The 1,149,367-nt window shown below is 45.4% G+C and overlaps 10 protein-coding genes across 12 annotated transcripts; 6 read left to right on the forward strand and 4 right to left on the reverse strand.

Moving 5' to 3' along the window:
• The first annotated feature begins 593 nt into the window (after positions 1-593).
• SMAD4 (SMAD family member 4) lies at positions 594-24,611 on the forward strand. Of its 3 annotated transcripts, XM_086479511.1 has the most exons (12): positions 594-627; positions 9,989-10,354; positions 11,266-11,440; positions 11,848-11,877; positions 13,486-13,701; positions 15,476-15,595; positions 15,727-15,837; positions 17,665-17,715; positions 19,808-19,991; positions 20,937-21,105; positions 22,305-22,443; positions 23,245-24,611. In XM_086479511.1, exons 2-12 carry the CDS (start codon positions 10,106-10,108, stop codon positions 23,454-23,456), a joined length of 1,656 nt encoding a protein of 551 aa, XP_086335637.1. In that variant the 5' UTR covers positions 594-627; positions 9,989-10,105; the 3' UTR covers positions 23,457-24,611. The 3 variants fall into 3 exon arrangements, with proteins under 3 accessions (XP_086335637.1, XP_086335638.1, XP_009949789.1); XM_086479512.1 differs by lacking the exon at positions 15,476-15,595; XM_009951487.2 differs by lacking the exon at positions 594-627 and having other exon boundaries at positions 9,925-10,354.
• A 12,162-nt stretch (positions 24,612-36,773) lies between these two features.
• MEX3C (mex-3 RNA binding family member C) lies at positions 36,774-51,555 on the reverse strand. Its single transcript, XM_086479506.1, has 2 exons — positions 50,847-51,555; positions 36,774-38,036 (listed from the first exon to the last, which is right to left on the reverse strand). Exons 1-2 carry the CDS (start codon positions 51,553-51,555, stop codon positions 36,811-36,813), a joined length of 1,935 nt encoding a protein of 644 aa, XP_086335632.1. The 3' UTR covers positions 36,774-36,810.
• A 219,466-nt stretch (positions 51,556-271,021) lies between these two features.
• DCC (DCC netrin 1 receptor) lies at positions 271,022-837,057 on the forward strand. The gene is made up of 29 exons (XM_086479399.1): positions 271,022-271,112; positions 481,358-481,678; positions 536,442-536,726; positions 550,307-550,457; positions 550,813-550,949; positions 616,883-617,037; positions 618,519-618,639; positions 663,644-663,800; positions 672,724-672,878; positions 688,624-688,772; positions 689,960-690,098; positions 698,866-698,915; positions 743,779-743,920; positions 746,548-746,658; positions 751,644-751,838; positions 767,298-767,393; positions 771,330-771,568; positions 775,445-775,583; positions 779,304-779,411; positions 782,227-782,421; positions 787,516-787,548; positions 796,990-797,055; positions 799,360-799,522; positions 805,936-806,162; positions 808,719-808,835; positions 813,011-813,175; positions 822,255-822,467; positions 834,996-835,138; positions 836,968-837,057. The coding sequence occupies exons 1-29, from the start codon at positions 271,022-271,024 to the stop codon at positions 837,055-837,057; spliced, it is 4,353 nt and encodes a 1,450-aa protein (XP_086335525.1).
• Positions 837,058-994,843: 157,786 nt separating this feature from the next.
• On the reverse strand, positions 994,844-1,032,801 carry MBD2 (methyl-CpG binding domain protein 2). The gene is made up of 7 exons (XM_086479548.1): positions 1,032,677-1,032,801; positions 1,019,246-1,019,405; positions 1,012,976-1,013,113; positions 1,003,573-1,003,663; positions 1,002,663-1,002,840; positions 996,571-996,712; positions 994,844-995,144 (listed from the first exon to the last, which is right to left on the reverse strand). Exons 1-6 carry the CDS (start codon positions 1,032,787-1,032,789, stop codon positions 996,583-996,585), a joined length of 810 nt encoding a protein of 269 aa, XP_086335674.1. The 5' UTR covers positions 1,032,790-1,032,801; the 3' UTR covers positions 994,844-995,144; positions 996,571-996,582.
• Positions 1,032,802-1,033,936: 1,135 nt separating this feature from the next.
• On the forward strand, positions 1,033,937-1,041,440 carry POLI (DNA polymerase iota). Its single transcript, XM_086478992.1, has 10 exons — positions 1,033,937-1,033,997; positions 1,034,997-1,035,119; positions 1,035,560-1,035,724; positions 1,036,226-1,036,378; positions 1,037,071-1,037,307; positions 1,037,953-1,038,137; positions 1,038,364-1,038,455; positions 1,038,778-1,038,911; positions 1,039,636-1,039,838; positions 1,040,621-1,041,440. The coding sequence occupies exons 1-10, from the start codon at positions 1,033,937-1,033,939 to the stop codon at positions 1,041,428-1,041,430; spliced, it is 2,163 nt and encodes a 720-aa protein (XP_086335118.1). The 3' UTR covers positions 1,041,431-1,041,440.
• A 647-nt stretch (positions 1,041,441-1,042,087) lies between these two features.
• STARD6 (StAR related lipid transfer domain containing 6) lies at positions 1,042,088-1,048,831 on the reverse strand. The gene is made up of 7 exons (XM_086478994.1): positions 1,048,795-1,048,831; positions 1,047,320-1,047,413; positions 1,047,118-1,047,167; positions 1,044,165-1,044,291; positions 1,043,469-1,043,586; positions 1,042,537-1,042,630; positions 1,042,088-1,042,258 (listed from the first exon to the last, which is right to left on the reverse strand). Exons 2-7 carry the CDS (start codon positions 1,047,407-1,047,409, stop codon positions 1,042,105-1,042,107), a joined length of 633 nt encoding a protein of 210 aa, XP_086335120.1. The 5' UTR covers positions 1,047,410-1,047,413; positions 1,048,795-1,048,831; the 3' UTR covers positions 1,042,088-1,042,104.
• A 1,388-nt stretch (positions 1,048,832-1,050,219) lies between these two features.
• CZH18orf54 (chromosome Z C18orf54 homolog) lies at positions 1,050,220-1,058,550 on the forward strand. The gene is made up of 7 exons (XM_086480193.1): positions 1,050,220-1,050,496; positions 1,052,313-1,052,843; positions 1,054,316-1,054,466; positions 1,054,759-1,054,867; positions 1,056,311-1,056,442; positions 1,057,607-1,057,680; positions 1,058,442-1,058,550. The coding sequence occupies exons 1-7, from the start codon at positions 1,050,220-1,050,222 to the stop codon at positions 1,058,548-1,058,550; spliced, it is 1,383 nt and encodes a 460-aa protein (XP_086336319.1).
• A 6,047-nt stretch (positions 1,058,551-1,064,597) lies between these two features.
• On the forward strand, positions 1,064,598-1,073,266 carry DYNAP (dynactin associated protein). The gene is made up of 9 exons (XM_086480194.1): positions 1,064,598-1,064,675; positions 1,066,439-1,066,663; positions 1,067,917-1,068,123; positions 1,069,433-1,069,666; positions 1,070,401-1,070,554; positions 1,071,515-1,071,624; positions 1,071,768-1,071,881; positions 1,072,397-1,072,543; positions 1,073,159-1,073,266. The coding sequence occupies exons 1-9, from the start codon at positions 1,064,598-1,064,600 to the stop codon at positions 1,073,264-1,073,266; spliced, it is 1,377 nt and encodes a 458-aa protein (XP_086336320.1).
• Positions 1,073,267-1,124,328: 51,062 nt separating this feature from the next.
• Positions 1,124,329-1,133,505, forward strand: RAB27B (RAB27B, member RAS oncogene family). Its single transcript, XM_009948534.2, has 5 exons — positions 1,124,329-1,124,481; positions 1,127,415-1,127,500; positions 1,130,346-1,130,449; positions 1,131,748-1,131,871; positions 1,133,273-1,133,505. The coding sequence occupies exons 1-5, from the start codon at positions 1,124,329-1,124,331 to the stop codon at positions 1,133,460-1,133,462; spliced, it is 657 nt and encodes a 218-aa protein (XP_009946836.2). The 3' UTR covers positions 1,133,463-1,133,505.
• Positions 1,133,506-1,142,057: 8,552 nt separating this feature from the next.
• CCDC68 (coiled-coil domain containing 68) lies at positions 1,142,058-1,146,881 on the reverse strand. Its single transcript, XM_009948533.2, has 8 exons — positions 1,146,819-1,146,881; positions 1,146,147-1,146,272; positions 1,145,724-1,145,852; positions 1,144,578-1,144,660; positions 1,143,933-1,144,038; positions 1,143,057-1,143,140; positions 1,142,640-1,142,716; positions 1,142,058-1,142,124 (listed from the first exon to the last, which is right to left on the reverse strand). Exons 1-8 carry the CDS (start codon positions 1,146,879-1,146,881, stop codon positions 1,142,058-1,142,060), a joined length of 735 nt encoding a protein of 244 aa, XP_009946835.2.
• Between the last annotated feature and the right edge of the window lie 2,486 nt (positions 1,146,882-1,149,367).

The raw sequence follows: 1,149,367 nt of genomic DNA on the forward strand, positions 1-1,149,367 counted from the left end.
CCGACCTGTACATTTGTTAGGGCTGGGCTTTTTTGGGACCGTGCTTGCGGTCCCAGGACCGCTGCCTGCCCCCACCCGCCCGCCGCGCCGCCGCCGCCGGACGCCAACCACAAAAATAAACCCCGAACGCGCCCGCCCGCTCCACTCCGCGGCTACCGGCGGCGCGGCGAGCGCGCAGGCGCAGTGGCGACGGGTGGCGGCGGCGCGGAGGCGCTCGGCTGTGGCGGCGGCGGCGGCGGCGGGGGGGGGGGGGGGGGAGGTGTTACCCGGATGTCGCGCATGCGCGGTGGCGGCTGGACGTGTCGGTGGCGGCCGCGGAGTGCGAGCGGCCGGAGCCGCGGCAACAACAACAACAACAACAACAAGGCGGCGGAGGCCGATACAGGGCGGTCGGGTTCCCCCCTCCCCCGCGCCGCGGGCCTGTAAACGCCGCCCCGCCGGCCCGGCCCGGCCGCAGCCCGGGGAGGGGAGGGCGGGGGGAGGCGGAGGCCTGGCCCGCTCCGCCGCACCGGGGCTGGCTGAGGCGAGGGAAGGCTCATCCCCCCGGCCCCGCCATCGCCGCCGCCCCTCACCACAGCCGCAGGCCGCAGCCGGAGAGCGGTCACTCCGCCGCCGCCCGCGGCCCAGGTAACATCCGCTCTCGGCTCCCGCCCGCCCGCCCGCCGAGGCCACCCGCAGCGCGACCCCTCCTCCCGCTCGCCCGCCACCCCCGCCGCCTCGGGCCCGAGGCCGCCGCCGGGACCCCCGCCTTAGCCACCCCCCCCACCCCCCCCCCCAGCCCCGGGGGCGTGCCGGCTGCCTCTCCGGGGCAGCGGACCCACCCCGCCGCCCCTCACCGGCCGCCCGGGGGCTTCTTTTCGGTCCTGCTGCCCTGGGTTCCCCTCCCCGGCTCCTTCCCCACCTCCACCGCTTTCCCTGGGCGAGAAAAATAGATGATCCTTTCTCTAACCCCCCCCTCCCCGCGCCCAAACTTTTATTTTTTTTTGCATCTGAGTGCCCTCTCTAAAGGCTTTCCAGCCGATCTGTCCCCGGTTAAACTTTTCCTCCGCTGCCGTTCGTGCAGACCGCTCTCTCCGTACTCTGTCCCGCACGCTGGAAAATGCCCGGGGTGGTTTTATGTGAGCCGCTTCGCGTTTAGTTGTTTGAAATCTGCCATCTTATTTGCAATAACAGAGAACGGGGTTTTTCGCTGATTTTTCAGACAGCGCGGGGCTGCTCAGCACAGGGTGTGTTGATTAAAGAGTATTTCCTCCTTTACCGTTTTTCCTTCCCATCCGTGTTTCTTGAGGGGCTGTGTGTGGGTGTTTGGGGAGCTTTGTGACTTGCTGCGTAGTGGAGTCTTCTAGGTTTTACCACGGAAGGCTGGTTAATTTATGGGGTAATCTGGTTGTGGGTTAGGTGTGTTATTACTTCGAGCCTAAATTGTACTACTGCAAACCAATTGTTGTCAAAACACAGACCTTCAGAGTAGGGTCATGGTGTCTTTTGCCACCGCTTCTCAAATGATCTTGGTTAAGAACGGTGTGCCACTGTCAACAGGCAAGAGTGATTTCAGGCTCTGGGCTAGCCAGCGTCTTTCAAACTGTAAGGCTCTTGTACTGCTGTTAACTTTGTTCAGTAATGCAGGTAGTTCCGTGCAAGGTTGTTAAAATAGCTGTGCTGCCCTATAAAACTAAACCTGTTTTCATATTCCAGCGTCATGATAAGTAGGCAACTTGTCCTTCTGGCCCTCCTCTTATCTTGGCCGGATTGCTACGGGAAGGAATTTCTTCTCACTTCGCATTCATGAACCTCTTTTGATTTGCTTGTTGCATAAGCATGCGTGTTTAATATTGATACAGAAACTTTATTTCAAAGAGCTGAAGCCTAAAGAGAAGCAGTGCAAGTGTCTCAAACTGATTAGAATTCCTTTTTTAAGTAGATGGCTCTTTACATAATGAATTCAAGCGCCGCTAACACAATAGGGATGCGAGTTTTGAGAGGTATCAACAGATTTAGTGGAGAACAAAGGTGCTGAGAGCAGATCGGTGGATCCTGGTGAGGAGCAGCCTTTGCCGTGCTGTTGTTAAGGTCCTGCTGGAATTTTAGGACTCTGTTTTCCTATGTTGTTAACCTTGTGAAAAACTCTGCTTTTGGTTGGGGCTGGAATTTTCCATGCTTGCTTTGCCCAGAGGTGATTTTTTTTTTTTTTTTAAAAGCTCAAACAAATGCAGAGAACATTATCCCCGTGCAGATTACAATAAAGAACAGATGTTATCTAATACACCTATTGCTAGGGTATCGAAACATTATGTGCAAGTGAAAAATCACCCTGCTTCTGTCTGAGCAAGGTTTGACTCTTCCTTTTATTGCTTGCTCTAGCCACAATTGTTTCCTCTGTTTGTGAGGTTTTGACAAATTACTGTTTGTCCTTGGTGAAGGAAGCCTTCTGCAAGAAGGTGGGTCTTGCAGGATACTCTGAGGAAGAGTTTGGTTCAGGTTCACCCTGTCATTCCCTGACTTCCACCACCTTCTGCTTTCTGCGTGTGGTCTCTCCTGCCGTTCCTTGGTTTTCCTCGCCCTCCTGGGATGAGGAGGGGGTGGCCTCTTGCTCGGTGGGACACCAAGGGTGCCCTCTCGGTGGTGAGGTAGCGCGAGGTGCCGGTGTCATGGAAGTAGATCCAGTTGTAGAGGAGTTCACTGCCCTTCCTGCTCTCAGGGTGTAACGTGCAGTCGTCTTCCTTCTCTGACCGTACAGAAGCCTGTATTGAAAAGAGGAGTTGTTTTTCAGCTGTGTGCTTTCTCAAAAATAAGAAGGAGAGGGAACTAAAACCTGCAACTTTTAGGATTTAAAACGCGTGCGTGTGAGGTCACATCAGCACAGTAGCGCTGCCTTTTTCGTTGTGTCCTGCCCCCCACGCCTTCAAAGACAAGGATTTGGATGTGGTTTTTTTACTGTTGTGTTAGTTTCTCGAATAAGCTTAAAAAACCTGGGACCTTCTGCAGCAGCAGTGTTTGCTCCCTTTACAGGGCGAGTCTGTTGCATTTGTAAAAGTGCTCTCAAAAGCAGTTGGAGCGCACAGGTGGGAGCTGAGAGAAGGAAAGATGCCGAGAGCTGCAGCTGGGCAGCTACATCAGATCAGTTTCTGCCACAAAGAAATGGCTGCTCATACTTTTTAACTGCGGATTTATGTTCAGATGAAACAGTTGCCACTCAGAGTTGTCTTAAAACTCTTCTCTGGTTCCTTCTCTGCTGTCATGTGTCTTAAATTTTTCTAGCTGCTGACAGTGAGATGAGCAGAATTGATACTGATGATTCAGATACACGCACAAAAATAGTATTCTGGGGAATGCTAGCTCTTACTGTACAGAACAGTGCGAGCGTAGTACCTTCTTAGTACTCTTTCTCTTGCTCTTTGCTGCTAATTGTTCTGATGTCTGCAAACATTTTGTTCCTGTTCACCCTTTGGGCAATTAGATAATAGTCTAATGTGCTGGAAAGTATCTGCAGTTTAATCACTTGTTCATATCTTCATCAAATCACGAGCTGCCTTTTTGTTTTATTGGTTTATGGATTTTTCTTTATCGTGTTTATCATAAAACTTCTACCGCTGCATTATTAAACAGCAAAACTCCAGTAATGTTCTGGTGGTTAAAAGCTATCAAGTGTATGTGCTGCTTTTCTGACATCTTCGTGTTTGTCTAATTTTGGAGGCAACAGCTTATGCAAGAGTCTTTCTTGTCCTTTATTCGTGGGAAATGTTCTAGCAAGATGTCAATTTGTACGCTCTTCTAATTAGCCAGTTCGTTAGTGTCTCATTACTGCCTGGTGTCAAAATGCTGGAAATCTGTGACTGGGTTGGCCGTTACTGGTAAATCGTGCTCCCAGAGCATCAGTGGCAGCTTCAAGCAAACAAATCTTGTTTTCTCTTCGCTACTGCAATATACCTGTTTTTATTTTGTTTGTTGTTGCTTTTTTTTTTTTACTTGGAAGCTCAGATCTAATGAGCTTTTTTTTTTTTTTTTTACCTTGAAGACCATAGTAGTAATACTCACTTAAGTCATGGCTCATCACAAAAGATATTCTGCCTGCAAATTTGCTGACTTGCTTAAACCCTTCTGTGATGGATAATGGCCAAGTTCTCCTCTGACTGATAGTGTAGACAGAAATGCTGTCTTGTGCCTGGTGGAAGCAGTTAGATGCACTTACTTGCCTTACGTTACCGTCTGTAGCATCCTTGTACATGTTTGTAACACCAGCCCTTACATGGATATACCAGCACTAAGAGCCCTCGGGGGGTATATATTTACATGCATCACAGAGCATTTTTGCAGAACTGCTGCTAAAAATCCGTTTTTGTATTATTTAGAACAGAATAGTTTGAAGGGACCTGTAACAGTCATCCAGTGATGATTATGTGAAATGCTCTAAGGTGACACAGGACTGTTAACCCGGTGGGTTTGTGCCAGAAAATGGCAGGTCTATCTCAGCCTTGCTGTATAAAGGCTTCCCGAGCCCCAAATGTGTCATCTGATCCTTAGCACGTGTAGAATCTTTTTTTTCCTTTTGATTTGAACTTCACAGGCTGGTTGGGTTTCCATCCCAACTGTTTGTTTCAGGCTTCTTGTGTCTGAGGTTGCAGATCCATCCTGCATTCTTCATTTGCTTCCGATGTGTCGGTGTATGCTGCGTGTTCCCCGTGCCTCGCCCATTTGGCATCCAGCATCTCTGGACCGTCGGCACCGTGTCTGTATCTGGAACCTCTTTCCTGAGCTGATCTGCTTCCCTTTCTCCATCGAAGGCTTTTCAAAGGGTGCTGCCCTGACACCTGCAGGAACTATTTTTCCAGCTGTGCCGAGGTGTACTGTATTTTTTTAACTTTTTTTTTTTCCCCTCCTTTAGATACATCACTTCACAATTCTTATCTTCCTTTTTAAAACAAAGTGGAACTTGGATGTTGCTCATCTCGCTACTTCTCGTTTGATTTCTCCTGCACACAGTGAAGTCTCCAGGAGTCTCTTGTTTGGAAAGTATCAAGTTTACTGTAGGAACTTAAGGAATAAAATATATGTTAAGTAAGTGACATGATGGGGGTTTGGGCCTTTTGCCCATATCTTAAAAGTAATTATCCGGTGACATTTGGACTGTCACATTTTTAGACTGAGTTTCTTGGTGAATTCGATCCCTCTGCAGCTGCGATTGGCTTAAACCCTACTGTACATGAACAGGGTCGTGTATCGTGTCAGCGTCGGGCCTGGATTAACCGTCTTGCCCAAGCTGTGGGATTGCTGATTGCCTGGATCATATTCCTTTGGGTTACGTCCCTGACTTCCAGCTCCATCCATAACCGCCTGGTTTGTCCACGTAAGAGGATTATTTCATTTTCTTGTTTGGGGTTGATCCTTCTCCCCAAATTGCAAAGTGTGGCTTTTGTGGGAGGAGTGGGGGAAGATAAGTGACCTGCGAGCATAAAAATTACTCATTTGAGGTGGTTCTTCATATGTAGCAAAGAATGCGAGTTCTGTTTAAGAAATCTGGGTTTGTAACTTCACAGCAAATAGGAAAGGGGAATTGTTTGGAGGAAGGGATTCTTCAGATAAGTTTCAAAATTTGCTTGGCTGAAGGGGTAGGGCACTTTGATGGGGGGGTTAGGTGAAGTCTGTATTTTTTTTTAGCAGCCCCTGCCCTTACGTCTCAGTCGAGCTTCTCTACGACTGTAGATAGACCTCTGTAAAAGGAAACCAAGTCCATGTGTGTTTTTCTAACCGAGAAAGGCAGAAGGACTTTTTTTTCCTCCTTCTAAAACCCTTTTACCTTCTTCAGGCTCTGCGTGCGTGTCCGCCTACATCTGTATGCGTCTGCATGCTTTTTTGATGAAGAATTTCAAACCGAAATACACCTCAGCGACTCCCCGGCCTTGCGTGAGGCCTTCCAAATGATCGTATCTCCTGAATGCCTAGCATGCTGCCTGAAGAGTTGCTGCAGATGTTTGGAAGTCGTGGCTCACGCTGTTTTTGTTACCCTTGGTTTTTGGCTTGTAAAAGCACTTGCTCTTAAGCTGTGCTAGCTTATAATGTTACCGTGCTGGTGCAGCTGAAGAGATCCTGGAATATTAATTTTCTCTTCCATAAGTGCATTGATTATCCCTGTGGGTGAGATCTCGTATGCTTTTTGTACCTCGCTCGTTTTTTTTCTAGTTGATCAGGAGCACCTCACTTCCACAAATGGGAACGTTCTTCTGGAGCTGTGAGCTGGCTTTTGCAGAAGATGCTGGACATGAAGCCTGGTCTCTGTTTTCTAGTAAAGTGATGGCTGGTTTGAGAGAGAGAAGGTAGCAGTTGATCTGAGAACAGCCGAATAGTTGGGAGTCCGTACGGTGCTTATTTTGCTTTCCTGCCCGTAAGATAAATGTAAGTGCAGTGAGGGCACTGGTGTGAGAGCTCATGATGTTACTTCCGCGTAGGCAAGTCAATAATACATTTGATTGTAGTTACATGAGGCAGCGTACGACTACAGAGGCCAGTGTTTTTGGACTCCATTTATATTGTTCAGGTAACCATTTCTGGCAGAATTATCCACAGACGTGAAAACGAGGCATGTGGCACCAGTGTTGCATTTTTAGTTTTAGACAGCTGCTTCATGTTCTGAATTTTGTTGCGCAGGCTGAAAAGATCCATCACCCTTCAGCCATGGGGAAGCAGGATGTACGTAGGAATGATGGTATTTGTTCAAGTCTGCAGCGGTCTTGAAGGAAGAGTTTGAGTTAGTGGCTGCCTCCTGCCTCTCAGTTCTCTGAGGTAGTAGTGGGTTTGCTACGGATCATCAAAGGTCTTTTTAATCACCTGGCAATGCTTTTGTCTTTCAGATTTATCTCCTCTTCAGAGGATCCTATTCTTGTTCTGGTACTTAGACTGTCCTAGAACACTAGTTGTTGCTTGCTTGTTCTGTAACATACCTGTTAGTGCTTAGTTATTGAAATAAATCACTCCCGATAACATAATAAGATACTTTGATATGTCTTTGTAGCTTGTTAGCATTTTACATTAGCTTGTTATATTTTTTCTTCTGTGTTCTGCTCGCCTCACATGGTAGCAAAAGGGAGAGAAATACTTTTTTGTTCCTTGGTAGGTGAAGCAGAGAGCTTTGCTCCAAACGCTGTCTCCTGCTGTCCCTTTTCTTGTATTCCCTCTCTCTTCTGCCTGCTTCTTTCCTCCCAAAACCCACTCTGGCCCATTGCTGGTCCCGTGAAATTCCTGGGTGGAGGGGAAATAAGAAGGTCTTCGCTCACTATATTTGGCCCTACCTATTCCGCTGTAAAGCTGTAGCGTGGGGTCACCTACTCGGGCGGCGGATGTGCTAAGGAACCAATTTGAAGTTTCCTGCTTGCATCCAGTAAACGTTAAATCGCACAAGCGTACTGTTGTTTTGCAGAACATCTAGCACGCCGTGTCTGAGGGCATGCTGGAACCTTATCTTCAAAGGCTGTCTTCTAAAAATACCACGCATTAAGATTGCATTTTGCTTTTATTTGCACACAGGAAAGTAATATAGTAAGAAGGTGTTAAGGCACCTCTTAAATGTGTGACTTGGGCAAAGATAGGCTTGTAGAGCTATTTCGTGGGAAACTAAATTTGTGGAATGTAAAAACTTGGCTCATCTGCGAAATACACTGATGCTGCTGGTGCTTCAGAAGAAATACATCACAGCGTTTATCAATCTGTGCCGGACTGAGGAGCCGCTGCCCTCACCCCATTTTTCTGGGGATCCGAATTGCAAGATGAAACGCAGGATTTCTGTAGAAGGGACTTCTGAAGGGAGGCTTCTGAATTACCCTGCAATTACGCGCCAGCAGTGTGTAACAGTATTCAAAATCCTAAATGAGTGGCCTGGCTTTCAAAAGTGCTGAACAGTCAGAAGCTCCTATTGAGTGCAGCGGCAGCTGAGGGGTGACTCAACATTTCTGAAGATCATTCCACTTAAATAAGGATTTATTTGCTTGATCTTAGTCTTTGGAAAGCAAGTGAAATTCTCATTCATGGTTTTAGGGATGTAGAAGATAGAGCTGCATGTCTAATTTTAAGCATCTCTTTATTTAAAGCTCTTTTGGCTAATAGCTTTATCAAGTCACTTATTTGTGATTACTTATGCGTATCTATCTGGGATGCTGTTTTATATTTAAGGAAAATGATGTTCTATTCTGTTTTAGCTGGCAAGCTTTTACGGATTTATGCGAGTGCGGGTTGCCATGGGGAATGACTGGCAGGTTAAGCTTGACTTTTTAAAGAGGCTTACTGAGTTGAAGCACAAAACCCCCCTAGCATTGAGGGAGAAACTTTAATAGCTGGGTAAAATGATCTTACTTAAACTTTTAGGTAATTGTTTTCCTTTGCGAGAAATTAGGTCCAGAAGCATCCTTACAAAAGAAGAAAACTATTGAAAACAGAGATGGGGGGAGGGAAGGATTTGCGATGTGTGGTTTTTTTCAAAGTATACCAAAGCAAATTGAAATGGGAGAAAATATTAAATAGGGAAAGCTTTGTTTCCTTCTCTAATTGCACTGGATTTGTGTTACAATATTCCTTTTACAAAAAGGGAAGCCATGCATTCACACTCTGGTTTGTGTGATGCGTTAACTTGCTAAATTAACATCCCCCTCTTATTTTTGTGCAACGCATTTGTTTCCAATAAATAGCTGCTACGGCCGTACCTCTAATAACATGGAAAATTCCAGTGGAGTATCAGGTCTTTGACTGGATGTGTTCCTCAGATAATGGGAACAAACTTTTTTCCCCTTAACTATTGAAATTAAATACATTTTATGTACCTTGCTGAGAACAACATGTTCGTTTCGGAAAGCCTGGTGTTTTAAGCTCACTCAGAAAATGTAAAGGTAGTAAAATCACTTATGTTTTATTTGCTGCCAGTGTCTGAAGAAGGTCAGGCCACCTAGTTGGTAGAAGGCGTTAGTGGAAGCCAGAGCTGCTCGAAGACCCAGAGTAGCTTTTTGACAAGGTTAGATTCCTTTTCTGTGAGTCCACAGAACCTGCTGTCCTCTGTTTCTGGATAAAGCAAGATAAAGTGTAGTAATTATCTCATGCAGAATTGAGAAGATCAGGCCAGCTCTTCTTCTGGTTTGTGAATTAAAGGAAACTTCGAAAGGATGAGGTCTGCTGGCTTTGAGAGGAATGACTTCATGTCCAGAAACTGCTGCAGGTTCTTAACAAATGGAGTTTGAAGGCCAAATGTGTGAGGAGGGACTTATTCCTTGTCTTATATTAGCATAATTAAGGCAGTTCTGTTTGAGACAACTTGGAAGTGCTTTTTTAGTGACTTTGGTTGATTTGTCCTGATCCGGAAGAAGCTGGATCCAAACAAGTAAAGACAAATGCGCCAGTTGGGCTTTTCACATACACAGATACACGCAGTACTCGTTTACAGAAAAGTGAATTAAGCTAATGGCCAGGTGCAATTTTTGCCTTTCTGATTAGCCAAGAGAATTAGAGTTAGTCTGAGGTCAGAACATAGTTGAATTATTGGAACAGGATTGTTAGACAAAGATTCTAGTGTGCATTCGTGCTTCTTCACGATTCAAATTTTGTTTAATCAGTGCCCCTTGATTCCCAGTCAGTATTTTCACTTGGTTTTGTCCTACCAGTAGAAAACATAGGAACTCACTGTCACTGGTCTCCTTTCCTGATTCAGAGCCTGTTCATCTAATAATCCCTACCTTTCTATGTGTACATACTATGTGTACATGTATACAAACTCTAATCTTTATTTAAATATTGTTACTAGGGGAAAAAAAAAATCTTCTCTTTAAAACTGTGCAAGCAGTGTCTTAAGCATGTTTTAGCTATCATGGGACAAGCAATGCAGTTTTTTTCATGTACTTTTAATATCCTGCACTTAGCTTGAAAAATAAAAGAAGCAAAAAGCCACAGACTTCCTTAGAAACATGATCTGCAATTTGTTAAAAACAATTCTAATGTAGATATTTTTTCCTCCTAGGTTTTACCAAGAGACAGTACATCTAACACTTAACTTGGATCATCTCTTGTTCATCAGCTTGAAAATCATAACAGCCCCCAAAACTGACATTTGATCTGAAAGAAAAAGCTGTGACAAATGGACAATATGTCTATTACTAACACGCCAACAAGTAATGATGCTTGTCTGAGCATTGTTCACAGCTTGATGTGCCATCGACAAGGTGGAGAGAGTGAAACTTTTGCCAAACGCGCAATTGAAAGTTTAGTTAAAAAGCTAAAGGAGAAAAAAGATGAATTGGATTCTTTGATTACAGCTATAACCACAAATGGAGCTCATCCTAGCAAGTGTGTTACAATACAGAGAACGCTGGATGGGAGGCTTCAGGTTAGTACAAGTGAAAATCAGATGTTTTCCTCGTAGCGAAGCTGGAGCAAAAGTGAGTGACGCAGGATCCTAGCGTGTGAGGAAGAGTAGCTCTTCTCTTGCATCCCCCCTCGCCCCTGTTTGTAGGCATGTTTTGTGGCTGGAGCTCTGGACTGCTGCAGTAGTTGATTATTTTTTTTTTCCGAAGGAGCAGAAGGCGTTGGATCAGCCTTTCTGAACGAGTGTCTGTGTGGCAGTAAGAAGCAGGGTCACGTAACAAATTCGGCTGTTTATTCCTGGTATTTTCACTACAAGCTTCTGTTAGCTCTGTGTTGGTCAGCAGTGTGAAGAAAGACCTATGATCCCTTGCTAAGGTACTCCAAGGAGTCTGCACTGAGGATTTACGTTAGCCTTACATCGTCAGTACTCAGTACCTGTATAGCTTGGGTGGCGATTTCCTTGTTCCAGGACACATGTCATGTTTGCTGGCTAGCTTTCTGTCTACCCTAGAAGCATTTTTTTTTTACTTTTTTTTTTTTTCCAGTATAATGGATTGGCATTCCTCTACTTGTAAATTCCTTATAGTGTAGCGTAGTGCCTCGTTCCTCTTCTTCTGGGGCAAAGCTCCTTCATCATCCATGGTGGGGAAGGTGACCATACATACTACATTAAGCACAAATTCTGCTTCTGCCATTTTGTATCCAGTATTTTTTCTTAAGAATCACAGTGTTGACTTAACCATAGCAAAACCCTAATAGAAATTTATTTCTGTTGAGTACAGAACTTGGGTAAACTGTACACCACCTTTTTTTCATATTTTGATGACGGAGAAAGGTTGTGGTGGTGTTTGTCCTTTTCCAGCTTTGCTCCTTGCTAAGTAAAGTGAAATGTCTTGCTACTTTCCCAATCAACTTTTGTGTCTAACTTTTTAGGTGGCTGGTCGCAAGGGATTCCCTCATGTGATTTACGCTCGTCTTTGGAGGTGGCCTGATCTTCATAAAAATGAACTCAAGCATGTTAAATATTGTCAGTATGCTTTTGACTTAAAATGTGACAGTGTCTGTGTAAATCCTTACCATTATGAGCGTGTAGTATCGCCTGGCATCGGTGAGTAAAGTTTTGATTTAAAATGCAACAGTGGGGATAATGTAAAATGTTTTCCTTTTGAGTGCAGAAAATACAGGCCTAAATTAGAAACATTTAACTTTTAATGCTCTGGTTATAAATTATTCTCATATGCTCTTGTCCATCTTCTTAGTGGAATTACTCTTTTACCTTTAGTCCTAATTTGAAAGAACAGTTTGTGGCTTTTGTTTCAAGTCTTTCTGTGGGCTTTGCACACAGTTCTTGCCGTTACCGTGTGTCGTTCGTAGGAATAACTTAGAGTTGTGACGGAGGGGGTAGAATATGTAGAATCTGTAGCATTAGTTTGTAAACTTAATGTTCAAACATCGTTGAAAATCTCTGTGTATATAATCCTCCACACCCCCTTGTCTTTTTCTTCTTTTCTAAAGATCTCTCAGGACTGACACTACAGAGTTCTGGTAAGTAGTTCTGTTTACTGTTGCGTTTCTGCGGGCACAAACTGTGTTAAGCTCTCCCAGAGTTTATTGCTGTGTAACTGTAACTCCTTGGGAGGGAGTTTAGGGAGCAGATGGAAATGCATTTGTCTCTCTGGTTTTGGAAAACCAGCTAAGCAGCACATGAGAGGCAAGTACTGATAAATTCCTTAAATTGAGGCTTCAGCTCAGCTTGTAGCTGTGTTCTGTTTTCATTGCCTGCAGCTTACAACCCCAACAAAAAAGAAAACCAAAATCCTCACTGTTGAATGCTGCTAATTTAAAAAAAAAAAACCCACAAACCAAACACCCAAGAACGTGTGCACCTGTATGATATACTAATTAATTGATTTGAGAATAATAGATGCTTATGATTTAATAAATAGTTTAACAAGAAAATAATAGAAGTTCTGTAATTAGTATGCAATTGAGTGAAGCCCTGTAATATTCTTGGTGTCCCTGAAACTTGAGAAAAGTTGGACATTAAATGTCCGATGGACTCGGAGGAATTTGAGATTGTGCAGCTGGGAACTGCTTTATTTCAAAACGGATTTTTTTTTTTTCCCTTCCAAAAGAAATTCATAGAGAAGGAAATTTGAGTAATCCAATGTTGTGTTTTGGTTTGTTTTTTTTTTTTTTTTTTAGCACATTATTAGAAGTATTCAAGCAAAAATAACTTTAAAAAACCCCAAACAACCCAACAAGCTATTAACTTCACAAGCTTTAACCTCTCTGCTAGTTTGCATTGTTACCTGTGTCCTCTGAAAAGCACAGAATCAAAGCTTCCTAGCCAGCAGTTAAATGCATAATAAGTGTTTCCTTGGCGTGCTGCTGTTTTTGCAGCAGGAAACAGAAAATGACTATCAGATTTTCAGATATTTAAGGCTGCTTTAGAAATAAGCCTGGGAGCTAATGTAACGCAAGAGTTTGACTTGAACGTGCTCAGTAGGGTATATAGAAATGAATTCCTGTAGTGCCAATGGGAGCAATTTCCTTACGCTGTATGTGGAATATTCTGAATTAGGGACTACATTGTTAGGTACAGAGTAGTGTTAATACTGTCTTTGAATGTGATTTTGATGTTTCTGGTCAATTTGGTTGGGAGTTGCGTAAAATTACTGGAGGGATGCATGAAGTTTTTTATGTGCTGTGTTCATCGTTACATTTTTTTGTACGAGCTTTATGCGTGTTCTTACTTGTAGGGTAGGATTTGGTTTGTTAGCTGCTGCGTTAACAAGTGGTCAGGTGCTGGACAAGAAGTGAGTTTTATTAACCATGTCCAGTCACGCAGTGATGGCCTAGAAAACAAAATGCTGTTGGGAGTCTGCTACTGTGGGACTAAACTGCTTGTTTGATAGCAGTAAGCAAAATAAACAGTTTGCTTTTCCGTCCAGTTATGCTTCAAAATTTCCTGCTGCTGCCTTGAGGTGTTTATTTGTAATTTAGAGGAGTGCTTTAGCAGTGTTGATATAGGTTAAATCCTCCCCCCAGTCGTTTTAATACCATTGTTACTGCTTGAAAGGAGCAGTGCAAGTTGTATCGAAATCCTGAAAAGAATTTGCGTGGCGTGTTTAACTGTTTGCTCCTTCACAGCTCCGTCAAGCATGTTGGTGAAGGACGAGTACGTTCATGACTACGAGGGGCAGCCGTCATTGTCTTCTGCCGAAGGCCATTCAGTCCAAACCATCCAGCACCCACCAAGTAACAGGGCATCTACAGAGCCTTATAGCACCCCAGCCATGTTAGCTCCTACTGAGGCTAGCACTACCAGCACCACTAATTTTCCCAACATTCCTGTGGCTTCAACAAGTAAGCTCATCGAGATGCTGTGAAATGCTAAACTGCAAAAACCCAAAAGTTCAAAGATAATCGCTGGGTTTTGCCAAAGTAAATCTTGCATTGGAGCTGTGCTGCTGCCACGCTGCGCTGATAAAGCGCGTGGCGGTATGATCTAGGCTGTCTCGTAACTGTTAACCTGAGGTTTTGACTTGGAGCATGATTTGAGTAACTTTTCCTGGAGAGCCAGTCTTTGTTTTTTTTGCTGAGACTGACCCTGCAGGAGTGTTACAAGACTGTTTTGATTGCGGCAAAGGTTCAGTGATAAAGTGTTTTAGAACACTGACAAAACGTGGTGGCTATTATTGGAATAATTGCTGTAGGAATGGAAGCATTTTATTATTTTATTGCAACAGCAAGTGGGACAACCAACGGATATACTGTAAGGTGGCAGTATCGAGAGGTTTTCAGACAATTCTTTAGTGTTCCGCAGCTGACAAAGTGAGTCTTCCCGTTTTAACTTGATTATTTTCATAAAGGCCCCTGTACTACCAAAGTGACAGCCCTAATTCATACTTTCACGAGTCCATTGGAGTGCTGCGTTGAAGTTTTTCGTACCTTTCCCTGTGTATTTGGTACAAGCGGAAGAAACCTCCGTGAAACCTCACACTTCACTCCAGCAGGACAGTACAGCAGTTACGTATGCAGTGTCCTGCAGCCCCGGTGTAGCGAAACCATGAAGTTTGGAGGGGTTTCACGGACTTTCTGTCACTTTGATATCAAGGACGTGTGAATATAACATTTCACGTTATCACATTTGAACGATGGTGGCATGGTGTTTTGATAATGTTCTGTAGTTTTAGCTGACAACTTTTTTTTTGCTAAAACTAGTGCTGGTTTTGCCAAGCTGAGAAGCGATGTCTGTGTTTGTCTCCAGCAGAGAAAAAGGGATAGGCAGTTTAATTGCATTGCCTTTGCACCTCACTTTATAGTCAATAACTTTTTCTCATCAGTGCTGTAATTGTGGGAGCCAAGTGGACAGGAAAAAAAGCTCGGTTTTAGGTTTTAATTCAGATTTTCAATGTGTGAAATTCTGCTAGCCACACCAGTTCGAGAGTGCAAGTGTACTTGTGAAAGTGCTGATCAGTTTAGTGTTAATGGCTGAGCTGAAGCCTTTTAAAATCAAATTCTGTTAAGCTGTTTTGAAATATCTGTAGTTTTACTTTAAAGTGTAGACAATTCTTGAAGTGTTTATTTGGGAGAAAAAAAAAACAAAACAACACAACAGGAAGGAGTCCAGTGATGTATGCAGCTCTATCCAAGCACTATTTTGAAAAATAAAGTACTGCTCAGTATGTTTCGGGGGAACATAAGTTTAAGTGAGTGTCCTCCTTAGGAACAGGAGTTTTGCTGAAAATAAGCAACTTGCTGGACCTACCGTTGGCCTGTTTGGATTCATACCAAATGTACTCCAGCGCCGTTGTGCAGTAAAACCTGTGACATCTTTCCTTTCAAACCGAAAAACGAGATGTGAACAAAACACAGATGCTGTTGATAAACAGAGTTCTCTGCATACTTCTGCTCCGAGAATTATTAAGGGTGTCAGAGTCAAAAATTAGCTGATGCGGAGCATCTTGCTTCAAGTTTCCTAAGACGCTCTGGTGGGTGGAAAAAAAAGTGCTGAAACCAAACTTGTAGGAACTGTGTATTGCAGTACCCGTATCTGGGTGTCTTTTCCTACCCAGTAGTGCTGAGCTTAATTAAAATTTTGGAACGTTCATGAATAGGTAGTGTGTTCTTTTACCAGGTCAACCTACCAGTATATTGACAGGTAGCCATAGTGATGGACTCTTACAGATTGCTTCAGGGCCTCAGCCAGGAACTCAGCAGAATGGGTTTACAGCTCAGCCAGCTACTTACCATCACAGTGAGTATATACATATGTGCACTCTTCTTAGTTTTCTAAAACCAGTTTCCAAATGTTCAGGAGAAATAGAGGATTAGAAGTGAGGTGCGGAAAAACTCCCTTAAAAACCAACCACTCCTTTCTTTTTCTAGATAGTACTACAACTTGGACTGGAAGTCGGACGGCAGCCTACACACCCACCATACCTCACCACCAGAATGGCCATCTTCAGCATCATCCACCTATGCATCCTGGACATTACTGTAAGTAGAGCAGATTTTCAGATCGCTTTCTTTTCAGTTTTGTGGAATGGTGGGGGCTTGTTTGTGATTATTCTGTACTCTCAAATCCTTTTTTTTTAATTTTTCATTATAGAACTACCATTACTGTGTTTGTTTTGACAGTTAAGTAGTAAGAGCTTGATGGGCTTTCCTCTGTTAAAGCAGCAAAGATTCAAAATTCAGGTAGCTATAGTGATAACCATCTGTACTGTCGATGTCTTACTTGACCTGACAAAACTAGCATTTCCTTTCTAAACCTCTGGTTATAAAAGCTTTGCAGTCTTGTAGTAAGTATTTCCTTTGCAGAAAAGGAAATTGAATCAGAGTGTGCTCTTTGGATATTTTTTTTCTTTCAACACTTGGAAGTTCCCGGCTGTTTTTATTTTCTAGAAATTTTGAAGTCATGTCTTAGTGATGTAACGATCTGTGTGAAGCTTTGGAAGATGTGTGTCCGTGTACGCTAGCCAGTTTAAAAGAAGGCTCATGCAGTAACGTAGTTGTCAATAAAATAGTCTCGCCAAAGCCTGATTTCATGAGTACATTTGGCACACAAACTTGAAAAGCTTTCTCATCTATGAAATAGGACCACAACCTCTTGTTTTTGAGGTACAGGAGACGGGAAGGAAAAAAAAAATTTAAGTGATCAAACTTGTAGTGTAAGTGCCTAGCACAATATATGCACTGTGAGAGTACAGTGCAAAAAAAACCCCAAACCACTCAGTTACAGTTTTTCCTCAATTTTGTGGCAGAAAGCTGGAACAGTTCTGTATTTCCTGCTATAGTACTTAACCAGATCACCTGTTTGCAGCAGCCGTCATTAGTGGAGGGGAGAATATACTGTGAGCTAATGGTAGGATGACTTCTCAGCTTGTCACTATCAAGAAAATTGTGGTTTAGATACAGTTATTAAGTTTCACTATTTTGTTCCATTAGGATCCCACTTCATTTATCATCTTACTTGTCAAAAATACCAGGATGTAAAAACTAGGGCTGCTGTAGATCCTCTGTGAAGGTTTCTCAGTGCATGTATCTTTCCATAATTAATATTTGTAATTGGCTAGTGGTACCACAGAGAGCTTTTCTTGGCTGCTGCCTCTTCTCACTTCAGAAAGTCGCATGTTTTGACACCTATGGGCGTTGTGCCTGTTTTGACATCTTGTTGCAAAAGCTGCTGTTACTTGGAATACTATGAAGTCTTCCCTTCTTTTCTCTGCTGCCTGTAAGGGACCTAGTTAGTTTGTAAAAGTGGAGAGAATAAACTGACTGATACCAAGACTCTGTTCAGCATTTTTTTTCTTTAGAAAATGAATTCTCTAGGGCTTTTTTCCATCTTCAGGTAGCATTTCTTACAGCCAAGTCCACAGCGTGCTGGGCAACTGGTTCCGTGGTTGATGAAGCTAACGAAGCGTGGTTTCCGACAGATTGGTATCCCATGCCTCTGTGCAGTGATTCTCTCCTTGCCCAACTTGGGGGCAGCTGTGGAGCTTAAGTCCTATTTCTGTTCCAACTCTGTGCTACACCGGGTTTCTGCTCTCTCCTGGAGCTGGGTCTGGCTTGAGCAGTATACGGCCTTTCCTCCTGGGATACTAATGGAGCTCTTTGCTCTGCTCAACATCTGAATTTTTAGGAAACCTCTAAGAGTATAATTCTTTGGGCATTTTTCTCCTCTGTCAGATTTGGCCAGTTGATTCAGAAATTGCTGGAATTTCGAACATCTGGCATCCTCACAAGTCTTTTTTTTTTGTAGGAAAACAGAAAGAAAACCTTATTTTTCCTTGTGTAAAACAAATTGCATGTTTTCTTTTAAAGGGCCAGTTCACAATGAGCTTGCATTCCAGCCTCCTATATCAAATCATCCTGGTGAGTAAAATCTAGCATGTAATGCTGAGTGTTGTGGAAGCCAATAACTTTATGGTTTGAGTCTGATTTATTTTTATCAAGTACTCTGAAATTTGTGAGCTATATATGCAAAAGGAGAGGAAAGAAGGAGAGGAACCATTTTCTGATAAGTGTTCTTCTGAATTCAGACATCTCTTTTGGAATGGTGACACAGGCTGTGAGCTGCATTTAAATTAGATGCCAAAGTCAAAAATTGCAAGTCCTCAAACCCACACTGAGCTGGTGCCTGCCTTGGAGGTGTCTGAACTCGGAACGTCCTCGATCCTAAACTTTGCAGGGGGCTTGAAGTTGTACTTTTTGCCTGCTTAGAAACACCGTGGAGTTTAAGGTGGTGCTGAAGCCCTCTTGGATCCATGATCTGAAAGTCCACAATGATCTAGAAGTCATCGACCCTGAAAGATGGGTGTTGCCCTTGTTAGCATTTTGGTGCTGAAGTTCCTCCTTGGACCTTTGCACCTCTGTCCAGGAGGCTTCATTGATGGTAGCAGTTCATGGAACCAGAGGTCTTCTCGCCGTGCTAGCTCCCTTGCAGGTGCGAGGTGCTGTTCTGGTTTTTGGCAGCAGCAAAGCTGTTGCCTGCACAGGGAGAGCTGCGTGGTTGAATAGCCTAAAAGTTTAACTAGTTTATTCATTGGCCAGTGACTAAATCCACACCAGAAATAAAACTGTTGACAATCGCTGGCTGAGCTTAACTGTAGCTGAATTGTATTTCGTGTTATTTAATATGTCTTTTTCACCCTGTTGACTTCACCCTAGTCAGTCCCCAGAGATTTGAGTATTTATTTGAAGATAAAAAAACCTGAAAGGAATTCAGGCACCTTGGTTTATTCTTTTCTAATAAAAACAGAACGATGGTTTCTTGAGACAAGTAGGTGTGCTGTTGGGTGCTGCAGTTTGTAGTGAACAGATACCACTAAGGGCACTGGGGGAGCTCTTTTCTTCCTGGTGGCTTATCAGACTGCTGTGTTTAGGTCCTGTCACCTTAGCGCTTCTGCTTCCCCTGTTCTGAGTACCCCGTAGGGCTGGTTTTCTTTGCCCTCCCCAACAAGCTGCTGAAGTGTTACTCTTTTGTGGAAATGGGCCCTTCTAGTCAGCAAAAGTGCTGAGCTCCTGAAATCCCCGGTGGCTTAAGCTTCTGGCAACTACAGGTTTTAGCGTGTCTGAAGAGAAAAACTCCTTAACGCTTAGCAGTGCACACAATGAACTGCAGCAGGCTTGACGAGCTCCTGGGTAGCACACCAGCAGCAGATACACTTAAACAAAATCACTGTCTGTGCTTTGTCGGGTTTCCTCGCTTTGCTTGAGGGTTTGGGTTTCAGTAGCACCCTATAGGGAGCCAGGGTTTCCCTTCCTCCCGTGGTAGCTTCTTCCAAGTACCATCTTTCCTTTGTAACCTTTCTTTTTAAAACAGTGTGAGTTAAAAGGCACCTCTTTGCTGTTAAAACATGCCGTTTTGTTCTGCTCCGTTGCTTAATACTTCCTCGTTTTATCCCTTACCTCACTTGGTTGTGTGCAGACGAGATCAGTATGTGATCTTTGGTGTTTTTACCCCGTTGCCCTGTTTTCCAAATCTGGTTTGTTTTGCAGGGAGGGCAGAGAAAACATGACTTCACCTAGGAGGTGGCTGCTCATGTATCTTAAGCCAGATCTGTTGGAGAGTTAGTTTCTATCAGCCTAGCCATGAATAAGCATATATATGTATATTACTACTTTATGCTAAGGAGGACGAAATCAAGTTGTAGGCACAAGGTGCAGGGATGCAAATAGCTTTCAATATCTTAACTGGAATTACAAACTCTAAAATGACTTCTCTACAAAAAAAAACACGTAGGGTTGGTGTGTGCTGAAATAAAACCGACAAGCCCGCGTTCGTTGCCGCACGCGGTGTTTTTTCCGTGCTGGCAGACACGTCTTTGTCTCCCTGAACGACCTTAGGTGAATGTGCACTCCTGCTCTGGGTGACAAATGCGGTTGCAGAAGGCTTGATCGGTTGGCTGGCATGGGTTTGTAGGGTTTTGTGCCCTTCAGTCAGTTAATTGTGTATGTTCTTCAGCTCCAGAATATTGGTGTTCCATCGCATATTTCGAAATGGACGTGCAAGTGGGCGAAACGTTTAAGGTCCCTTCAAGCTGTCCGATTGTTACTGTTGATGGATACGTGGATCCTTCTGGAGGAGACCGTTTCTGCCTGGGCCAGCTTTCCAACGTGCATAGAACAGAAGCCATTGAGAGAGCAAGGTATTCCGCAAAAGCTCCAGCTGTCTGTGGTATTTGATAATATTTTGTTTTGCCTTCGGTGTGTGCCTCGCTTTTGGAATAAGTGTGGTGTATTTCTGTTAACTGAATTAGCTACAGCAGAGTATGTCTTTGTAGGCCGCTACTGTAACGCATTCAAAATGTGAACCTTCAGTGCTTTGCACGGCAGCGCGTGGCTTTTCATTCTTTTCAGGCCCTGTGCCTTTGAGGATCAAATTAACGACTCGTGCCATTACGTATGCGACCTGTTTTATTAGTATTAGCTCTCCGCACCGCGGAGTGACGCGAGAAGAGCTGCAATATCTAGATTTGTCAGAGGAGCAAAGGAAGGTCGAGAGCGAGCTCGTTGGGTTTTCATTCGTTCCTGCCACGCGTGTGCTGGGCTTTGACGCAGAAGCGTAGAGAACCGAAGCGATCTTGCTGCTTTTTTTTACCTTCCCTGAAACAAAAAGGAATAAAAACGACTCCCCGTCTTCAGAAATGGCAGTCAGAATGCTAGATGGCTGTAATGTCATCGAAACGAACATGAATGACATGTGGCTTTGTAGGTGTACCTGGGTCATTTTCTGTGCCAGAATATTGGTGGGATTTTACGTTTCTGAACAGAACTGAGTGCGTTTGGTGTCCCAAGCTCTGCGCTGTCAGCAGGTGCGGTGGTTGCTACCTGAATATCATTGCTTCTGCATTCTGTGGTTCCCGTAGATCTCTACGTGGCATTACAGATGGTGTTTTACTTTACAGATTTTGTGTAACTCTGTGCTAACCCACACCTGAGGTAACAACTACAGTTTCAAGTCCTTGTATGAGCGTGTGTCCCTGTAATGGCCTCACAGACAACTCTGGAGCTGGGAAGTGCCTTATGGTTCAGTAAAGGTCTGATTTAGAGTATGTACACAGAGGTGCATCAGAACTGTTTTTCTTTTTAAGGTTGCACATAGGTAAAGGGGTGCAGTTGGAGTGCAAAGGAGAAGGCGACGTGTGGGTTAGATGCCTGAGTGACCACGCGGTCTTCGTTCAGAGCTACTACCTGGACAGAGAAGCAGGGCGTGCACCAGGGGATGCTGTTCACAAGATTTACCCAAGTGCATATATAAAGGTTGGTTTGATGTTCCTGGGTGAAAACGGGCAGGGAAATAGCATATGTTTCGTTCTTTTAAATGTTGGGGAAGCCCTGAGGCGCTGAAATGTCACTTTGCTTTTGATTCTCCTGTTAAAAAACCTAAATATTTCTGATTTAAGATGACTTTTTGAAATGAGCCTGAACTGAAAGTATCATCTAGATACCACAGAAGTAACTAATTTTGTATTTCATCACAATCTTGATAGCAGGTTTTTTTATATTTTTAACCTTACAGGTTTAAATTAACTGTTCCTAAAATTTTTAGCTTGGGTTATCTGTTTCTTTACTCTCTCTGCAAAACAAAAGTTGGGAAGGTTTGTGTAAATGCCATAGAAGTGTAAAGTGTTGTGAGTATGAGGTCACAGAAAGTTGCATGGAAAGAAATTTTTTTCAGGAGATTCTTCCTTGGACGTGCCTTTGCCATTTGCTTAGGACATGCCACGCTTGTAAAAAATCAGTGATAAACTGCTTGAAGTTTGCAGGGGTTTGTTTTGATTTTTTTTTTTTTTAATCCTTAGTTTTGCAGGCAGGTTGTGAAATGAAGGTGAAAGAAACCCCACCGGCCTCTCTGTGCGAGCTTTTCTGTGTGAGAACAGAGCTCCTATGTGTATCACTGCCGAGCCTGGTCACAAAGACACAAAATGCCACCAGCCTGAAACCTAGCTGGCTGAAACTTCAGGCCTATCAATTATTGGTATTTCTTTTAAACAGACTTAACACATTTCAGTAAAGCAGCAGAGAATGAAGTCTGACAAAGCTAAGCAGGACGTGATGGCTTCCATTTTTATTTACATGCCTGTTCACTGGAAATCCTGGGATTTAGCTAAAAGGTTGGGATTGGATCATCCTTCAGACTTTTATCCTGCGGTCGATTCCACGCAGGATGCTGCTTTAGAGCCTGCTCAGCTCGTCCAGGTTCTGGCATTGCCGGTGGTGGTAACGTCATGTGAGAAGAGTCTCCAAGAATGATCTTTAATGGATGATTTCTGTTAGAAATTAAACTAGGTTTGCTTTTACCCAAAAGGTGTCTGGTGAGACTGTAGTAGAAATTGCTTTGGGAGAACAGAGGGGTCCAGATTATTGGGGGTGGGACCTGAGGAATTCTTTCCTTCGTTGATTTCGGGAAGTCTGCATAGTTTGAGATTTTATTTATTTTATTTTATTTTTTTTGAAAGGTGTTTGATTTACGCCAATGTCATCGTCAGATGCAACAGCAGGCTGCCACCGCCCAAGCTGCTGCTGCTGCTCAAGCTGCAGCGGTAGCAGGAAACATCCCTGGCCCAGGATCAGTAGGTGGAATAGCCCCAGCCATTAGTAAGTACATCAACTGCTTTCTCTCTCAGCAAACAACAGGGATTACTGGACAACTCAGTTTAGGAAACTTAAGATTTTTGAGAAGAGGAAGGAAAGAGTGTGAGGGTGCGTTTTCTCATTCTCTTTTTTTTTTTTTTTTTTTGAAGTTATGCTGGGCTAGAATACTTCTAGTTACTAAATTCTAGATCCTAGTACCTAACTACTTTTAAAAGTGTAAGTACTTAGATGTCTTGGGCTTCTTTATGTGCCATCATGTTTCCTTGCATTGCAATGTGGCTCTTTCCGGCTTCCCTACAAATCGCTGAAGGCATTTTGGGGACCGTGTTTAACTTTTGCCGTAGCCGTACTCGTGATTCGAAGTTTGCCAGCTGTATTCCTCTTTTTCTTTCATTAGCTGGAAGTAGTGTAACTTGTTCATCCAGCTCCCTGCAGGTGGTCAGTCTGAGTTCTTCTGCTGAAAACGCAGCATTTGGCAAACGTCAAGAATTAAGTATTTTTTGACTGTGTTTCCTAAATTAGTTAGCACAGGAGACATTGGGTTTCATCATGTCTGCTTTGTTAGAAGGAGTTCTGTATTTCAGCACCCTTGCGAGATTAGAGTGGCGAAAAAACCCCGTAGCTGGAAGGAACGCAAATTAATTGCTGCATCGTTATAGCAGAGATCTAGAAATGTGGACTGGCCTTGGCTGTGGCGAGAGGGGACTGGACGTGAAGAAAGAGCCAAGGGAACGGGAATGGCTGCACAAACAGATGATAAAAGAACTTGTCTGTGAGCGCTTACGTGAAACCTCTCCCGTTTAGGTTTGTCAGCTGCTGCTGGAATTGGTGTAGATGACCTTCGCCGCTTGTGCATACTCAGGATGAGTTTTGTAAAAGGTTGGGGACCTGATTACCCGAGACAGAGCATCAAAGAGACACCGTGCTGGATTGAAATCCACTTACACCGTGCCCTCCAGCTCCTAGATGAAGTACTTCATACCATGCCTATTGCAGACCCACAACCTTTAGACTGAGATCCCTCTGCTGCACTGCTGTGGGCCATTATATTGTGAGGATGGTGGATTGTAAAATACGATTCTGTTTATAACCTGAAGATATATTTTACTTTTGTTCTGCTTAATCTTCTAAAACCAGGTTTTAAAAATGTGTTTGCCGCCTTGCTCTTAGCAGAAAGAAACTGAACATGCAGAATTTGGATTTCGGTTATTTTCAGAACTTAATTGTCATGAAACACGGCTCAGGGCTTAAAGTGAACGGTAAACGCCTCGTAGAGACTTTACAGTATTGGGTTTGCTCCCCTTGAAACTTCCCTTCTCTCTATTACGGCATCTCGGTGATAAGCCTCACAGGAGCCTTTTGTATGCAGAATATATATTATATATATATTTATATCTGAAAATTCCTTCTAATAGTTATAAACATTTACCTTATAGCAACTTTAAAATTCCAGCTGATTTGCGATGTTCTTTTTAGGGAACAACCGTTAACAGAAGACTTCTTTATTTTGTTGACTCTCTTGTTATGATTTTTCCAGATTAAAACGTAGAAGCTGCCAAAAAGTGAGGGATGAGACGTGCGTCGTTGGCATTGATTAAAAATAGCGAGGAAAAGAAATGCGGCTTTTCCTTCACTAGTTTTTAAAAAAGATAGCATAGATTTTTATTTATATAGACACATGAGTTTTAAAACACTAAAGGAAATGGATACTTTCAGTGCTGGCACTCAAATTAGGTAGAACATGAAATACCCAGTCTGCAAAGTTGCCGCTGAAGTTGCCTAATGAGTACCTGATGGCAGGAACGTATTTTCGTAACTACTACTGACTTCGATGATTTTACTCGAGTAAAACTTGGCAGGTCTTTTAAAAAGCTGCATGACTCTTTTTACTGGCATATACCATTGAATCACGTAGAATATTACATCACTATTTAGGATCCAGTTTTTGTATCCGTTCACCGTTTCCACTCAGGGCAAGATGGCAAACTTGTTTTTATACCTCTCGGTTATTTTAAGCCCTATTGCCATCAATGACCGTATCAATTGGCAATGACTTTGTATAGAGAATTTATAGTAGGAAAAAAACCCGCAACTGTATTGACTGTACGACAGATACGACATGTATGCTTCCTCTCTAGATCATAGTATAAATAAAATGATGAAAACCCTGATTTTTATAAATTTAGTTGGCTTCTATTATGTAATTCCGCACCTTGAAACCATCGATCTTGAGTGATGGATTCCTTTCCTTCGCAAGAGCAGCAGCCAATAGCGGTGTAGGAATCTTTGGTGGTTTAAACCCGTCAGGAGGCACGTCCCAGTTGTCTTACTTTCACCGCTCCTCCATAAAAGCGTGTCCTGGGGATATCTCTTCTGGGGTATGAAGAGGGAGCAGGAATTCCTGACTTTTTCAGCCTGTGTGTAGGGAGTTGGAGCTCAGTCAGACAAGCTTAGAACTACGTAGACTCCAACTTCAGCCCTTCAAGCGCTGCCAGCTCGGTCTGCCTGCCGTGCTGTGCCGAGCCGGCCTGGCAGCACCCTTGTTAACGTAAGTGGAAGTCTTGGAAGAGATGATGCGGAAGCTTTTTGCCAAGTTTCTCACATAGTTTCGGGAGTCTGCGGAGCATCGCGACACACGGTGTTTAGGTCTCGCTTCCCCCCCTACGCTGAAGTTCTTGGGGAAGAAGTCAGCAGCCGCCGCGTCCGCCCGAGGCGTGGAAGCGCAGGAGACGGGATGACTCCGCCAGAAAGGGATGAGTTTTCTCCGTATTTTCGTTAACAGCGTTGCCTTCTTCGGGCTCACTTCTAATGAGATCACTTCTTTTTTCCCCTCTTAACCTGGCGACTCAATGTTTGGAAAAAGTGTTTGCTTCTCACAAGGCCTTTCGTTTAAAACCTAACGGCCTGCTTTGTCCAAGAAACAAACGTCTCCCCGTTCTTGAGGAACACTTTCAGCAGAGGATTCTGACTGTGTCCTCAGAGAAGCTCCTTAACCAGCAGCTCGCTTTATGCTTCATCCCCAACGGAGAACTCGATTTAAGGGAAGAAATGGAAAGCCTGGCCACGCGTTCTTGCCAGCCTCCCTTGAGTCGCCTGCCCTGCTCTTGCTGCTGGGTACCTCGGCTTCGGCAGAGGGAGTTCATCTGCGAAGAGTAGAGGGGTTTTGCCGATGTTTTCCCAGGTCTCCTTAAGTGTCTGCCTAGATGGCCAAAACCGCTCAGAATCGAACAACAAAAAAATGTCAAGGTGTGTTTATCAGAACCAAAAAATCGCAGGGTCCGCATCAGGAGAAATCTGAACGTTGGGTGAGGCAGTAAAAATCCTGAAATGGCGTTTGTCCTGTCCAGCAGGCAGTTACCGATGAGACGCAGTCGTAACTGTTGAAGGGCAAAATGGGAGAATCTCGATCCTTAATTTTCAGTAAGCCTTTAACTTAATTTTTATACTTCTACGACAGCATATAAGAGGCAGCGCATAATGGATTGGAAACCCCTCAGCAGCAGCACGTTGAATCTTTGACAGTTTTGCCTTTATGTCTTTCTTTTCCTGAGATTCAAGAAAAGAGCTGCAGCTCCTTGACAGCCGTGACGATCCCAAGCCAGAACTGCATCTCCTCCTCAGCTCTTGACTGTCTCCAGCTCGGTGAACTCGACAAGTGTTTTTGTCAGCTGGCAATCTGCGATCTTGCTCGCTCTGCTTGCTTCTTTCGCTGAAGTCATTACCCCCGTGTTTCTTGCCCTCAGTGACGCGCTCCTCAAAAAACTAATTGTGCTGGAGTACTTGGTAATTTCACTTCACCTACTGGAGAGCTGGGATTAGCAGGAACCGGAAGGTTTAGACGGCTTTGGCCCTATTATTGTGAAGTTTTGAAAGTGAGAGTGTTTCTATAGAATCACAGACTGGTTTGGGCTGGGAGGGCCCTTCAGGGGCCATCTAGTGCAACCCCCTGCAGCGAGCAGGGACATCTTCCACTGGATCAGGCTGCTCAGAGCCCCGTCCAGCCTGACCTGGGATGTTCCCAGGGATGGGGCACCCACCGCCTCTTTGGGCAGCCTCTGCCAGTGCTTCACCACCTTCATTGTACAGAATTTCTTCTATGCGGTCTAAATCTTTTCTCTTTCAGCTTAAAACCTTTACCCCTCACCCTATCCCTGCCCTACCTGATCAAGAGCCCCTCCTCACCTCTCCTGCAGCCCCCTTTCAGCACTGAAGGCCGCTCTAAGGTCTTCCCAGAGCCTTCTCCAGGCTGAACACCCCCAACTCTCTCAGCCTGTCCTCACAGGGGAGCTGCTCCAGCCCCCTGAGCATCTTCATGTCCCTCCTCTGGACCTGCTCCAGCAGCTCCATGTCCTTCCTGTGCTGAGGGCTCCAGAGCTGGACGCAGCCCTGCAGGGGGGGTCTCACCAGAGCGGATCAGACCTTAACACAGTAGAGATGTAGGAGAGGAAACCTTTGTGCTGAAATGGTTTAAAAATCCTTGAAGTGATTCCACTGGGAATCCCTTGGAAGGAGCCGTAGCCACTGAAGCAGTGCTGGTTAGCAACGGTTGTTCCTTACGTCTGGGCTTGATGAGGAGGATGCGCTCAGGGACCTGGCTGCGATATAAACCACGTCGTTACCGGCTCTGGCGCGCTAAAGTCCTGGGAAGTACTCTGGCTGCTTTATGGAGGGGGACTGACAGTACAAAGGAGACAAAGGGTCTCCCCCCAGTCCCAAAACAGGTCTGTAGCAGCACTTGTCATTGAACCCGTGTCCAGCTCCTGTGCCTTACCTTTGAGACCATCTTCTTGTGACACTTCTAAAGACGACAGCGTCCTCTCTGCGTAGCCCAGGAACGACTGCCTCGATTCTTTTACTGGGACCTGTTACAGAATTCCTGTGCCAGCGAACATGTGGGGGGGTGTTTTGCCCCTGGACCCTTCAGCCATTGTTTATGCCTTGATTGGGGGTCTCTGTTGAGACCTCTTTAAGCTCTTCTTCGAAGAGTAAGCGCTTTAGAAAGGACCGTCTCCTTGATTCGCGTTTTTACGCTGCTGTGCAGAGTGACTGGGGTCGCTGGTCCCTTCTTTCATGTGCGGCCCATGAGGACAGCCAGATGGGTCTTCCTCTTAAGTGGGATTCAGACTTTAAGAAATCCTCTTTCTTCCTCTCCTTCTCCTCCTCACCATCTGCTCCATAAAAGCTCAGTCGTCAGGCATTGTTACGGACACAACTTTTGCGAGGTTACTTTCTTTTTTATTTTTTCAGGCAAGACTTAAACATTACAACCGGTGGGTTTGCCTGCTCCAGGGTTGTTTCCATGACCAGTAACAGGTTTTTTGAGGACCGTGGCACTCTTTCTGGGACTGAGATTTGCGAGTTGCCTGTCGTAGGGCGTTATTCACGAGCACTGAGCTGGTTGCTTCTACCCCCTGATGCGCTGAGTCGGCACTCTGGTCCTGGACAGGGGAACGAAACCAACGGAAAGCACTTCTCCGTCGGTCCTGTGGGAGCTGGATGACGGATGTGGCCTTCCCTGATGTCCTCCACCTCCAAAACGCTGTTCTCGGTGTGTTTCTGACAACGATCTGGGGGGGTGCGGTGTGCGACCGCGCCGAGTCGACGCCGCTGAAGTCCCCGAGAGCTTTTCAGCGCTGCGAAAGTTTCACTCGGCGAGACCTGGTGGAAAAGCAGAAGCAGCGTCAATAAACATCTCGAGGGGTTTTGGCGCTGTTGGCTGCTGTTGTGCCTTGTGAGTGATACATCGCTCCTAAATTCACAGGACTTAATTCTTTCGAGCTCACCGAAAACCACCTAGCGCTTTCTTGCTCCAGTACCTTTTTCCGTGTCTTTTTGGTGAAGTTTGGTAGCGCGACAAAGGTGTGATTCAGCTGGATTGAGAGCTGTGATAACCCAACACTCACCCTGAGAGGGTTTTTTGAGCACGAAAGCCTAGTTAAGCGTTTCTTCTTTTAGCCATTGCCTTTTGATAAGCGGTCAACAGAATTCCCAGTAGTTCCTTTGTAGCTTACTGTATGTTTTTCATTAGATCTAGTTTGTGGATAATATACTCTAGTTAACTTTCCTGAAATTCTGTAACAGAGTATGTTTTTGATTAAAAAAGGTAAAGATTCAGGTCTTTGGCTCCTTTATTTCATTCAGGGGGGAGCTTTCACCCTGTTTCTGGCCGGCTATAAAAACTACTAGCCGCAGTCTTGATCTGAGGACTGCAATTTCAGAGTGTCCTGGTCTCCACGTCCCAGTTTCTCACATGCTTGGCTGCAGCCACCATCGAACACCCAAAGCCAAGTGCCGTTTCCAGCGTGGGCACCAGCAGTTTGGTGGATGCTTGTATTAATGGAGATTCTTTCTTTTAAACCGCCGGCCAAGCTCTGTGTGTGTTGTGGTCTGGGAGCAAGGACCGGAGAGCAGAGCGAGGAGCAGGTCTCCGCAGCCGTGTGTGTCGGTGAGCAGATGTCTTCAGCGCAGAGCTGGTTTTAACTCTGAGCAGGAGCGGGCACAGGGCTTCAGGGGTAGCTGCGGTGGGGTGGGGGGGCGCCGGTGCAGAACTCACGGCGGGTCCTGAGCTGCCGGACTGATAACTGTAACGCAAATGCTGCTACTTCCCCCCCAAAAAACATCTTCCTGGATGTACAGAAACATCAAATCCTCAAGTTCTCCCCCCGCATTAATTTCCTGTCGCCAAGACTCTCCCGTCCAGTTGCGCAGCCCCTCCGTAAGCTCGTCAAGCGCCACCTTTAACCAGTTTTAGCTCCTCTCCGGAAAGCTTTCCAGACTCTTCCTCCCGCAGCCCTTCTGTAACTGCTGGCGGGTCGCAGCCAACGTAAAACCATTGGATCTCACGCTGGTGTTACCGGAGCAGCAGCATGTGGGGACAAGATGCTGCGCGTTTAACTGCCCTGGCATGACAGGCGCAGGATAAATCCATCCCACAAAGCTAAAGCAGGACCAGAAAGTCTTCATCTGAGCACCAGCTCCTGCCCCGTCACCCTGTGGGTGAAGCGTGGGCTTCCTGTGCTTGGCAAAAAGAGCACGAGGCCGAATTGGGTATTTTTCATCTTTCCTTTGGCCTGCACGTCCAAACATTGTAGAAACACGTATTTCCCGCCCTCCCCCGCTGATGGCATGCACACCATACGGGGTGGGGGAGATGCTGTGCCGCGGGGAGGGACCGTAGCGCTGGGGATAAACTGCCTGGGACTCCCAGCGGAGCCCTGGCCCCGTGGCCAGCTGCTGGTCCAGCGTACGCCCGCGGCAAAAATCCCTCCCTCAGCCTCCTCCGTGGCCTTGCTGCGGGTCCGTGCGGTTCCTAATGCCCTGCTGGTCCCACTCCCTGGAGCATGGAGGAGCAGGGGGGGTTTATACTGTCAGATGTCACCAGAGCTTGAGCTGTGACCCTTCCTCAATGAGCCAACTGTGACCCTTCCTCCAGTGCACCAACGACGTTCGTGCTCGGCCGCGCCGGCAGTTGGAGGGAGCAGCTGGTTGGGGGGTGGCCGCGAGGCCCTTCAGGGTGTTCAACGGCACCAGCAAGCCCAGTTTTATGTTTACCCAGCTGCTGGAGCCAGGGGGACCCCAGCCCACCCCAGGGGGGGAGGGCAGGATGGTGCCAGCCTGGCACGGTGTGCTGCGGCGACGCGAAATCCTGCAAAAATTAAGGGGTTTGGAGGTGTTTTTTTGGGGTGTGCTGCTCCATAGCTGCTCCTGTGGAGGCTGGGTGTGTGTGTGTGTGTGGAGATGGTGTCACTTATGTGTGCCCTGGGCAGCCTTTAAGGCTCCTGTGGCTGCTGGGGGGTGGTGGGTCCCTTGGCATGGAAGGGCTGGGGACAGGTGCCACCGAAGCCATCCCGAGCCGGTGAGCACAACAGCTCCGCAGTGATGTCTCGGTGACCCCCAGCACTGTCCTGCCTCACGTTTGTGTGGGTGGAGAGGGCCTCTGTGCTGCCCGGGGGCCTGGGGACATCGCTGTGCCAGACCCTTGCCCGCCCTGTTGCCATTCGCATTCCCATGGGAGCCCTGGGGTGACACTGGGGAGCCTGGCCAGGGTGTTGCCACAGGGCCACGCCTGTGCCACCCGAGGCAGGGGGTGTTTTGGGGCTGCTGTGCCTCAGGGCCTCTGGGGCGGGTGCCACTAGGTGTCCTTAGTGCTCCATGGTCACCACGGGAAACTTCTGCATAGGAGGGGAAAAGAGGTCGAAGCCCACCCAGGGCCACAGCACCCCTTGGCCTGGCCAGGGGGCTCACTGGGGGGACATTGTTGTGGGGACCCGGTGGCTTCGGGAGCATCTCACAGCAAGCGAGGGCCACGTCCCCTTTCAGTCACGTTCTCCACAGGATGTTGGCAGGGGATGGGGACATCCCCCAGCAGCACCTGGCAGTTTGGGGTGGTTTTTGTTGATTTGAGGAGTCGGGGCAAAGGAAATGCAGACAAAGTGACATTAAGCAACATGACCCCCGCTCGTGGCGGGCAAGTGGCACCGCAGGCCCAGGGGTAATAGGTTTGCGTGCTGGGGCCGGCACCGCAGCACTCGGGCAGGGGTTTGAGGCTGCCCCTGGGCGCAGGGATGTGACCAAGGACACCTGGCACGGCAGTGGCACAGGTGGGAACGGCAGCTGTGGGTGGGGACACCTGGGAAACTGGTGGCAGCAGCAGGTGGAGGGGGGGATGCACTACTGAAACACCGTTGGTGGAGCAGACCCTGAGGAGGGAGAGGGCACGGAGCATCCCAGGTAAGCGATAGGATGAGAGGGAACGGCCTCAAGTTGTGCCAGGGGAGGTTTGTTCGGACATGAGGAAGAATTCCTTCACTGACAGAGTGGTCCAGCCCTGGCACAGGCTGCCCAGGGCAGTGGTGGAGTCACTGTTCCTAGAGGTGTTCACAAACTGTGTAGATGTGGCACCTGGGGACATGGTTTAGTGGTGGGCTTGGCAGTGTTTGGCTAACAGTTGGCCTCGCTGATCTTAAAGGTCTTTTCCAACCTGAACGGTTCTATGATTCTATGATGGTCCATGGGCGCTCCTGGGCAGCCTCCACGCTCCACTTGCTCCATATATAATTTTTTTTTGCCTTGAATTATGGAGACTTCGTTGATTAATGACCCAATTTCGCGCTTCCCCTGACTTCAGGCAGCCCGACCTGCCCAGCTGCGCTGAACCACGGCCTCAGCCTCCGCCTGCACAGCGCTCCTCCTCAAAGCATCATATTCCGAAAACAAAGCTTAGACTTTTCCTTTGGTGGAGGTCTCCTCCCCCCCATCCTTAAAACACCCCAGTGCTTCCATTCATGCTGTGGAGCATTTGCCAGCAGGTCTCAGCAGGTGAGATTTCCTACCAGCCCCTTGGTGCAGCTCATCTGCCCCAAAACCATTTGGTTTCTTTGCAACAACCTGCACACAGACACCTCCCCCAGCTCCTTTCTAATTTATTCGTTTTAAACTTTACCCAAGCAGCCTCTGCCACCAAAACTGCTCCCCACCTTACCGGCACCGGCATTGTCCTGGCACCTGGTTGTCCTGGCTGCTCCAGTGAGCTGATGAGCAGCAAAGCTGCAGGATGGGAATTAGGAGGTCCCTGAGGGTGGGGAGCTCCTTCCTGGGACACGCGGCAGGAGCTCAGTCACCCACAGGTGAGTTTTACCCCAAGCTCTGCATTCCAGTTTGGCTCCTGAGACTCGATGCGTTGGCGGTCTCATCCCGAGGGAAGCATCGCCCTCCTCCCTCTGCCAGAGCGACAGGCGACGTTAAACATCCTCACTAGAGAGGGAGACGGGAGTTTGGGTTCCAAGGAGGGCGAGAAGCTCTGAGCGCAGCTCCCCGCCCCCATGCACCAGCCCAACTGCTCGCAGAAAGGAAAGCCCAGCCCGAAGCACAAAAGGGAGTTATTTATTTTATTTTTAAACTTAAAAGCATTTTGTTGCCAGCTCCTGTGCCGTACCTGCTGTCCCCAGCAGCCCATTTGAACCCTGTGGAGCGCTGAGCAGGACCAGCCGAGCCCTGGCTGATTTTCAGGACGCAACGGGTGATGCTGAGCCCAGGGACGTGCCCTTCCAGGTGCAGCCTGTGCCGCTCCACACGCCTACTAGCGAGCAATATCCACACCGTGAGGCAGAAAACAGCCCTGAGTTCCTTCCCCGCCAGCTGGCAGAGGTTTCCCATCCCTATTTCCCCCTTTACTCCCAACCAGGAGGTGGAGGAGGTTTCCCAGCGCAGGGACTGGGCTCTCGGAGCAGCCAGATGCTGCTGGAGGAGGGCAGGGCTGGGAGACACCGTCCAGGTGAAGGTCGTGTGGGGCTTCTGCCTGGTGCCGAACCAGCCTCGCCGATGCCAAACCAGCCTCGCCGGAGCCCTCCCTGCCTGGGGCGGGCGGGGGGATGCTGCAGGAGCTCCCAGGCCAGCACATAGACCAGCTGGGGCTGAAAGGAAAGAAAAGAAAAAAAAAATAATAATAAAAAAAAAAATCCATGTTTAGTGCCACCTTAAAACTTCCATTTGAAATAAAAAAATGTTGAAATTGTTCAGCTGTCCCAACCAACCTGGCTGGCAGCGGGGCTGACCGGCTCACGCCGCTGCCCAGTGGGGAGTGCTTCCCTTTCCGTGACTGAGAGTTAAAATTCCAGGCGGGTTACTCACTCATCATAAGTGCTCCTGAGCATGGAAAAATAAATTCACGCTGGCAAATTGAGGAGAAATAGAGGTTTTTTAAGCCCGTGTCTGTCTTCAGCGACGCTGAAGCAACTGCGGCACTGCTTGCTCTGCTAAATAAAACGTGTTGGAGGGGTTGGGATGTCAGATGGTTGATGTACAGCTGGAAATAACGAGGCTCCATCTCCCCCTGCCTGAGGTTTGATGTCCGAGGCCTCTTGCTGCGACACTAAAACCGCCCCAAGACCCAAGCGAAGTGAATTTAAATATTCTTTGATCTCTTCCCAAGCCTCACTATTAAAAAGGCAGTTGAAAAGAAATATTCTCCTTGCTGTCCTCCTGAAGAAAGCAAACAGAAAGTTTAGCTTTGAGGACAGGAGCTCCAGAGCGGTGGCTTTGAGGACCACAGGCTCCACCATCTCCCTAAACCCCAGGGATGTTTTCACCAGTTGATGATGAAGGAGGGGTGCAACATCCCCCAGGCAAAGCGGCCCTCGGGCATCTAAAATCCTTGGCCAAGCAGGAGAAATTCAGGCCAGTGCATTTGCAGGTACTGCCAGGAAGGAACAGCTTTTCTTTCCCCCCGCTCAAAGAATAATCGGAAAGAGGTTTCGATAAAAAAAATTAGCAGCACCCCGTCGTATCTACCCCACCATCCCCTTCAACGCCAGCAGCCTCTGGCAGCGTTTATAGTTATAAACCTAAACCTTTGAAGCCAGGTGGCCTTAAAATGCCATTTCCCATCACTCTCCTTCGTCCTGGGGAAGGGGTCGAGGCGCTCTGCTTTGCTGCAAACCCCCTTCCCGGAGCGGAGCTGCTCCCTCGCGCAGGTCCCCGTCGGTGAGAAGCGGGGGAAGGACGGATGCTCCAGCTGGGAGCGAGGATAAAGCTGCACGAGCAGCACTGAAGTATCTAAACACACCTCACCCGGGGTCAGGAGAGCGCAGCGGGGCTCCTTCCAGCGGCGAAGCCAGTCGAAGGGATGACAGAGGGGGCCCATGGCGAAGGGGGGACATGAAGGAAACGTTAAAGCACTGCACCAGGGACAGGGGACAGACCTCCGTCAGACTGGGAGGGAACACCAGGGGACACATGTGACTTGGCCTCACAAGGAGATCCTTCGGTGACCCGCCATTGGAGGGGGGGGCCAGAGGAGGGACACGAAGATGCTCAGGGGGCTGGAGCAGCTCCCTGTGAGGACAGGCTGGGAGAGCTGGGGGTGTTCAGCCTGGAGAGGAGAAGGCTCCGGGGAGACCTTAGAGCGGCCTTCAGTGCTGAAAGGGGCTGCAGGAGAGGTGGGGAGAGACTCTGGATCAGGGGGTGTGGGGATGAGACGAGGGGTGACAGTTTCAAACTGAAAGAGGGGAGATTGAGATGAGATATTAGGGAGAAATTCTTCCCTGTGAGGGCAGTGAGGCCCTGGCACAGGCTGCCCAGAGGGGCTGTGGCTGCCCCCTCCCTGGCAGTGCTCAAGGCCAGGCTGGATGGGGCTGGGAGCGACCTGGTGTAGCAGGAGGTGTCCCAGCTCTGCTCACTGGAAGACCACAAGCTGTTTTCTAAAGGCACCACGTAAAGTCAGCAATTAACGGAAAACAAGGTTCTCCACACACGACATCACCCAACCCCACTGCGTAGGAGGCACCGGGGAACCCCCCGGGGCAGGTGGGGGAGGTCAGGCAGCCCCAGCCTCCCCCGGCTGCTCCCAGTGACAACCACGAAGCCAGCAAAACATTCCAGTTAATGGAAACAAGTCTTTATTAAGTAACTTTTAATATCAGAAAAATAAAACTCTTATAATTCTCTTTACAGCAAATATATAATATCAGTGCTTTGGCCATCATAAGTTAAAGGCCCTTTATCATAAAATATATGGTTTTTAAACTTTACTCAAATTGAATTTATAATCCCTATGACCTCCCTACATATACATAACAAAAAGTGTAGTAAAATTAGCAAATACTAAACTATATTGATAGTTTTATCATTCTTAGTTTGTGGTTTATAGAAACGGTACACGCACCTAAGGTCTGTCGCTTCCTTGGCTTATTAGTTGCCGTGTACGATGCAGTAAAATACAAAATACATGCTGGGTGAACGTTTGTTCGTATCTACAGGACTGCAGCTAGAGGTTAGGTTTCAATACTGACATGTAACTATTCTACAAGCAATTCTAGCATTAAAGTTATGCAGTACGTAATATGCCGTCAAGGCAACTTTTATACTGAAAATCATAAAATAAAAACCGTTATTTGTAAACTTTTATACGAAATGTAACTCTTCAAGTGGAAATAAAAAATAAATTTTTCTGTTTATTTACTAGTTCAATACAGATAGAATTTCTTTGTGTTATACTGAGAAAAAAGCTCTGTCTTGTCTTGGGAAAATAATGCTTCAAAAAAAATAGAAAAATCCACCAGAACTCCGCTTTGTGTCTTTTTTTTTTTTTTATCTTTTTTTTGTTGTTTTCACAGATGCCAGCACAGATTTGGGAACGTACTGAGGATGGAAAAAAAAGCTTGAAACATCCACAGGTTGAAATGTAAGAAGCATGTTCAAAAGACATTTTGGTTTGGTTTTGTTACCTCATGATTGGAAAGAGAGCGTTGAAATGAAGTAAACTGATCGCAGGGCCACTGTCACAGCTGCTGTCATGACTAACACAAGGGCACGTATGCGACTCCCCCTTTTTTTTTTTCCTTTTCCTTACTAAAATAAAATATATATTTATATATGTGCAAGACAAATATGGATCAAACACAAAAATGCTTCACATTTTGAACTATATCTCTCTAAAAAAAAATGTAATTTAAGAACAGCTTGATCGGACTAACGAACGGAATGTCAGCATCCTCACTATTCCTCGAAGTAGGTGCATCCCAAAGCCCTGGCTGGAGCGGGATGAAGCCAGCCAGGCTAAGAAAAGCGGTGGAATTCACCAACGGAGACGGCCCTGATCCTCCGGGCACACCTCCCTGAAGACGGCGGGCGAAACGGAGGCGCAGCTTCTCTTCCCCCGCCTCCTCGCCACGCATCATTCGAACCTGCCGAGGACATCATCCACTTCAAACTACGCTTTTCTTTTCTTTAAAAAAAATAAAATAAAATAAAATAAAATAAAAAAAAAAAGGTATTTGCAATGCTGAAGAATTAGGCATAAGTTGTCGCCGAAAGCAAAACAAAATATTTCCCCAAACCTGTTTTGTTTTTTTTTTTTTTTTGTTTGTTTTTTTTTTTTTCAAGACTGGCAGTGTAAAGAAGGCAGCGTTGGAAGTGTTGTTTGATATATCGGTAATGCCACAAGCCCTCCACGGCAGCGCTTCTGCGTTCAGGCGACGAGGTTCGCGGCTGCCAGTGCACAGAAGTCGGACGCTTAAGAGATCCTCTAGAAAGCCTGTAAAATTTGTGGGGTTTTTGCTTTGTTTTTTGTTTTGTTTTTTTTTTTTTTTCCTACTGTGTAATTGACGAAAGCTTCCCCTCGCTGTGCCGTAGCGCCACGGCAGACGTCCCTCCGCTGAGCACGCCACCTGCTGACACTGAGCCGGCCAGAGACCACCTAGGTTTAGTGTTACCGTAGCAGCCTTTTGAGAAAGTAGAAATTCATTAACAACTTCAGCCTAATCCCAAGAAAGCCCAACAGTCAGAATTCATTAGGAAGTTTACTAGAGGGTACCATGACACCCATGCCTTTAAGTTTTAAAAAAGTCCATATATAATCATCTCTCTATATATTTAAGAGTGAATTTGGATTGCCTGAGTAACAGCTGTCTGGCAAACGGGACACGATGGCGCTTCCTTCTCGCAGATCTTGTTGGCACACTCCATGCAGAAGAGATTGTGGCCGCAGGGGACCAGGGCCGCGATGACTTCGCTCTCGAAGCAGATCACGCAGTCGTGCTTCCGCCGCGACTCCGGGGGCGAGCTGGACGTGGAGCCGCCGTTGGAAGAGGAATAGCTGTTGGTACCGTTGGAGAAAGCGGGGATGTAGATGGGGAGGCCGGCTTGGTGGCCGGTGCTAGGTGGGTCGCTCCTCACTCTCCTCGCCAGAGGGTGATCCAGGCTTTCCGGGAACGTGGGCGACACGCGAGGAGTAGACGGTTGGCTCCCTCGGCGCTGAGGCTTGGCGTGACCAGCGGCGTCGCTGCCGAAGCCAGAGAGCGGGTTTACAGGTTCGAAAGGGGTCCAAATGGTTTGGGAAGGCGTCGGCAAGGAGTCGTACGCGGGAGAGTCGACCGCCAGGTCTTCCGCGCCCACCGAAGGCAGCGTTTCTCCAAACCAGAAGTTGCCCGTGCTGAACGGGCTCGTCGGGCTGAAGTCAGCCAACCTATTGCTTCCGAAATAGGAATCTGTGGAGCCGCTTCCCAAGGAGCTGGAGCTGTCGTTCCTGTAATTAGAAATCATCCTGGTGCGGCTGGGAGGGACGGGGTGAGAGGCCAGCCACGCGGACCCCAGGGCGCCTCCTTCGAAGCTCACGTCCGTACCGTTGTAGTGGAAGTCGTTCTCCTCGTTCAGCTCGATGTAGTTGCCGGTGCGCATGGCTATGTGCATCTCGATCTCCTCGCGCGCGCGGTCGACGTTTTCGGGCATTCCCGTCACCTCGAAGACGGGCTCCTTGTCTCTGCTGGGAGTGACGATGTAGGTGTGGGTCTGCTGCTGGATTCGTTTGATTGTAGCTCCTTTCGGTCCGACCACGAGCCCAACGACGCGGTAAGGCACCCTGACTTGGACTGTCGTCTGACCCGGCAGGTTGGGGGTACATGGCAAGCCTCCCAGGGCAGGGCCGTTCTTGTTGCGTGACGCTCGGATCATGGAGAAGTGCTCAGCAGCTGAGAGAATTTCCCTTTTGGCCATGGCTACGTCCTCTTTTCGTCCGGTGACAACGAAGATGGGCTCTTCTCCACGAACGGGGGTCTTAATGTAAGTATTTGTCTTGGCCCTTAGCGCTTTTATTTTGCAACCTGTTTAAAGGAAACACAGGCAAGTTGAGCAAGACATCTAAGTTTAGAAAGCCACAAGAAAGCCGTCTATTTTAAGCCGTTTCAGCGTTTCAAGAAACCGTAGGGTGAAACCAGAAGCAGCCGGTTTTATCTCCACAACCCCCACTAGAGAAAGCAGTAACAGCTTCTATCCGTTCTTTCCAGACAGACCTCGGACACTTACAGCCACGAAAAAACTATTTCAGCAACGTTTCTCGGGCTGGTTTAGCCCCTCTTCTCCTCAGTTCCTATCAGATGGTGAATAAACACGGATGGCATTTTCCTCTCTGATAGACACATCCACGGTTATCCCATAAATACCGGGTGGGTTTAAATTTTTCCCCTTGATTGGGCATCCTTCAGTTATTTCTAAGACCCTGCAAAAGGAGGAAAGGCTCACCCACGCACGGCTGTTGATACGCTAGCCCTCCACTGACAAGCATGACCTACAAGCAAATGAAACATTTACAAGCGAAAGAAGAGTCTGTATTACCACCTGTGTAGGATCTAGATAAAATTATTGATTTACTGAGGACTCCTTGTTATCAATAAGTGTTATTTAAACCTTCCTCTTCCCTGCGGGATGAAGGAGCCGCTCCTTGAACCGTCAAGTATGAGTTCAAGCCTTCTGCTGCATGCAAATAAGGCTTGCTATGTAATATTACGTGCCTACGTGGAATTTCTCTGGTTAGCTGGGTAAATACAGTCTGGAAGAGCAGCAAAGAGTTAATTTGCCTTTGGTTCCGTGGGACGGAGTGACGAAGCGTGCTGGGACACCGTGGCGGCAGGCTCCCTCCCAAGATGCCTCAGGCGTGCTGGCACGGTGCGTGCAGGAGCACCTCGTACCCCGCACAGGACCAGAAAAGCAGGCAGTGCAGAGTGGAGAGACGCCATCAGGGCCGTGACACGCAGAGACGGTCTACTGGATTCAGTCCTGACTCAATTTAGCCTAATTTTAACCAAATCCAAAAGCACATCGCTTTATATCTCGAAACCCCTGTAAGCAACATTTGCAGATCATGTTTTTTAAGGATCATGTCACCTACAGAGTGAGATTTGTTTCCTTTCTCCTCATTTAAGTATCTCATAACTGCCTGGGCTCTCAAAACAGTCTTTTGCCAGTCCCTTGCACCCAAGGTATCACTAGCAATAACAATTTTACTTAGAAATCCACCCAAAGACACAGTTTATTCAGGAATATCTACTAATAAAAAAAAATAATTAGCAATTATTGCAGATGCTGGTTGGTATGGAGGGAAGGAAGAGCTTCTTCTTGCAGGGCCCCTGCACACAGCAAGGACAACGGCTGAACACAACAGCCCTTTGTTTCCAGGACACAGCTGGGGAGGAAGTTCATTATCTTCAACAGCTCCTCAGGAGGGCTCTCGGAGGCCACCAGAAAGGTCTCCCATGGAGGAGCACGGGAGGGAAGGCACTGGCAGATCTGCCTGTGGTTCAGCAAGAAGAGCAAGTATCTGCAGGAGGCAGCAACCCCGTAAGCCTCAACCTCCCACGACAGCCCACTGAGAAGGGCACGAGCGCTCTGCTAGAGTAAGAAACAGGGGAAACAACAGGCGGGAGATGCCTTACGGAGCAGCAAAGCACGTGTCCTCCGAAGCCACGCCGCTGTCCTGCTCAGAAGACAGCAGCACCTCGCTCTGGCAGTCTGCCTTTACTCCCTCCACGTCTTTCCCTGCGTTTCTCCCTGTCAGCCAACCTGCTCGTCAGCTCCGCTTCCCATTCCTTCACAGTTACTCAAAAAAGAGGACCTTAAACCCACAAGGATCCCTAAAATGGTGCCGCTGAAGTCTTCACACCAATCAAGCCCTCTTTACTGGAACACCTAAAACCAAATTCTAGTTTCCAAAGCGCCTTACCAGTTCTCACAGTTTACATTTCAAACAAGGCTTTCCTGATGCTTTAGAAACTCAAGTTAGAAGCCCGCAGCGTCGGCTTCCTGCCCCGTTTCGGCTGCGAGCTCCCAGAGGTTGCCTCGCCAGAGCCACGTTTCCAAACCGCTCCAAACCTTCTCGCCTTTCTTCCTCAGGCTGCAGAACGGCACAGACCAAGGTGGGCAGAGCTTTTCCTTTAAGGTACGAGTCACGCACCTAGAAGGCAGAGGCTCAAACGCCGCCTCAACTCCCTGCAGCGACAGAACACAGACTTTTCAACGTCGGAAAGCTGGCTTCAGTGGAAAGCTGACTCCACAGACCGTCAAGGCCAACTCTCAAACTTTATCTGGAAAGTTAGAAAGGACTGAAGAAAGTTGCCACATATGAAACCCAATGTTTCTGAATGAGTCAGGCAATACCCACCGGGTTTTGTCTGCGAGGAGGGCTGGAAAACCCCACAGCAGACAGCCAAAAAACAAGGTCAGTACCCACGGTAAGACTCCGGTAGGATGTTCTTTCTATTTGCTTTTACTCAGCTGCTCTGGTTTCCCACCCTCTTCCATTAGTCACCACCGAGGCGATGGTATGAAGCATGGCTGATCCCATCCCCTCTCTGACAATTCACAGCATCCAGAGGCGCTGCGGCCACGATGACACGAGGTCAGCCAGCTATGAAGTCATGTGGCCAAAGGATGAATCAAGATGTTTCCCAGTCTCTTGAGCTTGGGCACAGAAAGACAAAGGAAAAAAAAACCAAATACACCGCCCCACAATTTTGCAAGAAATCATCACATTGTCATATCCAAGATTTCAAAGTACAGGGATAAAAAAAAAAAGCCTGAAGAGGGGACTTCTAGGCAGGAAATGCAATTTAATCGAACTTTTTGAAGTAATTTTAGTTTTGGTATGATGATGGAAGTCTATTCAATACAAGTTACCATACTTGGTTCGGCAGTGTAAGCATTCCTAAGCAGAACATTCAGCCCTAAGTACTGACATAGTTAAAGCAAAACGCTCTAGTTTTGCTTTCATTTGGGCAAACACTTACTACTTGCCTGCCCAGGCACCCGACAAGGAGCCGAGCCTGTACGGGGCCCTGCAGGCAGCGTTCATCCTGTGCCGGCTGATTTGTATCATCCTTCTCAAGCCTCCTCCCCATTTTTTCCCTTAAGAGGATTATTTGACTGAACATTTTAAACACGCTACGAACATTATACTCCCCAAGAAACTTAAGGGTGGCTCTGAAGGAATTGTTTACCACGTACGCCACCAGTTGTAAATGATCAGATACTTCCTTATTAAAAAGGTAGTAGGAAGAGAGATCATCCTTTTTCCCCTTGAAGTGAGAGGTAAGCGTAGCAGGTACAGCACCCGCAGACCTCACCCACGGCACAGCGACGGCCAGCTCAGCCTTCACTCCAACTTTCACCTTTCATCATCACAAACAGGACAAGACACCTCAAACCCAGTCTCAGGCCACTCACTCCATGAGAGAAACTCCCCAACGGAGCCGGCAGAGCCCAACGACTGCAGGAGGAACCCTGTGCACGCTCACCTTGCACCACACCAGCCAACCTTCTGCCAAGAACCACCCAAAAAATCATCCCACGGACTCCTCCTCTGCACAGCCAGGGCGGTAGCCCAGGAGAAATGGAACCTTGCCCTCCTCCCGCAGCAGAGCCACGGCCAATTCCTTGCCTAGAAAGTAAGGGCAGGGTCTGGGAAGCCCCTGCAGCCCCGCTAGGGACGGCACAGCATCGCCGGGCGTGCCAAGGAGAGAGGGGACTGCACAGGGATTTGTTTCCTATGCACCTGCAACCGCTGTGTGCGGACACAGCTTTTAGAGCCTGTCAAGCTGGCAAAGCCCCTTATTTCGGGTTGCCACAAGCTTTTAACTGGAAAGTGAGAACTCCCGCCGCTAAGGCAACGGAGGATTTGCAGGGACTGAAACGCTGGATGTACCGTAAGGCCAACGGCTGCCGGGTCTGCAGAGCGTAACGCTGCCCACCTGATTAGCAAACAAAGAAAAACTCACCTACTTCATTAAGAATGACTGCTCTACGTGTTTTTCCAAAGAGCTGTTCATTCCCACGGGTGGTACAAACCGCGTTCTTTTGCTTAAACAGAGAGTGCTTCCCCTCCGTTGCGATATGGCTAAAGATACCTGCCCAGTTTGTGACCGTACAGTAGAAAACCGGTGTGTGCGCCATTTGTTAAGCAGAGATGAAGCTGCCCTGGGACAGAAAATGAAATCTTATTCTATGCTGTTTAATGGTTAAACCTCCTTAAGCGGCCTGGCTACACAAGAAAAATTAAGACCAGAACATTTTTTGGCACTTCACTGGGTTATTAAAGTCATATGAAATACTGCCTGTGTTCTGGTTAGTTGACAGCCTGACTCTGGTTACTATCGCCTTTCACCTAAGATGAATTAATTCATCTCACACCTTGTTTTAATTCATGGACTGGAAAATTTCAACTTCTGACAATTTTTTGTTTTTGTTTTTTTTTTTCCAACCGGCTGTTGAATATAGTTGATTCAAAAGATGCAAAAGATGCTGATCTGCACAAAATCCCAGATCCACATACTACGGCAGCTATTTATCACCCCTCCAGCATTTTGATTTTAGAAATAAAGGCTGTAAAAATATTGCTTGTAACTTTTATTTTTAAACCATTGTAAGAGACAGCCTAAACTTGGAGAACAATTATCAAATAGAATTTGTTGGAAGCAAGCTTTCATCTATTTTTATGCAGCTTTCTCTACAGACAGAGGTAAGCTGAGACAGCTCATCACAGAGCACAGCATCCATCCTAAGGACAGGACTAGACCAACCACCACCAGCTTTAACAGCTCCCCATTAGCATTCTGTAACACAGATAATAGTCTGATCACTATTTGGGTTAATTAGCCAGGAAGATTAGGGCTCCCACGCGACAACTAGACACAATACGTGCCAGAGAGATAACAAACACGACTATACCAAGAGATGGGCGCAGCTTGCAGCTGGGATTTGCTCAAGCTCCTGGGGCAAGTCGCTGGCAGGTTTGGAAACAGAAGATGACAGTCCCCAAGGAAGAGGAGTGCAGGCTAACTGCTGAAATGGGGACACGGACGCACGCAGATTTTAAGCAACAGCTGTTTTGTTCACGTAACGCACCAAAGCAACCTCCTCCCTGGGGCAGCCAAGCTGCAGTTCCTTGGAGGTGGCCACCTGAAACACACATCTAGAGTTGTGAGATTCATGGCCCTGGGCAAAGGGTCTCCCCACAGGCTACCCAAGTGCTAGTACGTGCTCCAGCCCTTCATCAGGTTGGATATTTTAGATTACATTTTCCATTTATCACAGTAAGGACCCTTCATGAGAAGCCACCAAGCACAGCTTCTTAAATTTACGACCCAAAAGGCGATACAGATACCATGACAACGCCAAACTCGGGAACAAAGTTCTAGCTCTCTGCTCTGGAGAGTGACTTTATGGATGGTTTCAGACAACGACTGTACCTCAGAAGTGCCATACACGGGGTAACAACCACCTAACTGTGACGACACTACAATAACCAATGCTACAAGTAGGTAAATTAGTGAGTAGCATAGAGGAGAAAGAAAAACTCAACTGCCGGCTGCTCTGATAAAGTTACTCCAAGAGAAGGAAAGATGACATACAGGTCTTTCAAGAAAAATAAAAATTAGAGCATTTTATACCAACGACATTTTTCCCTGCCTCCTGACCCCCTCATTAACTTACCACCGCAATCAAAGGCTTTTAGTTACGCAGCAGTTACCAAACCCCTGTGCCTGCCTGTGGAACGTTTCGGTATGACTCACACTATATATAGCGACTGAGACAGCTCCCATGATAATTCCCTTGCACTCACCCATTTCTGAGGAGCAACTGGCCGCTTATTTCACTTTGTATTTCTGACATGTACAAACGCGAAGACGCTACCTGACTTTCCTACTTACCATCCAGCTGGAACCGCAGGAGGGTTTTTAGACAAGATGCTTTCCAGACAAGTGCTTTAAGCTCGAGTGCACCAGATGCTGGATCCACGCGGGCTCGGGCTTGTCGAGGTACCAGGAAGAGGGACAACCTGGAGATCTCAAGTGCTTTAACCAAAAGCCAAGGAATCGCGGCCAACCACTCCGCCATGCCAGACCACGGGGAGCAGGACTTTGTTTGGCCCTACTGCTGCCAAGCTAATGGATGGAAAAAGAGGAGAGCCTGAGTCTCTGAGGACACTGGAGAAAGCTTCCCAAGGGAAGGCTGCTCACAAGCTCTCCTCTGGAAAACAAAAGCTCTGGTTCAAGAACCGTGTACAACTCCTTTATGAAATATTTCTTAGGTACGTATCAATTTATCAATTGATTTGTATATCCACCCAGTATGGAATGAAGCAGTCAGCCTGCACACTGTTTCCTTCTACATGTCAGGCCGGGGCAATCTATCAAACCAGCAGAGGAATACTCCCGATTCCCAAGACAGATGGCAACTCAGTAAACAAGTTACACGCAGAGGGCAGCAACCTGTATTATTAATTACTTGCACTGCTGCAGCACCAGGACTAAGGTAGCAGCTGCTGAGCGAAGTTAGAAAGATACAGTAGAGGAAAAGCGATAGTTATGAGAGGGAGTACGTCCAACAAATAAAGTAGCTACAGGAAAAAAAGTTGTTTTCATTAAGAAAATCGATCTAGTGAATGAAACAGACTGGTGTGAGCAACAGTGTTGGGAAACGGGACCTACATAAGGAGGGTATTAAAAGGGACCACCATTCAACACGCCACGCAGCATGCCACGATGGCCAACGAAAGGAAGATCACAAAAAAGCCCATGCAAATCTTCACCTACACCAAATCCCCGATTCAAAACCACTGCTAGACCTGTGGTTTCGTACACAAAATTCCACGGTACATTGTCAAATGCGAGATGAACTAGAAGGTAAAAAGTAAGAGGTACTGTGTCTTTGTTCAGAGGAGGAGCAGAGAACTTTGTGCAGACCGCAGAATTACTGACTCACACCAGCGAAGGAAACTGAGATCTCAGACACCAGTGAGATCTCATGAACTTAAAGGAATACCTGAAAGAGAGAAAAGGAAGACATTCTTAAAGAGTAACTGAAACGGGAAACAAATGCTTGCTTTAGAGCTTTTTGGCCTTTTCTTTTGATTACAAAAGAATGTTCTAGTGCTCAGCAGCTTCTTCACAACCTTTGAAGCCTCACTTTGCAACCTCATCCCTGTTAAAACTTTTTGCCTGCATCAGGGAATTGGCCCTGTGGGGTGGAGCTCTTGCATCAAAACCAAATTTAAGATCTTTGAGACACCCAACACTTTGTTTAGAACAAAGTTTCTCTTCCAGAAGTTCAGACCACAATGTACTAGAAGAGAGGGTAACAGGGGCTAAGACAGGGAAACACACAACATCTGGTGACTTTACTAACAGCTTAAAAAAAAAATTCATCACTGTTTTCTCATGCCACAGACAGGTTAATCCAGTGCAGTTTGGAAGCACATTAATCAGGATTTCTTGTGTGTGTGTGTATGTTATAAACTTAAAAAACCCATGCTCTTTCAGAACACAGCAATTTTACAAGAAAAACAAAAGGAACAGAGGACTAGAAATTACCATTTTCTGTCACAAGAATTTTATTGCTTTCATTTCAGCTTCATCCCCCCCCCAAATCTTACTTATGCAGGTATTAACTTCTGGTATTCATACAGTAAAATCTACAGAACTTCTGGCAGACTACACAGAGGGTAGTATCTCCTGAGTGTGCACTGTGCTCGGTGTGCTTCCCACCCAACAAGCCAGACCAGAGCAGTATTTATGAGTGAGGATTTACGATCCCAGCTGAAGAACCTGCACCCTTCCGGCAGACTTTGCAACTTGAGTCAGATCTTTGTGTAGCACGAGTGACAAACGGCAGAACTGACATGATGTTTGTTACACAGAGCGAGAGGCCACTGAGACTTCAGCGGCGATTTCAGACTCTGCCAGGCCACGGTATGCTCACATGCTTCAGCTCCTGGAGTTCCAGGCTCTAAGAATGACGAGACTTCAACTTCTCAGAAAAACAGCTTTTACGTCGGATTTCAGCAAATAGCCCAAGTTTTCTTGCAGCCTTTAGAACAAGCCATTTAATATAGCATTGTTAGAGAAGATGCAGAAAAAAAAATAAACTGAAGTGTAACTGCCTTGTCAGCTTTCACTGAAAATAAGTTAGCTGAACCTGTGTTTTTTGTTGTCCTGACAGAAATGTTCGATGACTTGGTCATGCAAATTAAAGTCTCTCCCGTGAGTGGAAATCTGAAGCATCCCCTTTTTAAAAAAAAAAACAATGTGCAATTCACACTATGCTTATGCTGACTGCTTTTACAGGTCAGCAATTAATAACCACTCAAGGCTACGCAAGTATTGCCAGTAATTCAGTCACATCATTACCACTTGGAGACATGAAACTGGACGTATAGTTCTTTTTGAAAGGACTACAATCATCCTACCATAAGACATCTACATGCTGTACTCAGCTAACACAAATAGTTGCTCCAGGATTGTTTTAGCACTGTTTCCACTCCCCAAGAGTGATAGCTATTGTTTCTATTTGGCTGGTGAGCTATGCCAGATAGTTATCAACTACCAACTTGCAAGAACTGTTGGTTTTTTTTTTTTCTTTCAAGTACAGGACGATCTTAAGCAAAGTAATATTTTGCTCAAGAGCCCACATTCAAAAAGCAAATAGCAAAAAGGAGTCCAAGCTCATTAAATATGCATAAAAATGTTATTTTAGTTGCAAGGCCGTCTCATGCAAAGCAGATTTGTCATTATCGATTTAATCAGTGAATGGGGATGATATCATTCCTCTTACTCATCTGGGGTTTGGAGACTGCCCTGCCCATTTCAAGTTCTGCAGCCATCATCCAAACTGTTCTTACTGAAGAAAGGGAAGCATCAGGCTTTAGAGTTAAGTAGCCCCAACTCGAGGGATGTCTTAGGGAGAAAAACACCCACTATTGTCAGCTTTATCAAGGATATAAATGTAAGTTGGATAGTCACAAGGCCGGAATGCACTAGCAAATGTATTCCAAGAATTGCCACCTGAAGATAGTTAACAGACTCAAGGATGAAGCATCTCTCTACAGGACAGACTTTTGTCCCTTCCAGCATCTGTCAGGTTTTCTGTTCATGCCTTCAGACACCACCCCTCTTTTTGCATTATTCGAGAGCTTTTAAACACGTGGGGGTTTTCGTGTAAAGAAAGTGGCAGAAGGACACACTGAAGACTCCAGTTAAACCTGTCAAATCCTTCTCAACCAGACCATGGTGGAATAGCCACAGAAAATCACTGTCAATCAACCTTACACACAGGAAAGAGCTCCCAGGTGACGCACAGCAGACTTTTGCAAGTCCTTCACATGATCTAGAGATTAAGCCAAAACCTTCCAAGTTAGCTCTCCAGAAGTTTTGGTTGGTTTTTATTGTAAGTCTGGATTCATGCTTATATAATTTTGTGTATACACCCTATGCCAGCTTTTCTCAGGCAAACAAGGTCACCTCCTCAGCAATGCAGCTTTCTTGCTACCACTCCTCAAGAGCACTTTCTCCAAGTTTGTTTGTTTGGTTTTTTTTTAAACCAATGCAGGATTTTTAGCTGCTGACAGCAAAGGAAGTCACTTTTCTGATCAGCATGATGACTGGCCAACTCACCCAAGACTGGATTCAACAGCTAGTTCAAATTCATACAGGAAGCCTGTACAATGCCATGAATGGAATCTAGTTTTCCTGGCTCCCAGTCACATGCCTTAACAAGAATAAAAGGATACAAATATCTTTTCCTTTGTTGTTCACCTTTGAGATTCTTCCACTTCAAAGACTACAGAGAATTGTATTACACTACCTCAACCAGTGTCTGTCAGTTTCATTTTTGAGGGGCAAGGGGAATAAGAGAAGGTTGAGAACATTTAAGATTTAAAAAAAAAAAACCACACGCAAAACCCCACCAGGTTTAAGAAACACTACAGGACTTTTTTTTTTTTGAAGAAGCAACACATTCATTAAAAGGAAACCTTACGCAAGCTTCTTCCAGTGATGTGAATGCTTCAAGCAGCAACACATTAAACTACCATCACAGTAACCCAGCAGCCTCCACTGTAGCTTCACAAGAAAACCAGCAACCACAAGGTACATGATTTCAGGCACTCCACACCTTCCAGAGCTGCGACATCCCACATCTGTGCACAGCTACCAGCGCAGATTCGATAAGCGCAGCTACCCACGTGGGAACCTGCAATACAGCGACCTACAGCAGGGCTGTGGGAGCACCACTTCACTGCCTCAAGGCCTATATTTATTTCTGAAACTCGCACATAATTGAAAAAAAAAAAAAAAAAAGAAGTTAAATGCAAGCACCGTAAGGTTTTTCACTTGTTTACAGCTCTCTTAGGAATTGGGGGCTCCTTCGGTCTGATAAACAGTGTCTGGAAATTCTTTGTGCAAAAAACTTAAATTTGGATAAAGAATACCGTGGAATTCTGGTTATCATTACTCTTTCAGTTAGGGGGTTAGGACTTACAATAAACATGCTTTCAGACACAGCAGTGAGGCCTCCAGCAAAGCCTAGATCAAACTCAGCATTCCTGGTATTTCAGACTGATGTTTTCAGGCTGCAGACATTTCAAGTTCTTTTTATACCTCACAAAGACAGCAACAGCAAGAACATAAACTTAATCTGCAGGAAAATCCAGCAGAAGTAACATTCCGGTTGCATTGCCCTTGCATAATTAAAGTATTACAGCGCAGAGGAGTCTGGCACAAAACTTCAGCTGCCTTCGTTCAAGATAATGCAACCAGCTCGTTAGGTTTGATGCGTCCTAGGAAAAGAAACACGCAGCATCTTCGTTCTCAGAGGGAGCAGAACCATCAGTGAAGGATGCAGCTGTGGCCAGACCAAGCTGCGCTACGGCCAACCACACTTCGCTGGGCTGGAGCACGGACACATGCAAAGCAGGTGGACGGGAGAGTGAGAGCCTCTAGCCTGTGCAAGGAGCCCGCACAGCTCTGGGCCATAAAAGGAGATGCAAGGACTAGTATTTCTAAGAAATCTGACAAACATTTAGTGGCACTAATACAACTTATGTAAGTCGGTCTCTAAGCATAAGTCTCCCTTGAATGAGAATTTTGAAGGGCCTCCTTACGCAAAGCTTCCATGCAAGTATATTTGGTAACATTTTTTTTAGCTCTCCCTCCACTCCTTCCTCTTTTGTAGCCCTAATTCTTTTTACGATACAATCCCTCCCCACCAAGGCTAAACATTTTATCACAAGCCAAACAGTGAGACAAACAGATAAGAAAGAAAAGCAGAAGCAGCAAATGAACTCTTAAGGAACAACGATTCTGTTTTTATGCAAACTCCATTACCTTGTTTTTAAGCGACTCAAAAGTACTGAAAAATACACTACAGAGAACAATCGTGATCCAGTGGAGAATAAACACAGCAGCCTAATCGGTCCTTGAAGCCCCATAGTTTGTGTTTCTCTTTCAGAGGACCATTTTCAGTTCTGCTTTCCACCTTCACGCCACCCCCACCACCCTCCTGCCATCCCCAATGACACACAAGCAAAGTCTTAAGACATTCAAATGCTATTTCTTGGGAGAGGTATTTTCTGCTTGAACAGAACAGACTTGTCTGCATCAGAGGAAGCTACCTGCCAATTTCTGCAGCACCGCCTTTGGTTCTCCTTTGACACACCCAGCAAAAAAACCCACCCCTGACTGCTAAAAGCCTAAAACAAATGTAAGAAGAGAAACCAAAAGTCTGCCCAAGCACAGCTCAGTGGGCATTTCTTTAATACCACATTGGTCTAGACCCATTTTTACCGTTTCTTCCACGGTCAGGAAAAAAATAAACAAAAGCCACATTGATGTAGAGAGACCAGACAGCGTAACTGCCCGTTACCAGAGCCGATCAGCAAACGAGACATGCCACCCCCAAACCAATAAAGAACACAGAAAGGGAAGAGGAAAAGAGCGGTAATTTCATTGTCTGCATTTCCACACCTACACTTGACACTGCTCAGCGCTTCTCCCGATATGTGAGTGCTTTTAAAATTAGGTTCACTACCAGAAAGCTGGCACAAAACATCATCTTTCTCACTCCTCCCATGAGACCACATGAAAGGCCAACAGGGAACGTGACATCACCAATATGACCTTATCCTAACGGCGTAAGAGACCCACGGAGTGTAGCAATACAGATCAACAGGAAGCCGCAACCCGAGCAGAAAGACAAGGGCTTTCACACAGAAGAGGGCTGCACGTGGCTCTTTTCTCCATCTGGCTGGCTCCTGAGGTCCCACTTGGTCTCGGTGAGGGCTGTGGAAAACTGTAGGAACAGTGTCAGCCCATACCCTGCTCTGCAAGGCAAGCAAGTTAAAGTCCTTCACCCAAAAGTCTTTGTAAAACACAGTCCAAAGTTCCTACGGTGAAACAGCTTCTCACTGAAGACCACAAGCCAAGTGTCACTGAAGACCAAAGCCTGTGCCAACACCCACCTGCACATGTCCAGACTACAGACTATGTTTTACAGCTCAGATTAACAACTGAAAGTCTGAGCTAACGCAGTGGGTTAGCTCTTGGCTTCTCAAGCAGGACCAGCCTGGTACCGGCCCCCTGCGGGGTTTGGGAAAGGAGAGGTAGGCCCCAGGGGCGCACGAAGCTACTCCCGAGGCGAGGGGCTCCTCCAGAACGGGCGCATCGCGGGGGGGATGTGGGGAGAGGCCTGCCACGAACCCCAGGGGAAGGGCAGCAGGCCCAGGCCGGGCCGCACCGCACCCTCGCCCGGGTGATGGGGGTGTCCCGTGTCACCTCCCGCCCCCCCCCCGGCCCCGGTCCTCCACTCACCCTGGCGACCCACGATCTCAGCCACATGCTCGGAGCTGGGCACGGGCACGCACTCGGTGGTGTTGACGCTCTTTCGGCGGAGCAGCGCCGCCTGCTCGCCGTTGAGGCCCGCCGCCGCCCCCCCGCCGCCGCCGCCGCCGCCCAGGCCGCCGCCGCTGCTGCCGTAGGCGTGGGACAGCATCGCCGCCATCATGCCCTGAGGATCGTCCGCCCCGCAGAGCGCCCCCGCCGCCGCCTCCTGCGCATCGAAGGAGGGCGAGAGCAGGACGGAGCCCAGCGCCGGCAGCAGCGGGAGCGGCTGGGAGGGCGAGGAGGACGAGGAGAGCAGCAGCAGCGCGGCCGGGTCCTCCTCCTCCTCCTCCTCCTCGTCCTCCCCCGCCAGCAGCTCCTCCTCCTCCTCCAGCTCCAGGTCTCCCTCGTCCCCGGCCGCCTCCTCCTCCTCCGCCCCGCCAGGCCCCGGCTCTCCGGGGGGGTCGGGCGGCGGCGGCGCCAAGCCCACCCGCCGCCGCCGGGCTTGCCGCCGAGCCGCCCCCACCCCTCCGCCGCCGCCGGCGGGCAGGCCGCGGAGGCCAAGGCCGGCGAGGCGTTGCTGAAGCAGCAGCAGCGGGTGGTGGGAGGAGGAGGAGGTGGGGGGGGGCGTGTGGAGGCGCGGCGGCTCGGCGGGCTCGGCGGCGGGGGAGGCCGCCGCGGCGGCGCTGCCGCTCGGCATGGCGGGGCAGGCGCTGCGGGCCGGGCCTAGCGGCGCCGGGTCGCCATGCCGCGGCGGGCACCGAGCGTGGCGGGCGCTGCCTGGGCGCTGGGGCCGCGCTCCTCAGCGCGCCTTTTGTCCCATGGCGCTCCCCTCGGCGGCGGCCGCGGGCGGCGGCGGCGGCGGCGGCGGCGGCGGCGGAGGGGGGGGCGGACGGGACGGGGGGGGGGGGGGGGGGGGGGAAGCGAGGAGGTGGCGCGGCCCCGCCCCGCGCTTCCCACCCCGCCATTGGGCTGTGGAGCCGGTTCCTGGGCGTGGCCGGGGGTGGGCGTGGCCTGCGGGGCTGAGGGGCCGGGGTGCGTTGGGCGGGAGAGGGCGGGCGGGAGGCGGAGGGCGTTGGCGGGGCCGGCGGGCCCTCAGGGTGAGGTCCTCGGGGAGCCGGAGGCTGGCAGGGCGTCCGTGAGGGGAGCCGGTCGCTTTGGGTTTACGTTCATCCGCTCCGGTGAAAAGGTGCGAGCCCCCAGAAAAGAAATAAAAAATAAAAATGGGAAGCCTTTGATGAGTGACCTCCTTCCCCACCCGTTTCGTGAGGCGAAGGGGTTTTGATGCGGGAACTCGCGCGAATAGAGCTGTGCGGTTTTTCATATCGGCCCCGCGGCGTATGTCTGTTCGAGTCACAGGTGAAAATTTCCAGGCCAAACATGCAGAAACTTGTTTGAAAACGTGATTGCACTGTCGTGGAGAGTCAGGAATGAGAAAGGACTTCCTGACTCTGAACATGAGGGAAAACTTCTTTACTCTGAGGGTGACAGAGCCCTGGAACAGGCTGCCCAGGGAGGCTGTGGAGTCTCCTTCCCTGGAGATATTCAAACCCCGCCTGGACGTGTTCCTGTGTGACCTGCTCTGGGTGACCCTGCTTTAGCAGGGGGTTGGACTAGATCATCTCCAGAGGCCCCTTCCAGCCCCCACCGTGATTCTGTGATTCTGTGAAGTGACATGATGAGCAGGGAGTGAAGACCGCTAGCTCCTGTTTCATGTGCCAGCGGAGAGAGCCCAGGGAGGAACACAAAGTGGAGGGTGACATGGGCCTCCACTAAAACAGACTAGAAAATGGTCTTCAACAGGGGCCTTCAGGGGCAGTGTGTGTGGAGCAGGATTGTTCTTGGTACATCCAAGGAAAGCCACTTGCAAATAGTTGAGGGAACTGGGGGCGTTCAGCCTGGAGAAGAGGAGGCTGAGGGGAGACCTTATCGCTCTGCAGCTGCCTGAGAGGAGGCTGTGGTGAGGTGGGGTCGGTCTGTTCTCCCAAGGAACAAGCAATAGGATGAGAGGGAATGGCCTCAAGTTGTGCCAGGGGAGGTTCAGATTGGACATTAGGAAGAATTTGTTTACTGAAAGGGTGGTCAAACATTGCAACAGGCTGCCCAGGGCAGTGGTGGAGTCACCCTCCCTGGAGGTGTTCACAAACCATGTAGATGTGGCACCTGGGGACATGGTTTTACGTGGGTATGGCGGGGTTGGGTTGATGGTTGGACTTGATGATCTTAGAGGTCTTTCCCAACCTAAGGATTCTGTGATTCTGTGAAGTATGAATGTCGGAACAAGAATTGGGCTTGCGTAGCTGCTCCCTGAAGATGTTATGCTGTGAAAAGGTTCTGGGGAAAAGTCCAAGTCTAGGTTAGAGATGCCAGTGTCATTCCCAGTGCTGGCAAAGGGAGATGTCGGGGTAGAAGCGTGGGCTGGCAGAGATGAAAAGTTCTGTGTTCTCGTAGCTGTGAGCTGGCAGACAACCATGAGATGCGAGAGGGACAGCAGATCTATAGCTGGGGTAGAAAGGCAGAGTTCTGCAGTAGAAGGATCAGCCTGTGCACCATCGACAAGGGAAGGGGAGATTTCCAAGAGAGGAGCGTGATTTACTGTGCTGATGGGTCCAGGAGAAGGAGGATGGGTCTGACAAGGGTGGCAAAGCCCGTAGGGTGCTCGGGTGGAAGACTTTTGAAAAGAAACAAGGTCTGAACCAGAGGAAAAACTCGCTAGACAGCAGAGACTCAGCACGTGCTGTCCTTGGCAGCCAGATGTCCACGTCATTGCAATCACTGGGGGGTGTTAATTGGCAGCCGGGTGATGCTGCTCGCAGCGAGGCCGATGTCCAAATTGCCTTGCCGTGACCGCTCCATCAGTGGGAGCTGACACTTGTCCTCAGAGGTCCTCCTTCCCGGTCAGAGCCGAGCAGAGCTGGGGGCACAGCACCCGCACTGGGCTCCAGACGAGCAGGGGCCTTTGTTTCCCCTTTTCAACTAGTCAATAGATAAATGAACCCAGTAGCCCATGTAACTACTTGTGGAAAATACCGGTAAAAACCAGAGTTACAGAATTACCTGCTGGAGCCTGTAGTCAAGACAAAAAGCCTTCTCGGAAATATTTTTTGAGCAATGGGAGCTGAAAACGTTGTTCCTGCCTGGGGTCAGAGGTAAAGCCAAAACCCCTGGGTGCAGTGAGAGAGAGGCTTTTACGCCCCCTGCTCACGTTTGCTCCGTTCGCCTACACAAATCCTCTGTCAAGGCTGTCCTGACACCACTGTTAGACTGCAGGTTGTGCTTCAAAAGCATCACTAATAACCAAAGCTCTTGATTATTTTGAAAACCTCCGGTAACCTTTTCCCTTTGTATATCTTTGTTTCCAAGTGTAAATTACTGGAATTTATAAACGCAACTTTGGGAAACCACCTATAATGGACTGGTGTAATTGGCCTGACACAATCTGTGCATTAAAATGGTTAATTACGATAAGAAGGGGTTCTTGTGCTATGAGGGAGGTGAAAGTAGGGGTGAGGAAGAGAGAACATGGCGAGATTGCTGCAAGGACGTGTCTCCCCCGGGCAGTTGAGAAGGCTCACGCAGGCTTTTATGTTCTTGCTGCTTTTTTTTGTTTGTTTTGTTTTGTTTTTTTTTTCCCTTTCTTGGTAAAATCAGATGTAGAGAAAGGCTCAGTTGGACCTTTATTGCGTGTGGAACATATTGTGCAATGCCACCACTTATGCTTTTCTTAATAAACCCCACTCAAATTCAAATGCATCCCTCTTCTGTTCCATTATAGGTTAAATTTGGTGTTCTGTAGCATTCATTTTTTTAATGTCAAGTCAGGCTCTGTGGGAGCTCTCCTTGGAGAGAGCTCTCTACCTAGGCACAAGTATTTACAGGGGTAGGGTTGTGGGGTTTGGGGGTGTACGCAGCCTTGGGTGACCTGCTGTCCCAGGGTGACCCCGTGGCTCGAGCCTGGAACGCCTTCTCCGTGCCACGTAAAATCCTCCATTCCTGGCGTTGTCTGCTCTTTGTGAAGCAGAGAGGCGATGTGAGAGGAAGGGATTGGTGAAATAGATGTGTTTTTCTTATGTTTCTCTGGGTGGGAAGGGCAGGGGTTTCAGGTACACGTGAGCAGAGGAGCTTGGCAGTGCAGCTTGCCTTGAGCTGCAGATCTCGGGGCATCAAGGGAATGCCTTTTTCCTCCAGCCCCGTGTGTTGACATGCTGATAGTCAGGACACCTGCAGGGACCTTTTCTGGGGGGTTCTGGCGTTTCCACGTTGTATTTTCAAACACTCCCTGCAGGTGCCTGGGAGGTGTCCAACAAGGACAAGCAGGGCAGGACGGGACAATTTCCTGACAAGGTTGGAAGGAAGAGAAACCAGAGGCTCCCTCTACGCGGTGGGTTTTTTCCATGATACACCCGACAGTGCTGATTTCTGCGTTGTCCAGACACGTCGCAGCGCACGGCAGCTCCCTTTGGCCGGGTTTTCTTCCCGTGGGAAGGGGAGCGCTGTGGGGAGTGGGCAGGGAAAAAGAGGTAGCTGATGCATTCGTAGGTCTTGCTCTGAAAGAACGTCACAAGGCAGCCGGGGCGTTTGCCCCAGCTGAGGAGCTGGAGAGTGTTTCTGAGTGCCCCGGTTTGGTGGTAGCCAGAGGAACGTGTTCAGCCGCTCCCCCTGCTCCCTTCTCTCCCCGTCCTCCTCCTGACACTTCGGTGTGTCCCCTTCACAGCAGGAAACTCTTGGTTTGTGTTGGAAAAAGTGAAACACAGTTTTCCGTTATAACTAATATTTCTTTGTGATGGTGGAGACTTTTTGTCCAACGTCCCAAGTGGAGTAAGGGGCAGGCACATTGCCTTCTGCAGACAAGCTCTGCTATTTGGTCACAGCTTTTGAAGCCCTCTAAAGCTGGTAAATACATGAAAAATTATTTTGGCAGCATTTGCAAAAACATTGAGAAGAGGATTAACTATGAGACTAAAGGAGAGCCTTAGAGTCTTCATCTTCTGATGACCTGAAATGAAGAATAATGGATCTCAAGAAGATAATCATTCGCGAATTGCTAGGTTACAGCCATGGTAACAATGTGAAGTTCTGCAATTAGATTCAATGGCCTGAAAGCTCCTTTTTTCCCATGAACGCTGTCAAATTTTCCATGATTTCATCCGATTCTGCCCATCGCTGTTGGTTGGGAAACAAGTGAGGAGCACACGAAGAATAAGAGAAGGCTGTTGTTAGGCTGAGCGTTGGTTGTGCAGCAGGGGATGTTCTCCAGACCATTTCCTTGCTCTCCTTCCTTTGTGCTCTGCCCATCTGTAACGGGTCTGCGTGGCAAGGTTTGGGTAGCGGGGGGGTTACAGGGGTGGCTTCTGTACGAAGCTGCTAGAAGTTTCCCCTATGTCAGATGCAGCCAATGCCAGCCGGCTTTAACGCGGACCCGCCGCTGGCCAAGGCTGAGCCCATCAGCAACAACGTTTTTCGCCTCTGTGATAACGTATTTAAGAGAGTGAAAAAAGTTGTTGTGCAGCAGGAATTGCAGCGAGTGAGAGGAGTGAGAATATGGGAGAGAAACAGCCCTGCAGACACCCAGGTCAGTGCAGAAGGAGGGGGAGGAGATGCTGCAGGCACCGGAGCAGCAATTCCCCTGCGGCCTGTGGTGAAGACCACGGTGAGGCAGGCTGTGCCCCTGCAGCCCGTGGGTGGTGGAGCAGATGACTGCCTACACCCCATGGAGGACCCCACACTGGAGTAGGTGGGTGCCCAAAGGAGGCTGTGACCCCGTGGGAAGCCTGCACCGGAGCAGGACCTGTGGCCCGTGAAGAGAGAGCAGCCCACGCTGGAGCAGGTTTGCTGCCAGAGACCCTGTGAGGGGGGTTCACGCTGGAGCAGTCGGTTCCTGAAGGATGGCACCCCATGGAGGAGACCCACGCTGGAACAGTTCATGGAGAACTGAACCCGTGGGAAGACTCACACTGGGGAAGTCATGGAGGACTTTCTTCTGTGAGGGGAACCTCACATTGGAGCAGGGGAAACGTGTGAGGAATCCTCCCCCTGAGGAGGAAGGAGCGGCAGAAAACAACAGTGTAATGAACTGACCCCAACCCCCATTCCCTGTTTTCCCCCTGCGCCGCTGGGGCGTGGGGAGAGGAGGGAGAGAAATCGGGATCAAAGTTAAGCCCAGGAAAGAAGGGAGGGGTGGGGGGGGAAGGTGTTTTAAGTTCTGGTTTTATTTCTTATTACTCCTCTCCGAGTTAATTGGTAATAAATCACATTTTTCCTTTAGTCGAGTCTGTTTTGCCCATGACAGTAAATGCTGAGTGATCTCCCTGTCCTGATCTCAACCCCACAAGCCTGTTGTTATTTTTTTTTCTCTCCTCTCTCCTGTCCAGTTAAAGAGGGGGAGTGGTAGGGTGGCTTTGGAGGACACCTGGAATTTTGGCCAGGGTAAACCACCACACCATCATGTATTTTGGCCAAATCTTTGCACTGGTGTTGCCTAGAGCTTTCTGGACTGGGTGAAGGCTTTGGGGTGGCTGTATTTCCAGTCTCTGGATGCCATGGTGACTTGTAGACAGTATTTTTCTTGTGTTCTTTCCAGATTGCATCCCAGATGTTAGAGCTGGGCTGTCGGGCTGTTTCACAATGGTTTGCTTTCCGTTTACTAAATAGCCATTTTCTTTCTGTCCATCCTAAGTCACCAAGTAGAAGTGGAATCAAAGTACCTTTTGATCTCTCACTGCAACATTTCCTTCACCTCCGCTATTAACACCCGCCAGTTTTTCAAGCGTCAAACTAATTCGCATCCAGAAACTTTTACTTGAAAAAAAAAATCTCTTGGATCCAAATCCATTGGTGCCAGCCCCTAAGTCAGGATGTTTCTTTCCTGAAGACGAAGGTTGACCTCGGTGACGTTTGCCCAGATATTATCTCCTTACTGAGTTATGTTATTTGCCCTGCTAACAATTTTGCTGTTTGCAGCATTAACCTTGTACCTGCCCCCCCTGAAACCAGTGCTCAGGGTGCCCCAGGGTTCCTAGCCTTGAGAAGTGACTCCTGCGGGAAAAGAGATGTCTTCTCCAATTTCTATGGAGCATCCAGATGCATCCCGTGTCTGTGTCTGAACTTTGCTTTTCGACTGGATTTAGTAGCTTTCTTACCTCCTGCCCCAACCTTCTGTCTCTGGCTGCTCTTCACGAACTGTTCCCTGCTCCCTTCTCCCAAATTCTTGATGCGTTTTTCAGATTTCTCCATTTTTTCCCCCTTCATCCCTCTGGTCCGCTGGTTGTTTTCTTGGTAGTGCCACAGCATGCATGTAGGGCAGGTGGCAGCAGGAGGACACTTGGGTTAGAAAGGGCTGCCAAGGGCAAGATCTCACTAGCGGGAGGAGAAGATGGCTGGAGGCTGCAAACATTTCTGTGGCGTAGGAAAGGAAGGGGATGCTAAGCAGCTCGGGGCCGAGCTTCAGCAGCCCAACAACTGGTGGTGTCTTCATCAAAGGCTTGGAAGGAGTACCAAGTCCATGTCACCTCGTTCTGTTCCTGCCACCACCACGTGGAGATCGGGGATGAAGATGTGTGTGACTGTTGCACCCAGCAGCCGTAGCCCCGCCGGGGGTTGCTGGTGGGTTGTGCCTCCGTGGAGCTGCTCTCCAGAGCATCTTTTGGACTGAGGGGGTTCACTGCCTCGGGGTATGGGACACATGGGGGAAAAGCATGTTAGGATTGCACAAGATTTATTATGCGATGTTTGAGGAGGAAACAAGGTCAGGGATCAAAGTGGTTTTGGGGGAAAGAAAGGTGGAAAAAGAGAATGAAAAGGTCTGGTTGTGCGTAAGAGGGTTGCTGGTCGGCACCCGTGGCTGCGCGCTGCGTGTGAGCAGTGCGGTCTGTCCTGTGCGCTCATTAAAATCCATTTCTAATTATTTCCTGGGTGAGGGACTCTCTTCTATGTGTGCGAGGGTCTGAGCGCCAGGACTGCAGTGGGACCACGGGTCGGGGTATGTCAGCCAGCGTGGGATCGCTAGCAAACACCAAGGCAGCCTAGCTGGTGAAAATATACCTGTATCGTATATATATATATGTCTGTATTTCCCACTAATGAGCCTTTATCCTGCTCAGAGAGGGGAGCAGGTGAACTTTAAGGAGCTGTGAAGCCTGTAGGGTGAGAAAACTGTTCCTACTCACTTCTTTCAGAAAAGAAGCAGAATTGCAGGGAGATTTTTGCCTTCTCAGAGATCTCATGTGGGTATGAGGAGGGGTGAGCTCTTTGGAGTCTTTTCGACTTTAAACTCAGCGTGGCTTCTGCATTTTTGAGACCAAAGCTGCAGGTAGCAGGTACCTGAGGAAATGCTAATGAGTGACCTGATTAAAAATACCCTGGTTGAAAGCCAGACCCGCTCCGCTGCGAAGAGGAGCGTAATTCCGGCTGGCTGTGAAAACGTGAAAACCATTTGGCCAAACAGCCATCTGTATGGATCCAGTTACACGGCCAGCAACCAAACTGGTTTCCTACCAAGTGTAGACTGGGATCATGCCTGGGAGGCAGATGGTTTCTTGTAGCAAAGACAGAGCTGAAATAGCTCCATATTCTTGCAGATTTCCTTCTGCGGGGCTGTAGCACCAAAACTGTATTAGAGGAGCCAAGCAAGAAAAGAAAGAAAAAGGAAAGAAATTGTGTAACATCGGAGCCTGCGATTGATTCCAGCAGAAAAACAGGGGTAAAATGTTTATATTGAGTAAGTCAGCTGGCACCGTTTCACCTCATCATCTCACTTGGACCTGTCAAAAAATTGTGCCTGGTTTTTGTGTGCGTGTGTCTCTGCGGAGGCTTGTTTGTTTTTTGTTTTTTTTTTTATGAACAGCGGGTCCGTAATTTTTTTTGCCTGAAGATCTATTTATATACAAATTAATATCCGCTGATGAAGTGTACGGATTATTAAGGTTGATTATTCATCATAGGTGTGATTTCGGTCACCTGGGATCGCTTCCTTTCCTGTATTGGACAGCTGAAGTTTTTATAGGGTTTATTAAGGTGTAGCAAGAAATAAGCATGTCTGAATGTTTGCAAATGCAGGTATTTCCATGAAAAAAAAATGCTCTTTTCCAGATAGATGTGCAAACACACATGCGTCCCTGCAAGAGCTCATAGAAAGGTGAATAAAAGGGATGATTTGAAGCGGTCTGTTGCCCAGAAAGGAAAGCAGCAGCACTATGGTGACTATGGGAGGCTACCCCAGCGCGGGGTGACGACTGCCCGCACCCCTGCTGCGCCGGCTGGCAGCGGGTACGGGCAGCAGCAGCTCTCTGCAGGGACAGTGGGCTCCAATGCTTTTTTCTCTCTCCTTTTCTCACCCTCGGCATGATAGGAAAAGAAGCAGGTTTTTTTGTTGCTGGGCCACTGGTGTCATGGGGACACACAGGCTGGGCGTTTGTCAGCTTGCTTTTTAAGTGAAAAAACCACAGTCACATCACTTAACGTAGCCTGCCTGGGCGTGGTGGGGGTCAGTAGGACAGGCAGATATCTTTTCCCGTGACGTTTCAGCCAACCTCCAGAATAATTCTGGCTTAAAAATGGGGAGGGGGTGTTGTGTTAAAAAAAACCCACAGCTTTTGATTTTTCAGCCAAAATCCGCCTGGTTTTGTGGAAGCCACTTTCCTGAGACTCTTCCTTGCAGGTTGTGCTGAGCCAAACCCTGTTTTGGTAAAAATACAGCTTAGACGGAGTTTTAGCTGAGCCTGTTTTAAGTGCTCGTTTAACAACGTTGCCCCCACCTTCTGTGTACCCTGAACAGACTAATATATCCCACCAGTAAGAATGTTTTTCAGATACTCTAATTTATCCTGAACTTCGTTCTGGCCTACTGTGTAAATGGTGTAGAAGTTATCCTGATACAGACTATAGGGATGACTATGTATTTAAGCACACCGTGTTGATGAAAACACCTATTTTTGAGATTTCCTGCGGCTCTGAGGCAACATCAGTGCCAACTGGGGAAGAGAAAATGTTTTTTTCTGCCTCCAGGCGGCCGAGCATCTGAGCGCGGCTTCCTGCAGAGACGGTGACCTTAGGCAATTTTCTTCGCCATCCAAATGACCTGGGGCAGTGATGTTGTCTTGACATCACCTGGCATGGAAACAGCTGTTATCTAATATATTTAATAGATTTCTGAGGTCAGAAGAGACCGTTACGATCATCTGGCTTGACAGTTACTACGATCAATTGTGATATTTTGGGCTCCAGCCAGCAGCCTGTGAGGGTCAGGGAGGACTTTTTCCTGCCCAGTGCACAATCAGTGGGTATTTGCTGGGTTTGGTTTATGAGTTTGTTTTCCTGTTTTGTTTTTTTTTTTTTTTCTGGAGGCATCCGAGGCTGGTTGCAGCTGGAGATGGGACCCGGCAGGGCCCCATGGTCGTGTACAGAAGCTGGTTCTCCCAGCGTTGTGATGTCTTCTCCTGGAGATGCTAATGTGCTGGCAAAGCAGAGAAGCTTTTGGCTATCGTTTGTGCCCCCCCAGCTGCTATATGGACCCATGACCTGGGTCAATCCCATGTAAGATACGGGATCAGAACAAAGTTTTTCGCCAAAACAGATCAGGGGGGACTTTTTGCTGCCTTCTGGAAGATGTGGCGCAGGGGGCCCAATCAAGTACCCCAGGTATTGCCCATGCAGCAACGTCCTTGCCGGGTGCAGGCGCTGCTGCCGCTTCAGCCCATCTTCTTTGCCCATAGCACCCAAACGTTCAGTTTGTGGAGAATAAAACCAACTCAGCCTGGCAAGAATCAGTTCAGGGCGTAACGGGGTGGATTACGGGGAATGGAAGATGAGGCTGGTTGATCTAATTGGCTTCGTTAACCCAAAAGCTGGGAAATGACTGATACTAGCTGTATTATTTGACCTTTTGATTTACTCTTGGGCATTATGGCAACAGAATTCTTATTGTTAAAGTAAAACAGAGCAGTGGGGTGGCCTGTCAGCAGTGACCTGGGAAGGCAAGGAAAGCTCTGCACCACCCGGCTGGCTGGGGAGTGGGAGTTTGCCGTGTGTACTGCGAATATAAATAACCAGATCAGCCCAGAATCAACACTTTTGTCAGCTGTGTGCTCGGTCTGTGCCAGCTACAGAGTCTCCATATGTAATTTTTATTATAATCCTTTCTCTTACACCGGTCCCATAATGATGTTGTTGCATAAGGAGGGAGTTTTAATGGGGTTATAAAAGGGAAATATTTCCTCAAATCCATTGCCAGTGGAAGGCTTTGTGGAGGATGGACTGCCCCGCTCACTTCCTAAAGCCAAGGATTTATCCCTGTGTGTCTGGGGAAAAAAAAAAAAAAAAGAAAAAAAGAAAAAAAAGGCAGTGAGCTCCTTCATTTCAGGTGAGGGGAAAAGAATTGCTGGAGCCCCAGGCAGGAGCCTGGGCTCGTGTCTGTTTTGTGGCAGCAAAACAATGCCTTGTGCTTGACACTACAGCTGCTGTTTCACACCTCACTGGGTTTAATCTTATGAATAAACAGTATACTAATTGTTTCAGCTTTCAGGGCAGCGGGGTTTGCAAGGCAGCCTAGTCATGCCAGGAATTTAAGTTTTATGTAATTCGGTTTTTGCTGTGGATTGCAGGCATGGCCTCTGGCCAGCCGGGGCATGAAATGCCCCGCGCCGGGTGAGAACCTGCTCGGTCCTTACGCCTCCAGAGCATCCTCCACGGGCAGCAGATCCCATTGCACCATGATGCCAAGGGACCAGCCTCCCTGCTGCGATGCTCCCGCTGGGAAGAGCGCATGGAGCAGAAGCCAATGCAGCTCTGATAGCTTTGAAAGCCGAGCTTTCCGAGCAAATAAAAGCAGGGTGAGCTGTGCCGGAGAGAAGGATGTGCGGCGGGAGAGTAGCACCTCGTGGTTGAACGGACGCTTCCCACGTGTGGTCCGGAAGCTGGCACGATCCTTTGTGGAGCTGGTGTGGATAAAGCCAGAGCAGAGGAGAGGTTGAGTATCAATATAACAAGAGGAAATTTAGGAGTGGTTTTAATGGTATGGATACAGTCCAGACATGTCTGGTATTTTCCCTGCCTGATTGCGTTCGGTGTGGTTTTGGTCCACCGTGGGAGGGGTGACCACCCTGCGGCCCGCCGGCCCGAGCGGGGATGGGAACACCGTCTCTCCAACCTCCCCTGCGCCGCTGTCTCCTGCAGAATAAACCCAAACACTCCATCTCCTTCGGTTTGCGTTTCAGCTCCCCCTCCCATCTGCTTGTCTCCTCTCCTCCGCTGCTTCCCCAAACATCCCTCTGTGCCATATGGTCCCCCTCTCCCGCGCGGCCTTGGCAGCGCTGTCTGGTCCTCCTCCCCTCTGGGCACCCTCAACCTTGCCAAGCCCCAGGATTTTTCTTGCAAAGCTCGTGAAACTTGATGTTTTTAGTGATGTCCCAGCTCCTGTGATGATGGCTGGATTGCAGCTGTTTTCTTTGATCTTCAAAAACAAAGTTTCCAGACCCAGGGCTTGCATTTATGATATTTAGTGCCTTGGGAGTTTTTAAGCTGATCAGGTGGGATTTCTCCTTGATCTTTGAAACCCACTAAGCCCTCTGGCTGCTTTTCTCCTCTCCATTTCAGGGATATTCTCTGTTTGCCTCATTCCTTTCAACTTTCTGCTGACTGGTCGGATCTGCACTCCATTTTGAGGTGGATTTTCCTGTTTCATGTCCTCTTGTAATTTTGCAGTGACCCTGAATATTCTGATCTTTCTCTGCCAGCTAGGTAGGCGTCCAGCTTCTTCTGCAATGAAGGAGGACATTTTTTATAAGCAGTTGGAGTAAGCAGGAGGAGGTAACTCAGCCACCCATCCCTGCCAGCCCGGTCCGTGCCAGGATAGGGATTTCCACGGGAGGTTTTAATTGAGAGGGTCACCGTGATGTGGCGTTGCCGAAGCCTTTCTTTTGGCGAGCGTGTTTTATTGACGGATTTGGGGATATTTCCTGTCAGCCTAGGACCAGCTCTAGTGGTGGTTAGAAAAACCCAGGCTGTGCCCACGGAAGCTGCGATGGTGACAGAGGAGATGGACAAAGGGACGACGAGTCCTCCTGTCTGCTAGGGAGTGCATGGCCAGATATTCAGGCTGAGAGAGGGATCCAGACAAGCCAAGGAAGTCAGGATTTTTGGCTTATCCTGCTAATATAGGATAGTATCTGCACAGGTGCCGGGGAGTTTTATGCTTTTTGAAGGCATTTGATCCGCTCTTTGACAGCTGATTCAAAGGGAAGCCATCGCACGCTGCTGCATCCCTGCAGGATAGTTGCCATCCCAAATCCACCATCTGCCTGCTTCGTTTGTGGATGCGGTGTCTTGTTTTTACCGTTACAGATGGCTTGAAAAGTTAAATCGACTTGACACAACCATGGCACAGAATTTTTCCTTTTCTCTCCCACTCGTGCGTGTCAGCACGGCCCATTACGATCCATCAGCTGTTGCGGTGGTGGCGGATGGTTAGTGCCAGCCAGCACGGGATGCTGGTGTCAAGCATCCTGCAGCCAGACAGAAAGCCATGGTATTCTAGCAGGCTTCGACATCCTTATTTTCCAAGCAACATCTGAAAAAAACATCTGCTTCTGTATCTTCATCAGTAAAAGTCCTATATTTGAAGGTCTGGGTTTTTTTTTTTTTCCAAAATCTCTCTGACCTGGAGCTCTGCTGGTGAGGAGACACAATCCATTGCCCGTTCAACCAGCAACTGACAGAAATCATCGGTGATCCAGGTCTCACTGCACCCGCACTGTGGTCTATAACGGAAGGCTAAATGGCTTCCGAATGAAAAAAGACCCCAAATCCTTTTTTTTAAGATCAAATATTAATCAACTACTTTTCTTTCTTATTCTATGTTACTATATTACTTATTATTTCTCTATTATTTGTTATTCTATATTACTTACTGGTTTCATTTCAACTCCATGTGTAACCGTTTCAGCCACGCTAGTTCAACTCTGGTCTCCTATGTGGAAAGAGCAGGGGGTGGGGATGTCTTTCACCCTGTTTTAATCAGGTTGCCGTCACTGCTAGGCAGAGAAGTGTCCTCGCCTCCGAAAAATCATGCCCAGTCTTAGCTTTTGATTTCCAAGTGGTGGCTCCAGCAGATTTGAATCGTTGGTATCTGGCCTAGTAAAAGGTACGTGTATACATCTTGGCCTCCCAGTAGGCAATAATGAACAGAAACCTAAAACCGAGGAGTTGGGAGTCTGGCAAGAAGTGGATTTGTGCCTACTCGTCAGTGTAAATACGTTTACCTGCTAATGTGTGGGGAGGTGGAGAGGTTAATTAGAGCACAGCTAATCAAGCGCTCCACTGAAGCGGGCTGCTGGGGGTCGATTGCGCTGATACTGAATCGGCAGCTTTAAAACAGGGGTTCCAGGCTGCCCTTAGAAACAGGATAAAAATGAACTCAAATGGGCTATTTAAGGGAGTATATACATACAAGGGAGCGAAGTGGCTGTGCAGTCTGTGATAAACAGATGCTAATGGCTGAACGAAACCCGTCCAGGGACGTACTATATATATTATTTGTATTTCTCCTCCCTAAAAGCCCTCTTGATCCCTGCCCTCATCTTCAGCACCTGGAGCGGTGGTGACCTGGCAAAGGGAGGTGGCATTAGGTCTCTCGTCCCAGCAGACGCAGTCCCCTGCCGTTGCAGTGCCTGAGGTGGCAGCGGGAGGACTCTGCCGCCCGTCCCTTGGCATCTGCATGGGGAGAGTCACCTCCTCGTGTCCTTGGTGTTCATATTGTTTCCAGGTGTTGTCTTCCTGCATCCTTTTTTATCCTAGTATGGGCGAGTGGAAGCACAGGTAGGAGATGAGTGGGATCCCACTGCAAATTGAGGAAACTGCTATGCAGGACACACAAAGCGACTCATTTTTCAGCAGATAAGTAAAGCTTACCACCTCCATCCAAGATGCCATGAAGAAAATACTGCCTTGCCTAGGCTGAGTGGAAACCTTTGATTTGAATTGAATTGTTTTGAGCCAAGCGCTGTTCATTAGCATGTTTAGGAGACCCATGTTGAGCAGCTCCTTCCTCCTAAGGAGAACTTACGCAGTGGTGCAGGGGTGAGTGAGAATATTTGTATCCATGTACAGGATTTTGAGTGAAATCCTGAGAATTGCACACAAATGTAATGATATGCTTTTGAAACGTTGCTGGTATTTGTGTAATTGCTCAGTTTTTCCTAGGTTGCAAGTAAGGATGTTGTTACTGTTAGCACGAAAATTCCAGGAACTGGCTAAAACTCCTCCCTCCGTGCTGTTGCATGAGGAGGTGTCAGGGTGTCCCAGCTGACCTGGCACTTGCTTACTTGTTATTTGGGTTGAGAGCTTGAAACTCCATGAGATACACTTCCACTGGCTGTAAGAGGAGTCAAGCACATCTCCAAATGAAGAAATTAAAAGAATTTCTGAGCCAAACCCCCTTTGCACAGCGCTGGAAGAGGGACCACTTCTTAACAGCCTTGTTTAAGAAGGCACTTACCCAAATCTGTATTTATTTTTTCTCCTAAGAATAGAAAATTCGATCTTCCCTAATATTTATGAAGATGCATAAACTTAATGCTGCCTTACGAATATGCCAACTAATATCATCGTGCATGTAAAAGTGGTGATTTGTGGTGCTGACTTTATACAAATAATTTTGTTTTAAATGAAGACACAAGTCCAGCGTTGCTGTCTCCCTATTTTGCGTTGCTCGGCTGGGGTGCCAGAGCCTGGGGAAGAGGAAACCTCCCTTGGAGTCATTTTTTTAAAAATAGGAGAAAGAGGGTCAGGACATTTGCCATATGTGGGAGATGCTGGTTCCTGCGAGATGCCTCCCTCGGGGAGGCAACCGCTCCGATTTCTCCAATCTGAGATGTCCTGCTCATTGCTTACGTCCCCTCTGACACTGTTTCCAGGAGCTGGCCATGCTCACCATACACCGAGCTTGGAAAACACAGCGGTGCTGCGAAATTATTTTGAGAGATCAAGTGGCAACCGGCGTGAACAAATGTCCCCAGGAAAGAAGCGCCAGGGAGATGGGGCTGGACTGACTGTCTTCTCCAACAAGCACGTAGCCCTAAGTAATTAACACCCAGTGCTGCAACAATTGCTATGGCTTTGAGAACTTTTTGGAATAGCTCGGTAAGTACTTGAGCTCTTCGTAGGGGCTGATGCCAGGTCTGCTGGTGGAGGTATAAAGATTCCCCTTTAGTGGGATCTGCACATCCCTGGGAGGTTTGATGCATAACCCTCTGAAGGGATTGGGCTTGTTCCCATGAACTCCTTGGCATTGGGTCAGGCACCTCATTTTCAGGAGATAATAATGAGAAAAGTAAGTTCTGAGGTAGGGATTGTGCATTTGGGCACTGTCCTCTTTCCTGTCATCCGACAAAGCTTCCACCTGAGCAGCGGCCAACATCGCAGAGATGGAATAGGCTTTAGCAGGACACATGTTGATCATAGAATCATTTAGGTTGGAAAAGACTGTGAAGACCCATACAGACATCAATGTTTCAGTAAACTGTGAAATTTAATAACCAACAGCAAACATCTGTTACTAAGCATCTTCCAGTCCTCAACGGGAGATACCTGTTTTCTTTATTGCTCTGTGCAGCCTCTTCATAAATATTTTGGCCAACACTCATGTCGTTTCTTCGGTCGTTGGATTTTCTTTGACTTCAACTTTTTTCAGGTACATCTTTTCCAGCTCTGGCTTCTCGACTGTGCACTGCGGTGCCACAATGGGCAGGAAAATAAATGCAAACCCTGGTACTGTAGTGCTTCCCCTCAGGTGAAGCTGGGCTGCAGATACAGCAAGATAAATCTTACTTATTTTACTTATTAGGCTCTTACTTATTTAGAGTCTTTTGACAGCAGCTGATAAAGATGGTCCCAAACAGAGACAGCTGGTATAAAAGTGTGGTTGACAAGCATAAATAAATAAAATTAATTGAAATAGAAAGACCTTCTGCTTCTTTATGGTGACAACTGAAGTGCTTCACTAAATACGGATTGACTGCAAAGAAGCAGAAGAGAATTAAGAGGTGCTGGGAGGTCGCTTTTTCTTGGAATTTTTTTTTTTTTTTGACAGAAAAGTGTGTTTTCATGGGCCACATTGACTTTCTGTAAAAGTTGTTTTTTTTTTCCTGGAAAAATATCAATGCCTCATGTCCTAAAAAGTGGGGGTTTGGGGCTGTAATCTGGAATGTGGGAGGCTGCAGTTTGAAGGCTTGGCTCTGTTCCTATACCTTATCTCACAGTTAGACTTCTTTTGCTGGCACAAGGAAATAGCTGTGCCTTCTACCACTTTATCCGAGTTATAAAAAGTCTGAGCAACAAACCAGGGTTTCTCTCCTCAGACAGTTGCCTCTGCATATCCTCACTCTGTGTACAGGAAGAAAAAGATACACCGCAACAGCTGCAGATAATGGCGTGAATAAAGATGGATTTAAAAAAACCCCGTAAATTTCCTAAGAAAAGCTGTACATATTCTTTTCCTGACCTCTCTGCTGAATGTAGCCTCAACCTGATTTTACTTTCTTTGGTCAGGGGTAACTTAAAGCCTCCTTATTTGAGCACAGTATTTTTAGATCCAAAATACAGAATACCCATTGTGGGTAGTAGCCTTGCCCTCAATTTATTTTATTTTCTCTCTCCGTTGTTCTGCCGCACTATAATCATCTTGTGGCTTGTGTTCACGGTGTGCTTATATTTACCATGAAACATGCAAATTGGTATCTTGTAAAATATCCGACGTCTTTCCACTGCCCATCGCAGGCAGCACTTGGTTGGCTCTGGAGAAGGGTGAGGCAATTAAAAACCAGCGCTACTTATTTTGTAATTAAATGGAAGCAACTCCCGTATGAATTTTGCACCACCTTAAAAAGTCGGTGAGGACACTGTTGTGAGCAAAACGGCGTGCTGGGTGAAAAGCAGGAGTAAATTTGCCATCTCCTCTTACTTTTGCTAGTTGGCATCTTCAAAGGCAGCACAATGGTGGCCAAGGAGAGCCGAGAGGGTGGTTGTCCCATCCCTGGGACCATGCCTGAGGGTTTCCGCCTACCCTTGAGGTGCTGGCCTCTGCGTGAGCAAACCCACATCTTCCCTTGCTGCAGGGACAACTCATCTTCTCCATTGCTGCAGCGCAGCCATCTCTGTACAAAGTAATTAAGTGGCTTGAGTTCTGACGAGAAGATGATAGTCCTGTCCTGGAGCGAATCTTCATGTCACAGCATGTCCTTGCACGCTCTCCAGCAGCCGGCTTTCCCCTTGGACATCAGGCTCATCAGCAAAGCCTGCAAGGAAACTGCTGTAGGCTCCAGTCCTCGGGAAATTACAACCTGGGTGTGCAGGAGAGATCAAAGGGGCTCCGGTCAGGCTGCCAGCACAGCCCTCGGGGCACGTTCACAGCACCAAACCGGAGGCGAAGGAGGCAGAGACTGGATTTAGCAACAGTTTAAGTCACGTCAGGTCCACCCAGGCTGGTCTGTGCCAGGCTGGCGTTCCAGCCCGTGTGATGATGGCTGGTGCCGAGCTGCTGCGTCTGCCCTCGCCGGGAGCCGGGACCTCTCCTGCCTCCTACATCCCTGGTTTAGGAAGAGATTGTGTTTCCAAAGCAACCTGATGAGATTTAACCAGGTTTTCCTGGAGCGATTAGTTGCACTTACACCTTTTCTCATTGCACATAACCAATTTGTTTTTACTAAGTGTAAATATATTTACCTCCTACCTTGCATCCCTGGGAGCATCAGTACAAGGATGCACAGTTAATGGTGGCAGTTTTCCTCCTGCCATTCCAGAGGGAAATAGCCATTCCCACTGCCATACAGCCAGGGGACAGCCACGCACCCTCCTGTGTCCCTTCCCAACAGTGCCGATGCTCCAGCAGTTCTGATGCTGCAGCTCCTCCACTTGGTAACCCAACCTCCAAACGAGGCATCTTGGTGGTTTTGAGACCCTTCCTTGTCAGAGCGTGGAGGGATTGTTGGGCAGGGTCCAGCTACACTGTGCGCTAGGCCACTATCTCTGTCCTGGGTGAAATCCCAGGAGATAAGTCCTGGGATTGCTTGGGACCTTCTCTTGAGCAGGGTGTCAGGGGGCTGAGCCTGTGTTCCTCCGGCGGTGCTGGGGGAAGGTCACACTGCAGCACACTGGAGGTTTTACTCCTGCTTGAGGTGTCATGCTCTCTGGGAGGTGTGATAGAGATGGGCTCCACAGTCCTGGTGCATTATAAGCTTTTTTTTTTTTTAGTAGATTAGCTCATTTAGAAGCCAGTAACCCACAGGATGCTTTTGAGGAGCAACAGTTTTCCTCCTGATGCTGTCCCTGGGAAGCGAAGGATGTTGGGAGCGAGGTCCCGCTGAGAGGACAGAGGTGGTGTCTTGTGGTGGGAAGGGATCCTTGGATGCCTCAGAGCCCTGGGAGGCTCTGAGGGTCACCAAGCAGCTTGTATGAGGTCCTGAGCTGCTGCTGCATCGCTGACGGCAGCAGTGCTGATGCACAGCTGGGTGCAAGGTGACACCTCCTGGGTGAGACACCGGCAGAGGGACGAGCCCCAGATCTGACATGTTGACAGAAGATGGTTGCTCTTTTCTCCCTTACTCTGCTGGGAGCTTTTGCTCGGGGGCTGCACAAGACAGGCTGCTGGGAGCTTGTGGGCTCGAGAGATGAGGCATCAGGGTTTACAGGATGCTCTCCAGCTCCCAAAACAAGTCAGATTTTAATTTTTCTAAAAAAACCTGCCTACTTGTTGGATAAAATTCTGTAAGAAACCTGCCAGGGTTTCTGGCAGAATTTCAATAAACTCAGTATGGTCCCATGTTGTGCTTTAACTACAGCTACAGTGGCAAGTGGAAAATAAATGTTTTCAAACCTTCCTTGTGCGCTCTAAACCAGTGACTCACCACAGCGTTCTCAGCCAGGATGAGGTTCGACCAGAAAACCTCCCCACACCGCTTCATGGGAATGATGGCTAAATGAACTGTTTTATTGATCTGAAAACACTGTAAGAATGGACTTTGCATGGGAGCAGAAGGAGAATCTAGTTGCCTTTCGCAAAATCCCGGCTTTGACTGATGCTAGGCCAATTTTCCATAAGAAGGTGAAGAAGAAAAATATGACTTTGACCTTTACCATTTATAATCAGACGTGCATATTTATCTGCAGCACTTTGTACAAGTGTTTATTTTTTATTCTTTTTTTTTTTTTTTTTGTCTTCTTGCATTTCAGGGAAATCTTTGCTACCAGCCCTCAGCATCAGTGGTGACAGTGACATCCTTATGTTGCAAGGATCGTAAGTCAAATCGCTGCAGGATGCGCTGGAGGTGAGCCCTGGAGATTACGTGACCTAAAAGTGGGCTTTTATGTTGGCTGATTACCTAGTGAAAAAGGTCTATTATGGTGTGGGACTGGTATGTGGCAGCCTGCAAAGAATAATGATTTCCTCCCATAACTGCGTACGGGAAAAGCCAAGCATACAATGTTGATGAACATCTTTGAAAGCAGATAAATGTACTTCTAATTTGTTAGCATAATTACCACAGCTTTGCGTAGCACTCAGCCAGTAATTCCTTTCTCAACAGATTATAAGTCTTAAATAATTCTCCTGGAAGATTAATTCCTCCCCCTTGTATTTGGACACCTCTCTGAAGAGTATTTGCAGAACTCGATTGGGTGTCATTAACGTCCCCGCGTGATTACTGTGGTCGCATTGTGATCTATAAACGTCCCTCTGGAGCGGCTCGTGCGGACTCAAGTATGAAACATCAGTCTTCCTCTTGTAATTACATCCTCAGGACAGGAGCGAGGCTTTGTCCTCCCAAAACACCCTACTACCAATTAGCAGGCTTTAAGTTTTGGGTAGACACCCTGTCATCTGTCTGCTTGAAAACAGAGACCATCTCTGCACCCTTTCCAAATTATGGCTGTAAAAAGGAGGTATAATGTAGAAGACTGGAAACGGGATCTCTGCGCTGAGGGCCTTCACCTTCTTTGAAACTGCTTTTAACCCTCCTGCAGACAGTTCAATCTATGAAGCTCAGAATTTTGGATCAAGAAACCTCCCTGAAATTTCTGGGCCTGTTTTTCTTCTTTTTTTCTTTTTCTCACTCCCACTACAAAGTTAATATCAAAGCGTTACCTGCTCCAGCTTCTCTCACACCAGTAGGAGAAACAACAAAGTCCCATTTCTGTGGTGGACCACGCCCAAGCTTGGTCTAGGCTCTTGCAAAACAGAGGCTTAGAAATCTGTGTCTGTACCCCAGCCCTGTGGAGTCTTGGATCTGCCCCTTTAGTGCGGGACAGCACTTTAAAGCCAGCCCTAGGTCATTGGTGTAGGCCGTGATGGTCATCAGAAGAACGTGTGCAACCTCCTGTGAGCAGGGAGTCCCCTGGAGAGAGGGGACAATCTCTCTGCTGAGCCACACAGCGCAGTTTGCTTTCAGAAAGTGTTTTTTTAGTGTGTTTAATGGATTTTCCCAGGCATTTGCTTAACTAGATGAGTGTATATAAATGAAATGCAAATGTGAGACTGCAAAGGCATGTGTCACCGTCACCCTTCCCTCTGATTTTTACAATACTTCTGCTCTCCTCCCCAAATTTCCCTGCTAGCTGTGGACCTTTGGGACAGCCTCTCATCCCAGACAACATTCAGATCAGCTGAGGAGGCTGATGGTTTGTTTCTCTGGATGATAACTGCTGACTTTAATCTCACCGATCTGGCAATTCCCTGGGTTTTCAGCCCTTCCAAGACCTCAAAATGCCAAGTTTCTCTTCCTCAGCCTTTGGCCTCTGTTAGTCGTTTGCCCCAGAGCTGCTCTGGCTTGCAGAAGGTGGCTTAGCTGACTGATCCCAGGTGTCTACACTGCGATGAGAAAACCCAAACCCTCATTCCCTAGAAGTGCCTGATTCTTTCTCACCAGCCATGGAGCAAGTTGGGGTGCCCAGTTTGGGTGTAGATGCTGGTATGGTAGGCAGGGGTGGCCTGACCGCTCCCGCTGCTGTTGCAGTGGGGTTGGCAAGCTGCGAGGATGCCTTACCTTGTGCTGGAGCTGAATTAATAAACCTGACATTTTGTCAAAGCAGGGTTTCATTAACCAAATCCGTTGCACTGTCTCTGGAGCTGCATTTGCTGGTGACACTCAGCTGCTGGACATGGCTTTGAGGCTGGAGATGGGGTGACACTGGAGGTAATGGTGCTGCTGGCTCTACTAGACCATCATCCCAATTTTAAAAATATAAAAGAAGGTCTGGAGGACGCTTAGGGATCTCCAGGGGAAGGGATGGTTGGTGATGCTTCAAGAAGAAATGAGTGATGCTTCTCCTTGCTCCTGCTGACCCTGTATTGAGCCTCAGTTCAGCCATGAAGCATCACTAATCTTCCGAAAAGGAATTGGGAAGGGTCTCTCTGGATAAACTCCTTCCCGCATGCCTGGCTATTGAGCTGCTTGTTATTTGAGGAAACCGGAGGCAGGACTGTGTGCTATTTTGCGATTCCTCAGTAGATGAAGCCTTTGTGTAGGATTTGATTGTTTCGAGCTGTAACTGCAGCGTCAGCAAGAGAGGTTTATATTTTTAACAGTGTTACTGATTGCAGCCTTCCCTTCGAGGGTGAGCTGGCTCCGTGTGGCTGTTCCTCTGTCACACTCAGTAGCTGCTGAGCTGTGTTAGAAATGGCTTTTTTATTCTTTGCTGCTCTCCTTGCAGTTCAGAGGCTTCCCTGGTGCCACGCTGGCATCCCTGGGATGAGAAGAAACCTGCAGGTCCCATGAAAACCTTGCACAGCCGTGCACGACCACCATCACCGCCTTCACTCGCAGAGTATGTCCATCCGTGGTCATCCTGGCACCTAGTCAAGTTGATGGTGTAGACCCTTTGATTTGTGTCTCAAATCAGTTGCTGGGTAAGTGCCTGCAATCGAGCCAGCTCCCCTACATCTCTGCCTCTCTCCTTCCTCATCTTCAGAGGCGGTGTGGCGAAGGGGAATTTGCCTCCCTGCATCAGTTACCCCGGCTCAGACAGGTTTAGCCTGTGTGGCTGGGACAATAGTGCTGAGAATTGGCCGTGGCACCCAAGAAGGACGTTTTCCCGAGAGCATTGTCCCCACGCAGGGTTAGTGATATAAACCCCAGCCTCCGCTTGCTGCTGGACACCCCACCGGAAAAATAACGGAGTGTAAGTGACTGTGGTCCCTCTCATCCGGAAGGTGCTGGGGGAGCATCTCCCTGCCTCCTCGTGGCCTGGGGATGCTGCGGTTGCCACCGTCCCCAGTGTGTAGGGTGTCACAGGGAAGCAAGCATCTGTGGACTTCCAGTTGGATTTTTGAGTGAAGCTGGGGAGATGCTTAAAGCAGTTCTCCAGCAGCAGCATCCTCTGCTTTGTGTGGTTTAAACAATCTTGGTGCCAGTCTGTGGAAAGTCCCAGGAGGATGGCAAATGTCAGTGATTTCACAACTGGTTTCATCAACTTTTTGCCTTTATTTTTTTTTTTTTTTCCCTTCTGAAACTTGGAGATTTGCAAAGAAAATATTTTATGGCCTTTGAAATCCAGCATAAAATATTTGTTGTTTGATGTTTGCGGGCACAGGGTTGCTGGTTGCACTGTCATCTGGCAGCATCCATGTTGCAAGGCGCGCTCATGAGGCAACCAGAGCCTGTTGAAGCTCTTGCTTTATCCTTATCTGGTGCTTAAAAAGAAGGAGGAAAGAGCAACTTCCCCAGACTAGATGCTGCCTCTAAAATGGAGGTGTCATTTTGGGATATGCCTGGCTGAGGGACTCCATGTCCCTGCTTGATGCCCTTTTCAGAGCTTCCCTTTGCATGTGGGGGGATGTAACAGGGCCCCGCAGTCCCATGGGAGCTGCCCTGGTCTTGCCCCACGAGCCCGATTTCCAATTGTGTGAACAACCCCAGTACAATGCCCCCTGCAAGATTAATTATTCTTTTCTCTGCTTCCCAATAATAGGGAGGTTTCAGGTATGAAATACTTCTTTCCTTTCCAGTTTTCGTTAGGAGGTTGTTTCCAATGCTAATACGAAAATTCTCATTGAGTGCTAAAATGAAACGGATAAATCATCGGGATGGAGAGGAGAGCCCCTCTCTGGCAGTTTTCTTGCTGTCCCCTTGCCACTTTCATCAAATTTTTTCATTTGTTCACCATATTAATCCTACTAAATCTTTTTCAGTTAGCAGCCAGCACAATAATTCAAGCATGTACTAAGTGCCAGTAACAAATGTTAAACTTCACATCTGGGACAGAAAATATTAATTTTTTCTAGTTGTAGGGAAAGAGAAATGGAGTGAAGGAAAACAGAGACAGCGCCTGGTTGGTGATGGCACCCGAGCCCTGGGAAGTATGTGGGATGCTCACAGGGCATTCATGGAGACATGATATGTATTTTTTATGTTATTACTAGATAGTGTATTTTTCACTTAATTATGAAAGTGGAGGGCTGGGTTCGACTTCGAAGTAAACAATGATAGCCTTTACACCATCCAAGGTGCTTTCCTAATTAGTTTAAAGCCCGTGAAATGGGGCATCCTGACAGTAGTGGTAGGACCCACCTGACCCAACGTGAGAAACCGAGGCTTCTAGGTGCGGTTTATCTCATCCCGCAGAAGACATTCAAAATAGATTCAGTCAATCACTCCCTAAAAGCTCCTGTTTCTCTTCGCTGACTAAAGGAATCGGGGGGTGATTAGCTCTGATAGAGACATCTACGCTGCAGATACCTTGAGTCGAGGGAGCTGAATCCTGCTCTGGCTGATGATAAAGTCGTTATTTTCCCCCGGGTCTCCGCTGACCTTTTGGCTCAGCGACTTGCCTGAGCTCCGAGTAAGCAAACCGCTGGGAAGCGATAGTTCATTTGCGATAACTGATTGATTTCCAAGGTCTCTACTCCAACGGCAAGCGTTAACTCGATGTCGGAGGCTGCCGTGGTCGAGCGTGCATCTGGCTTTTGTCTCCTGCAACTGTAATAAGGCATTTAATGATGTGTCAAATGGCAGTTTGGTGAGGTAAATAGGGCAGGGGAAAGTCTTTTAAGGTAGAGAAGGGCTGGGTAGGAAATCGCTGTTGGGCAGTCGTCATCAGCGGCTCCCCAACAAAGTGGAAACAGCCTGGAGCGTGCTTGGGGGTTACCCAGGGTTGTCCTGGGGTGGGGAGTCCTCTCTGGCTTTTGGGGGTGGTGCAGTAACGTGCTTGGTGACGTGCAGCCGGGCTCCTCTGGGCATCCACAGGAGAAAGACAAAATGATAAAATGCCAATGGGAAGAGCAGAGCTTGTTTCATCCCACCCAGGAGCCAGCGCCGGAGCGGGGACACGTGCGGTTCGTTAGCGTGTTCGGCAATTTGCATTTTCTAGATCTGCTGCTAACTAATCCCATCACACCCCTGCAAGGGGTGTAGGTGGGTAAGAACTATTATCCCCATTTTCAGATAACAGGATCACAGGGGTTAACTGGTTTCCTAAGGTGCCTCGGTGGCTGTGCGGGGATTACAGCTCAGCTCCGAACTCCCGCTCTGCGCTCCCTTCCCTGCGCCCCAGGCTGTATCCTATCACTTCTCTCTCTTTCCTTTTTGTACCTTCCTGCGTTTACATCTGCAGGGGGTTCTTTTTTCCCCCATTTTGCTGCGTTTGGGGCGATGGGAAGATGTTGTTTTTCTCTCTCATGAGAGCATTTTTTCCCTAGCGTTAGCACAGCATCGTGGACCCGGTGCTTGACAACACGCAGGCCTGGCTGAGCTTTTGACTGCTGTGCTTTTAATGGCTCAACAATTTATTCACCTACCATGGCAGAGACGTTTTTTGGGTGAGATATATGGCTTTGAAATGTGCTGGTCTGGCAAGCCGACACAATGACTGCTCCGTGACCGGTGAGGAGTTGTTACCGCACTGCGCTGGGAGATTTCAATTGCTAAACCAGAGAATTACTGCCACGGATGAGCTGGGAGGTCCGGGCAGATGGCTCAGTCCCTGTGGTGGTCCCCAAAGATGAGCATCCTACCCCTGCCCAGAGCTGCAGGGTCTGGCTTAGCCCAGGCTCCCCTGGCATCCCCTCCAATGTCCCCTGGAAGGGAAAACCCCAAATCAACCCTTGACTCAACATCGGGCTCCTTTTGGGCTGTTGGACACGATGGAGGCCACTTGGTTGCTGTAAAAGAAGTGAAACTGGATCCCCCAAATGCTTTTCATGCAGTACTTCTCTTTTATACATATATAAGGCCTGCCTTATATGTTGTTTTCCAAGTATTTTCTTTTGTATACAGAAAAACTTGCCTTCTGATGTCTGTAAATTCCCTTTCGAGGACCTGTCACTTCAGCCAAGTCGCCAGTTGTTACGAAGGAATTTCTCTCTCCCTCCTTGCGCCTCGTAGTTTTGCTTCTCCCTCTGGTATTGTTTCCCCGTTGCTTTGAAAAACACGACCCAGGTTATTTGCTTCTTTGTTTCTCTTCCCTCTTGACCTGCTGAAGCGAGCGGTTTTTACATCCTCATGGTGTGCTCTGTTGTAGTCGGGTTTCTCCGTGCGCAGCTTTGGGAAGGCGCTCACGGGAGGAAGCAGGTGGAGCGCCTCCCGCCGCCTTTTTACCTGTGTATTTTGCGTTTGCTGTAATTGCGGATCTTTGGACTCAACAGCTGAGTCAAAAATATTTTCTAAAATTCTGCTTCAGTTAATCGAAACATTTCGTTCAACCCTAAGTGCGACACTTCTTCGCACTGCACTTTGTATGCACCATGAGTGCTTTTTTTCTTTGCATGGCTGAGCCTTTTAGAAACCTTGTTTGAAATAAAGTGCATCCATTTCAGAATTCAAGTGTCATCTTCAGGTAAAAACTAAACACGAAATTATTTTTTTAAATCTCTTTTTTTTTTTTTTTTCCCCCTCCCCACTGGCTGCAGCTCTCAGTTCAATTCAATTTAGGATTAAACTTGGTTTCGGCCATCCCCCAGCTGCGCTGTTGTGCTGGGTGGTCTTTCAGCCAAAATAACCTGCGAGTTCCTGCAGCCCCAGTCAGAGCATCTCCCCGTTAGCCGCCTTTCTTGGTATTGTTAAATCTCAGTGCTTTTACTAAAGAAGTGCTCATTGCCTGGAAAATCGGCCTCTCAGCTGCCCTCTTCGAAGTGATGTCCTGGTCTTGCTGTCCTTCACAGGGAGATGCTCAGAGAGGCAGGAGAAACCCAGGAGGTGGAGAATCCCGCTGATGCTCCCGTTAAGTGAGGGAAGCTGTTTCTCTCCTTTGGGAAACAGGGATGACTTGGGGATGAAAAGCTCTCCTTTTGAAGAGACCGTCAGGCTGAGAAGCTTTCATGAAACCATTTCAAATGATTTTTTTGAAACAGTTCTGACAAAGACATTCAGGATTCACGTGTGCGATGTGCACAAAGCAGCCATTTCCTGCAGTGTTTCTGTTCCCGGTGTGGTGGGGAGCACCTTGCCTGCTTTGTACATACTAACAAAAATAACAAAGCCAGCAAAAACTAGGCGCGTGCTGCGTTTCATCTCAGGGATCCTGAGAGGCTGGGTGCCAGTTTGTGGATTTTACCTTTTTCTGCAGTTCTCCAGGTCTACATGGCTGTTCTCAAAATCTCACGCGGTTCAGACGCGAGCTGTTTGCTTTTGCAGAGTCTGTCTGAAGGTTGCACCGGTGAACTCCTCTGCAGTGTCTCCTGGCGAGGGTGGTGGCACGGGGCAGGTCCGGTGCCCGCAGTGGGGCAGCGTCGGTCCCCCAGAGCTCGGGGCAGCCTCCCCGGCGTGCCCAGGTGGATGGCGCACTGGGATCTCAGGGAGTTCAGCAGCACAGACTGTCCCGTCGCAGCGCCTTGTGTTCCCTGGCACTGCTTCATTCCCTGGCACAGGCACCGTCTTTGTCCCCTCGTCCCCTGCGCCGCCTGCGACAGCTCAGCGATAGTCGGGCGGCTGCTTGTGGTGCTCCTCGCAGGCATCTGTTGCCTTGTGCTTCCCCATCTGCTGCTCAGATCTGCTCCTGTTTTCTGCAAAAAACCACGGGGGCAAACGCTGCCCTTTTGTCACTGGAGGGTTCGTCTGCTCCTGGAAGGTTTTCACATGGGGCGGTGATGTCATTTGGCAAACGGAATATCACAGACTTGTAGGATCACAGACTGGTTTGGGCTGGGAGGGCCCTTCAGAGGCCATCTAGCCCAACCCCCTGCAGCGAGCAGGGACATCTTCCACTGGATCAGGCTGCTCAGAGCCCCGTCCAGCCTGACCTGGGATGTTCCCAGGGATGGGGCACCCACCACCTCTCTGGGCAGCCTGTGCCAGTGTCTAACCACCCTCACAGTGAGGAATTTCTTCCTAATATCTCATCTCAATCTCCCCTCTTTCAGTTTGAAACCTTTACCCCTCGTCCCATCCCCACAACCCCTGATCCAGAGTCCCTCCCCACCTTTCCTGCAGCCCCCTTTCAGCGCTGGAAGCCGCTCTAAGGTCTCCCCGGAGCCTTCTCTTCTCCAGGCTGAACACCCCCAACCCTCTCACCCTGTCCTCATCGGGGAGGGGCTCCAGCCCCCTGAGTGATGGGCTTGGCTCTCAGGTATGCAAACACAGCCGTGCCTCCTGGGAAGAGGCTATAGCCATGCTTTGTGTTCCCTTTGGAAGGGTTTTGCTGGGCGGGTGAGCATGCACAGCCCCAGGAGAGAGCTGTTTCCGTGTCTGTGCTGTGGGAGTCGAGGCCTGGGCACCGCAGCATTTCTGCAGCGCTCAGATAGCCTCAAAGCAAAGACGGCTATCGAAAACTCCAGTGCTCTGGAGCATTTGGAGTGAATTATGTCACGCAGCTGAAGGAGAGGTCATAATAACACCAAATTTCCAGCTGGGCATTGCCCACAGGTGGCCAACCCAACTCAACCCGGTGCACGGACAGGCTGTCAACAGCTACTGGATGGTCTGGGCGTTATTGCTTTCATATGGACTTGAAGTTATCATTGACAGTAACTCATTTAAAGCTTGACAAGGGTATTATATGTGAAGAACACTGTATTTTTGGAAGAAGAATGAACACTAGTGTCACAGGTAAGGCCCTACCCAGCTCTGTGACGTGCTCTCTCCAGGGAAGGGTCTCAAAGGCAGGCTATAATTGCTCAGAGTAACTTCACTGCTCTGTATAAATTTAATCCTGTTTTCTCTGCTAAAGCTACACCTACACACTAAAGTGCCTCTTATCAAGTGTGCCAAAGATATATGTAATAATTAAGCAGTCTTCCCATACAATTTTTTTTTTTTTTTTCAGGAGATGTGCTTTCAAGAAGTTCATCTTTATGATGCTGCTAAAACTTGTGCGTAAAGAAAGCAAGTGGATGTCTTCTGAATAGTATGTACTTAGGGACAAAAAGTCCTGTTGTAGTTCAAGAGGTCCAGCAGTTTCCAGCATGAGACCATATTCCTGAGCAGATGATAAGGTATGAGAAGAAGATAAAGCTGTAGAGCACCTGGAGGCTGGTTTTCCTGGGGGACGTGGGGAGTTCTCAGTGCTTGGAGCTGCACACAAGGATCTCTGTGTTACTAGTTTGTTTTCTCCCTGATGATGTTGGAAAAAAGAAGGAAACATCCAAGTGGCTATTGTATGGGCATCGCTCATCCAATAAACCCATTGAGTGAGGAATGTGTTCTTAAACTCATGGACATCTGTTACAGGCAGGTTAACCCTTGCTGAGCGTGTAGGGTGGGAAAGGGAAGAGAAAATGTTAGGTCAAACTTTCATTTTCACTTCACGTTTCTAGCGTAGCTTTCTGTGGCCATGAACCCCGGCCACTGGGTGCAGACGGGTCAAAGCCACATAACTCAGAGGTTTTGCTCACCTGACTCCAAAAGAAGTTAGAGTTTAGCCTCAGCCTTGAGATTAGTGGGTGGACACAGCATCTCCGCTTTGGGGAGAGCCAGCTCAGCCCCAGCACGCAGGGACCTGTCATACCGTGAACCATCTTGTGGTCCGCCAAACGGTGGTAGGTATTGCAAGTCTGGTCTCCCATCAACGTCTACCACAAATCAGGGGACAGACTCCCTCAGGTCTCCAGGAAGGCAGGCTCCTCATTAACCAAGTGTTATTACACATCGGACTCCATTTCCCCTTTTAAGGTTGTTTAAGCTTTGGTTTAGAGCGGTGTGGCTGGTGGGACGCTCATCAACATCACAGAATACTGTCTGCAGGTAGAAAATGAAAGTAAAATTGAAAAGACTTCTGACCATCAGTGAAAAAAATACAAAGAGCTGTCTTTTACTGTATTTTGAAACTGCCTTTTATTGGTTTCATCCTCTGCATTTGTTTCTCTTTCTTGGAAAGGAACTTGCACAATATCACATGTCTGCAGGTCACAGACAGAGAAGGTATTTCTGGTGGGGAAAGAAATGCAAAAACCGTTTGCAGGGAGGAACTTTTCCTCCTCTAGACTGGCTGAAAGAGCTCTGCAAAGGGCTGTTTAAGGGTCTCCCCGCCCAAGGATGGGAAATCTGTTCCTGTTTTGTAAGAGGAAACGTCCAAGGGATACTGAGGTGTTTAAAAAATCACAGATCCAAGGTGAATGGGCAAAGGGATGGGAGGGAGAAGATATTTTAGACTTATCGAGGGATAATGACTCTCTCTTCCAACCCTGCTCTCACATTACCTAAAGCAAAACAGGACATTTCAGGACTGAAGTGAAAACATCCGTGGTGCAGTGACACTGTCTTCCTTTTTAGCTGTAGATAACAATGCTCAGTTTAGGGTAAAATTCAGTGAAAAGATAAACTCACCACTTCTTTCTTCTTAGTGCAATCGAGAAAAGGGTTTACGCAGCTTGCCTAGCCGGTGAGACCACTGACACAGGTAAAATACATACAAAAAGTATGTTTGGGTATACGTGGCTTCAGCCAATGGTCAGCCTGAGCGTGGCCACGGGCATGAAGCTGGGCTCGTGCTACCACCACATTTGGGAATAAGGACTTTTGAGTACGTGGCAGTAATTATCTCTTATGAACGTGGGCCAACACCGCTTTTCCCTTGGGGTGGCAGAGCTCACCACTGCTCAGGGTCGCCCTAAATACACCTGGTGAATCTGCTTACCTATTTTACCCCTGAAAATCTGACGTGCGCCGTTTAAAGGCAAGGCTTAGCTTGCTCCTTCTGCCTGCGATGCTGCAGGAAGGTTGCTTGGCGTGCAAAGGAGAAGGTAAAACATCGTGGCGTGCTGTGTTTTGCCCGTCGCTGCAGACTCGGTGGGAGCTCATGGCTTGGGCTCCCCCGTGTGGGACAGGATTTTTCCTTTGGGATAAATGCTGCCGGTGTTTTCTGTAGATAGGCAGCCAAATAATCCCCGAGACATTGCACTGACTGGAGGTACAATATTTGTCAATACTCGCCTGCTGCTGGAGAAAACCTGCGGCTCCCTCGACTGATCAGAGCCTCGGTGCGATAGCAATGTCTATTTGCGAAGTTGATGAGGGACAGGGAAATGTGTGTTTAATTTAGATAATTAATACAAATGGCAATTCAGCCCACAGCTCCAGCAGAGGTACCTACGTGTGTGGCTTTGCCCTCAAACCACCCCTTGAAAGGCTTTTTCCAGTTCTGGGTCTTGTAACTCCGGTGCCTCTCGCTGCTCTGGGGCTTTACTGTGAAATGTGCCTGACGGGCTCATTTCTGTTAGTCCTCTGGAGGGGAAATCAAGTATTCTTTCTGAGTCTGCAAAGATTTCCACTTTAAACAAAAAAAAAGTGTGCATGCAGGAAGGAATTTCAAGGTGCCACGATTTTATTAACTGCATTTACTACTGATAGCACAGCAGGATGGAGTAAATAATTTACAGTGAGTAACTGAGTCAATTAATTTGGTCTCATTTTTCTTGCCTTGCAATCTTTCTAACCAACTAATTATAAGTATTATTTTATTTACTCAAAATTTTAAGCATCGAATAACTTTAAAGAAAATCCTTCACCTTATAGCTGTTTTGTGTTATGGGCACTTAAGACACCTTAATTAACCTTAGCAGACATCCATGTCGCACAGTGTCACCTCTTGTTTCTGAATGGGTGCACCTGGGGTTTGGAGTCAGGTCTCCACAGCAAGTAGTTGTGGATCCTAGTCTGAAAATGTAATTGTCAGCGACTTGTCTCTAATAATTGTCTCCTAAAATTACCTGTTGTTGTAAATACGCTCAACAACAAATCCGCTTCCTAAGAAATAGTCATAGAAGGCAAACAAAAAAGGGACCAAAATGTGGCTGAAGCAAATTCTGTAGGATCTTCTGAGTCTTTGCTGGTGCTTCCCCCTGGTTTAAAAGACCCAAGGTGGCCCCTGCCTCTTCCTTACGCCCCCATTTTGGGCTAGGGAGTTCTCTGGGGTGACGTGTGGTCTTCAGGTTTGCATCGAGAGATGAGAATGAAGGGCTGTCCCCTGGGACATCCGCTGGGGGTCATCTTAAAATGGAGATCCGTGCTGCTGTGCAGCTGGTAGGGCTGACGGGCTGGAGCCATCCAGTCCTCACCTGCCTGGTCTGACCCCAAAACTGGGATTTCTGGGAGCAAATGTATTCCAGTTGCAAATATATAAATATAGATCAGTTCCCAAGAACTAGGCCTTTCCAAAATAACTGCTCTCCTTCCTTTTCCTGTGGTCGTGAGTTCACCATGATGTCCAGGACAGCCCCGGGAAACCCTGATGGACTGCCTTGAACTACTACAGCTTTTCAACATGTACTAGAACAACTTTGAGAATCAAAGAAAGGCCACAGCGTACACATTCAGCAGTCAAAATCAGCATCAAAAATCATCAGTCATGTGCCAGAAGAACTTGGCGTTTCTGATTGGTTTTGTGTTTGGAGATTTTTGGGTCACGTTTTCTGGTTTTCCCTTCGAGTCACAAAAGCGTAAAAACTTGTGCTTGTTGTAGAGTTCCCAGTTCTTATGATTTTGTTATGAATCTGGCTCTTTTCTGAAGCTTAACCTCCTGGGATACTGGAGAATATTAGAAAAATCAGCGAGTGAACTGCAACTCAACGTAAGATTGATGGCCGTGATGTCCTGGGCACTGTGCCCGTGTGCTTTGAGTCCCCAGGGGAGGGGGACAGCTAGGGATGGCTGGGGATGGCATGGGGACAAGCCTGGCATGCAGCAGGGCTTCATCTGTGACTCCTGGTATTTGAGGTCCTGCTGAGCCACAGCTCCTGCTCTCACCCCAGCCCTGTCCCCATGCTCATGTCGTCCCTCCTCAAGCCCCTTAATTGGGGAGTGCACATATTATTCAAATTCTGAAAGAAAACGTGAGAAGCCTGAACCCTCCTTCTCGGGTCAGTGGAAATGCAGCTCAGCTTTTAATGATGTTATTTAATAAAGTCAATTCCTTCAGCTGTGATGGGGGTAAGAGTAAAGCAATAGGGGCAGGCAGAGGGTTAAAATCGCTTGGCTGGTGTGAAGTGAGCTGTGAGGAACAGGTCCCAACAGGCCCCCACATAAGTAATTCTTTCTTCAGACTTAATCTTCCATCTCAGTTTACACTTAAGCACATAATCCTTCTTGCTTTAATATTTCTGCCTCAGTCTGCGGCTTCTCTTTGTTCTACCAAAGCAGCAAAAAAAGGGTAAGACTGGAATAAGAGATTCGGGTGCATGTGGACCTTGTAGGTCCCTCTTCTCTTCTGGGAGGAGGTTCACTTCTGGTGTCACGGCGGGGGCTTGGGATGGGATTAAATAGGTCCAGGTCCAGGACTCGCCTCCCTGACCCCGTATGACAGTCCAGCTGACTAAACGAATCCCAGCAATTCTTGGTGAGACATCGTTTTGGAGAAGACTAAGGAAACTGGGACTTTACCTGCAGATATTAGAAATATGGTCCTCCCGGGGGTTATAAATGCCTTTGAAAGGACTGGAATTGAGCGGGATAGTGCTGGAAACCAGACACTGCTAGTCGGTGATCCAAAAATGAGCCGGTCGTTTATGGGTGAGCAGCAGGATGCGTGCCCCCAAGACTCCCCAGAGTCACCGTGTAGGATTTACGGGGAGCGTTTGTGGTGCGCGAAGTCACGTTGCCGCCCTTGAAGCTGGGAGCTCGTTTTGCCATTCAAAAGAGGAAAGTGAAGTGAACCAAGAGGCAGAACTTCAGCTACATCAACTGGCCTGCACCTGCATGTACATTTGATATACCCCATATTCCTTCCATACTGCCTACACCTTCAGAAAATAGATTTATGGAACTATTTTACAACCAATATGGACGGAAGTTTAGAGAATTACACATTTTTTTATCGACTGTAAAGTCATTATACAAATCTATCACCTAAAATACGAGCACTGTGGAAAGAACTTGATACTCTTAAAGCAGCCTTTATAAGAGCTTTATTGGATTTTAATTTGTAGCACGGGCTATAAATTGTGCAAGCCGCGGCGCTCATAGCATGTCCCTGACGTGGCATACATTGGGCTGCCCTTGAACCAATGACAGTGACGAAGATGCTCTTTTTAATAAAGTAACCAACTCCATCAGAGGTCTCCTTCAAACACTTCATTACGGTTGTATTAAGCTCTCCACAGCCAATTGCCTTTGCTTTTAGCGTGGAGAGGGTAGATGAGCTCTATTAGGGATGGTCAGATTGCAGACCTTGCAAAATGTTTTTTGAGGGTTGACACCTTTCCTGCCTGTAGTTAAAAATGTCCTGTCTCTAGGGCTAACACGGGGCTCCCGACTCGTGTCTTAGTGTGGTCCTTAAATGCTTTAACTGGCGTAGATGTATGGCACTGAAAAATTCCTGCTTGCGTTGGCTGCTTGTTATGTGCTGCATTCATTCTAGCAAAGCATTTGAGCTGCGGCTTAATTCTGTCCCTGTTTCTCAGCATAGCTGTGGCCAGATGATTGCTTTTAATATTAACAACGATAGGCACAAAGGGGGAGGGGGGTTCAATAAGCTCGCTGAGAAATCCATCTAGATGCATTTTAGGCGTCTAATTTTTTTTTTTTAAATACCTGTCTCAGGGCAGTACTTAAGCGCCATGGGTGGTCAGTAGGGTTTAAGCAAATTGTAAAGGGCTCTGCTCAATACACCAGTGGATGGTGCACATGGGTGCTTCATGGAAGCTCTACCTTTGAGGCATACACACGGGCAGATCACTTGGTTTTTTCCAAAGTATTCCCACTGGCTGCCCTGGGCAGGACTCAGTGAGAGTAAAACGAGTACATAGGTACCTGCAGGACGAGATGTCTTAAAGACAAGCCGATAGATATTTTAAAATCAGATGAAAACGCTCTATTTCCACATGGAGATTTCAGAACGATCATTTCCCGTAACACCTTGCCATACTTTGTGAACCACTTGTGCACGCTGCCAGTGATCTGGTGAGTGAAGAGCACACATCAAAAAGCATCTTCCTTTTCATGTCTACGGTCCAGCTTTTCCCTTCGTTACTGGTGCTCCAGTACTTTTGTGTGCTGCATACCCTTAGATAATGTTGTTTAGGGACACGAGAACTGTTGCCCTGCAGCAGATACAACAAATCCATTTGCCCAGGGTGGGTTTTTTTTCCCTAAAACTGTGCTTAGGACAAAAAAACCTTCAGAATTGAAAGTGTTGAAAAAAATGCAGTAATATGACCATGGAAAGTGTCTTGCTGACTCCACTTATTTAGTAATTGAAGCCTTAGAGGCTTCAATAGATGTGAAAACTATGTCAGTCTTTATACAGAGAACAAGAAATAGCTGGAGGTCTCATTCAGACAACTCGGCTGAAGAGCTTACTCGGGTCCAAGTAGATCCAGGAGTAGGTGCATCACTTGGCGGGTTCATGAAGGTGACGTGGAGCCAAGGAAACAGCAGCACCAGGTTTTTAAAATACAGGATGGTCATGGACTCCTGAAGCCGGTCAATAAAACACGGTGAGAATTCCTGATCCTGATAGATGACCATCTCTAACGGCAAAAGCCCTCGGTCCACCCAGCCGTCTCTGCTTTGGGGACAGCGATGGAGGAAGGTGAAGGGACACTTCTTTGGGATTTATTTCCTGGGTCTGGAAGTCACCGTGGCCTAATTAGAGTCACTAGAAATGAAGTAGAGCTTCAGGGAGAACGTGCCATTCCCAGGAATGTTGTTCGATGGCTCACATCAGATGCACGTAGCGGGCCTCGTGCATACCCCAGCACCAGTTGCTGCGAGTGCGAAAACTGTGACAAAATGAGGAGGATTGGAGCTGTGGTTGAAATTTAGGTCTTTCTCAGACTTTTCTTTAGTAAGACTCATTTTTATGGTTACAAGAATGGATCCGTGTAACCGCCCAAGTTCAGGCTTAAAGAGCTGTGAGATACAAACTTGCAGCAATTTCAGTTTGCCCCGTGATTAGTGATTTTCGATTGTTTATTTTGCAGTAAGTGGTTTGATTTTGGAACTGCTCCGGCCACTACTAGTCCTGATGTGGATCCTGGCACGCAGCACTGTGAGGCCTACACCCCGTGCTTCAAAGATCCTGATTTCCCAAAGGAGGGGAAAGTGATAAATGACTTCCCTTGGGAAGAAAGCATAAACAAAAAGAGTAAATAAATCCTGGCTGTTCTTTAGAAGGATCTACAGGCTTGCCAAAATGTGCCTCGAGAGTCAGGGAAAGACACAATATTGGCTATTTATGAAGTTAAGGCTGTAATTAGAAGTAAAAAAGTGCCATTCAAAACATGAAAAGGAATTGGAAATAGCACCTGCTTTAGTGAGAAGGTATTAGTTGTAGAGATGGGTGAGGAAATTTTTCATCAGGGGGAAAAAAACCCCACTGGGATGGCAAAAGACAACAAGGAGTTTCTATTGAGAGTCCTGGGAAGATATCCTGGACCCAGCAAAGGCAACCAGGGGATTATTAACATGATGGACATTAACGTGATGACTTTCCGGTAATTGCATTTCTGCCGCATTTGGAAAGAACCAGGGTGATTTCTTGCGTCGTGTGAGGATGGCAGGGAAATTTCCAACTCGTTAGCAATCGTGGAGGGTATTAAACACCAGCGAGTGTGGCTGAATGTTTCTAAATCTGCAAGGCTGGGCTATTTGGCCTGGGCAGGAGCGCTGGTTTGGTGACCACCCGCTGGCACCCCTGGTATGAACATCCCAGGAGGAAGATGGGGAGCGTTGCCGTGCCGCAGCGGCAGATGAAAGCAGGGCAGGCAGGATGCTTCGGGTGAGCATCGGCTGGGCTGCCTGACAATTTCTGGGGGAAAGAATGGAAAAGGTGACATCAGATGTGATAGATAAAGAATTAAAGCACAGGAGTGTAATTAATGCCAGTCAAAATGGTTTTATGGAAAATAGATCTTGTCAAAGAAATGTGATTTCATTCTTTGATGAGATAACACATTTGGTTGATAGAAGTGACTGTGTTGAGGTAATAGACTCCTCTAAAGCGGTTAGTGCAGCGCGGGCTGACACTCTGATTAACATTTATCGTGGTAAGCTATCAATAACGAGCACATTAAATGGATGGAGGGCTGGCTAACTGACAGGTCTCCGAGAGGGGCTGTCAGGAGTTGAATCAGCAGCGAACGGTGACATTTCCAGTGCGATTCCTCTGCCAAAATTGGTGCTGCAGGGACCCGTGCATGGCGTAAGGGGTGGCACGCCGGCTCTTAACCGTATCCCCGTCCCCGCCCCGCGAACACCAGTTTCTGTGGTGTTCTATTATCCATGTAATGTGATTACCAAGTGGCTGGAAGGAAGGAAGGCATCCCAATTTTACTGGCTTCTTTAACACCTGGAGGATCGCCGGCGAGGGGGTTTTATTCAGGTTTTGCTCTTCAGGTGCCAAAATGAGAGCAGAGCTCGGAAAGGACATTTAATTGGTACCTTTTTTTAAGCGCCTACTTCTTGGCATCCTTCATGGGCGATGTTCTGTAACTCTCTCGAAGACTGAACTGATGAAAGAAACTGGAGCAAGAGCATATCAAGGACAAAGCCAGAATCCCGATTTTAATGAAGCAAACATAACCTTTTACTGAGGCAAACTCACCCTGAGTTCGTCGCAAACCTGATTAAAGCCTATACAGCTATTCAGTGCGGTGTTTAATTATAGCTGAGCCCGCGAGCTCCCTCGGAGTTAAGGATTTTCAGGATTTCTAATAAAATTTCCCTTTCCTTCTTAGATTTTTGGAGGCTTATAACTTATTTATAAAGAAATACGCTTCAGACTGAAGCTTGAAATGAGAAGGTGGTTGGTACCCACCTGAGAGTGAATTATTTTGGGGGGGTGTCTGGACAAAATCCCCGCAGCTCTTTTTATTTTCCTTGATTTTTTTTTTTTTTTTTTTTTTTTTTTTTTTTAATGTAGGAGACACACAGGATAGTTTTCTTATTTGTAAAACTTTTCCAATCACATTTCCACTACCTGACCCTGAAGTACAGAGAACATCGTCGAAGCGTAGAGATGCTGCACCTGGGAAGGCAGATTGAGGGCAAAAGCTCTTTTCTTTGCGAGAAATGGGGTAGGGGTATAAGCGCTTCTTGTCTCTTCAGGCATGAATGTGAACATCTGTAGAAAATCAGGGAAATCCTCCTGCTCCCAGCCAGGGAACCTTTTAAAGCCTTTTCCTGACTTATCCTGGGGCTTAGGGGCAGGCAGGAGAAGGCAGCGGTTTCAGTAGGAGGCGGGAGGGACCATAAACTTTGTTATATTATTTCTTTTAAGAAGCTTTTTAAGAAGCTGAAGAAGAAATCTAAGAAATTGCTTCTACGGCTTTTCCCATTTCTCCTGAGCCGAAGTTGCAGGATCGGGACCTTAATTCTACCCACTTCACGTTTATTGGAATAACGTCAAGACAGCAGCCACTTTTTAATTAAAAAGGGCTTGTGCATTTTTGCTTTGGCATTATTTATTTGTTAAATGCATTTGCTGTGATTAACATGCACACGGGGAGAGGGGCAAAGCACTCTCTTCTACTCTCGGATCCAATAAATCTTATGCAAAAATACATTGATTGCCTCTGCCACCAAATTGCAGACCCTGGTTATTGCAGTGAGAATGGGCATAATTGCGCACGTTAAGCATCATCTCCTTGCTCACTCAGCAGATTTGGCCACAATATAGCTGCTCCATGTCCTTCCTCCCTTAATACACTGATTTTATTATGTATGGCTGAAGTTATAAGCATTTTCCCCCTTGAATCCCTGCAAAAGTATCAAAGCAAACCATTAAGGCCCCAGAAGTTTGATTTTTCTCTTGTTGTTGTGCTCAATTCACAACAGGGTGTAGTAATAAAACTAATAAAATATTTGAGGGGAAAAAGGCAATTCTTGCATACCTAGTGAGGTGGTGAAAGCATGCAATGCCCTGTTCCTGTGCCAGGGCCAAGACCTGGGAGGCTGCAACTGGGAAGGGCTGGGAGCCACAGTCAAATTTTGCCCCAGATTGATAAGGGAAGGAATTTCTCCCATATAAATACAAAAAGCTGTAAAAGAGTTGGTGAGAATTTGAAGAGACGTTCAGGGTAATTTGTTAACATGAGGAAGCAGTGCAATAAATGATAGCAGCCCTGCTGAGGGCTCAGCAGCGCTGCAACGCCTGCTTTTATCCAAAACGCTTCGCTTTATGCTGTAGGATTTTTCACTCACCAATAGATTCAGGGGGTGGGGGGAAGCAGCGGCCTTTAGCGTATTTTTTTTTAACAGCTGTAAGCACGGACGTGAAAAGGATCAAAAGAAATAATTTATCATCTTCTTGCATGCTTACGAAAATAAACGCACTTTCAAGTTGCAGAGACTTTTCCCAAGTTTCCCTGCTTCGCAGGCTATTTATAAAGGCTCAGCGCTCCTCGCTTTCTGTGGAGGTTTGAATTTTTCACTTCAACAGCAGCTTCTATCCGCAGATCTCCAAAAGCTTATGTAAATAGCAAGGGGTGATGGTTCTCGCTGCTGCTGCGGGGTATTAGCTCCTGTTCAGATAGCATGAGACGGGTACAGGAATATGATGTAGCTTCCTGCAAGTCGTGTCTGGATACTACTATAAATAGCCTTATGCGATGCTGTCTGCTGGCGATGATGTGACGGGGGTCTAAAAATACCTGCTCTGGACTGATTTTGCATCCTGGAAATTTGCTGGTGGGAACTAGGCCTCGGGCAATTGCCCGCTGAGGGACTCCCGCAAGGTAGATCGCACGTGCGTTTGTTCACAGATTGCTTTAAAAAGCCATTTCTCCAGTTGCAAAGAGGCCAGACGGCGGGGCACGAACTGCTGGCAAATCACCGTGGGTCCCCAGCGTGGCGGGGACCGCGGTCTGGCACCGTGCCTTGCACTGGAGCATCCCTGCTCCATGGGCCAGACAGATGGCGGTGTGAGAGGGAGCCTCCTCATTGTCTTCACTTGATAGAATTAAATGGTGCTAAACGCATCCGTGGAGTTAGTTTGCGGGTGGTGGCCGCATTTTGCTGCACAGGGGAATTAATTTGACTTTGTTGGAGAGAACTAAGAAAACAAATCTCCATCTTTTGCAATGCTGGGTGTGCTGAAGTTGAGGGGATTTATACGTAACACGGCGCAAACCATACTCTGCTTCCATGAGCCCACCTCGAGGCAGGAGCGACAAGCTTCGAGGAGACAGACCGCAGGAATACGCGATCTTTAGCAACTAAATGGGTACTTAGCAATTCTGTGGCGGTTTACTTCTTCTAGTCTTGCCAAGATGAGAAGATAACACCTAAACCTTCGGTCTGGAAATCCCGGCTATAAACTGGACGAGTGCTTCAGCTGTGGGCAAGGCGTTGGGGATGGGTACCCCGAGGCTGCCTATAGCCAAAAGGAGGTTTGAACCTGCGATGTTATTTAGGCAGCTGTTGCCTAAGAGCCTTTATTCGAGTGCATTGCTGGGGAAAGGCAGAAAGCAAAGCCCACATTGTCTCATGAACCTTTATACAGACGCCCGCACAGTGCGTTATAACACAGAATTGAACCTGGTGAAGACATCATCTCTTTTACATGGAAAAGGAAAACTGCTTTGTGGAGTTTCCCATTGAAACTCTCTCTTTGGACACTCCCACCCACAGTAAATCTGGTTTTGAAAGACCAACCTCAAAGCCGCTTTTCAGCTTTCGGCAGAAAAGATTAGCACTGAGGAACCACATGTTCCTGGAAAGAGCATTCTCCAGCTGAAATGTTTTGTATTTTCAAATTTTTTTTGAATTTGAAGAATTCGGAAATTTCTACAGTAATGCTATGAAAATTGCCATTTTCTTCTCAAAGCCATGTTTTACCTAAAAGATTTCCTTGGCTGCAACTGTAAGCACAGGAGTTTTTACTCCCTTCAACAGCACCCAGGGCCTTATTACGTACAATATTGGGAAAACCGAACAAACCCCAGGGAATCTCGTTGGGAAATGAGTAGCCCAGACTGAAGTGTTGTCCTCCAACATTGTGATTCTCCCTCCATCTCTCAGATGCTCAAGCCCAGGTGAGGTGCCTTTGGGAGATGGCCCTTCACCGGACTGGCACCACCGTTTCTCCAAGTCCGTGCAGTGGGGACCGTCTCCCGTGGCTCTGGTCCCTGATGTCCTCAACAGGTATTCCATGAAATCTCTTCTGTGCTGGTGAAGTGAGTGGGAAATCGGATTTCGCTGAGCTATGCCTCTCACAGCTACTGCAGAAGTTGAAGGGTGATGAAGATCAGCTCTGAAACCTGCAGGAAATGAGGAAGCCTCTCCTGGTGGGACCCTGCCGGGAGAGTTACACCCTGGTATGCAGCTGATACAACACGCAGCCCTTTGCAGCCCAGAATAACAAGCCTCTCCTCTCTTTTCAAAGCAACACAACTCAGCCACAGGCTGCAATGACCACCCTGAGCCACTGCTGAACACACAGCCTGGCGTCCCACGCAGCTCGGCATGACCCCTGTGCTCCCAGAATGGACAAATCAGTCCAAAATAACACAAGTAACTGTGCTTACACACAGCAAGGGGTGTTTGCGTTTACTGGAGGCTGGATGGGGGTTGACACGCAGCCGTACCCTGGCTTCTCATGCTCTTCCTGAGGCAGCCCGTGGCCTCAGATCGCCTTCAGCAGGCAGCAGCAGGTCCCTGCTCTGCTCCCGGGTGCCGCTGCAAGAGCTGGGACTCATCACCCAACGTGCCATGTAATCAGACTCATTGGCAAGTGCTATCAAACGGTAATTACTGCGATTTGCATAAATATAGGTGAGCTCATCGGCGGCAGCTGCTCCCTCCGAGCTCCAGCGCAGCGTGCATGCATCTGTGCTGAACGGCAATTTTTGGGGAAGAACGGGGGGGGGGGGGGGGGAATGGGGGTGGAGGAGGAAGCCGCAGGGTTGTGTTGCTTGTCCAGGGAGGCACCGTGCCCCTTGTCCCTCCAAGGTGCCTCTTTGGGGCTGAATTGCTGAGCAACGGAAAAGGATGTCCCCAGCTTCTGCACTGGTCCCCCTCTAACCTACTCAGGCAGATTTCGGGGTTCTTCACCTCTGCCTTCCCGTAGGGTTACTCACCTGCACCCGGGTCTGCAATGCAACCAGCTGGTGAAGTTTGTACAGTGTCAGGATGGGAACTGAATAAACCAGGAGCATTTAATTGCTCACTCGACTCTTAAAAGGCTCTGAAATTCACATCTTTATTCAGTTTTAACCCCATTTGAATGTGGTTTAAGCCCCTGGCTGGGGCGTAGCTGACGGATGATGCTGAGACTCATGAGCAGAAGCAGTGAAGATTTTTTGCTTTCTTGCTGTAACTGGGAGCTTTTTCTTTTGCTGCACAGAAATCTGTTATTGGCTGTGGGTGACAGCAGAACCAAAGATTACAGATGCGTGCAATTCTTTGTTTTAGTTGCTTTGGAAAAGGAGAAGAGGGAGGTTTAAAAAAAAAAAAAAAAAAGGGTAGTTTAAGTTTTCAAATGAAAAGAAAGGGAACCAGCAATTCATCGAGTTTTGACAGAGCACTCCATCATCTGCTCCTCTTCCAGGAACAAAAGCGAATTTGCAAAAAAATGAAGACAATGGGAGGTACAAACTTTTTCCGAATGGAAACATTTCCCTATTGTTCTAACAAATGTGGGGAACGAGTGCAAACACACGCAGACATCCCCGGTGAGCTTCTTCTGAGCCATGGCTTTTCCTCTCCGCCTTCCCAAACGAATGCGAGGGCACGGACACGTGCGCGCCCTCTCCTCCCCATCCTCCACCCCACCAGCTGTTGGTACCTAACAGTCACTTCTCCTTTCAGAATAATTGCTGTCTGTAGCGGTTTTGGAGAGGGCTGAGGTTACGCTTCCCATAATAATGAAGGAGAGAAAGGCAGTCGGTGGTGAAACCCTTTCCTGGTGGCACCAAGCACTTGTTGTCTCATAAAATGATACTACTGCATATACACCCTTGAGTAGATGTGTTTTGAGTGTTTTCTTACTGCATAAATACCCCGACTACATTAGGAAAGTAGCAAGAATATTTCCAGAGGTTGGGCTTTTCAAATAAACCCCGAGAATAATGATTTTTTTGCTTTGGCCGAATTTCTCCTTGCTCTTTCTTCTGCACCAAGTGGCAGCTTGTTGTACGTAGCGCCTGTGTACCAGCCCCTTGCCAAGAAGCCTCGGGGAGAAATGAGCTGGTATCAAAGTACTGGGTGGAGATGGCACTCAAAGGATTTTTTTTTTTTTTTTTTTGCCTTCAGCGAAGTTATGCCGACAGCGAATCCCAAGCCTTGGCAGCGGAGCGAGGCTGTAACGCGGCGTGTAACCTGCGCGTCGGGCTGATGGATTAAAACTGATGGGAAAATGGATTGGCAGGATTGCAAACTGCATCTCAACGATCGACACGGCCGTCCTGCTGCTCTCTAATGAGCTCGGCCTGGTTGCCCTCTGTGCTGGGCACGTGCTTGCTGGAAAACCCGAACTTCTGCAACAGCCTCGGGGCAACGCTCAGGCTGAAACCCCGAAGCTGGTGCTAAGCTCAGCTAATTCTTGCTTTTCTAAGAGAAGCTCATGTTAAATCAAGTTTGCCACCAGCCCAGATCTGGTTTTCAAGCGAAAGCTTTGTATTTTCCCCTGTTGATGAGAAATTCATGACTCTGAGAAGTTTTGGCATGGCAGAAGGTGAAGGCTTTCGGGGTTTTGCTGTTTTCCTTTGAGCTGCTGGGTTCTCTCCAAGCCCACGTCGGGAAGCGGAGGTTGGGCTGTGGGAAAAGCACGGCTGAAGCACCCTGGAGGATTTGTGCTGGAGGCCCTGGTAAGCAAAAGCACAGAATATTGCTCAGCTCAGCTTGCTGGGGTAGTTTCAGCTTAAAAAACTCCGTGAGCTGTGTGCTGGCTGTGCTACAGCGCATCAGCAACAAAACTCCTTATGAGAGGCACAGCAAGGCTCAGTCTCTCTCCAGGCTGTAGATACACAAATACTTTGAAAGGAATCAGAAACACTGCAGATTTTTCATAGCCTGTAACTGGGATATCCGTTCGTTCCTGAAAAACATCCCAACTTACACAGCAATATAATATCCATTAATAGCTGCACGCTCATTTAACTGCCAGCATCTCTCTGTTGCCTGGTCCTCAGGGCCAGGGCCAGCTCTGCCCTCCCTCCCAGCCCTCCCCAGGGCTGCAGGCTGCCGTCCAGATAGGCAAACTTCACGGCACGAAACACTGACAGATTATTCAGGAGTGCAAAATGATGAAGTACCTATTTTTAATGCTTTAGGGTATTACCAGAATCAGTAAAAAAAATTTCTAATTCCCGTAAACAAAAGAGGTCCTGCAGTGGCTCTCTGTGATATCACTAAACGACAAAGAAAGCAGAGGTAGCTGCAGCCTGGGACCCCGCTGTGCATTTCACAAGATATATTTTCATACACAACAGCAACAGCAGCTGCCATATTTTATTTATTCCGATAGTGCAAGGTCCCTGTTAACTTCAGAACCCACAAGTAGTTAAGTTACTCTGGCACGGAAGGCACTGAGGTGTTGTAGGTTTGATCCACATTCATTTAAATGAATAAAAAAAAGGCATTTGGAATAAATACTACCATTAAATTTAGCCCAGTAGGCTGGGTGCTCGCCTGAGCCCACACAAACCACCCAGCTCTGCAGGGAGGGAGGGGAAGAAGCACCGGGGAGATGGAGGAGGGATCTGACAGACGAACAGCACAACTCATTGCCATGGGAAAAATGGCCAAAAATCTATATAACGGGCCAAATTCCTGCTTCCCGCAGACATCTTCCTAAAAGCAGATGCTGCTGCTTTGCACAAGGCGTGAACTCGCAGGTGGATAAACCTGGCTGATATAAAATGAACCGCTACTGGATCCGAGCGTGGAGTTCCACAATATTTTTAGAGGAAGGGGTTATTTGGTCCTGTTTCTCCCCAAATGGCAGAACCCCTCACGCTAATTCAGGATTTCCATAAATGTAAATACACACTTTTGCGAGCCGTAATGGATTAAAAATGCTTATGGAGCTTTTATGAAGGAAAAATCACTATAATCATCATAAAAATCTCTACCTTACAGACATACTTAATGGAAATGTATTATACGCTCAGGGAATGTTTACTTACTCTTTTGCTTAAAACTGCTTGTGTGATGCAGAAATATTTAACGGGAACGTATATAATGGAAATGTGTATTATACACAGAACTCATCTACCGTTTCACTTAAATAACTCCTTCCACAGAGCAGCAACTGTTAATGGAAATGTGCTGGAAAGCTGTTTATTATAAAAGGTAATGTTTTCAAGATTTCCCCCCAAATGCTGTGTGACAACCAACATTTAATCGACCTTTTTTCTGCAGGGATCTTTGCAGGGCTGGTAGGAATCGCATCCTCAAACTCTTTTGTCGGTGACCCCCTGGAAGGACAGCATTCACCCTGGGAGTCGTGGGTCAGCGGTGCCGAACCTCAGGGATACATGAATGAGCGAAAAGGCAATTTTTTTACGAGGGTGACGCATCACTTTGCTTTTGTTGCTCTTCCATTCGCCCCAGCGCAGCATCAAATTCCAGCTTTGGCGGCTGGGGGAGAAATCTGGAAAGCATAAGGGGCAAAAAGCCCCTGGTCCGATGGGAGCTGCTGCGGTGGAGGAAAAGCTTTAAAACTTGGCAGGGGCTTGACTTGTATTTCACAGCCACAAGACTCCTGAGAAGGTAAAGCTCCTCTCAACGCCTGCTCCGAAGACAATTCCCATTTCCCCAGAAAACGTAAGGAAAAACGAAACCATTTGGAGTTACATGAGTGTGTGTGACAAATCCCAGCACCGCGGCTCTAATTGATTTAACTTGAGGCTGGTGATTGAATTACTTGAAGGGAACTGGAAAAGCTGTTTGGGTTTTTTTTTCCCATCCATAACCACCAGCTTAAATACAGGGTGCATGAAACAAAACAGCCTGGGCGAGCACTTGGTAGAGTGATTTAGACCGCGCTCAGTAAAATAAAGAGGCTAAATTAAAAGTAATCATACTTAGCAACAAAAACATGTATTACACTGTTAACACTCTTCGGACAGGGTGCAATTTTTTAGAGGTGAGGAAGATGTTAATAAGCGTAATACGAACAGGCGATCGTTGCTTTTTAGAGCACAATTGAGTGCAACAGCACTTTCCTGTCTGATTTTCATGGAGCTCCACTCGTCTTTTCTCCAGCTCCTGAGTGCTTTTCATGCTTTGGGTCATGTTTTCCCCACCAGTCCCAGCGTAACCCAAACCCTTGTTTACTATATGGACAGGTGTCTGCCTTCCTGTAAGTCACCATGATTCCAGGCATGCATCTTCTCCACCACCCCTCCTTGCCCGACAGCCCCCAGACACTGGGCAGGAGAAGCCATTAACTGCTTTTTTCCAGCCTGAAACCTGGTGGGAAAGGAGCCCGGTCACATTGCTGCAGTGATAACCCCACGTGTCCCTTGAGTTGCAGCATCTGGGTCCCCCACCTCTCCACGTGTATTTTGGAGTTAGAGATGTTTGCATGAAAGGGTCAGCACGTGTCCTACCAGCTCTGAAATAAGGACCAGAGGAAGAACACAAAATACACAATTAAAAAAGCAGAAAAGCTCTTATATGCTTATATGCTCTTACATGGAGAACACCAGCTCTTTCAGGCAAGTGGTGCTTAACAAGGGTGACCTGACACTGCACTTTGGAACTGGGCTCCTGCGTGGCCACCAGCTTGACTTTGTTGCTTCTAATGAGCTGATCCTGCTCTGTGCTGGGGGAATGAGGACAGGGCCAAACTCAGCACACATGGGCTTAATTAAGTCAATTTATTTAATAAGAGTAGGGCAATAGCCTGTTCTTCTTGTTCTCTGGAAGGCTGTGGTGGTTTGGTTTCTTCCCCAGGTTGGTGAGGAGCTGCTTCTTGCTTGCAAGGTGGGAGTGAAGAGCTTTGCAGAGGCTGCAGTTGCTCTGCACATTTCTCCTGCCGCTTCTCTTATGTTCTTGCTGCAGGAGAAGCATTAACAAACTGAGTGCGGGTTTCATGAGTCTAAATTAATATCTCTGTTTCAGGCAGAGAACAATTGGGCTCACTGGCTTTAGTGCTCCTGACTTAGGTGCAAATGTGATTGTAACAGAAGTTTGTTGTCTTTTTTTCCCCTCTTTGTAATGCAGTATCTTCAGGCTTGAATTTCCTGATGTGCTAGTTTTGTACCCTGGTGTTTTCCCTGAGATCTATGGGTTTGCTCTTGGGTTGGATGAATGTGTGAGGCGGGAGTCAGACCATGGTCCTGGTTGCTGAGGCATTACAGGGTCTTCCTGGAAACTTAGTGGCCCAGCCAAAAAATCCATTTTCTCACCCTTCCTGTAAAGATGACTGATAACAGAAGTAGTGATCTACAATCTAATGTCTGAAAAAAGGCTGTTCACCTGGGGAAACTTCTGGGCAGCAGCAAGGTCCTCTCCAGGTGTCACCCAGTGTAGCTCTGTGTAGGAGCTGAGGATTTGGCTCATGTAAGTTAGCACCACTTTCCAGTATCTTTCAACATGTTCTTTCTGCCAAGTACATGGAAATTAATTTTTTTTCCTAATAAGCACAAAACTGCAGAGTATCTCTGAAAGTTTTCCATCCTTGAGTGGAAGTATGGGAAAGATAAATAGCTGCTGAGTAATTGTTGGATGGAATATAATTGCAAGAAGCACTTGGAGGAAAATAGTTGCAGAAAGCAGCAGGGCTGGGGGGGGAGTGATGGCCCAGAAGCCTATTTCAGATCAATCCCAATCCTTTCCAGGAGAGAGGGTGAAGAAGGTGGCCATAGAGGTGGTGAATAACTAAGGCAGTGAGTGATCTGTGTGGCAATAATAATACTTGGGGATTATGGTGGGGTGGGACTGTAGCACGTCTATGGGCAGCACTTCATTGGTTTCCCAACTAGCAACCTGAAATTTGTCCTCAATGGAGAGGAACCTGAGCACAAAACTAAGCCAAACCCAGAGCAGCATGAAAGTCATGTGTGACTAGTAAGAGGGACTGGGCATGTTCCCATCTGAAAAGAAACCCATGTGGTCGGTGTGAGAGGCAGCGGGTGGTTGGTGAGGTGGGTTATGTGGTAGGGGGGTAGTCAATGCGGTGACTACAACTTGTTCTCAAGGGCTGGATGGGGAGTAATGATATTTTGAGACAGGGTTATCTGTCATGGTGTTACAGGCTGTTCAAAAAACTGTGGTGTGTTGAAAGGGGTTTTGAGCAGAAAATCATGATTGGTTTTAGTAATGCCTGGGGTGGGGTAACTGATACAGAACCATAGATCAGCTGTGGGGCAAACTGACTGGGTGAACTCTCTCAGTCGCTGTCCAAAATACAGGAATTGAATATGAATTTTTTTTCATGCCATTTAAACTTGGGAACACTTGCTGGTCCCCTCAGTTACAAAGCTTCCTTAGAAATCTTGAAATATGATGCTTTCCTAATGCAGAAACTGTGTACCGAACTCTGGATAATTGAATATTGACCTTGTTTCGATAGACAAAGAGGTGATGACTGCTTGGAAATCTATCAGCTCGGCTGGCCAGGTTATATCAATGCTTCTTTTGTGCAGAAAAGAAAATGACATTGCCCATTGATGTGTAATTTTGGGACTGTTAAAGGTTGAGCTGCCCAAAGCTTTAAATCACTGTAGATGTAACTGAATGGAAATTAAATGAGAAGTACTGGGAGGGGAAAAATCTGAACTGAGGTAAGAGCACCCTACAGAGTGTCCCCAAAACCTTAAGCTTAATGGCAAACCTATGGAAACATTGTTATGGAAGTGCATAAAAGAGGGGAAAGTGGGACAAATAGTAATGAATGTAGGAATGGGTTCACATCTCTTAACATGTAAGAGAAGGTAAAAGGCATTAATGAAAAATGTGGCCAGTAGATTATGATTTCCAGGAAACAAATAACTGAACTATGTGGGGTCTAAGCCTATGGCTCCATGTGGACTCAGTCTAGAGTGACTGGGGATTGAGAAGTGACGGGGGTGTTATGGATGCTCCTGGTCTGCATCTGGGTTGTAATGGAAAGCATAGAAAATGGTGAGGAGGATTTGGGTTAAGCCATACATTTGTGCAGCAGAGAAGAGCTTCCCTGAGTTATTTTACACAGTGCAGGTAACATGAAATCTGTAGTTTAAAAAAAAAAACAACCCATGAACCCTTTTGCTAGAGGGCATAAATTGATCACCAGTTGCATTCTGGGTAGGGAGAACTTCCCCTGCATGCAGGTGTTTGATATTGGTCCACTTGGCTGGTCTTGCTCATTTAGAGACAACTGCCACTGGAGACACTTCAGCTTAATGAACTAACCTCCACTTCACCTTTTTGTCCTGTTTACATCTTGTTATCTCAGCAGTTGAGTTCCTCTGAGTTGCTTCCAAAATAACATGAAATCCGGAGCTGATTGCTCAGGTCCTCGGTATCCGATCTGAAATGCACAGACCTCAACAAAACTCGTGAAACATCTGAGAAGTTTGTGTAGCTGAGGTTTTTGCCAGAGGAAATGGTCAGATTTCTATTGAGGAAAATACTTGTAAACAAACTCCCCTGACTTCTGTCAGCTTTCATTCCTGAGCAAGTATCTAGAGCAAGGTTGAAAGCCCCTTGCCGCAGGGGAAGGGGCAGAGGAGACTTTTAATGGCAGCATTAACCCAATGTTGTCTACAGAAGCTTGAATATGCTGCTCTAACGAGACACAAGCAGAGTGAAATGTCAATACCCATCAGTGTAATGCGTGAGTGGTTTCTGACATGAGGAAGGAGGAGGAAGGTTGAACTTTAACAAATGTTTTTTATATGAAAGACTTCTGCTTGGCACTTGGCTGCTCCTCGCAGCCATCTTCCATCATCCCCTACTGGGATCTTGCTGTTTTTTCTACTTGCTGTGTGGCTTGGCTGTTCTGGATAATTTGGGTATACCTGTCCTGTGTGGGAACAGGACTCCAGAAGAACTTATCCTGGAGAAATGTGTGGTCTTGTGGCAGGATGACAAGGGGTTTTTTTTGTGTGAACATCTCTTACCCAGATTATCTGCACCTTGGGCAGCCTTAAAGCTTCTTGCTCTGGCCCTGATCTTGCTTGTGCCAAGCATGGATGGAGTTTGTAAGCTAATTAATCTCAGCCTGAGTTTATTTTGCCAATACAGAGAATGTTCATGCTTGGAGCCTGTTGTGAGGTGATCTTCAAGTGGTTCCTGGGACCAGGCAGCTCAAATGAGTGCATGGTAGGTCTGGTGGCTTTTCTCCTTGGTAAAGGAGAGGAATAGGACTGTGTGCCAAACCTCAGGGTCGTCTTTGAATTCATCTCTAGGCCCCAATGTACTTACACGGAAAGGGAAAGGTACCTAAAGGGGTGAAGCTTTTATGCCTTTAACTTTCTATGGGAGAAGGTCATCTGCAGGTAGAAAAAGAGCTTGAGACCCCAGGGCAGGTCAGGGATCACCATGCAGGGCAACAGATCTACAGGTCTAAAATTATTTCTGGGTCATCTCTGCAAAAATTCTTGTGTTTAGGCTCTTCTGTTGCTGTTCCAGGAGCTGCTGGTACTTATCTGCCATTTGCTCTTTGTGGCAAAGTGGTGGAAATTTGTGTGAACACCAGTTTTGTTGCCTATTTCTAGTAAACTAGTGCCTCCACCAGAGCAGATGCGATCTGCTCAAATATGAAAAAGGTCTCTTTTGAAAATCGTGTAGACAGGCTTGAAATAGCTGTGCCATTTGTGCTGTGAAAGAAAAAAAAATTCATTCTTGAGCTGAAATAAAAATTCCTGAAATACAGTTGTGAGCAGAGCTGTGGCAGAGATGCATTGAGGCAGCAGTTCTGGCCAGGAAGAGTGGCAGCTGGGAGGGAAGATGTGCAGTTTGGTCTCAAGAGGGGTCCTGAAATGGGAGAGGCGTGTGAGAATTGCGTATCTTGTGTCTGTTGTTCTTGCCGCAGCGACCCATCTGCTGCGTCGAGGCCTTGCTGAGTCCTGTACTGGGGCGTGCATGGGTTTGGTTGTTGCCTCCTTAAGAGAGATTTTCTGTGCTGGAGCATGAGCCCTTCTACCCTCCAATAATGGGCAATCTCTGGTTAGTGACTGCTTGTCTAACAGTTACTGCGCTTGTGTATGCTGCTGGAAGCGCAGTAGTTGTGTAGCATTTTGCTTTTCTCACCTTAAACTGTGAGTTCACATTATCTTTATTAAACAATGGTGAAAAGTGTGTATTTTCACAGTGGCCATAGAGCTGTAATCCTGCTTTTAAAATCCAGCCACAATCTGACTCAAATGGCAGCATTTCTTACTGTGGTGGTCTCGAACAGCAGGCAGAAGGCAGGCTCTTGTTGCAAGAGGGTTGTGGGAAAGGTATGGTTTGTAAAGGGCAGCATGGGGAAGGCACAGTGCGGCTTGACATCTTGCAGTGTGCTGCTTTTCCAGCCCTGAGGAACAAGGGGAGCCCCAAGACAGAGCTTTTATAGACCTGACATTTAAAGTCATTAAGACTCAATTAGATTCTTGTTGAAATAATTTTATCCTGATTTTTGTCCCAGACTGATTATTGGAAATTATCTCATTTCCCTGAGACAGGGGACTCTCTGGGAAAACTGTCATGGGAAAGGCTCCTCCACAAACTGTGAATTTCAATATTCAGTAAAACCAGCCTCAGATGGATTTTTTTTTTCCTCCAAGAGACTGGAGGAAAAGACAAAGGGAAGAGATCGATCAACAAATACCAGCTCAGCTGCTACAGACCTGTGGCTTTTGTCTGGAGGTACTGTGCTAACGTAAGACATGGAAAAGGTGGTGGTGTGGAGAAGAAAGGGGTGTCTGGATTGCCTTTATAGGTGATTTTTGCTGCTGACACGTGGGAGAGTCTAGCCACAAACCAGAGTGGCTGATGGAGACAGTAGGGTCCCTCATGAGGTGACCTGCATGAACTGCATGGGGTTTAACTGTGGGTCCCCAGAGCACCCTATTAGTCTTTCTCCCTGATTTTGAGCCAAATTGAGGGTGGGTAGAGATCACCAAGCTGATGAAGTCACTAGAGTACTGCAGTCCCTCCTTGCAGGATTTGGAACCACCTGCATTTGGGAGGTCAAAGCTATCGATGCATGGTGGGTGCTGGCCCCCTTTGCTGTTGGGATTTTTCCCTGCATGTTTGACATTTCTATAGGTTGCTTATCCTACTTATTCCCAAATCTTTATTAATGAAAACTTGAATGTTTAATTTTCCCTCTGTGCTGATGCACTTCTCAGCTATTTTGCCGAAAAGCTCTGTTGGGACTTGACTCCCTTCAATGGTAAGGTGTGCTTCTCTAGCACGTGGCCCTTGTAAAATGAAGAAGATGGTTCTAGCTTCCACTCTCGTTGGAGGACAGGGCTTTCTTGATGGGGCTGTATTACCTGTCATGTGTTAAAACCACGTAACTCATGTGAAGGCAGGCAGACCAACCAGGCTTTCCATAAAGTGTGGGATAATTAATTCTGGGACACATAGTTCAGAAGAGAGAATGAGACCGGGACTCCAACCTCCATAAAGCATCAAAAGGGCAGGTTTTGTGGTTTTCTGAGTGTCTTGTGCCTCTGGTACCTGATGGGAGAGCTCGGCTGCTGAGCCTGTTCAGATGAGGCACTGCAGGTACGGCTCCTGGAGCAAAAGTGTTTAGTTTAGGGAAATGCAATTTTGTGTTGAGATGACTTGAAATGAATTGTATTTGTCTCACTCTAGGAAACCAAGACAAAACATTTCAGTTTGAGAGCTTCAGAGGTGTTTTACTTGGGCTGGAAGGTTTTAAAATAAATTTTCAATGTATTTCTCTGAAATATTTTGAATTGTGTTCAAATTGCCTCTTTAGAACTTGACTTGTCTTTCCAAATCGTGAATCTCAGGATGTCTTGATAGAAGGAATAGAAGGGAAATAATTTTCTTGCCAGGCTTGTTGATCTGAGTGGTGCCACTGTGATGAGAACAAGACTTGAGCAGATCGTGGGACTCAAACAGATCGGGCAAGGCTGTTGCAGTAGCACTGCATCCTCCTCTTGTGTCTGCATCTCCCAAAGCTGCCAGCAAGCCAGAAAGGGACCAAAACAGCCCTGGAGAAGTGGTTTGTGCTCCATCAGAGACAAGCCTGTTCAGTTTTCCTGAACGAAAAAGATGGATGGACTGGCTATAACCTTCCCAGGAAGGCAAAACTTCTAATGGGGAGAATGCATCATAAAATTCAGGAGTTATCACTAAAGACAAAGCTTGAAGCCAGTAATTTCAGACTAGATAGAGAAGGCATGTATCATGCTGTGAGGGTAATTAACACAGGGAATGTCCTTCTAGGGTTGTGATGGGATTTGATCAAAACTGGAGCTTAATATTTTCTTAAAACCACTTCTGTAACTGGATCCCAGACTGTGGTGCAATAGAGGAGTGGCTCAGCCCTATAAAACATAGACGTTAAAGTGATAACCAGTTTCTTTCAGCATAAAATCAACAAAGATTTCATCTCATGAGTATAAGCAATATCAGAAAAGGAATTACGAGGGACTGAAGAGACCCTGATGTTTGCCTGATGTGAGAATGCCATTATTTCCCCTGCATGGGGAGTAAAAATCAAACAGATGAAATAGATTGGCAAGTATAAATTTCCATTCATTACAATATTAAGATACAATTTCTCACAATTTGCCCTGTGCAGAGCTTTAGATGTTGGAATTGATTTTCCATTTGGGGAGATACAGCAGGGAAACGAACACTAAGGTTCCTAGTTGTCCATGAGCACAAGCCATGCATGGACTGGATCGAAGAAGAAATCTGCTGCTTGAAGCCCCTTCCTCTTAATGACTTTGGAGAACTCTCTAATATCCCTCTCTCCTGTCCTTTTTTCAAAGGATTCCCTCTGAAATTCTAGCCTGGCTGCAAACACCCTTTGTACCCCGCCATACTGGTGGGAATGTTTCTTTCCTTTGAGCTTACCTGCAGCTCCCTGGACTATTTCCACCCGGTGCTGACGACTTCACTGGTCTGTGAGACGAGTTCTGGTTTGTTTTCTAAAGGGCGTTCCACCTATAGAAAGTTTGGGGTTGTTTTTTGAAGCCAAGGTTGCGTCATAGGCAAGTGCTTACTGTGGTTCTGCAGTCACGACATCTGCTGTGTGACGAGTTGTACAAGGCAGAGGCTTGTTCCCCTCTCCTGGAGTGATGCTGAAAAGTTATGGTCCAGCGTAGAAGCACCGTAAGTTTGGAAGAGGTTAAGAAAGAAGCAGCAGCTGGGGTGGTCGAGTCAGGTGTCTGAAGGTGGAAATGGGGATGCTGGTGTGCAAAGCCATCACTGGCTGGGCCCAAAAATCGTTCCCTTGCCATTACCCAGCCCTGGTACCCCTTCTTCATGGGCAGCGTGTCCCTCCAGCACTTTTTGGGCTGCTCTGCTAGATGGTGCTGTTGCCCTGGTTTGCGAGAGGAGCTTGTGAGCTGGTCTTCAGCAGATGGTCCTCGGAGGAGAATTAACGCTTATTCAATTAATGTCCACTGTATCAGCCAGAGCCTGTGGAAAATAGGCTGCGCTCTGGAAAGAGCAGAGAGCTGCTTGGAGCGCGTCTGCTGCCAAACCACCCTCCTCACCAGCCAAAATCGTGCTCTGTGATGGGCCAAATCTCCTCCTGAATCTGCTGCTTGACTGGGAATCTTTACTGATGTGAGTGTACGGTCTCGTGTGGTTCAAACAACTCGTGCTGCTGTACAAGCAGCATCCTTAATCTCCTGGTATTAAGGAACAAGGAAAAGCAAACTCTGCGGGAATGTCAGGAGATTAGGACAAGAAGCAACCGGTGTTGTGCAGTCATTAAAGTATTATTTTAGCTTGATTTTAACAGTGAGCTGGGAGATCTGAGGGAGAACTGCTTTTCAATTTTATCAGGTAGAAGTTGGCCCTGAGTTATTTCTCTGCAAATCTGGAGGAACTTCACTGCGCTCAATTGTGATGTTTAATATTCATGTGAGTCTTTTTCTTTGCGGAATATCCCCGAACGCTTCTTGAGCTGTACGTGCAGTGCCAGGGAAAGGCACTCGCTGCTTGGGCAGGACAGACTAATAAACTAATGTGCTTCTCAGCAATTAAAGTGGCAGTGAAATCTGCTTGGGGGAATGAGGTAAACATTTGAAAATGGTCGAGATCTTTAGGACTGGAAGATAGCTCAGGCCATAGTAGGACTAGAGTTACTGAAGACCCATGAAACCAACTTGTAGACACCTGAGTCCAGTATTCAGCCTGTAAGTGCCAGAAACAGCCGTTGTTTCTGCTGGTGCTGCTGTTTGCTCATCCACCCAGGGTCTGCTGCAGGTGAGCATGTTGTGGCTGAACCCAAACTTGGACCAAATTGAAGCATTTTTCTCTTAGCACAGCTACCACAAAGGGCAGAGCCAGGCAGACCTTGCATTTATGGGGCACAGAAGTTGTGTTTTTTCCCCTGCTGTGTCAAGTGTAAACGGTATCTTGGTAAACTCCAGCATTTCCCACATGTGCACCTTGTTCCCGTGCACGCTCCCGATGGGACTGCTGCTCAGTCAGGATTAACTAAATCCCACCCTGGTGCTGGGCTCAGTGCTTGTCAGGGAGCAGGCTGGGGCGCCTGGGTATGCCCCCCATGTGCCTCTCATGACTGAGGCTGCAGCTTTGCAGGGTTTAGACCTGCTGGGAATGAGTTCCTAACACAAGTCCAGAGTGGGAGGGAGGGAGGGATGGATGGATGTGGCCCTTTGTCTCTTCCTGGTGAAGCCCTTCTACCTCGCCCCGCTCATTAAATATTAATCGCTGCAGTGTTGAATCCAACTGTCCCACATCCCAGCTGACTGCCCTGCCTGCGGAGCTGTAATGCTGCTTGCTGGCCTGATAAATATTTCATTATCGGAGCAGCTCTGCCATGCGGTGGCTGAGAGCGTCAGGTCAGAGCACTTTGGGCAGTGCTGGGGGGCAGGGGGGGGTACAGGCAGCACCTGAGCTTCTGAGGTGGCCTCTGGCTGCACAGGAGGCAGGACCACCCGTGCTCTCGTGTGAAAACCCAAGCAACCAGGCAACTATTTCTCCACCCAAAGCAGCGGGAAGGTCTGAACTGGGCAACAATCTTGTCTTAGAGGTGGCTGAGAGATGCCAGGGAGCAGAGGACGCCTTGGGAGCAGCCAAGCTTTCTGTGGCCCTGTTTGCTGAGGTTGATGTGGCTGGGCAGGAAGGAGCAAGGGGCTTGGACACCTTCATCAGTGATGAAGAATGGTTTTAAAGTGTGGGAGCGGCTGCTCCGTTAGCTCCCGAAACAGGAGGGAACAAAACAGGCAGTGGCACCTTTCAGCAATGGGCTAGTAGCTTGCACAGGCCTGTGCGAGGGCAGTGCTGCCTCAAAATGTGCCTTGGTGAGCCTTGAAAGACCCTCTAGCCTGAGCTAAGGTGTCTGCAGGCACCATGGCCACTAATCCTGGGTGCCTGCTGCCCTCCTGCTTGGCAGGATCAAGGGCTCTTGTCTACAGCCCCACGAAGTTCCCGTGGAGGAGCTGGAAGCTTGAACCAGCTTTACTGCACCCTTATCAGCATGCCACGTTTCTCCTGGCGGCACTGGGCTCAGGGGATAACAGCAAGGAGAAATTTCAGACTAGAAGGAAGATACTTGAAGTGTTTCTGCACGCTATAAACTTGCATGTAGGGGAGATGATGGGAGGACCTGGTTCTTTGCAGAAGAGGAGCTGGTTTTCCCTCAAGACCCAACTTTCCTTGGCACTTGGAAGTAACGTTGGTCCCCACCAGCCCAACCCCGGCCACCACACAACCGAGATGTCAGTCTGCGACGTTCCATTTAACAGGTATATTTATAGCAGGCTTAGCTGCAGACTATAGTGTCTTTGTATCAGACTTCCTCACATAATGGTGATGTTGCAGCACCTCGGGTTTCTCCTGACAGTGAGTTACAGCTAATTTCTCTCCCCCGCATGCCTGAAAGGAACAGGAGCAGCAGGCTGCAAATCTCTTCACAAGAGTAGCTGCAACAGTGAGAGCAGGGAGAGGAGTTGCTGCCGGGGAGGGCAGCCACGTAAAAGCAGTCTCTGAATCTCAAGTGACTGTTGTGACAATGCTGGAGTCCTAGCTCTGTTGATAAAATGGCTTAGAAATCATTAAAAAAAAAAAAAAGAAAAGCTTTGGGTAGAAGTGTCTGAGTTTGATAGACTGAGAGAATCTTGAAAAAATATTTGGTTTCTGGTGCCATAACTAATCTCTGGAAGCAGTTGCACCTCAAAAGCAAACCCCGCTATCTTAATTTTCATAATAACTATTTTAACGCATGTTTCCAGCACGTTTCCTTGGAAGCAACTAGTCTATTATGTGGAATTACTTGTGAAATTCCCATTGAAGGCAATGGAATGCCATGAATTTCCCAGACAATCATGTGAAGCTCAGAATGCTTTGCGGGGTGTGTGTGTAGGGGGCTTGGGGGGGTGGGTGTGAAAATGTCTTTATTTCCTGCTCTAAGGTAAATTGGACCAAAACCAGGGGCAGCGGGTAGGATGTGAGGCTGATACAAGGACTGCAGCCTCCTCGAAGGCAGGTAGTTTTCAGCATGCTTTATTAACTGCACTGGTACTTCTGATACTGTGCGCTTACGGTTCCTGTAATTTTGACCAATTAGCATGCCTATTAAATTGAAACTTCTTACTTGTGTAGTATCAAGCTAATGTAATGAAGTCAGATTCACTTGTTAATCCACTTGCAGGTAATTGCGATGATAATAAAGTTGCTCAAGGTTGCTGTTTCTGGAAATGCACCCTCCTGCACTGCCCTGGAACGGAGTGGTTTTGCTAATTTGCTCAAGTAGTGGTCACCCGTGGATGAAATGTAGAATCTATTGAAAAACCTTCTTCGTCTTTAGTATCCATATCCGTTTGCCAGCTTAAGACATCTAAATAAATGAAATAAATAAGGAATTAATCTGATGCAAGCTTTGTGAAAACAAGTAATTTCTTAACAAGAGCCAAGTGAGTAATTCACGATGAATAATTTATCTGACATCTTTTTCTGCTCATGGAGCTTCAGCAAACAGATTTCTGTTTCCTTCAATTAACAGCAAAAAACTTTTGACAAATTTGGGGTGAATGTTCTCAACAGGATGGCTCGTTGGCAGAAAAGCCTCTCTCCAGGATCCGAAATTGCAGTTTCATAGCTATTTTTTTTCCTTTTGTGCTGAGAGGGACAAGGACTGGGGAGCAGGGCAGGGCTGGTGGCTTGGGGCTGCAGCGTGGCACCTGCCCTGATGCAGGAGGTAAATGGATTTTCTAACTGCCCACTGTGGGTTTTTTTTTGTTTTTGTTAAAGCCAGATGCTGTTTAGATTACGGATTTTTACCTGGGATGTGTGGTCTCGATGTTTGGAGTTCAGAGAGGCTGCAATGGTGGCTCTGGGGTGGGAGCTGCCCGTTGGGTGGATCTGACAAGGAGTCTTGAGACTCAGTTCATGGCTATTTCCTTGCAGAGAGGGGCGGGGGGAAAGAAAGGCAGAAACCATACTGTTTTCTCCACTGCTGTGTCACGTGGCTGTGGAGGCAAGTGAGGTGGGAGCAGCCCTGCAGTGGGCAGAGGCGCCCTCTAAGGACGTGGGTAGCCCACCAGGAACCAGCACAGTGACCAGGTACCGCAATCTTAGTCTTTCTCTACTTGACCGTTGAATTGAGTTTGCTGAAAGTGGGTCCCTTTTGGCTGCTTGTGAGCCTGGTGATGCTGGGCACGGCTGGCAGGGCCGCATGGGGCCATGAGGGGTTGGGCTGGCTGTTGAGGTCCTCTCCTGCAGGACCTTTGAGTCCCTGTGAGCTTTGAGACCGGAGTGGGTGCGAGAATGAGATGTGCGACGTGCTTTCTCAGGCGAGACCGTACGTCTGTGCTTGCTTGTTTTCCTCTGTCCTCTTTGCGTGGCACACGTTTCTGCCTGATCGCAGGGACACGTGTGCCCTCCAAACCTGCCAAGGGCAGGGCTGCACTGCTGGCGGCCGTCTTCAGCCACGAGCTCGTGGATGTTGTAATCAATGTTACATGAGCCGCTCGTTTTTGTATGTGGTGAATCTTGACTAAAGGCTCCCTATTTAGCACTCCCTTGGCTTCCTCCTTGGCCTCTCCTACATGAGTGCTGGACAACAAAGAACTTTAATTATTAAGGCTGGTACTTGTAACTCATTTTCTCCAAGATAAAGCAAGCTGTTGGTTCATAGTGTTGCAAATCCGCAGTGGTAAGAAACTCATCTACACAAGTTAGATAAGTAGAGAGGTCCTTTATTAACGATACGCACCGGGAACATGGGATCCTTCCCAAAGATGTCCGCCTGCACACTGCAATCCACAAATATTTATACATTAAATTCATACAGATTCAGTCTATACAATGCACGTTCAATTTCATCCTCTCGATGATTGGTGGTTCTCTTCTCGCTTCTGATGCAAATCTGCGTGCAGCCTCTGTCGTAGTTTTCTGTTGTTCTCTTTTGAGTAGGGGATATAATTTGGGTAGGTGGTTTGTGAGTCAGAGGTCTTGACCACTTCTCGAATTGACCATGTTTGGTCAAGAAATGTGTCCCTGGCTTGGAGGCTCTTGGCTCACGCCTATTTTGGTCATGATTCAAAGATTATACACAATGGTGTTATAATTTATGATGGTGGTACCATCATAAATCCTGTCTAGCAGACATCTTGGACTGCAACACATTATCCTTGTTTCTAACCACTAACAGATCATTGGTTAATGAATACCTTGGGTCTGGAATTTTACAGGGGTATGCCTGCAGCATTAGCAATACAGATTTTATTTTATATTTGATCACTTATTCCATTTGAGACTTATTTTTCCCATTATAATCATTAGTCTTTCCTCCTAATATCCACTAATTAGGGTTCTTGATATTCAAATCAAGATGTGAAAAGTAAGGGGATGTCTAAGCAATATCCCCAAATCCTAAATCTGGTGATTTCTGCAACAATAGAATAAAAAAAACTTGCGGAAGGGAAGAGATTTGTCAAGTCCTGAAATACGAGGCAGCATACAACCCTCCATTTGAAGATGTAAATGAAAACATTTGAAGTCCTGTGGTTGCTGCCTTAAGATACAGTCACCACAATACCCCAAAGAAATTCTTTTAACTGGCTCTTCCCCAGTTCTTGCTGGGAGCACCCCACCCCTGCTTGTAACACAATGTCTATGGATTTGTGCCTCTGTTTCGATGGCACAGCTTGAAGGTTCAGCTTTGCTCCAAATCTGCCTGTGGTCAGCACCTGACAAGCTGTCCCACGTCTTCAACTTGCTTTTATTCATCTTTTGCCCTCCAATCTGTTATTGTTCCAAATATTTTAGCATCTTCAATTTTAGATGTCATACTGAAGCCCAGTTGAGCTCCGGTGGAGGAGGAAAATGTGTGATGTGCTGTTGGTAAAGCAAAGCATGCCAAAGAAATAAATTGGAAACTGCACGGGAAGATATGTAGCCAAGATGATGAATGACTCTTTGGAAAGTCCTCATTGCTGGAGCTTTGGGTCAAGTGAGACCCTACCATGTAAATTTGATTTTTCTCAAGCCAAACTCTGGCAATTATTTATTCAGTTATTCATGTTATAACAAATCCTGCTTGGCAACTTGTATTGGGTACATGAATTTCTCTTAGCGCTGAAGTGATGACGTGCATGCTTAAACCGAACTTATTCTCCCGGCCTAAATTTTGAAGGGCTTGCGGTGGTTTGGCGTCACGTGGGCACCCTCATTGTTTGAGAACGTTTGGGTGCCTCACAGGGAATACTCTGCAGTTCCTGAAAGTGAGGCTCCTTGGGATTGCACCAAAAATGGTAGCGCTCAAATTGCTGGATACCTTTATATCTAATTTTGAAGTGAAAGCCTTGTTTTCTGACACATTTTACTGAGATTTAGATAGGCAGTAATTGTCTTTTAATTATTACATCTGTAATAGGCTATGTATCTTAATCTGTTATGCTGTGATTCCTAAAACATATTACTATTCATCCCCTGGAATTGATTATATTTAACATGCACTAGCTGTCTTTTAAAATCTCTGTAATATGTCTATTTAGGAATCTTAACTTATGCATTTAAATTAGATTTAATAGGAGAGGATTTTCTGAAGCTGAAACTTTGTCCATCAAGAACGTCTCTGCGGCTGTGGAGATGAGGTGTGCCACGGGCATCCCTAACAGCAGAGCTGGATGATCTTGCAGAGCAGGGTTGGAGGCTGCAAATGTCACCATAAAACTGGTGAGTTACACCAAGGACGAGTCCCGCCCTAAATCCCCCACTTCATCCCTCCTCATCCGTGTACCTGTGGGGTTGCTGAAGGACACGGATCTGGTGATGTCCTATGGTCAAAGAAAAAAAAAAGTCTTATTAGTGCCTGATAGCCTGGCTGCTTTTGCCACCTAACAAATGTTTGTGGTGGGGACTTTTAAAGTCTCCTGCTGACTAATTCTACATATTTAGGTCTGGTTATGAGCCATAAACCCGCATTTGCAGGAAGCTAATGGGGAAAATGTTTGACTTCTTTCCAAAAGTACTTTGGGACTTGGCAAAGATAAGTCACTAAATTATTCAGCAGAAGAATTTATTTTTAGCTGTGTGAGGAATGGGTCATATCACTTACGCTTGGCATTTTTGGTTGTTTTTTTTTTTCCCCCTAAAGTCAGGTTATAAATAAAATTGCAGTGTACTGCAGCTCATCGGGGACATGTCTCTGTGCTGTGTGTGTCTCCCTCGGGACAATACGGGGATTTTCCTGTTCTGCTCTTGTTATAGGTAGGTTTTCTGTCTACCACTAAAAGGTATGTTAGTGAGGATGTTGTCCTGAGGGCCAACCTCAACACCAGCAATAAAGGGCTCTGCAGGCATGACCGAGCGCTGCTGGCAGCGGTTTGGGGGAGGATCCCCCCAGCACTGTGTCTGTTCCCTCTGTAAGGGATGGGTGCTCCCTCCCCTCTCCCATCTTTCAATGGATGCGTTCTACGAGCTCCTCACAGCCCCAGTGAACCCAAGCAAGTCCTTACATTGCTGGATGGCTTCTGTGTAGAGCTGCTGTCCCTAACGGCAGAGAAGAACCCACATTTGTAGGATTATTGTCTTTGTGAAACAGACGGTTCCTTACCCTCTTTCTTCTGTGCTTTGAACTTCTTTTCCAATCCCAAATTAAGTCTTGTAACATCGGGTTGTAGAGACCTAAGACATAGGATTGGAAAATACCGTATGGGCCAGCACTGCTGCACAAACTGCTTTGTAAATTAATTCAGCGCTTCCTTAAAGCTTAAATTAGGTTTTTCTTTTTCACTAATCTTACTGGAAGGCTGAACCAGAACTCAGGTCCTTTAATACTTAAATTTGTTTTAAAATCAAGAGTCTGCAAACTTGTCACAAGTCTACGTCTTTCTCAATTCTTTCTGAGCCAGAAGTGCTCATTTTCCCCATCTGATTATTTTCTTTTGAAGTGTAATTGCAGAAACTGGTCAGGCGTGTCCTCATATGTCACTCTGTGCTGACGACCAAGCTGAGTTTTTCAGCATCCACTGGTAAATCTCTTCTGTATTGCTCTGATGGATCTTTTGTGGGCTTGGTCCAGCCTGGATCCATCTCACCGGCACCAGGAGGGCCCAGTTTGGCCAGTGACCTTTCATGAGGGTCCCACCACTGGCTCCTACAATAGCAGGAATGCTTCCCACAAGTTAGGAATACTGCGTGGATGACCTCTGATGGGCCTTAGGGTCACACTGATGCTTTTCACAGGTGCACCATGCTGGTGGTTTCCAGTTTTCCTGGAGGAATGTGCCTGTTGGTCTGCCTCCAAGAAAACTGCTGGCCACCAAGTGAGATCCTGAAACACACTGGACAAGGTAGTGATTTCGATTCTCCTGTTACAGCCAGATTCCCTGTAGTTAATCCTAGATGCATGGTTTAGCACACTATGCTATTAATTTGTACCTTATTTTTCCAGTTCTGTGGGTTTAATATTTTGAACCTTCTCCATGTTGTTGATGCTTCCCAACTAACCATTAAAACTCATCCTGTGCTTCAATTTTTTCCATTAAGTTTATTAAACCAAACATTAAATAGAGCATTGCAGGTTGGCTTTCCTCCAGGTTCAGCTTTAGCCTCCATCCTCTCTTCCAGCAGAGCCCATCATGATAAACTTCCAGTTCAGTCCCTCTCAAAGTCTGTGTTAATCACTGTTTTTACTGACTTACTAATAGTTTTCCCTGTGACTACGTAAGAGATGCTTTATTTCTCAAGCTTTGAGTGGTAGTATCTGCCATGTTGCTTTAATATTGGAAATTATTCTAGCAAAGAACAGTATTGGGCTGGACTAGCATGATCTTCTCTTGGAAAAACCCACATATTTTCTCCTTTTTTTTCAGATACTTTCATGATTTTGATTGTTCTTTTTATGCTCTAGTGAGAGATAAGATTTGTGGGTATTCAAATCACACATTCTTCCTTACTTAAATGCCTGATATTGCCCATTTTACAGTCCGATGGTGTCACCCTAGAGCTGAGACCAGTGTTGCTACAGGGCTGAGTACCACACAACAACTATTTTGGTACTCAAAGGTGGGGATTATCCATCTCTTCCAAAAGTTTGTTTTGGAAGTCCTGGACATTGAGTTTTCCTTTCTACAGGGATATAGTTTCTGCTACAGCATGGGAGACTCATGAGGTCAAATCTTTTCCTCTCCACCCTTTAGAGCAGTTCTCCCATACCTTCCTCCTGCCTGGGGTTTTGCATCTCTTCTGGTTCTTGCTTTGTAATGAAATGTTTTCCTTTCATAAGGAAATGCTTTTTTTGGGGGGCCACTACTAATGTAGCTGGCAGAAGCTGAAGATGCCATATGAGATCCAGGGAATTTACTGAAAAATAAAATGAAAGGCCGCGCTTCAATCTGGGATCTGCTGCCCTGGGAAGAGAGGGGCAGTGTTTACAGCACTGAAGGGTGGGACCCTGTTATGCAGTTTGTAAAACAGCAAGCAGCTTGCAAGTGGCACCTGCCTTTTGGGGTCTTAATCCAGGACTAAATCTCATGTTTAATGAGAGGAGGTCTTGTAAGCAAAGCAACTACCTACCAGGATTACCCCTTAGGCAAGCCTGGTGAATGGGGGCTGCTGGGAACGCACAGAACTTGTGAGTAATTGTGCAAAACCAGCACGTACGTGTGCTTGCAACGTTGCTTTGCCTTGCAGAGTAGTTTGGAGCAGGGTAAGACTTCATGTTGAGATGATTTTAGTAAAGACTGACCTAACAAGGGAGACATTGCGCACTTGGAGGGTATGCTGCGTATCTGAACACGGGGAGCCCCAGGTTGTCCTGGAGGGTTTAATTCTACAGCAATTAAAATATTTGAAGAACTTAGGATGTAGCATCTCTTTAGATCAAATATTTTAACTTTTAGTTCTGAGTTCTTTTCTGGGGGGTTAGATCACCTCTATCTCTTGCAGTGGTGTTTGGAAAAACTGGACGATTCTGTCATTGGCAGCGGGGTCTGGTTGAAAGCTTTGTCTAAAACATCGTGTTTAGGGGCAGTGGTTTGGTTTAAACTCCTTGGTATTTAGCCATTGCGAAATAAATAGCATTACTCCACAGATGCTCTTGGCTGTAACCATCTGTGCATTCCAATTATTTTCCATTAGTGTTTTTAATTATTTGAAAATAGAATCAATTCCATTATTTTTCATTAATTCCCCAATAATTTCTCATTTTTCATAATTCAGTTATCTTTCATGACTGATAGTTTCTTCATCAATCATTCACTGTCACTTGTACTGAATGAAACTGGTCTACTACACTGCAGTACTTTATTTTAAGGTCCTCCAAATATGCATTTTATCCGAGACAACACATTAACTCCTGTTTTCCTTTTCATGGTCTGGCTTAAAGAGAAAACCCCTAAGAGACCTGCCTGACTCTGTCAGGAAAGCTCTTGCATTTTAAGACCCTGCTTCTTGTAGAAAACACTTGTGTCCCTACACTACCACTGGTGCCCTCTTCTGACCTGAGATAGGAGAGCTACAGACACTTTCTTCATCTGTTCTCACCAGCTGCAAGTATTGGAGGTTCATCAGAAGTATTTGGGCCCATATATATTTTTTTTAATGGAGAAAATAACTCCTGAAATAAAACCTGCAAAATGATGAGCGGTTTGGTGAAGTCAGTGTGGAACAGTGTGTCACCAGCTGTTTTGACATGGGGATTCGGAGACAGCAGATGAAACGAGTGGGCGATATGCTTAATGTGAAAAAAACGAGGTGCTCCCATTCTTAATGGGGTTCGTCTTGGTGGAGTCACCATCCCTGGAGGTATTTAAAGGATGTGTAGATGTGGCACTTAGGGACATGGTTTTGTGGTGGACTTGGCAGTGCTACGTTAACGGCTGGACTCTATCTTAGGGGTCTTTTCCAACCTAAACGATTCTGTGATCATCTTAAGACGTTAACAGTGCCTTCTAGTGGTCTTTGTGTACAAGATGATGCTCAGGAGCCCTTGTGGGGCTTGTGGATCCTTGTGTACAAGATACTGCTCAGGAGGTCTTTCCCTTCTCTATGTGCTTTTGTGTGGGTGCCGGCAAACGAAGGTCTTATTTTCACAAAACTCTTGCTACGCTGTGTGAAACAGGGCAACTCCAACCCGTGATGAACAGAGTGGAAGGCTTGCTGCCCGTGCTCAAGGGTGCTGGGAGAAAAGGCTGCTACATCCAAATGGTGCCGGTCCCTTCCTGCTGCTGTGGAGAGTTCGCTCCACACAATTGTCTCACTTAACCTCTTTGTTTAATATTTTTAATGACTTCTTTGGTCTGTGGATATTTGTAACATTAACATAATTATCTATCTTAACATACTGTATTTGCTGCCTGCTGGGGATGAAACACTGAAACTAACACTAGTAGCTCATTAACAATAATGCTACGAGCTCATTAACAATGTTGACCCAATTATATGTTGTGTGTCCCAGAGACAAATAACTGTAATTGCGACTCAAAAGTGATTTCATAAACACTGAGATTCTTTTTGAAATGCAAAGTAGGGTGCATTATTTGAATTTTCAGTATAAATACAGGTTTAAATTAAATAGAGCCAATCACGCCACTAAAACAAAATTTCCGTCCGTGCAGACGCCCTTAAAGGCCTCTTGCGATGAATTGATCTGCAGAGCATCTTGTTCTGCAGGATCGAAACCGTTTTTGTTTTTGTGCAAAAAATTATACCAGTTATAGACAACAAAAGCCAGACATCTGGTAACTGGCAACCGCTCCGGCTACCAGCAGGTAGCAGTTTTCTTTTGAAACCGTTTGGATTATGTGGTGCACCCAGGACAATAGGAATCTGATGAAGCCTTTGATATGATCTGCTGAGATTTTTTTTTTTTAAAGCTGCCTGGATGAAACAGAGCTGAAGAGATTTACACAAGATGATGCCCGCAAGCTGCGTGTGCGACCTGCTGCTGTGTGATGTATCGGGAATGGAAGGGGATAGCTTTAAGTGGGGAAAACGCCTGTAACGTAGCAGTAGTGGGGCGTAGGGATCAGAGCTCAGGGTGACCCGTTGCCCTCCCAGAGGCTGGCATGGGACATGTTAATGGTCTGGAGCTGAAGCTGGAGAGGGTGAGTTGCCTCCCTGGGTGTGCTGATGTCCAGCAGCACGGCCACGTGCTGCTATTGCCCTCTCGTTAACGCTTTCTTTGTAATGGATGTTGTGTGTTTTGGGTTACTGCCTCTCTGATACAGGGGTGAGGTGGACTTAGTTTGGGCTGCTTGTCCGTCCCCAGTGGGTTTGCACACTCAGCCCCCGCAGCAGGCACTCTCCTTTCTGGAAGTGGGATGGGGTAAACTTGTGGTGCGGCCAAATTTCATTGAAGAAAAACACTCTGAGAAAAACAAAAGGATCTCATTACTGGACCGAAACCAGGATATTTTTTTTTTCCCCCTCTCTTTATGTAGAACAAGAGAGCTGTTGCAAAGCAGAAACTTTGTGTTGCAGATGAGCAATTAATGCTCAGGCTTGGGAGCACCTGTTTGCAGAGCTATTTGCCCACAAGCTTCTATTGTGCTGCCGTGGTTCAGGCCAACTCATGGCATCGAACCAGTTTCCTTTTTTGCATTCCCCTCTGTAGCTTGTACAGTCCCTGCTGAAACAGGGCATGGGGAATAAATAATAATTGCATCTTCATGGCAAAGCACGGATGGGTAGGGTAGGTGGCAGACCCTTTGAGGTCTCTTTGGGACGTGGGGCTCTTCACCAAGGTTGTGCTTCCCCCTCTGCACTGCTATTTACTGGTGGAGTGAGGTTTGCTTTTAAAAAGCAACTTCGATGCCTCTGCCACAATATTTAATGACGTTATCAAGATGGCTGGGAATGGATTTTTAAGCCTGAAAGGAGATGACAACCTCGTCACGCGATATGCCAGCTGATGGGTAAATTGAAACTTCTCATCATTATTTATTGAAAACAGCTACTATAGCCTACCCAGAATTTTCAGCCTGACAGGGCTCATTTATTTCATATTTTAAACATTAAAAAAACAACAACAGAGGAGGCTGTCATTAAGATATCAGTGAATCAAACCATTGAATGAGATAATTGTTCACCAAAGAGGAATTAGCTGAGTTTTTAAGGCAGTGTCAGTGCGGCTTAGAGGTGGAAGTGGTTGAATTAATGGCATTTTGTATGCAATCATATGATTAGAAGATGATGTTGTATCAAAAAGGCTGGTCAAGTATTTTTACTTGCCTCCAGCCCCCCAAATAATTCCAAATAAATAAGGGTTGTGCAGTGATGCCCTGTATGGCTGTGGGATCCTCCCTTGGTGTTCTGGTTCCCATTGTGGTGAAAAGCTGTTTGGTTCATTTCTCATTTCAAAGGCTTCAAGGCCAAGGTCGGTGCCCCGACCTCCAAATCTTACATGCTGCTGTGTGAACAAGACTCCTTTTAATGCCTAAAGGAGGGCCACACCTAGGGCAGGTCTTAAAGCAAAGCCCAGCTCCGTGTTCACTCACGCTAACCATGGAAGGGGTTCGAAGGTGCTATTAAGTCCCTTAAGTAGAGTTTTAATTTTTTTTTTCCCCTCATCCTGGCCCAAGAGCTGTAGCTGTAGCAGAGGCTCAGAAGAAGACAGGGTAGGAGTCTTTAACATCATGCTCTCAAATAAAAGAAGCAAAGAGGTTGGATCTCTTCCTGGGGCACGGAAGCACCTCTTCTGCAAGCTCATGGCTTTGTGTGGCAAATGAGGAAGCCCCTCTGTTCTGCTCAAGTCCTTCAGCCACAATAAAGGGGCTGATTTCCTGGGTAAAATCTCTCCTGAGCAGAGAGAGAAATTCAAGTCCTTGGTGGTAGGTCTGCCAATGGCCAGACAAGCCTATGAGCCCACATTGACTTCAGCAAGACTTAGGGAGACAGCAGCCACCATGTGCTGCACCTCCTGGGGCAGGTTCTCAATGGCCCCAGATGGCTTGGGTCTCCCCTTTGAAGGGGTGCAATTTTTAAGTCAAGGACCCAGATATTTGGGGTTTTTAAATGTTCTTTGACTGTTTCCACCCACTATGTTAAAGTGAAGTGTCCTTGCAGGCAGCTGAAGCAAGTGCGCTCACTGCCTTGCTGTGCTTAGCCAGAGTCTTTGGGGTGAGCGGAGAAGCAAAGGAAGATTTTTAGTTCTATCAACCCCAAAAACTTCCTGCATCCTTTGGAATCATTGCTTTGGTGTCTTCAGCAGAGGCTGCCAGTTGCCCTGAGACTGCTTTTGCCCATTCCCTGGCTCTTTTGAGACTGGATTTCCAGTACTGCCAGCTGTAATTGCAGCTGCCTCTGCACACCCAGCCCTGCTCAAAGCTGCTCCCAGGAGAGCTTATTACAGTGAGAGTTTTGATCCTTCGTGGATCTTGGACTGAGATTAAATACCTGCCCAGCCTGGGGGGGGTGGTGGTGGTGTTGTTTAGGGTTTTTTTTTTCCCCCCAGTTCCTTCTGGTCTCTGAGGAAACAGCAGGCTCTAACACAATACTATGCTCAAAAGTCCATCATTCGGGCAAATCTTGGGATACCTCTTTTCTTAGACCCTGTTGTACAGATGGTGTGATGGGATGCATGCCCTGGAAGGGTGGCTCCTCCTTTCTCTGTCCTGGGCTACATCCCTGCTGGTGCTGATGCTTCTGGACACAGGACTGGTGGAGGAGGGGAGAGATGAATCTGGCTTCCCCTGCACCCCAGGTACCACCCTGGGGGTACATGCTGGTCCCCTGGGCCGTGAGCAGCTGCAGAGCCTGGGAGCTCTCTGGGAAACTGCCCACGGGCTGGGATGAAAGCTGTGCCAGGGACTGGGTTAGCTCAGCAGCTGAGTCTGTAGCAAATTGGCAGCACCAGCAAGGAGCTGAGTTTCTTGGTGAAGCTGGCAGGGCTCAGCTAACCTGATAGTTACCTGCCCCAGCACTTTCTGCTTTCACAAACAATGATTTGAGGACAGTGAAATTCCAGCCCTCAGCTGGGTTTATTTGGTTTGCTGGCAATATTTCACAGCTTGGCTGGTTGCAATGTTTCTGAAAGAGAAATTTCACTGGAGACCCTCAAAATGGGGTATTTGGTATGTATTATCAGCCCTCCAGGGTGTTCAAGAAGAAAAGCGAGAGGGGGAGAGGTTTGGGGTATTCTTTCTCATGATTACAGGAATTTGGGATATGAGGCTCCTGGCATAGTTGGGCATTTGAGGATGTTGATAGCCAAACTAAAAATTGCATTCGTAGCAAATAGGGTTTGTGTGGCATCACGTGCCATCCTTGCCTGGTTTTGGTTTAGGCTCCAAGTGGAAAACAATACATGAACTCAGCTGTAATATCTGTGCAAGGAGGGGAAAAACCCGAAGGTGGCTGGTAGGATGCCATCCTGGCTGGTCACAGGTTTGTTGCTTTGCCCTCCTGCTATTCAGAAGGTGAGAAGGACCTGCCAAAAATGGACTGTTCCTATTTAACGTCAAAATCCAACCAGGGGGAAGGTGCAGTGTTGGACTGCCCTCACTGCGGTGGTAGTATCTTCTGCTTCGTGCATGCGGGATTTACTGTGGCAAACCTCCTTCCTAGAAAGCAATGGGAACAGAAGCGATGGAGACTGAAAATGAAAGACAAGATTGTTTTAAAAAAAAAAAATGCCACACAAACCTCAACCAACCATGTCAGCAAAGGGAGGAATGCTCTGTCCCCCCGGGTGACTTCTGCCACCACCTGGGGACCAGCGCTCCCTTGCCAGGGTTAGCGAGGAAGGAGTGGTGACAATTAAAAAGTCAGGGATTGATTTACTGATCTCTCCTGTTGACAGGACATCGCAGAGGGCTAGTCTGAATTGCCTCTGAGGTCAAGGTCCCCCGGGGCCTTCGCCCCTCGCTCCCCCGGGGCCTTCGCCCCTCGCTCCCCCGGGGCCTTCGCCCCTCGCTCCCCCGGGGCCTTCGCCCCTCGCTCCCCCGGGGCCTTCGCCCCTCGCTCCCCCGGGGCCTTCGCCCCTCGCTCCCCCGGGGCCTTCGCCCCTCGCTCCCCCGGGGCCTTCGCCCCTCGCTCCCCCGGGGCCTTCGCCCCTCGCTCCCCCGGGGCCTTCGCCCCTCGCTCCCCCGGGGCCTTCGCCCCTCGCTCCCCCGGGGCCTTCGCCCCTCGCTCCCCCGGGGCCTTCGCCCCTCGCTCCCCCGGGGCCTTCGCCCCTCGCTCCCCCGGGGCCTTCGCCCCTCGCTCCCCCGGGGCCTTCGCCCCTCGCTCCCCCGGGGCCTTCGCCCCTCGCTCCCCCGGGGCCTTCGCCCCTCGCTCCCCCGGGGCCTTCGCCCCTCGCTCCCCCGGGGCCTTCGCGGTACCATGGGTGGAGATGACGGGCACCCGCGGCGAGGGGGCTGCCTCCCCAAAAGCTGCCTGTGCAGCACATGCGAGCTGACAGCAAAATGAGCTGCCTGCCAATCACTTGACTTTGATCAGTGCTGACATAACCAAGCGAGCTGGGAACAAAAGAGGGATTTTCAGAGTTGATAGTTATTTCATTAACTTATGACAGTTACTATATGATGACTTCTGAGCAGCCCCTGCTGCCGCACTCCAGCAGGACGAGGCATGGCTGAAGCAGACAGAAAACTTGATGAAACGAGGCAGGGGTGTTTTTTCTTAATAAAACTTTTCAGCTGGACAGAGCTCGTTGTGGTGGGATGCTGCGGGGGCAGGACCCTTTCCACAACTTTGGGGATCATGAGCCCCAATGTGAAGGGCAGGCTGGCGTGTGCGTATCACGCAGCGAGAGCCACGGCCTTGGGAAAATGCATGTATGATGTGTATGCACACGTACATTGCCTCTTATTTCCATATGTTACGTTCATGGCATACATAAAATATATATGCGACATCTCTGCTGGTTCCTCTTGGCTCTGGCACCTTCTGCAGACCCTGAAGATCACGATTGCTTTTCCCTCAACCAGTTAATTCTTTTTTTCTTTTACACCTCCTTCTGTCAGAGACCTTCTTGCCACTACAGCGTTTGGGCAAGATTTAGCTAATAATTACCTTCTGTTAGGAAAAGTTATTTGGCACAAGGAATCTTCCTCAGCTTCTGCTGGTGAGCTTCTGAGAAAGGCTGCTTTAATATCTGCCTCGGAAATTGTCACCACACTGCAGGAGCCTGTGTTGGAAAAAGGGGAAGGGATTGTGACTAGCACCACTGGAAACTAGATTTAGAGTTTGTTTTCCCTGTGGTATGAGAAAGACAGCTCCAATTAACAGCCTGAGTTGGATTATATGAACCCCTGTCCCTGTGCAGCATTTCTTTTCTAGAGATCTGGAGGTAATTCCCTGATCTGGGTAAAGAGGTGTAATAGGTACTCCACAGGCTTCCCCCACATGCATCCGTCATATCTGGGTCTTCTTAATGACACCTCTGTGTTATAGACCTGGCCAAACCAAGCTCTTCTCTGACAGCCTGACAATAACAACAAAAATATGGCTTTTCCAGCCTCGCACAAGCTCCTTTGAAGATTTTATCTTCATCTGAGTGAAGTCTATGATTTAACCTGGAAAGCTTGAAATGGTTCATCAAGTGAAGCGACAGCTCTCCATCCTTCCTGCTGGAGCCCAAGCCAGCCTTTGAGGACAGCCTGTTTAGGGGAACCATGGAATGGCTGAGGTTGGAGGCACCTCTGGGGATTGTCCAGTCCCGCCTCTCCTCAAGCAGGGTCAGCTACAGCCAGCTGCCCAGGACTGTGTCCAGTTGGATTTTGAGCATCTCCAAGGATGGAGACTCCACGACCTTTCTGGATGACCTGCTCTACTACTCAACTATGTCCAGAATATGTCCAATACGTCCCCGCTTCTCTTGTGTTGGGGATCCCAGACCAGGACACAGCACTCCAGGCATGCCTCACCAGTCCTGCACAGGGAGGATGCTCATGTTCGCCCTGGTGTCCACCAGCACCCTAGGTCTTTCTCTGCAGACCTTAGCCCTGCCATGTACTGGTGCATGGGGCTGTTCCTCCAGGGCAGGACCTGGTGTTTCTCTTTGTTGATCATCATGAGGTTCCTCCTGGCCTGTTTCTCCAGCCTGCACAGGGCCCCCTGAACCACCAGCTCTGGGGCTCCACCACTGCTCCTCCCCCAAGCACCCCCTTAACTCTTGGCCACAATAACCAAGCCTGTGTCTGCCCTATAGATCTAATCTGAAGTCTTGCTTCTCATCTCGGCTTTTATCTCATTTGCCCATCATTTCATCAGTTTCTTGTTGCTACATAAACAGGAAAAAGTCTTATTTACTTTTGCTGTTAACATTATTTTCACTTACTATGCAGGCTGCTGGTGAGTTTTATTAATATACTATTTGTCGGAGTGCTTAACGCATGTTTGTAAAATGGCTTAGAGGTAATTTGCTGTTTCTATTTAATTTTTAATAAGGTAGCTCTCTTCATTACACTGTCTGCTGGAGAGGTTTTATTTAAAAATATCGAAGCTGTGACCACTGTATCTTAATTATCTAATCCATCCAGCCGTGCTGACAGCAGTGCTGCTTTGCCACAGATGCAGTTAGAGCTTGTGTGGTGGGTCTGGTGGGTGATGAGCTTTGTGGCTGTCTTCTCTGGCTGCCACCGTGCTGCCAGGCCCTTCGGGGTGCTGGCCCCGGGGAGGACCTTACCTTCCAGGCAAGTGGACCTCAGAAATGTCATCTTTGCCACAAACATTTCTATGAAAGGTTTGGATTTGAGCTTTCGTTGTCTGGTGCGACAGCACAGTCAGAAAAAAGCTACACAACCCCTCTTTCTGGCCAAAAGGCATAATTCCCAGCTCTCCAAGGGGAGTAAAGTGGAGATGGGATCCTGCAGCCTCCAGATACCCTGGGACACTGTCACTTTGCCCAGCTACAGCTCATCCATCCCATCAGGCTGTCCTCCCAGAAGCGTGTCAAACCTCTCAACCTTCCAGCCTGGTCATGGTCAGGACATGGCACAGATGTGCTAATGGTGGCTGTGGACAGCATGCAAAGTAGGGGTGGAGGTGTGTGAAAATTATCAGGATGAAGCGATGCGTGGCACCCCTCTCTTTCCCGTTCTCTGTTGTGTTTTGTTTTCATTCTGCAGTGCGAGGTTTGAAGGCTTCTTGGAGGGAGGGTCTGTGAGTGAAGACCTTCCATGGGGAGGAGGAGGAGACCTGGTGTGGCTTCTCACCACTGGAGCATCATGGAAGGAGACTGGGAGGGAGAAGCACTGTCAAGATGCCTGTTTACAGAGGGTCCTCTGATACCACTTTCACTGCAGAAAAAGCTTCCACATGTACAGCAGTTAAGCCTAGAGCGTTGGCTTGCATTTTTAAATAGTGGCCAGAAGCCCGTACTTGGAGAGGTCAGGTTTTAAATACTTCATATTTTCAAACTCTTTTAAGATGCCAGTGCTTTGCCACAGAGGTCCCGGCTTGTTTTATCAAGGTGTTTATTGGAATTGGTCTCCTGAGTCCTCCCGAGAGCCAAGCGGTGTTGGGAATCTCTCCCCCACCTTAAATCTCAGCCCATTCCTGAACTTCAGCCTGTCGCAGCCTCTTTGCGTGACATAGTGGTTCTGCCCTTATAACTAAATCTTACATGCTTTAATGATTAAGCCTTTTTTAATTTATATGCAAAATTGATTCTCACAATCAATACCCCTGGGGGCTGAGAACCGTGGGCTGCAAGTGGAGCTTGACTCTGGCTGCAGGCATTTTAATTGTGGCTCCTGATGACTATTTGAGCTTAAGATGCAGCGGCTGGGTTTTTTTTGTTGTTTCAAAAAAAAACAACCCAGCCTGAATTTGCTTCTATAACAAAATCTATAGCGAACAGCAAAGTAATTTTCTTCTAGAGCCCCCAATAAAGTGGGATTAATGACATTTGGCTTCACCTCAGGTTTGCTGAAAATGGTGCTTAACTTTGAAGCTTCATCTAAACCTCTAGTAAGTTTGAGTGCGACCTCTTCTATCAAGTGTACAGAGGTCCTGGTTCATGTTCCAGCTCAGAGGCTGCTGCTGTTGAAGATGCTTTTGCATTTTTGCTTTCGGATTGCTGTTAGAGACTGCCCTTGGTTTTGATGTTGTGCTGAAATAAGAGTGCAAAATGGAAACAGAAGTAGTCAAAGGCAAAACGTCTGTACACATCCCTGCCTGGCAGCAGGGAGATGCTGAATGATCAGAAGCGGAGTCAAGCTTGGAGGTCTGTCTGGTTTTACCAGCAAACTCTGTAGTGAACTTGGATAAATCGCGTCATCGCCTTGATCTGCGTTCGTCCCTTAAATTGGCACAAATTGGTGCATTACCAATGTTTATTTTAGCAATAGCTCCCTCCTTCATGACCGTGGCTGAGATGAACTGCACCTCCTGCCTTGCTAAAGACCCTGGTACTGCAGCAGGATTTGTCCCAAGCAGGCTGGGGTGTTTTCAGCTAAAGCTTTTGCAACAGAAAATGCCGAAGCTTGGGTGTTGCACATGAACTGCTTTGAATTTTTCCAATTACTAAAGAAAGCATTTTGGGAAGAGGAATGTCCTATTCCAAAAGGCATTTCAAAGACGGCCCACCCACGGGTTCAAAGTGACTCCCCCTCGCTGAGAAGCGGGAGCTTAGTTATTTCCAAAAAGGTAAAAAAAAATCAGTGCAAAAAATCTGAAGCAAAACCTTTTTGTGTATTTTCTTTACTAATACTTTGGGGTTCATCCAAATAACTGAATTTCTTTAACTCTTTGCCTGTCTCAGACGAATCAATTCTAGACAAGTTTTGGGTCAACCCCCCTTGCCATCCACTTACCTTTTTGGTGTTTTTTGGCAAAATCATTGCTCTGGCTTTGTTCGAGGTGGGGTGTTTCTGCAGGGAGGGTGGCAGAGGCTCTGGTGGGGTGAGAGAAAAGGAGGTGCTGCAGACGTGGCTTGCTGGGCACGATACATGTGGATTTGGGACAGGTACGGTGCCTGGTGTCAGTGTTTGCACCCCTGCAGAGGCTGGGAAGAGCCAGCCTGCGCAGTCAGCTGTGTAATGCTGTACAGTGCTCATCAGGGGCGATTATCTTCAATTTTGACTTGATCCCTTGAAGCCCTTCAGGAGGCACTTAAAGGCAAACACCTGAGTGCAAACCGAGGGAGAACAAAACCAGGCGCCAGCCTCTGAAGGGTGGAGCTCTCGAAATACCAAAAGCGTTTTGCAGCGCCGCAGTGTCACTGTTAACGTGACCCTGTGTTTGAAGTAGAAAAGATGAGAAAATATCTCATGAAGGTGGGCATTTGCCTGCACTGTCTCCTCAGAGACCATCCCATGTGGGGGGGTCCCTGCTGGTGGCCACCCTGATGCACCACAGACTCAGTTTGTAGGTGGAAACTATTTTTGCTGGGCTGATTTTTGTACCAGAAAGTGTTACACTGGAACAAGTATTGTTTTTCTCCAGTTTTTATCCTAGAACAGGTTTAATGTCTTCTCCAACTAGCCCCAAAGGCTTCAAGCTAGCCCCAGCTTTCTGCTGTTTGTTTGTGAGCTGCTTCCCAGGGCACCCAGATCCAGTACGAATGATCACGGAGCAACAGCCACAATCCTGGCCTTGGCTTCACAGGCACAGGTCTGCTTGGAAAGTGTGGGAAGAAATGATACCCTTTCAGACAGTGCTTTTCTCTCTCTGGAATGGTATTTCAAGGGAAGCTTTAATATTTTTAGTTTTCAATCCAAATTAGAAGAAAAAAGCACGTCAGTATCTCCCTGTCTGCAGTGAAGTAGTTGCTGTGAAGCTCCCAGTTAAGATGCTTGGGTGGAGGACGCAGGTTTGCTGGCTTTCCTGGAGATTATTTATTGCCTAGCAGATTGTGAGTACTACATAAATAATAGATGGGTGAGGATAAATAAAATATCCCTTACTTTCCTTGCTGCATCTGCATTGTGCCCTTTCAAAAAGGAAGCCGGACTTTTTAGTGACCATCACCACGAAGTAAAGAAGCTGTTTCGCTGCCACACTCTGGAAATTGGCCCTTCTTTGCCTGGTCTCTCTACAGGCGTCTGTGTTTTATGCTGTCACTGATCCCAAACCGGCTTCGCTGCTGTCTGGTGGCTTGCGGAGCCTCGTGACCTCATTGCACGATCATGGGGTGAATCTCTGCTGGGCGGGGGCTCCCTGGGAACCGGCTGTGCTTTGCAGGGGTGGGACCAGGATGGGAAAGACCAGAGGATTCCTTCCAGCAACAATCAGAGCTACTTGGCTCTTACGGAAAAGGCACTGCTTAAATATCTGCATGGGAGTCGGAATCCTGAACGCATCCTGCTCGGCCATCCTGGTGCTTGCAACCTGGAATTCTGCTTTGTACAAAATCCTGCTATAAAGTTGGTGGTTTTTTTTTTTCTTCTCTAGCTATGGCCCTTGATCTCTTTATTGATCCTTAGCAAGGTAATAGTTTTTGCTCAGGCCATGCTCAGAAGCAGGGCCCAGGAGCGTGGGTGCAGTGACTGCAGCAACAACGGCGCTAATAACAAACACGTGTTTCACCACCCTCATTAGAAAGAATTTCTTCTTTACATCTGGTCTGACTCTCCCTTTAATGGTTTAAAACCATTGCCCTGTGTCCTATTGGTCATCCTTTTGGTCCCTGCGTCCTTCTGTGTCTCTAAGCTGTTGCTGGTCTTGATGTTATTAATCCAGCTCTGTTCACGGGGACAGAGCTCAAACACAATGCGATGGTGTCAGGGCGCTAGCGGAAAGATGGTGACTCTGCTGCAGGGTATCATGCAGGAGGGATCTCAGCTCCTCTTTGGGTGCTCAGCACCTGGGTTCCTTTCAGTGTTTATTATCTTGGTTTTCATTATTGCTGGGTTAAAGACAGAACTTCAGCGGTGAGTGTTTGCTAGGACGCTGATGGGCATGCAGATGGCCTTGTGTCAGTGTGAGGCACAGATTGGGACCAGCAAGGCTCTGGGGTCACTTCGACTCCTCTGGCAGGACGGGCTTGGTCCCCTTTGCCCCCTGGGAAGCTCTCTCCAGCTGGGATTAAAGTTTCTGTCAGTGAGTGCATGGGTTTGCTCAGATGAGGTCTCTCTCACCCAGGTGAGGGTGTAGATTCTTTCCAGTCTTAATGGGAAACATCTTGGCTGCTTCACCATGAGCTTGTTTGCCTTTGCTTGGCATTGAGCTGTGTTGCTGACTTACGTTCTGCAAGAGCCTAAGGGACAGTGTAGATCAGCCTGTGTCCCACCAGCTGAAACTGGGGGGGACTGGATGGTCCTGGTGGCAGCTTTAAATATGATCTAAAACATAGTCTTCCAGCTCAGTCAAAACCCCTTCAAATTCTTCTGTCTTTGACCCATTACACATAGCAGCATCTTGCCCAGGAGCCTTTATGGCCCATGGAAGGGCTGAGAAGTCCCTGTAGCACCAGCATTTTACTGGGAAAGAGGGAAAGGACAGTCCTGCCCTGGAGAGCTGGTGTGGGAGTATGAGGGATAGAGGATCCACGGCCTGGCAGAGGGTGAAGTTTTGAGGTTATTGGCACAGGAGATGGGAACTGGTGCTCCCACCCAACTAGCTGAGGGGGTGGTAAACCCCCAAATGCTGTTGAAGGAGGGTGCGTACAGGTGGGGCCATGCATGCTCCTGTGCATATGGGCACACATGCATACAGGTGCTATACTGCAGGCCCTTAACGGTGACCTGGTATCAATAGGCTGTAATTTCTGTACTTTCCTAGTTTGTATTTTAAATTCCTAATAACGAAGTGGGTGGAAAGAGGGGGAAGATGAGTTTGATGGTCACTAGGTGCAGGTAAAGAGCTGGAAGATAACATGAAGGCCTCCTTCCCATGGCAGAGCCCCCCAGTCCACCCAGGGCTGGGAAATCAGCTTCATTCCACACCAGAAAAGAAAATACAGAAAACTCCCACAGAGAAGGATGTTTTGGTTCACTTATTAAAAAAAAAAAAACCCGAACGGTTTCATTTCCATTTTGACCTTTCAGAAATGTTATTCTGTAATTATACTAGAACATATTTATATTAAAAACTAGCTTAACATGAAAGGTCAACATCTTTTATGGTGGAAGTGTGGGAGGAGGCTGGTGCCCTGGTGAAGCTGTGGGGCCTGGCAGGTTGGCACTGAGTTGGACCCTGCTCCTCTTCGTTGCTCCCCCCAAAAAGGTGTCTCTGTCTTCTCTCAAGGTCCTAAAGCCCCTGCCCACTGCTGTGCCATGCACATCTACACATAGCTGTATAAATGCAGGTGTATGCATAAATACAGGTGTGTGACTATACCTATACAAATATGTGCGTATACCAATGTAAATACCTATATACTTGCAGCAGTGAACGCTGTCCAGCCACAGAAGGACTATAAAGATTTTATATTTGGCTTTAAAAAAAAAACCTGACTAGGCAAATAATAATAATTAGGAAAAAGGTTAAAATCCTTTGCTTATTTAGTGTGTGCCTGAAGCTGAGGTCACATTAGCAATATTGCTTTCTCCTGGCCCATTCTGCCCGGGTGAAATGCAGAAATCTGCCCTGGAAATAAAGGTCTGTCAAAATGCTTTGGCTCGGGATTGCCTACCTGCTTCCGAGCCAGCAGCTCGCGATGTGCTGGAGGGAGAAAATCTGTCCTTTCTTGGGAAAAAGTCCTCAACAGACACGAAAGCCCCCAGGAGGCACCTGCTGGGTGAGGGGCTGCCGGGGTCAAAGACCAAAGTCAGGGTGTGTGTCACCAGTTTAGGGATGTCAAGGGTGAAGTGCTCCAGCTGGGATAATACATGCTGGCTGAGCTGCACTGGGCTTATAATGAGGCTGCAGCTGGATTGAGAGAAGAACATAGATAATACTACTAATAATACATAATAATATTTAATGATAATAGATAACACTAATTTGGACTTGCTGAGGGTTTTCCAGCAACCTCAAGACCCTCACAAGCCTCACCAGGAGCAGTGAAGTGCTTTGATGGGGTCGGTAAATGCGGTGTCACTTTTTGTGCCGTGGGTTAGATCCCAGCATAAACCAGAGACTGGGGCCAGCGGGGAGTGAGGTGCCAACAGCTGCTTTTATCCGCACAGTTAATGTCCTGAATTAGGGAAAATTGGTGTTGGGGCTTCATGGAGCTGAGTGCTCTCCTCTGTCACCATGTGGATGCACTGCCATGACTTCTATTGCTATTTTTTAAAGAAGATCTGTATCTTCCAGCATAAAAACATTTCAGCCTGGTACACTCCCTGCTCCCACACAGCACTCCAAATGCTTGGGGTGACCTCATGAAATTAATAGAAGCTGCACCCTAAAGAGAGAGCCCTGGATGGGAAAAGCTGGACGCAACTAAATTGGAAAGCAGCCCTTTTGCCCTTGGCGGTTGGGAAGCAAAGCCCTGTTTGTTTGCTGGCTGGTAGCCCCCGTGCAGTTTGCTGTGGCTCCAGGCTTGGAAGGAGGTACCTAATGGCTTGTCCCTGCAATATGTCATGCTGATGGTCTGTTGGTCACTTCCCAAACAAGTTTTGTGTGGGGTTTTGTTGCCCTTCGGGGTAGCTGCTCAGCACCTCGTTGCTTGGGGACATAATCACCTCGAGGAAGGGGCTGCCACGCTAAACTCAGTACTCAGAGATGTTAGCTTTTGCTAACTTTTAGGACTTCTTTTGTGCTTGCAGTTTTTCCTTCTTCACAGCGTCATGTATCCGTTGAGGATGCCCAGTGAAAGCAAATTGCTTGGCGATGAGAGGCCCATACATCTTTGTTGCTCTCAGCGTGGCTGCGGGAGTGAGACGTTTGTACTGCTGATTTTCTGAGCTGTGCCGTCATCCAGTTGTGCCGTAGTTTTATTCCAGTCTATTTGTTACAGAAACCCAGGGCTAAATCCTAGTGAGGCAGTGTGGTGCTCACGGGCTTCCCAGCCTGGTCTCCAGGGTGTGATGGCATCGTTCAAGTCTTGATACTGAACTGCATGTAGCAGATCCCATAGGCGATTTGTAAATACAAAACTCTTTGCACTATCGCTGATGGAGCAAAGAACTTGAGCTTCATTTGAGGCAAAGATTTCTGGCTCGCTTCCAAGCCTTCAATTTCAACCTGCCTCAGTTTCCCCAGTGGGAAGCTGGGCAGACCCTGCTTGGGGATAATGCAATTAGCTCTAAAGTCTCCAGATATGCATGTTTGACTCCTTCCTAATCTGGCAAGATTCTTATCAACACACTCTCTACTGCTGTTTAAAAACTTCTGGGCCCCCTCCCTTTCTCTCTTGGCAGCTCTTTCACTCCTTGCAGCCTCCCAGGAAAGGCTGCAAGTGCTTTTAATTGACTGAGAGCAGTTTGTGCTGTGCTCAGATCCCCAGGCATGGACAACGAGCTGATGAGGTTTTACTACAACACATTGCAGCAGCAGCGGCTTTTTCCTCTCAAAAATCTGCTGTATTGGAATAATGATTAATAAGATGTAAATTCTGGATTGGACCGAGACACATTGTTGGGGTTTCTGTGCTACGTGTTCATTCTTGCTGAAAATGAGCATTTGTGCCGTAAATGCAGGGGAGAGCCCAAAGTATCGGCCACTCCTGGGGTCTCCCCCTGCCCAGAGCCCTGGGGACAATCCTGGCTTGTGGGGTCACCCCCTTTCCTCACTCCAGGCTTTCTAAGGCAGGGAATAGCCTGATCCCCTGCCAATGGTGAGAGCTGCCTTGTAATGGTGAGAAATGACGTAATTATGAGGAATTCCCATTCCTTGTGAAGGGAAGTGCACGAGCACGTGCTGAAGACTAAACGGAAAAGCAGCTCCAAACCCAACAAAAAAAGCCCCAGAAACCACGAAATAAAAACGACTCCCCCAAACCATCAGATGCTGTCATGTTTAGACAAGAAATAAACCCAAGAGCACTTAAAATTCCCCCGCGCTGGATGGGAGATGCCTCTCCAACACCGCGTTTCAAAACATCATCTGCTGCTTCAAATCCCGACAGTTTGGATCAGCTTCTTCCCAAAACTCTCACTGCCTCTGCTCCTGGCTGAGGTAAATACATTTCTGATTCCTGATGGGATTTACATCTCCTTGTTTATCGCTTCTGAGTGTTAATTCCGAATATGAAACTTTTGCTTAGTCTTGCAGAAGGGGAGGATTTGGTTTGATCAATGTGCTGGTGACGTCTCGTAAAAATATAGGGCTGGAGTACGTAATCCTGTCAGTCTGTTGGAAAATTGCTTTATTTATTTATTTATTTTTTTTTTTTTTTTTCCCTAGCAAAAATGAATTCAGACCAATCAGGGCATTGGATTAGCGAAGCTTGACCTGCTAAATTGAATCAGACAGTTACACAGCATCAGCTGTTCACTGCGTTGACCTTTTTAATGAGAAATAGGTCTATTAGATCTGTTTTACTCTTGGTAAAATATTTTATGAATCTGAGCGGTGCTTTCCATCATTTAGGTACGTATCAAATTATAGAGGGTAGGTTACGATGTGACCAGGTAAAATTAGGTTTTTTGATGGCTTGTCCAGGTGGAACATGTCTAATTTGTTAACTTGCTGACCCCTTTTCTTCCTGTACCAAAAGCCTCAAAAAAAGCAGGCGCTAAAGAACAGCCTTTGCGAGGGGAAGGAAAAGGCAAAGGTGTCCGGCAGAAGCTGCTCTGGCAAATCTCTGGCATCCTGTGCCCTGCCAAAACTAAAAATAAAATGGCAAAGCCCCAAGTCTTCTCACTTTTGCAGAGTTTGGTTGTTTTTTTTTTTTTTAATGAAAGGAAGCCCTCTTTGCTGGAAGTGCCTGACCCTGGAGCAGTGGCTGCACTGTATCGGATGCTTCCATCCTTCGTTCTCCTCCTCCTCATTTGATCTGAATATTTTAACCAGCTCAAATTAAGTAACCGCTTTGACTTATTTCTAACCAAGGTGCAAATTAATGCACGTGTGTCTTCTCTGGGGCTCGGAGCTCTGAAGGCAAAGTACATTGTGCACGAGCCAAGAGCTTGGTAAACTCAGCCTTCTTTAGAAGCTGTTGAGATATTGGACTATTTTAGAGGAATCCATGGGGGTTCACCAATTTCCCCCCACGGCCTTTATGGAGAAAGGAGGGTGGAGACAGATGCTGACCTGCTCGACACTTTGTGCTCTGCTCCTTGGCCTCTGCCCATCCTCGGGCTCAGATATCTGTGTTGCTGTGTCACCCATCTGACGCTTCACCTAAAATTAAAGGTGCTACAAATGTGAGTCAACTGTGTAAATACAGGGCATTTTGTCCCGGTTTAGGCACCCTGTGATATCCTCCCCTCTAAATCCTGTGTCATGTCTGCCAGCCCATGTGGGTGTCTGGTGATGGAGGTCATCTGAGATGTCAGCAGATGCTCACCACAAAACTGCCGATTCCCACCCATACATGAGTATCCATGAAATCAGGGACTTATGGGCAATATCTGTTTATAAAGAAAAATTCCATTTACCCAGACTTGCTCTTGACATTTGTGTCTTTGGGGAACACAGTTGGTGCTATTAAATTGGTGTTTATCTTTGTCTTTGTGCTGTGCTCAAGTGGCATGTTCAGGGTGAGCTTCAGTGAGGCCTTGTCTTTGCCAAGATGCAGTTCCCTCTTTGTTCCCTAAACCAGTTAATAGCTGTTTATTTTATAAAAATGGTCAGGTATAGACTTTTCCTGTAATTTGACAGACACCCCTGTGTGGGGACACGGTCCCTAGATCTTTTGTGACAAAGAGAAGAAATTACCATTTTATAGAAAGTGAATAGTCAATATTTCATTTCATAGTTGCCATGTACAATTTTCCCTATTATTTGGAGGAGATTAAACAAGAAAACTCAATTCATTATTACATTTTAAAGCATGCATTGGATTTCTCCAGATTGTTGTTTCAGGCTGGCTCTTCCAATGCTGTTCCTTGGCAAGAATAGGGTCAGGGGTTTTTTTCTTCCCTTGGGTTTTTGTGTATGTGTGTGAAAGATTAAAGACTCATTTAAGCTTTATCATTGGGAACATGTGTTCTTGCTGATTCACACCGGGGTTCCTGTTAGAGTGTCATCTGCTGAAATGCTGTCTCTGCTTTCGGCACATCGGGCATTAAATATCTGTTATTGCTTTCCAGGTGCACCGGCCAACGTGCTGGGATTTGAAAGATCTCGGGCATGTTTTCCATGGAGATGGGAGGATTTCCCAGCGGTTGAAGGAAGCAAAAAAAGAAGCAGAACTAAAAAAGCTTGAAGGAAGCGAAAGTCGGTCATGAAGGCAGAGTCTCTCCTTGGAGGAAAATGGCAGCTGTTGACCTGTTCTGTTCAGAAATGTCCCCACCCATGATGGCTGTGCCTCCTCGGAGACCTTGTTGACTCTACAGCACCTTCGTCACCCCAAGAGAAGTGTCTTGGGCCACGCAGCTGAGAAGGTGGAGCTGTGCTGGGAGGTGCGGGAGCCTGGCTGTGCCCATTGCGCCTCTCTCTGACCATCTGCATCTCCATGCCTGCTTCCAGCAGCCTGACCATCTCCAGGAGTTAGTAGCCTAAGAAAAACAAAAAAAAAGTCCTTTAAATAAAGGAATTGTGAGGGATAGAAGCAAAAAAGCAGCGACTAAAGCCATCTCTGAAAGCTTTTGCGAAAACATGAAGCGAGAAGAATCAGAAACGCCCCGTACCTTGCGATTCTGGCTTTTGCAGACATCAGCTTGGAGGTGGATCTGCATGATCCACCCATCAGCCCTTCTGTTTTCTCTCAGCATGAAGGAGGGGGGTATTTGCAGATGGTGAGAGCTATGTCCTCACGTCCTGACGTCCATCCCTGTCCCTCGCCACCAGCTTTGCTCCCGCTCCCCTGAAACCCCACCTCAAGAAACACCGGAGGTGAACGCGGTCTGCGGAGGCTCAGCTCAGGTCACGCCAGGGTGTTGGGAACTGCCAACAAGCTCCAGCCCCTCCTGCTCGTCTGTGACCGGCGTGCAGAGAGGCGGAAACGCAGCCAGCCGAACCCGCGCGCAGCGACATGAATCATGCCCTGCGAGCGACGCGACAAACGACTTATCCGTGTCTGATCTGCTAATACATATTTATTCTGTTAACAAGTAATTCACTGCTTGAACAGAAAGCTCGGGAGTTGATTTATGTCGCAGTCAAATCAAGTCTGAACAAGCCGCTAAGTTCACCTATACAAATCGTGACAATTTTGGGTTTGCTATGGGCTGCAGAGAAAATGGGAGCCGAGCAAACATGGCACGCTGTGACTGTTAATAATAGAGCATTGCTCATGCTGTTCATTAACTGTTATTAATTAATAATATTAATAATACTGATCATTATTGAGTATTATGACAGTGATCATTCATAACAGTAGCGATGAACGATGGGCACCTTGGAGTGCCCTCATTACCCCGAGGACGCAGGTGAGTCGTGTGGTTGAATGGGTGTAGCAAAGGGTCCACGTTCCCCTTTGCAAGATGCTTTTATTCCTAATTTGTGGTGGGTGTCAGAATAAATGTGGATGTGGGTAGACGCTCCCCATCAGCATTGCCCCTGGAGAAATAAATCAGTGTAAGTCATTCCCAGGTTTAGTTGTATTTACCTAAAACACCTGTGTTGTTTTTATGGGATAAATACGTACTGTGGTGAAGTCGCTCGACTCAAATTAGTCAGTGGACTGGAAAACTCAGCCTTCAGTTTCTATATCTGCTTTTTTTTCCCCTTCTTATTAAATTAATTTCTCTTTAGAAGAACTGTTTCTCCTGTAACTTTTGTACATCTTCTGCGTCTGTACAAGGTAAAATTACTTTAGCTCTATTTTCTACCATTTTAACAAACAGCAAAGAAAATGGATGTGCATTTCCTGGGAGGGTGAAGTGTTGGGAGCAGGAATTGCACTAGAGGTTTAAACTCCCTTGATTAAGTTTCCCTGAGAGGTTTAAGTGAGCGTGTCCGCATTCAGATTCAAGTTAATCTACAGTTTTTCATAGACATCATGTCTTAAAGCTCTAAATCAATGAAAGGCTTTTTTTGAGCCTTCTGTCTTGCCGTGGCTGCCCAGTGACAGTGCTGAATTTAATGCGTTGATGATATATTCAACCCAACGTGCCGTAAATAGTCACTAAATATTCAGCAGAGCCTCGGCTGCCTCCTTGCACCGAGGCCCAAGACAAGCTCAGATGGTGACATTTTCCTCCCTAATCCCTTTACTCCTCTTCCCATGTAAGAGATTTTCAAAGGATGCTAAATGCCACCAAAGGCCCTTCGTGCTTGCAAAACTACTTAGAAGCTGTTTGGGTTTTTTTTTTTCTCCAAAGAGGGTACAGCGTGTGGTGCCACCGCCCTCTGGAGAAGAGCCTGGGTTTGGTGGCATGTCTTCCAGCATCCTTCTAGAGGGACCTCAAGGTTGCAAGCGTGCCATCACCCCATGTCAGGGCGAAGCCCAGGTGATGCTCCACTGAGCATCGGGGCTTTCTTCTCCCAAAAAACGTGTGAAATCATGGCATGAATAATAAAATACAGCCACTTCAGGCAGACGTGTAACCTAGCCTGAAGCTAACGGAGCTGATTGCTTCTGCGTCTTGCAGGATGTCTAGCGCCAGCCTGAGGTTGAGCTGTCACTTTGGGAGAATGGCATGGCACGGAGGAGGAAAGGAGGATGATCTGGTGATGTCACATCTAGGGTCTATTTCAGGCTTTTGCACTGAAGTGGGTTGATTAGTGTTTTTAATCAGGTATCTTAATTTTCTAGGCTAGAGGTGGCCTCTGCACCCCAGTTCCCACGTTCACAGTGAGGCAGCAGTGCTGGTTTACCTGACAAAACTGGCGTGAGAATAAAACGTTACAAATCTAGCTCTTGGAGATGGGGACCAGAGGGATTTCTGTGGGACTGAAGGCCACAGCAGAGTCGGTGGGTACAGCAGTTATGGCCAGCGTAGCTCCCCTTCCCCAGCCAAAAATTAGTGTTTAATTTGTGAGGCTTCAGAGCCATCTGTAACAGGAGCTGCTACATCTGTGCAAGGCTGTTATCTCAGGTGGGGAATGAGTTTGAAGGGACAAGAGGTAAAGAACAATCTTCCCATTACCGCAAATGTTCAAGTTTTGAATGTTTTCCTGAGGTAAATACGGAAAGAAGTCGAGTTTTGCGTGAACTGTCAGCTGAAACCAAGCAAGATATGTGTCTGTGTTATTCAGCCTGTTTCCCTTCACTCCATTTGAAAAATGTTTTTAAAACAATATAATCAGCTTAAATAGAAAACCAGCATTTAATTTTAAAAATACTGTAAAGAGTTGTTCACCGTTTCAAAGATTTTTTACCAGAAACTTGCTGAAAACAGCTCTTTGCGATACCTAATTTGGGTTTTGATGAGCAAGACTCCTTAGACCGGATGAATTTTGCTGAAAAAAAAGGCTGCCCAGCTCTCTCTCCCATGTCCTGGCAGAAGAACCACCTTGTCTCGTGTCTCCTGGCAGCCGGTGAGCTGGGCTGGGGAGAGGGGCTCAGCTTTGCACCCAGCCTGGCACTCGGGGATTGCTCCATAGTCCTCCAGTACAAACCTAAGTCCAGCATCATGCAAAATGTTTCGTTCTATCCTGCGTAAACACCAGTTTATTGTGCATAGAAAGAGATCACCGCATAGATAAGAAGGTTTTTTTATTTCTTTTTTTTTTTTTTTAGGTTCGTGCCAATCAAGTCCCAGATTTTTAGTCGTTTCTACATGGAGAAGGTTTATTGACCATATTTCTCCATGTTTCTTAATAGTGAGCACAGATGAATGTTCTGAGCATAACGTTTCAACTGCCTTATACAAGTTCATAATGTGTTGCAATAACCCTTGCAATATTTGTTTAGATGAACGCTTGAAGGACATCTGTTGGTGCTGGAAACAATGGTGCAGGTTTTTGCTTTTGTTTTTTCTTTTTTCTTTTTTTTTTTTTTTTTTAATTGCTGTTTTGTCAGAGGAGTAGGCTCGCTTCTGTCACTTGAAATGAAAATCCTGCTAAGCGCCAACAAAATCTGCTCCGCGTTACCCCCCCCCCCCCCCGCCCCATTCCTCCTTCCCCTCTCTAATTGGCAGAGTTGCAAGAACGACTGAAGGTAAAGTCTGCAAACGCGTATTTTGGAAATTGAGATCAATATCTTGCTAAACCATATGCACGTCTCTCCAGGGGGTTTATTCAGCCAGTTAGTATTTGTGTTGATAACAGCGCCGTCAGTTCTGTTTGTCAGGTTCGAAAAGGTCCGTGAATAAGCGATGGCGTGAGCACCGAGCTGGCGTGTGCGGGAGAAATGTGCTTCGTACGCCACAAAATCTGTGAACAAGAAGCCATGTGAAGGGCAAATAAGACGCAGGACTCAGTCAGATGGTCCACATTCTTGTCCCCAAGGTGAAAAAAACCCGCTGAAATTTTTGGAGGCTCTGGTCCTTTGCAGCACCCAAGTGCTCACTAGGGATGCACTTGCCGGTGCCCTTGCCGGTGCCCTGTAAGGATCAGCCGCCTCCATGGAGGACCTGTGGGAGGTGAAGGCCAGCCTGTCAGCTGGTGATGGAGATGGGTGGAGCTCCAGTAGGATCTACAAACCCTCCTTGGCCTGGGGTGGTCGCGGGTGCCCACCCTTCCTGGGGATTGCTACCGCAAGCCTGGAGGGCTACATCTGGTCACCTACACTTGGATTTCATATCCACTGTCATCATTTATCATCTCTGGGCTTTCGGGGCCTGATTCTTGTTTTCTCACGTAAAACATGAATTCGTTTGGAATGAAGATGTTCATTCAAAACCTCAGCTCCCTCCCCCCATCCTTCCCTCCCTTCCTCTCTACTTAGAGTAAGAACATTGGGTTAAATAGTTACACCTTTAACAGTCCGTGACTTTTGCTGTATTTTTCCTTCATTTGCAAAGCATGACTATACATCTTTAGCCAGTGTGTTTTATATGTGATGGGGATGAACACCCTAAAGCAAAATCAAGTGAGAAAGTGATGTCTCCATAGAGCAACCTACGCCAGCTGCCTCCCAAGGTGGCAGCAAACACCTCCTTATTTAAATCAGGGAAAAAACACCCTGCATCTGCCTAAATCTCAGCCTGACCCACTCACACACTCATAGTTTAGGAGAATCTTCCCATTTCTGCATCCCCTGGTGATGAGGTGAGGGCCATCAGGAGGCTGGCAGTGCCACTGATGTGTGGGCAAGGATGGCTGAGGTGGTAGAGCAGACTGAGACCCCAAAAAACCTTAGAATTTCAGGTTCTCCTATGTGACCTCAGGCAAGTCACTCAATATCCTAGTCACCTCATTTTCTCCTCAGTAAAATGAAGATAGTAATCACAGACTGGTTTGGGCTGGGAGGGCCCTTCAGAGGCCATCTAGCCCAACCCCCTGCAGCGAGCAGGGACATCTTCCACTGGATCAGGCTGCTCAGAGCCCCGTCCAGCCTGACCTTAATCACCCTTTCTTACCTCACTGGGATATGAAGATGGATATACTGAAGTCTGTGAGGCAATTAGCTGTTGGGTCATCTAGTAATTCGAATGAATCTTACAGGAGAGATTAAACATCGTAACATCTGTTTCCTCTGCTCTGAACCAAGTAGGAAAACACTTGACTTTTGCAGGGAGAACTTCTGTCCGGGGTAACCTTGGTGCAATTCTTTTTCTGGCTGAATTTTGAATCTTAATGGCTTGGAAAAACTATGAAGGAAACCTTAATGTGTTTCTCCAGGTTGTTAATTGGACAAGTCGATTTGAGATAACGCGGGTGCTCTTGATGGCTTGCTCTAGATTTTGGTTCATTTTAATTCAAATAGCTAATGGTTCAGGAGCTGGTCCTACCCTCCCAGCACAGCTGTAACAGCTGGAAGGGATGCTTGTTTTGCTTTGTGTTTTTATGCGTCCATAACGACCTAAAACCCCAATGCCTTCGCGTTAGAACCCTTCACACTTGGGCAACGCACGGGATGGGTGTCACAGCGCAGGAACAGGTCGCCTCTGGCCATTGCCTTCTGCAAAGCAGGTACCAGGGATCATCAACCATGAAATCTGGGGGCAGGCTTTTTAGTAGAGCCTGCTGCGATAGGCCAAGGGGTAATGGTTTTAATGGGATTACAGGGATTTGTGGGGTGTGTGGCACAATGTTGTTGGTGGAAAACAAAATATTTAGCGTAATTTTTGATGAGTACTGGCACTGCTACTGCAGTGGTAAATTTTTTTTTTACCTTTAGAGACTGCAGGTCTGCTCGCCAGGTGCTATTCAGAATATTACTTTGACAGTACCTCGTGACTTTTCCCTAGTAAGCCATTTAGGAACTAGAAAACCTTGAATAATCTCTTTTTATTAGGTTTCTACACTGGCCCAGCGTGCCTTCAGACTGAACGTTGCAAAGTTTGCCAGCCAATGAAATCAAATCAATTAAGCCCACAAGATTTACGGCGCAGGTCTTTGGGAGTTCTGGGGGCCGGAGTCACTGGCCTTTTGCCAAGGACACAGAAGGAAAATGCATTTTTTCCCTCGGTGATTTCAACGTGCAGGTGGAAAAGTGCGTCAGCGGGGCACGTGGTGTGAAGTGAGCTGGGAAATTCTGCACAGAGGCGTTGTGCTGCAGGAGGATTCATCCCCTTGGGGGCTGCATCTTTTGGGACAGATTTTCAGAGGACCAATTTTATATATATATTTGATTGACATGATGGTGTCTTGGGAGGTATCACCCTTGGCAGCTCTGCGATAATATATCCGAAAAATTGGGGCAATGATGTCTGCCTTCAGACAGGCGTGGGGTTACAGGCAGCATCGTGCATGGGTATGTTGAGAAGTGTCCTTTTGACAACTTCGTAATGCCCAAACCTCTGTCTCCTCCATCCATCCCCACAGCAATGCCACCCTCGAGCATCCCCACCACCTCTGGCTGCGCAAGAGCCTGAGTTTTCCTAACAGTGATCCAGATGTTTGTCAGAACGTTCTGAGTATGAAAGGTAACCTGAAAAATAGCAAAATTAGAAGGGTTAATTAATCAATCATTTTGTTATAAGCAACTACAGGTAAGTCCATGCACTGTTTAACTTTTCTTTCCGTGAGTCACCAAAAATGGTCAGACTGGCACGGTACTGGGAGGACACAAAGTTACTTCATAAGAGATTTGTACACCTGTTAAATGATGAGTTTTAATGGAAAATACCTGGTTGAAATGTTATATGAAAGCATTGAATGATGCAAGATACACACCTTATTACCTCTGAGCCTATCTACATCTCTGTTAACCTGTCTTGGGCTGACCTCAGCAGGCGGGTCAGCAGAGAGATGGCTGTGTGGAGAGAGGGGGAACTGCCTTTTTTCCCCTGAATGGTAACTTTTGAGTGGGATTTTACATGACAGCCTTCCTTTTCTGCCTCTCTAATTTTTCCGTTATCTTCATTTTCTTTTCCTACACACAAACCACCCCTGGTTGAAAACCAGGTTTCCTTATACTCATTGATCTGCTACATGAATCTAAAATTACCTAAAGCTGTTCCTGTCACTCCTTCACATCCTAATGTGGTTTGTCTGCTCTCCCAGGCGACGTTTTTCAGATCTGTACTTGCCATGTTTTCATTCCTTTAAAAAAATGCACCTTAAAATAGTTCTCGTTTCTCTTTGCAGTTTATTGATTACAATCTGGCAATTTCCAGTCCCAATCTTGACAAAACTTTTGTGATATAGGGCTGATTATTAAGAAAAATCACTTCCTCTCCAGCTGCTACACCTCCTCCAGTAGGACCTGGACAACAGTTGTGTTTCTTGCCAGGAAGAAATAATCGGAGACCTATTGAGTCAGGAAAAAGGGAAGCTTTTAGTGAGTAAATGTGGGCTTGAAGGAATGAAAAAATAAAGATAATACAGGTGCTGCATCTTGTGGGATGTTGCTTAAGCTCCCGATGGGTTCAATACTCTGGCTGTGCTTGCTTATGCCTTTGTGTGCGCCACGCAGCGCGGGCTCCCTTGAGCCCTCGCCCCTTTCAACGATCACTCTGTCAAAGCGCTGTTAAAGGGAAGGGTTTTGCGTCTCTGCCGTATTGCAAATGGATCAGGAAACACATTTGATCTCTGTGAAGGATGTAGAGATTCATCTGAAAAGTGTGTAGGCAACGCTCCTGGGGAAAGCGGTGCCTGAGGGATGGGCAGGGAGAAGCAAGGTGCAGCAGTGACACGAGGGCAGCAAGGAATGGGGTGAAGATGCAGCAAAGGAGAGGAGGGAATCAGCAATACCGTGCAAAGTTATAGAGGAGCTCATTTCTCCGGTGAATGGGTGGGTAAAGGAAGGGAGTTAAACCCACAAACTGAGGGGTGCAGAAGTGTCTTCAAATAAATAAAACAAGACGGCCACGTGGAAATGCGGAGCTTGTGGCATTTATTGCGGGGCTTATGGGCGCTTGGCTCAGTGCTGTGGGAGCTTGTAGTGGGACGAAAGGTTTAGATTGGGTATTAGGAGAAATTTATTCACTGAAAGGGTTGTCAAGCAGCGGAACAGGCCGCCCAGGGAAGTGGTGGAGTCGCCATCCCTGGAGATGTTTAAAGGACGTGTAGATGTGGTGATTAGGGACGTGGTTTAGTGGTGGGCTTGGAGTGCTACCTTAACGGTTGGACTCTTAAGGCACTTTTCCAACCTAAATGATTCTATAACTCTAAGAAGAGCTGGAAATGGTCTCCAGGTTTTCAGGCACTTAAGAGGTTGTTAAGAACTCCTTATGAGATTTGAGGAAAGAAGGAGCCCTCGCTCTCATTAGCAGTAAGGCCATTTTGCCTGGTGAGCAAGCTGAAGGGTATCAAAGCACAGCAACGTGTAATACAAGGATGCTCAAAAACCTCTTCACTGTTTCAGCGTGGTGGAGCATGGCGGAAGCTCCGGAGAGAATAAAACCTTGTGGGCCAGATCTGCAGCTGGCACTAGATCACTTGATGCTGCTGAGCTCATCTGAGCTCATTTGCACCTGAACTTAAGGCTATTATCTTAAACCATCCCACATCAAAAGGTACAAGGGGATGCAGGAGTAATGGCGGTAACGAGTTGAAGAACAGTGCTCACCCGAGCCGGGCACGGCCACTGCTGCAGTGGGGCAGCTCGATGTTAAATAATTCCCTAATGTGAACGAAAGCGCAATGGAAAAAACGATAGTAATAGGTATCTTTCGGGGAATGGTGACATAAAAAGGCAAGAAGCAACAATCAAAGCCTTGGGGAGCAGCAGGAGATGTTATACGGGATGGGGTCGAGAGTTGTGATGGCGGAGCAGCCTCGGATGGCGCGGGATGGGGGACGAAGAGGGGCTCTGATGTGCAGCACTGCAGCTTGTTTGGCTTAAAATCCGTGGGGCGCCAGGGGTAAAATCCTTGCTCGCTTGCCTGCTGAGGACAGCCCTGGCGCCCAGCAGGACTCGGGCTCCATTTAACCTCGTACACGGCAGCGGCAGAGGATGAAACGCTGCAAAGAAAGCAGCGAAGCCGCTGCACACCTGCAAGCGTGTCAATAGGGGAATTGCTCTGTTCAGTATCTTACTGGGCTCCACAAACTCTAGTTTTTGGGGCAGTTTTAGAACGCAGCATGAGCCTGCCCTGAGTTGCCCAGGGGAAACGACAACATTTTGGGAGTACACAAGAGGTGAAGCATCCGCGTGGCATTTAAGACGTAGGCAGTTGTGAGCGAGGAAATTGATGCTGCGGAAAGGCTGCGTGAATTGTGTCTTTGCTATTTATGGAAGAAAAGTAAGGTCACTTCCCTGGGCTTTGGGATTCAATTTGCTTGTAGGGAGGAAGGTGGTAGGAAGAAAAAGGGAAAAGCCTTCTTGTAACAGAACAAAACCGCCAGTAAAAGCCTTAAAAGTTGGCATTGTTCTTTGTGCTGTGATAAAGGGATTGAGAAACCCAGGAAAGCCTTCAGCGTGGATTTTAATAGTAAGGTTGACTGTACTGTGGAGACTGGGTATAGCAAGGCACCATGTCTTTAGCTTTTATCCAGTGGACTTGGAGGTGCCGGAGACAGCCCTTCGCAGGGCTGAGCTCTGGAGATGACACCTTTTGCTTCACATAATAAACAGTTTGGGAGCTGGGACTCTGAAGCAGCATCAGTCCCAAACCAAGCCTATGCCAGCTCTGCCAACGCAACACTTGATGACTTTGACCCCAAAATCACAGCGTGACATGACGAAGGTGGGGACAGAATTATTATTTTCCCCTTGGGCTTTTCTCTGAAACTTGTCCTGGTCGAGTTCTTCTCCGGCATTAATTACCTGCAAGGTGCCACGATGGAGCGGGAGGTGCTTTGCCTCCTTCCCCAGAGAGGGACTTTGGAAGATCCTGCCACTGGGAGGACCTGCCTAGCTCTAACCATGCCTAAAGCAGAGCTATCACGTCGCTGACCGGGCAGGAAGGCTGTTGGAGCACCAGAAACCATCGTGTCATTAAACAGCACATTAAAACCTTACAGAAAAGGTAGACAAACTGTTATTGAACGGACCGCTTGTCCCGAATTTCCCAGTCTCCCAGCAGCCCCAAGGTTTCAGATATCCTGCCCTGTGCCATCAGGTCAATCTTTTACATGAAAAAGACCTTCAGAGGTCTGGTGAGGGCACCTTGGATGGCATGGGCTGAGGGTCACCCTCGCTGGGGGCTGGTGTTGCAGAAGGACATGTGTGTGGGCAGCAAGCGCCATGCAGGAAAAACCCCCCAGGTATTATCTACATTTAAATGCGTTATACACACCCTCACCGCTGCTCTCCACAGACTCCAATTCTATTTCTGAGTATCCTAATGTTTGCCTAGAAGAAAGGGTCACTCCTGGAGAAGCTGGGGTGGTTCCCTGCCTCTGTGCCCCGGCGGGTGTGGGTGCACTGGTGGCTCCGCTCGCACACGTGTGGGTTCGACTCATGGAGAGGTTCCCCCAGCCCCATGCCGTTTGCTGGCAGAAGCCCACCTAACGCAGCAGTTGGGGTGATGGAGGGAGTGAGGGCTGGCAGGGAGCCCCGGGGCCAGTCCTAGAGCCCATGGCCCTACTGGGAAGGCATCTGCCGCTCCGCTGAAGCCATGGTCTCGGTGGCTGTTCAATTTTTTTCTTAAGCATTTGTTGCTAACACAGAGTGTGATTCACTTTATGCACAAATGACCCAGGTTTTGCAGCTCTGGCTGTTTTGCTTGGTGTTGTTTTTTTTTCCATACTTTTGGTTGTTGTTTTGACAGGGATTGCGTTTTTTTGTTGTTGTTCCTCTCATTTTCCCCTCCTCCCCACTCTGATAAACAATTCAGCTGGAAAGAAACCAGCTCAGGCATTAGGTTTGGCACTGACAAACTTCTGATCGCTTCTTACCCTTTTTTCCCCGGCAAGACCAAAGTAGCAGAGGCTCCCCAAAATTAATCATGCTGTGGAGGCATTCAGTGGTCCTGAACGGATGGACCTGTCAGAGGAGATGGAAAACCGGTGTGCAAAGCCCTGGCAGCAAGCGAGGTCCCCACCACAGCTCCTTTACCAGGGCGAGGTCACAAATTACAGCAGCTGCAGGAAAATCCAGCCAGAGCGAGCCTCCCTCCAGCTGAAAGCTCTTTCCTGCTCCCAGCTGCACATATAAGTTTTCCCTTGCCCTCCTGCCCATGTTTTGAGGTGCTTTGTCCTCTGCTGAGGTTGTTCGCAGAGTCTCCCTGGGCTTGTGGCACGTTGTCCAAGAAGATCCTGGTCCTGCTGGCTCCAGCGTGCCCCAGGACGGAGGTTTTAACTCAAGATGGAGCGAAGCTGTCGGGCAAGAAGGTATCTCTGATAGAAAAGTTAAGTGGGACCGTGTTGTCTATTGAAGTGTATATCATCGTGCTGTGCTGTAAGAAACTTCTTTCACATCAGACTCACGCTTGCTGGCTGCAGATTATTGTTCATCTTGGTCTAAGAGGCTGCTTCTCAGACTGCTGTGTTATTTACCACTCTAGGCTCCTGTGTTCTTATTTCTGAGTTAGGCAGGGATATGGAGTGGGGCTGGCTCTCACTGGTGCTTCAGGTGGAGAGGAAGGAGAGAGCTTGGAGGACGTCTGTATGTGTGGGAGAAACCCACCAGGAGGGAGTGACTAATTCAAATACCCGTTCTCTTCAGACAGTCTCAAATGAATCTTTGTTTTGGGAGCAATTGAGAGATAGCTCTGTTTGGGAAATTAATAGCACTTGCTCTAAAGGACCCTTTGTCAAAGAAATGCCAAAAAAATTTATGGTCTTGAGCCAGGCCGTTCAAGTATTGAATGAAGAGTGTCAATATATGGTCTTCTGTTTGCAGCTTTAGTGAAAGAGGCTTTTCAGACAGAGTATGATTTGTACCAACTCCTACCCACAATTGATCTCAAAAGGACCAATTTAATGCACGATCTGTTTATTTTAGGAGAGTGCTAACAGACCTTTGAAAGGGTCAGTGGTGAAGCCAAACAGATTTTCAATATCTATACTGCTGAAGAAAAGGCTTGCTCTCAGTTGTGCTCTCCAAAAATGGTGGAAGGCAAATACTAGACATTTATACCCCAATCTTACTCTGTTACAGAACACGTTAGAGCTACGGGGCTTTTACACAATTGCAATTAATCTCTTTCCATCTGTTTTCAGGGCTCTGGAAACTCGGGTCTATGCAAATTGTAGCAAATAACCTCACATGCTTTGCTATAATAGGACAATTGCAGTCTTTGGCTACTGGTAGTCAAATATGAGGTTTATTTTTGTTGAACAGTGGCAAACATAACGTAAAAATTGCTCAAAGAGACCAATAAATAAATATTCCTCCTTTGCAGGGAGTGAAGGAAAAATTAATGTCCAAGCAGAGAAAGCAATTTCTCAGTGGAGGAGGAGCAGAGTTTCCTGATAAATGCACTGAAAATTACACAAAGTTTGGAAAAATGAAGCTGCTGGTCGTGCAGGGCTTCAAAAGCCCCAGTTGCCCCTGCACCCTGGTAGGAGAGGAGGAGCAGTAGCCCTGTACCCACCCCAGAGCTGCTTGGGGTTGACCCCCTTGCATGACCCTGCATAAAATCGGAATTGTCATGCACGTCTGTGTGCAAGGACGAAGCCTTCTGCCGTCGCTCCCATGTGGCACCTCTTTGCTGTGGCACAGGCAACATCTGGCCTGGGAAAAACACTAAAGTGTGGGTTTTTTTAGACATTTCCTGGGTGCATCCACTATCCACCCAGAGTAACCCACACAGGCCGTGTTTGGGACACGAAAGGAAGGCGCTGTGTGGCCAGACGTGGGTGTGCAGCAAAGGCCCCCTCTCTGCCACCCGAGTCCTGCCAGGGTAGGGTTGCATCTTCCAGTTCCCATCTATAAGCAACAAGTCAGCACTGGGCAGGTCTCTGCATCCCAGTGCCTGCAGTGGTGACCGTGTGCTGTGTCCCCTTATCCTTGTGGCCGCTGCCAGCTCGGGGAAATGTCCAGCCAGCCCCCTGCAGAGGCGGTGAAGACAGCACGAAGCGCTCGGTCTCGACTGATCGATACTCTTCCGAAAAGGCTCTCCATCTTCCCCTCACCGCTGCCTGACAAAGGGTGCCAATATTTTCCCACCAGGCTGCTGATGCCTACGCGCACGCTGTCCATTAACTGCAGTGCTTGGCACGTACCTGCCTTTGGCCTCTTGGCCTGTGGGCATCCCCCCCCCTCCCCCCCGCTTTGATTAATGCAGAATAAATATTTAGATAGTGGGATAAGAGTCTCATTCAACGTAATTAGTGTTTTCTTATGTGTCTGTTAGATGAAATATTAAAATGTTCATTGTCATTCCCATTCACTTACATTAAATTGCTGCGAGTGACTAATCTTCCTTCGGATGTACATCTAATCTATGAGCAGCTATTCTGGGAGAGGGATATTCTTTTGAAATAGTATGAAGTGGCTAGTTCAGGATCGTATTAGCATACGTTGTGCTCGTCTTGGTCCTACGGCTGCGTTTTGTGCTGAAGGAGAAGGTGACGCTTATACATTACAGGGCCAATAATTGCCAGACTTCACCTAATTTTCAGTAAGTCTCAGTAGGAATTCTGACCATCCTACCGACGCAAGATCTGGTTATTTTGTGTGTGAGCCTGCAGGAAGTGCAAAAGTTTGTGTACAGAGATCTGTTTCCAGCTAGTCTGCAGCTCCTGTGCTTCACCGCAGCCCTTCAACGAGTTGGGAGGTGTTCCCATTCCCCCTCTGCCTGAGGATCCTGAGCTGATGCTCCTGCATCTCTATGGCGCAAGAACCCCTTTAGTGCAAGGAGCTTGGGGTCAGTGGGGTGTGGGAAATACACATAGTGCCCCTGGAGAGAAAGTTGCTCAAAGCATGAAAAAGTCCATTGTTTGACAAAAATCAGCTTCCCTTTGCGTATGGTGGATTTGGGCGGTTCCTACCGCAGCGATGCCAAGCGAGGCACTGAGCGATGCGCTCACCTGTTGGTCAGTGCCTATTCTCTGTCACGGGAAGTTCTCATATCTGTGACCACTAGAAAAACAACCTTGGTTACCCCCAAGCTTTCAGCAACTTTGATTCACCAACATATTTCACACGATACCTTTACCATCCTGGTATCCCATAAAACTTGCTTCCTGAGCAGTACAACTTACTAATTTTAAATGGCTCAACCATAGCAATATGTTCAGGTATTAATACAAATAGCTAATTCGAGCAGCCAATAACCAACTCTCTGTGAACAAACTGGAAGGTGTAAATGGTTTAGCAGCTTAAAGAGGTTTCAGTGCTGTTGCACATCTACATTTGCACAGGAAAAAAATCCTGCTGGTAAAAGTACTCAGCCTGTTTGGGGCTGGTTTCTACACTGTGCTCTCTGCTAATAACGTAGTGGAGATGAACAAAGCTATGAGGTTTCTCACATCTTTCTCTAATTTTTATTTTTGCTTTCCATAAGCAGGTTTTTGAGCTGAATGGCACTTCTTTTTTCTTCTAAATCTTGCGTTCGCTGATTATGCAGCAGAAAGCTTGTTCTGGTAAATGCCATGCTCCTTTGTGCTAATGGGGAACTGAGTCTGTCTGAAGATGGTCAGGTGAATGTCTAAGGAAAAGATGTTGGAGAGACTGTTCAAGGAGTCTCACAAGCCACTAATTTCGGACGTTGTGTGCTGTCATCTCAGTGAGATGAACAAGACCCACTGGAGAGATCTTGTTATCTTTCCCTACTTGTTCCACCCTTATGCTCTTCTCGCTGCTGAAGGGGCCTGTGGCAGCAATGCCTGAATACTGGAGCTGTCAGGGATGTGCAAGGCTGACAGCAAAGCAGAAAGCGCGGGTCGTCTTGGGGAACCAAAAACATTTGGGTTTAATCAGGTGACAAATAACAACCGGGGACTACAAACAAAACAAATAACCAGGCTGTTTAATTACAGCATTTTAAAACTGAAGCATTCTGGTTTTACTTCTGTCTTTTTGTCTTCAAAAATGCTTCCAGTTCTCATCCATAAGGTTAAAAAAGGGATAATCCCCTTATAAAAAGACCTAGACCTCTCGCTTTCTTTTGAAGGAACGTTTTGTTCAACCACAAAAAAAGAAAAGGGAAGGTTTTAAAGGATTTTCTATTGTTATTTTTGAGAGAGCAGCAGTATTCTCATTTCAGGTCAATCCCAAGCCATATCTATTCTGAAATATCTTTTTGCCTTGGCAGAGCTATAACAGCAATTATTCAGACAGCTTTGTTTGCAGTATGAGTTCCAAAAATCTTTTAATTTCATTTACATCTTAATGTTTTCAGAAGATGTGTTTCAGCTAGGGAATGAAGAAGAGAGAAGAGGACAGGCGTGTGCAAGCTAGAAAAGTTTGGGAAGTCTACAAAAAGTCTGTGGGGTAGGAGGAAGCATTCAGATGTGGGAGATGGGGATAAAGTGAGCTGTAATTCTGTTGCCTGTAATAAGAATAAGAGGAGCAAGGAGGAAAGCACCAGAATGTAAACGAATGGCATCAGCAGAAGCGGAGCAAATGAGACGTCGGGTTGGATGTGGATGGATGGCAGAAACCTACAAAGGGATGCGAGGAGGGCAGGACGAGGCTGGAGCAGCCGCTAAGGGCACAATGCTGTGCAAAGGCAGGGGTGCAGGCAGGGGAGGCAGCATGAGCCCTGGTGAGGAGAGGCCTAAGGGAAGGGCTGGGCAGAGGATGCCTTTTCATGGTGTTGCTCAAGATCTGAGCAGAAGTTTGTCCATGAAAAAAGGGCTGGTGCCCCAGACGATTTGGTTCTTGTACCCTTGTGGCTGTTGCTCAGCTCCTTTTAAGGTGCCTCGAAACTTTACAGCTTTTTTCACATCAGTCCGTGAGTTAATTTTCTTCTGTGGGGAAATTCAGTCCCGGGTGTAAGGCACAGGGACTGCTTTCCTCCCCCGTGAGACAGACGCAGGGTGGTTCCAAGTCATTTATTCCTTGTCCTCTGCCTGGTCTCCGCCGGCTGCGTGGGCTGTGCTGCCAAGGGAGCAGAAGCTGTGAGCCGTGAGCATCTTGATCTCTCCCAGCCGATTATCCTGTGACAGAAAGGGAGTAATCTGTGAAGATGGCTCTATAAACACATTTTCACCAAAGTGACGTTATTACCGCAGTTTTGCCAAAAGCAATTATTTTATTGAATAAGTTCATTGTGCTGCCAGGGGTCTGGGTATACTTTATGTCCCTTAAATGAGGTTCCTCGCTAAAGGAGACTTTCAGAGAGCTTTAATTTCATCCAGCCTCTGACTCATTAGCAGCAGTACCTCTCCTTGCAATTGTGTGTCCCAGATGGAGGATGAAAACAAGGATGGCCAGCTCCCACGGCTGGCAGCGCTCAGCACGGCGGGTGGAAAGGTGGCCCTCGTATCCCTGATAATGGCGAAAGAAGCTTGCTTTTTTTTTTTTTTTTTCCTTTTTCAGGTTATATTTTCTGTTTGCCAGATTTGGAGCGGACCCTCTGAGTCATCTGTAGGTGGCTCACCTAAATGGGCACGGCTGGAGGAACTAATCACCGTGGCACCGGATGGCTGATGTTGGCTGGGTCTGATAAGCAGAGTGAAACACTGGAGCGCTGCAGCCTCTGACAATAACCACCATCCCTGGGGTTATTTTGTAGGCAATTCATTTTCATTTTTTCCATGATTCACACACAGTGGGATAGCTGAGGAGCTGGGCGTGAGTCGTCTTGATAGGTCTTCTTGGGATTGAGGTTTTGAGACATATGTTGGACTGTGATGAAACATGGCTTTTTTTTTTTTTTCTTTTTTCATATTCCTTTCCTTCTCAGTCAGGTCAGAAATGTTTCTGCCACGCAATGGCAGTGATGCATGCAGCAACTGGGGCTGCTCTCCCTGCCGTGGACTACTCTAGCTGGCCAAGGGCAGCACGGGGTGATGCAGCACCCATGATCCTGCCTGCTTCATCCCCATGTTACCCTCCCCAAGGTTAAGCAGAGAAGGGCCCTCCCAGTGCAGCCGTATCCCAAGCTCATCCATCCATGGTGCCTCCCTGGGTGTTTGTTAGTTCCAACTCGTTAGCACTGAACCGATACTCAAAGGAGTCTTGCGAGTGCTGTTATCAGCTTCAAGGTGACTTGCTCGAAGCTGTAGCTCTTATCGCTGTCTCTGTTGGAGGGTGGATGTGACCCAACTGTTTTATCAAATCTCATGATGGGGGGGAAGAGCAATCTTGCCTGTGCTGTTTGCAGTAGACACGAAAATCCTCCATCTGATAATGTGATACTGTAGAATATTAGGAAATAAATTTATCTCCAGCTAGCATTGTTCAAAGCCTTGGGAAAACAGGCAGAGCTGAAATTTTCTGTCTCTCGTTTGGCACAGACCCCCAGGTAAACTAGAAGGATTATATGGTGTGTAAATGTGTGCCATCTGGTTCGGAGGGATTAGGACCACATTCAGCTTGTGGGCCAGTGTCCCTCGGGTCTTTTTATGATGGGCTGATGGTAGCAGTTTAAATTAAATGTGGAGATAAACGATGTCCAAAGGATTTGTAGGCAGGCTGCTGTTCATTTGAACAGGTTTGCATGCCTTAGTACATTAAATCCAAATACCTGGCCAAAGAAATGCAGATTCCTCTATAAGCCACCCTTTGTTTTTTACACTGCAGTTGGTGGCACTTCAGATAAGCCCTGGGCAATGCCTGTCCTTTCTAACCAAAGGAACAGCACTTGGTCTGGCTTTCCCCCCGGCTCACTTTTTTCCAGTTCAGCTTTTTATGTGACATATCCTGGTTGAAAGCTCAATCTGCTGAATTCTTTCAAAGGCTTTGCCCATCTTCTGCTACTGCGTGCCACAAAAACACAGTGGGGCTTCCCTTTGCGGTCACAGAAGTTGAACTAACGTCTCTCACGGTGCCTGTAGCTTTGCTTTATATATAGTTAGGTTAAGAAAAATCACCGTCGCAGAGGAGCCCTCTGGCAGTGCTCAGTGGTGGCACCTTTCTTCAACCTGACACCTACTTATTACGGGCGATCCTGGGATACTGAAACCCAAATTTTCTGTGCGGATAATAAATCGACAGCTCTGTGCAAATAACCTGGTAGTGGCTTTGCGCAGCCTGACCCAGGCTGGGTTGCGTACGTCCTCTCTCCTGCAGCGTTTATCGGCTCCTTCACGCTTGCGCTAGAGAAAAGTCTTCCTTTGGAAAAAGGACTTCAATCCGGAACTTGGATTTAGAGCCAGATTCGGTTTCTGGCACATATCTGTCATTTCAGTTAATTAAGTGGTTACATGGAGAGCAGTTCAGAGAACTGCTGTGCTCCCTGTATGATTAATGGAACTAAGTGGTCTGAATCATTTTACGGGACCACATTGATAGGGCAGCGAGGTGCCTATTTCGTGCTCGTAAATCAGACCTCTAAAATGATGTGAATACCCTCATCAGAGCTTTATGCAATAAGATGATGATTTCTGCCCTTCTGAAATCCAACACTGCAAACAAAATGTACTTTTGACCCTGCTGCAGCAGAAGATACTGGGACACGTGAGCTGGGACTGGGCAGGTCTTTATGGCTGGATAAATAAGCCAAATGACTGGTGCTGCAAACTCCATCCTGAGGTTAATTTCTTGGCTCCTTGGCTGGAACTTCTTCCTGAGCCTTCTCAGCTCTGATGGCAAGAAAGCTCTCCCTTATTTTGACACCACATGAGTCCCTTTCTAATTTATAGCCGCAGGCTCCTGCACCAGCATTTCTTTACCTGACTGAGCTCTGCTCCTCCCTGGTGCTTGGACAGGATGCCGAAGCCTTTCAGCTTTTGCCGTTGGTAGGGTCAACAAGTGACACTTTAGCGTTTCCTTTTGCACGGTAGGCTTTTGCCTCCTTTTGTAAGCCTGGGAAGCCTTCTCTGCACCTGCACAGGTTTGAACTAATCTCTCATGGTGGAGGGGGACCTGAACTGTGTGTGCTCTTCCAGAGGAGGTCCCTCATGCCTTGTTCAGCAAAAGGCATTAACGCTTTCCTGTCTCTGGGGGAAGGAGGTGGTGAATCCCAGAATTGCACTGGCCTTTTTGAAGGGTTCAGTGAATTAAGCTGGACTGTAATACTGCAAAGAAAAACAAAGCAAGAGTGAAACAAATTGAGCTGGCACAGCAACCGTGCTTGTTCTTCTGCATTACTGGGCTCATTTTCTGATCTCTACTTCAAGTGCATTGCTTGAGGACTGACAATTGCCACCTCCAAAGCCGTTGTAGCTTTGAGGAGCTGTGACTGCACCCTGTTAGCATGGGTGCATGATGCGGGCAATGGTGCCGGTGAATGCCTGCAGACTGGAGGACTGTGGCCAGCTGTGGGTGCTACGGAGGGTGAGGAGTGGAGCAGTTAGAATTGGGAACATATTCCAGAGGTCTGGACCAGGTCTAGCTAAGAAATTAATCATAGAATCATTAGGTTGGAATAGACCTCAAGTCAACGCAACCCCACCATGCCCACTAAACCACATCTACGTGGTTTGTGAACACCTCCAGGGACGGTGACTCCACCACTGCCCTGGGCAGCCTGTGCCAGGGCTGGACCACTCTGTCAGTGAAGAAATTTTCCCTCATGTCCAACCTAAACCTCCCCTGGCACAACTTGAGGCCGTTCTCTCTCGTCCTGTCGCTTGTTCCTTGGGAGAACAGACCGACCCCACCTCACCACAGCCTCCTTTCAGGCAGCTGCAGAGAGCGATCAGGTCTCCCCTCAGCCTCCTCTTCTCCAGGCTGAACACCCCCAGTTCCCTCAGCTGCTCCTCACCAGACCTGCTCTCCAGACCCTTCACCTCCTGGCGTGGATGCAGCAGAGCCAGGAGCCCCTGGCTCAGTCCTGCCTGCACTGGAAGAAACCGGGCTGCACCATGGAGACTGCGATGGGCATTGCTGGCAGCATCCCACGGACAGGATGGAGGGTTTTCACCTGGATTTATGAATTATAACGGCAGCAAAAGCGACCCCTCCTCCCCATCGTGGGGGTGAACGCGCACACCATTTCTGCGGGCAGACGGCGACGTTCTTGCACCAAGCAGCTGCGCTTGTTGACAGGTCATAATCAATTCTATCAAACCTTTTAAGTAACTTAATTCCCCAAAGCAGTGCAACCTCAGTTCATAATCAATTCTTCTAACCTAATAATTGGAGGGCAAATTATTAGAAAGTGACAGCAAGGGATGTAGCTGCAGAAAAAAAGAGATTCTGCCTCTTACATTGCCTTCTCCAGAGGGGATAAGGCTCAGCGTCTCTCCTTGCTCATGAGCACGTCTTGTTGCACAGCGATCAGGAAAGTGCTGGCAGAAATGACTCCACTCCTGAGAATGTCTCATTTCATTGCAAACAGTAAAAACACATCGGCTTGACATAAAAAACAAACAAACATGGCATCGCAGATGGGAGGGATGGGCTGCGATGCCCCAGACTTCCCCTGCCACCACGAACAGGTCAAGGGCAGGTTCCCAGCAGGCAACGGAGAGCAGCGGTTCTGCCTGGCAGGGGTATCTGTCAGCACATACCCATCAACAGCTGAGAAATGCTCAAAATACTTTTGTTTTGTGGTCCATATAGATCATGCTGACATACCACACACAAGTTTTAAATCAAGCTCCATCTAACTGGAGGAGCCTCAGAGCCACAGGGCTGCTTCATAGACTCTTATTTCCCCAGAAATCAGGAGTTTTCATATTTTGGGCCGGGGACTTTGCCATTAAGGATGATGGGAGAAGTCCAGAGTTTGATAGTGGATAGTCCTAAAATGAGTTTTGTTCACAATAATTTAATCTTAATTTTACTGCAACTATTCTCTGGTTCCTGTTCATGATACCTGTATCACTGGGAAATGTTTCTATAAGCTTAGTGAATATTCCCCCCCCAGTTTGGGGCAAATATGGAACTACTTGACATTTTTTGCACTTCTCAGAAAATCACTGAAATATAAAACATGAAGAAATAAGCAGCCTTTCAGGCACAAAGAAAATCCTCTCCACATCTACCTCTTTCCATCAGTTTTAAATTCAGACACAACCTGCTGTGACTGAGTTGGAGTTTTAACATCAGAAAGAAATATTCTGTCTGAAATGGCTGACACTGTGCAAAACAAGCGATCTTTTGTGCGGCTGGCATAAATCCCTCATGCTGGCTGCTGTTTGCTCAGACCAAGGGTCAGATCAGCTTGTTATTTGGAAGAACCCAAGGTCCTCATCTATTCCCACGCTTTTACTGTGGGTAGCTCCTGTATCCCAGGTGCAGGGAGGTCAGCAATTCCTCACCTGAACTTCCTCTGTGCTCATTTATTAACCTGTTGCTTATGTAATCTGCTGATAAGTTGCAGATCTGTTAGATAAATGTGGAAGTTGTGCAGTTTACTCCAGACTACACTTTCCAATCAGCGTTAATGGGACTTGCACATCCAGAAACATCCACGGGTTATGAAGGTTCCCACCATCTAAGTTTGTCCCTGCATCCTGTACGTCTTTTGATTTTAATAGAGAGAAGTGCTGATGTACTGCAGTTCTGGAGGTTAGTTTTTGATGACGGAAGTAAATACAACTCTAGCACATCGGAGCATTGACTTCAACTTGCTCTCTCAAGGACTGGCTTGGCTCATAGTCACTCGTTTTGTCTTTTGCACTTAATTATAACTTGAGGTCATACAAGGGCCTGAAACCAGAGGTATCCTGCAGTCCTTGTAAGATGTACAGCTGTATAATTGGACTCATGTTGAGGACGGGAAAGCTTAGCTGCAGCTGTGACACAGCCTCTGGATGTGGGCAAAGCAACCTTCTGGGCTGGGCGCCCTGCACCGCAAGTGCCCCTCTGCAGCTCCATCCCTTTGAAAACTGAGCTGTGCACCCTTGCACGCTTCTGATATCAACTTCTGCTGTCTGACGGGAGCCACCTTCTAGGGTGAGTGGGGACCAAGCCGCTGAGTGCTTTAAAGGTCATAAAACCACCTGCAATCAGCCCAGGACACTGATCGTGGCATCCCCAGAGGGCCGGGCCGCTGCTGCTGGCTGGACCGCTGGGCTCACGACGGCTGCCACAGCACAGCTGAGCCCTCGCGTGCAGCTCGGGGACGGCAGTAAGCATCTCCTGACCTCGCTCGAACAACAGATTTACTCTCCATCCCCATGAGGAGCATGCTATATTAATGAAAACCTTCTAAGCAAGATCTGCAGCGGTGGCTCACGGGTGTCGTTAACCATAACTGCGTGGTTTTTTTCCTGGACCCCAACGCTGCCTGGCATCGCAAAACAAGACCGCTTGGGTTTTTACCTCTTGCTTGACCCAGGAACAGCCAGCGTGCAGAATTGATGTCAAACCACTCATTACTGAAAGAAAACATCAATTAGTATCAGCCACGCTGCCTTCATGATTGTTTCTAAAATTAGTATAAATGATCAATCAAGGTTATGCATAACGAGCAATAGCAATACCTGAATTAGGAAGCGTGTGAAAATAATAAAGGTGACAAGCAGAAATAGCTTTCCTCTGGGAGAAAACATTAGGCTCACAGCAGTAATTTACTACCTTCCTTTGTTTGAATACAAATTTGGATTTTACACCAAAATGCTGTTTAGAGCCATAGGGAAATGAGGTTTCTATTTTTGCTTGGTATTTCCAAAATAAAGTAGCTAACTTTCTTTATAGGGTCCTGTTCAAGTCAGATAATATGATTGAGCTCAGAAAAACTAGTGTGAATGCGCTGGGTTTTACTCAGCAAAGAAAAATGTGTCTATGTTGCTATGCATGAAAATTATTTCAAATAAATATGTAGATGATAAAGTGATGCAGGAAAAAAGGAAGAAGTTATTCTCTGGAGTATCGACCACTGGAAAATTCAAAGGCTTAGTCTGAAAACCTTAAGGGGTTTTTGCTCTTCTGTTTTTATAACCAGGGGAGGGATGTTTACTATCTGGACAAAATGAAGCTCATTTTGACTTCTCTTCTGCTTGGGAACCTGTACAGAGATGATTCCAGAGGCAAGAAGGAGTCACCTTTGCTGTATTTCCCTTACTTTGGCTTTCCAGGGGATGGCGGAAGCATGGAGGTCCCAGAGAAGGTCAGAAGTTAGTGACTGTGAGGAGGGGTTGAGGGCTGTGTTAGTGTGGTGAAGACAGAGCTAAGGGTGATCCCACAGCAGCCCACCAGCACTTGAAGGGCAGTTATGAAACCGATGGAGACAAACTATTCTTGGTCGTGTCAGATACAAAACAAAGGGCAAAGGCCACAAATCGTGACTTGGGAACTTCAGCCTCAGGTATTGGAAAATGCTTCTTGATGAGGAGGGTGACACAGACTTGAAGAAGCAGCAGGTTTCCAGGACAGAGCTGCAACTGCTGGCTTCGTTGCTGACAAGAGCCCAGCACGGAGCAGGAGCTGGGACCAGAGAGCTCCAGAGTTCCCTTCCAGCTCATACTTCTGTAATCCTTGGATTTGCGTGCTGCTGCGATGTGCTGGGATCCAGCAGCCTCCAGCTCAGGGAAGCGTAGCTAAGATGAAATGGTGATCATCCTTGGCTCATGGCAGGGAAAGGCAATGGCTTGGGGATGTTAGAGCACTGCAATAAAAATAAAAAAGGCATTCAGAACAAGATGCAGAATTCTGGCATAATTCAAATCCATAAACGGTCCATAACCATTTTGCACTTTCCTGTTTTGGATGCTGCGATGATCCATCCTGGGCTCAGGATTCTGGCCCATCCTGTTTCCCGAGGGATTTGAGTCCTACGGCATCGCATGGCAGACGCAGCCCTGCCAGGGACGCTCGTACCTGGCGATGAATAAAACACACAGCGAGCGCTGGAGCTCTGCGTTGCCTCTGACGCCGCGGGTCGCACATCCTCTGCCTGGAAACCTCCGCGGAGCAGACGGCAGCGAACTGGCTGCTGCTTGTTTGCAGCTCCTCGCTGCAGTTCTGCTCCAGGATACCTTGGGAGCTCTGCCCCGTGCCCCTCTCTAGCTGATCTCCTGCGCAGCTGGGGAAGCTGTGTACGTGTTTGACGGCTCTTGCCTGAGTTTTGAGGGAAAAAAGCGCAACGGAGTTCCACGTCTCCTGCCATATGACCTGCCTCCCACTGGCAGAGGGAAGAGGCAAAGGGTGAGGAAAAAGAGGTGTTTTTTCATGCATATATTCGTGTATGTGGTGGGGTTTTTTTGCAAGAGGCCAAAGCGCAGCTTCTTCAGGGCTTTTTTCCTGGCTTTCTGCGTGGGGCTGCACACACACTAATTCCCAGGTGGCTGCTTGCTCGGTCCCAGTGAGTGCTGGGTTCCCACAGCATCCTGTGCGGGTACCACCCATTGCACCATCCGAAGCATCTGTTTTCTCCACGTTCAAAGGCTCGCCGAGTGGAACTTCTCTCCTACATTAACACCACAGCCTGTTCTCAGCATTCAATTGAATTGTAAGCCCTCCCGTTAAAGCAGAAACCAAACCACCAACCACGACCCTTGAATTGTAACAGCGACGCTTTAATCAGAGCAATGATTCCCCATCTAATTGCATCACTTCTCAGGAATTATTCACACACTGGAACCAAATACCAGAAAAAATACTTTTAAATCCCTGGAACAGACTTGAAGTTGTCTGATTTCATTTGAAAAGAATAATGGGTTTGTTTCTTACAATAAAATTTATGATAATATCAAATATTCTCATTATGTCCTTACTTTTAAGTGCAGCACAGGTTTTCTAAATGTCATTGTTACTTAGCAACTTTGACTAGCTTTTGAAACACTTTTGGGTTTTGGAAGTAGAAAGAGGATATAAACATGAATGGTATGTTTATCGTAAACAAGGAGCAAAGCATCTATTTCTCAACTCGGGCAACTAATTTTAGATTAAAGGGAAACGATGATCACAGCCGTGGAAAAATTCTCCAGGAAAAAAGATCACGAAAACGAACGTTTTCAGCTTATGAATCTGAAATGAACTGCAGCTGCAAGATTAACTGGGCAGGGACAGTCGGTTATATTTAAAATTGCGATATCCATCAGGCCAAATGACATCTCCTTTTAGTTATGTGGCTGCATATATCACAGCAGGCAGGCTTATCAGGTCAGGAGGAAAAGGACATATGTGATGCTGACGTGTTGTACAGAATGGGAATCTGAGTTATACAAATTTGAGTATTCAGTCAAATAATGGCACCAAGTGTCAGTATATTGGGCTTTGTGGAGGCTGTAAAAAGAAAAGGGTGAGTTAATATTAACACTGGGTGAGATAATTTTAAAGCGTGTTCCCTTGATATGTTGCTTTATATGTGTATAAAAATCTTCAGAGCTGTCACGGTTTGAGGCTGGGCCGGCCACTAACAAATGACAGACACCCTCTGTTAACCCCTCTCCCCTCCCAAAAGGGAAAGGGAGAGAGAACAAGGGAGAGAGACTTTATGGTTTGGAAAAGAAAACTGAAACAGCTTTAATGAAACAATAACAATGAAAGAAAAGATAATAACAAGGAAATAGTGAAATCTACACAATATGTACAAATAGATACAAACCCAATACCGAACCCAACTGCCCCCACCCTGATGATGACACGCCCCCCCCACGCTGCAGGGCTGGCACTGGGGCAGTCCCAGGCTGGACTGGGCAGCAGACAGGGATGGGAGGCAGGAGCTGGGCTCAGGCCCTGGATTCAGGGACGCACGGGTCGGGATGGACGACAGAAGGACAGACAGAGCCCTCCTCGGGTGTCGCCATCGAAGAAGAGAGATCAACCCTCGTGACCCCTCAGCTTTACACTGACCGTGCCGTCCGTGGGGTGGAACACTCTGTGGGTCAGGTTTGGGTCCCCTGGCCGGTTCGCTCCTCCCTGGAGGGGCGGCCTTTTTCGGGCTGGGGACCCTTTTCCCTCCCGCAGCCCAACACGGGCACAAGACTCAGCAGTGACCTTGGTCGCTCCAAGAACCAGTCCCAGCCAGGGCCTCTCTGCATCCCATCCCTTGGGGCTGGCTGTGACCATCAGGGGTTGGCACTGCTGGAGCAGTCCCTGTCTGGGAAAACGTGCTGCTGGTTCAGACAGTGCCGTTAGTTAGAGGAGACTGAACTGAAAAGTTAAAGCCCTAAAACAGAATTAGTTCTGGTTTAGCCCAAACCAGGACAAGAGCTTTCCAGCAGAGAGTAAGTATAGAAAACCTGTCTCAGTATAGTCACTAACCAGATGGCTGGGGCAATTCTCTTAGATGTAAGAGACCTCATGAGAAGATCTTGACCTGGATAAAGGTATAACAGAGATTCATCTTTACAGCTGTGTTCCATTACTCTGGGGTGGATCTGGCTGTGAGAAACAAACAGACAAAACCAACTCCAAACTCAAAGCCTTAGCTTTCTTGCTGAATAAGACACATTGATTTCCTATGGAAATCAGAATTTGACGATAATTGTCATAATTATGTCTATGATTCTATGATAATTTAGAGTATCCCACTGTGTGTGTCTGTTCAACCATCCACCCCTACTAGATTTTGCTCCTGTTTGGTGGGAACGCTTGGATGAAGGAGAAGAGCCCAAGTGTGTCCGTAGGAGGAAGGCAACAGCCCTTATCTGAAACCAGAGAGAGCATGAAGGAGAAAGCTGCTTAGAATGAAAAGTTCCAGGACAACAGGCTTCATGTATTTCACGGCTCACAGAATTACATGTTTTCAAACTTCTTCTTCTTCTGCCTGAACAGAATTCTTGGTTTTTCAGCCAACTTTAATGAACACTTGACAAAAAGCAGAGAAAAGAGGTGACGTAAAAGTAAAGCTCTTTGTCAAATGTACCAGTATGCTTTTATCGACTCCAGCACAGACCTTAGTAGCACTTTATACCCATCTTTTCTTTCTGTCAGAAAAAGGGTCTATTTTCTTGGGGGCGGGTGGGGGAACCCCCCCTCCCCTTACCATAATCAATATGGTGCAAAAAGTTTTGTCTGCTGTGAAGTGCTCCTTGCCTTTCTCAAAGTGTTTAACAAGCTTTTCTAACTCTCAAAAGAACAAAAAAAAAATTCTTAAAAGATCTTTTTTTTTTTTTTTTTTCTTTTTTCATCACTTACTGATTTTCACAAGCAGATCTTTCTACGTCATTTGCGGCAAGGTGCTTTTGATGAAGGTGCAATTGGGATGTTTCCAAAAAAAAAGTTGGTCCTCTTTGGATGACAACAGGAAACTGTTACTATTTCTTTTTGTCCAGTTTTAATCTGGTGGGAATTCTCCCCTCAGGACCACGGGCTTTGCTATAGGGTAACCACGGCCCTTCTGTAAGTTTGTGTTTAGCAGGGTTATAGGTGAGATATACTTTGCTCCATATAGTTAAAGAATAAATTTAAAGAATCAATGTCCAGCTCCCAATCAGTGTCTAAATGGGAAGCGCTCTTCACAGCATTATTGTTAAAAAAAAAAAATTTTTTTTCAGATTAAACCCCAAACTATCCTCATTGCAGCTATGTGCAGTGCATAAAGCGAAGCAGATATGGCAGTTGCTGCGGTGTCAGGATCCCTGGTATCAGGAGAAGGTCAGTGCAAACAGCAGCATCTACTTAGCAGTGTATTTATACCATGGAACATTGGCTCTCGGGATCCCCCTGCCTGGAGCTACGTGACTCACTCTGCTGACTTGAATTACACACTCGAATGCGTATACGTTAAATATCTAAGGTGAGAAAAGTTTTTATTCTACCCCTCCGAAGATTGCTGCCTCTCCTCTTGTACTTGCCATTAATTGTATCCTTATTTCTATTATATATCTGTTTATTTGTGTCCCTGGTTCTAATCTTTTCACTTCCAGTCTCTCCAGAAGCCCCTCTTTCCTCTTCTGAACTGGTTCAGTTAAAAAAAAAAGAAACACTAACAAAACAACAGCTTTCCGGTTGAGGGCAAGCCAAGGTTTTTCTGGACGGTGCTTCAGCATTTCCATTGCGACTTCCTGCCCCATTTTTTGCTGTAGCACTTTACCTGCCTGTACATTGCACAGACTTTCACTGAACTGTCTTTGGTTTTGTTATTTGTTTGCGCTTTTTTTGTGGAATAATGGCTATAGCATGCTCAGCATTCAGCAAGATGTGTGGGTATGGGTCAGGTCTTCCAATGCACAGTGTATTTGCCAGAAATTCCCGAATCTTTATCTGCATTTACGTGGTTCTTTCACCTAGGTCCACCTAATTATTTTGCTTTCTTTCAGGTAATTGAAATACTTTGGATCAACTGCAGTTCTTGCCATCTTACTGTTTATTTCTTGTCCCAAATAATGAAGAATTCAAAAAAAACCCCAAACAAACAACCAAACAAAAAACCCTTACAACAATGCACAGGCAACCACACTGACAGAATTTACTTAGATTTCATAATGTTGTAGTTCCACAGGCTATTTCAATCAAACCCAGCGATATACAGCACCCGTTTAGTCAGGATTAGATTACAATTTATTTAGAGTAGATGAAAATAGCTGTGATAGGGAAATTCTCATCTAAGGAAAATGTTTCTCCTGGAGTACAGAAATGCATTCTTGATAATGTACTCCTAAATAATTGTCACTGATCGTCCCCAGGAAAATACGAACGCTGCTGTGCATAAAGTGTGCAGGGTCTGCCAGAGCTGGTGGAATGGTAAAAAAGGTGGCTGGGATATCATATTGTCTGGGTGATGCTGGAGTTTGGGGTGGCAGAGGTGTCTCAGCACTCCTGGACGAGTGTTCCTGGAGAACTGAGGTTCACCTCTGCTGCTATGAGCTCTTGAAGACAAATATCTAGAGCAGGAGCCTTTCAGGAGTGCCACCAGCCGAGGTGCTGCTGTCTTGGCACAGGAGGATGTTCCAGATAATTCCTCAATGTTTTGTGAAGCTTTCTAATTTATTTCCTAGGAACCAATGATTATCTCACTATGATGGCTTCACATGCCTTAATCTTTCTGGAAATTAATGATGGTTTTCTGTTGAGTTTCCTGGGGACTATTTCCAGGTAACTATTTATCCTGTTCTTATTTGGCTTCATATATGTGGCTGAAAGGAAATAAGCATTCTGATTTTCATGATGCAAACATAAATGAACACACACACACACACACACACACACACACACACACGAGAATGTATACATTCACATATGTATACATACATATGTGTATAAACAAGGAGACCTTCTGCAAAATAACAGTTCCCAATGCAAAGGTTCCATTTTTTTCAATCTGGCTTCTGTAATAGATTTTTTTTCTCCTTTAGAAAATACCTGGCCAGTTCTGCCGGCAGCTTTCGGTTAGATTAAAAAATTGAACATGTATCATACTCCTTGGTTTCTGCCTTTTAGCTAGTTTCTATGACAATACTTTACCTTTCGCCCCATGTCTACTTAGCTTCCCTCCCATGAGGGAGTTGTCAAAGGTTTTCTGAAAGTCCATGTAAACCATCTGTCCTGTTCACAGAAAGATAGCTGAGGAAAAAGAAAAAAAAAAGGCAGGCAGAAAGGATAAATTAGTCGTTCGAAGCCAACCAGCAGGTTGGTTTCAGAGAACCAGGGAAGGAACCCTGGAGCCTGGCTCCTCCTCAGCCACTCAAGGCATTAGGTACCATTTTCCTGCAGAAACGTGAGTGCACTAAACCAGGCAAATGCAGGCAAAAAGGAAGACGGGATGGGTGATGAATAAGTAGGCTCATTAGTTCCTGGATCAGCAGTCTCCAGACTGCTTTGGAACCCGCTTCCCAAGAACAAATCTGCCATTAATAAGGGACCTGGAGGTAAATAAATCATTAGAGTCAGATGAGAAGGAGTTTAACAGTCCGGGAGATCTCGGTTTACTGCCTATTGTTTTAGGTAGAGACAGGCAAAGGGAACTGGTGGAGGAGGTGAGGTGCTGTTGGGGACTCACTGCAGAAACCAGCAGCACTGTGCAAAGCCCAGAGGCAATGGAAAAGGGCTCAGGTGCACAGCAAAGAGCAAATAAACGCCTCATTCCCAGGGATGAGCATTGATCTCTGATTAGTTTCTTAGGTGACCAATATCTAACTAGCAACAAACCGACCAGGTCGCTCTGCTTATCTTTCTATGTGTATATTGTACGTTGCGTGCAGGCTGGCATGTCAGGCGTTGGGCTGGAGGAACCTCCCCGGACAGAGATGGAAGGCTGCAGGACAAGCTGAAGAGAGAAGATAGCTTGGCCGCTAGTATATCAGACTCACTTAATTCACGGCTGAACACACATCTGCCTGTCTTTTGATGTTTTTAAGTTATGGGGACTACAACAGCTTTTTGTAAAACATGTCAACCATCACAAAAAGCATTAACTGTCATGTATGTGATTTAAAAAAAAAAAATAAAAAAAATTTCTGAGCTTCCAGAGCCGAGCGATTACACAGAGTCTTGTTATTAACCAGCAAAAAATGTTTCTAGTCATAAAGAAAAGTGGAAACGGCTTCAAAGGCTGGGCTCCAGAAGGTCACACACCAGAGAGCAGTACAGGCAATTCCTTCAGTCCTCAAGGTTGTTGAGAGTCTGTGGGGGTGGCTGCGCTGCAATGCAAGATGACTGAGCTATAACGCAGAGGTGGTATGAAAATCAATTACAACTCATTAAATGTTTTGAAAAAAAATTTTGAAAGGAATGCAAGATAAAAATATATCTTTAGACTATCATACTATACAAATGTCTCCTTATTCTGGCAGAAATACACGAGTCCAAATTGATCCACTTCCTCTGATCTGTTTAAAGCCATTTTCTCCCTTGAATGGAGCGAGAGAGAAGCATGGAGAGCTGCATTTCACACTTGGTCTGCTGTCCTGGGAGGCCTGTTGGAGAAGAGCAGAAAAGCAAACATGAGGCATCTTCACAGTATACCATGTTGGAAGGGATCTCAAGGATCATCTGGTCCAGCCTTTCGTGGCAAAACCACCGTCTAGACCAGCTGGCCCAGCGCCCTGTCCTGCTGAACCTTAAGTGTCCAACTTTGGGGAATCCACCACTTCCCTGGGGAGATTATTCCAATGGCTGATTGTTCTCATGGTGAAAACTCTCCCTCTTGTGCCCATCCGGAATCTCCCCAGCAGTAACTTGTACCCATCACCCCTTGTCTTTTCTACGTGACTTCTCGTAAGAAGGGAGTCGCCATCTTCTTTGTAGCCACTTTAAATACTGGAACATGGTGATAAGGTCTCCCCTAAGCCTCCTTTTCTCAAGGCTGAGCAAACCCAATTCTCTCAGCCTTTCCTTGAAGGGCAGGCTTACCAGCGCTTTGATCATCTTTGTCGCCCTTCTCTGGACCCTCAAAGTATGTCCACCTCTTTGTTGTATAGCGGGGACCAAAACCCAACACAGTATTCCAGGTGCGGCCTGCCAAGCGCTGGGTAGAGTGGGATAACGACTTCTTTATGTCTGCAGGTGATCCCCTTGATGATGCAACCCAGCACCCTGTTGGCTTTCCTTACCACTGCAGCACAATCTTCACTCGCGTTGAGCTTGAGCGTCCACCAGGACCCCTAGGTCCCTTTCCACAGAGCTGCTCTCCAGCCTTCCACAGTCTTCCACATCGTTCTGTTTATTGTGCCTCCACACTTCTCTCAGGAAAGAAAAGGGACCACTTGCTAACCTTTTTTGGCTTGCCGGGTCCTGCCAGGCCTAAATTAATGAGTAGACTCAACATGCGGCCAGGTTTCCGCCCTGTGAGGACCGGTACTGGCTTTTTCAAAAAGGCAAGGACTGGCAGCGACCGTCTTCACTAGTCTCATGACCAGAGCATTTCCTGGCACTGAGGTAAATGCCAGCTTCTGTCTGGTTTGGAAGATGAATTTTAACCTCTTTTTATTTCCCAGGAGAGTGCCTCAAATGGCAGGTCATTTTTTTATTAAGTTTCCCTTCTTCTTGCCTAGTGATATTGTTTCACATTTTAGACGCAATGGAGCGTTCCCTGGGCCAAACTTGAGACTGTATCTGTGTTGTTTAAGAGCAATCTCAAGACCACATTTTCCTGCTGTTTGCCCTCAGCAGCGCAGCAGGAGCTGGATTAAGGGAAACCACGGGTGCACCAGGAGATAGGAAGGATGGGAGGGAGAAAACTTCAAATATATGCCCTGTGGTTTCGTAAGCATAGGAGCGTGCACCTTCCTAAAGGGCAGACGGGTCCTAGCCTGCTCCATCTGCCCTGCAGTGCTATCACATCAGCCGTACCATGTAGCCAAGATGATCTGAAGCCATCCCTGACCTGGGCTGCTATAGTGTAATACGGGGTTTGTAAAGAATCTGAGCTCATCCTACGAGGCAGCACTGCCCTGTGGCCCCTTCAGACCACGCTGAGAACAGCCCCCTTCACACACCTTGTAGGTATAGCCCCACGGCCTTGCTGCCCAAGGGAGGTTATTCTTTGCAGAGGAGGGCATTGCAATCGGAGGGACTGCGTGAGGACTGTAATTCAGGGGTTACATCGGGGTCTAAGTCTTTAGCAGAACTGCAAGACACCTTGGTTTGGAGGTCTGTCACAAACTGGCCAGGGACTTGCGTTCGGGTCTGGTTTCCTGCCAGCCACTAGCACAGAAATGTTTTCTTTTTTGCTCAGTGCATCCTTAAGGTGATCCATGCAGACTGGAGCAAAAGGAAGAGGAGAGGGGCACAAAACTGTACGACTCACAGACAGAGGGATTGAACCAACACCTACCACACTGTGGGAGAACTCATGGTAAGTGGAAGCGGTTAGGAAGCCAAGATTTTGGATGCAAATAGGAAAACATTTACAGGAGCATTTTTAAAAACACTTTCTTCTTTTTCTCCTTGTTTTGTCAAGTTCAGGGTGTTCGGAAATGCAGCTAGACTCTCCACAGTTTTGGGACAGTTGCTGTTTTCCAGACAAAGTCACGGAAACTTGCCTGACTCTAGTGAGTAGACAAATGGAGGAATTTTGCGTGATTCTTCTCTCTTAAGCGCATTAAGGGAGCTCCCAAATGCAGCACAGTGCAGGACCTGGGAATTTCTCCTTCCAGCTGAAGGCCAGCTGGAATGTAAGACACAGGGCACATAAGTACAGATGGCCCTGACCCATCCTTCCTCTCCAGCTGATTGGGACTGAAGGAGAATATGTGTATTTTTCCTGTTCAAGTTTGTATTTCTCTCCATCTGCCTCCCCTCTCCCTGTGTGACAGGCTGCTCAGTCTGGGCGTGGGAGGGAACCACAAATTCAGCTCATCACTTCCCCCACCTTTTTTGACATGTGTAAATTTTTGTTCATTTTTGTTTGCTACCTAGGTCTGGAGCCAAGCCTTGCAGAAAGTGGGTTTGTAGCTAGACATCCTCCTTCTCTGCCTTTCCTCAGATGGAGTGGCCATGGAGTTGCAAACCTGAGCACAGCAGCATTCATCCCAAACAAGTTCCTGCACGTCTGTGTCAGTCGGTCTGGTCGACTCACACAAGAGAGCAGCCGGGCTCCACCCTCAGGGCAGAGATTGATTTTCAGATACTTTTCAGGTTAAAGTTGTACATAAATATTAAATTAAACAGGGTCTATAGAAATTCACTCTTTAAAATATTGTATTATCCTGCAGCTCTGCTCACTGATGGAGGGGTTTGGATGGGAAAGGGGCGCTGGCAAATGGCAAAACACCCTGCCAGAGGGGAAGGGGGTGCCCAGAGTTGGACTGGAGATGCCGTAAAGGCAGCGCTGCCATGCACCCCTGTGAGGTGGCAAGGAGCTGTGAGCTCCTCGCTCCTTACCTCGAAAATGAGTGTGTGACTGCCCCGAGGCCAGAACGAAGGTGGTTGTGGAAACAGAAAAACAAACTAAAGCTGGGTTGCTTTCACTGCTGGGCAATATTTTTTCCACCTCAACTCTTACAGGTACATTTTCTTCACATGCATTTTTGGGGAGGATTAAAGAGAGCTGATTCTTTCAATATGGCAAAGCTGTAAAAGCAGCTCACTGGGTTTTGCTTTGCTCTTTTTCTCTTTTAGCTGTCACGTTAACCCCTGATAAATTTGCTTCTGTTTTTGCAAAGCTGGTTTATTGTCTCGATGCATTTTATTTTCGAAGTTTCAAACTACCTTTAACTGTGCTGCCTTTCTCTCCTGGGTTGCACCAAAGCGTTAGCATTATAATTCCCACAAAAGGGACCATGCTTTGGCTCAAAGGTTGACTTGTTAAAGGTCTATTTTCTTTCAAAGTGCTTTTGATATGAGTGCAGCAACAATATGGTACGTTTTAAAGCCATTTGGACTTCCCAGATGCTCAAGTCTGTTAATTGTATATTTTTTAGATATAGCCTGCTAACAGCTAAATGGAGTTTGGGCATTGTACAATTTCTCTGAACCATATTTTCCCGGCAGCCAGGAAGAGTACGTGTATTTTTCTGGTTTTGCTTTTTAGACTTGAAAGCTCATCTAGAATTGCACTTCGACATTTACAGAAATGGCTTTTCACATTTTTGGAGCTGAGCATCACTTATGAAAACTAGCAAAGCCGCAGACCTCACTGAGTTGGAGTGCTCCTTTGCCTTTTCCATCCTTCCTCACCTCAGCCAGCTTTGGATTGCTGATTTCCCTCCAGCCTTCCTCGCTCCACCTGCAGCTGCTGACACCATCTCCTCTTGCTTTTGGTGTATTTCTTTTTGGCTTTAGCAGTACCAGTAAGTCTGTCTGACTCCTGCAGACTGCCAGCAACCTCTGTGGCTGAGGAAATGCCATGCGGAGAATTGGCGAGGCTCCCCCTTGCTCTGCGCTGCAGCCAGCCTGCAGCACGGTGGTAGAGCACCCATGAGGCCACCCGTGCAGGGCCCAGGAGGGGATTTCACTCTCAGGTTTGCTGCTAGAACCAGCACTAATGCTGCTTTTTAGGTATGAACTTTTCTGGTTCACTGAATTAGTCCTGCTCCTGCTGGGCTTGGTTTCCCCAAAGGCCAAATCTGTCTTAAAGAGTTGAGGCGGAGGAAGAAGCACAAAGGTGCAGCCAAAGCATGCTGCAGGATGCCCTGCTGAGAGGTCATTCAGCTTCTGAAAGGGGAAAGCTCGCACACTCCCAGGCCAATCAGATAAGAAGGAAAATCAAATTAAATGTTCTAAGGATGTTTTCTCCAGTTTTGTAAAAGCAGATTAAAAAACTCGCATCTGATTCTGAAGATAAGTGCCAAGTGCTGTCTGTGATTCACCATCTCAGCACTGAAGTAACGGAAATGAGTAACAGCCCTGTAGCTCTGGATCACAGCTGATTTTAGGTGTTTTCTATCAATCTGCTTTTAAACAAATTGTGTTTGGAACCTATTTTTTCAAATATTGATGCTTAGGTGTCTTGCAGTGGAAGAGAAGACGATCCACTTTAAAAATCCTGTTCAAGCTGGTCCGTTCACAGTTTTGCTCTCCATTGAGCAGACCTCGAGCTGCTTATCTGTGTATCCTAGATGTTGCATTGCTAAAAGTCAACGAAGAGTTGCTTTCAGCTCCTCACAAATATGATCCCTGTGGTCATTATGGGATGGGGGCTAGCCTAATAGTAACCCAAAGGGAGCGGGGCCAGACTGCAACTGCAAAGCGAGAAGATACTTCATCTGGCTGAGCCAAGTGAGGAGAAGGAGGAGGAAGGTCAGGGTCCTCAGGACAGCAGGTTGAGGAGATCCTGCAGTGGTGTCATTCCAAAGCACAACTCACACCACCCTATGTATTGCCCTGAGTCAGCTCACCTAAGGTCACAGAATCAATCATAGACTCATAGAATCATTAGGTTGGAAGAGACTTCGAAGATCATCAAGTCCAACCATCAGCCCAACCCCACCGTGCCCACTAAACCATGTCCCCAAGTGCCGTATTTACACGGTTTTTGAATACCTCCAGGGATGATGACTCCACCACTGCCCTGGGCAGCCTGTTCCACGGCTTGACCACGTTTTGGCACTGGGAGTACTAAGGTTGTGGGGAGGCTGCTGTAAATGCCTCCCTGTGGCACACCTGCTGCCTGGCTACACTGAAAGGAAGCTCTCTGGGGGTGGGTGTGTGTGTGTGTGTGGGGTGTGTCCTCTCCTGTGCCAGCACGAGGATGGACAGCTTTGCAAAAAGAGCTGCTTCTTCCAGAGGTGAGACAGATCCTAGGGGATGGAGAGAGATTCCTGAGTTTAATAAAGCCTTTGGCTGAAAAGAGTTTTTGCTCATCACAATTATGATGTTTACAAAGAAAGGAAAGAAATAAGAAGCTCTACTTGTCAGATGTTTGCCGATTCTCCCTGAATGCACGACGGGAGTTACATAGGGACGTTTCATCCTTGAGAAAACATTACCCTTGTAGTGCAGCCAAGGTCACCCACTTGCATGAACTGTCATGTCAGCTCTGGTTAGGGGGGGTGACGTGAACTTAAGCACCTGACTTCTCTGACGATCTCTACATTTTGTGTTCTTGCCTGAGTGTATCTCGCCCTTTTGCGCTGCCTCCTCTCCACCTCCCCATTGCTGTTCAGAACTGCACGTTGTCCTCGCTCATACGCAGATGGTACAAACCGCACGGGCCAAACCCAGATGCGGAGGCTGTTGAACATGGAGAGGAGCTCTGGGACTCTTTGAGGATAAAAATAAATGATGTGGCTACGAAGGCAGGCAGGGATTTAGAAAAGCTGGGGTCAGATTTTGCTTTGTAGGAGCTGTGTCTGTCGGCTCTTGCTGTGACTATGCTGTAATTTTGTACGGATGTGACAGTAACACTCCTGTGTATGACTGTCTTTCCTGTGCTTGGACCCAGTGGTGCTCGCAGGCTGGAAGGGTGAGGCTTCACACTGTATCTGGACCTATCCAACTCCTTCCCAGGCATTTTGAATCTTGCCTTCTGCCAGCCTGAATGCTCATTTGCCATCCTCAGTGAGCCAGTGCAGCTCATTAACCCAGCAGTATAGGAGAGCCTGGGAGAGGAAAAAAAAGATGTATTCTGCTGATTTAGAGAGCTGAAGGAAGAAAGGAGATCTCCCAGGACAGAGCAAGCTTTCCCCTTTCAGCAACCAACTTACAGCTGAGCAGATCTGAGGTGTCATATAAACGACAGCACGAGGCCTGGCAGTTGTCCCAGACAGCAGAACAGGGGCCCTCCTGTCACCATCAAAGGTAGAAAGCAGGTGCAGGGAGGAAAAATGAAATAGTGGTACTTCCAGCGCAGTGCAAGGCTGTTTCTGGGCATTCCCACAGCTTGCAGTGCTGCTGCCTTTCTGCCATGGAAGCTGTCAGGGCTGGCTGGCCTCTGCCCGCTCTGACATGCTGAAAGCTGCCCCAGCCCCAGGATTCGCCTCTCGGCAAAGCCTCTGGTGTCCCTGTTCCTCCCAGTGTGGTCAAACTTCTGCACGGATCCTCACCAACGGGCAAGGAGCTGCTCACTGTTGTGGCTGACCTGCCCTGGGGTTACTTAGCAGCAAAAGAAAAGGCAGTCAAGTATCCTCAAATATCTTATGTAGGATTTATCAACGAGGCTCCTTCCTTCCAGCATGTGGTAGTCAAAGGTGGCTGATCAAACCAGCCCACACACAGGCATGCCGAAACCCCATCTTCCCAGATCCAAGGGCTCCTCCACCCCAGGAACACTCTCCCCATTGCATGAAGGCTATTCCAATGCGTACAAGGCTCTGAGCTCTGACCACCCTTCATTTCCTAAACTGCAAGAACCTGATGTAATTCAGAGCAATCTCAGATTGCATTAGTCTTGCCTCAGAGTCCTGCCTAGTTTATTAGCTCAAAGGAAGGTAAAAAGCCACATTTCTATCCCCTCTATTTTCTTGGTTTTATCAACACACTTCAAGTGCAGATGAAATTCTGCTCAGGTAATATTTTAATGGAACACTATATATCTCTTTGTTTACTTTCCAGGTTTTTACGTCCTTTTTCACAAATAACGAAGGAGTACACTCTCAAGTGCTGCCAATTGCACTAATGTAGGAAGCAAAGCGTGTTGAATTTTCCCCAGGTTGATATTTGGAAGCACATCCCCTTCAGCTGGAAGAAGCAGTCCTCTGCCCGTGGCAGGGCAGTGGCCAGATGTATAATCGATGTTTAGGGCCTTCTCTGAAAAGGAAAAAAAATTAGGGTTTCCTACTGTCTGTAGATGTCTTATTTCAAGTGTGGCCATGAAATCAATGTTCATATCAGTATTTGTGACTAATCAAAGCCCATAATAAAAAAAAATAATTTAAAAGCAGAGGGGTGAGAGCGCCAGCAGAAAGCTTCTGGGGAGAGAGGGACCCTCCACTGGGGAGGCCTTGGTATGGATCCTCCCTATCTCCTTGCTTGCAGCACCATGCCAAGGGGCGAAAGATGGCATTTTCAGGCAAAACTTAACCTTTCTCACACCACTGTGGGAATTGAGCCACCTCCATCTTGTTCATTCCCAGCGGATAGGAGGGACAGGGGGAGAGGAGCCTCTCGCTGCTTTGAGGAGGATGCTCCCTGTGTGTTAGAGCCAAGGCTTCATCAAGCACCGGCCTTTGTTAGCATGGTCCCAAACACCCAGTGGCGTGCTGGGGAGCCCTGGGGCCATATTTGAGGGGTTTGTGGGGGAAGTGTGTCGCAGACAGCGGAGGCCTTCGTGTCATGGCACCGCTGGGGGTGACCACCTCCCTAGGCCCCAGCGTGGGGTTGCAGGGCTAATGTCAAATGCAGCCAGACCCAGGTACAAGCGAAACCTCACCAAAACCCCAGCCCCAAGCCCCCAGCAGCACCCCAGAGGCCTTTCCATCTGCTTGCTCCTTCCTGGGCCAGGCAAGGATCTTTCCCAGCTTCAAGACCGCCATTCAATTTTCACGCTTTGTCTTTTATTATGGATGTAACCGGAATAAAATAAGATAGACTTTCCCCGTTATTATTAGAGGTGATAATTTGCAGCCTAAGTGTGTTGCCATGGAGATGTGACAAGCCCCCGAAGAGGGAGGCCGGGAGTCGTGGCCTAATCCTGAGGTGATTTTCAATAGCACCAGCTGTCCCGGGGCTGAAAGGCATGGCAAATTACACCATTATTGGAGGGAAACAGGGAGGCTAAGCTAATTATTTGTGGGCTTTAGACACAGGTGTTCATAAAAGCGGGGCCGTGTGCTCCTCATCAAGGCCGGCTCGGGAGGAGGGAGGCCCGGCGGGAGGCCCCGGCCCTCATTTCAATCACAAAGGGCGGCCGCGGGCCTGCTGCCGCCATGGGCCTTCGCTGCAGGTAACTGCGCCTCGGCAGAGGCGCTCGCTGCTCTCTGGAGAGCTGTCTTTATTTTTTTTTTTTTTTTTTTTTGGTTTGTGCCTTCTTTTCCTAGTGTTTTTTTTTTTCCTGGGAAACGGTGTTGGAAGCTGGTGCTTTGGGGGGGGGGGGGGTGTGTGTGCTAGTTGAAGCCCCTGGGGAGGGCCTGGTGCTGCGCCATTATTGCAAAAAAAAAAAAAAAAAAATTAGTTGTAATTCAGTGTTTTTGTCTTCAATGCTAGGCAGATCTGCTGGTGTTGCCTTTGGGGGCTTGGTGGATGACATTTGTGTAAAACTGTGCTAAAATAACTCGTGCTATTTTATCTAAACTGGTGTAATTTTGCCTGGTGAAAGCTTTGGTGGTTTTTGTGGGGTTTTTTTGGTTTTTTTTTTTTGCCTTCAGTGAATGTACTGATGAGTGTAAGATAAGCATGCATAGCTAAAATGTTTGAGACTAGGAAATAAGCAAGCTTATTACATGCAAAATAGGGAATCTGACATGGGGAAATGGCATGGTGTCTCTGTGAGGAAAATGCTTGTTTATGTATTATGTTTATGTGTGGATGTGAAAACATTTGTATGGAAATAGACTGGCTAGGTTCGTTATTGCTGTTACTGAGTTGTTCTGTGCTTTGGGTTATAGAGGCTGCTTCTGACCCCTGAAACAGGATTTAAAGTATCTATTTTGGAGACTGTAGAACTTACTTAAATATTCTAAGGTTCTGATAGTGTGATATTAAAACATGTGAGGCTAGGAAGCTTGTAACTCTGCAGGGGAGGAGCTGGGTAACCAAGGCTAAAACTCAGTGAAATGACCCCTGTAAGCACATAGCTCAGCCTCTGCCAGTGGGGAGGGGGGGGCCTGGAGCTCCCAAAAGGGGAACTCAGTGCAACATCTTGTGATAAGTCCTGGATGAAGTGTATTTTACAAGAATTCAAATATGACCAAAGCAAAATGTTTTAGGAACTTGCATCTATGCCATTGAAGGGCAGTGTTAATTTTGTCAAAACTGAGTAAAGAACTAAAAAAAAAAAAAAAGGCAAGAACTTCTAAATAAGCTTTTTAAAAGTGTGTTTTGAAGTTTCCTTTGCCTTTATTTAAAAAAAAAAAAAGCTTTAAGATTAGTAACTGATGTTTATTTAAAAAAAAAAATTTAGCAAGTAAAATTTGCTGAAAATTTGCTTTGGCTAATTGCTTTCTGTTTGTTGCAACCCTAATGAGTGCTTCCTGAAAAAAAAGGCAGCCTCTTACAAATATTTCTGAGAAAAATGTGGTCTCTTGGGACAAACTTGGCCAACAAAGCTGCACCATACTCGATGTCTGGCCAGAATCTCTGGTGGCACAGGGATTTAAATCGGAGCTTCCTAAAGGTGGTGGTTGGGCTTCTGTTGCCAGAGGATGGTTGGTTTTTAGGTGGGGTTTCAGCATGTCTGTGCTAGGTGGGGTGTGTTTTAGGCGTCAACATGAATGCTTGCAGGCTGAAAGCTTGTGGGCTGGCATAAACCTGTGAGAGCATCCCCTGGAGAGCAGAGCAAGGGGAGTTTATTCCATCTCAGATGATGTGTTTGCTGTGTGAATGTACCATCTCTCTTGGCTAGAGCTTTCAGATGCAGAAAAAAAAATAAAAGATACCAGGGATTGGTACATGATTCACAGTCTAAAAAAAGTTATGCGGTGTATTATGTTATTTTTTTCTGTAAGATAACTTTATCAAAATAGTGGATCTGTTGCTGTTGGGAAGAACCCATGACCATGCAAGTGAAGACTCAGATTGTATTGTGAGTTAAATCCACATGGTATTTTGTTTCATCTGTTTACTGTCTTTCAGAATAACACTGCAGAACTGATGTGAGGTCCTGCATCTTCCCCTAAGGTTAACAATTGAATTTACCAGTACAACCTATGATAGTCTGTAATGTATCTTTTTGAGGGAGGAATTCAATATCAAGTTCAGGATAGCTTATTCAAATCAACAGTTGAGGCCACAATTTCTTGCACTTTGTGTTTTTACAGCCTTTTAAAAAATAAATGAAATGGTTGCATATTGTTAGATGTCAAAGTACCGTAAAAAAGTTCACACTTGATAGCTTCAGATAGTAGAGTGTAGGCTGACATGGCCAATTACTTGTCTTCCAAATAATAATACCATAATGGATTCATTACCTTGCTGTTGTGATATAATGAAGAAGTAAGAGCCGTTGTCATTTTTATGCCCTGTCTAACACAAATATATTCACAGTGCAATAAGATTAGTGCTGGTAAATGTAAGTGTTTGTTACATACTCACATGCCCCCAGCACTTTCGGGGCAGCCTTTAAGTACTGACAGCAGTCTTTTTTTGTAACTTCTCAGACAGCACTGTTGCTAGCTTTCAGAGAAGGGTGGCTGCTCTTTATGAAGCGAGGGAGATACCTGAATCTCTGAATAGAGGCTGTCTCGACAGTGCTGAATGTAGTCTTAAGTGTGGGATTTTGCACGCCTCCAGTTGTGGCTGGGACCTCTGCAATCCTTAGTACTAAAAATAATGCTGAAGTTCCCGAAGGGCCCTCAGCCAAGCCTGCCTGGGCTAAGCTTTTGTGAATATTCCTGTGTTGGATTTTCAGGAGGGCTGTGAAGGAGAGCAAGTGGGGCTTCTGGGTTGCAGGTGTGCCCTGGGTGTCAGGCTTTACAAGCAGAAGCAACTTACGTATTTGTGTATCTCATGGCCTGGAGACCTTTCAGGAGAAAGCTTAGCTTACGTTTTTTCTCCCCCTCTGTTGTTTTCCTCTGAATTATTGGCTCTGTGCATTGTATGAAGATGGGAGCATCTGAAACAAGCAGGAAGAGAGCATGACACGAGCTGAAAGAAGCCAGTGGAAAGCTACGTCAGGTGGGTTCTTATGGAGTTAAGCAGGACAGAGTCTGGGCTTTGAAGCCAAGTTCTTCGCCATGGTATTGCTTTACTGCTGTGTCACATATGGGCACCTAGAGAAATAAGGGAAGGAAGATTTAAATCTGCTGTTAGGGCAGCAGATGCTCTTTTCCTGAGCTCTTTTGTGTTCAGCGTAGCGTGTGCTGTTCTTGTAATGTTCTTTTTAGACTTTGAGATGTTGTAGTAGTTGCCAGATAAAATCACACGTTAAAAAGCAAAGATGTTTCATTAGAAAAAAGAAAGAAAAATGCAGTAAAAAGTGATGAGCTGGCATGTGGTGCTTTGGGGGGGGGGGGGGGGGGGGCGGGGGCTGTGCTCCTGTTAGGGGCTCTCTGTGTAACAACAGCCCATGCGTGGAATCGGGGAATTGGCCCTTCCAGCCACACATGGCTGAAGGGGCAGGATGAGGCTGTGGCAGCTGGGACCTGGGGATATTGTCTGTGGGAAGCCCACGGGAGGGCAGAGGGGTGCTGGAGCGGGAGGTGCTGTGTTGGGGCAAGTCGTGAAACGCTGGAGCTCGGCCTCACCGAGGCCCCTGGGACCCATTTGAGCCTTGGTGTGACATCTCGCGTGCGCAGGGGCCTTCTGGTTCATGCTTTGGTGCTTCACGCTGCGGGTGGTGATGTCCAGCAATGGCCCCTCTTTGGGTGCCAGCCATCTGGTGACTTCAGCAGTTGTGGATTGGCATGAGATTGATTCCATGGGGGGGGGGAAAAAAAAAAGGAAGAAAAAATGCTTTGTGTGGATGATGAACTGCATTTGGTGCTGGGGAATCCCCAGGGCATCTTCCCTGCCGGCCCCAGGCCAGGCTGTGCTGTGCCACCCAATTCTTCTCCGTGCCCAGCTGGCCTTCAGCTGCAAGCCCTGCATGGGGAAGGCCAGGGCTGCTGTTGCCAATTTGAAGGGTCCTGATGACAAATTTCTCTGCAAAGTGCAAAGCCAGCGATGCGGACTATTTTGTGGGCTCACCAGTGCGCTGCGAGCTGTGGTCTGGCCTGGCGCTCAAGTGCCTGGGGAGAAATGAGGGGGTTCCTTTGAAACAAAAGACCCTGTTTAAACCCAATTTTTTGTGCTGTTGTTGTGGTTGCTCCTTGTTATTGGGCCTTCTGCTGATTGCGTTCAGCCTGATAAGCAATTATTGTTAAAATGAGCCGACGGTGTGCAAGTGATGAACGGTGCTTGCAGGTAGATGGCAAAGCTGCAGTACTGGGCAGTGGTTAGCATTTTATTTGTCTTTCCTTCAGTGTGAATAGCTGATACTAATCAGGAGAACGTTCTGCCTCTAGATACACTTTCAGTTCATTAATTCTCTGGGCGCAGCACAGTGCTGTTATTGTTTAAAGAATGAATCAATTGAGTAGTGTTGCTGGTGTTTTTTATCATTTTCTTCCCTATGAGAACGTATCTGAAGGGCACTGCTTTCTCTGCTTTCATACTTCAGCCTGATCTGGAAGGAGAAATCTTGTGATGTGCTTCTCTGCAGCCATGCAGGGTATGTGGTCATTTCCTGCTCTGCAAGGTTGTCGTGGAAAACTTCTCCTCTCTTTTGTTTTTTTCCTGGTTGGGTAAAGACAGTGCAGAACAGCAGCAAGAATGATGGGATTTGCATGCAAAATGCCACTTCAGTGCTAGTGGGGAAGTGAGAGAACCATTAGCGAGTACTAATAAACAGAAATATAATCAGCCTTATGAGTAATAGACGGCAAATAAACCCTAAAACCTGGGAAATGTGGAGCATGGTGACAGCAAAAGAGCAGGTGTTTGGAGGAGCGTGGCTTTTGATGGTGGCTCTGACACTTTGTGTGATTTTTCTGTAGAGTACTTGACCTCCTCCTGCCTAGTTAACCCAGCTGGAAAATTAGGGAAAGAGAGCAGAAGCTTTGGTGAAACTCAGATAGCACATCTGATCTGAAGTCTCCTGGGAAAAGGGTTTTACAAAAGCTGTAGTGATACTAGGTGTTCATTCTTTAACGCATCCTCACGTAGCATTGCATGCCTGCGAGCAGGAGAGGTTACACTCGCCATGAAGGAACGTAGAGTAGCAATTTTTAAACAAGCTGTCTCATCGGCTGTGAGTACTACATCAAAGTCACTACCCGGTTTTAGCTTGTGAGGATTTCCTTCCCTACTGAAGGCTGAGCCTCTGTAGGTTTTGTTTTAATGCAGAGTAAGGATAGGCGATTGATTGACCCTGTGGCAGATGTTTCTTGCTGTCATATTTGACACCAGGTTGACTTCTCTCAAATTTACAAGTTGAAAACAGCAGTTTCCTAGAATTCACCATCAGCAAACATATATAGCCCAGGACCAGCTGCTGCTGCTGTTAATCGAGGCTGACATGTCCGTGCAGCCGGGTGCCTGCGTACGCATATCCCCAGGGAACTGCAAATAACACAGCTAAAATACAATCACTGTCCCAGCGTTGTGGCTTGGCTCACTCAAACCACTCCCTAATAATAGTATTACTTTATCTTGGGCCATTTAATTCCATTTATAACTTGGCAATAGCTTGTTAAAGCCACAGTGGTCTCATTTGGTGGGCTCAAAGCTGTGGTGAGCTGCTTTGCCAGAAACGGGGTATGGGGTGTACAAAAAGCTATCGCTGCTTCTGCTGGAACCGAAGTGGCACATCTGCGTGGCTCAGGGCCATGCTGCTTTTTGTCTCTTCCCATGCTAGTAATAAAACAGTACGGAATTTGTCCCTGGTTGGCTTTCACTGACACGAGACCTCGGAATGAAGTTGTGGCTTCCATTAGAAATAGGAAGGGCTCTTATGATGGATGAGGTGGAGACAACTTGAGCGGTGAAATTGTTTGAAGTAAGCTCGTAGCTGGGTTGATGTTATTGTAGCAAGTAGAATGGTCACAGCAGGGCACCTCCTTTGTAATTTGCAAGGGACAATGGCGTTTAAATGCTGGGAAATACAAGTATCCAAAAACGAAGTAATGGCACATTTAAGCTGAAGCCACAGGAATTGGTGAACAAATGAACTGTAAGCGTGTTTCATGTGGCTGTGAAGAGCGCAGATGGCTCATAACTTTCCCTAGCTACCTCTAGAATCTGCAGGGTATGTTTTTTAGCTTAGTTGTATAATTTTCATTCTCAGTACCAAGTTTTGATTATCGCTTGAAATTGTCCAGAGTCACGTACTTGAAATGTGAGAGGCAGAAACAACCTGAAATCCTGCGGAGTGCTGGGAGTGGAGGGAAGGTGTTGTGAAGGGACAAGAGGGTGAGGGCTAAAAAAGCTGAGAAAGGCATGCTGGGGGGAAAAAAGGAGTTCTTGAGGAATTGAGTGAATAACAAGTTTTGTCTATATAAGCAGTTATTTGAAGTACGGTCATCCTGGGGGGTGGGAGTTTCACTTGTGGGGCGCTTCCTTCAGCATAAAAGTGCATCTTCCTGCTTATTTCGTCTCCCTGTGTCCAAAGAAATCCTTCACTCTTTCTGGACATGGGAATATCCACGTTTATATGAAAGTGATGATAATGAGACCGTGTTGAAGTACAGCCCATGCTCTCTAAATCTGCGGATAGCAGGGAACTAAATGGGAGACAGTTGTACTGGGATGTCCCTGTCCATCAGTGATTTTTTGGAGCAGTGGGTGGTTGGTATCAGCTGTGCATTCTCACCATTATCTAGTGACCCACTCCTCAAGCCTGAGGAAAGTGCAAAAATGCTTCAAGAAGGACAAATGCTGAAGGACCTTTCTGATAACCAGCTACAGCTGAAAAGCTGAACCTGCTCCTTTGCTGCTGTTTGAGTGGCAGTTCTTTTTTTTTTTTTTTACCTTCTTCCTTCCCTCCTCCTACTTGCCGAAGCAAGTCTCGGCAAATCCCTTCTGAACTCACAGTGCTGGCAGGATTTTTTACTTCCTATTTTTCCTGAAATGCCCTCTTTCTTTCTCATGCTTAACTTTGAGGGAAGGGCGACTGATGCTAAGTAGTTTCAAAGAGGTCTTAGAGGCAGGTGTTGATTTTTGGGATAAGCCACTGGCCTGTCAAAAACCTCTTACGTTCTTCCATAGTTACCACGGTTTGTCACTGCCAACAATTACAGTGGGTGCTTTCTTTTTTCATCTAATAAGACCTCAAAATGAGGAGGCTCATCCCTGCTGCCTTGCTCACAGGGACTGGGAGGGGAGATGTGGCCAGAGCAGCCAGATACAATCCGAGTGTGTCAGGGGTCCCCGTGTGCCGGCAGTGAAACCCAGGCACTGTCCCCGTTGTGGCAGTGCCTTCCTCCAGCCAGCAGCTTCTGGTTTGTGCAAGAGGTTAGAACATGCATGCAGGCAGGTGCTGGAGCCGGGCTAACCTGCGAGCTGGCCTGGCTTTTCTGTGTGCCCGCAGCGCTTGGAGTCACGAAAGGCAGGAGTTTGTCCTCGAGGGACGTGGCTGACTTGTGCTGCATGTTGGGCACAGGCATAATAAACCTGCTTCTAGGATAGGAAGTAGAAAGGATTGTCCTTTAATGTGAAGTGTCAGCCTGGAATGTTCAGGGATAAACCCACGACTTTTTGGTGGGAAGGAGGAGGAAAAAAAAGAAAGGAAAATGGCATCGTTTTGCTTGAAAGCTTAAAAAACCATGGAAAAATATTACCTAGAAACATTCACAAAGAGGAGTGCAAGCATAATGGAGGTGATTTTTGTTTACAAATCTAAACAAGCACTCGTGGAATTTCACTGCAGTATTCCCCCAGCTCTAGTTGTGGCTGACCTGTAAGTTCACGATAGTCATTCTGCAGTCAAAACGTGTTTATCTAATGCTGAACTCGTTGATCTCGCTCGCTGAGTATGCTGGAACTCCCTGTAGCAAATTATTAATCATTTCGGAGAGCAGCTTTGCTCTGAGAATTTCCCTGTTAGAGGAATTGAGTTTTATGTATTGCTGTGCATTGAAATGGTTTAGGGTTTTCTGTTTTCTTAGATCACAAAGTTCCCCTGTTACCTAAAAGACCAAAAAAATGTTTAACCATCATCACCATAGCAAAGTTTGGCTGTTTTGTCTGTATATTTTTATTTTTTTTTTGCTAGGGTAGCAAGTTCAGGAAAAAAAGCATTATTTATTCAGCATATGCTTAAGACTACTCATGAGCTGAACTCTGTCCTTCATCTTACAAAAATTTTATTACACTTGTGTGTAACTCCATCAGTCTTCAACTAATTGCTAGAACTCGTCAGCCTAACGTGGGCCGCAGACTGGATTTTTAATGACTGTTTCAACAGGAATGATTTAGGCATTTGAGAATCCCTTTTTTGGGGAAAAAGATCTTCTTCCATTTAATGATAACCTACAGTTGGCCAGCAGATAGGATTTTGTGGCTTGTACTTTTTGTTGTTTCCCCGACAATATGTATTCTGGACAAAGGTGTGAAGATCTCTCAGGGAATCGGTCTCTATGTTGACATATGAAGCTTTAGTAGCTGGAGCCTCTGAAGGCTTCACGCTTGAGAACTAAGGGCCCAAGTCTGTTGTAGTCCCACCCAGACAGCATGGAAAGGTTTTAGTCACGTTGCTTGAGCTGACCAAGAACGTGGGGAACTGCACTGGGGCTGATAAGGACAGCATGGTGGGAGCAGTGCTCTGGGGCACGGGTGTGATAGTGGGATAGTGTGGGCAATCGGACGGGAGACAGCAGGGAGGAGGTGTAAGGCTGGGGAAAGCAGAGACCTCTGTAACAAGGAGCTGCAGATTGCCATAAATCACGGTGGGCCAGAGCTGAAGACATCAGCTTGGGTGAGTACGGGACCGGGCTATCTACCTGCTCTTGCCAGATGTGGAATTGCCAGCTCCTGTCAGTAACTGCCTGTGAAACCCCTTGGGTATGTCTTGGCCTTCCCTCTCATTCACCTCAGCCGATAACATGGTGTCTTTGCCTCTTCTGTGGAGGTGTTGATGTTCCAGTGCAGGAAGGAGACCACCAAATCCTAGCAGATGGCATCCAAAATGTGTCTTAAAAAAACTGTGAAGTTAGAAGAAGGTGCTCAAAAATTAAAAGTGCAAGAGCCAGTATTTTCTGGAAGACCAAGCTGGCTTCTTGCCAGCATGCACTGGGATACAAACTGGGGTTTGTTTCCTCTAACTCTACCACCAACCTAAAAGTTAGCTGTTTAGCTCCCACTATAATGGAGAAAAGTAGGCATCCCTAGAATTCTATTACTTTTTTTAAAAATGGATTATAAATTGTTTAGGCAGCTAGTTAGACAGGATACCGGTGGTGAGGATCGTGGACTAGCAGCAGAAATCTACAGGGTTCCCTAGGGTTGCTTTATAGTCAGTAGGGAGCTTGGGGATCATCTAGAAAGGGTCAAGTGAATCGTTCCCTTGAGGTGCCTGGTTCTCTCAACAGACTAAGTTTATGTAGAAATGTGACAGAAGGAGAAAGCTGAATATTGGTGGGGCTGGCTTCCCCCCAGGCTCTGTGGGGCCCCCTTGTCCTTTCTCTACCGGGTCCCTGTCTCCCCTGTGTGTGGGATGAAGGGTCTGGAGCAGCGTGTGGCCAATGTGCATCAGCAGGACTTGGGCATCCTTTGCAGCCCTGGTAGAGAGATGTGCTACAGAATCACAGAATGTTGGGGGCTGGAAGGGACCTCTGGAGATGATCTAGTCCAACCCCCTGCTTAAGCAGGGTCACCCAGAGCAGGTCACACGGGAATGTGTCCAGGCGGGTTTTGAATGTCTCCAGGGAAGGAGACTCCACAGCCTCCCTGGGCAGCCTGTGCCAGGGCTCTGCTGCCCTCAGAGTAAAGAAGTTTTTCTTTGTGTTTGAGGTAGAACTGTCTGTGCTCCAGTTTGTGCCTGTTGCCCCTTGACCTCCATTGAGAAGACCCTGGCCCCATCCTCTTGACACCCACCCTTTAGGTATTTATAAGCATTGATAAGGTCCCCTCTCAGCCTTCTCTTCTCCAGGCTGAAGAGCCCCAGGTCTCTCAGCCTTTCCCCGTGGGAGAGATGCTCCAGTCCCCTCATCATCTTTGTAGCCCTCCCCTCGACTCTCTCCAGCAGTTCCTGGTCCCTCTTGAACTGGGGGGGCCCAGAACTGGACACAGCACTGCAGGTGTGGCCTCACCAGGGTGGAGGAGAGGGGGAGGAGACCCTCCCTTGACCTGCTGGCCACACTCTTCTTGATGCACCCCAGGATGCCATTGGCCTTTTTGGCCACGAGGGCCCATTGCTGGCTCATGGTCAACTTGTCTACCACAACTCCCGGGTCCTTCTCGGCAGAGCTGCTCTCCAGCAGGTCGCCCCCCAGCCTGTACTGGTGCAGGGGGTTATTCCTCCCCAGGTGCAGGACCCTACACTTGCCCTTGTTGAACCTCATGAGGCTCCTCTCTGCCCAGCTCTCCAGCCTGTCCAGGGCTCGCTGAATAAAGGAGGTCATCACCAGGAGCAAATGGATAGCTTTTTGTATGAGACTGGGAGCTGCCTTGGAGAGATTGATGTTGTCCCTGCTGCTGCTCCTGTGTTCAATGGGATGATGAGAAAATTGTTTAAACCTTGCCTTTTATGGGTATTTTCTCCCTTTTGGGGTGCACGTCCTGATTTAAGACTGCAGGATTTAAGTGAAGTGCCATGTTCCAGGAGCTTTAACTAAACTTTGCAGGAGCTATGATTCAAACACCCAAGGCAGCCTTTGGTACTGGGGTATTTTGAAAAATTATCTTTAGGCAGCTCAGGCTACACCCCAAAATGAAGTCAATTTTTCAGCTCTGCTAGGAGATACTAACAGCCTCTAGCCTCCTTGGTTGTTGTGAAACTAAGTAATATTTGTGAAGAACTTAGTGTAGTCATGAGCGTGGTTTAAAAGCTGTAAGGAAACTAATAATCCTGTCTTCAGGGTATTTAATAAAAAATGGAGAAAACGCTATAAATGGGAGCACTGCAGCTCAAACACATGTAACAAACAGCGATAAACAGTGCTTCATCCTAGAAACACATCCCTCTTTTTATGTTGCTTAATAACTGTGTGAGACATGGATGTCTTGAGTTGTGTTTATCACTACATATTTTACTCAGTCTGGTGTATTTTTGTTGTTGTTTTTGGAAGCAGAAAACAACAAAAAGCCCAAACCACAAAGGTATGCATGTATCAGTAAATAGGAATATTAAGTGTTACTTGGGCTTTGCCTCCCTCAGCTTGAGAATTACAGCTTCTGAAAGGTCAAGTATCGTGTGCTGCCAGGACTTTGCCCACAGCCTCATGACAGTTTGGATGCTGCTGTCGGAGTAAGATTTGCAGACCTCTTCTTGGCAGGCGGTGGAGGTGAAGGTGGGTCGTGCCCCACGATAACCCCACCTGGCTCAGGAGCATGCTGCTGTCCTCTTCTTGAACTTGTGCCTGTTAACTGGAAGTACGTTTTCTTTTCCAGACAAAAACTATGTTGGTATCATCTCGGGTATTTTGGTACCTTGCTTACCCTTACTGCTGTTTGGTACCTGATGCTCCTCCTTAGTGAGGAACTTGTAATGTTCACTCCTGTTCTTCACTTCTCCTCCCAAAACCGTTGTGTGCCCCAAGGCAGTTGATGTGATAACCTCAGAGACGGTCCTATTTCACAGCAGTTGCAGTGGAGCCTGGGGTATAGCTTGTACCTGCCTGTGTTTGTGGATCCTTTGAGCTAAATGATATTTATATACATTTAAGAGCAGGTATTTTGAGATGGAATTTGATAACTGACTAAGGGTAAAACTGCCAGGAGAAGTATTAAGTTGCAGCTCAGACCGCTCTACCTGGTGTTTGCAGTGCTGCTTCAGCTGTTGACTGACTTGGCAAAGGAAAAGTGGAGGGGCAGCGGTAGAGCTGCATCTGCGTCTCATCTTTACAGGTAGATGTGAGCAGTCTGAAGTTGGGCACAGTGTCTCACAAGAGATTTTGCCTGTCAGTGGATCTCATTACCTTTTCCACTAGAAAATGATACTTCTGATGCACACTAAGCTTTTCTGATGCAAGTATCCCAGCACATGTTGGAAGGGGTCGCTCCTGGGGAGTAAGGCTGAAGGCAGAGGATGGAATTTGCAATGCTTTTCTGGAGAGGGAATAATTTGAAACCAGGCAGTGGCATGGTAGAGGGATGGGAGGGTGTGTGTAAGAAGCTGGACGAAAACTTAAGTTTGAGAGATTGCACAGGATATGAACTGGAGCTTGAGCTGGTTCCCCCACTGATTTGAGTTCCTTCAGCTTAAGATATTAAGTATTTGACTCATTATAATCAAATCCACTTCTTTGAGCCCCTGTTTAATCACAGGAAGATGCACACCAGGCTCTGGTTTCCTGAAGGCAGTGGAGATGGCTCCCTTGCAAACGCACACGTATTACTCCAGGAGGCTTCTCTGCCCCCACGCAGTTTTCCTTCTGAGTTTTTCCGTCTCCCTGAATGCCCCAGGGTGCAGCAAGCGCTGCTGGGTGGCATTCCAGCACAGGCAGTGATGCAGCACCCTGCGGCCATCCCATGGCACTGAGCTTAGGCGTCTTCCCTCCTCATCCCAGGTCAGCAGTGGGGTGAAGGACCTTCGTGAGGGGTCACCCTCTGGGTCTGTGCGTTGTGGGATGAAAACCCAAGTTGCCCAAGCTCACACCAATGCTGTGTGCTGCATCCCAAGAGGGCAGTTATGTTTGAGGGAATATTTGTTAAATATGCATACGCTTTAGGCATATGACTCACGTAAACCAGGAGCCTCAGCTTGTAATTTAGTTGTCAGAAAAGATAGTCTTCTGAGTCACCTTCCAGAGAGCCTGCCTTTCTCCATGGTCTATGTTTGTGCTCTGGGGCTCTGTGTAAATATATGTAAGCATCTAATGGTGAACTGGATGGGATAGAATTAATTTTCTTCATAGCAGCCTGTATGATACTGTGAAAGGTTATATATACACAATCCTTAGAGATTTGTGAATCCTTCCTTTGCTCTGAAAACTCTTGTTCTGTAACCAAATTACTTTCCTAAGGTCAAAAAGGCAAAAGAGAACCCAAATAATATTTATTTTAGAACATGGTTCTTTGAATTGGGGATAGCCGGAGGGTAAGAAGAGCCAATGTAGAGGTTAGATGGATAGCACCTTAGCATCACGCACCCAATGGCCTTCGGGATGCCTCGTGTCCCTTCAGGACATAATGTCCCCCCCATTTTCTACGTAGCTTAAAACTTCTTACATGTGTGCACCCCAGGCTCCTGCTTTTCTGCTCTGCCTGCTGCAGCTGGAGTGCCCCTGCACTATGGTCACCCAGGGAATCCCGGCCGATCCTCACCCTGCCAGCACTTTTGGAAGTCAACAAGCGGAGGTTTAACCTTTATGACTGTACACCAGCCCTCTGTTGTCAGATCTGATTCCTCAAATCTTTTCCATGCTCTTCCTTTGTAAAATGACCTTACAAAGCTTTAAAAGTACAGCCAAGACACAGAAGACTTTGTGGCAGTTGTCCAGCCTGTTAAACTGACATTTTCTCATAACATCTAGAAAATAAACTAGAGATTTTGATCTCTGTCTTGACAGAGATGTTTTTGAGTTCCCTTTCTTACGCATCATGGCATTTCTTACTTGTCGAATAAGAATGATTACTTTAGTCTTTTAAAGATGAGGAGGTGAAGGAAGAAGGAAGCATAAAGCAACGGAGTGGAGAGGAGCACGAAGGGGAGGGAAATGCAGAAGTCAATGTTAGATGTGTTTAGAGCATGGTTTTTCATGGGTGCTATAAAACTCAAATTAAATGCAGTATCTTGAAAATATTTTTACGGCTCACAACAAAAGTGGCAGTGAAAGCAAATGCTATTACTATATTATGTTTTACTTCACCCTTAGTGGACCGGTTTTCAGCTTTCCTTTCAGACTTTTTTACTGCACCATGAATTGGGGGAGGTCAGTCAACACCAATGGTGTTCCCCTGCTGCAAAGCTGCAGTAATGGGGCCGTCTCCTAAGTGACCTGGGACTCTAGCCTCCTGTTTTAGCCACAATCAGTTACAACCTGAGTGTTTTTTATATGGTACATCTCTGTTAAATTTATCGTGGACTGGGATGAATAGTGACTAGACAGTCCCTTTTTCCCCACCCCTTTTAAATCTACAAATAATGGAGAAATCATTCTTGAATGCATGTGTTAAAAGGATTCTCGTGTTCTTTTTAAAAGAAGAAACCAACCACCTTGCAAAGGAAACTCAAAACTGAAGAAGAAAGCCTTGGCAGAAGTGGTAATGAGAGAAGGTAAAGGTTAGGTTGAAGTAGTGGAGCCTGACTGCCCTTCCTGACCCTGCACAGGGTTTGGAAAAACGTTCACGTGGCCAAGCCCTGCCATGCACCAGGCTCGGCGAGGCAGGCAGCGAGCAGCCCTGGGTGCTCCTTGGGGTTTTCCCTGTCCTGGGGAAAGGTGGGGCTGGGGGAGATGTGCGGCTGGATGCCCCAGAGATCCCTTAGCTTGGGCTTGGGAGCCTTTCCTCCTGGGCTGGAGACTGACTCAGGACCCACCACCAACAGAATCTCAGGGTGTCAAAGATGGTAGAAGTTCTACCAACACATAACTGGCCCTCCTATGTGGTGCTTAGGGACATGATTTAGCGGTGGGCTTGGTGGTGTTAGGATAATGGTTGGACCTGAGGATCTTGAAGGTCTTTTCCAACCAAAATGGTTCTATGATTCAGCATCTCCTGAGTCACCACAGCCCGATGTCAGTCGTGTCTTCCATCTCCCGCACGCGTCCGACCTCAGCTTCAGGCCTTTATCCGCCCTGCAGACGGGATGCAGTGTAAGCAGCTGGTGCTTTGCCAGGGAACAGGTCGGGAAACCTCCCTGATGGTTGCTGTTTTAACTGGGAAGCTGCTGGAAAAGCAGGAAGTCTTTCAAAGGGACTGCAGAAGGTCGTGGGCAGAAAGCGAGTTGTTGCTCCGTAAGCGGCGTGGCAGGATTTGGCGTAAGTGTGTGTCACGTGGAGGCTGAAGAGCTGTCCTTGTGGCACGGGGAATCGTTATTTCCTTGTCTCGTCTGTCCCTGCGAGTTTGAAGTGGCTCAGTGTGCTTTATGCATTAGGACTATTCTCGAGATACTTGCTCATTAGCAGGAATTACAATTACCGCATAGTTTGAACTGATTAAACGTTCTAATGATCGTTACTAATGGTAGTAGCTATTCTAGTTAAGAGTGCAATTGGTGCATCAAAGTCTTGTGTTTTGGAGGTGTAAACTGCCCCTGGGGAAAACAAAACGTTCCTGCTTCCTCCCAGGCATGACAGACCATACCAACTATATATAGAAATGGCATGAAAAGGATGGTTTTCCTTATCAGTGTCAGCTATGGGCCATTGCAGGAAGGACGTTGGCTGGGCTGGAGCGGTGATTTGATCCTGGGTGGCAGGCCCAAAGATCTGACTTCATGCTGCCTTAGGAGTTCCAGCTGTAAGTGATGCTGACACGAGCAGGCTTGATGGGCTGGTGTCGGTGTGACAGCGAGGATGTGTCAGCATGCGCAATTTGAAGAGACAGCGCTCTGGAAAAAAATCTATGTTGCTTTCCTCTGTTTGCTGTAAGCAGAGGTTATTGGGGTTTTTTCTTAAATAATGCATTGTTGGGATGCCATGGTTTCTAATACACCTGTCTGAAATGTTAAATCTTTGCCGTGTAGATGTTGGACTGATTTAAACAAGAACCACCCAAGAGCAGCTAATGTGTACAGGACTTGTATTATTTCCATGTAGGTGCCTGCATGTTAATAGAGAGACTCCGTGCTGGGAACTGCCAGCGTTACTGCAGTATATTTGATATTGGAATTTTTGTCTCAGGATATTTACTTCTACTCTTTCATGTCTGGATTCATTTTACACTTATATTCACTTTGTGATGGAAGTCATACCTGTAATACTATTTTTAGACATTTACGTCTGGTGCCATGAACTATACTTGTTGTAAATGCTTCAAAGGGGGGATGTGCCTTCCCTTTTGAAACGTCCTGGGCAGGGGAACGTTTGCTGCAAGGTCACGTGTCCTAAATTTCACTTTTCTTTGCATGTGTACATTTCTTGCTTGGGAGGTGAAGACAGTACTAATTTCTCATTGTTAGTACGCTGTTTTTTTTTTGTTGAATTACATTGTATTGCAATTCTTTCTCATTCTGTAGTGCTGTAATGAAGCCAGCTGAGATGAAGGATGGTATCAAGTTGGAAAAACAGTTGAGCACTACATTATGATACAAATGTAAAAGAAGATACTTAAACTCCTGAAGGAACGAGATTTTCTAATATCTGCAATAATCAAAACAATAAAAAAAAGAACAATTTTCAGGAATAATGTGGCAGTTAAAATGCTTATCTTTGGATATAATGATAGTTAGCATTAAGGTAGTGTTTTTGTATCTTCTTAAAATGCTGTAGAAATATTTACTGGTTCGTGATCCTCTTAGGAGGAAGATCAGGGACTGTAGTTTTCGGGTGACAGGGCTGAGAGAGAGGTAACACTCATGCTGGGTCCCTGTGTGCTCCAGAATTTCCTTCATCATTAACAAAAATGAGAAGCCCTTTTGTCAAGCACTTAGGGTGAGATCCAGTAAGGATTCACACACGGAAAAGGTGGGTGTGCAACGCCCGTGGCTTGTGGAGCTGGCCACAGGGACCGCTGGGATCTAAAAGTCCCTGTGGGAATAGAGGCTTCTTATTCAGCCCTGGGGGAGCTTAGTAGGGTCATGTAAAATCTGAATGTTGATGTTTTGCTGTGGCTAAGTGCCAGCATGGAGCTCTGGACTCCCCTGCTCCCGTGCAGCATGCAGGGTTGCTCGCCGGGTGCCCAGAACAGTGGTTACAGCCCATGGTAGCAAAAGCCACGCGTTTAGAGAGGGCAGGACTTTTTTTCTAGTGGAAAAGCCCGATGAAGTATGTGGTGTTCTCTTTATGCCTGGATGTTCTGCCATGCTGTACGGCGGGTACCTGCAAGGTTCTGCATGGAGAGTGAGAAAGAGGCAGGTGATAATGCCCAGCAGCTGCACGCCTAAACGTGCTGCTACGTTTTGCTATGAAACAGGAAGGTTGTGGGTTTTTTTTTTTCCAAAGGCACCAAAGGAATGGTGGTTGCTGAGCGTTGAAAGAGCCTTGGATAAGCCCCTGGTTTGAGGCAGCGATCGGATGCAGGAGGTCAAGGGCCCGACCGCAGCTTTGCACCCGTGGGAAGCGATCTTTCCCAGCTCGGCGCTGTAAGTTCTGTGCGTACGCAATGCTATAAATAGCACTTAGCAGGATTGCAACCGTCGTTTGAAGAGATGTGACATATTGCAGAGTGCCACATGGCAGTGTGCTGTAATACCCTGTTATAATAATGGAAATATGAGCAACTGTGAACAGTCTATAATTTTAGTCGATGTACTTAATCGATAACACGTTGGCTTCACCTGGAGTGAACCAAAGCCTGCTCCAGAAACAAGGGGTGGCTTAGGAAGCTGTTACAACACATGACCAGGTAATAAGGACAACAGCATCCAGAAAAAGTTTATTTAGTGAAGATAAAAGTGCATCTCCCTGAAGTAACTCGGCTCCATATATATTTTTATGGATGGGTATGACAACTTTACTTTGCAGGAATCTCTATATAATAGTAAAAACAGAAATTATGTTGCTCACCAGGAGCTAAATTGTCCCATATATTGTCAGATGCGGTAAATGTTTTCAGGCTGCTATAATTTTCAGCATATCCTATTTATTGCTGCAATTATTGTTTCACTGTTAACAATAATTTGGCTCAGGCTTTTGTTGCCAGGTACTTGCTTTGTTTAAACACCAGAAAATGTATTCTATAAAAAAAGCCTTTGTATTTCAAAGCATTTGCTTGGAAATTTGACAACATTTAAAATACTGAAATGCCCTCCCGCCCCCCCCCACTTTCATCTTGATCTGTTTGAGGAGAAAACACTGAATCTCGATAAGCTCTTTGAATTCATCTAATGACCTGGCAGTGCTCAAGGCCAGGTTGGATGGGGCTTGGAGCAACCTGATCTAGTGGAAGGTGTCCCTGCCATGGCAGGGGGTTGGAACTGGATGGTCTTTAAGGTCCCTTCCAGCCCAAACTAGTCTGTGATTCTATGACCTTGTCCTGCAGCTTGGGAGATGCTGGAAGGCCCCTGTCTTCTGTACTTGTGCAGCCCCTGTGAAAGTGGATGACTGTCTCGGTGTGTGGACTTTTTCTGATCCTGAGATTGCTCTGGTCTGTGACCGGAGGGGGAAGAAAAAAGAATTTGCAAGCTCTTCAGGAGCTCTGGAAGCCTCTAATCAAGAGCTATTGTCAGTGCAGACAAACTCAATTTACATCACTTCCCAGACCCAGCTTTGCGCTTTACTTCTGCAGTAATTTTGCAAACACTGTAGGTTAGCGTGACCTTCCTGCCAGCCTGGCTGGCCAGCGTGCCGTCCTGCCTGGGGGAGGTTTGGGGAAGTTTTCTGCGAGCTCTGCAGGTTTCTGCGTGGGCACAGCCAGGAGCAGCAGACTGGGGCACTGAACAGATCCTATGATAGTTAAATACTTTCAGATCCTCTGGGAAAGCCTAAAAAAATCAGCATTTGTGCACCACAGCCGTTCACAGGACCTAGCTATCCAGCCTGCTCGATGGGGGCAACGTTTAGTCATCTCTCTGGCTCTTTATTGATGGTTGGACTTGATGATCTTGGAGGTCTATTCCAGCCTCATGATTCTATGATTTTGTGGGCAGAGCCATGACATCTCTGCTGGAAAGCGTCATGGCTAAGATCTGTGGAAGGTGAGGCATGGCATGCACAGGCTGAGTGGTGGGACATCAGGAAACTGCAGGTTGACCCAATACCCTTAATTTCAGCCCCCTGTTGCTTCTGCTGCACGGGGGTACCCCCCTATCTGTAATTTTGGTAGGTGGCCTTCACTCAGCCTGGGATTTGTGGGCATGGGGACAGCTGCCTCTGTGGGTGCAGGTCTTGGTGCTGCTCCCACCACCCTGATGTGAGCAGTGTCTAGCTAGAGACGTGGGGTACAGGGAGAGAGACTGTTCCTGTTCATGGAGGGCACCGATACATTAAAAAAAGAGAAAAAATGACTTTCGGATTTTAGGTTTGTAGTAATTCAAAATAATGAGTTGCTTAGAGAGCAGCCCTGGCGTCCCTGGTACAAGAGCTGTCTGCCTGGAGGTCTGCCCTGGGATGCAAGGGCCAAAGAGCTGGGCTGTCTGCCTGCCAAGTGAAGTAGCTGTGGAGATGCTGGGAGCAGGGCTGGATAGGAAATTGGGCAGAAGCCACAAATGACATAAGAGGTCTTTACTGCCAAAGCCGGCTGTAAGTAAAGGCCTGGGCTTTTGGGCTGAAACTGGCCTTTCCTGACGTTTCTCTTGGAACGTATCTGCTGAACTGCTGCGTGTGTTAAAAGGAGGAGGACGTGCGTGAGGCCAGCTGCATCGCTGCGCCTCTCGGCGAGAGAAGAAAGGGCAAGCCTGGTCTGTGGTCACCGAAGGTCCGCGCTAACCTCGTGGCCTCCCACTGGGATGGGAGAGGCGATGCTGCGCACCCCAGTGCTGCGCCCTCGGCGAAGGGCAGCGCAGCCAGAGAGATGCACCGCGGTGTCAAAACTGCGCTGAGCCGTCTTGGTGAAATCAAAGTTCTTTGTGGGTTGGAGTTGGGTCTGAAGGGCATTGCTTGGTTTCTTTTTAAAGGTTTTTTTCTTTTACGATCTACCTGAGATCAAGGTATTACCCTTTCTTTGGAAGATGTTTCATTTCTCCAGTGTTCCTTTACGACAGAGACAAATTTGTCCTCGAAGGATGGCACAAGTGTTTTAGACAGGGAAGCTACTGTTGATGTAAAAAATACTGTATACTGTTGGCATTGTGTGTTACTCCCACTGGTTTGAGTTTTGTGCTTCAGTGTGCAGATTCCTAGAAAGTCTGTGCACATGTGAAAGTGTTTAAATAGCACAGGTTTTCCATAAGCGCGGAGAGGCACCGAACAGACACTGTGATGAAGTTAGATGTTTTAAATATTCCTCAGTGAATAAATAGAAGTAGATCACCCATGAAGGATGGCTGTTTATTCCACTCATGAGAAGACCTTGATCCTGTATTAATGAGGAGTATAATACTTAACCTTCAAGGGTGAGATACCCTATATATATGCAAAATCCCATATTGCCACACCTTGAACTTTGTATAACAGCCAGATACCTTTGCTGCACTCCTAAATACGTCCTGTATCTATTTACCCCGTGTATGCCTGCACTTGCATTATAAGGTAATAAATAATGACGTCTGGGGGTTAAAGAGTCTTCGTAAGAGCAGTTCTGAATCGATTAATCAGTAACTATCGATTACCAGCATGTTCTATTAATTTCATTATGATGTCTAAAGGGCAATCCATAGCAATTAAATAAAAAGTCATCTGATAGCTCGTGGTAATTGAATTTGTAAATTTATTAGCTTCTGTTCATTTACTCCAAATACGAGTAATTAATATTTTATGCAACTGTTTTGAAAGTGAGAATTCTTTGGAGATTCCTGTAATGGGGGCAGACAGAGCTATTTCTCTGGGAACCGCCAATGCTGAGGAATGTTAATGATTTGCAAATAAAGGGAGGAACTTATAACTAAGCTTCCTGTGCACAGTATCTGCTGTGTATGTGCAGAGAAACAAATAGACCAATTACTGATTTCCAATGATTTTTCTGTTACCGTAGACGTTTTCTTACCTTTCTGTGTATTTCTCGTAGGCTGCATTTGATTTTTAGAGCAGTGCTTCAGCTGTTAATAATTTTAAAAGCTGCTGCTTTTGTGGGAGAGGGTCCTGGTGTGTGGCCATGCCTTCTGATTTCCAGTGCAAAACCAGCTCCAACTTTGAAATGAGTTGGGAAGGAGGGAGGGAAAACAGGTTTCTCCTAGTCAGAGGGACTGTCCTGTGGTCAATGCTGGGACATACATTTTCCACATTGATTGTAACTTTACGCAGTCGTGCTGATCGCATGGAGAGATGTCTGCCATTTGGTGTAATTATTCCTTTGGATTAGGCCATACATATGGTGAGGACAGAAGAGCAGCATTTCTCTGGGAGCTTTCAAAAGCTTTCTGATTTTTTGCTTTCCTTGGGGAAGCTAGTAACTAGTATAGAGACAAATGCAGACATTATCGGGCAGAATTAAGGTGTGAATCACCAGAGAGAATCTCCGCGTCGCTCTGCAGCGGTCGGGGGAAATCTGATTTCTGCGCTCTGCGTTCTGTGTCGTGTCTGTAACTCTGCCACAGCCCATTCGTTTGCCATCCCTGGCACCTCGTGCCTCTTCACTTGAACGTGCGGCTGATGGTGACATACTGGGCTAAGGGGTATTGGGAGCTCTGTCTGCGCTGGAGGAGGCAGCCGTCGGTAACCCACCCGCCTGCGGGAGGTGAGCCGCGGTGGCTGTTGGCAGCGTTGGCTTCATGCCCACGGTTGCAGTTTGGCTGCGGTTTTTGCTCGCGTTGAAGCTCCTTGTTGCGGTGAACATCCGTGTCCGGATGTGTGCTGCCATTCCCCTTTAGAATAATTAAAGGTGGTGCCGGTCATCTAATCCTTCACTTCTGCAAAGCCACGTGCCGTCTGCAGCCTTGTTATAGAGAGGGAGGATGGGACTGTGGGGCTACTATGGGGCTTTCTCTTGAAATTGTAACAAAAGGAGCGTTTTAGCTAAAATCCCCCCTCCTTCCAAAGGGGTGCGTGTGTCAGCTTTGACAAGGAAGGCTTTCCACCCTCAGGATGGGAGTTCCTGGTCAGAACAAGAAATGCTGTTGCTTCTTGCAAGCGTGGGAGGTCCGGATCAATCTCCTGCTCTGAAAGAAATGGTGGAAGGTTGTGAAGTGTGTGAACGCCCAATCCACCAAGCTGTTACGGCTGGTCTGTGGCAATTGCTTCAGTCATAGAAGGGGTTGCATTGTTTCTCTCTGTGACTTGGCTGTGGCCACCGCTGGACAATGTACTCCGTAAGACTGAGGAGTCCCTCACTGTCCAACTTCTAGGTTGGTGGCTTCAGTTTTGTTACTTTCTTTGAACCTTCCTCTGTGAAGTATAAGGAGAGAAACTCCTTTTGTGTCATCTTATCAAACGGGGTTACTAATTCCTTATTAATTATTTTTGCTCATCTCTATTCTTTTTCCAAAATTCTGTGTTATGGCTACTGGAGCTGCCTGCTATATTGAAGTACTGCTCCAGCCAGCTCCTTCTCAGGATACTTCCCACTGACATTGAAAAATGGCTTTAGCCTGGTGGGGCACTAGGTTGTGGTGTCAGTTCTTTACTCAAGCTGATGTTCCCTGCGCTCCTCCTGCAGCCCGCTGTGCTGCGATGGGGGATGCGTGCTTCCTGAATGATCTGGATGGTGCTTTTTTGCTGACCTCTCCTGTTTACTGCTCTCTCGTTGCTGGTAGTACCTGGAAACTCAAGTTCCTGACAGTTTTTTGTTCGTTTGTGTTCTTTTCCTCAGATCCCCAAACTGCTGCACAGTGTGTTCCCAGGAATGGCCGATGTGGAGCTGCAGTGGGAATGTGCCTGCTCCGCTGTCAGAGAGGATTCCCTTTCTCAGGTATGTCTTTAATCCATTTAGCATGGCCTAAGCTGATTTTCTCTTTTATGTTGTCCTCCTTACTTAATCAGACATCATGCACTACATAGTGAAATGTTTAAGGAGGATGTCTTTGCCAATAAACAGACCCTAATGCTGGCAAGATCCTCTGGAAACCGAACACTAGTTTGTCTAAGCTCTTGTTGATAGGCATTAATAAAAGCTGAAGTTAGGGTAATGTGGTGTAATCTTTCATAGTTGATATTTTTGCATTCCAAAAGTAATTGTGATGATGTTGTGTATTTCATCCTCTGATAGCCATATGTTGGCTGGCTCTTTCCCAGATGTGGGATGTGGGTGTTTGTTGAACGCTACTGCCTTTTTCTATTATCAATTCTACCACTTGTGTTTAGTAATGGGCTATACTAATACAGATAAATCCACTAAATGGATTCATTTGCTAGTGAGATGTAGGTGGTGTCTTTGAAAAGAATAACATCCCAGATTGGTTCAATTATGTCCGTCACAGACTTCTTTTTATTGTCCTTTTAGTTCCCTTATCTGTACTCTACAGTTCCCAGATTCTGTCACATATTGATTACCATTAGCTTCCTCTCGAGTTTTTAAATGATAATTAAAAATATTTGGTTTAGTTGCTTTCCCTTTAAGGAAGACTGGCAAGACTACTATAAAGCAAAAATAAAGGTGTTTTTTCCTTTTGTGCAGCTGTGGTTTGAGCATCTAGGTGTTGGTGGCTTGGGTTTTCTTTAAAATAGGCACATGATAACAGAGTAACTCTTATTCTTTTTTTTGTCCTCACTGATCGGACTTACAATCATTTTGCGCTTTGAAATTGGCCCTTTCAACGCTCTGCATGCGTGATTACGGTGTCGACCATCCTTCCCTTTCACATAATAAATGTAATCAAGTTATGATGACTTGCACTCAAGAAACAGCTGATTTCCAATGTTGTGGTCAATTTCTTCTTATTTACTGAGAAGGTGACCAACACGTGACTGTGTGCTCCCTACCTCCATCATGGCTGCAGTATTGGGTTAAGAAACACAAATCTATAACTTTTTTTTTATGTCTTTGAAGGCTCTTTTGATACTGCTACATGTATTGTAGAATGGTTTGGGTTGGAAGGGACCCCAAAGACCATCCAGTTCCCATCCCTGCCATGGGCCGGGACACCTCCCACCAGACCCGGTTGCTCCCAGCCCCATCCAGCCTGGCCTTGAGCACTGCCAGGGAGGGGGCAGCCACAGCCTCTCTGGGCAGCCTGTGCCAGTGCCTCACCGCCCTGTACTTGAAGTTTTTTGCTCCAGTGGCAGTTGCCCGGGCTGTGCTTTCTCTGTTAGGACACAGCTTCATAACTCACAATAACTTCTGCTGTCTTGAACCAGCAATATCCTTTAGGAGCGTCACTTGTCTTCCCTGCCAGACGCTTTAAGTAGGTGTAAGCAGTGACTCGGTCTCTGCACCCATGGAAATCTTTCCACTCGGTGTCCTCGGTACAAACCTGGTTGGGACTTGGCTCCTGTGTGGCTCGCTTGCCCTCGTGCTGTGCATAGACAGCTGAGGCATGGGGTTTTGTGTGTTGTGTGCTTCGTTGATTAATGTTTGTCTCATGCTGTAACCCTGTGAATATGACTCTTGCACGAGTTCCCTGGCTTGTGCAGAACGTGCTGTACCTCCTTTTTTCACTCAGAAGGGAGTCAGCCTTTTGAGTCAGCCTTTTCTCTCGTGCATCTCCGCTCTTCCACTTTCTGGCTTTTGGGAAATCTAGCTGTGAAGTTCCTGCCCTGATTCCTGCTTTGCTTCTCATGTCAGAAAGTCCAGGAGCCCTCTGCAGAGCTCTTGATGTCCCCCTAAGACCCTTTGTGCCCCCTGCAAGGTTGGGCTGGGGCTCATCCCTGGCTGCTGCAGGGGCTTCTTCCTAGCGCTGTCCCTGGATCTGCCCCTGGGAAGCTGTCTCTTCCCTGTTTCCCTATTTAAAAGATAAGATCCTCGTATAAAAGGAAGGCAGCAAAACTCAAGGTTAAAGGGCCAGGACTTCATTGGGAGGGAAGGTCCTGGGGAGTTGGGCTTGCTCTCCCTGCACTCGTCCTGGGAACAGAGGGTCCCTGGGTCAGGTCCCTTGGCCTGCGGGTGGTTTGCCCTCCCACGCTCAAGGGGAAGAAAAGCAGCGAGATGTTTTCTGTCTCAGGAACTGCTGGATAACAGAGGGTAGGAAGAATGGAGCTTGCTCTGCTCTTATGGATAGTATCAAACTTGGCAGTTCTTCTTTGAAGGTTGTATTCAGTGAAAGTTTTAACGCTAATCGAGGCAGGCAGTAGACAGAAGCCATAACGATGAGCGAAAAATAAAAAAAATCTATCTCCCACATCCAACACTGCAATCTGGTTTTCTTCCACGAAGTCTGAAAATGTGTAAAAAGGAAAAGTATTTATTTTGGGGATACAGGGAAGAAATGTGAGACTCTTCACAAGCTAAACTGCCAGGTCCTTGTAACTTGGCGTGTGTGGATGAGAGGGGTTTAATTTTTCTCATGTGGCAAAAATTTCCTTTCACTTACGAAAGCAGCATTAGGTAGTCCTGGTGTAAGACTTCACAAGTGTTTTCAACCCCACATCCAGAAAATGTTTGCACTACAGATTTGTCTATGAATTTATATTTCCCCAGCATAAGGGTGCCTGCATAAGGCGCCACCTGTCCTCCGTGCTGTCCAGGTCAACAGACTTCAAAGCGGCGTTGGGGGAGAATGTCGTCTCTTTGCATCTATGCATACAGAGGCTGAGATTAGCCTATTTGCAAAATCCTTTTATATTCCCTTCCCTCGGCTTCTCCCTCCCCTTTTCTTTTTAAGACATCTGTTTAAAACTCAGCATTTAGGCCAGACAGGGGTCTCTTGATTGCACAAGCATGCTCCTGGCTCTCTGATGCAGCCAATTAAGGGCTCAGCTAGCTAACATTACCATTTTAATGCTACTTACTGGGTGGCACAATTTGCTGCATGTGAAGAATAGAGTTCATGCCCCACTATGTGCAAAGTGGCTTATTTGGCACGTTTGTTGTTAAAGAAATCTTTAATTAACAGCGGTTGCAGTATTTGTTTTCTCTGCTGAGGTGGGGATGGAGAAAATGGAAACAAGCAGAAAACACAAGGATTAAGTGTCAAGTTAAACTGTTTATACTGTTTGCTTGGGGTCTTGTTATGGTGCTCATCACTGGAACATTTTTAACTGTGTTGCTGTTTTCTTGTGGCTTGCATAGATTCTAGGAGAATCTGAGGTCTGATCCTGCTGCTTTTAATGTGCAGCTAAATCAGAATTAAGTCTAAGTTATGAGCTGAATTGTGTTGGGGTAGGATTGGCGTATGCTTTGGAAATAAAAAAGGACCTTTCTGTTATATTTTCAGTGTTAATAGGCAAAAAACCCACACCTTAAGTGCAGCGTTTTGAATATGTTATTCCAATAAAAGTCTTAATCTTATCAAAACACTAATGGGTATTATTAGTCCAGTTACAACAATATGGACTTACAGTTCAAATTGTCTCGTTAATATGGAAGAGGCTGACTAATAATAGAGCCGAAGGCATGCTGCTCCTCCGAAGGCAGGAGGGCAGGGACGGCGAGTCAGGCCAGCTGGGCTTCAGTGCTGGAGGTGGAGGTTATTTATTCTATTTATAGCTGTAGTCTTATTTATGCACGGCACATAAACAAGCACACTGTACGTGGGGACTCGGAAGAAAACCGCCTAACTTGTAGTACCGAAGGGCTGACTCCTGGGCTTGGGCAGTACTACCTAAATGTAAACCTGAACAAAAAAAAAAAAAACGAGCAGCTGAACTTGAGAGTATAATAGCCTGCAAGCACATTGCGGATGCAAACTCAACCTGCATGTGGCTTGGGTTAGAGGTCTCAAAAGTATGACAGCCATAAGTAAAAGGGGGAAAAAAAAAGTGTGTTTTGTTTTTTTTTTTATTTTTCTTTAAAAGATTAGCCTGGATGTTGGGAACGTTAATGAATTGAAAGCGCCTTGCTGGGGTCAGGCTGTCGGCAGGTGCACATCAGCAGCTCTCCGTAGGTGCGGCGATAATGATTTGTAACTACAGCAAAACCTGAACCCTGCCGGGATGCCGTACCCTAGAGCAAGGATCGTGGAGAACAGCGGACAGTGCTCGGATACCTTGGTAACGCCTGTGTTGCAAAGGGCCAAAATAGGCCGATTTTTTAAAAAAAATAAATAAAAAATTGTGGGTTATTAGCATGTGTTAGAGCAACGTGTGAGCATTTGCTGCACAGGTTGCTGTATGCCTGTGTCTCATGTTGATGGTAGCTTATCCTGAGGTTTTCTGTGTGGCTCTGCTTACTCCACTTCGAAAGTGGAGCAAGTGTACCGCTGCAGAGCGCTATTCCTGGTGCATATTAAGAGCATTTAGGTATTTTTCTTGTAGCCTTGAAACAGCTGAATAACATCCTGCTAGGATGCTTTTTTTTTGGTTTGAATCCTGTGGCTTGAAGCTGTGCTGGATAAAATTCCTTAGGGAGTCATTTAGAGCTGGCACTAAACTAAACCAGAGAAATTTATTAGCTTTGCTGCCTCTTATTTCTGTAACTTTTTGGTTGTTGCTGTTTGTAAGAGTCAAGGAATAACATCTTCAGTACTATGAGGGACCAGCTTCCTGCTTCTTATTTTGGAGAGGAGACTCTTTGTTCAGAGAAAGCCAAAGGGGAGGTGGCAGGGGCTGGCCTTGTGTATGCAGAGCCGGCGAGCAGGGTCTTCCCTCCATCCCCCTATTTGCAGCTCAGGCTGAGCTTTAGCACAACCTGTGGCCTGTCCCCATTGTCTGCAGCACCACAAAAGCCTTGATTGCTCCTTCTGCGGAGCTGAGAAACAGTGTGCCGCACGCTCCTTGACTTTAACAAAGTCAGGTGTGCAAGACCCGTTGCACCTCTTGGTGTAGCATTAACAAACATTTATTCAGTACGACACATCGTACAGAATTCATAAAACTTCATAGTAAGAAAAATATATTAGCGATGCCAGACAATGGGGAGGATGCGATGGTGAGACACTTGGTGTTACGAAGCTTCTCGTTAGGTTGAATGACCGGGAAGGATGTGGAGGATGTTAATGATTCAGTTGTGTAAAACAATGTGGGTTGAGTATTTTGGAAGGGTTAAAAAACCCTTAGGGAGGAGAAAGTGAACAGCCTGCCCACGAAGAGGTGGAGGTGAAAAGCAGGCAGGCTTGTTTAAATGCAGGGCGGGTGAGAGGAAAGGGGTAGGGGAAAGGCTTTGAAATTCAGAGAACGTAGGCAGAGCTGGGCTTGTGCATATAGGCTTAGGTCACAAATAACTGTCACAGGTGGGTGCTGACAGCGCTGGGGGAAGGCAAGAGAGCCGTATGGGCAGTGTGGTGCAGGCAGGGATGGAAGGAAGGGGATGATTTCTGTGCTCCGTTTTTCCACATCTCTTCGTGCTGCCTTTTCTGCTGGTGCTGCTTGTGGCTTTGTGAAATGGCATTCCTGCCTGTTGGGGGCAAAGGCACTTCATTTCTTGGGATGTGGATGTTCACACCCAGGTGGGCCAGCCCCAGCCCTTGGAGTTCCTGCAGTAGCTGGCTGATGTACAAAGATGTCTGTGTCCACTGAATTTTATGGAGGGCAGGGAAGGAAAATGACCTGCTCGCCCACACCAGGGGCATAAGGTCTAGTGGGGCAGTTGAATGCTGCATCTGTCTGACAGAGGTTTGCACCAAGCTGGGTGACAGCCAGGCCTCTGGGCACGCTGTTCTCTGCTGCCTTTTTTTTTTCCCCCTTCTTTAGCACCCAATCAAAATACCACTCAGGTACCTTGCTTTCCTCAACAATACAAAATTCAGAGTGCAAATTCCTGTAAAGATGATATTTAGATGGTCCTTGTCAGAAGTCCTTCCCCAAATTCCATCTAGTGATGGTGAATTCTGACTGCTTGTATGAATCAATACAGTGGGAAGCACGGAGGAAATACTTTGGAGAGCTTCATGTCTGTACCAGGACTTGTCTGTGGAAAAAACATCTGTCAAGCCAAGCTATGAAGCGAGAAACTGTCATTTAATTGAGACCACAACAAGAAATAGTGTGAGGAAAGAAAAGCCCTGTAGTCAGAGCTGAAGTACCCAGGGTAAAGCTCAGTCCCTCAGAAAAACTGGCTGAGATGTGAGCCTTTTCGAGAATTGGGGACAAAATACAGCTCACTTTATTCCAGCAAGTCATTTACTTTTATAGAACTATTTAAAAAATGGTAGCAGTGAATTACCAGGAGAGAGCTTTATGGCAACAAGCTAATGACTTCAAAACCTGATTCATTTAAAAAAAAAAAAATACAATCACTGTTCCCTTGGGTCTGTTGTATATTGTTTGGAATGTTTGTCAGTAAATTATAACTAATTTGAATTCATCTCTGTCCTTTTCTCTACACATTAGCAAGTAACTGCCTATTTGAATATGAGATGCTTCTAGAAGTCAGGCAAAAAGGAGCTGTGTCCTTCTCCTGCAAATCACAGGTCCCAGACCTGGTGGCAGAAGCTGTCTGGGTGGGTTTCGATGTTAAAGACAAACGAAGGCAGAGATCTGACCTGGTTTATGAGCAAACCGACCTCCTCCTTGAGAGGTGCTACCCAGAAAGCTGCTGTGCTCCAGAGGAGCTGATTTCAGTGCCAACCAGCATCAAGCATTTTCCAGTACAAACCCCTGGAAAAGCAGAGGAGGATTTCGCACCTCCACGTAGGACGCTGCAGGGGTTATTGCCTGCAGCTTAGAGCGGTTTTTAAAGATCTCAGTTTGCCAACGCAGGCTGCTGTGAGAGGTTGAACAGGGCTCAGACTCTCTTGGAGGAAAAGGATCCGTGTAGCCTGTATGCTGGGAGGTACGGAGAGCCTTTTGCTGGTGATGCAGTGTTGCTCGCTGATGGAAGAGGTGTGTGATGTGCTTTCTTCCCACCTCAACTCTCTCTGGGCTGTTGGGAGCTCTGTTGATGAGTCTTGGAGCTTCATGAACGTTCGCACTCGCTCATTTCCCGCTTCCTGCCATGGCTCATGTCTGCGCTTGGTCACTTCTTTGGGTCAGTCTGGGGCAATGGGAGAGCCTGGTTTATGGGCTCCTGCTGACCTTCGGAGTGTGGGTGTCCCTGTGCAGTTACTGGAGACACGGTAAAAGGTGACCTCAGTGGCGACACTGCTCTCCGTTCCTTCCCCAGAACATTGTACCGTGCCTTAAAGCTTACAGCTGAGTGAAAGTGGGAGCGAGGTCGGGGAGTGTGGTGAGACAGTCCAGGCCCATGCTCTGACTCCTGCTGACATTCCAGGCCCATGCTCTGACTCCTGCTGACATTCAAGGATGCAGCAAAAATAAACGCTGCCCTATTGCCAGGAGAGGACTGTAAATTCGAACCGTAAATGTAGAATGAATGTGAGATTTATCTGTGCCCTGCAAGACAAAGCACAGGACATTTCCAATGAACTGCCTGTCTAACTGGACCTGGCTCAAGGTTATCTTGCTTTCTAGCACAAAAACCTCTCCAAAAGTACCCGAGTGCCGAGAGCCGTGGCTGGATCTGCCTTCCGTTGTGCCTCTGCCTATTGATCTGTAGCAGAAGAAGGGTTTTCCCATGGAAAAGTAGCTGGGGGGGGCTGACTGCCAACTGTATGGTGGGGCAGCACGCACGCACACAGCTATACATGGCAAGTTGTATGTGTCTGTCTGTAGAAATGGCGTCTGTACAAGCCACGGCAGCGCTGGCCAAGAAGGATTTCTGAGCCTGCTGAGAAGGATTTCTGAGAAGTTTGTACCGCAGCTTGGTGCTTGTCGTGCAAAAATATGCAGACCCTTAAAGATGCAAATAGGTACTTAGTGATTCCCTCTCTTTCAAGCCCCAGCAAAGCTTTCAGATACTTCTGGTTTTCCCCAGAATCAGTCTATTCAGTTCTTTCCTGGCCTGCAATTACAGTGTTAGTTACTCATACATACACACACGCACAATAAATGTATTTCTTTCTAAACAACGTTTTGCATATTCCTCTTAATTACATCCTCTTTGTCCCAAACCATTTGGCTGGAAATGCTGATGGTGGTGGATTTAAATCCTGCAGAGTCCCTTCCTCTCCTGGGGTGCCTGAGGGTCTGTCCTGGCTGCCTGGGGCTTTCTTGGAGAATCCCAAATCTAGCTCGTAGCAAATGGAGGAGGAGGAGGCTGGGATGTGTATGTCACATGCAGCACTTGTAGTCCTGCATCTTATTGTACTTGTCTTTGTACAGCACTGTTGTCATGAAGGACACTAGAGCGGATTCAAAAGCATACAGCTGTGTTCAGTGTGATGTATTCTCCCTGGCTTGTTTTTTCTTTCTGCGATGAACTTTATTTTCTTTTTAGTGTTGCAAACTGAGCACTCAGAGAGCTGCTTCTAGAATCTTTAAATAGTTGGAATGGAAGAGCGGCTGAAATAATCGCTTGCTGTTCTAAATGAAAACAGTACTTACTTCATGAGGTTGTAGAATCTGCTGATGGAAGTTTTTAAGGATGGGTTAGACAAACACATACTGAGTGTGATTTTGCTTTAGCTGAGGAAATGGAAATGCGTTTCAGGGCTGGCTCTGTTTGCTAGGGTTCCTGATAAGCAGCTATCTTCAAAAATTGTAAGTGAAGAGGGAAATCCCAGAGGACTGGGGAAAAGCAATGTATGCCTACTTTTAGCTATCTTTGCTCTTCGAAAGTTTTTCCTGACGTGTAATCTAGATCTTGCATCTCTAGGTCTGTAACTTAAGCTTGTTACTTCATGTACTATCTGCAGAGAACAGAGGAAAAGACTTACTGCCATTTCCTTTGCATCAGCATTTTTATGTCTCTCCATAGACTTCCCTTTTCTGGACTAAACTACATCTCCTGTGCTTTGTTTATGGGCTGTGTTTTCTAAATTTCTGTTCATTGCTGATTTTTTTTTGTTTTTCCAGTTGTCTTGGTGTGCTTTAATTTCGCCTATTCTTACTGTGTTATTCACCCATTTCATAACAGCAGAAACCGACTCCTGTTTGGCTGATGACCTGCTCAGCTCTTTAGATCCTTTTCTGCCGAGCTGGTGTTCAGTCTCTCGTTCCTCATCCTGCATTTGCACAACTGATCATTTTTATCTCCATGCTGTACTTCCACTGCCATTTTTGGGTTGCATCCTGTTTCATTTTCTGCACTGTTCATGCCATTTGAAAAAGGAATTCTGAATTCAAATACTACCCTGCAAAAGACTTGTTCCAAAAGCTGCTGTTAAATACCTGGGCATAACATAACCTTCCCCTCCTTTCCTCTGAGTTTCTCTTCTTTTTTTGCCTTTTCTGTCCCTTAGTTGCTGAAACATTGATTATCTTGTCTCATTTTGCCTCCCATGAGTCTGCCATTCTTCTGTTCTGAGGTAGTTTGGGTCCTTGATATCGCTCCTTGCAGGACTTCCCTTTCTTTTTGTCCCAGCTATGAAGACCACTGAAGGGGTCCCTGAAGCAGCCCTGGCTGTGTCCCCTCCTGTGCTCCATGGCGTGGGGCTGGCTTGCTGGTGCGCATTCCTGTGGCTTTCCTTGCCTGCTCCACTGCCTTCTTCCATGCTATCTTCCTTCCCAAGATTGCTGAATGACCTGAGACCTGCTTTTCTGCACCCCAACTTCCTTCCTTGCCTGCTCTGGCACCGTTCTTCCTTCAGAGCAACCTCCATCGTCTTGCCATCACTCTGGCTCCAGTTCTCTTTCTGTATTTTAGATTCCCAGCCAACCCTCCCCTGTCAGACCATGGAGCTATTTTATTCCAAACTAGTCCAGCAGAGAGGAGGAAAGAGTCTGTTGATGTTTTTTTTTCGCCCCCCACCAGCACAGGATAGCGCTGCCTCTGGCTGTTTGCTGGGGAGTACGTGCCCATACACTGACTTCCAGAGAAGTGGCACAGAGCAGCCTCCGTGAGGCTGCTTAGTGAAGCAGGACAGCAGAAATAGGTAGGTCTTGGCCATGAGCAAGTCGCTTGCATCCCAACAAACGACTAGAAAGCAATCTAAGTGAAAAAACCTCCCTAACGGCAGAAGGTTGGCCGTTTTGTGAAGGAGGTAATATCTTTTATTAGACCAGTGATACAGTTCAGAAAAACAGGAAAGCCTGAGGCTCACAAGCAGCGATGTTCAAAGCTAGATACAATTTGAAGACTATTGCTCTGAGTTCAACCAGATATGATAATCACTGGGAGAGGAAAGAGATGCTGCTTGGAGCAGAGGGTAGTGGGGGTTCAGAGGCGAGGAGTCATAACATGGCTCACTCCGAGATGGGGAGGGACTTTATTGCTACCAGAGCTTGTGAGCCAGGTCTCTGCTCCTTGCCATTTAATATTTTAGCTTGTTCTTACGTGTTACACATCTCTGCCTTCCGAATGACAAGGGGGGAAAGCAAAGACCTGCAGTTTGCCCTGCGTTGGCACAAATGGTTGCTCTCCCTCCGTAGCAGTACGCCGGGGGTGCTGCTGCCATTCCGGACGTGGCTGAATGGGGCTCGTGTACACGGAGCAATGCAGCTGTTTGGTAGGAACAAAATTCTCCCTTCTGCTTCCAATTTAGTGTCTACATAATAGCTAGATTAGCCTCAACAGCCAGGCAAAAATAATGAGCATTTTGATTAAGACAAGCTGGAAAAGGGCCAAATGCTAATAAAATTAGAAAGAACCTGGCCTCTTCAAATTAAATGAATTGTCTGCGTAATGAGAAAAAAGTTTAAATCAGCTAACCAGTGCCCTAAAATGAAGCATTAGTAATCTTTATTACTGGAAACCTGTAGAATTTGAAAACAAATTGTTCTATTTTTCATTAATGCTTAATTTAGCTGATAAGCATAGAGTTGCAAAATCATTTAGGGGACAAAGTTCTTACAGGAGCTGTGCTGAGGCCTCCCTGTTGTGCGCTGGTGTTCTCTGGTGTGGCACAGAGTTGACAGCCTTTCCGAGGCAAGCAATCCTTTGGGCTCCTTCCCTCTCTGCAGATGAGCATCTCCCTTTGCTCAGCGTGGGCAGGAGGGGGCTGGAAGTGCATTATGTTATAAAGGCGGTTGTTGAAATTGGCCCACAAAATTTTTTCCTTCAAATGTCTTAAATGCAAGCCTGCTGGGGGCTCAGCAGTGATGGTGGCTGCAGCTGGTGGGGATCAAGGGAGCTTCATGGATCAATCGCACTTAAGATATGGGTGAAAGCAAGAGGAAAAGTCAGTATTTTGGACCAAACAAATGGAGCTCAGCTCTGACCAAAGCCCAGCTGATGCTATAGGTAGTACGCTGGAAAAGTGGGAGCCCTGCTGCTGGAGGAGGATGCTGACTTTGCAGTAGCTGGGAAGTCATAGATTAGAATAGATAAAAACATAAGTGTTCAAACTCGGAGTCAGGTTCTGTCAAACTTCTGAGGCAAAGTAGAAATTCAGTGAAAGCAATTTGATGTCTCGCTCTGAAGATACGGGCAGATTTTTTTTTTCTTTCGCTTATGGAGAAAAATACACTTGGAAGTGATTTAAAGACATCCACGGTGCCTGTAGTAGCTGTCAGTTTGATACCCTACCAAAAATCTGCCTAACTCTTGTATACCAGTAGGAGGCTGGTTTGGGTAGAAACACCTTTCTTTAACGTTATCGTTGCGGTGAGAGGGACTATAATGCTATTAGAGGAGGGAGGAAAGGGAGGGCTGATCTAAAGACTCAAGCTGGTCCAGGCTCAGTAAGGCAATTGCTGTTATTAAAGCTTTGTCCAAGTTAGACTTGCACCTGTAAAGTGACTGTGGAAATGGCCTTTTTACTCAATAGGTTCCCTGACTCAGAAGCTGCGGTGAACAGCAATTGCAACCATTTACTGCTTTTTTTTTTTTTCCCCTTTCTTTCTTTTTTATTGGTTAACCGTGTTTGTTGCGGCGTGGAGGGAGGGCAGGCTGCATGTTGATGCTCAGCCCTTGCAGGTTTGGTGACTGCCACGCTCTGCTTGTATCAATTGTAAAGTAACTTGTGTTCTGGAGTATTTTACCCTTGCTCTGAAGCCGTGCAAATAACCCCCTCGGGGCAACAGGAACATCAAGGGAGGCTCAGGTTTTGGCAGGGAGCGCGCTGTGACCGCTAGCAACCCGTGTCAGGCAGAACCATTGCGTAGTTTCTTTATGTTCCCCATTGTGTTTGTCACCTGCTGCTGAAACTAATAACTCTCAGGTAAAACCTCTTTGTTGTATAGCTGCGTGGCATTTAGTGACAGCAATGCCCTGTTTCCTTGCTGCTGCCCTGGTCTGTGTCCAGCCCGAAGCGGGAGGCGTCCGTCTGTCGAGCAGAAGCGGCTCCTGCAGAGGCTTTACCTGCAGAGCCGCAGGTTTCTCTGGTTTTATGAAACAAGCCTTTAGTGCTGTCCAAGCTTGGGGAAATTGTTATCAGAAACTAGCAGTGAGTGCTCGAATTCAAACAACAATAGTATTGACTGTGAAGTGAAATGAGGTTTGATTTAGCTGCCAGGCAGCAATATAGCCCTGTAACAAATTAAAGTAAGATGATGTGACAGTTTAAGTGTTAAATTATATTTCTTGGGGATGGTGGTAGACCCTGCTCTATTAGCTTTTAACTTTGAATATTGCTTGATTTCTTCACTGTGAGGGCAGTGAGACAGTGGTTGCCCAGAGCAGCTGTGGCTGCCCCATCCCTGGCAGTGCTCAAGGCCAGGCTGGATGGGGCTGGGAGCAGCCTGGTCTGGCGGGAGTTGTCCCTGCGCATGGCAGGGGGTTGGACTCAATGGTCTTTGAGGTCTTTTCCCACCCAAACCAGTCTGTGCTTCTATAATATTTATTTTGTGTGTTCTCCTTGGTTTGGGGGCTGCCTTTGTGAGTAGCATTGTTGTTTTCAGTGTTGGTTTCAATTTTCTGTGTATTTTCTGTGCTGCATCTGCCGTAAGCCAGCACCTGAACCTGAGATGATGCCTTTGGTGTTGGAGAAATTTCTGTGTGGCTCAAAAAGAGGCAAGAATGGCTGAGAATTAGAAAAATGTGTTCGTTACCAGCTGTTGTCAGCACTGTTGTCTGTTTCCTTGGATGCTTTGGGAGAATTTTACGTTCAACTGATAGAGTTTTGCAGTAGGTACTTCCTGGAAAAAGTCTTCATAGAGGTGTATCTGTTTCAAGTCAACTTCTGATGAGAGCTGTAAAGATTATGTTGATTATGAGTCAACTTCTGTTTGATTAGTCAGTGACTTGGCTTCCAGGTAAGGCTATTATTTGCATGTTATTTTTTTTAAAAATGACTTTTGTTTTCGTTGAGTTGCCTTTAAAACAAACGTTTTTAATTACGTTGACTATTTTGCCTTTTAAATGAGGCAGGTGCTGTGTGTTGGAAATAGCATATGTGAATTTTGGTAGCTGGAATATAGAAATAACAGATGTTGAGCCATGCAGCTGTGGCTACAGGGGAACTATTTTAGCACTTTTACTGCACAGTGACAGAAAGGTTAATCTTCCCTCTTTCCATTAGTTTATTCACTCATCAAACAACTGGCAAGAACCTGAACTCCTTCTCCTTTCTTGAGTATTATCTCCCCTGACTGTGCTCCAGGTTGCGAGGGAGCATCGAAGACTTCAAAGTCGAACTGCCTGTGTCAGGTCGTGGATTAGTAACAGTGTCTTTAGGGACATGGCAATTAGACAGGGGCTTGATTGGACTCCACAATACTGAGGATAGGGTGGTGGAGGGAGGTGTGAGCAATGCCCCCAGCTATGTGGAAACCGTTACAAAAGACAGTTTACAGAAGATTTTATTTTTTTTTTTCCCAACTAGTCATCAGTTTATGTCAAATGCTTGGTGCATTTAGTCTAGGCTGTGCCAGGCAGGGAAGTCCTGTATATACTGCCCACCTGTAGCATGCTTAGGCAATGCTTGAATCTGCCCCTGGTGGCTAAATCCAGCTGAAATCGATGGCTGGTGTGACTTAAACAGCTGTTTAAGGGTTATTGTGGATGGGGACAGTGATGCAAATCAAAGACCAGATGCGTAATACGTAGGGGAACTTTTCATCCCGACTTCAGCTCTAGTCCCTGCTGTGGCATCTCTCAAAGATGGAGTGAGGCGTCTTGTCACTCCCCTGCCCATAATTGCTCCCAAAGTGACCGACTGCTGACTGAGAGGTGACGGTAACGAGCCCCGCGTGTGGATCCCAGTTATGTGACTGTGTGCGGTGGGGCTGCTGCTGGTTGGGACGAAATATAAAATGTCTTGTGCGAAAGGGCATCGCACAGGACTTGCCCATGGCCCTGTGTTTGACCTTGGGGAAGGTAGATGCCTTGTGACTAGCTTGCTGCTGCAGTAGGTAGCACAGTAGGAGGAGGACTGAGACTACCTTCTAATTAAGTCAAGGAACAAAATAGCCTGAGGGGAAGGATTTTTGAATTTCAGTGGAGCCTGAAGGAAACCTGAAAGAAGGGATTAGGTACAAGAGCAAATGCATTCCCAGTATGGGGTAGGCTGCTGTAGTGCAGCCCGTGGAAGATGTAAAGCTTGCAGGAAAACATGATTTGAAACATTTAGCTAGGTAGATACCTACAGCTTGTGATCTTGGTGAGAATGGGGGAAGCTGCTCGTGCTGGGATCAGTGACAAGAACCAGCGTCTGAGACCATGTTGTTTGGATTTTGTAGATAAGTCTGGATTTGGCCTGACTTATGGCAGGCTGTTTTCCATTTGCCTTTGTAGTTAGCAGTCTTCCTAACCTCGTTGTAGCTGCAACACCAGGCTATGTTTGGGGTGCTTTGCATCCTGCCCTGCTTTTCCAGGGTAACACCAGGCAGGAGGAAGCACCTCAGCAGAGGTGTGTGGGGTTGGAGTTGATTCTGTGGAGGTCTTCTGGCAGAGGTCATCCTCCTGCCCCCCCTGTTCTCTTCTTTTCTCTCACACACACATGGGGATTGAGTTTCCACCTGAGGAAGGCTGGCTGCATTTTTGTCGGGAGCCTGAATTTGTACCACAGAGGGGATGCTCACTGCAGCATGTGGATCTTGACTGTGAGTACTGCGTTTGCCCAAACTGTCCAACATTGTCCCCAAATGGGATTTAACTAAGGCTGTGTCTTGCTGATACAGTACAGGTGGTTACTCTAAACATGATTTTGCAAAATACGGTGATTTTACCAAATGCTGCATTCTCTTCACCTTTGATTAAGGGGAAGGAACCTGGAGATTTTTGCAAATCTTCTCTCACGTAGACCATCAAAATTATTCTGGAGGAATACATGGAGTACTGGGTGCTCCTGCATGTCAGGTGCTACAGGGTGTTATTTGCTGCAGTTTGCATGAAGGAAAAATAGGAATGCATTTCTTTCTTGCTTCTTACTCACCTGTCCTTTTATTAAAGGCTCCTTGCTCTGTATATACCTAGGAACGTTGGAGACTTACTTTTCCTTTTAATAGAAGAACGAGCACACATAACATTCATCTCTTCGCTGTGGGAGTTGTCTGTAGATCTAACATGCTCAGATGAGAATGCACTCCAATGAGTTCTGTAATATAGTGAATGAACTTCATTTTACAAAGTCATTTTGTAACCAAATCAACAAAGGGAAGAGGCGAAACCTGGCAGGGCGCTTCTAAGAGCAAGTAACATGCAGAAGATGTTATCCGTTTTCTTCTCTTTGTGCTTCTTTTGGGGAAGGAAGCCTGTTTCTTTTCTCCATTGTTGTTATTTATATAGTGATGTTAATTAACAAAGAAAAGAGCTGTTATTCCCCCACTTGTAAAGAAATATGTAATGCTAGCGTGTGTAGGAGGAACTCTTGTGCTTAGTTCACTTTGAAGGCAAAGCACAAATCTGAATGTCATGATGGTGCGTGCGGTGTAACATGGCAGAAGCTGGTGGGCGATTGACTCAACCGATCTTTTTTTCTAGCCATGTCTGATTCTTTGCATTTGTGTATAAATGTATACATCAGTGCCGTGCCGTGGCTTCAGAATTTAGTGCATCGTCAGCTTGTGACTGCAGTTGAAAAACCTAAAAATGACAGCGCTGGACCAGACCAGGGAATTGGCATCTTCTCATGTGTGGCCACTGGGATACAGATACTTTAAGGAACATTGCAATGAAGTAGTCAGTTAAATAAAACATTTACTTTTTTGTCCCACACTTCCAGAAGATATTTTCTGGTAGATAAGCATGGATTCTGACTGTTCAGATAAAAGAGCATCCTTAACAAACATGCTAAACTTAACACCTCTGACAACCTTTTCCCCTAGCAAAGCTGAATCTCGCCAGTTCATTGGCAAAACATGGGAGAAACAACAGGTGGTGATGTTGGTGAGAAAAGGAAATAAGAGAGGATTAAAGCAAAATAGATTTTGCTGAAGGGATTCCTACCTGTTATAAAAGTTGTTTTCAACTTAATAGCACTTATCACAGCTGATAGCACAGACACGCGAACAAAAGAGCTAAGTGCACTTGGAACAGCTTGAAAGGAATGTCGAAATGGCTTCAAATAGGGAGACAATATTAACTACATAGACTTAAAACTACAGGACTACGCTGTGTTAATTGCTCCAAGTCAGCCTGACTGCAGTGACAACACTGGCTGGCGTTTAAAATGTCACAGAGGGAACCACCGGTGCCTCTGACTAGCTGGCTTTTATTTAGGTGTCTAGCTGGGAGCAGAAATCTTCACAACATCTGGCCTCAGCTGCACATGCAGAGCGCTTGAAAAACCCAGCGCTGAGCAAAAGCGAGGCATACCTCCCTGGGGAGCTTCCCCGTGAGAGGAGAGCCTGTGCAGCATCCTCTGGAGGTGCAAGGCATGCTGGTCTGCATATGAAAATACCATGTGCTGGCTCTGTCGTGTAGGGCTTGGAGATGAGAGCGGCCCTTTGTCACTGCCATGGGTCTCCCGCTCCCTGCAGTGCTGGGCTGGGCCCCTGCCAGCTCTTACACAAGTTTTATGAGGGGTCTGTTCTGCCCCGACGTATTCAACACACGGGTAAGCAGCAGGCCGGCTCTGGCCAGCAGGATATGCTGTGTTTGCCAAAACCTGCGTATGGTTCTGTTCTGGTTTATACCACTTACACAACCGTAAGCCTGGAGACTTGGCTGAAAGCAGGGAGCTTAGCCGGGCTTTGTGCTGGAGATACAAATTTGGACTCTACTTGACTCATCAACGGGATCAAAATACATTGACTCTTCCTTTCAGTAACTAGGATGAAACAGGTCACCATGAAGACTTATTGTTCGGTGCTAATCACTGAAGAGATTAAGAAATTGAACTAAAGCCAAGCTGAGCATATGGCAGGCCAGTCCCAACCTACTGCAGCCATGAGCTGCCGCTGTTTGGAGAAAGGTGTTTAAATACGAGTGTCTGGTCACAAAATATCTGGTCTTAAACCAATCATCTCCAATAAAGCGTGTCCCTTCAAGCTGACCACAGTAGTACCCTGGCTCTTTAGCTGCCCTCTTTCCTGACAGCAAGTCAAGAGTGGGAAGGGATGGATTTCTGGGATGTGTGTACAGTAAAACCAGTGCTCCTGAGATTATTGGTACTGCCAGCGAGCTGTGCGCCGTCCGTGGGGTGAGTGAGGGGGCATGGCTGCAGCGTTAGGCATCTTGTCTTCCATGAAGGACCCAAGACGGAGCACAGTGGGGCTGAGTGGGGTACGCAGGTCTGCCAGGCCTTAGCGTTCAGGTCCCCCCTTCCAACTCCTTCATTAGCAACCAGTGGTTCATGTGAGAATGTCTCATGTAAAGCCACTAAAAATGTGAATGTGCATTTCACTGAACGGTGGGGGTTGGAAGGGACCTCTGGAGATCATCTAGTCCAACCCCCTGCTAAAGCAGGGTCACCCAGAGCAGGTTGCACAGGATGGATTTTTAAAAGATCTGGGCCAAAAAGCTCATCTTTTCACCAAGGAATTCATCAGATGATTTCCCACACCTCAGAGCTGGGCTTTTGTTATCCGCTGTGCTTAGCAGCGATGGGAGAGCCATAACCTTCCTTGGTTAGGTAAAGTACTGAGCCTAATCGGTGGCAACTGCTTCTCAAGGCCACATACATTGGCTGATGCTCTTCAAACATTATCGCCTCCTTCATGTAAATTAGCATTGATCGTTAGAGATCATCGACCTGTCCCACCAACCATTAGCCTAGGCTCTTCTCTGTGGAGATTTATTGGGGGTTACTTACATTCTTCATCAAAATTCAATGTCGGATGGGTGGACCTTTAACAGTGCATGGATATACTAAAATACCTTTACTTTGTATTCTTTGTGGTGTAAAATCTTCTTTAATTGTGTGTTACTTTGTGGTACCTCCTGAAAGGGAATAGACTTTTCAAACTGTAACAATTAGGCTTGGTGTTCTTCTGCAGATCATGCAGAAAACATGGAAGTCCCATTTTGATGCACTGATGCTATCATTTTTTCCTATATTAAGTTCATTGGTGTTTTGTCCAGTGTTTGGAGATCTTGTGTCAGGAGGTTTCTCTTTTTTTTTTTTTTTTTTTTTTTTTTTTTTTTCTTCCTGGAATACTATGCACCCACTTCTTATTGTTGAACCTAAATGTCTAATTCTGAGTGTTGACCCTCTAAGGAAACCTTCTGGTGTTTGAGACACGTAAGAGAAATGTGAGTGACGGCATGTGTGGGACCGCAGGACATTCATCTGGAAGATGCATGACCAGGCGAGGAATAAGATTGATACGAGACAATTACACCATGTTGGGGGGGGAGGAAAGATGTTTTTGATCTAAAGAGAGATCGGGCCATGGCTAGCTGCAAACCCGGGGAGTGTGGCCTCAGTCAAATGCTGCTCAATGGCTGTAGCTTGTCCTACTGTGTTGTCTCGTGAGGGAAGGGCAACATGCTGATTCTTAAAAAGCAAGAGGAGTACGGAGCAGAAGACACAAAAAGGCAAGAATGGCGCCTGGTGGGTTCAAGGCCCAGGCAGCAGAGCGAACAATGATGCTACCAGCAAGCCGGAGTGTGCAAAATCCATTTGCATGTATGATGCTCCCTTTTGTCAGAGGAACTGCGTGTGGCAGAGGAGCTGTAACGTAGAACAAAGAAAGATGATTAGGGAAGGCCCAACACATGGGCCTTTGAGCGTCGCCGCTCTCGCTCCAGACTTGGGATGAAAGCTTGACAGAGGACCAGCGTCCCTCGCTCGGTAGGAAACTGTCAGGCTGTAAAAGTGGTGAAAAGATGTGGGTGAGCAGGGAGGGAGGAGGCCCGCTGGCAAAGGCAGGCGAGAGAATTAGAGCTGGAGTAAAACGTGTGAGGACAAGCACTAAGGGAAAAAACAAAACAAAAGAAAAAAAAACAACCAACCAACCAACCAAAAACCGAAAAGTTTGAGTGAACAGAAAACAAGCTATCACTTTAAATTTGGATATATCCAACTGAGCTACGCAGGCAAAAATAGGAGGAATGCAAATAACGGTCCAGATCTTAAGAGCGCAGCTCTCCGCTATGTCAATAGAGTATTTGGGGGATTCAGCTGTATCAGTTCCTCCTTTCAGTTGTCTCCCTCATGGCCATGACTTCCTCTAGGTTGCAATCTCTCTGTTTTGATAAAGTTTATTTCTTCTTCGCTGTTGGGATTTCTTTTCCTGAGGTTTTCAGGCAGCAAAGTGCGTTTTGGATACAGAAGCTCCAACACACAAACATGATGTATTGGGTGGAAAGTAAATTTTGATGTTGGTGCTATTCTGGGCTGTTTAAATTGACTTTTCAGGGCAAAAAATCTTTTCACTGATGTCAGTGGAGCCAAATTAGCTTCAGTTATCGAGATCAGAATCTGTCTATTTACCTTTCTTTAACGTTTCGAACTCCAAATACATTCATTTCACTGTAGAAATGCAGTGCCAGCCTGGTGGTTTGCATCCAAGTTAAGTAACTCCTGTTCCTGCGGCAATTTTGTCTCTCCGTCGAAGGAATATGCCATAGAAATGGTGCTGCCTCCACAGTGGCAGTTAAATGGGGTTATAGGCTGTTGCTATTAGTTGTGTTATTTTTACAACTTAATTTTTTTCCTCAATCTAGGAAGGACTTAGAATATCCTCTGTGTCAGAAATACCCTTCTGTGTCACCCGAAGCAGCATAAAGACCTCTTGGTACTCTCTCTCCCAGAATCTAGTGATTTCTAAAGCATTTTAATATGAGCTAAGCAGAGAAATCTGCCAGGACAGTAACAGGCCAAGCGGACATACACCATCAGGAACTTGAAAGGATAAACCTTACTGCCCACAGATTTTTCCAGCTCTTGGGCAACAGTATCTGACGCCAGGAAGGTGGAAAAATGGGGTACAGATGGAGTTACAGCCACAGTGAACTTCTGATGGATTTGTGTGGCAGTTAAGGTCCGTGCTAAGAGTCTTTGTCGTGGGGGGTGTAGAAACCGAGGTGGGTTTTGGCTGTGTCTTCCCACAACCCAAGTCCAGCCACCACCTCTCCTGGAAGGAGCTTTAGTGCCAGCAAGATCGTTCACTGCTTCGTGATGCTCATCATTCCTCCTCTTCTGTGTCTTCTTATTGCTCTTGTGGCTCATCTATAAAAATGAGTGCCTGCTGACTAGTAAATCTTTAGAAGAATTAAATCATCGTTCAGAGGTGACTTGAATTCATGGTAGTTTGTTTAGAAGAAGAAAACCACAATGTAATAGATCTTTTCATGTCTCAAGAGATGGCCTCCAGCCTCACTGAGCCTTCTGCTCGGTGGGCTAAAGACAGTGTAGGAGAATCATCAGTGAATTCAAGTAATGTTGATGAACAACTGACACTTACTTCTTTTCCTAAGTTTGTCTTGGTCTGTGCCTTCTAAATATTACCTGGTTCCCTAGAAAGGGTACTTAAGTTATTTTGCTTTTCATATTTGTTAGCTTTGTGGTTGCTCATCTATTCCAGTACTTCTTCGAATAGTCACTGGCTGTGTCAGGATAGGTGTGCTCCTCAAAGACTTTCTTTTTGTGTCTCTGCTTCTGCAACTTAATTTACTATGGAAAAAACCTAGCGGGAAGTCATATTTGCATGCAAATTCTGAAGTCTTTTGCTTTCTTTTGCCTTTTGTCTTGTCTTCAGAGCTAGACTTTGGTTTGTTAATCTCCGCTGATGATCTAAAAAAGAAGGCAGAGATTTAAGCAAATATTTGTTTTCAAATAAATGCAAACAATCTCCATTTTGTGGATTCTTAGTCAAGTTTAATCTCTGAAAGTGGACCTGTCAGCAATCCTTCAGGCTCTTAGCCATCCTTGGGTACCTGGGGCAGCAAGTTCCAGTGTAAGCCAGAGCTGTGCAGGGGTTAGGAGAAGCTGCTATGAGCAGAGGCAGGAGCATTGGGCTGCAAGTCTGGGGGGCTCTCCCTTCTCCCATCTGGTGGTTTTCTTCTGCTCAGACCTCTTATGATCTGCTGAAGCACAGCCTGGTCTACGGACACACGCCAAGGTGCTGGACCACATTCTTCTCGATTTTGACGGTTTATTTTCACATTACTCCAGTGATTCGTTTCCTGCAAAAAGAGTGACCTGCTGAACACTAGGAGCAGATCTTAGGTGCTCAAGTGAGATCCAGTGTGAGTCAACAGTGCTGTTCCCACCCTTTTCCATCTCACTGCTGCCTTTAGAGCTGGTGAGGAAAAGGACCGATGACGGTGTTGCCCAGTGGGCTGCCAGCCGTAACAACATGGAAAGTGGTGCTATGGCATATGAGCCATGCTCCTAATCTGTAGTGAGACCTTTGGATTCCCAGTGTGGGGCTAAACCCAGGCTAGCTGTTAAAAACTGACTCAAAAGCACAGCATGGAAGAGTTTAATAGCTGGGGGGGGGGGGGGGGGAATCTCTTGATTCACCCAAAGAAGTAATTTTTTGCAGTTTCTCTAACATACATATTGCAGATATTCTGTGTCAAAATCACTTATTGTCAGAAGTAGAGAAGTTAAAAGGAAAAATACACACTATAATGATACTCCCACACGTGCTTTTACGGAAACCAGCTCTTTTCCTGGATCACTGTGCACCTTGAATAGATGTCTATTTGTGACACACAACTATTGGAAAAGCTACATGTTGGAAAAGGGGTGTCGAAAGGGTATGGCTGTTCTTCAGGTCAGCTGCACAAATGAAGGGGAAGAATAATGAAGTCTACAAAGAAGCCCACATTTACAGTCTGACACCACAGGTTAACTACGGCTGCAAGGTTGACTTCAGGTCCTGTGGTGCCAGCTCCTTTCTCTCTCCCTCTTTCACCTCGAAAGATAGGGCTTTATAGCAAAGCAAAACCTGGGCATCATTTGGGCTTTTGTCTCTGCTATTGCTTAACTGTGTTTATGTATTTCACCTCGTAAATATTGAAGAGCTCATAATATGAAAGTGTCTCTCATGAATTCTCAGAGTATATGAAAAACATTATTGAAAACTCCTTTATCTCATTGTACTGATCAAGGGGAAAAATGGCAAAAGCTTCGTAATGATACTGATTCACTGAGGCTGTGATGGCTTGGACTGTAATGTCGCGATGCCTTCTCAGAACATGTGCTTCAAAGAGGAATTACAGAACTTGTTATAGTGGTAGCCTGAAATCCTATGGCATGTGTTAGACAGAGGTCATACTAGATGATTTAGCAGCCCTTTCGGGAAAATCAGGGTCTCCCCGAAGTGCACAGATCCCCTTTGTAAGACTGCTTGCGTAAAGCACTAATCCCTTTCCCTACCGATGGAAGAACCGGGGGTATTTTCTGCAAGTGATCTGTAGCATAACAAAGACAGTCCAGCTTTAGAGAAACAACTTGCTCTATAAACAGCTCCCTGTATACCCACCCACTCTAGGAGAAAAAAAAATACTGTCAGTAATTGAGGTATAGTATGATCAGGAAAGGAAATTTCTAAGTGAATGTTTTTGCCTGCATAGAAATCAGTTTGGTCTTGCGCCTCCTAACTGAAAATTCATTGAGATAAAACAGATTTTAAAATAATTTTGCTTTCGCTGGCTGAGAAGCCTTACTGTATTTTTGGTGAGCTCTAAAAGGGCAATGAATTCTTAAACTTTTCTGTTGTGAGAACAAGTCTAAATGTTTTTGTGAAATATGTGGTTGTGGTGTGGTGTTTTGTTTTCCTCTCCTCTCCTGCTCGCTGTAAAACTTCTCTGGGGCATGACAGTTCTGTTTTGTGACAGATTCTAAGCTTCAGGTTTGTTTGTCTGGTTTCAGAATGCCATAAAAGAACCTGTGAACATGTGAATGGGAATGCAGTGACAGGGGACTTCAGTGCATGGGGGTATACACATGCTGGTTTTCTGCTCCATCCATCTCTTCCACCCAGATTTCAGCAATAAGCCATGATGGCCAGGTTTCCAGTTACCTAAAATCTGGTGACAAGCTTCACTCCAGGCTTCAGGAACTAACTATGCAGACCTCTAATCCTGGAGCTACCTTTGTAAGGTGCGTTCCTAAAAGCAACAGAAAGACCCAGCGCTGTGCAATGTCTTGAGAATGTGACCTTTGAAGTCCAGCATTGAGACAGCTACGTGATCTCTGCACCTACAGCTCACTTCTGTGACCGCCTCTCTCATTCTAGCGTTTACCAGGGCTTACAACAGCAGTGATCAGTGCCATTTCGGGTTACTGTTGCCCTAAATGCCCTCCTCCTTGCTTCAGTCGTGTTAGGCAACTGTAGCGCACACAGGCGTTAAAGGATTGCTGTAAAAATCACCCACTAATACAAAACAGTTGCTCAACAGAATCCACAATTACCATCTCCCCATGCAACTCCACTTTATAGCTTTATTTTACATGACAAAATGTTCTTAACTGATCTAATTTAGATTGACAGCACATGGGCCGCAGTTCTTCACAGACGGAAAAATAAACGAGCACACATTTATTTATGTATAAAAAGCAATGTGAACACCTTGTCAGTGCTGCAGCAGATCAGAATTCTGAAAATACGTGACAGTTTGACGGAGATAAGCCAAGAAGTCGGAAGCATCCCAAAGTGCCACATACTGGCAGCAGAAAGATGGCCTTGATGGGTGCTGCACCCTGAGTCTTCCAAGTTCTGTAGAGCAAGACCTTGGCAAAGACTGACTGTCCTCTGGAGATATGTGCTGCACGAGTTGTTGAAGAACGGAGGGGAAGAGCTACCTTCCACTGGCTGCTGGAAACAATTGATCTCCCATTAGGTTTCCAAACTGGCCGAAACCAAGCCAGAGCCTGGGGAGCTGGCTTTGTGAGTGACTGCATCTGGAAGTCTGATTAGAGCTTTTTACAAAACGCAAAACCAGCTCAAAGTGGAGCGGCAGGCAGGCAGGATTTATAGAAAAGAGCTTCTTTAGGAGCATGAGAAACAGAACTAGGGGAAAGTTGAAACCTGAGTGAGCTTGAATAAGTTCACTGGTTTAGGCAAAACTAACACAAAGCGATGTAAAGGATTTTGGTTGTTTTTTTTTTCTTCCCTCCGGAATGAGAACGTCAGTGAATGAAGATGTAACTGTCCTTTGGGCTGTGGAGAAGACACTGAAGTGGACTTGGGCTAGCTGATGTGGAGAAACAGAGCAGGCAGCTTACCAAACTTGTAAAGGTGACGAACTGTACTTCCAGCTGGTGGGGCTCATACCATAGAGCAAGACTTTACCTCCCAAGTGAACTATAATGCCCACGGCTGCTGGAAAGGATGTTCATTCCTTCGTCAACTTCAGATCCCTGGGATAAAGAATTTCCATCTAATACTTCAGTTGGTGATTGTTAACATTTATCCTAGCCTGACGTATTGTTGCCTGGTATAAGTTAGGGTAACTCCTTTAAAGACACTTGACCTGTGCTGGTCTATACCTGCCACAGCGTTGGCTTTGCCACCCATTTTAAATTAATTGCTGCTTCTGACCATTTTCCCCTGCTCTCTACTTTATTCCTGATGAAATTGTTGTCTCTGACTTTGTTCTTGTCAGATTCTGTTTTACCCCTACAGATGGGTTGAGAAATGTTATGCTGTCATCCAGATTATGCTGGGCTGGAATCATATAATTCCCTTCATTTCTCCCCAGTTGTTCTTTAGTGTGTCGGTACATTTGCATGAGAAGAGGATCTTTGTGATCTTTGTTCCTTAAGGGCCCATCTGCTCTTGCTGCTTGTTTCCCCCACCTGAAGTCATAATCCTGCTTTTGATATGACAGTAGCGGGGAAGAAATTATAGTGATGTCACAGAAAGAGGATTATGGCACTTTCAGGTACAGGAGCAGATGGACTTTACACAAACAAGGTGGCGAAGTTCTCCCTCGTAGAAAGCAAAAGGATGGGAGAAAATGCAAGAAAGGGGTGTGAGTGTTCTGCCAAAACGGGTCTATATGTTGCTAAATGGATTTTTTTCCTTCCAAATCAATTATAGTACATTCTTAGGTCTTGAGATCTAATGCTGATTAAAGCAGAATAAGGTTCACAAGGCAGCTGTTTTATCAATTTCTGGAGAAACTAAGCAATCTCAAAAGGAAGTCAAAGCCTCAGCATGCTACGTGTGGAATGCAGCCATGGTATGAGATTGCACCTGTCCTTGAAAATTTGACATGCTGGTGAAAAAGAGTTTGGTTTTGCTTTTTTTTTTTTCCTCCTGGTATAGTTGCTGAGGCACAAAGGAACGTCAATGAGTCACTTGGGGTATTGCTGAATACGACATGGCCTTTTGCTGGTACGAGTTGGTTGCGTCTCTTGCGCAGAGACTCGGGAGAAAAAGCCAGTTTCCCGTGCCAACAACTTGATCTGAAAGTATCTTTCTTCTCTGCAGTATGCATCCTCCTCCTGTCTTAGCACTCTCTGTGTAGAAGCAGATTCTCTCCTGACACTGATCAGAAGTTAGAAGAGTAATAAAATTCCTCCTAAACTTCGCTCCTGATAATTCAAGCTCTTGCTGTCCTTTAGCTGTCATTGAAGCTACCCTCTGCTGAGAGTATATATTCTTTTCATTCCCATAGTCTTGATCTTCTGGAAATGTTCTTTTTTATATTTATACACATATCATTTGTTATTGTGGTGCATTGCTTATGAACTAGCCCCAGAGCAATACTTTTGACAATATTTTAGGCTTTGATGATATTATCTGTTCCCTGAATAGAGAGAGCGCGAGAAAAGCTAGTGACTTTGATTTTGAAGGATAGTAACTGTATTATCCTGAAAGCACGCAAAGGTCCCTACTCCCTTTCTTAGACACTCCCTATGGTCATGGTAACATCTGAAATCAATGCTACTAATTCATCCCTGACATAACTCAAATGATGGCAGCTGGCCTCACGCCCTGTTACACACGGCTATCTCCTGTACCGTCTCTGCTTACAGAGCACGCAGAACTCGCTGTTCTGGAGTTTCCCAGTCCCCCAGTTTCACCATCAGTAAAACCCAGTAAATCCTGCCCTCAACACATTTTGTTCGCTCTCTTTTTAAGCTAATCAGATAACAAACAGTGTTTGAATTGAACATAGACTGGATGGCAACGGAGAAATTTTTCACATGAGTAATACTGGCAGCTTAGGGAGGATAAAATTTGCGAGGCTCCATCCTTATGCTTTGAGGCTTAAGACTCATTGCCAGACTCAGAGATGCAGAAGTTCTCCCTTAGGGGGACTCTGTGCCATAATTTTGGCAAACTTTAAGGGATTTGCTTCTATTTGCAAAGAATCTGGGTTTTGACATTGTTGTATGCAAGATATGCAAAGGATTGTTATGGCAAGTCCTGTGATCCAGCTGATGTGACTCCATAGGCTTTTCATAGAAGCGTGGAAAGTTGTCTGTTGTCACCTTCAGAAAAATAGTCCCCAGGGGTAGATTGGGCGTATTTTCACGTTCGATTCATGCTGAGACAACCCAGAGATCCAATAGACCTCCTTGGTTCAGCTTGCAGTGGTTTTGTGGACTCCTCACAAGCAGGGCCTTCCTTAATTCTCTTAGGTGAGATAGAAGAGAGATTTCTTTCGTGGTTTTTTTGTGGTTGCAGTCACATGGTGAACTGAAAGGGAATGGAGACCTTTGGAAGGAGCTCTGTGTAGGGAGGAAGGATGAGCTCTGGACGTAAGTTTCTGCAGCCTCTGCAACAGAAATGGCAGGAAATCAAAGGGAAAATTTAGGCTGAAGGTGGAGGCAAAGTGATAGTGATCGGTTTGTCAGTGGGAGAATGTTTCTCACACAACAACCATTCCCCTGCTGACTGCCGTGCTGTTTCTTGACAGGGCACTACAAAAACAGTCTGGAGAAGGGGAGCCAGGGAACTGAAATTCATAAAGTAGCATCGGTGATCTTGGAGTTTTTAATGGAGAGAATGATTTTTGTGCTGTACCTCAACTCTCCTGTTCTGTTGCTTTGCCCCGCCAGGTCTGGTAGCAGACTTGTCAGGGTTCAAGTGGAGAGATGAGAACAGGGATCTGGGATTTCAGGGGTCCACTTCTGCTGCTCACTTGTGGCAGAGTTTACACCTCTCGGTGCTTTAGATTACACGTGGGAGGAGGGCCTCCTGCCCACCTTGTGAGACTGACTAGCAGTGTTTTGTCGAGTGCTGCTCAGGCAGGGTGCTGTATGCAGGTGCAGATGTTATTTGTCTTATCTTCTTGTTTTATCCTGGAAAGGTAGGGGACAGCTGGTTCCTTTCATCTGGGCAGTGCCTGCAGTTCTGGGGTTTCTCACGTGTGAGCAGCCGACCACTTTGAGACAGCTGTGATTTATCTGAATCATGTATGTGTGTTGTATCTCTTTTGAAAGCAAAACCTCCTCTAGGCATGAGCTGATCCACCACTGGAGGAAAGATACATTGCAGACTTTTCTCCTCCAGTTAATTTAGCAGCCATCCAAATTGCCTCACAGGCAATCCACGTCCCACTGGGTTGATATTTTCCAGCTGGAAAGATACAGCCTGCAAATTAAAATGGAAAAGAGAAGGAGAAAGAGAAGTTGGCTCAGCAATTACTAGGGTAGTCTGGGGCCCAGGCCTGAGTTTCTGCTGACCTTGAGTAGGTCAATTAAGCTACTGTAAGCGAGGAGCCGCTGCATTCATGTACTCTGTTCCTCCAGCTCATGTTCCTTGGGCACTGTTGCCTCCAGTTTCCCCTAAATTCTTCATCCTCCTGTATAGCTCGGTCATCTCATGCCTGTGCTGCAGCTCCTTCACCAGCCTGTAAGGCAGCCAAGGAGATTGCTGTGGCAAGGAGTCTCTGAAGCTGTAAAAAACACCAGCTCCAAGTTCACGTGACCATGGCTTAGTGACAGTGCAAGTACAAAGAGGAGATGAATCTCATTCTTTAGATCAGATTCCTGTAAAGCCGCTCTGAGGAAATCAATAGCGTCTGTCTGTCTGCATGTAAGCGCTAGCCACCCGTTGCTCAAATTTAAGTTTGAGCAAATGCGATTTCATAACTGTGTTTGCTTATTGCTCTTTATCTGCAAAATCATCGGGGCTCCATCCAGAAGTGTGCTAGGGAGAATAAAGACACTTTTTTGCAGCCCTCCACAGTAGACTTGTACCTTACAGTCCAAAATCAAAGACTACCTGTAGGAAAGCAGAAGAACAAGACAGAGGCTGAACTGAAGGCTGAAGGTGAGCAGCAAAACCGGTAGCAAAACTGGAAGTGTAGCCTTCATAGCCTGGGCTACAACTATACTGTAGGCAGAGCCCATTTTTCTCGTCCTGGGGGCAAATGGCCCAACATGGTTCAAGTGCAAACTAATGGGAACAACCCTTGGTTTCTTTTGTCCCTTGGATCCTGCTGGGGCACTGCTTGGTGCCCCAAAGCACTTCGAGGAATCAGGCAAACAGCTGAACTGCCTGGATGACTGTGGGTCAGTGTCCGAGTCCCCGCTGTGACCGTGGCTGGTGTACCACTGCAAACGTAGCCCTGCATGTTAACTGTCTGTTGTGTCTGCTGGATCACGTCCTGCCCTGCACAATCTCAGCAGCGAGCATCAGCCAACTTCTTTTGATGCATGCTGATTCTGGGTGTACTCTGGCTGCTTAGCACTGATCTGACAGCACAGAGCAGCCAAAAATATGTTTAAATGGCTCTTGAAAATTACCTTTGTGCAAAGAGGATCTTGAGAGCGTAATATTGCCAAAGCAGCTTTCTAGTAGAGGGGGGAAACAGGACTTGGCAGCAGCCCTCTTGCCAGAGCGCTTCCTTGGGGCTACAGCATCCAGCCATAAATCTGATTATCTTACTGATTGCTCTAATTCATGTTGAGATGTAGAAGAGTCCCAGTTAGGCTTTGGTCTAGGAGAGCCCAATGGCGGCTTTAACTTCTCTCTCTCTGATCAGCCCACCACGTCTGGACACTGTTTGGCCAAAGGAGAAACTTCCCACTTTCCGTTGTCTCCCTTTCTCCTCCTGCTCCCACCCCAGCTGTAACCCTCCACTGTGGGAGTCTGTGAGTAGCAGCTCTGCCCTGACTTAATTTAGCTCATGTGGTGATGGTGGGGAGGCATCTCCATGCCTGCCTCGGTCTACCTTGCCTAGTTTAGATGAGCTTTTTGAAACAGAAACTCCCTTGTAAGTCCATCACGTAAGATACAGAGACCCTATGTTTGGAGTGCTGTAATCTGAGAAAGCCCCACCAGGTAGGAGTTAAGAATGTGGGAATTAAACCAAATTATTTACCTTTGGGGTGGGGGAAAATGGAAAAATACCAGGTTTCCTTAGGAAAATTCATCCTTAAATCAGACCTTGTCAGAGGAATGCTGCAATCCCTCCATCTTTGAGCAGCGGCCGAGTTTCCCGTTCAGTGTAAGCGATCATTGCAGCATATAAATAAAATTGTCCACTGAAACTAACCTGGTATCTTGAGATTTTTCTTCCCTCTCCTGTTGTGATACTTAACTCCATTTTCACCTGAAGTCATTCCCATGTTTGTTCTCTTTTATGAATAAATATGCATAGAAACAGGTACCTCGCAGCAGCCGGTGCCTGGGAAACGGCCGTGGCTGCCGCACGCACAGGGCAGAGATCTGCGGGCTGGGGGAGAAGGGCCGGGATGCTCAGCCATGCTGTTTGTACGAGGGGTCCTGCAGCAAGACCGGGATGCCTTTCCTTCCCATGTGCACCTGGCCTTCCCATCTCTTGGATGAAGGTTCAGAAAAAGGCAGAGAGATGCTGTCCAGGTCTCATCGTAGGTCTAAATCCTTGGGTCTAGCAAGCTTATCCGAAATTAACAGCAGCGGTCTTTGGAGTGTAAGGGAGCTATGGGGGAGCTGGGAGGAGGCGAGTGAGAATTTCATTGAAGAGATTTGGCACAGGGAGGTACTTAAAGCATATGTGTAGCTTCGCTTCTGGCTCTCGTGTTAAAGTTCAGCACATGCTGAAGTGTGTTACCAAATCAACACCTTAACGACGGCGATGAGGGGTAGGGTGCCCTTTTCAGAGCAGCACTACAATCGCCTTTCTCAGCATATCGGAGATGAAATGGGGTATTTGGTGGCAGACACTAAAGTTCCTGATGGCTCCTCTCGAACTTCCTGTTTTTATTTCTCTTCCTACAGAAGAAAATTGCTCGTGCCCTGCTTTGTGTGTGCTAGCCTGCTGCAGCAGGCACTGCTCATAATGCAAAGCAGCCCTCCTACCAAGCTGGAGAGTCCAGGTGATAGACTCCTTAGAATAATGTGGAGGTTTATTTTCTGAAAATTCCGTTAAATTAGAGCAGGGAGAAGTGACTTGGAGAGGGAGAGAGGGCAAACCCTTCTCCAGCAAAAATCGCAGTCTAAGTCTAGTTGAGGCTGGCAGCGATCTCTTTTCCTCATAATGTACTACCACAGGTCTTGCTTTTTTTGAGATACAGGTTGGTTTTGGGAGGAATGCAAGGGAGTGAGATGCTGTTTATTGGGCAGCTGTGTCTCTGCTTAAGGTCTGCAAGGTCCAAAAGCAGGCATTCGCACTGGGCTGTCGAAGGTGAGGTTGTCAGGGCTGCAAGTGTGCGTGGTCTAGCGTGGAGGTGCCATGGGGAGGGCAGCTTGCTCAGCATCACCTCCGCAGGAATGAGACAAGCCCACCTCATTGCTCAGACTAAAGCAGAGGGGACCAAAGTGACCTTTACGTGAACTGATCCCCGCTAGATTCAATGTCCCAGGAGGAGCAGGGGTAGCAGGACTGGATGGCATGGCAGGCTGGAGCAGTGCCTGCCAGCATACCGTGGGCTTTTTTTTGTTGTTTATTTTGAATTTGCAGCTTTTCTCATTCTGTTTTGATCTGTTATCATACTTGTTGTGAGTCAGTTAACCCGCTACGTTGAGACAAGTGGACTTAGTGCACACTCGGTAGAGCCAGTTCCAGTCTTTTACTGTAATAGCGTGTCCTTGTAGGGTCAGAAAGTTTCTTCAGAGGCATTTATTCTATGTGTGTGGAAATTAAATACATAAATCCTGTAATAAAATCAGTTTTGGATCTCAGACTTCTTATTAATGGGTAAAGATGATACACCGATATGATGTATGCTTAGGAAATGAAGGGAGAGAAATAAAAAAGAAGGGAGAGAAACAAAACCTTGCACTGATTTATTTTCTCTAAAGAGCTATCTGTAGAAATCAAGTAGTTCTTCCAAATGGACTGATGTCCTGTTAGCAGTGTGTTGGGCACAGGGGGATCCATATAGGATCAGCTCTGCTGTGTGCTGCGTTGCCGAGGGCGGACTGATGGACTTGCTTCCTGGTTCAGAATATTTAGTTTATTAAGAAACACGAAACTGGAATACCATTTTCCTTGTTTCTTTTGGAAAAAAAAAGAGCTGTAAACTCTTCTTTTTATAAGTAAGCTTCTAAGCGCTTGGGTTGAGGACAAAATTTTCCTGAGGGTTAGCTGATGGGTGCTGATGTTGCAGCATCACTGTGACCATCTGGTCTGACTCCTTGGGCAGGATGGAATACGAAATGGTCGTGGCAGTATTTTTTTTCTTCGAGTTCAATAGGTGTGCTGAAAGGTGATGTTGCCAAAGCAGAAAAGTACCCATGCCAACAAAATGAATGTTGTCAATAGAGAACCCATCCTTGCTAGCCCGTGATTACATTACTGTCACTCTTGAAAACTTGTTCCATACTTTAGGTTGAATTTCCTTTTGTGGCCAGAATTTCCAGCTGCTGGTTCTTGTCACAACATATTGCATGCTAAACTGAGAAATCCTCTATTAATTTTGAGTCCTCTGTAGTTATCCTTATTTACCCCTTATCTTCTTTCTGACGAGCTAGAATATTACAGCTTTTCTTATTCTATAATTAGTCTTGAGGCTTTTGTTTGTGTCTTCTAGAGTTTTCCTCGTAACCTTCCTGACTAGAAGCACAGAGTAGGACGCAGTGGTGTTACCCCCAGAGCCATTCCCAAAGATAATTTCACTTCTCCTCCTCCAGGATTATTTAGTTTTGGCATTCTTTATAATTATTTCCTTTTGTCATTCATTCTAGTGTTGTACAGAAAGCTCTCATTTAACAGATTATCCACCGTGATCCCTCCCTAGGTCGCTCTAGAAGAGCTGGTTTGCCGGGGAGACAGTCCTGCCATGCAGCTGTATCCTGCAGTAGTGGGTTGGATTTGTGGAAAATGGCTTTGTGCTGAGCCATTGGTCATGTTAAAGCATCTGTGCCCGGGTCACCAGGTCTTTCTGCGCCGGTGACTCGCTTCTGTTGCTGTTGACCGATTCTTTAAATGTTTTGTCAAAGGCAGACGTTGTCAGAGACTAATGGGTGTGTTTGGTTGGAGACAATAACCGTCAAAGTGCAGTTTAGCCGAGAGCTAGTTATTATGAAGCCACTTAAAAAAACAGAGTTGATGAGGTGAGCAATGCCCCGTCTACAGCTACGCTGGACAACTGTCGATGGGTTTGTCTTGAACTGGTTTCCAGAGGTGAAATGGAGCTATGTCGGCACATGAGTTCATATGTTGGTCATTCCTGATGGTGGCTGAAATCCTCAGTCATTAGTTTGCCAGAGTCCTTTGACTCCAGTCCGTGATTTGCGTTTTTTATTTTACTATTCATCTGTGCAATTTCACTGAGGAGGGACGGGAGGAGGAGGACGTGGTCAGCCCAAGGCCGTAGCCGGCAGCAAACCAGCTGCACGCAGCCAAGCGCCGCCTGTTTTGATGCTCCCAGGTAACAGCGTGACCTGAGCTGTGGCCTCGCAGCTGGCTTCTGCGTGGCTTCAGCTAGCGCTGAGGTGCGACAGCGGCGACTGAAAGCCAGCGCTCATTGTTTAGAGCATGTGAAAAGCTACCGACGCATGGCTTGACTCCGTTCCCGCACGGCGCTGCGTCGGCTGCTGGAGACCAGGCATTGCGTGGCTGAGCAGGAAGCGGGCGGTGACAACCTCATCCTGCCATGGAGTCCCTAAAAATAAGTCTTGTCTGACTAATCTTGATGCAGCTGATTGAGGGAATAAGTGAGTTAAAAGGTGAAGGAGGAAGAACGAATGATTTATCAACTGCGTTGCTGAAATTGAGGTATATCCTCCTGGTGAGGATTTTTCTTTCCATTTTCTGGGCACATTTGAGGGCTCTCCTGCTCTGCCGAGTGCTCTCCCTTGCTGTCTCACACTGTCACATAATCATTTTATCTGTGCTTTTCTATAGGAGGAATTGAGGCTGAGTTAAATTACATGCTGCACTGTAACAGATCCACACTGTGTAGGCGGCTGTTGGCCTGATGGTTTTACAGACGACCTTAGCAATGGGACTCAGAATCCTGCCTTCAGAGCTCCCTCAGCTGGGACCGTTTTCTGTAGAGATGGGCAGTAACCAGCGCCTGAGGCTTGTCAGCTATGCAGTTTTTCATATTCAGAGTGTCTGTGAGCCTGTCTGCGTTCTCTTTAAGGGTTGTACACACATATGTGTGTGTTTATGTGCATATTAAATCAAAAAAGACTTCTGTTTTGTACAGGGAATACAAAGTTGGACTTGTAAATGATATGGAAACTGGAAATAAGGCACTCATTTCCAACAGTGAGGGTAATTAACCACTGGAGTAACTTACCCCCTTTCAGAGTATCCATTTCCCAGTCTTTCCTTGAATATCACACACTTTTCTGAACACTTTTCTGAAACACAGACTATAATTCAGTTAGTGGTTATTTCGCTTACAGCCAGGGTCACCAAGTGAAGCTCTGTGGCGTGTAGCATGGAAGAGGTCACCCTGGGTGATGACAACAGTCCCTTCAGTCAGTGGTAATGGAAACCCAGAGAGGGTTGTGTTCAGAGGCCTGAGCTCTGCTGCTTGCTACTGCAGCAAATGGGAATTGTGGGGTGGTTTCATTTAGATATAATCATAATATATTTTAATGACCCAAACAGACAACTGGATAACATAATCAGCGCTGTAGGCCTTTCAATCATACTTCGTTTACTGTGCTGAACACTTCAGCTTTCTCAATACGCCAAAAACGTTTGTATTGGCACTTTATCACTGTGAAATCGCAGCTGGAGGTTTTGGAAGGGTAGAGACAGATGGGGTTTCTGACCTCTGGGGAGGCAATTTGAGATGGAAAAGAAGTACGTTAACGGAATAAATTCTGCTAAAATTATGGTTAAGTGACTGCTAAGAGTGGTGACCTTTAAATCACCGTATTTAAGCTTTGAAGTCAACAAATGATCGGGATAAGTGAGGTGGTGCTGAAGGGAATGAATTATTGTTGTAGGCTGCCTACAGACTCAGGAAGACAACACAGTGTTGATGAGTTAATGTTTAAAACGCTTTTATTCTGTCAAGTGAGCACATTTTTAAGAAGACCCTTAGATCTGGGCCGCAGTCCTAGAAATTGCAGTGCGTGTGCAGGTAAGGTGAGGCAGCTTGAAGGACAGGAAAGTGTGCTTTGAATAACAGATGTGCAAAACCAGCAAAGGAAGGAGACTTAGGGATAAAAGCATGTGATAATTAGAAGGTAAAGATCCAAGTGTGTGGCAGATGCAAGAGAAGCTAATCAGGTCTTATAGCGAATAAGCAAGAGGATTAGTTAAAATCAGGAGAGAGAATGGTTTCATTATACAAAGCCTTTGTAAAACCTCATTTGAAATATCATGTCCAGCGCTGGGCAGTGGGTTTAAAGAAGGATATTCACAATATCACCAGAGTGTAAAGGCAGCGTTACAAGGCTTATCGAGGCATTAGGAGGGCGAGCCCGGGAAGAGAGGCTCCAGGCACCACCTTGACAAAAGAGGGAAGAGAGGACTCGGCTGCACTTTGTCAGCAATCAGAGAGGCTCGAGAGCCTGAGGAAGGAATCCCAGCGTGCGAAGCTGTGGCGGTGTGAGAGGTTGGTGGGTAATGAATGTTCAGGGCCAGCTGCAGGAGGGATCTTTTCTGACCGTGATGCAGTGGCCTGCAGAGCAGGTGGGCCGAAGAGCTCATTACTGTCTCACAACCTCAGCCTACCCGGGACATTTCGGAGACGGCGGATGGAGGGTGAGAGCCCAAGGCTTGTCTCGTAGGTAGGCAGGCTTCTCAGTATTGATGTATCGAGGCCAACTGTTTTAAAAATAGTCGCAGCCTCCCCGTGGGACAAGCTTGAAAGCTGGATGACAAAGCATAGGGTTGAGCGAGCGTGTAAAAAGCACACACGCCTGTAGAAGCACAGCTTCTAAGCACAGGGCGAGCGTACGCTGTTGATGAAGGCTGGAGAGGAGCAGTGCCTCCTCCAGCGCTTCAAGAAGTGCCCGGATGTACCGACCCCCAGAGTCCTTTGCAGGTGGGAGTTATAGCAGAGAAGGAAAGGTAGAGCTAGCAGCTAGAAACAATGGAGGATTCCACACCAATTTCTGTGCTGGGGAGAGATTTTGCCTTCAGTGATGAGAAACGCGGATTTCACAAAAGAAATGCTGTGAGAGGGACGTCAGCGATGACTTCAGCTTGTGACTAGAACAGGTCATAAAGCAGAAATGCCAACTAACATCAACTTTGGAAAATAATGCGTTGTTTTTTCCGTGGAAATTCATAAGACAGAAGGTTGGGCCGTGATGACCTGGTGACAGCGACACACAGGGGATATCCAGCTCCAGTTTGTTGGACGGGGCGTCAGGTCTGGTCTCTCGTAATAAGAAGCCTCATACAATGAATTGCTCTGCCTCTTCATTTTTTGAGGAGAAAGATACATATTTTTCTTTACTCCAGGGCAGAAGGCATAGATGTTAAACAGCGCCAGGTATGTCACTACTCATTTCAGTCTTAATGCAAACATATTGGAATTTTCATTATGTTTGTTCATTGTTCTTCGAGCCCTTCATGCAACCTGATGGAATTGAGCTTGTTTATGAAGATGGAAAAGGAGGGGGAAGAATCATTACCATCTTTATTGAGGTATTACGGTCCCACTGATCAGCAGCCTGTTCAATTCTGAGTGGTAATCAACACGCACCTTTCATCTTTTTTACTTCATGCTTTTACTGTGACCTGTCGTCTGCCAGACGTGGGCCTGTAAAACACAGAATGGGCAATTAATAATTTGCATTAGCTTGCATGCTCACAGTATTATAGAAACGTGCGTGTGCATGCGTAGAAAAAACAGTGCTCCGGTGGTCCAGAGGGCATCCACCCGTGCAATTTTATATCCTTCTTAAAAAAAAAAGATAAACTAAGCCTCACTTTTGAAAGCCCTATGAGACAAAAGCAAAGGAAAACCTGGCCTATTAGAAGAATCAGCCAGTGATTAGCATCCAACGTTTTTTAAAGTTCCTCTGCTTTTTATGCTAGGTACACAAAAATATACCCGAATGTACGCAGATTAACGAAAGTTTGTTGAATATTCCGTAAGGTGGTGGCTGCTTGTTAAACCACAGGCTTTAGAGTGCGTTGAATCATGCGTTTTGGAGCAGGCATATTGATAAAATGGGATTTTTCACAAGAAGCCAGAGGAATTCGGTGTGTTTTAGAGAGCTGCCTCAGCCCTCCCAAATTTTTCTCCTAAAATTTCTCTCTTCTGTCTGGCAAACGTCTTGTGTTCAGCACCTCATGGCACAGACCCAGGAGTGGGGGAACCCTGTGAACACCCCTTGTAGGCACCGGTCGCTGCGGAGCAGCCTGTCACTGCCAAATGGGCACCTCTCGCTGGATGCGTCTTCACAAACGCTGAAGTCCCTTGCAGCGAGATCAGAGGCCTTTACACAGCTGGAAGTTTTCAGTGAAAGCAGTGTGATTCAGCTGTTACAGAATTATTTACAGCTCCTATTGGTAGCTGCTCTAATTCCCTCTCCTGTCTCTTGGAGTTGCTCACAAAATGTTCTCCAGTACAAGACAGCAAAAAAGTATTCTTTTTTTGGTAGGAATCCGTGCTTCTCCACTGCCATATAAAGTGCATATAACAATGCATACTCACGAATACAAAAAATCAGCAAAATAAAATAAAACAAAATGAAACAGAAAGCCCAGGGAAATTTTTTTTTTTTTTTTTTTTTCTGAAATGAAGGGATTCTAAAGGGCACTTTTTTTTTTTGTTTGTTTATGTCGATGAATATATCGCAGGAAAAGATCAGCCTGGGATGATAATCATCCTGAAATGAAAGGGATTTTTTACACGTTCATTTCCAGACCGTGCGTTAGAGCTCTTAATCCATCTGTTTTTGGGCAAATGCTGGACAAAGCGTAGGCTGGACTGGCAGATCCTTCTGAAGGGCCTGTCCACTGCTGGAGCAATATTTGGAGCAACGACTCTTGCTTTTTCTTTTGAATTGCTCGAGACCGTACACTGTACTGACTGCTCCTTCGTAGGAGGATCAAAGTGTAATAATTTAAAGACACAGGGGTTTTTTTGTCCCTTGAAATGAACACTGGGACCATTGGGTTATCGCTGCAGTGGTGATCCCCTGCCTCTCAGACACGTCTCTGCTGGGCCTCGGCCAGAACAGATCCTTTGCTGTGTGCAGCCTCCGTCGCAAGACACCTTTATTTGGTTTGGCGTTGGGTGGGCTGTCTCCTGCTGACCCCTCACTGCTGGGTTTGATGGCTGTAGCTGGTGGTCCTCCACTGGTCTCTCCAGTGTGGGATCCTCAAAGCTGAGTGCAGGGAGGAGGTGGGGGGTACGTGCAGAGACAGAGAGGGGCTGTAATCAGCTGAGGATGCTCCACGGTTTCAGATGTTGCACTGGGGATCTGGGTGTTAGTCTTTAGGGTTCAAAGTTGCAAACTGTTCTATCTGTTTGTTGTAGAGTTGGGTGCCGTGCAATGCCAAACCAACCTCTCCTCTTTGCTGCTTACACAGTTCCCGGTACTCTTAAGGTCTGAAGAATTCACTGTCTCTAAAGGAATTACCCGTAGGGTGAAGCAGAAAGTGCTAGTTCTTCCTATGGTAGAGCTGAGATTCCCTTCAGACACCAGCTACTGTTGACCTTTTGGCTTTTCCCTCCTCACCAGTGTCAATTATCATCCATCTTCCCCTGGATTCCCGTCTCCTCAGCCCTGGCAAAGGGGATGTGATAGCAGAGCGCTCCCGTCAGTAGAAGGAACACAGTAATTTATATATCCTGCTGATGCTGGTGAAGAGGAAAGTAAATTTATGACTTGCCTATCCACATCTCTTCCGTTCTTTGACAAGATTGGTAGGGCAAATAGAGCAAAAACCTGTCTGCGAGTCCAAGGACAGTGACTACCTGGCCTGCAGTGTCAGGGACTGGAATGAGGCTGCAGCCCAGAGACATCATCATCTCGCTTGGTATCTGAGGATGTTATCCCAAGAGTGGTTAATGCATTCGTGTTACTGTGCTATCTTGTATTGGATTCAATATATTAAAGTGTTACTCAATCTATTTTCTATTTAGTTTGCAGTAACCTCTGGTATTAACCTTTCCTTCTTTAGCATGTGCTGGAAGAACTGAACAGACAACAAATCTGATCTGCCTGAAATTATGTGGCGTTTGCTGAGAATGGAAATCTGTTTGCAAATGTCTTGGAACACACTTTGAGTGGGTGGAGTTAGCTAATAAACTAGAATATTCATCTTTCGTGTCGCTCAAGTAGTTGAATTTAACTCGTTGCTAAAAGCAGCTGGTTTTATGCTGTGTTCACCTTGGAATCCCTTGTTACTATCGGGGAACTGAGGCGTCAGTTCTCATTTGCTATTAAAAGAATTACAAGAAAAATGTGCTAGAGTATGAAAGTCACAGCCAACGCTACAGACGAAAGTGGGGAGACCCTGCTGTCAGTGGGAGTATGTATCCGTGCTAAAAAAGCACCGCTCCAAAACTGTTGGACTATGGAGCCATGTTAATCTGGAAATACCCAACTACCAATGAAATTTTGCTTTATTTGCTGATTTAAAGTAATTTCTTTAGGCAGATAGAGAAAATAATATCCCCAGCAGCTCAAGTGAAAAGAGCTGGCGAGGAGCGCATTGTTCTGTCAAGAAGTCATAGTTTTGTTGAAATCTTGGTGATAGGCTTGAAGAAGGTGATTGCAGCTTTTTTACCAGCTCTCCTGATCATTTCCCATTGTTCAAGTACAATCTCGGAACCCTTCGGATCCGATGGTAGTGACACCTGGCATATAGGATCAGAAACTCTTTTTGGCTGTAACTGTTGAAGGTTGTTTTGTTACTGGGGACTCTTCTTCCCTTCTTTTTCAAATTACTTTTAAAAGTAAATTATATAATAATACTTTCCACCTGGAGTGCTGAAATTTGAATTGCGGAGAAGTGAACCTGAACTTCTTGTTGCGTGCATCAATTTGGGATAATTATCGCTTTAAAATATATATTTTCCTGCATTGTTTAAAAAGAAACTGTCATGGAAACTTTTGCAAGAGAAAATTTCATTATCCTGGAACAATGTAGTTGGAGAAAACAAAGGGGAAAAAAATAAAAGAAAAGTGGTAATTAGTACAGAAACCTCACCAGGAAACATTAGGCAGTCATTTATTCCCTCCTACGCACCGTACACTATCACATGGTTCTTCATCTTTGCCTTACAGAGAGTACAATAGAGTGCCCTAAAAAGAAACAGAAAGCTTGAAGGACCAAACAGTCAATTTGGAGGTGCTCCCAAATTGAACCTACGCCTATTTGCTTTACAGCGGCTGATGAAAGTCCTTGCGGTTTTGATACCTATAATTTTTCATAGCAAATCCTTCCTTTCTCCTTATTTCTAAAATACCTCGTTACCAGCAACCACACAGCACTAAGGTGGTGTTACCAATATTTTTAACTAAGGGCTTCAAACAAAACTGTTAATCAGCCACCCACGACAAACCTCCTCGTACTGACAGAAGGGAGTTTGTGTCTTTCCCTGTTTTAGACAAAAGCTCTTTCTCAGATCCAGGATCCAAGTGGGCAGGGCACTGCTTCTGGGCAAACAAACATATGTTTTACAGGCTTGTTGGAAACCTTCCCACTTTGTTCCCCCAAAATATTGTGTGGTGAGGATAGAAGAGAAAGTTAAATGTCTAAGGGAGCCACTAAATTCCCGTCCTGGGAAAGCTTTGGGAAGTGTTGCTGTTTGGTGCAATCTGTTCTGCACCCAGGGCAAGAGGAAAAATAATGCTCTTTAGAAGTAGTTCTGTGCTCCTCCAGGCTGCATTGTCGCTGGCGCTGATGAATTAGCAATATATCCAGACAGGGATTAGCATTACCAGAGGCAGGGAAATCGGCCCAGTTCCTTCCAATTTAGCGATGGGATTTTGTACAGGAGTTTTAGTGAAAACACTGGAGGAAATTTCAGTCCCAGTAAAGAGATGACATTGATTCATGCAGAAAGACAAAATGATTCCTAAACTCCATATAAAAAGGGAAAAAAACGAGCCTCAAACCCAACCAAACATTTTGATGAGACTTATTCATACATTTTACAAAACCCATTGAAGATTATTTTGGCAAAAAGAGGCTTTTGCCGTATTCTGACAATTTTGTCATCTTGCTTGAATTTGTGCTGGAAGGCAGATGTCAGTCTCTGTCGTCTCAGACAAGTTCTCAGGGTTAAAGGGTCAAGAGTCACAGATTGGAAGCCAAAGCAAGATGAATCGAGAAAAAATCGTGTCCCCAGTTTTAACAATGAATGCAATTAACTGTTGGGATAATTTACCTCGGGGTATGATGGCTTCTCCATCACTCGAAGTCTTTAAATCATGACTTGAATGGTTGTCTAAATGATGTTGTGTAGCCCAGAATTAAATTATGTTGATGGAACAGTTGAATTTTGATAGAGTAGGGAGTGATTATTTGTCCTTTAATGTCCTCTACATACGTACATAGAGAGAGGGAGCCACACATATACGTATATATATATATAATGTCCCTGAAAGGTAAAATGCATTGAGCACATCTCCACGTGGGGAAAACGTAAGCCTTCTCTGCTTGTAGTTCCAGAGTTACGTAGTATTAGCATAAAATTCACATCCTATCCACTCCCGTGCGTGTATGCTTTAATTGCAGATTAGTGTTTTCCCCGTAGAAAGCTGTTGGAGAACAGCTTAAGCTATGATCTGCAGCCCAGCAGATTTGGCTGCAAGAAGGGATCTCTGGTGTCAAAAAGTGGTTTTAAGTTTTCATAGTTCTCACTGTAAAATAATAAAAGGGTCGTTTTCACTGCAAACATTTAATAAATACTGCTAAAATGCAGAGTTTTAATTAGAAGAACAAACTGATCTGCGCTGCTATGTGATGAAATGGGACAAACTATTCCTTGCTGGAAGAGAGAAAATATTTTTTTTTTTTTTCCTGAAAACTTTGCTCATACTATAATGACAGGCATAGGTCAGGTTTGATTAAATTCACGACCTGTCTGGCTTCCCAGGTATCTGGGGCCACGGGGGAATCCTTATGCAGAGCCGCACTGCAGACGAGGAGCTCTTCTGCAACGGCTTCGCCGCCATTCCTCGTCTGCAGCAGCTTTCCCCACATGTTCCTATTGATTCATCGATCGATTGACTTCACAGGGCCTGCTCACGTCTGATGTTCGCTTCTCTTCCTGGGCATCATCTGGATTTGCTCTGGGAGGTGCAAGGGGAAAGTACAGGCGGAGGGGCAGGGATCCTCTGCTGCCGAGTGAGAGGTATTTGGTCCCTTTCGTGGGAGGCAGGGTGAGAGCTCCACTCCGGTGCGTTAGGCATTTGTTCAAGAAACACGAGGTACTGCTGATGCTGCAGTTTGAGCATCGTCCTAAGGCTTAATTTATTTTTTTTTTTTGATCCTCATTTGATGGGCTGAAGCATCAGGGAGTAGTAAAAATACTGCAGTCCTCACCAAGATGAAGAACTTCTCACACAAACATAGGCAAGATAGGGTGGGTATTTCAGCCTGCGGTTTCCACTGACTGTTAGGGTTTGATGCAACTGTCTCTGGTTTTGGGAGGCTCCAAAATGCTTCACTCGAGAGTTTTTCCTCCTCTTCTTCACCTGCCTTCCTTTAATAATGTCACCACGTAAATATACATTTACATTGCTGCCATTGATACGCCCTGAGGATTGGATGCTGAAGGTTTTGACAGCCTGGTCCTTCATGGTCTGAGCTGGATAACTTGAGTAGAATGAGGTGCCTGCCAATCAGCGGGAGTGAGCCGTGTGTCGCGGCGGAGGCTGTCCGTGTTGTCAGTACAAGTCAGATCAATTACATTTGAAACAAATCTTTTGTTTTAAGCTTAAATGATCTATTTAGGTCAGCACCTTAGAAACTCATTCTGTGCCCCTGGCTGTGCAGCTGGTCCTCATTGCACACCGCTTACCCTTAATAAATTGAGTTTAGATGCATTTTTTTATATTTGTAGGGCAAACGTCCTCCCTGTACCTAACTTTGCATGCCAAAAAAATGCAGCTTCAGCACTTTCTAACTGTACCTAGCAGGTAGTCACTATCGAAAAAGAGGTAGTTATGCTTAAAAGAGGATGAAAAATATTCTTTAAATTCCCACCATTGCCATTTCATACTGCAGCCTGCAGATGCATCGTGTTCTTCCATGGCTGCTCTGCGAAGCAGCATAAATTGGGATTGCCTTGGGGCTCGCACAGGGGTCTGGCCAGCCAGGCACGGGGCTCTGCAGGCAGCAGCAGGAGCGTCTCAACCAGTCGAGGACACGAATACACTGGGTTAGGTCTGCTGCCCACCCAGTCCGGGACCCTTCTTCCACAGTGTTCAGTGCCAGATATCACAGAGGTATTAAAAAATGTTTGAGAGTTATTTTCCTTATCAAACAGGTTCTACCCTGAAAATCCAGCCAGCTGGGGTGTTCTCAGCTCTTCAAGTGTCCTGTCCTCCTGTTAGCTGCTTCTAAATTTCTCTCTACTATGAAACATCTCCGAATTCTCTGCTTGTATACGGCATTAATCACTGGGGCAATTTTACTTCTAATTTATCTTTATTGGTATAACAAAATATTTATGGCCAAATGTAGCCTGTTAATAATGCAGTATTTTAAATGAAATTGAAAAATTGAGGTCTTGATTGCTTCAGATGGCAGCATGTTTGGGTCTGGATAGCGGTGTTAACTCCGATGTCCAGGTTTGGATAATCGCATTCCCCATGCCTGCTTTTCCTCTTCCTTTTGCGTTCGCTTGGGAAATCTTCCCTGACCTATGCTAACTTGGGGATTAATGTGTCTGATGTTTGCAGCAGTGAAAGGTCTATGAATAAACATTTTTGTCTTCCTTTGCTATGGCTGACAGTGTTCTGGGGTCATTTGAATAGAAGCATAAGTTATTTTTATAGCTGGTTTGCTCCTGTGCATATGACAACAGCATATCACAGTCCAGCAGTCTGCGGGACACAGAGGTCAGCTGGCCTCGGTGCTTTGTTTTTAAACATCCCTGCTGTGTTACGGGTTGTATAATGCTTTCACTTTTCCTAATTAACTGATTTATAATTAGTGCCAGCCATCCTCTTGGCATAGGAAGAATTCTGCACATAGGCCGTAGTGTGCAGAAGTTGTCCTTCCAGGAGGAAGGGGCATATGCGGGTACCCGGGATGGAGGTGTACAGACCCTCTTCTCCACCTTTAGCACCAGAGGCTTTAGCAAAGGGCGTTTGGGGAACAGAAGCTCTGAGGGACAAAGACCTTTTTGCTTTCCTCACTGCCTAGCTGTGTAAAGAAACGCCAAAGAACTTGGAACTGATATGAAAACACAACCTGCTCCCCAGTTTTACTAGGTTTTCTTGCTCTTGAAATACACAATTGCATAATTTTCTCAGTGTGCCTTTTACATGGCAGGTATTTCGAACATAAGAATTATGTATGAGCAAGGTCCTAAGGCCCTGCACGTGCGAGCGAGTTGTATATAGCTTTTCTTGCAATACAGAGTTTCAGCATTGTTACTGACCCAACTAAACTAAATCTGAAGGAAATGACATAGTGGGTAAACACAAAGAACACAAGACCCCGAGCAAAAGGGGAGAGCACAATAGTAGTTCAAATATGAACAAACAGCAGCGTACAGGACAGAGGTGGAGCAGATAGAGGTGTTTGTGTGCTTTTGCTAGGAAGATAGCAGTATGAAGTTGTTTACACTTGAGCTCCTCTCAGGGCTGTTCAAGGGGTAAGTTCTGGCTGCTGTGAAAGGATATGGAGAGAAGTTCCTCCAAGTGGTGGCTGTTTGTATTTCTCAGGTGCACATTTGCTGTAAGGCGGGGTAGCCCGGGGAACTCACGGCATCAGTTCATACCCTGATGTTGGTTTTGAGTGAAAAGTACCACATTGACATGACCTAGGGCTCCCGGTCTAGTCCTTGGGCAACAGGGTGAAGTCTGTGGCAAGGAGCTTCACGGGCAGCAGGACCAGTCTGTAGAGTGAGGCAGCTGGTGCTGAGAAGTCGATCTCTATGTTGCACATTTGAGGAAGAGCTTATTTAAGACTCTCTCTGCTCTGGTCCTGTGGTCCCATTAGCGACCGGAGCTCATTTTCTGCTTAACTTTACCCAAAAGGCATCTAGTTTGCGTGCCCAGAGAGCATCTGCAATGAAAAATAGCTTGGTTGTGCCTGTGGCTGGAGAGCACCTTCCTGCCCCAAACTAAAATGCTGTTGTGATTTCCTGCAGGTACAGCCGTGGCAGGCTGGCCCTGGACTGGTGTCTCTGCTTGTTCCAGCATGGCGGGGTGCTCAGGGAAAGCTGAAGCACTCATGTGGTCCTGTGCACTGCTTCCTCAGGGAGCATGAGCCTGCTCGAAAGGCCATCAAGAAGAAGAGGTTTTCCAAGGATTAGTCTCGTGCTTCGTTGTCTTTTGCCGCTGTTGCTGGCCTCTGGATGCTGTTGATGCTGCACCTGCCTGTGAACATAAATCCAGTGTGGCTGGATTTCACTCTGAGACCGTGAGGGGACATCTGTATCGCCTGTCGCTGGAGTTGCCCTGTTTCTTCAGACAGCAATTTCACAGAGATGTGAAAAAAAGACCTTTTCAGTTACAACATCAAAGGCAACAGGAGGAAAAACGGATCCCAAACCTAAACCGTCTCTGCTGACTCATCAGACAAAACTGAGCCTGGTGGCTGTAGTCTGCACCTGGATGACAGGTAATCTTTTCAGACATAAAAATACCTACAGTGACAAGGCAGCTTGTGGAATGGTGTACAGTGCCAGAGATCCCTCTCCAGAGCCTGTGCAGGGAGCTTGAGTAAAGCTGTGGTGTGTACGTATTGATAGCAAGCAGATGAATATTATTAACTGTTACCATTAAATTTTCTTCCTTTGTTGACTGAGGAAATAAACTTGCTCCGATGCTTGCATGAGCAGAGCAAAAAACTGCGGTATGATTAATGGGGGCTCATGGTTGTGCCTCATCTCTGCAATAATTGGATCCCAAACTGTGCTCCATGGTGTTTTTAACTCTAAAAAATAATATAATGGAAATCCCACCTTGCCTTGTGCAGGGGAGAGCAGAGCCAAGCAAGTCCTCCTGGTAGGAGGACTCCTTTGTGCTTCTTCTAGTGCCTTGTGTTTAAATTTCACAAAGTATTTCACAAGATAATAACTACGCAAGTTTTATAAGTAGTCCAGTGAGGTAGCTGCTCTGGTTAAATGTTTTGCTTGGGGGTGAACTGTGAAAGTGCTGCCCCAGCCAAAGCTTGAGAAATTAAAAGTGTGATGTGTTGCTGAGCCCTGTTGAAACCTGGAGGAAAATAAACCATCTCTTCATCTCTCAGGAAGAGAAGGTGAAGAGGCCAGTGGCTTAGAGCATGACTAATCTTAAGGGCAGCAGAAATTAGATTATTAAAGTCATATTCAAATGAATCTCAAATAGTTTCACTTTCAGGGCTGTGACCTGAAGTCACAGAAGTTTTAATTTGGTTCCTACCTAGAGGTGTGTTAGCACTGTGAGAGGCAGACGGAGCGCAGTCATCACTGAAGTCATGGAGGTGCGTGTGGAGTGGGATAAAAATGAATAGATTAAAGGGGCCATAAAAGCACAGGGTGCAGGGGGAAGCCTGAAGCAGTGCGCATCAATGGGACTCTTTGCTGTCCTGGCCACACGTCTTGTCTTTTTCCCCCTTGAGCCAGAGGCTGTGTCTCCTCAAGGTCTTCCCTTGCAAGAGGTCTACTGTGATGGTTCAGATTTGGAACTGCGCTGCTCCTTCCTCATTAAGCAATTTTAAAAGTTGTACCTTGCAAAGCAGTTTTTCTTCTCCTTCCCTGTCTCCTCCTGCTCTGTACTGCTCATTATGAAGGTGACAAATGAACTAGAGGTGACTGAGCCACGGACCTTCAATTGTTCATTGACCTACGCTGTCTTTCCTCTGAACAGATCCTAAAACTACAAATTACAGATCTGCTATGATGCTATTTAGTTTAATTGGTATGCTCGTTTTATGGAAAGAAGGTTACTGAACCCTCGACACTCCAGTGTCAAAAATCTACAAGCTCCTGACACCCAAATGACTTTGCATGGTGGAAAGAATAATCCGCCATTACTATGCAGCTAACATTTATTGTTGCTGCGACTTGCACAGCTCCTGCAACTCCGGAGTTAAAAATGATGAAGTGGTGATGGTTATGGTTTTAATGCTTGCTTCTTTGTAAATTGCTATCTGAAGTGTCACTGAAACAAATGATTTGTAAGCATGATGGTGCACTTTGCCAGCTGAGCATCTCATTAGCACAGTGGACTGTAAACTGCTTTATCACTTGCTATGGTTTATAAGCGCATTCTAATAGCTTCCTCCTCTCAGGGAGGTAATGTTTTGCTTTGTAAATGTGAGCCTATTATATATTCATGTTAATCAGCAAAATCAGTATTCCCTCTTGAGAAGTATGAAGATACCTGATTGAGAAAATACTTGCAGGTTCCCTTGTAGTATGACCCTTTTCTCATTGCCACAGGAGATCAGAGTGAGATGTGCTTTGCATGCGTCGTCTCCCTGTGTCTCAGCAGCTTGGTGAGGGAAGAACTTTCCTTAAGTCCATCTCTCTGTTAGCACAAGCAGTCGTGTCGTGTAATCCCTTGCCTTCCCCTTGACTTGCTCGTCCTCCTCTCCATAACGTTTGGCTGGGCCAAGAAGCTCCCATGCTCAGCTGGGCCGTAGTTGTTCTTGGCAAAGCCTTGCTCTCTGAGCTCCAAAGGTTTTCTTCTGCTCAGTGGTACCCCCAGGGGCCAAAAATAGACACAGATTTGCGGCTTTGGTGTGTGCCTTGACTCTTGGTTGGCTTATTTTAGGGGTGAATTTTTTGCCTTTGTACTAAGGGTCTCCCGCTGCTCATTTTTCTGCGAGCAGCATCATCCCTCAGGGCAGTTTGTCTGAACACCGGGTGTCTGCAGCCACTGCAGCTCAGTGGAGCTCATGTGAGAGTCACTTGGTGACCAAATTTCACAGGTTCTTTTAGCTGCTGTAAGTTCTCTAATGAGCTTTCCATAAAAAAGATCTATTTATGTGTGTGTATATGCACTCCTCCTTGTGCTTTTCTTCTTCGGACAGAAAATTACGGTTGTGTTGCAATTTTTTCCCCATTCTGCTTTCTTTTGCCTAATTATAGAACAAAGAGGTGAAATACAGTGATGAAGAATCCTCTGTGTGTTTTAAGTGGCATGAATTAGAATGAAGAAAAGTACGACTGTACAGCTTACCTTTAAATTGGATTTACCTTGGCTAAATTCCAGGCTGTAAAGGAATAATCAGTGTTTATAAGCGAGTTACCATCACTGCAGTCTTAATAGTTACTTCCTTCACTCTGTTGGCACACAGAAGGCTTCTGCTAATGGCTCCATAAATTCTTCTCGTTTTAATATTTGTGATAATTAGTGTCATGTCATAAAGGGCTATGGACAACATTTCTAAGATCAGAAGCTTACCTTCAGGCCTCTCAATCTGTATTTCAATGGACTGTTTAAATTAATAGATAAAGTAAAATCTTAACGTTATCCTAAAAGTTGAGAAGTGAGGCAGGTGTCTTATATATAATAGTCTCATTCAGTAACGCTTAAAACTCTCAGGGGCCTTGCATAAATGACGTTTTTCCAGGCTTTTGTGTCGGTGTGCTTTGGCAAAGAGCAGAGCCAAGCACAATGCCACACGATGCACAAGGCGGTGCCGCACAGTGTGAACGTTTGGATGAGCTAAATGGTTGCCTTGTAGTTGGACGCAGTGAAGTTTGGGGTGCTCTAAGCCTCTGAATACCAATCTGCTCTACAGGGTGCATATCCACAGGCTTGGAAGTACAGCTTGAAGCATCCAAGCCTTCAAGGCTTGGATCCAAAGGCTGCATGGTTCTGCTGAACAATATTCGATGTACGTAGGTACGGAATGTTTGTGTGTATGTCCTTTCTTCTGAAGTTAAATGCTGTAGACGATAAAATGATGACTGAAAATATAATGACTAATCCAGTTTACATTTTTTACCATCTATCATCCGTCGGTGTCCCAAAGTGCCTCTGTTTGACAGCCAGAATTTGGCCTTGGGTTAAAGCGTAAAATTCCAAAGTCAATGGGAGCTGGACACAGGCATCAGAGGATGGAAGCTGGCCCTACAGGCTCTACATATGGTACCACTGAAAAGCTGCTGGGCACCTTTGGGATGCGGGACAGAAGGCAGGTGGGTTAATGGTGCACAGCAGGCTGCCTCGCAGCGCGAGGATAGAAAATGTTGCCTGAAGACCTTGGGCCAAACCCAATGTCACTGCTGCAAGAAAGAGCAGGAATTGGGATTCACAAATGGCAGGGGACAGCGTCTCTCGGTGAGACGGCCTCAGCGGGCTGAGAAATCCCCAAATCTGTCAGAAGTGTAACAAGGTTTAACCCTTCACGGTGGGCTTCCCAGCTATCTACGCTTGGAACCTGAGCGTACGGAGGCTGTGGCGGCACACCAGCCGGCCTCAGGAGCTCCGGTGTCGAGGCTGGTCGGCAAAGGTGGTCTCAGCCTGAACGTGGTGTGCGTTCAGGCACCCAAGCGGTGCACAACTGCATGCGGGACCCTCAGGGAAAGCTTCCCCCTGCCTTGAGGGGAGATAGTGAGTCTTCTCCACTGAAGGAGTGAATTTATGATTTTCGAGCAAGAATCAAGCTGAGAGTGCAAATGAAACCAAGAGATGAGGCGGGAGTAGCCGTTGTGTTTGGCATCGGTGCACTTAGCGGGAGACACAAATAAAACTCTGCTGGTGGGATTTTGGGAAACTAGGCTCTTTTGGATTGTGTAGCAGCAGGCTGGAGGTGGTATCCTATGCAAGTGTTTGGGAGGGTGCTTTGGGCGTTGATTTTTGGATATGTCATGTGTCGTAGCCTCCTCTATTAAGTCACCAACTTTGGTGTCAGGAAATTCAGAGGCAGAAGTGGATGCGCGATTCTCACTTCCACTGATCTGAAAATGCAGCTTCAAATGTCAAGCACGGCAGTTATATACTCTGATACAAATTACTGAGCAACTGCTTGTTTCTCCCTGATCATACTATTTTGAATGGACTCCCGAGAAAAGCCTGAGCTTTTTTGAAAGGTAGAAGAGGAGTCTCTCACCAACACCCATTAAAGTAGCTGTGAAGTGCTCAGGCCAAGGAAAAGGATTTGGATTTTCCTGGATTTATTTTTTTCAGCTGTGGGGGCAGGGAAATGTCTCAGGTCAAAGCGTAAGCCTACATTTTTCTGTTCTAAAAGTACTATAGTGCAACAAGTATCCTGCCAGGTTTGACATATGCATTCCATGCTTCAGGTAAGGACGACGTGATAGTTTTGTGTGGGAATTTTTGGGGCCAGTCTTCTACTTCAGCAGAGCTGTGGTTGGTAGAAGGCATAATGGGTTTGGAAGAAGAGACTGGAGACAAATGTGGCTGTAGGAGAGGGTTGATTAGAACAATCTGGACCCGGCATGAACTAAATCCAAATTGTTAGGCAGCAGGTCAGAGTTGAACCACATGTAAGTACAATTTCTTCTTCTTGCTGTAAGGGCCAGAAAAGAGAAAGCAGGTGAAGTTCTGTGCTCCTCAGCAGAAATCCTGGATTTAAGGGAGTTTTGTAGTTGGTGTTATGTGACCTGGCTGTTCCTGCTGATTTTTTTTCTTACCCTTGGTCATGTCTATTCAGCTTTTGATCATTGTGTGACAAGGATTGTCTGTGCAATAGGGACTTGCTTTTCTGCTGAGCAGATCAGTAATATAACTTATTTTATGAACAGATGTGTGCATAGGAGAGGTTTCTGCTTTTTCAGTAGCTCTGTGTCTCCTGGATAGGATTCTCTACTGACTAGTAACCTCTGACTGAAGGTTTTCTTGCTTTAATGTAGGGTATTTATAATATTTTTCTATCCTGTCAAATTCAGTTTCAGGGAATGAACATCTTAAAAAAAAAGGGGGGGGGGGGAAGAGAAATGGCAGAAAGACCAATAGATGGATCATGTTCCAATAGTCCTTACTTCCTTAAGAAACCACATTAAAAGCATACAAAAGGATAAAATAATCTTCAGTTGAACCTTTTCTATCAATTTACTATTATACTGGCAACGCTTGAAAGTGAAGACCATTGCCAGCTGTCCTGGTTTTTGCACAGCACGGTGGATGCAATTGCTGCACCTTCCTGAGTTTTGCCACAGCGTCGTCTGAGCATGTACGAGTTGATTTATCCTAGATATCTCACAAGAATTTGTAGAAATCTTGAAAGTTCTTTGGCTCTCTGTAGAATGAGCAAGTCTCGGAGAGAATTTGTTAGGAGAGCACGAAGTCTTATCTTTTCCTTGGTAAGCACAGGTACCCCCTGACAGGCATGACACCTGTTGTGGATCTAAGACTCGGGAAGCTTCTTCACTTCTGCAGCTCCTAACTCCCACTGCCTCACACGTTGTTTCTCCAGTAGTTCCAGGTCAGCTGCTGTTTCTGCCCGTGTGTCCTGGGAAGTCCTTCAAAATGGATAAAAATGGCATAGAAATCACACATGTATTCCTTGCGTTGCCTGTTTCTGCCCAGTTGTCACTCGGGGTGACTCGTCCTCCTTGACTTTCTTTAGTAGGTTTCCCAACCAGTACTGCAAACGTGCCGGTCGCTGTGGAACTGATGCCGGCTTGCTGGGGCTGGACTGGATGCACCAAGCTTTTTTGAAGAGCTTTAGATCTGCTCACGTTCGGGGTAGTAAAGAATTTAAATTACCACTGGCTGTACATTTGGGAATGTGTTGTTAACTAAACCTTTGCTCCGCTGGACAGCTCTGGTTTTAATTTATTCTGAACACTCCCATGCCATTGTGAGGTTCAGCTGGGACATCTGTAGTGCCTCTGGAGTAATCACGCCAGCGTTTTATCCAGGGCTGTTGATAGGAATCGTTGTCTCATGGGGAGCAATTATGGGAGTCACGATACCTCCCTGCTGAAAGACATCCCTTCCCGCGTGGGATGGACCAGGTTTCTCTGGGTACTTTGAAGCAGAAGGTCAGCTCAAAGGGCATGGATATTTTTTTCCTGCTGATTTCCATAGTCCTAGATGAGAGGGCTGTTGCTCTGACAATAACTAGGAAATTGCATTCTCCAGGTTTTTTTTGTAACCAGCTCTTGCACCAGTTCCAGACTACCAGAATTGCAGGTGGGAGCGGAGTTTAGGTAGTTCAGAAGCAACCACCTAGCAAGAGTTTCACAAAGATTGTCTGAAATGTCAAATGGACCCCAAAAAACAGAGGCGAAATCGAAACAGAAGGTAACTGGATATATTTCAGCAGACACTCTTCCAGAAACTGGTGGTCTGATTCTCAGATGGACAAGACTTCTGTATCTGTCCAGGTGATGCCCAGAGCCATTATCTCCCCCATCTGGTTGGTGGCGTTACTCTGCTCCAGGCCCCTTGGTTTGCAGGAGTTCGCCACTAGACACCAAATGTACGAAGCCCACTGTGAATCCACTGAGCACCTTCAGATGCACAGGGTGACTGGCCTTACTCGCAGCTTGGCCGCGTGATAAACGTGCCTCGAGAACATCCTGGCTGTTGGCATATTGTGAGTTTTCTTTGCACTTACTCAAGATGTGTGTGTAGACTGTGTCCCGTGGCTCCATGAATCTCCAGAAAATCCCTGCCCTGAAAGCCACATTTTGTCTTTCAAATGGATTTATAGATGTTGTTGGATGTAAGAGAGCTTGAAGTAGGTCGGAAGTAGCTGTGACTCTGTCATCTACCAGGAGAGACAGAGAGGCTGGTTCGTAGGAGAGTAAGTAAAGTTGTTGCAGGCAAATTTCTCAGCCGTAGTAAAGGATTCCCACATGAAGCACATCAGTTCCAACTTCAGGGAACAGACTGTGTAAGCAGTTACTTCCTATACATGGGAATAAACGATCCCTCTGGAGGCAGAGTCCTGGGACCTGGCAGACTCTATGAATGAAATTTTGGAGCTGTGAGGCGGGCGGCTTCCGTGGCACTAGATACAGAGGGAGGAGAGAGCGACTGTGCTACCAGCCTTTAGCTGTTCGGTATGACGAAACCAACGCCAATGATTTGTTGGTCTGATCAAAACAAATGTCTGAAAGTTGCCGTTTCTCCTCAGTTCTACTTGGATTGGCCATGGTGCCTTTTGTGGTACCCCATCTGATGCACATCCATTAAAGTCTTAGTAAGTTTTTCTAAAAAATAAAAAAAAAGGCTATAATTACATTTCTTGAGGTGTTAATTGGAATATCGTACATGAAGGTGAAGTGATGCCTGAGGGCTAATGTGTTGCTAGTGTCATAATCCCAAGGAATAGAGGGAGGTGTGTGAGCCTGTAACAAGAAACTGGTTAGGTGTAATTAAGGGCTTCAGTTACCACTAGTGCCCACACAGATTTCATCCACTTCTTTAACAAGTGTGTGTGGGGGTGGTTACCTGGGAGGAGTCTTTAGTGAATCAGTTGTGAAAATGTTGCATTTTTTCCAAAGATCTGTAAGTGAAAGCAACGCTGTTGAAGCTTCCTTGGATTCATCTTCAGTCCTTCTGGGGAGGTGACATAACCTGGAAATTCTGAGTACTGTTCAAATTGCCTTCTTGAAATGTGATTTATGGAGGATTGCAGTATGTTATGGTGGAAAAAAAGCAAATAAACTTCATGAATTGTTCATTAAAACACTGAAATGAACGCGGCTTTCCTTGAGATCTTGAGATTGCGGAGCCATGGGGCACAATCTACGTGCATGTCTTGAGTAAGTGCAAAGAAAACGTAACAATATGCCAACAGTGTATTTGATAAAGTGCAGTAGGGCACAATCTTGTATTTAAAATGTCCGTGACTAGCCTGGGTGTCCATCTGTCCTCTTCTGGCTGAACGATGCTCCTCTGAAGCGTGATCTCGTAGAGGACTTGGATCTCTCCAGCAGTCTGGAGGGCAAGAGCAGTGCCCGTGCGGCGAGGCCAGGCAGCAGCTGAAATATTCAGCTGGGTTATTGGAGAAATGCTCCTTCGGTATTGCTGGTTTTGGCTCCAGCTGGGGGTAAACACATTCGGATAGAAGCGCAGAGCTGGGATGGGGGTCCCTGGAGCAGAGGGGGTAGGTTTCCCCCTGCTTTTAGCAAATGCGTCCTCACGGATGGGCCGGGTGGACCACGACACCGCTGTCTTAAACATTAATCCATTGCGTCTGGGAAATTTCTGGGGTTTTGTCCTTCTGCAAATGGTATTTTCTCCTGTTTTCCTGGATTCAGTTACACATTTTGAGCCTTTCTGATTCTCACCCTCCAACATGTCCTGCGCATCTGGGTGTTGCCGTAGCTCTGGAAAAGGCCGTTGCGGTCGCGGGATGCAAGTGCATGCCGGAGGTGGGAGTTTTTCTCCTGAACCAGGATGCTTTCTGAACGTGTCGCTGGTGAGTGATGAAATCACCCATTAAACACAGAACTGCTTGTCAGGCAGGATTACTAGCTGAGGTTTGGATTAGCCCAGCTTTACTTTTTAATGTACCATGGTGTGTAGTCACTTGCGGTCCTGCTGCAGGATTTAGTCCCTCGGACAGAATATAATTAGCATTTGAAAGCCTATAGGGCTCTTGCTAGTTTTATGGTGAAAGTGGAACCTGTTCTTATGTATAAATAAAGGACAATTTATTATCTCAAGACATTTTAGACCTCGAGGAAAATCTTTGACTGTATCGTTCTGCTCATTACAACAGGTATTATAATAGATTCCCATGGAGAAAAAGGCTTGGGTGATAACATTCAAAGGAAACTGATTGGAAAATCTACGTGATTTATAAAATACCTCTTGCTAAAGCACACGAGAAGTGTAATGAAAGCGTAATAGTAATTATGTGAAATGCATACAAGGGATTCATGCTGATGCGGCGTTTTGCAACAAAAACGAATTCATGTAATGAAAGAAGAAATGAGACAAAGGAATATGGTTTTAAAAGACAGCATTGGGGGAACCTGCATGTTCTGGAGAGGCTGGTGTTGAGTGAAATAAAAGGTCAATTCTTGTTTTTGTCTGGAGCTGGCAAACGGCTGAGCTGAGCTGTCAGAATAGCTCCGGCTTCCCTTGGAGAGTCTGCTGTGGGCAAGTAAGATCAAGCAAACTTTGCTAGGAACAGAACTGCTGCTCGACAGGAGAGAAGCAAGGCTGTCTTTGGGCAGATGGATCGGTTTCAGACACTCATGGTATCGTTCCGTTTTTACCACTTGCTGTTTTCCAGTGACCTCAATAGTGTGGGGTTTGTTTTTTTTTTACTTTTCCTAATCTTTAGGTGTAGCTGGGTGATTAGAAAACATGTCAGAGTGCCCACAGCATTCAAACTGTGGCTGAAGCAAGTTTAAGCCCATCAGTATTTCCAAAAACTCTTATGGCAATTTTTTTAAAATGAAATTTTGTTTGATAAGGTATTATATGGCTTATGCTTATATCTCTCTTATTTTGCAAGGTGTACTGAGTGACAAACTAATAGACTAGTGTTTCTGCCTTGGTATTGCTTCACACATATCTCTAATTTATTTTTTCTCTAATGACAATCGCCTAAAAGTGTTATTTCATTTTATCAGAGCTGTTTTAATCCAGAAAATAAAGCAGCACACTTCAGTGAGCACCAAAGTGCAACTGCCCTTAAGTATTCATAATACAATACTTTAACTATTTAATTTTAATGTTATACCATGACATCAAAAGATGTAAAGTTTTAAAACACGTTATTTACTCTTGTATAACTTCAGAATATAGGTGGGTGTTTTTTCCAATACAAAATGATCTATTTTGTCTCATAAGATTTTTATTCTGTGTTAAAAAGGTTCTCCACCCCCCTCCCCCGTTTTTTTAATTTCAAAATCACTGCACTGCAAGGACAGAAAAAGAATGAGTTTCAGTAAAGAATTCTGTCTAGAACAATAACTTAGACCCAGCTGTTTTGTAGGAATGCTGTGAAAGTCCAAATGAGACTTTGTGTAGTCCTGTGAAGGGCAATTCATCTCGCCCTTGGACAAGTTTTATGCTAGGTCAGGCAAGTTGACTTTAAAAGGACCTGTATTTGTGCATTAGCATTGCAGAGTGCTGAGCTTACAGAGAAGTAGGTTTTTTATATCAGATTTAGGACAGAAGATCTCTTTAAATTTCTGCAGCGTGCCTTGCTCTACTGTGCCAGTTCAACACAGCGCGAGAACGGGGAGGAAGTTGGTCTGGAACTGGTTACAGCCTCAAAACTTCTCGTACCCCTGAGATTTTTTGCATCAAAGGCAGGGGCTGGAGTCACGTCCAGTAAAACCACCCCGTTCAGCGATGTGGGAAATCCAGCCCTCCCTTTCAGGCATTGCGAGAGAGGGCAGGACGATAAATGAGGGAGTTTAGCTTTTGGGTATTAGATGCGGTGGTGTGATGAGTAGGTGTGTGGGTTTTGTCTGCCTGTTCCTGAAGCGTGGCCGGTGTAAGTTATTGCCACGGTGCTCTTTCATACATTGGGAATTGGCGAATAAATAACTGCTGGCCGGCAAACGCCGCTCCCTGGCAGATACAGATTCCTGGCGCTAAAGGATTAATGGCTTGAATAACTTTTTCAAATACCTTTCTGCTGAGGCAGCATGAACGAGGCTCATGGTCACTTTTTGTCACCTAATATGAGTCCTAAAAGGTTCAGTAAGCGACACTGCCGAAATAGAAAACCAGATTAGCTGTCCTATCTCGCCACCGAGCCTGCTGTGGGCTGCGGGCGAATGGGAACCGTCTCACTTATCTTCCCTAAGCCACAACCAGCGCAGACCTTGTGGTCAAAATACAGCCTCCAATTTCTTCTTTCTATCTTTAGTATGTATTTATTTGTGTGTAGTTGAACGTTTGCCTTCGTTCTGATTTCATTACGGTGAAGGGATTGATACCGAGTGGAGTATGTTGGGCATGACATGGTGGTTGGTGCAGCGTGTGATAACGTGCCTCGGGGAGGGAGGGTTTGTACGGCTGTGAGAGCAGGCAGAGCTTTTCATCTCCGCGGCAGATTCAAAGCCCTGACATGAAATGAATTAGGGGGATCAGTCTAGCCTGTATCCTAGTGGACTGATGCCCTTCACAAAGCACATTATTACTCTTGGTCCAAATTTTCACCTTTGTTGCAAACTCAGCCCACAGTGCAAGAGCGTGAGGAGACATGAAAACAGAAAATGAGCTTCCAGCTGTATCCCACAAGCTCTGGCCCAGGCCACTCGGGATCAAACAACAGCGGGGAGAGAGTACAGGAAAGCTTCAATTGCTGCTGCCCTGGGTGGAAGCAAGTTAAAGTCAAGATTTAATTTTCCAGGAACTACTGATTCAAAAATTACGGCCATTGAAATGAATAATAAATGGCACTCCTACGTCATTCTTCTGGTTTAAAATTTCCCAGGGCCTCGCCAACATCGTGACCCCGTTTTACAATTTGCCATTGTAATTGCAAGTTTACAATTTACAGTTCCCATGGGGAAAAGCGAGGCAGAGGTGAAACGAGATACTGCTGCAAGGATGCAGTGCAGAGGTGATTATACGCTCCCGTTGCTGAGCCCTGGCCCAGCGCGCTGTGCGCTGGCCGTAGTGCAAAATGACCAGTAGTCTGGCTTTACAGGTTGCCCAAAGTAGTGAGTGTTCAGTTCTCATTGCACGATGCTAGGAGGCTCTCACCTCCCAGATCCTTTGTGCTATGCCAGAGTCTTGTATTTCACGCTCTTTGGAAGCAGACCTGTTGCCTGACATATATTTATATATGCCTGTCATAATTGCATCTGTCAGTTATAACTTCTACAGAAGTGCATTCAGATACAACAAATTGAAGAGCTGAGGGTTAAAGTTCTGCTTAAACCGAGGGTGGAACTTCTCGGTACATCAGTGGAGCTGGCCTTTAATTGCTAGTGCTCATTTCAGATAGCAAAAGCCTGCTGTTCCTTCAGAGCCAGCTGCAGATTCATCATTTCCAACCTATGAGTTTGCACTCCTCCATTTTCAGCGCAGTCATGGAGAAGTGGGATTTGCGTGCCTGCAGTGGGAAGAGGCAGAGATATTTGTGCTGCTCTGGTTATATAGACTCCTAGAAACTAAATTATCTCCTTCTGGAAAGAAAAAAATAACCATAACTGGTGTTCAAATCATTACGAAGGATCCAGGTCCCATATGGAAGTGGGATCAGGTCACTTATTTGCTCTGTGACTCGGACAGGTCACTTAATCTCCCTGACCCCTACTTAAATCTCAGAAGATTTGAGAGTTGTTATTCGGGAAGCACTGTGAGATTTAGAGATGAAAAGCAGTAGCGTTTGATGTGCCTACAAATACACATCGTAATTGCAACATTACTATATCAAATGAATATTTAAACAAAATATCTATATACAGATACCAAACTCGTCAATATCTCTTCTAAGTAAATTAATTTTGAGCTTATATGTAAACAAAAAATGGGCAAAATTTGCTCTTTTGCCTTCATCCCTAAAAATCCCATTTTATTGAGAACGTGCCATGTAGGGGGGGATCTCAATTTGGAGAACGCAGGTTTCCCTCAGTGGTAAGCAAATAACCAAAAGTGAGAGTTCATTGCATGATGGAATGAAGGTACCAAAATAACTTCTTTTATATGCTAAAAAGAGGAGAAGGGAAGCAGGAAACAGGAGAAAACATACAATAAAACAGGTGTAGACAAAAGAATCATAATTAAACAAATTACTACAGTAGAAAAGCATCTACGAAGAAGCAACCACATAGGTAACATGCTAATTTCCGAAAGTGCTAGAAAACACGAATAAAACTCCCTTTTTCCTGAGCAGTTGGTACGATGAAAAATGTGTATTATTACATGTGTCTGGCGAAGGGAGACCTTGTGGGAAAAGAAGTCATCGAAGAATTATAATATGCCATTATTACGCCCTTGGAAGCATAATGGGGAGCGTGCTCCGAGGAGAGGTTTGGGAAGCAGGGAGGAGGGTGGGAGTTATTTGCAGACATGAGTCCAGGCCCGTGGACAGAGCTGTCCCCCTCGAGGGCAGCGTGTTGCAGGGATGTTGTAAATTATGGGCGATATAGTGACCTCCTGCAAACTGGCAGGTGCCTGGCTGATCCCCTGCCCTCTCCATAAACCCCCATGCCAGGCACGCACCGCTCCGCTCGCTGCGATTGCCAGTGCAGTAGGTACAGTAAGAGATAAATAACGAGCAGCAGAGTTATAATAGTCTTGATAGATAACTAGAATAAAACCTGCTTGTTGGCGTAAGAACGGTAGGCTCGTGTGATTTAAAATCTGTACCTTGTGCTGTACAGAACCTACTTCTTTTTGTCACCGTGCCCTGAGATGAAATATCTCTTCTCCAACGTTGCTCTTGGACTGCAGGTAATTATCGCAGTTTGCATGTTGCATGACGTGGGACCGTACCTTTTAGATGCCCGCGTGTAGCATCGCGAGATGGGAGCTGCGAAGGCTGAGGGAAGTCCAGAGGAATCCTAGGATGCACATGCTGACCCCAAGACCTGCAATTGCTGTGGTGTCAAAAGAGTCAAACTGACTCATTTTTGGTCTAATTTTCCTCCAGTTGGCAAGGATCCCAGTAGAGGCCAATACAGAAAGCTTCTGAAAAAGCCGTTTCTAATTCCCACATCGCCCATCTGATTCCTCGGTGCTCCTCCAGTTTCTGAGAGGGTCAGTCGTGCTGTGTCCTGACTCTTCATTGACTGCCAAGGCAAACAAAGTTATCCCCAGAGACGGGGGATCAGAGCTGGAAAGGGGCAGATGGCTTTTTGCTCTACCCGTTTCTGCATTCCTGAACACCACAGATGTTCCTGTACGTGAGCACCGTGGTAGCTCCATAACCTCAAACAACTCCTGATGGTATTAACAGGAGCTACGTTGCACGTGTTGTATATTGTCCAGCCTGAGTTCCAGCTGAACCCTGAGAGCTATTACTGTTACACGCTCACTGGCAGTATTTTGTTGATCTACCGCTGTGGTTTCTACGTCATCATTGACAAACTTCACTTCAGAAGACCCGATGATTTGGTTGTTGGAGAAGGTGGGAACCGGAGGGGCCCTGGGTGCAGCCCCAGGTGCTTCCTATCCAGGGAAAGGACTTGCCCGTGGAAGTACGAGCCCTGTGCTGCGTGCCAGGTTCGTCCCAGGAGACAGCGCTGCCGTGACCGTAACTCGCCATCTCGCAGTGATACGTAAGTGACAGCTTGGGGTTAAACCTTTAGTGAGACTTCAGGTTTATGATCCTAACAACTTTTACTGGCATCTGGCACGTAACACAGATGCATGAAATGTCATTTAAATATGAGAAACATTAACAAAGCAAATTGCCTCTGCTTGTGGGTCTGGTTCTGAAGCCCTTATTCTACAGCTGTCCTACATCTCACACTATATGTATATATATATATATATATATACACCACACATATTACTGCTGCGGTTTGTAAACTCTCTTCATATCTGCTCTGAAATAACAACCTCTGGTCTAACTAAGGGGGAACATCTGATGATGTTCCAAGCATTGGCAATGACATTGAGGGATCTGTTACAGCAGGACAGAAGGAAATAACAAACCAGCCTTGATAACCAACTCTCTTAAAGAGCTGCACAACGAATGCAGACCACAAGGGCTGCTCCGTTATGAAAAGTCTTGTGCACCGTTGTGTATCGGTATAAACCATTTCAGAGAAGGACGTGTGCCAAGTGAGCTCTAAGCCTGACATTTTAATAAGGGAAATATCTCATTTTAACTGCGTGTAGATTATTTTCCCCTGAGGCTGATACTTATTTTTATTTTATTTTTTTCGTATAAAGGAAACAGGAGATCTGTCAGCAGCTGCAACCAGCGTATATTACATTTTAAGGCAAACTCCTGTAGTATATAGCAGAAATACAGTATTTGCTTAACACTGTATTAATAAATACGTACTTTCTCATACATTCTCTGATAAGGTCTTCAAAGGCGTAATGAAATATGGTGATAGAGTTCATATGAGTAGGAGGTTGGTGTAAACTCATGCATATAGGCGAAGAAGGATGGACCTTTCTAAGAAATGGCCAAACTGCCCTGCTCTTGTTCCTGGCGGGAGCAGTGACCTGCTTCTGCCTGCGCTGGCCAGATGGGCTTTGCTCCTTGTTCTACATCAGCAGGCAGTGTCTCTGCATAGATGTTTTGCTGGTAGGGAAGGGACCAACCTGTGATGTACCCCAGGTCCCCGCCATTGCTCTCTACAGCTACCTGAAAGGAGGTTGTATTGAGGTGGGGTTGGTCTCTTCTTCCAAGTAACAAGCAGTAGGACAAGAGGAAACGGCCTCAAGTTGTGCCAGGGGAGGTTTAGATTGGATATTAGGAAGAATTTCTTCACCAAAAGGGTTGTCAACCCCTAGAACAGGCTGCCCAGGGCAGTGATGGACTCACCAGCCCTGGAGGTATTTAGAGGACGTGTCGATGTGGCGCTTCGGGATGTGGTTTAGTGGTGGACTTTGCGGTGTTCGGTTAACACTAGGACTCGATGATCTTAAAAGGTCTCTTCCAACCTAAACAAATCTATGGTTCTGTCAGCCTTCTCTGCCAGGTTTTAGACTTCATCTCAGCCTACACTGTCCACCCTCATGTTAACTCTCCTTGTCTCATACCTGCTTCTTCCTGTTCCTCTGATTTTCCCTTGCGTATCAAGACTGCAGCTCTGGCATGTCGTTCTGAAAACATCTCCCCACTGCTGCATTCCGTCGCTCTTAAGGCCTGGTGTTTTCAGAACCAGCGCAGTCATTTGTCTGCTCGGTCTCCAGTAAAACTGGTTGTGTTGCCAAAGCTGTGAGGAGGCTTTGAAAGTCGTACCCGAGTGTTCAGAGCCAGCTGGGTCACAAGCTGTGCTGCTCTCAACAGGGCAGGATCACAGTGGTTTATGGGCCTCCTGCTCCTTTCCACCTCATCAGTCAGGCAGGATTTGGATTATCTCTTCATTCGCTGCTGGGGAGCAGGAGACCCTGGGAGATAGGACCTGACATCCACCTCTAGCAGCAGCCAGTGCCAGTTGCTTCAGAGAACTGACTATTTAGCACAACTGATGCAAGTGCTATGTGGGAATTTGGTCTTTCCAGAGCCCTTCTTCAATCCTCTTAACATCCTGGTTTAAGACTTAAAACGAAAAGTTTGAGGTATGGCGTTTTATTTTTAATTCACTACGCATCTAGTTGTGATCTCAGAGTGAAAAGGCCTTGCTTGTGTATTATCTTGAATACTTCTGCTGTACTTCTGCGCCATCTTAAGCATCTTACCCAAAATCTGCTTCTTTTTTCCTGCCTACTCTTCAAATTTTTCTGTGGGGTTTGTTTTTTTTTTTTTTGTGTCCAAACTCTGTAACTAGTTATGATCAAAAAGTGGTGTTAGTAAAAAAAACAACCAATGAACCAACACAGAGAAGTTTGTTCGTTGAATTCATTTGCAGTGCAAACCCTGTCGAAAGAAAAATCGTGCATTGCGTGTTTTGATGCAGAGCATGCCTGAAGGAGGCAAGGTGTGCTGTGCTATTCTGTATTTCCACTTTTGGAGGTTGTATATTCTGTTATTCTGTTTCTGTACACAGGTGTAGCACAAATGGAAATCCTGTATGCACGCAGCTACCGATATTTGTCCAGACTTCTGGAAGCTCAAGTCTTCCTTAATCCACTGGTTCACTCTGCTCTGGAATGTCAGCTTTTGTGGCATACATCCTTTTTCAGATACATAAAAAAACCAAAGCTCATCTTTAATATCAGTATAAGAGATGGCTTTTCTGTTCTGTAGGTTTCAGTTGCTTACTTGGTTGTTGTGCTCAGGTACTCAGTGGTAAGCTTTTTATTGTATGCTACAAATTCCTCAACAGTGTTCCTGTTTTGTGATCTGGAAGATTTAGAAAATATTTTTATTTGACGTGTATCACACTGGGACATTTCTGGTTGCCCCTGGCATGCAGGATTTGATGTTATTGTATTGACTTGATTGTTGGGCATTTGATAAACCTAACGAAGCACTTCCCAACATCTGTGGAGCATTAGGAGAAGCAAGTTAATCCTGACATCATGAGATGATAAGACTTTTTTTTTGTAGAGTGAGTCCCTGAAATCAGCCTTCATGCTGGAAATAAGTGAAAGCTAATTAAAAACTACAGTTCTCAAGCAGGGATTACAGAAACCATGACCATTTAGCATGAATGACAGTGCAGTGAGACGTTTCCCTAGCCGGTTTTCACAGCCAGAGCTGTAACTATGAGGCAGGGAGGACAATTTTCTTTTCTGAAGCAGAACATTCCCCTGTGCTGTACCCCTCTTGTCCTCTTACTGGTTACATTTCTCAAACTATTATGGTACTTCCATTATATTCGTAGGATAATTTGAATTAACGTTAAAAGAAGTGGATAGGGATGAGAAAACCTGGAATGGAGCTTGAGATGAGTTGACATCTGGGAGCTATACTGATTTATATTCATTGAGAAATATAATCTAAATATAAAGAGAAAGGAGCTAACAACACGTATTACTTCAAATAGGTTATCGTGTTATCTTTGCCTTTCACTTCCCGTATCACTCCTGAAATTGGAAAGGCTCTGTTGCATTCCTGGTTTTCTCTTGCTACCTGTTGCTTCTGGTTTCAGATGGAGTGATAGAATTGATTTATAGAAATAAATAGAAGAAATTAAGGAATTAGAAAAATAATGAGTTTTGACGGAAGATGTGTGAGTGCTTGGACATTAGTTAACAAGTTTCACGTGCTTATCTAATTGGAGTATTTTGGCATCCGTTTTGTAGCACTGAGACTGCTCTGAGAGCTGCGCTCCGATGGTAAAACAGCGATAGCGCTGGGAACCCCCTTTGGTTCAAAGGCCCTGGACATACTGAGCATGAGAGCGTCCATCCTAGTGGAGGGCTTATGCCCTGCTTCATTCAGCAGCAGCGTAATGTCGGGAATGCTGATTTTTGAGAGATGTTGAGCAACTCCTGTCGTTAAATTATGATTAGAGCACTCGGTCTTTCCCAGGAAGGGCCCCTGGGAATGGAGAGTGAGAGTGAAGATTCACACCTCTATTTTAGGCAGCATTAGGCAACTAATTGAGTTGTGTTTGAACAAAGTCAGAAGCCTGATTTCCTTATGTAGCCAGTGGAGAAAAATTAGGGGCCTTTGGGGATGTGTCTGAATTCAGAATGTTAAAATGCTCCTTGAAGAAACATATCCTGTAGAAAAGGGCTATTATCTTAAAGGTCAGGTCTCCGTTAGGGTTTTTTTGGGTTCCAAGATCTGTTGCAAGTCTCAAAAAACTTCTTCTAGGTAACTTTCCAAAAGTCAAGGAAAAGAAGTTTTAGAAGCAGTATTCAATCTCCATGCCCTAACTCCCAGTGCGAGTGTAAGACACACAGATGTCTTAACAAAGATTGATCTAAAATACAGAAAAAAAGATCAGTTTTAGGAAGAGAAATGTTATTTGATACGCTCTCAGGAGCATGTGGCAGATTTCACTTGCCACAGCTGCCTCGTGGACTGTCAGCTGTTGGTATCTGGGGGAAAAGTGCGGATGTCTCCTGCCGACCAACGCTGGACATGGAGAAATGTTAAACCCATGGCAGCCTCTGCTAACTGAGATAGGACTGTTAGGTTGGAAAAGACCCCTAAGATCATCAAGTCCAAAGATAGCTGCAGGTGCTGAATTTATTCCAGCGATGGGGAAGCGTAACTTCGAGTTAAGTGGATTTTTAATGACCGATTCCTTGGCAGCCCAACAATAGTACAATGAGATTAAACAGATGTAATGATAATTCGTCTGCAAGTACCAGTTTACTTTCCATTAAAAAATATGGTAGCTTTTCAAGCTGAAACATGGATTCGAAAACAACAAGGGGTCTATAGGAGAAAGAGGCTTTGAAGCGGCAGATAACTACTGGCTAACATTTGGACTAGCATTAGGCAGCGTGTTGTGTTTCTCGTTGGGAGCCATGGCTCGGTTGGCGAGCTGAGCCGCTGTGGGCTATTTTTTGCTTTCACTGTGATTTTGTCTCATCTTGGACACAGTCCTCCTAGTAAAGGACTTCACATTTGAACAAATTGCTTCTCAGCCTGAACAGTCCAGCACAGAAAAGAAAAAAAATGACCAGATGCTTGTCTCTTTCCCAGAGGGAAGAGCGCAGTGGTCTAACCGTCAAGTTTGACGTACTTAATCAGCAGTTCAAGCCCTGGCAGTCATTCAGAGGTAGATAATGCAGGCTTGATGTTTTGGCTGGGGACTGGCTGGTGTAAAGAATGAGGCACGGGCAAAACTGTTTCCAATGGGAGGTGACAGGAGATGAAAACCAAATTTGTTCAGTAGTGTAATTTGTTATCAACATGACTGCTCTGAGTTCACTGGGTGCTCGGACAGGTGTCTTCTGAACCATGACATGAGAAAATCCAGGGGAAGGCAGAAAAGAGGCTTAGCTGGTGAAGCTGGCGGAGGGCAGACTGCTCTGCGGTCGCACAGCTCGGGTTTAACCCATGCTGAACACTGCGCCCGCCCCAGCCCGGTCAGGCAACGTCTGCGTGAGCGTTGCGAGAGGATCTCGGTAGCTTTGACAGTCTGTAGTCAGCAGCGAGGAGTTTTCCCAAAGTGAGCCATCAGTGCACCCTGCTTGAACCTGGTGGGTTCAAGGCCAAAGATACACAGCCGAGAGTAAAACGGGGCATGTGGCTTCACTTCCATTACTGACGATGCCTTGGGATCACTGGTAACGCTAACACAGGGTTTGAAGTCACAGCTGCAGTAAAGGTTTAGTGTCTTCCACAGGTCGGGTGCAAGAGGACAGCATGGTTGGGCAGCCTTGCTCACAAAGATTAGATGCTGTCAGACGGAACAGTGTGCCCTGAGGTGTCAAAATCAGTTGCTGTCCGAAGGGAAGGGACTAGAGGGCCACGTACGACAGTGTTGGGTCTGTCACAGCTCAGCAGTAAGGTGTTGCCAATTATGAGCTCAGCTGGATCTAATGGAAATCTCTTCCATCTCTGATTTATAAGAGTTGCAGGCACTTCCTTACAAAATTCCTGGCGTTTAAATTTAGAGGTCGTAAATTATTTTCTTATTATTTAATATTAGCTATAAAATGGACGTATTTTAATATATTAGTGTAGCATTAGCTGTAATCCTCTGAGACCTGCTATTGACTGAGAGTCTCATTTAGCAAAGCTTTTCAGCTCTTGCCTCCTTTCGCTCAGTGATTGAAACTGTGTTTTTTCCCTCTATTGACTTTAATGAAGAACCTCAAATGATTAGGTCAGGTGGAGACATCTGCATTTGACATGCTAAAAATGCAGAGCGAAAGAACATTGCCAAGACTCTGCCAGTACGTGAGGACTCCAGCTTTTGCTGTCAGCACTGTCGCTCGTCTCCCGGGACAGTTTAGGACAACAGGTTGGTGACGCTAGAATTTCTCCAGCACCTCCTCTGGGGAGCAACAGCATTTGCTGAGGATGAAGATACAGTGATCAGAATTTGCTCTGAACTCTCAAAAAATTCAGAACTTGAAATCCGTGGAGGGGAGGCAGAGGTTCCTGAAGGGAAACCAGTGCTTGCAGGGAGAGGTGCCTATGGTAGGACTAGCTAGGGCTGTAGGAGTCTGTCTGAGGGAGAGCGGTGGTAAGAGGAGACGCTGTTGCTCAGAAAGCTCTGCTCCCTGGAGAGCAGCATACAGAAAGGGCGTCTAGAACCCAGAAAATACATCGAACTGCTTCCTGAGGGCTGTCATAAAATGAATGTAGTTTCCAAAATAATTAAAAATGAAGCATATTCACTCTTCAGCCTAACTCTTACAGGCAGCTTCCCCATGTAAGCATGAGGATTTCTCAAAGGGCATGCTCTGATTGCAGTGAACCATGGGGGCATGACACAGTGTGTTGGGCACAGGTAGACGTCAAGATAACCTTCAGGAAAATGTGGAGAGAGAAGCTGTGCCTTTTGTAGAGGGAGGCACGAATTGCTGAATTTTTGTAGCATGTGCTGGCACAAGGTACTCTGGACTTTGCCCTTACTGTCTTCAGGGAAAACAAATCTTTCCAGGAGACTTCAAAACTGCTTTAGGAGAAGAAACATCTTGGCAATCCATCAGAGAACATAATGCACCAGAGGCACCTGAACATCTGATGGTAAGTCACTGAGAATTTCACAGCTACATTTTACTCTGAAAGAAGGTCACTTTCATAAATTTAGAAGGCTGAGCTGACTCCCACATGGCTTGATGTCCAGAAATGTCCACAGTTCATCTGGCTGGGACAGAACCAGTACGCACTTGCATAAGAACAGAAAAGTCGGCAGGTTTTGTTTGTGAACCTCTAGAGAAATGCCAGGTGTACCTTCATGTAATTTCCAGAAAGGAAACTTCTCCTAAGAAAACGCCCGCCTGAAATTATAATGAGGATCAGTGAAAACGGAGGAGTGCTGACCTTGAGAAGAGCAGCATGTGAACGAACTTTGCTGAGACATCTCTCACTGCTTGTGCTCGATAACTTTGAGAGGATCTCGGCTGCTGAAGTCCAGGATCATCAAAGGAGGAATGACTGGCATCTTTAAAAGTTTGGATATTGCAGCAGACAAACCGTTTAATCCTGTTTGTCACAGCAGATTTACTGTCCTTTGTTCAAGTTACAAAGTTGTTGTGGGAGGAGAGGGGAGGAACTCATTTATTTTGATGAAATAAGGGAGATAACAGGAAGGTCCGGAATACAGCTGCATCCCCGGAGCCTGGAAAGTGAACTCCAGGAGAAGTATGGCTGGCATCCACATACTGTGGTGTCCTCCCTGCCGCCCCTGGCAGCGCAGTGGTTGCAAAGCCTGGGTGATAGATCAGCAATTACCCCTTGCCAGGGTAAACCTGGAGCTTGGGCTGAGGGTGCATGTGATCTGCAAAGGGCTCTCCGGACCAGCGTGGATGTACGATGCAGCGGTCACCTTCTCCCGGCGGTGAGAACCAGGTACCTTGCCTGACGGTGCTCAGCCGCAGGGGATTTAGAAGCACGGAGGACGTGTGCTTGTGGGAGGGCCCGACCACTGGCAGCAGCCACCTTCACCTGCGATGACGTGACAGTTTTATAGCTCGGGATGGAGTTGGTTCAGCTTAAGTCCGGACACTTACTTAGAAGCTGCTCGGTGCACAACAGAACATGAAGCAATGCAGTGACTCTGCGGAAGAGAAACAACGTTTAGATTTACCAGCTTGACTCACAAGTGGCAAAATGGGAACGGTGATTAAACTCTAATCACAGGAAAACAAGAACTTCACATACAGCGTTGCAGCTAGATTTCTCAAGGCCGTAAGTCCAATACCCTGCTTTAGAGGAGGTTGAAGCTACAGGTGCACTGCTTGCTTCAGAAAATGTGCCGAGGCACTTGAAGTAGTTGCTTGTCTTGCCAAAGCAAAAAGCATTCTTTCTTTTCCGTGAAAACTGAAGACTCTTACTTTATCTCATCTAATAAGCTCATTAATTGTAAGCCATTTAGTTAATTTAAGGTTCTTTGTAAGAGAGGCTAAATTCTGCTCTGAGGTATGTTGCTGTACTTCTGGAGAAACATCAAGGTGGCTGTTACTATGGCTCCCTAATGCTTGCATTAAGAAAATGGTGAGCTAAACAAAAAAAAAACCCAAAGAAATTAAGTTAATGAGAACCAAAAAACATAAGGATTGTAGATGTGCGATGCATTAGGTGGCACTTCATAATGGAAAGGTGCTGCAGACGTGGAAGATCTTTAAAAGCATTCTCACTGTACTGGTAGGAGAAGGTGTGCTTGGCAGCAGGCAGAGATGGCAGATGGTATGCGCAGTGACTGGGGCATTAGTAAGAGGAGGGTCACCATGCTGGCGCTGGAGAGCCAGGTAGGAGTGAGGCCCTGGGATTGCTGGGAGCCCCCATCGGGGAGAGCAGCGCGTTGAGGGTTGGTGGGAAGAAGAACAGGTAGGAAAGGAGAAAACTTCACTGCAGCTTAGTTTGACTTGCACCAATTTTCTAATTATGTTTAAAAGGCACTTAAGTAAGTGTGATGAAATTATGTGTTCTGATCTGCTGCATAGTTGGATGAATTCATAAAGGTGTATAAAATATTCCTTGTAACAAATGAAAGGGGAGTGGTAATTCTGGAGAACAAAATTACATGAGAAGGAGGTAATTGCACATAATCTTACAGTGGATAATAGTAGCTTAAACATGGTTATTGGGATGTAAAAGTCGGTAGAAGAAATGTTCAAGTTTTGGAACAGGTCTCTTGAGGTAGAAGGAACCAGATCCTAGAAAAAGTGGTAATATGTTACAGAGCAAACTCTGCAGTCTTCTGCCCAGAATAGTCCGTTAGGCGCTACACATCGTGGGGGTTAGAGAAGGAAAAGCCGGCTTGTTCAAACCGGGTGAGATGTACAAAGGAAATCACACGTGATGGAAAGCATCACTGCGGAGCTGATCTCCTGTGGCCCTGGGGCAGACTCCACGGTGCTGATCAGAGTATCCGGCTGTAGCCAGTGACTGGCGGATACCAGATTTTAATTTCGTGGACAGGAATGGAAATCTCCTCCAGCCTAGTGAGTGCTTTTAACCCCTCACCTTCAGGGTCACACTTGCTCTTACAAGTTCTCAGCCCATGAATCTCCAGGTTTTTTTCTGGCACAGCAGAAGGGTCTTGGCTGAGGAAGGCAGCAGGATTTACTGGAGAAAATGTACGTGCAAAAAAGCCTGTTGGCAATAAGCCTAAGGGTAAACGCAAGGCTGGTTTTTTAATCTCCTTTGCAGGATCTACTGCAGTTTTAAGGATCTGGATCTCGCTTGAAGACCCTTCTCAAGGCTTGGCTGTGGGGCTGTAGGCAAAACAGCAAGACTTTTCCACAGCCTAAGGGCAGAGGGCAGCTCAGCAACTCGGGCAGTTGTAGCCCATCCTGCCAGCTCAGGATGCAGTGACTGACTGGGGCTGTTGTTTGTCCTAAGACCCAGATTTGGCTTTACGGGTCTCTGTATCCCCTTACTTCCCGAAAGACCAGCTCCACTGGTGTGGAGCCTGTTTTGTTTTAAGATACACACCAGCCTTTTATCCCTCAGGATCTGCATTCCGATTGAAAGCAAAAAATGAGTTTCGTGGTGAAAACCTGCTCACCCATTTGTGAAGCTCATAAACCCTCAGCACACAGCGCAACACAATTGGCAGTCTGTTCCTGAAGAAGCTCAAGGCGAAAATAAGAGAGATCACATGTCAGAAGAAAGCACAGCGCTTGCCTATTTTCTGCTTGGTTCACATCAGTTCTGGTTGTCCTCCACTAGCGTTCGCTCAGAAGTTGGGAGAAGTACACAATTGCCATATAACTCTGCTGGACAGCTTGAGAGAGAACGGCTGCTTCTAATACTCTGCCTTTGCTCATTGTTTACTTTCATGTGCAATTCTGCAAGACTTAGTATGTTTACAGTACTAGAATACATGCAAAAGTTAAATAGAAAACCAAGATACGGAACTTGCAAACTGCAAAAACTCTCAGTGACACCTTGAAACAGCTGAGCTGCAGTGCCGTGGTTGTACCAACAGGCCTGCTTACTCTTTAGCCTTAGACCAATCCAAATTTTACATGGCTTTTTGTAGAAATTAGAAAATTTGCTTGCTTCGCCCTGACCACATTTCGCTCTTCAGGCTTCACATAGCACATAAAGGCATGTGCTGGGTGCTAGATTCCAGTCCAGTGGGTGGTGACACAGACTTCCACCTGCAGATGTTCCCCGTGCTTTGAAGTCCATCGTGCTGTTCCTTAGGGAAAGGTCTACTCCCTGAAGGAGCGGTAGAATCTCAGAGAGAAACTCCCATCTCAATGTAGCTTCAAGTTGTAAGATTATTGCCATATGTTGCTGTGTGTGTTCAAATCCAAAGGGTCTTGGCCACGTGCTGGCACAAGTCTTGGTTCCGTTTGAAGCAGAAGCCTGCGTTTGCTCAGCTTGCTATTTCCTTGGAGCCAGATCTGTATTTAGAGTTAAGGCTTTTTTGTATTTGTGAAATGAGGCTGTGCAGGATGGAAAGTGTTTCTGCTACATGAGCGGATACTCAAGGAAAGGCTGAATTTGGAAGGGCAGTTTTTAGAAGCAGGTTGTGAAGAGCCACTTGGAGCTCACGCTGAGAACAATGTTGTTGTGCAGCAGCACTGCGGAATGAAGGAGTTGCGTGTTGGAGCGTGCTGGGAAAGCGGACAGGAGAAAACCCATCCCCAGCTCCTGCTACACATAGTCCTCTCCCTTTTAATAAGGTCTCCTCTCTTCTAACCTTCATGATAGTGGACCAGATGGAGCTCATCGTGCGGTTGTCTCACACTGCAGAATAGCTATTGAGAACAGAAGGTGGAGCAAGGGCTGTTCAGAGAAAATCCCTTTGTGCATCTGTGGTAGTCCAGAGCACGGAGGTGTCTGACCACCAGTAAGAGAGTTGTCATTGCGAGAGCTGCGTTGAACGCTCTGGCTGTCATTTTGGTGCATGGGCAGAAGTAGCGATGGTGCTACTGAAAACAGAGATCAGGCAGGTCACAGAGGAATTGAGGAAGAAGAAAAGACCAAAACATGAGCAAAACCAGAGAACAGCAGAGGCATAAGCACCAGAAATACAGCCTTTGCAGGAAGGGAGGTCTCGCAAAGCCAGAGCAGAGCATTTGGTGTGTGAAAGCTCCTGGGGATGGCAACGGGAGCGTCCTTGAGAGCAGGGAATGGTGGGGAAGGTGGAGCAAGGCTGGTCTGTTGTGAGGAATAGGGTGGCAGGGTGCCTTCCCCAGGGCCCTTGGCTTGAAGTCTGGCCTGGGTAAATTCTAGAGAGGAAGCCCCCATGTGCAGAGGTCTGTAGGCAAGTAATGAAGGCAGTTCCAGAAGACTCATGCCCGACCAGTGGAAATTCACTCAGTCAGTTAGTTGTCTGAACTCCTCGTCTTTCATGTCCTACCCGACATGTGCTTTTTCCAGCGGCCAAAAAGTTACTGAAATATGTGTGACAGCTCGGTAGGTTCCGCTTGCGGGAAAAGCGGGTGGAGAGCGGCTGAGGAAACTGGACAAGGTTGGGGTTCTTCAGCTGCTGGCCGTGCTTCTGCTGCTGTGAGGACCACAGTTTGACCTAAAGCATGCCACGCTCTAATTAAGCCAAAGCAGCGATTGCAGGCAGAGCATATTGGTTTGCTGATTATTTTAAGTTATTCTTGCATAAAGCCATGCTGAAAGTCAGGATCCCAGAAGAAAAACATGCGAGCTGCAGACTTCTGCCTGGGGTTTGAATCCTGTTTCCCCTGAGGTGCGCTTTATGTAAATGTTGGAGCCGTTGATTCTCACTCATCCAAAATTCATGCCCAAGAGAAGGCACAGCCAGTGCCACCACCATGGCTACGTGCTCTTGCGCTGCAGGAGAGGGCTGTTGGCCACGGCCCTGGATGATGGGTACCCTTCATCCTGCCCTCAGGTGCAAGCACAACCAGTGATGCTGCTCTCATCCCTGACAGCTGGCGACTGGGGCTGCGCGGGGTCTCAGCACCCGACTCCCGGGTTTCAGCGCGCGTGAACTGCGACAGGTTATCCTGAACCAGCCTGAGACCTCCTAAATGTCAGTTTAACTTCTTAGATCCGGTTCATCTACTGCCTGATTGCGACTGGAAGTCCTCAGTCCTTTTTTCTTAAACATTTCACCCCAAATGATGGGGTTTCTAGGTTATATCATGTGCATCCAGAGCTGTATTTTGGCTGCCATTCAGCCACCCCCTGAAGTTTGATGTAGCCCTTCTAGCTGCTCTGGAGCCCACGTCCTGAGCCCTGATGTTCCTTGCTTTGGAAGCACTGGTGCGAGTCCTAGGCTGCAGGATCTTCCCAGGGCTCTGCTGACCTGGGGGTTGACTTGTGTGGCCTGAGCCTACGGTCTCTTGGTTTTGCTTTCTGAATCTCTTCTCTTTAGATTTTGGGTTTTTTTCTCAAGTGCAAAATTAGATGTTTGGGAGAGTCCCGTCTTCCTCGTTGTGTCCTAGAACTGTAGCTGGAGCCTTCCTGCAGGCCTATTGAAAGCTGTAAAAACCCAGCTGTGATGGGTTGAGGTGTTTGGAGGAAGCTGAGAACATCGTGTGGGAGAGAGGAGGAGATGGGTTGGGTGGTGGGAGCGGAGAGATGCTGCAGAAGTGGGAAGTCGAACAAGAAAAAAACAAAGCAAGGAAAGAAGGACATGGAGGTGCTGGAGCGTGTCCAGAGAAGGACAACGGAGCTGGTGAAGGGTCTGGAGAACAGATCTGGTGAGGAGCGGCTGAGGGAGCTGGGGGTGTTCAGCCTGGAGAAGAGGAGGCTGAGGGGAGACCTGATCGCTCTCTGCAGCTGCCTGAGAGGAGGCTGTGGTGAGGTGGGGTCGGTCTGTTCTCCCAAGGAACAACTGACAGGACAAGAGGGAACGGCCTCAAGTTGTGCCAGGGGAGGTTTAGGTTGGACATGAGGAAAAATGTCTTCACTGACAGAGTGGCCAAGCCCTGGCACAGGCTGCCCAGGGCAGTGGTGGAGTCACCCTCCCTGGAGGTGTTCACAAACCGTGTAGATGTGGCACTTGGGGACACTGTTTAGTGGGCACGGTGCGGTTGGGGTGATGGTTGGACCTGATGGTCTTCGAGGTCTTTTCCCACCTTAACGATTCTGTGATTCTGGGTACCATTGCCCGATTACACGGCCAGAAACCATCCAGCCAGAGGCGGGACCGATCCGCAGCGCCTCGCTCGGAGCATCCCGGCCCCGCAGCGGCTTCCCCCTCACCCGCTGACCGAGGGGACACACCCCCCCCCCCCCCCCCCCCCCCCGCTTTCTCCCGGCCCCGCTTTCCTCCCTCCCCGCTCCCCCGCGGCCGTTCCCCCCGCCGCCCCCAGAGGGCGCCCCCGCTCTCCGGTGGGGCGCTGCGGCGGCCGCTGCTGCCGAGCGGGGCCCGGCCCGGCCTCCCGCGCCCGCCGCCTCCCCCCCCCGCCCCGCGCTCCGCCGCTCCCGCCCCCCCCCCCCCGCCCCAACCCCCCCGTGGCCGCCGCCGCCGCCGCTCCCCTTCCCGCCCCCATGGCCGCACGTCCGGGCTCGCAGGCTGCGGGCGGCAGCGCCCGTTAACAAGTGAAGCCGCCGCAGCCTTTCCTCCGGCGGCTGCTTGCGGCGCTGCCCCGCTCCCGCCGCCGAGGCGCAGAGCCGCACGCTCCCCGCCTTGCACCGCGCTGGGGTTTTGGGGTTTGTTTTTTTTTTTTCCCTACTCTTAATTTTTTATCAGTTTTTTTTTTGTTTGTTTGTTTGTTTGTTTTTTTTTTGTTTTGTTTTTTAATCTCTACTTCGCACCGCGTTGGACATGGAGCCGCCGCGATTCTTTTGATGCACGCCGGACGGCTTTGCTGCGGGTTTTTTTTTTTTTTTTTTTCCCCTCCCCGGCAGGATTTTTCCCTCTGTATGGTTTTCCAGCGGTGGGAGGACCCTTCCCCAGCCTTCCCCGGCTCCTTGAGTTAGTTCCCTACACGCTCGGGAGCTTTGGAGCCTCCTGGACTGAATGCAACTTTTTTCCCTCCCTCCGCACCCCTTCCCCCTTTGCTGATCCCTGTCAGCAGGGACCCGAAAAAAAAAAAAAAAAAAAGCAAAACAGCAAAGCAAAGCCCCGGCGAGGAGGAGGCAGAAGGGGCTGTGCGTGCATGTGTGGTTGCTGCTGGTGCTCAGGACCCCAATCCGTAGGTGTGTGTTGAAATATGGAGAATAGTCTTGGATGTGTTTGGGTACCAAAGCTGGCTTTTCTCCTCTTCGGGTTTACGGTGGCGAGCCTGCATCCTCGAGTCTCCGGTAAGTCAGCTCTACCTCCTCTGCCTTTGCACTCTGCATCCCAAAGCAATGTGCCTGTTTCCCTTGTGCTAACGGACTTTTCTCGCCCTCGGCAAACACAATTTTGGTTTTTCGAGGGGGTTTTGTTGCGGTCGTTGCTCACCACCGTGAGCTTTTGCATCACTTGCCACAGATGGGAAAGGGGGAACCGGGGTTAGAAGCGCCTTTGCGCAGCCTTGGAGAGAAAGGGCAGCGCTGGATAGAAGGAAATCCAGGAAAATAAAGGAGAAATGGGGCAGGAGGTGGCATAATAGGTGTGTACGTGTGTGTGCCGTGGTGGTGGTAGGGTTAGTTGCCGTTCTTTTTTGCACCTGATTCCGCTTGCGATCGGATATATTCGCCTGCAGCTTTTTCGGGTCGTATGCGCTGAAACCAAGGGAAGGGGTTGCCTTTGAGTGGGTAAGGGGATGAAAGCGGCAGCTGAGTTAGCAAGGCAGAAAGCGCAGTTATCTGCAAAGCATCTTCCAACTCTATTAGGCTGCGATTCTTTGGGGCTGCACCTCTCTCGCTGCACTTGGCAGGCACATTTTCTCATCAGAAATGGCAAAGCCAGTCGTGTGTGGAAGCGGGGTCGGGAAGGAACGGAGGGAACTGGCGACGCCACTTGTGCGGGAGGTAGAGAAGGGCTTGGCGGTACCCAGATCTCTTCCACAAAAAGGAAGGCGAAATGGGAGTGTGAGCGGAGAAGTGTTAGGAACTAAGAAAGTGCAGCTTTGATTTGCAGGAGGCTCGGGGTGCGAGTGTGTGGTGGAGGGAGATGCGTGCAAGGCAGTATTTATTCTCCAGTGCTCATGTAATTTTCTCCAAAAGAAAATGAAGGAACACTTCAGTAGGAGAAACCTTGGGAATGGGGGAGTCTGGAAAACACACAAAAAAAAGGATCCGAGCGCCCGTCTGTGCATGCTGCTTCGGCAGCAGCGACAGAGGAACAATGGGAAGCAACTCCCCGCACCACGCACACCAGCGCTAAAGCAGGTTTTTTGTGGTGGGGAAAGTGCTGCAGACGAAAAGATCCTCGGTGTTTTCAGGCAAAGCTCAGGTTCTCAGCTGTATGCAAATGGCAAGCGCCCATGGAGGTGGTGCTTCCTTTCCCCAAAACGGGTGTATCTTTTGATTGTCCTGGTTTTGGGGAGTTAGCAAGTAAACTGGAAGGTGCTTCTCTGCCAAAACCAGGGGGTTTATTTTGCGTGCGCGTCAGCGCGCGTGTTGTCTCCAGCATTGTCCTCTGCAATCACTTGCGTGGAAGGTGGGACCCGGGCGGTGGGAGCAGGGTAGTGAATAGGTGACTCACTCTCTGCCTTTCCAGCTTAAAGGCTGGGAGACATGGCAGGGATCCTCCTTCAAGAAAGATGATTGACTTGCAGGCTGCTTCGCTGCCAAATGAGGGGACGGAGCGAGAGCCTCTGCGTGCGAGTGCCTGAGGAGCGAAGGGAGCCGTGTGCTGTGTCAGGGGCCAAACGTGCTGCGAACCCTTTGCTCCCACAGCGTCGGTGTTGTTCTGTGGTACCTGGAAAAGGACCAGGCTGTTTTTTCAGCTGCACATACTGGTCGTGCGTTTCACACCCCATCCCTGATACACAGGGTTGCTCCTCGCACTGATTTTGAAGGCGGCAGCTTTGCGTTGCACCCAATTCCTCGCGTTGCGCTTCACGGGCAGCAGACGGGCAAAGTTTTCCCAACCGGGGCTGCCGTGAGTTTGTGCTTTCGTGGTCGCCATCCCAAGTCAGCCAACAAAAGCGAATCGAGCCGATGGGGGCAAAGCTGCAGCCTCTGCACGCTCGCCGTGGCATTTCCCCTCCACAGAGCTGGCGTGCTGCGGGCAGGGGGTGCGGGCAGGAGGTGCGGGCAGCGTGCTGTGCCTGGCACGGTCCCCGCGCAGGCAGCGAGCGCTGCTAACAAAGGGCTCCTGGAGATGCTGCACAATGGGGCTGGCTCCTCTCTTGCTCCCTACCCAAAGCCTGGAGCTGCTGTGGGCGTTCAGGGCTGCGTTCAAAACTTTGGTACCGAAGGGCAGCGGCGCATCCGTGCGCGGGAAGGGCCACGCCGCTTCTGCACCGGGGTCAAGCCCTGCGCCTGTCGTTGGCCATTGTGTGCGAGGGGCAGAATGGTTTTTTGGGGGGTGAGATGAAAAGTAAAGCACAGCGTTGGACTTTTCCTGGTTAAAAACATGTTTATGTGGATGGAAGAACAGATGATGGGTGTTTGCCCATTTGCTGTGCTTGCCATTTTGGAGAGAGACCGTGGTAAACATTTTCCTTGTAAAGGCAGATGTGAGTTATGTAGTGCTTGATCATTATGGTGCTGTATGGTTTGTTCTGTGTAGGTGTTGAAGCAGCCACAAAATACTTTCCCTTCTTTATTGTCTGTAGGTGGGAATTTAACTCCAGTCTCAAAGGGTTTTTTTTGTGAATGGCTTCTGTGTTTGGTGTCTTTGACTCCCACTAGACGTCGGTGAGAAATTTAGTGTTAGTGCAGCGTGTCTGGGTACTATGGCAATCACTTCTGTGAGTGGTGCAGTATAAATCACCAGTGACCTGTCACAGCATCCATTTCACATGCGCTGCAGTTGCCCTCTCTGTTAGGAGGCGGGCAAGCCACCCCATGTATTACAGGAGCGGGGTAACCTCCATGCGGTCACGAGAGTGTTTTTAAAAATGGGAAGGAGCTAAGTTGAGGATGAGCAATTTACATGCGCGTAGTTGGCCTTCTCTCTATAGTTTGTTCAATATTTTTGCATTCAGCTCTTCTTGTTTTATGTCTTTTTGTCCTCGCTCCCCCTTCTCCACATCCATATGGATACAGGACCAACGCTGGCCTCAAATACCCAGCCAGGAATGTTTGTTTCCAATGAGATTATGCCAAGGGTAGCGATATCCAGATTTCACACTTAGTTCATTTCTCCTTGACTGCTACTCCCTTGCCCTTCCTGATACAAAATTTAGCGTGAAAGATCTGTTCCGGGGCCCAAGACATGGGAGCACCATCAGGATATTCTCTGTATTTTTCTGTTTGTCTGAACCCTTCTTTGATTGCCTGTTTTACTCTGGGACGGTAAGACCTTTGGGGCAGGGCTGCAAGGGCTTTGCTGTGCAGATTCGCAGCAGAATCAGGGTCCGCAGTGAGGGCTTCTGGGATCAAAATGGTTCCTAAGTGCATCGGCGCTTCTCAAACTTCGAGAAGAAAACCCGCGGGACTGCTCGTTCTTGCAGTCCAGGTGAGTTCTTTGCATCATCTGACTGAGCTTAAGCTCAGAGCTAGTGCAGTGACCTTGCTGCCTGCATTTCCCTGGAGCAGCCCGGGTGGAGATGGAGGAGCCAGTGCCACCTTCTCCCGACCCACCTGGGCTGTCACTCTGCTGCCAAGGAAGCAGAGAGCCTCGTTTTACATCCCCGTCCTGTCTCACATTTTGACTGCGAGGAACTGGTGCCATACGTGGGCTGGTATTTCCCACTAGCCTCTTGTTTAACACCATCCTGCAGTAATCTGGGCTCTGCCGGAGCTCGGTCCCCGGAGCGTGTGTTGCGTGTGACGCCTGGGTTGGCCTCCTCTGATGGGAGAGTCCTGCCAATCCAGTGACATGACAGCTAAAATAACTCTTTCAGAGTCATTCATCAGATATTCAGCAAAGGGTTTTTCCACCAGATGTCCTTTAGAGGGCCAGTACTGATTTTTTTAAGCGTTATTTTTATGAGATAAAGTAATGCCACAGAATTGAGCATATCCTACGTGCCTGTTTGCGTGGCACATCCTGATGCAAGGATAAAACTCTTCAATGAGTTTGCGCCTCCACTCTTGGTGGAAAAGGTTGTTGTAGAGACTTCAGCAAATGTGCTAATGTGAGTAAGCTGTGAAAGAAGTTTGCCCTTTCTTGGTGTTTTAACACCTGGCCAGTCTAAAGCTCGCCGGTTCCCCACCATGCTAGCCTAAGAGAAGGCTTAGCTGTGCCACTGTGCGGGTGTAGGGACACTCAGACCTGGAGGCTACGCATGAGCCAAAAGGTAAGTTCTCACTTCAGGTTTTCTATTGCAAATCCTGTGATTGATGCGATTTCCAGAAGTTTGTCGCTTTTCATATTGAACAAAGTGGTTGTGAAGGAAGCTGACGCTCGGAAGAGGGGACCACGTTTTCACATGCCTGATTTTCCCTTCTGCTGAAACGCAGATCTGTAACGGCGTGAGTCAGTGCAGCCAGTCTCTTTGTTGTAATACAAATAGATGGAAATTTCGTAAAATGTTGGCCTTGCCTGAATAAAAAGCATACTGATAAATTCCACCGAGGCTTTCATGATTAATTAACTAAAGGCAAAAAAATTCACTTGCTCTGTTAAAATTATCCCTTGGGTGAAACATTGACCTAAATTTTTTATTTCCATTGGAATCCAAAGTAAACACGCTGGCCCTGTCCTCGCATCCCTCTTACCGCAGCCGTGGTGCCCCGGGCTGGACGGAGGTGCTCCTGCCCAGGAGTGAGAGCGTCGGCTCGGGAGGCAGCACCCAAGTCTGCGGGGTGCAGAGTGGACCCCGCTGCTCTGGAAGGCACCCGCCACCAGGTGCTGTTTGCTGTTCCCCGAGTCTCTGAACACCCTTGCTTTTAATTTACCCAAGTGAATTCCTTTCTCCATGCTGGCCTGAAAATTCGTCTGCCAGAAAATAGATGCCACAGCCAAACTGTGAAGTTGTGCCGCAGGCAAAGGTGAGCTCAGGTGGTTTATAGGGAACTGGCTTCAGTGCTTACGCCGTTTTCCGTCTGGCCCCCTGGTTTCTGATGCTTGCTTTAAAGACTTTCTTCTCCAGTGTTTGCTGTGGGGCTGGCTTAAGTTCTTGCTGGTTCTGGTCATTGGGAAATAAATCTACTTCTGGTGTCCATTATCTGTCTTTTGCTCCCCATCCCCTTCTATAAACTTCACCGACTGTTTGACCATTCTGTTGTTGAAAAGCAACAGTGGTCTCCTCTGCAAGATAAAGGATGCTTGATGCTTGGGAATCTTTTTTTAATAGGAGTGGAGGGCTTTGGGCATTTGAGGTTTTCTCCTTTGTGTCTTCTTCACAGCCTCCTGTAAGGAAAACTGTCCAGCTATGGAAAACAGTGACTGAAAGTGAAGTGTATCTCCTGTTTTCTGACAGTAAATCCACTGGTAAAACAGAGTGTATTATTCCTGAAAGATAATATAGCAGATAATTGTAAACCGAGAAGGATTGTTTCTTTCTGACATTTCTCAATTTCAGCGTTGATGCGAAGGGCTACAGCTAAATTGTGCTAATGACAGAACATCTTGCTCGAGAGTTTGGAGATGCCTGCACTATAAAGGAAACTGAATTCTCATAGAGGCACGATAAACGCACGGTTAAATGTCTCAATTTCTGTCTCGGTTGATGGCAGTCATTTGTCGATGGTGATGCCAATATGTGCTGTAATTTTATAAGTGCTCTGAAGTATTCAAAATACACTGAAAACTACTCAAAATCGCTGCCTGAAGTTTCAGCAAAATATTGGTTGTCAAACAGAGAAGCTGAAGGAATAGTGTCTTCTTGGAAATCACATTACTGGCTGAAAACTGGGTGTCTTCTCGCCTTGTGAAGTAGAGTTTAAAACAGGGAGACTACCTATGTTTTGATGACTTTCTTTACTTTTGTGGTGCTTTATGAGCAATTGGGTTCACTGGATGGATCATGTGCAGCTAACCCATGGTCACACTTTCCTGGCCTGGAGGGCTCACAAGGTGCCTCCTCCCTCAGCTTGGAAGCAGAAGGTGAGCAACCACCTGGTTTGTAAAGTCCAAAGCTTTGATACCGGTTTCCATCCGGAAACAGCGTCCTGACCAGCTGAGAGTTTTGACTCCTTGAAACAAAAACTCGCTGTTGTTCTCTTCTGGGGTCTTACAGCAAGAACAAAAGTGTAAAATAAAGATACTGGAAATTGCACAGAAAAGCTCCTGTTCTGTGCACGTGGCCTCCTGGACAGTGAAACTACCCCAGCCACCAGTGCAGGTGTTTCTGCAAACGTTTGTTTAGGTTGGAGAGAGGGCGGGGTGGTTGGAGAGAGGGCAGGGTGGTTGGAGAGAGGGCAGGGTGGTTGGACGCTCTCTGGGACACTGTGTTATGAAACGCAGAATTTATTCAAGTCACGGAGGTGGTGCTTGCACGACACGGACGTACCGTGGGATGAGGATGTACTGTGGGAGGTGAAGCTGCTGGTTGGGGAGTGGATGGAGAGCTTTCTAAATTTCAGGGTTATGACTCTTTTGAGAGGCTCTGTAGATTAGCTGAGCTGAGGTCAGCACTTCAATCACCAGAAGAGCTCTGCAATGAATGACAGTCTCCCAGTTCTCATTTTTATAATTTATATATAATGATAGTTTCACAGCCTGGTGTCCACGTTCAGTATACCCTGTCAGCCAGTGGGGGCCTTGGATGTTGTTCTGACAGGCACTGTGTTTGTCCTGCACAGGGGACGAGCTACACCTCTGTATTTCCAAGTTGCCTTATTGCTTTCTCTTTTTTCCCCTCAATATCATAGCTCCTTTCTTAGCTCTTATTTCTCAATTTTTTGTTTACTCCCGCCGCATACCGTCTGCCATCTCCATGGTTGCCTGATGCTCTATCAAATCTCAGTGCAGCGCTGCAAGTAGGGGCTGTTTTGGTAGAAGTGACAGCAAGGTTACTCTTGGATGTGGGTCGTTTCTACAATGAAAGATTAAGAAAGTAGAGAGATTATAGCGCTATAATTTGGACTAAAGCTAACTATGATTTTGGTTCCCCATTGGGTACACTGAGTAGAGAGAGATTGTCATTAAAAAAGGTGGCGTAAAGTTTGTATCCTCCTCCTGGCTCATCACAGACATCAGTCCGTGGCACAAAGCAACTCAGGAGAAGTCCTCGCTTGAGGCCTGCGTATCAAACACTTGTGCACGTGCTTGAGATCTTGTGGCCAGGATGGGAACAGAAAATGCCACTAAAAGAGGAATCACTTGCTCATTTAGTCTGTTCTGCATATGGACAATCCGTACAACTTCACCTGTTGACCGTGCGGCGCCGCGACGGGCTGGAGAACACTCTCCCTTGGCGTAGCTAATTGCATTCGCTGGGTTGCTTTTGGCTTGAATTCTCCCTGAGAAGGTGTGAAATACAGTGAAGGCACGTCGTCGTATCCTTTCTGACAAGCTGAACAGACCGATCCTGGATGGATGCTCCGGTGATCCCCTGAAGGGCCAGGCAGCCTGATCTGCCTGTGCCGCTGCCTGCGCAGCCAGAGCCTGCGCCCGTCCCTGGCCCATCCCTCGCCGATGGCTGTGCTGCCGGCAGGAGCAATCCTCGTGAGCCGCAGGCGGCTGCTCTTGGCGTAGCTGAACGCCAACCTCATAAATAAATTTTTTAGAGGCTTAATCTGGGTTCCTTGTCCCTTTTCCTTGGAGTGTGTTTTGAGGAGGAACAGAAAATTGCCCAGTTGCCAAAATCTGGTTCAGCAAATCTGAGAAATCTTGGTTCAGAAAGCGTCCGAAGACTCGTGCCTATGTTGACGGTGTGACCTGCGACTAAACTGGTGGGCATTTCTGCCTGGCTGTCAAGCTCTAAGAGCAGTAATTAGACAAAACATGACAGCTCTGGACAAGGGCAATTGATATAATTGCATAAAGTGTTTCTTTCTAAAGGCAGGACTCCCCAGAGCGTTGCAATTAAAAGCTGAAGGTTGCCTCCCCAGGAGTGGCGTTGACTTATGAGGAAGGGGTGGGCTGTCTTGGGGCTGGCAGCAGGCACCGAGCAGAGTTGGGTGTTTCACCCAAAAGGGCTTGTTCGGTGCGTGAACCTCCTGAGTCTCTCTCCAGCGCTCTAACCCTCACTAGCCAAAGACTAAAAAGCATTTTAAAAGCATTCTTTTGAGTTTCTATCCACAATAGTAATTCTTTTTTTCCCTCTTAGAAGCATCAGGGGAAGAAGAGAGACGTTCAGAAAGGCTCTGAGGGGCCTTTGTCCGTATTCCCTTCTGTTTTTTCTTCTCTGCCTTCTGATGCTCAGAAGAGGAAAAAAATGCCCTTAAAACTTTCCCTCTGCTCTTCTCTGGTGCTGAAGGCACGCAACAGCCCATGGTCGTGGTGGGACACAAATGCACCAGCCTGTTGACTGCTGAAGAAGCAGTGCGTTTTCTTGCTCAGGTTGAGGTTTTGGTTATCTCGGTGGCAGGCGCTTGTGTCAGATCCTGGGGAAGGACCAGCGCAACTTCTCTGGAGGGCTGTAATTAGTAATCAGGGTTTTGGCTGGAGTTTGTGTTGAACGGCCCCCAGAACGGCCTGAGCGAGGGCGAGGGAGAAGGGTGGTCCAGCAGAAGGGTGTGTGTCTTTTGGGAGATGGGTGTAGATGGCGTTTCATGTATGTATATATTTCATATGGTTGCAGTGATGTGGGATTTTCCCCATATTCATCAAATTCTGTAAATTTAGTACTCGTTTTCCCAATGTTGTGGTGTTTGTGTTTCTCTTATCCAAAGTGAAAATCCTTTTTCCTAGTTTTTCCCTCCTTTGTTGTATTATAGATGCTGCTGAACGTGCCATTGGCGTGACTGGTTGCCCTAATATCCTACATGTTATTTATACATTTGGCAAAAAGGCCCACAATTCCCCATTCTGCTTTGGAAGGAAGGTTCCTACATGATTTTCTGCTCAGAAGATTGAAAAGGTTTAGATGAATTATTGAAGAGGAGTCTGTCATACATATGGAAGTAGTTAATGGTCTCAGATTTAGACTTTGCTGTTAAAAAGGACACTGGGATTTTTATGTATTTATTTACGGGGCTCTGGACCTTTTTTTGTTTTCCCCGGGCACGACAAATACTGTGTCTTCCTGTGTGAGAATCGGCGTGAAGCAAGTTAAAAAATTAACTAAATCTGACAGCTCTTGTTTTTCCGTTCAGGAGGATGCAAATCAGAGATGGTTTCATACCACTGGGTAGTGTCAGAATGATTTTTTTCAGTGTCCACAGAGGTTTATAAACATAGAAATTTCTGGCACCTGTGACAGAGACACCAAAAGGAGCTGATAGCTCCCATGGTCCAAGTGTTGATGGGACATTTAGCAAACCAGCGCTGTAAGGACAGTTAGAAACAGGTATTAATGCCCAAGATTTTAAAGTGCCGCAGGAGTGAGGGTGTTGTATGTGCAGTAGTTTTTGCAAAAATCATACCACATTGTTTTTTTAAATTTCTGATGCTGGTTGTTTTTGACATTAAAAGTAAAGGGATACGCGGTTTGTGGAAATTAAAACAACTGTGTGCTTATAAGAAATAGATTCAGTTCTGGAGGAGACTGTTACACATGGCACTTTGCTGTGATCTCCCTCTCACGCAAACGTTATTCATTCTTTGTTTTCATTAATCTGAAATAAAGGTCATCTGGATGAAAGATTCAGGAGAAAACTGGGTAAACAGCTGTATTTCTGTACTGCCCGCACAATTCTCTAAGCCCACAGTAATGGAGAATAAATCAGATTTTTTTTTAATCCATCACATTTTAATGATTTAAACAATTATAAAGAGAGAGAGAAAGGTTGTTTCAATACATTAGGCCAGCTTCTCCACCTGAGTAAATCTTCGCTGACTTCCGCAGGGACACCTTCACATCAACAAAATCCTCCTAACACAATTTGTTGATGATCATTTGCATTCCTGATGTGCTCACATAGATGCTGAGTCTCTGCAACCCAATAGCTTTGCTATAGCAGGTGTATTGTTATTAAAAGGGTTGTTAACATCTCTCCGGAGGGGAGTATTCTGTTACCAGTAACTCTATCAAGCTTTTCCATCTGTGTAGGGAATTTGTCAGAAGCTGGTGTTGTGTTATTAAAAGTATTAGTTATCTCTTGATTTGTGTCTAATTGAATTACATCATTAATGGAACTCAATTACAATCAATGGAAAATGGTATCACCGCAAGGACAGCGGCCACTCGAGGTTGTGAGTAACGCTTCGTGCTCAACCACCCACTCACAAACGGGGCAGCGCCACGCCTCGCCTCACGAGCGAATTTTCCCATCCTGACCAAGGGGAGGTTTCCTGCTTAAATGGGCACGCTGGCTTGGAGCCACCCAAATCCCTTGGCACCGTCACTTCAGTTTTTGTGAATCAAGTCTGAAATGGTTTTAATCTCGAATATGCAGTAAAATAATACTCTGGCTTCCCCTCCCCCCGCCCCCGATGCTCCTTACATAAGCTTAATCTGTCTTTATCACAAATTCTTGAAGTGCTGTGGAGCGAGTTGGGCTGTTGGCGTTGTGTTGCTACTCACATTACTCCTCCTTTTCAATCAGAGCTTGCAGAACATCCCAGGAATGGCAAATGCATCCGTCAATAACTACAAACCAAAAGACACCAAACCCGTGAGACTCGGGAGAACAAGCTCAAATCTGAACAGAGGGAAACCGGAGCGGGAGTCCAAAGTGGCGGTGTCAGAGCTGTGGATTTCCAGTTTCTTGCTGAGTGGGCCGTACAAATGAAACGTTGCTCCTCAGGGAAGCGGAAAGAAAGGTGTGGACTCTTGCTTGGTTGTTAAATTTGCTGCCCACCAGAGAGGGACGCCACTGCTGGTGGCAGCAAGACCTCTGGCTGCAGCAGAAGTGCGAAAGAAAGATACTACAGGGGCAACACAGAACAAACAAGATTATCCATCACCCCTGAGACTCAGAGAGCTGTATCGTCAGGAGTATGTTATAGCAGAACCTTGGGCTGTATTATACTATTAATTTTTTTTAAAAGTAATACTCCTGACAGGTTTTAATGGGAAATTCCACTTACAAATCAATGGTGTGATTCAGTCCTGTATTTATTAACACATTCCTCAGATTGCAGATGAGTGAAACTACCTGAGTACAATTCAAATGGCCCTTAAATGTGGAGTGTGATAGCATTTGAGTGTCTGATAATTCATATTGCCAGACTCTGGCTCAGTAAATGAGATCTGTCTCTGGGCATTAATATGCCAAATACCTGATAGCAATAACTATTTCATTAGTTCTCATTGTTCCTGACATCTACATCACCAGGAGTTTCCCTGCATCACCCTTTGCTGGGCACGAGGCTTTGCCACTGAATTCTCTGTTCCCATATGGTAGGTAAATGGGTTGTGTCAGAAATAAGGAAACCTTTGTACAAGGTCAATCTGGGTCATTGCATGACTGAAAAAAACATCAAAAAAATGCAGCCAGACGCTCCTGGAGCTGGGGTTAACTTTCGCTGTTTGTTCTCAGTCAGCTAAATGAATGCTGACGCAGGCATTTCCATCCCAAGTGCTTCTCCTTGGCAGGGCTGTAGAGCTAAAGGTCCCGTGGTCCTTCCCATGAGTAAACCTGATGGCGAGGCCACTCCTCTTTGAAGTATAAGTTTTCTCTAATTTCCTGTTAGATTTTCAATCATACCAGTTCTAAAGTCTTGTTTTCCCAAACTGCTGTGTGATGCTGCCGTGGCCGTGTAATTCTCCCGTTGCCGCTTCTCCACGAAGTTAAATGAGGGTGGGGAGGTGCTTATCGCAGTTAAGGCTGAACAACTGCACACAACGACGAAGGATGCAAAAATGCTTTGAGATTCCCATAGTTAAAGGGTTCGGCACAACTGTGATGTACAGCAGTCGTAAAATGCCGGTCATCCTAACGCTAGCTAGCTCCAAATGAGACTAGAGTTAGCCTGACAATAAATTAGTTTTTAAAAGGTAATTTGGTGGATGTGTGATGAAAATTTGGCCTCTTTAGTTTATGATCTGTCAGCAACTTACCTGAATTTGTTTCTCATTTTTTGTAGAATGGTTCTTGATGGCATATACATTACTCCCTAATATAAAAAAGTGAGCAGCTAACCGTTTCCAAAATCCATCCCTAGGAATAGCCTCTTTGGCTCCGGGGAGGAAGTTGGTCTTTTAAAATCAGAATCGTTAAACGTTTTCCCAAAAGTCTTTGGCAGATGCCTCCCAAAACTGTGACTGAAAAACCCGTATTCCATCTTTGTGGTCATTATACCCTTCAAATGGTAGGTGCTGGTAGGTGCTGAAGGCCTCCCCTCACCCCTCTGTTACTCCATGAAATACATTGCTGGGATTCGCTGCCCTTAGAAGCTGAAGAGGGGATGAAAAATGCCCCTCTGTGATCCTTTGGGCAGCAACAGGTGACTTCTCGCCATTGCTCATGGTGTCATTTTTCTGCTTGTTAATGGCCTTCCTGAGCAGACGTGTGATCACCTTGCATGAAATAAAAATGACCAATCAATGGAGAAATAGCAAAACGGGACAAGTACTGACTATTGGGTCATGGTTTGTTCTCCAGCAATAACCATAATATTTCCAGCCAGGACTTAATTGTTGGCTGTCAGGGCTACAGCTAATGAACGCATCCCGTTCTCTGCTCCTACCTTCTTGTAAACTCTGCTTTACACTTTCTTCTTTTTTTTTTTTTTTTTTTTTTTGGTCCTGCAGTAGTTTTGTTCATCGTGACAGAAAGTCGATTTAAGCGAAGGAGAAGGGAGTAGGAGAGTAGGACAGTACAGGACAGGACAGCGCCGCGCTCAACGTGTGCTGCAAAGGCCGGTGAAGGCTGGACGCTGGATCCATCCCAGCAGCTCTAAATGCTCGAACAGCTTTGTTATGTGGCGTTGAGCTTTAGGTTGGTGCATATCCTTAAACAGATAATCCAGGTATCCAGGGTAGAAAACTCCTTAAATGATTACAAAAGAGGATGGGGCCGTTGCAGTCCTGTTAGTATCAGCCCTAGCTGCCGTCTTCTGCTCGTACACCCGCTGTTAGAACAGCTGCCAGATTTGGGATCAGGAGGGAATTTTCCCCTAACGGCCAGATTGCCAGGGACTGTTTCCCCCCCTTTCTTGTAGAGTGGGGTCTGCTGGACTTCTTAGCATCTCATGCGGCGTTCAGGGACATCAGTTGCCCCACGTTACCTTTCCAGAAGTTACGTTTTCTGGTCTTTATGGAGGACTTAAGAAGGGTGCCTGCAAGTATTTTGGGTGTTCGTGGCATGTGGTAAAAGCTCTGTGAACCTTTCTGAAGTAGTTGTTGCTCTTCTGTGGAGTGGGCTTGATGACCCTGGTCGTCCCCTCCCACCCAAAGCCCCATGCGGGGATCGTTCGGTCGAGGTGTTTGGTCAAATTGGAGCCCTGCCTGCTGGGACCTCCCCGCTGTGAGTGGTACCCACCGGGGGGAAATACTCTCTTTTAACTTCACATTCCTGGAAGCTTGCCATTTAAGGCCACAGTAACCTATGTTAATCTCAGGAGAAGAGTAGTCACCTCCAGGTGGTGAATCGTCTGACCTGCCTCGGTGTCTGTCTCGGGATAATGCTGACCTTCACAAGGTACCTGCTTTATTCCGCCGTAATTGAAATTCATTTCTATGAGTGTATTGCATTAAGAAAACCTTAACATCAGTGCTAAAAAAAAAAAGACACTGACTTTTTCAGCCTTGTGCAAATGATTTCTAATGTGGGCTTGGTATTGAATTAACAAAGTGGCCTTTGTGGCATTTACCTAGAGCACGGAGCGCGGGCAACTGCGAAGACGGAGCCGCTGTAATTAGGGGCACTGCAGACAGCAAGGCTCTTTTATCAAAGCTTGCCTTGGAGCGTCGGGTGCCTCAAGCAGGAATCTCTGAGTGGAAGCAGAGGCAAGGAAATGCTTATTATCAGAGGGCTAGGGCAGATCCTCTGGAAACTTTGTTGTCTACTAGATCACGCTAGAGAAAAGGAGCTGAAAGTTGACGAACTCTCCCATATGTTAGAAAAGCGCAAAAGGCAATTTCTTCTGCCGGCGTTTTCAAGCCAGCACTGCCGAGAGTGACCTGTTGGCTTCGAGAAGGACACCCTCCTCACTTTAGGTAGTGAATCAGCAAAGGAATTGTCTTTTTGTTTAATGAAAGACTTTGTAAGTGTCCTGTAAGAAGAGATTATTTATTGATTTAATTATTTTGGAAACAAATGAAATGTAAAATAAACAGAAAGATACTTTCTGCCAAACCAGGGCGTATCCCTCCCACCAGCATCTAAAGTGAGACAACCTACTGCCAGTCTTACTGGGGTAAGCAGTGAGTGTGGGTCGTAATGAAGCCAGTCTATAATGATGGAAAAAAACCCACCCCATGCAGATTTTCTCTCTTCATCACTGAAAGGAAAAGTAATATTTGAGCAAGTCACAACTGTTGGTGCCCGTATCCTCGCGGTGTGGGCAGCCCTGGCTCCCCCCCTGCCTTTCTCCAGCTGTTAGCAGCTGTAATGATTCAGAAAATGCTTGTTTTCCGATAGGACCAAATGATGGACCGAAATACCTGTTCCTCTTCTGAGACGCATCAGGTAGGGCAGGTCAGCTCTGCCAGCGTTCTCCAGGAACGACCACCGAGATTCGTGGAGCGATGGCCATGACCAAATCCTGGCTTTAATTCCTGGCGTTCCTTAGAGGCCCCGACAGCCACTTCAGAGGGTGGTGATGACTTTTGTGGGTGCTGGGCACGTGTGGACGGGGGCTGACGTGCCGTCTTGTGAGCAGAGGCGCACTGTACTCATGCTAATTGTGTAAACTCAGATGATAGCGTTGAAAGCTGCAGAGGTGGCAATCTCCCTCCCCTTCCCCCTAGAGAATTAGAAAATTTCGCATAGTTTTGATCTATAGAGTAAGTCAGGCCTACGAATTGGTGTGCTGTGTCTTCATTAAAAGAGGAGACAGTGATCATGAGACCATGTAGCGCGATGGTGGAGGGTTTTCTGTGGTTCTGTTGTTGCTGGGTGGGTATTTTTTGAATTACAGCTACTGAATATTGGTTTTGCAGTCATGCAGAAATAGGACTTTGTGAGCTAAGTGCAATCAACAGAAGCATTTACACGTTTTCACTGAAAGACGTGATACTTTATTAAAATATTGTATATCCGTGATCAATGCAAAATATTTTTTTAAGTAGAAATGTAATGTCTTCTCCTGTAAGTTATAATAATTAACAGTATCCAGGGACAGATTTTACAGGGATAAATGAGAAGTATGACTTCATGCCAACGTTTGGCCTCCTGGGGTTTTCTATTTTCACTTCCAAATGGTGATAAATTATGCATTTTACATACAATTAATGCATTTTTAATGAACAATTAGAAAATCGCTGTGAGATGAAATTACTGTGAGGTAAACTTTGACTTTTAAAGGAAGAACTGCCCTCTGCATTTATACACGTGCCAAACTTTTTCTGTACGAGTTTTCTTGTCTTGGCAATCTCTTTCAGTGTTTTTCCTTGCACCTCTTAAGTCTGGACCTCTGTAAAAGCTGCTGCTTATGTGGTAGGAAGAAAGCTGTTGGTGTTCTGAGGTTTCCCGTGTTCGAGCAGGCTTTGGGAAAAGCGCCTTGGAAACGCAAAGTCTGTTGTTCCTTCCCGTTCCTGCAAACCAGAAGTCACCTTAACCCGAAGTGGTCGCACACGTGGAAATGCTGGGACAGGAATCACGTGCACGAGGCATAAATGCTGCACCGTGATAAATCTCTGTCATGCCAGTAGACACTTGCAGAGATTTCAGCTTCTGTCTAACATGGATTTATTCTATTTGCTACACTTCCTGTAGAAATGAGAATGGCTTTTTCACACCTCTGTTTCATGAGATGGTCGGCTTTCTATGAGCAAAGAAGGTAAATGGGGAGAGGGGAAGGAGAAATATTGATTTGTAATGCATTAAGCCAGAGCTTTACATATGTAATTTGGCTCCTCTGTTTTGTGATGGAAATGCCTGGCTTGCAAGAGTGTTTGGTTGTAGACATTCAGTATTTTCCAGATTGAATTCGGTGCCAGGTGGGTTTAGTGTCTTATAAGAACATTCTGGTTAATACCCAGCCTGGCAGTGGAATCGCTGCAAGATGAAAATCTTTTCCCATTTTATTGTCCTGTAACCATGAGGGTGACAACATGTCTCCAGCCAAGCAGCAGGGCTGGGTTTTCAAGCACTTAGCATTCAGTTTGTGCTTCAATTTCTGTAGTTCAACAGCCTGAAGTTCTGGCGCTTACAAGGTGGAACAAAGACACGAACTCTCTCACGTTTGTGAACAAATTAAGCGCTTGCTTAAGTCCCGTTCTGCATGACCCAGATCCTGTACAGGTGTAGAATCATAGACTGGTTTGGAAGGGACTTTAAAGACCATCCAGTTCCAACCTCCCTGCCCTGGGCAGGGACACCTCCCACCAGAGCAGGTCGCTCCCAGCCCCATCCAGCCTGGCCTTGAGCACTGCCAGGGAGGGGGCAGCCACAGCTGCTCTGGGCAGCCTGTGCCAGGGCCTCACCGCCCTCACAGGGAAGAATTTCTTCCCACTATCTCATCTAAATCTCCCCTCTTTCAGTTTGAAACTGTCACCCCTTGTCCCATCCCCACACCCCCTGATCCAGAGTCCCTCCCCACCTCTCCTGCAGCCCCTTTCAGCACTGGAAGCCGCTCTAAGGTCTCCCTGGAGCCTTCTCTTCTCCAGGCTGAACACCCCCAACTCTCTCAGCCTGTCCTCACAGGGGAGCTGCTCCAACCCCCTGAGCATCTTCGTGACCCTCCTCTGGACCTGCTCGAGCAGCTCCATGTCTTACAAAAGCTTAAGTCAACGTCCCTTTAGAGCACACAAGCTGTAGGAGTGCCTGTGTGTGGTTAGCTGACCTGTGCCACGGTCGGGGATGCTGCCTGCTTTTCAGGCTTACGTCGCAGTAAAGTTTGCAATGCTGCCTCTTCCCACTCCTTCATAAAGATCTAAAGGGGCTTTCTTGTGTCCTAGGAGCTGGTGTGCAAGTCTACGTTTCCATCAGTTTTGGCTTTGAGTAATTAGAAGGGCAGAATAATTGATTGGTTATGTTTCTATTTCTGGGTTGCTCATTATTTTAAAGTGAAGTACTGTAAAGGGACAGTCGATATCAGAGTAAAGGTACATGACGTCACCTTTGGTAACCACGGATCTCTCTTCCTTTATTTTGTCATTTTGTGAAGTCAAAGGACAGAAAAACTACAGTCAGATGTCTGCCGTCACCAAACCTCTAGAAAATATCCTCTCTTGGTGTGAAGCCCCCTCGATGTGCTGGGATCTTTCCAAGGATGGTGAAAAGTCCTTTGACAATTTCCTTGAAAGGGCTCAAGTTAAGTGGAGACCACATTTTCCACGTTGGTTTCACCTTAAGTTTTTTGCTCAGAGGCTCTTTTTCACTCAAATTTGACCGAGGGGTTAAACTGTCGCGGAAATGGGGTGTTTCAGACCCATAGATGGTTATGAAGAGCTGCTCAAGGAGAGGCAGCAATCTCTGTGTGCTTCCTGGGAAACAGAAGGAGACCCAAAATCGAGGCACCAAGCCAGGCTCCAAGACTTTGGCTGCTGCCAGACGTGCCCGTATTGGAGGAGTGGGCCTGCAGTGCCCGCTGTCTCAGCAGTGGCTGCGCCCGTGAAGGGGCTGTTTTAACGTCCTGTCGGCCTCAGAACGGAGCTGGGCTTCCAGCTCTCGCCTGCCCTCAGCTTTGCAGGAGACCTGGGTTTGGTTCCTGCTGTTGCTGGCCCACCGCTAACACCAGTGGTTTAGTTAGTAATGAGACGAGTCAGACGTTTGTTGCGCAACTTTGCAAAGTTCATTGTGGTGACAGCAATATCCAAAATCCTTAAAACAAGCCATTTTAAACTGTTTTAAAAAGCAGGACAACATGATCCTCTCTAGGGCCAGCCCCAGAGCACAGCGAAAAAATTCTGCCAGCTCCTGTTGTCTCTCATGGAGAGCAGTGGTGTCTTCCTTCCCCCTCACACAGAGGATTTGGTGTGGCTCCCGCTGGGCTGTTTGTATGAGAATGAAATGGTTAATCCCCGCCTTGCTCAGCCATATCCCTGGGTGACCAGAAGCCCTGTGCTGCAGGCATGGTGAGGTTGCACCCTGGGCAGGACTGGACTCAGGGAGCCAAAGAAGCACGACGTTTCCACCAGTTTAGATTGACTGGTCTGGATGGAAATGGAACAGAGCCTTCCCTGCTTTGTTGCTGAATTAAACAGGAAGGCTACGGGTGTTTTGGTGACAAGGCCTCTTCCCGGTTTGGTGGCTTGGGCACTTTGATGGCTTTTGCATTGTATGAAAGGCAGGAATGTGTCGGGGCTCTGAAGGACGGAGCACGGTTGCTCATGCTGGTTCTGCCCCAGGATGACTTTTCATGGTATTTATGTTCCTTTTCTCCAGGGAAAAAAATAATGGTAAGAACAGCGTAGAGTGAATAATAAACATCATCTCCATTTACTGTAAAACACCTCTTCTTGCATAAACCCTTTGTTTCTTTTAAGGCCAAAAGCACTCAGGCGGAAAAGTTTGGAGAAGAAGGAACGGGGGTTGTAGCTGGCTTTTATATGTCCTGGTGGGATCAATTTGGCAGCAGGACTATTTTCCACCCTGTGGAGGTAGGCAGGAGGTTCACTAAATGCTTTGCTTTTCCTTGATTCATCTTTCTTCAGCTCTGAAATTGGGTCGATCCTGTAGGGTTTATCTGAGATGGCGTTAATTGGGCGGATCCTTTATAACCTGATTGTGGTGGCAGGTTAACAGTGAAAGCTCTTCCAGAAAAACTTACTGGGGCTGTTATGTCTGCATGAATTGTTGCACGAGTTGCTCAGAAGAAAGGGAAAAAATTGCATGAAGAAGAATAAGAGAAGCTGGAGAAGAGAGTCGGCTATCCAAATTAAATGCAACAGCAGTAATTTTTAACATGAACAAGCGAATTTCTCGGAAGCTAGTGAAGGGAGAAGTGAGGCGAAATGGGGAGAAACAGGGCAGACTGCAAAGCACAAAGCTGCTGCCTATGGAGTTGGGAATGTGTGGAGCTGCCAGGAAGGTTAGAGGAGCTCTGCCTACATGAGGAGGGACACCCTTGTGTTAAGAGGGTAGAAATGGGTGTGAATGTGCGTAGGTACAACACCCAGCGCAGGCGTTGTACAGGACAGGATAACCAGGGAACAGCTACATGTGTTCCACTGAAACTGTAACCCCCCTGTTCTTAAATACAGTCCCCTGAACCCTTCTATTTCCACTCGTTAAAGCACATATTTCATACGCTTTCAGGTCAAATTCAAGGAAAACTTGTGAATAGTTTCAGCTGGAAAAAGTCTATCGTCTGCATATTTCACTGTTGATTTTTTTTCCCCTTTTTGGCAAAACCATCTCTATCAGGCTGGTGTCTGTGTTCGCATTCGCTGACCCCAAAAGCAATTATTTGCACATCTCTACCGAGAGGTCTCAGTGACAGAACCTTTCTCTCCACCACCCCGCACGTACGGGTGCACACGTGGGAATGTGCGCTCCCTGTAGCGTGGGATTTCCAAATATACATAACTCCTCTGCATTTCTTTTCTGTAGAATAAGTTGAATTCTTAAAATATGTGAGTTTTGAAGTCCTGTTTCAAATCTCTTACTTGAAACTTTGGATTTCAGTTAGTTGGAGGTTTTTCTGGTTAACACCCAGCTGAAAACAAGTGCTCAAAGCTGTTTGTCGCTTGTTTCAATTCTGGTAATTGCAAATAGAGTGAAAAGATTTTATGCAAATTCTGTTCTAAAAATTAATCACCCTCCACAAGAAGCCAAAACATGATGTTTTTTTTTTAAGAGACCTGTTTTGAATCATCAACCATGTGCATGCTGGGCTGCCGTGATAGATGAGCTCAGGGCTGGGCTGTGACTCCGAGCTCAGAGATCAAATGCTTGATGGATGCTCATACAAATGTCTGATGCCTGAATAACAAACTGAATCGCAAAAAGTTTGGAATATGACTTCCAGGAGTCCTGTGGGAGAGCAGGGATGGTGGGATGTGAATTAATGATCAGTCCCTTGTGCTGTTTAAGTCAATGGAAAGCCAGCGCTGACCGACGTGTCCGTACGGGGGAAGGATTTGTAGAGGAGCAGTAGATTTTGCAAATGACAATCAGGCTGCCTTGCCTGGCGGTGCTGTCACTGGTGATTAGAGATAGGGCAGGGTGTGCAGTGGGGGTGGGTGCAAGGATGCATCTCTGGAGCAGAGGTAAGACGGTGGGTGTTGTGTGTGGTACTGGACACAATGCCAGCAGCAAAGAGTGCTCCTTGGGTTGGTGTCGCTGAAGGGCATTTATCTCACCAGAGAGCTGGCTGCGCCTCCTCCTGTCCTCCCCCAGTCGTAGGTGGCTAGCGTGGTTTATCCAAGAGCTGAATCCATCCCAAAAATAAATCCAGCCTCAAGTGTATGGGCGTTTATCAAGCATGGGCAGCCGTGCCTTTTGTTGAGGACCACGAGCATCACGTTCCTACTGTCAGTGCTGGGCCAGCCCAGAAGCTGGATTATTTCTGCTCTTGTGGGGGGCTGGAAAGGTTTTCAGTGCTTTGCTGCAGCATAAATCCTGTTACTACCCTGATTTGCCTGCACTCTTTTAAAATGTGAAAAATATTTTCCCACCGACAGGAATATTTTCCCCAAAGTTCCGTGTTTATTGATGGTCAGAAATGAAAACTCTTAGTGTGTGCTAGAGAGTTCTGGGGAAAGGAACGGTGTGCCTCTGAGGGGCTTGGGTGGTAGAACCGATCTGATAACTCTTCAAGGAGAAATTGCTTTGGGTTTGCTCCCAAGGCTGGGAAAGGATCAGGTTTTGGAAGGAGAATCGGTGTTTGGCTTCTCATATCCGAGCTGGACAGATACCAGTCGTGTGTTTGTTTGTGTGGACTTCGCGATCCAGCGGTTCGTTTTCTGTCGGTCTGAGGGTGGTTTTGGGAAGGGGAGGTTGCATCCATGGGCTTCTCTGTGGGAGATTTCTATGTTCGTGGAAAGATTAAGGAAACTTTTGAACGTTGTCCCTTGGTTTACTGAAATGCTTTGGCTTTTTTGTTCACTTTTGTTAACTGTTTTAAAACAGGATTGTCCTTGAAGCCAGAACACAGAAGTAATATCTTTCAGTAAATCGAGCACATAATAAATAAGTGCACGTAATTATTCCCACTTTACTTTTCTCACAAGTATTTGCTGCTGTCTCTTGCAAAGTTAAGCCTGAGCTAAGTGGCATGGACGAGACACTGAACTATTTAAGGACACAGGTACTGGGTGTTCCCTCACCGCGGTGGTCGGCTCCAGTTTAGCAGCAGTGCTGCCCTCTGCGTTCACCCGTGGGGGTGTGGAGGGGTTGAGCTCCTGGGAGTGGTCTCAGTTCTGTTGTGAGCGTCTTTCCTTGCAGCGTACGCTGTCCTTCCACTCCGGTTATAGTGGCCCAGTCTAGCGTGTGGTGTCTACCCGCTGTGGGAACACAGAGCTGGAGCCTATCTGCCTCGCTCGGGTATTTGACCTACCCCTAAAGCAAATGCCTGAGCTCCCTCTTTAGTCTCTGGAAAAACTGAGATTACTGTAAAGACCTCCAGGGGAAAATCCTGCCTGTCGGGTTAGTGCCAGGAGCTAGGCAGGCAGGCTGGCCCCGGGCGTCTTGACAGGCTTCAGGCTGCTGACTGCTTCAGTAGGCACCAACATTCACATCCCTGCTAGAGACCGAATTAGAGGGACTGGATTTCCCCAGCAGACCCTCTTCTGCCTCCTAAGTGGTGGGTGAAGGAAGGCGGACCCCACCAGGACTCGCTAAGGATCTGACGGCCCCTCTGAAGGGACCTTTTGCTCTCCGTTAGCAGCAGAGGGGCAGGGCGGGTGAGCAGGCACCTCCGCCCTAACGTCGTGGTGGAACATCTCACAAGCTGTTTAACTGAACCTGACAGAGAGTAATTGCCGAGGCAGTTCTCTATACAAATTATCCCCGTACACATGGATAAGGATTCGGTGATGCCTGTACCCTGATGGACCCTGTGAACGTCGTGCAAACCTGTGGCTCTTTGTAGTGGTTGAATCTCGCTGCCGTCTGGGTCTATAAACCAACCTTCCCTAGGAGTGAAAAATCAGAGGCACGAGCAACTTGTATAACGCAGGTGACAGCATTAGCTTTAGCAGCAAGCGCGGCATATCTTTCGACTTGGAGCTTTATGACATGGGGCTGTGTGGAAATCACGGAGGACAAAATGACAATAAGCTGAGAATGATAAAAGCAAACCTATCGGAATTAACTCGATGTTATTCTGTGAGGGATGTATACGAGGATCCTGAATTTGTGTCGCTTGTCTTATGAGAGTTTAGCGATAAATTGCCCTCCTCTAAGCAGGACCTTGATTGCGGTGATGGACAGGCGGGTGTGGAGACTGGAAATCAATAGCTGGGATAGATTCAGACAGGAATCATTAGTTTGCAAGCAACGGAGACCCAGATCTGCACGGCTCAGTCACTCAGAGCTCACATGGCTTCAAGGGGACATATTTTCTGACAAGAACAGCAGGATTTGGCCCGTACAATTTTCATAAGTACTTTCCAGAGGATTTATGAATAAGCTTTGGGTCCAATTTTATTAGTAGTAATTGTATAATACATCAGCTTGTTATGGCTGAACATTTCTCCTTCTAACGTATGGTCTTGGGGCAGGAAAGCCTATTTACTGTGCAGCCGAGATGCGCTGCATTTGTTCATTAACCGAAGCTTTTGGTTCTCTCGGGTACCTCTGTCCTTCCCTGTAAGTCCAGGCTCTTTTGCTTTGTCTTGGATAAAAAGAGTCATACAAGGACGAGACAGAAGGAGAGTTGAATTTTGCTCTGGAAAAATCACACAGCTCCATTCCCCACAGTAAAACCGGCGGTGGCGAAGTTGTTGGTGAGTCCCAGTTGGGACCTGTGTGTGCCAGGCGCTTGTTTGGTGAAGTGAGCTCAGGAACTGTTTCTGACAGAGGAAAACAGTAAGAGACTTTGCTGAGAGCGAGGGATGAACCCTCAGGTCCGTACCGGGGAGCGCAGACAGCTTGTTTGGGGGAACCCCTTCCCTGCTGGGTCCGTGGCCCTTGGAGCGTCTTCCGCCTTAACAAACGGCTCCTGTTGACAGCGGGGGCTTCTCTGTGCCCTGGAAGGTTTCTGAAGTCGCATCCCATTTTATTTGAAGTATTAGGCCACAAAACATCCCCTTACTTAAATTTTACCAAGGGACTGGAAGGCAGATAGGGCTGGTTTTCCCCTTGTATTGTGATTTTCTCCTGAGCTGAGGTCACTGGCCTCTCTTCGTGAACAGAGATGCTCAGAATTAGTGTTCTGGTATTTGTCAGTGCCTGCCAGACCCTGTGTTGCACTTAGATGATTGCATTTATGAGCAGCTTGGTTAAAAATATCTTTTTGGAACTTTAGATTTGATTCAGAGATATTTTGGTGGAGATAAATTGGTGTAGATAAAGCCACATATACATACACATACACACCACTGCACGCTTGTAGTTATCTGTAAAAAGATAAGGAACCCTGGGGAGATTTTTAGATACTGGGTTACTGTCAGAGGGACGTAGGTCCTAAAGTCTGATTTGTGTGAATAAATGTAGAACCCAGTCAGTTACTGCAGAAAGGTCAGAATAAAACCAGAGGCTATAAGAATATTAAAAGTATTTCCAGAAACTAAAGTATTTTTTTTGTCCAAGATATGGTAATAAGGGAAATGATGGAGGACTTGGATTTGGCTCACATTACAAAATTTTAGAATTTAATTAGTTATGGCACTTCTGTCATTTCATCTTCAAGCATTGTATTAACTGAACAAGTGTTCAGTGATGATCTCCATATCTTGGGCTTAAAAAAATTAAATAAAGTTTTAATGCAATTTTTTCTGAGTAGAATTAACTGTAGAAGGATTTTGCTGCCAGAGCTCTAACGTTATATCCAATCCTATGATAAAGATTTTTTTAGTATTGAGAAAACAGTTTCACGCAGTCAGTATTATTCATCCTGGATACAAGGCTGTTGTATCCTACACAGCGTTATTCTCTCACAGGGATTCATTTCCTGATCAGGGTTGCACTGGTATGTACAGAGATACAAATTCGGTCATGGATATTGGGCAGCAGATACCGATAGCAGATACTAATATTAGGTAAAAGCTGTTGTGTACACCTCTGTTTAGTTATGTCTGTATTAAATCCTGTAGGTGACATTGATAGATGTAGTGGATGAGCATCCTCACTCCCACTGGTCAGGAGAGACCAAGTGCAGCAGAGCACGGTCTCGGCTTCCCTTTCCCTGCTCTGGAGAGCTGCCCACTGCTCCCTGCGTGACCGGGGGGTTTGCTGGGTCTAAAAACCAAACCTCAGTGGGTAACACTGAAATCAAGTCTCTCTGGTTAATAACTTCAGGTGAAATCCTGGCCATTCTCAAGAAATTACATTTGTTTGCCAAGCAGTTCTGTGTTGTCTTGAGTCTGGGGATAACAAAGCACTTCATAATCAAATTAATTTCACAGCATCACTGTAAATGAAAAACCACAATCACTCTTGCTGTTTTCAAGACTGTAGCTTGGGGTTACACGGCTCATATTTTGAGAAGAGGCTGGAGAGTTTTAGCTGAGAACTTGACAAGTGCATGAAGCCCTTGGAGATGAGCTTTGCCATCGCTCTGATTTACCAGCCACTCCTGCAAGTCTGAGGGAAAAGGGGACTTTTCCAGGATCCCCTGGGGCAGAAGCTCCCCTTCCCTGTCTCTTCCCTTGTGCTAGTGACTGAGTGCCTGGAGCTGCCCAGCACCCATCTTCTATGTGCAACTCCGGTCAAGTGGAAAACTGCATAGAAAGTGGATTTTTGGTAGTAAATTGAGCCATAAATAAAATACAATGGATGGTAACTGAGACAAGGAGGTTTCTTGCATCCCTGTTCCCACCCCATGGGCAAAGTCCCCCACCCCGTGTGTTGTGACAGCTGAAACATCAAGTCTTTTCGCCAAAGATTTCTAGAAGGGAAGGGGAGTTTCTGGCCGATGGTAATGTGGCCCTTGAATGGAATTCTCCAGGGTGGTTCAGGAGACCCAAGACCTCTCTCCCTCTTCTGCAGACACCAGGTCCCCATGCTACCTCCTCAGTAGAGCCCGTCATTTCTTCCTAGAGGAGCTGGGACCTATTTTGGGGACTCTGGACTGGTACAGGCTGTCACCAAGAGTTCATATGACTTTAAATCAACTGATACTGGGGCAGGGGCAATGTGAGTCTGGGCTGGATTTTCTGTTGGTATTTTGGATTTCTTTGTTCTACACTAAGGGAAATCACTCATATTACTTGATATCTGTGTTCCTGCAAGCCACCTACCTGCTGAACATGCAGTTTAATCAAAGTGACAAATCTGGAGCCAGTGCAAATGAACCAATTAATTGAACTCGGTGGATTTTCTCTCAATTTCACTTAGGTGAATTTAGACCATTAGGTTATTTTCCATTCTAAATCTCCGGCAAAATACCACACTCAGCTAGACAGCGGTGCTGTTCCCTGTAAGGAGAAGAACGAAACACTGTGAAAGCCTTAGGGGAGAGGACCCCAGTGATTGCACAGCTAGAGTGGGCTTTTTGGTATAAAGGGTAGTCACATGTCTCAAATTCTTGTATTTCTGTTCTAAGCCAGGGGGACTTCACTTGGCCCTTCAACTTGCCTTAAGTTGTACTAAATAGAGTGAATATCTGATATAATATTTATGCCTTTCCCTTTACAGCGGAGATTTAAATACTAAAGCTTATATATCCATAAAAAGTGCAAATGAAAACAGAATATTTACAGATCATTGCAAACCATGGTGCATTTCCTTCTGGATTACTTAGGGGTAATCACCAAAGGGATATTTTATAACTTCCAAAGTAGTTCCTTCCCCTTACTTGGTATTCAGTATGATCTCCTTGTCAGCTTGTTACTAAATGATTTTACAGCTGAATTTTTGTGTTTGCAAGACCATTTATTTTTTAGTTAGGTTTCACTAAGGCTAAAAAAAGCTAAAAAGCCCAGATTCACGTGGTGCATTGGCCACTGCATTTTCCCTGTGCTTCTTGGTTGGGAGCTTGGTGGTGGTGGCAGGAGCTGCTGAGGAGTTTTGCAGGGTGCTGGTGATGGCTGAATTGTGTGGCTTGGTACAGGGTGGTTCATGCCTCTGATGGTGCTTTGGTTTTATGGTGCAACCGAGAGGGAATTTGAGACAGAAATGTGAAATTGAGGGCACAGCTGTATGGGCCTTGCAGTCGGTGGAGAGAGGTGAGATAGAGGAGAGCGGTGATGGTGTCCCCTGTGCCAGGCTGGTGGTTGGTCTTTCAAAGGTGAACTGGAGGTGAATCCAGACATTTCACAGGGATTTCCCTGTTGTGTCATTAAGTACTTTTATGGAAAGAAATGGCAAATCCATTATTTCCTGCAGTTTGGAAATGAGAGGCATTCTGGCTTGCTGGAAGACTGAGCTCTTGTGTAAACTAGGATTGGAGGAGGGTGCTCAGAAAGTAGGGCTGGTCTCTGGGGGGAGTGAGCCCGCATGCAACTGGGAGAGGGCTGCCTGCCTGGGCGAGGGGTTTCTGTTGAACATCTCTGACTCTTGACACTTCACCAGGTGCTTGAAGGGGACTGTGTGCGCCAGGACTCTCAGGTTGTGCCCAGTCTGCTTGCTTGTGGCTGATGGAGAACAGCACAGGGTTCGGGTACCATGAGTGGTGGCAGGAGGAAAGGTGCCATTGGTGTCCCAGCCCAGTGTGGCTTTGCTTAGCGTGGGTAGAGGCAACGCCGTCTTGCTAGTGGGGAAGTTCGCAGGCTCAGCTGGCTGTTGGCGAATGGAGAAGAAATAAATTGAACTTGAATTGAGTAGCAAATACCTTGGCAGTGCTTTTTGTGCCTATGCTGAGGTGGCTTTTCAAAGGCGATGTCATCTTCTGATGCCTGCTAGCAGGAGGTCAAGTTTGTAGAGAGTTAAATGCGAATTGCTCCCTTCGTTGTGTGCAGTGCACTGGCACTGGGGGAGTTAAGCGGATTTGATGGGAGTCAGAATTTGGCTGGCAAATACGCATATTCAAGGCATCTTCAAAATAATTGGTGTCCATTCAAGGGGCTGCTTTAAGGCTTTGCTAGAGCTGAGGCAGAACCCAGTGTGGCTGCCGCCCTCCCCGCCCCCACCTCAGCCGATCAGTAATTGTCGGAAACCCAGGAGCGAACAGGTAGGCACGGATCTCTGGCAGCCCAGGATGCACCGTGATTGACAGCAGGCTACTGATGTCTGCGAGATTACAGGCTCTGACTTCTAAAGAAGAGCTTAATTAGCTCCGCTCCAAGAGGTCCATTCTCCCCTTGGTACGCGTGCATAACTCCAATTGACATTAATGTGAGTTATATACCGGGAGGAGAATAGACCCTGAAGAACGTGGGGGAGGTGTGGGACAGAGAGAGACAGAAAACGAGATGGTGGGGGAGGAGGAGCGAGAAGGAGCACAATGGAAAGAAAATGTTGGGGGAGTAGGTGCATGCCTGGGGAGGAGAGGCGACCTGCTGGCCATGAGGATGCTGGGAGCGCGGGGATGTGCTCTTGGCTTCCTTCTTTTCTTGCCTGGGGAGATAAGACCATGGAAGACTCTTTCCCAAGGGTAAAATCCTTGGGAAATATACCTCCCTCACCTCTTTTGCTTCAGAGACTCCCAATTCCCATCCTGTTGCGCCGTGAAGCACATGACAAAATTCCCCCCTGGGTTTCGACAGCAGCCAGATGTGGGATGGGTGTGTAGGGATTAGGGGGTGGAGGAGAGGATGCGCGTGTGCTGCGGGTCGGGGGGCAGGTGGCTCCTTTTTTGTAAGGAGAAAAAAAAAAAAAAGAGACAGGGTTGGATGCGTGAACAAAGGGTCCTGTTTAAACTCTAGTAAAGACAAGAGAGAACTGAAATAGAGTAAGACGTAAACTATAGAAATGATGAATGGCTGCGTTTGGTATGTCTATATATGGGAAAGGAGCTGCTGTGCATAATTAAACAGTGGATAAATGGAAATGTGCATGGTCGCTACTAACTAAAGAGCATGATGAATGAGTTATACTCCGTCATGTTCATCTGTTGCCTGCTGCAGGTTACTAGAGATGCAGCGGTGCTATTTGTTCCACTTCCGTTGCTTCCGCCAACTTATTTGTGGAAGTAAATGAGACCTGGTTTGATTCCCCTGCCCAGCAGGTCTGCGAGTCCGTGTTCCTACAAAGTCTCTCTCTACTGCCGAAACTCACTCCAGGACACAGGAGAAATTAAAGGCTTTTCTTGAACCCTTTTTTCCCCCCCACCCCCTAGAACTGAATAGGCTTTGTGCGCTCAGACTTAAACGAAGAGAATTGATGATAAAGCTCCCGTTAGGGAACATACTGAGATCAATAAAAAAATCACAAAGCGCAGCTTGCCATTGTAACCTTTGCCAGGCCCCTGGAACCAAGGTACTAATTTGAAAAGCAAGAAAGAGTCCCTAATTATTTTCAAATAGTATTTTAGTGTGTGGAGTCCACAGCCGGACTTTTCTTTTCAGCTCCGTTTCAAACCTCAGGCAGTGCTGAAGCGGCTGAGGCGTGGGATGGGGAAGCTGCCGTGGAGAGCTGTGGCCATCGCAAAGCCACGTCTCTTACGCGCTGGGAGATCTTGGTGATCAGCGGGGTCACGGCTGTCACCAGGGACAGACGTCCGCCTCGGGAGGTGTCATCTTGCCGCTCGCTGAAGAGCTCGCGGGGCAGCCGAAGCTGTCATCAAAGGTGTCAGCTCTCGTCGTCGTCGTCGGGACGCAGAGCTATGGTTGGGCGGGGACCCGCACACCTCCTTGGTGCCGTGCCACCGACCTGCCTCCCGGACACCAGCCTGGTGGCTCACCAGCCCGCTGATGGGCGTGCAGCTCCCTCTGATCCTAGAGGTGAACGTGGGGATTTGAGGAGAGTGTGGGGAGAACGGCCGAAAACGTGAGAAGAGGTTGAACGCTCATGGCCGAATATTAGGGGAGACCAGTCCGTTTCCTGCTGAATTTGCTGGATTGAGCGCTCAAAGCTCATGTAGAAGACCCATGCGGAGATTACATGCAACGGCGTGGGTCCCTCCTTCCACGGGGGGACCCGTGTGGGCCAGGATCACTTGCTGGTGACACAATGCAAGTAATAAATCCGTACGAGGCAGAGGAGCAGCCCTGGGCTGCAAAGGAACCGGCTCACTGGCTCCGTTACGCCGTTCTCTCTTGGTGGTCTGCGAGCACGTGCTCGGAGATGAAACAAACCAAGCCGAGAGTTGTAGAGATGGCTGTTAAATGTGTTGCCAGATTTGAGAGCAGTGTCACTGGATTCTCGTTCTTTCATTTTCCTGCCAGGGAAAATAATATTATGCATCAGGGCAGGTTATATTATCAATGTGTGTCCTGATGTATTTCAAATACCTCGAGAGATACCTGAGATAGTAGCATATTTTGGTGGAGGTGGCTCCCTCCCACAGCCTCCATTCGTTAATAATTCTGCAGAGTACCAAGAGATTAAACCGCTGCAGTAAAAAAAAAAAAAAAATATGGGCATTAATGAAGATCAGAAAGATACATTGCCAACTAAAGGAGATATGTCTGTGTTATATTAAGGCCCCAAATCTAATTTTTTCAGGTATTTTGACTTAGCTGCTTTATAGCATCAACACAAAGTACCTTAAGACCCAGAGGAAAATAAATTTAAGTTCTCAGTAAAAATACATACAAATGAAGATTATATTGAGCTTTTCCATCTTCCATTCTTCTACTTTTATTTTTTATTAGAATTTGATTGAAAAACACAACAAGGATATAAAATGTCCCCTCAGAACTTAATAAAATTAGGATTAATTTGTATAGATAGCATTAATGGATATATTTTAATAACAGATGTTTGGGTAATCATAATGTACAGCCCTGCTACAAACTCGAGTTGGACTTGAAATACCTTTGGCCTCTGGAAAGAAACCTCAGGTAACGGTGACTCCAAAAGCAAATTTGCCCATAATAGGCTTGAAAAATGTCCCTGTTAGGCTTCTTCATGTAGAGAAGTTGGCTTTGCAACTTAGGGTCTGTGCATGTTAAAAAAAGCAGCAGAGGGATTCGTGGGGCTCAGCTGGCTTAGATGTGACCACACGAGCGTGATGACGCGCACCCGACAGCACGGGTGCTTTTGGAAGGGCACACGCTGTTGCTGAGGTGGTTTTTGTCAGGCTTTGGACCTTCCTGCTCCATCCAGCCTCTTCACACTGTTTTCATTTGCACCATCATCCTTCTATCCAGAAGATGCGGAAGAATCCTTGGAGCAGCGTTGTGGTGCTCAGCCAGCTGACCACGTCGCTCTGCCTGGCTTCACCCGTGCCCTGAGCAGGGGTTGGACCCCCGCAGGCCCTTCCCAGCCCTCGTCCTTTCGCACCTTGGATTAAGAGGTTAAAGAGCGATTGTCCCCAAGCCTAAACCTCAAAGGTTGAGCTAGGAGCCATGCGGTAAGGCTGGGATGTCTAGAGGGAAGTGGAGAGCCTCAGATTCCCTGTGTAGCTTCTGGAGGCACCTTGAAAGATTGTGGCTGAAGTCCAGCTGTCTTCAGCGGGCACGGGAAGCTCCAGAAGAAACCCTGAGCAATGGCAGGATTAGATACGGGGCAGGTTGTGATGTTTCATTGGCTGTGTCTATTGTTACATTCACATTCTGTAAACTGAACCTGAATATTACTCTTTTAGATCAAAATTCCGTCTGACGCAGGCTGATGCTGCTGATAACTGCAAAATCTCCTCCTTTTTGGTTAAGTCCGTATCTCAGTTTCTAAGCTTCACTGCTACCTGACAATCAAGATATAGTTCATGTTCTTCTGAGAACAAAATGTTAGGAGGAGAATATGTTTCTCTTTTCTTGCTAAGATGAATGCACTCTTTTTTTTTTTTTTTGTAGCTGAACTCTGAAGGCAATAAACACTAAACAAGGGAAAGAAAGGAAAAAGGCACATTCAAAACCTGCTCACATACTCTGTGCTTTCTGCTGTTATTACTTTGGATCAAGTTATAAATAGTGCCCTGGATGGGGACAGATTTTGAAGGGTGATTGACATCCACCAGCTCCTTTTCTTCTCCAGGTTTTTCCCAAAGAGCGGAGCAGGACATGATGGGCTCTTTGCAAATCCTTCCGCTGGCTTGACTGTGCAGTGGAGCCCGTGGGAAATGGGCACATCCCCATCCGTGCTCTCCAAACGCGCAACAGGAGCAGAGGAACCTCTGCCCTTTGATCACAGCCGTGATGTTGACCGCGTCCTGCACCATAAGCAGGTCGCTTAGTTTTACTGCCTTCTGTTGTCCTGGGAATAATTCTCCTCTCTCTCTCCACCACACCTTGCTGTGCAGAGGCGGTGCCGAGTCCTGTTAGCGAAGCCAACCTTTCCGAAGACGTTTGCTGAGACACGAGAGGAATAGCAAGCGGCTGCCGCGCTCCTGCTCCCTACCCTCCGAGCCCAGTGATGTAGCTTCTTTACTAAAACTGGGAAGGCTAAATAAATAAGTAAGAAAAAAATTAAGGCAGTTATTCCCCCAGCGGAAGAATCCATCTTGAGCAAATGCACTGGTAAGCTGTGTTAGTGCGGCAGATAGATATCTGCCCTTCAGCCATAACGGAATGAGGTTACCACTGGGCTTGTGCAAAGAAAGGCTCCTGTTAGGGAGAAAGCATGGCATTCGTGGTTTGTGGAGCTTGTCAGGACAATTTGTTTGCAATGGCATCATCCAGGAAGGCTGTGGCTTTTTTTGGGTGTTTGAGGTGTCCTGTAGAAACGTGCTTTGAGAGCACTGTCTGGCTGTGATGAGGATCTTCTGAAACCGATGCAGCTTTCCTATTTGTTGCTTCCCAACGTATAAAGGGGGCAAGGTACGTAAAGAGTTTGAAAATCAACGAGGAGAGAGGAGAAATGCTGGGTAATGCGACAATTAAGATCTAAGATGTGGATGATTTCAGGCAGATACCCATGTGATGAGATAAATGGGATTGTAGAATCATTTCCTAATGTAAAATTGTTGAAGATCTGACTACGAGAAAATATGTTGAAGTTTCTCCCTGCAAGAGACCATTGAGGTACTGGAGCGTGTCCAGAGAAGGGCAACGAAGCTGGTGAAGGGTCTGGAGCACAGGTCTGGTGAGGAGCGGCTGAGGGAGCTGGGGGTGTTCAGCCTGGAGAAGAGGAGGCTGAGGGGAGACCTGATCGCTCTCTGCAGCTGCCTGAGAGGAGGCTGTGGTGAGGTGGGGTCGGTCTGTTCTCCCAAGGAACAAGCGACAGGACGAGAGGGAACGGCTTCAAGTTGTGCCAGGGGAGGTTTGGGTTGGATGTTAGGAAGAATTGTCAAATGTTGGGACAGGCTGCCCAGGGAAGTGATGGAGTCATCATTGCTGGAGGTATTTAAAAGATATGTAGATGTGCTGCTTGGGGACATGGTTTAGTGGTGGGCTTGGCAGTGCTGGGTTAATGGGTGGACTCAATCTTAAAGGTGGGTTCCAGCCTAAACGATTCTGTGATTCTATTGCTTGGTCATTTAAAACTGAACCAGATAATGGCTGTCTTTAGTGTTCGGGGTCGTCGGAGATCACGGGGTGAGGTAACCCTGCTGTAGCTGTCTTTGCACCGTCTGTGACCTGGTGCCACACGTCCAACCTGGTGTCTGCTGTTGGAAATCAGTGGGATTGCTGGAAGATAAGAGTAACCTTATAGAATTGCCAAGGTTTTAAGGAGCTTTTTGTCCCTTCTATGTCCATCCCGTACCCCTGTTAATAAAAGGGAGCCACATCCCAGCGAGGTTATTCAGCCAGAGGCTGCGCTACCTGAACAAGGCTTAAATAAGGTCTGGTGTGTGCAGAGGAACAGCCAAATCTGAGTGTTTCTTCTTTGGTTTTGCTCACCCAAAGCAGGGCCAGGCTTCACTGCGTTGGGCTGACACATGATTGCTGGCTGTCATTTGCTTGTGTTGCTGGGATGCCTAGAGGGAAGCACGGCACTGGTTTGTTGGCTAATGACCACACATATTTGCCACAGCGATCCTCCATGTAAAAATGTTGTGTGCCGAATCAGGACGAAACACAGGCTGTGTCACAAGTGGGTGGAGGGAAGCAGGGGAGAAGAAAGTGATCCATTAGACAGGCAAGAGCCGCACAGCAAGCACTATCCAATAACCCCACCGGTGTGAAGCGTTTTGTTGTCACTGTGACAAAATTAACTTTTTAGGAGGGATTCAGTAAAGTGGCAGGAGCGGAGGTCCCGGGTAAACGTGCGTGTGATGATGGATGGCAGGGTTTGGGTAGCTACTAGCTAATTTCGCTGAATTTTGGGCATGTAATTCGCTGCGCTGAAATATGATGTTGCTCCACCTAATGACAGGAGCTCCGCACTGGCAAATGTCTTAAGGTTTGTAGTTAAATGAGGAGCAATCATGTTAACAAAGGTAACACAAACCATTAGGAAATCTCTGTGCCGCATCTCTGCATGTGGATGCTATTAAAGTGTCAGCTCCGCGTGAATACCAATATTAACAGTGTAGTCAAACTTTAATGATTTATAACAATAGGTGCTGTATCAGCACAGAGAGCAACCAGCAAAAAGAAAAGCAAACCTGGAGGGAAACAAATTACGAGAGGAGAAGATAATACAAGTGATGGAACTTGAAATTAAAGAGAAGCAAAATACGGGTTACTGCGGTAGGAGAGACGCGCTTTTTTGCGATGTGGTGGAGGATTTTTGAGCTGAAAACTTTCAAGTGGTGCCTGGATGCTGGAAATGTTCTGTTCTTTTCCCACTTTGATGTCATAGCGCCGCTAAACCAGCATGTCACGTGGCAGAGCACATCAAAATAGAAAATTTAAACGTGGCCTAATGCGTATTTATGAGCTGGGATGGTCTGTCCACAGGGGAAAGTTGTCCATAAGACGTTGCAGGTTCAAGCCTGACCCTGCAGTGATGTTTGTGGCCGTGTTCCTGCTGTGTCTGCCTTGTTCTCTATTGCCTTGGAGTCCAGTTCTGCTGTGACTCCAGCTTACTTGGCAAGGTGCAAGTTAGAGAAATGGGAGATGGTGGAGAGCAGTGTGAGGAGCACGTTGTTTGGTCCCTGGTCTGTTTAGTTCCATCACTTATTTTAAACGTTATTTCACCAACTCATGTTTTAAGAGACAGCTCTCTCTCCCAGCATCCAAACTACACTGGTAGTTGTTCCTCAAGAACAACAACGAAAGGAAAATTGTGCCTGGTATTTGTGTTTTTTAGGAGGGGGGTTGATGAACACTGATGGCAGCTGAGAACTTCGACACCACAGTTCTTGTTTCAAGCAGGCCAGAGCCGTGCCTGGTGTATCGCACGCTGCTCAGATGACAGAGCAGAATAAACATCCTTAATTCTGCCAGAACAACAGTCTTCATTGTCGTGGCCTCCCCGTGTCAGATGTTTGATCTCCCTGTCCTCACCGTATCAGGTTAATAAAGATACTGTGCAGTTCCTCAGCTGCAGGAGCGATCAATGATGCCTTTGGTGGTTCCTGGTGGAGAAGGCATCAAAGCCACAGCAGCACTTGAGCTTCTCACCTCCACATCTGCTGTAGGCCTGGCTGCTGCACTGCTTAAAGTTCTGTGCTGCTTTCTGGGTTGCGTTTCTTTTTGCCCACAGAAGACATAAACTCCTGTGCAGTCTGCAGTAAAATCAATTTAGAAAGATAGCAAGGGACGGGGAGCTATTAAACACGTGGGCAATAAGCACTGATAGTCAGCGTGTGTCTTACCGTCGTACTGTGTCATGAGTGTCATGCCGTTGTAGTCTGCCATGGGTGTTCGTGAGCAGTTTATGATTTTGCTGTGTAAAATGTCTAACACACACAGCAGTTGTGCATCCTTCAGGGGCACCCATTCCTTTACACTGATTTAGGATGGAGTTCGAGAGCTGTTTTGGAAAAGCAGACATGACGTGAGGAAGTAGACGTCGAAAGAAGGAAAGGATCCAAGCTTGATGGATCCCTGACTGGTGTTTTTTGTCAGGATCGAGTGCGCTACCAGAGGATATCTATAATCGATCTGGGGAACTCTGGGGCACCTGATGGAGATGCAGAAATTGGGCGTGTGCAGGCCTTGCTGTAGGCCAGGGCAGTGGTGGTGGCAGCGCTGATGGCAGGGCTGGTGGCACCGCTGTCTCCCCCTCGGCGCATGAGGGGGGAGCGCAGGGTGACTCAGCTCCTCATCGAAGTGCCACCATGAGGTGAGGCGAATTACCATGTCTCATGTAAGTGACCTTTTCCACTTCGGATACCTTCCCGCTCTTCTCTCCGCATTCATTAGCGCTGCCTTCTTTTAGCAGCTCCTCCCCTCGCCGCCTTTGCTAACAGCCCCAGTGCCACGGCCATCCCGTTCTGCCCCGTCCCTGCGCCCGGTCTCAGCCCCTGCTGTCCCGTAACGGCTGGTGAACATCTTCTCCTGGTGAGAACAGCCTCCTGGCTTCTTCCTTCCCCACCGCTTCTCCCGTGGCGGTCACAGCATCACCGAAACTCCAGCGTTTCTCATGCTTTTTGCTCTCCCTCTCCAGTTCCTTGACTCCGTCATTGCGTTACTGAGCAGCAGCCTTGCGAGGCGTTCTGCGGTGGCGGCGAGAGGGCACGGCAGCGTGAGGAGCGAAACCGCACCGCCTCGCAACCATGGCGCAGTTTTAATAGGGGCCGGCGCTGCGGTCGGAGTCGCAGAGCGTCAGGCGTGGCGCACAGGTTGGAGGTGAAGAGAGCACATTTTATTCTGACTAAATACTTCCTATCATTTCCAGTCGGGAGATTTATGACATCTGATTATAGTAACACCATTACCCGTGCAGCTGCTGCCTGCGCAGGGTAGCAGAGCTGGCCAATTAGCTCAGATACTCCGTGTGTGTGTGTGTGTGTGTGTGTGTGTGTGCGTGTGTGTGTGTGCACTGGCATCAGTAGGAGCCGCTTGTCGGCTCCATGGCTGGACACGAGCCCTGAAGCTACAGCTCGCCCCGGGTGGGAATGCAGCTAGATTTGTTTTGTTTGGGGTTTTTTATGCTATTTATTCGAACAATAGTGAAGGGAGCTTTGCACTCTTGTTGCTTTTCACGGTTGTGGAGTGATGCTGCTGCCCCACGTGCTTCCCCTCCTTCCTCCTCGGCTCCCAAAGAATCCCCGATTTAGCTCCTTTCATGGAAAATCCCAAGTTTTCCAGAAAATACCCCTAGAAGCCACATATACATGAAGTTATGGTTATTTTGCGTACCCGAACTGCAGGCTTCCCAGCATATATTGCCTTGTATGTATAATTAAGTCCGGATCCCCCAAACTTTGATGTAACTTGTATGGCACCAGTGGAATATCTATATTAAGTGAAGCAACTTGTCTCTGAGTGTCACCCACAGCGATGGGTTCATGTTTGGGATGAAAAGAGGCTGAAGGGAAAAACGTGGCCAGTAAAAGCTGATGAAAAGCTGAAAGGTGCCAGGAGGATCCCCGGGAGAGGGAGATGGCTGGAGCCCCCAGCCACAGTGGGAAGGGAGCCTGGATTTTGGCGCTGGCTGGCGGCAGAGCTGCAGCACTTAATGGATTGCAAGAGGTGAACTGGGATGGGAAGTTGAGGTGTGATAGTGAGAGTCAAAGAAGAGACTTCCCTAGAGTTCTTGGCTGGTGGCTAAAGAGCCTCCTGACTCACCGTGGTGAGCCTTTTTTATAAGAAGAGGTTAATTAATAAATGGCTGAGTAAGGGAGAGAGGGATTTGCACACCTCTTCCCCTCCGGCGGTCGCACCAGCAGGCAGGAGGTAAGAGGTCTGCCCAGGAGTGTTTCACTTGGGGCTGTCCCCCTGAACCCGAGCTGGGAAGGGAGGGACAGCTGCTAACGTGTGGCTGGTGAGGAGCAGGGAAGCAGCGTCCCCAGCCCGAGATGTGCGTGGCAGTCGGGTTAAAAACCAAGTCCCTTCTGACCACGGAGAAAATGCTGCGTTACCTAATGTGTAACGTAACGATGGGGTAAAAACCAGTTCTTAAATACCACTTGGGGACTAAAGAACCACGCAGAGAGGTTTTTTACTGGCTTCAAGTGACAGTGACATTGAAGGTAGTGTATCAAAATAGACTGTAATCCAAGCAAACGGCACAGACCAGCGATGCAGATAATCCCACTTCTTCCTCCTCACCTGCAGGAGCTGAGAGCAGCCCCTGTATTCTGAATCTGCTTTTCCTGCTGAGAGCCAGATGTTGGGTCTGGTTTAAGTGTGAAGAAGGTAGAGATGGAAGATAATTGTGCCAGAAAGTTTGAAACTTTACTTCCCATATGTTGCTTTGGGATTGTGACCTGTTTTCAAACTTCTCATTTTGCTCAAACTGGGAATTGTGTCTTCTGTCAATCCATGTAGTTATTTAATACGTTTTGGAAAAATGGATCCTGGCAGTGTCCGTTTTGGGGTGGGGAAGGGTTTGGTTTTGTTACTTTTTAAGGCTTTTGGAAAAAAAACAACTTGGGAAACCTTTCTAGCACTGTTCTGAGGATCAAACCATGAACAAATGCCTTTGAATGTGCCTCTCATTATCCGGCTGCCTGTGTTTGCATGAGCAAATGGGAGGTGGCGTCTCTGCTGCAGCAGCAAGTGGAGGAGCAGCCTTTCCCTGCAACAGTGTCTGAGCAACGTTTCGCACACCGAAGGCAGAACAAGGACCATCGATCCCAGCTGTGCTCCAGAGGCTCAGGAGGGAAAAGTAAAGCAGCATTGATTTGGAAATAGTAGTAATGGAATTGGGGGTGTTGTTTGCTAGGAATGGATAAAAATGAGTGACCTTTCTGGTGCGCTCTGTCTGCTTAAATCAAACTGTAATAAATGAGGCAGCATTTTCGGACAAACTAATCAATAGGCTGGCGTAGTCGAGGAACCTCATATCACATAAGCTAAGAGGGTTGGGTTTCATCATGTGAGTTATAGCCTTGTGCAGCTCCGTGTGGTCCTTGGATGCCTTGGGAAAGTGCAAAGGATCCAGAAAAGACAGGAAAGCTTTCGCTGGAAAAGCAACTCGTGCGGTGAGGAGCCCTGGGGAGCATTTACTACAGCCCCCTCCCCGCCCTGCATCGCTGCTCAAATGACCCAGTGGATGAGGTGCTGCTAAGAGAGTCTGGAATCTCTTTGAGGGGCTGCTAAAAATGCAGCTTTCCTGGGAAATGTTACCAGGGAGGAAAACATGCCGGATGGCTGCGTTTTCCTGATGCCCTGAGCGTTCACGCCCTGGATGCCTGCGTGCTCGTGGTCTGCACAGCCTACAAGATATTCTGGGGGTCGGAGGGAGTCAAAACCTGTAGGGAGCCATGGAGAAAAGGCCCTTAAACTATAATTATCTGTCGCAATATAGATGGAATTGACCTGATTGTAGGCAGGGAAAGGCTTGGAGGGGATTAATTGTGGCAGTGCAGTAGGGACTGTTCACAATGCGATGATGATCATGCAAACCTTCTAGATGCTGGAAAATAAAAGCCAGCCTGCAGGACCTTACAGTCTGGACCTAGGCAGCTCAGGTTGTGACCCTGAATGCTACAGGTGCCTGCCCGGGTCCTCTGGTTCCTACTTGGCACCGAATCTATGGAAAGAGTCATGATGGTACCTAAGTGACACCTGACGGTGTTTCCAAAGGAGCTTGGAGGGTCTTGCCTTGTGTGATTCTAGCTATCTACCTTGGTTACCTTATAAAAAGGTTACACAGAACCTCTTTGTGTTGAAAAGTTCTCGATATAGTTAACTGTCTGTATGTACTATGTAGTGATTGGTGGCGTCTGTATTATATGCTTGGGAGAGTATCGACGTCATCTGACTGACTCTGGTGGTCCATCCCTTCGTATGAAGTCATCTCTCAATCCAATTATTTCTCTTTTTTTGTGGGGAGTTCATGAGTTCATGCAATTTTGCTGTAAAGACTTGCTTTTCTGGGAACTGGTTTGCTAGCTGCAAGTTTTATTGTACCACGTTTGAAATGTTCTGCACAATAATAATACTACTACTCCTACTTTGCACCCCTGCAGCAGCTCGTTCACACAAAGAGCTGAGAGTCCTTTAGGGAAATTCTCAAAGTGTACGTGACAGTAAATCAAAGCTAGCTGTCGTATTGCTACTGGTGCCTATCAAAAATTCATAACAATTATTAGCCTGTGTTTTGCAGATAAAGTCGTTGAGAAAAGGGTCCAGGTGATGCACACTCTGCTTCACTGATTTAGAGACAGTACCAAGCGGTCTCTGAAAGGGTTTTTCTGCTAGTTGAGCTTAATTTATCCTTCTCTTTCTTTCCTTTTTTTTTTATTTACAACCCATTTCCTCTGTGTTTTTCTGCCTGATTATTAAGAGTAATGTCACACCCCTTTCCCCAACAGCATTCTACATGCTGATCTTCACCTCAAAGTGTTTTACAAAGGTGGTAAAATTTTCTCTACGCAGCCTCAGGAAGTTGCCCTGGATGCAGAGAGGTGAGTTACGAACTCAGTACTCCCCCAAGACGGGAGTGTGCCCTTCCCAGGCAGAAACGGAGCTGCCATTTCACAGCGATTATTTCCCCTTTCTTCCCTGGACAGACCCTTTCTTTTACACCATCATGGAAATGGGATCCCACAGTTTTCATTCGAGCTGCTGGTAGCTTATTCGCATCCTTTCTCTGTGCGCAGTCCTTTGGGTATTGCCCAGCCCCCGGGACACATGCAGCAGCTGCAGCAAAGAGGTGCACCTACTCACGAGGGCTCCAAAAACTGGTCACTTCTGTTGGGTTTATGCTAAGAAACACAGAGGGTTTTTTGGTTTTCCTCTGTTTTCAAAGGCAAAATGCCTGTCTGAAGGCGTTTCTTGCTGCTGGGCACCGTGGGGTATTGCAAGAGAGGAACCACAGACCTCTTTCCTTCCACACAAGTTGTCGTCTCCTCTTCTTCTCCGGCTCAGGCAAGAAGTGCCAATCCATGGACCTGTGTTACTCACTCTTGGCTCACCTCCTAAATGGCCGGGGAGTCTCTCTTGCAACTTCCCGTCACTGTTACCGGAGAAATTTCTGTTTAGCCTTGTTTTGGACATGCCTAAATCTCCACAGAAGGACTTTGCTGAAGATGCGCTGTCCATTCACAAATAAATAACCGAGTAACTCGTTCCTAACAGAGCCTCTTTGGAGGGAATACATACTTGCCTTAAAATAGTGATAATAATGGGGAAATAATTCAATGTGGCAGAGTTAAGGTGTGATAAAACATTTATTCGTTCACACATGACAAGAAAAAATGTGTTTATGTTTATGTGGCAGCGTTAGATTTATGATATCATTAACTATTCATTTCCCTGGCTTTAGGCTTGGGGTTTCTAGATGATGTGATAGACAATTGCGTTGCTTTCCGTTAGCAGCCTTAAAGTTGGGTTTTCTTTTTTAAGTGGCGTTTTGGGGGCATTGGGTTCTATGAAAGGATAATTTACTACACTGAGGAGAGAATAAACTTGCCTGAGTTTGCCCATTGAGGCGGGAACAGATCTGGTCTCTCCGACTTGCTGCAACAAGGACGTTGGGGACCGGTCTCCCCTTGCACGCTAACAGCAGCCTGATAGTTTCATCTTCTCCGTACGTGCAACACAACCTTCATTTTTCATCACAGCTCGTTTCCTTCAAACCTCCCAACATCCCATGACTCTAATCCTTCTTCATGCCGCTTTCTCCATGCCCCTTTCTATGCCCATATTGTATTCATCGGCCCACAAGTGAAATTTTCACCCTGAAGATGGGCTGAAAGGGTAAAGAGGGAGTTGGCATGGTTGCATGTGTCTTAGATGCTTGAAGCATAACTCAGACCTAACTAATGCATTCGCTGTTAATTCAATAGCGTATTTCACACCTCAGAAGTGCCTTTTTGTCAGTGCTTGGCCTCAGCACCTGCTCTCCTAACAGACGGACTCTTAAATGTGTGTTTTATGACTGTAGTGCAGCAAGGGAGAAGGCATTATTATTTGGAAATCTCTCTGTCAGTACACATTAAATTGGGACTTAGTCATGGGTAATTAGCGAGCATTGACCCACATGGTGATTTATACCATATTTCCTGAGCTAAAAATAGTAATTTTCCAGAAGAACAAAAGTCCTGTGTATTCAAGGAAGGATGAGGCTGGCGGGGTGCTCGAGCTGAGCGAGAGCGGCTGGAGAAGGGTGGGAACACTGTCGCTCACTGAGCCCTTCGGGAATGGAGATGCAGGCCTGAGCTGCAGCCCCAGAGAGCAAAACTCAGCTTTGTTCACTTAAATGCAAACTTTTATTAAAAAATAAACGTTTATCCTCTTTGAAGCAGGAGAGTAAGAATTTACATAGCACCGAGATGTAATGAATCGCTATTAAATATGCATCGTTAAGCAACTGACCTTGCAGACGTAGACCAGGCTGGTTGGTTGTTTCAGAAGACTTCTGGGGGGAAGAAAAGAAAGTGTGGAAGTGTGTGCGTGTGCAGCAAGTTGAAATGGCGGTTCTTGCACCCTTGTGATGCTTTTTTTCTGACTGAAATCAGCGGGGACGTGGATTTTATTTTGATCCTGATACTTGCGGGAGAAACAGGGAGAAAATCAAGGTGTGATGTCACTTCTATTAATACGAGTGTTTCTCTTGCCATCACTCAATAAGACAGTCAATAGGCAAAGCCACTCTGAGTGGCCATGAACCCTAGCGAGATGTGGTTATATTATCCTAACTGCGAAAACAGCTGTGGGGGCGGTGTTCACACTCAGTGCCTTGTGCTACGGTCAGTGTACGCACAGAAAATCAAATGGGAAAAAAAAAAAAGAGAGATGAAATTTTGGTTCTTTGTGGTCTTTGGCACAAGAACAGACCCAAAATCAGTCTGGAAGTGCTGCGTGATCTGTGCCCATGGGCACAGAGAAGGCTTGCTTGCTGGGGACGTGGGTGGAGGTCCCTGCTGCAGCTTGGTACTTTTGGGTATAAACATGTTCGTCGGAACTGGAGCTGGAGTAACTCGTGGCCTCAGTTACATGCTGCTGATAAGTTTCCCCCTCTAGGCTGCATGTGATCTTTGTAAATGAAGAAAAACTGTTGCGGTGTCTTTTAGTGGTTTTGATTCACCCAAGTTCGGAGTGCGTTGGGTTCCTTAGGCATCATATCGTGGGTAAGTTTTCTTCCTGCCAGTTCCTTTGCAGGATTATGCGTTTTAAGCACAAATGGGTCCCTCTGATTTTCCTGAGTATTTGCTTTCTGTCAGCACGTCTCCTTTTGACATTGCATCGCGCTCCTCAAAGGCAGCAGTATACAGTGCTGCAGCTGGGGGGTGATTACTAACAAGCAATTACTTTTGCAATATTGTTTCTTTCAGCGGGATTAGGTTGGTATTTGATCTAACCAGCCCTAACTCTTTCCAGCTATAAATGACGCTTTATTGCCAGGTTTGAAAAGAAGCTCTATGTCCTGAGTTATGGATGCAAAGAGCTTTCATTAATGAATTTTTCAACTTTAGTAACCCAGGAAATTGAAAATGGGGGAAAGAGAGGAGCAGAGAATATATTCTTGTTATGCAGCAAATGCATCTAAGATCCAGAAATAAAAGATTGTAAATTAGCCACTGGGTGTTTTATGTTCTCTATTTTGACTTGTCTCTTTTCCAGCTTTTCATAAATGAGACTGTCTTAAAAATTATAGCCCCATTCTTACAGTAACTGCTATGGGTACCCGAATGATATGCCAAGTATATCTGAGGCCTGGAAAAAAAAGCAGAGGCACATGGGCAGCAGATGCACGTGGCGTTTTATTCTGCTCTTTTTTACAGTGGTGGGGCAGTATCGGCAGCGCTGCCCTCCTCCGTGCCCAGACAGATAGGAACGGCTGCAGCCCGAAAACGAGCAATGTCCCATCGTTTTACTGGGAGCTTGTGACACAGCTTGGATTCATTCTGCTCTGAGCATTTAAGAATTGTTCCAGGCTGGTTTTTTTGGTCCAGCCCAGGTGATCCAGGCTGCGATCATGGTTTTGCCCAAATCACACGGTCCAGAAATCTCAGGCTGCGAAGGGCAGCGGGTTCATGTTTCAGCTGCACAAAAAGCTCCTCTAAAGAGGAGCAGCCGGCCCTCAGCACTCCTGAGGTTGTTCAACTTTTTGACACTAGAGGTTGAAGAGTTTAGCCTTGATGACTTCCCTCTCCGTACCATGTGAATAATAATCGTTCACTCAACAGGAAGGACTCGTTGGAATCCATCAGCAGTCAGTGCCTGGGAAGCCTGTGGAGCTGGAAAACAGCTGAAGAATACCAAGTCTATTTTTTATAACAAAATGAACCAACTTACGATTTTCTCAACTTTAAATCTTACTTGATGAGGCAACAAAAATAATCGTGCTTTTCAGTGATTTCACTGTAAATGGCAAATCTGTGTTTTTTCAGGTTATGTCTAAGGCGTGGGATTAAATATTACATTCAGGCCGTGTTTCCCCGTTCGTCGTCTTTTCGCTGTTCCCACTGCGGGCGGCGGTGAGTCTTGAGTGGGTGAAGAGTGGGAGGTGAAGTCCTCTAATGCAGGAGGAGAGTCCATCGTCGCTGAGCCGAGCCCCAGGGAAATGCCATGGGGTCAGATCACCCAGGCGGGCTTGGGAAATTGTGGCTCGCTTAGTTTTGGGTTTGGTGTTACCTGTTGGTCCTCATCTTCGGTCCAGTTTTTGGGGCCTCGCTGGTTTGTGTGACTGGGAGAAGAAATTAAAAGTATGAGTTAAAAATAAAGAAGTGCTTCTTTGCTCAGCAGGGGAGGGGTTTCTGGTCATAGCTGCCAGGGTTGTTGTGGAGGCAGGTGAGGAAAAAAGGGTTTAGACCAATTCATGGATGGTGGCAGGTCCGTAAGCGGGTGGTAGGGGACTGGGTGGGTTGTAACCTCTACTATCACTCATCCAACAGCTGTGGGTGCTGGGGTGTTCGAAGGTTGTCTTGGCTTGGTCGGCATCATCTAGATCTCAGGTCGTTTGGTGTGAGTCAAGGGGGCACTTGTGTTAGCTCAGGTGGCCCTGGGTGATGGGTGGGCGATGGGGTGCGGTGGGCAGGCGACCCAGCTGCGGGAGAGCTTGTCTGCTGGGGGGGGAGAGGAAAGGTTTGCTATGGCAAAAACAAAATTATAATGAACAAAACCACTGAAGCGTGAATGGTGTTTCTTTTCAGTTGAGATCAATGTAGAAGAGTATATCCTATATTTACACCTGTGATGGATTAAGATGTTTATCTGAGAAGAAAGGAAAATAGATCAAATCTCTTAAGTTGCTTTTGCCAAAACCAGAAGAAACTGTTTTGTTGCTGTTTTAATTTAGCTATAATGAAATTGTTTACTTTAATTAAAATGTTCTGCTGAAGTATTTCACAGATAGTGACAATTCGGTTCCCATGTGTTGGCATTTCCCTTCTTTCTACCAGAACTGATCATTGCATGGCCACACATGTGCCCAGACCTCAGCAGGTAGTTGGGGTAGCAGCGGGTAGCAATGCCCAACCTGGTAGGCGTTACTGGCCGCCGGCAACACGACATCCCCTTGGCTGTCCCTCAGCCAGCAAAAGACTCGAGTGGATGCACTGTTAAAACAGCCACGCGATTTCTTTGTGGGAGGATCTTCTTTAATTAAAACGCTGTAGACCGTTGCTATTAGCACTGAAATGCAAGCTCGTGTAAACCAGGGTTGACCGCTTCTAAAAGAAAGGGCTGAAAAAAGGGTTTAAAAATACAGTTTGGGTAAAGACGCAGGTTTGCATCCCTAATGCCAAGTCCATTAAATCATTTATAACACCCTTTTTTTCTTTTTTTTTTTTTTTTAGCGTGGTGGTTCTTTATTTCAGTCTGCAGCTTGAACTTCGTATAGGTTGCCTAATCCATTCCTGATTAAATATGTGATTGCAGGGCCTGATTATGTGCGCGCGCGCATGCTTGTTGTGTATAATCTAGCTTTGGTGGCAAGGTGCCCAGAAATCGGTACAAACTAGGTTTTACACAGAAAACCTTCCTGACAGAAGAGGATTTCAACTGTAGCTGAAGAGTAAATTAAGAAGTGCTGGTACATCCTCAAATGTAGGGGCACTCGTACGTAACAAGCGCCCTCATAAGTGGCCCATTTATACTGTCTTTCCGAACAAAGCGTGAGAAACGGCCCCGCTCTGTCCTTGCGAGTAGCAGCTAAATTTAAGCCCTACATCTGAATGCAGTCGGTGGTTGCAGGGCCCCTGGCCCTGCCCAGCCCCGCGGAGAGCAGGAGCTGCTCAGAGGGAGCAGCCCCACGGCCGGGCAGACCCTCTCGCTTCTGTCTGCTTTAGCACATCGCAGCCCAGGGTTTTTTTTTTTTTATTTCCCTTGGGGACAATCTGGGCTCTGGAAGGTGAGGGGCAGTGGGATTCACGATGGGTCATTCCGTCGCTGCTATCCAGTGAACACGTCGTTTCAGGGAGTTTAGTCAAAACAGGAGTAATTCAAGGGCCTGTTTTGCAAGGAATGGATTTAAGCTCTATTGACAGAGCTGACTTTTATCTCGGAATTAGTCCAACATAAAATAATTGCATTTAAAAAGGACTCAGCAGGCTGCTGTTATCAAAACCTGTTGAAAGGTCTGTTCTGTTTGATATTGCCGTTTGGCTTTTTTTAAACAACATCAAAGAAAAAAAAGAAAGAGACAAAAAAAGAAGAAAAAAGGAATTGGTAAGAGACATTGCAGTGCACACTAGCTTACCCGTGTCCCCTGCTGTTAAAATATGCCCGGGCAGGCTCAGGACACGGCGTTGCTTCAGAGTGGTTCTGGGACAGATGCTGTTGGATGGCGGGCTGCCTATGGAGCCGTTCCTGGGGACTGCATTGTAAGAAGGAATAATCGAGGTTCACCGAGAAAGAGATTTGTTTGTGTCTCTCTCCACCTTTTTTTGCTGAAGTTCTTACCTGGAGGATTGTCTGCTGAGAAGCCGTTTTCCACCTGCTGACCCGAGGAAATTGTGGGTGAAGACTCAGCTGTAGGTAGCCGCCACGGCTTTGGTTTTCGGGTTGGCTAGCTCTTGGCTGCCTGGGTTGACGGGGTGGTTGTGGGAGCTCTGTGCTGGCGTGGCAGTGGTTTTGGGTCATGAAGAACGCTCAGGAAAGGGGAATTGTATTGGGAATGAACTCTTGCAGCCCTCCTGGGAGCAGAGCTTCTTCAAGCAAAGCCAGGAGTCGCCCGGTGAGGTTATCCTGGAGGTGGAAGTGAACCAAAATTGGGGCATTTCTCTGCTCTGTCCATGTAAAGGTAAAACTGCAGCTTTGCACACAAAACGACGTCATACGCGGTAAGAAGTGCCCATGTCTCGCGTTGCACAGCTGGCTCTTCTGCAGGGTGCAGAGTGGACAAGCCCCCGTGGAGACCACGTCTCTGCCTGGCTTTGGTCACTGCTTTGGCTCTCCCTCTTCCAGGTATTCCCACAGATGGAGGAGGTATTTCATCACAGCCCGGATCATAAATTCGCACAGATTTAACTGTTTTCTAAAAATGCCAGCAGAATAGGAGATGAAAACTGGAGGGATATCCTGGGTTAATAGGCACCATCCTCTAGCTCCCAGCAGAATCCACGGGGCCTTCTCCGGTGGGGAAGCGTTTGCATCACGACTGTCCTGGTTGAGTGGCTGAAATGAAAAGAAAAAGGGGGTTGGATCAAACCAGATTTAAAGTGTATCTTTTTTTCTTTACTGATAAAAATCAACATCTGAAAAGTTCAGTTAACGTCAAAAGAAATCTCCTGCTTCAACCCACACCAGCGTATTATGCTCTCAGGCTTTCTGAGAGACGAAGGGCTGCAGAAATGACTCACTCAGGAGATGGGGAGAGACCCTGTCCTTTTCATCTGATGGCCTGCGCCGGGGGCTGCGTGGTGGTGGGACACACCAAGGGGATGGGGCCGGTCCCCCACCCCATCTGGAAGCGCCCCAAATCGTCTGGGGGTGGAGGGGCCTTCGTGGCTCTTCCTACAGAGCTTTTCCACTCCCAGTTGTTCGGGTATTTAGAAAAGGGGTAACCCACTGTCCCTCTACTTGCTTGTGTGATGGGAAGTTAAATTGACCCCTGGACTTGGGATCAATGAGTATTACTTTGCAGGGTGTCTGACATTGCCAGCAGCACCCAAAATACCTCAGAGCCTGAAAATGATGACTTTTCCCTGAGCAGGTGATGAGGGCTTGTGCTCCTGTAGGCAAAGGAAGGAAGCCAGCACCGTAACAGGACCAAGAAGCCTTGACATCACTTTCTGTTTGTTCACCTTCTTTCTTTCTTTGCATTTTCTCCTTCAAATGCAGCATGAGACCCAAATTGTTTCCCCGCTGCCCGCATTGGCTTCTTTTTGGTAAATTCACTGCGTGCCAACAGTTCCTCTTCTTTAGCTTTCTGTGGACGTTTTGAAGTCATTAAATTGAAGCCTTCAGTAATACATGAGCTGCCTGGGGTCAGGCAGGAGCAGAGGGCTCCTGTCAGTCCTTGGTGACAAACAAAGCGTCATTTGCCTTCAAACATCCTGGCCCAAAACCTCGTCTTGCACCTTATCACATCGCTCAGCCTTTCATGCGTCCCCACTTGGCCTGCTCAGCTTGCTGCCACAATTGCCCAGTTAAGAAAGGGTCACTCCATGGTGAGGAGCAAGCTATCATAAAGTGGAGTTCACAAAGAGAAATCTGCTGAGAGTTTCCTGGGTGCCTCAAAAACTCAGCTCCAGAGCTGCGAGAAATGTGGCAGAAGAACATTTTCCAGTGTTTTACCGGAGCACCGAGTGATTGGGGAGGGCACGGCTATGTTGAGGCTAGGGAAACTTGTATCACCTGCAGTCCTTCAGGGGATCGTGTATTCATTTTTATTAACTTTAATTAAAGGAGCCCTATAAAATTTTCCCATTTTGCGTTGCATGAAAAATGCAGCAGCTAATTGCTCTTGACATTTCACTGGTTTGTGTTTCCCTCTAATGCAATCTTGCGCTCGCAGTAGAGACGACGATACCAGTTGGCTTGTTTTAGAGGTGGGAGGCTGTGGTCACACCACGAAATTAGTATTTTTGCTATTTCTCTCATCAGCTTACAAATATGGGCATAAACGTGTGTGTTTTAAGAGGGTGTGCTTGGATTTATGGTGCTTGGCTTGCTAAATACGACGAGCTTCCTTCACTCTGTGCTCTACCTACCCAGGTCTGCATTGTGGTTTTTTTTTTTTTCCCTTTCATCCTTTCCTTCCTTTCTTTCCCCGTGGATCTGTCAGTTTTTGCATCCTTATTGTAGGTTTCAAGCCATCTGGACTCATAGCTGTCTTTATTTTTTAATTTTTTTTCCAAATGTCATCTCATCTGCTGTTAAAAGAAAAAAAAAAAGGCGTGTGGCATCTGAATATTACCAGTTAGAATGTCTGATGGCTGGATAATCTCTGAGCTCTACGCAGCAGCCGATCCCGATCCCGGTGGCAGCCAGGCACTTTGGACCGCATCCGTTACCTGTGATGATGTCTCGGGATCTCCACGAAGGGAAATGGCATGCAAAGCAAACCAACCTGATGGTGATTTGGCAAGACAGAACAATGAAGAGAACAGGAGACCCACGGCGCGCCCGCCGTGCTTTGAGATGGGAGGTTGGTCTGGAAGGAAAGAGGAGGGTCCAGCGTCGCCGCCGCTGCCTCCTGGTCATGGTGGGAGCAGGGGGGCTGGGAGCGCAGATTGGAGCATCACCTCTTGACGTGTAGACCTGGCCCTTAGGGACGTGGTTTAGTGGTGGACTTGACAGCGGTAGGTTGACGGTTGGGCTCTGATCTTCTGGGTCTTCTCCAACATCGATGATCCTAAACAAACAGAGGTGCCTGCCTCGCGGGCTGGTTTGTTCTGAGAATCATCCAATTCAACCTAGTTGGGTAAAAAAATGTTTCAAATTAAGTATAGAATAGATTTGAGCAGTATATGAAAAAGGTGATCGCTTTGGTGTTTGTAACACAAAAATAATTTTCAATGTTGTTGTGTTAATGAGACGTTCAACTCCACGGCTCAGTAAGTAGAGAAGACAAAATACAAGACGTATCTTGAAGGTCGTGAAGGTGCAGAGATATCCAGAAGTATTAATATTCTTTTGTTTGTGTTTAAGATAGAATCATTAGATTGGAATAGGTCTCGTAAGATCATCAAGTCCAACCGTCCAACCCCACCCCACCGTGCCCACTAAACCGTGTCCCCAAGTGCCACATCTACACGGTTTGTGAACACCTCCAGGGATGGTGACTCCACCACTGCCCTGCGCAGCCTGTGCCAGGGCTTGACCACCCTTTGGATAAAGGATTTTTTCCTAATGTCCAATCTAAACCTCCCCTGAGATTAAAACTATACAGATAAACAACAATAAAGAGACAACAAAGGTGCTACTAAATCCATCTCTTACGCGGAAATGAAAATCATCATGAAAACATGGATGGGAAGCCATGGAGGTTTTTTATTGAGTAGAAGACTATACCCGGACAAACACGTGAATCTGGAATTAGTCTAATGAATTAGCTGTTAATCCCACCTTAATGTAGATGTTCCCTTTGCATTTGCTGAATCTTCACAGCTGAAGTGTACTAAATGCAGCGTTTTTAGGCAGGTCGTATTTTCATCTTAGACTTCAGAGGAGGAAAAAAATTCTCTACAGTACTGTTGAGACCAGCAGAATACATATACAGGAGTAGGTCCATGTAAATAAATAAATAAGTGACTAATATTAGCACTGTGATGTGAAATGAGGGGAAAAAATAGAATGGTTGTTGAAACAGCACTGTTTTCTGTGTCATAAATTTCCTGCTCCCATGGGTTACGGTAGCATTTCAGTCTGAGCTGTGTGCTGGCACAGATAGCCAGGGAAGAAAGAGAAAAAATGGGGGAAAAGGCAAAAAAAAAGACAAGGCTGACAGTCATCTTATGAGCAACGTTGTCAAGAATACCGCAGCACACCTCATCCGGGTGAGGAAAGTGCTCGGCTGTGGCTCATCCGTGCAAGTGGGCTGCCACAGAGCAGCAGGGCAGCTCTGGAGACTGCCGTGGAGTTACAGCACTCCCAGAAACTGTTCCGTAAGGTCTTTGTGGCTCTAATCGAGATAATTTACTCTTTCCCCCCGCCCGAGGTGTTGTATTTATTGTAACGCCCCATGAGCTTGCGGCATGGCTGACGCAGGCTTGGATGGAGCTGCCCATGGGGAGGATCTGTGGCCACCCTCTTCTTGCAGCGTCCCTGGGTTGCGGCTCTTCTGTCCGCTTTGTGTTACTTTCACTTTAAATGATCACAATTTAGGTTGCAAGTGAATTTTCTATCCTTCGTTCGGGATCAAATATTGAAATTTCTCAAGAGTCGAGCAAAAATCCTCAGGACTTGAGGCTTTGATATATAAATACATACTACTGGTAGTGTGCAAAATTAGGGCTATTAAAAGAAGGGATTTAGATAAGAACATCTTTCATTTTTCTGAACTCTCTCTGAAGAACAGCAATCAATTAAACCTGTCTGAATGAGGGGATTTGGGTGGGTTTTTTTTAAGAAGCCATGATTGACTGTTTATGCAATAAAATTTAAATAGCTGGCAGCGTTGCAGACTGCGGTGTTTTTATCTGTAGACCCGTCGTATTGCGGAGAGCTCCGCCGCGAGCTTCCCCTCATTGCCCTGCCGATGAACTTAGCCATGTGGCTATTAAGGGGGTTGGTTCCCTCGCCGCATTGACCTAGTTTTGGCCCTCGGCGGTGCCGGTTCTGGTGCGTCCAACTGCACCGGCTGCCCGGCGCTGCGGCCAGGGGAGCGCCTGCGGACCTTCAGCTGCGTTTTGGGATCCGTTTTGGTTTAAATTTGTACTGCAATTCCCTTAAGGAACGTCAGTGTATTATATTTGTATACATATGTAGTTTATGGATTGATTTTTTTTTTTTTTCTTTTATGATCAATAAAACAGAAAGAGTACATGAAGGACCCGGAGTATTATAAATATCTGCTGAGCGGTTTATGGAGTGTCAGTTTTCTCCGTTCCTCAACTGCTTCCCTGAACGATTTTATAAGGGCTCCAATCTCAGGCGTTAAGGGTCCGCTCCCTGGGGGTTACAAGGGCATTTTGGAGACATTTTGAGGCGTTTTGAGTCAGTTGCTTCAGAGCAGGAAAGGAAAATGTGGTATTTGCCTACCATCTTGGATGAGCTTCCCTGTGCTCCTTCCCCTCTGGGCTCCACCAAAACCTTGAATGGGTTTTGGGTTTATGTCAACTGCTGGGACCTTTGGTATTTTCACAACGATTCTTGAGTGGGAAGGAAGCCAAATGATGGTATAAAGATCTGGTTTATTTTGTAATCATTTTAACAGTAATTTCTGTATGGAAACGTCACAATTTTTTAGTTTTTTAACTGCTAGGCATGCCGAAATTGTACGATTTCCTCTCATTCTGGTTCACTTCATTCTGCACTTTCTCATATTGTTTATCGGTGCCTTCATCAAAATGAGTGGTTCTTACTGAACTCATTTCAAGGCTGCTATTTTCTTTGGTTGGAGCACATTGATTTTCTTACATTAAAAATTAAGGAATGAATCTTATTTTGATGTCAGTTCTGTCTGGTTTTCAGCTCTGAAGTTGGCAGTGGAGTATGACAGCACACTTGAAGTGCGCTTTGGACATTTCCTTCAGGGTAAATCTGTAACATGAGTAAAAGAACTTGGTGGCTAAGCCATGTCACTAGCAAAATTTGGTCTTGTTTTAATCAGAACTGTCTTTGCTGTTGGGGAAAAACCTCGGGTAAGCTACATGCAGCCTGGCTTGCTCGTCTGGCACAGGAGCCAGGAGGAGAGTTTGCTCTTCTGGTGGGAACATGGGAATTTATTTTCAACGTATGCCTTGCTCCTCGCTTTCCTTGCCTCATGCAGACAGGATTCATCGCGCTCGGGGTCAGAGACATCCGAGGCAGGTATGGCTGCTGGAGGTGCCCTCCTCAGCTCCTCTGCAGGCAGACAGAGCAGGAGCACCTCTGAAGCTCTGTCTGCACCAGCAAATCAACCGCGTGTCCGCTTGTCCTTTACCTTTGCCCGGGCCCCTCTTGCTCCTGTTTGCAGTTCCACCAGTTACTGTAATGGCCGTAGCGTCAGGTTCAAAAACCCAGGGCTATTCAAGGCACACCGTAACGCCCACGGCTTGCAGCGCTGGGGCTGACCGTGGATGGCCCGAGCATCCTGAGCTGAGACAGGTAACGCTGGGGATAATGTCAGAAGGGCTGTGAAGTCTCTTACTTTGGTTTCTAATGATTGTACCTGGAGATGAAGCAGGGATGGAGCGAGGCATCTTTGATCGTCTTCAAATGCATCTGCTCCTGTTGTTTGCTTCAGACGAGACCCTGGGCTACGTCTGATCTGGTGGCGTAATTCCTCTGGGACTCTTCTGTTTCCCGTGACAGGGACAGTTACAGGAGACTGGAAATACTGCGTTAGCACAACAGACCTGCGGCGTGTTGGCAGCATTTCGAAGGGAGTCGTGGTAGGAGCCGCCTGAGTAACCGTTGCTAATGCCTACAGCCCAGCTGCAACTGCACGGGGACTCGGGTGAAGAGTAAAAGGGAGAAAACTTGCTCCGTGTGTCAACTCCTGCCATGAGTATAGTGTAAAAATCAGGAGTTGTTGGTTGTGTGTAGTTAGTACGAACATTTTATTACTTAATTCTGTTACTCACGTCTTGTGGTTGATCCCCTGTTTTTGTTTGTCTGGTTTATATGGCTTAGAGAGAGGAAAATCTGTGACAAGCCCAACTGTGCAAGCAGAGAGCCGAGCTCTGTCATTTCTTACCAGGCGCTTTCACCCCTTTCTTCTGTTTTTCACAGCAGGAAGGAATTCGACCTCAAGGTTTGTGTTTCATATGCATCGTCAGTGCTAAAGTGCACAAGCTGATCTAGACCTGAATTTATAATTTTTCTTTTTTTATGACTTTTCCCTAAAAACCTCATTGTCTCAACAAAAGATAGTACCTGCAGCCTCAGAGGCTGTGAGCCGGCACCGGCTCTTGCTCCCCAAGTATTTTGTTCCCGGCGTCAGCTGGCACTTGATGGGAGGTGTCAGCACCGTTGCGGCAGTGGTTGTAAACAGGGTGTCTGTACCCTCTCTCTTTACCCCACAGCTGTATTTGGCATGATGTATTTCTTTTATTACATCTGGACGTCGCTGGAGCATGGACTGATCTGCCCGGGCTGGGCTGAAATGGGATCCCCCCCATGGGAAGGGACATGGGGGCCAGCGAGTGTCCTCAAGGCCAGGACATCTTGCTTGCCTGCTTTCCCTTTGATCGCTTGCTTTCTTTGGAGGAAGGTTCAAGAATTATGTTCACCTGAGGAGCAGGTGAAAATCTGTACCAATGTAGCGACAGGTACAAAGGCTGACGCATAGAGAGAGGATGTGGATCATATTCTAGGTAAACACCTGCTGTGAGAAGATAATTTCTCTTGAAAAAGAAGACTAATTCCTCCTATTTGTGAAGAAATGAATGAGTAAGTCCCCAGCTGGAGGATCCCGTCTCCGCGCTTCTCCCATCCCCCAGGCTGGCGCATCCTTGCTCTGGTTTAATCCCTGACCTACATCCAGCATCCAGGTTCCCACTTCTCCTCGTTTCCCTCGCCATGAATATTCTTTTCAGGAGAAGTTGACTGAAGGATTCCCTTAGCATGTCACGAGACAAACAGAGTAATCTTTCACACTGCTGATCTGGAACTGGGAGAAAAACCCTCTACAAATCTCCCCGCTGCTCATTCCTGTCACGTCCCTGCAGCTCAATTGTCTCTCCTCGTGTCTTGGCACATATCTTCACTTCTTCCTTGGCCTTGCATTTTGAATGCTACCTTCCTTATCTCTTTTTTTTATCCACATTCACTTATCTTTTGTCCTCTATCCACAAACCATCATCCTTCCACCAGCCTTATTACAACCGAGTGTGCCTCCCTGCATAGTTATTAGCCATCTAATTTTTCTGCTCGGTAACACCCAGAACCTTATTTAGTGGAGTCATTGTGTGAACCTCATCTAGGCAGGAATTACTTTAATTAAATAGCTGTCTGCTGTTTGTTATTTTGGCTTCAGGTCCCTTTTGTGTTTAGTAAAATTCATGAGGCAAATAAATCTTGACTAGTCTAAAGACAAGCTCTGCTTCCTTACTTTTATTTATTTGACTCTTTTTTAAAGAGCAAAAGAGCTTTAAAAATACCCCAGATGATAAAGCAAATAGAAGAGCCAACTGGAAATCATATTTGACTGAACTGCTCTTCGGAAAGTCTGGTTTAGGCTGGGATTCTGTGCTGATAAGGAGGTGGAGAAGCAAGCCATCTTCGCGCAGGTATTAGCAAGTTCACCTTTTTTTCTTCTAATCAGCACACTGACTGTGTGACAGTAGGTGGTACTGTAGTCAAATAGATTTCCCAGATTGCTGGAGTGTGCAGAATCGTATCCCTGGTGTTGTACGTGAAGAGGTCTCGATGGCTGCGTCTTGCTCCCGTGAGCACAGCGGTTGCAGGACTTACCCAGCACCATCCTCACTCCCTCTCTCCCCTTCCCTTGAGGTGAAGAGCTCAGGGGGATAGAGCAGGTGGCTGAAGGAGATTGGGTAGATGTGGGAAATATGTTCCCGTCTTGTTCACATAAATGGTTCTGTAAATAACTCTTTTTTTTTCAGCCCACTTGCTGATGCGGAAGGGTGAAGGACTGAATGGTTGTAACAGGAAACGTTCAGCATTTTGATTCACTCCATATGCAATGTTCTACTGGGCTCTGAATCAAATACTCCATGAAAAAAAAAACCCAATAAAGCAATTGAAAGGCAGCAGAACTGCTGGAGGAACATCTCATTGCTTCTTTACCCAATATCTTATCGGACTGCTTGCTGTGGATGCTTCAGACCAAGGTTCAGATTCCCTCTCCTGCTGTAGAGGGAGTGAAGACAATCTCTCCTGCTACGAGAATGGCCCAATTGCTAACGTGAGGACTAGGCTATGGATGAGATCTCACCATCTCCTTTGATGGAGTTCCAGTGATATAAACTGTTAAATAGCAGTAAAAAGGAAGTGTCTAACTTGGCAGGTTATCTGTATGCCTAAAAATACTTCTGGTTTCCTTTTAAACATCTCACTCAGTTTTGAGCTTTTCCAGTATTGGCCATCCAGTTTTTGACCTCTGAAAGGGTACTTTCTTTGCTGGTCCACCTCAAAATCATTCCGTCTTATTAAATCTTTTCCAGAGGTGCTTATTTAACTAGACAGCTCTGGACACCCTTGCCAAAAGTATTTTCTCCTTTGTTTGCCGGGGATGTACGTTCCGGACAGCATTCGCACTTGGCATTTGAATTCGAGCCCTGCCTACACTGAAGTTCACAAGATCTTTAAGGGCATTTAGAATTGACAGACAGAAGAAAGTCTGTCTTCATCATGTTTCCTGTAGTGTTTTCTTGAAAGGAAAGATCTTTCTTCTGAAGATATTTCCAGTGCAGCTGCAACCAGAGGAGATGAAGTTATCAACGTGGTGTTGGAGGCTACTAAAGATGGATTTGGCAGGTTTCCTTTTTTTTCTTTTTCTTTGCTGAGGCATCTTTATACCCTGTTAGGGTCATCAGAAAGAGCTGTAATTGTCGAGTGGATTTTGGGGTTTTTTCATCTCCTGTGCTCTTCAGTGGCCCCATTTTCTTCTGAGAGCTTTGTGGGACCTCCAGTCGCTGAAGAGTAATGGAGGTGCTCCCAAGCTGGTTTCTGCCCGCTGAGCAAAGCCACCCACAGGGACCCAGAGCTTGGCAGAGGCTGTCCAGAAAGCAGGATTGGCCTTCCTCAGGCACAGGGCTGTCAGGCTTGGAGCTGCTGGGTTGGTGTCAGTAACGAGGGGGTGGTCCCAGTTCTGTAGCAAAGAGGTTATACCACTGGCAGGAGTTGCCGTGGCCAAATGAGGATCTCACAGAAGGTCTGAGAGTGGATGGAAGGAGACCCCTCAAAATAATCTGTGTGCAAGCTGTGTTGCTGGGCTTTTACTGGGGGGGGGGGGGGGGGGGGGGCTCCAGTTAACGAAGCATCGCTCATCCCAGGATTGCAGTCCTTTGCCATTATTATTTCTTAATTTATCTATTTTCTTTTTTTCCCAGCAGGTTGTCTGTACTCCTCAAGGTGGTTCACATTCTCCTGTCCCTTGGGTAGGAAGGGGACGTGGGTCATATGTGCCTTTTCTCCCTCTCTGTGCCTGGGGAAACTCTGGGCTGGACTGTCTGAGGGCCAGACCTTCAGCAAGATCTTCAAGTTCTGCTTTTTGGGCTTTTCCTCTGGGGTTAGGAGAAGCTGTTTGTTTTTCTCCCTTACCTGTTCCCTCTCACTAAAGGTGAGGGAGAACAAGAGAGTCTCTATGTATGCTACCCTCCATTTTTTGACTTGAATGCAAATTAATCCAGGATCCTGCTGACAATGGATCCAAGTATCAAATCTCCCTGCTAGAAGCGACTATATTCTCTGGGAGGAAAGGGAAGCTTTTCATCCGAATCATGTGTTACAGGAAGCATAAAAATAATGTCGATACAGGGAAAGGCTTTTGCTTTAATGCCTTTGGTAGCTCTTAAAAGCTGATGCCTTAGCTCCTGAATAGGGGGTGAAAACCCTGAAGGCTGAAACCGTCCTTACAAAATGATAAACTATCTCAGCGTCATCCTATCTGCTTTTTGTTGTAGCAGTGATGTTTCTTGTCTCTCAGATCACAACTTGCGTATCTTTCCGGCCAAAGCAGCTGTGCTAGGGATGCTGCACCGACTCGGGTGCAGAGTTTCTTTCCCATGACAATATTTGTCCTTTCAGTCTGTGCTTGCTTTGCTCACCAGGAGCCCTTTTGCTCTATCTAAAATGGGTAGAGAGGTGTACTGCCAGGTGGGTGAGTACTGCTTGCTTTGCTGAAATGAATTTATTTTCCTTGCCTCATCTCCAGCGCCACTGTAAAGCAGAGGAGTAATGTAGTCTCCCAGTACAGTACAGGGGAGCTCTGCCAAGGAGAGTAGGCAGATTTGGTCTGATGTGATGAAAGCACTGAAACAAATCCAGTTCAGAAAATACCGGAAGAGGCTGGACAGAACCTTTGTGCATCATAAAAAGGTCAGTGGATTAGTTCCTATCAGGGTCTTTGGGTGTATTCAGAAGAGCAAAGGATTGGCACGTGTAGATTTTTTTTTTCTTTTTTAAGTAATCACTCTGATGTCATCTGCTCTTTTTCTGTAGGCAGAGAGAAGTCACCTAAGTCCCAGTTCTACATAAGGATGATATGCATAGTACCATCTCAAGCATCCTTTCATGAAATATTTCATAGAATCACAGGCTGGTTTGGGCTGGAAGGGACCCCAAAGACCATCCAGTTCCAACCCCCTGCCATGGGCAGGGACACCTCCCACCAGAGCAGGTTGCTCCCAGCCCCATCCAGCCTGGCCTTGAGCACTGCCAGGGAGGGGGCAGCCACAGCTGCTCTGGGCAGCCTGTGCCAGGGCCTCACTGCCCTCACAGTGAGGAATTTCTTCCCAATATCTCATCTCAATCTCCCCTCTTTCAGTTTGAAAACGTCACCCCTCGTCCCATCCCCACACCCCCTGATCCAGAGTCCCTCCCCACCTCTCCTGTAGCCCCCTTTTAGCGCTGGAAGCCACTCTAAGGTCTCCCCGGAGCCTTCTCTTCTCCAGGCTGAACACCCCCAACTCTCTCAGCCTGTCCTCACAGGGGAGCTGCTCCAGCCCCCTGAGCATCTTCGTGACCCTCCTCTGGACCCGCTGGAGCAGCTCCATGCCTTTCCTGTGCTGGGGGCCCCAAAGCTGGACGCAGTATTTCGAGGTCTGGGGTGCAGAACTCCCCAGCAGGACCCCTGGGGTAGCTGAGGGAAGTTTTTGTAACTTCTTGAAAAACAGGAAAAAAGAAAATGTGGGGGTAATGACTCCTTCCTAAACCCCCTTTGCTCCTCTCTCCCCCTGTCCTAATAGAGGAGAAGTTTTCTCCTGCTTCTTTTGTTCCCCCACTCCCCAGGAAGGTGATGGCTGTGCTCAGACCTCAGCAGAGCATGGCTGCAAAATCAGGAGACAGAGTTTCAAAAGCTGCTGAGTGAATCTTATACTTTATATTGAAAAATTTTCATTTTTCAGTTCTCTCTGAGAGAGAAATGGCATCTCTAGATAATGAACTTCCTCTATAACGTATTTTATTTCCTGATAAATGTATGACTGAGGAGCTGCTGCCTCTTTTCTGTCCTCGGTTGTTCTTGAATTGCTGTGTGAAACTGGTGGCACTAATTTATCCTGTAAGTGCCGCTTTGCCGATTTAGGGAAAATTGCTAATTGTTATCCTTCTATGCAGACTCTTTCTAGGAGATGTCTCCACTTTAATCAGTTCCATTGCATCTTTGATGATCCCAATCACTGCAAGATTATTCTACAAAGTGCTGTGAGTGCCCTTCTTTGCCGTGAACCTGGTCCTGCCTCACTTGGCTGCACAGTGGATCATAAAGATGCTTTTCAGCTGCAACCTCGCTATATCTTGTAGCTCCCAGTCCATAGAGCAGCGCACAATCTCCGTGATTGTTTCGGATTTTTTTTTTTTTTTTCTTTTCGAAAGAACATCATTAGTTAGAATGGGGATAGTACATAGACAGGGGTTTCTTCTGAATTTAGATTACAAATCTCAATTCAATCCTGATGCCAAAGCTTCTCCCCCTGCTGTATTTATCACTGGGGACTCTCAGACCCTCTTCTGCTCCACAGCCTTTCTGATCTTTCCCAAGACTGCACAGTTTCTTAAATGATTTTTTTTTTTTTTTTATCTCTTTTTCTCAGCCTTTCAGGTCTGAATCACTGGTCTCCAAACATAACCTGCTGTGCCAGCTAGCTGCAGTCATTACAGTCTCTATTGGTTACTGCAGCGAAAGTGGTTAGATGGCTGCACAATGGATTTTTGGGCTCAGGAAGGCTCAAATATGTTCGAAGCATAGCAAGTAATAGCTTGGGCTGGTTGGGCTGGCCAAAAATACTGTGTTCACAGCTACTGTGGCTTGAGGGGAATTGCTAGGTGTGTGCATTTGCTTCCTTCACGTTCCTGTTTGCTGGATCCTGTCGGTCGTAGTTACAGCGAGGGCAGCAACGGTGTGACAGTGACAGCTCCTGTCCAAAGCAGAACTGGCACGTGAGAGGGAAAGGAGGGTGCATTACACCAGGAGGGTCTTACCCCGCTGCGGTGCTTTATGTCGATGCAGAGATCAGCGTGGGAGGCCAGCTCGTGGTGCCAGAGCCGGGGCAGCTTTGAACCAGCTAGTCCTGGTATTGCTCAGTCCCAGAAAACAGCCTGCTGAGCTTGCCCTGGGGCTGCGTTGCGGCTCCCGGGGCTGCGGGGACCTCGCCACCGGCTGAATTGGGCAAATCTCCTCCTGGAGCTGCAGCACCGCTAGCCAGCACCCCGAATCGGCTTCGAGAGGTCTCCTTTCGACACGGCAGCAATCCGAAAGCTGCGGCTGCTCGTGATTTTCCTGCCCAGCTGGAGCAGCATGATTAAAGCTGGTGGGAATCCATTTATCTGAGGGAGATGAGCCAGGTTTAATTCCTGCCTTGATGCCACCTTGTGTAAATAGCGCAGCCGGGGAAGGGCTGGGTCCCGCAGGAGAGCTCCGGAGCAAAGGGGTTCCTCTTGGCACGGCGGGTCTGATTTGATCGCTGTGGCATTTAGCAGTTGTTGTAGCACTTTGTGTTATCCCTGTCTAGCATATTTTTGGGTAATATTTATGATCCTTTTACTTCCAGACAATGAGAGGATTTTCTGGAGTGCCTATGACATCAGTACCCTATTTAAATGCATGGAAAGCGTTTTCATATGAAATGCGAGCGCACAAAGGAGAAAGAAAAGCCTTGGGCTCTCCTGGCTGGGCAGACTGGCTCTCCGTCTGATGCGTTCTGCCAGGGAGAAGCGTATACCTGAATACCTCAGGTCACTTGGTGAATCTTCTGCTTGGCAAGACATGTGAAGGCGACAGAGACTTCGGTTTCCAGCCCCTCATGGTGTGGTCCTTTAAAGCTTCGCAGCAGAAAATATCCTCCCAGCCCTTGACATCCCCGACACCTAAGGGCGTTTCAGCAGAGCATCGGAACCATCAGCTCTGCCTTTGTTGATTTCCCCTCTTCCCTATTTTATCTCCAGTTCACTTTTGCTGCCCTGTTTACCACTTTTATCTTCCTCTCCCTGACAGGATGCTTTTTCCACTGCTGTCCGGGCTTTGAAAACATCACATCTCCCGTTAGCTGGTCCTTGTATCTCTCTTGAAGTTTCCATTGACCACTGCTTATCTTCGATGTCTTGCCTGCTTGCTCTTCATGTTTCTTTAGTCAGGCATTCCCTCCCGCAGTCTGGCCTGGAGATGCCCTTGGGGTGCTAAAGTAAGATGGCGCTTTGCCCTGTAGACTGATTCCTTTATATATGAGCACATTTTCTGTTCACCCACAGGCTCCAGGTGCTTGGTGTACCTTATTAGTGTCATGCACACGTTTTCCTTTGAAGTTGGAATCCTAACAAAATAAACCCAAAAAGGTTTTCTCTAAGTATAGTAGCATTTGTAAAGGTGCTTTTTCTTATTCTTGGGTATATGGCAGGATTTGGCAGAGGTGAAAGCACCGGGCTGCAGAGGTGGTGGTGTTGCCTGTCATCTGTTGTGACACCAGAATAAATCGTGCCTTTGGTGGAGCACATACGGAGCAATAGAAGTGGGATCTTGAGGGGTTCCTCAGTTCTCCATAAATTCTTCCCCCGTGTTCTTTGTTCTAACCTGGTCTTATTCTCCGCTTATTAGAGGGAGACAAGACCAAAAAAAGAGTAAAATGCCCCATCTCTTCAAGACACAGGTGGCAGCACGTCCACAACAGGCTTGTTTGGAAGCCCGTGAGGCTTCACATCCTTCAGTTCTTCCCAGCGCTTAGCTTCATCATTACCAGCTTTGGTAGGATGGAGGTCTTTAATAGGAACACTCTGAGAGGTGGTGCAAGCAGACCCACGGATCCTGCGTGTCTGTGTAGGTGCACATCTACAACCACCACTATTTATTGATAATAGTGACTTGCCAGCACTGAACTTCTTCCTCCAAACTTTTCCAGGCTTTGCAAAGACACTGTGCTACCCCTTCCCTCCCACCCCCGGTTAACTTCGCCTCTGCAACTGTTATTAGTTTTCCTACTGTTTGGTGGAAAGATCCAGCTCATCCCACCTGCTCCTCTCCTAGTTGAGCTCAGAAGGACTCTCTGACTTTCCCCCCTCCCCTTGCTGTTGTCATCTCAGTGTCAAGTAGCAATGTTGATGCTTTATAAGTCTTTTCTGTAATCTGCTAACCTGCTTACCCTTACCACTTGGAAAATTGCTGCTCCAAAAATTGGCTCTGCCAGGCAACTGATTGCTTTCCTATACCGGGGCCTTCAGAGACTCTTCCCTCCAAACTGCCTCCATCTGTGCCCGCCTGTGTCTAAGTCGGAAAAACCGTCTCTGCTTCGTGGGGCTGTGCTCTGCAAAGAACATCCGTTGCACTCCCAGCGGTGCAAAGATTTGTTTTGTTTCTCTGCTGGTTTCTAACAGTTGGCAAAGAAGATAAACCCACTAAAATAGGGAATCTCTGTTGCCTCCCTTCCCTTTGCTCCTGCAGACCGCGTTGGGTAGGGTCACGGAAGAGGCTGGGGCGGCGTTACGGCTGAGATGCCTGCGGAGCTCTTCCTTGTGATTCTGCAGACGAGTGAGTTGTTCCCCATCCTACACCTGTAGCGTTGTGGAGAATTTCCCATTCGTCACCGTGACGATAGCAATCCGCTTTGCTGGCTGCCTCCTCTTGGGCGATGCTGGCTTTCTAGCTGTTGCTGAGATTGATACTTGCCATTCCCTACGATCCAGATTATTTGAGTTACTGTAGGCACATTATCGAAAATGAGTGTTGCTGTCTCTGCACGAGACAGAAGAGCTACTCCATTTCCCCACCTCTGATTACCGTCCTGGCCCCAGCCCACCCTTTCTCTTGCGGCTTTCAATACGCTATTCGCATCGCATCACCACCTGAGGAGCTCTGTCAAAAGGAGATACAGGGATAATAAAAATCAAAGGCTTGCCTTTTTCTTTGCCAGGCTAAACCCATCCTTTGTTGGGGTGGGAATTTGAACTGTTCCTGAGAATCAAACAGGTTCATAGAATAATAACAGAGTTGAGACAGGGAGGGTATTCTGGTCATCTAATCTACTCCTCCCTAGCTGTCAGCGCAGATTTTTTTCCCCCATTGTCTGTTTTTCAGGTGCCTTTGTGGTGTGATACCCAATTCAGCTTCAGCTGTCCCAGGCAATAATGTTCTTCCTTCTTGCCTCGTTACGTACCCCGGTGAGACTCAACTTCCTTCAGTGAAACACGACCATTTATGTCTGACAAGAAGTGATTTCTTGTAGGTAGAAGCTGTAGCGCACAGCATAGACGATGAAAGCGTGCTGCTTTTTCCGTCGGGTTTACCTTGTTAAAGGCGACTAATCCAGGGCTTTTCTATTCCTTACACTCACTGCGTTTTCTCTACGCCTCCTGTTCCATTTTGCTGGCCGTGCAGTGAAATGAGATGCAATCACACCTTTGCTTCATGCGAAAATGAATGCAGCCATCCCGAAACGCCCATCCTCCATTTCAGCTCCTGCCTTTAATCAGCAGAATCCTAGAGAATTCCTCCTGAGGATGGAGTTGAAGCAGAGGTGGGTTTGGGTTGTGCAGAGGTCTGTAAAGAGATCCTTCTGCACCTCTGGAGCACAACTTTTATTAATTTTGTGTGTTATTGCACCCCTGCTTTGGTCACCGGAATCTCTTTGCCTGGGATTGCAATATTGAGTAATCCGCTGCAGTCAAGTGCAGACCGCAGTACATAAACCCCTTGAAACAATTTATTTGATGTGAAACACAGAAAGGAGATCGTTTCAGAAATCATAACCCTTGCTCCAACAGGTTTGCATGAGAGTGAAGGCAGTTCATTTCATATCAATAATTAATATGATGTTTGGCCTTGGGTGAAGTGCCTGAAACCAAAGGTGATGCTTCCTGACAGCGCTCAGGAGATGCAGGAGTGGGTCACTACACAGCTTGTGCTCCTAACTGATTTAGGGATAGAGGTTTTGGCACCCCACTCTCACTCTATATTTTTCTGCTTTCCTGCCTTGTGTCCTTAAATCCTGGGGAAGCAGAAGCCTGAAACACCAGCTGTGCTGAATTAGTGCTGAATAGTGAGATACTGTGAACCTGTGGGACGTGCCGAGAAGCTCTTTGAGGTGGGTGAGTCCGAAGCGGTGGTGAGATTCCTGGGCAGTTAATGGCCCGTGGTAAGCAGATCCATGAGCGGGGCTGTTTGCTTGCGCTCGGGGTTTGAGTTACAGCGCTGACATTTCACAGCGTGGTCCATCTGTCAGCCGCCTCTCTCTGCAGAGAAAGGGAATTGTTACGTTGGTTTTGGTTTGTTGGTGTTTGGCTTTTTTTTCTTTTTTTCTTTTTTTTCCCCTTAAAAAATGGGGCGGTTTCTGACCTGCAGCGTTTAGCAGTGTGCTTTTGGTTTTGTTTTTATGTTGCTGAGGTTTCTGAGCTTTGAGCACTGTTGCTTTATGGACAATTCAGGCCCTTCTGCAGCTGACAAGTCCTGATAGATTTATGGCAGTCATAATACAGAATGAATTTGCTGATACCTGTGTTTATAGTAGCGCTGCTGCTCTAAGAGTATATTTGGGTTGCACGAAACAGTGGTGATACATGAAGCAGCTCTGTGTGTGATACTGTCATAAGGAGACCACGGAAGCGTGGCGAGATTTATTACGGGACTTGCATTGAAAAATCCCAAAGCTGAACTCACCAAGAATATTACAGGGCGTATGATGTTTGGGTAGGACATTTTTGTGCGTTTGGATGAGGGCTGCAGTGATCTGTGAGCGCTGGGACGGCTCAGGGGGACCCGCGGATGCCCTCGGTGCTTTGGTGTCCTGCGGTGCTGGTGGAGGATGCTGTTAACTTTGGGGTGTGAATTATAAGTTTTTCGCACAGTTCGTATGAATTATTCTGGAAGAAGTGGGCCCTTCATTCAGTCTATGTGTGAAGCCCAGAGAGCACCTTCAAGGTGTTTTAACATTTGTAGTTGTTGATCCAAACCACCAAGAGGTACTTACAGGAGGGAATTACTCCCTAATCTGCCCTTCATTTATAAATGACAGTTCAGGAGTCCATTAGCTGTGTTTATCTTTGCTTTGACTGTTGGCTTAGGAACCAGCCGGACTGCTGATCTATTTCTTGGGGATTTCCCAGCGAATCGTGGGGTGGCAGTGCCGTGTCTTGCGAGTTTTGAAGCGAGGGCTGTGACCACAGGACGATGATTTGTCCAAAATCTTACCAAAATGCTGCAGTGGCCGGAAAGGTTGGTGTGGGAGCCCTGTGGAAATGCCATGGACCCATTCGAGATGAGGAGAGTGACTACTGATCCACTTGTACGGAGCCCGTTGCTGCATGGGCTTTTGCCAAGTTGCGTCCTTACTTCTTCAGAGGGACCTGGACAAGCTGGAGAAGTGGGCCTGTGGGAACCTCAGGAGGTTCAACAAGGCCAAGTGCAAGGTCCTGCGCCTGGGTTGGGGCAACCCCCGGTATCGATACAGCCTGGGGGATGAAGGGGTTGAGAGCAGCCCTGATGAGAAGAACTTGGGGTGCTGGTGGGTCAAAAGCTGGACATGAGCCGGCAACATGCGCTCGCAGCCCAGAAGGCCGAACTGCTGCGTCAGGAACAGCGTGGCCAGCAGGTCGAGGGAGGTGGTTCTGCCCCTCTGCTCCGCTCTGGTGAGACCCCCCCTGCAGGGCTGCGTCCAGCTCTGGGGTCCTCAGCACGGGAAAGACACGGAGCTGCTGGAGCGGGTCCAGAGGAGGGACATGAAGATGCTCAGGGGGCTGGAGCAGCTCCCCTGTGAGGACAGGCTGAGAGAGTTGGGGGTGTTCAGCCTGGAGAAGAGAAGGCTCCGGGGAGACCTTAGAGCGGCTTCCAGTGCTGAAAGGGGGCTGCAGGAGAGGTGGGGGCAATTTTTTTAGCAGAGTCTGTTGTGATAGGACAAGAGGTAATGGTTTTAAACTTGAAGAGGGTAGATTTAGGCTAAACATAAGGAAGAAATTCTTTATTGTGAGGGTGGTGAAACCCCTGGCAGAGGCTGCCCAGAGAGGTGGTGGGTGCCCCATCCCTGGGAACATCCCAGGTCAGGCTGGAAGGGGCTCTGAGCAGCCTGATCCAGTGGAAGATGTCCCTGCTCGCTGCAGGGGGTTGCACTAGATGGCCTCTGAAGGGCCCTCCCAGCCCAAAACAGCCTGTGTTTCTTGAATGAATGAACTGCTGTTTCTTACTTGTTTTTTTTGGTTTTTTTTTTTTTTTTTTTTGTTAAAACCAGTTAAATCTTCAGTGCTTTAAAACTGTTTGTGCCTCACTAATAGTCGGAGAGCTCCTAAACCAGTTATCCCCACTTCCATCTTATTTTTCCTCCACAGACACATCTGATGATATCTTCTGCTAGCAGCGTCTTTTTTGCATCTGCTCTTCACTGATGTAATCATTGAAGTTAAGGTTCTTTCTAAGAGGGTATTTTTGTCTTGGTTTTGTTCTCCTTCTCCTTCTTTGACCTTAAAGACATAAAAAGAAGCCTGCCTGAGTTTTCAACCTTTGAGGATATTTCCTGTTTAATAAGGGACAAAAGTTCAGGATGTCAGGCCTGCAAAGAAAACCTGAATTTGTTTTTTGACACAACAAGATTAGGAGGTGATTCGTAAATCCCAGCCCTCCCTCTCTTTCCTCTCCCTCTAACGAATTCGGCGTGTGGTAATGATATGAAGGTCTTCATCAGGATGCTGCTGGTGAAGGAGGGCTTCCAAATTCTGCCTGCAGATGAGATGGGCGCCATAAACTGTACCCATCCATCACGACGAAGTAGCTTCTGCCGGATAAGAGGCTGGTTGGGCAGAGCTGATGAAAGGTGCGTTATTAGAGCTCAGCACTCCTGCGTCCTTTGCTTGGGGTGAGGGGAAAAGGGAACCCGGCCACGGCACGAGACATTTATTCATGCCATTGCCCTTTCCGAAAACTAAGCCATAATGCAGAGCTGGACCCGTCGGATGCAGTGGTAATAGCCTTTGCTATAAAAAAGCCCTTACCCAGATTTTAGCCTATTATTGCTTTCAGCGTTCGTTAAATGGCAAACGCTACAACTAAGTAGTGTTATATTAAAATCAAAGTTCATGGGCGGTTTGCTATTAATGATACATAAGCCAGTGTTTAGAAAAACCCTCTGGGCGCAGCATGTGCTTCCCCGTATCCCTGCAGCGTGGCACGGCGTGAGCCGCTCTGGTGAGATGTTCCTTTTACTCTTGAGGATCTCTGCACGTGAGGTTTACACGGCCTCAGTCCTCCGTTCGCCAGGTTAAACTCTGATCTGTCGGAACAGAAAATCCCAAGTTTCCTTAATGCAATTCAGTGGCATTATTCCAGATTTCCGCTGCCATCTGAACCTGCTCTATTCGCTTAGGTAAATGTTTTGCCTTCATTAAGGGGCCGTGGGATTACTGTTGGTTTCCAGTGTAAAATGGGCCTTTCTGAAATATATGAAACATTATCCAGCTCCTAAAGTTGCTTGAATGAGGGCGTTCTTTTAATCCTCTCGCCAAGGATTGGCAATAGCCATGTCCCTCCTCAGCGGGACAGGTTAATCTGCCGCCTCCGCTGCCACCCCAGCCTGCCGCGCTGCCCTGCAAACACGAAGTGCCGCGAGGAGCCGAAGTTAAAAAGTCAAAGCAAAAAAAAAAAAAAGGGAGGCTTCCCAAAATCTGGGATTGGAGTAAGGAGCACTTGACTTCCGTTGAGAAAAGATTGATGAATTGTTGCTAAACAAGCGTTTCTTCCAATTACTGAGTGGTGAGATAAAAGAACTAAATGAAAGATCCAGCTTCGCTCAAAGCCTTCTCATCTTGCGTTTTATGCATCTTTCTTTATGTTTGGTATCATGTCGAATTATGTTTGTTGACCTCCTGAGAGTAAGGTTAAAAACCCAGGTTTTCCCTCTAAAATAATAGGTAACAGGAGATTATTTTTTCCTGTGATTTATTTGTTCCTGAGCCTGGGATCATATATTTGTGTGGCACCTTGTACATCTATCAAAGATTTCTTCGTGCTCTTGAATTTGAACTCCTGACCGGTCTTTACCATGGTACTAAAAATATTTGATGGCTGTCTTTGAGCTGTGGGCCAAACTGAAAGACAAATTACAACCCATATGCATTTTATCCTAACATTCCCCCCCAGAAACGTCCCCTACATGAGTTTCTGTGCAAAGCCCCTGATGTTGGGTAACACAGTTAAAACAGGCCGTGTCTTCAGGAGCCCAGCAAACCCCCGTGCTACTGTGCATTGAAGTCAGCACCTTGCGAGAGTGCAAGTCCTTACTGTGTACTAACAGAGGCAATTATTTACATTAACTTCTGCTGAGTCTGGTGAAACCGGCTGGGTTTTAGCACTGGAAATGTTGTTTCCAGCACGGTGCCAGTTTTGTCGCGCAAGCCTGTACCCCAGAGCTGTCTTCCACCTGGGGAGACACCCCCGGAGCTCTGCCAAGCACCCAAACCTGCCGAAACGGGGCAAGAGCATCCCGCCACGGAGTAAAAGTGAAATCCTAAACTCAGGAATTCCTTTCAAGCCATCGAGTGTCGTGTGAGGTAACTGGGACTGCCAAGCTCCAGGGCCGCTGTGGAAATGAAAGCCCTTTGGGTTGGGCCGTGGGGCTGGGGTCTTGGCTGGGCCGCGGGGGTTCAGCTGTGGTGGGGTCAGCGGTTGGGAAGAGGGTAGTGTGGGTAGACAGGGATGGTCGAGCAGTGCCTTAGAGCAGGGTGGGACAAAGGGAAAGGTCCAAGGAAGGTGTGTGAATATCGGAGCCCCTAATATGAGTAATTTGGGTGAAATCCGGCCAGGAGAATCGGCCTGGGGGCTGGCAGTGTGCTGCCCTGATTTCCTTTGCCACCCTTGAAAGGGCTGACTCATAAACAAGCGCCTCAGACCCGGCTGGTACTGACGGTGCTGCCACAGGCACAAATCCCAGTCGTTTGTCTCCCTCGTGGTTCAATCAGAAACGAGCTCAGCACGATCGCGTCTCCCTGGGGAACGGAGAGTTGGATCGCACACAAGGCCCAAAGAGGCATTTGAATTCAGCTGATTGATTTTTGGTTTCATGCCCTGGGAAATCCTTCATCCCACTGCCCTGCCCTGCCTGGCACAAGAGCGGGGCTTCACGATTCCCCACCGCCTCCGGGCTCGGCCAGTGTCTGCGCCGGGTGATGAGGACCTTTACAGACTGTTGAGCGTCACGTTAAGGGCTGCTTCCTAAGACAAAAATTAGGCTAATGCTTTTGTGACTTCAGAAAGTATTTTCCCCCTTAGCAGTTCTGCAAGCAAACAGTCAAACCGCTGCCGCTGCAGCTAACGCGCGCTGACAAGGTGAAATAATTGGTTGGAATACGTGCAGACAGCGCCCAGGATTGGGCTGAAGACCGTTAATGGAGTGAAAGCTGAGTAACTTCTTCAGAAGCACCTGGATGACAATAAAATACAGAATTGCAAATTCCTTCTTCACCCACGTTAAGCAAAGCCTGAACTTTTAAATGCAGTAATTTAGCCCAAGCTAAATAATATAGTCTGGTCAGTAAGAAGACAGTGATTTAGTTCAAGCTCTGGTAGAACTGGATGCGAACATTTTGGCACGACCGTTCTCATTACCTGAATGAATCCTGGGGTGTGTAACAAATGTGCGGTTGCTGCTAGCTTGTGGTTCATTAGGGGATGCTCTCTGCAGTCGAGTGACGTAAGGAGAACATATGCCAATGCGTGGAAACAAGTGACCTAAATTAACATCAGCACAGAAAACTCAGAGAAACTCTTTGAACAACTTTGAAGGGAGCCACCAGCTCCAGCAACGGAGATGTTTGTGTCTCAAGATCAGTGTAATATTGAACAAAATTTGTGATTTTGTGCACTCAGCGTTTAAGAGGTGATAGAGAAAAGCATCCTGGAGGCCTCCCAGACTCCTGGTTCATCAGTGTTAACAAACTTCAGTTAAAGTCAACAAGAATTTCGAAGTGAGTGTTCAGCAGTGGCTGCTGATGGCTCCTACCAAGGAAAGGCTCATGAAAGCTTGGGATTAATTTAACTTTTCTTCTCCCCATTGTATACATTCTGTTTAGAAGTGTAGTAGAAAATGATAAACTGCACTTGTGCTTTGAGGCTGTGATGATGGGATTTGTGAAAAAATCTCTTCTTTGATTTTATGGAGACACAAGGCGCTCTCCATTGGTTTGAAAAACTATATTCCAGATGCGGTGGAGTCCTTGTTACTGCCCTTTTAAAGAATTTAAAAAAAAAAAAAAAGTAGTAGTGACAAGGCCACAAGGCAAGAGAAGTATAGCCTGCCTTGATTATTGCAATATCCTTTATGGCCTTCTCTTCTGATTATGGCGTGGTTTAAACATACGGCAGCCCAACCATAAATATCTTTCTTGTGCTTCTGATTGCGTTTTTGATGGAATAACACACAGGCCACCACGTGTCTGCTCTTGAGATGAAGCTGTTTGTGATGGATCTACCCGCTTTCTCTGCTGCAATCTGTGTTTTCTTTTCATATGTTTATAATTCATCTTAGTTAAAAAGACGCCATTGTGGCTGACAGAAATAAAACCTAGCAGGCCTTAAACCCCACAATAAATATGAATTCATTCTTTCAATTGTTCCCCCGAGGCCTGACACTGCAAAGTGGTGAGACGCTTGTATTCATACTGAAATCAATGAGACCCCACGAGCCACCCCTGCAACATGTTTTGATCTGTGAAAATACTTCAGTTAAATTAAAAAAAAAAAAAAAAGTGATGGAGACCCAAAAGAGAAAAGAGTGGAGGGAGGAAGATAGTTACAAACATATTTCATATTTTCTTTCTATGAAGATACCCTCAGGCTGAGGACTTTAATGAATTGCAGTTCGGTGGGAGCTGGGACACTATTTGGGGGAGGTATTTCTCTGGGATTGCCCCGTATTTGCCAATGTTGTTGATGCTTAGGGACAGGGTAGGGGCTGGATGGGCCCGTGATCTGCGCCAGTGCTGCCGTCCTTCGAGAGCGTGCGCGCTGGGGGTTATCGGAGGTGGTACAGAGCGGAGGTGACTCAAACGGACAAGACAAGTGAATAGATTTAGGAAAAAAAAAAACATAAATAAAATACGAACAAGTGTTTTAACTTCAGGATAACATCTTCTCCTTCCTCAATGCTTTTTCCTTAAAGATACATGGATGGATATCGTCAGGTAGTTACCACCCTTTGCCATTATCTGCCACCATGTTTCATGCAATTGCTGCTGGGAAGGTGGATCGGGATGAATTAGAGCTGAGGAAAAAGGGATTGTGTGCCAACGAGTCCAGAAAAGTGATCCAGGCTCCGGCATGCAGGCGAAAGCCAGAGCTGTTTCCCACAAAACTGTGGTGGGTCATAAATGGCTCAGGGACCTTGCTGTCCTCTCTGCGGTGGGGCGGCCCGGCCGTGTTGCAGGCTACGGTCCCCTGTTCATTCATCAGTTTCATAAAACATGATCCCTTTCCTTCAGCTTCTCACGCAGATTAAAATTAGACCGATAACATCCGGCGTAGGTGTAGTGATGGACCAAAGAAATGGAGTCCTTCTTCTGGTCAGAGCAAGTTCAGAGTCAGGATTTTAACCCAAGGATGGAGAGAGACCTCTGAGCACTGGATCTGCACAGAAAGGCTTCCTCTTACGAGGAAGAATAGTAACAGGGGGATACTTGGCAGTATTTCTTCCATTTCTTTCCTTTCTGCTCATGCCTGAAACAACGTCAGGCAAACGGGAAATTCAATTGAGTTTGGCATTATGACCGTTATGTCCTTCCCTGTGGTCTCCTTCCCCCTAAAAAAACTTCCAGAAGGATGTAGGTAAAAAACTTTGTCATTTTTTTTATATCATTGTTTCAGCTTTGTTGCCACTGATAAGATATTTTATGATGGATTGGTGGGTTATTATGCATTCCTGCCCAGATACTGAGGTTTTGTATATCTTGCAGCATATCACATCTCAGACAAAGAAAGTAGAAAAGAGTCATTTAAAAGTCTAAAAGAAATCAAAGTAAAAATTTAGATCAGGCAAGTATGTAATAAAAATGCACAGAGGAGTTCTAGGAGTGTAAAAATAAGTTGAAATCATGGTAAGTTGTTAATATTTTAATGATCGGGTATTGAGAATTAACCTGTGCTGTGTTGGGTATTGAGAATTAACCTGTGCTGTGTTGGGTGAAGGAAGGGATGGATCGAAGATACTTTGCTCTTCACTAGGGAGGCCTCCGTCACTCTCCGAGTTTGTGAATTTAATCTCTTAATCCCGCAGAAGAAGCAGAAAGAGCTTTTCGGAGACATGGAGCAATATGAACCAGGTTTCAGAACATCAAATCTATTTTAACATAAGTTTGCCTTTGCAGTGCTGAGGGACTAACGGATATCTTTGTTTGCCTAACCAAAAAGCAATAAGACTGTAGTAGAACTGAAATGAAATTTAGGAAATGCAAGGTCAATATAGTGAAATATTTAAATTGAACTAGTTTGATTTGACTTGCAGTCTTTTGCTGGTGCTAATGCAGTGTTTATTTTATTTTGTTAACACCTTGACATAAACCCAAGCATTTTTGTTTTCCACTGTGCCTCAGGAATGTGTGGCATTTTGTGAATACCTGATGATAATCACTGTGTGTGTTAATTGTATTGCTTTCTAGCCAAGAGTAACGATGCAGGATCGGACGGACCGCTGTGTTGGGGAGGCCAGGTCCCTGGAAGTACAAGTTTTTTGGGTGCAGATGAGCCCACAGAGCTCCTCTCCACATCCCTCAGGCATCTCCAGGCACAGGGCAGTCCCTGAAATGTCTTACAAACTTTGCATCGATCATAAAAGACGAAAAGCCCCAACTATCCTGTGCTGCAGAAGAGTAGGAGAGATTAAGGGCATCAGAGCACTTTGCTGGCATTAGTTTCGGTTCATGATGACCTCTTTGGAGCAGGTCTCTCTAGCTGTTTTGTGGACACATGACTGCTCAGCTTTCCCATGAGCCCACGTCACAGGGAAGCATTTTGATCAGCGGGTCCTTTCAAAGAATTGGGAGGGGGGGGGGGGTGAAAAAAGATGAGCGAAACGCAGTGAAATCCGTTTAAAATATTGGAGGGGTGACGAAGATGGGCTTTGATGACTGCAGCAGGCCCAAGGGCCTTCATGGGTGCTCATGCTGTCCCCATCCCAGAGAGCTGCAGAAGTTTTCTCGTTGAGACTAAGGAACCCAACCAGTAACGCCTCCGACTTTCCCCCGGTAGATGGGATAATCCTGAAGGAATGGGGGAAGCATAGCCGTGGTCCCCTGATATTTAGTGCTGTGTTTTCCAGTGAAAAAAGCCGTTCTCCCTCCTCTGCAAGAAGCATCAGCCCTGCAAAGCTGTTGTTAACGGATAAATAGGACACCGACAGCCTCATCATTGCCAGCCATAAGATGAGCTGCGGTCCGTAACGAAGCCTGGTGACATCCGCTCCGTTTTCCTCCGCCACTGCCCCAAATCAATGGAGAGGGACCCTTTAAGCCCCTCTCTGGCTGACAGAGGAGAGAGGGGCTGGAGAAGGAGCTGGCACCTACAGGATCGTTTCGAGCGCTGCGAAACGGGAAGGCAGCGGATGCGATGATGCGCCCTCGCTTTTAGCCAGGGCGTCCTCCCGAGGTGCAGCACGTCGTCTCATTTCCATAGCTGTTGCTGCTCCCCGCCACCTGCCCCGTTAGCATGCAGATTAAGATTCCTTGTTGATCTTGGGAGTAAGAATTCAGCAGCCTCCTCTGCAAGATGCCACTGATGGGAGAAAAGAGCAATTTTTATTTTTTTTTTTTTTCCCCCAGAGGAGCTGCAGACTTCTTTAGGTGAAATGTTACCCTTTGGCATAATTAGCAGTTGATTTTTGATGTAATTAGTTGCTATTTCAGTCTAATGGCTGGGGTATGCATGTGGCGTAGGGACAGGTGGGATGATTTTTTTTCTGCAGGATGGCATGAAAAGCTTCTTTCCTTTCTGTGAAATGTATTCAGGGCTGCAAAAATGCTTGCCTAATTAATAAGCAAGTCCATAATAATCTTGTCTTGCAATGGCAAGGTTTCACGTGAAACCATTAGTGGAGTTAAGACTTTTTGTCTTTTCAACTGAACCCGTCATGCCTGCTGGTAAAAACCTGCATGGTGGTGGAGTGACAAAGAATTGTTTTGTAATCTATCGTTTGGAGTTGTTGTTAGAATTTTCACAGATCCACCTTCTCCCGGGTTTGTTAATGATCTCTTTGACCTTAATTCCATGGCGCTGACGTATAAGAAATATATTCCGCCGTACGGGAAGGAGTTTGAATTGTCCGAGCAGAGCTCGTGAATGACTTCCGAGGAGCCATCTGAAATTCTGCAGTTGAGATTCATGCATAAAACAAGTGTTGCGTGAGGCCTGATGCTCTCTGCAAGCCAGATTTATATTTGGATGTACGGAGAAACCTTGGCCTCTGCAAACAGCTGAGTATGCGTTTTACAGCTCGCGTCCACGGCATGTGGAGTCTCAGATAGGTCTGGGCAGGTCTTGTACGTGTGCTTGTTATAAATGGTATTTTACTCCACTGTGAGCTGAAGTTAGTGCTGGTCTTTAGGTGTGTGACTAAAGCTCCAGCACAGCCCAGAGACCTCACTAAGGGTCTTAATCCACAGTCACCGATGCACATTACACATTGGTCCTTGCATCGGAGAGGATACAGGGGTGTTCCAGCTCTAACTCCAAAAGACTTAAGTCTTCAGCTGGGATTATAGCAGGTTACTGCTTTTACCTCTGAAAATCCTCAGTTTAGTCCCTGATGTTTTGTCCTCGATGGCCGTCGTACAAATGGCTGTGAACATACAGTCCCAGTACTTGAAAAACATTAAGTGGTAACTACAGGTGAGATTGCAAATCAATACATAAAACACGTGTGTTTATATTTACATTTATTACATTGTCTTAATAAGGTTGAACAAAATAGATTTATTTCGATTTTAAACTGTTTGACACCTTTGCTCATGAGCGGATTTCTTGCTTTGGTTCTGCAGCACAATTTTGTTCTTAGGAGCTGGACCTAATTTTGCAAAGCGCAGTTGGGGCGTAGCTGCGGGGACGAAGGTAATTCCGTGCCTTCGGAGAGATAAAAACCACTCCAGGTCAGAGACACAGCTGAACTTAGAAGAAATGAGTTAAATTCCTGGGGATTTCGCTGACCCTGCAGAGTCACTTCACTCTGTCCTCCTCTCCTCTCCTCTCCTCTCCTCTCCTCTCCTCTCCTCTCCTCTCCTCTCCTCTCCTCTCCTCTCCTCTCCTCTCCTCTCCTCTCCTCTCCTCTCCTCTCCTCTCCTCTCCTCTCCTCTCCTCTCCTCTCCTCTCCTCTCCTCTCCTCTCCTCTCCTCTCCTCTCCTCTCCTCTCCTCTCCTCTCCTCTCCTCTCCTCTCCTCTCCTCTCCCTCTCCTCTCCCTCTCCTCTCCCTCTCCTCTCCCTCTCCTCTCCCTCTCCTCTCCCTCTCCTCTCCCTCTCCTCTCCCTCTCCTCTCCCTCTCCTCTCCCTCTCCTCTCCCTCTCCTCTCCCTCTCCTCTCCCTCTCCTCTCCCTCTCCTCTCCCTCTCCTCTCCCTCTCCTCTCCCTCTCCTCTCCCTCTCCTCTCCCTCTCCTCTCCCTCTCCTCTCCCTCTCTCCCTCTCTCCCTCTCCCCTCAGTGTTATGCAGGGCCAGGAATTGGCATATTTAAATATATGTATATTCTCCTCTGCCTGTTGAAGTACAGCTCTTACCAACCTCTGCTGACCTCGGGATCGTACGTGCCGTTGGACTGGGTGTGGAGACTCAGTGGTATGACAGAGAGACTGTAGGATAAAAATACTGACAGAAAGAGAGGGCTCGAAAGGGTAAAAGTGCTGCAAGGGAAGTTAAAAGAAGGGAGGTTTAAAAAATGATGGACCGAGAACAGTTAAATCTGCTTGAGAATGTGGAAACCAAATGCATGAAAAATGAATGAACAATAAGTGCATCAAGCTACGAGTTGAATAAAAAGAAATGTGAGAGGAGGAAGGTTAAATAAGAGACACAACATGTTTCCTGATTTTTATGCAATGTTAATGGTAATTTTGCTTGTCTTACCCGTGTCAAATTCCAGAAATATTGTCAGCTACCGGAGAGCTTATAGCATAACACCGTTTCCTTGCTCTCTTTGGATGTGATGGAGCAAGGCACACAAGGATTTTGGTTTCTCTGATGTGGAGGCGTGAAGGGTTCAGTGCATCTGGGGCTCAACAAGTCTATGTCCCAGCCTGCAAGGCAATCCGTTCCTGACTTCAAATCTACTGCAAAGCAGTAGATTTCTGCCCCAGTTTTCATCTGAAAAGCTTTAAAGGTCTGCAGATGTGTTCTTTGAAAATAAATCTTTGGGTGCTGCATACAATTGTACCTTTAGCACTTCATTTTCATAATGGGTAGAAACCAAAAGTGACCGCTGGCATTAAATGAACAGACAAAGGGATGGAAGCAGCTTGTCACTGCTGCGTTGTCTTCATAAGTTAACTCAATTAGATTTGTTTTAACTTCTCCCTGTTCAATGGCTAGCACAGCATCGCGTTACACCAGCGTGTTTGGAAAGGAAATGAGTCGAATAATATAATTTATTACCGGCAAAACGAACTGGCAGCACTAGAAAGCGACAGAAGCATTTTTGGCTTGTGTTTACGTGGGAACCGTGAGTCAAACTGTCCCAAACAGGAGAGAAACCTGCAAATCAGATCCAGAACGTTCTAGTCCCTCTTGGAGCCCTGTGTTGTATGCGTGTGTTCGTCCTGCCTTGGTGGCCGTGGGGTGGAGAAAATGTGGCTGTTGGGACTTTTTTGAAATGAATCTGATGAAGACAGCTTTCCTTTTGGTGTTCAGAATGATGATGGGAAGCGATGCTATAGAAAACCCTGCTAAAAGTGACAGGGGAGGTCAGGTCGTCATGAGGGCCCTGGGGATTAGTGAGCGCTGTGGAAATGGTTGTGGGGCCTCCGACAACGGTGGGTTTTCCTGCTTTTCCCTTCTGGCACCGAGTTCAGTCACATGTGGTTTGTGATGCTTTAACGTAGCTAAAATCTTTGGGCTTAACGTAGGTGTAAGTCATTGAAACTGAGTGGCGTGTGACTACAGACGTGCAGCGCTGCCTTGTCGTCTTGAGCTGAAACCGTGGAGAACCTTACTCGTTCAGTCCACATAATTTCATCTGCTGCTGTAAGATTTCTCAGCACAAGTAATGCTTGCTCCTTATTTAATATTTTGTGGGTGTATGATGGCATCAGCGCATGGAGGCTGGCCACTCTTCTCTGTGGAAAAGGAGTCGCGGGTGATGGAGACCCCACTGCTGGAGACTGAGCAAGAGACGGTGGTTGTCTCTTCTGCTGAACAAATTTTCACTTGGGTGTTTCTGCGTTTGCCAGATTTTCTCCCTTTTAATTTTTTTTTAAGCACTACTACTTAGATTTTAATCCTTGAGGTGTGCGCAAGCGAACCCAGTTCATTTTGTTCCACTGTACTTAGGCAACCACATCTATTGTAGTGCAGGATAAGAAATTTCTGGTCTACGAGCTGAATAAAACCTGCAAATTCATTTTGCATGGCTCACGGTTGCATGGCATTTTCAATGTTTTTTAACAGTATTTTGGAGAGCAGTACAGTGTCTGTTAACCTGTGCTGCATCCCGGTCTTTTGAAATGCCTCTTCCCTGCCAGAAAGCTCGCTCTTCGCCATCGATTCCCTTTCCTACAGCCCAGAGGAGTTGTTTGGAGTCGTGAACGCCTGTTCATAATAAACATCGGTGAAATCTTTAATTAAAAAAAAACCAAGACACAATCAGAGCAGAGAGAGTGGAAGAATTGGACTCCCGCGGTGCGGTGCGTGGAGCAGACATTAAGGGGATAAGCTGCGTCGCCTGCTTCGTCTGGCAGCTGATAAATCACCGCCGTAATCCCCGCGCCAGCAAACAGGGCGAAAGGTTTTGCACCGGGACGCTGCCTTCGGGGAAAGCGCGTTGGGTGCGTCTTGAGAGCCGTGCGTGGGCCACCACCGTGAGCTGAGCCCTTGGAGAGCAGGACGTGAACCGCCAGGGGAAGCTGGGATGTGCAGAAAGTGCTACGAGACAGGGCAGGAGTCAGCCTGTTGAAATTTGGGCCTCTTTGGTGGTGGCAAATTGAATTCTGGTCCATTAAGCAGGGAGTTCTAATTGAGTAATACTGCTTTGCAAATACTTATGAATAATATCTATTTTTAGTACATCTGGGTGGCAGAGTGGCTGAAGAACAAAGCTAGACCAGAAAGGCTCTAAAATGAGAAATCTTTTGTTCGCTTTGTTTTTCTGAATGCACTGCCTTGTTTCAATCTGTGTGCACAACATTTTTTCTTCAATCTCTTTATCTTTTTTTAATTGGAAACACAGCAATACAGGCTATTCCAGCATTATTTTTTTAGAGGAAAGAAAAAGTATTGTACAAACCCAAGCATTACTGATGGTTTTTGTTGTTGTTGTTTTATGTTTGCATTCAGAAAATGGGATGCCATTTCCCTAAAAAGAAGTTAGTTCCCAACTTCGGGGCTTAAGAGGATAGGAGGGGGTAGGAGAAATAGCTTAGAAAGATTCAACCTCTTCCTTACTGTGGAAGAAAAGCTTGTATTTGAGTGAATGATGCTAGCAATGTCACCTGGGTAATGCGGACTTTTTGTAAAGCACTGCTGCTCAGATACAATTACAGACAGTTTATCTTTGGGCAGAATTGTCTAGATGTCGGCATTCCCTGTTTTTGTAATTTGTAACGCTGAAGACAATTGAATGGACACTCCACGTGTAAAATCTTTGATTCAGCAGAGTTTCGGGACCTTCAGAAGACTACAGACATTTTCTATTAAGGATACACTTGGTGAATCCTGAAGGTGGGAACTGGCTGTGCGGGGCTGTTGGCTATTAAAAATAATAATAGGTTTTCTATAAGGATTTACGTCTCAGTGGTAAGTGAGATGTATCTCACCTTTGTGCTCTGTGAGAGCGTGAGGTGTCTTGGAAATGTTTAGTTTGCAGCCGAGTCCCGAATTTGGCTCTGCTGTCGTGCGAGTACCAAGAGCCAGCATTCTCCGTATGGGTCTTTAATTCAGCAGTGTGTAGCAAGGTGGGGGATCTGATAATTTTTTATTAAATAATACTGCAAAAAAAAAATCCGTGCACATGGAGCAAAACCAAGGATTAGTTTTTTTCTAGGATGGGTGTGCCTGTCTCAGCAGCGTATGCTGTCTGGCCGTAGCGCTGTCTGGGGACTGAAGTGGGGGATTTGATTTGTAAAGGTCTGAGATCTCGGGGAAAACTCCAGCAGAGCATTTAAACACATACGTAGTCTCATTAAAACAATCTGTTCAGATCTGGAAATGAATTTGTGGTGTTATCCCTGTCCCTGGGCTAAATACTCCTCTCCTACATAATAGTAAGAACGTAGACTCAGGAGCAGAGTCAATTATAGATGGACACGCCGCCCCCGGGGGAGCAAGGGGTTGTGGAGAAAGCAGGAGGGCAGATGTCCTTTGATTAATGGGACACCCCGTGTATTTTGGGCATCTGGCAGGCAGGCAGATCGTCGCTGCTGCTGCTGCTGCTGCTGCTGGTACTTAGGGGCTGCGGCCCCCGATCAATGCCGTAATTGCTCGGCCCCTGGGTTAACACCCAGCCACTTGCCCTGGCTGGAGGGGGAGTGGGAGGGCACGGCTGCTTGGAGGCAGCTCTTGGTCCTGGGGCGCAGTGGGCACCTCCTCTTTGTGCTTGGCCATGCCCCCGGCTTTGTCCCTCGCTGTTACAGAAGGATGGTTAAAAAGATGAGTTCCCTGGCCATGGATGTGGTGCAGCTCATAGGATAGAGTCGTGTGTTGGTGTTTATTTGCCCGAGAGCAAAGGTGACCCAGACGTGGTCCTCCAAGGAGCCAACACAGGTCCAGGAGGAGGCCACAAGCCCACTGGGCACACGTGAGGGACGTGGACTGCAGAGGGACAGGCGTTCTACTGCATCACGGCTCAACATTCACGTTTTTCCCTGTTGCTTTCCTAACACAAGTGTGGTTTAGTCCCCGTAAAGAAAACGACCCCCTCGTAGTTAAGTAAAGTGCGACTTCAAACAGCAGAAGGAAGTGACACAGTTTTTTCTGGCTCCTTTGTTGCTTGAGTGAAAAGCTGGGCAAGATAGGTGGGTCGCTCTGCGTAGAAAAGGTGCACAGTTTACCTTTTCCCGATTTGTCTCTTAAAACAGGAAGGGAAGAAAAGCAGATGCAGCTTGCTAACATGTGTGTCAGCATTTACTTTAAAACTCTAAACATTAGTGGGTAATTTTAAACATGAGCAGTGGGATATGAGCTTCCCAGTATTATGTATATGGAATTACCTACGCCGTTGTCTTTTGTTGGATGACTCATGAGTACCAACGTTTTAGTATTTGCATAATTAAATTTTATAAGTACCTAGTAGAGTGATGTTTAACTTTTTGTGGTAAAAGGGACGGATTTAGGTCTTCGCTCGTTCAAGCAGTGTGTGTATGTTTATATATATACATATGTGACTCGGGGCACATTGTGTTACGTAATGAAATAGATTTTATATAGGAAATAGTCCTATTTTCCATATACTTAGAAACACGAGGGTGTAAATCCCAGCAGACCTCCTGCTGCTCATTTGTAGCACATGCCCGCCAGCAGGAGAACCCCTGAGCCACGGCCGAGGGCGACATGAATGAGGAGGACATCGATGGTCTCGGCCAGGACAGCCACGCTGCCTCCACGAGAGCTCTCGGGGGGGGTCTCCCCATGTGGGACCCCGCATCTGCCAGCGCCGGGCCGGGTCACGGGCCCCCGGGGCTGCCGGCAGCTGCCCGCAGGTGCGGGGCCAGCGCGGGGCCACGCCGCGCGGTCGGACGGGCACAATGGACCATCTTGTCGATGGGAGGAGGTCGTTTTTTAAGCGGCCCCCGGGGGAGCCGGGCAGACAATGGCTACCTACAGAAGCCGTAGGGGCTTTTTATGAGAAAAAGAAGCATCTGTTTAAGGTCTAGTCCTTGGAGTGGCTCTATTCAACCCGCTGGAGTCAGGCTCGTCCTTTTTAATTGCCCCTCGCGTTGGTGAGTGGGAATGTAACGCTTTCTGAAAGGGAAAAGCAAGGGAAGTTAGTTTTGTTTTGTGTGTATCTGGCTTCTGCTGAGCTTGTTTCCAAGAGTTTGCTGCTCCTTAACTGCCTGCTGCTGTGTCCGACGGCTGTCTAATACCCAGCTGAGAGGAGGAGCGCTGTGGGAATGGCCGGAGCAATTGCATTTCTTTCTTGGCTGTTTCTGAGCTGTGTGTCTGGCTCTGTCCTTGGCTGCACCAGCAGAAAGAGGGACTGAACCCCTCTTCTCTGCTCAGGCCATTGATCAGTTTTTTGCTGGGGACTCTGGAGACCACAGGCACTTGGGGCCCAACACATTTGAGGTGTCTGCGGTGATCAGCGAGGGAACTGCTTTTTCATATATTTGGCAGGTAAACAGTAAAATGCCCGCTGACTCTCTGAGCTCTGGTTGCTTTTAATCACAGCCCACCGTAATGAGGTTGGGGCTGGGGGGGACGCAGCCCTGTGCTGCTCCTACCACATCGCAGGAGCAGCAGGAGTCGGGGTGGTGGTCCTAAGCAGGGACCTGGTTTCCTTTGAATCTTCTCCCCTCCCCTGCTGCGCTCAGGTACACCTTATTTCTCTTCCCACCCTTTTCCCGAGGTATTTCTTTGCCAGCCCTAAGTCAGCATCACGCTTTGGACGTACATGTGCACATGGGGGATAACTGATGCTGAGCCGTTACACCAAAGCTTCCCAAGGAGGTTTAGGATGAGCAAGGAGGCACCCTGGGCCCACCTTGCTCCAAATAGCCCCTCTCCTTAACCCTCTGGGTTCCCAGAGTGGCTGGTGGAGTGAGACAGAACATCTCCACCCTGCCCAGTGCTGAGGGAGGGGGGATGCTGGAGATCTCCTGGGCCTGGTGGCCATGACAGGGGGTTTCTCCCACCCCAGCCTCCCCCTGGCTTCCTGCCCCTGGGAATTGCCTTGTGTTGGAGGCTTGAAAGAGAGCTATGAAAGGGTAGGGTGCGCCTTGCAGTGTGTTGACATCAAATGGATATTCATTGCCATTTGTATTGTATCAGTAGAGCTCTCACAATTCGGGCTGATGTACAGCTCTAAGGGCTTCTCCTGCTGCACACAAAAGCGTAAACCAACAGGGTGTGCTGGTGACTGATGGGCAGCCTTCCCCAAACCAGCGTTTCCTAGGATCAGTGTTGTCCCACTAAACGGGCCAGATTTAATAGTGGAAGTGCAAAGAGTTTCCTGGGTCATGTAACAGATCAACCCAAGGACCAAACTCAGGACTTTTCTAGGACTTTTCTGTCTTCTTCTAGTGTCTCTCCATCAGTACGTTGCATTTCTCCCATGTACGCTGGCTTCTCACCATGATCACCGTGTTCCTAAACCGCTTCATTTCTGGTCTGTACCTCCTGTGAAATACTACACATGCTTCAGAGCTCTTTGTGAGAAAGCTGTGTTGCTTTATTGTGTTTCCCACACCACTGTGGTTAAATAGAATATATAAAAAGTCCCTTTCACTTCGCTAGGAGATAAGAATATTCTTCTCTAGTAGATGCTGCAGAATGCTGTTTTAAATATTTAATTTGCATTTTTGTTCCAAGCTTAATAATAATTAAAAAAAGAATCCCTACAAACAAAGGGGTTGCTTGACAACAAGGATTTCTTAGTGCTTTAAAGCATGCTGAGAGTGTGGTGAACGTATTTATCACTGATGAAGCAAAACCAGGAGCTAAGTGTGCACTTTTTGTTGAGGTTTGTCTGTTACAGGAGCTTGGGGTTTTTTTGGGCCATTTGGGTGCTTTGCAAGTCGGTTGGTACATGATTGTTCTTCAAAACAAGCTCGGGGGATCCACAAGGTTGGTTTTTTGTTTTTTTTTTTTTGTTAGCCCTATGTACTGACCGAATGTTTGGCAGTTACTGTTAAATGAGGAGGGATTAGGAAGTCATGCATACACCTCCCAGGCAGGCTGGGTGTCCTTTTAACTCCTGAGTGCTGTTTCCTTGATGGGACTATTTAACTCTTTAAACTGAGAATGGAAATTCTTCAGCTAATTGGAGATGGACACTGGCATGAATGGCCGCAATCCGCTTAGGCTCTCATTAACATGCAAATTGAGGTTTCCTCTGTCACCAACAGCCTCGTTCCAACAAACAAGAAAGAGCTGAACTAAGCAGGGCTAATCTCACTGCCCAAATTAGCAACCTCAGAGTGCTGCTGTTTGGAGGTGGACTGGAGATCAAATGCGAGTCCTAATGAAGAGTATAAAAAATTCATTGCCTAAACTTCAAAGGCATCAGTTCAGAGTGAAAAATAAAAATATGTTGTGCCTGTGAACTTCCAATGATGTTTTTATCGTGGTTCTCATGGAGTAGCGTGGCCAAAACTTCCTCCGTGTTGGTGGGCGCTCACAAACCCACAGCGCTGTCCTGCTGGCGTTGAGCAGATTTGGGAGTTAATCCATGCACGTGAAAAGCTTCGTCACCTCACGGTTTGGTTTACAGGAGGCAGCGTGGTTTTTGCCAACACGGAGAAAAGCCTGGCTGTTTACCCCTGAGAATACAGAACATATTTTTAGCCCTGGGAAGTGAGCCTGGTGGGGCAGCCTGTCCCGCCCCCCGAGTGCCCTTCACAAGCTGTGGGCGACAGACCCCTTTCTCTGACCGCTTGCCTTGCGTTTGATAGACCAGGTCTCTCAGCTTTAGGAAGTTGTCATGGGTTTCATGAGCTGGGGCATGTTTGTCACCTCTTGATTCTTTACATGGTGCTGTTATCCAGAAGGATGGCAGGGAGTTTCACGTGTCTTGGGATAACACTTTGCCTTTCCTTAGCACAAGGGTCCTCCAACAGCACAAATTTCTGTCACGTTTAGTCTGCATGACTTGTTGTAGCTCGTTGGAGCAGTCCCTGCGCTGCAACAGGTAAAGACTGAAGCCACACCTGGTGGGTACGGAGCGGTGCCCTTGATTTAGGGTTGTCCCTTCAGCCCATTGGGTTTGCCCTTACTCCAGAGTCTCTTGGTTTTAGTAGAGTTGGCCCTTCTTTTCACTTATGCCCTATGGATGTGAAAATTTTCTCCCTTCCAACATTGTAAACCAGGAGTAACTAGTGGGTCCTTGCCAGCGCGTACTCTGAGGAGGCTGGAGGAGGCTGGTGCAGACCGTGTGAACGCAGTTTCGCAGCACCCCGTACCTCACTCTGCTTTGGGAGCCACCAAGGGCTTCACAACCTTGAACACTTCAGTCATCCCAAACCCGCTTATATCCATCGCTGACTTCTCACTCGACTTAGGGAAGCGATAAAACAATTTTGTCTGAGGAAGTAATGCGGTTACAACCTTTGAAATGATGCTAAGAACATTTAGGACTAATCTCATTGAATCTTCGGGAGGGCTGACAGCTGGAGCCCAGCCTTGTGCAGGGGAGGGAACTTAAGCAGGAAAAAATTGCTTCAACTTTCCATAGTTAAATCCTAATAGGCTTAGTAGGAGAAAATAAAAGCAATTCATTTAATGTTACACTCGCTTAAATGAAAAAGAAACAAGTGGGGACAGAGAAAAGGAGATGCAGCCTTTAAAATTAGCCGATGTTTCACGCCTTTTTCTCCTCACCATCCTCATTTGCTGATTTCAGGCTTGTCAAAAGCATCAGTTTGGGCCTTCAATCTTGCGACAGCAATGAATTTTCATGGCAGTCCACGTGGCCTCTGGACACAGGGTATCAGCTGGGTCTCCTTCGCTGGCGGGGCTCAGCCGGCACTGGGGGGGGTGGGGGTAGAGGGGCCACGGCCGCCCCCTGCCCCGCGCTGGCGTGGGAGAGGCCAAATTAAATTTCAAACAATGAAAACAAGTGGAAAATTCAACTTGTCTGGGGTGACGGGGGGGAGGACGCCTTGCTGCCGCGCTTGTCAAGTGTGAGTCTCCGATGGCTTTTCTTGATTGACTTCAGCTTCCATCATTATAACCCATCCTGGCGCCTTTAATTTGTCTTTGTGACAAAAATTGCTATGCAAAATAATAATGTTGCTCCCCTTAATTAATCTGCAAGATAGCCCTGCGTAGAGTGGGTAAATCTGAGTTCATGGTCAAGGTTGTATTTGTTGCCAGGAGATGATGGAGGTTTTCATTCCGGTTGGTTTGTTATTTAAAATAAATACGTACAATGGAGTGGCGTTTTTGCTTTATGGTGATTGCAAGGAAAACAAGTTATTGGGTATTTTGATAGAAAACTGCTGGAGGTTTTAATTAGAGCAGAAAACAAAGGGTGTAACAGTAAATAGTGGTTGTCATTGATCAACAATTATTGTGTCCGTTAATAAATGCTTCCCGTTTTCCCCCTAAGAATCATTAATGCAAACTTAACTTTTAAAGCATATTCTATTTCCCCCAAAGTTTTCTTTCAGAAATAACTGCAAATTCTTTGCAAACCTGTGAACTCTAGAGTGAGCCTCATCTTCTGCGGGTGCAATGGCAGAATTTTCGCCCTACTCAACTGGAATGGGAAATAACCGGTACCAGCTTCGGGGGGGGGGGGGGGGCGCGCAGCCTATCTTTGAGTTTGCCTTTTTTTGCTGAGATCACTACACCTAAGTAATAGCAGTAGTTACGAAATGCTGCTTTTCTGGTAATAGAGAAACATAAAATGAAATATTTGTCCTTTGAAGCTAATGGCTTTTTTTGTCGTTAACCTCAACGACAGTAAGGTTTTTTTCTATGGCACTTACTTTGAAACTCATTCATTCCTTCTCTTCTTTCACACCGTAATGAAGCAAGTTGCCACGTAACTGCTAAATCTCGATCTTACTTGCTTTGGAAGAAAGGACTGTGTATATTTAACATTGCTTGAGTACGGCCTCCTGCAGGGTGACAGGATACTAAAATTCAGAAAAACCTTCCAAAATGGTTGGTTTCCTTGCTTGGGCCCTCCGGTTCCAGTGCTGCTGCGGAACGCCGAAGCATGACGTTGAATTTCAAAAGAAAATAATGAGAAAAAATATTTGCGGTCAGCAAGCAATTAACATGCAGAGATTTTTTCAGAGGGGGGCCAATTCTTTCCTTTCTAGTTCACAACCATTTAGCATGCTGTGTTATAATAAAGCAGTGTTGCCGCTTCCACCCCTTATAATCGAGAGGCATTATACTCAGTTCCACAGCGTTTCAAATAGAAACCGAGTACTCCAAAGAGGATGAAAAACTGCTGGGTCCACAGCCAAGTTGCGAGACAGTAATTAATGATCTTCATATGCATCTCCTGAAGCAGTAGCACGTGGGGCTCCAAAGAGATTTTGGCTCTCAAGCTGAGAGACTTGTGTCACTACTTGCATAAAAACTTTCCTGGAATACCCAGCGTAAGTTATTGGCACCGCAGAAGACGTGCTCTGCCCCGGTTTATGATTGAACTGCTGTTGGAAGGCTCTCTGAACGTAAGGGAGGTTTTAAATTCACGGGTTTCGTGACCTCCAAGCGCTAAGGCTCCTTGGTTGTTTGCCCCCAGATTAGCAGTGGATGTTACCTCTACCGTCCCTGTGCTGAGTAGATACTGGGGAGGGTTTTCTTTTTCATTTTCCAGAGGGTCTGGGATGTTGTGGTCCTGCTGTGCCCAGTCCTGCTAGGCCTGGTGTGCCACGTGAAGGTGGCTTGCAGACGTGGCAAACACATACAAGCTGGTTTGCTCTGTTATTTGGTCGTTGCGCGGTGTGGTGTGGTCGGGGCAGTAGTATTTTCATCCTCTGGTTGAAGCCCATCTGGCTGCAGCAGAGAAGGAAGGTGCTGTGCACAGTCCCCAGGTACCTTCAGAAGCTGCGGCGGGCACCGCTGCTGGCCGTGCACCCTTGCCACCTGGGCTTGGCGCGGTGTGCAGGACGTGTGGGATCACCGCACGGGAAGCGTGCAGGACGTTCGCCCTCTCTGCTCTAGAAAGCAGCTGGCGGAATTGCAGGGAGTGCTGTTTGTGCCTGGCTGTGGTTGTGTTCGTGCAGAGATGCTGCAGAAATCACAGGCTGATGGGAGATACCCTGCTCCTTCAGGGCAGGAGGAGTCACATCCCACTTGTTCTCTTGACTACTTTGACAGAAATCTAAATTTCACTGATTTTAGAGTCTTCCCTTGTGAAATCCAGACACACATTTGCTGGTAATTCAGTAAAACTGTCAAAAGGCACGAGCATCCTTTGAACAGCCCTCACGATGCTTTATAAACCCCGGCGGAAGGGAAGAACAAATGGCAGTACCGAAATGGGACTTCTGCTGCTGCAGAGGGGCAAGGTCAGTTTTCACATGCTGTTGACGGCAGAGATAAAAGGATCATGTGGTAACTCTGGCACTTAAAATGTATAAAGTGGTTCCATTTTTCACTTGCTTTCTTAGTTTTAGGTTACCTTCACTCTAAAAAGCAACTTTGAAGTGGCACTTTGGAAGGCTGTTGTTGCGGATCGCCGCAGCTCCCCTGTCACGCTGGCTGTTTACAAGCTCAGGCTCACTTAGCCCGTCCGTCCTGCGAGCCCAGAGCAGATTCTCTGCAGCTTAAACACTGTCGTTGGCGGTGAAGGTGCCGCACAGCAGACTCCAATAGTTCTGGTGCTCGTGTCTTCGTTACTGGGCGCGTTTCCTGGGCTGACTCGCAGCAGTCCTCATTTTGGGGAAGTCTTAAATACAATTATGGGAGGGGACAGCTGCGGTGAGCATTTACCCATTAAATACAGAAAAAGGTTCCTTTGGCCTCATGGGATGAGGTGCCCGGTTAGTACCTGGGCGGCAGGACGGTGCCGTGCAGGAGGAGAGCGCCGGCTGCGTCTGTCAGAGCTGGGAATGCGGCATCCATAACGGCTGAGGTTGCACTGCAGAATTGCTCTCCAGAAGTGCCTGGCTGGGTCCAGTCTGTCTGCAGGAAATGCTGAAAAATAACTTTATTTTCAGAAATGTTTCCTCACTGTTGGAAGGTGTGATACTCACAACACAACTTGGTTTTCTGTCTTCCACAAAAGACAATAAAACAACCGATGGGACAAATTAATAATGCCAACCCAAAGCCAGCCCGGTTTATTTTGCACCTCCTGCCTTCCAGAACAACAGCTTTTCCAGAATTCAGGTCAGTTACAGCTTATAGTTGAGTAAGAAGCTCGTTTAGATACGGAATATAGGATGTAGAAAATACTCAAACATTACACATTACTTTGAAAGCTTTAAAAGTTTAATTTTCACATCTTCCAATGAAACTTCTCAGTATTTCATTTTGAGCGGCACTTTATGTTTAATGGGAAAAAATGTCAAACATAAAGCTTAAATAAATTCAATGTGTAATGAAATACGCAATTTTGAGTGAAACAGAGCATTTCACCTCAATGCAAAATAAATGTTTGAGGGACAGCGGCAGGAGGAGCTCATCCTGCCAACTGCTTCCAAGCTTTCCATTTCAATTTTACCAGAACAGCTTTTTTCCCTGTAATTTAAAAAAAAAAAAAAAATTCCCGGCAAAAACGGAGCGATCTGTTCCCTGGCCCTCTCTGGAGGTGGGGAGAGGTGCATGCCATGGCACACCGTGCTGAATGCCGACGTCTTCGACCCAGCTGTCCCCATGACTTCATAGTCTTCTCCTGCTAATTCCAAAATTAGGTTTGCAAAGATTTTTTTTTTTTTCCCTCCCATAACTAATCCATTAAGCCAGAGTTGAAGGATAAACGCCAACAACATGCTCTGTTAGCTTGAATTTGCTCTTTACTGTCCTAACATGCCCGCAGCGGGAAATCAATAGAAGAAATAGAGAGGAGCAAGAGAGACCCCTCGGCGTGTCTTCACCGTCTTTTGTTATTCCAAGTATCCGTAAACCCTGTGTCGTGTTTCTAGAATATTGTAATTGCTGTTAGTCAGCATTCCTGTTCTTGGGTACATATTTTGAACGGAAGAAACAAAGGAATGATGGTCTTTTCATCGCATGCTGTTAATTAATTACAGAGTAGGACTGTTTCAACAGCTCAACACGTGAACTTCCCCTTTGCTATTGTGTAGACTTCTGTGCGAAAATCCGTTCCAGCGCCATGGAAAATAACTTCTTCATTTTTGTAGCGTTTACTGTTAAATTATACCCCTGCACAGAACTCTGTATTTCACAATTTAGTAGTGTATGTTAATTAAATTCTCGGTGCTTTCAGGAACTCAAATTTCTGGATGAACTTAGCCATTTTCTGCAGGCAGGGGTATCAGTCCCATCCGTTTGAAAGCTCAGAGTTGGTTTTATCAGTAGATTTTACCCCTGATCCAGCATCCCGGTGGCTGATCCCTCAGTATTTTGAAATGCCCGTCGCTGTCATCGGGGCTCCAGCCCCGTTATTACTGCGACATCGAAGCTCTACAGGTGTCTGTTCGGGTGATGGGGTGTCGCAGTCAGGTAGCTGTTGGGGAGGTGAAGCACTGAGGACACTGACTCAAGAGTGGGGAGCACTTTGTTACAATTAAGGCGCTGCCCATTAATCTCCCTCACTGGAAAGAAAAGAAATAGGAGGAGAAGGACTGTTAGGAAGGCTTCTAGGCAGGGAATCCCTACCAAGAGAGCAAGAGTAGTTAGAAGAGAAAATCTGTTTATCTTTTCTTGTTGGTTGAATATATTTCTTGTTTGCCTCTCACTGGAATTTTTTTCTCCGTTTCTCTCATCTCCTTATTTGTCTCCTTATGCCTCTCTTGACCTTTTCAGCAGCTAGGTATAACCTTTCTTTTTTTTTTTTTTTTTTTTTTTCAGTGGTAAAAAACCCTCTAGGAGAGGCTCACAGTGGCTAAAGGCACAGAGAGCTTCTTGGGGGGCATACAGAGAGGAAGGGAAGGGTGTAATGCCAGCCCGCGTCTTCCACCTCATCCTGCCTTGCGCTGATTTCCATTTCTCCCAGGCCCCTCTATAGATTTATATCACTAGATACATATACATGAGAATTATTTATAGTGTTATCAAATGTATCCAGTCAGTCAAAGATGATGGAGTTTCTTCATTCCTACTCCTAACAAGCACTGTAGCGGGAGGTGCCCAAAATCGGGAGGAGATGCAGGATCTGCAGTTGCTGTGCATAGCACCATTTAACTTTTCAGGCTGGAAATTAATTTCCAGTGAGCTGTATGCAGTCATGGGAGTGTCACCTCAAGAGATAAGTCCTTAGAGTCTGTCTTAAGAAAAGTCCTTTATCTCACCTTTACCTGTTGGGGGCAGAGGTGTTTCCTTGGCAAGCGCGTGACCCGTGTCCCCACTTTGCAAGGGGGTGCAGCCCAGGAGGAGCCGTGTTGGTGTAACCGTCTGCAGGAGCATCGAGGTTTCCAGCTTGGCCATGGAGTAGCCCAGCCAGGTCTCTCTAGGCCACCCTGCAGCAGTTGCCTTAGGAGACACATCCCCTCCCTGGCAGTGCTCAAGGCCAGGCTGGATGGGGCTGGGAGCGACCTGGTCTGGTGGGAGGTGTCCCTGCCCATGGCAGGGGGTTGGACCAGATGGTCTTTGGGGTCCTTTCCAACCTAAAGTATTCTGTGATTATATGTTCTCTGCATCCTAAGAGACAGCAGCCTATCCTCTCATTAAAAAAAAAACCCACAACAAAACAGAGCAAACAAAATCCATTCGAGTTTCTGCGTTCCAGAAAATGGAGCAGTCGCCTCCCACAGGTCTTTGTTTCAGCGCTGGCGAGAAAATGTGAGAGTCTTCAAACGATGCTCAACAGTCTTAAACGCTGGCTTTTAACTTCTCCACATTTCTAGCAACATCTAGGAAGAAAATGAATCTCCAAACAGAAATAGATAACAATCAGGCTCTGGGCTTTTCAAGGTACCTTTTATATTCTCTTTTACTTTATATTCTCTTTCACTGTATTCATCTTTTCACTTTAAGCTTCTGTCCAGAAGCTCCGAAAAGTACAAAAATTATCATTTTTTTTTTATTATTCATAGACTTGCCAGAATTGAGGAAGTCTCTTGATAAATTTGTTGATCAGAATTTTGGCTAGGCTGTGTAGGTAAATGCTGCATAACAGGTAGGGAGTAGATAAATTTCTACAAGATTTCTGTGCTTAGGAGCTTGATGCCCAAGGCTGTTGAACATGAATATAAAAGAGTCCCAAAGCTTGTCGTACGTCAGCTCTGTGATAGCTAGGGATGATTTTGGAGCCTAATTTTCACTCTGTGTACTGAACTTCATCACAAGAGGGCTAAGAAGTGGAAATAGCAGTCTGTCTGTATGGACCTGTGTGTAGGCACAGCACACAACACATGGTTTCAGTGCATACATGTGTATTGGCCAGGGCCAAATAAATATTACAATCACAGAATCATTAGATTGGAAGAGCCCTCTAAGATCATCATGTCCAACCACCCACCCAACTCCACCATGCCCACTAAACTACGTCTGGAAGCTCTACATCTACATGGTTTGTGAACACCTCCAGGGCTGGTGACTCCACCACTGCCCTGGGCAGCCTGTTCCAGGGCTTGAACACTCTTGTCAGTGAAGGAATTTTCCCTCATGTCCAATCTGAACCTCCCCTGGCACAACTTGAGGCCGTTCCCTCTCGTCCTATCGCTTGTTCCTTGGGAGAACAGACCAACCCCACCTCACTACACCCTCCTTTCAGGCAGCTGCAGAGAGCGATAAGGTCTCTATTGGCTATAAAAGTTGTGAAGTTGTCTAAGGATATCAGAAACAGTGTAAATTGAAAACAGAGGCAGCATCTACCTGGGGATCGCTGGCCCTGTGTCCTGCAGTGCGGTGTGGGTTTCACCTGGATAAACCCCTCCAGACTGGGCTTGTCCATCTGTTGAACGGAAGCTGTGGTTAAGCTCTTCTGTGCTGCTTGTAGGATCCTGAGAGCTCAAGACATGATAGCACTTGGTTCTTTCTGAAGTCAGAGGCCTGAAAAAGGAGGCACCAGGTTGACAGGGCACTGGAATGATGTGGAGCCAAGGCAATGACCTGAGATGCAGCAAAAAGGCAATGTGCAGGAATGAGCATCCACGGCAATCCGGGGTAGGAGGGGGGGAAAAAAAAGGCTAAAAAGGCTTGTTTGGTGGTTTTTTGGTTTTGTTTTAAAAAAACCCCTTAGTGCTTATCAGCAATTTATCTGCAGATCCACAACCAGACTTCAGCTTGGAGGGAGTTAGTGTTTTCGTTCCAGAAGAGTGTCCTGCAGTGAAGCAGCATGTCTGCAGTGTGGCTGACCAGGGAATAAACCCAGGAGCTACGTATTTAGCGGTGTATAAATCCCCATCATATGCCGGAAAACCTCCAAGAACTGACAGAGCAGACTAGCTGCCGCGAACTAGCCCAAGCTATAGAGTAACAATTGGTAGAAAATATGGGGAAAATCTCATTTTACTCTCTACTGGATGGACCAGTTACACCAATGATACGGTGCCTTCAGCAGTTAAAGATAGGGGCAGTATTAAATGCAGATTATAGGGTGTAATGCGGCAAAAAAAAAAATCATTTTTGGTTTAGGAGAATTTTCTGCCGTTTGATTCTGTGAGACTCTGACCCAAACGCACCAGATATTAAATCACTCCCTGATTATTCGTATTTCAGATTACACAGAAATTTCAAAAGGGATTGGGCTGAAACCTCCTTTGCATTCAGCAGTGCAGGACCCATCCTCCGATGGGCAGGAAAGCGGCTTTTCCCTGAGGTCTGAACAGACAAGCGTGAAGGTTCATCTCAGTGGGACGAGCTCCCGGGGCTCTGGGACTTTTACTTGTTAGTTCATGGAGAAAAATCCCAATGTTTTTCTCTTTAATCATGGTACGACGTGTGAGGATGAACAGTTCTACCGCCTCACCCACCGTCCCGTGTCAGCTGGCTGGGCTAATAAGCGAAGATGCGGTGAAAGCCAGGGCTTGCTGGTCTGTGGCTGCTCCTGTGCCACCCCTGCCCCTCCGAGGTTGCCTTCCAGCCATGGTCAGATCCTGCTGCAGAGACACAGCAGCTACGTGTACCCTCTCGAAGCCAAAACCAACGTTTTTGTCCACTTCAGAGCAGCCACGTTAGCGCAAAGTTGCTAAAAATGTTTTATCTCAGCCTTCTACCTGTTGAGAAGGTGCTTTTGTGGGTAGGGATGGCTGTCGTTGATGTACATATGCTGTTAAGTGAAAATATAAAGGCTGCATATTCTGGTAGCGGTAATTACTTGCTGCATTAAGGATAACACTTCCATTCTCTCAGAGCAGTGGAGATAGAGACTTTTTTTTTTCTTGAGGACAGTGTTTCTTCAGGAGAAAAGTTCTTTCACTTAAAAGAAGCTAAGTCTAGCTATCTTGTCTTAATAATTACCCAGAATATATGCTGTTACAGTTGAATCCAGAATCATCAAAGGGAGACAATTCAAACGGCGATTTCAGCCTACAGAGCCTGAGATCTATCGCATACCTCTGTCTGACACCAAATGCATCTATGTGTACATCCAAAAGCAAAAAATGTGATTTAAGTAATCTGACATTTTCAGGTATCCTGGATGAGATTCTAAATGACCAGATTTCGTGAATTAAATTCTTTTTTTTTCTTCTTTCATTCTTTCATTCCTGTGTTGACCACGAATACTTGGACTTGAAAATCTTCTATAATAGGAGTGTCATTAAAAAGTCATACTTTCTGTTGAGCGTTTCTGATACTGATAGATTCACACTATTACATAAAAAGCATTTTTTAATGGGGAAAAAAAAAAAAGTCTGACACTGTTGAGGATGCTTGTCTAGTGACCAGCCATGCTACAGTACCAGCGGCCGCAGCAGTGGTATGACCAGCTTTTGTAGCCTGAATGAAATAAGGCCGTTTGCAACTGCAGCGGGACCAAAGTTTAGATGGCATCTGTGGGCTCACTCGGTGCTTTAAATTTTAACGACTTACCGCCTGGTGAGAATTGTCTTGTAGTCAAGGACATCAACGTGATTATAATCGTACTGTTTGTATTATTGTTATTGCCTGGCAAAGGACCAAAAGAAGACAGACTTTGTAGAGAATTTGTTTCCACTTTGGATATTCAATCTGTTTGAATAAATAAAGCTGCTGGAGGAGCCCGTCTGTATCGGTCGCCTCTCGATGGTGCCGCGTTACGTTTGCTCTGCTCACGAGGAGCAGGAGCTGGGTTTCCATTTCCAGCCGCCGGCCGTGCACTCTCCCTCGAGGGACTGCATGGAAGTCACGCAGTCTTCTTTTCTCTCCGTGTATTTTGGGCACCAGAAGATGTAAATTCAGTAAAAATACACTCATTTCTAAAGCTTTTGGGGATCTGCGGCTGATTTTCAGAAGAACAGGGAATTCTGCGAGGCTCCCTTGCAAAATACGTGCTAGATACCTACTTATTCTGTATGTGCGCTTGTTGTGATTGCATATGCTACTCACATACATATTTAGAAGCAGCCAACAGTTAGGTGTCCCATTTAGCTGGGAAGTCTTAGGTGCAGATGCCCTGTGCATGTAAATGTATATTTATGTATTGCAGCACTTTCAGCACCGTTTTAAAATTGCTTGAATATATTCATTATTTCCTAGTATTTCAGAGATTTCAAAGCAACCTCAAATTGAGTAGATATACTAACTGTAAAAATAATAATTGCGTTCCCCGTTCATCTTTTTGCGTGCACAACTTTTCAGATTCATGGGTTTCTGCTTTGAAACCTCGGTCTTTTATACGAAGACGTTATTCATTCGTACAGTTCCGTCGTTTAGTTGTCTACTAAACATGCATCCAGAAAAAAATTATGGGGAAGTTTGTTTAGGAACAAAGTCAGTCTGGTTGCAAACATTGTTTGGTGAAAAGCTGTTTCAGTAGCATCCTTTGAAGTGTCTGTGTCTGCTGGGAAATTACACGAGTAGGAATTTAGATCATGGAATCATGAAGGTTGGGAAAGCCCTAAGGTCATCAGTCCAACCGTGCCCACTAGACCGTGTCCTGAAGTGCCACATCTACCCATTTTTTGGACACCTCCAGTGATGGTGACTCTTACCACTTCCCTGGGCAGCCTGTTCCAGTGCTTGAAGATGCCAGAACATGGAAGAAATGTGTCATCATGGATACACAAGGCTCAAAACCCCCATATAGACGGTTTGGGCTGTGGTGCCACAGAAACGGGGTGTAGATTTACTCATCTGCCAGAAATCCCTTCCAACCCAAATAATCAGTGATCATCTGACCGTATTATTTATTGGTGCCCTGTTTCCCATTTCTGCAGCAGAGGTATTAAGTTTTACATCTTTCATTCTTTTTTTTTTTTTTTTTCCTTTTTATTAATGAGACTCTTGATACCGTCGCTATAACATCACCTGTTTCATTCCATTATTTTTTCCATACGCATTGGTAGTTAGATATAATATTGTTATGCCTCTTAGGATATGTAAGATTGATGAGGAAAGTGGATATTGCTTTTTTTTCTGTGATTTGCATACTGAATTATGAGGGTCATCGCTTCTTCCATGAAAGCATTTCCTTTTAGCAGCGGTATTTACTGCAATTCATTTAGGAAACCGATAGCTCTAATTTTTTAGAGTGAGGTGTGGGGTTCCGACCGCATGACTCTAATTAAATTCAATAGGAAACTTTCAATAATTAAAACCTATTTTTCATTGGAGTTGCACCTCCATCGCGGAGGGAGCAAAAAAACTAATTAAGAAGAATTCTGATTCACTGAACTCTTGCACGCCATTAGACCACTGATTAGCAGAGTTCCAGCAATGCGAGGGAGTGAAACCCTCTTACCCCCCTGTGCTACCGCAGATAGGGATGAAAGGATAAAGTGAAGGCTAAAAGGGAGAGGACAGCTATTCCGACTACACTGATGTTTATGTTGAGCTAACCTGAATAAACTAATCATTTGGAGGACCACAAAACAGTGCCTATTTAGCTGGATTGGTTACGCGGAGCTTGTTTAGATCCTATGTACTTAATAAGTCTAACTGGCCTTCCAAGTTTTCCTTGAACTGCCATTAGAGTGATAAAATTAAGGTTGGGATATTTAATTGGAAAGACTCTTACTCTAGTAATTCTGCTTAAGGATATGTAAAGCTTTAGAGGGGACTGGACAAATTTCATTTATCTGGAAAGGCACGCGATGGAGTGACAGTTTTGTTCTTGCTGTGAAGGTGTGAGCCTCATAATTCATGCAAGAGGTGACATCTTCCCCATCAGTCGAAATGGCTTGTTTTACATTTTTACCAGAAGAAGATGAGCAGAGTGTTTTTAAAACCTCGTTAACCTCTCATGCAGGAGCGCGTTTCTGTTTCAGAATAATAACAAAATATTATCCTCGATCCTTGGGAAGGCTGCAGAAATCCGAGGGAAAGAAAAAGACAGTCTGTTTTCCAGGCAGGTGGTGGTCGTACAGTGTGATGGGAAGATGCACGGAGCTGAGGCAGCAGGTAGCCTTGTGTACCCCCAGCGAGTTTTTTCCCTAAGTACGCAGTGACTTTGACCTCTTGGGGCCCAGTTTCTGAGGTTTTAGTGCCCGTGAAGTGATGACGAATAAATATGTGTTATCTATAGATACGAGGTTGAAAATTGTTTCCCCCTCCACCTGGGCAGTGCAGGAAGGCATCGGGGTTTTATGGCGAACGGGGGTGTCCTCCGTGGGGAGTGGGTCCGGGCACATGCCCACCGTCCTCCCTCTTCTCTCGCCACCCAGCACGAAGCCTCACAGAGCCCTGGCCGGGGCTCCCTGCTCCCTGTTGGCCTTTCTGGGCTCGGTGGGAGCACTAGGACTGAGAGCAAAGGACAGGCGGAGGGAGAGAAGCGGCGCCACATCCACCTCTTGTTTTACCTGGTGCTGTTGGATGAATTTCTGCACCAGCGAGTGCCTGAGCAAAGTTTTCCCCGTAGCAGGAGCGCACCGGCCCCACAGAGGATCCCCAGGCAATGAGGTGGTGGTCTCGCAGAGTACAAAAATTGGCTTTTCGGCAATGACCCTCAAATGTTTCCAGTTGCTTTGGGTTTTACACTTTCTTGGGGTAGCAAATTGCAGCTTATTCCTATTACACTTGTTGGGAGTTGGATTATGTAAGCACAGACCCAGATTTCTCCCAGTTGTCTTCATTTGACACGTCCTTGGGCTGTGAAAACCCACTGCCTGGCATTTCTAATGGTTGCCCCTTCCCCCTGAGGGGTTTCAGTGGCAAAAGAAATCCTCTCGTGGTTCTGTAACCAGCCAAGGGTTCCTTCATTTCTGTTCCCAAGTCTGGCGAGGACTTTCTCTATGAAACATCTGAAAACCAGTCTGGTACCTTTCCTGAGCTTTCTCCCTCTTGTTGCTGGGAGCTGCAGAAGCCCATAGAGGAGGAAGGAGCATCTTGCCCGTGTCTTTCTGGGAAAACATTGCCAGCTTTGGTTCCAGCTTGTCCCGACGAATGTGCGCCGCGGTCAGAGCGTGGCTGCAGCTAATATAGTACAGCTGGCATTGCTGTAATAACATTAAAAATATAAGCTGTAATGATGACATGTGTCATCCCTGCATCACTAGCAAAGACCTGAAATGACCCACACTTCCTAACAATCCAGGCTGACAAATCTAAAGCCCTGTGATCATCTTCGCTCTGTGACCTTATCAGGGGCCATTTTTCATCCCCCCTTTTTGATTTTCTTTTATCATAAATTCAAGCCATTAATGCTGCTTTTTATACACACATTTATTCTGAACACTGCAAATATTTTGACAAGGTATTATTCTTTCATAAGGTTTCTGTAAATACAATTAGAGTAGATATAACTCAGAATGATGGTGGTCCTTCCAAGGTTTTCTAGACTTCCCGTGGGTGCTGTTTAGTCCTTTAATTGCTTACTAATGCAAAAATATCATTGTTAGTATGGGATAAATCATGACAATTTTGTCCCGCAAGGGGCTAAGAGCAGCTCAAGATGCTGTGATTAAGATATACTAATAGATCCAGCAATTTATATAACAGCAGCCTTTAACGAGGTTGAAAAATGGCATTGCTCATATTGTACCGGAGGTAGAAAAGACAAAGAGTGGTAGTACTTCTGATTCGCCACGACAGGGTGGTTATCTGAGCTTCAGTACTTCTGGGGAACATCATGTGGGAACTGTTGAAGCTGCCCTTGTGGATTTTTCTGAAAATACCCACGTGCGTTTGGCTTTGTGGGGCTCAGATGTTCTTTAAGAGGTGCACTGAAGACTTTGAGCTAGGACCTCCTGAGCTATGTCAAAACTATTCTGGATATCTCCTTATAGGATTAGAAAATGTAAGCCTTGTGATCTGCCTGAGGGTTTATGATCATTTGTGTCCCTATCAGGAAAGTTTCGACCCGCACCAAGAAGTGAGTCTCTTGCTGCAGGAGCAGAGAAGGAGGCGAGTAGGGGGGTGGCGTCTGCTCCGCTGCGGCTGGGAGACTGCCAGGGGTCTGCTCCTAAATCCACCGCCTGTACCTGACAGGTTTCGAAGGGCTGGACAGATTGTCACTGGGATCACAACTGCAAATTGCCTTTACAGTGCACCTTAAACTGGCGTTTTATAAAAATCTATCAATGATTCCTGGAGCAGCCTTGGGACTCCCTTTTTCCTTCTTTCCCTGGAAGAGGACTACAGTTACACTCCAGCTCTCATTCCTTCTGGACCATCGAGCCTTGAGATTTTTCTGTGCAAAGCTGAACGACTCCAAAACACGGTTGACGAGGGGCACTCACCTCCTTAGGCACCTCGGTTCAAGTAGCGACCTGAGGGTGCTCGTGGCACGAGGGCCTCACCCACCCAGCTTGGGTGACCTCTCTCCTCCGAGCAATACGCCTTATCACTTAGATTTTTTGATGGGTTTCTCTAGCCTAGATGATGGGTTTTATGGTGCGTTGTCAGATTCTTTAATCACCATGAAAATACTTCATGACAACAAAGGTGGTAAAACACCGGCATTGCATGAGGTAGCAGTAAATTCAGGGCTGTGAGAGCGACTACGGAGAGTTGTATACTTTCATAGATGCCTCCCTGGGTGGTGCTGTTAGTCTGTGCGCCAATAAGAGCAATTTTATAACTTAAAAGCAGTGGGAGTGAAGTGACTGAAGTGAATGGTGAATCCCTGACTCAGGACATCAGTCCTGTAAAATCTCCTGAAGAAACGCTCTGCAGTTTCAACGCCAGGATTGCAAACTCAGCGAGGTTTATTGTTGAGAATCAGCTGGATTTTCTGTTTGGCTTCTGGGTTAAATGAAACTAGCCCAGCCAAAAAGACAGTCTGGAGCCATGGGGGTGATTTCTGTGGTTAGGGTTGTCATGTGGCCACGCCGTGTTTCGGTCAGCAGGAGCGTGGGGCAGCACCAGAATGGTGTTGGGTGAGTCGGTTGTGCCCTGTCGCTCTTCAGCAGCAGCTTTGGTAGAGACCAGAGCCACCTGCCTCTAGTCTGTGGTCACCTGCAAGACCTCCTTGTGTTGCCGGCAGAGCTGCTTGTGGCCAGGTGAGACTTGTTCTCCATCGCAACAGCAAGTGTCTCAGGTAGAAACTCGCACCAGTATCACCTCCTTTGATCCTGCTGTGCTGCCATGTGAGTATGCTGGAGGGACTCGTTCTGATTTATAGTCAAATTCACATTTGGAATTAAACTCCATTAATGTTTGCAATTTGTGAAGCCTTTAGTAACCTTCAGCTTTCACTGGTAATTACTACAGTTACGTTTTCTTACTGTTTTAAGGGATTTGAATCCCCTTGATGCAGTGAGGAGCACAGGAGAGAAAGCTACCAAGTGATGCTTGGAAGAACCGTGAAGCTGAGCATGCAGAAAATCTGTTCAAATGCAGAAAAGCAAACACCGAGGGAGGTGTTTTCCCCTCTATTTGCTTTCAATTATGGCAAAACTAGGTGTTATTTGTTCTGTTAAGTTAAACAATTTTAGACCAACATACAGGTGATATTTAAGTTGAGGCTGTTCCTTTTAAGCGCTGTATAAAGGTAAGGCATTCCATAGCCGCCTCAGAAAAGAACTTCTTGATGTTTGAATGCAAGGAGGAGTCAAGCCGCATAATGGAAATTAAAGATACTGCCAGGTTCTTTGCTGCCTGTCTGTTGGCTTCAACGAAGAGATAACATGTTGGACCAGAAGAAGCCTGGTGTATCATGCATGGAGGGCTGTAAGCCTGGGATACGTACCAGCAAGCCATGGAAAACCCGAGCGAACGGAGGGAAGGGCAAGAAGGAAATTGGCTGGTTTATACCTGGTTCAGACAGTGCTCGGCACAGGGAATACTCTCCCATGCTCAGCATCTCCTTGCTGGTGGCACACAGGCTTGCCTGGAGCCCTGTGCTGATTTTTAGTCACAACACTGAATAATTCAACTTCCAATGTCCCTTGGTGAAAAAGTGTATCCTGATGTTTTAAGATTTCACGGCAGAAATAATCCTGGGGGCTTTGAGTCTCAGGGACGCGTGAGCATAAAATGTTCTCCTTTTTCAGCTGCACGGCTGTCTGCTTTTAGAATATCTCTCAGTGAGTTTATGTGAAACTTAAAACCAGATAAGCTTTTGGCTGTGTCTGTGTGGACTGGGCATACGAGCGTCTCCTGCTGGGGCAGGACCACAAACTCGCTGGAGCCAGGAGATGTGGAGGGATGTGCAGAGCTGAGCCTCCCCTCTCCCGCCCCCGATTTTTGCAGTGGTATTTGCACTTCATTTCACTGCACATATATATCTGATTCATTGACATCTGTTAAGGAGGCAGTGGAGAGTAAGCCGTGCATATGAAATTTCAGTGAATAACGTCTGCATTTCAATGAGCCGGAGCTGTTGTTACCTAGCCATTTATTATGTGGCCTTTGGGGCTCTGTCAGGCAACACCCAATCTGTTTCTCATCAGTTTAAATTCCAATATTTACTTACAATTGGCTCACTATAAAGACTTTCCTTAAGGTCGTGCGTGTCAGCTTCGTGATGAAAATGTCTCCTCTCCAAACCGGGTCGGCAATTGTTTGGACGTTTAGATGTATCAGAGAGGGAGTAGGAGAGAGGGGCTGGAGGACAGAGGCTGATGCCGAGAGCTGGCGCGGACGTAATTACGCTCTCTGCTGCCTCTGAAGAGAATAATAAAGGGCCCACGAAGTTCAACAAGAATAAAGACTGACCTCAGCAGTGGCAATGGGTGTCGTCAGGTGCTCAGTGTGTTTTTGAAATCCTGATCAAAGCCAACCATTCTAAATAGCTTTTTTTTTTTTTTTTTTTTTTTTTAAAAAATAAGATAAAATGAAATTGGCGGTACGCTTCAGCAGGATGTTATTCAAGGTGCCAGAATTCAGGATTCATGTCAGGAGAGAGACAAGAGCTGGTGGGGATGCTCAAGGGTGGGGATACAGAGATGCTGGGGAGGCAGCGTGTGTGTCCAGGGTTGGGGATGTAGCTGCAGCCGGATTAAGCCACTCTTGGTGGGGACAAAAAAAAAAGAAAAAAAAAGAAGGTTGGACTCTGAGATGAGTTGTGTTGTTTGGTCTGCCTTGTTCCTGAAGTATTTTCAGAAATAACACTTGCATCCCTGTCCTAACTCATGTTTGGTGGCAACTGCCTGGGAATACAAAATCTGTTCAGCGTCTGCGTGGTGTTTTCTCAGTTGCCCCGATGCAATCTGGCTCGGTGTTGCAGGGTCATTCCCGAGTACAGGGCTGCTCACATTGGTTTCCCACCGCAAAAAAAAGAGCAGTGAGACAATCTTGGAGGATGCAGCAAGCCGAAAGGGGCAAGGAGCTTCCAAGAGGAGCCCAGAATTTCCAGGCGGGGAGCAGCTGAGCCCAGCGCTGGTCGGTGTGGATGTAACTGGGGGATCCTTACGGCGAAGAGCTGTTTTGCCCCGCGGGGGGTACGTGAACGCTCTGCCGGTCTCCCTGGGACTCTCATCAGTGGGTTAGGCCATAATTTGCTTGCCATGGGGTTGCTTTCCCCTTGTTTCTTCTGAACTGTCAAGCACCATCAGCTGTTGGAGGCAGACTGCTCCGCAGGATGGGTTTTTACCAGACCTACGCGGTCGATATTAAATTCCTTTATTGTGTTTTTCACTAAAAGTGAAAAGCATTGCAAGGACGCTGCAGGCTGGTAGCCAGAATTTCCCCCTGATGCTCTCGTATCAGCTCACCTGGGAAAGTAGTAGGTGGCCTCGTTGCTTGTGATACTGAAACGTGGGCTAAGCCAAGAAGTGGGGAATATATCACAGGGAACGCTAGTTCTTTGACAAGGGAATGGTTTTGTTGGTGGGTGATCCCTGCAAACACCTGCCCAATTTACCAGTGGTTACTGGAACGCTCCAGTAGGAGATTTTCCACCTGTAATGTGTGCCCCGTATGTAGTGACAGTGTAATAGTAACATAATTGTCATTGGTTTTCCTGTCTCTCCATGCTGAGGAGTATCATTGCAGGAGACAGAGAGCAAGTGTTCTGGTTTCCTTTCACCGACTCAGCAGAATGACAACACACCTTTTATTTTCTCCATCCTACGTGCACAGTCGATGCCTGTAAAACGTCTGCAAACAATGCCGCGCAGCGTTGCTCCGGTAATGCATGGGTGCCTGTGAAATATTCATGAATTACAAATGAAGACTCGGAACAGAGAATCTCTGACTAGGTAGTAATGGATTAGCAAATTAGGATGTGATTTGTTACATAGAAATTCCCTTCTTCTTATTTAATTTATAGGATTTACCATTTTGCGAAGGAGGCGTCGGCCCTTAAGGCCTAATGTAAAGTAAAAGAACAGAAAATGGTTTTAGAGATGTCATGCATGATACAGTAATGGATTTTTGCCAGGGAAAAAAATCATTTAAATATTCTTCATACTATGAAACCAAAGCACCTTCAGACTCTTGAAGTTGTGCATAAACTCAGGGACAGAAGGTAGCTGCACTCCCACATGGAATTGCTGCAGTTTTATTCCTGAGCAAGTGACAACTGAACGACGGGGATGCGCAGACCAGCATTTTCTGTGGTCTCTTTCTTTGAGTGTCATGCTAGAGAAGTCTGAGGTATAAAAGACTGTCAGAAGAGTCAGCCATAACTCCATTGAAAAGCAATTCGCCAGTATCCCATTGAGCAGCCCTCGAAAGAAGGGGTTTTGAACATTTGGGACTTTATTTTCTGTGTAAGACAGTGGGAGAGTTGGAGCTGCATCTCCTGGCAGGCTCTGGGTCCTGTAAGCAGTCCAAGGTGCTGTTAACTTAGGGTGACAAACAGCAGAAAGTATGGTCTGTGGGGTCTCTCCCAGTCCTGGAGAGGATTTCTTCACTCACCCTAACTGGACCTGCTTTCTGCCTGCATCTGGATCCAGCCCCTTCCATTTGCGGTCGTCGCAACTCCCAAGGCAGGGTTTAGGATGTCCTTCAGTTGCAGTGAAATTTTCAGCTCATCTTGCCAGTTTGGAGAGGTGCTTTCCTGCCTCCTGCTCCACGTACTGGGTGCTGCAGCGTATGTTCTGTGTCTGGCTGCCGTCAGACCTGGAGGTGGTTGTTTGTGGACTAGAGTTTTGCCCCGGTACTGGGCACTGGTGAGGCCACTCCTCGAATCCTGTGTGTCATTTTGGGCCCCTCACTGCAAGAAGGACACTGAGGTGCTGGAGCGTGTCCAGAGAAGGGCAACGGAGCTGGTGAGGGGTCTGGAGAGCAGGTCTGTGAGGAGCGGCTGAGGGAGCTGGGGGTGTTCAGCCTGGAGAAGAGGAGGCTGAGGGGAGACCTGATCGCTCTCTGCAGCTGCCTGAGAGGAGGCTGTGGTGAGGTGGGGTCGGTCTGTTCTCCCAAGGAACAAGCGATAGGACGAGAGGGAACGGCCTCAAGTTGCGCCAGGGGAGGTTTAGGTTGGACATGAGGAAAAATGTCTTCACTGACAGAGTGGTCCAGCCCTGGCACAGGCTGCCCAGGGCAGTGATGGAGTCACCGTCCCTGGAGGTGTTCACAAACCGTGTAGATGTGGCACTTGGGGACGCGGTTTAGTGGGCACGGTGGGGTTGGGGTGATGGTTCGACCTGATGGTCTTTGAGATCTTTTCCAACCTAATGATTCTGTGATACCAGAAATCTTTCCCAGCTTTTATGTGGTCATCCTAAAAGGAGAAGTTACTCCATTTACTCTGGATTACGAAGACTGTGTTTTTCACCTGAATTGTGGTGATGGAGTGTTGCCTTTCGAATGGGATGGAGGAGGGGAAAAAGAGCCACTCACGTGAGAAAAAGTCTGGTTTGTGTTTGATACCATTAAATTGCCAGCAACAGTTCCAGTGAAGCTCAAGACTCCTCCAGAGAATTAGCAGGCACTTGTAATGGCGCTTGTTTCGGCGTTTCTCCAGCACGCCGTGAGAGCCCGGGCACTAGAGAAGAAGGGTAGTGCTGGAGTCAGGGCTTGTCCCACTTTGCTGTGAAGCTGACTTGCAGCGTGGCTGTGGGCAAGCGAATTTAACCTGTGCTTGCCAGATCCTCTTCTCAGAAGTGCTGTCAGCCCTTAAGATGGTTAAATTGCTCAGTGCTCTTGTGGGAGTCCGTTATTGCCCTTCAAAACCAAAGGCGAAGCATTCGCAGACCACACTTGCACGCTCTTTCCTTAGCGTAGGATCCCTGCTTCGGTGGTGGCTACTAAACAGAAACAAAACAAAATGTAGTCACGATGAGTGTGGGTCACCACATTAAGGCATGTTTTCAAGGTGGGACTTCATTCCCGTCTGTGTGCAGGTGGTGGGTCCTTCTTGTCTAAATGCCTTGAGCTGTCCGTGGAGTAGGGGTTGGTGACAACCCTCCCTCCTGGCTTTTTATTAGACATCATGGTCCTTTTGTCTCGCAGAATGTTTAACGTAAAGCTGATAGTGAATTAAGAAAGACTAAAGATATCCCCATCCCTGTGGTTCGAAGTTTGTGACAAACATAAACTATTTGGAAAGCTCAGCCCAATGATGTTTTACTCACAGACAAAGAAGATTATTTAATCCAAGCTCATTATGTAGAGAGGAAGACACAAAATACAGCGTGCTGCTTGTAACGGTGTCGTGTTTTGCAGCACGCTGGCGGGGCCTTGCTGCTGCCTGGCTGCGCCGACGTGGCATTGCTTGAAGTTTTATACGCACGGCACAGCTCGGTACATCATATACTTCTGGGGAGGTGTGTTGAGGCCCCGGGGGCATAAATTCCGACATATTCTGATTTCTGTCTTCCTGTTAACCAGGCCTCGGGGAGATTTCTGAGCACCTGAAAGTGTCTTTCTTTCTCCATCTTCCTTACGGATACGTACAGCCTTGCTGTTTCATCCTCCCCACTTTAATGGCAGACTTCTGAGGTGTCTCCAGCAGCCGAGTTCATCCCTGCAGTAAGACCTTTGGCCTTCACAGTTTCACACCGAGGATTTGTTTTGTCTGTCGATGTCAGATAATGAAGTGAATAATTACGTTATTGTCATTTCCCTTGGAATGGGTAGAAGAAAATTCGTTTTTGGGGTCTGCTCTTTGTTGGTTGTCAGCCTTTGGTGAGCTTCGTGCTTAATTCAGATTTCCTTCTGATGCCGACAGGTAACATTCCTGTCGTGCGGTGCTGTTCTGTGGGAGCGCAGCTCTTTATTATTGAGACCCTGTCATTTATGTAAATTCCTTTCCCACATTATCATTTCTAAGCGAGGAGAGAGGATTCCCGGCTCCTGGAATCGGTATCTGGCGGCTAGAGACGATCCAGGTATGAAAGCGCCTGAGACAGGCAAGAGTTCTTCCACCTTTATCTGCTCTTTGCAGCTGAATTTCTCCAGGGCTGATTCATGTAGGTCCAGGAGACTACGTACAGCTTTATAGCTAGGTACCACTGTCAAAATACTTGCTTGGCTGACAAGCTGGCAACTTCTCGGTTTTGAAGGATACTAAATTAAATTAGAGTTGCAAGATCCCGGTCTGTTCTCTATGCAACAGTGACTGCATCAATCTATCTGGATTTGAATGCTGTTTCCACTTGCACATACTCACGATATCCCTCTCTGACACTTTGCCAGCATCTCCCCGGGTTCCTCTGATGCCTGCCGTTACAGATAGACTAGAGAATTTCTCAATGTGCCAACGGTAGATCTGTCAACTGTTTCTTCTTCTTTCAGCCACAGAGAGAGGAAAAAAATAGCCGGGTAGCCTAGGATGTGCGCAGCGGCAGTGACTGGGGGAAGGTGTCCCAGGAAGATCATTATTTTGTCAGAAATAGCGCAGAGGGAATTAGTTTGATGTGGAGGTTCGGCAGGGGATTCTGAGTAAGGGATTAATTCAGTTGCGTCAACCTAGGGTTGATCTGTGATACTTCGCTGCAGAAGGGATCTGGGGGGATTTTGGGTGCACGTGAGTTGCTGGCAGACTTGCAGCACGGTTCCCGAGCTCACCCTCCACTGAACAACCCCATCCCGTTCTGCCTGGGAGCCCCACGGCACAGCTCGAACGCAAAGATGCCGAAAAATCATAACCAGATGTTCCTGAGCAGGTATGTCTGACACATTACTGAAAGCACAAGAGCTGATCCTCTCCAGCCCTGTTCCATTAGTGAAGCTACATTATGCACTCAAGATACGACATTAGGTTTTTGCAGTCCTGTATTAGTCATTTCTGGTTTGCTCGCTGACCTGGAGGAAAGTGATTCGCTATCTTGGATGAGCACCGGGGCTGCTTCAAGTGGGCCGCATCAGGCCTAAACGTACCGTGTGTGCACATGTAGGTAATTGTAGGTAATTACGGGCTGTTGTGCTGCTCTAGGAGTTCCTTCTTTGTCAGCACGATAATTGCTGGTTTTACCCTGTGGTGGTTGTTGACCCGAGCTGTCCCCGACGCCCTAGCACTTGCCTAGTCCTGGGTGACACCGTGCTGCAGCGAAAGTGGTGGCCCTATTGCCACCGCTGGGAATGGGGACAAGTTTCACCATCCACTGAAAAGGTGACGTTTGCAAGAAGCCTTAAGGTGTGCTTTTTCCCGAGGTGTTGTGTATCCCTACAGCAGTTCAATTCCTCGGGGTCTTTGGGACAGCCTGACCCTCTGGAAGATGCAGCTCCCTTGCTCCTGGGTGCTGTCAGGTGATTTGGAGGGCTGGGGTTTAGTCCCGAAGCCCATCTTCGCCCCAGGCATGTTCCTTGAGCTTCCTATGCTGTAAAATGGGATCTTTATAAATCTAGTGAGGTGGGAGGGAGGGGCTGGACCTGAGAGCTGTTGTTTTAAGGATCTGAAGAGCTGTATCGTGTTCTGCAAGTTGGCCTGAGTGTCAGAAAGGATGTCCGACTGTTCCTCATCTTGAAGAAGGAGGGGGGGGGGGGGGGGAATCAACCAAAAGAAAGAAGCTGTGACACATCTGTGATGCTCTAGATGACTTGCTAATGCATATGCCAGTCTGTTAAAGAGGCTGTTTGCAACAACCTGCAAATTTTGCTGGCAGGTAGGGTGGGCTCAGGCATTTGTTCATGTGCTTGTAGCACCTCGTGTGATTTTTCTTTTTTTTTTTTTTTTTTTTTTTTCCTGGTCTTGCAGTCCGGAACTCGCAAGGGATGAACACTAAGGCAATAGTCATAGTCTTGCCATGGTAATAACTTGTCTGCTTTTGTTTTATGGAATTAGGCTTGGGTAAATAACATTGGTTTTTGAAAGCACAGTGTGCAGTTTATAATGCTTCCGCTTCACGTTTCTCAATTTCCTGTTTCTTTCCGTATGACACCTGTACCAGTCCCTTCCCGTGGTGAGGTTTGAGTTCACTGAAGGCATTTTCACTTACTGCACTGAAAAATCGCCGCTGTACTTACAGGCTGAATAAAAGCTTCGAGATGAGATCCGGTGAGAAGATCCGAACGTCTGTGCAATGATTATTAAATGATTAATGTGACTAATGTTCTCTGTAAGTGAAAGATTTGGAGGTGTACTATTATATTAGCAGTGTTTATAGCAAAACAGGTAATAGCGTCCCAATTAATGTCACAGTGTGTGCTCATTAGGTTTTCAGCTGATCTTAGGAAGCTTCATTCTTATGACAAATAAGAACTTTCTGGTGGAACAATAACGATATTAATAAACAACTTGCCCTAAATAAAACCTTGACAGAAATACCTGTGTAGAATAAGAAGTATACTTAGCTGTCTTACTATGCTGTCTAATGCTTTAAAGATTTATGCCAAGGTGTAAAATGTACTAGGGCTTGTCATTTATATCAGAATAAACGAGTTGCTGCAGCCCGGTCAGCAGAGTATAAAGCCCATAGAAATGAGGGGGGCAGGTGTGAGATGCTGCGAGGGGAGAGGACCTTGGATTCTCCGCTGAGTTCCTCCAAGGTCAGGAGCTCACAGGGTGGCTCAGCACCACGGGGTCTCCGTGTTTGCACATTCCTGAGCTTTTCTTTCCCCCCACCGAGCAGAGAAACAGCGTAAGCAGTTTGCCCAAAGGCTTTGCGGCAAAGCTGGGAATCAAACCCAACTCCCGTTTTCTCAACGACTAGGAAAATAAAATGGGAGGTATGTTTAGCAAACCTGCAGGTGTCACCAGCCTAGGAAGGAGCCAGACTTGATACTGGAATGACAGCTTGGAGAAATGATACCAAGTTCACCAGAGAAAGTGAAATAAAGGACAGAAGATACAGGCAAGAGACTCCCAAGAGCACGGGTACAGGTTGAGGAGGGTTTGGGCTTGACAGCACTGGTGCCAGCAGAGGATCTGGGAGAGACGGTGGATCTCATAACCAAAAGCATGGCGCTGTCATGGAAAAGGCAGCTCTTGCTGCCTTAACTGAAATGTCACGGGTAGCAGCGCATGGAGGGAGTCCTTCCCCTCTGCTTGGCACTGGTGGGGCCGCAGCTGGAAAAGAGGGCTCAGGTCTGGGCACCGCACTTCGAAACTGCGGACAGTCTGTGGCAGTCTGGGGAGGCGTCAGAGGTTTAGGAAACGGTGACCTTTAAGGGAAGGTTTTAGCCCTGCGCTGGTTGACCTGGGAAGAGAAGGTTGAAGCATGAGAAGCTCTTACAATAAAGAAATGTTAGGATGTTAGCAGCTACTTACTGGGGACATTGCTGTAAGAAGCCAGCTTGATAACTAGCACAGATTTAAGTTGAATGTCAGGAAGAAGCTTTCCAAATATCAAAAGAATTATGGAGAAGTTTTCTTTGGAGGTTCCTAAGGATAGGAGAAGCAAGCAAGGATCAGTGAGGGATGCTTCAGATCTGCTGCTTCTCCCCAATAATACCCTGCTGAGGTGCTTTCTGCCCTCCATGTGTCTCCCCCCACCACCTCCAGCACCCGGGGCAATCTCTATTTAACAACAATTTTGTCAGCCACTTGAGTGGCTGTGCAGGCCTTGATTAATTGTGTTTGTCTCCGTGATAGATGCTGTTCAGCAAGTATTTTCATGAGGGAATCAGCAAATTAGACCACAGTGATCTTTACGCTTTAAAAATGTGTCATCGGGAAGAAACCTCGGTGCAGCTTGTTGATGCTGCCACAATTAATGGCTGTGCTAATTTGTCATCTCTTCTTGCTCTCTCTGTAGCCATCGCTGTAGCTTCTTGTCCCTACCGCACCCCCTGCATTTCAATGAAATATTCAAGAACAATCACCGACGATAAAATGTGTAGGTAATCTGAAGTGACAGTTGTTGTATGTGAATCATTGATATTTTAGATAATTGCATTTAAAGCCCAGTCTCATAATGGTTCGTATTGATTGAGGGTAGGTAGCCAGATGTACTGTGGAGCTGTGCTGGCAGCTGGATTTCAGATCGCGGGAGAGCTTTTCCATCTGGGAGGGTTAAAACCGTGTCCCCCGGGGCTGGCTGCTGGCAGGGCAGGCTCGGCCGTGGCTCCTCCATTTGGTCCCTCCACAGATCTGAGCGAGACCTGTCCCGCTGAGCAAAAGTTCGGGGATCCTCGGGGCATTTTGTAAAATGTCCCATTATTTTCAGCTTTCCGCGGGCAGCTGGCTCTGCGGCTTGCAGCGTGGGAAATGAGTTTGCTGGTGGGCGAACGTGGTCAACAGGATGGTTTTTGGTTGTCACACGCTGTGAGCGTCACTTGGGGTTTTTAAGGGCTGTCACGAACGGATACACCTACGCAGTATGTATCTGAAATGTTTTTGTTTAACTGAAAATAGTAAATCTGATGGTTAAACACTCTGGACGAGAGGGTTGGTTTGCTTTTATTCAGTGGTCTGTAACTCCACAATCTCAGGCTTCTCTGTCAACGTAATGTAAGGTGATGCAATCAAGAGCTGTAGGAATTTTGTGAAGACTTTAGCATTTGCCCGAAACCGAGATTATAACAAGCTCAGGACTGCCTCACAGTCCCCGTGTCTGTGCCTTTCCAACCCTTGCACCGTGCTGCCTGCGTGTCACAGCAAACAAAAATTAAAGGTGTCCATAGCTCAGGTACATTGAGGAACAACTGACTTGTTTAATAACGTCTTTGGTGGCAGTTCAGCTGTCCTCCTTTTTGATGCAGACCAATCAGGTTTGACTAACTGCTCGCATCGAATGTGCCAAAATCTGGTAAGCGAGAAGATGGGAAATGGGATGTGATTTTTCCTCATCGCTCTTCTGAATTTTCGAAACACAGCGAAGCGTTTTAGTTGTGTGTTTGCAAATACGGCGCTGTCAGGAGAGCGGGCAGCAGGCTGGGATGCAGAATCCGTGGCTGGTCTGTGCGTCACCGCAACAATTAATGCAGTAAATGGCAGATGAAGTTAGGGACACAATAGAGCAAGCCAACACAGGAGATGCTGCACTTACTTCCCCAGTGTTTTCCTTCTTCTCAATAAGCATTGTTTTGGGATTATGAGCTACAAGAGAGGCTAAAAATTGAGTATGATAACACGGGAATAGGGGCAAGGAGAAAATAACGTCCTCTCACACATTTGCAGGGCTCCCATCTGCAATCCTGGGGGTGAAGAGGAGTTTGCTGGGCTGAAGAGGAGTTCAGAAGTGTGGTGCCGCTTGGGGCACCGGCTTCTTGCCCATGGGGCTCCCCGCTGGGGACAGACGTAGGCTGGGGCAGCGGTGCAAGAGGCTGCTCCGGGGCAGCTCTTGCAGCGCAGAGGTTTCTGTGATGGAGCTTTGTTTGCTGAGCTCTGTACAGATGTTAGCCCCAGCCTGAGTCCTAGCTAGGCTGCGAGCCTGGACGAGGTAAATCCACCCTCATTTAGACACTTGGTCATCATTCCAGGACTGATTTCGCCTCTCCAGTTGCAGCAAGATCCTATCTTCTTTACCTTCTCCTTCATTTCGTAGAATCACCGACTGGTTTGGGTTCGAAGGGACGTCAAAGACCATCTAGTTCCAACCCCCCTGCCATGAGCAGGGACACCTCCCACCAGACCAGGTTGCTCAAGGCTCCATCGAACCTGGCCTTGAGCACCACCAGGGATAGAGCATCCACAGCTGCTCTGGGCAGCCTGTGCCAGTGTCTCACCATCCTCAGGGTGAAGAACTTCGTCCTTGTACCTAGTCCAAACCTGCCCTCTCCCAGCTTCCAACCATTACTCCTTGTCCTGTCACTGCAGGCCCTGGAAAAAAGTCCCTCCCCACCTCTCCTGCAGCCCCCTTTCAGCACTGAAGGCCGCTCTAAGGTCTCCCCGGAGCCTTCTCCTCTCCAGGCTGAACACCCCCAACTCTCTCAGCCTGTCCTCACAGGGAGCTGCTCCAGCCCCCTGAGCATCTTCATGACCCTCCTCTGGACTCACTCCAGCAGCTCCATGTCTTTCTTGTGTCTTTTCACCCCATCTTCCATGCGGTGGCTGTATTCCTCTTCTGAGAGCCACCTTCATGCCCCCCCCCCCCCAAGACTTCACGTCGCTGGGGTTTTCTGCAGGCAGGATGGTGCCATGCCTGTGCTGCGCCACGAGCAGAGGTTACCCGCGCTGGGGCCTCAGTGGAGGTTTTGCTCCGCTCAGCCTGGGTTTGGGAGCTCTAATGGGATAACCAGGCTCTGGGTTTAAATCTCGGTGAAATGCTGTTGTCTCATGAAAAATCTCAGAACTCTTAAGCCAGCCGTGGTGACAGAGTTAAGAAGGGCACCTGATAGGGGGCTTCCAACTGAGCGTGCAGAGTTTTGGGTCCTATCTAGCTAAATACTGTTTTCATGCTCCTCTGAGGTGCTTGGGCTGCCTTGGACTCAGGTTAAAATGAAGACCTGGAAATGCATTAGGTGCACCCGGGAGCTCCCTGTCTGCGTCCCCATGCCCTCCCTGCAGTGCCAGGACGTAGCTCTGCTTGGCTGTGATGGGAATCAACCACTTAATTTCTCTCTTCCTCAGTTTCCCTAGCTGCCCAAGAGGGTTAAAACTAATAAAAGCTCCTTTTCTCACAGGACTGTCCTGAGGTTCAGTTCATTAATGTTGTATCCTCCAGTGGGATGTGCAAGAAGGAACGAGGAAAGAGGGGAGATGAGGCGTCTTTTTTTTATATTCCATTGGTGTAAGATGTCAGTGGCAAGAAGGAAGACTCTTGTCTCTCTATAAGGCTCCGTATGAGGAAGGAAATGAGAAGGCAGACACTTTTAGGGAGTCACTTTTCAGGTATTAATCATAGTGTAAGTATTTACAGAATGTTGCTGTCATATTTACTTTCCATCCACAGTCTAGCTTTTGCTCAAGCAGCTGATTAATTGCCTGTCTGGACGTCTGAAGTACTGATCAATTGATGACCCAAATGGTGACCCAGAAATACTAACTAGCATGCTCCTGTGCTTCCATGCTTTTTCGTATGCAAAAGAAAACCCTCGCCAGGCATATTGTGTAGGCAAAACTGGAAAGTTTTCCTTTGTCTTTAGTATGGGATTTTGCTCCCTCCGCAGATGGGTGAAGCAGAGTTTTTATAAAACGAACTACCAGAAATAGAAACTCAAAGGGTTATAAAGTCAAAATGTATCTGTGATATTTTGGTTTATGCAAATAAATAAATTTAAAAAAAGTGCATTTTCCCTTTGCTGCATGGCTCCGTGCCTCTGTGCAGCCTGTCGCCCTCTCATTATCAGAAGTTAATCTCCTATGCCGGTACTGCAGGAAAAACGCAGAGAGCTGTATGCAGAGCTGCAGAGGAGTGTGACAAAGAAAAATAACTCTTCGCTATGCTTTTATAATCTCCCCAACCCGCTCTCATTCCCAAGGAGAAGTTGAAGAAGCAGCGCTCGGGTGCCACCAGGAAAGGAGACGGTATTTAGCTCCTTTTTGCATCATTTTGGTTTCTCTTCTTGCCCTCTTTCAGGCTCCACGCAGGTTTGTAAAGTGGAGTCCTGGTGGGATCCTCTGCTGTAATTCTCTCTTATCGTGCAGCGCCTAAATAATGTAGAAGGGAGGAATGGAGATAATAGGACTGCTGACATCTGGCTAATTGCCATGCCGGCTGGGGGCTGCCTGGCAGCCGAGGGACGTATGGTTTGGGGATGAAGAACTTCTAGTGAACCGTGATGGAGAGAAGCCATCAGAGAGAGACAGACAGAAAAAGAAAATTCATGTTGTTTTTTTTTTTTTTTCTTGCTAAATGGGTCTCAGTGGTAATGCCATCACCTCTGGTATCGTGCGGCTTCAACCTATCAAAGAAAACAGCTTCGAGGACGGGAGGGTGTGGGCACTGTTTAACAGTTGTAATACACCGGCTTGCAGTCGTTGCAGCTGGATTTCAGCATAAAGTCGTGACACATCACACGTTTTCTGTGCGTTTCGCTGTTAAAGATTGCGATTAGTAGTGGGAAAATTCAAGAAAGCCCCACCTTGGTTGTTTTATCACTCTTAAGAATTTGGTTTTTTTCCCCCTTTCTAACATGCTTTTAGAGATGGAAAAAAAAAAAAAGAAAAAAGAAAAAAGACAATTATACTTCTAGATGTTCCCTACACACTTAAAAACGGTGACTGTGGTTTGAATGACTGCCTTCCCCTCCTGTCCCGTATTGTTCTCTTAGATTTGAAGCTCTTCCAGGTATGATAATGTCTCTGTAGGCATCTGGCCTCTGGAGCACGGCTGTGCCATTAGTATGAATAATCTTTCTTTTTTAACTGTATGCATTGGCAGAAATATATAGCTTTAAAAATATCAGTTCCATTTACAACTTTCTGCAAAGAAATTGTAAAGGGGCTTCAAAACCACCTGTGATGGTTATTTTGGGCACCTAGTTCTGCAAGGAGTTGGTTGAATGTGGCGAAAGACGTGTCCTGTGGTTGAATTTGCCAGAGAAATTATTTTTTTCCAGATGGGTGTAACTCTGCCAATGGAAACAAAGGCTCTTCAAGATGAGCAAGCTGTTGGGAGGAGAAATATTGCAAAACTTTTTTGGAGAAGATCCGAATTCTCTTTGATTCATTTCGTGAATTTTTGGTCCTTTCAAATCACCCCCAAACTTTCAGTACAAGCACTGACATTTATTTCCAAAGGAATAAAGATTCTGATACTGTATTCAGGATTTCTCACGTTGCCTGGACGTTAGATACTATTGCTTGTGCCATAATTTGAACTCAGTTTTTGGATGGGCTGGGGCAGCAAGGGACTTTCCTTTCTTAAAAATGTGATGCCGCCGTCAATACTCGGTATATTGGGCTAGATATAACATCTGCCGTTTCTGTTTACATGTTGTGCTCAGTGAAATCTTGAAGATTTTCTGCACTTCTACAAAAACTGTGTATTTCTGAAGAACTCTATTGTACGGCAAAGAGAAAAAAAATCTGTTTTGCAAAGCGGTGGAAATGTATACCCGCAGCGTGCACGCAAACACCCACTTACTTATACACACATACCGCTGCGTTGTGATTCGGTGCGGTGGTTTGACGATGGTTAAAACTTTAATGTACAGTCTCCGAATATACAAACTGTTCAGAGGGTAAATCTAAACTATTACCTTTACATTATGAATGCCGCTGGCTACATGTTTATTGTGCAACTTCATCTGGAAAGGTTCTTTCATGAATTTTCATCAATTTTTCAACAAAGCCCTGTTGCAAACGGTGAATTATGCATTAACATATGTTCATGCTAATTTGCACAACGCTGACAGCTTTTTGGCATTGGATCAGCGACTAGCATTCATATTTCTAGGGTTTATTTATTGATAACATCACGGAAATTGGGACTACCATTCCATGAGAGATAAGGCATCTTTCCTTGGATGGCTGTTGGGTTTTTAGGCCAAGGTAACGAGGAATGGAGAGAGTCCTGGACGCGTTGGGTTCACAGTGTGAAACGTGGCTTGAGCAGATGTCAGATGACCCGATTTATAAACCAGGTATCCGTTGACAGTTTGACGTATTTAACTTCACAGTGCTGGCAGTTCTGTTTAGCTAAGGAGGGTAGCATGCCCGTCAATATAAGGAGAGTTTTGGTGCTTTGTGGGAGTGCCGGACACAGCACCCCTGGATGCAGCATCGCTTGGGCCTTGATCTCGACTGGGGTTTTCTGCCCTTTGCCACAGGGTTATTTGGAATTTTCTGCAACTTTAGGAATAGCTTGTGTTCGAGACGACAAATTTAGTAAGCTGTAAGCTAATGGCAGCACACGGACTCGGCCGATGGGTCAGGAGGACTGGAAATGTTGGTCTTTTTGAAAAATATGCTCTTGTTTACTCTCATCCAGAATAGAAAGATGCATTTGGAGATAACAGGGTGGTAGAAAATGGAAACTGAAAGCAAGCATTAGTGTCCTTCTAATGGGAGAAGAGCTAGAAAGCTTAGAAAAGAGTGGATTTTATTTTTGTTAAAGTCTGCTTTTGCATTTTTTTTCTCCTGTCACTGGCCTGAGACATGCTAGGTCCAAGGCTAAAGGCTGAATATTGTTATTTTAAACTGTGTAGGGTATATATGATGGAGAAATTCTAGTTAATCGAATTAGGGGCTGTAGTGAAATGTCGTTCAATAATGAGGTGGTGTGTCATAAATATGGTAAGAAATACTTAAGATAGGAGAGCAGAGGTACGCTGAAATAAACGCCGGTATCAGGTATGCATTATTGCAGTGCGTTCCTCAGCTGTTTTAATTTGATGATGAGTAGCCTCGTGAACTGCTGGATCAATGGATAGATTGTTTTGTTCATAGAGGCCAGTTCCCAAGCAGGAGTTTAATTTTTTAAACTCAAAAGTCTATTAAAAAAAGTCGATTACATTAACATTCATACATTTCTTTGGCTTCCTAATCTGTCTCCACTTGGACACTCATGCTCTAAACCCCTTAGGACACTGGAATAAACACCCGGCAGTAGGAACAAGTTTAGGGGCTGGAGGAATAAATCTCGACCTTACCAAAAAAAAAAACCTAATAGGGTAAAACATAAGCAGGCATTTAAGGTGGAAAACTCTGTGCTAGGGTTTTCCGAGGAACCAAGGAGCAGCTGAGGCACCTCTTCAGTGATATTTTAGAGCCTAATTTCTGTAGCTTCTTTGGAAATGTCAATTACTGACTTTAAACCTTTGGGGGAAAAGCACCGTCCTTTTGTTTAGTGCTGTTGAGTCTTTAGCACAGCGAGTTATTGGCCCATTTCTCTTGGGTTTGTAGACACTGGCCGCAGTACAATTGAACACAGTCTCCAATTTAAATTTAAGGGTTTTATTTGTTTGGTGAAAAGTCTTTAGTAGCTGCAATTTATCCTCGACACCTTGATGGGATTTTCACACGTTTTTCTGTCTCAGATTAAATATCCGGTGGTTGCAATGGAGGTGTTGTGGTTATTTCTCTGATGTGATCTCGTTCAAGGCTTCCCTGCTCTTGTACAACACCTCTCCCCCATCCCTGCCTTCGCCAGCTTGTACTTATTAATCTTTTCTACCACATGATTAGGTTTTCTATACGTACTCTATAAATAAACATACTTAATGGTGCCACTAATGATTAATTGGTTCATAATGGTTTACTGGTCATGATTTATGGATGACAAGTTTAAGCAATTATTAAGCTTAATTATACTTAATCGATGGGGTATTATTCCATTGTTTATCACAGCGTTTGTTAGCAATGTGAATGAAAATAAATGTGGTAGGAAAAGCTGGAGTTCAGTAGTTGTTAAATGGGTGTATTAATTCTTACGTGTGTAACTAATTAAATGTACCAGTGTGCACTGAACACATGGCTGAAGGGGCACTGAGACCGCACCTCCCACACCACCTTTGGGCAGCACCAGGGAAAAGATTTTGAGAGAAAACCTTTTGATTTTGAGAAAGAAATTAAACTATAGACAGTATATGTAGCGTATATATTATATATTTATGGGCATGTGCATCTCTATGGATATACGTGTATGTATATATACATACATAAAAAGGTGGCTGACCCGTACTGATGCCACCTTTTTTTACCCAAAAATTAAGTTATATCGCCTTCCTGAATGCATACTGTTTAACCACGCGTGACAGTGTCACCTCCTTGGTGGTCTGAAGGCCGTATCTTAAATAAATCCAACCTCTTCATCTCTCAAGGCTTTGATGAAGCCTGTGTTCCTCCCTGGGATACGTTCAACAGAGCTTAAGCTTCTCTGAAAATTTAGGTGACATGTGGGGAGTAGCCAACAAGAAGCGATACGAAGTTTTCCTTTGCTTTGTTAGTGTAAAGTATGAGCTTGGATTCTCTGTTATTTATAAAGCTCTCGGTGTTAGGCACGTAGTTTGGAGTTACAGTAAAATACCGGGCTTTGTGCTTGCTTTGTAGGCTCTTCAGCAGCTGTCAGCTAATGCAGCTCCTCAGAACGGTGCTTGTCATCATCTGATAAGGGTGACAGACAAATAAAGCTGTTTGTTTATAAGCAGGTTACTTTTGAAAAGTTGGAATTAAGTCAAAGAACTGTGTGAATTCAGGCTGCAGTCAGAATGGAAGAAAACAATTTGTTTGCCGCATAATAGAAGGACGAATTATTTCCTGTGAACAAGAAGACGCTGGTGAAAACGTCCCTTTAATCTGAGCACTGGAAAAAAGTCCCTAGAACTGAAGAAACCTCTTACAATAAAAATATTTGAAGGGTAGGCGCTGGAGTTTTAGAGGGGAACTATCGGATCTGTTTGCCGTGTTCTGTTTCCTAATGCCCGCTAAAGCGTCTTGCGTTGGATGCTCCCAACAGTGCTTTGGGTTGCTCTGCTGGCTTGCAGCGACAGTTGGTATGGGAAGGAGTTTTCCATCTAAATTATTAACAGAGCATAGAAGAGAAAGAGGGAAGAACACTCAGCAATTGTTTGACATTTCGGGGAGAAAGGGTTTTATCTTCCTCTATGTTATGCCATATTAATTAGTGGTTATTTCTGAGCATTATCACGGCATGACAAAATACTGACTCTGTATCACTTGGTATTTCAGCGAGTGAACAGTTGATTCGGTAGGAAGGCAGCTGTCCCAGTCATGCAGTCGAAAAGACCAGAATTCCTCTACTTTCATCCCTGAATAAGCATTCCCGATGTGGAGAGGTATAAAATTCCAAGGGAGGTGGGCATGCTGGTGTTTCCTTGCAGGTTAAATCCTTGCCGTCCCCAAAGCAGGATGGCAATGGCCCCGGGAGGACGGCAGGTGCAGAGCTCAGACCCACGTGTACAGGACTGCCCAGGGGAACAGGGCTGAGGGACTCTTGGTGAGTCTTTGCGTGGGATTTCAACCTGGAAGGTGCCCCAGGAGCAGTGCCTGATGATGCCGTGGGGCCTGAGCTCCAAGGATGGTCCCTGCTGCCCTAAATCAGGGCTCCAGGAAGGGTTTTGTCCCCTCTTGTGCCCACCTGAGCCTGCAGCATCACCATGTGCCCAGCAAAGCCCCACAAGTGCTCTGTAGCGGGGGCGTAGCTCTGTCTGCTGAGGCGTTTATCTGGTGCAGCACGCACCCGCCGCACCGGAGTGGGAGGCACGCCGTCTTATCAGGGGCTGCATGAAGGAGTTGTAGCCAATTTCATCGTGGAAGCGAGGAGATGATTGCAATCAATAATCAATCAAAGCGCTTGTGACAGTAATCATACATCACTTTCCAACATGGTCGCTCTGCGCTGCTGTTTAATAGTACAGATGCTTCTCTTTAAGCAGATTTACTTCCCTGTGATTTTCTTTGTGTTCTGGAAAATGCCAGCAGCCCTAAACTTTTAGGCAACGGTGTCAGCATTTTGGCGTGGCAATTAAGGGAGTAACAACAAAGAAATGCCTTGGAGACAGAGCATCAGGGCTGGGCTTGCTCTTCCTTCGAGGGTGTCAAAGGCGACGACAGCACCTCAGGCGGAGCTGCACGGCCGCCCTTCGCTGCCCTCCGACGAGCGATCCCTGCGTGTCACTGCCCACCACGACTCGCAGCCTTAGCCCGGGGGTTGCTGCGGAGGGGCACGATTAGAATGGTCCCACGCGTCCGTCTGCGTGGAAGATCTCTGAGGGCTTCTCGGCGCTGGGGTTCGTCTTTGAGTTTGGGGAAGGAAAAGCCACGCGTCGCGGTGAGCCTGCAGAATGCGGCATCTTGTCTTCTCTCTGTCGTTCCTCCAGCTGTAGGTAGAAAGCAGCGCTGGGGTTCCGTAGCTCTCCTTTGGTCTGCTGGTAATGAGACTGGGTGGTAAACGTGGTTGCGCCTTCCTTTCAAAGGAAAAAGAACATGAGAGTGGCATATTATTATTTTTCATTACAAATTTTATGGTGGCAGGAGTATTTAGCTGCAGTTTTCACAGTCCTGTCTCTCCTGAGGGCACACAAGGCTCTGAAGTATTTTAGCCTCTGAGCGCAGGACAGGATGGCGCTGGGTCACCCTTGCTTTTTGGATGCGGGGTGGTGGGGTGACCTCTCGGTGCTGTGCTGGAGGTGCCTGAGCACGGTCCCGCTGTGGGGGAGCCCCATGTAAAGTGCCTTGTGTAATGATAATGCTTATTTCTGGAGGACTCTGTGTATGGGGGCAGCTATTGCCTTTTCGTAGCTGGCGTTTGATATTATGTGTTTACCGTTGGGATTTGTACTCTGGCCCATCGCTGCAGAAAACCAAGAGGCTCTAGCTAATGTTAGAAAGCTCCGTTCTGATCTAGTCTCTTGGGTTCACATGCGCGACGCTTCCCAAGTCAATCCTCGCCGGATTTGAAATGCCAGCGTTTGATGTTTATTCAGACTTGATTATGCTGGAAATTTTCAAAGCAAATTCATCCAGCCTTCTAAGATGTGTGACACGGTCACAGTAAAAAGGTGGGGAAAACACTTTTCTCCTTTGGAATAAATGCAGAGCATCTTAAGCTCACATCCTGCCTAAAAGTTTGCAGCTGAAAATGGACGCTGCTGAAAGTATAAACTTGGCATTTATTATTAATTACTCCTATATTTTATTTATTCATACGCCACCACACATTACATACAAATGAAAACCTTCCCCTTAGGAGGCCCGGGGTGCCTTGGAGATATGCATGCGCTGTTGTCTACGAAATGGAGACATGAAAAAAGCCTGGGAAGATGAATTTATACAAAAAAGGTCATAAGGTAACTCAGTGTCACCTCCCCTCTCTGCCATGGTTTCCTGTCTGTGAAATGTGTTCAGCTGACCCCTGTTCCATCAGAATGATGGAAGAATGAATTAAGAAGGGTTTTTCAAAGATGCTTGAGAAATTAATAGGAATTAATGAGAATTCTGCAAACTGGAAAACTCCCATCCCTCATTTTTGTGGGTGCTTTGAACACGTGAGCTCATAAGAAAAGATGACTAAAATATATTCTGCCTCAACAACTTAGTTCTTCAGGATCCATTTACAAAGATCTCCTTGGTTTTGTTCTGCTCTTGGCTAGCCAAGATACCAGAAACTCAGATAGTGCTACCCAGTCCATCTTTCTAGGATTTTCTCTTTGTACCATGAGACAGGTCTTTGTCTTCATTGCCTAGAGAGGTTTTATGGTAAACTAGGTACACTCAGAAAGTCAGAAAAACGTTCTGGTAGTTGTGACCAGAGCCTCTTTTGAATGATATCCTATTGATTTGAATAAGCGGGTGTTACTCTTGCAAATCTTTTTCTTACGCATTGCATATACCTCCATTTACCCTGCATGTACCTTTGGACAGTATCGTAAAATCATTAGTTTTTCTCTCCTTGGTGCTCAGATAGATTTGTGGGAATTGACATTAAACCTTCCAAAATAAAGTTTCTTTTTGTGCTACTGTGAAGTAAACTGAGCTCTTCGTAGCATCGGTATCGCCCGTGGGCAATGACGCAGCCAGCAGGAACCTTCTCCCATCTGCACGTCTGCTGGGACTTGCACCTCTGAGGCTTTTGGTGGGCTGTTCAAGGGACATACGACCTAAACCACTCCCGGGTTTTAGCTCAGAAGAGTTTAGAAACTCCTGTTTCTGTCCTGTTTGGTTTTGGAAGCAACAGTGGGAAAGGAGGGGAGGCGGAGGTCTTGCCGAAGGAGTGGCTTTGCGTGATCACCTTTGTCTGGGCGTACAAAGTCATTTATTTTGAACATTTTGTAGACTTTTAACCTAATACTTCTTTTTTGTTTCTGTATTTTCACGTTCTTACAAGGGTCTGCCTTGAGAGAGACGCAGTTTTGTGCCGTACAGCCGATGCCAGGCGGGTGGATGCCCTGATTTTGGCCAGAGGCTGAAAGTGAGGACTGTTCCTCCTCGTGACTGATAGAAACGATGACTGACTGAGCCGTGGCCGAGGCTCTCGGACTCTTCTCCAGGGCTCGGGCTGCGTTCAGCTTTCAGTGGTTGTTTGCTTTGGCAGCCACTTGACGTATGGGCTGATCTGTGGTTTTGGGAGACTTTGTGCCTTGGAAGTTACATACCTAGTTACGCTTCCGAAGTGCTGCACGCCAGTTGTGCGAGAGAACAGAACCAGGAAAAACAAGGGGAAAAAAAAGGATTGGTTCATAATTTTAAGATATGTGTGAGGTAAGGGGAAAAAAAAAAAGTCTGTTCAGGTTTCTGGTGCCCCTTGTGGTTTTGAAGGTCTCAGTCCTCAACGGAGCCTTTAAGGAGGCAATTTCCCGTTGACTTGTATTTTAAAAATAATTAAAAAAAAAAAAAAAAAAAAGGTGGTTCTTTGTCATTGTTCTGTTCACAGCTGTGCTTGCTCATTTGTGATTTGGCTTGCCAACACGTGTGCCTCACGAGCAGGGTGTGATTTTAATTAACTAGCTGTTGAGATCCTTGAGTAAAAGGTACTGCCGTAATTACATGTTAGTTGCAATTGTGTGCCCTGGCTTTTCGATTTGCATTGGGAAAGATTATTTGGAACAGATCGTGAAAGAGAGTCTTAATTTTCAGTATCAGGTATAGCAGTGATTTTCCATGTTCAGGGAACTGAGGAATTGCTGGAAATAATCCCCGAGAGAAACCAGACCATTGCCACCAGTTTCCTAATCACAGTAGAATAGGAGCCATCTCAAATGGGGTGCGTGAGGGAGGTATTTGGAAAAGAAAAAGCGTTGCCGAGGAGCAGTGAGGTGAGGCAAGGGGGAGATCGGTGATGGCTCCGTGCCGAGAGGGCTTTATGGAGCCGGTGGGGTGTCACCACCTCAGTGTGAGCCTCCGCTGCTTCCTCCTGCCGCCGCTGCTGCTCTGCGCCCACAAACTCCTTAGCAAGTTACCGAATTGCCCCCAAAACACATCCTTATCCTCCCGCTTGAGATCTAGTGAGGAAAAGCGAAAACCTCAGCTGAGGAAGTTTTATCTCCCCTGGTGCTCTGGGGCTGCTCGCAGCAGATCTGAGCCAGCCTGAAGCACCCTTTGGATGTACACGCTCATCCAAATATTGTCAAATATTGCATCGTGATCCACTATTACTGCTAAAAGGCAGAAAAATTATGAGAGCGTTACAACTTTTGCAACCTTCTTAAGTAGCTTAAACATTTCTTCCACTCGCAAGTTACTTATTTATTCAGGTGTGAACTCTACGTGGTGATTTATTATTTGTCATTTGATTCGATCTTGATTAAAGCTGTAATATCATTATTTAAAGGAAATCAAATCAGTATTGCAATTCGGCAATCAATCATGAGTCTCCACGGCATTTTTTGCTGGCCCCTCTCCCCCACTTCCCATCTTCTTGGAAAAGAGCCTTCCGTTGGTGCTTGTTTTTATAAAAAGCATTGATCTTCTGTCTTGCGTGTGGCAATAAGGTATTTTTTAAACGCAACACCTAAATAGGGGTAGAGCTGGTTTGTTTTTCTGTTTTTGATTCTTTTAATAGACAATATTTTGCATTTATGTAGCAATTTCCAGCCAAGGACTCCCAAGTACTTTCAAAGCATAAATATATTCTGCCTTGCAGAAATCCAGAGGGAGGAGGGGTAGAGGGGAAGACTGGTCTCCCATGTTTTTTCTGGGGTACAGAGAAGCCTTGCCAGAAGGTTTGACATATATATATTCAACTCCTGATGCAGACTTTTTGACTCCAGAAGGCACTGAAAACACCTGTAAGACGTTATACCGCAGTGAATATATGGTATTTCGAATATCTGCTCTGATGTATTCAAGCAGGGCCACAAAAAAACTTGCGCACCAAAATGGGAATTTCGTTTCCCATCATTCAGAAAAGCTTCAGCACAGAGCCACCCTCGTGGGGGGATGAATAAAGGTTCGATTTCTTCATTGCTGTTTAAAAAAATGTAAACCCACAGTCTGGTCACCTTGCAGCGCGTCTCGAGAGCAGGTTGCAGCTGGGTTTGCGGTGGTTTGCGTGGAGCATGGTGAGGCCAGACACTCTCTCCCCTACGCTGATAAAGCTTTCCAGAAAAATATTTGTGGTTTGTTTGAGCTACAGGCTTGGGGTGAGAGGAAAAACGACTGTTCATACTGCTTTGGAAGGTGTGAAAATCTGTTTTCAGTCCCCCTCTGTCATTGTGTTTCATCCAATAACTTGTACACGGGGGTTTGAGTCAGGCGTTGAAACCCAGATCTTCCTTTTCCAAGTACGTGCCCTAACCTCCAGTGCTTTTTGTCCATCTCTCCACTGTCTTAAACCTGGATTATTTTCAGTAAAGCTGAAGAATTGTGATGCTGTGAGAGAGGGAATCGTCCAGTCCTCGTGGGGCACCCCGGGGATAGGGCAGCCTGGTAGAGCCGAGCCTGGGTGCTTCGTAACGTGAGGTGTTTTCTGAACTGCTGTGTAAAACGGGAACTTTTCTGGTGAGGTCTTAGGAAAAAAATCCATTTTTAATGGGAAGAACTTGAGGTCTTAAGTTTCAGAAGAGACTAGCAGGCTGCAGTGGGCTGCCAGCAGGACACGGGTGTCCTGGCCCGTCCCTGAGGTCCTGAGGGTGGATTTATTTTATGCTCACGTCAGCATTGCCCCTCTGGCCGGTTCAGGCAGCTTCCCGCTCAGCTGTCTCCCCCATACATTGCATCTCTGGGATTGCATTTTCTAGCGCCTTGCTCTCCCCTTGCAATAGAAAGAAGTCTTGCTGCCTAACAAAAATGGTCTTGATTTTATTGTGAAAGCCAGGAATCTGAAATGGAGGAGATTACAAGACACTGCCTTGTGGCAACAGTAAAAGGAAATGCCTGGGGATCCTACTGGCTAGTTTCGCTGGACTACATTTTTCTTTTCCTTACAAAACATGGTCTTTTCAACCAATTTATTATTACTAAAAGTTTTTCACAGCATTGGTTGCAATTCAGAGCAATTCTCACGTTTAAACTCTGATGCTTCTACAGCTCTGATAGGGAAAATTAAGGCCCCCGGTAATGACTTCTACGGCGTTTTGGATAATGAGCGTAACGTGGGGTGAACAAAGTCTCTAATGACAGAGCAGCAGATGGGACACTGGGGAGGAGAGCTCCATTTTGCAGATGTGAGTGCATTTGCAGGGATGGCAGCGGTGCGGGGCAATTCCCTCCCTGCAGCCCCTGCTGAGCTGCGTGTGAGAGTTCGGGGAGATGGACGCCTCCAGCCGAGCCGCAGAGAGGCGGCTCCTGGGGAGGATGGCTGGCGCTGTGCTGCGGGCAAGAGGGTTTACGGCCGAGGGAGAACAGCAGCATGATCAGCGGGAGGTACTGGGGTTCAGCATCCCCCTGTGGATCCCGTGTTACGACCTGCTTCCCCCCCGGACAATACAAATACACGAAGGTGGGTCCCCACGGTGTTAGCATAGACCTAGAGAGCTGGTGCCTCTTTCTCCGTCCCCTCGGCGCCCGCTCCCACCTCCTCGCTTGCCAGGGAGGCTTTTGCTCTGCCTGTCAGAGGACCGTCTGGGATCTTTCCTCTCCTCCAGAGGAGCAGGCAGAGCAGTGGAGAGTAAACAGCTCGCCCAGCTGCTGGAAGCAGGTCCAGCCCCGGAGGTACGATACCTGCCCAGTCCTGAGGCTGGGGTGGTCCTCAGGAGATCAGTTCTCCCCTGCCAGACTTCTGATGCCTGCAGGGCAATGCTTTGGGTTTTGGCTTCTCCTCCAGCTTTCCTGTCAGAAGGAGGATGGAGGTCAAGGGCCTACACACTCGTACCAGAGTCCTCCTGTACCCTCCAGGAGGTCAAACAGACCCCGTGCGCTGGAGAGACCCGTAATGCTCCAGTCATGCCAGCACCAGTTCACTGGTCCTATTTCAGCGCCCCCGTGGACATCAGGATGCCCCAGACCCCGCTCAGAGCACTGGTTCATGTTTGGGATCCCCCCCTAACCGATCCTCGTTTTCTTCGTGACAGATGCTACGCTCGTGCAGCAGCACGGGCTGATCGAGGGTGGGAGTGGGACAGGCACGTGGCTGCTGGTGGCCTCAGTTCCTTCTGGGGTAAAAATGCAGGTTTTCCTCAGAAACCATTCAGAAGTCTACTCATAAAAGTGAAGTCTTGTTGTTGTGGAGATTCAAGTGCATTGTCTGTTCTTTAGAGCCGCACAGCATTAGCTACGTTAATGCACCCATCTTGAATAACAACTTCAGCAAATACAGGGGAACAGTCTTTTAGGTAATGGCGAGAAAAGAACAAATGACCCTGACCTGTATTATCAACTTTTTAAATAAAATTCTCTGTGTTTGTATAATCACGAGGGCTGACTCCCTGGTATTTTGTTTCCCCCATCTGTAGAAGGATAATGGCTCTTCTGTACAGGGGAAGAGGCAGCCCGCGTTAGCTCGCAAAGAGCTTTGCGCTGAGAAGAGAAGTCTGTTGCAAAGAGGAGTCTTTTCGTTCTGTAAACACCATCACGCTCGTATTTTTGCTGGGAAAGTTAGAAACACAATGGCTGCGGTGCGCCTTGCCTACACCGAGGCTGCCGGGGAATGGTGGTGATTCGGATGTAGATGTTCCCCGGCACAGACCTAACTCCTTGGGGTCTGAAGCCAGGCTGGGGCCACTCAGAAAAGAGAATCCAGGCTTTTGGTGCACGCTGACAGGAGGCAGGAAGGGGTGTAGGACGGGAAAGACATTTTCTGTGGGGCCAGACACTGCAGTTTCTAGGTACGCAGTGGTTTTTCTGCTGCTCGTTCTTCGTGCTTTGTGGTTGGGTTGTGTTTTCTTGGGTTTTTTTTTTTCCCATTTTCCCCTGGAGATGTCTGTGTCTGCTTGCTGCCTGACACCCTTAACCATTTCAGACCTTTCTTTTCTCTGCTTCTTTCTCCTTCGCATTTTATAGTATCCTTTTCTTTCTTCTGTCACTTACTGTCCCATGAGACTCCCGAGACCCCCTGTTAGTTTCTTTCAGCAAGGAAAGCTTTTTGACAGCTAGGCTGAGCCCTACTCAGTGGCATGATGTAAAAAAGAAGCGATAATAGGTCGTTTTCTCCCATTTTCAGATCATTTTCTTTGGCATTTCCTTCCTTTTTTCTTTTCACCCCTTCATTTCAAGTTGTTCATCTCCCGCTGAAGTCCCCCCACTGTGATAAGCTCAGGTTGTCATATGGGTAACGGGTATCTCCAGGCCAGTCTGAGCAGTAAGCCTTGGCACTGCTTCCCCTTCTGCTTTCTCCCCTTCATTTAAGGGGTGGGAGGAAAAAAAAAAAAAAAGGCTAGGTTTTATTTAATTTAATATTTTTTAATTTTTATTTTTATTACAGAAGTATTTTAGTTAAGTAAGTAAGTGGTCCAGAGCATCTCTTCGCTGGCTCTTACCCTTTATAGGCATAAATAAGCAGTTTTGTGGAAGCTGCGGTTTTTATTTTTATTTTTTTTCCCCGGTGGTAATTACCACTAATTATCAGTATTGATACAGAACTTCCAGCTCTACAAAAGTCACCTCAGTTTTGGGGCTCATCAGAACTCTGCAACTCGGAGCGTGCTAGTGGAGAGCAGGGGTTCCTGAAGATGTTAGGCAGGAGATGATGGAACCTGCTCACGGCCACATCGGTATCGTATCGCTGCCTTCTTTCGTTGTAACGCCAGATAACGTGGGGGGCTTGAAGTTAGAGGTGGCCCTGATGAAAGCTCTGAAGATGTGTATCTCCTCGCTTCCAAGCGTTCAGAATGCTTCTCATCTCAGCTTGCCTGTGCGCACAGCTCAGACTCTTATCTTACCCTGTGTTTAAAGATTATGGCTTCGTTTTGGTGGGAATCGGAGAGAAAACGCAGGGACTGAAAAATTTTGTAGTTGGCAACAAGTTATAATGCACAAACCTCATGGTGTATGACTGTAGGTTTATTTTTTTGCACAGTTTTCTCTAGCAACCTTTAAAGGCGATTACCCAAAAATTTGGATTTCAAGTTTGTTCTAAGTCAGCATGAAAATCCCCTCTGCCTGCATATCTGAAATTCTTGAAAAATACGCAGACCCGGACAGAAAATCTTGCAAAATTAAATTTTGGGCTGACATCCTTCTCACGCTGCTTCCAGTGCCGTGCAGGTACCACGAAAAGAGCCTTGCTCACGCTGTTTGTGTGTCTTGCTTCAGAAAGATACGTAAAGAAGCAACGTGTATGGCTCCATTTTTAATTCAGCACAAAAACAGATCGTGTTTTTTAAACTGATTAAACCTACCTTATTTGAGGCTGAAATTAAAGAAAATGTTCCTGTGGGTTTTAGTTACAGGGGGTGCTGGAGGAAAATAAATACTTAGGATTCCAATGGATGATCTGTAGGGAAGATAAAGTCCTCAATTAAATTTAGCGAGCAAGATTATTCTTTCCCTGAGAATTATTTTACCCCTTCAGGAAATATTTGTTCTCTGTGTTTAGCTTATCATATTATGTAAGATGGTTAGCTGAAATTGGAGGGTTTTTTTCCTATAGAGTGAAGAGCCAGAATCCTGAACGACAGTATCCGGGAATGCAAAGATAACATTAAAATGGATTTGTAAAAAGAATATAAGAAACTTTCCTGTGAAGACAAAAGAACGAGGATAAAATGGGATTGCTCTGCTGTGGAAATGGACTGCCACGCTGCCATGAATTGAAATTTCTGCATTGCTTGGACTGTTCCCTCCACAGACAGCCTGAGCAGGCAGATCCACAGCAACACGGGGCATGAGCAGATCTGGTAGATACACATGCCTGCCTAATTCTTCTTTTGCTGTGTCTAATTTCCAGTTTCTTACGAATGTTAAGTATTGGTGACTGCTGGAGCTGTGTCGGTCTGGCTTTTCTCTCTATTTGAATACTGAAATCCGAAGGCAGCCAAGTGTCCTACTGCTGGAAGCTGAAAGTTTTCTGACAACTTTAAACTATAAAAATGAGATGGCAATAGAAGTGAAGCTTTGGTATTCTCTGCTGATGTCTCATTTCATTTTCACGGTATGCTGGAAATCGTAGAATTCTAAGAAAAACCTTTGAATCTGTTTTACCTTTGCTGGTCTTACATTAGTGAAGGAAAAAAAAAAACTTCCCTTGTTTTGATCACTAAAATGAAAAACGCTAGGAGTACCAGGATTGCATCTTATGTCTCTTCCATAAAATTATTTGGAGCTTTACCGTATAAATTACAGTGAGAAAGGCTGCCTGTCCAACAGGTTCAAGCAATACGTTAGTTGGGCAAAATGTCTTGGTCAGGCTGATTAAAAGTTACAAATGCGTCTGACTTCACCCTCTTCTTTTAAGTTGGCTTTCCATTCTGTAGCTGTTTGCCCTTGCCCAAAGGCGTCTACGTTGCCAAGAGGCCAAAGGAGACTTTGCTGCAAAATCTGGACAGCCCACTGGTAATTCCGCCACGGAACGCTTCCGAACCACGGAGGCTGAAGCTGGTGCTTTCTCTGTCACTGAAATCCTTTTCTTTGTCTGTTTTAGAGTACCAGACTCTTCAACGTAGAAGCTTTTCCTTTACTTTTTGATTCTATTATGCAAAATGATGTGAAAGTTGCTGATTGAAAGCTCCTGTCGTGCAATCATCTTGTCATAAAAGATGGTTCCTCAGAGGGGCAGAAGAATGAGGTCTCATGAAGGTCCTTCCTGACGGGCTATCAGGGCAGTTCTTTCTGCAGTAACAGTTTGGTTCCATGCGTTGAGCACGTAATTTTGGAGCTCAAATATATAAATCAAATATTTTATAGTGTGAGGTAGAAGGGACAGCATTATACATCGTTTCTTGCAAAACAATAATGGCCAGAGTTCAGTCCAGAGTGGCTTGGATCTAATTGTAATGTGTTTTGAATTTAGAACTAATGTGTTTTGGTCTTTATTACAGGTGGTTGGATGGAAATTTGAAGTTAGGAAGAGTAGTTCTGGATTCAGCCTCTCTGTCTAATAGTGTACCTGAGGTATTTTTTGTCTTCTTCTTGCTCTGTGTCTCCTTCCTGAGCATTAATATTTATCAGGTTATATTCATTTTGTCTTAGAGAAATAGTGAGCTGTAGAAGGAATGCGCAGGAAGAGCATGGCTCAACAAACACAGTACTGGATGTTACATATTCATCATTGAGCTTTACCAGTTCAACCCTGTTTTTTCAGTGGTTTTAGATAAGCTTAGCCTGGCATGCCAGCTTGGACTCTTCTAATGTAATCTCTATTTATCAAACACATTTATTTGGACATTTCAGTTCGTAAAATATTACGGGCTAACGAGGAACCTCCAGTTGTGCGTTGACTAATTCAAGAGAGCAGTAATTACACCTCCTTGCCATTACATTGTTAGTTGTGCTTTTTGGGTAGTCTGTCCTGATGACACGTTAAATGGTACTTACGTTGAAATCCCTGATAGTTTTACCTGGTGACACGGAGCAGCAGTTACAACAGGAGTGTTCCCGTACCAGAAATGAAGTGCAATACCAAGCACCAAATTAATTTTAAATGGTACTGTAATTTGTTGCTTCTGCATGAAATTTTAATGGTAAACAAGCTGTAAACAATTCTGTCCCTTGATATTTCTGAGGAAAATGTCTCGCTGAGTTTATTGATTCTTTGTAGCGGAATGGTGCAGAAGAAGAATTAATAACAATGCTCTATTAATTCCTCCACGGTGCCATTTATAATGAGCATCTAATTCCATAAGAATCAAGAATTTATACATAGTATTACGGTTTAAAAGTTAGGGTTTTTTGCTGTTGGTTTTTTTTAAAGCTTTTTTTGAGGAGGAAGTTGATTTTAAGTAATTATAGCACTTAGGAAATTTCTGCCGAAGAAGTAAAGCGTCTTTCAATGCGCCCATGCAGGTGGCATAGCTGCGCTCAATTCAGTGGAGCAACAACGCGGGTGAAACGTAGCCCTCGGTCCCATTTTCCCTTTACTTTGCATTTCACTTTGTAAAGCACCTCCTTCAACTTAGCAGGGGTTTTTTTGCAGGCATCTTTCCGCTGGAAAGCAGATATCTCTTGTAAGTAATGTCAGCAATAATTGGAGGCTAAAGGAAAGGTAAGGCGGCCCATGGCATTGTTTGACTGCAGTTGGCATTTTAGGGATCTGAAAACTTTATTTCCAAATTCAGAACTGGTCAAAGATGTATTTATCACGTTACGTATAAAAGATGAGAGTCCAAAACCGTAATTATCTGATTCCTATATAGTTGAATTTAGTGGTTGTTATGAGTGACTGGATAAAATTGAGGTGAATGTTGGGCTGAAAGTCACGGAAGTCACTTTCCTCTTCTTTGTTGTGCCGTTGATTTAAACTGTTGGCACTTCAGCTTCCCAAATGTAACAAGGCACTAATATTTTCCCAGCAGTGCTGATTTCGAACAAAATGAAATCCTAAAAACTGCCACGCCGTGTATGGCTGAACTGGCATTCTGCAGAAATCACCGAGTCTTGTGCGGATGATCATTTTCCCCACGTAGTCTAAGCGTGGGTTAACAGGGCATTCACGGTTTGGGAGTTTTCAACAGGAACGACTGCATTTCTGCTTAATAGGTTATGACAGGAAGGCTAATTATATACAGTATGCATTATCAAGTAGTGAATAGTTAGGAAAGATCAATGGAAGGAGCACGATCTTTTCTGGGGACACATGTGAAGGGTCATGCTCACGTGGGGAGAACCCCGCATACTGTAATCTAGTATTAGTCCCTTTGCCCTAGACTATAAATAAATAATGTATGTCACTGATCCACTTAGCGACTGTATGTTTTTAATTCATGCGTTTTCTTCTTCTTCCCTACGTAATAAACTCGCACATAAACATGGTTCTAATTAAAATCCTTGGAGCTGGAACTGTTCTGTTCTTACTATATTGCTGCAGGCAGTGAGAACACGGACTACGTGGATTATTTTCAGTGAAATAATGTATCGTGAAATTTAGGAACATCCCTTCTTATCAATGGTTTGCTTTTGTTATTTTTTTTCTGCCTAGGTTCATGGTTATGCTGTCTGTGTGTGCTCATGGTCGTCTTTCTGCTTGTTTAGGTTTTGTGAGTGAAGTTGTAGAAGTGCTGTTGATTTTTGGTTGAGAAATGTTTCATATTTCCTGTGTTGAATTTCTGCTCAGAAGCAGAGAGGGGGCGTGTAATTGAACCTGTCACTGGCTTGGTCTGGGGTGTGAATTTTTTTAGGTGCCAGTCCCTTTTCTCCTAATTCAAGCGAAGTTCTTGGACCTGGGTTTCTCTAGTCCTAGCAAAGCACCTTGGTTACTTGGAGATTTTACAGAGGCTTTCTTTCCTTTAAAGAGTTTCTTTGACAGATTATGTTTTATTTTGATTCTTTTTCTTTTCTCCTGAAGCAAAGTAGATTTTTTTTTTTTTTTCACATTGAAAACTGTTTCCGAGATAATAAAATCCTTTCTTACCCAGTTTCCCCAAGGCTTTTGGGGAGTATCAATAATGGTCATATCAGCTTGCACCTGCAAAGTAACTATAACAGCCTGTATCTGAAATTAATTACAGGCACAGGAAGGTAGCACGGATATTTTACAAAGAAAAAAACTGCACCTGTAAAGGCAATAGAAGCTGTATGGAGGGCTATGTGAAAATCAAGTTCCTGAAGGAAAATCATCTTGGCTGCTGCAGAATTCACAACATCTGTATGGTTTCCAAGTCCATTTAGTTTTTTCGCAGTAATTCTTTCCAACATCTTCCGATTTTTTTTTTTTTTTTCCCTTAGCACCATTTCAACTCGTACACAACCTTCTTCGTAAATTGTTAGGCACAGCAATAGTTTCTAAAATCCAAAATGGGGAAGAGTTCAAGAATCTCAGGGAGTGAGTTATAAAACTGGACAGATTTAGTTTTAACAAGAAATCTCATGGAGATAAATCTAGTCCACCAAGCCAGTGCTTTCCTGGATTTAGAATATTTCAACACTATAAAACTTTCAGAACTCCAGAGCCCCGGGAATAGAGGATGAATTCACTGCAACAACTCTGTTGCTTTTTTTTTCCTGTCATGGTTCACTGTGTTTAAAGATACAAACTGATAGTCAGTCATCTTGTCCTTTGCTGTCAAGAGGTAGGCTCCAGGTTTTTTTTGTTTTGTGGTGCGGCTTGTAATAGAGTAGACAATACATCACTGAAGAGCCGCAATTTACTGACACTGTACCCTCCCCTATTTGAACAGTTTTACTGGCAAATATGCCACCTTTGCGATGAGTAAGTCAAGGTGAATCCTTCCACGCTAGTAACGGGCTTCCTTCGGTCGTAATAGTAGATATTTGCGCTCGTGCACTGCACTGTCCCTGCCTCTCTCTCTTGCATTATTTCTGTTAGCAACCCTTGGAATTTGTTACCAACATGGTCTCGTTTTAAGCTGGTGATATCTGCCTTCATTCTGTATAATGATGTGCTTTTCTCTTCTGTTTGTTCTTCTTGTTTGTTCAAGATGTCTTTAATAAGATGTGGTTTTCAGAGGAAAAAAAAAAAATTAATGCTATTAAAATTAGGAAATTGCCGTTCTCCCTGTGGTTCTTTCTGAAGTGATACAGACTGAAGTCCTGTATTGGATTTGTTCCAACAGTGAGAGTTAGGTCTGTAGGCTCAGAAGATTCCTGTTAACTTCCTTGCTATGCCTGGACCTCCTCTTCCTTGGTCATAGCTATTTCTTCACTTTTTAGGCAGTGAGTAACTAGAACAAAATCCATGGCTCAGACTGGAAGTGGAACTTGGGTCTCCCCTCCTTACGGCTGTATACAGAGTAAAGCTCCTTCTTGGCTGCTTTGCCTCTACTCAGAAGGGTGCTGCTTTGATTACTGTGCTGTTGTCCAATTTCACGTGAAGCTATCCCGATGCAGAACGCTCTCCACCAGGTAGTCTTTGCTCTGCTGTCTTTGGAAGTGGGAGATAACGAGAGGGTATTTCTGCAGGCTGACAGAATTAATTCCAGTATTTCTGAAGCACGAGTACAGTTTGTAACGAGGCGGCTGTGCCGCAGACAACGGGCATTTCTTTGAAAGAAGCAAGCAAGCAACCAACCGATAATCCAACTAAAGAGTAGCAAACAATTTCAGCTGGAAAACTGCTATGGGTGGGAGCTGTGGCTGCTTTGGAGCATTTGGGAAGATATGGGCAAGTTTTTCTTGCTAGTGACCGATGTGGGAAGAGCTGAAACTGTTGTAGATGTCATAGAAACCGTTGGGGATGGTATTGCTGTGGCTGCTCGCCCTGAAATGCAGAGTTAGGTGAAACTGAACATGAGGGTTGGGAACCAGTATAGTCAACACGGTCCTTTCTGGTTACTGTGATTTCCAGAAGCTTACATCCAGAGACCTACATACTTGCCTTTGCCTTGTGAGTGCTCGTAGTAAAAGTGGAAGGGAGAGTAAGTCTTTAGTGGTTTCGTAGTTAGCCATAAATTCAAGATGGCCATAAGACAGCCAGAAATCTGATCAGCTTAAAAAACCTGTCTAGGTCAGTAGCCTGTCTCCTGGAAGGGGAAGCAATTAAGGAAGAGACAAGAGACAAGTTCAGAGTGGTTTTGCCTTGGCGTGTCCTCCCTCCTTTGGCAGCTGGCATGCAGGAACTGACAGAGCTAAATGCTGCTTTCAATCTGTCATGTTCAATAGCGTCATCAGAGCGTCCCTCTGTTTTTGTCTCGTCTCTTTTTGAACCATTTGGCTTCATAACATCCTGCAGCTCAGAGTTCCAGAATTTAATTATGCATTCCACATACAAATTATGCAGTTTATGTACTTAAAAAGAAATCAGCAGTGATTTCGCTGGGACCTCTCAGTTCCTGTGTTCATGACATGGCGAATAATCATTCCCTGTTTAACTTCCCTGAACCACTGGTCGTTTTATAAGTCTCCAGCAGATCCTCCCACACAACTGCCTGTCTTCCAAGGAGTCCCAGCCCCTTGAGTCCCTCCTAGGAATGAAAACCACACCGTATCTCGTATCATTCCGGTCATCCTACTCTAATTGTATAAAAGGCCCAGTTGCTCTTGTACCAGTGGTCGCTCTGGAGGCAACATTAGTTGTTAAAAGCATCTTGGACTCCCTCCCTCCTCCTGTTTAATAATCTCTGTGTTTTGGATTCAGATAAGCATTTCTAAGTGACTTCTCTTGACCTCACTGCTCTGTTGGCTTTGTTGATAAGGTCCTTTGTGCAAGTGTCGTCTTCTGCAGGAAAAGAAAAATGATCTTTACTGGTGAAGGTTTCCTGTCAGTTTTTTTTCGTGGCGAACAATTTTTTGCAGAAGCTTTATATGTAACGTACTGTAAGATGAAAAATAAAAAGTGTGTCTGTCTCAACATGGTTATTAAGGTAACATTCAGTAAAGAGTTTTGAGTCAAAGCTTTAAAATTTCCATAGGTGGACACCTGAGATGTGAAAGCATCACGAGCTGTCTTTCCTTACCAGTGAGGGTGCTCAGTGACCAACGTAAATGGCTTGTCCAACTTTGGGCAGGAAATTTACAGCAGAATCTACAATAGTATGTAAATCTCTTGATTCGCAGAGCCGAGCCCGAGTTAAAAGACGATCCCTTTCACTCTGTTCTTATTACACAATACTTGGTATTTTAAAAACTGCAAGAAAACAAAGGGAGAGAAAAATGACAGCCTGTGAAGCAGCATGGGTAGTTCTTTGACAAGGTAACATGAAAGATTAGGTTTTACAGCTTTGTGTCTTTCAAGGGTAGCTGTATTTTCGCATTTGCTGCGTAACGTGCATTGGCATTCCAAAGACTTTATTTGGTATTTACTGTTGAAACAAAACCCTTGAACGCTGCCCACGATCTGCAGTTCAGAGAGGAAAGCAGAAAAGCATCATCTTTTGGAGCACAGGCTCTGTGCTCGCCAAGGCTGCTGCAGACAATCGATTACAACTTGCTCAAGGAATTATTGATACACAAATAAGTGTGTAATTGTAGTTCAGAATTAATTTGAGGGTGGAACAATGAAACAAGACTGCTCAAGAAGGAACGAGAGCCCTGGCTCGACGCAGAAGGGAGCGGGGATTTTCCGAGGGAAGGGGAATGATCAGGATGTTTCTGCTGCTCTGCTCTAGCAAGTGCTTCTGGGAGTAAGAAAATTAGTGATGAGCATTACTTTAGAAACTTCTGCCACCAGGATTGAACACGAACCTCTTCGGAGGTGTAACTGCTGTTTAGGAAAGCAGTCAACCTTATAATAATCAACAAGGTGGTTGGAAAAGAATTGCTGTGGAAGTGCTGGGTTGAATTTGTGTGTTGTCCCTGCAGCTCTAGAGAATTCACGATTTCACTGTCCTCTCAGGCCCCGAAAGTTGTATATCGTGCAAAAAAGCCACGCTACTACTGTTTTAGGCCAGGAGAGGGTCTGAAAGAAATCCTTCTGCTTTTATAAATAAATTAAACTTTGGGCAAAACCCACAGACAGACAGGTAGGGAATCGAGTTAACTATTAATCCTTAACATTCTTCCACTTCCAGTGAGTCAGTAGGATAACATGAGAGATATAAACCCCCGGAGCCATTTTAAAGAAAAACTGTAGCGTAACGGGCCGGAGTGATTGGTGATTGAGGGATTTTGCTTCTGATTCTGCCAGTTGTATTTTGTCAGTCTTTGGATAAATCAGTTATGGTGGGATTGGTCTCATCTCACTTTGGCTTTGACTAGATGGCTGGTAGCGTAACCATCCTCCATGAGTACCACAAAAGGGTGATTAATCCTATCCAGTAATAGATGGGGAACTTGCCATATGGAAGTGCTTATCTGTTAAAGATGAAGGGAACGCACGTAGCTAACTTTTGGACAGTCCTTTTTACCCTCGGTGCGGCGTTTACGCGCAGTCTCATGCTCTGAAGCAGCGATTTGGCTCTCCGCACTTTTGTATTTAAAAATTGTCTTGTGCCCTAAGCCCGGTGACGGCTTTGTTCTGAGAGTGGCTCCAACTGACACTGAAGAAGACGCTCTGCTCTTTCACAGTCTTTACATTTGTTGCTGTCTTCTACATCAGAGTTTCCAGTGCAGGAAAAATGGTGTGTTGTGTTCTCCGGATACATCATGAGAACGGGCGCTGCGGTGACGGTCGTACATGATAAAACAACAGAGAGCTCCAGCCTCCTCTTCCATTCTCAGTCATTGGCGATGGGGCCCTTGAAAAGGAAGCGTTGAACGAGCGTTCATGAAAAAGTTTGAAGATTCATGGAAATGAGAAACAACAAGTGAACACACTTGATCAGGAATTACTGCAAATACTCCTACTGTGAGAAGACGTTCAAGAGTTGTCATCTTGGGAGAAGTTTCGGTCCTGAGTTTTGTTACAGGGTTTTTGTGTAACTTCAGCTTTTAAAATCTGCTCAGGTGCAATTGTCATTGATTCCTTTGAGGGTCTGCAGTTTAGGTTCGTGCTGCTGTTCCTTTCTGCAAAATAAGTATAATAATCTTTCGCTTATCTTGGGGTTATTCTGGCATGTTGAGTATAAATAAGAGCATAAATTGAAATAGAAAAGACGGTATCTGTGCCTTAACAATGTAGTTTGAGTTGTTCTGAAGAACTGATGAAGCCCTTTGAGATGCAGACTTGAAAGACAGAAATTGAAATTATTCGTACACAAAAGCTGTTTTCCCCAAGATAGGAGAGGTCCTTTGAATGTCCTTTCAACATCCAAGAACAGCTGCAGTCCCTGAAGATACCAAAATAATCGTCGTTTATGCTGTACCCCTTTGTTCAGGATGCTTTGGTCCTCAGAAATGGCAGGGCAGAGGCAGAGCGGTAACAATTATTTTCAATAAAAAAATATATGTAGTCAGTGGCACCCACTACAAACAACAGCCTTGCAGTCTGAGTGACGGACCATGGGGGAATTCGGGCTCGTATTAAAATTCTGCGCAGTGGCCCTGATTAAACGCCAGAATCCTGCTGCGAGATGAATATTGAGAATTATTTTCATTTGAGAGATGAGGAAAACTGAAGCACGGGAAGGTCACTCAGGGTGACCCAGGGTAAGTCAGAAAAGCTGAAAAGAGAACCTGCCCTTCCAGGGCTAAACCCTGGCACTGCAACCAGGAGGAATATTTCGTTAGGAAATTTCTTAGTACGTGATCGTGAGAACTGTTTTGGTGATAGATGAAGATAAAGCGCTTTCATCCTTCTCTATTTATTGGTTGGGCTTTACATTTTTCTGTTTCTGAAATTCATTAGAGCTGTCCAGGAGATGGCTTCATTACAAGGAATACGGGCTCTTAACTTTTCATTCTACACCGTCTGTCAAATGGTGAAAATGGGATATAGTATGTTGGGAAAAATGATGAAAACGTGGTCAGGACACCTGAGCTACCTTGTAGGGTTAGAACAGCGTAATGCTGTTACAGCCGTGTCAGGGAAGTCCCGTTCAGAATCATCTGACAAGGAGCAGGATAGCCATTTAAAAACTTCAGCTGATTTTATTAATTTATCACCAAATAAACCGCTGTTTCTTTCCCAAATCTGAAACATTTTAGATTTAATTGAAATGCTGCTGCCTAATTTCCCTAGTGCCTTGCTGTATCTTGATGAAGCAAAGCCTCCAAAGATAGATGGGTAATGAATAATGTTTTTTAATGCTATCCAACCAGTACTGTTTGTGTTTTCATCTGCTTAAAAAAAAAAAAAAAAAAAAAAGCTTCTAATGAAGAGAAATATCCTGGAAAATGGCTCTCCAGGGCTTGCTTATGATACTTATGATACAGCCTTGGCTGTCAGTGGGAGGCCGGACTGTGGCTCTGCCGGGACGCAGCGGTGACGACCAGCTGGTTGTGTTCAGCAGCGTTCACCCATCGCTCCCTGGGCACAGTTCCTCCTCTCACTTCAGAAGCCGGTACGCTGTCAGGTACCCATCTGAATTTTACAGCCTGCTGATCCATCCATCTCTTTTTTGGGGGAAAAAAAAAAATCATCCCCAAGATGGCATGTGCATTACGAGGATGTCACCTCGGCGCCTGGCATGTCCATCTATCCATACAGCACATGCTGACGCATGAGCTCTCCTCAACAAGGATTTTTCTATAGAAAACCAGAGTATATATTTAAAAATGGGGAATAAATAGGAGAGATGGGCTTTCTTCTGCCAAAATTACCATGTAGCTGTCATGGCTGGGGCCTGTTGAGGGCAGAGCTCCCTGAGTTTTCCAGCAGAGTGGCTTTTGCCAACAGGGACTGGGAAGAGCTCATCTAAACACAGAGGTGGGTGCCTCAAAGTCAGTAGAGCCTGGCCAGCGAGGTGTCAGAAAGTGGTTAGTGTGCTTCAGCTTGGACATCTGATGTAGGGCACCCAGAACGTCTCTGAAGCAGGAGGATGCTTCAGAAAGGTACCTGTGCCACCACAGCACCTGGTGTTAGGGAGCCCTTGGGGCCAGACCTGGCATGTCTTGAGGTCTGCAGCCCCACACAGGGTGAGGGAACCGTGTCTCCCAGAGAGCCGGTCTGGGAGCAGCCATGGGTGGCACCAGAGCTGAGCTGGCCTAGGCCCATGGGGCCCACCTGGAGTCCATGGCTGGCCCCAGCTGAAATGTGGGGCTGGGGGGTGTGAGGCTGCTTGGGGCAATTAATTGCATTGGTGCTGGGAGGGCCCTCAGCTGGTGCCATTTGAAACCCCCAGTCTCTCACCTGTTAACGAGCCCGAGCTTGTTAATGAGAACTCACGGTAGGGATTTTGGGAGAGGGAAGGGCTGCTGTACCAAAATTGCTGTGCAGTGTGTGCAGGGGAGAGGGTGTTGGCTGAGCCCTTGGTGCTGCTTGTGAAAATGCGAGGGAAAGAAAAAAAAAAGCTGCTTTTGTTTCATGAATGCTTTTATTTTAGCTTATTGTGATAGCTGAGAAGCAGTGAGACGTCATTGCAGTTGTTTTCTTTAATTGTGGGTGAATTAAGAGGTGGGCTTGCAAGTTAATTTACTGGAAAGTTCAGCGTTTGAGCAAGGCGAACATACCCGACTGTGGTGTGGAAGGACTGTGTGGAGAGGAGAAGGGGTATGGGTGCCTTTAAAATGATTGTTTGTGTCTGTTCTGGAGGCGCTGTAGATGTGGGGGAGTTAACCGTGCGGGTTACAGCTCCGGGAGTGCTCCTGAGAGGGAGGTGAAGTGAGCTGGGGTAGAAACTGGGGAAGGGTTTGTGTGATTTTTCTGGAGACTCCTCATTGTAGAGCACTCCCATGGGTCTGTTCCTAGGATGGTGTTTGGGCGGAGCTCCCCAGAGCCTACCATGAATCTGGTGTCGTTCCGTATTGTGGCTGCTTACGTAAAAAGAGGCATTCTGCCCAATCTGTTCGTGTTGCTGATGATTGCCATTCGGGGGTGATACAGAGTAGGTAACAGCGGGTTGGGGGCCACCGCAGCCCCAGGAGGGAAGGGCTGGTCGGTCAGCCTGTGGTTCCTGTTCATATCTCAGTGCTGCTCCTAGCAGGAACCATGCCCAGAGGTGGAGGTGGGCTGTGGGATGCTGGTGTGTGGTGGTTGCGGTTTCATACTGGCTTCTGAGCCACGTGGATGTGTACAATATCCACTTATTGGTATTGACTTGCTTTGGAGCTGGTAGCTTACAGGTAAGTCTTGTATAAAAAGGTCTCTGTTGGCAGCGCTCTGAAACATTCTTTTTGTTGTTCTTTTTTTCCCCTGCCCTACCACTGGGTAGTAGTTTTCTGCTAGTCTGGGAGAGAAGATAAAAATTGGCATTACTCCTCTTCGTGTTGGTCTTCTGCTCCAGGTTTACACCTGCAGTAACCTCCCCGGTGTGGTGTGTGGGCTTTGTGTAGAAAACGTGTCTGCCTGATCATGGTCTCAAAGCCCAGACAGGCTTCAGTTGACTTCAGATGGAGTTACACCTACGTAAAGGTGTATTTTGGTCTTCATAGGTACAGGTCTAAACCTGAATAAGTATGACGTGTTTTATTTACAGGCAGGAAAAATAATTGTGTAAATCATTCCTTCAGTTTACGGTTGGTCACCTGCCTCATGAAAATATTCTGTGTGCTATTGATCAACAGATCTTGGTGTTTAAGAGTGTCAGGTGGTGTGTCTGTTATCAGTGATTAGTGTGAGGTCTTCAGCGGCTGTGGCTTGCCCAGGAGGCTGAAAAGAAAAGGGAAAGAAAGGAAGAGTAGAAAAGTGTAGGTCTGGAAAATGAATGTGGCCTGACACCTCCAGAAATACCTGCTTAAAATGTTTTTCATTAGGCCCTGACAAGAGATGAATGAATTCCCAGGAAGAGAACCACAGTTGAAACCTATTTCTGCTTTTATAAAATGAACATATAGCATTCTAGAGCTGAAGAGAACATAAATCTTGCCAGAAATGACACCAAAAACCTGCTGAGTGTTTGCAGCTGCTTGTCAGGTTCTGCTGAATTGAGGGGGGGTATTTATGAGCAAGACAATCTGGGATTCAGTATTTTGATGTTTCCTAGAACTGCACATGCATAATCCTCATTTGCTACTTGTCACTATCCTAATCTGAAAAGTAAAGCAGGATAGCGTGGTGTTTAGTCATGCTTCTTAAATGTGCTTTGTAGACTGCTTTGCTCTGTTCTACTTAATGATACGCTGTGAACAACCTGCTAAAGCCTTAAATACAGCTCTGAAATAAAAGCCCCATTTTCATTTTCCTATGTTTATAATGCCAATCAATTGGCGCCTTCCAGCAATTATTGACTAATTAAAGACTATCTCAGAGAAGACAGAAGAAGCATTAGGAGCTCGCGTGTGGCACTAAACCATTTCATAATATTTGCCTAGTGCCATAAACGGAAGAGCAAATAGAAATTTGCTGAACCTTTTAGCAACAAAATTGGAGCGCTGGTGACCAGACAGAACAAATCTGTTACCAAAGTGGGAGCCCTTCATGCTTCTTAATCCTTTTAAATGTTATTTACAAATTAGCTTTTGGCATCGAGGCTTGCCTGCGGAGCTGTGCAAGGCTATACATCAGCTGATAACGTATTCTGCTACCTGCTTGTTTAATTTACAGATGGAATCAAAACTCAGCCCTGGAATTTAATCATCCGATGGTGAAGGGGGATTCAGATCCAGGGCATGCAGTCTGATCACTTTAGAAAGAGGGAGGGGAAAACCATGTGGAAAAAGTCACCTGCTGACATTGTGTGTTTTGTTTGGCTGCGGGCACAAGTGTGGAACAGAGAAGTTCGGAGAGATTGGATTTCTGGTGCGTCTTTATTATTATTTTTTGGTTTATGCCTAAGCTCTGTCTTTTACTACAAAAGATTCTCTAAACCTCCCTGACCTTTCAGACAGGTGTAGGTTGTGCTTCAGACCAGCCTGAGTTGACTTATTGTTGTGTTTTGGGTTTTTTTATTCAAAATCATATGACCTTCACAGATTTTTGGAGTATAAGATCAAATCCAGTGGCTTTTCTGTGACCTTACGGAGTCGGTCGAGCTGGCAAAGCTGGGAGCAGAAGTTAATAAAACCTTTAGGTGTTCAAGAACCTATCAACAGTTTTCGTAACTGCTGGCAGCTCTGCTTTGTAAATGTAAAAGGTGAACCGTCACAAGTATCTTCTGCAAGGAAGTACTTGAACGCCGCCACGGCCAGCGTGGGTTGTGCTAGTGCCTGGATGCCAAGCTGAAGGCGTGTGTCTGTAGTCCTGCAGAGCGTAATTCTGTGTGTGATACATAGAATAAAGTCCCTGCCGTGAAGAGTTTGATCTCTAAATTGACATAAGGAAAGAGGCTAGGAAGAGAACTGATTATTTTCCTTATTTAATTACGGTAAGTGAAGAACAGGAGATGAGTTGCTCGGTGCTGCTGTGGAAAAGCTTGTGTCTGAACTTAAATCCTTTTAGCCAGAGGGCAGGGTTTCCTTGTGCAACACCATTTTTTTTTAAATGGGTATTTATTGACTAATTCAGAGTTATTTAAGAATCTCACTGGAGTAAGTAGAAAGATGTTTAATTCTCTGTCTAGGGACTGAGCCACCAAGCCTTCATTTCTCTCATAAATTACACATTCATTTTTCTTAATCCTTGCTCCAATTAATTAATCCCAGTATCCTGATTAAAACACAGCTCAGTTCATTTATCCCAGTCTTTGAATGTCCCTTGTGTTTTCATCCAGGCAGGTGGAATCTGAATCCTTGCTTTGCTGTGAAGTTGGTCTTTCTGGGGGTGTTTTCCTTTTCTTCCTTTCCTATCAGCTTGATAGGGAACTTGTGGGAGTTTTAGCAGTGCTTCACCTGGTCTCTGGTATGCCTGGTGTTGTCTGATTTGGAAGTCTGAATTCTGGAAACTTCTATCTCTACCTTCAGTGCGATTTTACAGACTTACCCAGCTCTTTTGTAACTCAGGGTTTGCACAGCAAAGTTCTTCTGGATAAAGATTTGCCACTTGGAAGTATTTTTTTTTAATATTAAAAGTGTTTACCAAAATAAAGTTGCTGATCTAACTTTTTAAAATGCTTTCAGAAGAAGATGAATAAGTTGCTATGCTTCTTAGATGCTCTGCCAGGCTCATAAGAGCAAACAAGCTTCCAGTTCTAGTCTTTTCAGTAAAAGGATGCAAATACTAGCTTAGAAATCTAAGATTTTGTACCCAAGAGGATGTCTGTCTTTACAGAGCTACAGGCCTTGTTATTAAAGGGTTTGTGTGCAGCTGCATGACTCTCTTTTTTTTTTGTTTTTTCCTAGGAGTTCTAGGTAGGTAGAAATAAACAGTGGAATAAATCTGTCCCTGGAGGCTACAAGAACAGTTGTACCAGTAAGAAAAACACATGGAATATTAGTAACTGTTGATTACACTTGATATTGTTGGGGGTAATTAATTGTTTTCTTGATGGCGTAATGCACAGCTGGTCAGAGTCCTTAAAGTCTTCATCAGCCTCTTCAAGAGAAGAGACAATGGAATGCCAGAAGGGGCTTATCAAATTTTAGGTTGTTCCATAACATCTGGAAAAAATAATAAATTCTTCTTGTTGCTGGGGATGGAGCTGCTCCCCAGGGCTGCTTGTCCTGCTCTGCCCTGGCATGGGCAGGTTCTCCCCCGGTGTGCTTCAGAGTGATCACTGGCGTCTCTAACTGTTCTTTTATTTGTAGTGTTGTGTTTTCAAGTGCTTTTTGATAGTTGCTAGGTGATAGAGCCATCCCTCTTTATCTCAGTTGAGGATCTGCCTGTTGACTGGTTCACATTCCGGATTGAAGTTGATGAAAGTCTCCACGTAGGCTGTGGAGTCCAATTTTGCCTCACTTGGTACTGCAGTCGTGTGAAGAACTAGGCGGCTGTTAGTTCACGGTCATTTTACTGGAAAACATTCCTTTAATTCTGGTGTACTTATTTATTAAAATCCTGCGTGGGTTTTGAGCTCTGAAGTACAAATGCACAGCAAGAGTTCCAGAGCTGGGATGCTGAAGAGACCTTTGGAGACCAGAAATTAGCGTTTATTTTTAAAATGAGATCTTGACAAAGCACTTCCTATAGGAGGATAGGATGTTGTTATATAATATTTATGAGGTTAATTTTTTAACTGTCTGTAATTAAGCCCTACTGATAGAAGCCTTTCTGGAAGTAGCTTTGTCAGCTGACTGACAGGACTGCTTCTGAATGGAGCTGTGAAGTTTAGCAGCACTCAGATACTTTTTTTTTTTTTTTTTCCCTTGCTGAAGAATAATTTTTCTTGGTGGTGGGTGGTGTATGGTGCAAGTCCAGTCAGGAGGAGCCCGCTCAGGGAAGCTGTCGTACAGTCTCGGGCTGGTTTTGCTGTGAGTGTCCGTCCTCAAGCACCTACATCTTCTCCCCACGCTTTGGTGGCCAGTTGTGATCTTGGTCATCGTGGCTACAGCTTGTTTCGGGGATGGGGGCCAGGAAGTCAGGGCTAAATGTGATTTCATATACTGACATCAATTTGCTGTGGATGCCTGAGAAGCAGCCTCTGAAATTTGTGAGCAAATGAGGTTTCATCTCATTGCTAACACGGTTGTGTTGCCAAGCCTGTCACCGGTGGAGCTGACCCCTCTGCTCCAACAGCACTGTTATATTGCCTGTTCCAGCTGGTGCTATTGGCTGTTAATCAGAAGTGTTTATACTTTTTCATTCTCACTTGATTTCTGCTTTCCCTGCTTGACTTTGTATTCAGAGTTGGTTCATTACGAAGTATATTGTTCCAACCCTGTCTTGACATTTCACTGTCAGCTGGCAGTGATCGGTCAATATTACCGCTGTCACTTCTCGCAATGCAGAAAATATGCTATCACACCAATTAGGATGTTTACGCTATCTTTTCTCTGTGCTCCTTCTTGCTGGCAAACATGGCTCGGGATTTAAAATGGGGAAAGCGTGTTGGAAAAAAACCCTGCTGGCTGGAGTCTCTGAAATATCTGGCATGGCTGCAGTGTTACCAGCTTCTGTAGAGTGAGAAACAAGATGGTGATCAAATTCTGCTCTTGCAGCTTCGTAGGTCTGTAATAAACCCTCTGGGTTACGTTTTGCATTCACTTAAGCAAAACATCTCTTTTCATGGGGTAGGGGTAGATACTTGGCTCATTGACTGGAAATCAGAACAAATCACAATGCCGTGACTGGTAATAGAATTTAATTTGTTGACCACAACAAGCCAGAGTCCTGGTCCCTCTCCCCACTCCAGTATCTCATACCTTATGTGATTGAACATTTGGATTCATGTCATCAGCGTGGAGGCAGCCCAGGCAGCATGTCCTGGCGGCACAACGCAGCGCGATTTAGATGACGGAGCTGAAAGAGTTTCCGTGAAGTGTACGGAGGTTCTTGAGCTGAGGATCCCAGAAGCGTCTGTTTGTTTGTTTGGGGTAGTGGTGACCTTGACCCAGGCCTCACGTTCTTCCACTTCAGTTTAGGACATAATGAAACATATATAAATGTAAAACATGTATGCCTTTTCCTTCCCACTGCTGGGAAGGATGTGTGTAAGAGGCAGTGAGATACGTGCCATGGGTGACCAGTGAGCTGTTGGTATTGTCGTGATTTGGATTTAATCTTCTCTCTTCCTCCTCTTCCCAGTGATGATTGTAGGGTAGAATCTCTAAACCAGTTGCCAAGTATTGTACTGTATGTTTTAGATATTCATGATGAGATTCAAAATAGCATGGTTATGTGTAAGGTTCACTGTGGAGGAAGTAGATGGCAGTCGTGGCATGGGCTGGGGACCAGGTCACTGCATTTTAGAAGCAATCACCACAGCTTTTTATTCTTGGAAAACAAGGCAGTGCCTCCAGTGCAAACCTTGGAGTTCCACTTTCTTACCAAAGCGGAGAACTGAGAGGCTGGTCTCTTGCCAGAGCTCACTTTGTGTGTCCCCAACTCGGGTCTGAGGGCACCGGCCTGTTGCGTGCGCTTCAGTCATACCGAATGCGTTGGCAGGGCTGGGCTTACCCGTTGTGCTGTTCCGCTTGGAAACGCTACAGGTGCTCGTGCAACCTTTCCCAGCAGTGGCATGTGGGAGGACTGTTGTTTAAGGATCTTGGATCAGGGCTTCTTCTGGCTTCTCTGTGGTGGCCTTTAGCTCTTTTGAACAAAATGAAGGTCCTCCAACCTCTCGTAGGAGAGAATTAATTTTGTTACAGTGAGGGGATGTTTGAGGAGGGGATGAAAAGGGAGAGAATTGCTGGGAAGTGACTTGATGACTTTTTTTCCCCAGTATTTCTGCGTTGCCTGGCTGCTTGGACAAGGCATGTGGTCTGTGGATGTTTTTTATTTCCTCCACATGAAATGTCAATGCAATGGAATTGTTTGAACTAAATGTATGTGTAGGCCCTGTGGAGAGGGGAAACTGGTATTTTTTGCCTGTGTTCGCAAGCGATGCGTAGTCTGTGCTTAATTGCCTGTTGCAAAAAAAACTTCAAAACAAAAACCCAAAAGAACAAAACTGAGAAACAAATTAAAGAGATTGCTTCAAAGAGAAAATCCTTCATCCTGAAATGGAAAAGGAAAAAGCCAGAAGTGAACAACATTGCCCTTGAAGTGGTAGAATAAATCTCATGCAAAATAAAGTAAAACTTTCTTCGGAGGGTGTGCATGAAGCTGTATAATCTCTTATTTGTGAGTTTACCATCCTGATTGTCTCATTCTTTGTTTACCCATCAGGTTATGAATATCTTCTTAGGAAAGAAAAGCTTGTTTTCTTTTGAATTTTTAATTTGGTCCCTATTTGCAACTAAGCTAAACTGAAGCTTAAGCTGTCACTGTTCAAGAGGCAGATAGCGGTGTTTTAGGGTTTTCTGTTTGTATGATCAAGTGTAGCTCGTTAGACTAAGGGAAATTCTGTGCCATTCAAAATAATGAGTTTTAGTAAAAATCTGCTTTTCACAACGCGAGCTTTGTAGTGCAATCTCCAATTGTCATTGGCGGAGGTTGCTGTAAATTAACTTGTCATTAGCTTGTACAACATAACTTTCCTTGCATGCCTCAGTGTGCAAGTGTAGGTACTTTTCGGATAGGAATAAGTTGTGACATGAAAAAGTTAAACTTTTTACTGCTTTTTACTTGCTTACTGAAACGGTGAGTAGCTTAGGACAATGAGAGTGCACTTAAAAAAAAAAAGTAGGATGCAAGTCATCATAAGCCCAACTCAATAGCAAATGGATGAAATGCCATAAAGCAGGTTCAAAACTGTCCAGAGCCACCAGCATGAATTGATGTGCATTGGCATTTCTATAATACAGGCTTTTTTCATAATTCTCTCTGTTTTTAGCTGACTGCTGTCTGGCTCTGGTCTGTCACATTCTAGTTTGCTTCCTCACTCCAAATCTTTCCTTGCTGTGTCTTGACTTGATTTTGGATGTCATACAGTGAATGTTACAAGATTAAAGACAGAATTGATTGGGGATAATGGGAGTAGTTAAATTTTAATCCAGCGCTCCATCCTGCTGCGTTATCCTTCAGAAACCCAATCAATACAGTTGCTTAGGTCTTCTCTACGGTAATGATACAGGTTGCCATCTGGGGTCAGGGCTCCTGTCTTCTGGCGATTACAGAAAGGCTGCCTGGGAGTCTTGCGGCAGTTTATCATACTAATTGTGATGACTGTGTTTTAGACAAAGTCCACAAATGTGTATGTGTGAACGTGCCTCATATGGAGAAGCAGAACTGTGATTATGTTTCTGGTATGCTAATTAAATACCCTCTAAACCGCATTTAATATTGATTAGGAAGGGGCTCTTGTGCAATTTTTATCAGCATCGCGTGGTGCTCGGGTACAGTGTTTAAAGCCCCAAGTGGTTGAAATCTGCTGAACGTATCTGCGTGGCTGCCTGGGGATCAGAAGCCCAGAACAAAAATGTGTGTCTGAGAGCAGAGGCAGAGAGTTGGTGTCAATAGTTTATCTCTGTTAAAATCTGAACGTATTTTTCTGCTGTCATGTCAACAACACTTTGCTTGCTCCTTGCCAAAATAATACAGAATATATGGCAGTCCCTTGACAGGGTCCTAACTCAACTACTGCTGTGTCTTTTCACTTGTTTCCTCTGCTGGGAGATTCATTGTCTTGTTTATTTGTAATTTCAGTGATGCTCACATGGTTGTCCCAAGTTCACTTCGCTGTTGCTTTTCAGTAGCCTTTATTTCAGGTCTGTAATGTGTAACTGCAGCAATGTGTCCCAAGAAGATCGTACTAATGTTGCTTTTAATGTCACACTGAAATACTGAAGGCACTCCAAAATTGTCTCTCTGTGATTGTCTTGCCTCAAAAGTTTGGTCATTGCGGAGGCAATACTGCACTCTCTAACCTAGATATTACGGGCTGGTTACAGTTTACCAAGTACCAACCAGGTGTTAGTAACGGGTAGATTTTTTTATTACTAGAGTTTTACTGTAAATCCTTAAGTACTTTGCCTGGGGTTTGTTATCCCTGTTTTAAAGGTGAAGAAAGAGACACCTACAGAGATCTGAAGTGAAATGCTCATGATCAGCTATCAGTCCAGCACAGAGGAACAAACAAAGGATGTCTTTGGAGGTCGTGAGGCGTCAGGAACTGGCCTCAATAGCCAGGTTGTTGCTAAGGGCTTGTACGTGGCTGTTACTTCAACGTATGGTGGGCAGATAGCTGGAGAATGCAGCTGCGGTTGTCCACCAGTGGCTGTTCACCGCAGCTGGTCCGGGCTGGGAGGGTCATCTAGCCCCATCTTCTGCTTAAAGTTCAGGGATTAACCGGTTGGGTCTTCAAAACCTCCGAAGACGTGGGCTGCCCAGCCTTGGTGGGTGACCTGCCCCACTGCCTGTGGCTTCTGCTCTGAAAATCGCAGCTACGAGTCGCATCTATCTGCCAGATGAGTAAAGTGCTGAAACACAGAGAAAATGTTAATGGTGCCTATGGTGCTGAGGATTCGGTGGCCTGTGATGAAGTGTTGTCATAAATACGTACGCTGAGTCGCAGTTATAGAGTATGTGCCTGGATGAGAGACTTGCCTGGCATGCGTAACTTCCACCGGGGTCATCCAGGGCTCTGGGATCTGTCTTGTATTCCAGGAGTTACTCATTAACCTCTACTCTGCTGGGAGCTGGTACTGCGAATTACTTAGCAGAGTTTGTCTTGAAGTAAAGATGAAGTACCCAGTCCTGAGAATTGAGCTTGTACGGCATTTATTGTAATTGGAGCCAATTTTCTAAATTACCTTTTTTTTGGATGCATGTTTGCTTACTGTTTGGCAACACGCAATAACTTCCATTGAGGTCAACATTTAGTAACAGCTCATGAATTACCTGTGTTAAACTCATGGCTGTACATTGCTTAGTGTTTTATTTGTACAGGCGGTTACATAAAATACATATGAAGAAATTCCTTAAATATTTTTTAAGAATATTAATTAGAACTTATCAGAAGACACACAAGGTTTAAAGTGGGGGGGGGGGGGGGGGAATTGACTAATAGTGCTGAGCATTCACAGGATCATAGAACAGTTTGGGCTGGGAGGGCCCTTCAGAGGCCATCTAGTGCACCCCCCTGCAGCGAGCAGGGACATCTTCCACTGGATCAGGCTGCTCAGAGCCCCGTCCAGCCTGACCTGGGATGTTCCCAGGGATGGGGCACCCACCACCTCTCTGGGCAGCCTATGCCAGTGCTTCACCACCCTCATCATAGAGAATTTCTTTCTTATATCCAGTCTGAATCTCCCCCCCCTTTGCTTGTATTTCTTTATTAGAAGATAATAATAAAGCTATAGTTTAAAAACAAAAACATTTCTGCTGTAGCAGAGCTGCAGGTTGGTTAAGTGGCTCTTTTAAGCTACCATGAACCCCAGGCAACTGGGGTGTCTCATCCTGTGCGGTCCTGCCTTGCCTTTGAACAGTCCCTCTGCTGCTGATTTCATTAAGAGCTGAGGAGGCTGAGTATCTGTCAGGAGCGGCTCAGTATCTTGAAGAATAGTCCCTTAAGAGCTAAATCCTCCTATCCAAACAGCAGGGTGGATCTCAGATAAGCAGCTCAAATGAAGGATTATCTTGGCTGCAATGCAGACGAGTTGATCTGCAGGATGCTTCCATGCTTCAGATATGCAATAAAGCTGCTTGTGCACCATCTCTGTGGTGGAATTGCTGTGGATTTTCACCTGTTGTGTTTCTGGGCCAAATTTGGATCAGAGTAACTAGACTGTTTGGTTTGGTAGGGTTTCTTGTAGTGCTGACTTGTGTGGGAGTTCGTACCAGATTTAATACTATTGATTCAGAGGTCCTCTGCTGCGTAGCTAAGGGTCTGTTAGGAAATGGTAGACTCAAATGTGTGGATCGAAACTAAACATGGAGGGTTTTAAAGTTTCATGGGGTCATATTTGACTTCTGGTGGCCGTGGCCAATGGAGGATAGTGGGGAATAAGGAAGAAAAAATATAGGACACTATTAGGAAACAGCAGTACTCGTGCTGCTTGCTCATGTCTGTGTATTCGCCTGCAATCCTAAGGTTTGTGTGCCGAAACTTTGGCCACAGACTGGCTCAAGACACCTGCTGTCACACCCTCCGAAGAATAACATATCGGAGGGTGCTCGGTGAGAATACTTGTTCTTACTTCATTGTCCTTGGGGAAGGGTGGGGGCAAGAGTCAGCCTGAAATGGCAAGTGTTAGGTTTCAGGTCACTTCAAATCTGATGAAACTCAAGCTGGTTTACACAGAGGAAAGCCAATGTATTTACTTCCATCTTGCTGCTTTACATCCCTTTACAAATTTGAGTCACTAAGAGGTATCTAAACTTGGTGTAAGGTAGTTCAGGTCAGTGTAACGCTGCCTCAGAGCTTTTATACAAGGCTGCAAGCGTGCATCGTAGTGCTATCACCCAGCAATATTGAGGGAGTTCCATGAGTCAGTTTTATATAGAGAGTAAATTCTGCCCTCAACTATGTTCAGACCAATTGTGATAAATGGGAAGCAACTGCTGGGAAACTTCTACCAGAGAGCTCGAATGGTCCTGCTCAGCGTGAACTGCAGTTGACGAGAGGCCAAGGACGTTCCTATTTAATTGCTTTTACATTCCTCCCAAATAGTTAGAGTACAATGAATGTTAGATGGGAGCAGCTCTGGGGTGATTTATGCATTTCCACTGGGCTGTGGGGAATAATTACTGTATAAATATATTGATTTAATTTAAGCTGGGTGTCATGAAAAAACAAGCAGTAGGAAAAAGGACAGCTTAAGATAAACTGTTCTTTGGCCAGCACTGAAGTGCTAGTAAGTAAAAGTACTGGATTTGGATTTTTATGGTTTTTTCCCCCCACTTTGGTCCCTGTCAGACTCAAAACTGGTTTTGTGGAGAAGGGTCAAAGACTTGTGGGAAGGAGGGATGTTCACAGGTAGGTGCCAAATGGGGAGATCTGAAAAAGTCACAGGTCTGCTCTAATTGTTTTCACCGCATATAAGCATTAGAGCAGAACACAAACACATAGGTTTTCCTTTAGTTTCTACTAAATGCTTCATTTTACTGTTAAATAATAGTTTGCTTTTAAATCTTGTTTTTGAAAGCAGTCAGCACTGATGAGATATAAAGAAGAGTCAAAGACGAATAAATTCAATGAAGTAATCAGAGCAGAATAGTTCATCCAGGAATACACTGTTTCAGAAATTTGAAAGATTAAGGCAATTTGTGTTTAAAAAATAAAATCTAATGGATGGGAGCCTGGGTTCTGTGTGCATAATGGGTATGGTATTAATGCCAGCACCGCAGTGCCTGGCGGCAAGTTACTTGTTGCTCAGTTAAACAAGTAGAAGTCGGGTTGTGACGCTGGAGGAGGCAGGAGCTTGGTGGGAGGAACGGGACATGCTGCTGCTCTGTACGGTTTTCCCAGCACTGCTGGGAACGCTGCTTTGCTGGGAGTGCAGACTTAAGCTGGAGTGCCTGTTCATTTTGGCAGGCTATCAATATTTTCCTAGGCTGGGAAGCGCCACCGTTTCCGTGCATCGTTTTCCCGGCTTGTCTCAGCCCCGTTGCGGGATGCCGCAGGGCAAGAGGGGGGCCCGTTGCTGCCTGCGGGCACTTGCCTCGCTGCAGATGGTGTGCTGGCTGGAGCTGCGGCTTAGCGTGGCCTTTATAAGCCAAAGAGGTATGTGGTGTAATCTTCAGGCTCCCCTAATGCAATTCCCTGCTTTCAAAGACGGTTGGATGGGTGTATCATTTCAAAGTAGGGTATTCTGTGGTTTTTTTCTTTTGCTCTCTTGCCACTTCATTTTTTTATTTCACTAGTTCTAGTCACAGTAGAATAGATTACTGCTTGTACTAAAAAGTCTTCAGTTCTCCCTTGTTCCTTTCCTCCTATACCCTTGACGCTCTTCCTTCTTCCCTTAAGCTTGCGTTAAAGCTGTATTTGTTCTAGTAGCAGGAGAGTAACTGCTGTAAAAAGGGTTAGTACCATTTCTACAAAACATTTTTTTAGAAATATAAGCAGTTTATACATGAAGCTCGAGGAGCTGTTTCGAAAAACAAAGTTCTCTTTTGCAGGAGAAAAGTATAACCCTGTTAACAAAAGTGGTGTGGTGACTATAAAAGGACAAAAAGATAATCTGAAACTCCGTTTCTCCTTTGCTAAGAAAATGCAGATGTAGCAAGAACTCTTGTTATTTATTATACAACTCTTGTATTATTATACAACTCTCAAGAGTTGTACCAACTTAGGATCTGTACAGGCAGGGATGGAACACAGCTGCCCCAGCATCCATGAGGAGGATGCTCCTGAAATACTTTTTCTCAAACACAGGCTCAAATTAAACCAGCTAAATAAAGGGATGAGCTCTGTCTTGTTCAGTAGAGAATGTCACTTAAATGTCAGATTTCCACCTGCCTGACAACAGCTTTCAAGAAATATAATGTAGCCCAAACACCACTGAAACGTCAATTCTCAGTTTAAAAATACCAAAGCTTTAGGAGTCGTACACGTATATTGGTGTGAAAGTTTGGCAGGGAAAGGCGCTTGCTGTCTTCTGGAGCAGTTCAGATCTTGTGAAAGTCTTTCTTCAACTAGAGACACGTGAAAGAAGATGAGGGAAATGGGACTGGTTTACCTAAGCAGCTGTTTCTGTTGAAAGCTGGATCAGTTACCCCACATCTGTTCTGCTGTAGGTTACTGGAATATGATGACTTTTGGGGTTTTGTTGTTTCCTCTTGTTCCTTAGTGTGCCAGCAGGACAGGGTAGGGATCTACGTGAGAATGCAGTGATGTCATTACGCCTTTAAAGATGGTCATACAGGTTAAAAAAACTTCATTCTAGGAGGACAAGATGTTCATTAGGTTTTGGATGACATCAGTGAGTGTTTTGTGAGATTTTGTAACTTGCAAAGTTGCGGAACATGCTGTTGTATAAATCTGATGTGTAAATCGGAATCACAGAATCATTAAGGCAGGAAAAGACCTCGAAGATCTTCAGGTCCAACTGTCAACCCAACACCACCGTGCCCACTAAACCATGTCCCTAAGCACCATGTCTACACCTCCAGGGAGGGTGACTCCACCACTGCCCTGGGCAGCCTGTGCCAGGGCTTGGCCACTCTTTCGGTAAAGAAATTTTCCCTGATGTCCAATCTAAACCTCCCCTGGCACAGCTTGAGGCCGTTTCCTCTTGCCCTATTGCTTGTAACTTGGGAGAAGAGAACGACCCCCACCTCACGACAACCTCATCTCGTGTTTAATTGTGAGGCCTTTATGATGAACAAGGGAGACCTGGGACTACAGCAGTAAGTCAGAGTTGTAGTAGCTGCTGGCTGTTTAAGCGCAGCAAACTCCACAGTAGTGACCTTTAGGCATTCGGGTGGTTGTGATCAGCATCTGAAGTAATGAATTCAGAGGACTTGCTCAGGCTCATTAGATTTAGGATGTCATAAGGCAGCTCCGGTGGAAGCAAAGCCCTCGTTTGGGCAGCCAAATGGTGCTTCTAGAAGTTGGTCAGCAACATTGGTCTCCAGGTCTTGTTGGGTGTTTTGGTTGACTGTAATTAGAACTTGGGCACCTGGTTTGCACGTGGGTGCTTAAGCTACCCCCCAGCTTTGCTTGCCCTTTGAGCTACCAAAGTCTTTGTTATTCTACTGGTGTTATGGTAACTCTTTCTTCCTGCTAGTCTGAGTGTCTCGTTGATATTTTACTTGTTTGAATATTAAATTCAAACTTTTCACCTCTGCAGCACGCTTTTGAGTGTAGTGAAATGGAGGATGCTGTGATAAAGACCCATAGTGAGAGGCAGAAGAAAAATGGAATGTCTGCAAGAGTACTAAAATACCATGAATTGCCTTATTGGGGGAAAAATGCTCTTTAATGATCAGCTGCGAATTTAAGGGACAAAAATGGAGGGAGAGGGGGAAAAAGTGCTTTTCTGGGAACCACTTTTTGAGAGCAGAGGAGGTCTTCATTAAGAGCAATTAGCTACTTGGTGTACCTTTGAGAACTAAATAACTTACACATAATAAAAATATCATTAAGAAATAAGTGAAGCTAGGAAAACTGTGCAGGATGCATTTGTATTGCCACACAATCTTCCTACTTAATTGCTCTTGACTTAAAAGTAGATAACATGGTATTTGTCTACTTAGGGCTTTTTGTTTTAGGTTTCTTTTTAACTGTCCAATTTAGCAAGCTACAGCCGGGCACGTTTGTTTATGTGGTTTAATCTCATTACACAGTTCCTCTGCATAAACCCTGTAAGCTAACGGTTTGTAACGGGATTACATACGTTGGCGTATTTTATGCAGTTTTCTAACAAGGTTATTCAAGGATACTGTATTTGGATAGAAATACACTTTCCTTTTCCTTAGCGTCAACCTTCCATTTTCACATTTTCAAGTTTGTCTGTTGTTTCCTTCACCTTTTTCTTGCCCAAAAAAATAATTTTCTTGAGTTTGGCAGTACAATGTATCATCTTTTCATTGCAAGACTTCTTGAAGGCTTATCGTAAAGTCAGGGAGGACAGTGGAATTAATCAGTGGTGCAGAAGCATGCATTAGGTACATTAGGAGGATATCCCCTTCCCTGCTGCAATAAAGAGACAAACTGGAGGCTGCTCAGGTGACGCTGGCTTTTTGTTGTTGTTGCCCTTGAATTTGCTGGTTTTGCTCAGGCTGGCAGCAAATGTGTTGCATCCTCCCATGGTCCCCGAGCAGAAATTTCACTTCGAGGCCAATGATTTGGCCCTGGCCTTCGGGGAAGGACACGCCACCCTGAGAAGCCTAAATCCATGTAATAAATTCTGAATATGAAATTCTCCCGATAAAGCATTTTTAAGTGCTCCAGTGCAAACTCTGTTAAATGAGTGTGTCCTCGTAAATCCCAGCAAGAATTAAATGACTCAGTTGAGACTTGCATCCTGTAATTAAAACTGTGAAGGTTCCTCTAGACCTAAATATAAATTGACACTTCTATTTCCTTTTTTTATGTGCCCATATTTTCAGAGATGAAAGATGCCCATGTGCATGGGAATGGGGTAGTAGGAAATGGCTCTCTTCACTACCAAGTGTTTCTCAAAATGCGGACAAAAGCTATTTATTGCAATCCTAATAGCAGTGACTTCAGATAAAAATATTTTTGTGACAAAGGAAGTGTGAAAGTGAAAATCTCTAAGGATGGTGGAGCCTCAGGTCATTAAAAGAAGCAGAAAGACATATTAGTATGGCAGTGTTTAAAGCCCAGGGATATTGGCGGTCTTTAGACTGGGATCTTAAAGGAATATGGCTTGCTGTGAAGGGCTTGGAGGGCAGAAATTGCTTTTTGTGCCGCTGGATAATGCTGGAGCATCTTTGTTCCAAAGCTCCAGGAATGCCGTTGGTGTGTAACGAGCTTGACCCCTTTGGTTTGTGATGGGATTAATAACCATGGAGATTTGAAATAATCTCTCTTCTTATCAGCCGTTCGCATGCTGACAGGCTAATGATGGGTTTCATTCCTGACCCAGATGCGACATGCGGGGTCAGAGGGTATCTTGGTTACCATATACTTGGTGTCCTTCACTCCTCTTCCAAGGTTCCCCAAGGGAAAGCTGGTTTTTACTGGTGAGTTTTAACATTGCCGGTTGACTTCTGCAGCGGCTTCCCTCTGCTGCTTGCAGGATGTGATGGGTCGCTGTTGCTTCCCAATTCGCCTTTCCCTCTTTAAAATGACTCCAGCTTTCAGTCTTTTGCCATGACAGTGGATCTGTCAAAGCTCTAATTGCAGCTGGGGAAAAAAGAACCCTACTCTAATTTGCAAAAGCTTGAATTTGTTATCTTACCGGGCATGAATGTTTACCATATAACCTTCCCCGATTACTCTGGTTTAGTGGCTGATGAAAGCTCCATCAGTCATTACTGATACCCCATCTCCTTTTCTGTAGAGCTGTGGGTCTTGTTTTCTGCTCAGGCTCCTGAACGGTCAGAGGAAGTTCAAGGTGCCGTTCAGATTTTTCAACTGGAACCAAGTCTTTCTGAAAAAATGGTTAGAGATTTTAACCTCATCTGTTCTCCTGAACTCCTCTTAAGATAGGTTTGCTGCTTTGGGAACAACATGCACAACTCTTGTTTTCCACATCTAATATTGGAAATGACATAATAAACCCCTGAACCCTCCAAAACTTTGTCCTTCCTTGCACCTTCCTGAAGGCTGTAAAGATCTCAGGGAAGTGAAAAAAGGCCAAATTATTCTGGAGGTTCATTTAGAGAAAGTGAATTGGACCACGGTAACTATGTCATATCGTTATTTGGCTGCAGTTCTTCTGCTGTCATAGATGGTATTAAGTAGTTTTATTGACAATAATCTTGAAACATCTTAAAAACCTGCTCCATTGAGTGTGTTGTGTTTAAAAGACATGTTTTCCCAGATTCAGTTTCTGATCTATGTATTTCATTAAGGAATGTGTTCTGAATTACAACGAAAATAACTACAATGGGTAACACAATCCAGTTTAGTATTATCTGTACCTCTAGATTCATGATCTCTCTCCCCTTCTGACTCTGAAGAAATACAAGAAAGTAAATGGGGAATATGTCCTTAGTGGTTTTGGTTTTGTCCAAAATGCTCCAGAAGGTGTCTCAGCTTTAGAATATCGATTTTACTACAGTCATGGAGCTCCAGAAGTTTATTTTGAGAGAATTGGCACCTAAAACCTTTACTTTTATGTCCGAAGGACTTTAAAGAAATAAATTGGAGAAAATCCCTGCTGAAACCATAGTATTTTACAATGCTTTGGATTAAATTTTTGTAAGTATTTTTAGAAGCTCTTTGCTACTTATTCTTTAGTGTGGGATCTGTAATGTTGATGTATGTCTTTCACCACTGTAAAATAAACCTTAATAGCTTTCATTTTATTAACATCAAAGTTTTTATGCGAAAGGAACATGTCTCAAAAATTAAATGGCTGAAAGTTTCTGGTTTTATCTTCAGATCTATTTGGTGTTCTCTTGTATCACTAAAGCATATATATTTTTGGCTTATTTGTAAACCATTACAGTAAAACTGCTCATTTGGTGATCTGGGCACTCTATTTAATTTCTCAACACTAGTACTATTTTTTTCTTCATTTCATACTTATTTGTGTCATCTGGGAGGCTCCATCTGTATTATCTGTTGTGGTAAGGACAATGCAAAAAGAAACCTAGAAAATGAGAGCATTAAAAAAAAAAGTGATTGGGTCATAGAAACTGATAAGAAAATGTATGTGTACGGGAAAAAAAATGGTACCTCTTTGGTTTTCCTCAGGCTTCTCTATCACTGCTAGTGGGGCTATGGACAGGCATATTTTCCTGAGCAAGGGGAAATGTTTTCTTCAGACGGCTTCAAGGTCATTGAAAAATATTAGTTAACAGACTGTTGAATGAAGTGGTAACTTGTGAGGGTACCCTCCTTAGTTCTTCTGATTCCAGAAAGAGGCACTTGTGCATTCTAGCACATCTGGGGAAATAAATGTCTGGAAACGGTGACTCTGCATTCAGCACTACTTTGTTCTGCTGAAGATCCTTAAAGCACAGTTCATCTTACTCCATAGATCCTCAGTACCCTTTGCAAAAGTTATTCGTGTTTTCTGTAAAGCTTTCTGATTGATTACGCTAATCTCTCTATCCCTGCTTAACCGTGCTGGTCTTTGTCGCCCTTTTCATTTTCTCAGTATAACTACAGTGAATTTCAATTGAACTCATGCCAAATGTCATCTTAAATACAATTTCCCATCCTCTCTTCATCTTTTTTTTTTTTTCCCAGTATTAATACAGCACAACACCTGTGTGAGGAGCTGTGGTCGTCTTGGAGTCGGGTCAGTCTTGTAAACATCCACAAAGTGGATTCTTCGTCAAACCTTGTCTGACCTTAATCCACGGTGCAGCTCTGGGTTGCCATAGTCGTGGTTTGGAAGAGAGTTTAACTCTATGGGTGTGTTTAACCAGCCTAGGAGCACTTGCCACTGATGAGAGGCTGAAAATGTGTGGTTTTGGGCCCCTCACTGCAAGAAGGACACGGAGGTGCTGGAGCGTGTCCAGAGAAGGGCAACGAAGCTGGTGAAGGGTCTGGAGAACAGGTCTGTGAGGAGCGGCTGAGGGAGCTGGGGGTGTTCAGCCTGGAGAAGAGGAGGCTGAGGGGAGACCTGATCGCTCTCTGCAACTGCCTGAGAGGAGGCTGTGGTGAGGTGGGGTCGGTCTGTTCTCTCAAGGAACAAGTGACAGGACGAGAGGGAACGGCCTCAAGTTGTGCCCGGGGAGGTTTAGGTTGGACATGAGGAAAAATGTCTTCACTGACAGAGTGGTCCAGCCCTGGCACAGGCTGCCCAGGGCAGTGGTGGAGTCACCGTCCCTGGAGGTGTTCACAAACCGTGTAGATGTGGCACTTGGGGACGCGGTTTAGTGGGCACGGTGCGGTTGGGGTGATGGTTGGAGTTGATGATCTTGGAGGTCTTTTCCCACCTTAAAGACTGTATGACTCTGTGAAAATGTGGTTGTGTCTCTGTGCTGTCGGTGTATACCAAAAGCTATAAAACAATTTTCTTCAGAGGGTGTATGTGGTTTGCTGAGGAATTCAGCTGTGTTGTGCCAATAATGTTCCTGCCTTTTTTCTGGTATCGTTAATATTATCTCGAATAAAATGCTGATTCTGCAAATACTTAACTTTGAAGTTGTTGTATCATAGTGCTTTTCTTCAGGTGTTCCTCCTCTCCATTTTAGGGCGAAAGGATTCTTGGAATAGAGAAGGAATTAAATGGTGACATCAGTTTATTTCGGTTTGGCTTTGTGACAGATTGTTTTAGCAAGCTGCCTGCCTTCAAAATTAGGATGGTATTTTATTTCTGCATTGTTTTTTCTCTTCTTCTGAAATCTGTGCAAGGCAGATTTTTTTTTAAATAAATTATTATTACTACAAGTGCACGCGGTGCCTTGCATGACCAGAACACAATGACCAAGCCAACAATTGAAAGAAATACTGCCGGTTCCATGTAAACTTGTCACTTTGGGATGAGATACTCTTTCTGTTAATCCATAGTTCGTTTTCCCTGTATGAATTTCTATTGTTGGCAGATGCTTCTTCTAGGAAAGCAACACTTTCCTTTTGGGTTCTTTCTCTCTGACTAACTTTTGCCCTTCAGATGTTTTCATGGGGAAGTAACTTCTAAATGTCTTCATTAATTGTTATGGGTATTTTCCAGACCCTTCAAAGGCATCTGAATCATCCAGTAACTGGAGTGAATGCCAGTGTATGAATAGTCTAGATTGTGCGGTGTTCGCAGGGAGTACTGTCACTGGCTATAAATCTAATTTGATGGCTACTTTTAAAATTTATTACTGTTTGTCAGTTGCTCCTTTTGGCAGGATATTGTCACAAGCCTCATGAATAATGTATATGGTTTCCGCAGTGTTTTTTATGGCATCAGCCCATCAAATACCTGTCTGGAATTTTGCAAATACATTGTCAACTATATTAATAAATCTAGTAAGAAACCTATTGTTGTATATATGGGGAGAGAAATACAAACATGAGTATTAAATATGTTTGATACATGTGGTTGGGGAAAATGACAGTAGACTGTGTAACGGTTCAAATGCCCGCGATTTATTAGCAGGAGGGTTAGAAATAAGCTTCAATGACTGAGCTCAGAAGTCGAGGACGGGTTGCTGCTGTAGGCCGGTGAGCCTCTTTGAAACGTCCTGCTTTCTCTCTCTGATCTCCAAATTCTTCTAAGAGTGTTAGATTTGAATTTTGTAGGCAAGTAGAAACTCCTACTTTTCTTCCAGTTATGCCACTGTAATTTTGCATATCTTCATTATCTGCAACATAGTGTTGTACTTAAGTCAGCGTGTGATCCTCCTCCTGCAGTGAAAGGATATTTCTGCATTGACTTTAGTTGTCTCTCCTGGTGTAACTTGTGGTCCTAACCCCTAATTTACATGTCAAAGGACAAGTGGCTTGAGAAGCTTTGTGGGAGACCACTGTGTTTCAGAGCTCTGTGTGTGTTACTAATGAAGGGCTCCTTTGAAAGCACTTCATAGCCTTGTGCTGTGCCTGCTAGTCCATGCTATTTATTATGAATCATAAAATACCAGGTTGGAAGGGACCTCAAGGATCATTGGCCCAACCTTTCTTGGCAAAAGCACTGTCTAGACAAGCTGGCCCAGCGCCCTGTCCTGCTGAATCCTAAGTGTCCAATGTTGGGGAATCCACCACTTCCCAGAGGAGACTTTTCCAACGGCTGATTGTTCTACTGTGAAAAATTTTCCTCTGGTGTCCTATCACAATCTCCGAGGAGTAACTTGTACCCATTACCCCTTGTCTTTTCCATGTGACTCCATCTTCTTTGTAGCCACTTTAAATACTGGAACATGGTGATAAGGTCTCCCCTAAGCCTTCTGTTCTCAAGGCTGAGCAATCCCAATTCTCTCAGCTTTTTTTCATGTAAATGGCTCTGCTTGATTCCTTCTGCCGTCAATGAAGCGTTGAAGTTATTCAAAGGTGTGAGGTTAAGTCCTCTTGCATGACCTCAAAGGACACACAACCAGGAAAGCCTAAACTAGAGAGTCTTTCTTGGCTTTGTAGCTTGGGCTGTGCCAGACTTCCAGCCCTCGTAAAGTGGATCCGAGGGGAAGAGGAGAACACTCGTGTGTGTGTGTACACGCTTGCCTGCTTACAACTTGTATGTGCAGTGCCTGGGTGGATGCAGTGGCATCAGCTTCTGCCCGGGTACAGAAAGCTGAAATTCTTTGTTCCTGAGTCAGGAAGGGCAATTGACATGTTGCGAGGTAATTTCTCTGAGTGCATTTCTGTTTCTCAAGGAAGTCTGTGTCATGGTGAGAAGACAATTTTGTTGTCTCTTGTCAGAGTGAAGCAGTAGTTGGTGGTGGAACAATCACAGTGGAGTGTTGACATCCCAAGTCCCTGAAGAACCATCCTCCCCCGTCTAGTGGTGTTCAATGCTGTCTGGAAAGGCTGAAGACACAGGCTTTTCTTAAGCTGGAGAAATACCTGGGGTCATTCTTCCTTGGCAGAAGCTGATGGAGGATCCTGGATATGTAGAGCTCTTTGACAATCTGTAGGGCCGGAATACTTGTGAGAGGAAAAGTATTTAGTGCCATGACAGAGGTGGCTGTGACCAGCCCCCCGCCAGCATTGCCGTGTAGCAGATTGAGTGTTAATATGTTCCTCCTACATAACGACACAGAAAGGTTCGGTGACCCAGTGCAGTGAATTTGAGGTACACGAGGTACTGCTGTGTAGTTGGGTGGAGGATGGCGCTTGGAGTCAAAAAGACCTTGTTTACAGTAATTGCTTTGTTGTGTGATTTTTTAGGAAAGACATTTTGCTAAGCCTCAATTTCCCCATTATTCTCCCTGGGGCCAATAATACTTCCCTGCTTCATGGAGCTGTTGCAGGGCTTAGCTAAATGTTTGTAAAATGGCCTGTATGTGAGGAAAAATAAGGCTGGTCAGTGGCAAAGGTGCAAGGTTGTTACAGCCCAGTGATCAATCTGCTACCTCATGTGGACTCGGGGGACGATCTTTTTCTCCTGCTTGTTTCAGTCATGACACTTCTGTAGGGTTTTTTTTTTTTTTTTTTCAGCTTGCTGTATTTTTCTGTCTTCCACAGAAGAACTTGGGTAAATGCAGCATTGCGTTGAGCTTCGCTGTTAGAACTTGTACACAAGTCTTCGTTCTTACAAGTTTTGCTTAGCTCTGTTTCACAGGTTCCAGTTACTGCTGTGCAGAATCTTCCCTGACAATAGTAATATTTCCGTGTCTCCTTGAATATTTTGTTTGGATAGCTTATTGAGAATTGTTTTGTGCTCTTTCCATGTCCTGAGTTCAGTGAAGCTCTTGAGCAGTGTGGGGGAATTCAGAGACTTTTCCCACTGTGGTCCTTTTTCTTCATGTTTTGCCTTTTTATTTTGCAAATGTGAGTGGTGATTGTTCTAAACAACAGGAAATTAAACAATAAATAAAACATTGTTTAGATACATACCGCAGGACTCAGATTGGGGCCATCTGTTAAGAAGACTCAAGTTTGAGATCCCTAGAAGGGGATAATCTACAAATTTTTAATTCTGCGTTTGCACTTCTAGAGGCAAAGCTGTGAAGTGTCTGTCAGAAGGTTTTAAAATCTCTCTGTACTGTTGCTGAATTTTTGACTGGGACAATCATAATAGTGTTGAATGGATGACATGGGAATTAAATAGTGTGGCTTCTGCCCTCCTCAATAGCTCTGAATTAAACTACAGATAGTAATAACTAACTAGACATCCGTGGTCGTGTGCAGTGCTCGAGATCAACAAGGCGACCACTGCAATTCCCGTACGTGTCTTTGTGTAACGTGGCAACGTGGCACTGAATCGTGCCGCGAGGTCCCTGCGTGCAGAGGTACAACTGCTCACTTACAAAATTGAAACTTCTATTCTCTCCAGGACTCAAATTACTTTTTTTTTGCTGCCTGGACAGCAAGTTAGATTTGGGGGTATTGTTTGCCTTCCCGTCTAATGCTGATCACTGGCTGCTGCCATATACAACATAGTCTGATGTCTTGTTTAAGTGAGGTAGGCTCAAAAGGGCTTTATTAAACCAAGGTGGTAAAGTGTTTGGTTCATCCCAGCTCATCATCTGCTGATACAAAACTCTGGATGTATTTTAGCCTCGATGTGACATAAAGGTTTTATTTCTTTCTTTTTAACAGCACTTAGTTACAGTAAGATATCTCCCAGGGAAGTTAGTTTTTAGATCTCCAGTAATGCCAGTTATCCATGGTATCTGTTGGAAATTAAAGTTGCATCTTAAGACTTGCATGGTGAGTTTTCCTGCATGGGTGGATTGTACTTCAGTGGAATAGGTTTGTCTAGAGCTCTTCACAAAGAGGAGAAAAAAAAAAAGTGTGTCCTTTAGCACGTAGAGTTGAGGAAAAACAGCCAACAGATCCCTTCAAACCTCTCAAATCAGTGTTTTCTGCTAGTCTGGAAACACGCATAAGAAATGTGCCAGCCTCTGAACAGTAAGGGATTTTTATGTTTTCTTTTATTCAAAGCCGTGGGAAAAAATCACTCAAACAAGGAGAAAAATTGATGTATCCAGTCAGTATTGGTGTCTTGATAAATTGAGACTGCTTTGGTCTTCATCTGTGGGGTGAAGCCGAAGATGGAGACAGTTAAAAGGGTGCCTACAGAATGATGCCATGCTTTAGTGCAGAAGGTTATTTTATTGCAGCTTAGTTGCCACGTCTTGCTCAGTTCTTGTGGTGCTTCTTGACGCTGCAGAAGGGTTAGCAATCTCTTCTGTTTTGACACGGAAACTAGGATGTGAGTGGTATTACGCAAATTACCAGGCAACTAAATTGTCTATCTAAATGCCAAATCTTTCGCTAAGTACAGCTTGGCAAGTGCCAGCGGCAACCTGTTTTAAAGGGATCCCCGCTGTGATCTCTGAAGCAGTAAGAGTAGAAAAATCCAAATTGTGTGTTCTTAGGCTGAATAAATGTCAATTCCCAGGGTTTCTGTTATACATCCAAAGGCACTCGGGTGGTTAAATGACCATGTCTATTGATAACCATGGAATTTTAATATTAGCCAAGGGAGATATTTTTCAGCCCCTTCAGGGATTCAGAGCAGGGTTGGTTTTCTTTAATACATTTACTTTTGTGCTTAAATAATGTTGAATAAAGGTGTTCTCTTTAGAGATCTTGTTAGGTCAGCTTTTTTGACATTACTTCTAAACATGGTATCGGTCTTTGAGGACTTGGGGGAAACATGAAACGTGCCTCATTTAAAAAACAATCCACCACCCCCTGCAAAAACCCCAGACAAAACCAAAAAGCACCAAGAAATTAAATTTTACGGGTTTCCGGAGTTAATTTGGCTTTAAACTCTTTGTTTTTTTTTTTTCTTAATCCTTTAAACCAATAAACTAGCTTAAGGTGAAAATTTGCAGTGTAAGTATTATGTTGCTTTTGTATTTTGTTTTTTATGATTTGCTATTGACTTTTTAACAAAAAGCTATGCACTGTGCTACCCTTGGGTTAGCACTGTAGTTAATTCTTCCTTAGGGTGTGTTGGAAAGAATCCTTTATGTGTTATCTTTATTGATGTAACTATGAATAAAATCACATTGTTGTAACTTTGGGGCCATACATCATTAAACTTTTATTAGATGCTTATTGCTGACTAGAGTTTGATAAAGTACTGAGCTAATCAGGTCCATTTAATATCAAAATGCAATTTTGTGCGTAAGGTTTTCTGGAACATCACACAACATAAATTATGTATACGGTTCCATCGCAGTGATTTTTCCAGAGATGGCACCATCTTGTTTCCTTCTGTGTTTGGGGGCAATTGCCAAAATGACTGAAAGAAAATGAGGGTGTGAGGGAAGAAATTAAAAGCAAATGGTAAAGAAAACCCCGTGTACAGTTTGGGACGCATTAGTTGAGCGCGCTCTTCAGGCTGTGTGTCAAGCGATTCCCATGTGCCCTCCACTAAAACCAATCAAGCTGTGATGTATAGTGATGCATATGCAATTCTGGGTATTTCATCCCGTTTTTGCTACTGAAAGAAAAAAAATCTTTCATCGTTTTCGTGGGAACTGCGTGTGTTCCTGCACAATTTGCTTCCTTGTAGCTCATGCTGCACAAAGATGATGGACATGTACCCAGGGATATGTTAAACGCTCTCCTCTCCTGAAACCAGCTGCCCGTTACTGACTAGCTGGAGTTTTGCATTTTCTCTGCCTCTTAAATGCAATCAGCCTTCCTATAATTGAGGGAGGAATTATGGTGGGGATTTTTAGGAGAGTTAATGGCTAAAATGTTTCTCTGTCAAGGAGGCAGATTGAGTTTGTCTTGCACAAAAGAAAAACCCCAGGAAGCCTTTTCCTCCCCCTCCTCCTTTATGATATTAGGGCAAACCAGAGTCCTAGTAGGATTTTCAGTCGTTCTTCTGTGTGTGAACATGCTCCTGGCTGTTAAATCTTGATGGGAAGGTAGGATTTGTCACAGAGGCTCAAAGAATTGTTCCAACTAAGACTGTTGAAAGTAATCCTCAGCATCTGTAACCTGGATCGGTGCGAAACAGGAAGATGGGAGCACCAGAGAAGGTGACGTTTGAGTACTGCCACCTGAACACTGCCTTGGTTCTGAGGATGTTGATAAGGGTTGTAATTATTTGAGCATTATTCACTCTCTGGAAAACTGGTACTGGAAGGTGTCGGTTCCCGAGGATGACCGTCCCTTTTCCCTCTGGCAGCTTTGAAGGAAGGAGGGGGAGACGTACGTACCTCTTGGAGCAGAACAGGTCATCATTTCTGAGTCTCGGAGAGCAGTAATCTTCTGATAACTGAACAGACACCGGCTTGATGCTGCAGGTGATGTAGTTCTGGCTGCATTGAGATTCACCCATGCGGCATCACAGCCCTCGCGCCGTTTCCAGGCTGGAGACAAAGCGAGATGGCTGCCAGTATCGCAGAGGGAACGAGCGGCGCGAGAAGCGTTTTGGGAGACAGGAGAGGCTCTTGCCAAACCTGCCTGCGTGCTGCTTCTGGACAAAGGGGGCTGGATCGCTTTGGGAAGCCTTTTTGAAATGCCTAGCTCAGGCATATTCAGATTTTGCATCCTTTAGGGAAAAAGTCCTCATTTTGTCCAATATTAACAATGATGTCTTTATTAGTATTGTGTGCTTAATAGTAGATCATCATTACTCTGTTGTTCTTACTGTGATAAACATAATAGAGCGCTACAAGCCCGACTTGTGGGTTGGCGAGAAGGTCTGCGATGGGCTTTTTCCAGTCCTTGGTGACTTGAGAGGCAAAATGATGACAAAAAGGAGAAAGTGCCAGAAACTAGTGAGTTCCTAAACCGAATGCTGAAGGGAATGTTGGGAACCAGCAGCTGGAAGTTAAAATGAAGCACATTTAAATGATGGGGACATGTAAAGTGGGGCTGGCTGGCCACGGCAACAAGTGCTGTGCTCCTTAAGGCCAGCCTTCTTGTACAGTATGCTTAGTTCAGAGACAAGTTCTTGGAGCTAATACATCACTCATTGAGTGGTCTTTGTTAGGTAGTCGAACAGACGAGTAGATGAAACTCTCTCATCCAGCCTGAGTTATTAAATGCACTTGTTAATGGAAAATAGTGCATACTGCAGTATATATAGCTGTGGGGTTCTTTCCCTGGGATTTGCAGATGTGCTAGGAATATGTGTAGGTAAAACAAGGAGGGAAGCTGGTGACCTACAGGAGTGAACCAATCTATAGATTTCAGTGGCAAAAATCTCACTGTGAACTTGGATTTGGATTTCATGGAACTTCTCCCACTGAGCAACTGTGGTGTATTCCTTTTTCGACATGTGAGCGGTTGTAACATCACACGTAGTCGTTCTCAGCTAGTTCTCCTTAGCCGTTAGCTGGGTTTTTATCTCTGGCGGACCTGCTTAGATGTTGTTCCACAGAACTGGTTCCTCAGTGTACAAAGGCAATCTCATCTCAAAGAATTCTGTAAACTTAAAAAATAAATGAAATTCCAAAGGATGAAACTTTCCTTCTAAAACTAGCATACTGCGTTTTAGTCACTTTGTATTCAGTGTGACATCCCTGAATCATAAATAGGAATCTGGAATTATTATTTACAGGAAATTGAACTTGAAATGCTTTAGTGACCATGTTTAAAACTTTCAGATGTCTCATTTCATCTGAAGCTTCAACTCTTATTTTCCATTCTAATTTAAAAAAAAAAAAAAGGTGGCGATTTTCGTTCTCCTTAAGTATTTTCTCAAGCAGAGCACCCTTACCACCTGTGCAATGAAACTGCTTATGTTGTTTATTTTGCAACATGCCATAAATACAGATCTGCCAGCCTTAAATCCTCCATGCATGACTGCAGGAATAAATTTTCTGTGCTGTGTAGTGGAGTTGAAGCACTCATAAAGGGTGAATACACCATGCTGAGCAGTTGAACCCTTGCCTTTTTCCATTAACCCGTGTACCTCCTTTGCCTTTCAAACAATTACCTTGAGTTTTTGAAGGCTGATGCATTAAGTGCTATAAATTAAAGCTCATTCAGCAGAGTTGTAGGTGATGAAGCAATAAGACCTCTTACTTTTCTTCTGTAAAACAAGGTTTTACACTCCAGGTGATAGAAGGCAGGAAAAACTGGGAATTGTTGAGGTATGCAGCAGAAAAATCATAGCTCTTTCCTGCTCCCCAGCCCCTTTCTCTCATTTAGGTAGTTTATGCGAGTACGGCACTTGAGTATTCAGTGAAAAAGTGCCTCTACTATAAATGTCATGTAGTTATAAAAGAAATACACTTAAAAGTGCAAGTATCAGAATGGGAGAAGTTATTGTTGTTGTAGAGGGAGGCCGGAGCTGAAGGAACTGCTGGAGTGGGTGTTGCTGCTGGTTGAACCATAGACCTCTGGGACTGAAGAACTGAGCATCAGCTGATTGAGCTCGAAAATTAAACCCCTCATTTGGCTGTGGTGATTCACCCATGCCTTCTTGACTGGGTGGAGGAGGAGGCATTTAGTACATGAATATCTAGTTGCTGCTTATTCCAGCTCTAGACTTCTGCCGTTGCTACAAATTTAAACCTGATGTGATGGTAGTAACTTCAGTCCTGTTAGATAAGTATGTTCCTTGTACACTTCTGGATTTTTTTTTTAAAGTGAAAGTAAACAACAGCCTTTATGTTCATTCTTTATCATTATAGTCTCCTAGCAACAGAGCTTTCTCTTTAATGACCCTTGCCATTTTGGAAGGTTTCTATCCAAGATGCTTTAAATAACCTTAATTCTTTTGGCGGTTCCTTAAGCCTGTACAGAAAAAGGTTTGATTCTCATTTGATTTCCCAGGAAAGGAGGTGTTATTTGCTCAGACTCTTGTCGGGATAACCCAATGTTATTAATATTAAGCCGTTATTTTTGTGTCAGACATTTTCCAGAGAAGGGTGCTCACTTCATAAATGCTCCAGGAATCTGAAGGTAGCAGTTGTTAGGAGTTAATGCTCATTTTCTGTTGAGTGTAGAAACAAATTCTGCTTGGAGCAGCTGGGACTCTGTCTGATGTTACTAGTGTAGGTGCACTGCCTGTAACTGAGGTTATTCAAAGCTTTCCATTGCAGGATACAGTTGTTTGTATTAGTCCGTTAAACTTTTGCGTGATTTATGCTTCTCTGTTTCATTCTGGTTTTATTTTTTTTTTTAACTTTGGTATGTTTAAATTTTATTTTCCCAGGATCTCTGGAATTAACTTGCGTAGGAGGCTGTTGAAAGGTCTGATTCAGGCCTTTTTCTGATTTTAGGCCTGACTTAGTGGTGTAAAAGCAAGAGTGGTTCTTCTGAAATACACACGTGAGACACATACTCTAATTGTAATGTGTAATGTCACCATTCTGAAAGAGCTCTGGGGTTTTGGTGCTGCAGCCGCTGTCATGAACAGTGTATGTGGCTCTATTTAGAGCAGGAGGGAGGCCTTCAGTCCCCATGTGGCTGTGGGTTCTTTATTTTCTTTTTCATATTTCCTGAAGCTATTCTGAATATGTTTGTTTTGGAGGGCCAGTAATTAATCTTACTGAGCTAAGAAATGTGGTAGTTTGGTTACCTTCAAGTAAGGTGACATAGATGCAAATCGTAAACTTAAATCTGGAATAAATCCATTCACTTTCTCTGACTTACTGGTGCAGATGGGATCAGACTCTGAGCTGTTATGTCTGTTACACTGATTAACTGTAACTCTCAAATAAAGAAGGTCACATTTTTTGATTGAGGAAACTTATTAATTTAATAATTTATTTGCTCCCACTGCTGATTTTAGGTTCCCTTTGTAATGGAATTAAGTTAGTAATGCTAACACTGTGCGGCTGAGAGGTTTGAGGTGTGTTAGAGCATGGTTTTAATGGATGGACTGCAAAACTTGGTGCCTCAGTAGGCTGAGCAGGTCCCATGTTCCAGTTTTATGCTGCAGCTTCACCATCAGAGCACTTCCATTGGCTTGAAACTCTGACTTAGTGCATTTATATGCCGAGATGCAGCTATTTCTGCAGTAATTCAGCACTGTGCAATCATACTATCGTAGTGGTAATTCCCCACTATGCAATCCCCAAAATGACAAGAGTGCAGAAAGGAGTTGGCTTCGCAGGGAGCACTTACGAAAGACTAGAATGCAGCCTCAGTGGGCTGAAAACATGAAGTAGAAGTCAAATGAGTGTCTCAACTTAAATGTTTTTTCACGATTCTTAGAGGATATTAAAGAACCAGCTAGCAAACTACTGCAGAATATATTAGGCTGTGGAATACCATGCTTGTTTATAAGCAAACAGAATCAGCTAAATATTTTTATTATAAAGCTGGATTTTTTTTCTAACTGCAGTTAGATTCACTTAGTTTTTCACATGTCCTGTAACAGTAAAATCATTCCTCTAAAGAATGGAGCAGGATCTTCAGACTCCCTCGACAGCGAGACAAGTGCAATTCCGGACTGTGCCGATACCTAGAGGTCCGCAGAGACAAGGGCGGTGGTATTGAAGTCGCCAGGTGCCCCGTGGCCCCGTCTAAATGCCAGGCTCATTTTAGACTTGCCCCTCAGGTTTGTTTAAAAGAGTCCCAAGCTGTGCCTGCTGGGTGGGTGTGTGTGTGGGTGTGTGTGGGAAGGGTTTAATTGCGGTTTGCCGAAGTGGAGGAAGAGAGATGAGCTCCACGGTTAGTGAGCAGTGGAGACTCTCCTTACAGGGCTGACCCCTGGCGAGTGCAAGGAGGAACGGTGTAGTTGAGCCTGAAATAAAATAGTCTTAGGAGCATTTGTATAGCCTGGTATTTGCTAGAAACCAGGACACACAGAGACAGCTTACCCGATATCTGCTGACATGGAGAAACTTGTTGCGTTTAGGGATTTACGTTGGGATTTAACTCAATTGAGTTACCCTAACTAGAACAAAACTTCAACTTGAAATACAGAGGGTATCTGCAAAAAGGAAAACTACCTTTTGCATGATTCTGTAGATCAGGAAATGTAGAAGTAGGGTAATGATGCAGGAGAATCAGTCATGGTAAGGAGTTGACGGCTGCTGAATCCAAGTTATCCATTAAAGAAAGGAGGTTGGGTCATAATATACAACACTTCTGCAGTCATATGAAAGCCGGTAAGAGCTTTTTATTAGATAACTACCTCGTAAATCAGTCCAATAGAACAAAGGCCTCAAAACTGGAATCTTACTGACACCTCTTCGGTGCTGCTCTCGGTGATATATGTCATGGGCCATTAGTTTAAGTGCAGCGAGTCTTCTGAGCTGGTGAAGTTGCGCTGTGTGCACCTTCGCGCAAATGTGGGTTTAAAACCACAACACGCTCGGGATGCAAAGGCGCATCTATAAATAAAGCGAGGGAACAGCCACCAAGCAGCTGCTCTCTCAGCGCTGCGTGCTAATTAAATTCCTGACCGGCGGAGGTTGGCAGGTTGGCAGGTACGCGGCCGCGGCTCCGGCTGTGCTGAGTGATGGCATTACCTGGGAGCTCTGCCCAGCTCCTGGCAGGCGGGGAGAGCGGAGGAGGCAATGTTCTCGTTTGTGAGTGCTGAGCAGCCTGCACGGAAAGCCATTAATATTTGTAGCGACGTGCTTATTGGCGAGGGAAGAGCGCATCTAGAGAGAGAAGGTGATGAATTGGGGTGTTTCTTTGCTGTTCTGTAGTAGGGTTATTTAACAAATACTGCGTGTGGTGATACCGTTTGCCAAGCTGTTTTTTGATCTAGAGGGGGGAAAAAAGTAATTTGTTGACATTACAGCAATTATAAAATACTTGCCTCTGAGAACACAAATGTAATGATATTAAGTTTAATTACATATAATTAATTCTACAAAATATTTAAATTGTTGTGTTGAATTGTGCAGCATTGGTTGCTGTACATTTAGTTAATGTGTGGAGCAGATGTGCATGAAAGAGTCTGGAAGCCGTCCAGAAGTTGGCAATTATTAACTGGGTAATCTGATCGTGATTTATTCTAACACTGGTTAACGTACCTACCTAAATGTCTGCGTACGTGTGGAGAGCGGATAGATCTAGACTGTACAGGTGGAGAGGGCAGAATTCCGTGAAACGGTTTTAATTGTTATATGGTAACTAACGCCAGTGTGAGTCCATGTGCCCAAGAGCTGCTCCCCCTTTTCTGTTTGCCAGTGCTTGGCTTTAGGTTATTTTTGGATCCCTGTCTAATGAGGTGTTTCGTATCCCAGGACTTTATGACTGTATCTGCAAAATAATACCCAGTGACAGAGTATTAATCCTCTTCAAAGGTGCTGAGGGTGTAGGTGACTTTTGTATCAAGTCAGCAGGAGCTGAACCTTGTCTCTTTCTGTGAACTTAACCGAAGGTCCATATAAATCAAATATGCCACCATTTAAATCCCCGGTCAATTTCAGTTGTCAAATGCAGGCAAATGGCAAAATACTTGACTATAGTGACCACTGGAGGTGATGGGGGAAGGAGCAGTGAAGAAAGCATTCCCCTTTTCCACCATGCATGTTACCAGGTTGGATTCTTTGAGGGGCTAAATGATCTCTCCCAAGCACTGGCTTTGTAACGAAGTGAGGTTTGGCTGTACTAAGCCCTGTTACTCAGTTTCTGATGCAATTCAGTTATGAGCCCTGCATTTCCTCACCTGAGAAAGGAATGGGGTCAGCTCAGACTGACAACCTTTTTCTCCCCCATGCAGCCTGAGCAGCAGTCACTCTTCCTTCCTTCCTTCTCTTGCGCTTACTCCCTTGCAGCTGGCTGCTGGAAGACTCTGAGCTGCCTGGAAGGCAGCCATGACTGGCCACGATATTCATTGCCCTCTCTTCTGTGCTTTAGTATTTAATGTACTCTTGATGTCATCCCACTTTTTTCTTTTCCCGAAGCCTCCAGGATGCTGTGAGGAGTATGAAAAAATGGCTTTGTTCTTCCTTTTAAACAGGGAGGAAAGGAAAGCCTGCTTAGTGTTGGTCTCATAAATCCAGTATTGACCCTTTGGCTGCTGCTGGGAAGAGCAGTGACTGTGTGCCTAGGAAAGCTACTGGCTCCCCGGCTTGGGCCATCATGGAATCATTAAGGTGGGAAAAGACCTCATAGATCACTAAGTCCAACCATCACCCCAACCCCACCGTGCCCACTAAACCGCGTCCTCAAGTGCCACATCTACACGGTTTGTGAACACCTCCAGGGAGGGTGACTCCACCACTGCCCTGGGCAGCCTGTGCCAGGGCTTGATCAGTAAAGAAACTTTCCCTCACGTCCAATCTCAACCTCCCCTGGCACAACTTGAGGCCATTACACCCATGAGAGGTGCAGTCCTGTTTTGCTCTTCCAGCACTATGTGTCTGTGTCTCCTCAGCATTGAAAGCTGGGCACGAGGGGGTAAAGCTCGTGTCCACGGTCCAGCATGGGTCCAGACCGATGATCTTTCTGTTGCAGGGCAGCCATATATCCCTGTATCAGCTTGAGAAGATGATGTATCTGCAAAGGGTTGTGTCCTTGCCTAGTGAAAGAATAGTTGCTAAGACCTTCTTTCTGCTCTGCAGGCCTTAACGCTGCAAAGTGTGGACCCTTACGCTCTCTGTTGACCTCCCTTGTGGTGTGGCATGCTAGAGAGGTTCTAGTTGATGCTTTCCAGTGGGAAGCTCCTATCCCTGCCTGCTGTGCTTGGTTATTCTTCCACAGTGGCCTTTGAAACACCGAGGAGTTTCTTGGGGACATCATTCTTACCATGTCCCCCAAGAGCCCTTCTCCTCAGTGTGGTGGTGGGAGCCTGCTGCACCACTCCTGGGCAGTGGCTCTTGGGGGATTCACCAGCCTCTCAGAAAGCGCTTTTGATGCTGTGGCAACTTCAGGCCTTTTGCTTTGTTCTGTTGGATTGAGAAGCTAAGAAAGTTGTGTAATGTATTTGAAGTTAGATATGGAGCAATGAAACCAGAACATTCCTCACAGCTGTACCTTGTCTGGCTTTGGCATCAAGGTGATTTCAGTGTTCCCTGCTGACAGCAGACTCTCCTGTCAAGGTGGCTTGCAGGGTGATTTGAGCAGGTCCATAAGGCTGAGATTTGCTCCTTGAGACAGCCTTAATCATTAGCCTTTGTCCTGTCCTGAGCCAGATCTCACCTGAGGTGAACTCTCCCATTATATCACCCTTTCTCAGCCAGGGTTTCTCCGAGTGCAAAGTATCTTTGCAGTTCTCAGTCCTGGAATCTGCATCGGAGCACTGACGTCGTGTCGGACGCTGCTCTGAAGACCTTTGGCTGGTCCCCGCGCTGGGGCAGGCAAGGCCGATGGCAGCTCTGTCCCCGTGGCACACGTGTGCTTCCGAGCTGGCAGTTAAGCAACGAGTATTCATCGTTCTTGAATATGTGTGAGGGTAAGGGCCTATTTCAGGAATACTTAGTAAGGAAATGTAAAAATGTGAAGTGAGCAGCTTGCTACGGTAGCTTTGGGTGAATGGGACAAGCAAACATGTGAAATTGTTGTGGGTGGGTGACTTTGTAGTGAAGAGGGACTGATAAAGGCTCACCGTTGTCAGGGCCATTCTGGAAAATGAAGTATATTGGTTCTGGCATGGACACATCCCTCAAAGACTCGCTTGCCCAAGAAAAGTTGTAAGAAACTACAGTTAGTGGAAATACTATAGAATTAGTTCAAAATAAAAATAAAACTTACATCTTTATAATATGTCCTTTGGAGGAGGTGGGTTCAAGTACTTAATTGAGGTATTTTTTTTCTGACATACACGGTGATTGAGTCATAATTACTGTTCTCACAAAGTCTGAGGAGGACGGGATAGCGGAGTTCATCGCACATCTTGAACAATTGCACTGAGATCAAAGCTTAACTTCCGAATAACAAGACAATTTAATTTCCTGAAGAATTTGTGTCAAACGCCTTGATAATGTTTAGATTTGTAGGCCTTATAGCAAGATTAAATAATTAATAAGTCAACAATGTGTTGTCGCTAGGGCAATGTATTTTTGCATCTACATTATTACTGTAAAGAAAATAGATGTGTAGTGACATGATTCCCTTATGTCTATAAGTGGATGCTCTGGGCTCAGAGCTTCTAGTACAGAATCATTTATTCTGTTCCCAGAAAACAGTGAAAAATCAGTGACTAACCCTAGTGCGGGGTTGGGGGGTGGGGAAACCACCACAAAACCGGTTAAAAAAATCCCGAACACACTCGTGCAGGCAAAGCAGCCTACAGCTTCCATTTGCTGCCTGTACAGGAGCAGATGGCATTAACTACGTAGGTGAAGAGTCCAATTTCAGTCTTTTTCTTTCCCTTCAAGTTGTGTTGGAAGATATTATTTTCAAATCAATTGATGGATTTTTTTCAGAAGCATTTTGAGCAGTTACCCTGCTGAAATGGATGAATTTGACTCCTCATTTCAGAAAGGGTAGATGTAGACTAACTTGTGATACTGGGGTTTTTTGAGATTTTTTATTTTTTTTTTTTTCCCCTCAGCTAATAAAAGAGAGAATTTAGTATAGGTTCCCTGGAATAAGGCGTGATGTTCCCGTTAATGTAGTTGAAATGTGGTTGGGCTGCTGGACAAAGCTGTGCAGCAAGTGGAGTTGCCGCGAAGGACTTGATTTCAAAATATGGTGAATGTTAAAATAATAAGAAGGTCATATGTCAAAATTCCTCGTATAGGAAACTGTTAAAACCCTTTGGGGTGATTAAAAAAAAAAATAAAAATTGAATATCTTGTGTAAACCTGCTTTGTCTTGATTCTGATTATTTTTGGCTGCTTCTTTCAGCACAGCACTCTCTCATTCTTCTGCCTACCTGCAAGTCCTTCTCCCTGCCATTGTATTTTCAATAAATTGTCCAATTTCAGCCACACTTGACAGAGGAGCAGGTGGTTAAGAAATGTTCGGTTCCCCCAGAATTAATGAAGATCAATAGCTCAGTAAGGGAGAGCTCCCAATGAGTGCTGCGCCTGAAGAGAAGGCAGGACCAAGTGTTGCAGCGGTGCCGAACGTCCTCTCGCCGTGGGTTTGGGTGGAGACCACCATGAGCAAAGCGTGCTGAGGCTTTGGTAGGCAGCCGTGGGGCTGGCTGGAGGGCGCTGGGGTATGGGAGGTGACTCCGTGGGGAGGGGAGGAATTAATGAGGTGGCAGTGTAAGAAAATGGGATGTAATTTATCAGGAAATTAAACTTGTAGAGTTCTGGTGTGTGCAAAGCAGTACGTTCATCCTGTAATAATGCACAGCATTAATGCACACTCTTCTTCGTGGGGGAAAAAAACCCAGCCTTGAAAATGAAAAACGAAAATGTTTTATTCCAAAGCGTTAGGACATCTTTTAAAACTAGCAGATTTTCTTGGTTTTTTTTTTTTTTTTTCCTTCTGAAATGACAATGGTAAGTCTTCAAGACAAGGTTTGGGACTAATATCAATGGGAGATATATACATATAGATAGATAGATAGATGTAGATATATATATAAAATTAAAAAATCCAACATGTCTGGTTTTGAACATCATATATGCAGAGACAATGTGTACTGTACCTGTCCTGTGGACAAAGTGTGGGGAGCAGGCCAACCTGTGCCACTTATCGCAGTTACTCCTCCATGCCTGCCTGTTCCTAGTAAAGTATTATTATTAGCATAAAAAACCCCATAAAGATTCAGGGCATGATCCATATTCAAAATATAATGTAGGAATTAGCAATCAGACGCAAACTGCTGAAGACTTTGCATCACCTGGAGTCGAAGGAGCCGCAGTGCAGCGAACAGGCTCCCGCTGGAGGCGTTACGTACCGGTGTGCTGTGGGCAGCCAGCAGAGCTGGTGGAAAACTCACCGTTGTCTTTTTGCTTGTGTAGAAGTAAGCCAGGTTGTGGGTGTGTTGGTTTTTTCATGGGTTTTGGGTGTTTCCCCCCCCCCCCCGTATGCTGTACTTACTTTTGCTGTGTTTGGGAAATCCATGGGATGCACGATGATGGGAAGACTGATAAGCAATCTCAGGATATTATTTTAATCACGTTTAATTCACGTTTTTTGCATGTTTTTTTGCTTTGGAAAGACTTCTTGGTTGATTTTCTGAAACTTTTTCTTATATTGGTGGGAAGGAAAACTGAGGTTTAGGGGTTGGCGGTGAGATTTACTTTTGGCCAATGGGAAGGAACTTTAGGAAAGCATTTCAAGGATGCTATGTTCTGCTTTTGGCCCCAGGTTTCTTGGGAGAATGAAATTGCTTTTCTCTCTTTAACCTTTTTGCTTCTGTTTCTTCAGCATACTAATGTCTGTGGCTGTAGATTGTAGAAATTTCCTTCTTTAGTATCTCTATTTTTAGCCAGGCTATCTAGCTGTGAAGTGGTAGCAAGATGCAAGACTCTTGGGTCAGGCTTTATGTATATATGTATGAATTAGAAATGACTGTGCTCAACTAACCTGTTTTTACACTTTGAAAGCTTTCCTTATTTTATAGCATAAAGCAGATGATTTTTCTGTTCTTCCATCTTTATATCTAATAGTTTTGATTAAGCAGAATTTATTCCAGTTTACACAGAAGTGGAGAGACAAGTTGAAGGATGCTCTTGTGAGTGATGAGTGTCACCCGGTGATGGCCTGTATTGTTTCCTGTTCCCCTGAAAACTGTCTCCCAGGGAAGTAAACGTTGTATTTCGGCTACATCTACTTTACACCTTTTGTTAGGGTTTGTTATGCAAGTGCAGCATCTTAGCAAATTAAGTACAAAGTCTTTCAGTTAATGTGTTAGTCAGCTGGGTTTTGGTTCTTTTCTAAAGCTTCTCCTTTTTTAAACTAGCATCAAGGCTGAACCCTACACCTGCCTATGGAAAATGCAAAACCTGTGTTTAAAAGCCACGGGCATATGGCTCCAAACTCTGCCTAGATACATCTGTGAGTTTTGAGAATAGAAGTGGTTATTTAGAGCTCTGTCCTGCTGCCAGCTTGCTTTATTATAATGTTGAAATTCCTATTGCAGGGGATGATTCTGCTAGCTATCTGCAGTCTCTAAGGCGGCTGTGGGGATGTGTCTGGTTTTTTTATTATCATCTACCAAGCATGGCTAGGAGTCGTCAGGACAACACCCTGGCAGGAGGTACCATTTGCATCTCTGCCTTTGAGCAGCGCTGGCGTGTCAAGGCTCATCGCGGAGCCCCCTCCCTCCGTGTGACAGTTGTGGCAAATCAGGACAATTTATTCCTGACAGCTTTAGTAACAATATCAACTAATTTATGCAGAACTTTCTCCTGGGATAATTGGGATGCGGACATGCTCTGCATAAAAGCCAAGGGGTAGGAGGAGACCCCCGGCTTACCAACTGCTGCTCCCAGGAAGAGGCTGTAGGCCAAGCAGATTGCCCCTTTTCAGTAGAAATTAAGGGTGATAAGGAGGTTGGAAGACAAAGCAGCCAGCCCTGCTTGGGTCATCTGTCAGGAGCCCTCCACAGAGCCAGGGAGGAAACAATGGGAACCACTTCAGCTCAAACAATGCGACTTAAGAGGAATGTGCGGCTTTTATTAGAAAAGGGAATAGAAACGTTGGCTCTCAAGCCCTTCTGTGGAGAAACACCTTATTTCCCCCTTCTTAATTTAAAGCTCAAATAAGATTTGTTGAGCAGGAACTCTCCTACTTCTTCTTTTCTGTGTCTTGTTTTGGAAAGATCAGCAAATAAATTATTCAAATTGTGGCTGACAAAGTGAGGTTTGTGGAAGGAGGACATGCTGTGTAGGTGGAAAAAGCAGCAAAGATGATGATGCCAGTTTAAGAGTTGGTCTTAAAAGTTAAAGGATCTTTTAAAAAATACACTAATTCCCTGTGAATTTTCTCTGATCTTTGGAAGTGTTAAACTTTACATTTAGATAGCAGAAACAATGAGACAACTTTGCCTTTATTTTTTCTGAGAGATTGGGTCCAGATCTACAGATGGTAAATACTTGCATCATTCTGAAGTCTTAGGCCTAAGACTTCAACTATGCTAATTTACACCAGCTGAGACTCTTCTGCTTTTTGTGATCCTGGCAGAAAGAAAACCCAAATCAAAACACGAGATCATAAGAAACAGGGACAAGAAGAGACAAGGTTAAATTGAATTTCATATGCCGCACCTGACAGGCACCTGCTGGTTTGGAATTTGGAGAAGTTCTTCTGTGTTAATGATGTGTTTATTACTGTGCTCATAAAGCTGAATCAGTCAGGTTTGACGCAGAATTTTCTTAACAACTTTTGCACAAAGAATTCTGCATTTTAAAGGGCAGCTATGCAAACATAAGATTAAAAGGCAGCGAGAAGTTTTTGGAGGACTGAATATCCATGTTTTATTTTTATTTCATATTTGTTATTAATTCGGTGACCCCTGCTGGGGAGGACTTAAATAGAGTTGGGTATCTAGTTCTTTTTTATGAAAAATGGCATATTTTAGGCTGTACAATGAGGTTTTCTGAAACAAAGTTAGTAAGACAAACCATCCACCCTTTTCACTGTGTCTTTCTGATCCTAGGCCATTGAATACTAAGCCTTGGGGAAATGGCTGACGCAGACTTGAGTGACTGTGTCTGTGACCAGTTACAAGAGGATATATGTGGTAAAATAGAGTGTATCTGACTGGCTCCTCTTGATGCCTTCTGATGAGCTGATTGTCTTTGTTGCATGGAATATGCTAAGGATGATTTCTGGTCTTCTACTGTATTGTTTCTTTTCCCCAAAACATTAAAAATTCTGTATGATGGCGTTGTTTCTTCTGAATGCCTCTTGTCCTTACAGCAGCATCATTTAGGTATGTGTACCAGCATTTATTTCTGTAAGCAGGGTATTTAAAGAGAAAAAAAAAATCATAATGGAGAGGAAGGAAGGAGTAGAAACTTCAAGTTTGTCTTCTCTTCTTACCCTATAAATCCAACAGAACAATTTAGTAATTGCTATATGTAGTATTAAGTGGTTTCCTTATAGTGTTGTGGGAAACCCTCCTATCTCCCTCCTCTGCCATCCAGGCGTCTCCAAAGGTATGTATGAAAAAAGATGGTTTTGAAGACTGTGCTGTCTTCTCGTGCTCTGCAGCAGTTCCCTGTGGAAGCAGAGTTGTCTGGGCAGGTAGGACAGCCGGTGGAAGTCCTGACCAACAGACCAAGCGTGAGTTGGTCCGTGCTCACCCTGCATCTGTGCAGAAGATTTGGGCAGCACTTTGGCAGTTCTTGCCTCTGTGCGGGTGAGCAATTGTCAACAACCAGTGTGAGAGAAACTCAACTTTTTCAGTGCTTTTCAGGACCCAAGGTGAGGAAGGGTTACCTTGTTACCTGTAGATTTATATTCTGCTTCAAAGCTGACCCAAAATACTGCTTTTCCTTCACCTCACCACGAGTTCTAGGTCTTTACACCCTGGTGGTCTGAGCCACGCACATCAAGAGGAGACAGGCCAGCTACAAATGTGGCGTTTTTGTCTGTTAAAACAGTATTTTTGTATCTGGAGCCTTTTGCGAAGCTTTTGCTCCTTTTTAGCCCATGTGGGGAGGGGGGAACCCAAATGGTATGAAGGTGACAGACGCTGGACGCTGATATTGTGTAATCGCGTATTTCATGGCTGTCGCTTGGTGGTCCCTGTGGGAAGTGTGTGTCTCGCATCGGTGTGTGCCAGGCAGGTGAGGTGGAGGGGATGTTTGAGCCTCTGTGTGTGTGGGGGGAGCTGGTGTCATCGGGGTTTGTAGCATCTTGGGTTTTTTCTTTGTTTTTTTTTTTTTCCTTTTGTCTGACACTTCATAATCCTCAGAGCACGTTGTAGAGATGACTTTCCTTGGCCAGTCTTCTGAGTGGCAGCAGGATTTAAATTATAGAGACATGCAGCTTATCAGCAAGGTGTAATTGTGACACTTGGTTCATCTGTCTCGCCCCCCCCCCCCCCCCCCCCCCCCCCTTCCAGGAGAAACGCCAGCACTGGGTGGGAGCTGTGAGCCCAGCTTAGCCATTTTTTCACTGACTTTGTGGGTTTTTGGTGATGATTAAATATGTTTTCTGTAGCTGGAAGGGTGTAATGGCTGCCTTTTTAGAAGATGAAGCTATTATGATCCATTTTGAGGCTGAACAAAGTAGCTTGTGATACTGTGTTTGGATAACCTTATGTGTTTGCCTGTGTCTGGCGAGAGAAGGGAAGATCAGCTCTGCAAAGGAACTGTGTCCCTCAGTTTTGATTTCACACATGAGAGGTTCCTATTCAAGCATGTGAGAATCTATGAACGTTGGCATGTTGTTTAGGGGGAAAAAAAATACAGTAATTTTCCCCTTTTTCTTTCCCTCCTCCCGCCCCGCACCTCTTCCAGCTCTATCATGTACAATTATTTTAGTAGCAGGAGGACTCTATAATTTTCAGAATATATAAATCAGGAATAGCGTTAAAAATTGATCTGTTACTGAAGATACAGTCAAAACAAATCAGGGGCTGGATTTCAGGGTTTTGTTCTTAAATTGTCCTGTCTTCACTGAAATGGGATGACCCGCTTCTGTCAGGCTTCTGTGGGTGCTGGTGTTACTCGTATGGATTTCTGTCCCCCAGTTGCTGTACTGCGGTGTCTTCACTGAACGTCGTTCTGGGGCAACTGAAATCTGTTGTTGTCCATTGCTTACAGGCATAGTAAGGGTGGTGAGGCTTGGCTGAAAGGGGGGCGAGAGGAAATACTGCTCCTCTGATGTTGCTCTTGGCCTTGGAAGATGATATTGTGCAAGTTTGCTGTTTCTTCAGTTTGCAAAACTGTGTTCTTTAAGCTTTGGAGAAGGCACATGGGTGGTCTACTGGAACAGATTTATGCATGCAAGTCTGCACAATTCCTTTCTGATAGCCATAATCCCGCGTTAGAAGATTTCGGTGGTTGTTTAAAGGGAAGAAATGCCTCCAGTAGTTACAGCGCCAGACAGAAAGGGACATGTCTAGCTAGTAAGATTTATTTGCAGGTCAACTGCTATACAGTTGCACCACTTTACCTTTCAGAAACTGAAGCAGTGATTTATTGGGGGGTGTTTTTGTATGCACCAGGTAGTTTTGAGACTGGAGCCTCAGAAAAGGGCACTCTATATATTTACATTAGGAGAAGTGACTTCCAAAGTAAAAGTCAGCGAAAGATTTAATTAACCTTTTGACTATAAATCTACCTCCATTGATTGTCTTCTGCTTCCTCCTCCCTTTCCTTTCTTTCTTGTTCTTTTTGTGGTAGACCGATTCTGTTGCCTGTATTTAGATATTGCGTGCGTCAACTGCTTTTGCTAGCTCTCTAGCCCGTCTCGGTCCCTGAAACAACCTTATTTTTTCATGTCTGGGTCTCCCATAGTGATTTTGGCTGTTTTATTACTTCCCCTAGTCTCGATAAATTTTTAATTGAACAATCAATATAGACCCGAGAATGTAGGGTCAGCAGAGAAGTCTTGTAACCTACCAGGGGTAAAACTTTTTAAAATATTAGTTTTGCCTCAGGGCTGCACAAGTTCCCTTGAAAGAAGATTATTTATGGGTGTGAAGGAAGAGAGAAAGTGCGTTCTAGTAATCTGAGTCCTGCTTTTGAAGGATAATCGCAATTATCGCATTTTGATTCCGTCCCCCCTTTAAAAATACCTTTATACATTCAGAGGGGGTTGACAATGTCTTCTGTACCTGTTTATATGAGCTGCCTGATGAGCTGTGCCGTCAGCGTTCAGCCAAACACTTCTCCAGCAATCAAGTTGGATCCAAATTAAGCATTTACTGAGGTCCAAACAGTATTTTGATTTTTCTGCATGAAGCCTGCTCTCCTCCTAGATAGTGCTCGAAATAGAAGCTTGGAAAACTGCGTGGTAACGGGAGAGCACGGCGACATCTCTGTTTGCATTAGTAGGTTGAGCAGCACCAAAGCAAGGCAGCTGGTGGAGAGGGTCTGGAGTCCATGCTACGTGCATTTGGGAGGCTTTTCTTGAACAAGCTGTAGTCTGATCCCCAGAGCCCAGAGCCTGTGGGATATTTATAGCTGTAGCCCATCTCAGTCTCTGAAACAACTTTATTTTTTCATGTCTGGGTCTCCCATAGTGATTTTGGTGTAGATTCAGCTGGAGGGGGTCCAGTTAACGTGCTCCAAGACTGCTCCACCATGTGGATCGAGCACAACAGGGTTGGAGATACAAGGAGCTGTGAGAAGTGCCGTTGAGATCCAAGCTGAAATGGGTGTTTTGCGTTTGTCCCTGAAGTGCCATAATTCTGAGAGAGATCTCAGCTGGCTTCTGTGTCATGTAACTTCTGCCACAGATGAACAGTGTTTTGATGCAATATCACGTATGTTAGAGTTTTGGTTGTTAAAAGTTTTTCAAATCATAACCAACCCAAGAAAAACAATGTTGTTTTCAAGCTAGATACATCTCACTTCAGTGCAGTTCTTAGGAGCACTGTCTACAGTAAATTGTTGTCTTTTTTTTTCATGTAGGAGTTTGAAAGGTATGACTTTGCACTAATCTCAAATACAAGAATCTACTTAGTTCTGCTAACAGTGACCAAGCATATCGCAAACTCAGTTATGTTGTAAACTCAGGTTAGTTCATCTGATTCTTCTTCAGGCTTAGTAAAAGCTTCAGATATGAGCTGATTTACGCATTTGTATCAAAATCAGGTCAGGTGTGCAGGGTTGTCTCCCCCTGGCCCCCACAATCAAAAATTGCCGAGTGTGACAATTCAGACAAAGCAAGAATAATGTCAGCAAGATGTAAAAAGCTTATAAAGTGCTTTAAGTTTTTCATCAAAATCGGGGAAGGTATTTTTTGGGGGTTATGAAATTGCTGGGTACTCTTGGCGGTATATGAGATCCTTAAACGTTGTTGCTGACCTAGGAGGTTGTCCTTGAATAAAGCAGTGGTGTGTCTAGCTCGCCCTGTTATTCCTAGAAATAAATCAGTCTACATTTTGAAGGCTGTGCACAGCTCTCAGGGCAAGCTCCAGCTGGCTCGGTGTGAAGTGCCTTGGAAGGCCTTCAGATGAGTTCCCGTTGTTTCATTATATTTAAAAGCCAAGGCCAGGAGTTCTGGTGGTACTGCTGATCCGGCTTCGCTGCTGCGGGGGGGCCAAGCTCCTCTTTGGCTGAGTTGGAGGAGAGTCAGGGCCAGCTTGTGCCGGGGTGTGGTTAACCCGTGCCGGGGTGTGGTTAACCCGTGCCGGGGTGTGGTTAACCCGTGCCGGGGTGTGGTTAACCCGTGCCGGGGTGTGGTTAACCCGTGCCGGGGTGTGGTTAACCCGTGCCGGGGTGTGGTTAACCCGTGCCGGGGTGTGGTTAACCCGTGCCGGGTGGAGAGCTGCTCTTGGTTAACCCAAGCTGATGGTCTTCTCCATGAAACCCAGGAAAATGACAGTTAAACTACATGTAGTCTGTTGTTTAATCCCTCCCTCTAATTAGGCTGGAGTTTATTACATGTGCTTTCAACTAGTTTTGCCTCGAGGGCTTTGACAGTTGTAACTGGCTTTCTGCCGGCTGCGTTCAGCTCTGTAAGTGCTACTGATGTGCAACTGCTAAGTAGAGCTGTTGGTGTTTACCCAGGTTTTTGGATCGTAACGTCTTGAACTTGAACTTAGCTGTCAGAAACAGTGCAATGGTACGAATTTAGCTGCAATAAAATTGTTTGCTGTGACTTGTTCAAACCTGTTTCAGAGAACCATAAATAGGTCGCATCATTCCAGCGAGGATGCTTGGGACCTGTTGTAGGATAATGATGTCAAGTTGTAAATGGTGAATCGTATTTTTCCCTGACAGTAACAGAGTTTTCTTTTAATAGGCATTGCAAACAACTGCTGACCAATTACTGAATGGCTTTGATCTGTGCAAGACATGTGCAGTTGTATGCTCAGTGATGCAATTCCCTTTGCTGTGTGATGCTTGACTAGCAATTGAATAGAATTTCTCCTGTAAAAGATCCTCTAAATGCTGTCTTTTCTCATGGATCCGACAATAGTTGTTCATTCACCTGCAGATTCATTTGTGTGTGCCTGTATATTTGAGAATCAGGGTAAAGACAGTTATTCATGCTTGACTCTGGTAGAAGAGCACTGTGGTTTGAAGGAGAGAAAAAGTCCTCATGTCCAAGTGATAAATGGCGCTTGGACGGTGTGTGTTTGGTGGCACCATAACCAGTAATTTAAAAAATGTGACTGATTTCTCCCTGAACTTAAATCTTTCATTATACTACTTCAAAGCTAATTTCTTTCTTATTTTCCTGAATGGTAACTTCCATTAATTTCACTCTAGGTAATGACACAATTATATGTAATCATTGACACAATTCAATATGCAATACATCAGCTCCTTTGTGCAGCGATTGTGCAGGCTTTTCAGCTGCTCGGATTTGGACCATTTCCATCTTGTGCACTGCCAAGAGCGGTTCTGGAGTCTCTGACATTTTGTCTGACATTAGTCAAGACTAGTAAAGCAAGGCTCCTTGGCAGTGGTTCTGCAAACTTGTCCGTTTTGTAGGCGTTGGTGTGAAGCTCGGGAGAAAGGGTTGAGCCAGCGAAAAGATGATATTTCCCATATGAAGTGATGGCTAAAGTATTCATCTGAGATAAATGAGAGCTCTTCTAGAAAGAAGTCTCCTGGAGATGCAGGCGGTATCTCTGTTTCAAGTGCTAATGACAAAAAATTTCGTATTCATTCCCTTGAGCTATGATTTGGAAAATAAAGTGAATATTGATGAGAGAACTCAAAAACTTTTCTATTTTTTAAATGCAGCTTGTGTCTGCTGGCCTTACTGCGTGAATGAGGACTGCAAGACTGGCTGCTCATTTTGTTTATCCGAGCCAAATTTTGCCTCTGCGTAGATCATGTCTTGTTTGGTACGGGTCTTTACTGACGTTACTCATCAGAAGGCGTGCTGTGGAGCCCCAGAATCTGGTCCTTTTTTTTCCCCCCAAGAGCGGGCACCTGAACTCATTGCAGACGCATTGGGTGTAAATGGGATCAAAACCTCAGCCCCTGCAGAGGAAACCTGGGTCCGGTGGATTCCAGCGGTGCACGGGTGATGCTGGGGGACTAGCGAGGAGATCAAGGTGCTGCTAAACAGGAATCAAAAAATGCACAAACTGCCTCGAGCTCCTGAAGGAATGCGAGTTGGGAACCTCCTGGCATTTGAAGAGCTGTATAAAGCGGCAGCATTAGCGGCGTGTGAGCGCTGGGGAGTCTCGGGCGCTGGCTGGCAGACAAGGCGATAATGATTCCTTGCACTACGGGGACGAAGGAAACCGTAAAAATCCATCTCCTTTTCTTTTTCGCGTGTTGCCTGATGTCTTTGATCATTCCATTTCAGTGTATTCCTCTCTAAGGTTTGCCTCTTTGCAAGCTACCTTTGATATGATGCTCTTACATGCTTCAGTGGAGTCCCTTGTACACTGCAGCTGCGCGGGAGCTGAATTATCTGCCACCCATCTCAGCCCACAGGCTGGATACCTCTGGCTGCAGTCCCGTCAGAGGTGGCTAGACCTCTGTTTTCCTACAGAATTTGTTCGAAAATATTTTGCTGTCACTCTCCTCTTTCCTGTGGGTGGCTGTTCAATGCTGCTTCGTCCTGTCAGGGACAAGAAATCGTGGCTTAAGTGGGGGTGCAGGCGAGTGCACTGGGAAGGCTGGTGAAGGGAAGAGGTGGGCCGTGCTTTGTCACCCCAAACGTGCCCTCCACCGAGCAGCTAAGGCAGGCGTGGAGAACTAGTTAGGTCTGCTTGCCTAATGAGGTGCCAGCTTACCTGCTGATAGCTGGGTCTTGCTTTTTTTCCTTGCTGTTTTACCTGATGGTTAAAGCTCTGCAGTGGTTCCCCAGGAATATTTGTAGATATACAGGGCCAATTTACAGAATTTAAGGCCTTCTACTGGTAACAGCAGCCCTCCCCAGCCTACAGAAAGCTGTTTGGTTTCTGTTAAATTCTCTGTGCTTTTAGAATAATTTAAACGAAATCCTGTTAGTTTACCTCCTGTGAAAAGCAGTAGCTTAGTTCTACTTGGGCACAATGACCAATATTGTGCTTACTGCTGGTAGACTCGCGTGAAAAGCAAATTTGGCGCTTCAAAGACAGGACAAACTGTGAGGAGCTGTTGCAGCTTGGGCATTGAAGTGAAACGTTGATACGCAGACTGGTTGCAGCTTTTGGACTTCTGTGGAACTCCTGGCACAGCCCTCCTCTGTGTGATGAACACCCAGTTTTGGAGCTGTTCGGTAGGTGCCTTTCAACTGTGCACATCAGCTGCTGGTTGAGGTGCATCCACCCTGGCCTGTGCTCCTGCTTCAGGAGTTGCATCTCCTTCATCTGGCTCCTGGTGGTGACTGGCTACATCTCTCTCATAAGCAAGTGGGATGTTATCGGTGTTTCTTTCTTAAAAGCGAAGAAACTGGCTCCCTTCAGTAGAATTTGGGTAATTGCTGTGGTTTCTGCCTGCCTTGGGTGATGTTGCACCCCCGGCTGGGGCTGGGTGGGAGCTCCTCTGGCATTCCTGAAGAGCTGGAGGCGATAGTGCTAATGACAGAAGAGACAGTAGCTTCCTTTCTCTTTGAAATCCGTGGCCAAACCACAGGAAAGTAACTCGAAAGAAGTGCTTTGTTTTGGAGGATTTGTCATGGAAGTTTGGCTCAGACGGGATGGTCCAGGAAGTGTACTTCCTTTGTACCAGTTGATAAAATATTCAGAACTTGAAACAAAATGGAGCTTTGTGTTAAAAATATGATGGGAGTCCATATACATTATTATAAGCATTGAACGGAAAATATTAACCTCTGTGGGATTCGTTTTGAGGTTATTTTTTTTAAAGACCATATTTGCAGTCTGGCTTATGGGTTGGGTGCTCAGTGCTCCATTAGGGACTCCCATGTGGCTGGACATGATGATCTTAGAGGTCTTTTCCAACCTCATGATTCTACGACAAGACAAAGCCGAGAGATGTCTAGACACAGTGGATGCTCATAGCTGTGTCTGTGCCCATTACCACGATCTTACTCATCTGTGCAATTTCTTTTCTTGGTGTGCTTTGTGCTTTTTTAGAGGGTGTTTTTTTGTTTTGTCTTTTTTTTCTTCCCCCTTCTCTTAGGGATGCTGCTGCATCCTTCTCCCCTCTCCCTCCTCAGGAGCTGGTTGGCGATATGGGCTGCAGTTGTACTACCTGCTAGTTATTTGTCTTCCCGTGCTTTATCTTTTCTATGCATTTTTCAATAGTTTTTCTGTTGACAACCATGTGAGGAAAGCTGGCTTCTCTCCCTGAGGCTACGGAGGCAGATTACAGTAGATGACAGCCAGGAACAAAGGGTTTGGACTGAGCCCCCCGCCCCCCAGAAGAGCCTGTGGGTGAAGTGACAGTGGTGCATGTCCCCAGGCTGCAGTGATGCCTGCTGGGACGCGGGCCTGCCTTCAGAGCCAGGACAGCCTGAGCCAAAGCCATGGGCCTGACGCTGCAGAAGGGAGAGGGGCACCCGAATTAGCAGAGGGGTGAGGTGGAAGCATCCCAGGTTTGTGTTTTGGGTATCGAAGCTTCCATGCCTATGGGTGAGAAAAGGGGTGTTGGTGCAAGCTCTGCTCCTTCGGGGAGAAGTTTTTCAGTATCAGGACTAAGGTGTAAGGGCTTATTCCTCCCGAGTCATCTCTTTTCTCTGCTGAGGTACTGTTTTTGATGGATAGCTTTGTTGTTCTAAGTAGTATTGCTTGCAAAAATCCCCGCCGCCACCACTACAACCATCACTTCCACTTCATTCTTAGCTCAAACCTGGCACCTGCCAAACTACTCATCCTTTCAGGTGTGGTGTGATGCATGTAAAGTTTGATATTCTGGGGAGAGGTACAATACAGAGATAAATTATTCTGAGGACAGACGAATCGCGTTGACTGGCATTTTACTGCTGGATTTGACTGTTGAATAATAACCTGGTTAGTAAGAAATGGGCTTGTCACTCAGCAGGCTGCAGGAGTTTTCAGCATCTCTAATTATGAAGAGAGAGAATTTCCTCGTGGTGAAATCAGCTTTCTGTAATACTCGTCCTCTAGGATGTGTCGCTTTTAGTGTATTCCACATATCCTTAACACAATGTTATTTGGGCTTATTTTGACACTTGTTGCCTTAGCAAACCACGTATTTTCACTGTACTTAATTAAGAGAACTCATGGCCACTGAAGAACTACATATTTATTCAGTCAGTCTTATGTAATATAGCAAAAACCCCACACCTTCAGGTACTGGGAATAGGGAATTAATGTTAAGGCTGTAGACCTGGAATAGAAAACTTCCTTTTTTAAAACTAAAGAATACTTTCAAATGACGTTGTTTCAAAGCAACCTGCTTTTTGTTTGCCTTTAGGGGTGCTAAAGGTGTGTTTAGCAGACATGCTGAGAATCCTAAGGGTTATGTTCAAATTGCCATGTTACATGTATTTAACAGATCACAATGCCCATTAACTGATGTATTTTATTAGCAAATACAGGCTTTGGAGTGGCACTTCTGGTCTGGGATTGTGGAGGTCCAGACCTCAAACACTTGCTGTATACAATGTAGGCCAGAACAAAAGTTGGGGTCTTGCTTTGAGTTTCAATTCAAACCTTCTTTGACATTCACATTGTGATTTATTTTTTTTTTTTTTAAATGATTGTTGACGAGCTTTTCCTTTAGAAGCTAAAAGCTGGCAGAAATTTGGTGAAGAAAAGCATCCGAATTTTAAGCATATTTTCCCAGATTTCTTTCCTCTTTCAGTCAGTCATCAAGGTCTAGACTATCCTGGTGATGTTCCACTCCTTACTTTGTTTGGTGTCAATTATTTAGGGAAGAAAGGAACGTATTGCAATTTAGCTAGCAGGAGATGGTGTCACTTCAGTCTGGATAAGAGTGCTGTCTGGGACCTTTCAGGCAGGCAGTCGTGGCGTCCCTGAGCTCGGAAAGGCTGTGATTTGTGCCTATGAGCAGATGAGAGAGATGCTTGTGTTTGGGGACAGCTGCCATGCCGTTCTGTGTCTGAGCTGGCTTTCACGGCGGCCCAGAGTAAGGGTTGACTTCATGCTTCTTCATTTATCTACCTATCTACTTAAGTGGACCTCTTAATTAGTCCTGTCTAAACCCCGTTGTGTAGCTGACTGCAGTCAGCTTACTCTCCTGAAGTCTGCTGAGCGCTTGCCCTGTTGAGCCCCTGACAGATTCCAGCTGTAATTTAAAAACATTGTGCTTAAAAGATCTGAAGAATTGTTTCACTTGACAACTTCTCATTTGTTAAGTGACCACTTCTGGCACTTCATTTGCTGTTCCTGCCCTAGAGATTTCTCTCATCCGTCATTTTCTGTCTGTCCTAGGGCCCTTGGGTTCAGGTTTCTCACATCTCTCTTCTTTAAGCAACGTGATAGAGATCCAGAGGTTCAATGGTCAGCGCATTTGGCAGGATGCTTCGTTATCCGGAGGCTCCCGGACGTGTCTCAGCAGCAGACTCGCACGCAGCGCTATCTGTGTGCCACATGGCTCTCGCAGCCTCCAAAAGGCTTTGTTTCTCGCCTCGCCGTGGAAGCAGAACCCTTTAATGTTTCTGTAGCAAGTGCTGAAAGTCAGTCTCCGTATTTGAGTGCAGGGCTTTGAGTATGATATCGAAGTACTCCAGGGCATAACGCCCAAGCGATCTTAAACATTATAAATTGCAGCCTGTCTTTTGGGGGCTGCAGCCCATCAGTATCTGTGCCTTTTGCTGGATGGTTTTTCAAATCCTGCCGTCAATTCTCCCTTCCCGCCGTCCTGCGGGTCGCCTCGGTGAATCCTACCAGGTGCCGCGGGCTGGGTGCTGCCGGCCTGCCCCGCGCAGTCAGCGCGGAGTGGGTGTCGAGCGCTGCCAGATGGTGCCGTTTCGTTCTCCGTGGGCCCAGGTCGCTGCTGCCCTGTATCTTCGGCAGTCGTCCACGCAAGCGTGCAGCAGGTATAAAACATTACCGACCGTCTATTATGTTAAAGCTGCTTCTCTAAAGAATGATAAATGCATCAGTGGGAAGCCAGGGAGCCAATTACTCAGCATGATTAAAAGCAAACAAGTGACCTATAATTGCGTTTCATAATTAAAAATTTACTGCTTATTAATATATTTTTCTTTAACACTTCGTAAAACTGTGTAATGTGCATTACTAATAGCTGCTATATAACAGCAACATACTTTTAAGTTTTCGGCTCTAAATGTCTTTGGAATGGGGTGTGGTACAAAGGCAGGTGGCGGGTTTGGGTAGGCGATGTCTTACGATTGCGCGGCTCTTGCTTGTAGTTCAGCGTCTGGCTGTTCGAAGGACCCGGCAGTGAAATATCTCATCCCAGACTCTGGCCATTCCTTCTGATCTATATGCCATCCTTCTGAAAAAAAAACCCAAATGTACAAGCACTGACTCATGAAAATTCCTGGCAGTGGCAAGACTGCTGTATTACTTAACATCTTTCTTCAGTGCTTGTACATCCAATATTGAATAAATGGGCTCTAGCAGAGCTGTGAATGAATGATATTGGTGACTTACGTGCTCTAAGGTGCCTTAAATGCTGCAGAGGGGGAAAAATTAACATTAGCGATGCAGAAAACAAGAAATAGATGTGAAGTTTTGGAAAGAAATGTCTCAGGTCTTAAGCCCCAGGACACCTGCCAGAGCAGGTCGTTTGTAGACCTATGAACATGGTGTTTAAGGATGCTCCAGCCCCATGCTGTGCATGCCAGGGATGTGGCTGAGGTAAGGAGGAGCAGCAGTTGTACCAGAAAGCGATCGCTGAGCTCGAGCTCGTCCCGCATCCCCGTGTGCTGCCCTCTTGGCCACAGCGATCAACACCTTGAAATCCCTGGTGTAAAACCTCAGTAGCCTTAAATTATTCAGCAAGCAAAAGTGCTACCCTGTATGAATGATCATTTTTAGGGAGGGATGTGAATAAAGCTGGGTATTTCAGAACATAACGTTGATACAACAGGGATTGTTCCCCATCCTGAGCCGTAGGAGACTGAAAACTCGATGTCTCCTCACCCCTGGGATCCAGCTCGGTTACACACCAGGGGTGGCGCTGGGGAAGGTTTAAAACTGCAGCTGTTCGAGTGGTGAAAACTGCCTCTGAACTGTATTGAACATATGCATCTGCGTATTTTGAAGCTAAATCATAAAACAAACACAAGGGTAAGTATGTTTGTGGTGTAAATGTTGTGCGGGATGATCAACAGCTACTGAATTTCTTTCCTTGAGTTTTCTGAGGTTTTTTTCTTGATAACTACAGGCGTTTCTGACTGAAATTTCTGATGTGACAAATTGTGTTGCTTTGAAGTTTGACTTCAGACTGCTTTTACTCTTGCATTCACATGTTATCTAACTGCAGATTTCATTGTCATTAGGTGTATTTCACTACTAAAAACCCATTTCTGTGCAACGAATGCAACTGCATTACGATAGCAGCAGTGACGCTGTGCATTTTGCAGAGAAAATGTGCAGCTTTATCATTTGTGGGAGCTAAGGAAATCAAAAATAGCATCTGGACACGCTTTTGTCCTCTGACATCCTATTAAAATGGAACAAAATGTTCCTTGTTTTCACTCGAAAGTGTCCTGAAAGCCAGCCTGAGTTACGCAGTCACCTCAAGCATCCAGTTCCTCACCTGTGTGCTCCAACTGGCCGTCCTGCTCAGCAGATGGTAGGTGTGAAGAATGGATGATGTAGTGTCAGATACACTTGTGTCGTGCCATCCAGGGATTCCCTAGAGGCAGGCTGGAGCAGGGACAGATGGATGATCCGTCCTCTGGAGCAGGGATCAAATGCTCCCTGATCTGGCTCCTCCAAGGTTGGTGTCCAAAGGGGCTCTGATTTGGCTTGCTGGATTTACCTGTCCTGAAAAACGAGCTGTTTGGTAGCTCCTGGAGGTCTGGAGCCTGCTGGGTACAGGCAGGACTATCAATGCACAAGAGGACATGTCAAAATACGAGTATTTTGTTCTTGTTTGGTACACTACTTGTAGTTGCTTATCCTACTTCTTCTGATTGCTTGTGCTTGATTTTCAAAATAAATAAATTAAATACCTGCAGGATAAATCAATACTTAAATGCTTCCACTAGCTAGTATTTTTATTACAGCATTTTGTACGACACCTGAAATCGGTGTAATAAATACAGAAAAGACAAGACTGGAGCAGGGAGGGTAATCCAGAAGGTTCAACCAAATTGAATGAAATATAGGCAGCTTGTTAATGCAACTGACTTCCCAAAACAAAAGGCGTTGAGTCAAGGTTTTGCCCAAAAGTCAAGTCAGATTTGGAACAAATAGGACTGTAACCTGTACTTGGACTGTAACCTGTAACCTGTACTTGGAGGAACAAATGCAAAGGCTGAACGGATTAAATTCTTCTCTTGATTCACTGGAGTGTGCACTTATGTCTCCACACTGGGTTCAGTTATAAAAAAAGTTAAAGCGGGGGGGGGGGGGGATCAGTTCTACATGATGATTATTTCAAACTTTGTTTGAAACTGATAGAAATTCTATTCTGAGAAAATACTTATATACTGAAATGTGAAACCGAGAAACTAAATTCCATTAGTCACTGAACAATGGCACCTGGACCCCTCGCAAGCTGTCTGTGCCCTCTTTTTGTCTCTAAGCAGAGATACAATATGCTCCTGTTTCATGTGGCTATTTGGAAAGGGAACTGGGAAACAATATTCTTGCATGAAAACTGAAGTCTGTCGTCTTTTTTAAAAGCAAAGCAATTAAACTGGCGAATGCAGACACTTGCTTTGTTGTGTGTAATGAAGCTTTGCGCGGAAATTGCTGTAGTTCTTAAAGATAATCTGTGTAATTATAGAAGTTTGTGGTTTTTTAATATATTTTTTAATTTTAAGCATTATTTACCATTTTTCTGGAGTGGGGAACGTCTTTTCCCTTGCAAGGAGCTCTGCCTTAGGGAGCCGGAACCAACTCTTGGTCGAAGCTGTCACCTCAAACGGGCTGTGTCCGTGTTACACGTGTGGTACGGCGGCTTCAGGAATACGTGACGTTAAAGCACGCTGCGGCATTTGGCCTCCACACCATCTCTGGAAGGAGATGACGCTTGGTAACTTCTCTTTCGGTTGCCCCTGTCAGACAAGACTTTGGAGCTTCCCCTGTGCCACAAGCCACCTTGAGGTGGCCCATTCTGGCTGCTTTGTCCCCGAGGCTCTCGCAGCCTCCGTGGAGGTTGTGCCCTTGTAACCCGGCGCTGGGCAGCTCCGGGTTGCCTTGTCCCAGTTGTGTTGAACCCAGGGGTGTGTGTCAACGCAACGTACACCCACCTCGTACTGCTTGTATCGAAGTATCTCAAGTCTCCGTCTGCCTTAGGACATCTTCGGGGTGGGTGCGGTGAAACCCGTCTCCTTTGTGGGCTCAGAGATCCAAACTGCAGGACAGAGCTTTAAAAAAGGTAAAACTTCTTTGTTGTTCTTCTTTGGCTGAAGGACAGACGCACGGTGAAGGCCTGGTGCTGGCTCAGCCGGGTGCCTGGCACCAGGCTATGGCCACCGCGTGCCACAGCGAAAGCTCGGCCAGCTCGAAAATCTGTCCAGGAGACACCCGCCCCAGTGGCATTTGCTGCATTTTGCTGCTAATGATTGTGTGTATCCGAAATCCAGCATTTTGGGAAAAGAGACAGTACAAAATTTTGTTTATTGATACAGCGATAGTGTTTGTATTTCTACAGAAGTCTTATCTGAAATTTCCTTACAGAACTTGGATTTTTAAGGGTTATTTCTACTTAATTGTAGAGAAACATCTGTTCTTAATAGATGTTTCTTCCTGATCCAATCATTAAATAACTTAAAATACGAGGGACGATACTTGCTGCCTTTAAAGCGAGTACCCTACTGGCAGCGAGGGCAAAATACTAATTGGAATCATACTAGATGGTCGAATTGGAAATAATAAAAAAATAATTCCTTTCTTGTACTTTTTTGGATGTGTCTGCATCCCTATTTAACAGAGAAACGGCAACCATTTCCCGCGGCAGAGGAGCCCGGTGCAGGCAGGTTTCTGTGGAGTGTGCGGGAAAGCCGCGCCGAGGAGCCGGTTAGGAACCATATGTGCCATAACTGCTCCATTACACCGGCTGTCAGTCGGAGTATTTTGATGGATACTTATTAATGTAAATGGCTTTCCCTTCCTTCTATCTTTGTTCCTAGAGAAACCAAAGCACCTCTCTTCCATCTTTTTTTTTTTTTCCCCCCCCTAATTAATTGGCATAATTGGTAGAAATGGGCCATTTGGGAGTGAAAACCCCTTTAGTACCTAAGTGAAATTACCAAATAGTGTTTATCCACACAAGTGCCAGTTAATTGAAATGAAAATGTTTGATCCCAACCTTTATTCTTTCCCTAGCAAGTGATTTGTATTCATGGATTCTTTGTTATAGTATCCTCAAGTTCTTGTATTTCACATCTTCCCACTTTCCCTTTAATAAAGGAAGAGACCATCAGTATTTATTTTATTTACACATAGCACTTGAGGAATATGGGGAACTGAGTCTCCAAGGGCTTTTCCTGCAACATACTGGGCTCTGAGAAAGCTGTTGTGGAACTTGGAAAACAAAGGAAAAAAAAACCTGTAACCCTTAAATTCGTTAATTAAAGCTGGAGCTTTTAAAGCGATGATGATCTTCAAGAACAGGCTGGTGGGGTGTTTGATATGTCTTCGTTCTTTTTCCATAATCCTGGGAAAAAAATCCAAAAATGGAGGAACCCGACCGAGCTGTGGTTGTGTGGACTCTGATTTCTTCTCCCCCTGCTCGGTGCTGGTTCTTTTGATGGAAGTTTCTGTGTCTGAAAGGAAAAGGGGGAGTGATGGACTAGTAATATAGTTGAGTAAACGACGATAGTGTCTGAAATCATTAGTGCTGTGATTTCAAAAAGTTACAAGTCTAAACCTCTTTTGTTCTTCTGCTTTTAATTTGTGAAATAAGTTCAGAACAATTTTGAGTGATTAATTATGCTGCCCTGGTGAAGGAAGCACTGTGGAGTAAAAGACATCCTGATCTACTGATCACAGGGAGCTAAATGCTTCACCTAGTTTCTTTTTTATCTGATTTTTTTTGTTGTTGTTCTCCTAAGTGTGAAATATTTCTCTACTTCTTAAAGTTTATGAAGGTTATGTTGATTTTTAGATGTCATGTGCTGATCAGCTTATTCAGCACTGATGAGGTTTAATAAACCTGCGATGTGGTGTTACCCCAATATCCATGCTTCCGAGGGATTTCTGCTGTCCTCCTGGGGAAAGACGACCGTCTAGTGGGAGGGTGATGTGTCCTGGTTTTAAAAGGAGGTTTGCAACAACACATTTGTACCATGACACACACAAAACCAGAACGGGATGTTGTTTCAAGCGTGCAGCCACAGCAAGCAGACTAGTGGGCTTTAATTTCAGTAATTACCGTGGTCGGTGTGAACTGAAGTAATTCAAGAAGTTGCAGACTCTCACTCTGCCCTTGGCAGCTGCTTCTCAATTCAGCATTGTCATTTTTGGCCGCTTTAGCCCAGAAAGGTATCATCCCCAGTTGTACCAGTGCGGTGGTTTGGGGAAGCTGGGCTGTAAGGTGGAGTCGCCGCAATTCCCCATGAACAAAACTGCTTTGCAAGCAGAGATGGTCTCAGAAAACTTTTGAAACTTCGCAGCAGGAGGAGAAGACGTAGGATGGACTGATGCCCGGAGAGTTATTGGTATTCAGGGCAGCCAGGGTAACGCTTGTGGCTCTCGCTCAGCTGGGGAATGCTGCAGCCCACTTTCTGTAGGAGGCTCAGGGAATAAGGTCCGTATTGTGCGCTGGGCTACAATGGGGCACTGTTTGGTGGCTGCCGGGGTCTCGAGGTACCACTGCAGCCGCGGCACGCACTGATTTTCCAAATTTGCATTTAAAAGAAGCTGTTGCCGATGGTAGAGGTTATGAAACAGCGTTTGGGGCTCCCTTCCAACTGTCTTTCTGAGTTTGTAATTGCATTTGTCACAACTTCACTGAAAACTGTGACAAACATTTCCTTCTCCTGTTACCTACCTCTCATGTAGCTCGGTTTGATTTTTTTTTCTTCTTTTTTTTTTTTTTTTTCCCCCCCTTGAAATTGTGTGAATTGAACTTTTGCCCAGCTGGCATCAGGTGGAGAGCTGGAAGGCACCAAAGAGAAACGTTAAATAAAACCTGTCTTGTCCCGGCTGGTTGTGGGACTTTGCTGTAGGATGTGCCAGCGTGGCTTTCTGTAGCTCAGCCAGGTTTTGTCTGAACAAGCAAACAGGGTGCAGAAACCAATCACACAGCCCTTACGGCAGAAGAGATGTGTAGAAATTGGAGTGTAAAGTAAGAGAAGCAGGTCAGGGATGGGTTGGGTGAGGGGAGGCAGAGACTGGCGGTTGTCTGTAAAGCAATTGGCACATTAGGCTGTTACGTGCTTAAACACCTCTTATAGTTTATTAAACCACAGTACAGTTTATAACATCACTGGAGTAAAGTAAAGAGCCTTTCTCATCTGCAGTAGAGCTGGAGGAAATCCTCTTGCGTAGGGCCAGAGCGATGCTTTTTGTGAAAGTCAACTTCCTCACGTAAAGGAAAGAGCCATCAGAGGCAGGAATGGAGGTCTGGGGCCGGGGGAAATACTTTCTTTTTAAACAATTTGACATTCTTTTGCACTGCAGCGCCCCATTTGGACCAGTTTAGCAGCACCCGGTTTTGCCTGGAGCACAGGCACCATCCCGCCTGATGCAGGCTTCACCTCCGCGGTCCGTGCGTTCGGTGCCTCGGCCAAAGCACGGTTGTGGGAACAAGGGCTGCAAGGTTTTTGTACATTCCTGTGTGTGCTGGGGTGGTTTGGTTTGGTGGTTTTGGTTTACAAGCCTTGATTTGCTTTTTGTTTACTTTGATCCTGCTCTTTATTGAAAAAAAAAATCAACAACAAAAACCCCAAATCTCCCAACCACAGCCTTGATTTTGTGATTTTTTTTTTTCCCAGAATCTCAAATAGCGAAACAGGCCAGACACACGGCTACAAGAGAAGCCCGAGTCCCTAACCGAAGGGATGTAAATACTTTCGGTGTATAGCCTTTCCTTTCTTTTCTCCTCCCAGAAATACTTGCCATCATAATGGCATTTAGCTGCAGGGGTGGCCAAGAGCAGGCACAGCCTTGGCAAAAGGCCCCAAAGCCACTTGCCCCATCTGCATAGTATTATCCACATGAGTAGGTTTCCTTCATCGAAATCAACAGGACCGTATGGCAATATTCAGATCTGAAATTATTTCAAATGGATTCCCATGTAGTTACAACTCTGTGTTTGCAATCTTGGTGATTTCAATTTGGAAACTCGTTCAAGTGAATAATGTAATGTCGGACTGCTCCTTCTGTTTTCCCTCGGAGCTGGTAAACTTGTAAAAATAACTTTATTACGTGGAAACTTCTTGGGTTGGGAATAGGACATCAGGGTGTGTTGGATTTATTTGCTTTGCGTTTAAAATTGGGTGGAAGTTAAAGTTATTGCACAATAAGAGTGACTGGATTTTGTCTGATCTTTTCATAGTCTTGATATATTGAACAACTGAGGTTTTTGCATAGTAATTCTGTTCTGGTTATATCGGTGAAGAACCCCTCCTCCTCTGGGTGCTGTGCTGTTCCTCTTAACCTGATCGTTCTTAAAGCACACGTTCAGCAGAATCGGAAGGGAACTTGTACAACACCCTGAAGAACTTTTACGTCTGGAGGAGTGATACAAGAGTTGTCTCTGCTTAGTCGTTACAGGAACGGGCTAGTGAGATGAGAAAAGCGTATCCACGGTTAAATCCAAACTGCAAAGCAAACCCAGCGTGTGCATTCCAGGCACTTTGAGCCTCAGTGCACACCGGTTCTTGGGCTGGCTTGCCCAAAGACAACAGGATGCTCTGACTTGGCCAGAGTGGCTCTGGTGATCTGAGAGCGAGGTGGTTTCTTCAGCAGACCTGCAGTAAGATTTGGGTGTAAATCAGTGCAATTCGTACTGAACCGCTCGGGCTCCGATCGAGCACCTTCGGGCAAGTGACCAGGGAAGCTGGGTGCCAGAAGTCCCGCTTCTTGGATGGCCAAGCAACCACTGATCCCAGTTTGAGAGAGCAGGAGAGGGGCAGAAGGGCTCCTTGTGTACTTGTTCCTACACCAAGTGTGGTGGGAGGTGCCGGAGTGGATGCTTGGTGGTGCCTGGACTTTGCTTTTTGGCTGTGTCTGGGCTTCTTCAGTGTGGACTCAGTGCTTTGGTGGTAGGGGGACCTGAGGATTCCTTTGTTGGCTGTGGTTAGGTAAGAGCCAGATCATTTTTCTGTCCCTTGCGGGGTTTGAGGAGAGCGTTCTTCAGCTGCTGTGAAGGCTTGGAGGGAGCATCTTCACCTTCACAAAGAGATGGGAAGAGGAAGAGAGACGAGTAAAGCACAGTGGAGAAACTTTTGGTTGAGAGAGACTGAGACTTTTTGTTATTTGGAGGACAAATAGTTCAGAGCAAAATAAGGAGGAAAAATTGTCCGTTGAATCAAGTTATGACTGTTCCTCAGGAGATGTGTACACCGAGGAGGAGAGGGAGTGGTGAACGTTACCTGGGGGCTTCCTTCATGTTCTTTGCTACCACTGTAATACAGCATATGTTCAGGGAGCGAACAGGAACAAAACACTTAATAAAAGCTATATCCTCTCTTACAATTTGATGAGAAACCTTGCAAGTGCATTAAGGTAAATGTAGCTATCCCAGTACAAGCAAATCCACAGTTTCAGCATGTCTTGAAGTGAGAATGCTGGAGGGCTCATTCAAGGTGTTTCAATTCCTGGGCAGAAATGGTTTCGTTTTCCCCATAGAAGCTTGTTTTCCATGAAACCTCACTACTAGCAAGGAGAGGTGGCTGCTTGATCACAGAACAGTTGTTTGGGATTCCTTATCCCATTCCTAGTCCCAGGAGAGAATGACTTCTCAGTCTTTGCTGGAAGCCTGCATTGGCCAAAGCTGAGGCAGATGAGTTCTGCTGTTTTCTGTGCTCACGGATCAAAATTTGCTGAGTTGATTCCTGTTTCCTTTTTTTTTTTTTTTTTTTTCCCCTTTCTTTCTCCTTGTTAGGAAATGCTCGGTTAATTGGTATTTGGTAGCTGGCAGAGAACGAGGCTTGGGCTTTGAAGACAATTCTGCCCAAAGGAGAGGTGTGATGAGAAATACTGCTTACTGGGTTGCAGAAAGCCAGTTTCCAACTCAAGACCATACGTCCTGCAAGTAAACTCATAACTGAGAGCTTCGGATGTTACTTGGGGAATGTCTCCTCTAGTCTTTGTGCTATCTTTGAAATGCAATGGTATTTAGTACTTTTTCACTGGATGTTTCTGAGTGACATCTGAATACTGAGCTGCCACAGGAGCTGGTCCTCTTATTTTGTGGTTTGCAGGAAAAGCTCTCCATTGTGTCGTGCTGCAGCCTTCAAAATATAGGTCCAGATTCTTTGTGGATGTAAATTAAACTAACAGCACTATGCAAGTCACAGTCTGACCCATCATATTTTGGGCTTGACCTCTAAACCACACAGAACTCAATTTTTAGTTGTTATGCTTATCTGTGAAACAAAAATCGTACTTGTAATGCTGATGGGGAAAAAAATTAAAAGGAAGGTATGTAGTAGTTGAGAGACGGATGTGGAGGTAAAAGAAACTAAAACAAGGAAACTGTGATTTATTATGAAATGAAATGGAGTGATTTTTTTTTTCTCTGCTGGAAAGGCTGATGCATTAAGGGAGTGTGATGGGAGCAGTTTGATATTCATTGGTTATCCCTCACAACAGCGGTCTCAATTGCCGTTGGATGTTTTATGACTCAGATTATGCTCAGATTAGACTTTTTTTTTTTTATCCTAATTCTTTTGGCTTTTTTCGAAAGCTGAAATGATGCATTCAGGGCACACAGTCCATCGGCTTTGCTGTGTGCTTTCATTGTGCAAAGAGGGAAGGGCTCTACATCTGCAGTGAAGTCCCCATTTGTTTCTTTAATGTTCACATACATTATTGTAGCACGGCAGTTTGTTTCCTTAATGAACACCATTCTGGTGTTCCCAGAAGCCTTTCACTAAATAGAAGTGGGAAAATTTTAATTTCAAGGATGGAACGAGAAACTGTCTGTTTCGTAAATGGGAATAGAGGGAACGTTGTAATACAGATATTGGATTCCCAGTAATGGGAGGAGGACACAACCGAGCTCCTATTACCTTACCTTGAGGGCTGGTTTGCTTTATGCGTATTGGTATGGGTGAGGAGATGCAGGCACCCTTGGGAGTTCTCTCTGGCCATGGGGCTCGGGGTGGTCCCTCTGTACCGTGGGACCTGCCCTGGAAGGGGCGCCCTACCCGGGGCACGGCGGTAGCATCCGAATCGTTGAAGGTGTCTGAGACGGGACGATAACTTCAGACCAAAGCGGTCTTTGTGAAGTCGTTGGAGTTTGCCGCTGGAGGGTGCGCACGCGGTATTTTCGGCGGTTACCTCACCCAATATGTTGAAGGAGATAAACCCACCCACAGGGTCGGATGTGCCAGATGAGTCCTGCTCATCCTTCAGTGCAAATGCCGCTCTGGTTTCCGAGAAAACAGTTTGTCTGTGTATCATTACCATAATTGATATTTATTACTTTCTTTGTAATTTCGTGAGTGTCGCGTGGTTTTGGATGCCGGGTTTCAATCACAGCCGCAACAGGCGCTGTTAATGTGTTTGTGTCTATTATGTTGTCCTGATAAGCTTGGCCAGTGGTTTTCACCTTCCTGATGTGAGTTATTGAGATTGATTGAAGCCCTATGCTTGTCCTATCCAAAATGCTATGTAATTAATGTTTCATTATGCTAATGCATGCAAATTCAGTAGTATGCATTTGATGGGGAGGGGAGAGAACAAAAAGGATTAAAGAGTTTGCTCTAAAGTACAAATTAATTTATTGCATTACTGAATGGCTTGCAAGGAAGGAGGACTGCAGTTAAGAAATGAACAAATAGGAAAACAAAAAAAAAACCTGTCTAAATGTTTTGTCTTCCCGAGGAGCGGGTTTATTCCGAGGCTGCCATGTGTGTTTGAGCAGCACTGTCTGTGCCGTAGCCTGTCCTGAGCTCGAGTGCTCCTAAATTCAGCACAGAGTTCTCATTCATGGAGTCTGGGGTTTTGGGGGTTTCCAGCCCCCTCACTCTTGCTTCTTCCTCTGCTCCTCCCCCCAGTCCATTGCATTCTCACAAAAAATAATCAAACTTTGGAGATGCTGGCTTTTTTTTCACTCCTTCTGCCTGTCTCTGGCTAAAAGCTCTTCCAAGGGGTTTCCTTTCTCAGCAACTGGTGTGTTCTTTTGATGTTTTAACTCGCTATCTCTCGCTCTTTGTTATCTTTGCATCCTCCTCTTTGTTCTTTCTCTCACCTGACTTCTTTCTTTATCCTTTACATACGTTTCCATGTCCTTGCCCTCTCCAGCTATTGCCTTCCGTTGCCCTTTCATCTAAGCGCAGATGTCTGTTCTGTTGGCTCGTGTCTCCTTCTTGCAGTCTGACTTTTTCCACAATGACTGGTAAAAACCTGCATCTGGCCAGATCTGTGGGCCTTTTCTTGTTTATATTCCACTCAACTCTCCCCTTTTAGGCCTTTTCTGCTTTGCTTGGATTCAGTGCTGGATTGATTGTTCTTTTTTCTCCCCCTCTTCTTTTCTTTCTCTCTGCTGCTTTGACTGTTTCTTCACCGCTGCCCTGGGGGTTTTTCTTTCCCTTCTCATGCTTGGTGTTGCTTACTGCCCTGCCCTGGTCGCCTCATCCCTTCCTCATGCATTTTTTTTGTCTAGGTGATTTAATCTAATAATAACAGAATGCAGTATTCTAAGTGGTTTTATTTGGATTTGTTTTCTGCCTCCACAGCCAGAGAGCCAAAATTCACCTCTCCTCTTTGCTCTGCTTGAGTTAGTCCTGTATCAGTAGGCAGGTGCCTCTTGGGTGCTGCTTCTGCATTTCCTTCTGTTGGTCTGGCCTGTGAAATGCATCGAAGGGATGCAGCAGATTGAAACGCTGCCAGAAGAAGGCTGGAGCTTTGAAGATTCAGCGTAGGAATATCTCCTTCATAACTCACCGAATGAGAAGGTTGCGCTGTGGGTCTCTGAGGTGTGTGTGTGGGGGGGGGGGGGGGGGGGTGTTGGTAGACAGCTTTTGACATGCTGTAGCTGCCAGGATGGAGTTGGCTTTTCAGCCCTGTTCTATAGGGCCACGCTTGGCTGACTCCTCAAATGCGGTATTTCGGAAAACGGACTGTTTCTGCTAGGCAAACCCGAAATCTGGTGTGTCTTGGGTGTGCATTTAACAGTTGTGAGAGTAATTTCTTTCATTGTCAGAAAGACAGAAAGAGTCTGCTGGGGAGAGCGTTGAAACCAGCAACGCGCTGGTGTTGAGGCATACCTTGGGGACAGGAGAGCCTCTTCCCTGCTGGAGTCTTCTGCTGAGAGCTGTTTGAAAACTTAGCGGGATTGTTCAAAATTATGATAACGTCCTCGTTGGTAATACCATTTTCAGACACCTTAGAACATTGTTATTCTCCAGGAATTTGCCTGTGTGGCTACACTTTCAAATTTCTTCAATCTTGAAAAGTATATTAAGTGTCATCTCTGGGACATACGGGAAGTGCCAACGTTGTCATGCTTCTGTCTGTAGTTATGGTGCCGTATCTTTGTTCATATGTGCACGTTGGCAAGAGCAGGTACAGGTTATGAGGAAAACTGTGGTAACCCAGGAAAAAATATGATTTTCTGATAATGTAATTGAAGCATTTGAAACAAAAGCATGTAGGAAAAAATTGTACTGCCAAGTCAGTGCAATTAACCGTTCAGCAGCCTTCTCTGGATGCTCAAAACAAGAATCCAGTTCGCTGCTTTCTCCATAGTAGGAAAACACCAGCCTCTGTTTTGGCTGAGACAGTGAGGTCTGAGGCAGCTCTGCCTGAAGTTCTGGAAAGCTTTGGAGCAGAAGAGATGCTGTATCCTGCTATGTTGAGCAACTCTCAGTCCTCCTCCAATACCACCCACATTTTCTGATGGAGCCAAATACCCTTGTGCTGTACCTCCTCCGTGCTGGGCAGGAAGCAAAATGATTCTCTCTCTTCAGTTCAGGGATCACTGGATCTTCCGAGTTTGTTCCCATGAACTTGTAACGTAAATGGATGTATAGGCTCGAAGGAGTGGTATATGCTGCAGTGCTAGTTGGTTGGGGAGATTAGATTTTATTCGTCAGATGGATTTGGCTAAAATTAGGCAGTGAGAGTTGCTCATGCTCTTTTAAGGCAAGCCTACCTGTGCCTGACGTCAGATGATCTCAGCTCTGAGGACCTGAGCGTCTGTCTCTTCCAGAGGCTGCCGTAGACTGAGGTTCACTGAGCCCATGGGCAGAAGTAAGCAAACTCTGAGTAGGTGTAGGAGCTTGCTCCAATAGTTCTGTGAAGCTTGGCCACCGTGTTGTCTCTGCCCAAACCAGCTTAACAGCGGGCAGCTGCCGGAAGATTTGGTCTCTCTTTTTTTTTTTTTTCTTCCTCAGCCCTTGTTCTCCAAATAGTTGTGCTCTTGCCCTCTGCCTTGTGTTTTATGGTTCAGTTACAAGGAATCTGATCTGACTGAGAATAGCGGTTTTCTGTGGAGGGTCGGCGGGTCAAGCTGGCTCTTGTGTTCTGCTGTTTGCTGGGGTGAAAGCGTGGGAAGCCCCAGGAGTGTATGGCAGGGGCTGGAGGAAAGGAAGGAGCGCCCCTTCCGCTGCTCCGTGGTCAGAGATCAGCTTGGGTCAGCCGTAGAGCTGTTCTCCAAGTATCTTTGCTGGGAAAGGAGTCAAACGGGTCCAGTCAATAAACAGTGCTTTGAGAGACCTGTCAGAGGGGTAGCGGAACGGAGCATCTGTGCATGCGGATGCTCCCGTCTCCCTTATCCCGTCAGAGTTCACTTAACATCTGCAGCCTGGCTAAGTCTGAGCACCGAGTGTGTAAGGGGATGCGACAGACCCATCTGTTGCATGAGGGTCATTCGGTCTTTCTTTGGCGAGGAGAAGCTACTCATAAAACTCAGCCTGTTGGGTTTGACAAGGGATAATTTACCTTTTTTTTTTTTGGTGTGTGTGACTCATTTTTGCGCTAGAGGGGCGGCTTGAATGTGGATCCCACGTGGTGATGGATCTGCCCAGTGGTCTCAGACTTGGCCCTGATAGAGCCTTGTTCCCAAGTGTTGGTCATCCGTCGTACCCAGCGAGAGTTCTTTGTAAGCAATGTTTTGAGCACTCTGGATACAAGCAGTGGGGTGCTGTGGTGTGGAGGCACTACCCTTAGTGGTGAATCACCTCCACACCTTGTTTCTATCAAGCTAAAGCTTTCAACCAAAAATCAGCTAGCCAATTGCTACGTGTCCTTAGCAATTCAATGAACATGGAGGAGTTACAATGGAGTTTTTGCTTTTACCTCAATACAGTCCAAAATCCTGTGATAGCACCATTTAAAAAGTCACCGATTTGGAACATCATGATATGAAGTTGTGCTTAAAAAGTGTTTGTTCATTCTTATATAAAAATTGAACAATGCTTGCACGTACCCCATGCTTGTGTGTTGCATTGTACACTTCTTGGAGCAGGAGTTTTTATTTCTGCATCTGAACATGAAGGCATGAAGCCAGATTTTCAAAATTTTATGGAGCTGAAATGAAATATTTAGCACCCCGGAAGGCGCATCGTAAGTTATAATAAAAACATTAAAACAAAAGTTCTCCTTTTAATGTATATTAAGCTTCATATTAGTGTGTTTTGTGTAAACAGATAAAACTGTATCAAGTTTTGCTGTATATTCTGCATTACCTAAGCATGTAAATAAATGCTTATTAGCCTGGCCATTAAGCTAATTTATGCAGCTTTGTAGATGAAGAGGGGGAAAAAATCCTCTGAGAAAATGTATACTCTGCCTGTCCATAAATACACTTCAGTGTAATAGACTTAGTTCAGCTACAGTGCTCCGCGACCATATTTCAGTTAGACTGGGGGGCATTTCTCTATTCACAGATTTCAAATGGTCTGTGTGCAAAAGTCTTATTTCTTAATGTTTATTTGAAAAAGAAGAAAGCTCCAGGGGTGGCCTGGTCAAATGCTTTTGCGACTGTGACATCTCTTCCCTCTCTATAATGGAAGCAACTGATGCAGAACATGAAGGGGGAAAAAAAAAAAACCCACCCTGGAAGATTACGTTTCCCAAAGCCGGAACAGAAAGTGGAGGATTCAAAGCAAGGGACTGATTAAGCAGCACATCAGAGATCATCTTTTAAATGCTAATTTCTTCTGTGGCCTGGAGAATGATAACCTTGAAGTTACTCTGATGTTACCTGTCAGGGTGAGAAGCCCATTAGCTTTATTCCTGTATGACAAAGCGGGTCATCACATAGGGTAACGTCTTGGTTGGTAAAGCAGCAAGGGACCAAGGATGAGGTCTTTCAGCTTCAAGTTTTCCCCTGTATTTGTCTAAAGGAGGTGTGGGCTATTGCCAAGGGCATTCTCCTTGACCTCGGAGCTTCAGATCTCCGAGCAGCGCTACAGGCTTGTTTGATGACACGGATGTGCTCGGAATAGCTGACACGGTAGCTTTGTGTAGGAGGTATTTAATCTTTACGACGCTTCCATGCGAGTTTGCGGTGAAGCCGTAGATCTCGTAAATCTGTGTTGGTGGTTGTTCTGTGCACGCTGTAGTCGGAGGGAAAAGGCAGCACTAAGGTGCCCCGGACCCATCGGTTTCAGCAGCCTCAGGTTTGCAGGACACTTAATTTCCTTTAAGTCTGTTTTCTTCAAGCATGAGAGTGCCGGACCTAAAAATGACAGCTGTGAGCAAAGGTGAACGTATTTACTGCAGCAGATGAAGCATCTCTAGCAGCTCTTCCCTCTCGTTCTCCCTTTTTAGCCTCTGAGAGGCAAAGAGCCTTGGAAGCAAGTCCCAGGGAAGGCAGGGTGTCCTGAGGCAGCTCCAAGGGTGCCCTTCCCGCGATGCTGGTGATAGAAGAAAGCATCAGCCACTACGGGTGTGTCACGGTTCGCTGTGGTCTCGAAATTGAGGCGATGATGCCAAAGGGGCTTGCTAAAATCAAACAGTGAAACTTTGTTGTTTGCCCGTAAAGTGGCATGTGATGGGGAAAAGAGGGTGAAAGGAAGGGGAAAAGTAAAGTGAAAAGAGGAAAGAGGTCAATAGCTTCCACCGCGGGTCCAATGCGTCCCGATGGTCCCAGGTCCAGGCAGCGTCCTGCCGGTCCTAACGATCGTTGTGATCCTTGGTGGGGGAAGCTTCCAAAGTTTGGGTGCTGAGGAGCCCCTTTTAATGCCAAAAGGAGCACCCCTCGTTCCTCCTCTGTATCTCTGCCTCTTCTTGGCTCCCTCGATGCTGATCAGTCCCTCTTGATAACGGTTCTCAGGCTTGTCCCTGGTGCTGGAGAATGGCACAGCACTCTTGAGCCAAAACAGAGCACTCTTGAGCCAAAACAGAGCACTCTTGAGCCAAAACAGAGCACTCTTGAGCCAAAACAGAGCCGTCTTGCCTGCTCAAGGCTTCCTCCTTCGGCTTTTCTCTCCCCCCCCAAGGTTTCTAGAAGGGAGAAGCAGACAGCAGCATCTCCATCCTTCTGCTCTTTCCTGCCAGATGAACAAGTTGCTCAGCTCGGTCCTTGCTCTGCCCAGGGCACAACGACCTCACCAGCCTGGCATTCCCTTCCCAGGATCAGCAGCTGCTGCTCAGGCAGGCCCTGCAGGTTCACGTCAAGGTGTTAGCCTGACCTTCAGAGTCCATACTCCTGATGACGAGGTTGAGACAATGCTGTTTTCAGACCAACTCTTACAGGATGTAGGTGGGTTTTTGCAAACCATACTGGGGAACATCAAACCAGGGCTCGGGGGAAATGTGAACGAGTCCATTTTCCCCAACTGCGTGACTTAACAGCGAAGAAAAGGCTGTTGGCGCTCTGGGGGATTGCCAGTAAGTGCAGACAAAAAATGAAGGGCATTAGGAAAAATGCCAGATGAAGGGAGAGACCTGCTCCCACTGAGAGCAGAACTTGGAAACGGAAGACGTGAGCATGTTTTACAGCAAGTTTTAGAAGAGCTCATCATCTCTGAGGTCTCCTGCCTGGCTGCCGTCTTTTTTCCTTCCCTCCTTGCTTTCTGTTTCGGTTGGGCTCTAGCAATAAGGATGAAATTGTAGGTTGAGCAGCTCTGTTTCAGATTGAGTCCCCTGCTGTGCTTATGGAAAAGGCAAAGTAAGTTACGGTGGCAGCCGTTCTGGGTACGAGACGCTTACTGTAACGCACAACGGCAAAGAAGCTGCCCGAGGACCAGGAGAGGTATTAAAGAACTTTTTCATCATCTTTGCGTTTCCAGCTATTAAAAAGCTGTGCAAGAGGTAGCTGGAGAGAGACCGGCTTTGACGACAGACAAGGCTACTCCTGCCTCCTCGGTTGCAACTCGGGGTTTTACCGGGGATTTCCACCACGCAGGGGTGGAGGCACCGAGTTTGGAGTTAGCACGCCTGCTTTTGGAGAACACGGAAAGAGGAAGCCTGCTGCAGTGAGGAAAGACCTCCCTAAGCTAGAGCTGAGCTTTCTTTTAGTCTTGTTCTCAGAGTGTGAGGGGATTTTAGGCAGCAGGGACCCAAAGGAGCTATAGGCGCAGCGTAAGTGTGGGCTGTTCCGCCACTGCTGCTCACCCTGGTGCCGCATTAGCATGGGTGGTGTTTGGTTTAGGCTTGAGCCTGAACTGAAATCCTGACGTTTTTAAACAGGACAGATACTATACAGGAGAAAAGGGATCCAGGGAAATGCTTTTTAAGTCTGACTTAGGCCTCAAAGTAAATGTACCGTTAGGAAAAGTCGCTGGAGCAATTGGTGTTTTCTACAGTGTCCTAGGAATTAATTTGTAGGCTCAGTTTTGATTTGGGATGTGTATATATATATATATGTGCCTACATATATTCGCTTTTCTTAGTGAATATACAAGAAATACAGAAATTGCGTGTTCCCCCTGGGAAGAACCTCTCCGATAATAAGAAATGCCAAGTAAGCAATTTTTTTTTGAGGTAGGCTGTGTTGAAGTAGCCTTCTGGAAATCGGGCTTACGCCCTCTACAGCAGCTGGAATTCCCATCAGCCTGGTTAGAGCATGTGCTTCACAAACTGCGTTCGCAGAGTTTGGTTTCTCATTGCAAATAAGTTCAGTTTTCTTAATTTGCGATGTGGATCTTTGTTGTGGGTTGGTTTTGGTTTTTTTTTTTTTTTTTCAGGTGACAGTCTTTAGTTTTATGCCTATGGAAGGAAGAGGTGGAGGTGTGTCATGGTCTGCTCTGGTTAAGTCTGGGGTTTCTCTCTCTCTTAATTCAGTAAAGACTGTTTATCTTGGGTTATATCATTAAATTACTTTAAGTTTTTTTAGGTGCTGAGGTAGGTTTGTGTGTTAGGTGTAATGTATTTCTCCTTCTAACCTGGTCTAAACGGATCAGGCTTAGTGTTTGCTGCTTGAGGCAGAAGTTAGGGGGAAAATCTGTGGAAGTCAAGGGTGCAGTAGGATGACATGTTATTGGGAAAGCTCTCCAGGCTGCCCTGGCTTCAGGTGTAACGTTGCAGCCGGGCTTTCTAAACTGAGCTAATACTTTAAATATTCAAATAGGTATTAATGGGATTTTCAAATCCTTTTCTGCTTTTCTCCTTCAGCATCACATTCTAGAGAAATGTGGCCATTAGATTGTTATCCTTCAGAGTAATCTCTTCTGAAAATACGTGGTCATTTTCTCCCATTTTTAAGATGTCGCCATTACTTCCATCTTCAGGAATAATATTTCCAAGAAAATATGAATTTTCCTCACATCCAGAAAGCTTTCCAGGTTATTCAAGCTGTTAGGTTCCTAGTAATAAAGCAATTTAGGTTAAATATACCTTTTGCGAAGGATGTGAATAGCTGAAATCGCAACTGAACTGCAAGGGTAATTGCATGAAAAGAAAGTTAATCTTTGTTTAACTTCTGTAACTTCTGCGCTTGCTGCACTGGAAGCTGTCATAACCCCATTTCTGCTGTGGAAGTGGGTTATTTACTTGTGATAATAGCCACATAAAATCATTAACATGCTGTCATAAACAGCTGTGTTAAACTGTGTTAGAAGTGTTGGGGACATAAATAAAATGTCCAACAAGAGGCTGTGATTTACAAATGGAACACAGATGCCTTTGGGAGAAGGGAAAGGAACACGTGTTTCTTAAAATAACTACACTTTCATGCATTGTAAATGTACCTCTAGAAGTGGCTGTTGATGCATTGTTGTACATGCATTCATAGAAAGCTTCGGTTCGAGGTAAAAAATAGAAATCATTAATTTTTTTTTTCCTTAGGAGTAACAGGTTTTTTTGAGTCTTTGTCAGATATTTATTTTCATTTGCTCTGATGAGTCAACAGGATTAATTTGAAGGAAAAAAAGCGCCATTTTTGCACTTGTGTGCAGCTGTTTCATAACTCCGTTCCCCAGGAGCGCAGGACGGCAGCACTGTCTCTGTCACGGCGGTTGGTCTGCCTGGGAACCAGAGGTCTATATCTAAACCTGGAAGCACCTCAGAGGTGCTGCCGCCAGACAGGGTGGGACAGGCAAGGCGTTGTCAGAAACTTCGCTTTTGTTATGATATAGTGGAAGATACTCGGATGCTTTCTCACTCAAGCGTAGTCACTGAGATTTGAGAAGATTGTCTTGGCTAAAAACACAAGCTTTACGTGCTTTGCCTGCTTATAAATGGTTAGAAAACGCTTGGGGCAGTAGAGAAAAAGGACCACTTTATGTTGTTCTGAGTTGTGCCCTTCGGTGCGACTGCATCCACGTCTTCTCGAGCATTTTAATGATTTTCCTACTCTTCAGCTGACGTTGTATTGTAGCCCTGCTCTGAGAGCGTGTCCCTCTGCCTGTACAGTCTGATTTATCTCCTGACTGCACAAAGCTGATGGACGTCCTGTTACCGAAGTGGCACATGAGAATTTGGCCTCTGCGTGCTGGCGGCAGGTGGAAATCTCAGGTCTTCAGGCGGTGGTAGAGGTGGCGCGCAGCCTGCAGAGCTGGCGCTCTCAACACCTCCCCGGCCTCTTCTCTCTACAAAGGACGTGCTCACATGGTTTTTCTTGTGCTGCCTACCTGGAGAGCGGTGGCCAGACTGGTTGGTAGTGAGGAGAACATTGTTCTGGTGAGGTGGAAGGTGATCCACCACGCTTAAGGCTTTGGCACGGTTTCTGGTAGATGATCTGCAAGTCTTGCATGCTTTATTCCCGCTTGTTTGCTAAGAGCGACAAAGCGAGGCCCCCGTGCTATTTTTTGTGCTGTGTTGCACTGAAATGTATCTCAGTGCACGTGGCTGGAGTAGGTCCTGTAAGCAATTATATTCTCCGAACAAACCTCAAGAGGGGCAGGGGGTTTAGGCCAATCTCCAGCTCAGGTGCATGTAGTTGCACCGACCTTGACCTTTACTTTATCTCCCTGTTTTACGTATAAAATAAATACCTATTTTCTCTAGAAATACTGTTTTTTGTAGTGATGGGACAAAACTGTAACTATGCTTGGGTTGTTTGGCATGTTAACCATTTGCAGATAAGCATAACTTAATTTCTTACAGTGTTTGCCATCCGTATCTCGGGTGCCTCTCGGGGTTGTATGGTAGCTCCTTGTATTGAGTTTCTGTATCTAATAGAATATGTTCCTTCCTCCATAGAAACGCGTAACCAATACTTACTCCTGGTCTCCTGTGGTTTTGCTGTTTCAGGTTCGCAGATTAAGACTTTTACGTCATTGAGGTTCTTGACTGAGCCTTCAGATGCTGTCACCATGCGTGGAAGCAACGTGCTGTTGAACTGCGCGGCAGAATCGGATCGAGGAGCCCCGGTTATTAAATGGAAGAAAGACGCGGTCTTCTTAAACCTGGCAGTAGACGAGAGAAGGCAGCAGCTGGCCAATGGATCGCTCTTGATACAAAACATTGTCCACTCCAGGCACCACAAGCCAGATGAAGGTCTCTACCAGTGTGAAGCATCTCTAGAGGGCATTGGAGCTATCATCAGTCGGACGGCTAAGGTCATGGTAGCAGGTAGGGAGAAACATTCTGACTTTTTGGATTGCTGGAAATCCTCTTTGTGAGAAGCTGCTTCTTTAAAAACTAAGAGCAAAAAAACGTACATAAAAGTACTTTAAGTGCTGTGTGTTTTCTTTTTTCCCCTCTTCAAAAGACGTGGAGCTAGATATGACACTTCTGCGACAGTAATTTATTTCTGACAAAGTATTATTCTTGTTTAAATATGTCTAATCACCTCTTTGTTGCTTTGAGTTCTGCTGCATATTTATGGTCTTCAAAATAAATGAAACCTCTGAAGTTGGAAATTAACTGCGTTTCTGAGGAATTGAAGATCACAAAAAAACCTGCCAAACTTCTGTAGGGCACTGAATGTACAGATTTTTATGGTTTTAAGAACTTTTTCATAGGCAAGAACTTGTTATGTAGCTTACTGGAATTGGCAGCCTCTTTTGTATTTCCTTTAAAGCACTTGTGTAGGCATATGGCAGGAGGAACAGAAGTTTGGTAGCAGGCATCTGAGAACACTTACGGCTTCTCGTGGACTTAACAAATACCTTCTGTGAAAAGTGTTTGTCTGGAGTTCTAAAGGGGTCTTTTGCCTCTTCATCAGTGTGTAGAAGGATGTAGTCCTCAATCCTCTAATTATTGGGGGAAAAAACGTTTGGAATTGCTTCAAATAAAAGCTACGCAGCAACCCAAAATCACTTGGTCCCTAGAATGTGCTAAGAGTTCAGAATAATTTTCTTTATGATAAATATTTAAGAATTTTGCCAGCTCGAAGGGGGTGCTCGTTGTTTCTGCTCATTTTATGGTTGGAGCTACTGTGTATTGCTGATAGCTCTGACTTAGATCTGTTAAAGATTGCCCTGGTTGCCTGGCCTTGGCAAGGGTTGAGCAGCTATCCACAGGTGCTAATGTAGTAACCCCGGGACAAGATAAAAGCTGAAATATTCTTTTTATCCTGGGGAGGAGATTGACACCTGGGGCCGTGAGTGCACAAGTACGTTTTCCAGTCTTAAGACCCTTTAAATGGAAGATCACTTCCCCTCCTCTCAACCTTTCTCTACCAGCTAGAAAAGGCAGGTTTTCTCATGGTACAGCTGTTTTCTCATTAAAACATGCAGTAAGAACCTCGCTCTTCCCTAATCTACCTCCTCCCCACCACTTTTCTGTCTGAATCTCTTGTCATCCTCAGCATTGTATTTATTCCTGTGCTGAGGTTCCTACCCAAAGTGATGGAGAGCCCCACAGATGTGAAGAAATTGGTCAGTCTGTTATCCAGCCGCCCTTGGAGGGAGCCTGCAGAGCCGTGCTTTGCCAAATAGGGCTTTTTGCCAGTTCAAGCTGTTATTTGGCCTCGATCTTAGTTGTTGGCAAGCGCTAACTAATAAAATCACTCCAATTATTCTGTTTAAGTGAATGCACCTACGTGAGCGTTCCCTGTTGTGCTGTGCCCAGCTCCATGATTTTGAGCTTTTCGTAGGCAGAACTGTGCTTTGCATGGCAGGTCCTGATCTCCTGTCCCTGTGGTGACGGTGGGAGGTTTGGGGTGGGGGAGCTTGCTCCGTTCGAGAACAGTTGGGCTGAAACTGGAAGAACTGATAAAGATTTCTTAATTGGAACGACAGTGAAAAGGACAAGAGGCAACGCACACGGTCCAAAATACTGGGTGTTGGTTTAAACGTAAGTATTTCTCTGACAAGGGCGATCACACGGTGAAATGGGTTGTCCTGGTATGCTGTGGGGTCTCCATCTTGGAGACGTTCAAGACCCAGTTGGACGCAAACCAGCACAACCTGCTGGAAGCTGCCCCTGCTTTCTGCAGGGCGCTGGACTTGGACGGTCTCTGTAGGGGCGTTTTGACCTTGGTGATTCTGACTGACCTCTTTTTATCCTAACTCTGTGAAAATGGTTCGTATTGTAAGGTGGAATAGAAGGTGTATGGCGCTTAAAATGGCAACAAGTTCTTCAAGCAGAAGTAGTATTTTGCTCTCTGAAGGGCACGTATTCCTGAGCAAGCGGAATTTTTGTGATGTTGGTTTTTTTTGGGTGTGTGGTTTTTTGTTGGTTTTTTTTTTTTTTTTCTGAGGGAGTCACTGTGCAGTGTTGGCAGAACATCACTGACTTAAGGCAGTGGCAGATGGAAACACGACAGAGTAGGGGAGAGAGGGCAAGAGGAGAAATGAAGGTCTCACACTCCAGTATGTTGTGTTAATCGTTGCTTGGCAAAGCAAATAAACTCCCTATGTTCAGAAAAGCCGCCTTTTACAGAGATGAGGCTTGGGATAGGATAGAGCTGTGTTTAGTACTATTACACTTGAGAACTGAATCTTTCTGATCCGTTGTGTGATGTACAAGGTATTGCTGCTAAGCAGACCTTTTCTGGACAGCCTGATGCTCTCATCCAAAGGAGGTGATGATGGTATGTGCGATTGCACTGTCCCGATGAGTGGAAGATTGTGTTCATGTCAACAGTACGTATCCTCGTTTCACTTTTGTCTCCTTTTCTGTAGAAGACTTCATTCTTGCAAGACTTTAATGGAAGGATCATGAGCTTTAATATTTCAGGCAGGTTTTAGGAAGAGATCCATTCACCGAATTACAATCTAATCTTGGGTAGTGTCACTTTTAAACTATAGGTCTGTTCACCACAGCATTTTAAGCACTTACTGTGCTGTTTGGCAACATAGAATCCATCAACGTTTATGTCTTTGGAGGTGAAAATTGCCAAACCACTGGTATGCATAAGGGGCATATATCTTTCTCACAGTAAAGACTCTGAACGTGATTTCGCCGTGCTTTTTAAAGCATTAACAGTCAATAAAGCAGTCGCCGGTAAAAGGTAACAGTCAGCTCTGCATGGAACAGACTGCTCAGGGGTACTCAAAGTATATTGCCCTTTTAAAACCCTTCCCCTTACACTTTCATGGCTTAAAGTGCTTTCAATAAAGAAAATGTAGCAAATGAAAACTGTTTTTAATCAGTTGAGGATTTTATGCGTGAAGCCTGCCGTGCATGGGGAAAATGCACCGTTTCCTAGAACTTCTCAAGGGTCCTTACGGCCCCGACGTGCTCCAGCTGTAAAAGTGTTCCAGGCCGAAATGGAAATGGGAGCACTGGAGAGAATCCAAGAGCTGCTTCCTTCTCCAGCATCTTCTTAAAACTCCCAATTTAACAGTCTGCTAATTATTGGTATTTCTCGTAATTGCTAGGATTTCAGATAGAAACCACACTACCTTGTCTTACGTCTCTATTTGTGGTGTATCGCGGGATCAGCCCTTCAAAGGTTCTGGCTTTATTCTTGTTAATTGGAACGTTGGTCTTTCAGAGGATGATGCAAAGTGGAATCCAAGGTTGCTTTAAAGGGACATTACCGCACTTCAGCGTGGGGGCCAGCTCTCTGACGTGATGAGACTGGAAACTTTGGTGCGTGGTCACGGTGATTTGTAACTAGAAAATGATTGGTGCTGAAAATTCTTTATAATAAAGTTTTTTTTCTTATTAAAGAAACCCTGAACCAAACAACAGATAAGCTTCATCGCAGCTATAGATCTATTTAGGCCAATGTCCTGGCTTTGGCAATCACCAGCAGCAGACGTCTAGAGACTGCAGGGGACAGCGTGTTTCCATAGAGTTCACCTGAATACTCTGTCAGTCATCGATGTGGGCTGTGTGCCAGTGAATTTTTGAGTCATGAGTGAAGAATTTGAACATTTAAGTGCCTTTTAATTAGTTTTTTCTTCAATAAGTTTCCCCATATATGCTTTCAGCACTCCATTCCTTGCGTGGGTATATTGCCACTGCTTCAGTCCTGGATGAAATCAGAGGTCATTTTGGAGAAGAGGCAGGAAGGATCAAACCCGCAACAACCAACCGCCTGGAAGAATAGTTAAGACGTGCTTTGTCAAAGGGGTTGAAAACATTTCTGATCTGGTGAAGTCAGTGGAAAAGTACAGCTGGCCAGTGCTGCCCTTTGAGGAACTTTCTGGTTGCTCTGGAGGTTAATATCCAAGGAAGAAAGAGGGGGATCCTAAATCTGCTGTTGCGACCATGTTTATTGTGGGACTAAACTGTATGTGTTGAGCTAGTACCATGGAATAAGCAAAAAACATTTGTCATATTTCTCCTTCAGCTGAAAGTCAGCCCATATGCTCCTAAAAAAAACTGTCAGCCAAGCAGCAACTTATTTCTTCAAGAGCTTCAAGTGATTTAAAAATATTTTCAGGTGGTGTTTGACACTATCGGCGAGTCCCTCGGCTTTGGATGGGAGACTGCTGCTGTCTTATCAGGCTGCTTCATCGGTATTAGAGCAATATAAAAATGCAGGGGGTGTTTTATAATTGTTCTGGTGAGAATCAAAGCTTTGCTCTGTGTGTGTCTGAACAGAACACCAGCAGACTCCAAAGAGGCAACGTAACTGAACTTAAAAATTACAGCCCCGTATTTGTTGCGATTGCGCCTCGTGCTCTATTGCTGTTCCTGGAACAGCGCTGCCAGGCCTCAGGTAACAGAAGACTAGTTGCCAGGACAGCTGTTGAACCCAAGGTTAAAATCTTGCCCATGTGCAGAAATTCTAATCCCCACTGAGTGTTACAGCTTCATTGTTTTCCTAAATTTATTTTTTAAATATTACAAATTTACTGCTAGTTCTAAAAGTTCTATCTAAGGGCACACAGAATGGCTAAGAAATTCTGAAATACAATATTAGACACCTTTGCCTACTAGTATTTTTGGATTTTAATGAACTGAGGATGAAAAGGAATCGTTCAGAGTGACACAAGGAGGTATTGCTTTTAAGGAACTCTGGGATCGACACAAGAACCCTGCTATACCAAAATCTAGGAAATACTATATTAGGGAGAATAAACAAGATACAATCTAAAGTGGTGCATATTTCTCATTCCTTGGATCTGTGATCAATTTCTTTTTTGATGAAGGAAGAAAATTACTTGCACAAATTAATTGTTTGGGAAATATAACTTAAACAACTGAAGTTAGCTAATACTTTTTTTTGTTCCTACCTTTTTTGATTTCCGAATCAGGGGAGATTTTAGGCTATTTGATGTGAAATCATAAACTAGAATACAAGTAATGAACAACATTGAAACAAACTCCACTTCCTGAACTCATTTTGGAGGTCCAAAAATTGATTTTCTTGCTAAATCGCAACATAAAATTCAAAAAAAGCAACTTTGAACTCTGTACATTATTTTTGGACAAGAGGAAATGGCCTCAAGCTGCACCAGGGGAGGTTTAGATTGGACATTGGGAAGGATTTCTTCACGGAAAGAGTGGCCAAACAGTGGAACAGGCTGCCCAGGGCAGTGGTGGAGTCACCGTCCCTGGAGGTGTTCACAAACCGTGTGGATGTGGCACTTGGGGACGTGGTTTAGTGGGCACGGTGGGGTTGGGGTGGTGGTTGGACTTGATGATCTTCGAGGTCTTTTCCAACATTAATGATTCTGTGGCTCTAGCTGGAAAACTGATTATAAGTATCACCCCTTGTCAGTGAATTCAGCAAAATATGTGGATGTTTATGAATATTTGGCCAACAGGGTTTTCTGTAAGATGCCTCTTTATATTTGCATTTTATGTGAATACGTCCAGCAGACACAGTGTGTACGAGTGCACAGGGCACCACTTAGGACTCTATCAGGAATTGGTTAAGTCTAGTGTTTAAGGACTAGCAGTCTAATTGAGATATTTGTTCTCTTTTCTTTTTGCTGCATGCCATGATAATATACGCCTGTGGGGCTGCTTTTTACATCGCTTGATGACCTACGGTGCTTAATAGTTTTTTTGCTTAATGGAACGGACGATTCCCGAGTGCTCGCTCTGTGCTATCGCTGCTTAATGTTCCTTTGTCGTGTTTGTAAGATCCACGTGCACCACTCATGCACAAATGTGTACTCGGTCATGCCATTAAAGCTCATTAGCACGTTTGTATTTCAAAAACAGATGCGAAATGTGAAAGGAAATATCCGGAAATCAGGTAAATGTTTGACTCTTTATGTGCCATTCTTCAGTATGCACCCCAGGTTTTTTTCCACTGTCTTGTGCATACTTTCTCTGGCATAAATGGGGGTGCAATGAGATTATCAACCAAAAAAAACCCCCCGAACAAAATGACCAGCATATCTAATAAAGTAGTTGTCCTGTTGGTAGTTTCACTGGTCTTTTTTTAAAAGGTAAATTTTAATGTTTTTCGTTGATTAGACCAAATGAAGTGGAAAGCTATGGGAAAGGTTTCTGTTCTGTATGCCCACTTTTGTGCAACAGGCTTTGCATTACGTCCTTAATTCCTCTATGCGTTTATCCCAGCTTTAATCTTAGGGAAGTGGCTCCTGTAGATGTCTCGTGGACAGAGCTGCTGCAGGTCACTCTGCTTTTCCCTGGTGAACGGTGACGGGATATCTCGTTGCAGGACATGAGCTGTGGGCGATGGTTTTACTTGGGAGTAATTTTAACATGGAAGAAGGCAAGATACTCCTCCCTACGTTGCTTCAATCCTTGATTGACCGTTGAATAATATCAGAACGCTTTGATCTTGAATATCCACTCCAGCGGACAGTCAGGAATAAGTAACTGGCTCCTTTTGGTGCCTGACTGCTCTTTGGAGTTGCGGTTACCGCTGGGCACCAGTGGTTTTGAAGAGAATTAGCAGCTTTGCATGATACACGTCTAGTGCCAAGAGAAACGTGGCAGCCAACTTCTGCCCCGTCACTGAAAATAGCAAATTCTGAGCAGGCAGAAGGAATAAAGAAGCTTTGGAGTACTTGGAGCCAGTCGTGAAAGCCTGTTGGGTGAAGAAAAAGCTGAAAGAAGGGCTAGAAGTAGAGAGGGCTGAGTGCTTTAGTGGTGGTTATTTGGGTACAGTGTAATGTAGATACCGTACAACTAATCAGATACTTTGCTTAACCTTCACTTTAACAATGCCACTTATATTTAAAGATAACAAAAATATTCCATTTACTTAAACAGGTTTTTAATTTTGCTATAAATAATTATTAGAACTAAAGGCTCTTACAATGTGCTAAGAATTCACTGACTTGGGGGTCTCTTGGAGGTGAGGGCAGAGAAGCTCCTCTGCGGCAGCCCCCACGGTGTTCAATTAACACGCGATTCTGGCTTTCACTCGGTTGTGTTCCAACACTCTGTATATCCTCCCTGCTCTTAATTTGTTTTCTGGGCTGGGTTTTTTTTGGTGTTGTTCTCATTTCCACAGAAAATCAACCTTTCTAGCACTGTACCTTTCTGTTAAGCAGGCTGCCCTGATCCCCACCAGTGTGAACTGGGAGGGGCACCACCGCAGTGCTCCACTGGTTTTAAAATAGCGAGTGAAGTAGGGCCGTTGCTGAAGATACACGTCTCTGATAACCTTCTACCTTACGTTTAAGTACCTGAACACCAACACAATAATTAGCGGAAACACTTTCATCAGCTTTTAATTTTACTTTTGTTGTTGACTTTAAAACTTACTGTAGCGAGTGACTTGGGAGCAGCAGACTCCTGAGGACCGCTCCAGTCACACATCTCTTGATGTGCATCCATGTGAATTGCTCTTGGGTACGCTTTCTGTCAGGAGGAGGAATAATTAACTCTATATTTAACACGACAATAAAAACCTATCTGTTCATCTTCATTAATGCTGCAAGTTCCCCAGGAACCCTGAGACAGGGGGTGGAGGCATACCCAGGCGCTGGCTCCCATTCTGCCACTCCAGCAAAGGTGCTTCTGGATTCATAACCATCAAGGCTCTGCTCTGCGTTCCCCTCTCCTCCCCTCTGAGGACTGAGCAGAGACCCAGTGCTGGGTAACAGATGCTTTGAGCCAGACTTACTATTTCACATGAGTATTTCCCACTTTTAGCAGAGCTCAAAGTTGCCTCCAGTTGCCTCGTCTGTCTTCTGTTGGCTTGGGCAGCTTCCCCCCGTGAGCTGTGCCACTGGGATGCTGCGTAGCCAGGTGTTAGAGCTCTGTTGGGAAGTGTAATACAGAATGGCTAACTAGGCTTTTGGAAAACTGGCTTTTAGAAAAGAGCTGCTGCCCAGCCTTTAGAGACAGGGAGGGAGGCCGATCTGTACTGACCCTGATGCACAGACCCATTGCTGACTGACACACACTGTGAAGATCAGGATGCAGCAGAATCCGCCCAGCGAAGGACACCCGGTGGGATCCTCCCGTCAGACTGGGGGGCTCAAGGGACACAAAGGGCTGAGCAGGAGGGACAGGGAGGGCAGCGAGCAAGAGCTGGTTCTGTGAGCTGGGAAAGCCCCAGGATGGCGCAGGGCAGGCGCCACAGGGCAAGTTCAACAGTTCAACCCTGAGGAAGACTCGGACCTTCATCCCCAACGACCACCAAGGACCCCCCTGACGGGGCCGTAACTTGGGCGGACTGAGGTGGGACTATGGGAGGAACTTGTGATAACGAATTCCTGGAAATAATGAGAATAACCCAACCTTTTTTTGGAAATGTAATGAATAACCATGAAAGCTGCAAATATAAGGCAAGAATCCCAACGCTTGGGCACGCACGGATGGAAGGAGCCATCCCCCGGGCTGCCCAGCGCCTCAATAAACAATCCCTGCTGAAGGACACTGGGTTGTTAGTGAGTTTTCTTGGCTTCAGAAGGAGCCACCAAGGAGATGCCTGGACAGCTACAGCGCTGTGGCTTCCCCAAGCTTAAGGTGTAACTGCATATATTTTGTCTGCCTATATGCCGCGGTCCTTCCTTAGCACCCTCCTTTGCAGCAAGACGTCCGTGCTGCGACAATGCTGAAGCCAGCACTCGGAAGCAATACTTCTCTTGCATGGTATCATCCCCTTGCTTGCCTTGCTCCCTTGTCCTGCCCATCTGTGTCTCAACTTTTGTGGTAGAAGTAGGAGATATCTTTGGACAGAAGCAAGGTTTTTTCATTCTGTTTTTTTTATGGCCTCTTCCAAGAGTGAGGCGGCTGTTCGGCACTCCTCTGTCATGTTTGGTGGCTCTCAACTGCACAGTGTGGATGTGTCTTTGTTCCTGTTCGTGGTTTTACGCTGTTCCTGGGGGCTGCTCTTCCACAGTACAGGGCAGGGAGTGGCAGGAAAGCGCTGATGGCAGCAGCGCTGCGAGGGGGTTGCCTGCCTCTTTGCAACCCCATGACACCTAGCTAGCTGGGGTAAAATGCAACCTTTGTGATTTTTTTTTTTTTTCAATGGACGTCAGTGAGCCAGAAAGTACTTTGCTCATAAAAATGGGAGTTTGAAAATCGGTAGCTAAAATCATGAAATTTGTCAATGCACTGATTCTCCCATCATTTTCAGTTTCATGAATTGACCAACCTGTAGGAGAGCAACGTTCCAGGTAATAAAAAAAAAACATGTTTGGGAACTGCATTGCTGTACAACACTGCTTTTATTTGGGTTTGAGGTGACACCAGAAACACTGTTTTGTGCACTGTATTCCCTTCTACCGTCGGGCTGTTGAGAAGTGCTCAGCGGGAATGCAGGCCACTGCAATTCCTGCTCTTCTGTCCTTGCCCTGTGTAGAAGCGTGACTTTAATTAGCAAATTTCATTTAGGGAAAAGGTTTTGCTTTTGTTTTTAGTGCCTGGCAGAGATTTACTTAGGCTGAACTCGAGGAGATTGGATTGAAAAAGGAGCAGCCTTGGTTAGCGAGGGCATGCAGTTTCAGTGAATTAAAATAATGGGGTGTAATAGATCATAGGCACTGGAGGTGGCCGTCAGCCTGTAGGTCATCTGGCCAGTTTACCTTCGAGGAGGGGACCGTTCCCGCACCGTGTTTGCGGATCGCCGGTCTGCTCTGGTTTTACCAGGCCCTAAGTGATGGGACTCCTATGGCCTCCCTCGGGACTGCATCCTGCTGTCTGACAGATCTGTCAGGGTGGTTTTTCTGGAAATTAACCCTCAGTTTTTGTGGTGTCGTCACTTTGTCCTTTGTCATGCAGGACAAAGGTGCTGTTGGAGTTCATTGTTCTAAACTGGAAAATAAATGCTTGACTTAGAAGTTCTTCTGGGGTATAAACTGACTTTTTTTGGGGGTTTTCTTCTTGATATAAAAGTTCCTTTCAAATTGCTCGTGTTCCTGGGGCTCCTGTGACCGAACAGGTGACAACTGATTCAAGATCAGGTTGGATGAAGCTTGGGGCAACCTGCTCTAGTGGGAGGTGTCGCTGCCCGTGGCAGTGGAGTTTGAACTGGGTAACCTTTAAGGTCCTTTCCAACCCAAACCGTCCTGTGATTCTATAATACAGTAATTCAAGTGAGAAAAAAGCCTTTGTGCTTCACCTTCCCACACCCCATTGCTTGTCTGAGACTTGCTGAAAACCTTTTTGCTCTTTGGTGCCTTTTTTAGTGTCTCCTCTTCTCCTCCCTCGGTCCATCTCCCAGTAGCAGTCATTGGAGTGAAGAAGGGCCCTACCTGCGTTTAGCTCTCGACGCTGTCAGCTTCAACTTCAGGCTTTTGGAGGCAGCTGTTCCTTTAGGAGCATCTCTTCTCCCCTCCCTTTGCTGCTGTGAACAAACCCCGAGGCCAGCAGCTGGCAGGGCCGGCTGGGCTGGGTCTGAGCCAGGCTGTGGGGCTCACACTTACTGCACTGTTCTTGCCTCCGGCCTTCCTTCCCTCCAGTTGCATAATCTATGTTTTCAGGGCCTCTGGATTTGCTAGTTTTTTAGGCAAAACTGATTTATTTTTTTTTTTACATTAAAAATTATGGTTTGAAATTTTTGCTTCTCTGATATTTTTTTTGTTCTCGGGAAGTAGCCAATACCTGAATTTCCAGGGATTAAAGTCACTGAACGTGAGGGGTTGGAAGGGACCTCTGGAGATGATCTAGTCCAACCCCCTGCTAAAGCAGGGTCACCCAGAGCAGGTCACACAGGAACGTGTCCAGGCGGGTTTTGAATGTCTCCAGGGAAGGAGACTTCACAGCCTCCCTGGGCAGCCTGTGCCAGGGCTCTGCCACCCTCACAGGGAAAAAGTTTTTCCTTATGTTCATGTGGAACCTCCTGTGCTCCAGCTTGCACCCGTTGCCCCTTGTCCTGTCACTGGCCATCACCGAGAACAGCCCGGCTCCATCCTCCTGACACTCGCCTGTTATGTATTTATAAACATCAACGAGGTCACCCCTCAGTCTCCTCTTCTCCAGGCTCAAGAGACCCAGCTCCCTCAGCCTTTCCTCATGAGGGAGATGTTCCACCCCCTCCATCACCTTTGTGGCTCTGCGCTGGACTCTTCCCAGCAGTTCCCCGTCCTTCTGGAATGGAGGGGCCCAGAACTGGACACACTATTCCAGATGGGGTCTCACCAGGGCAGAGCAGAGGGGGAGGTGTTCTCCTCCTGTGTTTCCTATGAGCCACTCACGGTGTGATGTACAAGTGCTTCAGATGTGTTTGTCAGCCTATTGCTAGAGCATATTTTGCTGAAACAGAAGTAATACTATCAGAAACAATACCACCCCAGTTCTACAAGTGGGGAAAATAAATAAAGAATAGATTTTAAAAAAAAAAAAAAAAAAAAAGGGAAGCTTGCTTCTGTTTAGTTGCTGACATTTAGATTTGCTGCCCTGAACTTCCTCCTCAGCTGCTGTCCGACCGTGAGGCAGTTAAAGCCCAAAGTTCTGGCAGTTTTGACCTCTGTGTTTCCTCGGCGCCTGCTCCGTCCCGCGCACATCAGCCCTGACAGCAGGCAGGAGCTGGGTGCCCCTCTCATTTCTTAGCTCTGGGGGAAAGGAGCCGTTCATCTGCCCATCTTCCTTTGGTAGCTGCTGCATGGAGGGTGGTCCCAGCATGCCTTGTGCAGGCAGGATCAGGCCCTCCGGGGGAGAAGCGATGGGCACCAAAAGCTGGAGGAGCTGCCTCTGCCCTTCTGTACGGTGCTTCGGGTATTACAGTGCTCGGAGCGACAGCACAGCAACCAACAGCCTGACCCGGCCTGGTTGTGTTTCAGTACGTTAACGGGTTTTCTGATGTCCAACCTCCATCTTCTCTAATATTAAGGAATCTGATCTCGTCCTTCTGTTTATGACCAAGAACAACAGAGGGTTCATCATTTCTTTAATTACAATCTAACACGTTAAAAATCTCTTGAACCTCTTGCTCTGGCCCCTCATCCTTCCTCTTACTTTTTCTGGGCTAAATAAATCTGATTAAACTGTACCACATACATCATCTTCCCAGATATCTGACTGTCTTTATTGCTTAGTTGGGTGTCCAGATAATACACACTTATCCAACAGCAGCGTCATTAGTGTCTTGTGGCACAAGGAGCGAAGGAGATTTGTAAATACTTTACCAGTACATGTTATGGGGAGGCTCTTGAAACTGTTCTTCCAGGCGATGTGTAGTGCAGTTGTTACTTACAAGGGTTAAAACGCAGACATCTTGCAGACGTGTCTGATATAGAACAAGCAATCAGGACTTTTTCCTGAGAAAAGCCTCGAGTGTAGACCTGGTAAAAAGGGATAATTTTATAGCTGTATTTATCTTATAAGACTATAGGAGAACAAAGAGCTATTTCTTTGGAAAAGCTTGGGCCACATTTGCTGAAATGTGTTATTTTCTTAACCACGGGCAGTTCAGTGTGATTTGAGACTTACATTTCAAACTTGGTGTCGTGTAGTTTGGGGTAGTTGGATGTAATATCTGTAGAGTTCGCAGTGAACCTAGGCTTCAATTGCTCACCCTGCATATCCTGAACATGAGGGGCCTGGCTCTTGGAATAGCGTTTATGATGATGAGTTAGCTCCTAAGTGTCGCTTACAGTGAATGGGGAGAATTAAATGCCAAAGAGTGAGATTTGTAGGAGCCGGCGTGCTGAATGCCAACGTCTGCTGAGGAGGAACGTGTCTGCAGTCTCAGCTCCTTCTTTTGCTGGGCTCCAGAGCTGGAAACCACCTTCTGTACTTCAAATAGCACACACTTGGGCATAGGTAGAATGATTGTTCTTGTTACAGCATCGTTAGAGGAAAAAGTAACCGTGTTTGTTTTGTTGAAGGCCTTCCCAAAGAAATGGGAAATTTGGGTTTCAGACTCGTTTTAGTGGAGGGCTGTGAATTCCTTGCACCCATTCCCCGCGGTAGTATTTCTGTCATCCTTCCTGTGAAAGTGCAGCACAGTCCAGCCAAAAATGCTGGTTTGCTAGAGCCCATTTTTACATGTTTTTTTAATGAACCTGACTGTAGAGCACGTTGTTGTCAGATGTTTCCTCGCGTGCCTGGAAAACTGGGTGATACTGTGAATTTTGGTTACCTCAAGAACACTCGCAAGTGTTCAGAGAGCTGGGTCAGCCAGACCAGAAAAGCTTTGGGATATACTCAGGAGCAGCGTTTTTAGGTACTAAAGCACAATTTCTAGTGACAACTTTGTCATCTATACCACTTTGTTTGCTTAAGTGGGTCCTGCAGAGTGTTTTTGGCTGTCTCTCATTCAGCTGACCAAGTTCTGAGTAAGCGTATTCCTTAGATGTCTAAGTGCTCTTTTGCCTGCGGCATCCTTCTGATCCCTGTTTTGGATGAGTGTGCAATGTATTTGAGGGTGAATACAAATGCAGCAGATTTAAAAATGCATCTCCATGTGACTTGTTTGCTTTATGCTGACATCCTTACTGGTAAAACTGCAGCAATCACTCATGAAAAGCGACCATGAAACACTGAGCAAACATGGTCAGATAGGGGGTAGGGTGGGAAGGAGTTCAGAAGTGGCAAGGCTTTCTGGGTAGCTGCTGCTTTGCATCTTTTTTTTTTTTTTTTCTTTTTTTTTTTTTTTAAATAGGTCTTCCCCTATTTCTTGATTTTACTTTGGTCCCTAATAAAAGTAATGAAGATGTAGTCACCTTCAGGGATTTCTTCAGGTTAATTTAATTTTCTGACTTGGAACAATCTTGTGACCACCTTGCGTGCTCTCTTGTTTCCAATTTAACCTTTCTAATGGTTTCTTGACCTTGCTTACTCAAAATCTATACACGTTTCTGAAGTGATGTTTAATAAGATGAGAGAAGCTGTTTACAACCCTCGCGTTTGTCCTTGATGACCTCTGTTGGGCAAATGAGAAATAGGTCAGTTGTGATGCCCCAGTGTCACTACAGGGGAGAGAGATTTGAATTAGCTGAGTCAATCTTCGAGTTCCATAAAACACATCATTCCAAGCAATTTAATTAAAAGGGGTCAGGTTTCTCCACCCTCATTGGTGCCCATACCTGACCAAGAGGAGGAGTTGATGTATGCGCTCGTTTGGGGCTTGATTGACGCGCGGCAGTACGGAAAAGCAGGCTTCCAAATTTCTCTGTGTGCCGCGATTGATGTAGGATGATTATGGGTTTACAAGCTAAAATGTATAATTCTTAAACCTTCTTATTCCATATTTACCAGCAGATGATACAATCCAGCACTGACAGGGGATTGAAGGGATGACATATAGGTCTCTTCCATCTCTAATCTCAGATTCTATGCAAACCTTTAGAATGTAAATTGGAAGCATGTTTTATATTCGTAAATGCAAAAATACTCTTGAAAAGCTTTCACTTTGAAAAGATTACCATGATTAGCATTTATTATGCTGTTGTTTTCATGCAAAAAAGAAAATCCTGCCCAGATTTTACTCAAATTGAACTTTTGTGCCTTGCGTAATAGCCCTGCTTTAATTTGAATAAGATTCAGAATAAAGTGGCCAGATAGGAAGTTAAACACTACAGAGAGGAAAAAAAAAAATAAATCCTAATTTAAGCTGCTAAATGCATGTGTTTTAATACACAGACAAAAATGAGGATGTTTACAAGTAAGTGGTATCACAAAGGGCACACCAAAAAGTCTGGGGAAGAGAAAGCAATTTAGTGGAGAGCAAGATGTTAAGTTTCTTAATTTTCTCTACAGCAATAAAATCTGGTAAAACGAGGTGAGTGATTGCATTCATTTTATTACAGTGGTTCCCACTAGTGTAGCTGTAGCTGAGAGTCTGTCAGCATTTCCATTATAAACTCTATTTTCATGGGTTTATAATTCAGTCCTAAAAGCTCACCTGGGCTGGTGTCTGCCGTCCAAGCTCTTAAGTCAGAAATGAATATTTCACACATTTGGAAAAGAACATGTTTGGCTAGATCTAAATTAACTAGGGATTGTAAAATGGACATTGCAGTCCTTCCTCAGTGCTATGCTTGTGTAAAACTTGGGACACATCGATTTTGAGTCACTTGGTGGTGGTGACTGTGGCTACCAGTCAGATCTGAGAGAATAAAAAGCGAGGGAGAGAATCATGCCTCAGGTCGTAGAGTAAGTAATGAAATCAAAAGTTCAGGAGAGAGATTTCAGTTTCCAGAAACCTGGTTGGTTTTTCTCATTTTATTCCCCTCTTTAGCTCGTATAAAGCCAACTCAGACACCTTTATGTTACACTGCACTTTGCAACGCAGTTGAGGTGTACGAAGGGGACGACTCCAGCTTCGGGGCTGGGCAACGAGGCACTGAGGTTTAGACTCTGCTCAAGCAGAGGGAAAAAACCCGAAGCGGTCAAGATCTAAGAGGATTCTGGCCCAAAATGTTCAGTAGCTTGGGGTTGGGGGCAGCGACATGGAAGGCCAGGCCAGGGGAAATCGAGTCCCTGGAGGGTGAGACCTGTTGGGTACTTGAAGGCGTTTAGGACATGGGCTTGTTGAGTAAAGAAGAGTAATCACAACTTCCAGTCTGCCTTTTAGCAAGATCTACCTAACGCGTTTGGTCTGGATTTCTGAACCGAGTTGTGGAAGACAGAGTGTTTTAGCTATCTTTGGGAAGCAGAATGGGAACATAAGTTATTGGCTTAACTCTTTCTTTTGCCTAGCTTTAGGGTAGTGGGCATATATAGAGTCCTTAAATTAATGAATGGACGTTGTGCGCTCTATCATGTTTTTTTGATATTTAGAAGGCAAACATTTGAAATTTTTGAAATACATAGGAAGTTTCCAGGAACATCCAATCGGACAAGAAAATTAGCGGCTCACTGAGATCTGAACACGGAATGTAGGTTTACCTGGTTGCGTGTAGCACGCACCTCCTGTGGTGCTCTCCTCAGATGTTAGGCAGTCATTGCCTGGATGGCGAAAAGCTATGGAATTGGCTTTAAAATAGGTGTTGTCTGGCTGGAATTGGAGATGCATTTGTTTCAGCTTTTTCCACAGTTGGCAAGACTAGAAATAATTGATTTTTAAGAGAGCAGGAAAGAAAATGAAGCTCTTCTTCAAGTTCTTGTTTCCAGAAGCTGTTTCTTTAAATTTGGCCCAGAACTAATGAGCAGCTGTTTTGCTTGGTGACTGTAGATCTTTTTTTTTTTTTTCCATTGGCATGTTACACTCTGATCAACCATCAGATTTTTTATTTTATGAAAAACAGTGGTGGCAACATCCATAGCTGACTGAAGTGGATTTATTTCCATTGTAATCTGTCTTTACTCTTGCTAGTTTGAGAGGAAATGTTTCTATGCTATCGGAAGCAACCAGGAATTTGGCCAGACTCTCTTATGGAGAAGAAATTTTTTTAAAACTATTTTCATCTCCTTCCCATCTCTGTTTGGAATGTTTCCCCTAATCCTCTGAATTTGTAGCCTGAACTTTTAACACTTTTACGTGTCGTTGTCCTTTATTATTTATGGATGCAGCTTCTGGAACAGGATTCAGCCCATGAGCCTGTTTAAGTACTTCTCAAACACTGAGATTTCATTTCTAAGCTGCAGGATGGGCTGTAGTTATTGAGGGAGACGTTACAGCAAAGAACTTCTAAGCAAATAAAAATGATGTCAGGCAGGACTGAGCACTTCATAGCCCGGCAGTCCCATGTTCACAGCTATGCTTTCAAGACTGTTTCATTTTACTATGATTAAAACCAGGCAGTAAACCATGAATATCAGGAGGACAATAACAAGAGGCCAGAAAGGGTCCATGGTGAGAAACAATTTATTCAAACAGGACCCAGTTAAAGCTGTCTTTGAGGATTGCTAAACTTTATGGCAGAAATGACACAGCGATTGGTGTTGCAGTTCAATGGTCCTAAAATTTGTGTTCTGGAGCGTGGATCCAGGGCCACCACCACCCCCACCTCCAGGCTGCGCCGATGGTGCATGGGCTAAAAGCCCAAAGGAACCTGTGAGGTAGGTGCTTGACCAGCAAGGGCAGGCCCCCTCAGCGTTAGAGAAATGCGATTTGGAGCAGAGCTTGCTCTGTGCCACCCCGCAGGACTGCAGCCGGGATCCAGACTGCCATGGGCTTGTCCAAACGTTCCTGTTGGCGTAGGGTTCTCCTTGCTCTCCACGGTGGATGTCAGAGGAGGGACTAGCGTGGTGGCTGATGCTGGAATCTGTGCATTGCTCTTTCAAGCCTTATCAGATGATGGAGCCAAGGCACGTTTTTCTGCATTTTCTCTTCCTGGGGGTAAATTTGGGTACGTACCGGTTCAATAGGAAATGCCTCAACAGCCTGTGCTTATTGGTGCAACAAAAACCCTCTGGATAGGGGCTTGCTTTGCCCCAGCAAGATGCCTCTGGTTCATTGTTTGGAAGTCTAAAAAATTCTTGGAGTCAGACAAAGGAGACGTTAAAGGAAAGGAAGGAATTGTTGGTAAGGGATGTTTCCTTCCTTTCAGGCTACCCAGAAAAAAATCCTGATTTAAAAAAAAAAAAAAAAATCAACCTCTTAACTAAAGGATTTTTAAAATTCCTACTCTTAAGATAAGCAGGAACCATGTCGTGACATCCTATAGTGTGATGTCCTTTTGCGCGAACGCCTGATGAGGGCAGAAGCCTGGCAAGAGGATCTTCAGTATATGGAAGAAGAAAATACGAAGTTGGAACAGAGCTGCCAAGGGCAGAAATTTATGTACTGACTGTTTTCTGTGCTGCAAACCAAAAAGTACTTTGTCAACAAAGGACGCCTTTATGTCGATGCTCCTTGAGAGCATATTTTTAAAGTGCAGATTCTTCATGATTAAGTGGTTATGTAGAAATGGTACTTTCTGACTAAACAACCAGGTTGTTTATAGAAGTTGGGAGTTATATCTTTAGTGACAAAAATGTTCAGTCCTTCCTACGTGCTTTAAAAGTGAAGCTAAGAGGGAGCCCTTTCTGTTAGGGACGTGTAAGCTAGGAACAATAGTGATGTGGTGGCGTCTGTCACTCCATAGGACTCACGTGGAGGCGGTGGAATGCTTTAAGTCCTGAGAGTAGGATTTAAGTTGCTACTTGGTGATGCCATCACCACCAAGGGACAGGAGACCTGGAGTTTGCTGGGTGGGTTGGGACCTGCACAGGCTTGACCGGTGTGATGTTGCTCTGATGTTGGTAAAACATCTTTGTGCAACCCTCGCTGCTCGGAGCGCTGCATGTTGCTACTGAAAGAGGTGATGCAGAAGGAGGTGTAAGGTGACTTTAACTCCTGACTGACCCAGGAGATGCAAAAGCTCATGAATTACCATGACACTGGTTTAAAAGAAGCCTGTAGCCATGTTGTGAAGGCAAATGACTCGTTCAGGTGGTATATCTCAAGTAAATACCTAGTCTCCTCTTAGGTCCCCTTGTGCACTGGAGAAGCAGTGTTTCCCTACATGCCACCAACACTGCTTGGCTGTGGGATGGATCTTTTCCCCTCCCTCTTGTGTGCAGCACCTGGCACCAAAGTTTCTGATTCATGGTTAAAGCTTTGAGTCATTATGTAGTGCAAGTAGGATCACAAAAGCCCTAGGTTGGAAGAGACCTCTAAGATCATCAAGTCCAACCGTTGACCCAACCCCACCGTGTCCCCAAGTGCCACATCTACACGGTTTGTGAACACCTCCAGGGATGGTGACTCCACCACTGCCCTGGGCAGCCTGTTCCAGGGCTTGACCACTCTGTCAGTGAAGAAATTCTGTCTAATGTCCGATCTCAACCTCCTCTGGCACAACTTGAGGCCGTTCCCTCTTGTTCTGTCGCTTGTTCCTTGGGAGAACAGACCGACCCCACCTCACCACAGCCTCCTTTCAGGCAGCTGTACAGAGCGATAAGGTCTCCCCTCAGCCTCCTCCAGGCTGAACAATAGGATATTTTGAAAGAAGAGTATTTCAAAGTGGGAAATTAGTACAGACCTTCATGGTTTAAGGTATGTCTTACCTCAGTGATGGCTTTGAGGTCAGAACTACTTTTCAGTCTGTTTAGGATTTTGTTGTGGGTTTTTTTTTTTAAAAAAAAAAAGTTTACAATATTTCTTAAGTGCTGAGTGATCTGGCACTGCTGAGATAAATGAGTCCAAAGTGTAGTGGTGTAGTAGGCAATGAGATGTAAAATTAATTTTATAAATTCAATTTCTCGGAGGGTATGAGGGTGTTTTGCTGTGTCTTATCTGCCAGCATGACACAAACACGGGCCGTTGGGAGGTTGTAAGTAGAGGAGAGCTCATCCACTCTTCCTGCGGCGCCTTATGCACGAGCCAGCAACGTTTAGCGTGGTGTGTCATGCAAATCCTGACTGCCTTTTGAGTTCACAGCTGACTTCCAAGCAGGCAGAGCGTGGTGTAAGGAAGCGGCATTTACTGTCTAAAGTCCAACAAAAAGGAGATGAAGCAACAGGAGTTGTTGTGTTTGGTTTTTTTTTTGTCTGTTTGCCTATTTATGGCTTAACTTCAGAAGTGGAGGTGAGTTGTGGTGAAATTTGGTTGCCTTGTTTCAGCAGGTCTGCAATAAATACCTCCTGGAGAGGGACTCTTTTTTAGAAATAATTTCATTAGGGATTTTGAACCTGTGCCTCAGAATTATTTCGCTAGGCGATGCTTTGCATTATTTTGATGGTGATTTTATAAGAAAATTCTTGAAAACAAGCTTTTAGCCTCAATACTGCTGATTTTTGGTAAAACTGTCTTCAGATCAGTTATTTTTATAACTCAACTCTGATCAAAATGCCAAAGGCCCCTAAGGGGGGTAGGGGAGAGCCTCATTAAATTCTCATCCTTGGGGTGACCTGGCCCTTGGTTTCCCATCCCATGATGGCACTAGGAAGAGCATCCCCAGGTTTCTCTTTCCTTCCAGAACCCAAATGAAGAAAAAATGGAAGTGGAGATTTGTTGTTGTTGTTCTGTGACGTGTTAAATATTGTCGTTAAAATTGACTCCTTGTTTCGCTGTGTGTGGGGAACATACCAGCAGTTTAAACTTATTTTCTTCCTGATGTTCAGTACTGCAGTAATCTTGTGCTCTCTGAGGCACGGGGCAGGATCCACGCGTGTCCCTGGAGGACACTGGGAAGGACGGGCAAAGTGGAGCTGAAACTCCCTGATGTGCAAGCAGGTGCTGGCTCCTTGCAGCGTGCTCCAAGGTTTCTTGTGGGAAGAAATGGCTCCTTATGTACCCGGTCACGAGGCGGCAAAGCGAACATGTTGGGAGGGACGAGGAGAGAAGCGATGCGGCGGGGAGAGCGAGCCCTGACTGTGGGAAAGCCTGCAGGGCAGCCTGGCGCTGGCTTGCTGGTGCTGCGCTCGCAAATCACAGCCAAATAAAGCCCAAAGACTCTGCACTTGCAGTCTGTGCCCCCAAACAAACTTGACAAGGCGCTTATTTAAAGGGAAAAAAAAAATAACAAAAAACGAGGACAGCTACTGTCGAGGTGAGGTAGCCTTTTTTTGTGTGCTGTCTGTGGTGGCATACACGTGAATTCGAATGAAAGCTCTTTGGCCAACGTTGCTGGATTATCTCCCGATTCTTCCCAAGGAAGGCACGAGGCCTCATTAGTGACCTAACGCTGGCTTCCCAAAATGCACCATGTAATTGTGAGACTGCCAGTGTGATGTTTTCCTCTGTGATCTCAGGGAGGGGGGCAAAAAAACCCAACCTAACCCACCAGGGAAACCTCCAAACAACAACAAACCACCCCCCCCAAACAAGCCCACAACAACTCATCATAAAGCTTTGGGGGTAGGTGCAAATCCACATGTAAACATTCCTAGGATATAAAAAGTGGCAATTGCAGAAGAAAAGGGTGTGGGGAAGGTGGGAGTGCACTATGCTTTTTCATGTCGAGGTGTTTCTCTCCTGGGTTAGATGAGAGTATAGCCCCCGCGTAAATATCCTCTTGGGAGGAGTGGAGTCCCTTTGTAAAACACTGTTGTGTTGGTTAATGTTGCTTGGGGAAACCATGCTGCTTGTAAAAGTAATAACAAGACGTTCCTTATCTGAATTTTAAACACACGTGTAATAGCAGGCTATCTGTAGCAGCCATGCCTGATTATTACGGCGTTTAAGATGAGTAATTTTATAGCGAAGCGTTTCTATGTCCTACATATGTTATGGATCAAGTGCAAACTGCTGCTCTTTTTTTTTTTTTCAGATGGATGTGACAGTCTGACACTTTGATCAGCCTGACACAGCGCGGTTGTATTTATGGGCTGGCAATCGTGGGGGTAGCAGCGAGGGCTGGGGAGGGAGGGGAGCAGCTCCAGCAGCGAAAGGCACATCAAAGTGCTGGTATCAGCTCAGGAGCAGGCAAGCGAGGGGGTAGAAAGGCAGAGACGCTCCAGGCTGCGGGGCGAAGTTGGAAGCATTATTATAACGTTGTCTCCATAAATCTTGACTTTTCATTAAAATCAGTCGGAGAAAGTCAATTCCCACACCATAATCCTCCCCTCTGCCTCTGGAGTAGTTTTGACAAGATCCATAATAATCCCGGAGCACTGTGTAATTTTACAAACTCCGCCACAAACAAGTGCTTAATCCAACCTCTGGGAGGCTCTGGGTTTTACATAGGTGCAAGTTTAAGAGTTTAATGTGAGGGGTTATTTTTATTATTTTTTTTTTCCATTAGTGGCTAAAGGCTCATCCTGTTACATAACAACTATTTCTAATCTTACTTAGTAGGCAAAAAAAAAAAATAAAAAAAATAATAACGTTCCTCTTAGATGCATCTTCTAGGCCAACGTGGGACTGCCCCAGTTTTTCTCCCAAGGCAGAAATATTGATTTGCTGCTGTAATAAAATAGCCAAAAGGTCATTGCATTATGGTTGCCATGGCCACTAATGCTTTGTATTGCTAAAAATCTCCCCTGCGCTTGGTGTTTGGGAAGTGACTTGTGGCCCCTTGTTATTTGCCGAGCGGTAAGTCCGTGAACAGGGCTCAGGAGAGAAGGTGCCACCGACCTCAGGCTGCGACCGCCGTCCTTCTGGCCTCTGATGGCAAATAACAACGATGGGATGTGTCAGACTGAAAAACTGAGGAGTTTGTATTGTGTGTATAAACAGACACACACGTTTTGGAATAAAAACTTGCGGGAATACCGATTAGAAAAACAAACCCAGCTGATCTAAGAGAAGCTTCTGTTTGGGAGATCCCAGTGAGCAGACTTGTTCCTTTGGGTAAGAAAAGGTGATGTTTTATAAAAGGAAGTTTCCAGGAGCAACATGAAACATTGAAGTGGTTTGGAATGAGGGACATTTGAGTTGTAGAAATGGAATCTCGTTCTTATTGCCGGTCGGGATTTTGCTGGAGGTTACTCAGAGGGGAACAGAAGCAGCAACAGGTCAGAAGCAGGCGTGACCGTAGACCTGACCACTAAATGGTGGATGCTGCTACAGGGATCCTACGTTCAGCAGTCACAGTTTTAAAAGCTGAAAAGTTTGGGGTAGAAACACAACATTTAGAGCTGAAAGCAGTGGGGCATAGCCGTTAAAAGCTCTCAGATCAGTTCGTGAAGGACTGTCACGATGAGGAGTTTTCTGCATCCATGGAAGCAGAGCTGGGTGGGTGTCCCACCGTCTGCGTGTCCTCATGCCTCACCGCTCCCACTGCTATTTCTTCCGTGAGAACTGAGGCAAGCGGGTAGGTTGGGTGGACGCTTTGGAGAAGAGGAGGCCTGGAGCCATCAGGGAGGAGGAGAGAGGCAGAGAGCACCGTGCTGTGACACGTCAGCCTTGTTGCTGGAGCCTGTGTCTGGTTCCTGGGAGTGGAGGAGCCGGCGCAGAAGAGGGTCAGCGTGTCGTGTGTGCCGTGAGGGGCTGCAGACGTTGTGCTTTGGAAACAGAAATGCTGCAGTCTGAGGAGGATGACGGAGCTTGAGGTTGGCGCTCAGAGAGGGGCCGAGCTAGTGAAAACGTCTGACTTCTTCGGTCTTCGCCTAACGAATCCAAGCGTGGCTTACTGGTGGGTGTGTGCGCTGGGCAGGCTGGGTTTGTGCTCGTTCGGTGTTAGTTAATGCCGTTTCATCTCGTTTGGATGAAGGGGCTTGGAGAATTGGTGTTCAGATGAATTCTTGCACGTGTCTTTCAGGAACAAAAGCAAGATATGAAATACTGAGTTTTATTGTCAGCTCTTTAATGAGCAGTTGATTAAAGATGAACTTAGATATACTGAGTATATAGAAGGGAAAAAAAATCCCTCAGTGTTCTAGTTTAAAAAAAATAACCTTTATAATGGAACTAAAATAACTAATTTTCAAAATTAATGGATACTATGGGTAGCACAAGCAAGATGCACAGTACAGGTTTGGTGAGAAAATGTACAAGTTGGTACGAATTACGCCAGGTGGGAGGCTATTACACCATTTAGTCGTTCATTGGAAAGGGCGCGATTGATTTTTAATTTGAACCGAAGAAACAAAAGAACCTGAAAGCCGGGAGATGTGTTGGCGAAGAATCATGTTGTGCCTTTGCTCCTTGCCCCATCCCACCGGCTGTGCTTGGGGTCCCAGCTCAGGCTGCTGTTGTGGTAGCACACAGCCACCCCCGCACCGCGCAATGGGTAGCTTAATTTTTTAATTAAGAGGACTTTTTTTTTTTTTCTGTCACATTTTTTGGTCTCTCTGAAAATTTAGTCTCTTCCTTGCTTTGTGGAAAATCTTTCTTTTCTTCCCAATGCATCATTCAAGAAAGGAAAAATGTTGCAATCAGCTGCGTATTCACTGTGTGAGGAAATAATACACCCAAAGCTATACCGGTTTGCCTGAGTGAAAGACTAAATTAAATGGTAAAAGCTGCATTGCATTTTAATTTACTGTCAAAAAAGAAGTGGCAAAGAAAAGTTGCCGACTGATCTATGAGCAGGTGAAGTGTGTCACAGTTTGAGGCTGTAGGTTTTTTGATGTTGCAAATAAGAGTAGTATTTAAGTGCTATTTAAAAAAAAAAAAAACAACCCACAACACAAATGTACAACACAACATACTTGAGAGTCTTTTTTCCTTTAATATAGTTGCTTTATAGGTAAGCAAAGTAGTTTAAGATTGAGGGGGACTGCAGTAGATGAGAACATGTCATTCTAGAGCCACTAGGTAGCACATTTTCTACCTTTGAAAGGGGAGAAAGATAAATTTTGGATGCCAGAACTCAGCTAAACAGAAATTTGTGCGTGTTTTGTATCACATTGCTTTCAGCAAGTAGCAGCATGATGTGGAAACAGATGTGGAAACATCTGTTTTATCAGAATTATTGAGAGTGTATTCCCATTCTGCCTGTTTGCTGTTATGTTGATCAGTCATGGCTTTTCAGGAGATGTTAATTGAACACAATGGTCAAACTTTTCTGATTGACATCACCTTGAGGAATGGTTTTTGGTTGCATTGCTATATGATGTTTCAAGTGTGAAGCTCATTCTGCTAAATGTAGATTATTAATTATTCATAAACGTTAAAATACTTTATTTTTGGGTAAGATAGTCCCTAAATGTAAAGATACTTTACACCTAAAATGTGTGTTATCACATATATAGACTGTATATAAATATATATATGGACTTGATCTTAAAGGTCTTTTCCAACCTAAATGTTTTTGGGATATTTTAGTCTTATGGGTGTTCAGTTTCTTAAAGTTTCCTGTAATCTTAATCAATTTCTTGCATAAATCCCCAGATGTGTCAAAACAAAAAGCAAAACTTCCAAATATTCCAGTGAGGCTTGGAGGAGAGAAACCCTAGTGCAGCCTAACGTGCTACCGTTGTAGGTTAAGCCAAATCTTTCTTCTAAAGGTGGAACTAAGGATTATGAAATAAGAATAATAATCAGTTTAGGTATGTAATTGCCTGCGTTAGAAGAAAGTGAGAGGCAGCCTGACTTTTAATTCTGTGGCTTTTTAATCTGTGGAGCCAAGCTCCTCTCATCTTTCCCTGGTTCTTGGTGAATACTCCAGTGGTTCTAATCAGTCTCTGAAACTCTCCAGAACTTCAGAGAAACTTCGTATAAGGAAATGGTGTTCCACAGATTGGCGATGAATCTGGTAAGACAAGAAGGTAATGCTCCGTAGTGCCGGAACAGCAAGAGAGCAAGTCTTGAGGTTTCAGCGTGCTGCCTCGTAGTGACATCCCGCTTGCAGCCGGAGTCACGTCTGTGCTGTTGCGTGGCAGCCCTCATCTCTGGGTGCAGTGATGCTTTCCACCCGAATAAATTCTTCTTAGATATTGAATAACGGCTTTTAAACTTCTCTTTCCTCTGAGTATATAGAATAATAAGGAACAACTGAATTTAAAAGCTCATTACACCTTTGAGGAAACACACTGCAGAAACGAGGAGTTTGTAGGATTTTTCTAACGACCTCAAAATAACGCCGATTATTCACACAATTTCACATTTCGATGAGCTTCAAGCTGATTGGTTTCTAAAGGTTAAAAAGAAACAAAAAATGCACTCGGTTTTCCTTAATCATAATTTATCCCTTGGGTCAGTAGATCTCACTGCTCTTGTCCCTGTTTGTCAGTTGTTATGTGCATGTTAATTAAAATACACAATGACTGCTATTAGACAGTTTACAAAATCGTATTTGACAGTACAATTTTGACTAGTGTATACCCAGAGTGGGAAAGAAATGCCGGTGTTTGGGCTAAAATACCTTGAGAATATTGTCCTTATGCTCTAGCTGCATGTACCAGCTTGACTTCTGTTAACATTTGCGGGGGAGGGAAGCTCCTCCTATTTCTATACTTATTTCCGAGAATGAAATAAGAATAAGCATCAGTGGTTTTGATATACAAATCCAAGAAGAAAGTTCTGGTGACTTTCTGTTCCCTCCTGTTAATGTCACAGGCTGGAGGCCCTGGGAATTGCAGTGCAAAAGGAGTATTGATGCGTGACTTGACACGTTGTCGTTAGCCGCAGATGATGACAACGTGATGGGGAATCGGTAGCATGATGAAATCTATATAATACAGCATTGCAGAATAGTTGCAAGCATTTACCAGCACAGGCACAAAATCTGCTTGTCTGCTTTTTCTTTCCTGTGATGGTTGAGAAGAATGCAAACGAGTAACTATTGACTGCTGATCTGCTCGGAAGAGTTAGTTGTCATGTATAAACAGGCAAATGTTTTAGGGCCCTTTTGCTGATTCAAGCCCTATTTTAATATTGTTTTGCTATGAGGGTTCCACTGAAGCTCTAAGGTGGGTATCGTGCAAGGTGTGAGGTAGCACAGTACAAGCCAACAACGGTGTGACCCGCTGGGAGATGTTCACGCCTACGCTTTGAAGTGTTTGGCTGTAGGCAAGGGGTAACTCCTGTTTTAAGGCCCCAATTCTACAATATATACTTTTTTAAGCTTTTTCTCTGTGTGGAATGGTATCACTGCGATTATTCACGTGTGGGAGGATGACAACTCACCTCTTCCCTCTTCCTCTGCCCTTGGCTGTCTTGGCTTCATGGGTGTGAATCTCACCCCTCTGTCCCTGACTCCTTTTGCCCGTTAGTCACCGGCTGAATACTCAGTGCCTCACCTTGCGGCCCATACCCCGTGTGCCTGTTCCTGCAGGATTTACAGCTATTTGGACTCCTGTGAAATTATTCCTCTGTTTTAAGGTTGTCATCATCTAAGCAAAATGATTGAGCATATCCCTTTAACCTTAGTCTAAAGGTCCAAATTGTTTCCTTTTCATAACTACGTTATTCTTCAAAGTCTTTTTTTTTTCCCCTTGCGACATCATCCAAATCCTGATCATTGCTCCTTTCGCTTTTCAGTGACCTTTCCAAATGCAGTCTTGCTTGACTCGCCACGTCACGGGAGAGTCGCTCAAGGAAGTTTTTTCACAGCCTGTTGTTTTGGTTCCTGAAGATCCTCCTCTTCTCCAGGGGCTGCTGCTCCCAGAGCTGTTCGTTTTGCTCTTGGAGCTTTGTTCCTTCCTCTTCCACTGTCAGAAAATCTGCTCCGCTTCAGATCAGACCAAAATTTCGGCTGGGCACACCACAGCAGTCTAGCTCAAACCCACGCTCTTGAAACGGATTCTGAATTTTACGACTCGATGGTGGCGTAGACACACGTACGTGTACACACACATGGTGCTTCGAGTGGGATTTAGATACTGGAGACCCACGTTTAGATCTGGCAGTTGGGCCCCTCTCTGCCCTGAAGGCATTCCCTCAGTGCCTCATTTACCCCTCGTACTTCTAACTCTCCTAGGCTGCTTTATTTTTTTTACTCGTCTCCCAGTGAGAATCTGGAAATTACTGTTCAGTTACCGGTAGTAGATACTCATAGCATGTAGAAGTGCCTCAGTGTGCCTGATTGTTCCACCTCGTTCAACGCCATTAGCTCGTCTAGAAGAAGATGCTGCTGGATGCTCTTTAAACGCGGGCGTTGTCAAGAACCAGCACCAGACCAGTCACGCGCCTGCTTCCTTGGCTGTGTGCAACCCCCATGTCCAGTGGTCCCAGCCTCTCCTGCTCCTTTGTAGCATATATTCCTTTCCCTCCCCCCTCCCGATTTTTTGATGATGCTTCTTACCGTGCTCTTTGGATTCCATGGGAAACCAGGAAAGACTCCTCTCCAGAGCGTACGTCCACCATCCCTCCCCACCAAGGTACCTGGAGGTTGCTTCCTTGCTGGGCGTCTCCTGTGGATGCTTCCAGGTTTGTGGATGGCAGCTGGCCCGTGTGTGTGTCTCTTTAGCTCAAACGGCAGGTTTTCCAGCTGATGCACCACTCCTTTTGGTCGAGGAAGCTCCTCTTCTCCTCGAAACCTATAGGATCTCTTTTCTTTGAGCCCTACAACTCAGACTTGTTGAAGGTAGCCAACAGGTTCAGAGGCTTTGGGGAAAGGAGAAGTGGAGTGGAGCAGCTATTGGTTAAATGTGGGGTGTTTTGGTTTTGTGCCTGTTACATGTGCTAGGATATATTTCTAGCTGGCGGGTTTTCTGTGAAAGCAGTGTCTTGTTTATCCTATGAATCAATCAGTATCAAAGATCCACGTGGTGTTTACCTGAAAACATCTGCTGTTTTGCTACCAGTTGTATCACAACAGAGGATTAAGCCGTATTTTGTGATTCCTAACCAGATTGGGTTTTAGTTTGTGAGGGAATAGTTGTGCTTTTTTCTTATCTCGTTTTGAAGTTTTCCAGATTAAAATATTGAAGAACAGAAATCAGATATAGAAAAATCTTTTTGGAGTGTATTATCAAGTGCAGCGCTCGGCTTATGAAAACACATATGTGCTGTCTCTGCACATTTGGAAGATGAAGCAGATTTTGGAGACACTTCACTGAGGGAGAAGTAATTCTCTAGATAGGGGTGGCTTTGTGTGCGTATGTGTGCCGGGCTTCACCGGCAATAAACAGCCAACAAAACAGCCTCCCGGCAGCTAAAACATGCGGAAAGGCCAAGACTTTTCGCGACAATGGGGCGACGTGAACTTGGGGTTGTGGAGCCTTTTCTCACCAGCAGTAATCAGTGGTGACGTGGAAAGCCACCACCAGTGACAGCTACAAACGCCTCGTGAGCAGCAGCGTTGTGCAGCCAGCCACAGCGATTAGCTGGTGGATGTTTGCTGGGGGACTCGGGCTCAACCCACCCCACTGCTGCCCTGGGCACTGGAGAGTCTTAACAAACAGGTGTTTTGGGTCGTTTAGGCACAGTTGTTTCCTTGAGACGGATTGCTTGAGGACTAATTCCATAGCGCAATAGATTTGGAAGCACCTGGCATTGAGAAAACACCTTTTAAATCTGTTTCCCCCTTTTTCTTCAGTTACTGTTTATTTCTTTGAGGCCAAAACCTGGAAATCTCTTCCTGAAATGGTTTCCTTCAGCCTTGCGTGTGCTGTGGTGTTACTGTGGGGTTGCTTAGATCTGGCGGGCTCAGGTTGAGCATTCCCACTTCATGGAGCGGGGAGGGAGAAGCTGGGTTCAGCAGAAACCAGATGTTGAGCGAGTGACCGTGGTTAATGCCCACAAGGCCGCCTGTGCTGTCAGGAGCCCGTCTGAGTTTTAATATCTGAGTAACAGACAGGGGAATCTTATTTAAAAACATAAAGAAGCAAAACAAGCCAATCTCGAAGGCTCCCTTTTTAGCTCCTCTTGGCTTCAGCTTTTCACTACCCCCGGAGGAGGTTTTACGAAGCCGTGTGTGATTTTAGCAAGTGGGATAGCAGCCCTGTGTGACAACAGCCCCTCCATTCACCTGCAGGGGAACTCAGCAGGGACTTTAAAGCCTATTTGTAAGAGCACAAGCATCTTTTTCGCTGTCACAAACAACACTGAATAATTTATTGGGGGGGAAATCAGCGGTAGCTCTTCTTCCCTAAAGATGCTATTGCTTATCAGCCGTGAGTCCCGCTTCCCCCCAACACTTCTCTGTTTCCTTTTTACCAATCCTTGCTAATGGGAGGGACCAACATTTGTTTTTCTTTCCCCTCACTCAAATCTTGCGTGTCCCTAGGATGTTATGAGGGACGGGTGGATGCACGCTGTGATCTCCAGCTACCGGGATGTTCAGAGCCCTTTCGCTGCTGCAGCCTCTCTCACAGCAGGAAGACCGCAGTGCTGCTTCGGTTTTGCCACAGCTTCATAGGTTTGAGAATCCCTTTTTAGTCAAGGACGAGCAAATAGATATTTAAATATGTTTTTGTAAGAGCAGGAGTTGCACCAGAATAACATCTTTTGGACCTTAGCGCAGCTGCTTTACCTCCCAGGGGAGTGCCCCTAGCAGGGGAGGTGAGGAGGGTCCCCTCCAACCAAACCTAAACCAGAAACCCTGGGGTTCAAGGAGATCTTGTTGGGAGCTGAATTTAGGCCTTTCTCTGGGGGAAGGTTGATCCACTGTCCTCTGTTTCAGCCTAACAAGACGAATACCTGTGGAAAGCAGTGTGGTGCTGAGACACACGAGCTCATTTGATCGTGTCCTCCCCAACATGACGTAGAAGTAGTGGACCACGGTGGAGCTTAAGCACTACTGTAGAGTCAAGTTTGTCTGGTATTGCTGGCAATAAACGTGTTTTTGAAGAAAAGCTTTGATGCAAAGGCAGGCAGGCAGGGTGCTGGAAAGAAGTCTTTTTTTTTTTTGGTGTTTAAAATGTTGGAAGAAACTCTTCACCCATATAACCTTGGTAGTGCTGCTGGGGTCGGAGAGACCTGTTGTAAGGCAGTGTAAGTGCTGGTGGGACCAGCTTTAGACTCCTGGGGGCAAACGCGTGGAGCCAGAGGGTGGGATCCTAATGGTAAAGTTTAATGGAAGATGCCAAGTAAACTCCCAGTAAGCTGGGGAGACAACCCCTGAATCGTGAATGGGCCATTGGGATGTTTCAGTCTCTCACTCCTCCTCTCTCCATTTCTCTTTGGGCATTTGTTCAGGACGTGGTTCCGCACGGAAGTGGACCAGGGACACGAGGTCCCTGTTAGCTGGGATCTAGCTCTGTAGTGACGCTAGTCTTGTTTAAGAGCTGAAAAAGTCCAAAATACTGTCAGCTGAGAGTGAGGGTGAAATAGGTGCCCAAGTCATTATCTTTGTACATCGAATCGGATAAAACACGGCTGCTTTGAACGCGCCGTGGCAGAGCAGATGGGCAGCGAAGTTCCGTGTCGTTGCTGAACGCCCGCGAGCGCAGAGAGCTGGTGGCTGTTTCGTGCTAGAAACAAGCTCCCTGCGAAGCTGGCGATGCATAATATCAAGTTTCTCTGCGTGCCTGCTTCACAAAGGGTTAATGAATGGTTAACATCTCTTTAATGTGTAGTTAATCAGCTCGTAGACTATGGGAGTCTTGCAGATTAACCAGATGCTTATAACCATCTGTAATACCCTTCAGTGATGGATTTTACAATCATCTGCTACATGTTCTTCATATTTGAGTAGGTGACTGGAAGATGTTATCAACGCTCCATGTTTTAGAACATAATTGTTGTAAGTAGCACTTCGAGAAAAGTTTGACCAAAGTGCTTGGATACCATAGGGAAAGCATACTTCTGTGTTTGAAATAAATAATAAATTGTCCTGTCACACAAATATGGACTTTAAAAAAAGCCTTAAGTGTTGAATACATACCATCTGGTGAAAAAATACAGCCGTGCAATTAAAACTTTCAAAATACAGCTTATTAAGCTAAGAAATGCCTTTTATTTTTTTAACCCAATGTGGAAGGAATTCTTTCTAGCATGAATTACTTCTAATTTGAAACTCATTCATAACCTGAAACGGTAAACACTGAAGGACTTGCTGGGTCTGTGCCCCGCTTCTGCATCCCAGCACTAGCAGAGCAGTGCCCCTCCGCGGGGTCTGAGCCTCGTGTTCCGCTTGCTCCGCACCCGCTGGTGATAGCTGAGAAGTCACCTGTCAGTCAGGGGATAGCAGTGGGTCAGAGATCAGGAGATGGGGCCAGAATGCCAAATAAAATGGTTGACGAATATAGTTTTCATACATGGTGATGTCTTGTATAGATATAAACCTGTATAAACCTGTATAACCTATAAAACCAGACCGTGGCGAACGGGAAAGATCTGCTTTACCTGCTGGATCGATTTTGAAGCATTCTGAAGAGACCAAGGTCCTGTTGTTCGAGGTACTGGCCCACGACGTGACCTACCAGCCACGGTCATCTGCTCTGTCGCTGTAAGTGGCACCAAAGGATCCTCTTTCACCCAGCTTCTGCTCCGTGTCTCCAGATCCTCCTGCTTTTTCCTCCAAATTTTTTCGCCGATCCATTTAGCTCTTAAACTCCCTAGAGCCACTGTCTCCCCCGCAAGTTCCCCTCCTCTCCTGCCTTAACCCCTAGGGCCACCTTTGCTTTTAGTCCCCCGGATTCAACAGCCTTTTTCTCCACTCTGCAGGTTAGCAGAGAAAGTCTTCCTTTCTTTTCAGGTTCCCCGCTGGTACTCCTTGCTTTTTTCACTAGCTTAATTTGCAGCTCTCGGGTACTTTTAATAGCTCTACTACATTTTTACACAACACTTTATTAAAAGAATAGTTTTATGGACCTGTACTCTCTCATCCCTCAGATTCCTTCTTCGTGATTCATTGAAGCTCTGAGAAATCAATTTATTTATGAAGCTATGATGGGGAGCAGCCCTGGATAGCTGACATAATATATATCATATTCATTAAGCTGAAAGAAACATATAGGCACATAGAAGCACTTTTCATACCCAGTCACTTTTGGATGCTGCTTGTTTCTTAGAAGCTTGATTCTGCATTAATTTTTGAGGTTTTTATTCAACTATAATGCAATTCTCGGACTCGTCTAGAAGAGCAGCGGAGTCTGTCTCTTTGTGTGGTTTCCAGCACAGCATTATTCCCAATAAAGGTGTTTGTGTCTGCCTCAATATAAATACTAGAATATTTAATGTGCGCCTTAAATTTGTCTTTTAATTTAGGAGGTTTGTCACTTGGCAAGGCCATGCAAGAAATTCTGGGTGTATGTCTTGGCTGCTTATTGGTTTTACTGGTCTCTAAACAATTTGTATGCATTCCTATTTCCTTGTAGTTTAGGTAACGCAAATATATCATAAAATAATCATTTTGAAAAGCAAGTTAAAATTATAATTAGATATAGCTGCCTCTTGTTACTGCTTTTAATGGTGACTCAAGTTTACTGGGGCCAGCAGTTATACTGTGAACCACCATGGGATGTTAAGGTGTTTGATTAAAATTTTATACAAAAATGAAAACGCAAAGAGAATATGGGGAAAAATGATGCGAGTTCTTGCTTATCTGAATTCCAAAAGTAAAATTGTTGAAAAGAGAAATGAATAAATAATTGCAGGTTCTAGTTGTTTGATTTGCTTCCAGCTTAACTAATCGAATAACGCGGAGTCTCGACAGCATTTGTGGTCTGAGTTGGAAGCTGCTTTTCTAGATATTTTAGGCAAGGGAAAAATACTGGCTCAGTAGCTTGAGGGCTGAAGTGTCTTAGTACACCGTCCAAATGGCAATGAGATAGTTGGTGGTTTTCGTGTCTAATTCTTCGGTTTTATTCTGTTGAGCCTAGTGGTTCCCGCAGTCCTGCTGTGTGGCTCCGGATTCACAGTTTTTCTTTGTCCTCCAGCGTGCAGCCTTCCTGTGCCTTAGCCTTCTGCACCCACGCTGGCAGACCTGGGGCTAAATGTGCACAGGCACCTCCTGTTTAAACTCAAAAATACAACTGCAGGTTTGGCCTGTCTGGTTTCTGGCGTGCGCTTTGCTGAGTAGTCTGATACCGCCTTGCTTCTCCTGAACCCTGAGAGAAATTGTGCAGCCGTTCAGTGATGCCGTCTGAAATGCCGTTATTAAATCTGGTAACCACAGGCATAAAGCAGCTCATGCAAACGTTTTCCTAATGATCGAACAAAACAATACACTTAAATATAAATGAGTTGAATACCGTGAGTGACGTTTAAATTGCCCAAAGCATTACAGGCAATATAGTATATTGCTTTTCGTGCGTTGGCTCATAAATGGTGCTGTTATACCTTGATTAGACAGTGGAAAGTCCTCTCTGCTCCTTTACATCCCTCTGTGCCCGCTTCCTTTTTCTGAAGCACAACGTTTTCATGACAATATTGCACGTGGGCATGGGGTTTCCCCGCGTTTAATGCCAGAAGGAGGCAAGTGAGTTCAAGGTGTCACACAACCTCCTGCAGAGCGGGGACGTGCTCTGCCGCTGCCACCCGTGTTGGTCCCTTCACGGTGGTACCAGTTGGAGGAGGGGACCTTCGGGAACTCCAGCATGAGGGTGAAACGAAAGGAAATTCGAGGTTGATTTAGTGGTTTGGGGCTGAAGGAGTACTGTTTACCTGTGAATTCGTGGAAGTTGCCGATGATGTACATAAACCGTGCTGTAGTCCTGCTGACACGGGCTGGCTTCAGGTCATCCAAGGGGTGTACCCAAGGCCCGGTTCCTACGGCATGGGTTGCAGGCTGCTGGCAGTTTGGTACTTTTGTATATCTATATGCTTAGTTATACCTGATTTCTCTGTGCTTTTTGACTCCCAGTGCTCCCCACCACTTGTCTGTGGGGGTTACCCACCTCCGTCGTCACTGGATCCCATGGGGCTCTGCTGGGTCTGGTTTGGGATGCTCTTGTTGTACCCATGTCTTGTTTAGCTGCCTTTGTGTTAAAAGTTGGAGTTACTGAGTAGTGATGCGAGGTGGTTGTGCGTGACATTTATTTCTGTGTTTAAACTTAAATTACAAGAAGGCATCTCTGAGATTGTTCATCAAGGAGGGATTTTGGGTCGTGTTTTCTGCAGAAGTGCAGTCATGTTTCTTGGCAAAATCTGGAGGTACTCCCAGTTCTTAGGGAAGAAAGCTAATTAATTTGGATGCTTATCCCTTCTGTAGGTCCTAAACGTAAGTAGTCTTTAACTTTAAAAATCTGTTTTGAAATTCTATTTCTGGTAATATTTTAACTGGTTATTCACAGTCAAATGATCAGTAGACTTTCAGAAATCTTTGTTAGTTAAAGGTCTTGAAAGAGGAGTCATTTCATTAGGATGACTTCAGAAATACACTATTTTGTCTAATGCATGGGCAGTAAATTAACACTTACTGAGAGTAAACAGGATTTTTGTACCGAGGAGGAAGGGTGTGGATGTGTGCATAGGTTACTGTATGCCAGGAAAAAAATATGGATCCTCATGTTGAAACAGCACTTGGGTCTCTTGGGTACAGCGAACTGCTGAAACTTGGTAACTGAAGCTCAGCACAACTTCACTTCTTCGTAAAATCAGGGCTTGATATATCATATTAAAATTATGAGACAGAGTAAGGACTGGGCCCGTATGCTGAACTCTGCTATCGAATGTCTTTCCTTAGAAGATCCAATTTAACTTCCACTTCATAGTCGTATCTTTCCAAGTGAAATTCTTCCTGTTTCTCTCATCCCTCAGCTTGTGGAAAGGCTTCTGGTGACATCTTCACTTGTTTCTACAGCATCCAGGAGCTCCAAAATCATCTTCTAGCAGAGACAAGCTTCATGCTTTCAGCATCCACAGCTCAGATATTTTTTATTATAGCTGTACAGGCCTAAAAATACCAATTTAATGAATACAGGAGCAAGACTGTTAACAGCAAATATTAGTGTTCTTTCCATGATGTTCCATAAAACTGTTTGGTAATGGAGAAGGCTGGTAGGATGGTGTTATAGTGCAAAATGAGGTTCTAGGGTAAAATTGGGAAAAAAAAAAAAAAAAAGGTAAGTGCCTTTAATATTGTCGGAAAGCATGATTATTGCTTTTTTTTTTTTTTTTGTAGTCCTAGGTAAAATAACGTTGATGAGAACGGCTCACTGATTTCTCCATTTCTAAACTACTTGTGGTGATTAATATCTCTGTTTCTGCAGTAACTTTGGTCCTGTAGTGCCTTTCTGAGGTGACATCTGCACTCAGCTGGGGAAGTAAATCCATTTGTTGGCATTGTCAGAGACAATGAAGTGGAAACGGCAAATAATGTTCTTGAAGAGGAGCGTGTCTGGGAGTGGGGGGGGGGGGGGGGACGGGGACTGCATGAAACAAAACCCGGGGGATGGAAGGTCCCTTTCTGAGATTTTGGGTTGGCAGAGGAGCAGTACGGAGCAAAACCAGCTGGGAACACACAGGCTGAGACCTGAGGTGTGCCACTAAGATGTGGCACCCCTGTTCCCAGTGCCACCCCCAGCAGCGGGGCAGACGCTGGGCTTGGTGGCCCTGGAGATGCTGGTGCCCCTGCAGGCGCGTGGTGCGGGCACCCTCTCCGGCCTTGGTGCTGTGGTTGAGGTTAGGAGGTAATTATAACCCAGCTGAAATTACTGACTCTGAAGAGTCTTCTGCACCGAGCACAGTAGGGACTGGTTTGTTTTATTTTTTTTTTCTAACTTTAAAAAAGTAAAATATTATTTTTGTTAGTTACAGACACAGCAAAAATCCCTCGGTGGTTTGTGGCTGAGAATCCCGCCGTGGACACTGGGTGGCCCCAGCACCGGGATGCGCAGACATCGTTATAATGACACTTACTAAGATTTCAAGTTTTTCTTCTATGGCAGTGACTATTTTGACTCAAATTTTCACTCACTTGGCCCTTTCCCTGACTTTTAAATCCCTGCCCAGGTTGTCTGTTCCTGCTGTTCTATGTGTCAAATATTTGAAGCACTTCAGGTGCTTTAAATTGCTACCTTGGACCCTCCTTTTTTATTTAACTTGAGCTGGCTTTTATTTTTGCCATCAGTGCAGATTTGTTTGAAAAGAAACTGACAGTTTGATCACTTTGGGGATGACAAGGAGGAATTTCATCTTAATTAGCTTGGAAGAGTCATTAATGTTAATGAAAACGCTGTTTGCTTCCTTCCTTTTTTCTTTTTTAATTTTTTCCCCTTTTTTAAAAAAAAGAGAGAGGTGAATTAAATATAATGCCAAGGGATAAAAAAAGCAATTATGTAAAACTCGTCTTGGCACTGGTTTCCAGTAATTCTAGGAGTGTTGTGAAGCCCGAGGAATAATTCTCCCAGGCTTTCTGGGCATGCCATGGGTGGGGGGCAAGCTAGGGAAAATACAGGTCTTGTGTCTTCGCAGTCAGTCCCTAATCCTTCCTTGATCAGCGGTTGCTAAAAATGCCCTGGGGGCATAAGGTAAATGCATCCTCATTCAACCAGTAGTCAATGAGGAATAAAATAACTTGTAGGAGTTCATAACAAATGTAAAGATCTTGTCTGTTCGAACCCTTCATGCTGAACTTCCACTGCTGAGGGTGGTTTTTATTGGCTTACAGAAAATAAATTGTCTCCAGAACAATAAAGCTGGCATTTACAATGTTTCTCTAGATATTCTGCCACCTTTATTTCTGCAAAGTATTAATCCTGGCTGCGGTGACTTCAGCGAGGCTCCGTAAGGGATGAAATTACGTTCAATATGTGTAAGGACATGGGAGACTATTCCCTGTGAGTAGCTGCAGCATTGTTCTCTTATTAAAAACTGAGAATATGAACCACTTCAGAATTTGAATAATATATTCTCTGTGTTTTCTTCCTAAGGATGACTAATTTAAATAAAAAGCCTTGTGAGAAAGGGAGCGGGGGGGAGGAAGACCATGTTCTGCTATAAATCGCTATAGGGACGTAAACAGTGCTTGGGCAAAACAAGCCAACCAAACTCCGTTGTTCAGTTCTGTATGGTGTACAGATGTGTTATTGATACAGATGGAGTTGTAAAACTGGCTTTAGTGACTTTTCTTGCAAAATACTGGGATGTTAACTGTCCTAACAAAATTACTCTGCAGTTTTCCGTATTTGTTTTTGAAATAATGGGTATCATAATCTTAACGTACGCTCCTGCAAAGACTTCGGTGCATGATTTGCTGCCTCTTAAAATATTTAAACCCGTAAGGCAGAATTCTGTGAACATCCTGGCGATGATGTGGTTGGAGGGATTAAGAAAATAGAAGCTGGGTGGAGTTAGACTGTTCTTGCTAGGCGCTGCTGTGATCTATTACACAATTAAAACCAAACATTGTAGTCTTAAGGAGCCACAAATCTGGAACACGGTTGATGTCCTGAGCAATCGCTAGGCATGATGAGAGGCAGTTTGTTTGCAGCCTCCTTCTGTAACCTGCTGTCTGGTAATGGAGTGGTCTGTCTGCCCCGTCGTGCCCTGGTTCCCTATGGAAACGCCTGCTGTAGGGGATGCTGAGCGCTGTGGACCCTTCCTGGGTGTTGAAGGTGCTGTGTGTACAGCTTTTGGGTGTAGGCAAGCCTTGTCTGGGAAGCGGAGTGAAAAAAAATGTGCTAGCAAAGTCTTCAAAAAGGTGACCAGCTCTCTGGGAGGCAAAGAAAAGTGATTAGAGCTCTAATGAGCCAAATGAGTACTAATAAGAAAATAATAATCTTGTAGTTAACAACCTAAAGCTTGTAAATAACTAAAGCTTGGTTAAAGAAGAACATAAGTGAATGTATTATGAGGTGTGTTAATTATATATTGGAAGGAAATAAAGAAAACTGTAATATTTTTAGCTTTTTCTTTCAGAAAAGAGTTAGGTGAGCGTTCTGAAGTTTGATTCAGTTGTGAAGTGTTGTGGTCTGTTAAGTTGTTGTAGCCCGGTGAAGTACAGAAAGGTACAGGGAAGTCATTTCAGAGGTGAAGGAGTGCCATCTTGGTAGATGCTGAATGGCATGTATTCACTTTTTTTTTCTTATCCTGAGGAAAAGGCATTCCAGATTGGTTTCTCCAGGTGACTTTTGGACTTTTGGGCTGATTTAAACCTGATTTTGACAGAACAGTAGTGACTTTAAACATGGTGAAACTTTTTATTTGGCTATAGATGGTGAGGCAAGGAGTAGAGATGGCTCCTTTGTGAACATTGGATGCAAGGGGAACTGTCGCCAAGTTGAAAGCAAAAGGATATGAGAAGGAGCAGGTATTTTGTTGGAACTCCAGGAGGCTTGGATTTTGGCGCTCTCACCCTTGCCTGTGTTCAACGTGGTGATTTCCAAAAGTTAAAGTGAAAAAAACGGTGTTGATGTGAATCAGTGTTTAACTTTGCAAGCTGTGGGCTGTGGTTCGCCGTGGTTCTTGACTCCAGGGAGCAGGGAATGCCACTCTTCCCTAAAGTCATAATGTGAGAGACCTTCTCAGAGCCACCATCTTCAAGTTTTCTATTTTTTTACAGTCTTCTAGGGGATTCTGGCCCTTGACCTCAGGGAGATGGAGGTATTTTGTATTCCTGGTTTCGTACCTTGCTTCTCCTGTTCTGTTGACTACAGTAATATCTTTGTGGGCTTTCAGTTCTCTTCCTTTCAGTGTTTCCTGGTGAGATGAGGTGGCTTTGTCAGGACTCGTGGTAGAAAACTGCTCTGTGGGCTACCAAAGGGTTATTTTTGTGTAGCACAACACTAGTGTGGGTATGTTAATAAATTTCTCGATAGAGTCAGTGGTTTTAGGAACACTTGGATTTTTATCCTCCCCCCTGCCCCATAGTGATTTATAAATTAAAAGCCAGAGAGATTTAGTTCACAAGATTAAACAGCATTTTTTCCGGGTAGAAGAATGGATTCAAAAGCACCAATGTGAGAGTGCCAGAATAGGAGTCCGGAGGATGTTCTGACAGATAAGGAAGCTGCAAGAATGACCTCCGCTGGGGTAAAAGCTAGAGGGTGTACGTAGTGATGGGGAAGGAGCTGGGAAGGCAAGACAGCCGGAAAGGGAAAGGTGAGTGGGTAACAGATCTTTGATCGGGGTTATGGATAGCTGAGGTTACGGTGCAAGGTCTTGCAGCTTTTTTCTTTATCTTCAGTAGTTATAACCACGTATTTTCTGAACTAGGGACGTGTATCTGCCAGACCTAGCAGTAACACGTATATTTGAGCTGGCATGAGAACAACATCATCATACTTCTCCTCTTTCTTTACTCAAATCTGTGACTGTGTTGTATATTCGTAGTGAAAGGGCATTTCCAATTTTAGAAAGCTTCTTTTGGAAGTTGGGGTGTACCAAACAATCGTAACATTTACCTATCTTGTGGTCCGGAGTCAGAGAATGTTGCTTTTGCATATCCTTTCTGGGTTTTTAAGGTGAAGGTGGAGGCAGTCTACTGCAAAATGTGATTGTAAATGTCGAGCAAAATCAGCTTCCCGCAGAAGATAAAGGTAAACTCAGCGGGGTATGGGTGTGTGCGTTAGTTCTGGATTTCCTCGGCACGACTGAAAAATGTGTTTCTTGGTCTCCTGATAATGTGGTCACGCGTGCTGGAAAATCCTGGCAAGCTGTACTGTTTGTCAGTAAAAAAAAGTAAGAAATTCTGTATAATGAATTTCCAAGTTGCTGAAAGAGGGTGAAGGTCACTCCACTGGGGTGGGCCAGCTGAAGTTATTTATGTCTCATAAGCTCTTCGGCTTTGTGACAACTCTAGGTGAATTCGGGAAAAAATGTAAAAAAATCTAGATTCAGACAGGAGAGAAGAAGCCGTGCCCGTTTGTAACGGGGATCTACGTTCTGGACCAAGGGAGGCTTTGAAAACCAAGTGCTTGGTTCCACCTCAGTCAGTTCAACCAAGAGGAGAGAACACGGAGAGTGCAGACATGGATCTGAGCGATTAGTAGAGGCAGGGTGGGTAAAGCAGTAACGTGGTCGATTTGGGGGTGATACTCTGAACTTCTTCTGTTGGCAAAACCAGATTTGATATGTCTTTGAGAGCCTGCTCCTGTGCCTTTGGGGCTTCAGCAAGCGCAACCGTTTGCTCTGCTCGGGTGAGTCGGGTCTCGCTGCCGGCCGGGGTGGGATTCCTGCCAAGAGCAAATTGGAAGCAAACTTCCCTCTTCCCCGTGCCCATCACTGCAGCTCTTCTGGAACGTGGAGATTTCTGCGTTCTGGCAGGTGCCAGTAAACAGCACGGCTGTATCAGCGTGCTTCTGGCTTTTAATTGCAACTAAATTGTCGCACGATGGACACCACTGTTCAGTGAGTGGGAGGCAGCTGCCCTGCGAGTTGGGCATCTTAAATGGAAAATATTGTTTTCTTCTTCCTTTGGTTTCGGGTAGAGATAAGATCACCTGAATCTTAGGTGGTGCCTTTCATCAGGAGATGGCACAGCGTTTTTTCAGCGAGGTTCCTCTCCTTGCTCCCAGTTAGGCCAGTGGGAGAAAGCAAAGCGCAGAGAGGTGACTTTGGAGAAGTCACCTCCCAAACCAGAAGGAGAAGCTGAAGTGTTGCGAGGGCTGCAAAAACATCAGCCCATGAAACAGCTGGAGGCGCTGCGCCGGGCATCCCTCTGGCCCGCGAACACCGAGAGATTGCTGGAGCTGGTGCTTGTGGACTTGTGTGGCCCTGGGGACACGCAGGGTCTCTGTCTTGGAGTAAATTGCAGGGCAGGGCTCAGGTACCCTCAGGCTCCAGAGCTGCCTGCGAGCCGTTGGGCAGGACAGCTGCCGCCGGGTGCTCAGAATCGCCACTCACCAAGCGCAAAATCGTGATGAGGAGCCGTCACGCTGGACAATTCCCGAGCAGCTCTCGTGTGGTATAAATGATGTTTTTACTTTTTTCTCCTGGGGAAAATTGCGAAGCTTCATGAGTCAATTAACACTTTATAAATTACTTTGAGATCAGTGGATAAATAGCCTGGTGTAAACGCACCGTACATTACCTGCATAAGCTAAAAAGGTGCCACCATGCCTTTTAACTGCTTTCATCCCGTTTTCTCTCTCTGATTTGATTTATTTGCACTTAACGTCCTTTTTGATGTTGAACATCTCCTTCCGAAACGCTGACATTCCCACTTGGGGGAGGGAGGAGGAAGACTTTTTTTTTTCACAGGTTGTGTGATTTTTCTCCTCTGAATTGACAAGACCACCCGAGCTGCACTTGGGGGCAACTTTATTTTTCACCAAGCCCCTCTTGTACCACCACAATATATCCTCGTCTAACCCTGGCATAAGGAGCAGAGAAATGCAAACGTGGAGCGTATAGTATTCTCTCTGTGGTCGTAAAGAGGGGAAATGAGGATAACTGTGGAGAAAACACAACACTGCGGCATTCGCTGGGGCAGTTTGGTTTGATGTAACCTATCCTGTGCTGCTGGTGAAAAGAAAGCTTGAAGTCAGAGATGCTACACTATAAAATATTCAAGTTGCTTATTGGTGCTGAAGGCTACTGCTGATTTATCTTAGATTTGTGGTAAAGCATGACAATGCTGTAGTATTCAACCAGAACAGAGCTAGCAGGTCGCTGCATTTTAATGGACTGTGGTTTCCAGTGATTTTATTACTGTTATCATCGCTATCTTTTTCTTTCAGAGAAGAGCTAAGGCCTGTCAGAACAGACCATTTTATCAGCAGAGGTTTGTTGGTGCTATGGGCAAGAAAATGGCCCATGATAGAAAGGAGTGTTCCATTAAAGTCAGTAGCACTTAAGTCAAGAAGTCAAATTTTGTAGCTGGATCCCACCCCTGTCTTCCTCTGCCGCGCCTGCTCGGCGGCAGCCTGTCGCAGTCAGCAGCGGGCACGTTGGTCGCTCCTGTTGGCAAGATGGTTTTGTGAGCTAAAACCGCGTACGCAGTAAAGCTGGAGGTAACCTTGTTAGTCCTCCCGCGGTCCCCGTGGAAGGAGGAGGGTGAGGATGCTGCGTTTGAGGACACATGCTAGTGGAAGATAAACCGTGTGTGAAAGCCAGGGAAAGCGTTGGGGACTGGATGATTCTGCAGTTTATGAATTGGTGTTAGATGGTTTCTCCTGGTATAATTTTAATACTTTTTCTCTGTTTCCAAATTTTTTTCCAGGCTGTTGCTAAAACCTCTGTGTCGTGTCTTGAAGGCAGTGAATCTGCAGGGCTTTGACTCGCTGCTTCTGTTTTGTCCATACTAGACAGACCTGTTCCAGGAAGTAGTGGCAGACACGAGCTGGAAACCAGTAAGGACCAGTTTCTGTGCAGTGTTGAGGCTGTAAACCGGGTCCTGTGAACCATTTGCCTTTCGGCCACAATCAGACGAGCCAGGTTAAATAATTGTGCTTTAAGCAGACGAGTTTGTCATTGGACGCTTAGGGGTGAGGAGAGCCCTTCCAGCCCCAGAAGGATGGGAGGAGGTCAAAGAGGCTGGTTGGTAGCACCCCACAGCTGATGGGGAGCGGCAGGTCACTGCGGAGGATGAGCTCTGCCCTGCCCTGGCTTCCCCAGGGGATGAAGTTTGAGCTAGAAGCATCATCCACACCTAGTGGCCGAGGTTCAGTGAATTAGGAAGCAGAGCTGGGCTCGAATATGGCCTGAAGTGGCAGCATGATATATGCTTTATGCGTATATTGTGGAATAAAACGGGGAAAATATGAGGAAATAACGTCCATCTCCGAGGATGTACGGTTTCTGGGTATTTCCTCTCCCCAGGCCTGGCTCTGGCGTTTGGTCAGGAGTATTTTGATGGCGTGGCGCTACGTTAGCCGGCAGTTCTCATCTCCCTTTCCTTGAGCTTTGCTTATTCTTCCCCCTTACGCCTGCAGCACCCTGCGCTGCGTGGAGCTGGTCCCGTGCGTGTCTAATAACGGGAAGAACAGAGCCGTAACACCCACTGAGGCCCCTGGGACTTGCTGGAACACAAATACCACTGCTGCTAAATGGTTACTTATACACCACGATAGCCGGTGATTTAGGGTTGCCTGCTAATGTTCAATAAAACGCCGATTGGGTCTGCATTTCTCAAGTTGGTATTTGCCTCTGCCTGCATTTCTTCCGGTTTAATGGCCGTAGAGTGTACGCTGTGCTCAGTTAATTCATTTATTGCGCTGTATTTCAGGATTGGGCTTCGACAGGCTTTTACCAAATTTGTCTCATAAAAAGATATGTGATACATGAGCCAAATGCTTTACTGGCCTACAGATACATTAGTAAATCTGTCAGGCCCAAATTACTAGCTGGTTTTTAGCTGCTTTGCTGAGGAAGCTACCGATTTCGTGGGGGTAGGGGCAATAGTAGTTTTGCTGGTTTTAATGATTAGTAAAAGTGGGTGGAGGCTAATGTGTGGAAAAGCACATTTAAATAGATCTCTCATAAATAAATAAATACTACGGGCTTGTGAGGAATTGATTATTTCAGAAAATATCGCTACCTATAATGGGAAAACAATTATAACCTGGTTCTTATGTGTTTGGCTGTGTAGCGTGTATGATGTCTTCACCAGTATTGGTCATATGCTGTTGCACTTTGTCCTTGAAGACCAAAAATCCTTTCTAGCCAGTATAATTCTAAAAAAAATAGCTTTTTAAAAAAATTTTTGACACAATTCTGACAACTTACGGTGAGGGGTGTATTTCATCCTTAACCTTTAGCTTTGTGATGCTTATTGTTAGCAGAAAACACAGGGTTTATACTATAAGGGGAAGAATATAGCTGAAATGAAAGACCTTAAAAATTTGAAACTAAGTTCAAAAGCGTTAGCCAACTGAGAAAAATCACTTATGGTCCCGTTTAATGTCTCATTTAAGTTATATTATTTCTGACATGTCGTTTGCTACATGACTTTGAGTTTTTGGATGGGCACCATAGTGTCACGTGTAATCTGTCAGAATGGCTTTTCCTATTAATTTGTTCTCTCCAGACTTTTCTCTAGGTTTTTCTTTTCTGTCAGGTGAAATGGTGTGTGGCTTATATCCTCCTGTGGGGGGGATGTAGGAAGAGAGGAGTGTGGTGTTTGAGGCAAAGAGCTGTCCCGTGGGTGCGTGGCTTGTCTCTAGACACATTGCCAGTCCCTGTAGGACTATGGTCAACCACGGTCTGAGGGGAATTCCCACCTTTCAGGGATGCTGCAGGGACGAATTCAGTCACATTTGTGGTGCTCAGATCGCGCTGTGACAAATCCACCGGGAAGCGGTACGATAGATAAGCTGGTGGATCTGCTTTGAACCTTCCCAGTGTCTGGAACGAGGCAAGATAGAGCTAAAGGGTGTTTTCATGTGGCATGTCAGATAATGGTCTAGAGAAAACATAAACTTTTAGTTTTTTTTTTTTTTCCCTCCTTGTCTTTTGAACTGTGTTGCAGCACTTGAGAGAATGAACGTCTCCTTTGGCGTAGTTAAAATTATGAAGGATTGAGCTGCTTCACGTCCCGTGGGTTTGAATACAACAGCTAATCATCCAGTCATCTCACCTTTATTAATGATGTAAGATATTCCTAGCCTGTGCTTTTGGAGTCAAAGGCTTGATGCTCATGCTCTTTAAAGTTTATCCAAAGTTCCCTGACTGTAGCATCCTTTTAACCACGTGTGGCATGTCCAGCCCCTGAGGAACTACGCTTAGCTGTAGCAGAGTAAGTGGCTTGCAAAGATTTTCACCAGGCAAGAGCTGTGAAACAAACCCTAAAAGCCTAAAATACCTGAAAGTAAGTAAAATGGACAGCAGCCAGAACTTTTCAGGTGCTGCATTTGCATCTTCTCCTTCAGTGTTCCCCGTCTTCCATTTGGTTCTCACCACCTTGCACAACCTTCTGCATCTTCTCCCGAGCAGCTCCAGTGCTTGGGCTGTCTGGCCTCTTTCTCTGCATTCACGCATTTAAAGAAGAGCCCCATGTACCTTGCACACTTACGCATCGCACCGTGCGTGTGTGAGATGCCCAATGCTTCTGCTCCGTGTGTGAAAACAGATTTCCCCTTGTGCTTGCACCTGAAGCTTCTGAAATCTTTGGTGAATCTTTCTTCTTGCAAGAGTTTGCTCCACAGACTGTCTCAGGCCTTGAGAAAGTCTCATCTTCAGTACAAGCGAGATGAGTGTCTGATGAAGATCTCTTCTTTGAATAGATATCACGAGCCCGTGGCATTAAATGCCTTAAACTAGAGGACTGAGGCGTCGAACTTGATTTGATCTTCTGTGGATACTCAGTGGAGGAGGGAGCAGAGGAGAGTTGCATTAGTAGTAATTCATATACGTTCTGGCTCTTCAGAGCACTGCAGAAGGGTAGTCCATGAACTGGATTAGGGGAGGAGAAGGGAACATACATACACATTTTCTCTGCCGTCTGGGCAGAACCTGTTACTCACGGTGGCAGAGTCCTACCCCTCCTTTCCCCAAACAGATCGACTTTGGAGAGGTCAGAACTGGTCTGTCACGCCAGAAACATCTGCTGCTATCATTGGAGAATAAACCACAGTTCACGTCACGGTCGGCATTTCCCATTTCTGAAAGAGGAGGCTCGAAGCGGACACCCGGATTCGGAAGGCACAGTGGGTGGGGGTTGCATGACGGAGAGGTCTGTGGTAGTCTTACAGACCACGCTAACCCCTACTGCGCCTGCTGGGGTAACTAGGGCTGTCCGGCCGTGCTAGCATCGCTTGGCTCATGGCTTGCTTGTACAGTCAGTGCCAACTCAACAGGGTTTCAGCTCTGGCTGCTGGTTGTCCCACGGTACCGCTCAGCTCGGTGCCGCCAGTGGTAGCCCAGGAGCGATCCCGGCTCGTTGGAGGCAGGGGCGACTGCGTTGCTGCTTCTTTCTTTCTTTGGAGCTGGGGATGCCTCTGTCTTGCTTGAAGACTCTTCGTTTATTGGAAGGTGGGGCTGGAGTTACACCTAATTACTCTGAAGGTCTTTTCGAGGTGGTTCTGAAGTGCTTTAAGTGAGGCAAGTCACAAAAATATCATTTTACATTTGTAGAAATGTTACATCAAGAGATTCCTGATCCGCTCAGGGCATCTCTACACTACTTCTGCAGTGCTTTTCGAAAGCAAAGTCACTGCTCCGTGTGCAAGGCTTCAAATGTAATGGAATAAACGACGCTAGCACCAGTGAACTCCCAGTGCATGGTGCACAAATGATGGAGCCTGCGTTTTTTTATTGGTTTAATTAGAGAGTTTGAAATATGGTCCTTTTAGGTTCTTCAGCAATAAAGAAAAAGGCCTATTTTCTTCTTGCTTATTTCCTGTTCGAGCAGCAGATTTGATGATTTCATTGGTGACTGGCGGAAAGCCTGTTCTGCTCGCTGGCTGCAAGCCACGAGTGTTGGCAAGAGCTGCCGACAGGAAGATGAAGAGATTTACAGCCTCTGATTTGTGTATTAACGGGGGCAAAGTTGTAGGTGGGCTTGTCGGTGGATGATAAAAATTTAGGGTAGTATTTCTTTTCCCCACAGAGGTGTGTTGGTGCTACTGTGAATGACAGGGAGTTACACTCCCAGAGATTCTCTGTATCGTGTAGGCTTGTTAATAAATATTAGTGCCGTTGTTGCTTTTAATATCTACTGTGCTTTCAGACTAGATAGAAGGAAGAAATTTTTCACAATGAGGGTGGTGAAGCACCGGCACAGGCTGCCCAGAGAGGCGGTGGGTGCCCCATCCCTGGGAACATCCCAGGTCAGGCTGGACGGGGCTCTGAGCAGCCTGATCCAGTGGAAGATGTCCCTGCTCGCTGCAGGGGGTTGGACTAGATGGCCTCTGAAGGGCCCTCCCAGCCCAAACCAGTCTGAGATTTTCCCCCTTCTCTTTGAGAAATCGGCAAATAGTCTTAAGCTGAAAGCTGTGACTGTATCTTGTAGAAATTGTGAGAGAAGAACTAGATCCAACCCACTGGCTGAGCAGCCATAGAGGGCTGTAGATGGGAGATGCGTGTTTGCCTGTGGCTACGAGGAGGTTCTAGTTTCAAGCTGTGATCTTGAAGAATGACAAACTGGGCTCTTGTGAGCTCTGAAACGCTGACGAACCTGTAGGATGAAGAGAAGAGCCCAACTTGAGGGTTGTACTTGAACAATTTGGTTAAAATTGAAATTTTTGTTGTTCTGAACATGCCCTACGTGTGTGGGATGTTCAGGCACAGAAGCTTTGTGCTAGTGCGAGAAAGATTTGCGAAGACTAAGTAGGACTGACCATGAAGGCATGGAATCCTTGATGAAAATCCCCCTACAGCATAAATATATGGATGGAAAAAATAGATTGTTTCCATGCGTTATGCTGAGCGAAGCCAGCAAGCGAGCCGCATAAAAGGTGACAAGTAAATTAGATTTTAAAATTCTTGCGGTTTGGATAATCTGAGCTGACATCAGTACCACAGGTTAGGGAAAAGTCTTTTTCAGGATAATAAGTTCATTTATTTCCTGTGATAGGTAAGAGGCATCAAAGGGCAGATGCTGGCTTCATCTTCCTTCAGCTAGCCTTTCTTGGTGGAATTAGATTGCTGCCAGGACTTGGTGCTCTGATATTTGTAATGGACTGTACATGCTGGGAGGGAAAATTGCTGTGCTGGAGGAGCCCTCGGTGTGCCCCTGCACTAGAAAAGGAGAATTTTTCTTTCTACATGGGATGTTCTGAATTGTCTTTTCACGAGTTACGGTTTCTATCTCATCTACAGTGAGTTCAACAGCACTTGTGTGAACGTGTTCACATGAGGGTAGGACTGATGGAGGAGCAGATGGCTTCTGACCTTTCTCTCCTTGTGGTTTAAGAGGAAACATGGGGGCTCTCCTGGCATTACAGGAGGAACCCAGTAAGCTATCGGGATTAAAACCTCCTCAAAATGTGGGGATGCCTGGGGAGCTGGGGTACTTCCGTGGCTGAGTAGCCTCAGGGTTGTAGCACAGCCTAAGCTGTCGAGCCTAAACTCCCTCCTAAATTGTCTCTTAGGTATCTATTTATATATATACACACCATTGCTTTTACAGCCAGCTATAAAATCTGTGCCTTGTTTCTTTGACTTCGTTGTAAGTTGACCCAGTACAGAGCTTCCCTCCAGAGCTGTGCTACTATTTGGGGTCAATGAAATTATCCTCCTCCCGAAAGGGCTGGGGAGAGAGAAGTGCAGGGACTGCCCCTTTCAGCCTTCAGTGGAGCCGGGGGCTATCTGAAGACTAGAGGAGTTCACAGCAAGAATGTCAAGATGCATTTTCCAGTGTGATAATTGAATGCTAAACACAAGTTGCAGTAGTAATTGTTTTGCCTTTAAATGTGTAGGCTAAAAAAGCTATCACAGTTTGGCTCTCCTGAAATGAGGCCAAATGCTTTGTTTGGCTTGGGGTTTGGGATGAATCTGGCTGGAAACGTCTAAGCTGCTTTCACTCCCCTGGCACAAAGCAAGATGAGTCACTCCTCAATTCGAAAGCAATGAGACACATGCTAAGAGGACAACAGAAAAGCATGTGAAGTAGATACTTTTTTTGATGCCTGTTCAATGAATATTGAACATAATGGCGTCTGTTTGAACTCTTCCTGTATTGTTTTCTTTTTAGAGTATCTGGTGATGGTGGTCCTTAGATTTCTTTGCAGAAATTCAGCCTCTCTTCAGTAGAGCCCACAGGCTTGAATTGCACTTTAAGCTCATTCCTTTGGGAGGATTTTTGTCCTTTCTTCTGCAAAACTGAGAACTCAGCATGAACTTAACTTTCCTCTCCCCCCTTGGCTAATCCCTGAGCCGTATGATGGCTTGTTTCAGTTTGTGGGTGCCCCGAAAGAAACTCCTGCTCGGTTTTACAGAAAGGAAGGAATCGCTGATATATTTATGGAAGAGCTTGAGAAAGGCTGCTTTGAACCCCTGCTTACCTTGGATTTTTTCCTGTGACCTTGAACGAGCAAATCAGTCGCTGTAGCATCTTCAAAAGTGCCTAAAAAGCCCGAGGAACTCTTCTCAGTTAGGAGCTGCCACATTTTGCAAGCTAGTGGGATGCCAGTTCCTGTGGCTTTGCTGCCTTTCAATATTTTAACCTGTATATTAGAGACTCAGTTCCTCATCTATGAAATTAAAATATTGCCTCTTGTTTACATAAGACTACAAATTGAAGGCACTGATGCACTCAGTTTTTATGTATCTCAGTATACACACACATACATAAAATAATTGAAATAATTGCGTACATAACTGTGTAACTAGCTGTACGTTGGTTAATACGGAGCTCTTTGGACCTGCCTGTCACTGTGCTTCATGAGTAATTACTTACATCTCAATAAGTGATTTTAATGCCAACCCTATGTTGATCCTTACCTCCTGCAGGGAGACAGGTCCACAGACCAAAGTCATCCTTGTTGAAGTCTGACTTCTTAAATCAAACGCCCAGACTTTAAACTGTGACTGTTCTCCCTTTGGTTGCAGCTGCTGGATGCTCAGCGGCAGAGACAGCTGCGTTTTGGTGTCTCCAGAGGAGGGTCATGAAGATGCTCAGGGGGCTGGAGCAGCTCCCTGTGAGGACAGGCTGAGAGAGTTGGGGTGGTTCAGCCTGGAGAAGGCTTCAAGGAGACCTTAGAGCGGCCTTCAGTGCTGAAAGGGGCTGCAGGAGAGGTGGGGAGGGACTCTGTATCAGGGGGTGTGGGGATGGGACGAAGGGTAACGGTTTCAAACTGAAAGAGGGGAGATTGAGATGAGATATTGGGAAGAAATTCTTCCCTGTGAGGGCGGTGAGGCCCTGGCACAGGTTGCCCAGAGGGGCTGTGGCTGCCCCCTCCCTGGCAGGGCTCAAGGCCAGGCTGGATGGGGCTGGGAGTGACCTGGTCTGGTAGGAGGTGTCCCTGCCCATGGCAGGGGGTTGGACCTAGGTGGTCTTTGGGGTCCCTTCCCACCCAAACCAGCCTGTGACCTCCACAAGGCTGTGATGGTGAGTTGTAACTGGATTGCTGCAGAAATAACACCTGAGACCCAGGGAGAACAAAAGATAGCAAATTAGAGTTGTATATGTTTATTTCTGAGGACGCTGTGCTGCTCTTACTCTGAAATTCAGAGTTTCTTTATATCACTTCAAGAGGGTGCACTTTTTAAGCGTCTGATTTTTTGATGGAGCAGTTTAGGGTAGAGGTGGTGTGTGGTGTTGAACCTTTTGACTGTATTGTTATTACCTATAATTTATTTTCTTTCCAACAGCCATGTTAACTGCTAGTTAAGTTTTGCTTTTGTGCATCTCCACAGGAGAAACCAAGACCACCATATGTTCGCATCATAAATCACAAGCATCGGGGACCTGCATGTTCTTTATTTCATGGTATATTTGTTCGTGGTGTGGTCATCCAGTGGGGACCATGCCTGTGCATTGCAGTTGGAATTGCAGTTCTTTGCGTTCAAGGGTGAAGTTTGGCGGGTTTTAATACGCTCTGCATAGTCAGAATAGTGACTGTGGTTTGTATTTAAGGAAAGAAGAGATCCTGCCTTATTTGTAGTGGTCATGAGATCTTTCCTGATTAATCCCATCTGGGTATAAATAAAATTAACATTAGTCACCTCATATAGGTAACCCCCATGGTTCCCCAGCCAGGTGAAGGCAAGAGGGGTTCCTCTCTGCCCGTCTAGAGGAAGGCCCTGCTCTCTGAAACAAGTCCACGGGAAGGTTGGGCGATGGGCGCTCTAATTAGGCATAGAGGACAAACGCGCTCCTACATTAACACTGTTTATATATTTTTAGCTTAGGCATGTGAATTTGATGAAAATTGAGTGCTAATAAGCCATCATCCGTGGTCTCCTGTATACCACGCCAGTGGCTGAATCAAAGAGAGCTGCTGGAAACGGGGACTGTAGAGCAAATTAGCATCCCCTTGCTACGGTTTTGTTTCCTCTGGCGTGCTTCGAGTCTAGTCCCAGCTGGTGGTTGATAAGTGTTATTTGAAATACTCAGCTCCTAGCAGGACGAAGTATTCCCATGATCAGACACAAGCTTGAGGAGCGGTTGAACTTTTCTCCTGTTGAAAATAGCTGGTAGTAAATAGGCCTCTGATTACCTGATGTCGTCTTCTGGCCTCATCTGCTCTTGAAACACCAGGCAGTTTTCCATCCTCGGCTTCTCGGCCATTAAGGCACCTTCCTCTCCTTCACTGCGCAGCGAGGTGCCCTTCGTGGCAGATGGGTTTGACTTCCATCTATATAAACCTTAACTGCCCAAATTTCGTGTATGAAAAATGCAAAGACATAAACCATCTTATTAATGTTCACTTTATTGTAATATTAAAACCCTTCCCTTTGAATCCTTCTCGTTAGGCTGACAGCAGGTACTAGGTGTGGCTGCCTGGTACCGTACTGCAGGAATTCCCCAGCTGCCAGAATTGCTGAATGCGTTTTGGTACCTCGATTGTCCCCTCCCCGATTAGTTTCTTCTAAATCAGAAATGTGAGTGTCCAGCTTTTCGTCGGTTTTATCTCCTCTGAGATGCACAGCTTCCAGTCCCGTAAGGTGGGGTTTGCAACGAGCAGTTTACTTAACTCCTCTTACTGTGAACGAACCTGAACGGTCTGAACTCGGATTATTTGGTGATTATCTGTGGGTCTTGTTCTAATACTTCTTGGGTGCAAATCTTTCCAGAATGGCAAACTGGAAACAAGAATGTAGAGTTACTAAAGTGTAGCACCTTTTTGGAAACCAGCCCCTGGAAGAGAATTAGACAGCACTTTCTAAAATATTTGCATTTCCAGATTCACTCACCCATGCGCTCTCTCTTTCCTATTTTCCGAAGCAAGCAGAAGGAAATCACTCTTTCATTACCTTGGTTTCTTGCCCTTCAGCTATTATGTGAATTGGCAGTGAAAAAAAGGTCTTGTCTTGGTGTTAAGTAACCTTGCAGACTTTAATTTGAAACAAATAAAGCATTTAAAGCAGTTCTTCTCTAGGGGATTGTACTGAGTGCTACTAAATTGCTGAATATTTAATAGCTAAACATGTTCTGGACCCTGAGGTCTGTCCCCCAAATGATAAGCCCTTTTATTAAGTGAACTTTAATTGCCTAATAATTGGGTCTTCTGTAAGGAAAGATGGGGATCCTGATAGGCTGCCAGCCAGACGGCATGGTAAATCAGAGGTGGGTACTGCTTTCAATTAAGTTTCCTGAGCAGGTTTGGGTGTAACGTCGGGGATTGCATCTGTGACCCTTTGGGTACAGAGCAAAGAATCACCGAGGATCTGCGACGTTTAATTCCAGAGTCTGTCTCGGAAAGTGACTTTCTCAGAATGTATTTGCTAGTCCGGTCCCTTAAGCCAGCTCCCGACAACCCCAACATCTGTGTAGCTTCAAAAAGTGTCTTTAAAATAAATCAGCATAAGCCAGGAGGGCTGTAAAGACCCAATGATCGTTTTAAGTTCTCGTATATTATGGTCCTGCAGAGAGAGGAACGGGTTTTGAACGTAACCATGGGAAAAGGTGGTTGGTGTCGTCTCGCTGGGATGCAGCAAAAGGTTTTTTTGCAACATCTTGATCTGTTACACATAAAGTTTATTATGTATTTTTAAAATTTAAAAGAATAAGAGTTGGGGTATCTGCAGCAAGGGAGATGGTGCAGAGACAGGGCAAAGTGAGAGCTGGCTGTGCGCAGGGGCATAACAGGTATGGAGCTGCCGTGGGAAAAAAATAAAAGTCCTTTTACAGCAGTTAGTCCAAGTTTTTACAGTAAATTGTTAAGATTTAGCTGGTTTTCCTCCTGGAAAAATCTGCAGTTTTCAGTAGCTTTCCATCACTGTTCTCCCCGCCTTTGCCTTCAATTATCTTTTTCTTTAATTAAAGTGTTGAAAGCTTCTTTTTTTCTAGCTTGCACCAGCGTTGAGGGTGAAAAGCTGTTGCTTGTGCGTCTGTGCCAGCAGCTCAGCTGGAAAGGAGCATCCTCGCTGTAACGGGGAGGCGTGCGAGGGTGCAGCGGGGTGGGAGCAGTCTCTGCCTTTCCTTCACTCGCTGTGTTCGCAGAGATAGCTTGTAAACGTGGAAATTGGGGAATACCGCTGCCCACGCAACAGCAGATTCACGCAGGCTCTTCTTTGTGCGTGGAAGTGCCGTTAGGGAGCGTTCCCTGAGCCGGTTTCAGTCTGGCTAAAGAATTCCCCTGCTTCAGCTCCTGGCAGCGCTTGGCTTGGGTGGCGAGATCTCACCCGTGCAGGTGCTCTGTGAGGCAGGAGCGGCGTGGGTGAGGAGAACAACGGAGACGAGCGATGGGGGGCAAAACCGCACCAGAAAATAGGTGGTTGAATGAACTGGGGAGTGAACGTGGCGCTCCCACTCAAATTCCGTTTTCGGTACGTGATCATTCCCCAGTACAGTGCTTTAGCTGGACGTTTGGGTGGCATTTTAATGTGTTAAAAGTTGGGGTCTTTATTATTTTTATTTTTTTTCCCCCCCCCCTCAGCTTCTTAATAGCCTCTGCTGACAGCTCCTTTTTGAAAGCCTCCGCTGGATACTGGCTGATACAACCCAAGAGATGCTTGTTTCCTCTATACGTTTTGATTGCTTTTAGTGTCACCTTTTAAGTTTTTCACTCTGTCAAACCCTTGGTGCGTGTTTGCACACACTTCTGAGCGATCGTATTTGCTGGAACAGCTTCAGATAGTGCGAGTGTGCCCGGCCGGGCTGGGGGCTGGGGGCGTCATTTCTAGGGACTGGCCAGAACTAGAGCCAGAGCAGGTCCTCAAAATGTGTCCACACCGTCCCTAGCACATCCATGCACTTACTCCAGCCTGTCTTCTTCATTTGTCCTTGTCATACTCGGCTGGAAAGTATTTATTTTATTTTTCTTCTTTGCCAGTTTGTCTGTGCTATTTGTAAAGGAACGAGGCTTCCGGGTAATAAAATCCGTGATCTTGACATCGTCTTTCACTTGCACTTTGAATCCTGCAGACCCTGTCCTGTTCTTGCCGGGTTTTTCTTCTGTAGCACATCTGAAGGATGTGGTCCTTGTGGTTTTTCCCTGAGTGAGGTTGGGGTATCTGGGGCTTGGTTCTTCAATTAAAAGCTCCCAGCTCTTGCCCTCGCAAGTCAAAATCATTTTGTGGAAAACCAGACACAAGCCGTTCCCTCTTTGAAGTATTTTGATTATGTGAACCAGGCAACTTATTTAGCAGGGTCTTTTTAGGGTATTTTTCATTGTGTTTGGAAGGAAGGAGAAGTACAGCAAGACGTTACTGTAACGTTTTCTTAACCGCACAGAGGTTTAGCTGTGCTTTCCTTTGAGTGCCACCCTCTTCTGAGCGGTTTGTGTTGCATGATAGCGTATCTGTGCTTTGTTAAAGTTGTTCCTGAGTGGGTTTGTGAGTAACAGGTGCGATTTGTTACTCTTTATGTTGATAACAAATCCTTTCTTTGCTGTTAATGTGTGTAATTTCCAAAGGAAAGTGTCAGTCACCTCGCCATTATAGCAATCTCCAAGTAGTTTTCACAATATGGCGTATATTTATTTATTCAGTTGTTGGTTTTGAGTCTGGATTGCTAACAAAATCCAAAACAACACGGAAACAGCGTGCGAGTTCTGTTTTCAGCAGCCGCGTGATTGCTTTCTCCGTCTGTGTTTGCAGGGCCGCTGAGGTTTCTTTCCCAGACGGAATCTGTCATGGCGTTTGCAGGAGACACCATTCTGCTGAAGTGCGAGGTCGTCGGGGAGCCCATGCCCGTGGTGCACTGGCAGCGGAACCAGGAGGACTTGTTCCCGAGCCCGGCCGACGCGCGGGTGGCCGTCCTGCCCTCCGGAGCTTTGCAGATCAGCAGGGTTCAGCACGGCGACAGCGGGATCTACAGATGCCTGGCGAAAAACCCAGCCAGTTCGAGAACTGGCAACGATGCAGAAGTCAGAGTTTTGGCAGGTAAGAACCTGGGCCCTTCTACAGCACCTTCTTCTCCTGTCTGGGCACGTCCTTTGGTTCTCTGAAAGAGCCCTCGCTCCTCCTGGGGCGGCTAGGCTGATGTAACCCGCTTTCTTTCCAGTGACTTATACAGGCTTCCAAGTTCTTCTTCGTATGGAAGAGCCTGGAGACCTTTAGAAGCAGGTGAGGAGTTGACCCCATAGGAAAGTATTCGCTCTGCCTAACTTCAAGTACCAAATTTAAATATGTATGAGGCTGGTCTCTTTTACATGGTCAATGGAGAGAGAAGTACTTCCCATCTCAGAGTATCGTAATTATTATCCACTCTCCAGAAGAGCTCCTCTCACGCCATCGACTAGAAAGGCGGTCTGTTGGGACGAGCTGCTGAATTTACCTGCTCAAAGTTAGCTTGCTTGGCTACTTCAGTGCCTGAGGTGGTCTGCCAAGCTGCAGTCTGGGCTCTGACACAGTTTTACCGTGACAGGTAATGTTCCTAAATTCACGGCCAAGTGAGCATCTCGCTCTCCCTCTTAATAAACTCATCAGCTACGTAGGTGATTACCGCTGCAGTTCAGTAGCAAGATCTGAGTGCCAGAAGAGTGGTTTGGAAAAGTTATTGCTGCAGAATCTCCTTCCCTTTTAGTTCCACATGCCAACGTGTAACCGCTAATTACAAGGGACGGGGAAGTTGTATTTTTAGAATTTTTATACATGCGTTTTCTAGACAAAAGTTGTTGGCTTGTGTGGTTTCTCACTGAGAGGGAACTGAGAAGGGTTCTCAGACTTCTGAGGTGGTCCAAATGCTGTAGAAATCAGGACGGCCAGGATCAGTCTCAGGGAAGTGCCCGTGTACTGACACGGGTGAAGCTTGATGCGTGCAGATGCGCTTCTAGGAGGGGTCTGTAGCTCTGGGATTGATGGCAGTGGGGTTTGGGGGATCGGTGCATTGGGCAGCACTGGTGCGTTCCTGCCGCCGCGGTTGTTAATGGCAATGAGATGCATGGGGAGGAAAAAAAAGTAACTTTTTTTCAGATTTCTTGATAAAAATTAAGAAAATCACAAACCTTGGTATTTTAGACAGACCTGGAAGATTTCTCTTGGCTTTCTCAGGGTATCGTTAATTTGTCGTGCGTCCACAGTTGTGATCATTTTGTGGGCGGGTTGATGTTTCTTCCTCGTCCCAGTTTTGGTCGTTAACATCCTGGCTAAATGGCCTCTCTCAGGCTGTCTGTAAGAGAGAAGGGAATTAATTTCTCTCTTCCTAGCATGTTAAAATTTTATACCAGGGAAATATTGGCGCAAATAAAGAGGAAAATATGTAACAATGAACTAGTAGAGTACGTCAGACATTGGCTTAGGGCAAACGGCACAAGGTCTCATTTCAGGATAACGTGAGCAGACAGCAGCTCTTGTAAGACAGGAGTGGTGCTCCTGAAACAAAAATTCAGATCTTACCGAGCCTCCTGGGAATTTTGTTCACATATGCACGCTTTGATGGTTCAGAGCTATCTGATACTTTGCTGCTAATTCTGCCTCTCCTGTTTTCGCTTGTTGGTAGAAATCTGTCTTTAGTTGCAGCTCTCCTCTCCCATCATTAGCGAAGGCAGAATACTCTTGTTGGCCTTTTTCCCCTGGTTAGTGAGGAGGCAAAAAAAAAAAAGAAAAAAAAAAGAAAAAGTCTTAAATCCTCTTCAAAGGAATAGGCAACAAAACAAAACAAAAAGTGTAGGTAGTATATCATAATCCGGTATTTTTAAAACGCGGCTTCTTTCACAGATAGTGTTGTGATTTGTTTGAACACAGAGCCTATCTGTCAGGATTTGTGGCAAAACTGACCACAGCCCTGGCAAATAATTTGTAATCTTCTCTACAGCCTCCAAAGAGAATGCGAGTAAAAAGAATGAGGGATAAACATCTTCTGTCATTTAGTTTCTTTAGTCAAAGTGCCTGTGGCTTAAATATTTGATTCGATATTATGGTGGGTCTGGAGATAGAGAAATTCCTCATGCAATGTGAGTACAGGTTAGAAAAAAATATTTGGATGAAGGAATTCCTGATATGCTGGAGAAAAAAAGTAAAATTCACCGCGCCAGACTCAAGCCTGAAGTTTAACTCACCGTGTAAATGAAGGAACAGTCGAGCCTTCAACATCCATTGCCAAAGAGAAGCAGTTTGTAGGTGTGTAAGGCGTCTCACAGGCGGGGCAAGGCACTGGGTGTGAAGTGTGTGCGTTGATAACTAAAAGACACTTCACAAGTGACCATTTGCGAGTGTGTTTTTTATGAGTGGTTTGATTCTGCCTGGGGAGGCTCTGGAAGGGGCTGATTCTCTCCCAGCACATCAATAAACAACGTTTTACAAACAGCTCCAGCCTCGCTAAGTCCTCCATCAGAAACCGTGTGCCTGTGCAAGTACGCAGGCTGTGTGAGCACAGATTTTGAGGAGCTTTCCTGAAAAAAAGCCCAACAAACCTGAGCAAAAAGATTTTTAATGTGTCAAGTTTTATGTATTGCTCTTAATTTTAAGAGTGGCCATTGCAGCTTGTTGCAAAAAGCTCATTTCAAGTGCACATTTTTTCACCAAATTGGAGTACTCTTCTTTTCTCTGGGGTCCAGACGCTTAATCCCAGGTGAAAAGTTTCAGCAAAGACTGAAAATATGAGGAAATACATATTCAGATAACTACGTGCGCTCACCTAATTAATTTAGAGGGAATAATGCCACTGCACAAAAAAAAAAGGCAAAAGATCTTATACAAGCCAGTACGGAGGAATTAATTCTGAGCTGAATTCATTGCTTCTGTAAATTAATAAGCAAGTTTCTTAGGGAGGTCTGTACACTTCAGAAATACAGATGACATTTTAGAAGCAAAAGCTGAGTAGTCTGATGCCTGAAAGCTATTAATTCTCTATTTATAAATAATAATGCTGCATTTATCATTAGCCATTCAAGTAATCTGCCGCTGCGCTGTTGTCTATTACGGAGGTTCCTTCTCGGTCCCCGAGCGTGTCTGTGGAGCTGCCGTGCAAGATAACGGTGACAATGTCATAATATATGGAATATATATAATTCCTTCCTGTTTAATGTGAATAGAGTTTGGTTGCTGCTGTGTGATTCGGCATCTTCCTCGCGCTTGCACTTCCGAGGAGAAAAGGACACCAGCAGCAAAAAAAGGGTCGGAGAGACGTGGGAAGGGGTTAGGAAGGAAGGGGTGATGGTCATAGTGACCATCATGACGGTTTAAGTCACTGCGTACGGCGGGAGCTGCCTCATGGCCTCAGGCTTGCTTTGGTGCTCAAGGGGCTCCACTTTTTCAAAGAAAAACAATGTTAGACTTATGTAAATAAAACATAACATCATGGTACTGACAGGATTTTGAGGTTCCCAGTGTCTTAGCTTGGTTTTGAATAGTTGTATTAATACAGGAATCTTCTTGTCTGAGGACATCTGATTTGGTGAATGCCTCCATGGGAAATGAAAGGGATGGGATATTCTGAATGAAGTCCTTTGGTATGAGACTGTTGTTTAATGTGAGTTTTCTAGTTCAGCTTCGTCTTGAGGAAGGTCTGCCTAAGCTGAAGCACGCAGCTCTTTGAAGCTCAGCCATCAGTTGCTTGTGCAGGGTGCAGAGAGAACTTAAAGATTTCTTCTTGTCTTCTGCACCCTGGGAGGATCCCTGTGTTGATGTACATTCCCTAACCGCCACTAATTGTTCGAGTTAGGTATTTACCTTACTCTTAACCTCAACAGCTAGTGCTTAACGGTGTTTATTCTTGGATGAAAACAGATTTCCAACAGATGTGGCCTGCTAAAAATAAACACTGAACTTGTGAATTTATTATAATTTTTTAAAAAAATCTAACCGATTTCATGTTTATGTTCTCCAGTGCCTGTTTCCTGCAGGGGTGCCTTGCCCTAGTTCTGATTAGTACATCTAGAAGACAAACAAGCAACATCTGTGGGTCCCCTCCACAGATGGATCCAGACCATTGTGTAAGCTGGACTCGTTTGCACCTCGTGTGTTGTGATGCTCGTTTACCAGCCGGGTGATGCACGCGAGTGTGCGCAGCCTCCCTTTAGGGCTGAGGAGGCTTTGGAAGGGAATTCTGTTACGTGATTACCAGCTGAATGTGAGCTTCCAGTTTGAGGCAGTAGCTGAGGGAGTGAATGTTGATAAATTAATAAGAATTCAGGAAAGAATTATAGTGTTTACTGTACATAGCCTGCCTTTTGGTAAACACATGGGAGATTTTGTACTTTATCCAGGAGATCTTTATAGACTTGCTGTTAGTGTACTCTGTAAGCACTTACTTGAGGGGAAAAGGCTGTTTAATCTGCAATTTTTTATGAACTACATGAAAAACTAATGACTAGAAACCTGAAGCTCTATTCTTGCAAGCAGAAAAAAAGTTGAACACTTAAACCCAGTAATAGCCATTGGAACTGTTTATTTTTGTACTGAATTTTCCATCAGTTGCATTTAAATCAAGGTTGGATTTCTAGTTGCTGCTCCTCTTGCCTCTCAAAGCACGCCAAAGCCTTCACAGAATCATAGAGGTTGGAAGGGACCTTGTCCTGAGCGGCGCACCCAGCGTAGGCATCGCTTGTGCTGCTGAACTGGGCTCATTCTTTAAGATTTGATAGGAGAGAACCGTTTGGATAGGGTATGCCCTGCCACAGAACATGCTGTGTTACTTAGCAATAGTGTAGTTATTCTGATTTTTTAATTATTAGTAGTTGGGTGGATTGGGGGACAAATATTTTCTTGTTTGGTAAGGTGTCGTCTGTTAGAGAACAAGGCAGCGGTGTACGAGCCTTCACGCGTCCTATCGTCTTTCCATGTGTGTTCTGCAAGGTAGAGTCCTGGTTACAAAATACCCACATCATAACTTCCAGTATCTGGGTTATCCCGACTTCCAGCTGCCCAAATGACTAGCTCTGCTTTATAAGCAGGCTGTGTTCTGACCTTTAACAAGAAAAGGTGGAATTTAAAATGCTTATTTATAATCCTGGGGAATGAGCTATTTTGCGCCTCTCCCCTAGATAAATCTGATTAGTGCTTAAGTAATCTCTTATGTAAATCGTACAGATACCAGTTTCCCATGGTAGAGCAGCTTGCCTAGCTGGAAATAAAACTGAGCAGGCAGGCAGAGGCATGCGTATGGTTGGAGGAGCTGGTCTCAAGATCAATGCAATCACAAGACCAATAACTAACATCTAATAAGTCATGTGAGTTCAGAACAAGGGTCATAAGGATGTTATGTCATTTACTTCTTGAATGTGTTTGAAAGCATAAGGTGTTATTGGAAGGTTCCTGGTATATGATTAGCCTTAGGAAGTTGAGCTAGCTTGAGGATGCTGATGCCGTCAACGAGTGGACCATAGGTTGGCTTGACGTCTGGGTATACAGAGAAGAGCGAGGTAGTTCACTTGATGTTTATCATCGACTCTGCTCTCAAAATGCGGTCCACAAAGAACCCCAACCCAAAGGGCATTCTGTAGTGCTGGAACAGCCTTTGCATTCCTGCTTTGAGATGTGTTTTACACGAGAACGTGGCACTAGGGCTTTACTATGGAATATTACTTCATACTAATAATGTCGTACTAATAAACTATCCGTGATTATTGATGGCCGTTAGAGATCCTAAACATTGGAGATGATGGCTGCAGCTGAAGGTTGCATCCAGTCTTGGCTTTTTATGAACTTTTCAGGGTTTTTTTTAGTTTTTTAATTGCATGAAACGCATGGCTTTCTTCTCTGTCCATTAACCCACTTTGCTAGCAAAGCATACCCAACTGTGTCATCACCACTACATTTTGTAATGTTATTTCTTAAACCAGAAGGGAAATTCCCCTGTGCAGGAGTCAGGTTGGCAGCCAGAGAGAATTTAAGTGGAATGAATCAAACGGCCGTTGGGGAATTACAGGAGTATTTTACATATACCCAACGGAACGTTGCTGTAACACACGTAGAGGAAAGGCAGTCGTCATTGAAACCCCCAGTAGTCTGATTCCAAAGAAACCAGAAGAATCTAAAAATTGGAGCAAGTAATCTGATAACAGTGATTGTGAAGGAAAAAAAAAACCCAGAATTTGTGGGGAGTCAAAGGAATCAAAGACATGGAAGACAGCAAGAATGAGTGAAGTTCAGGGTACAGTTTGTGTTTTTCAAATACAACTGAAACAATATCACTATGAATGGGTGAAAGTGGTAGAACTTCTTTCAATATTTACAAGGCAGAAAATTAAAAAAAATACTGATTTTTGAAAAAATATGTACTTGTATGTATGGCATTGATTATTTAAAGATATTTTTATATTTAAAAAAACATTAACATTACTGTTATCTTGATATGAGTGGCTTAAAAAGCTTGTCCAAACGCAGATGTTTTTAGGTGATTATATCCAAATAAAAGTGTAGCTCCTGCAGGAGCTGAGAAATTCTCAGGACCATTAATTCTTGACCTTAAATCTGCGATACTGAAGATTCCAGTGGTCTGGAACAAACCAACCAACCCTTCAGTACCTGATGTTCTGTCAGGCTGGCATCTTCGAGACAGAAAATAACAGGAAGGTCCATGCAATTAAAACCAGTCAATGTCCGCGTATGAAAACACACGACCTCAATGTAATTTTTGGTGTCGATTTGTATCATTATAGTAGATTTCTAGGGGGATTTCTTGCCTAAGATAAGAAAAAAAAAAATTAAAATAAAAAAGGGATAATTCCATGTGGTTGCTCTTATTGGCCATATCATAGGAGAGCCTGGGGGCTGGAGCAAGCACTTTCCTGTGCCAAAAATCGTGGAGATTTCTCTTGAGTACTGAGCAAAGCAAGGGGGAGGAGTGCGGTGAGAGAGGCTGATGAGATCCCGGTAAGGACAAGGCCAGGCTGGGTCGTGGTGCAGGAGACGGGTGGCTTCCATGCGGGGGTCAGCGTGGCGTCGTGTGCCAGAAACATTGCAGGAGGTTTGGAGGAGCCATAAAAATGTATTTGAAAGATTGTCCCATTTACCATTGAAAAGCTACGGCTCAGTGTGGGGCTGCTACTTGTTTCTAGAAGCTAGTATTTGAATTTTTTTAAAATGATTTTTATTTTTTCTACTCAGACTAGGACTGGGAGTAAAACCTCTCTCCTCTCCAGTTCTTCTCCTCTCATGTTCTTCTTTGAATTCAGTTCCTACCTGAATCCAACTACTGCTCCGTAATTGCCTGTGTCTTTGCATCTCAAGGGCGATATGCAGGTCTGAAATACTGTCTGCCAAAGCTCTGGTGCTCAGCTGAAAGTAAGAGTGTAAATGTGCTGCTGCTTTCTTTCCTGCCTCAGCTCTGTTCTCTGATTTCAGGATAGATGATAATGTAGTTGTGGAGCAGTTCCTCATTCTGTTTCATTTTTGCCTTTAAAACTTTAATGACTAGCGAAAAAGCTTCTTCCTTTTCTCTTGTAAATACAAACCAGCGATGTCCCTTCTCTACCCCTGCAGTAATAAATTTTATATTCTTCTGTTACCTAAGGGTTTCAAAGAACAAGTCAAAGGCCTGTAAATATTTTTGTCTTCATTATGGATGAGCGTCTCTCAAGAGATCATCATTAAAGCTGGAAATAGGACCCCTGATGTATAGTCTCATGTTCCAGCAGCGACTTGGCACAGTTTTCCTTGCGCTTCAGTCAATGGATTTTGAAGTTCCCTCAGCAAGAAGAGTGTCTTCGCGCCCTGACTCCTGTCGGTGCCACGCTCCTTGCGTGTCTGTACTGCCTAGGTGCTCCTGGTCACCTCACATCCCAGAGCTCTGCTGAGCCAGGCTTGCGTTTTTGGGGAGGGGAGGGCAGAAGCGCTGAAGCAGAAAAAAATGCTAGCAAGGGGGTTGGGAGGTGGAGGCAAAAAAGCAAAATCCCAAAGCAGTGGCTTCATTCTGGTTATACATTTTAATGTGTTCTGTCTATTGAGAGATCGGTATCGTTTTAATGACAGGTTTCTCTGACGCTGTTCGCACACAACCCTTGCTTTCTCCTTGGGATTAAGTGTTCGGCCTCTAGGCATGATGGCGAGATCAGGTTGGGGAATTTTGCCGGCCTCTCCTCACTGACAGCAGAGAGCAAAACTGGGTTTTATTTGGTATAAATCTTTATCTCTCCTAATCGAATTTAGAAATGTGACTATGAACGCTTAAGAGAGATTCTGTCACATCAGTGTCACGTTAAAGGCATCTCGGTTCTGTAATTTGCAATATAAAAACGACTGCAATAAAACCCCAGAATTGTACTGGCAAAGTACAATATTATCCAAATACGTTCAGAAACATTTCCACGGGTATGATGTGATGGGAGTCTTTTGTCAATTGAACAACACTTAATGCACTGTAGCACAAAGTAGCTTAGCGCAGTGAGATGCCATACAAGAGGATGCAACACATTTTTATGAAAACGTTTCCTTTTTTTTTTTTTTTCCAATCTATAATGTAGCTAAAATACTGCAGTAACATTTTTCTCCTCGAGTGCTGAAGAGCTGTATCTGTGTTGCAGAATGAGGGTGAACTGCTTGCAACTTCATTTTCCTTGGAAGAGAGAAATAAATTGCGTGGTCGTGAGCTCCACTTGCTTAAGACCAATTTTCTATGAGAGTTAAAGACGTCCTCAAGTCTTATCAATACGTATTGACACAAATCTGAGGGCTTGTTGAGAGATTGATCAGTGACTGACTGTGAAGCATGCTGGTCCGATGTGGCAGAGGCTATGCCTTCGACATCAGGATGAGAAAAAAAATTAGTTCAGGACCTTTCCATTCCTGCAGAATGCAAAATATCTCAATTACTCCATTACCCATCTATAAAGAGGAGATAAAATGACTTATTCTAGTAAGGCTTTCTGCAGGTGTATATAATTTTTTTGCAAATAGTGGCGTATTCTCAGGCATGAACGTAACGGGGACTGCTGAAATCACGTGCACGTCCGCAGATCCTATTTGGGGTTTTGAATTTCAACCGTGTGTCACCAATTTAACGAGCCTGGAGAAATATGCGTATAGCTGTACCTCATTACTGCACGTGGTGTGCTCAAGAAAAATGCTAAACATGAAACGAGAGGTTTTGCTTTGTTCGGGGAAAATAAGTCCTTACAGCTCACAGCTTTATAATTGGCTTTAGGTGTATCTGGTCATTCTTGAACGTCGATATATAGAAGTTTGTGAAAATAAGATGAGCAAACGCCAGCCATGGGATACGTGCTCTGCAGGCTGGGCTTCCAGCTGGTCCAGCGCCGGGCTCTGAGCGTGCGTGTGGCTGAGCACGGGCGGCGGTGGGGGTCCGTGGCCCGCAGGTGGGAGCCGCTCGCTCCGCGTGGCCCGAGTTGAGCAGTTTGCTCAAAAACCTGATGCTGAAAAAGAAAAGAAATGTCCTGTCGTGTCCCCGTGGACGGGGACATCAGAGCTGTGAGCTCAGGCCACGAGTGACATGGTGGTGCGTAGGGGACTAAATCACGGCTGGAATGAAGTCAAGTGCCTCCAGTGGAGCCAGGGCATCATGTGAAGAATTTCTCCTCTGCTAAAGCCGGTCCATAGTTGGTTGATTATGTTGGCTTGATTATGGCGGACAAGTGCCTTGTCAGGGGGAATACGCTGCGAGTGGTCTTTAATCAAGTGGAGAAGGGCTTAACAAGACGTCGGGTATCTGCAATCACGACTGGATGCCTGCCCGAGGAACGCGCTTTGTTCAGACGTGCTTTTGAGCTCAGGGTGGGTGTGGGCCTGTGGCCTGTCTTAGCCAAGAAACGAGATTTAATGGCCTTTTAGTCTTAAAATCCCTCACTCTCTTTTTCCTTTCACTCTAATGTGAAAATCTAATTTGATGGACTGATCTATTTTATTTCTCAGCGGGAAATAACTGGTTGCCCTGGTGCCCCAGTGAGGAGTTTTATCAGACAAGTCTGAGTCAGGTACTGAAGTACCTGCCTGGGCACGAGATGCACGCTGCTTCCGTAAGCTCAGAAAAAGGCCAGAGTTCCTCACAAGGTCTGTTGTGTCACTGATGTGTATTTTCGTAGAGTTTACTCAGAACATGTTTAGTGATTTATTTTTTTTTTTTTAAACAAATTTATTTTTTCCCCTGCCGAGCATAACTGTACCACGTTTAGCGTGACGCTCTGGACTGCACAGGTTTGCAGGCTGTGGTCCCACAGACATTTTTGCTCAATGAATTATTTTAACGTTCTGTGCGCGGTGCAGTCGGTGCTCGGTGCCACCCGTGGTGCCCAAGGGCACAGCCGCCTCCTCCTGGGTGGGCTCAGCCCTTGCTGGGGAGTTGCCTGAATAATGTGCAAGTTCTCATCTTCCTGGGCTTGAAACCACAACTCTCGCCCTCTTGTTATTTTCTGAAAAGAATAAGGTATTCTCTTCTTTTCTCCTTCCTGTAATGCATATTTTCTTCAACTCTTTACGTGGCTTCAAGCTGCACTCTCTATTCAACTGGAAATCAAGCAGCAAAACGTTGCTTCACAACTGACACATTTGGTTTCCATCTGCTTTTGAGCTGCGTTTCCGGATGAAAGAGGGATGTGGAGAAGATGCCACCTTTTCAGCTAGCAGCCACATCGTTAGGGAGTTCAGAGAGGTTCAAATGCCAACTCAGGCTTCCATTTGTGAGTCTTGAATGGAGCAAGAGATGGAAACGATGAAGAGCAGGCGGTGGCAGTGCTGTGGTGGAGCACGGGACCCCATTCCTCCTCTGGGCAATGGGGCATTTCTCTGCAGAGCAATGAGGAGCAGCCAGCCTGAGCCAATGCCACTTTGCGGGCACAGTTGGCTGCTGGAGGGGAAAGGAGGTGTCCCAAACGAGGATAAACGTTGGAAAAGGGAGCTAAGCAAGAGACAAGACAATAATTATTAAACATAAGCTTTAGTGGGGATACAAGCAGAGATATGTTAGAGGGGTGTGTGGTAGTGGTGTTTTCTTACACTGAAATTATATGTAGCTACTCATTAAATACAAAACTAATTGGAAATACATTTTGGCCTAAAGCATTTTGGACAATTTGAGGTTGAGATACCTCAAAATAATAATTAAAAAGACCTCCCTCCGAGTCCCTCCTCTGTCATCTACCATTATTGTCTAACAATTTGTGTCCCAATTTGGTGTTGGATGGTGACTTTCCCCTTCCAGCGTTCAGCAGTTTCTCATGTTGGTGCCCTCTTAGTTTAACCTTGGGCTTGGTCTGTCTGTCTGCCTGCCTACGGCAACGGGGCACAAACTGGAGCACAGGCAGTTCCACCTGAACTTGAGGAAAAACTTTTTTACACTGAGGGTGCTAGAGCCCTGGAACAGGCTGCCCAGGGAGGCTGTGGAGTCTCCTTCCCCAGAGATATTCAAAACCCGCCTGGACACGTTCCTGTGTGACCTGCTCTGGGTGACCCTGCTTTAGCAGGGGGTTGGACTAGATCATCTCCAGAGGCCCCTTCCAGCCCCCACCACTTTGATACCTTAATGCTAACAGTTTTCCATTCATTGGGTTGTTCACTCAATTATGTCCCCAGGGAGCACCCAAACTTTGGCCAGGCAAATTACAGGAGAGGAAAAATCCCAAATAAAATACTGTTTCATTTTGCTTGAAAGATGGTGTTGCTTTAATCTATGCAAGTTATGAACTGATTTTCAGATTGTTGACAGAGTTATAATGAAAGTATTTCATTTCATAGAATATATAGTTTCGTTGGAGGAGTTAAGACAGTAGTGATGTCTCCAATACAAGAAAAATGTATTTCACATTCCTGTAAAATGTGAATGTGCTTTCCTGCTTTTTTCCAAGTGCAGAACAGCCATACATATCGAGCTACTTTTGTGCAGCTTAGGATTTTGCAGCTTTGTCTAATATCCAGCCTATACCAGCTCTGGAATACCGTTTATTCCAGATGTATTTGAAGAACCTTGTCAGCCAAATGTGTTCTGCTGAAGCCTCTGGTTTCAGTCATCAATCAATCTCCTGTTTCTAACTTCAAATTTAATCTTCGTTGATGTCATTTTCACTATGTTTTTTGTTTTTGTTGCTGTGCTTCTTACTGCTGCTCACATCTGCCATCCTAACTAGGGTCATTATTTTAATCAGGCGACCTCTTGGTGGTTTCAGAGCCAAGTGCTTTTGAAGGGAAGGAGACTCTCCCGTATTAAGATCTGGATGCTTTTTACAGATTTTGTTTGCTTTCTGTTTTTGCACGTCTGTTTTCATCTTTGGATGACAGACTTCAATAAAAAATAATCAGAACATAGTTACAAAAAAAACCCAAAAAAAAGCTTTGCTTTTCCGCTAGTTGGCTACCGTGTATTTAATTGTGGTTATTGCAAGAGATACCACGCGATTCACAGGCCGAAGGGAGCACTGTGCTCAGCTAAGACGTCTTCCCAGATTGAAGCTATTGAGTTGTGTGGGATAACTTCTGCATCGGTTGCACTTGCTGAGGGCTGGAAATACCATGTCCGTCTGCATACAGTAAGCAGTTGAAATAATACGCTGCTGTTGTGAATCCATCCCGAACGCACGCCGTCACGGTTTCTTTCTACTTGTATGGGAGAGCCAGTAAGTACTTGGAGACGATCCTGGAAGATCTTGTAGTTGTTGGGAATATTCATTTATATTGTGTAACTTTTATGTTTGCGTCAGGAAACAAGGAGTAATGTTTAATGGCTGTAGTCCAGCACATTTGTCTCAACATCTGTGGTAAGAAAATGAAGTAATTTTCAAGGGAAGGAGCAGACTCATGAAAAATCACACAGACCCAACGGATTTCCTTGGCACGTGGTTCTGTTTGCTGGTATTTCAGGTGCAAAGGGTGGGATTTGGGTCTAGGTTGTCATCTGGGTGAGGGTGGTCCCATGGTCAGTGATGATCCACCCGTGGCAGTCAGGGGCAGAGATTTAGCTCATCCTAGAGCAGGCACCCCTGAGCTGGCCTCAGTTGCCCACAGGTGGGTGTTAAGGACTGTCTGAGACAGCTTCCGACGTACGGGGTGGCGTGTGGGCACCTTCAGTCAGGCAAAGGAGAATTTCGGGCGTTAATCTTTCTCTTATTCCTTCTCAATTCAGATTTTTCAAGTTACTTGGTTTTCTGTGTTTTTCCTAACTTGAATCGTCTCTCACCTGCTGTGTTTATGAACTTCCCTCTTGCAACTCCAAGAGTGTCGTTAATCCAGCGTCACCCTTAACCTTACGTATATCTGTCTTTTCTTGCCATGGCTGTGCCTTTTCCTCGGGCTTTCCAAGACCTGACTTTAACACCAGGCTATAAACAGTCCTTTCTCACTTTCCCAGAAGCTGGTATTTTTCTGCCTTCAGATTGTTCCCTTGGGGCCGACCTGTAAGCAGCTCCAAGATTGCCATTTGATGCACATTTTATGTGTCTGGACTATGATTTTCTCTTTTCCCCATCAGTAGGAATCTGCGAAAGCTGCGGTCTCTGGGGTCCTGTTATTGATCAGTCATTTTATATTCCCCATTCCCAACAAAAAGAGTCTTGTTTTGTTTATTAGTTTATTGTTGGTTTGTTGTTTTTTTTTTTTTTTTCCCAATGGATCATAACTGTCTCTCTTTGCTCTCGTAGATCAAGGTTTGCACAGGCAGCAGTTTTTCCTGCAGCGGCCGTCGAACGTGGTGGCCATGGAAGGGAAGGATGCCGTTCTGGAGTGCTGCGTTTCTGGGTACCCCCCTCCCACCTTCACTTGGCTGCGAGGAGATGAAGTGCTCCCCGTCAGGTATCTCGGTCCTTTGTGGGTGGCATATCTCACACTACGTTTCCTTGAGCAAAGTACAGGCAAACCACTGAGTAATACTTTAAATTCAGTGGGGGGTGGATTTGGAGGCCATGAGATTTTCCTCCTAAATAATAATGAGGCTGGATGCGTCTCCTCACCTGCTGCTATAACTCATCTCTGCAGCAAATCCGAGGGTGGGATTGGATCATAAATGTCACCTGGCTGGTATTTAAAATGGAAGTGTAAAGCTATTAACAGCAGAAATCACAGCTGAGAATTACATACAGCAGAATTTACTGTGTGTCTTTTTCTAGACAGAGCTAGCACCTTAACGCACATGTTATCAATGTTTCAGGTCCAAAAAGTATTCGTTACTGGCTGGCAGTAACCTCCTCATATCAAACGTGACTGACGACGATTCTGGGACGTACACGTGCGTAGTCACCTACAAAAACGAGAACAGCAGTGGCTCTGCGGAGCTGTCGGTGATGGGTGAGTACAGGAGCTATTCCCACTTGGCTTTTTCCAAGAGCATTTTTAATTATTCCCTTTCCCAGAATGCCAAATAACTGCAAACTGTACGAGATCCTTCCCCTGCTTTGGTCAGGGACTTACACCCATGGAAGCCAAGTCCTGTAAGTCTTTGAATGCCTCCCACCGTGCCCCACAGCCTTGCTGTTGCTGAACAACTTACGTTATCAGGTGCTAATTGCTCCTGCCTTCTGTATGTCCTCCTTTCCCTCTATCTTCTCCTTCCTGAAGCCTTGTTTTCGGCATTACAATGGATATCCCCCTTGGGCACGTTGTCAAATGCAGTGGGTTGAAAATCAGGTTTGTAGCTGCTTTTTTTTTTTTTTTCCTTTAACGTCACAAACATATGGTAATATTAGAAAAATCAATGGTTTTTGCGTCTTCTCACCTAATTAACAAAAGTCCAAGTAAATCCGGCTCAGCAGTGATACTCCGCGGGTTCCCACTGTTAAATCTTACCAAAGCACCTTCCTGACAGACCCTGCTTTCCCCTACGCTCCTTCCTCGTGGCAAATATTAATGGGATCCGAAATCTGTTAAATCTAATAGCTGCCTTTTATTCTTTTTTTCTTTATTTAAACCACTGAACAATAGCAGAGTACATTAGTGCTATTCAGTCGGATCTAAAGAACGACATAGTTAATACTTGGTCAAACAATAACATATTTCGATGTGCTGTTCATTTTGCATTCTGGCTTTAAAGCTTATGCGTGAAAAATACTTTCATTAGTGAATAGAGCCTTAATTTGGATTATAGGATATTCAGTGCTTGTATAACAATATCCTTTAATCAAGCCATAATAAAATATAGTAATTACTGGTGATGGAGGGTTCAGTTCTGTTTCTTTAGGTACATTAATGCAATACATTGTTTTACTGGATAAAAATGAAAATGTGGCTTTATAACTGTGGAGGTTCATTTATTATGGAATTGTTTTCATTATAAGGAATCAAATATTGAAAAGGCAGTGAAGTTGTTGGGCAGTATACTTTATTTGTCTTACTGAGATATGTTGATTTCAAAACTAGTGTGCAGCAGGTGACTAATTGTTTGAGAAGTATAAATAAATTACCTGGTATTTCTCCCAAACAATAGATTGCAGTATCTGTTGGTAAGAGCAACTGTGGCTGGAGGATCATTGCGTAGATTATTGCACAGATCATTTCTAACCATACAGTTCCCGTGAAAATTAATAAGAGTGTTGCATCTAAGTCCTTTCTGTACCTTTTGAAAAATTTATTCCTGCCTGTGTTCAGTCTGTAATGCCTCTAGCTTTGGCTTCATTATGCCTTCTGCTGTAAGTGTCATGTAGAAATTAAAGGTACATAAATTCTCACGCAGTTTGAGAGGTATGTGGTGGCAGTATGGGTGTAAGGATGAATATAAGATGATGATGATCTCCGAAAGAAGACGATGAAATGCCAACATGGTGCTAAGTGTGAAATTAGACCGACACAAAGACCGAGGTTAATTCCATGAGGTTTAACAAGGCCAAGTGCCCGGTCCTGCCCTTGGGTCACACCAACCCTACCCAGCGCTACAGGCTGGGGAGGAGCGGCTGGAGAGCTGCTCGGTGGGAAAGGCCCTGGGGGTGCTGGTCAGCAGCCGGCTGGACATGAGCCAGCAGTGTGCCCAGGTGGGCGAGAAGGCCAACAGCCTCCTGGCCTGTATCAGCCATGGTGTGGCCAGCAGGAGCAGGGAGGGGATCGTGCCCCTGTACTGGGCACTGGTGAGGCCGCCCCTCGAATGGTGGGTGCAGTTTTGGGCCCCTCACTGCAAGAAGGACACTGAGGTGCTGGAGCGTGTCCAGAGAAGGGCAGCAGAGCTGGTGAGGGGTCTGGAGAGCAGGTCTGGTGAGGAGCGGCTGAGGGAACTGGGGGTGTTCAGCCTGGAGAAGAGGAGGCTGAGGGGAGACCTGATCGCTCTCTGCAGCTGCCTGAGAGGAGGCTGTGGTGAGGTGGGGTTGGTCTGTTCTCCCAAGGAACAAGCGACAGGACGAGAGGGAATGGCCTCAATTTGTGCCAGGGGAGGTTTAGATTGGACATCAGGGAAAATTCCTTCACTGACAGAGTGGTCAAGCCGTGGCACAGGCTGCCCAGGGCAGTGGTGGAGCCACCCTTTCTGGAGGTGTTCACAAACCGTGTGGATGTGGCACTTGGGGACGTGGTTTAGTGGGCATGGTGGGGTTGGGGTGATGGTTGGAGTTGATCTTCAAGGTATTTTCCAACCTGTTGACTTTGTGATACGAAAGATACTGCGATTGCCGAGTATTTTCAGTCTCAAGGGGAAACTGAAACTGCATTGGCGTGGCACAGTGCAATTGTAGTCACCGTGTTGGCAGATCAAAGGTTTCTTTGGTAGAGTTTCTGTTCACGTATGGAATTCGCAAATATGGAACAGGTGCAAAAAAAAAAAAAAAAAAAGGAGCTGTAACTTAGGCACGGTATCGATGTACATTTCATTTTCAGGAGTAGATCACTCATTTGTGACAGACTTCACTGAAACATCGTGTTCATGTATGTTTGTGTTAATAACAGAAAATGTTCAAAGGAAATTGCATGACTAAACTGGAGGGATGATGACAGCAATCCCCTGATGTCTGTCTTGCCAGAGCGGTGTAGCAGGGCTACGAACTTGCACAGAATCTGTTTATTTGTTAAATCTGTCCTTACCACAAGGAAACTCTCAAGCGCACTAAAGTTTCTCATGTAATAGTTGTATCTGATAAACAGAATAATTAATTGATAGGTTTGTTTTCTTCTTTGGCTAGATACAAGTGCAGATATTTCTGTGTTTTTCCTTCGAGTGAATATACTTGTTTATTTAACAAACTGTAAATTGCCCATCAGTATTTTGTTGCAAGACTCGCATTTTTTAATACTGATTTAATCCTTTAATTGTTGATGTATCTGTAGTGTGAAGGGGGATAAATGAGACATTTGCAGTCAGAGTGCAAAAAAAAAAGTAACAGTCCAATAATTATCTCCTCTGAAGTCTGAGTAGACAACATCAGATCAAAGCTAGTTACATCACATGGTAGCAAGATGCTTTTGATCATTTAAGTAATGAGGCTATTTGCAAGAAACAGAGCGTGTTTCACAATGGAGTTCCTGTTAGTTCTTTTAAAGAGCTAAAAATAACCCCTTCTTTGTCGGACATAGGCTAGAATTGCAAGAGCCAAATGAATTTGCAAAAAGAGATAATGTATTTTGCTAAATTTTAGTTTTCTGTTGTGGCCTTTTGGCAATATTTTCACCCTATCTCCTTGCGTAATGGAAGTTAAAAGGTCCGGTGCAGATTACCTCGTTACTGTGTAAATCATCTGCAGGATCTGTAGTTTCAGTGTTTAAACAAATGTTTGAAGATGATTAAATGTGTTAACCAGTGTCAACTACAATTATTTTCTAACTATTTCGTAGCTTTCAGAAATGTACTTCAGGTTTGTTCCCTTTTGGTCCCTGAGGGTGTTTCTGTGTAGGTTTTTTGTTTCCTGTTTTGTTAAGCGAGACTGAAAATCTGCTTTGTTGTTTTAGCCAGGAAACCCCCGACCCCCACTCCCTAAGTGTTCAGAAAGTGACAGAAACCCAGAAAACCAGTTTTCCATCCAACCCTTATAGCTGTTTGTGGGATCTCGCTCTGATTGCAGCCCAGTTTCGTGGTGGGATAAATGCCTGGGATTTCAGGTCCTAGGAGAGATCAAATTCTGTAAACCCACTTTTCTGTAGATGGTCATAACTGAATTACTGGATCTGCTGATGTGCTGGCAGATCTCACTTCTTTGTCTTGTATTTGGATTGTCCCTTAATTGCATCAAAGAGCAAACTATGATTCTACTGATACAGTTGGGGCAGAGCATCGCCTCTTCTGGAAGCTGAGAGTTTTGTCAGTTATTCTTTACGTAAGAATTCATATATTCAGAATTACACTATCAACGCTTTTGAATCAGGCAGCTGTTTTTAAAAGGATTGAAGTAATAGGTTTGGTTTTTTATTTTTAATTTTCTTTTCCTAAAACGTCCCTTAAGGAGGAACAGAGAAGGGACCAATTTTCCAGTAGTGTTGGGGCAGGAATGCTGGTTTGAGATACTTTTAGGTCACTGCCTAAAGTAAGAGAAAGTAGTAGCAAAAAGCGAAAAAAAAAACCAACAAACCACTCAACCCCTTGGATCTGAAGGGCAGTGTTTGCAGAAAACATCTACTGCTCACTTTTACCGAGCTTCCATATGCGTAAGGTGCAAACAACTTGACTGGAATTGGGAAGCGTTTTTTTTTCTATGCAAATGCCTTTTACTAAGGAGCTTTTAGCATGAATTGGTTTTAGCACTAGTTTTGTTCGCCGCTGCGGAAGAAAAGCTACATCAAAGGTAAAGCCACATGAGAGAAGCGGCTTAGAAAATCACCTAGGTCTTTTTGACAAGAGTGAACGATTGTAGGCACGCTGCATCTTGGTCAGATCAGTTTCCCTTCTGACTCCGCTGCATAAATTCCTGTAGCAAAATGGTTATTCGGAGATCAAGGTCATGGAAAGTACTGAATAAAGCACGCGTGGATCACGTTGTTGTGTGTGAATCACTTAGGTAGAGAGCAGTATTAAGAAGGAAGCCTGCATCACCATAACATGGTTTGACACAGCGATGAAAGCATGAAAAATGAGGAGCCTTCTAACGTTGCCTTGGTGAGCGCTGCTGAAGCTGCTGTGGCACAAACGCACCGGTCCTGAAGAACGATCGTTTCCCAAATATAGAAGGTTTTTGACTATTAGAAACCTGTAGAGAAGCTGGCAGATCTTCAGCGGATGGACATTGCAGCAGCTCTGCGGGAGCTGGTGAATACAAGAAACTTGGAGTGACCCGAGGGTCTGTTACTCTGCGATCCCACGCTGTGGGGGAAGTTAATCGTGCTCACGTCTTGCTAGCTTGTTGGAGAAACCAAGCACAGGATAGAGTGTTTAATTATCCTCTGCTCTCAGTTTATAGCCCGTTATGGGACGGGGCGTACGTCTATGTGAGCTGGCAGGACAAAGCAGCACAATAATTGCAATAAATTTACTTCAGGCAAAAATGAGACAAACAAACATAAAACCCCAATCTCTCCCCAAAGCAAAGACTGCCTCTCTCTCTCTCCATTCATTTTCCTGCTGAGTTTCCATACTGGAAAGTTCCCTATAAATGGGAACGTTGCTACTGCTTGTTATATTTCTTGTGGGTGTAACTGTGAGCCTGTGACATGGCAACGCGGGGTTTCCATCCCTACAGCCGTCAAGTCGAGCAGACAGACGCGTCCCATGTGGTGTTCTTGTGCCCTTTCTCAGAAGATTGATGGAGCTGAGGTACCTAGTTCTCACTGAGGCGAGAAAAAAACTAATGGTACCATCACCTGAAAAGACGAAAGTCTAAATATTTAATCAGGCTTTAGGAAAAGACTACTTTTTCTGGGTGTTGATGTGGGACAGGCAACTGAGACTTGGTTGGAAGTACTGGATTTACCTGCCAAAATGTAACCAAGCATTCTAAGGTGAAGGTGCTGGACGAGATTAGATGGATCTGTAACTTTTCCTATGTTCACTCCCCTTTATTTAGAGAATTTTAAAAACGTATTGCCTAATCAGTAGCGTTGAATGGCTTCACAGAAGCCAGTTATATCATTCCATCCAGGAAAAATATGTTTGGAGAGTGTTTAAATGAATCTTATGCTACTGAAGATGAAATATTCCCCTTTGAAATCAGTCACCGTTGCTGACGGAGAGCATGGTGTGGTTGCACGGTGCCACATACAAGCAGGGACAGTAAAACAATGTTATGGGGCCACCTTGTAGCTAGTCTCCAAATGTTAGCTATTCCCTTCAAGGATTTTTTTTACACTTAAGAAATTAAAAATGACAGTACCAGCAGAGCTGTGTAACCCTATGACAGGAGTGACGAATTCTCAGCACTCACGGGGGGTCTGTGCTGGCATAAACAGTAAACTGCAAAGCACCCCGGGTGCCACAGGTTTTCTGTGGCAAAGCTGTCTGAGCCCTGACAGGTTTTTACTGTGAGTTCCTCTCTTTCTCTTGATCTCAGATTTGTTTTCCCTTCTGGAGGGGTGCAGCCTAAGGAGGGGTAAAACATAAGGGTGGCAACAGTTTCAGAGGATGGGGGGGAGCGGGGAAATGGGGGATGTCCTGGCTGAGACTGGCGTGTGAAGAGTATTTTTATTAATAGGATGCTTGAAGATGGGGTACAAGGTAGCATATGCATGGCTGAATGCCTGGCAGTCATGCTGAGTCAGAGCAAGTACTGGAATCAGCAGAGTTTTGCAGGAATCTTTGCAGTTTTCCTTTTGCGCGTGAACGTGCTTGATGTTCTGATGCATATATATATATATATATATATTTAAATATATCTTCAACTCCATGAAGCAGCTCAGCCAAGCGGTATGAGCAGAATGGACTGGCTTATCCAGCGCCCTCAGTGAGTCAAGAAACTCATGTCACGACTGAATGCCCTCGAGACAGGCAAAATCTTTGAGTAGGCAGGAGTGCTAACACTGCTGCTGCAAATTTACAGGTGATGAAATGGTTTATTTTTCCCTTTTAAACAGCGTTCTATTGATCTGCAGAGATTCATGTCAGGCTATAGCGTTTGAACCAACAGATTTGGAGCTTCATTCAAGAGTTGGCATCGTTGTATTGGGTAAGGGCGTATCGAACACCAAAGAAAACAGGTTTTCAACAGTCATGTCTGTGTTTTTTTTGTATAAATAGACAAAAGATACGTGTATATATTTGTGTGTGTGAGCTTCAGGGCTGACTTAATCCTTTATGGGAAGAAGCATCCACTTCTATATGATAATATAATAATTATTATTTTGTAAGCATCTGTACCTATTTACCACAAAGTTTCTCCGAGCTTGTGCTGATGCTGTTGCTGCTGGCTGGTACTGGCAGTGGGGCTGGACTGGAATGAAGAGCAGTCTGATCTTTGAGAATTTCCTTTTTTTCCAGTCCTGTTGGCCATCTTATTTTGCTTTTTGAGCTGTTTTCAAGAATTTGTTCTGAGTAATTTTTTTTTTTTTTTTTTTTTTTCCTTTAATGGAGTCTGTGAATAGTGAGGTGGATGCCTACTTGCAGGTAAAGGAAAGCTCATCCTGGTCACGGTGTGCGATTGAGGGACAGTCAGCTGATTTTTATTGCCATGGACGGAATGGGAGTTGAGTGCCTAATTCAGACCATTCTGGAAACAGAATTCTTGTCAATGCATCATGAGTATCAAATACTTCTTCAGCACCTGACACTTGTAAAAAGCACTTGCGTGAAACTCCGACGTTGCCATTTTCTGATAACGGTGTTTAAATTCAATCCTATTAAAAATAAATACACCCAACAAGCTCTATGATATTGGTGCTCACTTGGCTGAGCGTAGGAAAATTGCTGTGTCTGAGTATGATCTACAGGCTTGTGTTTAAGAGAAGAATACTCATGCAGAAATCCCTTTGAATCCACAGGAGAAGGAATGCTGGAAAGTTAACTCCGCCAGATCTAGGCGTAGTCTGGTTTTTAAATTTTTCATCTGGTGGATCAGCCCGCAATAGCTGCAGAGGGATTTTGCCGACAGCTCGTTAAAGAAGCTAATGAGGGAGCGTTTCTGCTGCTGGGGACACGGGGGGCGGTGGTGGGACCATGTGCGGAGCCACCGCAGCGGCCGCGGGCCCGTTTCCCCCCAGGGCCGCGGAGGCAGTTGTGCCGCGCACGGTCCTGCCAGCGTAGCGCTGGCTTGTGGCGCGGCACCAGCGGAGATGTTCTCCATCCCAACAGGGGATGGCACAGTTGGCTGCCCCGCCTGCCTCCGTCAGCCATCTCTAACTTCGGTTTTCGGGCTCCAGGCCCCTTAGGGCTTTGCACACGTTTCTTAAGATTTGATATTTTTTTTTTGCTTACGGTCATCGGGGCTAAATCACAGAATGGCCGGAGTTGGGAGGGACCTCTGGAGATCATCTAGTCCAACCGTGAGATCTAAATGAGATTTAGAGAAGTGCCTGAACAACCTGGGGAGCCAGTTCTGACCCTGAGCAATACTGAGAAGCTACTTACCCTTCGGAGACAGAAGTCTTTATTGTTTCTGTTTGCTTGCTTGATGCTTGGTTTGTTTTTTAAATATGACCTTGAGTCTTTGGGGTAAAAATAGGGGTTACCTGTTGTGGATCAGCATGACCTCCAGTGAGGTTTGGGAGCTAAAGTGCCCATTTGAGAATCTCCTTCGTAGGTCCAATGCATTTATTTTTAATTTTACCAGCAAATGTCTCCTTCAAACTTGTGTTGTACAGGAGGTGTTTTGAACAGTGTTGATAGGTAAAGCTCAAAGTGGAGGATGTGGGTCTTTTGGATTAGAGGTAATGGGGAAAGCTTAGCTTCGGTGGTAGGACTGAGCCATATATGATACCAGGACACCTATAGCTTCTGCTTCACCAACTTTTAATGTGTGTTGGTGTTAAAAAAAAAAAAAATTTCTTTATCAATTCACTGTTTTTCAAAAGCACTGTCCGTATTACTTTATAACTGTGTAGTTGTTGAAGAACACTTTTTACTGCATTTTGGTATTTACACTTAAGTATGAATTAAGTCTCCCTTCTGAGCATTCAGCAGGCTGAGACAAAACACAATGAACCCAGTGAAGAGAGAAATTTTCTTTCACTGTCCGGTTCCTGAGCAATGGTGTCTGCTTGTAGCCTTCAGCTGCTTCTGTGAAGGTCTAATAACAACACTAGGAATCTTTCATAGTATGCTGTTAGAACTGATATGTTAGCATGGTTTAGCACTGTGCCATTTCCAATGAGGAGAGCATGTTATATACTTTCCAAAAAAATAATTGAAAACTACGAGTAAAGATGATGCAAGCAAAATGAGAGTTTCCCCATGTTGCTGGCCGCATTTGAGAAATAAAAACAACAGATGTCTACATACATCTTAAACAGCTTGTTTAAAACAAACAAAAAACCCCACAAAGCTTTTATTTTTTATTTTTTTTTAAACTAAATGTTTTAGGCAGAAAGCTTCCTCAGAGAGGAGTGGTTCCCAGTACTTAACCTGACCCTTGGCTGTTCGTCTCTGACTTTCCAGTCTCTGTCTCAATGGAGAGAAGAGCCTACAGCTGGGTTACTTTGGGGGACAATCTTTTATCTCTTTTACTATAAACTGAAGAACTGCCTGAATATCTATTGTAACAAGACAAATGGTTTCTTTTGCCCTTGGAGTGGTTTTCTGTCTGTTCCTGAGACCTCCAGAGTACTTTCTGGAGCAAGGTGCTTGAGAGTAAGTCACCCTGGTACGTGCATAAGGCGGTCAAAGTATGTGGATCTCATTGCAAAGCACAGTCATGTCATTTAAAAGTAAATAAATGACACTGTGTATTACAGCTTCTTTTAGTTTACGAACGTGTCTGTGTAGCTTTTAAGAACATGTTGCACAAGCAGTTATGAGGCACGCGTAAACCAAAGGACGTCCTGCTGTGGGGCCGTGGAGTGGGCTGTGATTTCTCAGGGTCCCTTCCAGCCTGATTTTCACCATCCCTTTTTATCATAGAATCATTATGTTGGAAAAGACCTCGTTAGCAGAGTAGTTTTGTTGATGGAGGGCAAAATCTTTTTTTTTCTGGAACGCCACGTCTTTAAAATCAAGAGTTAGGGCAGAGTTTCGCAGGGAAGAGGAAAGTTGGCATCACTGCGCTTACACGCTGTTGTGATTCCCTGTGTGCTCTGTTTATAACACGAGATGAATGGCAGCAGGTTTGTTAGACCTTTTTTTTTTGTTCCCTTTGCCTTCTGGCTGTGCTTTGATTCGGCATGACAAGAGTGATTGGCCATCGGTTTCATTAATAGTTATAAAAGGTCCTAAATGAAGTGAATGGTGAGCTGCACTCAGTTATGGAGTAGTTCCTTTAAACTATACAGTCAACACGAATCCATGCAGCTGCCAAAATTCAGTTATTAAAAAACAAGGCAGGAGAGTGTCCAAGACTGAAAACTTTCCTTTACTCACAACACCTGTACCTAAGCGGTATTCCCGTGACTTTTTCCCAGCTTTGACTATTCTTCAGATTCCTGAAAGCGTTTTGTGTTGGCTTCAGTGATATTCTTGCAGCTTGCTGGGAGGGCATTTACAGCTTTCGGTAGTGGCGATCTGGTAAAACCACTTGGGACTTGGAGAGTACTCCAGTTCAGCCTGTGAAGTGTGTATATTCCAGTTGCGAGGGAGAGGCTCTCCAAAGTCTTCTGAGCAAATGGTTCCGATCAGTTTAACTAGAAAATATTGAACAGAGTGTAGAACAGGCTTCCTACGAGGTGGCTGGGTTAATACGTACATTTATTAGCTTAGACAAACAGTTCGCTATGCCGGGGGAAAGAACAAACTCAATTTCGACACTGGCTGCATCATCGTTCACAGGAACTGCATAAACAAGCTGGCACTGAATTCGCTATGACTGCTAAATAATTGCGGCTTTTGAAATAACAGGATTTCTTTTCTTTATTTTTTTCCCCTGCTGCTCAAGGGAGATGTTCAACACCAGCACAGGTTCTTTCTCGTAAATGTATTTAGATGTATGGTTACACAGTTAACAGAAAATTCCTTTTGTTCTTCTTGCGAGAAGCTATGGAATTACAAAGTCTGACTAGAACGTGGTCCTGGGTTCGAAGAAGAGCTGCTGGAGCGGTGGAGTTCTCCATGAATGCAGCCAGGCAGTGGATGGAGCTCGTATTTATTATGTGTACACTTAATTATTATGAGCCACTTAAAATTTCTGTGAAATACCAACTCCCCTCAGTATTAGCCCCAGCAGCAGAGTGGTGTTGAGGATACCGACCGCATCAGCCAAGCAAAGCGTGCTTTGTTCTTGGCTGTACAGCAGCTGTGGGTGTTGGAAACAGCCGCTGCCCAGCAGGAGGGGAGGGTTAGAAATAGTAAAAGCCCGTTTAGTCAAAGCCGGGTTTTAAAATATGCGGCATGTCCAACATACTTCAGATAGCTTTGACTTTAGTTGGTTTTGAAGGACTTGTGTGGCTGACATCTGTGGCTTGGGTTTTTTCACTCCCTTTTAAACCTTAAAGGTGTGTTAGATACGCACAGCATGGGGCTTGTGAGCAACGGTTTGTCGCAGCTTACCTGATTAAAGCATAGCTGTAGGCCAGTTGGGCACGACCGCGAGTGGTTTTTACCCACCTTTTTATACATGAGAAGAAATCGTGAACTTGAATTTGTTTTCATGGAGAACAGAGTATCTTTGAAATTATCTCCAAGTTGTGTAAAACGGAGTTGAAATGGTATTTAAAGGTGCTGAAGCTCTTTATGTTTTGGAAGCGGTTGAGTTCGGTATCTTGTCACAGATGATACCCAAGAGTCGAAGGTAAACCTGTGCAGAAGCTTCTCTTCTGGGCAGTTTGAACCTGGCCACTGGATCAGAATGAACTGGAAGCAAAGCTTCTAGTGTTTGTGAAACTGGACTGAGAGGCAAAAGAAGAAAAGAAAGGAGTAAGTAAGCTTTTGCGTGTTTTGGTCCTCCGTGGGGTTTGCAAAACGGTGAGTGAAACAGCCCAGGCTGCTGAGATGTGCGGTGCTGAAGGTTCACATAGGTTTCACGTTAGGGACGAAAGGACTTGGACCTTGTTGCTGTGATGACAGTCTATTTAGGGATTTATTTTTTTCCTAGGACTTTTTGTAAATAGCCAGAACAAGAGAAGACGGAAGAGAACAGAAATATCTCATTCAAAGCATTGTCTTTATTTGCATGCAATTTTGGGGAAGAAAGAACTGAGAAGGGAAGAAGCTCCCGTTGCAATTTCTAAGCTGTTTTTTCCTCAGATCCCGGTAGACAGCCCTGCACAGACAGAAGTACAGCAAACCCAGAAAGTGCAGCTTTTCTTTCTGGTTCTGACCTGTGCTCCTACCCTCCCTGGGCAGGAGGACTGTACTGCTCTATCCATCACTGAGACCCTTGTCCAAGTGTCAAGCTCTTTTTAAAATATTTATTTTAGCTGCCTCTTTCAAATCAGAACAGATCGTTATAGAAGATCAGCTGTTTGGCCAAGCTGGGTTTCTGAAGGGAGGGCGGAAGGAGGAGCCAGGAGGCTTGAGGATGGAAAAAAGCAAACCCACAGGGGTGAGGAAGGGACTTTTGGGAACACCAGATCTGGTTTCTAGGTGGTGATGGGGATGGGCCTGCGTGCCGTCTCAATATTCAGTGTGTTTCTCAGGCTCCCAGCTCGTTGGCATCATTCTGGAGCTGGAGGCCATGGGGAAGGTTAGCTCGCTGGCGTTTTCCCCATGAACCCAATCTTCCTTCCAAAATCACATCTTCAGAATAGGTCAGGCCGATAACCTGCTCTTCTATTACTTTTTCCACCAAATTTCACTTCGTACATTTAGTCCTGTTTACCCGAATGCCGTTCTTACAGTGCTGTGGGCTGGAAACTTGTTTTGTTAGGTTAATTTTCATTCCTTTGCATTTAACTTTTGAACCTGCCTTTTATAAATTATAAAGAAATTTATATAGACTACGAAAAATGAGTTGGACTTCTGCTGCGTTGAGCTGCTTGAAATGTAGATCTCCACAAAACAGGATCTGTTTGAAGTCTGAAAATCAATCATTTATTAATAGGTGCATAATAAAATTGCATTAATTTCAGCTGGTATTTTATTTTGTTCCAAGTGGAGGCTGCAAGTTGATTAAGTTTGCAGAGGGTCCGTGGCAGTCATGTGTAGTTTGTCCTCTGCTATCTTTAAATATTGGAAAAGTCTATTCGTTCATGGTGCAGATGCTTTTGATACTTAAAGCAAGGAAAGCTTTAAAGCTCGATTATATGAGATTGCCAAACGTTGTTGAAGAGTGTATCTTTTTCAAAAATGGCATTTTGAATATTTTTTTCAATAGCTTTTTGCTCAATTGGTTCACCCTAGTCAGCTTTTTTCCTTCCTTTTTCCTTTTTCTTTTTGTTTTTACGTTCCTACCCATGTATGATTTTCCTAAATCTTCAGTCTCCAAATCACACTAATTTGCGGCACAGAGGATATTTTTGGTCATCTCGATGTACCAGCACATGGATATGTATCCAGTAAATACGTGCTTTAATGTGAAGTTATTTCTTCTGTCACCTCTTCAAAATCTTTAGTTATTTAACTTCCATTTTCCTGTTCATCTTCCCACCAATTTGTACAGATTAAGTGAAGAAGAGCTGGCTATTATGTGCAAAAAGTTTACTTTTTGGGGATGACAGAAAATGATTCCCTTGAAAATAAAATGGAAGTATTTTTTTTGGTGAGTTTATTGTTGTTGTTGTTGTTGTTGTTTTCCCTCTTAAATCAGGTTGTTAGGAAAAAGAAGGTCATCCTGTGGGGTAGGAGAGGGTATGGAGGTAACTGCCAGGCTGAGGAGGCTCCTGCTGGACACCTCGGGTGTCATCTGCTCTGAAAGGACTTTCTGAACTCAAGGATGGCAGGAGGGGCGAAGCCCTTGAGCAGAAAGCTCAGTATTTATTGCACGCAAACGCAGAGGGTTGCCAAGCTGGCGGTTGGATGTAGCCAGCTCTACCCAGACCGTTACTGTGCCTTATAACTAGGGAAAACTACAACTCAGGAAGATCTCTTTTCGGTGCCCACCTACACAGGTCGTTTCTGGAGAGACCTTGGACGAGCCCCAGCTCCCTCCCGTTTCTCCATGCGAAAAACCTGATGTCCTTTGAGAAGGACGAAGGTTGGACTCGATGATCTTGAAGGTCTCTTCCAACCGAAACTGTTCTATCGTTCTGTAAGTGTAAAGTGCTGCTTATTCCGTGAGTGTGGCTGCTGTAATAACTGTTCGCTGCTGCTACAACGGTGGAAGAACTTGGCCGTTGCCTTTTGCAGGCAGCAGCTGTCTGCGGTGCAGCAGGATGTGATCCTGGAGCCCCAGGCTGGAGCCGGGGGGGGTGAAGCGTTCCGCACACGCTGCTGGACCGCCGTCGAGGCCGAGCTCGTGTGCTGCAGGAAGGTTAGGAGAAGCGTCTGAAAGATGCATTTAGGGAATAATTAGAAAGGTGGTGGGGACTGGGTGAGAGCAGGGTCGTGGAAACCGCCGAAGGATGGACTTTGATGAGAGGGAGCGTGGCCGACGGTGCTGGAAATAGTTGACAACATCTGTGGGCTAGAAATAGCTTCCACAGTTGCTTTTCAGCGAATACTAGAGATTTTAGTGTTTTTCCTGCTATCTTTCTTCCTCTTCTGCTGTACTAGTAGCTTGTTTTTCACAGCCATTTTTCTGGTTTTGCCTTCTGATTTCCCATTAATAGTGTCAGTAGGAAAGGAGTGAGAAGAAAAACGACCCTGTTGGGTAAAGGGTTAAAGCTTAAACTGTTCCACACCGATTCTTGTCTTCTGGAGTAATGGTTCCTTCTGCAGCTGCTGTGCTACAGTGCCTGTGGTACACTGCAGCGTTGTTTTGGGCTTACTCTCTTAAAAAATGCCAGCACACTTAGATAATTCACAGCTTTAAGCAGTCCCTGTCCTGGAGGCAATCAGTTAATGCTTAATAGGGACAACTTGTCCTTGCTTACGTCCTTTTCTAATATTTCTGTGGGTAAATGGAAGCATTTTCTAGTCTGAGCATTAGGTGCATGAATGGCCTGTTGAGTTTTCTGTTTGCCAGACAAGCTGGGAGTTTCCCTTTGGTACTGTAGGTGCCACAGAAAAGGTAAGTATTTCTCTGTGAATGCCTAGTACGATACCAGAGGTAGATGCTGCAGGATGGTGGGTACGTCTGTGCTGGGGACAGATGAGCTTCACATCATCTTGAAGAGCACGAGCTGTGGTGAGTGCAGTGTCTTGTATAGGAGCGGTAATATTTACATGTGAATACCTTTGTTCCATTTAGGACCTCAGTTTGTAAAGTCGTGTAAAAATGGCCACGGCCTCTCAGTTAACGGTACAGTTTTGGTTGATGTTATTATCCATATTTATAAATTAATTTGGCAGGTGGAGCTGGAACAGAGACAGCCTTGCCTGCGGTATGTTTTCATGCAATGTTGTCACTGACAGCTGAGATGACTGAATCTGTTAAATAACGGTGCTTTTTATTAAAAATAAATAACTAAATAAAAATTTGGACATTTTTCCATGAAAAAAAGCAAAATGAAATAGTTTGCTTAGAAATGCCTATTTTAAAGCCAAGTTTTTTTGCAAATAAATTAATATATCGGATTACTTGGGAAACTAAGCGTGTTTCATGTCAGCCTGTATGATATTTTGAAGACATGAAGTGCTTTGCTAGGTGTGTACATTGATTTTCCTGCACCTTGCTCCGGTGTTTCCCATGGAAGAGCTCTTCATGTTGACTGAGAAACATGAAGAGATTTAGCGTTTTCCCAGTGAGGGTTTGGATTTTGTTTTATTTCTTGCAACCGAAACCATGAAAGCCATCTTCTAAAGCAAAAAAATCAGTGATTTTGACATGGGAGGTGTGGAGAATGTATGGGAGTAAGGTTAGAAGTAGCTGCTCTCCTCATCCCTCGGCTTTGGCTGTAAGCAGTAATAGTTAAAATTTGGTGGAGGTTAGTAGTGAGGGGACATCGCTCTGATCTTGCATCCAGACACTATAGTCTTGTGGCAGGTAGGAGCTGCTGTGCTTTTCCTCAGCAGTGTCAGCAGGTCCCTGGAAGGACTCGGGGCTCACCCTGCTTTGTGGGTGCTGGTTGTTGCTCAGCCTTGGGGCAGCAGTGGAAGCCTGTGAAGCTGCCTTGCTGTCTATGGAAGGCTTTATTTAGCACCGTACACGAGTTCAAGCCATATCTGTGATAAAAAAAACCATCCTGTGAGCATGGTACTGCAAACTATATGGGACTCGTACACTAATACGTTACTACTGGTAAATGTAGACAGGGATCAGTCACTATTTTTTCTCTTTTCTGATGGTGGTGTTTTTGGGGGAAGTGCTACAGGGGGATGTTGTTCAGTGTCTTTTGTCCCAGAGACATTTTTTAATACCTTCTGCTGAGAAAGCCAATTTTCTGTGTTAGACTTGACTTCTAGCAGAGCCAGTTCAGGTCTTTTTTTTTTTTTTTTTTTTTGTACCTGCTGTTGAATTTATTCTGAGTTCTCTATTCAAGAGCCTTCACGTCCTAATTGATTGGTCGCTCTGCAAGGTGTCCTAGTTCTGCTGCTCCCCAGCTATGGGTTGGGAGTTACTAACTGTGTCCCGAAACCCCACGGGCTCAGCGCCACTGGAACCGTGGCTGGGTTAGCACAGGGGATGTCTAGGTTCCTTCGTCTCCCAGTAAGCTTCTGGCCATTCCCCATGGAAACCCTGGAGAGAGGCAGGGTTTGGCCAACTCCTGAAAACAGATAAAGTTCCACGGAAGCCATCTGGGAGATATCACACCGCATCCCTATGGTTTTACACAGCCAAAATATCTGCCGAGATCAGCGGGAGCCTTGTTTGTATCAGACCTGCAAGGTTTGAACCTTTATCTTCAAAAGAGAGGGATAAAAATTCTGAGCAGCTTATATATGTGCGCGATAAGAGCGTCTTTGTGAGGGGCTCTTGGATAAAAGCTCTTTTTCAGAGGAAGCCACAATCTAGCGTAGTCTCTTTTCTCTTTTTCCTGCTTTCCTGATTTCCCATCCCCCTTTCGCACAGCGTCCTCTTTGCATTTGCCTTTGGCCTTGCTAAGTTCTTCTTAAAAGCAGAAAAGATATTTATTCAGTGTTTGTAGTTGAGTCTGCTTTGTGTCTTTGTTGCGCCACATTATCTTCAAATGCATCATTGAATCCAGTGTTGAACGTCTCTTTGGCTGTGTATCCTTTTTTTTTTTTTTTTTTTTTTTTAATGTGGGGCAGGAGACTGTTAACTTTGCTTCGCCTGCATTCCAAACAAAATGAAACCGAGGAGGAAGAAGGAACAGTTCAGGCGAGGAGAGAAATATTAGCGAGCCGGGCAGTGCTAAACACTGAGGCTCCTACTTGGCTCGTCCCTGCGCCTCGAATAATATGTCACAGGGCTTCTCTCAAGTCCACAATGTCAATTGACTGGTAAATCAGAAAGCACAGGTCCTAAATGTTTGGGTTAGATGAAGAAGAGACATCCCTACCTTATTCCCCCAGGGTTTAAGGCCTTCCCTGTCTTCAGGGTGCTGATGGGGAAAGGGAGGATTTGGTTTTCTTCTTGCTGCCGTTCACTTCAGGGCGAAAAAGAGGAATTGCTCCTTGGGTGCGGACCCCTGCTGAGCACTGCTTGCTTCTGCGGGTGGGAGGACGGTATTCAATAACTGGACGGTGTCTGGAGAAGCAAGAGTTGCCTCTGGATGGTGTCTGGAGAAGCAAGAGGAGTACACGTGGCCTAGGCGAAAGGATATTTTGAACCTTCTGGTTTAGATTTTGTATTTCTATCCTTGGCACATTGGGTTTAGCAGACAGGAGTACTGCTACAGATTTTCCCTTATAGAGCGGCATTTTGTCCTTTTACTTTTAATGCAAGCGATTGCCGTGATAGCTGGGCATATAAATACAAAACATTGTGGTATCTGGGTGTCAAAAACAATGCTTGAAAAGTTCATAAAGAAACCTTTTCTTTTTTTAATGCTTCGTCATTGGTTCAAGGATCTTGGCCTTTTATAACAAAATGAAACATAATTAGCAAGTCCTTAACCTTTACCAAACAGATGGTTACTTTTTTCTGAAATCATAAGGTCACATTAATTTTTTGTGGATTTATTAGACCTGAAAAAATACTTCTGCAATAACAAAGATGGAGAAAAATTATTTTAAGAGCGTTTTCTCACTTTTCTTCTTAAACTTGAGCGTAACAGAGCTGAGTGCCTGGCACATCTTTTTCTCCCGTGTCTTTCACGCCTTGGGAAGGGCCCTTGTTTTTACTTTTTGGTGGTAGAAAACTGATTTCTGCTTTAGCAGTAGAGATGCATGCGTGTGTAACGGCGTGCTTTTTGGCACACCAGTGTGACTGTCCTGCTCTTGTTAGTTCTGTGCTATTGCTGCTGTTGTGGAGATTTGTTTTTTATTTGTGGCTGCTGTTGTGTATAATAAAACAAAGAGAAAAATGCAGTCTAGCCCACAGATATCTGGAGAGAGGAAAAAAAGAAGGAAGCTTTCGGACACCTTAAATGTTACTTCGACAAGCAGCTGCTGAAAATGTACTTTCAGTTAGCAAGTTGACCAAGGCAAACTTCATAGGTACCGTGTTCATCTTGCAATCGATAAAGAAACCTATTGCAAAATACTGGAAGTAACAGGTGACCCTCTTGAAGAGCGTGCTGGAACCCTGCAGCATGTCGTGCTGGTGAGAGGGGCTCATGGAGACATCAGCCCTTTTATTTGATTACCAAAAATACTATTAACAAAAGCTCAGTTCAGGTTGGAAGGGCTGCTGATGGGTTCGTGCATGTTTATATTCCTCTAAATAGAGTTGTCGTGTTGTGTCTTGTTGTCATACAAGCCACGTACCCAGGCCGAAAAGAAGTGGATTATAGCTGAAAAAAGAACCCCAGCTGGAATCTGACAATCCAGGTAGATGGCAAGTTAAGAAGTGCAGTAAATCATGTGCTGGTATCTAAGCTTTGGAGTAGCTCTCTGTCGTGCTCACTTCTGCAGGGAAGCGGTCTAAGTGCCGCAGCAGTTTTCCTAGAGCAACTACCGGACATGCCATTAGCTCCCCGCCGGCCTGGCCAGGCACCGGGGGGATGCTCAGGGTGGCACCTGTGTTAGGGGTGTCCTGTGGAATGTGGTGGGGCCACGTGGATCTGAGAGAAGGGGGTTTGCCCTGTGCACCCGTGAAAAAGCCATTAAAATCTCCTTGGAAGAAGGTTGGAGAATAAGGGTTTCCAGTTCTTGAGCTAGTGGTGGGGAATTAAAATGATGAAGTTCCTGGAATCCAGGCGTCTTTGGTGATTTATGAGTTCAAATAGTTGAATCAGGGTCACACAAAAAAGACCGAAGTTCAGTGCCTGAGAGACATAAAGGGCTGTGGTTGATGTTTTTTCTTTTCTTTTTTTTTTTTTTTTTCCCTTGACCTATTGAGAGTTTTGAGGTTTTTAGTTTGTGTTACATCCCATGAAGTGCAAAGCATTTCTAAGGATGAAGGATGCGGTAGCTCGCTGCCCGTGGAAGTGGTCAGAGCAATAGAGGGAATTGCACTTTGTCTTCGTTTGCGCCTGATTTAGGTGCAGCATTAGGGTTTCAGGTATTTAATGTGATGATCACGTGGCCAGTTTTATGGGAAACCCGAAACACCAGGTGCCTGTCACCAGACTAACCTGCAGCAACGCACACGCTTTTTAGGTATTATGTAGTAACATTTCTATTAATTTAAGCAACTCTGTTTTACGCCTGCCCAAGTTGTTTGGATGTAGCGCTGGCTAAAACCTTACTGAATCAAATGTTTAAAAACCATGGAGAAGTGACAAGATCAGTCATCCTTTGTAACAGAAATGTCAAACAGTGACCTAAGGAAAAAGAAAAAGTGTAGAAAAAATGCAGTAATAGGCAGTTTGGTAATATAAACACTTCAGTCCACCTCTGAACCTTGGCCTTTCTGGCACTCAGGTTCAAAAGTCTGTCTTGACTGTCAAGATTTTATGCTAATGATGAAACAAATAACAACATGATGTGAATTCTTGCTGGTCAGATTCCCATTTGAGTCTGATCAAGGAGAGATTTCAGGCTCCTCTTGAGTGTCGCTTTGTTGAATTTCTTTGCTCCTCTTAATTTTTAAATCTCAGTACTGGCCGATACCGCTTTGTCGTTCTCTTGACTAGAAGTTAGGGATGAACGCTGCTTCTGGGTTTAAAGCTAAAAATGATTTGCAGGCTGGGTGGGTGGGGTGATGCCAGGAGAGCTCCAGGTACCCCGCAGAGGCAGTGGAGGCTGCAAGCACCCCCTGGATTACAAGCCCTCTTTTCCCTGGTTTGTCATTTCAGAGCATTCCAGCTGGGAGTCGGGTTCCCAGACTGGCAGCTCCCCTTAGCTGCTGCCACTCTTTGGGCTTTGGTTCTGGGCTTTTTACCCTTTTCAGTATTTGCCATGGTGAAAAATAAACTTAACATCAAGAACTGTAGAGGTGAAAGAGTGTTCAGAATGAAATCTACAAGTACGAATTTAGATACCAAGAAAACTGCACACCGGGATCTCAACCATCCCTCATTCTCTGTGCAAACCTGCGTTAGAAAGGGGTTTTGTAATGAAATGCTCATTTTCCAGATATTCAGGAGGTGATAAACAGCCCTGTGAGCACTTCCATAGGCTCTCATGCGCTTTGCAGTGCGATGCCATCAACGTCCATGGCACGATGTCTCAGGCAGTGGGTCTGCTTGTTGGCTGAATTCAGTATTTTGGGGATTATTTTGCAGGATGTTGCCTGGGACAAGCGTAGTTGTTACCTGTGGGTCTTTTGAATTTCATTTCTCAGCTTGGCAGCAAATCCTCTAGTTTTTTGGTCTATGGGCCTTTACAACTCCTCTACTTCTTCCAGTGCGCTTCTATAGACATGACATCGTCTCCGTGTCATGGAGGGAGTTAGGCGGGGTTTGTCAGTGCAGGGCTTTTCCCCCAGCTGGATGATGGGTGGGGGTTTATTCTGGGTTGTGCCTGTCGAGACAGGTGGGTCGGATAAGACTGCGCTGTTGGAAATAAGCCCTTCAAGAGCACTTCATGCATTATTGTAAATTTGAGTGCGACTGTTGAGTTTTACGTACACTAACTCAGCAGGACACATCTGAACTTCGGAACACGACACAATTTACAGAAGAGGGGAAAAAGAAAACCAGGGAATACCCAGCACAACTTCTTGTCAGCACGGGTTTGTGGATTCTTAACTGCAAAGTGCATTTGCCAAAGGTTAGTTGTAGATCTTGGCTGGCGGAAAGGCTTTGAGAATTTCTGATGCCACGCTCAAGCACACAAACCAAAGGGTATTATATTGCATCTTCTGACAGCAAAAGAAACAGCAATTAATGTAAGTAATTGTTGGGGTGGGAGGGGCCGGTATGTGTTGGGCCCGTGGGGATGTGTGCATGGGCTTCTGCCTGTTATTTATGGGGTCATGCATAGTCTATCCAGATCCTGCTTTAATGGGAGAGTTCAGAGCAATGACATAACTGTGTAATATGCAGAATACTATTAAAAATATAGATTTCAAATGTTCTGAAAGGAATCTTGCTGCAGCATCTGTAGTTGGTTTTATTAAAAGCAGTTTAAATTCGCCTGCCTGGAGCGGTTTGGCGTTATAGAGATGGGCTGCAGAAATTTACATTTTAATTGAGGCAGAAGACAAAATAGGGCATGGCACAGCATTCACACATTATGAGAAAGAATAAATAAGATATGTATCAGCTGGGAGAAAAGAAGTGACTGGTCGTTTTTCACTGCCTCCTGTGCTGTATTTTCTAACAGTGCAGTGAGCAATACCAGGCTTGTTTTGTTTGCTCCCTATCAAATCGCAGCAACTAAAGCTACTCCTATTGAGCAAGTTTATTTAAAATGCGTTGTAAGACTGTAAGTATTCTTTTGGAAAACAACACCAGGGACCCAGCAATAGGTAAAGGGGTGTGTGTGTGATCTGTCCGCTGATGGGTTTGGAAGCAGGAGGCTCAGGGTAGCTCCTTGTATGGTTTGTGCAGTCTGGAGAGTTGGCTGTAATTTATTGGAAGTCTGGTTTCTGAAATGTTCGTTCTACAAAAAGCTGCTCTGATGCTGATGGGAGCTGGTGCCTGGGTAGGTGTGGTTGGACTTATGTTGGACTTGGTTTATATCCTGAGGGTGTTTTTCGTTGTAGCTGGAGAAGAACCCACACTGTTCCCGCTGATGACTCTTTAAAAACTCCACTGAAGATTCATTATGTGGAATGTTACCGCTAGCATGTTTGTCGTTCAGCCCCAGCAGGTAGAAGCTAGGGGAAAAAAACCCACGGGCTTCAGGTAGCAGTGGCAGAACCCAGCTCTCCTGACCCCACTGCAGCAGCTTTGCCTGGAGGGGGAAAGTTCTTCCCTCAACTTGCGCTATTATTTTGAATCAGTTGCCAGAGCATTATTACTTGGACTTTCTTTTTAAAAATATCCCGAGGCGTTCTTTTTATTGGTTTCAGCTGTCCAGATAGTAAGTCGCGTCAGGTTCTTGGGTTTTAACATTAAAGCATAAACTTAGTGGGCCTGCTGTGATTCGTACGCTCCATGCGAAGTGTCCCCCGTTCGGCAGGCGCCTTAGGGCGCTCTCACCATAGTAACCTCTGCAGAGAAGCAGATACAACATACTCGGCTGACAGGCGGTGTCCGGGGTTTTATTTCTTGCTATCTGGAGAAGAGCAAAAGGCGGTGAAACATTTCCAAAAAAAACCCTCCCAAGTTCTCCCCTTCTCCAAACAGTTTCTGCCTACGGGTGGTCTTCTGGCTTCTGACCCCGTGGAAGCCGCTCTGCAGGCCTCGTCAGCCGCCCAGCGCGAGCCGTGGGGCGAAGCGGTTCCAACTGCGGATGAACGACCCCTCTCTGGTCCCAGCTGTTCGGGTGCAGCGCTCTTCATTCTTGGTTGGCAAAGCGGGGACCGCAGGGGGTCCAGGCGGTTGTAGTTTCGTTGGATCGTTACGGAAGGAGAAAATGAGGATCCAGAAGTGACTGCGGTTGCTTTTGGCTGGGTGAATGCTGCCTCTCTCCCAAAAAACGAGTTGGAGGTGCACTCCTGTCCGCCAACGTGGGAATAAAGACCAGCTTGTGAGACTGGAGAGCCTTCAGCTCTGGCACGTGGCCGGTGCCATGCAGGAGGATGGGAGGCATAAGCAGGGTCTGCCGTTAACACCATCCCGAGTTCCTAAATTGCAGAAGCTTTAGGCTGAACCGGAGAATTACGTGGATGCCCTGGAGGCACCGACGCAAGCGTCAGCGGTGTACGGCATGGCTCGACTCCTCTTTCCCCAGAGGAGGAGGGAATCGTGCAAACAGGACTGTGTTGTCACCACGGGTGAAGCTGCGAATGTGTTGAGTGTCGGTCCCCTGCCACAGGGGTACGTGGCACAGCACGTGCGTTTTCTGGGCTGCTCTTGGGAAGGAGATGAACAGATGAAGGCTCGAGAAGCTGGCAAATAACTTCCAGCATGTGTGTGTTCCTTATGGCTGCCCTAGAAATGACAAGATCTTACTCTTTCGGATCAGTGGGAGTGCTATATTAAAAAAAAAAAAAAAATTGGCAATCCTAGAGATTTTTCTTCTAATCCACTGTGTAGATTATTCTTCCCTTTTCCAAAAAAAGGCCTGTGAGGGGAAAAAAAAATAATAAATCATGTCCTACATATTTGTCTTGAAGGGATTATTTCTTTGTGATTAAAAAAATAATATTTTTCCTACTGTAAACCCTTGAGTTCTGACCTTCATTGTCTTTGATCTAAACAGCTAATCCAGCGGGAATTGAGTTTTGATGTGGTTTCAGAATTTGGCTTCCTGCTGATTTTTAAGTGGTTAGTGTGAAACATGACCAAACCTCCAGCAGGATGGTGCTAATTAACATCATCCGAACATGCTTTTTCCTCCAGTTAAGCCCAAAGGCAGCAGCCAAATCCAAAGGCAATGGTCCAAACCACCTACCTAGGTCATTGCTCGGGCTGCGGTATTCTTGTCTTTGTTTAATTACAATGGGTTGTCTCCATCTTTCAAATTAAATTACCTCCAGCATTCTGCACGATGATGTTTCCATCTGCATTGTTGGGCCCCAAAATATCCTACTTTATCCCTTTGTCGCAATAAAGGTGCCAGGGCATTCAGTTAATTTCTCTAATTCTTCTCTTTCTGGCTTCTTGCATACATTTCAAACCACTTCGAGCCCCTGCGACCTCAGCTCCTTCTTGAAAACGTATTTCCTTTGGGGAAGTATGAAAAGCAAACTGGAGGTGTCTCAATGAGTTCAGTTCCTTGAATAACTTCAATCTTTTATTGATACATTTATTTATTTTATGTTTCCCTTTATTCTCACCTCGTCTTTCTCTGCTTTACAAATTTGTAGTTCTTTGGGTTAGGACAACCTGGGTGTGAAGCCATGCTAATTTGGGTTTGAATCTTGTTTTAAGCGGTGTTGGTATTTATAATTCCATTGCTGCTGTGTGTGCAGTGTATGTTCTTTTCCCTTTGGAATAAAACAAAGCAAGAAGATTTCAAAGCACAGATTTTCAGTGTTTTGTCTTTTTTTTTTTTTTTTTTTTTTTAAAGTGATCTAGTGGTTCCTTTTTAGCCTCACATTTCATGAAAGACGTCTATTCTTCTCTTGGCTTCTTTGCACTTATGTAATACAGTTAGTTTTATCTACTGACTATTTAGAATCCTACTGAAGTGGCCAGATAATCTGGTCCTGCAGCAAGTAATTCCGGGTTCTTCTCTGGGGGGCAAATGCTCCTTTAGAAGATACCAACTGTGACTTTTTTGTTGCTTTAAATATTCTATTTGTTATTTTCCTTTACTGTGAAAGATTTGTCCCAAGATCACACTGTAAGGGAAAGAGTTGTTTATACATTGAGTTAAATTATGGTGTATCCCCAAGGATAGGTGTCTTTTCTCATCTGGCTTGGTAAGGAATGATGAAAAATAAATTTTTCTAGAGTTAAATGTCATTGTTTTGTGATATGTACTAGGGAGCACAGAAGTTAACGTGAAGGAATAGGGTGAGACTGGATGGAGCAGATAAAGATATGATGTCTGTGGTCTAATTTTTTTATCCTTTAAGTGTTTCTCTCGCTTCCTTCGTGAGATTGCGAATTGGGTCTGAAAAATGGGGAATTACTTGAACAAAAGTGCTGGAAAAGTTTTTGAAAACTTCTGAAGTAGCTTCAGTCTCAGGATTAAGCAGAGGCGAACACCACAGTGACGACAGCTGACAGTTTACGACCCGATGCACTCTCAGCCTGATGGACCGTGTTGTCAGAGAAGGTGGAAACTGGAGGCTTGTTCACTTTTGTGGTGGACGCAGGCTCTGCGGTTAGAGGGTGTCTTGTCATGGTGGTCTGCTCTTGGGGTCTGGAGGGTTCCTCAGCCCTTGGGACGCATCGCAGCTCTCCACTGGGAGTAAATCAAGCAAGTTCTGCCGATGGGTGCAACGTGAAACAATTCTGTGAGGCGATTTTTGGGAAGGTGGCAGTCCTTGGACTCCTGTAGGTAGGGACATGGGGTTAGGCTTGACCTATCTTTGTGGGACAGCGAAGGAAAGGAGTGTTTGCAGATTGAGTTCGCATGGCATCAGGTGACAGCTTACGATGTAGTTCAGCGTCTTGATCAATGATGGCACGGAAATTGCTGGTTAGAGCAATCAGCGTATTGCTTATGTATGACATGGCTTCAAATTGAAATTCTGCCTGTGATATGTTGTCAGGGCTCATCTAGATTTTAATGGATGAAATGAGAATTTATTGCTGCCTCGTTCTAGGATTTCACAGGAAAATCAATGGGAATTTTTGAGCTGTGCTGCCCGTTCATTTTCTAAGTTTGCACCTAAATACTTAAAAACAGTACAACAGAGCAGAGTATCAAGAAAGAAAATTTTCCAGCGTCTGGGTGGTTTTACGCACGTGAAAACTACTCCTTTCAAAATGCCTGTTACGCTGTAGGAATTTATGAAAGGTACTTGGGATGTTCCTGCTGAGGGGACGCTATGTCCCTCTGTGCAGAGACCTGACACTGACGAAACGATTCGTATGACTTAGGTGTCATGTTGGATAATATACTCAAGAGAAGGGTATTTGTCATAGCGAGCTCTTCGATACTGCATGGTGAGGTTTGGGTCTGGCTGGAGCTGGAGTTATTCCTGAATATTCAGAAGAGTGTTTCTCCAGTGTTCCTAGCAGGTTTTTTTCTTGCTTTTTCCTCTACTTCTAAAACAGCAATGCTCTCTGCAAACATGCTCAAATTTTAGAGAAGGCTTAAAAACAAGGGCATAGGTTTTCTTTTAAAAGCACCTCCTGGATGTTGGATTTGAGCTTTTAGCAGCCTTTTGGTTTTAGTTGATGTTATTGGGCTTTTTCTTTGTTTTATTTTTCTTCTAGCTGTGGTACACCACTGGAGGAAAAGACATATGGATGTTTTTTGGGTTTTTTTCCCATTAGTGTGTCTTTTCTGGAAGCTCATGTTTGCTGGAATTACTGAAGAAGAAAACGTTTGGTCTGTACCATGCAGCTTACCGTATTCTCTAGCAGCGTATTTTACTATAGTTTCTTGCAGAATAGTTGTGTGAGGATATTGCAAGATACCCTGCAGCTCAGGGCTGGTTTAGTATCCTTTGCTTGTTCTGATGCATTGGAATTTATTCGTTGTGTGCCATTTTCTAGTTAAAGCTGTAGATATCCCCTTAGAAAGCAGAGCCTAAATCGTTCAGGAATTCAGCTGTCAGTAACTTCTGTGTGTTCAAGAGTGCTGCAGAGCCGCATGTTAAATGACAGCAAGTACCAGCTACTCTGCTCTTGTGACAGCACCTCGAGCCTTTTCAAGGGACAAGCACATTTCCCTCGTCAGCAGAAGTTTGCGAGCGCTGACACGGACCCAGGTGCTGCGGAGGACTCGATGGCTTCTCCTCTGCCGGGGTTTGATCTCGTGGATAATTTGTAGGGAACTCCCCTTTGATAAGAGGTGTGGGAATGAGTTTTGACAGCGGAGGCGCAGACCGTGTCGTGCGGGAGGTTGTGTTGGAAGCGGGGCTGAGCAGACATCTGGGTTTCCTGATATTTCCCGGAGGAGGAGGAGGAGGAGGAGGAGGTCACTTTGGCACTGCTCTCGCCTTATTTCTGTTTCAGCCACCTGAAGCCCGAGAAGGGAAAAGGGAGTGTTGTGCAACGGTCGTGCAGACCAACAACTCTGCTGGAAAGTATTTCCTTGTTGCGTGTGTGTGTCTGGACGTGGTGAGCTCCTGAGCACTGTCCTCTCAAAAACTTAGGCTCTGGTTTGTCCTCTCGGTACTCCTGTGCATATCTGGAGAATTTTAGTCACGTGCATATGCAAAAATCATCTCTGTTCATCTATGATCTGCAAAAAAACCCCCCTATTTGTAATACATTTAAACTATTTTTTCCAAAATTGGGCCTCGGTGGCCCTTACTGCGAGCCTCCTGTTTCTCTTCTCTCCCTGAAGGCTGCAGACAATGCTTTTAGATTTCCAGACCTTGCCAATCAGGTGTAGTTCGCTTGTTCTAACACATGAAAGGTGGAAAAGGTCTCCAGAAAATCCACCCAAAAGCCTGCCTGCCAACAGGACAAGCTAAGCCCACGCCTTATTTTCTTCTGCATCATTTCTTGACTTTTTCTTTGCATCCATATGAGGGATTTGTTGAAGAAATAATCATATAAAAGGTCTAAGCTGATGCTGTTTTCTATTTGCTGTGTTTTGGTTTCACACGTTTTCATCAAAGTGTGCTTAGTATATAAGAACTATGGAGGGGTATATTTTAAGGCTAAAAAAATGTAGGTGAAGACGAACATTCAGCACTTGACTGTGTCAAGTAAGTTTTGTATTTTAGTCTGGATTTAGCTTATTCTTACTTGTGGTGCGTGCTTCCTACAGTTATATTAGGATACATTTTCCATTGAACCATTGATAACTGATGTCTCTGTTTTAGGAAAAATATCCGTTGAAACTCTTCTTGGTATTTTGTAATATTCTGTTTAGTTTTATCTTTTTTTTAAAAAAAAAAATTAAAAGTTCTACAGAGAAAGAATAATAGATTCACTTTGGATGTCACAGTGATCTGGGTAGATGGAGAAACAGCTATCCTCAGTGAGAATTCAAGTCAATCTCAGTGTTTCTTTTGTCCTTTAGAGTACGTAATTATCATCTCTTAAAAAATAAAACAAGAACCTTTTATAGATAAATGAGAATTTTGGGTCTTGCATGTCTTGTGAATTCCCTGTTACTGTGAATGGGAACCACTCCCAGTCTTGAGTTTGAGTCTAATCCAGTAACAGACATAGATACTACCCTGCTGAAAACCAGCTTTTAGGGCTCTAAGCTGAATCTTGCCGATGTTAAACATTTTCTTTCAAATACAACCATGATTTTTGCTCATTTCACAGAGCTCAGACTTTGACCTGTGGTTTTTTTTGGAAAGAACTGTTCCTTCCGAGTTTAAGGCAGTGGGTTGGAAGAAGTTTATATTGCGTTCAGAGTGTAAGCTTTAATTTTATTAACAAAAGTTTTACCCTCAAGTAAATGTCAATTAATTATGTCGTCTTCTCCTAGTTCATAGCCGAGAAATTGGTGCTCCAGTGCACTTTGCCATGAAAATGTCGGGTGTTCAGCTAAAATAGTGATTGACAGCTCAGCAACACACTGAGAGAGGGTTAGACCAGGCTTCGTCAGGTTTGAGGAAAAGACGATGTGTCTTCACTGTGTCTGCTTACAAATCCGGGGCCACTGTCGGTTGTTTGCTTTGGATGCCCAGCTTGGAGATCAGACTGCCTGAACTGGGAACTCTTGCTGTGCCCTGGGCTGCCGTGCATTTTACCCCACAAATATTCCAATGTCTTTTGGCTCTAACGTACAACCAAGCGAGGCAGATACAGGATGTGGAGCTGAAGGACAGCTGTGAATACATTAATCTCTTTATTTTTTTCCTTTACCAATGATATGAAGTGTATAATTCAGACGGGAAGGATATTTCAGTCTGATAAAAATGTAGAACTTTTTTGTTTTTAAAATCAAAGCTTTCCAGCAACGAGAAGGTGCAACCCATTAACCTTCCATTTTTGGTAGTTTTGATGAGGAATTTAGTATCATGATACAATGCCAGAAGTATGCGTGGCCAAAGATTCCCAGCATCGATTTGGGCTCTTCACAGAAAGGGCAAGACTTTGGTAGCGGTCAAAATTGTCTCGGGCTGGGAGTTCTCGGGGAGGTAAGAGTTCCCTTTTGAAAAAAGCTTTCTCCCTGTGCATGGTTCTCCTAGGAAAAATAGAGGTGTGTCCTTAACCTTTCGTGTAGGCAGTACTTTTTCATTCTCAGTGTATTTAATTCTTAAAATATGCAGTCTTTTTCCCTGGTGACCTGCAGCTAATAATGGCAAGAGTGACATTTCTGTCCCAGAAAAACAAACAATGCTGTAGAGTAGGAGGAGAATGGTTTAATTTTATATATCTGTAGATTAAAAATCTTGAACTGGTGTTCTGGTTTTTGTAAAGATGCTATAATATTATCCATGTCATATGCATAAATAGGTGTAATTTTAGATATCGTGGTAGTTGTAGCTATAATAATTACGGCCCTGTTGGGTTTATAATTCCCTCCCAAGGTCTTGCCCGCCCCCAGCCTACTAGAGAGACATCCTTGATGCTGTGTGAGCCCTGCTCAGCAGCAGCCAAAACCCTGGTGTGTGATCAACACCTTTCTAGCTACCCCTGCACAGCACCATGAGGGCTGCAGTGGGGAGAATTAACTCCGTCTCAGACAGACCCAATACAATAATTCTCAGTCAGTGTTTTATTCTTAGTCGTTTTATTATTATTATTTATTATTATTATTAATAGAATTGCTCTTTGGGGGGAAAAAGAGACTAATTTGCAGCCTGAGTGACTTGTCTTAATGACTGCCATCAGTCTGAAGCTGCCAGTATGCATTTATCTCCATTTCCCCCCGTATTTATTCTTTTCTGATAGTCGTTTCCTCTTTATTTATGGCCACCATTGATGGATTTAATTCGTAATATACTCGTATACGGGAAGGCTGCATGCATTCACCCTGGACCTGAACAGGGCGGTCTTTCTTGCCCGTCGTGACGTTTTACTTCTGATTTGAAAGACGGGCTCATGGCTCCTTTCAGGAGTGAACCGAAGAGCGTTGTATGGATCCATGGAGTCGGTAGTGCTGGTGTAGGGGGACAGCCAGGAGACCCCTCACGCCGATGTGTGCGTGCTCCACCCAAGCAGCTTGTTCTGGTACAGACCTTGCCATGCCCAGCCTTAATCTGCTGCACTACATAATGGCAGAGGGACTGCAGCTCGCTGCTGTGAGGAGCTCAAGTGTAGGCATTAAACTCGTGTCCGTACTCATCGTGCAGCTCTGTGCGTTCCCCTCTTGCACGAGGGATGCATTTTAATGTGTCAGAGCTACTATTATCTGTTTATTCCAGCTGAGAGCCCACGAAGAGACTCCTTAGACTCAGCAAAGGAAAAAAAAAAAAGATTTTTTTTGTTGAAAACAATAATAATTATATTGCCAGGGTGGTTTATGATTTGTATAACAGATGCACGTGTGCGTGTGTGAGGGCGTGTGACTTTGAAACCACTCCATAATCCTGGGTTCATTTAAGACGGTTACAGATCTGAAATCGCTGCCAGTAGGCAGTGAGCTGGTGAGAAGCCGAGATCTCAGGCTTTGGAGCCTGGATGTAGAAACCAGGAAGACACAAGATGAGGATGTGTGGTGCTGGACTTGGTATTTTTCTAAAAATACAGTAAATGGATGATGTTCTCAGCAACTCCAGTCCAAAACTGTGCTATAGTAGGACAGCTTTCCCAAGGGTTTTCCTTGGCATCACGAGAACCCCTAGCCAATCATTTGCTTTTACTGGAAATGCTCCAAATGATCATTAGTTTAATATTTGATTATTGAAAGGCAGCCATCAGTAAAAGATGGACAAGGCTGTTAAACAGAAAGGGCCAGGGCAGGGGGCTCTGTTTTGCAGGAGGTGGGTCTGGGGCTCACACTCGTGACGCAGGAGGTGAAACCACTGAAATCCCAACTTCCTTTTACACAGTTAGGGGTGGTGAGCAGAGTCACTGCAGTTTAGCCATTTTGCCATGCTGTAAACCTACTAGATGTTTTTCCAAGGTAAATTTATTAAAACACAATTTCCTACATTACTTATTCGTAAATGAATGCCTCTCTCTTCCGATGAGCGCTGAGAATACTTGCAGAATGGATTGTCAGTGGCAGACTCCATTATCATTATCAAGGAGCTGTTTCATAAACACATGGAAATTTAAGGTCAGGAGAAGCATTTAATCATCTGACTTTCTGCGCAGCTCAGATTACGGTGCTTCCATTAAGCGATTCTGTGTCAAATGCACAACTTTTGAAGAGGCTAGAATAAAGTTCTTAGAAATACAACCTGGCTTGGATAAGCCACGTCACGAGAATCCCATCCCATCCCCTCCGTAGGTAAGCTGGCATGAAAGCTGATAACCCGCAATTAAAAATAAGACCTATGCTTTGTGGTCCGCATCAGCCATTAGCACTCGAATATTTATTCTTCGTTAATCACGGTTTCCGAATCTATTAAAAAAAATAATAAAATAACCTTGTCCGACTTTGGTTTTTTTTGCTTAAAAGAAGAAAAGGACTATTTTTTAAAACACGTTAGCCTGGAGTTATGCAAACCCACAGAGTTCCACTTGTATTTGTTTTCATTCTAGTCAAACCATTTTGCCTCTGAACTTTTTGAGTATTTTTAGTTTAACAAACGATATCTGTTTCAACCTTGACCTGCCTTTTGCAAATACCCAGTAGAGTGAGTAGCTTCACAGTCCATCGCAGTCGTCTTCAAAAGATACAGGTCATGAAAGAAACGCCGTATCTGTTTCAGCTGATCTTTCCTGTGGCCATCCAAGGCTTGTTGAACCAAAGAGGCTGTTTGATGTAGAGACAGAAACAAAAACTGGTTTGGTGAAGGAGGGCAGCAAGTTCTCACTGCTTTTGTGTTTTGGTGTTGTTCATTTGGGGTTTATTTAAAAGAAAAAAGACAATAAAGGGAAAAAAAAAAAAAAAAAAAAAAAAAGAAGCTAGGTTTCCTTAGAGAATTTTCGAGATGTTCCTGCTGCCAGTAGGGACAGTCAGGAGATGGTTCTGCTGGAAGAGTACGGGCTCAGCCCCAGCAAACAGCAAGACAGAGCTGTAATGCACTGGTGGTTTTCTTCTGAAGCGGGTTTGTGGTGAGCAAAATACAGGAGAACTGAGGAATTAAAAGCAGCAGGTCTGAGAGGAATGCCTCTTGTCTGAGGGAAGGGATGGTTCTTTGCTTTATATTTCTTATAGGCTCTGCCTTTGAAAGTATCTAAGTCCATCCCCCCTTTCCACTGCACGCCGCCAGCTGTATCTCAGGCAGACAGGCTGAACACGTGAAAACAAATTTCACGGGAGGTTCAAACACTCAAAAATTGTAATTATGGTCATCGTGACCAGGCTGATAAATTTTCCACTGTTTTTTTTTGCTAGGATTAATTAACTTTTACACAAATTTGGAAGAAAAAAAATGATACTTGTGAGTAACAATCTTGTTTGTGGTGAAAATACTGAAATACAGATCTTGGTGTCATGTAGACGAAAAAAAAAAAAAAATTAGAAATGCCAAAACCAGAGGAAAAATCTCTTATAGGTGATTTTCTGAGGCAAATTTCTCTGTAGAGTGATGCCAGTTCCCAGATCCATGGCTACGTCACACGTGAGTGTTGGTCAGCAGGAGGCAGGACAGAGACTGGTTTGAGTGTGGCCAAGATGTTAGACCCTGGCGTGAAGATAAAAGGACCAGAGCATCGGACACTGTAATCTCACTGCTGTTAGAATTCAGCACACAACCAGAAATGAGGAGAAAAAGGCCTTTATAGTATTATATACCTGTGTCTGTTTATAGCTGTTGTTTAGAAAGGCGATGTGTTTGGCTGGAAAAGGCCAGAAGGGAGCTAGCAGCAGAGGAGTGAAAGCTTTTGGTGCCAGGGCTCCCTGGCACTTAGTGTACCTCTGAAGTCCTGCTCAAAGCAGAAAACAGCTTTAAAGCACTCTGTGCCTGGTGGCTATTCCTCAGTAAAGTGGGTTTGGTGACTCAGAAGGCGATGGGCACTTCCTTAAGATCCGCTGCCGTGAAGCCTAAACGCTCCTCGTGGCAGTGGAGGAAGCAAAGCAGCACAAAGGGTGCTGTCCCTCCCTGAAGCTGTGGTGGACCCAAGGATGGGCAAGGATGGAGGATGCGTCGTGGGGCGCTGTTATGCTCTGTCTTCTCTGGTGATGGGCGTACTCGGCACTGGTGAGGCCACCCCTCGAATGGTGGGTGCAGTTTTGGGCCCCTCACTACAAGAAGGACACAGAGGTGCTGGAGCGTGTCCAGAGAAGGGCAACGGAGCTGGTGAAGGGTCTGGAGAGCAGGTCTGGTGAGGAGCGGCTGAGGGACCTGGGGGTGTTCAGCCTGGAGAAGAGGAGGCTGAGGGGAGACCTGATCGCTCTCTGCAGCTGCCTGAGAGGAGGCTGTGGTGAGGTGGGGTCGGTCTGTTCTCCCAAGGAACAAGCTATAGGACGAGAGGGAATGGCCTCAAGTTGCGCCAGGGGAGGTTCAGATTGGATATTAGGAAAAATTCCTTCACTGACAGAGTGATCCAGCCCTGGAACAGGCTGCCCAGGGCAGTGGCGGAGTCACCCTCCCTGGAGGTGTTCACAAACTGTGTAGATGTGGCACTTGGGGACGTGGTTTAGTGGGCACGGTGGGGTTGGGGTGGTGGTTGGACCTGATGATCTTCGAGGTCTTTTCCCACCTTAATGATTCTATGATTCTATAAAAACACCTTGCAGCTTGTGGCTGGAAGCCCAGCAAAAGGACAAAAGCTGTCCTTCACCCAGGGTGACCACTGTCTTCAGTGACGGCTTTCTTTCATGCTGTCTGGGGGCAAAAAATCCTCTGTGGTTGATCTCTCTGTGGTTTGTTTGGGTTTTTTGTTTGTTTGGTTGGTTGGTTTTTTTATGAGGGTTATTACGGTAGACACTGCTGGTCTAGCTTTCTGCTGTCTGATAAACCCCATCACACGAGTGACTCCATGGAGAGCTCTGTGCTGCTTGTTGCAGCAGCATGATCGTTTTTCTCAGCCTTTTCATAAGTGCCAAGGGTGCTGCTTGGAAAATAGGCTTTGATTGGCTTCAGTACGTGGTGGCGTGAGCTCCTGCCATGGTCCTGGGTTGGGCTGCGAGGAACTGCATCTCCCCATTACAGCTGCGGAGGGTCTGGGTGGCTGCGGTGGTAGTGGCATGTTGTTTCTTTGAGAGAGATTTCTTGAGTAACAAAGCGTTTCCTCCTGGTGGATCTAAATGCATTTTATCGTTTGAGAAAAGATTTTAGAGAGGCGGGTGTGTGCGTATTTGAAAGAAAATCCCTTTGGCCAGTTTGAGGCAGCCGTCCTGGCTGTGCCTCCTCCCAGCTTCTTGTGCCCTCCAGTGTACTTGCTGGTGGATTTGTGTGAGAAGCTGAAAAGCCCTTGGCTTAGTGTAAACACTGCTTAGCAACAACTAAAACATTATTCTCATCCTAAATCCAAAATGCAACACTATACCAGCTCCTAGGAAGAAAATCAACTCTATCCCAGCTGAAACCGGGGCATAAGTGTTGTTTAGGTATTGTCTTAATATGTCTAAAGCTTCATGCTGAAATCCTCATTTTAGATCTTCCTTGTTTTCAGCAGGTATATTTTTCAAACTAGGGAGCAGTGTCAGATACCTGCAATTCCCACATCATCGCTGGGGCTCCACTCCTGCTGGTTTGCACTCTTAATTACCAACCTGTGGGGTCTTTGATGTTTCATATAAAATAAAATGTCCTGGGAAAGAAAATCGTATTTGGCCTTTTAGAAGGGTTTGGATTTGAGTTGCTTCGTGTCTGTTTCCTGCTGAAATGTAGCTTTTCATTTTCTTTTCTGTCGAGGTCACCAATTGTACGCAGCTTGCAGGGGTTATTGTTCCACTTTGCTTGCCCCCATGAACAAAGCCCAGCGTACCTTAAATGTCAGGAAGGAGGAGTGAAGAGCAGTGCCATTCCCACGGCGTCTCCCATTGAGGCCACCGCTCAGTAAGGGAAAGCCCAGCTTTGCTGGGGGAGACAATGGCGAAGTCAACGGGAGTGCAGCGAGGCGAGCTTATCTCTGGGGCTCTTGCTAGGGCTTTAGCTCATCTGCTAACATTTTCCTTCTGCCAAGGCTGAGGAATGACTGTTTCTGCCTTTCTTAGCCCTGTTATCTCTTAGCTATTCTTTTTGAGCCCTCAAGACCTTTTGATGACAAACAATGCAACGGAATATCCATGTTGGCTGTGCTAAAACTGATCATCAGCCTCTGAGGTGCTTTAAATTCAGAGCTGAAAGAAGACATTTGTGGGTTTTGGTTAAAGTGGACAAAAACTAAATAACTGTAGATTTGCAAGTTATTCTGGAGCGTGCTCCAGCCCCTGTAACTTCCCAAATCACAGCAAAATAGAGATGGCTTCAGAGTTTCCTTAGTGAATGGAAACGTCCTGGAAATGCTTACCCCAAGAGAACAGCATTCGTCTTTTCTCGTATGAGAAAAGAAAGGCCCAAACAAGGTTAAGAGAGTTTTTTGAAATAGAAGTATTTTAGAGCCCCTGGGAAAGAGAAGTGCAGCACAGAGGACTAAACGTCACCAGAAGACGTGACATGAAGGAACAAGTCATGTAACTATGTGAAGACCCCTTTAGTAGATGGCATACTTCTCTAATGAGTTTGGTATCCAGAGCCTGTTCACTGGAAGTTGCCTAAAACTAGAGCAATTCGTGTGTAAGAGATGTTTTCTGTTTCAGAGGAACTGTATTGGAGAAGTAAAAACCTCTAGCAAAGCCATCTCATAGATGTGACACTCGGGGACATGGTTTACTGGACATGGTGGTGTTGGGTTGACGGTTGGACCTGATGATCTTAGAGGTCTTTTCCAACCTTAATGATTCTGTGATGTAGCAGCCGATCTGGCCAGCTAGTTTAGCATCAGTGAGCTGCTCTGACCTTGTCATCTCTGGTGAGGAAAGGTTTAAGTCATGGGCCCTGTCAATAAATATCTGGCAGCTGGCTCGGTTCAGTCAGGGCATGACAAGGTCTCTGTAGGTTTGTGCTGTGCCCTAACAAATGACAGTGACCCTGGAGAGCTGGAGGAATTCTTTAGCAAGCTTCAGATCGCCATGCTATCAGGCTGGATGTACACTGACATGCTGCCTTAATTACTGAGCGTACTCCAGTGGAAATGTAGGTTTATTACAGAGGGATTACAGAAATGAACGTGGATAGAGGCGAGAGGTCTGCTTTACATGTGGATGCCCAAAAAATCATGGTATCCGTGAAAATAACACGGTGTACTTCAGCTGTCACTTTGCAGAGGCAGCAAGATTGCACTGCATGTTCATCTTCAGGTACCAGAGGAGATTTAGACGTGGAAACAATAATATAAAGCCCTAAGGTTTCTGGTGTAATAGGAAAAATTGACACTGAAAAATATGAGAGCACATCTTCAGTCAGGTCAGCTGTGGATGGCATCAGCCTGAATAGGCAGAGGGCAGGTATGGCGTTCCCGCTGGAGGCCGTCAGTTTGTCTGCTGTGAACTGTCAGTTGTGTCAAGAGCCTCTTGCGTCGCTTGGTGAGAGCCGGGGAGTCAATGGAAGAGTCCACCGAGGCGGGAGGCGTTGGTTAGGGAAGGGCGATGGGTGGAACTGGTGAAATACGGCTCGAAAGGAGAGAAGAAGTTTGGGAGTCTGCCCTAGCTCCTTAGCTGATAGTCTTCAAAGTGGAAACAACTGAAAGACAGGGAAAGCCAGAAGGCCTGCAAAGTGACATCACTTGTGATTTTTTACTATTTTTAAAGGATGGCGGTATGGTGCAAGCTGGGAGCAGCGACAACACGTCAGCTGCGGTGAAACTGTTTCTGTGCTGACGTATGAGACAGAAAAGATCAGATTTGCGAGAAATTTAAATGAGGTTTATCACCTGCAGCCCTGCCAAATGGAAATTTGGCGTCCAGGAAACGCTCCTGGTGTGAGCCAGTGTTGCCCTTTGGGTGGGAGGCAGCAGGGATGCTTGGGAGAAGGAGGAGGAGGAGGAGGAAGATCTTGTTCCCTCTCTTGAGCGAAGACACCACTGTGGAAGGGACGAGGGTGGGCAAAGGCAGCGTGTGTCATCTGCAGCCACTGCCCTTGCTCCTCAGCAGTGCAGGAGGATGGAAAAACGTTGTGTGTAGGAAAGGTGGGGACTAGGCTGATGTTCACTGCCTGGATGGTTTTAGCCACAAGCCACTGAGTACGAAGAAAACCTGCTGTGATTTGCTGCCTGGCTGTCCGGTTTCAACCGCAGTGCGATCTTCCTTATGCTGGTGTGTTTGATTTTCAAAGCTGGAAGCTAGGCTGGAAGGAGATTTCCCTTTTCTTCTTGATATTGGGAAGCCACCATTTGGTTTTGATTTGTTCTTTATTCAGCCGTCGTCCTGAAGAATTTGATTTGGGAGTTAAAATGCCACTTTTCTGGAAGCTTTGGTGGTTCCCTGGGGTTAAACCGTGCTGGTCCTTGGCACAGCACCACTCGGTGAGGAAGTGTGTCCCCTCGGTTGTCTCCGCATTGTTCTTCCCTCCAGCTCCCCCACTGCACCTACCTCCTGCCTGACAGAAAGGCTTTGATTTAAAGGCCATGGTAGAGAGTAATGGAGATAGGGGGTAATCATAAATTTACTGCTGCTCTTTTCCTGTTAGTAAAATACCTTGGAACTGGCAACTAAAGTGGTAAAATTATTTCTTTCACTTTATGCATGAAATTCCTGAAATTATCCAGTGTGTAATAAGAACAGAGATGGCATTGTCATGATAACACATTTTTCTCCCCTGTGGATGGAAAGAGACATTTACAGCAATGGCTCTAACAGTTTCATTTGTTCTTTTATCACCTTTTGAAACCATGGGCTATAGAGCTACAAAGAGATATTGAAGTGAAAGAAAATCAGAACCATCATGAAGGTACTCCTTCACATAAGTATTGCAATTTGGTGACAGCAATCTAGTCTTAAACCACTGTGATTTATACAGGTGCTCTAAGGACGAGAGAAATGATGTCGGTTTGTGTTGGGCTTGTTTTAATGAAGAAAGTAAAATACTCTCAATCCTCCAGAAAATTTGATGGGAACCAATGTGTGTCCTTAAATGATTGTTGAGCAGATGAATATCTCAAAATGCCAGCGCGGTTGGTGTTGGCATTATTTGAGCTTACCCCCGCGGTGTCGGGTGGGGTTTTTTTCCCCTCTAGCAGGAAGATGCAGGGAGGCCAGAGGAATGTCTCTTTAAAGTATGTGTGACAGATGTTTTCCTAATCAAATATATCCAGCATTACCATTTAAAATTTGCTTAGAAAGTGATTAGGCCCAGTTGTGTGATATTGCCTCATACTGGTTTGGTTTGGTTTTGTTAATGTTGCAATTAATCTTAGCAAAAAATCTAATTCATCCCTGGGCTGCTTTCATGCCACGATCAGTTTGACAAAACCTAATGCAACAACCGCCTTGTCTAATCAGATACGTTATCTTGATTTAGAGTAACAGCAGGTTTATGGAGTTTTGTTAGAGTAATAAGATCATGTCTTTACGAGTTTGCGATAATTAATCTAATTATGGTTTTGAAAAATAAGTATCTAATAAGGCAGAGTCCTTTGTTACTTTTTTTTGGTCTTATTTTGGGGAATATGGAATAACACGTGCTGCACAGCACTTGTCATTGCTCTGCTGTAAGCACTTGGGCGATGGATAGGGGCTTTAATGAATAATACCTTCCACTTTGACAGGAAGAGCTAGTGTGTCTCTTGAATGAGCTAGTAGAATAAGTGCAACCCTGACATCTAATTATTACTGGTGCACGAGTAAAATCTTTTACACTCGCTCTGTTTTAGGTGAAATACGATTGCTTAGCGTTTGTCTAGCAGCAGGAACGTGCTCCTGGAGTTTAAAACCAACCCAAGTCAGTAACTAACAATTGCACGATTAGACCTGTCCTTTCCCAAGCGTTGGCGGATCACCGTCTTGGTTGGACACCAGTCCGTTGCTGATCAAGCACAAAATTAACTCCTAAACACCATTTCAGTCCTTCCCAGCCCGCTGCCATTGAGCTCTCTCCGTATCATGACTGAGCTGTTCTCTGTTGGTACCAACCCACAGAGGTTTCTCCTAGCTTTCCACTCAAAAAGGGCTCCGTGAAGAGACAACAGAGTCTGGTGTTCAATGCACCTCATTCAGGTTTGAGCTTGTTTTGAGCGAAAGCGGAGCGGAGCTGCTTCGGTGGGTGCGCGTGGAAGGGCAGCCCGGCCGTGCTCGCCGCTCCGCACGGGGACCGCACGGCGCTCTGTGCTGTAGCCGCGCGTCAGACGAAACTGGTCGCCTGACTTCTCCAGCGGCATCCAAATAACGAGAGTCTCTGCAATCCTTCAGGTACAAAACGTTTTTAAAATGGTTTAGAAAAATGTTGCTCAAGATGGAAAGTATTATCAGTCTTCTGGGCAAGCCACAGTTCTTTGAAATACAACCTCTTTTCAGCAGGACGTGGTCGCCTCTCAGCATTTTCAGTCAGCTGAAGGTATTAAAGACGTGAAGACTCACAGTCGGTCACTCCGGGATCATTTTTATGGCCTTCCCTTGGTCTGGTATCACAGGCTGGTTTGGGCTGGAAAGGACCTTAAAGATCACGTAGTTCCAGCCCACGTGCTGCGGGCAGGGACACCTTCCCCTAGACGAGGTTGCCCAGAGCCCCATTCAACCTGGCCTTGGATTTCCACCTCTCCCTTGAAGCAGGTACCAGAACTAGGCACGCTGCTGTAGTAGCGGTCTCAGGCTACGTAGTCAGGCAAGATCAGACCCTTTCTCCTCCTTGATGTTCCCCTTTTTAAACATCTAAGGCTTACACTGGCATTTTTGGCCACTGCGGTGTGCTAAAAGCTCAAGTTGAGTCTGTTAGAGACCTCTGAACAAAGTGTCTCGCCTGAGATCGGGGAGCAAGCGAGCTGCTGTAGTCACGTAGGATATCAAGGCTCTTGGCAAGTCTTTGGTCAGACCATCACACCCACTGGTGTCTTTCAGAATAGCCTTCTAAATACAGGCCAGTATATCACATTTTGTTTTTTCTTTGTCTTGTGCTTTTGTTTTACTGTCTTAAAAAAGAAAAGAAAAGAAAAGAAAAAAAACTATGTGGGCTTAAAGATTTAATAACTGTGGCGAAACAGGATAAATACATTGATAGGCTGGCTTCCATATATTAAACGACTGTAAAAATGTCACTATTATGAATAAAATGCACTAAAATACATTTTGGAAAGACTTCCTGTGAAGGCTGGGATCACAGTATGAAAAATAACAGAGTGTATTTGATGTAAATAGATTGGTGGATGGGAGGCATTTCAATAATTCAATTTGATTGTATAACATATAATCTGCGGGAAACCAATAACTTGCCACTTAAGGAACTACTCATTCCTCTGAAAAATCTTCAATAAACATTCTGTTTAGAAACAATTCACATTTTATGTTCTACGTTTTCTTGTTGTTTGTTTTTTTCCTTTCTTTTTCTTATTTTTTATACTTCACAAATCTGGATGAAACCTGATGTTGTTTTTGCCATTTATTTGCTCATGCTGCTTGTCTCGCACCTGAAGTTATAATTCTTGGTTCATGAAAATGCGATTGCTTTAGAAGCGATGGCTTCTGATGGCTTAATGATTTCTTCTTCTTACAGTGGAGTAAACTGCCACAAAGGTAGGAAATACATTTTAGGAGCAAACCCCATTTTCAGACGGGTGCTGTTAATTAGGAGGATTGAAGGGGAGGCAGGGAAGGGACACCTGGGCTATGGGTGGAAGCACTTGGCATTGCAGCTCTTCGGGAAGTGACATGTCCTTGGGGCTCCAGCACTTGTCTGGGTGGTCCGCAGGCTCCTGTTTCCCTGGCGTGAAGAGCCTGATCTTCTCTGGAAGGTGTTTGTTCGTTTTAATTTAGAGGAGAGTGATGTTTTGACCCATTTTAATATTAATTTCGTGTGGATTGTTGTTGATCAGGTATGTCCACTGATGGAGAAATGGGTGATAAATGTATCTGAGGGATGGACCCCTCCATCCCTTCTGTGCCTGTCCCGTGCCATCGCTACCGGGGTAGATCTTCACACCAAACCAAGTGCTTCGTCTCTCGTCCTCCATCTCCAGTGGTGTATTCCCAATTGCTTCTCCTCCAGATCTCCTCCTGCCTCAGCTGCTTGGCCAGCGGGGAGATACGGTCTCCTCAGGGCAACTCTGTGCTGTAGGTTGCAGAGGGTGCTTAGCGTGTTCTGGATAAATGCTGCGTCTCAACGTGCGCAGCAAGGCCTGAGGCGAATTCTGCACCAGTTGGTGTGCCCTTGGTTTGAAAGCAGCAGGAACAAAATTGGGCTCAGGATCTGCAAGCATCTGTCATCATGCTGCAAGCTTTGGGTTGAACGGTCGGTGTGTGTCTTCCTTCTCAGAGGAGGTTTTGTTTAGTAACTACCAAAATACTTCGAAATATTTGCACGCGAACACTAATAAACAGAAAAAGTTGCCTTCCTGTTTATCAGCTGGGAAAAACGTCGAGTGCAGCGTGGCGTGGGGTTTGTTGCTGTTCTGAAGCTGTGTCCTGTGGGAGGTAAACGGGAGCTTAATCCAGAGCAGCCGAGTGCGTTTTCGTGGGTGCGAAGAGCCGGCGATTCGTGCCCAGTGGCTGCCTGGGCTGTGCTGAGCGATGCCACCAGCAGAGCTTGGCATCCCTGGTGGCACTTGTAAAGGGATTTGAATGAGCGGTGTCACTCTGAAATTTCATCAGTATTTCTGGTTAACTGAGAAATACCTTTGGCTGATTTCTTTCTACGCAGCGGGATTATTCAGCTTCTAGAAAAATGGGATGAAAGCCTATTTTTATTAAATATTTGATTGACTGAATGGGGCATTTTGGGGTAAAGGGTAGAGGTTAACTGCTTCACTGTGAAAAGCAATCTGTTTACTGCTCGCAGCATATGTTTTTAGTATTTTCTGGCTTTCCCAGTAGCTTTCTGTGGCTCCTACAGTGGTTTATAATATTTAGCCTAATGAAAACCTGTGTGAGGTAAATCTGTCCAAAGAATTGCAAATTTCAGGTAACCAACTCTTAATTCTCTTCTGTTGTGTCCCAAATTACAGGCTTCATCTCACTCTTAGGGGTATTATTTGCATAATGTGTTCTATTTTTTCTTTGAAGTATGACTGGCCATCAAAATATTTGGATTATGGAATTTTTTCTCTTTCTCTCTCCATTACATTTAAGGTATGGTAGACCAAATTGTATTCTTATTATTTTAGTTGAATTGTTTGGCTGGCATTTAAATCAGTGGAGAATTCCATCTTGGATTTTACTTACCATTTTTATCCGTGACCCTCCTCTCTATCAACACTTTAAACTTGTTTTCTGTTAATAATTTATGTATTTCCAGTGTATAGGGGAGTATTGCCTCATTAAAACTTTGAGTGCTGCTCTGGACCTCTCAAGTCTTTAAAGATGGGCAGGAAGCCCTACAAGAGAGAAATGCTGTTGCAAAAATGACATTTTCATCACAGAAAGCTGGTTTTGTGTTTAGTTTTGCTTGGTTTTAATTTAAAAAATAAAATATTAAAAAAAAAGAGCAGCCTTTCTGCGTTTAGTCCCAGCATCTACTTGCTAGAATTACTAAGCTTGAGCAAAGGACATGGTTAGAAAGATGCTTAATTGTAGGTGTATTTGGGGGATGTGTGTGTACCTTTATTTTATATACATATATAAGATAGACGCGCGCACACAAGATATTGAAGTTATTAAAAACTGAACTTACTGTAGGAGAGTTAGGTGGCTTTTCACATCCTTGTTTTGTGTCCATGGGACGCATGCCATCATATTTAATTAAGAAAAACTTCCATTAGGGTAGAACCATGACTCTTAGATGGCAGTAGTGTTTGGATCAACGTCGCTACCAACAGGTTTTCACCCCAGAACTGTTAATTTTAGCTATGCAGTACAGTTACCACTATCATGAATCCCTTCTTGTGTGTGTAACTCAAACCCCACTTGATTGTTTATTTGGCTGTGCACTAGCCTTACAGAAATACCAGTCCTGACCTTAGTAAAGCTTTAGCTGATCTTGTAGGGTCAGTTGTACGTGGGGAAAATCCCAACTGATTCATTAAGAGTTTCAAGATTCACTCCCATATGTTTTGGTTTCTCTGGGATGGGAGGAATTGTGAAAAGCATGAGCTAAAATTTACTTTTTCCTTTTGAGTCCTGTTACCGACTTCTTAGCCGACCTTGGGTAATTCATTTAGCGTTTCTCCCCCTGTGTGTAATGTGGTTAATAATAACTATCTCAGAGGAGCAGAGTGAGCTTTAATTTATTAGTTTTTTTGTAAGGTACTTTGTGATTCTTAAATGGAAAAATGCCATAAAAGCTGAAGGTATTAATATAATAAATTAATGTGAAAGCTTTTTTAGAATTAATAGCCAGATTGTGAGCCATTTACTCACATTGAAACGCATCCTAATACTGTGTGAGTAGCTCCATTGAACAGGACAAGCTATGAAGGCAGGATAAGGGGCAGTATTTAGAATAAGAAAGGAATAATGTTGCTGAACTGGGCTTAGGGGTGCTAAGTCTTTAAAAACAGGGTCCTTGGGAAGGCTGGTCAATATACAGCAGTAGGAAAAAACCAAACCTATGACACTTTTGAGATCAGGGCAGTTGTGTTTTTAATTATTCTAGTAGTAGCCCTGCTTATTTCTGACGTCTGGAGTTGTTTTCCCGCACAGTGATGTCCTAACTGAAAGCCTTGGTTTTCCAGATGCTGTTCTCCAAATCTAGAACCCACCAGACTTATTTCTAAGCGTACATGCTGTTAGGTTGGGACTGGAAAGAGTTAATTCTCCAGTACTCATAGCTTTTTGATCTGAACTGTATTTAAGACCATCAAGGTATTGAAGTAGACATTATTAGGGTTCTGCTTATTTTCTTGGACTGCAGGCATTAACCAGAATAATACATGCTTTGATTTTATAGCATTTTCACAACGTGTATTTTGAAATAACTTTATTAAAAAAAAAAAAAAAGAAAAAAATCAATATGTACAAACTGAAGCAACAAATGCCTGATAAAGTGGAGTTCAGAAGAGCAAATCTATGAGATCCCCAGTAATTGGGACCAGCGTGTCAAAACACACATCGAGATGGGCAAGATTTGAACTGTAATTCAGAGCCTGAACCTTTGGTTAAATTTATGGATGAGTTGTGCAGTGGAACTGTTGTGGCTGAATACTGAGAAACCCCCCAGGGCACAGCAAAAGCCACCGTGTCCTGGGTGATGGATGGCAGGTTTGGGACTGAACATTAGCTCCTGCAGGCTCGGACAGCGGAGAGCAGCCAGCTTCCCCCAGCTCTGCTCTAGGAGAGGTTCGGGTCTCCAGTTTTGACTTGAGTGTTAAAGCGTTGAAGTGCCTCCTGCGCTGCTACAGGCGTGTTAACAACAACAAAAGCTCTAATACCTTTCCTAAAATAGGCGGGGGAAACAGGGAGAAGCTAATTAACCCGAGGCCGTGCGGGCTGCTGGCGCAGCGCGCGTTGTGTTCGCGCCTCCAAGCAAATGTGGGGTTTCCGTGGGCGGCGGTAGCGCAGGGGACGCACGGATCCCAGCCGCGCGGGAGCTAAATGTCACGTCAGGGTTTGTCAGCCCGGCAGGTTGCAGCTTTCCTCTCCTTGCTGCTCGCAAACCGTTAGTGAATCAGAGCCGCGGTTCTCGGTTGTCTTCCAGCCCCTGTAAATTCCGTTTCTATTTGATGATGAAAACAATGAATTCCAAAAGGTCAAACCCTAACTTTTGCTTGCTAGCAGAAAGGTATAAATGGGTTTTTTCCTTTCTTGTTTCTTGAAAGTCTCAAAGACAGCTGATCTGTGGGACTCGTAACGTTCCCCAATGCCTTTTTTTGTTTTGTTTTGTTTTGTTTTACCTATCTGTTGAGGTGCCATTGAATGGATCTGTAGCATTCATTTGAGGGAGCAAAGACACATTCAGCTGGACACCACCTAAAAGAATCATCACAGTAATTTTGAAAGCCCTCAAGAGTAAGGGTGGACTATAGGTTGCTAACTATGCCGAAATGCCTATGCAGGAGTATAAAAGGTGGATTCTTACACTTAATATTTTGCAACCTAAGGGTGAGCGTGCTTGACAATGGATGTCAACCATGGAAAAAAAATGCCTACGAATTCCTGGCTGGTATTGTTTTGTGGTGGTTAGAAACATTGAAAAGATTTTGAGTCTCTTCGTTCACCTGAAGTTTGTTCTAGGTTTTCCATCTTCAGTAAAATAATTTTTACTCATGAAATGGTCTGAAAAAGGTGGGAGCAGCACAATACAAAACTGTTTCCCACAGCTGTTGAAAATTTGGGGATCTTTGCTCCCATTCTCCTCCTCGAGAAATGATTCCTGGCCTATAATTCACGCGCTTTCTTTTTCAACGGGAATTTTGGCTCCTGAAGGACCATCCCAGTGGGAGTGTGCATGTCGACCTTCCCTCATGAGGTTGTGACTGAAGATGGAGATTTAATTCTTGGCTTTCACGTTTAGTATCGTTTCAGAAATTGGCATGGCCAATGCAAACAAAATTGTTTTGTAAAGCTGTTGTAATAAAGAACGGCTCACTAGCCTTTAGAAAAGTGGCTTTTAGAAAAGTGGCTTTTAGAAAAGAGCTGCTGCCCAGCCTTTAGAGACAGGGAGGGAGGCCGATCTGTACTGACCCTGATGCACAGACCCGTTGCTGACTGACACACACTGTAAAGATCAGGATGCAGCAGAATCCGCCCAGCGAAGGACACCCGGTGGGATCCTCCCGTCACACCAGGGGGCTCAAGGGACACAAAGGGCTGAGCAGGAGGGACAGGGAGGGCAGCGAGCAAGAGCTGGTTCTGTGAGCTGGGAAAGCCCCAGGATGGCGCAGGGCAGGCGCCACAGGGCAAGTTCAACAGTTCAACCCTGAGGAAGACTCGGACCTTCATCCCCAACGACCACCAAGGACCCCCCCGACGGGGCCGTAACTTGGGCGGACTGAGGTGGGACTATGGGAGGAACTTGTGTTAACGAATTCCTGGAAATAATGAGAATAACCCAACCTTTTCTTGGAAATGTAATGAGCAAACATGAAAGCTGCAAACATCAGGCAAGAACCCTAACGCTTGGGCGCGCACGGATGGAAGGAGCCATCCCCCGGGCTGCCCGGCACCGCGATAAAGAATCTCTGCTGAAGGACACCGGGTTGTTAGTGTGGAGTGTTGGCATCTGCTGAAGGATGCACCAGGTTAGGAACACCCTAAGTCAATGCGGAGAGCTCAAAGAGGCAAGAGGTTGCCTCAACGTTGGCTGTGGGGTATTTAAGACTCAGCATTTCTTTGCCTGAAAGAGAAACACTTTTGACCGTTTGCACTCTGGAAATGCGTGTGCTCCTCTGATGAGATCTTTAAAGACAAATCATAGACTGAAGGTCACGTATTCCCTCTGACTCAAGGGATGCTGACCTGCTGGTGGTCAAACATGCCGCAGCCTGTGTGCCTGGCGGTTATTCCACACACCCCGGGAGAAATTGCATTCTCTGGTGATTGAACTTGCGGGGTGAGGAGTTACTTTAATGAGACATATGTTAGGGAAAACGCACAAGTGATTATTAAAAGGTGAACTTTCCAGAAATACACAAGTATAAGCAGTATTCTCTGTAGTATTGTGTTTATTAGTTGTTGCAGTCTACCGGTGTCGAAAGAAATTTCTTTCAAGCAGCAGGAGCGCAGAATGTTTGATGTTCCTGTGGATGAGGATCAGATGGTAGATGTCCCTTAATGGTTGCCTAAACCTCGTTTTCCTGGACAAATATTTGATCAAGTTGGTGCTTTTTTTTTTTTTTTTCCTCTGCCTTATTTCTTAAATCTACGCAAATACAATTAAGTAAGTATTAATATTTTAGAGAAAATTCCCTGGACTAGAGGAAGGCAAAGGAGACTTACGGGCTTTTCTCCATGTCTTTCTGCTCTTCTGCTTGAAGGAATAGCAAGAGTGAAATATTCCCAGTATTTTTTGTGTGGAGTTGAAAAGAAGTAATCTGTGTAGTTTGATTAGGAGAGGCAGTCTTACCTACCATCTCAGGGTTCCTGCTTGTATAAAGGGGTTCAACTGAAAATTAGGGCCTTTATGGTTCTTGCCTGATGATGAGGGCAAATGCTCAAGTGAGCTTGGAGGGAAGGAAATCTCATGGCATTTCCAGCGGCATTTTTCATGTATTCTTAAGGGAAAAAAAACCTGGAAGGGGATGTGTATTTGAAAATTTAATATAAAATACTCGGGGGGACAGCTCCTATTAACGTAAGGCAGATCAGCTTTATCCCCTGAGCAGAACCAAGAGAGTGCTGTTGGCGAGGGGGGGGTGTCAGTGCAAGTGCTCCCTGAAAGGCTTGGTTCGGCTGCTCTGCCACCGGAATTTTCAGGGAGTGTTAAATTGGGTTCGAGTGGTTGGAAATTGGTCGTCAAAGTACTGCTTAGGCTACGGAATTTCTTGGGTAGCATCAGCTATGATTCTGAGAGATAATTTCCATGTATAAAAATGGAAGGTTTTAATTTAGACATATGTATTGCTAACATTTTAATAACCAAACAAAACAGTGTAAGTTGTAGTGGCAGAATAGAACTTGTCTAGAACCAGTCCATATGAGAAGTTAGTGCTGGTAATGCCTAGTAACCTGTTGGTTTCTCATTATGTTCTTTTTTTGGTAGACCAGAACAAGGCAGTGGATGTTAAAAGTCCTTCAACCAATTTACTAAATTCCCCATGTAGCCAAAGGACTAAATTTTTGAGCTTAGGTTCAGAGTGGTAGTACTAAGTCATGGTAGAAGTGGACATCGTGTACAAACCAGAGGTAGGATGTTGGAGAATGAATAGTAATTCTGTATGAAAAGGTCGTGAAAGTAATTTACTTGGGAATTTGTATGTATAAATTTAATATATGTAGACAATTACATGTACTCAAAATGGATGGAAAGAGAAGTAATTAAACATTTGATTATCTCGAATTTGGACTAATGAGACAAAATTAAGGTCTTACCTGCGTACGTAGAGAAGATTTTTATGTCTTCTAATGTTCTCCACTCCAGTTTGGAACCTGCTTTGTCATCCATTTCAATTTGGTGTTTAATAAGAAATAATGCAACCACATTTAGAAGGTTTTAGGCTTCATGGTTATTGGGAAAATTACATGAAAACATACAGTGTAATATAGACAAATGTGAAATAAGTCTGGAGGCAATGAACCAAGCTACAGAGTACATGTGACTATAATAGGAAAATCCTTGAGGCCATCTATTTAGCTTTTTGATGGAGTAAAATGGCAAAGATGTTATTGAGATCCATCAGCAGAAGGGAATATAAATCATTAAAGTCACGGGAGAGCGGAGCTGATGCTTTGTAGGAGCTCGGGGGCAGCCAGCCTCGGGGCTGGGAGCCGCACGGCACTGCTGGCGGCTTCGCTTACACCAGAGAGACCTGTACGTTGGGAAGAATTGCTGTGCTGGTGTTCCTTTGGTGTGGGGGTTTGTTATTATTGTGGGGGTTTTATTGTGGTTTTGGGGCTAGGGGGGTATTTTTAAAAGGTTTCCTGATTCCAATACAGTCAGTCATGCAGAAGTTACTTAAAGTTAGTGGGTACTAAACCGAAATGCATACTTGAGATGCAGAAGGGAGAGGATTGCTGCCATTGTACAGCAAATTTTCATGGCTGCCTGTCAACAGTGAACTATTTTCTAAATTCTGTTAAAGCCTCATGAGAAGTGCAGCCTGAGGTGTGGACACGAGCTCGTGTCTGCTCGTCTTCTAACCCAGTCTGTTCATTTTTCCCGACTGGATGCTGGGCGTCAGAATTTTCCGGACAAATGGCAAATCCCCTCTGATACCTGTAACGCCTTGCGTGTAAAGTAAGATGTTTGCCTTTTTCCTTCATTGCAGCTTTTGATTGTCAATGAAAAAGCTTCTCAAGATTTTTTTTTGCCTTCAACGTATTTTCTGTTACTCTATGCCTTCTTTTAAAAGTTTTCTGTTTCTTTAAGAAAAAAAAATAGAAAAGAAAATGAAGACTTAAAAAATGACAGGAAAAAAGAGAACTAAAGGAGGGTTCATTTAATAAAGTAGCAAAAGGGGTATAAATTTATATACAGGATTCTTTCAAACCTGGTTTTCAACTCTGCATTAAGGCATTTGTTAGGAAATGCTGGAGGTCTTTTTTGTTAACTTCAGACAGGAGAAAATGCCGGGGTCGTATTTTGCGTCACTTGTTTTGTCCTGAGATGATGTGTCAGTTATCCCAGAAGCTCTGTCACCCCTAGGAAAGAGCATAGTGATTTTCTTGGGTACTAAACACCTATTAGATGGCAAGGTACATCAGGCAAAACAATTAGCTATTTACTATGTCACAAAACTGTTAAAAATTTCCTCATTCTAGGTGCAATAACGTTATCTACGGGAGGAAACAAAGCCATAGCTTAAATAGGGAGCTGAGTCATGCCCTCAGGGCTAGTATTAGAATAAGTTTCTCTCGACTTCAAAGCTTTTACTTCATTTTTGATACCTGTTCACGAGAAGTGATGCTGAGGATGACTTTTCAGTAGAGGTTCGTTTTCTTAGTAGGCAAAAAGGGAAACCTTGGACCTCTGCCGAGTATATATGCGCTATCTCCCAATAATATGGTGAGTTCTGATAGAAGTAATTATTAAAGGGAAAAAAATAGGAATATGGAAAGGAAAAACACAAATAAACCCATGAGGCCACTTTGTGGGTTCGCCCCAGTGAGCCCTATCTGGATGCACGGCCAGAACCGTGCAATTTTGGTGTTAATCGTGGGGAAAAGTCTTTTTCGTTTCACAACGATTCGCTTTCGTTGCGTGAATCCGTTCCCCCCCCCGCCGTCCTTTCTCCACGCTGACCGTTGCCTGTCTTCATGGTCTGGGTTCAGAAAGCATGTCTTTAAACCCAGGGTTTCAGGTGAAAATGTGGTTGCCGTCGAGGCTTGTTGGAGCCTTGCTCGTACCCAGCAGAGGCCATGGTTCTACGTTCTGCTTGCTCTGCGCTGAGCGTCTCATCGCGGTGGGATTCAGCGTGGCGTTTTGGGGAGTAGCTGGGCTTCAGCAAGGCGGTCCGTATGGTGGGAGAGCTGCAAACATGTTCTGAATGAGTTGTACGAGTGTGTTTTCCTACCTCAGCGAATGAAACACTTGAGTAGGAGTCAAAATGCGTTTCATAACTGGATAAAGTGTGTTCCTTACATCCCCTGAAGTGCTGTGAATTTTGATTGATACACATAATTCCTTAACACTCAAGCTGGTTTTTACTAATATTTCCATCAGCTCTTTCAGCTTTTATTTGTTTCTTATCTACACTTTTAAAACTGTAGTTTTCCTGAGACTTTCCAAGGGCAAATCTTTAAACTCTTTGTTGTGGAATAAGCCCTTTTTTATTTGTGTGCTAGCCTGGTTTTCCCTTCAACAGCTAAATGTGTTAAGTGGTGATGGGCGGAGTGACAGCTGTCAGAGCGATTAGTGACACATCTCAGCAGCTGAGTACTTAAAGTAGATGAAAATTTTGTCCTGTGCATAAATTAAGGGGTGAGCAATCGCATGGCGGATGGGAGAAACAGCCTGGGACCTCCTTCCAGTCCTATTTTAAAGGTAGCCTTTTCCTGTGAAAATAATTATCAGTTTCTTCAAAAGGGTGCTCTTTGGATGAAATTTGTGGCTTCGCGGAGAGCCTGTGTGTCCGTCTTTGATTCTGTACAAACCCTCAAGGAGGCGGTTGCGCTTTGTGTGCAAAGGTGAATTTTACCCACAGTCCCTGAATTAACGGGCTGTTTGAACAGAGGAGATGAAATATCTATTATTAAACAGGGGTGAAGAGCATTACTTGAAGTAGTAACCACTAATCCTAGTAATACAATCAGAGCCTGCAGGTTTGGGGTCGTACCGGTAAGACCTTAGGGTCGTAGATTATAGCTTTTATTTCTTCTGTAAACTGCTGAGAATACAAGAGCTCTGAAAATGGTATTGCAGCGTGCACTGATGCTTGTACATACCGTGTCTGAAGGAACGAGATATATATGTGGACAAATTGTATTCCTCCTGCTGATACTCATTCAGGATTTTAAAGTTAATGCTGCCCTTGTGAAATAAGGTGCTGCAGGTACTTTCAGTCATCAGCAGTAATGGTGAAGGCTTCGGTTTTAATTTTTAATTAAAAAGAGACAGCACTCCCAGCAGTCCGGTGTCCCCACTAGCGTGATAGAGCATTGATTTAGTAATTCAGGCAAGAGCTGCTGGTAGAGACTGAAGCTCAGCAATGTGACCCTAATTCAGCGAAACACTTGCTTCGCTTTAATCAGGTGAGTTCCTTCAGCGACGTTGATAGAAAGGAAGCACCACGAGTGGGTCAGCACCCGCCTGGCAGAGGTGAGGGGGCTGCCCGTGGGCGTGGAGGAGGCGTGTGCTCAGGTGCCTTCACACACCGGTGTCCTTCCCTGTGGTGTGATGGGTGACCTCCATGAAGATCCACCACCCGCCGGCGGACCAGCGCCTGCCGTGAGGACAGCTTGGGGTTGCGGGATGTCCAGTTTTGCTCAAGTTAACTGGAACGCCTCTTCTGGCGCCTCACCTGCAGAAGCAATCCCAGCTGCAAGCTGGTGTTACGTGTGGAGACAAAGCTTAGCTTGGCTGGTAAACACAAGGACTTCCCGTAGCTCCTTGGTGAGCTGAGAGTTTTTAGAGTCACAATAAAAGGCCAAGTTGCAAATGCAGTAGGGTATAATTGGCTAATATTATTTCCTGCGGCAGTCATAGGCTGAAAATTGCAGAGATTATGTTAGGAGAAAATAAGGGGTCAAAATAGCCAAGGACAGCGAGATAAAATTTGAAAACATTTCAGAGATGCTGGACTGCAATTGTTACAGAGAGGTGAAAGCTGTGTGACACGGCGTATTATTGTGTGTGTGGATATCTTTGTCCTACAGCGTGTTGAGGTAGGTCACACGGGAAACCACTGATAACTCGGGTGACTGTCAGGAAAATACTGGGCTGTAGTGATAGTGAAATGAGCAGCTGTATTTTTGAAGAGGCTCTTTTGGTTTCACATAGGTAATATCAACAATATAAATAAGACTCTGAGCTGAGGGAAATATATCTGTAAAAATTCCTACATACACACTTGCATATAGATATTTATATACACACCTGAATTGAATTGGGCAAGAAATAATCTCTTGACCTCATCGTGAAACCAAAGTGTTGTATTTTAGTTTTGTTTTTGTTTTAATGCATTACTTGCGCAGTAGGCTTGTCTTCACCTGAGCTTTTTTCTTTGTTCTTTGAACTCCTCATGCACCTACGTACTTGGACCCCAGCTCATTTTGGGAGAGGAAAAGTGGTTGGAAAATACACCAGCGCTTGGGCGCTTCATGCCAAGTGCTGATCATTAACTCGAGATCCCAGCGAGTATGGGGCAGCCTATGGGATATAAGCTGTAATTCTATAAAGTGCTCCGAGGGAAGGATGGGGAAGAAGCTGGACATCCCCGGAGCATCCCCCCTCTCTGCCTCCTTCTCTCCAGGCTGTGCCAGCCCTATCCCAGATGGTCATAACTGCCGAGATCAGGGAGCAGAGGAATGGAGGTCCTCGCCCTTCTTGCTCCCAGCAGGAGCTCAGCCCTGCAGAGATGGAGCAGAGATAGGAAGCCCCTCTCTGGCCTCACACTGCGGTGTGGATCGTTCACAAAAGGCAATGGGACGATATCGCTGCTTCTGCTGCGTTCTCTGAGGCACTTAGGAGAGCCCAAGGTGACGTTCTTGATCCTGCACCCCTCCAAGGCCGGTGAAGAGCTACTCCCTTCCCTAACTTAAAAACCTGTTGGCCCTGAAAGCTTTGTGTGGACAGTAAAGCCCATAGATACAAAATGCATACTTGATGCTTAAAATGCTTCAAATTTATGAAACTAAAGAAAATTCAGAGGCCAGTCAAGTAGAAGGAAAACACAAAATGATAATTAGGGACTTTATTACAGCTATGCTTCTTTCCAAAAAGCCTCATTGGGAGAGCAGATTCCTTCTGCAAGCTGGAGAACGCCTTGAACTGCGGGGCTGAGCATTCCTGAAGCATCATTGGGACATACCAGACCTGAGTGGGCTGGCAAGGACCATGGGGCCAGTACGCTGTTACTGGCCCAGTCTCCTGCCCAAGCAGGCGCTCGCAGCGGGACTGGTTAGCCTGGACCCGCACCCCATTTGAGGAGGTGGATTATGGCCCAGCAGCTCCGGTATTTGGCACAGATCTGCATTTTGCTGGGCTGTATGTTTATATACGGTAGGATTTTAGTAAAGCTGCGGTTATGCAGCTGTTCCATATGATCAGAAGGTGGGCGGTATATCCAGAGCATCACATGGCATCAAGGGAGCTTCAGTGAGAGTGAAACGGTAGATCAGGAAAATGTAAAAGAAGTAACTAAAATAGACGCCTTCCAATGTCTTAACTTCAAATTAGCCTGTCTAAATATATTGTATTCAAGAACTTTAAAAGAACTGGTTGAAGAAGTGTCTAAATGATAAATGTTCCTTTCTCAGTAACTCTTGAAAGAGTCGGAAATCGTGGAAGACTGGAGGGGAGCTGCTTGTGTGCCGAGGTTTGGAAAGGCCAAGGGGATCCCTCGGTGGTTGTGGGCTCCGCATGGGACAAAAGATTTTCTCTAATGTTTTGACCCGTGACCTGAAAGAAAGTAAAGTATTGACAAAGTTCATAGTTAACGCAAGCACAGATATGTCTTGTGAGAGCAGGAATTAATGAGGAAAACGTGCCACTGATCGGTCTAATCATCGGGTAATTAGGGGAGCTCAGCACAAGCAAATGCTGTTCCTGTGGTTGCGTGTTCTGGATTAAAGAGACCAGCTGTAGAGACTGCAGGCTTTGCTGGGAAATACGGACTAGGGAAGTCTTTGAGGGTCAAGGCTGCCGAGCAGCTGAACATCACACCCAGCACAACGCAGCAGCCAAAAGTGTCGCTGTGATTTTGAGGGGTTTAGGAAAACGGGACCTTTGGACAAGCCCAGCGCCTCTGTACCTGGCAGCGGGGAAAACCCTGCTGCAGAACTGCGTCTGTGGTTCAAGAAGAAAATTGAAGAAGTGATAAAGGCATCCAGGGTGACCCATGGCATCGGTTAAAGAATTGGAAAAGGTACTTAAGATGAAAGAGCCCCTTTTAGTTATTTAATTTGTCAGAGGAGGTTACAGAGTGGTTTGATCATGGTCTGTAGCTGTCTGTGCAAAGAAGAGAAATATAATATTGGAGCCTTACGGTCTACCTGTCAAAGATAGGAAGAACGTCCACTGTTGAAAAAGGACAGGTGTAGACCAGAAGTAAGATAACGCTTTTTTTCTCGAATAAGAATAATTAATCAGTAGAGCAACGCACCAAGGGCCGTGGTGTATTTCGTATCACTAGGGAAAAATGAATGAGTTTCTTAAAATATACACGGTAGTTCAAAAAGTGATTAATTCAGGGCAGGCCTATTCCGATTTATGTGTTAGGTCAGACTAGATCACCGTAGCGTAACCTCCTGATCTGCTAAGTCTGATCCACGTGCTCTCGTTTTCCCATTGGTAAAAATGACGGTCAGGTGTCAATCTCCTTCACTTGGGTATTGCAAATCTAAAGGCGAAATGTGTCACAGCAGTTAAACCGTTAGTACTTTTGCGTACCGAAGGTGAGGGCAGTGAGACCTGAACAACGGCCTGTGACACTGGCTGACAGTGATTCAGCTCGCTCGATCCATCCAAGCTACGTTTGTGCCGTTGGTGGTATATTAACGTCGAGATTCAGAAGCAGCGCACTGAAGGACGTTACGCGGGCACGGAATAGACGTTCCTTTAGTCTAATTTATATCAGTTCTGGAAAGTTAACATGTCTTATCCTGGGAAAGAATTGGATGAAGCATGTTGTTTTCTAGCTCTTAAATTTTCATTTAATCCCCTTTTTCTGCTTCCTCTCAGCTGTGTAAGTGCGTTTCGGGAGGCACCGCCCTCCGTTGGCTTGGCATGGTTTCCCTGAGACGTGGGGTGCCGGACTGGGCAGCAGGAGGCACGCTGCCTTCATCCTGCCCTTCTCCCTGCTTCGCTGAAGCGTTATCTGCCTTTTTTTTTTTTTTTTTTTCCTCTTCTATTTTGATGGCTGGGAATCTGGGCAATAGAGGGTTGTAGCAAGGTCTGTGTGGCCATGCCTGCAGGACACAGGGTTCTTCACCCCGTTTCGTCCTCGCCGTGTGGGCCAAGAGCTCTCAGCTGCTTTAGTCCTGCCTTTTGGGTGAATTAATGGAAAACAAAGACGGAGGCTTTTGGTTGCTGGAGCAGGCGACTTAGCTGCTGTCAAGAGACTAGCTGTCTGATTTATATTTTGGTGAACAGTGCATGGATACCTCAGTCCCTTTTATTCTCGGTGACCTTGGATTACTTAAAAATCATTTGACGTTTTTGCTTGCTAATCGAATTAGAGCTCGTTGATTCCTTTCTCTTTGATCGAAATGCAACTGCCTCACCCAGAGCAGAAGGGTTGAGGTGGGGGGGGGGGGGGGGGGGTCGTGTAATGAAGTGCCTGGAGCTGCAAGGGCTGCTTCGAGTCCCTTTCATCTCGCTGCACTTCGCTCTTAGTGCCGAGAACAAAGGTCAGCCCGTGCCAGGGCCAGTTGCTGGAGAGGGAGGTTGAGGCCAGCTGCACCGAAAGCATCCCCCGTCTTTTCCATAATTCATATTTCTGCCTTCGCTCGCTTTTTCGTCCTCAGGTGGCAGGTAGGGTTGTTAACCAACGAACCCAGAATAAATCTACATACCCACTAACGGGCCTGCCATCTAAAGCGAGAGCTGGCGTTAGTCTGATGTAGAGTGGAGTGGAGTATATTTTCGTTTGACTTCTGAGCACGGTAACCTGGCAGTGACCACCCTGGCTCCTGCCAGCCGTCACACTGCAGCTCCCAACTCTTCTTTAATTATGTGGCAGGGGATCAAACTCATATAATCAGTTTAGAAAGGGCTTACTTCCTTCACCTGGCTGGGGTGAGGAGCGGTTCCTCCTCATGGAGATGGGTAAGTGGGGGCTGGGAGAGCTCTGGCATTGCACCCTGCAGACTGCTGCTGTCTTCTGCTTTACCTGGGGGCTGTGGTAGCCAGCAATTCCTCGTGGATATTTCTGGGTTTTTAAAATGGAATGGGAAGGTTTTGTTGCTTTTTTGGCAATGACTTCTTCACTCTCTACTCTACGCAGCTTAGGTTGTAAAACCTTTTGTGCACGGCTCAAATCTCTCTTTTCCAAGGTATTTATTCTGAGCATCTGTCCTCAGTTCGTGTTAATGATTTTGTTTGTATGGGATAATTTGGAAGTTGCTGCACTAGACTGAATAAATGACATGATAATCTTCCCGTTAACTTGCCAGGTACATCAAGGGGTCTGCAAGTACAGTGGGCATCATAGCACACTGCAGTAACATCTCCAGTATTCTATATACTGCTGTAATATATATTCTGTCATATCTATATGCTGCTCAATTTCTCATTTCTGTTTTTTTTTAAGTGTGATAAAATGAAGATTGAGGCCATACAAATAAATACCTCCAAAAAGAGTACCTTTTCAGCACTCTTCCTCAATATTTTCCTCTTGCAGAGTGACAGACCGTTGCCGGTCTTTTTAGAATTCCTCCAGCCAAACCGCTCCAGGCAGAATTTCAGTTTGCCAGGCAAACTACACACGGGATAATTCAAGTGGATTAAGGGTTTAATGTACCTTTTGGGTTTTTTTACAGCGCTCGGATATCATGGAAGAAATAAGTAAACTCGTGATAAGAAGTGGAGGTTAGTGGCAGGGGAGCTGTGGTGGTACCTTGTCCTGGGCTGCACCACCACGGTTTTTCCCACCCGTGGCAGGGAAAGCCACGAAATGTCCCTCCACACCAACGCTGCGTTGCAAAAGTGGGAAAGGAAAGATGTTGTGAATAACAGCAACAGAAAAAGCACCTTTATTAGAGATCAGGACTGCTGCAGAGAGGGCGATAAACTCATATGGTGCTCCCCTTGCTTCTGCTGTATCGTTATCCGTTTTCAGCCTCTCCAGTTTTCTTTTTGATGAGGTTACAGCAGTTGCTTTTAACCTTAGTGAGGAGCGCTGGGGGAGGAGGGGAGCTGCGTGGAGTGGGGTGGTTGCTGGCTCATTAACTGACCCCCTCGCAAACGAGAGCTGGACCCACTGCCCAACGTGGGGCTTGCGTAGGGTCCGCGCTGCTGCTCCAGCTGACGGCAGCTGTGACTTTCCTGGATGCCATCACAGTGAAGATGTGCAGATCCCGGAGATGTTTTTCAGAGAGAAAGTCCAAAAGTAAGCCTGGGAAGTCCGTACTGCGAAGAGGCAGCTTTCCCTTCCAGCCTAGAGAGGGAAGAGAGCCTTAGATATACAGAAATCTCACAGGGACGTCTATTAATTACACTGGCTTTTAATTATCTGTCACTGATACGTTACATGACCTTGAGCAAGTCATTTTACTCTGTGTGTGTGTATCTATCTGTGAAACGCTTGTGAATTATTTAATGTCTACATATTGCTTTGAGATCCCAAAATGAAACGCATTATAGTCGCAATTAGCGAGCCGGAGAGCATGGTGCGGGCTGGCATCAGCCCCCATCTCGGCAAAGCGCTGCGGAAAAGATCCTTGGCTGGTCCTCAGCGTACCGCGGGGAAGAGGAGAGGGATCGTGGCCACATCCAGGGTCAACGATTGTCCTTCCATCTAACCACAAATACTGCCTCTAGCACAGATGCGTAGGAGGGAAGAATATTGTCGAATATGCTTGCATTTTGGGTTTCTTCTTGGGTTTTCTTGATGAGATGGAGGTTGGTGCCTGTGCTTATTTTGGGTTAAGTCGGAGTGTCTTGGTGTTTTTATGAATGGAAAGAAAGAAAAAACACCAAGTGTGCTTTCTAGGACCTTGGAATGTCTTTGTGGCCTTGCATTATGCTTCAGAGTTTTGTGTTCCCATTAACTTAATACCCACTTAGACTGTTCTTGCGCACACAGGCAAAATAACTCCTTTTTTTTAAAAAAAAAAAAAAAGTAAAAATTAAAGTATCAGCTCTATCCGCAACTTTCTTACAGCCTAATTTTCTCTTTCATGTTATTTACTCAAAGTTTAGCTAATTGTCAGTATCACATTACCCGTCGGAAAGCCCCTTGTCTGATGGATGTGTTTCTGTTACGCGGGAGTTGACAGAAATAACGTTAATGCATCTAAAGATAAAAGTTTGACCCAATACACAATTATGAAATGCTCATTTGTTCCCGGGGCAGATGGTATGTGGTCAATAACTGTTGCCTGTGCTATAAGTCATAAAGGCAGCAATAAAATAAAATCTTTAGGTAGTTATAAATTGACAGATATCAGTGACCTTAGTTTTCTCTTCCCGGGCTGTCCATTATCGGTGCATTACATAAAAGCAACATTTATTAGCATCCTGCTTCTGTGCTCTCCAGCCAGACAAACCCATTCAGGAGCCGGACCAACATTTTTTACCTGTTACAAGGGGTGGGGATGCTTGCTTTCATCTTTGTGCTGTTTTTAACTTCATGGTCGTACATGAAACGGTGCTTTAATGGGGAAAAAAATCCTCTCTCCGTGCTAAACTTCTCTACTGGTGGTGGGGAAGTCCTTGTATTTCGCCAGTCCTCCAGAATATTGTTGTTAAAATAATGTTTTAGCGTTATGATCTGTTGGAAAGACTTAGGCTTCTGCTTGGTTTATAAACTCATAAATTTACAGAGATTTACACGAATCCTGACATATTCCATGCTGTGGTAGAATATGGTGGTCCACGAGGTGGCTGTTTTTTACTCAGTATGGCTCAGAGAAATTCTACAGAAACTTGCAGATGTTCCCTGCCCAGACCTCGAAACTTCCCCGCCGTGGATCTGGTTTCAGTACTTTTTTAGCTGTATAAGGTTTTTCTACGAGGATGAACAAGTAGGGCCCCGCTGCATCTGCTCCTCGGCGCTGGCGTTGCAGTCGCCCAGCGGCAGCAGCAGCAGCCAGACGGCGCTGCCGGCGGTTTCACGGGGTCGTTCTCCGCCTTGCTGAGCTGACCGGGGCCTGGCTACCAGGAGGGCCATAAAGTGGGAGTTGTTATTAGCCACCTGAGGGATGGAGCTTCACCAAAAAACCCGAGAGTGGTTTATTTTATTTTTTTTAATTAGGAGACAAAGATTATGCCCTTTGCAATTTTTAAAACTAATTTTAGGAAGAAGGCAGATGACGCAAAGCAGCAGCGTCTGTAAGGAAGTAATATTTTGCAGAAGGAATGTCTGTCTTGGTTCCCGATGCGTGAATGAAATCTTTGTTGATGTGAATTCCTAAGAAAGTCCTTTTTTCTTAACAGCCTCTTCTTACTCCCTTGTCATTGAGGTGCGGTCCTGCAGCGAACGTGTCCTTCCCTACCGCTGCAACCCCGGCAGAAAACTCTACAAGTAACCTCATGCCTTTTGGGTTTCCATAGGGCAGCTGCAAGTTGCACCAATGCAGAGACAACAATGAGTTTTCCTTACAGAAACGGTGTCTCCTTTTCCTTTGCCCTGGAGTTAGGGGCTACAAATCTCCTACAAATCCATGAGAAAAAGTGCGGTTTTATTTAGACGAGATGAAGACTTTTAGCTCTTTAAGTACAGCGTGTGTTATCACAGGATTTCTGCTTTTGGAAACAGAAGTGGAAGCAATGGTAAGCTTTGCTTTTCACTGTGTTTTCTGGATGTAACGATGAAGAATCTTCATTATTTGTAAAACTATATTTTTCCTTAAGCGTGTCATCAGTGTGCTCGTTAACAGAAGTGCCATTAGTAACGTAGCCAGTGAAAATAAAATCCCTTATTTTGATTATTTTTCGGTTATGTAGCGCTGGAGTGGAGAGATTAGCAGCTTTTCAGTTGGCTAAAGCTCACTTTAGAAAATGCAAAGTGGGAAGCAAGCGCTGTTCTCTGTCCTCTCCCCTCTGATGGATTTTTTGTGCTTTCTTAGCCGGTTCTTCCCAGCCTCGGCTCAGCTCCTGGTGTTTTACTGTCCAGGTGCGTTCGAAACCGTGGGGAACTTTGGAATTTTAAAGGCTGCTCCAAGTGATGCCCAGGTTAGGTGCAGGTCTGAAGATTCAGAGTGATTAAAATACATTTCTAATACATTCTTTATGACGTGGGATGCATGTCTCGGGTGAGAACGCTTTGACTACAAAAGCCCTGCTCTGGCTGCAGGAGTTGCCTCCGCACCATCTCCTCGCTCATGCCCGTGGGGCTGGGATGATGTATTATTTGAATTTTTGGTGGCTCAGTTCTTTTTCTCTTGGGAACCGTGAACTTCTGCTGTTGTGCAGTAATGGTGTAAGCTGACCTTCATGTTGAGAACTAAAGAAGCATGGAAATAATCTAAATCCTTAAATAAGACAAGTAATACCTTTATTTGGGTGAAGAATGAAGTTTTACATAGAATAACAGCTTCATTTTTCTTTTGTTTCTTCCAAGGCTGGTCTGAGGGGAGATATATTGAGATCGTATTGTCTTTCTGCCTGTCGGGCATGGAGCTTAGCGTAAGACAAGGGAACAGAGCTGTGGTAAGAGAGAGACAGGCAGTAATTTTAATCTGCTGGTTTTTTGAAGACACATTAATGGAGTTTTAGTTTTTTGTGCCTCGTACTCTTTCCAGAGAGTCGTGCGTTGTAACGCCACGCATAGTTTTTTTCTTTAACTTCTTGCAGTAACAACGCAGTTCCTGAATTACTGCGTGTAGCAGGGAAGAGTGGTAAATACATATACATATATATGTTCACAGAGAAATCCAGTTCTCCTGTCATCTGGAGGAACTGCAGTGGCTTTGAGTGAGACTGTGCTGATTCCCCTTAAGGCAGGCACAACCTGGCACACACTCACTTGGTGTAGCTTCATTTTAAATTCACGGTTTGCGCGAGTTAGTGGTGAAAAGTACAAGGGATTTTTTTGAAGAAAGGGTTGGAATCTATGAGATGACAAAGCCACCCTTTAAGTACACGCAATTGGAAGTCTTCCCATTCAGAAGGCTGACAGGGTTGGGCACTTGCTGACAGCAGTTATCTTTCTTGGGTCAGTAGAAACACATTCCTTATTCAAACATGCAAAGAGAAGACGCTTTGCATTAGGAAATGCTGACATTTCTCCGAGTTAAAATTGTTTCCTCTTGTCGCAAGATCAGCTGTCATCTCGGAAAAGGTATTTCTAGAAATGGGGAGGTCATCCCGACACACAGCTCTCTAAACTAGCTGTTTCTGCTGGCAAGTGTTCGATTAGTCCCCGAGTCTCCGTTACAGGCTCATTACAACCAATCTTTGACATTTTGGGTAATAGATGCAGCCTGCTGTGGCCCTTAAAGGGAAAAACCCATTTGTTCGAAGCCAGTGTTGCAGAACCCAGACCCAGACCTGCTTTCCGCGGCATGGCAGAATTCCCACACAGCCTGTCGAGGAGGTGTGTAGAAGACCGCGCGGTTGATGACCCACAGACGGGGCTGTAGCGTGGTCTTTACAGCAGTAAACACATTAAAATTAATTTTTCAAATGCGCTTTTTTCTTGCGCTGTGGGAAATGAAGCGCTCCTCCCCTCCCGGAGGTGTCGGGGATCTGCTGGCGCGCGGAGAAGTTGCTGCGTTTTGGATCTCGGAGCCTGCGGCACCACATACTGATGGGCTGTCTGCTGGGGAAAAGCCTCGGTGACGGAACACCCACAGGTGCATTGTTCACTGCAGAACAGAGAACTTTGAACTTTCGTGTTTCTACACAAAAAGCGAACAGTTTTCTACAAAACTACTTCGCTGCAGAATGGCTCCTCTCTTGTCTTTTATTTAAGTTACACCAAATAAAAATCCTCCCGAGTCAATAGGGTGGGTCTGTCCTAATCCTTTATCCAAAGATGTTTAGTCAAGACCTTGATACTGCTTGCTGATACGAATTCTGTTAAACCCCAAGTCTCGTTGACTTCTTTTATAGTTCTGCATTACCTTTTTAGGGCTTTTTCCCTCCCTTTTTTGATACAGTGTCTAACATAAAATATCCTCGGTCTGCAACTGGGGTATTTCGATAGGGCTGGGTTGACATGAAATAATGAAAATGAGTGTTTGGAATAGTGTTTTCATCCTGATATGGAATAAGCATAACTTTCTGAGATATTATTTTAATTATTTTTTTTTGTCTGAAGGTAGAATTTTAAGGCTTTCACCCAGAGCCAGGGCAAAGTACAATGTAAGCAGCAACAGTGCAAGGCTGTTCTGGAAAAATCTCATTAAAGTCCCACTTTCCAACAGTTCACAGATGTTTTCTGGGGAAAAAAAAAAAAAAAATTCAGTGAAACGTGGTAATTTTTTGGGAAAAAAAAGTCTCCAATTTGTTCCAGCCTCTTTATATTGCCCCAATATGATTAGAAGGAGCGTGAAAGCAGCATTTATTTTTATTGCCTTTGCAACCCACCTCACCAGCCTTCCTCACATATGCATGCCTTTACAATATTCAGTACTGAGAAAAAAACACAGAGAGAGCAAATACGGCAGTGCTTGACATTTATTGATATATAAAGTATTTATAGAATGTGTATTTATAGCACTTGACGTTTTATATATAGATGCTTACATATTTCCAGTCTAAATGTGTTACATCTGCCTGCTTTAGGCTGTTGTGTTGGCTTTATTTGTGGTGGCTTACCTGTGCTTAATACTGCACAATTCCCACCAAAGTAATTACTCATTTTAATGATGCCCTTAAGAAGAACACAGGGCACACCCACCCCGCTGTAGGAAGGGTGTTGGCGAGTGCGTTATAGATGTTAAATGCATCCATTTTGCATGAAACTCAACACCCAGATACACATATACTGAACACAAACCATCAAAAAAAGGCATCAAGCTTTTTAGCGGTTTAGAAAAATGCCAGCAATTAAAAAAAAAACCCACAACAGGAGGGAGAGAGAACTGGGGGAAGAGCAGCAACAGTTTTGGTGGTGGAGGGAATGCAGAGCCGCAGGCGAGCGCGGTCGGGGTCCTGGAGCGTGTGCGTTGTAAGGAATAACTGGCGGGGATCTGTGAATTACAAGTCTATAAATTAATTGCAGGCTTCTGGTGACATTGCAATAAACCACACTAATGAAGATTGAGGAGTTTATGATTTTGTCAGAGCTCTGAGAAATTATATGGTTTGTAAACTACATAGATATTGGTGGGGTTTTTTTGTGAGTTTGAATAAATTATACTAGGACTCTAGTGTTAAAAATTAACATACGAATGTGATTCCGTCTTAAATTTCTTTTTCTTCAGGTTTTTCTTACCCGAGGAGCTTGTTTCTTTTTCCTTGAGCTGTACTATCAATGCTGATTCTTCGTAAATTGGCCACAAAATTGTCTCTTTTTGTGTGTCTCTAGTGTAAGCGATACTACTTTTTAAAAACCTCTTTCTCAGTATCCTGCGTTCCCTTACAAGTGATGTTTTATTTGAAAAATCAGCTGCAGAATTTCCTGCGTTGTGATCTGGAGACCCTGATTTCATGTCTGTATGAAGAGCCCAGCCTGGAGCGTTTGTGGTCCAAACACACGCCTCCATCTGAGCCTTTCTGATAGGAAATTAGGCAGCTAAGTTAATCAGGACACCTCATCGGTTTTAATTTGCACGCCTTGGGTTTGATTGGAACTGGATCAGGGAGCTCCTAGGTATCCTAAATTATTAAATATATGGTAAACAAGAGCAATGTGAAAGGGGACTAGAGAAGATGGGGCATGGGAATGGTGCTGGAGGGGCTCAGGGCAGATGCTTAATTAAGCGTAGGTAACTTAGCTCAGAAGCAGCAACAATTGCTCAAGTCAAGAAAATGCTCATCTAAAAACTTTGCTGTTTTACTCTGATCCGCTTGGTTTTGTGCGTTATACACAGTCTTAAAAGAATCTGATTTTCTCAAAAGTACTTCTACCTGCACACGAGTTTGGGGAGCACTTGGGATTAATTGGGAGCATATGATTGAAGAGGTGGTGCTGTCTAGGACTCTGCCTTCATTTATTGCCAAAGCTGGAAACTATTGTCAATAAGGCAAACCCCCAAATTTTTGTAGTGAAGGTGATGAAGTGCAGACCCTGAAGAACACAATTTTATCTGTATGTCTGCTGAAGTATCCTACCCAGGTTTGGTTGCTTACACCGTGCATTCATAAGTAGAAATGGCCTCAAGTTGTGCCAGGGGAGGTTCAGATTCAATATTAGGAAGAATTTCTTTATGGAAAGAGTGGCCAAGCCCTGGCACAGGCTGCCCAGGGCAGTGGTGGAGTCACCGTCCCTGGAGGTGTTCACAAACCGTGTAGATGTGGCACTTGGGGACGCGGTTTAGTGGGCACGGTGGGGTTGGGGTGATGGTTGGACTTGATGATCTTCGAGGTCTTTTCCCACCTTAATGATTCTGTGATTCTGTGAATGGTTTTCCTTGTTTTCTGCATCCCCGATGAGACTTTTTGGCCCGATGTGCAGAAAATCCCACATCGGTATGTTGAGTGCTGTGTAACAGAGACTGCCCTCGATCATACCTGACTGCACAAGAAAAATGAGAAGCTACTGCCCTTTCATGGGTAGCTTGGCTAGTAGCACCTCTTAGTGGCCAGCTCCTACGCGTTTAAAAACATTTGTGGATTATACAGGTGGTATAGGGATGGGAACCAGAGGGAAAAAAAAACCCACTGGGAAATTAATCGTTTTGTTTGCAGAGCGAAGTTTGAAAACTCAAAAGCGTGAAGCCATGTGCTCAGTAGGAAGCTTGCAATTCAATCCTGGATTGGCAAGCGGGGTCCTCCTGGAGCGCCGGGGGAGGCTGTGGAGAAGCAGGATTTGATGGTGTGATTGCAGAGCGTGCTGTAATCCTGCAAACCTGGGGCCTGGGTTAGGGGCGTGAGGGCAGGCTCGGTTCTAACGTTTCTTAGCTTCTGTGCAATTTATTTTATGATCTTCACCTTCTTTTAATTTAGAGGGGTTTTTTAATACTATGGCTTTATAAATATTATAATCAGACATTGGGAATGATGGCTCAAGAAATACAATTGGATTTTCTGTCTGAAATGATAAGTCGTGGATGGTATTAGGAATTAATCTATTCTGGCTTCCTGGCAACTGTGGGTATTCAAACCAGAGACTGTCGTTCCCCTACGAACGCTGGTGGAGCGTACGTGGGCTGCGGAGCTTTTGCATGTGTGTTTCAGTACAATGAGGGGGGAGCTCGTTAGAAATGTGGTGATATTAGCAGTTTTCCTCAAATTGCTAATTTCCATCATCCTAGTATTACAATAATGATGAAATTAAATTAAATTAGCATATCATATAGCATACTGAAAAACTGTGAATACATTATAGTAATACAAGGCAACAGATAATTGCTAGCTTAATATGAATTCATTTTCAGCAAAGATAATTCAACCTTTTTTCTTCTTCCAGTCACTAGGGACACATTTCCTGGTTATTGGTTATCTCCTCATCTTCTGTAAACCCGGTCAAAAGTCCTTCCTGGTTATATGAAAATGTCTCTACTCTAAATAACTTCTAATTTTGTGCCATTTATCAGTGGACTTGTCTTGTACCTGTATGTGCCTGTCCGTGTGTTGGCTTGTAGGACCTTGTTATGCATGCGGTTGGCATCTGATCCTTTGAAATGAGTGAGATTTTATTACCCCTATACCCACTTAGTGAGAAAAAAAAAATATATTTTTTGTGCATCAGTCTTACATGTCTTCTAAATTTAGGTTTTAATTCTTTCTTTTGGCAAAAAAAAAAAAAGAAAATTAACATCAGCTGTTCAAGTGTATTTTCTGGAATAAAATGCTTTCCCTAGTATTTAATTTTTAATAGGCTCAGGGTTAAAGAGAATAATTTGAATTACAGATATGTTTTCTATTTATGTCTAATATTCTTCAGACTTATTGAAATGATTTACTTGCTAAGCCTTAATTTATATCCACTCATCTCCACTTTCATTTTTTTCCCCCATCTTTCTGCAGTTCCACCATGGTTTTTAATCCGCCCTTCAAATCGTTACGCCTACGAGAGTATGGATATTGAGTTTGAGTGTGCCGTGTCTGGTAAGCCTGTTCCTACGGTGGAGTGGATCAAGAACGGAGAAGTGGTCATTCCTAGCGACTATTTCCAGATAGTGGTAATTGTCTGGCTTTTACTTACTAGGGTTAATCTTCCTTTTGTTTTTTCTTTTTTAAAACTAAGTTGTGAAATGTAGTCTGGTATTTGATCCAGTCGTTGCCTTCATAAACATATTGGTGTTCCCAAAGGAGGCCAGAAGGAAGAAATTTCGTTTTCTTACACAAATAAGGTACATCGCATTGAGGTGTGTTAGGTCAAGTATGCTGATGTTGTCTCCCAGATTTAGTGAAGTTTGAATGAGAAGTAACAGCGTGAGGTCACACTCTGAGTTGCTATTAATAGTGTTGGTGACCTCCCTTACTCGTAGTTGTCCTTTGTGAGCGACAATCATAGATGTCTTCTCCAAGGAAATAGTACTCAGACAGAAGGGGTTAAGAACGGTGAGGGGCTCGATATAATTACAACTTTTCAAAGAGAATTACCCAAAGTAACAGCCCCATCCAAGGCTCCAGTCTCTTTTAGTTCAAATGTCACCATCATATAGCCGAAGAATTTGTGCTGTGCTTTCTGAAAGGGTTGATCCAGCTGGTCTCTCCTGAGGGCGATGTCACTTGATGTTCAAGACCCGCCCTGCCAACATCAGCCACCGTGAAGATGCCCGTAGGGCACGAGGTGTGGCTTGTTCAGAGACGTGGCTTGGTTCAGCGCTTTCTAATTTTTTTGTCATGTAACAAATAATATCGATTATGGTCATGTCTTTTACCTATCACCAAAGAAAAAGATTCTTTCTAAGGTGGTTTTCATACAGGATAGGCTCACTGTGCCATATACAATAGTAAATTACATCGTTGCTTATTGGAAAGCAGCCAGAAGCTGGCCAGAGACAAGACAGCTCTGTTGCTGTTATGGTTGTGTGGTGGAGGTGGTGGAAAATGATTTCACTTAATGGAAGGTACAGTTCAGGCAGAACATACCCCTCGCTTGAGATATTTTACCCAACATAATTGGTTTCTGCTTGTGCTAACAGAAGTTGAAAGTTGGATCTGCTTCGAATGAGGTAGGCGTCAAGTGACCTTTCCCTGCGGATCTCCAGGCCTCAAGCCATAAGGAGGGTTTGACCTTCAGAACTGTATTTGTTCAAAGATGCAGAGCTGAAGGTTCTTTTAAATCTTCCTTGCAGCAAAGGGCCAAGACAAAATTCAGAGCGCTGCTCGAGCGGCGTCTGTCATTGGGAGCTTAAGCCTTGAGAAGGTTGTTGGGTGGACTCTGTGCGGCAAAGTGAACTCACCCTTGAGCCGTAGGCACCATCAAACAACATGCAAAGACCTCAAGGTGTCAAGAGATTCCTGATGAAAGGGCTTATGGTTACAGCCCTCTGAGGACCAGGCCTCTGTGAGCTGGAGCTGAGATTACGTACACAGTGCCATGTTTCACAGAACAGCTGTTCTGGAAGGGTTTTATAATCCACATTTGCTTTGGATGGTGTTTTTCTAATTAATTCTCTCCACTTCTTTTCTTTCTCTTTTGCTGTCTCTCTAGGGTGGCAGCAACTTGCGGATTCTGGGCTTGGTAAAGTCAGATGAAGGTTTTTATCAGTGTGTGGCTGAAAATGAAGCTGGAAACGCACAGGCCAGTGCACAGCTAATCATCCCAGAGCCTGGTAAGATGCAAAGGACATACAGAATTGTAGATGTAATTAATGCTATTAACATAAAAATCCCAAATGAGCAGCTACTATTCTTTACTCCCTCTTACTTATCCAGCCGGCTGGCTGGAGTTAAAAGCATGTCCGGGCTATCAGATAGTTTTGAGGCGTTTTGTTCGCTGGGGCAATTACAAACGCTGGCCTTGTCCTAGAAATGACTCTGGAGGCCAACTAAACCTGCATGAAAAGCCAACAGCAATGTCTTACTGTCTATTGGTGGGCTTTGTCCTCCTGAAGTGTGAGAAGGTGATCGCAAATGGGTGAGGTGATGGAAGAAAGTAGTCTGTAAGCAATATGGGGAATTATGTTGTACCTAGTTTTGTATTAAGATGTTGTAGAACGTTTTTCTCAGGGAAAGAAAAGAAAAAAGAAAGTAAGAGAAAAAACAGTTCATCAGTGGGATATCAAGTGCAGCCAGCCGTTGAGTTCAGAAGGTTTCTGTCTACCTGCTGGAAGGATGATTTTCTTTTGTGGCTCTGGAATTAATAGGTGTTTGGTTTTATGGACTGCACTGTGCAGCAGCATAAGTGTTTACTGCTTTATGAGTTTTTAAGTAATGGAAAGATGTCTTGGTCTTAATCTAGGTGATATGTGAAACATGGTTAAAAGCCTTTGAAAGTTTCTGGTTTGTAAATGATTAATGGCCTGCACTGGGCTGCGGGTTACACTTGCTACTTCTCGTGGGTTGTGGCAGTAAGCTGAGAACAAGAGAACATGCTGAAGCGTTCTTCGTTCTCCAGTTTGGACTGGGAAGAGCAGAATCTTGGTAGCCCACAAATACTCAGTCGAGGCGGCCCTACTGAGATCAGTTAACCAGCCTGATAGCTTGTGCCCTAGAATGTCTTTGGGGATTCCTTTGAAAAGTTTCCACACGGCATCAGGGTGAAGCCTTCACGCTTTGCCAAAAATCTGGCCTCCTGGGAACAGAGAATTGTGTCCATGGGCCACGTTCTTGTTAGCTGCAGTAGTCTGACTCTTTTTAAAGACTCCTGTCTGAACGCTGAGCGGGAAGGTGTTCTGAGATCCATCAAAGCCGGGTCCTGTAAGCTGTTGTGTTAGGAGCATTATTATCTGGAGTGGTTCCAGGCAGTACAGAGGGAGGTGGCAGCACCACGTGGCTGTAGCTGAGATCATCTGGTAGACAAAATGAGGAATAAAAAGTTGAGGAGTAAGTACCGCTGAAAGCCACAGATCCCCAGTTTGCAAAGTCCTCTCCATGCAAATCCTTAAGGCAAATGAAAATGGGAGCTGGGCGAAGGTTTCTCGCTCTGTTTTCTGTCTTGGTCGCGAATTGCCAAAGGAATGGCTGAACATGGATTTTGCACATCTTTGAAGCTCACGTCCCTGTTACTCCTTCTCCCGTGTGATATAGCAACTCCTTTATAAGCCTGCTCTCTTTCTTTTCTCTCCACTGTCTGAAAGCAGCTCCAGTATCAACTGGGGAATTGTCAGAGACCTCTCAGCTGCTCTCTCCCTCTCCCTAGACCCTCATGCCACAGACACTTTGCAGCCATGAAACTACGCAGCCTAGTGGGAGATTGGGGAGGGAGTTAAGTGGAGAAGAAATTTAATGTCTGTAGAGTCATTATCCCCTTCCTGCTCGCGTGGCCCTCCAGGCTGGGCCCCCTCCTGGCCCCGCTCTGCGGGGCTAATTGTCTAACTGAGGCTGGTGGTTGGGTGTTGGGACCAAGAGGCAGATATTTATTTGGGTTCCCACTGTCGTACGTGCCCTCCACCCGCTGCAGTGCAGGATCTCACCAGAGGAGTGTTTCCCTCCGTGCAGTCACCAGAGGTGATGATGAGGTTATCTTCCCTTAGGGAGGAATGTGAAAATGAGAAGGCACTTAGAAACTAGATTTCACCTGCAGAAGTGCCTGTGTGATACTGGGGAAGGCTGGCTGGGATCAGAGGGACATCGTCCTGCTCGGAAACAGCCTGCTCCGCTGCAGATCTCGCCACGGGGAGATGCTCAGTGGTTTTGCCTTTGTTTTTTTTTTTTTTTTGTTTCTTTTCTTTCTGCTTTCTTTTAAGCTGGATTTCGCATTCGGTTCGTGAACTTGGGTTGTATTTACACGCGCGAACATCCGAAGGGAACAGGCCATCTCCTGCTGTAGTGGGGTTTAACCTGGCGCTAGGATCATCCTGGGGGGAAACTCGGTAACTGATGGCTGCTCCCAGCTGGTCATTGCAAGTGAAAAGCTGTCAGTAAATTTTACACTCTGTGTTGGTGTTTATGATGTTTGGCGTTGGATTAAAATTAAAATAGAAGGAAAGGAAAAGAAAATCCTAAGGAGCTATGAGACACTATTGTAAACTGTCTCCATTTCCCTTTTTAAGCGATGGATTACTTTTTTCTGGCTGTTTAATCAGATCTTCAAACAATGCCACTCCAATTCCTCTGAGAGGAAAGGGGAGGGCCAGCATGCACAGATGGTGGAGAAGCCAGCTCTAAATACCAATGAAGCTGTGGGGCTGGCCGTGGCAGGTGGAAGGTAGCCCGCTCTGCTTTGGTTTTGTTGGGCCATGATCACTGTGAGCTCTACGTGGCACCACCGAGTAGCTGGGGTCTGGCCGGGGGTGGGGGGGCGGCTCAGGCAGGGGCTCCCCACTTCTCGGGGCAGGCAGTGACCCAGCAGAGCCCACGCTTGCTGCTGGTGTGGTTTTTTTGAGAGCCCAGTGAAGTTTAAATACAGCAATTAATAGCTCTCGTCCCTTTCTGGAGCCCTGAATGTGAAGGGGGCATAAGCAGAAACATGTTGAAAGCTTATCTGAGCTTCTTTTTTCTGAAAGCCAGGGTCAAGTAAACCCTTCATTAAACTAAGAACCCTTTTACCCCTACAGTGATTTCTACACCAAACTTACATCAGGGTAAAATAGTCACTTCTTTTTTTTTTTTTGGTGATTGGTAACACTACAGATAGGGGTGGGTTTTTATTGCAAATAATCGGGACTATCCAGTGGGCTAAATAGGTTGTATATGTTCTTTTGGGGGGATTTAGGAAGCTTTCTTTAGGTAGAAGAGTATCCTCAGTCTGATGGCTCCTACTGCCATCGTTGTTAGGCGGACGTGTAGGTTCGCACCCGCTGCTGCCCGCCTTTAACTGTAGGGCCTGAAGCAGCAGCGCAGAAGTTGGCGTTAAAGCGCGTACGAATGAGCTCAGATTGAGACCAGATATACCCCTTGTAAAGGCTGTGGTGTTAAATTGGAATTAGGCAATACTGAAGTGAGAAGTGAAAGCCAAACAGGCTGTGAGCTCACACAGATAATAGCTTCCACTTTTAGTATTCCAGATGTGGCTATAGGATGCTCAAAACTATTTCGGGATGTGTTGCTTAGACTATAAAAAGCCAAAGAGCTCCCTGAGAAATATAAAATTTCTGTCCTTTTAGACTGAGATTATGACTGAAGGGGCGTTGTATTTAACAGTGCATTATGAACTGGAGTGAAATAAGTGGTGGTAGGTGGTCTGCGATACACATCTTAGTCAATAAATCAAAGAACATTTGTGGATTCCAGCAGACGTGGGGAAGAGGCACTTGGGATTGTTTCTTCTCCTTTCTTTTTTCCCTTTCTTTTCCGTTAACGACCACCTTAATATTACCCTCCTGGGAAGAGATCGCTCATCAGTTTATAACATGAAAGAAAAAAAAAGGTAATTTTATATGCTTCTTATTTCTGTAAGAAACAAAGCAATAAATGAGCCAGGTTTAAGGATTTCAGTTCCCCCATCTCCAGCACAGACGTTCTGGGTTTCCCAGGTGCTCTGCTCCTTGGCATCCTCTATTTCTGCTCCCTAACTCTGCCGAAGGGTGGTGGACTTTATACGGTCTGTGGGAACGTGTCATCATCTTGAGCACGGACCAGGAATAAAGCCTACAGTATGTACTTCTGGTTATATGTACTGGAAAACAAATTCTCAGCAAGAAAGAGCAGATGAAAGAGATCTCAGCTGACTGTCTTATTTTTATAGCTGTATAAAACCTGTTATTTGCACACCTAGAAAATGACTAGAGAACAGCGTGGTGGTGAGTGATGGACATGCATAACTTCAGATGAGGAGAGTGTCACAGAGGAAAACCTTCCTGTAAAGAACTCCCAGGCAGTTATTTGCTTTATGCCGGTGGCTTCTCACGGATCCATCCTTCAGATACTCCCGAGATGTGTGAAGGATTGTTTTTTCCTAGCAGGTAAAAGACGAGATAAAGGCAGCCCTGAAATAATCAACCTGTGTGTATGGTAGGATAAGTATGAGCTGTGTTCCTGCGGTAAGTTCCTTGCTAGACGTATCTTCAGCGTAGGAAGGAGCCCTCTCCCAGGGACTGGTGAAAGTGCTGTAAATCACTCTTCACTCTAGGCACTATAAGCAGTAGCTGCTTTGGCAGACAAGGCAACAAGCCATTGTAACTGCCCGGCACCGGGGCTGTCTGTGCTGCCACGTGAGGACGGGGACACGGCGCCAGAATTCTTTGACGAAAGGGTTGCACGTCCACCCACGGGTGGTCTCCAGGTGTTTGAGGATGTCCAAAGGTGGGTGGTGCGGGGAAGGTATAGAGAGCTGGAGCTCGTGGGTGGCCTGGTCCTTGATGGCTGGTCCCCATCGAGCGGCTGTTGAGCTCCGAGCCCCCCGGCTCGGGCTCAGCTTTCTGTGCCGTTCGCTTTGTCATTTTTGTCACGTACTTTTCCTTTCTTTTTAATTCCTCTACTTACAAGTTGCGTAGCTCCTTCTCATGTCAGATTTTCAGCTTAGCAGCTCGCAGATTTCACGTTTTTGCATGTGCGAGATCTCTGCATTTCGGTATAATAAGACTTAGCTTGGGAAACCTGTGAATTACTTTTCCTTGCCAAAGAAACAGTGGTTGACTAAAATAATTTTCAAAAAAACCTTCCTGTCTCCCTGAATTCCTATTACAAAAGCATCTCCTGAGATACCATTTCCCCTCCCTTTATTGTTGTAAGTATTATTTATTATTATATAATTACTTATTCTATTACTTCTATTATTTATAATTATAGTCTGGTATGACTTATAATTACATCCACAAAATATAGTCCATATCTATGCTAAGAAACTGAGCTAATACTGGCATTAAAACTTCAGATTTTTAGTGCTTGCAAATCTGTTGGGAAGCCAAACCATGTTTGTTAATCTTGCTTATGGTTACCCTTAAAATTAATCCGAAACAAACCCTATGATTTTGAATGTTGGGAAAAACAGGTTTTTCTCTTACCAATTTGTAAACCAGTGAAAAAGTAGTGCTGAGGAATGCTCTTTATTGGAAATTTTAAAAAGGGAGTGGGCAGATCTATCTTTGTGCTGATAATCCTGATCCTGCTGTCGCAGAGGAAGCTGGAATGTGCCGTCTCTTCAGTCTGCTCTTTATCGCCTGAATGAGAAATAAGATTTCACGGCGCTACCTCGCCTTGTGTAGGCAGAGACAGAGCAGAAGAAAGAAGTGAGAGACTATTTCAAGATCCAACTCATAAATTTCAGAGTAGAAATATATATATTTTTTTTTTTTTTCCCACCCCTCAAACACAGCGAATGGTAGTTCTACTGGGATGTGGAAATGTGTTTATTTTCTGAAGGCTTATTTAGTTCCATGGTGCAAGTTATTCTGACCATATGGACTTTGGCTAAATAGAGCGTGGGGGCAAATTCCTAAATTCCTGAGCTGGACCGGGGACCCTTCACACTGCTGAGCTGATGGCTCACTCACTGCCTCTGGTTTGGACATTGCCAGGTAGCTCTGGGCTGGAAAACTTTGTGAGTTTTCTGCTATAAAAAGCTGCACTGCACTGAGCTGCAACACAGCCCTGAGTATTTCAGGCACTTTGAAATGGAAGAAATCATGCAAAGTTGTAAATACACCTTAGGGATATGAGGTGTAACCTTCCGTGGGATGCAGCTCCAAGGATGGAGTGCGATGTAGCCGGGACACGGATCATTTATTCCCAGAGGTGAGGTGACAGCTACAGGCAGTGGGGGGGGGGGCTGTAGGAGGGCTGTGCCTGGTGGCTCTGGACCCTGGAGGAATTTAATGTGCTGTATCGTCGCCCTGTCTGGAGCCCCACCACTGGCGGTGGCCAAAGAGCTGCTTCAGAGGACACTGCTGGCAGCAAAACGTGGTAAAAGCACCTGATGCCCAGGGACAGAGAGGAGAATAACCTCCTGAACCAGAGCGTCAGGATTTTTTGTGTGCAAACAAGAGATTTAAGGCCCTTATTTTGGTATGCACAGCTCATAAGCTGCTCACATTTATTGCTCTGCATAAGCAGTAATAATCATGATGATAATAAGAATAAATTTTGTTTATATGCTTTTATGGTGGTCTTTGCCATAATATTATGACACCTTACTGGGGATTTATAAAAGATGTATGCAAAAATGCAAAAGCAGTGGAATATTTTTCTAGTTAAATATCCGTATATGAAGGCCATCCTAAAAACAGCAGAGATGCTTAGAAGGCACCTCTGGATAGACGCATTGCAAGGGGCTATCTTGGGAGAATTTTGGGGCTTCAGTCTTTGCTGGTGTCTACGAACAAGTTAGGTAAACATCAGCTAGGGATATTTTTAATCTGGACATGGGGTGTAGGAATGGATTAGTTGGGTTCGTGAGATGATGTCTGGTTCTGCTTTCCATTGATCTGAACGTTGCTGGAAGCTTTGGACTGTAGCAGATTTTGGAAAGATGCAGTTTGAGATGCTTGGTCATGTCCTAAAACACCGATATAAAAATAGTTGGCTTCGTTCTGTAAGAACGGCAGTGGTTTAAAAACCTGCCAGCCACGTTTCTACACTACAGCAGTCTCCTGTGCAGCTCAGAAGATGAGCTTCTGTGCTGGAGTCCCTCTGCTTTCCCCCAGCCGAGTGAAATTGCAGTGCGGGCAAAATTGCCAACGTTTGGACAGTCGGGGAGAAATTCTGCAACAGGGAGGCCCTGGTCTGGGGAAGAGGGATCGTGCCAGAGTGTGGTGGGACCAGGAGATGTCTCCCCTCTCGTCGATGGATGTATTCCTATGAAATGTCAGGTATTCTGGGGAGAGATGTTCCTCAGCTGTGCCGGAGCTGCCTTGCTGCCCGTGAAAGACCTGGGTAAGGTGAACGGGATGAGTTTTTGTAGACAGCTTCAACAGGGGAGAGAAGAGCGCAGCCCAAAATGAATGGTCCTGTCATAAGTAGGAGGGGTGACCTTATAGCTTTTAGAAGCCTGAGGTAGGCAGCAGTTGGACCTGGACGTCCCCCATCCCTGTGGAGCGCTGCCGATGGGTGGCCGTTGGGCAGCATGGGGGACCTCTCTACTTTCCCCTTGGGTTTTGGGGAGCGTGTCTCTTTCGGCACCACTGAGGTACCCTCGGCGAGAGGGGCGAACACGCCAGTGCCTGGGGCAGGCAGGGAGCGCTCAGGATCTGGGTGCGGGTTTGTACGACCGGGGAGAGAAGTTCAGGTGAGCCAGGAGCTGCTGGGAGAAATTGAGGTATTCAGGGAGCTCTCATGCCTTCAGCAGTCAACAGCGGATGAGTATAGGACTGGAAGACTGAATTTTAGGTGGTTTTGAAGTCGCCTTAGTCATCTGAAGTTTTGTTTAGGCACCTAAGAACGCTGGTGCTTCATGAATAATTTACAGACGTGTTTGTGTTTCTTTAAAAAAGCAAAACGTACAATTAGAGAGTGATCCAAGCACAAAGGTTCTGTGGAGACATGATAGAATTTTACAGAAAATACTGTGAAACCTGCTGCATGTCAGAGAGAAAAAGCTGTTCACTCTAACAGGGACACAGCTATGTATTAAAATAGATTTAGGATAATTTAAAAAAAAAAAAAAAAGACAGAGAAGGGTAATAATCTCCTATAATGCCATTAACCATTTAAAATCCAGCCTTACTGTGACCTTTTGTCTTTAATATGGGATATATGTTGATAAATAATAATCATGGGAAACTGGAATACAATTAGAGTTTAAGTGGTGTTAATTAAAATATCACTTACTGTATATTGACTTTACAGGGTAATGTCAGAATAATCACAAGACAGAATGAGTAACTGCACAATTAGTTCTAAGACTTCAGGATCTGTTAGAATTTAATTTGTCAGAATAGCAGAACCGAAATGACTATGTTATAAATATGGAAAGTGATGTTCTTTTTAGTCCTATGTGATTTTGGTGCAGATAACTGAATATAATGACTTCATGTAGGAGCTCTTACTGTGAGTATTCTGTTGGGTTTGTTTTGGTTTTTTTGGTTTGTTTAAACCTTGAACAAGAAGATTTGTTTCTCACAAGTATTGTGTGAATGACTAGGCTTGCGTACCAGAAAGCTTCGTTTTTCATATAGGAATTTGAGTTCGGAGAAAACAGGTTTTCATGAACAGCTCATCGAAGAGTTGCTCACTCAGGTTTGGCATAACCTCAGTGTTTTATGTTTTCACGAGAGCAATGCAAGATGTTACACAGTGAAGTAATGCTGTAGAAAACACCCATAAAAGGTGCCAGGTCAGATTTTGAAGAAGCTGGAGTCCAAGGTGAGGTCAGCGAAGTCTCAGCCTTCAGGCTGTGGATGTCCGCTGCCACCTGGATCCAGCGGTTGGGCGTCTGCTTCCACTCAGCTCTGCCTGGGCCAGCCCCTGTCTTCTGGTCTCCAAAGGCCGGTGGGTTTGTTGCCTTCTCTGGTTTTTTGGATGTCAGAATCCTTGTGGCTTGAAGGAAGCTATGAGCATCTCTGTATAGCCATATGTCTGTGTAGTTCAGTTTCATACACACGAAAGGGGAGAGTCACGGTGCATGTGGTCTACGTGTGGAAGTGGTTTGGTTTTGGGTTTTTTCTACGTACAGGTTGCTTGAGTAGGCTGTGAAGATGCAATAGCCTTTTCCTTTCTTTATGTTAAAGGTAGCAGGCAATTAAGAGCTTTGAAGAGACCTTAAATATATTAATGCACTCAATTTCAGTAATAAAGAGAGCATCGCTGGCAGCTGATCTTGCAAATGTGGGGGAAAAGAAACCGAATAAAAATTGAGGGTTGCCACAGACTGCAGGCCTGCTGTGATTCAACCAACACTGGTGGAGGGGGGTTTACTGTCAGGAGAGGGGACGAGGCAAGCTTCAGAGAAGCCGTGGTCATTCTTGAACGTAGGCTCGAAGAGTTGGCCATAGACCAAGATCCTTCTGCCTTTATTTCCAGGGAAGTATCCGCGGCCTGAGTTTCAACAACTTAATAGTGAGTTGTAAGGGGGCTCTACTGGACTTTGCAGCTCGTGCGGGCTTCGACTTTCTCCCTTTAAGCCACCTCTAAGGAAGGGGTTGGGGGAAAAATATGAAGAAAAGCCTCCGAGAGGAAAGACAGACCAGTGGCTAAACTGCTAGTCCGACCCTGGTGTGGCAAAGGTTTTGCCACAAACCTCCCAGTAACTCTCTGGGACGCCTACTGATCAACTTAGTTCAGTAGTACTTGCCTCTTTATTCAAGGTGGCCTTAAAATGACTATATTAGAAAGCGTGAGGTGTTTGTGTATTCTGTAGCTGGACGCTGGCTGGAGATTAGAGTTATTTGAGAGTTGTTCACCTCCCAGGGGCTCGTGTCCTTCGAGCCTCATTCGTTTGGCCATGTATAGCTGGGTGCTTCATCCCTGGCTTCTGACTTCAGCTGCCACTTCGCAAGCCGGAGAGTGCTTAATTTTTAGGTTAACTCCTGTCTTTGTTGTCTTTTCGCCATTTTTGGACTTGCTCGTTTTTCCGTAAACATAACAGTTTCCTTTAGAAGCGTGGATGAAGTTACACCGCAGAGTTCAGGAGTAATAAGGTCAGGAGATGCATTGTCTGCAGTCCTGAGCGCTGATGGGTTTTTATATGTAGTGCACTACCTTGTCACCTTCCCAGCAGAAACCTATTTGCTCAGCTGCCATTTGATCAGCGATAAGAAAGGGTAAGAAATAGCTGAATGTGTTTGGTTTATGGGCAAACAGCAAATTAATCTTCGGGCATATTTGTCAGCGATACTGACTTTGTGTCTTTGCTCCCTGAGGGGAAAGATTTAGGGAAAATAACCCCCAAATGTGCACGTGATCCTATGTAGGAAACTGCTAGATATCGTCTCAGTGCAGAGCGACGCATGGAGCACGTGCATGAGGCACAATAATGTGCTGCCAATATCGCTCTGAGGACTAGAATATATTGATTTCATTCTCACCCACAGCTCCAACGATAAAAGAGGGTGAGCTTTCTCATCCCTGCATACCCGTGTTTGCGTGTGCTCTCCCATGTGCAAAAAGAAATTTCTCCAGTGTTGCAGAAGGTGGGTCTGGGAAGGAAGTAACAGGGGAAGGGCAAACTTTGGCTCTTTGCCACCTGGAATAAAATCCATTTAATTCACCCTGACTATCCTTGTTACAGTGTTAAATATAGACTAAATAGTTTAATATGGATTTATGTAATGAGCTCACAAATTGATTTTGCCGCGCAAGCTTGGTTTGGAGTTTAAGAGCAGACAGCATCTTGTTAAGATCAAAGCGGTGCTCCCGCCTTCTGACACTGCCGAGCATGGACTTGGGGGCAAAGATGGTGGGTTTTATTCATTTGTTTATTCTTTTTTTTTTGATTCTGATGTTGATTCAGACCTATTAGGTCTTTTTCTGTTTGTGTGTTTATTTACCTCTGTGGGATCAGAGAGTGATAAGGGGGGGGTAAAATAAAATAAATTTTTAAAACATCACCGAAAATAAAAGCCTTGTGCAAGCTCCTAAGGGAGGAAGCAGGCACCTTTCTTCTAGGAATGCAAATGTCTTATTTGAGTGACAGGAAGGAAAAAAAAAAAAAAAAAGTCAGCCTTCTCATATTCTCCCCCTTCCTCCTCTCCTCCATCCCTTGCTTCTCTCCCATTCCTCCCACCCCCGTATCGGAATAATTTCATGCCCCTTGTTTAAACATTAATTATTTAGCTCGAGTGATTTGCTAATAATGTGCAGAATGATATTTCTTGGAAGTTTAGGAGATGAATCCCTGAGATGGTGCATCTTTCATCTACCCCTTCCCCTGTCTGGCTCAGTGGCCTTGGTTAGATGTAATTGTAATTGGTGTCTGGGTTGGGATGACAGTGTCAGCCTATCATTTCAGGGTTTAGAGCTGTACATTGGATAGCCAGATTTGTAATTATAATGTGCTTTACTCCTATTTATATTCAGCAGCATTCTCGCCTCGCCGTTCCTTTCCCTGGGAGCGGAAGATTGGGCTGGGGAGGGGATGGCTTGAAAGGAGGGAGCACCGTTATTTGTTCAGAAAACACCCTCATTCTCTGAGGAATAGAGGGCCGAGGTGAGCAGCCATCCAAAGGTACCATTTACCGTCCTGGAGCACGTACTCTGAAATTGGGGCTGTCAAAATTAAACGTGCTGGCCCCTCCAGCAGGAAAAAAGCAGAATTTTCCTTGCGTGGATCGCTGGAACTGCGCTATCCCTGCTGCCAGCCAGCGCTGCGCCCCGGTCAGGCTGCTGGGCAAGAGGATTTCTTTTACAATGGCCTCATAAAGGTGGTGATTGAACGGTTCTGTTTTCCTTTCAACTGTAGTTGCAGGACCACAAACAGAGATTTGCAGAAGTCAATAAGTTGGTACCCCTGGAGCAGAGATCAGGATCAATTTCCGTATCTCCTGCAATTTTCCTTTCAATGGTAGAAGTTAATTTTGTAAAGGTTCGAGGGTTGGATTAGGGAGGAAAAAGTCCCGCTGGCCTCGTCAAGCTGCGGCTGCAGAGCTCAATTTCTGGCCAGGACAGCGCTGGTCTGTGCGGCATTTCGGGCTAGCAAACAATTTTTGTGCTTACGGTATTATCCCTTCAGCCTGTTTAATATTGTTTCGATTTCATCACGTTATCTTAATTCACTTTGAAGGATTTCTCTTTCTCAAGGGCCTACGTTCTGCAAATTCTGAGGTGTAATTCTGTTTTCCCCAGCATGGCATCTGCAGCCATCCCATGCAGCGTATGGCAACGCTGTCTTCTACCTAATGGGATTTGAACCTGTAATCCCACGAGAGTTGTCCTAATCCTGCTGCGGATTTTTGGGTGAAAGGTGTTTCCCATTCGTTTCCTTTCATATTCATGGGGCTCCTGTCTGCAGGAAGAAGTGTTAGTTGGAGCAAAGACTGGTTTCAAGAAATTCACACGTTTCTCTGCTGGATTTCCTGAGGCCCTGCTAAGGAGTTATTCCTTCGACCCTGTCCTCTGGTTTGGCGAGGAGGTGGCTATTTTATACTACTTTATACACGGGACAGCTTCAAGGTGAGGATGAAAGTCCTTGCCTCCCAACAGCGCGGATCTGCTCAGCCCACGGCAAGGGCCTGACGTTGCTGAAGATCCAGGATTTCATCTGTCTAGCTCTTTAATTGATTTTTCAAAATCTCTTTTTAAAATAAAAAAATTAAAAAAAAAAAAGTGGGCTGGTGGTGATGGCACTAAAAGGTTTGAAAGCGCATACAGGAAAATCAAGTTTGTTGACGTGAAAAAGAATATTTTGTAGAGAGAAACTATGGAAAAGGATTATTTCCCTCTGTTTCCTCAGGTCCCAAACTAAAACTATGCGTATTTCTGTCCTCTCCATCCTTCTGTAGCATCATGTGTTGAGAAAGCAGGGAGGGAGGAAGGCGTGTATGCTTGTGCTTGCTGAACGCTTTCTGCTTGTCTCGTGCTCGTGCCATCCCTGTGGGCAGAATGTTTTGAAAGTCTTCACAATATTGTGTTCAGAGCACAACTGCTTTGCAGATACCTTTGGCACCGAGGAATCTCCAGCAGCCCAGTGGTCGTTCAGAGGGACGTTAGCTGTGTATGTGTGCTGGGAAGTAAAGGGAGAACCAGCTCTGGGGACGTAGCTCACGGAACGGGCAGAGGACGTGGTGTCATTACGGAAGGGCGGTGAGCAGCTCCGTGGGCTGCCGCAGGATTTCCCCGGCTTGACCCAGGACCGTCACCTGCTCGGGCCGCCTCAAGGGCTCCTCTGCTGACCTGGAGCCCCTCGTGGAGTCCCTCTGGTCTTCAGGAACAGGAGAGGAGGGACCCTTGGCTCCCTACCAGACCTGAGCACCTCGTGGCTGCAGAATGCGGGATAAACTATTGTACAGTCAAATCTCCTTGGCGTTAAATTAATGCCCCACATATACAGCTTTTGGCTTACTGATGTTGACCTTAGTTGGCTGGATTCCTGATTTGCAGCAGCGGCCTGGGGATGGATCCATCTCCTTGCAGGACCAGAGACATGGTTAAGAGCAATGCCTTGGTCTGCTTCTAAGAAATTCATACTCTTAATATCTTTACATTTATCTTCCTTTTTTTTTTTTTTTTTTTTTTTTTAAATGAGGATTAAGTGAATCTTAGATATCCTTTGTTTACATTTTTGGTTTTGCCTTGGTGTTCTTGGTGCGTTTTTTCCCCTGTTATTTGTACGTTAGTGTACGTTGGGATTTCTGAGCTTTTCAGAGATATTAACGATTTCATTACAGAAACAGTTGGCGGGATTTTTCCTGCCAAAAGTTAATATCTGTCCTTCAGGTAGCAACAGCTGTTCTCAGCTGTTGTCAGTTAAAACATCTACGGCAGCGGTTTCAGTTGAATAAAGCACAATTTTGCTAATCCAGTGGTGTGGAAGAACGGGCAAGGGTTTTGAGCATCTGTCACAGCTGTTAACCCTGGAAAGAAACAGGAATTGAGTAAAGAGCCCAAGAATCAGGTGAGGATTGGTGCCTTTTTGTCATTATTACAAGAAATAGGACAATTAACGATGTAGGGCGCAGGGAGCCTGACCCTGCATTCCCTGTGCCAGTGATGTGAGACTCCATTTTCTCTTTTATGGGAAATAATCACTGTGGGCCAAAACATTATGTGTCACACGGAGGCAAAGGCAGATGGAATCTGCTGGATTTAATGGTGTAATTAGGATGATATTTAATTCTATAGGTTCCCTTCAGCGGCCGTGATTTGCCCTCAGCAGTGCTGTGTTCGGGAGATCTGCCCGCACACCAGTGGTGGTGGGAAGCCCCCTTGTTGCCCCCACAGACCTGGAGCCCAGATATGTGACATGAAGCAAAGTCTTTGCTGCAGTGTGACTATCAAATCCCATCTTTTTTCTAGCCAGGTTATGAAATAATAAAAACTAAGTTAATTTCTGTTATCCGTGTCCAGATGAAAGTACGTATCTCAAATCATAAATTAAAATAGATCCTCCTTAAAACAGCCCTGTCTGAAAAAGCCAAATTGCAGTGTGAGAAGCGGCACGGTTGGCAATATGAATGGGAGAGTTTGCTCTCGTTGCCCTTGGCCAGGCCTAAGGGTGAAGTCCGGTCTCCAGTTTTGAGAGAAGGAAGGGACCAGAGAGACACCGGAGAGGAAAGCCATGGGGGTTGTCAGAGGGTCATAAAAAGGAGAAAGGCCAATAGAACTGGGAGACTTTAATTTAGGCAGTGAAACAGATGGCTGAGAAGACACGGGATCCCAGTTTGCAGGTTCACAAGCAGTAATGGAAAAGTCAAGGATGGCATTTCCTCTCCAAACCCCACTGCAGAGAGCGGGGTTCGGGGTACAGAGTACCACAACGCCCCAGCCTTTCTGGTGGTGAGGCCGATGAAACATCGACGTGTGAATGATGCTTCAGGACCCCGTGTCTGAGCGGTTATGGCATCTCCATCGCTAAATGTCATTAAGAGCAGATTTTTGACAAACATCTGCCGGGGATCCATTGGTACAATTGTCTGCCAGAGGGCGGGTGGATGGACGAAAGTAAAATCCACCCAAGAAGCGAAAGGAGAAGCCAAAAAGAGGGGACAAAGAGGGTACTGTTAGCCTGGTCTGTCTTTCATCCAGTCCCAAGAACCTTTGCTATATGTATTCCTTAAAAATCAATGACAGTGTATAGCCAGTCTACCAGGAGGAATTATTCTATTTCTGGCTTGAATTATTCTGATGTAAAGTCGCTCAAAATTAAAACAACTCTTTTAGATTTCAACTACTATATTGCTTATTATATTAGAATCTGGCTTATTATATTATACTGCTGTTGGTATTTTTTCCAGACTGTATTATTGAGCTGGCTTTACGACATTTATCATTAACTCTAGTAAAAAGCAGAATCAACCTGCGGATATCCCAAAATGAAGGTATTTTTCTAGCATGTTGAAGGCATGCTTAATAACGCCAAGTTTAAAACAAGCTTTTTCGCAGCAATATTAAGCCATATGAAAATTAATGTTGCGTGTGTAATATTGTATATTTGCACTGCTGTAGTTACCCTGTGCCTTTCAGTACTGAAATCCCGTTAAGCCTTGCCTTCAGCACGCAGCTTTATGTTGAAATCTGTACATAAACACGAAAAATACAGCCTAAGTGTGTTATCCTCTAAAGAGGGTTCGGTATAGACAGAGGTTTAGTGGCTTCATGTGCTTTTTGTTCGTGATTAGTGCAGGACGGAGGGCAACGAGTCGGTTTGTGCTGTGACGGGCGCTTTCCCAAAGCAAGGAGCTGCTCTTGTCCGTTGGCTTCCCTGGAAAAGCGGAGGAGCAAACGATGCCCTGCAGCCCAGCTGGCTTTGGGAGCTGAGCTGTGCGACCCTGACTCCAACACGTCGTTTCGGAGGGGATGGATTTAGCAGGAAAAGTCCGAGCTTTCACGTGGCTGTGGACTGGGGTGGAGCAGGCACAATTTATTCTGCTGTCTCTGGAGCAACACGTGTCCCCTGGTGTGCCAGCAGGGAGTGATCTCCACTCCCTTGGGCTTCAAGCTTTGGGCTGCAAGTCGTCCTTATAGCAAACATCTAATAGCGGGGTGCCTGCCCAGTGCCTCTGTTCCACCAGAAGAATTTTCCACCAAGGAGTTTCTAGTGTCTTTATTTTGTGGCTTATTCTAAACTAATCTTCTCGCTCTCAGTGAAGTTTGGAAGTTGCTGACTGGTGCTGGGTGGGATACTGTGCCCCACAAAATGTTTGTCACGGAAACCAACCCTTTTTATTTTGGGGTAAATGATGCCAAGTGTAGCCCATATTCATTCCTGGGGCTGCGGCAGCAGGGAGGGGATGGCGGGCGGCAGAGTATCGCACGCGTAGTGCCCCGTCCCTGGCTTCGTTCACAGGCAAAGGGGATCTCCTGCGGTGGCAGCGCTGTCTGCAGCGACACGCTGCAGGAGAACATCCCCCTGGGTCAGTTTCCATCGGGTTGGGAGGAGGGAGGAGGTGGCCATGCCATCACCCTGGGACCACGGACACCCCGAAGCTGCAGCTACGGCCGACCGACCGCATTCACGGGGGCGATGGAGTGCTGGGATGGTTGGGTTTATGCACAACGATCCATCCTGAATGTGGATTCCCAGGCCCGGGCAAGGGAGGAGGGCATGACCTGGCATACGTGTCCCCTCCGTGCTCTAATATCTGCCACTCTCCAGTGTCTGTGTCGAACAGCAAGGCAGCTGTGAACGCCCTGGGATGTGTTTTCTCACCCTTAGGTTTCCCCTTTGGCAAAGCCCTCCCTGACTTCGGCAAATCTTGCCGCTCCAGCCATCGCTTTGTCCCCCTTGTTTGCACAGCCAGCACAGCCCTGGCTGTTTGGCCGGACCAGCTAAAAGAGCTGTATTTGCTAAATATGTGCTTAGCGTCCCCGTCGCTTTTCAGGATCCCTCCATGCGCCACCGCTTTTCCACCGCTGCATCCCCAACATCTCGTTGTACTCTGGGTCAAGGCCTCTTGAGCCTCCTGCTTAACAACTTCTCTGCTTCACCATCCGATATTATTAAAATATATTTAGTATTCGGGGATTTAGATCCTGACCTTCTATAATTATTGACACCTATTTAATTTCTCCTTTCATCCATGGCCAAGCCTGGTACAGCTGCTGTGGCACATGTATATACATCATTGTTGCCAGCACAAGCTGATTGGCATTCATGCTTGAGTGTCTTTTTATTTTCTCCTTGGATGCTGGGAGCAGCCTGAGTAGCTCGGGAAACTAAAGAGCTTCATCTATTAGGCGTGACAGATTTGTATTCAGCGGTAAATGCCTGACCTTGCTCAAACTCCCTCATCCATTCCCATCATCCCCTCCCAGATGAAAGATTCTGCTTAACTCCTGCTTCCTGTCTGTCGCCTTGGAAACGGGGACGAAGCGATGCAGCCTGAGAGAATAACTAATAAGAAAATATCTCTGGTGTAAGAATAAAAACGCATTGTGAAGAAAGGCACTCGCTGCAAGCCGGCAGGCAAGGAGATTTCGGGAGGTGGACTTCAGAGGCAATCCAACGTGAGGAGTAGAGCCGTGCTATGTGGTGAAGCAGGCTAAGGAATGGGCTGGAATGCCAACGCCCTGCTGCCGGGGGATGTTTTAGCTTTTTTCGGTTCCACGTGGGTGTGTAATGGAGGAGAGCACTTGAGCAGTAAAACTTGTGTTTCGGGCATTGGTGCAACGTGAGCAGGCAGGGGGGGAGACGCTGTGTGCCCATCACCCTGCCCTTCTCTCCTCCCAATGCTTCGGTCAGCGTACCTCTTCACCCCTCACCGCTTCTGGGTTTTAGTGGTTTCCCAGGTCAGGGAAAAAAAAAAAAAAAAAAAAGTTTAGGTGTCAGAGCAAGCCTGAATTTAGCCTGGAAGCTTGTTTAGGTTCTGTTTTCTGGAAAAGCTGCTTTGGGGTGATTTGCTGCAGTGGGAAGCGTCAGCCGTCGGACATCACAGCAGTTTTGCTCTTGCGCTGTGCGCTCGGTTGTGTCCGCAGTCGTCAACGTCTGCGTGCAGGGCGTATCTGTGCGCCTTAACAATTCTCTGTTAGGTACCTACGGAGGTCCCTGCGAACTTACCGACTTGCTGTGCGGGCTGTCTCCAGCGCTGAGCCCAGTGTTCTCAACTGTTGCACTGGATTTCCTGTCCTGAAGAATTCCTGGGTGTAGGTGGTAGGTTTGGGTAGGTCTGGGGTTGGTTTTTTTTTTTCCCTACCACCTGATTTGCTTTGTTGCATATTCAGTATTTACTGGACATGATTACACACTGGAACTGAGGTCAGGAATCACCACCCGTTACCTCTGTGCAGTCCGGAAAATGTGTATGTAATACACAGCTGCACAAACACACTCAGTTTAGTCAAAAATCGAACATCTCGGTCCGTTGTATCAGTGAACACGTTTTATCTTGAGTGAGGTCATAGGATTTTGTGCAGTTCTCAGAAGTGATTCCCCTTGCACATGGACAAACTGTCCACGCGCCGTCACTGGGTTCCCGTGACTTATTTAGGTAACTAAGGGGGTTTTGGGGGGGACTTGGAGGGAGCATGAGGCCCTGGTTATCTCCCTCTGGGCAGCTCCCAGCAGTCGCTGGCGGAGGGAACGTCTGTCCTGGCTGATAGAGCCGGCGGCAGAAGCTCTTCACAGTGGCTTTGAAAGGGGTTTCTAAAGCAACGCAGTGCAGTTGTATGAAATACCACCTGTATTTTGCTGTTCCTGGGGGTTTGTTCCAGTCAGGTAAGCAAAAGGAGGAGATTTGGAAATTTAGCATGTATAAGAGGGGGGACAGCATGACGGAGTGGTAAATAGCAAAGGGCATTAATGTCCTCTAGCAACAGGTTTGATGCTGGGGAAAGTTTTTGAACTGGTTTTTGTAGTGCTGAAAACCCCACGTGCCGTGCTTATCCTGGATTGCAGTGTTGGCTCAAGATTCTAATAGTGAAATAAGGGAGCAAAAACTATCGTAGTCACTTTGTCATACAGTGTGTTATTCCCGATGGTTTCATTACCAAACGTCGAGCGGTCAGAGTAATTCAGTATGGCTGAGAAAAATTGCAAAGGAGTAGAGGAGAAAAAAGAGTTAAGATGCTTGGGAAAAGAAGGAAAATACTATTTTAGACTTATTGCAAGATGGTCTTCATGATTAAATAAATTCTACACGCAGAATCAGGTAGGAAAAACTTCAGATGAGTAGCTTGGTTGGCAGAATTTGGAAAGAGGCAAAGACGGACCATTTAAAGCAGGGTAAGAGGAAACATATATGTAGGTTTGCACAGCAGCAGGTGCTTCTGTGCTAACATTGACATGGTGAGCTTTGGAAGGGAAGGAGAATGTGCTGGGAAGGAGAAGAAAACAGGAGTGTTTATTAAAAAAAACCCACCAGTTGATCTCAAGTATCGCTAGCATGAAAATACTAGAAGAAGAAATTAAAGTAGCTAGTGTTTAACTGGATACAAGTAAAACGACGTAGTATTGTGTAAGGCTTTAAGCTCCTCTTATCTCCCATGTAGGATTTCTGGAGGGAAGCTACAGGTGGACTCAGCAAACCACAGAATTCATGTAGTGAGGAATTCAGATATTTCATCACTTATTTTCAGCCTGAATCTTGAGTGAGAAAATGGAAGCTGTCTAGAAACGAAAGCTGTGAACATATATATTGCTCTGCTGATGTTAAAAAATGGCAAGCGAGGAATTTCTGAAGGTGTAAACCAACTTGGCTTATACTGGCAAGAGGGATGGGGAGGGGGGGAGGCAATCCAGCACAGGTGTCAGTTCATAATGAATTAAAAGAGAGGAGATATAACAGCTGCACAGAGGGCTCTGTGGAAAACGATGTCTTGAGAAATCAACCTGATCCCCATCCTTGGTGTGGTTGTGTGTTTGATCGATGGAGGCTCTGGTGCATGGAAGCCTCCTGGCTGGAGCTGCCTGACGTTCTCGTTCGAAACAAACACCAATCTCAACACAACGCATCTTTAATGGATTAAAAATGGGCTCTTGACTTGGGACTTGTCGCTGGGTGGGTATGGTGGCGGTGACATTGAGCAGGGATTGTCACTGGGCCTGATGCTGTTCAGTGCCCCAAGGGCACTTCCCTGAAAATAAAAGTGGGCTGCTTGTTACTGGAGTAGAACGGGTTAGAGATGGAGGCACGGGTTGACTTGGACAGCGGAGCAAACTAAGCCTGGTCAAATGCTGTGTTTTAACTATAGCTAACTCCAAAATAACGTATGTAGGAGTAAGAAAGCGAGCGATACCTAAAGAAATGCCATGGAAAGGAATTGCCCTGGAAAGGATGGAGAAGAAACAATGCATTCAAACAGGAATCCCCACGAGTGCCATGAAGAAGAGGGGAAAATGCATTAAGTGCATGAATTTGGGTGCCTAAGCGGATTAATTTTCTTCAACTTGGCACGTGTAGGACAACAGTGTCCCCCCTGACCTACCACTTGAACGTATGCCATTACCCTACCTAATCCTCAGTGGGCAGGAGGGGGGAATTGCTGTGATGCCTCCCCACAGCGCTCTCGAGACCAGCTCTGCGGTCAGGGCTGGGTGTCTTCCTGCGATGGGCATTTCAGCTGCCTTTCTCCAAGATACACCTGTCAGCTAGACACAAGTTGTTTAATGTGGTACTGGGCACAGAATCCGTGGTGAGAGTCCAGTGTTATATTGCTGCAGAGGTGCAACCCCGAGGGCTGCCTGTGGGAAAGCTAAACTGTGTTTGGAAGGCGAGTTTGGCCCAGCGGAGAGAATAGATGGTGAGAGAGAGTACCAAAACATGTTTTACTGAGAGGATTTAAGCTAAAATACTTTCCTTTAGTTGGCAAAAATGAAGTTAAGTTAATATGAAATTAATAAAAATCAATTTTTTTCTGAAAAAAAAAAAAAATCCCTCCGCCCCCGAAAAGGAAAACAAATTCAGATTTGTAGAGATTGGTGGTTTTGTTGGAGCTGCTTTCAGACTTGCAAATTAGTTCAGCTAGGCTTTTGGAGGGGAGGGGTGTTACTGGTGGAGGGAAAGGTGTTGTTGGTTGTTTTTTTTCCTGGAGCCTTAGTGGGATGGCTAAAAGGTGTATTTTGCTTTTCCTGTGTTACAGCAAAACTCATTGTTTGCGTTGATAGATTAAACAGAGTATAGGTAGCTGGATTAGACAGGATGCATTCTGCAAGACCGACTCTGTGGGGGAATGTGATTGTCACATTTAATGAAGTGTAGTGTACTCTCATCTATATGATTATTATTTTGTTAAACAGGGTGCTGAAGATGCTGTTATAGAAAACTCTTCTATTATGGAAACCTCTGAAGACATAGAGGGGAAGGAGCTATCGTTGATGCTAATGGAAGGGAGCTACTGAAATAAATAAGTCCTACTAAAGGTTTAAATTAAAGGGAGGGGGAAAAAATGGAGATGCATTTGCAAGTCTGTTTGTAGATAGCTGTTCCCTTACAGAAGCTGTAATGCAAGGTCTTTGTAACCTTGGCAGAATTTGCTGGGGCAATCTCTGTATGAAGAGGAAAACACTTTTCCAGTGTGTTAGTCGCACCCTGGCTTTCCTTCAGCATCAGATATGCATGAGTATTTTCCCAGCGTTTTCTCTTTTGTTAAAACTATTGGGCTGCATTCTACTCTACACATGACTTGGTTTGATTTATTATTTATTTTTTTTTTCCACCAGGAGCTTTGTGTGTCTTTTCATTGTAGCAAGGAAAGGGAAAAGAGCCGTGTCCTCTGCTGAGCCGTTTCAGATCCGTCTGGGCTGGTGCTGTGTTATGGATGCTGGATCCAGAAGCGTGCTTGTTTGTTTTGGCTCTGCTTTCAAGACCCTGGTGCCACAGAATCAATATTGTTTAATGTCAGTCTTGCCAGCTCTTCCTTTCTTTCGGGAATGAAATTAATTTTCTTCCACTTGGCACGTGTAGGACGACCGTGTCCCCCCTGACCTACCACTTGAGCGTATGCCATTACCCTGAGAGTGGAGGTTGTGAAGGAAACAGCTTTCAAAGTGTTAGACGTGGCAGCTTTAGGCGTTAGAGAGCACTAGACTGAGGCAGCCCTCCCATGATCCTACCCACTTTCTAACCTCTGTTGGACAGACCGGAGGTAGGTGTGCTCCTTTCACTGAAGACTTTGTTGGGGTGAAACCTGCACTCAGCTGGTCCTTCGTCACTGGTGAAATTCCCCTTTTGTGTCAAGGCTCTTTGGTCTTAAACACTTGGGTTTTATCCATGGGTTTTTGGCTTCATCTCACACGGCCTGGAGTTTGGAAAGTCTAGAAAAGTAGCACTTAGGATTTTTTCTCTTGTAATCTTACAAATTATATGTACTTGATGAAGTGGAATGTTTCCACGTGCAGTACAAAGCAAATGGATTGCAAGCTGACCCTTAAAAAGGTGTGCATAACCCGCCCTCCTCCCCAGCTCCTCTTAATCTGATCTGCCTCTTGAGTATCAAAACTGTTCTCTCGCGCCTCCGGTGAGTTCTGTGTTTCCATTGCCAGCCCTGGAGTGGCGGGGTTTTTTGTTTTGTCTTTTCAGTTCAGTGTGACGTTCTTGAGGCTGGAAAACATAACGCCTTTTTGCTGTAGATATAGATTATTTTCCTATCAGTCTTTGCCGATTTTCTATTCTAGCACTTTATTTTTTGTCGTCGCACCAGACTTGGGAGAATTATTCTAGTGTGACCACCGTTTGAATGTACTCTTTGGTCTGCTCCTGAGTTTGCCGGAGGCAGTTTGTCTGCCTGCCATTTCTTACATTACCCCGATGACCGGAGAAAGAAAGCACAATCTGTAAAGAAGAAAATGGAATACTGTTTAAAGGAGTGTTTTGCATGAAGTCTTGTCTTTTTTCTTTTTTTTTCTTTTTTTAAACTTCATTTGAATATATGGATTTGAAGCTGTATCAAACCAGTCACTTTTCATTTAGGGAACACCACAAAAATCCGGGCAGTTGTAGCTATGCTGAGGGGTTCGTTGTTTTCTCCTGCTGTTTCCATTAATAAGGAAAAAGGAGCAAATGTTTTACATTGTCTTTCCCTCAGTGGGGTGAAGTTTGCTATGACTTAACCTGAGAGGAACGCCTTGTATCCAAAATAAATCCAGCACATTTTACACCCATCAGGAAGGGAGTAGAGGAGCAGAGCCCCTGTTTTCTCTGCCCTGTGCTGGAGCTCACGTAGAGCTGGTCGGGGGCCGAGCTCAGTGATTCTTTGCTTTTCCTTGTGCCTGAGTAACCCAGACTGGCTGCGACAGAGGATCCTTCTTGCCACGTCCCCCACATCGCTCAAGTCGGTCTTATTGCTCATAATTCTTTCTGCTTCTGCTTTATTTTTGTCGCCACATCGTTCTTGCTGCATCCATGCGTTGTCCAAGATGGGTGTCAGTGCTACACGTAGGCATACGATGTGTATGTTAAGTGTAGCCAAGTATCCAGTCAGTTGTTCAGCTCAGTAATGCTCCATTTCTCCAGGTTTTTTTCTGTTAATTTGCCAGAAGTGTCAACAACAGCTGGAACTCCCCTTACCTGTACTGGTTTCTGCATTCCCTACCGAGAATTAATTGGCAGTAGGCAATTAAATGAAGGCATATTAATGGAACATAATGCAATTATGAGAAGCCTTATCTCTTTAGCTTCTTCCTAATAAATTATTAAAGGCATAATATTGTGCTGCAAAGGTCTCTGCTGCTGGCCACTTTCTTGAGCTGGGGTGGGATGCGACCCTGCTCTGCCGTCGGAGTGGGGCTTTTTTTCGCTGCTTTTTCAGCTTGCCTTTCGCCGTTGTAAGAAGGTGCTCCGCGCCAGAAGGCTCATGGGCAGTGGGTGCGTACAACAGACTCTTTAACGATAATTTTAAATCCACTTCTGGTCTCACAGATGCCTCTGGCTTGAAGATGTAACTCTGCTGTGAAGCCGAGAACACTCAATAACAACTCCGTGTCCTTCAGCAGGGATTGTTTATTGGGGCGCCGGGCAGCCCGGGGGATGGCTTCTTCCATCCGTGCGTGCCCAAGCGTTGGGATTCTTGCCTTATATTTTCAGCTTTCATGGTTATTCATTACATTTCCAAAAAAAGGTTGGGTTATTCTCATTATTTCGTTAACACAAGTTCCTCCCACAGTCCCGCCTCAGTCCGCCCAAGTTACGCCCCCGTCAGGGGGGTCCTTGGTGGTCGTTGGGGATGAAGGTCCGAGTCTTCCTCAGGGTTGAACTGTTGAACTTGCCCTGTGGCGCCTGCCCTGCGCCATCCTGGGGCTTTCCCAGCTCACAGAACCAGCTCTTGCTCGCTGCCCTCCCTGTCCCTCCTGCTCAGCCCTTTGTGTCCCTTGAGCCCCCCAGTCTGACGGGAGGAGCCCACCGGGTGTCCTTCGCTGGGCGGATTCTGCTGCATCCTGATCTTTACAGTGTGTGTCAGTCAGCAACGGGTCTGTGCATCAGGGTCAGCACAAACCAGCCTCCCTCCCTGTCTCTAAAGGCTGGGCAGCAGCTCTTTTCTAAAAGCCACTTTTCTAAAAGCCAGTTTTCTAAAAGCTAGTGAGCCGTTCTTTATTACAATTGTGGTATCTGCTTGAGATACCAGCTTGGGAGAGCCAGCACAGGTAGCAGCGCTGCTCGTGGACCGAGGTCTTTGCCCAGGTTAATGCAACCTTCTCAGGTAGATGGATAAGCAACGTGGATGCTCTGCTGGTGTGGTTATATTGCTTTGAGTACGTTGCGGGTTCTTCACAACGCTCTGAAGGGTAAACATCCTCAAGTGGTTATGGGATTAGGCCCTTTGCGGTGTGGCGTTGTACAAACCAGGCTGCGTTTCAGCAAAGCAATAAGGAAACACAAGTGGAGTGAATGGTTAGTATCGTCCCATGTCCCTTTGTGATGGTAACAAAACATAATATATTCATTTTTGTGTGGATTTGATGACATTCAGCCAAATATGCATTAACGGCACCAGTTGGTAGGATTTGTTTCAAACCTTGGCAATGCCCTGTTTGAAAACGATACCCGCTTTTAATGAAAACTTCCCTTATTGCCACGTACGAGCGATGCCAACAGCAATGGAATGAGATTTAAAAGACTGTTTTCTGCTTTGTAGAAGACGGTTAGCATGCAGGAGAATAGCAAATGTTTGCCAGCAACATAATGTGCTCCCCAGAGAACCAGCTCCTGCATAAGTTAGCAGTCTTCACGTGGAAAGGTAATTCCATATAGTAAGCAAACGAAAATGATTTTGCTCTTCCACTCTGGCTCTTATATGGGACAGCCTGGAGCAGGTAGAGGGCAGCTGAGGAGGTGCAAAACTCAGAAGCACCTTTGGAAAGGAGGTAAAAAAGGGGAGTTGCGTGGCAGCACCGTGATAGAGATGAAGCTAATGGCTCTTGGGGGCTGCGAAAAGAGCAGCAGCCTGTCATTGTTTCAGGCCCTAGTGGTGGATTATTTACATGCAGATCAGCCCCGGCGTGCTGTGCTGAATCGCTCCTGTGTAGAATAACTCAGGCCTTCAAATCACTTTGAATAGCTTGGGCTGGAGCTGGAGATTTCTGCGGGCCTCTCTGCTTGATTACATTTCTGGTTGGATTCACAAATTTATAAAAATGAGGCAGTTCATTTATTTTGGTCCAAATGGAATAGATGTGAAGGAATTTTATGGATCTGTTGAAGAGGGGGGCGAGGGAAAAAGTGTTCAAATGGAATGATTTACCTTGAATTTTGGGAGCTTAGACCTGCTGCAGTCAGGGTGAGTGCATGACCCAACACCGGCTCTGGCCACCACGCGAAGCTGTGCTGCTTTTTAACCCCATAGTTCTCATCTGCCTTGTCCTTTGCAGGCTTTCTTAAGGACTAGCGCATGAAATAGTTTCTGTACTTAGATTTTGATTTAATATTCTTGTGATCAGCCCCAGATAATTTCCTGCTTAGAAACCAGCAGAATTATGCAAACATGCAGCCTCGCCATTTCAAATCATGTGGATGGGAATTTCTTTTTTCCTTGGTTTTTTTTTTTGTTTGTTTGTTTTGTTTCTGTTTACAGGAAACGTTGATTTTGGCTCATTTTTCTCTATCATCGTGTATAATCATTCCTAAATACCATTTCTCGTTTCTTTTTTATCAAAGTAGTTGTATTTAGTCAGCAAGACCAACATGAGCTGTTATCCAAAGATGAGAAATAGCGTGAGCTGGAGGACACAGGTGGACTCCCTGTTGTTGCTGAGCCATCTCCGTGAGCCATGTCTCATGTCCACTCCCCAAGTGCTGGGTCAAATCCTGACCAAGCCACCTCCCTCGATGCCACGTGAACATCTCCTGAAGTGCAACTCGTGCACTCTATTTCTTACTTTTCTTAGCAGTCATTATTCCAAAATGTAGGTGGCTTTTGTAAACGTCTCCAAGACTTTTTCTGGATGTCTCTTATCATCCTTGTTTCTTCCTACAAGGAAGGCCCCAAGCTGGAACTGCTTAGGAAGGCTCTTTCAGCTCCCAGGGAGGGACTGATCTCCCACTCGTGACACCACTTTGCATTTCCCATCTGCGGGAGCGGGGAGAACTTCTCAGGCAGTAGGGACCTCCTCAGGCTCCAGCAGGATGCTCTTCCGTGCTTGAAATAGCCACCGGGATGGTATTTACTCTCATTATTAGATATTTTTTCTCTCATCCTTCCCTGTCTCGAGGAAGCTTGAGGGCTGGTGTCTTTCTCACTGTGCTAAGATATATTCCTCTCTTTCAAGCTGTCTTATTTTCAGAGGACACAACTCCAGTTTTCTAAGGCTGCTGTCTGAAGACGATGGATGTGGCTCCTTCTCAGGAGTGACTTCCGATGGAGCAGGTAATCACCAGCGCGTGCTCCTTGCCTTCATTCTCGCAGGCCTCCAGTGCAATGGAACAAATCAGCTATTGCTTGTGGTTACTACTCGATAGCCTCACCTTGCTGAGTGCATGACGTGGTATGACGTCGTTACGTTATGGCACATGACAAAAGCCTGTTTGCGGGGCTCGAATACCTGTAAGATACATCTTCCACTTTTTCAGCTCCTCAGGATTTGGCATAGCGATCAGTTACTGGGTCTTTGTGCAAAGACCCGAGAAGAATAATCTTTTTTTTTTTTTTTTTTTCCTCATCTGTTCCTTCAACTTCAGGGTTTGAACAGACAATTCTCCAAGTTGTTCTTTTCTTTCATGCTTACACGTCCATACTTTTTGTGGAGAATACCTCACTCGTACTATAACGATCTTTGTCATTGCAATCTGCAAGGAGCCAGTGAGATTTTAAGAAGTTGAGTTGTGGTGGGTGGGTTTTTTTTTTTCCCCTTTCTTTTAAACAATGTTTCCTTTTTCTGCATAAAATGTTTCCTTTTTAATATAAAAAAACTTCCATTGTGTTTCCATTTCTTTTCAGGCTACATTGTGCTTTCATTAGCTCAGCTCGCTATGCTAGTAGCACTTGCTGTTCCAGAATTCAGTATCTATCATCATTTTAAAAAATATAAACTCCTGATTTATGTTATATCCCCCTTATTGTTTGGAATTACGGAATTCATTTTTTTCAGCAAGATCCATAAAAAGATTTTCTTAAGTTCTCCGAGTTCTCAAATTCTTTCAGAAATGTGTTTATTGCTTTCTCCTTCCATAAAGTCTGAGTAATTTGTCTCTCTTTGTAAATAAAACACGAAAAGTTTAGTATCATTTTAGAAGCAAAAAATCTGTTCCCAGAACGATGAAATCTTTAGGTGAAGAAAACTCCATTTTTCCCTTAGTCGTTCAGCTGGAGAGTTTCCATTTTGAATCGTGAAGCTTGCAGAAAGACATGGGAAAGAAGAAAACTGCAGGTTTCATCCCTATTTCGCTGGGCATCCTTTCCCACATCGCAGAGCAAAGTTTCAGACTGCCTTTAAAAAATTTCAAGCCAAGATTAGACCTCCGCAAACATCTGGACATCGTAGACAACTTGTTTTACGCAGCAGCTCGCACGGTGCAAGTGAGTTTCTGAGAGGTTAAAGATTTCCGTGGCACAAACCGCCCTGATTTGGGCTTGAGCCATTGCAGCCTCTGCTGAAGAGCTCTGGCAGTGAAATATTTAGTTCCATTTTCCCATCAGCGAATAGCTGGAAAATAACTCCGCTGATGGGGTTGGTGATTGTTTACATCTGACTGCAATCTTTGGTGAATCATCTTTCATAAGTACTGCGGGGGAAAAAAATTATTTATTTTTCTGTCATCTCAACTGCAGCTTGGAATGCCTCAGCTGAAAAACTTTCTTGTTCTTGAACCAACTTAATCATGTTTTGTTCCATTGCTTTGTTTCAACTTTTCCCGTTACAATGCACGCGATTAATACGAGGGACGTGTTCAGCTCTTTTCCTTCCCCACTGGTGTCTCTCCAGTTCCAGCCTCGCCATTAACGCTCCGTCAGCGCTGCCGGGAGTTGTCCCTTTTCTGGGAGCGTGAGAGGGGCTGCTGCTCGTCCTGGTGGGGATGATGGAGCTGGAGGCTTGTGCCGATGAGGGATTCTCCCACAGATCTGGGCAGCAGCAGCTCCCTCTCCCTTTCTCCTTGAAAAAACTTCTAAAGGTCTTGAGCTCATCCGAATGCAGAAACGTGTCTCTCTCTCACTTTTATCTCGAATTTCTTCTCGAGACAGGAAAACCACTTCTGTCTGGCTCTGAATAATAAGGTAGAGCATGGAGAGCCCCGTTGATATCAAAGCGTTCGCAGTGTAAGCACGGTTCAGTGTGAATAAGGACGCCATAATTCATCCCCCCAACATCAAATGCTTTACTGTAATTTTTAATTCTTTATAGATTTATATGGGCCTACTTTGTACCTTTGAAAGCAACGTGGTGTTCGCCCTTGACTTCAGGCCAAAGAGGTGCGGAATCATACCTGAATAGACTAGTTTAAACTGGGCTGTAGAAGGCTTAATTTTTTTTTTATTAAGGAGTTTGTTTTCCCTGCTTTGGCATGTTAGAGGGCTATTCCCTCTGGTAGCACGCTTAATGCAGGGGAATATAATAAACTAAAAGCAAATTAACTGTGTTACTCTAAATTCTCTTTCCTCGTACAAGCAGTCTTGTAATTTTCAAGGGTAACAGTATAAAACTTGCAAGACTAATAATCATAATTATTATGAATAATGAATCCTGAGATGTTATTACACAATAAAAACACACCCTCCCATGCTGTGTCTTACTGTTCAATTATTTAAAGCTCCCTGACAATTATAAACTCGCTTTAAGTCTGTCGTCTTATATGATGAGGAACCGTAACCCCAGCCGCAGCAGCTTTTTTTTTTTTTTTTTCCTAATCATTGCGGTTCAAAATAAAATTGCATTTAATATTTCAAAAGGAAGGATTCTTTCTTTAGTCCTCCGATTTTTCTGCCAAGAAATAGTATTTTATTTCAAAGCATTATCCGGGACAAAAAAGAAAGCAGGCAACATTTCAAACTAAAGGGCTGTGATTGTGTTCTGCAAGAAACAGAGCTGGGGGGAGAGGATCGTATTGTCGACTTTTAAAAAATAATAATAATAATAAAAAATATTAACCGTACTAAAAATCTGAATTATGTATTTGTCAAAGTCGATAGGAATTCTGTTGCTAGAGCCGATAGCAGCAAGCGCTCTGTAGCGAACTCGAGCTACAACATGGCAGAGCTGCTCGCCTTTCCTGGCTGGGTGTTGCAGGTATCTCAGCAGCCCCACAGGCAGCATCTCTCCCCAGTTTTTGGAGAGAACCAGCGATGTGATAGTTTTCATTATTCAGAAAATGTTTACTATAGCGGTGAAGGGTCTTAGAGGTTGTTTTTTTTTTAAAAAAAAGGGGAACTTTATGTAGAGGTTGCACAGAGAGATGGGTGTGAGGAGTGATTTTATTTGGTTCTCTCTGCCATCTGTTCCGTTATATTCTGTTCTATGTCCCAGCCTCAGCGCCCAGTCCATCCAGAATCCCCTGAGCTTGTGCTCCCAAACTTCATCTCTGATTATTTTAAGGTCTTTCATGGATTATTTATGCAGCCTGCAGTACACAAGCACAGGCGTACTTGGGCAGACCAACGCCTGTCCTAAGAGCCCTTAACGGGGTGCGTGGGGAGACGTGTAAGATCAGGGCAGCTTTCCCCAGAAGACGCTGTCGTGGTTGACCATCACCCACTGCTGCTCCCCTTGGTGCTGCCATCCGTGCTGTCTCTCCCTGCCCGCCTTGCCTCTGCCGCTTGGGGGTTGTGTGACTGGTTTGGGCGGCACCCGGCGTTCCTCGGCGAGGGGGTCAGCCTTGTGCGCGTGGGGGACATCGGGGTCTCCCTCACTGGCGCATCTCACGTGCTTGCTGCGCCTGTTTGTCCAGGTGGGATGGGATTTTTCTTCGGTAAGGTGTAACTTTAACCAAAATAATTTCCTCCAGTGATCGTTCAGTAGAATTATTTCCAGATCAAGCTTTGACTTGGTGCCTCCTATCTCAAGTAAAATAGTTTCAACGTGATTTTTTTTTTTCCCCCTGCACTGAGTAAAATATTTTTCCCATTAGATCACCCATACCCTTCTCCTTGCAAAATACTGGTGGGCGGTTCTCCGCTGAAAAATTACAACCTAATAGGTGAGAAAAAGGTTGAAAATTACAGGTGATTGAAGAGAGAATTAGAATGGCAGAAAGCCAGCAATTTTTAAGATGCTACTCTTAACTACCACTATTATGTATAATTCTTTTTAAGTCTAAGTAGATACTGTTAACAAAACTATTAGTATCACTACACACCGCTATAAATATCGTTCCTGTTGTCTCAGAGTAACTGCTTTTCTAATGGGGCACAGTGAGCTTCATTAGTGTATAGATTAGTTCTGCTGGTTTCTTGCTTTTATCTGTAAATTCAACATCTGGAAAAAAAACTTACCTTAAGAAATATGTAACATATTACTGTATTTTTTTTCCCCGTGCTTTCCACCATGATAATGGTCTCAGAATTAGTATTCAACCCATCTGTTTGCTGGTTTTTTAAACTGGCTTAGGTGGGGAGATAATTTTTAGACAGGACAGGCCGTTAAAATCTCTGCTGACTTTTTTTTGTTGTGGGTTTTTTTTTTTTTTTCCTCTTTCGCAGCACGATCTGCCATTGAGCTTTCTAATAGGTTTATTATAGATTGGAGGCACTAATTCTCTCAGGTTGGGAATCCTCTTAATTACTAATTTTGTTACTCGTGCGGTGGAACAATTGTTCTGGGAGGAGCGTAAATGATGACGCCTGCTTTCCTGTAGACTTGTGTCCTACGAGCCTGTGCCTCGAAACCACGGTCATTTTCGCTGGGGTCCTTTTCTGGCCCATTCTCCCACCCCAGGAGCACATCCCGAGGTCCCAGAAGGTATAAATTCAATATCAGCCCCACCACTTTTGGTGCCCCCCAGTGCCACGTACCGAGAGGCAGCTGATAGGGGAGCACGTTTTTGGTGCCAGGCCCATACATCATGGGGTGCTTGGTACCTCATCTGCAGCTGAAGAGTCATTGAGTTCTCGTTTGATCAGTGGGGACACCACACCCAAGAGCTGATTTCCATTAAGCTGGTGATCAGTTCCTTTATTTGAGATCCCTAATCTCTTGGAAAAATTCACTTAAAATTGGCCAAAATGCAACAGCTGCCATAGAGGGTTTAAAAAAACAGGCAGATGGGATGATCATTCTTCTTTCTTTCCTTAAAAATCAGCGTTAAAAATATGAAATGGCAAAAAAGAGATTATTTCATCCAGGGTTTTCAATGTAGGGCTTAAATTTTTGGTTTTAGGGGTAAGGACTTATGCCATTTCTGTGTCTTCCCATTCCAATAGCCAGTGAAATATTTAATTTTGTGTTCCGTCTCTCTTTAGAACCAGGTAGGGTCAGTGCTTCAGTCTCCTGCAGTTTAGCAGCAGCTGTAATTTCTCTTCTACAAGCCAGTGGATGCCAGAGGGCCGATTACAACAAGAAGCCCTTTGGTGTTTTGCCTCTCTGGTGTCCATCGGTCTTTTGAGTCCCAGACCTGCTGGATGGGCAGCCCATCACCTCGCTGGGAGAGCGACTGCTTCAGTGGTTGTATTATATATCGTATAACCACAGAGCTGAGACTCCTGCGGCACCGTCCTTCTGTCCCCTCCCTCGGCCTGCCCCAGGCTTGGTGTGGCCTTTGCGTCATTGTGCCCTTCTGGGGAGAGAAATGCTGGATATTGTGGACCTGGTGCTGTAGACGTAATGAGTAGGGTGCTTTGGGAGCGGACTTGGCTCCAGCCAGGACCAGGGATTGACGCTGTTTTTTTCCCCAGTGTTTTAGTGAGGCGGTTGTTTCACTACATATTGTGTTCTATGGAAACTGAATTGTTTTCTATGACTCCCTCTTCCCCCCCAGCACAGCAGAAAACATCCTTCCCATCGTACCTATGCCCCGCTTGTAGCTTAGGATATTTCTGTGGAAGAAACAGCAATTAGTGCCTTGTAGCCCTATGCTTTCGGGGTTGTGAAGTACCCATTTAGCTCGTTCAACCCGATGTGGAATAGGGGAGGCTCAGCATACCTGTCTTCCTAAACCCAGTGTGTGCGTCAGGACCAGTGAGTTTTCACATCCTTTTCCTGAGTTAGACATGAAGAGAGCCCCGGATCTGTCTCAGCGGTACTAGATACCCCTTTCATGAGCTCCTGGAGGTACGTGCGTGGTGGGATGCTGAGCCTGCCTGCTTACCTTGGAGGTAACGGCCGGGTCACCCGCTGATTGTGAGAACCTTTCACTGTATAAAAATTACATCTCCGCAAATTATTCGTGTGCTGGGCGCAGTCATATGGTTTATTTTTAGGAGCGTGGAAGGTCAAAGTAACCGCAAATCTTTCTCTGTTAAAAGTGCTATCCTCGAGACACCTCGGTGTGCAGCGCGCGTCACGCAGAGGGCACCTGGAAGTGTTCCAGCTCCTGGATGGTTTTGCTTACTCTGCTGAAGATTCACAGGCTTTATTAAACCAGTCATTTCTATGACACAGGGAGAGGAAAAAAAGCACACAGCACTCTCTTCTCTTGGGTAGGCATTGCCTTTGCTTTACGTTAAACACCTCCTCAGCTGCTGAGGCAGCTGCTCCTTCGCAGCAGCCTTCCCATCCCGCTCATGGAAGACCCCGTCTGAGCTCTTGGTGCTTGGATGAGCAGCAGTAGGTCCCAGCCGACCTGTGGGGCGGCACCGGGCGTGCTGACACGCCCCGCAGGCTCGACGACGCACCGTCGCGCCGCGATCGCTGCCCGGCTCTCTGCGTCATCGCATCGCGGCTGTGCTGGCCCTCCAAACTGGTTTTCACTGGTGGCTTGTTGGCTGGTTTAGGCTGCCGAAGAAATGCGGGTTATGGGAGTGTACCATCTGGGTGTCCATCTGTGTGCCTCTGCCTCTCGCCTTCCTCCCTCTCCTTTTTAGTTATTTATTGTCAGTTAGACAATTTAAGACTTACAGGAAGGGTAAAGGTGAAAGATTTTGAATCCCTTAAAACTGCCAGTTGGGCAGAGAAGGGCCATCACAGTCGCTCCAGGAGGTGCAGGAGGGAGAGCTGAGCTCTTCCCGTGTCCTGAGGTGGTGGGCAGTGGTGGGAAAGGGAAGGGGGGGGGGGGGTCCATCCAGGATCCCTCCGTGCAGCTTTGCTGTCAAGCTCTGAATGAGCTCGGGGACGCGGAGCTTTTGGGGCTGCGCGTCTGCGAGTTGTTGGCTGCTGTCACGGCTCACCCGGTTCCTCTGCGGTTCTCTCCCGGCTGAAGGTGGCGGCACGTGCCTCACAAAAAATGAAGGCGCTCAAGAGCTGGCTGCGTTATTGAAAAATCTTTCCAGGAAAGCTGGACTTAGACGTTTCTCTTCTCTTTGTTTATTGTCGCGCTGGATGGTAGCATCTATTTCGTGCAATTTTGCACAGAGCAGACAATAAAATGATGGGCCGAAGAGGAAATTCAAAGTGACTGAATTGTTGTAATTCCTATGTCAGGAAAAAGGTAGTGGTAAGAGCGAAGTAATCGTGGCACCTAGGCGATTGCAGATGGAAAAAGACCTCTTAGATCCTCATCAGTCTCTTTTGATACTTTTATTTCTGTAAGATCTGAGCATTTCGCATTACTGAATTTACTTACACGTTGACTCCTGTCTCAAGCTAAGTGATTTGGGAGCTTTTTTTTTTTTATTGCCTGCCTGAGGAACACTGTATGTGGTAATTCATGTCATAAAAAAGCAATGAAAAATAAGCATGATTATTTCATTGTGCAGATGGGAAAAGATAGGAGCGGTGCAAGAGAGATGCTTTATGTTATGCTGAAAATCTTGCAGAGCTAGCAGTTGAGCCCAGGACACCTATAATCCAAGCAAAATGCCTTTATTACGCAGCCGTCTGTCTTCTTTTTCCATCTCTAGTTCGGGCTATCCGATCAAAATGTAGATGGTTTTGGTGCAGGTCAAAATTGGTCCTTTACAGATAAATACTGTTTGCAATAAAGCAGCTCATGAGTTCGCCTTTGCTCTTCCTTTAGATTTTGCCTGGCCAAGGTACGGCAGATAGTCAGTAAAGCAAAGCCAGCTGGCAGTTTTTTGCAGTTAATGGAGAGACCTAGGACACATTGTGGACCGTGGTTCCACAGGGGAACTCAAAATGTTGGGGAATTTTTTTTTGGTTTAATTTATTTTAAAATTTGATTTGATTTTTGGAAGTTAAAAAAAAAAATAAAATCAAACTTGCAGGCTGCTACGTCATGATGGCATGATTTTGCTCCTGGTGGAGAGAGGTCAGTTTGCCAGATTATTCACGGGTATTTTAATGAACTATGTTAAATTTCTGCTCTCCTAAAACACGCCATGGAGTTGACCTCCCTGACACTTCGTGGCTGCAGTTGAAATTTTAAGGTCCTGAAGGTTCTCACTAAGGACAAGATGATGCTTCAGCAGTGGAAACGCTCCGTATTTTGTACGGCCCTCCAGATTTAGCTTTGTTGTGTTCTTCCTTATTTCCTTCATGCTGTTTAAACTCTGCTTTGAAGATGGTGTTATTAAATTTTTCCCGGTGCTTTCTCCGGTGCCTGTTACCAGAGTGTGTGAACCTCTGCACTCCGGTGAACACACCTGGATTCACAGGTCTCCGTTTTTCAGATGAGGAGGAAAGGCGCAGAAGAATTCACCTCGAAAGCGTCCCCATTAGCCATGCGTGGCTGCCCCGCAAATTCACACTCGTGTCATTGGTGGTGATAAAGCTGAACAAATCAGGTACCATATGCCACCTTCTGCCAAAGCTTTGAGTAAGATTGAGAACTAAAATAAAATTTTAAAAAAAGGACTAATGTGCCTGATGGAAGCCTGAGCTACAGCAAAGGACTGATTTTTTGCATAGCATTTGAGAAGAATTAGGCGTCTAAGGAGCAGAAACCGCAAGAGCTAAAATACTGAGCCAATACCCACCTCAGCCACGTTGGGGAAGTGCTGTTGAGAGAAGAGTGATGCTAAAGCATTTTGTTGCTTTGCTTTACTTGGGACTCTTAGCTTGGAATTAATGTTTTTAAATCAGCTGTAAAATACCTTGCCAACACATACAGAGGTACCCGTTTTGTCCCGCTGTCTCTGAAAGCGAAGGGTTTGGCCCAAATGTTAAAGTCAGCAGCGAATTTTTGAATCCCGCTGTCAGCCTGGGCCGGGTTTGGTGAGGAGGCTCCATCCCTGGAAGAGCTGCCAAGGTGTGTGGGAGCTGAAGCTTCACACGACTTGACCGTGTCAAGACTTGGAGGCTTCTGTGTGTCCATCAGGAAAACCTTATGGGAGCTGAGTAGTGGCGATGAGTATGAGTCCCGTATAATTCAGAGCTTTTACTTCCTTGTACATTTAAATAGCAGTTGACTGAAGACCTTTGAAGGTCTCATTGGTGGTAAATGTTGGACTTGTTCGGCCACATGCTACTATGAATGATGGATCTGTGAGAGATGGGTCTTGATTGACATCTCTAAGGGTGAGCAAACGTTTTAAGTACATAGTCTGCCTCCCTGAAAAGTCCACCCGACGTCAGAGTGCCCAAATCTCAAATGCAACAGTGAGTCGTGGTCCCCTGGGAAGGTGCTCCAAGCTTGCGCCCTTTCAGGGTGCTCTTAAGGAGCAAAGACAAGGGGGTGGAAATTTGATTCAAATATAATCCAAATATTAAAAACGAGAAGATATTTCAAAATCAAAAGTCAGAAAGTTTTGTTGAGAGCAAGCAGAGACATACCGTAAAGTTTTCTTAAAAGAAATCATTATTTCTCAGAAAGAGAACATCTGAGTTTATCATGCTTTCAAAATTTTCCCTCTATTTTTTTTTTTTCTTCCTCAGCAAAACCTATTACTCACTATTATTACCTTCATGAATAGTTTGAAACCCTTCAGGGCTCAGTTTTAAAGCAAGTTAAACTAATGTTAAAAAAAAAAAAAAAGTAAAAGCCGCGCACAGCGCGCTGCTGAGGGAGAGCTGATGGCCACGGGGAGGAAGAGGAGGACAAGAAGCTGCTCAGGAAGAGCGGGAAGTAGTTGACCTTCCAGCCACTGCCTCTCTCGTTACTAGAGACGACTGCTGAGTTTTGCTTTCAAAAACAACTCAGCTCTCACGCTCTCCTCCGGCATTTGGAACGTCGCAGACGATGACAACATTTACGGCTGCCGCCGCTGATGTCTGACCATGAGATGCCTTCCAAGTCCCTTGGCAGCTTTAAAAGTCTTTACTTTATTTCTGCTTTTTCCGTGGGCGGCAGCTATTGTTCGGTGGGTCGGAGATGCCTGCCTAGATTAACTGACCAGCATTTCCTCCGGGACCATTTGCGGGTGATTGAATTTCTTGCAATCAACAGCCCGTTGCCCCTCGGCCCCCCACCCCCCACCCCCCCCCCATCCCATTTTTCTTGGTGACTAATTGATGATGACAGATGTCACCTGCGCAGTGACACCAGCCCTGCCTTCACAGCTCCAAGGGGGAGAGCAACAGCGCTTCCCTGGGCACGAGAGCTGATCAGTGGTGGGTTTGCCCATTGTTTTCAGGTTTGGTTTTTTTTACAGTGTAGTGTCAGTCAGTTAATAAGATCTCTTCACTGCATGAGCGTAAGCAGCCGTTAGGGCAATATTTGCCATTGATTTTTTTTTTTTTTTTTTCCTTGCAAATGCAAATAGCAATTTTCTCATCTGTAAAAGGAAAGAAATGGAACATAACATGCAGACAGATGTGTGTGCGGGCGTGCCTGTCTTTCACATGCATGGGAGGAGAGAAGTGCGTGCACGTACCAGCCTGTCTGAGTCTCCCCTTGGAGAACTGCTGGCCAAGCTGTGTCCAAAACGAATTCGGGTGTGAAAACAGAACTATCTCAGATTTCCTGAGGTTAAAGAAATGATAGGAAAGTAGTTTGTATCATTTATAGGAGACTTTTTAATAAAATAGTGGGTAGTGCCTGTGCTGAGAGCACGCTAAGAGTCGCTGGCACAGCAGTGATGGGTGGGTGGGTGTCGCGTATGTACGTGGAGGGCTGCAGCTGACAGCCTGGGGAACACCAGCTCTCCAAAAATAAGTGAAACCGCTAAAATGCCTCCTTTTGTGGCAGAGCTGCAGTCACAGCTGGAGCATTGCCGGTGCCAGGCGTCTCTTCACACCCAGCATCCTTAGACCTTGGCCAGCAGGACTTGGTCTTCGTTGCCGTGACCCAGCCTGTTTTTTTTGTGTAGGGTAGCTCTTAGCTGACAATGATCTGAGAAAAATGAAATCGCTTTCTTTTAACTCTGGGCTTTACTGCGACGATGCGAACACTGTCACCCCCGTAGATGCTCTCCTCCTGTCAGCCCCCGGGCAAAGCTCCTTGCCTTGCCTTCCCTGCCTGCATCCTGCTGCGGGCTCACCTAATTATTCTCAGCTCCCCAAAGGGGCCGCAGTTGAACAAGGTGTTGGTTTTGCACGTTTAACAGCGGGTAAGTGCCTTGGTTACACCTTCTTTAAAACAGCTCTCAGTGTAACCATGGGGCAGAACTGCCCTGGGTTAATGGGAATTACGGAGTCTTGTAGTTCTGTACTGCACTGCTGAATTTCAAACTGAGTGTGCACAGCACATCTTTTGACTCTTACAGGGGATCCGGACAAATTATATTTTAACCTGCACCGTTCCATCGTTAGTTACTGTTGCCTGCTTCAGCCCCATCACCCGTTTCGCCTCTCTGACCACCCGATGTGTGCTCTTCCCTGGACGTTCCTCCTGGCCTCTCTTCTTGCTCCCCGCAGGAGCACACCTCGGCTTTCAGATCTTGCAGGGAGCACCCCGTTTCCCAGCTGTTTATCCTTCTCTTGCTTTCCGTGTTCTTTGCCACCCCTTTGGGGGCTCTTCCCTTTGGAAGAGGAGGAAAAAATGAAAGCTGTTGACTCTTCTCTGGGAGTCTCTCCCTCCGTTTTCCCTACAGTGCCTGTCTGTGCACCAAACGGGGCTGGAGGCCTGTGCATCTTGGTTTCCCACCTGCTGCTGAAAGGTGGTCAGACGTTGCAGTGATGAGCAGAGACTAAAACCCTAGAATAGCGTGGATGGTTTGCAGGTGTAGGCTAGAGGGCAGTTCAGATGTCCTGAGTTTCACGGGGGTAGGGAAGGGTCTGTTAGTGCTGGTTTTTGTGGCATGGCCCTGGGCTTTTTCCCTTCGCTAGCTGCTGTTCCAGCTGCAGCGTCTCGTGCTCCAGCCTGGGAGCAGATCCCGCTTGCTCCTCTGCAAGCACCTCCTGATCAAGAGGAGTGTGTAGCAGGCGATGCACTGGCTTGCTTTTCATGGAGGTATCCCTCTTTCTTAGTTTCAGATCACGCCGTTTAGAAGGAAACTAGCCTCCTTCCTCCCCCTGTCACAACCCAGCAGTTAAGCTGTTATCCTTCCATACTCCTCTCTTGCCTGTATTTGAGAAAATGAGGCTGGAAAGAAAAAGAGAAGCACTAGCGGGCATTTAGCTTCCGATGTGGTTGTTACCGCATAGGGTGGAACGATCAAAATCTCCCCAGTCTCTGTGAGATTTGGTGTTTCAGATACGCACGTGCCGTTTCCAGAGCGCTTCTGGCCTAATCCTGCGGGGTGATGAGTCGGGAGTGAATCCCCCGTGCGGTAACATCAGGCGTTGTTGACACACGTGAACTTCGGTGATTTATAACGAGGTTCGTAATGTCATAAAAGAGGCATAATAAAAATTAGTGCTGCATGACTTGTTTCTAAGAACATCATTATGGCACCAAGTAATAATGAATTACTGTGCAAGAAGCCAGAAGGGAGGAAGTACGTATGGCAATGAGGACAGATCTTTTATTTGGTGAATTAGTACCGCTGCATATGGGCTGAAAAATCTCGAAGCATATGCTGACGTACCGTGACATCGTGGCGTGTGCTCCGTGTCGTTGGTAAAACCTGACGCGTGCGAGCGCGTCAAATGTGGATGTGCGCGCCCACGTACGAGCTGCGCCAGCGTGATCTCTGCTGGCGTTCGGGGGATGGATTTGAGCACAGGAGGCCTGAAGAAATGCTTTTTGGCTGCGACCTTGAAACAGCGTTGTGTGGTTAATCGGCTGGATGAAGACTGGAAAGGCTGGGTTGGGTAAATGGTCCTCAGGAAGGGTAAGAGGAGTTGCCCGGGTATAAAGAGCGTTTTGTTTGGCTGTAATTAATGAGATAACAGTAACTTGTCCCATCTGATGCTTACGTGGGACAGTAAATTACACCTATTTCGTATCTCCATAAAGGTCATCTGATGGAATGTCTTGGTTATTTCCTGGCTGTTGGAAACAGGACCAAAATGTAATTATTTAATGATCAGACCAAAACGCTGCAATTCGTTTGGGTCTTGTTTCTCACCCATTCAGTCACTTCATGTGGGATGATGGGAGCTCCTGGATCCATGTCCCAGGGCTTTCCTGGGGAACATCTTCCAGCTGCAGGTTAGTGTTGGGTTTTAGAAGTGGCGTGGAGGATGGGGGATGAAATCTATCATTACATCATGAAATTTCAGGGGAAATTTTTTAACTGTTTATGTGAAATGCGGAATTTTTCCTTGCGTTCCCCTCTCAAGGCAGTGCTTGATGGCTTAACCTCAGTGGTGCCTCCAGACAGATGGGCTCCAGGCCCCAGGATCCCTCCATCAAAGGGTATGCATCATACCAAAACCAAGTTTTTTAGTGGCAAAAACCCTCCATCCTCAGCCGTTTTCCTCGGATCTGGAGGAAAACGTCTCCTGGTTACTGTCCCAACCTGCTCATGAGTGTATCTGGAATGTGCAAGTCATGGATTGCTTTTATGTTCCAAGTTTATCAAAAATGAATCTTCCGGTGTTAAAAGTTAACGCTGTGTAAAAATATGTCTCTTCTCATGGGCGGGTCCTCGTTGTGGTCTGTTAGATTAGAAACAATTCGTGATGTGTCACGCATTTAGTATAATTGCAAATTCAGATTTGTATGATGGGCAGTGCCAGGTGAAATTAGGCAGCTCATGCTCTACACCTCAACTTTCTGGTTTGTTTAGAGTGGTTCTTTCCCTAGTGTACATAAATACTGATTTTTATTTTCTTCAAAGAACATAAATTAAGAATTTTTTTTTAATCCCCTTTAAAAAATTTAATCAAATTTTTAATTAATTTTTTTTTTCAGTCCATCACTGCCGTGTGAGTGCCAGCCACGGGGTCTGTAAAGCATCTCTGACGCTTTCCCCCAAGAAGGAGCGTTGACCCTGCAGCTTCCTGAGCTGCCCGCGGTTCTGCTGTTCAGTGGCACGGCCCGTTAACATAAAAGGGCTTTCTGTAAAATGAGAGGTGTCCACGTTCTAAAAAATGGTGATTCCACCAAAATTGGTATCTATTACAGATCTTATGTGAGGATATATTACTGGAAGGATGCCTCACCTTTTCAGGTGCGAGGTGTTACCTATAGAGAGGTATTGCTCTCTTGAGTTACAGCAGCGAGCTGTTTTCTCACTTATAACTTTCACAATTTGCTCTGTGGAAGGTGTAAGATGGGTCAAAAAGGTTCTGAATAAAAACAAATTTAAAAAAAAAGACTAAATTCTCTGAATGCAGGAGTGCAACGGAAGGGTGGATTGGCCAGGCTGTGTCTGTAGTGAGCAACACCAGACAATGAGCACTTACTTGATGTTTGTGTTAAAAATCGTGTTAAAATTGAAATTCCATGTGAATTGCTTTTCCTTCTAACACAGAGGACTTGGAGATGAGATTCTAACACTGAGATTTTGGAGATTTTTTTTTTTTTTCCCCCCCAGAAATTAAATGCTTAACTTAAAGTGCGAATTTTCCTTCTGTGTTTAAATATATTTAGTGAAATTTTCAAAAGTCTTTTAAGACTGAAATAGTTTATTGAATTCTCTATATTGAAAAAAATCTATCAAGGAATGGAAATAGTTGTTAGAAGGCATAACAATATTTTGAGGTAGTGTCGTGGTTGAAAATTTTTGTACGATGTCTTGAAATGTCATGTCGGCATCAAGGAATGTGGGATATTTAGGGAAAGTGTGATTTGCAGCAGGAGGTTGAAGATTGTAAGTGTGATAGTTTTCTCATTTTTGCTGAAAAAATACCAAATTTCAAATCTTATCCACAAGCTCTAATTGACAGTATTTTAAAAGTATAGATAGCCTATAGTAGATGTTCTTATTTTAAAGGACTCCAAGTGTGAAACAATGGCAATTGCTTGAATAGTCTTTGCTTAGGTAAGGTTATAATGTTAAAAAAAAATAATAGATGGATAAAGTCATGAACATTAACCACTTTCTGTGAGATATAGACAGTCCCTATATATAGCCCGATCTCTTTCTGTCTTCGTTTATCTCCCTGAAAAATGAGTATAATATTTAATTTAGGCAGGTGGCAACATGGTGTGTGTGTAACAGGCTTAAATGTTCCGTGTGAATTCAGCACGAGTAACTACAAACGTGCAAATTTTAATTGTTTTAAAAGCAGAACCGTCAAACTCATCTTCATCAGTTCAGAACTTGGTCCTCAACGCGTATCACCGGGATAGCTTTGAGATCAATGTTGCTGACGTCCAAGAGCAACATTTTCTGTATGCACAGTAAATTTTTCATCTTAAACTTACAACTTCTTTCCCTTTTCTGTCAACTTGATAAATATGTTAAAAAAGAAAAGGGGGGGGGGGGAAATGAATATTTCTTTGTACAGAGGTGCAAAACCCATGCTCTGTGTGTATGTGTATATATATATAAAGTCACTCAAGTGAGAACTTGAGATGGTTTGTAACTTGGATTTGCACCCCTGTCTTCTACTGGGAGAGGCTCGTAAATAAACCCGTGCCATCTATTGCCACCTCTGCTTAGCAATAATAATGTTATAACTTCTTGATACCAGATCCCTTGTGGGATATAATTACCAGGTTGGGGGTTTTTTCATTCATTCGTTCATTCATTCATCTTCTCTTCTTGTATATCCCACATAAACTTTTGCTGGTCTCTGAAAATACCATTTAAAGGGTGAACAGCTGCTGCTAATAGGATCTCCTCCCTACCTGCCTGCAAATATGTTTTAAAAAAATCCCAAACCCCAAAAAAACCCCTGTGAAAAGTATGACTTTTTTAACTAGGTCTCATTCCCATTGTATTTAAAGCAAACAGCCCATGACTGCTGCGTACGGGAAGCAGTGGTGAAAGGGGATGTCGTGCAAGGGATATTTTGCCCTTAGTTGTTTTCAGACCCCATAAATAGTTGGCCTTGTGCATGTTTTATAACTGGTCTCTATTCTACCATTAAAGGCTGTGAAAAAGCAGGTCCTGAACATCTACATCAAGCGTATTTCTACGTTGTTGAAGAACATTTGCTTTGGGCGTGCGAGGATGGGTTATACTGGGAGAATAGTAATAATAAGGTCACAAACTCCCAGCTGATTCTGCCTTTAAAATACCGGGGGGATTTGTTTCTGAATTTGAGGTGGCTTCCTAAATGGAGGCGGGAAGATCAGTTCCTATCATCAGGCCTATGTTCACACCTTCTCTGTTGATTATATAGTCATTTATACATGTGGAAGATGAATTGGTTTTATGCTCGCTTTGTACAGAGCTGGATGATTATTCACACTGCCACGAGAGCAGAGAAAGATGCACTTTGCGAGGAGTTAATATAAACCACATCAGGCTAAAATCAGAACCTGTCAGACTCTGACGAAGATGGTTTAACCAGTGGTGGATTGATCTTGTGTAGTCATATGAAAGATTGAAGGATTTCAGACATTACTTGCTGAGATAATTTCAGGTTATATGTCTCTCTATATTGTACTGTTGTACTGTGTATGTTTGCTGTTCGCTGCTAGCAACAATCAAAGCAAAATTGCTTTTGTCAGTGATAGCTCTACAGCGTTTACTGAAAGCCAGAGTAACACACGCTTAGTGGACTGGAGCTTCAGTCCCAATCTTGCTGCTTTTCACCTCAGTTCGTCCTTGTTATTTTCAGAAGCTGGCACCTAGCAGGTCAGCCGGGCGTGAGGTCACGAAGGGTATGGATTCCCCTCCAGATTTTAGGTACTTACTCAGTATGTTTAAAGGTAGATACAACTGTTGGGTAGTTTGAGTAGCTCTTTGGGCTCCATCATCTGTGTCAGGTAGATGACCTCTTTTTCTATGGGGGGAGCTTAGACACCCGTATGTACATCGTCACCTGGATGTACACGTCTGGACTGGGGGCTGATCATAGCACAAGCCTCTGAAGTCTAAACGGGCTTGGATGGAAGAGAGGGGCCAGATTGCCATGCTCTACCGGGAGGGTGGATGTTTGGTGGAGGACCCACGGGCCGGGGTGTTTTATGGGAGAACTCGGTGTTTCTACAGACCTTTCAGGCGCCAGCGTGGTTAATAACGGGGATTTTCCTGAATTGCTGTGTTCGATTTAAGTATCAGAACTCAACTGGAGAAGCCTCGTAGGTTTGTCCGTGTGGCTTTTCTGCAGTCGTGCCCTTGGTACTTCTCTAGAGGTGTTTACCCACCGCAGCCCGCGTGCCGAAGGTGACAACGCGCTTACACTTAGGATACGTGAGTCAACACATCAAATAGATCAGAAGCCCCACTCCGCTTGCTCTGGCCGTGATGCAAAATGGTCGCGCCATCATAATATAAATGTAGACAGAATTATACTGTAGCCTCGTGATTGCACATTATTTAGATCAGTGGCCCGTGACTAAGGACGCTAAACACGGTCTCAGTGCAAATAATGGATCACAACTTTGCAGCCAAAAGAGCTGAGACTGTGGCTCGGTATTTTCTTTCACCACATCATTACTCTGGGAATGCCAGTGGGAAATTCCTTAATTCCCTCTGGTTTTGGATTGAGCACAATAAGTAAGAGGTAATAATATTTCTTACTAATAATAGCAGTATTAGTGCCTTTTAATAATAATTTAGGGATAATGTAAGGAAATGCTGAGCTAGTATTCAGTGAACATCCTGCTTTTTCCATAAAGCTGTTTAGGTAATACAACGCTGTTAATGATCTCACAGTAAATTAATGCTACTAATATAGTTCACAGTCTATGCGTAGGGACTGACCAAAACCAGATTTGCAATGACGAAAAAAAAAAAAAAAAAGCTTTTTGGTTCAATACCAAAGGTGAAAACCTGCTGTTCAGGTACTGTTCTAAAATGAATTTTACTGCTTGAACCTGCAGTTTAGGCATTTCTAGGTTTTGCACGTAGACAGAACCTTTTTCCATGGGGAAAGGTGTTAATATTAAGTTTCACTGTCTTTTTCTTTTCATTTTTTCCCCCACTTTGATGCAATTACCTAGCGAGTCGTGTGCTGAAGCGCCCTACTTAGTTTCTGCTCTTCCCGACCCCATTGGTTTTAGGCTTCAGGCTGTGAGTGGTCAGTTATTGCTAGTTTGTGGGGTTAAATACTTCTGCTGCTTGGGGCACAAGACAACAAAGCCTGTGCACTAGGAGTGAGCAAAGGAACGTACCGGACCGATCACTTGTACGAGAAATAATTTCCAGGTATCCTGGGGAAGTAGCCTGCTCGAGTTCTGGGGGTTGCTGCTCACTTTAGAGGGTGGTTCAGGATGATGTATTTTAAGGTGTGATTTTACTGTTGTTTTTTTTTCTCTCTTTCATCCCCTGTCATTTTATTCACGTTTATTCCATGCCGCCTTGGCCCTTTGTTCCGTAACACCTCAGCTCTGACCTCCACGGCACCTCCCTCCCGCCCCAACACCCCCGTGACACCGGCCTCTCTGACTGACTCCTCTCCTTCCCCTCCAGCTGTCCCAAGTTCCAGTGTCCTCCCCTCTGCCCCCCGAGATGTGGTCCCTGTTTTGGTCTCCAGCCGATTTGTCCGTCTCAGCTGGCGCCCACCCGCAGAAGCCAGAGGCAGCGTCCAGACGTACACGGTCTTCTTCTCCAGGGACGGCGTCAACAGGTAGGTGTCAGCAGCGCGCGGTTCTCCTCTGGGTGGGACGGGGGGGGGTGGATAGTCCTGAGAGTGCCTGAGGTCTTTACAAGTATCTTGCAAACGGTTCTGAGTCTTGCGGTGATCTCCCCGTGGTGAAAGAAGCGTGAAGCTAAAGGGCCTTTTGTTGCCGAATACTTTTATAGACGTCGTATCGACATTTGTCTGTCAGCGCTCGTTGTCGTGGTGTGAAGGACCATTTGCGTTGACAGTGACGCCTGTGGATCTTCCCTCCTCCAGTCACTATTACTTGACCGTCTAACGTGAAGTGTTGTTAGCGCTCCGTATTTTACCTTTCATCTTCCTTGGAAGACAGGCTCGAGTGTTCTTTGCGTCGCAGGTGGAGGTGAATTCGTTGAGCGCTAATCAAGCGGAGAGGAGGACTGCTTTTACAGCAGTGCAAATGGCGAGAGACCTTGAAAACGGCCAGGGAGTGAGTGGCGAAGGTTTTACACGATTGCAAATACAGTGGACCAACCTGGGCCGTTCTAGCCACAGCAGATAGCTCTCCTGTGATAGCGGCACTGTAGATTATCTTGCCTGATTCCTCATCGTACATGCTGATTTCACACTCGAAAAGGTACTGCGGGTTTACTTGGGGTTTATTTTCCTAACTTCATAAAAGGTTTTGTGCCTGAGAAGAATCTTGTGTTTTTCTTGTCCTCTGCATCACTATGAAGAACTCACTTGAAGTATCTTGCCCTCTATTTCGCTGCACTTACGGTACGCTCCAGCTGCCAGCTGGTGACTAGTACTTGTGTGCGTGCTGGTGGCAGCTGAGCTTCTGAGGGGATTTGAATAAGAATCTGTATTTAATTGAAAAATGAGCGCGTGGGTATTGGATTCGTGAGAGCTAAAGAAGTGGGACCCCACAGTTATCAAAGTGAGCTCCTCTCTGCCGCAGCGTGGGCTTATCCTTCATCCGAAAGGGCTCATCTTGCAGGCAAAATTTCCTGCCCCTGCCTGGACAAGCTTCTCATCGTAATCTCCAACAAGACCCAGCTTTCTTTTGTAGCCGTTTCTTCACCAGGGGGGTTGTCGAGCACTGGAACAGGCTGCTGGAACGGAGTCACCGTCCCTGGAGGTGTTTAAAGGACATGTGAGTGTGGTGCTTAGGGACGTGGTTTAGTGATGGTAGTGCTGGGTTACGGTTGGACTCAATGGTCTTAAAGGTCTTTTCCAACTTAAACACTTCTGTGATTCTATATATAAGGGTTTTTTTAAAATTTGTTTCAGTGCCTGTAGACATTGACATCTGCAGCAGCGGCACCTGCCGCAAGAGGCAGACACTCCCAAGTAGAGATGTGTATCCGTCTGGTCCGGCTGAGCAGCCTGAAAGGACACAACACCCAAAGCACTCGGGATGAGAGTGTGAAATTCACTCTCCCGCGGTGAAAGAAAGCTCTTAAATTCAAGTTGGCATTTCTGATGCCGGTGCTGGCGGCAAGCGTCGGCTGCGGCAGGGTGTCGCTGATGGGATAAACGTCGCGGAAGCAGGAGGGGGGGTTTGTGGCGAAAACACGGGGTAGGAGCCAGGCTTGTTGGGTTTGGTTCACAGCTCAGCCACGGGCATCTCGCCTTCCACAAATCCCTCCGTGCTGGACTGTGAGCAGAGAGGGAGAGTCAGGAGCGGAGCGAGACAGGTGGGGCAGAGGTTCAGAGTTCAGGTCTCCGTCCCGCGTCAGATCGAGTCTCCAGTTGTGACTGGTGTGTGTGAAATGAGAACGACACCTCACTGGAGCATCAGGAAGGGGAGATACCAAAGGTTGTAAGGCTCTCAGGGAAGATACTAATTGGCCCTAGAAAAGTAGCTGATGCCGAAAGAGCCAGTGGGAAGTGAGGGTGCTCAGCACCTCCCTCGTCGCTCACGGTTTGGGTACCAAACCAGGGTTCACACGGCTGAATCGGGTGTTTTCACACGTCTGAGTCCTAATATTTGTCTGCACAGTAATAATGAAACAGGGTCCTGTGCTGTGCGTGGGGATTCTTTTACATTTACAAAGCGCTTTGAGGGTTGTTGACGGGCATGAAGTGCCCGTGATGTGGCAGTGCCGCAGGGCGCTGTCGTAATCCCGTCTCGTTTATTTTTAACTTACAAACAGCAGAGCTGCCACATGCGACTGGATGGAGGCACGTTTCTAACTCAGCCTTTTCGTTTAGCAGTGAGGAGAAAATACTAATATTCTTATATGAGGCCTTTAAATAGCGGTGTTTCTGAGATGAAAAAAGGATGTAAAAAGAGCTCACCCCAGGTTCCCTTATTATACTTCAAAACGGTTTTTCTTCAAGGATTTCTGTGGTGCTGCTCAAAGCCCTGGGTACCAGAAGGATGCCTTAGTTCCAGTCCCAACTAGATGCACACCTTCTTAAAGAGTCTCCTGTAGAAGACTCTTTAAGGCTCTGTGTTAAAATAACTGAACAAATAAATAGATAAAATGAACCAAAAGTTCCACTGTGCTTCCTCCAGCAAGAGACTCAAAACCAGTGGTTTAGAACTTTCGAATATGCACCTGTGGTCTTCCAAACTTTCAGACAAACTCTGAGATAAAATTAATGTGGTTTTCCTTAAAGGAAAAAGCAGAGAGCTTCCATGGAATTCTTGAGTTGTTTATTGTTTACACGTTGTTTTTACAAAAGAACTGTTTTTCTGTTTACAAAAATAAATATCGGCTTTGACATTAACCTCAGGGATGCAAAGGAATTGTCAGAGAAATTACTGTAAGTCTGGAGGAAGACGGTCTTCCCGGGTTCGAGAGTAGGGAGGGTTTGCGTGACATCTGGCAGCATCTCTGAGGCCAACACGACACACAGGGCACGCGGCCATTTCGGGGGCCGGCCAGAAAAATAGTCTCCCGTCTTTTGAACTCGCACATCAGGGTTTTTCGGCTCAGCCCTTTCAAAGATGTGATTGCCCTTATTGCCGCAGCGCAATCACCAGAGCCCTTCTGATGGGATGCTCTTTAATCTTCATGCTCAGCTAGGCATCCTGCGTGGGATCAAATGGTTCTGCTCACTGATAAGGATGATTGGAAAGAGCACTTAAAGGTAAAAGGCAAGTTTCTCAGGAAAGGATAAAACAAACCTTAAATCTATTAGGAAACAAATAAACAGCCAGCCCATACCCCCGCACTCAAGGCAGTTTCTGGTGGAGATAAAAGTTCACATTTAAAAGTGAGATGTTCTGTAATGTTTGCTGACAATAGCAGCCTGTTGCTGAAAAAAATGAGCAGAAAAAAGAGGGTTTAATGTATGGGATCTGTTAGTAGGTACGTAACTCCTAGTATGCATTTGATTATGCTGATTTTCTGTTATGATGGTAGAATATAATGAATGAATATCATCACTCTTTAAGGTATACACACACACAAAGACCATAAAAGTCCATCCTGCCGTACAGGAGAAGGGTTCCAGAAGAGAAAGGAGCTGTTTGAGGTTTCACTTGATGTTATAAAATCACTAGAAAAAAAACCCCACCTCTTTTATACCCAAGTAATAAGGTCACCCAAAAGGTGAAAAACGGGAGTTTACCGATGTGATGGGGAAATCTCTGCCTTTTTTGATTTGTTTCTCATTTTACTACTGGGACGCTGCATAGGGGCATCATGGGGGGCTGCAGTGGCAGAGGTGCTGCTGCATCTCTAGCATCTCTCACCTCCACATTCCGGTGAAGCTTTTTGCAGAATCGTAGAGTCATTAGGATGGAAAAGACCTTGAAGATCATCAAGTCCAACCATCACCCCAACCCCACTGTGCCCACTAAACCACATCCCCAGGTGCCACATCTACACGGTTTGTGAACACCTCCAGGGACGGTGGCTCCACCACTGACCTGGGCAGCCTGTTAATTAATTCTATTTCTTTTTAGCCAGAAGTGGTCTTCAGGTGGGAAGCACTGGATCCATCTCCACCTTTCACCCCCTTCTGGACCAACAGCTCTTGTGTCTGGCTGTTGGCCCCGTTTAATTGCGAACTGATTGAGAGCAGCAATGTTTTGTTCTGAGTGAAACGGGCCGGATTGGGTATTTCACTCCACAGGCAGGTTGGGGTTTTTGGTCTGCTGTTCAAGATTCGCTCTGGGCCTCGCTGTTTGTTCCCTCTTGTCATCCGTCCCCGCTGGTTTACTTCTCAAGGAGCAAGCGTTGATTTGCACAGGCACTTGATATTTATGCGGTAGTGTATTAGTCACCACGAAGAAAGAGACATTGTTGATTTTTGCTGATTTGCTCTTGATCTTTCTCTGAGCCAAAAAAAGTAACTCCTCAAATGTAATCTCGAAACATGCTTAATTGCCTGGACATAGTTTTAAATGAATTCTGCCTCCCCAGTGCGAATTTATGTCACTATATTTAAAATTTAAAAATTAATTTCCAATAAAAAATTTGCTATATGGATTTATAAATAATGAGAAATATTTATATGGTAATATATTTCTGTTTAGCATTTTAGGTGAGACACAAAGCCCAAAGATACCATTCAGTTTTTGGTTGCAACCTTTGAAATGTCAAGCTGGCTTAAATAGTGGGTCCTGATTTGTAGCTGTCCTTCTTTTTTAACTGACTGTTATCAGCCATTAAATGAAATTAAATGCTCTGATCTTAAAAAAAAAAAAAAAAAAAAAAAAAAAGAAGAAAGAAAAAGGAAGAAAATGACCCTGGAAATCAGCAGCAATACAGCTGAACATAAACACCTTTGATGAAGGACTCTTTTGCAAGTTTGGGACCAGTTTTATTTTTAGTTGAACGTTCACTAGAACTTGTTTTCAGTAACAAATTAATAAATGCACACATAGTTACAACAAGCTAATAGATCTCCCAGTTTACCTTCCTGCATGTTGCACACTGAAGAAATGAACCAAGGGACCACTTAATTGAATACAAAAACTTATATTTGATTAAAGCCTATCTCCAGAATTCAGCTGAAGTTCTAAAATGTCATTCCCAGATGATCTATTTACATTGGTTTTGAGGTTTGCTTATTATAATCAAGGACTTTATGTTATTTGGTGGCAGAATGATAATGGGAGATTAAAAAAGGACTCGAGGTAGCCAAAGTCCGTCCATTTTAGAATTAATAGTATTCATTTCACAGCAAGGAGCATTAACATGACTTGTCTTACTTGTAGTAACTAATTAGGTGTTTGAAACATTATAAAAGCATTTGTTACACACCTAAGAGATATATGGGAACTGTAATTATCTTTTTTTACATGCTGATCCTGTAATGTCGCATGATCTTCAGTCACTGGAAATTACATGTCGAAGCCTCCGTTTTACAAGACAGTGGATGACTTTAGTCAAGGTCTTTTATTTTTAGACTGTAATTTACGGCCAAGATGGGTTCGAAAAAGAAAACTCCAAATGTAAGGGCGCCTCATTCAAGGGGGTTTGGTGCTTTTTAGGCGAATCCTGCGCTGCTGTGGCATCTGTCGCGCATTCGTCCCTCGCTGGTAAGCAGAAGCAGATGATGGGCTTCTGGACACGCGTGACGCTCATCTCGCCTGACTTCAGCCTGAGTGTGTGTCAGCGGGGCAGGTCACTGGAGCTCAAGGGAGAAAGGCGGCTACGTGTTTTACAGCATCCATCTGACGTGGTTTAGATACCTGTTTTACAAAGACTAGTGTAGGGCTGTTGTAAGGAGTTTTTTTCTCTTTGCTCTTTTACGGCGTCACAGAAGACGTCACTGCCAGGTGTGACATTGGCAGGCGGCTCGTTTAAACAAAAGGAATCATTTTTTTTCTCATGACTCATAATTACATTGGCCATGGGCTATCACAGAAACCAGAAACAACGGAGTCAGAGGGGGTTTGACGAGTTTGAAGGCGATGGACCCGTTTGGGTGTCTGTGATCACCTGGGTGCCAAAATTCCGGACACCTGCGAGCGGGAGCTCCATGCCAGGAGACCAACCAGACGTTTCTGCCCTGTGCCAGCGAAATAACCAGATTTTTCTGTCCTAAATTTCTGTTATCTGGCCGCTGCCAGGTTGTGAGATGGGGCTGGGTGGGCGGCTGGCTGTTCTCGCACCTCAGCCTGCCCTGAGGGAAACCTCAGCCCTTTGTTTTGCTTTGTTCGTCTTCATCTCAGTCCTGGGGTGTTTTTGCTTGGTTGGTTAGTATTCAGTCTTAGGAAAATCTGGAGCTTTTTTTTTTGTACAGTGCGTTTCTTGGGGTTTTTAACTTACAAGATCTTCCCCTGCCCTATGGGCTTCTGATGTTGCGTCTCATAGCTCGAAAACCCGAGACGTAGGATGTAAAGCATATAAAGGTTTCATTTGCTCAGTGCTTTCCTGAGGTGCATGGAGACAACATGCTGGCTGGCCAAGAACCGGGAAACATCCCTCTCTGATGTTTCAGCATGGGCTGGGGACAGCCCAGAGCTTCTGCTGTTCAGTGCTGCCCCCAAACTGGAAGCCATCAGATGGCCAGAGCGCAGGGTTGGGCTCGAGCAAGCTAGCCTTGGAAGTGATGAGTGAATACTGTGGGAAGGGTGGGTGCTGCAGACACCCCCAGCCCCTGCCAGCCTTGGTGCTATTTCCAGAGCAGCAGAGTTTCACCTGCGCTTACATTTATTTAGGAACAGTCTGGCCCGTCACTGCGGGCGATGAGCTCGTTGGGTTCTTCAGCTTGAGAGCACTGATGTATGTGGGTGGTTATACAGCTCCCGGTTTGCACAGAGGAGCGTCCTGGGCTTTAGTATCACCACTGAAATCCAGTGGAAGATGAGCCCTGGAGCTGCTGAGGTTACATTTGAAGATGATTGCGTTAAGAGTCGAATCAGAGCGCTTCCTCGGATGTTTGGAGATGGCTGACGTTAGGATGCGGTGCAGCGAAGGTGGATCCGTTTTCTGCAAACGTTTTCTGTCTTAGCTGCGGTGGGATCCTGCATCTTAAAGGGTTTATGAGAATGTCGTGGCTGTTCAGTTCAGGTGTTACTGCCATCTGACCACCCACCCCCCCCCCCCGGCAGTGCCGCTGCTTTCGGAGTCAGTCAGTTGGTTACAAATCCATTGGAGCTGTTTTCAACGCAACTGGGTTCCTGCTTCTGCAACTCGCAAGTAGAAACCGGAGATAAGAGGCAAGAGAATAAAATTTATCTGAGCTGGTCAAGCACAGCTCAGCTTGCCCAGTTAGAAAGAGCAATGGCTCTGCCTGCCAGTGTCCTCGTCGGGGAGCCGCAGCCATCCACAGCTCTGCTTTCGCGTTATCAAGCGCTGCAGAAAACTTTTCCGCTGGAATAGAGGCATTAAACCTCCCGTTGGCTCTGCTAAGGGATGTTTTCCCCAGGGGATGTTCACCCAGGCTTTGTTCAGTCAGTCCTCGGAGGGCTGGAGCGACGGCGGAGCCTGGCGCTCGGAGGACGGGACCGTTCTTTGGTCTGAGAAATTTCATTTTGAGGAAACGGTCCCCGGAGGAACAATGACCTCTCTTCTCTGAGTCGCTGCTGTGCCTGTTGCAGCCCAGAGAACCACAGCAACGCTCTGTGAAGTTTGACAATTAGTTGATTTGGTCTTAAATTATGTTTTTTTCTGCAGCATGAAATCTGCCTTTTTTCTTGTGGTTAGCTTTTCAGAGCGCTTCGAGTGAAGGAGAGGAGCGAGGCACGCCACCCGTAATAAATCAGTTACAAAAGCAATTTTACCTACTTCTGTTTGCAGATTGTCCATGAAATGACTGTGATTTCATCCAATTTAAACCCTGCTTTACTGTTTAGGGATTGTGTTTTTGCCGGATAATCCCGCGTTAATGACTCTAGGTCTGTATCTTTCTCACCAATCGCTTCCCCTCACCGAGCAGCACAAAGCCACAGCTCGACAGAGCTCTGCTTGACCCAAGGCAGACAAGCCAGTGCTGGGACGCAGATATCCTTTTGGGTGCTTATGGTGCCAGCAGAAATTACAGGGCTCCTGCCGTGGGAGGATGGTGTCCTGCACGTCTCCCTGGCCAAGGAGCTGCCACCTCCCAACGTCTGGGAGCTTTACTTTGAGGACCGCCACTGGCCACTTACCCTGGGACTTGCCACTGGGAGCAGCTGGTGGAGGAATATCTGTGAGGTTTTTTGCCGTGATAACGAAACTGCTGGCCGAGTTGGGCAGAAACAGAAACCTGGCTGATGCAGGCAATAGCGAGCTCTAGTGCTTCTTGAAACGAGCTCGGTGATGGGCACAAGGTGGGCTCCACGTCACTGCTCAGGAGGAGGAGGACTTGCTGCCCCCGTGCACCAGTTTCCCAGCAGCCGGTGGCCAAGTTTGCCTGCACGGGGTGGGGTCTGACCGGTTTTGGGCGTGAGGAGGAGGCAGGCTGCCCCTGGGCTGCTGGGGGGAGCACAGTGCAAACGGGGTTTCGGTTTAGACCCCTGAAATGGTGAGTGGTAGCCCCATCTTTTTATATTTTTTTTTTTTTTGGTGTGGTCCTATTGCCCGTGAGGCAGAGGCTGATGATGGTGCTGGTTTCGTAGGTGCAGCTGTAGGAGCAGCCCTGGCAAGGGCTCGCTTGGCAGAGCCATCCCAAGCCAGTTTTCATTAGCTGGATGTTTACAGTCCAATATGCATCTCACTTGCTGTGTCAGAGATGTGTTCCTTTATTGAATAGCCATTTCTTTCTGTCAATTTTCCTTTTTTGTTATATTAAGAAAGGCAAAGAACCAATACGCTATATACCTTATGAAGTGTTAAAATACAAGTCGTCTTTGTAGTGCTCGCAGCACTCCCGGTGGGCCCCATTACTTGAATTAGGCTTTTTAAAGTAAAAATCAAAAAAACCCCTGTAGACAAACAAGCCTCAAACTCAAGTTTGAGAAGTAATCATACCTTGCAGGCTACCAGCTGCGTAAGTAAGTAATGCATTAAGATCCAAATGCATTTTTAAATGTTTTGGGTTTTGTTTTGATATTTTTTAGGGAACGGGCAGTCAACACATCTCAGTCCGGGACACTTCAACTTACCGTGGGCAACCTGAAGCCGGAGGAGACCTACACCTTCCGAGTGGTGGCCTACAACGAGTGGGGACCAGGAGAGAGCTCGCAGCCCGTCAAGGTCGCCACGCAGCCAGAGCGTGAGTGTGCGCAGGAGCGGGGTCTCGGGGCGGGCGGCAGCGACGGCTGGAGCGATGAGCAGCACCCCTGCGGTTCCCGTGGCGCGTTGGTTTGAGGTGTTCACGTAGCTCCTCTTAGAAAATAGGGCCCAGTCCTTATGCACGGTAAATAAAACCTTTCCTCAGTCTGTAGTATTTCTTGCAGAGCATCTGGCTGCTCGGCGGCAGCGTGTTGCTGGTCCGCGCCGTGATTTTGGTGACCACACAGCCCATCTTCTGCTACGTGACAGCATAAGTGATGTCACAGGCTATGCTGTGGTACAGGAGGAGTTGGTTTTGTACATGAAAACGTGATAAACTTACTGAAAGATGCGAAAACTTTCCACTGGAGTAAATGCTTCGGCTTATTCATATTTTCTATTAGTTAGTGTTTAGCAGTAAGCGCGTTTAACAAATCTTTGGAGCGGGTGGAACCTTTCAGTAGGTGCTTCTCTCATTTTGTACGTCTCATTTGATGGTAAATACCTGCACACGGGTGGCCTCCAGAAAGAAGAGAAATTTCTTCTGGTTGAGGCTGTCCTGTGGCAGTTTTTCGCGCTTGGAAGCTCCACGAAGGGCTGCTGCCGAGAAGGGATTGAAACGTTATTGAAACCCTTCCCTGGCAAAATTAATTACTCGGAAGAACTGGCTGTAAAAAAGGGATTGGCATCTAGTTCTTAGCACAGAGGAGGGTGCCGTGTCTGATCCTGATGGGCACTGGACTGCTTTGGTGAACCACAGGGGCGATAGTGGGATGCTGAGCTGCTTTTGTGCTCCGTCATTAAGCCCCTGCCAGAATACGCTCCCCTTCTGGAATAAGGTGGGAAATCTAACGCTTGACAGAAGCACAGAAACTGTTTTACATCGTCACACATTGCCACGTACGGAAATTTAACCGAAAGGCAGTATTTGTCTGAAAACCCCTCGTTGTGTGAAGATAACAGCTGTGCTGGAACCCCCTGAAATGTGTTTTCTTGATTCATTGCCGCAGGTGACTTGTTGCTGGAAGCAGGTAGAGGAGGTGGGAATGGCTCTCCACAGGGGGTGGAGGAGAAGAAGCGGAGCTTGGAAGCAAATCCTGTGATAAGACAAGCCTCCGGAGGTGGCTTTAGGCAGCTTTTGAACTGTTCAGTTCCTTTTACAGCTAAGCTCAGCCCCAGGAAAAGTCTCCGTTAGGGCCAGTGAGCGCATGGGCAGTGTCCCCTGACCAGGCAAGGGATGTTGTGACCAAGGAGAAAAGGAACCTTTCAACTTCCATTATTCTGCGGGTTTGTGTCTATAGCTTTGTTTATCACGAAACGTGAATCTTACTCCCTGTCATCACTCCCCAAACCCCCAAGAGCAGCGACGTTGGTGAAATAATCGCCCAAGATGTGTCGCTTTCTGGTTTTCTCTGGGTGGCTTTCCATTTTAGACACGTCTTCAATCCCTTGCTCTGCCACTTATTGCACTTCTTTGCAGTTATGCCGCGCCTGTGTGCAAGGTTGTATCCCGGCCCTTTTTGGGGAAATGATTCTTGAAAGTTGAGTTTGTGAACCTGAGCTTTTTGAAAGTAAGGAATTGGGTAACGTAACCATCAGCATCATTTATCTGTCGGTGATTTCCCTTTGCTTAGACACCCACGCGCAAGTGCGCATATATTTTTCTGTAGATGTTTGTATATATTTTGTGTATATAGATTTACAGAAGTAAAATAACATTTCAGTCAGGAAAATGCCTTCTCCCTGACAAAGCCCCAGTGAAAAGCAGGCACCGCTACCCCCTGCTGTTACCACCTGAACCTGCCACGGCGTGGAGTTACCGGCTCTGTTCAATGCACAGGGTAGACGTTTGGAATATCTTTCCTATTTAATAACTTCCAGATTTCTCTGAAGTGTCAAGTTTGAGCATGGAGGAAAATATTGCTTTCCATTTTTCTTTTCGCTTTTTACTGTTGACCAAATTATCTTATCATTCTGAAACAAGCCTCTCTGGTCCTGGGAGGCAGGCAGCCGCTCTGTGGCTGTCTTTTAGAACATGCTGTAACTATTGTACAATAAATTACATGGCTGCACATAAATTGAATTTCCACATTATTTGAAAATATCAGAAGTATTATGCAATCTGGCATTGTTAAAGAAGAAAAAGCTGATGAAAAAGGACTTCTGAAATTCATGTCTGTCAGTGCCTGTTTCTAAAAGTGCATACATTTGCTCGGTAATCAGTTTAAAAGATCAACAGAACAAGTTCCAGCTTTTTGAAATAATCATCCAGAATGTATGGGCTGGATTTATAGGAAGGTTTTTTGTTCCCAGATTAACAGTGTGTGTCCCCCCCCCCGCCTTTTTTTTTTTTTTGGTAAACTACAACCCCTTTTTCTCTGCCTTTATGGTATATAATTTCACTACGGTATTATCAGTCCGGATTTAAATCCCTGCCTGCTTAAGCCATGTCTAATCTTTTCATACCACATGTGGAGACTTTGTGAGTTATTATTTTGGCTCCTCGAGATGCTGTTAAAGCAGCTTGGTAGTTGAGAATAAAGAACCGCATCTATTCTCGCAAGGAGGATTGAAATTGTCCATCCCAGCTTTGAAAGCAGTTCCCTGCTGTGGGACCAGCTCACTTCTTTTCACAGCCCTTGCGAATTAAAACCGGCTTCCTAATAAATCTGTGTCTCCCTGATGTGTGTATTAGTTGGTGAAAGAGAAGATGAATAGGAAGGCATGTTGGTGTGCCCCAGAGAAACTTGACGGCATCGCTCCAGCCTCATAGTCGCCTCTTTTCATCTCCCTTCCAGTGAAATCAATTTAGTGGGCGCTGACGTCTCAACTTCCACCCCAGCATCTTTAAGGGCTTTATAAGGAATAATTAATTACTGTATCCTTCTGAGGCAGGAGAATATTATTATACCTACTTAAGAGAAGCCCAGCTGTGTCCCCATATGTCTGCCCCCTCCTGTGTTATGCTGCAAGGAGCAAATCTCTGACCCCCCGTGGTTGCCCCTGAGGCGGGCAGCAGCCGGGAGGAGCTGTGTTTCCCACCCCAGTGTCCTGAAAATGGAAATTCTGAAACCAATACAAGGATCTGGGGGGGGAATCTGTGTAGTGAGGGTGGCATTTTGCGGCAGCTAGAGGGTGATCTTACTTGCGTAGGAGACTTGGGTGGCTTTGGTCGCCGAGGTCCACGCCTGCCGAGATACTTTCACAATTTCTTTCAATTCCCCTTGGAGGCTGGTGCGTCTAACCTCACAAAACCAGTCGCTTTTGTCATTTCAGGATTCCATTTTTTCTGGTTGTTGTTTTTTTTTTAGTCACTGACTGGCTGCACCTGCATTTTCTTGCTAAGACAACTAGCAGCAAAAACTACCATCCGTCGTGCATTCAAGCAATTGCACCAGAAGCTACTAAAAGTTTTGGGGTGTGATGGTGGCTTTTTTTTTTTTTTTTTTTTTGCTACAAGTTTTGCAGAGGAGGCAACATCCTTTGAAGTTATCGCACAGGAGATATTAAGAAGGCATAGACAAAATTTCCACAGCAATCTCTTTTACCATAACATTCCTTATACAAATGTCAAAACTGCGTAGAAAATTAAAAGGCCATTAGAATTAATGGAAGGAAATTTCACGTGAAAAAGCACGGGGAGGCAGGGGTGTCTTTAAAGCCCTCCCAGGTGACACTTTTATCAAGCAATAATCGGTTCCCATATATGTTGATCTGTGCAAATTAAGTTTGCAGAATAAACAGGCGCTGGAATAATTGGATTTTTCTGAAGACTTGTACCAGACCCACCCATTTTAGACACCGATGCGGAGGTGGTGCCACATTGTCCCTCTCAAGGCTGGCGAAGGGCCCCAGGCAGGGCCGAACCCTGCGGCTGTCGGCTGATGAGTATTTCAGGGGGCCTTTGCTCCCTGCTCGGCTGTTTTGGGTACCGGTTTCGGTCACAGTGGTGGTAACGTCGTCGCTGTAAATGACGGCGAACGATCTCATGATAGTCAGGGTCATGCTGACATGAGAGCCCTGCGGTGAGTTTGGGCGGGCGCTGCAGGGTAGCTGTAAAACCTCCTGCCAAAGGGGGTTTGGTCACGTTTTTGGGAGCAGGGAGATGAGAATCAATATTCTGGGCAGAGAAAAAGCTTGAGCTTGTTTCTAAGAAGTTGGGAAGGCTGGAGCCAAGGCTCTGGTGGCTTTGGGCAGATCGTTGAAGCCTCTTGGTTCCTCCATCTGGAGAATGTAAGTAGACAATGTTGATGAAAGGCTGGAGCAGATGATCTTCCGAGATCCCTTCCAACCTGGGCTATTCGTTGGATCTGTGACTTTCCTTCTCTCCTTCCTCGTGCCCAGGTACAGCTCTATCCATGCTGCTTAAACAATGTCCTTCATGGCAGGAATTCCCCTTTCCGTCCTGTACTGATGGAACAAAAATCAGTGATTTTTAACAGGCCTGCAGCTAGTCCCGTCTGATGAGGGAGTCCCATCAGGAGCCTCCCCTGCTGCACCGCCCGTCGCAGTGACAAACTGAGGACGTGGCACTCCTGCTCTCCATCACTCCGTTTAGGATGACGTCACATCTGTTATTTTAAAGTAAAATGAAAGAGCTGGGGCAGACGGAAACGTAAGCAATGCCCGGCGTAGTGCCTCCGTAGTGGATTTTTCTTGTCGTTCGATGAAAGGGTGAAGCAGTGCTACAAAAATGTGTTCTGTGGAGTCATTAATATCCTCCTCATTTGTGTGTATTCTTCCATAATGGCTCAGTAAAATACACCCTGGGGTAACTTTATGCCATTCTTGCATGGTTCTTTAATTTTATGAGTAATTTATGTGGAGCGTTGGCGAGGCGGGGGGGGGGGGGGAAGTTTTGAATTGCTTTAAATTTCAATGAAATGTATCTTTCTTTCTCAAAGTTGGGCAGACCTAAAGGAAAAGGTGGTGATGTCTGATTTTCTGTCTGTCTTTGATTCCTGCTTTTGGCTCCCCGTCCACTTTTTTTTTTCTTTTGGGCTTTTAAGGTTTTTTTGTCTTTTTCTTGCGGGAGAAGAGTCGCTTCAATCTCAGCTCTTGGAAGGTGCTTCACTTTGCGGAAGGGTGCTGCAGGAGCAGGATGAGGTCTCGCTCTAGCCTGGGCATTGGGACGCCAGTGGTGTCCCCAGCACGGGTCCGGGTGGAGCATCTGCCCTGGCCCTGATGTCCTTAGCACAGCATGAAATCTGAATTTGGATCTGTGCTGTGGATTTTGTCTTTCGTTTCCTGTGGTTTTGTTTTTACGCCAGGTTTAATTTCAGATGAAATAGGAATTTGTGTTATTTTGTGGGGAATCTGAGCCATTTTCCCATGGCAAAGCGATCTGCCCGCTCCCAGCTCCCACACTCCCCGGCCACCTCTGCCGCCTCGGGGCTGGGTCCATACGTGCCGCAGGGACGGTCAGGCTGGCTTTTGCTTCATAGAGACATTTAAACTGGAGTCAGGGCTGGTTAGTAGAGGCTGTTAGCGTTGATAATTGAAACTAAAGATCACCTCATACTGTTTTATTCTTCAGACACTTCAGTGCCATGGCCTTTTTTTTTCTTTTTTCTTTCTGTTTCCCGTTGGATTTCTAGTTTCTCTTGCGGAACAAAATGCCAGATTCAGTGACTCCATCTCCACTTACCTGCTGAATATGCGGTTCCCTGTATATCGTGAGGAAGCTGATTCAGGCTTTTGTAAAGGCCGTTTACAACAAGGAGGGATAAAATAAGAGAAAAAATAAAATTTATGTTGTACTGCTTCCTAGAGACTTTGCAAAAACGTTGTAGAGGACAGGAAAACATTCTGCACATCTCCATTCTATCATTCTATGATCTTGAAGCTCAGATCGAATCTCACCTCCTGTTTAAGCAGCAAAAAAAGTGACCAGGTAAGCGTGTGCTCCGTTCTTCCAGTTTTTCTGTCAAACCCACTGTGATCAGATTCTTCAAGTTATTTACTGAGCTGGAAAACTTGAGTCTTCCGACATAGTCTGCATCGCTGACGGCAAGGTGTTTCATTCCTGTACGTCGTCATCCCTTCGTTTCTGAAGTGGGCACAATGGTGGAGACACGCTGGAATCTTAATCCTTGGAAGACGTCATGCAAATCCTTCTTTTCTGTGAGTTAGGAGGGCAGATTTAGCTTATTAATAGTGGGAGAGTCTGTTACTACTTTGGTAGACTAAGAGTTAAAGTGAAAAACAAACCCAGAAAGTAATACTGTTCATTTTCAAATTATCTTGGGTTCAATTTGAAGCGCCGCAGATCGCTTGCCGTTCATCATTCATCTTAATTAACAGAAATAACGCAGTCAAAATCTTTTCTTTTGGGGGTTTTGTTTGGTTGATTTTTTTGGTTCTGACCGGCTCTTCTGCCTCCTTTGAAATGTCTCAGGTAGAAAGTTGCACTGCTGTATGAAATACTGTAATTAAAACTGAATTCAAGTGCCTTTGCATCCTCTTTATGAGAGCCTCTTACGTCTTGGTGGTGTTGTACAGAGGAAGAAAGCCAGTGGATGAGGAATACACGTTGATATCAGGCGTATACACCGAGTCCTTCCGATTGCACTTGTGAGTAGGTACCTCCGTGGCTTCACGCTTAGGGCAGAATTGCTGGTGCGTTCAACACGTGGCACATCAGTGCCAGGCTCAAGCCTTGTTTTCCTTCTGGTTACTGAAGGCCACTCTGCCAGAAAGATTTTCTCTTTTGAGACACGTGCTCATCTTTTTCATACCTTCTGGGAAAGAAAATTGTAAGAAAATCCTTTGGCTTTGGTGGGTTTGAAAATACCTCTGACCCTCATCATTCCTGAGAGGTTTCGAGATGTTCTTTCGGAGGTCTGCGAGAGTCCCCGCATCACCTACCGCGTCCTTGGCGAGAGTTACAGCAAAAGCAATAAAAGCAGTTGCCTTTTATTTCCTGCTGCTCCTGAGGAGTTGGCCTGAGTGAGATGCTGGCAAAGATCTGTTCCCGTTTCCCCACCGTAGCCCTTGCTCTCGGCGCGGTTGTGCTGCCGCCTCCCGTCTGCTGAGCCTTGGCCGCCCTGAGACATCCCTGCTGCCCATCCCGCTGCGGAGAGCCAGCTTTTCCCTGGTGAGGGGTCTCACAGATATTTCCCAGGGATTTTAAATAGTGTTCAATGAAATATTTTTTCCTGTTGTTTTTAAGAGATCTCCTCTCCTCGCAATAGTCTCGGCCCATTTTTCATGAATTTAAAGTTAAAAAAAAAAAAATAATAGTGGCAGTATTCTTTTGTTAAAAACATTTCTCTTTGTGCTTACTTCTTTAAACTGTTTAGTGTTTTTCATCAAACCCTTTAAATACAGGCTGAGGGTAGGAAGAGCAGAGCAAGGACCAGCACTTTGGGGTTCACAGGAAATTACGGCGCTGGAGGCTCTTCTGTGTTGAAGTGCAGTGAAAAGAAGTCTTGATTACTTTCCTTGTTTTATTTATGCTTTAGTGAAACAACATATTTCATTCTGTCATCCAGTATGTAAAACTTGTGTATGTAAAAAAAATCAGTGCAAGTGATTTTAAAATGACTTAGAAAAGAACTCTTTCAGTTTGGAAATGTCATTACTGGATGTTTCGGCATTACGGAATTACTTTGCTTCGTTTTTTTTCTTGCTAAGCAACAATTGTCGCTGTGTGTTCCAAATGTTTTGTTGTCTGTGAAGACCGTGTTTACCAGAACTAATCGGCTGCAGTGAAAATACTCCAAATGCTCTAAATGAGAAGAGGGATTTTCTGTTTCTGAGGTTTGTCTACGCCGCACACTCCTGCCTTTTAGTGCTTCATGGAGGTGGTTGATATGAAGAATTCAGTGCTTTTCACCTGATCGTTGCTTTTTATACTTACAAAGCTTCTCTGGCGAGAAGCGCGTTGTCATTCTGCGCCAGGTTAGCCGAGGTGCAAAGGCACCGTTATGCCAAGTAAAACACTTTGACTGGCTTGCCGAGAAGGAGCAGAAAATTAAAGCCACTTTTACCTGAGAAAAAGAAAAATGCAGAACAGATGAGCGTATCTTAATCAACTATGCAAATCAAGGCATTGCGCCATTTGCATGAAATCTCCATATTTATAGGCCCCTGATGCAGACGGTGATGCAGAGGCACAGCGTGGCCCTGCTTGGATCCCCCTCAGCCAGGCGGGGTGTAGGACAGACGGACCACCCTTGGCACCCCTCGCCGAGGCGGGCTTCACCCTGCGGGCGGAGGAGCTGGCAGTTCGGGGGGGTGGGAAGCACTGGGAGGCAGTTGGCGGTGATGAAGACGTCACCTTCCCAGCACGAATTCTGTTCCAGTTGGAAGCTCTTTTGCTCCCAGGGTCTGTTTTCTTCGTCCTTGTGTCCCTCAAGGGAACGTGTTGATGCCACAGTCCTCGGGCGGCGCGGGTGTCCTTTCCGCTCGCTGCTGGTGAGACGCGGGGCAGCGTTTCACCAGCCAGACGTGGGCGATGAGCTTTGGCGCCGTCTGGTCTTTCTCCGGACAAGAGCACTGGTGTCGTGGCTTTGCTGAGAGTCATCCAGACATCTCAGCTGAGGCTCAGGCCACTGGGATGTGTTTGCCTCCCTACAGCTTTCCTAAAACAATGGTGGTTGGGGCGCTAGTAATGAGCTGGGAATGAAATAAACTTCACCGAGCCTGATCTGGGCACCAGGAAGGCGCCTACTTGGTGCCTCCAGCTGACACAAGGCCACCGTGTTCTGCTGAATGGTGGTACAAAGCTCTTCCCAAACCTTTCGACCAGAAACAAAGCTAACTCTAGAGAGAGACGGGTTTTATTTGTGGGACGGCCGTGTCTGGAGACCTAAGTTATGATCCAGGCCATTTGTGCTATGATTTCTACAAATTCCACGGAGGGACTAGACAGGAGACAGAAGACAGACTCTTGAACCTCTGCAGCTGAGCAAGGGGTGCACTCCAGCCTACGATTCCTGGGAAGTGCCAAACCATTTAAACGATTCAGGTAGGTCCATTGAACCCTTCCATATCGGTTGTCTCCGTGGGATATCCGAGCCCATCACTTTGTCACAGGGGTGCTTGATTAACCGTCCCGCTCAGGGACGTGGCTGCTGCCGTCAGCAGTCCTGCCTTAGGTGGGGTTAGCAGGGTATGAGGTGCTCAGCCGCAGCCGCTCTGGTCCTCTGCAGGAGCAGTGGCACGGCGCCGTAAGGAGAAGGTCGGAGAGAAGATGTTCTATAAAACGGGCTGCTGCCGAGCGTTTCTGAAATAGCTTTGGACGCAGGAATTGAAATTCTGTCTCAGTTCCATTTGACATGCATTCGTCTTTGTTTTAGCTGGACCTTTCTTCCTGCCCCAGAAATCTTGCAATATAAATAGGTAAGATAAAGAATGGGTAGGCGATATATTATTATGCCATTTTATGGGAAGGAAATTGAAGCATAAAAGCATTAAATTATTTATCCAAGCTCCCTCTGGAAGCCTGAGCCAGAGCCAGGATTGCTGGAACCTATCTTTTCAGTGCACTGTTTCTCAAAATAAAAGGTTGAATTTCTGTCCCTATTGAAGTCAATAAGAGTTGCTTTTTAGTTCTGTGGATGCTATCATTTCACGTAAGTGCATAGCGAGGCCTCCAGCCGTTGTAAACGCTCTTCTATTCAGGAAGCTTCTTCCATTTTTCAGACCTCAAACAAATGCAGGGCACGTTTGGGCACCCAGAAGCCGATGGATTTTGTAACAAAGGCTTGTTTTCAAAATGAATTTGTCTCACTGACTGCAGAGTTATTTCTTCGTTGATGGCATTATTTTTGTCTTCATGTTTGCAGCCTGTATTTGCTTTCAAATAGCTTATTGACATTAGTGAAATCTTAATAAATTTTGATTTAGAGAGATTTTCTCCGCGGTGCCAGCTGTTAAAATAGACTCCTACTTCCTCCAGCCACAATCTTGCGGCTTTCCTGCCATGAATCCAGCCCAGTCGTGCAGCGTGAAAGTAATAGCAGGAGACCATTTAAAACGTTGTTCTCTTTGTGAGTTCAGTACCAGCGCTAACAGGTTGGCTACGGCGGTTCAGTTCCTACAACTGTGCACTGTGAAGTGTGCTGAAATGTTTGAAAGTCAGGCAAAATAAGCACGGGAGTGAAAATTCTGGGTACTGAAGACACTTTTTGAAGTTTCTTTGTTAATGAAGTGCCTGTATAGGTGTTGAAGTGCTTCTGCTGGCAGTGTTTAACCCATTTCTGGCCAAGGATTTGTTTGACAAGAAGAGAATAGAACAGACTGTTGCAGTTGGAAGGGACCTGCGGTGATCACCTAGTCCAACTGCCTGACCGCTTCGGGGCTGACCGAAAGTCACAGCACGTTGTCCAAATGCCTCTTAAGCCCTGAGAGGCTCAGGGCATCGACCACCTCTCCAGGAAACCTGTACCAGGGTTTGACCACCTTTTTTGGTAAAGAAACGCTTCTTAATGTCCAGTCTGGAGAACCCCTGGTGCAACTTTGAACCATTCCCGTGAGCCCTGTCGCTGGATCCCAAGGTGAGAAGATAACACCATGCTCCCACCTGCCTCTTGGTCCAGACTTTCTAGAATTTATATTGTGGTATTGTGCCCCACTGGCACATTTCGGGGTCTCTGGTGACGCACAGGTCCTGTGAGATCCCCATTCTCCCCCCCGCCCCCCGCTCCTACACAGCAGGGAGGTGGAAGAGGACACGTTTCCAAACCTTCTCGGGTAAAGGCAGCTCCAAGAAGGCGCTTCCCCTTCACTGCAGAGTTCAGAGCTGAGCCACCTCCATCACATCACTTGGTGGTACCATCCCTGGTCCCATGTTCCTTAACAAATTGAAGAACATTAGGTTCATGGGTCCATCTGTGGTGCGCAGCTGGGCACCGCGTGAAGAGTTAAAGGGCAAACTAACGAAAACCAGAAGACTCTGTGAAGAGATAAACGGCAGCTTCTTCCAAAAGGTGTCTCCAACGCCAGCTTTTGTGGGTGGCACTGGAGGCATCTGGGGCAGTCCTGCCCAACGATTGTCATGTCTTCAGAGCGTGTCCGGCGCGGAGAAGCAGGTTTCCCTGTGTTCGTAATTACACTGCCTGCAGGCTCTCTGAAGTTACATCTTTCCGTGCAGCTTGGCACCAGATTTTAATGAAATATCCTTAAAGCTGTTAACTACAGAGAAAGAAAGGGGGGGTGTGGGGGGGAATCAAAGGCGCAATCAAAGCATACACTCTATTATCAATAACTGCAAGTGGCTTCATAAATGTTTTCTGTTTGAAATGTTTTCAGTGCAGATCAGCACAAGAACCAGCTGCTTAAATGAAAAGTGAAATGTAATAACAAGAACATTTTAATCATTGCATCTCATCATAGAGAAGAATGAATCACTAGGAAAAAATGTTTTAAAAAAAGCAGCTTTTGTGGTGGAGACGGCTAGCCTGACACAGAGCTGGAGATCAAGGAAGCCTAACTGAGAATTAACAGGCATATTCCTTTAAAAAAATTGAGTTGGGATAAGTAGTTTTGTTTTCCTTGTAAAAGCATGGAGGTGGTGTGTGCTCAGTGGTACGTGCACTCTCCTGGGAAGGTTTAATGCAAAGATTTAGTGTTCTCTTCTACCTGAAAGGATTTAGAGCATGAATGACTTGGATAGCATGCTCGGTGCAGGAGCATCATGGCCATTAGAGGCAGGTCGGTTTGGACTATAGGCAGCAAAAGTCAAGACCCCTGGGACCACAAGGAGAGAGAAAAGAAGTAGGGCCATGATCCTTTCACCTCGTATTCGACTTCAAGGTGGTGTTTAGGACTCTGCTTTCATGTCCAAAGGCTGCCGTGTGTAATTCTGCATCGATACGCATCAGAGCTCAAGGCTGGAGCCCATCAAAAGCTCTGAAGGAAGGTCAGCGTCTTGTGATAGAGCTTAAGGCAATGGTCTTGGGGTAACTGAGCTCTTCGCGTGCCGAAGCTGCACTCATGATGTTCAGGTGCTCCTCTCCCTGGTCGCCAGCCGGGCTTTGGTATGAGCCAGGTGCCCACTGGCGCAGGCAGGGTGGCCTGGGGTGCAGAAGGCAGAGCTTCACGAGCTTATAAAAATGTCAGGTTTGAGAGAGATACTTAGCGTGTTTAGGCAGTTGCCAAGCAATTCTTGACGTAGTTGCCTACATCCCTATTTTAGGGACTTGTATCTTCCTTGTATCTTATTAACTATTATTATCAGCAGTTCAACTGAACAATAGCGAAGAGAAAGTCTCTGTGGAAGAACAGTGAAGGTTCATGGGAAACTGCCTTCCTGCAGGTTTTGAGGAGCAGTTGACTACATCTGGGTTTATGCGACTGAAAATGAGCGGGGTCAATACCAGAGTCTCTCAATGAGGAGATGCTTTCACTGTCATACAGAGATGCCAGCCCTTTCTGCTCCTACAACAAATCAGACTTGTGGGGTTACTGGAGGTCTTACAGCCCTCATGGCCTACAAGGGGCCGGGGATCTTCCCAGCAGCCGTTGCCCACTTCAAGCTGTGAAGCCCTCCTGAGCTTCTCTGGGTCTGTTGATGCCAAAGTCAAGCTGCATTGACTCAACTTGTACTCTGGAGGTGTGAAAGGTTGGACCAGATGATCCCTGAGGGTCCCTCCCAACCTGGTTTTCTGTGATTCTGTCAATCTGCGTGTCGTTCCTCCTGCCGGAGGCTCCCAGCTTGCCCCGTGTGCGTGGTGCATCAGCAGCCGGGACAGGACGTGGATGTGCAGCGCTGCTCTGTGCGACGGAGGGAGGGAGCGAGTTATGGCTGTTCTCCAGAGGCCCTTCAGCTATTGCCAAGTGCCCCTGACCTCTTTGGGTTTGTACGGACTGCTGGCAGGAGGTGAGCTCCAGAAATAGCCCATGGGCTGTAAGATTTGGGAACTGCTGGAAGATTGAAGGCAAGACAGACGGTTTATATAGAGGACAGCCCTCTTTGCTGGGGCCAGCTCAGATTAGAAACACAACAGTACTGCCTTGCAAGGAATGTGTTAGGAGCGCAGGTGCTTATTTCTGCCATAATATATTGTGTATTTGGCATTGGCAAAAAGAAAAAAAAAAAAAACCAAACATTTGACCATTTCTGGCTTTGGACCCGATTGCCGTTACTGCTGCTGAGTAGGAGTGATTCCACCAAATAACCCCAAATCTGGCAGTTCCGAGAGCAGTGGGTTTTGTGGCTTGTATTTATGAAACAGTCTGAGGTGCTGAGCCAGTCTTTTGTGGGACCAGAGGGGCATTCTCAGAGGAACGGTGATCTTTTGAATATATCGAAGCATTGCGTGGAGCCCGTGGTAAAAGAACACACATCCGTCATCCGCCTGCCCTCTTTCCTTTATCCCTTTTTTCTTCGAGAAAAGATGCTGTTTGTTGTAAAAGGCAGACTTTAGAGAAAACATGATTTAATGTCTTGTTTTAATGGAATGTAAAGCAGTTCTAGGGCATCTCTGCTGTTTAGAAAAAGAAGACTTTAGGAAAAGATTGAAAACTTAATGCCAATTTTCACGAGATTATTATTTGACAGAAGGGATCAGGAGAGATTATTAAATGCTTTGTGTGTGCTGAAAATACTGAGACCTTAAGCACATTAGAGTGCCTGTCAGAAATATTGAAATCGAACGAAGAGGAAAGCTGGGCGAAGGAAATAAAAATATATTAAATGTATCTACGCTGCATCTAAACCCAGAATTACTTGTGATCAAAGGCTCTCTGTGTTTTGTCGGTGCCTTTCGCCAGTGCCCGGCTCTGCCATCGCAGTGCTGCGGGAGAGGGACGGATCCAGGAGCGCAGGGTCAGGCGCTCCTCGGCTGTCGCACTGCCAGATTTACCAAAAAAAAAGAGCTGTCGGTGTGAAACCGCCTTGGAATGGGGCGGGTGTTAACGTCGCAGAGAGCCTGCTCTGGGAGCTGTAGTTCTGGGGTCTGCCGGCTGCACAATAGCGTGTGAGTTTGTTTTATGCCACAGCACGCTCCCTGTGTGAAAGTGAGAAGGTGCTATTTGGGGCTGAAGATTTTCAGAAATAACCTCCTGCTTTTGACCTTTATGTTTTTGCCACCATTACCGTTTGGGTTTTGGGCTTTTTTTTCCTTCCAGTTTTGCTTGAGTTCGGGATGAAGGCACAGATAAGCTATAGGCAGCCTCACCTCCAAACGTCGCTTGTCGCTGGGGTTAGGTCCACCAGCAACGTGCAGGGAGTGATTTTCTGGTACTGCTGGTAGTTAGAGGAGTTTATTAAGCTTTTTTTTTTAGCTCTTTTGTTTGAATAACTGATTTAAGATGACATCCAAAAGCGTGCTGTAGTTGCTGTGTGGTAATTTGCGTTCAGGGTGAAATTGGAGCCCTTTAAGATACAGTCTGTATAACAAAAGGTGACCTGCTATGGCTTCCTGAACAGTTACAAGGGATTGTTTTGTGTTGTCATTTGAGGAGTTATGTGCTTTTTCACCCGCCAGCATGATTTGGTGTCAAGGCAATCTCAGTTTTGCGTTTCAAATGATCTCTACTTAAGGCTAAACCTATTGCAAACCTCTGTGTTTTTGGAACTAATTAAAACGGATAATAGTTTCAAAGATCAGATATTTTAACACTTTTATTGTCATTATTTGGTTGGTAAGATGAGCTTGTTACAGCCCTGCAATTTCTGTAAGTGCTGGGCCTTGTGCAAACACAGGAATAGTATTCAAGAGCAGAACTGGGGCTACGTGTTACTACTGGAGCTTACACTAGTGAGGCCAAACTTTTAAGGGCAAATCAGGGTTTGCAGATGATGGGAGGTCTCTGGTCCAGCCCCTGCTCACCCGCCCAGTCACCCAGGGCGTTACGAGAAGAGCTGTGTGACCGAATCCATCGCCGTGCTGCCCTGTGGCTTTGCAGGAGCAGGCTCGTGCCGCTGCCAAGCGGGGGGACACCAGCCTAGGGGTGGGCTCCCTCGTTCGTTAGAGCGTGCTGAGGATTGGCCTTGGTGCTTCATCTCGACCATTGTCTGTGATCCCTCAGGCAGCTAAAATAGAGTGAGTAACGCATAAAGGGGTTTAAACAGACGGCATAAACAGGTACACGAGCACAGTACGTGGAAGCGCTGTAAGCAGAAGGTAACAAGGGGGATCCTGAGGGCTAATTTCTCGCCAAAAGAAACCAAAGCCTGCTGCAGTGCACCAAATCGATTTATAATTTAACAGCATCAAGCTGGTACGCACAGAGCTGGGGCAGAAACACACACAACTGAGCGGTGCCCCGCTGGAAAGCAGCTTTGCGGCCGCAGCTAGTGTGTTTGTGAGATGACTTCGGTTGCGTCGGTGTTTGCCCGCGGGTTTTTCTGATGGCTCCTCTCACGGCCGCCCTTTGCTCGAACTGATTTTGGTTGATCAGGTTTGCGTGGCTCCCGATTTCTTACTGCCTCACGGTAGATGCCTCTGTTGCGTGCGTTAGATATTTGGGCTGTTTATTTCCCAGAAATTCCATTTTGAGATGAAGTCCATCCTCTGAGCCAAAGGCACAGGGGTGTAGCCAGGGTGGAACATCCCTTTTCTGCGTTCCGTGTATTCACGGTGCTAAATCCGCAACGGTCTTTCCGCAGGGTATTTTTTCCGTGGGTTTATCATCCCTTTTGAGTTTCATCTGGAGTTTCTGAGGTGTGCGGTGCTGAAGCAGGCATCCCTCGGAGATGGGTGCTGGGCCGTGCCGTGTGTCGTGGGTCCGGGCACCGCGGTGGGCAATGCGGGAAGGGGATTTTCACACTGTCCTTTCCTTTCCTTTCCCTGCAGTGCAAGTTCCTGGACCGGTGGAAAACCTGCGGGCTGTGTCTACCTCACCTACCTCGATTCTCGTCTCCTGGGATCCTCCTGCCTATGCCAACGGCCCCGTTCAAGGCTACAGGCTGTTCTGTACGGAGACGGCGACGGGAAGAGAGCAGGTGAGCGATGGCTGGAGCAGCTCTGCTCTCCCCGTGAAAGGGAGGCACTTGGTGTAGGCATCTGCAGGTCTTTAGAGCGCTGCAGGGAGTGAGAGGTTTTATGGATTAATCCTCCAGCTTAGGTAACTGTTACACAGACCAGTGATAAAAGAGAAAATCAAGCGAAATAAATTTCCACGAGTATAAAATGGATTCGGGAGGTGATAGGCCGCAGGCTGTTATATAGCGGCCATTCCTCAGCCGAAATTTCAGAGTGATGCCAAAGAGCATTGAAAGACCCCTTAGATTCCGCCTTGACGTCGTGCAAAACCATCAACACATTAATGGCGGTTTGTACACGTGCGTAAGAATATATATTTTTAGTTGCTTCCTGAGCTTCTTTCGAGTAGGAAGGTAAGATAATACGAATCCGGGCTAGAAACGATGCGTTTTTTTTTTTCTCCAGACTGACAGGTGCTTATAGGAAAAATTGGTGTTGATGCTGTGCACTTCATTGTGCTCCTGACTCGGCCCTGAGCACGTGCTTTCGAGCGGCAAACAGGCAGCCTTGCTTTCTTCAGGTTGCAAACGGCTCGATTCCCACCGGCCATCTAATAACCAATATCGGATCGGAGCGTGGCAGTAGCGGTGAAGATGAGCTCTGTGGGTAGAGCGGGGCCCGAATGCGTTTTTGGCAAAGAATAGGGCAGGGAAGAAAGTGGAGAGGTCTTTTTTTCTGACCTGATAGCATGTGATAGTCACAGGCATCAGCAGTCTTGGGGCTGGTGCTTCGGTAGTCTTAGAGGAACTTTTATACTGTCCCCTTTCTTTCCGTGCTTCCTTTATTTTACTTCTTTCTTGTCTCCAAAATTCCCCTCTGACTCTCTGTCTTTATTTTCTGCCTTCCCTGTCACCTACCTGTGGAGTGGCAGCTTAACTGAAAAAAAAAACCCTTTTCTCCTGAAAAAAAACCCAACCCCACAACCCTGAGGTGCTAAAATCCCTTCTGTCCCGATGCCGTGGGCAGGGCTGCAGACCAAGAACCGCGCTGTAGCAAGCCGCTCTGTTACAAATTGCCTTTTATATCAACTTAAATAAGGATTTAGCTCTCAAAGAGTGAAAAGCTCGCCTCTAATCCGCTCATCCCTCGGCACGGCCGTGGCGCTGGCGGTCACGTTCCCCCTCGGTTTGTCGTCCCTGTGTGCTAGAACGTGGAGGTGGACGGGCTCTCGTACCGCCTGGAGGGGCTGAAGAAGTTCACCGAGTACACCCTGCGCTTCCTCGCCTACAACCGCTACGGCCCCGGCGTCTCCACGGAGGACGTGACGGTCACCACGCTGTCGGATGGTGAGTGGGGGCGGAGCCGGGGGGCACGTTGCGTCTGACGGTTGCAATCGTCAGATTTTTAAACTTCTTTTTTTTTTCCTTCTGCCGCCGTATTTTGGAAGAGGCAGCAACGGAGCGAGGAGGTGGTTGGATGTGCGGGGCAGAAATCAGAGGTTCAGCACCTGCCTGCAGCGGCACCCTCTGAGCTGGCGTTCGTCTCCGAGGATAATTGTTTCAGTTCATTATTCCTATGCCTAGCGATAAGGATACTCCTCTCTTTATTTTATCTTTAACTTAAGCATCTTTTCAGCTTTTCAACAGACACTGTTTTGTTACAGCTGCATTGGAAGAGCCAGCTGCCTGGGTTTGGGCTTTAAACACGGGGGGTAGCAAATGGGCCAGGGCTTCAATCGCCGCTCGTCACGGCGGCTGCACCAGCGTCCTTCCCCCAGCTCGTGCCGTGCTCCTGTGCCTCGCAGGCTCCGGGAGATAAATTGAGTTTTATTTCGCATTCATAAGCGCTTCGTTGTGTCTGATACGACAAAACTGAACACACGCCTGACTCCTCTTGAAGTCGCTGAGCCTGATCCTCACACCTGGCTAGAGCAGGAATAACTTCATTGGAGTCATCGGGGCTACAAAAGTGTAAAAACCATAAAAATGAAAGAAAACTTCTTTCAGCAGGGTTGGTGAGAGTTTGTAAAGCAGAAGCCAGACCAGAGACAGGCTTCAGGGATGTGCCGGAGGGGCTTTTTCCGTGCCAGCGTTTTGTTTAAAGATGACATGGGAGGTGTCAAGTAAGCTTTTAAAGTGAGATTTATAAAGAGTTAATTTTCCTTTTGATAAAAATTCGGACAACTTCATTTTCATAACTTACTGAGCTCTTTTCCTTTGCATAACTTGCTGATAAAGCAAGTTCGGGTGGCCCTGGCCTGGTTTTGGATCACTAATTTAAGGTCATTTTCATGGGAAAAAGACGTTTGCTTATAAATGAGAGTATAAAATCAGGGAGCAGGCAAGAAATATGTTGCTGTGGGCTTCAGCTAGCTATGTTCAACTTGCTGGGCTTGTACCCCCTCAGAAGTGTAGCAGATAATCTCTGCTAATGAGCACATTCAGAAACAGTGCCTGGCATGCACCTAAGTTGCATAAAAATTTCACTTTTGTTCCTTTCCATGCTGTAGATTGATGTGAGAGAAAAAAAAATAGAGTGGAGACCCAGGGTGATTGCGATTTATCCCTTTATATTTACAAATATTTATCTAATTTTATTACAAAGTTGATTACTCTCCCTTGGTATTCTACCCAAAACAGATGAAAATGTGTGTGAAGTTAAGAATGGACATTTTCAGTCTGGTAACCCAGTTGCTTCTGTTGTGTGCTACATGTGATCGACTGAAAATGTGAATTTCTGGGCAGCGTTAGTATAGATCCTGGAGAAAATCAGCAGAAGGAGGGTCTCAGGCACTGGGGAAGCTCTTGTATTTGTTTGGCCTGCCTACAGCATAGAGCCCTCCTGCAGGTGTCCCTGGATCACGTGTGGGTTGGTGACGTCCCCCGTGGAAGCGATGCTGCTGTCTCACGTCACGTTTCACATTGGAGAACAGGTCTGGTGAGGAAGGGCTGAGGGAACTGGGAGTGTTCAGCCTGGAGAAGAGGAGGCTGAGGGGAGACCTGATCGCTCTCTGCAGCTGCCTGAGAGGAGGCTGTGGTGAGGTGGGTGTGGGTCTGTTCTCCCAAGGAACAAGCGATAGGACGAGAGGGAACGGCCTCAAGTTGCGCCAGGGGAGGTTTAGATTGGATATTAGGAAGAATTTCTTTATGGAAAGAGTGTTCAAGCCCTGGCACAGTCTGCCCAGGGCAGTGGTGGAGTCACCGTCCCTGGAGGTGTTCACAAACCGTGTAGATGTGGCGCTTGGGGACGTGGTTTAGTGGGCACGGTGGGGTTGGGTTGGTGGTTGGACTTGATGATCTTTGAGGTCTTTTCCAACCTAATGATTCTGTGATTCTCCCACTCCCGGTGGGCTTGCTGCCACCCTGAATTACCCCGTGGTCTGGAGGTCCCCCCAGGTCTCCTTGACCTCTGGAGGAGCAGCGATGGAGGAAGCATGGTCTGAAAGGAGGGTCTCCAGCCGGGCGGTGAGGCTGGGGCGGGTCAGGAGGAGCGGTGCTTTCGTTTTAGAAAGGCTGAGCCAGTCTGCCTTGAGTTTATTTTGGAAAGAAATAGGCACCTCAATGACGGGCACTGGAGGAAAGCTGTTGGAGCCTCCAAAACAGACGGCGTGAAGAGCGACGTGGAGGGGGCTGGGGGTGTGGGGAACCCTGAGCGAGGGACCTGCTGAACCCCAGCGCTTTTTTAATCTGTGTTATTCTGGGCTGTATCTTCAGTGGGATTCATCCGTGAGACCCCTGGCTCGGTTGGCACTGTTATTGTACCTTTGACACCTCTGCAATATATTTTTCAAGTGCTACTTATGTCTACCCAGAAAATTCAGTTTTCCCTTGTAATACAGGCTGGTTCTTGGCAGAATAAATTACTTCACACTTATAATTATAAAAACAAAAGGAAAACAAGTGAAAATGAATATTTTGCATAATGTATGTAGATTTAATTCACACTGTGAAGTGTAGAACCGTGGCCCTGTACTCCACTTTGGTTTTAAATGTCACCAGAAGTGAGAAAGGGAAAGATTGTTATTCATGAGTCTGAAAATTATCCTCTGCAAGTGTTTCAAACACTTCACCTGTCTGCGAACAGAAATCATTGCTAACGAGAAGGTTTGCATGAGACTGTTCCAGAAAGCAGGAGTGTGCATAGGTGCCCTTGTTACAGGAATCTGGAAAAAGGCAGTATCTGTTTTTCTCCGTATTTAAGCAGAAGTCTGTTCTGTGAAGAAGTCAGAAGGCTTCCCACACTTCCTCTATTTTTCTGGTGCAGGTGTAAAAGAAGAGAAAATCCCTTTAGGATGTCTTTTTCGTCCTCCTTATTCTGGGTCTGTCTGGCTTTGGTCTCTCGCATGAAGAAGAGGAGCCAAAGCAGTGAGAGCCTGGCTTCGGCCGAGGCCCGGTGAGGATGGTGGTGGCCCTAGCTGTCCCAGGAAGGAAAGGAGGGAATGGAGAGAGCGGGTCTGCAGCACCACAACTTTCTGCTGTTTCTTCTTGTATGGTACCACGCAGACACCCTTCCCAGAGTTTAGGTCCCTTCTGCTGGAAGGATGCACAATAATGCAGCAAGAAATAGCTCCTGCATGGGAGAGCCAACAGCCTACGTAGAGGAAGGACAAAGGCATTTAATCTGTCCTGTTTCATAGGTGACAGAGAAAGGAAGGAGAAAGCCTGTAGCTGCCCATTGGTTTTCAGGCAGGTTTTGTTCCTACGTCCCCTGCCACCACCTTCCCAGTGGAGGAGAGCGGCTCCCCAGGCTGCCCCGCTGTGCTTTTTGGATCACGAGCCATCCTCCAGCTTGAGTTTAGACTGAAAAGCCTCATCAGGCAGGGATCACCGCTGTCAGAGGGACAGGGGCCGGCCACCTTTCCCTGCGCCTGCGCGGTTCTTTTGCCGTAGTGAGGAGCACCTTGCTTGTCACGACCGGCTGCCTTTGGTCTTTCCTTCGTGCTGTCTTCATGTCTCAGACCATGTAGTCTCCGGGAGTTTATTTTCACGTTGGCAGCCAAACCCGGAGGGTAGTCCCCAGGCGAGGAGCTGGGACGCTTTCAAAGGGCAGCGAGTCCCATGCTGCTTTTCTGAAAACTGGTTTGAAACAGAAGGAAATGTCAAAAATGGGAGAAAAGTCCTGAAGACTGGTCTGCCTTTCCCTTCCTCTCATAAAAACGATGGGGTAATTTTTAAGTCTTCCTGCCTCTTGAGAGTGTGCTTGAGCAGGTTATTTTTTCCACTCCAGTCCTTGCTGTATAGGGTATGTAGTTGGACACACACACAAAAAAACCCTGTACTGTTAGTTCCCGCACTTCTGTGGGCAGAAATTTTCCATGAAGCTCTGAGATGTAATCTGTAGTGTAAGAAATGCACCCCGAGCGAAGGGATTAAGTGTGGCACCTCCAGCGGCAGGAGCTACAGACCGCAGACAGCATTCACCAGATCAAGGAGCACGGTGTATCTTTAATGCTTAATTTTCGGTTTAAAATACAGCTCAGATAATATTTGGCCCAGCTGCGTGCCATTTCAGAAATGCTTTGAGCTATCATGCTCGTGAATTTATCAAAATGCATTTAATCCCAGCAATTGGCAGACAGTATTATTTCATGCTTCCTGACGACTTGATTTAAATATAATTTATATCCATAATTATAATGTGATTGCTTTTTTTTTAAAAAAAAAAAAACAGTAAAAATTGAAGATTGACATTCAGATTGACACAGGAGACAGCCTATGAAGTTTTTCAGATGTCGGTAGCCGTTGCTTTGTGTGCGTGAGAGATGAGAGCAGGGCGAGGAGGAATGGTCTGCGAGGGTGTGAGCAGTGGATTTACCGGCAGCGGACGGTGTCATGGCTGTGACCCTGCTGGGGGCTGAGTCCCTTATTGTACCACCTCAGTAGCCCAGCCTCTTGGTATAGTGAATTTCCCCCAAATTATCAAACCCATCTGTATCTGCTCAGCCGTCTCGTTCGTTCTGGACCGTTCTGCTCTACAACTAAAGAATGACAACTCACGAAACCACAAGGGATGTGGGTTCATCTGCTGGGCAACTGGAAATTTGAATTTCACCGGGTAGAAAATGAGAGCAGCCCTACGGAGAAGGACCTGGGGGGTGTTGGTGGATGAAGAGCTGGACATGAGCCGGCAATATGCGCTCGCAGCCAGGCAGCAACGGCATCCTGGGCTGCGTCAGGAGAAGCGTGGCCAGCAGATCAAGGGAGGGGATTCTCCCCCTCTGCTCTGGTGAGACCCCCCCCCCTGCAGGGCTGCATCCAGCTCTGGGCTCCCCCAACACGGGAAAGACACGGACCTGCTCGAGCAGGGACAGAGGAGGGTCAGGAAGATGCTCAGAGGGCTGGAGCAGCTCCCCTGTGAGGACAGCCTGAGAGAGTTGGGGGTGTTCAGCCTGGAGAGGAGAAGGCTCCAGGGAGACCTTAGAGTGGCTTCCAGTGCTAAAAGGGGGCTGCAGGAGAGGTGGGGAGGGACTCTGGATCAGGGGGTGTGGGGATGGGACGAGGGGTGACAGTTTTAAACTAGAAGAGGGGAGATTGAGATGAGATATTGGGAAGAAATTCTTCCCTGTGAGGGTGGTGAGGCCCTGGCACAGGTTGCCCAGAGCAGCTGTGGCTGCCCCCTCCCTGGCAGAGCTCAAGGCCAGGCTGGATGGGGCTGGGAGTGACCTGGTCTGGTGGGAGGTGTCCCTGCCCATGGCAGGGAGGTTGGAACTGGATGGTCTTTGGGGTCCCTTCCAGCCCAAACCAGTCTGTGATTCTATGAAAAGGAGAAAGAACCAACCCAACAACAAATGCGAGTACCTTGCTGTATGAACCTTCTTCCCATCAGTAGGTCTCCAGCAGCGAGGCTCACCCCACCGACTGTTAGACAGCTCGTCCAAGGCAGGCAGCACGGCCCCTCCGGTATATTCGAGGCTTCTTTCACCACTGAGTCGCTCTGTGCTGAGACAAAGGGGCTGAGTTACCCCTGGATGCATCTGTTCTGTTCATTGCTTAACGCTAGGCAGAATGAGTTCTAATGGTATAATTAAGCTGTGAATAATAAACAGAAAAAACCCCAAATTTTACCAGGTGCATCCAATTTCTTTATTTGATCAAGATATAATAACGGGAGGAAGTAATTGTAATCTCACAGGCGCTGGGTTTGCCAGGGGAGCTGGCTCGTTGTTAAGCAACCCGAGTCATGAAATCGGGGTCTCTGGTTTGTTCCTGCAAACGTCTCCTTGACTGAATGGAGACCGAGGAGTGAAGACACGCGGTGTTGCTGTGGGAGTGCTTGGGTTCGATGCTGGGTCAGGTCTGGATTTGTTTTGGTTGAAGGCCTGGAAGAAAAGAGGAGGAGTTGGTGACGTTCACGCACGCCAGAAAACGGGGAAATATGACAAGCGTTCACCAAAGAGAAATAATCAAAATAATAGAAAGACAAACAAGTAGTATATGTAAAAGTAAACGATGTTGAGTCGTTTGTCTGGTAGGGGAATAATATGTAATAGCAATGAAAATTGAAAGTGAGTAATGAGGAAGAAAGGTTTGAGGTGGCAGTGGCTGAAGGTTGCAATGAGCCTTTGCTGCCCATGAGAGAGGGGAGAGAAAAGAGGAGTCACCTTTGAGGAACCTCAGCTTTGAGGAACCTTATGTGCTCGCAAACAAGGGCAAATACTCTCCAGCGAGAACAAGTTTTACTGGGAGATAGCAGCGTTTGCCAGATCTGGCTCATTCAGAAATGTCCCAAAATATCTCACTTTTCGTATTCCTCGCAATACCAAGTGCATCCCAGAGACAATTTTCTGTCTGATATTTTTCAAAACGAGGGGAGGGTGAGCAGTGACGTCTCCGTATTAAGGTTCAAATGTATGTTCCTCCACCTGATGGCAAATACTAATTCAGCCGTTGAGGAGCCAAAATCTCTAAAAATAAGTTTGTAGTTGGTGAAGCATCGACTGCCTGATGCTGTTTTCCTTTCAGAGAAATGTGAGCCTGGGCTCCTGAGCAGTTGAAAAACAGGGGTGTAGTTTATGCTTCCAGGAAGGTGGCCCTGAATTTGGAAAGAATGAGCTGAAAAAGGGATCACGGCGCATACCAAATTTAAGAATAGTTTGCAGTAAGATGTATCAGGGAAAATGACAGGAAATGATTTTTCGGTGTCTAAGTAGGAATATATCAAGTCAAAAAAGTTGTTGAACTCATTTTCAGATGAGCTTAATGACACTGGGGCAGAATCATTCTCGTTGCAGTCGTCCACTTTGCTGAATTGGTTCAGCAAAGATCTACAAGGATGATCTGAGACCTGAAACAGCTTGGAGGTCAAATAAATTAACTTTATTTAAACAAGTGCAGCGTTTAAGGAGTGCTTGGGTTATTATTTATTGTTATCTGAATGGGGAAAGGACTTCTGACTGTAGAGACTAATTTAATAGGTAAAGAGCTAAGAGCTGGAATCCATCCACAAGCCAGGCTTACCTTCCTTTTCTCCTTCAGTCTTCACTGAAAATGGCTGTCCAGGAGCGTGGGGCGTACCTCACCGAGCAAAACATATACAGAAGTATTTCTGCAAATCACTTATTCTGGCCAAAACTTCCATGAGAATGAATTGCTGGAATTCTGCTCTAGAGGTGGGCAGAACGGGGGCTGTTGTCTCTGTGTGTTGGTCCCGTGTATGGTCTGTATTGTCCATACAAGCTCCCAGCTGTGGCAGGTGGAGCCCATTAGCGCGGAGTGGCTCAAGCTCAGCGCTCTGGAGGAGGCAGATCTCTCCTCTCTGCAGCGAGGAGTCGCCTCTGACCGCACCATCTCTGCATCTAGAGTGCGTGGCAGGCGCTGATAAGAGACGAAACAGCCCCGTGCAGGGAAAGGGGCGCAGCACGTCCTGCGAGCCGCGGGTGACGTGACCCCGCGGCTGTCAGGATGGGCATCGGTTCTGCAGATGTGCATGCCCCCATCCAACAGTCCGCACCTCCACACGAGCTTCCCCGACCCCCCCAGCAAGAGTTTTTCCCCCCCGCGTGTTTTCAGCCCACGGGTGGTTTTTGTCCCCGCACGTGTTTTCAGCCCGCCCGTGGTTTTATCCACGTGTGTTTTTCGACCAGGCGAGTTTTTGCCCATGCACATTTTTAGCCCATGTGAATTTTTATGCCCACATGCGTTTTTATGCCCACACGTGTTTTTGCCCACGTGTTTTTTTATGTCCACGCGCGTTTTTAGCCCACACACCTTTTTATGTCCACGCGCGTTTTTTATGCCCACACGTGTTTTTGCCTACGTGCTTTTTCATGTCCATACACGTTTTTATGCCCACACGTGTTTTTGCCCACGTGCATTTTTATGCCCACACGTGTTTTTATGCCCACGCACGTTTTTGTCCGCGCGCGTTTTTATCCCACGCGAGTTTTGTCCCCACATGAGCTTTCCCCACACAAGTTTTCACGAGTTTTCCCCGCGCAGGTGCTTAACGCCGTTTCCCATCAGTGCCTCGTGCGGCCCCTCTGTCGGCCACTGCGTGGACGAGCTCCTCGCCCTGTTTGGAAACCCCAGGGTGTTTCCCGGAGCGGCCGCGGCGAGGCGGGGCTGTGCAGCCCCAGGGTTATCTGGGATATCCCACGGGTGACGCGCAGCGCCGTGATGTGCAGCAGCTCTTTAAGCATGATCTACAGACAAGGGGTTTTTCCTCTTTGCCCTTTGGGCAGCCTCCTAGCAAGGGGCGCACTGGTGCCACAGAGGGAGGAATGCCCAGCTCTGCCTGGGTAGGAGTTCCGAAATTCACTTCAGTACGTGAAAGCCAGCCAAGTTGTGGCACGTTCTTGTTTGTTTCTGGCCAAGTGTGTACCGAATCACCGACTTCCAGTCGTCGGTCTCGCTGCCGGGAGCCTGCTCGCTGCTTGTGTAAAGGGCTCACTAATAGGACTGCTCAAAACAGGAAGAAAACCAGATGTGTTTGTTTTTCCTCTCCTCTAGGGGACCCCTGCAGTTCCACCTGGATTAGCTGCGTGGCTGTGAGCGGGTTGTAAACTGGATGTAAAAGCTGCGCTCTTCTTTCCAACCAGAGAAATATTTGATGTAACTTACTCATAGACACTAATGGCAGTATTTCCCATTTCTTTCTTCTTTTCTTCCCTTTCAGTGCCCAGTGCGATGCCTCAGAATGTCTCCTTGGAAGTGGTGAACTCCAGGGTAAGTCTGCCACGTGCTCAGCGCCTCCTGACTACCGGTCGTGGATATTTGTGTAGATATTTCTGCTTCGTGTAGCTTTTTCAGATGCAAAGGAACCCCATCTGCCCCTTGCAGAAGGTTCCTTTTTGCTTGTGCAGGAGATCATGTTAATATAAGAATTGAAACCCACAAAAAAAGTGTTTTAGAGAGAATTGGTGATTTTTCCAGAGAGGCTTCTGCACCGGTAGTAGCACTTAAACTTAGGTGCACGAGCAGAAACTGTTCCAATAAACCAAAACTGCTCTTTGATGAAATGCAACAAGCTCAGGGAATAACGAGGAGCAGAGCTGTTCCGGGGGAAGAGGTGGCATAAGAGCCATTTCTTTGGTATAGGTTGTACGTGCCACGTGCAGGTCGGTGTTTTGTCATCTTGCTTATCCTAACAAATATATTTCTTGCTCTTAAATTCAGTGCTTTCTTCCTTAAAAAAGTCTGTTGTCCATATCGCTGAGGAAGTGCGTTGATATATCTCATAGTATAATACTGTACGTCATAGGTGTTAATTACGCTTGCTGCTTGTTGAGTGAAGTTTTTGTTCCGTAGCTGATTTCGGTGGCAGGCCCCTTTGGACATGGAAAAACTCACGCTTTAGAGCGTTCAAGGCAGGCACAAACCTCCCCCCCCCCGCTTGTTGTGTCTTGTCAGGACGTGGCCTTTGGAGATCTCCATTTGCACAGCTAGTGAGGAGCAGGAGCCCCAAGCTCGCTGATGAGGATAAACTGCTGTTTATATAATCTCTATATAGTATATTGCGATATAATATATAATAGTCAGTTTGATACGTCTTCTCTACTGCACATTTTTCACACCACCAAATGTATATTCTGATTTATTTTCATTTTTAACGCACCCAGCTCCGGTTACTTTTAAATTCCTCTTACACGTAGCGCCCAAAGGGCATTGGTGTCTCGGCACATCTTGTTCCGAACCTTTGTGTTTATTTTTTCGTGCTTATTCTCAAGGTAAAATGTCACCGAGCAATTGATCGCGTTTTGTAAGCTTTTGTGCTAAATGTTGGGAGGCTTGACGGGATGCTGGAGCCTGCTTTTTACCTCCCCTCCAAAACGCATCTTCTGCATCTCGCGAGGCACAGTATCAGTTTCGAATCGCTCGAGCTGGTACCACGTGTGACACAATAACGGCGTAAAAAGGTGTTTTAAGGGTGCGTGTATGAAACGGGGCTCTTGGTCAGAGAGGAGAAGGTACGTGGGACCAGTTGGGACGCTTCGGGATGTATCCTGCAGGTGACGCAGGTGTAGGTAAGAACAGATACCGCCGTATCCCAGCAAATCTCGATAGAATTAGGTAATTTGGAACAACAAGTACAGAAATGAACTAGGCTCGCTAAATCTTAAGGAACAAAAAAGGTTTTTCGAGTAGAAGCAGCAGCTTCAAAGCTCCAAAAAACCTTTGCCTGCTCTTCCGCAGTGCAGCTCCGGTGGCTGAGGTACACCTCAACTGCTGATGATGTAAAAAGCTGTATACAGTCCCCTGCTCTTTAAAAGGCTGCAATAACCCAGAATATTGTATCTCTGCCATCCGCTTTTTATCATGTTCTTGCTTCTCTTCTGCCTTGGCAGCAGTCAGAATTAATTTGATTAAACATTTACAATTCACAAACTGATTAAATCAAAACAAATAACTAAATAACCCTCATGGCTTGCTAACGGGATTTGAGTGGCGCACAGAAGAGCCCAAAGGCTGGCCTTGGCAGTTCCCAGAATTGTTTAAAATTTCATCTCTAGCTTAATAAGATTTCTCTCTATGCTATTTTTCTTTGGCGGTGGCAGGTCTATTAATTTAATAACATAACGGAGATGGCCAAGCAGATGGAAGATGCTTGCTATGAATTACTATTATCATGATTATTGCTTAATATTGATGGTGTTCTGTGACTGGAGACCCCGGTCAGATCAGAATTGATACTGGTGAGGACTCCGACAGAACTACAGTTCCCTGCCTGAAAGGGATTTCGCTGCAAAATGCAACGCAGAAGCGGCTGAGACGAGAATGGGGGCAGTTCGGTATCAGAAGCTGTGCACAGGGCGCTTGCGCGGACTTGTAGTTAGTGGTAGATGATCTAATAAGAAATAAGAGGTTTGTTTCTGAAATATTCTGAAAACACCCTGCTTTGCTTAAGGAAAAGGTCACGTACGGTGCTTAATACGTGGATAGAGTTTTGTCCAAGGAACATCTGCGTCAACAGCTTCTCCTTCTGGTGGAGACGACGTGGCAATTGCCAAATTTGGATCGGCAGAGGAGGTCAAAAAGGGGAAATGTTTTGTAGCAGGGTTTTAGCCAACAAAAAAAAGCACAAGAGCTGCAATTCTAAGCTAAACTAATTAGCAAAAGTTTTATCTTTTAACAGAGAACTCTCGTTTTAAGGTTCATTCTGTAGAACAAGGAGATCTCCACGTTGCTTTAGCTGACGGAATGGAACAACAACAAAAGATAGTCTTATGGGGGGCGGGGGGGATCCAGTGGATCTGAACTCTTTTGAGCTGGCATACCATTTCTGCGACAGCCCAGCTGTTGCTTTAGCTGGGGGCCCTGAGCTGAAAAAGTGGAAAATTTGCTCCTTTTGTCTTTTAGGAGATTTTTTTCCTTCTGTTGCGCTTGTTTCTTCTGCCCTTTTCAAGAAGCAGCGTGAAGGCAACTGTTGGTGGCTATTTATGTGTTTGTTTGCTTCTTTACTTCCTTGCTTTAAATATTGGTGTGTTTTTACTTTCTGTAATTTTTTAAATACTAGTTACTAATTGGCCAATCTAAAGTGCATAAATAGCTATAGATTTATCTAATTAAAGCTGTATGTAACCATTTCTCCTTCCCATTTTCAAATACAGAGGAAAGTGAAGAAATAAGCATCATCTTTAGTAGCGATCTAATCTCAGGAAGTAGTTCCACCCAGATGAATAGGGATTGCTTCTGGGGTAAGGTTTTTCCTAACCGGTAACGTTCTCCTAGGGAAAGTTAAAAGACACATAATGAATCTGGGATTTTTTGTCATTTCTTTTGTGTGTGTGTTTGTATCTCTACCTAAAAAAGCCCCTTCATGGAATTTATGCACTATAATGTTTGTAGAATGGTACTGCAAATCAATATTGGTGCTGTTTATGAGATCTTACAAATACCTGTAAATAAATCTTAATCATTAGTTCATGATAATAAAATGCAGGAGTTTTGTACGAAATTTAGCAGAGGAGAAGGTGGTTTAAGCTAGCGAGAGCTGTGGATCATAGGCTTGAATTCCTCCTTTGCAACAGTTTGCTGAGTCTTACCCGTAGCTCTTTCCAGCGTGAATAATTGCATTGTTTAACATTCGCTGAGCAAAACTCTCCCCTTCTTCTGGCCTCTTGGTCAATTATTCCTAGCAAAATCTCTGCAGCTATGGAGAGTGTATTTCGCTGTCGAAAGAGGCAGGCTAGTGGGTACCACCCCGAACAAATCACGTAATTTCACACTACTTAAGCACACAGATCTGTGCCTTCTGGAGATGCTCCGTATTCATGGCAGCTTTGACCCGCTCAGGGCTGCGAGGTGTTTTGGACCAAAACTCAGCAGCAAAGCAGCTAATCAAGCCTCAGCGCGGCCGCTGGGGGTTTAATCGCAGCTGGTGGCGTGAGGCTGAGCCTGACTTTGGGATCGGCCCAGGCAAGGGCAGACTGTGGTCAGCAGCTCGTCAGCAAACTCCGTTTTTAATTACGTTCGTACATCTTAGCGTTTTGTGGCGGAGAACAGCACCTAAGGTGATGAGTGCTGCTGGGTACCTCAGGGTAGGTAGGTACTTCGGAGCTAGCTGTGCTTTCTGTAGTCACATTGATATTTTTATGTTGTTTCTCTGTCCTTTCTCCGAATTATTTGAGCCAAAGGATTTAGGCACTTGAAGTCTGGCTGCCTGCTCTTGTAGGCGCTCACCTAGGGGACGTTTTACATTGACCCATCTTTGCCCCTCTGTGGCCAGAGAGGATCTGCTGATGGGACCTAAAGGAAACGAGCCTCTTGTCAAGCGTTCCTCGTCGTCTGCACGTAGATCTGCCACTCAGCTGGAAAACGTTTAGCCGTCTCCAAATTAAAGTCGTCACCAAACTGTGAGCCCTTGGACAGTCCGTGAAACAAAGCTTTCACCATTTTTAGGCTGTCAGAGTGAAATGTTACAAAGTTCCTCCTCCTCCCCCTCTGGGTTTGGTCCCCACGTTGAATTCTGCTGTTGAGAAGGACGCAGGCGCGAGGAGACGTGCCTTGGGATGCTCTGGGACAGACGTGAGGCATGCAGGAGCCAGATGTTTGCCACTGCGAAAGCTATTTTTTTAATATTTTTGTTTTCATTACGTGGCATCTGGGTCTGGAAGCTGCTCTGCGCTGACAGCGAGCGCTACACTCCGGCACAGGCAAAGAGATCAACCATTCTGTCAGCTCGCATTTAGCTCAGCTGCTAAGAATCGCTCTGCTCCTAAATGTACATTAAAATGTGCTATAAATGCATCCTGAGCCTTCAGAGGAATTGTTGCTGAGCTGTACATCATCCCCGTGAGGTGCCACTGGAGGATGAGGATGGATTGGGGCCCTTTATGATGCAGCAATATCAAGAGAGAATGTTGCTTTCAAGGTTGGACAGGCTGCTTGAAGTAGGTGCGATATATTCTGTTCAGCGTCCTTTATCACGCGTGAAAAGTTTGGTTGGCATGGGAAGTATTTTTTCCCCCGAATGAGCATTGTTTATAGTGCTCAGGCTGGACATCAGGAAGCATTTCTTTAGAGAGAGGGTGGTCAGACCCTGGCACAGGCTTCCTGGAGAGGCGGTCGATGCCCCGAGCCTGCCGGGATTTCAGCGGCATTTGGACAATGCCCTTAACCACGTGCTTTGGTCAGCCCTGGGGGGGGTCAGGCAGTTGGGCTGTGTGATCGCTGTGGGTCCCTTCCAGCTGAAAATACCCTGTTTCTCTTCTAATTCCAGTTCTATGCTAATTCTATTCTATAATCATCCCTTGTCTCGCTAATGAAGTTTCAAACTGCCTAAGCAAGCAGCAGGGTGTGCCATGACCTGGCCCGGGGTAGAGGAGCCGTCTCCCATCCTGCTGACGGGGGAGCCCCTCCGTGCCTCCCCTCCGGCCCCACAGGTGAGGTTTGCAAAGCACCGATCTGTCCTTCAGCTCCGGTCATGTCGGGTGCTGAGTTTCACAGCTCCAGACCGGCCATTCTGGACCCGAAACCCAGCCTTGCTGGTAGGAGCTGTTACCGCATTTTACAGACGGAAAGACTGAGACCCAAAATGCTTTTTCAAATACTTAGAAAATGACTAAGTGATGAGGCACGTGTGATGAAACAGTTCTTCTGGCGGTATGGCTTATTTTGGGGAAAATCGATGTAATAGAGCTGGTGGGTTGTACTGTCAAACAAACTGCACCGTCGGTCCCATTCACCAAAAACCACCTTCCAGCGGGGTGGGTGAGCCCGTAAGTATGAAAAAGCCGCGGGAGCTCAGCAGCGGTGACAGCCGAGTAGTCAGTGTAAGTGCTTGCTTGGGCTCACCCTTGGCACAAGGCTGCCCTGTGGTATTTCAGTCTGGCGCTTCGTGGCAAGGATGAGGGAGCAACGGGGTGGTTAAGCTCGATGTTAACATGGTATTTGCAAAGTGTGGAAAAACATAGTAATTTATTTCATTAGCTAACATTTGTAAAGCACTGTGGAGACTTGGATATACGGAAATGTTCTGGCTGTAGGAAGAGATGAGCTGTGAACTGGAAACGGAGATTGGATTCCACATAAAAGGAATCGATGTCAAGGAAGCAGTTGGAAAGAACCAAAAAGTAAAATCAAAGTGACTGTCACCACTGTTTAGAGATGTGTCCTCTAGAAACAACGTACGTAACCTTTAGATCTATTACTTACGGAGAAGACCACAGAGAAGGAGCTCTTTAACCTTTAAATCTATTACGTATAGGAGAGGATAGTAACAAGCATTGAGCTTAACCTTTAAAATGAGAAAATTTGCTGAAACTTGTAGATCAGTACCTTCTGATTCTCACTTCTAATCGTACACACTCTCTTAGAAAATATCCCTTGAACTGGTCCTGCTGGAAGATGTGTCGTCATCAAGAGAGCGTTACAGTCGGGCACTTCAAAGCGCGTCCCACAGGCGCAAAGAGCTGTTTGTCTTGAATAGTACGATAATTTTTTGCTGCGCTTTAAGGGTATCGTCCACATCCGACGCCTCGCCGCTGAGTACAGACCACGTCTCAAAGGTTACGGTGTCAAAACTGGACAGATTTCATTATGTTATGGGATTTGATTAAACCTTGTTCAAGGTGATGAATGTTCTGGCCACCTTTCCATTTAAGATAAATTTAGAGATACTATTAAGCCACTTAATGCGCCCAGGCAACACACAGAGTCGGAGCTCTGGGCAGTTATTTCTTAACGATAAAGACTCAGTAGGTTCTGAACAGTGTAGCACGAGAGGTTTACCCAGAGACCAATAAAGCAAATTAATGAGCTATGACACTGATTAGTAGAGCTAGATGTTCCTGGGTATCTCGGAGAGAAAAAATAAAAAGACTAGGGAAGGAGAAAGAGAAGGTCAGGAGGAATGGGCAGGGGAGCAGAGAGCCTGTGCTGCGCTGCCCCTCTCCCTGGTGCCTCCAAACCACAGCCAAGAGGAAGGAGATGCCGGGCTAAATGCTGGGATTTTGTTTTCAGTGCTCAGGATGACGTGATTTCTGCGTGGCTTTGGAAATAAACGTGCCAGGTTAAGGTACCGATATCCCTCCTAATGTGAGCAACCTGGAAAGCTGCTGAGTCCAGCTTTACTGATCACACACGGATCGAAAATATTCAGCCTACTGACACTGGGAAATGGTTGTAACTGCTCTACCTAGAAGCTTGATATCAGGGAAAAAAAAAAAGTATTATTAGAATTGTTATCTGGCCTGTCTCTGGGCGGTTGTCCCTGGCCGCAGTGGTGGGCTGTACCGCGGGCAGCCAGAGGCGTCTGGGTGATGCTGAACCATCATTTTGACAGCTTCTGGGGTTTCCTTCGGGACTCCCAGCCATCCCAGTTTCCTGTGTTATTTTGTAGTATATCTGTTATAATTATAATTCTATATAATTAAAGAATTATTTCATTCTTTATACTTCTTTCCATGCAAATTTTGAGTCTTTTCATGTACTCCTGGAGGAGGCTGTTTTGAAACAGTCCGTGTATACTAAAGGTGCACAATATGTTGTATTTCGTGGTTTTATATTTTAATTCTACATCTATGGATTAGATACAGTTAAGAGTCGTAGTGTGAAGAAGGCACTAAATATTAGGAAAAAACCCAGTGAACAAATATACGGCAAAGATTATACTTCACTTCTAGATTATGAGTAAAAAAATAAGTTTCAGGATGTCAAAACCAAAAGAATTCAGTGATTTTCCTAAATCACAAAAAACTGGTTTGAACTGTTTGGGGCTTCTTTTAAACTTCTGCGCAGTGTGGTAAGGGACTGAAGACAGCAATTTCCAGTGCTCCGTGCGGTTGTACCCGATGTTAACGCAGCTCGTCTGGTTGGACGCTCTCCCTTTGGCGTGTGGCGTGCACAGGGCGGTGGTTTCAGTGGATTTGGGGTTTGCTGGAGGTGTGTACAGCAGCAGAGATTGATTATGAGACTTTTAATACGAGTGAGAGGTTAAAAGTTTGTCTCTGGTTTAGGATGGTGCCAAACAGTGACTTTCACCCGTACTGGTGGGCACTGAAGTGCCATGACCACGCGCTCGACCCTCACAGGCTCCATCCAAAGTGGGAGGAGAGAGGGAGTTTAGTGCCCGTTGAACTGGGAAAGCTGCTTGCTTTGTGTTTCGATCGGGACAAAAATGGTCTTCACCTACAATATTTCCTTCGAGCGACTGAATGATGGTTTTTGTCAAAATCTAGTATTTATATGGTCGGTCAAACTGCAGCCTTGAGCAGGGCTCTCCCATTGCTGGTTGCAAAAACCTCCAAGCTCCCTCAGCCAGTTACTGCTTGGGCTGGAAAGAAGGGGCAGAAAACAAGCTACCTTAGAAAAATGCCGAGACAAGAAAGTTTCCCTGGTGCTGTGGCCAGCCTGTGGGCCGTCCCACGGCGAGCTGTCTGCCTCACGCGCTTCCAAGACCGCGCGGTTGTCCGCTCCGGCTCTGCTCCTGGCTTCACCCGGACATAGAAAGGTTCAGATCCTCCCAAAGAAAACCTTGACTTCGTGAGAGTCTTTGTGTGGTCAGAAGTTCCTCAAAACCCCTAAGCAGGTTGGCACAAGTGCCTCCGTCCCTGCCAGGGGACGCCTTTGGATGCTGCACATCAGTCGGTTGTTCTAATATTTACTTTTGCGCCCTTAAGAGATCCTTATCCTTTTGCAATTAGGCCATTAGACTGACAAAATCATTTATAATCATAACAATCAAAGCAGTGTGCTAATCTGTTCCTAAATATATTTCTCCTTAATTTGATGTGTTGTGGTAAACAGTTTATTCATTTATAAATATGTTCCTTGAAAATTACCGGTATAACGTTAGTCCAAATAAGCACAACATTGTTTTTAATATCAAAGTGACTAAACTTAGCAGAGCTGCCTCTCTTCCCAGCAAAATTTGTTCGTATTTTTATATATATATATTTATAAAGAAGCGATGCTTTTAGTTGAGAACTGGGAGCTGGTAGGTCTGTGTTTTAATCCCTGCTGGTTTTAGGAGAAAAGGTTTAATGCTGTGGGTTGGTTCCATCTGTCTGTGGCGGTGCCCTACTTTCTCTTGCCAAAATTTGGAGCTCGATCAAGTCCTCTTGCATTCGGGAGTTACGTAAGCATCTTCAAAACATTTTTGTCGCTGTTAGCTTTCTGACCACCCCCCCCACACCCCCCCCCCCGTTACACTTTGGCCTTGAATTAGGGATTTCAGCGCCTTCCCGAATTGCATTGATCTTTTAAAGAGCTCGTTCTGTCTGGGAGCACAATGTTATTTATGTGATTTACTGCGATTTGGTGAGTAGCACAGATGTTGTCTGGTAGAAGCCAGACTCTTCGCTGTGGCCATCCAAGTTGTCATCGTCCAAACGCTTCTGCGCTTGCCCTGTAAGAAGCAGACAGTGCTAGGTGACCTGTAGAGGGAATTTCCATCAGCCTGTATGTTGCCTTTAAGGGCATCATGAGGAAACACGAGTTTTGTTCAGATTTCTTGGGTTGGAGGAAACAACTTGTCCTCATTCGTGAGCAGACAGGAAGACAAATTGCTGGCTGTAAATAATTCACTCCCCTCTAATTCTGGTTTGCTCCGTTTTAATTTTGCAATACTGCCAGATTTTATTCCACATGGCTTTCTTTGGTTTTCTTTATTATTTAGTGCTCTGTGCTCTAATGCCTTTTCTGTAACAGTTTTGACGAGGGAACGTCTTGCAGTGAAAAGAAAAAAAGAACAGCAGGGTTGTAAAAGAGAGTAGCAGCTGAAGAGACAAATAAGACCGAGCATCCTAACGCAGGCAAGGCCAAGTGGAAACAACATACCAGAGCACCACGACGGGGGTCAGACTTGCTTTTGGCATCCAGTGCTGCTCCACCTTCCTGATGGCAAGTGAAGGGCGCTGTGGGCTTGTGGGTTTGCAGGTGCAATGGGCCGTGCTGAAAGACTTCGAGGTACAACATCAGGAGACGCCGCAGTCAGTGTAGTCCCGGAGCTGCCCGGTGCCAGCAGCGCGCTCGCTAACCGGGGCTGGTCCCGTTTGTCAGTGTTGCAACTTGATTTGCTCGTTTTTTTAATTGAATCCGGGGTATTGCCCACTTAGGGAGCAGAGGGGCGTTAATGAAAGCTGTGAGGTTAATGGACATAAATGGCATTAAACCCCCGTGTGGATGCTCTCAGTCGAATGTGAAGTTGTGGTTGCAGTGAAGCATGGTCTTCCTTGAAACACCAGCAAATGAAGGCCAGTTTATTTCTGAAAGAAGGGCATCCACGCTGGAGTTCAATGCCCTTTAATTTACAGGCGTTAACTTCACCCTTTAAAACAATTCCTTTTACTTTCTTCACAGAAAAGCAGCCTGCGGTTATGAAAACCATAAACAGATTTTCATCTTGCAGGCGCTAGAATGAGGGAATGGCATTTTTTTTAGGATGATGTTCAGACCCATGAAGTAGGACCACACTGACCCCCGTTCAGCTCCATGCTCTTCTCGTCCCCTACCAGCTGCTGGGCAATAACAGTTTGCAGTCATGTCTGTACCTTGTCACTTTTATTCTTGTTATTTCCATGTTAGAGGGCCCCTGAGCACTGCTGCCTGTCCTCAGCATCTCATCCTGCAGCTACCACCACCCCAAAGGCTGCCAAGAGCTGCCTCCACGTAGCTCTTTAGTATTGAATGTCAGCAGAGCTTGAGAGCCTGGCGCTTTCCCGGCGTCACGGATATTGTTCTCTGCTCGGTCATACGCTAGTTCAGTCAGTAGCTGTGAACAAATAAAGAAATTATTGATAATATTTCAGATGTAATCTAGATCTTCTTTAGCTAGCTTAGAGCGCAAGGCTTCCCGTTCATCTCCATGTCCCTAGACACCTCTTCTGCACGTTTCCTTCTAACAGCCAGCCAGCCTAACTTGCCCTGTCTTCATATGCCACTTTATATTTGTCCCTCTGTTTGTTTTTTTTTTTTTAACGGGTAACATATGACATGCAAATTAATGTAATTTTTTATAATCACATATATTTATGTAGATTTCTTTGGCTGAAGTCCAGTGAGTAAAATTGGTGGCCTTGAATGACCTTATTTTTGAAAAATAAAATAATAATGCAGTCTCCTACTCAGTGTGGCTGGTTTGTGGGGGAAATTACTGTAATCTTCTAAAACTGTTATTCGTAGGAAGGACTCCTGAATTATTTCAATTTGATTATGTAACCTAGCAGCCGACCTTTGGTGAACTCCCACAAAAAGGCCAGGTTTCCCATCTAAAAATCATCACCTCCCTTTGAACAGATGTGCGGAACGTGGGTGTCTCTGCCGAGGGGCAGCTCGGGGATGGGCTGGTCCCTGCAGTGACCCCGATCCCTCCTCTGCAGCGGTGAGCGCCTGTGGGTTGGGGCGAGGGGATGCACGTTAGGCTACTGCGGTTGCGGGTTTTAGTGGAGAAAGGGAAGCGATGAGGAGGGAAAAAAAGGAAATCTGGGTTTGCGTTGTCCACAAGATTTCTACCTTGATGTCAACGTGGGCTGAGAAATTCTCATAAATAATAAATAGGTGATAAAAAGCCTGCGAAGGAGTGGTGCATGGCTGGGGCAAGAGAGTTCGCGTTTGGGAGGGTCAGGTTGGCAGCGTTCAGGACCTCAGGAGGTGCGCTCGGTCTTACTATGACTTTTTATACTTAAAGGAGACTTGTAAGAAGGATGGGGGCAGACTGTTTAGTAGGGCCTGTAGCGATAGGACAAGCGGTAATGGTTTTAAACTAAAATACAGGAGATTCAGACTGGATATAAGGAAGAAATGCTTTACGACGAGGGTGGTGAAGCACTGGCACAGGCTGCCCAGAGAGTTGATGGATGCCCCATCCCTGGGAACATCCCAGGTCAGGCTGGACGGGGCTCTGAGCAGCCTGATCCAGTGGAAGATGTCCCTGCTCGCTGCAGGGGGTTGCACTAGATGGCCCCTGAAGGGCCCTCCCAGCCCAAACCAGTCTGAGATTCCGTGATCCTCTGAGCGTGGGGGCTGCGCTCCCCTTTTGCATGCAACAGCCAGGAGACGAGCTTGAAGCGAATCGGTCCCGAGCAGCGCGATGATGGGCTGCGCGACATTTGGGTGATAACTGTGGTAAATCTGGAACGAAGGCATTTTCCAGCCCCGCGCCGCGGGTGCCGCTTCAGCTGTCCGCCGCGGTCACGGGCGCGCGCACGGTTTCTCTGGGCAGATAGCAAACGCGGCGAAACCAATTGGCAGAATTTGCCGCTTTATTTCGGAAGGGATGGCTGGAATATCAAGCAGGAAAACAAGGATGGTGGTCCTGTATGGGACTGTGCGGGAAGCGAGGGGAGAGGTGCTGTCGAAGCAGCTTCTCGAGGCTGCAGCGTGAACTTCTGGCGGATGATTGTCTGCAAAAATGTGAACAACAGGAGGGTTTTTCCGCGGTATGAAACAAGTTTTCTCTTCGGACGTATCTATGTGTGTATTGGGGCAGCGCGGTAGTTGAAGTGCGAAGAAGAGAAGGCTCTGCTGGAAGAGCACGCTGGCTTGGTGGGGAAAAATAACCGAGTAGTAACAATTAACTTTCATAAAGTGTTTTTCATCTTCAAAGTGCTTAACAAATATGGACTAATTAATCCCCGCAGTTCCCTCGTGGGATGTGAGCATGGTTTCATGCATGGGAAGCAATTAGCTCTGGAAAAGTGCTGCCTCAACACTGAGCCCCTTTAGGAAGACAATGCTATCGGCTTCTGCAGGCACCAGCGGAGGCCTGGCGAGGTGGTGGCCGATGGCTGCCGTCCCACTGCTGCTCTCAGAGGGCTGATCTTAAGGAAGAGCATGAAAGCTTTTGGATTTACTTCCCGAGCCCAAAGCTGTCTCTATAGCTATCGCTGTAAAACGAGGCGTGCACGCAGCTCTGCTGCAGGGGAAGTCAAAAGGAGTTGGAATAATCGAAGGGCGGGCCTTGACTTCAAGGGGGAACCTTAACTGATTCCCTCTGCACGTGTCTTGGGACACAGAGGTTCAGCCTATGCCCGTTCGCACGTTTTTCCCACGGACTCCTGCCCCGTGCTTGGCGCGGAGGTTTGGAAACCTCCGTACCCGCGTTTGCCGGTGGCCATCAAATATCGTCCTTTGCTCAGTCATGCACGAACGTGAGTAAATAAACAGAGCCAGAACGATGTGATAATACCTTAAAAGTCAAATCCTCCATCCCTGATGCGGTGGCTTAGACTGTCCTCCTGCTGCCGCGTCTCTCTGCGATACATTGATATACGGGTGGATTACTGGTTGCCTCCACATCTCGCAAGGGTTCTGTGGAGGTGGTTGATCACTCAGAGCTTCCCTGCATGTGAACGATTGCAGAGTTTGGCCCTGTGGTTAGGAGCTGGTTTTAGTTCTGCCCCTGGGTTTGTACTGGGCTGGTCAGCCTTTCAGATGCACCACCTTCCTTTACTGGTGACCAGCTTGGGCTGGGAGCTCTCGTTCTCAAGTATGCAGCAGACACAATTGCAAAGTCGATAGAAGTAGTGGTTTAAATAAATAAAGGACTCCAGTACAGCTAAAATGAGGGCAAAATTGTAAAAGAATTGCGTAGTAAGCATCATATAGCACCCTAAAGTAGTGGAGCTTAATCTTTCCCAGTCAAACGGAAGAAGGGGATAATGTCATCTTTCCACAGGAGTGCTGTGAAAATAAACTCATAAACGAACATGTACATTAAATTCATTAGTGTTTGCAAAGTGCTTATGCTACAGAAATCCCAGGAGGCACTTAGTAAGAGTATCTCCTGGCCAGGACTGCAAAGTTGAGTGAGCAGAGTGAAAGCAAACTTAATTAATAGCTTTTCGTTAAACAAATCAGATTCTGTGCAATAATTCAGGCATGGGAAGGGCTGCCCAGCACTTCCTGACTGCTGCATCTTGACTTCGCAGAGTGGTGACATTTCAGTATGGTTTTTACAAGAATTTCCTAGCTCATTGGGAAAGTAGATATGGGGAAAAAAATAACTCCATATGGATATCATGTGACAAAAATCTGTAAACAGGACAAAATTTTTAGCCCCATTCTGCAGATCTCTGCCATTTCAACTAATAATAACCACTTTGCTTAGAGCTGAAGTTGGCTGTGATACGGGCTGTGTTCAGCCTGCTCTGTGGTGAGTGCTTGGAGTCTTTTCTCGTGGTGGTCCAGAGCAGAGATCAGGCATGAAATCTCACAGAAAAAAAAAAATATGTGTGCGTGTGTGTGTATATATATATATATATATATATATGTATATGGTCATAATTGCCACCAGGCTTACAAATGGACTGGGTTGTTTTTGAAGATTCCTAGGTTGGCAAAACTGTTGGATGGCTTTCCATCCAGCATGGGTGAAGTTGAGTGGGAGCGACAAAGGGACATCCCCAGTACAAACACAACCTCCTGCAGCGTGGCCGGGTGCTGCTCACAGGATCTTCAGGTGGGGAGAAAAACAACCCCTCCTGCCAGAATATACGTATATTTTTAACTGGAACAAAGTAACGCTTTCTGTACTTTGGTCTTAGAAGCAGCTGAAATTTTTAGTTGATGTTTTCTGGAGCAGCTCACCCTGAGGCAGTTATCTTCACCAGTAATGAAGGTAATTCAGTCCTACAGGTTTCACCTGCTTCACAACCTGCTGTTGCAGAGGTTTCACCGCCTTGTCTAAGGCAGTCGTTGCTCCTCCAATTAGTCCATCGCCAAACAGATTTCTCTTAATCTAAAAAGTCACTTTTTTTCTGCTCGCTGTCTGTTTCTTCACTTTCCATTTGAACATGACTGCTCCCCTCCAATATCCTGGAACAAACTTCGGTGAGTCTCATGCATATTCATAAGTTTATTTTCAGCACGGATGTTCTGCAGCTCGTGTTAATTATGTTCAGCATCTCTGTAGAAGTTCTCAGAAGTTTCCAGCTGTTTAAAAACCTTGTCAGAGCTACTGTGTGCCGCAGTCGAGTGCAGAGCCTAAATATGCTTTCAGTGTTGTAAAAGAGAGCCAAAACATCGTCGTGCTGAAGTACCAACAGAACGTTTTCTGTTTGTTATTTCCCACGAAGAGGATCAGAACCCAAACCGGAGTGAAAGCCCAGCAAAAAAACCCCAAAAAACCAAACAAAAAAACAACGGAGCTTGCCAGAGCCACTGCTGCGCTGAAAAAACGTATTAGAAAAATGTTATTTTCTAAGTTACTGGTCAGGGCTATCTGTACTTCCCAGGTAAAGATTAATACTGCCTGAAAATGAATAGGCATGGCCCGTCTTTTGTTCCTGTTCATTCTCCGAGATGGATTTGCCGTAACACGGAGCGTGCTGGAGGCAGTAAAGGGATGCTTCGTTTTCCACCCCGTGCCGCTCTGCGCCGTGCTAAGGCAGGGGCTGGGAATACCCCACGGGCACGAGGGGGCCTGTCGCTGCATCTGGTGATGCCGGGCAGCTTTCGCCCTGCCTGTCTTTGGAGCTTAGTAAGTTTTTAGAATTAATTGAGAATCAGGGTCAGTCGTAGGAAGCAAATCTCTTGGATGCTGGGAGAATTATTTTCTTTCAGGCACAAGACAATTAAGTTGACTCCGTCAAATATGGGGACCTGTAACCCCAAGGCTGGTCAGAAGCTGATGAATAAGGTGTTTTCTTCCTTTAGGTCTTCTCCAAAGTCCTCCCAGGACACTGGGAGAGCTTCCCTGGCTTCAACATTGCCCCCCATGGATCACTGCAGCAATTGCTGCCGGTTTCGCCATTTCACCGCTCGCAAATGCTCCTTGTTGGCCAGTGAGGTAGAGTGACTCGTGTGGACCTAAAATGTTGGGAAGTCCTGGAAATTGTAACGTTTTCGCTGTTGAATGTCTTGCTGACAGAAAGAGTATTGTTTCTAGAAAGGCGTCTTCCAGAAATACCGCGTTGGTGAAGGACGCTTTTAACGGAAATCCCTTACTTTTGCATGCCGAAAGGTAGCCAGCAGTTGGTGTAAACTGGGATGCCTCTGAGCAAAGGGGCAGTTAGGGTTTTATTTATAGGGTTGTATTTGCAAGGGCTGAGGGGGAAGGCTGTCTTCAGTTGGCTTGTAGTGACTGGCGGCAGCCTGGATTTCTACACCCGTGGGACGGCCAGAGCTCATGCGTTGCTTGGCCTGAAAGGGTTAAAAGAAAGGATTTTTTGGGAAGAACCTTATGTGGCTCTTCCTTAGAATTATAAACATCCTAATAATTAATCTATTTGGGTTTTTTACAAGTAAAAAACCTAACAGAGGAGGGTTGTTCTTTCCTTCGCCTCTAGATCGCTCACCCCCCTGCCCGTGGTGTTTGGCTCCGCAGATGCTCTGCCGCGCCAGCCCCGCACCCGGGGAGCTGAGCAGGGTTTGGAGAGGCAGCGCTGGATTATTCTTCCCAGTTTTCTCATGTGCTGTTTATTTTGAAAGATGTTATCTACGCCTCTTATTGAATTTACTGCTGATTACATTAAAAAATTAATACAGCCGAATGCAACGAAGACTGACAGGCATGTGGCTTCTGAGGAGCAGTGATTTAATCACAGCCAGCAATTTGCCCAGTGCAGAGTTGGTTAGCTGCTGGTATTCAGTGGAGAATACCTTTGGGAAAAAAATGGTCATGAAGTTCTTTTGACTGAGCTCAAGATTTTATGGTTTTTGCATCCAAACTGTGGAAGTTGAGGTGGTTTGATTGGCTGAGAGTTAAAAACTATTTTGAGATAAGGAAAAAAAAAACCCCAAACCTGGTACAGAAATAGAAGAAGGAGAAGATTTTTATTTCATGCGGGGGAAGTTCCATTCAAAAACTGAATTTTGCACCTTTCTGTGCTCCCCAAACCTCTAGATCTGGGAGTAAATGTACCCGGTTTGCAGCGGTTAGACGGGAGGCTCTGCGACGAGGCGGCGCACCGCAGGGAGAGTGTGGCACAGCACAAATATGTATTCCTGGCGCTAACTCCCGTGCTATAGCACTTGCAAACCCCTCCTTTTTTTTTCACTGTTCATGTCAGGAGATGCAGCATATGGAACAAGCGCAGCCTAAATGATGTGTCCTTTCCAATAACTGGCTGCTTACTGCCGCCTGAGAGTTTATTACGAACAGCTATTTCTTCGCTCATTAGGACAAGGATCTTTTGTTCTGCCGAAACACAATAAAATGAGCCATCAGAAATTTGGGAATGGCTTGTCATAAAAGTTTACCGAGTCAGGGTGCTGCTGTATGATCGAATAAACACGGAAGCAATTCATTCTGGGGCTCGGTGTGAGCGCTCGTGGTTCAAGATGTTGGGATAATTTGGGTGTCTATCTTCCTTTGATTTCCGATGGCTTGTAATGAGTCGTAAGATTTCTGCAGCATTGGCAGAGTTTTTTAATTGGATTTTATTTTTATTGTATTATTTAGTATATATATAAAAAACAGAGAGACAGCAAGTGCTTGTGCTTCCCTCATTCTCTTTAGCATTTCTTAACATCATATTTTAATTGCCTTTTATGCAGAGATACACACTGGCAATATGTTCTTTTATCATCCTCAAATATATTGGCCTGGTGCCATTTATAAAAGAAAATTTCTCTTCTGCAGTTTGACAGTGGAGTGTACAGATTTATACGATTTTTGACATTTTCCGTAATTATTTTTTTATTACTGTAAAGAAGAGTGCATGCGAAACTTAAAAAAACAGAAGCGGCTCCATTGTGGTGAAATTCCTCCTGTCCTTCAGGAGGGCAATATCATTGTTAGAGGCACTCGGGAGCGTTTGATACCGTTTACCCTTCGTATTCTTCTTTGTCTCCAGTTCCTTACACGTAATTTAGTTGCTTGAAAGTACGAACGATACAGGGCCGTGAGATAATGCCAAACTGTTTTGTCTTCTTGCCCGCATCATCAGCAATTAATACCAGCAAATGGTATGGTAATATAAGAGAAAATTAGTTTAGAAATGCCTTGAATGCTGGCAGTCCTCATCTCTTGTGACCGCTGAACGCTCTCGAGACGCCGTGTGCGACAAACCGCCCGACAGACACAGCCGATGAGTGGAGCGGGACGTCACCTGCGTCACGCCCACCTTTCCAGGGATGGCCAGGCGTATTTGACGATCTGAGTTTCCATTTCTCAAAGTCTGGGGTGCTCAGAGAAGCAGACAAAATTATTTCAGTGACAAAAGCTGTCGAGGAGGGACGGGCGGGTGCGGAGCTGCAGCGTGTCATTCATGTCAACAACCCTGAACGGGTCAGACAGTTGAAACGCGTCCGTTACGACTTATTTTCCCTAAAGCGAGTGGATGTAAAAAGCCCATCTCCGCTGTCAAAATCCCAGTACCACCAGCAGCGCCCACTGCTGCAGGCAGGGCTCTCGCTGCCTTCTCCCTGCCTGCCTGCCCGCGGGTGCACCCTGCCAGAGCCCGGGAGGAGGGAATCGCAGCAGCGAGCCCGGGCTCGCAGGTGAGTTTGTCAGGGGTGCTGAACGGTATCAGGGGATGGCTGCGTGCTTCGTAACGTTTGATGGGGGTTGTTCCGTGCGCCCTTCTTCCAAAATACTTGGCGCATCTTGGAAAAGGGAATGAGCCGCGGGTTTTGGCAGGCGCCTCGACCCAACGCCGCGGCGGCAGAGTCGTGGCTGCGTCTGCGTGGGTCGCCGAAAGAGCGAGAAGGTGTTGGGTTGAGAACGCTGTGGGTGCACAGATTGAAGCTGTCTGCAGCCGAGGAAGCAGGGACTGAAAGGCAGGGCAGGGCACGCAGCGAGTCGTTAGGCAACCAGGAGCAAACTTCGTTAGGCCGCAGCATCCAGGCTGGTGGGGACTGCCTGGGCGCTCTGATGTCCTAGGAGAAATGAGCTGGAAGTGCGTGTGTCCGTGTGTAAAAGTGGGAGTTGTCTGCTTTATTTGTTAGGTTTGGGTTTTCGTGTGTTCCTTCTGCCTAAAAGGACAGAGCCCTGGAAGTCTGTTTGTAAAAAGCCTGTTAAAACTGCCGTTTTTCTCCTAGAAAGTTAATTAAGGGAATAAAAAAGGTCGAATCCTAGCAGACAGATTGCGACTCCAGGATTCAAGGTGGCCTTGGATGCCTCCTGCACACCCCAACGCTTCCTCAGTGCTTGGCGAGAGAAATGGCCACTGCAAAATAAAACTGAAAAATGCGATACCGGGATAGAAATGAAAACCAGAAGAACTCCCAATTTACTGGTTGTGCTGACTTCCCTCCGTAGCTCCAGCTCTCTAACTGAGCTCCTCGGGAGAGTGTTTCCTAAAGATGCTCTAAAAATGGTTGAAATACTGAAGCAATAGCAGGCAGTTGCATTAAATAACTGGCTCTTAGCTTATAGCAACGTAGAAGCTGACAGGCTGTGGTCAAATGGAAATTCAAGCTCTGAAGCTTACAAATACCCTGTTTTAACTATGCACCTTTTTTTGTGTGTGTAATTAATTTTGAATGCTTCCCATCACATTCTCCACCGAGCTCTGAGCCTGGGGTTCTGCAGTGGAGCCACAGCACGTGGTTAGACCTGCACAACTGTAAGAGTAGGTGGTTTTGCTCACCAGAAGCGGGTAATTCTTGAAAAATAAGATCTCTGTTCGCAGAGACTCTGTCTTCGCTGTTTTTTCTTCAATGTGTAAACTGAACAAGTTTAGGAGTGTTGGCAAAATTTCAAGATACCACATAAAGAGATACCTAAATACAGCTCCGTGTGTTAAGAGGTGAGCTGAGTTCCTTCATAGCTCTTCTGTTTGCTGGTGTTGCCATTCAGACTAAAGTTGGGACATTCCTCTTGCTTTTTTGGGTAATATTTGTCTTGGTAATTTAAATATTGCTTCTCTCTTGTATGTGTTTGCGCCTTCAGTCAGACGCTGTCAGCCCCTGGTGATTACCAGTCTTATCTCTGATAAGAGGGGTTAGAATCCGGACTTTCAGATAGCTGGTAACAAGTTAAAGTAAAAAAAAAACGAGTCAGAACTTGGTGCAAGGATGGAAAAATTGTGGATTAGTGCAAGACAAACTTCTATACCCAGAAGAGGGCTGGTCCTGCAGCAGGGGCAGCTCAAGCGATGGCCTCGGTTGCGTCACGCCTGCCTTGGCTGAACGAAACGGGAGGATGGGGTGGCCGTGGCTCCTCGGCGGCACAGGGAGGTCACTCCAGCCCTGCGGGGTGCCCGCCGGGCACGGCCACAGCTCCGCCTGCCCTCTCCTCCGTGGGCACCGTCACGCCGCCGTTAACTCCGTATCGATTTCGCCTTCAAGAAGAGAGCTGTGATTACAGAAGGTTCCTGCGCAGAGGTACGGGTCTTCTGTCCGCTGGCAGAAGCGGCTTTTTGCATGTTTTATGTCTCTATTCCAGCCCGGTTCTGTGCCCGTGATTAAAAGTTACAGCTTTGTTCTGCTGGTGCGGTGGAAAACACCGAGGGAAAATATTCTCTCGTTCACCCTTGGCTGCACGTGGAAGTGTAACGAATGGTGCGTGTTCCCAGCTCGTAGCTGGGGTCAGTGGTGACCTGACTCAGCTGCTGCTATTAACTCGAGAAAGATGGTGATAGCTACTGTCTTGGACTGGGGTGAGGGAGGCGCGCTCCCCCCCCCCCCCGCCCCTTTGGCCGTAAACTAATTGTCATGTGGCTCTGGTAGAAGCTCAATAATTTTATTAGTTCTTCAGCACAGACCAGAAGGCCAGAAATGAAACGGCCGCGTCGTGCAGAGCAGTATCTGCCCAGGATAGTTAACGAAATGGGAACATTTCTCATACTCAAACGGTTGGAAAAGATTGGGCAGTGTCAGTAAAAATGTGGCCATATTGGTTTATAGTCTTCATGTATTCTCGCTGTAGCGTTTTAATTGCTAGCATTCAAGATAATTTTTCCATTTATATTGGCTTTTAAGAGAAGGGAATCATAATCTGAGGTAATACAAAAAAATTAGGAATAAACTTGGCGGGGAGATTTTTATTTGTCATTTTGGTGGTGGTGTTATATGCTCCTCTAAACCTGGCCGTAACAGAGGATAAGGGCGCTTGGATCTGAGGTTAACTGAGTGCATGTAAGAGGGTTGTTTTCACAGTTGTGGTGAATCAGCAGATAATTTCTGGGTCAAGGTTTCCCCTACAAAATTACTGAAATGAGAGTTGGAAGGAGTTGTTGTGTCCTCTGGTACCACTGCTAATGCACCGCTAGTCCCAGCAGTCACTTTTATGGGTTTGGGGTTTTTTTATTTTCCTCTCCTCTACTTCTCTTCCCCCACCTCCCCCACGTACTGGTAAAGCGTTTAAGTGCTGGTCTTTTCCCACCACGTTTGCTGGGGGATTCTTTGAGTGTCACTGCCGTATCTCTCACTGGAGATCACTGTTTGTCTTTCCTGAAATACCCTAAATTTTCCCTTTCTTAATGTTATTCTGCTGCTTTTAGTTATGCCCCTGGGTACCATCGCGAGCGATGCCTCGCCATTGACATTTATGGTCTGTATACACTTTATGCTCTTCTCTTCCCCCCAGCACTCGTGTGCCGAGCTCCCCGAGGGACAGAGTTTCATTAAAATGGGCAAGAATAAAACAAGTTACATTACTGCACGCAATTACTGCCGTTGCTGTTGTTATTACCTGTGTTCATGTGGTGCATGTGCTCTCTAGGCATGTACAAAGACCTCACTGTGCGTGACAACGGGACAAAACACCGAAATAACAGCCTTTGCCCCAAAGCTAACATCAGAGGGATTTCTGGTAGTCCAGAATACCTTTCTGCATGGCTGCTATTAAGGTGCTTGCAAATAAGAGCATGTTTTAGTTTGCTGGTAATTAGTGCCGTAGACAGTCTTCTGTCAAATTTGCTACTTCCAAGTCTTTCCAAATCGTGAATAATACGCAGTGTTACACACTTTGTTCTGTCGTACCGTCTCCAGATAGTGAGCCAGTTGGTCAGGGGGGTGACTTTATCCATGATCTCCAGACCGTGTAACACCGCCAGAGCAGGACAGGCAGAAAAGGCCAGCGTGGGTTCAACAGGCATGGTGGAAGGGGAAACACGACGGGGCACGCGCAGCATTCTGATGAAAGAAACTACGATTTTGGTGCCGGAGGGGATGGATCAGAAGGGCGCCTGTGCTGATCAGAGGTTCTGCCCAAGGTTTTTGACACGACAGACCCCACCGTTTTCCGACGATGCTGGTGGGGCCCGCGAGCCGACAGCTCGAGCACGGAGCCGCGGGCAGAAGCTGCGATTCGCGATCCGGCAGCAGGCGGCATCCTGAGAGGGGAGCGCGGCTTCCTCCGGATCGGAGCTGACGGCGTATTGCCTCGGAGGCAGCGTTGTCTCAGAGCTTCGCTGCTCTTTGCTCGAAGCAGGACAGCCCACCGCTGCCGCGGTGAGAAGTTGGGCTGCCAAGGTCGCTGGCAGGCGCTGTCGCCGTTTGTGCTGCATGGCGCGTCTCGAGGTACGACCCATCTGGCCTAAAAATAAGTGTGGTCGTTTGGATTGCTAGTTGCCAAAAATCTGATTTTAACCTTGATTTCTGGCTTGGACCAAATCCTCCCGTTATGGGGAGGGGACCCCTGAAAAGACGTGTGAAGGTGATCTTGCCGTATGTGTCTTGGCTTGTCAAAACCAATGAAGTGCAAATTGAGATTTCTCCATTCTTGCTTGGTGGTATTTCAAGAGAGGTGCTCTAACGGCACCTCCGTTAGAGGTGCTTGAGCCTCGAGGATGTTTGTTTCATTTGGAGAAGGCTGCTTTGTGGTTCAGCCACAGAAACAGTGGTTTCCAAGTCATGAAGAGGAGGTACCTGGCGCTCAGATTCCCCTGTGAGAAGTGCTATAGCAGCCTCCCTGTTTTGGCATGTCTGAGAGCTCCTGCTATATCCATAAAACCAGATTTCTTCTCGAACACAGGGAACTGAAATAAGTACCTGAAAGGTCTGTAAGATAGATTTACCCGGGAACAAGATTTATGTTAAGAACTGTCTGTAGCTTTCAAGATGATTATGGGGGGAAAGTGAAAAATGAAACTTGATTTCGTACTCGTTGAAGTTTTGGAACACACAGGCAAGAATCACAGAGTTCATTTTGAAGAGGAAAGTCAGGTTCATACTAAAAGTGAGAGAAGGGTGGGTGGGTGGAAGGATGGGTGGATGGATGGATTCCCGTGCAGAGGGTGCATCGCAAGCCTTGGTGTGGCTTGTCTTCCCGGGGCGGAGGTGATGCAGAAGCGGGGAGCCGCAAGGCTGCCGGAGCACCCTGTTCGCCTCGAGTATTGCACTTCGTTTCTCCTGCTGCCCTCTCGCCCGAAGGTGCTTGGGCTGTCTGTGAGACAGAAAGCCCTCTGGGGCAGCGCCTGCGGCCCCAGCTGCACGTGCACCACGGTCAGCCCGTAATTTCATTTGCAGAACAGGCAATACCCCACTGCCACCGGCTGGATTTTATGAACTTATTTACAGACAGCTGAATTTATTATTTTTTTTTTTTTTTTTATTAGGAAACAGGTTTTGTTAGAGAGCTCGTGGGATAGTCTCGAATTCTTCCTTGGGACTCCAGTTTTCTGCATGGGGTGAAATTTCCAAAGCCGTCTAGTTTTCTGTTCAGCCTGCTATTTAAGGGCTGGGTGTGGAGGCTCCTAAGGGAGGGAGAAAGTTCATCTCTAGAAGAAACACCATAATGGAATTTATTGAACCAGTGAAAACTCTTAGTTTCCCGCTTTTACAGGGCAATGCAACTGGCCCTGGTGTCTTCTGAAGAAGCTCCAGACTGCCAGGAACAGCAGTGAAATCGCACGTGTGGGAAAAAAATCTATTATCCCATGATGATAGTGATGTCAGTTTTGCTGCACGGTAAAAGGCTTCATGTATTTTGCTTTGAATATTTTACTTTTCGAACATCTCACTTTGAACATTTTAATTTTTTAGAATTTTTTATCAAGTCCCTGCACTCCTCGGGGGAGGATGGGGCTTGTCGCTGGTTTCTTGCAGTTTTATCCTTCTGCTGAAGGATAATTTGAGAGAGATTGAGCCATATTCAGTAATATGGCATATTTGGGGGTGGTTGCACTGAGGTCTTTTCCTTCCTTCCCATCACGTCTCATCTAGCAGCCAGTCAGATCGTGAGGATGAGTTATCTGTATCCTCATGTGTTATGGAACATAAAGTTTTTAAAGGAGCCAGGGTAAATACTAATAATTATTTACATTTTCCCTGCATTTATCACTATCTCATTACACACATACGCTAAACCAGTCCTTAAAAAAAGAAAGGGAAAAAAAAAAAAAAAGAAAACTTAGTTATTAAAAAAACCAAAATAGGTGCCAAAAGCTGTACGATTACCTTGTTAAACATGTGCAGTCAAAGTCACAGAGGGGGAAAGAGAAGTGTGTTTAAGACTTCAATAAAATGTTCGCTTGGCTAAACTGCATATAATGTGCACTTTAAAAGAGGCATTTAAGGCATAAATAAATTAGCCAGGAAAGAAGACTTTGTGCTGCAGAGTAGAAAGGCTTTGTGATTACTCTCAGGAACTTAATTTTTGCCTTTCCCTATTCAGTTGGATCTTATCTGTGCAGATTTAATGTTTCACTAGCAACATTTATTTGATTTTTTAATAAAAAAAAAGATCAGCTCACATCTTTTCTGTATAAATAGAAATATAATTGTTGGCGTAATAATACCCTACATGCCTCCAGTTATGGGGATCAGCTGGGTTTTTTTCCCCTTCTTATCAAACTTTATCACATTCATCCTCTTCGTTTGTCCTTCAGGATTTTCACTTATAAAACTTCATCCCTGCTTTCTGTGAAATGTGGCAACGTTCACATCTGGGCCCTGCTTCTGTCACCTGAATAGCAAAAAGGAGCGTTCGCAGGAATCCGAACAGCAGCATTAGCTGATGTCATATAGCAGCAAAAATAAAGCCAAACAACTCTCTGGTCTTGGGATCCCAGTGAAATGAGGATGAATGAGCAGGCTGTGTGGATCACCTCTGGGAAAAAAAAAAAAAAAAGGCAATTACCCTTTACGGACTGTTCTTCCGATAATTTCCACTAGAAATGCATTTTTTGAGACAAAATATTAAAGAACAGACTCCATTAATGAAGAGTTAGTCTCAGCAGAAATATTGTCCGCAGGACAGGCTACAGCCAGGGTGGGAAGTTGGAAGGCAAAAAATATTACTGCTTCTTTTATTGGTGCTTTGGGGCCAGATCCAGTAAGAAGCAGTGGCTGTGGTGGGACTGCAGAGCAAGCTCCGGAAGTGGGACAAAAATAGTCAGCAAAGCAGAACCAGAACATTTCTCTGGGCGCACGTGGAATGGAGCTGGGATCTGTCCCCCTCGGCTGGTCCCTGGGGTGCGGCAATGCCTCCTCATACACTGGTACCCAGAGCCTGGGGAGCTGGGCTGTGGGCAGGGGAGGGTTTGCTGCTGTGTTTTGGGGTTCAGATTAGACCTTGGCGAGGAGGTGATAGGATGTGGGTGGTGCTGGCGTTCCCGAGCCCAACCTCAGAGTCCACTGAATTTTGTCGCTTAGTTTGTCTGAAATTCCATTTTAGGCACCCAAAAGGTTTATGGCTTTGTCTCTGTGGTCGCAATGTTAAGACAATAGAATTGTCTCCCAGCTGGAGAAAGCATTTAGTACTGGTGTGATGGTTGATACTACCGTTAAGCCACCCTACCCTCACGTCTTGACTCAAGCATCGGGGTTTTGCTGTTGGATCAACGCGAGACAAGACCCATCACCTCATTCTTTCATGGCTCCATCCCTCCTGCAACTCCCCTTCTCTCTGATCTGCTCGTGCGGGTGCCCATGTGGGGTGCAGGCCAGCGCTGTCCCTCGCCCCATGCACCCTGGGGATGCTGAGGGTGTCTCTTTTTACTGGCAGGAGCTGCTGGGGTCGTCACGCTTGGTTTGGTTCAGCAGAGAAATGACGTTTAGTGAGGTGAAGGAAAAGCATCACGCTTTTGGTCAGTAGTTACGGAATTGAGCCTCGATCTTGAAAGCCACCAGGAGCTGCGGGGCAGACTTTTTGATACGTTTTTGGCCATCTTGACAAACATGGAATATGGTTTTCTGGTTGGTTGGATTTTTTTTCAGTAGGCCCGTAAATCTGAAAACGCAGGGTTTCATTCTTGCGTCTCCCAAAACCAGAGTGGGTGTCTCATAAAGTTTGAAACCTTATAAAGTGCTAATAAGGCTGGAAAACCCCTTGCTGTTGACACAAGGGTGGGAGAGGGGGTGGCCTGTCCCTTGTCACGAGGTGCCCAGCAGTGTGGGGGTCCCGCACCCAGCACCCACAGGGTGGGAGCAGAGGCATCCCAGCACCTCATGGAGCCTTCCCTCGTCGCGTCGACTCAGCCTGACTTGCTGGAGGGTCCTGTAAGACTGCCAAAGATTTGGAAAATAAAATAAAACTGTTTCCAGTAGATTTATTACCCGGTTTCTGTTTATGCAACCGCTGCTTATGCCATTCTGGGAGGATGAAGGTACATGAAAAGAGCTGTAAATTTAGTCTTGCCTCCTTGAGGTCTTTTTGCACAGCCAGAATGGTTGGAAGATTTCTCGGTCTAAATGAAAATCAGGACCTGAGGTTTCTTTCTTTTTCCATTTAATGACTTTTACAACTTTTTGTCTTAATTATATATAACCTAAGGGCTTTTTTTTTTTTTCTTTTTCTGTTGTTGTTTTTCTTATTCCTTGTTGATAATGTGGATATAGCAGTAGGAGTAATGTTTCTTGTTAATTTATGTTGCAGAACCAATGAAAAGGGAAGCCATAAAAGATTTTTGTGTGTTATAGAATTAGCCTTGCCTAATGGGATTGGTGTGTAGGGGGGGGTGGTTGGAAGCAAAACCCAAGACCAAAATTGGCTCCCTAAAACCGGTTTGGAGCCCATAGCTCTACTAAAGCTGAAAGGATATGTGCTCCCATCTTTAAAGTCCACAGAGCAGTCTCTAGAGAATAAAGCAATTGTAAATCAGCCTATTTCTGGGCTTAAAATACATGATATTTGTGGAATCGTTCACACCAGAGGTAGCTTCAGAATTTTAAAAGTAGCCTTAGCTCCCAGAGTGCCCTTTTAATGCAGAATTAACTCTTTTCATGAGCTTAATGTTATCTTTCGCAGAGATGTGTGATGAAAATCTGTATTTATGCTCTAGTAATATTCTCCAGCGCTCTTCAGATTATTTTGGGGTTTGTTTTGTTTGGTTTTTTAAACCAGGTGGCAGTAGGAGAGAATTAGTTTATATGTATTTTTTTTCCACTCGTTGGGGCTGAAGTTGTCTTAACAGTATCTGAGGTATTTGAGAAGCGTTCCTCTTGGTCTCCACTGAGTAGATTATCTAATAAAACTTGTAAGGAATGGATTTGTCACCTGTCGTCTTCGAGATGCTGATGATTGCGTCGACACAGAAGTACAGGATTTGGTGGAAGAATAAATGATGCTGATTGTGGGCCCAATTCCAGCATGTGTTGAAACTAGAAGAGGAAAAATCTGCTTGGCTTTAGGGAGCCTTGGTTCAGGAGGTGCGAAGCAGAGTGCTGTGCTGTGTTTGTTAGCCATGCTTCTTCTGTGGTGTGTAAAACCTGATAACTTATATAGAACCACTTTTTCAAAGCTGTGGCAGTTTGCAGAAATCATAAAATGTACTAAACAGATCAATGCTATGTTGTTCTTTGAATAGTGAAGGCAAATGATGCTGGGTATTCCTGCCTCACTTGGGGGAAGGAGACTCCATCATCGTCTGCAGCACTTCAATAAGTCCCTTCTGAACTGTGTATTAAGCACTGTTTGGCTAACTAAGTATCTCCAAATCTGCTCACATCCTTTGTATTGATTTATTAAACTGTTTCCCATATTTCTGTGTACACTCTCATATATTTACTTCTGATCTTTTCCGTGAATGCTTCGTCTCCTGTGTTCTTTCTTTGCTGCCTTTTTATTTTCTCCTCGATAAGGATTTTATTTGCACACAGCAATACTCTTCACCTTGCTTCTCGTGTCCAACTGAGTTACTGAAATAGAGTTCATAGAGCATTCACTGGGAGAAATAGCGTTTTCGTGGACCTGGGCACATGCTGCACACCCTCATGTAAATCCTGAGCATTTCCACAATAAGCATTGGCATCTTGGCCGTGCCAGAGGCATGAAAATAAGGAGTGTGGGTTTTGGATGAGCAGTGCTGATGAGTCTATGAGTATCTTAAAAGATAAACTCATGCACTATCAGAAAAAGTGTTTACCCCACACAAAGACTGCGCCTCGGTAGATGTTCATAGGGGGTTGGTATTTATTTGGTTTAGTTTTCAGCAGTGCTTTTGTGGGTGCGTGTGTATTAGTTATATTAAATGCCTGCTGTTTTGATCAGAAAATTTCTCCATCAGAAAACAAACGCATGCTGGTGTAATACATAGTTGGATGTAGGAATGTTTGCTCTCCGCAGTGTTCAGTAGCTATGAACAGGAGATCAAGCCATGTAACCAGAATTACCAGCCTTTGGCAAAGCTTTGTCCTTCTGGCACATACTCTGCATTACGCTGTGCCTTCACATACATGAAGTTAAGGTTTGAGCCTGGCCCAAGCGTTTGTGAACACTGAAACACAGCCACAGATTCTGCAGTTTGGACCGCTCTGATGAGGCTGTTAAGTCAGCTGAAATCTGTGTTGGTAAAGCCCTGTGTTAAGCCCAGCTGCTCCTCTTGCATCTCTGTTGGTTCATCTGTAGGGTGTGAATGACTTCACCTGCATGGCCAGGCTGAGCTGTGCTCTTGAGCGGAATGTGCAGCATTTGGGGACAGTATTTTATTTTGTCGGTTTATCTGCGCTGCATAGCTTGTTTGCCCATCAGATACGAACAGGACCCAAATACTTATTTATGACATAGTAACGACAGCCTGGAATTTCTAAGAGCTGACATCTGGCGTAATTTACTCAAACTGGAAAATCTCTGAAATTATTTTTTCCACAAGCAGCGTGCAACAAAGATTCCTGATTTTTTAATGGTTGCTTTCTTCTTCCTGTGTAAAGTTAAGACAAATTAGCAGTGTGATACGGTATTGCAAAGTGAAAATTTCCCTCTTAATCTACTGGATGGTACCCAAGTAATCATGTGCCACTTGCAAATAAAATGATATGGTAAAGAAAAAAAAAAAAGAAACAGTCACATTCAGTCAAAAGAAGAGGCTAACATCAAATGTGATCTTTATTTATCGCGGCTGCAATAGCTACTTCTTTGCTCTGCCTTCTAGTAAAACTACCAGAGGTCAGAATATGCAGGCGCTGGCCCTGTGTCTTTCCTAAGAGGAAAATTGCACAGCGTGAGACATGATGGTAATGTTTATGGAGCAAGGCTTTGCCGAGTAGAGATGACAGCAGCTGAACGTGACTCGCCGTGCACCATTTTGCTGTATTTATAGGTGTTTTGCTGGAAGGTGCTTGATCCTTCACTCCATTCAGATAAACTCCAGTGAAAGAAAACCACAAACTTTCCACCACCCAGCCCTAAGCTCTTAAATGGCGTGAGTAAAGGTGTAGAGCCGCTTCTTCGAGGGTCTGCTCCTGTGGAGGGGGGGATGTTGTGGCGGTCTGATGTAATAAAACGTAGTTGCTTTGAAACCAGGCACTTAATTTACTTATTGAACAAGTATGTTGTGCACAGCACCGTAAAGTTACTTGATGAATTCTGAAAACCTTGAATTTTTTTAGGAGTTTGACAGTTCTTCTCCCTTGAGGGCTTAAATACTGTGCCCATGATAATGAGAGCAGGCAGGACTCAAATAGATCACCGTCTTTGTAATTCTTACACTGCAATTTTTTCTTTGAGAGGAATATAGCCCTAAGGGTCAAAACTGCCAGAAATGCTACCTCTGCTATTCTGAGACGTTTCTTTTTAGCCGCCTTCCCGACTGGGGCGGTTAATTGTGATCATCAGGTGGGAACCCACCCCACTGTTAATGTAGCAGGTTATTTTCTAAAATCCATTTTTAAAGGTTGCTGTATTTATTACCCAAGCAAAGAATAACAACCGGGTGCGAGGCTATTTAGGTCACTGCACGCTGTACTTCGGAGGGCTTTGTTCAGGACTGTAGCTGGGATTATTTCTCATTTTTCTTGACAACTCTATTGTGCCTTCCTTTATTGGTAACATTACGACATTAAATCTTCTGAAAGGAAAATAACTTTTTTAATGTAGTGGCACTGGGCGCCAGGGCTGTAATCAAGAGTTGGGCCAGTTGCTCATTCTAACGATATTGTGCAAGTCTCTCTCTTCCTTGAAAATACGATAAAACTTCCGAAATATACCCAAAGAAGCCATTTTTGTGTGGTTAACTGAACAGAGCTGTCCCTTCTCCCAAGGTCAGGCAAAACCAGATTTCTCCTTTATCTCATTCAGACAAGAATTGATCCAGAGGAGTCTTACAGACACTCTTACACCAGGCAGGGGACAGAGGGGACGGTCACAGAGATCCCTTCTGGCCTCTGAAGCTACAAATCTGTCTTCTCCTTCCAAGGAAACAATGGCTAAAGTAATGGCGAAAAGGTTTAGTCTAACTAAACTGGGCTAAGTAATTGTGTTCATGCTCTTAGTTCAAGATAACGAGGCTGCCAAGGAGGACTGGCACTCTCTAAAGCGTGGTGTGGCCTGCCTTCTCTCGTTTTGGGAAGCATCTCCATGCCATCCGTGGCGGGACACCACGTCAGTCGGGTCCCCACGAAGCACGGTGGAAGTATCAGTGGTGCAGGTTGCCTCTGGGAATGTTGACCGTGACGGGTTGTCTTTGAACAAGCGTTAAATAAATACCCAGGGGTTGGAGTAGATGCCCCTCAGAGGTCCCTTCCAACCTACACCTTTCTGCACTTCAGTGATGGGTCTGTTGAATGAGGACGTGTCCTTCTCTGACCAAGTACTGGGATGCTTCAGCTATGTGCATGAATTAATCGGGATGAACCCAACCTTGAATGCCCAGCAGCAGATTTACAACGAAGTTGAACTTTTCAGCTCTAGTAGTAAACAACCGTTGAGGCTGGACTAGCTTTCCAGTGTCCTTCACTGCAGAAGAAGATCCTTCTGCAGATCTGTATATCACCTGAGGTACCAATTATAAATACATCTAATAGGAGGTCTTCAGGACACAACTTTCCAGCCTCGGAGATTTGCCTTAAGCTTATCGCTGACTGGTATCGTTTCTGGGTGTGCAGAGAATTAGGCAAGCCCCACTGAATTCTGCAAATTCAGGCTGATTTTAGGCTGTGTGCGGGAAATTATATCAAAAGCGTCCCAGCTCTGATGCTGGTTCAGAATGTCTGGCTGCGGGTCCATGAAGCAAAAGCGCTTGTTGGAAGAGCTAGAAAGTAGAAAATATATTTTTATGTCTTAAGATGATGTTTTCTGAGGCCCCGCTTGATGTTACAGACTGTCCATAGGGAATGAGAAGACTTTAATTAAACAGATGCCAATGGGTGCAAAATTTAAAGGCCTATCCCGAGTGACCCTTGTCATTAATCCTAAAAATCAATATAGTGTGTTCGCTTGTCTAGTGACTTCCAGTCATTTACCTTTCCCAGATGAATTTGGCATCTGGATCCTGTGATAATTACAGGGACCTTCAGCGCTTCAGATTTTAAAGGAAAACATAATTAAACCAAAAAAAAAAAAAAAAACCACCACAAACTTAGAGATAAAACCTGAAGTAATTACTGAAGATTATGTATTTTTACAGCTGACTGGAGCTAGAGTTATTTAAGGCAACGTGTGATACCTGGACTACCCTTGTATTTCAGCCAGTGTTTTAGAGACTTGGAAAGCCGAAAGCAGAAGCACAGATAATGTTCAGTCAGAATTAATGGCTAAGATCAGCCTTGGGGTACAAAATGGGGAGGAATTAAGCGGTGCTTAAGATAATAAATATAGGCTGAGGAATGAGGCCCTGGAGTGGGATTGCTCTTGGTCTCTGGGACGGATTAAATATTCTGATTTACCCCAGGGAAAATGGCAGAGCGCCTTCGTGTCTCGTGAAATGCCAAATCTTACCTTTTCGTCGGAGATGTGAGCCGTCAGAAGCGCCCCTGTGTCCGTTCAGGTAACCCCGCCGTACGGGCGAGGTGCCCCTTCTTTTGAGGCTGGGCTTGAGCCTTCCACCGGCACCTGCCTGCGATGTCGGAGGAGTCGCCGCCCTGCAAGACGCGAGTTCTGGCTGCGTTTTACTGAGTGAACAGGGAAATAAAGTTGTTTTGTAGCTGCCGCAGAAGTACGTGCGCGCAGTCCGAAGGCAGCGCGTCATCGTGGCGCGCGAGAGGTGAGAGTGGAGAGTCGCAAATTAGTTTTGATGAGTGTTTGAAAGTCTACCTGCGGCTTTTCACACTCCATTTTTGTTTTCAATTAAGCTTTACAATCACCAGGACCTGGCTGCTTGTTTGATAACTAACTTAAGAACAGGGCCAGAACCTTCCCTTCTCGTTTCATTTGAACTGCTCCCGGGGACTTAATTGGAGACGAGGTCAGTGTACATCCGTATTTCAGGTCTTCTCATAGTCATAAACTTCACTGCTGTGCCATCATTAAAACACGGCTTTTCAAAAACCGCGTTTTATTAGCATTCAGCCCCAAACTTAGTGATAGGAGATATATTCTTGTAATCAAAAGGAAAAGTAACATGCTTCTGTGAATAAATGGGTATAACAAAGCTTAGAAGTACTTCAAAGTGCCCATTTTCAATAGGGCACAGAAAATGCATGCCATTTGGAGATGTTGTCAAAGGCATTTAAGAAATAAAGTTTTGTCAGCAAAACTTAAGAGGGTGTTTCGCAGGCTGTGCTTTTTGCCACAGAAAGAAACGAAACAGAACTAACTCGGTGTTACACAGACACGTAGTGGTGTCCCTCCCCATCCTTGGGACCTGCAGTTCCTTCCCCTGGGTGCTGCTCTGCCGTCCTGAGAAGCGGGATGGGACGTGTCGTAGCCTAACCTGAAGGTTTACAGAGGCAGAAGTGTTTAAGATCCACAGCCTGGCTAATGGTCCCTGCATCTTCTGATGTCTTGTGTGTGTCTGAAGCACTGCTGGGTGTGCTGGCTCTTACCTCTGTATCCCAAGCAGAGAAACCATTATACATGCACTTGAAGTTCTGCTCCGGGAGGTTAAAAATCCCCTGCCGCGTCGGTGGCAGGGGAGGGCATCATCTCACATTCAGATCTCGAGCTTTAAAAAAATGTGAATATTGGTTTTGAGTAAAATTCAGTAGAAGGAGCTCACTGCTTGAGTCCTGTCTTCCCTGACCTGTTACCCCATAGTATACCAGTAATTCTCCTGAAAAGCAATTGGAAGTAGTGGTGTTCTTTAGGGAGGGAGTCGATGCGTGGCACGTAGCAAGTTACAAAGAAGGAGGAAGAGTTTGTGATCCTGCAGCATGTCTGAAAGGAGCAACAGAGCTCTCCCCGTGCTTTGGTACCGGCGACACAAGCTGATTCTTTCAGATCCTTTCATTCCATCGTCCCTTATGCGTCGTTCATTCTTCTGCCTTTGGTATTGTTTATTCTCAAGACGTGGAAAATATGAAATTGTTTATTATTTAATTAAGCCAAGGAGCTGGTCACGGAGAGGAGCAAGGATGACTAACTTCCATCACTTGGAGGGGCTAAGGAGGATTGGCCAAGCTGAAAAAGCTGAAGGCTGGTAGCTGGTTTGGACTGCAGAACACCAGAAAACCCCCAGCCCTTGGAAGCTCTGTTTCTCACGGATGGCTCTGCAGCTTTGCCTGCCTGGTTTTGGAAGGGAGCATGGAAAGCGTGCCCGGTGCTGACAGGCAGAGCATGCACAGGAGCGGTGGGGGAGAGGTGTCCTCCGGCACCCAGCGTCATACTTGCTCCCTAGAGAAGGGGGCCAGCGCACCCGTAAAGTTGTGTGGTCCCAGTAATGGTTGTACTGGTTCTGGCACTGACAGGCACGTGCTCTTTCTCTAGAGAGACATTTGTACCAAAATAGTGTATTGTTTCTGATTTACCAGAGAGCAAAGACAAGCAGGCCGCTGGAGGTTTTTGCCCTTAAAAACTAGCCGAGGTCGGCTGGTGGTAGGTAGGAGCCAGGGAGGGGATGCTGTGGGGGAGTTGCTCGGGGCTTGAGGCACATCGGGGCATGGCTGGGGCTTGCAGACCCTACTCAGGGAGCCAGGACACCAGTGATTTTTGAGAAGATCTCTTACGTTTTCTGTAAACACCGTTGTATGAGAAAGGACGCGCTTGCCGCGAAGGTGAGCAGAGTTTGGCAGACGGTGGGTTGGTTGGATTTGCTGGGTTCGGTTTCCATAGGGAGGAGTGGCCCGGATCTCCCATCTCCTTTTTCTCTGTACAGACGTTGTAGGTTTGCTGGGACATCCAGGCATGCAGCGGGAGATCCAAACCGGCTGTCAGGTGTCTGTAGCTCTCAGGCATTCCCGTCTGCGTTCGTGAGGCTGCAGCATGGATGACCTGCGTGTGTACGCCTTATTCGGGCCACTTGGGAAGTCTTAATGCAACCTTAGTAAGGACTAAATCGGTTGTTAAATGCACAACCCAGAATACTCCTCTTTGGACGTGGAAGTTGCCAATCCCAGCAGCATCTGGCAGTTTTTCCCTTCCTTCCGCAGATGTTTCAATACTTCCTTGTTTCCTTGGCCTTTGTAATAGGATTATTTGTCATCATCTTCCCTCTTTGAGCATTTCAACAAATGCTTTATACCCATTTGTAGAATTTACCTCTTTTTAGCTCACGATCCTGTCCAAGTCATTCCCGGCTCTCCCTCAATGCCCGCGATTGGGCTCAGGGAGCCGTTCCAGCGCGTGATGCACGCTGAATAGCACCAGCTGGTTCCTTTCTCTTCAGAAACTCCCTAACTATACCCAAAATAGCATCTTTTCTGCTATCAAAGTAGGCCTTTAACTCTTGAGCATTTCTGCTGGGGAACTACCTTAATGCTTTTTCCATGAGAGGCCCGAAGCGATTCTCCCCGGGTTAACAGTGCGTCAGGAGAAGCAGGTATGCTTTGCCCTCCCGTGTTACGTTACCACAATAACCTTCGTGCACGTTAAGACTCACAGACCTCCGTTGCAGTTAGTATTGTGGTGGTATTGGTATGAAAATGAGTCATTTGCAAAAAAAAAAAAAAAAAGAGCGTCGGCGGCTTTATAAAAAGTCATGCAGAGAATGAGCGTCAAAGCTAAGGCAGGCTCGGGCACTCGGGTCACGGGCACAGGAGCTGCTTCGGGCTCCACGTGCAGCGCGCGCCGCTCCGTCGCGTGTGTTGTAGCAGGAGGAACCTTCTTTCCTGCTGCAGGGGCAGAAAAATTTAATGGACAGGTTTAGGGATGCATTATTTCATTGTGCTTTTTTGATTTCCTCCTTTTGTTGTCTGTGGCAGCGATGGTGTTGAGTCGTTTGTGCTGATGGGCAGGTACCGCCTTCCCCTCCAGAGGAGGAGGGAGTTAGCTGCCTTTGGGGGATCTCTGGGCAGCTCCTGGTACCAGCACAGCATCATAAGGGCACATGCATTAACATTATTTAAAATGGAATTATTATTTTTTTTTAAATATTCTTGAGGTTTTTGACTTGAATCTGGATCTTAATAGGCTAATTATTTTGAAATTATTGTGCCCTTTGCTTTATAAACTCTTCATTACAAGGCTCTCAGGCAGGTATTGTTTCAGTAATCGGTATCAGTACAGTGGGTAATTAAAGTGATCGCCAACTACAGGTGCTGCTAAGTGCTAATCAATTAAATGCGTTTGGAATTGACAACTTGATTGAAGTATTGATAGTTGCTTTGATCCCTGGACCTGTAAAGCTCCCGTTTGTTTTCTTGTAGTTGACTGGAGCCCTTTACAAGTTTGCAATATTTCGGAGGCGTTGCGAAGGAGGGAGGCGAAATCCAACCTTCCCTTGCCTGACTGCTGGGAGTAAAAACGGCACTGGGGATCCGAAGTGGGTTTGCCAGCTGTCGAGTGACTTGAAGGAGCCTGTTTGCGTGTGGACGGGCAGCTCTCTGCGGGTGGCTTTGCTGCCCCCGACGCGTCTGACCTTGGCACATGCCGTTGAGGCGACGTTGCCTGCGGTATGGGCGGCACGGCCGCCGGAGAGCAGGGACAGGACTGCTGTCTGGCCGGGACACCGCTGGCAGCGTCCGTGTCCGTTTGCTGGTCGGCCTTCCACGGCTCCATGTGCCCCCGTCATTGGAAACTGGGGCATCCTCAGCGGAGGGAGGGAGGAAGAGCTGAGAGCAAACGTTCATCGTGGGTAATTGTGTCGTTGACACAAGAATGAGTTAAAATGGAAAGAAATACATCATTACAGATATGAAATATATTGTAGATGGGTTTTCCTATCACAGGGGTTTTTTTCTTAATGAACACTTCGTAACCCAACTCTGAATGAGAAGTCAAAGCTTTGAAAATGTTCATGAATATGAGGCTCTTTAAAAATAAAGAGTGTTTTGAGTTAACGGCACCTCTTAGTTACATCAAAAGGTTTTGTTTTCCAACGTGCTTACAAAATTAGTGCAAGTTAGTTTTAAATGTATAATGAAATGTCTAAAAATGCCCAAAAATATCTAAAAATGCCTCAGGACACAATCAGCAATGGCTCTCTTCTGCTTAATAAAATGAGAAACTGAAAGCAAGATTCGCCTGTCCTATCTTTGACTTCAAAAAATGTCTGGGCCAGCTCTCCCAGGGAATGGGGGGAAAATCTTCAATGCCAAGGGCAGGCACCGGAGGTGAATTTCTTTGAACATTCCTTTTTCTCACCATCAACTATAGAAAGACGCTGACATGTTAATTTTAAGTGTCTAAACTTAGACCTCACCGATTTTGAAACATTAAAATGGTTTTAAATGTTGGTCTAGGTATACTAATTTGAAATGTCCGTGTGTCACCCAGCTAAAAACCACTCAGTTGGGCTGAAAGTTATTATTTTCCAGGTCTTTTTTTTAAATATAGAGAACAAACTTGTGGAAGCAGTTGTGCCTTAGAAGTTTCTGCATTTGCAGAGGGAGAGAAAATTATTGCTTTTTTCATTATTTGTTTTCAAACCTCGCTGTTTTCCGTTTGTTTTGTTGCTTTGCCACCATAGCCAAGTGTTTGCCTGAGGTTCCTGACTCTTCTATGCCTGGTATTTGGTTATGTTTCATCCTCTCTTCTTTTCAAGTTAGTGAAGACACCTAGAGGCCTTTTTATCCTTAAGGTTTTTTTTCCCCAGTATATCATTACTATCACTTTCCTTTTCTCTTTCCTTTTTTAAGGCCGTAGTGATCAAATGGTTTAAGTATTTGATCATGCAATTTTCATATAAGAGCTGTTTGGAGACTTGGTTCAGAAGACAAATACCCTGAGGAGATAATACTGGCTGAAAAGGTCTTCATACTTAACAATCCTCCCAATTTTTTTTTTTCTTCTTCTTACCTCTTCTTGGGGCGAAAATAAGTGGTTTCATGAAACACCGTGGTTGGGGACTTTAAAATTGCTTGTAACCAAGGCAACTGCCAACAGCCTCAACATGTATTTGTAAATGAATTTGCAGCTTACATGTTGGTTGCAGGAGAGCCCCTCGCCCGCGGGGCACGGGGAGCAGGTCCGAGGGCGGCAGGAGGGGCTGGGAGAAATACAGCTCTAGCATTAAGCGCCTTCCCTCTGTCGCTCAGCACATCCCGTACCAGGTTTGGATGCTTGAGTAGACAGGCTCTCTGGCGAGTACGGCTGGAGTCTTGCTGCAAGCCCAGGAAATAACGCAGCCTGGTACAGCAGCCTCATTTCCGAGCCCGGGTGGAATCCAGAGCTGTGCCCAAAGGCGTGGGATCAAAATCCAGAAATCACATTGCTGGAAAGTAATTCAGTAAGGGTCATAAAAACGCAGAACTGGTTCAAAAAAAAAAAAAAAAAAAAAAAAAAAATCCAAACCTCCTCCTCCTCCCTCCTCTTCTTCCACTTGCAAATGGGCACGTGAAAAATTCAGTCGTCTTCGACCACCGATGCTTTCAGGCGTTTCTGGCAGGACTTGGGGCGTTCACAGCACAGGCTGTGAAATGCTCTCCCTTTTTCTTTCGTTGTCCTAGGCCTCCTGTATTTTTGCAGGGCACTTCTGTGTCCCACACGGGTCTAAACTAACAGTTCGACAGCTGGGAGCCTGGACCACATCGCATGCAAACGCGCGTTGAAGTGCTGGTGGTCAAGATGCCGTTAACAAATAACGGGTCTTCGCTGGTTCTCCCAGAGCCTTGAAAACAATGACTTAAAGCCTATCAAAGACATCCTTATTTAATTAAAAAAAAAAAAATACAGTATCCCTGTAGGCTCCCTAAGTCTGACTTCTGAATAGTTTTGACTTTCCCTGTAGCGTTAGGGTGATAAGCTTCTGTGCCACATGCATGGTATAGAATAGGTGTTTCCTGGGAATTTGTCTTCTCTTTCTCACACATAGCAAAAACCAGTACAGTACCCTTCACTTCACCTCAGGATGGTTAATTTCTTGGTGAAATCTGTTATTTTGCAGTTTTGCCAGGCTTAGCACATCTTAGTGCACAAATGACACATTGATTTTCACGTTTTCTCAAGCACTAGTCTGCTTTAAAGTACACCTGAGGATTGGTCATGTTTCTTAAATACTCTCTGTTTCAAGTCCCTTCCTGAGTCCTGCCTGTTTTTCAAAAAGTACCTGATTTGGGAGATAATACCAGTTTCCTGTGAGCTGTTCAGGTAAGTTTTGGTTTAATTGTTAGGAGGAATGGAGCCGGAATGCCTCTGAATGTGCAGTTCACCCAGAGGAGATCGTTTGAGGCCAAGATTAATTAATAGCAGTTTAAAAAGCCACAGTCAGACATTCCCATGAATTTTGGCAAGCACAGAGAGGCACGTTCTCAGAAGCACAGGACGACTTCTGAATGCTCCTGGCAGATCATTAGGAGCCGTTCTGTGGGATGTGGTCGGTGGTGACCAGTCTGATGTGCATACCCAAGTCCCAAGGGGTTTTTTAAGGATGAAAGATGAGTCAAACTGGTCATGAAACGTTCCATTTGGTGTCCTGGGGGCTTGTGATTATTTGCAACCGCGTCTCAGGCAGTGTGTTGAGGTTTTTGGCTATAAGCCTTGCTTCTGACAGGTCCAGCTTATTTATGCTAGTATTTAAATGTTCATTTCTTCAAGCCTACGGTTCTATTTCAGCTCGCAACCTGAGGAGGGGAACGCTTGCCCTCTGGGTCTATTGAAACCACTGATACTTTGGAGAGGCTGTGGGGTTTTTTTGTTCAATTCTTTGTTTTTGTTGCTGTTTTTAAGAATATTTCGTGTATGTCAGCGTAACATTTGACAGACCTTGGGTGTCTTCAGTGCCTGTTGCTATTACTAATGAAACTCAACAAAGGCAGTTGGAGTATGTAAGATTTAAAATAGCTCTGCAAATTCTCAGAACGCTGTATGCAAGTACCTAAAGGTTATTCCCAGTTTCCATGTAGAAGGAGTGTTTGGTGTTTCTGTGAGATCATTTCTCGAGTCCCTCACCGAGCCCAGAACACACCTGGCTCCCGCGTCTGCTGTCTGACTCAGGAAATTAGTTTCAAATCCCAGCTCATGGATGGGTCATATTTGGGATGAGAAATGTGCTGTTTCTTGCTCCTGGCCATATATGGAGACTGATAGCCCATTTTGTTGTTGCATGAAATCATCAAGTTATTCCTTTTTTGAACTTTTCCCAGCGTTTTTCAAACGAGGTGAGTGCGTTCTAGATGCTTAATCTACATTAAATTGCAATGGACTCTCTTATTCTAGCTTGATTTCCCTTCCCCGACCTTGCAATAGTTCAGGCTTTGCCTTTGAACCTGAGTAAACCTGCAGTAACTCAAGCAGCCAGTATGTAGTTGCCCATGGATGGGACAGAATTTCTTCTGAAAAGGAGAAATCTCTAATAGGCTTTCATCCTGGGTTGAACCTGTCGTACCCTTTATAGGCTAGGAGCCCTGCCCCGTCCCATCCCATCCCATCCCATCCCATCCCTGTGCTCTTTGGCACCTCACGGTGTACCCTGGGTGTTTTTACAGAGATGTTATTCCTGGTTCGGTTTAGTTTGGCTCAGTTTTTCAAGCAGAACAGCCCACACCCTTAAGGCGTATGATTGCCTCTACTTCCAATCTTAGTGAGATTTTGGAGTCTTTCTCCAGCGTATCACTTCAAGGCTCCGTTGTGTCAAATGCTTGATTGGTGTATCGAGCTGGTTTGATGGTAGATAACTGAAGTTCCATTGGGGAAAAAAAGTCTACAGGATGGACTTAGTTAAAAAAAAAAAAAAAAAAAAGCAGAAGAAAAGCGTATGTGCAGAGACGAAGTGCAACAGACAGAATTGGTAGTCCTCTGCTGCCGTAACTGGATGAAAGTTTGCAAATGTCTGTTAATGACTATTAATGTCCAGAGGATTATTGACTAAAATAAACTGACAAATGGTCTTTGCACATCCAGGAACTTTGCTTTGATAAGATTCATGAGATTTCTGATGCTCCACATTTCCAATCAGGCAATATCTCAGTTTTTTCTTTTTCTACTAAGTAATCATGAAAAGAGGAAAACAAAAATATGGCTTTGGAAACTACAGGAAAGAAGTTAAAAGGTTCAACTCAGGTTTGGTTTGGTCTGTTGGGGCTACATCTGTTCTCCCTGAAAAGTTTTATCAAATACAGTTGAACTAGGAGGGTTCACCCCGTGCAGTTTGCGATCTGTACAGGGCCATTTTGCAAAGGCCAGGGCATCCGCAGCTCCGAGCGAGGGCAGTGCCGGCTGGCCGAGCTCACCCCGAGCTGCTCAGGGTGATTTCCTAATGCTACGAGGAAGGGACCACGCTCCCGCTGAAGGAGGGTCGTTTCAGCAAACGGAGGTGGCCAGCAACCTTTTACAGTCCTTTTCCACGTTGTGTTCCAACCAGGACTGACAGGTTCCTAAAGTCCTCTTGAAGCTGGCTTCATTTTGCCGTTTCCTCAGGAATCCGGGTATAACAGAAAGGAAATATTTTCTTTCTGTTGGTTACCTCCTGGATAAAGCGTGAAGGATTAGAGCGCTAGTCATTACTGCTCTCTCTTGAGCAGGAGAAAGGACGAGAAGCCTGTCAGAACCTTCATCATTGATTTTCCTGGAGCAAAGGGTCACATGTTAAGTACTATTGATAAAAAGCATCGTTGCGGTGTCCATGGAGACTAGGTTGAGGTGAAAGTGAACTGTTACCGTTACAGTGACAGCTTTAGGTGGATCTGTAAAGAACCTGCTTTTTCCTCTAATCATAAGGAAGATCTTATTTATTCTGCCTTGAGCGTTAGATCAAACCCATTGCTTCTGTGAGACCTGCTGTGCAGGGACATGCAGTCACTGTTGACTTCAAGGCAGAGGAAGGGATATTTGGGGTCTCATAAAAACTGCTCAGAGCTTGCAGGTGTCGCAGCTCCAAGTGCTTGGATGCTTCTGCTGAAATTCTTGTTTATCTTTTTTTAAAATCAAACTAGTGTCGAGTTCAGGCTAGAAATAGTCCTGCAATAGTTCCTTGTATCTCACAAGTTCAGGCTGCAGTTGTTCCTGATATCTCACAAGTGATTTTACACATGTTGTAATATGTTTGTGTGCAACAGGCTTTCTCCTCTGCATGCTTGGAGAACATGCCTGGACACTGTGACCCTTATGCCAGTGTACCCTTCCTTCGGTAAGGTCCCTCATACAATCTAGCAAACAACATTTAGGACAGAAAAAGTAAGTGATTGGTCTTGGTTAATGTCATTGCTGCTGGCTCTGGCGAATGGCTCGGCGAAAATTCTCTTACATGCCAGGGTCGGCGATCAGTTTGTTCTCAAGAGGTTTGGCGCTCTTCACGGTGATGTAACAAGGGTGTAGTAATGTCTCTGTGAACATCTGCGGAATTAAAACGGCACAGGATTGTTGGAACCGCTCAGGTTGATGTATTCTGCAGTCACAAAGGGGCAACTTTGGGCTGAAAAGCAAAATGAGTTTTCTCTACTCGGAAATGTAGGACCAGTGCTGCCTGGTCAGGGTCCCACACAGAACACCCCAGGCTCATGCAACCCTATGACAATATGGCTTGAGAGAGACTGGAGCCACTCCTGCTCCAGTTCCAAAATGGTTATACCATCTACAGGTCTGTTAAGTGGTTGCTGACTGGCCCCATCGAGGGGCTAAACCATCCCAATGGCAGATCCGTTGCTTGAGTGTTGTTCCATTTGCAAGAAACTCTTTTCTTTGATGGGTGGACGCTGGCCTGGAGAACCTTTCCTCTGAACGAGCATAGCCAACGCTGTGGCTGCCTCTCCTAGAGGGCGACGGATTGTCTTGGGGCCTCCTTTGCTGCTTGAGCTCACACGCAGCTCAGGAATCTTTTTTTTTGTTTGAAATAAATTGACAAAATGGAGCCTGTGGTTCAGAAAGGATGGTGGACCACCCAAAGATCCACTCAAAAGTCTGGGTCATCGGGAGGTCTTCAATATTATGGGATTTCTGTCAAAATTCAAGTTTGTATTTTCTATCAGCCGATTCGATTCTAAATTTTCTGTAAGCGGCACCTTCGGGTAGAAGTTGGTGTTACTGCACTTTCCACACTGAGAGACCACTGTGGTTTGTCCCTTCTGGTGGCATTTGTCAATCCACACATCATTCCTGCCAGCGTCCACCTGCATGAGCTGCACAACAGGTCCCTGAAAGCATTCCTCCACTTCTCTGTTGTTTCTTCTCCGTATTTTTTTTTTTCTTCTTTCAGAAGAGCTTTTCTTGATGCTCTTGGAAGGGGCAGGGGAAAGATGGAGTTGGCTCTTTCTTCCCCTCCTCTGGGAAAATTTCTGAATGCTCTGCTTTCACCTCTGCCTGTGAAGTGGGGCAGTGCAAATGTCTTTTCCTCGTAGCTGGGCTGGAATATACAGGGATGCTGAGGTCCCCACGACAACAACGTGGCTCAATGTTGTGTAGAGATCATAAGAATTGGGAGCGCACCAGTATCAAACAATGAGTTGCCTGTAGACATCCTCGAAGCTGTCAACAGAAATATGTTTTAAAGCCCCTCTCTGGGTGTTTGCGTTCTCCCACAAAACATTTTATATGTAGGCAATTTCAATATGCAAAGTGACAAAATCTGTTTTTAAAACAATCGCTCTCTGGTTTGAAAAATGGAGTTTGTTCTGCCCTAATGCAAAAACCTCAGCGTTATTTCACTCAGCAATGAAAACCTGAAGTATTGATTTTGAAATGTATAATTGATTGTAACAATAAATCACTGGGCAGTATATGTGCAGAATTGATTTTTCTATTGGAATAATTAATTTGATATGTGCTATAACATGTTTATGCAGGGACTAAGCAACTCAATAATGGTAATAAATTGTATTTGGTCAAAAACTACCCACCATGATGTCGTTAACTTTTCTCTTTGTCTAAAAATTTGTAGCACAGTGCTGTAAGAGGTAGTGTAGGCACAACTGTGCAGTTGTGAGGCCTTGCTTGATGAGAAACCCTGATCACCCTGAATACCGTATATTGTGCTGAGTGAAAACGCTTGAAGGATTGGAGACTTGCAGGGAACAACTGCTGCCAAGATTGTTTTAGCAGGGAAATGGTGATGTACAATATCAGCTCTCTTATCAGTCCAGCCCAGTAAATCTGGTGGGTTTTTTTTCCTGGATGAATTGATAGAAACCGTAATAAAGAATAGAATGAATAGACATATGGATGAACATGATATGATGAGGAAAGATCAATACAGCTTTTGTGGGGGCAAGTCCTGCTTCACATGCCTATTAAAGTCCTTTGAAGGCATCGTTGAGCACATGGGCGAGGAGATCCCGTTGATACCGTTGGCGTGGGTTTCCTAGAGCTCTTTTGATAAGATCCCTCACAAAAGGCTCCTGAAGAAATGCAGTTGCTGAAGTGTAAGGGAAAGAGATCCCTTTGTGATAAGCAACTGATGCGCTAGAGAACAAAGGACGGAGAGAGGTGTTGTCTTGTCTCGGCTGAGGGGCGCCGGCGGTGGCGTCACCCAGCGATGCGTGCTGGGCCTCACGCTGGCTGGTGAACAGGGCACGAGGGTTAGCAAAAGTGAAAGGTGGTTGCTAAACATCCTTACAACGCTGAGCGACTGGGAGACAGGAGTAAATGAAACTCCGTGTGGTTAAATATGAAGTGGTGCAGGGAAAACATGCGTGCACGCTGCTCGGGAAGGAGGCCTTGCTGTTCGGAGTCTGGGAGCGCAGCGGTCGGCGGCGGTAAAAGCGCTGCTGAGTGTTGGTGTTGAATGAACAGCGTCGGGAAGAAAACGATCGCTGCAGAAGCCTGCCGTGCCCCCTCCACCAAGCACGGGGAGGAGGAAAAGGTACAAGAGACGGTGACGGGAATGACCAAGTTCATGGACTGGCTTTGTATCGCCGTGACAAAATGCCTTCAGACCTTTCTCCGAGGAGAGAGGTGGCGGAGCTGGGCGTCTGGCCATGTAGGGATGTGTCGGGAGCCATCAGGAAGGGACAGTTTCAGTTTGGGCTGTTGGGCTGAGGTAAGGTCCCTCATACAATCTAGCAAGCAACATTTAGGGAAAAAAAAAATAAGTGATTGGTCTTGGTTAATGTCATTGCTGGTGGCTCTGGCGAATGACTCGGCGAAAATTCTCTTACGTGCCAGGGTCGGCGATCAGTTTACTCTCAAGAGGTTTGGCGCTCTTCACGGTGATGTAACAAGGGTGTAGTAATGTCTCCGTGAACATCTGCGGAATTAAAACGGCAGGGGATTGTTGGAGCCGCTCAGGTTGATGTATTCTGCAGTCACAAAGAGGCAACTTTGGGCTGAAAAGCGAAATGAGTTGCAGTGTCAACTCAACCCCGGAGCTGATGTTTCCGGTACCCTGGGTGTTCTAGTGGCCTGTTGAAATGAAAAATTCCTGGAAAGGGAGAAAATTTACTCTCTAAATCCGTTGTTTGTATAGCCGTCGACTACTGGAGAATGTACAGTTTTCTTTGTGCCAATGTGAATTGTTTCAGACTTGATTTGGTTTTCCTCTCAAAAGAATAACTTAGTTGAATAGATGTTGTTATTAGAAAAACATAGCTTTTCTTTTTCCTTTTTATTTTATTCATTCATTTTATGTGCTTTATTTCTGCCATGTTTTTTGAAAAAAAAAAAAAAAAAAGAAATTCAACAATAATATCTCTTCTTTTACAGAGCATCAAAGTTAGCTGGTTGCCTCCACCACCAGGCACTCAAAATGGATTTATTACGGGCTATAAAATCCGACATAGAAAGACTACCCGCAGGGGTGAGATCGAAACACTGGAGCCAAACAACCTCTGGTACTTGTTCACAGGTCAGTCTTCACATGGTACAGCCTTGCAAGGTTTTGATGAATTAAATGCTTTGGGAATAAAATATACTTTCACTTCAAGGGAACATTGATTTCTTTGCTGGCAGGTAGCGTTTATTGTGTTGTATGTACAAAGACAGTCTTTGTGATGTGTTGTTTTTTTTTTTTTTTAAACCAGTTTTTTGCTTAATGCTTTCATCATAAGTTGGTCTCTTGGATTTTATCATTAATGAATTTGAAGCCGCCTTTCTGGTGTCCAGTATCTTAAGCCTCGAATGGTTTTTAAGAGTCAACATCTCCTCTTTTCTCGTGGGTGCAAAAATATTGATTTCCCTAGTTTCTTTTCCGAGGTTTTCAATGGAAAATATCTCCTCACAGAATAGAAAGTGCAACAGTAGATCATAGCAAAACTAGAATTGCAATGGATGAAAATAGCTGGATGAGTATGGTAAGGGCAGCAGTGAATTCTGGTGGGTGAAAATGAAATTCACCTGGGTTCTTGCATTGTGCCCAAGGCATAACTGAGAAGGCAGCAAAGCATCAAGGGAGAAAATTAAACATTGTCAAAGGTTTGTCCCTGAATTCCGTATTTCACCTGATTTCACCTCAAACGACCTGCGTTGTGTTTACGTTCAAATGTGATGTGTAATCTGTGAGAATCGGAACTAATTCTGAATTGCGTACTTCAGAATAAACAATAACATTTTCTGCTTTGGAAGGAAAAGCAGTATTTTATTTCAAAATTAAATACAAGCAAAAGTAGAAGATGTTTATGAGGAAGGCTTTAAATGCTGAAATCTCAACTTGGCCATCCAACCTAGGCTCTTGACCAAAGCCCCCTCGGGACCTCTTGTGACAGCTACGTAACTGACGGCTGCACAACGTACAAGTACTTTCTGGGGGCAGACAGCATGCTAAGCGTGTTCGACAAGTGGGAGAGGATCTTTTTTCTGGCGGATGAAGTAGAAATGACGATGCAAGGTGGTCAGGTGTGTGCTGCTGTCTGGTGGCTTAGAGAAGAAAACACAGCGCCGCGGTCCGAGTCCCGGGGGGAAGGCGCCTACCTCCGTAGCTCCACCACCACCATCCCCACAGATCCCATCCCTGCGGATCGCACCCGGGCCGAGGGGGAAAGGCTGCGGCAGGTGAAAGCCGCCGGCTGCTGCGTGGGAGCGGAGCAGATTCATCTCCGTTGCGGTAGATCCTCACGTCCAGGGCAAACTCCTTTCTTTCACATGAATTATTCCGGGCTCGAAGAAGAGCTGCGGGAGAGCCGGTGGGCTGCAGGCAGGCAGCCCCAGCCCTCCTGCCCACCCTGGCTGCCAGCGCCTCCGCGCAGCCCGAGGTGAAGCGCTTTGTTTTTACAGAGCTTGGGAATACGTGTTTTAGAACCCAATTAAGAAAAATATCCAGATCTCTTTATTACTTTCAGCGTGGATATGTCGTGATTGCTGGAGACGGAGCTGTGTGCCTCTTCTAAATGGACATTTTAAATATTAACATCTTGGCACTTCAGGTTTTTGCTGCAATCCTATTCGGTAGGCAGGTGCTTTGCGGGGTAATAAGAACATCTGCAATTGCAAAGGAGTTTAGAGTTACAATGCAGGTCTTTAAATAGCCACTATCAATTTTAGAGCAGGCTTTCCATGTCAGCTAAATGTTAAACTGCTCTTTTTAATTATGAGCGTTCTTCTCCAGAGAAGGTTCGCAATTAAATGAAACATTTTTTTTTTTTTCCCTGTGCTTTGTGGTCAGTATAGACTGAGCAAAAAGATAAACCTCTATCCCCACCTCAGGGACTTGGAAGTCTTGTGGCACGTTCAGGAGCGGTGCAGTAATTGTTTTCTGATGGCTTTAGCCACAGAGGAGAGCGCCTGTTTCTGAATTCGTGCTTATTTCGTAAAATTGGTAAGACTTTAATTTTTTTTTGCCTGAACTGTGTGCTCTGAAGTTAATCAGGAGCACTGGAAAGCAAAATGCTCTTCAGCTGCTAACCTGGTTACCAGCCTGCAAAGTTTTATGTATAAGGAGAGTGCACCTGCAGTTCCCTGCATGTTGAAGGCAGTGAGCTGGTTTTAATAAGTGTGCAATTAATGGCTTAGTTATGTAAAACAATTCTTCATTTTCCTACTAATTGACTTCCATTAATTTTCCCTGTACGAGCGCAACTGATGGGAATTACAACTCAAACTGGTCCTGGTCTGGTGCAGCCCTCATTCCATTTTTGAAGCCTTTCCTTTTGGTCAAAAATCCCTTTTCCCACGTGAATAACGACCTCCCCCCACCAGAGCCGTTCTGCCCAGGCATTGCTCAGAGGGGGCTGCCCGTACGACGTCCCCACGTACCTGTGCCCTATGGGGCAGTGAGACGCTGTGTGGGGCTGCGGTGGGCTGGGAGAACCCCTTTCTATATACTTGCATATCTATTTTTTTTATATATATCATATATTTATATATATATAAGCATCTCTGTATATTTCCTTACCTATGGCAAAGCCAATGGACAATTTCTAGAGATTTCGTTTTGCGCGAAATCTATTGTGAACTCTGATATTGTCATTAATTTGTTTTCTTCATCTTCTTCTTTCTGCATGATTTTGATTTGCTTTTTTTGTTGTTGTTGTTTTACAGGGCTTGAGAAAGGAAGCCAGTACAGTTTCCAGGTGGCTGCCATGACAGTGAATGGGACAGGGCCCGCCTCGGACTGGTACACAGCGGAAACGCCCGAGAACGATCTCGATGGTAACTGCATCTCTTTTAAAAGCTGTTGTCTCCTAAAGCCTTCTAGCTGAGGGGTGTCCCTGCGGTTGTCGCCCAGGCTGAGGTTAGGGTGAGATGGTCTGAACACCCACCTACAGATGTTTTCCTGGGCCGTGGGTTGTGTTTGTCTGTCGTCACCAGGCTCAAGGAGTCAGAAACCTTGGTTAAAATAATTCCTTGCCAGCCTTTAGCTGCCGAGCATCATGGCCATTTGCAATAATACGGTGAAGTAACTTCGTAAGTGAGAAGTGTAATCAATCAAAGAAACAATGAAGCCGGTGCCAACAATCCTAACAATTCACTAAGCAAATATTCAAATTGGTCAATTCCTGTTTCCCAGCCTTTATTTGCAGATGTTAGACATGCAGGTTGGCAACGAAGCGGAGTAATTAGTGAAAGATGGCGGGGTGCAGGTACCTGGAAACTGTGGGCTGTATAAATCAGTGCAGATGCTGGCACAAAAGGGAAGAAAAACGCGGAAATGGAAGGGTTAGATAAAATGACTGGAATATTTGAAGTAGTAAAGGAATAAAAGGAGAGTAATGAAAAAGTCTACCTAAAAAAAATTAAACACAGTGCAAATCAAATGGAACAAAGAATCTGACAGATGGGAGTCACGGCAAACCTACAGACAATCCACGAGAAGCAAGTGCATAGTAGAAAGGAGATGAATAGAAAATAAAAGAAAACTGATGAAAATAACTATGACTTTTAAAACAAAATAAGTCACTTAAAAAGGATCAAAGGCAAACTGGATGAAAGGATAAATAAATAATCAGTTTAAATGCATCATAGTACTTGATGTTACCTTTCTCTTGACTGGCCGGATTTCTTTATGATCTCAAAATCAACCCTTGCAAATGGAAGAATTTCTGCCTTTCCCTGTGTCCAAATGCAATTTTCCAACAGACCGGGAGTGACTGCGGTGCGTGGCACGCGAAGTGGGAGAACCGAAACCTGGGGTTTCTTTCTCATCAAGGTTTTAGAGAAGAGGTGATGCTTCTAGGTGCGGAGTAACTGTGCCAACGCATCGCACCGTGCCACGGTGCATGATGATATCTTGCTAATTACGCTTTGGCTAGGCAGCAGTTTGGGAAGGGGTGTTGTTGGGATGTAAGCAGCTGACTTTTCACGGGGGGGAGCGAAAGAGAAATTCCGAATGCGCGGAAAAAAAAGAAGAACAACCACATTTGAGCGCATTTGTTTTGGGTTGCGTTCAGCCCGCGCTGCGTTCCTCTGAAATTCTGTGCCCGAATACGCGCGTGCAGGCAGAGGTGTTAATCGCAGGAGCCACCCGGCGGAAGCGGGCGCGTGCGAATAAACTCGAGCAAAGCCGCTTTGTTCCTGCGTGGTGTTGACGTGCGTTTGCCTTTGCGGCAGCGACGACTTGTCCTCGCGAAGCTGCAGCAGCCTGGCGCTGGGAATGCACCGTGCTGCAAACTCGATACAAACGCTCCGATAAACCCTGGGGAGGAATGTAGTTGTGACTGGAGCTGTGCGACCGGGGGAGGGCTGGAGCATGGGCTGGTAACTGCGGTTCCCTCTCTGCTGCTGCGGCCAATGTGGTGTCTCTCGCTTTCACTGGAAGCCTGGTTGGCATCGGCAACGCGAAGACAAACAGTATCCCGGAGAACGGCGTCGACTCCCGGTGGATATTCACTTTAATTAGTGTCTTTTTTTAAAAGTGATTAGAAATCCAAACATAGCTGCTTCTTCAAGGCTCCCTAGAAAGCTTGCGTGCCTTTACTGACAGCTGGGAAGGTTTTAAATATTTATTTTAGGCCTCAAATTTTGTTCTTTAGAAAGAAAAAAAAAAATAGAAATTTAAAGCAGTGCTTTCCCTAAAGGGTCTGTTTTAAATAGCTTGAGCAAGGATGCAAGAGAATCTCTGATCAACACAGCAAAGGTATCCTCCAGGAAAATGGGTTTAGGATGCTTGGTTTCTGATTACTGCGCTGAACAGATGGAAGCTGTTACACATATTAGATAGTGATATAGTTTAGCTTCAGCTCTAAATTAGTGCTCTAAGAGCATGACAAGCTAGGCTGCTATCATATTGTAATTTATACTGAAAAGTGGTTGGGGGAAGATGTGAACAAAATGGGATGAGTAAAAAGTACCCTGACTTTGTAAACCATGCATCTTTGAACGTCGAAGAAAATTGCTAAAGTGACCCAAATGTAAAGCATTTTTCAAGCTTGACAGTGGAATTAGGGACCTTTAAGTAGGACTAAGTGCAGTGTTCCCTGGACGGAAGATGCGGGCGCTCCAACCGTCACGCAGAAGCACAGCGAAGGACTCGGAGACGCGTGTGAGCAGCCGTGGCGTCCCGGGAGGAGATGTCACACCAGGCAGTGACACGGAGCTTCAGCTCCCGTTCCCTGGGAACCTGATTGTCCGTAAGGAAAGGGGATAAGAAACGCAGCGCCGAGAAATCTGGCTTCACGGGCGTATCTACTGAGGAACTCTCCTCCTGCCTGCCAGGTGCTGGTCTGTGGGGCGCGCAGACACCCACGGCTCGTGTGTCTGAGCGCAGCGTTTGCTTACAAGGACCCAAGGATCTCCTCACCCGAGAGGAACGTGATAAACTCTTGGTGCGGTTAAGAGGGGGGCTGTAAATTTGGGTCGTTTGGGACTTAAGATGGAGAACTCATTGGGGACTTCGCGTAGGAGAATGGGATCTCGGGGTTGGTTCTCAGGAGTAGTTCTGGCATCATGTTCAAGCCCAGGAGACACAAAACTAAAAGTGTCGATCCAGAACCGCAAGGAAGCGGCTTGACAAAGAAAGCAGAAGTGTGACATACGTGTTTCAAAAAGAATTTTGCTCCTGGGCGTGAGAGTGCTGGGACACTGAAAATCAGCAGAGCCGCGCAAAGGCTGCGTGGTCCAGTTTCCTGAAGAACTGGTGGATTTAGGTGTTTGGCTGTACGTTACGTTTGGCAGGAGTCATTTCTGTGGAAAATGTGCTTCGTCGTGAAGAGAACCCAAAAATCTGTTGTTTGAGTGGAAAAAATAATAGTTAATTATGACATTTAGCTTTGTACTTTGGGTTGTGCAACACATGGCACAAATTACAGAATTCAGAGCTGTTTCAGAATGAGAAAAATGTTTTTTTTAGAAAGTGTTTAAAAGTAAAGCTGATCAAAATGTAATTAAAATTGCTTTATACAGAAAGCTGAAGCAAAAATGTCGGGGTTTTTTTCCCCAAAAACAGCGCCGTGTTTATGAAACTTTAATATTCAAAAAATAGTTCAAAAATGTTGTTCACCCCAGCTTCGTTTTAGAGACTTATTTCAGAAGAAGGTGCAAGAAGTTAAACTGCCTTTTGCTTTCTGAAACAAGAAGGCGTGATTTAGCTCTGAATCACATATTTGAATTGTTTGAAATAAAGAATATGAAATGTTTGAATAAAGTCGTTTTAACCCAAACGGCTGCCTAGAGGTATCTGTACCGCAGCTGAAATCTCTGTGTTGTGTCAGATATAAAAATTATCATTTGAAGGCAATCGGTTCTTTGAACGCTCTGCTCTCCTTTGCTGCCTGAGAATTGCTACTTTTAGGAAGTTTGAGGAATTGCAGTATTTCTACGTTATCCAGCTTCTCATTTCAAGGCATTAAATTGTTATTTTCCCTTTGGGGCTGGTAAGAAATGCTTCTGTCGTTTGTTTTTCAAACAGCGCTGTGGAGGAATAGCTGCTCGAGCAACTTTTGCTTCTGCATCAAAACAAAAGTTTGGGAGTGGGGTTGGGGGTAAATGGCAGCCTAACGTGGCTTACAGCGGCACTGCTGGTGCAACATGTTTCTTCTTTTTGTGAGTAGCGACTTCTCAGTGAATTTTCTTCGAGCTTTAAGCAAGACCCACGCTTTGTAATTCTAAGGAGTTGAATGCAAAGGACTTCTAAAGTCGCTGGGTGTTGCAGCGGGGTGATGTACTAATCAGACTTCCCTGGAGGTGCAGCAGGTTTTCAGAGTACCCTCATGTGGTCATAAGAATTCGTCTGAAAGCACATAAAATACCAAGGACACACGTATGGCACTGGTTATTGGGGAGCATTAATTCTTGGTTTTACTGCCTTTTCCAAGGTTTACAGTGGGAATGCTTCACAACTGTGAAGTGTCTTTTGTTGGAGTTTACATCATTTTGTATTAATACTGTTTGGTCTGCCCTGTCCTTGTTGCCTTCCGTATAACCTTTCATCTATTATATTGCAAGCCTTTTTATTGGGGAAAAATAGTGACTTGTCTCTTTCTGCTCTCAAAAAGACAAGCTACTGTGCAGCTCCTCTGAAGAGACTTGTGATATGGTAGTTACCGGGTAAACTCAAACAAAAGGCATTTAACTCATCTGACCTTTGCAGTCAAGTCAGGCTTGTAGAAGGCAAATAGACTCCAAGTGATTAACTACTACTTAAAGTAACGGATTTTGCCTGGGACTACCTGTAAATAAAATATCTCATTCTATAATTTCATTTTTGGAATGTTGGCATATTACTTAAAGCAGCTTCAAAGCAAGAGATGCGCATCCAAGAGTTAAATTCACTTCTTGTTTTCATGGGAAAGAGACAGGTTATTGCCAGAATATACTAGTATATCGCTAACAAAGTAAACCTTTTTGTTAAATAATCTGTGAGCACGGGACAACTCATGCAATCAGCTGTCAGGATCCTGCTGAACTTGCAGACAGACCAGGGAAGGGCAGAGTTGTCCTCCTGGAAGTTCTCTTGCAGGTCATCTTTCATTTTCCTGCGTCATTTTAGCCTTAGGCTGTTTAAAACAGGATGAGGCATATCGGTGCTCGTGGGAGGGAAGGGTGTAGCTCAGAAATGGAGTTGCATGTAAGCTCTGCATGTAAGTCTGGGGCACCCGGTTGGGTTTTTTGCGCAAATATTTTAATCTAAACTCAAACCTTGAATAGAATGTTAATTTATACTACTTTTTTTTTTTTTTTTTTTTTTTTTTGAATCCCAGAATCTCAGGTTCCTGACCAGCCAAGCTCTCTTCATGTCAGGCCCTTGACAACAAGCATCGTCATGAGTTGGACTCCGCCGCTGAACCCCAACATTGTCGTCCGCGGGTACATCATCGGCTACGGCGTGGGGAGCCCATATGCTGAGACTGTGCGGGTGGACAGTAAACAGCGTTATTATTCCATTGAAAATTTGGGTAAGTAATCGTTTTCATTCATTTCATTTCATGAAAAGAGGTTCCTCTGAGGTTACGCTGGTTTTACAGGTTTATTTTCAGGCTGTCACTGGTGCTTCCTTTATATGTTGCTTTCTTAGGCTGCTTCTGCATTCCATTTTGCGTTTGGTCTTACCTTCAAAACTCTGGACGCTCTCAAACACGTCAGATTTCCTTGATCAAATGCTCATTTTATTCAGCAGGTCTTATTAAGCCTTGTGCTCCTGATACTGTCTCCCACTTGTGCGGAGAGCTGGACCTAAAGATGTTACTCCCTGGGCTGCCCCCACCATGTTTGAATTTCATGGCAATTGCAAAACTCCTATTTTGTGTCCGTCAAAATGGTGCCGAGAGAGAGGGGGTTATTCATTATTCATGGCACAGCCTCTGTGACGGTTCATCTAAATTCTCGGCGTGGTACACAGGGACCTGGATCCTTCCAGTGATGGCGGACCGTTCTCCTAGCACTGGGAAAACAGCTCAAAGTTTAAAGGAAGTCAAAAAGTTTAATGGTTTCCTTGTCATTTCTTCTTTAGCGCTTTTATTCTGGGTAAAAATGGTGAGTTTTCTGCTTAGTGATCTGGGAACGATCAGTTATTACAGGTAGATTCATTAAGCTGATGCGTTAGAGGTGTGCAGCTGGACTAGCTATCTCAATTCCAGAGGACCGAAACTCTCTGATATCTGGGGACGCTTTTCTTTGGAGCTGGTATTTTACAGCACCATGAAACTGCATCGTCCAACCTTTTTGCTGTTTCCTTGGGGAAACCTGGAGCGCGGAATAAACTGGTTTTACCGTTACTTCATCGAACAGCTTCCCTGTGTCCAGATGTATGTTTTGTGATGGAGGTATTTGCAAAGAGCCGCACATAAACGCTCCCAAACACTCAGTGGGTTCTGCAGAAAAAGGTTGATTTGGTAGCATTTTGTGCAAATGCAAAGTTACTATGCAAAACGGAAAGATGTCTGACTGGACTGTGGAAAAAATTTTGTGGAATACAAAGACAAAAGCTACTACTCGTGAATGTGTGTGTCTCATAACTAACGGTCAGGATTAACTGCCAAGTATTTTGGGTTTTTTTATTCCAAAAGGGATTCAGTTTCTCCCAAGCCCTATTTTAAGTTGTTTTGTATTTTTAATGTGTTTTCACCACCGTTGATCCAGAAGTACAGGAAAAGAAAATTAAATGGACAGAGCTGTCAAGGCCAATATGCTTTGGCGAAAGCTAAGGAGGAGATGCCTCCACAGCTCGGTTTCATAGAGTTCAAAATGGTCAGCTCTCGCTCAAAGTCTCTTGATTAGCAGCTGGAGAGATGTCCTGGGGTTTGTGAAGCTTTAGCATTTGTTTTCCTTCATATACTGAATGACCAGTGAATATATTTGCCCTGTCATCAGGTGGAAGATATGCTAGGAGCAACTTGCAGATAGAAAAGCCTTCTCATGTAGGGTAACTACACTTGGTATTGGTGGAAAGTTGACAGTGTACTTCAGCTGTTAGAACTGTTTCTGCGGATTAAAAGGGTTCTCCTGGCTCTGCTGGCAGGCAGAAGTGCATACAAAGTCCAGCAAGTCAGAGGGGGTGTTTCTCTAAAATACTTTAGTTACAGAAGTAACACTCAGACATCTAGAAAATGTCAAGAAACTGTTGAGCATATCAAATACTTCATTATAAATAATTTGGTCACTGAAATCAGGGTTGGTTTTTTTCGCTGAACGTCCTCCAACAGACTGAGGTTTCATGAAACTTGCTAATTATTCCAATGGAAAGTATCTTTTCATTGTACATTTTTGTTTGGTTTGATTGGAAATATCCAAAATGCGAGCAGTGTAACTTTATTGTCATTGTCCGGATAAGCCTCATGCGTCTGGTCTCTGACAGGGTAAGGATACGAGCACTTTGGTCACAAATCCTGACATTTGTGCACATTTCAAATTCAACTTCTCTGAACATTCAGAGGTACAACTTTGAAAATCAATTTCCATGAATAATTGCACTAATGAAATTCCAGCATTTAAATATCCACAGAAAATGAACCCGAGGGGGATGTGACCAAGGGCCCAGAGAAAGCTTTTAAAAAATTAGAGCAGTTGCCGACACTTCCTACATTATTCACCCACTTTATTAGAAACCATTACAAGAAATTTACACAAAATGATGAGATAGAACTCTTTCCCTAAAAAAACCCACTGTTTTCAATAAGGTTATGAATCGGGTCGTGCTGCTGGCAGGAATGAGGCAGAAAATAGATGTTACATGGACTCTTCCTACTTGTTGTAAAATTTCCTCTGAAACCTGTACATGAGGGGTGTATCTTAAAGGTAATACGCAAAAGCAACACGGAAGTCTGATACCTAAATAAATGATGAACTTCACCAAGTTTTTCTCTCCGCTCCGAAGACCTCATCCCTTTTGATCCTCGTGGCTTTCAGCGATTGCTTCCTCTTGGCTCCCCAGCTCTCCTTTGTCTCGTTAGACGGAGACTGCGGCGAGGTCACCACGCTTGGCCTCAATCCAGTCTGTGATGTATCTAGCTGAAAAATTGGCATTTTGCAGCTTCCCAAGGTTCACTCCAGCTTTTTTTTTTTTTTTTTTTTTTGTATTTTTTTGTGTGTTGTTCTTTTGTGTGCTGTTTTGAAGCGCGCTGCAAACCTGTGTGTCATTTAGATTCTGGAGCGGTAGATACTTTCATTAAAGAGCGATCAGGTTTGTTTGACATCAGCTGCCTCTCAGAAATCCTGCCTGAGTCTCATTTGCAGTCACCATTTTTGCGCACAGATGCCCGAACCAAATAATCCAGGTCCATGTCAGGCATTGTTTTACTGCTACGACCTCGTGCTGTAGTCCTGAGAGAAATGACGGCGAAGAACTCTGTTAAAACCAGTGCCGTGCCGGGTTGAACAGGGATGCAGAACCCCGTGATGCCCTCCCTCTGCGCGTACGTGCGTGCCTGATCGTTTTCCTGGGAACAATTTTCTTCTCTCTGCGTGTTCAGACCTGCACAAAAGCACCTCCTGGACGTCTTTCTGAAGACCTTGCAGTTGAGAGGTTGAGAAGAGGGGTATGGAAAGTTGGAGCTAACAGCCCCCCCAGGCTGGCTCACTGGCTTTATTCCCTTCCCAGCATCTGCAGTACGGTTGCCCTGGAAATTCCTGCCTTCGTGATCCCCCTTTGTCTGGCGGTTCCTGCAGTGGGGTTGCTGTAGCAGTTCCCGCCTCTTGGATACGTGAGGCTGAGGTTCCTCGTGCGGGAATTTGTGTGGGTTTGGTTCCTCCTTCCCTGACTTGTTTGAGCAGCTGCACGTCCTTGTTGGCCGCTTGCACGGACGCCCTGTCGATACGGGTGGTTGGGTATGACTGTTGTGCATGTGTGGAAATACACTAATGTGTGGTTGATTTCTCATTTTTATGCTAAATTCCGTGGTTCTAAAAATCTAACCCTAAATGACTTCCTACTACCGTAACGCGAAGTTGAGGCAGAGTCAGATACAAAACGTAGCCCGTGGTTTAAGCTCAGGACTGTTTATCTTCTCTGTAGAGAAGATGGTAGCTTGACTTGTGGTTGTGGTAGGTCAGTATTTGGTGGTGAAACCTTTGTGGTAAGAGAGAACAAACGATAAACTCGCTGACCTACTCCCTAGGCTGCCTATTTATTTTACCCAACTTCAGATGTTTAACTGAGTCACCTGAGTTTGAGGCGTATCAGCCCATGTTCCTTCTGTAGTCCATCAAGCAGGAAAAGGCAAGAGCAAGGATAGTTCAGCCCATTCAACAGCTCCATCGCCTGATTTTTTTCTCCCCGTTGACCACGGTGGATGTCCGTAGCTGTAACTTAGCCACCGTGTGCGTTGTTACGCATCAGGGTTCGCAGTTCCAGAGGTGATTATGGAATTCCAAACATCTTTGCACCTTCAGTCTGCTGCTAATGATCGACCAGAAATGCTTTCTGTGTAGTACCTCCTGGTTTTGGATGGAAGTCAGATATCGAAGTCTCTTTAGAAATCCTATTAGACACTTCACTGCACCTTCGTAATCCTAAATACTTTTAAAACCCCACTTGGAAGTACAAGGCTTGGAAGCGATGGGCAATCTCCTTAAGCAGATCACCCGTAGGGGGAGGATGGAGTCCTACATGCTCACAGAGTGGCCTGCTTTTTAATTCCTTTCCTCTTGATAATGCAAGTGTAACACCGGTACACACAAGTCTACGGCAGCTTTGCATCACATTTCAGGTACTTAATTGATTACTTCCTTCAAGCAAAACTTTTTTAATGACTGAATCAGGCTGTACCTGAGCTGTTACAGCACTTGTCTGAGCAGTACACTTCAGCTACTGAATAAATCACTTCAAAAACATGAAGAAAACTGCTCAGTCTTTCATAATGGTGATGGAGAACTTTATTCTGTGTGGTGATCATCTTGAATACGACTGTATAGAGGGAACACTTGTACTCTAGAATGAATTAAATGGAGTGATTTTCTCATGACTGAGTGGTCACATTGCCTCGGAGACACTCTCCACAGGTGCAGAAGAATATAAGAATATCCAGAGACTTCAGCTTTGTCAGTGAAGAATTTGTTGCATTTTCTTTCTGCGGTGTATGAAATATATTTGATGTCAGTCTCATAAATTCAGGAGCAAGCACCCCCTGCTCTCATTCAGCCTTTTCTGTGGCGAAGAAATCAGCGCTTGACTGACTCTCAAATGAATAATTCTAAGAAGGAGACCCACTTCTAGTGAGCCACTTAATTTTCTTTTCTTTTCTTTTTTTTAATATTTTTTAATCCTTTGCTTGTGATGATAAATGGCAGGGTTGTTGGCTGATTAATGTTGGTTTTAACAATATTGGGAAATTCACAGCTGCCAGTGCTGATCTTTTACGCGTAAGAAGTAACGATTTCTGTACTGATCCAACTCAGAAGGCATTAAATGCAGTAATGAACTGGCTGGGCTCATCTCCATGGAGCTTTGTCTTAAAGCTTACTCATGAAATAAAAGTTTAAAAGAAAAGGGAAGAAGTATGCCAAGGAGATTTCCACTTACCGATTCTGCAAACATAAACCCCAAAATATCTGAAACGCCACACTGTGCTGTAATAATTTGCATAAAACTTTCAGTAGATCGTAAAGCTGCATTTTTAATTAGTGTATTGGAAAAATGGAACATGGTGACTTTATCGTCGCGTACTCCAATGTGTTAACAACATTATCATGTCGTGCTGGGATGTTTTGGTAACTCGCTCTGGGATATTTTAGTGACTTACTGGAACAAGGGAAATAGGTAGGAGGCTGACATGGGAAGGGTGGTAGGCTGGGCGTAAGGAGACCCCGAGGATGACCGTTAGCCTCCCGGTGCTGCACGACGTGGCCTCTGCCTTTGCTCACTGTTAGTGACGTCCCAACAGCAGCATTTCAGTAGTGACGGTGGAATAATTCTGCAGCTGATGACAGGTTGTTTGCACCATGTGAGGGAGCGTGGAGGGACGCAGATTTGAAAACCTGAGACTCAGTTTTAAGCTGGTCAGAAAAGGTAGTTCCTCTGGCGTCTGTAATAATACTCCCGCCTGTAAAATGCCCTGTGTCTTTCCATGAGAAAATGTGTATAAAAATGACTATTTTAGAGATACTCAAAGCATTTAAAAACTAAATATGATGGGAAAGCTGTACCAAATTCCAGAGCCTTACAGGACTTTTTTCTTCAGAGCACATCCCTTCCTGCCCCCTTGTGTGTGTGAGAACAGAAGAACAAGGTGTAATTTTAGAAAGAGTTTTTAAGTACAGTTGCCTTTATGCGGCCGAAGAAAAAGCTGCATTCATCTCCCCGAGTGCGCAGGAATTCGTATGCACCCTCTTGAAAGAGTTTGATTGGGAAGCTGAAATGCATGTCTTGAAATACTATTTTCATGTCTCTTTTTAACTTGAACCTTTGATCCTCCTGGCCCGGCCATGAAAGCGAAGTGTGTAATACGCAGCAGAATCTAGCAAAGACTTTTCAAAGTTACTCCCTCTCCTCCCATAAAGCCTGAAGCTACACACATCTGAAAATGTTAAGCTCCGAAGAGAAAATCTAATGGAAGTGAGCAATTTCTGCTTAATTAGTAGGTTGGAGAATTAGAGCTACCATATGAATAATAAGAACATATTAAGAACTGACACCGATAAGTCATTTTATAACGCTGGAGGGGGCTGCACGGTCTCCTCTGGTCTATACGGATGGGTGTGAGGGGCTCCATACGGCACGGTGAGAGGTGGCAGCCAGTGAGGGTGGTCTTGTCTTTGCTCATCTTGATGCACGTGTTACCGTTCGGGCGGTGCACTAGCGTTTTGGATGTTAAACTTTACAGATCCCGGCGTTATTCAAGGAATAGAACTTTAAAAAAATCGACAATTACAAGTGACAAGAAATGAAGATAAAGCTTTTAGATCTGAATTTATATTTTAACAAACATACCAGTACGAATACAAAGGGTTCCATCAAATTCATCTTAACTGTGGATCAGGCAGAGAAAGAAGGTTCTTCGTTTTCTTTAATCTTTGCAGATGACAGTTGTGGATTATAACAAAGACATGAAAGGGAACAAAAAAGCTTTTTAATGTAGTTTTGGGTTGTTTTCTTCCCTTTGCATTTTTAATACAAAATGGAGCAGGGAAAATCAAACAAAAATATGTTAAATTTTATGCATCTCGCTGTTTCCCTCATAGATCACATTAAAGCAGAACACTAACAAGTAAAGGCACTTCGAGACTCCAGGGACTGTTCATTTTCTTTCTTGCCTTTGAAAACTCACTGTCATTTAAAGAAAGCTGCCATTTCTGCAAATACTCGGTGCAACAATTTTCTTTCATTTCTCCCTGACTTTGCTTTCTTGCAGAGTACGGAGAAATCGCTCCCAAGCGAAGGGTCAGGTTGTGATCCATGCATTATTTACATTACGAGCAGCTCCTGTGTAACTCCCACAAATCGTGGATTTTAAGAGTGTCCTCGTGTTAAAGTGAGTTTTAGCTTGCCCGTACACCTACGTGTAGGAATCTGCTCGTGCTCTTGACTTTGGCTTGACTTTCTGTAGGGCATTTTAGTTTGTATACGCCTCTGTTCTCCAGCTGTAAAAAACAGCTCATCAGGCTTCCCTGACAAAATGTTGAGCAGCTATTGACAACAGATGGAAGAGAAGAGCTGAATATTTCCCTTTGTCGTTGGTAAAGAACAGAATGCCTAAGAATAACTCATAATCCAGAATTGTAGTATAAATAATGCAGATAGCCAAGAAAATTTTTTTTTTCTTTATATTCATTAATCAACTGGGGAAAAAAAACTCACAAAAAGGAAGCATTATTGCAAGGCTTACTTTTCGGGGAAAAGGACAGACACAACGCTGTGCTTTGCCTTCTGGAGTGTCTCTGATCTCTCAGTCGTGGATGCCAAGGAGATCGAAGCAGCTAAGCGACCCAGGCTTATAGATGCCCATTTGCTTGGATGAAAGACTCGTTTTTTGCAGAGGAAGAGGCAACCTGTGCTCCTGGTGCAGCTTTCGCTATTGTTTTTTGTGTACGACTGCCTGAAGAAACCTTGCCCACACACAAGTTAACCCTCCTGGTACGTTAATGGCTTTTGCTCTGATGTCGGGAAGCATCCCGAGTCGTGGCTATTCATTTTTTATTCATTTGTCCATATGTCTTACACTTCATTTTCTGCTACACTACGTTACTTCTCCTGAGTTTGGCTGCATTTGTAACGTCGATAACAAATGTATGGGGTACGCGTAGGGATTTTTTTTGTTGTTTCGCATCCCAACCGACACGGCGTGCACTGAGCTTGCGATGCACCACGGGAGTTGTAAAGGTTCATGTCTCCACAGGAGACAAGACCTATTTCTAAGCATGTTCAAATTACAGTCTTTGCTTAAAAAAAAAAAAAAAAAAAAAAAAAAGCCCCGCGCACTTTGTTATAATGCACACAGGACATAGCTCACCAGAGAAATCAGCAAGCAGGCATAATATGTGATGAGACGACATCTTACAAACAACTGTAAATACGGATTTGCTGTTCACCTCCTGGACTACATTAAAATAAAAGCACTTAACAGATTCTCATTATAAATTCTCTTTGCTCTGTTAAACACTTTCCTGAGTGTTTTTAGAAGTTAAATGTTTCCAGAATCAGCCTGAGTACTTATAAATATATACTGGCACACACACGTTTTGATGCCCTGACCTTCCCTGGTTCGCTGCAGGCTCACGTCCTCCCTGCGCTCGCCCAAAGGCGCCATGGCTCCAGGTAGGTCTGTGTTGACTTCTCGGGGTGATTCGCTGGGAGGCGTCTTGCCCAGGACGCAGCCCGTGAGAAGACAAGGAGGTCAGTGCTGGAGCTCACGCTGTGGCAGAGTGAGGCAAAGCCCCAGGTATTGCTACCCAACCACATTTTTGGAGGATGACTGCAGTCCTAATTTATCATCCCGAGAGCCCCAGGACATGCCTTCAACAGTTGTGACGGATTCAGCGGTGAGATTGGGTTAAAAATTACAGGTTATGTTGTATGAGTTTGGAATGGAGATGTGCAGGACCCCTCTCTGTCCCTCTTCCCTCACAGCTCTGTGAAGCAGATGGGCAGAACTGCGCTCCTCAAGGACAATTTTGAATTAAATATAGAAAACATTTTAAGCATGTGTATGTGTATTAACATATCTTTTATGATTTGTGCTACAGTAGTGCCCAGAGGTTTGAGATGAGATCGGGGTTTCATTGTCTGGTTAACATAGAAACATTTTGTAAGACTCTACATCAAAGAGCTTATAGGCAAAAGACTAAAGGAAATGGAAAAAAAAAAAGAAGAGTTAATACCGTAGGGATTGAAGACACAAAAAACGGTGACTTGTCCATCATTTCTTCAGGTGCTTGTGACAGACTGCAGATGTGAGTCCAAGTTTCCACTGTTCTCACTTTTCACTCTCAAAACTTATGTTTTTGTCTAAAAAGAACTTCAACACTCACGTGGGAATTTTCCCCAGCCAAATTTTCCCCGGCCAAATGTTTCAGATTTTGTTGCCTCAGTCAGCAATCTATCATAATCTTTCGGATCCCAACAGAAGGAATTGCTGTTCAAGAGATACTGGTACTCCTGATACTTAAAAGCCATGTTAGTTACCTGACTTTGTTTAAACATTGAATGAAGCCTTTTGGCACGGAAAAAATGTGCCAAATTTCCAAAACTTACATTTTGTGCTTCCCATTCACAAAGAAGGAATTAGGCTCATCCTCTGTAACGTTGTAAAATGCTTTCTTCGGTTTTGCAGCATTTGGTAAGTTTGATTGAATAAAGTTCTTCTGTGTTATTATGGATTGTTCCGTTTACCAGAAGATGTAAATATATGCTAATTCTGCTGTGGTAGAGAAAGGATAATTCGCTGGTAGGTCTCATATTTTATTGAAAGCAATACGAGAGCTCTCTATTACCCATTTTATCCTTTCTGATAGTGACTTCTTTCCAAATTACTTGATACATTCGATGAAGTAACATCACAGAAATGATCTCCTCATCCACCACTGAGAGGCAGCTATTGCTGATGTACAAAGGGCCTAGAAGGAATAAAACAAAACTGTTTTTCTCTAGCTGACAACATAGGAGAAACTCATTTGGAGAATTTCACCATGATAGTTTATTCTAGTGGAATATTTGTAGTTAAATTTGCTAATATGATTAAAATATACTTGGGGTTTTTTTTAAATGTGGATATAATGTCCCTGCTTCTAAGCTTTGCTCTCCAGGGCAAGTGTATGTTGTCCAAGAGGTGGAATACGTCACTCGTTGTTCCTTTTAATGGAGTTTAATCTGCTAGCCATCAGGTGCCCGGTGGATATTTGTAAAATCAGAGTCAAGGGGCCTTTCTTTTTGGGTGGTGGTGTACAGTCCATTGTTCGAGGTTAATTTCTGCATGGAGGGGGGCCAAATCACGCCCTGCGCCTCCAACCCCCAGGAAAGATGCCGCTGATGCTGTAATGTCACACGTGGCACGGTTCATCGTGCCTGGATATCTGACTAGCCCTGACGCTGCAGCGCTCAAAGCACAAAGTTATTTAGTGGTCTGCTAAATGCAGAATGTTTTCTCCAGGGTCTGACCCAGGCGCCCTCCTTTGTGAAGAGACGCCTCCTGAATTTGCAGAGAAACTCCTCCGGTTCCCTCTGGGCTGTCTTGCACAGCAGGAGCTCCAGCAGGAGCTCCGCCTGCTTTGGGCTTGTTTGTTGTGACACCGCTAGTTGAAAACTGTATTGTAAACGGTGCTTTGGGGTCCTTAGTGTATATAGGGTGGTTTCCGTTCTCCTGGGAGCATTCCCCAGCCCTGGCAGTCTGGGCAACCACAGCCCTGGCTGCCACCCTTCATTTCATGTCCAGGTTACAGGAGTACCTACATCTGACTGTGATCAGATATAATAACCCTTACCTGCAGAGTTTATATTTCAATTTGACATTTGTCCAGTAAATAATTACCTTTTCCTGGCGATAAACTAATGTTACTAGGTCTAGGAACTGATACTGGTACTACTGATTACTAGGTGTGATGTTTCCACAAACCCAAACAGGAGTAAATGAGGAGCTCTCCAGTTGCTTTTGGAGGTAGTTGTGAATGATGGCTTTTCTGCCCTTTAGGGGGGCTTTCAGCATCAGTGGCAATTGCAGGACGCCCAGGGCATAGATGTAATTCTCTTGAAGACCGTTTCTCTTTTAACAGCGCATTTCCTGCAGGAGTTACTCTGCTTACAACAAGACCTAGCATTTGTGTTTTCGCTCCTTTCATTGCTAATCAAGGGGAGTCAGTATGCTTTTGGTGAAGGAAAAAGATGAGAGCAGCAGAGAAGACGGAAGGGTCCTGTGTCAGTAGCTGGCTTAGAACTTCCTCCTCCGCTTGGCATCAAAGCCAGCTTCCTGCTCCCATCGTGTGCACGTGAGCAGGTATTAATTACCACAGGCTGACTTCAGGTTGGAAGGGATTCCTCAAGTCATACGGTCCCGGTTTTTGTCCAAGCAGGGCCAGCTTCAGAGGTGGCCACCAGCGTCACCTGCAGATGACTTCTGAGCACCTTTGAGGGTGGGTGTTCCACAGCCTCTCTGGGCCCCTACCGCAGTGCTTGACAACCCCCGTATTTATTTTTTTTCCTAATAACTGATGGGAATTTCTCTTGCTGCAATTTCCACCCTCTCCTTTTACTGCAGGATATTGTCAGACCCCGTCTGTTTTGACGAGGTCTCTTTGTTTCCACTTTGTCTACAGGGAGGCTGTAGCTCCTCCTGATGGATACCTCACTACTGTCTCTGCCATCCCAAGGGTAGGCTTCTGTAGCTTACAGTTAAAAACAGCTTAGTAATGGGGAAAAAAGTGCAGAAGATGGCAGCCTTCCTCCTCAGCAGGCTGTGGCAGCATGAGCGCATCACTGTGCTGTACTCATAGACCCACACAGAGGGGTACAAGGGATCAGATCTCAATGAACCAGCACTTCACTTTGGGTTAGGATCAGGAAAGGCACTGGCAAAGGCGTTGGGAGAAGGTTATTGAACATATAACTTACCCTCATTGCTATTTTATTGGCTACATTGCACGAGCAGAAGTTCAGATGTTTTTAAGTGCCAGACGGTAGCTCTGAGTGGTGTGATGGGCTTAAGCAACGTTTTTCATGATGATGAGGAGACCCCGTCGTGGCTTCGGCTCTCCCAGGGTACCGATCTGTCCGTCGTGGCAGGTAGTTGTTAAAATGGGAAGTGAGAAGAGGACTTGAGAATGAATTTTTGTTTGAGAGAGGGAGGAGCTGAGCTGGAAAGTCAGCTGAGTGCGTTGCCCTCTTTCCAACACCACAGTTTAAGGCGAGGAGCTTTCCTTGGATTGGAGTTCACATCTAGTTGTCAAGCATTTATTTTATATTTAAAGAGAAAATGAAATTATATGTGCAAGCTCAACATTTGTCAAAAGACCCCATGTGATGGCTGTAGAGATGTCATGATTTTCCCCTCTTAAGGAAGAAAATAACTGTGATCTCTTGAATGAGTTGGTATTTGTTGATTATTTTCTTCCCAGTAACATCTGTCAGTAGAAGAAAGTGATTTTGTTCATGCTTAGTTTGAACTTCTTGTCCCGGCTTGGTTATTTTTTTTAAGTTGAGCTGTAGAAAACAACTTTATTTCTAGAGCATGTTCCACACCAACACTGACATGGGGATTCTTGGCTGATGCTCTAATTAAAGCTGAATTCTTTGCTCAGCTTCTTCAAAGACAAGAAGAGATTTCTCCTACCAGGAAAAAAAAAAAACAAAACAAAGCATGTAATTCTGTCTTTCTCCAGAATAGCAAACACAAGCGGTAGCATCATTGTTATAGAGTTGTGTTCCTCGCTGTGGTGAATGGGAGTCGGAGAAAAATTCAGAATTTACCTCTGAATTCTTGCAGTTGCACTGCGGTCACCGTCTCTAAAGCCCCCGTTTCTCGGCGTGGTTTCTGCCAGGAGCACTAACGACCCTTCTGTTCCTTTAGCTGCTGCGCTGCTTAGTAGGTTTACACAAAAAAGCTTTCCTCGTTTGAACTCCCACTCCAGTCAGAGGCGTTCTACCAAAAAGAACGCCAGAGTGACCCCCTGAGTATTATTAATATACAGTGCTGTTCAAAAAGCAACTGTCTGCCACCAGATAATATTAATGCTGTTTCAATTTCTCATTGTATTGGACTAAACCGAACTCTAATACTGTGTTCAAACACTGCTCCGTGGCAAATTGCCTTTTTCCCTCTTATCTAAGAGGAGACTCAAGCAATTATTTATTGCTTCAGTTAGCAGCAGCTCAAATTAACCACCTGAATTTTTCATGCTTTTAACAGAAAGCTACAGATCGCATCCTCATCCCAATCTTAGCTCATTTTAGCAAATGTAACCTTACCCAACCTAGTTATAAACATAAATCATATGTCAGTCTGTTCAATTTATAACATTTGATGGACTATATATTGCGCTATATGGGCAGTTGTAATGAAGTATGTGCTATATAGTCTCCATTTTTAATTTTTCCATGAACTTACTTATCACCTTTTTCCAGCTAATTTATCAGTTTCTGTGAGTATATTTTTCATCATCGAATTAACAGTAAATCACTCGTTTTGCATATTCATTATTGGGAATTCTCAATGTGTTTTGATTAGACGTGACGGTTCGATGGGGTTTGGGGGGTTTTGACAGTGATTTCTACAATCAGGTTTCTTGAGTAATCTTCCACATTTTAAAAAGCAGCATTCAGGGTGACGTTGCTTTCTGACTAATATCTCATTATTTAAAATATAATCCAAGTCCAGACATCTGTGCTCTGGCCATAATCAGTGGAGATATGTACCAACCCTTAGAGGCTGATTCGTCTTCTATTTCTTAAATATCTGTCTTAGCATGGGGTGAATTGTTCTACAGAGGTGCTTTAGTGACTGGTGTTTCTCCAGTCCCTGTCGGGACAGCCCTTGTAAACTAAACCCCGTGCCTGACTCACAGAAAGCAATAAGATTAACCCACTGCCTGTCTCTCTCTGTCCTCTTCGGTATGGTCACTGGCTTCACTGCTGGTAAGAGCAAATACCTGCTACATCTCAAAGTCCTAAAACTTCGTCTTTTGGTGTTCTTCCCTGTATTTCCCAAAGTCTACGCTGGTGAGCGATCTGTATTAACTCTCTGCCAAACATCTTTCAAAACTCCTAAATAGGCACGACAGGGGTAGAAGGAAGAGATGGAGCTGGTCTAGACTGTGCATATGAATTTCCTCTGCAGAAACTACTGATGTGACATTATTCAACTCTTTGTGTCTCCGTAAAAAAATCTTCATGTGCAATCTGGAGAGTTGCAACACTTAGTTAAATTAGAAATTAAAAGTAGTATGCTAATATACAGTGGAAATCATATGAAAATATGTACTACATCTCCGTGAATACCAAATATTTTCCTTATGACTAATGATATTACGGTGAGTACCAACTGAATTCATAATCGTACAATATTTACCGCAGGGGGTTATTAATGCACCAGTCATTCATTTGGCAGTTTTTAAAGTTTAGCTCATTGGCGATGGAAGCACAGAACTCACCTGAATATTAAACAAATAGCCACCATTTCTTCTGGACGTAAAATTAAGAACAAAATACGTGGGTGGAAAGGATATTAGTAAGAATATGTGGTAAGTATTTAAAGGTTATTTACTCATTCCAGATTCACCGTAATAGTATTAATCATGCTGAGCTGATTTGGTGTTAATGTAGATGAAATACGTAATTCTGCAGTAGGTCTCCTGCAGTGTCACATTAATAAATGCCTCCTCACATACAAACATGTGTTATTTTTTGGTAAAGAGCTTTGAGGAGAAGCCAGTTCCCATCTTTGGCATGTGTATGAGCGCCCGATGTAGTCAGTGGCAATTTTTTTCTGTACAAATACAATTAACAGCTGAAAAAAAGAAAGAATAAGGGGTATATGTGTGAAGCAATTCACATGGAAAAAATCAGGAAAACGGATTGCCTTGTTTTTCTCAGAAAACAGCAGCAAAAACCAACGTGGAACTGCCGTGCTCGTTTCACTTTCTTTTCATTTAGGGATATATTTAGAGTAGTCCCACGGTAAACTAGACACACAAACCAGCGCAGCGCCTCCGTGCACCCAGGAGTTAATGCCCGTGTGTTATTTCTTGTCGGCCGCATCCTTCGTCTTTACAACCTAGTGGGAGGAGTCCACGGTGAGGTAAAAAGTGGTGAAATGGCTATTAGCGATGTAATTGCGACATCAAGGAAGTAGGGAGGGAGGCTTTTTGCTCAGAAAGTGGTGACTGCGGGTGCACAAACTGTTCCGGGCCGGGTGCAGGAGCATGAGTTCCACCCAAGCGGCGCTGGAGAGATGGACCCCTGCGGTTCCCGGCTACGAATTTCAGGATCCCAAGGCACCGTGTCGCTGGGGACCCTCAAACATCTCTTCCCACGTCATCCCCATCCCTGCTGAGGGGCGGGATGCCCACCGGAGCTCAGCGCCATGGCCCCGGCACCCCCAGCTCCACGGGGCAGCGTGCTGGGGGGGCAGCAAGAAGGCGCTGGCACCCCGCGGCATCCCTCGCCTCCGTGTGGCGGTGCACCTAGCGCCGCGTCTCAGGCGTCCTCTGCTCCGGGCGATGGGTCAGGAGTTACGGTTGATGCACAGAGTTGGTTCCAGCTTCCGCACGCAGGTGAAGCTGCAGGTGATTTAGAGGAGATGGGGATAAATAAAGTGTTTGGAAGGGAAACGAAAGTGATGGGCAGCGGTTGTGCTCATCACTTACTTCGCACACGTGCTTTTGCTTGACTTTATTTCCTTTTTCTCCTTGTTTTTCAGGAGGGCGCCTGCCCGTTCTGCGTCCCAGATCTGGCTTTAACAGTGTGTGCTTTGTTTTGCCTTGTTTTTTTCCCCCTGCAGAGCCCAGCTCCCATTACGTGATTTCCTTAAAGGCCTTTAACAACGCAGGCGAAGGGGTGCCTCTGTACGAAAGCGCGACCACCAGGTCCATGACAGGTGAGTTGCAAGTGCCGGCCCGTCATCTGCTCCCCACCAGCGAACGCTGGCCTCACAGAGGTGCACGCTAGGCGAAATGTTTTGGTCAAGGCCATGGAAGAAAAGCACTCTGCAACCTCCAGGTCCCTGCTGGAATAAATCAGCTTCTTTTTTCACTTTGTTGTAACTGCGCAGATAGAATGAATTATTTACCCTTTCCAGAAATTGGCTGTATAAATTTAACGAGATGCTCACGAGTGCTTGCTCTTCGGTGCGGGTTGGCTTGGGAGAAGCATGAGTCCCAAACAATTTAAATAGTTAAAGATTAGTGGTGAATAGCTTTGCTGAATTAAGCCCAGGTGAAATTATTTTTGTTTCCTTCATTTTTAAAGCAGTTTTAGATTAAAACAAATGAGGTAAAAACACACCGTCATCGCACACATCTACAAGAGCACGCAGAGGGGTTGCAAAAAGTGGAGGAACGTACTGATGAGATTTTCCTGGCAGGATAAGGCTGGCAGAACAGGTTACCCAGCGGTAATGGAGCAGGGTGCTTTTAGGTAGCTGTTTTTCGCAGGTGCATTGTTGGGATGCTAGCAAATTAATAAAATCAGAATTGTTCTTGCGTAGCGCTGTCTTCAAGACTGCCTCGTGGTTTTTCTGCAGCCACTTGTGTGTAGGGTGGGACTGACGAGGGGTTAAAAGAACTGAACTGAGGAAAAAAAAAAAAATACAAATGTGTTTTTCCTCTGGAGTGACACCGTTATTTGGTGAAGGTTTTTCCTCGCGTTTCACCCATGCTGTTCAGAGCTGCCTGGAAGGGGAGCTGTGTCACTGAGAGCAAACCCGATCACTGACACTGGCTTGGGTGGACCACGAGGAATAAATCAACCAAATGGCACTTCTGTGGCTCTACAAGGAAAAACAGCTTATATCCATGTGGTTTTGTGAAGTATTCCCATAAGAAATCTTGGAAAGTCAGAAGGAGGAAAAAAAAAAAAGGAGATTAATTACACAATCAAGGGCAACTGTAACAAGCTACATTAGATATAATAAGCGTCACAGAACTTCTGGCTCAAAATTAGTGATCTTTCTTCTTGTCTGGAGTCTACAGAGGTCATTCTTGCTGAGTGTGTGTCTTGTAAAATCTTTTTTCCGGTGAGTTTGCCTCAGGATCCATATATACTTTTTATTTTTAAGGTATTTGTTCCCTGTCGATTCTATTTAAAAAACACCCACTCGGCCTGTGGGATTCAATTTTATGTTTGTGTATAACTTCTGGTAAACGAAGCGGTATCTGGCTGTGAAAAAAGGTAATTCAGGTTTGGCCTCTGATTTGGTGAACTGACCCAACGATCACCTGCGAGCAGTCCGCCTCGGTGCTTCTCTTACTGCTGAGAGATGTCCATACCCAGAGCTTCCCACCACCTCCCACCCATGGGATGCAGCCTCTGACAGGAGCCAGTGGGCTGGGCTGCTCGTGGAGGAACATCTCAAAAAAGGCTCTGAGCAAAGCAGGAAGGCACAGGAGCTGTGTTCCCCAAGCAGCGGATGAGCTGAGGCGCCCTGGACACCAAATAAAACCAAAAGCCGTGTCTTTGTGAGTCTGTTTGGCGTATACGTAGACACTTCGGTGTCTGCCTGTGTGGATATGGTGTGCAAACTAGAGTTACATAACGTGCAATATTTGCAAAACAACTCCAAAGAGAGCAAGGAGCTGTTTTCTGTCGAGAGCTTGCCATTTCCAGACGGCAGATGTCCACACGTAAACAGTAGGAAATGAAACTTTGGTGGAAAACGGAGGCAATGTTTAGGGACCTACTTTCAGCCACCGGTGGATTATAGATGTTTCCCTCTTCCTCAGGTCAGTGCTGACGTGTTTCAGATACTAGATTATCTTGATTGATCGAGTCTGACCATTTATTTTGCTAAACCCAGACTCTTTTCACAATCTCCTCCACGGCAGAACTTCAGTTTTCAGTGTGGGAAGGAAAAAGAGAAAGGAAGTGCATTTGCTAAAATAGCAGCTCGGCTCCAGTCACATCAGCTTCCATAAGTCAGTAAAAAAACCAAAAAAAAACACAACAGAAACAGATATTGCTCACCTTCCGGAGTTTTGGAAAACTTCAGTTCTGGGTAGGAAACTCTTCACTTTCAACTTGCAGAAGCTTGATTCACCAGGTTGGGGCAAAAAAGAGATGCAGCTGCCCAGTCCTCCCCGTGTGGATCGTTTGTTTGAGTTTTGGATGACTACAACAACAGCCAGGTTGCTTCATTTCCTTCAACACTCATCCTTAAGAGTCTTATAAAGCAGCTTTTGATGAAAGCAGCAACACAAGAAGCAGGTTGAACCTAATGGCTTATCATACATTTTAAACATCCCTGCCTGCTCTGTTTTCCCTTCCGAAGGCTGTGACCTCCCGAATTTCTGAATAAGAATTACAGAAATGTAAAACAGGAGTGATCAAAGAGTGTCAGGAGCTGGAATTGCACATGGAGCAGACAAACTGTAGCAGCTGTCAGTGAGGAAATATTGGAGTCATTTATGCTTTGAATAATTAATTAGCACATTATTTTAGAGGAGAAAAAAAAACCCAAGCAACCTTTTGGCATGCTTTTGCTGCACTTTACACACTGCATTTTTAAATTGTATTTAGAAAAATCACAACTGGTAAATAATGAGTCAGTAAGTATAGTTCTAAAAGATAGGCCAGAAGTTGACTGGGTGCCGCAACAAGGACAGAGGTCTTTCAACTGAGTAGAAATGGTCTCAAGTTCCCACATGGGGCCATCACCGAGAACCCCAAAGGCCAGAGACAGAGCCCCAGAGAAGTCAAGAGCATGAGTGTCATCGGGGCTGAACCGAACGCTGATCAGGAGAGGAATTCCGTGCACGGGCCGTCAGTGGTGGGTTTTTTTTCCCCGTGACTGTAACAGCAGTAACCTGCTGCCAACCCAACGTCTGGTTCCTCTCCGAAGCCACCATAACTCTGGTTATGCTGAGAAACCTCCTCTGCAACCAAGTGGAAGGAGCACCATGGCCACAGTAATCTCGACAGCCTCGTTTAGCTGGGTGCGTCAGCACACCGCTCCGGTCTGAACTTCTGGAAATGAAATGAATCCATCTTGATAATTAAGCCAGCCAGACTTTTCCTCTGACGTTGCATGGCACGCTGCTGTGGCGCACGCATGGTGCTCAGCGTCTTGCTCCTCAAAGACCACCCGATCACAGACACGTGGGAGAGGAACTGTGCTTGTTCCTGGAGGAGGAAGACCACTTGAAGATAATCCACGTCTCCATGCCTGGATGTGCACGTTTAACACGCTGACGGTTTTAAAGCAACAATTGCAAGGTCTTCACTTCAGCAGTGAAATGATGTTCTGTTTTGCCTAACACATATTTAAGCAGGTGCAGAACATGTTCCTTTCAAGAGCCTAAAACAACAAAAGAGCCTGAAAGAGGCTGCCAAGAGACAAAATCGTAGGTAACTCCTACACGGGTAAGCGTGTGTCATGTCTATAAATCAGGTTGGAAGATGACACGCTCTCCACTTTGTAGGTTTTTCCAATAATGTATCGTCTTAGCGATTCAGTTTTTTAAGAAAATACAAATCATTTTCGGGAGAGGCACTCTGCCTTGACTTCATCTCGCATGAAGAAAACACGGCAAACCTGGAAGTGTTTAAACGCATCGTGAAAAATAGCACTTAGCGCTGGTTGGTTTTGTTGTAGTGATGTAACTGAAATGTTGCTGATGCGTTCTCATTTTGCATTAATGCCTTTCTTTCTGTTCTCCTCATGTTCCTCCTCCTCATTAATGCCATGCATTTAACCCATTGTGACGTGTGCCCCTTTGGTGGCTGTTTGTGTTTTATTTTGTTTTGTTTTGTTTTTTTTTCTGTTTAACTTACCTATTCATTTATTTTGGAATGCTCATTTGGTGATGTATGGACCCAGATCCCATTGATCCATTAGAAGTTGATTTTTATCCTTTGCTTGATGATTTCCCTACCTCAGTCCCAGATATCTCCACCCCCATGCTCCCACCAGTAGGTGTCCAGGCTGTTGCACTTACGCATGATGCAGTGAGGGTCATCTGGGCAGACAACTCTGTCCCAAAGAATCAAAAGACTACGGAGGTTCGCTTCTACACGGTCCGATGGAGAACGAGCTATTCGACAAGTGCTAAGTACAAGGTGAAATTTTAACACGTTACGAATTTATGAGCTATTTCATCTGTTCGTATTTTATTTGCAAAGACTCTGAATTGGCTTTTGTGAACGTCCCTGAACTAAAATTTCCGTTTCGATCGAAAGGAAACTTGCGTGAGTAACCGCTGCTTCCTAGAAACCTGTGTGTTTAGTTGGATGGAAATGCCGTATTTTAATTCCACATGCCAGTTGTTGAAAGTTTTGATCTTTACTCTTTACCAATCAGGTATAAATTAGTCACAGATTTGGTAGCACAATAGTGTAGCATGAATAGGAAGAAATAACCAATTGCAAACACACCCGCACCGTATGGCAATTCCACCCACCCGTATTACGCATTCCCAAATAGTGAAAAACGAAGGTTAGTTTATGAGAAAACTCAGTTTAAACAGATGTGACAGCAGAATGCTACTTTCTGTGTGAGAATTTCTCTTCAAGTCCTAATGAAAGGAGGACCAAAACCCGTGGAGTACAGCAGAGATACGGCGGGACAGGGAATGGGAAGGAACAAGCACAGCCTTTAGGCTTTTTCATTTGCTTGGTTTTGAACAATAAGCTGGTTTTCCCCACTATCCTCAGCTTATATATTGCATCTCATATAACGTCCACCTTCCCCATGATGAGCATGTCCTTCCTCCCGTGCCCTGCCATAATAGTTGTTTTCACTTGCCTAAAGGATCGTATTGATCCATAGTGAGATGTTTGCTATGGATGTATTTCTGTGCTGCAAGTGGATGCCTCATTTTTTTACCGTTCTCTGTCCTAACCAAAGCAGCCTCGTACAAGCCGGTCTTACAAGGACTGTGGAACAGGCCGTGCTTTATCCAGCACTGAGGGTCCTCTGATGAGTGCCTGAGTTGATGTGTCTGAATATAATCTGGCCTTTCTAATCCCCAGAGGATGGCTCTCCAACCTCTTTCAGGTTTGAGGTCCACCTCTCCTACAGAATCCTGAGATCTTTCCCAGGTAGTTTTTGGAAGATGTGGGAATGATGGTGGAGAAGCTCTTGCCTTCAGTCCCTTTTCTGAGTGTGGTTTTTCAGCTCTTCCCCCTTACACCTCTCCCTCAGAATTTGGCTCGCTGGCACTCGGCTGAGTCCATGTGCTGCTGCAGACCGTTTCAGTCGCGTTGCTCCTGATCTGCGTTCACACCAGCTGAGCACAGACTCAGCTGGCTTTTTGCTGCAGGCGCCGACCCACTGTAGAGCTTTTAAATAATAGCAGTTCTTCACAAGGTGTGAAAGTCCATACCTTGCTTTTATGTCTACTGCCATACTTCTGGCAACCTCACATGCTGACGTGGTGATCTGCAATATGAGACCCAAATTTTGTATGCTTGTGCAGTTGTAACGAGCTCTGAGGTAATTAAGGGTGCCAGAACGATGCATTGTAATGTTTTGAATGCCCTACCTTGGGCTGACTCCTATTTAGAGGTGAATTTCCATGCCCAGCAAAACGAGGAGTATGGCACAGGGAAGCACAGCGAGTCCCGGTTTGCAGCTCCAGAAAAGACACCGTTATGTTTTGCCACTCACAGTCGATCGTAACATTTTCTTTAGTTTCCCAGTGCACGTACTGAGCTGCACGCAGTGGAAAATGGTGAGTGACAAACAAAAATGATCAAAAATAGACCCGTTAATCCGCTCTGCAGAAGCACATCTTGCTTGAAGATGTTGATGTCGTTGGCCTTCTGCTAACGCGATCGGGTAGACATCTCTCGCAGAGGCACCACACAGGGCTCCGGGAGCTGTCGAAGAGCAAGAGTGAAATTACCTTTTTTTGCCACCATCTCTAGTTTGGCCAGTCTGTGGGCGACATACCTGTAAAGAGCCAGTCTGATTCGTTTATTCCAGTTCAATCACCCAGAAGCAGAAATGATCAAAAGTCTTTCAAGAGGGTCTGCTTTCTTGAAATAACCGCATTTTTTTCAAAGAAACAAGATAAAACCTATTACGTTTTTCTTTGAAAACAGTGGGGAAAACTTCCATTTTCTTCAGAGGGGTTTGGATCAGGCTCACAGGTGGGTTCCCGAAGTGCTTGCCTGTGCGTTCTCATTGAATTTTCAAGTCTTTTTGAGATTTTTCCCATTAAAGTCTCCCATTGCTTCAGAACTGTGTATCAGATCTGATACACTGAAGGAGTTTAGCCTTTCTCCTTGAAGCTGGAAGTTTATAAAGTTAACTTTGCCCTGCCAACTCTACTTTGTACAAACTGCCCCACACAGGCGTGGCGTGGCATTACTGAAGGGGCTTGCTACCGTTACACCCCCTTCATCTCAATGGGGTATTAACTTCAAGGATGTTTCGACTATTGAAATGCTAATATTTAGTATTGAGTGAAACAGTCAAAGAAAAACACTCAGCTGGAGACAAATAACTTTCTTTTTACAAAAAGGAACCCAATGACTTTATGTTCCACTAAAGACTGTTTCGTCCAGGAATAGATTCAAACCCTATTGTTTCTTCCATGTGAATTTTTCCTGATCGTGTGTAATATCTGAGCACTTCTGCAGTGATAGTTATCAGATTTAGTTACCCTGAGGGGTATTTTATGCCGTAAATCATTTCATTTCTTCCAAAATCTTTTCCGGGGGAGAAAATTATTATTCCCTATATTGAAATCAAATAGTCAGAGAATGCTTTGTATAAACTTTAGCAGGTGGATTTTGCCATCTCTGGCAAGTGGCTGAGTGGTTTACAAACACATAGGTTGTAAGTGCTGTCTTTGCTTCAATAAGGCTTTTTATCGAGGGAGATTCTCTGCTGGAGTAAACCCTGAGTACAGATAAGTTGCAAAATGCTCTTTTCCAAGAACTGGGAGTTTTAATTGAGTATGAAAATGATAAAATCTGGTATTGCATTAAGTCTATTAGGTAGCACGCCAAACACATCAGAGCACTTGTGATAAAGCAGCGTGCTGTGTAGGCATATATAGCCCATTCATTAACGTCGCTGCAAAGTGAATTTCTCCCACTCCCCCTTGAGTATTACTGCTTTATTCTGTGGTGTGCTGGAAACCGAATGTCCCAGTTTTAGCGAAGTTACTCACTGGCCTGTAAGTTGTTGGTGCTGGAGGACTGCACACTGGGTTCTGTAGCTTGAAAAGCGTGGGAATTGATTTTATTCAGTTGTCACCAATTTATCCGATAGTTCTCTTCTCTTTTGATACTAGTTTGAGTTGGGCTGAAATTGTTCCTTGCTGCAGGCTGAGGTAAAAAGCTAGATCAGCTAAAAATAAAGGAACCATTTAATATTCACATCAACGTCAATATGTTTAGTTGTTCATAACGTATCACAGCAATGTGGATCAATAATATGTTTCAAATATAAACTAATGCATAAACATATTCTATTTAACCAAGCAGAAGTGTGTTTTACGAATACAAAAATGCATCTTCATGCAGGGGTCCTGGGTCATATTTCGATCTGTGTCATAAATATTCGTTAACCCCAGGAACTGGGAAGCCTTAGTCACGACCATTCTAGGGGTGAAAATGCTTTCTGAGCCTCCTCTAAAAATTTTTTCTTAGAAGGAACTCATCAAAGAGGCTGGAAATGAGTGTTTAAGTTATGGAAATGATCCTGTTTTTTGTTCTCATATGGACATAGATGAAGGACATAGGGTTAGCTTCCAATTTACATTTGAAAAAAAATGCATGGCAAATTGCTTTGTCTGGGAGAAGAGAAAGAGAAAGCATCACAATAATTTATTTAACTGCCTATGGCACTAAAAATACTCCTGTTAAGGTACTCGGTAGCGATAGAGCTATTTGGCTTGAAAAAGGAATCCATCGTAACTGTTTTGCTTGGCTACCAGCGAAAAGAGTGGCTTTAAAGACATTCTCCGCTCCGTCTCTTTGCAGTCGGCAGATACGACCGCTCTGAGTCACACCGTGATAGGGCTGAAGCCAAACACCATGTACGAGTTCTCCGTCATGGTCACCAAAGGTCGGCGGTCCAGCACCTGGAGCATGACGGCGCACGCCACCACCTACGAAGCAGGTACGGCGAGAGCTGCTGGAAAGGCTTTCTTTGGTTTTGTTACGTGTCATCAGAAGCCTTGTTCAGGTTCATCCTAACTGCATAAACCGACAGTGTACGTACAGAATTAACGATTTCTTCACTTTTTTTCCCGTGGGTAGCAAAGCAAGGCAGTCATTCTGAGCTCTGGAGTCATTGCAAGAAGTTAGGAGATGGTAGTACGTGTGCGCCATGGTATATTTAGTATTTGTGATGTCTAGTGCGAGTGATTTAAAATAGTTTTCAAAGAAACCCAAGATTAGGTGAAAAAAGTTATTAGATAATGATTTTGGTACTTTAAAATTTTGACTTTGGAAGTTCTGTGTGGGTTTGTCTCAAGTTCATGACTTCCCACCTTACCCACGTAGTAGAAGGGTCTCAGTGACGGCTTCTTTCTGATGCCCATCCTTCTTGACTCAAGGTCTTGACTCCCAGCTCTGTTCATCACACTGTGGGGACCCATTTTAGCTGTTTGCTGTGCACTGTGCTGGTGACCAATGCATCAGTCCAGCCAAGACCTACAGTCAGAGTTACAGCGACTGAAACCGTGTATGCAAAATTAAAGACAGAGACAGAAACAAGGGGAAAAAAAAAACAAACAACCCAGTCAAGTGAGCAGTCTTTTCAGCTTGTGCATTATTTATTGTAAAGACACAATTATCTACCCTGTGCAAAATGTTGACTCACATGAATTCCCTGCTGGCCGTTTGGTAAGGCATCTCTTCTGTGCTCAGTGTTTTTATACATCTGTATGTCATTTCAAGACAGCAGCCATTGATAATACTAACAATATGCTTATAGTAAACAAATGCACTTTGAAGGCTTAATTTAGCTGCTCTTCTCAAGTGTTTGAGTGGCATTTTCCAAGCAGGAGGCTGTGACCTGAAAGATACTTCAGATTCTGAAGGGGACTCAATGCAGTTTTGATAACAGACACCAGATACATCTCGTATGTAACCCGAGTTCAGTGGGATCAAAATGCTTGAAAAGGGATGGGGACGTAATGGTCTCTGCAGATAAAGAGCATCCTCTCCAAAACGTAGTTGTTTCTTTCTCTTTTGTGTCCCTTGTCAATAGATAAGAATGTCTGTGGTTTTGCTTAAGGTGTTTTTCTCCTTCATCTGTTGTAGGCAGCAATATGTACATTTGGACACCAGTAGTGTAGCTCGTGCTGTATTTTCCTGAGGGTGACTGGGTGGCCTTGGAAACACTCCGGGTGCCATTACAAATTGGGTTCTGCCAGCAGACACCAAATGAAGTCTGCTGGTAAATATTGATTTGTTGGGTTTTTTTTTTAAATGAAAACCGTAGTACAAGCCAGTTAATTAACAAAGGGAAAATAAGAGGGAATATATGTGTCCTTAGATTTTCCCACATGATTGCAATGCAATTATCTGAGCTTGGTGGAGCAGCTCTGTTAATTAAGGGCATCTTGCACTGCTGATCTTTATTGCCTGTTTTGTACCCATTCCGCATGCTGAATTTCCAGTAATGATATTAAAGAACGTGCGTATCAGCATCGATACAGAATTCACTGGAGATTACTGCCATGGCTAGGGAGACTTGTTGTGCCCATAATTCAAAAGCAGTTCTCAGAGCCAAGTTCCATCCCCAGATCTGCCTGCACAAGTCTTACTGATACGAGCGGTGTTAATGAGTGCTAAAGGAAACATCTAAAGCTTTGCTTTTTCTCATGGTATCTTACGTTCACAATCTGCTGAAAGCAGAGCTCAACTTCAGCCTCTCAGTGGGACTCACGTGGTAGTCACCAGCATGGAAAGCCCTTGTTACAGGGAGGGGCTTACAAGCTTTACTAGTTTAACCTCACAAAAGACAGAAAGTCTGGGAAGGGAAAGGGTTAGTTCATGAAAACACGTCAAAAGGTTACTTTCAGAGAATGGAAAGCAGTGCTTAAGATAAAGAGCGTCTTTGCATACAAAGAGGTGGCTACACCTTGGTAGAAATATAATAATTCATGTGAAGTTGGAGAATATTGCAGGATAGACTTAGCAAAAGTGAAGAGAAGGAAAATTTTGCTTTTAAAACTGAGTGTGATTCGTTTATGAAAAGAGTTCTCTCTCTCAGTTCCCTGAAGTAGCAAGGCAGTCCAAGGTGGTTCTTTTGGTACGCTGGTTTTAAACTGATCAGCCAGCGTCCCAAGATGGCTACAAGCTGAGTAGCTTTTAAATGCAACACAGCCCTCTCAAGAAATAATGATACTAATAATAATGATTATGATGATGATGATGATGACAACATCAATAATAATAACGGCAATAACAATAATGCCAACTTCCCTGGGAGTGTGGGAACTCACATCATGCTGGGCATTGCTGAGGATTAAGAGACTTCCCAGAGAGCTGTGAGCTTGTGCTGTGGCCTGCCTACTTCAGGCTAAGAAAGATGCTTCCAGCGAGGAGCAGCTAATGTGACAGTCCTACTGGTGCTGGCTCTGGATGTATCAGACTGAATGTGTTGTTCCAGCACATCTGGTGAAGAGAGAATCCACCATAAGTCTGGCACAAAGAGCATCAGCTGGCGAGTAGTCACCTGCTTAGTAACAGAACGATGGAAACAGAAAGTTTTGGGTTCTGTGTACAGATTTTTGTGGTTGCTTTCTGGATCCCACTGTTGCTGAGTTCAGCGGATGCAAATACCATGAGACCGTCTGCTCAGCCTTATTTCAAAGGGATCCGTTCCCTATGACCAGAGCCTGTACAGCAGCTGGCTCTTCCCTTCCTTCTTCTTGGTTAAGATCATTGAATGTTCGTCACCCTGAAGATTTCTGTCTGCACTTTAGATCGGGCTGGTTTTAGCTCAGTGTGATCCAACAGATTTTTAAAGCTTTACCTCCTGAAGTGCCTTTGGAGCAGTTCTTCGAACATTCAGGAAGGTTGTTTAGAGGCCATATGGGTAGGACACAGATGATGGGATGCCCACACGCTGTGTTCTCCATGCTGTTATGCTGCTCTAAGTCTGTTATGATCTCTATATGCTCTAAGTCATCAACAGCTTGTATCAGAACTAAGTAAACAAACAGTGAGCTCGGCGCCAATGTATTTACTCCCCTCTCTCAACTATTTTTTAATAATTGCCCATTTTTCCTTTCTGCTCCACAGTCCTACGATGTGATTTTAGAATATCTGAGACACTGTGCAAGACCTCGTGTCCAGCATTAGTAAAGCAGGGTGCAAAGCAGACGCTGCAGGCGCAGAAATCCAACCTTCCCTTTATAAGGCGGTGGAAGTAGAAAAGCTAAGAATTTTCTATCATGTCTAAAATGTCCCAAACTGAGGATATATTTAATGGATATACACAATTATATTTGGTTTTTTCTGCTACATACCTACAAGTGTTCCTAATAGAGAAGCCACAATATTATTGCTGTTATTGAACATCCAGGGCTCCCAGAGTGTATTCTTGGTTACCTCGGTGGTTGTTGAGCTGTAAGGACGAACATTAACGGTAGGACAAGAGCTATCCACCAAATCCTAACGTATCCACACACAGCGTTTTGTACAATTGCCCCTAATAGAAATATCACAGACAAATCATATATTACATGTTTGAAACGCATCTAAGGACACGTGCGTTTGAAAGGATCAAAGAAGGCAGTAGATGCCCACTGAGTAGTTCATGCCTGCTACGGTGTGTGAGGAATTCAAAAGAAGGTGAATAACTTCTGTTTTCAATTATTTTCAGCTCCAACCTCTGCTCCCAAGGATCTGACAGTCATTACACGGGAAGGGAAACCCAGGGCCGTCATTGTCAGCTGGCAGCCGCCGTTGGAAGCCAATGGAAAAATTACTGGTAAACACGTGCATTATCCTGTGTTCTCCGTTTATTTACTGTTCTGATCATTTGCTGCTTTCACTCCTTATCTTTGTTGTTTGTTTTTTTTTTTCCTTGGGTGCTATTTGATCTGGCGTTATTTTATTTTCTCTTATCAGCTAGCTTGGTCTAGGATTCAAGGCAATGTTAGGGAGACTGCATGATCAAGAACTCGGGGGATTTAAATCTTTTCTTTTTAAATGTAAAGAGCAGTAATATAAGCTAAAAAATGCTGCACTCCAAGTGAGAGTTTTGTGGTATGTGGTGCTCAATGATAATTAGAAATGACTAATACTAAGTACTTTGTTTGGCAATAATGCAGTAGATAATATCCATAATGATAGGTTGCTCAGTGCAGCACATCATGGGAGAATTTATTGGTAGATATTTAACTTTACAATAACAATTTAAGGCAATGATAATCAGGAAAAAAACCCTAATGTTGACTGACAAGAATTGAACTTAATGGATGCTTCAAAATGACAGATTTTATTTTCCAAAATATGACATGTAACCTTAGTGCCTAATTAAGAAATCCATTACAAACCTTTAAATGTTCATTTAGTTTGAAAAATATAGTAGAGTTCTAGCTGAGATTTTGCATTTAAATGATCGTTGTAGGCTGTTAATAGACATCTCAGAGGCATATAATTAGGAGGAGGAATTTTGCTCACCCTCAGAAAGATGCACGTTATGGTCACATCGCTACAACAGTTGGGTTAAACCAGTTCTACAACACATTTTCGCGTGGGAGAAAGTGTGCCTACGTCACCGTTACTGCTAGTAATCCCAGCAACACGCTGCCGGAGCGTGGAGAGATACAGACGTAAGAGGAAGAACGCCTCAGAGTGACGTCCCGCGTGAGCCGTTCGCAACGACGAGCGCTGGGTCAGGCTTTAGCGGCCGTCACTCAGCAGGGCTTCACTGGCGTCGGGTGAGCTGTTGTGAGTTACGCCAGGAAAGTATCCCGCTTTATGTTGCCAGTAAAACAAAGACATATTTCCGTGTGGATGTCGCCCAGCAGTAACAATTCCTAGGCGAGACTTGCACAACCGTGTGCAATTTCACCCTACATTATCATCAGGACTTTACAATCCGTGACCATGTCTGAAAGGAGGATGTTTTGATGAAATGGCTCTGTTTACACTAACCTAATTTAGCCGTTAGAGAGAAGAATGATCGTTCTGATGGACAACACGCTGCAATGAGCGCTAATGGTCCTGATTCCCCAGCGACTAAAAGACAAAATAAAATAAAAGCTTTCCTGGCTTCCAAGGCGTGAAATGGCTCCCTGGTAGCAACTTTTACAGACTTTTTCCATCGACAGACGCATTCAGACCTAAGAACAGACGGGGTCCCCTGACATCCATGCACAAACTTCCTTCTTGTAGCACTTCGTTGAAGAATGGCTCTCGTAGGGCATTTTTACTGCGTATGTGGTCAAGTCTTTCTTAGACATGCCAAGCAGAGGAAACATCTCCTTGTGGAGAGCAGAAATGTCCCGAACAACCAAATCTGCGTCCTTACAACTGCTTGAGCGAGTGTGTGTGTGTTAGTTTGAGAAACACATAAAGTTACAAATATATGTATATATATATATATATATATATACTTACACATAAAAATTCAAATGTCAGAGAAACTGTGTTAGTAACCCCAAGCCACAAGCCTCTAGTTACTTATGTGATTTTATAATCACATAATATATTTATATATTTCTATTTCTATTTCTATTTCTATTTAAATTTATATTTTTACATATAATATATTTGTATTTTTATTCATGTGATTTTATAATCCCATAAAATAAAACAAATGGAAAAAAATCACCCCCAAAACATATCACTTCCATCCTAACACTGCTTGCCCATGACCGAGTGTAACCGTTTGTGTGGGTGAGTTTTGAAAAGCATCTTTGTTTCAGGAAAGAATGGGGAAATAGCAATAATGGGCCTTGCACCAACTTTGTAGTAACTTTGGATCCAGAAGAACCGCTGGGGCTCTCCCCACTCCAGTAGCTCGCTCCTGCCGTGCAGCACTTAAGACCAGACGTAGAGTGGGGGTTTTGTGTATGACTAATTTGCCAGGGAGCATTTCAGGGGGAAAAAAAAAAGAAGATCTTTTCAAAATTAGGTAGAGACTGATATTGCAAGGTGTGCTAGACCTCCCAGCCTTACTTACAGGCTCGTTTCTTCTTCCCAAAGTTTTGTTTTCTGGCAAGGTAATTCCTACAAACTATTATGGTTTCCTAACACTGGTATTTCTACTCTAAATTCTAAAACTTTTGAGTTTCATTCAATGGTAAGTAATTATTGTAGTACTCTTACCAAATTTTTTAATTCTTGATTCTTTTCCCTGAAATACTTTCTCCAAGTATTGAAATACTCTCCAAGTATTGCATGGCTTCCCATAAGCACCCAGTAGCTGATGTGTGTCATTATTGCTGTTTAGTTCTATTTCCACGCTGAAACACGAAAGACTTACATCGTACGGTTATGGCAGCCGCATGGTGCACCTGAATTTGAGAAATGCACTTGTAACAGCCTTTTAACGCGTGCTACCTGTTTTTATATTTGTTGAATCGATATTTCTTACAGTGAATACTTGTGGTTTTGTTCTAAAAATAGACAAATGTGTATTTTTGTAACGTTCCTCAGAGCTATTTTGGTTGGAGACCTGTCTTTTTAAAAGAAAACCCTGATTTTTTAAAGGGATCTGAATTTTATTTGTATTTTGTAACAGAAGCACATCAAAATTTGGTTGAAGTACTAACTCAGAGACTGTGTTTATTCAGCTTACATCCTCTTCTATACTTTGGACAAGAATGCTCCAATTGATGACTGGATCATGGAGTCCATCAGCGGCGACCGGCTCACCCACCAGATCATGGACCTCAACCTGGACACCGTCTACTACTTCAGAATCCAAGCTCGCAACGCCAAGGGAGTGGGGCCTCTCTCCGATCCTATTTTCTTCCGGACACTGAAAGGTATGGATCTGTGTCATCTAGATAGTAATGATACGTAGGATTTTCTCATGCCTCTGTGGGAGCTTTGCAATTAATTCCATGTCAGCCAGAAGAGATCTTAATGCTTGAAACTGTTATTGAGAGATAAAAGGAAAATGCTAGGTACAGTAGTTGACAAAAGTAAACCACATAATGAGGCCGTAACTATATTTTTAAATTCAGTCAGCTGGGGGAGAGCACTCTGGCACCACCTAACTCTCTACCATCAATAACAGAGCTAATTGGATTTGACTGGATTTCTCTAGGGAGGTCCCTTTTCATTTTGGATCCTCCGGTGACTGTAGGAACCTGTAATGACTCACTCCTATCAACAGAGCAGGCATGCCACATCATGATTAAAAACCTCACCAAACTGAGATGCAACTTGACTTTGCGTGGGGAAAGTTCTTCCAGGTATTTTTCAGTGCCTGTTATTAACGGGCTCGTTAATACCTGATCTCTCTCCCTTCGTGACCAGTGAGAAGGAGCGGGCGAAACAGGGGCACGTAGGATTTTTTGGCTGGTATTTCAGCACCAATGTGTTCATGAGAGCAGAGGACCGTGCTCGTATCAGACTCAATTTCAAATTAACGTGGAGAGATATTCCTCTTCTTTCTTCCCCGCTGCCTGTCTGTGTGGAGCCCTGACATGATCTACCCAGAAATTATTAGTTATGAAGATGTAAGCAATATTACCGTGAGTGGGAAGCAGGGTGCTTGCCGCAGCTCTGCTCCTTATATTTTAACTGTCACTCACTCATTTGCACAAAGGTATGAAATTGCTTTTTAAAAGACATGTAATTAATGAAAAACTCAAATGACATAAACAGCGAACCTATTCCAGGAAAGATGTATGACATGAGAGGGAGCACGTTATCTCTATCTCTTCTCTAGAGAAAGTCCAGGGATTTGTCTGTAGAAATAACATCTTGGCAGAAGGGAATTGAAACTGGACACAGGCTGGGCCTGAGAAGTCACGACTGGAGGGAAACGAGGGAAATTCAGACTCAAACCTGTGCCCGAGAGGCTTGGAATTGGCTTTTTAATCAGTTATAAGAGACTTCATTTAACGGGAGCTGTGCAAAACCCAAGCAGAACGACTGCAGAGAAAGGGTGCCACACCATCCCCACGTCATTGCCTTTGGGGGACTTGTTTGTTTGTGCGTGAGAGCTTGTATTTGAGTTCGTCTTTCAGCAGACCTTCGTCTGAGTAGCAAATTTTTCTGCTGTCTCTGAGGGAAGGAGGGGAAACTCCATTTTCAACCATTAAGGAAGGCTTTCGATGAATGAGCTGGTGTCCTCAGCAGCACTGGCAGGGAGCTTGCCCTTTTTCCTTCGCTGGTACCAGTGTCTCTAAAGCCTGCTATCGACCAATCAGGCTGGGAGTGAAAAGCCTCATACAACAGTTTTCATGAATTAGCAAGAGTCAGGGAAAAAAAAAAAAAAAAAAAAGAATCGTTATCACTTTGTTCTGAGCTTATCACCACCTGCCCAGGTTTGCAGGACTGACTTGTCCAAGTCATGTTTCACTTTGAATGAATTATTGGTGAGATCCTGATTATTCATTCTCCACTGCCGTGAAATGTGAGGAGATAGCACTTTGCGGGTGCTCCATCTCTATCAAGCGGGTGGTGCCAACTTAATTTCATGCTCACGGTTTGTGCCAAGCAGAAGTAGTCGATTAGGCTGAGTTTAAAATGAGTCCAGGCATCAAAATACAATAGCCGCCGACTAATGAGATATGAAAAGATATAGAGACCCAGATATCTGACTAAACCGAAAGATTAATGCACTTGATATCGCCTACTTTGTAATGTTTACACAAAGTACCATAAAACTCATTTGGGAAATGAATTCCAGATCAGACAACATCAACAGATACCAAAAAGATGAATTTATACATTTGTTACATCTTGTAATAGCCTACAAGGACTATATCTAATACCCTGCCATGAATACTTAATGATATCCACCCTAAATATGTCATGTTCAATACTATTCAACTGGGTTTTTGACAAATCTCTCCCTACACTTGGGGTGAAGAGACTTTCTGAAGTCTTGAGTGCATTCTGAATTATGCAAAAATGTTGGTTTCCTGCCCTTAATGATTATTAACAGAAGATGTGTATGTGCCATATGGTAATGTGTGCTCTGATGGCAAATCTATGTCCTGATCAGAGGAAGTTCTAAATCACGAGGAGCTAAACAAGCATCAGAGATCCTCTAAGTCACCCACTGTCTCGTTGCATGTATTGTAGCACGTAAAGCTCCTCCAAGGAAGCCAAGCCGTTACTTGTGTTGTAATTGCAACGTGGGTATTTGTAGTGACTTTCCTTTACTAATGAAAATGTAGTGATCTGTGAGACAGAGGTATGCTCAGTAGTAAATAACACTGCCACGGAGCCACGAGGTTATATTCTTCCACCTCACCTCCGCTGGTGATAATATACAGGCAAATGGGCAAATCCTTGGCTTGTGTAAATCGTTGATGAACTTCAGTCGATCTACCACAGTTTCTGTCAGTGGAGGACCTGCTTTTTTTATCCTTTGGCTGTTAAATTTGTCACTAAAAGCTTGAAGAATACATGCACACGTTCTTAGGGACTTGGAATAGAAGGGTAAAATGTGAACATCCCACCTTTTTTTTTTTTTGTTAGATAATTTGGGCCAAAATTTGGGGTCATTACTAGGATTTGTCTTAACTCCTTGGATGACTTCAGTAAATATTATGTTATGCATGTGTATGTATATGTGTTTACGGAAGAGAAGCAGCGAGTGCCCCCATAGTGTGTGTATTTTGCAGCCTTTCACAGTGCATTGTCACAGATTGCCCCTGAAAGTCCAAGTCTCCATGTTATATCGCTTTCATGGGGGAGAAATGAATTGTTTTCAGAGCTGTGTTAAGTTGCAGACATAAATAAATAGCCTGAAATTTACTGAAACTGCCCAATGAGACGTGACAACTAAGGAGTGAATGAATGAGCCGGTGACAGACAGACAGGAAGGAGGTTTTCCTCAGTCTTTGAAGTAACTTGTCAGTGATTTGGGTTTTTTCACCTGTTAGAGAAACAAGGGAATCTCAGCACTGGGCTTGCTAAATGTGCTGCTGCTTGCTTCTGCTCAGCCGCACCTATTCTGGGTTTCAGCCAGCATTTACAAACAGACCCTCCTTGTGCGCTGAGCTCCTTTGATTAAAGAAAATCGAGGGGCAGCGTTCTGCTTATCGGAATCACACAAAACATTGCATCAGTACATGTGAACTGAAAAAATTTGTTCGTGCACCTATAGACGTAACGTCAAGCATGAACAAAACACTGGATCAGGTGTGTTTTTAAAGGGAAGAGTGGAAAGGGGGAGAGAGAGGGAGCAAGAGGTCGTGGGCTGAGCGTCGTAGCACTCTCAGATATTCCCATCGTGCTAAGATCAGCAAGGAAAACCATCCACGGGCTTTCTACAGGACGCCAGATTAAAAGTTGCTGCTGTACCATTTCTAAAAGAGCCCAGAAATCGCAGGTGGTGCCGGTTCCCCCCGCCTTGACCCCCCGCTTTTGGCGAGGATGCTGTGGGGCAGCATTTCTAGCGCTGCAGTGCCCTCTAATGCTGCCTTGACGGCGTGGTTCACCAGCGCATCCCAGTTCATAACCGGCACCGGGCGTGAACCCGCCGCCACCCGCGGGTATCGCCCGCCCGGGGTGCAGCATTGCGTGGCGCTGTGGGTGCCGTGGGTTTCGCCTCCTCCATCTCCTGGAGAAGGCAGCGAACACCGAGCGGTGCCAAGGGCAGCGTCTTGAGTGGCATCAGCGCTCGGGTGCTGGAGGTAGCTGCAGTCACGAGCAAGGTCTCGTGTTTTCGTGGGTAATTGTGTCCTAAGGGGAAGGTGATAACCCAGGTACGGCTCACTGGGGGAAGCACAGGCTCGTGGATTTCCAGAAATTTTGAGGCAACGTGCTCTTGTCTACCCCTCTTCTTCTCAGCATCCGTGTGGAAGAGTCTGAGAGGGGGGCGAAAAGAAAAGTGAACAGAGGGTTTGGGGGTCATCAGAGGAGCTATTCGCCCTCTGCCACAGGCACGGAGCTCATGGATGTGTCTGTAACTGAAATTGCTGCTCGTTCAGCGCCTCCGTTTGTTCCTAGCCCGATGGGATGAGCTTTTTGTCGTGATGTTAGCAGCGAGGGGAGCAGCATGCTCTGCACCTGCAGGCAGTGGTTATTTGACTTCCAGATTCATGTGCCAAATCACTTCTTTCTCCCCCAATTTCCTGTGCTTAAGATTCTTGCATAATTTATTAAGCAGAGGACTGGTTAATGCTCTATGATGGTAGATACTTATGAATCTGAGGGAAGTTTAATTCCCTCAGCCATATCATAAATAGTCAGAAGTTGTAGCTGTGCAGAAAAGCTTTTAATATATCTATTGAATTTTGAAGTCTTGTCTGGTGCACTTCAGATCACGCTATCTTTTATGGTTATTATGCAAAAACATGTAAATAGTTTTAAAGCCCTTTGTAAAAAGCTGAAACATTGATAATGTGAGTCAGACTGAGCTTTCAACTTGCAGGTGATTTGACTGTAATTATTTGAAGAAGCAGCGTCTCTCTCTCTCTCTCTCTCTCTCTTTCCCTTCTTGCTTAATTAAACTTCCCAGATAGTACCCAAAAAGAACAAGAGAATGAAAAAATGCTGCGGTAAAGGTTTCACATTTGGAAGAACTTGGTGAAACTATCTGCCACGAGGCGTGGTTCAACCTGTGTTCAGAGTTCGAGGAGCATCTGGACGATGCTCTTCGCCGTCTGGTTTAGTTTCAGGCCGTCCTGCCAGGAGCAGGGAGTTGGACTCGATGACCCTTACAGGTCCCTTCCAACTCGAGCTGTTCCGTGGTTCTGTGTTTCTGTGTTTGTCCTCTCGGTTCTCCAGGATCTCTCTGAAAAAGGGAGCGGTAAAACCCGTCCTGTCCTCCTGCACCATCCGCCGGCGGTGCGGGGAGGCGGGATGGCACCGGCGACGCGGCAGTTGATGCGGTGCGCTGGCTTGCCTGCGAGGAGCTGTCAGCCTCTAATGACATTGTCTCTTTCTTGCAGTCGAGCACCCTGACAAAATGGCTAATGACCAAGGTACGGTGCCCTCAATCTGTCGCCTTCTCTGCCGGAGCCTCGGGGCCGCGCCGGGGAGGGGGCGGGGGGGGGGGGGTCCGCTCTTCTCACCTGGGCTGCACACCTGATGAGGCAGACGCTGGCGCGATAATTAATCTTGTTAATGAAGTTCTGCTCGGCTGAGGCTGCTGCTTTGATGGGGAAGATGTAAATTTTCAAGAGAGGAAATTGTTTTGTCTCTTTTCTGAAGGACCAATTAAAATGTCAAGCTTCTTTGTATGAAATAAATTTTTAGTCTCTCTGCTGCACTTCTGAATAATTCACATTAAGTATAATTAAGCTCAGCATAATTTCCAGGCTCCTCTTGCACCCTTTTGTGGGTTATAGATTAAAGTTCAAAAGCCTCACAGTGAGAAATCGTAAATCATCTTTTCACTCAAACCAGCAGCTCCTGTTTAATAATAGCAAAGTTTAGGCAACTTTTCAAGGCATTATCATCACATTTTCCAAATACAAATATGTGTCTGATTGGTCACAGCTCCTCTGCTCCTATCTCCTTTCGAATACTTCTGAAGTCTGTTGCTAGGATATTTTTTCCTTTAGACCTATTTATTCCTAAGTATTTCTTCAATTACAGCGATAGCGTTGCACGTTTGTGTGACACCTACCCAAGGAAATGGTCACGGCGACATTTGGAAAACTCGGGCTTGATCTTGGGAGGTTTATTTGGATTTGGACTCTCACTTCCCACTAGTTTAAAAGGCCAAGTGAGGTGTAAACCTCAAATCCCTGGCTTGGCTTAACAGGTACCGGTCTTACCCCAATTTAGTGAGTTGAGTGAACCTGCAATAGATAAGTCCTAGGGAAGACAAGAAAGCATATCTAGAAGATCAACATCAATCCTAGGCCCTTTCATAGGTTTTACTTCGACCTCAAGCATCCTTGGACTTGCCCAGAGCGTATTTCTTCCCTAGAATTTTGTGTCCTATCAGGCACCACATACAGTCTCACAGCAAGGTAGCACATCGGAGAAATGCATTTTGGAAAATCACCCTCTGATTTCAGCGTATAATTTGCTGGAGGAAGTAAAAGTATACAAATTGTAAAATCAAAAGCTGCTTTGCTCAGTATGATTTTTTGCACCACAGCACACACAAAGTAAAAATGTCAGATTCTGATAGATACAAACTATTTTTAAAGGTTACGAAGAAGCCTGAAAGTAAATGGTCAGTGTGTTTTTTCTCAAATTTGCATTTAAGATGTTTTCAGGCAGGTTTGGAAAACCTAGGAGATGCTTCAGCCCAAGGTACCACCTGGTAGGCAGGACTGAAAAAAGGGTTAAGTTCAGTTTAGGAAAAAACATAAGGCTGGATGGAAAGTAGAGTTTGTGGTTTCGTTCTTCACCAAGTGTGTTGCTGTGTTTCAGCATAACTGTGTGGTCATATGGCCATACTGTAGTGCTATTTAATGGACCTTGAAGTACCACAGAAAAAGGGGGATGTGGGTTGTTTTCCTTTTGTCCATCATGTTCCTCTGGGAACGCTGTGCTCCTTGCTACGGAAAAACCATCACCAGAATAATTCATCGTTCTTGAACAGTGTTTGCAACCTATTTAGTGAACAAGACTCCATATAAACTCTAAAACAGGGAAGATTTCAACCAGTCTCGTGTGGCTTCTTGCAGCATGATGTCAGGCTGAAGCACACGCCCGGGGTGGTGACCGCATGTTGGGATTGCAGCTGTAGCCTGTGAATTCCCGTTTGCTTCAGCTATGGTGGGGTTTTTTCTTTGGTTTGATTTGAGTCAAATAACTTACAGGAATAGCGTGTCGTTAGCAGACTGCAGGTATGCACAGCGTGAGTTAAACGCAGTCAGTCACTCCTCGTGTTTTGCCTGGGTAGTTGAAATATGCCGCATTTTCGTTCTGTAGGATATACAGAGGAGAAATTTTCGGCACTTGGTTGCATCTTCTGTAAGCTCATTGATACCTGAATTCAGTTTCCATTATTACATGACCTCAGCGATGAATTCTGATAAGACAAAGGGCTTCACTTGTGTTTACTTGGTCTTTAAGCAACTCTGTTGAAGACAAGTGGATGGATGGTGTAACCATACTCCAAGCACAGGCATTAAGACAAAGAAAGTCAAAGTTTCTAAAAGCTCATTTGCCTTATAAACCATCAAAGCTAACTCTTTAATCATCCTGAACCGATGCCTGCTGAAGGCAGTGGGAGCCTTTTACAATTACTCCGGTGCTTTGGACAAGGCCCTTAGGGCCACCTCTGCCACAAAGGCAATCCTGACTGAGCGACATGAATTAACCCTGGTAGGTCATCTGTCTGCAAGGCCGGATCACGAGTTCAGGAAGCAAAATTAACTTAGGTGGCAGCAAAGCGCTGCTGGAGGGTGTGGGACACGTCAGGGGGTTTGGGCAGAGATACCGAGGTTTCAAGGCATGAGGAGACGGAGCTTTGAAGATCCCGGATGTGGGATCTGCTAGAAGGGATGGTACAACTGCTGCCATCCTTAGGTGCAGAAAAGGAGATAGGGAGGAGAGTTTAGGAAGAAACACCAAAGGTTTCTTGGTCAGGGCAAATGTGGTCCCGGTTGCTGCAGCTCCCTGGGAGAGCCGCTGCAAGAAGGGGCTGCCACTGAGAAGAGGAAGGAGGTGGGGGATCCCTCGCCTCCCTTACGTCGTTCTTGCCCATGAGTGATGGACAGAGTTGAGCCCGTCCCCTCCTGTGGGAGCTTTGGTCCGCAGCTGCCTGACGGAGAATGAGAAATCCCGTTGACAAAATGCAACTAGTGCTCCCAGGGTGCAAACACTGTTATCCGAAGGGCAAAAAGAGGGGCGTTTTGGAGAGGGATCTCTAGAGGGTCTCTGGAGGATTCTAGAGAATCCAATCACACCTTTCCCAAGAGAGCCCTTAAATCTGAAGTGGGTGACAAGCCCGTAGATGTGTCAGCTTCTTTTCAGGTCTTTATTTTGCATGTGTGCAACTGGTAGAGCAGGGCTTACACAAAGGTAGTAAAAATGGTGATACGAAATTAAGAATAAAGTTGTATTTTCAGGTGCTCAAGAGAGGATTTTTGTCACAAACCTTATGTACGTGGCACAAGGCCAGCTGCTTTCAGATGAGCTGTTGTAGAGGCTTCCCGGAGTCTAAAAAACCTCTTATTTATGATTTTAATCTGAAATATATGGAGGCAAACTGGTCAAAGAAGAGATTAATTCATTGTGGTTTATCTTGCCCCAGTTTTCATTTGATAAAACAATATTAAATTCTTTAGTCCGCATTTTTGTCAATATAGGACTTGTCAACAGTTTTGTGTTGCCATCAGAGTTAGATCTGTGCAGGAGCGAAAAAAAAAAGCCAATTTCTGCCTTCGGACTAGAAATGTTTTATAACAACCCCTGTAAATTTTCGTAAAAGGAAACAGACGCAATTTTGAACAAATGTTTCTCCTTATCTTAGGAAATTTCAATGCATTTTCATCATTCAGTTGTCTTCTGAAAACATACCTCCTGTGAAATGGGTCATATATATACCATCTAGATAAATTCATGTATCACTGTGGAAAACTGTTACATGTGGAATACGGGTATGATTTTTTTTTCTTAATATGAGATTGCTCTTTTTAAAACATAAATTCAATATTTACAAGTTCATATATAATATTTTCTTGCCATGCTAAAGCCAGTGGGAGGTCTCCTGTTCCCATGCCTGGAGCTGGGCCAGTGACCCTACCCAGAATGACAAAAAGCCCACAGAGAAGTTCATCCGCGACAGACATCCACAGCTTTTGTTCCCAAATCCTGAGGAAAACGGCGCTCTGCATTGCTTTGCATGCAGTCTGGAGGCACGTGGAAGGGTCTCCAAGTGATGCTGGGGGACTTTGCCTCTCCTCGACAGGGGATGAGCACCGCGTGCTTGACCACACACCTCGGTGCTCTGCATCTCGTGAGTTAACAGTGCGCAGCTTGCTTCAGCTTTCAGAGCAAGAGGGTTGGAAGCACTGTCTAGTCATGCCTGGAACTTGGCTTTCTGCAGTTCGACCTTTGCCACGTTGGATTATTCCAGGCGTGTTGCTGTTTGCCCAGTTGAAACCTTCCTGTGGTTGTTTTTGTGCATATGCCTTCCTGCGTGAAAACAGCCTGACATCAGCCCCGAAACAGTCACGTTGTCTCATACTGTGACTGCAGAAGGCATCAAGTCTGCCCTTTTTTTTTTTTTTCCTGTTAGAGCTTTTGATGGCTGCAGGCTTTCGGTTCTGAAGCTATTTTACAAACTCTGAGCATAGCAGCGGTGAAAGGATGAGCAGTTCAGATCTTTTTCAAAGAGCTGCTTTCTAAACAAACAATGCAGCGGTCTTGTAACACTTTTTGCTAGAGAAAAGAAATAAGAAGTAGCCCGTTTTTCAGAATAATCTCTTCTAGGGAAGAAAAAAAAACCCGACCTTTTAAACTCTGTCATCTGGCTGTGTTTACCAAGCAGGTGTAGGAACTGTTTCTTAAGGTCCAAAAAGTGGAAAGCATCTGAGAAGACATGCTTGAAATTTAAAGAAGGGTTATTCCTACATACTGTTTCCTGCTATGCTGAGACATAGCTGAGACAACTACCTCTGGATGCACTGGAAAAAGTTCTGGAAAGTCAACAGGTGATGTGGTATCTGTTCACCTAATCTCTCTTTTCTGCCCCAAGCCCCAGCATCTTCCCAAAAAAGTCTGCCAGTTTATACTTGCTTATAAAGCAAATTTGCAAACACCGCTGCCTTTGCTGAGCTCTTCAGCTGTCACCAGGACAACGTGGGTGTCTCCGTCGTTATCAGGTGCTGACTGTAGATGGGAAGAAGACACAAGTCCTCGTGCTCTGACTTGTTTAAGTGCTGGTGGATGCAGAACCTCGGTGATGAGCACTAACGTTGTACATCTCGAAGCCTGACCGTGCGGTCGATTGGGGGAGGTGGGTACCTTCAAAAACCAAGTTTTCCCATCCAAGATAAGCAGGTCCAGCCGTGGGTGTGAGGTTTTCTTCTCCCATCAGTGGCCAAAGAGGGAACTCGTGCATGGCCATGCACAGGGAGGTGGATCCTCACCTCAGTGCTCTCTGAAGTCAGTGCGTGACCCACCGCTCCTCGTCCCGGCTGGGTGTGCGAATATGCGATGTGGCCACACAGCGTTACCCATCTCAGGCCGAACTGGTGTCCATCTTCAGGATGAAGAGCATCCTTTGGAGCGCCACTGAACTGCATGACATGTATTATTCAACGTTTCTCTCTTCTGAGTTGTATTTCTATCTTCCCAGAAGATGATACTGAATTCGAACGAGGCGCTAGGGGGATGCTTTCATTTTTCTCCATTGTCTGTGTGTCCGGTCTGGGCAGAAAGCTTACATTGCCCCTGTCTTTTCAGCAATCCTCCTTACTCTGCTCTGTCTGAGCGTCCTTGTCCTACCAGGTTTCTAGGAGGGCTGCAGGTCAGCAGCAAGCTAGAGCTGCCCCTCAAAGGCAACTTGCTGCCTTCTGCTACCTTCTGCTCTGTCCTGGAGCGGATTTCCAAATGCTCAGCACCATAACTAGGGAGCTCAGGTTTTCCGTGGAAACAGAAGAGCAACTTTTCTAGTGGCACCATATATCTGACAGCTTGTGTTGGCCATGAGAGCAAATGATTTAGTTTGCATGCTTGAGCCTCCCAGGGGACACCCATGGGGCAGGAAATATCCGTTGCAGTCTGCTGTCTCATGATGATATTGCTCAGGTTATTTTCTCCATATTTTGGACTGTTTTGAGACAGTTTTAAGACTGTTTAGCACAGGGCTGTGTCTGGTTCAGAGGAGTGAGGCGCTGTAACAGCAAGCATCATTCCTCCACCAGCTCTCCAGCTCAGGTAGTTGGCTTGCAGTGGGTGTTTTGCAAGGAGAGAGCATTCCCTCAAGGTCTGCTGATCTGCCCGTGCCATGCGGGGATACCTGAAGTTTGCAAATAAGGAAGCTGCTCGAGTAAAGCCTGAAAAAGGAAAGAGATTTACAGCAAAATGACAACAGAATTTTTGGCCAGTTTCCAAGTGCTGGAGATCTGAGAGGATGAAGAACTGTTGTTGTCACCGACGACCTGATGGGTTTTTTTGCCTTGAGAAGACCAAATTGAAATGTTTATTTCATACAGTGACACCTGAGATACAGCTGTGGGCGAAGGATATGCTTTTCAGAGAAAGACTCAAGTTACTGAAACATTTGAAAGACAGACCTGAGGGGAAAACAGAAGTTAAACAGAGACGTGAGAGGTGAGAAATGGTATGGAGGTTCCTATGGATGCAGGTTGTGGGACCTCTGAAAGTACGTTGCCACCTTTAATACAACTCATTTAAAAAGTAGGAAAATCAACTTTAAAGACTCTTTAACCTCCATTTAAAAAAGGCAGGTCTCAAAAAACCAGCTGATTAGTCAAGGTTTTATAGTGGATTTTCAAAAAGTGGAATAATACAAACCAAAAAAGTGCCACTGGAAACTAGTGGAAGTTCAAGACGGAGTCTATTGTCTGACCCAAGGAAAAAACCCCAAATGAGATCTGGATGTGCCTGTGGACTTGTGCCCACCTCTTCCGTGGCTTTCTGGCCAGCACGGAGGGTTTACCTCAAACTCAGTGGGACAGGAATTTTGTCTTCTGTAAGACAAGAAACCAGCAGTGAGTTTGGGAAGGCGGTGAAGAGCGACGGCAATAGTGAGTACAGAGCGAACAGGGGAGTGCAGTAAGGGTATTGAAGATGAAGTGGAAGCACACAGGTTCACTTACTTTTTTAATTTAGACTGTTATAAAGCTAGTTGAAACCTGAGGCCTTGAAACTAAGTGAAGCAATAGCCTCAAAGTAGCAATGCTCTTGCACATCTTTGGAGTTTTTTAAAGGGAAATACAACCTAGACTGTTGCTGAGTGAAAGCCAGAGATAGAAATGATTCGTGGAGGTGTTTTGCTTTGGAACAGAGCATGGATAATCCTTAGGGGTTTAAGCCTTACCCACCCTTTAACCTTGTAAAACCTTACAATGCATCAGACACCTACCTCCCATCTCCTGAGAGCTTAGATCTCCGTGTTTACCCAAATACTCAATAATGTTTGTCTGTCTTAACAGCAGAGCAGAGACAAATTGCCATAAATTCAATCTTGGCTATCCCTGACAGTGTTGTTGAAATATTTGTAAGAGTTATTTGCGCTCCTGTCTCTTGTCAGTGAAGTTACATCAGATCAGAAGTTGGGCCTTTTGAAAGAGTTACCCTCAGTGAGGAAGACTAGAAGACTCTGCTGCCTTGGGATGGTTTTAAGGCATAAATCATTCCAGAAACATTTCTAGGCCAGAACACCCCCTGAGATGGGTGATGAACCTTTCCCCGGTTGGTGCGTGGCTGCCTCCGTGTTGCTGCCATCCCAAATAAATGGCACCTCCAGGTACCAGTCACCGTATCAGAGCCAGAAATGAAATGGGCAGCTGCTTCCACCAGTACTTTCACAATGAAAATGTCATGTATAATGCCTTGAAAAGTGCTCTTACGTTAATTAAAAAAGTACTAAACTTCAGAGTTGGGCATGCAGGGTTAGTTTTTTTAAGTCTTTGATATGCTGACTAAATTTTCCAATCTGTTAGGCTCCCGCTAAGATATTTCAGTGTGGGCTAAATATAAAAAATAGCAACATTTGGCACTCTCCCACGGAGATACCCAGTTTCCTAAGCACAATACAACCCCGGGGTCACAACACGTTCACACGCCGCAGTGTATTACTAGGAATAGGACCGCTTCAGATTGTCATCTTGGTAAACAGAATTACTATATACCTTGCATTTATCTCTGTTTTGTCTGCTTTTATGGCTAAACATTTTGCAACCTTGCTTTCTTGGGATCAAGTTGTTGTAGCTGTGCAATTACGCTGATTGAAAAGATGATTAGATTGAAGTCTCTTCTGATGATAATCATCTTTCATTTAGTTAGGGCCATTCATCACAAAAATCCTTTTCAAATTGGTAGGCAAAGTTATGCACATGAATTTCTTCGCAATCCACAGAAACACGAGTAGCTCTGGAGAGGAATATGACAGTTGTTTAACAGTGCAGAGCAGCAACAAAACACTGCAGGAAAGTGAGAAAATCGGGGTGTGGGTTGTTTTTTTTTCACTTAATCTGCCAAGAGATCTGATATAGATGGTGGTTGTTTGCCATGGAAGTTGTCTGGAATAATCCCTGGTAATTCCCTGCCCTGCACTAAATTTTCAGAATTTTTACATAATCCCTTCACCAACCAGTCCCCACCCTCGAGTGCTATTTGTCTGGCCTAAGGGATGGCAGAGCCAAAACAAATAATGCCAGGGGGTCTTATGGATGTGGTGCTCCAGCAGCCTCTGCCCGTCTCGGGGGAAGATGCCTTTTTCCTGAACCACTGTCCCAGCAGAGCACTACTGGCATCAGCTGAGACTTTTCCACCTGGGAAGGTTCATTTGACTTAAAATGAAAAAAATAATTAGCGTTGGAGAAATGAGCTGGCCACATTTTGGGCTTTGCTATAGTGCAGTATGCCCAAACCAAGAGCAGGCTGCTGGCATAAGCTTGGTCCTTTGCCAGAAGAGCGGCTGTTACCCCAAACCACTTCTGCCGTGGACTTTGACTGCCCAGTCCCATACCGGTAGAGTCAAAGAGGGGCTTGGTAGGACTTTTCCAACCTTCTGTCAGACATGAAGAAGCAGAGATGTTGGTCTTGGCAGCAACGTGGACATCCCATCACAGCTGTTTAACCCAAAGCTGGTGAATAGGAGAAAATAAAGCAGAGGAAAAGATGAACACCTCAAATTTTACTATATTAATTTGGAGTGCAAATATTGCCTCAACAGCCAGAACATTTTTAGAATAATAATCATCTCCCTTCTTTTTCCTTTCATTTTTTAACGTCAGGGTTAGAAAAGAGGCAGTCTCATTGTGAAAACCAAGCAGTTGTGGAGTTGTGTTTCCACAAGCGGGAAAATAAATTAAAGCAAGCTTGCTTAATAGTGGTGGAAAGCCACCTGGCAGGTGGAGAACGTGCCCGCCGTTTTCCGTACAGCACCGTCCCTCTGCCGCAGTTCCAGCCACTTCACTTGTGTGCGAAAGCAGCCGTCTGAGTTATTCCCGTCACCCACGGAGGGGGCACAGACGGATGCTGCCATCACACCTCCGTTTGTCACTCTAACGAGCACATCTGGAGGAGGGGAAAAAAACCCAAAAAAACCCAACAGAACAAGGCAAGCTGCTCAAAGGGCTGAAATTCAGCTTGCTCTCCAAGGCCCGCTCTGATGACAGATTTTCCCCAGCACGTAGGGAACGACTTTTCCCGTGCTGTTTAACGGTTTAAACGCCGTTAGACGGGTGCTGTCTCGAGCAATGAACTTGGCTTTGCTGGTTTACCTGCCACACCGTTTCTGATGTATTTTTTTCTGCCCACAGGTCGTCATGGGGATGGCTCGTACTGGCCAGTGGACACCAACCTGATTGACAGGAGCAGTCTGAACGGTAAGTATGGGCTCCGTCCAACCACGCTCCATAATTAAATGCAGTTTTGGTGATAACCTCCTACTTTTCTTCTCTTTGTTGCTCCCTCGTTCCTCTCTCTCATGGCTTGGAGGCCACCCAACGTGCCCACAGGTTGCACGCTCATTGTTCTGTAGGGAAGAGTTATCTTGGCCGTTGAAAATCCCATCCATTGTGCAAAATATCTGCTACAAAACAGACAGTAGTTTTAGCCAGAAATGTTGACAGAAAGTAGGGTCAGGACACCGTATATTCTGTTTTGGCTTTTTTAGAGCTGATCCCCAGACTACCCCTCAGATTTCCAGCTGACGCAGGACTCCCAAAGGCACGTCACTGGGTGTGATCACCCCATCGCAAGGCACACTTTAGACATATCTCAGGACGTGGGAAGGCCTCTCAAAAAAAATAACAGCTGAAAAAATAATTGTAAAATGCATTTTACATTATTATATTTCAATTTAAGCTTTCTGGAGAAAGTGTCCTTTTAAAAATTAATTAATCCTGCTCTTAAAATAGGAAGAAATGAGAGGAAACCCCATGGATTAACAAAAATTAACTGAACCTAATCAGTGCTAGCTGGGGTGTCGATACGCTCTCAGTAACTTCTTATTCCTGACCCCATCTCCACTAGCTGATGAAGCATTGTCATCTCACGTTCCTGAAGGAAACCACAGACCAGATTCCCTCTAATGTGCTATCGAGCGATTTTTGAAAGTACAAAACAATTATGAGGCACGTAGCTAACTCACGCTGGTTATTTTCCTCAGTCAAGACAAAGAGAGAATGCAAAATTTTGTTACCCTTTTCTGCAGCCAACACCCTGTTTTAGGCTTTTCTCCTGCTTTTTGTAGTTGTTCACATAAATATAGGAAAACTGACTTTTGAGAAGTAAGCAGAGCTTCCAGGGCCTGCAGTAAAGGGTAGGGAGAGAAGAAATTTTGATTTTCTTGATAGTCGCTGTATTTTATGTAGTATAGTTCTTCAATGCCTTTTATGCAGCATGGAAATGAAAAAGAAAACAAACGCCAAAATCTTTGGGATTTCTGTTGTAATGCTGAAGGGATGGCACTCGCAGCTGCTTGTCTTACTCAGCTGCCTGAGAAAGTGATGAATAAAGGGCAAATTATTTAAATAGCATAATTAGTTAAGTAAAGAAAGGATATAAGGTCAGAAAATCAAGACAGAATATTACAATTAAATTACATCTATCACTAACTAAAACTGTTATTTGGTAAGATTTGGCCTTTTTTCCTTTCACGTTCAATTGTACTAAAGACCAAATGAAATCCCAGTCAAGTATTCTTTCGTTTACACCTGGGAGGTTGTGGGAATGATGCCATGTGAAAACCCTTGAGTTTTACATTTCTTGTGAAATCTTGGGCACGCTACAGCACAGCTCTTCCCTTTGCATCCCATTGCACTGAATATTTAGTTTTTCTCCAAGCTTAAGCGGAAATTTTGGAGTTTGTGACTTTGTAGTCTTACAGGATGCCTTTAAGATTGCCTTAGCAGACAGAGCCGAAGGATTACTCGCTGCCTTGTGCAGGTGTCCGTAACGTATGGCCCAACGCTGTGTAAATAGAGGCGTTATCCAACAAGATTATAAAAATATAAACTGCTTTTCCGAATGCCGTGGGGGAAATACTGTCAAAAGTGAGGCACCGGTACTTGAAGTCAGTTTGACGGGGACTTGACACCAGAAATGACATTATTTTCAGTCCCAGTCTTGCTGCTGCGTTGAAACTAAGCAGCTCATCGCTTCAGAAGATTGAGCCCTTAACCTGCTGAAGTGTCGCACGGGGATCCGGTCAGCATAGCAATAAACGAAATATAACGTGCAGTGAGACTGACGGTGAGGTGAATGCCGTACTGACAAATGAGTCAGGCTTTCGGGTTGGCTGATACACAAGATACGTGTTTGTCCGTAAACACCAAGAAAGACCTTATGGGCCATAAAGAAAAGATCCATACTCCCTGTATTTCCATTTTCAGCTGATAATGGCAAAAGCGAGCTGAAAGTTATTGACTCCCAACAGCAGATTATTAACACCCAGAAAATGCAAAGTCGTTACCGCTTAAGTATTTTTCCCGTTTGCTACACCGCTGAAATGCAGCGACACATAAATTTCAGCTCTTCGTGGCACCCTCCTGCACTCTCTGTCTGCTTTTTCAGGGGAATTCATGCCACGTGATAGGCTTTAAGTGTTTTATTTGATGGGTGGCACCTAAAGAGGGAGGGGAGCAAAGCCAGCGCTAACCATCCCCTCGTTGTCTGCCTTCTTTCAGAGCCCCCCATAGGGCAGATGCACCCTCCCCACGGCAGCGTCACGCCCCAGAAGAACAGCAACCTCCTCGTCATCATCGTCGTCACCGTCGGCGTCATCACGGTGGTGGTGGTGGTGGTGGTGGCCGTCATCTGCACCAGGCGCTCTTCGGCGCAGCAGAGGAAGTACGTTCTCAAGTCACGGGCTGGGAGGAAAAGGCAGTGATGCTCAGCTCCAAAATAGATGTGGGCGACAACAGCCACATGGTGGAGACGTGGGTTCAGGGACTGAACTGCATTTTGGGGCTCGATCTTTTGATTTTTGGAGGTGTCACTCATTGCTGGTGAGTGGAGAATATCCCCCTAGACTGCATAGTAAACCACGGAGAGTAAGTACCCCTGACATGGTGAGCCTTGAAAAATAAGCCTTTCGTGCACAGCTTTCTGTTGTTTATACTGCCAATTCAGACACAGGAAAGAATCAATTCCATTGATTTAAAGGAAAAAATAAAAAAAAGTATTTGTCTGTGCCTGGCGATGCTGTCAGAATTTCTGACTTTGCAGCCCTGCACAGCTGAGAAACACAGACTGTCCTGCTCCCTCGCTAACCTTTGGGAGGACGTTATCCTCTCCAGACAGTCCACCTCCGAAAGTCTTCCAGTAAAAGGTGCCCAGAACTGTTTCCCCAGATGATTCTGATATACTTGAAAAAACCCCAGTCTATAGAAAATGATGGGTCAAAAATCTTCAGGATTTCTCTGAAAGGCTATAAAAGGGCAGCGGCGTAGAGCACAAAGCTTTTTTTCCATTTTTATTAGAAATTAGAAGTGGCATCAATGGGTCTGAAACTGCGTTTGATGCGTTTAAAGCATTGAAAACCAGTATACTGTTATTTTACTCCTAATTCACTGTATTATTATTATATTGTTACAAAAGACTGGACATAAGAAAGTGAAGTTTAAAGATAGTTTGCCCACATGGATGATAAATGTGAGCACGAGCCAGGCATTATTACATTCCTCTGCACTGATGGCGGCACGATGAAAGGAGGGATGGTCAGGGTACCAAACAGCTCCCGGGTTTGCTGAAATCGGCTGGTTGAGCATGGGCAGGTGGCAGTTTGAAGTGTTCTGCAGTCACCAGGGCAAGTGCTTTTGCTAAAGATGGGTATTCGAGGGTAGATTTTTTTTTTACGTAAGAAAGCTCTCATTTAGGCAGAAAGGTAAGGGCTTCTGGGAGTGCTGGGGTAGTCAAATGATGAACTGATTTGCAAATCTGCTTCTATCGTGAGTCACAGAAATCAGGCCATCATCTGCAGGCAGTGCAAGTTCTTCTGTTGAGTAGAGTTGAGTGCATCAAGGCTAAAGCTCTCGTGAGTTTCTAACAGGGAAAAGGGAATTAGAGAAACAAGCAGATTCATCTGTACAGAATTAGACATCTAAAACTTAAATATCCAAGTCTGAATGAATCAGCCTTGACCTCCTCAGTAGCCCCTGGGGAATAACAAGAATCATTCGCCTTATGACGTCAGAAGACTTGCCATTTGATCATGCTTCTTGCTGTCCAGTGATTAAAAACACGTGAAGCTGGTGGATTTGGTTTTGCTGGTTAACTTCTAGATGTCTGTCCTATGGGCAGGTGAATGTCACCCAAGTTGCCCCAAATGAACCATTTCTGCGCTGAAAGTGAGGGGGGAAATAGGGCAACAAAAATTAAACAATGGACCTCAAATTTAACACAACATGAAAAATCCTGAATTTCGTCAAAATGGTGGTTGTTGCTGGGAATGACTTTGTTTCTGACCTGCCTGGAGAGATACACGCTGTGACACAAAATGTTTAGAGTCAGGCTTTTATCGGCAGCTGGCTCTTAGTTTAAAATCACCGATAAACCACTGAACAAAAGGACTGCAGTGAGGGTAAAGGCCAAGTCTCATTGGATAATGCATGTGTCCTTCCCCAGAGCCAAAACTTGCAGGTGATGGAATAATCTCCTGTAAGCCTTCAGGGGAGGAAAGTCATATTTCTTAAGTTAATTAAAACTTGGCTGAACAAAGCACAATAAAGCATATTATACAGAACAACCTGGTACTGACCTGGGTGGCTTAGTAGGTATTTTCTGTCTCTGGCATCTAGGGAAGGATGAAATATCAGCCATACAAACCCTGTGACAGTTTGACGGCAGTAAAAAATAGAGGAGAAAAAATGCGGGTGAAGCTTCAGGTGCAATAATTTACCCAGTTGTGCATAAGGGGAACGTACGGCTCCTGCAGTAATGGAGATTCATGCCCTCACCGTAATTACATCTGCCGCAGCAGGAGATGCTCGCTGCCCTGCGCTGGCAGTGTCTGCTGATGCGGTCCAGGGGGGATGGACGATGGGGCCACTCTGTCCTTCAGTGTGCTCCTGGTCCGGGCAGGTCAGGTCAGACCTTAAGCTTAGAGGAGATGAACCCCAGTCGAATCTTAAAATAAGGAAAAATACCGCTTTGTACAGCATACAACCGAACCATGGGACCTGCTTCTTCCAGGAACGTTTTTTAAGGCTTCAGGGTATAAAAAAGTTTGTAACATGCCAGAACAATTAGCCTACGGACTGGTAACACGAGGGGATGACTACCACAGGAGAAAAGGAGAGGGTGGACATCCAGTCCCAGCCTGGTAGCTAAACCGTGCGTATTTAAGCCATTAAAAATGGTTTTGAACAAGTGCCCAACCCGTTAGTATGCTGGGCAGGGTACTGGAGTTAAAAGAGGCTGCAAAAAATAAGCTAAGACTAGTTTAAGCCCTACGTAAGTAATAGGGATGTGTCAGTATACACTGGGGAAGGCTCGGGGGAAGCATTAACCAAAGCGTTATCAGACTTAAACTACAACGGGGAATGAGTTGGCAGCCACTAAAGAGCCTCCATCTTTCACTGCTGTGTTCCCTGGAGAGGCTCCTGGTTTTCTGCCTGTCCTCCGTGCTGGGGAAGCTCATTAGCTCTGGCCTCTGCCCCATCTCTTGCACGGTGGCCTGAGGATGGATCTCACCGCGGGGGAGAGGACCGTGAAGCCACATGGTAGGAGAGTCGGGGACTGGTTTCAGCTTTTCAGGGTGGCTGGCAGGAAATAAACAGGCCAAAATTAAGTAATTTTTCATGTGTAAACACTGGGGGAGATTGTCTGGAGAAAGAATCCTTTTGTAGTCTTTTTTTTTTTTGTGTATAGGACCTCTATACCAGTTGAATTTCCTTTAATACAGCCCAAAAGGTAAAGAGCACAATTCTGCCAGGTTCAGAGTAAAGAGCAGAAAATACAAAACATTAACTCAGAAGGATAATTAAGGTGATGTAATGTTTACATTTATCACTGAGTATCTTCAAAGTGCTTTGCAAACAGCAGTGCAGGAGGCTCAGGGTTCATGTGGGAGGTGGTTACGGCTTACGGGGCCATTGCTTCTGTGTCCTGCCTCCGAAACGGTCCCTGCTCCATGAGAAAAGGCATCCAATCGGACCAGCACTGGGTGTGTACCCAGTTTTTTTTTGCAAGCAAAACCTTGTTTTGCCCAGGAGAACAGTTTATTTCTGAGATGTTCAGATAGAGACACCTTCAATTATTGTTAACAGTATAAACTAGGCTGAGTTGTTACAACCTTAAGTGTTTTCTCTAGGGTGATGTAACTGTAAAATGAGGGCAATGAAGAGTAATCTCACTCCGGAGTATTTGAAAAATCATCCCATGTAGCATGTGTATATTGTTAGGAGCTATATGGATGTGCTGTGTAATGGTTGAAGTCACTGCCCAGGTGCTGTTGTGCTGGAAACTGCGGGAATAGACAACGAGGAAGAGTTTTCTTTCCAGAGAGTTTATTTATTTTGAAAGTACAGCTTAAGTTCTGCTATCATTATTCGTAATTGCATGACCATTATATACGTTTTACAGGCAGAGCTGACCTCTGCTTTTGTATCCAGCCTTAGGACAAAAGAATATATCGTTATGGTATGCAAGCTGGATGCATTTCACGTTGTAAAATAATTGAACAACAGCAGAAACGCTGCCATCTGAGATCAATTTTTCAATTCCAAACTCCTTGTCTTCCCAATCCCTGCTCCAGTTATAAAATGGGTAATGGACTAAATTTGAATCCCACTGTAAATCTCAACACGAACTTCCAAAGCATCCGTTTCCATTGCTGCAGCTGAGGTTTGAAGCTGATGTTGAAGTTTTATGACTGTCTTCTATAGATATAATGTGCTTTTCTGGTGCAGCAAAGGTCCTGCCTCCCCCTGAAATTGAGGGTAGGTGCATTTTCAGAAGCCGAACCTCAACTTCTACATTGCATAAACGAGAAACATTCCAAGGGAGGTTTTATTTTCATTTATTATTGATGACCTTTTCATCTGCACTCCTGGCTCTGATATAATTTGCTGCTCATGGGCTGTCAGAACATCAATAATTTGTGAGAAAAAAAACAATGCAAACCAAACTACATCATTGCATATATTTTTAAATGATATCATCGCTGTAGCGGTTTTGTCGTTATGGTTGGAATGACACATTCATTATAACCCCCGATTCGGAATTGTTTATAAAATTACTTTGGGGCTGAAATTTCTCCTGCCTAGCTCAAGCCTGGGGAAATGAATTATTTTCAATTGAAAGTGACAAAAAAGCTGCTGTATCCCAAAGTGAAGAAAGTAATTCCTTCTTTAGAACCAAAATGGTGGTCTTTTGTTGAATGAGGCAGAAAGAAGAACTTTACTTTTAAACTTCAGGTGGGTTTGAATGAAAGTGCTCATTATTATTGTCCTAGGCGTTGATCAGGATGGTACCAGGGTCTGTGCAAGAAGGTATTAAAGACCTGTCTGTATTCCATGTTCTTTATTCCTGTTCTTTGAGGTGCTATTTTAAATAATTAAGTTTTGGCAATTAGCAGGTGACAGACTAAGCGCAGGAAGTGATTATGACCAGAAGGCCACGCTCGTCCTTCTCGTGGGCTATAAACAAAAATCTCTGAACAACCCCCAGCCTCGCCTCCACCTCTAACTTTCTGGAACACGTTTTAAAATTAATCTTTTGACCCTTGAAGAGCTTTTTGGGTTCTGACCAGTCAAAGGACCTGAAACAATTTCTGCCTTTACGGGTGGCAGTTCAGGGACTGGGATATTTCTGCTGAAATAAAATGTCATCGCCATCAGCTGCTGGGGATGAGACAGGGCTGTGCCCTCGGTGACATTTTAAATTATAGGATGTGTTTGTTCCTTCTTTTGAAAGCAGAACGTTTGGTGATGCCCATAGCTGTGACGCGCATCTCCTGGTTTCTAGGCCAGGCTGAGAAAATTCAGCAAAGAGCAGAAATTGCTTCAAACAATTGGAGTTTCTTAAAGTTTGCCATTTCCTCAAGCTTTTCCCTGGCAAAATAACCCCATGCCACCTTCCACAGTACTGCCTGCAGCGTGTGGCAGGAAGGGCAGTTATCTGAGCACCCCTACGCAAACGGGGCACGCGGTGCCAGTCCTAGGGATGCCAGCGAGAGGCTTTGCGTTGCTTTCCATGGATTCAGGAAAGCGCCTTCCCATCGGGAGGTGCACAGCTGTGGTTTGAGGTGAGCATATGATGAGAGTAAGGAGTCGCTGAGAGCACTCAGTGCCCCTGGAAATCAAGGTTTTCTTTTTTTTTTTTTTGTTACCCAAAAGCGCACAAGGATTTGAAAATACTTGCCTGCAGCTTTTTTTGTATGACAAGTGTTTCTGCTTTCCCCCTTGGGACAGTAATATTACTTTCCTTTTACAAAGTCCTTTGAGATGTACGAAGGAAAAAAACCAGCGGTAAGAGTACTTTTGGATTATTGAGCCAAAACCCCAAACAATAGACCAGAAAAACTGTTCTTTCAGAGTTATTTGAATTGATAGATTTCTGATAAGACTTTCTCTGCAGCTGTAAATTAGACGTTGTGCTCCATAGTTAAGGAGCATATCTTTTCTTTAGAATACAAAAGCATGGGTATTTTGATATAAATAGTCGAGGGGAGGTGAAAGTCCGAGCGCAGCGGAGCAGTGCCATGCCCTCGTGGCACGGCGAGCTCCCCGGAGGAGGCGGCCCACTGACATGAGAGTCTCTTGTAATACCTGTACGTAAGGAGAGGAGACTTAATGTTGCTCTGGGAGCTGTTACTCTGGATTTACGAGCTTCTCTGTAATAAAAATCCTGCTTTAGTGTGTATTTAAAGAACATACGCTGCGCGCCGTTATGGAAGGTGTAAGGTGTGCGTAACTTGACAGAAATGTGCTCAGCAGTTTTCAAACGTGGTTTTTTAGATGCAGGCGCTCCGCAAGTGCTGCTCTTCCCAGCATGAAACTGGCCACTTCTCTTCTGTTCTGGGAGGAGTGGTTTTCCCCAGTTTCTACATCAACTGGTGCAAAAAAATGACCCACCCTGCTGAGCCCCAGGCCCCATCCCATGGAGCAACCTCCAGGACCTCACCAAGATAACTGCTGTCCTTTGAAGGACAACACCAAAGGGTTTCCTCAGAAAGCCACCAATGAGGAGACATCCCTCTTTTGGCCTCATGAAGGGGAAAGATGTTCTGAGCTGACAGTTTTGATCTCTTTTTGCTGCAGGAAACGTGCAACTCACAGCGCTGGTAAAAGGAAGGGCAGCCAGAAGGACCTGAGACCCCCGGATCTGTGGATACACCACGAGGAGATGGAAATGAAGAACATCGAGAAGCCAACGGGCTCGGAGCCCGCGGGAAGGGAGTCCCCGATGCAGAGCTGCCAGGACATCACCCCGGTCAGCCACAGCCAGTCGGAAACGCAGCTGGGCAGCAAGAGCACCCCGCAGCCTGGTGAGGGGCTCCGAGGGCAGGAGACAGACACTGCCTGGGTTTCACTGGTGGATTTGGGGAAATTAGAGTCATAGAATGGTTTGGGTTGGAAGGTTCGCCTTTAAAGGGCATCTAGTCGAACCCCATTCCATGTACTCCGGTTATTTTTTTCACTCCGTCACCGGCGTATCAGTTTTCTTTAAATGAATTCGGTGTTGGTGGTTAGTGACCTTAGCCCAGCAGGTGGAGCCTCTAACAGAGGGCAAAACTTGGCAAGATCCAGGAGGAGACTGGAAGAATTGACAGCTCTGCGATGGGTGCTGGGAGAAATGTTCCTCGGATCATTTTTGCAGTGGTTTCAGACTAAGGGAAAACCAATCGGTTTTGATTTTTACACCATTCTAATTTTTGAAGTACAGGAATTCAACTGGAAGTGAAATGTTATTAAATTTGCATACCGTGCTAAGGAAAAGAGAGAGGAAAAAGGGGGCATGGAGATGTAAGTGGGGAAAAAAAAAGAAATGAAAAATGAGGCAGAAGGAGAACGTGATTAGGAAGAAGGTCAGCAGCGTCACCAGGAGCAGAATTTGGGCCAGGGAGACTGAGAAAACTTAAGAGATATGAAGAGAGAAACCCTGTAAGAAAAATATGGTTTCGGTGAAGTTTCCTCCTCCTTTTTTTTAACCTTAGCGCACAGGGCACATCACAGGTTCCGCTTCAGCTGATAACATTTTTTCCACCATGATGACAGAAAGTCTGGGGAGAGGCAGGTGGCGCGTACAGAGGGGGACGGAGGGCGAAACACAGCACAGACGTTGGAAACGTAAACATATTTGTCTTGAGTTCATCATGAACACATTGCTTGTGGGTGACGGAGTGAAATAATTCCACCGTATCGGTTGGCGCTGTAAATAAGGAAGGTGACTTTTTCATATGCCTCTGCTGTTTTTATCCCTTTTCTGTAGCTCCTGTTCTTGCAAAGAAAGGGAAGTTAAAAGGGAATGTTTTTCAAATTTCTGAACGGATCTAGTTTTCTTTTTCTGACGTTTCTTTTGGGCTGATAGGTTCCTGTTTAGAAGATAATCTAAATTATTTCTGTTGTTTTAATGCATTTCATCGTGACAGTGATTTCTGTGGCTTTTAATGCAAAGGTCCTCGTTATATTAGACATTGGGAAAACATAACCAGAAGATTCCCTCTGCCTAAACAGACATTGCTGATGATCAGAGAGCTGACCCAGGGCCCAGGAAGATCAATGAGAGCTCCATTGATCGCAGCAGCCTTGCAATCGAGCGCGTGGTAGGAAGTCATCACAGCATATGAGCAAGTTAATGACAAAGGCTGGGCTGGGTATTTTATGTGTAAACGCCTTGGACCATCAATAAATGCCCTTATGTTTCTTCCCGTTCTGTAATACACAGCTCAGTAATACTGTGCCTGGCTTTTCACTAGCAATTAGGTCTTGGAATGGTGGTCGATAGAAAACTTGGCATTTCAGTCCCGCAATTCAGAGAAGAGTGATTTGGGAAAAAAAGAATAGTCTTTTCATGCAAATCTCGATTTTCTTCCTTTTTTTCGGGGAATATGTGTTTGCTTGGGTACATCGGAGATGAATAGTCTGAGTGGGTATTAAGCTTAACTGTATGACAGTATTAAACAGATTTCATCCGTGGTTTATTAAAGTCGCAAAAGTAACATAAATATAACATTTATGTGAGACAAAGTATGAAAAGAGAAATACAGATTTTATTTCCTTGCAAATTACCCCACCAAACATCCCGTTCCAAGCACGCTTTCTTTCTGACAAGTGTATTCTCCAGAATTTTTGACTACCTCAATTATCCTACGCTAATGTGGCTAAATTAGAGCATCCATATGTCAATACCTAAGCAGAATATCTGATTTATATAGCTGCTGGGATGGTTTTGAATTGGACTGGACATGAGGCAGCATCTTTCAGATCTCCGATCTGGGTAGATGTGCCTGTTGTGTGTTATGTGGTCCAGGACCACACAAGGGGAAGACCGAGGCACATCCCTAACTTCCCATGGTTTCTGCAGAAAAACCAAGATGCAGAGGCTGGATGAGACACTGTGAATTACCGGGTCTGTAGTCTGGCCAGTCAGGACATAGGACTTTGTGGCATCTCACAAGGAAGGTCATTTCCACCTTTCAGATGTATTTCAAAGACCAATTTTTAGCTGCCAGGACTTGTAGGTACCTGCATTTATGCAGCCTTTTTCTGGTCTTGATACGTGATTTTAAAAATGAGTTTATTACAGAAAAGTTGCAAGAAAAATGACATGTTTTTGTGAAGGGAATGGGGTTTTCAGGATCATTTCAGAGGCAAAGAAAAAGGGGACATGATAGCTTAATTCTCTTACAGAAAAATGCAAACAACAATGTTATTCAGAAGAGGCAGCCCAAATAGTCTGTGCAGCTCTTTGAAGGTGGTGATATCTAATGATCGGTTAAAATAACTCAGTTCTAAAAACCCCTATTTCTGCTAGATATAAAGTGAAGAGAAACATTTGTTTGCCGCATTTTCAACTGAGCTATCGTGTTGTTTTTCTCTAGGTCCTGAGACAGAAGATGTCGGCAGCAGCATGTCCACGTTGGAGCGCTCGCTCGCTGCCCGCAGAGCCACCCGTGCCAAGCTCATGATCCCCATGGATTCACAACCCAACAACCCCCGTGAGTACCCGGACCTTCCCCTGGCCTCATTCTGCACCCCGCAAGCCGTGCTCGCCCATCTGAAGATCTCATACAGTCTTTCGAATACTATCTAGTTATGCCTCATGAAGTTAAATAGCGTTAGCAATGTTTTCTTCATCTGAAAAAAAAAAAAAAAAAAAAAAGGAGTTGAAGGCCTGGAAGCTCTCCAGGGCTTCACAGCGCATCAGTGGAAAAACGATGGAGAGAATTTGGAAATGGTGCTGCTGCTAGACACAGCCCAGGCTGAGCCTAGAGAGTCCTCATTTCTATTTTTACCAGGTGGATAAGGGCTGGATAAACCCCTCTGTTTTCCTACTATGGAGCTTTAAATACAGGGGTAGGAGTTCGAACTGCCAGAGCAGGCCGCTTTGCAGTATGCAGATGTCAATGGTGATATTATTATCAATAATTATAATCAGCGGGACAGTTTCTGTGGTATTTTCTTTTGTCTATAGGAGTTGGTCGCGCCACTATATGCTTTTTTGATATGGAGCAGCTCTCTTATAAAGCTAAGTGAGTGAGGAGAAAAGATATATTTAATAGGTGATAAATTTTAGCGACCACAGAGCATTTGTTGAACGAATTTCATAGGTGAAGTGAATCTTTTTCAAAGCAGGAAAGTACACAAGAAAGACAGGAAGGCTGGAGAGCATTAGATAGGTTCTCCCATCCTGCAGAACTTATTAAAATTTTCTAAAATGACCTCATTTCACATCTGAACAAAGGAGAGGGATAAGTGACAGCCCGCAGGCACCAGAGAGAGGGTTCGGCACTGATCAAGTTCCCAGTGGAGGATGAGGCTTTGGGTCTCCAGCTTTCCTCTGAGCAGCCCTGTGATCAATCTCTTGGTAGCTCTCAGCTTTTAGCTAGAAGTTCTACCTTTGACCTCACATACTAGATCCGATCAAAAATCTATAGCAATGGGTAGATCTGTGTAAACAGTCTGAGTTACGAAAAACGGACTTATACTGACAGAAATCCATTTCATCACAAAATTTCTTTCTAGCTCGGATGGTTAAATGTAAGTGCCTTTTTGCAGGTTTGCAGCAGTGCACATCACAAATGATATATTAAAAAAAAAATAGAAGGAACTGAATGAAAGAGAGGTGAGGGAATAACCTACGATGGCTTTGTTCAGTAAATTACTTAGTAGGGGCTAGTATTAGTTCCCTTGATTTGGTTGGTCATGGGTGCAGTTCAGGTCATGCTGCTCAGCCTCAGCACCCAACCCTTCTGAGGATAAACCACACGTGCCCAGGCAGAGCCTGGTTTCCAGTTCTTCACGCCTTGGGCTGGACATATCACCACCTTTCAGCCTCCACCTTCTTTATGACCTGGAAGAAAGACCTCTGGGTTGAGGTGGAGAAAACTCTTCCACCCCCTGGTCGTGTCCCATCTTGTAACCACACCATCAGGCAATTTTCCCGTTTTTTTCAGTGAGATTCGTCCTGGGTTGGTCTGGGGAGAAGAAGGGCAGCAGTCCAAGAAAATGGATAGACTTGGGCGTGGCGTAAGCAAAATCAGAACCAAATCCATTGTAATTACAATGGGTCAATAGCAGTGTTGTTAAGTAAAAGTCAAGTCAACATCGTTCTACGTTGTTCTAGTGCTTTTAAACAGATTTAGTTTTTTCAGTCCGATGATGCATTTTGAGGAATGATGTCCTCTTTTCTGTTTATTCATATTTTCAACAGTATCAATCTAATCTACAGCGGCGGTGTATTATGATTGTTTGCAAATAATTAAACCCAGATTTGTAAAAGTCTTCATTTGTGCAGGCTGAGTTATGCCAAATGTGGGGGTTTTTTTTCACCAGAAGATAAAATTGAGGCTTTGTCATGTTAGATGTTTTAATTAATTTCTCTCCGTTTGCCTGATACTGAAAGAAATTGTCAGCAGTGCGCGATTAAATAGGTTGAAGAAGCAACATTGTCATTCTGAAGGAAAAACCACATACTATTAATTGTTAAATACCAAATCTGGAAGTATTCATGCTTATCTCAGTAATCAGTATTTGCAGTCTTTGAGAACAAATATACCCCCTAATGCGCCTTTGCTCACTGAAGTGGAAGGAGCATAAACCCGATAAATTTGATAAGGTTTTAGCGGTATCTTTGATAGCTCTAATGCTACTGAAATACAGGTAGTCACAAATACCAAGGCTGTTGTGTGGAGAGGGGTATTTACAGAGCAAAATGATCGAGAAAGTCTTTGCAGGGTATCACGTTCAAGTATTGTGCCTGTAATTCCCCTGTTTTCTGTTTGTAGTCTTACAGAAGAGGAAAATAAAATGCTCACAGAGCAAATCAGTTTGGAGAGAGATTTCTGCTGTGTTTTATGGGGAGGTTTTTTCTGTTGATCCCCCTCCCTAAAATGGCGGAAAATCGCAACAATTCTTTTTTTTTTTTTTTTTTTTTTTCCAGGGAAATATGAACATGTCAACTCAGATGCTTTGGCAGCCTCTGGGATGGTTGAATACAATTCAAACTGTCCTACTTTGTCATTTCCATAAGCGGTTCTTGGGTGCTGCTTTTTTTACATGATACAGTACATTTTAAATGGAGATTTGTGTTTAGGGAGCTCCATGATTTGGTCAGGGAATTTCTGTTTTCACTGTGTTAGTATATCAATATTAAGTGCAAATTCAATTGCTGACAGGCTATGACAGAACAGATTTGTTGTCATATCTGCTTGAAATTGCGAAGATTTATTGAAAATGTTTGATGTTACCTTTTCTCCGGCTTCTCTACAATAGAGTACTGCAATGAATAGTAATCCTGTCTTATTTTAGAAATGAAAGTGCTAGGTATCTACAGCCTGAAAAGAAATGAAGGAATGGACTTTGAAAAACAAGTTGTTCTTTAATAGGATTCAATAAAGAGTGATATTTTTCACTGTAGCAGCAACGTTATAAATACTGTCAATAAAAACGTCTTATACAGGCAAAATGAAATGTCTGAATGGTAGAAATTCTCTTCTAAGAGTGGGCAAATTGAACCCAGACAACTCTAAAGCTCAAATCACTGCCGTGATGAGTTTTCTTCACCTCCACACTTGTCCGTTGCCTCTGGAAGTGCGGCGTTGTCTCGCTGAAAGCTTAAAAAACACCCTCGTAAAGCCTTGGCAGCATCATGGCTTCTTGTGTGACCTTGGGCAGGTAGCCCAGTTTGCCACTCTGTGTAATGGAGGTAGTAGGAGCTAGAAGTAATTGTAATGACTATCTTAAAGTTTACGGCGTTGTTTATAATTCGTGTGTGAAAGGTGCTAGATAAGCCAAACCTTATCATCGATGAGCCAAAAATCTCTTGTTTATTGTTTAGCTGGGCAAAACTTTAATGAGAGTTTCCAAGTTTTTCCTAAAAGCTACAGAGAAACTTATCATTTGTATGACATTATCACCCACTCTTCAAGTGGGTGATTTAACAAGCCATGGGCTGTTAAAATAAAGGAGATAACTCACAGGAAAGACTGAATTCATAGCACTTGCGATCTCAGCTTTCAAATCAAAGTGTTTCACTTAACTCAAGAACTCAACTTCAACTTCAGACTTTTCAGCTACTGGTTTGCTGGCACGGCTCACCCCTGTTCCTTACAGGCATGGACATTCCTGAGTGGGGAACGTTGCCCAGACAGCCTCAGCTGATGGGTAAACATGGGGGTCCTGTGCCATCAGGGACGTCTGAGGGTATCAGGGACACTGGCAGATGTGATGCAAGAGTTGCAGGAGCCCACACTCCTCCAGAGTAGCAGCTGAGGGCATCTCCTGAGGCATCAGGAATGGCACCAGGGACCTGAGCTTAGACAAGTGAAATAAGCCCTTAAATTGCCTGATCCGTTCATTCTCGCTTATTTGTCAAGGGATATAAAGCACACCCCCCCCCCCCCAAAAAAAAAAAGCAGCCAAATAGCTGGAACACAGACAAAAAGCTATTTCATTTTACGGATAAGTAGTTGCAAACTGCACAATGTATACCAAAGAGGCATACTTCTGTATACAGAGGTGGCTTCTCTGGGCAGAGGCATGTTTTATGTTTGGGTACTTTGCTTTGGAAACGTGTTTTTTTCTGGTTCCCTAGTGACCCTCTAAGGACTTTCTTTTTTTTAATTTTCCAGAAGCACTCATTTAATCTCTCTCTCTCCTTCTTTCCTTTTAGCTGTGGTCAGCGCCATTCCAGTGCCAACACTCGAAAGTGCCCAGTACCCCGGGATCCTGCCATCCCCGACCTGCGGATACCCGCACCCGCAGTTCACCCTTCGGCCGGTGCCGTTCCCGACCCTCTCTGTGGACAGGACCTTTGGAGCAGGAAGAAGTCAGTACGGTGCTTTTCTTCTGCTCTTTGCTGTTACAGGGCATGGAAATAAGTTGCTTGTTATCATTGGGGTGTGTAAGCTCTAGCCAATGCAAATCATGCTGCCGCTTACTGGGAACCAGTCTAAGTCCAGCCTGGTAACGGCAACCAGCCGTGGGCTGCCTCTTCTCCAGCAGCAGCTCCAGTTGCAGTTTCCAGCCTGTACCCAACACCTTAAAAGCGGAAAGCTGCTGCACCTCTAATCCAATCCTGTCTTTTCTGCAGGTCTGTCAGTCGTTTCCCTTTACTTCAATTTCCTTTGCTTTATTCATAAGGATATTCCCAGAAAGATGCAGCCTTCAAGCGCTCTTCTTCATCCCAAGGCAGAATCTAGTATCATCGCTCATTAAAAATCATCCCTGATAGCACTTACACAACCTCTCCACACAGTGTCTTCCCAGGCTTAGCTGCCCTCACTGCTAGAAACATACTCTTTAGTATCTGACTTGCTAAAATTTAAGCCAACTGTTTCTTGATTTGATTCCAGCAGGCATGGAGAACAGTTTATTTTCTCCTTTTTGCAGACCCGTTTGTACATGTGAATACTGTTACCCTGTCTCACATCACTTGCCTCTTCTCTAGAGTGAGCTCTATATTCGTATTGGCTCCTCTGCAGTAATAGATTGGCGGTTTGTGCGTTCCCATAGCTGTTCTTCACCTTCTCGTGGTCTGGGGAAAACGCCCGCACACAGCGCGAGCCCCCAGCCTCACCTTCACGACTTGCTCGTAAGCCTCTGCCGCACCGGCAGCCATCTGTTCTTTGTTCAAGCCTAACGAGCGTGCTCTGGCATATTAATTATAGTTGGAGAGCTCATATTTTTTTATCATTCTCCCTTAACTCTACTGCATATCAAGTCTGAATTATTGACAGATTAATGTCAATCTGTTACACATTTTTTCACATCATGGAGAGTCCGTGCCACTGGTCCACGGGGAGCTCATCTTGAAATGGCTGATTTTTGCTCCTATTTCATTATTGCTTTCAGTTAGTTCAGGCTTGATTGAAATCCAGTGGTGGGATTGTTAGGTAAAAGGTGGGTTCAGGTGTCCTAGTCATCACCTTAATGCCATTCCCCTTCTCTTCATTGTGGTTGCTGAGATCCTTTCAAAGCTAGAAGGCAATTTCCTCTGGAGGGCCTCGCTGGCGTAATCAAGTTTTGATCTTCTGCTTAAATTAATACCGAACCCACCGCAAATGCAATGCACGGGAGCAAAGTAGATTCAGTTTCTTGCTTGACATATATTAGAAGCTGAGAAATAAAAATAAAATTAACTACCTGGTGCCTGAGCATGGAGATGGAAGAAAAAAAATGATTGAAGACCCAACTCTTTGCTTGGCCGTCATCGTCTCGACGTTGTCACGAAGGACCTGAGCATTTCAGTCCTCAGATCCAAAGTCCAGCTGTGAAAGTGAGGGATTTTTCCCTAGTTCTGCTCATGGCCCAGGGGTGCAGGCAGCTCAGCTGCTAAATACCATACAGAGTGGTGGCTGGGACGTGATTGCTGAGGGATACTGTAGGCAGAGCCCCCCAGATCACACATCCCTGGGTGCATTCAGCTTCTGTCTGAACCAGCCACTAGATTTACACGTGTAGCAGTCTGGAGATGAGAGTTGGAAGAACAAGAATGTCTTTGAAATCCTGTTGCATCCAGTGGCAGGTCCTGGGGGAAGGTCTGTATGGAAAGGTACGGGTTTACCCAAGGCTTTCCAGTGCAGCACGCTTGAGAGTTGAACAGAAGATTGCTAATACACAAAAGTTTTCTGCAGGAAGCTTGAATACAAAGAGCCTTTAATTATTCAGAAGACCTGGTGGGCCTTGAAAAAGCTCAAGCAGTGAAGATTTCAGGTAATTTGGGAAATTTCCTATCAAATAATTCGAAAGTGGTGGACGTAGCCTTGTTTGGATAACAGCTATTTCAGGTTATTGAGGTCTGGGTAATCAAGACTGCGTGGTGTTCTGAAAATTATCTAAGCGCCTTACGGCATGCAATGACAACCCGTTACGGCCGTTGCAGTTGTGCTCTCTGGCGAAGGCTATTGACTTCCAAAGCTCCCAGATCATACAAAATACCTCCCAGTCAAATATTCTCTTGTTTGGCCATGTCTTATATTTTCATCACCATGGAAATGAAGCGAAGGCCCAGACAAGGACATGGAAATCCTGTTTGTTTTCCAGGGACACTTGACACTGTCAGAACCAGCCAAGCGGTTCACTAGATTGATATCGTGACAGTGTTCATTACTTTTCAGTCCGAGGAGGGATGAAGGGATATCAAAGTGTATTTCTAATATGATGCCTGAAGCTTTTCTCAACGCTGGCGCTGGCAACCTCAGCCCATCTGGAAGAGCCGTCAACCTCCAGCGCATCCGACTGAAAAGCAGCTGCTCCGTTTGTGGCTCACCTCCCACGGCCTCACCGACCACCTTGCTGCAGCGGAGAATGAGGATAGATCAGCAAAATTACTCCTAGCGCTTTGAGTTTGTTTGTTTTTTGGCTGTTTTCTTAATACGATGATGCGGTTGAGAGCAACTAGCAGTTACAGACGCTACAGAGACAACACAGAAAGCTTTTTTGTGTGTTTTACCCCTCAGTGAAAAATTCACTTGATACTTGACCGATTGCAGCTGTGTCTGAAAAAGAAGTACCCAGCAATAATTCCTCCGAGACAGAGCCTACCTGCGGTACTGCATGACCGAGCACCCTATTGATCAAGATGTTGCAATCCCTGAATAAATCATAGGCCATGCCATTAGCGAGGGTGTTGCTCAGCATCTTGCCAAACAGACGATGCTTGAACACCTTCTTCTGTTTCTGAAGGCCTTTTTCATTGACCCGAAGATTCGAGTGCTGCAACTTATCTTTAGGACAAATGGTCTACTGAAGAGGAAACCAAAAAAAAAAAAAAAAAGAAAGAATGGAGAATCAGGCCCCAGCTAGACCTTGAATAATAAGCTGTCTTGGCTGTTTGACTACTGCTGATGACGCTACCAGACATAAAATACAAATTTTGAATAGCGTTTTTTTCCAGACAGAAAACATCTCTGAGTGATAATAAAGTGTTGTCTCGTCAGCAATCCTTCCCACAGCTTGCCTTCTCCTCCAGGGCTCTGTCGCACCCACTACTCACAATTTCGCCATGACAGGTAGGAGAAGATGGTGACCTGCCTGGTTTGACCTCTGTCACAGAAGGAAGAAGGTGCTCTTTTCTTTGCCACAACTGTTGGAGATGCTGAGCCATCACGGTCTCCAGTTGTCATGGTCCACTCGGTGGACTCGTGATGGTTCGTTTGCTGTGATCTCAGAGTGCAAAATGAAGGCGACGTCGCCAAAGGGCTTTGATAAAGTCAAACAGTGAAATTTTGTTGGTTGCCCATAAAGCGGCGTGCGATGGGGAAAGAGCATGAAAAGAAAGGGGAATTAAAGTGAAAAGAGGACAGAGATAGATAGCTTCCACCGCGGGTCCAAGGCATCCCTGTGGTCCCAGGTCCAAGCAGCGTCCCGCCTGTCCTAACGATTGTCGTGATCCTTGGTGGGGGAAGCTTCCAAAGTTCGGGTGCTGAGGAGCCCCAGTAGCACCCCTTGTCCTCCTCCAGATCTCTGCCTCTTCTTGGCTCCATCGATGCTGATCAACCTCTCCTGATAACAGTTCTCAGGCTTGTCTCTGGTGCTGGAGAACAGCAGAGCACTCGTTAGCCAAAAGAGAGCCCTCGTTAGCCAAAACAGAGCCGTCCTGCCTCCGCAAGGCTCCCTCCTTCGGCTTTTCTCTCCCCCCCCAAGGTTTCTAGAAGGGAGAAGCAGACAGCAGCATCTCCATCCTTCTGCTCTTTCCTGCCAGATGAACAAGTTGCTCAGCTCGGTCCTTGCTCTGCCTAGGGCACAACGACCTCACCAGCCTGGCATTCCCTTCCCAGGATCAGCAGTTGCTGCTCAGGCAGGCCCTGCAAGTTCATGTCAAGGTGTTAGCCTGACCTTCAGAGTCCATACTCCTGATGACGAGGTTGTTTTCAGACCGACTCTTACACCAGTAGGGAAAGAAGAGAGCTGGAGGAAACCATCTCCCGCTTGGGGAGGTACTGAGGTGGCCCCATCCCCATCCCCACTGGTCAGCGTAAACAGACTGTGTTCTGGTCCCATCCTGATCACAGTTTTACAGGAGGCAGAGTACTTGTCTTCAGGCCAACCCTAAAGACTACAACTGGTCTAACAGCACCGTTTTTAGAGGGAGCCATTCATTTGTGTGTTGCCCTGACAATCCACATGACGAAAACTTGATGTTCAGAAAGTATGGGTTTTTTAGCAAATAAAGATAGGTTATTTTCTAGTATTAAAAAGTAAGATTGAAAATTGTGTAAGCCAGAAGAAGAAAACAACAATTACATTAATAGCTTGAGATATCCAAAGGAAAGTATTATGGAACGGAGATAACTTTACGTACATTAATCTGTCAAAGTGAGATGCACTAAAGCAACTGTTTCCTGAGCACTTCTCTTGGAGCTGGCTTTCTGGCTGTAAATAGTTAGCTCTGCAGTTTGCTCATCCGGCTGGGAAGCTTAAATCCCTTCTACCATGGAAGCTGCATTCTGGGCTCAGTGGAAATGGTCGTTTTTACTGAGCAGTTTGGGTTCAGCAGGGCTTGCAACACCTCACAGAAGTGGGATGAGAGCTGTGCTGAAGTTGTGGGTAAGGTCCTCCTTAGCCCCTCACTTCCTTTGTTTTCCTCTAGAAACCGAATTATCAGCGAGGCAATTTGGTTTCTTTCGGTACATGATTCTTTTGATTTAACCACATAGGATTTAAAAATGGTTCCGCTATCCTCCCGTGAGTCCGCTTTAGCAATTTTTTAAAAGTGTTCTTCAAAAGTATTCTTTGGGCTACACCTGAAATTGCACGAGAGTAGTAACCTGGGAATAAACATGCTAAAAAAAAAAATTCCTGCTTGTGCCACACTAACATCCAAAGATCCCAACAGAAACGGGGCCCCAGTTTGTCAGCGTTATACAGGTATATGGTCGTGGTCACATGGTATTTACACCTTGTGTAAGTTCAAGAATACACAGAAAGTCATTAGCAGGTATGGAATGAAGTTCAGTCATTTTAAGTCCCCGTCTACCATCACATACTTTGAATTATTATTGCCTTTTGTTCTCAGTCCATATTGATTTTTTCATTACCTCAGACTGTGGCAGAGCCAATAGCTACAAATCCAAGTGGGAATCTTTCCAGTGTTACTTCTTAATGGAAGATACACAATGTAAAAGATACATTCAGAGACCTAAATTCATTAAACTGATTAGCAGCATTGTACTAGCCAACAGTTATGCAAAAGCAGAGGGAAGATCAAAAGCCTTGGTATCAGGTATTTATTCTTCAACTTGGTGAGCAGTGTCCATGGCTACTGGAGTTCAAAGCAAGCTCATTCTCAATGTTCTTCATATATAAAATGAACGAAAGTAGGGCTTTATCCAAGGTTTCTCCAAATCAATGGGACCGTAATTGATTTTACTGGGCTTTAGAACAGACCTTCATGTATAGCATAATGTTTTCTGTACTCTGACAAAATACTTTACTAAATTCAAGAGCAAAAGATGACAACTGGAATGCAGCATGGTATTATCTGCTTCATCTCAAAGGTCAATTGTGAGTCTACTTTCAGTAGAAAAAATAAGGTAATCATTGGATCAGTAGAAATAACCAGAATTCTTGGGCACCTCCATTGGGGTGTATGAAGGCAAATATCTGGCTGCTAGTCAGGGATTGATGTAGGTGATGTCGGCAGCAGTGGCAACGCGCTCATCTTCACCCATCCTTCAAATAAACAATCCATCCTCTCTTCCTGCAGGGACTTGAGCGAACTGCAAATTGATGGTTCTCATTATGTTTCCAAGCAGGCACATCTTATTTTAGAAAAAAGTCTTGTCAAGCATGAAGCACCTTTATTAGACCACTTACCTTCAGTATTTACATCCCAACTCTAGCTTCTAATTTTAATAGAGTCATCACACCTTTCTGTTCAGTAATAGCCGCAGGATAGCCTGAAATCTTCTGTGTAATAACGGTTATGTAGGTCTCCACGTTTTACAACTAAATCTTTAAGATGAAACATACCCATACAGTAAAGCAGTAATTTAATAGCCTTTTAATGCAGAGACTTTATGCTCATGCTGATATGAGCTGATTATGCTGATAAAGCTGATAAAGCTTTGTTTGCCGAGAGCGGCACTGCAGAAACTACCGAGAAGATATTTGGTGACAAGTAGCAGTGAGTGTCTGGTTTACTTATTTCTCCGAACAGGTCAAGAGCCTTCCGAAAGAGCTGTCCTTAAGGACACAATGAAAGGGGTTGGACTCCATAGGAAGTTCAGACACGTCAAAAGACATTTTGAGGCTAAGGGCGTGGAGAAGAGGCTTTATTTTTTTCTTTAAGCAAAGACCTCTCCAAGGATTTGCTCCAGAAAGCATTGTAACCTCAGATGTGTACCTCTGGGAGACTCACGTGCTATTTTGCATCTTCCTTGCCTAGGACAGGGAGAAGGGAGAGAAGAGCCCAACACCCATGGTAGCCTAGAGCAGCAACACGCTGCTTGACACCTTCTTGAACGTGTGGGCAGTGAGTAAGGGTGGGATCAGCTGTAAACGGCGATCCCTGCTCTACCCTGTTACAAATAACCTCAACATCTCTGGCCTTCTTAAAGAGAACGTTAGCCTTCAGAGAACGGAGAGGGGTCTGGTGGGCAAGGAAGGGCATGGAAAAGCAGAGCTAGGGCAATGGCGTGATAGTGCAAAGAGCCTTGAAGGTGAAAACAAGGAAAACAAGCCACAGGTGGGCAAACTTTTACAACTCATAGATGATTTCGTCCTTGGTCTGATCCTGTCGTTGGGTTCCTGTCCCCCGTGTTCAATTTCGCCAGGGATGTCTGCGATATTGCCATAGGGAGAAGCAATGGGGCTGTGGAAATGAGGAGAAATCCTCATTTACATTTTTCGAAATTGTTATGCCACTTAGTAAGTTGTAATTACTTATATACTTTGACATTAATTATTATAAAATGCCTTGAGATTTGACTTGGCTGCGTAATTGCCTGTTATTTGCACAATGAGTTCTGGTTGTTGCAGCAGGCTTTGAAAGAAGCCAGATCCTCTGGAGCATTTTGGGTCCCGGTATAATAACTGATTCTGGTATCTGTGTGTCAGGAAGGTTGTTTTCCTCAGTAAAAGGTTGAGCTTTCCCTAGATTTCTGTTTCCTGCCACAAGCTGCATGATTATCTGTTGTGCTGTGAGCCATCCTGGCTGGCATAGATACCGTGGAGACACTGGACCACACCAACATGCTCAAATTAAATAAGTTCCTGTTGTGATCAGGCTCTTCCCTAACCGGTTTGCTTCCTTCCACTGTTCTGCTTGCAAATCCTGTCAGGACTCGCAGGCACCCTCACCAAGAGGAGAACTTTGTCCCGTGCTGCTCCTCAGGACAGTGGGGCAGGAGCTGGGAGAGGGGACAGGAGAGGCCACGGATCCAAGCTCCAGGGAAGCCTCAACAGACCTGTGAAGCAGGGTTTGGAAAAGAGGAGAAGAGGTGGTGTTTCCGATTCAATTTTCTTATTCTTCTTCTGCAGTAGGAATAGAATAGAAGTGGCAGGCTCTTTCCTGTGCCGTGGGGAAGTGAACTTCTTGCTGCCATCCATAAAGCACCACAGCAGACTTGCACTTACCAGTCCTCCTTGCAGTTAATTCCTAACCAGTTTGGCTTGTCACGGCAGGCATAGTGGTTCAGGAAGAGATTTTAAATGTTTTCAGTTTTCAGTTACAGTTCCCTAGCAAGACCAAAATAATCAGTTTCCCTTTTTTCTGTCTTTGTTTACTTCTTGAAGTCGGAATAGTGTGGTGCAGTGCTGTGTCCCTGGTCTAAGCAGCAGCAGCGAGTTTCTCTTCATGACCAAGAGTCAGTGTTAGGTAAAGAGCGGTGCCATAAATCTGGGCAATGCCATCAGGATGCGTGAGTGTGCATCCCGCCTCTCGCTGTCATCTTCCATCTCTCCTCCTACCCGTCGTCTTCTTCGCTGCACATACTCCATGGAAGACTCTCTGGTTTCGGACTACACCATTAGAAGGTTTTTGCATCCAATAGGTTTCGAGAGACCTCAGTTCACAAGTCAAACTTTTTCTGCCTTCACAGTCCTGGTGATGTCAGACAACACTGTGGGCTGGGCGCATCCTGAGAACTCCTGTACAGCCGTAATCATATTGCAGTTTGTAGTTTGGACACGACACAGGGGTTTCTAGAGGGCTGTAGGAATAAAGGACTTTTTTCTTTGCCTCAGCCGTTGTTTTCAGCTCTTTGCTTCTGTTTTCTGGCACGGAAAGTCCATGACAGAGGTTGATACTGAAAGCTTCTTTTAAGAAGGACTGTGGAATATAGGAGAGCTGTCTTTCGCATTAGAAGGTTGACGTGGAACGTTTGAATCGCTGAAGAATTGACTTTGAGTATAGGCTAATAAAGCAGCAACCTACTGCTTTGGCACACAGAACGTTACAGCTGTCTCAAGGAAAAACAATATTGGTGATTAGTTATGTGGAAATTAATTAAGTCCTTTCTTTGTCTCCAGCTTTTCTCCACTCTGACTAGAACAGTACCGTCATGCTGAACATAATGAGTTTCCATAGTTGTAGCTTGTTTCCATCTCCACGTGATGTATTTATGCGTTTATTGATTTTTAATATTTAAAAGCACATAGAAAGGAAGGGGAGAGAGAAGGAGATAAAAATATCATGCATGGTTTTTTGATTGTTTTTTTTTTTAAAGGAAGATGTTTTGAGCTTCAGATGGCACACAGCCACGCTGAGGAACATCTGCTTTTTAATTCGTCTGCCAATAACTTTTGATGGAACTGTTGCCACATTTCCTCCAGCTTCTTGGAAGGTGGAGGCTAGTGCTGTCCCTTCTGTTGATAATGACCATAGAAGTAGGAAATAGGACATAAAATATACATCAATAATAGTCCTTTAGTTTTTCTTTTGTTTTTTTTTTTCCCTGCCTGTTCTCTTGCAGCTGTTAACGAAGGCCCAGCCCCGCAGCAGCCCTCCTTGCTGCCGCAGGCGCAGCCTGAGCACCCCAACAACGAGGACGCCCCGAGTAGAACCATCCCCACCGCCTGCGTCCGCCCTACGCACCCTCTCCGCAGCTTCGCCAACCCCTTGCTACCTCCGCCCATGAGTGCAATAGAACCGAAAGTCCCTTACACACCACTTCTGTCTCAAACAGGTAAGAGTGATGGGGCAGCGGGGCGGGGGAGAAGCCTCCAGTACCTCTCCTCTGAAGCACTGACCTTCGATTTGTGAGAAAATAGAGAGCACAAGACTGTCCCATACCTTGAAGAAACACCTGTAAGTGCTCACTGTCTGGAAAGTGGATATATACAGGTTTATGGTAACAATCCAGTATTTCATTCTGACAATCTGGAACAAAAATTCAGGAGAAGGCAATAGCTTAAAATCAGAGTTAACAAGTAAGTGACCAAAAATGAATTAGATGAGATGCCAAATTAATCACTTGGTCTTGTTTCCAGTCTCCTGTTATGCTACAGCAACTTGAACCGGTGCCAAATGCCTGCCTCTTGTTTCAAGGCTTGCCTTTTTGGTAATGAAAGGACTATTTATGTATGCTGGAAAAGAATGGACTGCAATCCACTCCAGTGTGCAAACTCCTTAAAAATTTAAATAGCAAGCATGCAAGGAACAGAAACAAAATTATCATATAGATGTAGAAAAAAGGCTTTAGAATAGTGCCCCTGTTGAACGAAGCCGTGGGCTGGTTAGATTAAATGGCTGCGTGTGGTTGTAGTGAAACGTTCAGTCGTGGGCGGGGGGCACGGCAGAGCAAGAGGGAACGGTGCCTCTGCAGCTCGTTTCTGGGCCTGTTTCCAGGGCAGCACCGTTTCTAGAGGGCTGTCCTCAAAGCTGGCCCTCGGATGAAATTTGCGTGATGTGTCTGGTATCCGCTTTGTCCGTAAGGTGGGCTCAGAGCTAGGACTGAGCTGGTATAAATTGAGTAATACTGTTTGCTTTGATAACCCTAACCAAGGAGGGGGGAAAAAAATAGGGGGTTGCAGACTGGTATCTCATTTTAACTGTTTGCCCGACTCCTTTAGCTTGGATAATCTCCAGTTTGGCTCAGACAACCTTTGAGATTCCAGCTTTACTCTCTTCTGTTCTAATACTTCTTTCCCTGCATAGCTTTCTTGCCATACAGCATATGTTAGGTCGATGTTTGCAAGAAGCAAGCTACCAAAACATCTCTGCATTTTTACTGGAAGCACCTGCTATCCATCAGCAAGTAATCCAGTTTCTGACAGCAGACAGAAGTAGATAAATCCTTATTTATTGGAGAACAGCTTTTGCCAAATAGTGCTGCTGAATTATTTTTTATATGTAACAGAGTCCATTCATCTCTATGTAGTACTGCATTTTACTTCATGGGGATCCCGTTCTACTTGTCTTTCTCTAGTGAGTAAGCCTGGTTACCTCGAAAGAACAATTTGTTCTCAAAGTCGATGAGAGATTTACATTTTAACCGTTAAAACTGGGAGGTGTGGTAAAGAGAGAGGAAGTTGGGGCGTGATACTTATCCTCTTAAAGAATCCCATCATCCTGAAAAATGAAATAGCCTTTTTTTGGAGTAAGTAATCTCACGTGAGCAGATGCAATGTTTCCTACAAGCGATGAGTAGAACTTTGTCGTTAGGCAAAATTCAGAGCTGAAAGTTTATGGCAATAATCTGCCATAAATCAGTGCAAATAAATCAAATGCTAAAGCAATGAAAAAGAGTCTGTTTTTCTCAATTCTGTCACATAGATGAAAACATGTTGCTGGGATATATATGGCATTCAAATTATCATATTCACTGTTCTACTGAAACCAGAATTTTTACTTTTTAGAACTGTGTGTAACTTCATTTCTGATCTGCTTCCGGCTATTTTGTGATGTTGGGGGCTATTTATTTCTCTCTATGTATGGTTTCTCTTGCTTTTCTCAGTGTTCTTATCCTTAGAGCCGTTAGCCAGACTGATGTCTCCTCTACCAATTTCTTGAAGAAAGGTTTCTCTTTGTAAATGTTAACTTCTGTTTGTGCCTCTGGGCAGTGGGTGAGCAGGACTGATCCTGGTCCTGCACATGATCCCTCAAAACTAGGTTGCTCTTCCAGTATCTATTCCTGAATCCCAGTCCTCCGGAACCCGGAGCTCTCTTCTTTTCACTTAAAATGGAAGTGGAGAGAGGAAGCACTGAAAAAGAGATGTCAGCAAAGAGCACTTCATTTCACCAGCAATTTGGAGTATTTAATACCACCCACAAGCATAATACCTCAGCCGTAGTTAGATACCCGTGAAAGGGAATTTTTTGTGACTTTACAAAGCTTGTGATGCTTTTCCCTGTTGGAACAAACCTCCTAGAAAAGATGACATCCCCGCACAGTCGCTCCTCCCTAATCCCCACTGGCAGAGCAAGGGTGGCCGAGCTCTCTGCAGGTCCCTCATGGACCACGTCTGCTAATTGTACCCCACTTGGGGGCATCTCAGGTTTAAAAGGCTCTTAGCAAATTCCCACATCGGAATAACTGTTACTTCCCTTAACCTGATAGATGGGATTAATTAGTTTTTCATTACATTTTTCTTAAACTAGTTTTTCATTATATTTTTCTTAAACTCAAGATATTTTTACATGCCCTATGTAATAACGTAGTAGGGTAATAAGTAATGGACTCATCATCGCTTAAACCAATTAAACTACTCTTTGCTTTGCTGTCCTGTTGTTTAAATGCATGTCAATCAGGTGTCTTCTCTCTTCAGACAATACATAACTAATGGGGCAATCCAGAAGGGGAGAAAGCAGCAGAGAACTGTAGAGATTGATCCAGAGATTTCCAGCAAAGACTTTAAAAAGCAGGAACCTGAAGTTCAGTGGAGATTTCCCTTGAAATCCCTTCACTGCTGCTTTGCAGACTCTCCTCCCTCCAGCCCCATGAGTTTTACAGCTCCTTTTAAAGAGCAGCCTGTATGGAAATGCTGGGCAGGGATGTCCTCCGGGCCTCAACCCCACAGCCAACTGCGTGCTGAAGCTCCAGATGTGTTTGTATATTTAGATTATAGTCCTGGAGCTGATCCTCGTGCAGTATTGGGATCAAAATTAGTGTTTGGATCTTGCCCAGAGCCTAGATGAGCACGGGGGTTTTTCTTGGCTTTGATTGACCCGATGCTAAAAGGTGGTGTCTCCTCTGATACTTTATCCATTCAGCATATCCCTGTAGTGGCATTATAATTAGCTGTTAAACTCTCTCATATGGTTCATAAAAAAGACATACAGAGATCATTGTTCAGTTGTGGGGTCTTTTGCCATGAGGATATGAATAAATATTTAAAAGGCTGTGCTCCTGGTTTTGGGTCATGACATCAGCCTAATTCAGAGCTAAATCTGCCATTTTTCTTCTTTTTTTTTTTTTCCCTTTTTTTTTTTTTTTTTTTTCCCTTGAGCCCAGTAAATCCCAGCTTTTCACATTAAGCCCTTCCCGTGGATATTTTATAGGAGATCTCACCTTTTCATCACTGCTTTGTGATCGATCACTTGAGGTTCCTAATACTTATTCAGAAGGTGTGAGATTCACTCCATGGTTATTTCCAATCCCTGCTGTGGCTGCACTTGCTCCTCTTTGCAAATCATACACATACGCCTATAAGTGATTTGGCTTAGTCCCCTTTCAGGTTAAATAGAAAATGTTTGATGGAGTGTTGAGCTTATTGCATTATAGATCCGACATAAATTCCCCAAATGGACAGGAAAGATCTTTTCTTTGTGCCCTCACGAATGAAAATTCCTTTTAGGTCTTGATGATCGGCTGCACTTTAAATGAACCTGAATTAGGAGGTCATTTTTCTTCAGCAGAAGCACGTGTGAGGTGGTGGAAAATGCCGCCTGTGAAGTGGTGGTTTTTGTATTGGGTCACAATCCTAAAACTTCAGCCTTTTCAGGCTCCCGTCTCTTTTGTGAGATTGTAAAAAATGCCGCATTTCTTTTCTTCTGTTGCTACTCCACCGAAGAAGTGTGGTTGGGAATCCTGATTGTCGTCTGCTCAGTCTTCCCGGAATCGCTCAGTGATACCCCAGAGCTAAAACCCACTTTATTGAACAGCAAAATTGAGCTTGCTTTTCCTCCCTCCTGCTGAGCTGTAAGATGTGCCCCAAACTGGCTGCGGGCCGGGCGTGCAGGGGAAGGGTATGTGGGTATTAAGCAGCGATGCCTGGGCCATAATAATCTCAAATCACAGGGGTTTGGGGCCTCCGTAGATGCTGAAATTACAGTGATCCTTAGAAGAGGGAATATAGAAAAAACAGCACAGAAAAGATTTTCAGTCGTGCTGATAACAGACTGCTCCTCACAGAAGTGTCGGTAAAATCACTGTTACACAAGTGTCTTGGATATCGGATCTCAGGTGGAGTATTTAGAGATGGAAATTCCAAGATTAAAACTTTTGGCTGCGAATTAGGCAAATCTGGGAGACGTGAATTTAGAACTCGCTGGTGCTAGATTTAGGCATTCAACTGCTATCCATTTTTTAGAGTGTTTAATCCCCTCTCATGCAAAGTGGGGAGTTAATTTGTAAGTGCATTTATTCTGAACAATCAATTAGCTCTCATTAATTAGCTCCACAACCAAATTCTGGGTCTTTTTTTTTTTTTTGAAGTTTACCATTCACGGTAAAAAAATCCCAGTGCCAAGATAAAACAGAAATGAAAACCTATTGATTCTAATTTGAATTTAGTCACTGAATTTAAAGGCAGCTAAGAACTCTTATGTTAATAGGGTATAAAAATCTTTCTGGCGTAGGGTTTTTTTCTTATTTTAATGATGAGTGTAAATGAGATTATGGACTTCTCTTTATCATAGTCTACAGTAAGCAAGGTTTATAAATTCACTGAAAATGTGGGAGTGATTTATTCTTGAAGCTTTTACTCTGAAATCCCAGGTTTTTGCACGAGTAACTCCCAGATTCAAAGGAAAATGATATTCTTTTATTTCATAAGCCTTTAACTGCCCCACCTTCAATTTGGAAATGTTTTGGTTTTTTTTTTTCTTCCACATTTCTTTTTATGAAAATGAGCTTTCTCTATTCAGCAGGGAGATATGTCATGAAAGGGTCAGTCCTGTATATTAGAGAAACCTGGCTGCAGTCCAGTAAAGTTTAATCAGCATGCAGATAACCTGGGACACCTGAGCTGTCTCATTAAAATCCAGGAGGCTACTGGAAGGTGTAAAGTGAAGTGTGGATTTAGGTGCTTGCCTGAGTGAATGAACTTACTCCCCTTTGATATAAAAGATCTATTTCAATACAAGGCAGCAGTCATATAATTAGAAAAAATATTTATCTGGATAATTACACTGTAAATCCATAGAAAGACGTAATGATGGGCCGTTCGATCTTCCTGTGTTTCATAAGCAGAGAAATAAATCTTCTTCCATTGCATGTACAATTTCTCCGTATTAATCAGGGGCTGCAAGTGTTATCACTGAGCACTTGCAGCCACTTTTGCCCCAACATTTATTTATCTCACAGTTATTTCCAGCAAATAGATTAAAACCATGAAGAGCAGCAGAGAAGACAGAGACTGGGTCTCCCTCATATTTCCACATATTTGAGCAGTCTGTGTTGTTCTTGTCTTGAACTGTCCTTTCCAAACTCACTGGTTCTATACCTGTTCTGAAGCGGTAGCACATAAAAATGGGTGAAGTTCGTCGATGCTATTTCAAAAGCCTCCCCATTAGACAGTCCCAGCATTTGCTTGGTACCGTGTTCTGGAGAGTGATTAAGTGACCTCTTTGTGTTTTCCATTTAATTTCTCCTTTTACATCACTTCTCCTGAAATATTTCTATCAAATGTTTCTAAATTAAACTTTGCCTCTTTCTAGAGCAATTTCCCTTGCGGAATGAGTCAAGCCTCTGTTGATTATCACCTCAAAAATTATTTTTAGAAACTAAATTTCTTGATGAAAAATATTTTTTCCCACCTGTAATGTAAACCAGCTGAGTCTTCAAATAGTATTTTTCACACAGTTACACACTCTGTTCCCCTGAGAGGCACCGTCTTACTTAAACAGGAACATCCTGCTGTGGAGCGACAAGTCAGGTCACTTCTACGTGTTATTCTCATCTTCACATTTCAACTTTTAAGTCATTTAAACTGACACTGTTTTTACTGGTGGAAATATCAAATAACCTGTAAGATCCTTTTGTGATTTCCTGTAGTACTTTTATGAGGAAATTACCTCTTCATACTGCAAGGTAAGCAGCATACCCCACCAGCTTTGATTACCTAACAGGGGAAACATCTGGCTTTGCAGTGCTATACAGCCCTCCTTCCCCACCCGTGAAGTTCAGGCTGCCCATCTCCTTACTGTCAGAAGCATCTGGGATGGGTGGAATTCTTAAATACTTTTAATTTTCAGATTGATCGCATTCAGTTTTCTCACCTGTCTCTGTGGGAGCATCCTTGCAGATTCCTCGGTGCTCACAGATCGTCATTAGTAGAAGCAGCTCGAGTTAACGACAGAGATATTTTTTGTCTTTTGGCCTGTTGGTTAGAAAAAGCTGTGGAAGAGGTGTGAGACGAAGGGCCAGAAAAGATCGTCCTCATTTAGTTACACGTCTGACATTACCTGCTGATTTCTGCAGCTTATTTTGACTCTTATAGTCTCATTATACAGGATTCATCTTGCTGCTCTTCAACAGTCCTTTCAGTTCTGATGAAAACAAAGGCTTGTTTGCACCCCGGTAGATAGATCATTTTTCATCTGCCTCCCCAGACAGGGTGATCCTCAGCTCCAGATCACCTTTCATGTCTTTAATGTATGCCCTGTCTGTTGGGCTATTGGATATAAGAATAGATCTGTATATCCCCAGTTTGGAAATTTTCTGTTTAAGTTTCCAAATTGATTTTATGAGACATGCCTGTAAATAACCTTGCCGGATACAAAATATTTTTTTGCTTTGTTGAAAATCCTAAATCAACAACAAAAAAACAGCTTTAGATTAATCAACTATTGAACAGTTCGTTTGGTCCAGTTCTGGAATCAACAGACTAAAGTGGCTGCAGGTTAAAATCTGGAACCAATAGCCCATCTACAACACAGTGCATCTGACTGCAGAATCCTCTTTCCAGAGTTTCTCCAGTGTCCTGTCTGCTGTCACACATTGTACATGTTTACCAAGCACAGAATATTAGGAAGATAAACCTTTTTTAAAAATACTAGATGTCCTTTCTGTAGCTGTGGTCACTATCTGATGTTTTAGCCTAGATATGTCCTTCCGAAGCCCAGCAGTTAGTGATCTCCGTGAAGAGCATGTTGGCATTGTGAGCTTGATCCACATCTCACTGAGGTTAATGAAAGACTCTCGTTGCCTTTGAGTTTTGCATTACCACCTAGCGAAACCAAAGTACCACGATCTTCCTGTGAAGCGCAGGATTCGCAGGCAAAGCTGATTCCATCACATTTTCTGTTTCATGTATGGATTGTCGTATAGACTGTTTGTCCCTGGAAGTTAATAAACCCCTCTCAATGCTTTATACAGTTCATTTTTTCCTGTGTGCAAGTCCTCAGGCCTGTACAGAGCTTTCCAGATAGGATCTTCCCAATGCTTTTTAAAGCAGCATTGCGATTTGCCTTCCTACTGCCAAAAATTGCTTCCCATGTACGTCCGAAGATCGTACTTGACTTCGCTGAAGCACGTACCCGCTTGTAGGCTTGAAATCAGAAGCAGGCAGGCTTTCCTCTTCCCTCATTTCCTTCAGCAGAATTTATGGCAAAACTCCCTGCTCCGTCTTCTCAGAGATATGACTCACTCCTAGCTCGTTTCAGGCTGCTGATGAATAGGTATCTGCGCTGTGCCAGTCACATAACCTCACTGAGCAGCCAAGAGAGAGGATCTTCTGAAAGACAGTTCATCCAGCGTCTCTGCAGACTTTGGAGGGTGCTTCTTTCCACGGGTGATCAAGGGAGATGAAAGAACCGACAGAGACTCATCCCTCACTTTTAAACAGCTGAAGCGATGTGAAATTCAGCTGAAGGGCTGTGATGCACGGTCTGGCCTCCTCACTGTGGAAGTCTGAACATTTGCGTGAGCAGCAGATGGGCAGAAAGGTCCTTGCAGTTCTCTTCATGTAACTCCAGCTTTATGTCCAGGCTCTTGCTAGTAGTAGATTTCATAATCACACACCTATTCTTTGGATCAAAATATGAAGAATCAGTCCTAGATCCAGATGGTGAGGAACTCTACTGGTAGCTGCCTTCTACTCCAGTATTCTCCATTGAGCTGATTTCTTGCCGTCTCTCCATAATCTAGCTCCTTTCGATGGTTGCATTCATTTCCATTTCCTCCACTTTAACTCTTTTTCTCCCTTTTGCATCACCACCCAGAACACAGGAGAACCACACAAGAATTTTTGGTCTTCAAGTTGGGTACAGTCCCCAGATCCATCGGGTGCAAACACAGCATTTTTTGACACACGAATTTCCAGCTCCCTGTCCTCCCTGCAGCTAGGGACCGGCCTTTGGAAACCCTGCGATGCCAACAGCAGAAACCCTGAGCCCCCTCCCTGATAATGAGTTGTTCTCACCTGGCCGACTGCCTCATCTCGTGCCCGATTTGACATATCTCAAAATAAAATAACGCCAAGTAGCTCTTGCGAAGTACTGCTGTCGAGAGGGTGGATGCTACAGTGGCTTGACTTGGGGATAACGTGTGGCCTGATGTGCACAAAGGCGTGTAGAGTTGGAAAACCGCTTCTTTTGGGCTCGACGCCGGGTCGCGCTGGTGTGCAGCGCTCCTGGAATACCAAGGGAGTTCGGTGTGGGCCTCGGAGAGGCGGCGGTATCTGGGGTTTGCACCTGGTAGCCCTATATCGTCTGACTAATGAGCCGATGAAGTGTTTAATAACCCTACCGAGAAAATGAAACTTTTAAGCAGTGAATCCATGCTGGAGTTACACCTGCTTGGAATCGTCATCTTCGGCCTCTTTGGGCCTCAGATCCAAGAGTTGCTCTTTGTTACTTGCGAGACTCCCGCTGAGCTGGGGAACGTTAGAAACCAAAGTGATTTTCATTTCATTAGCTACTCATTTGCATAAATCAGTTGACTTAGGATGTCCAGAACTCTCTTCGAGAGGCCTGCTTGGTGTGTTTTAACGTCCTTTGGGGGAAGAGGGCTCAACTGTTGTACGAATTACGTGTTACAAGCGTTACCTTGGAAAACGGTCACTGCTGTAAAACGTTTGCTGGAGAACTTGCGATATGCGGCGATGCATAAGGAAAATTTTCTCAGCTTCATTTTAGTCACGAGCATTCTGATTTGCCTGTTGCTTTTGTGAGCTAAAGGGCAAAAAGATGCACAAACTGAACTTACTAATTGTCATTATGGCTTCTCGTTAGCAGTATCCAGGAGGGAACATCTGTCTTTGTGCAGAAAAGTGGGTCTTTAAGTCCAATTACTGCAATTAATGAGGTACATATGAGAAACATGGTTTTTACCACGGGATTTAGAGGATTACAATAGCAATATACTTGGCCTTTCACATGAGCTTCTCGCCACCACATCAAATATTTACTTCTCCATCAGAAAATCAAACAAAAGTCACAATGCAAAATCACTTGTATAAAAAAAAAAGCCTGTTTGGGTCCATTATCTAACCAGTAAACAGCGTGGATGCAATTTTCTGCAGCGGCTGTATCTTATTATCGATCCTTCACCTCACACTGATATCCCATGTCGGATAAATCTCTCTCTCACAGGGCACGCAGGCGCTACTGGAACAGAGACACCACCGCAGCTGCCGGCTGCAGGGACCGTAGCTGCACTTTATTTCTTTGCTGAGCGCTGCGGGTGTTTTCCAAGCACAGAGGGAAAAAAATACCTGTTGAGAATCTACAGTCTGTGCGCCAGGCAGCTTAAGAGTTAATTTGCCTGTGATGGTACTACCTTCTTCTCTTCATCTTTTCAGATTCAGGCTCTGGTGTTTCTCAGTGTGTAAGTGCTCGGTGTGTGTTTCAAGTGTCAGTGTGTGTGTATTTCCCCCCGACACTTCTTTGGAAATAAGCTTTTTTTTTTTTTTTAATTAAGAAATAGAAGTGCAAAAACATTTCCTTTTATTAAAAACCAGTTTGAATGTGCAGTGCTTAGAAGATTGAATCTTTGGGGATCGCTGTATCTTCTGCTCTTACTCTGATACGCAGGCAAGTCTGAAGGCCCTGTTATTGAAGTCTTTTAGCTATTAAACTGGAGCTGGAAGAGCGAGGGTATCTTTGTGGTGATCTCTTTTAGCTTGTATTGAGCTTTCACACATTCATAGCTTCAGCTAAATGGGAGTTATCTGCAATTCTCAGCCTTACAGAGAGGGTGTTGGTGTGCCTCTCCCTCCCTGCCTCCATCTTGCAGCTCTTTACTGGAACTTTTGATGAGCACGCGGTCGGCAACTCGGTTTCGGGAGGGATTTTGTTCTCTCTTCTGCTCCGTTGTGTTTCCTCTGCCTTAAACTAATTAAAGATGTAAACGCAGGTCTCTGAAATACAGGAAAATGAATCGGCAAGTCTTGTCTCCTGGCTGCTCAGAGTTACTCTCTAGGCACTGCCGTTCCGGGCTCGGGAGCGTTGCTTTTGTGAGTTGTTAATGATCGGTAAGAAAAGAGAGGTAATCAGGTGGGAATCTAGCGATGAAGAAAGCGAACGGGTGGTTAAGTTTAAGTTTCGTGAAAAGCCGGTTTGGTTTTGCATGGAAACTGGGTGGGTTTCTGAGCCGAGCCTTGGGTTTTGGAGCGAGCCTGTGTGCATCCCATGGGGATGGAGACGTGTCCCATGCTCTTGGTCCCTGCATCTCAGCTCCAGAGCCACGGGTGTCGTCGTACAAACCTGTCCCAGGGCTCGTCCCTGGGACACCCCTTCCTCTACACACGTTTTATGGCCAGAGTGTCTCAAAACCTATTTTTCTGGGTCCAATTCTGATGCAATGGCCAATACCCTGCTTCACTTACTGAGGTTCATGCCTTTTAATACCTCAAATGAGCACAGTCAGCTACTAAAGCGATGGCTGTTGTTACTATCATTATTAAGGTGCACGTTTTCTTAACAGAAAAAAAAGACAAGAGAACTCGCTGAGGGTCATAGTGGAGGAAATATATAGAAAAAAACCTATTTATTTATGATTCGTCTTCTTGATTTCGATGGGAGTCAAATGAGCAGAATAAAAGCTGTGCCCAAGTCCCCTGGGAGATGGAAACCTGCCCTGTGAGACTCCAAAGGGATGCCCTGTGCCAGAGGGGATCTGCTGTTACCTGGTGGGGATGACTGGGGGGATTTGACAGTCCCTGGTACGTGGTGTATCCTTGCCAAGCAAGGATCATCCTGGAGGTTGCGTATTTAAAGATGCGAACATGAAACTTGCCTGAGGGCACAGGTAGGCATCAAAGTCCTTTAATGTCGATAGAAAGAAAGCGGGAAGAATAAGTTTTGGGGACGTAGGTGGCTGAAAGAAGTCCCAAAGACGCTCACTGGGATGCGTTTGGCCTTGTGCAGGTCGTAGGGATGTTTCAGCCGTAGCTTCAGGTGGAGCAGGGTTACCCCGGCAGCAAGCAAGCCTCGAGCTGCCATCCCCCTTTTTGCCCTTGAATCTATGACGCACAATCTCAGTTCGGCTTTGTGTGGCGACTTGAATCTTAAAACTATCCCAGGGTACTTAAAATCAGTGCCGTGCGTGCCCCTGTGTCAAGTGGCGGCCCGTGTGTGCCTGGGAGAGCCGCGCATAGAGCCGGGCACCTTGTGCTGAGTGGAGGCAGATTGTCCAGGACAAAAGTTTTATTCTTCAATGTTTTTAAAGCATTAAAAGGGACAAAGAATTTTTAATTTCCTCTAGAAGAGAGCTGAGACAGCTGAGGCATCTTTCAAGGGCAGCACTTCAATCAGGGCGGTGGCTGACACCTCTTTTGCCAAGCAGCAGTGCTGTGGCTCGGAGCGGCGGCAGGAGGAGTTGATGCTGCAAAAGAGGAATCCCTTTCTGTCAAAAACATAAATTATTTTGATTTTTTTTTCACCCCCTCCTTCCAAGCTGGGATAAAAAGCCAGAAAGAAATTTTTAGGGGAGAAAGTTGAAATACAGTCTTTATTTTAACTTGTTCAGTGACTCACCTGGAGGGCTGCTGTCAGCTTGAGGGAGTTCGGAACAAAAACAGAGAGGAGAACCGTGGAAATAACTGCCGTTCCCTGAGCCTGGCCACTGCTCCCTGCTCTTCAGTCTCGCTTTCTTCCTCAAACACAGCATCGAACTGATAGTTCCCTGCCAGGCAGGGGCCATGGAGCCCGAGTTTTCATTATCTTCCTGGAGTGCCAGGTTTTGTAGGTATTTTTTTCCCAGGAAAATTGAAGTTCCTGTGTGAAAACTTCCGCTTTTGCAGAAGAGCGTTCCTCGTGATAATGTAGTGTCAATAGAAAATTGCAAACCTGCTGTGGCTGTGAGTCCTCTTTCGGGAGCAGAGCCCGTGAGGTACAACTGAAGAGTTTTTACAAAGCGTTGTGTGTTGGCTCTGATGCTCGTCCAGGGAGAGGTGGCGTCTGTCCTGGGAGGGGGCTGTACACTTCCGACTGCAAACACAAGCAGCAGCGGTAAAACCAGCTGCCTTTTGCCTATATTCCCCAAATTTCCCTGCAATCCCCTGTTTTCGTACCTACAGGTTCGCAGTGTGACTTCTGTTTCTTCTTCCAGGGCCTAACCTCCCCAAGGCTCAGGTTAAAACAGCGTCCCTTGGCTTGGCAGGAAAAGCCAGGTCTCCTCTGCTGCCCGTCTCGGTGCCCACGGCCCCGGAGGTGGCAGAAGAGGGCCACAAGCAGACGGAGGACTCCGCAAACGTAAGAACCTTCTTGCAAAGCTCATCACCATCGAGTTACCTTCTTTAATCCCCGATCTGAGCATTAATTTTTAGATAACGGTCTGCCCCTCCTTGCCTAAGGTATTACGCTGCAGGTGATACCTGTTAGAAAGCTCTTAAGAAGTTCTGGCAGCCAGCAAAACTTTCCTGGTGGCTTTAATGGATTTTGGCGTGTGTGGTGCAGGGGAGGAACGAGTACTTAAAGTCTGAGTTAATATTATCCGCAGGACACCTCACACGGCCTCTCCTGAGCACCCTGAGATACCGGGAGAAGAGAAGGAGGGGGTGAGAGGTGCGATAAGGGAAGAAAATAATTTGGGGTGGAAAAATGTGTATATGGTAATACCAGATAATGGTAAGAAAAATAGCGTTGAAGAAGGAGATAAGTGAAACTGAAAAGATGGTGAAATTAGAATAATCTTCTCACTCCTATTAAAACTCTCAGAGAAAGGTCTCATGTGATCACAGTGCGAAAGAAAAGGAATAAGGAAAAAAAAAGCAATATATTAAGTACATGTTGTATTTCTTTTCATCTGCTTGCACAGGAGAAGTTTTTGCTAGGCACTGTAGCAGTGATTTGTCCAACGTCGTGTTAGTGACTCCTTTTATGTTTTCAACCTGGCTAAAGGGAAAGACAAAATATTTGCTTCAGACATACGTGTGGAAGGTTTGGGGCTGCTGTTGATGAATGCAGGATGAGCGTCTTTGATTCCTGCTTGTCGTTATCGATGGCATAAGAATACACCCCTGCATATAGTCACAGAAGGATTCTGGCGTTTTGCTGGGACAAGGGGATGCAGGACCATGTAAGAGACATGGAATCTCCTGCTGGGATGGGAACGGGAAGGAGGATGCCCACCATGGTAAAATCGCTGCCATAAGGAGTAATTTAACACGGGACATTTGGTAACACAAAGTGCCTTTTGAGCTCTCAGTACGTTGTTTCTTCACAGCAGCATGACTTAGCTCGCAGGAGAGACGCTGCTTAAGCTCCACGAGTGTGAGGGCAGCTACAGGCCATCATAGTGCAGGCCGCAAGCTCACCGGGTGGTCAGAATTTGGTGAGAAAGGCTGAAATTTTGGGATTATCAGGTTTTTTTACACTTGACTCTGCAGGTGCTCTTTTAAGCTACCTGCTCCATCCCACCTTGGGGACTGCAGGGCTGATAACAGCCCTGCTAGATCTTTTACTGGGTAAACCCCACGTAAGTCACTGACGTTTGAGCTCCCTCACAGCGTCTGAAGGCAGAGGATCACTCCTCTTGCCTTGGTAGTTTTGGAGGTCAGTGGTTCCCAAGAACAGGTGTGGTGCTGGTAATTCTGGGTTTTGCTCCTCCAGCCCGGTTAGGCACTTCCGAAAACTGTTCCCAGTCCTCTGCTCCCACTAAAGGCGAGGGTAGAAATTCCCAGCAAGGGCTGAGAAGTTCAGCTAATTGCTGGACGAACTGCTGCAGGAGAGGACGTGTTTAGGTGAGCATTTGATGTGCTAAAAAGTGCTTTTGTAGTCCCCCCAAGCATGGACACGTGCAATGCAAGGGAGGGAGCTGGCGAAGCGGGGACTGGGGGAAGGTTAGTTAACATTTCCCGTTGCTCTGGCATGGTCACCCCTAGTTTTCAGCTCCTCTGTTAAGCCCAGAGAAGCTTTGCCATCCAGCCTGTAAGCGTCAACCCATCCTTGAATGCCCCAGGTCCCTGAGGACCGCGCGGGGAAGATGTCCCTGCCATGAGCTATGTCCTGGGCTCTGGGCAGCGGGGCGTTCGGTTCCCACCCTGCTGCCCACTTATCTGTGTGTGTTTGTTCACTTGCAGGTTTATGAGCAGGATGATCTGAGCGAACAGATGGCCAGTTTGGAGGGGCTAATGAAGCAACTCAATGCTATCACAGGCTCAGCCTTCTAGCAGCTCTTGAGGAAGCGATAATTATCCCGGAGCATTGCAGCATACCAGGATTTCACACATACCACCCATCTACACCACCCCATAAAATCATCTTGTTCCCACTACTTCAGTGCAAGGAAGATTCCTGCAAAGTCCTAAAGGGGATAATAAAAAAGAAGAAAAAGGAAAGAATAGTAATGGAAATGTTACAGAACCATAGGTCTGGCATCTAAAGTGATGAAAGCGTGGCAAGGCGAATGACATCATCACCGCAAAGTCGTAGCTGTTGCCACCGGATTGCTGATTTTGATCTACTAGTCTTTGTAGAGCTCAAGTTGTCATGACTAACTCATGTTTTACTCCGTAGAGGTTTGTATCTCTTTGTGTAGATCTAGCCTTACCTCATGCAAGTATGTTTTTAAACATAGACCATGCGTTTATGAGACAGTGTTGTAGGTCACTCGTTTGGGTTTGTTGGTTTTTTTTTTTAATTACGTAATTACTGATTACGAAGACACCCATAGCAAATAGTCACACCGCCGCACCAAAAATTTGGAAGTTCTCCCAACAACAGCACAAAAGGAAAAGGCAAATTACTCATTTCTTTTGTTGTCTGTCATCTCGCATGAGTGATGGGGATTAGTAACATTCAGCCATTTTAGCAAGCGTTTGTAAATCCTCCTGTAGTTAATGTTTTATGTATGGCAAACAGAGAACCAGGAATGTAAAAAAAAAAAAAAAACAGAAGAAGAAGAAGAAAATGTCTGCATTGGTGGCCTGCTGCCAGCCAGCCAGTGTACGCTTGCAAGAAGAGGACACAATACGCCACCTTCTCTGACACGCCGTCATGACGTGCTTAAGCTCGTAATAAAACAACGCCTGATTATGGGTGGCCTTTGTGCCAGGCCGCCCTGCGATGACATTGGGAAGCTGCTGGGGCCACCGTGAGCTGGAGCAGAGGGGAGAACGGAGCCGAAGTTTCCTCGAGCCTTTCCCATCCGCATCCCCCGGGATGGCTCCGACCCGAGGACCCGTCCATCTGGGATGACGACGGGCAAGAGGATGAAGAGGGCAAAGGGGGTGGCAGGCGCTGGGTGCTTCCCGCGGGGAGGACACGAGCCTGGGGGAAGAACCACAGAGGCTGGTAAATAGGTGATAAATTAATTAGGAGGGCTTATCCGCGAGGGTCGTGATTCCCAGTTGAGATCGGCCGTACTCTGTGAGGACAGCGAGCGGAGAGCGGGGACGCCGTGAACCATCTTTAGGGATTCCCTCTCCTCGTCCCAGTGCTTTAGCGGCGCATTAACAGTGTTTATTGGCAACGATAACCGGTTGGATTGACTAAATTTTGTGTGCATACGTTTTATTGCTAAATTTTCGGCTGCATTCAGCGTTAATCCCTGTTTATGCAGCTGAATCACCAAAAGGGATCTCATTTGCATATTTATCAGTTAGGGGGCTGCAAAACCCAATAAGAGAGTTTCAGATGAATTATTCCATTCAGCTCTGCCTTTGATTTCAAGCTTGAGTGGGTCATAATTTTAAAAGAGCATGGAAAGGATAGGATCTTTACAACCTAATAGCTCCTTTTATTAGGTGGGTAATTATATGTGAATCTCCGAATAAAATATTTTGAGTAAAATGGCACTGCAACAGAAGTAATAATTCAGATTATTTTCTATGGCCCCGTGCTGGAAAGGAAATCAGATGTCAAGGAGGAATTCAAATGCTTCATTAGGAACTCCAGTGTGTTTGTGAAAATGCTCCTTTAAAAACGCCTTGTTATTCAATTTACTAAGATTTTAATCAAATATTTCTCAAGAGTGAGGAAATCTTGTTTGCATGGGAGGCTGAGCTTTCCAGGCCTGAAAGATTTGTAACCAAGAGCCTTCTACTAAAAATAAAATCCACAAACCTTTCCTGATGAAAACCCAGCTCAGCTGGTAGACCCTATGAAATCACTACCTCCATTTTCACTCAAAAAGGCTTAATGCAGCCTTTGAATAGCTCCCCGCCCGTATTTGCAGAGATTGACAGTGTTGCAATAGGAACATAAGGTCAAATCTGTCTCCCGCTCATCATTTATGAAATATCTCTTACCCTGGATTTGCAGCAGGATAGCTGGGAACAGAAACTGCCCCCAGGACTTGAAAAAGCGCCTTTTTAATCGCGGAATACGAACCCAGGACCAAGCGTGTAACAATCCCAAACATGCCTAAAAGAAGACGAGCCACAAAGAGGGCTCCAAGTTGGGTTTTGCTTGGTTTGGACACGAGCATCGTAGCGTCCAGGCGCGTTGGTATCGATCGCTCTTGGTTTCGTTCCGGCGTTTCTCTTCGGCTGAAGCGCTGAGCCCCTGAAAGTCTGCAGATTGATCTGGCGCTCCCGGGAGCGCAGCCTCTCTTCTGCCGTTTGAAGCGTATCTTATTTTCAGCCCTTTTAAATCAATAACACTCGCAGACCAAGGCCAAGGTCCACGCCGAAACAAGTCCTCGTGTGCTCTGTCTGCGGGAAGGAACAACTCTTATCGGCTCAGCCCAAGCGAGCGGCTCCCCACCCCCTTTCTAGATAAATTAGGAAGAAATTTCTGCTTCGATTTCGGTTCAACATAGGTCAGTGAAACTAAATTATTCCATATGAACTCTTGAGTTTTAGGGCTGTTTTGTGGGGGTTTTTAAGAAAACCCTTCAGATCCTCGCTGTAGGGCCGTACCCTTCACCTCCCCTGCACCACAGGACAGGAAATTTGGGGGGTGGTGGTGTCCTGAGCAGCCTAGGAGACATTCCCAGCTTCATTTGAGGACAGTTTGAGTTCAATACCTAACTAATTGTGAAGCAGGCATTTCTTTTAACATTTCACTCTTCACGTGAACTACGTACGTTGCAAAACTCTAATGCTTTAGCACAAACTTTCCTGATGCTCTATTTATTTGCAGTGAGTTCAGCTGAGAATTTCTTTGGGTTTTGACAAATTCCTCAACTGCCAGAATATTTATAGCCCGTGACTTGTCTCAGCCATGGACACTCCCAGAAAAATGTGATAAGAAATCTGTCAATGCGTGGCGGGCTTGCGAAGCTCGATGTTACCACGGGAGATCATAAGCTAATCAATACAACAGAGCTGCCATAAACAGGTGGGGAAAAAGAAAAAACTAGCAGCCAAAAAAAGGATATATTTTAATTTTTTTTTTTTCCCCTTTTTGTTTTTTTGCTCCAAGACCTAAAAATGGAGCAATCTCAGTGGTTCAGAAGGCTGAGTGCTCCCTAGCTCAGCATCTTTGTGGGCTGCTTAGATGTTCACTTCTGTGGAAAAGCTTCAGTCACTTTGAGACACTGTTTAATTTTTTGGAAGGGGGAGGGTAATCTGCTTGTTGTTCTTGCGTACGATCTCGAGTACGTCACGACTAGGGGCTGGACGTTGATACTGCCCAAATTTTGCCATGGGGTTTGTAGTGTCACTCCTCAGGGAGCGAGGGCCGTCATATCCCGTGTACTGGTCTGGCTGTTTGCGCACCCTCGTGATTGGGAACTGGTAATGCCCAACTAAGAGGCGGCCAAAAAACCGGAGGAGCACAGAGATAGCCGTGCAGCTGCGAGCAGGATGGCCCACGCCAGGGTTTCCCTGCAAATGCTTCCAAGGTTGGTCCTTGCTCTCCCCACAGCACCCAGCCCAACGCACGTCCCAGTATGCTCTGGCGGATTTGCACCGGTAGCGAAGGAAATCTCAGCCACGGGGGGCTCTTGCGCAGCTTGGGACTTCTTGTGCCTGCTGCTGCGGTAGGATTCTGACACAAAGCGGCTGTCCTTTGCCCCGGCATTCCTTGAGCCTCTTCTTTTAGTGGCTTTGCCAGTAGCTTTTTACAGGAGCATCTTTTCGCCAGCCCCTTCCCGGAGCCACCTCCTTTGCAAACTGGTGTAGGTAGGACCGCTGTGTGTCTGGCTTGATTCCCTCCTTGGCATTTAATGATTTGTTAAAACGTTTCTCCAGAGCGGGGGTGGTTTTTTCACCCTTTACCATGAGGGTGGTGAGACACTGGCACAGGCTGCCCAGAGCGGCTGTGGCTGCCCCCTCCCTGGCAGGGCTCAAGGCCAGGCTGGATGGGGCTGGGAGCGACCTGGTCTGGTGGAAGGTGTCCCTTCCCGTGGCAGGGGGGTTGGACCAGATGGTCTTTGAGGTCCCTTCCCACCCAAACCAGTCCGTGGTTCTGTGATTCTGCGATCCTCGCAGCGCCATGCTCACCCGCTCTGACGCCTTCAGCCGAAACACGCAGCGCAACCCGGAGAACACCAGGCAAAAACGGCGGCGGGTCCCGTTCACGTGTGGAAGGACGGGAGCGAGTTAACAGTGAGGCCACCTCCGGGTCCTCCCAGCCCTTGGGAAGCATCAGACGTTTGCTTCTGCGGTCAGAGCTGATGGTGGAATTCCTGCTGTAGCTCGCTGAGCCCTCCTAGCTGGCGCCTAACGCTCCGTCCTGCAAATCCGCACGCGGGTGCTCGCCTGAGCAGGCACGACCCGCCTTTAGCCATGCCAAGTGGGGAAAACGAGGCGCCAGCGTTTGCGGGGCGAGAGCTGGCGGCGTTACCGAGTCGCTCCAGCATGAAACCGCCAAGCAGACGCAGGTCGGGGAAGCGCTCTGCCGGCCGTGCCAGCGGGGAGCAGAAGGCAGCGAATCTGCAGCCCCCCTCGGCCTTGTTTCTGAGGTGGATACCTGGAAGCTGGTTGGAAGAAGCTTTTTATTAAAAAAAAAAGATAAAATAAAATCATGGCTTCATAGGTGATCAGAGATTGTTCTTCCCGTCGGCTTTGTTTCCCCGCATCCCCGTTTGCTGCTCAGTGTCCTGTCTGGTGTCGAACTGGATTCTCGGAGGCTCCGTGACCCTTTTGTTTTGGTTTGTTTTGTTTTTTTTCCCAACCGTTCTCAGCAAAAGGCGTTGGAACGCGTCCTCGTTCTGGTGTGGGCCGGCTGGGGAACACGACACAGCCCCCCCATGCTGCGAGGCTTCGCTGTGCGCTGGGCGTGGATTTCCGAGCTCGAGGAGGCAACATCCGTCGGAGAAGGAGCGATGCTGGTTTTATTCTTGTAAAATAGACCTGGCAATTCCTACGTGGGCAATTGCCGTCATGTTGGGGATACGGGGGGGGTTAGGGGGGGAGGGTGTACTTTTTATAAGTAATATTTAATTTATTATTTAGAGTGTTTTCTTTGGGATAATTTATGATACTGGGGATATCTGTCTAGGAACCTAGAGCAGGCTGTTAAAGCTGCAGTGTGCCCATGTCCCCGTGTGCTGGGCTCTGACACCCCAAGCATGAGGATTCGGGAGGGTCGGGCAGCGGGACGGTGCCACCGAGTCACCGGTCACAGCGACTGTCACCCGCGCGCCCCGCGGCTGCTGTGGGGCGCCGGCTCCAGCCTGCTCGTTCAGTGTCCTGGCACTGGTGAATGCCATTTAAAGGGCTTTGCAAGGTAATTCAAAAATTCTTAGCATACTAGTGATACGTTTATCTGATAGAAATGGGTTATACTACAGCTTTAACTAGCCTTAGTTTAAAAAAAAAAAAAAAAAGAATCTTGTTGTTACAAAAGGCCTAAAGATGGCATTTTGAGCCTATAAACAGTTTCTTTAAATTGTCAGACTCTAGCATTGTTAACCAAATTAGAATAGTGACTGCAATATTTAAGTGTAAATCTTGTTCTATGAGAAAGGAAACTTGCTTACAGTTTAAAAATAAATGACTGTTTCTACACACAATCTTGTATACTACTACATGAAGAAAAAGGGGGTTTTGTAATGCACTGTAGAACAGTCTCATATTCATTTTTTATAGAAATGTTATTCCAATGGTGCATTTTTTTGTTTAATAAATAAAGTTTTGATACAAATTCCCTCTCTTTGTCTGACATGTTGTACGACAAGCACCGGGTATCGGTTCCTGCATCCCAGGGCAACCCCGCAGCTCCCACCCCAGCACATCCCATCCAGCCCCGCAGCATCTGCTGGCTCCATCCCCGCCGCCTTGCTCCCCTCCTGAGCCCCGTGTAAATGCGATTTGTGGGTCAGTTTAAGGTGAAATGTCGGGGTACGGTCTGGATGCTGCAGGAGCCGTGTCGATTTGGGGGGAGGCTTTGGAAAGGAAGGAGAAGAAGGCGTCTTGCAGAGGAAAACATGATGCTACCATGCAAATGGTTGTCCGGGAAGGTGATTTCACACGCTTGGGAATCAGCTCCATATCCGTCAAGAAAAGTCACGCTGGGCTTGGCTTCTCAACGCAGATATATTTTTTCCACAAGCATTTTATAGCCTGTATGAAAGGCTGAAGAATTTGGTATGGGTCTCTAAGAATTCCCTTATTAATTATTTCCACCCAAAGAAGATAGGTAGCAGCTGGCAGGAAGTCCTTCAAAACAGAGTATTATTAAAGCCATGGTATTCAAGAGGTTGTAAGATCAAAAACTCCGTTCTTGCAGGGCTCCATACAGTGGATCTTGCTCCTGAACTGCATGCAGAGTGCTAGAGCGGCCGCGGTGGCCGTGGCCGCTTGGCAGCAGCTCTGCCCTCGGCCGTGCTCCACACGCAGGAGCTTTTAAATCCGGCACTTCTCGATGCCCCCGAGTTGAGCACAAGAGGTTTCCAAGACACCCCTCTGGCTGTGAACATTTCACAAACTGTTTTCCGGCTCGCTGTGGTGAGCGGCCAGGATTTGGATTTCTTCCTGCTCCTGCCTCTTCCCATTGCACCCTGATGCTGCTGTTGTTTCCCAAGCGACTGCTGAGCCGCCCGGCCCTGCCTTCCACAGGCGTCATGAGTTAGTAGTAATCCAAAGCAGCGCTGGGTGATGGGAGCAACCTTGAAACACGTTAGTGTCGAGCTCTAAGCCCTCAACACAGGGATTTTCACGGCTATCCTACCCAGCGCTTGCCTGGGAGCACCCACAGGAGGCAGCAGCCAGGAGAGACGGTGCTGCCGGCATCACCTCTGACCCCGTAGCCCAAGGATTGTGCACAACAAACATTCTCCAGACCCTGATGGGTAACTAAGGCAGCCAGTTCGGTCTCTTACTACATTCTGCAGCCTTCTTTTCCTCCTGCACCCCATTTCTGTGGTTGCAGTTGTTTGTCCTTTACCAGAGCAGCCTTTGCTACTGGGGTCGTGGGCATTGTCATTGCTAAGCCACTCTGGCACTGGGTGCAGCCAACTGACCTAAAATCCTTTCTAGGTCTCCTGAGCCTGTGCTGCAAACAGACTAGGTGGGAAGGGCAGGTTTTATGTACATGATGCCCAAAACCCTCCTGTCTCTCGCTGTCCCACGTTGGTGCTGAGGGTGGGTGGTTTCTCATCCGATCAGAGGGGACAGGGACAAGTCCATCTTCTGAATAAAACACGATTAGAGCAAATCTTTGACCAGTGCGAGTTCTGGGGACACGGTGCCCACCCGCTGCAGCCCCCGTGACTGGCGTCGCATCCCCCTTGGTGTCTCTGCTTCCCAGCAGAATTACTCCTTAAGTTCAACATCGTGCCCAGCTCCCTGGTGTGCCCACATTTCTTCTTTCACACAAAGCTTTTCTTTCTCATCTAATTCGGAGGTAAAGCGAACATTTGGGGGGGGGGGGGGGGGGGGCACCTGCTTTTTTTTTTCCCCCCATCATTCTCAGCTTTGAGGGCTGCATAACAAAATACGACTGTGGAAGGAATTGCTTCTCTTCTCTTGCTGTTTTTGCTTTTTCAAGGACTTGCCCAAAGCAAGCAGTGTGGTTTATGGGCCCAGAGCTTTCATGTTTATTTCTAAAAATTAATACCACTTTATGGACACTGAAGCCATTTTTATGTTCTTGGCACAGCATTTTTCAATATCAAAACTCCTTTTATTTTTAAACTCGTAAGCGGTGGCAGGTACCAAAGCATCGCATCAAGTGAGGGGGAGGATTTTCATGTTTGAAGACTGAGATATAAAGAGAAACAAGAAGCTATCTCTGTAGTTAGGTAAGGGTATTAATCCTGCTTTTGAAGCCAGTCAAAAACCTGACAGTTTTGTACATTCGCAAGTCGAGAGCGACGCAGGCAGGAGCTGAGCGAGACCGCCCGGCCATGGGCTGCCTGCCCCCTGGCCTCTCCCCCTGCCCACCCGAGCACGTTCCCATCCAGGCAGGAACCAGGCACCAGGGATCTCGGTGCTCAGTGGGGACTCGTGTCGCTGTGCTCAGCTCAGCACCAAGGCAGAAAGCGGCCAGGGATACATCGCCCCCCCTACGCATTTCACACCAGCAACTTGCATTTCTCTTCCAAAGTTTGGCTGGGATGCTACTGAGGGTGGTGGTGAGGACAAGCGTGGGACCTCATGGTAGGAAGGGGCATTCTGATGAGGTCAGACTTATGGTATTTCCAGGTGTTTCCAGGGAAAGGGAGACATTGATTTCCCTTTTCCTTCAAGAATGACTGCATTTTGGAAAATAAGGCAAAATAAAAGTCAAAGCTAAACTGAAAGCTCAGAAAACTGTCCCAAGGAGGCCAAACACAAACTTTGGCGGCTTTTGCCTTCGTGGCACTTCGTAAATGTTAGGTTCTTCTCTGTAGGAAGGGAAAAGCCCCTCAAATACCTTAATAAAAAAGCTCAAATTGACACCACAGTGGGACTTTCCTCCAAAGAAGAAGGGCATGGGCTGCTTGGATTCTTGGGCTGAAGGCAGGGCTGCTGCATCCTGCTGGAAGCAAAGGTGGGACATCAACCCAAAGGAGGATCCAGGAGGAAAATCGGTGGGGGAGGTGTGCCCTAAACCACTGCTTTTGGTTTTGTGCTGGAGCCCTTGAGAAACTTTATTTGGGGTTTTCAGGAGGGCTTAACAGAAACCCTTTCTATTACACCACGTTTAAGCACAGAGAAGGACGACTGTAAGGTGAAGCGACCCCTGATGAATTGCAGGCATTGAGGCTTTAGTTTGAATTTGTAATGGTGGCACTCTAATAAATTTATCATGGTTCAGGATTTTATTGGTCAGGTGGGAATATTTTGTTTCATGCATCAAAAGACACCGCCCTCTCTTGGGGCCGATAAGTTAGATCTATTTGATCTTTCTGTGTAACAAAATAATGCTAGCGTAGAAAATGACGGTTTAGAAGACGATACTGGTTTACTTTAAGCCAGACCAGTGTGTTTTTGTCTGAAGACCTTTGCCTTTGGTATTTGTGGTCGCAGTGTGGGTTTCTGTGGGGAAGCCTTGCATGTCTGTCACCTTGCTTTTCCCAGTGTCTAGAAGATGAGGCTGTAGCCAGCCTGGAAATATTAAACCATCACAATAAAGTGAATGAGCGTCTGCGGCTGAGATGTTGTTTTCCAAGCGTGAGTGACCCACGGCCATGCGTGGGAGGGTTCGAGACCTGCGTTTGGTGGCTGGTGACTCCGTCGCTTTCGCAATCTGCTTATGACAGATGCACCGTGGAGGAGTTGGGTGCTGCTCGCCTGGCTGTGAACGAGGCCGTTAGCCACAGGCCATCATCATCATCATCATCATCTTCATCATCATCATCATCATCATCATTATTATTATTATTAAATTAATCTGAGCTGGCCATCACTTTATTTTCTTTATTAATTTGCAAACAACCTCCTGAGAGGCTCGGCAGCTCACCGATGGCTTTTCCCTTACAATTTCTCCGGCTACGCTTTCGTGGTAACGCCGCAGGAGGATGCTGGAGCGCGTGGCTACAAAACGAAGGAGTCAAACATAGTAAAAAAGAGCCGGTGGGTTGAAAGGAGGGGCAGAGCTGTAGGCAGAAAGCGCTCCCTGGACAAGCAGCAGCGCAGGAAGCAGCTCAGGGGAGCACTTGCACATTTTGTGTGTGTGTAAAAACTTCCCCTTAGCCCAGCCCATAAAAGAAGTCCCAGTCCATAAACCTGGGAACTGCAAGGAAGCAAATCTACGCTGTGCAAAAGCACCTCACAGTGCTTTTTTTTTTTTTTCCTCATGGCAGTTACTCAAGAGCACACCGGAGAGACCGCAGTAAAACAGGGAAGGGTTGGGATCCAGCCCAGCACCGTCACTGGAGTCACGCCTGGGCATGGAGCATTTCCCCTGCTTTTAGTTCAGCCGGTTTCACGCAGGCTGAGTTATTTGCAGGAGCAGAGAGCGCCGTTGCTGGAATATATAAGCAACCTCCAAACCCAGGCACAAGAGGGTCGTAGCTGGGGCTGGCTGAGCTGCATTTTGGGCTGGGACTGCACAGAGGTGCCTCTGCAGAGATTTCTCCTGGCTTTGCCAGCTCCAATATGCTGGACCATCTTTTTAATAACACTAATTCTGTTCCTGGGGGTGCAGCTTTGAGGGCAGGCCTCCATACACAGAAGCTTGTGAGCAGCAGGGTTGTCTGGGAGGCTTTCCTGACGCTGGGATCTGCAGGGTCTCACCCTGCAAAGAAAGACGGGAACGAACTCAAAAGTTTTCTAGGAACAGGCATTGACTTACCAAAGCCCTCTTTAGGATCAGCCAGGACTTTGATGCCTAACTACGGATCTCTAAGGGAGTTATTCTATTTTAAAAGCAGCTAGTTTCCCTGAAGAAAGGCAGAGCCTCACAGTCGCACCAGGCTCCATCTGCCTTTCTGCTCAAGTCCCGAGCCACAACGCTGTTTACAAAGTGCATTATAAAAATGGTCATTTTTTTTTTTTTTTCTTTCCTTTCAAACACCAGAAATTGTTGATTTGAGGCTCTCCAAGTACTTCACTGAAACATATTGTATTTTACGGAATATGCTCAGGAAATCATCGCAATGTTTTATTTCAGCCTTGTTTCAATGTGGCAAAGTATTTGGCTGTGCTATAAATATTTTGACTTTTTTTCGTGTGTCGTGCTTTAAAGCTACATATGTTCGGGCTGATATTATAATGCAAAAGTCCAGATGTAAAAGTCACAAGAAAATGTTCTGACTTTGCTGAAACAGAATGTGAGTAAATCAAATACCTTCACCACATTTCCTTTTAAAGAAAGCTATGAATTATTCATTTTTCACCCTGGTTTGTGACGAAAGCAGGTTTTGGCTCCATTGTGGAATAGCGATTCCATTTGCTAGCGGTCTTAAGCCAATATGCTCTGCTACGTCTGCTGTCGCTGGCGCCCCAGGCAAGACAGTCCATCTGTGGCAACCGAGTGAAACGCAAACAACCTTCCTAGCGTATCGTGGTGCCTCTGGTTCGGTGGCATGTCCTGCTGTTCGACGAAACACCTGCAGATACCTGGGCTTCATCCTGAGACCCCCAAACACCACATGGACAGGAGATGTTGTGCTCTGGCTGGGGCTGAAGCTCCAAGCAGAGCGGCCGATTGAGTTTCCTTACCCTTGGACAACTCCCGTGCCATCCCTGACGTGGAAATCCATCTGACCTGGCTGATGTGTTCAGGTGCCTCAGACCACGGTGAGATACAGTGGAGATTTTATCTCTTCGTGAGCTGTAAACATGCTTCGGGCCAGGTGGGAGCAAGCTTTTGGTCGTACTTGCAGAATTTATCCATTTCTTGAGGTCTGGGCTTTCATCAGGCAGGGATGTCAGCTCGGGGAGCCCACCAGCTGCTGTGCACCCTCTCCCTCTTCTCTCAGACCGAGGGACAGTGCAGTCAGGGATTAATTCCACATTTCTTGCCACGTGGGAATTAATGTGAGTGCCTTCCCCACCAACAATCAAGAGTGTTTAGACCCAGCGGATCAAGCCGTGCTGATGCACCGTCTGTGAATGACTGCTTGGAGGACACTGGTGGGGGTGGGAGCGGGACCACAGCACATGGCCTTGGGCAGTGCCACGAGTGGCAGGATTTGATAACGTGCACGGTGGGAAACACGTGGCAAATGTCTACTTTAAGGCCCAAATGCGTCAGCAGACGCGTGGCAGCCTGGGAAGGTAGAGACCCTGAGCGCTCAGCCTTGCATTAAATCCCTGGCTGCTTTGCTCCCCGCTTTTGACTCAGAGGAACTTCCCCACAAAGCTGTTTTTTGCTGGGAAACGGGGATTCACGTGCGTGGGGTTCCAGTCAAAACGAGAAATAAGAGCAAGGCAACGGTCCTGTGCTGCTATTGCAGACATTCGCTGTTGGAGAGCAACGCCGTGCCTTGTTTCAGGCTACGGAGGGCTCTGCAGCCTCCCCACGGAGTGCACAGGGCTCTGAGCATCACCCCATGGCTACCCCCAGCCAGCTTTTCCCCTCTCATCCCCCCTTTTTCCATGAAAAACTTCAGAGGCAGAGTGGGAACAGCTCTAAAATCATGTAAATATTTGTAAGAAAAGGAAAGTCATTCCTCCAGTGTAATGACAGTGAGGGTTAATGTATATGTTAATTTTGTCTGGGCGTAATTTGAAAGAAGCGATGGTTTTTCTGACTTAACAAATTTCACCCTTTCTCAAATCTGGAATGAAACGCTGGTTCTTTATTTGGGCAACACCAAACTGAATTTATAATGTTTGGACCATGCAAAAAAAAAAAAAAAAAAAAAAAAAAAAAAATGAAAATGTAAAATTCAGTATCACTTTATTATGACAATGTGCTACCCGGCCTCCCAGCACCCTGCGCCAGACATGAATATTTCAGTAACCGAGGAGGAGCAGCGTGAGCTGGAAGCATAATAATCGGTGTAGCCTGAGCACATCTTTTGGTGCCGGCTCAGGAGGATGCCTCTGCTCACCGGAGAAGGGCCCGAGAGGGCACCTGTGGGAGTGTGTGACGGGGGGGGACCCTTTCCCAGAGGATAGTGTCCCCAGCATTGCTCTGCCGGATCGTGGGGACACCCTGCCCCCGGGACCAGGGATGGAGAGATGGCGTAAGGGCAATGGTGGCCCTCCCACCACCTACTGCTCTGGTCCGGCTCTCTTTCCAGCTCTTGAGTGAGCTGGATTTTCCCCAAATAATCCAGAAGAGGAGTTTTGCCTTCCCTAAGGCATTGTTTTGTGGACGTGCCGTGATATGGCCCCCAACTCTTGGCCACTACCCTTACCAGGAGGCTGCCACCACCCCCCTTGTGACCCGCAGCCGTCCCCTGCTCCTGTGTCACCGCAGAGCCACCGGGAGCAGAATGTGTCCCCTCCTGGTTTGGGTGAGACCAAGGTGAGCACCCAGGACCTGGTGGGACAGTTCCCCTTCCCGTGGCTCAGGTGCTCGAAGCTAAGCCCGTGCTGAACTGGAGGCCGAGAAGTCAACAGGTTGCCGGAGCAGGTCACGAGATGATCTACAGTGTTGGTAAACACAAACATTTAACTTTCCAGATCACCAAGTTTCATTAAAAAAGAAAGCCTAAGTAGAAGCACTTCTGTGTTGCTGCTAATGAAACTGGATTAGGATAATGGGGTCTTGTCTGAATCATTACACATTTCCTCAGCAATTTTTTTTCCTCACGATTTCATTATTCAAAACCGTGTGTATTTGCCACATTCATCAAAAAAGAGGGCAGGAGACACAACCTTAGCACTGAAAAGAAAACAAAGCCTGTCACGAAGAGAGATATTTTCCCATTGTAAGAATTGTTTTCCTTTGTACTTCAGAACTGTGCAATACAGTTGGAAAAATGGATTTATTTGGTCTAGAAACAGCTCGCTCTTATCTCACCATCTAAAGCAGGCGCTGCTGAAACCCCACAGGCATGTGAGACTGTTCGAATTAGCCACCTGGCAACAGAGGCAGTCTCACCACGATCCAGAAATGGTAGTTGAAAAGAAAAGTATTCCACAGAAAGGTCCATAGCTTGAACTAAATAATTTGCACACGGGAGAATCAAGGATTCAAACCTCACTCCTAGGGTTGTTATTGCTGTTCCAGTCGGCTGCTCCCATTTCCTCAGATACTAAACCGCTTTGCGATCGGAACAAATATTATTATAGTTTAGATGACATTCCCTTCAGCCAATTAAAACCCTTTAGTTTAATTAACCTAAAACTTAGTTTAAAAAAAAAACCCAAACCAATAAAAGTAAAATCTTCAAAAACTTAAATTCAATTAATCACATCTAACTGAAAACTTTCTGAAAGTTGGGAAAAAATTCAAAGACTGGGCTAATATTCGGCAAGAAAAGGCGGTGGTGGCCTGACTTGTCCCCGTAGACAGCACCAGGAGCTCCGACATCAAACCTGCTCTCTTTTCTTTTACTGGAAGATGGAAGAGGCTAAAAAGTGCCACCACAGGCTGGGGGGCTGGAGACACCACCTTTCTGTGCCTTAAAGTTCTCTGTTTTGCTAACTTTTCAAAAAAGAGGCTCACAAGGAGATTTAGTTACAGCACATCGGTACAGCAACCTAACGGCCGTTCAGCCTAGCAGAGAAGGGGTGGCAAGGACCATGGCTGGAAGCTGAAGCCAGAGCAGAAGAAACCCCATTAGAAGCGATCCCTATGATTTTAGAACAAAAAGCTCGCGGAAGGGTGGAGTCTCTCAAGATCCTCAAAACAAACCAGCCTCCAGTTAAGACCGGTTGGCTCTGAAGAGCACGAGTTAACAGCCCGGGTGGAGAGAGTTTCACCCACGGTGGGATGTGGATGCCTTTTAATTTTGTTTTCCAGCCTAGGCAATACGCCCCTGGAGTGGTGCGGGGATGCGCCTGCCGATACCTCTCTAAATCACCGGGCACAAGACTCAAGCTGTCCGGCTAAGCCCACGCTAAATAGCTTCCCGTAGGCTGGGATCAGGTGCAGGCACACGGCGGCTTAGTGGAAGTCAGGTACAATTTTAAGCCGTTATCCCTATTGTCATGGGGACGAGCTTAGGGGGAGTTAAGTGACTATGTTCCTAATTAAAGGTAGCAGAACGTCTCCCTGAAGACTGAGCGACTCCTTTTAGTCACAGTGGAAGTACCAAGGGGGGCAGCAGTGTAAGATAAGATCTCTAAATTCAGCCGCAATGCTGGAAACACAGCTCCGTTTCCATGGCCCACTCAAGCCCCGGGTTTAGGGACCAGCTTAGGTACCCCTGGGCACCTCGTGGGCTCGCAGGCGTTGTGTGGTGCTGTAGCCGTAGGGGCAGCGCTGAGAATGAGCCCTGGTCAGTGCTTGCTGGTCGCTCCAGAAGAGATGGGGCTGGAGATACCACCGTGCTCAAAGGGCGCCACACGCACGGCGATGCCTAAGCAAGCAAACCAAGCCTCCGTGCCTCCCCCAACACTAGTACGGGGGGGTTAGCACTTGCGAAAGGAGGCAGTTAAAAAAACCAAAGAAATAAGAAGCACCTGTATCTCCAGAACCTGCAGGCTGTCCAGGTGAAAAGCCTTTCTGCTGTGCACCTGAGAGGACCAGTTCACCTTTATCTGCACAGCTCGGAGCAAAGAGACGGGTGGTCACAGCCACTTCGCAATGCTCGCTCGAGATGAGCAGACGTGCCACTGCTCTAAAACCAAAAGCAAGGCGTTGGCAAGGATTTTGGTTTACTTAAAAGCATGCCCCTTGTCACCTTGCGCTTTCCATTTCCTATCAGTCGTCTTCCCCCGGTGGAGATTTAACCTTGGGCTCTTCTTGAAATGTTTCCTTTGGACTTTTGTTACGATTCCTCCTGCTCTGTGGGGTGGGTTTCTGCAGCGTTAGGAAGCAGCTGTACATTTCATGGCCGATCTAAAAATACCGGGTAGATTGAAGAAGTGCTGAGTAACGTGTGGGTTTTTTCAGACCTGTTAAATACCGTGTGGGTGATGAGGCTGTTTGAGGGTCTTGTATTATATTGGTTTGGGGTCTCGCTCTACTTACTCTATTCCATCCTATTCTAATTCTTTTTCTGTTTCATTCAGTCTGGTGTCTGAGAGTTAAATTTACCACACTTCATGTGATATATATCACGTAGGCTGTAGTAAATACATAAGTAGGCATTTTGGGAGGGGCGGGGGGCGTTGGGGGCAGGGAATGAACCCCATTTTAAGTGCCCTCTGAAGGAACCGGTGTCTCTCTGTTGATGGGGAGAAAGCACCCAACTCCATACACCTAACCTAGCTCCATACCTGCCACTGAGGTTCTGCAGGCCAATCGTAAGGGTAACACGGTTCAATACTGTTGTTCTCCAAATTTGCTGAGAAGCCCATTCCACGACCTACATGCACGTGTGAAGGAAACCATTTCTGGGGAGAAGGACGGAGGAAAGGAAGAGGGGAAGCCCCACCTCTGTCTGAGGCAGACCCTGTTTGACCTGCAGGTGTTTATCAGAGCTCTGTCAGGCGAAGGGATGAAGTTAAACACGTTCAGCCACCAGTACCTGGTGATTAAGCCCAGAGTCGTTCACTGGACGCGTATTTTGCAGATGCAAATTGTTTCAGCAAAACCAAAGGTGTGGCTGTACCTGAAGGCTCTCTCAAAACCAAGCCAGCACTGTCACGAGGGGACTTGGCCATTTCACAGCCCCGCTGTGGCACCGAGTCCTTCGGACAGAGGGGTGGCGGCATCTCCCATAGCTCTGGGCTCTGCCAGCTTTGCAGGTTGACTTTCAGACCGGCAGCCTGAGGACTTCACCTCATTTTGCTTCTCTTAGGGATTGAGAGTAGCTGTGACTCCTCCAACTCCTTCAACGGGAGGGAGAGGGGCTGTGCTTTGCTTCTTTAAAAGCACGTGGACTTTTTATTCCAATAACTAGAGTTATTGTTTTTGTTTCAAATTGGCTGTAGTAGCTGCAATACATTAATGTCCAGCTAAAGGAATGCCTAATGCAAGCATAAATCTTCTGAAATATTTATAGCATACACGTCTCAACATGTCCTGTATTTATAGGCAAACCATTTAAATGAATATCTGATAAGGAAAAAGACTATTAAGTTGAGAAAAATCTTCCCTTCCCAGCAGGGCTACAATGAGTATTTGAGCAGCTAAATGAATAAATCTACTTGGCACTAATATATCAATGCTGGATGTTCTATAAACTTTCCATACAGGAGAACATAAATATCTGACAAAGAAATAATCCTATTAAAGAAGAAAATTGACTGCAACGCAGAGCCATATGGATAACAGGCCTTCACAGTATTATCTGCTGCGTCTTTGATTCTCTGTCTTTACTAACGTTTTTTTTCCCCCCTCAACCTTAGGAAATCTTTTGTGAAGACATCTCCATTTAAAGCAAAGTAGCCAGAAAATCTTTCGCCGTTCTAGAAAGGACTCTCTAGCCAAGGAAAGATTTCACACAGCTTTACGGGCTGAAGGGATTATTTTATACGTGTAGCTTGACTTTTTATATTGCACTGATCAGTGACTTATGCAGCGCTTCGTGCATCAATTTTATTACCTGGATGGGGGTGCTGATGCATTTGGGAGTCGCGAGACTAAAGGCAGGCGAGGGGATAAAAGTGCATTCGCTCCCTCCCTCCGGGAAAGCAGCCAGGTTTTGAAGCTCAGCACAAACCATGGCCACCCGCGAGCCGTGGGCAGCAGAAAACACAGCCGGTTTATGTCCAGCTCCAACCAAAGCACCGGCGCTTTGGTGCACACCCAGTGCCTTTGCGTTGCACCGGGGGAGCAGGCATCCGAGCTGCAGCCTGCCCTTCAGGTAGCCCAAATTTCCAGCAACGTGTCTGGAGACTCGGGGGACTCCTCAGTATTAGTCACAAGCGAAGGATGGGACTGTTTGTGGCCTTCTGGGGTTTGTTTTCACACCTTTTGCATAAATTCAAGCGTGACAAAGCATGTAGCAATTTCATAAGCCCTGTAAACCAACTTCTTGTCTCCAGGCAAAAGCTGATTGTTTCCGCTGGTAAAGAAATGGACAGCCCCCCTCTCTGCTGGGGATTCATGTGTGCTAACGTGTGAGTCGGGGTAGACCGAGAAAAATTAGAAAACTCCCAAAACCGTTAAATAAAACTGGGATTTTCAAACGCACCTGAGTGTAGTAACTGAATCTGAAAGGATTTAAGCAACCTCATTCTTTTCTGAGAATCTGAGTGGAAAATAACGTGGTGTACATGCTCAGAAACTTTCTTATTAATAGAAAGCTCCCATGTGGTGGAAATTAAAGTCAAAGAGGAAAGGGACCCGCTGTGTTCCCACGGGTTAATAGCGCTGGGCAGCCGCTGTGCCTCCCCCTCTCGGCACACAGGTAAGGGGCTTGGTGCGGTTGTTTCCCAGCCAAAATGTTGGTGTTCGAGGACAACCAGAATGATTATTAAAGTGCAGAATGAGCCATGATATATCCAAATAAAACCCAATACCTGCCCCACAGGATTAGTTCTTGCCTTCCAGCTATCACAAGGGATTCGTGTTGGACTTGTTTTTCGGTACCCGTTATAGCCACTGTGCAAAGAGCCGTTTTGCCTGTGTAAAGCTGTCCCTCTTAGGGCTGGGGGCAGGCAGTGTAAGGTCCTTGCTTCTGCTTCCCATGCTGCCTGTCTGCCAACGCACAGGTTGCTGAAGTAAAAGTTCTCCTTATTTTTGTTCTCCTCTAGCCCCTACCGCAAACTGAGCTGCACAAAAACGCTGCTCGTGAGGAGCAGAAAGTGCTGCTGAAGGGGAAGGATGCTCCTCCGAAACGTGCTGGGGAGTAAACTCATTAGAGACAATTTTGTTTGCAGACATCTTTCTTGAAGGCACGTTAATTTATGGGGAAGAACAGAAGTTGCAATCTGGCAGGGAAATCTTCCCAGCGTATTTGGCAATCCCGCAGAAGCGTAAATCTGGGTAGCATCCCCTCCTACAGCTTGACTCCCTCGGAGGCCCCCGAAGGCATCACGCTGTGCAGGGAAGGCTTGCTGTGGTCCCACTCAGCCCACGCGCCGGTGACACGGAGGGGATGGGCTTCCCTCGCCGCTCCCGCACGAGGGGCACTCGGAGCTGCGGAGACCACAGGGGCTCTGCTCAGCCTCTCCTAGAAGAGCGCAGGTGGAGGGAGCAGCAAGAGTTAAAGGCAGAAAGAATGATTATCACAAGGAAAGAGGTTACCAACGAGACCTTCTGTCCAGCGATTCCACCGAGGTCTTCAAAGTAGGAGTGGTGCGGCACCCAAAACCAGTGAGCCAAAACCAGGGCATCAGAAACTGGTCAGCAGGAGACAAGAAGTGCTTGTGTAGGCTTGGAGACCATGGACTGTGGTGTGACGAGGAGGCAGGAGGGCTGGGCGGAGCGACTCCTGGAGTCAGCGTCACCATAAAATGAAAGCCAAACCATGTCCTGAGACAACCACCTTAATGGGCCTTTGTCCTGTGGATTTTACTTTTTTTTAACAGGACCAAACCAGATGCTGGGGACGATGTGACCTTCCTCTTCTTTCTCTGCCTTTTTCTAAGTCCCATATGACTCCTATATATAGCACAAAACATATCATTGCTGCCATGAGCTTTTCCTTCTGGTTTTATTTTTCTTTGTACCTCTCCCTTCTTGCTTTCCATGCATTGAGGATCTGGTTTGGCCAGCCAAGGTCAAGGGTTTTTTTTTTTGTAAAACAAAGGCCCTTCATAAAATTGCTGCAAACCTGCAACCAAAAAAGACAGCCAGGCACAGGAGGCCTCAAAGAAGCTGCAAGTTTGCAGGGCTCTGGATGGCTGATAGGCCCATGGCTTTGTTCTCCAGTGGTGAAGGTGCATAAGAGTCTGGTCCAGAAATAGAAAAGAACAGTGTCTAATGTTGCTGTTTATTCTCTTACCCTTTTATGCATTCATTAGTCTTGGTTGGTATGCAGCGAAGCAGCCCAGGACTTTGAAAATAACTGCAGTAACAAGCACTCCAGCTTGTTTCGGGAAACTTTTTTATTTCCCATCTGTAGTACCATCCAAGAGACTGTCAAACAGGATTGTTTTTTTTCTTAAAGACAAATAGAATAAAGGATATTGCTAATACGAATGCGTTTGTTAGTTCCTTATTTTTCAAATACTTTAACAGTTTTTCTTCTTTTTTTTTTTTTTTTTTTTTTTTTTTTGATCTCTAATAAGAGATTTGAAAGACGCAGAACATCAGTTGTTTGCCAGAGGCCAAGGCAGATCCAGTCTTGTCTTCAAAACCCCAACCACGTTCACCTGCCGAACGCTGTGCAGTAGTGGGGACCCAGCAATAGTTTCCAGCCTGCTTTTTTCTCCATGTTGTGGGAAAACAAGACCAACGTTACCCTCTCATGGATGCCCAATCTTCCCACAGGGTCAGCTCATCCCCCGTGTGAATGCTGGTGCAGTCGCACTGTGTCCCCGGGGATGTCTCAGCTGCAGAAGCCAAGGGGCTCCCACAAGTCCTCCCCCCACCATAGGTGCCACAGGCACACCAGGGACAGACCTCCAACACCTGCAGGCACGTGAACCGAGTCCTTCATTTCTCTCGGTATTTTAGGACTGCCTCAAATATAAAGGAGATGTTTTCCAGACCTTATTAACACTTGATGCAGATGAATGGATTTATTTCCTCCTTTTTTTTTTTTTTTTTTTTTTTGGTTCTGATGAGATCTGCACGAATTTTTGATCCAAACCCAAAATATTTTTCAATACTTTCAGTGACTGAACTGGAATAAAAAAAAGCTGTTAGCTCTTAGCTCTGCTGCTGGGATAGTAGATGTATTTTTTAGCCATGTTTTAGACCTATAGCTGAGTCCTCAGTGGTCTTGTCTTCTTATTTCACCTCCTGCTAATGCTCTTCCTATCGTCTGCAGCTCGGTAGCAGCTCTTGCTGTTGCTCACTCTCTCCTCTGGCACCAACTTTTTCAAACAGTTTGGTTTTTGGTTTTTTTTTCTGGCCTAACAGACTTGCAGGCACGGGGCAGGCACACGGTTTGGGTCACGGAGAGCATAACCACCCACTTTTCCATCTATTCCCTTTGCTGGTGCTTTCCCTGTGTCCTGCAGGTGCAGGAGGGTTCGCTGAGGGACGAGCATGAAGCAGATCGTCCAGCGATGCTCGGGGGAGGCAGTCTGCACCAACAGACCCGCCTGTCACCTTCCACAGCTCCCACACGTGCCTGTGAAGAACTGCACTGAGGCTGTTGCAGAAGTATTGCGTTTTGGAGCAGCTGAGTGTCAAGCAAACGTTTTGGGGAGGTCGGGAGGATTTTTTCCTGTGAGTGAAGAAATAGCAGAGGTGGGATGTCTCACAGGACATCACTTCTCTAAGTATTTTTGGTTAAATTTTTTTTAGGGGGAGCAGGGAGGAAAGACAGGAAGATATAACCCTTTAGGTCAGGCGTATGAGAAGCTCCACGCTTCTTGCTTTTGTTCCTTGCCTGATACCACAGTGCTTGTTTGTCTCGGATTTTTTTTTTTTTCTCCTGGAAAGCTTAAGATTTGAGGCTGTGTTCCTTGTCTGTGTTCCAGGGTCAAGACACTCATCCTGAAGCTTTTCCCTATGGGCAGTGTAAAACCAGGTTTCCATGCCTTTGTGTCTGTCAGACAGGTGACCCCTCTGTCTAGCAGCACCACACATCCATGCCCCCCACCCCATGTCCCACCACAGAGGTCCCTCACTCTGGGCATCCCACATGTCACTCATCTCCTCCAAGGGCATGCAGTGTAGAGGTGATTTTGCAGCTTTTGAGGGTCTTTCAACAGAAAAAGCAGAAAAATGGGGGGGGGGGGGGGGGTGTGCAGTGAGAAACCCTGGTCAGGGTTACCCCACAGGTGGCTTTTAGGAAGTGAGAGGGGTGAAGATGGGAGAAAGCTGAGACGGGCGTGGGCAGGAGCTCACTGCAGCTCATGGCCATGGTCCTCCATGAGGTCCACAGCCGAAATAACTCCCATACCCTTGCTTTAAATTTTAACAGCCAGCTCTGTGCTCCTAACAACAAATCATCACTTTGAAATGTTCTCGGAGATTAGGGACTGCATGCTTGATTGCACTGCGGCTGGGAAGTGCACGATGGAAAATGGAAAAAAAAAAAAGAAAAAAAGCACTCCTAGCTTGAGAAGCCCAAAAATAATGTTCTGGGTGCAGGTGTCTTGTAGAAGCAAAGAAAGGAGAAACTTCAGACTCAAAGACCATGGGAGACAGCACTTTTTAAGAGCGCTAAGGATCTTGCCTGAGAGGGAAATCTTCTGATGAATTCCCACTCTACCTGGCTGATGGCTTAAGTACACAGTTCAAAATCGATCCAAAACTGACATTCGTGTTTCAGATCTTGGACTGAAGGTCTTGATCCTGCTTCTACAGAAGTTGGGATCAGCTTTCCCATTAGCTTTGGCTAGGAGAGGCAGTAGTTCAAAAAACCTTCATGAATACTTTCTAAAGGTAAGTGATGAAAAGCAGCAGTTGTGGAAATGTCCAAACGGAGTAAGACAAGGTAAATGTAGACATTGATCCAACGAACAGCTTGTTGATGTGTTTAACTTTGAAGTGAACGGGCTTCTGAAGCATTCAAAATTAAATATATGCATAAGTCACCTCCTAGGATCAAAGCTGAGGTGAGTGACAGCCTGGCCCTCAAGCATCAGAAAAGAGATTTTTAAAATTAGCCAAAAGAGACTGAGACAGCGAGGGGAGGAGCGCAACCAACACCGTCTACGTTTCTTTGGCTCTGTTACAGATCAAGGACACGCGGTGTCCAAAAAAAATTTAGCTTTTGTGAAGGTCAAGTAAAACGTGCTGAAGTTCTAATTTGCAGAGAAATAAAGCCTGGAAGTATCCCCAGGGTGAAAGATGAAAGCGGTACGAAGTAGAACAAAGACCTGACAGAAGGGCAGGACACAAGTAGCTGCTCCTTGCAAAACAGAGACAACTCCAGCCTTCCTTCTGTAAGAGTTGATACTTAACTGGCCACCAAATCTAATGTATGAGGGAATTGTTTGGGTGGAAAAAGTGATAAAATGCTTATATATGAATTTTTGTGTATTTATGATGCTCCATGGCAAGCTCCAAAGCAAGCTAGGGTGTCTGCCACCATGGTTCTCACTGGACAACCTGTCTCTCTGCAATATGAAGGTATTTGAGCAACTGGGTAGATGTCAATCTTTAGCTGTGGTCGGTTGGCGCTCCCAACCGAGCAATTTCTTTAGAGTGCTCTCATTTACAGAATTATATTTATTAGATTACTGCCCAATGGTCTACTCAAAGGAAAAAAAAAAAAAAAAAAAAGGAGTATGTTGCGCTAAGCTTTGCATATTTTAAAATAAAAACCTGACTAGAGAGGACAAATAAAACTGGGGTGAGGAGATGGTGCAGAAGCAGAGTGAAGAATGATGGCAGCAACCGTTACTTTCAGCAAATCTCTCTGAGGAGGAGAAGGAAGAAATATTAACTGAATATTTTACTACGGATTTGGACATAACTAGGTTCCAAATGTTAAATTCTTCTTCCAAATATGTAGCTACCACAGACGCTGCATTGTATTATGTTTGTTATTATTATTTCTAAGGCAGTTGCATGGTGTCTGTCACTAGTATTTAAGCATTTGAGCGAACTAATGTGCTTCTTCTCTAAATGCACCTGCGTGGGGTGATAGCACTGCCGCTGCTGCTAGCACTACGGCTAATGTTACACCCCAAGTTTTTTTTTTATAGGCCAAAGGAAGCACAGTAAATAAAGAAAATAAATTACTGATAGTGTAATTTGCAATCTTAACGCTCTAGTTTGAGGATTTTTATTAGTCTAGTTCTAATTGTTATAGAAAAAGACAACCGGTACAGTTAGAGGATTTTTGCACAGAGAAATTCTCAGTTAGAGCAGCAGCACAATTTTATTTGTAATATACTTGCTTCCTACTTTCTGTCCTTTTTCCCTGGTGCCGTGCTCACATTTCTGTTGCTCATCCAGGTCTTAGAGTCAGTAGCTTCAGAGCTACCAGCGTTTCCACCTCTGGAATTCGGGCATTGCTAGCGGGGCATGCTGCACGTCCTGATAGCGCCTGCCAGCCACCCCAGCACAGGCACTGGGGTGGTGAAGCACCCCTGGGGGTGCAAAAGCAGTGGGGCAAGGGCCACCCCTAGGAGCTTACAGGCCTGGAGAGGCAACAGCAGGGAAAAAGGCTGAGCCAGAGGTCTGAAGCCCTGTAGGAGCATCTTCATTCCCATGCAGAGTGGAGGGGGAGCCAGTGAGTGGCTTGGTCCGTGCTGGACATTTCGGCAGGAAATACTATTGAGGATTTACTCAATTATTCCATTAAATGCTTACCTCAAATGAGGTATTCTGGCAGTAACTTCCCGTTTCCAATTCTCTGGAAAACACGAAGCCGTGCATTCCTGCGGGGTACGTGGCAGCTGCGGCGCCTGATGGGCTCCAGCTCTCTGGGTAGCAGAGTGCAGCATGCACAGGAGCGGTTCGGTGAGCGAGCAGCTGATGTTGACAAAAACAAAACAGCTTCACTAGAAACTGAAGGCGTACTTCAATAAACCCAGAAAGTACCTGTCTGTTCTATTAAAATGGTTAATAATAATAACAACAACAATATTTGTTTCAGGTGGAGGTTTCTTTTTCTCATCACCCTAACAACCATCATTCATATTGCTCCAGCCTGCAGCTACGGCCAAAACCAAGTGAGATGAGAACGGAAGGAGCTGTGGCTGGCTCCGCTTTCTGCTCACACGTCTTTTCTCAGGGGTCCCGTCAGAAATGCATTGCAGTGGTCAGTGTTGCAAGAGCCTGACCTGCTGTCCTGATCCTCTGACCAAACGATCCAGGCAAGAAGCAGGAGCTTTTTGAAGATGTCAGGAGCTGAATTGATCGTGTGCTATCTATAAGGAACAAACGCAGATTTGCATAAAACACTTCCAAACGTTAAATTCAAGACTGATCAGTGGTGGCTTTATTTAAAGCTTGCTCCTAACTGTTTCTTCCACTTCCTTCCTTGGTCCCAGGGTGTTTCCCAGAACCTGCATGTGATCTACCACTCCTGGTGGAGACTATCAGGGTGCTGATGGTGCGTCATCATCATCATTACCATCACCATCCACAAACTAATATCAATATCCTGTTTTGCCAAGGGTAGGCAGATACCACTATACCTTTGGAAAACGACCACCAGAGTATTCCTGGCACACACAGGTAACTGGAGTCCACCAAGGTTATTCTGACAGGTATGAGCTTCTAAGTGAGTTTCAGGATTCAGTATGAGGATTGAAACCCACAGCCAGATGTGTAAATGCCCGACAGCCGTGGTTAGTCACCCCACAAGCAAGATAGCCCACAGTGGTGAGGATTCAAACCCACTCATTCCTGCTGGCTCTTCAGTAATGTGTGTAAAATGTGCAGATCCCAAGGGAACACCGTCACACATTTGACCTTTGCTGGCAGCTCTGGCCAGAACAAGGACATTGGCAAGAAGGAGGTACTGCTTCTGCTGCTCTTCTTCAGGGTCTCGCTTGTTCCTGGCTTGAGAGCTTGACATCTAGCTACAGCCTTCATGGGTGTAAAATCAGCATCTTCGCAACCGCGCCGTAACTCATCATGAAAGCCCACATCAGCCATGTGCGGGGATGGAACAACTGGCTGGAGGGTGAGAAAGGATTATGTGAAATATTTCATATTTGCGTGAAATATTTCATATTTTCATGAAATCAGGTAAAATGTATATTTTAAAGCCTGAGCAAACTGAGGCACTGGGCTAGATTAGCCTTTAGTCTGGCTCTTCTTAGGTTCGTGCATGCTGGCTTATTTGGGTTGACCTTCACAGTAGAGGCCGTGTAATTTCATCCAATTACCTTTACACCTGATTAGATGTGTTTGACTGAATTTTTACCTTCTGGTCAAACGTACAATCTGGGTGTGAAAACTTTGACCACCAGAGCTAGAACAGTCAGATCCATGGGCTCCTGTCTCAGGAACAGAGCTCTGTGGGTGAGCAGGGGTGTGCTGGCGCCTCCCTGCAACACAGACCTGGCCTCCTTTGCAGCTCGTGGACTTTCAGAGATGTCCAACCCACTTCTTCCATCAGTAGCTCTTTCCAGCAGGTGGTAGCTTCAATTGAGGAAGCATGAAAGCCACTGGAGCAGTTTATAATAATCTTTTTTTTTAATATTTTTTTTCTGTTGTTGCAAATTGAAAGAAAGAAGAAACAAATCAGCACGAAAGAGAGGGCTTGTTTTTCTTCTGTTAAGAGCGCATAAAAAAATATTAAATAAATTAGTTATTCATTCCTTTCCCATGGAATGTAATTTTTTGTTCTTGCTGCTTTACAAGTCTTGTTTGCTTTGAAGTTAAATCAGGGTGGGACTGCAGGTCAAGTCTCTGAAGGGACTTCGATTTAACAAATCTTTTTTCTAGCCCAAAGTCATGATTAAGACAAGTTATAACAGTGTGTTCTGGCCAGTTTTGTAAATATAAATCAAATAATTTTGAAAGCATTTTAAGGATTGTCCATCATGATTAATCTTTGGCATGGTTCTTCATCATGTATACATCAGCATGGAAGAGAATGGTACCTCAGGGTTGAAAATATCAGCAAAAGAGACACCTCACAGCCCTTCGGCACGCTCCTTTCCTCAGGTTATAGTAAGTTGAATAGGTTGTGGAAGGTCTGCAGGACTTGCAGATCCCGAGTGAAAAAAAGGCAAAACAAAACTGAAGCCCTTTAACTTCCCTTGACTTCGAGGGGTTGCACGGTGCGACAAAGGAGCGTCTTCACCTGCTTCCCTGTCTTTGTAGTCACAAAGATCACGAGACAATATGAGCAAACTCTTCTCTACAGTCTTGATAAGCAGCAGGCAGTACTGGCTCAGCTTGCCTCTTCGCAACCCCAGGGGCAATTTTGGCTGACCGTAACAGTCCAAAGGGCTTCAGCCTTTGCAACTGTCTCGCCACAGCAATAGGTTTGGAAAGGCGGCCAGGGCTGTGCGAGCAGGCGAACACAGCCAGACATCAGCGTGGTAACAGGCGCTTGGATGACAAGCTGTTCTCTTTATTTCCTCAGATGTATAGTGGTGCCAAGAGAGAGGAGGATGGGGGCAGCCTCAGTTATACAAGTTCATAAGAGTCTAGGAGATAATGACAGCGTGGTCTGCATGTTGGCTTTTATGATAGGAAAATAATATGCTTGGGCATCACTGCCTCTTTGTCTCAGTGCAGATTCTCCTGAGCCTATTGGAACAAAGTTTTTTTATAAGAAAACTTCTGTGAAAGTCAACATTATTCTCTCGAATGACTTGAGAGATTTCAGACCGCATCTTCAAAGCACTATATCGTGCCTGTTAGTGCCTCCTTTTTCCTTTTCCCGTTTTACATCTATCCTTCTGTATTTTCTGTGCTTGTTCATTTGGTAGATTGGCAATAATGTTCCTGGACTGGAGTTTGGTACCTGATGAAGGTTACTTCCGAAGTCCAGTAACCCATTTTCCTGCCTCCTCTCTGTGTTTATTTTCCATAAATGACTTTACACTTACCTTGCAGTAGGAAATCATTACCAGTTACCACATTTATTTTCAGTGACATTATTACTTTGAAATTTCATTTTCATAAAAAGGGATCTATTTATTGATGCCTTGTGGAAAAAAAAAATAAAAAGTCAGCGATTTAATTAACTAGTAACTCTGGCTTGAATATTTCATGGGACTCTGGCTGTGAATTCCTGCAAAGTGAATGTTTTCAGACAAGTTACTTAAGAGCCTACTTCAGCTGATTCTCAGCAGACACATGCTAACTGTGTCAGAAATCATTCCACTCTTCCACTTCATGCCGGCTTATTTTTCCATTATCTCCCAACGTTAGTATTTACAGTAGCGCCTCGAAGTCTCTGATGCCACGGTGGTGGGTCCTGTGGGATGGGCAGACAAACAAGTACTTAATAAGAGAGAGTCTCTACTCTGTTTCCAAGCGAGACAGGCAGTGCAAACCAACGACGGGAAGAAAAAGCCAGGTAAAACATGTCGAGGCGGTGATTTCTGGAGCTGGGAGCAGAGCCTGGGTCCCCAGGTATTCTGGTGCGCTTCTCCCCAGTCTTTGCTCTGTTTAACTGTCTCTCACCCCGCAGCTTTGCATTCTCTTTGCATTGAACCTTTCCCAAGTCAAAATGCATCTTTTCCTTGCATTTTGATGGCCGTACATCTAGCGAGGAGCATCGTTTGACCCAGTCAGTGAGACGCTCACTGTTTTCGATATAGAGATAGTCAGTTCTGTCCAGAGAGCAGAGAACACAGGTAAAGAGTTGTAGGAATTTGCTTCTGCTAGAAACACGTTCAGAAATATGTGACAGTATTCATTTCTCCCTTCCTGCCCTGGGATCGTAGATTTTTTGCTAAAAATGGCATTATTATTACAGTGCCTGATTTCTGAATTAAACCCGTAGCTTTAATACTGGAATAATTGGTCATATAGAAAATGCTGGTTTCACCAAGACCAGATCCTGCCTATATAACACTGCTGATGTCTTTGCAGCTACTCTGAATAAACAGAGAATGTTGAAAATCTGAGTTCAAAACACATGGGAAAAAAAGCAAACCACTGTTTTTTGATCTGTTTGAGATCTTCTATTGAGGACTCGGGGGCAAAGGCTCAAACCCCTCCTGAAACCCTGGCTGCAGCCATGTTCCATCTAAGTCTCTCCCATTCCCAGATGGCCCATTTCTGTTGCTCGACAGCTTCTCACCTTCTTTCCCTTTTCTTTTCCTCCCTTCTTTCATCTCGAAATGTCAGTTTAAGGTCAGAAAACCAAGGCAGCCTACAGCCAGTGTGGCTGATATAAACTGGTTTGTGAAGAAACAGGAGTTTTGGCTACAAATGGGGAGTTAATAAGCAGGGGAATATAAAGTGTGATAAAACCCATGGAAGCTCTGATTTCTTTCAGCCTCTTCCATTTTTCTATTGTTCCCAAAAGTAAGTTTAATACAGGCTAATTTCCAGTGCTGAAACGCAGAAGGAAAGTCAATCAGGGAAGCAGATAAAGACGTAACCATTAATATTAACAGTCCAGAACTATTAGCTCTCGGTGCCTCAGAACAGAAAGCAATCCCCAGTGCACAAGCTGGCTTGCCTCCCACCAAATTTAGTTAGAGATTTATCCTTCAGTGTCCTTCGTACTTTTTGCATTTTGATGGCAATACATCTAGCAAGGAGCATCATTTGACCCAGTAAGTGAGAAAAAGGTATAGAAAGCAAAGATTCTCAAGCCACAGATCAGCAAAAGGCACTCAAAGCCTCCGTTAAGTATGTCACAGGGGAGAGCAGCAACATTAAGGATTTCAAAACTCTATGGGGAGCACCATAGCAGCAAAATCCTGGTGATTAATTGCAGCAAACACGGGCAAAGGAAATACAATTAAAAACCAAATAAAAACGAAAATAAATACCCATCAGGATCCCGCAGAGCTTTGGGAGTCAGGGAGAGGCACCATAAACCCACACAGCAGCTGCCAGAACACTGACTAGAAAAGAAGGGAGAGGAGATGAAAATCAGCTCTCATAAGTGGTGCTAAGAAAACAGAAACCTCCCTTAAACCAGCCAACTAAATAAACTTAGAGAGGCAGAGAGCAGGCACTGGCACAGCTCTGCACCAGCCTCTTGTCCCAGTTTCCCCAACCACCTGGTGACTCTATTATGCTTTTCTTTTAAAAGTGGAAATGACAACTGGAGCTGCTGTATGGGTATACATCTACAAACAATTTGAAAACCTCCCCTCTTTTCATACGTTAATCCAGCTAAACTGTTAAAACTGTGAAGTCATATAGATAGAGGAGAACAGGGAAATGCAAAGTTTTAATGGTAATCTCATTGCCCAGCTTCCTCTTCTTTTGGGCAACCGAATGAGATCATCTCTGCCACGTGTTATTCAAACTTTATCTTGAAAGTAGCTGAGCTTTCTCCTTTCTGCTACTTTTATGGAACAGCTGTTTGAAAATGTCATTGCTTACAAAAGTAAAAAAAAAAACCAACCAAAAATAAAAGGTCTCATTTCAGTCTATCTTCATTCAAGGCCAGCTGGCTTTGTAGAAGGGACATGAACCCTCACATTTCAGGACAAAGCTTCTCAGTGATACAGGTATTGCCTCTATGTGGCTTATCCCACCTTCCACTGGTTTCCCTTACATCGATCACAGAAGAAAGCGAACTCCAAACTGCCTCACTCGTAATCTGAATCAATAAACAAGAGAACGGATGGATAAACCTTTGCCATCCGCAGCCTGGGCTTAGACCTGAACTGTATTGGCTGCAGCTGGTGGCAGCAATGCTCTTACAGCTGCTGTGGTCTGAGGAGGTGAACGATGCCGGGTTGTGAGGAGGGATAATATCTCTCCATTAGACCAGCTAATGTATTTATATGAAACAGGCAAGTGTGCAGGTCTGAAATTGGAGCAGTAATCTTCAAAGTGAAGAACAATAGCTCTGAACTGAACCCTGTATCTTAATCAGTTAAACCATCTGAGAGGTGACTGGTACCTGTGAGTAGGAGAGAAAGGCTGCCAGCCAAGACAAAGACAAAAATCAAAACCGTTCTTGGAACATCTAAGAGCTAGAAGAACAGTGTTAGATGTAACTGTGTCCATTTATTAAATTAAATTAGATTTAAAAAATTCTTATTTCAATTTTCCTCCGAGCTTGCTCAGCGAAGATAGTGTACATGACCAGGCAATTACAAAGCCAAGCATGAGAAATTATATAAATTAGAAGAAGACACATGAGGCATGTGGAACAAAGGGCTCAGAGGACAACAGTCTCCTGAAACCCAGAGAGAAGCAAATAAATCCCAGGAAAATGAGCTCAGTGAATTAATTATAATTGATAAAGAAGGTCATAGAGAATGGTCAAGATAACATAGAAAGAATAAGAAACACTGGAAGCTGAGCAGAGGGGTGTCAGGCCTCAATCCTGCAATATATGCCTCAAAATTGTTCTTCCCCGTGGGATCCACGGTGTGGTAATAAAACAAAAAAAAGCAACAAAGATTTGGTCTGCCAAAAATATCACCAAGGTTTTAAATAATTCAAGGTGTTTGCTCTTCTGCAACTGATTGCGGGGTCAGACGCTGGTACTACACAAGAAGCCCATCCCTAATATCTGCCCGGTGGTCCAAGCAGCGCGTGGTTCCCCTCAGCCCAGTGACAGAGCAGCCCCAGCCTTAGAAACTGCTGCTGCCGGAGCTGTGCAAGATGTTGTAACGTATTAGCTGGTGCTTAGCTGCCAGGGGAAGATAGTGCTTCTTAACTGGTGCATCCCCAAGTGGCAGGTCTCTGATATTCACAGGGTATCCACCGTGAAATGGTGCACAGGTTTCGTAGAGGGGACAAGATGCTGTAACGTAGGTAAGAAGCCTTTGAACTTGACTATAACGTCTTTATTTGGGGAAAAGCGGCTGATTTTCATAGCAATTTGTCTGAACTATAACTTGTGGAACACAGAACCCCTTCTTGGGTCTGTACTTTGTTTAAAGGCTGAAAAAAACACAGTGCATTCGTATTTTACCTCTCTGCCCCCTCAAGATGGGACTGTATTTTCTAACAGTGCCCATCCAGCCCTTGTGAAGAACGTGAGATCGTTAGCCGACACTCACAGCACCAGCTATCAAACCCAGGTTGAGGTTTGGTGGACCTAGTAGCCCTTACACAACTACTCCAATTCACTCTGCCAGCTTCCAGCTGACATTATTCTTAAATAAAATCAAAGGCTGCAATGCAGAAGCGAGGCACAACAGATTTGCCAGCTGTTATTACCATGTTCATAGTGCGAATATGGGGCCAAAGGATTGCTCAAGATTATTTGTAAATGTAAATGAAAATTAGGTCTTTGATACTTTTTCCACCGAGACAACATCCCTCCTTTTCGTCTCTATATGTCTGTCATTCCTTCGCTGTCATCACTTTTAACGCTTATGGGAGAATCCCTGGCATGACTGGCCGTAGGGAGGTTGAGAACACTCCTGCAGATATCAACCACTGGAGTTCTTCTTTCATCCAAAGCACGAGGAAGGGACTTTGGAACAAAAGCTCAGAGTCCCGATCCTCATCTGCAGAAGCCAGGTTTGATCCTGCATTTTCAGAGCTCACAGTGCAGCTGGTCCAGGCCTTGGTCAAGCAGAAAAGTGAGACCCAGTCTCCAACCATTTATCAGCTCACACTGGCCTTTCCTTGTGCTCGTCGTCTGCTGTGCCTCTCTGTTCCCTGGACACTTGTACCTACATATTCAACAGCTACATTACTATTTGCAGATCACTCTCATTGCTTTGTTGTAGTCCTGAAATTACTCTAGATGTTGTCAAGACATTCAAAAGCAGGTGTTTTCTGTCTCATGATGCTCTCACTCTGCAAATAGACAAGTAAATACCTATTTAGCTAGATGTAGATCAAGCTGACACACGGATTTCCCTGCCAGTAGAACGGCAAATCGGAGTCTGAAGGGGGAGAGGATGCTGATGCCTTCAGAGAGTCTGGAGCAGGTCAGAGGGTCAGCACAGAGCAGTGCACAGGAGGAATGTATCGGAAGATCTGAGGAGAACCGCGGGAAGACACATCACTGTCGAGTAGAGCAGAAGGCACCAAAAATGGTTGGTATTTTGTTATTCCATCACAGTCTGAGCTACCCCATGGCCTTTCTGTTGGTGTTCTATGTTCTTCTTCCACCGTTACCTTTGCGCCTACTCCCACACACTCCACCTTGCTGCGAAGCTGCCGCCTGCTTCTCCTGCACCATGTAGCTCCCTGCTTCTGAACTTGCCCTTACTCATCTGAACTTCTCCTTCCCACAGATCCTTTCTTCACCAACAGCCAAACTCTGCAGCAAAGGGACTTTAGGGTCCACATCACAGATAACAGTAGAAATCTTTCCAACAGTGGAGTTCAGCCCCGGAATAGATTGTTAGGGGAATCACCGTCACTGGAAGTCTTTAAGGACAAAATACAGAAGCTCTGTTAAGACATTCTGAATCTTACACACACCGAATCGTGCTTTGGAATACCTTCTTTCCAAGAGAAGGTAAGAGCAGGCACATCAACCGGTCTTTCACCTGGCTATTAATTTTCAGACAGACCTTGGTTGCATGTCCATACATAAAATCCATTCAGTAGGAAACAATCCTTAGCACTTCGAGATGTCTGTGCAACAAATGGAAGATCAATGTTCACCCAAATATGCAAGATGAGGAAGAAAACTTTCCCGATGGCTGCTGGAGCAAGGGAACATTTTTCACGGCATTACCCACTGAATTAATTTTGTTTGGAGCATTAGCCTTATTTCTTCATTGGAAAGATTTCCACATGACTTGCTGTGCGTTCTCATTTGTCTGTATGTCTTGTCAGGATCAGACTTAATTACCTTTCCTTTCAATGTTTTAAAAACTAACCTGCCCTCCAGTCTTGCATGAAAGTTGTGTTGGCATGGTTACCCAAACCATTACTTCATGAGTATTGATTGTATTACTCGTATGGCTTGAAATAATTCACTAACTAATACTGTCTGTTGAATTGAGACTTGGAATTATAGCATAAGAAATAGCTTCTAAATCTAGAAATCCTGTCCAGAAATGGGAATTGGGAATCAGCTAATATAATTTTTTAATGGCTGTTGCAAGAAATATCGAAATGAGGGGAGGCAGTACTGAGAGGCCAGCGCGCAGACCGCACATTTCACTGCAGATGATCGAGCAATGTGCAGAGGAAATCACTCAACTGTTTGTATTTAGGAAAACGAGAGCAAAGCGATCGTTGTTCAGAATCAGAGCAGAGACAAATGTGATGCTGCGTCCTCGTTTTGACACTTGTGTCGGAGAGGATGTGATTGCAACGGAGTAACCTGCCCCTGAGGCCTTTTGCTAAAAATATGCTGGAACAAGGGGCTTCCAGAGCTAAAAGCGTAGTGAAGGGTACCATCCCTTGAGCAAGAGAAGACCCTGTGCGGTGCTGTGGAGCAGACAGTCCACGAACCTCTTCTCGAAGCCCTACCAGGCTGTGCTCACCGAAAGCAGTCCCGCTACGCCTGGCTCTTTCCTCCTGAGGTGCCAATTACAGCTGCTGGCTGCTTCCTCTCTGCTTCTTGCTTTTGTTTTCCAGTCTAGCACCTCATCAAACAACATCCTGAAGGGCGAAAGGCTAATGTTCTCCTTGCACCACCATGTGTCAGCTCACAGTAAGAAGCTACAGTGGAATTAACCCTCTGGTAAGACAGTTCCCATGTGCAAGAGCCTTTGCTGCATAATCATTCTTGATTGCTATTTAGTGGTTGAACAGAGAGCTGGTAATTAGGACTCCTGGGTACTATTTTCAGCTCTGTCAGTCACTTCATCTGTGACCTTGGGCAAGCCACTTATCCTTACTCTCCCTGTCTATGCCTCATCTTACCTGGAAGACAGCAAAAGCACTTTAAAAAAAGTTGCTGGGGAAACTGTGAGACTGACCAGTAAAGGGCTCTAGCACGTACCACTGCCGTCTGCAGCCACCCCTGTGTCACTGATGTACTTCAGCCCCACTTGGAACTGCGAGGACAGACTGACGCATGTCAGAGTCCCTGGTGGGCGGTCAGAGGCAGTGGAGATGGATGCCCACTGTGTTATGCCTAGAGGTGGTACTGGGTGGCCTCTGGAAGCCTCGGTCCCTTCCAACAGAAGCTCCAGGCTGGTTGCCACAGTACTTCCCAGTGCCAAAATACCTGGAGACACAGAGGTATTTCTTCAGTGCTCAGCACCCTGGGCACCTTCAGGACTCCTGGCTTCTTTTTTCCTTGTAAACACATCATAGGAAGCTGCTACGGACATCTCACACCCCCCACCCCCCCCCCCCCATCTTGACCTCACAGAAGAGCTGAGAACTCACAGCATCATTTGGCTCAACACAGGTTCATACAGCTAATAGAAAATTCAATCCAGTGTTCCCCACCTAAAACAGAGCTACTGCCCAAACCTGAAGGACCTCTGTCCTGAGCAGTTGAGCCCTACAAGGTCCCCTGAGGAGGGGGCTGGCTGGCCAGTGTTAGATTTTACGTTCTTCACGGCATTTGGCACCGTACTTCGGAGGCCAAATCTGTCACTGGGTGTGGATTCCTGGATCTCCCCTCTTTTCCATTCCCCTAAAGGTCAGAGGCAATCTGGAACGAATCTACGGGCTTTGTCTCGCTTCTCAGCTTGGCTCGCATTTGCCCAGGAATTTTAAATTTGTGATGCTGGAAACCTGTTGACGTGGTTTAAGCCTTTGAATTGTTGTTTTGAATGCATGATTGTTTTAAATATTTATCCCTTTGGCAACTTGGAAACGATTAGCTGAAACAAATGTATTGACCAAGAGGCCAGGGCTCTTATCCCGTACCAGAGGCAGCCAGAACACCTGATTCACTGAAACATTTTGATAAGGCAAGAGTTATTGCTGTGAAATTATAATGACTAGATAAAGACTCCAGTATACCATGGCAACTAAACTGCAGCAATTTATTGTATTTTTTTTCTTGAAACTCATGAAACTTCTCTTTACAATATATTTCCCTTCCATTGTGGATGCTCTGCAGCACGCACTTTCTAAGTGAGGGTCATTATGAGTAAGAATCCTTTGAAGTTTCACGACCTGGCGATGTCCTTATCTCCTGTGGGGCTCTTTGAAGACCCATTTGTGGAAATAATCAGTAAAAGGTTTCATGAGCGATTCCATGGCCCAACTTTTGGTCTCACCATCTGCCGCAAGAGCTCACATTTGGGAGATGAGGGGATGGTTTTGCAAAGAGGCAGCTGAGTGATGAAAAAGCCAGCTGCAGTCAAAAGCTGAGTCCAATTTTCAGTACACTTTTAAAATGAATTTTCTTTCAAGGAAATAGCAATTATACACTTTTCTCCTCATGGGAGTACGTGATTATCTCCTGCCGCTGATGCTTATGTCATCGCCTCATCTTCTTCTCAAGAGGGAATAAAGGTAAGAAACTTTATTTAATGAAGTGTTGGTGATGTTTATTTCTAAACTGCAGGCACTAGCTGGTATTGGTATTATGGCAGGCAGGTCAAAGAAGTACACTTCATGCTTGGAGCACAAACCGATGAGGTCTGCAGTGGTCATTCTTTCCTGGTGAGTATCACCCCTGAGTTTGCAGCAGCCCTCAGAAAGGAAGGTCTCCTGCAGAGAGGATCTTTACCCTTCTAGCAGAAAGCTGTACTGATCTGAGAAATCAACGATCATTCTCAGCCTTCATCCAGGGACTTCAGTAGATATTATAGCGCCTTGGACCCAGACCATTGTTGAAGTTGAAGATAAAACCTGAAATCTTGCACTTTATTCAGTGTGCTCCAGGTACGTAGTGAAGTACCCAGTGGAGGGCAGACTGACATATTTTATTTATTGGTGTCTTGCATGGAAGCACTTCCTTATTAATCAGCTTCTGAATGACTGATAGCTTGAACATCCCATTGCTGAAATTCGGGAAAAAGGTGTGTGAGAGATGAGATGATATGTCCTTGGCAAATGGAGAGGACAGAAGTCATTTCAGAATTTTAGATGAGAGCTTGTAATCCGACAGAAAACAGAGGACAGTTCTTGGCCTGAACTGACCAACTGTCAGTTTGCACCTTCACCCAAACTACACAATATCAGAACATCATGCCATCCTGATTTTGCTGGGGATACAGTTAATTTTCTTCCTGGTAGCTGGTACAGTGCTGCGTTTCGAATTTAGGATGAGAATCATGTTGATAGCACAATGATGTTTTGGTTTTCCGAGTGTTTGTCCCTTTAATGAGGTTCACTGTTCATCGACTCTTTTCATCCAAGCTATCTTCCTGCAGAAAGACGTTGAACAGGGCCAGAAAGGAAGTGACCTTCGTGGGCTTCAGAGTTGAGAGGTGTGATGCTGAAGATGTATTTTTCTATCCCTGTTCTTTGAGGGTGTCCCTTGTGGAGGAACAGCAGCTATTCCTCTAGCTTTTCTGGCACTCTCTCAAGTGGGAGGTAATATCTCACGGCTGACAATGTGAAAGGCTGCAGGGAGGTCTAAAATAATGAAAATGTTTACTAACAAGAGGAAATCATCCATCATTGCCACTAGAGCTGTTCAAGTCTGAATTCCAGCCGGAATCCAGAATGTGCCAAGTACTAGACACCAGGCTCAGTCAGACGAATTTGTATTTAATCTTTTGACAGATTCTGCACGGATTTTGCGCCGGAATGGCAGGTGTGTCTCTGGAGCAACCGTAGGGAAGAGCTGATGTACCAAGGTTAATTCCTTCAGTACTGGCCATGCTGCCGTTTGAACGGAAAGGAAAGAAAAGTTTATCTTGTTAAATAAGCCATTGCATTTTCTGGTCAGGAATGACAGCAGCTGCTCGTGACTCTCTGCATCAGCTGCGAAAAGCAAGGTATTAATCACATGTGTTGGGTCAAGAACCCTTTGGGCTGGCCAGGGCTTTTTGATGCTTTCTGACCTCAGAAACCCTGGCTGTTTGACAAGATGCTGTGGGCACGATCAGGGTTATAGCATTTTGCCAAACACTTAGGAGAAAAACAAGGAGACAGCCATCACGGGGGGTTTTTTTTTAGCAACAAATCATGTCAAACAAATCTAATTTCCTTCCATGACAGGGTCGTGGCCTTGGAGATAAAGAAGGAGCAGGGGATGACTACAAAAACACTTAGAAAGGCTTTTAGCACTGTATCACCTGCCATTCTTAGAAGAAAGGGAGGCAGAACGGCCTCGCCCGGGCTCTGCCTCGTGTCTGCTCGACCCTGAGAGAAATTCAGAAAAAAAGAACGATAATATTTAATTTCTGTGCACTTTTCTCTAACAAGCATACGGTTGAGAGAACCCAAACCGCAGGTGTTGCCTTTCTGATGCGTGGCACAGCTGTACGGTGGCTTACACTTCTGTTGCAGCCGTTTGCTCTTTCAGCTGGAAAAGGTTGTGATATTGGTACCAAGCACAGTTCTGCCACTGTTGCTACCTCGGCTCGAGGTATGCTTTACAAATAGAGTAAAGAAGCTTTCCTGTACAAGGAAAAGATTAGTGTAAGCTGGGTCTCAGAGGCTACAGCTGTAGTCCTGACTGTGTTATCGTAGCAGAGACGCGTCCTCTTCTGATGTGCTCTTGGGATGGTGTAATGGTAGCCTTAACCTTGAGCAGGGTGCTCCCGTCCTTAATTGTACTCTCCTGCATAGTTAATATTTTAGTAAAATACCTGGTATTATTATCATCCTGCCTTTTTACATATGGTGCAGAGGCACTGCGAAGTTAAATGGCTCGTTCAAGATACTGGAAATCAGGTTGGAGCTCCTTTTCTGGACTCCCTGGTCCTGGCTCCTGCTCTTCCCATGAAACACCCCCTCATGAAGACCTCCAGTCCTGATTTCAACGTGATATATGTACCACTTGCACCCTCCAGGGTTTGGCCAAAACATGACATCCAATATTCCAAGCAGCAAGTCCTCTATTAAATAGTGAAATTTGCTTTACAACTGCGAAGACAGAGTTCCTCAATGTTTTTTCCAACTGGTTACCTGATTGGAAATGACATTATTTTTTTTTCTGTGGCTATAAAGTTTGTTTTATTTCCTGCGATAGCGACATATACAGTTCATGGGGTTTTATGTATCCTTTTATAAAATGTTTTGTGCTCTGAACCAGCTAACACATTATATTTTTGTCCCTCTTTTAGGAAAAAAGGACAGAAAAAGTTAACGGCATGGAAAGATGATCTTCCTATGTAATGATGTCTTTTTCTGCCAAAGTTTCAAATATTTAATAGAGTTGTTTACTAGGCAAACCTAGGCCTTCAGCAAGGTGAATGTCATTTTCTCAATCCGCCTTTAAAAAGTGCTTGGATTTTTTTCTCGTTTGGGTCCAAGATTACACTTGGATAAATAGATTAGATGAATCAGAGTGTACTTTCAGTACTGAACAATCAGAAAAAGCACCCTTGAATTCCCTTTAAAATATTTCACTTGGATTTAAATTCAATTACCTTAGAGAACCTCATAGCAATGTATTTATCTGTGTGGCTTTTGTTACTGCAGCTTTTGACCATCTCATAAATTTTTAACAAGAGACAGAAATAGAAAAGAGGTAAAATTGAAAGGAAAAAAAAAATAAAAGGAGAAAATGGAGAGAATTTGTAGCCCACTTTAAGGTACACAACTTTGGATGTTAGTCTCCTCCCAGAACGTTTTAGTTGTGTTAAACGTGCAGAGATAAGATACAGTCAAACCACAACACACTCGCAGCACGTGTTAAATTTGGATCGATATCTTTATCTTAGGCAATCAGTGGCCAAACAACCGAGTCTCCCAAGCCCTCAGCTAGTCCCCTCACCACGGGCAATCTTTCTTGTTGAACTCCTAGAAATCAACTGCGGTTGTGTCTATACCAGTGTCTGGCCGGAGAAGATCCGCGGAGCACAACGGCTGGTGCTGAGGACCCGTTATCCCAACGCACTTCCAAGGGGTTTCGGTTCAGCATCGTGCTGCTCCGGCCCCATGGGCTGCTTGCCCCTCGCAGTGGGAGAGCACCAGCTGTGCTCCAAGAGCTTGGTTCCACCTGGAAAGAGCCCAGCTCCTGGGCTTCGGGACTACTCTCAGCCTGCCAAAGCGTGACAAGGGGAAAGGCTGGGGTCTCAGCTGGCTTGTGAGCTGCACAAGTCAAGCACCGTGACTTGCTTGGTCTGAACACAGCACTTCACCTGGCACAGCAGTCAGAGCTAGGCTTTACTGGGCAAACGGTGTGCTGTACAACATGCATACCAGACCGACTCCGGGACAATGAAAGGATAGCCTGGATTTAGACACAGATTTTGAGCTAAGTTGCGTTGATGTAAATCCAGCCTTTCAAACAGCTACTACAACCTCTTACTTGTATTGTTTGTATTAAATCTAGCCTCAGATACACGAATTAACCCACCTATAATAGGTATAAACAATTACCCTTCTTGAAAATGATGTACAGCATAAAGAAATGTTCTTTCTTGGTGAAACATTTGTCAGCTATCCTGAGATACCCTTGGCACAGCAAACCTTCGTAGGCTTCAATATTGATAATATTCAAAGCTTCAACTCAGCAAATACAATTGGGTTTTTAACCTGATAAAAACAATACAAATAACTGTGAGTGCACTTCCAAGCTCTGACTCAGAAATGGATGCTCAAAGATTATTATTTCCCACTTGGCTTAATAAATAAGCTAGAAAAAGCTTCTTGATCTTTCCTAACCCAATTTAATAGACAAAACACCTTCCTTTTGTTTAACCAGGGTATGCCAAGTGCAGAACAGAAATTGATTTATTTATACTCCTGTCTGTAACAAAAACATCTTATTCTGTTTATTGTATATGTTTAGTTATGGCTTCATATTAAAATGTGAGCTAATTTAGCAGGAACAAAAAGAATTCTTCAACTATGTATCACAATTAAACCTAAATCTAGATTTATTTCCTCTGGCTAGCTAAATGGGCATTTAACAGAGCTAGAAGCCTAATTATTCTGTGTTACTTGTTCAGCTAATTGAGAGAAAGAGAGATATTTTTCTCTCTGGCCGTAAGTCAGAACCAACAGCGACTAAGTAACCCCGTGAAGGTCTCTTCATTGGCTGCAGTGGAAGTTAGATGGGTCAAACCAAAGCTTTCTTCCAATATAGTCTACTGGGATTGTCTATATTGATGAAGAATCTTTTATATTGGCTGAGAATAATTTTACTTGTTTGTATTTCTTATATCTCTTCTCCACTTGTCAGTCTTGCCCCAGCTAAGTACTTGCTCAACACACTGTCTCCCTGCTCCTGAACTCCATCAGCAGTGCTTCATAGTCAACCAGGGCTAATTCAGATGGTGAGGGTCTGCTTTGTCAGTAAAAGGGGTTTGATAGGCTTGCTAGAGTAAAAAGATTGTTCTAAGGCAAAAAAAGAAAATTCATGCTGATAGTCCTAGGCAAATACATGTTTATCTCATATTCTGTATCAGAGAAAATGTTCAAGAGCAGCTCATGTTTCTTTCTGAATTGGCTCTGGGAATAACACGCAGCAGAGAAAGCTGCCTGCAGGCAAACTCAAATGAACTGATTTTTAACTTATTTATTTTTTATTTTTTTGACTTAGTTTTTCAGCAGGCTAATTTGAGACCATTCTTCCTCCTTTCCCAAGCTCCCCACTCCTCTTAAAAATCTGTGCACATAGTCATTATGTAAGGGGCTTATATTTCAATGCTTGATTAAAAAAATACCTAGAGGTAGTTCTGGTTTGAAACAAGTTCAGAGAACTGTTTTCTATCAGTCACCCATTCAAACAAAATGAAAATTAAATGTGCATGAGAATTAGGCATCAGTTCCCTTAAACTGCCATTTTATGACTGTATACTTTAATTGGACATTGCAGATAAATCCTTTTAAAAAGCTTAAAAACAACATTTTCGTCAGCCTAGAGCAGCTCGTATTTTGTTCCAAGCAGCTGAACAAACACATTGGGTTTCTTCTTCCTCAAAGGTTTTTAAACTCTGCTCCACTCCTAAACAGAGCCAACATGTTACATGCATGAATTAGGCAAAGTAGATTCCTGTAAATTGTCTATTGACTGAAATGGAGCATACATAATGTCTTGCAGAAGGGAACGGATAGAATACGTTTTATTCGTGGAGGAAAAAAATTCCGTTCCTTTTCTGTTGCTGAAGTCCCAGGGCACATTCCTGTGGTCCTGCTCTGGCAGGTGATGATGATCTTTCGAGGCCCCTTCCCACACCTGACGTTCTGTGGTCTTAAAAATCTTGCATTACACAGAACAGCAACCTGTTATATCTATAACCGACCAGATCCAGCTGTCACAGGCAACTACAGCGTTACAAACCTACCGATGTCCCTCTCGTGAGAGGGGTGGGGTGGAGGGTTCCCCGTGTGTGGCTGCTCCTCTTGAATCCCTCTTCCAGAACCTCGCTGCACTGCTGTGCTGCTGTGGGCACTCATCCAGTGCGGAAGGGCTTTCTCTCCAGGTCGTTTTTTACAACTGATAGTTGCAACCACTGGGGAAATGTTTTAAAAGGGATGGTGTCTGACTGACTTGCTGTCAGAAAAAGAGCAAATGAAAGGGGCTGTGTCTGATAAGGCGAGTGGGCATAAAGATTCCTCTGGAGTAACACCACAAATCAAAAGTCAGGTTGTTTCCAGCCAGGGAAAACAATAAAGCACAAGGAAATCAAGTGAAGTGCAGGTTGCCTTGGTGCTCAGTCAAGGACTACCAGCTGTGTTGTGGGATAACACTCTGCTTTTGGGCAAGAGAATAACTGGTGAAGACAACCCAATCTGCAAGTCTCAAAGCCAGGGTGCGTCCCTCCACTACTGCTACTTCCCCACCATACTCTTCATTCACTTTTACAGAGTGAAATGCAACATATCCTGTATTAGGCTGCAACTATTTTGATTTATTTTCCTTCCTGCCCCCTCCTTTACTAGTTATCCAATACTAATACAATACTGAGGATTTATTTGTGTATTTTGCATCTGAACCAAACCAAGTGGCTTTAATGAATTCTGTTGTTTCTATTCAGCCCGCCTGAACGTAACTTAATCTTAATCAGCTACCGTGAAAACATCGTCCTCTGCCTTGCTTGTCTGGTGTTCTGCAACGGCAATAGAAACCTTGCGCTAGAAATGCCTACCCCTCTTCCCTGGAAAAGGAGTCTAGACAGCTAGTTCACATACCCTACTCTCGTGATTCTCCACCCTCCTCCCTTCCAAATCAGTTCCAAACATAAGCCACCTCAAAAAGTCTGGAGTCTGGAAGGAAACAACAAGACGCGCTTTCAGCTCTGCCTGGTTTCCACTGTTCCCACAGTGCAGACAAGATTTTAGGAAATGAAGGTTTTCGAAATACCCTTCCCAATGCTTAGTAACTCACCAGCTGTATGTAGGACACAGAACTTACGTCTCGGTCTGCAAAAAACTCTAGATTTACAGCTTTGCATTTTTCACCCAGTTTTCAGACAGCTAGACACAGAAAAGAAGCAAAACCCTAGAACTAGGTACTCAGGCTTTCTGTATGAATTACAGATCAGCTTAGGAGCTACATATTAAACAGCACAATGAATAGAAGATCACATAAGCTATTCAGTAGGAAATGTCAAAACTGGTAGCTTCTTACAGGCATGAGCTTCTAGCTCAAGGCTGGAGAGAAATTTTCATATGGTTAAAAATGTGGTCTTGCACAGTTAAAGGGTGTTTTAAAAGAGATTAGTCAAAGTGTTTCTAAATGGACCTGACCAGAAAATAGTATTTCTATTTCCACAGAAATGTCCTATATTTCTACATTTCTTTTTTTTTTTTTTTTTTTCAGAAATTGGAGTAAGATTGTCATAATGTAAATTGCAACGCATCAGGATACAGAGCACTGCAACCAAAGAATGGAAATTAGGTTCCTCTGCAAAATCAACACATTCATTTTTACAAGGTCATTTTAGTAACAAAAGTCAGAATGAAAAACAGAATGAGAAAGTCCAATAGAACTAAATCGATTTTGCATCTTTTCAAAACTTTTTTTTTTTTCTTTTTCTCCATATAGGTGTATCCATACAGAACAGTTCAATTCAGCAAACAGTGGTTTTATCCCTTTCTCGACCAGCCCTACTTACAGGCATCTGGCAAGCAGATTAGGTGACCTAGCAGGATTTTTTTTAATGTCTAACTTTGATAATCCATGAGTGATGACTATGTGAATTCGGCAGTTAGAGGATTATCCTTCCGTGATATCAGTCTATTCAACCCCTCACTTTCAATGAAATGATCAATAACTCATTAGCTGACACCTATTTAACTTCAGAGCGGCAAGGAATTGATGTCAGCAGTAAGGAAGCACACAGGCATCTTCAGTAATGGTTGCAGATCATCAAATAAGAAAAAATTAGAGTAATTAAATTTTATGTAACAATTTACCTGCTGTTCGGTGCCATACCATCTTCCTACCAAAGACTGGAATTTTGTTCAGTGAGTTGTAATGCTTAAATCACCCCTTTGTGACATTTAAAAGTCCCAGAAGCTGATGCCAAGTGATCTCTCCTACTTGTGACACTTGTTTGTTTATTCCATTCCAGACCAACATGGTCTCTTTACCACCTCTTCACGTATCTTTCTTGAGCACTTCTCACTAATGAGAAGCACTTAGACTCCTATTCCTTTTTTTTTTTTTTTTTAATACTGCATCAGTGAACTTGACTTACTTAGAAGATCTAAATTTCAATTCATTTTTCCCTAATTACACAATAAGCTCTTCCTGTATTATCATTTCCATAGGGAAGACCTCTCTAAGTATACTCACCTCTTCGGTTCAGAAGAGCTTGCTATATTTGCAGAGCGTAATCTAAAAACCATATGATTTATGAAGCATCTATTTTTCAATTCTACTAGTCATTTCTGCTGGTCAAAGCCAGCATTATTAGTACACTACAGATTTTATTTCAATTCTGCTGACTCTCTACCTGCCTTCTTTCCAGCGAATTATTACCTTTTGGTGATATTTTCTCACCAGGAGGTGGAACAATCAGCAGCTCAAGTGCAAGGGTTGTGTGTGTGGATTTGGTTTTGAGACAAAAATCTCATATTATTCCACCTTTGGTAAGTCTCCATCCTACTGTAGTTCTTCAGCATATTGATCACCACCACCACTGCTGCTACAGAAATGGCTCTGTTTAACAGTGCTTGTGCTGCTGCACAGGATCACCCTTTAGCACCGGTGCCACAAGACGACCCCATGACTTGGTGCTGAAGAGCTGTGTGTACGAGCAGACCTTATCTCCAAAAAAAGCAGAGCCAGCAATTCCCCAGACACTCTCGTCCTCTGGTCTAGATCGTGCTGGATATTTGAGAACGAAATGGGCCATTTCAGAATGACTCCCAGAAGTTTTGCTCAAATTGTTGATAGTGGTCACAGAAAACCAGACCCATCCCAGCAGATATCCAGCAATAAAGCTTTGATTCGAAAAAAAAAAAAACCAACCCCACCTTTGATTCAAAAGATTTGCAGGTTGTTTTGCAGGAGACTGATGAATCTCACAATGGCCCCAGAATACTGGTGCATCCACCTCAACACTGTCTTCAGCTTCTTTTCTTATTGATGAGAAATTCAACAGTGGAAAAGCCTATAGCGTCAAGGTATAGAAGAACGAATTACATGCACAAATTAAAACCCGCTGTATCCTTATCTTTTTATGCTTCCCAATACCAAGCAAAGAGTGGGTAGGGAGTGACCAGGTAGGAATCAGATGTGCTTTTGTGTGGTCAGTCTTGTAAGAATATTAGTTTCCTTCTCCTTTCTGCTTAACTAGCGGAATCTCATGCTAATGGGAGCGTGACAAGAATCCTAGCTGCCTAACAGAGCCCTTATTTCCCAATATTTTCCTCCACCTCCACTTACTTAGTTCAAAACAGAGCACTTGTTGAGTGGCAGTCAACTCTTACAGGTTCTGCAATGCCCTCGCTACAGTATGTTCTCCAGCCTTAAGTTCAAAATCTGGGCTCATTCTCCCCACAATGCCGAGGAGTCTCGTCTTCTGGAGACTTCTGCCTCCTCTGACTCTGATACCCCATTCTCCACTCAGGGGAAGGCTGAGATTAGAAAGAAATGGGATTTTCTGCCGTTTCCCGAGGCTAGTAGGATGCTGGTCTGTGTGGAGGTTTGGTACACCTTTGCATCGCCAAGATCTGCCTTTCACAGCATTACTGTGGGGTGGAAATGCAGAGCCTTGGTTGCTGCAGGGTGATGTTGGATCTCTGAATGTGTATTATTTCCAATCGAAAAAAAGAAAAAGGGCTTTGCTCTCTAAAATATAGAACCTTCTTTTCCTTTATCTACAAAGTTGTGTTGTCCTCTTGAATATTTTCAAAGCCTGAGGTACTGCTGCAGATCCTCTGAAAAATAAAATCTAAAGGGCCAAACCACCATTTTCATTAAAGAAACAAACATCTGCCTTGATTGCTCTGATCCAACTTATGATAGTTACATATTCTTCTTCAGAATTGGAAATTTCCTTGTTGGAGGCTTTCTGCAAGCTCACCCTTTTTATCCCTATAGAGAACTTCTGGCACACGTACCTCCTTAGCAGCCTAAATCCTCTTCCTTGGGAGAGACACTTGGCACTACCACCTCTTGGATCTATTTTTTTTGTCAGAAGTGTTCCCATTGACACTCAACAGCAGTAGTGCCCTTGAATCATCTTGAAGCTGCATGAGTACTTGAGAGATGAGGTTTTTTTCAGTTAATTAGATTTTGCTGCCTAAACTGTGAACTTTTTCATCATTTTCCCTTACCGTCTAGGCTCCTAGCTTAGCAAAATTTGCAGAGATTCTAATTTCCTTTTCCTTTGGGAGATGGTAATGTAGAGAGTGCCTTGCTCAGCATTAATCTGCAGCAGTTTTCCTCCAACCAGGGGTGCAGCCCAAGTTATGCTGCTGAAAGTGTATGCTGTTGTAAAAAGCCTAGATTAAAGTCTTAATGATCAATTTAATTCTTCTTTTAACTGGTTCTTTTTGGCAGTTTGTTTTTACTGACTTGAAAGTATTTAATTCCATTGGAAGAAACAGGGCTACAGTTAATGGATGTGAAAATTCCAACCCCAGTTTCTGCACTTTGGTGGAAAAGAAGTAGAAAAATGGTAAAGCCAGAGCTCAAAGAAGATGGTGCTCTAACTTATCTTTTTCTCACTTTCACCTATTTTCCACTACTTCTCCACAGAAGCACATTTAGTATGAAAAACAAAAACGTAATTCTCTGCAAAACATTGGTGATGTTTTCGAAAATAGATGTTGTGTTAAACAAATAAGAGAAAAACGTACATGTCTGGTAGACCACGTGTAGCTGTTAGAAAGATGAATGTAGGCATGTTGTATTGGTTGACATTGGTTTTGGAGAGGGAAATTTGCAGATTCAGGGAAACAAACCTGCCCCGAGTTTCTTCATCACAGACCAATTCTCTTAGCTTGACAGTCCATGCCTACTTCGTTGGAAATATTTCAGGACTTTAAACCTACTATAGCAGGTTTCAAGCATCTCTCGTGATCACGGCTGTACATGGAAACTATGTTAAGAAATACTCAAAACGCTTTTCTTAGTTTCAGTGTGGTGAGGATCTCACAAAGGACATCTCTCATTTACCGGCAGACTGTCTAATTACCCGTGATAAAGTGTCTATCAAGTCTTTGATAACACAGCTTGCCGAACCATCCCCGTATATTTTCTGCCCATCAGCTGGCCTATCTGATTGTGACAAGTATCCTTTTGTTTCCCATTAATCAGCAGAACAGCTTGCTTAATAATTTCCTGGCCCTTGGTCTTGTAATTTAGGTCATTTAAGTTTTTTTTCTTTCTGTCACAAGCCTAAGGGGAACATTCAGGACTATGATGAAGAGCAAAGCTCCTGACAAATGGCAGCTGCCTTGTGAACTTTAACAAGTGAGTTTGCAACGGTGATGAACAATGAGGTCCCTATTTAAATCAGAGAGAGACAGTTTCCCAAAGACGAATACCGAGCTCCCAGCAGGCGTTGAAAGATTTGCCAAGGACGGAACACCAAGCATAAAGGTAAGTTAGCGAAAACTATTTCAAAAGCACGTTGTGTACATGGAAGTGTTTTCTGAGGATTTTTTGTTTGTTTGTTCTAACCTTTACTAAATTCATACATGCTCGTTTCTCCCATGAAACTCATAACCCAAAACTTCTAGCACGAAACTTGCTGAAAAAGAACATCTTCCACTGAAACTTCTATCTCTCAGTACAGAACTGCAGCTCTCTTCCTGGCATTATTAGCACCCATGTGTTGTCAATTTTAGTGCATCTTAACCAACAATGTTTTCCTGTTAATTAACTAAGGTAGCGCACATTCTTTATGGGGTAATGACAGATCATTTTATAACGTGTTTTTATCGCTGGGATCCAAATGCTTAATAACAGAGATCAGTATTGTTATTATTGTTATTCCAGTTTTCACATGAAGAAATGAGGGTCAGGGAGGTGGAATTACTCAGCCAATAACTCTTGGCAAACTGACGACAGGATCAGAAATCGAATGCAGATCTCCCGAAAGCCCTGCTTCAGCTGGAAAGGAAGCCAACCCTATACCTGCTAACTACAGGAACCCAGAAGTGTTTCGGTATTGATCACGAGGTGGCTGAGTGAAACTATTCGTTTATGACTTTACTACAGTCAGCAGTGGCAGGAGCTAATCAAGAGTTTCCCATAGTAATCTCATCAGTTGATTTGTGTCTTTAAGAATGTGAAGACCTGATTAATTGGCAACCTGATTTTGTTGTAAATTCCTTAATTTATTGAATCAATTGTGACCTTAATCTGGCAATTATACTCGATAAGTTGTAGTTAGTTTAGTGAAAGTTTTTAGCTCATAACGTTTACACCTTCTGCAAGAAATGCCATTGATTCTTCATTTGCTTGTTCACCGGTTTCTGCTTAAACTCGATATAAACTCCACAGAGATGGTTTTCTTCTGAATTTCAGAGTAGACTAGTAAACCACAGTGCTCAGCTTAGTGTTTAGAGAGGTGCAGCGCTGTTTCTAAACCACTACCTTCTCCCTCACCCAGCTAGAAAACAAAGCTGATGTCTCCTGTGGTGACTCCAGCTGCCTCCCAGGTACGCTCAGCCCTGGGGGGAAGGAATGGCCCCCTGAGGCTGGTGCTGAGCCCTACCTAATGCTCCCTTCCCTGGTTTGCAGACCAGGGAGAAGAAAGTTTCTCAACCAATGCACTTTTTCCCTAAGCAGAAGCACTAACTCTTTTCTGCTAAAATACAAGTTTTCACAAAACTTCTTATCTTTGGAACTTCCACCCTTTTGGTGTGTTGGGTTGACACTGGTCAGGGTGTTGGGCAGGCACAGGGACTATCAGGCCACATAGTTGTATAGCTTAATTTCATTAAGAAACCACGCAAAACCTAGCTCTGTGTAAGAACTGCATTCACAGGACCGTAATTCAAAGTTTACTGACTTTCCTTGACATTTGTCTGGTTTTGGATCAAGTGTTACATATGTAAGACGAAAGCTTGCTCTCAGAAAAAACTCGTATCCTTGCATTTGCTCCTGTGCAAAGGCAGATTCTGCTTCTACCGCTCTCTCCAGGACTGCCAGGAAGACATTATCTGCAGGAAAGGACACGAAGTTAGACAGGTAGGTCTTGCTGCTTTCATTTCTACAGGGCCTTCCCCAACTGGCAATGGTGCTCGTCTGATCTGGGGGAGAGCCTGAAGTCTGCACAGAACCAAAAATGCCATTGGCTCCAACGTCACTACTCTCAGTCATGAGCAGGGAAAACGTTTTAACACTTGAGTTCTTTCCCATTAGGCATATTGGTTTCCCTCCTTAGGTAGTGTAAAAGAGCATTGATTCCTTGCCTTGAAGAACATGTGGATTTGTGGCCATTGGAATTCTAGTTAATATCAAGGCTAAATATTTAATGTTTAGTACTGCGTAAGCTTTTTGAAGACATCTCCTTAAATTCTACTTCCTTTTTAAAGAAGTCTGTACATGAGTACAGACACTAGAAGAACGGATTACTTTTTTAGCTGCTTTTGCTGTAGCCAGATTAATTTAGTCTCAGTTCTAGGATTTATGTTCTGCATTCTTTTTTTTTTTTTTTTTTTGTAAAGAAGATGAAATTGAGCAATCTGCCTAAATAATAATAATAAGGATCCTCAGCTAAACCTTAAACTTAAACTAGGCATAATAGTCAAGAACATACAAGGGAATGCAAAACAGTCCATAATATCCCCTACTGCAAAACACATCCGAGAAGTGAGAATTTTCATGCAATATTAAACGCCCTGCAAGGATAGTTCTCCCTGTCTGCTGTCCTTGTTGTCAGAGTTGTTCACTAAATGTGCGCGTGGTGGGACATGAATGGAAGCGAGAGGTTTACCACAGAGAGCCCTTCTTTCACCTAGCATCTCCACAGACCTTCAGCTGCAAAATTGTTAGGGCCAGAAACAATAAAAGATCTTTTTAATCACTCTGAAATGCTTGGCCCCTTGAGTAGAAACCGAATCCTGTGGTAGGCAACTAAGCTTCCCACACAATATGCAAGGAAATCTGGGAGCCTCCTGACAGAAATGCAAACCAGGCCTAGGCTGCTCTGGGGGGCCATCACCTTCATCTTGTCTCAAAAGCTTATACAGGAAAAAATCAAAGAATCCTGAGCCTGACAGAGATCACAAAGGAAAATACGCCTTGTTTTCAGCTCAGGTTTGGCCAAGGTGAGTCTATACATTTCTCCAGGGCTTGACTCCTGGCAAACATAAGCCTGAAGGAAGAGGCCAGATGCCAGGGACCCTTTTTTCAGGTGTTGTGACTTTTAGGCAAGAAGTTCTAGTTCTTTCATTACCCCTTGCTGGAGTGGCCTCCTGCTACGTGATGCTTTGCTTCAGCATGAGAGGAGAGGCTCAAGGCACACTCCCACCCACTGTACACCCGCATCAATACCTTTGTCTGATGTTCTGAATTCCTCCCAGGAGTGGCTTAAGGATATCTGTAAAAAAAAAGGTGAATTGGGATTTGACCAGCTCTCTTCTCCTGTGATGATAGTCTGGGTCTCCATGGAAAGAGGGTCTACATTCTTTTATGTGGGAGTTACAACCTTTTGGCGTTTCCTATGCATAATCCAAGAAGCCTAATATACTGCACCCCTCTGGGGTAAAACCCAGTTATCTTCCAGAGCATACGTGCAGGCTGAACACGTTCACAGCTTTGGGCGTGCACAGGAACAGGGAGAAAACTTCAGATGAGAAAGAGGTAAAGCAGCACTCGTGTGTGGTCACCTGCAGCAAGTGGCAGCAACTTTTCCAGCACTGTTTGGGATACAGTGTGCCCAAAATGCTGCCCAAGTCCCTCATCGGATTTAGCCTGCCTTTCCTTTTGTACGGAGATTTGCCACGAGGCCCTTCTTTCATCTTCGAAAACTAAGGTGCTGCCAGAGCCCACAAAAACACAGAAGTTTTGTTCCGCGTTAAACTCCAGAACACTGTTTTTAAATATAGCAACTATTATTTAAAGCTTTTTTATTGTTGCTCAGCAACTTGTCTGTAGTGAAAGATGTACTGCTGGCGGGCTCCCTTGCAGTTGGAAGTCTAAGCATCAGTCAAAGCAGCATCCAGTTACATGTACGCTGGCCGAGGCAATGATGAATTACACGCCAATCTGTTTTGTTATATTTAACATTAACGAAGTCAGCAGCGGTAGAAAGCAGCCGCGTCGCAGCTGCTGTTCTGCAGCATCAGACTAGCCAGAGTATAAAGGGCGGTGGACTGGTTCACCAATTCTGAATTAAAAAGAGAACCGTGGCACAAACAGTTCAGCAGATGTTGCGTGTAAAGATTCACTGTTGGACCGCTGCCACGCTGCCTGCAAGCAGCCTAGTTCACATCAAGTGCAATGGTTTTGGGTCACAGGCTGTGTCTTCTCCCGTCACAGTAACACAAGATGCTGAACCAGTTGTCAGACATTGGGTTAACCGACTGAAAGCCTAAATCTTCTGTTCACAAAAACCACCTTTTTTGTTTTTCGGCAAGGTTCCCGTCCAAATTTCAGACCAAGTCCAAATCTGTCTATCAAACAAAATTTATCTACAATCCTTTTAAACGAGAAATTCAAGATAAAGATTGTTGGGAAGTGTAAAAACATTGTGTTTCCAAAACAAAAGATCCTTTCCATACACTGTTGTGATAATACCTAAATGTCAGCTTCAATCTTTGGATGATATTATGTCTTATTAAATCCAAGAATAGGGATAATTTCTGGCCTTGAGGTCAATAAAACTCATCTTCCTTCTGAAAGATGTTCCAAACATCTTCCTACACTTCATCTTGCAATAGAGGAGGACTTTCATTGTAGAGGGTTTCTAAAACAGATAATCATAGAGCACTGTGGGCTTGAGGGACCACCTGGAGGTCATGCATTCCTGCTCAGGGCTGTGTCCCATCCAACCTTAAAAAACACCTCCAAAGGTGGAGGTTCCAGGGTCCATTCCCTCGGCAATCTCTTCCAATATTTGGCCACCCTTATGGTAAAACAACACGGTATTCCCGACATCCAATCAGAATCCACCATGTGCCAGCTTGCATCCATCGCCTCTCACCCTAAAACCACTCACCTCTGAGAGGGAATTGGCTCCACTGTCGCTGTGCCCTCCCATGAGGTTGCTGTAGATAGCCATAACATCTCCCCAAGCCTTCTGTCCTTCAAGTTGAGCAAACATAGTCATCTCAGCCTCACCTCTGAGGTCATGTTCTCCAGCTCCTTCCACCATCTTGATGGCCTCCACTGGGCTCACTCCTGGATGTCACTGCCTTTCTTTTCATGGGAAACCCAAAACTGGAGATGCAGTTTCATGAATGTTCACCAGAGGGGAAACATTCCTTGCCTTGACGTGCTGGCTGTGCTCTCGCTAACAGCCCAGGCTGCCCTTCCTCATTGCACGGACCCACGGTTGCTCCATCCTTCACTCTCTGGCCTCATCCAAAGGCGCTGACCTCCCACTGGCCTCCAGAGACCCGCAGAATTCAGTGGATGATTTTATCCTCATTATGGCGGGCAATGGTACTGCAGCTGAGCGTAAAGATTTGGGAAGAGTCAGTGTGAAATGGCTAAAATATCTTGGCAGGGATTATATCATTGCGAAGGCAGCAGCAGGTAAGCCTAAGCCAATTAAACTGTGATCTTTTCTTTTCTATTGACAAAGTAAAAGTTAATTTTTCCTAAGTTGGTTTAAAAATCAAGACAATTACAGATGAATAAAAATTTAATTTTGGACAGAAAACGCATCTGTGACGGAAACAGAATATCAATCACTAAACCTCCATATCGTGTCAATAATCTGTCTGCTCGCTAAAAGTTCGTGTTGGCTGTAAGAAACGTGACATTTACCACAGAAATTTTATTACTTTCTCCCCATTCACCTCTTGCAGTAAAATTGGGTGAGGTTTTTTTCCTATAAATCATCTCTAATTTGAGCCTAAAAAAGAACTCTGTTCTAACAAGCTGAGCTTTCAAAATAACACATTCTGCTGTTCCGCTTGCAAAAACAATATGCTGCTCCTAGGGAGCAGCCTCGTATGTAACATCCCTTCTCTGTCACTGAGTTGTTGCCATCAAGCACAGGCTGAGACAGGCAATTTCCTTCTAAGCACCTCTCGTCTGGCAGGTACAACTTTCCGAAAATTATTCTTTGAGCCGCAATTCCTCACGTCTCTAAACCTGCAGTTTTTTAGGATACTTGAGCGGGAGAACCGTCCCAACTATTTCATGATTATCAGCTTATCAGCATCCACATGGGCTTGTTTTGTGATAATGCTGGTGGTGCCCAGGCAAAAGTCCCGATCAAGTACACTGTTTTACCTCCTTTTTTTTCTTTTTTTGAACCTGAGCAGACACTGTGGTCTGTGGAAAGTGCGGCCGCACGGCAGCGAGGAGGGCACGGAGCTGTGCAGAAGGCGTCCGCCTGACAGCAGTCCTGTTTATCGCGCTTTCTGCAAGAGGGCCTGGAGTGAGGAGACAGAAATCCATAACGCTCACCTCTGTGCAAATGTGAATAAAGACTCACTTCAAAGCTCTAAAGGAAAAAAAATACCGCAAACCAAAACAACCCAGGTACACATAACTATCACGTACAAGTAAAAAATGCTTTAAGAGCCTTCAGTGAAGAGCTGTCATCGCCACGTAGCACCACTGCCTTCATCTGTCTTCATATAAATCTCCCTACTTCTCCATCTGTGTATGGCCCAAGTGGTAGCTCTGTACTCTGGTTAATCATAGATTTTTTGGGGGGGGGGAAAATTCTATCAAAAGCACTCGCTCCCCTCCACAATCTGTTTATTATGAGACACCATAGCTGCATGGAATAATTCATAACGAACAGAGACAAAGTTAATTCCCAAGCACCCAGCTGAACGGCTGTGCAAGATTCCTCTGATCAGAACCGGAGAGGTTTTCAGCAGAACTTCATGTGCTTGTTTTGGTAGAGTTTAGTACTGCTTTGCCTTTAAAAAAAATAATTAACGTGTGCTTCTCTCCAGCCGTAAAATATGCCCATATAAATGTGTTATCTGTCTATTAGTTCCTTAAGTGAAAAATGTATTGGCATCTCTGATTAAAAGGGACAAAGATGTCCCTCATTGGTTTTGACAGGCTGGATATTGCCGAGCAGTATCTTCCCCTCCTCTGCCAGCAGAACAGCTGTTATGAAACCAGGGCACACTCTCATCAATGGATGGGCTGCACTATATTTTAGTGTTTTTTCTTATTTTATATTTTTATTCCTCTGGGAGTGAGCATCAGTATGTCCTGGCCCTCATCTTACTCTGCCAAATTCGGATACAAACTCCACTGTCCCATCTCTAAGAGGACAATCTCCTGCTGCTCTCCTGGCAGGGGAGACGTGTCCTTCTGTGGGTCCAGATGGCTCTGGAGTCATACCCCTTCATAAAAGGGCTTTAAATAACTAGCGTGTGTTACCAAACTTAACAAAGACAGTTAATAGTCAAAGTGATCCAATGAGAAAAGTTAATTAGAAAATTTGCCCCAGGCTGATGATGCTTTCCTCATGCCAGGCAAAGGGGCCTAAAGCATCACGCGTGCTGCTGGCTCAGCCGGCTACCTCGGGGTAAGGCAGGGTAATGGAGAAGCAATCTGCTTCCCCCCCATAGCTGTCAAGCACCTTGTTCAATAACGCTGGCTGTTGTCTGACAAGTGCGAGTTTTGTTTAGGAAGGCAGAAAGGAAACCGAAGTTTCGGTTTTCCACTTCACCTCCCAGCACTCTGGCAGGTGGTGTGAAGTGGCCACTTGGCTATTGTGTAGGAAATAGGCTGTAACAACTCTAACAAACCCAAGTCAGAAGAATTCAAGGTTTTCTTTCAAAGCTTTCACACTCATTTTAAATTCCCCAAACTGTGAGCTAGCTCGCTGCCATCTAAGAGTGCATTGTTCACTAAATGAGGTGTCAAGCTGCCGTGGGTTTTTCATTAGCGATCGCATGATCAGGACCATCCTATTCACCGCTACAGTTGGTGCCAGCATCTTTTTCAAAAGCCTCTGTTGAATTACGTTCCTCCTGAGAATAAACACATTCCTGTCATTTTGTTCCAAGTTTGCTTGGTGGGTTTTTTTTTTTGTAGTAGACAGTAATGAGGAAAACCTGTAACAAAAATGTTTTTAAATTTTTTTTGCTGTGAGAGAGACTAGTGCCTTGTAAAAACTGGACTTAAACCAATAGGGACGCAGCTCTGATTCTAAATCATTTGACTGAGGGTGGTCCAGCACGTTAAACAAAAGGCAGACATGAAATGGTATATTTTGTAACTCGGTTTACAGCTATCATTTAATCACAGTTTCTTAACTGTCTTTCGAGATATTGAGATCTCCAACAAGATCAGATCCTTCCTACTGTCACTAACATTGTGCAAGAAGAGAATTCTCTAGAGACAAGAACAGCAGCTTAGGAAGGGGAAAATACTGGCTTAGGGAAAGGAGAAAAAAAATGTTTACCTAGGAGACAAGGTCAGTCAAATGATATAAACCAGAAGAAACAGTCCCTTTCATCCAGCCTGAATAGACCATTTAGAGAATTTCGCTGTGTCTTTCAGGGACCTTCAGAAACCAGCTGGAACATGTCATCTGCTCGGGCAATGGCTCGTGCTGCTCCATGCCGAATGCCAAACTCTTCCTGAACGAGTCAGAAATCGGTCCAGCTGCCTGGCTCCAAGGGACTGTCAGGGAGCGGAGCCCAGCTCCTCACTGCCATCAGCATCCACGTCATACAAAAACATAAGATATCAAAGTCCAGCTTGTGTTTCCTGCCTTTATTCTGCTTCCAGAAAGCCATTCCCAAAGTTTACCCCATCAATGGCCGGCAACCTTCTCCTAATTTCCACACCAGATTTACTCACAACTAATGTTATCGCTGTGTGTTTCTCTAAATTGCCCCCCAGCTGAAAGAGCTCTACAGCTAATCAAGTTTCTGTTGTTCATCATTCCTCCTCCCAGTGAAGTTAGTACTCCCATATGTAATCAACACTGTGCTCAGGTAGCTGAACTTAAACTAAAGAGAATAAAGTGGAATTACTCAAACAGTGTGTTGAGAAAAATAAATGTAGCTATTTAAAATCTGATTTAAAATGGATTTAAAACCAATCCTCCTTAGAATCCAGTAACAAAATTACTATAATCTTCACTGGGACCAGAGTTTCATATCATGACGTATCCTGGGAAGCACCAAAATACAAGTGCCCACCGCTAAACAACCTTCTACACAAATCTTTTCTATTCCTCTTACTTACCTGCAAAAATCTATCAAAAATGTGTTCCACAAAGTTCCCAGAAGTCATAAATTTCAGGCTATTTTGAACTAGAGAGATGGGAAGAAAATCCCAGAGTCCTAACAACGAGGACCTGACTTCAGCACCTCTGATGATGACAGGTATGCCAAGGAGATACGAAGAGGAAGCTGACATTTTCTTTATTTTAAAATGCCACTGAAACATTGACAGCCGTGCAGACAAGTGGAGGCCGATGGAGTGTTTCTGATACCTCCTTCCTTGTTTTTCCAGATTGGGCTGGAAAAACATCATCTCCGTCTTTCTTTACATGAGTCTAAGATGTGCACGGCAGCAGCAGAGCTGTAGGACTGGGACAGAGACGGTCCTGGTAGGTGAACTGACTTAAGTGTGCTGCAGTGCTGAGTAGAGCTGGGACCGAGGGAGAGTTTATCGGTAGGGTGATTTTCAGTGAAATTTTGCGCATTATTTTCACAGCACTACAGAAAACCTGAAGGCTTAGGAAGAGTGTTTTTAAGTCGAACCCAGCAGATATTCATAAAAGGAAATGAAAAAGATTCAGTTAATTACTTTCTTATTCTGAAGCCATTGTCTTACAATAAATAGATTATAATATTGGAGTTTTGATGGGGTCACAGTGATGGCTGACACTGGATGGAACAAAGAGCTTGTCTTCTCAATAAGAAAACAGCTATGCAGAAGATGGATGTTTCTGCCCTTTCGGATGGCAGCCCAAGAGGAAATGATGCTTTGGCGCATAATGTCCTCATCGCTGATACACTGGTTGCAGCTTCTCTTAATGATGAGCATTCAGGACACGTCAGGTTCGTCACCCTCCCAAAATGGAGAAATGGAAGGGCTTGGCTTCAAGTCTCTGAAAGAAACCAGACACCTTAGCAAACCCAGAATACCATCCCCAAACCACTTTCCCAACAGCTAAACTGATGCACCTGAACTCTATACAAGCATCAGTCTTTCACGTTAAAGTCCGGATTCCTCTTGCCTTCCCTGGAAGTGCCTTTGTAGCTGTCTCAGGGCTAAGCTCCCTGGAGCCGGAAAGCAGCCACTGTTCTGCTTCTCCTGCCAGGGGGCTCCACTGTGTAAAGCACTTCTTTTATCTGCTCACACACCAATTTGACTCCCCTCCAAACTGAGGAGTCCTTTTTTATTCTTTTTCTCCTCCCCCCATAAGGCACATCCTTCATCCTCTTCATCTTACCAATCGCATTTTAGCTTCTGTATATCTGGTCTTGTATATCAGAAGAATGGCACTCTGACTTGCGATTCAAAGTATATATATTTTATCTAGTATAAACGACAGTTCTTTGGGGTTTTTTTTCATTATTTTGAAAGACAAATTATCCGTGACTCGTTCTGGAGAGACCATGCTACAAATATTATTTTTTTTTCTTTAGTCAAAGCTTTAATTTATTCTTAGCCTTTTAAAATTAGCTGTCTTCACACCTTCTTCTGCAATCACTGTAGAGTGACAGATCCCAGACCAACCACTTGTTCTATCATGCGATGGAGTAATGTGCCCCTTGGAAGAGGTCGCGACCTCACCAAGTGCAGCAGGAGCCCAAAAATCTAACATTTCACTCCAGGACCTCTTGGACCATAACAAATAGTGCCATTGGCAAAGCAACTACTTCACGGTGGGACTCGGATCAGTTAATCTGGACTTTCTGAATCACCCAGGCTCTGTAATTTCATCTAGCTCATCCCTCACGAAGTCAACACTAAGATAAAATGTCAAGGCAAGTACCTGGGCTTGAGCTGAAGAGATGATCATACCCTTGCAATCTTTGGAAGTTTGGTTCCACGGTTATTGAATTTCTCAGTTAAGAGCTAACTGGCATCTCACTTCTGACTGGAATTGATATAGCTGTGCATTTTAGTAGTTTTTGCTGGATAGAGTTCTTATACCCAGTGATCACTTGTGGTAAAATGGAGAGTTTTCCACATAGGGCACAACTTCTGGCCTCAAATCATTTTAGTGGTTTGTCTCTGTACCGCTTTCACTCCATCCCTTCCCTTATACGGAGCCCAGAACTGGATCCGTTTATTGTCTTTACAAACGCCACACGGAAGGCAGTATCACCTCTTCATTTTCCCACCACTCCTCCTTTTAGAAATACATCATCCTGCTCTTACGCTGTTTAGACACCTTTTAATCAAGGGACTACACAGATATTTATCTTCTTGTACACTTGAATCATAAATGCTTGCCTCATCCATGCATAGATTTTATTGCTATCCTATGAATTTACTGTGACAGACTCCCCCAAGAAGGGCAGCTCTGCAATTCCACATGGTAGTCATGTGGTCTTACCCAGCTGTGTGTTTAGATGTCTGCGGTTCTGAAAGGTAAGGAATAACCGTAGGACGTTTTGGAAGAACAAGTCAATTTTATTGACATGCTGCTTTGAAGATTCAGAAGTCAAAAGACGCAATTGTAAGACCACTCATTGCTCCTATTAACTTCACTCTTGCCTATGGAGCGTTATGGCTCTTAAATGCCTGTTACTGACTGATGATGAAGAATGCGAGTGAAAAACTGGTATATGGTACAATGCCTACTTAGATTATCAAAACTATAAACTCCTTGTAACAGCACTATCTTTTTCCTATGCTTTTATAAAACATGATGAAGAATTATTCCATGATTCATCCAAGCTCCTGGTCTCTACAAACACATAAATAATTAATAAAAATAAGCAGTTAATTAATGTTCCAAGTAATGATATTGTTACTCTTTGGCCACTTGTGGATAAGCACTAGAGACATTAATAGATTAAGGTGGTGGGCAAAGCAAAGAATAGCCAGCAACGCGGAAGATTAGACCATTCCTGAATAAAGCACAACTTACCCTGCTCTGTGGGAAGTGGATTCATATGCAAGAATTCAGACAGGATACGTTGGAAAACTAATTATTCAGAGGAAATCAGTAAGCCCCAGAGCTCTGGTGGGAACAGTATGAGATAACCTACACCCAGGGCTGTATGTTTTTTCAAAGGGGATCACCGCCTGCTCAATGCCCCTCTTTTGAAAAATGCGAATGTTTTTTTCAGAGTACAGTCAGCACACAAAAGCAGTAAAATTGTACACGGTAAAATCTAGCTCTGGGTGACAAGTGCTCATGCACAAAAAGGAAATCAGGCTTTGCTTGACTCAGGTCAAAATTTAAAGCTCTTATGGTGATTACTGAATCCTCCCACCTTTTTACTCCCGGGAGCAACTCTCCTTTTCCTTACATCATTCTTGTGCTTCCACCAGTATCATAAACATTTTCATTTCTCTCTGTGCTGCCCATGCTTTCTCCCAGAGGCAAATGGTACTCATTTGCTCTCACAGCAGTGTAACTCCCAGCAACGAAGGTATCGTTTGGCCACTCGCACTAGTCAAAGGTCACTGAAAGCATGTGAGGGTGGAAGAGCAGCGTCTGAGACGCGAGACAGCCAAAGTGCAGCGTTTGTCATTAACCACGTACTTGAATTTGAGCTAATGTCACTTCTATAAGTAGACAGCTGCAAAACAAAGATAGGAAGCAGAGAAGAATAGAAAGATTTCCTTCAAAGAGAAGTGCCTGCTTTTTCCCTACCTAATCACTCAGAAGTCTAAATTTAGGTGCCTTGTGTAAATGTCCTACTAACACAAGTGCCTAAATTACCTGTCAAACCAGTGGGGAAGGTTAGATGCCTCTGAAGGCACCCAAAGACATCCCCAGTGTAAAGCTGAGGGTAGGAAGGCTGGATCCCAAACTTAGACATCCAATACCCAGTTAGTAAACAGTCTGCACACTCTGCATTATGGGCTTGGGTCAAAGGGACTTGCCAAAGCCAGGGGAAATCAGTGGTCCAACACTGAATGACATCTTTATCTCCTAACCTCCTATCTGAGTCCTTGAAGTTCATGCTCCCTAGAGCCCCTCCAAAAAAGAAGTCCAGTGCTCGGGGCCTGATGAGGTCTGTAAAGAAAGTAATGGAACCATCAGTATCTTTCTCCTTTTTGTTGCTAACTAACAGTGAAAAAATTGTAATAATTTCTTCCTAACCTTCTACAATACAGAAACAGAAACTTTAAACACAAAATCGTCTTCTGCTACTGTCCAAAGTAACTTCTTTTCTCATCATTGAAAGTGATTTTCTCCCTAAGAAGCTGCTAAAAGCCTGCTTCACCCCTTGGAGCCTTCGTTATTTGTGAAGGCCCTTAGTCATCCTGACAAACGTTGCTCACTAGGAGCACTTGGCAATCTCACCCTTGCAGGTTTTCCGTGACGTTCACTCCTTTTCCGTCTTCTTTACTACAGCCTGGTATTTTTCAAATGTGTAGAAAAAGTGACTTACTGATAGGCACAGCTTGAGAGAAATCTGCTTTTGATGGGATGTTCCTTGTTACAAACACATCACCCTTCCATCTTGTCTCCAGCAGTGGGCTGTATTATCAGCTAGGCAATTTGTTTATGTGCCATCTTGCTTGTAGCAGCATGCTGTAGATCACACAGCTTCCCTTCGTTACCAGGCATGACAAAAGGGCATGACAAAACCGTGACATTAAAGGTTACAGCACTCAGATGCCTCTCCCAAGAGTAACCCAGTCCTGCCTTTCTTGCAGGACTCTGCTTCCAGGGTAGAATTGGCACTAAGATGGAGATGTTAGTCCCACATTCTCAGCCTCTTTTCCTGGGACATGCTTTACCCCCATCACTACCCTTTCCAGCATGTCGGATTCTCACCAGGGTTTTAATCCAGGGGCAGCAGTTGTAGAGCCACAGCTCTTTCTTTGCCTCAGACCCTTGGTCAATACAGCTCTTGTTCACGCTGCTTCTGCAAATGCATCCACAGGGAAATTCATTCCAGAGGAGAGGGTTTACACAGAACTAAACCGACGTGGTTATCTTCTGGTTGTGTTACAGCAGCAGCTCAGGGGCCCCCATAACCAGACTCTGTACAGTGCCCTTGTCTTTCGGTGCAACAGGCATACAGTATCACAGGACAAGGATTTCAGTGGTGCACCTTTTGTTGTTGTTCATGAGAGCATAAATTTCATCTCCAGCTTTTTCTAAATTCCACTGTTATGTTTTGCTCAGGAGATTTTTTGCATTTATCATAACAAACCTGCAGCCGTTAGAAATACCCTGAGAAAGCGACCGTAAGGATTAGTGATCTCATCTGCGAGCATCCCTCCATTACACACATAGAGATATTAAAGGTGATTTTCAGGTGGAGTCTAAAGGTTGAGTAATTCCACCTCTCTGCACTGTAACACTTGATAACCCTCTCACATGCAGAACAAAGGCAGGGCATCTTGGAGTCGCCCATTATCTCTGTGTTTCAACCTTCTCATTCTAAAGTCTGCTATTGTCATCCCTAAATTAAGCTTCTTCAATTTCAAGGCTTTGAAGAACTCCACCTCGGCTCGGCTCCCATCTGTGTTAGAAAATTAACTCTTCTGTAACCAGCCATCTTGTCCCTTTCTCTTAAGGAGAAGTACAACCCCTTTCCTCTCAAAAATCCACCCACAGGTCCCACACATGCAGTCCTTGCAGAGCAGATTGTCTTTGAAAAGGTACAGCGGATGTAAGAGGTCAGGTATAAGAGTGTTTAATGTATTGTGCCCACCCCTGCTTGGTGAGAACCAGAGCACCCATTGCAGAGAGAGGTGTGGCATACTGGGAATGATTTCAGCAGCTTGACTGCTCTTCTCTCACTACTGAGAGCATCCTCAGTGTCTCTCCTCCTCCCAGCAGTCTCACTTCAGCTATGAAGCATCCCCATGGATGCCATGGAGCCCAGAAATACCCAGGGACACCTAAAACTGGGTTCAGCCTCAGACCAGAAATATTCAGGTTTGCCTTGAGTGCCAGCTCCTGGGATTTCCGTGGTGCTTTCTGTTCCACTTTGCCCCATCCCTTGCCAGCATGCTCCAATCTCCATGTCCCTGTATGCTCATAATTTTCCCTTTTGGGAACTCTTTATACTGGCAAATGTATTATTCTTACAGTATTTGTTAAAGATAACAGACAGAATTATTGCCCAGGATGGGAGACAAGACCATTACCTCTTTCACTGCAGCAATGTTTGTTATTTTTTGGTTTTAAATGAACCACCACAGTATTTTCAGGGTATTTACTTTTGTTTTCTCTTTCCTGTAGGACTACCAAAGAAAAGAGATTGAAGATTAAAAAAAAAATCTCACGGAAGGGAAGTTCAGATTTAATAGCAACTTACGTATTTGTTTGCATTTCTTGATAATTATTAATTATGAAGCCTTCATAGAAGTAGCTTAAAAATAGATATTTCATGTAGCGGCAATAATGATGCTGGTAATGTCTTCTTTTTTTTTTTTTTTCCTCCTCTTTTAAGCTATTGGAGTCTGACAAAGACTACGATTACAAAAAGAAATTGGTTACAGTTAGTTTTAATACAGTAAGGCAGAAAAGAACAGCAGATAAATCTTTCAAAACAGGAAAGCCCAAAGCTTTCTTTGATGTCGATGCAGATACAGCTGAATTGAGAACCCTGTGTTCATTAATAAATTTAATATCAGACATCTTCACTGAATTAATCCTGTCTAGATACTGTCATACGCCCAACCGAAGCCTTTTGAGAAAAAAAAAAAAAAAAAAAAAATCCTAAAAAAATGCTCTCAGTTTGGAAAAAAAAACCCCAGCATTCATCACTTCAGGGATGGAAGGGTTTGTTCGTTACCTTCTCCCTTCCCCTTTTCTTGCCCTCCAAACTTCCCCTATAATTTTTTCCTTATTTTTTTTAAAACAAACAATTTTCCTTTGTTTTATTTTAGCACTGAGAAGAAATTAAGAGAAAGCAGGGCAAACTCTTAAAAGGGTGGCTCAGTAAAAACTCTGATTATTCAAGCAGTCCCCACCAATATAGTCAATAATCACATGTCTCAAGGATAGAAAACATCCCCGTCTCCTATAACAACTTTTCCTAATAGTTTGGAAGGGAGATGCTTGTGGACTTCAACAGTTCTCGAGCAGACCCAAGGAAAACCAAGGGCAGATACGCAACTCAGTGACCTAAACCCTCAACCTGTGCTAAGTCAATAGCTAAGGGCCTCTGCCAAGTTCTCTGAAAAGCCTCAGAAAATGAAACTACCAGGGGACTAGTCCACACAGAACAGCGATAAAACAGACTTGCATGGCACTTCTGCTCCACACCTAGGACTCGGTGTAAGTGACCACTGGCAGCTGGGGAAGAGAAGCGCAGCTGAGGACTTCATCACCAGCCATCACAACGTCCTGCTGAGCCACGAGGACCAGCACAGTATGAGACAGGAGGTGTCCTTGTCTCTTTTACTCATCACAACCTCTCCATCCCATCACAACATCTCCATCCTTCACATAAAAGTTTTAGGCAAAGACGTTTAAACAAAACCAAGTGCTTGCTTCTTTGCAAAATTATTTCTGACTCGTTCTTTCCTGGAGACTTCAAATTTTTCAGTTCCTCAAGGTTTCAAACCATGTCTGTCACCACAGCAGCGACAGGACGCTGCTGCAGCCCCCACCCGCTGTGACAGCCTGCCTGCAGGTTGCTGCCGCAGCGCCAAAATAATGGCTCACAATTTAAGGCTAAGACTAATGTTTGTCATTGTTGACGTGCTCTAAGCTCTGTAATGGCATTAGTTCTGTTTTCAGAAAAACAAGATATCTTTCACCCCTAACCTCCTTCCACTTGCTGGGTATTGTCCTTTACTCCAGCAATTTGCACAACGGGTGGGAACTTGAGCCACATGCACAGAAACATCCAGGGTGGATTTGGAAGGGCTTTGCTACCATAACTTAAGTAGCTTGTCCAGTCAAATTTAGATTACAGCCCTAGTCTACAAGTGGACACCAGGAAAAGCTTTCAGGGAGGAAAAAATTAGCTAGAGCATTCCTGTTGTGCAAATGGAGAGGCAATCTCATGAATTCAAGATCCTAAAGTTACAGGAGAGATTCCTGCAAAGCATTAGATATTACAGCACTCGGTTTCATATTCTGAATACCCTTAGTATATCCCTTCCTGCTTTTTGCCTTTTGGTATTTTAACTGATTTTCAGCTCATCAGTATAATAGAGGGAAATGAATTACACTGGGGTGGTGGATCATTTGTTTTAGGAACGATGAGGTGGTGATGAAGTTACATGGTGAGATAGAGATTGAATAATACGATTGTAAGCATAATGCAAGTTGATATGGAAGTCATTTTTTTTTTTGCTCTTCCAACACTGCGTGGCATCATTTTTCTTTGGAGCCTTTAACATTTTTGGAAGAGAAAAGAACCTTAAAAGAAACTTATACTAAAACTCCAGCCATGATGCGAGGTCTGCAAATCAAAAGCTGAGCTGACAATACGGGCAGCCTGAAATCACATCCCCTTTTTGATTTAAATGCTGAGTTCTCACATTGCTACCAGAACCTTATAAATACTTGCATACTCATACCCATTGGAAGTTTTTGTCCCCCGGTGAATTTTGCTGTGCTTGTAGCACCAGGCTGCAAACTCATCCCTTTTGTTCAGGAGGGAAATACCTGTCAATGGAGGCAGTTCACCTCCGTCCAAGACTTCACGGGGGCCTCTACCTGCTTGGCTACAGAGTCATCCTCCCCTGCCACATTCAGCAGCAGGCTCCGAACACAGGGACTTGGCACGATGTGAGATTGGCTTTGATAAAAGGCAGCAACAGCACCTCCCAGCCAAGCAAAACCTCCAGCACAGCAGAGCACAGGCCAGGAAAACTTAATTTACCAATGCTAAACAGCGCTGGATTCTCTCTGAAGGAGAATTTCAAACTGCTGTCACAGGGAAAAAAAAAAAAAGAAAGAAAGAAAAAAGAAGAAATATCTTGCTTTCTGACTTTATTGTGCCTCCAGAACCAGGCTGAAAGGCAAGACTGTGAGATACTGATTGCACTAGTGATCCTGTACGATGCAGGAGCATCTTTTTTCTGGCTCCAACCTATCCTTAAAAGCAGATGAGCCATTTTCTTCACACATTGTTCTTCCTCTTCGGTATGCTGATGAGTACATGATGAAATATTTGTGTTAAAATACAAAATCAACCTAAAATTTACCATTTTTTACCTCCCTTTAAGGCATCCGTTAGTAATCATTTCCAAAGATGTCTACTAAGGCAAAGATAGTGCCTAAAGGAAAGAATAGGGGTTTTTTTTAGAATAACAATTTTGCCTCAGATGTCTTTTGATCTCGAAATAGCCACGTAGTCTGATATTTTTGCTTAAAATGAAGTTTCAGGGTTATGAAGTCACAAAGTTGGGAAAGAATCCGTATAAAGTGCCTTTAAAGGAAGAAGCAGTAAATATTACAGTAATCTATCATCATCTGTGTACCTCAAGAAGAAAGGTGACTACAAAGCTAGATGGTTGTAATTAATAGAAGTTTGGTTAAAAAGAAACCCAAACAAACAACAACTAAGAAAGCTTTTTGCTAACTCAGGCTCTCAATCACAGTTAAATTAGCAATACACGATGTTAAGCAGAATCCTCTAAGCTGTGATTCCTTATGCCTGAAGAAATACATTTTAAAAAGCCTGAGAAACCTCAAAGGAATATTACTAAAAGCTTCATGAAGCCCCAGGAGGAGAAGGCAGAGGGTGGCCCTCCCGGCCAGGGGCGATGCTTGCTCAGGGAAAGCACAGGCACTGTACGTGGCTGTGAAACGCAGCCATGAAGGATGACAGCAGCGATGCCGGTGGCAAACCAGGCGGCTCCACACCACGCAGCGCGAGATACCTGCACGCGAGCATCAACCCTTCCTTTAGAGCAGCAACAGAAACACCTTGCCACACCTGCTGGGTGGCCCACACCCCACTGCCTCACCATTGCCAGGCAGGGACCTCCTGGGGGGCTTTTCCCTAAGAAAGAGGCAAGGAGGGACCGCGGGAGGAGAAGAGATGAGCCTGGGCCGTTTTCTTTAACGAGAGTTTCTCACCAGCCCTCCGGCACAGCGGTTTCACAAGCACTGCACAATCCATAACGCCATCCCGGTTAGGCTCAGCCCAGGAACCACCGTAAAAGTTTATTGCAGCTGTGGAAGCGAGGGCAAACCAAAAAATCACCCATTAGCACCATCCCGTCCAGCAGGAGCACACTTTGAAATCCTCTAGCTGGCTTACAGCCATTCCTGGGCGCCTGCTTTGTTATACACCAGGGAACTCATTTTCTGATAAACAGAACTTGCCACTTGTTTTTAAAAAGGGTGGGCATAACAACTTCATTAGAGCAGCTGGCATTTTGATGATACTTCCCATAGCTCACCTCAGCCGCCACGTCCTCCCTCTGATAGGAGAGGGAACAGCGGCTGTTTTATTTATTTATTTTGATAGGCAGCATTTTTCTGTAATCAAGTATTACATTTTAAGGAGCTGATTTTCTGAAGCATGAAATGGGTATATAAATACAATTCCATGACCTGTAACATCCAATTTCAGAATCTTTTATCGAGCAACGGCTATCTAACAGGAAACTAAAGATTCTCATTTCTTGGAAAGTTGAACGTAAATATTCAAAAGCATTAATCATGCAAAGTGAATTTTGGAACCTTACATTTATTTCAGATGTTTTGGTTTATTTGAATAAATCCAAAATGCAATGGTGGTGGTTGTTTTTTTTCCCCAAAGCCTGTGCATGTGTATCAAATGGCTTTTCCACACCCCTTTTCCCCCCCTCGACCCCGTGTCTTGCACAGCCCTAACAACAGACCAAAGACACCATTTATGCCCTATACCCCTGGGGTCAGGGGCTGCCATTGCTCCCACCCCAGGAGAACAAGGGCTATCTGACATTTGAGGTCCCAAACCCTCACTGAACGGTATCAGACCTTCAGGAACACAGGGATTCGGGGTGTGGTCCTGTCTCTGCAGGCGGAGCTGCTGCATTTGGGGAGGGCAGGATTGCACGGGGGCCACGAGAGGTGCAGAGGCATGAGACATGGATTTTGGTGTGATGCAAAGAGTCTGCTCCAGGACCCAGAGCGCAGAGCTCAGCTAGTCTGGGCTCTCGCCTTCTCCTCCCTTAATGCTTTTCTCCTGGATCAAAACATCTCTGGTTTACAGTTCTTCCAAGAAGCTGTGCTTTGCTTTTCCCAGCTAAGCAGTGTGTTGCTTTTCCTCTGGCTGCAGTCTCAAAGGAGCTTGGTTTTTCACAGCCTGATTCCCCAGGCCCTCGCTAACAGTGATTATTGTTTGGGTTGCGGCAGTTTGTAGCAGTCCCAGGCTGCAATAAGGACCTCTGCGAACCAGGCTGACTGCATCCTGAAATACAACAGATAAAGCCCTTATTTCTTCATGCCATCCCTCCTACGTACAGAAGCACAGAATGTTGGGGGTTGGAAGGGACCTCGAAAGATCATCTAGTCCAACCCCAGATCATCTAGTCCGACGCCAATGTGGAGATGCTCATTTGCTAACCCAAATCGGGGCAGTGATATAAGATTTCAGTATTTTCCTTTGTTGAATAGCACTTCTAAAATTACTTCATGACATACTGGCATTTTCCAGTCCAGCTCTACAGGGACCCACCAGTCCAGCCTCGTGGCCCCACACCACCAGGGGCTGGTGCAGCCCTGGCTCTACAGCAGCTCACTGGAAATGCCCACGGCCAGGACAGCACTACTTGGGAAATCTGGTGGCTGAATGAGCATCCAAGTCTTGAGGAGAAGGTAGTGACTAGCAGAGGGCTAACCATTTGGGAGCTCGAATGTTTGCGCAGTCACAGGCTGACCTGGACTATTAACTGATCTGGCCTAAAATAATCACTTTTCTTTGGTCAAAACTGATCCTGTGCTGATCGTTCCCCAGCCTTGTTTATCTGAGGATACTGCTGCTACTGGACACTGCAGGAGAGGGAACAACAAAGAGGGCAGAAGGTCGTAATCCCTTTAACCCAGTTCTAAATAAGTTTGTGGAACTGTATCCTGTAGCCTCTTACGTAGCTTAATTAGCAAAAGAGTACTGACCTAAGCATTGGAAGGACAAATCTGAAGGTTACTGAGGTTGACTCTGCTTTGACACTCATCAAGACAACACTTTGCACAGGTCCACATTTAAAAGATAAGCAGTTATTTTGCTTTAATTCTCCAGCATGCGTCTATTTTTGTAATTCTACATGAGCCCAACAGGCCAAAATTAACAAGGGGCTCCTGGAAACGTTGAGCTGGAGATTAGTTTAACCGTAATACCATTAAAAACTCAGCAGCACTAACCCCTAGGGTCTGATTTGACCCAACAGATCACATAGTGCAAAGCAGAAATAAAAAGAGACTGGACCACCACCTGTGTGGTGGCATTGGGCATATAATATAATCCAGATGGGGAAAACATGCACACTTTTTCGCCCCCATGATAGAGCGTCCAGTTTTAATTCAATCATACCCGTGACAGAAAGGGGTTCTTAAAAAACCACCAGTGAGGTTGCCTGTGTGACAGCCACCTTTCCAGACACATGGATAATCATTGAGCACCAGCTGCTGTACAACTCTCCGTGCTGCTGTTGGATGAGCAGACCTGGAAAAGCCAATTATAAACATTCTTCTTGAGGGGTGCAGTAATGGGAGAAAATGCTGATTTTGGTGGGAGGGAAAGACATGTCGCTTCAGAAACGTGAGATGCCACTTTAGCATGAGAATTATTGCAGCTCCCAGGAGAACAGGATTGTGCCCAGGAAAGAATGAAGAAACACTTGCTCTTCGTGACAATTTGAGGAAACTTCTTCATTTCATAAATCCTTTGCAAACATAGGAAAAAAATGCCTACAAAGGCATATTTCCATTGAGGTTCTGGAGGAGATATGGAAGGAAGAGAAGCATAAAATCTCTTTTTGTTGGAAAAAGAAGGGAGAGATTTATTTGGGCTCAATTAAAGTTAATTAGTATAGCAATACCATTTGGACTTGGCAAGCTTTCTCCACAAATCTCATCTCTCTGGCTACCATGGAATAAGAGCTGCTAGAATTAGATATGTGGTGACTATACACATCATTTTCTATCACCGTGGGTATTTAAGCCTGTGATACTGGTACCCTAACACATAGTAGGGAACTAGAAATCTCACTTGCACGATTTACACATTGAGTTTAGATTCAACCTTTTTTAAAAAATATTATTAAATGGAGGCAACCTCCTTTGCAAGAGAAAAAAACTCTGCTGTTGAGGAGAGCCTCATCCCTGGGCTGTGCTCAGAGAGAAGGGCAGTGGCAGAAGGGGGAGCACAGCTCCGCTCATCTTGCGGTGGACAAACTTCATCCCTTCATTTACAGAGCCTTGTCCCTTCCTCCACCCCCCCACCCTGCAGATAATGGTCCAGAGAGCAAGTTAATTTAAATAAGAATATATTGCGAACCCAAGTATAATAATGTGGTTCAAGCATTTTCACTTTTCATATCAGAAAATGCTTTGTGCTGGAAGGATTTCACGAGAAGGAAAGCATCTGCCCACGCTGCTGGGATGATAACGCCACAGGGGAAGGGAGGGCTTGTGGGAACCGTCAGAGTGATCAAACTTTCTCCTGAGGAAAAAAAAGAAATGTCTCTCATCTATGTCCTGCTACTGGCTAGCAAGCTTTCCAGTCCCGCCAGCATCTTACCACGAGAAAGCGAGGGATTACAGGGACTGATGTCAAGAGCTCAGCTGGTGCTCCAGGAGAGACCCCAGACACAGGGTGCAATGACATCTGTCCTCTGAGGATTCTTCAGGATAAGAAAAAGGTAGGGAAAGATGGAGCTGCTTGGAATTGCTACAGCACAAGATGAGTAGACAAGATATTTTTGCCAATTAAACAAATCAATCAGTAAATATTTAAATTTTTTTTTTTTTTTTTTTTGGTAAGAAATTCTACTTCTAAGCCATACTGGTGGAACGCTGGTGCCACTGTTCTCCTTGGGTTTTGGTGGGGTTTTTTTGGTTGGGGAGTTTTTTAGGAGTCAGAAGGATATTAGTGTTTGTTTTTCTTTTTTCTAAATAAATGGTGCCGAAACACAGAGGTCCAAGGCTCTGCTCTTTGCAAGCATCCTTCATTACAATGAACCGTTGTCCATTTTGATGGATGTTATGTTTCCTAAAGGATAGAAACCAAAAGCTTTAGTAAGCTGAGCTTGCTGCCTGTGCGTGATGCAGGCGAACCTCAAGAGTCTGAACAGCAGATGGGGGATTTCAGAAGCGTTTTTCCCTCCACCAACCCTGCTTACACTGAACCAATGGCAAAAACTCCTGTAAAGATCCTACCCCTTATCCTGCGGCACTAATAAAGCCATCTCAGCAAAGCAAACAGCACAGTCACTGGACTGTTTTAAATTCAAGCCACAGCTTACTCAAAAAGCTGTTGATGGAGAAAAATTCTAGCGAATGCTAACAGGCTGTGATGAGCCCCTCCGCTCCTCAGCATTATTCACATGCTGTCGGGTAAAAACTCCCACTTCTAAAAAGTGGAAGACAGGGTAGCCTGGGACAGACATTTTGTGATCACACCAGCTTGGGAGAAGTGGCATATAGGCTTTATTTAAAACCAGATTTTTTTTTTTTTAATAAGGCTGAAGAATAGTAATTAAAGAAAAACACCACCAAAAATCTTCCACCATCTTAGCATATGCAAATCAAGAGCAAGCCCTGCTATTCTCTCGCACTCACGTTAGTGCCATACAGAACAGAATATGATACACCATGGTTTTTTTAACTGGAGAGCTTTATCGCCTGCCACAAGGTACGTACCATAGCAGCACAAGGAGAAGGCTGTGGGAGCGCTCAAGAAGAGCAATACCCTGTGCCAGAAGCCCACAGCCCTTCAGCAGAGCGTTTTCTCTGTTCGAAGGTGCCAACTTCACAAAACGCACGTGTTCTCACAGAAGGCACGCACACCTCCTGTTGGAAGGCAAGCACAGAGTCCCCCACCCGCTGCCAGCCCTCCTCGGGAACGTGCTCCTGACCTACAGCGGAGACTGGAGCAGCACAGCCAGCCCCTGTGGGGGATCCAGCTGGAAACCTCAGGGATTTGGGATCTCCAGACCCGTTTTACTCAGATACCTGAGCTGTGGCTTGCAGCAGAGGTGCCCTAGTAAGCTCCTCCAGGCTCAAGAGAAACTACCCATGGTGGTGGTGTCTCCTCCGAGATAAACAGCCTGGCCGAGTCCCCAACCACAGCTGATGTGCCCCAGCCCATTTATCTAAAGTGAATTCAGGCACCTTCAGCACACCCTAAGCAGACCCTGCTTTTGCAAGCATTATCTTATCAGGGATGAGGAGGGTTTGACACCCCCCCCCCCCGTCTTTCATACCTCCTGCTGAAGGCACGAAGGAGTTGTGCCATCTACAGGAGAAAGTCTTTTACGCCCCTGAAAGGAACTGCTTGTCTGATAAAATTCAACAAATACTCATGTATATTGATCCTGTTCTCTGTTTACCTGCATCCCTTTAAGAAAAGAAAGCAGAGGAAAAGCAGCTGTTTTCTCCCTGGCTGCACAAAATAATATTCAGGAGAAAACAATAAATGGGAAAGCAAAGCATTTTACAGTCAGATTTACAGGATTTTATTGTCTGGACAGAGACAATAATGAACTCGGATGACATAGGGAGGGATCCTGCTAGAAGTGCGATGAATCTAAACGAAGACTCGGAATTTACAGGGCTGTCAGGGTTATTGCTTACTCCTAATTTGCTGTTTATCTTAGAATAATGCATCACCTTTCCTCTGCCTCACTACTTCAGCCTGAAGCTGATACAATAATTTCAGTATCATCACTACTGCATCATTTTACAGTAGTGTAAATGAAAGTAGCCTGAGGACCAGCATATCTCATGGTATGAAATGTGTTTTAATACGGTTATCTTTGCTGAAAGATCTCTAATACCAGCTCAGGAAGATTTTTTAATAATTGAGCATGGTACACGTTAAAATGTTGAATATTTTACGACTCACATGTATAGGGAAACAAGTTTTAATGGTCCAGAATCTACCTGTTCTGTGACATGGGCAGTGCTCTCTCCTTTTCCCCAGCAGCATGCAGCTGGACTCGAGAAGGAACATCACTGAGCCAAGCTGGAGACACCCTGTGGCCAGGCTGGCTGTGAGGAGGCCGATATGACTCCAAGTGGTGTGTCTTTGCAGTATTACAAAAAATTGGAACTGAACAAACCTTGAACGTTATTAAACAGATTAGGCCAAGAAGGGCAAACCCAGGGAACATCTTCTGGGCTTCTAAGGGTAGTGATGTCCCCAGCTCACGAGGAGGGAATTGCAGTTGTGTGGTATCTAAATCCCACCCAGCAGGCATCCAGAGAGGGCTGCTGGCATCGGCTCCAGGGCAGGGGGGGTTTCTGCCCTTCTGGTCCAAAGGAGTTGGCTGCAAGAACAAGGGAGCACACAAAACAGTTGCAATGAGAGGCGTGAAGAAGACCGGGTTACTCAAAATTCAGGGGGTCGCTACTATTTCTGCAGGCTTTCTGTCTGGCACCGACCCTGGATCAGATCATCTTGAGTACTCTAAGCTGGAATTAAAAGGATGAGGGCAAACCAGAATTTATGCAGAAACACAGGCCTGATTTCAATGAAATTCGGGACCTTCTCTGTTTTCAAAGGAATTATACAGAAGTGGTCTGTATTTTTCAGTTTAGAGATATACTTGTCAAGAGACTGGTGGGGGTTTCTTTTAATAATCATTTTTGAATAATTTTTCTTTTCCAGTACTTAAATATTTCTGAATATCAGTCACGGATACTGTATTTGACTGGTTATCAAGAAAAGTCCATTAAGAGAAACACGCATTTGTTAGTCATTTTCTGGTACCTGTTTAGACAAAGAGGGGCCCACTCATTTTTCTCAGCAGAAATGAACTTCCCCTTGCTTTGAAACAGGACACACAATGTGACGAACAGCTTCATTCCAAAGCTGCTCAGACTAAACTCTTTCGCTCTAGCTTAGTTTAGGCTAAACTGAACCGCGTAGTGGTAGAGTCTTCCAGTGTAAGTTATTCCTTCACCTAATCTTTTATTAAAACAACAACAACAAAACCCACGATGGCTTCTTGGGGGCTTTTGTTTTACCCTACTACCAGGGGATTCCAAGGTACGTCAACTTTTCCACCCTTTGATCTCCAGCTATTGGAGAAGTTCAGGTTTTTGCCAGTCTGTTTCTTTTTCCCATTCCTTCCTTGATAATCAAGTGATTAAGTGACTAACCACCAAGACAGGAGCAGATGAGAAGTGGCAGACTGTATTTAAACAGGCAAGTGGGATGGAAGAACGGAGGCTTTAACAACTGGGTCTGCTCCAAAGGAATGCCAGGCATAATGTGTTAGCTAAAAATACACAAGCCCTCCCTGCTGTCTTCTGTCCGTTGTGGCAAACACTCATCCCCCAGCTCCACACAAAGCAGTTTCTGAGAGTTATGTCTGCGCTGGGGAAACTAAACGGCATCAGTAAGCAAATTCCATATGGCACTCCCTGAATTGTTGCAGTGAGTAGCTGGGTAATGGGATCGGGGCCCAGAGGCAGAACAGCAGGCTGTGTGCCTTGGCTGGCGCCAACAACAGTCACCCCAGTAAGTTACTGGAGGTCTGCTGGTGTGCAGCAATATGTCAGCAACCGGGGATCTGGGCCCTGGGCTTGCGAAAGATGGAATCAAGAGCTGTGAAGGTGCGATCAGCAAGGCTCTCGCTTGCTGTTCCTGCTAGTCCAGCACCCAGCATAGAGAGGCAATTCGTATTTCCCTTTCAAATTTGGGTTGAATTCTCTGCACACTGTTCAACCGCCGCAGCTCCCTTTCGTGACAGCTTGTGAAAGTCAACGCTCTCCCGCAACGGCTTTGACCTTTTCAGCGTTGGCTGATTTGATTAGCTGACGATTCGTGTTCTGCTCTCTCACAACCTTGGTCTCCTCTTGGAGGGAGGAAGGGGAGAGGGAGGAAAGCGCAGCACGGCCAGCTCATTAAACACGCCGGGAGAAGTCAGGGAGAGTCACGCTACCCCGTTTGGGAGGCCTGCCCGGATGACGTGGGCGTTACAAGCTCGGTGTCCCTGTGCATCCCTCGGAGCCCTCCGGCCAGCGATCCAGCTGTGGGGTACGCAGTCACAGCCTGGCATTCACGGACTTCATGCTGCTGCAAAGCGTTCGAATCAGGATGCGGATTTTCATTTCATCCCCATTTTCAGTAGCGAAGCAGCAAGGGCAAGCCCGACACAAGAAGTATTGTGTAAATAATCACAACGCTTTATTTCTCTTACTTAGCATTTAAAGGGGTTTGATTTCAGGCTTGGATCTTGGCAACTACTTAGCAACTGATCTATTTTGCTTTTCAACGGCTCTTGCAGCCAAGACTTCTTCCCTCTCCAAGGAGTGACGCGCACAGTAATTGCTGGTTTATTGCATTTTAATCATTGTAGGGTTCAGCTTCCTTGAAGGTATTCAAATAAATTTCGGATTTCTCGTACATTATATATGTATGCGGGTATAACTTGGGTCCGGTCTTGCCATTTACTTGGGCTGAAGCACGTTGCTCTGAACTCTACAGACAGCCTCATATGGTAAATCTCTCATTGCTTATAAAGTATCATTAATCTAGTGTCTGGTAATATATTGGTATGAAAGGTCACACAAGTTACAAGTCGTTTATTACAAGAATTTAGGATGAGACTCTACGTAGAAAGTGTTAAAATAATCAGGCAGTAGCTGCACCAAGGAAACTGTTAGTGAAATTGTCATTAAAGAGATCTCCCAAGAGGCTGTTCTCATCGAAGTTCATTTGATCTCAGTTCACATCACCTAAGTTCAGATACCTAAAGCTGTGCCTTTTTTTAAAGTGCAGTCCTGTTGCATGGTAAGTGGAGAGGATTGGTGCTTCCACAGAGAGATTCAGACCTTAGGCAGCCTAGGTTGCTCCTTGAAAGTGCCTGTCCCTAAGAAATCTCAGTGTACAGCTTACAGCGGTAGTCCTAGCACTGATCCTCACCGTGCTGGAAGCTAGGTGAGGTGGAGCTAGATGTCAACATTGCAGAAATTTGGCACAGGTGGGTAGTTTTTCTGGCTGGAACCAGAGTTCTTCCTCCATGGCAAAGACCCATTAAAGGCAGGGAGGGATCTGGGAGCCTTCGTGTACCTACTGCCATTGCAACCAGGAGGAAGAATTTGCCTGCAAGCCATGGGTAGGGATGTCCTGGAGTAACAAAAGAGTGTATCACCTCCAAGCAGTCAGGCGAGCTGGTCTAAAAGCAACCAGTTCCCACAGGCTCCTGCCTGTGAATTAGTGAAAGTTCCCTCAAAACTGCTGAACTTTCTGCACAATGTTTTCATTTCAATGAATCAGCATTTGCTGATGAAATGAGGTCAGGCAACCCAAGTCCATATTCCATCTTCACAAGCCTTTGTAAAAGGATTATTTTCAAAGGTCACATCCACCTGCTTCATAGGCCTTCTAGATTAGGGAATAATTGAGAGTCAGAGCAATGTCTACACCGAGCCAAGCTAAAACCTGACAGCTGAACATGTTTTTCAGCTCTCGGATCTCAGTTCATGGACGGGCTGCCTGAAGAGATCAGGTGGGAAAAAAAAAAACAACAATGCAAGATGTGACAGAGCAGCTCATATTTATCTGCTAAACGCCCATCAAACATTACATTATTCTACAAAATCTTAGTCAATACCAACAAGAATTCTACCTCTGTGTGTGCAAGCAATACACACCTTGGTCTAGTCACACGCTGTGGTCAGGAACATAAGGGGGTTTAGGCTCACGAATTTAGCATAAATCATTGATAGCTCAGTTCCTAAATACACAAGAATCTGAAGCGATGGCTTTCATTAGGTGGGCTTAGCTTCTGCTATCTCACTCTAATTGGATGGATAAAACCTCGGCTTTTCTAAAGACCTTGCTTAGTCTTTCACCAGCCTTTTAGCATTTGTCACCCAACAAGCTCATGTCCTGCCTCCCTGCAGATTCCAGTAACACCTAAAGAAATTCTCATTCTGTAGGTAGTTAAGTGACTGTGAATGCCAACTTCAGCATAATAAAGTTGATGGCAATTTTTAAAGGAATGTAATTTCCTTAATTATTAAGAACCCTTGCCTAGTTTTTCTTAGAATCAGCTTAAGTGGTATATTTCTTGACAAAAGTAGCTGCATTACTATAACAAAAAGACCAAAGCAGAACAGGTACTTCACAGCTCTCTGATAAATGTGGGGTAGGGTGGAGTGGCAGAGTGGTTTGTGTACTAAGATTTTCCCTTTGTACTAATGGGTGAAATGCAAATTCCATGGATTTCCCCTCCACCCACAGTTAGTGGATTGTGTCCCCATCAATCCTGGTTGGGTGATGCGGGGCTCAGAAAATTACATGATCTCTTCTTGGCTGAAAGGGAGAGAATTCATGTTCCTTCAAATTTTCAGAGGTCTGCAAGATGGGTAGAGGATGAGATGATGTGTATGTACAAACCTGTACAAAGCACTCTAAGAGATTTCCTAGGCAAATGGGAGGTTATCCAGCATCTTAAAGGTCTTTTCCAACCAAATGATTCTATGATTAGAAAAAGAACAGATTAAATATTGGTCAGGAATGATATAGGTGTAACAAAAAACCATTTTGTCCCATTTAGGCTCTGAATTTCATATTTTAGCGAAGAGCAAACCCAAAACATTGCCCATTCTATGTGGCCTCTTGTCTAAACTACATGAATCTTGAGATGGTTTTGTTCACTTATGTTCATTTTAGTTCATCTAGGTATTCATCAGGTTATGATCTTTTTCTTTCCTCACCAAACTTGACATTTTTTTTCTTCTTAACTCAGAACATTTGGAACAGGGTCTGCCCAATATAGTAATCACTATCTTCAACACTTTCTAGGATTCATTTTTCACTATCAAAATAAATGAATATTCCAGTCTTTTTGAAATGACACATATTAGGGATAATGCCTGTCATAAAATGTGGCATGTAACTAACCCGTTAGCACTGACTGCCCAAGAACTTTATTTTACTTTCCGACACAAACAAGAACTGCTCCTTAAGGGATTTGCTAATAAGATTCTGTGTTGAAAGGAGTTGATTCACTGCAAAGATAGACCACAGCAATGAATTCCTCTCTCTCTCTCTTGCTAAAGAGAGTTTCAAATTAAATACTCTTTCTTGAGCAACAGCTATATAAATACATTTGAGATTAATACTTAGGGATGGAAGTGATTATATAAAACTAAGTGGCTAATTCTAGGCATTTGAAACGTTGCATTTTATCTTCGAACAGTATGTTCTTGCCATATGCCACTTGAGTATAGGGATTTCTAAACACTATGATCTTCTCCTTGCATAAAATCCCCAGTGTTCATTGGCACTGTTGATGCTGCAAACACTGACTGAAGCAATGTGGGTAGGTCTGTCGGTGGTGGATCGCACCACCACCCCCTAAGAGTGTTTTTCCATCCATGTGGTGTGAAACCTGGCTGATATGAACACTGTAATTATCCAACAACTGGATAATTATTGCTGAGGAAGGTTGAGTCAACAGCCGAAGGTGCTAGTAAGTTTGCCCAATGCTCCTCATTCTGTCAGCTCAGATGTTTCACTCCATTTTTCTTGGATGAGGGAACACTCCGACATGTTCATCTACTTGTTTCAGACTTTTTTAAAAAATATTTTTACAGCATAACAGTTCGTTGCTGAGTGGTTTTAAAGACACCTTTATCACATTGCCAGCTCTTATCTGCCATCTAATTATGTCCCTGAACTTACTTGGTATGTTTCGTTGCTCACCTTTGCAGTACACATTCTTCCTTGCTACCTCAATTTTCTTTATAACCTTTGTAGTTGCCTGCGTTTCTTTCTGTAAGGAGTCTTTCTTTCTCTCAGCACTGAAAATACATTCCTTGCCTTGAGGCTACTGAGTATTATCTTCATCTCAAAGAAAATTGTGCTATCTGGACTGATTTGTTAGTTTATCTTCAGAGGTATCTCATGTATTACTTATTGCCCTCTGCTAAAAACAGATGTCGAGCTGAAAGGTGGATTAGTTCCTCTGCAGGCTTCAGCAGAATTCCTGCAAGCAGATGCCAAAGTGCCAAACACAGGGAACTGAATCAATGCATCCACATCTTATTTTAATATAGCTGATTAATACTTTTTTTAATCTGCAGGAATTTTTGATGAGTTAGTCTGGCTTACATTAGCTTGATTGCAGCATTTTATTATTCTGATGGATCCTTTTGAGCACTTAGGTCCTTGAGACCAGAGTCACAAAGGGAATTTAGGCTCCAAGGCATATGAATACAGAGAGTACATAGCAAGAAGCCAAACAGGAGTCAAGACAAGAAGCCACGGACAGCCTGATCTGGTTAGCCCTCCTAGTTCCACTCTGCTTAGTGGAGGCTGGACCACACGACACCCCGAGGTGCTTTCATCGTCTGTATAGAAGAGATTACAGCACTTCCCCACCTGGAAGCGTTGGTGAGCAGAAAGGATTTCTGTTTGCTGCTAAGCAGAGGTGAGTGAGGTGAGGGCTGATGTTTTCGTGCCTGTGCCATGGACGGTTTCCAGAGCAGATCTGGGGTGCAGCTGGATGGCTTGGAGCCTGGTTAACGGGAAGATACGCTCTTCAACCACTTGTGTATATCCAAGAAGTGAGGACTAGTTTCAAGATGCCATGATGAATGATTTAATTTCCCTCCTGTGCCTCTTTGTCTTCCCTCTCCATCCTCTTGTCTCTGTGAACGGAAGATACCTAGGATAACATAACTCAAAGCTCTGTTGATGATGGTGGGTAGATCTGCAAGAACAAACAAATAAATAATTGTGCTGTGTCTTCACAGTATATTGTGTATTTTCCTTTTCCTTCTAAATGTAACTAAACCAAACAGTCATGGCTTACCTAAGAAAGCCTCAAATATCTCTGAGTATATTTATTGCTTTTGATAATATCTTTTATGCACTATGCACAGGAGAAAGGGATTTGAGAATCTGCACAGCAAAATGCAGACGAAAATCACAGAAAAAGGTGAAGACTGAAACTGTGTCCTATTGATTGAAAAGATCACTTACAACAGCTGAATTGGTCACAAAACCCAAGAGCAGCCACGAATGAAAAAGCACTGGCATGTTAGGACAGCAAGCAGGTGAAAAACATTTTATAAATATCCTGAGATCAAAGTTACATGTATACTGTAGAGAATAAACTACACGCAAATTGATGTAACAGCATCTCCCTTCACAACATCCACAGGGACGTGTCCTCCCTGGTTACCTCCATTGTGATGGCTTTTCTCAACTCCTGTCATTGGAAGAGTTACTGAGCCCACCCGTGGGCTTCCACACGAGATGTGTGGTAACCGTACAAGTCAGCTTTGTATCTAAAATCTTCTGTGTTCACAGGTGAGAAATGAAGATCACAATCGCTACAGCTGACTGGAGTAGAGGAAAGTATGCACCGGCACTTGGCCGAATCTGGTATCTCCTTTAGGCTGCCGTTTAATTTCAAATTAGTGTAAATCCAGAATGAGTCTTCCCGACTTACTCTGAAGTCAGAGTGATAGAAGACAGAGAGAATTTGTCCCAGAAAGAAAATAAAACCAACAATGAGAAAATAAGACAAACAAACAAAAGATTTTAAATGGAAAGGTAAGAACTGAAACTAGCAAGCAGTACAAGAAAGGGGGTGGGGACGCAAATTAAACATTGAAAAGACTTTAATCTAGGCTATTTTTTTTTCTCATTGAAAGTCCAACACCTGATTGGGTTCCATGCCAGTAACAAGAGTTAAAAACAGCGGTTCTGCGCTCTGCCACAGTCCCATGACTGTAGAGGTACCAACCTTCTGTGGCTGCTCCGCTTAATCTTTATTCGGGAGCCATAAAAGACTCTGTGATCTCTGCTGTTCTTCTGTGATCCCAGCCTTCTTTTGAATATATACGGTATGTCCTATGACAATACAGGCCGTGACCTTCTCAGGTGACATAATGAGGAGGGCTGAACGAACATAGGCCAAGAAAACAGCAGTAGCCTCACATTGAGTAATTCCTTTGCTGGGCACTGCTGTGGAGGGGCAGCAGGGATTGCTTGGCACTCCAGGCAGGTCTAGAGACTCCAAATTGACTTGGATAAAGTAAGGATGAAATATGAATCATCTCTATGCACATTCTAGTGTAAAAACACCACTGCAACAGGAACAGAAAAGTTAATGTTTGGTCAATTTAAAAAAGGAAACTTCCCCTTAGCACCCAGGACTTGCATCTTTGCACAGGGTGATGGCAGCTGGTATTTGCTAATATAAATGTAGGCTCAAAAGTGCACAGGAACACAGTAAATCTAAGGCAAATCAGCTCAGGATTGATCACCTAATCCAACTAATCCACCGTCCCTACATATTTCTGTCCATTTCTCACCAGTTTGGCTATAAGGGTACTACGGCAAACTGTGCTGAGTGCTTGGCTGAAGTCAAGGTACACGTCGTAAGCTGCTCTACCCTTATCCACAGAGGCAGTCAGTTCATCACAGAAAGCAGTTGGGTTTGTCAGAAACAACCTCTTCCCTATCCCCTTCCTGTCCTTCTGATGTTGTGGAAGGCACGCAAGAGGATTTTCTCCACAGGCTTCCCAGGGACTGAGGACAGGCTGGCGAGGCCCCTACCTCCCCAGGTCCTCTTCGTGCTGATGGGTTTGATTTTTGCCTTTTGCCAGCCAGGAATGTCTCCCAGACATTTCAAAAATGACAGACAGAGGCTTAACAGTCATATAAACCAGCTCCTTTGGCACCTTCAGGTGCATCCCGTCTGTACCAACGGACTTTTACGTACTTGCTTAGGTTGTCCCAAACTCAAGCTCCCTCTTCTGCACAAGATGCATCGCTTTCCTAGACTCTGTCTCTAAGGGAACTGGGAGGCTTGAGGGTAGAACTCATCAGTAAAGCCTGAGGCTTGTACCTACCTTGCTGTATATGGCCTAGACATACTACATTCACATGTCTGTGCATCGTACAGTTTGAATAGCGTGCTGCACTAGTTGATCTAATGAAAGTGATCCCTTTTCCTACACATCCTTAATTTATGTGCATAGGTTTCACAAGCTTAGCCCATTTGCTTCAGCTGTCTTTGTGTTTACACAGCAAAAGCTTGCAGTGGTCTGATTGTCCTGGCGAAGCAGTCCTTAAACACTGATTTCTGTGTGCGTAACTGTGCGTGCAATTATCCGTGCATGAAAAATAAATACCCAAATCTGTTGGGTTCGAGACTGCCTTCTCACTTAAACAAAGTCCTCGATTTTCATTTTGTATCCACTCCCATCTGCCCGTTTTTCTCTAAGAAACAAAGTGATGATGGAAAAGTACTAAAAGGCCTAATCTAAATACAGAAATTCAGGAAAGTCCCTGCAGGATTTCCAGAAATGGTGGTTTGGCTAAATAGCTATACACAATGCCTGCTGAACAAAGATACCAGACGTTCTACCTTCCTAAACTTATCTCTGTGGTATCCTAGGCATATTCAAGATGGGGTTTTGATGTGTATACACTACTCATGGAATGGGAAAGGATAGTCTGTCATTTGAGTTCCCTCTCTGCTGTTCCTGAGCACAGGCACAGCAATGGAAAATCTGTGCCTGGAGTCCATACAGGCGATTCCTGTTTCGTCTCATATCCTTCAGTCAATGGCAAGGGAGGGCACTGCAAGATAGTGCCTGGTTCATCTGCCTCTAGCTGTTTACTAAACAAGAATGTCTAAAAATCTTTCTCCCAAGCATTCATATTTTTTTTTATACTCATTAAGAAAAATGTCATTGCATACAAGATTTTCTGTCACCTCATATACTAATGTTTGATCTTGTCCCATATTGCTGTGTCCTGCGATGTCCTCGATGGATTTGATATTCTACTGTCATGTTCCACGACAGCATGGGCATGACATCCATGTGAAGAGTCAGACATCGTTTCCTAATGGCAATATCACAGCTTTTGCTACCAGACACATTCAGCAACGGACGATGCTATCACGCTTTGCACCGTAACAGATTCTGTATCCCTCACACTTCCCCCTCTTCCTGCAAGAACATGTTTCCACTTGATACCCTCAAGTGCCCCCTGAACTAATCTAATTTTGCACAAATGGGACACCCATAGTGAAGAACCATAAAGAGATCAGTGAATCAGCAAGACACTGCTGTCACCAATAAGGGATTTCAGTATTATTTACAATCTCCTGATCTAACTGACCTCGTTCATATTTATGGTTGTTGACAGCAAGGAAATAATTTTCATACAAATAGCTGTGAGGATACAAGTCAGGAACTCCAAGCTGGCTGGAGGAAGCTCTTTCACCTGACTTTCAAAATACAGACCAAAGCCTGGTTTTGGTGAGTGACGGAATAGAAAGGTCTATTTTGTTTCCATGAAAACATTTTAAAAAGGCACACTCCTTTCCTGGTGGGAGTCAGAGAAGGTTCTGGTTGATGTCCACCATGCAAGAACCTGGAGGGGGAGAAATGCACTTTGTCAACCTGACACACTTAAGAAAAAAGAAGCAAATTTAAGGCAGTCGTTCTTAACACTCTGTGAAACCCTTAGTTTTGGACCTTAAACAGCATTTCAGGAGCGACTTCCAGCTATAGCAAAGCTATGTGTGAGCTTCTTTGCCTGTCTTTCTACCCAGGCTTTCAGAACTGTTATAGAGAGTGGGGTGCAGGTGCAAATTCCTTCAAGTTTCACTAGTCTAGTTTAATTTAGAATAGCTATTAATGACATCAAGACCTTTTTGTTAGAAGTCCGGTGTTCTCCTCTCATCACAAGGACAATAAAAAGGAGAAGCTCACGGCAACGTTGTCTCAATGAATCTTCCCTAAGATTGTTTTTTCAATGAAGGGACAACTGGGACTGTGATTATTTCAGCAAAGACCTTAACAAGAAGAGGAGAGAACTCTTAATATTACTCAAGGTGACCTCCAGGCAACTTGGTTGAGAAGGTTCTACAGTAAGACCATTTTTCTGCTGAACAGGTTGAAAATACGAGCACTGCTCCAGAATTAAAGTCTAGGACAGTAAAGCAGATAACACGCACCATTAGGAAGCACAATATGCTCATGCACTAAAGACAATCAGAGACAGAAGGTTGGAAAAGCAATTTTACCAAGTCTTCTCTTTTATAAATCCAAATTAAAACCGTGGTTCTGAAACTATGAACAGTTTTGCTCTTTAATTATTTAATGAACTTCACAAGCTCTGTTTTAAGGCAGGTTTAGAAATGATGTTTTAAGCTGAGATTTTCAAAATAGTACAGATATAAATTCTGGCGGTTTTAGGATCCTAACTTTTAGATTTCTTGAAAATCTTTATCTAAAATTGTATAACTGGCATGAAGTTGAAACCAAACCTGCACTACGTTGTCAGCATCAATCTCGTTCAGTTATAAGTGTGCATCTTAATTCCCACACTTGTCATAGCAACCCAGGAGCGCATCCAGGAGCCTTCAGGGAAAATCTGAATTTGAATAACCCAGAAAAATATATTCTGGTTTTAACCACACGCAACATTTTTCATCATGCAGAAATCCACTGACAAGCCCCAGTGCCTAGTCAAGACTTATAAAATATTACCTGGGAAGAGGTAGAACTGATCAAAATTTTCAAAAACTGTGCCCTGCGGCATTGCAGTTTAAAACTGATGTCCAAATATTTTTTTCGACCAGAAGTGTGGAACTGCACCTCCTTGATGGATAGTATTTTCTTGTGGTTGAGAATCTTAGGTCAAATACATATCATAAGCATGTTATTTGCCATCTGATAGATGCTGCTCTCATTCTAAAGCTCCCATTTGAAAAGTTTTGCTCACCCATTTAATGAACCGAATGTATGGTGGTGGACATGACAACCTACTCTGCAGAGAAAGTGAGATCTCATCAGTGAATCTCAAGAATATAGGATGAGGGGACCATTGGATTTGCAAGTTCTGGACTTCACAGCTACCAGCAAAAGTCAGGCATGGGTGTTTATCAGCTGTCCATGTCACACCTTCCCACCCACCACAATTTACATATTCTGCAGCTCTACAGAATCACAGAGTGTTTTAGGCTGGAAGGGTCTCTGACAATCACCTGGTATTGGATTGTCTGCTCCAAGCAACCAACTTGAAAGTGAAATCAGGTTGCTTAGGAAAAACAGTTTTGAATACGCCCAAGGATGGAGATTTCATAACCTCTCTGGGCCCCTATTCCAGTGTTCGACAACCCTCACCATGAAAATTTTTTCCCTAGTATTTATCTCAACAATATATGATAACTGATCAACCATGGAAGGAAAAAACCAAACCAAAACACAAGACACCAAACCCCAGAAACTCTATGGTTGCAACTTGCCACAGGAAGAAAGAACAATGGAAATGATTAGTAAATCATTGGAAACAATTTCCTTGCATAGCAGGAGACTTATGAAATAAAACACCCAGAATGAGACTTGGGTATGGACCATGCCCCATGCTTCAGCAGATGGCAGAAAAACCCACTCTATGATTTCCAAACTGTCCCTTCCTGATCTCAGATCGGGCAATTGGTTTCAGCTTGAGCAAAGAAATAAGTCACCCACGTTAACACCAGGGATATTAAAGCCATGAGGAGCTGTGGTGCACTCCGGTGTGCCTTCTGTCTCTAGGTGTGACTACTCTCTGCTAAATCACAGGACAACTCCCTTCCCCCTCCTCCTCCCTCCTCTTTCTCCCCATTTCACAGGTCAAAGAACATATGAGTATGGAAAAATATTCCATCTAGCTTCTGCAGGAGACCAGATCAAACCCTGCAGCATATGATTAATAGAACTGAAATGATGTACAAACAAACAACAACTGGATCTTTAACTAAAGATGCCAGTGAATCTGCTGCCAAATGATGCAGATCACGAGCTTAATTTTCCGTCTCTAGGAAAGCTCTCACAGAACTGCCTTGATAAACATAATAACCTCCAGCATAAAATATTTTTCCCCACTAATGTGTTTGAAGGCTTGTTCCAGAACTTTACACCTCGTGTAGTTAGAAACCATCTAATTTCCCGTCTTTCATAACTAATTTACATGCATTTGATCTTGTGCCAGAATTAGCTTCCAGTTTGAAACATTTCCTCCTCCTTTGATATTTATATCCTCAATAATTGACACATTTGGGCTGGCCACCAATGGACATGGAAATACACATGTAGCCCCCCTCCTCTGCTCTCCAGAGGGATAAAACAAGAGTTGTGACACAGTTCGGATGATGAAGAGGGGAAATGTTCTTTGCAGCAATGTTCAGAAGGGGTCTGAATAAAGGCAGAGTGCTTCTGTAATCAAGATAGAGGAGGAAGATCATTTGAACAAGGACCTGGGAGCTGTTATGCAGAAAGAATTGGCAGGATTTAGGCACATTCTGGATGTGAGAGCTGCAGATCACAGGGATGATGCCAGGCTACTGGCCTGAGTGACAGGCAGTAACACTGGGCTACACGCAGTGACTGAAAAAAGGATAATGGTATTAATAATGATAATAGTAACCAGTTCTGATAACAACGTGTAATGAACTGATTTCTGAAATAAAACCTTTGGAGACCATTATTATTGTTCCAGAAGTCCACGTCTGCAGTCACCATTTAAGATTCTGACAAACATGAAGCTAACTTTAGTCAGGGATTTCAAAACCAAGAAATATCGTGAAAACGACTGTTTTCAAATCATGTGGCTAGAGCAAAACTGAAGCTATCTTGAGCCAAAAGGTGCTAGAAGAAATAAAATTAAATAGGTAGAGGAAAATGCTCTCTTTCTCTAGCAGAGCAAGCAGCTACTGCAAACACGCATCTGGTGCCCTGAACCCGCCGGTGGAACCGCCCGAGCGACTTCCCCAGCACCCGGAGCTGTGCAATGGTCCAAGGGTTGGGGGGTAGTTCAAGTGGAGCTTTGGTGGAACATTCTCAAACTTTTGCTGACGTTCTCCCTTCTCCATTGCCTGTCCTTCTTGTATTCCTGCACCCCTTCCATCTCAGACTCCTGTGCACATAACGGTCAGTCAGAGCCCCGAAGAGTTTCATTCTATTTTGCTCAATGGAACAGCTGGACAACCAGAATGATTTCATTAATTGAGGTAGCACCACTACGTAATTCTGTTAACAATATTTTAATAATGTTTCAGATAACAGTCAGGACATTTTTGCAGTTTTTCTTTTTATCATTTATCTTCATTTATAAGGATCTGACAGGTTGAGTGGCCTTCAGTTGATTTCAAATGACTTATTGTAATATATGACTAAAAATGGTAAATTATTCTGTTAGAATGTGACCTTACTTTAGGCAAAAAGCTATTCTGGTTGCCTTGTAAGACACAATTAATCAATTTTGAATGTCCCAGATATATTTGTCTTTGGCACATAATGTAAGTAAGCACGGTGCAAGAGGAAGCGTTCTCTGCTTTATTTACTTTCTAACTTTCTTCCTGTTCTTGGATATGAAAAAGAACAGAACAAAGCTAAAAGACATTAATTGACATATAGAGTCAGTTTAATGGAAAAAGTAAATGGCAAATCTCTTGATCATACGCAGAGACGTATGTTGGTAGATAAGGGAGGAAAGCACGATTCTTACAGTAAGCTGTGTGTACAATTAAAACAATTGCTTAGATCAGTAGAATTACTTTGTTGAACCTGCACTGATTTATGAACTGAATTAATTTGTCAGGAAAAGCGTTTCCTTTTGAGAGGGAATGTATATTTCTTGCAAGAATCTCAACCGCTGGCTTGTTATTGCTGTTTGAGGCTGAAACCCAAAACCATAGATTTGGAAACATCTGGATATTTTCTTTCAACATTCTCCACTGATAAGAATGCTGTTACAGCCCTGAACAATCATGGAGTTTTTTCACTTTGACTCAACATTGCGGCGCTCTCTCCTGCCTTGCTCTGAGCTGCAGATCTCTCTTGATGTGCTGGAGTGGGTTGAGTGCAGAAAAGGCTCTGCTGCCGAGAGCAATGGCAACCCAGCTGCAGAAGATACTTGGAGACGAGACAGAGATAATGACCGTGAGGGACAGAAAAACGTCAATGTTGCATAAGCCTGACCCAAATCAGAATCAACCGAATTTAGAATGACAGAGGAAAATACTGCCTTTCACATCAGCTGATGACTAGGTGTTTTCATTTTCATTTTCCCCAAGTGAAATGTTCAATTCTTGGTAAAGATTTTGGAGGAACTTCTATAAAGATGACAAAACTTATCCTAGGAGCCTGCTCTCTTCTTGACCTCTGTGAAACAGAAACGATGAACCAACTGTAAACGCTGCAAGTGGCCTCCCGAACCCCTGTTGCCTCCATTCCCTCCGCAGATGACCATGTCCGACCCCTTTTCCCCTGTGCAATCCAGTAAAACCAAGCCACTGCCGGCAGGCTTTTGGGGAATTCCTCCCCTTCCCTTCCCCTCCTGCCCTCCGAGCACCGCTTTACAAATCCAGCGACAGCATGTGCAGAACTTCTGGCGCTTCTCTGCTTACGAACAGCTACAAACGATGCGCCTGCTGGTTGCACACACCCAGCTGCACGTACGCCAGCCAGCAGCAGCCCCTCCATCTGCACAGGGCTCAAAAGCCCTTTGCTTGGCTTGGAACGAATCACGGGATGCAGAAGAAAATATGCGGAGTTTATCTAAGGCCGCATTTTTCTTCCCCATTTACCTTTATTTCTGTTCTCCTGGTGTTTTGAAAACATTCCGTTGATTCCCAAAATAACTGTCTACTAAGGCAGTGAATTAAATGTAGTTTATCACCCTTACTGCTTTAGATTACATGCATTATATAGAGAGATTTATATAAGTGTTACAGCATCTGTATGGGGTTTGTATGCATGCATATAAATAGTCAAACCACAAAAAATCTACGATTTGCAAAAGAATATTTCAGTATAAATATTTGAGTAAAATGATATCAAAAATCAGTTACCACAACAATAAATTACACAAAAGCCATATATAAGTGAATTTTGAGGAAATATAGTGTGGACTTATACTAGTCAATGTCATTTTCAGACTTCGGTGATATTCCTGTAGCCGACGTGATGTGGTGCAGGACCAGGCACTGCAGCCATCGCAGGGCTGTACTCGCTTTCCCCACGAAGCTCAGGTCTCTGTTCTGCAGTTTCACATCCTCCCCGATGCCCCTGGGTGTGTGACTCTGCAGTGTTTCTCTCCTGGATACTGCCATTCCTGCATCATGGCCTGTCACTCGTTCAGGAACCCACAGCCCTGCCTGACCATCCCAGACTGCGTTGGACCCTGCTGCCCCCCACGGGCTCGGTCCTGATCGCCACCAGCACTCTCCTGAGGGAGCCACCAGACCTGCTGGACCCTGCCATCAGCTGAGGCGAAGCAGCACTTGTCACATTGCTGTGTGTGACACAGGCTCTTGAATGCCCCCCAACATGTGCCCAAACCTGGCCAGCCTGGATGACTCTACCCCAAACGCTCGCTCAACCCCACACTGAAAATCCTGGGACATCTGAGAGGATGGTAATGCCAAGAAGGAAAAAGCAAGTAGAGTTGGGGCCCCTCCAGGTCACAGCTAGGAAATCTGTCACCTGTGTTCTAGTTTTGGCTATATCTCTTTTGGGTTTTGTCAACTAACAACTAATACCAACCTATTTTGTGTTTGGCTCAGTGTGAATGAGAGGAAGGATCCATCACCTCGAACCGGTGCACAGCTCCTTCCAAACTGATTTAGACCTGCTGAAGTCCAACCTGGGAAATTTATCTTGTGAACATCATCTCTGACAACCTTAAAGACTATTCTATTTTAGACTGTTTAAAGACTATTCAGGAAACAAGGGGAAAAGAAAAATCGTTAGTTTTTGGAGACTTTTCAGATTATTTTACTTATAACTCCATTTTTCAAGAAATAATCTGTGCTGTCAGGGGGACGGTGGGTCCAATCCTATACAATGCTGAGCTAGGAAGTGCTGAGCACCTTCTGTCAGGGGGCTAGACTGCACCAGAAAGCATCAAGCCATTAGTGCCCGAGCACCAGGGGTGCTAACAGGGGTGGCTAACAGTATCGACAATATTGATTCCTTCCCCTTGAAGACAAACTGTTTTTATTATAAATGATTAATTGAAATGAATGTCCCTCAGCAAGATTTGCTGAACAACAGCCTTCTTTGAGAGTAAATAATTCAGTAGACTAATTCACTACTGAGGCAGAAAACCTCCTGAAATCTCTTGCTGTTACTATACTCAAAATTTCTAAAGATCTTGTAGGATCTGCACCGGTAGATGCCCGATTTAATTGTAATTTCGCAAGTCAAAAAATCAAATTGCAGCGTAATTCTGGGCAGGTGAGTCAAAGACAAGTCACAGGTGTCTCGTGTAAGTTAAAGGGGATGAGGTTGAATCAGAGGACTAGGGCCCAAGTGGCACTAGGTTGGGTTTTTATGATATACACACTTTCAGCTCTTTCCTGCCATAGGCAGCAATGATGGGTTTACAAAACAAACATAATACTTTTTACTTGAAATAAAATTCTTTACCCATGTCGCAAATTAAATCGTAACTTCTTAGTATTGAAAAAATTTTATGACGTGTTTACACTGCTTAGGTTTTAACTCAGCATTCCTGCTGGTTCCTTATCCTTCAGTATTTTCCTTAGCTTGGACAACAGAGGTGTGTTACCTCTTCCCTTATCATTAGCTTCCAGGCAGCTGTACTATGTGTGCTGACAAAATGCTGCAATATTTAGATCATTCTATCTACTTACAGGCTTGATGAGAAAATTATTTGGTGGAGTTTTTTGGCCTGTGTTTTCTAAACAGTCAGTCTAGGAGCTGATCCCTGTGGTCCTTTCAAGCCTTAAAGCCTGTAAATAAAAACCATGAATAAAAGATATTTATTTAAAAGTCTCTCTCACACACACGCATGCACTCCAGGATCTACAGATAGACAGATCCATTTCCACTGTAATTAAAATATACACACAGGAACCTTTCTAGTGATGTTAGAATAAAAGCCTGTATTTTCTGAATATCAAGGTAGGGACAAAATTAACCTGACGTTTGTATTTGACAAGTAAGTTAATGCTGTGCTAATCCCCTTTGGGATGTGGCAATTTTCACCTGTCAAAGATGTTGCGGTCCAAAGGGAATATCACTCCTATCCCTTTCTGCTCTGTTTGAACTGCAGAAGGGGGAGAAAAAGAAAAATGCTCGTTATCCTGCAAATGAGAAGGGAAATGGCAAGCTTGCCTCTAAAGGACCCAGGGAAGGTGAGCGTAGGTGTTTACACGGCTACGTGACAGCCACGAGGATCCAAATCCAGCTGGTACCTAGGTGATTTTCTGGATGAGGCCAGAAAACACACATTGCAATAAATTGTCTGTTTAAATTCTCTTGCTATCCACTGTCTGTCATTTAGGAAACATGTATTGGAAAAAAGGGAGTGGTGAAGGATATGGATGTCCCCGTGGATACCAGAAAAGGAGAAAATACCTGACTATAGGGAAGGTGGGAAACTGCAGAAGCTACACCCTTCCAAGCACAGGCTGAGAACTTTGCCTCTCCAAAACCGGGGAGGTAGGAGACTGGGGTATATATATATATATATATATATATAATTTTTTTTTTTTTAAACACAGATAAAAATAAGTTTCACTTGAGACTCTTAATTGTTAATTAGTCCACTTTAAAACTAGATATGTTAAATTCATTACAGCACTAACCCAGTTTGAAACGCATTAGTATTCATCTTCAATGCTTAATCACTACAGAATTCATTTAAAATTCTTTCAGTAATCTAGTCTGCAAAATTTCAAGTTGATGTAAATGTCAAAAGCAAAAGACAGAAATGTCTAATTAGCTAAGTACCTCGGTTGTTGCTATTTCTTGGCAAATAATAAGCGAGCTTATGTAATGCTGGTTGCAAGAGTGCACAATATTTGACGGGAGCCTTTGAAGGAAACAAAGAGTAGCTTGTGATGAGCGATTGCCTTCATGTGCCTGCAGGCATTAGCTCTGTCCGGTGGGTAGAAACAGCCTCGTACGGCCCAGTCATACGGAGTTTCTGTTAGTCATGTACCTGTCTGCAAGGATGAGATTTCCACCCTCAGAACTTTTGAAGGCTCAGCTGGACAAGCTCCAGATAAATGGGATTCATTTTGAAGCCGGCTCTGCTCTGAGCAGGGTGTTGGACCAGGCGATGTTCATGGGTCTCTTCCAACAAGAGTTTTTCTAAAATTAGAATCAGACTTATACTCCAAGCAGGGCCAGGTAGTTCAGGTTGCTCAGATCTTCATCCAGGAGAGTTTTAATGGTTTCCAGAGAGAAACATCCCACTGCCTCCCTAGTCCCTCTTCCAGTACCTGATTCTTTGATTCTGGTGTTATCGAACTCCTACAGTTAGACCACCCATGGGAAAAAAAAAATCTGAATTTTTCTATTTCAGATTCCTCAAAAAAATAATATGGTTCTTTTTTTTTAAACACAGTTGGAACTGATTAAAGTGGGAAGGATTTTTTTTTTTTTTTAATGAAAGGGGGTTTTATTTGTTCACACTACGGCCCAAGGAGTGCATACAGACTGATTGCAGCAACAGAATCTCGGTTAGTTTGGGTAATTCCTCTGCTCTTTCCTTCCTTGTGGCTAGTTTTAAAGTGAAAGTGTAAATTAGATCAGTCTTCGAGTGTGTAAGATCTTCAGGAAGAGAACAGTGTATATTTGTTTGGGGAGGCACAAATTATTAATAAGCAGTAGTTAGCACTATCCACTAATGAATTCTGGTTGTTTTCCTCTTGTTGTTAGATGTTAGTCAAAGTCTAAAGCTCCTTTATTTTTCTTTAGTGAAATTACTAACCAACCATTCTGGAAGAAGAAAATTCATGACCTCATTAAGCGAGAGCCATAGACCTTTCCTATTTTCGTTTTCGTTCTGTCTGAAATTATGATGCCTGCCATTAAAATGTCAGCTTTCCCCACGAGTTACAACACCACAGAATGCACGATGCTGAAATTATTTCCTCCTCTCGATCTAAGAAGTGCTGAGAAGTTTTAGATTCCAGCGTAAATGATTTTTTAATGGTGACTGCTGAGCATCAGGGTAACATCAAAAATCTACTAGCAGTGATATAATGCCAGCAGGGGTAGGGAAAAAATGTTTGTGGCCTAATTTTCAATTCCTAGAAGCACAAAGGAGTTTGAAGAATTGAGTCCCCGTTGCAATCAGCTAGGTTCCCATTCTGCTAGGGAAAGGCTGAATGTTGAGCGAAGGTATTGGAGTAGAAAATGATGAATTAAGGAAAAAAAAAAGTGGAAAAAGAGAGATGGGAATAAGGGTAATGGATAATGAAAAACTAAACAGAAAACATGAATCGGCCAAGAGGTATTACTGATTTTGGCTTGAAATAGCTTACCTGGGACTTGTTTTTCAAAGGCTGTGTAGAATCCTTCTCTTGACTTTCAGAGTCACTCAGGGCTGAGAAGAGAATGCAACCAGTCACTTTGGTAAAGAGTTTGTCGGCTAGCCTGCCTCTGCGGATGGAAAAGGCTCTTCCGTGCCCCGTTTCCATTTCACCTTGATGGATCCCTTGAGCCGCCTCTTGCTTTTACAATCCTTTCCTGTCCTGTGTTTTTCCTGCTGTTGTGATCTCTATTTCCTATCTGAACTCGCAATCAAACCGATGGGGAAAGTTTGGTGATCTCCTGCTGGAGTTTTAGCTCCCTAGACTAGAAGCTGTTAAGGACACTGAACACACCAGTGATGACATAGAAATTTAATCAGTAATAACGAACGCACAGAGCATGGTTCTGTCCTTTGCTAAGGAAAAAAAAAATCATACCCAGTTTGATTTAAAACAATGTTTTTTGGAAAATGAAAAAGGGTAAGATCTCATTTGGGACAACCTTACCCAGCCCCAAGCACTTCAGCATTTTTAATGAGTTAAGTTGAGAGACTTCACAGCATTTGAAACCCTCTGAGATTCATCTGACCAGATTAATCAAATTCTACTGCACTTATATTGCAACTCTTGGTGTATGCGATGATGGATTTATTATATCGTTGAATTAAAATTCAATGGCAGCCTTTAAAATCTACTGCATTGATCTCTACATCAAGTGTCTTTCTGCAAGTCACATGAAGTATACTTGGTTAATTTAAAAAAAAAAAAAAGTAAGAAGTTTTGTGTTACAGCAAAATTCCTTAGGGAGAGTTCCATAAAAGCAAAAGAAGAGCCAAGAAAGCAATGGTAATGTGCATAATATGAATAATTGCTTAGGGTAAAATGAGAGAGGGAAAAGTAATTCTCTACTGTGAGAAGCAGGCTTTTCAAGAAATACAGTGCCACAATCAGAGAAAGCTAAATCATTCTCAATATTTAAATATAAATACCTCTGGCATAAGTTTAGAAAGCGAAAGACCATCTCTGTAATCCCATCTTTGGCAAAATTCTCATTTATTCCTGTGGAAATCATTCCTCCACTGAAGATGTGAATCACTCCTAATGACATTTAGAGGAGGACTCAACACAAGAGAAACAAGCTGTTCAGTCTAAACTGCTGATTAATGAGTGTTAATGAAACATATGAATAAAATCTATGTGCATCTAAATGTCAGCTGGTAGATAGGTTGGGAGAAAGGGAGGTCTGAGAACCGTACGGGCAAAATAACTGAGGACCAGTGAACAGGACAGACATCTTCACGAAATGCACTATTGAAAGTAAAACACGGCTGAAGCTAAACTTCTAAAAAAGGGAACAGTCTAGGGCGAAATACAATATTCTTTAGGATTTTTCTATTTCTGGAAAGAACAGGAAAATTGTAGCTGTAGCCAGGCTGTTTTGATTTTTACCATAAATTCTCTATTTATATCCTCCCCCTTTGTCTCCCGAAAGACTCTTACTTCTCGGATGCAGCCTCATGACAAAGGATGAGTCAGCTTGCCGGCAAGAAGGATTTGATCCCTTTGGAGAGGTGACCAACCACAACTGTCCTCCCTTGGCATTATGTGGCAGCAGTTACAGAAGCAGCTGTAGGGAAGTAAAAACACAAAATGCCCCCAGCTGAGGTCGTATACATTTTGGAAGCTGAAAAATAAACAGTTTAGTGGGAAATAATGCAATGGTGTGCCTGAGAATGCTTCTTAAAACCTTCAGGTCTGCAGAGTAAATCCTCAGCCGCTGTCTTCCAGTCTACTTCCACCAACATCAGTGATTACCCCTGTGTACACCCACTAAGAATCCAGACCATAGTGTTAAAAAGAAATCCATGCCTGTTAAGGAGCAATTTTCTGGAGCAGATTTAGAGAACCTTACTGCAGGGGATGTTGTGTGTATTAAATACTGCTGGGTGGTGCAAAATGCCTATGGATAATGTTTGGTTGGTGGTCTTCTCATCCTACCTAGGTATTCTCTAGAAGGCACAAAGATTAAGCTATGAAGTCACTACTGTCGTTCCAAAAAGAGGTTTATGTTTATTCCTATACACAGAGACAACTGAAGTTCAAGAGGATTCACCACCTGCCCAGAGCAGCTATAGCTGCCCCCTCCCGGGCAGTGCTCAAGGCCAGGTTGGATGGAGCTTGGAGCAACCTGGTGTAGCAGGAGGTGTCCCTGCCCATGGCAGGGGGGTTGGAACTAGATGGTCTTTGAGGTCCCTTCCAACCCAAACCAGTCCATGGTTCTGTGATTCTACGATCTTAAGATACCACAGTGGCTTAATTAAGTAAATAATAGCATTTGGCAAAACTGGGAAAATCAAGGGACTCTGACTTTTACAGACTTAATATGCAACATGAAGTTATAGATATATAGACAGCTTTTCTCAGAAAATCTCAGGGGGACATATAAAACCGTTTAATACTGAAAAACAGGGCCACAAGAGAAATAATACAGATTTATTAAGCTAGAGGTTAACTGAATAAATCAAAGAAATGACACTCAAGGCTACTTTAAATTCAGAATACAAATTTAGCAAAGGGGAAGGACACTAAAATTTACTCTGAATCTGTGTCAGACATTCAGAAAGCCCCTCTTTTTAGAAATTTTAATAAAAAGCTTATTAAACCCAAAATAATAGGTCCCGCCACAGAGGAGTTGTGGCTACATGTAAACAGGTCACTAATCACAATGGAAGTCTCAAATCAGAAAGAACCAGCTAGAAGGGGAAAAGAGGGGAAAAAAGAAAACAATTAGGTATTAGCTGACTGCCTGTGTCACTGTGTCGTTCTCCCACCTCTCAGTCAGGATCCGGCATGATCACCCATGACAGGAGGAGCCCCAGCTCCAAAGCCCTTTACGTGATGCTTCCCACCTCGGATGGCAGCGCCAGAGCAGGATTTCACAGGTCCCTTTGAATTCCCCGTGCTGCGATAAGCTCAGCATCAACTTACCCTGTAGGCAGCTGATGGTCACACTGCCGACTTATTAATAAAGTCATCGTGCTGCTGTGTTCTTTATAGGTAGAAGGGCCAGGGACCTCAGTCCTCACCGCAGTGCCTTCGTGCTATTTCTCCAGCCCAAAGGGACTTCAAGGACGGTTCGGCGAAGCTCTTACTAAACTGTTGCTTCAGTGGTGTTTGCCAGAGAACTGGATTTAAAAAAAATAAATAAATAAATAAAAGAAAAACCTCAAGCTGCATTAAAAGTGGAAGACATGATTTAGCCAGAGCTCTCTTGGGTTTCCCATTCCCACCTGAGGACACTAGAAGAGGTGAGAGAATGAGGGAACACATGGCACTGTGCTCAGAATATTTCTCGGCCTCATTTGCTGAGATTTATGAGCGCGTAACAACAGAATTTATAAATTTTTGGCACAGTCACCATTACAGAATAAGCCTATGTAATATTCAGTCTGCTTTGTTTTATGGAGCTTTTTATAGAAGAACACCGTACCCACACAGATGCGTGCATCTGTTTACTCCTCTTGCTGCAGCACCAGCAAGACAAATCAAGTTTAGAATGCAAAAGATTTACAAGTAAGCCTGAATAACAAATATTTAAATTAAAAGAAAACTCCCTTTTTCAAAGCACTGGACTGAAAATACGGTGGTTGTCAGGCTACTGGTGCATTGAGATCAGCGTTTGTCTTGTCTCGTGCTTTTCTACAATTTCCTAACTGCATCTGTCCATCTGCTACCTCCTATATTTAGATTGTAAACATTTGTTTAGATGTTTAGAGCGCTTGGATCTTTTGGTCCTGATCCATGACCAATACGCTGAGATACTGTTGTCATATTAATAGTAAGTATGTTATAGCAAATCAAAGCGTAAACAATTGTCACATGTCTGAGCGCTCTCTGGTGAATTAAAATAGCCATCTGCTGTGTAAACACGAAGCTAAAAATCTTTCCAAACCAGAAGAAAAATGTAATTGTATTTGTGTTTCCTCTCCGGTATTTTAAATGGGGTTAATATTAGAATGTGCTCAATGCTTCCGTTATTTTAAACGGGGTTAATATTAGAATGTGCTCAATGCTGAGCACATACCATCTGAACATCACTGTCATTTAGCAGAAAGGCTATTCTCTCATTTACCCTGCCCAGTAGCCTGAGCTAGCAAATATTTTTTAAGCCACTAAATATTGCCAAAAAACTCCTCCCCCTATAATTCCCCAGAGCTCAGAATGGCACAGTTTGCAAATGATGTTACACTCCAATTCCATAACCTCGTAATTTGTCCCCACGAGCAGAATGGCATTCCTTGTCATTTATATGAATGAAAGAAATAACAGTATTCTGGTTATTTTTTTTTTTCAGCCCCTGATTTTGTCCTTATTTTTCCAGTGTAGAAAGCCCTTGAGCCAAGAAAGTAGAAGTTGCTCTGTTTATCTACTGTCAATATTCACAGGAGTAGCAGCTATGCTGTAGTGTTCAAATATTTATCTATTTTCATCTTTGAAGTGCACTAATTGACTCTTATTTTCTTATTGATACACACGTGTCTGAGCCTGGCCTATGGAAAAATCTCTCTGTGCAGTCCTTCAAGTTTCACGTGCATTGCAGAGGAACCTGCAGCCCCAGCCGCCCTCGATAGACAAGGTTAGACTGAACTACAGAACGAAGGAAAAACTGCTTGTGAAATGTCTTTTTCCCGTTCTTCCCTTTACAGGTGTATTATTGCACATGGTGTGATGCTGTAGCGGTCGAGCTGCACATCTGTAGAAGACAACCTGAGCTTATATGCACGTTCAGATGCACGTGTCTGCGTGTCTTCGTCTCGATTCCTCAGGCACAGGGAATCTATTAAATACGAATGACAAAAGCGTTATGAATCCATCTCACTTTAAACACCGTCTTCATGTGACGGCAGAGCTCTCTGTCACCGTTCCCTGACGTTGCTTCAGGGACGCATGTCCCTCCTCCTCTCTGTTGCTGATCTTACCCTGAAGGACCTTACCAAAGCGGCTCTTCTCTGTCACGAGACTCAGGATGTGATGAACTCACGCTTAATGGCGACACCAACAATTCGTTTCTCTCAGGGCAGAGGATGCAAAGGTACCAGACACTCTTCAGAAGCACCCTGCTGTAAAAATCCACCTCCCCTGAGTCCATGAAACGGCCGCACACTGAGCAGGCCGGCAGAAATGCGCTGTGCAGAGCACAGCTGTGTGCCTGCAGTCTAAAAGAAGGATTCTACAGTGTCTCGTGCTTCCAGGACTGGTAAGATCATCGTAAGATCTGGTAAGATCTTAGACAACCTGGTGAGATGATCCAAAGAAGCCGACACAGCACCAGTAAGGCTCTCTTCTCCTGCAGGAAAATGGGCTGGAGGAGGAATGGCATCGTTCCAGACAAGAAGCAGTGAACCAAACACTCCTGACTCCTCACATAACCGAAACCCCTGTGGTGGAGAGAGGAACAGAGGAACTTTTGGTGCCTCTGACCAGAAGGAGCCTGAAGTCCATCAGTCGTTCAGACACCGAACAAGGATGACGTACGATTACAGTAACGCACAGTAACGAGAAGGATTGCTAGAGGGAAATCCATGGCTCAAGTTAGGATGCAACTGAGACAGGTTAATGCCTTTTGTTCATGGCAATACACATGGCAATCACAACAGACTTTTCACAAACGGCCCCTACCCCTTCACATTCACACAGTAACCATCCCTCTGCGTAGCAGGAAAGGATGTTTGCCATCCAGTTACACCCACCCTTCCCCTCACTCCATGCTTCAACTGTCTTTAATGTCATTATTTCTTTTCTGAGCATTTTCACATATCATGTTGATAGATTTTGGATGGCCAGCTCACAGATGGAAAAGACCAGCACTTTGTGAGCAATAGGATGCTCATATTATTAAGAATTATAGCTAAAAGCAAGGGATTGTTATACTTTCCCAAGCTCAGGTCCTTCAAACTTGTTCTCTTTATATCGCCAAACTTCAAACGCGTTGGAAAGCTGGTAAAGAGAACTCTGATCTGTTTCCTCTTTTAAACTCAAAAAAATTCAAAAGAAGGACCAATTTAACGGAACAGTTGTTGCAAACAGCTGTTTCAAAATGCAGATGGCATTTACATAAATTCATATTCAGATCCCTCGGCTTTTCTGCACTATAAACAAGAAAGTTTTCTCAAGTGCCCAGGAATAGCTTTGTTGTGATGGGTGCTAAATAAATACAATTTGTTGTGGTGGTGATTGTTTGTTCCTTTCTCACAGGCTGCTGGAGGCTATTACATGGAGCACTTTCCTCCAGAAGCTCGTTTTCACTGAAAGCTGTCTTTGAGCTTGCCCTCCGTAGTCTCCGAGAGCTGTAAGGAATACACAGTTAGGAGAAAAAGTCCCCAAACAGACACAAAGGTGACATTTATGGAAGTGGAAGGTGTCCAGCTCTCCGAAGCATCAGGTTTGCCAGGGGCAATGTCTATGTGGGAGCAGCAAGGCTAGAGTTTGCCTCTTAGTGCCAATTCTTCACCACGTTGTAACTGATAATAAACGTCTCCTCTGCATGGTCTAATTTGTAGAACATCTCAGATTACTCCACAAAAGCTGCTTTTCAAGACATTTCATTGACATGTCTCTCTTGCAAAGCTGTGTGATCCGTTGAGGACTCGGTTTAGACACCTTTCCAGCCACTGAAACAATAAAGTGGCAAATTTGACAGCACGCCATTTAGCTCTGTCTCCAGAAATCACAGCGTAGATGGCAAACAGCAAAATTAACAGTACTGTGAAGCTCTAATCAATGTATTTTTTGAACTAAGCATTAACTGTACAAAGTCTTTTGCTAGAATGCACTGAGCTTCTGGAGGTTTTGCCTGTCCGCCAATAAGTAAACCCATGACTACAAGAGCTGTGTTGCAGTGGGCATCCCCTCTGGGGAGGAGGAAGAAGAGGAGGAGAAAGTACAACTGCTCTTTCTCCGTGTCAGATGAACAGCCGTTATAGCCTGCTTAATTCAGCAGGTAACGAAAAATCATCAATTGCTTATTACCATAAAGAGAAAGCCATTCAGCCATTTAGGAATCAGGATAGCTTCCATCTCAGGACCCTGGTCAAATGTCTGAAGCTTTACAAATGAATGTGCACCTACGGCCATTAGAAGTGGACTTAAATCTCTTTGCCTTTGCTGAGAGAGCGCAAACAGCAGTCCAGACTGTTGCTGTGGCTCCTCAAACTCCACAGAACTCCCATGACCAAATCTATGACTTGATTCCTTCCCAAGCCTGGAGCTTTTCAACTGAAAAATACACCACTCCTCCAAGACAGAGGTGAATGTGTTCTGGCGTTGGAGTCGTGAGAAATGTTCGGCGCCATCTCGGCCGCTGGGGCTGTCTGTTCTTCCACGTTTCCAGGCTCAGAAGCAGAAATGGTGAGGCAGTGCTATCGTGACATGTTCACCAGTACGGATAATGAAAGAGCAGTCTTTACTGAGAGACTCTGACTTCATCCGAATACAAGTCGGGACGTAAGCGCCTTCTAGATTAAGTTTTACCTATTGTAAGTCATGAAAAGGATTTCCATAACATCTGTTAAAATCCATTTGGGGGACGAAATTTTTGGTTAATACCACAATCGGTGCTGGGAATAAAATCGCTGGATTTTTACCATGATAAAAATATTGCACATATATTAATGCTATTTCAACACCTCCTTGTAAGTCATTAAACAAAGCTCAGAGTGGTACCCATTAAATTTCAACCTTAGGACGCATAAACTATTCTCCCACTTCTTCTTCCTTATCCTGATATTATCTGAGAGTTACAAAATGCCATTAATATTCTGAAATGATTTGATGCACAAACCAAAGTATCCCACAAAAAAAAAAAAAAAAAAGAGAGAGAGAGAAAAAAGCCTTGCTTGCTTACTTATTATAGACCCCATTTTACATTCCTGCAAAGAAAGTGGGAAACAGAATACTAAAGCACAAAAGAATGAAAGGATGCTGATGAGTTATAAGACTATGGCAGAAATTTACAACCTCATGAATCCTTTCTGTACCAGAACTTTGAAGGAATTGCCTTTTTTTTTTTTTTTCCTTCAAAAATACCTGTGAGGATGAAATAAATGCAAAGCGATGTATAGATTGTTTCATATTTGGGCTGATGCTATTTTTAAATTAATTTTCCCAGGTTCTGCTTTTTCTCCCCTCCAGCAGTCTGAGAACAATGGCATCACGAAGCAGCCTGGTTCACAACACTGTATGAAAACGTTCATTAAAATGCAGCCTCATTAATTACTTTCGAAATTAAGTTATACTGGCTATCACTATCTCAGCGCTTCAGATTCTTCAGGCATACATAAAAGAAAAGTTATTATCTTCCCTCTAGAAAGTGTTTGGAAAATAACAACAGCAAGAGGCTAATACCAAATCCTATGTGAGATACACCATGAGACAGCATCAGTACCTATATTTCTTAAAAAAAAAGTACCATTTGCCATCCTAGTAACACAAAGTCTTACACCACCATTTGAGCTTCAGGTTCTGGCAAGATAAATTGGGCTGGAGACTATGCCCGTGCTAAGCTCGGCGGTCCTTTTCCACCGTTAAATTTATCTGTGCCCAGGGCTGGGGTATCAACACTGTTTAAACGCGCCTTTCACTGCCTCCGCGGGCTTTTGTTGGTCTTGGAGCTCATGATGTTCCCCTTCCCACAAAAGAATTTTCCCCTTGAAAAGCAAGGGGCTTTCTTTTCGTTTTTCTCTCTCAAGTCCTTGAATCTTAGCCCTTGCTAATAGCATTATCCAGCTAGGTTTTCTGCCCACTCCTGTTTCGATAGGATTGATGTAGCTTTTAAACACAAAGACTCCCCCCAAAATTCTACTTTTATCCAAAATATTGGGTGCAAGTGAAAACCCAGGGCCTCTTGCAGCGTGGTTTTGGTTTGCATCTTCCATACACCAGATTGACAGCGCTGCCTCATTTCTGATGCACTGCTATACTCTAAGGCAGCAACGTAGGTGGATGTTCCAGCGAAAGGCTCGTTAGATTGGTTGGTGCTGATATTTTCAGACTTTGGAAAGAAACTTCTTAGTGTATTTTCCACGGGACGTTGATACTATTATTTAGTGGTTATGTAGACTTGTCTTTTGACATTAACACGTGGACACTTCGCGTGTTCTGGAGGTTATACAGGTTTCCTGAGGACGGTTTTCAAAACCGCATTTGTAAGCAAGGCTTTGTGCCGCTTAGAGCGGAGCGTGCCCGGTGAACCCAAGATCCTTTGCAAGCTCCTTGACTTTCAGAAATGACTGCAGGAGCATCCGTGGAGCGTCTCACGCCTACTCTGAATGTGGCAGGTGCTGAGTTTAACTAATGGTTCCACCTAGGATTTCATCAGGACCCTTCACAAATACATAATATATATACCCTCCATTTTTCAACTCGATTCTTGTATTTTTACACTAAAATGCATCACTGGAGTGATGGTACTTAGAAAGGCACATCATCAGAGCACATCTTTTCTGTGATGTATTGCACCGAGCGCTACCTTAACTTTGCTCAATATTCTTCTGCAGCAAGGAAATTCGTAACTAAATCGCAATTAAAAACGAGGAATTATCGAGGAACAGCACATGTATTTAGATACGACTACGGGCGATAACAGTGCTAGGAAGGCTCACTGACCTTTTAAAAAAACTGTTAAATTTCTGTTTTTGTTGGAAGAAGCTCTGCTGGCACAAGGATTCAGGAATTCAGCCAAACCTTTTTAAAATGTATCAGTGTCAGGCTGCTTCTGAGGAACGGGAGAGTAGCTTCCAGACTTATCTCCATCTCCCTCATGCAAATTTACATCAGTGCGGGAGTCACACTAATCAGCTCGCATTTCTTGTTAAGCCCCCAGCATGTATTTCGTATTTTGTCTTCTAAAAATGTTGGAGCTACATTTCCCAAGCCATATGTACACCCAACGGTGCATCTGTTTCGCACGAGCGAGCATTGTGGCGGTACTTGCAGTGCAGGCAACCGTGCCAGTCGCCCGAGTTCCTGCATGGCACATGCGTGCGGTACCTTGCGTGTCACAACTTCAATTTTGTGCCAAATGAGGCAAGAAAGGATTTGTATCTGGGAAGGAAGGGGAATTCAGGAAATAAAGACAGCTCAGCTTCATTATTTTTTTTGTTTGGATGATAACTAACAGGCTTATTTTCAGAAGTGCTGGATTTTACACGTGTTCAATCTTATTCGTACATCAGAAAAATCCTAACTAAATCCCTCTGAAATGTCTTTATCTTAACGTGTTTGTTATTGGTATTACACCACCACTGCTGTGAAGTCTCTTGTAAGACAGCAGTTAAAATTCCATCTCAACCTTTTGCCATGGGTTATTTCCACAAAGCCTACAGCAGATCACTCTGTAAAACAACACAGAAGCTCTCCATTTCTTCTGGGCTTGGTCTGTTTTACCTACTTAGAACGTCAGTTATCTGGGGGCAGAAGCCTTTCTTTTACTTGAAGCTGTGCTATTAGCACCATCAGCTCTTGACCTCCCAAATAAGGAGGAAGAAATGTTTCATCTGTCAGAAGCTGGAAGAGATTTAATTCTTTCACTTGCAATAAGCAGGAGAGCCACCTGGGTTTAGAGCCTGTGCAGCATCCAACGAGAGGGAGCTACAAGAAACACTGAGCATGGATATCACACGGTGATAGTCCACTTTTTTTTTAATGGAGTTGTACTTTCGATGAACAGTACTGTGGGATTTTCTCTGATTGTTTTAGAGATATGCAGGATCCATTTTCCTTAGCTGGGAAGTTCAAGTTGTCTCAATTGTTTCCACTGAATGTATTCAGGCGTATGATAACGAATTTCTTACAGGAAAAAGGACATCTAAATGTTAAGTAGTTTACAATTACAGAAATGTATTATCTGATTTTCTATCAATAATTTAACTGCCTGTAGTTTTAATTTCACACGCTATCAAGTTCTCTTGTAACACACAGAATCTGCATCTTAATAAATTACAGGTATGAAAAAATGCTGTAAAATTATGTTTACACAACTGCATGAATTATTTAAGGCCATTCTGCTCTGCTTACTATTGTGTTAATTTTTTATTTCTGACTTTTTCCTCTACCAAAAGAGTAAAATAACTTCACATACTTAACTCTGGGCTTAATTAAATCTCAGTGCTGTGTAACGAGCCAACAACTTCCCAGTAGGCACAGAGACCCAGCAGGCCAACAGGAGCTACTGCAGCTCTCAGGAGTGAAAATTTCTCGCAAGGGGTCGTGGTGGGGACCTCTGGTTGTTTTAGTGTCTTTCTGCATTAGTGACGTCATATTCACGTACATACGCTCCTATAGCCTGAGAGAGAACCTGAGGGTTTTGTCCTGTTATGGAAGATCTGAATGGCCCTCGTTGATTTTGATGGGCACCAGGTCAGGATTGAAAGCCATGAGCTCCTGCTTGCTAAGGCAAACTGTTACAGAAGATGCCTCTTTACTGATGGAAAACTCGTTCCTGTACTTCTGTGTTTCTCCATCTCCCACAATCACTGAAAGCAGCTGAGGGTTCTCACAGTTTGCACCAAAGCTAGTGAGAATAACCTATATCTCCGTCGGCATTGTTTTGAAGGCCGTACGTCTTTAGGTACCAGCCCCCCCACAACCCCGCTACGTTTTTATGATAGCTGGAGAAGAATGATGAAAAAACATAATTATTCATGTCCATGTTCTTAGTCCAATAATAATCAGGAAAACAAATCACCACCATAATCTTAGAATGCCAGGGCTTCATCATGTGTTGTACTTCATGTAAATGTGGTGCTCAAAAAAAAAAAAAAAAAAAAAAGGAATCAATTATCCTAAGGATCATTTGCCTTGAAATTTATTAATATCAAGTGTGACTACAACAGTTCCTATAAATATACATCACATAAATGCATGGGTTTATAGAGTTCATGAATTGGGCCATGGTTTTTCATCCCTCAAAATCAGAACTGCCAAGGAACAGCAGCCAGCAAGCTTTCGCAGACCCACGCGAATGGATGAAGACATTGCTGAGTACAGGATTTTTCTGGTGATGATCTGCACTGCGATTGGGAATGAGACAAATCTATACTAAGAGGACTGATAAAGTGCTGATTTTTCAGCCTATGTTTCAGCCTGTTGCTTTTCTACAGTTAGGTGCCAGTATAAATATATAATAAATGCATCAGAATTGTGAATTTCTTTCCCACTAGATCCATAAAAATAAGGAGTCAGATACTAAAGCTGCTAAAAGCTACTAGTACAAGTTCCAGTTGTGTATTGCTACGTTAAATATAGGGGAAACAAATTTTCCAATTAAAAGAAACAACAAAAACCAAAAAAAAACCCTGTAAACTGCTCATTATCCAGATTTGTAGAAGTGGCAAGGGGTGATCTGTAAGGACCCTTTGTTGGAGTAACACAGCCTTCTCAGCAGTATCATGACACACAAAGCTGGTTCATTGAGACAAGGGGGCACATGGGCTGCTAGTGCATTTTGAAGAGCCTTCAGACACTTCTTATTGCATAAAATAATTTAGCCTGTGGTTACTTTTCTTTAAACCCCAGACAAAACTAAAATAATTGAGTAGATGCATTTTTAAGTGAATGATTAAGAGGTACACAAAGACATTTGTTGAGAAAATCGAGTTCTCTTGCTCCATCTCACAAGTTGAGGCTGTGCAGTGGTGAGCTCCGCAGAGTATGTCTTCACATATTTTAAAATAAACAGAAATTTTTAAATCAAAAAAGTTTGATATCTTCATTTGATTCTTCAGATATTGGCTAATTATTCAAGTAAAGAAGAATCACATTACTGAAAGAGTAATTCTTTAAAGCTATTCTTTAACTAACATGGACTGGAATACAGGGAGGGCTATTGAATTTGGATTATTGATGAAAGGAGGCAGAGGCAGTGATGAAGCCGTTTACAGGGATCAAGAGGGTTAAAACAAAAGTAACAGACAAAAAAAAAAAACTCAAGAGCCATTAGTAAATGGAAGAAACTCACAAAATAAAACCAGAGCTGGAAGCTTCTTGAAAGACACGGAAAAGAAATAATGCTCACTGTTTAGATGAGTAAAATGAAGTGATCCGTAACGGGACTGACAAAAGCAGGTCTCCTGAGGGTCAGAAATCCATTTTCCCTACCCTGCCCTCTCTAAATCCAGATCCAGTCCTTTCAGTGCGTAGTCTTAGTAAACCAAAAAAATCGAGAGGAAGGAAGAAGGGAACCCTTCTCTTTTTTGGCAGTACCTGTAGGACTGCACAACTCAGGCATAACTTTACGTTAAGAGAAGATCAAAAGGCAAGGGCCCAGTCTACTGGACCAGATCTCCAGATCAGGTTTATCAAAGGTACTTTAGGAGACTGGATTTTGCCATCGAACTTGGATCTTTCTACCAGCAGTGCACACTGAGGAGATAACAGGACAGCAGACAGAAATGGAGAATTAGAAAGTACAACTCAAACAAGACATTTTATCTTTTCCAAAGAGAAAACTAGGGAAATGAGTTTTGTAGCATGGCAGTTGGCTGAAAGACCAGTGTTCAGGGAAGCATGAACTGAAACTGTGTGTGCAAGATGAGACTTGATGTATTTTTGTAAATAAAATCGCACCAGACACCTCATGCCATCATCAATTTCTCTTTCAAATTAGATACTCCAAAATTTCTGACTTCAGAAATGTATTAATTCAACAAGGTTGCCGATTGGCTGGTTTGAGTCATAAAAGAATACGAGTTTGGTGGTTTTTTTTTTTTCTTTATGTAATTTGCTTATTGACTTGGTCCATTGTGGACTTTAGAAAATGGTAGAAGAACGGCATACAAATCACAAGTGGTGCGATTTGCGTGCAAACAGTTAAGGAAAAGGTGTGAACAGCGCTTAAAAATATGTAGTGCAGCTGCTGAATTTTGCAGGATCAATAGTGTTGTCCTGTATGACAAGGGCTTCTTTTCTGCAGCTCTTTCCGTCAGCGCCAGGCAGGTGGGTCTGTCAAGAAATTATCTGATACTGACATGTTTCCTCATGGAATTCCTGAGCTTCTCAGGAGCAGCAGCAGGAACCTTGCTGTTGACAGGTCCGGGAAGGTTTTGGAGGCAGGCTGGTTCTGTCTGCAGAATTGTGGACATCTGTTTAAGATACTTAAACATTAGAGCCAACTGAAATGTGTATTGAAAACCAGGGTATTCAGGCACACCGCGTCATGTTTCTCTCGGCTATACTTCTAAATCATATTCTGTTCTTTTTCATTTGGCATTTGTGAACGTGTGCACATGAATGAAAGTTACTCAGCAGAGATCTTTGAGAATGGCTGGTCCCCACTGGAACACATCAGCATTAATTCCCATGCAGGCCTAGGTGTTCGAAGAATTTTCATTATTATTCATCAATCACTATCCATCATTTATCTTCTTGTTTAAAAATGTTTTCCTTATTTATTCAGGGAGAAAGCAAAAAATTAATCTAAGTGGTGACACCTCATAAAACATAAATAATGAATAGCTCTGCAAACCACCCCAGGCAGAAAACGCAGCTTTAGTCGTAACACACACACAGTCTCAGCTGAAGATTGGTACGGATTCTTTTTAAATGCTTTGCAGAGGAGCGAAATCCATGAGCGGGTTTTACAGCAAATAATTTCCCTAGCTGTCCTTAAAGTTGGGCACCACAAAAGGAAAGCTTCCCTCCTATTCACAGCTTCCACTTGGGTTAGAAATACTTAAACATCTTTGGTCATAGTTTTTCAAGAGCCCACATTTTATTCACTAAAAAAATTAAAGGATATTTAGATAAACAAAAGGACAGTGAAAACCAGACCTGAATTCTTAATCCATTCTTTACATGTGCGAGTATCAACAAGGCAAAGGAATTAACTTCACTGAAAAGATTAATGAGGTACAAAATGAATTGATGCTGCCCAGACTTCATGTGAGGCAGCATCAGAGTTGAGGATGATAAGATGCCACTGACAGGCTCACGTAAGATAGAGAGCTTGAAGGGGCAGGTACGTGTTAGTCTGAACTATATCTTGCCAAAAGAAACTGAAGATTTTAACACTGTTTCTACTTCTTACCAAGAAAATAGGTTTCCCTGAAAGAAATTCACTAAGTCAAGCAAAGCAAAATTAAATTTAAAAGATGTTTTTGATAAATAAGATACTAACTGGGATTTCCAGTCTGGGTTGTGGCGTTTTTACACACACACACATTGCGAGTGGTTTGGTTTTTGTGTAATCTGGAATTGCACCAAGTATCATATTGAAAACCAGGAAACTGGTCAAGAGTCTTTCCTGAAGCTCTACTACAAAAATGTCTCAAACCTTTTCCTTTTGAATGGTCATTATATTCTTTCTCTTTAGTTGGTAGAGGTTTACAGTGCAACATGAAGTCAAATGAGTAACGTGTAAAAGCGCAGAACAGAGCGTAGGCATTCCCAAGAGTCCCTGTGAAATAGTGATGGGATAATGAAACTATTTTTAAGTAGTTCAGCACAACCTGTTCCTAGCGAGTATTTTTCCCTAGTGGAGATTTCAATGGTAATAGCTGTAGAGGAGTGGCACAACCAGAGATGGTAGAAGCCTTAAAAACTTGTTAGGTCACCCAACCTGGTGCCTAAAATCTGATTTAATTTCTCAAAGGGGAATTTCTAATACACAAACCTAACAAAAAACAACCCAAAACCACACATTACCCTTGAAGAAAGTAGGAAAAAGCCCCAAAAATAAGCTTCCTGTGCTGGGGCATGTGATTCCAAGATCCTAGCTACGTGGTTGTGGGCATAGCCTGAACTGCTGGGCTGGAAATGCCTGCTTGGTACATCAGGAGAGGAAACCTGCACAAAGCATGTTTACACACAACGAAGAGCCCATGAGTTATCTTTGCAGGTCAACATCGATTGAATATCAGGCCAAAAGTCAGAACTAAGTTAACACTTTTTTTACAATCAATGAGAAGAAATTGGTACTGCCAGAGGGCAAATGGATGGACGTCTGTAGATAACTCACCCTCCTCACGTGCCTGTTCTCTCATGCTGACTGTAAAGTGAGCAGAATGTGATAAGACAAACACTTAATACGCCCAGAGTCAGATTAAGTGGGATCCATCTTAAATCTTCAGTCATTCAGCATGTTATTCCATTATTCTGCTACAAAAGAGTCTCTTGCTTTTCAAGTGCTACTGTCGCCACTTACAACTTGACAATCCAAAAATTTCTTAAATAGCCAGTGCACCAAGACTGCAAAGAAATATTCATTTTTTGGTTCTGTCTCCCCAGTAAAACTAACCTGTTAATGACATGCAGTGTGCGTTTTGGTAGGTTATGCTTGTAATACAGTCTAGAAAGAGAAGCTTAGGACTCTGGGAAGTCAGGATCATAAATACAAAGTTCTGTTCCTCCACCGCTTACGCCTTCCCACTAATTATCTGGAGCTCAAAACAGTGTAAAAAGGAGAGCAAAGATAACGAGAGTCACGGGCTGCTTATAATTCTGCGGGCATTCCCTTGCAATTCAGTATAGATAACAGCAGATGGACATAACAATCACAAAGGCTCACTAACATGTATAAATTCTCACTGAAGAAGGTTTTTTACAGTATTTTCCAAGCACTTCATGTCTAGATGTATATAATTCTGTTGCAAGAGAGAGTTATGGCTAGTCCAAAGCCATATGTACACAAGCCCAAAATGCAGCACCTTCTGCTTACTTCCAATAAGCATATTAATTTTTTTTTCTTCATGAGGCAGATGTGTTTGAACCTTCTGTACAAAGAAATTGTTAAATTATCAAATACTACAGACAAAGACAGAATCACGGCCTTGCTGGGGTTGGAAGAGACCTCTGGACATCATCTGGTTCAACCCCCAGCTCAAAGCAGGGTCAACAACAGCAGGTGGCTCCTGGTTTTCGTCCTAAGGTTTGCAGACACTGAGAACCAGTGAATCGACTAATTATTGCTTCTCCAAGGTGGTTAAAAAAAAGGCAAAGTCACGGTTGCTAGATTTCAGTCTATTATGCCTGGAAAATTTCTAGGTGTTCGCAAATCAAGAAGTCTTTCAGTCCTCTGATGCAGATGGAGAGATCTTTGCTAGGTGTTGTCAACCAGAATCTGCACTGCTTGCAGTTTTCCAGCGACTTGAGTAAGAATCCCAGAAGAACAAGTCACAACATATCATGTAGTCATTACTACAGCATGGGTCACAGCAGGGAAAGCGGCCATGAACTGCACATCAAATGTTTATCCCACAAGTGAAAATGCAATGATACACTAGGAAGAACATTTGGGTAAAACCCTTGTTTTCTTCCATGTCAGAAGTAGATAAAAACCATGGGAATGCTCCACTACTACCATCAAGCAATGGACGATGGGCCATTGCAGGCAGTTTGGACAATCTGCAACTCTCATCTAGATAGGGACAACCTGATTCTAGCTCAGCCCATAAGTTATCCAGGAAAAAATACTGATATTTTATTAGAAAGTGAATTAAGCAGAGAAGAAATGTTTAGTATTCTACACACAACTCATTTCACCATCTTTGTTAGTAGCCTCATATATATATATATATATATATATATACATACACATACAGACCCATACACACAGCAGAAACCCATAAGAACACACTATAAAATAAAACATGATTTCCATTATCGTCCGTGTCTCTGCAAAAGAACGAACTGTGCAGATAAACATTTGCACTTCTGGATAATTAGCAACGTTTCCCAGAACTTTTTCCTACCGTGCATGCTAGCAGAGAGTTCCTGGAATCTGGAACCGTTGAACTCGCTCTGTGTCTATTCCAGGAAATTAAATGTCTCCAGGCATGGGAACTTAATTGCCCACATGGTTAGCTGTTGGCACAGTCCTTGGCTCAGCTCTATCCTAGGCCAGCTACCACTTTTCCAAAAAATTTCCAGGCACAATCAGGGAGTTCGCATCAGCCAAGGACCATTCCCCACACACGGCTTGCATGAAGCTGTCTTATTTTGCAGGCCAGAGAGTTTCACAGCGTGGAAGCCACCACCTGGCCAAAGACCAGGGTCAGAGAGTGGTTTCAAGCACTTTTAATTCGCTAGTGTGGACGCAACGTGAACTTTTGATAATTTAACTCTAAAATCTAGTTGTGCAGGTTGGGGTGAGAGATGGCTCCTCTAGGCTTAGTTGCCTGAGACTATTAAAAGTGGATTTCCTATGGAAATTTGGACTGGCAGTTTGTGTTTGTGGCATAAACATCTCCTTGGTCTGCAAGGAAAGGAGGGAGACCCATGGAGAAGCAGCAGACCAAGTAAACGGCGGATACAGCTAAATCTAACTCAGGCCAGAACAAAATAGTGATATTTCTCAATCACAGTCAGCCTGGTATAAAATTCATAAAGATGTCAGTTATAGTCATTACTAGCACAACATACAGGCTGGTGACTTACCTACCTGGAACAACCTCTTGCCTGTTTTTCCACAGAAACGTTTACAAATCTTTGACCTCTCTTCAAAAAATGAACTCAAATACACATTATTAATTTAAACTATGTTCCTTGAACTGAGTGGCTATCTGGATTGTAATGATAATGTTCCTTTGCTAACGGGAAGGAGGAATCCCTTTGAAAATAACACGGGTAATGTTTTGGAACAGACACTTTGAAAATGCTATGCTCGTAGATACATTCTACCAAGACATCTGTTTTTATTCTAGTCTTGTAAGAAGATACACTGAAAGTCTCCAATTTTAGTTTATTCCCTTCAGTATCTCCAACAATCAATTTGCATTTATTCTCAGCTGAAAAATCAAGGCTCTTTAAATGACCTAAAATTGTCTTTTCAAAACATGGTGAAAAAAACCTATTGATTAATCTCCTCTATTAGAGATAGATACAAATACAAGTCGGTACTCAGATTTTCAAAAGTGACCTGTAATAAGAAGCTCATCTTTTTTCTTTGTTTACCATGAAAACTAGCGAACAGGAGAGAGAACTTCTACATCACATTTTGGAAAAAAAACAGTGAAGAAAGCCACCTTCAATTGAAGTTGCAATGCTAATTTAGGGAGGCAGGCAAAACCAAACCCCTCCTCACCAGGGATTTGTGAAAACGTTGGGAACTCACCCATGTGAGGTTGATTGCATCTGTCCATATGAAAACTCCTGACATATGTAGCTGGTTTATTTTCTGAAGGCTTGAAAAAGTGTTTTAATCAGCAAATAGTCCCCAAAGAAACGTAGGTTAGTGGAAGGGCCTCCGTTCAAAGAGTATTTATGCCCTATTTTATTTCGTGCCTTGATTCTATGCACTGCAGATACAGCCTTAGGGGTATGAGCTTGAACCTACTCATTAGAGCCCAAGTGTTTGCTGACCCTGGTTTTTAATCTAGGGTATGTCTGCACCAGTTTTAAGCTTAGGTTCTGAGTCGCCTTGTGCTTTGAACTCAGGCTGCTGGGTGTCTCTGTCAGTCACTTACCTCATTTATCTCCAAATTAGTTAAAACACTAGGAGTGCAACAAAGCAGATGAAGCATTATAACTGAAAATCTAATTCTTCCCCAACAATAAATACCGTTTAGGGACGATGCGGCACTCCTGAGAAACCAAGATGCAACCAGGAGGGGCAGAACAACATTCCCTCTTCTCTCCGTACAATATGATATGAAGGATCAGACCATTTAAACCACACACATATGTTCTGTGTGTCCTCTTCCTGCTGCAGAGGGCAAGAATACTTGAAAATAAAGCATGAGGTCAGCACAGCCCTGCCAGAGTGCTCATGGGACTGGAAACAAGACTCAGGACATTCTTTGGCAAGCAGGTAGGATCCAGATGGCAAGAAATGAAGTGCTGCTTCTGCAGCTGGACAGGACAGAGATCAACATGGAAGAAAGATGAGTTTCCATTCCCCAGCTTTCTTCCAAGCGCTCTGTTGGGAGGCACTGTAGGAGGCGAGGATTCTGGATGACCACAGGAGACAATCCGGAAGGTCACTACTCGGCCATGTTAAGGTTCGTAACCCAGAACACACGCAAGCTCATCCCATCAGTCAAGCATCCAGGAGGAAGGATTGCAGGGCAGGCCATGAGCGCGGTGTCTGGCAAGTCCTTTGAACCATTGGCTAAGCCCTGCTGCTCCTGCTCAGACCCTCCTGTCTATTCCCAGCGTGTGACTGCAAATCTACCAAGCACCCAGCTGCTGTCAAAGTTGGAATATATTCCTCAAAACACACCAGTGTTTTGGAGTCCCTCGTCATAGACAGTGAGGCAATCCAGCCCAAGTCATCACAGCCAGCATTTGAATTTTCCATGTCTAGAAGCCAAGCTGAACCCTGGTCAGATTCCCACCGGACTCTCACAGTGATTTACAAAATCTGTATGTTTCGGAGAATTATTTTACACTAGTTCGTTGTTGATATTATTGTTGGGTTGAAATTCAGTCTGGGACATAAAATAGACTGGGAGGTGGGTAAATTGAACATCACTTCAGCTGAGATCTCTTAAAAAATACCAGACTTTTGAGTAACAGGATGGAAGCGCTGGTATAGCACAGCTCGGGTCCGTTCCCACACTGAAGCGGGCTGACAGCTCTTCTCTTTTGTATGAGACAGCAGCATTGTTATGAGTTGTTATGAGCTACACAACGAGCTACAATGAGTATCTTGACTGTGTAGCTCCCAAAAATGAGCTAAAGTCCAACTAAAGTTTGGACTTGTAGGAAGTTTCACAGGAGCTTTTGAGAAAGTGCATGGCATCCCTCCACAGCAGATGCCCAGAAAGGGCAAAATCCCAGCACCAAGTACTTTTCCAAGGCGCTGCTACTCCTATTAAACCACTGCCAGTAAGAGGAGGGGATTTCAGCAGTCTAATTATCACCAGCTTTCTGTCAGATGGTTCATTAACCTTCCTCCAAACATGCAAACATGCAAACATAACAAATCATTCTGATTTAAAGGTTTCTTTTTTTTTTTTTTTTAGATCTCAGACCGTTTACCATAACTGTTCAGAAAAGAGTATCTATTTTTAAAAACATAAGTACCTCCATTTCTCTGAGGAAAAATAGCAGCTACAGAGCTAAGTAATTATTTAGAAGCACTTTTATCTGTTCTAACAAATGGAAAATCGTGCAGCTTTTGTTTCTACATCTAAATTACCTTAAAACTTGTGTCTGAATTTAAGCAATTAGGAATCAGTGCATTTCCTCCACATCTGTGGTTTGCATTAAATAAATTGGAAACATTTTAGAAAGGGTGATTGTCATTCTTAGTAATTAACAGCCCTTCCAAAGTAACTATGTTGCAATTCCCCTAGTTATTCCAAGATAATCAGACATTTCTGTCTTATGTTCCACCCAGCTCATCTACCCTGAAGTTAGCAGGGGGATACATGCATCTGCAAAACAAACGTGGAAGAAGATTCTGTGATATTTGCTGAAAGGCCTTCTAGTTGGGCCTTTTCTCCCAGCAGGGAGGAGGCTGAGATTTAAAATAAACTCCTAATTGTATATGAATATTCATTTTCAAATTAAGCTTTTCTCATTCCGCAAAGGCCTCTGACGCAGCAGATCAGGCTGAGCAGAGAGGTCCCAGTGATGGCTCTGCAAGGACGGGAGTCTGACATGTTTCTTACCAAAACGAAGGCTCAGATTTAAGTCATCTTAGTCCACAAGGCTTGAAAATATCTCCCCCAGCCCCCTACTCCCATCAGCTCCAATGTATGGCTGCGCTGCCGCCAACTGCAGCACTACGGCGCTTCATTTCACTCAAAGTATTTCCCTCTTGATCCGGGTTTTTCTTCGGAGCTGCTGGGTGCTTCTTGCCACACACAGAGCTAGCTCAGACGGTGGGCATCAGAGAAACCGATCAGAACACGCACCCCTTCCCATATTTTCAATTGTAACCGGTTTTCCAACGGAAGGAACACAAACACACAGGTATACACAGCACATCTCATAACCAGTTACTGTAGGCCAACAGATAGGTCCCGGATTCTGTTCTCAGCTGCCAGATGACATTCTGCAGATAAGTTTCTCTGTCCAGGTGTTGTTTCTCTGTCTGCGCAGCAGAAATAAAGGCAATTACTCTCTGCCGGAATGCACTTTGAGCTCTATGGTTAAAAAGTACAAGAGCTAAATGGTTACTTACTAGATAGATTCATACTTAGATGACGTGGCTTCCAGCATCCTATAAGCCACAGCTGTCTTCAAAAGACTATTCTTTTCTCGTGGTGATGGTCTTTGGGCTGTAAACATCCCGCATGCACAACACAGACTCAGTGGGAGCAAGAAATGCCATAGGGAAAGTAAAACACACAAATTATTATAAAAAAAAAAAAAAAAAAAAAAAAAAGGTAAGTCTTAACACTGAGTTTGCATAAGCAAATGACAGACTGTCTCCTCTGCATGAATATAGCCCAATTCACAGATGCTCAGAGAAAAACAACCGCTAAAGCTTATTGCCATCAACTAAATGTAAGTATAATCTCACATTCTGCTTTCTCACTCCAGCAGAGCCCATGTCCATTATGTTGGCAAATGGAGCTCTCTACCTATACAAATCAACCCACATGGGGAGAAAAAGAATTTCAGTAGTAAGCTTACTCTTATAAATTAGGCAGAGATGTCTTAAAATCGTCTTAATTATTCAGCTCTCCGGCTATAATTGATCATGATGTTTTACTGCTCATCCCCATCTGCCCCACAGTGAAGCATGCACTAGAATAACGCACATCTCGTTCACTGTATTACTTTTCTAACTTTGGCGTCTAAAAGGCAACACAGGTAATAACACCAAGTATAGTATAAGGATTTACACCTGAGAATAATACAGCCAAAAAGCAAGGCTCTTGGTATGGCCATTTAGAAGTCAAGTGAGTACAAAAGTTCCCTCACTGCTTGAAATCTACATAAAATTCATCATTAATAGGAGTAATTTTAATGTCATAGTGAGCATAGACAATGGTAGCATCTTGTGCTGTGGAGGATAAGCAGCCTGCAAAACCCTGTTGGTTCTGCTTTCACTTAACTCATAAAACGAACAACTTTTCTGTGCTAGCACCGTTTGAGTGCTGCTTTCTATTTTGAGCTGTTCTTGAGCAACCTGACCTAGTTGAAGATGTACCTGCCCAAGACAGATGGGTTGGACTAGGTGCTCTCCAAAGGTCCCTTCCAACCCAAAACCATCCTGCAATTCTATGAAACTGTAAAACTTTCAGTTCAGATGACTAGTCACCGCTGGATTCCCTTGGTACAATCTTTCTTTGTGCCTGTAATCTCATTTGATGTAATACCAGTTAGTGCTTCCACCACTCCAGGAACATCATACCGATTCTTGTTAGAGCCAGGAGAGAGTACATCTTGGAGTTTTGGAGTCTCCAAAGTGCTGATCTAGTTCTGACTCAGGTATGAGCGTATTTATCTTCCTGGCTTGTTTCAACTAAATCATTTTAAAAGCTATAGACAAAGGGGTTGATTTTTCAGTCATACGACAAATCAAATTTTAAAAAAATCAAATCAAAGAACATGACCCTTATAGGGACTTTGTGACACCCAGGATACCTTTAACTGCCTGCACAACCTCCATTAAAAATTAATTAATAAATATAAATACAAGGAGATACAGTGCAATAAATAAAATACTCACTCAGCAGGGTGCTTCCCTGTGCACTAATCAGGTTAGCAGCTGAAATGCAAAGGTCCAAGCCTGCCTATAGTATTGATATTTTCAGCTGAGCATATAGATTACTGGCCATTCGTTACATGGACCCACAGCATTGGCATTTGTTATGTATGTGCCTGGCTCCTCTGTGTACATCCCAGCAGTGGCTTCTGGTGGCGACTGTGTTCAGAAAGATGAGCAAGAGGGGGGGGAAAACCCCCAAAGTGAAAAGGCTCTGTCCACCTCTGTGTCCATGCCTGTGTCCCCTGGCTGGAACACATCTGTCCTGAAGTTTGTATTACCTTGGAGATGTTTTTTCAATTCTGTGTTTCAGTCTAGCAACACGGTGATGCATCAGAATAAGGCCATACACAAAAAAAATCTTCCAGATAATGCAATGTTTTTATATACTCCTCCTTATATTTAAGAATTTTGTCTTTAGTACAGAAAGGAAGGTAAATTACAACCGCTCTGCACAAGTGGGATGCAAAACAAAACTGTCAAAACCCTTTATTATCATGTGACAACACCAGAAGAGGATTAGCATAATTAGCAATGGTGGCTAATTATTTTCTTTATCAAAATAGCACTGTTTCCTTGATGTAGAGTGCATCGCAGCAGGCTGAAGCTGTGAAGTTATAAATGCCACGGCAGAATTTCTTTACTGGGCTGGGCGTTCCCAGCCAAAATGAACGAAAGCTCTCCGTGTGACACAGAGATTACAGTGAACCGCTTCAGAAACGCACACCCAGGAACACGGAGTGGAAACCAAGAGGTTTTGACACCTAGGGGGAAATTTGATTGTTTGGTTTCCCCCTTCCCCCTCTGCAAGCACTGCAATCAAAGTCCCCACGGAGGACAGAGCTCACCGCCGGCGCAGGGGCGAGCTGGGAAAGCTTCCCGGAGGACCCCGAAGGGCTGCGGCTCTGCTCGTGGGACATGGGCTGCCACTACCTCGGGGGGAGGACGTGAGCATTGTTAGGGGAGCTGCGATGCGGCAGCCAGGGGGTTTATTAAGAATTAAATGACGTTTCAGTGTAGTCATACAAACCCATTAACCCTGCCTGTCATCCGAAGGTGAAAGCCTGCCTGAAACAGCCTGGTCAATGAAGGGTCAGTGGAGGTGGGCTGCTTGGATGGAGGCAGAAGGAAGCCCTGCTGTTCTCCATGCAGAGCTGCAGGGGCCATCTCAGCCTGCTGGCATCCCTGGGCTGCATAAACTAGTTTCCTGGATTTCAGGAAGAAATTCAAGCTGGTATCACTTAAAAAAAAAAAAAAAAAAAAAAAAAAAAATTAGTTAAGAGCCTGCAGTTACCAGGGATGACACTTATTTTTTTGTTGATAACAAATGTCTGAAAGTTTAAATCATTAAATATTAGGAAACAAAGAACAGCAAAGTATTTAGGCACGGGAATATTATGGGGGGGGTTGTTTCCTTCAGCTAAAATGGTAAACACTGAGAAAGCAAGTTCCTCATGGTGTACTTTTACTGAAATCCTTTTTTCCATTCAAAAATCACTTACGCAGGAAAAACATCAAACCATCTTACTAGAGGCACACAGAAGAGAGAATACCCTTCTGTAGACAAAATGAATTAAAGGAGAAGGAAAAAAATCATCCCATAGTATCACAGTGACAGAATACATTTGTTTGTCAGCTGGATGCTCCAAGCACAGGCTTTTGAGATGGAAAACCTAGGCACAGCCAACTGTGACCTTAATTTGTGTAGCCCAAAAGATCAAGCGTAACCATTAGACATCATAGCTGTCCTATTTTTAATCCAACCCGAGCCATCACAGCTGTGCTGCTGTGGGTAGTGTTTCTCCTTTGGTCATTCCTTTGATGTTTCTGCTCTCCCTATGCCCCCAGAAGTCTTTCTGATGAAGTGATCCTCGCTGTGTACGACATCCTGTGGCCTGCTTTGGTGTTCCATTAAAAACTGTAATTAATGAGGGTTTGATTCCTTCCTTGTGTGTCTTCTCAATGGCCTAACTTTGTCTTTTTCTTTATAAAGACTTATGAGGACTCTCGTCCCTATTCCATGACTATTGCACAGCAACAGCTAATATGCCTTCTGCTCAGTACTCAGCTGTTGAATGATTAATAATATAAGAAATGAAGGACCTTCTATTTTATCACAGTGGCATGAATATACCTAGTAAAGCAATGAAGTATGGCATGCAGTTCAGTTTGCAAGGAGATGCTTTTTGAAAAAAAAAAAAAAAACCCACAAAGTTCTTTTCACCAATTTTTAGTCTGCTGTTCTGCACAGTAATTTACCTTCCTCCAACTCCAACCCACAGTCTACATGAAAACAAAATTCAGTGCGTGCAAAGTAAATCGCACTGTGCAAAGACAAATAATACAGGGTTCATTACCAAGCCTCTTTGTCAAAACTGGTATGAACAAAAACGGATATTCAAATGAGGCAGGAATAAGGAAAACTAATTTTATTGATTCATACCGGCCCTGGGTCCAAAACTCCAATTATTTACGCTAATGCTTTATTTTCTACTAGTACATTCCCTTTAGAGGTTTTTATGAGAATCATAGAGCCAGAGTGTGCTGTTTGTGAACGCGTTTTCTGGCAGTGAGGAGACCCTGCTGTTGTTGTGCACTTATGGCTGGGCTGGCTTAACAGATCCCTAACAGACCACCGCAGAGTTGCTCCCAACATAAAATTAACCCGTCGCTGCTCTGTGCGAGAATTCCACAGACACCATCCAACAGCAGAAAGACGCCCAGACTTGAGCTTGACCTATTTATGACACAGACAAATTAATCAGCAGCTCAAAGACACTGAAAAGTAATTTATTTGTTATGAAGTTTTAATGTTCTGCAAAGGAAGTGTTTTATACTAATTAGGAGCTGTATTTAATTACAAAAAAAAAACCCAACAAAAACTCTTCTGGCCACTGAGAGCATGCGTCTTGGCTACTGTTTAAGAATGTAAGCAGGATTTAAGTATCTACTTTCGATATATCCTTCACATCTACAACCGTAAGAAAAATTACTGTAGTTCAGACAGAAAACACAGAATATCCCTGCCCCCGAGAAACAGGTATCATCAAGAGCCTTTTCTTTATTCGACCCATCCCCAAGGGTGGAAACACAACTGCAGAGACATTTTAAGTCCAACTGTGGAACTTTCCACTTCAGAAAATCAGCAGAGCCCAGCAGCTGGAGCACGTACGACAGGGCCAGGGGGTGTAGCTAGAGGGGTTTATAGGATGACTGTGAAATCAGGGAGAGGCTTTAGGGATTTTGGAGTATCTTCAGCACATCAGAGATCTCCCCTGGGGGGACTTCCACGCTGAAAGACTGCGTGGCTTTCTTTCCTGAGCATTTCCCCCGTGAGCTCAAAGTGAAACCCGGAGCTCGCAGCTTATTCCTTTGGCACAGCAGAGCCGCTTTCCCCCATTCTCATTTTCCTGCCCTAGGGCGATCAGAGAGACACATTTGTAGACATAGCCTGAGCAAAAAACTTGAAGCAGAAGTACTTGACACAAAGCTGAGCCTGTTTAACTTCAGAGGCTGCTGGCACCACTAGCAGTGACAACATTAGCATCAGCCCTTACAGAAATGTTGAGTTTAAGTGCCAGCTTTCTCCCTGCATATATTTTTGCTAGAAGATATACAGAGTGTGTTTCATAGATACCTCAACATATTTTATGCTTAATGTTGAAAAATGTATTCAGGTATTTTTAGCATTGCCTTGCTGCCTTTCCTTCTTGGGGAGGGACAATCTGGTATGGAAGAGACCCGGAGACAGCAGTAATTCTTGGGGTTCAGCCGACGTTTGCGAACCTCTTGAGCTCAGTTGCTCTCAGGGTTTATGACATGTGCAGAACCACTTGGGGGAATTAATAACTCACTATCTGTCTGGAATGAGAAATCTCCTTTCTTCAATCTAAATGTGACATCTGCCCATCTCTCCTTTCTACCTCTTCCAACCATTTTTTTCCTTCTATGCGTCTGGGGGGCTGGATGAGGGTTGGGGTTTTTTTTCAATTTTAATCAGGAGAAGAGAAATCATGGAGTACTTGAAAATTAATCCTAATAACAATCTCATTACGGGCTCTTGAGTTCCATTTTAGAATGAAATTCAAAACTGACTGACGTGGGATAGATATAAAGTGCAGAACTTCACGTACAGATTAGTTGGAATGCCCACAGAAATCTTTTTAAAATGGATGAAGAATCTGACTGTCTCTGTTGGAAGGGCAACCACTTAAGACACTAATTAACCCTTCCAGCTTTGTCTGAAGTGTTTCAAACAGTGGTGGACCTGCACCCGGATTGATGCTGTGAGAAGCCAGCTAGGAAGTTGGCATTGGAATCCATTCCCCCAGGGACGCACATCATGCCTGTCACCTGGGACCTCAGGGTCTGTTTTTTCTAAGGAGCTAAAGCCACGTCTGTGATGTACTTACCAATAGTTACCTCTGTAAGGTCATAGATGCACATGAGCATCCTCAGACATGGAAACAGGTATCTTAGACCTGACCAGACACATTCTAGATGATTAAGTAACCAGAAATCATAAGCAGCTATCTCAGACCAATATTGCTGTCAGCACAGTGCTAAGAAGCTTTGTTGGGGCTACCACATCATCATCATTTTGAGAAACAGCAGTTTAGGGCAAGTTATTTGGAGTAACTGTAAAAAACTGCATCTCCACACGCTGTAGGCAAGACATTCAGGTTATATATTCCTTACATAGGAATGGAGATTGCCAAGAGAAGGGTAGAAATGGGCCCAGGGAACTTATTTACGTTAAATGAGAAGGAATTGCCTCTCGGAACTGTTGCTTTTGGGCAATCCATTAGACAAAGTGGCAGAAAACTTGTGCATGGCAGCCTAACCTTACTGTGACCCTTCAAAGTCCTTGTTTCCTTCAAAATCTACACTTGAACATACTCTGACCTTCCTAGAAAGCACAGCCTACAGTGGCTGAAAACTGTAAGATGGGGGACTTTTTTGAGCAGCTTGTACCCAATTGCTGGCAAACCTAAGCAAAATTACATTGCATATTCCCCCTCTTCACTTAAATATGTATTTAAAATATCTCTGAGGGAAGAGAATTGGTCAAATACTTGCAGAGACCAGCTGAAGTAGCAGCAAGCCATATGCCCTCCCGATAGGAGTGGGAAGCAAGGTGCAAGGCAAAAGGGAGTGACCCAAGGACCACCAGAGTTCCTGGACATTTAGCATGGCTCAACAACGAAGTATTAATTGGCCTGTCTCCCTGGGAAGTCAGCATCATCATTCCCCACTTGTGGGAGGAGATCCATGACGAGTGTAAGTGATTTCCATAAGGGATTCCTAAGGAGGAGGTGGTGGGGCAAAGCAGCTCTTCCAAGGCAGTGGTGGTGCACGTGCCCAAGGCATTGAACCAGCAGGTTTTACCATATGGTTACATGATGCTATACCAGGCACGACCTGTCCTTATCCAAAATAAGGGCAGGTCTATGCTTGGCGTGCAAGAGACTCATATCCTCTTAAAAAGTGCAGGTAACAGTCTAAATCCTGAAGGGGTGTGCGCAGTTGTTAAGGTATTCTGGACATTTCTAGTAACAACATTGATCATAAGACCAAATTTGAAGCAGCAAGAATCACTAGCACTTATCCCAGCCCCTGAACTGTCTATTTTTCTTTTACAATCAGTTGCTGAAGCTGGTGCTCGGCTCTAGGCACTGAAACCAATGAATCAAATATAATGAGTCTGACATGTCACCTAACAAAACACTGGGAAGCTTTAGGAAAAAACACCCTTGGTTCCAAGCCATTGCCTCCCTTAGATTCAGAGTTCGAGTTTTATTGTTTTGTTGCTATAGACTTCACAGATGAATAGCCACATTGCTTCCAATAAATGCCTTGCTTCATACCTTTCTCATCTCCACAGCACTTTTTGACACAGAAGATACTCCAAGGGTATGTTAAGAGCTAGCAGAAGTGAGGGGTTTTGGAAACAGGATTAGTTCAGTGTGCCTGCTATGTGTACGGGTGCAAGTATATGACTCTGTTCATATAGAATATATGCAAATAAGTCAAAAATGAACAAAGGAAAAACTGTGAGCAACTGCCATGCATTTGAAAGCCTGCTGTGCAGATTCTGCTGCAGGAAAATTCAGCTTTTCCCAGCGGAGGTGCCTCATCTGGGTGCTGGAGATTCTCCTCCAGGCTCCCAAATCACACGTCTTTTCTTTGGACACCCTCTGTTTGCCCAGTCCAGCTGCATGGCTCCTCAGGAGCATGGGCACGCACAAAGATTTGAAGCAGAGGAACCTGCTGGAAGTTTTAGCAGGAGTCAACTCAAACCCAAGAATGCACCCAGGCCAGAATCAGAAAGCTTTGAAGTGTCTTAGACCAAACCGTCGACTCTTACCTTGCACTGCCTTAGCTGTCATGGGGAATCTAATCTCCTTCTGTTAAGGTATGGGACTCAGATGTCACCAGAAGTATTTCATGCCTCTGTTCTAAGCTAGGTGGAAATGTCAACTATTTTTTCCCCTTTCAGCTTTCGATTAATTAGAACTTCTAATTCAAATAAAACCCAAATGCTGCAAATTATTCTTAGGCTGTTGCACCCTCTTTGGAAGTAAAGCATCTCATTTATTTGCATTTCACTTTGAGCCTGAAAATGCTGTTGTTTCCACCAGAAAAATACGTTCTAAGTGTTTCCTGTATTTTAAACAAATGCATTATCCACTAGTCTATTCTGCCATAACCATATTTATACCAATAAGCAAATTTTATTTGCCTTAAATGTCACCAAATACATGCACTGATAGCATCCCCCAGCCTTTTGTGTGAACCCAACATTATCTGCCCTGTGCTGATGGGGAAAGTTGGTCTACCTGCTTAACCACTGACCCAGGGAAAGTGGTGCAGCCACCTCCTCTGCCATCTACCTCCTCTGCTATCTTCATCAAAACATGTACTTGCTCTCTTAAATGCAAATGTTGAACACCTCAAAGCCCATATTTTCCCCATGTAGCCATTCCCATTTCATTTAGTGTTTGAATACTACAAAGTACTGATATAAGCACATCCTTCCCTATCTTATCCTTCCCCAGGTTCTTCAGGTTTCCTGCATACTAGCATTTTCCTTTCAGCAAAATACCACATTTGTTATTTCCTCATTCCACTTCGGAACTAAAGGGCAGGAACTCAGCTAGACTCTGGTCTTGAGTTATTTCTTTCCACAGAAAAATAAATCAATTTTTTATCAACTCCTGATCACAGAGGCTATATCGTTTCTGGATTTCATTAGTAACTGCTTAGCCAGAGAGACTGTGGATGAAGACTGGAAATACTCTGGTGCCCTGCTCCACCACTGCACTCTAGAAGCACCTTTCCAGATCTGCACTTCTTAAATCCCTCTTGAAAGATTTTTGGCAGAGTACAAAACGATGAGTCACAATGGGGTTTTTGTTTCCCATCTGCTCACTAACAGCCCTTCAATCACCAGTGTCATTTCACCCTAAAATGCCTTAAGTGTGGATAAAACAAGAGTATATGGCTATTATTGTTTAAGTAGTAGATACCTCATATAAACCACAGCCAATTTAACTGGCGTAAAAACACAAGCAGAACTGATCAAAAACCCTCAGCCACTTGTAAAATTGGTTTATGAAGGAGTTACACGCACTGCTGCCGCCTACGTTTATGCGTCCTTAAACTCTTTCCAAGGCTTTTCTCCCAGCCATGTTTCTGTCTTTGTTGTTTATGCTTTTTGGGTTTTTTAACTTCATTATTCCAGCACAGAGGGAACAACTGCGGATGTGGGCCTAGGCAGATGGATGCTGAATAGCTGGAAGCAGAACTGGGACCACTCTGCTGATCCAGCAGCCCCTACTTCTGCCTTTGGAGGACAGAAGTGGTTTCTCTGCAGCAGAAACCCTCTGTGGTGCTGAACTCCCTCCAAGTATGTGTTCTGCTGTGAGACACGGGAAGAGATACTGAGAAGAATTACACTGCAACCAAGAAAATCATTACCTTCATTATCACTGGATTAAAGCACCTTGCTAATAATAGAAGCAATTATAAGTATGTCGCTTCTGCAAGCTTGCTAAAGAGCTCTTTGTTCCTGTTAGCATGGAGGACTGTACATCAGTCACATTCCATTTGCCACCAATTTCAGAATAAAAGAATAGTTAGTTTGGTTATATTTAACTAATTAAAATTTATTAAAGAAGCTAAATCCCAGCATATGGCATACGTTGCTCAGTATTTACTGTGCATAATCGTTGTGTTCCTCTGTAGCTCCTTACAGCATCCCAGAAAAGAGAAAGTAAATAGGAAAGTATCAACAGCTATTTCACATATGAATAGCTGTGGTTGGGTTCACTAATTAGCAGCAATGATATCCAATAGCTGACTACCTGGAATATGGTCACAGTTAAGGCTGACAGTGCCTTACCCCTTCTAGGCTTTTCTGCACTCAAACCCACCCATTCGTGATCAGGAACTTGGCTGTTGAGTCTCTCCAGGGCAGGGCAGATCTCCAGCTGCAGGGTGAGGGTGCCCTGATGCCAAGGTGTTAGCTTAACTCCTCTCTTTGGACTGTTAAATCACGCAGATGATGAGCAGCTCCAGCTGGAGGACCTGTGACAGAATGTCAGCTTTTTATTCACAGGATGTCCTGTGAAATACAGAATCTGGGGTCAGTGCAGAGAAAGCAGATTTGAACCTCAGCCTCCCTCATTCCCTGACCTCATGGCTGCTCTGTACCCCGTGTGGGTATAGGCTGTAGGGAAATGCTCCTGTTTTCAAGGTATTTGAGCCAGGATCTTATTTCCAATGCCCCTTTTTTCCCTAAATCAATACATTCCTCTAAAAAGCTTTTTTTTTTTTTTTTTTTAATCTGTAGTCATTCTGTAACCACAACTGTTTTGACAAAAAGCTTCAAGATGTTCACAGTGAATAGATGGGGGGGAGCATGTGTGATGGACCAGCAGCAAGAACCAAGCTTCTATGGAAATATCTATTTATAGTGCAAGTGTATTCTGTTGGACGAAAATATACGAACTCAATGCCGTAAGAAGAAAGGACGCCACATTAGGATTTCTAAAGGAAGAAATATCTAGAACTTGGCTTTTTAGTTCACCTACCTGCCCACAAGAAAGGTGTATGAATATTTTCAGCAATTATGGAGCTTAAAAAATCAATTTCTTCATTGGTCCAGGTCGTTTGCCTTATGCACTGCACTACCGTGTGTGCAAGAGAGAAGGAAAGAGAAAACTAGATAAAGTTTTACAGCCTGGAGAACACAATGAGAAAAGCAAGGAACTGGAACATGAAGCTATGATCTGAATTCTTTGTTTTCAGAAAAGCTGAGGAAGCCTGAGGGGGAATTCAAAGCCTGAATAGGCTGGTATGACTTCTTGCAATGTTGTTTATGTATAGATTTTTTTTTTTCCCAAACATGAAATGCCTCTTCCCAGCTTTGACTGCCTTTTGATGAAGACAGACCATCCGATACCAGGTATACCACTGGGTGAAACATGTTTTTCAAGCCACAGTACGGAAGGAAAGAGGAACTTTAGTGACCAGTGAGAGCAAAACAAAGCTAGTGCATCCTACTCATTCCCAAACCTAATGCCTGCGCAGTCAGCAAGCACAAACACAACTGATTTCACATCAAGGGCCTGCAAGGCAGAGAATTTCCAGTGGGAAAAGTAATCAGCAGGGAACATCCCTGCAAGACAGACCTGTCCCACAGCCGGGATAGCAACAGCTCCACAAACCATACAGGACCCTAACCCCTCCAGCACGGGCCTGGAGTCACAGCAATAGTTGCTCCACTTAAGTGTTTTCTTCTGGTATGCTAATAGACCTAAATTAACCCTGGTGTCCTCCATACAAGCTCAAAATCTGCATCTCAGGCTATTAAGTGAAATTTCGTGTTTTGCGGTGTTTGTTGGGGTTTTTTTTTTTAGTTTTCAGGAAGTGTAAATTCTGCGGCAAACGCAACCGTACACAGGCATTATCTCCACCTACCCCGTCTGAACCCAGACCGGCACTTTTACGTTTGACACGAGCCTCACGTGTATCAGCCTGAGGTGGAGTTGCCTAGATCCTTTACCTGCGGTACCCGCCTTCCGCGCGTCCGAAAGGCAGTCCCCAGCACCTATTGATGGGGCGTGCAGCTGGTGCTACCTCCAAAATAATACCTGTACAGAGCAGCAGAAGCACATTTTCCATCTAACAGTCTCATTACTCACTCAACCAACAGTGACCCAGCCCCCCTTATACGCTGATTGCTCCGTTTCAGCACTAATTCTTCATCGTTATTGATGGCACACTGTTAATTGATCAGGCCCACTTTCTCTGGCAATAGCAACAGCATTGCCTTTGACTTCAAGAGGAAGCAGAGTCAGCCTTGTCATTAGTAAACGATTTTAGTTGGTCTTTCTGCTTGGGTAGTCATGAGTTCCGTGTAGAGGTAACCTCATTTATGGTCACTTTCAAAGCTTTATTATTTTTTAATGCTGAACCATAATATTTCTTTACACAGGCTAAACTGGAGGAGGCAGCCAGCTTCCTTTGGTAGGAGATGAATTCTGAAATGGCACCTGAGCTCCTCGCTCCGTGCTGTAGGAACACGTTACGCACCTCCAGCGATACCATCTATATTCATTAGTTCCTGCAACCAGCCTTGCAAATACTGATGCTAAACCCAAGATGTAGTGTATTTCGTCTGATCAAATTGTGCAAAAAATACCCAACTCTGAACAACACCATCTGCATTTGAACATAATGTTTACAGCTAGAAGGTTCTGAAATAACAGACTTTTGGTAGTTTGAGAAAACTAATTGACATATTATGCAGATTAGACTCTCAATTGTTACACTAAACCCAGAAAATGCTATATGCTGTATTTATTTTTAAACATGCTCTATTTTCAGTATGTTTTTTCATCTGCTAGTCTGGTATTGGATAAGGAAACACAAGGATTTTCAAGCACTTAACCAAAGTAACTGGAATTATGAATTCAGAGCCTAAATTTGCTGTACTATAGGGCCCCCTACTTCTCTCCTTCTACACAACCTTGTTCGGATAGAGGGACCTTTAAGGCACATACTGTATTCACTGCTGTCATTCAGTTCAGTGGATAAAAAAATGCTAAAAAAAGTTTAAAAAAATAAATCAAGAGACATTCGGAAGAATATCCAGTGCACTACACATACACAATGATTGGAAACTACCTTTTGTAATAGCAAGAACCATAGACACCACTTCCCAGGAACTCAGACAGGAGAGCCCGTCTGATTCAATACAATTCCTTTAGGGCAAACAGCTTATTATTCCATGTCACCACTTTTTTTTGATCTGAATTATTTTGAAGAATCTAATATAAAATGAAGAAGCACAAATGCAAGGGATAAAAGGGACAGCAAAATGAAAATGTCAGCTCCTTTCAGACCACAGAAACACCCTCAGAGTTCAATCTGGAGCAAAATAACATGCCAATAGCCTTAAGGTAGATACACATAGTCGTTATGAGTTCAAATGCACCGTATAGAAGTTAGAGAGCCAAGTTGTGTGCAGAATCAGCTGTAATCCAAGAGTTTCTGAAGAGTTTTTCTGAAATTAATGTAGAGCTATTCTTCATTAGTGAATTTTAACCAATACAGTAGTTGTGCATGTCCTGCCTCCTGAGCACGTGCCCTTGTGTTGACTTCAAGCAGTCACATCTTCTAGCCCAAAGTTATCCATGCTCCCCCCACATCCAGATTAAACCACTTAGGGTCTTCTCAGATATTTCTGAGTATCTTGTCTGCCTTCTGGCTGCTACCCCAAACAGCTACAGGCACTTGTCTCATACATACCACCACTGTGGATGTCTCCAACACCCTGGAACATGCCAACCAGCACCAGGTACCTGCCTGACTTGAGCAAACTCCATCAGCGGGAGGCCAAGAGCTCTCCAGCTGACAGGAGCTTGCACTAACGTGTCCCCCAAGATCCGCTGCATCCATCAACCACATCTCCATCAAGGATGATGGAAGTTTAGATTCTTAACTGCCACATATATGTAGACACATACATTTAGATGTCTTCAGCTACAAGCTGGAATCAGCTCTGGATTATTATTCACTTTCGCTGTTGGAAATGTACTTGTAATGATGTTAGCAAGAAATACTGGTGAGATGTAACCTTTACAACTTGTTACACCAAGCAAATGAACACAAACAAGGGTTTACAGGACCTTCATGCCTGTAATTTCAGATTTAGAGAAGCATTCCTCCTTACCTGCTCCACTCATGTAGCCACACAAACAAGGAGAGGAATCCTGCCCAGCTTCTGGGTAACTGAGAGAAGAAATGTCCAGTTTCCAGATAAAGCCAGCATCCTGGATAAAAGACATATCAGCATAATTATTCATGAGATTAAAGAACAATCCCATCAACTCCCCCACGTTGCACCTTGGTAGTGCCTGAGTATCATCAGCTTTCCTACAACACATTTACCCATCTAAGGATGGAAAACAAACAGCAAACCCTAGCATTGCTAGAGTATGATAATTAGGTGTCTTACATGCCTACAGTTAAGCCAATTCTCCATCTGCACAAAAAAACTTGTTTCCTTCTCTAGCTATGATGAACCATTAACATCGGAAAGATTCTGGCTGCAATCTTCAGGGTGTTCTGTTATTAACCGTACCAATAACTTCAGCACTGTTGACCCCACCTGGATTTCCCCACACTAGCAAAGGGAAAATGTAGGAAAAGTTCCTAAAAAGCCTACTTACGTGGAGGAGGATCCCACAGAGCCAGATGGAGTCAGTTGTGTGAGCGTTCAAGCTGGCCAAAGCACCCAGGAGATGCTGCTGATAAAGACTACAACCATCTACCACTGCTCATCCTGCAGCCCTTCCCAACAACGCCGTAACTGGGCAGACCTTACAGCCACTTCCCCCTCTCGCCTTCTATTTGCTAGTGCAAGTGATTCTTACTGACAGAAGTCCTGAGTTTAATCAAAGACAATATGGGTTTTCAGAGCAAAGAAGCATGATGACTAATTAAGCCGTTCTACCTCTCTTGGTCATTCATTTTAATAATCAACATCCTTATCCCTAACACATGGAAACCATTAACAGCTTTGTTCATTTGTTGTCATTATGTGCTGGAACCAGAATTCATTGCTTGCCAAAACCAGAAAAAGATGTTACTGATTCCATTGGGTGCCAAATCATGAATCACTTACAAAGATAAATGATTATAGAGAATAAGACACTTACGTAGCCACCTCTCTGGCATTATAATGCATTTGAGATTAGTACAGAGCCTCTCAGGATGTTCCCTATCCTATGTCTTACGTTCCTGACGCTGGACACACATTCTGGGAATGTCAGAATTCAGCTTATGACAATGATTATTCATGTCAAGGTGAAATTCACCAGATGACATAAGCGGCCATTGATCCATTTTAGCGATAATACGTTTGTTTCATGAGTAGATATTACACGGTAGATCATTTATATCGCCCTGTGCACTTGAGCGAATACCCTGGCTTTTGGACACTTAAATTCTTGAGCACAACCTTGCAGCACTGTTGTGCTGGGCTGCTGGGTGTTTTTTTGAATGGAACAATATTTTATAGTGATTTATTTCTTAGTTACAGGATGCAGGTAAAGATAATGCTGTAAATATTATAATGCGTAGAGGACAGTAACTCAGGAAGACCCAGTCATCTATATAAACAAGACATACTTTATTACTGTCTTTGCTGAGAATTTTGTGCCCAGATGCTGAAGCATATTTCCAGGTTTATTGTACATGAGCTAACGGATGGAGCCGGATTCCCCCAGTGAGATTTATTTAGGAAGGAATCTGGTGTTTGACCTGTGTTGGGACAATTCTTCAGAAGTACCACCTATGTGCCAGAGTGTTAATATTTTATGTACATTGATGGTGCAAATATAACATCATGGTTCATGTCTTTACCTGGTAGGAGCTAGTTTGTCATCCTACTGGCAGTCTGGCTTCTGCACCGTGAGGCTGAGTAAATCATTCGTAACAAAGAAGGTCGTTTGAGAACAGTTGTGGTTTTTTCTGTCTGCACATTGGATGTGAGGATGTGGCAATTTTCTCCAAAGCACTGGTCGTGGAGGATTATCCACATGCACACAACTTGACGAAAAATTAAGTATCGTGCATGTTGGAAACGAGTTACATACAGCCTTTCTGCAAATAGTGCGTGTGGGGTTGATGCTCATCCCTTGCACTCGCGATTCTTGAGGTCAAGGTGCCATAACATCAGTTTGCAAGGGGTCTGTTAAAAAAAATGGTCAAAGCTGCTCTGATGGGACACTGCAGGTCACCTCGCTTCACAAGGATAGGCCTGAATCAGGTGGCCCCAAAAATGGAGCTGGTAAACAATCAGGAATATAGAGACTTTGAGTTGATAAAAGATGAATAATGAATTTGGGTTGTAAAGGGGACAAAGTTGGGCTAAGAGGAAATGCAGAATAAAGCAAAAATTGTAGCAGCTTAGCTGGAAAAATAAATGGTTAGCTATTTATTTAGTTTATTTTATGAACGTGGCAAGAACAACGATTACAAAAATAATTTGTCAGTAAATTAATAGATGCAAATGTTTTCAACACGCTCATCACAATATTTCAAATATCCCCGCTCCCCCCCGCCCCCCCCCCTTACAATTCTTTCTTCAAAGGACTTCTTTCCAAGGAAATCTACTAGTTCTTAAAAGATGTGATATTTTGTGGGGTTATAGATTAGGTTTCTTAATGTCCAGCTATGCAAGAAAAAGAAATATTTAATTATAAAAATTGGATTACCTGCAGCCCTTTCTCTTAGAATAAAGGTTGCAGGATAAAGGGTTGTTGTGGAGGAAAAAGTCTGAAACAAATTCATTTTCACTTTTCCATATGAATTGTATTCATTCACATATCTGGAAGTAATTACAGGCAAAGAAGAGGAATCAAGAATTTAAATAATAACTATTAACTTTTTCACTAGGTACATTAATTTTATGACAAGTCATTTGCCTATGATAATTAGTTTGGTGATACTGATGTACTTTCTTAATAAATCATACAAAATAAATGGACTTGAAAGTTACATTATTTCAAATTAGAAATCAGGCTTTCTATGGAAATGGTGAAAAATGGTGACTTCTGCCACATCAGCGGGAACGAGGACAGTATAAAGCATGAACAGGGAGAGTTTTAAATTCTTCTTCCAGGGTCTCAGTATTCTGGAGAAAACAGAACAAAGTCTTCATACGGCCTCGCTCAAGGGAAACCATCCGATCTCAGTCACAAAGGGCAGCGAACCCCGTCTGGGCTTCAGCCACACGGAGGCTGTGAGCCCCGGCTGCATCTCCTGGGCCCAGCACGGTGCGGCTGGGGATGGAAACCCTCGGAATGGAAAACTTGCTTGTGCTTCAGCCCTTTCCCATCAAACAACTCATGAATTCACCGCAAGTTATTGGAGAAGGGATGTCAACTGATGGTAACAGTAGTCAGAAAATTAAAAATTTAATGCAGGTAAGAGGAAGCTGGGAGAAGGAGAAAGTTATTGCGCCCTTGTCTCACAAAGAAGAAAGTTTAAAAACAATTCTGGAGGTCAGAGCTGGGAGATTTTTGGGATAGGAAGTGCTTGAATCAGAGCTTCATCTAACAGGAGTTTGGTGGGCTTTTTTCTTTTTTTTTTCCTGTTTTATTTTTTCCCCCAAGTTATTTTTATCTTCTGTCTACATGAGCTATTTATAAACCATATAGTTCGTATGCCCTGAGGAAAGCTTATGGGCTCGAAGTGTCTCTGCTGAATTTTGCATTGCTTTTTGCACTTCATTTTTTGCCTACGTGAGATCCATGAATAAAAATAATAAAAATAATAAAAAATACGGAAAATGAAACCAGACATTTAAGGAATGTGAACAATCCTATTTACTCCGTTTAATTTGCCAAAGTCCTGTTATCAGCCCATTGCACTAACAGACACCGCGTCAAATCTCTCACTGGTTTACAAGTAAAATTTGGGGTTGATTGTTACCTCTGACTCAGGTTTTACTTGATATATTTGCATGCTGAAATTTACAGATGGGTAAAAATTTTCCTTTCTCTTGCACCTGGTAATGAGTGGAGTTCAGCTGGGCTGGTGCTGTGTGTTCCGTGACACATGTAGCATTAAATTTTACTCTCACAAATGCCCACAATAAAAAAATTTAATCTCACGTGCTCCTTTGGCCCTTTTCCCTTTTGATGATGAAAAATTCCTATAGTCACTAGAATAGAACTAGCCGACCCAGCTCAAAGATAAGCATTGAATAACTGTGGTGGCCCACTTGCAATCAACCCTTGGGAAAAGGAGGGAAAAGGAATATTAAAAGCGTGCAAGGAAAAAAAAAAAAAAGGAATTAACAAATGTTTCTCCATTTGGCAGCTTCCCCGTGTATGGCAAGGGGAGCTGTATTTGTCAACTACACACTTATTTAAAATTATTCACTTGCTCCGACTTACAACGTAATAAATGGTTATTGCATTTAAAATGTCTCCAATTATATAGGTATCAAAATGCAAGTTCCATGCCAAGCTTCCTTAAACCAAACATCCCTAAATAAAGGTGCAACACAACGTTATGGTTTGAATTGCCAGCTAGGGTTTACAAGGAGGCAAGAAGTAACGCGGGCTCCAGTGCGTGCCGTTGTATTCACTCCCACCGCCGGGCACCAAGGCTTGCGGATTAAGGGGCCATTCGGCTGCCGAACACCTACGCTCTGAATTCCACAGTCAAACTCCCACCTCCACTGAAATAAGAGGCAAAATCTGCCGTTTAATACAGTGGGTCGGGATTTTTTCCTGTCCGTTTTACAGGCGTCAGAAGAGAAATGCAGCAAGTGCGCTTCAACGTTCCTCCCTCCCTTGGTTCACCTTTTTCTGTTCGAATATGAGGACTGGCATCTATATTTAAAATTCGGCCACTTTTTACATCCACAGATGGAAACAAATTCTCCTTGAAAATGGAGAAGCAAATATATTAAACACTTTGCAGAACTGGAAAAGCCTGGCTGGAGAAACAAGCCTGGGCTGGCCCACGGATGAAAGCAGTGGAGAGCAATACCGCGAGGGCAGCGACACAGACGCCCTCCCCATTTCCCTAGGAAATCACCATCCCTACAAAACGAACTAAAAGGCCTTTGTTTCAGGTGGCAAAATAGGATTTTAAAACGTAATTTTCATCTCTAAAGTGGTATTTGGCTCCTTGTAGAGATGCCCAAATATTCCTGGTCTGACTGTGCTGGCACATCCACTGTTCAGTGCCGTGCAAAGCCACTGGCTTGGAACAGGGAACAATATAGTGACTATATGGTGCAGCATTTAATCCCACCTAATAAACAGAGCCACAAATCCTTACTGCAGCTTTACCGCTTCTGGCTGTGGACGAAATCATTCAGAGATGGTTCAGGTATCTGCAAATGGCTGCTTTGCTCTGTTTAGATGTACCACAGCTGTCCCCAAACCAAAACTAGCAGCAGGTAGTAATAAACACAAAACAGAAAATAAAATCAGACTGTGACAGCAGCCACCTTCACCTGAACCATTTCTTCAAAACTCCCCCTGACCCACGAGAGAAATTGATGGAGCAAAACATTTCCCTAAGCCACAGAGCAGAGGCCACAGCTTTTACAACGTGAAAAAACCCTCTTCCAACAAATATCCAAGACGTGCGCGGGCAAGACACCCAGTCGCAGTACACGATGACCTGCATCAAGCGTGTGACCTGATCGATTTGTAGACACGATGCAAAACCAGCATGGAAAAGACCTTTGTGCAGCAACATCATGTGCCCTCCGGCTCATCTTTAGTCATTTGTATTTGGCCTCCAAGGCAGACTACCAGGAAACAACAGTAAATTCTTCTCTTTTTCTTTTTACCTGTGGCTTTGCTGGCTGGCTGGATACCTCTGACAGACAGAAATTTTGGCATGTTTTGAAATGTGTATTGCAGCGAGGAAGTTCCTGCCATAGGGGAGAAACGGAACGGGAAAGATTTCCTTTCACCAACCCTTGTTAAAATGGAAGAAAGTTAAACTCGCTAGAGAAGGTCAAAGCGAGCCATGGGAGACAATGCATTAGGGAAATGGAGCATTAGGCATGGTGGGTGATTTCATTGCTTCCCTTTTTTATGGGGAGCAGCAGACTGGGATGGAAAACGTATCTCAGAGAAAGGCAGAACGAGGCATAGGGGAAAAGAACAGGCACAGAAGCAAAGATTTTGCAATAGTGGACTTTCTTAAGAAAAATAGCAGTGGTTTTTTGAATACCTCCTTGAAACCATTCACCTAACTAGCACCAGACCTCTCGAAACCCACTTATGAAATGAGTAAACCAAGTCCCAGCTAGAAGCAGCATGACTTGGTCTAACACAGGAAAATGAGACAGAGTCAACTCAGATGATGGAAATCCTGAATTAAAGGAAACATGTGGAAAAGAGCGAGAGAAGTAATTTTTCATTTTCCTGCAACAGAAAATGATACGGAGAATTGAACTACATTGACACACAGCAAAGAGAGTACTAGAGAAAACTCTGAAAAACTAAACCAGATTAAAAGCTTTGGAATTTTTGTTCTCACTTTGGCAGCCGTGCCCTTTGCAACGTCTTCCTTGCCTTCCTGCTGTACACGCTGCAGAGAAAAGGAATTGAAAATTGCTGCAGCAGAAGCATGTATCACAAGGACAGGTGTCAGTCAGGGAGAAAATACCAGGCACCCAAGTGAAAGGCTGGGGAGAGCTCTAATTTGCAGAAGACATTGCTGAGGGTGCACAAGGAAACATGAAAATCAACATATTGATTTGTTGACTGGGGCATCAATTTTTACAGATCAGAGCACAGTATCCAGTGTAGCACAAAGAAGGATAAAACAAGAAGTGCAAGTGAAGAACATGATGTACCGGCAAGTTTACAAGTAATGCATTTTGGCTGGGTCTGAACAGGATTTGTAAAGTCACGTCTGGCTTAGCAAACCCGAACTGAAATGGCTAAGATTTTGTTTTATAAATGCTAGCCTTAGTGCTGAATTTAGACTAGACAATTATAAGCTTTTCTGCTGCGGTGAAGCCTGGAACTGTATCATTTTTTAAAACAATAGACTGCTCTGAGTTATTAATCTAAAGTAAATACTGGAGTGAAAATACAAGTGATCAGAACAACACATTGTGTAATAAACCGCGCAAGCTGGATGTTGAGTAAACAACATATGATTTTGGTTTCAAAGCACGAGGATTAAACATTAAAACGTGACAGGAACAGAACAATAGGATGGCAACACTGCAGTCAATCCATTTCATGAAAGAAACACCTTGAAGGAGTTTTATTTCATGGGTTAGTGGGAAGTTAATTGCTTTTGGGGTGGTTGGTCCTTAATGAGACTGATGATAAGGTCTTAAAAGGCTGAAGACAAACAGGACTAGGGCGCTCCCTACATGAGGATGTCTCATGATGAGATCCAAAACTGCCAGCTCTGTAAGACACCATCACCCGACATCAGCAGTTGTCTTCAGCTAGTCTGGCTGTGATAAACCCCCGGTTGTGGAGAGACTTAAAGCCCCCAGACTAAGCAGGTTGGACTAAGCAGGACCACAGAGTTTCAGTTTCCATGGGTCTGAGCAGATTGCTTACACCTAACCCCGAAACATGACAAAAGCCAAAGAAGAAGAGAGGTGCTCAGACAACGGTTTTTGAATTGCTTAAGCCAGAAAATAACTGAGCTGGGAAAAGAAGTCTCCTGATGCTTAGATGTACGTAAGGTCCTGTAGGTGGTATTTTTCCTACTCAAATGTGTTGGTTTTGTTTTAAAGAACTGCAATTAATGCCTTCTGTCAGCCTGAAAGGAATGAGTCTGGGAGTACCTATTGTTGGCACATAAATATCGGTGACTGCACTCAGACGTGGCTCACTCCAGGCTAATTCACTATTCTGCTAGCAGTTCTGTATTTAGTTTTTCGTTGCTGCTGGTTTTTACTGCAGACAATATACTATTGCCTGGATGCTGGATGCTGGATGCTATTTAATTGACACTGAAAAGGTGGCACGTCAGGGGAATAAAATCCAAAAAAAAAAACCTTTCCCTTTTGAGAGCTGAGCAGTAAAGACTTTATGGAAGAAAAGTGAAAAGTGAATTATTTTTTAATGCTGGTGAAAGACGTCAACCGAATAGGCCTAAAAACTCCTCAATTATCCACGGTCAGAAGAGCCTACAGTCCAGACAACAAGGAGAGGCTGAGAGAGTTTATTCAGCCTTAGAAAAGGAGACCTTGTGGTCTTCAGTTACCTAACGGTATCTGGTAGAGAATGCAGAACCAGGCTCTTCTCCGAGGCGGGCGGTGATGGGATGTGAGGCAATGGACCCAAGCTACAGTACAGAAAACGACAATTAAATATAATGAGAAAAATTTTCACCATGGATGGTCAAATACTGAAACATGTACTAGAGTGGTTGTGGACTCTCCTTCTTTGGAGATATTTGAAAATTGGCTGGCCAAGGCTTTGACCAACCTGACCTACTTGGAACCCTCTTAGAACATGAGGGTGAACAAGATGACTTCCAGGGGTCCTTTCCAGCCTAAAATACGTGATAAATCCATGGTTTTGTGCCATCTACCCAGCAAGGGGATTCGGACAACATGAGAGGACTTAAAAACAATTATGAGCTTAAAGACGTGATTTTTCAGGCAATTTTGAATGAGGAAGTTCCAGCAGTGGAAGCACAAGCCTTTCACCACCCAAGCTGACACCACGCTAGGACGCAGACGTGGCAGAGCTGCTGTCTCTGTGATCTAGCCACTGCCCCACCTCACCAAGCTCCTCACGCAGCTGAAGCAAGATCTTGTCAGGGCTGAAGCTGCTGCTCTGAAGCAACTTAAAAGGCAGCTTGCAAGGAAACACCCTGGGAGAAATTTATCAGGACGGTTAATTAGTGGGGCAGTGCCATGGTAACATGTCTGCAGCACTTCTGGTGCTGACCTCACGCCTATAGCCGTGTAAAGCTGTGCTCTCAGCCCCATAAAAAAAAAAACCCAAACGCAAAAAAAGCGTTGGCCACCTGAGGCAAATGGCTACAATTAAGCAAAATACTGTTTTTCCCCTTGCGATTCGGCTTGTTTAGGATTTAGATGCTTTTATTCACATGCAAGTAATAAAGTAAAATTAAGCATAATTTGCACTCTGCAGTTACCACATTTCCTGGCCAAAGGACTCATAATAATTTTTTTTTTTTTTTTTAATTTAATGCAGACCACCTGAATTTGCAGAGTTCCTAGGTGGTCTAAAATGGGGTGATAGGCTGTCATTATTGCTACTGATTACAGCCCCTTTCACCACACCACACCACACCGCTGGGGTCCCTATTCCTTCCTTCTTACTTATGTTCCTCCAGAGAAAGGTCCGACTGAGTGAAACCGCAAATAAATGACTTTGATTAACAGTACTTTCTCATCATCCATGTTGACAACCCTGTCAGGGCAGGCTTTTTGGAGAATCAGTAGCCAAGATCCAAAACTATCTCTGGGCGGGACCTAAGCAGCCTCACTCTTTACTTAAATGCTGTTGTTCTGTGACAAACTCTTACCACCAGCTTTTTCTGTGTCTGCGTTGATGGCGAGGTGGGAGCTGTCAAAGAGAAATTGGTTTCCAAGGTCATAAAACCTTCACTTTTCTTTCCTCTTTCTTTTCTGATAAAACAGCCGCTTTATTCCCTCCTATTAGCAAAACCGCTCATGATCCATTCTTCCTCCATTGGTATAAGGGTGCAGGTGAACAGGACACATCTTTTTGCTCTGTGTCCCTTTCTGATAGGCAATCCTCAAAGCCTTCCCTTTTTCTTGTCTTTGGCAGAAGAGCCAGCCTGGCTGGTTTTATGGGAAGAACCCTACGTGATACGCTTTTGTTTTGAGAAGTTTATACTCAGTCATTAAAATTCCAGGCAGGATTTTATTGCTGTTTCTTTTTTATCAAATTTTATTTAAGTGCCTCACCAGTTATCGTGCAAAGAAAAGAGAAACATAAGCAAAGATGTCACCAAGTACAGATCTTTTTTTTTAAAAAAAAAAAAAGGCAGTAGAGTATCAGGCACTAGAATATTTTCTGTTGTCACTTCGGTTCTGCTCCATCCTATCTCATTTACTCCAGTTTCATGCTTCAGCCATGAAGAAGGTGGTCTTTTCTTCCTCTGGGCTTTTTCTTACCTTCTTTTCTTTGTCCAAAAGTTCAACCCATTGGCCCCAGATTTGTATTTTGACTTGGCCATAATTTTGCTACCACCGGAATAAAACTCCAGGTGAGGAAGCTTCTCCGGTATCCTGAGGGCCCCTTCCAACAGCCTTCCATCACTCCCTCTTCCCCAGGATAACACAGGCCACCTACTCCCTTCTTTGCCTCTTCCACATAGTGAGTTTTTTAGAAACCTCTCATACCTTGACGTCTTACAAGCTTTCACTCAAATGTGGCATCTTCATTTTACAAAAAAGTCTCTTTTTTAAAAAACACTCTCTCATCTGGCATTAAAGCTGTGCTAACCCTAACGAAAAAGGCCTTGTGTATACCTGGCTGTGACAGCAGAGACCTTGATGAGTGGTTGTTTCTGCACCTCCTTCCCTGTTCTCCTGAACTTCACTGCGACATGGGTTGGAGATAAAAGCCCTTGGAAGGACACACCTTGCACTGTGTGTATTGCAAAACTGGGTGCTCTAGAAAAATCCAGTTAATGCTAATGGGCTATTTATGATCTTATGAATAAACTGATGCAAAGTGTGTGTGTAATGAGTCATTTAGGTCCACGGCACTTTCTTGGATTAGTAATCCAAATGCCTGAATTAAGATTTATATAATGAAACCTTAAGGGGCCTGTTACTGTCATTTTTGTTAAATAATTTTCTTCAAAGTCGAAATAAACATGGGGTTTTTTGCATTCTAAACCCTAATAGCTCCTAAGAAACCATTACACTCATCTGTGAAATAATATGCATGTTTAAATGCATCTAAATACATTTTTAATGTATTTGTGCTATTCCAAGGGAGACCGTAATGTCTCTTGTGCCAGCAATAACGTTTTATTATGTTGATTTTCATACACACCAGCTTTTTTTTTTCCTTCCTAGTACAAGAGCAGTAAGAAATTAAGCCATAAAATCCACACTCAAACAAAATTATAGATTTCACCTAATCCTACAAAATAAGGAAATTAAGACTATAAAATTACTGGGGTTTTTATCCCTGGCTCAGCTCATTTTGCTTGTAATTAAAGCAAGGTTCACTCAAGGAGGTCAAGGATTAGAAAACTTATTATTAACTCTGATTAGGACAATTAGGATACAAGCCACAAGCCCCTGCCTTGACCCCAGAGCTGGGTGATCAACCCAGCAGGTCAAGGGAGGGGATCCTTCCCTCTACTCAACCCCAGTGAGACCAGACCTGAGCAGTGTGTCCCGTTCTGGGTACCCCAGGATGAGAGAGACATGGACACACTGGAGAGACCCCAACAAAGGGTCACAAAGATGATGGGATGGGAGCATCTCTCCTATGAGTAAAGGATGAGGGAGTCGGGGCTGTTCAGCCTGCAGAAGAGGTTTGAGGGGGAATCTTATCAGTGTATATAAGTACCTGAAGGGAGAGTGCAACGAGGATGGAGCCAGGCTCTTCTCAGTGGTGCCCAGCAACAGGACCAGAGGAAATGGGAACAAACTGGAACACACATGAGGTGCCCTCTGAACACCAGGAAGCACTTTTTCAGTGCAAGGATGACCAAGCACTGGCGTAGGTTGCTTAGGGATGTCGTGCAGTCTCCACCCTTGGAGATGCTCAAAAGCCTTCTGGATGTGGTCCTGGGCAATCGGCTCCAGGTGGCCCTGCTTGAGCAGGGGGGTTGGACCAGAGGTCCATGCCAACCTCAGCCAGTCTGTGACTCTGTGGTTGGCAAACCCTGATGGGTGATGTGGGCATGCAACTTCAAAGAGCATCACCTCAGTTATGGAAAGTGTCTTGTAAGGGGTAAAGTAAGAACAGATGGATGCTTAGATCAGAAACAGTGATTTAAACATCCAAAGTTCCACTATTTCTGTTCCTGACTGCAAACAAAGGCCATGGCAGTATGTGGGGAAATCCTCCAGGAGAGGACCACAAACATCCCATGCTGTGACAAGCAAGGATTTAAAGCGCAACGCAGTAACATAAATTTAGCAAGCGGGTGGTTTAAAGCCCAGCAAGCGTTAAACACACAGAAAATCTCCTCGCTAACGAGGTGGAACTGGAGGCTCCTGAGGCTTGGTGGCAGCGGCCGTGGTGAAGATGAACTCGACGACTTCTCACCCCAGACAGTGAGCAGCCTGTCCAGTAAGAGCTAGAAATAGAAGAAACTCATTAGCAAGTAACAGAGAACCCCAGAGCCACCACATTTTTTGGTTGCCTGCGTTGTGCGCCCTGCTCTCATCCCACCCTGGCCTGTGCGCTGCTCTGCAATCACCCCAAGGAGAACCAGGTCTGCCTCATGCTTTCTCCCACGTGTTCCCATGCTAAACCACGTCAATGCCCCGAAACAGAAATCTCTTCGTCTGCCTGATGTGTGTCCGTGACCAAACGATTCATCCCAGTCGTTAGGCCATGAGACAATAACACAGCGCCCGTGCCACCGGCAGCATCAGAGCGGGGTTCATCCCACCTACCCAGGATGCTGCTTTCAGGATGAGGCGAGAGTCACTCTGAAGCCACCCAGCTCTTTCCGTCCTCTGCAGAAGGAGAGAGGAGGCTGCCTGTGCCAAGTCTCGTTGTACCTAGCTCAAAAGCTGGATGCTTTAAAATATGCTGCAAAGTAGGATTTCAGCAGACCTCCACTGAGCCAAAACACGATTTATTTGCATGAAGACAAAGAGGTTTTTCACTGTTATCTCCGTGTTTATTGTTAAACCCGCTTGCTTATGTTTTTCATTGAGAATACCCTGTCCTACACACTGTTTCTAAGAGTTCAGTCATGGGATGTGGTACACGTACACAGCCCACCAGATCTTCATCCGCTTGGTGTTCCTCATCACCTTGCACCGCTCGCCCCTCTTCACAAGAAGTTGCATTAGAAGGTCACTGCGGTTTCCAAGTCAGGGGCCTGAGAGCCGGACCGTGACAGAACTGTGTTACCAGCATTAACAACAGCTTTTTAGGCATTTGCACATTTGTTAATAACGCAGACTTTCTGGTGCATTAAAGAAAATCCACATCTTCATCCCTCTCCACAGCCGTAATAGAGATAATGCCAACGTTATTATTCCCTATCAATAATTCACATCAACTTGATTACAGTAAAATTTTTTGTGCCAACTGTACTGCTGCTCCTTGCTCGTTCTTCCCTGCAGTCAGACGGTGGTGGTTAGATTTCTGACACGGACTAAAAGCACTAATTTGCAGAACTTGCTCATTGTGAAATACTACACTCCTCTGTGCTAAGGAGACTTTGCTAATCATTGCTATTCAATACCAGAACAATTAAGAAGCCTTGAGGAAGGCACAAAACACATGGGATATGAAGTGAATTACTGTGACTATGTCTTGAGCCTTTCATTTATTGTTTAGGGTTGTCTGAGTAAAAATTATTGAAAAACACCTTCTATTAATGATTCTATCCCCAGTTGTTAATTGCACTGTACTTCTGTAATCCCAGGGCGTCCTCACGAAGTTCCATGCCTCAATGAAGGAAAGTTTCCAAAGTGTTTAGCTCCCACTGTCTTTGTGGGACTGAAGAGATGTAATTAAACTGAATGTTCCGTATCTCACCCCAAGTCCCTCAGATACTTCCCTGCGATCATTACTGCATCTTCTTTCTGTACAGATCCGCACATAATCCTTCTGAGAAAACCTGTGCTCACTTAGAAAAGATGAAATCAGACGCACTATATACGAAGCCAATTCAAGGCTGCCGTTAAATGGTTTCCGAGTCATTCTGTTGAACATTAACATAGAAGCAAATTCATTTCTCCTTCAGATATTCTGTCTTCTGCCTATCCTCATCTCTCAGTCCAGATGTCCTTACTTCTGGTGAATTGAAGGGAAATAACAATATCAAGAAATCATTTGTGTCTGGGTGGGTCCTAGTCCTACTGCAGTGGAAGCAAGTTACAGATATTTTAAATATACGTATCATTCAGCTGAAGAGGAAAACAGTTAATCATCATTCCCCTTGTGTTCCCAGTTCTGCTGTCGACTGTACACAAACACCACAGTTTAGCACAGGGAAAGGAAACTCCCAAGGAGTACCTTCTTCTGGCTCAATAGAATAGCAAGCAATAAACCAAACACACGTTAGCTTCCCCCAGCAGGACTTTATGGCAGCAAGAGCTAAATTATGGTCTGGCCCTTGGTTCTAGAGAAGAATTTCTCCCCTCACACTGGTGTAACACCATTGAGGACAGTTGTGTATGTAAGGCGAGAAGCAAATCGAGATGTTACCCTTTTCAACTTGAAAGCTGAGAGAAAAAGAATTTTTGTTTTTAAAACTCTTATAATAAACTAAGCAACCACTCAGCATATCTGATTTTTCTTTCAGCTGCAGTGTTTACATTGGTTTAATACTTCTAAGCCTTTACTGAAGAATATAGATAATCACTGCAGAGACTTGACCTGCATTTAGGTCAATTGCTAGGTTTTCTCTTTGACATTGAGCTCTGGTTTTGTTTTCCAGAAGAAATCAGAGGATGGAGTGCCACATGGACAAGGGCTGAACTCCTTTAGTAAGTATCTTTGGTTGTAACAGCACAATAAAGAATGTTTGAACAACAAGGAAGGATGAAAAACCCTGAAAAATAACCTCAGGTAAGGAGTAGATTCTCCAGCAGAGATGAGCATGTACCAGTCACGTAGCTCCAAGACACTCAATAGCATCGCAAAGGTGCAAGTGCTCACACTGTGATACTGGCTGTCCTATAAACACCGTTAATAGATTAATTAATTTGGGTAGACAGCATCCTAATTATGAAGATGCAAATGTATTACACAAATAGGAAATGGTAGGAACGGCTTTCGGCAGAAAGCATCCAGCGTTACAAGAAGGTAACGGAGCAGCCAGAGGTCCCCGCCTGCACAGAGGGACGCTTCCCCCGGAGAGTCCTGCTGCAGGGTCTCTGTTATTGTCTCCAGAGTTTATCCCAGTCCTGTTTGCAAGCACTTTCATTTACTATAAACGCGACAGTGGCCTATTTCCAAAGTTAACTGGGCCCTCCAGAGCAGACTTGTGGACCATTAACTTGTTCCCCCACTGAGCCCACAGTGCTCCACCACTGACATCTATTGACTTCCTTTACCACAGAAACATTAAGGTGGGAAGAGACCTCCAAAATCATCAAGTCCAACTGCCAACCCAACCCCACCGTGCCCACTAAACCACATCCCCAAGTGCCACATCAACACGGGTTTGTGAACACCTCCAGGGATGGTGACTCTACCATGCCCTGTTCTTGTTTGCTCCATACCTTGACCGTTGCTGCTTTCGGTTCAACACACAGCCTCAAATCCCTGTCATCATATCCAGATAAGCACACATCAACCCAGAGAAGGACACACTGATGTCATTTGGGTATGACTCTCCTCCTCACCCTACCTTCCTCACTCCTTCTCACAGCTTTTTCAGAACAAATTCATTTATTCGGAATAGATACCTGACAAGGGGTACTGGCCAAAAGCTCACAAACCCAAGCAGTTATTTCAGATTTGTAGCTTTCGACATACTGTATCTGCCCCTCAACAATCCAAATTCTAACGGCTGTGCCAAACACCTTGTTAAAACTTAATACTGCCATGAAAACTGTCAGGGGAGATAAACAATCTTTGAATCAGAAAATAGCTTCTTGCCTGCTCCCTTATCAGCCAATACCACCTACTTACACAGCAAGCATGCCTGCTGAACTGCTCCTGATGGGACACACTTGCAGAAGACCAGGAGCTCAGAGTCCTGCCTTCAACAACAGCCTGCATCTCTTTTTTTTTTTTTTTCCAAGAGTCTTTGCCTAAACTGATCTCAGCCACTGTGTAAGCCAACCAGTCACCATCAGGGGCTCTTGCAAACCTCTGCCTTTAGCTGCCTACAAGCTCCTCCTTTTCTACATGAAAACTGCTTTGTGCTTCCAGCTATTGCTTCTAATCCTCACATACACACCTTTGCTTTCATTTCCTGTTTTTCTGGGTTTTTTTTTTCCCTTTTTGCCCTTTTTTCTTTTTGTTTTCATAAGACTTCTCATTTAAAAAAAAAAAAATCCCTTATCCTAGTTTAACTCAAATCTTCCTTCTCTCAAAGCTTGTTTTCTGGGGAAGAAAAGGCACCTTTCTCCCTCTAACTGCATTTTGTGACGCTCATCATTTTATAACTCCCGATTCAGATTGTCTCTTGAAAATAACTGCTTGGCTGTCCATCAAAATACCATCTGAGTCTGGAAGCTGCACCATAAACTGCTCTTGCTGGCGGGAGGAATATTTCAAGCCCAGTCACACAAATAACAAGAACAAATGTGTATAAATAAATCATTCAAAGCAAAGTTTCCTTCCATTGCTGGTAATAGTGAATGTTAACAGAGAAAGGATTACGCTTTAGCTGCTGAAAAGGAGAACAGATGTACAAGAAGTCAGCGTTTTCACATCTGCAGCCTTCCGAGGTGAGCTGGGGCAGCCGACCTGGGTGTCTACGTTCAGTTCAACCCAGGGCTAAACTATAACAGCTGCTTTATCACCCAGTGACCCCCTCACTGGCCAGGGAGGGGAATTGGGAAAAAGCAGAGCAGATTTAATGAAACACCACCAATACCAACGGAGATATACGGAGTTATACTCAGCCAAACAAATAGCCAGTCATCGCAATCAGCTAGAGAGCAGTCCTCAGGAGAAGGAGCAAGAGGACCCTCAGGAAGAACCCCACAGGAGGAACTCCCCAGTAACTCCCCTTCTCCAGCAAACCTTCCCCCCTTTATACTGACCATGACATTCTGGTGTGGGCTACACCTGTAGGTAACTCGGGTCAGCTGCCCTGGCTTACTCGAACGGCCAACAACCTGCCCAGCATGGCTGGGCCGTGCTTCTGTCCCAGCCAAACCAGGACACCTGGGTCACAATTTTGAAGAACTCGTGATTTTGAGCATCTAATGAATGATATTTTAGACACCACATTGAGCTTCGTGCGTGCCCATTCTCAATGAATTACTCAGCATCTGAGAAAAACGTATTCAGAATTTTAGGAGAAAAAGTTAAAGCCTATACTTGGGAAAAAAAATAGTTGTTAAACTTCTGCATCCCTGTTCCCTTTCCACTGAGGAATGAACAGCCCTGATCTCCCTCCTAGTGGTAGGTGCTGAAAGCACAAATCCAGAGACGGAATCAGAAAACACCCACAAAACACTTTATATTTTCCTCATAGTTCCAGAGCATTTGAGTGCCACCAGTACGAGGAGGGAAACTCCATCCCCACCAACACCAACGTTATCCCCTTTGCAGCCAGCAACGTACCGGAGCAGTATTGGGCACCAACACACTCACGTTGCCCCAAGTGTCTTTTAACGCTGACAAAAACTGAATGAGTCCTTTCCCTGGGGATCCATTTCAGAGATGAATCAAAAGAAAAGGCTGCCAGTGAAAGAGAGAAAGTTGGCAAATACAGAAATCAAACGTGACGAGTAAGGTAACGTGGTCTGATGGTGCACGGACGAGAGGGCTCAAGGTGGACACAGGAGTTGGGAGCAAAGACCGTGGTGTAAAGAAAGGTCTAAAGCATTTAGATGTTACAAACGAGGGTGAGGTAAGAAAACAGACATTCGGGCTGTAGTTACAGGGTGAAGTTTCTCACGGGTTTACATGATTTTGAATAGTTTCTTGAAGAGTCGTAGATACAACACAAGCGGTGAGGTGGGGTCCTCTAACAAGGCTGGAGGTAGCTCTAAAATGTAACAGAGGACTCAGTCCTATAGTATCAGATGGACGACCTGACGGCTTCCATCTCTCACGGCTTTTCATTACAAAACAGTTTAACACCCAGCTGATAGTGTCCAAGATCCTGCTGCAGGAGCAGCAGAACATCCAGAGTCACGCGAGGCGAGAAAGGCGCTCACCTCGTTCCCCTTCCAGACATCACCTTCATCCACTGTTTTTCTCCTTTTCTTTCTTTTCCCTTTAAACAGCTGGGCCACGCCCAGCTCTTCAGTTAGATACTCATGTTTCTGTAAAGAAGCGTTTTCCATTCCCTTCTTTCCTTTTATGAAACGGTAAAACTTTCAGAAAAGTTCTCAAGCACTTTAAAGCCTATAACCTTACAAAGTTATAAGGTTCTCCTGGCCCTAAGCTACGCTGTAAAATAAGTCCACTGCACAAGCTCGTTTCATTTCTAATAATTCTATAGTTATTGCCCCATAACTTTCCTGGTCATGAACTCCAGACATAAAATTGAAAAGAACAAGAAATCTGAAGACTCGTTAATAAAATGCTCTCGCATAACTTCTTCACGCTCCCTAATTTAGGGACAGATTCGTAGACGCAAACAGATCCTGTCAGCAAGTGCCACTGTGGGCATCGCCACTGGATTTGGCCTCAGACAACTCAAGGTGAGAAGTCAGTGCGGGAAAGTGTCCTCTCTACTGCCAAGACGACACAGGATTGCAGATGAACCGCAATGGGCACACACACAGGCCCATTCTTGAAAATGGTTCAAAGGGTAGAACCGGGCTGTGAACGCTGGAGGAATAAGATATTGTCATTCTTAGGGGAAAAAAGAGCTGTAAATACAGAGAAGTCTTCACGACCCAGTGCTGGGGTTCAAACGTCATGCAGAAGAGCAGTCGCCACCAAACCACGCAGGGCAAAGAGCAGCAAGGACCACCGTGGGTTTTTTTCAGTGCCTGACTAGTTTATATCCCAGAACAGTGACGTCCTGGGGGGTGCAAAGCCACCCTCTGCGTGGGACTCAGGCACTGCCTGGGCAAGGGGACACGGGCCGACCTCTCTCTGCTTGCCCACCCTGCGCGTGCTCCATGGCAGGGCATCCCCAGCGCAACGGCCTCTCTCCTCTCCTCTCCTCCTCTCCTCTCCTCTCCTCTCCTCTCCTCTCCTCTCCTCTCCTCTCCTCTCCTCTCCTCTCCTCTCCTCTCCTCTCCTCTCCTCTCCTCTCCTCTCCTCTCCTCTCCTCTCCTCTCCTCTCCTCTCCTCTCCTCTCCTCTCCTCTCCTCTCCTCTCCTCTCCTCTCCTCTCCTCTCCTCTCCTCTCCTCTCCTCTCCTCTCCTCTCCTCTCCTCTCCTCTCCTCTCCTCTCCTCTCCTCTCCTCTCCTCTCCTCCTCTCCTCTCCTCTCCTCTCCTCTCCTCTCCTCTCCTCTCCTCTCCTCTCCTCTCCTCTCCTCTCCTCTCCTCTCCTCTCCTCTCCTCTCCTCTCCTCTCCTCTCCTCTCCTCTCCTCTCCTCTCCTCTCCTCTCCTCTCCTCTCCTCTCCTCTCCTCTCCTCTCCTCTCCTCTCCTCTCCTCTCCTCTCCTCTCCTCTCCTCTCCTCTCCTCTCCTCTCCTCTCCTCTCCTCTCCTCTCCTCTCCTCTCCTCTCCTCTCCTCTCCCTCTCCTCTCCCTCTCCTCTCCTCTCCTCTCCTCTCCTCTCCTCTCCTCTCCTCTCCTCTCCTCTCCTCTCCTCTCCTCTCCTCTCCTCTCCTCTCCTCTCCTCTCCTCTCCATGAAGCTCCACAATGAATGACCTGTAACTTACTTTTAAAATTCTACAAGCAACAGTCTAGAACAAAGCAGAAGCGTTTAAGTCCTCTACTAAATTTTGAATTTGGACTTTGAAAAAACTGTCCATGAAAGACGTCTCTGAAATGTTTCCAGGGATTTAATTGAAAAATATTTTTGCACACCCATAAAACTGTCATTTTAAAAATTATATTTTTCATGATAGTATTACAAAAATTGCGTACCCACTTATTGATTAACCAACTATAAAACCAAATATAGATTATAAAAACTCTATAGGATTTTCCCATACAAATAAATGTTTCACATTGTTCTGTGCTGGGAACAAAGACTTTCTAATGACATGAGCATAACTGTGAGCACTGACTGAGCAAACATCAGGTTCACACCAGAGACAATTTATTATATTAATTACATCTTGCTTGAAATTCATAGAATGAGAGGTATTGGAAAAAGTTATTTTCTTTGGAAACATAAAACATTGACAATATTGATTAATTACAAGTGTGGTAACAAAACCTCTTCTGTCCCCAGAAACCTGTGCTGCTTTCTTCTCTTTTTCTTTCCCCTTATCTTTTTCACTTTTGGATTTTAATATTTTCATTTTAATTTCATTCTTCTATTAAAAGTCAAAAAAAAAAAAAAAAAAAGTTGCAGTTGTCTTGTCCCCTTATGACCCAACCCTTGGAAAAACAGAGCTGGTTTTTTTTTAACAATCCCTGCAAAAGCCGTGAGGTTTGGGTGTGCTCATGCACTGGGAAATTTCCCAAAATAGATGTGCTGGAACAATTTTTGGAATAGTTTTTCCCTCAGAGTTATTTTGGTATATACCCCTGCACGAACTCTCACAATCTGAAATAATTAATTTTTCCCCATCTGGAGGTGGATTGAGCTAAATATGAAAAAATAATCATCACAGTCTGGAATAAATTTCCACAGGGGGCTTCCATTGGAATAACTTTTCGGGAATAATTAGGCCATCGCTGTTTCTCTGGCAAACTTCCAAGCGCAGACAAGCCTTTACAGCGTGTTATTCCGTTTATTTGCCAAGCACCACGCCAGCCAGGGGCACAATACGACCGCAGCCCGGTGACACCCGAAGGGGCTCTTAGGTTTGCCTGGACGACACAGCAGACCCTGCCCCGGGGTGCACCTGAAGTCCCGCCTGAAGATAATTTGGAGCGGTTTTATTCAATTTCTCCTCTTGTGCATCACCAGCCCACCACGCTCACCTTCTACAGCCTCCAGCAAGGTGGTTTTGTCTGAAGGCCGGCAAGGTGGGCATCCTTCTCTCTACCAAACAATTAAATTACCAGGAAAGAGCCGTTATGGGCCACTGCAGTGGCGTGAGACTGGTTAAGAGGTGCTAGGCAGCAAGGAGGCACCATCAGACTAGTTCTTCCTAGGCTGGCAGCTCTTGCCATTTAGCAGAAGCTGCCGGAGTTTCTGGGTGGGAAGACGTGGGACCATAAAAGTGCCAAAGATTCGGAAACCTTTATGAAAACAGAGTGATGCTAAATCATCCCTTGAAATGCTTAACTCTGGATTTGAGGTTGCAAATCTGAGGAGATCTCCTGCACACTGCCTTCCCTGGAACCCTTTGAGAAGAGGACATTGCTGACAGGGAGAGGCAAGTGCTTATTTTGTCACTACAAATTTCCCCCCGAGATGAATGTCGATATAATCATTCAGGGACTAAAATCTGTCCTGAGACAGGAATCAATACTTCTGTTTTGAGCCTCATCCACGAAGGATGAGTACATGCTAAAATAGTCCGTAACGGATTGGGTGTTGGCAGTTTATCAGCTGTCAGCAAAACATTTCAGAAATATTTCTCTCACACCCCATGCACAGATTTTGTATGAGATTGTTGTTCATTATATGTCCCCTCCCTGGCAGTGCTCACGGCCAGGCTGGACGGGGCTTGGAGCAACCTCCTCTAGTGCAAGGTGTCCCTGCCCGTGGCAAGGGGTTGGATTAGATGGTCTTTGAGGTCCCCTCCAACCCAAACCAGCCTGTGGCTCTATCCTACGACACAGGTATAAAAAGAGTCTTTACTTTTTTTTTTTGATTTACAAAACAGACAAAGGAAACCCGAGGACTGACAGAGGTTATTTGCTGAGCTGCACCTGCACTCAGAAATTTGTTCTGTATCATTTCACACTGCAGTAAACATCATCCCGCCTGCAGGATACGATGTGGGTCGGATTGAACTTGTCCTTCAGTCCTCAGTCTGAAGCTTTTCCATTTCGGGACGCGGGCAGGGCGGTGCCAGAGGGAAGCACATGGGAAACACACCCTATCACGCTGTTCCCTTCTTTGTTACCGTCCACGTTCCGATTCGGCTGCATGAGCACGAGTCAAAAATACCAAAAACTTTTAAGAGGCAACGTACCCGTTCCGCTCTTTAGTACCCCAGAAGAAAGCCGTGGGGCTCCAGCTGAAGCTGGGAGCAGGGACGCAGCGCAGGAACCGCTGATGGGGTCAGGTGGAGAGAAACTTTTTAGCCCAGCAGGGACGATGCATCAGAGACAGCTCAACGTGCCCAAGCACCGAACCCCAGCACAGGCATCGCCTCCCTGTATCTCAGACTCACCACAGCCCAGAGGAGGGACACCCGAGGTGTGCTTGCTTTCCCAAGGCCTTCTTTTCCACTAATATTTATAAGTCATGGAAACAATTCCCTTGGTCCTCAGGTTGTTGTGAGAAGGCGGCGCAGCATTTCTGGCAAAGCTGGGCTTGGCAAATGCCATTTCAGATTCTTTTCAGTGCTCCTACCTTCTCAGAGGCACCTGAACCTGTGGTGGACATTGCCTCGGCGCTGGCAGGGTTTTCTACCTCAAATAATCTACCGTTGCAGTCATCGAAGCAAATGCACAGTCCTGCCTAGTCCCAAACTGGTTGAGCTTCCATTTTTCTAACAGCCTTGTCTATACCTGAAGGATTCCCTGGCATTACTTCTCCTCAGTGCTGGCATATTCTTAAAAAGAGCATTTTACCAGAGTGGAACAAATAGCAGGGACCGGGCAAAGCCCTTCCTTGGGCAGCGCTGGGAAGCGGGGCACGTGCAGGCAGAGGCAGGACAGACAGACAAGGCAGGAGGCTGAGACACCTGCAGATAAACCTTTAGTTCATTACATTCTGGGAAGGCAACGAGGTAATGGCTGAAAGTTTTAGGTAAGTAGCATAAAATTACAGAATAATAACTGAACAGGGAAAAAAAAGCACTTTTAAACAGAAAAAAAAGCTCCTGACATTTATAGAGTAGAAATCTTTAGAAGTGTTTTGAAGCACAGAAAGCCATATGGGCACAGAAAAAAACCCCAAACCAGAAGAGTCTTTCAGATGCAGGTTTAGGGTGACTCAATCTGTGAATTCGGTTAGAATTGGATAAATACCACTGGGTATAACAGAGGAGAAATTTAGAAATACTGCATGATTCATTTTGCTGTTTCTATCCAAATATTCAAAACCTTCATTCAGAAGATAGTTCATCTTTTAATTCAGGTTGGTTAAGCTTTGTAAAGAGCCAAGCCACCTGGAAAGATGATGTTTTGGAGTAGAACGTCTATTTTTCAAGCAAGAAAAACACGTTTTCGTGGTGGGTCTGCTCCCTAACATTTCAGTTTACCCACTGAGCAGTTAAAGCTGTTTGCAGAAGGTCAGTGAAGACTTTGGGCATCAGAAAACACAAGGCACCTTCCCTTTAAAATACAGTGAGTGTTCTGTAAAATACAGGGAGTGTAAGACACTGCATCAGTTACTGGTGTGTTGTTGGTTCAGGTGCAGCTAAACTCCTGAGAAACCTCAGTCGATAACTAATGTCAGGACACTCAGATTCCTGCAGCTCCCTGCCAACTAGAAAGCCAAACCAAAAATAACTCCTGCAGAAGCACAGATGTGGTGTAGGGGCTCCTTCCAGCGCAGCGTGCCAACGGAGCGCTCAAAATCTGCCCAGATCCTGGCCACCCCTCCTTTTACATATTCATGGTTGCATGAGCAGGTTTTGAATGTTAATTGTTCCATTTTATTACAGAATCACAGAATCATTAAGGTCGGAAAAGACCTCGAAGACCACCAAGTCCACTCACCAGCCCGACCCCACCGTGCCCACTAAACCGTGTCCCCAAGTGCCACATCCACACGGTTTGTGAACACCTCCAGGGACGGTGACTCCACCACCTCCCTGATATTCCAACTTAGCATTCTAGTTGAGATGTAATGTGCAAATAACGACGAGTTTATGGCTGTTTTCATCGGCCCCTCGGGGCTTTGCTTCTGCAGCAGAGGCAGGGCGGCCCCTTGCTGGCAGGGAAGGGGGAGGCAGGAGAGCGCAGGGTGCTGGGCGAGGAGTGGACGTGGCTCTTCAGAGACTTAAATCAAGAACCGCCTTCCTTTCCAGTGACTTTAAAAACAACCTCGGCTATTTTCATTTATTTATAAAGCCTGTTAGTGTCAACCGTTTTTTTTTTTCCCTGATTTCAAAAAGCCCTGAGTCAAGCTCTCTGTGTACCGCAGTATCGAATTGAAACAGTAAAGCCTTTCATTTCTCCAAACAATTCTATTTTTAGACCTCAGGGTACTTTGCACCAAACGGCCAAGGTCCTCTAGTGGAATTTCAGCAGAATGGGGACATTTAAGCCCAGACCTGAAGCCTTGGGCGTATCTGACCGTCCACCTACCGTGCTCCCTCCCCGGTGGCTGATGGCTTTCGCACCTCCTACCCAAGAACACGTACCGCAGAGCGATGCTAAAAGGGGATCACAGCTTAATTTCTAGAGCTGGACTTACACAGCATGTCCCAGTAAAGTCAATAACGCAGGTCGCAAAAAAACCCAGACAATCATAATTCTGGAAAATATTGCCAAAAAAAGGGCGTTGAGCACATTTTTCTACAGGGATTGCTGCTGTCCGGTACTTCTCCAAGGGCCACGCCTGGGAGCAGCTATTCCTGCCCTGTTTCTCCAGGCAGGAGAAACTCTTTCGGCTGATCCCCGGGCCAGTCACAAACTGGTCCCACGCCAGTGGCGGGGGGATGGCTGCCAGCTCTGCCCGTGGGAAGCTGAGCCCAGCGCTGCCGGCAATGCGGGCAGGAGCCGGGCACATTGCTGGAGCTGCACCGACCTCTAGAGGCTTCAGCCCCAATTGCCAGTTTTGCTGCAGAAATTGGGAAATGGGTAAGATTCTCCTCGGGAAACTTGGGGACGGGCATCTGCCTGCCATTCTGCAAGTGCCCGGCTATCTTGTCCGGCCAATGTCTTGGTGTCCTGTTGGAAAAAAAAAAGAGGTACCAGCCCTACCCTGACTAGTGGTAGGACGAGAGGAAATGGTCTCAGGCTGCACAAAGGGAGGTTTAGATGGGATATTAGGAAAAATTTCCTTACTGAAAGTGTAATAAAGAATGGCTCACTAGCCTTTAGAAAAGTGGCTTTTAGAAAAGAGCTGCTGCCCAGCCTTTAGAGACAGGGAGGGAGGCTGGTTTGTGCTGACCCTGATGCACAGACCCGTTGCAGACTGACACACACTGTGAAGATCAGGATGCAGCAGAATCCGCCCAGCGAAGGACACCCGGTGGGATCCTCCCGTCAGACTGGGGGGCTCAAGGGACACAAAGGGCTGAGCAGGAGGGACAGGGAGGGCAGCGAGCAAGAGCTGGTTCTGTGAGCTGGGAAAGCCCCAGGATGGCGCAGGGCAGGCGCCACAGGACAAGTTCAACAGTTCAACCCTGAGGAAGACTCGGACCTTCATCCCCAACGACCACCAAGGACCCCCCCGACGGGGGCGTAACTTGGGCGGACTGAGGTGGGACTATGGCAGGAACCTGTGTTAATGAAATAATGAGAATAACCCAACCTTTTCTTGGAAATGTAATGAATAACCATGAAAGCTGCAAATATCAGGCAAGAATCCCAACACTTGGGCGCGCACGGATGGAAGGAGCCATCCCCCGGCCTGCCGGCACCACGATAAAGAATCCCTGCTGAAGGACACTGGGTTGTTAGTGAGTGTTCTCGGCTTCAGAAGAGTGTTCAAGCCCTGGCACAGGCTGCCCAGGGCAGTGGTGGAGTCACCGTCCCTGGAGGTGTTCACAAACCGTGTAGATGTGGCACTTGGTGATGTGGTTTAGTGGGCACGGTGGGGTTGGGGTGATGGTTGGACTTGGTGATCTACAAGGTCTTTTCCCACCTTAATGATTCTGTGATTCTACCCAGTCCCAGACGATGTATTGCCACACTTCCTTTTTTTAAGTACATCTCTCATTCAGACTAGCTGGTCATGAGCATTTGATTGACTTTAGGAGCAACGCGTGAGCGTGGAATTCACCAGGGAAGCTGGACCTCTCATCCACAGCTGCATGAAGCACCTGAACAAAGCTACTAACGCTGCAAGTGCGCTGAAGATGCAACCGGTGATGCATCAATGACGTAAGCTCAGTTTAAATGGAGAAGTCGTCAAACTTTCAATGTAAAAGCCAGTGAAAACGAAAGCTTGTGCTTAGGCTCTTCTAAAGTCAACAAAAAAACAGCTGCTCCTTGCACTGAGGTGCATTTTAGCAGAGAATTTTAGCCTGCCCCCAGAAGACTATTGCATGATTTTTAAGCAACACCCGCCTCAAAAGATACGCGGTGCGGAAGGCGGTGCACGCTCACGCACCAAAACGCCTCCTGCGTCCCAACCACCCATCCCTTTGCAGAGACGCTGTTCCGGGGGGTCTCCGGAGGGGCACACGGCGCCAGAAGCATTTGCTCCATTACCCGGCACGTGCTTTTTTTCTAGAAGGCGGCGATGAATTCTGCACCACGGCTTTTCGTGGGTTGGCTTTTGGACCTTCATCTCCAGCCAAACCACAAAGGAAGGAGGAGAAGGGAGAGTTGAGTGTTTTGCTGCCTGAGAAATAGTTCCACCTCCCTGAGAACACCAAGAACCACGTACACGGAGTACCTGCTTTTGGTTTGGTTGTGTTAAAGAGGCTGCTCCGGGTTTAAGGACAATCTTAATTCCTCTTTAAACGTGCCCAGTGAATCTCTACGGTCTGCTCCTGCAAACAGGGTACATACACACATGGGAAGTCTGCAGGAACACTGACGTGCCAGCCACTTCCATGCACAAAATACATGATAAATGCTATATTCAACATACAGGATGGCAGCAATTGTCCAGTTTAGACTATATTTGAGGTTCTCCAAGGACTAAATGTTAAGGTGGGTAACGTAAACAAACCCCAAATAACCATGGAGGGGAGACCTGGGTGAGCCGCGGTCACGAACAGCTCCCTGGTCAGCAACCTCCAGGGAAGAACTACAAACAGAAGATGGAGGAAACTGATTAGAGCCTCCTTTATTCAAGGAGCCCAACCTGAAGTGCCGATCTCACATTAAATATAGGTATTTCATGAAGGTACCTTTAACGCTTCACTTTACAAAGCAGTCCTCGGTGAGGACCAGGGAAGGGACAGGAGGAACAACCCCAGTGACTGATGAAGGGACCCGAGTCGTCCTTTAAGGAACTGTAACAACTAAGTAACACGCCCGAGTCGCAAATCAGATTCATTACCAAAAAGTTCAACGTAAACCAGCACGTGAACACGTCCTTGCTGGAAAGAAAACCAGAACGGAGCGTTGCCACGTGTACACAGCAGGCAGGTTTAACGCCCTGGGAGGAAAGCTGCCTGCACAGAGAGACGCAACCACGGTTGGCAGAAGCTCGCAGGCAACTTCATCGCCTCCTTCCTTTCTGCGCCCACCCGGTGGCAGAGGTCTGCAACGAGGCAGGGAGAAGGGGCAGGAACCTCTCATGAAGCAAGTTGTGCGCCAAGCCTTCAACTCTTAACACTACGTAAAGGGAACGAAGGCTCAGAGACATCATTTCACACCTTAACCAACACAACGCGGCCGGGGCGGCTCCGCCGGAGGATGCAGCCGAGCCGCGAGTGACACCCATGGAGCGGCAGCGGCTTGGCCAGAGGAGCCAGACGTTCCCTTCCCGCCCCTCCCCGCTGCAAACAAAGGAGCTGCTGAGCCCCTCGGCTCAGTCGCCTGCTCTGCGGGGGAGAATCTTTGGATCCAAGCGGCGCTTTGGGTGTTCTTGTTCCAGGGAATGCCGAGAAAAACAGAGGAAAACGGTGGTTTCAAACTAGTTGTGGGTTTGTCTTTGGAAGCGGCAATGGGCTGCTCCCGTTAGCAGGGCAGACAAGATGGGCAAGGTCACTACTTCATGCCCAGAGGCAATCGCTTTTAACCCCATTCTTTTTTTCCTAGAGTCATTTCTCTCTCCCAGAAAAAAAACCACCCCAAAAAAATCAGTTAATAATTTTTTGCCACCAGTGAACAAGCAAACCATAAATCTTCCTGCCCCCAAACACACCACCAGTTTCCAGGCAGCCCCTCGATCCCAAGTCCCTCCCAACAACCCAAATATATAGAGAGCATGACACGCCATCTCTCTGGCCCCAGAATTTGGTATTATCCTGTATCTTGAATAACACCATCGTCCCCCCCACCAGTGAATTGGTTCAAAAGGTACAAGCAGCGGTTGCCTGGGACAGGTACCGTAGATCCACCAGGAGCTACAGGCTAGCGCTGCCCTTCCCTCTCAGGGGTCTTGCTGATTTCCAGATAGAGTCTCATTAAAACGAGAAAATCTTTCCATTCTAAGCTGCTCCAAGGATCACTAAGCCATCACTCCAGTGGATTAATATCCCTCCTTTCAGTACCGAAATACCGCCTTACTGCCAGGAGGTGAAAGAAAGGTTTCCGTCAGAAGCCCAGTTTTGACAGAAAGGTGATGAAAGCACCAGTGGAAATTCTTTTGTCAAATTTGAGTCCAAACTTTGGAAACTTGTTGAGTTTTAATCTAAAGCTTTCTAGTTTTGACAGAGAACATCTTCTCATTAAAAAAAAAAAAAAAATGAGAGGCATGTTCTTCCCCCAAGGCTTTTCAGCTACTTTTAGTAATGGTCACTCACTAAAAAAAAAAAAAAAAAGCAATGAGACATCATTAAGAAATAAAACAGCACATTAAATAGCGTAGCAGCGTCTCCCAGGAGCTACAACAGCCGGCACAGCTTTCTGCACCCATCTGGGAAGCGTGAAGCACGACAAGGGGCAGCAACATTTCGGAGAAGCCTGTTAGTAACAGGCCCCGCTCTTCTCCTGAGGAGAGAGTCTGGTTGCTCCCCAGCCTGGAAAAGACCAGATCCATTATTCTCTTTTATTCAACCCTTATTCTTCTTTTTTCTGCTTCTTACAAGGAAGCTGCTCCAGAAAAATGACGATCCCCAGGCTGCAGCCATCCCAGGAAGTCCTGCGGTAAGACCACCCGTCTCCCTGCCTTCCCTCGGCGTTGTGTGGACACAAGACTACTCCAGAGGCGATGGAGAAGCCCCCCAGGCCCGGGCTGCAGAGCAGCACGACGCGTTACTAGCCGCGGAGAAGCAGATGTGACTCTAACCTTGGAAGTACTCTGACCCGCCGGGCGATGTAGCCCTTGAGTCTCCAGGGAAGTTCAGCAAACCTGGCCGTTTTTTTTGGATTATTTCTGAGTTTTCTGATGAACTGTGCAAGACCCAACTCACCTCACAGAAATCTCTGCCTGTCCCAACTGCTTTGTCTGGGTAGACAGAAACAAGCCCAAGTTTTGGCACCTGAAGACGCTTTCTTTACACTCTCCCTTTGACCTCAAAGCACAACTCTGTAAAGTCACGCTGGCTACTTATTTTTAGCAAGTCTTCCTTCTCAGAGGAAATACACGATTGTACTTCACCTCGGCTGAAAAACCCGCCACTGCTCCTGAGTTCAGACAGATTTCCTGAGGCAGTGCCCTGGGCAAAGACAGCACTGGTTGATATATGCCCTTCCCAGCCTGCCCAGTATCCTGCCAAGGGAACGCTAAATAGGAGCACAGACAACCTTTGCTTACTCTATCCACAACACAACAAGTTTTTGACTGCTCGGAATATAATCATTTATTTCTCTTTACAGCGATGACGGAAGAATGTACAGGTTTTTTTCACCCATAGGTATAAAAATCTGTTTATATACAGAGTCACAATAATCTTTAAGTGGGAAACCATTCTGTTCTCCTGATCCATTCTTACCAAAAACCACAGGAAAAACAAATATTTAGTACAGGCAATATAATTCCAGTAGGTTTGCAACCTGGCATCAAAAGCTCAGCTTTAGATTAAGGGTAACGTTCGATACTTAAAAAAGGACTTTAAGTCATAGGACACAAAATAAAGTTGCTTTTCAAATAAGATATATACATCAAAAATAGGAGTCTAGAAAAGGCATTGGTTTTAATGCTATTAGAAAGCTATATAAATGTGCATGGGTCCATTTCTTCTTATAACGAAAGACCGACGGAGAAAGTGCCTCTGTCTTTTAGGAAGTTCCTCCTGGGACAAGTCAGTTCAAAAGTACCTGTAAAAGAGAACGAAACAACCCCTTTTGGAAAAGTGAAGGCTGAGGGTTCCATCAACCCGAACGCCCCCGCTGGAGCAGTCCCAGCTGTGTTTCAGCTCCACACCAGGAACAGTCCGTAAGTGGGTAACAAAAGATTAATACAATGCAAGGAGCTACTCAGTCGTTAGGAGCCGCACGGATGCCTAGAGGCTTCACAGCCTGCAGACAGAACACGCTTTTGACACCCAGCCTCTTCACCACACCCCCTCCCAGCCCATCACCCAGGCTTCTGCAGGGCTTCGTCGCCACTTTCCGAATTCTTGGTGTTTAAGCACAGCCTAAGAGAAGTTTCTTAACATAAAAAGATTGTACTGGCACATTGGTCTGTATAAAGGAAAAAAACCCACACCTTCCATCTTTCAAGGTATTGCACATTGACTCAAAAATCTTGTTCAAGTCTATAATTAAAGCCACCAGGGAAAAAAAAAGCAGTTTTGTAGAATACAGCCAGCACAGGCAGAGTTACACGCACACTGGCTATGTACATGCAAAGAGGGAACGACTTCACAAGCTGATGAAGCTCAAGGTCTACTGATCCAGCTGATTTCTGTAGAGAACCACAGTACCCCTGCAAAAATAACTTCTACAAATAGATTTATGAACTCCATTACAAATTATTTTATGCTCTATTAAAAAAAAATAAAAATCAAAATTAAAATTTTATTCTAAAACGGTAAAGGTTTGAAATTTCACAGCTTAAGAAAACATTCTTTCTTGACTTCCTTTGAAGTTATCCATAATCAGACTTTCACAGGAGAAGTACTCGGAGATTAAGAGTTTAATAGTTAATAGCTGTAACTTAAAGTACCTCACAGATTCCAGTAGCCTGGAAAATACCAAGATTACTGATCTCAAAGCTGCGCACTTTCATAAGTGAGCACTATGTCCTCAGTGGAGGCAAGAGAATGAATTACCATTCTTCTGCAGAGGATTAAAACCAGTTTTTGAAGAAAGCGTTTGGCAAATCCACAGATCAGTACTGTAAACGGGTGTAAGACACAAGAAGATGCCTTGGAAAATTAATTTGTAGAGGCATTATCCGTTTAAAAATAAACAGAAAAGTTTCAGGAACTTTTTACGTAATTTTACTAAATTAAATTTTGAAGAACTTCACGTCAAGTATACGCTAGAAGATATACCTGCAATGGTTTCTAGAGACTGGGTCCTGGCTGTAAAGGATGAAAACCACTGGATGTCCTCCCTGGTGATGTGAGGATGTTCATGCCTATACATGCAAAATCGCCTGCTGACGCGGGCCGTGTCATCTAAGACATGTGGCAGAGGAATGCAGGACTGCTGGGGCCTGACACACCACTGTCCACCGAACGACTGCCGAGCGATCGCCCGCAGCCGAGACCGGTCAGCCTCAGGGGATCGGACTCACCTGATTTCTTTTTTACGCTTCATCTCCATTATCCATTTCTACATCTATATCTTTTGTTGTATCGGCCGCTCGTGACAAAATGTCTGCCATTAGTGCTTCCTCCAGCTTTTTACGCACTTGTTGCACCCGCTCTTCTTGTTTTCTGAAGGGGGAGAAGGGAAGAAGGGGCAGAAGTGTCAGTCCTTCAAGTATACTACTAGGCTGGGAGCATAATACTTGCATGTACAATGACTCAGGGCTGGTTTCTCAACTCTTGTTTTACCTTAGAACAGAATACGGCAGAATAGTTCCAGCTGGAAGGGACCTACAAAGAGTCCAACCGCCTGACCCCCCCCTGGGCTGACCAGGAGTTAAAGCACGTTGCGAAGAGCATTGTCCAAATGGCTCTGAAACACCGACAGGCTCGGGGCACGGACCACCCCTCTCAACCCTTACTGACTGGTTCCGCTACCTTGGCACCCCCACAGGCACACAGGTAGTGCCTGGCACTAAAACAAAGAGCACCCTGAGCCAGAAACCCCTCTGCCTTAGCGTGCGTGCTTTACCCTCCCTCGTGCAGAGGCAGGACTGAATGTGACACACGATCTTCCACTCTCAGATGAGATACTTGAAAAGACCAAGGAGGAAGTTGGTGGGGCAGTATCCCACCAGACTATCTTTGTCTTTTTTTCTTTTTGGCAGACACACTTGAGGGTCAATCACTGAAAATCGCAGCAGGAGATACCGTGAGCATCGTAAAGGAGATCTGAGGCAATCTCCCTCTTCCCCAGTGTACGGGCGTGCACCCCAGGAGCGCCTTTACAGGACGGTGGGGCACTGAGTAGGTTTCAAAGTGCTCCAAGGACCAACTCCAAGCCCCACACAATGTGCGTGCAGGGGAGGAACCTCAAGCTGCTCCACTATTTCCATTTATTTATTTAATTACTCCTACCTACCTACTCAGCCTCATCTACTGGGCAGTGATGCACTTAAGATGGCAGCAACTTCTGCTGAAACAAAGGTTTGTTTTCCTGGGGAAAGGTAATTCCAAAACATTACCTCAACATCAATAAAAATTGAAAATATTTTGACTCAATGTTTGGAAAGTAGTATTTAGCTTTCAAATGTTACCAGGAAACAAGAAGTTCTTTTTTGGTGTTTTCCCAGGAGAACACAAATTCTGCATCAGGGGTTTCTGACATGAAAATCCACTTGTTCTACCAAGCTATGTTTTCCAAAAAAAGAAAATCCTTAAACAAAAACTATGCTTAAAAATGACCAGAACTCATCAGAAAGCATTTGTTAGTGTCACAAACTCCCTGTGGCTGTTTAGGATGGCGGGACAGATGCAAAGAACATCAAGTCTTAGAAGAGCAGGAGTGATATCCAACAGGCTCCACAGAAGCCAGAAGCCTCTGAGGAGCGCCAGCCTCTCAGGCTACTCCGTTCTACGGCTGCAGCCACAACCAGAACTCCTGAAGTACTTCAGAGCAGGCTGTCTGCTTGCAGAGATAGCAAGGAAGGAAAAAAAGAACAAGCTAGCAGTTCAGTACAGAACTTGTTTTCTGTCTTCCAGCTGTTTTCTATCCTTGTTTTCTATCTTCAATACACAGCTCACTGTCCCCGAGCTGTTAACTTGCAACGCCTAGAAAGCAAGCTTTCAAACCCCGGGGCAGAGAACCGAACAAAACCAAAGATGCCTTACGTTTAGCAGAACCTGTGACAAAGGAGAAATAAAAGTTAGCATAGCAAATTCAGTATTTGTTAACTGAACGGAAATGATCCCAAGAGCACACACAAGCCGAGAGACAAGCTTTTAAAAAAAAAAAAAATCAGTAATAAAAAGTTGGCCACATCTCACTGTTGGAATACGCTGTGAACTGGCCAAGGACTACAGAAAATAAATAGTTGAAGTAGATTTTATTTTTCCCCTTTTTGGCTTTAGAGATCTTTCCGCAATCCACAGCCTACAAACTCCATCGCAACAGGCTTGAGGCTACAGCCAACAGCCATTTACACCAGTAGATCCCTTCCCTAGATCCCTGGTGGTTCCTCACCCGGAGCTAATTTAGGCTGCGACGACAAATATGAAGACTTAGCGACAGCATTTCTTAACAGTGCCTGAATGACCGAATCAGAGAGAAGGCGGCTGCTGGAACATCTTTATAAAGCTCCCGTTCAGAGCGCAAAGGAAATCCTAACAAACTAAACCACAGCAAGGGCACTTCTCTACTCTTACGAGGAATGGATCAAGAATGAAATGTAAATGTTTCTCGAGTGTGGTTTTAAGTGTGTCTCCTGAAGCGGCAGAGATTGCGCTTGCCAGAAAGCACACAAGAAGTTAACCTGGAACATCCTTTCTTGGTGCCTCGAGGTCCTTCTCTGGCTTGCTCGTCAGTGAGTCCGTTGTCCAGCAAGAATCCAACACAGAGGCCAGCAAGTATCTTATAGATCAAGTTTGAGGGGTTGGGCACAAGACGATCATAAGCTTTACCACCTCATTAGGCTCTTTTATTTGAGATCTTCTTTTAAACGTAGTTAACTACGTTGACGAAGTTTTGAAAAACACATGCTGAAGCCTGAGCTCAGCCTGTCCTAGGTTTCAGACTCGTTACCCCCATTTCTAACAAGCTCCTTCCCGCCATCCCAGACACGGGACTGGTGCATTTAACTCCCTCAGTTCACAGAGCTGACAGCCAGTTTTCTGCACCTGGGACCAGCTTCTGGTATTAAGGGCCCAGGTTCCCTATTCACAGCGTACGTGGCCTTCTCCAGAGGTTACTCCTAGGCCTTGGGTCCCAAAGTCACGTACAGACACAGCTTTCCCCACTTATCTCGCTTCCAAATTTTCAGCCAGCTAATTGATCTCCCAGGGAGCAACAACCAAAAGATAATTCACAGCACTCCCAGTCCTGAAGAGTCTCGTCTTCTAAGTATTGAAAAATCTTTCAAGTATTAAAAACATAGCTCTTTTTATACTAGATGACTTTTAAAGCACATGAACTACCAAGAGCAAATGTTTACGGAACCAACAGCAAGAAAACACTACTAATACAAAGTGCTCATCTTTAACACTAGGTAAAACTCCAGGACTTGGAGTTTGATTTCTTCTGCTAGTTTATCCCAGCAGCATTGAGTAAAACTACTTTAGCCCACTAAAGCAAGCTAAAGTTAAAGACACGTTACTCCTTACACAGAATTCCACAAGCCCCTAATTCTAATCCTGACCTTATTTTCAGCGGAGAACTGCCTGACACAACAGGATCGTGTACAGCTCTGCATGCAGATGATTTCCTTAGGGCTTAGCACAACTTTGCTTGTGCTCACTACCTGCACTCTTCTCAGCCCACAGCGAGGTGTGCCTGCTTTACAGACATCTGTGATCCCACACTGCTGTATGCAATTGAACCGTGATACTGCGTCCACCTCCCCCCCCCAGTTTCTCCACCTATTTTTCTCTATTGCTATTGAGGCTCCATTTGATTTAGTTCCTTGTGTGCCGGCCCTGCGACATCTACTCTGTCATCAAAATAAAAAATGCTTACAGCTCTAGTGATAGCATTTAGCTGCAGCAGAAACACAAAGGCATCTTTACATGCAGGATGGGTGCCAGATTAGACGCAAAAAATCCTCAGAACCAACTTGTCCTTGTCTGAACAGCAGCTCCACCTCCCTACGTGTCAGGAGGGAGGTAATAGCCCTTTCTGGTCTGTCACACCGAGAGTGAGATATGTACAGGGCACTGAGGAATATTGCGAGGGGCTAAGCTACAGCTGACTAGCTTGGATCAAGGTTCATATAGCTTAAGATTCAGACATTCTTAAACCCATGCCAAACAAACTCAGAGAGCATTAAACTTGAATTACTCTCCATTCCTGTCTTATGGTAAATACAGCTTAAGTTTTTGGGCAGACTAACAGGTACTTTTTCTTAGCCACTACTGTGCTGAGCATGCTGCAGCCAGACATACGACATGAATTGTTATACTTGGGTAAATTTAACAGGCTACGGCTCTTAAATTTACCCACAAGAAAATGCAGAAGTCCTATTACCATGCTAGTTGAAAAGGGCAATTGTCAAGACACCTGAGAAGGCTCAGGAACAAAACCTACTGGGTGATGGTAAGTGCTCAGCAAAGAACGCAGACTGAGCAAGAGAAAGGGCTGCTGAAAACTGAAAGGTGGGATTTTCAGAAATGACTTATGTGCTTTAGGAAAAGAAATCCCCTGAAAACTGTAAGCTTTAGAAAATCCCACTAAGGAAAGAGGCGTTCGAGAAGAATGACAGACTGGACTACGAAGCAGACAGAGCTGTGGGTCAAAAATGAATTTTATACGCTATTGCAATGCTTCACCCACCCAAGCACAACTAGGAGAAACAATCCACCTATTTGTTACGTTGAGAGGATACCATTCCACAGTTCATCCCGAAAGAGAGAAACTGGTTAAAGCATTTATCTAGCAGGGACACAAAGGCTGTCAGCTGTAGCCTTTCATGGAAATGGAGGCAACTCAGCAGCGCTGTTGCAAAGAACATAACTAGATGCTGGGCAGGAAAGAAGCTACGAACAGAAGGTGCAAAGCAGCAGGCTTGAGATAAATGATCTCCCAGGCTCAGTATGGGAGAAGATGGTTTATGACGAATTCTAAAAGCCTGCCTCAGAGGGCTGAGATTTAAAGACCACGGGGAACCGCACCATACTCACTCTGCCTGCTTCCTTTCGCAGGACTGGCGGTAAGAAGCCCAGAACTGTGCAGAAGGTATATCCCACAACGGAGAAAAAAAATAAGTGCTGGTCCCTAGTGACACGGAAGCAGAGCTCTTTCCTAACCATGCATTTATAGGAGGGTATTGAATGTTTTCCCAGTGCACGTGCTGAACCAAAAGAGGAAGCTTTTGCATTTCACTCTGATTATCAAAGAGATTTACCATCATTACACAACAAGGAATACCCCAAGTTAAAACGTGAGTCAAGCTGACAGCTATTTTATTAGATGTAAACAACTTCTGTGATCTCCCTGGAGAATTTATACTACGCAAGAATATATGCTGGCACCTGACCAGGTATCCCCAATGGCAAACTTCTCCTTGCCATCATGTGGGTTCAGAAAGCAACTGCACTGCTGTCCTTAGTGATAACAGGTGCCGTACTCCGATATCGCTTCTGCATGCAATGTCTTTTCTGGATAGTCTTAAAATGAAAGCCAGCTTCACACAAACAGTATGAAAAGGTAAACTTCTAAGAATTTTATACCTCAACATTAGCCCCACAGAAGCTTCAGCTGGGTTTAGAAAAGAACGAGATAGCAGTGGAGTTTGGTGCAGAGTGAATTCCACTATGTGGCAAGATCCAAGTTTGGTCTTAAGATTCCCTACACAATCTAAAATTTAACTAAAAATGTGATACTAAAGGCAGTGTTCATCCCATGTGTTGATTCATGCTGAGCAATACTAAAAAAAACCCTGGATGACAGGACTGTGTCCTGCACCTTGCCACACTCTGGCAATTAGCCAAGGCAACAAGAAACCTCTCTCTTTGCTCAGACCTAACCTTGAAATTCAGGGCTTAAGGCCCTGCTTTTAGTACCTCAAAAAGGATGAGTCTTTCTTTGCAAAAGAAAATTAATGCTGCAGCTATTAAACAAGAAAATCTTGTCCGGTATGTGAATAAATCTGTGCTCTTCATATCATATCCCAATCTCCTGCTTTAAGAGAGTGTATTAGCTGCAAAGCTATATGCTATAGTGGAATATTCTTACTCTCCTTTGCTGAAATTACTTACTACTTAACTGAGATCAACAGATCAACTTGACCAAACCAGAAATGGAAAAGAAGAAAGCCAATACTGATCATGACTACAGCTTAACGTTTAGGGAAACAAATGTTACGACTCGTAACCTCGTGAATATTTTATGTTACTATTTTGACCACAAAGAAAAAAAAAAAAAAAAACAAACAGGTTTTTGTTTTTTCAAGTTGCCAAACTGATCAACAGGTACAGGAAAAATGTTCACACTTCTCTTCCCTTATCTCCAGGACTGCACTGAGCCCAGAAGGAATCCACTTTTCATTGAACTTGCTTTCTGTTGTACTGAAAACTTTACGAAACTTACCTAATGTCATCATCTGTGACTATGAAAGCTTTGCAGAGGGGTTGAGATGTATTAAGCCAGACGGCTGGGTTCTTCTCAACAGCCGCAGAGAGCTGCCCGGTGATAGGTGCAGAACTGGTGTGCAGAGCACTGGCAACAGCTGATAACAGGGTATCGTCATTGTTACCTGGGCCAACTCCTAAAACAGAGATAACTGAAGGGTTACCGTTTGCGTTCCACGTGTAACATCCAGTGGTGGAGCTTGTCTCAGTTTGCAAGGCTATGTCCACTCAGGACATACACAATTGCCACTGGATACATGATCGCACCACCTAAACAGTTAAGTCCAAGTTCTGAAAAATGGCTTTGTAATTGCACAGCTCCCATTTAAGTTCGCCTTTCAAAAGGCATCTCATTTCTAAAATTGGCCAGGTTTTTTGCCGACGCTAACAATCACGGTATCACCAAGATGATCACATCATAAATCCATCAGTCACGTACTGAAATAGCTTCTTTGCAGCTTCATGGTGTTACTCCGCACCAGCACAGTCTCTGCTTTAACACTACAAGGTATTAAATTAATTCTGGAAAATAAATGCTGGTGATTCTTACAAGACACAAATTCCCAAGAAAATCTCCCAAGCAGCGGAACAAAGTTATTCATTTTGAACTATGACTTGAACATATTTTAGATTAACTTTCACCAATAAGAGTGCAGTTCCGAAGCGTGGTTTGTATTAACCACATAAATGAATTAAAAATAAACCTAGTTTTGGAGACTGATGTATTTTGTCAGCAAGAACACTTACAATTTGAAGTTTACTTAATCCGACTGTAGTCTGAAAATTTGGCAAGAGCATCCAAAACTCTGCCCTTTTTAAGCACAAACAACTCCGTGATCTGAAGCAACTGCAGTAAGTGAGCACAATACCTTGAAGGCCTTTAGGTAGCTCCATGGATTTTATGATTTGCTCACTGACATCCGACGCGCTGAGACCTTGTAGCCTTTTCTCCCAAAAAAGCTGAAAAAGAGAGAACAAGATTGCTCATTAGAAATAAAAAAAAAAGTCCCTACATCAGCTCATGGAAATAAACAGCATCAGAACGATACCAGACAGCCAGTGCCTTACAAAACCATCAACCTGACAGCCATGTGAGCTACCAAAAAGGTCATATCCGAGCGCTGATGGGAGCTCCAGCCATCGGGAACACGTGTGTACGGAATCACGCCGTGCGTGTGGAGGCACCAGAGACAGCTCTGCGCGCTGGAGCGGTGCAGCTGCGCCACCACCAGTGCCACCAGCAGCAATGACACTCCAGATCTCCACTGGCTTGATGTCCCGGCCCTTTCCAATGCTGCATAGATCCCCTGACTTACCTGGAAATGGAACCCAACCTTTACATTCACATTTATTTTACTTTCTGTCGTTTTACTTATTAGCTGGGAACACGTTTCCTCTTCTCACAGAAACCAGTTTCTTGACCCAAGAGATTTCTGTTTAATGATACAGGTTTCCCTACTTGGTCCTGTCTTACTGGTCTGAAGATTCATCCTGAAGTTCCTGGCTGGAGATTAGCCGCACCTATTCTTTAAAAATGGGCTTCTTCTATTTAGTTAAAAAGCTGATTTCCATTCCACAGGAAGCTACGTTCAACAAATAATCTCAATGAGGGGATAAGCAAGAACATAGCCATGCGATTTCCTGTGGAAAGGGCATTTAGAAATACTTTGATTTTTCTGCAGAATACGGGGGAGGAAAAAGAAAAAAAATCTACTTCTTCTCATGTTTGCAAAATCCAAGACAAAAAACTAGACAAGCAGTTATCCTCACACCTAGGAAATTCTTTGCTGCAGCCGGGTACCCAAAAGCCTCAGTGGAAGATGGGTTTTCAAATGTCACATTTGGCTCTAAAACTGGAAGTGAAACAACTAGAGCATCCTCTTTCACCTTCTGTGGAACTACATTGCTAGTCACCCAACACCATAACTGACACACTGTCCATTCAGAAAAAAAACACCATTTTTTCAGTTACAGAGGCAGTATAGGCAAAGAAAAAAGCCACAAAGAACACGCACCTTAGCAGTAAGAGTATGCTACTGACTGAAAAGAAAACATGCAGCTATGCTAAGAAAAAGGCAATACTCTCCCCACCACGTCTGTGCAGCTTTATAAACCAGTAGGTTGAATGATACTGGTGTTGCCTGAGAGATTACTACGTCATTTTATTGAGATCTACTTATTTAAGCAGTCTTCTCTGGACAACGGGAGACATTCGTAACCAAGTTTAGAAAACACACTTCCCCCCCCCCCCCCGGGATCACCTAAGTAAGCTCTTCAACTTTTTTGCAAACTGGGACTACTTTTCACACATTCTTGACATCTCCGTGATTTGACAGCTTTTTGAAAATACCTGCTGCCACTTGTGTCTGATTTTACTAGAGCCACTTCAACTTCAAATGCTTCCTGTAAACGGACTCCTCGCTCTTGACTAGTACGAACTTTCAACCCAGGTTTGAGCTACATTGCTAGTTGAGTATCAAGGCACTTCTTTAATCTTGTTAAATATTTCATACCTCCTTCACTCCTGCTGTTTACCACTATTGCTAAGCCCCTACCCCAAGAAAGCTCTTTGGGTCTCTTGCAGCAGTCCTTACACCTCCATGGACAAAGTGGCAATGCCTTAAAGCTGTCTGGAACACCAAAGAAATCCTTTGTTACAAAGACAAAACCACCACTAGCCTAACTCTAAAAGGAATATTAGGATTCAGATAACTGAAGTCAAAGTAAAACCCTATCAATTCAGTATTTCATCACTGGTTTAGCTTCCCATCCTGATACAGTCTCTATAAAGCTTACTCATTTTTTCCACCATTAAAAGAATTCACCCTTTGGTCCCCTTTCCCTCTCCATTTCATTGACTTTTACAGATAAAGAAAAGGCCCACCAACTCCAAATCCAACCTACAGGAAAACATAAGAGCAGCCTCTGTTTATTCAGGATAAAATTAATTGGTCTATAGCAGCAAATACACCACAAACACAATCAAATTATTACTGGGTTTTGATTCTTCGGTTCCCTACTCCAATCAACCCAGCACAAACCGCAGAACAAACGAGGAATCTGAACGGTTTGGTTACAGAGGGTGTACAGGATGTGTGGGAAAGAAAGGTGCTTGAAGAAGGACAACAAACATAGATGAAAGCTTAAAGGATTTGGAAAGCGTAGCGCAATGTCGATTGGGTGGAGCTTCCAACACCAGTACTCACTCAGCAATTTGAGCACTGATTGCGAACATGGGGAAAAGTCCATGCAGTTATCAACACCTCCGATGACTTTGAGGTAAATGTCAGGTAGAAAAAAAGTACTGGTCGCGTAGACACACCTGGTAAAACAAGACTGAAGCAAAGCATACTCCTAGCACAAAGCTTCCAGCACCGTTATATACAATTATTTGCAAATGACGATGATTGTGCTCCAAATTTTCATCTCCCCAGATCTCCACTGAGACTGCACAAGTCACTCTTCCTAATTTTTGGCTCAGAAATGAATCACATTCCTGGAGTTTTATTATAAAATTTGTGCCCCAACCCTTTATGGGTTCTTACGAGTCCCCTCTGAATCCCTCTATCTTTTCCTGGATCTTACTGAAGGTTCTGAGCTGGACCAGACCTGGACAAGTATTCCCCTACCAGCTGCACCAGGAATAGCTATTAAGGGACAGAGAGAGAGAGAGGGAAGGAAGCTGCTAATACATAATACACATTCAGAAAAACCTTTCTGTTACCTGATGAAGACACAACCATTCCATACCAATGGAAGTACCCATCCAAGTAACTGGAAAAGATTATGCAAGTCTCGATGCTCAGAGTATCTCCTTCAGAGGTTACAGCTCTAAAAACAGCTTACATTATTCAACTTGCAACTCTCTCATTCGTTAGTCAGACAACAGAATAGAAAAAGAGGACATAAAGCTCAGGCTCACGGGCTTTATGCCTCCCTAAGCAGAGAAACAAGCACCTAAATTAGGAGCAAGCCATAAAAATCCCAATAGTGTAACAGTTAGGCATGAGCATCCACAGACCATGGCCTAGGCAGCCTGTCCCCCTGGCATTCCTCTCCTGCCCAAAGCCATCTGGACATCATAGAAGAAGCAACGGCCCGTCACACAGCGCAAGCGGCTGCAGACAGAGACGCCCAAATTCACGACTGCCAGCAACAGAGGCCACCTCCTGCACAAGAACCTTATGTCATCTCAAAATTGGAGGTTTCCTGGTAAAATGGAGCGAGCTACCCCGGCTCTCGAGCTTTTTTTCAGCTGGAGTACCCTGGAGAGTACCGTAAGCCCTGAAGCATGGGGCAGGCTGACACGGTCCAATCTTCCTTCCTTCCGCTGAGAATGAGCCAGGAGAGCCAGAAAAGCGAGACTCACGCCTCCAGGAAAGAAGCATTAGCAGACGTGAGACCCTGTTATTCAGTAGTGAGAATCCTGATGGGACCAGGATAGGAAGGAACGAGAGAAGAACCGGATCTCAAGATTCATCACTGTTATGACATGATTTGTCATTACTAATGCAAAACGAATAACCATTCTGAGGATTCATCAGTCAGTTATGGGTATTCATCCTGTTGGAGGATGAAAAATGGCTCTTATTTCAGTTTTGCCTGAAGTAGTGCTTAGGGAACAGACACTGAAAAGAGCCTAAAACCCAGGTTCTTCATTTACCAACGTTTGAGCGCTCTAGACGCACAAAGACCCAGCAGCCAAGCGCGCCATTTCCTAGGAGATTAGTCAATACGCAGTAAGCCAAAAGTGACGTCTTACACAATAACCTCCCGCTCAGAGAAACCTATCCCTTATCACTCAAACTTAGTGTCCTAAGGGCAACCCTGGGTTTCTTCCTGCGACAGAGGAGGCAGCACAGGAACGCAATGCCAAGATCCCCAGGGCAGAGCAGAATTCTCACTTCCTTGTTGTTCTGAAACTCCGTAGCGGCAGAGCTGTACCACAGCTTCTGAAGTTCTTTGTTCGGAGAATTATAAAATATTGCTTCCTCCATCATTATTTCTTGTCCAAGAAAAGCTATTTGTGACTAATGGCGAACTATAATCTAACCCGTAATCTCTGTAAAAACACAATCTCCTAAGCAACTATTATTTCTCATTCGGACAACAAAGAAATGACAGATTAGCCTCTCTATTGCAAGAACCACCAAATACAAACATATTATGAGCTGCTCCTTTTCCTTAGATAAATAAAAGTCTATTTGCAGTTGCTCAAGCAATGGAAGTCTAGAGGAAATTTTTGCTGGAAAGGAATCCATTCCAACTCTATTATTTTTCAAAGAAAAGCACAGATGTTCTTAACATTCAAACATTCTTGGAGGGCAACCAATTTATACATAAATCAATCAATCAAGAACCTCTGCCATTTACTATTTAGAGAGGACTGAAAATACTGCAGATATCAGACTGATGTACTTGACTGGACACACAGAAGAAAAGGGCAATGATTCTGGTGTTGGTGAGCTCAGAGATTTGTTTACTGAGGTGGTTTCTTCTATTTAGGCAGCTACAGATATCTGCTCTTAACTTCCAGCAAAGAGCTAAATATGTCTGTCGTGTTAAGAAAGTTTCTTGTTAAAAACTGTTCATGAGAAGATATACATAAAATGACATCCTGCAATTTTTCTCGTAAATTAGGCTTTTTGGACTGCATATATCTTATGCCAAAAAAATGACTACGGGCAGATTTAATTCGTCATATATAATCCTATTCAATAATCCATTACAATATCATCCACTGCAAATACATACAACTAAGTACAAAAGAGACTCTGAAATCAATTTTAAAGAGTACTTCTGGCCTACAGCTAGGTGATGTTATAAGTAAACACATCAGGTTTATCCTACGGCGTTTTTAAAAAGTAAATACGCTCAGATTTATCCTAAGGTGGTTTTTAAAGGTGGTTGTCTGCCACAGAACTAGAGGAAACAGATCACATAATACTAACTGACTACCAGTTTTCTCAAAATGAGCTTTGTAGAGAAGGACGGCCTTCTTTTAAAGTCTTGAGGTAAGTTCGTGGAATGTTTTTAGCCAAATGTATCATGAAGATACTGAGGTCGATGCTTTGCAAATTCAGCGTTATGTTTACCACTTACACAAACATCAGCTTTACAAGGATGGTCTCAAATATCCCTGCCACCACAATCAACAGTATACAACAGAATTAAGTAGCGATCAGTTGGTCCTCAGGAGTCAAAGCTCTCTCAGAGCAAGACCTCAGGTACCACACATCTGGGGCACAGAGGTAAATGAGTGAGTTTCGTACTTACGCTGAAAAAGGTCAAAAAAGCGTGGAACAGTGTGAATCAAGAAGCATTAGTACGCGGTAAGTGTCCTACATGGGACACAGACCTGGACCTTTTGGAAGCACCAAGTGAGCGTAGGTACAAAGGGCAGTGACCCATAAGAAAGAAGTTTGATTTGCAGGACCATTCCATTTCATCCAGTTCGGTACAGAACGCTTGAAAGGCAAGTAACTCAAGTTGAAGTGATTACCTAAAAGATTTACCGCTTGTAATGGCTTCCGATAGTTACAAGACTTCCTCTGTTTCACGTTCACTCTTCTCACTGAGGAATGCTCAAATCCAGACGCACAAGTGGAGCATGAACGTGCCCTGAAGTACTGCTACATCTAGTGGCCTTTTTGTTAAACAGGAAGGAGGGAGAGAACAATGTGATTTGAAGACAGTACTCAACACCACCTCCGATGAAGATGACGGTTATCATTGCATGATTTTTTGATTCATCGTTAATTCCAGTTTCAACTTCACCAATGCTAACCTGACTTTTTAAAATCTAAACCATTACCCTTAAATTCATCAAGAATGTATCGTATCTTATCAAATATTTTGAGCAGGTTAACACTTCAAAAAGAGACACTAAAGCACTTTGAAGAAAACTGCAATTGAGGCTATTAAATTTGCTATTTAGGAACTGACAGATACTCCTATTGTTTGATTAGAAATGAAGAACTTGAGGAATCTCTGTGGATTGACTGGTACTGGTGTTTGAACAAAACCCACAGAGAGGAAGGAGACTGGTAGTGAAGAAGAGAGAAGCCTAGCCAGTACCAGAAGACCCTTCAGAGCCTGCGTGCCTACATACACAGCTCAAGTTCAAACACCACCTACTTCCAGGATTCTCCAGAATATTTTCATTTTTTCTTGTGTAAAGTTCTCCACTCTGATCATCAGTAACCTCTAAAACCTCTAGGAATGGCTCTGAAAGCTTTAAGATGCAGAGCTGTTGCTTGAGAAAGGCTCAGACGACCTCATGATGCTTCTGAGTGCAACGAACTAGCGTGCTGGATATATGGAACCAGCCGTTGCCATGAAGATCTGTGCTCTAATTGACAGATTTACCTATATGGACATCACAGGCAAGCTGTTATTAGTTTATCTTGCCAAGAGGTACCACAGGGTTTCGTGCTTAAAGAAGAGCTGCTGCCAAATATCTTCCCTGCCAACACCAATAAGCCTGTCTTCTCACTCTCAGGTCATGAAAAAAGCTACTGACTGCCAAAGGAACTACGGTAGTCATTAATTTTGATCTCTACATAAGGAGGCAGGCCAAAGAGAATTTTCAGGGAATTCTGGTTAGACTGTCTTTTGAAAACGGAGATGCAATAGATACAAGCGGATAAAGCTTTCAGAGATGGTTATCTAGAACTACAGAAGCAAGAATGCCTTAAGGGATTTGGGCCAAGGATTGAAGAAACAGGGAGGAATGACATTGGAACTGCTAACTGAATAAGCTTTATACACAAATAGGCAATATAGTCAGTGTTTCAGCATTCCCTTGAATACCCAACACTGAAATATTTGCAGCGTCTGTACAGGGAAGTTTGCGGACCTGAGTACAAGAGAAGGAGAAGACAGTGACACATGCAGGGATTATTTATGTAAGGAAAATACCGGCTTTATCTGCAGGGGAAGAGAATTCAAATACACTTGCAAGGCTGCATTTGTCCAACAACCGTATCTCAAGTGACAGGCGCTCCACGTGGTGCAGGCTTTATGAAGAACAAAGTTTTCCAGCAACTTCAGGCCTCACCCTGGCTTGTCTCCTTTATCTCAAGGGAGCACATCAAGAAAAGAATCGTTGCTTTTTGAAAACGAAGCAAAGATGGTCTCTCTTAATCCTCACGGCCCAGCGCGCGAGTAAAGCACCGGAATGAACCGCATGCTGTGTTCAAACAAGACGTGCATGTGCATGAATCTCTGTATGCATACAGGAAGGGTGCACACAGGATCAACGACTGGAGGTCCTCCGTACTTTTGGTTACTAACACCGAAGAAACATCGATAATGGCATGATGGAAATCTGTGTGTAAAGCAAGCAGCTCACCAGAAATTGTTTATGAGAGCTGTCAATTTGCTTAAGATTCTCCAGTAACTGACAGCACACTACCTACCTTCAATTGCTTTGTTCCAGATTTTTTAATGAAAATTTTACTGAAAACTCACTCAAATTTTATGTAAATACAACTGTAACAATCTAGTCTCTCCTCTCCCCAAGTCTCCCACCTATGTCAATCACCACTACTCAGAACAATGACAAACCAGAAAACGGCTTGAGGCAGCATTCTAGCTTGGAGAAAAGCAAAAGTAAGACAAACCAAGGCTTGCTTTGCTGCTAGATATAGAAGATTAACTATTCCACAGTCAACGCAAACCGAGCCAGCATTTCTTCTAAATGAAGTATGGCAATACAGAAGAAGAAAAGTGTCCTCTTCCAAAGACGCACTGTTGCAAGCAAGGAGAAAGGAGTTTGATTGAGAAAGAATGCTGGCACAGCAGACAATGATTTCTTGAAGATCTTGCTATAGCTTAATCTGTTAGAATCTGTCTTAAGGAGGCAAAGATTTAACTTGGGTAGGTTTGAAAATAGCCTATTCTGCAAATCTTTACTGGACAGTCATTCTCAAAAGACAAAGGATGCATTCCCGAAGATTTCAGGCACTACATATTTGACAAAAAGATTCTGGAAGAAAGAAAACAGGGAGGAAATAGGCAAGCATAAAAGGGTTTGGAATCTGTCAAGATATGGATCGCCAGACATCCATTTGTCTTGCCACAAAGGTGCCGTAACTTTCAAATGCTTTGGGGATTATTCCTGTTCGAGCAGACACGACCAAAAGGAAACTCCTGACACACAAAGTGTAGCAGTTCAAAAGGAAACCCCGAAGTGTGAGGAGAATCAACAGACACGTGCAATTATGCGTCTTTGAGATCTGAATGCGACAAACTTACACGGCCCCTGTTGAACGTCACGGGACCAACAGTGAGGTTAGCTGAGGCCTTCAAATCTTGCTAAAAGACAGCTCAACAAGATGATCCGATACGGCTCGTTATTTCTTCTTTCTCACCTGAATTTAGAGGATGCAGAGTCTAAATTCCTTACGTTATTTCTGACAAGAACAGCACTCGAGATGTCTGAAAGTGCAATATTAGGGACAGCTTGAGTTTCGAAGGAAATGTTGTTAAAAGTTAGTGACACATGAGCGTAGGAATATTTGAACGTGCCTCTGCATTTTCTCCTCATCCCTGCACTCCTAAGACAGAACAGGGTGTTTCAATCTGATGGTAGTAACGCTATGACTCAAAAAATACAAGTCACACTTAAAAATGACACCTCGATGCAATATATACGACATTATCTAGCCGATCATTTGTTCGTTAACTCAATTCCCCTTTCTTCTCAGCTCCCTCCTCCCCATAAATGCAAAATAAAAAAAAACCCACTGGGTGAACAGGCAATCGGTCATTGACACAAAGAAGAGCAGCTACAGGAGAACTTGTGTAAGACGAATGTATGTTACTGTGGTTTGTATTTATTGTATTACTAAAGTGCAAAAGAGGGATTTAAAGCACAATTTTTAAACTATTTCGCACAAAGTTCTGCTATGCAAAAGGGAGATATTACTTCTTGATGAGAACCGTCTATTTTATAGAAACTTCTATTAAGAAGCTGCACATGAATTTTTTTTTATATTTGATGTCCACTTGTGACAGTACAGAGTACATCTGAATTTCAAGAGGAATGTGGTAATGAAATACGAATGAAGTTTCAGATTAAGAAATACTAATCCCCATATGAACTGACTATTATTTCCATATTCGTTTTAAATTGTACATACTACATTTCTACAAGTAACCTTCAAGATCGCAATTCTCATCTGCAGTTGAAGCACAGCTGAAAACAAGCACGTTTTCAGCTTGTTTCAACTTTCTGAGCTGTAACAACGGACATAGGTCATTTTTTACCTGTCGTGGCTGCTCCGTCACTCGCTGTGGATCAGATCGTACTTTGTTACTAGGATGATTGGTAACTTTGGTGACTGGTTGTTTGAAAATTGATGCAGTTTGTCTGATTGGTAAAGTTGTATTTAAGTCTGGTTTTCCCTGTTAAAAAAGAAGAAGAAAAAAAAAAAGGAGTGAATTAACAAAAATTATACAGAAAAAGTACACGAATTAATGTCGGATTCACCCTCTTCTACTGATGTGCGAAAGAAGGAGGTTTTTTTTTCGAGTAAAGATTTCCCTTAATTGCTGTACTTAACTAACCTTTCAGTCATCTATTTTAAAGAAAAGGAAATTTAACACTTAACTGGTTCCATATATTTTCACCTTCTTGGGAAGAATCAACTTGAAAGTCCAGCTTTTCTTTTGTTAAAATATATATGTTAGTTGTTTGAGTGACTTACATTCTGAAAAGAGACAGCTTCACGATCAGAAGTCAAACAGAAATCTCCAAAGCTTCATGAAAATACGTTTGTAGCGAACAGTTTCTAGAGTTCCAAGTCTTAAAAGACAGCAACTTCCCACATAACTTTGGTCACAAATTTCCTAAGCAATTCCTACAGCACACATTTCTTAATTAAGTGCAGCAATTTGGGAAAGAACCTAAAATTGTAGCAATTTTAACAAGTCTTTTGGCAAAGCTCATTTTTAATCAGGTTTGTGAACTGATGATTCCCAGGCGCCAGATAGAACTTCACCAATACTATCTTGTCTCACATCAAATCTGTGGAAATACTAGTGCCTGAACCCCTCTCCGTAAGCAACAACCCCAGAAGTATTTGGGGTGGGGGAACAGAATTCTCCCATAGCCCCCAAGACTGATGAAGAAAGATCATCACCTGCACACCATTCCAGCTCTTCTAAATCTGCCTCTCTACCCAAAAGCAGACTGACAGGTTGAAGGGCTATACCAACAGACCAGCACCTTACAGCTTTTTTGCTTGTAAACCCATTTCCTCCAAGTCCTGAACACATAATTTCACACTTTTCTGCTCTTGCATTTTCTCTGGTATTTTTCTTAAAAACTCAAATAATCCCCCCCCTTCCCCCCCCCCCCCCCCCCCCCAAGGATACAGGGGTGTGACTGAGAAGACACACCATTATATTGACACAAGAGAGATAGTGAAAATAAATATCCCATCATCATATTTGCCCAATGGAAGCGTCCCAAAAGGCAACTCCACTCCTTTGCAGGAAGTTTTAAGCACTCCAAAACATTTTTAACAGCCTTAGCCAGTTTCTGACAAAGGAAAATGGTTAAGCTTTTGCTTTTTATAAGTTTACTGCTACTCGTTCAAAAGGAAGGAAAAGAAGTTGTTCTGTAATATTTTGTATCTCAGAAGTTCTGTAATCAGCTGTGAGATCATAGCTCAAAAGTGACACGACGAACATCGACATCAGACTCCATCCAAGGATCACGTTAAAAAAGGATTTCATTAAGATTCAGACTCCTAATTTTGTGAGGAAAAGCAACCTCTGGGGCTTAGAAATGGGAATTAAACCTCTGTCTTCAAATTCTCCGTATTTATATTATGCAGGCCAGATTGCATGACTTCACGAAAGAGACATGGTGAGAAACAGAGAACACATGCTTGCTTAAAAATCGTTTGTTCCTAAGCGGAACACTCTGGAGTTCCAGATGATGAAAGTCTGAATACTGACTATACATATTCTCTAATGATCTGTATAAAAATGAAATTAAAAACACAGCGGGAGGCTTAGGCTGATGAAGCAATAAGCCTTCTCTTCACTGCATCTGTCTCAGATTAAATTGTTATTTTAAAAGCATGTATCCCTCTTTTAGAGCTTGGCTACAGCAACCTGACAGGACATCAGAATGTCCCGTGTTTTAGCATAGCTCTGCTATCGCGAGGCTGATGGCTGATGAGAAAGGGGGTGACAAGTCATTCTTTCTATGTGTGTGCACTGCATAAGCTATAAACCAGCAATAAAAAGAGTATCATCTCTGCACTCCACGGAAAGTAATTTTCATCACGAAGACCATTCCACAGGCGAGCCGCTTAATCCCAAAGTACATCCTCACACACTGCAATGGTTATTATATCGGCTGCTCCTACTCAGCTATTTATTCATCTCTTGGGTGGGGGGAGAGACAAGGGAGGAGCCTCTTTCTACAGCCTCTCCAGGACGACACGCTGCTACAGATCCTTCCTGGTAGAAAAAATAAGGAATTCCTCCACGTAATTCTAAGGAATGTAACTGATAGGAAGGAACAACAGAATAATGCTTCATATTTATCTAGGGATCTCAACATGACCTAAAAGAAGGGATAGTTTGAAAATTTCAGGCCTCAATTTTTCCTGCAGATGGCAAAGAAGGTGATTTACCAAGAGTACTACGCATATCCTTAGCTATTCAACAGCTGTTCGATCCATACACTCATTTCTAAGGTAGCGCTGCAGCATTTTGGGTATCCATTGGGTACCCTTGCTTAACACTGATTTGCTCATCCCATCCTAAGAGCCAAAACAGTTTTCCAGACCAACAGAAGAAACATGCTAGAACATACAGGGGAATTCTGAAAAAGTTCTAGAAATCTCCTCTTTCCAATGGAAGCAATTCTGATCTCTGTTCCTACCACTCCTTTAAATATACCTTGTTATTTTGTAGGTCCCCTTTCTTCACAATTTCCAGGTAGTGCAGCTAACTCATCAAAATAGAATAAGGCTAAACCCACAAATTCCAGTGCAAGTTTTCCTCAGAAATTCAGGCATCATTTCTGGTTTATGAACTTACAGCCAGAAACTAAACAGTCTCCAAGTCTTGCGGTATTTCTGCTTTCAAATGGTAAAAGCAGCACATCTTCAGAGATCTCCACTTTCAGCTCCAACCCTAACTCGCTTGTCTAACTGGGACCAGGGTTTCCATGGCCAGAGTAAACGGCAACAGAGCACAAGTACTTCTGCCTGATCCCACTTAATGGTTTTAACTAACCAGAGAAATTACCATCCAATTAGCATGGAAGCCCTTAAGATCTTTTTATACAAAGCAAAAGTGAGACTCTAAGCTTATAACTAAATCTAGGCATCAGCCTTCTCCTAATGTTTCACCTGGGTAGTCCCAGTCCACTAGAAAAATGCTTTGATCATTGCTCTCTTGCTTTGCACGGTGGACACTGGTTACGGGCTCTATTTTTCCTCCCCGTGCCAATGATGACGATAGTAAGTCTAATGTTAGATTTTTTTCATACATAATTTCATATATAATTAAAGTATTTCTGATGAGCACAGCCTCACCAACCAGAGCCAGGCAGTAATCGCACGTACTTACATTTGCACAAAGTATTTTGACAATGAACTTTCCTCGCACCACGTAACTTAATTCGCACCAGAACCTTGACGGACCTCGCCTATGCTACAACCTTCGCATTCCCTGATCTTGTGACATCAAGTTCAAAGCAGTATTTGACGCTTTGAAGTCCACATCCCCAGGGCATTCTGCGCAGTAGCATCAGTATTAGTGGTAAAACAGGTATTAAATCTGACAAAACCAATAATAGCACAGAGCCATCTGCCATATGGGGGATAAATTTGGATTAGCAAACATTTCTAGAACAGAGTTCATGAAAAATATTTACAGGTTCCTTTTGGCTGGTAGCGTGACTTGAAGAGAATTTAAAAAAATAATTCCATTAAACTTGGAAAAATAAAAAGGGAGATTTCTTCAAGCAGTGTGAGAAGTTAAGAAAATTCAGCTACATTAATGATATGGCCCCCAGAACTAAAGCGAAACCCTGACGAGTTATAAACTACGCAGGACACACAGCTTCAAGGGCTAGATGTCCCATACTCTTTTTCTCAAGGCTACATACTAGAAAATGGTTTAAACTAAGAACAGATCAATTCCAAAGTACTGTAATTATAATCTTACTACTTTCTTACTTTTATTTCCTTCCTAATCATAGCCACATGTGGGCTTTCTGATCTCATCCTAAATCAACAGTCTCTCATTTGTGGCAGTGGCTTTTGAACAAGAGAAATAAACTCTTTAGTACAGAAACTTGCTAAGCTCACCCATCTCCAGCTCCTTCAGATCTTCAGATGTAGAGGGGACAGAAATTATCACACATTAACAGGAAGCGACTGATACTCAGAGAAACTCTTCTGGAAAAGCTTCTAGCACATTGTATTAGAAATAAGTAACAAAGATCCCTACAGCCAACACGGCTCCCGAAGAAGAGAAAGCTCTGTGGAGCTTTCCAGAGAGAAGACACTATCCACATATTTCAAACGGTCTGACACCGATTGCTTCATTTCAGATGGCAGTTAAGCTCCCGATATTCAGGTTTAGGCACACCAACAAAGCTTCAGCCTTCAGAAACACAGACATTCTGCGGGCTTTGACACTGCTTGACCATTGTCATGAAACAAAATCTCTTCCTACTCTGGGAACTACAGCAAGGTATCAGAAATACCAATGTTCCCTGCTCATTTTTACTCACTGGGAGTATTTTATGCTTCAACAACAGTTTCCAAAAAGAATTTGAGTCCACCCACTTTCCAAAGGCATGTATTTCCAGAAGCATCCATGTGCCCCGGACATAAAAATCTTTTAAAAACTCAGCAATGTGTTTCCAGGCCTTTCAAATCCTTCAACCTGAGGAGTCTCTTATAACCAGAGAGCAGGTTTAACCAGTACTCTCTATTATGTTTTCTTTTCAAAATAAAGACTTGATGATTATATTTTTATAAGCACAGCAGTACGCTGTATCTACTGAAGTCACATTCAATTGTATTCCTTATTTCATTGTGTTTTCAAAAGCACTTCAAATAAAGTAACCTAATTTGCAAGCGAAATGTAAAAACGGTTACACAGAAAACAATGGCAAGATGAGCACAGATGGAAGCAAGACTCCTCCTGCGGCTCTACCGTAAATGAACCTAGCGAATATACACCTTTATTGCCAATACTGGCAGGTCAGTAAGAATGCACAACGCTAAAACTGCATATAAGTATTGTGCTAGAAGAACATTTCCGTGTCATTTACACTGTCGTACATTAACATCACAAAATGGAGAACGTTCATTAGCATCTATTGTCCTCAGCTCCATTTTAAGCCAGGTGGCATTACTACGTCACTCTTGATGTTGAGTTCTAATCTGCTGATGATGAGAATCTCAAAAGTTTGAGGCATGGCAAGGCAGCATTTCCATCCAGCAGCTGCATAAATCTGACTGCCTAGACACGTCCGAGAACGAAGACTCAAGTATATTTTGATATTCCTTCTTGAAACATAAGGGGAGCCAAAGAATTTAGAAACACTTGTGGTAAATTGTTTGTACAAAAACAAACATCCCATAAAATACGAGCAAGTTTATACACAACCTTGCCCATGCAAGTCTGTCTTTCACGGTCCCCCAGCTGCAAGGCGGACTAGAAGACAACCACAACCAATCTCCTTCTGCGGAAGAAAACACAAACTTCAGGAATAAGTTGAGAACTCATTTTTATCACCGCAGGAGTACTGCAGCAATTCTTGAAAGCTCATCAGTTACAGATTCAGGCACTTAGAAATAATAGATGTCATTTACTTTAGAAAATGGTCATGTCCCTATGTGCTACATCAGTTACTGCACTCCTGTACGCTTCAGCCTTTTATTTTTAACCCATAATACAAGTTTTCTTCAGTATTCAAAAGGATACGCTATTGTTCCAAAAGAAATAGGCAGTAAAAGAACAATCAGATGAACCGAGAAAGTCCCAGTCTTAAACAGAAAAAAAGTCTGGCCTTGTTAAGCTACGTAGCTGCACACAGACATGCAGATCTGTACAGATAAATACGTTTGCCTCAGAAAACAAGCTTCCTGGCACCTACTGCACATATTAAAAACGTGAACTATTTCATCTCAGAACAGGAAGATGAACATAGCAATCTGAAGCCTTGCACAGGAGAATCTCTTGGCATCAACAGTCCTAACTTTTCCCCTCCAGAAGAGTATTGTTCAGGTAGATGACCAGCACGGAGGTTCTTAGTCCCAAGCCAACTGCTGATTTACTCAAACTTTTGATTCATACTTAACCTCACCTCGATATTTTCTTGGTAGTAGCAGAGCATTCCTTCTGTTTATAAATTTACATCTCTACCACTACTCAAAATCAAACATACATGTACATCTTAGAAGCGGACTGCTTTAAGCAGAAAAGAAATTGCTAAATGAACTACAGGAAAGGAAATTCTTAGGATATCCTTAAACACAGTATTTACTAACAAACCTTATTTTGATTGAGAGAATCATTCCTTAGTCTCTGTTTGTTCTTCTGCAATTTACTGGGCATCATCTTTCCCGTTCTGAAGTCAAAACTGCTGAGATCAACAGTGTTTCCCAGGTATCTTGCCAACTGAGGCTTGCTTCTGAACTTCTTACCACTTGGACTAAAAAGAAGAAAACACTTTAGTATGTTTTGTTGTACAAGAGGATACAACCTTGACTTCTTACAACAGGTTTTATACCTTGTTAAATACCTAAAAAGTTTCCATTATCTTTACGCCATGTGGCACGTTCATCGAGGTGTCGATTAGCGATGGAAAACCTGCCCAACCTCTGCAGAGCTGCTCCCGTCCTCCGCACAGGATTTCATGTTTATGTCAGGCCATCGGACGCTAGGACACACTGCGCCTGGGGAAGCTGGGTCAGCACGACGGCTAAACCAAGCTCTAGGGGAGGAGGTATAAATATCAGGCTGCAGCCACGTGCGGGACCTTCTCTGCATGATCGGAGAGACCGTGTGCAAGGTGGAGACTGATCGCTAGGTAAGGCCAACCTCGGCTCAACAGCAACCCTTCTGAGCTGTCAAACAGCAAGGCATTAGAGATGCGCAGGACTAGGATTCGAGGGGGCGTGACACCTCTCAGCTGTTCCGTCACTAAGACTGGTGAGGTAAGCCAGGTAAGTAACTGAGCAACAAGCAAGCAAGCAGCAAGCAAGATAATGCAGAATATGAAACAGGTCCAAAGCTGCAATCGTGTATAGGTCCCACCAGAACAAATCAAAGCAGTTGTAGGGAGTTATTTAAATCACCTTCATTTGGAATTACGGAATTTTCACTACCCTAAAGTCCCAGCTGATGTTTCTGAGTGACATCAGCGAACATCCCATTTCCAGTTATCCTAAGGAAATGGTGTTTCTACCGACCTTTACAGGGCAGAACTTTCTATCCCCTCATCTCTACTTAGTTCTCAAGCACCCCCAGCCCAGTCACACACATTGTGCATGCTGTCTGCACTTCACATTTAACCCACGCATATTTTCGCCGACCTCACTGGGGATTCCTGTAGACTCACTACCCAGTCTGCACACCCTGCGTGCAAGTCTTGGCTAATAATAACCTTATTGGCAATAAAAAACCTTATTGACAAGAAGCTACACAGCTCGTTTCACTGTAAGGGGCAATGGCGCTGCCCCTAGACTTAGAAGCTCGGTAGAAAATCAAGTATCAACAACTACTACGTAAAACTCAGACTGCTACACCAGTCTGTGGTAGTCTCTCAGTACAGAGCGTCGTGAAAATGGCTAAATACCCGTCACGTGAAGTCAACAGCCCCTCGGTCTAAGGCATATTTCTATCCAACGAAACAAGCCAAGTGTCAAAATCCTCCCGACTGCTGAAAGCCCAAAGGTTAACTGAGCTCAGAGGGTTTTTCATGGCACTTCCTTTCTGCAGAAAACTACTGAAGATTTTTGTTTTCTTCACTTTTCCAAAGCGGGTGTTGGTTTTTTTTTTTTTTTTTAACTTAAAAACACCTTGAGGCAAGAAGTTTCCCACAGAAGAATAAGTATTGAATTCTGGGAAAACAGCTAATTAAGCCAAACATTTTTCAAAGTCATTTAAATGAATCCAGAAATATGGAAAGACATAATTAACAAGAGGTAAAGGGTGGGAGAAGAAAAGACTTAAAACAGATCACAATCTGAAGCTAACCTCCTCAAGGATGGGTGTGGGAGGGAAAATAAAACCCACCACACATATATACACACACACATCCCACCACAAAACCCTTTTCTGCTTCTCGTAAACCAAGAATTGAAGCCATTCTATAAGCCAAACTAAACACAACACCGGTTTTATTTTAGATAGTGGAGATTAACACCCTGGCTTGTTAACACTCAGGAAAAATCTGCACGGTCTGAGACAGAGCGAGTCTTTGGTGGGGCAAGTAGCTTCGCTATTAAAATAATTGGACCCATCGTTTTTCACTCCTATTCAGGCACCTATAAGAAAAGTTCAAGCTAAAATCTGATCAAGAATTGCTGGCTAAATGTCCCTGTTTCCTAACGGGCTGGAAGGGCTAAAGTTACTGAATAAAGACTCCTGTTAAGAATTGCCTTCCCAGCTTTCCTAATGAACATAAAACACTGAATGAAAAGGAGAAAACAATGACTATAAGCAAAGCCTCAAATTGGCGTCAGTGTTCTCTGTTCCAGACACTTCTTTTTAATTAAAACTTGTACACACTCAGTCATTTTAGTAACTACTAACAGGATACTGAAATCTGACATCCTACATCTTCTTCATTACACCTTCATTTTGGTACCAAAGATGAAATGTGCTATCTTTCATTTTTCCTGTATCTCCACCTTCTGTTATTCTGTAAGAAGCTAACAGACTGTGTCAGCCAGACAGCACTCTTTTCACTAGCTCTCCTCTTCAGGTTCCTTGGAGAGAAATGCTTCACGTACACCCCGAGGGAACCCAAAATTCCAGCAGTGATCAGTTATCAGCCTAGCTTCACTGAAAATTCTTCCTGTAACCCTGAAAACAGATTTCACTAATAAAGACAAACTTTATAAATGCATCCAACATTCTTAAATCCTATTATTTACCCATCTAACACTTGCAGGGTCTTGGTTGGTTGGTTGGTTTGTTCAGTAATCCAAAATCAAATGAAAGCCTGTGGCTCAATATTTCGTACCAGCATGTGGATGGATCATTGGCAGGGCTGGTATTAAAGGCTATTTCAATCCACAGCGCAAAATCTACCCTTTAAGTTAACGGTGAAACTCTTTAGCAGGGACAGGCTGCAATCCACTAGCAAAAGATCTAGTTCCACCTTAATTTCAGTGTGAAGGATGAGACTTCCTCGGTCTGTCCTTGACCTGACATGATAAGAGCAAACAGAAAAGGCAGGCAGAGGGGAATCTCAGCTTTGGTTGCCACTTCAGTCAAGTACTTATTCTGGACTTTCTCCCATTTCCTTTACTCCACCACTCATTCTCATTGTCTCACTCCTTCCCGAGACGCTGCTGCCTCCAGTCAGCACTCGGTAACCACAGCACCTTCCCGTCCCCGCAGAAGTAAGTCACACCTTTGCGTCCCACTACATTCCTATCGTCGGTGCATCTTTTCCTTCCAAGTGGTGAACCAATCATCTGCCCTCTCTGACAAAAAGCAGCAATTTCTTAGTCCTTCAGTGCACAGTCTTCTATTCCTTATTGTTTTCATTCCAAATCATCCCCTTAGCTTCGAAGGCATTCAATTTCTCCTGATGACTTTCTGATCCTTACTTGTTCCCAGGTATGAACTTGCTCATGATGATGCATGCATAGCACACAGCACTTGTGCACCCAAGTTAACAGCTATTAATAACAGATTGGCTCCAAGAACACCATCCATGCAACTCCTTTAGTAGCTTACAACAACCAAGAAGCCCATGTTTTATTATAACCTGCTATTGACTCCTCTTCACCCCGTACCTTCATCATTTTACAAAACCTGTAGCGCTTTCCATTCTCCAGCTTCAACGAAATTTAATGACAAACAATTGACTGAAGCCCAACAGACTGAGTAGCATTCCTCCTGCTTACCTCAGAACATTATTTTGGCACAAACTCTAAAATCTAGTGAATTCTACTATGAAAATGCGTCACATTTGATTCCATATTCTACAAAAGCCCTTATCCTTAATTGTGCTTCAATTCAGACTTTCAACAAGTCCATATGATGTCAAAATACTGGAGAAAGTATATGCTCTGTAAGCCTTCTAGTTCTACCTCAGTAGCTGGCAAATAAAATACCCACTGGCCTTCCACTCAGTTTCAAGGCTGCAATTTTCTTCTAATACCATCCAGACTCGTTCTTTCATACGTCAGACCTTCCCCCTGTTCTAAGCGGGAGATGAATACGTGAGCTGGAAGGATCTGAATAAACTCAAAACTATTTCCACCCCACTTGCGTTAGTTTTCACATATATTCATTTTTTTCACCGCCAGTCCTGTAGTCGCTTCCATTTTCTACTCTGAAAACACAGGCTGTCAAATCACTAAAATAATGCCTTAATTTCTGAATCATTCCGAGATTACCGTCGATCTCCAAGCTGCTCCTGCTGCAAAGCTTTCTCTTACCTGCAGAGAAAGCTCCATGAGGTAAAAGTCAAGCAAAAGGCCTATTTGCAGAGGCTTTATTTGAACATCTATTAAATAATTAGTATGCACTAATGGAAAAGTGTGAGGTTACAGAACCTATTTAAACCAGCATGTCTACATAAAAGCCTGCTACTTACACACCTTGGCCAACACCAAGAAACCGCATGTTCTTTTTTTTTTCCTAAATGCTTTAAAACCAAGTTTAAATTCAAACTTAGTTTTGAGGAGAAAAGAAAGGCAGAAGGAAAGGTACAACACTTTCTTCTCTCTGAGAAGGCACTCTGGGTGATACTCAGGAGATATCTCAGAAAGGGACGTTGAAGAAAGCTCAGACTTCGAAGTCGCACTCGCTGCACAAGAGTTTTAAAATGCATTGCTCCGAGTTCACGTACTCTGACCTTTCAACTGCTACAAAGGTCAGAAGCATGAAGCACTACCTTATTTTAAGGAAACATTACACAGATATGGAAGAAACCAGTAAAATTTGCCCTCATCCACATGTTCTGGACATTCATTCATTTCACAGTGACCTCTTTCATGGAACAAGAAGCAAGTGAAAGCGGTCTTTCAGGGTGCTGTGACAGAGCGGAGCCTCTGGTCTGACTAAACTGCAGTGTGACCCAGTGTTGGGACAACTAAGAATTGCAAGATAAACGTGGAATTACACAGGCATGTCTCCAAATACAATTTTAACACAAGATTATTGTTATTTTTATAAGCATTAACGAAAAAAGTTGCAAATATTTAGTCTTACCTAAAGACAGCGATAGCTTTTTTAAAAAAATTGTTAACTTCAATTAGAAGTCTCTGGGGTTTTTTTCCCCCAACAGAAATATTATATTTAGTCATCCTGAGAGACTTAGTTCTACCGTAGCTGACACGCATATCAGCACCTAAACTTTATCCTGTCAAATTAAACACCGTACAACGTTTTTTGACATAACCAATTAACACCCAGCATCCTCAAAAAGTGGTGACGTGCCAACAACATCTAAAAACTGTCAGTTCCGTGGTGACATCATCAAGGCTGAAATCACTTTATACAAGATGAAATGAAGACCACAACCCTTCACCTCCAGCTACACGCTCGTGCAAACTCACGTACTATACGAACTGAAGTTCTCGGCGGGCTGAGGGGGACTGCGTTATATAATGAGCTTACAAGGAACTTTATCAAAAAAGACACTTTTCAGATGCTTCCTGTGAAGCAGCAGAGCAAGCTAATTAATGCACAAGGAGGTTACCTTGAATTTTATCGCTGATACTAGCCTATCTGGCCCCCTCCCCAGTTTGAAACACACAGCAAGTTTACAGGCAAGACAGCAGCGTGGCTTTTTAAAACAAGAACCACACTGGCAGACTTTTTTTTTTTTTTAAAAAAAAAAAAAACTTTGGCAAACTTCCATTGTTGGGTTTGTTGTTGGTTTTTTTTTTTTAATTTTATTTTGAGCTTTTGCTTGCTGGCCCTCCCCACCAAACAGATTTTGGAGGCAAATTTCAACCACAGCAAGCTAGATTCTCCAACAGCAGATGATAACAGGGAAATCACGCTGTCTTCTCCAATGTCTTGCTTTTCTCTGGCTTCACCGTTTTGCAGCAGCGGCTAAAATGATAAGAAACTGAAGAAACAGAAGGTGTGATCTCCTGGCTATTAAAACTACAGATCATCCCCTTCGTTTAGTCTTTGCACCCTCTGCTACAGCACTGCATAAAGAAATCAGTCACACCACCTCGCCCAAGGTTGCCCAGTTCCTGTTTTCTCAGGAAAAGGACCTCTAGGTCGCTGTAGTCTGACCTAGAGGAGTGCTGAACAGCCACACACCGATGAAGAGGAACAAAAACATTACACACTTTGGAAAAGGCAATTCAGATTAAAGACATCTTAATTTGGCTACCTAACAGAGGTAGAGAGAGGCAAAGTATTTCTTCTACCAATCGCTCCCCTCCACAGGTTGGGAATGAAGCCCAAGGAAGTGAGGAGATTGGAAATATATCAGGGCATTTCACCGTGAAAATATATCCAGGCATTCCACAGTGTAACAATAAATAAAACCACAGAAACCTCTCAACAAAGCTGTTTGATCTTACATTCCATGGAACCCAATACTGGGCAGGTGCTGACTAAAGCCTCCCACACGTAGCTGACCTCTAGGGAAGACAACAGATTCGTTCACCAGGCTATCAAAACTGCTCTGCCATTGCTGATCTCTTTCCTCAAAGATTTGTTTGCAAACACTCAAACACACACTCTGAGATGTTCAAAGATTTGGTAAAGAAATCACTACATGAATGGCATAACAAAATCCATTTTCACGCCTTTAAAGGAGTTCAGCATGTGGTATCTAACTTCACTCACCACAAAAATATGGGTTTTTACGCAATAGTACATATAGTTTACACCTCCACGCTACGTCATCAACAGCAACTGACACATATACCGTAAAAAGTTAATTTCTAGATTGTGATTTAATCTTCTCCTTATGGAAATATTTTGGATTCATTTATCAGAATCTATTTCTGTTTCCCAAACAACCTGATGAGCTCCTTTGGGACAGAGGACTGATGCATGGTGTCCTCGTAAAATGAAGTCAGAGTTACCACTATGACTTCATAATAATCATTATTATCATTCAGTACAGGGATGAATCCACCCTATAAAGAAAAATAAATTCATTTTACATACTGAGACCCTATTAGGCAGCATGTTTCAACTGGCATTCCCCAGGCTGCCCCACACTTAAGCAGGGGAGAATGTTACCATGCATTTTCAGAGATCAATGCAAGTCATCGAGCCACAGAAACGCAACACCCGTTCCACTTCAACTTCTTTTTTACATTCTCCTTCCAACAGGCAAAACAAAAGGCAGCCAAAATATTCAGACTAAAACCTAAAGATGATCAGAGAGAGCCCACACAAGAAAACCTGGGCTAACTTGTTTGTTATTATCATTGGCCTTGGGTTGGGTTTTCATTTAAATTGAGAGAAGCAGAACAGTTACGAGCAGTGAAGGAGAAAAGATGCAGGCTTTCAGAAGAGGCGAGAAGAACAAGATGGCAACTGAAAATTCTCCTCAATGAAGGCCAGTCCCTGAAGCGGGTGCACTGCTACAAAAAGGAATAATAGGAGCAGCACTAAGGAACTAAAAAGCAGCAATTTATTTCTTGCACAGAGGGTGAAGTACATTCTCAAAATGGAGACCTCACTATTAGGACTTGTTCTATGCTCTAATTACCTCTGGAAACAAAAACCCAACGAGCCTACGTATAACATAAGCACAAGTGAGCATCACTCAGGAAGACGCGACTAGCTCACTTTTCAAGACAAAGGTAAAGGTCTTCCTAAAAGAAAAAAAGAAGAAAAGCCAAAAAAAGCGCACGGAATTAAACTAATCCTACTGCCACTGGAAATTCTCTAGCATTTATCTTACTGTCAAACCACAAAACAAACTTCAAAGGGATGTCTGTTTGCCCCATGGGTACACCTATACTGGAAAAGCTTTTGTAGTTAAACTTAACAGTCTATTAGAACCCACTGAAAGCAGTGTCGACTACTTGGCTTTTTTAATCTTACCTAGAAAAAAAGTAGAGTAGTTCTTGCTTACTTTTTTCCCACAACGAACAAATGCATCAAAACAGAACATTAACTTGCTGCTGCTGTGAAAGAAGTAATTTCATGCCTGAGTTTAAGAAATGTTTCTCAACAGGTGTCACAGGCTGAGGCTGGGCCGGCCACTAACGCATGACAGATGCTCTCTATTAACGCCTCTCCCCTCCCAAAAGGGAAAAGGAGAGAGAACAAGGGGGAGAGACTTTATGGTTTGGAAAAGAAAACTAAAACAGCTTTAATGGAACAATACATGAAAAGATAGTAATAAGAATAAGGAAATAATGAAATATATACAATATGTACGAATATATACAAAACCAACACTGAACCAAACTCCTCCCACCCTGATGACGACACGCCCCCCCCACGCTGCAGGGCTGGCACTGGGGCAGTCCCAGGCTGGACTGGGCAGCAGACAGGGACGGGAGGCAGGAGCTGGGCTCAGGCCCTGGATTCAGGGACGCACGGGTTGGGATCGACGGCAGAAGGACAGACAGAGCCCTCCTCAGACGTCGGCCATCAAAGAGAGAGATCAACCCTCGTGACCCCTCAGCTTTACACTGACCGTGCCGTCCGTGGGGTGGAACACTCTGTGGGTCAGGTTTGGGTCCCCTGGCCGGTTCGCTCCTCCCTGCAGGGGCGGCCTTTTTCGGGCTGGGGACCCTTTTCCCTCCCGCACCCCAACACGGGCACAAGACTCAGCAGTGACCTCAGTCACTCCAAGAACCAGTCCCAGCCAGGGCCTCTCTGCATCCCGTTCCTTGGTGCTGGCTGTGACCATCAGGGGTTGGCACTGCTGGAGCAGTCCCTGTGTGGGAAAAAGTGCTGCTGTTTCAGACAGGGCCGTTAGTTAGGGGAGACTGAACTGAAAAGTTAAAGCACTAAAACAGAATTAGTTCTGGTTTAGCCCAAACCAGAACAACAGGTAAACGCTCCAGGTGGTTATGCACACTAAAGGGATTTTAGCAACAAGAAGAAGGGGTAAAGAAAACAGAAGGTGAGATCCCCACGTTCAAAGTTCCCACTTCACTCAGCCTTCCGCAGGACTTTGGAAGCATGACTGAGGCTTTTGGCAGGGCAGCAGCACCCCCTACCTCATAGTACACTGAATAAATAATACTTTAAAAAAATCATGATGCCAATTTACTACAGTATTAGGCCTTACACAGATAGGTTACTACTAGGAGAGTCACTTAAAAAAATGCAGGTACTGTTTCTCAGATGACTTGGGTTACAAGAAGACAACAGTTACAACAGGCTGCAAATACGGTTCATGCAAGCAGAGCAGCTTCACTTAAAAGAAAAATCAGATGTATAGCCTTAAATGGGATAACCTGGCTGTAGGCAAAGTGAAAGAATACTCTCAGATTACCACCCTGCAGACTTGGGGAGGGCATTATAAAGGACTCTGTAGCAAAGACAGACAGCCATTTAGAAAGATGACTTCTTATTCTTGAGGAGCAACAGAACTACCTTTGAGGTCGCCTTTGCTGTAAGCTGAGCGTTCACTTCACAGCGTGGACGAGAGGGTCATTAAGAGAATTCCTACCTTAAAAAGGATCATGTATATTCCTGGAGGTCGCTACGTATCTCAAACTGACCCAAAAGAACACTGTTTTGTCTCAGCACTACGGTAATCCTCTTCTTGGCCTTAATCTCGGTCATGGTCGCTGTGAATATCCCTCGCTTTTAGGGCAGAACAGCTGTATTCACTGCCAGGCGTGCTCGAGCTATCCGCACCGCAGCCCAGACCTGTTCCAGGAAGCTACCTGATGTGTGAATTAAAGTCTAAACCAAGCATTTATTCTGAGAAAGCTGGGCTGGTTTTGCATTTGTCCTGCATCCAGCATCACGATTTTTAACGCACTATTCCCTAGATCAACAAAGTTTATATTACTGAACACGGTCATCCCCTCCTCCCTCAAACCGGGCTCCAGAAGAAGGAGATTTTTCTCCCTCACCATTAACAAGGATTTTGCAAGCCAAGCCAGGCCTCTGGTGTCACCTGTCACCAAGCCTCCTATCCTCAAACCACGCCACACGGGGAAGCGTACTGCTGCTGACCGTATAAAACTGAAGTTTAAGTGAATTCTTCTGAAGATGCACAAACTTAAAACGCAATGTACATTTTTGTCATCCTCTTACAGTTGCCAAAAAAAGAGCAGTATTACTCTTTTTAAGTGGTGGTGCCAAATCCTGACCATACAGGTTTTTAGGGAATACTAGGCTGTGTAAGGCACACAAACTCAAACCCACTTTGTACCCACCTACGCATTTTCACAACATAGCGTTTATTAAGTCTTTTTTTTCTTCCTTTTTCAACAGAACTAGAGCAACATTACTCTTATGAATGTATTTGGCCTGCTTTACTTACTGGATCAAAACAGATTTTCATTTGTTTTAAACATAGCAGTGCTGAAATCTGCCTCATAGCTACAACAGAATGAAAAGAAAAAAAAAAAAAAAAAGGATAAATTTCTTATGCCAGTCCTGCCTGCAGCCATAAAAACATTTTTTTACTTGTTTCACTTCGGTTGTGCAGAAGCAGTCCTGTTACTGAACAGAAGTTATTTCTCTAGACACAAATGACTACTTATTTTTCCAAACCTGTAATCTGTAGTGAAATCAGCAAACTCTAAGCTATGAGTTGCCTGGTAAGTTTTTAGTTTCAATTTTGCGGTTGTTTGGCAGAAGATCTGCATCACTGCTAACCATGCTGGAAGGCGTCCTAAAATTTGAAACATTTATTCCTACCACTTTCCCACATTAAAAAGACAGAATTCTGGAGTCAGTGATGAGCAGATTACAGTCTCGCATCTTCCACACAAATTGCGTTAAAGAGTTTCTGAACAGGGTTTCAGGCAACGGCAGCAGCAGCAGAAGCCGAAGGCTGAAGGCTCAGATCAGAAGGGGCCAACCTCAAAAGCCGCGTTTTGATCTCGCGTAGTATTTGTGAAGTCTTTCCACCACACCCCTCTTTTAACAGCTTTTTTATGATAATCACAAAGGTCAGAAGACTCGTGGATATGAGGGGCAAAAAACACCCTACCAGAAAACACTGGAAATGTTTTACTTTATCCGAGCAACTGGTTCACGTCTTCCTAAAGCGTGACGTGCTAAAGCAGTCCTGAAAGCAGCAAGCCTCAAAATGCAACCAAGGTAGATTGCAACACGTATTAATCTTGCAAGAGTTGTTCTTAATTACTATTATTATTTAGACCATCACAGTAAATGAAGCTCTGCCCAATCCCTTTTCGTTTTTTTTTCCCTAGCCTTAAGAAATTGTTAAAAGCATAAACCCCAGCTAACTAAAGTGCCTTAATGAACTTCATGAGGTCTTTGCAAAGCAAGAACTGAAACCTGGAAATATTACAACTTAACTGCATTTTGCCTACGTTTTCATAGTTTAATTAAGGAACGCACAAAACACTGACATCCCTACATCCTGATGGGACAAATGTGGCTAAATTCAAGGTCGTTCTGCGCAAGTAGCTGGAGTTACTCAGGCTTTCTGCATTCCACATATTCTGACATAGTCAGCAGTGACTGTCTGGCTTGAGAAAAGCCTGGCATTTAATTCTGGAAAGACTAATCCTACGCAGAAAGCTCATCTTAGCAAGCTGCAGAAAGCCAGGACCCATCCAGAGAACAGGATTCAGACCGGAGGCTCGAGCGCAGTCGTTCAGACAGGCTTCCCGAGGCAGCGCCACAGAAAGGCAAGGCAGATGCAAAGAGAGAGGCAGCGATGCCAGATGCTCCCCAATCATCTGCTGCAATATTAGCATACGTTTGGGAGCGCGAGTCAGACAAAGGCGGCAAGACAAAACCAGAACTTGTCTTAAAAAAAAAAAAAAAAAAAAAGTTTGCAGTCATTTGCAGTCTGCTTCATCGAAAAAGCTCATGAGAAATCATCACTCCTCCTCTACATCTAACAATCCCTTTGTCGGATGTTTCGTTTTCTCTAGCAGCAACACGTGATGGGTCAAACGATGCCATATTCAGCACCGAGAGAAACCGACTTTTCCATTATCTGAGAGGGAGGAAGCACGACTTCTCGCTCCTCCAGCTGGACCGAGTCCATTCGCTGCAACAAAAGGAGACGGCTAGGCCTGCTCGGAAACAGCAATGTTAGGGAGAGGTTTCAGGTGCGGTTCATCAGAGCTATAAATAGAGGTGCTGTGGGTAAGAGGTTAGTCCTTGCAGAAGATAGCTTCCTCTGCTGTGCAGCAGGCTGGACTTACAGAAGCATGGCCTAAGAGCAAGGCTTCAGAATGCATCTGATTTGTGCCTCGAGAAAAGAACTAGCTCTTCGGCTTCTGAAAGCAAGCAGGAGGGGGAAATAAAATTAGGTTGCTGTTGCTTCTCTTGGTCTGACTATCACCTGTGCAGTCATAACGAGAGCGTTTAGCAGTGGCAAGGTTTCTCCGATGCTCACATGCTTATAACTTGGCTAAAATTTCAACTGTTCCTAATTAATTCAGTGTGGGGGGTGTGTGTGTCCCCGTGGTAGGGCATCTTGGGTCCACATTATGGCAACTCTGACTTAGTTTTTCAACGCAGGGGGGTTGTTCTCTTGAGGCTGATCCTGCCCTACTGCCAAAGCCAGGCTCGGGAGGGTTGCCACGGGCCAGCGTGTAGCAGCGCTAGCACTCCCTCTCCCAAAGGAAAACCGGGCTGAGGGGCTCCTTACAAGCCCTGCCAGCTCCCCGCCTGCCCAGCAGCCAGCCCCGCCCGCGCCGGTGGCGGCAGGGAACCGCGGAGCATCGCTACAGACAACCGTCGGCTTCTCCCGAGCGAGGGGCACGGCCGGCGGCCCGGGGCTCCTGCACACGCGGCAGCCGGAGCTCCGGCGGGGGGGGGGGGGGGGGCCTGGCCTCCAGCCCGCCCTGCGGGTGCCTCTCCCCGGGGCCAACACCCCCCCCCCAAGCCGCCGCCGCCGCCAGCCGCTGTCCTGCCCGTACCGAGCCAACCGCCTCCCCCCCCCGGGGCCGGGCTGCCGCGGGGCGCCGCCCGAGCAGAGACGCCCGTCCGCCCCCCCCCCCCCCCCCCCAACCCCCCGCCGGCACCGGCGCTCTCCGGGAGGGCCGCTCCTCGCAACGGCCCCCGTCGGGCGGGAGAGGGGGGGGGGGTGTGTACGAACGGCCCCGACCACCCGGCGACCCCTGACAGGAGGCGGCGGGAGGACACCGGCCTCACCGCCGCCGGCAGGCGGGCCATGGCGGGAGGGGACCGGCTCTCTTGACAGGCGGGCGGCGGCGGGCGGGGACCGGCCTCATCCTCCCACCGGCCCCTGACAGGCGGGCGGCGGGAGCGGACCGAGCCCCCCCCCCCCCCCCCTCAGCCGTCCCCCGGCTAAGGCGAACGGCGGCGGGAAGGGGAGCGGCGCCTCCCTGACAGGCGGGCGGCAGGAGGGGACCGGCCCTCTGACAGGCGGGAGAGGAGCGGGACTCCCCGCGGCTCCTGACAGGCGGGTGGCGGCAGGGGACCGGGACCGGCCCCGACCCTCCCCGCCGCCCCTGACAGGGGGAAGCCCGGGGAGCAGGTGGCGGCACCGAAGTGCGGGGCCGGGCCGGAGGGGCGGGGGGGGTAAAGGCTGGCGCCGGTTCCTGGCCGGGCCGACCCCGTCCCGCCGGGGGAGCAGAGTGTCACGGGCCGGTCGGCCCCGCCGGCACGTACCTGAAGTAGTAGACATCGCTCTTGCCGGCGCTGAGGCCCGACTTGCGGATCACCTCTTCCTTCTTCCAGCCCGGGGGCAGCGCGGGGCAGTCCATCCTGCCCTGCTTCTCCATGCACCGGGCGCGGGGCCCGAGGCGGCGGCGGAAGAGGAGGAGGAGGAGGGACGAGTGGGGAAGGGGCTCACCCGGCGTCCAGCCCCCGGCGCTCGCAACAAGAGCTTTATTGTTCCCGGACACGGCCGGGGCCGGGACCCCCTGGCGATGGCGGCCGCGGCGCGCTGTTCGCCGCCAGGAGCGCGGGCTGCGCGCGCAGCCGGCGGAGCGCTTCGCCCGGGCGCCCGCTTCCGCGGCCGAGCCCCGGAATCCGTGTCAGCGGCCCTCCGAGCGGGGCGCGGCGCGGCCTAGAGGGGCCAGAGCGGCCAACCCCGGCCGACCATAGAGAGCGCCGTAGGCGGGACAGAGCGGCCGCGGCGGCGGAGCGGGTAGGGGCACGGGGTGTCATGGCCGGCATCTTGGGGTGTCTGAGGACGGCCGGAGGGAGGGGAGCTGCGCCGGGAGGGCTTGGGCTCTCCGGTGGCGGAGGCTGGAGGGAGCCCAGAGCGGAACGGCGCCGGCAGGTGCTGGAAAGCGGCCGTCATGTCGCGCAGCGTGAGGGAGAGCGGTACTCGGCGGCTGTCATGGGGGATAAACCCGCTCTACCGTAAACCTGAATTCACCCATTTTTCTCCTCCGGAGTGTCCATGTGCAAAATACTCCCCCGGATCCCCCACGGTCAGTTTATTTGTGTCCTCTACGCTCCGACCACCCTTCACCAGCCTGACAGCACCGGCGGCCGCTACCCTCCCGCTGGCTCCCGGGACCAGCTCGGGTAGGTTTCCCCGCAGGACGACGCTGACGTCCCGTAACGGAGATCCCGCCGCCACGGCGCAAAGCCCACAACCGAACGGCTGCGTCCCCACCTCCCTCCTCAGAGCCGCCCGTTCCCGGCGGTGAGGCGGGTGGGGGGTGTCTCTCAGGGCCCCGCGGCCGGGCTCGGCGGCCTCGCAAGGCTGTCGGCGGAGGCCCCGCGGCCCTCCCTCCCTCCCTCCCTCCTTGCCGTACGGCGGCGCTAGGACCGGCGCGGCGCGGCGGGGCCGACCACCGCCTCCGCGGGGCGGGCGCAGGGCGGAGGGAGCCGCGGGAGCGCGGCCGTCCCCGCCGGCGGCTGTGGCGGTTGTAGGGAGCGGCTGAGCGGCGGCGGATGAGTCAGCCCTGAGGCGGCATGGAGCCCTTCCCGCCGCCCACGGAGGAGGACGAGGAGGACTGGCTTCGCCCGCAGCCGGGCGGCGGGGCCGCTCCGCCCGCCCCGTGTAAGCGCGGGCCCCGGGCGGCGGCGGAACAATGGCGCCGGCCGCTGAGGGGAGCGGCGGCGGCCCGCGGTGACCCCCGCCCCGGGCTCGCCCACGGGCGACCCGCTCCGCTGTGGAGCGCTGCGTCCTTTCCCGGGTGGGGGCTCCGCGGCTCGGGCCCAAGCGTGGGGCTGCGGGGGAGCGGGGGCGGTGCGGCCGAGCCCGGCCGTGTCCCTGCCTTCCGGGTGCCGTGAGGAGGGGAGAGCCTCTCCTCGGCAGCCATAACGCTGCGGTTTGGGTTTGTTTCTTAATTATTTCGGGGATCCTGATGGTAATCGCTTCGCTTTGCCGCTTAGAACGAGAGACCTCGGTAGACATTAAAACACCACCCTGAAAACAGCCTGCAGAGATAGACCGAGGCTTCCTTTGACTATGTCACTTTATCGTGGGGTTTTTTTTTCAGTTTAGAGAAATAAAAGCTTTATTTTTTCATTATTTTGCCTTTTTTTTTTCTTTTAACTTGTCAGGCTTGTTTTCATAGCAGGGTTTGCTCTTTGTTGGATGGCCATTTCCACCTTCATTGGCCACTCCTGGGAAAGGGGTATTTGGTAGAGACATCTTTGCTAAAACTGATTATTTTACAGTTAAAGATGGATTATTTTACAGAAAGATATGAAAAAGAAGTGTCAGTGTTCACTGTGAAAGGCTATTGGATCGGTGAAGCTATGTTCTGAAGCAGTTTAGTGAAAAACAAATGGAACTGACCCTCCAAAAACACGAGTGTTCAGCAGTCAGCTGAGTTGCTACGGGTGGCTTAAGCTCCTCAGTAATCCTAGAATTAATGCAGTGCTAGAATTAGTGTAAAACTTGTAAATTTTATATTCTTCTTGTAATATCTGTTTATTAGTATGGATTAATTAAAAAAAAAAAAAGGTGACCTCACATGTAAGGCAGCTGGTAATTTTTAATCTGTTTCTTCTTTCCCTGCAGCAGGCCACAGCAAGTCTGTCCCGGCAAGAAGCGCAGCACGCAGAGTGATTGTGCACGTTGACTTGGACTGCTTTTATGCACAAGTAGAAATGATCCGTAATCCTGAATTAAGAGACAAGCCTTTAGGTACGAGTTACTTTGCTGTTAATTGGGGGATTATGTGTATTCAGGCAGCAAAAAAAAAGCTAAGGACATGAATAAACTCCAGACCTACCTGTGTGGTGAGATCCAGGCAGTCGCAGCGGAGCTGTAACCACATCCAGGGTGAGCAAGATGCAGGCGAGACTCTGCGTAGCTGCGACTCCAAGGTGAATAAATCCTCCTGAGCACAAGCACAGGCACTCGCCGACGTGTCTGGGCAGTTCTGGGGATCGAAGCTGGTTTCTAACGTACGTGGGCGTAGAGAGGGGCTGAGCTCCACAGATAAACCTGAGCTTTTGGACACAGTCGTGCTTCAAGCGCGTTTTATTCCACCCAGAAGTTGGGAATGAGTGCAAGGTGGGCAGTGGTGTCTATGATCAGTGGAGCAACCTAAACTTCAAACAGCATTTTACCTTTATTTTTAGGTGTGCAACAGAAATACCTCGTAGTTACCTGTAACTATGAAGCCAGAAAACTTGGAGTTAAGAAACTGATGTCTGTCAAGGATGCCAGAGAGAAGTGTCCCCAGCTGGTACTGGTTAATGGAGAAGATCTAACTCCATACAGGGAAATGTCCTACAAGGTTACAGGTACAAAATTCACTATTTTTCAGCAGAGGACAAACACTTTCTGTTAAAACTCGTGCGTACACATGCCTGCAATAATACATGACACTTTCCAGCTTTTATCAGAATGAGCCTTATTCCATGGTGTTAATACAACCATACTGATGTTGGTGTTGCCCAAAATAAGCTCTTAGACTTGGTTGCTGGGTCAGGCGCTGTAAATGCATCAAACTGATGTTATATGGGATCGGTTTATGCCCACATAGTTCTTGAGGAAAGATTTTTCTTCTTTAAATACCGACTGCAGTAAAGTATTTCCAAACATGAAGCGATGGAGGACAGACTGCTGAAGCCTTTGGGTGAACTTCTCCGGGATCTCTTAATTAAATGATGTGCCAGCACCGGCATCAATTAGCAAGCATCCTACTTGAATCCATGGGAAATCAGCTGTGGATCGATGCAGGTGTGAAAAACCTCACCTTATTACCTGTGTGTATATTATCCTTGGGTATCTTTTCCTCCTAGAGTTGTTGGGGGAGTTTTGTCCGCTGGTGGAAAGGCTTGGGTTTGATGAAAATTTTGTGGATGTCACTGAGATCATAGAGAAAAGACTCAACCAGCTACAGCAAAGTGGGTGTTCCAGAGTCTGTGTGTCCGGCCACGTGTACAACAACCAAGGTGAGTTAAACAACAAGGCGAGCTAAGACGCAGAATTTTATTTCAGCGTGAACATTGCGGTCGATTGGCAAAATTGAATGAGCTTTTTTAATGAGTAAAAAACAAAGAGTAAAATTCTGCTGTAGCCATTGGGTCAGGAATAGTCTTGCTGAGACTGAAGTGGCTGAGCTGCTTCGTACATGGGCAGACGTGAGTGCACAGAGCTGTGCGGTGATCCTTGTGTCATGCGCTGGGAAGGAAAGCAGTTGGGTTTGTCCTGGACTCGGAGCTATTGCAGTGGCTTTGGCTGTGGTTTGGGGAGGAGGGAAATGCCCAAAGAGTCCTTTTCCTCATTGGGCATTTGCAAGGGAGTAAGAAAGGCTTAGCTGCAAGGCAGCCCGCTAAATTACACATTGGTGGGTCTCTGCTTGGGTTCCGCTGGTGCAAGAATCTGGGATATCTCAATATTCCCTGAACATTATGCTTCCTGGACAGTATGCCTCTGGTTTGGGACAGCATGCCCTTTTACCAGGGTTTTTGGGAGGTAGCAGTGAGGTTAAACTTGGATACAGAAGCCGTGGCGATACCACTTGACCCGTGAGACCGTGCTTTCTTCTACTGCTTTAATGCAGTGTAAAAAATACCTAAATCTAGAGAATTAGCTTACTAGGGGACCGTTTCCATACCGAACCCCGCTTTCTTTTTCTTTGCAGCCATCAATTTGCACGATACGACGCACGTCAGACTAGTTATTGGATCTCAGATTGCAGAAGAGTTCAGGGAAGCCATACACGCAAGGCTGGGCCTCACAGGCTGCGCAGGAGTGGCCTCAAACAAATTACTGTCGAAACTCGTATCTGGGACCTTTAAACCAAATCAGCAAACGGTTCTTCTGCCTGAAAGCTGGCGAGATCTAATCGGCAGCCTTGATCGCATCCAAAAAGTGCCTGGTAAGCACAGTGCTGTGAGCATAGATGGAGAACATATTGCCAAGAAAAAACACTGAAAAAATGATAGCTGAAATAATTTTAAAATCTCCTTCTCGCAGGCTGCAGGCTGTGCAGGTGTGTGCTCAGGGTCCTTTCTTTTTTTTTTTTTTCAGAAGCTGTTTTGTTTAGCAGAAGGCATGAAAGGACTTTGTTTTTTCTTAATTCTTGGTTGTGGCCTAAATGTGTTGCAGCGCTTGACAAGAGACCTTCAAAAATACTAAAATCTCCATTTTTTTGAAGCCCAGATGTTGTGGTTGAGAGTAGGTTTTAAATACCAACTTTTTTAAACTCGCTACTACCGACAGTTAGTAAACCAGAGCGTTGGAGCCTGACAGAGTACTCCGAGGAAATCCTTTTCCTAATTATTCCGCTGTGCTGTTGGCCAGGAAGCACCAACGCAGGCAGACCTTTGCTGTGTCCCAGTATGGATCGTCTAATGGCAGATTCTAAAACTTGAATGGGAACTCACCAAAAATGTTGCTGAAAAGCCAGCATTGCAGGAGTGAAAATAATTGTCATTACTACATGGGTGGGCATTTTTTATAGGTATGTTTTGGGTTTTTTTTTTTCACTTTTCTTTGTGTTCTTGATACATATTTTCTTTAGGCATTGGCTACAAAACTACCAAACGTCTTGAAACGCTGGGTGTTAAGAACGTGTGTGATCTCCAGGTGTTTCCATCTGCTGTGTTAGAGAAGGAACTAGGTGTTTCTGTTGCTCACCGTATCCAGAAACTCAGCTACGGCGAAGATGACTCCCCTGTGACTCCGTCAGGCCCTCCTCAGGTACGAGTATTGTGTATAACAGGCAAAACCCTGCTTTTAGTTTTATATAGCTTTGCTGGACTAAGCAAAATGATGCATTTTTGTAGCTCAATGTGTAATGCTCCTGAAATTCTGAGTGTCGAAGATATCTTGGTGTTAATTCTACACACCTAATTGCGATACATTTTTTCCTCTTCAGTATTTTAGAGTAAATATAAAACTGAAAGGACTAACATGGGTTTTTTTTTTTTAGTCCTTTAGTGATGAAGACTCCTTTAAAAAGTGTTCCACAGAAGTAGAAGTTAAAGAGAAAATTGAAGAACTGCTTCCTAACCTATTAGACAGGTGACTGTCTTCAGTAGCTCTTTTCCCTGACTGAAATTGTGACCTGAAGGGACTTGGAGCGTGTGTTAGGTTTGTCTTTTTGGTCTTTTTTTTTTTTTTTTTTTCCTCAATTCGTGGATTGTCCTGCTGTACTGCCTCACTTTCCTCTTGCCCCCGTCTTTTGTCCTGCCCCCAGGCTGCCTGCCAGCCCTTCCATTCCTGTGCAGCTTCATGGATAAGGTTCTTTGCACATTCCACTTGCTGATCCTTCTCTGTTGCTCCGGTCGGACATCACATATTTAGCACAGTTCCTTACTCCTTTGTGCCCGTCCGTGCTCTGTAGGATACACAAAGACGGAAGACAACCGCACACTGTAAGACTGAGCATACGCCAGTTCTCCTCAACCGATAAATGGTTTAATCGGGAGAGTCGTCAGTGTCCTATTCCGCCTCATCTCATCCAGAAATTTGGAAAAGGTAAACTGAGAATTTGTGAAATTATTAACTTTGTGCACCAAACTTCTCTGTAAAACTCCATTACTTAATTTCAGAATAATATTCCCTACGTTTAATAATTGGAAACTTCCCCATTGCTTGGCTGTATTTTGATGAGATGTGCTAAAGTCATCTAGAACTTCACTGTAGGAATAACTTCGACGTTACTACCAGGTTTTAACCCAGCCTGCTTGGATTCCTCGCAGTGAATTTCCTGGTGGGGTGGGAAGGGGCAACTGGGCGCTGCTTCAAAATTGCTACTGGACTTTTACAATAGAGGAGACTAACGATTACTGCCAGCTCATGTGGTCACACAAACTCCACTAAACCTGTGCTGGGGTAACGTCACACACCTACGCGGCTCTGCGCACGCCCTCGGTGGTAGAATTGGATCCTTTTTCAAATCTGTTCAGCTTGGCGTGTATTTTGCAATTCTTCTTACAGCACAGACTATAAAGTCACCTTCACAGGTGTGAAATGAAGCATTTTTACTGAAGGGGGAAAAACCAGCCTGTTACTTAGTTCAGGCCAAGGCACAATGAACATCTTAATCCATTGGCGGATTTTGGAAGCTTTTTGCAGTGTTTAGAGGTTAATACTTCAGGAATTCACGTTTTGAGATGAATAAAGGTTTCCTTAGTGTATACTAAGGAAAATAGTTATTTTGATTATATACATTGCTTCTTTTCATCCTTTTTTCTTCTAGAAAGCAGCAACGTGATACCCCCGTTGGTTGATCTACTAATGAAACTCTTTCGAAAGATGATAGATGTAGATCTACCATTTCATCTGACCCTCCTGAGCGTCTGCTTCTCCAACCTCAAAGATCTTCCTAGCAGCAAGAAAGGATCAATTGGTTTCTATCTAAAGCAGATGTCACCACCATCAGGCTCTGGTAAACGTGTCCGGGTAAGCTGAAAGATACTGAAAACTGTATCTGTCTTCTCAAAAATAATGGCTGAGTTTGGCTGTTCCTTGCAGCAAGATCTGCCCTTTACTTAGCACTTGTGAAACAACACGCCCCTTAGGTAAAAGATGCTTTGGTACAACAATACCATAGACTACTGTCTCCTGAAAGTTGCTTATCATTGACCTTGCTGCTTTTATTAAGGTACTTTCCCAGTGGCTGTTTACCTTCCTATGCATTCACAAGTCTGCCTGTTCAGACTAGAAATTAATCAAAGATTCAGTTCTGTATTGGGCACTAATTCCTGCTCAGAGTGGAACTAATCTCTGCACATGCTAGTGTAGGAGCTGTCTGGGGAAACGCTGCAAAGTATGTCCATAAGATGCTTTCAGTACATAAACCAAAAACTTAGTAACTTCAGAAATGATGTTGTCTAATGGATTTACTGTTTTCTGTCTTGACATAGCAATTTTGCACATCGATAAAGTTGTCTGTTCCTCAGCTGCTCAGGAATAGGAGGGATAACATCGTATTGTGTATTCTAAAGCTCCACGGAGTTTTAAAGCAATAAAATGTAACTTCAAGGTATTTGCTATTTTAAAATAAGAAAAGGATTCTGACTTTTTAAGGTTTATGTTTGAAAATAAGATTTAAAAAAACACTTACTGATGATAAGGAAAAAATAAATTATTGATCTGTTAATAATTTGAAGAAGTTGCTGTTAGTAGAATGGCACTAGTAGATTACATGGAACATAAACTTTTATGTACTGTTTTTGTCACAGGAAGAGGAAGGCGTCTCACAAGGTGAGGGAAGTGCTTCTTGGAACCAGAACTGCAACCGAACTGGAGCCACAAAAACTAGGAGACTCTCAGAGGAAAAGCAAAGCAGTATAAAAAAAGCAGGAATTCCATGTCATTTTGGTGACATTGACCAGGACGTCTTCCGGGAACTTCCAGCAGATATTCAAAAAGAAATTATTTCTGCAAAACCCAGAGTGATCCCTCCCGCGAGCGTTTCGGGCCAGCCAGTGGCGCGTTCTGCAGAGGAGGCACACCGCCCCTCCCCGAGCTCCAAGGGACTGAACAGCGACAGGGGCTCTGCCGGCTGCAGCGTACGTCTCGCGTCAGCTCCCGAACCTGCGGCTGTTCCGGCACACGGCTCCGGGGCCAGTCGTTCTTCTGAGGGGCTCGGAAGCGCATCACCAAGCAGCAGCATGGAAAAACAAGCCCCTGACTCTCTGAACTTCAGAGGGAGAGATCTGTCGTCTGCAGAAGCTGGAGGCAGCCGAGCTGTTGTGCATGTGGCTGTCATGGATGAAGATAAGCGGGGCTCTGAACCAGCTCCTGAGGACGAGCCCTGCACCAGGCAAGCAGGAATCGTGTTGCCTCCTAATGTTGACGCAGAGACTTTTTACGAACTACCTGCAGATGTGCAGAAGGAACTCTTAGCTGAATGGAGGAGGCAGGAGCCTGTGTCCCAAACGTCTACGGATAAACCCCCTGAAAAGCCTAAAACAAATAAAGGAAGGAGGAGTACAGCTCCATGTTTATCAGAGTCTAACAGTTTGCTCAGATATTTTAAACCGCAGTGAAACATTTTTTCTGTTAGGACGCCCTAAGAATCTGCACTTGAAGGCACTTTAGTTGTGAAAATTTACTATCAGTTGTAACGACGTGAATGTTACAAACATATTTTGTTTAGGTTTGATGCTGAGGATTCAGAAAATGACAGCCAACCAACTCCATGTATAAAAAGCAGCTTTTAATGAGATGCTCTATACAAATCCATCAGGCTTTTGCTCAAATATTTCATTCCAAACCAGTGAAATAGTTGCTAATTACACGTGAACACTTAATAAACATGTTTAAAGTCTCTAGTACACAAGATCTTTGCTTGTTGCGGTCAAGAGTACATCGTTGAGGTAAGAATTATCAGAGTGTGTTTAAAGCTATGGCAAAATATTGGACTACGGGATTTTAACACCACATTCTTATAGGTGTGTATATATATTCTCTGCATATAAAGTGCAAAAATACTGCACAACATCCCCTGATTACATTGGAAGTGACATCCTGTGCTTTGATGGCACTTCAATTCTTGCATCATTCCCAAGAACAGACAAAAATCATCATTCCCCATTTTGACAGTTACGCTGTACGTATTTCCACATAAACCACAATTGAAATAAACTTCATCGTCTACTTTAAAAATGAATCCGAGTAAGAGATGCGTGTGACTTAAGTGCTTATTATTTTCCACTTACATTTAATTATGGTCTTTCAAGCCTTTCAATCCGGCTCTCGTTTCGGTGATTAAGTTTATGAGAGTGGTAGGTAATGCTGTCTCCACGAGAGAACCTGGGAGCATTCCTCCTAGTTCTGGCTGAATAAATACAACTAGCTTAGAATGCTCTGGATTCCTGTGAGGAAAGGAGCAAAATCCTTCAGTTAACACTTGCTACGAAACTTACAGAGATGTACAAACGTTTACAATTTAAGAGTCCATCTCTGTTGAAATTACTGGTACAGAAAAGTGCGGGATGTATAAAGTCTTAAGTCACATTAAAATTTCCCCAGAATAAAACTGTCTAAATAAAATTTTTAAAAAAGGGGTGTGGTTCAATCACTTTTAAGCTGTGTATAGAGAAGACAACTGAGTAACCCCAGACACCAATGTAGGGGGGCTGTAAATACTTACTCAGGCAAAGGTGAACACACGTATCCGCAGGGATTGTTGTAGCCTCGGACACAAGAGGGGGTTGGAGGGCAGCTGGAGTACTCCACGCTGACAGCTGTACGTCACCACCCACAAAAAGCAAAATCAAAATAATTCTGTTTATCTATGCCAATCATACAGCTCCAAAATTCCTTTTAAAACCAACTGCTGTAGGATAGTATGAGATCTCGCAATATGGTCACCGATGGGTTGAGCGTTCCCTTCGGCGCGCAGAACGCCTGAAGGACTTTAAATATTTGTGCAAGTGATTCACTACACGTAACAATTTCTATAGACGTTTGGGCAGGCATACCCAAAAGTATTATTCTCGAGATGAGATTAAGCGCTGAGGTGTGGCTTAGTTCTGGACAAAGAAGTCAGTTTGTCAGCAGCTGTCATTAATTAGTAAAGGCGATCACAGAGATGAGGAAACGGCTGCGCGCGTGCACAGCAGCAGTTGGGAGGGGGTGTTTTGGTTAGTTACCCATTGCTTTTGCGTCATAAAGTCTTGTAAGAATATGGCTTGAAAACTACTGATAGGTGAGTAAAGTTCCAAGATGAAAAATGCTGTTTTCTGCCACGTACTAAGATCCACAGAAAGGAGAAATGAAGTAGCAGGGCGTATTTTCCTCGTTGGCCGTATCTTAATCATTTTACATTTTGAGTAAGTTTACAGAGCCAACCTCAAAGAGGTGATTTTGATACTCTCAGTATTAAAAAAAAAAACAAACCACCTCACCCCACCTTGTTTTGGGGATAACCACGAGGGGACTGTTAAGACCAGCAGCCCGCTCACAGAGCGAGGCACTCCGTACTGCGATGGGGCTGCAGAACTTACTCTGCAGCCATTCCCCTCAGGATTTCCAGAATGCAGCCCAAAATAAGCAAACCGGCGGTCGTTACCCACAACTTACAGTTAGTTGTAAGGATATCGCCGGGGTACGGTTTAACATGCAGCAGGTCAACAAAATCTCTTGATGAAATCAGCCCCATCCCGTAACTGTGTGTTACACTGTGGTATATACCAGTGTCCTACAAGGCAGTAACAGTAATTTGTTGAATTAGTATGCAAGAAGCCAAGTTTTAATTATATTGGCAAAGCAGCATTACAGGTTGAATAATGAATGTCTGGCAAAAACGCATTCCTCTGTTAGTGTAGGACAACAGTTCTCACAACTTAGTGCTCAACTACCGTGAGAGCCACGAAAGGGAACTCCCAGTAACACAGGGTGGGGACTCGCCGCCTTTCCTTGGGCAAAACCCCAAAATGGGCACACTTAGCACAGCTAGAACACCTGTTTGCATTAAAATGCACATTAAGTTCTAGGACACAGACCTGTCGTCTGTTAAACTAAACCAGTTCCAAAAAAAAAAAAAAGGCAAAGACGACACGGTGGGGTGCACCACTACGTCGTCACATCTGCACGACTCCAGGAGACCCAGGGAAGGACATGTTTCACACCCACATCACATAAGCAGCAGCTTGAGAAGTTTTTACTGACCCTCGCTGCATTTTGCATTGAGAGCTTTCTTCGCTCAAGTAGAGGTGTTTTTAGTCACCAAAATTAATGCAGAAAGACTTAAAATCTTTTATTAAATTATCATATTACCTGGTCAATCCTTTCTAACAGCTTGTAAGATTGCAATGCTTTGTCCCATTTGTTTCGATATTCAGGAAGATACATAAAAGGAATAATTTTACTAGGGACTTCCTTAATTATCCCTTCTCCACGGTATCTAGATTGTGCAAAAAAACAGATATTGAATTCACAGTCATGAACTGGCAAAAGAAGTTCGACAATAACGAGCACCCAGCAGTTGGGGATGGCAGGCTACACAAACGTGATTGCACTTGATGGATTGATTAAAATTCAAGTAGTAAGAAAAATGATTATTCTGTAACTGATTTTTGAGACCATTACATTCTTGACACCACACATTTTACATCAATTTTTGTGAGCTATGAGATAGGAACCCGTTAATTTAAATATATGCAACTCATCTACTAATTTCTTTTTTCTATATAGACACTTTCAATCCGTTTTGACACTGATTGCAAATCTTCTTGCTATTTATGAACTAGCACACCCTGGCATTTCTCCAACTGTTGTTCAGAATCTTCTGAGGAGTTCAAGGGAAAGTTCAGAGCGGGGAAAAGGGGCCTTTCACAAGGAAATGGGAAACTCCTGTAACGCTCACAAATACTGCGAGTTCTCACGCCTTGTTCCTGGAGAAACAGTGAATCACTGCAGAAAGCACTCACGAGCAGCAATTAAACGCAAAGGTGAAGGCCACTGCGTGACCACAGACGAGCTCAAAGGAGGCTGCGCTTGCAAACGCGTTAAGAAACACGAAATCAGATTTCCAGACCCTGCCGAAAGAGCCAGGCCAAAAGAGCAGAGACAGCCAAGCTCCAACGCAACCACAGAGGCCCTGTAAAACCATGGCTCTGTTTCGTCACTCTGCGTGGGCGGCTACAACTCCTCCAGAAACTTGCTTCTCCACTGACTACAGCAGGTCCAGTGGCGATGGAAAACACTGTAATGCCTGCTCAAAACCAGCGGACATAAGCTGGGGCAGGACCAGTTAAAGCCAGTGTGCTCATCTGTGGATACGCCCTTTCTTTCTGTAACTCCCATGACCTTCTGTTTACCAATCCCCTAAGTACTCTCGCCTGCGTCCTGCACGATCTCCTCTCCTAAACTCAGAGCAAGTTGTTAACCAGGACTTCTAGGCAAAGCTTCTGAAAGACACAGTTGCTAGAATAAAAGAAAGGGGAATAAAAGAAGAGGGGGGAAAAAACATCTTGGTTTCCAGCAGATTATTTGGAACACTGGAAAAAGAGGAAGTAAAGACCACTTGGATCACCAAACCTAGTCTTGTTATCTTATACAAACTGAAATACATACCCCATCGTTCTTCTTGAGGTTAGGTGACATGATTCCAAACGAAATCCTGTTCATCCTTGAACAATCACCTTAACGCTTCCCTGAACTCTGCTGAAAATACTTCACCTGACCGAAGCAAGGATCTCTATCGCTTTTCACTCCCACATCCCGCACTGATTTCTTTGAGCAAGTCAAGCTGCTCATCCTCCTGCCAATTAAAAAAGTAACTGGCATTTGCGATAGGCTGTTAATAAATATTCAATGCCAAACTGAAAATGGGAACAGCTATACTTTTGCTCCTAGAAACAGCTACTACTCCTTTACAAAAGGCACGCTAGGGACCAGCACTGCTTGTTAATGTGACAGAAGATTTGTACGAAAACAAACAAATGAAAGATTCTGGCTCCCTGCACCAAATGGCCAAAACCATGATGATGCTTCTCTTAACTACAAAGGACTGGCTATGTACAGATCTGGGTACAACTGAAAATGGCTTCGTGCTTCATCGTGCGCATCTTTTTTTCATGCACAAAAAATAAGTTAGGTACATTCTTACAAATTCTAAGCAACCAGATCCTCACTCGCTCTCGTCCACCTGTACTGACATAAGACCTGAAATACAGTAACAATGCCACATACAAAGTATGCAAATTGTCATTAAGATAACAGTACTTTTAACATTTTAATGAAATATTCCTCTTTTCCACTATAACACTGTAGAGTAATTCTTCTGCAGTATTAGTGACGGAGCATTGTCTTCGGTAATTAACACCTTCCTTGCTCAAACCTCCAGAACTAATTAGAAAGCCAAGCAAGACTCTTGGATTTAGAATACCACCCATCACAAACATCTCATCATATTGAGAATAAAAAAAGAATCAGATGCAAATTTCCTCTACTGCCTATCTGTCTAGATTGGCATTTAACAGAATTTAATACTCATTAGGCTTTTCAAAAGACAAAAAAAAAAAAAAAAAGAAGCTAAGGACATGTTGCAAGTGTCCTCTTTTCCTCCACTTCTGCACACTTCAGTGAGATTCGTTTCCTTTCCCCTGGTTTAACGAGCTGAATCAGCTCGGTGAACAGCCAGCAGAGTGCCACGGGCACCAGAAATGAGAAGCGGGATCGCAGAGGGTAGGGAAGAGGTGAGGAGGAACGTTAAGAGTAGAGCCAGCTCTACCAGTGACAGCCAGCTGCCAGATCAGCTTAGTCTGCCTCGCCTAACTCCACCCTTTGGGTCCAATCGAGCTGCTTAACCGCACAGAACTCATCGCTCAAGAGAGGGGAGGACGGATGCTGCTCCAGAGGTTATTATATGACCTGCTTGTTCTCAGGACGGTTAATTCAGTTTCAGGTCCAGAAAGAAAAAGGTACAAAGGACAGATAAGGTAGAGCGAGCGCGTACTGTGACCTCATATCTACTTATTCCATACCAGTAAGTGTTACACAGTATTTAATTTTCACAGCACCTTTGCAAATTGCTTGGGAAAGCCACCCTGCATTCCTGCCCTGCTGCTGACCCGGTGTAACTACAGCACAAAGCCTTCTCTACAGCTACAGAACTAAACACTTTCATGAAGGACAGAGCACGGTTCGCTTTCCCACTTCAATCTCGGGTGTCACTGTTCAAAAGAGACGTTGTTACTCATTACAATAACAAAATGTACATACTTACATATTTCCTGCGTACTCTTTTGAAGGCTTTGAAGAAACTGTAACGTTTTTCTCAAAGTAGAAAAAGGAAAAATAAAAACTTAGCAGTTGGTAAAGATTTGTCAACTAATTTTTAAAGGAAAACAGTTTAAAACACTCTTTGTAACAACATATATTTAATAAAAATAAGTTCAAAAAACCAATGGTAACTAATATTTGCTTACTGAAACTTTTACCACTCTCCATCCTGAAGTATCTTGACTGTATGATAAAATTTTTTCTGAAACTTCATCCACTATTTTCTTATAGTCCATTTATCTGTAAAGATTTAAAAGCAATTTGCTGGTACATGATAAAAGCATTCTTTAAAGAGCAAAAAACATAGGGCTCATTCCTGTATTCTTTCCACAGGCTTTAGTATACATTAAGTATCTTTAGCAAATTAGCTTTTTATTCATCGATTTCAGAAAAAGACAGTCATTATTTAAACAAAATTCTGTAACTGACTTCCAGTCTGGGCTACTGAGAAGTAGCCGCTGATGTGGATCTTGAGAGAATGAATTACAGCATCTGGTGAGACACACCATTCACTCCACATTAAATCCGTCACTACTCCACATTAAAACTTCCCCTCCCTACAGTTTATCACCTGAGACTCTGACCCTGCCACGCTTTGCTAAAGCCATTAGATCAGCAGCCAACTCGTCCAGTTAAAACACAGGAGGCTCAAACAATTGGAGAGATTCTTCTCACACCACAGCTTTATGCAACAATCGTTACAGGCTGTGATATGGATTAGACTCGTTGGCAAGCGAGAGGCCTGGCTCTAGCAACAGCGCAGCAGCAAGGCTGCAAAAGCCACCCTTACTAAGACATCCTCCACCCAACTCTTCCCAGCCCAGCCCAACGCTGACTGGTATCTCCTGGGTGCTGGAGCTGTGCCGTGTCCCCCCCCCCCCCAACATGTGCAGTATCTCTCTTAGAACCATTAAGGTGGGAAAAGACCTTGAAGATCATCAAGTCCAACCCAACCCCACCGTGCCCACTAAACAGTGTCCCCAAGTGCCGCATCTACAGTTTGTGAACACCTCCAGGGACGGTGACTCCACCACTGCCCTGGGCAGCCTGTGCCAGGGCTGGACCACTCTTTCCGTAAGGAAATTTTTCCTAATATCCAATCTAAAACCGATTTGCAGGCCAGCAGCACCGAACACTTCTGGACCAGTCCCTCACACAAAGTTAACTTCATACCTAAACATTTACGGAACTGCCTCGTCTAACAGGTCGCACAGACTTTTCCAGAGTTCCCTCAGGGACACCCTGCGGAATTTAACCAGGTGCCCGGTTTGTGCCCCCGAAGGCGGGGTGCCCGCCGAGGGCTACGGACGAGCACACAGCCTCAACCCGGCATGATGTGGCGGCGCCTCCGGCGAGGCGGCGCGCTGCCCGGGCCCACCAGCCCCCGGAGCCCGCTCGGGGAGCGCTGACACGCAAAGCCGACCGCCGCAAGGAGCCGAAGGCCTGGCCGGCGGGACCCTCACCCCGGCGGAGGCGGCGCTCGGGCACGGCGCCCACCCCCAGAGGGGCTGCGGACAGTCCACCCTGGCGGGGCCAGCGCCCCGGGAGAAGCGGCGGGCGGGCCGGCAGCCCCACCGGCGGGGGCTTGGGGCAGGCGGGAGCGGCGGCGGCTCGCACTCACCTCAGCGGCGCGGAGCGGAGCGGAGAGACCTGCGCCCGGCGCCCTCCCGCCTTCTCGCCGCGGGGCATGCCGGGAGATGTAGTCCTGGCTAGAGCGGCGCCTCCCGCCCGCCTTTGAACTACAACTCCCGCAGGGCACCGCGGCCGCCCCTGCGCCTGCGCGCCGCCATTTTGCACAGGGGTGCGGTCCTTTCAAAATCGCTGCGCGGCAAAGCCCGGAGGAGCCGCCGAATTGTGGGGTGGGGAAGCCGGGGGATCGCGGGGAGGGCTGGGTGGAGCACCCTCATGGCGTTTGCTGAGGGGCTGTGCTGCGTTGGGTGCGTCTTTTCCCCGCGCTGAACTGTTTCTTGTGAGGGAAAGGGGGCCCGGGGTGCCCGCCACGGCTGGGTCTTGACGTAGGGGCCCGCCCTGCTTCTCCCAGGGGTGTTGTGTGAGGGTGTTGGTGAAGGGTCTGGAGCACAGGTCTGGTGAGGAGCGGCTGAGGGAGCTGGGGGTGTTCAGCCTGGAGAAGAGGAGCCTAAGGGGAGACCTTATCACTCCCTACAGCTGCCTGAAAGGAGGGTGTAGTGAGGTGGGGTTGGTCTCTTCTCCCAAGGAACAAGCTCTAGGATAAGAGGGAATGGCCTCAAGTTGTATTGGGCAGGCTTAGATGGGATATTAGGAAACGTTTCTTCATGGAAAGGGTTGCCAAACACTGGAACAGGCTGCCCAGGGAAGTGGTGGAGTTGCCATCCCCGGAGGCGTTTAAAAAATGTGTAGAGGTGGCACTTGGGGACACGGTTTAATGGTGGACTTGGCAGTGTTCAGTTAGCGGTTGGACTCAATGATCTTTAGAGTCTTTTCCAACCTAAATGCTTCTACGGTGGGGCCTGGGAGGTCCCTATGCCAGGAGTGCAGCCCTGGGGCCGATGCCTAGCCCAGCTCCTTGGCTTTCTGGGGAAAACCCCTTCGGCCTTGGAAGAGCTGCCCCCCACTGTGCCTTTTTCATGTAAGAGCTGCCCCCCACTGTGCCTTTTTCATGTAAATCCTTACGCTGGTGTTGCGTGCTGATCCTTGTATACATGTAATATTAGATATAACTCTTGTGTATTTTTTTTTCCACTGCTAAAGTTTCGATTACAGGAAGTTTTCCCTATTGTTATCTTTTTTTTTTTTTTCCAGACCCTTTATTTTCTGCCTTTGACTTTTCTAGGGGTGGCACATATGTATGACATATGCTGCTTTGAAAAGTAGCAAGTTGAATAGCTAAAGAGTCATTTTTAGGAGAATATTAAGAATTACAGAACAAAAGTAAAACATCCTAGGTACGTTACAGTCTATGAGAAGACGTTTCAGTGCAGATGGTCACTTGTGTTTTTGTTTCTTTTTCTATTTAGATTGATTAAAAAGATGAGTGAAGATTTGAACAGAAACCTGGATAAAAACCATGACGAGCCCAATAAAAGAAAGCAGTGTCTGCTCTGATTCAACAGTATCGTCTCTTTTAACAAACTACAGCATTCACAGCAATAATCCATACTCGGACACCTTGATTTGCTACAAGGACAAGGTTTACAGCTCTGCATCTGAGGCTTTGGAGGCTTATATTGAAGATTTCGACTTAAGTCTCACATTTTCAGAAAGAAGCACTGGAAAAATCTGCATATGGCAAAGCACTCCCAAAAAAGTGAAGTTTCCAAAGCACCGTGCTAAAGAAAAACATGGTATGTTTCTGCAAATGTGGTGTTTAATAAGCTTTGGTGTTTGCTACTCTCTTGTTTTCACGGCCGATGGACTCCTTGTCTCACTCCAAGTGTGTTTCGTTGAATATTCCCTGCACAACTACTTGCAAGTCTTTATGGTATGGTAAATGCTGCTTGGTCATGGCTAGCAATATTCTCTGTCATGCTCTTTCTGAAATGCTTGGTGGATTGGTGAGAATGCATGATGATCCTCATAGATGCAATAATAAATTCCAGAGTGTGGAATAGAAACTGCATTTTGTATGTGTGAATATATGCTAAAGACAGTGTAAATCATTGCTTAAACCTGAGTCTTGGAAAAAAATCTCAGTTTCCTTTCCAGACTAAGTAAGATCAGAACCTAGTTAATGGAAGGAGTTCCCTTAAACACTGCTTTGTCTTAGAATGAAATTTGCCTCTTATCCATTGATTTTTGTAGAATGTACCTTTGGGCCTGAAGTCTGACCCAACTGGGTAACGTATGTGGCTTTTGTAATTATTAGTTATCTCAAATAAATAGATAATTGATTATATGAACTTTTATGAGAAGATCTTATAGTAGATGACTGTGCTTGAGCTAATTTGTATTGTAAATGCTGTGTCCATTACATCTGAAATAACAAAGGCAAACTTCATACCTGAAAAAGGATGCTTTCCTGGGGTGCCTTGGCATGGACAGTGATGGTAGCATATCATATTATTCAGAGCTTTTTTTAATTCACTGTAGCCTGTAACCTTCCTCTGGTTTCACACCTTTCCTTTCTTTCTCTTAGCCAGACAGCTGGGTTTTAGCTGTGTTTAGCTTTTGGGTTTTATTTTTCTAATACAAACCACCTTCTACTTATGTTTAACTGATTTCCCAAACAATAATAAGAATTCTGATTGTCACTAAAAATGAGAGGCTGTTCTATGAAAGATGTTAGTTCTCCACATTTTAACTCTGAAACTTTTCTGTTGCTGTTCTTTGCAGAAATCTAATTAGCTCCCTTCACGTATTAGCTAGGCTGCATCTATGTTTTATAAGTTACAATGTTCTGTAATATACAGATTTCACTTACTGCTGTAACAGTGGAAGTGAGAAAAAATAATTTCTAGGTGCTAGCTGAGGAAAACCCATTTTTTTTAATCCAAGTGCTTTGTAGTTTCAGTTAAAAAAAGGATTTAATGCTATAATTCTTCCCTGAAAAACTGTCAAGTCTAATCTTACACAGTAAGAGTCTGTAGAATCACAAAATGAGTCTACAGGCCCGTTACGTGGCTACCTGCCTTGCAAGCTGTTGCTTTTAGCTGTGTTGTGCTGCAGTAAATGTGCTCCATTTCACTAAAGAAAGCACTCAAAGCTGTAAGTGTTTTGTACTGTGAAAGGAGGGGTAGCTTCTGACTGGTAAGGTTTTTATCAAGATTCTAGTTAGAAATGGAACCACTCTTGCAGGAACTGTAATCTAGTACCCCCTGGTAAAGAATATATTTCATCTCTAAACGATTAACTGCATGTTAGATCTTATGACTGTATCCTTTTGGTATGCTCAAAGTCTAGCAGTTCATGTAAAATATCTTTGTTTTTCAGCACTGAATTATTTGAATCAGCCTGTAGGACTGGGTTCTCTTGCTTTGCCCTCTAGAAGGCAGAGTGAGTGTGACCCAGACTCGGTCAGCCTTGCGACAGATGATCTGTTGGCATTTCCAGCAGATGGATCTCTGCCCTTGGTCCAGCATACTCCTTTTAAATCAAGCCTTCAAAGTAGTGAGTGGAACAGACTATCCCTTAAAACATCTTTCTGCCCTTACCAAACCTCAGCACTCGATGCTGAAAGCGGTTTCAGTCTCCAGGAGGATGGCAAAGCTGTTGCTCACCAGAATCCACACAAAGACTTCAGCAGAAAGAAACACGGTGTGTCTACGCCCGAGAGGTACCATTCTGTCTCCTCTAAAGGAATCTCGAGACCCTTGTCTTTTGGAGAGAAGTCTAACACTTTTCCTCTTAAAAATTATCCAAGGTGGCTTACCAGCCAGAAGTCTGACTTAAGTGTCTCGGGGATAAGTAGTATTCCCAATTCTCACTATCCACTCTGGCTTAAGAGCTACAACCTTTTTTCTGAAAGGAGTGGTCAAAATCTTAATATACGAGGCACAGCTTCCCCTTCACAAGCTTTTGAGATCCTGGAGAAAAGACACTCTGTAAATCAGGACAGTCCTAATTTTTTGGAACAACTTGGTTGTCAGGATGCAAGAGATGATAACCTAGAAGGAAGTTGCAACGATGACAGCCCGGCTGCACGCTTCCAGTTTGATAACTCGTTTTCAAGACACACCAAAAAGCTGTTTGGAGGTAACTATTTCATATAATTTGGGTTTTTATGCGGGTAAGGACACGGATGTTTTTTAAACCAACGCTCTCAAGCCATGTTAGTCTGACCGCTGTACAGTAGATTTGTTCACGTCCATCTTTGACAAATGACTCAAAGCACTTAGTAGTAGTTGACTAAGTTAAAACAGCTTTTATACTGCAAGTTTTCATATATAAATCAATATTTAAGCATTCCCTTTAAGCAAAGAATATTTATTACACTGGCATATTTAGTACCTTACTGCAAGATAACGACAGTAAGTCCATAAATATTTTAATAGAATTTCAAGGATTAAATTAAATTACATGAAGTGTAACCTTGGGAGGGAGAGATTCCTAAACATAATGTAAATGAACCTGTCAAATTGGTAAGAAATGTAATTCATCATGCAGTCTTATTCTCTACTTTAGGCAGCGGGAGATATTTGTAACCCGTATCTTTAGGTCACCCATTCATTTTATGTAAAGGCTTTCCTTGGGAATCTCTCATGTAGCCACCACCCTTTGCAGCAGGCCATCGCTTCTCAGAAGCAGGGGGTTCCTCCTGTGGTGAAGCACCAGCTTTGTATTGTGAAAAGATCAGCAAGATTTGCTTTGGAATGAGGGATCAGCATGAATTACCTTCACTTCTAAGCTCACTCCTTTAAAAAGAAAAATATTTTTCTTTGTTATGCAAACCATAAATATTGGTGTCTCCCTTTTTCCAAGAGGTGTTCTATGTATAAGCTAAGTTAAAAGGTTATGTTGTGCACGCCAAGTGGCAAAATGCCAGATATACAGATGTCTGCAAAAACCTTTCGTGTGTGTGTGCATCATGAACTCTTACATACAGTGTTATACCTTTTTCCACACAGAAAACTTTACCAATCGATTGGATCAGAACAACCCCAAAACATGAGAGTGTCTGTCATTCTGAGCGCTTGTCTCGACCTATTTTTAAATGCGAGTCCTGTGTGTGACTGTATATGTGATTTGCATGTCTGTGTGTGCCTGATGTCTCTCCCAGGTGTCTGTAAAAGCAGCTATTAGAAAACCCTGTACAAAATAATAAGAAAATGAACGTGAGAACTTACAGTATTCATAAGTATTATTTAATGTCATATTGTGAATTAATTATATTTTCTACAGCATGAAAGCAAAGCAAAAACATGAAATAATCTCGAATGCTGCATATGATACTTATTTTACCTGAGTTAGGAGAAGAAATGCTTGACTATTTTACGTAAAAATGTCCTGGCTAGATCCTTGCAGAATCCCATTTGGTACTGCTGATTTAAGTGCCATACTGCCATGCCAAGATAACCAAAGGCTTGTATTGGGGCTATACTCACTGTAAAATATTTCCAGTGCTAATTTGTCTGTACTAATGTTCTTTGAGTATTACATAAAGTGAAAAATAATGTGGAAATAATGCCCTTGAAGAGGGTTGAACACACTGTGGCCTTCTTTTTCAGAAGACCAGTTTGAGCTACTTACCTTGAAGGCTGCCAGAGGTCTGGAGAGTTCAGCTGAAGATCTGGCAAATAATCTGGAAAATGATGGCAGCCCTTCTACAACAGATATACTAGGAGCAGAAAGATCATGGGAAAATGCTCCAGGTGCTTTGTAAGTTGCCTTTTAATAATATCTCTTATATATCATTGATACACAAAGATACTTATTTCAAGAGCAAAATTATTTAATGGAACTTAAATTGATGGATTTACTGGAAAAGCTGGAAACAATGCTTGTGTGTTTCTCTCACACGCACCAAAGTGCTGATGGGGCTACTCAGTGCCCCCTTGGTGCTGCCTAGGTGCAATATATCTGGTTTCATCACAGTAACTATATCCTAAACCAATTCCTGTAGTTTATAAACCTGTTGTTACTCTCCATTGCATGTTTCACATTGGTTTAGCAAACCACCAGTGCCTGTGTGCTGTGAGGACATGGAGAATGCTCTACCGTCCCCGAAGGCAGATATCATCCATAAGTTCTTGGAAGACTGTTTAAATGACAAAAATAAGGTTGGTAAAATTGAGTATTTATTCCTGAGAGTGGCCAAAATACGTGAGTCTGGTGAATATTAGAAGGGGAGTGCCTGTAAATTGGTTTTTCTTCTCCTATAATAGATAAAGTAGCAAGTCGAACTGCAGTAGTTCAGTCATATTTGAGCATGATGAGTTCGTACTCATTAACTCCTATAATCTAACCCTTGGACACAATTATGATTAAGAAAGCATCTAACTATAAAATGCTTTGCATAGTAATAGTTTTACACTCCATGTTTTGTTTAAATAGTAATTTTCCTGCCTTGAGAAAAGGAAGACTTTTTTTTGTTACTGATGTATTTATTAAATACATTTTATTATTTTATTATTTATTAAATACATTTTATTATTAAATGCAATTTATTAAATACATCAATACGTGATGAATTAAATACTAATTTCCCAGCCTGGCTTGTGTACTGCTGGGTATGAGTCAAGTTCAAGAGGTAAATTAAGTAGTATGTGTCTTATTATCTACGCTGTTGCGCTGGAATTGGATCATGGATTGAATTTACTCTCTTTTGATTATTCATTACTTTATTCCCATTCTTACATATTCATCACCTTCTTGGCAGTCTTCATATTATTCAGTCGTTCATTTTAATTAATGAACACTTTTCTCAGCTAGGGAGAGGAGCACTGAGCCCAGTGTTCTCGTCGAAAGGCATACTGGTAATTTAGGTACTGGTATGTTTCCTTTACTTTCTGCCCTATTGTCCTTGAATCGTAACTGCTCTACGATTCTGTTTTCCCATCCTTTAGTAAACAAAGCATTACCCTTTACGTTCTTCCATTATGGCACATACTTCTGTTTCCCAGAGGAGTTAATTGACTCAGAACTTAACAATGTGCGTGAGTAACTCAAATTATTCTGCCCGATGAATGGTGCTTTGCTGTATTTCGTGCTTCCTGTTCTCTTGGCTGTGCTAGACCATCAGACGTTTCTAGACCAAAGTATTTCTAGACTGTCCACAAATTTTTGTCGCTGAGTTAATTTGCTTTTTTGATTATAGAATGAGCAGATATCATATAGATGCTAATTATATGAATAAATCTATGTCTGTCCTTAAGGGAGCTTACTCGCTCTGTCAGTTATGAAACGTTGAAACCTGTCACAGCATTACAAGCACTGACAGTCTTAATATGCTGGAATTATTTTACACAAGCCAGGGCTGAGGCCTGTCTGTGTCATTTCATGTCTTCCCAACAACATCTGTATTTACAGTGATTTCACTGACCGTACAAGGGCATAAATTAAGATGAACCAGTGTGGCATCGTACATCTACCATTTATAAACACACCTTTAAAGAACAGGTTAGAGGGAAACACTCCTAGAAATTAGCCTTTCAGGGAAACTTCAAAAGTTGGGTGTGTTAAATGTGCTGCAGTATGAACAAATTCCCTGTGTCTTCCTTTAGGAAAATGCTTGTTCTGGTGGTCAGCATCACAGACCCCTTGAAGACTTAAAGCTGATGTTGTTTAAACTTCAAGCAATTCAGGGAAGTTTAAGCCAGCATGAAACAGCTGAGCAACAGGAAGAGTTTGAAAAAGTAAGTAGTCGGTTTCCTTATGTTGTACCTTGTCAAAATCTGTGTGCTCTGTCCATTGCTGAGAAAAAACGGTAGTCCTTTTGTAGGCTTGGTTTCCAGCCACCTTAGGAAGAGCACTGCCAGCAGATTCGATCCAGTTTGCCCTCAGGAGCATGTGCTCAAGGCCTCTCTGCCCTAAATCCCCGGTGTCTTGCTGCTGCTGCAAATCGGAGGCTCTGTGCTTGGATCTGCCGCGGCCTCTCCCCTTTGCAGCGGCTCTGGGTGGCAGGTCGGGAACTCGCCGGTGGCCTCAGCGGTGCTGCAGAAATCAGTCCTTGTAAGCCAGGAGATGGCGGCATTTCAGGCAGTGCTGCCCGCAGAGAGCAGACGGTGCTGTCCTCTGCTGCTCTAGCAACAGCTGTGCTCTGGAAAAAAGTTCTCTTCTCAAATTGTTTAATTCTAGGCATTCAGGGGCACGTAGCAAATTTTTAATAAGCTCGATATTCTTTATCTTTGCTTCCTTTGGCATCAGAGAGTTGGTATTCTGTGGCACTTTTGTTTCAAAATCATTTCATGGACTTTATTATCTCTTTTTACCTTTTTCATGGTGTTGCTTGTGTACAGGTCATAAACCCTGTGTCCTGTACTCAGTAGGGAATTGAGTGCTCTACATATAGGTGGATGAGGCGGCCTGGGGGAATGGGCCGACAGGAACCTCGTGAAATTCAGCAGGGGCAAATGCAAGGCCCGGCACCTGGCGAGGAAGAAACCGTCGTAGCGAAACAGGCATCAAGAAGATGGAGCCAGAGGCTTCGTAGTGGTGGAAGGATGAGAAACGGGCATCAGGTGCAACAGGAACATTGGGAGAAACTTTTTAACCCAGAAGACGGCCAAGCGCTGGAACAAGCTGTTCAGGAGAGGTTGTGCAGTCTCTGGCCTTGGAGGATTTCAAGATTGGGCTGGCTAAAGCCCCGAGCAACCTGCTGTAAACTCACAGCTGCCTCTGCTTTGAGCGGGAACCTGCTTCCTGAGGGCCCTCCCGGCCTGAATCACTTTATGATGCTGTAAAGTTGTTGGCAATACTTTGCAATGCAATGTGCTATAAAAATTCCGTGTTTTCTGTCCTATTCAGCTACTTTTCCTTCCCTTTGGTAACAGTTTTTTTTGTGTTTTTTTTTTTTTAAGCTTTCTGAAAAAGCAGAGGCTGAATTGAAACTGTGTGACAGTGAAATGATCCCTCTTACTAACTCTATTCGGAAGTAAGTGACCACTGATTTTTCTGACTTTTCCCTGTTTTCAGAAAGTGCAGAAAAGGGATGGGAAATTAGCTGAGAGTGTTGTCATGTGATCTGAAAGCTTTGTTAAGAATAAGCCAGTGGTGAATAATTAAAACCATTGTAGTTCATGGAGCAGAGAAGTATCTAGTGAATGGTCCCCGAGGTGGACTCTGTAAATCTCTGTAGATAAATATTTGTATTTCATCTATATCAATAGGTTAATTCTTGCTACACATAGGTGGACTTTACAAACTTCTCCAAGTCTGATTATTTTAATATGGGACAAAATATTTTCATACTTTTCTTCACTACATAATTTCTAGAAAACATATTTCGTAAATGAAATGAGTCCTACTGAACAGTTAAGTGACTAAAGAAATACTAAGTTTAAGAAAAGACAGAATGGAAAACAGGGGATTATGTAGAACAGAATGTTTTGTAGTGTTTAACATCCTGTGCTAAATACCCTTTCTGTAATAATTTCATAGTGAATGTGTTTGTGAGCACCTATATTTGAGAAGACTGCTTAAAATTTCAGTTCCAAAAAGTGTTTTATCTTTTCAAAACCAACATCTTGGTGTATTTTATAATCTCTAAAAGTGGAATTAGACATGGAGATGTAAACTGTATATAATACCATCCAAACTGTGAAGCTGCTTGTAAGAAATGAACATCATTTTGTGTTAAGTGTAAATAGTCATACATACACTGTTGTTAAAGTCTTCTGTTTTTTCCCAATCTAGGGCATTACACCATTTGTCCCGTCTTAAAAGTCTTGTTGAAGATAATGGTGACCAACAAGAGCAGCCTGATGATGGTGAAGATAAACAAGAAAAAACCCCTGATCTATGAAGCTGATACCTAAGACTGTTTTAATATTGTGCAATTTAATTTGTCGGCCCAGCCGCTGGTCCAAATTTTTTTTGGAAAGCTGAACCAGTGCGTGTTCTCAAATGTTGCATCCAGCGTTTCTGTACATACTTGCTCTTTTCATTAATTACTTCAAAGATGAATTGAGTATTAGCACTGCCAGTAGCATCCAACAATGTGACGAGAGATGCCGCTCTTTAAAGAATATTGAATTAAAATAACGTGAACGTTCATGGAAGAATCTCTGTGTGTTTATAAAAATTTACAAAAAACCTAAACTATATGGTCAATTCTGGTCCTCGCTTCATTCCATGGCCTATTACAGGCAGGGGGAGCTCAATATCATGTGTAAAGTGAAGCAGTAAGGTTTAGCAATAACATAATTGCATAATATTTTCAGGGCTGTTCTTTCTAACAGTGGTTGAGTTGATGTAATTGTATGCTCCTTGTTCCCTGACCGCAAACTTGCCAAATATATTATATCAAAAAGTGGCTGAAGTCTTTTAGAGTTGTCCCCCTTTCACCTCCTGGTAAAACCTGGCTCTTTGGGGAGAGGAGGCTCTTGTAGAGGCATTCTCTTCAGGGGCACAGGATGGTTCAGCTGGGCTGATCCCACAGCTGGTTCTTGCTGTTACTGGGATGTCCTAGCTCCCTTCCAGGTTCCTTGGCTTTGTTCTTTGCTTTAGAGCAGATAAAATCCTTCAGTGGGCCTAAATAGGCAGAGAAGTAATAGAGTATATATATTTTTTTCAGCATAATTGCCTAGAATTAGCTTGCCAAAGCCCCTGATAAACACCGGGACATGTGCAGGGGAGAGGGGCAACAGCGAATTGAGAGACAAAGAGAAAAGCTGTAAGCAGTAATTTGAGTTTTGAATTGGAATGTATTGACAGAACACTTTGAAAGAAGCCTTTTGTACCTCTTCTGAGGCTTGTAGAGTGTAGCCTAGTGTTGCATGCTGTTGGTAAACAAACCATGTATGGCAACGTGCCTTTCTAGTGAACTGTTTCCTTTTAATCTGGATATTTATAGGTACATATGAGAAAGCAGCTGTCTGAGCATGTGCTGATTCTGAGAAATTAAATAGAAACCAGACGAAAAAGTAGACAGAAGATTAGCTACGTATTTCTCCCATCTTCCTGTTAAGAATTAGTAAGTAAAGAGATAATAGTGACTTCATTTTATGACTGTTGTGGCATCATGAGAGCATAATTAGATCATAAGTGATACACAATAACATATTTTGGACAGGTTTTATTGGCCTTTCTCAAAGGCAGGGAGCTACACCTGAAATGAGAGCACAGAAGATGAAGCGACACCTCTAGAAAACTTTCTTGTAGAAGCTTTGATGAAGCATGAACGTACTAACCAACTGGCACTGCCGGTACGGCTCCAGTCTGCATTAAGACAGGATCTGTGTGCCGGAGGTCACTTTGTCGCGGGAATTCACATGTGCAAGGGAAGATGAGGGTTTTTCCCTGATACAGCGCGTGTCCGAGCGTGGATCAGGGTGAATCTGGTCCGGGTGCTGCGCAGAGCCTGTGCGTGCTGCAGCGTTGGAGCTCCGACAGCTCAGGCTCAGCACAACTCGTGTGGCACTGCCCGAGCTGTCGGAGCTCTCCTGTTTCTGAAGGGGCTTGCGCCTGTAGAGCTCATGGGAGGAAGGCAGGTGGAGGTGTCCGGGTGTACCAGTGCACCTTGGGGTGCTGGTGGCGCCAGGAAGGTGGGCTCAAAGCAAGACTTGAGATCACTGCGAGGTTCTGCCATGCTCCCCTTGTATCCTGCTTGCAGGGGTGCGTAGGCCAAAGGTAAAGCTCCCCCTGGTCCCTTGGGACTTCTCTTGACGTTAGGGCAGAGTTCTTGTACTAGTTAGAAGCTTTTTCATCAGTTCCCCCATGGAGAATCCTCATACCTATCCATATTTGTGAAATTCCTCATTCTTCAGAGGGGTTTTTTTTTTATTGGCTTCCAGATATTTCTCCTTTATCACTTAATGTACTTTGATGGAGAATTTCAGCACAGCTTTTTGGGCTTTTATGGCACACAGACCTAGATAAAAAATAAAAATACTGTTTGCATTATTGAATATTCATATTTACTAACTTTATATTGGGGTTTATGGCACCCAGGCCTAGATAAGAACTAAAAATACTGTTTACATTATTGAACATACATCTTTACTAACTTTATATTGGCCAGGTGTGAAAGGCTTTGATCGTGCCTCAGGTCCACTCTGTGAGGTACTGTGCTGCACAAGGTAAAAGGACCTTAAGCACATGAAACCAAGCAGAGAGTAAGTGACACTTTCTGGTTGGAATCAATAGAAAGTCCAATAAGACTAGAATAAAATTTAAAAATGCCAATAAAACACCATTAGTAAGTGGAGACAACTGGTTTCACATAAAAGTAATGTTTTTAAATGCTGTCAAGATTTTTATGGCCCTTAAAGAGTATTTTAAAAGAGGGATTTGATCCCATATATAGCGACAGAAAAAACTTTTCATTTGTATACACTGGGCAGTTCTTGCAATTATATCTAGAATTTTGTTTGCTTGTAAGTTAGAACAAAGAGGTTGCCACTCAGGGAAAACAGAGGAATACACAGATCAAGAACTAAACAGAAGTAATTGCTACATCCAAGATGTCAGTGATGTTCTTGTCCTTGAGGCTTGATCAAAGAACAGGAATTTTATCAACTACGGACTTCTGTATTGACAGTGGGAAAAACAAAAGGGCAGGACAAAGACAGACCAGGATTTGGAGGAAATACTAAAGTAAAATAGCAGGACTAGATATGAGGAAGGTCACAGTTTGTCTGCAAGTTACAAGAATTGTTTGCTAAGGACATACATAAATATTTGTGATTCTATGTATTTGCATATACAGGAAATCTTTCGTGAGGAGGGCACTTCCTGAATTACGGTGTATATATATCAGTAAAGCGGAGCTGAGGGAAGTAGAGGCTTTGATGAAGACGAGCACTGTGCTTTTTTGTCTGGTGAAGATCCTATCTGTGGTAAGGCTGTGGCTTGGCATGGTGGGAGGGAAGTAGGTGGGAGTTTTTGTCTCGGGATTTTTGCCCTTTAAAGGCTTAATGAGAGAGTCCATTGTGACACTGGTCTTGACGTGGAGTGGCTGTAGGCTGCAGTTGTCTTCTGCTCTGTGACAGTCCGTTAGCAAATCTCTCTCCATCGCCACTTCCACACTGATGCAAAAAGGTGCTGATACAGGAAAGCTTAAATTCAGGCTCCAGATGTCATGAAGACTAACGGTGCTGCCAGCAGAGTTTGTACCTGGTTTAGTCTGAAAAGGAGGATCTGAAAAACTGCAAACCCCATGGCCACTCATTAGCAACCTGTTAATTGTTTTCCTGTGTAACTCTGATACTGCCAGAGCAGTTGCATTTGTTTTCCAAGAGATGCTTATGGATTCTCACATGTAAATATCTGGAATTGTGAAACCCTCGAAATCATGATGTGTATTCTCTTTCTTGTTGATCATGGATTCTGTCACTTACCATGGTTTTTAATTTTTGTGTCTTTACTCAAAATATTTGGTCAACTTCACAGCTGGTAGATCTCTCGCCGTGCAGAGAGAATTGCTGTTCAAAGGGAAATGAGAAAAACTTTTCATTAATTTGAATCAACCTGATTCTTCTGTGGCCAATTTGAGTGGCTGAGCTTTCACAGCTCTTCCAGAACAGAAGAGAAAGGACTGCTGAGGAGAGATGGCCTCTATCTCATAAGGAAAAAGAAGTGCTTCTCTAAGTTTTGGATTACCAACTTAGGAAGGAAGGCTTTAAGCTAGAATTAATGGGGACTGGAGATAAAAGAATGTGAGTGTTATCAGTGGAAAGGTGACCAGAGGAGGTGGCTCCTGAAGAAAAAGGGAGGGAAAACATGTTTCTCTGAATATTTACCTTTGTATCGAAGTCTAGGATATAGAGAGAGATATTCAGTTAAAAGTATCTTTATAATAGTATAAGGAGAAAAAAGCCTGAGTACCATGTTGAGAACCTACCATTAAGACCACTAAACCCAGAAGGATAAGAAGGAAAGAACATTTTTCTAAACAACTGACAGGATAATTTGCCTTGAGGAGATATTACTGACTCAAATATTTGTTGGGAAAAATAAATTGAATACAGAGTATCCAGGGTATTTTTAGACTAGGATGATGTCAGGTTTTGATACAGAAGGTGAAGGTTCATACAAGAATTTTCTTACAGGGTTTTCAAGATTTTTGTGATGGAAAAGAGGAAGAATAGAAAAAAGCAACTACGAGAAATTCAAAGATCTGTTGGCAAAATCCTATGAAAAAAAAGTCTAGGAAAAAGGTGCTCAGGAGTTTGGCAGTTCATAAAAATACATGTAGCGTTGCAGTATATCCTAATGTGGAGCAGTGAAAATAAATGTAGTATGTCTTGTAGTCCCCAGTGGTCTTCAAGGAGGAAGCGTAACAGAAGTAGCTGGACTTGTCCCTAAAGATGAGTCACCTTGGACTTTGGTGCTTTTTGGAAAGTCCAAAGCACAAAACTGAGGGTCAAGGAGGAAGAGCTGTCAAAAATAATAAAGTAACCCCAAAGTTCCTTATTGGTTATGACAGTAAACAGTAAGTCCCTTACTGATTTAAGGGAGGACCAAGGAAAATTTTGGTCCATGACCTCCCTGCAGAGAGTAATAAATGATGTCAGTGAAGGTATAACATTTACTTAAAGCATCAGCGGTGATGGGTGGTGGATAAAGCTCAGATTACGACAGGGAAAATGTGATTGAAGCTTAAGCAAGCTACCTGCGTTGAGTGGACTGCGCCTGCCAGCATCAACACTGAGCTCTTGGAGAAAGGGCTGAAGATATCTTCGGGTTCTCTGTAACGCTTAGAACTCAGGGCGGTCCCGTAAGGGTCTAGAAATGGGACCTGCAAAGGAACTTTTAACAAAAAGTCAGCTAAACGATGCCAAAGAATTATAGGGCAATAAACTTAATCTCAGTTTCCTAGAAGTTCAGAAGTACATAGTCAAACATGGACTAGATCAAGGAAATGAGGAGTGGGAAAAAAAGAGAGGTGTCATTGCAAACACTATGTATTACACAAACCTGGCTTCTTTATTTATGACTGGGTAGCAACATTTAAGACTGGTGTGCTTCCAAACAAGGAGTCATAGCCTACATTGAATTATTTTTAGGGAAGTGGAACGATGAGTAGACAACAGTACTTGGGGAGTAGTTAACCACGGAGCTGTTCTTTATTTTCATAACGTGGTGGAGTCAGAGAAGATCCAGAGGAGAGTGACTGAAATGATTGTGGAGACAGAAGAGCTGCCTAATAGGGAGAGACTAAAAGGGCTCAGACGTTCAGCTTGGAGAGGGGAACGTGTGTTTGACGTTGCTCAAATCCCACAGTACAGAAACACAGGGAGCCTTGAAGGAGCTGGGAGGGGATGTGGTGTTGGTCTCACCTAGTCGGGCATTTCTTGTGGAGTTAGGTCCATGGCGGGAGGGTAAAATGTGACAGTTCCGTTGCAGCAAGGGTGATTTAGGCTTGTGAAAACCTTTTTAACAATAACAACGTGTAAGCAGGGAAATGGGTTGCCAAAGAAGTTCGGGGACCTCAACGGTTTTTGTGGTTGTAAAAGTAGATTACACAACCAGGCAAACCTGCAATTTAAATATATGGGGTCCTTCGCACAGGGGAAGGGACTAGATGATCTCTGCTTTGTTTTTCCCCAAGTGTTTGATGGTTCAGACTCTACCTCATTGTCATGGTGTGTCTGAGGGTTCATGTGATACATTCAGTCTGAATGTGGAAATGGTCAGACCTTTCTGCTGCAGTTTAGTGAAGAAGAGATTTTGTATTGCATCACGTTTCTGTGCAGTGGTACTGCACTAAATGCCATTTAGTGTTACTGTGCAGAAGATGAGTCACTTCCCTGGACTCTGTAACGTAACTGAGCACATACTGGAATTAACATTCTTCTGTTTCAATGTTTTTCTTGTCTTCCGTGGACTGATCTATTTCAGCTTTACTGAATGGATAACCAGGCCTTTGAAATGCATGGAGAGACCATACGGAGTCCTTCAAAAGGAAAGGAGTGGCCAAGGAAAGAGGTACCAGCCATCTTCTGTTACAGAACATTATTAGCAGAGTCAGTCTGAAGAATAAACCCTTATTTTGTAATGTGACCTAATGCTGTACTACTCTCAAGAAGATTCAGAAGAAAGTAAAACCTCTAAGGTCCTAAAACGCGTGGCTCCACGTGCACTAGCTAGGACCAGAACTGTGAGACAGCGTTCCCTGGCCCCACTTAATAGCTAAGTTCTTTATCCTCTAACTGCTGGCCAAAGTAATTATCTTTGGAGGATTCCCCAATGGTTTTAACAGAAAGAGCTACTTAAAAGCTCATCTTGTGGTAATGTTGAGTATCTCCGCTGAGTTACACACTACAGCACTGTTTCCTCTTTTCTTTTTTGCCCTTGAGAAAAGTCATTCTCTGCAATTTTCCCATTAAAGTTTTTGCTTCTTGGGATTTGAATTAACTCCCTGCAATAAGAGCTGGCACATCGCTGCGTTGGTTTGCAGTCAGCACCGCGCTGCTCCTTGGCTCTGAGCACACTGGGGCTGGCGACTTCCTCGCAGCGTAACTCGCTCCGCGCAGTCGTGCTGGGGTTGAATGTGCGGCGTTAGCTGTTATTATTGTGTCATATGTTCAGTGTTCTTTTGACTTTAAAAATAATTACTGAATTGGTGCCACTGCTGTGAAAATGCTGTAAATTAAAGGTCCTTCAGCTGCGGAAAATGGGGGTTTTGAATGCATTTAACTATAAAGCCTTGTTCTCTGATGAGACTCCATGGTCTGAGTACTACTGTTGTGATATTTAATTGAACACAAGTTCCAGAAAGGGAGTCATTTAAACTGAAGGAAAGATGATTACCAAATAGAATAGGGTGATATTTTGAGCACTTTTCTGCTGGCAAGAGAAATGGATTTGTAAAGAGCTTTTGTCAAATAGATTCATGAAAAAGGTCATTCAGTTAAAATCAGCAAGTAATTGTCAAATTTGTTTTAATTTCTGATTGTCCAGCATAAGACATCAACATTCATACCTTATTTCCAGGCACAAGCCATCTGAAAAATCAGGCTTTTAAAGGTAGATCAAGCTGTGCGCCTAGAATCAGCGAAGAGTTTTAAAATTCGGGCCGGGCAAAGCAGTCTCTATTCATCTGAAGCTGCAACTTCAGCAGCAAAAAATGGTTAAGGGGCAGGGAACACTGGGTATCCTCACCAAGATGATGCTTCATGGTGCCAGCAGTGCCTTGGCCTTCGTATAAAGAACTCGTGTGCTTCTGCGTGCCCAGCTGCTTCTCCCCTTCACCCTCCTCCAGAGGCCTGAGTGTCCCCAAAGGAAATTTTCAGGAAAGAAACGATGCCCAGAGCAGTTAGTACAGCTGAAATTCCCCCATTCTAGCCTGTCTTCTCCACTGCCAGGGAGCTGGGCTGTGCGAGATGGGGCGTGAAGCAGAGGCAGCGTTTCTGCCCCAGCGGTGCAGGTTTGCCAGGCAGTGGATGCTGCAGGGCTTCGGTGGTTTGTGAGATCGATTAGAAACAGCAATGAAAAAAACCTTTAATCGTTTGTAAGACCCCACGTGCTTTTGTTGGGTGAAGTAATGAAAGGACAGCAGCAATCTCTAGAAGGTTCCTGTCAGGGTTGGCTATACCCGTGTTTCTGAAGGGCATGCTGTTTTCATTACAAAAAAACTACCACAACCTTTCTCCTGTGTGTTAGATCTAATAAAGCTTGCTCTCTTTTTTTGTTTTGTTTTGTTTTGTTTTGTTTTTTTTGTCGGGGGGGGGGATTTTTATTAATTTCAGGAAAGAAAGGGCAGCTGGTCCCTGATGAAAGTCTTTCTGGTTTGTCTGCTGGCCTGTGTAATCACCACCGTGGTAGGAGTGCTGGTCCTGTCCTTGGTCTACGTAAACAGCCCTGCCTTTATGAAAGGCACGGACATTAAAGACGGTGGTGCCTCTTCCCCAAACCCAGGGGAAACGAGCGTGGATATCAAATTCCGGTTCCTGAATCATCTGGGGAAATCAAAGGTAAATTGTTCATCTTGTGCCATAAGTGTCTAGCCTCATATATAGAAGTTTAATGTCCTAATTTCACCTAAGTATTTTTTAAGCATTAGGTGATCAGTCTAAACCTGTTATCCAGGGTTCTTTTATAATCCATGGGGAAAGACACAAGCTTCCTGCCAGCATTTCTCTCCAATCCATAACAGATGTTGGAAATGGGGTGGACCTCTGGAGTGCCTCTCGGAGAGCTAAATATTTGCTCCAGCAAATCAGGCTGGCAAGACCAGGCAACCATTTCATGCGTGATTCTGAAATTACAGAGTATGAAATTCTGAGAAACAAACCCAGAAAGATCAGATTGGAATGTGAGCTGAGAAGCACACTAACCTTTTCTTTCTTAGGACTGGATTCAAACAAATCGTGTTGCAAGAAAAAATGAACTCTCTGATCTTGTTTCAGTGAGCTAAAATAAATTAGATGTCAATGTAAAGCAGCCCTGGGAATGATGTCGGTTTTGTTTAGGTGTATTTTGATACTTACAGAAACATATGCCTCGAGCAAAGTCTAAAGACATACTCCATCTCCTAAATATATCTTTATATAAAAAATAATTCCTGATTAATGGTTGCTTTTCAGCAAAAGAGGGGAAAGGACAGATTAGGGAGTAGGGCAGTCCAAACTGACAACGGCCGTTCTGGTACTTTTTCATGTTGGATTTAACTATGTAATCAATTTTCAAACAAAAAATGTTTCTAAGAATGCGAACAGAAGTGTTTAAGAGGAGAGCAACCCTTTTAATATGCCCTTCCTCAGCGCATAGATGATTCTTTCAAGTACAAAACATGTTCTAGAGGCAGTACAAATATTGGGGAAGGAACAGTTTCAGGTGCAAATAGTTTGCAGCCACAGAAATTCAGGAAAATGTCTTACTCAGGAAACGTTCTAAATGGTTTGAATCGGAAAGATTAAGCGTATATGTGACTGATTTCCCAAATCAAAGTCCAGAATGGTGTAAAAAGAGGAGGAGCAGGTGATTTTGTTCTTGATATCACTGTTTATCGCTCGTTTGTAGAAACAATGCTATTACATTGCAACTTGAGAAAGTATATACAGGATTGTGAAACGTGGCTAAAATACATACAGAGAGAATCCTCGCTGAGAGAAGGGATCGGTCCCTTCAGTATTGCCCAGGGCAAGAATCTTCTGAAACATTTTTGGGTGGTGTGATCCCCACTGTCCACAACTAGCTCAATTCTCCACTCTTGCTAACTTTACAGGTACATAACTACCCAGGTGGTGAAATTCAGTGGGCAAGGTTCAGGAAGGATGTCAGTGAATATCAAAGTGATGAAGAAATGGAATTTGGAAAAAGTATCAATAACCATCGCTCCAAAATGACTTTTGGAACCTTGCGGATCAAAAGCCAAGGGCTTCGGGCTCCCCACTGGCATTTTAATGCCAATGAGCACGGCTACCTGCTACAGGTATTATCTGATTATTTGAGCTTTCCCAATTGGTTTTGCAGTTTAAAGCATCATGTATATATAAAAGGTGTACACATATATAAAAAAATTACTTATACTTTATATACAAATGTTAACAGGTAATAAAATTACCGTTGATTGATGTATGACCTTAGTTTTCTTGCTTGAAATAACATTTTCAAACGGAGGCTCTCGAAATAGGCTGTTTAAGGTCGGTACTTGCAGGAGTACCAAACATCTGTAGCTTCCCATGATGTCTAAAAACTGAGGTCAGAGGGGACTTCGGACACCTGGAAGTCACAGAGTTTTTTGTACTTATGCAAGTGCTTGCAATGATCAAAGTCATTTCGTTAGAGAACCATCGCAGCATCACAGGGATGAAGGACTTTAAGGTTCCTAAGAAAGCCTCTGGCTCCATCCCCTGTATTGGCAGGGTAAGAACACCTAAAGCATATCTGGGAGTTTTGTTCAGTAGTTAAAAATTTTCAGCAAAGGATGAAAATCTCCCGTGGTTCATCACACAAACCATTAGAAAGTTTGTGCTGGTACGCAAACCACATTTTTGTTTATTGCCAAAAAAAAAAATAAATCCCAATTTCTCCTTGTTTATATCCATTGGCTGCGGAGACCCTATGATCGTTCTCACAACTTTTTATACATGCAAGACCGTTTTGTTCCCATACAGTCTTCTCTTTCCTTGACCAAATACCCCTCCCTTTTCCTCCTCAAATAAATCCTCTTTGAAAAGCTTTGCCCCATCTCACCTGAGTGTCAAATTTCAAAACTGTGAAAATAAAGAAAATAAGAGCTAAATAAAAACTCGCCGTGAGGAATTCAAGAGAGTGTGTTAATTTGAAAACAAAATGATCTTTCTTTGGAAGCATAGGTACTTAGATATGTCTCAGTTAGCAATTTATTTCTAAGAACAATTATTCGTATTTTGATCAGCATAGAACTGAACAGCTCCAGCTGGATGGGGGATCCTCCTTGGAGTAAGACCTTCCACAAACACCTGGTCCTCATTCCAGCAGTTTTTAGTCAAAGATGGCTCCTTCATATCTGTTGGCAGCCTCTTTAATAAGAAAAGGTTTAAGTATGAGCAATGTGTCTTTGTCACGTGTTCCCTAAACCTTCTGAACCGTTGTCTCTTAAAATGCTCTTCTGGATTTAAGTTCACAAAGGCTTGTTAGTGCATCAGGATCTGTTTTTTTCCCCAACAGCCTGCGGGTTATTTGAGTTACTGATTTGCCACGTGTGGATTAAATGAGGAAAGTTCCACAACGACCATTAAGTTCTGATCATGTTACAGGGTTCTGCCTGGATTGGAGTGATCGGTGCCGATGACAGCGTGGTGACCGTGTACAACGTCACGGCTGGTCAAGTGATCTTCTTCCCTCGGAACACGGTGCATTGGATAAAGAATGTAGGATCAGAAGACTGTGTGTTCTTGCTCTTTTTCACAACACATGAAGAACTTCAGACCTTGGACGTAGACGACGCGTTTTTCTCTACCCCAGAGGATATAGCAGCTAGAGCACTAAAGGTTGGTGTGATAGCCAGCCTCTATCTAGTCTTCCACATGTTCACGTGCCAATCCAGGCTCTCTCTCTCTCCATTTTGTGGAGGATCCTCCCTACCTCAGCTGTTCTTTTTAGTCCCATCGCTGCAGAAGGATGTACACACGTCCTTTGTGCCGCCCTCTGTGTTCCTCTGTACACAAGGAGAAATAAATGATGGTGCTCTCTCCAAGAAACTTTTTCTCCTTTTCATGGAGGATCCTCCAAGAGTGGAAGGGAAAATAACATAACGAAGCCCAAAGCTAGTTTCCCAGTGGCCCCCTTGATGAATTCTGTGGTATGAGAAGCTCTGACAGGAAACCATAGATAAGTCCATCTCCTTGTTCAAACGGGTCATATTTGAACCGGCTAGAGGGCAGTGTCCCCGGAGGAAGAATAGAGCCACGGAGCCTCTGCTGAGTCTGAGGAACTGGCGTGTCCAAACCGCAGAATCGTGATAGACCTTCCCACCCTGAAACGGTTTGGTGGGAGACAGGTCGAGTTTCCCTCCTGCTCCAAACCTCTGTGGTAACTGAGAAGGAAGGGCAAAGGAGCAAGGTAGAGCACTGGCGGGGCGAGGCAGTTAGAGACGAGGTACGTCCCCGAGGCAGAATGCGTCTACTGCCAGGTACCAAGGAGGGATATTCAATGAAGCAAAACTTAAGTTCCGCAGTTTTGACAGGTGTCTCTGTCAACTTAATCTGCATGGTGTGTCCCACAGCCACAAGGTGGAGTTAACTTCATCAGGACGTTCAAGAAACAAGAAGAAGATCAAGCAGTTAACCTCCCGCCAAACTTGGCTGAGCTTGTACAAAATGCCACCTACGTGCAGTCTCCGGACAACCTCGTGTGGCAGTACTTCTACAACCTCAAAGGTACGCTTGTAGGCACTTTGGATGCGAGAGCGCTCCGTGTTTCTAGAGGGGGAGAGGAGCGGGTCTGTAATCGATGCACTGAGACAGGCGCTTAAAAGTGTATAGAGAAATGATACGAGTTGAAGGGTGCAAAATGAAAAAATACATTGGTCATACATCTAATTACTGCCCTTTGAAGACGATTCTTACCTCAGAGTAGCTCGATTTTAGCGTTTCTATCTGCAACAGTAGGCGTGAGAGCAGAATGCTGGTGCACAGCAGGGCATGGACTAACTGCTTCCCCGCTCAAGGTTCTCTGCTGAGCTGGGTAACCAGGACTGGTGTGCTCTCTGCTGCCGCCCAGTACAACTTCATAACCAGCACTGAACCATATTCACTGTTTGGTTGATCAGCGATCGTGTTAAACCACCCTCGGTGCAGCCTGGATCTGGTGAGGTCAGTGAGCACCCAATAAACACAGAGGTCACGGCTGAATTCCAAGCAGTACAGTCTACTCAAAAAGCTCTAAAAACCAACGGTAGGTCCAGAGGTCCCCACACAGCTGGTGGAGGTCCCGAGAAGCAGGTGTGTCACAAAGGTCTTTGCGCTTGGACCAAAATGTTCTTCTGCCTCAGCAGCACTTGACCAAATACTGTGACACACGGCCGGCGCCGCGAAGGTTAACGGGAATTAATAGGGTGGAAGTTTGCGTCTTCCTTCAGTGTGTTGTTATCGGTTGCAATTCGGGATGGAAAAAATCTAGTCGGGGTTTTTCACGATGGTTATCGGACCACAGAAAAATACAGAGGTTGCGCCGTGTCTAGTGCAGGAAGGACAGACACTCTGAACGGACTTGCTTTTTGGTTCTAGAGGCTCGTAAGATGCAAGGCCTCAACGTTTAGCACGTCGGAATGACTTGAAGCTCACCAGCGACGATAACCAGACCGTGTCGGAAACGCTCATTATCTGTCTTTGTTTTAGGGTCAGCGGAATATCCTTTCCCAGGAGGAATCTTCCAGTGGGCTCGCTACCGCATAAATGGCACTGGCCTAAATGAAACTGAAAAAATCTTCAGTGAGTCGCTGAACAAGGTATGTGCTTTCAGCTGGATAGTTTCGCTCTTTACACGTAAGGCGCAGCACGCGACTGCGGTGGGTTATCGCTGCCTTGTCACGTATAACAGGGATGTCACAAACCTGGATGGTTTTCTGAACGTTTTTGTTCTGCTTTTCAGCACGAAAATACCCTTACCTTAGCAACTCTGAGGATATTCAGCAACGGGCTGGGGCAGCCTCATTTCCACTTCAATGCTAATGAGATGGGTTATGTCATTAGCGGCTGCGGACAGGTAATTTGTTACGTCGGCGAGAGATTAAGTCAGCGGAGCTTTGGCTGTAAAACAATTACAGACCTAATAACTGATTCCCAGCCCTGATTAATGACACTACGATAAAACTCGCGGCGTCCACGCTTTCCTTCGCCACACAAAGTTCTGATCTCAGCTACGTTCGCGGGAGCCCGTCTAGTCAAAGCGGAGTCCTGCAAAGGGCAGAATTTGCCCATCTTGTTAAGTCCTCCCGCGAAATCGCACGCCTTTATCGCCGGCATCTCCGCTCCCCTGAGCGCTGGGAGTGTTTCGCTCAGCGCAAAGATAACCGAGATGGAACGGTGAGGCTCCGTAACGCGCCATGGTCTTACTCAGGGCTGTGCCTAGGACCCCTCTGCCTCTTCGGAGCGGCAGTGCAAGCTCTGATGCCACGCTAGCCCTCTGCGGTGCAGTGCCGGCACCGTCGCTGTGTATTTATCCGGGAACAGCACACCGAATTGTGCCGCCGCTGAGTATTTCTGCTTGATTTGGCACAGGTTGGAGTTATTCTCTCTGGAGACACCGCCAACTTCGACATCGGCATTGGAGACGTCATATTTTTCCCCGTCGGAACCCAACATTATATCAAGAGCGTGTGTGATGAGGATTTGCTTTTGATTCTCGCCTACAGTACAGGAAACCAGGTGAGAATTCCTACGGGCGAGGGGAGTGAAAAAATGTGCGGCTGTCCATAATCTTACGCTTTCCTCACGCATGTCAGCTTTGTGCTTCGGTGGGCACCTTCTGAAAGAAATTCTAAGAATAGGTCCAGTTCGCTGGCAGCACAAGTTCCCCTCTGGGGTGAACTGGTACGCGGAAAGGGGAAGTGGGGAAGCCAAAGCAAAGGTCTGTGGTGGGCTGTGACATGCTCCCGCGCGTGCGCCTGTGTGTGAGAGGTGGAATTCGGATCCCGTTCGTGCGTGAGGTCCTGTTGGTGTCGAAGAGACGGAGCTTGTCCCTGGGCGGACTGGACGGGCTGAGGGTCTTCACAAGCTGCGCCCCCACAAAAGGGGGAGGTCTTCGTAGGCCTCGAACCCGCCTGTAGCCCAGGAGCTGGAGCCAAGGGTGTTTCCATCTAAGGTTACACGGAGCCAGCGGCCTCGGTAGCCCAAAGACTTGTCCTCAGTTCCATACTTTTACATTAATTCATTATCTTCTGGGCTTTGAGGTGCGCTCTCATATTCCATGTTATTAATATTGTAAGAATGACCAGGTAGCTATGATTGTTCTTTTTAAATCATTGTCTTTTGTCTTCATAGCTGGAAACTCTTCGGATGAATGACTACTTCCGTTCAACGGCAGATCATATCCTTGCTCAGCTTTTTTTCAAGAAACAGGAGGAGTTTAAGAAATTCCCCCAAAATTAGGCAAATAACCTCTCTTAACGGTTAATGGCTCGAAGAATTTTTTTCACAATCACCGCGTTTCTAGCAGTACCTTTCGGTACCTTTCTCGCTATTTGAGAATTTGGGGATATTAATTGTATAAAGTTGTTTTCTTTTTGTATTTTTATCATGGGTTATTTATAGTGCAACGTAACTTGATTGATTGTATATTAAAGTAAATTCTACCATGACAATTGCCTTTTGCTCTGTATGACACCCCTTTCCCCGCCGCATCTCGTCCCTGAGGTTTACGCTGATTTCCCGTCAGGCAGCCAGCGCCCTCCTCCAGCAGCGTCTGTACACAAACACCGCGTGGCCTCAGCGCTCCGCCTGTCCCCGAACCAGGTATCGCGTTCTGAGCCCTGCGGCCAGCACCGACGGCCAAAAAAGAACCAAAGATGATGGCCCAGCCTGACATCTCTGCCGGGTTTTTTTGGGGACCCTCACGTTCCCGGTCCTTCTTGTGTAAATATTTGATTACAGCCAACAGGATGGCTGCAACAGGGATCAAGGAGAGCTTTCTCTGTTCCCTGTGGGTTAGAGCAGTTTTGGGGTTGGGTTTTTTTGTGCCTCAGGAAATACTTGCTTAGTTCCTGGGGTTTCAATCAAATCAGGATCAAAGTGCTTTATGACCAACACATAATAAATGAGGATTCAGTGAAATCTACAGTTGGGATTCAATTTCATCCCTTATCTAGGCTCTTGGTAATCCCCTGGCTACTCTTTAATCTGCCCGAAGGTCATTTTCCTCTTCAGCTTTATCAGTTTGGGGCAAACATCCCACCAGCTTGGGGTACTCCACTTGCAGGTGCTGCCACACTCCCCTTCCTACCGCCCCCGGCCGTTGGCAGAGCAGAGGGAGCGGCTGCGCAGGTCCCTGCACGAATCCCCTCTCAAACACACACCCCGCCGTGAGGGTTTCCCGATGCTCTTCGGCAGCCGCGCTCAGGCTGGGCCTTGCGGACCAGCCAGGAGAGGGAAAGCCCAGACCACGGACCCCAACGGGGCTGAAGCGTCGACCTGTTCGTTGCCTCCAAGAAAAGACAACCTCCTGCGTGTCCAGGAGGAGAAATTTCACCATCACATCATCCACCCGCAGCCCAGTGTTGGTTTTAAAGCCCAGAAATGATGCAAAAAACGGACAGAAAAGGCTTGATGTGACCTAGCTCAGGACACCGCTGTCCCAGTGGGACCTGCCTTGTCCCCTGTCCCACGAGAGCTCACAGGAGCAGTGGTTCTTCTGCACCACGTCCTTGCTGGTCACCACCTTGCCTGGACCCCAGCCTCACAGACAGCTCCAGGGCTGGATAAGCCCTCTAAGCCATGCTGCACCCCAAGGGGCGGAGACCTGGCTAATTATTAGGTTATTAAGTGCTTTCAGGTGTCAGGAGAGAGAACAGGCTGGTTTCTCAGGTGTTGGGAATCAATCAGCTCCAGGCTTTGCTTTAAAACAATTCAGCTGGGACAAGGAAGGTTTAAATGCCGGGTTCTTGGTTGAGGTGCTCCTTGGGGGATCCAGAGGCCCCCACCGGGTAGGGGAGGTGCGTTTCTTGGCAGATGGGAAAAGGCGGCTCGCTGAGGAGCGGGGAAGTGGGTTTTGCTCAGCTGTTGTCATGTTCCTTCGATGCAACAACAGGCCAAAAGCTGTGGCCTCTTACCTCAATGGCCACGATGCCTCGTGTCCTCTGCCGCCCCAAGGCGCGGTGTTCGGAAGTTACTTAGAGGAACCCATCAGGTGTTTCAGCGCCTGGCTTCAACCCCCAGTTGCGTGCTCCCAGGGCTGGGTTTGTTGGGTTCTCTCTTGGGTCACTCTTCGGTGTGCTGCTTTTATTCCACGTTGTATTTGACTGAGAGCTGCTCCTCGAAATGTACCTTGATAGATTCAGGTCCCTTACCCCGGTAGATGTGACCATCGCCAGGCTGAGGGTCTTTACGAGCTGAGCACCCACAAAAGGGTGAGATCTTTACAAGCCTTGAATAAGCAGAGCAGGACAGTGACTGGCAGTAAAGCGGGGTGATCGTGTTGTTGATGCTAAAATATCTGAAAGTGTTAGAAGCCTGGAATTCCTAATTTGTGTAGAACGATCTTTGTGTGTCCCCAGACCCTGAGAGGCCACAGAAGGGTGCAATTAGCGCGTGCAACGTAAGCCAACCAGGGGAAACGTTTATATCGTACGCTTCATCCGTCTAGTTAGCTCTACTAGCTGCTTCATTAAGACTCACAAGCGGTGGGGTTCAGGCTCTGAGGGAAATTTGGTCGTTCATTTGGGTATAAACACCTTGCCGGTCTGCTTAAAACCCCCTACGCTGCCAGTAGGGTGAGCGCACGCTGGAGAAACCCCTTGGAAGGGCCGTGAAGCGAGGTGCGTCGCGGCCATTTATCACGCCGTAACGAAACGGTCGTTGCCTCGCGCGTCCAAATCGATCAGGTTAACGGCCTGTGAAACACCCTTTCCGAAAGCTGTTCCTGCCCCGTCAGCTGCTGCAGCCGTGCCCTTGTGCCTTCAAAAGCAGGCTTGTGTTTGTGAACACTTTAATTTTGTTTGGGTTTTGCTAAATAGTGTGTTTTTGCAGACATTACTCTTTTTTTTTTTTTTCTTTAATTAACTCTAGCTCTGCTAGCTGCAGACTGATCCTCCAGCTGAGCCAAGTGCTTTTTGCGCAGCTGTGGGTGTGCATCCCGGTGGACTGACCTCCGTGTCTGTTTTAACAGACGTGCTGGTTTTAACCCTCCTTTGGCTTCTACTAATACTGATAACCCAGCTCTTCTCACCGTAGCTGCTTTAGGTGTCGGTCAGCCTTTGGGCTGCCATCAAATCTGTCTTCAGCTGACCACAGCGGGACTTAACGCTGCGTTAAATCACGTTTCTTGTCCTCCCTCTTGGGTTCAGAATCTGAGCAAATGGTGCCAGACCCCCAGTTTGTCTGGAGTTCCCTAAACCAGTGAACTTGTGTTAACGCTGAGCCCAGGACCTTGTCTGAAGACCTGAGACGGGTCCAGGTACCCTCTGATTTAGTCCTGCTTCTAGGGCCTGAATCTGCTGCTCATACCATATTTGAAATATAAGAGTAAGATGTGGTGTGAAGCACCGAGATACGTTTATGAGGTCGTAAGGCAGCTCCGTCTGACAGAATATGTGGTTGTTGCTCCACGTTGCACAGCTCTGGACCGCTGTCAGCCCTGTAACTCTTGGTATTATTCCAGTCCATTAATATTACAGCTTTGCAGATAACATTTGGCCCGTAAGAGCAATATATTCAGTGAGTGATGCAATATACTCTCCTTTTTTGCTTTCTCTTTGATCAGTAAATTAACTAGATCTCCCCCCGCCCCCCAGGCCCAACATGAAAGCACTAAGATGCAGTGAGGGCTGATTCCTAAAAAAAGATGAGACTTGCCTCTCAAATCTCCTTTATCTTTTCCAAGCCTTTTTCTTATTTACCCAGAGGGCGATCGGTCAGATTTTGTTCAAAAAAAGCTTTTCCAGCCATGAAGTTCCTGAATTGATGTGGGCGAGTTGGGCTTGAAATGCGTCTGACCATCGGTGCTGAGCTCTGCCCAAAGAGATGAGGATGAAGCCTCTCAGCTCTGAAGAACAGAAAGGTGGAAAGCGACAGGAATTGCAGAAGTTCACCGGATCTGGTACAGGGAGATTCTCGCATTCAGTTCTGCTTTCCTTTTTTCTTTCAACTCTCACTCAAGTTCGAGTGATTTGCGTTCAGGCGACAGGAAAGCAACCAAATTGAGAGAATTCTGCTCGGGCTTTTAGTTTCGGTTCCTACTTTCAGTTTGTGGTGGTGCTGCTTTGTCACCCACCCATCAGGAGATGTTCTGCGTGCCGGGAGCAATGGCCGGGAGCCACGAGGGCGCCGCGTGACGGGGGGCTGGAGACGCGCTCGCCGTGGGCAGCGTGGATAGGCTGGGATGGCAACTGCAGATGTGCCACGCGCAGCTGCCTCCTCAAGTCAAGGCCTCTATTGAAAGATCAAAACCCGGGGAGGACCCTCATTTTGGTCCCTGGGAGAGCGGGAACGTGGCAGCTCTGGCTTCCTCGGGATATCCCTTGCAGCACAACAGGGTGATTGAGCTGAAACCAGAGGTGTTCTTCAATGCAGTAAGTCCATTCCCGGCCGGGCTCTGAAAATAACGGGTTGTTGAAAGAGCGGTACTGAAAGAATAAAGGCTGTGTTGCATCCCATGAGAAATATGAATCACAGCAGGTAATATTTCTTACCTTAGAAACTATAGAGGGGTATTCAGCAGAACGGACCTCAGCATCTTTGGGTCATTACGATCAGGAGCACGAAGCACACAGGGCACTTACCAAATCAATCCAGCAACTGCCTGGTGTGACCCATTGGCGGTGCCCAGCTACCACAAGGGCTCGCGCTGTGCATTCAGCAGAGATGTGCGATGTTTTCCAGCGGGTGGTAGATCAGCCGCCTGTTGAGGAAGGTTAGACATTTTAAAAGCCATTTAAAGCATCTCTTTAGCCAAACCTGGAGATTCAAGCAGCCCACCCTCCCTGGGCGCACGAGAGAAGTTTATTCAGAATAAGTCGTCTCGTGACCCGTTTAAGTGACAAACCCTGACGCGGTGTGAGCCCTCAGCAATCCCCGGGGTGGGGGGAGAGTGAAGCTTAAAGTCTGCTCGAAGGTGGCAAAGCTCAGGTGGCCAACATCACGCTAAGGGGTGTTTATAGCAGAAAGTACAATAGGGTTTCTGTAACCAGCTGCCATAAACCGAAAGGTCCGTGTACCCTGTAAAAACACTCCAGGGTGTTTTTTGCTTGGGAGGGTTTATCCTTTGTTAACGTTGTCGTTAAAGGTGTGTGTTTTACAGCCCAGCAGAGCTTTGCTCTCGATGGAGTTTGACCAGTTTCCTCCTACAGAAAGGTATTTGGGAAAAATCGAGGGCAGCGAGAGGTGAGCACAGGGCTATTCGGAGGCTTTCAAGCTCCTTGAACCCACCGACCGTTCGTGGCTCGGTGCCACGGCTCCTTGCCCGTCGTGCGGGAGCTTCGGAAGGTTTATGGGTTGCATCTGCTCGGGTCAGCAGAGCTGCCGAATGGGGAGATGTGACTTCTTCAGCCAGCACGTGCCCTGGAAAGCTGCTTGGGGAGGGCATCTCGGCCCCAGGGGCTGGGAGATGGTCCCACCTGGGCTTGAGGAACCTTCCCCAAACCCCCACCTTGTCACTCAGCAGGGATGAGTGCTGGCAGCACGATGTGATGGAGGCAAAATGTAGGAACCCATTACAATGTGGCTAAAAAAAAAAAAAAACAACCAACCCCCAAGCAATAAAACCCCCACTCCCCAACTAGTAAAAAAAGCCCCTAAATCTACTGAAACTACTTTACTAATTCTTAAAGAAGTATCAGAGTTCAGAGACAGTCACACAGCTGCGCTGTGCCACTCTTCTCATTTGTTTTCCCACGTTTAACAGCTAAATAGTCTCACTTTGGTAATTTTGCCATTGTAATGAGTAACCCGCGGTGTTCTTCTGAGCCTGCATCATGTTCTACGACCATGCGCACACAAACATCCCCTACACTGTTTTCTGTGAAGATCCCAGCAACTAAAAAGCCGGGACAGAGCTTGGTAGGATCTCATGAGGTCCCGATACAGGATGATTTAATGATTAAACCTGCTCTGTACATCTCGCTCCTGCACCTTCCTCCTCACGGCCAACGAGCTGTTATGGCCCGGGGTGAGTTTTATAGATCCCGAAGGACAAAAGGAAATTTCCTGCACTTTATTGTATGTTCTGATCACAGCCGGGTTCGTAACGTTGAGAAATCTTTCATCTTCAGCAACGCAAACGCAGCCGGACGGAAAATCCAGCCCACGCCCCGACCCCAGACAGCCCATGCAGGAATGAGTCACCTCAGAAGCAGAAGGACCTTTCAAAGGCAGCCAAGGTTTGTTGGATCCGAGCTACTTCTTGGTGGCTGCAGCGCTGGAAATAGCTCACCTTGTTCTATGGAATGATATTGCTAATTACAAGGGCGGCATCCCTTTGTAGCCCAATTAGCCATTCCCCCAGCAGGGGACTTCCCAGCGCCCTCAGAGGTACCCGCCAAGTCCTTGGTGCGTTTAAGGGCTGTCGTTAGCAGGACACGTTCAGGTGAGCAGCTCCACGGAGGAGATGGTTTTCCACGGCTGGGTCCATGCAGGTGGCTTTTAGGGCAGTGATGCCAGGGGCAGGCGTGGGGTCCCTCTGTTTGAAGGGTGCCAAAACGCACACGGAAAGGGAAACAAAACCTCACCATTAAATCACCTGCCACAAAGGAGTCCGAGATGCTGCTCGTTTCCACCTTCGGTCCAGCAGGGAGGTACCAAATCGAGCGGCAGCAGGGGTATGGGCGGATATTTGATTTTTTGTGATCAAACGGGCAACCTGGGCTTTTTTGTAAAGACTGTGTGTGTTTTTCAGTACGTTCATTTTAGAAATAATACAGAGCTTAAAACAAGAAAGTGCCTGTGCTTTATAGAATAGGAAATAGGAGCATCCCTGGGGGTGGGACTGAGTGCGGGCTCACCCGTGTGGGATGCCGGGGTGCTCCGGCAGCCCCTTGGCACCCAAATGGTGTTTCTCAGGGGTGCCAGATGTTCATAAACTCACCCTCCTCCTCCTCCTCACTAAAGCTTATAAGCAGAAGTTGCTTATCCTGCCTCAAGTCATTAGCAAGACCTCCGTTTCTTTCTAGCTTCTCCAGCTGTGCTGACCTACGCTTATCACTGTGGGCACCCTGCAGAAACCCTTGGAATCGGAGTGTTTTCCAGTGTGTAGACATACATATTTTATCAACACATATACACAGTTATTAATATATATATATATTTAAAATCTGGATGTTCTTAGTTGTTCAGAAATGTGCTGCAGTGGAAGGTTTAGGGATGGAAAGTGGGCGTTGAAGTCTCGTTCCACCTTGCAGTGAAGCTCTGTCAAAGAAGACGGGAGCTTGATGTGGCGCCTGCCTGCAAATTAATAACCACCTCATCAGTCCACAAACAGCAAGCATATTTTCTCCTACAGGACTAGAAAAAGTTGACTTGCCAAAGTACGGGGGGGGGGGGGGGGGAAAGGGTGTCCCCAGAGCAGCTCTGGTGGGAGGTCCATCCGCCTGAGAAGCTTGTTTTCCTCAAAGAAAAACACCTCTGTTGGGTGTGAGGCAGCATCAGTGTGTGCTGCTGGGCTGGGCGGGGGAGGAGGCCGTTTACTGCTCCTTTTCCTTTCCTCGAGGCTTGGACTTCAGGCTTCACACACCACGAAGCACAAGGGAAAGCCCTGCCTTGCTCCGGCTCCTCTCCCAGGCAGAGCTGCGGATGCCACCTGCTGGGCTGAGAGTGCCCGGGGATGTGGTCCCTAAGGAGAAGGTAACTGAGGATAAAAAGCCAGAAATTTGGGCTGAGAATGGAGCTTTTCCCTTTGGAAATACCTCCTCTGTATCTCACAGATGTGCAGCGTTGCTCTCCCCATCTTGTTTTACCTCCTTTGCCGCCGTCCCGGCGACACCCAAGGAGCAGCTCGTGGTTCGGGGGTTTGGCTGAAGAGGTTACGGTGCCGGGGAAGGGCAGACACTTCTATTTGCAAACACGGTTTGCAGCCAGGCAGGGGTGTAAATGCTTCCCCAGAGCCCTCTGCGCAGGCCCTGCCTCCGGAGCGGGGAGCATCAGTCCGTGTCAGCTCCCCTCTGGTGCCGGGTACAATTTAGTCACCGGCGTGATGTGATTTAGGTGGAATTTTATCACGAAGCATTTTAACTTGATAGAGGTCTGTGCCAGCAGCATTTGCATGGTGAAGCAGGGATCTGAATATCCCCAGTCAGTGTTAATTTGGGGCCACGTGTTCCTGTCGCGGGTCGATCAGGTTATTTTGCAAGTAAGGGAGAGCACTGGGGTTGTGTCTTACAAGTGACTCTGAGCCACATCTGCCCGGTGCTGAGGCAGTCGTGGTATCAGTGGGCTCAGGGGGAGTCAGACTGGTGCCTGTGAAATGGGGGAGTCAGACACACACCCCCCTGGGGGCTGGAGGCCCAATTCTTATTCAGTTCAGTGGGGATCTTCCCAACGGAGGCTGGATCAGGTCAGCAAAAAGCCAGAGCGCTGGGGAACGGAGCGTTTTTCATCCACCCCAAGTGGGTTCTTGCAGCGTCCGTCGCCTCGTTGCGCTTCGAGTGCCTCTGAGCAGCTGCCGTCAGACCGAGCGAATCCCAGCCCGAGCTCCCTACGCAGGGCTGATGCGGTTTGGGTTTGTTTCGTTGGATAACCTTGCATTTTAAAGGGAAGGTCACCCCAAACCGGCGGCAGGCTGAGGGGTGAGGGCTGCCCCCCGAGGTAAGCACCTCCTGCTGTTCACCGGGCGCGCGGTGTGTGCCCAACCACGTTTCCTCCATGGGGGAAACGTTTCCTCCCTTGACCCATTTTCAGCTCATTAGTCACAAATCCCTCATTTCACGCTGGCACCTCTCTGTCCCCTCAATCTGTCACTGTCCCGTGTAGCTGTAACAGAGCAGTCGCTGGGAGTGCAGCTTCTCAAGAGACATAATTGGGCAAAAAAAACCCCAAAACAGGCTGGCTTTTAGCAGGGAACACTGTGATGCTTTCATTTATTTGAGCTTGACTACCCAGGGCCTAGTTTAAGTTTACCACCTGATTTTCTTTTCTTCCTTTCTTTATTCATCACCACTTGTCCCTGCCCCCAGCTCTGTCCCCTGCCTGAGCCCACTCTTCTCCATCCCCTGTGCGCCGCCTTGCATCCCCATCACTTACTTCCTTTGATCCTTTGGGAAATGCCCCCAACGCTAATTTTTTCCTCTTTTGTTCCTACCTCTGTTGCCGCCGTTTGCTCTCCCCTGAGGGTGACTGAGCTGCCTGGCAGGGGCTGAGCTGGCATCACCGTTGGGACGCTCGGGAAGCAAAGAGCCGTTCATTGGGATGTAGCTGTCTTGGTGGTAACGCCCTGCCCAGGAGCCTCAGTCTGTAAAGTGCCCGATACCCCTCGGTTTGCGCTGGAAGGGACCTCAAAGACCATCTGGTCCAAACCCCTGCCATGGGCAGGGACACCTCCCACCAGACCAGGTCACTCCCAGCCCCATCCAGCCTGGCCTTGAGCACTGCCAGGGAGGGGGCAGCCACAGCTGCTCTGGGCAGCCTGTGCCAGGGCCTCACCACCCTCACAGGGAAGAATTTCTTCCCAATATCTCATCCAAATCTTCCCTCTTTCAGTTTATCCCTCCCTAAGGGCAAAGCGGGGTGGGCACTAACCATTCCCGGGTCATTTGCTGCCACTAAAGACCAGGGATCAGCAGAGCACCAGCTGAAGAGACGTTGCTGAAGACCTTGTTGGGTGGATTAATTCAGCCTATGGCTGGTACCTCGGTGCCTGCTGAAGTAGCTGTGACACCTCAGGAGCAAGATCCGGGTCTGCATCTAGAGTCTGTCCGTGGCAGAGCAGAATCCAGCAAACCCAAACAGGAGGAGAAGGAGAGAGACCGCGCTCGGCCCTGCAGCCATCCCACGTTCAGGACCTGAGGCAAGACACGTCGGTTCGCTCTGGAGGCAGCTCAGCCTCCTGAGCTCACAGCAGTGCGTGAGAAACGTGGATTTTTGTGCGCCTTGACCTTTGCTGAACTGGCAGCATCGCTAGGGAAGCCTTGTCTCTGTGTGCGTGTATAGATTTTCATGAGTTTTCTGCACTTCAGGGGGCTCCCAGGGCGGCAAAACAATGCCCCAAACCCTAATTTTACTCTTTTTCTTCTCAATAGCTGTCCCAGCCTGCTGCAGGAAGGGTGAGTCAGTGGCAGCAACACCCTGGTTTCCAACAGCACAAAAACCTGATAAAAATCTCAATGCAGACGCTGCACGTATCATTGACACGCCACAATTAAAATGGACATTGCAATTAGCTCATCCCTTCAGCAGGCAGGGGGAAAGTATGGGGTTCTGATTCACTTTAGATCAAAGAGAAAATGCTGGAATGTAAATTTCTTCCTAGAAGTACTTTGTTTTCCAGATTATTATTAGATCTGTTGGGTTTTTTACTGTTGTTCCTCAGAAAAGAAATCAAGCCTCTGTGGCTTGTTCTAAGACGAGACAGAGCCTGACTCTCCAGGTACCAAATAACTGGACTGCTTCAATTCAAAACCCCTCAGCTCAAGCCTGTTGGAAAAAGCACATAGAAAATTTGTAGACATGGCCTGTATTTTCTGGATGAGTTTGCTGTAGGTAAAACCCAATTTTCTGCCGGCCAACAGTGACCTTACCGTATTTTGTTCTTTACTGACGCATCAGTTTCCCAAGCAGAATTTTTCTTTTTGGCTTTTCTCCCCCTGGATTATAAAGGCACTGAAATATTTTGGATTAAAATTTAAATTTAACTTTGCAAGCTAATGTCCCAGCGCTGTCGAGAGGATGAGGAGATGATTTAGCATTAAGCAGGTCCTGGTCCCGGCCCCTGCTCAGCCCTAAACTGATTGCATGGAGATTTGGTGCCACCACAGCGAGGTGATGGGCTGCGTTCACCGGGTCTAGGGGTCTCTTAGTGCCAAACCTCAATAATCTTGTCTGTATTCCTCCTACCTTCAGGCTGATCTATCCATGCAAAGACAAAATTCAACCGATGCGGGAATGTAGCTACAAGCGTGGGAGAAGCGCTCGCCGCATCCAGGGGATGGATGAGCCATCGCAAACCAGGAAAGGTGACCGGAAAAAATAAGGATAACTGGATGTTTCCCTCCCTTTTGCAGCTGCTTTTGAATTATTTAAAGTGTTGTTTGGACAAAACATTCTGCAGAGCGGGGGCTGTAGGTCAAGTCCGAGTCCTTTCAGCATCCCACAGATTCATTTCTGCGTCCTAAGGAGCCCGCTGGAATATTTTCAGTAGGAGAACGATAAATAAAGTGTGTTTTCTGATACAAATACCCAGGCAAACACTGGGTTTCAAACACCAGAAGTAAAATCGTTGAGATTTTGAGGGTTTTTTTCCCCATCAGGAGCGGTGTGGGAAAACGAGCTGGAGCTGTGAAAATACAGAAACACCTTTGGGAGAAAGGTCTGCCCGCCGGAGTGCAGGGGGAGGCTTCACCCTTGCTTAAAATAAAGCTCCTCAGTATTTTGCTTTGTGCTTCCAGCCCAAAATGGAGAGGAAGCCTCCAGCCAGAGGGGCTCGGCGATGGGAAGGATGGTGGCGGCAGCGCTGGCTGCGATTTGGGTTTCCCCAGAGGTGAATCCTGCGGCCGGGGGCACGGTGCCAGCTCCAGGGCAGGTCTGGGGGTGGGGGGGAAGCGTTTCCTCTCTGCTGTCGGTGAGAATAACTGGATTTGCCACTAGAAAAATGCAAAGAATGTTACGGCTTGGATGCTGCAGGTGTGGACTTGAAGAAAACCCCCTTTTGTTATTTAGAAGTGATCAGTTTGAATTGATTTATGATTTTTTTTAAAGACTGAAGCTCATGGTAAAGCAGGGAATTCACGGTGGGATCAGTGTGACGATCGTGCTCTTTAATTTGCAGCCCCTGCTATGATTTCATTGGGGCAATGTATAAATAACAGCACCTTTTACATTCAGGCGTTCGTAAAACCATCAGCACTTACTCCTCCTTCTTGGTGGAAGGTTTGCCTGTGAGCTGGACACCCCTGCCAAGAGTGTGCGTGGTACAACACCAATATATAAGTTGTTATTCTGAGCAGAATGTCAGCGGAGGGCTGTATTGGGATATACTGACCTGAGGATTTACGACTCTTCTAATACATTTTAGACCCCTGTTAAACACAGCGAATTGCTTTCCATACGACTTCATTTAATGGCTAGATAAAATTCAGATTACAGCATGCTACTCAGTAATAAAAATTCATGAGACAATATTTTGTGCAGACAGGATACAGTAAAATCAAAATGATTTCCCTGGTGCTGCGGGGATGTAATAATTCGACCCGTACCCCTGTGAGTTTGGCCTTCCCTGGTCAGTAAATTGAATCCAGAAGTTGGTATTGCTTCTGTTGGAAGGAGCAGCTCAGAATAGCTGATTTACTTCTCATTTTCATAACGTATTTACTGAAGTTGCTGTTTTCTATACTCGTCCCCAGCTCTGTGCAAACCCATGGGAGACCTGGCGCTGGAAGGCGTTGCAAGAAAAGATTTATTTTCTTTATTTTGAGGGTAACGACTTAGTTTTATGAGCGATGAGAGAACTGGGGTGCAGGGGAAGGGGCTGGGTGGACGTCTGGGATAGGGGCTGGGTGAGCTTAAACCCCATGGCAGGGCTCTCAGAGCTGGTGAGGTCTTGGCTGGTGCCCTTGTGGGGGGAAAAACCTCCACAAAACGCCGTCCCTGCTGGTGGAGGGGCTGGAAAAAAAGAAGTGCAGAAACCCACGCCACGGGGATTTCATCTGTTTCAGCACTTGGAAAGGGGGATCCGTGCCGTGCGGCGCCATCGGCGGCGTCTCAGTTTGGGTGCTGTGGTTGCACAACCAGAGGCAGTCCCTGGTGACAGAGGATGTCACGACGAGTGACACGCAGCACTGTGACCTTATCCCCTTGGTTTAATCTAGGTTAAAATAAATTATTTCCTCTGTACTTCGGTTCTGCAGGAGCTTCCCTCCCACCTCGCTCTTCCTCAGCCTCTTTCTTGGAGGAGCACCTTGCTTCAAAGTGACTTTTTCCTTAGCTCCTCATTAAAACCAGTGACCACTTCTGGGCGCGGGGGCAACCGTGAACTCCAGCTGCTGCCTCCAGCTTCACCAGCAACATCTGTCACGTTCTCCCACTCGTTCCTTTTGCATTAATTGTTATTATTAATATAACACACAATAATGACCCAGTGACCAAGCGCCGTTTCACTCTTTTGCCCATTTCCCCCCTTTTTGTGAGCAGCAACGAGGGGCAGGTGGTTCAGCCCAGCGCCTGTCAGGAGTTGTGCACGTCGCCCCAGGCAGAGGAGTGAAATGTAGATAAACCACTAAATAAACTGCAAACAACGCACTGTCCCTAAAGCTGCGGAGAGCTGGAGGTGACCAAGCAGCAGAAAACACGCGGTATTTAGCCGTGCACGCGGGGTGCTTCTTGCGTTTGGCCTGTCCTGGGCATGATGTTAATTAGCTAATGACGCCTGGAATTCTTTCTGAGGAATTTCTTGCTAAGAAGAAGCGGGTGGTCGCGGTCAGGAGAGGATGGGTGCAAGAGCTGCTTCTGGCCGCAGAGCGCTGCCACCGTGACCAGGCTGGGCTAAGAATAGGAGCGTGACTCGCCTCGCAGGAAGAAGCTGGTTTGTGAGGAGTTTTTTCTTTTAATTGCATCAGCTGACGCGGTTGGAAACCCCAGCCTGGCGCCAGGACACACGTGACAACGTCAGCGAGTCCCACACCACGCCGTCCTCCTCCCGGGCTGGGGAGAGACTGACAAGAGCGACAACAAACGAATAGGTAGATCAATCAACAAATAGTGAGGTTGAAATGATTTTAAGAATAAGACATGAAGAGCTTAAAGGAGAGGGAAGAGACCATCCTAACATTTCTGAGTAACTTCTCTGTTCTTGAAGTTATGAGCACTGGAGCATCACGCCTCATTCTTTTTTTTTTTTCCCCATGTGTTCCTCTAATGCCTGGAAAACCACAAATGTTGGCTAGAGCCTGTTGTGGGCACATTACACTAAGATATCCTGGTAATTCTGTGTATTGAGGGGAAATAATTACACTCCTTTAATTTCTTGTGCAGAAGAGAGGCTCAGGAAATTGAAGAGGCATGCCAGGAGTCTGAGAGAGGCGGGGGAAAAGGCCGTAAAGCCAGGATTTAACCAGTTCTTGAGGGTCTATGCACGGCTGATTCCTCACACCACCTTTACAACGCACTTAAATGCTAAAACCCCTCCTCTTCACTCCACGGCCCTCCCATCTAATGTGAACCACGACTACAGCCTGGCTAGCCCTCATGCTGGGTCGTCGTCCCTTGGCTGGGGAAATCACGTTTCTCAATTAATATATTTTATTAACACAATATATTTAATGAGCTCGTACAGGCCAGGCCAGGCCGTGAAGAAGCCAAGACTCTCTGTGATCTGTGTCCTGACCTGCCAGCTCAAGAAAATTGGGATTACTGGGTTGTTTGCTGCTCATGCAACGCATCGCCCCCCCCCCCCCCCCCCGCCCCCCCCGCAAGGCTGGACTGTAGGTTTTGAGTGGGCAGAGAAGAGGTAGTTTGGGAGTAATAAAGGCATAATAAGTGCAATAAAAACCCTCGATGGATTTGATTAGCTGGTCGTCCTCCGTCCTAGCCCGGGTGGAGCCAGGGAGGTCAATGAGAGTGGCTGCAAGCCCAGTGTGTGTTGCCACCACTCGGGCACCGTAGGAGCGTACGGGGAATAGTGCAGGAGAAGAGGGAAAAATCAATATTAAAATGAAAGCCGAACAGCCTGCGAGGGAGGATTAAATCAATTATTAATGTGCATTTGAGGAAAAGGTTAAATGAGCTCTTAAGTCTGCTGTGAAGTGACTTCTGCGCTGCTCAATAAAAGCCATCCCTGGAGTTTGCCAGCGAGACCAAGCAAAACAGCGCTGGAAGTGAGGCAGAGAATTAAATGGGTCACTTAGAGGGGCCTGAGCGCTGTGGTGCTGTGCCGAGAGCGGGTGTTGGGGTGATGGGGAGCAGCGTGGGGTGCCTGGGGCAGGTTCACCCTGGGCGTGGGGGAACATCTCCCCACACCCAGGGAACCCCTGCTGTAAAGGAGGTTTTCAAACTCACGATCAAATTTTCCCTATGCTGGCAGCTAATTGTCGTGCTGGCTCACCCCTGAGTTAAATTTGGGACTGAGTAGATCTTTTCTGACACAGATCCTTGTGTAGCGCCTGATGTCAGGACTGGGAAATGCAAAATGCCCGCAGGTCACAGCACAGACCTCATTCCTCGCTGTGGGACTGTTCTCCACTGTCTATCTTGCTAATTGAAAATTGAATTTAAAAGGTTTTATGCTTCTGTAGCAGCAAAAGAGGATAGGGCCGGAGTAAATGTCCTCCGTGCACAAGTTATAGACCAAATTTGCAGCGATAGGAAGCGAAGGAAGGATCCTCCAGGGAAATAATTTCCGTACGGCTGTTTCCAGAGGACCAGAAGGTACTTCTGAAGACGCACGCTGTGCAGCGGGTCCCAACTGCTGCGACAGCCATAGGCGAGCGGCAGCGGGTGTCCCCGGGTGATCTTCAGCGCTGCCTCCGAGCAGGCACCCCAAGGGCTCTGGGGACTGACGTACGCGAGGCTGCTCCACCACGTTTGCTCAAAACGCCGCTAGGTACCGCTGAGCTCCCCCTGAGCCTTCCTAGGGAACCTGTTTGAGAGTTTCCCAAAACTGGAACTACTAATTTTTTAAGGAAAAGCACATTTTCCCCTCCCGTAAGCTGGCAGACCTGCGTGCTTGCTGGTTATTCTTGCGTTAGAGTGCGGAGGCTGTGTTAGTAGGTTGTTCCTTTTTTTCCCACAGAAATAGGTAAGACACTGCGATGGTCTGGAATGCATGCATTATTCAGTCTGCTCGGTGAGTAATACCTCCACACCACCCCGGGGGGCAGCTGTTTACTTATAAAATTGGGGGTTTTTGCTGGTTTAAATACAGATCAAACAAGCAGGTAGCAAGCTGTAGCTCTGCTCCTCTATGGAAACCTGGTTGTTTTGTGATCTGCTCTGCTGCTCCCCGGCTCCATCTGCCTGGTCCCTCCGGAGAAGAAGGTCTTTGCTCTCAAACTGGGGATGTCAGCTGTCGGGAGGTCTCCGACAGCCCAGGCTGGAAATGAGGGCTGGTTTATTTGAAGAACATCTGGCTGGTGGGATGTACCTACACCCATCCTAGATGGAGGCAGGACAGCCAAACAGATGTTCTCCCAGTGTCCTTTCCACCCCCCCTTAATGCAATTCTCCTATAGTATGGTACATCTATGTTTTTTTCTAGTTTGTTTCAGAAAGCTTTTCTGTGATTTTTCTCAGAGACTCGATGTGCAGCAGCAGCAGCAGCAGCAGCAGCTTGAAACGCCCTTGTCGACATTTCTGTGTGTTTTAATTGACTCGGGAGACGTAGGGCACAGAGTAAATGGCAGGTTTTAAATAATTAAGGCGCTGCTAATCCTCAAGAAATGTCAGAAAGTCCCTAAGAGATACCGTGTGAGATCCTCTTTCTTGTGAATTGGCTAATTAAAGGGATCCTTTTCATTGAAGATAAATAACTGTGTGAGGCTGTCAGCTACAGCACGCTCGCCGTGGGGAAAGGAGGGCTGTTGGGAGACGAACACCTCTCACTGAAATGCAGTCTTTTCATTTGATAGGTAAAAATATTTAGATACAAATCCTGGGACTATTTTGCAGTCGTGTGAATGACGAGCAGTGGAGTTTGCAGTCGAAAGCGAAGGCTGTGCGACTCGAGATGGACCCGAGAAGGTCCCAGAAGCTGCTGGAGACCTGCAGGTGAGTGCAGACCCAGGAAGGGGGCTTGTGGCCAGCTCTGCCTGAGGCGGTTTGGGAGACCCTCTGTGAAAAGAGGTAATGGACCGTACAACAAGTCTGTTGGTGCAGGTGAGATGCTTCCAGGCCGTCAGGGTGGAGCCCCCAGGTTTGTACGGCATAGGTACAACTCGGTGGGATGTAAATCGGTGCCTCATCCATCACCACGCCTGCTTCCTTCTACGTTCTTCAGAAGCTGCCTCTGTTTATTGATAATGCCAAAAAAACGTGTTGGGTTTTGAATATTACGTTCTGGCAACCGCGGCTGTAACGTGAGCTGAGAAAGTGGGGTGGGAGCTAACAAGTGGAAAACTTTAAACGCGCAGAATTATGGCTCTAAGGCATTTTACTAAAGAACAAACAAGCAGTTGGAGAAAAATACATTCCCTTTGAGATTAATTTTTCATTGACAGAAAGAAAAGGCATTGCTAACAGAAATTTGATGACTGTTCTGCCTTGGAGTGAACGGAGGCGAATAGATGCCAGGGAGAAGCAGATTGCATCTTTCCCTCAAGAAATCTTGGGGGAAATCTAGATTCTTGCCAAACAAGCCGATCAGGAAAACATGCTTTTCGGAAGACTGGAATATGGTCGTGTAAAGAGTATCTGGAGCCTTGCACGTCTGCAGCAAGTCCCTAACGCTCAGCCTGGTGCATTCAGGACTGGTGGCTTTGGGTGCTCGGGGGCTCACGCAAGAAGCTGCTCTCCAGCTTCATCAGTCCAGCTCCCTCATCACACTGTCCTTGGGATGTTGCTGAATCCACTCAAATGACAAAAGGGTGGTTATTTTAGGGTGCCGTGCCATCGGCGACATCCCTTTTCTAAAGAAAAGAGTGCAAATGTTGTTTTTGCACTCTTTTGCGCAAATGAATTGTGCCAGTTCCCCCTATTTTGGTGAAAGATGCTCTCGCATCATGGTGCTGTAACTGGAACCCGGATCCGCTCCATCTGCTCAATCCAAACAGCTTTGTTTGCAGTTAAAACCATCTTTAAACTCTCCGGGTCCCTCTGTGTGCCCCAAGGGAAGAAATAGGCTGCGGGAGCGTGGACCGGCTGTAGCGGAGCCTGGGCAAAACCGTGTCCTGGAGGTGGGAGGCAAAACGCCTGCTGAAGGGCAGAAAACACCACGGTGCCCTGAGTGCTTCGGTGTCTCCCGTTTTAAGAGAAAGAAATGGCAAATTTGGGGCTAATCCAACATTTGCGATACATGGGGTACCCTGGCTGCCGAAAGGGTGCAGGGGCCAACACGGCTGCTCCTCCCGGGGTGAAGGTAAACCTGGCTTTGGCCCCTGACCCAAAATCTCCTTTATTCAACCCGCTCCCCAGCGTGACACCCAGAGAGAGGCTTGGGGAGCCTCCCCAGCGGGTCCCTGGGGCTCTGCCTGCTGCCCGATACCCGGCTCCTGCCGCAGAACAGCGAATCGATGAACCCGAGGAAGAAAGGAGATGGGTTGGGTGTTCCCCCTGCCCCCCCCCCGGTGCTACTTTCATGCAGGTTTTAAAATCCTCCTGGCAGAAATTCACAGCAGGTTTTGCCATAGCTTCATAACAGGAGATAGGAAGGTGCTAGAGCCTGTTTAACTGTTCTCTCCCCTAAGCAAAATTTATCACTCAGCCACTTGAAACCAGAAACTGGCGGCAACACTTGCTGCGCCGACACAGCGTTAGATCTGCCGAGACGCCTCCGGCAAGCTGTACCTTGCCCTTTGAGGAGAAGCTTCGCCTCCTCTCGTAGGGTGTATTTCTTTGTGAGAAAGGGAAATGGAAAATGGGGGCTACCCGACGGCAGCCCGGGGGGCGGAGGGCAGGCGAAGGCAGCGATCTCCTGGCCGCCCCTGGGCTCTGCGTGGGGACGTGCTGCCCACAGCCCCGGCTGGATGCGAGCGGTGGAGCGGGGAGGCACGTCCCACCCGCTGCCCCGCGTCCTCGCTCGAGCCGAGATGCCCTCGCTGGGGTGGTGCGTGCCTTCGCGGTGCTGAGGGTGAGTGGCGCTAACGGGGCACAGTTTAACTGACAGGAATTAGGAACGGGGTAGGAAATGGTACGTTCAAGACCTTAAAAAATAGGGCAATGCTGCAAGCACTGGCTTTAATATTTTATATCGCAGTGATAAATTATTGCTTAGAGGTTGGAAACCAGCAGAAGGCAACAGAAGGATTAAACTTGAGGTAGATCTCCGGTGAGTTGATTGATTTTATTTCCTCATGGCATGCTTTAATAGTTTGTTTAGTAGCTTGGATTAATACCAAGTTTCTTATCTGAGAAAGATAAACAGGGAAGCGTTCTGTTAAAATTGACACGGTGATTCAAGATGTTTAACCTTTGTTTCTATTCTGCCATGTAAGAATTAGTTTTAAATGTATCTTTCTTACGTTAAAAATGTCATTCTAGGAGACAGAGCGGACATTTGTGGGGCTAAGGGACGTGCCGGGTGGGCTGCGCGGGGTGTTCATTGGGCTCTAGGTGCTCTGCTGTTTGCATTCCTGCCCATGTCACTTACCCAAGACGGCATCTATTATTCCACCGCTGCTTCCGAAAACCCCGTGGCAGGGATGTGAACCGCTTTGTGTGCACCCGTGCTGCCGATTCGGGCCACGGAGCCAGCGGGGTCCCGGTAGCCCCTGGGCTGTGACCTGGCCAGAGGACAGCTCGGCAGGGAGATGCTGCTCTGAATATTGTGCCGTGCAACAGTTAGTTTAAGAATTAGAGTCTTCGTCTAGCAAAAAAAAATAAAAAATAAAAAAGTATATATTCATGTTTTTAAACTTCAGGTGATGTTTGGATGTCCCTTCCAACTTAAATTATGCTGTAACTCCGTGCTGTGTAAGAGAGAAGCAGGGAGGGAAATCACATTATCAGACTCCTCCAGCAGCATCAGAATAAAAAAACAAGCGTATCTGACACATGCAACCGCTTTAAAATAGTGTCTTTCTCCTAAAGTAGTGAACGTGATTCAGAATCATGTTTTTTTCAGGAATCTCAGAACTTATTTTCTCTGTCACGCCCCTCTGTGAAGCGCAGTGGAGCAGCGCTGGTGCCAAGGGTACCACCACCCACCGCAGCACCTTAACCCCATCCCTCCTCTCCTTGCGGGGCTCTTACTGAACCTGCAGGAGTTTGTTTCAGTCTCTCTTTTCCTGCCAAATGTAATCGAATCGGGAGTGGAATTAGGGATCTAGTGTCAGGGTTTTTTTTTTTATCTAATCTCAAAAAATAATGAAGATAATTGGACTGGACTGTCCAGGTGGGCGATGGTTCCTCGGGCTCATCGGTCCCCGCTGCATGAAGGCAGCGTGCAGACCTCGCTGTTTTTAACCCAAGCCTGGAAAGTTTGTGTTCCCCCTCTAAACAAGTAAGATTTTCTATCAAGAAGCAGAAAGCAAACGGCAGCTTCCCACCTCCGAGCAGAGGTAGCGAGTTGGTCGCCTACATCTACCCACACAACCAAACTTCCAGCCCCAGGGGAGTGCAGCGAATATTCCTTAGGCAACCATTCATCCGGGGGCAAAATTCCTCTATGAGCGATAAAAGGGGATGAGGCTTATTAATTTGGAGGCACTAAAGCCGTTTGAGCAGCACAGCTTGGTTTATCTGGAATTCAGGCCAACAAATTCCATGTAAACGCATCAGCTGATGGCAGAACCGCCAGCGCTGGCTCGGCGCTGGAGCACGCTTCCACGACGTTTCTTTCCTTAGTAAAAACTAAGAAGCAGATTGGGGGGGGGACACGTGGTGTGCAGGAGGCCACCGCCGCGGCCGAGCAGGCTCTGCGGTGCTCCTGGATCCTGCCCAAAGCAAGGAGAAACACCTGGCTTCCCCGGGAGCTTTAAAAATACATAGATACCCATTTTTGTGAGCAGAACCGAACGCCACCATCGGGTGTCGAGCAGCTGCAGTGGGAAGAGGCACCCCAACCCATGGCAGGTCCCCGGTCCGTGCTGTCCCTTCAGCGTGTCCCACCGGGTGCCGGCCCGGAGCCAAAAGCACCGTGGGGCAGCAGGAAGCCACTGCCTGGCAGCTCAGTCTCCTCTGGAATAATTTATGGCGCTTCCTTTCCTTTTTTCTGCCTCTCACGGGTGATGCTGCCTGGGCTCCAGCCCAGGGCACCCAGCAGCTCTCCGAGAGCCTCGTTAATTTTGCCGTTGAGCACCGACAGGATGCACCCATCTCTCCGGGATAACACGGCAGCATCCCTCGAAGGACGGGCTAATCCCAGGTGTGGTCCCGCTCTGCGCCAGTTTGGGGTCGCTCCTGGCAGGGAAAGGGTAATCCTGTCCCTTCCCCTCGCCCCGTGCTGCAGCCCTCAGCGAGGATGAGGAGGCGGAGCGGGGGCAGAGGGGATGAAGCTGGCTTGCCCCCGCCTAGTTGCTGTGCTGCTGAGGTTTGTTGTACAGCTTGGTTCTTTTCGCAACCGTTCGCCTGCTCGTGGAAAGGAACTGGGCTGTCTTGGGTAGAAACAGGCACTTTCAGGTTGGGGGATTTATAAACTTCTCAAAGATTTTTAAAAGAAACAAAGAGACATGGAGACACATTAATTCTGTGAATTATTACAGTTGGTTTTTTTTAATCCACAGTGTGTTAACTTAATTAGAATTTAGAAATGGGGAGAGCCATTCTGAAACCTTTTTTTTTCTCATTTTTTCTCAGACTATCTTTACTAAATTTCTCATTGCAGTGCCTTTGACTATATCACAGACCCACCAGGATTCATTGTGTTTAATGCACCTGATTTATTCCTGTAAGAAAGCAAAGTCAACCCTTGCAGCACCCTCTCCTCCACCCTGCTTTTGGTAGTCACCCTTCTACCAGGGCTAGTCTTAGAGAGCAGTGATTCCCCCACTGATTTAATATCTTTTTTTTTTTTTTTTTTGCATACAAAATATTTGGGTGATTTGACTCTTCAGAGAATCTGCATGTCTACAAGCCACAAAGATTTCAGTGAAACTCTAGCGTTTGTGTCAGTAAGTTACGAACCGGGTTTTTAAAAGCCTGCTGGAACTATTAGCAAGTCCTTTTGCCACCAAATTTCAAGTCTTGCAGAAACATGGCCATCTTCAGTTGGGACTTTAATTTTTTTTACATACTTCCTCTGTTTAGACAGACACTTGTTCCATCAAATATTGGGGCATGAATTCCACTCCTCTATGCTGTCAGGTATAATTTTCTCTGTAAAAAGCTTTGACAACACAAATTAGCGACGTTCTCAGTTTTATTGCTTGTTATTGCTCTGTCTGAATTCATCCTCCATGGCTCAGGTGAGGGCAAAAATACCCCTTTCCCAGCACTACTCCTCATTTGCAGTGGGAGATTTTGGTATCTTACGGCATTTCAAGGCGCGAATCATTTCAAGGAACACCTAAATGGGATGCTCCTAACAGGACATCAAATCGATGTGCCCCCATAAGGCAGCCAGGAGGTCCTAAGCGATCCTGCTTTATGTTTAAGCACCTCAGGCCACCAGGACTGCACATCTGCTTAAAGTCAGGTGTGAACTGAAGTATTGCTGAGTAGCATCTACATGCTGCTGGGACCACCAGGAGCCCGTGGAGCCCCGCAGCCAGCCTTGGTCCTCGCTTCCGCCCACACAATTCAAATGCGGCTTTAGAGCAGCGGTGAGCTCAGGTGTGGAGGGGACAGCGAGAGGGGACAGCCCAGCCCGCAAGCTCTGCGAGGTGACCAACCGGCCCCGCTGCTCCCAAAGGCGCTGTAGCCAGCGCATCTCTCAAAATGCCCGAGTTAATATTTATACAGCTCTGCTTTACAAGGGTGACCTGCACCGCGGCGTCGATGTTGGCAGGAAACGACGGTGCCAAGGGTGATCTCCTCTGGAAATGCTGCTCTTAGGGTCTGTGATTTGTGGGAAGGTTGCGTGTGTTGGGTGTGAAAGTGATGCTGCGACGGGCGATCCAGCTCTGAGCTCTGCCCCCAGGTCCCCGAGCAGTCTCAGCTCGGGGTGATCAAAGGCTGCATCTCGCTACCTTTCCTTCCAAAGGTGTTCCCCACAGCACATTTCAAGCTGGAGTTCAACTCAGTCATGATGCAAATGCAAATCAGATTAGCAAGGATCCAATCTGTGAAGATTCCAATCAAAAATAACACACCATCACGAGCGTGGGTTGGGATTTTCTTGGCCCACCGCAGGCAGCACCTCGGGAGCAGCCATCCCCGTGGGCTGTCGGGAGCAGCCCTCTTCAGTCTGTGCGTGGTGAAGCCGAAAATACACGGGTATCTATCCTCGCCGTGTAAATCGCGCTCGGTCTTTGTGGCAGCAATGAAGCTAACCTGCCCGTAAACACGGCCGCAGCCGCCTCCTCTCTGCAAAAGGAGGCTGGCGATTTGTTGCTAAGGCAACATTTTTCCCAAAGCTGGGATTTTTCCGTGCAGCTTTTTAGCGCAGCTCCATCAGCACGGGCTGTTTTACAAACCGGGCTCGACCTGCGAAGAGCTCAGCTTTGCTTACCGACCTCCAGCAGGCGGTTGCCCCGAGGTGTAAGGGAGGAGGGACGGCGTGTCACCAGGCCCGACGTCTCTAAGGGGGGCCAGGGGGAACCCCTACTCCCAGGGGGCGGTGGAGGTCAAGGGGAGACCCCAGACCCCCTCTTGGTGCTGCCTCCCGTGGGTTGGGCGCCTATGGAGGAAGTGAGTGGCCCTTCACGAACCCCTTCGCAACGGCTGCTGGAATCAAAGGCACTAAATAGAGTTTTCTCACTGGGTAGATTTATGGGTAGTGGTCACATCTGTAAAATTACTGTCTGAAATAATATGGGCAGGTGTATATTGCATGTCAGAAAGCTCAATGGTGGATAAATACTCATTTATCTAACACAATTGCTCCTATTGGGCTTTGTTTCCAAACATCCTCTGTTTAATAAGTTCCTCCCCAGCACTCTCCAGACACAAACTCGGGAAAAGTAATAAAGAGATCTGGTCAGGGCCATCTATTCTGCTCTGCAGGCACTGAGTTTGCACTGGAGTAGGAGGAAGAAATTACTTACGCTGTAAACAGCCATTTATCATTCTAGATAACGAACGCTCGTTTAGTTTGTAGATAAATCCTCGAGTTTTCTGTTTGTCAGACTATTGCATACGGCTCTTTGTTTGCGTGATGAACCGCTTTTCGTTCCCTCTGCTCCAGTAAAATGCTTTTCCATTGGAAACTGGGCTGCAAACCCACGATTTCTGCAGCTTTCTTATAACAGTTGAACGCTTTATGGCTATCTCTGCGCCTATCTGTGCACACCGGTGTGCCAGGCATCGCGTAAGCTCTCCGTTGCAGCAGCCAATGCAAAACGCAGAGATGCAAGTCTTGTCTCTGGAAGGCAACGAGCAGCAGGAGCTGCCTTGCTCCGCGTGCCTGGCCTCCGCCGCCCGAGGTGGAGCAGCGAGGAGACATCCTCATCTGAAACCTGCTGCAGTCTTCCTTAGTGCTGTCCTGGCTCGATAGTTTTTCTGCTCTTCTGTAAGATGAGGGAGCAGGAGCTCGTACGGGAGGCGTCAGGCTGACTCGGAGGGTGCAGATCACTTGCCAGCTCCTAGATAATAGATGTTAAAATGGTCAATAATTTAAAAAGATACTAATCCTTTCTTTGGGGCAACTACCTCCAGACAGATGGTGTGCAGCGAAAAACAAGAGGGGTGCTGTTTATACTTGAAATCACTGTTAAATTAACGAGCATAGATCGTTCTTCCTCAGAGCCTGCCTCCCTTCACCGCGTGGATGGACTGGCTGAGGTGCCTTTCTCGCTGTTCCCGCACTACATTTCCTTCCTGCTCCAAATAATCGTGTTTCTTGATCCCCAGCGCTCGCCCTCCTGCCTTGCCGTGGGTGCTGAGCACCCCCAGCCTGGCTTCGCCTTCAGGTACAACCCCACTTCAGAGCTACAGAGAAATGGTCAGTGCAGGAGCTGGTTCCTCAGTCACACATCTTGGCTTGGAGGGTTGTTGCTGGTGTCTCAAGACCGCCAAGAGCAAATGATTCTTCCAAATCAGCCTTTATTTAGGGAGAGAAAGTTGACAATATGTGATCACTGGGGGCTTCCCCCGCCAGCTCTTGTCATCTAAATTCAGGAATTGCTTCATACCCGTCAGTTTTGGGGATGGAGGTATTACACAAGAATAACTACTGGAAGTGAAAAGTGCTGAGATCTGCCTGGAAGGTGCCCATGTCTCGGGTACAGTTCTGTCATGGTTTTTAACACGATTTTCAGTTATTTGTTATTTTTAGCTATTTGTTTTGGTGCTGACATCCCAGGGTCTAAAGCAGTCTGGACAGTTTTCCCAAGAACCAGATTGCTGGTGAAGACTTTACATTCAAACTGCCCAGCGTGTATTCTTCAAAATATCCTGTTTTGGCTAAAAGCACTTTTGAATTTCACATATATTGAAGAAAAAATTCCAGCCAAAGAGATCCTCAGCCTGAGCTGCTGGCCCCGCTCTGCACCATCCTCGTGGCCCTGCTCCACACATGGACCATCTCCAGCAACTCTCAAGTGAGAAACGGGCATCACTGAGGGCTCGTTCATCAGAAAATAAAAGATGCCAGGGTAAAAATCCATCAGACTCTGAAGACCTCAAAAAAACAAAAGCCATTAAGTGCCTGATGTACAAGCACTGGGAGCAAGAGCAATAAATAACAGGCGCTGATATTGCTCTGAGCACGTTGCTGAGCATAAATTTGGTCTGATTATTATTACTTAAACCCAACAGGAAGGTTGCTGAGGCTGGAAAGTGGAAATCGGTGGGTTTGAGTTGATAGCGAGGTGTGAGCGGAGGGGGGGAAGGAAAGGCAGGAGGAAGCTTTCTCTGCAGGTGGCCATGCAAGCTGTCCCGTGCTCCCGCAGCTCTTGCAGCTCTCATTCATCTGGGGAGGGAAACCACCCACCCGACGAGAAGACGAGCGCTTTGCCTGACGCCCACCACCCGGTACGGCCCTCGCACGGGCAGCGGAGCAAGCGCGGGGCCGGAGCACGGCTCCCAGCCCAGGGCAGGAGTACGAACACCGCACGTCTGATGCCGCCGTCAGGGCACTGGTATCCCCAAAGACGATGAACATTTACAAAACCTGGCGGAGGCCGTTCACGTCCTTCCATTCCGGCTGGTGCAGGAGCTTCTGCATTGGTGAGGCTGAGCAGCGAGAGCCAAGAGCATCACGCGGGGTTAACTCGGGGAATGTAGCTGATCTAAATGAGTGGCGTCAAACTTAATTGCGGAGCTTCTTTCAATTATTGCGGCTGTTCTGTGATCTCCCCGCGCTACCTCACATGCTTCCCCCAAGGAACTGCCTGAGGAAATGGGTATAATTCATGGAACCAATATTTCTTGCCTGGTGCTCCTGCGGGGACCCGTTATTTCACAGGGCAGGTATAACCTCTGCCAGCAGCCAGGCACCGAGATGCACCAGCCAGGGTGGACCTGTGGGACCAGGGGAGCAGGCAACTGGGGGCTCAGATTTAGCAGGGAGGAGCAGGAGAGCTTGGTGCTGCCCAGGAGCCGAGGGGAGCCGGTGGGCATGCACGGGGTGCACCCCTCGGGCACCCTGCTTTGCCAGAGCGCACTCAGGCCTTCTGCTTTGCAAAAGACTTGGGCTCTTTGCAACATCTTCATACAGTTTTCCCCTCAGCCTTACCGGAATTTCTTCAGATGTGTTTTGAATCAAGTAACTCCATTATCGTTTGTGTTTGTTATAGTAAAGATTGCCGCTAGAGAAAATCCCATGATATCTGAAAAAAAAAACATTTATTGTGAATGGGTGGAGTGGCTGTTGAAAAGTGGTCCTGTAATGGAGTTCCTGGAGAGCACCCGTGCCCACGCAGGTGCTGTAGCCGGTGACATCTGGTGTTTGTAGCATCCTTGGGGCACAGCCTCACCGCCGTGCAGGTAGCGTCCAAAATCGCCCCGTCCGGGCGCAGCCCTTCCTGGGGGCGGCCCGTGCATGTGTGGCAGCCCCGATTCCTCCACTGCGTGTCTCTGGTTTGCTCCCGCTCCCTTTCCAATCCTCCTTGCCCCAAAGCGTTGCGTTAAACACACGTGCAAGCGTTTGGCCAGCCTGGGGGCTCCCGTACCATCGCGGTGGTCCTGAGTTCCCAGCCAGAGCCCTCCACCTCTGCCCTCGGATACCGCCGTTAGTCGTGTCAGGATGATGATAACACTCCATCGGATAGACTTTAGCGACGTCCTTTTGACAAACGGTTACTGTCTCTACTCTGCTTCAAGGGCAGCATCTTTGTCAGCTTGCCTCGAGGTTGCTTGCTGCAGCTCAGCCTTTTAGGGCTGCTCATCACTTCTCCTCTGCAAGGCTTTGTCTAAAATGGATAGAGCACACCAGAAACATCCAATAATTCTACAGAAACTGCAAAGTGCAGCTTACAGGGCTGCACTGCTAACAAACATGATACCTGAAGCACAGGCCTGGATTTTCCCGGGAACAAGGCAGAGCAGATCGCAAGGAAAATGCCAGTAAGACAGAGGCAGCACGGAACCAGTTCTGTTTCATTACAGTTAAATCACTTCTTCTCACATGTGTAAAATTTAAAAATAACCCAGACGGTTCATCAGAGGCTGCAGACTGTCTGCTCACTGTGCTACAACCAGCCTTCATCCCTTGCCTCTGTAAGCAGATGTCTAGCGATGGGTGTAGGTGGTGGAACTGGAAAACTTGGTTTGAAACAATCCCTTTTCTTCTACCCAACACTATTATGTATGTTCCTCATTATACAGCTTTTAATTTAATCAGCTTCTGTATTCTTTTAGATACAAATGCTAATCGCTGTTTGCATCCCCAGTCTGCTCTCGGCGGTGTACTTCAGATAGCATTTCACAATGGAGGTAAAAGAACCTGGTGCCATTCGAGCAACTACTAATTTCTTAATTTAGTGTGTGCCCTAAAATACGTAAAAGATAATAACCCCTGCTTATACAAGAGGGTTTTGATATTAACAATGTACTTCTGTCTGATTATAACGTGTAGATTATTATTTAGGCTACTCTGTGGGTAAGAAACGCGGCATCCCACCGTGCCTGGCACTGTGCAGGTGCAGATTAGCCCCCTGAAACACTCATTGAATTTGCAGAACTATTCTCTCTCCAGAAGTTATCTACTATGTGAATGTTATCGGGGAACCATTCTAAGATTCTTTCAGCTACGAAATCAGAGTTTTTCCTACTTTGTTTACTAAAATGATTACATTATACAAAAAGGCAGTATTGCGCAAATGTGCGAGCAACATGTGTAATTCTTAAGACAAACTTGGTGGTTTTTAATAACCCTTTCCAGCTTGCTGAAGGGACTGCACAGAGCGGTTTGGTTTCAGCCCTCTTTGAGGCTCAGGTGACAAAGACGAGATGAGATACATCATTCCCTTGACTGGGTGAATCCAATCTGCTCAGCTCAATGTTTCCTTGCGGGAACAGATTGCTTCACTACTTTCTGTTGCCTTCCACCAGACTGGCTTTTCTCAGTTATCCTTCATGGTCCCTTAGAAATAGTCCATGGGCTCCCAGGAGACCAGCAATTACAAACCGGTGCTTAAGATGTAGGATGCACGGGTATCTAATGACCTGGAAGCTTAGCAGCTCAGAAGACATCCAAAGACAGACGTCAACGAGGATGCAAAGGTCTTAATCAGTGACGTGGACTTTCTCCCATCCCCATTTTGCGAGGTGTGGGCTGAGACACCTAGAATAGTCCTTTCTGGCATCTCCTTTTTGCCAGAGAGGTCGAAAAACTGAAACAGGTTCAGCTCAGCAGAGGAAAGGTCTGTGATATGGAAACCCGCCCTCAGCTTCTCCAGGGGAGGGGTGAGCTGACTTCCACCCAGTTGTACGTTTCTCTGTGGCTCCCAACATCTCAATCTGCCAGTGAACTGCTTCAGTGAAACCCAATGACCGAGCAAGCTTCACCAGGTCTCTTCCTCAGCTTTCCCTGAAGGTTTAGGAGAGCGTTTAGGGCCACGAAATAATTCAGCCGACCACCAAAAACCGCTTACAGTGACCAAGGTGAGAAGCCGTCAGAGCCATCAACGCCAGTGCCGCAGCTGCACGGGGAAGGCCCTGGGCTGCTGTGACAGCCGCTCAGGTTGTGCCTACAATGATTGTACCACCTGGTTGTACCTGTGATGCCAGCGGTGCTGTGTACGGCTGGGGACGAGTGCCCATGCAGGGACATGGCCACGCTCGCCCAGGGATGATTCCTACCCCGGCTAGCCCCAAACCCACCTGTTTGCTGCCTGTTTTGATTCACTGACCATGTTTTCTAACCGAGGTGCTGACCACACCTGCAGTGAGTTCACCTCTTCTGACAATATTCTAACTTTTCTTAACTATTTATCACGGACCTTTTCCATAGACCGTGGAAAAACATGGTTCTGACTGGCTGACTGACTGCCGGCACGCTCCTGTGCGCCGTCTCGTGAAGCTGGGAAATGCAGGCTTAAAAATACTGCTAGCAGCAGGCAGTAGGGAAATCAGATTTCCCAAACCTTCAGTAAATGCTCAGAGAAATTCCACAGGAGTTCCTCATCAGTTGTCTTTAAAAAAAAGTGAACAAACCCCAAACCCCAAGAGATCAGCTTGACTGAGCTGCCAGCAGCAGTAGGTTCGGAGCTGTTAATCACGATGGGGAAGCGCCTCTCGATAAGCCTCACTAAGGCACCGAATTACCCCCGTGGGGCTTGCAACGCGTCCCAGTCCTCGGTGTTTCCTTCCTGCCTGTGTCTGGAGAGCTTTGCGATGGGTTTTTGCAGCGTGCTGGGTTTATAGGTCCGGGTGGAAAGGAGCAGGGAGTGTGACCCCCGGTGTGGCGTGACCTTACAACCCCGCTCCCAGCAAGGGCTGCTGCACAGGAGAAGACGTTTTAAAGTCCTCACTTCCCCGCTGAACGCACACTGGGGAGCCACGCGCATCTTGCTGCTCTGCCTCATGGGTCTGCTTTGGTAGGAAGAAGTGGTTGTGCTCATGGCACAATTCAGTCGCTTGGTCTATCATACTCAAGTAATTTTGACACTGGAATTATTTTTCCAAGACTTCTAGATAAATGCCTTATTTGGGCAAATGGGACAGAGAGAGGGTTTTTTTCAGCATGATATCACAATCACGATGGTCAGGTCCATGCATGGGTAAGGAGCAGGACCAAGCCTGGGACATGTAACCCAGGCTAGATGCTGCTGAGCTCATCTGCCCACGGGGCTACGGCTTTCCCCAGCATCGGCGTGATCTGATGGCTATGGCTGCAATGAGCAGATGTAAGTCACGGCACGACTGTGGGACTGGTCTAGAGCAGAAATAACTATCCTCCTTATTCTGCTCCTCTAGAACAGAAATGAGTATCCAGCGGAAGGCTAACGAGCACGGTACACGATTACAGGGGAAACAAGTTTAAATCCAGTCTTCTGTAATCGCACACCATGGCAGGCGCTATCTTTCGGTTGCTAATGATGTCTCCTCCCGCCACTCACACAGCACAGTTCATAGGCAGTGCGGGGAGGACATTCAACAAGAATAGCTGTCTCCGTCCCACTAGGATGAAAAAATCGCAGACAAAGCAAGGAAGAAATATTCTCCTCTTTAAAAGGGCTTTTAAAGATCTTCACAGCCAGGACCTGGAGTTTTTCAGGGACATTAGCACTTGCTAGAAAGGAGGATGGGAGAAATGTGCATTAAACGTCTGTTCTAGCTAAAAGACCAAGGGAGGACAGGTGGGTGTAGGTGACGTTTTCAGACACCCTCCATCCTCCACCAGTAAGGTACAGAGGGCAGGCAGGACAAAACGGGATTTCCAGGGCCATCAGCTCCCACCCCCGCCACTGCAGGGACACCGCTCACCGTGTCCCACTGAAGGGGAAGGCACAGGTCCCCCATTCAGGGTGGGCACTCTCGACCTCACCTTGCCTTTTGTGGGTGAATTGGACAGAAAAAGATATTTTTTCTTAAAGCAGATATTCTCTGGGCAATGTGGTCTCTTGTTCGATCATTTGCTTACTCAGCGAAATGTGTGTTGTTCCGTCGTCTGCGAATTACAAATGCTACTCTGACTAGTCAGTATTCAATAATTTAGCCCAGGTCACACGCTAGAGCTTCTGTTCCTCAAAATTAATTGTCTTTGGGTAAGTTACACAAAGTCATGTACTTTAAATTACTCAAAGGTGATTAACTTCGACTGTCAACTTGTCACAATTCAACACAGAACTCAAAATTCACCAGTAGTATTTCAAGCATTTGAGCTTTACATTTCTTTTCAATGCACATTTATGTGGCTCCTTACTGACTGCAAATAGCGAAGCAAAACAAACAAAAAAAAGCATTGAAATGTCAATTTTAAAATTAATGTTAAAAACTACCTTCTTGTTCATAGTCATCTCAAGACACTAACTTCTATTTTAAGAAAAACTATCTGCATAATTCTCTTCTTCTAAGGTATAACACTGAGAATTAGATCCCCAAAGCAAAAGAGAAACAAAAAGAACCTTTTACTGGCAAAAATTGCTGTGTGCAAAACTGTGGAGACATCAGAGACAAGAAGAAAATTGTGCACCTATGGCTACGAGTTCTTGCAGAAAGGAGGCTTAAGGTGCGCCGAGCGAGCCTTTCACCGCTCACCGAGATTATAAAATCTTGATGGATTGTTTCCATGGAAAAGAAAAGATATTAGCTCTCTAAAGAGAGCAGGATCGCCCTGCGTAAAGCCTTGCATGCTGTTTGTGCTGCAGGCAGTGGCAGTGAAAACATTGATATGTGAGACCCGCAAATAAAAAAAAAAAAAACAAAAGAAGACGAAAACAGAGAGACAGGAAATAACTAATAAAAGGCTTGGACAGATTCTAAATATTTTCAAGCAACAACTGCAGAGTATTTCAAGGTTTATATTCCCCAGTTGCAAGAGCAGACACCATTGGAGGCTCGGTGCCCCCCTGCTCTTGCTGCTCAGCTCATGGGGAATGAACCCCCACGAGCGCCCTTCAGGGAAGCATCACACCAAGGGAAATATTTTCAGCCTGGAGGGCTATTACCTACAAAACTGAGGCCAACTGGTTTGTGCTGGGCTTCTGATACGAGCACACCATTCCAGCTGCAACAGCTGAGGGACCTCGGATAGCCAGGAAAATGCAGAATGAGGGACACAAGCATCGTAGAGCCTGGGGAATGATGTGAAAAAGCCCTATTTCCTCCCATGCACGTCCTTGGCATCACAGTGCATATGGTTAGAGGGAAATAACCAAATAACCTAGGGAGAATCTTGAGCAAGACGTGATTATTCCACCCAGAGCACGGTCAGGATGGCGACGGAGCACGCGCAGGGCCCACCGGCAGCGCCAGCGCGGCATGCGCAGCGCATCTCCCACGTTCGCCGGAGCACCGAGCAGCTATCTCAGCTCTTTTGGGTGCCCAGGCCAGCAGCCCCCCCTGGACTGCAGCATCTCCACACACCAGCAGCTCTGCAGAAGCCACCTGGGACCCAACTGGGTCAATGCCGAGCCGGAGCTAACAAGGCTCAACGAGTCTGATTTGAATTCGCGCTGCTTTTTGCCTCGGAGGTGAATCTTTATTTCGCGCCGTAGGCTTCCATTTGAAGGTGAAGAGCCACTTCTCGTCAAAGCTGTGGAGCACTTAGGCCGCATTTGTTCCTTCTGGGCCAAACCACCTGGTCCTTCTCCAAACTAGGTATGAAGTGCTTGTGAAGCACCTACGGCACGCGTGTTCCCGTGTCCTTCTGTGGCCCCTCCTGCTCCGATGCGGCGGAGCGATTCGGTTCCCCGAGCTCAGGCTGCAGCTGCGGTTGAGACCCCGTCGGGTTTTGCATCTTGCCCCCACGTGCTGCTGCAGCAGACAGGTCATCCCTGGCGTCCCCACCAGCCCAAGGACATTCCCCAGGCAATGCCGTCCTGCCCGCCCTTGGGTCCAGCTTCCCCGCTTGGCTCAAGCTTTAATTTTGTTCTTCCCAAGCAGTTTCTAAACAGAAAGGCGCAGGGCAGGGGCCGAGCGGTGCCTGCAAAGAGCAACCAGGGGGTTGAAAGCTCAAACCGAGGAACCACAGACAGGGGCTCCCCACACCTCCCAGCCAGCAGCCACACACCGGCGACCACACGCTGCCTCTGCGGGGTTTCATTAGCCAGAGCACACCCAGAAGCTTTTCTCAGCGGGTCCTAATTTTATGGAAATCTTGTTAGATTAACTTTTAGCGGTGGTAGAGCACTCCTCGTTCTCGGCACTCCGCGGTATTTTGCAGCACCCAGCAAACGAGCGCATTAAGGAGCTCGTTTCCAGGTTTTACGGATTAATTTCATTCAGAGCTTTTTAGGTCTCACTATGCTGCATGTAATAAGAGCCACTTTTGGTGCAAAGAAAGGGGTTTTAATGTGATTCCTAGCTAAAATATCTTCCATTTGATATGCCATTGGATGGGGGATGAATGAGCATATGGAAATACTTCAAGGGGCGGATGGCTCGCACAAAGCTACATCGGTGGGTTTGTTGGCTCAGACAGATTGTAGAGGATGTGGGGCCACATCCTAAATTAGCCGTGCCCTCTGCCCCTGTGACTGACTCATGAAGTCACCCTCATTGAATAACTCTCGTGGACTTGCATGATGGTCAGAAGAGTTCGCTACAGCCACCTCGTCTGGTAGTTCTGGGTGTAGACTTGATCTACCTGATCGTTGGTACCTCTTCATCCAGGCAAATACGTTTTATTTGAACGAGAACAAACGATTTTGAGCTATTGGTTCAGAAAATGGGGGCTTTCACCTGCATTACTGCCATTCCACTGGCTCATGTTTTAATCGAATTATCCCGTTCTCACCAGTGCATGGCTTTGCACAGGATGACTAGAGGCTTCTTTTCCTCCCTTATTCCAGCAGAGATTTTCGCAATGACATTTGCATTGCTTCCCCCTGCTGCAGAAATGCGCGACATCATCATCCAAGCTCCTGGGGCAAACCCTGGTCTTTCCCCTTGCCCTTCCTCTAGCCCCACGGGTGGGTCTCTGCCTCACTGACCAGGACGGCAGAGCAACGGGGACCCGAGCCCGTGTCTGCCCAGCGAGGCTGTGCCTTCCCTGCCATCCCAGAAAACCCACCCTGCAAACGAGCAGCTCCCTTTCCCGCGTTGCTAATTAACTCCGTGCATGAATCAACAGAAAATCCTGCAGTTACGACACCGACTGGTGCCTCGGCAGACCACAGCTACCGCCACGGGAGAGGGGGAACTGCACGAAGCTGGGTGTTTGCCTTCAGCCTGTTTTCCTGAGTTTATAAAAGCGATGCCACATCGTTTTAAAGCAAAGTCGCAGCTAGCTCTGCTGAAACGCAGGGGTGGCTTGCTCAAAGGGCGCCCACGAAATATTTTTCTGTTGTGTTTTGTTCTGGTTTTGTAACGTTTCTGTAGATAACATGAAAAAGCCCAGAGGAAACTTAGGGAAAAACAACCCACACAGACATCGCGTGATAAGCTGTTATAAATCGGCTCAAATGAAGTTAAGATAATGAGACAGGTCTGTTCAAATTAGAGCATTTTTTCCTATCACAACAGCCCCAGGTACCGAAAAGGAACATTATTACATTTCCAACTGGCCAGCACTTTCTAATTGCTGCTTCTGCAGCAAGTGAGGGTCACGGGAGACCGAGCCAAAACCAAGGAACCGATGGGAGTTTAACGCAGGCTTTATCACGCAGCTTTCTGCCCCGTGCATAAAGAAATGCAGATGCACACAGTCATTTAGGTGCTAATACTCGGTGTTTGCAACATCAAAGCGATCCTGCTTTGTCTCTGAATGGTTTGGCACATCAAATATTTAAAACATTGTAATACAGGGAATTAGGAAAAATGGATGCATTTTGAAGTTAAATAACAGATCTGATTTTAAAGAGCGATGCAAACTACTTGCAATCGCAGATTGAATTTTGGACTAGGCAGAAATGATCAAGGTCGTTATCTGCTAGCCTTGACAATGTTCTCTTTTCAGGAAAAGAACATTTTCTGGGTCCAAAAAAAAAATCTGGGGCAACCTTCTAGACGAAAAATGTATTTTAATGTAAAAACTTGTTGCAATATATAACTAAATAATCAAAGCTTTTCTTTCTAACATCGTTTTGGGCAGAAGAGGATATTGGTTTCTGACCAGCCTTGTTCATTCCTCTTATTCTTAACTAATTTAGCCCTTGGCTATCGAATCATGGTGCAGAAAACATGAGCATATCCTGCTGAATTATTATTGTTTAGGAAACATATAATGGATTAAATACCCTATTGGCACAAACCGATCCAGTTTTGTTGAGCTCAGCTGAGTTACGCTGGCAAGCACCAAGAGGTGAGCTCGGTCTCTATGTACCAGTGCAGACGTAGGCCAGACTAGACCAGGCTAGAACATGAGCATTTCAGTTAGGAGGGACCTACAACAATCACCTAGTGCAGCATCCAGCGAGCACACAAACCAGAGGAAGGGGTGACGGGAGCTCCTGGGGATCTGAACCATTCGTGGACGCCCAGCACAACTGGGAGAGGACATGGGTGGCAGAGGAGCGGAGGAGGAAGGGGAGAAAGCAGGATAGACATATAAAAATTACTCATTAAATCAATCTGCAATATGTGCCTTATGTCATTAACTTGTTGGCCTTCTGTAATTAAGTCAGCCGTTTGCTCCGTATTCACCCTGGTCAAACATCTAGTCTCTATGTTCTAATCTAAACAAGCCTTTCACGAATGGCTCATGCTCTTGCTTGTGCGTTTGGTCTGGCTGGGTTTTTTATTTGCACAGAGGGCAAGAAACTTGCTTGGTGCTATTTAAACCATACGGCAAGTGTCTCCTCAAAGAGCGCGGGCAGAATTCAGGCGGTGCGTTGGTCAAGGACGGGATGAGAAAGGACACGAAACACGCTAGCGACACTTTGTCATTACGCCGTTCGGCCATCCCCGTGTGTGATGGCTTTCATCAAACATCACTGACTGCCCCCCACCACCCTTCGGAGGGCCCCTGGGCAGTCTGACGTGCGTGAAGGCTCCCCCCAACAGGTCACGGGTTCGGCGTGCCGCCTGCCCCCGCCACAGAAGTCCTACCTGGTGCGTGCGACTCGTTTGGCGGCCGTAGGAGAGCAGCGTGCCCCAGCCCTTACAGACCCACGCCAAGGGAGGGAAGCGAGACTAAAGCAGATTTTTTTTTTTGCATAAGAAGCCTGTAGCAGTTTAATGAGGCTGAATATACATTCATTTAGCTTGCATTAGCGAGATGGAAAATGACGGTGTTAATACTTCGTGAAAAAACCACAACTGAGCCACAAGAACTGGTTCAAGACAGCTCACTTAAAGGCATACCCCAGCTTTGCTAAACATAGTTAAAAAGATTTTTTTCTTTTTCCCCCCAAGTAGAGGAGGCCTTCAAGAAAAATTTGAATAAGAAATAACTTTCTGGGATAATTAAAGACAAAACAGGGGCGAGAGAGAGTTGGCTGCAACTTCTTCCTTATTGCTGGAGAAGAGTGAAGCTACGCCGAGCTGGGCAGCTGCTGCCAGCCGGTATTCGTCCCCGGCTGCGGGCACAGGGAGAACAGGTGAGATAACATATTTGCTTTCATTGTGGTGCAATATCACAGCTAATGCAAATATGCTCGTCACAGGGAACATAAATACCACATCCTGCTGCTACTTCCAAAGCAGATCCAGTCCTCTTTTTTAAAAAAAAAAATAAAAAAAGAGCGTATCAGGAAATACCACCCTTTTATTATTAATTTTGTATGATTTTCTCTAATAACTCCGTAAAGTACTTGTTTAGTCGCTGCTGCTTCACATGAAATTTCTCTATCTGAGAAGAACAGGACCCACGCACATTTCCTGTTCTTGTGATTAATACTGAATTTTAATTGTTAGAGGAATAAGCAGGAAACGGAGGTTACTGAGTAAGCATTTGCCTTTAATTTACGGGACCCAAAAGAAACACAACTACCATAGTTTTATTTAACATTTAGCAGCGTTGGGAAGATAAAGAGAAAACTTATCTAGAAACTGCAAGGGCTTCAGAGAAATGCTTCTGTCTGAAACCGCCCGCCAGAGCAAAACATTTCCAGTTATATAAAAAGAGCTGGCAACCAGCGGAGTTACTAATTGCCTGTGTGGCCAAACTGAATCACTGCTGATTGCAAGCCAATTTGTCGGCTACTGTGTGGGTGCGAAGTTCTGAGCTGTGAGGCCTCAAAGAAATGTTTGCCAACAGTTTGATCTCCTCTGTCTACGAGCACTGGGCATTTACCAGCGGGGAAAGGGGCAAACAGACCCGCGATAACCCATTTACAAATGTCACAGCAGCTAACGCTGGCAACCGGTCTGACTGATCTTAAACCGAGCGATTGCTGTTCCCAGCTGAGCTGCGTGGAAAGTGTTTCTCAAAAAGGACGTGTGCGCCGTCAGTAAGAAGGTTTGTTTGTAAGCTGTGCAGGCCAGAGAACAAAACTGTTCAGAAAAACTCTTTTTCTCGTGGTAGTGACAGTGCCGGTTTGAAACACTGCCAGTGACAAACTGCGGGGAAGGGCAGAAACCATTTAAACAGGCCTCTAAGTGGCTAGAAAGAGGGACTGGGCGCAGGATCTCCAGTCCTCCCAGCATCACGAAATGTTACCTGCCGCTATCCCAGTTTCACAGGTATGTCTGGACACACAGGCAGCCAAACAGGAAAAATCGTGGCAGAGGGCTCCTGTATGTTCAAGTAGGGTAGGAAGCTCAAACTCCCATTCTTTGTTCCTCGCCCGATGATGTGTTCTGTCAACCTGCTTTACCCGTGCGATACCTCAGCATTCCCCATCACATCTCACACACACACACTAATGACATATAAAAGAGGAATTATAAGTTCACAGTACACTCTGCTGAAACTATGACAAGTCCAAGGATTTGAGTGAAATTATTAGAACTCACTGCGAACACACAGCTCTGCCACCCAAGAGCTCTGCAATGTGCTATAACTTCGCCAAAATAAGTACACAGGGTAACACCAGCCCCTGTTTTTCTGTGCTGCTCTCACTCAGCTCTCTCCCTCTCCTGCCTATCATGTTCTCATTTTTAAAGCAGGTATTTGGGGGCCAAACTATGCTAGGTCTGTGCGCCAGATAACAGCAGCGTAGTGCAAATGTTGGTGCTGCTTTCCACACGAATACCAACGTGCAGCCCTAGAGAGAGAGAAAACACTTCTCTCCCAACCCTGTGAGGCTTCCCAAGTTCTCTGCGATGGAGATACTTAAATCATTCCAAGTTAGGGTAAAGAGTTACCCTCATGTAATGACAAGTCTGTACCAGAAATGGTTATAACCACGCTGTTGGGCTGTATGAGCTCACTGAAGGTAGTCCAGTCTTAGGATTGCCGTGGTGAAGCACTTCAGAAAGAGCTGTGCTTTAGCTACAAAATACCATGTTGGTGGTGGTTCTTTTTTTTTTCAGTAGCATAGAGTGATTGGGTTAGCAATGACTGGGTTAGCGCTGGATGAACTCTTGTAGCGGCATGGCTCGATCCTCACAGCGCTGCGATGCTGGAACGGCGGCAGGGTTTGAAACACAACCCAACTGGCCAACTGCCTCGGATTGAGTTTTGGGAACTAGGAGATGAATTAAAGGGGAAATTTGAGTTAACTTGAGCTCGCAAGGCCGTGGAAAGAAGCCCTGTAAATGTCTTCCCCTAAGGATGCAGGGGGGTGGTAAGTAATAGGTTACAGCTGCCCTTTGCTCTGGATCAGGCCTGCAACATGGCCCTGGGCTCAGGCAGGGCAGCTCCCCTGGAGAACTCCTGGTAAAACCTGAATGCGCACCAGGCCGATGGCAGGGCACAAGTTGGGACTGGCTGCGCTGCGGGACTCGGCTCCCAGGCTCCTGCCCTCCTCCTCCTTCCCGGAAAGCAGGGCTGGGCCTCGCTCGCAGGCCAAGGAAAGCCGATGGCTGGGTCCCGCTTGGGGCAGGGACTCTCCCTCTGAGCGAAGGCGCCGCTCAGGCCCCAGTTTCCTCAGGGGGAAGGCTGGAAACCCTCCACTGGAGCTGGGCTGGTTTGCCTGAGGGAAAATCAGGGAAGGGAGGACCGTGGGACCCCTTCCCGGGCTTTGGCGTGACCCGCTCCCAGCTGGGTGGACACCGTCCACCGGGCTTTCCTGCCCGTCGCCTGCCTCCCCAGAGGGAAGGCGGATCTCCTCCCCGCTACCGGAGAGGCACCGCTGCCAGGGAGGGCCGGCGGAGGGGGTGCTTTCCCTCAGGAGAACCCGGCTCCCCCCTCTCACGTCCCGTCCCCGCCCCGCCGCCGGCAGCCGCCAGCCTCGGCCCCGGGGCGAGCGCCCACATCCGTGCAGCGGCCCCGGTAGCGACGTCTCCGCCTCAGCCCAGCCTCGGCGCCGGGCTCCCGCAGAGGGAGGTGCTCCGCGCCTCGCTCGTCTCCCCATCGCCGCCGACAGCCACGAGAGAAGCGCAGGCGGCGCGGCGCTCCCGGAGAACAGGTCTCTGCCGCCCGCGGGGAGGGGCGGCGGGGGGGGGGGGGAACCGGGGCGACCCTTCCCGCCCCGCCGGCGGCCTCGGCTCTGCCGGTAGCGCGGCCCGGCGAGGCGGTGGGCCCGGCCCCGCGGCGGGGCGGCTCGGAGCGGGCCTGGGACTTGGGTGTCTGGAGGGAGGGAGGGTAAAATGGAGACCGGGGAGCGGGAGGTGGTTGCGGGGTGCTTTGCAATGGCTTGGGGAAGGGGAGCGCGGAGCCCCGCCAGCCGCCGCGGGGAGGCAGGGGGGCGTCCCACGCCCCGACATGCCGCCGCTATCGCGACTGTGTTCTCCTCATGACAGCGGAGGAGTGCAGAGGGGGTCCGGGGTGTACAGGTTTCTGGCGTATCCTGCGTTTTGAGCTGGCAGATTTGTGAATGTGAAAGACCTGGCTCGTAGAAAGGGAAGGGCAGTGTAAAGCGTTCAGTGAATGATGCAGTAAATGAATGATGCGTCTAAAGCATAAAGCGGGTTCGTAACGAAGTGCTCTTTTTCCAGAATGTCCAAATATAGTTACCCCGAAATAGTTATTCCGTGAGCAGACACGTTTTTACAGCACAGTGTGTGCTGTCACTCCTTAATTTGGGTGGAGGAATGAGATAAGAATATGATATGAAGGATATAAAAAGACCAGCTGAATGCACTTTTTCATTTAAAAAAAAAAAAAAGCTCGTTCAGAAATGCCGTGAATATCGTTATGCCAGCGTATGGCTAATACTCTTTTATGCCTATTACATCAGATTATTGTGGAGAGGCTTCTTTCATGCACTTTTATGGACTTTACAGGGATCACAGAAACAGATTTGGTGCTGAAGTTCTTAGCCAAGCACAACTTCTGCAGAGTTTAACTGAAGCGTCTTCGCGAGTGGCTGTGGCAGGAGGAGAAAGGCAGGTCCACAGAGTAGCAGAGCAATTGTTTGTGTCTTTCTGAATGCTATTATAAAAGTTCTTTTAAAGTAGCTCTACGCTGTGGGCTGTAGGTGGAAAAAAAAATTGCCAAAGGTAAAATGAATTGCATACTTGCAGGCATATGGGGAGAAAAAAGGCCTGAGTCTTGGAGTTATGCTAATTCGCACCAGTGAGAGAGAGTGTGACTCCTATTTCAGTTCTTTAATCAGACTTTGACTCAAAGGAGAAACAGTTTTCCCATGCTGAAAAACTCTTCTCAACAAATCTGGTGGGTTTTGGCTGCGTGTGAAGTTCTCAAGATGGGGTGTTACAAGTAAATGCGCAAGAAGGCAGTGTTGGCAGTTTTGCACACAGCGTTGTTGGAAAGCTCTGTTAAAACATGGTGCTAGGGAAGTTGGAACAGCTGCAGGGAAAAGCGACAGCTCTCGTGGTGCGGTGCTTATTTTTGCCTTCAAAGAAACAGCAATATATTGCAGCCTGCTAAAAATGTGCGAACTGGGGAGTAGCAACATGCTCCCTTGGAGTGTGCCTGGAAACTGTTAAGGCTGACATATCACAACCTGGTCATTACTGAAATACGTGCTGTCACTGTTTGAAGCTGGCATAATAGCGTCTGGAAAAAGATACTGCCCTCGAGAGCATGTCACAAAATACAGTTGTACGCTGCTTACCTGTGTATCTGCAAGCCCTGCCTGCTGAAAGTCTGAATTTGCGAGAACCTTTTTTTTTTTTTTCGTGGGAGAAGCTGTTCTTTTCTCACTCTTCATGCATTGCAGCCTCAATTTTCCAAGCTGATTTTCCTGTTAGCGTGTGGCAGGTATTTGGTCTCAGAAATGCTGCATAGGAAACTGTAAGTAGACGTTGTGCTGGTTCCCACTGAAGTGTTGGTTTTGCTCTTTCTTTCGTGGAGAAACAAAACAGCCAAGAGTTAATCCAGCAGAAAGTTGACATTTTGCATTTTGTGCGTTGAAATGTGACATGGGGTAGCAGCGTGGTCAGTAGCGTAATGCAGCAGATCTGGGTTTGATTTGGGTGGTGTTAGGAACAATTGGGCCTTCCCCCCCTGCCACCCCCAGGTGAGGTTGTGGCGTGGGTGGAGGTACCCGTGTCTGACAGCTGAGATAAAGCGTGACCCGGTGCCTGCAGCTGAATACTCCCTGCTGTGATATTCCCTGTGCTCTGTTAATGCAGCATTATGAAATGGCCAGACAGCATGGAAATAGGCGATTTCTGTGATTTAAACCACAGCAGGTTTATCAGGCAATTTCCTGGAGTAACTGATAGAGAGTGGACCATGTAATCTTGACATTTCATATCAGGAAAGGAGCTTTAAGATGTATGTTTCCTTCTGAATCTTGAAGAACTGGCTAATTGCCGTAGGTTAGAGTGATAAAACCCATTGCTAGTCTCGCTTGTGGCAGCTCCTAATTCGCTCCTCAAAACCTTTAATTTGGTTGTCTGCCCCTAAACTCCCTTGTCCGCTCCCGGCGCCGTTGGCGTGGGACAGGCAGGGCTGGCATTAACCAGGATGGGACGGGTATGGTGGTTTCTTGAGAGACAGGAGGAGAACCAGCTGATGTGAGAACTTTGGAGGTGGTGTTTTTGGTGTCTGCCTGCCATGTCTTCGTGCGAGCAGAAGGCCCCTGGTGCAGAGAGAGGAGAAGCACACCGTGGGAAGCTCGCTGGCAGCGGCACGGTCACAGGCACGAGCAATATTCTAGGAGGACCATCATGGGGAGTCAAGAAGATGGGCGTGAGAAAACCTTTCTCCTCTCTGGTACAGCCTCAGCTGGAAGAGAGATGTACCTCTTCTCTATAAGGGGTTAAAACTTCTGGGATAACCAATTTGTGCCTGAGCAGTACAATAGACTCTAATTCCTAAAACCTTTCATGGAATAATCAGATTGCTTCAGTGTTCACATGTGATTGTCTGCCATAGAAAGAAGAAATGATTTACTGGTTCAAAAGCAGTGCTTTAAACGTGTAATAGCCATTAGCTTGTTAGAACTAATGACTTTCTATCTCGAGGAACCTTCTTTACAATTTGCAGTCCTTAAAGTCCCACAATAAATGGGATCAGGTTACTTGACGAGCCAAACTGTTTTGATCACTGTTGTACGTTTTTATTTAAACAGAATGGTACAGGGAGTGGAAATCCGCCTTACAGTGTGGAGGGAGGTGTAGCTGCTATTGTGGCTAACGATTATTGCAGAGACTGTTCAAAGGGACACTCCAAGCGTTAGAGCTTTCCAAGCCTGTCCTAAGCAGTATGGAGCAAAAGGCATTGATTTTCATTTATGCCAAAAATCTTCTTTACCTGTCTGACAGCAAACTGCTTTGAGGATTGCGGAAGGGCTTTTGAAGAAGTGCAGTCAAACGTATTTACCTGTATAGGATTGGCAGGGATCAGGTATGAACTGAATGTGCGAACGGCAGGGCCAGTCTCTGGCCCTTTAGGGTTTGAGAGAATCGAGTGAAGCTGCACTTCAGCCACGGAAAAGCCTCCTTGTTTCTAGGTAAGCCCCTGCGCAGGCCTGGGATACAGCAAAGTGAGTTTGCCACCACCCTAATGGAGGTTTGGTGTTAAAGGAACTGAGAAGCTAGTCCAAAGATTTCGGGGAAAGCAGCGATGTATAGAAATACGGACCTGTCAAGGGTGCAGCCAGCCGATAGCAGAAGCAGCAGAGAGCAGGTCCCTTCCCCTTGGTGGCTGTCCTCCTGCTCCAGAGCAGGCTGGTAGTGACTGGGAGCATGGCATTTCTCAGTCAGGTCACCAGGTATCCTCTGAAACAGGGCAGCCTCAAACAGGCGATTCCTTTCGGACATCAATATGCGCCCTGTTTAGGCTGGCAGGGAAGTACAGGCCGCTTGAACAGTGATCCAGGTGAAGTCTGAGGAAGCTGCACTTTTTAGGAAGAGGATAGCTGTTGGAAGAACCGTCAGCTTCACAGGAATGGTGGCCGTGGCGTTTCAGAGCTGGAACGGGTGCTGTAGCCAGCAGTAGGCTCCGCTCGCTGCTTTCTGTATGTTCCCAGATTGATATGGATGAGTTTCCTTTTTTTTTTTTTTCCCTTTACTATACATACAGCCCATTATCTATAGACAGCACAAAATAGAGATTCTCTTAGTCTTAATCTCGATTCAGACTTTCCATTAGATACTTCACTACAACGATGATCCGAAAGACAGATTTGGGTTGATTTGGGGGTCAGTCAGAGGGCTAACGACAGCCCCTGGCTGATCGTGCTCAGCCCTGTGGTCTGCTGCTGCTTCCGAAAATGTTTTTGGAAGGAGATTAGAAAGGATCCATGGTAACAAAACTGGGCTGTATCGGCTGGTCTTTGGGCTTCCAAACTGTAAACCAGCGTACCTGGTTAGTGGAGCGGTGGCCCCAACTGTTGGGACAGGCTTTCTGCGCTGTGGAGTTGACTTTCCTCCCTCCACCCCCTTGCTCTTTACTCTGTTGATAACTGTTCAATGCACATATTGATTCATGTATGCAGGAAGAAGGGTAGTGTTATAAAAAACACGAGTAGCTGGCAAACGTTCAGGTCTTTTAGATGTAATCACCCAGTTTGGAGTCTTCATCAGCATAGCAGGGTTCCTAAATTTGAAGAGAGATCTGCAGAAAAACAGCGTACCAGTCACGTGCTTGGTGGCAAGGGCTGGGCCTTGTCAAAGGAGTTTTACAAAAGATTTATGATGAGTTTTGGATTCAAAACATGAATTTGATAAGGTCAGGGAGAGATGAAGTGTGGATAATGATACCAGGCTTCTGCAGTTGAAAGGGAAGTCTAGCCCACTTCATGTCTTTCAGATAACTATATTAGCTCATACATTTTCATAGAATTTATATTTTTTTCCCCTGACACGCAGACAGAGGAGTAACATAATGAATGGTAGCTTTTGCTTGCCTTCAAAAGAGCAGGAGAGACCTGGAGGGTTGGAACAGCAAGTCAGCAGGGAGCTACTGATCGTCTCTCCTGGAATCTGCGGCGCGTTGGGCTGTGTCGGTGGGGTGAGAAATGACCCTGCGCTTCTGACAACAGTCCCCCAACCCCCCTTCTCTCCTGTTTAACCAGGTGTACGTCCAATCCTTGTACAGCTTTTGGACTCCCTCAAAGGGAGTTACATGATTTAGATAGGTTTTATGAGATTTTTTTTTCAATGAGACACTGAAACTTCCTCATACTGGCGTTCCTCCTTCTGAACTACATTCCTGTAAATACTGTTAATGACTGTGCTTGTTTTCCTTTTTGAAGTGTAAATGAAAGGTTAGAGTAGTTGCCATCTGGGTTATCTTACAGTGCTGCCTTTTGCAAAACCCATTTCTGGCTTGTGTATTTTGCAGGTATTTTGTAAAATATCATTATTTTCCTGGTGAGTAGCACAGTTATATTTGTGTGGTCAGTCAAGTGGGATAGACTGGATTACCTGCTAAATACAGACCTACTGTGGCATGGTCAACCCAAAACTAATTCCTATTCTTACCAAACGGGTTTTTGAAATGGTGAATTAGAGGAAAATGTGTGTGGTCACTTGTGTTATAACTCACTTTGTACTATGTGTTTGGCCTGGAGGAAAAAAAGCACCGGGGAAGTGTTGTGCTAACAGCTTCTGGTGACGGTTGGGCACAGTCCTTGTCTTCGCCTTCCTTTCTCTTTTATATTGCGTGTATTTCCCATCTTGATTAGTGCTGAAAATGAAGGAATTAGTCACTCTTCTCCCTTGCCCCCACAAATGTGAAGATGTATTTGCTCTGTGTGTGTATGTAGCGGGAGAGTTTTTAGGCAGTGACACCACATCAGCTGGAAGGGAAGCGTTTCTTACCTGTGGAGTTGTGATCAGCCTGGGCTCAAATGGGTGAAAGTCCATATATTTAAAGAACTTCTAAAATGCAGTATGTCCTGTATATGTTTCTTTCTCTATTAAAAAGGGTGTCCTGGCTTACTACAAGAGAGTATGTGGCTGTGGCTTGCCAACAGCCTTTTACATACTGAAGCCTGAAGCTGTCTGCGTTCAAGTGCTGCAAGGCATCCGTGCCAGAAAGCGTCCGTCTGGTCCTCCGGGGGTTTCCACTGTAAGGAAGAAAATGAGGAAAGATCATGTCTTTCACCCTAATGCCGCATTTGTTATGTCTTGTTGCTCACAGCTCCTGTGTGGAAATCATTGTGTATGCCTGATTTTGAGCAGAGAAGCCAGCTTTAATTTCATCTCAGCATAGCTCCAGTGAGTTGTTTGATTTTTGAGGGGAAAAAATGTTTGGCTCGTTGTGGGCCATTTTCATGGCAGCTGTGAGGCTCTGCTTTTTTGGCAGATGATTGCAGACAAATTATAGCGTGATGCTGGGATGACCGGACGGATTTTTATCTTATCTTTCCTACATCCTGTCTCTTTTCTCCCTCTCAGGAAGGAGTTGTGAGGCTACTTTCTGATAATGCACTCTCAAATGTAATTCTCTCTCTGTTCTGCTTTGCACTGCAGACGTACGTGTATGTTCTCTCTGCTAGGGAACAAGTGTCTAACGTGGCTGTGCTGATGAGTTTGATGTTCATAGTCTGGTTGATGTGGGGTTCTCTCTTGGATGCTCCGTTGGCGAGAGGCATTGTCCCACAGCAAGAGGGGGGTTTTGAGGGCGACAGGGGACTAGAGTCACTGTGCTGGTTGTGGCTGGGATAGAGTTAATAGCAGTCAGAATCTTGAGGATGGGGAAAAAAAGGAAGCTTTCTGGTGTTCCTGCAGAAGACCAGGGGAGGCTTTCTGTTCGTGTTGCAGAGCTTTGTGTTTCTGTTCAAAGGACATAGTTAAAGAACTTCAAAGACCAGCCGCGTCCAGGTCGATCTTGGGATGTCTTTCTGCTACAGCCTGTATGATTTCTTTAGGAGGGTAGACAGAGCTAGAAATAATGCATTTCAAAACTCTCTTTACATAGTCACTCTGATTTCCAACAGGAACCTGCTGCCGTCAGTGTTTTTCATCTCCTAGAAGTGACTTTAACAGGAAACCTAGCAGGCAGCCTCTCCTCCCGCAGATCAGCTTTGCCTAGCTCTCTGCTCTTTTCTTCACTGGAAGTCTCCATGCAGCTCTTTGTTTATCGGAAAGTGGAGTGCTTGGGGATGAGAACGGGTCTTCTTGGTGGCACCATGCTGAACTTGGCCAACGCTCACCTGTCTCTCGGGCCCCTTCCAAAGTCTTTTTAAACCTTGAGCTGGTGGTGAGGTCATCTCTCCGCATGCCATGCGTTGGTGGTAAGTGCCCTTGTTGCCTGCATCCAACTGCTGACCCCGCAGGGATCCGGGAGCAGGATCTCCAGAGTGAAAGGATGGTGCCACAGTCATTCTGGGGGATCCCGCAGGTCATCTCCATGCGGTCCAGTACCTTTGCCTGCGCTTAGGCGTGTCATCCCATGACCTAGGGCATGATGGCTCGTGCCATGCACCAGAGAAAGGTGAATGGGAAAAAGAAAAAAACTACAAATGTTTGTTGGTGCTGCTGGATCTATTAGGCTGTTGCTGGGCTCTTGGGGTGTGAAATTTGCATCAGCTGATGCCGTTTCTGGGCGCCAGAAGCTGACAAAAAAGGTGAAGTGGTGAAGATCTTAATGGTGCTGGAGAACTCAGGCTCGGGCCTCACTGCAGCCGAAGCAAAAGAGGAGCAGCAAGTCTCCCAGCGCCAACTGCAGTGGGGGACATTGAGCTTGCTCGTGAAGCCTTCCCCAGTCGGCTCAGGGTTTGCTGGTTTGAGTAAGTGACGGTTACTGTGTATGTGTGGTGCGCCTCTGATACAGTCACCCCTGAGCTGGCCCTCAGGACAGCACTGATTTTTTTTTGTTACTGTTTTTACAGTTTAAAGAGAAGCTTGGATGAATAGTAGTGGTGCCGATTTATTTTGCTGCAAAGGGAATGAATCTCTTGCTGACCAGCTGCTGGTACAACATGTGTGCTGTGATTTTATATCCCGCGCTTTCTAGAGCTAATGCTATTTATACAACATTTTTGTTTGTTTGACTTTTAGATAGCAGTGTGTCAAGGGAAATAAAAATCTTATTTTCTGGAACTGACATTTTCTCAGGGCGCACGTAACTTTTCCTTGATGATGTTCCCATTAGCTACTTCTGTAATTGTTGAACTCCTTTCAACAACTCTCTCCATTAATGAGAAAATGTGTTATCAGAAAATCTAGTAGATGGTCTGCTTGATTAGGAAAGTCTTTGAAAATTTAAAAATCTGCGAAGTTTAAATTTTTTTCCATCTTTTCCCATTCTGAGAGGCTAAAACTATGACTAACAGGTTTCCTCTGGGCCTTGGGTATGGAGCCACAGAGCAAAGGCATGGTGCCCGAGGAGTAGATTTTCTTCTCCCTGTAGGCTATAACTGAATGTCTTCAGGTTTGGTTGGTTTATGTGAAGCCGTATCTCTCTATCGAGCAAATTTTCTTTAGAGTATCTGCTGACAAGTGCCAGATTTTAAATGATCTCTCACGCTGTAGATAAAGAACATTAAATAGGGATGGAACAAATTAATCAATCGAGGAACAAGATGCTGCTTCTGGTCTAGATGGGAATCTTGTCTGCCAAGAAGGCAGAAAAGTAGTTTTTAAATCGGGCACAGGCTGGAAGAACAGCATCAAAACGTCGCATTTATCATCCTCTGGCTGTTGGCCACATTGGCAGAGAGGGTTGGGAGAGACGGTCAGGAGGCCTGTCTGGGTTTTTGTAGAGCTTAATTGGTAACGTGATATTAGAGAGACATCATAGGCTTTGGAGTTGGAGGGTGAGCTTGTGTTCATTGAGTGGAAAGTTGGTTTTGGTGGCTGAGCCTTGCGGGACAGATGGCGGGGGAGACCTCCCTGGTTCTGGCTGCTCTGACTGCAGGTGGTCAGTGGTGAAGGCACAGGCACGGCAAAATGAGTCGCCATCGCTGGTATTACAGCTTCAAGTCCGTTTAGATGCTCTCAGGATGGTGAGGACTTGAAAGGTTCCAGGCACAGGGGTGTTTTTTGAATATTGTCATGGAGATCTTGAGTTGAGATGCTTTGTTTTGGCAATGTAAGACTTTTGTGTTACAGCCCATGGGTGTTTCTTTTCAGTAGCTCAATGTATTGAGCCATTTAAAGTTAGAGTTGAATGAAGAATATTGCAGTTTTATTAAAATGCCTTGTTAATAACCTCTTAAGAGGCAATTCTGAAGTGTTTTTCAGATTTTTACTAGCAGAAATTCTCTTGAAATAAAGTCCCTCTTCTTGAAGAACCCAAACCTCCTCCACTGAAGAACCTTGCTTTGTTTCGGATGTGCTGGATGATTTTTGTACTTGAGTTGCAGTACTGTTTAAGTGAACATTTGTCATGAAACAAAATGAAACGTTCAGAATTTTCAAAAAAATATTTTCCTTTCCTACACGGTGCAGAGAACGAGCGGAGTGAAGCTGGGGTCACCCTGCCAAAAGACACCGGTTCCCAGGCTGCCTCCGTGCCGTGGTGGCAGGGGTGACTGCCTCGGCTGGCACCGGACTGGGAGAGGCTGCGACGCATGTGCAAAAGGGGCAGGAATTTCTGGAAAAGCGGCCAGTGCTGGCAATAGGAGTGCCAGCTGCCTTCTCGTGACAGATTTTACAAAAATAGGTTTTTAATCATCCTAGCCTGATGTATGTTTTGCTCAACATTTACAGGTCTGGTAAGTTCTGAATTATCAATTCTGCTTTCCACGTTTGCATAGCAAGGAGATGCTGAGCTTCAGCTCCCAGAGAACGTGGATATTTGGGAGTAACGTCTAATCTCAAGTTAATACTCAAGCATTTGGGGAAGAATCATCTCCCAAGATACCTTTCTTTTTCTGATTTGTTGGATGAGATGCCTAAAGAACAGTTATTGCACTGATCAGAAATACTTAACCCTCAAACTTCTGAGGAGAAATTACTCTTGCTCCTTGTGGTAAACTTGGGATATTCTGGAAAGGATTAAAGGTCTTGAATTAACCTCAGTGAAGTGACTGGTGGTGCCCTGGCCTTCCCCTGCCCAGTGCAGCCCAAAGGCAGCGCGAGGCAGAGCAGCGCTGTCAGATCAGGGGCCTTTTTCTCTAGATTTGTTAAACCTTCATCATCAGAAGATGCATTTCTCAAAAGCTTCTCCCACCTCTCTGGGTGGCTCTCTATCTGTCAAAGGTATAAACCTCGTACAATGAAACTGCTCAGTACGCAGCCAGCTTTTTTAGCCTTAAAGCTGTTGAAATGCAAGATAATCAAAGCAGGCTTACGCCGCTGTTTTAGTCAAAGCAGGTCAGTGCTTTCTAATTTAAGTGTTCAGAAAGGTAATTCTTATTCTGATGGAAATTAGGGTCTTGTACTGAAAACAAGCAGTAGTTTTTATGAATGGGATACGGCCCAGGGTCTCCTGCTCTGGTACCACAGTAATTAGTCTCAGCATAGAGATCCAAATGGAATGGCTGTTCAGCCATGCTGGGGATTAACAAGATGTTGGAAAAAAGAGAACGCTTAAATTATGTTGAGAACTAGGTAAGAGAGGATGTAAACTAGGTGGTGTTTCATACGGTTCCAACTTTCTCATCATCAGGGCGTTTCATACAGGTGAATAAATCCTTTGTACGTCTCTTTCTTACGTAGGTCCTCTTTCCTTCTCCTGTAGAGCTTCACAGCAAATATTAACAAAGTAAATACAGTAATGGGAGCTTTAGGTTTAATGTAATACCACACTCCCCTTGAACTTGGAATAAAAAACCTGCTGGGGAAGCAGTCTGGTTGGAGAAAGGGTGCTCCTCCTCTGGGTGAGGGCTTGGCCAGGCTGGGAAGTAATTTTATAAAGGTGCTGTGCTCAAGCTGGGTGTCCATGGCGTGGTTCTTGCAGGAGGTTGTGCCAGCAGACAGTGTGCCCTGCTTTGGATGGAGGATGGACGTTTCTGTTGGTGGGAGCCAACACAGGCGACCCCGAACACAGGCGCTTGGTTGCGTTGGCCAGCTGACCAAAGGAGAAGAAAATGCTGAAAAGCTGTCCCTGCTTTTAATCTGTCTTTCCCTCCCAAATACGTTGTGTCACCTGACTTAGCAGGTTGGAAAAAGCCAGGAACTGTTGTGCAGGGCCATGAAAACCCCACGGAAATAATTTCTACGTCATGCACTTTGCTCCAGGAGCTCCTGGCTGGGCTGTGAGGCAGCCTGGGCAAATAGGATAAATATTTTCCTCTTTCTGCAAATGGGTGTTGCTTTCTGATGTGTATATTTGTTTTACAAGTGCTTGATGAGGTAGGCTTTGCTGCTCTTCTTCACTGCTGCCTGCAGACAAGAGCCTACAGCTGCTGTCGAGGCGCGTAAGCTGTCGGTGACTTTCTCTGGACGTTGGCCCCTCTCGGGTGGCTCCCCTGGGCTGCAGGAGATGCCCCTGCTCGCCGTCACAGCAGCAGCTTAACTGAGGCACGGAGCTGAACCCAGGCGGTGGGCTTGCCATCTGCTTCTCTTTCTTCTTCGCTCCAATTAGTATCTGCAGCGTTTGAGGGGGTGGTTTTGGTTGTGTGCTTCACAGAACAAGGCAGCTGTGGGTTCATCTGGTTAGACTGGAATTTAGCTTTTATTAGCAGTGGCCCTGGGATAATTGCTTACCCCGTTTTTTTAATTAGTTCTCTTAAGAGATTTCTTTCAGCATAGAAGTACATAGCCCTGATAATGTCATGTGATACCGGCTTGAGCCCTGAAGATGGTCCTTGCCGTGTCTGAGTGTCCTTTTCACTCCTGTTCCTGCGCTACCCTTTTTCTTCAAACTCATAGTATATCAATATAACAAATGCTTAGAGCAGAAGGATTTAGTCCCAGCTTTCATACCTGTGTTTGTTATAGATCTTATGGTCATCCTCAGAACAAAAATAAGCTTTTTGTCCCAAACTCAATCATTCTATAAGCTTCAGCTTGATTTATTTAGAAAATTGAAAGTGTAAGCTATATTATCTCTTTGCACCTGAACTGAAACTCCCAGGAGAGTTTCACTGCTGGTATGCACTAGAGTTTTTCAAAATACTCAAACAAAACTTTCAACCCTGAGCACAGGTAGCAGCATTTCAATGAACAGAAATAGAAATGAGGCAAAAACAAGCAGAAAGGTTTTTTTTTTTCTTTATCATTAAATCATTTTTTTTTCCTCCTCTCTACGTAGGTTCCTAAAAATTAGCACTATGACTGATGGAGACTATGATTATCTGATCAAACTCCTGGCCCTTGGAGACTCTGGGGTTGGAAAAACAACGTTCCTGTACAGATACACCGATAACAAATTTAATCCAAAATTCATCACCACAGTAGGGATAGATTTTCGGGAAAAACGAGTGGTAAGTTGTCTCATATGAATGATACCACCTTCTTTTTTTCTTTATTCATTTCTGCTGAGAAGAAATTTTATGTAAATGTGTCTTGGCTCTCTTACTGTGGGGTATAGCATGTGTTGATAATGCTTTTCCTTGTCTAGTTTTTGGCTTAAACAAGCCATAATTAGGAACTGGATAAAAATGCCATTAACCTAATCCTGATATTAGATTGTGAAGTGGTTTATTGCTCATTGGTATAGAAGGATCTTTCCAAGAGTAGGTTTCCATAGTGCTAGTGAATGAGATGGATTTGTGGCTAGAAATAACTCTGGCCTCCAAACTGGTAGTTTAAATAGAAGGGGTGGAAACTCAGAGAAGCTGCAGCTTGCTTCCAGGTCACACAGTAAAGCAGCGGAGGCCCAAAAAGTGGTGCCATCGGCTGGACCACGCTGCTCCTCTGAGGCTCTGCCAGCAGCAAGGCTGGAGGCCGAGCGTGCGATCGGGAGTCCTCGTGGGTTAGGATCAATGTGCTGCTGAGTGCAAGGTGTGTGAGCCTGCTCTGCCATGCTGGTGTTTCTTGATGTTGAATAGAAGGTGAGAGTCTTCTGTAGTGTCAGGCAGATGCTTTTTGTGGCTGTGAGGGCACAGTCGCTTTGGTTTAATTTAATGTGACTAATGTATCTGTTCATAGATCCTGACAGCTGATACAGGCTAAATATAAGGGATGAATTCAGCTTTCTAATGGGAATCCTCCTAGCTTGGCTTGAGCAGTAAAACCATAATATATACAAGATATTAGACCCTGGGCAAGTATTTTAGTCATTTCCTTAATAAAAAGAAATGTAAATACTTGCCCAGTTGAAAGATGGAGACCTCTTTAAATTGGCTTCTTTTTAACTTAAATGAAATACTTCAGGAGTTTTGCATGAATCATCCTTGGAAGCGTTGACAGTGCTTGTAGAGATGAGTAAGCTGGCAGAAGAACCGCTGCTTGTGGAGGACTTTTCAGCCTGGAGAGGGGAGCACCTCCTGAGCTCTTCCTTGTACCCGAGAACTCGAGCGCTGAAAAAAAATTTCCACTATTCACTTTCAATAAAACTCGGTGCTTCTCAGCCCTTCATCAGGTTAATCTAAGAACTAAAAATCATGTACAATATTTCTTACTAAAACCTTTCCCAGTTTTGAAGCAGTTGAATGAAAACACGTGTCGTGGCAATACAAAGCAAGTTTTCATGTGATATCATTTCACGTGCTTTTAGGCTCCTGTCATTTCACTAGAGTGCCAAGACAAGATGGGCATCACTCCCCTGTTCACCAGCATCTTCCCTGGCAACTTTTTCCATGACTGCTGGTTATTTGTGGCTGCTGCTCTGAGTTCAGTTTTGCCATAGTGACAGGGATGCGCAGGCCCTGCCTAGCAGATGGAGCTTCAGGGGTCCCTTGAATAAAAGAACCACAGATCTGGGTTATGTCTTAAATTACTCAAAATCAGCCCTGTGCAAGTTCAGGCCCGTTAAGTGGAGGCCAGGCCTGGTTCAGGTTGCGGTGGAACGTGGCTCCCTCTGCGGATTGTGGGATTGCAGTGAGGTAATAAGAGTAAAATACTAAAAACACGGTTTTATTGCAAGGAAATGTCTGAACATGCAAATTACCGGAATACTCTTTCCCTGGCTGGTCAGATGCTTCTTAATGTGTTTTGAGCACGGGCGCTGGATTCCTTCCAGAGGCTTGAACCTTTCTGCTAAAGGTTGTGGACAGATTTCTTCCATAATTTTTCACTGCTGTACATTTTGGGGTAAGATAGTTTGTAAGTGTGGGAGAAACTACATTTTACATGAAATTACTGGCTTTGGAATATCTAGAAGGTCTATCTAATAAATTGTCTTCTAAGAAAGAGATCCAGAAAGTTAAATATGTGGTTTTCTGTTTTGTAAGAGTCCTGTTAAAATGACCCTGTGAGGTTCCTTGTTTATCACCCTAAATGTCACAGGAACATGCGCTGGCAAACCAGTTTATTTCACAAACATGGTGCAGTTGATTCTTGTTTTCAGATCAGGCACCTGCCACAAAGGAAGGAAAGGGACGTTGCAGTCAGAAGCTACCTGTTCAAAGGACAACAGTTTAGCTAAGTCCACAGAATAGTCTAGGCTGGAATGGGCCTCTGGAGGTCAGCGAGTCCAACCGCTGATTAATATTAACTTGGTTGTGCAGGAGAACTGAACGCTGGGTTCTACAGCCCAGGGAGGGCAGGTGAGGAAGCGTTCTGCTTCCCCAGGTAAGGTCAGTGCAGCCTCTGGACGCAGACGTGCCCCTAAAGTCCGTATCCTCTTGCTCTAAATGCAAGGGCAATATTTGCCTGCTTCTAAAGTTGCTGAGCGTCTGCTGAGCTACATCAGATACAAAACCGGCTCAACTTACTTTATTCCTCTGTCTTTTACTGCAACAGCTAATTTACACACTGTTGCTGCTTAATAAAGAGTTGAGCCCCAGCGAAAGGTCACAGTGATTTGTTTAAGCACCATGAGTTTGCAGTTGCAGTTAGTAAGGAAGTCATTAATGTCCAACAGAAGTTAATGAATAAAAAATAGCTTTTATAATAGTGGTTAATCCTGTCAGCCAGCTGTAAATTTTCTAAGAACAGCAATGAAACAGAACACAGACAGCTTGCTCAGCGCAGTGCTATGCCAAGGTTTAAGAAATTGGTATCTAATTTGAAGTACTAAATATGACCAAATGATCTTTAAAGTGCAGCTTTTGCAGGCGTTTCATGTGGCTCCTGGGTTTTTACGTATTTTTATAAGCAGCCCTCTGAAGTGGCTTTTAGAGCTAAGAGTCAGCTCTTACTGAGGGACTGAACTTTTACTCCTTACTGCTTGCACAGAATACAACAGTCTGTGACCCACGCGATGGATTTCAGTGTGAGCTGTACGGCTGTACTAATTTGACTCTCTCGTTAGGTGTACAACAGCAGAGGACCAAATGGATCTCCAGGAAAAGCCTTCAAGGTGCATCTCCAGCTTTGGGACACAGCCGGACAGGAAAGGTAACAAGAGTTCAGCTCATCTGAAAGCAGTTCTGAGGTTTTCACATTTCTGCGTGAAATGAGTCCATTCAACTGAAAAATACTAGAAATCGTCGTATTTTAGGACAAGAAAAATGTCTTCCAGAAGTAAAGTTTTTCTGACACGGCTTTGATGCAGTGATCGGAGGATCTCGGGTGGTCTGCTGCCTGCCTCGGCGGCACGCTGCCTCAGTTCTGGCACCCGTGGGTTGTTGGTTAGCTTTTTTGGTTTGTACTGTTATTTTGGCGTCATGATACATTCCTGGTTTCCTCTGGAAGGTACTGTATGACCTCCCTAAGTGTCTCGTTCTTGTATTTCACATTTTTTCTGTTAGGTTGGATGGTAAAGCATATTCTGATGAAGGGGCACAGCATGGGCACTGCATGGGCACACATAAAGGGGAAGTGGTTGCTCGCCTTTATGCAGCGCTTCTGAGGCCACATCTGGAGTGGTGTTTCCATTCCATCCCAGCACGGGGTACTTTGTACTGGTAAACTGAAGTCCCGTGGAGTGCCGTTGGAACAGGGCGGGAGGCAGAGGCGTGCAATGATCCGGAGAGGGCTGAGGGGACTAAGCTTGTTCAGGCTGAAGTCAGGAAGGCTAAGGGGAGGCTAGTTGCTGTCTTCATCTGCCCAGCGGGGAGAAGACAAAGCCAGACTCTTCTCAGGCTCACGGCTACCGGGCAAGAAGCAGCAATCACGAGCAGCAGCAAGGATATTGCAGCTCGGTAGGAGGACACAGCTGTTGACCATGGGATTGGTTAAGCCCTGGAGCAGGTCGCGCTCAGAGGCCGCGCAGTCTGTGCCCTCGCAGGTGTTCACAACTCAGTGGACATGGTCCCGAGCAGCCTGATACCTTCCTTAACTCCTCTCCAGTTCACATGCCCTGGGCTTGCTCAGGCTTTCCCATGGTGAGCAAGTTTTCTGTTCTGCACTGCCCCAGGCTGGTTTCAGCCTCTCTGACCCCCAGCCTGCAAGTGGGATGGAAAATTCTACTTCAAGTCTTGCTGAGTGGTGTGGAAGAATTGCTTCTTATCCTACTTTTATGGGTTTTGGTTGTGTTTGTCTTCTTTGCAGCAGCCTACCATGGCTGACAGGTATTAAGTTCATGACTGACCATAATCCCCCTTTGCAGAAGGTTTCTTTTATTTAACCAGTTGTTCCCCGTCTTCTGTGTGCACAGTTGTTTGTACTTCCCAAAGACCTTCTTGACTTGTCGATGTTAAATTTGATCTTACTGTTTTTTTAAAGAGAGAAGTGTGCCTACTGCTTTCCTGAGCTTCCCCTGGCTAGTTATGTACGCTGGTTTTCACTGTCACAAAGCGTGTGAGCTGCCCTCAGTATGACTGCTGATGTCATCTGTCAGCAAGGGAGGAAAATGCTGCTCACACCTATTTGCTGTGTAATAGCGGCTGGAGAGCAGCAGACTGAAACATTTGCCCAGTGAGGAGGAAGGAAGGTAGAGATGAGGCAGATTTCAGCTTTCCAGAGCAAGCAGTGCAAATACCGTGTGGGGAGGGGTAGGTGCTGGATGAAAAGCAGAAGAAAGCTGCAATTTTGTGTCTGCATCTCTTTCCCTTACTCTCAAAACACCATTTGTTTATACCCCTCTGCAAGAGATTAACCTTTTTTTTTTTTTTTTTTTTTCCTGAAAAGAAACCCTAAAAGCAGTGTCAGGTGTCTGACATGTTTCCCTGGAGACTTGTTGGTTTTGGTTTTTTTTTAAAATTTTCATGGGTGTGTGGTGTAAAATATCAGTTACCGTTCCTGGTACTGCTGGTCTGTATGAGGTTATCGTAGAGCCACAGAACGCTTTGCGCTGCAAGGGCCCTTCAGAGGCCATCTAGTCCAACCCCCCTGCAGTGAGCAGGGACGTCTTCAACTAGACCAGGCTGCTCACATTACATAGTGCTGGTTTGTGATGTGACCGGTCCCTGTGATACACAAAACACCAAAACGCCACTGCCCAGTTTTCCAGCACTGTCTGAACGCTTTAATGTTATTTGGGCTTTCTTCACGTCTCTGATTTGATCAGGCTCGTGACCTTTCAGTGACAGACACGAGTTGCACTTCACGGTTTGTGGTTTCATGCGGCTCCGTGGCTTCGCAGCAAGCCTGTGGACGCCGCCCCTTGTGAAGGCACGCTTACACAGGTCTGCCTGCGGCCTGTGTGTCCATCCAGAGCTCTGCAAGGAAAGGTTACCTTCTCCTTTTAGCTGAGCTTCCCAGCAGATAGCCACATCGAGCGATCAAGGGCATGTGAACAGCCACCTACTCTTCCTTTGTTTTCTTTCACACTGACTGTTCAGTAGTGCCCATCGACTGTGTGTGTGCAGTGTTGGCAGGAGAAGCCGTTTCTGTCACTGGGGTTTGTGATAACACTAAATGCTTCGGTGTCTTTGTTTTTTTTTTCTTTTAACTAACCCTTCTCTCTCTGTGTCTGCCTCGCTCTGGGTTAAATCAGGCAGAATTTGAACTAATAGATCAGTCACTGACAATGTTTATATTCTCACATATAAGCTTCCTCTGGTAAATTACTAACACACTGACTAATAAATGTTGACTGGTGTGATGCATCACAGCTAAAATGAAAGTGGAGGACTATTTTATTTTTGTTTTTGCTTCCAAGGGAATGTATATCCACTAAATCTTGCGGCCTCTTCAGGTTTCAAGATATTTTTAAAATAGAATTTTTTGCACAAGCAATTCAGCAAAGCTTTACTTGTCTCTTTTTCCTTTACTCAGTTCAGCCTTGCCAGAAAAGTGCTTGCCTTAGAGATCACTTTGTATTAATAGAGCTATGTTGTCTCTTTTCTTCCACCTTCAGATTTCGAAGTCTCACCACAGCGTTTTTCAGAGATGCAATGGGCTTTTTACTAATGTTTGATCTCACCAGTCAACAGAGCTTCTTAAATGTCAGAAATTGGATGAGTAAGTAGAACCGTAGAGCTTGCATTTATTGGTTGACTTGAAGCTTTCTTGTGTATTTTAGGCTTCTGGGCTTTTGCGTGTCCTTGTTTGTGAGCTGGAAGATGCTCGAAGTATTTACGTCTAGTGCAGCCATAAGTGGGGTACTTGCGGCCTGTAATTTGGGGTGAAGGCTCCATCAAATTGGAAAGACACATGCTCCTCTTTTTTGCACAGTAGACTGTTTTGAGAATATTCTTGATAATCTTGTTTGGATTTGGTACAATTTGAATAAATCTTGAAAATTCCTGGCACTTGACACTTCCTTGGCCGTACCCCACATTTTAGATGATGTACAGGAGCTTAGAAGCTGTACTTTGAACATTGCTGTTATCTCTGTGATGTGTTTTTTCTACTGTAAAGCAAAATGTGATTCCTTCCTGCCTGCTTTGAGGCTTAAATTAAAATTAAGGTTGGGCTTAGAGGATTTGCTTCGAAAGCGCGTAGTGGTGGCTGTCGTTGGTTTTCCTTCGGACAGTGGCTAGCCAGAAAGTGAAAGGCAGGTTAAATTCTTAAAGTTTGGTTTTAATTGAAGGTGTTCAGAGTGCTGGAAGGACAGAGGCCAGTACAATTCCAGCTGGCAGTTTTCCAGCAAACAAGCTGAAGTGGGAGAATCCGGATAGCTTTGTGAAAACAGGTCCGTCTTCTTCCCACTAAACAATCCCTGTCATCGCGGTCTTCCACTGCTTACTGAGCTCGGTCTGTAATCCCTCCTGTGTGTACTGCACCTTTTCAAGTCAGGATCGAAGCAAGCGTAAGGAAATGGCTTTGTACAATTACTTACAGGGGGTGAGGCTGTGGACAGTACTCGTGCGTGGGTCTTCCGATGGATAAAACCCTATCCAAGGGAAAAACAGGCTTGAGGGTTTTGGCCTAGAATCCTGAAGAGCTGCATTTGCAGGTGACATGGGATGTCGTTGGTACTTCCACAGTCTCCTTACAACATTGTGGAATAGAAGTTCCGGCTGGTGGAGGTTCTCCTCTGCTAAAGCACTGTGTTTAGTGCGCCTCGTTGCAGTTAAGTCTTGTATGTTGGTAAAATAAATACTGCAAATAATTTTCTAATACCATTTCTACTTCCCATTCCCCGTAGCAAGTTAACATACAACAAGGAAATGTGTTTAGCCTGAAGTGTTTGGCTGGTTAGTCTAGGATATTTTGAGGTGGGGAGCAAGAAAGGTATTTTGAATCATTTTGTCAACAATCTTGGTCTCTAAGGCGCTTCCAGCGTTCTCTTAACTCCTGTTTATTTTTGCTTCTAGGTCAGCTGCAAGCCAATGCGTATTGTGAGAATCCAGATATAGTCTTAATTGGTAATAAAGCTGATTTATCAGACCAAAGAGAGGTAAACGAAAGGCAAGCAAAAGATCTGGCAGACAAATATGGGTAAGCAAATGACAACAGAAGCTAAATTTAGTTTTTAACTGTTGTAAGTGTAGCTGGTGACTGGCGAGAGATACTTGCAAGTGTACTTATAAACTCTAAGATTTGTAGGCATTGCAGTTTCACATACACCTATAGTTGTCACACCTTCAAATCGACCCGTTTCGATAGGAAACAGAATGAAACACACAGTTCTAGTAGTTTGGCCAAAATATTACAACATGAGCAATAAGGCTGAAATGAAATATTCTTGCTAGAAAACCACATTCTTGGGGTGTTGGCTTGTCCTGAGAGTTCAGGACAGAGTCTGCCAAAGGCAGATGAACACTCAGTGTCATGAACTATGTAACTAACAGTATTTATAACTTGCTTTTCTAGTTTGTTTGGAAGTGGAGATACCTATGGGTTTTGGTGAGGTTCTAGGTCTGCGGTGGCACTGAATTTGTTTGTTTTTCCCCGGTGGATAATAAAGCTCTAAATGGCCTTTTTCTCGTTCTAGTGAGTCTCCTACATTTCTTTGCACTAGAAACACCTGCAGAGTGTTTAGAGTTATCCTAGAACTGGATAAATTTGCTGATAGTTAATATAGTTAGTAAATAGTGCTGTGGGCAGAAAGAGCCTGGGTTTTTTTCCTTAGTTGCCGTTACTGTACAGTGAGGGGTGACCAGAGAGAATTGGGCCAGAAGATGGCCTGAGAGACAGAGAGTAGTGAGCAAATTAGACTTAAAAAATAATACAAGAATATTAAAGAGCTGCAGGTAAGGTCAGAAGAACAGTGACAGTGAGGAGAAGGTGGCTCATGCCAGATTTCATGTGATGGAAGTGCTGGAGCAGTTGATAATCCTCTGTTCTGAAAAAGATGATTTGGAAGGCAATACTCTGGATTCAAAGGAGATTTGAGAATAGAAACAGCTAAGTTAAGTTGTGTTTGTAAGTAGACAGGAAAGGAGGGAGGTAGTACTTACAGGGACTGTGAAATAGCAGTAGTTGGAACTACCTGCCTAAAAAAAAAAAGGTTTCTGGTGTGTTCTGTGGTCCCTGAAATTTTCTCTAATGTAGTGCAGACCTAGGTTTCTCTTCAAAACAGACTTTCTGGTTACCTGAAAGACTTTTTCAGCCAAAGTTTGTGCCGATGGTATTGCAATTTGAAGTCAAAATGCCAGAATACGTTGTGTAAATTAATGTGGCCGTTTTCTGCTCACGTCGTCATGCCACCCTGTGCTGGGAACAGGAGTTTGGGTTCTGCCCAGCAAGGAAATAGACTCAAGACAAACCAGAAGTCTGTCCCGTTAATTTCATTGCCACTAAACCCGCCATTGATAGCTGCGCCGAGAGTGTTACAAAGAGTTGAGTCTTGATTGTCTTAAAAAATCTCTCCAGCAACCCTTCTCCTTTTCACCGCAGCATACCATACTTCGAAACCAGCGCTGCTACCGGACAGAACGTGGAGAAGGCCGTGGACATGCTTCTGGACTTGATAATGAAGCGTATGGAGCAGTGCGTGGACAAGACACAGGTCTCTGACACAGCCAACGGAGGAAGCTCGGGGAAGCTAGATTCGGCAAAACCGGAGGAGAAGAAGTGTGCCTGCTGAACGTCACTGAACTGTGAGAGCCAAGGGAAATACTTCATCAGAATGTGGCTGACCTACCACCAAATTCAAACCGGCTCTCCTGAGCCGTGCACAGAAGCAAAGTTACATTGTTTTATTGGGATTGTGCATTTTTCTCCAAAGAACTGGCTTAAAACTAAAAGCTGTGTTTTCAGTGGGGCTCTTGTGCTGAAATGATTCTTCCTGATATGGTGCCATCTTCATGGAAAACTCTCCCACCTCTTCTTCCCCGCTCCTTCTTCCCCCAGCCCTCATCTTTGTTTTTCATGTGATCAGGATACTGAATAGAGGAAAGTAGCTTTATTTTTTTAAAAAAAGAGGGGAAGAACCTATTGTCTGCATACACTGGATATTGGAATTAAAGTGGCAGTGGGTGGTTTTCTAGGTCTGTGCCATTTTTCCACAGAGTCCTCTTTCTTTATAATTCTTAATCTGTATCAGGGACCGTCTGTTTTCTAACCAGAGATACAAAAGATTTTATGTGGCCTATTAAGAAAAACTTTTATCGCTTGCACAGAGTAAGCAATGCTGTGAATCTATCCTGACTGGATCGCTGAGATGGTGGTTGAGGGTGGGGTGTGTGTGTGTGTGTGTGTGTTTTGGGTTTGTGGGGGAGGAAGTAGGGCATTTAATTTGAAAAAAAAAAAAAAATAATAAAATCAGGGAATCTTGCAGCATTGCTTGTTGCCAATAACCGAGGCAGGGATCAGAGCGTTGAGGGAAAAAGTATGGAGAGGGATTCTGACGCTGCAGGGACCATTTATAAAGAAGAGAGTGTAACATATGGGAACAGTGATAAACTCTATTTTATGAAACAACTTCTTACCATTCACAAAAAGTATTCTCCCCTCCTCAGCTTAAGGAAACTATCCTTTTTCCTCTTTTTCTCTGGGTAACTGCATATCACAGGGAACTGCAAACTCTGCTGTGCTGAAAGAGCCTCGAAGTTTTTGTCCGGTCCTCCATACGCTTAGGTTTTCAAGAGAGGACAGCATTCTTCTTCTCTTAAATTCTCTGCAAAGTGGAAAAAACGTGATGTGGGGACTTGGAATGGCAGAGTGCAGAAGCCATGGCTGACTAGGTAGAGGTGGGTTGTGGAAGTTTGCGGGTGTCTCGGTGCAGCGAAGTTGCTCTGTTGGTGTGCTGCAGCAGAAGGGTGCAATGCAAAGGGTGTCTTTACGGGTGAAAGCAAGTCCTAGTGAGCTAGCAAGTTGCTTATCACAAACAAAGACAAATACAGGAAAAAAAATAAAGAAAAATACTATATTTGTAAGTATAGATCATTTTCTAAACCAAGTTACAGCATATTTATTAGTCTACCCTGTCCTTTTTTGTAGAATAACTGTTCTGTTTTTATACAGGTGGTAGTTAAAGGTCTGTTGGTGTTTATTGCGCTTTAAGCTACTTTAAAAATCACTTGGGAGGGTGCAGATTGGGGAGGAAAACGGATCTCTTTAGAAGCTTAATTGGTTGGGTTGGCACGATTGCAGCCTTTCATGTATTTAAATGTTTTCAGCTTTGATTGATTCAAAATTGCAAACTTTGTGAATAGCAAGCCCATAAAATCTTTCAGTGCTTCCCAGAAATGGCGGATTTACCAGATTCGCTGCTGAAAAAAGAACAGGTTTTTCTGCCCAGCTCCTAAAACCGTGTTTACTTGATGATTTGGTATGTTAACGGGGCAGATGGTACATCCATAGGAGCAGACCCATTGGGTGAGTAACCAAATAGCAGTGATTACCGTGCCAGAAATCTAATTTGCAGGCTGTAGAGATTATGTAAGTGATAGACTTATCATTAAAGGCTATATATAGTGTATACTGTACAACCAGGTGTAATAATGCAGGTCCTTTGGCAGGCTGTAAACAGCCTGAACACCTCAAGAGGTGGAAAAGCTGTTGTGGTCACAAGGTGATTTTCCAGGCAGAAGTTGTTAAGTAGACTGAGAGCAAGCAGGCCAATACTCAGAGAGGTTCCTCGGTTACCTGAGCTGCATAGACTGCAAGTTGAGGGTTTTCTTTGAAGTGGTGTTGCTTTTTAGTATGTGGCATAAAACATAAACACAATTTAAAAAAAAACCAACACAGTAGTATGTCTTGAATTCCTGACCACGGTGATCTGAGGAGGTCCCTGTCTCGCTTTCAAAGGAACCTCTCATTTTGTGGCATCAGATTTTTGTCCGTTGGACAGGAGTAAAAGAAATTGCTAAGAACGACGAATTACCAACAGTCAACCAAAGCGTGTTTCCCCGAGCAGCTGAAGTACGGCTTGTCAAAAAGCTGTTGCAAAGCCAAAAGTGACTTCAGTAGCAGGCAGACGATTCATATAAAGGTGTGTGAAATCCCAAACCTGGCGCCGTTTCAAAGCACCTTGGTGAAGCTCAGTGGCTTCTGTTTGTCTCTCCACCTGCTGAAACTAGCATTCTTAGGATAATCATAATTAAAAAGAAAGAAAAAAAAAATACAGCAGTAATACCCAGAACAGTGTGATCTAGAGGAGGGTGTCGCCTAGCCTTGCCACTGAGCTTCAGCGACTGTGAATTGTCAGAGCTGGCAGTCTGTCCAGGGAGCTCCGTTCCATCAGGATACAGTCTGAAACTCTCCGGTGCCGATGGAGCGAGCACACAGCCAGCCCTCGCAGCCCGGTGTTGCTCCAGGGGGTTTGTTTAGTAATGGAAGGGAAATGACTAGTAAAAATTCCGTTGCTTGGTTTGCGTTTATATACTTGCTAATACAAGAAACTGATTATTGTTCCGTGGTTAAAAAAAAATGAAATCTGTGAACGCATGTGAAACTATTCTCCCAAAAGGATTTTGCCATCAGAACTTTGTTTGGAGGAAGGGAAGAGGAGTTTAAACCTGTTTCTGGTCTGGAAGGTGGTGGAAGTTTTGCATAGTAGCTCTGGGTTATTAAATTAAGGGGAACATGATAAGTGATTCTGAATGGCTGCTAACAGCTTTGTTGTTTATCAGGTTAACTCTCTTTGCAAAGAACTGGATAACAAACTCTTAGTAAAAATCACCTTCTGTCCCCGCTCCATCATCGTATGACTCTCGCTCCGTTTTGTTGTCATGACTATTCCTCTTAGGTTTCACGTGCCCACCGGCAGAGTCACGTTCTCACGCGTCTGCGTGGCGACGTCCGTTTGTCTTCCTGCAGCGTCACGGCTCTTGCGAAACCCCGCTGAGCAGCTGCAGGCCTGCACAGCGGGCTTGGGGCCGCTCCTTGCTGCTGCGGTAGGAACTGAAAGCGATAGCAGTGTTGAGATTCGCAGGTTCTGTGTAGTATCGAGGAAATAATGGTGACTGCAGCTAGTTCCAGCTCTTGTGGCTGTGTCGTGAACTCCTGAGTGCATCCCTTGTTGGAGCCACGTATCCTACCGTTCTCATCGTTTTCGCACTCCTGTTGCTCGAAGCGTTTCACTTTGACATATTCAGTCCTTTAAACTCTTCCAGGACACCAGCCTGGGACATGAATTTGCTTTCACTTAACGTCTCTGGTAGGATATGGCCTCATCCCATCCCACTGGAACTTGAATCCAGATTCTGCTGTTGCAAAATTTGATTATATGTATTTGCATTGGAAGTTAAGCATTTGCTTTTGAGCATGGATGCAGCTTGTTTGCGAGCCTGCTAGATATCCTGTATCAGGGGTGAGGAAGTCCTGTGATCCTTTAGCCAGGGTGATACTAAAAATTAAATGTCAGTGCAGGTATTCTAATCCTGCGAGGTTTTGTCTAGAATTTCAGTCCGGGCACTGGTTTCTCAAGGTCTCTTTTTTGTGTCCTTTTGGAAATAACTAATTTCAGTTTTCCAGTATCCTTCCAGTAAAGCGTTCTTGCTGCAGACTTTGTTGCGCAGCGTGTGTGGCAATTTCTGAACGGAGCAGGGCTGTGCACTGACGAGCGTGACAGTAATAGCCGTCCTTCAGTGGTGCGACTTGCGGGATCTTACGCTGAGACTAATTTTGGTTTCCTTTTCCTCTCTGCATAGTTCTGCCTTCCTTGTCTCCAGCAGCTGTCTCAGGCTGTGATATTTACCAAGACAGTTCAAGTCACCCGGCCTCTTGTTGAATCTGTTCCCTTAATCCCCATGGTGTATCCCCGTTAACTCACGTATGCAGCGTAACGGCAGTGAACACCTTAGAGCTCACCGTAGTCCGTTCTTCTTCTGCAGGTATTTTTTTCCTCCCAATTTTGAGCATGAATGTAAAAATGTGGTATCAAATCATGTTAATACACTGTGCTAGAGTAGTGCTGGAGTGCTCACCTGTGGCTGTAGGTGCTACAGTGATCCCCTGGTTGCAGCTCCTTCCGTTCGCCTGCAGCCTTTCGCTCACTGTGTCTTAGAGGAAACGTGTCCCTTACCCCTTGCTGAATATTTGCGTTCGCCAAAGTCTGGTGCCAAAGCCTGGTGTTGCTGCTCCGTTCGTGCACTGCCATGTCTAGTGAATTCGGAGCCTGTGGGTCATTCCTCGCTCGGAGCTGGAGGGAAACTTAGGGTCAGCAGGGAATGTCTTTAAGCTGATGTCGCAGCTCTTCTTCTGGCATTCGTGCAGCCTCTGCTGACCTTGCCCTCACCTCCCCCAGCCCCTCGCCTTGGAGTAGTGGTGCCAAGGGTTTTTTTTTAGGAATACAAGAAAGGCAATGTGCTGTTGTCACATGGGAATTTATTTTTTTTGATGCATACATTGAAAGTACCTTTTTGGCCATAGAGATCACTCCAGCAGTGAATTTACACTGCCCGTGTTTACGTTAGGCCACTGTGGTGCCTCGGCCAGCCCTGCTGCCAGGTGGGCAAGGGGAGATGCTGGCCAGTGCCAGGGCAGGGTCCTGTGCTGCTCTGCGTCCTCAGGAATAAAAGAAGTTGCCTGCAGAGACAGGCGGAGGAGTGGGAACACCCAGGGCTGGCTGGAAATTGTGGGATAGGAGTGGCAGCGTGCTTTAGGTAAGGGAGATGCCCTTAAGTGTTTACCAGAGAGCCCAGGTTGAGAAGTTACTGAAGCTGGTGTGTAAGGGCTTGGCTGAATGGAGTCTGGAGTGTCTCTGTGAAGTAAAGAGCTATTGTTAGGGCAAAGCAACGAGAGCTAAAATGGTGTAAAGTGGGAAAAAAAAACAACCTGCACAGAAGTACCAACTTAGTACAGATGTGAATGAGCTTATTATTTTGTTTTAAATATTGTCCAGCCGTGAAGAAAACTGTTCCATCAACTGAAAAAGGCCAGGAGAGTATTCATGTTCTTCAGTACACAGTTTTGAGACACTTAAGCAGATGCTCTCCAGAAGTCCTTTCAGGGTCTGTTTGACATGTGGCAATACCCGAGCAGAGCCGTGAGAGCGTTAGAAACAGCTGGGCACCGGCAGCAAGTGTGTGGCACGTCAGGTATTTCAGGCCTCACAGTCATTTCAGCTTCTGCTTTCATCTTATGAAATATTTTTAGCTGCGATCAGCTGGTAATGATGTGCGAGGGGTTTTTTCCCTTGTTCTAATGAATCCTTTCCAAACAAAAGCATTGGGCAGGGGAGCGGCTCTGACAGGTACCAAACTGCAGTGACAGCGGCGGGCTGCCCTTGCAGAGCAGCACGTCCTCGGTTCCCAGCCCCTGGCTGAGGCGGTTTCCCCACTTCACCACCATCTCGTCTCCTCTTCCAGCCAGGGCACCGCAGCAGAGCTGGCTTGGAGCCCCGGACGAGTCCTGAGCCCAGCGTCCAGCTCCGCACCCGCCTGCTCCTGGGAGAGGTAGCGGCACTAAAGCAAACCAGTAGCAGGGGCTGCTCTAAAGGGTTTTTTTTTCTATAGCCTTTGCCTTCAGCGGCTTTTTACAGGCGTTTGCAAGAGGAAAGGTATTTGCTTTGCTAAAAAAAAAAAAAAGAGGGGGTTTGGGTGCCTGAAACATGCTTTTTTTTATTATTATTTTATTTTCTTTAAAGAGGAAACATAAGGCAAGAACAGGCAATTTGCTGACTGCTCGCACGGCTGAGACTGGCAGTAGGTGTGAGGTAGCAAAAGACATTTGAGAGCAGCTGCCGTTTCTTCGCTGTCTTGGTAACTTTATAAAAACCTATTGCCTTAACTGTCTTCTTTAGGCTCCCTCTTATTTAACATTCTGAATGTGTAAAGGGTTGTCGTACATATGATTCTCTTTTAGAGGGTTGGATCGTGTAAGAAACTTTCTTAAAAGCTGTTTAAGAGGTGATTTTGATACCTGCTCCATAGTGACTCTTTGCGATTGTTTCAAGGTAAGAGGTTTTACCTCCTGGAACTATTTAAATCCCTGGCTATAACTGATGTTTTCAGCCTAAACTTAAAAAAAATCTGGAGCTGTTGTTTTAAAATTTGTGTTCCTGGCACTGTAACTGAAGAAAAGTAGCAAGCGTAAAAATAACCTCAAGTGACTGCTATTTTTATAAGAGGTGTGAACACTGTAGGAGTGTTCTTCTTACGAAGAAAGGAAGCGGGGGGAAAAAAGTGTTGTAGCTGATGTGAGGCTGTTAAAATTAATAATTTTTACCTGACTACTAGGAGACCTGGCTTTAGGCATCTTTAAAGAGAAAGCCAAATTTTCACAGCTTCTTTTCTGTTTTAATAATTCTTCTGTTTTGAACGTAACACACACCCCTTCCTCCAGGATAAGTTCTGGGGTTTGGTTGTTTGTTTTTTCCCCTGGAGGCTGCTGTTGACTTGGGACTATTCTCCTAGATGCTGGGCAGATCTGTTTCTAACTTATTATTACTGTTCTTTCTATCTAAACCAGTTAAAGGCAACAGAGGAAATGATTCTTTGCTGTGTGCTTTTGTTCTGTATCGTTACCTAGTTCAAGCATAACTCTAGAAAGCAGACCCTAAAGTTGTCCATCCTCATGGTGCAATAGGGCTTCATGGACAACCCGTGTATTCGCAGCAGCCTGTTGTCTCGTACTCAACTTACGGGAGTTCAGTGGTTCTTCTTGGGTTTTGTTAAGGCGTCTTTCACCTTCCAGATAAACACTAAGCATCCTGTATCAATTACCTTTTAAGTGTTGCCTTCTGTTACGCTACTGTAAGCATGGGTTTATGTTTGTCTTCAGCAGGTCTGTGCTATGCCTAGTGCTATGAGCGTGATTGAAACTCTCTTGAACACAAACAGTGTTTTTTATTATAGACGCCCCCCGGTTGGACCGCGGCGCTTGCTTACCGGTGTTAACGTCACTCTGTTGTACCAAAGTACCCGTGGCTTCAAAACATAACCGTCAACTGATTCACTGGTGACTGGGTTTGTGTAATACAGCTGAGGAATGTATCCTGTGACTCAGTTTCTGCACTGTTATTTTCAGAATAAAAGTACATTTTTAAATCCGGTGTCTCAGCTGTTTTGGGGGGAAGCCGAGGCTTCTCCCTCAGAGTTACAGCCTAGTTAAGCAGCGCTAGCAACCTGTCAGCTTAGGAAAACAAGTAGAGGGCCGGAGAAGGAGAGGCAGGGCTTTTCAGGCTGGCCGAGGGTCGCCCAGGGCACGTTTGCAAACCTGGCCGCAGGTCGGCACCCAGCCTGCCCCGCAGCAGGTCAGCAATGGCACCCCGACTTCTCACTGAGCTCTGTCCCGAGAGAGAGGGATGGGAAAGGATGGAACAACAGCTCCTCGCTCCCGCTTGACAGGGAAATGGTACAATTTACAGAGCTCACCCTCTTAAATGGTGACTGGGTAAGTACAACCCGGCAGGCTGCCTGCTCCCGCGGTGCTGAGCGGGTGCCAGGCTTTTATTTGCACCTTAACCAAGTCGATCCCAGAGTGACACCAGGTATGGATAATGTATCTAAGGTAAGAAGAGGAATAAACTGCAACTTAATACCTTTAAGCCTTATTTAAAGATTCAATACCTTTATTTTTTTTTTTTTTTCCCAAATGCTGCTCTGTCTGCATGTTGGGGATGAGAAGACAGACCAGGAACACGGCCATTCTCGGATCCCCTCTGTCCCGTGGTGCAGAGATAAACGTGAGTGTGCAAAGCAAGAGCCGGGTTAACCCAGAAGGGGATCTGTTCGCTCGTTGCCTGAGGACACCGTGACATTGTGCTGCTGCTGCACCTAGAACGTGCCGTGCCCGCGGAGAGCTGAGCCCCCCTGGAAGGGCAGGGCCACTGCTTCACCCCCACCCTGCCCTCCGACAACAGCAGTAGGAAAGCGGCGGCTGCGACAACGTACCAGGTAGCCAAAGGTTTATTTTATAATCTTACCTAAGTGAAAGTCACAGTTAAACTTGAGTCTGTACAGGCAGGAGCCCCTTCGTGCAGGGTGGTGCCTGCTGCCCGTAGCAGGGCAGGCGCAGAGCTGGTCTGGGGGTGCAACACCCCCCAGGCATGGCCAGGGCTGCCTTTGCTGACTGGGCTGTGCAGGCAGTCATGAGCTCACCACCTCTCTCGTCAGCTCTTGCCTTGGTTCCAGGTTTATTCTCTCAAATGCAGCTCTTCAGCGCCGCTTCTGCATCACCTTTCGCAGAGAGGCAGCACGTGCTGAAGGCGCTTTGCGGTAACAAAGAGGCCGTGGGAGTTAACGCAGGAAAAGTTCTTCTGGCACAGGTAGGAGACGAACAGCCAGTTGTTCCTTTAGCTCTCTTGCTTCCTTAGCCTGGTGAGCATCAGGTAAGGGGATGCTCCAAAATATCGCGGGGGACTGCAGGAGTGAAGCACAAGGCGGCAGAGCTCACTCAGACGCCCTCACCTGCCCAAGCCAGGCTTAAACCCACCACGACCACGCGTGAAACAAGTCAGAGGTCTATAACTATGGCCCTGCATGGGGAGGAGCTGACTTCAAATGCCTGTTCTGCTAACTGAGGGCAGAAACTTGCACCCGGATCTACTACAGCAAAGGACTGTATCCCCCAGGAAAGGCTCCCGTTTAATCTTGAAAGGATGTACCAGCTCCTGCAGACGCCCTCGGCTGATACGCTGAGCACACCCCACCTGAGCTGGATGCCTGTGTGGGAGTCAGGACTCAGGGCACAGCCATCAGCTACTACGTTTGAAGCAGAGCTTGTGTTTTTCCTCTCCTTTGGGGAGAAGATCACCTCTGCAGGATGAGGTTGGGTTGCTCCCAGCAAGGCCTGACTCAGCCCTGTGGGGACATGGCGTGCAAGAACCACGGGCCCAGCCATTCCGGTGCCCCACGCTACCCCACGAGGGACTTACTCTGTCCAGACAGCTTTTGAAACTTTAGCCTTGGACTGGCCAGACCAGAACTCCACTCTGTCTTTCAGTTCTTTGTTCTGCAAGGTAAAAAATAAACCAACCCCCTCTCAGTGTAAGGTAGCAGACAAGAGACAAGCCTGGGTGCCAGCTAGGCCCTGCCACTCCTCCAGAAAGGTGGCTGGGGGGACTTTTTGTGGCTTTTTTTAAAGCCCATGAAAGATGCAGTGCAAAGAAATACCACCCGGGCAGTGTCATACACAAGCCCAGCAGTGTGAAGGGCCCCCTGACTGTAGAGAACTACTTTTGCTCTCTCCCTTCAATATGCTCATGGCAGGAGGGTTGGAATCAGATGATCTTTAGGGTCCCTTTCAACCCAAACTGGTCTGTGATTCTGTATCTTTTTACTTTCCAACTTACCTGTGCTTCCAGTGCAGTCAGCTTCTCTGTCAGGTTTTCTATTTTTTTATCTTGCCTTCTGAGTTCATTGTTCAGTTCCTCTGCCTGAGAGTTAGGAAATAAAGTTTGTAAGAGATTTGAAACCTTAATACATCAAAAACCTCTCTATGTTGAACAAAACCACAGAGTTAAATGCCTCACCAACACCAGGGCAATCGCAGATGGTTCAATTCCCTGGTCTCTTACTGTGGAAAAACTCAAACTGATTGATGGACTGATTTATAAAATGATTTCTCAACACAGGGTGTTGCATTTTCCTTAGGATAACAAGTCTACCTCTTGTTGGCATATCTACAGAAACCTGATTGCAAAAGGTAATTAGCATTGGGTCTTGCCTTAGCTGGATGGGAAAAGGCAAGCCAGTGTTCTGCGAGGCAAGGGGAGTACAGTGGGAGCTCATACGTACAAAAGCAGTCGAGTAAAAAAAAAAAAAAAAAAAAAAAAAAACAGCTCATGTTGTTATAGTGGCTTGAATTTTGTTGCAGCCTTTCTAGGACGTCAGCCTGGTGGCTTTGCTCGTGGGAGCAGCTTCATGGACTTCCCATGAAACCAGCTGCAGGGTGTACACCCAGGCAGAGCACCCCTGGGTCAGCCAGGTTCCCCCCCTGGAAGCAGGGCACAGAGAGGGGAGCCAGGTCCCTCCCAGGAATACTTTAGAACTTGGGGCTCTGCCTGAAATAATCCCATTTTTAGGAATGCCATTTCCATCCTAACGATGAAATGCGTGTGGCTGTCTGAACACGGGAGCACGCTGCTCATCCCCAGCACACACGCTCAAGGCAAGAGCCCGCATCCCAGTGTCTCCCATTTCTTTTCCCCGGCCGCTGAAGACCTGACCTCCTTTATCACGCCACGCAGGCTGTGGTGCTGCACCTGGATCACGTGCTGCAGGTGGCAGATCTGCTCCTGCAGGGTGGAAATCTGCCTCTGGAGATCCAGGCACCTGCGGGCGAGAGCAGAAGCACCTCAGGTTCAATTCCCAGGGATCACTGCCCCCACCTCAGGGACACCTCAAGAGCTTGTTGCTAGCAAGGATGTTCCTGAGGATGCATGGCTGCAGGCTTCTTTACTGAGCAGCACAAACACAACCACAGTTTGAGACGCATTTTGCCTGGTAGGACCACCCTTACTAGCTGTCGATAAGTAAATTCATAAATAATAGAGGCTATTCCCTTACCTACCGCACGCACGTCACCAAAGCAGCATTGACTCCACGTGAGAATCGGGAAAGGGAAGCCATTTGTGCGAGGTGGAAGGAAACTGAGTAGGAATTTGAGTAGAATCAACATCTAAGAGCTGTAGGACATCAACACCTCTCTTAGCTTCTTCAAGCAGTCGTGGTAAATCAGGTTTCGAACCAATTGCTTTCATCAGGAATAATTTTACAACCAGGAGGAACCCGGAGAAGTGACTGTCTAGTACTCTACATGAAATAGTCCCCCAGAAAGAAAGAAAAACACTTGATCACATGCGTTTAATCACCGTTTGCTGTCTTCATTCCTTGACATCATCTGTTGAAGCATCTTTTCAAGCATCATTTTCTTCTCTAACAGAGTTTTCTTTTCCTAAGGAAACAATTCAAGTTACATGAAAACTATATTGCATTTCCTGTCGTTTGATTAGCAAGAGAAGTTTGGCTGTGCCTTCAACGGTTCCGCCTGGCATCTGAAAACAGGCAGAATTCACCAATAACCACCTCCATCAGCCTACATCAACATCAGTTGGAGATACAAACTAGTCTGACCTCTCTGAATCACATCCGAATGGGATGGCTGTACCCATTTACCGTGAGAAAAGTCCAAACTCTCTTAAAATAGCAGTTCTCTACCTAATTAGCAAAATCCTTGGGTCTTGCAAGAGTCCATGCTCATGGACTGTGTTACTGTGACGTCCACCCCTCAAAACCTTGTCCCCAGAGGGGAAAAGGGGAACGAAACTGGTGACAAAACTCTTCAATATCAGAAGGATCACCTGTATGTGATGGGGGTTGAAATACATTTATTGATCCCATCTTTACAGTAACCCCAGGACAGGAAAAACTTAGTTTTAGGATGGCCCTTCTGTAGGAGTAATTCCCACCGCTACCGAGTGCGTACACCAGAAAAAACATGCACAGTGCCACCTTCCAACGCAACTACCACCACCAAAGGAAACGCACAGCACGGGAGAAGACATTCTCTGCCAGTTTCTGCGCGCGCGGTCGCCGGATTGCTACAGCAGTGGTTTGCCTGCCCAGGATTTCGGGTGCTTGCTGTGGTGTTTTGGTGTTTAGGGTAGGTTTTAGCGCTAGGGTGGCTACGTTTTCATTTCAAATGCTCGAAGTATGCTGATGGGGGACGGTGGTAGAGCAACTATTCAAGAGTAGAAATCATTAATACCTGCAACTTAAGACTTCTCCCTGGTGCTCTACAGTTTTTAAGTACTGACGTAACTGAAAGAGGGAGCTCAAATTGCACGTTTTATTGATAGTTGCAGCTAAAAGTTCTCAATTTGGTGTCACATGGCAGGAGCCTTTTTAGTCCCAATTCCAACAGCTACCATGCCCCAAACCCTGAGAGCAATTAACTCCTCTTTCCAAGCACCAGCACTCCCAGTGCCAGGGCGGACACGCGGAGCGGGCGGACATACCTCCTCCATCCTCTGCACGCGCTTCTCCATCTCTGCGATGCGGGAACGTTTTTCCCTGATGCCCTCAGCAAGTCGGCTGGCGTTTTCTGAGCTTTGCTGGAGCTTTTCTTCTTGTTGGAGATTGTAGGCCTGGGGCCAAGAAGGGCATTAATGGAGGTGTGCAGGGAGCTGGTGACCGCAGCTGAGAGACAGAGATGGGGCTCGAGGAATTTTGAGCCAACTCTACCGACCCAATTCCAAGAATCAGGAATAAAACCAAAAAATTTTTTCTTTTTTTATTTTCCTATTTAACTTCCCCACTGCACTACCAGAAGAGTCTCAGTAGCTCCTAGGTTGAAGTCAGCAGCACAGAGAGCCAGAGCCCACCTAAATACTGTGACAGCGAACAGGACGGTCATGCCGACACGCGGGGGAAATTTGTACCTGTATTTGCTGTTTCTCGTTCTCGTGGCTTTTTTTCAGTTCTTCTGACTGAGTCTGGTAATTCTTGTACAGTTTCTGGGAGGCAGATCTGAGAGCCTGTACACCTGCTTCTCTCGTGGCTTCCAGCTGGAAAGAGCAACCATACAGTACATACATGTTGTGCTTTAAAAGTGACGTTAGAATCACAGACTGGAAAACAAGCGCTCTATACAAGATCAAATTTCAGTATTTACCCTTATTAAAAAAAAAAAAGGAATCCTAACCACCTGTGGGCAATACCCGACAGGCATTTTAGTTTCGCAGTAAATGCAGATTTGTCCAGTATTGAGCCATCCCCCCATGACAAAGGACGGTGTCTTAAAAGGGGAGACGCGCTTCCAACTGCTTGTAAATACATCTGCTGTCAACTACCCACAGAGCTGACGGTGCCGCCTCGCTAGCCACAAGACGTGTCCCCAGGAGCAGATTTTGATATTAATTTCATTTGCCTGCTGGGATGAAAGTTTGCAGCAGCCGGGAAAGCGAAGCAGAATCTGCCCTTTCCCCAAGGGAAAGGCTCCAGCACGGGATTTCCAAGTAGGCACCAGGCTGCACCAGCAGGAACCCAACTCGTAACTGGGCTGCAAGGCACACATATCCATCTAAAACCTTAAAAACACAACCCAAACGCACCTTGATCTTCAGCATTTGGTTCTCCCTGCTCACCAGCAGCAGCTGCTCTTCTGTTTCCTTCATCTTCGTCGCGACAGGATTGCAGCTGCAGCTCCAGCCGCTGCTCTTTGACTTCGCTTTATTGCCCGGGACTGGAGGAAGCTGCTAGAGGAAATGCATGTGGGAATTATTTTTAAAATAAGAGAAAAACCAGCTTGAGCAATTAATCCGACTCTAAAAGACCTGGCTTGTTATAAACGCCCCTCTCCGTCTCACGCAGGGAGCGTGAGGCAGACGACAGGCATCTCTCCGGGGAATTGGGTCCGAGCTGCTCCCGAGGCAGCAGCCAGCACACCTCCTCCACCTCCACAGATTAACTGAAATGAAAACGTTCTGCTTGTTCAGCTCTCCGGGGTTTAGGTTGGAAAGCGTTTGCACGTCGATCCTGATCAATAACTCTCTTCCACGCTCTCCTGTGTTATTCCGCAGGTACAAGATTAATTAGCTTTTGGAATATTGCAGCGGATGTGGCATTGTAGGTGAGGCTGCATAAATGCACGTGAGTAATTCTTCTCCAACACATTAAAAGAGCTGCTTCTCACTCCAGCATATTTTAACTATCCAGACACCAGGTTTCCAAACCTGTTTGCTTCCTAGGGGCTGCCTCTTTGCTCAAAACCACTTGCTTAAGGTAGTTTTAACTAGCTTAAAGCACAGCGGTTCACAAATGTGTGCTCAGTGCTTGCCTTCTGTCTGTTTTTAAAGCTAGTACGGGCAAGAACGCAACCTGCAGTCAGTCAGATTTGTGCCAGGACACGCTGGCATTTATACGGCCTTTCTTATGTTGTGCCAAGTTCATTTGTTAAAAATAAACTACTACAAACAAAGGGCAGTCTGGGGTTTTTAAAGGGTTCAAACCATACATCAGTTTCTTTTCATTACAGAGGCTTTTCTTCTACTTCATTCCTCAACTGAACAGAGATGGGAGTAAGCATTCTTTAAAAAAAGAACTGTTTGTGATCGATTATTTCTTAATTAGCCGTGTTTCAGCCCACTGATCCTCCTCTCGCTATTCCACAGCGCTCTCCTGGGATGCAGAAAACTGCTTTTGCATATTACCATCCCCGTGCTCTGCCACTTAGAGCAAAGAAATAAGATACCAGATCTACTAGGCTGAGTCTCAGTGCTCACAAGGTATCTTCTTCTTCAAAAAAAGCATGTCCTACCTATTCATGGTGGCGTCAGCATCAAGCAGGGCACCGCTTCCCAGCCCCTTCGTGACTTGGTGTCACCGGCACAGAATATGTATTTTTCTCAGTCGTTGCCTCACGTAAGTTAATGTTAGGAGATGCTTAAGAACCCCTCACAAAATTTTCAAAGTTACAGCATTTGTTCTGCAACTTCATAAAGGTAATGATGAAGGGAATGAAGAAATCTAATTTAACTTAAATCAAAAGTTTGAGGTCTTCGCTACTGTCATTACACACGTGAAAGGCGTTCACTGAACTCCGTTCTTCCTGCATTTCCTCTGGCATTCAGGAAAGGAGCAACTCAAGCCTATTTCACACACCTCAAAACCGCTGTACGCTGTGCTCTCCAAGGCTGTGCTCTCGGTTTTGCTGACTGACACCTCCAGGATCTGCCTGTCTCACAGGTCATCCTCCACCTCCTGAGATACTGGTCTTCCAGGTATCCCAGACCAATACTTCTGCTTCAGATAAGGCTGCTCACTGCTCCAGCCCTTCCTCATCTCTTCCAGGGACCAAACGCAGCTCAGCATTGATGCTGTATAGCAAACGCCTTCAAACAAAAACTTGCAGGTGTACTAGTACGTACCACCAGCGCGATGTTCAAACCATCTCGCAGGTTGAACAGCAGCCCTAGATAACATGTGTTTTTTTAAATGCATCATATCTCACATTATTTTTATTGTTTCTAAAGCGTAATGCATCCATCCTGTGCTTTCTAACTGCTTAGTCACTGTCTTTGTACGCAGAGCAAGGAAGAAAACTCCAACCACGCTGGAACCAGATGATCTCTCAGGTCCCTTCCAACCCAAACCATTCTGTGATTCGATGATTCATGCTCTTCTCCATCTTCCCCTCTCAGTCACCCTACCAGACACCCTTCCACTTCAGCTGCGAAGCCGAGACGTCTCGCTGAGGACATGCCGATCTCCACCGTGGCTCACAGCCATTCCCTGGACACGTGCCGCCCACCAAATAGCCCCGACCGCCGCTGGAGACCGGTGACTTTGGGTGGGGACACGCACTTCCATGTCTGTTGCCACAGTCCTAAATGAGGGGCCGAAAAACCTCACCCGTTTCAAAGCGGTTTGACCCAACCCAAGGCGGCGTACGCTGCGATTGAGTCACCACTGCGGAGTAAACGGCGTTTCTAGCATCGGTGTGTAAACCGAAAGGTTTCCCAGGTGCTTATGGCCACGCAGGTCAGGGTTTTCTCTTTCGGTGGCTACTAGTGTTGCTCACCATGGTTCCTGCTGAAGCAAAGAAAGGAACAGAACCACGACAGCTTCAGAAATACCTTTTTCATGTATTCAGCTTCCTCAG

The sequence above is a fragment of the Leptosomus discolor genome, chromosome Z, assembly GCF_034619465.1.
Source record: "Leptosomus discolor isolate bLepDis1 chromosome Z, bLepDis1.hap2, whole genome shotgun sequence".
Lineage (NCBI taxonomy): Eukaryota > Metazoa > Chordata > Aves > Leptosomiformes > Leptosomidae > Leptosomus > Leptosomus discolor.

Coding starts and splice junctions, on each gene's coding strand:
- SMAD4 (XM_086479511.1), top strand. CDS start 10,106: ATGGACAATATGTCTATTACTAACACGCCAACAAGTAATGATGCTTGT. Junction 13,702..15,475: donor CATTCCTGTGGCTTCAACAA/GTAAGCTCATCG, acceptor TTCTTTTACCAG/GTCAACCTACCAGTATATTG. Junction 17,716..19,807: donor TCCTATATCAAATCATCCTG/GTGAGTAAAATC, acceptor TATGTTCTTCAG/CTCCAGAATATTGGTGTTCC.
- MEX3C (XM_086479506.1), bottom strand. CDS start 51,555: ATGCCGAGCGGCAGCGCCGCCGCGGCGGCCTCCCCCGCCGCCGAGCCC. Junction 38,037..50,846: donor TGAGATCGTGGGTCGCCAGG/GTGAGTGGAGGA, acceptor TCCTTTAAACAG/GTTGCAAAATAAAAGCGCTA.
- DCC (XM_086479399.1), top strand. CDS start 271,022: ATGGAGAATAGTCTTGGATGTGTTTGGGTACCAAAGCTGGCTTTTCTC. Junction 688,773..689,959: donor CGGCGACGGGAAGAGAGCAG/GTGAGCGATGGC, acceptor CCTGTGTGCTAG/AACGTGGAGGTGGACGGGCT. Junction 775,584..779,303: donor CGCCACCACCTACGAAGCAG/GTACGGCGAGAG, acceptor AATTATTTTCAG/CTCCAACCTCTGCTCCCAAG.
- MBD2 (XM_086479548.1), bottom strand. CDS start 1,032,789: ATGGAGAAGCAGGGCAGGATGGACTGCCCCGCGCTGCCCCCGGGCTGG. Junction 1,019,406..1,032,676: donor AGCGATGTCTACTACTTCAG/GTACGTGCCGGC, acceptor TCTTCTTTTTAG/TCCAAGTGGTAAGAAGTTCA. Junction 1,003,664..1,012,975: donor TGACGGAGCAGCCACGACAG/GTAAAAAATGAC, acceptor TCTCTTTTTCAG/CTTTTTTGGGAGAAAAGGCT.
- POLI (XM_086478992.1), top strand. CDS start 1,033,937: ATGGAGCCCTTCCCGCCGCCCACGGAGGAGGACGAGGAGGACTGGCTT. Junction 1,037,308..1,037,952: donor TCGCATCCAAAAAGTGCCTG/GTAAGCACAGTG, acceptor TATTTTCTTTAG/GCATTGGCTACAAAACTACC. Junction 1,038,138..1,038,363: donor CAGGCCCTCCTCAGGTACGA/GTATTGTGTATA, acceptor TTTTTTTTTTAG/TCCTTTAGTGATGAAGACTC.
- STARD6 (XM_086478994.1), bottom strand. CDS start 1,047,409: ATGGACTATAAGAAAATAGTGGATGAAGTTTCAGAAAAAATTTTATCA. Junction 1,047,168..1,047,319: donor GGAGAGTGGTAAAAGTTTCA/GTAAGCAAATAT, acceptor TTCTACTTTGAG/AAAAACGTTACAGTTTCTTC. Junction 1,042,631..1,043,468: donor CGATATCCTTACAACTAACT/GTAAGTTGTGGG, acceptor GGTGACGTACAG/CTGTCAGCGTGGAGTACTCC.
- CZH18orf54 (XM_086480193.1), top strand. CDS start 1,050,220: ATGACGAGCCCAATAAAAGAAAGCAGTGTCTGCTCTGATTCAACAGTA. Junction 1,050,497..1,052,312: donor CCGTGCTAAAGAAAAACATG/GTATGTTTCTGC, acceptor ACCAAACCTCAG/CACTCGATGCTGAAAGCGGT. Junction 1,056,443..1,057,606: donor AACAGGAAGAGTTTGAAAAA/GTAAGTAGTCGG, acceptor TTTTTTTTTAAG/CTTTCTGAAAAAGCAGAGGC.
- DYNAP (XM_086480194.1), top strand. CDS start 1,064,598: ATGGATAACCAGGCCTTTGAAATGCATGGAGAGACCATACGGAGTCCT. Junction 1,064,676..1,066,438: donor AGGAGTGGCCAAGGAAAGAG/GTACCAGCCATC, acceptor TATTAATTTCAG/GAAAGAAAGGGCAGCTGGTC. Junction 1,072,544..1,073,158: donor CCTACAGTACAGGAAACCAG/GTGAGAATTCCT, acceptor TTGTCTTCATAG/CTGGAAACTCTTCGGATGAA.
- RAB27B (XM_009948534.2), top strand. CDS start 1,124,329: ATGACTGATGGAGACTATGATTATCTGATCAAACTCCTGGCCCTTGGA. Junction 1,127,501..1,130,345: donor GACACAGCCGGACAGGAAAG/GTAACAAGAGTT, acceptor TTCCACCTTCAG/ATTTCGAAGTCTCACCACAG. Junction 1,130,450..1,131,747: donor AAATGTCAGAAATTGGATGA/GTAAGTAGAACC, acceptor TTTTGCTTCTAG/GTCAGCTGCAAGCCAATGCG.
- CCDC68 (XM_009948533.2), bottom strand. CDS start 1,146,881: ATGAAGGAAACAGAAGAGCAGCTGCTGCTGGTGAGCAGGGAGAACCAA. Junction 1,144,661..1,145,723: donor GCGTGCAGAGGATGGAGGAG/GTATGTCCGCCC, acceptor TTGTTTCCTTAG/GAAAAGAAAACTCTGTTAGA. Junction 1,143,141..1,143,932: donor TGCGTGGCGTGATAAAGGAG/GTCAGGTCTTCA, acceptor CCTAACTCTCAG/GCAGAGGAACTGAACAATGA.